Genomic DNA, 1,153,433 nt, shown 5'->3' on the forward strand with positions numbered 1-1,153,433 from the left:
TCTTTGATAAGGCAGTCAAGCCAACTCACCTGGAATAGTAGAATCTCTTCAATAAATGGTGCCTAGAGAACTAGATATACATATGCAAAAGAATGAAAGAGGACCCATATCTCACACCCTATACAAAAATGAACTCAAAATGGATAAAAGACCTAAACATTAGGTCTTAGACCATAAAACCATTAGAAGAAAATGTAGGGAAATTTCTTATAAATCTTATAATTTGAGGCGGTTTTATAGACCTTGCACCCAAAGCAAGAGTAATGAAGAAAGAAAGAAATAGGAACTCCTCAAATTTACACATCAAACAACTTTTACACATCAAACAACTTCATCAAGAAAGTAAAAAGACAGCCAACACAATAGGAGACAGTATTTGGAAACGACATGTCAGATAAAGGTCTAGTATCCAGAATTTATAAAGAGATTGTTCAACTCAACAACAAAAAGACAGCCAATCCAATTACAAAATGGGAATAAGACTTGAACAGACACTTCTCATAAGAAATACAAATGGCCAAAAGGCACATGAAGAGATGCTCAACTTTCCTGTCCATTAGAGAAATGCAAATCAAAACCTCAAAACCACAATGAGATATCATCTCACACCCTCCAGAATGGCCATTATCAACAAAATAGGAAATGACAAGTGCCTGAGAGGATGTGGAGAAAGCGGCACATTTATTCACTGTTGGTGGGAATGTCAAATGGTGCAACCTCTGTGGAAGGCAATTTGGCAGTTCCTCAAAAAGCTGAATATAGAATTGCCATATGACCCAGCAATACCATTGCTGGGTTTCTACTCAAAGGACATAAGGGCAAAGACACAAACGGACATTTGCACACCAATGTTTATAGCAGCATTGTTTACAATTGCAAGGAGATGGAAACAGCCAAAATGTCCATCAACAGATGAGTGGCTAAAGAAACTGTGGTATATATATATATATATATGATGGAATATTATGTGGCTTTAAGGCTGAATAAAGTTATGAAGTATGTAACAACATGGATGGACCTTGAGGACATCATACTGAGTGAGATTAGCCAAAAACAAAAGGACAAATACTGTGTGGTCTCACTGATATGAACTGGCATTAGTGAAATAACTTGGAATATTTCATTGGTAACAGAGACCACCAGGAGATAGAAATAGGGTAAGATATTGGGTAATTGGAGCTGAAGGGATACAGATTGTGCAACAGGACTGAATATAAAAACTCAGAAATGGACAGCACAATACATACAGTTATACATACAGTTATGTATAACATAACTTTAATACAATATGTTAAAGCACTGAAAGAAGCTGCATGTGAGAATGATAGAGGGAGGAGGGCTGGGAACATAAATGAAATCAGAAAGGAAGATAGATGTTAAAGATTGAGATGGTATAATCTAGGAATGCCTAGAGTGTATAATAATAGTGACTAAATGTACAAATTTTAAAAATGTTGTGCATGAGGAAGAACAAAGGAATGTCATTACTGCAGGGTGCTGAAAATAGATGGTAATTAGTATTGTAAAATTTCACCTTGTGTGTGAGACTAAAGCAAAAAATGTTTATTTGGTACAAAATTTATATTTTGACTTGTGTGTTTCCTAATATAACTTATGTAGATAGCTTGATTGAACACCATAAGTACTTGGAATCTCAGGTAGGAATGAGATTTTGTTGGTTTGTCCAGAGTGATGTCCTAATGAATCCCAGAATGATTCGATTAGTCAGTGGAAAAGTATTTGCAAAGTCCCCTTCGGGGAATGGTGAAAACGGGGAGAAATTCAACTTCCCCAAGTTGAATTCTTGATCTTCTCACAAGCAGCGTGGACAAACAAAGCTATAGACTGAGCCCCCAGTCTTGGGGTTTGTTCACATGAAACTTAACCCCACAAAAGATAGGTCAAGTCTACTTAAAATTTAGACCTAAGAGTCACCCCAAAACAGCCTCTTTTGTTGATCAGATGTGGCCTCTCTCTCTCTAGCCAACACAGCAAGCAGACTCACCACCCTCCCCCTGTCTATGTGGGACATGACTCCCAGGGGTGTGGACTTTCCTGGCAATGTGGGACAGAAATCCTGGAATGAGCTGAGACTCAAAGCATCAAGGGATTGAGAAAATCTTCTCGACCAAAAGGGGGAAGAATGAAATGAGACAAAGTGTCAATGGCTGAGAGATTCCAAACAGCGTTGAGAGGTTATCCTGGAGGTCATTCTTATGCATTAAGTGGATATCACCTTGTTATTCAAGACATAATGGAGAGGCTGAATTATGCCTGAAAATGTAGTATTTTTATGCCTGAAAATGTAGAGCTGTGTTCCAGTAGCCACGTTTCTTGATGATGATTGAATAATATAGCTTTCACAATGTGACTGTGTGATTGTGAAAAGCTTGTGTCTGATGCTCCTTTTATCTACCTTGTCAACAGATGAGTAGAACATAAGGACAAAAAAATAAATAATTGAGGGAACAAATGTTAAAATAAATTTAGTTTGAAATGCTAGTGATCAATGAAAGCGAGGGGTAAGGGGTATGGTATGTATAATCTTTTTTTCTGTTTTTGTTTTATTTCTTTTTCTGTTATCTTTTTATTTCTTTTTCTGAATTGATGCAAATGTTCTAAGAAATTATGAATATGCAACTAAATGAAGATATTGTGAATTACTGATTATATATGCAGAATGGAATGATCACATGTTAATGTTTTAGTTCATTTGTTAAATTGTTTTAATTAATAAATAAATAAATTTTTTAAAAAATCCCAGCAAACACCTCACCCACAAAGATGTACCTATGGCAAATAAGCAGATGAAAAGATACTCAACATTATTCACCATTAGAAAAATGTAAATCATAACAATGAAATACTACACAACTATTGGTACAGTTGAAATTTCCCCCAGTCCCCTGCAAAAAGATGATATCAATTGCTGTTGAGGATGTAGAGCAATAAGTACTCTCATGCCTTGCTGGTGGGAGTGCAAAATGATACAGTCGCTTTGGAAGATAGTTTAGCAGTTTCTTCCAAAGCCAAACCACAGATCCATATAACCTGTAAGACTCCTAGGAATTTATCCAACTGATTTGAAAACATATATCCACACAAAAACCAGCACAAAATGTTTATAACAGCTCTAGTTAGAATAACCCTGAACTGGAAGCCATCTATATGTCCTTCAAAAGGTGAATGGCTAAGCAAGTTGTGGTATATCCATGCACTGGAAAGCTATTCAGCAATGTAAGTGAGTGAGGTATCAGGCCACACAATGACATGGATAAATTTTAAATGCATTTTGCTAAGTGGAAAAAACCCAATCTGAAAAACATGCATACTCTATGATTCTGTTTATACCTGATTCAGGGTATTGGGGAGAGAGTTGAATATGGGAAAAGGGGGAATTTTTAGGGTGGTGAACCTATTCTGTATGATACTGTATGTGATGCATATGTGACATTGTGTTTTCAAAACCCTTAGAATTTACAGCATAAAGAGTGCACTTTTATGTTTTTGCAAATAAAAAAATCTTTTAGGAGGTTTAAGGAATCACAGGATGGAAGGCAAAATGAGACAAAACAATCTAACTGTATTAAAAATACATGAAACAACCTTACAGAAGTGCATGGAAGTTGGAGAAAAGGTACTGATCTAAGTAACTTTGGAAATGAGTGGAATCTGTAAAACTAGAGATAAATGGAATTATAGATAAGCACTGTAGCTGTTAAAGTTTTTCTCATGAGCTATGGGTTAAAAAGTCTGAAACCACTATACATGTATAATGGAAGTGCACAATTAAATAAATGAATGGCAGGTGGTGGGAGCCAGTTTTCTCATTGTTGGAGTGAGAAGTTATGGACAAGTAATGGTTGAAGGCTAAAACGATCCATATGATAATAAGTTAGAACTGGAGCCATCAGTATAAATTCATGTTTAGCTTAATATAGATGGAGATGGTTACATATAGAAATATTTATACATAAGTTAATTAGTATATACATACATGTTTCTTTACTCTTTCATCTGAGAGGGCTTAGAAGCAATGACATCCTAAGAGCAATGAGCTTAGCAAGCTTCCAGATCTTGATTAATACCATTCTCCAATAAAAGGACCAGGGCTTCTTGGATAGATGGCTGACTCTAGGGCTGGTGCAAGAAATACAGAAGATGATCCTGTAGGATCTTGTAGAACCAGATAGTAAGGATGTGTTAAAGAAAAAAAACCCCACAATTGTGGAGTTATGTCAAAGGGGCACAGAAGCCAACTGAAAGAACCTCCAAAAGCTAAAGTTGGAACAATTTGAGCGACACAATAAAGTAGAATTGAATCATAATCCAAAGTATAAAATAAATAACCATGAACTATATACTGATATGAATAAATGATTGCACAAGTAAATGAGGGGAAAATATCATGTAAGATTGACAAACCAAGAAGTAAATATTTAAGAATATTTAAAGATAAATTTTAAAAAAACAGGTAAAATTACCGTTCTAGTTTGCTAGCTGCCAGAATGCAATATACCAGAAATGGAATAGCTTTTAAAAAGGGGAATTTAATAAGTTGCTAGTTTACAGTTCTAAGGCCAAGAAAATGTCCCAATTAAAACAAGTCTATAGAAATGTCCATTCAAAGGCATCCAGGGAAAGATACCTTGGTTCAAGAAAGCTGATGAAGTTCAGGGTTTCTCTCTCAAGTGGAAGGGCACATGGTAAACAGTCAGAATTTCTCTCTCATCTGGTAAGGCACATGATGAATACAGTCAGGGTTCCTCTCTCATCTGGAAGGGCACATGGTGAACACAGCATCATCTGGTAGCTTCCTCTCCTGGCTTCCCATTTCATGAAGCTCCCCAGGAGGCATTTTCCTTCTTCATCTCCATAGGTTGCCAGCTTGTGGACTCTCTGCTTTGAGGTGCTGCAGCATGTTCTGCTCTCTCCAAATCTCTTTCATTCTCCAAAATGTTTCTTCTTTTATAGGACTCCAGAAACTTATCAAGACCCACCCAAATGGGTGGAGACATGTCATCACCTAATCCAGCTTAACAGCAACTCATGATTAAATCACATCTCCAGGGAGATGATTTTATTACAGTTTCAAAACATACAGTATTGAATAGGGATTATTTTGCCTTTATGAAATAGGGTTTGGATTAAAACATGGCTTTTCTAGGGGACATACATCCTTTCAAACCAGTACAACTATAAAAGATAACACTATTGGCCAAAACTGAGTGGTGAAAGAAAGAGAGAAAAGGAGGCAAAGGAAGATATAAATATTAACTTGATTATTGTTTATAGGAGCATGCATGGGAACTGTCTAATGAACAAGAAGACTATGAGTCTTCTATAAAGTTTAAGCAAAAAAGCAACCATTAAAATAAAACATAAACTAAAAGTAGAAAAATTGAATTAAAAAATTAGTCCACATAATTAGACTATGTTTATATATGACAGAGCATAATGAGAGAACAAAGGCCAAGTATATTTATCATATAAATAAATGCAAATAAACAATTTATCCCTTTATAGAAAATTATTTGTATATCAGATAAAAAAAAAAATCCCTTTTTCCATGCTGTTCTTTCTCAACACTTGGTGATATCAGTTCTCTTATTTTTTTTTTTATCTCATGTGGTTTTAATTTGTATTTACCTGATGTTGAATAAGGCTAAGCTCCTTTTCATATGTTTAATGACCAGATTAACTTTTTCTTTTAAGTGTCTATATTAGTTTTCTATCACTGCTATAACAAATCACCACAAACGTGTTGACTTAAAACAATGTATATTTATTATCTTATAGTTCTGGAGGTCAGAATTCTGAAATGTGTCTCATTTAGATAAAACCAAGCTGTCAGCAGGGCTGGTTCCTTCTGGAGACTCTGGGTGGGGTGGGGGATCCTTTTCCTTGCTTTTTCCAAGTTCTAGGGGTGACCTGCATTTCTTGGTTCATCATCCTTCCCTCTTTAAAACCAAAATTGAGGCATCTTCAAATCTCTCTTTGACTCTGACCTCTTTTGACTCCCTCCTTCACTTTAAAGGATGCTTGTGATTACTTTGGGCCCACCTAGAGAAACCAGGATAATCTCTTTATTTTAAAGTTAATTGATTAGCAACCTTAATTCCATCTACAATATTCAATTCCCCTTGCCATGTAACATAACATATTCACAAGTTCTGGGTATTAACACATGGACATTTTGGGGGGTTGTGTGTATGTATCACTTTTCTATTTATGACAGTGCCTGCTCAGAATTTTGGCTCAGTTTCTAATTGACTTCTCTTTTTCTTACTGGTATGAAAGAATTCTTATATATTCTGGATATGAGGCTTTGGTTGGAAATGTAAATAATATAAATATCTTCTCCTAGTCTGAGGTATGACTTTTTGACTTATTAATTACATGTTTTTATAAATGGAGGCTCTTAAGTTTACATTTTACTTTTTAGGGGGAGGTGCATGTTCCAGGAATTGAACACGGGTCTCCCGCATGTAAGGTGAGCATTCTACCATCTACCCACCCATGCACCCCCAGGCTCTTAGATTTAATGAAGTCCAATTATCCAATTTAACTTTTTGCCATACCTACTATAATTCTCTTTCTCTATTTACACACACACACACACGTGCATGTGCACGCACACACACGTATTTCACTGAGCCATCTGAAATTAAATTGTAGTCATGACAGGTCCTTCCTAAATACTTCAGCATGTATCTCCCAAAAGCAAGAACATTATGCTAATATTTTCTTACCCTTCAAATATAATATTGATACAATACATAAATATTATATAATCCACAATTTAAATGTTTTCCCAAATGTCATTTATATATTTTTCTAATCTAGTTTAATCAAGGATAAAACACTGCATTTGGTTGACATGTCTCTTTAGTTTTTTTAATCCAGAATAATGTCTCCACTTTTTTGTTTTTCATGACTGACATTTTTGAAAAGTCCAGGCCACTTGTCTTGCAGAATGTCCTATACCTGAATTCCTTTGATTATTTCATCCTGATTAAATTCAGGTTAAACAAGTAGGTAATGCTGTGTAGAGTTTTGCACAATTCTACAAGTACTGATCTCTTTTTTTTTTTCATTATCATTCAGTTCAAAATACTTTCTAACTTCTTTGATTTCTCCCTTAATCCACGGACTATTTAGAGACATATTGTTTAATTTCTAAACATTTAAGTATTTGCTTGCCATCCTTTTTGTTGATTTCTAGCTTTTCCACTGTGGGGAGGAAACAACCATAATGATTTTTAGTTTTTGAAGTTTGATTAGACTTTTTTTATGGACAAGCATCTGGGCAATTGTCATTAACGTGAAAAGAATGTGTTTTTTACAGCTGTTGGGTGCAGTGTTTCACACATGTCAATGAAGTCAAATTTTTTTTAACTTTTTTTGTGGAATATCATGTATACACAAAAAGTAATATATTTCAAAGTATATTGTAACAAGTAGTTATAGGACAGATTTCAGAGCTGGTTTGGGTTACAATTCCACAATTCTAGGTTTCTCCTTCTAGCTGTTCCAAGATACTGGAGACTGAAAGAAATATCAATATAATGATTCAGCAGTCATACTCATTTGTTAAATCCTATCTTCTGTGTTATAATTCCTCCTTCTCCTTTGATCTTTCTCCCAGTCTTTAGGGGTATTTGGGCTATGGCCATTCTAACTTTTTCATGTTAAAAAGAGCTGTTGAAAATGAGTAGAATATATGGAATAAAAATAAATAATAGGGGGAACAAATGCTAAAATAAATTTAGTTTGAAATGCTAGTGGTCAATGAAAGCGAGGGGTAAGGGGTATGGTAGGTACATTCTTTTTTTTCTTTTCTGTGTTTGTTTTATTTCTTTTTCTATTGTCTTTTTATTTCTTTTTCTGGATTAATGCAAATATTCTAAGAAATGATGAATATGCAACTAAGTGATGATATTGTGAATTACTGATTATATATGTTGATGTTTTATTTGGTTTGTTAATTTTTTTAATTAATAAATTAATTTTTTTTTAAAAAAAAAGAGCTGTTGATAGTACAGGATAGGGGAACAGAACTAGTTAATGTTCTTGGAGAGACTGGCCCCTCTGGGTTTCAGGACTTATCTGGTCTAGGAACCCATCTGAAGGTTGTAGGTTTCTGGAAAGTAATCTTAGTGCATGAAATTTTTGTAGAATCTCAGATAAACTCTAGGATTTTTTTAGGGTTGATGGGAATGGTTTTGAGTGAGATTTGGCAAACCCTTGTAATTAGCAATATCTAGCTGAAGCTAGTGTCAGAGTAGCCTCCAGAATGGTCTCTCAACTCTATTTGAACTCTCTTAGCCACTGATATTTTTTGTTATATTTCATTTCTCCTTTTTGGTTAGGAAGGCATTGTTGATCACAGGATGCCAGGGCCAGACTCATTCCTGGGAGTCATGTCCCATGTTGCCAGGGAGACTTTCTCCCCTGGATGTCATGTCCCATGTAGTGGGGAAAGTAATGGTTTTCCTTGCACATATGGGCTGAGAGGGAGAGAGGCCACATCTGAGTAACAAAAGAAGTTTTCTGGAAGTAATTCTTAGGCATAACTAAGAGGACTTAGTTTCTCTGCTACAGAAATAAGCTTCACAAGAGCAAGCCTCAAGATCAAGGGCTTGCCTATTGACTTGAGAATCTCTAATATTTGAGAAAGTAAATGACATAAATTTTGTTCACATATTTTAAATCTCATTATCTCTGCTAAAGGAAAAAGTCTCTCATTCTTATTGTGGAATTACTATTTTCTGGTTCTGTCATTTTTGCTTTATTTTGAAGCTTTATTATTTAGATGCATACAAATAGAGAATTTTTATTTTAGTACATTGGTACCTGGTACCTTGCCTCTTTTAGCATTCTGAAATCCCTTATAATTTTTTTTTACCTTAAAGTCTACTTGGTACAGTCATATAAGATTTCTTTTGGTTAGGACAAACATGGCTGATCTCTCTCTACTATGCATTCTTTTACTTCAGGTATATCTATTATAAAGAACATATAAACAGCTTTTTCCTTTCTCACATGATTAAACAATCTTTGTTTAATTATAGTATATAATCCATTTTATTTAATGATATATTTGTGTATTATTTGTCCCACCTGATTTATATTCCTTCTTTATCTCCTTTTATTACTTCTTAATAGTAATCACTAAAATGTATTACTTTAGTTCTACCTCTGTTGGTAAATATTATTTCATTATTCTTTTAGCAGTTTACCTAGAAATTACAAAATATGTTAGTTCTTTTTTACCACATCAAAGTCAATGGTTAGAAGTTAGAAGACTAATTCTGTTTACTACCCATTTAACTTTTTGTGTTATTTTCATTAGGCATTTTAATTCTCAATATATTATGTTTTAAATACCACAACTAATTATTATCATTGTTTTGCATTTATTTTAAATTGCTTATGCATTTATATTTTTCCTTTACTATTTCTTCCTGCTTTTTATTTATTCCCCTCTGAGATAATTTTCTTTCTAGTAAAGAAATACTAGTACAGGCCTGCTGGTGATAAATTCTCAAATTTTGATGCCCAGAAGTATGTTTATTATACATTAATCTTTGAAATATCTTTTTAGTTGATACAGTGACATAGATTGCAAATTATTTTCATTCAGCACTTCAAATATGTCATTTCATTTTTTTCTGGCTTCTGTCACTTCTTTTGAGATAAGCATTGTCAATCTTACTGGTTTTTGCTACTTTGAATGAAGTCTGTCTTTCTTTCAACAGTTGTATGATCATAATTCTAGGTATAGTTCATTTTTTCTTGTTATTTATCCTAAGAGTTTTCTTTAGTCTATGGTTGATGTTTTTTTTTATCAGTTTGGTTAATTCTTTTTGAATATTCCTCCTCTCTTAATTTCTCAGTCTTTTCTAGAAATTTATGCCCAACCAAAACCTTTTTTAAACCAGTTTTCATATACCTCTTATTCTGTTTTCCATATTTTCCATCCTTTTTGAGTTCCATGTTATTAGTCTGCACACTTCCAGCTCACTTACCCTGTCTTCAATTGTACCCAATCTTCTGTTAAAACAACTATGGGTTTTTAAATTTGGTTATTATATTTTTCAGTTTGAGAGTTTCCATTTTTTAGAGATTCCATTTCTCTGGTGAAAGTCTCCATCTTGTCATCTGTTTTCTCATGTGTAACAACCTCATGATTTTAAAGTTCATGCTCTGCCAACTCTGAATTCCTTATGGATTTATTTCTTATAAGCACACTCTGCAAATCTATTCTTCCTACCCCTTGAATAAGAGTTTAGGCAGAATTGAACAGTGTTAGTAGACATTTTACAAAGTAAAATCACTCCATTCACATCTAGTCACCAGAAGAGTCTCATGTAAATATTATAATGAGCAGCACACTATATAAATAAAAATTTCAAACTCCATTCAAAGGCAAAATCTCTTCCCTTCTCATACTCAAGTCTGATTTAATCTGAAAAGCCTGAAGTGTGTTTGGAAGTGCATGATTAGTGTTTCAGTTGCAGACAGCTTTAAAACTGCCATTTTATTTTGCTCACAACTCTGTGGTGATGGACTTGGAGAACATAGAGTTGGGACAGCTTGTTTCTGTTCCATGATGTCTGGGACCTTGGTTAGAATGACCTAAAGGTTATGGAGGGGGGAAGGTGGGCAAGCAGAGATGACTCAGGACTCAACGGGGATGGGCTGGGCTAGAATTATTGGAGTCTTGTTCAATCACAAATTTGGTGCCTGAGGTGGGAGAACTTAAGACAAGGTCTTCAGGCAGAGCATGTACATATGGCTTCTCCATGAGTTTTGCTTTCTCACAACATGACAGCTGTCAATTAGGGTTCAATGGACAAGTGTTCTAATGATCGAAGCAGAAGTTACATGAGCTTTCATGGTCTAGCTTCAGAAATCACTCAGTGTCATTTCCATCATGTAAAACAGCCTGCCCACTCTACATGGAATATGACTCCCAGGGATGTAAACTTCCCTGATAACATGGGACAGAAAGCCTGGGATGAGCTGGGACTCAGCACCCAGGATTGAGAAAACCTTCTCGACCAAAAAAGGGAAGAGAGAAATAAGACAAAATAAAGTGTCAATGGCTGAGAGATTTCAATCAGAGTCAAGAGGTTATCCTGGAAGTTATTCTTATGTGTTATATAGATATCTCCTTTTTAGTTTATGGTGTATTGGAGTGGCTAGAGGGAAGTACCTGAAACTCTAGAGCTGTGTTCTAGTAACCATGTTTCTTGAAGATGATTGTATAATGATATAGCTTTTGCAATGTGACTTTGTGATTGTGAAAATCTTGTGTCTGATGCTCCTTTTATCTAGCGTATAGACAGATGAGTAAAACACATGGATAAAAATAAATAAGTAATAAGGGAACAAAGATTAAAATAAATTGAGTAGATTGAAACACTAATGATTAATGAGAGGGAGGGGTAAAGGGTATGGTATGTATGAGTTTTTTCTTTTTTAAAAATTTCTTTTGCTGGAGAGATGCAAATGTTCAAAAAAGTGATCATAGAGATGAATACATAACTATGTGATGATATTGTGAGCCATTGATTGTACACCATGTATAGCGTGTTTGTATGTCAAAAATATTTGTATGTTTGTTTGTTGTTTACAAAAAAAAAACAGCCTACCCAAATTCAAATGAAGAGAATTAGATGCCACAATTTCCTTTTTTTTTTTTTTAACTTTTTTTATTGTATAATATAAAATGTATGCAAAGCAAAGAAAGAAAAAAGCAATAGTCTTCAAAGTACTCTTCAACAAATAGTTACAGGACAGATTCCAGAGTTTGTCATGGGCTACTATACCATCCACTCAGATTTTTCCTTGTCGCTGCCCCAGAATATAGGAGGCTAGAAGGAATAAATATTTTTTATCATCACAATTGACTTTTTTCTCTTTTTCGTGAAAAAAGCATGTATACAGAAAAGCAATAAATCTTGAAGGACCGTGCAACAATTAGTTGTAGAACAGAGTTCAGAGTTTGGTATGGGTTATAATTCAACAATTTTAGGTTTTTACTTCTAGCTGCCTTAAGGTACTGGAGACTAAGAGAAATATCAATTTAATAATTCAGCAATCATATTAATTTGTTAAACCCTACTGTTCTCTGCATAGTTCCATCATCACCTTTGATCTTTCTATCCCATCTTAGGGGTATTGGGACTATGGACATTCTAACTTTTTTCATGCTTTCAATAATATGCGGTAGGGAGATGGAACTAGCTGATGTTCTGGAGAGGCTAGGCCCTCTAGATTTCAAGACTTATCTGGTCCAGGGACCCATCTGGAGGTTGTAAATTTCTAGAAAGCTCCCCTCATGAATGGAACCTTTGTAGAATCTTATATATTGCCTTAGGTGTACTTTAGGATTGGTTGGAATATTGTTTTGGTTGGGACTTGGCAAGTTAGGATAGGTAGCAATGTCTAATTGAAGCATGTGTACGAGTGACTTACAGAGTAGCCTCTCAACTCTATTTGAACTCTCCCAGCTATTGATACTTTATTAGTTACACTTCTTTCCCCCCTTTTGGTCAGAATTGAATTGTTGATCCCATGGTGCCAAGGCCGGACTCATCTCTGGGAGTCATCTCCCACACCATCAGGGAGACTTTCACCCCATACCCATGTAATGGGGAGGGCAATGATTTCACTTGCAGAGTTGGGCTTAGAGAGAGTGAGGCCACATATGAGCAACAAAAGAGTGGACTCCACTATTTCTTAATGGAGTGGCATCATCAGACTGCATTTGACTAGAGATATTGTTGGAGTCATCTTTATACAATACAATCTACCACAGTCATCTTCATCCCTTTTGTCCCATCTTGCACTTTCCCTGCTCCTCCCCTAAACTCCCCTTGCTTTACAAAACTGGCTCTTAAACTTACAGGTTTGATGGCAAGGCTAGGGTATTAGAATCATGGGAGCCAACAAGAGTGGAATGGGAGAGAAAAGTAGCACTTACCTGGCACTCATGATCTGGAGCTCATGCTCAGAACTTGTCTCTTTCTCCCACGGTGTACCTTCATGCATTCCTCATGATTTCCTCCACTGACAGTGGCCAACTGAAGCTCCTTCAACATGGGCAATGACCCTCTCCTGCATAAAGACTTACACCCACCCTCAGCTTCTGCATCTGATGGTACACTTTGCGCACTGCTCTGCAGAGCTTTCTTTGTACTTAGCGGTTAGAACTGTTGGATTAGATAATCATGTCCATGGAATTCATGCACCTCTGCTCTCATTGAAGACTTAATGCATGAGCTTGATCCTTATATATTTTGGGAGATTACTCTCCTCTATCCAATGCCAAGCACACAATGCCAGCCACAGGATTTTGCTTCTAGTCTTCTCAGGTGTGGGTCAAAGACTACTTCCTTTGCTTTCTCAATCATCATGATAAATATCAAGCTGAACGTTTTTACCCCACTAATCTTCAGGTGAGGCTCTCCTTCTTCATAGAGAATGGGAAAATGCCACAGTATTCCTACAAATTTCTTCAAAGAAAGCATCTCCCTCAGGCTTCCTCAACCTTAATTTTAGGTAGATTTTGGTCTCATTGGTTCTAATCACTTTCTAAATCCTTCACAGGTGGTTCACCTCACTTGGGAATATGGGAGTACTTTCTATTATTTTGTTCCTTGCTTTATAAAGCCTCAGCTGAAGCTGAAAGAGTGTTCCATTTTAACATTCTCTTACTTAAGTATTTGAAATTGTAAGTAAATTTCAAAGTTCAATTCAAAATTGATTAACATAGAGATGGCCTTCTGATGGCACATTCTTCTTGTTTTCTTGACCACTGAACTGGCCCTGATTCTTGATCCAAGAATCAAAATAATTTTTTAAATTGATTATATTTTAAAATATTTTAAATTATTTAAAAATATTGGTTATATTTAAAATTTTAATTATATTTTTAATCAAAATTCCATTCTTTTTCCCATAACCAACCCGATACCAATCAGTGTCAGACAGGCAGAAAAAAATCTCAGACATTCTCTGTTTTAAAAATCTAGCCAGCAGTGTGCCTGACTTTCCTACCACTCTTTATTTGTTGGATCTTAATGGAACAGTTTTATTATATGCTACACTAAAAAGTTAATTAACTGGCCAGGTGATATTTGTGAAACAGTTTGCAGTTCTGTAGAAATAGAAAACTGGCCTAAACAAGAAGGAATTATCTCATGACCCCCAAATCACCAAGGAAAAAATGGTGAAAATGGTTGTATTGTTTTCCTAGGGCTGCTATAACAAATTAGCACAAACTTGGTGGTATAAAACAACAGAAGTCTATTCTCTTGCAGTTCTGGAAGCTAGAAGTCTGAAATCTGGCAGGTCTGTGCTCTCTCCAAGGAATCTTAGAGAGAATGTTCTTTGACTGTGGACATGTACCTGATTAATCCAAGATGCTTTCTTCATCTCAAGATCCTTAATTTAATTACATCTGTAAAGACCCTTTTTCCAAATAAGGTAAGATTCCCAGGACATGGACATATTTTTTTTGGGGGGGGGTGGTCATCATTCAGCCCACTACAACAATGGTGAAATTTGTGGATGTTACCTGTCTTAGTTTCCCAGCCTAAATTCCAGTTTATGCAAAGTAATTTATTGGCTCAGGGGTTCAAAGGCTTGGCTTGCCTCCTCCAGGGGTCAGTAGTGTTCTGGCTGCTGGCGTTCTTTGGGTTCTTTAGCTTTTTAATCACATGATGATGTCCCCTCCTTTCTCTTCCCAGTACTGTTGACTTCCAGCTTCAGGCTCCTTCCCATGGCTTTCTCTATAAGACCTCCAGTAACAGGTTTAAACCCATCCTGATTCCATTGGCTAGACCCTAATTAAAAATAACATCTGCAAAAGGTCCTGTTTATAATGGGTCCACACCTACAGGAATGGACCAAGATTGAGAATGTGTTTTTTTCTAGGGTACATAATTCAACCTACTTCACCACCAAAACCAGGGCTCATATTTACTATGCAATTAGAATTCCTAAGGCTGCAAGTGCATTTTAAGTTCAAAGTAATCAACCTGCTCTTGTTTGAAGAATGAAGATTTCAGATTCCGTATTTTGCTATTGCAAAACCCATAGGGAAAAAGTGAATCAAATTCCAAGATCTGACTTAATAAATACTCTTCAAGTGCCACAAACAGACAGAGCAATCGGTTGTAGGGAGCTGAAGGCTCTATGTATGATGTGTCTCCAGAGATGGTGACAAAACAATATAAATCATCTTATAAAATGAACCTACCAAGAATTGAAATGTGATAGATAATCAGCAATTTGCAGGAACAACCCATCCTAAGAGGTATTTCTGGTTGGTTGGTTGATTGGAAGAGAGTTTTGGTTTTGTTTTGTATTTTATATTTTTGCTACTAAGATCAAGGTGCCACTACACTTTCTCTAAACCAACTCAGCAGGTGAACTCACTGCTCTTCCTCTTACATGGGACATGACTCCCAGGGATGTGAATCTCTCTGGCAACATGGGATAGAAATCCCAGGATGAACTAGAACCCAGCATCAAGGGATTGAGAAAGCCTTCTTAACCAAAAGGGGTGAAGAGAGAAATGAGACAAAATAAAATTTCAGTGGCTGAGAGATACCAAACCATAGTTGAGAGATTATCCTGGAGATTATCTTTATGCATTATATGGATATCCTGTTTTAGTTTATGGCATATTGGAGTAGCTGGAGGGAAGTACCTGAAACTGTTAAGCTGTGGTCCAGTAGCCTTGATTCTTGAAGACGATTGTATAAAGATGTAATGTTTACAATGTAAGTGTGTGATTGTGAAAACCGTGTATCTGATGCTCCTTTTATCCAGGGTATGGACAGATGAGTAAAAAAATATGGATAAAAAATAAAGAAAAAATAGGAAGGACAAAGGGTAAAATAAATTGCGTAAATGGAAATGCTAGTGGACAATGAGAGGGATGGGTAAGGTGTATGGTATGCATGAGTTTATTCTTTTTTTCTTTTCATTTCTTTTTCTGAAGTGAGGCAAATGTTCTAAGATATTATCATGGTGATGACTACACAACTGTGGGATGATATTGTGAGCCATTGATTGTACACAATGTATGGAATGTATGTGTGTGAAGATTTCTCAAAAAAAATTTTTAAAGAAAAGATAGGGGGTGTGAGGGTAGTTTAGTGGTAGAATTCTTGCCTGCCATGTGGAAGAACTAGATTCAATTTCTAGCCCACGTACTTCCCAAACAAAAACAAAAGCAAACAAACAAATGAAAAACAAAATAAAAACAAAACAAATTCAACAAATGGTGCTGCAATAAGGGGATACTCACATGGAAAAAGAATGAAACGTGACCCCATCATACAGCATACAAAGAAAAAAAGAAGAAGAAGAACAAGGTGCCTCTAAATTCCATCAGTGGGACTGGGAAGTCTCCCAAGTATTGTCTGAGACAAATTATATTCCAAACCAGCCATAATCTTAGTAATTATAATATGTCTTGAAGTAAAATCAGAGAATTGGCAATACAAATAGAATTTTGTCCCATGAATAAAAGAATTTGGGTGGAACCTTTACATAGCAAATTGCTAATTAGATAGTCTAAGGTTTTATTATCTTTGGAGTTCTAACTATAGATGAGAATCTGAATGATTGAAGGTTTACTTTGCCTGAAATGCGATGACTCTGCAAAGTCATCCTCAGGGTATGAAAGTGCTTTCTTCCCAAAAAGAAAGGAAAGACAGTATTGGTATGGAGGGGGCATTCGTCACAGTGAAAGGTTAGGACATATTAAATTATTTGTCAATGAGTTTGCCTTTTTTTTTTTTTTTTTTGGTCAATATTTTGAGTCTCTTTAACAGCTGCAGATTCTCTCCCAAAACTGTTTCCTTAAACCATGCTATTCTGTGAAGTTAAGGGAAAGGATAATGTTGTAATTGTGCTTCCTAAATCTTACGGAGGAGTTTAAAGAATTAATCTGAATAACTGTTGACATCAAGTTAATATATTAGGTATATTTAAAACAGAAAACAAATTATTTTGACTTTTTTTATATAGTTTTTAAGAATTTTAAATAAGATTTTTCTAGTGATTGACAGACTGCCAAAACAAAAGCAAACTGAAAGCAGCATTATTTAGAATGATGTGGCCCATCTACCCTGATAGGGCATGAAAGCAGATAAATATGATGCAAAGATTTGAGGAGGATCAATATGAAACCCTGAAAATACCCATGGACACAACTACAGGATCTGCTCAGAAGATACTAGTAGGTTGGGGAATTGGGCTAGGTTCACTATTACCCCTTTATTTTAATGTGGGCTTAAAAAGAATTCTGCAGTTGTTGGATATGGTGCTCAGTATATGTCCATTAGGTCAAATTTTGTTGATTGTGTTGTTCAAATCTTCAAAATAATATCTTGTCTTCTTAGTTGATCAACTACTGAATTTCTTTTTTTTCCCCAGACAGAATTACAGGTCATTATTTCCCTTTTAGTCCTGGGCTCAGTACACGGATGGCTTCATCCCACCCTTTGGGCTGACAGTTTTATCCAGGTTGCTGCTGCTGCTATGATAAAGTTCAGCATAGAAGGACCTCAAGTCCAGTGCAATGGCCCTGACTCCCCATAGGCCACCTCATCTGGCTCATGCACCAGGGCCGGGTAATCCCTCACATGAGTCTTCTGGGAGGTTTTAGCCACAGCATCCCCAAGTCCTCAGAAATGGCTATCTGGAAGGCTTCTACTTTGGTCTTGACTACATTTACCCTCTCCAGCACTTTCTCCTGGATTACCACCTGTTCTAGTTTAATAGCCACCAGAATGCAATATACCAGAAATGGAATGGCTTTTAAAAAGGGGAATCTAATAAGCTGTTAGTTTACAGTTCTAAGGCTGAGAAAATGTCCCAATTAAAGCAAGAAATGTTCAATCTAAGACATCCAGGGAAAGATACCTTGGTTCAAGAAGGCCAATGAAGTTCAGGGTTTCTCTCTCAACTGAGAAAGGCACATGGCAAACATGGCAACTTCTGCTAATCTTCTCCCCAAGATTCTTCTTTCATGAACCTCTCCTGGGGGCATATTCCTTCTTCATCTCCAAAGGTCTCTGGTTGCATGGCCTCTGGCTCTCATCATTTTCAGAATCTCAAGCCTTTTCCAAAATGCTTCCACTTTTAAAGGATTCTAGGAAAGTAATCAAGACCCATATGGAATGGGTAGAGTCATATCTCCCTCTATTCAAAAGTTAATACCTCAGAATGATTTGATCAGTGAGTGGAAAAGTATTTGCAAAGTCCCCTTTGGGGAATGGTGAGAGCTGGGGAAAATTCAACCTCCCCAAGTTGAATCCTTGATATTCTCACAAGCAGTGTGGACAACCAAAGCTATAAGCTGAGCCCCAGTCTTGGGGTTTGTTCATAGGAAACTTAACCCCACAAAGGATAGGTCAAGTCTACTTAAAATTTAGGCCTAAGTGTAACCCCCAAGAGAGCCTCTTTTGTTGCTCAGATGTGGCCTCTCTCTCCAGCCAACATGATGAGCAGTCTCACCACCCTCCCCCTGTCTATGTGGGACATGATTCCCAGGGGTGTGGACCTTCCTGGCAACGTGGGGCCGAAATCCTAGAATGAGCTGAGACTCAGCATCAAGGGATTAAGAATAACTCTAGAATGAGCTGAGACCCAGCATCAAGGAATTGAGAAAACTTTCTCTACCAAAAGAGGGAAGAGTGAAATGAGACAAAGTGTCAATGGCTGAGAAATTCTAAACAGAGTCAAGAGGTTATCCTGGAGGTTATTCTTATGCATTAAGTAGATATCACCTTGTTATTCAAGATGTAATGGAGAGGCTGGAGGGAACTGCCTGAAAATGTAGAGCTGTGTTCCAGTAGCCATGTTTCTTGATGATGACTGTATAATGATATAGCTTTCACAATGTGACTGTGATTGTGGGGAAAAAAAGTTAATACCCACAATTGGGTGAGTCACATCTTCATGGAAATAATCTAATCAAGTTTCCACCATGCAGTGCTGGATAGGGATTAAAAGAAATGATTGCTCCCACAAGATTGATTAGGATCAAAACATGGCTTTTTTAGAATACATAAATCCTTTCAAACTGGCACACCATCCCAAAATCATTTCCACCTTCAATCTTAGGAATCAGGTGCTGGATCCATGTGATCACTAGAGAATGCAGTTCTCTTTGACAGTCCAGACTCCTGGCTTAACAAGAGCAAGAAGAACCAGGACCTTCTTATTCCCAGGGAGAACGCCACACTTATGGACTTCTTTCTTCTCCTGCTTATCTGTTTCTGTTGCATCATCCTTAGGTGGGTGTTCTAGTTTGCTAGCTGCTGGAATGTGACATAACAGAAACGGAATGGCTTTTAAAGGGGAAGATATATTAAGTTGCAAGTTTACAGTTCTGTGGCCATGAAAATGTCCCAATTAAAGCAAGTCTATAAAAATGTTCAAATTAAAGCACTAACAGGAGGTTACCGTCACTCAAGAAAGGCTGATGAAGTTCAGGGTCTCTCTCTCTCAACTGGAAAGGCACATGGTGAACATGGCAACATCTGCTAGCTTTCTCTCCAGGCTTCTTCTTTCATAAAGCTCTCCCAGGGGTGTATTCTTTTTCTTATTTTTTCTGTCAAATACAATTTAATGACAGGATAGTCTTTTCAAGAAATGCTGAAGGAACAACTGGACAACCACATAGAAAAAGATGAATAAAGACACAAATTTAACTGATTACAAAAATACTATAATCAAAATAGTTTATAGACTTAAATGTACATTGCAAAACCATAAAAGTTATTGAAAAAATATAGGAAAAATCTATGTGATAGGTTTGGTGCTAACCTCTTATATACAAAATAAATAGTATTCATGTAAGAAATTGATAATGTGGGCTTTATTAACATTAAAATGTTATTCTCTATAAAAGATATCATTAATAAAATGAAAATACAAACCACATGCTTGGATAAAAGATATGCAAAATATCTGTCAGAATAAAATCCTTTTATCCAAATATGCAAAATTATAGTCATAAAATTCTGCGAGAAAAAATCAGCTTACTTAAAAGCTAGTGATAGTAGTACAGCAATTTACTAGTTGTTGATATAACTGAATTGTACGCTTAAAATTATTAAAATGCTTTTTATGATTATATTGCCGTAATAAAACTTTACAAATGTCTAAAATTTCAAAAGGAACACCTCAGCAAAGAAAACATACAGGAAGATAATAGATACTCAAAAAGATGCTCAACATCACTTTTCCTTGTGAAAAGCCATCTAAACCAACACTGAGATGCCACTACAAAAGCTTTTCAAATGGCCAAATTCCATGAAAAGAAAGAAGAGTCATTGCTGCTGAGGATGCATAACAACAGGAACTTTCATTCAGTGCTAGTAAGAGTACATTATGGAACTGCCACTTTGGTAAACAATTTGACATTTCTTCCGAAGGTAAATATAGTCTCACCATACAAACCAGTAATGCCATTCCTAGACGGTTATCGAACTGGTTTGAAAACTTGTCCACAGAAAAACAGCCCCCAATTGTTTACAGAAGCTTCACTTATAATAGTTAAAATCTTGAAGGAATCATGATGTCATTCAATAGGTGAAAGAATAACCAAACTCTGATACATCAATGCATTGAGATACCATTTAGTGAAAAAAAAAAAAAAAAAGAATGAGCGTGTAACACATGCAAATGAATGATGAATCTTAAATGCAAAAAGCCAAGTGAAAGAAGCCAGTCTGAAAAGGCTAAATACTGAATGGGTCCAACAATATGACGTTCTGGAAAGGCAAGTTTTAGAGGCTATATAGGCACACTCATTCTATCACAGGTCACTTTATTGAATTTTGCATTTTTTTAAAAAGTGAAGGATTGTAGCAACACTGCATTGAGCAAGTCTACTGGAATATTTTTTCCAACAGCATATGCTCACTTTATGTCTCAGTGTCACATTTTGGTGATTCCTGAAATGCTTCAAACTTTTCATTATTATTATGATACCTATTATGGTGATCTGTGTTGTGAGATATTTGATGTTAACCATTGCAATTATTTGGGGATGCATGAACAGGATCCATATAATAAAATAAACTTAATCACTGTGTGGGTATTCTTACTGCCCCACCAATTGGCCATTTCCTGTCTGTCTCCTTCTTTTCAGTCTGCCTTATCCCCTGACACACAACAATAATGAAATTAGGTTCATTAATAACCCTACAATGACCTCTAAGCATCAAGTGGAAGGGAAGAGTCACCATCCCTCACTTTAAATCAAAATCTATCAGTGAGTAACTTTAATGAGGAAAGCAAAGATAGGCTAAACTCTAGTACTTTTGTGCCAAAGTTAGCCAAGTAGTGTATGCAAAGGAAAAGTCCTTGAAAGAAATGAAAATTGCAACTCCATTGAACACATAAATGATTAAAAAAAACAAAAGATGTTTGTGTTAGTTTGTTGTTATACATATTTTTTTATTTAAAAATTAATTAAAAAGAAAAAAAAGAGGGAGAGAAACAGCCTTCTGGCTGATATGAGAATGTTTTAGTGGTCTGGATAGGAGATAAAACCATTCACAACATTCCCTTAAGCAAAAACTTAATCCAGATTAAAACCCTAACTCCATTCAATTGTATGAAAGTTGAGAGAAGTGATGAGGCTGCAGAAGAAAAGCTTCAATCTAATGGAGGTTGGTTCATGAGGTTTAAGGAAATGAGCTGTCTGCCTACCATAAAAGTGCAAGGTGAATCAGTGAGTGCTGATGTGGAAGCTGCACCATATTATCCAGAAGGTCTAGTTAAGGCAATTTATGAAGGTGGCTACACTAAATGTATAAAAAGCAACGTTCTGTTGGAAGAAGATGCTATTTAGTACTTTCATAACTAGAGAGGAATAGTCAATACCTGGCTTCAAAGACAGGTTGACTCATTTGTTAGGGGCTAATGCATCTTGCGACTTTAAATGGAAGCCAGTGCTCTTTTACCATTCGGAAAACCTTAGGGACCTTATTAATTATGATAAATCTCTTTCGGTGTTCTATAAAAGGAACAGCAAAGCCTAGTTGACAGAACATCTGTTTATAACATGAATTACAGAATACTATAAGCCTACTTTTGAGAACTACTGTTTACTAAAAAGATTCTAGCTCAGTAACAGTGATCCTGGTCACCCAAGAGCTCCGATAGGGTTGTATAATGAGATGAATACTGTTTTTATGTCTGCTAAGAAGACATCCACTCTTCAAGTTGTGGATGGATCAAGATGTAAATTCAACATTCAAGTCTATTTAAGCAATATATTTTGTAAGGCTGTAGCTGCTGTTTTACTTTCCTAGTCTACCTACGCAAATCATGAGAGATTGATTAGGTTAAACAATGGGAATTTATTCACTAATGGTTTTGAGGCTGAGAAAATGTCCAATCACAGCATCATCAAGGCGATGCTTTCTCCCTGAAACTCTGGCATTCTGGGGCTGGTTGCCATTGACGCTTGGTTCTTCCGTCACACGGCAAGGCACATATTGGAATCTCCTGTTCTCTACCTTCTCCTTCAGGTTCCATTTCAGTTTCTTCTTTTCTTTGGTTTGCTCTCTCTTGGTCTTAATTTCATTCTCTTATAAGAGACCCCTGTTATAGGACTGGGGAAACTGATGCTGAGAGAAGCTAAATCACAGGAGGAAATGATGGAGATGAAATTAGAGTATAGGTGAGAGGTCATCTTTCCATTGTGCAAAACTCTCTGTAGCTATCTCTTGGCAAGCAGCTAAAGGCATGAGGTTGGCTTAGCTTCCTTCCCTCCCCTCTGGGCAACTCCTCAGGAAGGCCTGCAGTGGGTATGCCTCCACATTCTATCTGTGCAGGTGGCATAGCCTCGTAGGAGGCCTCCTTCAACCGTGAGCAGCGCCCCATGCCCCTGTGCCCTGGCACCACATAGGTCCTACCTGGACCTGCCCAGACCTCCCGACGCAGGAACACAGCGCTGGAGGCCTCGGTGAAGGCTGGTGCAGACCCCTCAAGCCCGGTGAATCTGAACCATCCCAAGGGCAGGAAGCATGGGAGAGACTGGGAATGGCTAGCTGAGCCAAAACTAACAAGGAGTCTTAATTCAGGGGTGTATTCTTTCATCTCCAAAGGTCTCTGGCTGCATGGGCTCTCCTGGTTCTCGGGGCTCTAAGCAGGGACTCTCTCCAAAATGTTTCCTCTTTTAAAGGATTTCAGTAAACTAAGCAAAGACCCACCTGGAATCCACATGAATGGAGTTACATCTCCATCTAATCAAGTTAATACTCACAATTGGGTGTGTCACATCTTCACGGAGATAATCTACTCAAAAGAGTTCAACCTATATTATTAAATATGGATTAAAAGAAATGGTTGCTTGCACAAGACTGGATCAAGAATAAAACATAGCTTTTCTAGGGTACAAAATCCTTTCAAACCAGCACAGTGGGGGATCTGGGATGGGGATATTCAGTGGTGCTCAGAGGGAGGTCAGGTCAGCCATAGTGAAGGAATGTTCTTTCAGGAGCCAATTCAAGTACATGATTTTCTGTGGCAAGAATTTGCAGAGGAATTAGCCTCCTGGAAGAGATTCTGCCTGATGACATCCACCTGTTTGTGGGCCTCTCCACTTAGTCATACCCTAGCTTGGCCATGCTGCTCCAGTTGCTTAATCTCTGGTCTCCTGGCTTGCCGCCTGCTGAGTTATTTTTAAACTCATCACTGTGACTATGGACTTTCATTACTGTGACTATGGACTTACCTACTTTTCCTTGTATCTCTGAGCCTCCTTTATTAGGCACATTCAAATTTTTAAAATGGTTATATTTTCTTCGTGAATTGAGCCTTTTATCCTTATAAAGTGACTGTTTCATCTCTGGAAATGCTACATTAGTCTTAATATTTCTTTTGCTTGGTACTAATGTAGCTATACCAGACTTCTTTTATTGATGGTTGCATGGTGTAGCTTTTTTTTTCCATCTTTTTACATTGGAATTCTTTCAAAGAGAATGAATTCTGTGTGTGCACATTTGTGTGTATTTAATTCAAGTTGAAAAATATTTTATCTTTTAATGGGAACATTTAACCCATTTACAGATTACTGATATACTTGAATTAAAAGTACTATCTTACTTTGTACTCTTTTTTTGAAGTACTGTTTTAAACCAACTTCTCAAGTGTATTAAACTCATGTAGATAATATGGCAGAATTTTGCATTAAAACACACACACACACACACCCAGAGTGACAGTCCGTTAAATACCAGAGTGATTTGAACAATGAATAAAAAAACATTTACAAAGTCCCCTTGGGGGAATGGTGAGGAAGGGGGAAAATTCAACTAACCCCATGTGGAGATTTCCTGATATTCTCACAAGCAGTGGGGACAACCAAAGCAAAAGGAAGAGCCTTCAATCTTGGGGTATATCCCTATGAAACTTATCCCCACAAAGGATAGGCTAAGGACTTCCAGGTCAAGATGGCGGCTTAACACTGTGCGCGTTTTAGTTTGTCCTCCAGAACAACTACTAAATAACCAGAAACAGTACAGAGCAGCTCCTGGGGCCACGTCAGTGACCAGACACACAGCGTACCCCAGTCTGGACCAGCTGGACCGGCTGCAAACACCCCCCAAAACCATGAGTTCCCAAAGCTGCAGCAGCCAGAGCCCCTCCCCCACAGGCTGCTTTCCCAGAGGGGAAAGGAAAGGACTTTACCAGCAGCAGGGACTGGGTACAATCAAACACTAATTGTGGAACTAATTAACAAATTCTGACTACTAAAAATAGGCCCCCAGCTTAGGTGAACCTGATCAAAGCAGAGATTGCTCATTTTTGCCCCTGTGCCAAGGGGGCAGGACTGGCAGAAAAAGGGGGGGAAAAAAAAGAAGGAAACAGAGGTTTTTGTGGCTATGTATCTACAAAGGCTTGACTGCCTCTGGATACAGCAGCAGGAATTTTCAGGCTGCAACTGCCCCAGGCATAGGCAGAAGTGAGCTCTTCTGGGGGCTTGTCTGGAGCCTGTGCCTTCCCTGGGGAGGGGTGAAGCCCAACTCAGGTGGAATACCTCCATCAAGGAATTCAGACACCAGGGCTTGGTAATTTGAAGCCATTAAAACTAGCCGACAACCTCTCCTCTGTCTCCAGCATGCCCCCAGCAGGGAGAGTCTGCCAAAGTTAAAGGTACTGCATCATCTTATGCTGGTGGGACCTGCAGTCAGACAAGCACCACACACAGGGCAGGATAAGAAAAACAGAGTCCAGACACTTCACAGGAAAGTCTTTCAACCTGCTGGGTCTCACCCTCAGGGAAAACTGATGCAGGTGACTCTTTCCTCCTGATAGGAAGCTAGTTTGGTCTGGGAAAATCTGGCTGGGGTCTATAATATCTAAGTAGACCCTCCTAAGTGTGTGTGAGGGAAAGGCACCACACAAGCAGGGCAAGAAACAAGAAAACAAGAACTGAAAAATTCTCCTCTGTTAAACAAAACTTAAGCTAAAGGTCCAGATAAAGCTGAACAGAATGTCAAAGGACAGATAGACAACAAATTCATCCAGCAAGAAACCCTAGATAAAAGAAGTGAAAGCAATCTCCAGAATAAACTAATTAAGGTAATTAAATGCCTAGACACCAGCAAAAAATAACAAATCACACTAGGAAAATTGAAGATATGGCCCAGTAAAAGGAACAAACCAACAATTCAAATGAGGTACAGAAGCTGAAACAATTAATTCAGAATGTACGAACAGACATGAAAAACCTCGTCAAAAACCAAATCAATGAATTGAGTGAGGATATAAAGAAGGCAAGGAAAGAACAAAAAGAAGAAACTGAAAGTCTGAAAAAACAAATCACAGAACTTATGGGAATGAAAGACACAGTAGAAGAGATGAAAAAAACAATGGAAACCTACAATGGTAGATTTTGAGAGACAGAACATAGGATTTCTGAACTGGAGGATGGAACATCTGAAATCTGACAAGAAACAGAAACTATAGGGAAAAAAATGGAAAATTATGAGCAGGGACTCAGGGAATTGAAAGACAATATCAAGCGCATGAATTTACATGTTGTGGGTTTCCCAGAAGGAGAAGAGAAGGGAAAAGGAGAAGAAAAACTAATGGAGGAAATTATTACTGAAATTTTCCCAACTCTTATGAAAGACTTAAAATTACAGATCCAAGAAGTGCAGCGTACCCCAAAGAGAATAGATCCAAATAGACATACTCCAAGACATTTAATAATCAGAATGTCAGAGGTCAAAGAGAAAGAGAGGATCTTGAAAGCAGCAAGAGAAAAGCAATCCATCACATACAAGGGAAGCCCAATAAGACTATGCACAGATCTCTCAGCAGAAACCATGGAGGTGAGAAGACAGTGGGATAATATATTTAAATTATTAAAAGAGAAAAACTGCCAACCAAGAATTCTATATCCAGCAAAATTGTCGTTCAAAAATGAGGGAGAAATTAAAACATTTTCAGACAAAAAATCACTGAGAGACTTTGTGACCAAGAGACCTGCTCTGCAAGAAATACTAAAGGGAGCACTAGAGACAGATACGAAGACAGAAGAGAGAGATGTGGAGAAGGGTGTAGAAAGGAAGACTATGAGTAAAGGTAAAAGGAAGGAAAATTAGATATGACATATAAAATCCTGAAGGCAAAATAGTAGAAGAAAGTACTACCCATGCAGTAATAACACTGAATGTTAATGGATTAAACTCTCCAATCAAAAGACATAGTCTGGCAGAATGGATTAAGAAACAGGACCTATCTATATGCTGTCTCTACTCAGAGGACACGAGGCCAAGGACACAAATGAACATTTACACACCAATGTTTATAGCAGCATTATTAACAATTACCAAGAGATGGAAACAGCCAAAATGTCCATCAACAGACAGTTGACTAAACAAACTGTGACATTTACATAAGATGGAATATTATGCAGCTGTAAGACAGAATAAAGTTATGAAGTATGTAACAACATGAATGGACCTTAAGGACATTATGCTGAGTGTGATTAGCCAGAAACAAAAGGACAAATACTGTATGGTCTCACTGATATGAACTGACATGAGTGAATAAACTTGGAATATTTCCTTGGTAACAGAGACCATCAGGAGATAGAAATAGGGTAAGATAGTGGGTAATTGGAGCTGAAGGGATACAGACTGTGCAATAGGACTGAATATAAAAACTCAGAAATGGAAAGCACAATACTACCTAACTGTAATGTAATTATGTTAAAACATTGAATGAAGCTGCATGTGAGAATGATAGAGGGAGGAGGACTGGGGACATAAATGAAATCAGAAAGAAAGATAGATGGCAAAGATCGAGATGGTATAATATAGGAATGCCTAGAGTGTATAATAATACTGAAATGTACAATGTGCAAATTTTAAAAATGTTTTTGCATGAGGAAGAACAAAGGAATGTCATTATTGCAGGGTGCTGAAAATAGATGATAATTAATACTTTAAAATGTCACCTTATGTGTGAGACTAAAGCAAAAAATGTTTATTTGTTACAAAATTTATGTTTTGACTAGAGCATTTCCTAATATAACTCATGTAGATAGTTTGATTGAATGTCATAAGTACTTGAAATCTCAGGTAGGACATGAGATTTTGCTGGTTTGTCCAGAGTGATGGCCCAATGAATCCCAGAGTGATTTGATCAGTAACTGGAAAAGTATTTGCAAGCCCCTTCGGGGAATGGTGAGAGTGGGGGAGAAATTCAATTTCCCCAAATTGAATTCTTGATATTCTCACAAGCATTGTGGACAACCAAAGCTATAGGCTGAGCCCCCAGTCTTGGGGTTTGTTCATAGGAAACTTAACCCCACAAAGGATAGGTCAAGTCTACTTAAAATTTAGGCCTAAGTGTAACCCCCAAGAGAGCCTCTTTTGTTGCTCAGGTGTGGCCTCTCTCTCCAGCCAACATGATGAGTAGTCTCACCACTCTCCCCCTCTCTGCGTGGGACATGACTCCCAGGGGTGTGGACCTTCTTGGCAATGTGGGACAGAGATCCTGGAATGAGCTGAGACTCAGCATCAAGGGACTGAGAAAAACCCTAGAATGAGCTGGGACTCAGCATCAAGGGCTTGAGAAAACCTTCTCGACCAAAGGGGGAAGAGTGAAATGAGACTGTCAATGGCTAAGAGATTCCAAACAGAGTTGAGAGGTTATCCTGGAGGTTATTCTTTTTTTTTTTTTTTTTTAAGAGAGAGGGAGGAAAGGAAGGAAAGACAGAGAAGGAAGGAAGGATGGAAGGAAGGAAGGGAGGAAGAAAGGGAAACATTTTCTTGTTTTATTATATTTTGTTTGTTTGTTTGTTTTTTACATGGGCTGGGGCCGGGAATCGAACCGGGGTCCTCCGGCACGGCAGGCAAGCACTCTTGCCCTCTGAGCCACCGCGGCCCGCCCCTGGAGGTTATTCTTATGCATTAAGTAGATATCACCTTGTTGTTCAAAATGTAGTGGAGAGGCTGGAGGGAACTGCCTGAAAATGTAGAGCTGTGTTCCAGTAGCCATGTTTCTTGATGATGATTGAACAATGATACAGCTTTCACAATGAGACTGTGAATGTGAAAACCTTGTGTCTGATGCTCCTTTTAGCTACTATATCAACAGAAGAGTAGAACATATGGAATAAAAATAAATAATAGGGGGATCAAATGTTAAAATAGATTTAGTTTGAAATGCTAGTGATCAATGAAAGGGATCAGTAAGGGGTATGGTATATATAATCTTTTTTTTCTGTTATCGTTTTATTACTTTTTCTGTTGTCTTTTTATTTCTTTTTCTAAATCGATGCAAATGTACTAAGAAATGATGAATATGCAACTATGTGATGATATTAAGAATTACTGATTGCATATGTAGAATGGAATGATATCTTAATGTTTTGTTTGTTAATTTTTTTTAATTAATAAAAAAATTTAAAATAATAATAATAATAATAATAATAATAAAAGGATAGGCTAAGCCTACTTAAAATTAGGCCCAAAAGTCACTCACAAGATAACCTCTTATGTTGCTCAGATATGGCCCTCTCTTTCAGCCATCACAGCAAGCAAACTCACTGCCCTCCCCCTCTCTATATGTGACATGACTCCCAGGGGTGTAAACCTCCCTGGCAACGTGGGACAGAAGTCCTAGAATGAGCTGGGACTCAGCATCAAGGGCTTGAGAAAACCTTCTAGACCAAAAGGGGGAAGAGAGAAATGAGACAAAATAAAGTGTCAGTGGCTGAGAGATTTCAAACAGAGTCGAGAGTTTATCCTGGAGGTTATTCTTACGCATTATGTAGATATCACCTTTTTAGTTAAGGTATATTGGAGAGGCTGGAGGGAAGTGCCTGAAAATGTAGAGCTGCGTTCCAGTAGCCATGTTTCTTGAAGATGATTGTATAATGATATAGCTTTTGCAATGTGACTGTGTGATTGTGAAAACCTGTGTCTGATGCTCCTTTTAACCATGGTATGAACAGATGAGTAAAACATATGAATAAAAAATAAATAAATAATAGGAGGAACAAATGTCAAAATAAATTTAGTAGATTGAAATGCTAGTGATCAATGAAAGGGAGTGGTAAGGGGTATAGAAAAAAATCAGGGAAACAAAGGCCAAAATATATTGGGTGGATGGAAATACTAGCAGTCAGTGAGAGAGATGGGTAAGGGGTATGGTATGTATGAGTTTTTTTCTTTTTTCTTTTTATTTCTTTTTCTGAATTGATGCAAATATTCTAAGAAATGATCATGGTGATGAATCAACATATCACAACTATGTGATGATATTGTGAGTTATTGCTTATATACCAAGAATGGAATGATCATATGGTAAGAATGTTCATGTTTGTATGTTGTTATGTTTAAAAAGATTAAAAATTTTAAAAAAGCAACACAGTCACCACTCAGTACTTACTAAGCCTTGCAGACAGCTCAATATTTAGATACCATATTGGGCAGAGATCACAGGGTTTGCATTATCTCTTGAAAGATTATCCCCAACCAGTACCAGATTTTCTAATTCAGAATTCAGTTTTATTACAGATCCCAGCATAATTTAAAAATGACTGTATTGATGCTTTGTCTTTAATTCCCATTCCTATTTAGGAAAATGACTAGAGGCAATGATAAAAACATTTACTAGGGATTCTTCTCCATAAGTCATTTGTAAAGGCTTAAATCCAGGCTTTTCATCCTTTCTTCACCTTTTTTTAATTTTAAAAAGCAAGGCATTTGGAATATGTAAACTTTATTCAGCTTACTACACAAAGCCTTTGCTTTCTCAGGTCTTATACATAATACCAAGAATCATCTCATAAATCTCTTAAATCCATGTGGGTGCCAGCCTGGAGGGTCCTGGTGACGTTTGTTAAAGAAGCTCATGTTAATCCCAAGGTCAGTCATAAAGGATTATGACTACCTTACACAGTAGACAGCTGATTTCATCAGTTACTACATACATCAGGCTAAGATGGAAAGAGAAAACCAGATGTCCTTCATCTGCTAGTTGTGAATCACAGCAGCAGCTGGGCCTGTGCTCTTCTCACCAGTGCTCACTGGGCAAGATACCTGCCATAGCACCTCAACCCACTGAGCCCACTGCCCACCCAGCCACATGGAGTTACTTACAAGTTATCATTTGAATAGATGATTTTCCATAAGTAACAAACAAAAATGTTTTATTTGCTGTCTAGATCTACTAATGACTCAGTCTCTTCATCTTCTGGTTGGGGAGTCTGTACTTTCTGTATATGACTGTGTGCCTTTATCTCACTAACTTCCTGGAAAAGGGCTGTTTCTGAATACTCAGTTTCCTTTAGAAGGAGAAATTTTATGAAACAGTGGTGCACTGTATGTTGGAAGGATGTCTCATTTTAGTCTTCATTTCTTTGTGTAGGTTTCATACTCCAGGTTTTGAGAGTGGGAAAGGAAGAGAAGGCAGGAGAGCCAAAACCCACAAAGGGCAATATCAAGCACACACTGTGTCAGCAACATAAGAACTCCTCCAATATTGTCAATGTTGACTCTAAGTAACTTCTTATGAAGTTGAATACATCATTAAATTTGTTTGTGCTCTGCCTAAGGCTTTTCCCTAACCACTAATTGCAACTGAAGGTCTAGAGAGCTTTTTTGAAAGGGGTAGAACACAAGTAATATCCTGGTCTGTAGCCAGGGATCAGTGTACTTTATAATGGTGGAAAACAGGATTTCAGGGAGATTTTTAAATTTATTTAGTCCAACCAAAATTTAAAAGATTTGAAGAAAACAGCTTCTTGGGTCAGGGGACAGAAAAGTGGTGGTGGTGAGGGGGTGAGCGGGGAGGTTGGTAAAAACATCCAGTAAAATTCAAGAGATATATCAACCCACCTGCCCTAACCTCTGGGAGGGGAGGGGGGCTGAAGATTGAGTTCAACCACATGGACACTGATTCCATCAATCATGCATGTGTAATAAGACCCCATATAAACTCAGGACATTCGAGACTTCAGTGGCCTTCCATGATTGAGATAATACATCACTGCTGGGCCAGGAGGTTGACATGTCTGATTCCATGAGGAGAGGACACAGAAGCTTGCATTTGAGACCCTCCAAGACATCACCATATGCATCCCTTATTTACAGAAATAGTCCTCTCTACATCCAGATGAACTTCTGCTTTCACTCCTACTTTTGCTGGATCCCTGGAGAGTGAGGCTTTGATACTCATGGGCAGGCCTCTTGAATGGTGACCTGACACTTCATCAGAATCTACTTCATCTTGGAGAACTGTGAGACACCTATTTGTCTCTAAGTCAATGATACTGACTTGTGCCATGGGGCTCTAGCCAATGCTTGGTATCTTCTCATTTCGCCAACCCAGCTATAGGGAACTGTTCTATTTTATCCAGTAGATGGGTCTGGAACTGTAGCTGTGATGTTCTAGATGCAAGCACCTGACCACCTTGTATCTTCTTGTGTAGCCACACACTGTACATTGACCTGATGAAATGTGAATGATTTGATTATTAATTACTTCATTATTATACCAAGGTATATATATAATTTTAAATAATGTGTATATAGAAGTTTAGCTCCGACTTTCTTTTTAGAATAATAAAAGGGTGCTAAGAAATATTTGTGATGAAGGATATACAGACAGCGATGGGAGGAATTTGGAGCCATTTTTACAATCTACTTCAATCCCTAACTTGAATTTCACAATTTAAAGGAAGATATTTATAGTATAGTAACAGTATGTATTTATCACATATATAAGTATAATATATTTATATAAACGTGTACTATTTGTATATAGGAGTTACTAATTGAATTAACTTCTAGTTTTATACTATCCGATTTATGGCCAAATAACTAAAATTGCTTAATGTTCAGTAGATTTGTGCCTGCTATAAAACTCTTCTCAATTATTTGGTGAATAAAGAAAGAGCCTTTATGAACTTCTCAAAAAAAAAAAGAAATATTTGTGATGAAAAACAGGAATTGTTAGGGTTGAGACCCTGGGTATAGTGAAAAGAGCCAAGGCTTTAAAAAGATCTCAATTCTAATTCTGGTTTGAGGTGAGAATGTGATTGCGAGCAAAGTAGTTAACTTCTGTTAGCCTCAATTTCTTTATCTATAAAATGGGGATAGTAATCAGAACTTAATTCAGGGATGTTGTAAATATTAATGTTAGAACATGTAAAGTTCAACCCTGCATGTAGTAAATTTTGAAAACTTTTGTAACTACTAAAATGGGAATGATATCTACTGCATATGGTTAAAAGTATTCAGGAAGATGCTATACATACAAAGCACCTGGTTGATAGTAGATGTCCAGTAAATAGCAAACTTCACTGAATCTAAGATGTATCATTATTCTAGGTACCACCAAGAAAGAAAAAAATGCTGCCAATTATATTACTGTTATAGACAAGAGGGCAGATCTCAATTTCAGACATGCTAAACCATGACAGCTTCCATAGAGAATAAACAAAATGCCTTTTTTCTCCCTTCTCTTTCCTTCTATTTAACAACTGGTGAAGACTCTCTACTCCCCAGAATATGAAATCCCCCCTTCCTATTCTTTTTCCTCCTACAAAGACCCTAGGCTCTCCTACTTATTTGACTATAAGAGGTTAATCTTAAGAGCTATAAGTTCTATTACTTTATATTCTATCATGATTGACTGCTCTTTATTTCCTGAATCTTTCTGTGAATTCAGCTGCTCAAATCCTCAATCTTATTATGCAAAGTAACTAAATATTAAAAATAAAACAAAAATAGTCTTATTTTTCTCTTCATAGCATGAGCCAAAGGAGAAAGGGTAAGGGAGAGGAAGGCGGGGGTGGGGGGAAGGGATGTGAGGGAGGCTGCTGGACCCTCTCTTGCCCCATCCTTGCTACTCATTAAAATCTGAGCCAAACACAAATGAAATCAGAAAGAAAGATAGATGATAAAGATTGAGATGGCATAATCTAGGAATGCCTAGAGTGTATAATGATAGTGACTAAAGGTACAAATTTAAAAGATGTTTTTGCATGAGGAAGAACAAAGGAATGTCATTACTACAGGGTGCTGAAAATTGATAGTAATTAATATTTTAAAATTTCAACTTATGTGTGAGACTAAAGCAGAAAATGTTTATTTGGTACAAAATTTATATTTTGATTCTCACAAGCAGTGTGGACAACCAAACCTATGGGCTGAGCCCCCAGTCTTGGGGTTTGTTCATATGAAACTTAACCCCACAAAGGATAGGTCAAGTCTACTTAAAATTTAGGCCTAAGAGTCATCCCCTCTTGGGTGCTCAGATGTGGCCTCTCTCTCCAGCCAACACAACAAGCAGTCTCACCACCGTACTCCTCTCTACGTGGGACATGACTCCCAGAGGTGTGGACCTTCCTGGCAACGTGGGACAGAGATCTTGGAATGAGCGGAGACTCAGCATCAAGGGATTGAGAATAACCCTAGAATGAGCTGAGACTTAGCATCAAGGGATTGTGAAAACCTTCTTGACCAAAAGGGGGAAGAGTGAAATGAGACAAAGTGTCAATGGCTGAGAGATTCCAAACAGAGTTGAGAGGTTATCCTGGAGGTTATTTTTATGCATCAAGTAGATATCATCTTGTTATTGAAGGTGTAATGGAGAGGCTGGAGGGAATTGCCTGAAAATGTAGAGCTGTGTTCCAGTAGCCATGTTTCTTGAGGATGATTGAATAATGATACAGCTTTCACAATGTGACTGTGTGATTGTGAAAACCTTGTGTCTGATGCTCCTTCTATCTGCCTTGTCAACAAAGGAGTAGAACATATGGTATAAAAATAAATAATAGGGGGAACAAATGCTAAAATAAATTTAGTTTGAAATGCTAGAGATCAATGAAAGTGAGGGATAAGGGGTATGGTAGGTATAATCCTTTTTTTTTTATCTTTCCTGTGTTCATTTTATTTCTTTTTCTATTGTCTTTTTATTTCTCTTTCTGAATTAATGCAAATGTTCTAAGAAATGATGAATATGCAACTAAGTGATGATATTGTGAATTACTGATTATGTATGTTGATGTTTTATTTTTTCTTTATTTTTTAATTAATAAATAAATTTTTAAAAAATTTATATTTTGACTAGTGCATTTCCTAATATAACTTATGTAGATAGCTTGGTTGAACACCATAAGTACATGGAACCTTGGGTAGGACATGAGATTTTGTTGGTTTGTCCAGAGTGATGCCCCAATGAATCCCAGAGTGATTTGATTAGTGAGTGGAAAAGTATTTGCAAAGTCCCCTTTGGGGAATGGTGAGACCCTCCCCAAGTTGAATTCTTGATATTCTCACAAGCAGTGTGGACGACCAAAGCTATAGGCTGAGCCCCCAGTCTTGGGGTTTGTTCATATGAGACTTAACCCCACAAAGGATAGGTCAAGCCTACCTAAAATTAGGCCTAAGAGTCACCCCAAGAGGAGCTCTTTTGTTGTTCAGATGTGGCCTCTCTCTTTCAGCCAACACAGCAAGCAAACTCACTGCCCTCCCCCTCTCTATGTGTGACATGACTCCCAGGGGTGTAACCCTCCCTGGCAATGTGGGACAGAAGTCCTAGAACGAGCTGGGACTCAGCATCAAGGGCTTGAGAAAACCTTCTAGACCAAAAGGGGGAAGAGAGAAATGAGACAAAATAAAGTGTCGGTGGCTGAGAGACTAAGTGTCAATGGCTGAGAGATTCTAAACAGAGTCAAGGGGTTATCCTGGAGGCTATTCTTACGCATTAAGTAGATATCACCTTGTTACTCAAGATGTGATGGAGAGGCTGGAGGGAACTGCCTGAAAATGTAGACCTGTATTCCAGTAGCCATGTTTCTTGAAGACGGCTGTATAAGGATATAGCTTTCACAATGTGACTGTATGATTGTGAAAACCTTGTGTCTGATGCTCCTTTTATCTACCTTGTCAACAGATGAGTAGAACATATGGAATAAAAATAAATAATAGGGGGAACAAATGTTAAAATAAATTTAGTTTGAAATGCTAGTGATCAATGAAAGGGAGGGGTAAAGGGTATGGTATGTATAAATTTTTTTTTTGTTTTCGTTTTATTTCTTTTTCTGTTGTCTTTTCTTTTTCTGAATTGATGCAAATGTCCTAAGAAATGATCATGATGATCAATATGCAACTATGTGATGATATTGTGAATTACTGATTATATATGTAAAACGGAATGATCAGAATAGGAATGTCTGTGTTTATTTATTTTTTTTTGTATTTAAAAAAATAAATTAAAAAAATTGGAAAAAATTGAAAAAAAAGATGTAATGGAGAGGCTGAAAGGAACTGCCTAAAAATGTAGAGCAGTGTTCCAGTAGCCATGTTTCTTAAAGATGATTGTATAAAGATATAGCTTCACAATGTGACTGTGTGATTGTGAAAACATTGTGTCTGATGCTCCTTTTATCTACCTTGCCAATAGATGAGTAGAACATATAGAATAAAATTAAGTAATAGGGGAGACAAATGTTAAAATAAATTTAGTTTAAAATGCTAGTGATCAATGAAAGGGAGGGGTAAGGGGTATGGTATGTATAATTATTTTTGTTTTTGTTTTATTTCTTTTTCTGAATAGATGCAAAAGTTCCAAGAAATGATCATGATGATGAATATGCAACTATGTGATGATATTGTGAATTACTGATTATATATGTAGAATGGAATGTTCAAATCAGGAATGTTTGCATTTGGTGTTTTTTGGTATTTAAAAAAATAAAATAAAAAAATTTAAAAAAAAATCGGAGCCAAAGTCAATTAAAAAAGGTATTTATTAAAGGAGGGCTTTTGTCTGTTGGTGAACCCATAGCCCTTAGCCCGTGAAGGTGGATGCAGGCAGGTTAAACCGTGGTTTCTTTGTTCCAGAGGGCCCAGTTGCACTCTCCCTTGGAAAGCCTACAGAGATGCAGCTATCCAGTTTGTCTGGATATCAAAGTATCATCAAAGGAGCTGTCGGGCTCTGCTCCACCCCTGGCTTAGTAGGAGGGTCCACCCTCTGCTCTCCTCCTAGCTATGTAGCAGCACATCAGCACGATGGCTGGGATCAGTCTTTCCTGTTACTCTGCTGGAGCTAAGCACCAGATAAGCCCCCAGGTTCCTACTGGGCTCCAAGCAGAGCTTGTCTCTGTTCTTTAGTTAAGCAGGAATGGTGTTTATTTGCTGAGTGGTAGCTATTAAGAGTTTATATCACTTAGACAGCTGGAGAGATGAGCACAGGTGATTGTGACAGCTGAATCTAAAGTAGGTCAGATGGAGGCGGAAGGTGGCAGCCTGGTAACCAGCAGGCTGGGGAATGAAGAAGGAGTTTCTTCTGTCTCCAAGTTTTCATGCCTATGTAACTGGGTTGAATGTGGGGCCAGCAAGAGCAATCAAAGTCCAGGGAGGTGAGGATGGAGCTTCTACCTTGTGTAGGTCACCTAATGTAAAAAGTTTATATTGTATTCAATAGTTAACAATGTTTAAAATAAAACAAAAACTTCTTAGGGAACCTTAAATGCAGTACCATTTAGTGATGCATATTATGTAAGTCCTGAGAATTAACGACATGGTGCTCTTTTCCTGTGAATGTAATTTTAAAAGATTGGAGAGAAGTTCATTAACCTAAACTAAGAAATAGCAGGTTTCCCTGGTAAGAAGTTTATAAAGTCATAGATGGTAGAAAGAACAGACATCTATCCCAAAAAATTATTTTCCAGATCTTATCAAAATGTGCAGGCATGTATACCAAAATTCATAGCAGCATAAGGTGGAATCAATCCAAATATACATCAACAAATGAATGGATAAACAAAATGTAGAAAACACATAAATGGATATTATTCAGTCATAAAAAGGAATGAAGTTTTGATATGTCTGACAAGATGGATGAACCTCAAATACATTATGTGAAGTGAAAAAAGCCAGACACAAAAGGACAAATACCATCTGATTTCACTTATATGAAATGCTTAGAATAAGCAAATTCGTAAGAGACATAAGGTAGATTACAGTTTCCCAAGGGCTGAGAGTGGGGGTGGGAAGCAAAGGGAGAATCATTGCTTAATGAGGGAAGTTTGAGGTGATGAGAAGGTTTGGGTAATGGATGTTGGGGACAGTGGCACACTATTGTGAACATAACTGATAACCCATATGAGTGGTTAAAATGGGAAATGTTGCGTTGTATATATGCTACCATAATAAAAATAATTTTTAAAATTCAAGGGATGAAAAACACAAGTTCACAGAATACAAAGGAATAAGATGGGTTATTTTTTGAACTATAAATGGGTTGGGAAATACGGTGGGTGGGTGGGACACAGTGGTTTAGTCATTCTGAAAGTCCACTGTGATTTTTTGGGAATTCTTTGGACAGATCAAAGATTGTGTTTAAAGAAAATGTCATTAGAAGGTAAAAGCTTTTGAAATATTTGTTTGCCTCATGTTTCCAGGTGATTTCCTTTTGGTTAAAACCCCAAAGCAGCAAAAACCCCACATGGCTGGAAGAACAGTCTTTTGCTTTAGGTGAGGGAAAGAGCTAGATGAACTCGCACAGTAAATGAACAATCTCTACCTTTTGATCTTCTCCCTTGATCCGCCAAAGTCTCTGACTGATCAGAGATGGCAGTTTATTTCCTCTGAAAGAAGCCAGTAATGGACACTTGTCTATTGGCTTTGCACAGAGCAAGAGCAACAGTCTGTTTCTTGGGGCCCTTTTGTTCCTGTTTGGGTTCTTTTTTTCACAGCCACGGCAGATGGTCTGTGTACTGAGGACATCTTCATCTTGAACTTTTAGTCTTCCTCATCTACAAAGGTGTTAGATTTTAGGATAGGCTTTCATTTTCTTTTGTTTTCTTCACTTGAGTTCTTGATGGAAGGAGGCTCTAGTGCAGTTTTTGACACTGGTTCAGGAGGTGGAGAAACAGGAAAAGGTGGAGATGGTGACTCAGGAGTCCAGGAGAGTCTGGCATGACTTCATCTGCATGGCTGTTGGACTCAGGAAGTCTGATTGTTCTCCACTCTTTCGTGTTTTTGGTTTTTTTGGTATCATCATCAGATAATTCCATTTGCTTCTGCCCCCTTCCCTCCTTTTTTCCTTCTGCTGCATTTTAACAGGCTCTGCTTTTCTGCTGGATTTCTTCAGGCCTGGAGGGACTGCCAGCTTTGGTTCAGTGAGACACTGGGGGTCGTTTCACTATCTACTATCTTTTCTTCTTTCATTACCTGTTCTGAATCTAAATTGGCTTTAAGTCTATTCATGGCAGCTTTTCAAAAAAACTGCTCATCATGTTCCCTTTCCCTGGTACTTTGCTGCCTGCTGAAGTTGCATTTGTAACTTCTATAGCCTGTTTCAGTCTCATTAGTGTCTTGGGCTTTAGAAGCAGTTTTGGAGGCAGGTGAGCCATGACTATTGGTGATCAACTCATTATTGACTGTGTCGCACTTGATACCTGATGATTTGATTGCTCAAACTTCTTGGATGAGAATTCAGCAGCTCTAGGGACTGCAGCTGCACATTATATGACACTAAACTTGCTGCAGTTCTGTAAGCTGCTTTTAAGGATGATATAGTCAGTATTGAACAGAGGCCCACTGTCCTTTAGCATGACTTTCCGGATGCTGTACACATGGATGCTGGAAATCAGAGCCAGCGTGGACTTCATTGCTTTTGTCTTCTCTCACTACTGTAATCCTGTGGCAGGAATGTCCATTCTGAATGAGACACCAAATAGAGTGTTGTGCTGTTGGGTTCTTGAATTTCTCTTTCACTTCCTTTCAATAAAATCATATAGCCAGGATTGGTCTTAGCAACAGCAGTTTCACACAGTCAAAACCTGTCCAAATTCATACCAGGGCCAAGGGTTTCAGGTCTCAAAGGGGCAAACATTAGTGAAAATCAGACCCCTAGTACAATGCAGCTCAGACATTTGTATGTCACAATCTTGTTCTATTCTTGTCTCTATCTTCCGGATAAGGCTGGGCTGCCAGGATGCTGCAGTGCCGGAACCTACCTCCTCTCAGCCCCTCTGGCCACTACAGCTGCAGTTCCTGCCCACTTTGTACTTTTTATCTGTCCTTGTATATACTTTCTTTCAAAATTATTTTTATCCTATTCAACATCAGTCCCTCTAATTTGAAAGCTATAAATTATTGCTAAGTTTAGCCTCTGACCAGGCAATACAGGGACCTCAGAATATTTCAAAACTATTCATCCTGTGTAATGGAGAGGCTAGAGGGAACTGCCTGAAAATGTAGAGCTGTGTTCCAGTAGCCATGTTTCTTGATTGAATAATGATATAGCTTTCACAATGTGACTGTGTGATTGTGAAAACCTTGTGTCTGATGCTCCTTTTATCTACCTTGTCAACAGATGAGTAGAACATATGGAATAAAAATAAATAATAGGGGGAAAAATGTTAAAATAAATTTAGTTTGAAATGCTAGTGATCAATGACAGCGAGGGGTAAGGGATGTGGTATGTATAATTTTTTTGTTTTCATTTTATTTTTTTCCGTTCTTTTTCTTTTTCTGAATTGATGCAAAATGTTCTAAGAAATGATGAATATGCAACTATGTGATGATATTGTGAATTACTGATTATGTATGTAGAATGGAGTATGTTAATGTTTTTGTTAAATTTTTTTTTAATAAATAAATAAAACTATTCATCCTGTATTGGCTCATATGCTATTTTTGTTGAAGATGTCATTTATTATTTGGCCAACATTCATTTAGGATTAGCCTCTTATTTACCACTTTCTTCATAATTATTTTCTGTATCCCTGTCTTTCCATTTGGGTCTCTCCCTTCCATACAAAACTTCATTTAGTGAAGGTTTATTGCTGACAAACAAATTTGTTTATGTCTGCTTGAAAATATTGTTACTTAATTTCATATTTGAATGATATTTTTATTGAGTATAGAATTACAGGGTGGCTCCTTGGTTAGATGGGGTAGGAGGAAAGAAAAAGAAGTTATAAAGCACATTTTTGACAAAATTGGGAAATTTTACTATGGATTATATTTTAGATAAGAATATTCTATTAGTATTAAATTTCATTTTGTGCTAATTGTAGTTATGTAGCAGAATGCACATGTTCTTAGAACATTAAGTCTGAAAGCAGCTTGAAAATATTTCAGCAAATATAGATGAGACTGTGGCAAACTGTTCATAATTGAGAAATCTATGTCAAGGATATATATGGGTGTTGTTACTAACCTTGCAATTTTTCTGTGTGAAATTTTTCAAAATAAAAAGTTGGAAGAAAAACAAATCTCTGCTCTTATGGAGCTCACTTAACTCCTGGTTGGAGCAGACAGATAATAAGTAAACTTTATGCTTATATTAGAAGGTATAAAGTGATAGGGCGAAAAAATAAAGCAAGGTAGAGAATGGGAGATGGGTTGCAATTTAAATAGAATACTTAGGAAGACAGTATTTGAGGAGGGGGTAATGTTGAGCAAAAACGTGGGAATGAGATGTACATATATTGGGGAAAAATTTTCTAGGGAGAAGGAAGGGCCTAGGCTCCGGGAGCATGCCAGGTAAGCCTAAGCAACAGCAAGGCCAGTGAGGCTGGAGCAGAGCAAGTGAAGAGGGGAGTTGTAAATGAGATCCAAGAGGGAACGGGAAAACATCGCACAGGGTCTTGTGGGCTACTGTAAGCATGTTTTTGCTGTTGTATTTTGAGCAGAGGCATGAAACGATAGGATCACTCTGGCTTGTTGTGCTGCAGATAGATATTGCGGGAAAACAAACAAGTCGGGAGGCAGTGGAATAATCCAGTGAGAGATGATGGCAGCTTAGTTCAAATGGTAAAGGCAGTCAGCAATGATAAGATTGCACTTATCTGACTAACTGGATATGGCATATGAAAGAGGGAAGAGAGTTAAGGGTGACCTCAAAGTTTCTAGGCTGAGCATCTGGAAGAACAGAGTTGCCATGAGCTGAGATGAGCAAGACTATGGGATGGGGGTGGGAGGGTAACAGATCAGGGGAGGGGGCATGTCACAAATTAGCTTTGAACATAAGTATAGTTATATATATATTTTGGGGGCACTATGCATCTTAAGCAGTAAGAAAAAGCTTCAAATCGAAATTAGCTTTAAAATTTAAAACAGACCAACACATCTAAATTCTTATGTATGGGATCAGAAGCAGTTCTATTCCAGGGTAGGGACATTAATTTTTACAAAATGTTAAGGAGTTCTAAGCAGGAATTTATCAGGTCAAAGAACATTCACACTTAAATGTTTTGAAGTGACATTATCATAAAATAGCAACAGTAATATCTAATACTTGCCGAGCACTTACAAAAGTGCCAGGTAACGTTCTCAAGCAGCTCTATCCAGTATGGTAGCTATTAGTCATTTGTGGGGCTTAAGCAACTAAATTATATATGGCTCTCAACCTAAAACTTCCTAGAAAATGACACTAAAGAACAGGAAATCTTATAAATTATCTGAAATTACGTGACATTTAACATGTTTAAGCTACTATTGGCAAGTTAATCTATTACTATATAAAAATTTTAACAAACTAGACAACAGTATAAAATGTGGTAAGTTTTTATTGCTCTTACTTATCCATAAAATAAATACATGTTACATAAAGCAGACCTTCTCTAAAATTATAAATACACTGTACCAGGGTAAAGGATGAACTTTTCTATTGAATGTATGTACCATTTAGCTTTGTAAGAAGTAACTTTTTTCATTATTAGACAGCATTTATAAAAATGTCATAAGATTTCAAATCTAAGAAATCTATGATAATTTAAAAAACCAAATTAGTTAAGGTACACTTTTACATATTAATAGACACATATTTCATAACCTGAATCTATTTAACTTGAACATTTCTCCTTTGTTTGTCTCCTATATTCTCCTGAGTTTGTGGAGCAGAGCTTCTTGACTGGAGGCAACTCTGACCCCCAGGGGACATCTGGTAATGTATGGCATCATACTGGTTGTCACAACTGGGTGAGAAAGGTGATTGTGGTCTCTAATGGGTAGAGGCCAGGGATGTTGCTAAACGTCCTACAATGCACAGGGCAGTCCTAGACAAAGAACTGTCTAGCCCCAAATGTCAACAGTGGCAAGGTTAAGCCCATGTAACAGAATAAGACCCAATTTCCATTTTATGAATAGCCTGTCTGTCCACTGTAATTCTGAAAACATGTACTTTACTAATCACCAAGACTATTAAAAGATTTAATCTAATCAATATAAATACCTGCTTACTGCCAAAAGCATTGATTTATTTTAAATTTCAAATGATATTCCAGAATGATTAAACCACAAAAACCACAAAATCAACATACAATGACAGGGATTAGGATATATACCATCTAATTTCCCCTGCTCCACTCTCTTAATAATTAAAGTTATTAGTTCTGTTTTGAGGTATCCACACAAATAGCTTCTTTACACATTTTCCAGTACTATGATTTTAAAAAAGAAAGCAGTGATACATAAAACTTCTGGCAAATAGCAAAGTGCTACAGAAGTATTCTGAAAATGTTTATCACAACAATACTAGAAAAGAAGCACTTCACATATTCGTTCAAATTTGTCATGAGCATGTTTTTCAACAGGTTAATTTATATTCTATTTTACAGTAATGTCTCATAAATGTCTTTTTTTTTTATAAAGAATGCTGCACATTGATGGGGCATATGAAATCAGTCAGTAGTCTTTTCTACCCAAATTCTAGTGTATAAGTATCAATGTATCCAATGAGTGCTCCAAATAGAGAACCAAACGAAAAATTTATTCTAAATTTAGTGTACAGTCAGTACTTGACTATTCCAATTCCACTTTCACATTCTATATATTTTCTCGTGTTCAAAAAACTGATTTAAATGATTTAAATTATCCCACCATTTAAAAAGGAAAGTCTCTGCAATAATTTTAAACCATGGAGTTATCTTAATTTCACCACCGGCTGCTTTTTTCAGAAGTTCTTCTAGTTCTTCTTTTGACACATAACAATAGCTTTTAATCTCATTAGGATCTGGATCCAAAGTTACATTCTTCCTCACAAACAAAATGTAATCAATTTCATGTTCACCCCAAATACCATCAGATTGAGCTTTGTAGTGAATTCGTGTGACATAATTAATTTCTTCTGGAGGAACCTATGACAAAAAAATGTAATAATAAAAGCATCAACAACAAAAGTAGTGTAAAAGTAACTCACCACAGTTCAGTAACATGCTGAATAGCCGTAGTTTGAGAATTGGGATTTTTAAAATATTAACCACCTGTTGATGATACCAAGACTTATTACATTGTTAAGTTTTAAGTTTTAAATTTTTATTCCATAGGCCCAAACATGTAAGTTGATCATTAAAAAAAAGAAAAAAGAGTCACTTAAAGTATGGAAATTGTAATATTCGCCTTCATACTTAAAGATTACTTTTCTGGAGAAAATCAATTTATGGTTTAATTAGATCAGAGATAATTTATTTATCCAGGTCTTATTTAAAGGGTATAATACCAGGAAAAAAAAGATTACTTCAACTCACCCCATTAGGTTTTATTCCAAAGGATATCCGCAAGAAAATACTTATCTTTGATCTGATGAATCATAAAAATATTTAATTTTACATACTGGTTAACAGATCAATCCATCTCGTTACTGAGCTAAACTCTGACAAGTAATGTTAAGAAATCAAAATTTAAATAATCTTCTTTACTCAGGTGCTTTCTGGGGCTAATTATCATTCAAGAAATTACAATCAAAGTCCTATAAATAAATTTGAAAATTTTATTTAAAAAATTTTAATGTATCCTTAGACTTCAACTTGTACTTTTTTAAATTTTGCAATAAAACTGGTTACCTCTTCCATAGGAATTCCTAATTCAGCTTTTAAACGTCTCTGCGCTGCTCGTCTTACTCCAATTGCATCATTTTCTTCAAGCTCTCCTGGATTACTTAGTGGATGGCTACAACAAGTATTGGTAAAACAACCTAAAAATGTCGAAGAGATGTGGATTAATTTTTCAAGGTATATCTGAAAGATTAAAAGTAGCAGAAAAATAAACAAAATGATTCTTTAGGACTTTAAAGTTAGTTGTAATGTGCTATCACCAATCATTTTCAAAAACAGACATTTGTTTTACTCTTTTTTAATGCCTACTTAGTCAAATTACCAATATAGATTAAAATACTTGCACATACAACACAGATATACCTTAGAAATTCTTATCCTTTGCTGTTTAATTAGGCTACACTTATTATATCAGCTTCTTTGGTGTAGATCATGAACTTATGTCATTTCTAGGATTTCTTTCTGACCCTGACTACCTGGAAGTTCAAAGTGAATCTGGTATGTGTTGGGAATGTTTGTTTCTTGTAATTTTTTTTAATTAATAAAAAATTAAAAAAAAAAACACTCCTGGGATGAGCTGGGACCTAGCATCAAGGGATAGAGAAAATCTTCTTGACAGAAGGGGTAAAAGAAAAATGGCACAAACTAAAGTTTCAATGGCTGAGAGATTTCAGAGTCGAGAGATTATCCCAGAGGTTACTCTTACGCATACATAGATATCCCTTTTCAGTTTATGGTGTATTGGAGTGGCTGGAAGGAAGTACCTGAAACTGTTGAGCTGTGTTCCAGCACCCTTGATTCTTGAAAATGACTATATAACAATATAAGTTTTACAATGTGGAAAAAAAAAAAAAAAAGTGAATCTGCACCATGACACTTGCTTGGTAGGTTCCTAGCACACTTTTATCCCCATTCCTTTAAATGTTTTCTCATCCATTCTAAAACATTTCCTTTTGGCCATGGAAGACAACTGCTACGAAAACTATTCTATAGGAAATTACAAGTAACAGGTTCTTAGATGACTAAGAAAGCTTACCTCTAAGTAACATTCTTCAGAGCCTTTTCCCCATCCCCAGGGATATGTTACCAATTTCACTCCCCTTCTCTACTAACAAAGCCATATATTAAATAGAGTTCCTACCAAAATATCGTTCATTAATTAGACTAACCTGGAAAAGTAATTTTAGCATCTGATCTTTGCTGTAGTAGGAGCTTATTTTCTTTGTTGAATAAGAAGACACTAAAAGCTCGATGCAATAATCCTGAAAGCAAAATACAAACAAACAAAAACTATTAATTTAGTTTTAAAATACCAGTTATTTGCCTGAGTATCCACCTGGGCTTCAGATTAATAGTTAACTTGCTGCCAATTTTTGCTTTTTCCCATAGCCTTGTAGTTGGATGAGCGTCTGCATGGCTGCAATGGAGATGAGCACTGGCTATCAGCAAACAAGTCCGCCACCAAGAGGCAGAAATGTAAAAGCCAGCTCTCCTCTGGCCAAATTCCCTCTGGCCCCAGGCAGTCTTCTACTCCTGAAAAAGCTGTGAAGACACATGTTTCCCTTTAAGACACCTGCCTCTCTCTGTTCATTAGAAAGAAAGGAACTAAAGGCTTAACAGTTGCTATTATGTTAATGTCAGTATTATGCTATTCTTTCTTTAAACAGTCAAGGACAGAACAAGTAGGGAGAAGTATCTGTTAAATAAGGACGGTAACAAGGTAGATTTTACTACTATATCATGTACTGAACTGGAACCACAGACAAAATAATGAAATGATTAAGACTCATATCTCCTCTACCAGAATACTTATTCTCTGCTAACCCGAAATATCTACGCAAATCACTTTATAAGAAAGAATAGCTTAAAATACTACCTTTGTCAATGTTTTCATTCAGGTGACAATTCTTTTTGGTCTCAGCTCCAATTTTATTGTCATTTTCATCAATAATAATACACATCTCTGCCAGAAGTTGAACCTGGTGCTCATCGAGATTGTCGGTTTTTATTTCAGGCATTGTTGCAATACGTCTGACCTGTCCTAAAATACTAACATTAAGAAAGGGAAAAGAGAAAGAAATGTCTTTATGTCATTATTTCTCTGAATAAACATGGTAGGGAACAATTACAGATCTCTGAACACACTAAGCAATTGAACCATTTCAATGGGTAAGAATGATTGCTTTTGCTCCTATCTGCAGTATCACTTTTTATTCCCATCAGGGTACCGAAGAATGTTGCTGGCCCATCATTCAGCCCCATCTTGGCCATCACCTCTCCTACACAACTACAGCTGACCTTTTACTAAAGTTAATATTGTCCTTCATGACCCTCTACTAGAACTTGGTATGGTTAATCACTCTTCTTTTGTACAATAGATCTAACCCCAGTATCCTATTTTTCCAGTTTCTATGTTGTTTTATGTGTTCCCATAGCCGCCTCAAATATGTTTCACGGTTCCCTGCCTCTGCACTGTTGCTCAAGAATGCCACATCAACCTGCTGCATTCCAGTCTTCCAGGTCCAATTCATGTGCCACACATTCAATAATCCTTCCCCAATATCCCAATAAAATCTAATCTAGCTTATCTCAATTGGGGCTCCTAATCATAAAAATGACCTGAGTGACTTTTCTCAGTACTCCCATGAGCAGTAAGTATATAGCTACTACTATTTTACATGCACAGGAGAGAACTTAATTTATTATAGTCATTGGATGCCTCAGATCAGCACTTGACAAACTTTTTCTATAAAGGGCCAGCTAGTACCAACTCAGCCCTTGTACAATGAAAACAGCAATAGGCAAGGAATAAACTTAGAATGGCTGTACTCCAATAAAACTCTTATTTATGGGCATCGAACTGTGAATTTCATATCATTTTCACATTACAAAATACTTTCTTCTTGTGATACTTTCCCACTCAAAAATGAAAAAATTCTTAGTTTGCGAGACCTGAATAAACAAGTGGTGGACCAGATTTGGCCCACTGGCATTGTTTTCCCCCATTAACTTAGTTCATGGAGGCTTCTCTTTCTGAACCCTGATAAATCCCCTCCTATGTGACTAAGTTTATAGCACTAAGAAGCATTTTCTACAGTCTGCCTCACACTTTTTGCTCATCTATATCAAGAAGTTTCTAAGCTCTCTGATCTTTGTTATCTTTCAGAGCATCTTATCTGCAGTAGGCCTTTGAAGATTCTATGTGCTCTACTATGTGCCATTTTAAGTTCTCACCCTTTAGGGTCTGGGGTGGGCTGTGTGGTGGTGGTGGAAAGGTGCTGGGGGTCTGCAATGGTGGAAGAATGAAAATAGCATTTATTTCCAAAACCTGGAAAGAAGCTTAGTGATTAAAACCAGAAACCAAGAGGAAAACTACAGCGGAAAAGAAGGTAAATATTGAAAGTTTACTTCAAAGTTATCTGCATTTAAAAAAAGATGTACTAACAACTTTTATAAGTACATTTTCTTATCAGAGAATGCTGAGACTTTTAAAACATGCCAGTGTTTTAAGTCACACTGCTCTTTCAGCATTTTCAGAATTTAGATTTTAAAGCTGAACTTCATAAGCAATCATAAGATAAAATGATTCCTTTTACAAATTTATTCATATAAGTACATAGAAGATACAGGAACACATCAGCCAATCTGAGAAACAGATTGGTCCATCTATTCCCATTGTTCCCCACTTCTCTCCATTTACTCCCAGATGTAAGCCTCCTGAATTTCGTTTTTATTATTCCCTTATGTATATGTGTATATGTGTGTGCGTGCGCGTGTGTGTAGACATGGGGTAGGGTGGTGGGCGAGTGGGTTAACAACATATACGGGTATCTCCAAAGAATAAACTGTTCATTACTCACAGGATTTAAAATGCCTTAAGCAAAAAAGAACTGATTTCATAATTTATGCAGATTCATTAAAAATAAATTTTCTAAAACATGCCGATACATATATAATAATATATATATATATATATATATATATATATATATATATATATATATATATATATAAACCAGGGAACCCGCAATTCACCTCTTAAGCAGAAAGCAAAAAAGTTGAGAAATTGATACCCAAGGAAGACAAGTAAATCGCCTCCCGCATTACAGCGAAAACCAGACTTTCAAGTCAGTTCTCTTCCTTTCCTAAAAGGGAATACCATCAATCAGCAAGTATTGTTCTGATAAAACTCCTTCATTCATTAGAAAACATGAGCAGACTATAAAGTCCAAATGAAATAAAAACTTCTAATCATTTATTTCAAGCGCTACCAATCGTTACCAGACTGTCTCTGCTCACAGGCTCCAATTCAATACCTAACTGCCTTCCGATGGCTGGATCCCATCCTCACCTGGGAACGCCTTCATCTCTGCAAAATTTGGCTTCTTAATTAGGGCTCAGCTTAACTCTGCTCGTTTCTAACGCTATAACTCCCTTTTCGGCCTTGTATAGATTTAACTGCCCGTGGTGTTCCCACAAAAAATAAAGACTGTTTCTACCTGCGTAACATGGAGATTTTCTAAAATATGTTTCAGGATTCCACCTACACCCCCCCCCCCCCAAAAAAAAACTGGGATGGATTTTTTTCCCCAAGTGCGTTTGAATCAGCACTGATGATTCAAAAAAAAAAAAGGCATGCGCTTCCACTAAGCAGCTTATCTAGAACTTTAGGGCTGAAGGGATCATTTGGGAGCATCCAATAACTGAACGTGCTATTGGGACACTGAGCCGTCGAGACGCAGAAACTCCACAGTCTCCGGCGCAGGGTGCAGACTCCTCGTCGATTCGCTTCTCTTCGGTAGTATCCCCGCGCAGCCCGGCAAGGCGGCGGTGACTAGTTTCCCGCGGAGCGCACATCTCCCGAACAGCCCCGGACCCGGCCAGGTTCGTGTACCGCCCCAGCCCGCCTCGCAGCGCCTCGCAGCGCCCCTGCAGCCCCGCCATCCCAGTTCTCCAGGGAGAACAGCCGGGTACCGGACGCCAGTGACCCCGTCTTACCCCGCGCTCTTGCCGCAGGAAACAGCCCGGTCGCTGAGCCGGGCGGTGAGAACGCCGACAGCCGCTGGATGCCCGGCGCGCCTCCTTGGGACTCCAGCAAAGGCGCGCAGGCCCCGCCCCCAGGAGGAGCCGCCCGCCACGCGCCCAACCGCCAGAGCCAGCGCCACCCGGCACGAGCCGCACCACATCTTCCCTGCAGCCAATCGTCCGCCTGCCCGTGCCTGACGTCGTCAGATCTCCTGATGGCTCCACGCTTGGCGCGGGCGGAGCTTCCCCTCCTCCGCCACTCTTTGTGCTCCGCTTCGCCGACTTGGCTCGGACCACTGCGGAGCCTGAGGCAGCCGAGAATTAGCCTTCTGTGCCGCGAGTAGGCGCTCCTTACAGTCCCGAGAGGGACTGTTCGGTGTCCGACAAGCCCCTCTTACTCCGGCCGAGGCGAAGTCCGTAAAGTAGGAAGAAGACTGGGGAAGGGAAACAAAAGAGAAACTGGATAGGTGGAGCTAGCGGCCAACCTGAAGGCCAGCCAATCGCCCTCCCGGCCTGGTCTGTCTTAGCCAATCCTGTAGAGGCAGGGTCTCAAGGCGGGTCTGCAGCGCTGCGGAGCGTGCGTGCTGACGCCGGAACCTCTCTGGAAAGTCTCGCTTTTGGGTGCTTGGGCCGGATTGAGCATTAGGTACTACAAATATGGCAGGAAACATGAACTTGTGACTTCTTGTCAACACGGAAACTTACAGAGGGTAGAAGGAACTTACTTGTGGTGTGAGATAAAGCCAAGTATTGTCACCCTTGGGTTAGCATTTATACAATTTTTTATCCAGCCTTTGAGCTTTGCTTGCTTTCAGAAATTGAGCGCAGGAAGCCACGCTTCCTAACCCTTGTCTGAGCTGTGCTTGCTTTCAGCAACTAAGCACAGGAAGATAGTAATCAAAGAAGACAGCCCAGACGTCCAACGCTGAATATCACGTGCAGATGAAAAATTCAGAATTGCTGTCTGCAGGTAGAAAATTCAAAGGTGCCAACTGCAGGTGGAAAGGGTTGAAGTACTGAGTGGGACTAGTTGCACATACCCAAGAAGCCCCTTATCCCCCATAAAAGAACTTCCCTCAGCTCCCTTCTGGGAGAAGGTGCCTATAGGACATGAGTCCACCCTTCTCCATTCTTTGGTCAAAGAATAAAGTGCTGCTTTGCTTTACTGAACGTGGTTTTGTTCTGTCGGTGCGAGCGATACTGGACAGGATATCTGTTTTGAGGGTTCTTCCCACAGCATTTTGGAAACTCCGCCAGGAGGGTGTTAGCTCTTTCTGTCTTAAGAAAATACAGGAAGTACTGAGGCTCTCCTGTCTGCTGTTGTGCTGGTTTGAATCTGTTGTGTACCCCAGAAAAGTCAAGTTCTCTAATCCTTATTCAGTATTGTTAGATGGGTGATGTGACTCACCCAGTTGTGGTGATGGTAGCTTTTGATTAGATGATGTCCATTGAAATGTGTCTCCACCCATTCAAGGTGGGGTTGCTTGCTGGAGCCCTTTAGGAAGGAACCATATTGGGAAAGTTTTAGAACCAACAGAGCCCACACAGCCAGAGACCTTTGGAAATGAAGAAGAGAAACAGTCCCAGGGAGAGAAAGCTAGCAGTGTTGCCATGTGCCATTCCAGTGACAGAAGTGTTCTGGAACTAAGCCCCCAGAATAAGAAACTTGCTAAGTCAAGGACTTATTTCGGCCTTGTAGATCAGCTTGTGACTCCTCTATCCTTTCAATTAAGAAACCCAGTGGGGAATATGGGATAGCATAAGATTTAAGAGCAGTCAGTGAGGCCAAGGAAGACATCCATCCTGTAGTCCCAAATCCCCTACACCTTGCTAGCTTCTCTACCCTCTGAGAACACTTCATACACGATACTGGATCTCAAGGATGACTTTTTCCTGCATTCCTCTAGCCTGGGAGTCCCAAGAGATACTTGCCTTTGAATGGCAAGACCCAGACACCCTGCAAAAGCAGCAGTTCTCCTGGACAGTCCTGCTCCAAGGATTTAAAAACTCCCCAGCTATTTTTGAGAAATTTTAGCAAAAGATTTAAGTGATCTTCACCTTGACCGAGGAGTTCTGCTTCAGTTATGTAGATGACCTGCTTATAGCCAGCCCATCCAAACTATCAGAAACACACTTATCACCTTAAACCATTTGGCCAAAAAGGGCTATATAGTATCCAAAAAGAAGGCTCTAATCTTACTCGCTAAGGTCGCCTACTTAGGATTTACTCTAACCAAAGAAGGTAGGAATCTCTCAAGAAAGGAAGTTGTTTGTAGTCTGGCTCCACCCTGAAAAAATAGAAAACTCATGGGCTTCTTGGTCATGGCAGAGTGGCAGCTGTGGATACCAACTTTGGCCTAATAGCCAAACCCCTCTGTGAGCAACTTAAGGGCAAAGAGGAAGTCCCTATAGAGTGGGGACCAGAATGTCCTTAGAAAGCTAAAAACCTTATTGCTATTAGTTCCAGCTCTAGGTCTTCCATCCTTGCCTAAGCCTTTTCATCTCTTCATCCATGAGAAAGCCGGAATAGACCCTTGGGACATTAACCCAAAAGCTAGGATCTCTAACTAAAGTGGTAGTATATTTCTCAAAACCGACTAGACTGCACAGGGCTGGCCACCCTGCCTAAGGGGAGTAGCAGAACCAGTTCCTTTACAAAGGAAGCAGAGAAACTTTTGGCCACCCTGTAACCTTATGGACATAACCCAAGTGCAGGCCCTAGTTAAGGCCAAAAGGACTGAATGGCTCTCACAAGGAAGGGCAATTCAGACCCAAGGCTTGATATTAGACAACCTAACAGTAACTATTAAAACATGCCAAGTCCTAACCCTCCCCTCCACCCCTGCCACTTTGTTGCCAGAAGGACCAAGAGCATTAGAGCATGACTATTGAAATAATAGATGCACTCTACTCCAGTAGGCTAGATTTAGAAAGTGAGCAATTCCCCATGCAAAAGAGGAATGGCTTACAGATGGAAGCAGTTACATAAGAGAAGAGGCTAGCTGCATAGGCAGTGCTTTATTTAGACAAACATTGGAGGCAAGAGCATTGCCTCAGGGAATCTCTGCCCAGAAAGCAGAACACATAGTCCTGACCCAAGCTTTGGAATTAGATAAAGACAAAGTAGTAAACATTTATGCAGACTGTAAGGATGTTTATGACATCCTCCATGCCCAAAGAGCTGTCTGTAAGAAGAGGGAAATGTACATCTCAGAGCATCAACGGGTAAAACATGGTGCCAATATATTGCAACTCCTAGCAGCAGTAAAACTCCCTAAGAAAGTGGCAGTAACCCATTTCAGAGGACGCCAAAAAGGGGCGGCTAAATTAATTAAAGGGAAAACCAAGGCAGATTCCGTTGCAAAAATTTCCTTGTTCATATGTATATACAAGGAAATTTCAAGTAACTCCTAGTGACAATAGATCCCTTGTCGGGGTGGGGGGTGGGAGGATAGAAGCATTTCTGGCTTGAACAGAGACTTCAGCTGAAGTCCCCAAGGCCCTGTTAAAGGAGATAATCCCCAGATTTGGGGCTCCCCACCCCGTTCACTCCAAAGTGAATGGAAACCACATTCTATTTGGACACTTCAGTTCTCAGAGTAGTGGAATGAACTAATCAAATACTCAAAAGAACACTGACTAAATTGTGTCAGGAAACATAGGAAGGATGGATTCAACTTCTCCCCATAGCCCTCCTTCAAAGTGCCTGGCCCCTCACGGTAAACTAACACTAAGTACTTCTGAATTAAAGCATGGGTGGCCAATTTCACCCTTTAGAAGTTGAACTGATAAGACATGTTCTACAAGCAGGTGAAACTGTGAAAGCCCTCAGCATATGGCAATCAAGTCCAACCTAAGCCACGTCCTTTCAGGCCAGGAGACAGGGTATATTTCAAAACTTTGAAGATTGGGAGCCCCCAGGACCAGCTCATATTCAAATGGAAGGGACCATACCTGGTGATTTTAACCACCCATTCAATCTTAAAATTTCAGGGCATTACCCCATGGATCCATCATACCAGAGTAAAAAGAGCAGCTGAGCATGCTTTACCTGAACAAAGCCAGCCCCTATACTCCTGTGAACCTTTATCAGACATGAAGTTATTGTTTAAGTGAGAGCAAAAAGCTAAGTAATCTGCATGCCTAAACTAAACGTAGAATTGCTCTGTATATTTTTCATTATTGCTGTCATAATACTGGCGATCCTGTGTTGCATTTGTGGGTCAGGGAATCTCTTTGAGTGTAAAGAGTGGCCTGCTCAGCTGTAAGCTTGACTAATACAACAAAAAACTTATCTGCTTTTGGCCTTTCTAACCCTTAACATCTCTGATCTGCAAGCTCAAAATGGCAGGATAACTTTATCATAAGAACCTTTCAATAGACAGTCTTTAGAAAAATCCAAGTTTTATGAGAAACCAACGGGTTCCTATGTGCATGAAAAGATGACATATAGCAGTCCTAAGAATCACTTGCCTTTTGAAGGTATAGAAAGAGCCACCTTTGATTCCCAAGTCAGGATTCTTCAATGTGTAAATAACATTCGGATAAGGAGTCAGTGTACCATAAGATATCTGAAACCTGATGTCTGTATTTACCAGCCTACTGGCCATACTGAAAATAAATGTGCCCTGGGTATGGTGGTAGCTGGACCAGGGTCATTGGACTGTTAGTCCCCTGGCAGGATTTTGCCTATCATCAGCCTACTTTATGGAACCTAATAGCCACAGTAGAAGAACTTGCCAACACCATTACTGCAGCTGTCAAAGAAGTCTGGGTTTCCATAGACACATTAGCAAATGTCACAGATAATCAGGTGCCCCTGGACTATCTTCTGACAGAGCAAGGAAGGGTATGTGCAATAGCAAATAGTTCCTACTGTGCATGGATAAACACCTCAACCCAGACTGAGTTAAACATAGAGGCTGAACACCCAAGTCACTTGGTTACAAAATATCAACAATCCTTTTGTACCATAGATATATAGGGCCATCAAAGATCACATGCCTAAATTATCATAGTTCCTACCCATAACATCTCCTAATAATTATTTTCATGCTGTTAATATTTGGTCCCTGCCTTCTTAACTGTTTGGTATCCTTCGTGACTAGAAGGCTAGAGCCTATTAAGCTGCAAATGATCATAACCCAGAGCTTTGAACAACTGGTCATCAGCCTGTTGACAGTCAAACATACCTTAAGGTAGTTAGGGAATGATTTTGCTCCTCTCCTAGGCCCTTTGACTACATCCATGCGCAGCAGGAAACAGCTATAGACATCAGATCTCCTGCCCTTAACTTCCCTGAAGAATGAGGATCTGTATATAGACAAAGGGGGATTGTTACCAGGACAGAGCATCCCCCTTGGAGGAGCATTTATAAAAATTCCTATCCAGCCTTTGTCTGAGCTATGCTTCTCTCAGGAAACTAAGCACAGGGAGTTTAGCTATTTCCTTCAATTCTGTGTGCAAAATTTAAAATATTGAATTTTTTGGCTAAGCATGATATAGTACAGCAGTTTTCAAACTTTGGTTTCAGGACACTTACACTCTTAAAATGTATTGAGGGTCTCAAAGAACTTTTTCTTACTGTTGTTTCTAGCGATCCCTCTTTATCCTATTAGAAATGAAAGCTGATACATTAAAATATTTAGTTCAACCCTAGAAAAGCCATATTTTAATCAAAATCCCATTTCGTAAAGGCAGAATAATCCCTATTCAATACTGCATGTTTGAATCTGTAATTAGATCATCTCCCTGGAGATGTAACCAATCAAGAGTGGTTGTTAAATTGGATTACAGGTGACGACATGTCTCCACCCATTTGGGTGGGTCTTGATAAGTTTCTGGAGTCCTATAAAAGAGGAAACATTTTGGAGAATGAAGGAGATTCAGAGCGAGCGGGGCAGAACGACATAGCCACGAGAAGCAGAGTTCACCAGCCAGCGACCTTTGGAGATGAAGAAGGAAAATGCCTTCTGGGGAGCTTCATGAAGCAGTAAGCCAGGAGAAAAAGCTAGCAGATGACACTGTGTTTGCCATGTGCCCTTCCAGATGAGAAACTGACTGTGTTCGCCTTATGCCCTTCCATTTGAGAGAGAAACCGTGAACTTCATCTGCCTTCTTGAACCAAGGTATCTTTCCCTGGATGCCTTAAATTGGACATTTCTATGGACTTGTTTTAATTGGGACATTTTCTTGGCCTTAGAACTGTAAACTAGCAACTGATTAAATTCCTCTTTTTAAAAGTCAAAAAAAAATATTTAGTTCATTTAAAAATAACAGCGATAAACCCTTTACATATTAACATGAATGACCTTTTTTTATAAGAAATAATTATTTTTCCCCAAACAACAAAAAATTAGGGGTGGCTTTTTTGTTTTTTTAATTACAGTTTTGCAAATCTCTTTACTCTCTGGCTTAACAGAACACAGCTGTTTCCGCATTCAGTCTTTTGCTATATGTTGTTTTGAGAGAAGAATATGAAGAAAATCTGGCTTCATACAGATATGTAGTTGGAAAATGGAGAAATATTTTAGTAGCCTTTTCAGATAATCGTGATTATTTTTTTTTTGGTACTATACCAAAACACTACAAATAGTATGTGGGGAGGATATGGTTAAAGCATTTGTAAGCTTGCTCTGTGTTTGCATGTCCTGTTTGTTTTGTCAACTTGAAGCTGAAAACAGCTTAAGATGTTTGTCTGCTTGGTTGTGTCATTTGCATTTTTGCCTACTTTGCTTCTCTGTGACATTTGCTTATCTGGAACATATATTCCTGCTCAAGAGAAAATTCCTGCTTTGTTCTTAAAGATACCTCCTCAAGGCAAACGGGAACCTCCCCTGGTGTTCAATGGATAGCTTAACTCCAGATGGCCCCTTAACCGGATAAACAGCTAGTAGAAAATAAACTCGAGGCTCTGGCTCTCACAAAGACTTCCTTGCTTTCTGACTTTGTGTCAAAGGGTTTTCTTCTCCTGCAGATTCTTGTAGGACAAAGAATAACTGCCATATATGGTGTCATCCACGGTAGTAGATTTTTTTTAGTGGTCAAAAATCACTTTATTAAAACATTCTTCAGCAGTAGGAAGAGAACAGTAAAATAACCACATAGTCAACATTCATTTTAGAATCTTTGATTAGAAAGTATAATTTTTTTTTAAAATTGGCAAATTTGCTGCTAATCAGTTACATCAACTGTTATGATTCTTTTCAATCATCATTAATTCTCTGACTAACCATTGTTTTATGACTTCATTATTCATTTAAGAAGTATGGCAATCCCTGAAATGAACTAAAGCCAAAAGTTCTCAACAGGTATATTAAGGAAAAAACTGAAAACTTTTGTTGACGCATAGAACCTACTTATCTCTTGGACAGAGACTGCTTGGAAACAGTAGGCTCAAGCAAAAAAAATTTGTTTCCTCTGAGACTTTTCCTTAGCAAGCTATTGAGTATTGTACTATGTTAAAGGGGATACATGTATTTCTGTCCTTACATGTTTATTTTTTTATTGTTAAATCTTTTTTTTCTTTTGCTGTTTTTAAAAATTGCTTTTAATAGAGAAATACATCATCTGTTTGCAAAATAGCTCTGGAAAGATACGAAGAGTACAGATACTACAAAACAAAGCAAACTCCAAAGCAATAGTCTGATCTCCTTGTTATGAAGATTAGAATTAAAAAGTCATTACACAAAAAATGTCCATGCTTCCAGCTTGGCAAAACTTCGGTGCAGTTACACGAAACATTTAATAAACTGATTTTTTCCCCCAATGTGTAAACAAAATGACAAGACTAAGTCTGTGCCTGGCAATTTCAATCTAACTCTGAAGCTACACAAAATACACAGATACCTTGTACAGTTCACCTGTTAGTATGACCATCTTTTTCTCAGGAGCTGTAAGGGAAGGGAAGGTGACAGCAGCAGATTTTTAAAGGTTAGTTACTATTTGAAATCTGAAACCGCATCAGTGAACATTTTACATTCTGTTATATTAAAATAAATTGATTTAAATTGCACCTTGAATGCATATTTTTCTATGCATGATCTTGTAATATGCACTGGACATTTGAAAATGATTAAATTATGCGGACCTTCCAAATACAGGCACATTTCATTATTCAATACTAAAAAAAAATCATGTGTTACTAACACTACAAATCTCATCAGAAAAATCTTTAAGTATTGGGAAGTTGTCAAACCTTTGGTGGCAGATACAAGTATTTAAAAATTCAAATTTTTACAAGAAAATTCAAATTTTATTAGCCACAAATAATGTCTACTATTTTCCTTGAAGTGTCATGTTCACTTCATTTATTTTTTAAGAAAATGTCTGCCAAATACCCAGGTCTCAATAACTTTAGTTTCTCTGTCAGTCTTTCTTTCCAGTAAATATGGTGTTTCATGAAAGAAAAGCACTTAATCGGTTCAGCTGGCAACTCAAATATTCTAACAAGTGCTTTTCCTTAAGACAACTATCCCATGTATTTTGGTATGTAGCAGAAATGCTTTATGTATATTTCCCATTTTGTTACACAGAGTACTAAAAAGATGAGAACTCGCAAATGTTCAGAAAATGGATTGATAAACAGATACATGGATAGACAGATTGTTACATTAATGGCTAGATAGATAAAATGAGACAACAAATGGGGCAAAATGTTAAAATTGGTGGATCTGTATTTGGAGGGGAAAGGGTATGTTGGAGTTCTCTGTTTGGGGTTTGTATTATTTTTGGAACTCTCTTGTAAGTTATGAAGTATTTCCAAATAAAAAATTTAACATTAAAAAAATAGATGAGTATTCAAGGATAGAGATTTTTTAAATTAATGTTTTTTTACTGCATGAAGGAGATTGCTAAGTGAAATTGACATTTTGCTTTTTCTTGCAAGTGTACGGCAATAAACAATACAGTGGCAGTTTGATTATTGCCAAGGTACCAGCAGCCATCCCTGGTCCCACTTGTTTTTGCACCATTAGGGGAAATAACACAGCGAAAAAGGCTAATAACATTGTAGTATTGTTATGAAAATAGTTTCGAAGCCACAGACCTCCTGAAAGTTTCTCAGAAACCCCTGGCTGGGTATCTGTGGATCAAACTTTGAGAACCACAGCCCTAAACCTACTGTTTTAAAAAATTCTAGAATATATAATATAGAAACACATTCCATTAGCCTTCAGAATGATGATGTCATCACACAGCATGTAGCCTCTGGAAAATTCCACTGGACATTTGGGAGAGAATGAGAGTGGAGGAGGCAACTAACATCTTAGTATTAATCAAAATTAATTTCATAGACCCCCAGAGAGGGTCTCAGGAAGCCTCAGGGGTCCCTAGATTACTCTTTGAGAACTGCTGATGTAGTGAACAGTCAACCGAACTCAGAGGACCATCAGTTCCACTGTGGGCTTTGCTACTCATTCACTGAGTGATCTTGGAATGGAACGCCTGCCCTGAGTTCCTCCACTGGTAGTAAGGGAGAGGTTATATGGCCTTTAATTCCCTTCCAGCTTTAAATTTTCCTGTATTAGATACTGTTAGGAACTTTCACATACATTATTTCATTTAATCCTTACAATTCTTTGTGGTGTTATCTCCATTTTACAAATGAAAAAACTGAAATTTCGGAGATTACTTCATTAAAAGATGTTTCCCCAGAGAAGCTTAGACCACCTGTAGGCATGCCTAAGAGTTACTTCTGGAGGACCTCTGTTGTTGCTCAGATGTGGCCTTAGTCTCTTTAAGCCCAACTCTGCAAGTGAAATCATTGCTGTCCTCCCCTATGTGGGACATGACATCTAGGGATGAAAGTCTCCCTGGCAATGTGGGAGATGAGTCTCAGGGATGAATCCAGACCTGGCACCATGGGATCAACAATTCCATCCTGACCAAAAGGGGGAAAAGAAGTGTAATTAATAAAGTATCAGTGGCAGAGAGTTCAAAAAGAGTCGAGAGGCTACTCTGGAGGTTGCTTCTATGCAAGTTTTAGGTAGACCTTGCTACCTGTCATAACCTGCCAACCCCCAACCAGGACCATTCCAGCCAATCCTGAAGAACATCTAGGGCAATATATAAGATTCCACAAGGGTTCCATGCACTAGAGTAACTTTTCAGAAATCTAAAACCTCCAAATGTGTCACTCATCCAGATAAGTCCTGAAACCTAGCCCAGCCTCTCCAGGACATCAGATAGTTCCATCTCCCTACCCCATATTAGTGACAGTCCCTTCCAATATAAAAAATTTAGAATCACCTTAGCCCAAACAACTCTAAAGAGAGGTATGGAAAGATCAAAGGTGATGGTGAAATTATACTAGAAGATAGGATTTAACAAATGAATATGAATGCTGGGTCATTAAATTGATATCTCTTTTAATCTTCAGTATTTTAGAGCAGCTAGAAGTCAAAACCTAAAACTGTGAAATTGTAACCCATGTCAAACTCTGAAATATGTTCTACAACTAATTGTGGTGCTGTGCTTTGAAATTTATAGCTATTTTTTTTGTATATATGTTAACAAAAAAGGAAGGAAAAAAAAGTCAGTTGTGAAGATAAAAGTATTTAAGCCCTCTAGCCTCCTATATAAAAAAGTAAAAAAAAAATTTCTCTTTCTATTTTCTCTAATAACAAGAAAATAAGAGAAACTTTTGTTGTGTGTACATGTGTATTTTAAGTTTTCATTCCTGCAATTTGTGGATAATGATTAAGTCCCATAGCCTGAAATTGTTGTGGAGAATATAATCTGTGGGCTCCTCTGGGACCCTAGCCCCATGGACTCAGAATCTCCAGAAGTGATGTCTGGGGAATCTAACATTTTAGTAAGTTGTTCCAGGTTATTCTCGCTTAGCTAGGCCAGGCCAAGTTTAGGCAAGCTTTCAAGTACCACTGACTGAGAATACACAATCCCTACTTTATACAGACCCAGGCCTCTTTTGTACTTTATCAGGAAACTTGTGCTTCTGAATATATGGCTTGTTTTTATCATCTGAGCATAGAATCTTTTAATCAACCATGCTCTGCTTTTGCTTTCATCACAACAGAGTTGTTATAGTTAGATCCTTAAGCTAACTGATGGAAAAGGAGATGAATATTGTAAAGGTATAAGGAGGGTAAAACTCATGATAGGCCAGGAACAAGAGATTTAACAGGGTACTGACTCGGTAGCCTGAATGGAAGGTGGGATCTGCGTTATCTAATATCTTGGGAATCTCAGCAGGAATTTGTTACTGATAACTGGCTTCCGCACTCTTCATTTCTCTCATCTCTCATAGTTACATTCTCTCTTCCAACATCAGCTTCCTCATAATCCAAGCAGTCCTTTCAACTTTTGTTCTAATTGTTAAATCTTTCTTTGCTTTCTATGTCTTACTAAAACCTTCTGAAAGAGGGGTAATTGAGATCCCTGGACTTTTTTTGAGCTGGCCTTTGTTGTGGACTGCTCACTTTTGATTTGTCTGCTCTTGAGTCAGAATTCCATTTCTGAACCAATCAGCAATGGTCAACAGGAACTGAGTACAGGGTTCAAAATATGGTCACTGTGGTATTTTGAAGTTGTTATGTACCCTAGAAATGGCCATGCTCTTTTAATCTATTCCTGTGGGTGGAGACCTGTTATAGGGGGTACTTTCGGCTAGGTCATTTCAATTGAGATGTGACCCACCTCATGCAGGGTTGGTCTTGATACTCTTGCTGGAGTCCTTTGTACAAGGAAAAAACACATACAGAAGCTAAGAGATGAAATTAAGAAAATCTCATAGAGAAAAGCCCTGGAAAAGCTAAGAAAGGACCCACAGAAGCTCAGAGAGGAAACCACTGAAGCCGGAAGCTGAAAGCAACAAAACCCAGAGCAAAGGACCGGCAGATACTGGCAGCGTGTATTTCCATGTGACAGAGGTATCCCAGATGCCAGCAGCCTGTGTTCAGAGTCCAGGTACTGTCGTGTTGATGCCTTGATTTGAACATTTTCATGGCCTAAGGACTGTAAATTATACATTAATACAGCCTCATTGTAAAAGCCAACCCATTTCTGATATATTGCATTCCGGTACCTTTAGTAAACCAAAACAGTCATCCACTAGCTTCTACAGCAAAGCTGTGATTGGAGCACTCACCCCACACAGGCTGAGATCACAGAGATACTGAAATTGAAATGAGTATAACAGGGATTTAGGGATTAATTTGCGGCTCTCCTCAACCAGTTATCAGGATTGCATTGTGTGCATTTGACCCTTGGCATTATTTTGCAGATTCCTTCAACTATTTCTTACTATTACAGGTAATTTTGCAAGCAGCTTTACATAGTTTGTGTGATGGAGTAAGAAACAAATAAAATAGAAGAATAACCCAATCAAATAGTCTAATTTAAAAAAATCTTAGAAGTAAGTGTAAATCTGTGGAAATTCTTTTCCCTTAATCTTAAAATATTTCATGAGTGGTATTGTGAAGGCACAGAACACCAAGCTGGAAGGAGATTAGCATGACCCTTATGACATATCTTTTTATCTTGTGTTCCAATCACCCCCAAAATTATTTGAGGTTTTGGGATCCTAAAGGAAGAGGGACCTTCCAGACAAAAAAGCATAGATATTGCTAGGTTATAAGGGGAACTACTTTTAAATATTTTTTTAAAACCCAGTTTTTAAACTTAGGAAAGACTAAAAGAAAATATGCATAAATGCTTGTCATACGTGAATCTATACTATTCAAATGTTAGATTTTATTATCACAAACTCTGAGAGGCTCGAGAATATGTCAAGCCATAGAACAGTATTTTGTTCTAGAAATATATGTAATAGATCCATTATTAAATAATAGGCCCTGCAAAGTGGTAATACTCAAATTCTATTATTCCTTCTGATTCTATTATTTTGGAATCTTCTATGTAGTAAAGCATTTCCTCATCTATGTTTGACGATCCTGAGACTCAGTTCACAGAGGAAAAAAAGGATAAATATTTGATTCTTGCCCTTTACTTACCAGGTGTCTGGATAATGGATTAGTGCCATAGCAACTGCAGGTATATTAGTTTTCTACTTCAGTGGGCACAAATGGGCTGTCCGTTAAGGGTCTCAAAAGGCTGAGGTCAAGATGTCAGTCAGCCTGGATGCTTTTCTGAAGGCTCTAGGAGAGAAAAAGCTGCTCCCAAGCTTGTTCAGGTTGTTGGGATTCAGCTCCTTTGGCCATTTCCTCCATGGCTGTCAGCCCAAGGCCTCTTCACTCCTCAAGGCCACCTGCATTACTTCCCACATGGCCACTTCCATCTTCAAACCAGCAACTATGTGTCAAGCCTCGTTCATGCTTTGAATCTTTCTGACTTCTCCTCCTACCATCAGCCAGATAAAGTGCTCTGCTTTTAAGACCTCATGCAATTCTATTGATACCACTTTGATAGTCTCCCTATATTAAGGACAACTGTGTCATGTAACATAGAGGAGTGACAGTTCCTCATATTCATGGATTCAGGGGATTAGGGTGGGACATCTTTGGAAGGCCAGTTTAGAATTATGCCTCCCACAACAGGTGATTAGTCAGATATTTTTTCCTCAATACCATTACTATTCCTAAAGCTTAATCCTATTGCTTTCTTGTGTTCTTATTATGCCCTTCATTTATTAGTTTATTCTTTCAACAAAAGTATTCTCATTTCGTTTTTTGTCAGACACTGGGGACACTGAAATAAATGAAATAATCTGTATTCTCAAGAAACCCCAGCTATCAAAAGATTCCAACAAAATCTGTTAAGACAGATCCCTAATTTAGAGATATGAACAAAAGTGCCATCTTAGATTAACGAAATATGGCATCTGGATGGGGAGGAAAAGTCTAGGGATAAGAGTAAATCTTGGGTTACTCCCAGGTTTCCGGTGTGTGAAAGTGAATGATGTCATGCAGGTATGTGATACATAAAGATGATAAACAGAATTGCAATAGAGAAGTGATGATAATACAGTTCCAGATAAATATTGGTAGTGCCTGGGGCAATTTATGTTATAGCGGACACCTTTTTTTTTTTTTTTAATTTCATTATTGACAAATTTTCACACACATACATTCCATATATGGTGTAACATTAATGGCTCAACATATCATCACATAGTTGTGTATTCATCAACATGATCATTTTTAAAGAACATTTGCATTACTCCAGAAAAAGAAATAAAAAGAAAAAAGAAAAAACTCATACATCCCATACCCCTTACCCCTCTCATTGATCAATAGTATTTCAATCTACCCCATTTATTTTGCCCCTTATCCCCCTATTTTTTTCTTCTTTTTGTTTTTTTTTGCTTATTATTTATTTTTATCCATTTTTTTTTAACTCATCTGTCCATACCCTGGATAAAAGGAGCATCAGATGTAAGGTTTTTACAATCACACAGCCACATTGTAAAATCTTGAAAACTCCCTTTCTAGAACAGAATCAAAGTTATATTTCTAAAAACAGTTTGAAGACCAAATGTATACTTACCGTAAGATTAGAAATGTTGTCCCTTTTTGATTAGCACATGGATGGTACACACAGTAACAAACTCTATTCAAAAATTAGGGAAAAGATGACAAGTATGTACTTGGGTAGAACCTAATACAGAGTGTGATAATGTTTTTCAAGGTGGGACTTTGGGAACCTTTACTTGGTCAGTATCTGTTCCAGTGTTAGGGATGAGGTATAGGTGAAAAACGGGTATTAAGTCAGTGCTGATGAAGGTTCACTGGGTAGACTGAACTCTTTGGTCCACAAAACCATGGATTAACACTTATCCTGTCCTAGTCAGGTTAAGTATGGGTAGGAGCAAGAGATTGGGTAGTTGTTCAGATCATTATACTCACATACTAGCCAATCATTTAAGCTTTTCTCATTTTCTATCTTGTATGGAGCTAGATAAATTTGGCAGATAAATGGGAATTAGAAAACGTGACCTCTGCCATTCAGGAATTTATATATTCATGAAGAGAAGCACAGACATTTCTTTACTCTTTGGAAAATATTTTTTTCCCAATATATATATATATATATATATTTTTTTTTTTTTGGTGCCTACTATATTCTTTGCACCTTCCTAGGCCATGGGAATACAGCAGTGAACAAATCAGAAAAAGGTGCTGCTCTCATATAATTTATATTCTGTGAAGGGGAAAACAGAGTAAACAAAAATAAAAAATAATGTCAATGTCCATAATTTCTATGATATTTCTGATGTTAAATTTTACTATATTTAATGCAGAAATAACTTCAGGTTTTATCCTCCATTTAGTTATGAACTAAATAACACAATTCAGAACTTCAAATGCTGTGGTCTTGAGTATTAGACCAGATTTGGTAGAAAATCTTAGATTTTTATCCTTGCCCCTTTTCAGTGCAGGGATGGCTGGCTGACTGGCTGCTCAACACACTCCTCCTCCCATTTTTTTTTTCTTTCTTTAAGCTGTGTACAGTGAAAATTGTCTTTATTGTATTTTTGCTCTCTGGTAATGTAGTAAGCATTATGGTGCCTACTATTAATACATCATTCCAGTTTTGCTGGTTATTTTGTGCAGTATAGTGTATGAATTGTAGTGCTGCAAAATTTTGAAAAATCACTGAAATGTATACAAATTGTAGTATCTTAAAATCAGTAAAGTTGACCAGCATATTTTTTTTTAAAAAGGAGAAAGAATGTTGACCCACAGTAGAAGAACAATTGGTTTGATTTACCCCTGGTGGGCCCTAAAAGTCCAGTTAGGGTTGTTTCTAAAGCTGTTTATGTAACAATCTCAGTTTATTATATAGTTTTTCAGCCTAGATCAAAGAAAAAAAAAAAAAACTTGAAGTCCCACCTTTTGCAGTGAACAGCTGATTTTCTTCTTTCTTTCTAGCCAATGGTGATCAAATATTTCAGAAAGGAAACTGGATGAGTCATCTTCTGCAGATAAGCTGAAATATTAATAGTTCTATCTCCATCAGACTTCCATGCAGCCAAATAGCATCACTCCCACAGAACTCTGTCATTAAGGAGATTCATGGCAAATAAAACTATCCAAGTGTTTTGGATTTGAAAGGATTTTAAATTGATTAACAGTTATGACCAGAATACTTGAACTTAGATCTTAAGGGATTTTTTTTTCTTTTCCCCAGGTTTTGAGGCGTGAGGGAATTCTTAGTACAGATGGACTTAAAACCTTCGTGATCTTGGAATACACCCATACACCTGCTGCAGTGAGTATATCTTCCAAAGAGGAGTATTTCTATATTTTCAGATTTTAAGTGTGTTCAGAAATCCAAGGGAAGTGTTTATTTTGAACGACTGTGTTTGTGTCTGTGTGCGGGGGAGGGGATGGGGTTTGGGGGTGCTGGATTTTAAGTTTAAGTGGGAAGTGACTTAGGAGCCCAGCTAATTTAGATTTTTAATTTATAGTCTCGTTGAAATGGACTTGGGTAGAAGAGTTTTCTCCTATCCTGTGACATATTTTTTTAAATGAAGAAAATGATGTGCCTCTCTGCAGTGTGATGTCGAAGTATTAACCGTAGTGCTATTTTGACACGATTTCGTGGCCCCGACCCGAGCCAGTAGGTGGCGCGGTACCGGCTGCTGCCTAGGAGGTTATTCTATCTCGTCCTCTCAGTGTCCCACTGGTTCCGATAGACGCTGCCGTTCAGCGTGACGGAAAAGGATGGCCTCAGTGTACTTCGGCGACAGGTGGCCAACGCCTCTTGCACCACGGCCAAGGAGAGGGGCTCACTACCTCTCCACAGTTCCCAATGTCCTTCCTGAGGTGTGAGCGGCTCAGGAAGGCCCGGACTGCCGAGCCCGGCCGGCAGTAGAATGAAGCCGAGGGGCGGGACTTCCGGCACACCGGAAGTGAGGGCGGAGTCCAGGCTGGCCGGGTTGCTCCAGGTCTTGTCAGCTGCGAGAGATACCTGGTGTCCAGCACTTTCTGCGGGTTCTCAGTTGTGCCGCTGGCGCTGGGAGCTGTCCGACTGCAGCGAAGCAACCCGGGGTTGGGAACTGGGCAGTAGCCGGGCACGGCAGCGGATTTGACAGGTAAGTGTGAGTGTCCCAAAGGTACCCCAGCCGCGCTTCCGAGTTAGCTTCACCCCTTCTCTCATTCGGTCTGCGGGCAGCGGCGCCGAGTGCATTGGCTTTCGTCCCTCCGCACACGGGCTCGTCTGTCCCGGGAAAGCCGGGGCCGCCATCTTCTTGCCTGGAGCCGACCCATGTAGATCCACGAAACCCCCATTTTCTTACTCTCTCCGGGCCCCAGGATAATGCAGTTCTCAGGGCCGTACGGTGGCCTAATTCACCCTCGCGAGCTCCTAAAAGCCTGGGCCTTATTCTTTCACATTTCCTACAAGGCATATCCTTGCTGCCCGATCCTCGGGAAATGGAGCCGTGCACCCAGTTTAAGCAAGGAGCGACTACATTACGCAGAACGAGATGGGATGGTGCTTGTACCGGATGCTCCTGGGGTTTTCCACAGCGCCTCTCTAAGTTAGGTTTCTGATTCATTGGATCTTCCCGGGAGATTTCCGCTCCGCCCCTCTCTTTCCTAACCGGTGTTGCCACACCAGCAGTGCCCTCCTCTTTCAGGAGGAGTGTGCACTTTTCAATCTGCCGCGCCATCACCGGGTCGCTGGAAGTCTCTGGTTTCTGTTATAGGATTCTTTGGAGGCTTTTCACAAACAAAATCGCCCACCAAAAAGAGTCATTTGCAACTGAGGGGAAATGAGAAGTGAAATGAATTAAAAATGAGCTGATGTTTAAAAAAAATACAGCAGCGATGTTTTTGTTCCCATTTTGAAGACTTCTGTCCCCCCTCCGCCTACCCCCCCTCACCGTGCCCCGCTCCTGTAAATTGCTCCCACAGGGGTAGCAGTTTTGAGATAACTACTCACCGGAAGAACACAACAGCAACGCATTATATATATGCATTTACTCGATACAGTTGCATAAGTAAATATTTATAGTTTATAAGTAGAGGATCTTACGGTCTTTAGAAATTTAAACTTAAAATCTTATACCTTATGTGTCAGTTGAAACTAAATCCTTTATAGAAGAGTACAAATTGGATTTTTCATTTATTTAAGCTCACGTGGACTTCCCTTAAATTCATTATGTTGGCCTATGCAGTTATGTCTTTCACCTCATGACCCTGAAAGTATTCCAGGAATAAGCTAGTTATTACGTACTTCCAGGATCTTCTCTCCCCTCCTCTTAAGAGTGCCTTCCCATTCCCTTTTGCTGTTTTGGCTACCTTCCTGATCAAATTTTAGTCTTTCAGAACCCCTTTTGAAATGTGGTCCCTAGACTGGAACACAGTATCTAGTCATGAACTCACAAAGTGAAATAAATTAATAGTGAAGCTGTTATCTAACTTGTTTTGGACACTCTATTAATACCACCTACTAGAGTCAGAGTGGTGTAGTGGATACTGGCCACATTTAATGACAGCAGTTTGACCTTGGGTTGGGAACTTATCAAAATTTCCATTCCCTATCCTTTAAAATGATGTTTATACCAATCTTATTTTGTTGTTGAGAGGATCTTGTCACATCAGAAATAGCATTCTTGCAAAGGGCTGGACTCAGGAGATGTTTAGTAAGTATGTTTCCTTCCTCTTTGCTCCAGCTCTGTTAGTACTTATTTTAGGTAGCTATGTTAGTTGAAATGTTTACTTCTGTTGTGATTGTCTTGAGTTAAAACCATTAAATCCTTTTCCCTGAGGTAATACTGAGAATTCTCTTATTTTTTTAAATCCTGTCTTGAATTTTCTAAGGACGAGATTTTATATTTATCCCTATTAAATTTCATCGTTGGTTTGAGCTCATTCTTTTAGCTATTGAGGTCTTTAAAAAAATCTTGGTTCATTTAATCTGTTAATGTCTTCGAGTTCAGTGTCATCAGTAGACTTGATATATATTCTGTGCCTTCACTTAAGTCAATGATAAAACATTTTAAACAGGTTAAGCCAGTTTTAATTTTATTTTTAAGTAGAGAACTTGGGGTTTACAACTCAATCGTGCCTAAAATACAGGATTCCCATATACCATCGGTTTCCATTTGCTAAACTACTGGAATGCTATATACCAGAAATGGGTTGGCTTTTACTGTGGGGATATATTAGTTTACAAATTTACAGTTCTAAGGCCATAAAACCGTCCAAATGAGGGCATCAAGAGGAAGATACCTTCTCTGAGGAAAGGCTACTGACATCAAGGGTTCCTATGTCACATGGGAAGGCACATTACTGGTGTTTGTTTTCTCTTGGGTTCTGTTGCTTTCAGCTTCTGATTCCAGTCACTTGTTCTCTAAGCTCTCCCCAAACTTCTCTGCTTTTTGTCCCCTCATAAAGGACTCTAGTAAACTGTGAATTGGGTGGGTCAAATCTCAATTGAAACAACCTGATTGAAAGGTCCCACCCACATTAGGTCTGCCCCCACAGGAATGGATTAAAAGAAGGTGGCCCTTTCTGGAATACATTAACAGTTTTAAACCAGCGCACCACCCTATTATTAACATCTTGCATTGATGTGGTGCATTTGTTACAATTGATGAAAGCACATTTTTATGATTGTACAAGTAACTATTGCCCACGGTTTAACTTAGGGTTCACTATTTGTTTTGTGGTTTAATGGATTTCTTTTAAAAAAATTTTATTCTAGTAACATATATACAACCCATTTCCCCTTTTACCCACATTCAAATATATATAGTTCAGTGCTGTTAATTACATTCACAGTGTTGTGCTACTGTCACCACCATCCACTAGAAAGTATTTCCATCATCCCAAATAGAAACTCTGTACATTTTAAGCCTTAACTCCCAGTTCCCTACCCCAGGCTGTCCCCTGGTAACTTCAGTCCTAGATTTTGACTCTGAAAATTTACTTTTGTTAATTATTTCATGTCAGTGAGGTAATGCAATATTTGTCCTTTTGTGTCTGGCTTATTTTACTCAATGGATCTTCAGGGTTCATCCATGTTGTCACATGTACAGGAACATCATTCCTTTTTATGGCTGAATGATACTCCATTGTGTGTTTGTTTATACTATATTTTATTTATGCAGTCATTGGTTGATGGACACTTGGGTTGCTTCCATCTTTTGACAGTTGTGAGTAGTGCCACTGTGAATATCTGTGTGCAAATATCTGTTCAAGTTTCTGCTTTCAGTTCTTTTGGGTATATATCTCAAAGTGGAATTGCTGGGTTCTGTGGCAATTCTATATTTTCTGAGGAACTGTCAAACTGTCTCCCATGGCATCTGCATCATTTTATATTCTCACCAACGTGACTGAGTGCTCCTATTTCTCCATATCCTCTCCAACACTTGAAATTTTCCATTTTTTAAATAGAAACAATTCTAGTAGGTGTGAATGCTATCTCATTTGGCTTTTATTTTTATTTCCTTCATGGCTAATGAAGGTAAGTATTCTTTTCATGTTTTTTTTTTTTTTTGCCATTTGTATATGTTCTTTGGAGAAATGTTTGTTCTGATCCTTTGCTCATTTTAAAATTGGGTTGTTTGTCTTTTTTGTTGAGTTGAAGGATTTCTTTATATTCTGGGAATTAAACCTTTGTCAGATATGTGGTTTCTAAATATTTTATCTCATTGAGTAGGTTGTCTTTTCACTTTCATGATAAAGTCCTTTGAGGAACAAAAGTTTTTAATTTTTTGAGGTCCTGTTTGTCTATTTTTCGTTTTGTTGTTTGTGCTTTGTGTGTAAAGTCTATGAAAACATTGCCTAACACAAGGTCCTGAAGTTGTTTCCCTATGTTTTCTTCTAGGAGTTTTATATCTCTGAATCTTATATTTTAGATCTTTGATCCATTTTGAGTTGACTTATCTATATGCTGTGAGTCAGGTAGGGTTCACCTTCATTCTTTTACAAATGGAACCCAGTTTTCTGAGGTTCCCCCCCCTTTTTTTCCCCAAATGCAGTTTTATCAAGATATATTTCACAAACCATACAAACCAATCCACAGTATAGTCACTGGCTCACAGTATTATCACATAGTTGTGCATTCATACCAATGATCAGTTTTAGAATATTTTAACGGCTCAGTGAAAGGCATAATGTGAGGATTTTGAGAGTTAGCTGAGAAGACTATTCATTTCCTCATGAAATTACAGTGACTGAAAAAGCAAGTGATGTGATGCTTAAGAAAAAAAAACAGTCATTCAAACCCCACAACTTTAAGGTGAAAGGAGAGTTGATATTGACAGTTTTGCGTTTTATATAACCAACTTGTAGAATCTTTTGAATGCATTAATCATCAGTTTATATTTCTCAGAGCGTTTCTGCTGAATGAGAATTCTTAAGAAGGAGAAGGAAGGCCCTTTACCTTTTTTATTTGCTTGATTTAAATATCTGAAGACAAAGTTTCCTTTCTTTGAGACTCTATTAGGACAGGTTTTAGAAGGTTTTGATACTTTCTTTCCTTTGCAAAGCATGCTTTATAAACTACAAGGTAACTGTTAAATTGCTGTTATCTGTTTTAACAACTGAGATACTTTTTGCGTTTATGTGTAATCACTGAAAAAAAGACATATCTACCTTCCTATATTTTTATGAAGAATTTAATTTCTGGAGAAGATTTTATTGTCAGTTTAATTTCTTGGCCAATTTTTTAGTTTTTCTAAAAATATTCTTTAGTGGGATCATGTGAATTTTGTAATACAGATTTGCTAAACTTAAATGTCATATTTAATATAATCTTTTTGGCCAATAAAATATTCTACCAATTACATATTCTGCTATTTTGGGTTTTCTTTAATGTGATTATTTCAGCCATTTTCACAGATAGAATTTTTCGGTTCTAAATTTTGTTAGATTTGCTTCTTCTGTCATTTTTCAGTAAAAATAGTTTTCCTGTGTGCCATTTTAGGAATTTTCAGTTTTATTTTGTGTTAGTTATTTCTGCCAGTATTATTTATCATGAAAAAATTTTTCTTCTTTTATAGAAGAGTAATATGGCAAGGCATTGAATCTGGAGCCATGATTGGGTCAAAATGCCCTCCTTTACTTTATAACACATTTTTTTAAACAACTTCCAAACTTTCCCACTTTGTTGGATCTAGCAGCAATGGAGTTTAAGCCATCTTCATCCTTAAGGGAAAGAGTCCTGAAAAAGGCCACAGACTCGAATACCAGAGAATATACCCTCTAAATAGCATCTTTAAGCATAGACTTCTCCCAGATTTTTATCTATAGTCTGGACTTTCCTTGATTTTTAGACCTGTAGACCTTCTGCTCTCTTGTATTTCAGAAATTTAAAGACATTGCAAACATAATTTGTTTGATATTGAATTACTCCCCAAATCTGCTTAATGATCTGACCTTCAACTCATCTTACTATTTACATCAGAAATGAGGGAATTATTCTTGATATTCTTCCTCCCCCATGTGAAAATCCTTTCATCCTCCTTCTAATCTTAATTAGTATGATTTAGTGCCTAAGCTACTTGAGTAGTGTTCTTACTGGTCTCCCATTCCTAGTCATCTTGTTTTTTTGTGTATTTTTCACACATTAGCCAGAGAGGTTTTTTTTTTTTTAATGCAAATCTAAGATCACTTATTTGCTGAAGAACCTTTTTTGTAGCTTCCTTTTACTTTTAGGATAAAATCTAAAAGTAGTAGAATAAAATTTAAGCTTGTCTGCCTCTCCTGCTTTATTTTGAACCATTCTCTATTGTTGACTATGTTGCAGTCACATTACCTGTAGTATAGTCAGGGTTCTCCAAGAAAACAGAATCAACAGGAGAGATTTATCACAGGAATTAGCTCATATGACTGAAGGGATGCTCAAGTCCAAATTTCATAGAGCAGGTTTCAAGCTGGAACTCTGATGAGGTTTTCTTTTGTATTCATCACTTTGGGTAACTTCTATTGATCTGTCTTCAAGATTGTCAACTTTTTCTTCTGTCATCTTTCATCTACTGTTAAGCCCTTCAGTGAAATTTTCACTTGAGGTACTATAGTTTTTAGTTTTAACGTTCCTATTGGGTTCTTTTTAAGAGTTTCTATTTCTACAGTGGGATTCCATAGTTGTTTCTTCATTAAAGCCATATTTTTCTTTAATTATTTGAAATATTTCTCTTTAATTCTTTGAACATATTTATAATTATTGATTCAGAGTTTTTTTGCCATAAAATCCCATACTCGGGTAATATAAGATTCAGTTTGTATTGAGAGCTTTTTTCCTTGACTGTGAATTACATTTTCTTGTTTTTTGTATACTTAGTGATTATTTTATTGAATATTGGACATTATTTATAACATAATGTAGAGACTTTGGATTCTGTTATCTTCGTATAAAAATGTTGCTCTTATTCTAGCAAGAGGTTCAGTTATCTGATCTGATCACCTATAACATATGTATGCTTGGATTTATACTTTGTTTTATAGATAAGTAGAATAATTGATGAATTCCCAGGAGAAACTGGCTGCCTGAAATCAAGATGGAAATTTTTTTTTAACTTGTCCCTTTTGGTCTGGCCTGACTGTGGTTCTGTTTATACAAATTTTGCAAAAACCTTGTTGGCTTTGCATGTAGTTTACAGGGATCCAAACTATCACCAGAAGGACTTTCCCCAGATCTTTTTCTGCATAATTGTATTTCTAGCCTTGACTTCCACTGAAATGGTTGACTGGACCCATGTTCTGTTAAACCTCACATGGAGCCCTGGTCTCCAGGGAGTTGCTTTCCAGATGCTCAGGGCAGTCCCTGATAAAGCTGCTTCTGGCCTTAGTCTCAGAGCATGTTATCTCAATACACTCAGAGGTTTCCACACTGTCATTTACTGGTTTCTTTGTGCTTAATTCATTTCTCAATTTATTCATTTTCTCTCATATTTCACTGTATGCAAGGAGAAACCAGGCTGAACCTTCCACACTTAGCTTGGAAATCTCCTTAGCTAAATATCCAAGTTCATCACTTTTAAGTTTTATCTTCCATCTGACATCAGAACTCAATTTTATCAGCTTATCTACTACTTTAAACCAAAGGTTGTCTTTCTTCCAGTTTCCAGTAACACATTCATTTCCTTCTAAGGCCTTGTTCTAGTTTGCACACTGTTAGAATGTGATATACCAGAAATGGAATGGTTTTTAAAAAGGAAAATTTATTAAGTTGCAGGTTTATAGTTCTAAGGCTGTGAAAATGTCCACATTAAAACAGGGGTATAAAAATGTCCAATCTAAGGCATCCACAGAAAGATACCTTGGTTCAAGAATGCCAGTGATGTTCAGGGTTTCTCTCTCAGCTGGAAAGGTTCATGGCGAGATCTGTTAGCTTTCTCTTCAGTAGCTTCCCTGGGGCTCTGTCAGTTCTGGTCGCTGTGGTGGCTTTAAAGCTTTTTCCAAAGTGGTTCCCTCTTGAAGGGCTCCAGTAGACAATCTCATGGATGGAGACACATCTCTATGGAAACAATAAAAACGTTCCTACCCAGCAATATTGAATGAGAATTAAAGGACATGGCTTTTTTTGGGGTAAATAATAGCTTCTAACCGGCACAGGCCTCATAAGAAGTACCTTTAGCATCCAACAGGCTCTTCAAAGCAGTCTAGGCTTAATCTGTCAAACACCTCACCATTTCCAGTCTCTGCGAATTACCCAGTTCCAAAACTTTTTTCACATTTTTTTGGTATTTGCAATAGCAGCATCCCACACCTGTTTTAGTTTCCTTGTTGCTCAAACAAATACCATGCAGTGGATTGGCTTAAACAATGGGAATTTATTGACTCATGTTTTTGGGGCTAAAAGTCCAAATCAAGGCATCATCAAGGAGATACTTTCTTCCTGAAGACTGGCATTCTAGGGCTAGTTCCCAGCTATCCTTGGTCCTTTGCTTTTCTGTCACATGGCAGTGTACAAGGCAACCTTTACTGGCTTCTCTCTTTTCTTCTGGATTTCATTGGTTTTCAGTTTCTGGCCTTCCTCTCTGCCTTTCTCTCTCTGTGACCTTCCCTGTAAGGTCTTTAGTTATAAGATTAATACCCACCCTGGGCCACCCTTATCTGAAGAAACCACCTCAGAAGGTCCTATTTACAAGGTTTTATACCCGTAGGAATGGGTTAAGTTTAAGAACATGATTTTCTGGGGTACAGAGCTCCAAACCACCACACCTATCTTTTAATATCTCTACTAAACCTGTCTGATTCACAGGCTAGAACATTTGCATATGCTGTTGCTATTCTTACAATAGCTTGCTCCCCAACTTTCTATTTTTCATTTGGCTAACTCTTGCTGTTTCTTCATTCTCAATTTAAAAGCGTACCTTTCCTAACCAGCTAATATCAGGTCATCTCATATTGCCACCAGCCAAGTCTGTTTTGTTCATTGCTATATTCTCAGTACATAGCTCATGTAGGAATTTAAAAAATATTTGATGATTGACGTAAGAGTAAGTGCTGTTATTATCCTTGCTGTACAATTACAAACTAAGCTATAGGAAGTGTGAAATTTAACCAAGATTATGGTTTTGGTTTGCTAAAGCTGCTGGAATGCAGTATACCAGAAATGGATTGGTTTTTGCAAAGAGGATTTATTAAATTGCAAATTTGCATTTCTAAGGCCATGAAAATGTCCAAATTAAGGCATCAACAAGAGGATACCTTCACTCAAGAATGGCTGATTGCATCTGGGCCCTCTCTCCTGGCTTCTGGTTTCAAATGGCTCTCTCACTCCTGTTTCTGGTGGCTTTCTCTTGAAGTGTCTGGGTCCTTACTTAACTTCTCCGGGTAAGTCACTGGGTTTCATCTCTTAGCTTAGCCTCTCCAAACATCTGTGTCTGGTTTCATCTCTCTGCTTTCTGTGTTGGCTCTGAACTCTGTTTTTCTGCCTTTTATTCTCTTTGTGCAGGGCTCCAATAAAAGGATTAAGACCCACCTTGAATTGGGTGTGTCACATCTCCATGGAAACAACCTATCAAGAGGTTCCATCCAGCAATAAGTCTGCCCCCACAAGATTGGATTAAAAGAACATGGCTTTTCTGCAGTACATAACAACTTCAAACCAGCACAGTTACACAGCTCGCAAGTGGTAGAACTAGCCCTTACTATTCATTCACTTACATATTGTCAGATATTTGAGGATGACCTTATGTGTGACAACATGGTAGGCTCTCGGAATATAGCGCTATATCCAAACAGCTATATCCCAGTCTTTGTGGTGTTGGCTTTGAGAGAGAAAATAAAGGATGATTTTATGATGTTAATGGATTTCAAGTACTTTAAACCCTAAGTACAGACAACTAATATTTTATCAATTTGAATGTTTTTAGTGTTGTTAAACAAGACTTACCTTCTTGTCATTTTAAAATAAGGTGTATACATATGTAATTTGAGAGACAAAAGATGATTCCCTTCTTTTCACTTAAATATAGAACAAAAGGCTCTGAAAGGTGGAGAGAAGAAGGTGGACTAACACAGAAACACCAGAGGACAAACATAAAAACCCCCAATAACTTGCTTTCTCTAACCAAAAGACCAGGAAAAGGTCAGCTTATCAGAGAGAACACTTTAAGACAATAACTGCTCTACTATAGCAAATACCACAGTAAAAATTGTGGGCTCCATCCTCATCCCCATGGTGAAAAGCTGGGCAGGGAATCTAGACTTCCACCGTTGGCCCATTACAATTAGCTGCCCCTGTCTGCTGGAGTGGTATCAAAGAATGCAGAATGAGGAGCTGGGACTTTCATTTTCTCTAGGCAGTAGTGAAGCACACCCCTCCTTTTCCCTGTTTGGTTGGTGTCAGAGGAGACTTAGTAGATATTCAAGAATTTCACCACTGCCCAGTAGAGATGAGATTGCCATGCTAGAGTGTTAGGGGAGGACACAAGGGAGCAAGTAATGAGGTACTCCTGACCCAGGATGTCAGTAGAGACCTGGTTGGAGCCTCAACTCCCACCCCCATCCAGGAATAACCAGAGTATTTAATTACCACTGGTCATCAGAGGCTGAACTTCCACCTCCACCTGGTAGAAACAAATTATTGTCCCTCTTCCCCTGCTAGAACAGTACTAGTGGTGGTGTGCTATATGAGATTTAAAATCATATTCAATCTGATAACAATTCCCAAAATTATCAAGGTTGCTTTTGAAAATCATTCATCATACCAAGAACCAAGAACATCTCAACTTGTATGAAAAAGGACTGTCAACTGGCATCAACACAGAGATGACATAGATGTTAGAACTATCTGACAAGAGTTTTAAAGCAGCCATTATACAGATCCTTTAATAAGATCTTAAAGGATCTTAGAACAAATCCTTTTTGTGTAAAGAACACTTAGAACAAATAAGTATTAGAAAGTCTAAGCCAAAAAAAAAAAATTAGAGGATATAAAGAAGAAACAAATGGAAATTTTAGAACTGAAAAATACAACAAGCAAAATAAAGCTGACTGGGTACAACAGCAAAATGGAGAGGACAGAGGACACAACCAGTTAACTTGAAGAGTGATTAATAGAAATTATACAATCTGAACAGCAGGGAAAAAAATAGACTGGGAAAAATAAACAGAGCTTCAGGAATCTGTGGGACTATAACAAAAGAGCTAACATTGGTGTCATCGTAGTCTCAGAAGGAGAGGAGAAGAAAGGTGGGCTAAAAATGTATTTGAAGAAATAATGGCAGAAAATTTCCTAAATTTGGTAAAAGGCTGAAGTGTAGATTTAGGAAGCTGAATGAACCCCAGATGGGATAAATGCAAAGAAATCCATGCTAGTACACGTCCTAGTTAAACTTGTGAAACCTAAAAAGAAAAAAATATTGTAAGCAGCAAGAGAGAAATGAAACCTTACCTACAGGGAAAAAATATTGGAATAATTGAATTTCTTATCAGAAACCATGGAGGACAGAATGAAATGGCAGAACATTTTTCAAGTTCTGAAAGAAAAACACTGTCACCTAGAATCCTGTATCAGGAGAAAATATCCTTTAGTTGACTTGTTGCCAGCAGATCTACCTGAAAAGAATAGCTAAAGGAAATTCTCTAAACAGAAAGGAAACGAAAACAGAAGGAATCTGGGAACATTAGGAAGGAAGAAAGAACAAGAAAAAGAGCAATAATATTGGTAAATACAATAGTCCTTCTTCTTTGAAGGAAACTTGTTTGAAGGAAACAAATTATAATGATATCATTCTCATTGTGTATAGAGGAAATGCATTATAAATGGGAGAGGGTAAAGGGGTATAAAGGAAGGTAAGGCTTCTGTACTTTACTTGAATTGGTAAAATGTTAGTATCAGTAAACTGTGATAAATTATGAATATATAGTGCAATACCTGGGGGGGGCAACCACTAATAAAGTTATTAAAAAAGTATAAAAAACACTATAAGTAAATCAAAATGGAATTCTAAAATATGTTCAAGTAACCTGCAAATAGGAAAAAGAAAACAAAGAAACAAAAAATAGAACAAACAGAAAACAATAAAGTGACTGTCAAGCTCTAACACAATCAGTAATTATATTAATTTTAATAGTCTACATACATTAATTAAAACATAGACATCAACAAAGTGTATAAATACCCATGACCTGACTGTATATGCTACTTCAATTATAACAGTATGGTAGCTTGTAAGTAAAAGAATGTAAAGAGATATTCAAACATTAAAAGAAAGCAGGAGTGGGCATATTAATATCAGATAAAGTAGACTTCAGAGCTACTTTAGCAGGAATAAAAAGATTAATTCATGTAGAAGCCATAATTCTACATATGTGTGCAACAAACAACAGATCCATAAAGTATTGACTATACCAAAGTCCTTGTTCTTGTCACTGACAAATATATTGTCATAATTTTACCCAATTCTCCCTTACAAACTTGAATGTTAGGGGAATGGTGTGAGAGTTTAAATATTAATATAGTAACTGGTAGCTCATTCACTGTGTTTCTGGAAATCATTGCCAGAAATAAAGGGAGATTGTAATGTTTATGTGCTGCTTTAAAAGGATGTATGCCCCCTAGAAAAGCCATGTTTTAATCAAAATCCTATTTCATAAAGGTAGAATAATCCCTATTCAATACTGTATGTTTGGAACTGTATTCAGATCATCTCCCTGGATGATGTGATTTAGTCAAGAGTGGTTGTTAAGTTGTATTAGGATGACATGTCTCCACCCATTTGGGTGGGTCTTGATTGGTTTACTGGAGTCCTATATAAGAGGAAACGTTTTGGAGAATGGAGATTCAAAGAGAGCAGAGAAGAACGACATAGCCACGAGAAGCAGAATTCACCAGCCGGCGACCTTTGGAGATGAAGAAAAATGCCTCCCGGGGAGCTTCATGAAACAGGAAGCTAGAAGAAGCTAGCAGATGATGCCGTGTTTGCCATGTGCCCTTCCAGATGAGAGAGGAACCCTGAACTTCATTGGCCTTCTTGAACCAAGGTATCTTTCCCTGGATGCCTTTGATTGGACATTTCTATAGACTTGTTTTAATTGGGATATTTTCTCAGCCTTAGAACTGTAAACTACCAACCTATTAAATTCCCCTTTTTAAAAGCCATTCTGTTTCTGGTATATTGCATTCTGGCAGCTGGCAAACTAGAACAGTTTACAAAACTCATTTAAATCTAGGAGGAGCTTCTATAAATCTAAATTGTGATGAATATATATGGTGGTAGTTTTTTTTCTGATTTTGAAGACAGTATGCAAATTCATAATAAAAAACTTCAGAAATACAGAAAAACAAAAAAATAAGATTCATCCTTAATTCCACTACTTAACCCATCATCATTGGTATCCATATTTCCGAACTCTTTTATGCATGTGCATACATATCCATTCTATTTGTATTTCTAAAAACATACAGAAACGTAAAAGGTGTGACACTATACATACTCTTTTATAATTTGTTTATTTTCCCCTCTGACAGTATATTCTAAATATCTTTTGTTTTTATTTTAATGACTACAGGCTATTTTTACTTTTATAGGTGTGTGCCACAATATTTAGCTATGGTTTTATTGATTTGTATTTAGATTATTCCCACATTCTTGAAATTATTAATAGTGCAGTGGTAAACATTCTTACTCATACCTTTTGCCCTGTTAATATATAGCAAATATAATTATTTAAAGTAACTTCCCCCCTGCCTTTCTTACTTACACTTTCTCATTTAGTTTAGGTCTCTGTCACTTTTGGCGAGATTGCTATAGTGCCTGATAACTGCGTAGACCTGTTTAACTGGATTTCCATGTTAGTTCAAGAGGAATCTTTTTAAAATTCAAATCTGATTGTCACTTTTTTTTTGATAAAATTCTTTGGTATTATTCCACCCCTTTTAGAATAAAAGCTATAATTTAGGGTATATTATGAAAGCTCTATTATGAACTGCTTCCTGGCTCCTCTTTAACCTCTTGTCCTGCCACTTCATTTGCACTTTTCACTCCAGAAATACTGATCATCATGTACTTTATCAAACAGGCCATGATCTCTTGCCTTAATCTCTCCATGGGATTTTTTAGAAATTTTAATGCAATTTTGTTGATATATATCGTAAATTCACATACCATGTAATCATCCAAAGTGTTCAATTAATGGTTCACAGTATCATGATATAGCTGTGCATTTATCATCACAATCAACTTTTTATTTGAAAAATAACATAAATACATAAAAGCAATAAATTTCAAAGTACTCCACAACAATTAGTTGTAGAACAGATTTCCATTTGATATGGGTTACAATTCCATAATTTTAGATTTTTACTACTAGGTGCTCTAATACACTGGAGAAATAACAATGTAATGATTCAGCAATCATACTCATTTGTTAAATCCTATCTTCTCTGTGTACTCCACCATCTGTTTTGATTTTTCTCCCACTCTTTAGGGGTTTTTGGGCTACACCCATTCTTTTTTTTTTCTTTGCATAGGCAGGCACCAGGAATCAAACCCGGGGCTCCAGCATGGCAGGTGAGAGCTCTGCTGGCTGAGCCACTGTAACCCTCCCCCATTCTAACTTTTTGATGTTGGAAGGCACTGTTGATATCATAGATTAGGGGGATAGAACTAGTTGATGTTCTGGGAGAGGCTGGGCCCTCTGCATTTCTGCATTTATTTGGTCTAGGGACTCATCTGGAGGTTGTAGGTTTCTGGAAAGTAATCCTAATGCATGGAAGTTTTGTAGAATCTCATATAGCACTCTAGGTGTTCTTTAGGGTTGGCAGGAATGGTTTTGGTTAGGGTTTGGCAAACTATGATAGGTAGCAATGTCTAACTGAAACTTGCATAAGAGTAGCCATCTGAGTAGCCTCTCGATTCTATTTGAACTCTCTCAGCCATCAATACCTTACTGTACTTTGTGCTGGTTTGAAAGGATGTATGTCCCCTAGAAAAGCTATGTTTTAATCTAAATCCCATTTCATAAAGGTAGAATAATCCCTATTCAATACTGTATGTTTAAAACTGTAATCAGATCATCTCCCTGGAGATTTGGTTTAATCAAGAGTGGTTGTTAAACTGGATTAGGTGATGACATGTCTCCACCCATTTGGGTGGGTCTTGATATGTTTCTGGAGTCCTATAAAAGAGGAAACATTCTGGAGAATAAAAGTGATTCGGAGGGAGCAGAGAATGCTGCAGCACCACAAAGCACAGAGTCCACAAGCCAGCCACCTTTGGAAATGAAGAAGGAAAATATCTCCCGGGGAGCTTCATGAAACTGGAAGCCAGGAGAGAGAGCTAGCAGATGATGCCATGTTCACCATATGCCTTTCCAGATGAGAGAGAAACCTGACCCTGTTCTCCATGAGCCTTTTCACTTGAGAGAGAAACCCTGAACTTCATTGACCTTCTTGAACCAAAGTATCTTTTCCTGGATGCCTTTGATTGGATAGTTCAATAGACTTGTTTTAATTGGGACATTTTCTTGGCCTTAGAACTGTAAACTAGCAACTTATTAAATTCCCCTTTTAAAAAGCCGTTCCATTTCTGGTATATTGCATTCCAGCAGCTAGCAAACTAGAACATACTTCTTTTCTCTCCTTTGGTCAGGATGGCATTGTTGATCCCATGGTGCTAGGGTCAGGCTCATCCCTGGGAGTCCCTGGGAATCGTATCCCACATTGTCAGGGAGACTTCCACCCCTGGATGTCATAACCTTGTAAGGGGGAGGGTAATGATTTCACTTACAGAGTTGGGCTTAGAGAGGCCACCTCTGAGCAACAGAAGAGGCCCTTTGGAAGTAACTCTTAGGCATACCTTCTCCACTATATAAATAAGCTTCACAAGAGCAAGCTTCAAGATTAAGGGCTTGGCCTATTGATTTAGGTGTCCCTAAATTTGACACAATATCAGAATTTCCTAAGTGGTAAAGCTTAATGGTTCCATATTTTTCCTCCTATCCCTCAATAGGCTTTGCCAGTGTTTTTTGATTATCTGTTTAATATACTCTGGAATTTATCCAGGCATTACTTTAAGATATATGGGAGTACAGGCCCTCATTCTTATTCTGAGTTCCCTTTGTTTGGATTGATTAAATGATCTATCTGGACAGGTTGAGTTATATTATGTGCTACAGAAAGTTTAGGTTCTGGACAAAATAAACCTTTTCTCATGGTTTGAAAATATTATGAAACCCCAGAAAAACCATGTTTAATCCTACTTCAAACTTGTCAGATGTTTATTTTAATCCTAACCCAATACTGTAGGTTGGAAACTTTTTGATTGGATTAGCTCAATGGAGATGTGGCATATCCACATGTGGGTGTGACCTTTTGATTAAATGGAGATGTGACTTCACCCATCCAGGTGGGTCTTGATTAGTTTACTAGAGCTTTAAAAGGGGAAACATTTGGAGATATCTCAGAAATGACATAGCCAGCAGAGAATTTAGAGCAGAGCTGAGACAGATGCTGAAACTTGGCAGAGGTTTAGAGATGATTGGAGCTCAGCAGACGTCACCATGAGATGTTAAACAAGTCAGCATCCAGAGAGAGCCAAGTGAAGCCAAGAATTGGAAGTCAACCTTGGAGAAAGAAAGTGAGGAACCTCCACAGTCACAGAGTCTGAAAGCAACAGAGCCCAGGAGCAAGGGATCAGTAAGGGACCAGTGTGCCTTCCCAACTGACAGACATGTTCCAGACATATTGACCTTTCTTGAATTAAGGTATCTCTCCCTGGACTAGGACATTTACATAGGCTTAGAACTGTAAACTTGCAACTTATTAAATTCCCTTTTTAAAGGTCATTCCATTCTGGTGTATTGCATTACAGCAGCTTACAAACTTACATACCTTTCTTCCTTTAGTCTCATAGAGTAGGTGAAGTTCTAAGATACAATGTTTGCCTTATCTGTATTCTGAATTACCTTAATTCCAACCTGATTGCCTTCATTCTTATCTCTAAATACCAGGTTAGACATACATAGCACAGCCTCTAAAAATCCAGAAATGACATTTACCACTCCAAACTAAATGTGACTGCTATAAGAGCTTATAATCTAGACCCCAGTTTTCTTACAAGTATTTTCTAAATGAGGCCTTACAATATTTGCTCTTTTGTTTCTGGCTTATTTTGCCTCACCAAATGCCCCACAGGTTCATTCACAATTTTACATGTCTCACAACTTTGTTCCTTTTTGTAGCAGCACAATATTCGATCATATGTATACACCATTGTTTGCAGTTCTACTTCTCAGTGTATCCTTCAGCAACCACCATTCCTGGGCATCATATATAATGTCCAAAGTCAACAGTCCGTCAACACTCTATATTTTAGATGGTTTCATTGTTCTCAAGATAAAGATAACTGATAAACACATCCTCACCAAATAGAAAATCTAAACCTTCCCTTAACTCTTGTCCCTCCTCCTGTCATTTACTGCTGGTATTGCTGTGGTACTGTTGATGTTTTCTTGTTAAACATAGTCCGTAACATGCAATAGCAGTTTCCCCATACCATGAAATTATAGACTCTTTTTACAAAATTCATACCTTTGAAGTAGTTCATGCAAGAATTTATTTATATTTGTACCATTCATCAATGGGACACATGGGTCTATACAATCCCTTTCAATCATGTTCACCTTCAATAAGCTAGTATTACTTATAGACCCAATAATGGACTGCCTAAACTTCTATCTGTTCCCTTACATTTAAGTTCAAGCTCATGAGCTAATCATTTTACCCATCTGTAGCTTGCATGTATTTCTAAGTCCCCTATATTCTGTATTGTAAGATTCTGACTTTACCTTTTCCATGATCAAAAGTGGTATCTGTCCTTATCTGTCTGGCTTATTTCATTCAGCGTTATGTCTCAAGGTTCATCCATTTTGTCACATACTTTAGGATGTCTTTTCATCTTAAACTGCTGCATAATATTCCATCGCATGTATGTACCACATTTTGTTAATCCACTTGTCTGTTGATGGGCACCTGGGTTTTTCCATCTTTTGGTGATTGTGAATAATGCTGTTATGAAAATTGGTGTGCAAATGTTTGTTTGTGTCGCTGCTTTCAACTCTTTTGGGTATATACCGAGTAGTGGTATTGCCAGGTCATAGAGCAACTCGGTATTTAGTTTTCTGAGGTACTGGCAGTCTGTTCCATAGCGGCTGTACCATTATACATTCCCACCAGCAGTGCATAAGTATCCGAGTTTATCTACATCCTCTCCAACATTTATAGTTTAATAGCTGTTTGTTTAATAGCAGCCATTCTTATAGGTGTGAGGTGGTATCTCGTAGTTTTGATCTGTATTCCCCTTATAGCTAATGAAAATGAGCTTTTCTTCATGTGCTTTTGAGCCATCTATATTTCCTCTTCAGAGAAATACCCATTCATATCATTGGTCCCCCCCACCCCCCTGCTTTTTTTTTTTTTTTTTGCATGGGCAGGCACTGGGAAATGAAGCCAAGTCTCCAGCATGGCAGGCAAGAATTCTGCCACTGAGCTACCATTGCACTGCCCTAGCCCGTTTTATAATTGGGTTATTTGTTCTTATGTTATTGAATTGTATGATTTGCTGTTTTGAGTGTTCATAATCAGTTGTCCTGCCCTCTAGTTTGCTTATTCTTTCTTCTGCCTCCTGAAATATGCTGTTTTGTGTCTCTAGTTTAATGTTTTCTATTTTGTCTGCAGCATCTTTAATCTCTGTGCTATCTGCTATTTTTCTGTTTATTCTTTCAAATTGTTCTTTATGCTTGCTCTTCTAGTGTCTTCTTATTCTCCTTTATGTCATTGGCCAGCCCATTGTTTAGTAAAGTTATATGAACATCTTTGATTAGTTGTTACAAAGACTGTGTCTCCCCTGGTTTTTTAATTTGGTCATTAGCCTGGCTGTATGTGTCTGCATCTTCATATGCTTCGTGAGTTTCTGTTGCATTCGAGGCATGTACATATCTTGATAGATTTACTTTGGAAATTGATTTTCTTCAGTACCCTACCTAACACTTTGTATATTTGCAGGATGGGTGGTTTAGTGGTAGAATGCTTGCCTCTCATGCAGGAGACCCAGGTTCAATTCCCAAATCATGCACCCACCAACCCCACCCAAAAAAAAAGATCACTTAAAAAAGGAATTAATATTTTCAGTGAGGTTTGAGAAAGCACTGTAACCATAAAATAACAAGATATTATATTATGAAGAAGTAGTTTTTGGAAACTAATTAAGATTCTTTGGAAATTGAAAGTATTTGCCGCTCACTTCAGCACATCCAAAAAAAAAAAAATAATAAGGTATGCAGTTGTCTAGACTGAAAACAAGAGGCAGAAACAAAATGTGACAGAAAAAAAGAAATAAAGAACAAAAAAGATCTAGTGCTAGTTTGAAATTATTTTTTTGTGCTGGTTTGAAATTGTTATTTACTGCAGAATAGCTGTGTTCTTTAATCTTGATTCAATATTGTAGGGTGGGATCTTTTGATTAAGTTGTTTCCATGGGGATGTGACACACCCAGTTGTGGGTGTGACCTTTGATTAGGTGAAGATGTGACTCTGCCCATTCAAAGTGGGTCTTGATTAGGGAAACATTAAGGAGGACCTTGGAAATGCATGAGCAGGAGACACTAGGAGTTGAGAGAGCTAAAAGAATCTAGAAAGGAAAGAAAGCCCAGTGGACATTGCCATGTACCTTTCCATGAAATGCTAACTAACAGATGAAACCCAGAATTTTACCCTGGAACTGTTAAGTACAGGACTTAAAGATATCTAAGGAAAAAGCCCCTGGAATCAGAAGCTAAAGGCAGTGGAACCAGGAACAAGAACCAGAAGACACCAGCCACATGCTTTCCCATATGATAGACATTGGCCTTTCTTCGGAGTTAAGGTATCTTTCTTGGATGCCTTAGTTTGGACTTTTTTTTACATGTAATTTTATTAATCTGTAGTCACACCATACAACCCATCAAATGTATATAATCACTGATTAATAGTATCATGACATATTTGTGTGTTTTTTATCATGATCACATTTAGGACATTTGCGTTACTCCAGAAAAAGAAATAAAAAGAAAAAAGAAAACCCTGAATATCCCATATCCCTTACCTACCCTCCTCCCATTGACAACTAGTATTGTACTCTACCCAATTTTTAAAAAATTTTTTAACTTTTTTATTCTTTAGTATAACATATATACAAAGCAAAGAAATAAAAAAAAATTGTTTTCAAATCACTCTTCAACAGTTACAGGATAGATCCCTGAGTTTGTCATGGGCTACCATATGAAACTCTCATATTTTTCCTTCTAGCTACTCCAGAATATAGGAGGCTAGAGGGCTTAAATATTTTTTTTTATCATCACAATTGACTTTTTTTCTGAAAAATAACATATATTCAAAAAAGCTATAACTTTCAAAGCATAGCACCACAATTAGTTGAACAACATATTTCAGAGTTTGATATGGGTTACAATTTCACAATTTTAGGTTTTTACTTCTAGCTGCTCTAAAATACTGGAGACTAAAAGAGATATCAATTTAGTGATTCAGCATTCATATTCATTTGTTAAATCCTGTCTTCTCTGTGTAACTCCACCACCACCTTTAATCTTTCCATCCTTTTTTTTAGGGGTGTTTGGCTATGGCATTTCTAAATGTTTCATATTGGAAGGGTCTGTCACTAATATGGGGTAGGGAGATGGAACTATCTGATGTTCTGGAGAGGTTGGGCTAAATTTCAGGACTTACTGAACCAGGTACTCATCTGGTGCTTGTAGATTTCTGGAAAGTAACTCTAGTGCATGGAACCCTTGTGGAATCTTATGTTGGTGTTCTTTGGGATTGGCTGGAATGGTCCTGGTTGGAGGTTGGCAGGTTATGATAGGTAGCAAGGTCTAACTGAAGCTTGTACAAGAGAAGACTCGAGTAGCCTCTCAACTCTATTTGAACTCTCTCTGCCACTGATACTTTATTAGTTATTTATACTTCTTTCCCCTCTTTGGTCGGGATGGAATTGTTGATCCCACGGTGCCAGGTCTGGATTCATCCCTGGGACTCATCTCCCACATTGCCAGGGAGACTTTCACCGCCAGATGTCATGTCCCACAAAGGGGGGAGGACAATGATTTCACTTGCAGAGTTGGTTTTAGAGAGACTAAGGCCACATCTGAGCAACATCAGAGGTCCTCCAGAAATAACTCTAGGGCATGCCAATAGATAGTCTAAGCTTCTCTGCTACCTATATAAACTTCACAAGAGTAAGCCTCCTGATTGAGGGCGTGGCCTATTGATTTGGGTGTCTCTAAAGTTTGACACGGTATCAAGGGATTCCCTGATGGTAAGGTTTAGTAGTTTCATATTCTTTCTCCAATTCCTCAGGGGACTTTGCCAATACTTTTTGATTATTTGCCTAATATACTCTAGAATGTATCCAGGTATTATAATAATCTATGCAGGATTAAAGAACCTCTTATTCTGTACTCCCTGTGTTTCAGTTGTTCAAATGAGCTATACAGATAGGTTGAATTAGATTATGCACTATAGAGAAGTTCAGTTCCAGACCAAATAAACCTTTCTTCCTTTGGTCTCAAAGAGTATGTGTGGTTCTAAAATACAGACACTGTCTTCCTTACCCTTCTGTTCTGAATCACATTAACCCCAACCTGTTTGGCTTCATTCTTATTTCTTAATATCAGGTTATATATATAAAACAGCATCTCAAAATGTGTTTTGAAATAATAATCACCACTCTGGACTTAATGTGTCTACTGTAAAAGCTTACAATCTAGGCCCCTGTGTTCTTATAAGCATTTTCTAAAGGTGACCATACTGTTGTTCTTTTGTCTCTGGCTTATTTTGTCTCACCTAATGTCCCACATGTTCATTCACATCGTTGCATGCCTCATGACTTTGTTGCTTTTTGTAGCAGCACGACAGTCATTTGTAAGTATACACCATTGTTCGGCAATCTAGTTCTCCATCAGTACATCCTTCAGCCACCTGCAGTCATTGGGCATATGTGTAGGGCCCAACATCCACAGTCCATCAGTATTCTCAATTTTAGATGATTTCATTGTTCCCAAGAGAAGGAAATCCAATAAACACAACATTGCCAAATAGGAAAGCTAAACCTCCTCTTAACTCTTGTCCCACCCCCTATTATTTACCTCTGCTGTTGTGTGGTAGTGCTGATGGTTTTCTTTTGAACATAGCCATAGCATACAACAGCAGTTTTCCCCCTGTAGCCTGGACTTAAACACTCTTTTTACAAGAACCATATCTTTGAAGTAATTCTTGCAAGAACTAATTCGTATTTCTAGTGTTAATCAATGGGACACATAGGTCTATATATCCCCTTTCAATCTTACTCATCTTCAATATGGTAATATTACTTATAGACGAACTAGAGAACCACCTTCACTCCTTTCTATTCCTTTACATTGGAGTTCAACCTCATTAGCTAACAGTTCACCCATCTTTAGCTTCTATGTATCTCTAAATCCCCTGTAATATAAGCCTCTGATTTAAAGTGGAATCAAACAGTATCTATCCTTTTGTGCTGGCTAATTTCACTCAGCATTATGTCCTCCGGGCTCATCCATCTTGCCATGTGCTTCAGAATGTCTTTTCATCTTACTGCTGCATAATAGTCTATCGTATGTATATACCACACTTTGTTGATCCACTCATCTATTGATGGGCATTTGGTGTGTTTCCATCCTTTGGCGATTGTGAATAATGCTGCTGTGAACATCGGTGAGCAAATGTCTGTGTTGTTGCTTTCAGCTGTTCTGGGTATATACCAAGTAGTGCTGTTGCTGAGTCATAGGGCAACTCAATATTTAGTTTCCAATGGAACTGCCAAACAGTCTTCCATAGTGGCTGCACCATTATACATCCCCACCAGCAGTGCATAAGTGTCCCAATTTCTCCACATCCTCTCCAACATTTATGGTTTCCTGTTTGTTTAATAGCAGCCACTCTTATAGGTGTGAAGTGGTATCTCTTTGTAGTCTTGATCAGCATTGCCCTTATAGCCAATGAAAATAAACATCTCTTCATGTGCTTTTGAGCCATCTATATTTGTTCTTCAGAAAAATGCTTATTCATACCTTTAGCTCATTTTATAATTGGGTTGTTTGTTCTTTTTTTCCTTTTTTAACAAGCTTTCTTGACATACTATGCAAAATTCATATACCATGCAATTCATCCTTTTAAATTGTATACTTCAGTGGTTTTGGTATATTCACAGGTATAGGCAATTGTTGCCATAGGGTTGTTTGTTCTTTTGTTGTTGAGTTGTATGATTTCTTTGTATATACAGGAAATCAAACATTTGTCTGATATGTGAGTTCCAAATATTTCCTCTCATTGAGGTGGCTGCCTCTTCACTTTTTTGATAAAGTCTTTTGAAGTGCAGAAGCATTTGATTTTGAAGAGTTCCCATTTACCTATTTTTTTTCTATTATTGCTTGTGCTTTGGGTGTAAAGTTTTGGAATCTGTCTCCTATTACTAGGTCTTAAAGACCTAAGTCTTTGGAAGTTCATTCTCTTAGAGATGAATTATCTGACATGTGTGAATGTTATTCTAAAGACAGTTAAAAATTCAACATTAGAGGAAAAAATTACTTGTTTTTGTCTTGATTATAAGAGTACATATTTTGTTAAAAATAACATTCAAACTAAATTAAGAAACCCATGTAGCATAAATGTACTTGGAATTGGTTGTGATACAGATGTAATTCATAACTGTGTACAATCAATAGTACCATTTTTTCTATGTATGCACAAAGTAACTGATCTGCAAAATTTCTTAGAGTGGCTGATGTTAAATGATAGCTTTTTTAAAAAAGAATTTTAAATTTTTATTTTAAACATAACAACATACAACATGAACATTCTTACCATGTGATCATTCCATTCTTGATATATAATCAGTAACTCACAATATCATCACATAGTTGTATATTCATCACCGTTATCATTTTGTAGAACATTTCCATCAATTCAGACAAAGAAATAAAAAGAAAAAACTCGTACATACCATATCCCTTACCCCTTCCTCTCATTGACCACTAGTATTTCCATCTATCAATATATTTTAGTCTTTGCTTCCCCTAGTTTTTTTCTATACTTCTTACTACTCCCTTTCATTGATCACTAGTATTTCAGTCTACTAAGTTTATTTTAACTTTTGTTCCCCCTGTTATTTATTTTTAATCCATATGTTTTACTCATCTGTCCATAAGGTAGATAAAACGAGCACCAGGTACAAGGTTTTCACAGTCACTCTTTAACACTGCAAAAGCTATATCATTATGCAATCATCTTCAAGAAACATGGCTATTGGACATAGCTCTATATTTACATCAAGAAGCACTTCCTTCTTGCCTCTTAATACACCTTAAACTAAAAAGGTGGTATCTATATAATGCGTAAGAATAACCTCCAGGATAACCTCTCAACTCTGTTTGAAATCTCTTAGCCATTGACACTTTATTTTGTCTCATTTCTCTCTTTCCCCTTTTGGCTGAAAAGGTTTTCTCAAGCCCATGATGCTGAGTCCCAGCTCATTCTAGGATTTCTGTCCCACGTTGCCAGGGAGGTTTACACCCCTGGGAGTCATGTCCCATGCGGAGAGGGGGAGGGCAGTGAGTTTTCTTGTCATGTTGGCTGAGAGAGAGAGAGGCCACATCTGAGCAACAAAAGAGGTTCTTTGGGGTGACTCTTGGGCATAATTTTAAGTAGGCTTAGCCTGTCCTTTGTGGGGATAAGTTTCATATGGATATACCCCAAAATTGAAAGCTTGACCTATTGCTTTGGTTGTCCCCATTGCTTGTGAGAATATCAGGAATTCTCCAAATGGGGAAGTTGAATTTTCCCCCTTTCTCGCCATTCCCCCAATGGGACTTGGCAAATACTTCTTTATTCACTGTTCAGTTCACTCTGGGATTTATGGGGGCATCATACTGGACAAACCTACAAAATCTCATACTCTATTCAAGGTTCCAAATACTTATGGTGTTCAATTAATCTGTCCATATAACTTATATTAGGAAGTGCACTAGTCAAAATATGAATTTTGTACAAATAAACATTTTTTACTTTAGTCTGACACAGAAGTTAAAGTTTTAAAATATGAATGAGCATGTATTTTCAACACCCTGCAATATTGACATTCCTTTGTTCTTCCTCATGCAAAAACATTTTTAAATTTGTATATTTAGTTCTATCATTATGCACTCTAGGCATTCCTAGATTATACCAAAACAGTCTTTATCAACTGTCTTTCCTCCTGGATTCATATGTGCCCCCAGCACTCCTCCCTCTATCCTTCTCACATTCACCTTCATTCAGTGTTCTTACATTATTGTGCTACAATCAGGCAGTATTTGTGCTATACATTTTTAAATTTTTACAATCAGTCCTGCACAATCTATATTCCTTCAGCTCCAATAACCTACTATCTACCCTATTTCTGTCTCCTAATGACCTTTTGTTTTTAACTGAAATTCTCCAAATTCATTCACTAATGTTCATTCACTTCAGTGAGGCCATACAGTATTTGTCCTTTCGTTTCTGGCTAATCTCACTCAGCATAATGTTCTCAAGGTCCATCCACTTTATTACATGTTTCATGACTTTATTCTGTCTTAAAGCTGTGTAATATTACATCGTATGTATATACCACAGCTTGTTTAGCCACTCTTCTGTTGATGGAAATTTTGGCTATTTCCATCTCTTGGCAATTGTAAATAATGCTGCTATAGACATTGGTGTGCAAATGTCCATTTGTGTTCTTGTCCTCATGTCCTCTGAATAGATACCTAGCAGTTGTATTGGTGAGTCATATGGCCGTTCTATACTTAGCTTCTTGAGGAACTGCCAAACTGCCTTCCACAGCATTTGTACCATTTTACATTCCCACCAACAGTGGGTAAGTGTGCCTCTTTCTCACATCTTCTCCAGCACTTGTCGTTTTCTGTTTTATTGATAATGACCATTCTGGTGGGTGTGAGATGATATCTCATTGCAGTTTTGATTTGCATTTTGCTAATAGGGAAGTTGAGCATCTTTTCATGTGCCTTTTAGCCATTTGTATTTCCTCTTCTGAGGAGTGTCTGTTGATGTCTTTTGCCCATTTTGTAATTGGGTTGTTTATCTTTTTGTTGTTGAGTGAACAATCTCTTAATAAATTCTGGATACTAGACCTTTATCTGAAATATCATTTCCAAATATTGTCTCCCATTGTGTAGGCTGTCTTTTTATTTTCTTGACAAAGTTCTTTGATGCACAAAAGTGCTTAATTTTGAGGAGTTCCCTTTTATCTATTTCATTCTTCAATGCTTGTGCTTTGGGTGTAAGATCTAGAAAACCACTTCCTATTACAAGTTTTATAAACTGTTTCCCTGTATTTTCTTCTAAAAGTTTTATGGTCTAACATCTAATTTTTAGATCTTTTATCTATTTTGAGTTCATTTTTGTATAGAGTGTGAGATATGAATCCTTTTTCATTCTTTTGCGTGTGGATATCCAATCAAGCACCATTTATTGAAGGGACTGTTCTGTCACAGGTGAGTTGACTTGACTGCCTTATCAAAATCAATTGTCCATAGATGAGAGGATCTGTATCTGAACACTCTATTCGATCCTATTGGTAAGTATATCTATCTCCATGCCAGTACCATGATGTTTTGACCACTGTAGCTTAATAATACTCCTTAAAGTTAGGTAGTGTGAGACCTTCGACTTCATTTTTCTTTCTGAGCATATTTTTAGCTATTCGGGGCACCCTGCCCTTCCAGATGAATTTGGTTATTGGTTTTTCTATTTATGCAAAGTAAGTTTTTTGGATTTTAATTGGTATTGCATTGAATTTATAAATCAATTTAGGTAGATTTGGCATCTTAACTATGTTTAGTTTTCCAGTCTGTGAACATGGTATGCCCTTCCTTTAATTTAGATCTTCTGTGATTTTTTTTGGCATTTTCTTGTAGTTTTCTTTGTAGAGGTCTTTTGTATCCTTAGTTAAGTTTATTCCTAAATTTTTTATAGTTTTGGTTGCAATTGTAAATGGAATTTTTTTCTTGATTTCCCCCTCAGATTGCTTGTTATTAGTGTATAGAAACAGTGCAGATTTTTGAGCAACAGTCTTATAACCTGCCACTTTGCTGTACTCATTTATTAGCTCTAGTAGTTTTGCTGTGGATGTTTTGGGAGTTTTTGACATATAGTCTCATATCATCTGCAAACAGTTTTACTTCTTCTTTTCCAATTTTGATGCCTTGTGTGCTGGTTTGAAAGGAAGTGTGCCCCCTAAGAAAAGCCATGTTTTAATAGAAGTCCCATTTCATAAGGTAGAATAATCCCTATTCAATACTGTAGATTTGGAACTTGTAATGAGATCATCTCCCTGGTTGATGTGATTTAGTTAAGAATGGTTGTTAAACTGGATTAGGGATGACATGTCTCCACCCATTTGAGTGGGTCTTGATTAGTTTCTGAAGTCCTATAAAATAGGAAACATTTTGGAGAATGAGAGATTCAGAGAGAGCAGAGAATGCTGCAGCACCACGAAGCAGAGAGTCCACGAGCCAGTGACCTTTGGAGATGAAGAAGGAAAACGCCTCCCGGGGAGCTTCATGAAACCGGGAGCCAGGAGAGAAAGCTAGCAGATGATGCTGTGCTCACCATGTGCCCTTCCAGCTGAGAAAAAAACCCTGAACTTCATCAGCCTTCTTGAACCAAGGTATCTTTCCCTGGATGCCTTTGATTGGACATTTCTATAGACTTGTTTTAATTGGGACATTTTCTCGGCCTTAGAACTGTAAACTAACAACTCATTAAATTCCCCTTGTTAAAAGCCATTCCGTTTCTGATATATTGCATTCCAGCAGCTAGCAAACCAGAACACCTTGTATTTCCTTTTCTTGTCTAATTGCTCTGGCTTGAACTTACAACACAATGTTGAATAACAGTGGTGACGGTGGACATCCTTGTTTTTTCCCTGATCTTAAGGGGAAAGTTTTCAGTTTTTCTCCATTGAGTATGATGTTAACTGGTTTTTTTCATATAGTCCCTTTATCATGTTGGGGAAGTTCCCTTTTATTCCTGTCCTTTGAAGTGTTTTCAGCAAGAAAGAATGCTGAATTTTGTCAGATGCCTTTTCTGCATCAATTGAGATGATCATGTGGTTTTCTGCTTTGATTTGTTATATTGTATTACAGTAATTGATTTTCTTATGTTGAACCATCCTTGCATACCTGGGATGAATCCTGCTTGGTCATTGTTCTAGTTTGCTAGCTGCTGGAATGCAATATACCAGAAACGGAATGGCTTTTAAAAGGGGAAATTTAATAAGTTGCTAGTTTACTGTTCTAAGGCTGAGAAAACATCCCAGTTACAAGTCTATAGAAATGTCCAGTCACAGACATGCAGGGAAAGATACCTTGATTCAAGAAGGCCGATGAAGTTCAGGATTTCTCTTTCAAGTGAGAAGGCACATGGCGAACACAGTCAGGGCTTCTCTCTCGGCTGGAAGGGCACATGGTGAACACAGTGTCATCTGCTACCTTTGTCTCCTGGCTTCCTGTTTCATGAAGCTCCCCGGGAGGCGTCTTCCTTCTTCATCTCCAAAGGTCGCTGGCTGGTGGACTCTCTGCTTCGTAGTGTCGCTCTCTCTGAATCTCTGAATCATTTTTATTTTCCAAAATATTTCCTCTTTTATAGGACTCCAGAAACTCATCAAGACCCATCCAAATGGGTGGAGACATGTCATTGTCTAATCCAGTTTAACAACCACTCTTGATTAAATCACATCTCAAGGGAGAAGACCTGATTACAGTTTCAAACATACAGTATTGAATAGGGATATTCTGCCTTTCTAAAATGGGATTTAGATTAAAACATGGCTTTTCTAGGGGACATACATCCTTTCAAACCAGCACAGTCATGGTTATAATTCTTTTAATGTGCTGTTGGATTTGATTTGCAAGAATTTTGTTGAGGATTTTTGCATCTGTATTCATTATCATTAGGGAGTTTGGTCTGTAATTTTCTTTTCTTATAGCATCTTTGTCTGGCTTTGGTATGTGGGCGATATTGGCTTCATAGAATGAGTTAGCTAGCCTTCCCTCCTCTTCAATTTTTTTGAAGAGTTTGAGCAGGATGGTACTAATTCTTTCTTGAATGTTTGGTAGAATTTACGTGTGAAGCCATCTGGTCTTGGACTTTTCTTTTTGGGGAGTTTCTTAGTGACTGATTCAATTTCTTTACTTGTGATTGGTTTGTTGAGGTCAACTATTTCTTCTTGAGTCAGTGTTGGTTGTTCATGCCTTTGTAGGAAGTTGCCCATTTCATCTGTGTTGTCCACTTTATTAGCATGAAGTTGTTCATCGTATCCTCTCATTACCTCCTTTATTTCTGTGGGGTCAGTGATTATATGTCCTCTTCCATTTCTGATTTTATGTATTTACACCCTCTCTCTTCTTTTTGTCAACCTTGCTAAGGGTCCATCAATCTTATTGATTTTCTCGTAGAACCAACTTCTGGTTTTGTTGATTTTCTCGCTTGTTTTCATGTTCTCAGTTTCATTTATTTCCACTCTGATCTTCATTCTTTCTTTCCTTTTGCTTACTTTGGGGTTAGTTTGCTGTTCTTTCTCTAGTTCTTCCAAATAAACTGTTAATTCCTCCATTTTTCCTCTTCTTGTGGTAGTTAGAGTCAGGTGTCAACTTGGCTAGGTGAAGATGCCTAGTTATATTGCTGTGGACATGAGCCGATGGCATGTAAACCTCGTCTTTTCCTGATTACATATCATCAGTTAGGAGGCGTGCCTGCTGCAATGAGTGATGTTTGAGTTAATTGGCTGGTGCTTAAATGAGAGAGCTCAGCGTAGCACAGCCCAAGCAGGTCATCATACCTCATCTCAGCACTCGCAGTTCAGCCGAGGCCTTTGGAGATGCAGAAAGGAGTCACCCTGGGGAAAGTTGTTGGAACCCAGAGGCCTGGAGAGAAGGCCAGCAGAGATTGCCCTGTGCCTTCCCATGCAAGAAAGAACCTCAGTTGAAAGTTAGCTGCCTTTCCTTTGAAGAACTATATGTCAACTAAATAAATCCCCTTTTATTGAAAGCCAGTCCGTCTCTGTGTGTTGCACTCCAGCAGCTAGCAAACTACAACAGTTCTTTTTTGATGTAGGCATTTAGGGCAATAATAAGTTTTCCTCTTAGCAGTGCCTTTGCTGCATCCCATAAATTCTGATATGTTGTGTTTTCATTTTCATTTGCCTCGAGGTATTTACTGATTTCTCTTGTAATTTCTTCCTTGACCCACTGGTTGTTTAGGAGTGTGTTGCTGAGTCTCCAGTGTTTGTGAATTCTCTGGCCCTCTGCCTATTATTGATTTCCAACTTCACTTCTTTATGATCTGAGGAAGTGTTTTATAGGATTTCAATGTTCTTAAGTTTCTTGAGACTTGCTTTGTGACCCAGCATATGGTCTATCCTTGAGAATGATCCATGAGCACCTGAGAAAGAGGTGTGTATTGCTGTTGTGGGGTGTAATGTTCTGTAAATGTCTGTTAAGTCTAGTTCATTTATCTTGTTATTCAAATTTTCTGTTTCTTTATTGATCCTCTGTCTAGATGTTTTGTCCATTTATAAGAGTAGGGAATTGAAGTCTCCAACTATTATGGTAGATGTGCCTGTTTCTCTTTGCAGTGTTTTTAGTGTTTGCCTCATGTAATTTGGAGCACTCTGGATCAGTACATAAATATTTATGATTGTTATGTCTTCTTGTTGAATTGTTTCTTTTATTAACACAAGTGTCCCTCTTTGTCTCTTTTAACTGTTTTACATTTGAGGTCTAATTTATTGGATATTATCATAGCTCTTCCTGCTCTTTTCTGATTGTTGTTTGCATGTAATATCTTTTCCCAACCTTTCAGTTTCAACCTATGTTTGTCCTTGGGTCTAAAATGTGTCTCCTGTAGACTGCATATAGATGGGTCCTATTTTTTAATCCATTCTGCCAGTCTATATCTTTTGATTGGCAAGTTTAATCCATTAACATTTAGTATTATTACTGTAAGGGAAGTACTTTCTTCTACCATTTTGCCTTTTGGGTTTTATATGTCATACCTAATTATTCTTTTTTTTTTTTTGCCTTTACTAATAGTCTTCATTTCTGCACTCTTGTCCACACCTCTCTCCTGATTTTTTCTATCTGTTTCTTGTGTTCTCTTTAGTATTTCTTGCAGAACTGGTCTCTTGGTTACGAAATCTCTCAGTGATTTTTTTGCTTGAAAATGTTTTAATTTCCTCCTCATTTTTGAAGGACGATTTTGCTGGATGTAGAATTCTTGGTTGGAAGTTTTTCTCCTTTAGTGTTGTAAATATATCATACCACTGTCTTCTCACCTCCATGGTTTCTGCTGAGAATCTATGCATAGTCTTGTTGGGCTTCCCTTATATGTGATGAATTGCTTTTCTCATGTTGTTTTCAGAATTCTCTCTTTCTCTTTGACGTCTGACATTCTGATGAGTAAGTGTCTTGAAATATGTCTTTTTGGATCAGTTCTGTTTCAGGTATGGTACACTTCTTGAATCTGTAATTTTAAATCTTTCATATGAGTTGGGAAATTTTCAATAATCATTTCTTCCATTAGTATTTCTCCTCCTTTTCCCTTCTCTTCTCCTTCTGGAACACCCACAACATCTATATTTGTGTGCTTCATGTTTTCATATAATTCCCTGAGTCCCTGCTCATATTTTTCTGTTCTTTTCCTTATATTTTCTTTTGCTTGTCAAATTTCAGGTATCCTGTCCTCCAGTTCACTAATCCTATCATCTGCCTCTTGAAATCTATAATTGTAGGTTTCCATTGTTTTTTTCATCTCTTCTACTGGGCCTTTCATTCCCATAAGTTCTGTGATTTGTTTTTTCAGACTTTCAATTTCTTTTGTTTGTCCCTTGTCTTCTTTATATCTTCCCTCAATTCGTTGATTTGTTTTTTGATGAGATTTTCCATGACTGTTCAAACATCCTGAATTAAATGTTTCAACTCCTGTTGAAACAATTCTCATTTGAATTGTTGGTTTGTTCCTTTGTCTGGGCCATATCTTCAATTTTCCTAGTAGGATTTGGTATTTTTTGCTGACGTCTAGGCATTTAATTTCTTTAATTAGTTTATTCTGGAGGTTATTTTCACTCTTTTACCTAGGATTTTCTTGCTGAATGGCTTTGTTCTCTGTTCTTTGACATTCATTTCAGCTTATTTTAGACTTCTTGCATAGGTTTTGTTTAATGGATCAGAATTTTTCAGTTCTTGTTTTCTTGTTTCTTGACCTGCCTGTATGGTGCCTTTTTTTTTTTCTTCTCTTAGGATGGCCTACTTAGGTATTATGGACCCCAGTCAGATTTTCCCACACCAGACTGGCCTGCTCTCACGAAAGAGTCACCTGCAACAGTTTTCCCTGAGGGTGAGACCCAGCAGGTTGACAGACTTTCCTATGAAGCCTCTAGATTTTCTGTTTTTCCTGTTCTGCACAGTATGTGGTACTTGTCTGCCTGCGGGTTCCACCAGTATAAAGTCATGCAGTACCTTTAATTCCAGCAGACTCTCCCTGCTTGGGGCATGGTTGAGACTGAGGAGAGGTTATAGGCTGGCCTGGGTTCTGAATTCCTTGAGGGAAGGATTATACCTGAGCTGAGCCCCAACCCTCTCCTGGGGAAGGCATAACCTCCAGGGAATTAAGACCTTTCACCTGACCAGCTTCTTTGTGTCTCAGACAAGCTTAATCCTGCCCTTGCCTGTGGCAGTTGGAGCCTGAGAAGCCTTGCAGTTGTTTAAAAAAAAAAAACAAACCCTTTCAGCGCAGGATCTCCTTTCCTTGGGTTTGTTAATCAAGAGCATAAGGTGGTATGTTTTTCTACATATCTTCGTGTCTTATGTGCCCTCTTTTTTTTTTTTTAGAGTCTAGACCTTTCAAGTATTCTGTACTGTCCGATCCAAAAAACTTCTGTTTTTTTTCTCCGTCAGCCCTGCCCTCTCTGTGCTGGGGCAAAACCTAGTAACTTTAGCTTTTATTTGAGGTTTAGCTGAGCTGGGGGCCTATCTTTTGCAGTCAGAATTTGTTAATTAACTTTATAGTTGGATCTTGGTTGTGCTTAGCTCCTTACTGCTAGTAAAGTCTCCTTTACTAGCACCCCTTCAGGAACCAGCCTGTGGGGGAGAGGTTCTGGTCCTTGGGGCTTGGGGGACTCACAGTTCTGGGTGTGATCACAGCTGGTCTAGCTTGTCCAGGCTGGTGTACGCTGTGTGTCCAGTCACTGATTGGCTCCGGCAGTTGTTCTGTACTCTTCCTGGCTATTTAGTAGCTGCTTTGGTGGACAGACTATATTCCACACTGCACTAAGCTGTCATCTTGGATCTCAGTTGTGTGTTGGTAGATCTAAGACATCTTAAGACATGCATACATTTGGTGTGCTAACTTTCCAGATACTCTTTATTAGAATGTTACTAGAGGATGTCCTGCAGCAAAACTGCTGAGCAAACCAAGAAAGAGAATGGGATGAAGTCTAAGGAGTAATAGATTCTATCCAGTAGAAGTAACAAGGAAAATAATTGTTTAATAGACTTAGACCATTGAGCCTGGAGGGGGAGAGTGGAGAGCTTTAGGAAGAAGGAACATAGACCAAGTAGAGCCTCCATTTTATCTTTTAGAAGTTGGAAGACATCAAAGATATATGCCATATAGTGCAAAGTAATGAATATAAAGTCATCCATTTCAGGAGGAAAAAAATGTACACAAAACTTTTTATTCATTAATGAATTATAATTACCATATTTCCATAATCATGCTAACACTGTATAAACTTTCTTAACCTATACCCCAAATAGATATGTTATATATGGTACCAGAATAGAATATAAATAATAAGCCTTGACAGAGTATAGATAACAAAAGTTGGGAGATGGAAGGCTGTAGGGGAGAAGAAGAGAATTAAAAGACATTGACAGTAGTTGAAGAAGGGAGATATAATATGTAAGTATACTACTTAAAATTATATCAGGTAGTGGTATGATTACATTGGGAGAAGAGATTAATTGCAAAAAATGAGTAGGCAATGTCCAGATTAGATAAATCTGTAGTTGAAGGAAGATAAAATATGCAAATATGTTACTTAAAATTACATTAACTAACAGTGATACAATTATATTGAGAGGAGATGTTGATAATAGCAGGAAATAAATAAGTAATATCCAAAATGGGTGATTAAAAAAGTTTATATTATTTAGAAGCTTGAATAATGACTTCAAGAACTGCTGTCTGATGATAGCCACTAATCGTATGTGGCTACTGAGCATTTGAAATGTGATTAGTTTGAATTTAGGTGTGCTTTGCATGTAAAATATACTGAACTTTGAAGACTTAGTATAAAAGCCAAATGTAAAATATCTCATTAATGTTTTTTATATTGTTTATAAAATGATAATACTTTGAACATATTGGGTTAAATACATCATTAGAATTAATTTCACCCGTTTTTCCTTTTTAAATGTGATTACTGGAAAATCTAAAATGATATGAAGCTCACATTATAGTTTTTGATCTTTTGTCTCTTCGAATTTGGTTACTTTGTCTTCTAGCTTGCTGATCCTTTCTTCTGCCTCTTCAAATCTGCTGTTGTGTGTTGCTACTATATTTTAAATTTCATTTAGTGTGTCTTTCATTTCCATAAGTCTGTTATTTTTCTGTGTATTCTTTCAAATTCTTTATGTTCACATAGTTGTCTTAATATCCTTTATCTCTTTATCCATTTCATCAAATCTGTTTAGGAAATTTGTTCTAACATCTTTGATTAGTTCCAAATTCTGTGTCTCTTCTGACTTTTTATTGGGATCCTTTGACTGGGTCATATCTTCCTGTGTTTTATTGCCTTGTGATTTTTTTTTTGCTGATGCCTTCTCATCTCGTCTTGATGGGTCTGTTCTGAATGTCAGTTTCTCTCTTGTCTAGGATTTACTTGTTGTTTGGGTTTGTATTAGGACACTGCTTTGACAGCTGAATTGTCAATATTTTCCAGCTAAAACAGGGCTGGGTACCTGTGTAGGGGGTGTAGACCAGCACTGAGGCCTTGTGATAGGGTCTGGAGAGGCTCCAAAAAGCCTGCTTTTTTCCCCCTGCAACTTCCGACCTGTCCAGGAGACACGCTCTTTGGTTACTTATTCCTGCCCAGTAGCATCCAACAAGGCAGGGCTGAAACTTTGCTGGCTAGTATCTGGCTCAGTGTCATACTGTGTCTGCCTCTTTACTTGGGGTGGAGGACTCCTGTAGCCATTCTGGTCTGCAACTATCCCCCAGATAAAGATCAGGCCTCTGGTTGCTGCTTCTCTTAAGGGTGGAGCATAGGCGCTATTTGCTGCTGCTGGAGTTACATTCTATGCCCATGTTTCCTGTCTCTTCCTGCTGCACTGACCTGGGCATTGAAATGTCTTCCCATTTATCTCAGTCTACAAACAGTTGATTCAGACAGTTTTTACCTGGTTTCTTGCTGCTTTTGAGAGAAAAGTAGGTTCTGCCATTTCCTCCCTCTACTCCATTTTGGAAGCTCGTCTTTACGGCACATTTGTATTCCACGTTCCTCAGCATCTTGCGTCCTGCTGTGGGTCCCTTAGGTCTTGGGTCTCAGTGTCTAGATATGGGTGGGGATCTGTCCCACTGCTGTGAGAGATTTTATAGTATGTGTCCTCGGTGGGAGGGATCCCTGCTGGTGCCTCTGCGCTTCTCAAGTGGTATGGCACTGAGTGAGCGGGAGGAAGGGAACCAGCAAGTCCAGGACAGACATTCCCTACTTGATGTTTTTCTCTTTCTTTGATTCAGCTTTTGTGGGATCTTCTTCCAATCTTTACCTTCCTCCAGAATTCTGAGCAAGTGATATTTGTCCTTTTTTTCATGACACTGCTCTAGAATCTAGATTCTGTAACACGAGGCTAAAATGGGTTCCCCATGTGGGGATGGAGTAGGCTGAGCCCAGAGAAAGTTAGGTTAAGGGATAGTTGTTTTTCATTTTATGCTCTTCTTTCTTATTTAATTTTTAAAACATCATTAGTGAAATTTGGTTAAGAATGATTTCCTTAACAAAGGCTGTGACTTCTACCTTAAAACATTTTCATTTGTCCTTTCCTAAATTATATAGTTAATGTTAATCATGTAAGGAAGTTTTTATTAAAAATAATAGTTATTTTGTCCAGTATATTCCCTTTGTTTCAAGTTGCTGTATCATAAGGTTTATTTTTCCTGCTTTTGTTTACTTTATTGCAGAAGTGACCAGGACATTATCTTCTTGAAGTAATGCCCACAGAAAGTGGAAGTTGTTCAACTGCTCGCCAAGCAAAACAGAAACGCAAATCACATAGCCTTTCTATACGAAGAACTAACAGCTCAGAACAGGAAAGGACAGGACTTCCAAGAGAAATGTTAGAAGGACAGGTAAGTAGTTATAGATCAGTGTCTTAATTTTAAAAGATGGTGATCGTATTTGTAATGTTATAAAAATAGCCAAATATAAAAAAGTCTCCAACTAGGAAAAGGTTTATAATACCAAAACAGCAATGTCTTGGTTTGCTGAAATTGCTGTCATGAATATACCACAGGCTGCTTTTGGCTTAACAACACAAATTTATTGGCTCATGGTTTTGAGGTTAGAGTAGTCCAAAATCAAGATATTGGCAAGGCTGGCTTTCTCCCTGAAGGCTAGCACTCTGGTGGTGGCTGCCAGCAATCCTCCGGTTCCTTGGCTTGTTCATCTCCTGTCACATGGTGATGTCCTTCCCTTTTTTGCTTCTTCGACTTCCTGATTCTCTTTATAAAGCCTAGAATAATCCAGATTAAGGCTTACCCTCTTTCAAAAGAGCTGGGCTACATCTTAACTAAAAATAGCATTTCCAAGAAATCCTATTTAAAATAAATTCATAACCACAGGAATGAGGATTAAGAATTTGTGTATATTAGAGTATATAATTCAATGTACCACAAACAATAATAACTAAAATCGCAAACCAAGAAAAAAAGACATTAAAATTGCTGTCTAATACAATAACATACACAGAGATGAAATTATATTCTTAGACTAACCTCTGTTTATAATGCTTAGTTACAAAAAAAAAAGATCGGTGTGTCAATTTGGATTAGTTTGCTAATTGACAGAGTAAAATTTTAGTTTTTCTGTTTGTGTTAGTCTTAAGAGAGTCATAAACAATTATTTCTTCCTGTTCTCCGAAGAGTTTTTAGAATCAGTCTTGTAGTAACTTTACTTGGCTCTATCCTTGTCCTTGCTGCAGTGAGTATGTCATCTGCTTTTTTTAAAAATTGTGTTATGTATCTTTCTGATAATTGATGTTTCCTTCATTAAATAAACTAGTATTTTATTGATAAAATAAGTTTTGCTTATGCCTTTCTTAGTGAATATCTTTATAGATGATGACAATGTGTTAGAACGTTTAAATACTGTTGTGAAGCCTAAACAAAACTCTTTTATGCCAAAATAAATTACAGATGTAACTAATATCTGTATATATATTTTACATTTATAGCCATTTTACCCCCTCTTGAAACTAATTCATAAACCATAATATTACAGGAAAATAAGACTTAAATTTGAGAAATTGGATCGTATTTGTGTTAGATCTTGTTATAATCATAAGGATAAATTTATGTTAGGGGCTTTTATCTCTGGGGACTTGTAAGATGGAATGTCTACAAGGGCAGTAGTATATACTTCAGAACCTTATATGGTTCCCTGTCACAAAGTAGATAATGAATTAGAATTCAATTATTATATATTGAAAGAAGAATAAATAAATACTTGGTTCTACTCTATAAAAAGTAATTCATTTTAGTTTAATATTGGAAATAAAAATCATAGACTTTGAGGAGCCTCCAAAATATCTTTGATATTCTTAGGAAAGTGATTGTGTAAACCAGAGATGACCAATAGAACTTCTGTGTTGATGGAAGTGTTCTGTGTATGCATTATCTGATATGGTAGCCACTAGCCATATGTGGCTATTAAGCACTTGAAATGTGGCTAGTGTGACTGAGGAACTGAAAATTTAATTGTTAAAAATTTTCACTCACAACACAAAAGTTCATTTACATTTAAATTTAAATAGTCAAACACAGCTATTGGCTACCATATTGGACAATGCAGGTAACCATCTAACATTAAAGTTTTTAAAAAAATTTAGATTTACTTAACTTTCTAGTAATAAGAATTCACCAGCCTTCTTTGCAAGCATATTCTAGAGTTAACTTCCCTATAAGGTATTTGTTCTTATTTTCTTGGCCTTCCTGAATGCCAGTCCTCTATTGTGATGTAATACGAGTAGATAGTTGTACTTCATAGGGCCCTTTATACAGGTAATTCAAAATTCTATCAAGCTAAACAACCTGATAGCTGTACCTTTCTTACGACACTCCACTTTGTGTCTTCAACATTCCCTTGACAGTGCTTATATGTTGAATGGGTACAATTATTTGCGTTTGGACCAGTCAGTGTACTTCTGTGAGTGACCAGTGAAACAGTGGCTCTCACTAGTTCAGCAGCAGGAGGAAGAAGATAATGATAGTGTTTTGGTGCAAGAAGTTGGCATGGTAGGTATAAGTGGAAGGATTTAGGAGTAAAGAATGGTTGTTTACCAATATTGAATTGAATATTAGGCATAATAATTTTATAGACAAAAGTATATAAGAATATTCTTTCAATTGTTGGGGAGTATTGTAAAAGAAAGCAAAGATTAATATGAATGAGATGTTATGGTAGGTTTAATTTTATATTTTTGATTCATAAATCTTTATTTTATGAAGTATTTTAGAAAACAGTGATTAATGCAGGGATGAGAAGTCTGTTGTTGCAAAGTATTGATTGTAGCATGAAAAAAATGTTACCTGTATTTATGTACTGTAGTTTTTTACACAGTTCTTTTTTTTTCCCGTTGGAAATGGGATCCATTGCCTTTTATTTTGGGTGCATTGTCCGGGAATCGAACCTGGGTCTCCCGTGTGAAAGGCAGGCATTCTAACCACTGAACTACCCGTGGATTCTACTGCAGTTTTTTAGATGTGTGAAAATGCAGAAGTAATTAAATGCATATATATTTAGAAGATTTACTGAATTCATAGTAGCTCTTTTGAAATAAATTTTCTTCAGAGGTACTGAAAGCTTAGCTCCTACCATTTCAGGATTTGTGAAATTTAATGACATCACAAATAGTACTATTAGTAAAGGTTGAAAATGAATTTTATAAGGATTTTTCCTCTTTTGTTCAACTTGCCTTCAAGTGGGAAAGTTCTCATTTCACTTTACTTTTTTGATGATCTTTATAAAATTGAGATTTTTTGCTGACATCTCAGTTTTGTTTCCATGACAGTTACTTTTAATATTGAGGTGCATATAATACTCAAGTAAATAAAGTATTTTAGATGCTGAATAATTGGGATCTTAAATGATTATGGGTATAGGAGAGAAGGAAGTTATATATGTAAGAGGAGATTTGGTCTATTGCATAGGGTGTCAGAAGTACTTCCTTAAGGAAGTGACGTTTGAGCTGAGTACAGAAGTATGAGGAGGAATTAACCAGATGAGGTGGGGGAAAAATGTTCCATAAAGAGGGAATAAGATATGCAGAGACCACAAGGCTGGGCAGAGTGTATGTTAAATATGATTCTTGGTTCAGTTCTCACATTTTGTAGTTATTGAAATTTCCTCCCATAAAGGTTGAATTTAATTTTCATTGTTTAAGTTTTCATTTTCTTTTCCTCGTTGGTATTTTAGAGGGAAGTTGGGAGAGGCTGTATTTTACTGATTACTACCAGGTTCAAATTTTAAACCTGTGGTTTCATATACTTTTTTTTAAGTGCCTGAAATTTAAGAGTTCTGTGATTAATTTAAAACTCACATTGCTAAAACCCTTATATCGTTAGAGATCATTTTTATCTTCCTAAAAAGCTAATCTTAGGATTTATAATAAGCATTGTGTCCTTTTATTTTAATTAGACTCATTAAACATCAAGAAGTTTGTGCTATATATAAATTATAAGTCACTGAGAAAATTACACAACAGCAGTTAAGTATTGAAATATTATTTTAGTAGTATTTGTTGAGAATTTCACTTGAAAATTATTCTAAATACTGGAAAGGGTTTTTTCAGTTTGCTAATGTGGCTGGAATGCAATATACCAGAAATGCATTGGATTTTACAAAGGGGATTTATTAGGTTACAAATTCACAGTTCTAAGGCCATGAGACTGTCTACATAAGGCACCACAAGAGGATACCTTCACTCAAGAAAGGCTGATCACATCTGGGTTTTCTCTGTCACATGGGAAGGCACATGAGGACATCTTCTGTCCTTCTTTCCCTTTCTCGTTTCATATGGCTCTCTCAGCTTCTGGAGTCTCCTGGAGTTTTTCCTTCTACATCTCAAAATATCTGTGTCTTCGTTTCATCTCCCTGCTTTCTGTGTTGGCTCTGAGCACTAGTTTTTCTGACTTTTATCCTTTTCACACAGGGCTCCACTAAAAGGATTAAGACTCATGTTGAATAGGCAAGGTCACATTTCCAGCTAACCAAAAGGTCCCAATAGGTCTGCCCCCACAAGATTGGACTAGAAGAACACGCCTTTTCTGGGGTACATAACGGTTTCAAACTAGCACAAGGGGACACAAAATATATTATATAGCCACATCCTCAAATTAAAGTAGAAAGAAACTCTATATCAAATTGTCTGCTATTTATTAGCATTGTCTAAGAAAAGGAAATGTTTGTGAACATATTTAGTACCTAGGATACTGCTAACTCATTTGCCCATATTTAAACATTCAGCTGAGATGTTGCTTCCTCCCTAAACTCCTTGGCTGTAAACAGAGAGACTCGAGGTGTGAGACAGCAAAGGCATGTAGGGAGGAATTATATGTCACAATTGGGGTGCTTAAATGTTTTCATTTTTATCTAGTAGAGATTTTGATCTTATTAGGTAAGATTTTTCTTTTTCTCCTATTTTACAGCTCAGTGTTTTAGGTATTAAAAATAGTGTACAAGAAATAGCCAGATTATTTTGCTTGAAGCACAGTGAAACATAACGAGACCACTATAAAGGCACAATTTCTACATATTAAAATACATTTATAATAGTGTATAATACAGAATTTTAAGGCTTTTTTTTTTTTTTGGAGGGGGGTACATGGTTTGGGAATTGAACCCAGATCTTCTGCATGGAAGGTGAGCATTCTATTACTGAACCTCCTGTGTACCCTATGGAGGCTTTTCATAATGCAGTTTCATTTATGAGAACTGCCTTTTCTACAAATTTGAACTTTTTTTGAATACAGTGGGTATATTTCCTCCCTTGTAAAAGGAAAAATGTTATTTTGAAGAAGTACTTGTTCTTAAATGCCATATTGTGTAAAGTAACCAATTGTGAAATTCAATTACAGTTTCCTCTGTAGAAATTTGAAACTTTAAATTCCTTAAGTAAGAAATAAATTATGTAAAGATGTAAAATAAGAGTTTAGAATAAAAATTCACTTTCGAAAAAAGTATGGTTGTGCTTAGTATTTGAGTTATCTCTCCCTCTATCTATTTATTTAAAACATAATCTTCCTTTTCTATAGGATTCTAAACTGCCTTCCTCGGTTCGTAGTACACTTCTGGAACTATTTGGTCAAATAGAAAGAGAATTTGAAAACCTTTATATTGAAAACTTAGAATGTGAGTATCACCTATCTTAATATAATCTTATAACTTTTCACTTACCCATAGATCTCTTTGAAAGTCAAATTTATGGGTAGATATTCACCTACTGTATTAGTTTTCTGGTCTGCCATAACAAACCTAATAACACAAATTTATTATCATACAATTCTCTAGGTCAGAAGTCTGGTACAGGTCTTACCAAACTAAAATCATGTATTGGTAGAGCTGTGCTCCTTTCTGGAGACATTAGGGGAGTATCCATTTTGCGAATTGTTAGCAGAATTCGATTTCCTTGTGATTGTAGGTCCCTGTATTTTTGCTGGCAGTAAGATGAGGGCCATTCTGCCTTCTAGATAACTACCTCATTCCTTACTCATAGCCCCCTTCCTGCATCTTCAAAGCCAGCATTGTTGGGTGAAATCCTTTTCCTGTTGGATTTCTGAAGCCCACTCTTCTACATTCCTCTTCCACTTATAAGGACATGTGATTGGATTTGGCCACCTGTTTATCCAGGATAACCTCCCCAGTTCTAGAGCCTGAACTTTAAAAATACTTGCAAAGTTCCTCTTGCCATATAAGGTGGCATATCACAGATTCTGGGGCTTAGAATATGAGCATCTTTGTGAAGTGGAGCATTATTTTTCCTATCACGTCTACCAATCCAAATAATGAGTTTATGAACAATGAATGCATCTTACAATTTTTCCTGTACCAATTATACTACAAATTGAGAAAACTTTGATTTATGCTTTTCTTTATAAGATACCATAATTTGAAAATTTCTTAAAATGTGTGTATTACCTGTTTAACCTGTTAATTAAAGATTAATAGGATTTTGAATTGATGAAGCCTTTTAGTTTTTTATTATTTTAGAAGTAATTTCTTTAAGTAAAGAAGTAAGTTATGTAAAGATGTAAAATAGGAGTTTAGGATAAATGAATAGAAAGAACTGTATAGAAAATTCGAACTGTATAGAAAGAAAAATCAAACTGTATAGAAAGAAAAATCTCACTCCTATCATCCCTACCCAAACTGTATAGAAAGAAAAATCTCTTTCCTATTATCCCTACCCACCAACCCCATACCCCGTATTTCAAAGGAAAATATTTTCTGCGGTTTTTGCCTCTGATTTTTCTGGTGATTATTTCTATAAATTTAAATGATCTATTTTTATATTTGTCAAGTTTAGGCCATATGTATTAATGCTTTGCTATGAAGTATTAGGAAATGACCACATTCTTCTTTATCCTTCTCACTACTTCATTACATTCCAATTTGTTAATTATTTTTTTAGATTTGTGTTCATAATATTTACATTATGCAAATGTAATGATAATTAAGTCTTTTGTGCGATATCTAGAAGTTGATTCTAAAAAAACTAATAAATATTTGCATTATTAATAAAGTGGTGTGGATGGATGGAATAGTGAAATGAATGTAATCCTTTGTTATTTAATCTTTTCTGTTTGACAATTTTGATGTTTTAATGTTGGATTCTCCTTCTCGTAAATCCACCTTGAAAATTTACAGAAAATTTTCCCAGCATTATATAAAATAAAAATTAGGTACAATGTTGTGCATTTAATTTTAAGCTTTTTTTTTTTTTTTTAAGTATCAGAGTTTTAACAACTGAAGGGTGTCACTATGTTTCTGTTGTGATCTTAAGCAGTAAAGCAGTATTTTTATGGATTTGTGCAGATTGTTCAATTAAAAATTACTGGTGCTAGAGGTTTGGGTTTACGCTATTAGTTTCTTAAAAGTTTTGTTAGCTTTCTGTTGCTTGTAAAATATCAGGACTGCTTAGGGTAGATAATAATTAGAGCCTTTTCCTCTTGACCACTTTGTCTAACCTTATGTCATTCTGTTCTTTTATTCAGACCCTACCAGACCAATCTTCTCATTATACTCTGAATAGATCTTATCTCGTACAGTAGTTGGGAGGTTACATGGCAGTTATATAGGCTTTAGAGCTGGATAAGTATGCAGGTCAGGTCCCAGGTTCATCACTTCATTAACTTCGGTGTCTTTGGACTAGTTACCTAACCTTTCTGGGTCTCTCTTTCCTAATCTCTACAATATGGGTTACAACATTGATTTTAGAGGCCCATTACTTAGGGCCTGATGCATAGAAAGCCATCAATGTTGTTAATTTAATTTTCCTTCCCAGTGTCTTTGTTCTTTATACCTCATGTCCTTCCTTTTTATCCTTCTTTTTTTTCCCTGTAAGTCTGTAATTCTTACTGATTTTTCAGAACTTTTCTTGAATTTTTATTCTTTATTATATCTAATCTTTACTTAGTGCTTATGGCATCATGCACTGGTAGTGCATAATAATAACAATCCTATTATTGTGTCTTTTTCTCCAGTTTCAGTATTCTCAGCTAAATTGTAAATAATACTTTATTGAATTTCAGACAGTATCAGAATAATGTTTTTAAACGCATGGAATAAGATACAAAGGAAACTAATTATTGAAATGCAGGATCCCTGCTTGAGAACCTTGATAGCATGCATATCTTGCACAGGGTAGGAAGAGCTTTTGAGATTTTATTTCTGAAATATCTTGGAACAGTATCTTACTCTTTTCTCATTTTCTTGTATTTAAAAAAAATGATAAATGTTGCTTTGTTTATTCTCTTTCTTATATTTCAAGTTAGAATGTAGTCTGAAATTGAATTTGTCTTTTTTTTGTTCTTGTTAGGGATTGATTTTTTAGAACGCTATTAACTTTGATCTTCTTTATTAGAATATAATTCATATCTTTGTTTAGACAACATTAATATTTAACATTTTTACATGTTCAAGCTTTGGAAGTGGGGAATGCATTTAAACTAGAAAGTGCATATTTTACGTTTTTGAAAAATTTTCTTTTATTCCTAGTGCGTAGAGAAATCGATACTCTAAATGAACGATTAGCTGCTGAAGGACAAGCAATTGATGGGGCAGAACTGAGTAAAGGCCAACTCAAAACAAAAGGTAAAGTTGGATGTTCTTAAAAGAAGTGTCTCACTAATTATGTATTGTGAAAATTTATAATTTATTGAAGGATGCTGATTCATTTTTGTAATCAGCAAAATTTGAAATACTTAATTCAGGTATAGGTGTGGAAGATAAAAGAGCAAGGAAGCATGGGTTCATCTTCCAAGTCTGCCATTTTCTACTTATCACCTTGGACATTTGTATTTTTCTGGGTTTATTTTCTTCCTGTGTAAAATATGAGAGATTGGATATGATATATCAAGTTCATTCTGTGGTAATTAGATTGGATGATTGTATTTGATTGTCAATTCTTTGTCTCTACAGCCAGTCATAGTACCAGTCAGCTTTCTCAGAAATTAAAGACCACATATAAAGCTTCTACTAGCAAGGTATGCAAGACACTAACTCTTGGTTCCACATCAGTATTTACTCTTGAACCAATCATGTGGTATTTAAAATGTGTAGATGTGTACTTTAAATTGCATATTTTTCAATTAGATATATGTAACAGAAAAAGATGAATATCTTGTTTTAAGACAAATATAATTTTTAAAAGGAATAACATAGATATGTTAAATGCCCAAAATACGTAGACACTTACACACTAACCTGCCCTAATATTTATTGAGATTAATACATTGTGTTAGTAAAAATAATTGTCTTTAGAGGGAAAATATATTTTCTGTTGTTAATTGGCTTGATGCGTAAAGACTTTTTCATTGTATAAAACAATGACAATTACCTACTGAGCTATAGTTATAGTTACATTTTAGTTCATTGTCTTCTTTTCCTTAATTATCAAGTGGTCTGTCTCTTAGGCAAACAGGGACATCTGTGGTATTTTGCTTTCTCCTAAAGTTTCTTGTTTTTACCTTTTTAAGTGGCAAGGATTTAAGTGTTTGGAAATGAATTTATGAACTGCCATTAAGAAGTAATATTTTGAGGTGATCAAAATACTCTACTTTCAAGTATTTGCTCTGTACAAAAGATAAATGATCTAATTTTAATGAATGTACATTCCTTTCATTAAACCAAAAAATATTCAAGATTTGTGGTGAGTTTGCTGTGATGCATAGTTATTGTTAGCTTTTTCCAGCTTCTTCCCATGAGCTAAGGTTATTTAGCAAGACATCCACAGAAAGAATAACTGCAATTGATTAGTAGAGCAAATTATCTTGTTATTTCTGCTTATTTGAAAGTCTTTGGTAATTCTTTGTTATTACAAATATCTGATTATTACTGGCATTTTCTACTGTTTCCTTTGGTAACCTCTAGAATGTAAGTTGCTAATTAGCTTTTTTATCATGTAATGTCATTTAGCTTATGATTATTAATTTTCACATTTTAAATAAATTAAAACTAAACTTTTTGTTCAAACTGAAGTGTGAGATTATGTTTTTCCTCATTTAACTTCTTCTGATGTATTGTTTATTCTGGTAGCTACAGCTGCATATGTAATGTATGATTTTAGACTTCCAAATTTCAAAGTTTCTGATTATTTTGGAAGTAGAGGAAGAAATTATTATATCAAATTATCCCTTATCATGAGCAATAAAAAATTAAGTTTAGGAAAAGGTTAGGGTATGTACAAGAATACTTTGTTTTTATAAAAAATTATTGGAGATATTTAAAGCCCTAGGCATTTTAGCTATGGAAATTCATTTAATCTTATAAGGAACATATTTCTAATTATCTTTTTAGCATTTTGCACACTGTGTTTACCCATCTTAAAGAATAATAAGGAAAATACAAGGCAGTATTTGAAAATTGAAATAATTCTATTAGAGATTATATTCTGATTTCTACTACAGTATGAAATTTTGGTGTTAAAGCTAAGTAAGGGTACAAGAAAAATAGTACAGTCTAGAATCAGTACTTGCTCTCCTCTGACTCAGAGCCATTGAAGGCAAATAGCATGTTTGGTGAGAAAGTGGAAAAAAAAAAGTGCATTAAGTAACCCTAGAAGTGGTTTCTCTCCTTAAGTCTAATAGTATATTTCTAATGCCTTATGAGAAGGAGAGTGTAACATGCAAACCACTTTAAAGGAATTTGTAAAAATGTTCACAAAGTGATTTTTTTTATTAAGTAAACATCTAATTTCCTTGTGGAAAAAACCCTTTCTGATTTAAAAAATATTTTATATTGTATCATAGTTAAATAAATTAGGATGACAGGCATAAACGTCAATTTATTTCATTCTATTGCTTTTCTGTCACGAACATTTCCTTTAAGTAATTCGGTCTGTTTCATTGAGCCTCTGTAATTTTACAAAGTCCACGTTTTTAAGAACAAAGAGTTTAAGTTAATAGGTGGTCAGAGTGTAATAGACATTTTTGAGACAACATTATGAGTGAATAGTCGTAATATCCACAGACAATGCAATATCTTCTCTGCTTCCAAAATGCAACCAAAAATGTGGTTGGATTGAATGTTCTTATTGTACAAATAGAAGAGGTAAAGAATTTGGCTATACTTAGTTTTTTTTTTTTTTTTTATTAGAATGGTGAGCGGCTTAGAAAATGAAATTAACTTACTATGGGAGAAAGTTTTGCATGCTCTTTAATTTCACTTCCTCATAAAAATATCATTTAACGTCTGAATGACACTTTATGCCAGCAAAAACACTTCTTCACATTTTGGAAGGATAATTTTGCTGGGTTGAATAGGATATATATATTAGTTTCAAAAAAAAAAAAGGATGATGGGTTTGGGGTTGAACAAGTCCTTTTGTAATTCTTCTTTAAATTTAAACCAAGTCAAATGGAACCATTTTATATTATCAGTGAAAGTCATCTCTTCACCAACCATGTCGTTTAGTCTTTTTCTGTATCAGGGGAGTCATTAAAATGCACATGTTTGAGTTGGTGGAACAGACAGTGGATTGAATTTTAATGTGTTTATAGTAAGAATGTATCTAGGTAAATTTTCAGGGCTTTGCTTAGTCAGTTTTTAAAATAAGCTGTATAATATCACCCATTTTTCTTTTACACTTGATTTTACTGTTACATTCTGAACTGTTCTTAATAATCTATATTCTTGTTTACTTAAAAGCTAAAACTCATTCTTTGATCTGAGAACAACATCTGAAGACAAAACTCTAAAGAAATATTAGCATTTAGTTTCTTCCTTCCTTATATTTTTCTTATAAGAGAAAATCAGGGTTGTTTGTTGTGTATATCGTTATATGAGACAATACTTACATGCACCATTTTGTCTGTATTGTTTTCATGTCTGTCTTCTGTTAGACTGTAAGCTGCTTAAAGGCAAGGAACCTGTGTTTTATTCTTTGTGTTTTCTGCAGCTAGTGCATTGCTTGGCACCTGTCAAGTGCTCAATAAATGATTTTTAAACAAACCTGTTCATTTGTTAGAAGTGTCGTCTTTTAAATTCCCAACCCCATTATGTTTTCTCTCCATAATATGTGGTTGTTGTAAATTACCAAATACAGAAAAAATGGAGACCTCCTCCCTCCCCATAATAAAAACGCCTATTGTTAACAGTTTGGGGAATAGCTTCCTGACTCAAGTCTGACTGGCTAGCTAGCTACTATGCTGTTTTTTTTTTTTTTTTTTAGAATTTTGGAAATTTTGTGTGATGATTTCATGGTTTATGAAAGAGTGACTTAAAATGTCTAAATAAACTTTCTAATACATTGTTTATATGAATAATATCAAGCTGTGAAGTAAGGGGAAGTCTTCTCAAAACTTTGTATGAGGACCATTGTAATATCTAGCACAGTGCTGTGTTCTTTAATGTTTAAAATTCTGTTCCTGATTTATGGATTTTTTAAGACATTTTTTCCTTGTTGCACTTTTAAGCTTAAAATACTCACTTCATTCCCTTTGCTATTTTAGATTGTTTCCAGCTTTAAGACTACAACATCAAGGGCAATCTGCCAGCTTGTGAAGGAGTATATTGGTCACAGGGATGGAATCTGGGATGTGAGTGTTGCAAGAACACAGCCAGTGGTGCTGGGAACTGCATCTGCTGGTAAATTTTGACACATTTAAACTAGAGAAAAATCAAACAATTATCTTATTGAAAACAGAATTACTTGTCAACTGATTGAAATCCTTTGAAGCGAAAGTATGATGGATTAGTCACTAAAACTAAAAAAATTCATCCTTTTGTATGAGTACCCAGCAGTGCTTTAGTTCTGCCTTTACAATATTTATTTATGTATTTAATATTTCCCACTGTGAAATCTGACTTAAAAGCAACCAAATTTGAAGTGCATTGTAACAAGTAGTTATAGAACAAAATTTCAAAGTTTGGTAGGGGTTACAATTCCACAATTTGAGGTTTTTCCTTCTAGCTGTTCCAAGATACTGGAGACTAAAAGAAATATCAATATGATAGTTCACAGTCATACACATTTTTAAAATCCTATCTTCTCTGTTATAAATCCTCCTCCTCCTTTGAACCTTCTCCAGTCTTTAGTTGTGTTGGGGCCATGCCCATTCTAACTTTTTCATGGAAAAGGGTGTTGACAGTATGGTATAAGGGGATAGAACTAGTTGGTTTTAGAGAGGCTGGCCCCTCTGGTTTTCAGGACTTATTTGGTCTAGGAACCATCTGGAAGTTGCAGGTTTCTGGAAAGTAATCTTAGCATGTGAAACTTCTGTAGAATCTTGGAGAGAGCCCTAGGTGTTCTTTAGAGTTAACAGGAATGGTTTTTGTTGGGGTTTGGCAAGCCCTTATAATTAGTGATATCTAGTTGAAGTTTGTGTAAGAGTAGTCTCCAGAATAGCCTCTTGACTGTATTTGAACTCTCTTAGATACCTTCTTTTGTTACCTTAATTTCCTCCCCATTTTGGTCAGGAAGGCATTGTTGGTCTCACGGTGCCAGGGCCAGGCTCATCCCTGAGAGCCATGTCTCATGTAGAAGGGAGGGTAATGATTTTACTTGTAGAGTTGGGCTTAGAGAGAGAGATTCTACATCTGAGCAACAAAAGAGTTTTTCTGGAAGGAACTCTTAGGTATAGCTATAGGTAGACTTAGCTTCTCCACCACAGAATTAGGTTTTATAAGAGCAAGCTTCAAGATCAAGGGCTTGGCCTATTGATTTGGGAGTCCCTAATGTTTGAGATGGTATCAGGGGTTTCCCCAGCTAGAAAGTTTAACAGTTTCCAGTACTTTAAAATACTTGCCCAACATGCTCTAGGGTATATTTGGGTATTACATTAAGCTATCCAGATTTATAAACCCTCATTCCTATTCTGGGCTCCATGTGTTTGGGTTCTTTAAATGAGCTATCCAGATAGGTTGAGTTAGATTATGTGCTAGAGAAAATTTATGTTTTGGACAAAATAAACCTCTCTTCCTTTGATCTCATACAGTAGGTAAAGTTATAAAATAAAGACAATATTGTCCTTTAACTTGTACTCTACTTTTCCTTAGTCCTGAACAGATTGACTTTAGTCTTATCTCTAATTGAATTCTGATCTCTTCGTTTTCTTTAGCAGTTGTTACATGTAGCAGGGCTGACTTTCAGAGCTGTAGAACTCCAACTCTTAGGTGTCACATAGATACCCAAAGTTCGTTGGGAATATATATATATATAGCACAGCATCTCAGAATCTAAAAATAACCATTACAGCCCTGGATTAAATGTGACTGTTATAAGAGTTTATAATCTAGGCTCCAGTTTTCTTTTAAGTACTTTCTAAAAGAGACCATAACAATATTTGTTCCTTTGTTTCTGGCTTATTTTGCACCATATAATGTCTCCAAGGTTTATTCACCATGTTGCATGCCTCCCGACTTCATCCCTTTCTTTTTTTTTTTCTTTCTTTGTATGCTGTTTATCAGGGGTCAGATTTCATTCTTTTTCTATGCGAGTGTATCCTTTTATTGCAGCACCATTTGTTGAATTTTTGTTTTTGTTTGGTTGTTTTCATTTGCTTGTTCACTTGTTTTTGGGGAGTGCATGGGCTGGGAATTGAACCCGGGTCTCCTACATGGCAGGCGGGAATTCTACCACTGTACTACCCTCACATTCCCCTTCATTCCTGTCTTTTGCCGTACAATATTGTATGCACCACAGTTCACCATTCTGATTTTAGTCAGTGTTTCCTTCAACCACTTCCATCCATTGGACATCATGGATAACACCCAAAGAAAACAATCTATGTCTAACATTATCCTTGCTTAGTTGTACAGTCATCAATTTTAGACAAGTTTCATTGCACTAAAGAGAAAAATAACAAACAAACCTTCACCAAAAATAACATCCAAACTTCCCTTTACTGTTGTTCCCCCCTCAATTATTTACCCCTGTTATTTCTGTAGTACTGTTTATGTCTTCCTGTTAACTATAGGCTATAGCATGCAATAGTAGTTTTCTCCCCTGTATTCCTCTATTATTGACTCCTTGTACAAGATTTATACTTTTGAAGTAGTTCATACAAGAACTTAAATTTGTAGAGTTCATCAGTGGGATACAGTCATGCTCATCTTCAGTATGGCAGTATTACTAATAAACCCACTAATGAACTGCCTTCACTTCTACCCATTTCCTTACACTTGAGTTCAACTTCATTAGCTTGCCATTCATCCATCTCTAACTTCTGTGTAACTCTAGATCCCCTATATTCTAAATTATAAGCCTCTGATTTTACCTTTACCAAGGTTATAAAAGTGCAACCATACAATGTCTATCCTTTTTCTGGCTTATTTCACTCAGTAGTATGTCCTCAAGGTATCATCCATGTTGTCATATGTTTCAGGAACCTCTTCTGTGTAATATTCCATCATATGTATACACTACATTTTGTTTATTCTCATCTGTTGATGGGCACTTGGATTATTTCCATCTTTTGGCAGTTGGGAATAATGCTATTATGAACATCAGTGAGCAAATGTTTGTTTCACTGCTTTCAACTTTCTAGGTATATGCCGAATAGTGATATTTCTAGGTTATAAGGGAACTTGATATTTAGTTTTCTAAGGAACTGCCAAACTTTATTCCACAGCGGCTGTGCCATTATATATTTCCACTAGCAGTGAATAAGTGTTCCGATTTCTCCATTTCCTCTCCAACATTTGTAGTTTCCTATTTAATAGCAGCCATTCTTGTAGGTGTGAGGTGATATCTCATTGTAGTCTTGATTTGCATTTTCCTTATAGCTAATGAAGGTGAACATCTCTTCATGTGCTTTTTATTTATTTGTTTATTTATAATTTTATTTAAATTTTTATTCCTGTGTATTTTGGCCACCTGTATTTGCTTTTCAGAAGAATGTCTTTTATCTTTAGCCCATTTTATAATTGGGTTGTTGTTCTTTTCTGGTTTAGTTTCATGATTTCTTTATGTATACAGCTTATCAAACCTTAATCTGATATATGGTTTCTGAATATTTTCTCCTATTGAGTTGGCTGCCTCTTCACCTTTTTGACAAAGCCCTTTGAGGCACAGAAACATTTGATTTTGAGAAGTTCCCATTTATCTATTTTTTCTTTCGTTGCTTGTCCTTTGGGTGTAAGGTTTAAGAAGCTACCTCCTATTTCTAGGTCTTGGATGTGTTTCCCTATATTTTCTTCTAGGAGTTTTATGGTTCTGGTTCTTATATTTAGGTCTTTGATCAACTTTGAATGAATTTTTGTGTAGAGTGTAAGATAAGGGTCCTCTTTCCTTCTTTTGGCTATTGATATCCGGTTCTCCATGCCCATTTATTTATTGAAAAGACTATTTTGTCCCAACTTAGTGGATTTGGGTGCCTTGTCAAAAGTCATTTGACTATAGGTTTGGTAGTCTGTTTCTGAACATTCGATTTGATTTCATTGGTCAATACTTCTATCTTTGTGGCAGTATCATGCTGTTTTGAGCCCTGTGGCTTTAAAATAAGCTTTGGAATCCAGAAGCGTGAGTCTTCCCACTTCTTTTTTAGGATATTTTTAGCTCTTCAAGGTTACTTTCCTTTGCATGTGAATTTGATAGCTAACTTTTCTGATTCTTCAAGGTAGGTTGGAATTTTGATTGGTATCATGTTGAATTTGTAGATCAATTTGGGTAGAATTGACATGTTAGCTACATTTAGCCTTTCTATCCAAGAGCAGGGATTATCTTTCCTCCTATTTAGATCTTATTCAATTTCTTTTAGCAATGTTTTGTAGTTTTCTGTGTACAGGTCCTTCACATCGCTGATTAAGGTTATTCCTAGGTACTTAATTCTTTTAGTTACTATTTTGAATGGAATTTTTTCCTTAATTGTCTCCTTAGTTGGATTATTGCTTGTGTATAGAAACATTGCTGATTTTTGCGAATCTTGTTTCCTGCCACTTTGCTGAATTTATTAGTTCAAGTAACTTTGTCATAGATTTCTCAGGATTTTCCAAGTATACAATCATGTCATCTGCAAACAATGAAAAGTTTACTTCTTTCCTTACAATTTGTATGCCTTTTATTTCTTTTTTCTGCCTGATTGCTCTAGCTAGAACTTCTAGTACAATGTTGAATAATAGTGGTGACAGAGGACATCCTTGTCTTGTTCCTGATCTTAGGGGAAAGGCTTTCAGTCTCTCACCACTGAGTACATTCTGGCTGTGGGTTCTTCATATATGCCTTTTATCATATTGAGAAAGTTTTCTTTGTTTACTCTCTTGTGAAGTGTTTTTATCAGAAAAGGGTGCTGAATTTTGTCAAATGCTTTTTCAGCATCAGTTGAGATGATCATGTGATTTTTCCCTTTTGATTTGTTAATGTGCTGTATTACATTGATTTTCTTGTGTTGAACCACCCTTGCCTTCCTGATATAAACCCCACGTGGTAGTGATGTATAATTCTTTTAACATGTCATTGGATTCAAATTGCTTGTACTTTGTTGAGAATTTTTACGTCTATATCCACTAGGGTGGTTGGCTTGTAGGTTTCCTTTCTTGTAGCTTTTTTATCTGGTTTGGGTATTAGAGTAATGTTAGCCTCATAAAAGGAGTTACGTAGTATTCCTTTTTCCTTAGTTTTATTGAAGAGTTTGAGCAGAATTGGTGTTAGTTCTTTTTGGAATGTTTAATAAAATTCCTCTGTGAAGCCATTTGGGCTTTTCTTTTCTTTCTCTCTTTCTTTTTTTTGTTAAAATGTAATTTTATTGAGATATATTCATACACCATGCAGTCTATCCAAAGTCTGCATTCAGTGGTTCACAGTATCATCACATGGTTGTGTATTAATCACCAAGAGCAATCTTAGAACATTTGCATTACTCCAGATAAAGAAATAAAAAGAAAAAAGAAAACCCCAAACAACACATACCACTTATCCCTTTCCCCCCATTGACCCCTAGTATTGTATCTATCCAATTTAAAGACTTACAATAAAGGTAAGATAACCAAAATTATTGTAACAGATAGATATATAGTCAATGGAATGGAATAAAACATCCAGAAGTAGGTCCATACAAACACAGGCTACCAACTTTTTTTTTCAATTTCATTTTTTAATATATATTACTTTTATTTAATATCACAGTCGACTTTTCCCCCCTTTTTATGAGAAATAACATGTATACAAAAAGCAATACATTTCAAGGTACATCGCAGCAATTAGTTGTAGAATAGATTTCAGAGTTTGCTATGACTTCCAGCTCCACAATTTTAGGTTTTAACTTCTGACTGCTCTGAGATACAGGACACTAAAGAAAATATCATCATAATGATTCAGCAGTCATACTTGTTTGTTAAACCCTACCTTTTCTGTATAACTTTACCATCACCTTTGATCTTTCTCCCACTCTTTAGGGGTATTTGAGCTATGCCCATTTTAACTTTTTCATGTTGGAAGGAGCTTTCAATAATATGGGATAGGGCAATGGAACTAGTTGATGTTCTGGAGAGGCTGGTCCTACTAGGTTTCAGGACTTATGTGGTCCAGGGATCTGGGCTTTTCTTTGTAGGAAGATTTCTTTACTTGTGATTGGTTTGTTGAGATGTTCTGTTTCTTCTCAAGTCAGTGTAGGGTGTTTTTTGTGTCTCTAGGAATTTGTCCATTTCATCTAAGTTGTCTAGTTTGTTGACATAATTGTTCATAGTATCCTCTTATGATTTTTTTGTTTTATTTTTTCAGGGCCCATGGAAATGACCCCCTCTCATTTATGATTTTGTTTATTTTTATTTTTTTTATATATTTAAAGTTTTGATTAATTTAAAAAAATTACAAGAAACAAACATTCCCAACACATACACTCAGCAATTCACAATATCATCACATAGTTGCATATTCATCATCATGATCATTTCCCAGAACACTAGCATCAATTCAGAAAAAGAAATAAAAAGACAACAGAAAAATGTAACAACAGAAAAAAAAATTTTACAGACCATACCCCTTACTGATCCCTTTCATTGATCACTAGCATTTCAAACTAAATCTATTTTAACATTTGTTCCCCCTATTATTTATTTTTATTCCATATGTTCCTCTCATCTCTTGATAAGGTAGAGAAAAGGAGCATCAGACACAAGGTTTTCACAATCACACAGTCACATTGTGAAAGCTATATGATTAGACAATCATCATCAAGAAACATGGCTGCTGGAACACACTCTACATTTTCAGGCAGTTCTCTCCAGCCTCTGCATTACATCTTGGATAACAAGGTGATATCTACTTAATGCATAAGAATAACCTCCAGGATAACCTCTCGACTCTGTCTGGAGTTTCTCAGCCATTGACACTTTGTCTCATTTCACTGTTCCCCCTTTTGGGCGAGAAGGTTTTCTCAATCCCTTGATGCTGGGTCTCAGCTCATTCTAAAGTTTTTCTCAATCGCTTGATGCTGAGTCTCAGATCATTCTGGGATTTCTGTCCCACGCTGCCAGGAAGATCCACACCCCTGATAGTCATGTCACACATAGAGAGGGGGAGGGCAGTGAATCTGCTAGCTGTGTTGGCTGGAGAGAGAGGCCACATCTGAGCAACAAAAGAGGTTCTCTTGGGGGTGACTCTTAGGCTTAATTTTAAGTATGCTTGACCTATCCTTTGTGGGGTTAAGTTTCCTATGAACAAACCCCAAGACTAGGGGCTCAGCCTATAGCTTTGGTCGTCCACACTGCTTGTGAGAATATCAAGAATTCAACTTGGGGAGGTTGAATTTTCCCCCGTTCTCACCATTCCCCAAAGGGTACTTTGCAAATACTTTTCCACTCACTGATCAGATCACTCTGGGATTCATCAGGGCATCACCTGGACAAATCAACAAAATCTCATGTCCTATACAAAGTTCCATGTACTTAAGGTGTTCAATCAACTATCTACATAAGTTATATTAGGAGATGCACTAGTCAAAGTATAGATTTGTACCAAATAAATATTTTTTGCTTTAGTCTCACACATCAGTTGACATTTTAAAATATTAAGTACCATCTATTTTCATCACACTGCAGTAATGACATTCTTTTGTTCTTCCTCATGCAAAAACATTTTTTAAATTTTTACATTTAGTCACTATCATTGTACGCTCTAGGCATTCCTATATTACACCATCTCAATCTTTATTGTCTATCTTACTTTGTGATTTCATTTATGCCCCAGCCCTCCTCCCTCTGTCATTCTCACATGCAGCTTCATTCAGTGTTTTAACATAATTACATTACAGTGCTGTCCATTTCTGAGTTTTTATATTCAGTCCTGTTGCACAATCTGTATCCCTTCAGCTCCAATTACCCAATATCTCACCCTATTTCTATCTCCTGATGGTCTCTGTTACCAAGGAAATATTCCAAGTTTATTCACTCATGTCAGTTCATATCAGTGAGACCATACAGTATTTGTCCTTTTGTTTCTGGCTAATCACACTCAGCATAATGTCCTTAAGGTCCATTCATGTTGTTACATACTTCATAACTTTATTCGGTCTTACAGCTGCGTAATATTCCATCTTATGTAAATGTCACAGTTTGTTTAGCTACCCGTCCATTGATGTACATTTTGGCTGTTTCCATCTCTTGGTAATTGTTAATAATGTTGCTATAAACATTGATGTGTAAATGTCCATTTGTGTCCTTGGCCTCGTGTCCTTTGAGTAGAGACAGCATATAGATGGGTCCTGTTTTTTAATCTATTCTGCCAGACTGTGTCTTTTGATTGGAGAGTTTAATCCATTAACATTCAGTGTTATTACTGCACAGGTAGTGCTTTCTTCTACTATTTTGCCTTCTGGATTTTATATGTCATATCTAATTTTCCTTCTTTTTACCTTTACTCGTAGTCTTCCTTCTACACTCTTCTCCACATCTCTCTCTTCTGTCTTCGTATCTGTCTCTAGTGCTCCCTTTAGTATTTCTTGCAGAGCTCGTCTCTTGGTCACAAATTCTCTCAGTGACTTTTTGCCTGAAAATGTTTTAATTTCTCCCTCATTTTTGAAGGACAATTTTGCTGGATATAGAATTCTTGGTTGGCAGTTTTTCTCTTTTAATAATTTAAATAATTATCCCACTGTCTTCTCGCCTCCATGGTTTCTGCTGAGAGATCTGCGTATAGTCTTATTGGGCTTCCCTTGTATGTGATGGATTGCTTTTCTCTTGCTGCTTTCAAGATCCTCTCTTTCTCTTTGACCTCTGACATTCTGATTATTAAATGTCTTGTAGTATGTGTATTTGGATCTATTCTCTTTGGGGTACGCTGCACTTCTTGGGTCTGTAATTTTAAGTCTTTCGTAAGAGTTGGGAAATTTTCAGTGATAATTTCCTCCATTAGTTTTTATCCTCCTTTTCCCTTCTCTTCTTCTTCTGGGACACCCACAGCACGTAAATTCGTGCTCTTCATATTGTCTTTCAATTCCCTGAGTCCCTGCTCATAATTTTCCATTTTTTCCCTATAGTTTCTGTTTCTTGTCAGATTTCAGATGTTCCGTCCTCCAGTTTAGAAATCCTATGTTCTGTCTCTCGAACTCTACCATTGTAGGTTTCCATTGTTTTTTTCATCTCTTCTCCTGTGTCTTTCATTCTCATAAGTTCTGTGATTTGTTTTTTCAGACTTTCAGTTTCTTCTTTTTGTTCTTTCCTTGCCTTCTTTATATCCTCACTCAATTCATTGATTTGGTTTTTGATGAGGTTTTCCATGTCTGTTTATACATTCTGAATTAATTGTTTCAGTTCCTGTATGTCATTTGAATTGTTGGTTTGTTCCTTTGACTGGGCCATATCTTCAATTTTCCTAGTGTGATTTGTTATTTTTTGCTGGCGTCTAGGCATTTAATTACCTTAGTTAGTTTATTCTGGAGCTTGCTTTCACTTCTTTTATCTAGGGTTTTCTTGCTGGATGAATTTGTTTTCTATCTGTTCTTTGACATTCTGTTCAGATTTATCTGGACCTTTAGTTTAAGTTTTGTTTAACAGAGAATTTTTCATTTCTTGTTTTCTTGTTTCTTGCCCTGCTTGTGTGGTGTCTTTCCCTCACACACACTTAGGAGGGTCTACTTAGATATTATAGACCCCAGCCAGATTTTCCCAGACAAAACTGGCCTCCTATCAAGAGGAAAGAGTCACCTGCGTCGGTTTTCCCTGAGGGTGAGACCCAGCAAGTTGAAAGACTTTCCTGTGAAGTCTCTGGACTCTGTTTTTCTTATCCTGCCCAGTATATGGCGCTTGTCTGACTGCAGGTCCCACCAGCATAAGATGATGCAGTACCTTTAACTTTGGCAGACTCTCCCTGCTGGGGGCGTGGTAGAGACAGAGGAGAGATTGTAGGCTGGTTTTAATGACTTCAAACTACCAAGCCCTGGTGTCTGAATTCCTTGATGGAGGGATTCCACCTGGGTGGGGCTTCACCCCTCCCCTGGGGAAGGCACAAGCTCCAGATAAGCCCCCCAAAGAACGCACTTCTGCTTATGCCTGGGGCAGTTGCAGCCTGAAAATTCCTGCTGCTGTATCCAGAGTCAGTCAAGCCTTTGTAGATACACAGCTAGGAAAACCTCTGTTTCCTTCTTTTTTTTTCCTTTTTCTGTCAGCCCTGCCCCCTTGGTGCCGGGGCAAAAATGAGCAACCTCTGCTTTGATCAGGTTCACCTAAGCTGATGGCCTATTTTTAGTAGTCAGAATTTGTTAATTAGTTCCACAATTGGCGTTTGATTGTCCCCAGTTCCTGCTGCTGGTAAAGTCCTTTCCTTTCCCCTCTGGGAAGCGGCCTGTGGGGAAGGGGCACTGCCACCGCAGCTTTGGGAACTCATGGGTTCTGGGGGGTGTTCGCAGCCGGTCCAGCTGGTCCAAACTGGGGTACACTGTGTGTCCGGTCACTATCGTGGCTCCGGGAGCTGTTCTGTACTGTTTCTGGTTATTTAGTAGTTGTTCTGGAGGACGAACTAAAATGTGCACGTTGTTAAGCCGCCATCTTGACCCAGTGATTTTGTTTATTTATATCCTCTCTCTCTTTTTCTTTGTCAACTAGCTAGGGTTCCTTCAATTTTATTGATTTCTCAAAGAACCGACTTTGGTTTTATTGATTCTTTCTATTGGTTTTTGGTTCTCCATTTATTTCTGCTTTAATTTGTTGTTATTTCTCTTTTATTTGCATTGGAATTAACCTTTTTTTAAGATAGGCATTTAGGACCGTAAATTTCCCTCTCAGCACTGCCTTTGCCTCATCCCATAAGTTCTGATATGTTGTATTCTCATATTCGTATGTCTTCAGATAGCTCCCGATTTCTCCAGCAATTTCTTCTTTGACCCACTTTATTGTGTTTAAGAGTGTGTTATTTAGTCTCCGTATGTTTGTGAAAGTTCTGTTTCTTTGGTGGTTATTGATTTCCAGCTTCATTCTGTTGTGGTCAGAGAAAGTGCTTTGAATATTTTAATCTTTTAAAGTCTATGCAGACCTGTTTTGTGTCCCAGCATATGACCTCTCCTGGGAAATGTTCCATGAGCCCTTTAGAAGAATGTATATCCTGGTATTGTGGGGTGTGACTACCTATATATGCCTGTTAGATTTCATTCATTTGTCATGTTGTTTACATACTCTGTTTCGTTGTTGATCCTCTGTCTGGTTGTTCTGTCTGTTTAGGAGAGTGGTGTATTGAAGTCTCCCACTATTACTGTTGAAAGGTCTGTTGCTCCCTTCAGTTTTGCAAATGTTTGTCTCATATGCTTTGGAACGCCTTGATTAGGAGTATAAGCATTTATGATTATTATTTCCTCAAGGTGAATTTTCTCTTTTATTAGAATGTAGTATCCTTCTTTGTCTCTTATGACATCTTTACATATAGTCTATTTTTTCTGATATTCGTATAGCTTCTTCTGCTTTCTTTTGGTTACAGCTTGCATGGAGCATCTTTTTCCATGTTTTTACTCCCAGTATATTTATACATTAGGTCTATGATGAGTCTCTTGTAAGTAGCATATAGATGGATCATATTTTTCAATCTATTCCATCAACCTGTATCTTTAAATTGATGAGTTTAGTCCATTAATATTCAAAGTTGTTACTGTAAAGGCATTTCTGGAATCTGCCCTCATATCTTTTGATTGTTATTTCTCAAGCTATATATTCTTTCTTTTACCTCTATCTCTTTTTATCCTTTGAGTTACCCTTACTGGTACTTTTCAATTCTGTGTCCTCCTCCAGACTTCCCTTTCCATTTTTTTTTTTTTTTTTTTTTAGCTGACAGAACTCCCTTTAGTATTTCTTGGAGGGTAGTATCTTGTTAACAGATTCTCTCTGCCTTTGTTTTTCTGTGGAAATTTTAATCTCTCCCTCACTTTTGAATGTGATTTCCTGGGTACGTGGTACATTGCCTTTCTCTTGCTGCTTTCAGTAGTTTCTCTTGTCTTCAGCATTTAACAGACTGTTTACTATGTGTCTTGGAGTAGACTTATTTGGATTTATTCTATTTGGGGTTTGTTGGCTTCTTAGATTTTCATCTTTATGTCTTTTTTAAGGGTTGCAAAATTTTCTTCCATTATCTATTCAACTAATCTTCTTAGCCCTTTACTCTTTTCTTTCCCTTCTGTGACAGTCAGTGGTTCTTGCATTTGTGTGCTTTGTGTTGTCTATCATTTCTTTAAGATGCAGTTCCAGTTTTACCATCTTTTATTCTTTTGTACTCTGAATTTAATTGGCCTGTCCTCTAGTTTGCTTATTCTTTCTTCTGTTTCTTCAGATCTGCTCTGATATGTCTCTAGTACATTTTTAATTTGGTCTACAGTATTTTTCATCCCTGAGATCTACTGTTTTTCTGTTTATTCTTTCAAATTCCTTTTATGCTCTTCTAATGTCTTCTTGATAACCATATGTCATTAGCCAACCCACTGAATTTATTTAGGAGATTTGTGTGAACATCTTTGATTAATTGTTCCAAATTTTGTATCTCTTCTGGTGTTTTAATTTGGCCATTTGCTTTGGCCATATCTGCTTGCATCTTTATATGCTTTGTTGATTTTCTGTTGTCCTCAAGAAATTTGATTGTCTTGATAGGGTTATTTTGAAAATTGATTTCCCGCACTCATCTAAGGTTTTGTATTTTCTTGGGTTTTCATTGAAGGTCTTCTTTTGCACTTGATTTGTCATAAGTTCCCTGCCTAACCAATTCCCAGACCCTCATGCAGAGGATGCAACTCTATTTGAGGATCTGTTTAAACCTAGACAGATAGGCAATTTATCAGAGTACACTTTCCATTTCTTCCTAGCCTTCTTTTCCCCTCAGGCTCACCTCTCCCTGACTGTGACACCGACTGAGCTGGATGGAGACTCTGTGCAATCATAGCCAGGTCTGCTGGTCCTGGCGCATGCTGAAAGTTGCCGATCCTCGGTTTGAGGCGTGGACAGTATGCACTTCAGTGGAGATTTCACTTGTGTGCCCACTTGGAATAACCTTGGGTTGTGGGACTGGGTATTTCAACTGCCCCTGCCCACAGCCAACCTGAAAATGCCTGGTGGGGTGGTGGGGCTGGGTAGGGTGATGTGTTGGGCAGTGCGCAGGGCATGGGGTGTCGGGCCCTGTGTAGCTTGCTTCTTTGTCCCTGCTTCTCTGTGACTCATGTGCTCTCTGGGTCTCTTTATGGAAAGGGGACCAGTATGCACTGTGTACCAGCTTGATGGTCTCTGTGTACAGGGAAAGCAAATCTGCTGGCTTCCGGGTTCCCGATGAGAGCTCTCGGTTGCAGAGCTGAGAGGGCTGATCTAGCTCCTGGGACAGGTTCTTCCTGTGCACTAGCTTTTGTTCCCAGTGGAGTCATGAGCAAGCATACTTACCTGTTCTCTCCAACCCAATTCCTCTGCTTTTTTACCCACGACCTCCCTGTATAGTGTAGAAGACCCTCTCTGGTCACTTGCACCCTGTAACTGCTGTCCCAGTAGTTTTTCTGTCACTTCTCTAGTTGTTCCATGGATTAGGATTGTCCTATTACACCATCCTCCTGGACTTCTTGAAATATGTTTTATGTACTGTAGCTGTGTGTGATACTGTAGCTGACAGTGAACTTAAGTATCTGGATAAGTAAATATTTGTTCTTTGTGGATTTAATGTTTTTTCAATTTTTAAAAATTTTTGTTAATAAAACCAATCAACGTACAATGTGAACATTCTTTTTTTCATCACATAGTTGTATATTCATCATCATGATCATTTCTTAGAACATTTGCATCAATTCAGAAAAAGAAAGAAAAAGAAAACAGAAAAAAAATTCATACATACCATATCCCTTACTCCTCCGTTTCATTGATCACTAACATTTCAACCTACCAAATTCAACATTTGTTCCCCCTATTATTTATTTATTTTTAATCCATATGTTTTACTCATTTGTCCATAAGGTAGATAAAAGAAGCATCAGACACGAGGTTTTCACAATCACACAGTCACACTGCGAAAGCTATATCATTATACAATCATCTTCAAGAAACATGGCTACTGGAACACAGCTCTACATTTTCAGGCAGTTTCCTCCAGCCTCTCCATTACACCATAACTAAAAAGGTGATATCTATTTAATGTGTACAAATAACCTCCAGGGTGACATCTCTACTCTGTTTGGAATCTCTCAGCCATTGACACTTTATTTTGTCTCATTTCTCTCTTCGCCCTTTCGGTTGAGAAGGTTTTTCAATCCCTTGGTGCTAAGTCCCAGCTCATTCTAGGATTTCTGTCCCACGTTGCCAGGAAGGTCCATACCCTTGGGAGTCATGTCCCATGTAGACAGGGGGAGGGCAGTGAATTTGCTTGTCATATTGGCTGAGAGAGAGAGAGGCCACACCTGAGCAATAAAAGAGGTTCTCTTGGGGGTGACTCTCTTAGGCCTAATTTTAAGTAGGCTTAGCCTATCCTTTGTGGGGTCAAGTTTCATATGAACAACCGCCAAGATTGGGGGCCCAGCCTATTGCTTTGTTTGTCCCCACTGCTTGTGAGAATATCAAGAATTCTCCACTTGGGGAAGTTGAATTTTTCTCCTTTCTCATCAGTTCCTAAACGGGACTTGACAAATCCTTTTTTATTCACTGTTCAGATCCTTCTGGGATTTATCAAGGCATCACTCTGGACAAACCTACAAAAGCTCATGTCCTACTCAAGGTTCCATGTACTTATGGAGTTCAGTTAAGCTGTCCATATAAGTTATATTAGGAAACACATGAGTCAAAATATGTATTTTGTACCAGATAAATATTTTTTTCTTTAGTCTCACAGTTAAAGTTTTAAAGTATTGATTACCATCTATTTTCAGCACCCTGCATTATTGACATTCCTTTGTTCTTCCTCATGCAAAACATTTTTAAATTTGTACATTTAGTCACTATCATTATGCACTCCAGGCATTCCTAGATTGTACCATCTGTGTCTTTATCGTTTTTCTTTCCTTCTGATTTCACTTGTGCCCCCAGGCCTCCACCCTCTATCATTCTCACATTCAGATTCATTCAGTATTCTAAAATAATTGTATTACAGTTAGGTAGTATTGTGCTATCCATTTCTGAATTTTTACAATCAGTCCCGTTGCACAATCTGTATCCTTTCAGTTCCAATTACCCAATATCTACCCTATTTCTATATCCTGATAACCTCTGTTCTTAATGGAAATTATCCAAGTTCATTAATTAATGGTGAGACCATACAGTATTTGTCCTTTCTTTTCAGCTCCAGTTACCCAATATCTACTGTATTTCTATCTCCTGATAGTCTCTGTTACCAACTGAAATTCTCCAAGTTCATTTGCTAATGTCAGTTCATATCAGTGAGACCATGCAGTATTTGTCCTTTTGTTTCTGGCTAATCTCACTCAGCATAATGTCCTTAAGGTCCATCCATTTTGTTACATGCTTCATGACTTTATTCTGTCTTACAGCTGCATAATACTCCAACATATGTGTATACCACAACTTGCTTAGCCACTTGTGTCTTGATGGACATTTTGGCTGTTTCTGTCTCTTGGCAATTGTAAATAATGCTGCTATAAACATTGGTGTGCAAATGTCTGTTTGTGTCCTTGCCCTCATGTCCTCCGAGTAGATACCTAGCAATGGTATTGCTGGATCATATGGCAATTCTATACTTAGCTTCCTGAGGAACCGCCACACTGTCTTCCACAGTGATTGTACCATTTGACATTCCCACCAACAATGGATAAGTGTGCCTCTTTCTTCACATCCTCTCCAGCACTTGTCATTTTCTGATTTATTGATAATGGCTATTCTGGTGGGTATAAGATGATATCTCATTGTGGTTTTGATTTGCATTTCCCTGATAGCCAGGGAAGTTGAATATCTTTTCATGTGCCTTTTGGCCATTTGTATTTCCTTTTCTGAGAAGTGTCTGTTCATGTCTTTTGCCCACTTTGCAATTGAATTGTCATTTTGTTGTTGAGTTGAATAGTCTCTTTATATATTCTGGATACTAGACCATTGTCTCCCATTGTATAGGCTGTCTTTTTACTTTCTTGATGAAGATCTTTAATGCACAAAAGAGTTTTAATTTTGAGAAATTCCCATTTCTTTCTTTCTTTCTTCAGTGCTTGTACTTTGGGTGTAAGGTCTAGGAAACTGCCTCCTATTATAAGATTGATTAGATATTTCCCTGTATTTTCTTCTAACAGTTTTATGGTCTTAGATCTAATGTTTAGGTGTTTGATCCTTTTTAAGTTAATTTTTGTTTAGGGTGTGAGATAGGGATCCTTTTTCATTCTTTTGCATGTGGATATCCAGTTCTCTAGGCACCATTTATTGAAGAGACTGTTCTGTCCCAGGTGAGTTGACTTGACTGCCTTATCAAAAATCAATTGTCCATAGATGAAAGGGTCTATATGTGAACACTCTATTCGATTCCATTGGTCAGTATATCTGTCTTTATGCCAGTACCATGCTGTTTTGACCACTGTAGCTTCATAATACACCTTAAAGTCAGGTAGTGTGAGGCCTCCAACTTCTGTTTTCTTTCTCAGGATATTTTTAGCTATTTATTCAGGACACCCTGCCCCTTCAGATAAATTTGGTATTGATTTTTCTATTTCTGAAAAGTAGGTTTTGGGGATTTTAATTAGTATTGCATTGAATCTGTAAATCAATTTAGGTAGAATTTAGTCTTCCAATCCATGAATACGGTATGCCCTTCCATTTATTTAGGCCTGTGATTTCTTTTAACAATTTCTTATAGTTTTTCCTGTATAGGTGTTTTGTCTCTTTAGTTAAATTTATTTCTAAATATTTTATTATTTTGATTGCAATTGTAAATGGAATTTTTTTCATGATTTGTCCCTCAGATTGTTCATTACTAGTGTATAGAAACACTGCAGATTATTGATTGTTGAGCTTGTAACCTACCACTTTGCTGTATTCATTTATTAGCTCTAGTAGTTTTGCTGTGGATTTTTCGGGATTTCCGACATATAGTATCATATCATCTGCAAACAGTGAGAGTTTTACTTCTTCCTTTCCAATTTTGATGCCTTGTATTTCTTTTTCTTGTCTAATTGCTCTGGCTCAAACTTCCAGTGAAATGTTGAGTAACAGTGGTGACAGTGGACATCCTTGTGTACCTGATCTTAGGGGGCAAGTTTTCAGTTTTTCTCCGTTGAAGATAATGTTAGCTGTTGGTTTTTTATGTATTCCCTCTATCATTTTGAGGAAGTTCCCTTCTATTCCTATTGTTTGTAGTGTTTTCAACAGGAAAGGATGTTGAATTTTGTCAAATGCCTTTTCTGCATCAAGTGAGATTATCATGTGGTTTTTCTGCTTTGATTTGTTGATATGTTGTATTACATTAATTGATTTTCTTATGTTGAACCATCCTGCATAACTGGGATGAATCCTACTTGGTCATGGTGTATAATTCTTTTAATATGCTGCTGGATTCGATTTGCAAGAATTTTGTTGAGGATTTTTGCATCTATAATCATAAGAGAGATTGGTGTGTAGTTTTCTTTTTTTGTAATATCTTTGTCTGGCTTTGGTATGAGGGTGATGTTGCCTTCGTAGAATAAGTTAGGTAGCCTTCCCTACTCTTCAATTTTTTTAAAGATTTTGAGCAGTTTTGGTAGTAATTCTTTCTTGAATGTTTGGTAGAATTCACAGGTGAAGCCATCTGGTCCTGGACTTTTCTTTTTGGGGAGCTTCTTAATGACTGATTCAGTTTCCTTACTTGTGATTGGTTTGTTGAAGTTGTCTGTTTCTTCTTGAGTCAATGTTGGTTGTTCATGCCTTTCTAGGAAGTTGTCCGTTTCATCTACATTGTTGTGTTTATTAGCATAAAGTTCTTCATAGTAATCTCTCATTACTTCCTTTATTTCTGTTGGGTCAGTGGTTATGACTCCTTTTCCATTTCTGATTTTATTTGTTTGCATCCTCTCTCTTCTTCTTTTTGTCGGCCTCACTAAGGGTCCATCAATCTTATGATTTTCTCATAGAACCAACTTCTGTTTTTGTTGATTTTCTCATGTTCTTACTTTCGTTTATTTCCACTCTAATCTTCATTATTTCTTTCCTTTTGCTTGCTTTGGGGTTAATTTGCTGTTCTTTCTCTAGTTCTTCCAAGTGGACAGTTAATTCCTTGATTTTTGGTCTTTCTCCTTTTTTGATATAGGCATTTAGGGCAATAAATTTCCCTCTTGGCACTGCCTTTGGTGCATCCCATGAATTTTGATGTGTCGTGTTTTCATTTTCATTTGCCTCAAGATAGTTACTGATTTCTCTTGTAATTTCTTCCTTGACCCACTGGTTGTTTAAGAGTGTGTTGTTGAGCCTCCATTTCTTTGTGAATTTTCTGGCCCTCTGCCTATTATTCATTTCTAACTTCATTCCTTTATGATCTGAGAAAGTGTTTTGTATGATCTCAGTCTTTTTAAATTTATTGTGACTTACTTTGTGACCCATCATATTGTCTATCCTTGAGAATGATCCATGAGCACCTTAGAAAAAGGTATATCCAACTGTTGTGGGGTGTAATATTCTATAAATGTCTGTTAAGTCTAATTCATTTATTATATTATTCAAATTTTCTGTTTCTTTATTGATCCTCTGTCTAGATGTTCTGTCCATCGATGAGAGTGGGGAATTGAAGTCTCCAACTACTATGGTAGATGTGTCTGTTTTTCTTTTCAGTGTTTTTAGATTTGCATCATGTATTTTGGAGCATTCTGGCTCAGTCCATAAATATTTCTGACTGTTATGTCTTCTTGTTGAATTGTTCCTTTTTTTAATCCATAGTATCCTTCTTTGTCTCTTTTAACTGTTTTACATTTGAAGTCTCATTTGTTGGATATTTGTATCCTGCTCTTTTCTGATTGTTATTTGCATGGAATATCTTTTCCCAACATTTCACTTTCAACCTATGTTTATCCTTGTGTCTAAGATGTGTTTCCTATAGACAGCATATAGATGAGTCCTGTTTTTTAATCCATTCTGCCAGTCTATGTCTTTTGAATACTGAGTTTAATCCACTAACATTTAATGTTATTACTGTATGGGCATACTTTCTTCTATCATTTTTCCTTTTGGATTTTATGTCATATCTAATTTTCCTTCTTTTTACCTTTACTGATAATCTTCGTTTCTACACTCTTCTCCACGCCTCTCTCTTCTCTTTTTTCGTATCTGTATCTAGTGCTCCCTTTAGTATTTCTTGCACAGCAAGTCTCTTGGTCACAAATTCTTGGAGTAATTTTTTGCCTGAAAATGTTTTAATTTCCCCCTCATTTATGACAGACAGTTTTGCTGGGTATAGAATTCTTGGTTGGCAGTTTTTTTCTTTTAGAATCTTAAATATATCATCCCACAGTCTTCTCACCTCCATGGTTTCTGCTGAGAAATCTACGTATAGTCTTAATGGGCTTCCTTTGTATGTGATGGATTGCTTTTCTCTTGCTGCTTTCAAGATTCTCTTTCTCTTTGACATCTGACATCCTGATTATTAAATGTCTTGGAGTATGTCTATTTGGATCTATTCTCTTTGGGGTCCACTGCACTTCTTGGATGTGTAATTTTAAGTCTTTCTTAAGAGTTGGGAAATTTTCAGTGATAATTTCCTCCATTAGTTTTTCTCTTCCTTTTCCCTCCTTTCCTTTTTTGGGACACCCACCTCATGTATATTTGTGTGCTTCATGTTGTCATTCAGTCCCCTGAGTCCCTGCTCATATTTTTCCATTCTTTTCCCTACATTTTCTTTTGCTTGTCGGATTTCACATGTTCCATCCTCCAGTTCACTAATCCTATCTTCTGCCTCTTGAAACCTGATGTTGTAGGTTTCCATGTTTTTTTCAACTCTACTACTGTGCCTCTCATTCCCATAAGTTCTGTGATTTGTTTTTTCAGTCTTTGCATTTCTTGTTTTTGTTCATTCCTTACCTTCTTTATATCCTCCCTCAATTCGCTCATTTGGTTCTTGATGAGGTTTTCCATGTCTGTTTCAACATTCTGAATTAATTCTTTCAACTCCTGTATCTCACTTGATAATTGTTGGTTTGTCCCTTTGACTGGGCCCTATCTTCCGTTTTCCTAGTATGATTTGTTGTTTTTTGCTGGTGTCTAGGCATTTAATTACCTTAATTGTTCATTCTAGAGATTGTTTTCACTTTTTTTTTTACCTAGTATTTTCTTGCTGGATGACTTTGTTGTCCATCTGTTCTTTGACATTCAGTTCAGCTTATTCTGGAACACTAGCTTAGGTTTTGTTTAACAGATCAGAATTTTTCAGTTCCTGTTTTCTTGTTTCTTGCCCTGCCTGTATGGTGCCTTTTTCCCCCCTTAGAAGGGTCTACTTAGGTATTATAGACCCCAGCCAGATCTTTCCAGACCAAACTGGCCTCCTGTGAAGAATAAAGAGTCACCTGGGTCCGTTTTCCCTGGGGATGAGACCCAGTGGATTGAAAGGCTTTCCTGTGAAGCTTCTGGGGTCTCCGTTTTTCCCATCCTGCCCAATATGTGGCAGTTGTCTACCTGCAGGTCCCACCAGCATAAGGTGATGGGGTACCTTTAACTCCAGCAGACATTTCCCTGCTGGGGCCGTGCTGGAGACAGAGGAGAGGTTGTGTCACTTCACTTTTCCATACCCTGGGGTATGAACTCCTTGAGGGAGGGTTTCCACCTGAGCTGGGCCCCACCCCTCTCCTGGGAAAGGCACAGCCTCCAGACAAATACTCAAACAAGCTTAATTAATTTTGCCTACGCCTGGGGCAGTGGAGCCGGAGAAGCTTTGCAGCTATATCGAAAGAGCAGTCAAGCCTTAGAAACACAGCCACCAAAACAAAAGAGAAAAATCCTTTTCAGAGCAGGACCGTTATTCCTCCGGTTTGCCAATCAAGAGCTTAAGTTGGTACGTTACTCTGTGTATCTCCATGTCCTATGTGCCCCCTCCTTTCTGTCAGGGCCCAGACCTTTTCAAATCTAAGAAACCTCTGTTTTTTCTCTTTTCTGTCACCCTGTCCCCTCTGCACCAGGGCAAAACCCAGCGACCTCAGCTTTTACTCAAGGTTCATCTGAGCTTTGGTCCTATTTTTAATAGTCAGAATTTTTAAATTAATTCCACAATTGGAATTTGGTTGCACTCAGCCCCTGCTGCTGGTAAGCTCCTTTCCTTTCCCCTCTCAAAAGCAGCCTGTGGGGAGGGACTCCGGTCACTTTGGCTTGGGAAACTCACGGTTCTGGGTGGGCTCCCAGCTGGTTCAGTCTGGTGTACACAGTGTGTCTGATCACTGACATGACCTCAGCAGTTGTTCTATACTGTTCCTGGTTATTTATTAGCTGCTCTAGAGGATGAACTAAATCCCACAGCTTACTAAGCCATCTTGTTCCCCTTCTGTGGATTTAATTTAATTGCGTTGAAGAATCATTTGAATGGTAAAGGCAACATAAAATAGAGTATTTTTCAAACATACTAGGTTATTCAGTATTTTTTGTTTGGTTTTCTTGTTATTTCTACTGGATTGGGTTTCTTGATTTGAAAATATACTTAACATTTTTTTCTATTATTGAAGTACAACTGAGGGAAAGAGCTGTGAGATTATAATTTAAAAGTGCACATAGGGTCGTGCGACGGTGGCTCAGCAAGCAGAGTTCTCACCTGTCGTGCCAGAGACCCGGGTTCGATTCCCAGTGCCTGCCCATGTTAAAAAAAAAAGAAAAAAAGAAGTGCACATAGTCCTAGGAATGTAAGCCACAGTGGAGACTGGTGAAGTCTCCTAGTGTTTACCTCTGGGAGTCACAGGAGTGGGGTGTTAGAAAGAGACTCCTTTGTTCTAACTAAGGAAAAGATATTTTATGAACGCTGTGTGAGGTGACATAAAGTAACCTTCAGATAAAGATGCTAAAATTAAAAGTGGTGCTCTCTTGTTGAAAATCAGTTTTCTAGCTTGTGAGTTGTCATTCACTAGATTCTGATTTTTAAAGTGGGAATAGAGAAATGATAAACTGCTTACAGTGATGAAGAAAGTTCTTTCTCTTTGTTACACTTTTTCTTGTCAAACTGGTCATACATGAGCACTCTAGATTGTTTTGGAAATTATAATACACAAAAGAATGCAAGAGTCCTTTTCTGACACTTTTGAAAGCTATTTGGGTAATTGGTATTATTTCTCAGATTTTTCCATTGTCTACTTTTAAAAATATTATGCCTGTAAGATGAGGGAATACTGATTTTACATTATTTCTAACTGAATTTGGGTGCTATTGATAGGAATTTTAATATTAGAAGATGTTCTGGAAAGTTTTACTACTTCAACAAAATAGTGAAACCATTACATAAATGACTTCTGTGATTTAAGTTTCAAGAATAATGAAAACTTTGTAATAATAAACTATGAAGTCATGATTTTTGTAGTTCTTGAACATGTCACCAACTTCTTTGATTTTCTTAAGATATTTTAGTTTTTTGATGGAATAATTTGCAGGATAATATAGTTAAAGTTTTAGGAGACATTATTGGTGGTTTAACTTCATATTTTATAGAGTATTTCTCTTATTCTTTTATTAAAAAGACCATAAAATTGATCATGGTTGAGTTACACTTTTTAATTTGAATCTTCCAGATCATACAGCTTTGCTGTGGAGTATAGAAACGGGAAAGTGCCTTGTCAAATACACTGGTCATGTTGGGTCAGGTAAGCATTTATGTAAATGAACGCTTCATTTTCACTTGTTAGGCCCAACTTTGATTTGTTTTTAGAATCTGGCATTATGAAGTCCACTGTATTATCTGATTGAAAGTTTTATTATATTTGGCTCTTAATGGGCAATGTGGCCTATCCACAGACTAAGATAATCTCTGTACCTTCGGCTTATATGAATTTAATAAAGGGGAAGAGCTTAACTCCATAGACAAAGTACAAATAGTAGTAGTCTACATTTTATTTAATGTTGTTTATAAAGTCATATATAGAAAGTTTTAGAACTGAAAATGTGTGCTTTATAAAAAAATAGGTATCATTTTAGAGACTTTTAAATATTTATTTATTTAGCTGTTGCTGTCTGCTTTCTCACTTATGTAATGTTAACATTCTTTTTTTCCCCTTTATTTTAATTAGAGCAGTTGTAGTTTATAGAACAATCATGTAAAAAGCAGAGTTCTCATAGAGATTTACTTTTAATGTAGTGATTATTTAGATGTATTCAGGTTAAAAGGTACCTGCGATTAATGTGCTTCCTTGCGTATAGTTAATGCTATTTACAATAGTTCTTTTCTGCTTCTTTAGTTGTACTCTTATAAATACCATATGTTTTGACCAAATTTCACTTTTCACTTTTCTCTCAAACTCCCTTTCTTGTCCTTCTGTCTGGAATGCCCTCATTTGCAATCTGAGTCAAAAGCTACCTTTCCCTGTTCCCATCCCTCTGCCAACTACCGCTACTCCCTGAAACTTTGTTGACAAACTCAGAGTTAGCATTATTGCTTTCAGCTTCTAAAAAGTTAGGTGTTACCCTGTCTACTAATTTAGGTGAACCCCATTCATCTGAATGTCTTCCTATCCATCTCTAAGTGTGCTATGGATCCCAACCTCTTTTCGTTTGACTTTTTTTTTAGTTATCCTTGTTGTCATATGTATCTTTTATCTCTTGCCCACTAAGGGCTTTTTATCTTAGCATATAGACAGATTCATGTCTCTCCCATATACAACATCCTTTCTCCATACTGTATCTTCATCAGTCTTTATCTCCTCCCTACATTCCCATCTATCTTCCTGTAGGATTGTGTCTGCGTTGCTGTTGTATTACCTGCAATTATCTAATGCAATGCCTGGAATATACGTAAGAGGGGCTTAAAAATACAACGAAAAATTGTTAAATGATTGATTTATTTGAAAAAACATTAAAAAATTGAATATATGTACTCAGCCTAAAAATTAAGAAAGTGTTAGATAGCCTATGTATGATAGCACTCTCTTGCCTCATCCTTCCTTATTGCCTATTTTCATTTCCTAGAAGCTAACCACATGTAACTATTTTAAGTATTCTGCTTTTTTCTTCTATTTTAAAAATAATAACCTATTCTAATATTTGTTAATTTTTGAATTTTATATAAGAAGCACCTCTTTAAGAGAAATAAAAATTTACATCATGCTTTTACATATACATACTTCTTTACTCCTTAACCTCAAATGGCTATATAACAATTATTATTTAAACCACATTCAGATATATATTTCAGTGCTGTTAATTATGTTCACAATGTTGTACTATCACCACCACCATCCATTACCAAAGCATTTCATTTGTTCCAGAAAGACACTCTGTACATTTTTTTTTTTAAACTCTGTACATTTTAAGCCTTAACTCCTTATTCCCTGTCCTCACCCCATGCCCTGGTAAATGTATTGTAGATTCTGACTCTATGAGTTTATTTATTCTAATTTCATATCAGAGAGATCGTTCAATATTTGTCCTTTTGTGTCTGGCTTATTTCACACAATATGATATCTTCAGGGTTCATCCATGTTGTCTTATGTGTCAGAACTTCATTCCTTTTTATGGTTGAATAAAATTCCATTGTGCATATATACCACATTTTGTTTATGCATTCATTAGCGGATGGACACTTGGGTTGCATCCATCTTCTGATAATTGTGAATAATGCTGCTGTGAACATTGGTGTGCAAATATCTGAGTCCCTGCTTTCAGTTCTTTTGTTTATATGCCTAGAAGTGGCATTGCCAGGTCATATGGTAATTCTATACTTTCTAAGGAACTGCCAAACTGACTTCCACAGTGCCTATACCATATTACATTTCCACTAGCAATGAATGAGTGTTTCTATTTCTCTACAACCTGTCCAACGCTTGCAAATTTCCTTTTTTTTGCATGGGCAGGCACTGGGAATAGAACCCAGGTCTCTGGCATGGCACGCGAGAATTCTGCCACTGAGCCCATTATTCTTTTTTAATAGTGGCAGTTCTAGTGGGTGTGAAATGGTATCTCATTGTGGTTTTGATTTGCATTTCCCTGATGGCTAATGATATTGAGTATATTTTCATGTGCTTTTTGGCCATTTGTACATCTTATTGGAGAAATGTTTACTCAGATCTTTTGCCCCCCCCTTTTTTTTTGCATGGGCAGGTACTGGGAATCAAACCTGGGTCTCTGGCATGGCAGGCGAGAATTCTGTTTTGCTCATTTTTTTAATCGGTTGTTTGTCTTTTTCTTGTTGAGTTGAAGGATTTCTTTTATGTTTATTGGTTATTTTTTACTGTAGTTTTTTATTCCCTCTAATCTTAATTTATTCATACTTTAGTTGAATGGGCATATATAATCTTGAACTTCTATAATAGATTTTTAAATTTTAACTCTGTGATACCTGCTATAGCTAATAAATAATGATATATTCTTGTTACTTTAAAACTGTTTTTATAATGTTTTTATTTTGCAGTAAATTCTATAAAATTTCATCCGTCGGAGCAGTTGGCTCTTACTGGTATGTCAAATTTTTTTCTCTATTGAAATCAAGAGAACTTTTAAAAAAAGGAACTCTTAGAAACTTTGAAACAGATTGAGTAATGGGGATAGAGAGATAGGAGAACCAGAATGGGATTTGGATTTGAAGAGAAATCAGGGCAAATTGACAGTATTTTTATTTGACACTGTAAAAAATGACTACCATCATTAGCAAGGCATATAACAACTGCTTTTGGGAAGCTCTACAATAGTGAAGAGAAGGCAGAAGTCAGATAGTGCTTTTGTAAGCAGTGAGAAATAATGGGAGAAAATACAAACTATTATGTTATATTTGAATGCTTTATTCTATGCCTTTTTTTGTATATTTATCCTTTGTCCTTCCATTCCTAAGTCAAAGCATCTTCTTGTAAAGTTGGGCTGGCAAAAGGAGAGAAACAGGGTAGCAACACAATTAAGATTGTAGTATTGATAGGAGCCTGAAAAATTATAAAGTCCCATAAATGTCGAATGAATGGAAACATGTATTATGCATTACTTTTTGGGAATGCATATATAATCACAAGTTATACTACTATTTGGTTTCAGTTTACTTATATTAGAGAGATGGAGAATAAAATTTAGTATTTGTAAAATTTCTCTTGACCTTCTACAAGTTTTTACCCTAAAATGTAAGAGGGAATATTTTTAGAAATAATTATCTTACTACTTTTGCACATTTACTCTATTCTTATGAGTATTGTGCAGTCTCAGACATAGCAATTTAAATGAAGCATATTTGTCTTGCTAAATGATCATCACTGAGTTACAAAAGTCTGATAATATTGCTTGGCAAGAGCATAGTAAAATGCACATTTTGTACATGATGTGTACTTTGGGTAAACTTCCCCAATTTCTTCTTTCAGCTTCTGGAGATCAGACTGCTCATATATGGAGATATATGGTACAACTACCAACCCCTCAGCCAATTGCAGATACTAGTGTAAGCCACACATTTATTTAACCTGAAAAGTCAGCATGGGGTATGTTGGTATGGTTCTTGAAGCTGTGTAGATTATAGAATAAATTTATAGTATCTAAAAAGAAGTACCTTTATTTAAATCCGCATATGTTTGCTTTACCTTCGTTTCCACAAGTACTAAATTATTTGTCATTTAGTCTTGTTAATTGTTATGTATAGATTATATTATCTAATATTGATATTTAATGTTAGATAACAGGTTTATTTTTCAGGTTCTTTTATTACCATATAAGTTAATGACTTGTATAGCATCATTTTTTTTTGTATGTTCATCATCGTGATCATTTCTTAGAATATTTGCACCAATTCAGAAAAAAAAATAAAAAGAAAACAAAAAAATTCATACATACTATACCCCTCACCCCTCCCTTTCATTGATCACTAGCATTTCAATTTACTAAACTTATTTTAACATTTGTTCCCCCTAATATTTATTTATTTTTAGTCCATATGTTTTACTCATCTGTCGATATGGTAGATAAAAGGAGCATCAAACACAGCGTTTTCACAATCACACAGTTACACTGTGAAAGCTGTATCATTGTACAATCATCTTCAAGAAACATGGCTACCAGAGCACAGCTCTAGGTTTTCAGGCATTTCCCTCCAGTATGGCATCATTTTTAAATGTATAAATGTAATACATGATTTATAATTTGAAATAATTTCAGACTAACAGGACAAATGCAAAATTAATGCATACCAGTAAAGAGTACTCCAACATACCTCCCACCCATGTCTTCAGTCCACCAACTTTTAATATTTTGTCACATTTGCCATTATCATTTTATCTATCCAACTATCTTATCTCTCAGTTCCTCCATCTGTATACTTATTTACCAATTTTCTAAAAGTTTGAGAGCAGGTTAAATATACCACTTTCGTTGAGCATCTAATACATCCATATACATTTCCTAAGAACAAGACATTCAACGTTGTTACAAAGCTTTCATTCTATATTCAAATTTTTACATGCATCATAATGTTGTTTTTGGCATTTTCCTCTTTATTATTAGATCCAGTCCAGTATCAAATATTGTGTTTAGTTGTTATTGCCTCTTTAATCCTTCTTTTTTTAATTGTGGAAACTTATATACAACATGAACTTTTCCATTTCAACTGCTCCCAAGCATACAATTTGGTGGTATTAGTCTCCTTAACAGTATTGTGCAGTGTTTTTTATGTGGGCATAGTTTTAATGTAAGTAACAAAAGATGAGGCATATTAAAAAGAAGGAGAGATTAATACATTTAAGCCATACTTTTTTTTTTTTTAACATTTTTATTGTTACTATAACATATATAGAAAAAAGCAATACATTTCCAAGATCTTAAAAAAATTTTTTTTGGCATGGCAGGCTCCAGGAATCGAACCCGGGTCTCTGGCATGGCAGGCGAGAATTCTGCCACTGAGCCACTGTGCCACTGTTGTACTGCCCAAATTTCCAAGAACATTTTAACAAAACAGTTTTAGAACAAATTTTTAAAGTATAGTATGGGTTACAGGTCCACCATTGCAGGTGTTTTCCTTCTAGCTCCTCAAAGATACTGAGAGTAAAAAGAAATATCAGTGTAATGATTCAGTAGTCATACTCCTTTTTTAAATCCTGTCTTCTCTGATACAACTTTTTCTCCTTTGATCCTTCTTGCACTCTTTAGTGATATTTAGGCAATGGCCATTCTTAACTGTTTCATATTGGAAAGGGTGTTGACAGTATGGGATAAGAGGATGGAACTAGTTGATATTCTTGGAGAGGCTGGCCCCGCTGGGTTTCCAGACTTTATCTGGCCTAGGAACCTTCTGGAGGTTGTAGGTTTCAGGAAAGTAATCTTAGTGCATGAAACTTTTGTAGAGATTCAGATAGATCCCCAGGTGTTGTTTTAGTGTTAACAGGAATTGTGTTGATTGGGGTTTGGCAAACCATGGTAATTAGCAATATCTAGCTGAATCTTGCATAGGAAGTAGACTCTAGAATAGCCTCTTGACTCTATTTGGACTCTCTTAGCCACTGATACCTTATTTTGTTACATTTCTACTCCTAGTTTTTCTGCCTTTTGAATATTCCTTTACTACTTTTTAATATTTTTAAACGTTTTATGACATCGTATTTGGAGATAGGTTTAGCAGTTAATAAATTCCAGTGACAAATAACAATTGAGTTTTCTTTAATTAAAAGGTCTTAATTTCTTTGGGAGCCTAGCACAGTTCATTTTTAATTGAGCATATGATGTATTTTATTTTAAAAGGTTTTTTTCCCTCATGGAATTACCGAAATATTATGTTAATATGTGCCTGCATACATACATTCATTCTTTCGTTCAGGAAACAAATAGAATGGACATTGTTAATGGATAAAGTTGGAGTGATGAAGATGAGAATTAGTGCTCAGAAAATTAGTTTTTTATTTTATCAAATAAATAAGGGAAAAAGCACCTTTTTTCCCTCAGGCAAAAATTGTGTACTGAACTTAGTTTACTTAGAATGTTAATATTGATTTTATTTTCCCCTTTATTATTTTGTTTTCTTTGGATGCAGGAACTTTTCATGCTTGTGATTTGTCACCTCAGGATTTGGGGCTAACTGGGGTGAAGTTCAATCTATATTAAAGATAAGCCGGAGTTATATGTGCTAACTTGAATCTCTTTAGAATGGCCAAAGAGTTTTGTTTGTCCTCTCTTTTTTTAGTTATCATTGAATCACAAATGATTTTCCTAAACTTTTGCTGGCCAGTTTTGACTCATATTTGCTTAGCAGCTCTAACCCCAGATTTAAAAATCAACTTTAATGTAAGATCTGTATACATTTTAAATCAGGACAGCTTTTGGACAGAATTTTTCTTGTTTTAATTTTACACCAGTGATTTTTATTTAACATCTACAATGTTGATAAAGAAATATTTGGATGGCATAGGGTAAACAGCTGTAAGTTACCTCCTAAGTAATGGTCACACATTGTAATTATGTGATATTGAGTAATTAATTTAACTTAGGGTTGATTTTTCTCATTTGAAAGAAGCAAACTAAATGGCTTCTAGTGGCCCTTTCTACATGACTCAGTAAGTTATCGATTCTGTAGTCTGCTAGTGGTTAGTTGATAACTTTAGCAGTAATAAATTGGAATTTTTTTTAACATTCTATTAAAAATTTACTGGCAGTACAAATGATTAAAATTGAATTAAAATTAAGATGTTGGCAATACACATAATCCCTACTATTCCAAGCCCTGCTTTTGGCCAAATTAAGTTAAAAGATCTTATAAATATGCTTTAATATGATTCATCACATTTATATTTTTAATATTATTCCTTAGTTAGTTTGAAAAAAATCAATTTTATAAATATACTGACTTTGGTTCACTTTTACAAAACATGAATCTCAATTACTATGACTTCTAAAAATGGGAACTCCAGGCTCAGCCTGCACACAAGCTAACTCTACTAGAATGTCTCACAGTACTTCACACTGAGCACATAATTTTACTCTCTATTCTCCTCTAGTATTTCCTGCCTGAGGAAATAGCATCATTATATGCCTAGTTGTTTATTTCCTTCCTGCCTTCAGAAATATTTAGTGAATACCATATTAAGTGCCAGGTACTATTGTAGGTCTGGGATATAGCAATTAACAAAATTGTCAGAATGTTTCAAATTATCTGTGACATCTTTTATCTGTATCCCTGGGCCAATTTCTAAGCAATCCATTAAATTTTACTGATTCTAATTCCTAATTAATTTTTTTTTGTTTTTTTGTGTTTTCATACATGGTCTGGAAATCGAACCCTGGTCTCCCACATGAAAGGCGAGCATTCTACCATTGAACCACCTATGTACCCTAATTCCTAATTAATTCCTAATTAATTTTTTAATCTGTTTTTCTGTGTCCCTATGATACCACTTCTACAGCATCCACCGAAAGATGTTCAACTAAACATTAAATTTTCAGGACTACTATAGGCCACATTTGGCATCAGGTTCACTTAGAAGGATATAGGACCAGAAACAATTTGCCAGCAGAGCAGCATCCAATATTCTTTTTCTTCAGCTCTTGCAGCAGTTCATGCTGCTGTCCACAGAGCTATCCAGGTACTATTCTTTTCTTCCCCTCTCCACAGGGGACAGCTCAGATCCAGGTGAATAAGACTCATAAGGAAGGGTTTGGGAGCTGCTCTGGCTTAGAAAGTAGTTTCATGCCTTAGGGAGCCAATCTCTCTCCTAACAACTCCGTGGGCATAGCTTCTGGAGACATGTCAGTTATGAGTCACCCAGTCAGAAAGTGCAAAACTTACGGCGTCCCCATGAGGTATTCATAATAAATGTATAGTTCCTCTGAGTTTATATGCAGTTTACTAATCAGAATCATTTTTATTTTAAGCAATGCAGTTTAATAACAGAGTGACATTCCAAGTGATATTAGATTTCCAGGGAAGAAATTAGAGGGGGGGTTTGTTAACAATTTATCATTCTACTGAGTACAAACCATCATCATCTGTGACCTAGACCACTAGAGTAGCCTTTCAACTAGTTTCCTTGTCTCTAGTCTTACTGCCCACCTCCAGTCTATTTTCCATACTACATCAGGAATAATCTTTCTAAAAATACAGATGTTGTTTCAGTGACTCCTCAGTACCTTCAATATAAAGTCCAAAATCTTTTATTTAGTTTATATTGCCTTTTATGTTTGCTCTTTGCCTACCTTTCTAGCCTTATTTTCGTCTTCCCAAACTGAACTACTCTTCCTTCTCTGAAAATGTGTAGTTCTCTTTCACTTCTGAGGCCAATGCTCTTCCCTTTTCCTGTCACTCCTACCCCAAACTCCTTATCCTACAAATATTGCTTAGGCATTACTTTCTCAAAGAGTTAGGTTACTCATCATGTACTCTCATAGCATATTGCACTTTTTCTTTGTAGCACTTATCATAATTTTAAATAGATAATTCTTTACATAATCATTTGTTTGTGTACAACTTTAATTATGAACCTTTCTCTTCTTGGAGAAATTCCAATTCTGGTTAAACCTAGCTTTTTCTCTCTTTCCTTCCTGCACTTAAGCAGTAAACACCCTTGTTAACTGGTCTTATTTTAAGTTTATGACTTCACACTGCAAGTCTGAAGTGGTATTTAAAAAATGGCAAGTCTGAAGTCGTTGCATTTCCTTAGTCAATTCTCCTGTTCTCCCAGAAGACTTGTTTACCCAGTTTCTCTCAAATTTCCGATACCCTCTTTCCTTACTCATTTTCAGCTGAAGATTTTGCTTCTTAGTTCACTAAGAAGATAGAAGGAACCACAGGGAACTTCCATATCCTTTCTCAATCTACCTGCATCTATATTCATATCACCCATTTTTCCTCTTGAAGATCCTTGTTCTCATCTAAGGCTAAACTTCCTATCTTGATTCTGTTCCTTTTCTCAGTTGTGACCTTTGTTCCTGCAGTGATTTCCTCTCATGCATCATCAACATTTTTCCTTCTCATATCATTCCCACAGTTCACTCTAGCTCTACCCCATTCCGTTGGTTTTCTTTGTTTGAATCTTCTCAAAAGTGTTACCTGCATTTCCTTTCCCCCCATTTTCTCTGTCACTCAAGACATTTCCTCTACTTAGGCTTTTTGTCCATGCCACTCTAATGATGCCAGTCTAATCATGATCATTTCAAAATGCCAAATCCTCTGGACAATTTTAAGCCACTTCATAGTCTACTTTTTAATGACATTGAACACAGTTGGCCCTCTCTCCATGAAACACTCTTGTTTTTCTCCTGTTATTTTACTTCCCCTCTGGCTATTCCTTGTTAGTCTTGTTTTCTGGATCATTCTTTTCTTCCTGACTACATGCTTCAGTTCTCAGTCTCAGTCTTCTTATTTTTTTCCTCTGCTTATTCATAACCTAAGTGATCTCATATAGCACTGAGGCTTTTAAATACCATTTGCATGTTGCTCAGTCCCAAATTTTTATCATGACTCTGACTTTTTTTTCTTGGTAACTCCGGACTTCTATATCTAACTGCTTATTTGATCTCAACTTGAAGGTGTTATAACTAAGTCCAAAATTGAACTCTGGATGTTCCCTGCAATATGTCCCTTCCATTTTGTTACCCACCTCAGAAAATGCCAGTATCATTCACTTCGTTGTTTAGACTAAAACATTCTAATCATCCATGAACTGACATTTTCATGTACTCCATATCCAAACCATCAGTAAATCCTGAAGCTTTATTCAAAATATCTTAAAATCCAGTCTTTTTTCTCAGCACCATTACTACTACCTAGTCCATGCTGTCTTCTCTTACCTAGACTTCTATATTCACCTCCTGTTTGTTTCCCTCCTTTTGCTTTTTTCCATCTGAAGTGTGTTCTCCACACAGCCAAGTGGGCCTTTTAGAACACTAGTCAGATTATGTCACTTCTTTGTTTAAAACCGTCTGGAGATTTCTCTCACACTTAGAATAAAATCTGAAGCCTTGTCCATGGTCTACCAGGTTTTAAATGAGCTATTCTCTTCATATTTTACCACCTCCAACTCCTTCTCACTCCTCTCCACTCCATTACTGCGCTGTAATTGCTTTTCATGGAGCATGCCGAGTATTCTTAGGACCTTTGCACTTGTTATCCCTTTTGCCTGGAAGGCTGTTCCTCTATATTTCTGGGCCTTAATCTCTTTCTTTCTTCATGACCCAACTCAAAAGTTGCGTTTGAAGTGCCTTTCCCATTAATCCTATATAAAATAGCAACTCCTTTGATATCTATCTCCTATCCTGCTTTATTTTTCATTACTGCCTGAGTTTATTTTTAGTTACTATACCTGATTCTGTGTGTGTGTGTGTGTGTTTTGCTTTTCTTTCTTGCTAGTATATAAGCTCATAAACCCCAGAGGACAGGGACTTTGCCAGTTTTATTCACTGCAATATTCTTGTCACCTGAAATATGCATAGTCTTACATATGTGTATGTTAGACAGATACAGTCTGTCATCTTCTCTGTTCTCTGACCAGCACCTGGTCTTGTACCTGGCATATCGTTAGAATCTGATGATATTTGTTGAATGAATAGATAAATGTATTTACCTAAATAGCTGAAACCTAGGCTGAGAATATGTTTTTATTTTAGCTTTGGGTTTTAACGAAAGATTTCATTGATACTGTAGGAAAATAAAGCAAATTCTCGTATCTGTTATTATAACAATAGAATTCTGAGTATATTTAAAACAGGCTCCTGGGAATTAAAACATTATTTTGATTTTTTTACTATGATAAATTAACTTTCAGTTGTAATTTCTTAGTTTTATGTTATATTTCTTCTAATGAATGATTAAAAAGTTTAAATGTTAAAAAATCATTTTATTTGCCATTTTTCATTTTACTCATTAGTGGAAATGAATTATATTTCACTTGATGTCATAGTGGTCTTAAATTTTTTTCTTTTATTTGGCCCTTAACCAAGTAGATAACCACAATTTGATAAACATTCATTGAGTAGCAGTTCGGTGGCGGATATTGTGCTGGTATTGGTCATAATGACGAATAAGTCCTAAAAAGTTAAATAAAAACAATGTGATTATGTAGCTGTGCCATTAACAGCTCAAAGTTCACAGGAGATTTCTTTCTTTTTTGATCTTTAGCAGCAGATATCTGGAGAAGATGAAGTAGAGTTTTCTGATAAAGATGAACCTGATGTAGATGGTGATGTTTCCAGTGATTGCCCTACCATTCGAGTTCCCCTGACATCTCTTAAAAGCCACCAAGGAGTGGTCATAGCAGCCGATTGGCTGGTTGGAGGAAAGCAGGCAGTAACAGCCTCTTGGGATAGAACAGCCAATCTATATGATGTTGAGACATCTGAACTCGTTCATTCTCTGACAGGTATTTTAAACATTTAATTACTTATTTGATTACTTCGGCTTATTAAATTTAATGTATTTATAATGTATCTTGCAAATTATTTCTTGACCAGTTATTTTTATTATTATTGTTTTTTTTTGCATGGGCAGGCACTGGGAATCGAACCTGGGTCTCTGGCATGGCAGTCGAGAACTCTGCCACTGAGCCACTGTGGCCTACCCAGTTATTTTTATTTTATTTATTTATTTTTATTGTATAATTCCACTTAAAAAATTTTAATTAATAAAACCAATCAACATACAATGTGAACATTCCTTTTTTTAATCACATAGTTGTATATTCATCATCATCATAATTTCTTAGAACATTTGCATCAATTCAGAAAAAGAAAAAGAAAACAGAAAAAAAATACATACGTACCATATCCCTTACTCCTCCCTTTCATTGATCACTAACATTTCAACCTACTAAATTTAACATTTGTTCCCCCTATTATTTATTTATTTTTAATCCATATGTTTTACTCATTTGTCCATAAGGTAGATAAAAGAAGCATCAGACCCAAGGTTTTCACAATTACACAGTCACACTGCAAAAGCTATATCATTATACAATCATCTTCAAGAAACATGGCTACTGGAACACAGCTCTACATTTTCAGGCAGTTCCCTCCAGCCACTCCATTATGCCTTTAAAAAAAAAGTAATATCTATTAAATGTGTAAGAATAACCACCAGGATAACCTCTCAACTCTGTTTGGAATCTCTTAGCCATTGACGCTTTATTTTGTCTCATTTCTCTCTTCCCCATTTCGGTTGAGAAGGTTTTCTCAATCCCTTGGTGCTGAGTCCCAGCTCATTCTAGGATTTCTGTCCCACATTGCCAGGAATGTCCACACCCCTGGGAGTCATGTCCCACGTAGAGAGGGGAAGGGCAGTGAGTTTGCTTCTCGTGTTGACTGGAAGAGAGAGGCCATATCTGAGCAACAAAAGTGGCTCTCTTGGGGGTGACTCTTAGGCCTAATTTTAAGTAGTTGGCCAGTTATTTTTAGTCCTCTTGGTTCTTAGATTTTAATTTCTGGAGATCCTTTCTAATTAGTAGAACTATTGGTAGCTAAATTTATTTTATCTTTAGGGGATTTAATTGTACCATATAGTATTTAGATACTTGAAATATGGTTGTATTATTTTTTATAGCTCTGTAACAGATTTCCACAGATTTAGGGGCTTAAAACAACATAAATTCATTCTCTCATAAAACCTTGTCGTAGGAATCCAGGTACAGGTTAGCTGATTCTCTGTTCATGGTCTCACTATGTTGAAATGAAAGTGTTGGTCAGGGTTGTCATCTCACATGATGCTTGGGCCTTTTTCCAAGCTCATTGATTGTTAGCAGAATTCATTTCCTTATGGCCCTATGACTGAGGTCCCCTTTTTCTAACTGTTGGCTTGGGACTGCTCTTATCATCTAGAGGCTGCCCTCAGGTTCCTTGTGGCCCCCTCCAAAGGCATCTCAGCTGGCTGTTTGCTTTTTTTCTACAACTTTGAATCTCTAATTTCTGGAGAGACTTGGATCTTTTTAAAAATTAGGTCAGGATAACCTTTCTTCTCAGAGTCAACTGATTAAAGATTCTTAATTACTTCTGCCACAGAATACTTACTTTAGCTATATAAAATAATTCCCAGAGTGATAATCTCATAATATTCACAGCTTCTGCCCAAATTCAAGGGAAGGATATTATACAAAATGTGTACACTGGGGCAGAAATCTTAGGGGCAGTCTTAGAATTCTGCCTTCCACAGTTGTTTTTCAAAATTTGTCCCTAAATGTATTTCCTGAAACTTCAGTTTTTTTTTTTTCTGAGTGCTCCACAGTGATTTACCTGGCTTTCTGTCTTTTAGGATCAGAAAGTGGGTTACACACTCTTATCTGTTCCTCTGCCAGAACTCCCTAGATCTGAGGTTCTGAGGAAATATGGGACCACTGTAACATCACATAATATTAAATTACTCTTTTAGATTTACTTTTATATTGAGTTTTAGTAGTGCTGCCCATAAAGGCTGGTATTTGACTCTTGATGTTTTAAAAAAGCTTCATTCTAATTGTGTATTTGCAGGTGAATGGTCTTGCATTTTGTTACTCTAATAATTCTCATCTTTGATTATAGGACATGACCAAGAATTAACACATTGTTGTACACATCCCAACCAGCGACTTGTGGTAACATCATCTCGAGACACAACTTTTCGTCTTTGGGATTTCAGGGATCCTTCAATTCATTCTGTGAATGTTTTTCAGGGCCACACAGAGTAAGTAGTTATTGTTGTAGATATTTATTCTTAACTTTTAAATTAAAAGCTTTGTGGGCTGACATTAAAACTTAATTCTTACCTTAATTTTCAATTCCACTCTTTCAGAATGTCTCTTCTTTTCCTAAACATTAAGCTTGATTTTTGAAGATTTCAAGGAATTTAGGAGATTAAGCAAAGACTCTGAGGATCTTTTGAAAAATAGGTTAGAGGATAGAATAGGGCAGTGGATATGTTGGGGGGTAGGTGGAGAGGGGAGGATGTTTAAAAGAGAAGAATCACGAGATATTCTAAGGTTTGTGGAATGAGTAATAGATGGATGGTCATATCATTTACCGAGAATGGTAAGACTAGGACTGTTTTACAACCACATTTAAGAGTAATCTTACTGGGGTTTTTTATGTCTAGTTTTTATTGTTCTTAAACGTATTTTCAGGATATATTCTGGAAGCACTGTTGAGTGAGTAATAAAATAAATATCCAATTACCCTTCACCTAGATTCACTAGTTGTTTTTATTTCACCACTTTGTTTTCTTTCCCTGTATACCTTTACCATTTTGTATGTGTGTGTGTGTGTATCTATATATATATCTAGATATACCTATACCTATCTATCTATATATATATAGATACACACACACACACAAACTTTTTTTTTTGCTGAGCCCTTTGAAATATGTTGCAGATGTCTTGACACGTTGCCTCCTAATCTTTTAAGAATAGGTCATTTTTTTAAATAACTATAGAATACCATTAACCACCTAAGAAAATTAAAGATTCTGTAATGTCATCTAGTATCTAGTCCATATTTACATTTACCCATTTGTTTGTTAAATACATGAAATAGTGGTTGCTTTTTGGAGAGGTACATAGGAGGAATGTAATTATGTTTAATGGGGACGTTTAAGTATACAGTTTTTTTAGGGATTTTTTTTAATGGAATCAGGTGCAGAATTAGAGTAAACTTGGAGTTATGTAAGTTCACTTGAGTCTTTTATTCCCATTCAAACCTTCTAAGAAATAAATTATGTTTACATTCATTTTGACTGTAAGAGCAAGTGAATTTTTTAATGAAAATAAAATATATGTACAGGGGCAGCTGTCCACATTCTTTATAGTTCTCTTTTTAAATTTAAGTTAGCATGTGCTAGCATATTTTGTTGATGTGTAGATCCAAAAATAAGTTTCAAAAATTCTTTTTTTTGGTACTAATTTCTTTACTGTTAGTATCAAAGAAGGGAAACTTTAATCTTTTTTAAGCCTTTTAAATTGATGGGACCTTGTTAAGAGTTGCACTTTTGCTATGTTGAGAGGCCAAAGGTTTACATCATTCTGAATTTTTACTCCTCTGCATCCATATTCATTAACACCATTAAGAAGTAGATAGACAAGGAAGCATCTCATCTCTGTTACTAGTCAGATCTGTTTTAGTGAGGCCACTGCCTTTGAAGATTTTTCACTTAACACGTGGAATAGTTTTTAACAATAGTTTTAAGATTTTGTCAGCAGATGGAGCTGCAGACTCCTTTATTTAGTACAATATGTTTCGTAATATTCAATTGGCAGTAAGCCTCTAGAAAACCTCAGATTTAGAAAAGAAATGGAGACATTTCATGGGGTTTCATCTGAGGAATCTTAGTAAATAGCTGTTCTACTTTCTGTCTTCAGCATGCGTTCCATTGATTAGAGCCTATATAACAAATAAAACCTACAGAAGGCATTATCTTTGTGAATGTATATAAATGAATACCCACTCAGAGGCTTACCTTTATTAAAGTCAATTAAGAGAGAAGGAATGACCTTTGTCCGAAGTATTTTCAGTTTAATCAGTTATCTATAATGTTCTGAATATGACTTGAAAAACAAATCCCAGATCATCTGCTGAAGACTTTTCCCCTTCAAATCCATTGTTCTGATGGGTCCTGTACTCTAGAGGCTTTTCCATAGTGGTCCAAGGACTGGCATTCTAATGGGCATCCATGGGCCCCCTGGTATTGTGTTGTTTTGTTTGCATCCCCAAGGCAGCCTGTTGCTTTCAACATATTCTCAAAGGGCTCTGTGACTTTAGAAAGATTAGCTCCTGTACTTCTAGTACTTAGCACAGTGTCTGGTACCTTAAAGATATAAATTGAAATGCTCTGTTATGACTTCATTTTTAAGCTATACTGTTTTTTAGGTATATAGTGTTATCTTCTAAAATAGTAAGTAACTCTGTTGGTTTTTCAGTGTAATTACTTAATTTCTCTTAACCTGTATCTTTTCTTGAACATTAAAAGCAAAACACAGACATGACTTTCTTAAAAAGTTTGCTGTAGAAGTAAGGTTGGTGAAGGCTTCAGAAGTCATATGTGAGGGGTTTTTTTTGCTTAAACAGTGACCATAAAAATCTCTTCTCACATAATTCGTATTGATACTGTGTGAAACACACTTTGCAAAATTTTATCTTAGGTCCTATTTTTGTTTATTAACATCTCAGCATAAATTCTTTAGTAAAAGATATTAGAATCTGACATTTTATAATGTAATCCACTTAACTACCAAGTTAATTTGAATTTCTGTGTATTGATTTTCTTCAGCCAAGAAGTAGCTATATAGATAGGCTTCAATATTTAAAATCTCTTTTCTCTAGGAGCTGGAGAGAAATTTTTTCCTCTTAATTTCCTTTTACTGTTATCTCTGACTTTTATGCCTTTCTTAGAAAGTAAGGTTTGAAATGTAACATTTCATTGTAAGGGAAAAAAATATAGCCAAATAGACTCCTTGAAATTTGTAGTCATTATTTTTGCTGAATAGGGATAAAACTCTCTGATTTAAGCTTTGATACTTTCCTCTTAAATTTTTAGAGTAAGTCTTTTCTTTTTTGATGCATTATATTTATTTTTATATGAAATCTTTTTTATTATAATATGAATTTCAGTGTAGCAGGGTTTACCTGGTATAACTGTGGCTAAATTTATTATATGACTAGTTGCGAGTGTGTATCAATTTATTTAAAAAGTAATTTTAATACTGCAAATAGCAAATCATAGTATATGCTATGCCTGTAAATAATAGAAATATTTAATTTGAAATTTTGGATGGTATAGGAATCTCAATTCTTAGCAGTTTGTCATACATTTATGCCTTAATCTTCAAGAGCTGGAAATGAAATGCCTTTTCTCTGAAATAAGTTAAATCCTTACATATTCATGTGTTTTTCACAAGACAATATAATTAAATAAGCCTAGCTGTTTTAAAATTCTTATCAGTGATTATACTCTACTGTATTGTTTTATATAGCTTTCTAGAGTTGGGCTGCGTAAAAATAGAAATAATTTCAGCATGGACTCTGAATAAATTCTTACTGTATGGATTATAGATATATATAACTTTTTGTAAAAGGTTCTTATTGTTATAAAATTTATGTTTAGGTTAAGTCCACTAACCCACTAACTCTCCTTTTAAAGGAAAATGTAGGATACCCATTTGGATTGTTCTTTAACAAAGGGATTATAACTTTGGTTCTCATGACTTTCTAGCCTCTCAGCACTATCCCTCTTTTCTTGCGGTACTTGATAGGATTTTCTTTTTTGTTTTGTTTTGTTTGGTTTAATTTGCTATGAAAAGCAACTGGCAGTTGAGGCAGTTACTGGTCATTAAACTTCATGAGCGAGTGAGCTGATGACTCCAATTTATACCACTCTGGCAATATTTACAAGTATGTATAAACTTTGGCATTGAAAAAAAATCTGAAATTAGTTCAACAGAGATAAAATATTTGAGAATGCAAAATTTATTCTTTCCTTCCTTTTTTTCTTCTCTTCTTTCCATATTCACAAAATATGAACTTTGGCTCTGCTAAAGAAAACAAAACACCACATATAACAAAATATTTTAAAAATCACGGTTGAAAAATGATATTTGCTTTAAAGTTACAGCATTTTCATTGCCAGATACTTGGGAGTGATATTTAGATTAATATTAAATTCTATATTATACACTTACGAAGATAAAAATAGCTTGTGAATTTTGTGATATGGTACATCAACAGTTTTATAAAAAGAAAAATTCTTTAGAAAATTCAACATTTTTAATTATAATTGAATTTTATATTTGGTACGTGTCAGCATCCTCATTTTCATATTGTATGTATATAGCCATATGGTATCAACTAGGTAGCATTCTGTTGGAAGACTGCCTTGGAGGCAGGTGACTAGATTTTGGTAGACAAAGCATGATTTATGAAGTCTATTTTACTTTTGGTGATTGTTTTTAAGCCCTGATCTGTGAAGAGGAAAGGCAGGAAAACAGGTATTCTTTTGCTTGCTTTCTTCTTAGGGACTGAAGGATACTCCAATATTGTTTCTTAGGATGTAAATTATCTGAGAAATAAAATGATTAATAGAATCACAGTGGCCACAAAACTACTATGCTTATGCCTTTTTTAACTTAAAATTCCATCTCAATTTTATTTCACCTTTTCCATATGTCTGAAAAGAATGGTTGTTCTATCATTTTTAAATTAGCTGAATTAAAAATATTTTATTTTGACAAAGTTTAGACTTACACTATTCTTAGTAATAATTGGTTGACATCTGAGATTGTCATAACCCCCAAACTGTGAATTACTGCCATAAGGGCTAATATGCTAACAGTGTAAATTTTCAATATATTGATCCCTTTTAATTTTTCTCATCTTTATTAGTCTAAATATGATGCTCCGATTCTATATATAGAAGAATATAATGGAACAGGAGCTGGCAGAAGATGTGATCTAGCATCAATGATTTTATTAAGATGTGTTATTTAGGGATTAGTTTGTATTAATTAGTGAAAGATTTGCCCTAAAATCATGGAAGTGATAAGAGAGACATTAGTAAACACAATGTGTTGCTAAGCTGCTAAAAGTATACATCTGCATGCATGTATACTCCTACATAATTCTTTTTCTATAAATGAGATCTTTTTGCAAGTATCATTGCATTTCACTTAGCTCTTAGAGATTTTCTATCAGTACATATAAACTAACACCTCATTTCTTTTCATCTCTGCCTGTTAATCTGTAGTTTGAGTTTGCCATAATTTATTTAACCAGTCCCCTGTTGATGCATTTTAACGTTGTTTCCAAATCAGGATATAATATTCAAAGTAAGGGGAGATTTAATATTTCTCCATTTTACCCTTTTTAACATTTCTCATTTAAGAAGGGCTCTTCAGTAACTAATAAAGACCAGGAAATACGTGCATTTAAATCAGTCCAATTGAACAGCTTTGTTGTTAGCTATCAGTGTGCCTTACTTTTCATTGAGATGACTTAAAAAACAATTGTTTTTAACACAGACTGAAAACTTAACTGTGAGGTGCTTTAAATACATCTCTGACAGACATAAAATGTACTTGATAAGATTCTGTGTGTTGGCAGAAATCATAACTGAGTAACAGTATAGATTACTGGGAGAATGGAAACACTGCTAAAATATATAGTTTATTTTTGGAAAAGATGGTGCAATATCTCTGTATTTGGTTCGTGCACACACCAGTACGAGACTGACAGCCTGGTCCATATTTAACTCAGGTGAAGCCTATCGCTTGGTTAGCATCTGACATTGCTTCTTACTACCTCTGACATTCAGTCACTGCCTGAATTCTTTGCTTTGCATTTTGAGCTGCAGAGTTCTGAAGCTTGGTAATAGGGTAGAGTAACACTTCATTTAACTGGCATCTTTGGAAAGTGAGATGTTCCAAAGATGTGATTTTCCAGTAATCCCTCAACCAAAACTTAAAAAATATATATATTTTTTCATCCAAAGACTTTTTGATGAAAGTCTTTCTCAAAAAAAAAATGATAATAATAATTCAGTAGTTGCTACTGCTTACCAGAGGATACTTCCCCTAAAATAATCTTTTCTTGATGGCTTGAGTTAATTATGGGCATGCCTTTTTTGATATTCTTTGTGTGGTATGTGTGAGTAAAGGGAGATATGGATACTTTCAGGAATCACATGTTTTTATTGTGCCATTATAATAAGTGGTCACAAAATATGCCATTTATGGACCCAAAGGGGTCTCTGCTTTTTGTAGGTTTGTGTGTGTATGTATATTTGTGTATTAGCATCTTAACATTCTCTTTCAACCTCCAATTCCTCCTCTTATTTATTGCTTCTAATATATATTTTTTTCTAATATATTTTAAACTGTTACAATAATAAAAATTAGAGCAGGCCATGGTGGCTCAACAGGCGGAGTTCCTGCCTGCCATGCCGGAGACCTGGGTTCGATTCCTGGTGTCTGCCCATGCAAAAAAAAAGTAAAAATAAAAATTAAGTCTGAATAAGGGTCTGAGGGCTACTCCTAGAAAGAAAGTACATGACTGCACAGACTTTAGGAATTTTCTTCTATATTCTTAGAGGTCTTGTTGCAAGATAAGTCAGCAACATAAATATGTACGTATATAGCCCTGTGAATGTAGGTCGTGTGAGAATTGGTCTATATCTGTAAGTAGTCTAAATATTCCTGGAAAGACAGAGGAAGTGCATGAAAAATAGAACAAATCAAAATAACATAGAATTGAATGCTATGTTACGTAGTTCAGGCACACCACAGTTAACTATTTCTATAATGTTGTTTTCCACCTCTTACATAATAGTCAAGATGATACTCATTAGCCCTGCTAAGGAAATAATTTGGGAGGGTTCTTGTGTCCTTCAGCAGCATGCTGTTAAATGGACCTAACTTAAAATCTTGTTTTTAGGCATTCAAAATAGTAAGTAGAATCAGTATAATAAAAACAGCTTAATTTAGTTGACAACAAAAAGAATTTTTAGAATTTGTCTTCTAATTTGAGAAAGAAAGCACTGTATCTTAAATGTGCCATATTTTGCTCCTAGAATTTCTGATAGGCATTGGTATTCTGTTTTTTTCAGTAACAATTACTGTGGGGAGATCTTGAAAATATTTAGGCACTATATTTTTTACAAAAGTACGTGTTTCACAAGAAGCAGTTGTTTTAAGACACATCTTTATTATGAGTTGCAATTTAAAAAGAAGATGGATCAGGAAATTAATTTCTACCAACTAATGATAAAATTGCACAGTCAGTAAGAGATAAGGAAAACTAGGATTGTGGTGTTGCAAAAGCAAGTTATGAAAGTGAATCAAGAAAGGAATAAGCAACTCCTTTCCTATCAGTAAAGTAAATTGAGCACTGGCCATCAGATTTAGTGTTACTATCTTTGATGATTGTGACACAAGCTTTATTGTGGAGTCATGGCATCAACCTGATTCATGTGGTTTAAGAGAAGAGGTGTAGACAGTGAGAACATGCAACTTTTTCAAGGAGTTGTCTGCAGAGAGCCCACAGAAGTGGGATAGTGTTTGTTGAAAGAAGTGGGTCAAGAAGTTTTTTGTGTTTTGTTTTTTAAGATGAAGGAAAAACAGTGTGTGTATTCTAATAGAATGATTCAGTAGTGTCAATATTTGATGATAGTAGGGAATAGGGAAGAGGATTATTGTTGCAGCCACATTCTTTAGTCAGAAGTGACGGGATTTAGTCCAGAGGTAAAAGGACTGGTTGTCAATAGTATCATAGATAAGTCATGTCATGCAATAGACAGAAAGGCTGTATATATCATGCAGATGTTGGCATTTAGTGAATGTGGGTCTCTGCTTTTTGTGATGCTTTTGTTTTTGTTTTTGCTTTTGCTTTCCTGGAAGTTGGTTGTGTGTGGAAGCTCTGATGTAGAAAACTGAAAGTGAGGAGCAGAAGGGATTTGTATGGGGCTGTAGAATAGAGGAGATGTGCAGTAGTTCTCTAGGAGAAGGAAAGTAACAGGAGTAGATAAGATGATTGTAGGGTGGCATTAAGGGCCCACTTCTGGTACATGGCCGTAAATTTAAGATGGAACCAATCAGCATGGTTGTGTGTTTTTCTTCAGTTTTGTTCAGCTGTCCAAGTACAAGCATGAAGTAAGCAGAGAGTTGGGTTTAATTAGGTTGTGGTTTTGCCAAGTGAATACAAAGAAAACAAGAGATGGACCCAAGGGAATTTTGAGGAATTGCCAGGGTAAAATTACAATGATTATCCATGGAAGTTAAGCTGACCTTCGAATTTAATTTGGTTGTGGGTTGGCCTGTGAAAATATTTTTGCTAAGGAAACAATGATACCAATTACTGCATTTCCTTTCATATTAGTATTTGTGGCCTACATGAAGTCCTTCAGTAATGCAGAAAAGGACAGAGGACTCTGTAACTTGGCACATCTTTGGAAGGCTTATTATCTTCAATGAGTTATTCATTATAATATCTGAACCTTAGCTTAAAGGAGAGTATTTTGGCCAAGGCCTAATAACCTTATCCCATTAAGACATTTTATGGTTATCAAGCCCCCTCCCCATTACTGTAACAGCCTATATCCAATTATGTTGTCAGGTAAACAGAGTTACATGTTTGTGCCAGTGCAACTGTGGTTCCCAGTTCAGGAATATTTTTTCTTGTAGGTTTCATCCGATGATCTGGTCTTCTGTTAGGTTCTTGGCTTTCTGAGGCAGAAATCACCCTTTTGTGAGCACTGAAAGGTTTTCTGGATGATGTGGACTTTTTCATATTTTGTATAATGGATATCAGCTGGGTCCTTTCATGTCAGTCATCAGAAGATAAGAGAGATACTTAAAATACACGCATTCCACATGTTCTTAGAAAAATATTTCACTTGGGTGGTTCTCTAATGAATAAGGATGTACAAGGTGTTAGAGAACTGTGATAACTAATTCTGTACTTTTTAAAAATGAAATTTGGCTTTCATTCTTTCTTTCCCTTCTTAAGTGTGGAACCCACTAATGCTTCCCTGGAGCTAAATGACTATTTGCTTTTAAGCCTCCTTCAATGAGTAGTAGAATCATAGATAACCTAATTAAAAAACAGTTGTTTCAAAACATAGTTACCAAATTAACATCAATTTGTGTATCAGTGAGAGGTTAGTTATGGCTTATTTTATTTATAGATATGTTATATTATATATAGGATATATTATTTTATAGGCATATTCATATAGTTTTGATACAGTCTCACATAATTCTAGAGCTATAATGGGTCTTAAATACAGGTAGCCTAGTGTTAGCTAAATGGAGGCAGCCCATTCTTAAGTTTAAAAACACTTAAAAGTCAACCTCCTTATTTTACAAAAAGATGACTTTCCTAGGTTCTGTGAGTACTTAATATGGAACTAAGAATTTTGCACTCTTACTTCCAGCTCCGGCACTCTTGCAATATATACACTATTTCTTCTATTTTTTTTAAAAAAAATCTGTTGAAATGATAGTGACCTTTCTTCTGCTTTGCAGTTTTTGGTTAATCTGTTAATATGTTGAGAGTAAAAGTCTTGTAGTTCCTAATATATTTGACTTTAATTTCTTCTAATTAGTCTAATGAATGGAATTTGTATGTATCATATTACTTTAAAAGCTGATATAAAATATTTCCTTTTGGAAGATTACCTAGATTCTTTGAATTTTTTGAAATTCCCTTACCAAGTTTTATACACAGTATCATGTAACAGTGATAATGAGGTATTGGCTATTGTTAATTGATAAGCATGTAACAGGGAACATCTTAGACCCAGGAAAAAAGTGAATGAAAAGTTAGGTTATTAAAAGCTGAAGAAGATATTCCTCACCAAATTTAAACTTAATAATTCCACTTATCACTGATGTAATTATAACTCTTTAAAACTCATTTGTGGTTGATTTTCAAATAGTTTGCTTACTAAGAATGAGAACGAATGACTATATTTCACAGAAAACAGATTACAGCCTTGACCTCTGATATTGCAAAATTGCAATTATTATACAGATTTTATTAATTTTAACTCCTTTGTAATTTAAAACCAGGTTTTATGAATATCATCTTTGAATAAATCTGTGATTAAGCATCTTACTAATTTAGTAAAATCTTGAGAAGAATTTAGTCAAGTTAACCAAATACATTGTTTTGAAGCACTATTAAAACCACTTTAGGAGCTTTTATCTGTGTGTATTAATAAAGATGGTTATTTCAAAAGCTTATTGGTGGGCAGGCCACGGTGGCTCAGTGGCAAGGTTCTCACTTGCCATGCCAGAGACCCGGGTTCGATTCCCGGTGCCTAGCCCATGTTAAAAAAAATCTTATTGGTAACTTTGGCCTGATCTCTTTCAATAGCATATTTTTAGGCATTAGAATTATATTGAATACTCTAATGCTTCACTGTATTTCATTAAAAACACTTTTTATTGCCTGTCTTCTCCTCTGGAATGTAAATGTCACCAGGGCAAAGTTTTGTTTTTTAACTTTTTTTTAAAATAGTGAAATATAACATATATACAAAAAAGCAATAAATTTCCAAGTACCTTTTTAACAAATAGTTATAGAACAGATTTTAAAGTTTGGTATGGGTTACAGTTCATGATATTTTGTTTTTCTTCTAGCTGCTCCAAGACACTGGAGACCGACAGAAATATCAATATAATGATTCAGCAGTCATACTCATTTGTTAAATCCTGTCTTCTCTGTTGTACTCCTCCTTCTCTTTAAATAACATAAGTACATAAAAGTGCAATACATTTCAAAGTACATCACAACAATTAGTTATAGAATAGATTTCACAGTTTGGTATGGGTTGCAATTCTACAATTTTAGGTTTTTATTTATAGCCACTCTAAGGTATTGGGGGCTAAAAGAAGTATCAGTGATTCAATACTCATAACTCATTTGTTAGACCTGACCTTCTCTGTATAACTCTACCATCATCTTTGATCTTTCTCCCATTCTCAAGAGATTTTTGAGCTATGCCCATTCTAACTTTTTCATGTTGGAAAAGGTTGGTGATAATATGGAATAGGGGGATGGAACTAGTTCCATCTGGAGGTGGTAGGTTTTGGAGAGTTACCCTAGTGCATGGAACCTTTGTAGAATCTTATATAATGCCCTAGGAGTTCTTTAGGATTGGCAGGAATGGTTTTGGTTGGAGTTTGGCAAGTTATGATAGGTAGCAATGTCTAACTGAAAACGTATGTATAAGAGTGACTGCAGTGTAGCCTCTCGACTCTATTTGAACTCTCTCAGCCACTAATACCTTATTGGTTACATTTCTTTTCCCCCTTTTTTTCAGGATAGCATTGTTGATGCCATGGTTACAGGGCCAGACTCATCCTGGGAGTCAGAAGGACAAAGATTTTGTCCCCTTCTTTATTGTATATTCTCTCACACTAATCACTTGGCACGTAGTGAGTGCTTAGTAAATATTTGTTGAACAAACAACTCCATAGACTAGTAATTTAGATTGGCAATCTCTCAATTAATCCTGAAGAAAGAAGTTTAGACAGTAGTGTAAATGAGTGAGAGTGTTGAGTGAGTGCTGCAAGTTATTTGAAATTAATTTGTGTTTTATAAAGAAGAGTTGAATTTCGATATTGAAAAAGAATCATGTGGTACAAGTTTGGCATTTCCCTTTAATTATTTTTATTTTAAACTAGCTCTTGGGGGTTGGTCATCAGGGAAGATTCAGAAGTGTGTTTCACTTAGGATGAGCTTTCCATCTCATTTAGATGTCTGAGTTCTTAAAATACAGGCTTATATGAGTTCTGTAAAGCACATGTAATAGGGAAGGCTAAAGAAGAGTCTACTTCCCGAGAACCTGGAATGTCAGTTAATTTAGAATACATGGGTTTTAAGAGTGAAAATTTCTTTCATCTGTTAAAAGTTGAATTAAAAAAAAATAGTTTGAAAAAATGATGGTCAGAAAGGTATCTGGTGATATGATTACTTTGTACATGAAAAAAAACATTCCAATTCTGGGCCATTCTTCTATACAAATGTATTAGAAATTCTGGTTTGGTTTGTAGAATATACATTGGTTACTAATTCTGGATCATAATGTATGTTTAGTATCAGAATCTGTTGGACCTTGTACTATATGGGTGTTTTACTTGCACCTTTATATTAATACTATAACATACTTTAATAATTGACTGACCAAAGTACTAAAGTAACAATGATATGTTCATAGATACTCTTTTTAAAGATCAGTTTTTATGTAACTTGAAAAGATTAATTAAGCCTGTGTTCTAAGGAAAGAGATGCTCTTTGCCATCATGTCATTTTCTACCTAAAAAGTGCTTGTTCTTCTGTGAGCAAACTGGTCTGCTCTTCAAATAAAAAATAACACTTTATCTTGTAGGAAGCTACATTTAAAAAATAAGGAAAAGAAACTCCACAGTCAATTTTTGATGTGGTGCCAGAAAAGCTCACTGCATCAGCATTTCATGGTCCAGCATTTTCCACATCATATATTTTTTTTCTTAGCCGTGAAATTTCAGCAGATTGTTATGCAAAACAGTTTTGTGTCTCTGTGTGACTGGGAAGACAGCTGTTAGTCCTAATGAGGAGTGCTAGCATTACAGTATTTCCATTGATTGAGACCCACGGAGGGAGCAGAATGTTCCAGATCAGGCAGTGGTGTGTGGTGAGAAGGTGCCATGCTGTCAGCTGGAAGTGTATGCTTGGCTGCTCTCTTCGACAAGATAAATGAGTTTTGCTGGAGTTTGGCAGAGTCTGAAGCTTTTCCAATGAGCAATAGTAGCACACCAATTCCCTGTGGGGCCCATGGTCTACGAGTGCTTTTAAAACTGCTGCCTCTTTGCCAGTTTTTTTTCTTTTGACGTCCTACAATACCTGTCAAGATTGTGATTTATTAAAAACCTTATGTCTTTTAGCATTTCATTAACATAGGGCTATATGATCTTTTGTTGACACTTTTTAATTAATTTAGCAGAATGTTAGCTGAAATTTGACTTGGCTAAAACCCTCTGAAGATTACAGTCCAAGGAGAAGACAACAGGCATTTTAATCTTTCATTTTTCAAAAATTTTTCTAAGTTTTGCCAGTAGTTGAAATGCTTTATACTTTATAACCTTTGCATTTAAGGAATAGCAACACTTAATTTATAGTTGAACCCTTAACATTCTTTAATTTTTGAAATAAGAATACAGTTAGTCATTGGCTCGATTTTATAGATTTACCCTCTTTTTCCCCATTTCTTGCTTTGCTATATATGGCTTGTTCTCCAATTATTCAGAAGAAAGTAGGGTTGTATCTTCTTTGATGTCCCTCTAGGTCTAGTATAGTGGTTTTCCACCTGAGGGATTTTGCAGTAGACATTTGGCAAAGCCTGGAGATAATTTTGGTTGTCACAGAAGGGGATGGGGGTTGTGGGGAAAGAGATGCTATGACGTCTAGTGGGTAGAAGCCAGGATGCTGCTAAATATCTTATAGAGCTAAATATTTTATAGCTGCTAAATATCTTATGGGACAGTCTCACCACAAGAAAGAATTGTCTAGTCCAAAATGTCAGTAGTGCTGAGGTTGAGAAACCCTGCTGTAGTAAATACTCAGTAAATAGTTAATAATAGGTGATAGTTGAATAGAGCGGTTTTCCATTTAAGGTCTGGATTTGCCTTGGATTTTCTGATCCTGAAAAGTTTATTCCTTGTTTTAATATATGCAAATTTTTATAATTTATTTGTAGTTAATTTTTTATACCGCTTAAAAAATGGCTTTTAATTCTGGGAGACTTATTTTGGGCCAAAAGTTTTCTGAGGAATAGGTCAGTGAAACTATTTCCTTGACCCTTTTATAAACACTGTTTTCTCAGCCATTCCTGGTTTTGTAGACCCAAAGTAGAGTACTGGTTCTGTGATTCTATTTTTGCCTTATTTTTCTCGTTGCTGCAGGCAGAAAGGTTCTCAGTGTAATCATGGTAAGAACAAGAATCTAGTAGCTAACATAAGGCTCACATTGAGAGGGCATGGATTTCCACCATGTTTCACTCATAATTTCTTTTTTGTGTAGTACTTGACAATTTACTATATACTATTATGTAGTTTATTTCTTATCTTAAAAATGATCCTTTGAAAACTTTGATAGAATTCAGGTCATATGAAAATAAACTTAGATATTATTTTTAGGTTTTCTATAGCTTTTGAAACATCAAAAGTTACAATTTGACTATTAAAGTAAGCAAAGATATCTATTTGAACTGGTCATTTTGTTGTTTTAGTAAATAAATTGATTGCAACTTATCCTTGCAGGAGGATATTATTTTTTTTTTTTACTTATTCCCACAGTTCTAAGTTCTGGCAGAACATAAAACAAAGGCTTCTAACCTTGGATGAAGTAGTTTTCATCAATCCCAGTAGCTTCAGTTGCGTGTGTCTACTTACAGGTGACATTGAGATTTAAATCTCTAGCTTAGGCCAGTCCAGTAACTGACTGTCTTCTTTAAGTCATTTTCATTTAGTTTTCTCACAGACCCCTCAGATGCAGCATAGTCAATGCCACATTCATGATCAATTCCCAATGCCATCCTGATCCCCTTCTACTTTTTTTTTTTTTGTAGGCTGTGTGGTGGGGGTTACATTTCATTCTTTTTCCATGTGACTGTCCCGTTATTGCAGCACCATTTGTTGAATTTGGGATGTGGGGTGTGGGGGGAAGGGCACGGGCAGGAAATTGAACACATAGCAGGTGAGGATTCTGCTGCTAAATTACCCTTGGACCCCTCTTAGGGCTCATTCTTGATACCTTGTTTTTCAGCTCCCATGTGCAGTGCATCTTTTATCCACTGTAGCCAAATTGATGTTACCCTTCCTTCTTAAAACATTTAAGGGACTTTCCATTACTCTTAGAAATAAGGACTAAAAGTGTTATGGCTTATAAGGCCTTTCATGGTTTGATACCTCGCTATGCTCCAGCCTCATCTTGTAATTCTCAGTTCTTTAGCCATATTGGCCTTTTTTCAGTTCTTCAGGTTTCCACATTCCCCCATGACACAGGGAATTTTTCATGCCAGTTCCTCTGCCTTGAAAACTCCTTCACCACCCTGCCCTTTTATATATATATTAAATCCTTACTTCATCTTATAATCACACTTATTACTTCCTCAAGAAGCTTTCCCTGATCTCCATCACCCACTCTGAGTGCTTTTATTGTATCATCTGCCTTTCCCTCAGAGTATAAATCAGATTTTCAGGTTTTCCTTTATTTGTGTGATTTGTTGGTTAATGTCTGCCTGCCCCCTCCCCTTGTCTTTAAGCTTTGTTAGGGTGTGACTGTGTACTATTTGCCCTGTTTACCATTGTGTCTCTATATTGCCTTAATAAGAGTAGACACTAAAATATTTTTTTGTAGGAGTGAATTTGGTTTCAAGTCAGATTATTTATATCTTGGCTAGAGCCAGTCAGCCTAAGAAATTAAACTGATGATTTCAGATGATTATATATTCTGTAAGACTGTGTCTCAGCATACCACTGAAAGGTTTAAAGTTGAAATGAAAAAATTAAGAGCTTTACCTTGAGATAGATACATTTAAAATGTCTTAAGATGTGTATTACACATACACATCTCTGTATTAGTACCTGCTTAGGTCACATAATCTTTTTTTCATTTGACATCAGTTTTCTCTTGTTTCATCATATGCTGTTGTTCTCTTCCTGAGACAAGCCCAGCATATTCTGGTGAGGACCTTTGCACCTGCTGTTCCCAATTACCCATTTGTCCCGTGGCTCACTTTACTTTACTTTCTTCAAGTCTCTATTCAGACGTCACATTGTTAGAGAGGCTTTCTCTGTCCACCCTATATAAAACATCATCCCTCTCTGTCCATGGTTTCCAGTCCCTCCCACCATTGCCCCTGACCCTGATCCCTATCCCCTTTTCTTACTTTATTTTTCTGCATTTGTCACTATATGATAGAAATATATATGATAGAAAATATATCTATTTTCACTAGAATATGTTTTTGTAAGTATAGGTTCTTTGTTTTATATCCTGCTGTATATAGATATATAGCTAGAACCCAATACCTAGAACATAATTGGCATCTAGTATTTGTCCCCCTCATACCCTCAAAACAAAATTTTACCAGCGTAATTTATTTAGCAGTAATCTGGCTTAATTTACCTTTGCCATTATCATATTCCCAAAGTTTGTGTCTATTTCTTAAGATGCTTGAAGATTTTAAAATCTTTTTATTTTTTACATTTTAATGTCTTTTATTTTTCTTGAATTTCTCAGTGCCTGTGATATTCTTTTCTACTTGGCCATTTGTTTTCACAGAATCTATGAACCATTTCTTCCAAGACTTCTCTTTTTATCTTTTCAGGTAAGGAAACCAAGGTGCACATAATTGAGAGGACTTGACAAAGTCATGCTGTTGGCTATTGTCAGGGGAAGAATTAGAGTCAGCCTGCTCACTACGGGATATTCTTTGCTGTTCTTGTATTTCATGTATCTTCAGTTTAAAATTCATTTTGAATTTTCACTTGCTATTTCAAGCTCCCTTAGGGAAAGCCCTCTGTTTTTATCCTACTCTTCCTTCATAGTACATTATAGGTGAGTGTTAATTATGTACATGTTCATTAACAGTTGCTAAGTTGGTGGCCTGATTGAATAAACAGGAATTTAGCAGTGTGGAAACAAAGCTATTCTGGCATTTTTAAAGTCCTAAGGAATAGCAAATGACTTTATATTAAATTTATAATTAATTGGCTAAAATTATATAATATGCTTCTCAGTCTTAGGAAAAACCTAGGCCAAGTTATTCTTTGGAATAACTTGGTTTACCCTATTGACTAACAAAGTAAAATCTTAATCCCCTTAGAAAAATTTATGCTATTTGGTTACTAGCCAAAAATAAATTTTTTTTTATGAAACTGATATGAAATCAAAGTATGTGTATTACTTAATTCATTGTATTTTCATTTAGAACAGTTATATACTATTAGAGAAATATAGCTGTGCTTTTTTCCCCCTAGGAAGCAGATATGTTTTTAAGACTGTATTTTTCCTAAAAGTAACTTCATATGGTAGTGGGATACTTTTCCAACTAATCTAAAAATATATTTAGTTTTATAGACTTTAGTGCTACTTTAACTTGTTTTGATTTCACAGATACAGCTACTTTTTGATACATATAAAATAAAGTATATAGGCATTACTGCTGTAATGTGATTAAGTGATTGCTGGAAATCCCTGCAGATTCGTGCATAAAAATTTTCAAGATTTCTGGGAAAAATAGATTTAAGGATAAGTAGCTAGGTAGACCCTAGCCCAGAGCATTAGGTGTGGGGTTGAACTGGGGCCAGATAATGCACAGAGGCTAGACTGGAGCTAGCCTAGTATGGCCATGTCTGGCATGGCACTTGGACTCCTTGGACCCCTTGGGCCAGTCCAGTTGCAGAGGTGCTGAGCCTATACTAATTCTTGAGCCTTGAGAGAGAAGAGCTGGGGGTTAGTGGGCAAAGGCTATCCTGTATTGGAGCCACTGGAGATGAGACCAGGACACATCACTCACTCAGGAACCTTGGCGTTTGAATGGATTCCACTGTGTTCAGATTAAGCCACAAAGGGTCAGGGCCAACCTCAGTGTGCTCCACTTCTAGAATGTCTGAGTACACCCATTTAGAGACCTGGTTATACTAGCAGTAGCACGTATATCTCACAGGCTCAGGACTTATGGGAAGCTGGGTGAGAATCTCCTCAGTCAGAGGAAACGGGCAAGGAGAGAAGTATATTCCTACAATTGAGGATAATAGGAAGAGGAGGAAGTGCCTGAAATCCCAGCCCTATAGGACTCTCTAAGAATTGCATCTCAGAACTGATTGTAGCTCCAGGGTCTGCTCTATTCTCTTTATTCTTTGTTTGGCCTCTACAGTCTCCCTACCAGACTCAGAATGAAGGGTTGCCTTGTCTCAATACTACTCAGCAGTCTGCTTCCCAAATTCCTTCCAGGGCAGCCCTGTCAGAAAGGCATTCTTTGAACTGAGTGGAAAACTGCATCTGTCGTGTATTATTGCCGACCACACATTCACTTGAGCTGGTGAAATTGTAAGGTGAAGATAGGCGAGCTGGATGGTAACAATAACTTTAGCTTTGTGGTATTCACGTTATTGCGTGCATTGTGGGCTAGGTCTGGCTGGAGGAGGACCAGGATGGTGAAGGAGCTGGAAATAAGGTATTTCAGTTCGCTAAAGTTGCTGGAATGCAATATACCAGAAATGAATTGGCTTGTACAATGGGCATTTATTTACTTGTAATTTACAGTTGGTAGGCTGTGAAAATGTCCCAATTAAGGCATCACCAGGACCATAACTGGACTCTGAAGAAAGATTGCCTGCATCTGGGATACCTCTGTCACATGGGAAGGCACATGGCTGGCGCCTGCTAGTCCTTCGCTCCTGGGTTCTCTTGCATTCAGCTGCTGGTTCTGGTAGCTTTATCTCTGAGCTTCTGTGGGTCTTCTCTAAATCCTCCAGGGCTTTTCTCCTAAGCACCCTTGGCTTTTTTTTTTTTTTTTTTTTGCCTTTTGTCCTCTCATAAAGAACTCCAGTAAATCTTTAAGATCCACCTTGAATTGTATGGATCACATCTCAGTTGAAATAACCTGGTCAAGAGTTCCCACGAATAATAGATCCATACCCACAGGAATGGATCAAAAAGAATGTGGCATTTTCTGTGGCACATAACAGCTTCAAACCAACACATAAGGTCTGAACAGTTAATTTCTTTAACGTATTTTGCATTACTTGATAGTGTAAAATATTAAATGTGTAAGGGAAACTGAAATATGAACTGTGATTCCCACATTAACTTTATTCCTTATTTACCAGTTCTGTATGAGTTATTTCATACTACAGATATATGTATTGTAGCAAAGACTACATTTCAAAAGACAGATGTACCATGTTAAAATGTTAACATTATATTATTCTAAATTTTGCTATTGGGGACCTTGGTTTTGCATAATTTATCATGCTTTGTCAGAGGCATTGTTGAAATTCCTTGATTCTAGTGTCCTGTCATGTTTTTCTTTGCTATATTCTGATACTATATTAAAAAAAAAACTTTGTATTAATTCAGTGGGGCTTAGTTTTAATTAGAACTTAATTTGATGTCCATTTAAATTAAGCTACAGTGACTAGATAGTGTTAATCTCAATCTGTAGTCTGAATAAAACAGGAAGTAAAATCTCATGGTACAGTTTAAGTGACATGAACAACTGGCATTTTAAATTAGATTACTAAATTCCAAGCAATTAATGTACATGACCCCAGTTAGATTACATACCATTAAATCAAATATGTGGAAACCCAGTTTTGGCCTATTTAAATGAATGATTAATGAAGATAAGAAAATATTATAAGGTGGAAATTTACATGCTTGTAGTCTTGTAGGATGATTTTAATAGCATGGATGACTTCTGAGAAATATTTTAAGCCTCTGTGTAGAGTTAGTGACCCCAATTTTTTTGGACATGGTTTACAATTTCAAAGGTAAGGCACTTAGTTGTTATACGTCACTCTGAAAAATTACCGATCTCACAGCTTTGGTAAATCTTCGTTGCTAACTCTGGCTTAAAATCATCTAATGTCTTCATGGAAAAGCCAGTTGTGGTGAGATTTCTTATTAAAGCAATTACTAAAAATGACACCTAGTGTGTGACTTTGCCATAATTAAGTTCTGTAAAAGCCTGTTGAATAAATGAATAAAATGAAAATAATTCTGTGTCATTAAACAATATGCTGAAATAAAAAATGCCTAACATTCAGAGTACTCATTCATGGCAGCATTGATATTTTAAAGGATATGTGCATAGATATGTTAATCCTTAGTTAACTGAAAAATTAAGTTTATCACATTCTTTTTTGTAAAAAATTGCCAATGAACAGAGGTTTTTCTTTTAAAGTATTTAGGCTTTTCTTTTTCAGATGTTATTTTATTGTTTCAGTTATAAATATCTTCCACCATGTGATTTTTTTCCCCTCTCTGATCCAGTAGGGTAGTGGCTTTCCTTTGATTGGGAGGTTAGCGTTGTTTATTAATTTATAAGGCCATGTAACAGACCTTAGCAGGTAGAAAGATTGCAGTTTTCCTTTGAATAATTTGTTTGAGTCTCTTCATAAATTCTTAGTGCAGTGTGAGAGATAACAATTCCTTTTGCTTATATTTTTAATCTAGTTTCAGTATTAGAATATTTAATAAACTTACCACTGTATCAAACACTATGTATTTTATAAATTTCATGAGCAAAATTTATAAAATGGTGGAAATAACACAAGTTGAAATCTTTTCTTTAACTCTTCTTTTGTTTTTATAGTACTTTTGATTTGTAATATGATTCTTACATCTCACTGTCTTAATCATTTTATATCCTCTTCTGTTTCACAAACTGCCCCCTCCCTCCTACCACAGTCAAGTTGTGTTTCAGAACATTTGAATTAAAAAGAAAGTTATTATCTTTGATTATATAAACAGGTTCCAATAATGGTTCTAATAATAGGTTTTCTCTGTTTCTTATGTTCTGATTAAATTGATTGAAATTTGCTATTGGAATGATTTAAAAAAAATCTCTGGTATCAAATGCAAATGTATAGATATTTTGGCAAATTCTTTTTAATCCATATTTTTCTCATGACTTTTCTTAGCTCATGGGCTAGATTGGTAGAATAGAGTAGAATGGAGTATATTTTCCTAACTACTGAGAAAAAAATTAAACAGGATGAGTTATTTTGTAAGCTTACAGAGAATTTTTAAACAGGTAGGGGCAGTTTGCAGAATAAAAGACAACTGTAAAGCTCCCACATCTCTAATTCATTTCTGTCTACTTTGCCAGAGTTTCTGAACACAACTTTGTTATGTTGATTATGTTGAATATGTTATGTTATTATGTATATTTCATTGTTTATATGCTGGAACTTTGCTTTTGAGATTTTTGACTCCCATCATCTTTTACTTCTAGCACTGTCACCTCTGCTGTGTTTACTGTGGGAGATAATGTTGTTTCAGGCAGTGATGACCGTACTGTGAAAGTTTGGGATTTAAAAAATATGAGATCCCCAATTGCAACAATTCGTACAGACTCTGCCATTAACAGGTAAAATAAAGCTATTCATTACATAAAACATTTAACTTGCATAATAATACTGCAATTACTTGAAAGGAGTAGTAAGTGTGTTTTAATGTTTTAGTTATATAAATTTAGTGTTTAATTGATATATCCTTGGGAAAAGTAGTTTAAACTCCTGCAAAAATATATTTTCTTGATCCTGTAATGCAAATTCAGTATTCAATAATCACTTAAATCTATTAAGTATAAAATCAGGTTGGTGATGTGAGCTTCATAAGTATAAAATCATTTATGGCCATAATGTTGTAGGGTTTTTATTTAGTATGAGGTAATTGATACTCTGGGTAATGCATGTGTGTCTGTACTATGAGTGTTTGTGTTTGAGTGAATGTGTGTGTATCTTGTAGTTACATATAAGTAATTTGGTCTCTGTATTCTGATACCACATAGAGATAATACCTGCAACGGGATAATGTATTATGCCTCAAAATATGAATATTAAATATCCTACTATGTCATTATCTGTCAACTCAAAAACTTATACTGTCACTATTTAAACATAATCCACTTTTCTCTTCTTTTCAGGATTAATGTATGTGTTGGCCAAAAAATCATTGCCCTTCCACATGACAACCGACAGGTTCGATTGTTTGATATGTCAGGAGTACGATTAGCAAGGCTGCCTCGAAGCAATAGACAGGTAACAGAATTGTGTTTGTAAGTCTCAGAATATATACTCACAAAGAAAGAGAAGAGCTGGAATTTTATATCTTTGATCATCGCTGTGTAATAAAAATATAATGAGAGTCACACATGTAATTTAAAATTTTCTGACAGCCACATTAAAAAAAAGATGAGAAATTAATTTTAACAACATTAATCAAATATATAAAAAATAATGTCTTTTCAACATGTTATAAATAAAGAGAACTATTAGATATAAAATTCTTATTTTGATACCAAGTCTTTTTAAAAATTATTTATTAATTAAAAAAATTTAACAAATGAACTAAAACATTAACATATATAATCAGTAATTAACAATATCATCACTTAGTTGCATACTCATCATTTCTTAGATGATACCAAGTCTTTTGACATTAAATTTTTATTGGGAATACTTGATCTGTATTTAGAGTTCATAAAATTTAAAGTTGGAAAAGCAGCTCTACATACCCAAGTTGTTTCAAAGCCACTTGAAAGTTTGTCAGTAAATAAATAAGTTTTTAAATTCAAATTTAAATTAATTAAAAATAAATAGAATTACACATTCAGTTTCTCAGTGGCACTAGCTACATTTCAAGAGCACAGTGGCACATTCCTTATGACTTTCAAATTAGCAAACACAGTCTTAGATATTTGCGATTGAATTTATAGAGACTGGAAATATTTTAAATGAACAATATTTAGTGTAATGAATCAGGACCAGTATTAGTTGTAGGTTGGCGGATATGTGTGTAGCTTTTTAAGAAAGGATCCTTAACTCCACCTCCAACCAAAAAAATCACCTTTCTGTGGGAGATTATTGCTGACAAGAAGGAATGCTACCTGTAAGTTCAGCAATTGTTTCTTGTTAAAATGTTTCAGAAGATGTAGTATGTGGGAGAGTTAGCCATGTTACACATTAGATCACTGTGACTTTTAGATCACCCCACCGCAGCTACCTGACATGTTTGATAAGAATTCTGACTGACACCATCAGAATTTCAGAACGTAATGCCTTCAGAATCAGCTTTTAAAATAAATAACTTAGGTAATACTGATATATTTTGAAGTTTGAGGGTAGTGAATGAATTTCTTGGCTGTTTTTCGTTGATAGCTGATTTATGTAGACACAATAATAAAAACACATATTTAATTGACTCCCCATATTATGATCACTCTTTCCATTGTTTTCTTTTAATCTTTTCTGAATGTCATCTTAACATCTGCATGATTAATATGCCAATGAATTCTTTTGTTTTTATATGAATTAATTCCCTGATTCTGCTGGTCAGTTGTGTGTATGCATGTTCATGTGTGCACACACATGTCTATGTATGTAAGTACATACCTCTGACAAGCAGTTTTCATCCCTTTTCTTAGAATAACACTTTCTACAATTGTTGCCTCACATTGCTACTGTTGATTTCCACCAATCTTATTTTCACAAAGTCCCAAAGTACATTTCATAAACCATATGCCAGCTCTACAATATATGTGTACTTCAAAAATTATAGACCAGAGATAGCTTTGTAGATAGATTGGAAAGTGGGTATTTGCTACCAACATAGCAACACTTTTTCTTTGAAGCAGGAGCTTCCCAAAAGCTAACTGTCCTTGAAACAAGTATATTTTAGTTTTCTTTTCTCTTTTATAGTATGTAAGGTCACCTTAAATTATCTTTTTACTCTTTGAGTTCATATCACAGAAAAATTACTCCTGAAATTAGCTAAAATGAGTTAAAAAAGTTTCACAACCCCTAGCAAAGCCATAAATTGGCTTGTCCAGGAGAATTTTTTCCTACTTCTTAACTGCTGAGTACATTCATCCATCTCCTAAGCTACATCTTTAATGCCGCAGAATGTTGCCTTTTTAAATGTTCTCTCTGTGTAAAATCAAGACACCTCACCTATACAACATGCAGAGTTTGCATTTTGAAACAAAAGTTTATGAGAATGTATGTGACTTTATTACTTTGAGAATATTTTTCTTCAAGGAAGTAGGGAGTTCTTTGTGGTTCTAGTTCTATGTAGACAACTTCGTGTTTAATTATCATTAAGCATTCAACCTTGTTGGAATGGTAGGATTCTGTTGTTATTATATTTATCTCCTACTAAAATGGCACATGCAATAGATTTATTTTTACAATAAATGGATTATATTTACTACATTTTGAATTTGAAACACTTCAGATAGATAAATAGGCTTTTCAGTGTCACAAAACGACAGCTAGAAATCACTGATATATCATTCTAGCATCTTTCAACTGACAGATTTTAAAAAGAGAGGAAAGAGGAAAAAATCCACTTACTTGAATTTTTAAAAAGCTAGAGTGAAAGGAACTGATAGTTTAAAATTGTTTTTCTTTTGAGAAAGTATGCATGATATTTCCCAAAAACGTGTTTCAAAGAAAGGGAGCTTTATAGAATCGTAAGAGGAATTACATGGTTCTGTGGTCTCTAGTATATTTGGGAAATGTAGATTTCAAGAAAATTAAACAGGATTCCTCAAAGCAAGAGTGTCAGAGTTTTTAATATGCTAATGCATCTATAGAACATTTTCAAAATAGGTTTGTTAATGGAATTTTTTTTTTCTGAGTGGATGAGGTCCTTAGACGTGTGTGAACACACTATAGGAATCTATGTTGTATGAAGGTGCTGAACTATAAAACTAAGAGATTTAGCTTCCAGCTTTGTTACTATTTAGCTCTTTATTTTAATCAACTTTCTATAGGCTCCGTGGGGTCTTTGTCCCTTACTCTATTATTAAGAACCCGATGTCAGTGATTCTACAGTGAATGCCTTGAGTTTTTAGTCTTTGAATTTTTCTTGTAAAAAGGCATGATTTTACTGTCCAGTTAATGAATGTATTATTCGTTTCTTTTCTTTTTATCATCATTAACAAAAGTGATATGATACCTTTCATTAACCTTTGTTATGTGGTTTTCCTTTCTCACAGTAATTTTACATTTGTGGCCTATTGTAGTTCTCTCTCCAAATATACAAATAGTGCCATATATGATTGATTTTGCAGAGGAAAATTTTGTAGCACTCTGAGTATTTCTTTTACTTACTAAATTTCTGTCAGTTTTTCTTAATACTGACTCATGCATTTCTTGTGTGACATAACAGTATAACAGCCACTGTATTATAGGCATTATGTTAAATGCTTGTATCTAGATACGTATAAACCTAATATAACACTATAAACTTTGTCAAATATTTTGCAATACTTTTTCCCAACATTTTGACACTTAACTAGGATTCCTGAAATTGGCAGGAATCTACTTGAAAGTAGATTTTATTTTATCCTGCTTAAATTTAGTACCAAATGTATTTTTCTATCTCCTTTCCTTTCTGAACCAATCATTTGTTAAAATGGTTTGAGTTCCTTGAGTGGATTTTATTTAATTTATCCCCAAATATCATCTAACCTCATTTATTCATTTAAAATTTTCAGATTGATCATTAATTTTTTTCTGACTGTAATCTTGGTCATTTTCTTAAAGAATTATAGATTGGTTTTGATATGTTATTAAATTTATTATGTGTTTTAATTCCACTTCATTCAGTCACTAGCATTTCCATCAATATATTTCTTTTTTTTTTACCTTTTTTATTAATTAAAAAAAGAATTAACAAAACAATTAGAAATCATTCCATTCTACATGTACAATCAGTAATTCTTAATAACATCACATAGTTGCATATTCATCATTTCTTAGTACATTTGCATCGATTTAGAAAAAGAAATAAAAAGACAACAGAATAAGAATTAAAACATTAATAGAAAGAAAAAAAAAAAACGAAAAACCTATACCTCACATGCAGCTTCATTCAGTGTTTTAACATAATTGCATTACAATTGGGTAGTATTGTGCTGTCCATTTCTGAGTTTTTATATCCAGTCCCGTTGTACAGTCTGTATCCCTTCAATTACCCCTTCTCTCTTTTTTTTTTTAATTAATGGAAAAAAAGAAATTAACCCAACATTTAGAAATCATACCATTCTACATATGCAATCAGTAATTCTTAACATCATCACATAGATGCATGATCATCATTTCTTAGTACATTTGCATCGGTTTAGAAAAACTAGCAACATAACCGAAAACGATATAGAATGTTAATATAGAGACAAAAATAAAAGTAATAATAGTAAAGTCAAAACAAAACAAAACAAAACAAAAACCTATAGCTCAGATGCAGCTTCATTCAGTGTTTTAACAAGATTACTTTACAATTAGGTATTATTGTGTTGTCCATTTTTGAGTTTTTGTATCTAGTCCTGTTGCACAGTCTGTATCCCTTCAACTCCAATTGCCCATTATCTTACCCTGTTTCTACCTCCTGCTGGACTCTGTTACCAATGACATATTCCAAATTTATTCTCGAATGTCTGTTCACATCAGTGGGACCATACAGTATTTGTCCTTTAGTTTTTGGCTAGACTCACTCAGCATAATGTTCTCTAGGTCGATCCATGTTATTACATGCTTCATAAGTTTATCCTGTCTTAAAGCTGCATAGTATTCCATCGTATGTATATACCACAGTTTGTTTAGCCACTCTTCTGTTGATGGAGATTTCGGCTGTTTCCATCTCTTTGCAATTGTAAATAACGCTGCTATAAACATTGGTGTGCAAATGTCCGTTTGTGTCTTTGCCCTTAAGTCCTTTGAGAAATACCATTGCTGGGTCGTATGGCAATTCTATATTCAGCTTTTTGAGGAACCGCCAAACTGCCTTCCACAGTGGTTGCACCATTTGACATTCCCACCAACAGTGGATAAGTGTGCCTCTTTCTCCGCATCCTCTCCAGCACTTGTCATTTTCTGTTTTGTTGATAATGGCCATTCTGGTGGGTGTGAGATGATATCTCATTGTGGTTTTGATTTGCATTTCTCTAATGGCCAGGGACATTGAGCATCTCTTCATGTGCCTTTTGGCCATTTGTATTTCCTCTTCTGATAGGTGTCTGTTCAAGTCTTTTTCCCATTTTGTAATTGGGTTGGCTATCTTTTTGTTGTTGAGATGAACAATCTCTTTATAAATTCTGGATACTAGACCTTTATCTGATATATCATTCCCAAATATTGTCTCCCATTGTGTAGGCTGTCTTTCTACTTTCTTGATGAAGTTCTTTGATGCACAAAAGTATTTAATTTTGAGGAGCTCCCATTTATTTATTTCCTTCTTCAGTGTTCTTGCTTTAGGTTTAAGGTCCATAAAACCGCCTCCAGTTGTAAGATCCATAAGATATCTCCCAACATTTTCCTCTAACTGTTTTATGGTCTTAGACCTAATGTTTAGATCTTTGATCCATTTTGAGTTAACTTTTGTATAGGGTGTGAGAGATGGGTCTTCTTTCATTCTTTTGCATATGGATATCCAGTTCTCTAGGCACCATTTATTGAAGAGACTGTTCTGTCCCAGGTGAGTTGGCTTGACTGCCTTATCAAAGATCAAATGTCCATAGATGAGAGGGTCTATATCTGAGCACTCTATTCGATTCCATTGGTCGATATATCTATCTTTATGCCAATACCATGCTGTTTTGACCACTGTGGCTTCATAATATGCCTTAAAGTCCAGCAGCTTGAGACCTCCAGCTTCGTTTTTTTTCCTCAAGATGTTTTTAGCAATTCGGGGCACCCTGCCCTTCCAGATAAATTTGCTTATTGGTTTTTCTATTTCTGAAAAATAAGTTGTAGGGATTTTGATTGGTATTGCATTGAATCTGTAAATCAATTTAGGTAGGATTGACATCTTAACTATATTTAGTCTTCCAATCCATGAACATGGTATGCCCTTCCATCTATTTAGGTCTTCTGTGATTTCTTTTAACAGTTTTTTGTAGTTTTCTTTATATAGGTTTTTTGTCTCTTTAGTTAAATTTATTCCTAGGTATTTTATTCTTTTAGTTGCAATTGTAAATGGGATTCGTTTCTTGATTTCCCCCTCAGCTTGTTCATTACTAGTGTATAGAAATGCTACAGATTTTTGAATGTTGATCTTGTATCCTGCTACTTTGCTGTACTCATTTATTAGCTCTAGTAGTTTTGTTGTGGATTTTTCCGGGTTTTCTACGTATAGTATCATATCGTCTGCAAACAGTGATAGTTTTACTTCTTCCTTTCCAATTTTGATGCCTTATATTTCTTTTTCTTGTCTAATTGCTCTGGCTAGAACCTCCAACACGATGTTGAATAATAGTGGTGATAGTGGACATCCTTGTCTTGTTCCTGATCTTAGGGGGAAAGTTTTCAATTTTTCCCCATTGATGATGATATTAGCTGTGGGTTTTTCATATATTCCCTCTATCATTTTAAGGAAGTTCCCTTGTATTCCTATCTTTTGAAGTGTTTTCAACAGGAAAGGATGTTGAATCTTGTCGAATGCCTTCTCTGCATCAATTGAGATGATCATGTGATTTTTCTGCTTTGATTTGTTGACATGGTGTATTACATTAACCGATTTTCTTATGTTGAACCACCCTTGCATACCCGGGATGAATCCCACTTGGTCATGATGTATAATTCTTTTAATGTGTTGTTGGATACGATTTGCTAGAATTTTATTGAGGATTTTTGCATCTATATTCATTAGAGAGATTGGTCTGTAGTTTTCTTTTTTTGTAATATCTTTGCCTGGTTTTGGTATGAGGGTGATGTTGGCTTCATAGAATGAATTAGGTAGTTTTCCCTCCACTTCGATTTTTTTGAAGAGTTTGAGGAGAATTGGTACTAATTCTTTCTGGAATGTTTGGTAGAATTCACATGTGAAGCCATCTGGTCCTGGACTTTTCTTTTTAGGAAGCTTTTGAATGATAGATTCAATTTCTTTACTTGTGATTGGTTTGTTGAGGTCATCTGTGTCTTCTTGAGTCAAGGTTGGTTGTTCATGTCTTTCCAGGAACCCATCCATTTCATCTAAATTGTTGTATTTATTAGCGTAAAGTTGTTCATAGTATCCTGTTATTACCTCCTTTATTTCTGTGAGGTCAGTGGTTATGTCTCCTCTTCCATTTCTGATCTTATTTATTTGCATCCTCTCTCTTCTTCTTTTTGTCAATCTTGATAAGGGCCCATCAATCTTATTGATTTTCTCATAGAACCAACTTCTGGTCTTATTGATTTTCTCTATTGTTTTCATGTTTTCAATTTCATTTATTTCTGCTCTGATCTTTGTTATTTCTTTCCTTTTGCTTGCTTTGGGATTAGTTTGCTGTTCTTTCTCCAGTTCTTCCAAGTGAACAGTTAATTCCTGCATTTTTGCCTTTTCTTCTTTTCTGATATAGGCATTTAGGGCAATAAATTTCCCTCTTAGCACTGCCTTTGCTGCATCCCATAAGTTTTGATATGTTGTGTTTTCATTTTCATTTGCCTCGAGGTATTTACTAATTTCTCTTGCAATTTCTTCTTTGACCCACTCGTTGTTTAAGAGTGTGTTGTTGAGCCTCCACGTATTTGTGAATTTTTTGGCATTCCGCCTATTATTGATTTCCAACTTCATTCCTTTATGATCCGAGAAAGTGTTGTGTATGATTTCAATCTTTTTAAATTTGTTAAAACTTGCTTTGTGACCCAGCATATGGTCTATCTTTGAGAATGATCCATGAGCACTTGAGAAAAAGGTTTATCCTGCTGTTGTGGGATGTAATGTCCTATAAATGTCTGTTAAGTCTAGCTCCTTTATAGTAATATTCAGATTCTCTATTTCTTTATTGATCCTCTGTCTAGATGTTCTGTCCATTGATGAGAGTGGGTAATTAAAGTCTCCAACTATTATGGTATTTGTGTCTATTTCCTTTTTCAGTGTTTGCAGTGTATTCCTCATGTATTTTGGGGCATTCTGGTTCGGTGCGTAAATATTTATGATTGTTATGTCTTCTTGTTTAATTGTTCCTTTTATTAGTATATAGTGTCCTTCTTTGTCTCTTTTAACTGTTTTACATTTGAAGTCTAACTTGTTGGATATTAGCATAACCACTCCTGCTATTTTCTGGTTGTTATTTGCATGAAATATCTTTTCCCAACCTTTCACTTTCAACCTATGTTTATCTTTGGGTCTAAGATGTGTTTCCTGTAGACAGCATATAGAAGGATCCTGTTTTTTAATCCATTCTGCCATTCTATGTCTTTTGATTGGGGAATTCAGTCCATTAACATTTGGTGTTATTATTGTTTGGATAATATTTTCCTCTGCCATTTTGCCCTTTGTATTATATATATCATATCTGACTTTCCTTCTTTCTACACTCTTCTCCATATCTCTCTCTTCTGTCTTTTCGGTTCTGACTCTAGTGCTCCCTTTAGTATTTCTTGCAGAGCTGGTCTCTTGGTCACAAATTCTCTCAGTGACTTTTTGTCTGAGAATGTTTTAATTTCTCCCTCATTTTTGAAGGACAATTTTGCTGGATATAGGAGTCTTGGTTGGCAGTTTTTCTCTTTTAGTAATTTAAATATATCATCCCACTGTCTTCTAGCCTCCATGGTTTCTGCTGAGAAATCTACACATAGTCTTATTGGGTTTCCCTTGTATGTGATGGATTGTTTTTCTCTTGCTGCTTTCAAGATCCTCTCTTTCTCTTTGACCTCTGACATTCTAACTAGTAAGTGTCTTGGAGAACGCCTATTTGGGTCTAATCTCTTTGGGGTGCACTGCACTTCTTGGATCTGTAATTTTAGGTCTTTCATAAGAGTTGGGAAGTTTTCAGTGAAAATTTCTTCCATTAGTTTTTCTCCTCCTTTTCCCTTCTCTTCTCCTTCTGGGACACCCACAACACGTATATTTGTGCGGTTCATATTGTCCTTGAGTTCCCTGATACCCTGTTCAAATTTTTCCATTCTCTTCCCGATAGTTTCTGTTTGTTTTTGGAATTCAGATGTTCCATCCTCCAAATCACTAATTCTATCTTCTGTCTCTTTGAATCTATCATTGTAGGTATCCATTGTTTTTTCTATCTTTTCTACTTTGTCCTTCACTTCCATAAGTTCTGTGATTTGTTTTTTCAGTTTTTCTATTTCTTCTTTATGTTCAGCCCATGTCTTCTTCATGTCCTCCCTCAATTTATCGATTTCGTTTTTGAAGAGGTTTTCCATTTCTGTTCGTATATTCAGCATTAGTTGTCTCAGCTCCTGTATCTCATTTGAACTATTGGTTTGTTCCTTTGACTGGGCCATATTTTCAATTATTTGAGCGTGATCCGTTATCTTCTGTTAGCGTCTGCGCATTTAGACAGATTTCCCTGGGTATTGGATCCAAAAGTTTGGAAGATTTTTCTGTGAAATCTCTGGGTTCTGTTTTTCTTATCCTGCCCAGTAGGTGGCGCTTGTGGCACACGTTTGTCTGCGGGTCCCACCAGTAAAAGGTGCTGTGGGACCTTTAACTTTGGAAAACTCTCGCTGTCCGGGAGGTTCGCTAGCCGAAGCGGCTTGGAAGGGTTCGAGCTGGCCCGGGGTCCGAATGCGGGGAGGGTTGCTGGCCGCCGCAGCCTGGGAAAGCGCCCGTCTGATTTTCCTAGTCGGCCTGGGGCGACAAGCATGGCGGGAGGGCGCCAGCAGCAGCGGCCCGCCCGGGAGAGTGCACGTTCCCGGGGAGTCACGGGTTTGGAAGGGGCCTCCCCCACCCGTCACCGTTCTCCGCGGCCTGGGGATTTCCGATCCAATTCTCTCAGTTGGTCCGGGGGGCCGCGCGTGGTGTGGGCGCCAGCCTCCGCGGTTTCAGGGGACTGCCTCTCCAATTCTCCCAGCCGGCCCGGGAAGGGGGAAGGGAGTGACTCCGGCCGCTTGCCGCCCCGCCCGGTGAAGCCCGCGCGCCTTGGCGATCTCACCCGAGCGGCTTCTCTCAGCCAGCCAGCCGTTCCAGGATGGGGTACGCTGTCTTTTTTATCTCTGTTGTGGCTTTGGGCGCTTTCTGTATCGTTTCTACTCCCCTAGTAGCTGTCCTGGAGAAGAAACTAAGATCCGCGCGTCTTACTAAGCCGCCATCTTCTCCTCCATCAGTATATTTCTTAAAGCCCCATTGCTATTATGATTTTTGACTCACTTGGGCTAATCCTGCTTATTAATTTTTTTCTTTTGCTTTAATAGCTTTGGGTTGTATAAGTTCTTAATTTGGTTGAGGTTTTCAAATTTTATATTTTAAGAATAATACACTAATTCTGGTTTGTTTGACTGTTAATAGGGTCATCGAAGAATGGTATGCTGCTCAGCTTGGAGTGAAGACCACCCTATATGCAATCTATTTACCTGTGGGTTTGATAGGCAAGCCATTGGTTGGAATATCAACATCCCTGCACTGTTACAAGAAAAATAAGATAGCTGATATTCCTTTGTTTCATTGTTCGCCATGGACCTTTAACTGGTGCAGACTTCTGCATATTAATCTGTCATTTTTGAGAGAATTTGACCCTGAAAAAGAGGATTTTATTTTAGTGTTCTTTTCACATTGTACCCAGATTGCATGAAATGTACAGAAAATATGTGATCTGTTTTTTTGTTGTTGTTTGTTTTTTTTTGTCCTGTGTATGACCTTTTGTATATTGACATTCTCTGGTCAGTAGAAATGAAGTTCACTTCCCATGTAGCACATAAATGCTCATGAGTCATTCAGCATTTGACAGATAAACAATAGGGCATTACATTTCTGTGAATTAAATGTGAAACCTTTGTACTTGTGAGAAATCTAGTAGTCTGTGGCATTTTCTGGAATAATTATACATATCTACCTTGTATTAAAAAGATTGCAGAGTTGGATTTGAGTTGGATAATGAATGGCAGTAATGATCAGAGAATTTATGTTTACTGCTGGATGAAATTTAAGCATGTGCTATAGTGTAATTCACCTTCAATTCTTATTTCTATTACAGTTCTGTAAAAGTAACCTGGATTTTAAAAGTTAAAAAAATGTGTAGAATGTTGTTTGCAACATTCAGAGAGTTTCTTTTGAGAAGAAAAAGTTTTCAGGTCTTTTTATAGAAAATCATTTCAATATCCTGAGGTCTCATCCTAGCAAATTCTAAGGTATACTGATTCTAATCACTGAAATATATTGAAGCAAAATTTAAAGCACTTTAGTTTATAGCTATGGTTATAAACAGTTTTATAGAAGTTTCAAATGACTTATCCATTGAATGTGACTTGACCTTTGTTAGAAGGACCTGCTACCTGAAAACAAAATCTTATTTATTTTTTACACCTTTAGTTTGCATATTTCTAAATGGGTTCACTTCCTTGGGGGTATTTGAGAGCCAACAATGCAAATAAAGAGTACTACCTCAAAAATAAATGTATTTGGAAAACTTTGGAGTCTCACTGTTGCCTAGTTAAAGCACTTTTGATTTATAGCTGGAATACTGAAACTTAGAAGGCAAGAAAGAATCGAACCAAATGTATCCTGAAGATAAAAGTTTCATTGATTAAGCTAACAACGTATGATAATCACAACAAATAATTCATAGCTAACAAGATGTTCTTGTCTTTAGTAGCTGGGATACCTCTCAGTGCCAGTTCTACTGTGTGAGTGAGCCTGTATTCTTGCCTTCTAAGAAATTGTTTTTCATTTTATATTTGTAAATTAATGTTTCTTGCTGATTTATAGTTTTGATAGACATCTCAGTGTACTGTCCCTCATTTTTAAATATGTCCATTTGGAGACTGTTAACTTGGAGGAACACAAGAGGGGGTATATTTAAAACTGTCATGGGAAACAGTTTTAAATATGTCCATTTGGAGACTGTTAACTTGGAGGAACACAAGAGGGGGTATATTTAAAACTGTCATGGGAAACCCTCCCCCCTTACTGCCCCCCCAATTTACTGTGCTTTCTCCCTCCTGTGACAGGAGGTTACAGGAGCTGGTCATTGGTAAGTAGCCATTTGGTAAGGTGTAGTATTAAAAATAGAACTTACAGGCTTTCCCTTCAGTGGAATTTATCAAGAGTGAAAAACTGCCTCATTTATTGACATATTTTATTAGGTCGTGTAGTAGCTGATCATATGAACTTCAGATCTCAATCATTCTGAATAATTCTGAAATAATGTACAATGGCTGGGAGGGAAGAAGGAACCCAAGAATGCCAATAATAACATAATACATAGTTGAGGTCGCTAACAGAGGGACAAACAAATGTTGTAGTGAATTTTGTTTTTAGAGCTCAAAAATTTGTTGTATTTTTAAAGTCTGTCATTTTATATTCATGTAACCACATTGTTTTTGAGACCTGAAGTCAGACTTGCCACTATGGTGGATTAGAATTTCAAGTTTCAGCGACTGCCATCCTAGGTATATTTTGCTTGATGATGGAGTACTTTACTATTCTCAAGATATTTGCTATGGCCTAATTTAATCTTATAATGAAATATTGCCATATCTCCTTTCATTCCCATATATCTGAAGACAAGAGCATTAAATGACTTCTGGATTATAAACTGCAGAAACCATGTTTTTAGGTTGTTTCATTTTAATTTGAAAGGCTAGGTATCTTAGAGTCATTATAGGAATATTGCAGAATGTATACAAATATCACATAAAAATTAAATTTTCCAAATTAAAAATGTTGACACTTGTAAAAATAAGCATACCTGATGGCCATTTCATTCTCTGCAGACTAGTACCCTTCACTGCCAATAGCTTCACCTTTTTGTCGCAACAAGGGTAACCAACTTGACACCAGAAATGAGTCTCTACTCATTTCCACTGAGGCTGAAAAACCCTAATGGTGCTAGAGCAGAGTTCTCAGAATCAGGATAATATTTACTCTGTTAACTACTATGTCAACTTTTAACTTGATTTTATTCATTTGCTCCTTGTGGCCATAAATGTTATTTTCAGCAAGTCATAAAGGAGATTGGAGATAGTGATTTGTGTGTGTGTGTGGCTCAAGTCATGTTACCAGCCACATGTGGTATTTGAAATAATGTTTTCAAATGGGAATGGTTTTGTTGTTTGCTGACAGGTCCAGAATTTCATTTATTAATGGAAGGAAATTGTGTATAATAGAAAAATGTTTATTGGTATAGAATTTCATGAGATACATTGTTGGACAAAGCAACATTCATTTTCTCAACCACTGCACATCAGGTTTCTGTAGAGTCAAAAGTTCTGTACATATTTTGGAATCTGAAGAATCCTATGTAAATCATTCGTTGCTTAAATCTGAAAAACAAGTTTCTTTGGGAGAAAGAGTATGCATTTATAAGTGTTATGTGGAATCAGTCGTTTTTATTGTATTGATGTAATTGTTTTTAAGTGTTCAGTGTTTTCATTGCAATATGAAATTCATTAAAACATCCATATTCCATAATTACTATTATAAAAAACTTTTATGTTATTGGAAGTCTGTTCTCTTATTTTTACTTTTTTTTTCTTTACGTTTTGCTTTGGTGAAAGATTGTAAATGACTGCATATACATCACAATGACATAGAAATTGGACAGATTAATTATTGCCCATTTGAAGAATTTTAATTTGGACTAAAATCAATTGTGCTATGTTTCCTATCCATCTATCACACCAAAATTAAATGACACATAATTATATTTCTTTATCCCCTCTTCCCTCTTCCCCCAAAACAATTCTGTAGAGGTTGACAAGCAAGTAGGTATAAAACATGTTTTTGGTAAAATTTCTCAAATAAAAAACACTTGTACTCTTCCTTTTACAGTTATGCTTGTTTGAAAATAAAAACAAAAGTTAGTGATAGGCACCATTTTCTGTGGGAGAATGCATATCATGATTGACAGTGACTATTTGTGCATCATTATATTCTTACCCAAGTGAAGCATTGTGGTTCTTTAACAACCACATGGACTATGTAATATATACACAACAGAGATTCTCAATGTTTAGGAATTTTTAAAAATACATCATTTAAAATAAATTTTATTAAAATAGCTTTTATTAAGCAGGTTTTTTTTTTGTCGAAAGAAACAGACTAAATATCTTTGTTGCTGTAAGAGCTCTGATAGACAAACATCACAATTTCTTAGTGGCCAATTTATGGTTTGTGTGTTGAGATAGAGAATTATGAGGAACTGCTTTAGATCAAAGAAACTTCTCTAAGGAGGTGGAATTTAAACTGAAACCTAAAGGTTGATTAAGATGTCATGGAAAGGGGGAAACGAGGAGGGAGGAGAACAATTCCAGGCAAGGGAGAATGTCTAGCAAAACCTTGACATGGGAAAGCTCGGCACGTTTTAGCCACTGAAACAACAGCATGATTGCAGAGCAGTGCAAGGGATGAATGGCCCAAGATGAGTTCAGAGTGACAAAAGGGCACCGTGTCATACAGGACCAATTAGGACTTGGGAAACTTTTTAACATTATCTTGCCAATCTGTGTGCATACCCCCATGCTCCAGCAATTACTAGAAGTATAATTTACAAGTTTCTATCGAAGTGTAATCTCTGGAACACCTGTATTGGAATCATGCTGAGTGTCTGTTAATATGAAGATTCCTGGGTCCAAGCCCAGAGCTTGGCTCAGAATCTCTGAGCATTGAGTGCAGGAATCAGCATTAAAAAAAAAAGGTTTTATTGATAAAGCTCATGCAAACATACTAACATCCTTAACATACAAACATTCCATATATGGTGTTCAATCAGTGGCTCACGATATCATCACATAATTGTGTATTCATCTCCATGTTCATTTTTTTGAACATTTGTATCACTCCAGAAAGAAAAGAAATTCATACATACCATACCCCTTACCCCTCCCTCTCATTGACCACTAGTATTTCCATCTACCCCAATTATTTTAACCTTTGTCCCCCCTATTTTTTATCCATAGGGAATCTGCACTTTAAATAAGCTCCTATATGTGATTCTCCTGCTCACTTTGAAAACCACTGTCCTAAAGAAACTTTTCCACATGTGAACTAAGAAATGTGCAGTCATAGCACCAAACTAGAAACAACCCAAATACACATCAACAGGGGAATGGTGAAATAAATTGTGGTATCTCTTCATAATGAAATATTACATAGTTAAAAATCAGTGAACAACACACAGCTATGTACAATTGTTGAATCTTAGGAACATAAGGTAGAATGAAACAATATGCCACTGAAAACTACAGAGTATGAAATTATTTTTATAAAGCACAAAGCTAGCAAAACCAAATCATAGGTGTATATCTGTGGTCAGATTTTGAGTTGGGACATGGGAGTGAAAAACAATTCAGCCTAGTTATTCTTTGGACCAAGAATGGAAGGGTGGGGTTCTGGAGAGGGAGTGGATGGGATCAGGGGAGAGTTCAGAATTGGCAATGGTTCTTAATTTGGATACTGGGTGTACAAGTATTTGTGTTTCCATTTCCATACTTTGTAACATAATTATGTTTCCCTATAATCCATATGTATTAAATAGTATATAAATAAAAGACCAATAAAAAAAGCGCATGCTATTTCAAAGACAAATAAAAAAATGCTGATAAAATGAGGTATTTTATAGTAATATTTTCTGACAACATCAGTATCAAGCTTATCATTGCATAACCATATTTTATTTACTTCAGACATTAGTTCTTTTTTCATTTACTAAGCATTTAGTTTTATTTCTCTAAACTTTCTGATTTTCAACCAATATGTACATTTGGTAGGAGGAAACACAAAGTCAATTCTGTTCCAAGATAATGTTCTTGAGAAAATGGTCACTAAGGAGATTGTAAAAAGGCAATATGTTATACTGTGTCAAAATTGGGCTGTTTTCAAATACATTTTAGAAATTCTTGCTTTAAAGGGGGAAATGTAATAAGGATTTCATTTTCCAGGTGTGATCATAAAACAATGAAAGTGGTTTTCTCTTGTTGCTCATAACCTGGGACTGAAGATAATTTCAAATCCAGAGAAGATGGTCCAAAAATTGTGTTGAGCAATAGCTACATATTGGAATATGAATATTTATCCTCACAGTCTGTGCTTTGAGTAAAACAGCATTTTTTTTCATAAGTAGATAAGTTTTGGTCTATTTGGTAAAATATATTCATATTCTACAATCAAATCTTGCATATTCATTGCAAATGTCTTCAACCTTCTGATATGATTCTCAATGGTTAATATAAAAATGTTCAACTATGTAAAAATTTTTTCTTTTTCAGTGATAGATTTAATCATGTATATTCTCTAATCCCTTCCTAATGTTAAGTGATGCCAACTTAAACTTTTTTTGTCCTTTTAAAAACAGCTTTATTATGTTATAATTGGCACATGCTATACTAAACTTATTTAAAGTGTAAAATGTGGTAAGTTTTAACATGTATATGCATGGAATCATCACCACAATTAAGATAATGTTCATATCAATCACCCTCAATAGTTTACTCATGTCCTTTGTATTTCTTCCCTACCACTCCTCCTCACCCTCCCATCCCCAGGTAACTACAGATCTGCTTTCTGTCAGTAAAGATTAATTTGAATTTTATATAAATGCAATTAGATAATCCATACTCATTTTTGTCTGGCCTCCTTTACTGTGAATAATTATTTTGAGATTCATTCATGTTATTGTATGTATCAATAGTTCATTCCTTTTTATTGCTGAATAATAACTTCATTTTATGAATATACCACATTTGTTTGTCCATTTATTGTTTAATGGACATTTAAATTGCTTCCAGTTTGCTCATTACAAGTCAAGCTGTTATATTAGTCAAGGTTCTCTACTGAAACAAAACCAACAAGAGATAAATATGAGATTTATAAAGGTGTCTCACACAACTGTAGGAATGGAAGAGTCCAAAATCCATAGGGTGGGCTGTGAAGCTGGCAGCTCCAATGAAGGGCCCGGATACAAGAGAGGCTTGCTGGTTGAAAAAGCAGTGAAAAAGTCTCTCTTCTTCCTTAAAAGTCTTCACCTGACTGGATTATCTTGTTGTGGGGGACAAACAGTTGAGCAAAGATACAATCAGCCACAGATGCAGTCAATTGACTGATGATTTAATATACCAGCCTTCCACTTTAGCAACCAGCCACAAAATATCCTTGCAGCAATGTTCAGGCCAGTGCTTTCCTGACCAGACAACTGGGCATCATCACTTGACCAAGAACCTAACCATCACAGTCCACGTCTTTTCAACTTGGCAGCTATACACATACTTTGAGATATACTTAATTTCCAAATAGAACACAATAACAGACATATATTTCACCTAACAATACCCAACGGTCCTGCATACAACTGGAAATGCATTACATCTCTCCACTATAGGGTGCAAGCCCTTAGGTAACATTCATTATTAAACTTCATATCCTATGACTTAAATACTATAACATGAACAATACAACATGTCATATGATAAGAGGAAAACAAGATATTTGCTTATTTACAAATGCAAACATACTCATAACAAAACAGGGAGGCAACATTCATACAATCACAGTCCTCATTTCTGTAACTGGTCATGAGGTTGTAATTCCTATTTATCACTACCTTCTACTGCCAATTCCATGTTCCCTTTATCCTTAGCAAGCACTTCAGCTGGCCATGGTTCTTTGCCAGGTGCAGTGACACAAATCTTCATTCCTGAAGTTTTTGGGCCATTGTAGCCCTGCCTGGATTGAGTTGTTGCAGTTTTCCATTGACTTTAATCACAGGGCATGGTAGTACAAAGAGATCCACTAGGGGATCTCCTGTATACCAGGAAAACTCTTTACCTCCATTGTGTATTTGCAGTCCTATTTCCACAGGATGGTAAGGATCAATCACTCCAGACAAAAGAGTAATACCCTATCATGCCTACTGATTCAGTGGCATGAGAAACCCAAAGTGGCTAGGTGGCAGTCTTAACTTTCAGTTCAATGGAATCATTGTTGTGTCTCCTGGTAGGGGCACTCCTCCTTGTGGAACTAAGCGCACTCCTCCTTGTGGAGCTTAAGGTTTCAGCGACAGGAAGCAAAAATTTTCCCAGTGGATCACTAGGGCTGATAGTGAGTGGTGCCACTCCTATTTCCATCCCTTGATTCCTGGACCTGTGAATTCTGGCTATGGGAGAAACAGCACCATGGAGTGGAGGCTGATTCAGAGCATACACAGCCTCCTGGAGAACATCACCCCAGCCCTGCAAGGTATTGCCACCTAGTTGGCATCATAATTGGGTCTTCAAAAAGCTAATCTACCATTCTATCAACCCAGCTGCCTCTAGATGATGGGGAACATGATAAGACAAGAGAATTCCATGAGCATGTGCCATTCCCGCACTTCATTTGCTGTGAAGTGGCTTCCTTGATCAGTAGCAATGCTGTGTGGAGTACCATGATAAGGCATTCCATAAGTCAATGAATAGTAGTTTTTGCAGAAGCATTGCATGCAGGGAAGGCAAACCCATATCTGGAGTATGTGTCTATTTCAGTTAGAAAAAAATCACTGCCCCTTCTATGATGGAAGTAGTCCAATGTAATCAACCTGCCACCAGTAAGTAGGCTGATCACCTCAGGGAATGATGCCATACCAAGGACTGAGTGTGAATCTCAGCTGCTGGCAGATTGTGTGCTCAGCAGTGGCCATACCCAGGTTGTCCTTGGGGAGTGGAAGTCCATGTTGCTGAACCCATGCATAACCTCCATCTCTATCATCATGCACACTTTGTTCATAAGCCCATTGGGCAATGGCAGGAGTGGCTGAGGAAAGAGGATGACCTGTATCCACAGGGCAGCTCATCTTATCCACTTATTGAAACCTTCCTCTGCTGAAGTCACACTCTGGTGAGTATTCATGTGGGGCATAAATATCTTCACATTCTTTGCCCACTCAGAAAGGTCGATCCACATATCTCTTCCCCAGACTTCTTCATCACCAATTTTTGAATCATGCTCCTTCCAAGACCCTGATCATCCAGCCAAACAATTAGCAACAGCCATGAGTCAGTATACAAATGCACCTCTGGCTAATTCTCCATCCACGCAAATGAACAACCTGGTGCACTGTTTGAAGTTCCACCACTGGGAGGATTTTCCCTCAATACTGTCCTTTAAGGACATCTTAGAAGGGTTTGTAGTGCTTCAGCTGTCCACTTCCAGGTGCTGCCTGCATATCATGCAGAACCATCTGTAAACTAGGCCCAAGTTTCCATTTCCTCAGTCAATTGACTATAAGGAACTCCCCAAGAGGCCATAGCTCTGGTCTGGGAAAGAGAAGGTAATATGGTAATATGGGCATTTGGGCCACTTACTCATGTAACTTACTTGTGCCTTCAGGACCTGCTTGAGTCCTATCTCTTATATACCATTTCCATTTTATGATGGAATGCAGCTGTGCATGCCCAACTTTAAGGCTTGGTGGGTCAGACAACACCCATCTCATGATAGGCAATTCAGGTCTCATGGCAACTTTGTGGCCCATGGTTAAGCATTCAGCCTCTACTAAGGCCTAGTAGCAGACTAAAAGTTGTTTCTCAAAAGGAGAGTAGTTATCTGCAGTGGATGTTAAGGCTTTGCTCCAAAATCCTAAGGGTCTGAATTGTGATTCTCCTATAGGAGCCTGCTAAAGGCTCCAGACAGCATCCCTATTTGGCACTGACACTTCCAGCACCATTGGATCTGCTTGATCATATGGCCCAAGTGGCAGAGCAGCTTCCATAGCAGCCTGGACATGTCACAGAGCCTCCTCTCGTTCTGGTCCCCACTCAGAACTAGTGGTTTTTCAGGTCACTCAGTAAATGGCTGGAGTGGCACAGCCAAATGAGGAATATGTTGTCTCCAAAATTCAGAGACCAACCAGGCATTATGCCTTTTGTTTTGGTCATAGGAGGAACCAGATGCAACAGCTTACCCTTCACCTTAGAAGGGATATAAAGACATGCCCCACAACACTGGACACCTAGAAATTTCACTGAGGTGGATGACCCCTGTATTTTTCTTGGATTTATCTGCCATCTCCTGACATGCAAACGTCTTACCAATAAGTCTAGAGTAGTTGCTACTTCTTACTCACTGGGTCCAGTCAACATGACATCATCCGTATAACAGACCAGTGTGATGCCTTGCGCGAGAGAGAAGCTATCAATGTCCCTGGAGACAAGGTTGTGACATAGGGCTGGAGAGTTGATATAACCCTTGAGTCAGGACAATGAAGATATACTGCTGGCTTCGTCAGTTGAATACAAACTGTTCCTAGTGGTCCTTACTGACAGTTATTGGGAAAAAAGCATTTTCCATACAAATAGCTGCATACCAGTGCCAGGTGATGTATTGATTTTCTCAAGCAATGATGCCACATCTGGAACATTAGCTACTGTAGGAGTCACCACTTGGTTAAGTTTATGATAATCCACTGTCACCCTCCAAAACCCATGCTTTCTGCACAGACCAAATATGAGAATTGAATGGAGATGTTGTGGGAATCACCACCCTTTTATCCTCCAAGCCCTTAAGAGTGGCACTTATTTCTGCAATCCCTCCAGGAATCCAGTAGTGCTTCTGATTTACCATTTTGCTATGTAGAGGCAGGTCTAATAGCTTCCCCTTGGCCTTTCCTACCATAAAGTCCTCAAACCATGAGTCAGAGAACCAAATGTGGGGATTCTGTCAGTTACTGAGTATGTTGATTCCAATTATGCATTCTGAAAGTGGGGAAATGACCACAGAATAGGTCCAGGGACCCACTGGACCCACTGTGAGACAGACCTTAGCTAAAAGTCCATGGAGCACCTGACCTCAATAAGTCCCTACTTTGACATGGACCAAAGTGGCATTTTGGGTCTCCTGGAATTAGTGTCACTTCTGAGTCAGTGTCTAATAATCCCAAAACTATGTGATCATTTCCTTTTCCCCAATGCACAGTCACCCTGTTAAAAGCCCATAGGTCTCCTTGGGGAAGGCTGGGAGGAAGGTTAACAGTGTAAATTTTGGGCAGTGTTAAAGGGTCCTTCCCCAAGAGCTTCTGGCCCTCCCCTCAATCAAGGGTCTCTGGGTCTGTAAACTGTTTCAAGTCTGGGAATTGATTAAGGGACACCAGCTTTCTGTTTTTGTAATTCAAGTTAGACTTCTGTTCACTTGACGTAGAATCCTGCTTATACAGCTCAAAAAAGAGTTTAGTAGACTACCCGTTATTTTACTTCTAGATACTCCACGATCTACTAACCAATGCCAAAACTCTCTGGGAGTCATATTATTTTGACTGCTGCTTTTACACTGCTGTCCATTATGGTGGCCACATCCACCATTTCTGTGGTGATTAACTGTCACCACATGGCTTCTGCCAGCTTGGGATCCAATCATTCCCATTCTGTTTTAGGATTCCAGCTCAGTGACAGCAATTACCACAGTGATATCCGACCAACAGAGAAGGGTTACTACAGAGCTCTTCAAGGATGATAGAGCCAGCCTCATAAATTTATATTGCAAGGTTCTGGTAAAAGATGTGTCCTCTGGACATTTCTAGGGTGTATGAGCAGATCTTCCATGATAAATCCACTTTAACATTAAAATCTCTCTAAACCTCTGGATCCCCTCATCCACATTATACCAGGACAGTTCTGACATTTAATCCTCAGGTAATTTTGGCCACTTTTTGATCCATGTTTCAGCCAACAATCCAAACAAACTGCTAATGCCCTTTCTAACCCTATGGCGCTACAACATTGAATGCAGAATCTCTGCTTAGTGAGCCTATATCAATAAATTCAGCTTGATCCAACTTTATATCTCTCCCACCATTATCCCACACCTTTATATCCATTCCCATGCATATTCTACTGATTTCTGTATATACAGATTGGAAAACTCATGCAGTTATATTGGAGTATAGCATACCTTCTTATAGGTCACACTTTGTACCTCACCTTTGGGGCTTATTAGGACTTTAGTCCAGTTATAGGTTTTGAAGAAAAGAGGGATGGTGGGGGTAGGTCATGAAGAGAAATTGAAGTGTCTTTCAAGCCAATTACCTCATGGCATTCCATTACAGTTTCATCTGATGAAACAGGATTAGTCACTCCAGATGGAGGAGTGAGGGCTGTTTCCCCAGGAAAGGTGGTTACTGGGTTGGCAGATACTGAAGGGTTAATCTTGTTAAGTGGAGGTTGGATGGCAGACTCCTCTGGGAAGACTGGGGGCCAGGAAACTGTTTCCTCAAGGCAGGCTGGACGTCGCGAGGCTCTTTCCTGAAGGCAGTTCATTACAGGTCTATCTAGCAAAGTCTCAATAGATTCCAATGATCCCATCTTCCTATTGCCATCATTTTGAAGTCATATATTACCACCCCACATTTCAGTATCTCATTCTTTTCCAATCCTTCCTTTAGCAGCAGACATCCTTCAAGGTTGAAATTTTAGTTTATACTGTAAATCTGCTACTCACACAATGAGGCTCTGTGTCTGTTTTTCAGAGATGTCAAGTCTTCGACCACAGGAAATAAGATTCTCTTTCAGGGCAAAAATGGAAACCTTTACATCATTCATACAGCACTTAAGTAAGTTGCAAATTTGAAGTTTTTCAGTTCATCCTTTTCCCTTATCACTCTATCCAGCATATCTAACTACAACCAGCCAACATCACTATACCTCTTAATTCCACAAAACTCTGTAAAGGCGTCAAAAAACCCTCTCACCCAGAGCCTTGCCTCATATAAGCATACAATTAGCAGACTCCAACAGTGAAATTTTGAGTATCCGTCTTGCCAACTTGCCCTACGGACTGTCTGTACATCTTAATTACTGGAAACAGAATCATTAGTGCCTGTAAATTTAATCAGAGTAGAAAAACATTTTTAATATTCTGTTTCTCAAGAACCACCCCTGGTACCAAGCTGTAATAGTCAGGGTTCTCTAGAGAAACAGAACTAATGTTTCTTATCACTTGGCCAAGTTGTCACAAGAACCTAACCATCACAGCTGTTATGAACATTCATGAATAAATCTTTCTATCAACATGCTTTAATTTCCTTTGGACAATTACATAGGTATTGGATGGCTGGATCATGTAACTTTTTAAGGAACTACTAAACTGTTTTCCAAAGTGGTTGTACAATGTTTTTGTTTCCACCAGTAGTGTGTGAGTGTTCCATATGCTCCATATCCTCACCAACACTTGGTATCTTCAGGCTTTTTCATTTTAGACATCCTAACAGATGTGTAGAGGCTTCTCATTGTTATTCTAATTTGTATTTCATTAATGGCTAAGGATGCTGCGCATCTTTTCATGTGATCATTTGCTATACATATATCCCCTTTTATAAAGCTTCTGTTCAAATCCTTGGTCTATTTACTGGAATTTGAGAATTTTTGATATATTCTGAAAGTCTTTTATCAGATTATGCTTTGCAAGTGTTTCTCCAGGTTTTAGGGTTGTCTTTTCATCTTCATGATAGTTTTTTTCAAAGAGCAGAAGGTTTTAATTTTGGTGAAGTCCAACATATCAATTTGCTCTTTCATGGCTCGTGTTTTCGTGTCAAATCTAAGAAATCTTTGCTTAACCTGGGGAAGCTGACAAGTGCTTTCACCTAGCCTATGTTTTCTTTCAGAAGTTTTATAGTTTTAAGCTTTATTCATAGATTTAAATCTACGATTCATTTTGAATAAACTATTGTGTTTTGAATGTATATGGAATGAATTTCATTTTTTTTGTATATAAATATCTAAATGTTCCAGCATAATTCCTTGAAAAAGCTATCTTTACTCAATAAATTTTCCTTGTACCTTTGTCAAAAGTTATTAGTCTCTATATATGGGCATTTATGGACTCTGCATTTTGTTCCATTGATATATATCTTTACAAAAATTTCACGTTTTTTTTTTCTTCAATTTTTCTCTCTTGAATACTTTTTTTTTGGCATGGGCAGTCTCTGGGATTTGAACCTGGGTCTTTAGCATGGCAGATGAAAATTCTGCCATTGAGCCACCATTGCACCGCCCTCAAATACTTTTTTAAAATATAAAATTTTAGAACCAGAATCACAAATATATACAAAACAAAGTCCTGTTCATTTCACAAGGGTCTTTCCTTTAATTTCTTTAATTGCTTCACATAAAATTCAAAGCTTTCAGGGTGTTCAGTGACAGAGACAGACTCTCCAGCATTTCATGGTGATGCCTGTCCTGGTTCCAAGAACTCTTATAGCAGAACACCAACAAAATTGGGATTGGTTCAATGATTGCACTGCATTACTGTAGGAGCACTCAGGCATCATCCAACTTGCCTGAATCTACAAGCTGAAGGATAAGATCAGTAACATGTTTGTAAACTGTAAAATGATTGGCCGATCTCTCTGCCATGTTACTTATCTTTTCAAGTGCCAGTGCCAGCTGCTCATCCATTACTTTTCTGAATAAGTATGCAAAGACAAATAACCAGTGACTCACGGTTTGAATCCCTGAAGTAAGCATACTTTCAATGTTTTCTATTGCAACATCTATGCTATTGTTTTTATTTGTGTCAAAACAATGTTATTTTAAAAATATTTTTATTGACAAAACAAAACACCATACAAATATGAACATTCTTGACATAGGAACATTCCATACTTGGTGTATAATCAATGGCTCACAATATCACCTCATAGTTGTATATTCATCACCATGATCATTTCTTAGAACATTTGCATCACCCCAGAAAAAGAGATAAAAATAAAAAAAGAAAAAAGAAAAAGGAAAAAACTCATACATATCATAACCCTTATCCCTTATCCTTCCCTCTCATTGACCAGTAGTATTTGGAAGTTGATTTTCTTCAGTAGTTAAAAGTCTTGTATTTGCAGGATGGTTGTGGAGCAGGATGCAGGGCATGGGGCGGGGTACAACAGTGCGGTGATGTGTTGCAGAGCAGGTACAGGTGCAGGTTGGGGATGCTACGCTGGTGCGAGCATGGGTGCCCAGTGGTGGAGAGGATGTGGCTGTGTGGGTGCACGGGTATGGGGGATAGGATCCTGCTGTGTGCTGGTCTAGGGCTCAGGGTCCTTTGTGCGCATGCGCAGAGCTCAGAGCAGCAGGTCAGCATTGTGCCTACAGGGTTGGGGGATGGATACAGCCTAGATGCACAGCTGGTGGGCATGGTTAGGGGCCTGCGCACATGTGCAGATCTATGTGGGCCATAAACTGATGTACATGTGCAGAGAGCTGGGGGCAGAGGTTGCGCGACTGTATGGGTGGGTGGAGGTGTGCCCTGGGTATGGAGGTAAGCTGTCGGCTGGCTGCATGGGGCAGGGACGGGGAAGTAGGGTTTAGGAGGGGTGGGTCAAGACTGCACTTTTGCAGGAGAGGTGGGCTGGGCTGGGGCTGGCATGTGCACCCTTGGGATTGAGGTGTGGGGTATGCACTGCTCTTGAAGTGCAGGCAGTGGGGGGTGATGAGGTTCAGGTGTGGGGGGTATGGGTTGAGTTGCAGGTTGTGGGACTGTGCTGGTGAGGTAACCATGTTCAAGGAAAGTGGTTTGGCTTATTTTCAGTCCCTCTCTCCCTGTCTGTGCACTCCTGAGAGCTCCAGGCTTCCATGTTAGGCTGTTTGCACCAGCCAAACAGTCTCGGTTCTCTGCTTCTCAGTTCCTTAGCTTTTGCAACCAGGGCATTTCTATGTGGTGCAGAAGACTTCCAAATCACTTACACAATGGAATCGCCATCTCAGTAGCCCTTCCACCCCTTCTCTAGCTGTTCCTTGGAGCAGGGTTGAATTCGATCTATCCTATTCTGCCATCTTCCCAGAGATTCTAAGTTATTAATTTTTAAAATCAGTACTTTTTTTATTAATTAAAGAAAAAAATAAATTAACACAGCATTTAGAAATCATTCCATTCTACATATGCAATCAGTAACTCTTAACATCATCACATAGATGCATGATCATCATTTCTTAGTACATTTGCATCAATTTAGGAAAAGAACTAGCAAAACAACAGAAAAAGATATAGAATGTTAATATAGAGAAAAAAATAAAAATAATAATAGTAAAAAAAAAGACACAAACAAACAAACAGACAAACAAAAAAAACCCTATAGCTCAGATGCATCTTCATTCAGTGTTTTAACATGATTACTTTACAATTAGGTATTATTGTGCTGTCCATTTTTGAGTTTTTGTACCTAGTCCTGTTGCACAGTCTGTATCCCTTCAGCTCCAATTACCCATTATCTTACCCTGTTTCTAAGTCCTGTTGGTCTCTGTTACCAATGACATATTCCAAGTTTATTCTCGAATGTCGGTTCACATCAGTGGGACCATACAGTATTTGTCCTTTAGTTTTTGGCTAGACTCACTCAGCATAATGTTCTCTAGGTCGATCCATGTTATTACATGCTTCATAAGTTTATCCTGTCTTAAAGCTGCATAATATTCCATCGTATGTATATACCACAGTTTGTTTAGCCACTCTTCTGCTGATGGACATTTTGGCTATTTCCATCTCTTTGCAATTGTAAATAACGCTGCTATAAACATTGGTGTGCAAATGTCCGTTTGTGTCTTTGCCCTTAAGTCCTTTGAGTAGATACCCAGCAATGGTATTGCTGGGTCGTATGGCAATTCTATATTCAGCTTTTTGAGGAACCGCCAAACTGCCTTCCACAGTGGTTGCACCATTTGACATTCCACCAACAGTGGATAAGTGTGCCTCTTTCTCCGCATCCTCTCCAGCACTTGTCATTTTCTGTTTTGTTGATAATGGCCATTCTGGTGTAAAATCAGTACTTTAAAAATGGAAATAACAACCAAAAATCTGTCACAGAATTTTGAGACCCATTAAAAAAAAGTTTAATGAGGAAAAGAAAGTAATACCTTTACAATGGCATAAAAAATATAACATACTTAGAGATTATCTGTCAAAAGATGTGAAAGAGTCTGATAATTACAAAATATTGCTGGAAAAAATTAAAGAAGACCTAAATAAATGAAGACAGATATGCTCTTTAGGATCTGAAATCTCAATATTTTTAAAAGGATCTATATGTTCAACACAATTCCAATAACAGAAGGAGGCTTCTCATAGAAATTCGTGAGCTGATTCTAAAATGCATGTGGAAATTCAAATGACCTATAATAACCTTTATAACATTTATATATATATGACCTTTATAAACAGTAAAGTTGGATGACTAACACTAATATGATTCAAAACATTATAAAGCTACAGTAATCAAAGCAACATAGAATAACCAGGTTGAAACTCTAGAAAAATTAGTGGAGCTGACACAGAAGCTGTATGAATGTGATAGAGATCAGATATACTAGAATCTGCTAAAACTATATAAAATAAATGGTAAGTGGCAAAGAGCTAATGCTGTCTGGAACAAAATGCAAGAAGAAAATATTATTCCTCATGATAAGACATTACGGTTATTGGCAGAAATCCTAAAAACCATAATCAGGAACTTCAATGTGATATACCTGAGTTGTGGCATGAGGATGAAAATTCCCTGAATTCTTCATCAACCTCACCTGTAGAAACTAATTTCCAGAAAGAACTATTGAATGCCTGTGCATGGAAGAGAAGTGAAAATGCATATGTTATTTTCCTGAAAGCAGAAAGTCAAAATATTATATTTCACAGTGGAATTTATGGCAATCTTATAAAATTATTATTATCGAAGGATGATTTTGCACAAACAATGCAAGTGAAATCTGTCACTGAGAGCCACTTCCAGGGCTTCATGCTAAATAACACTCTAACACTGTCCTCATCTCAACACAAATTAAACATGATTATTGGAAAGAGGTTCTAACAACAGCCTTGAATCTGGAGCACTTACCTTCTAAGACACCAGTTGACTGGCCTTGTTCAAGCATTAGCTTTTAAGGGTGATGTAAAAAGCCTACACATAATTCAGAAGATGGTAAATGGACTTAAAGAATCAACTGGGGGAGAGGTAGGGTAAGATGGTAGCTTAGTGAGGTATGGAATTTAGTTTCTCCTCCAGAGCAGCTAGCAAATAGCAAGGAATGGTACAGAACAACCTCTGGGGGAACATCAGTGATTGGACACACAGAATACACCAATCTGGACCAGGTGGAACAGCTGAGACCCCACACAGAACTGTAAGTCCCCCAAGCCAGGGAGGCCAGTGCTTCTCCCCCATGGAAATGGCAGGCTGGTTCCCCAAAGGGAAAGGAAACAGACTTTTCTAGTGAGAAGGGATTAACTCAACCGAGCTCTGATTGCAGAATTAATTTAAAACTTGTGACTACTGGAATAAGCACTAAAGGTACTAGTTTTTGCCACAACAGAGAGGGGCCAGGACTGATGGACAAATGACTAACTAACTAACTAACTAACTAAATAAATAAATAAATAAAGAGGCTTTGAGTCAGACAGCACAAAATACTGGAAAAGTGCTGGAATCCAAGAAAAGGGGCATATAGAACCTGGAGATATTTAGAGCTAAGAACCAACTTAAATTCTTGATTGACAAACCCTCTGAAAAGTTTTTTTTTGCTTTTTTCCCTATTCCTTAACAATTGATTTGATAGAACTGGAAACACTCTCAGGTTCCAGCACTGCCCCAGACAAGTGTGGAATTAAGCTTGTCTGAGAGACAAAGTAACTAGTCAGGTAGAAGGAGTTAATTCCCCAGTGTATCTTTCCCAAGAGAAATGTAGGGCCCAGCTCAACTTGAATCCCTCCTTCAAGGAATTCAGACTTCAGGGACTGGAAAATTGAAGTAATCAAAGCCATCCTACAACCTCACCTCTGTTTCAACCACAGCTCCAGAAGAGAGAGATTGCTGAAATTAGAGGCACTACATCACTTTACACTGGTGGGAAGGTATGGGCAGACAAGCTCCACATGCTGAGCAGGATAGGAAAAATCCAGAGTCTAGGGGCTTCATAGGAAAGTCTGTCAACTTGTTGGGTCTCACCCTCAGGGAAAAGTGATGCTGGCTACTCTTTCTTCCTGAAATGTGGGTCTGTCTAGTCAAAGAAAACTTGACTGGGGTCTACAGTATCTGAGGAGACACTCCTGGAAATAAAAGTCTCCATATAGGCAGAGCAAGAAAGAGAAAAACAAGAACTAAAAAATTATGATCAGTTAAATGGAACTTATGCTAGAGGTATAGAATAAGTTGAACGGCATGTCAAAGAACAGATAGAGAACAAAGCCATCCAACAGGAAAATTCTAGGTAAAAGTGTGAAAACAGCCTCCAGAATAAAATAATTAAGGAAATCAAATATCTAGATGTCAGCAAAAATAATGAGTCATACTAGGAAAATGTAAGATATGGCCCAGTCAAGAGAATAAACCAAAACTTCAAATGAGATAGAGGAGTTGAAACAATTAATTCAGGATGTTCGAACAAACGTGGAAAATCTCATCAAAAATCAAATCAGTAGGTTGGAGGAGGATATAAAGAAGACATGGGTGAACAAAAGGAAGAACTCAAAAGTTTGAAAAAACAAATCACAGAATTTATAGGAATGAAAGGCACAAAAGAAGTGTTGAAAAAAAAAACAATAGAAACTGTCCTGGTCTGAAAGGATTATGTGCCCTTAGAAGCCATGCTTTAATCCTGATCCAATCTTGTGGGCACAACTGTTTCTTTTATCCCTATTCAATATTGTATGTTGGAAACTTGATTAGGTTATCTCCACGGAGATGTGACTCAAAGAATTGTGGGTATTAACTTGTCATTAGAGGAAGATGTGACTCCATCCATTCCAGGTGGGTCTTGATTAGTTTACTGTAATCTTTTAAAAGAGGAAGTACTTTGGAGACAATGGCAAGAAGCAGCAGAGCCATGAGCCTGAGAGCCCATGCTGCTAAAACCCTTTGGGGATGAAGAAGGAAAACACCCCTGGGGGATCTTCATGAAACAAGAAGCCTGGATAGAAAAGTAGCTGATGTTGCCACATTTGCCATGTGCCTTTCCAGTTGAAAAATAAACACCGAACTTCATCAGCCTTGCTTGAGTGAAGGTAACTGTTTGTTGGTGCTTTAATTTGGACATTTTTATAGACTTGCTTTAATTTTGACATTCTCATGGCCTTCAAACTGTAAACTTGCAACTTAATAAATACCTCATTTTTAAAAGTTGTTCCATTTCTGGTGTGTTGCATTCTGGCAGCTAGCAAACTAGAACAGACACCTACAACAATAAATTTGAAGAGGCAGAAGAAATGATTAGTGGACAAGATGACTTGACATCTTAAATCCAACACAAAAAAGAAAATATAGGGAAAATAATGGAAAAAATATAAGTAGAGTCTCAGGGAATTGAATGACAACATGAAGTGCATGAATGTATGTTTTGTGGGTGTCCCAGAAGGAGAAGAGAAGAGAAAAGGAGAAGTAAGACTACTGGAGGAAATAGTCACTGAAAATTTCTCATCTCTTATGAAAGATATAAAATTACAGATCCAAGGAGTGCACCATATGCCAAACAGAAGAGATCCAAATAGACCTAGACACTTACTAATCAGATTGTCAAATGTCAAAGAGAAAGAGAGAATTTTGAAATCAGCAAAAGAAAAGCAATTCACCACATACAACAGAAACCCAATAAGACAATGTGTGGATTTCTCAGCAGAAACAATGGAGGTGAGAAGGCAGTGATATGATATATTTAAGGTGCTAAAAGAAGAAAAATGCCAACCAAGGATTCTATATCCAGCAAAATTGTTCTTCAAAAGTGAGGCAAAGATTAAAATATTTTCAGACAAAAAATCACTGAGAGAATTTGTGACCAAGAGATTGGCTCTGTAAGAGACACTAAAGAGAGCACTACAGGCAGATGGGAAAAGGCAAGAGAGAGATGTCTGGAGAAAAATGCAGAAATGAAGACTTTGTAAACATAAAAAGAGGGAAAAAACTTAGATATGACATAAAAAATCCCAATGACATAATGGTAGAAGAAAGTATTGTCTTTACAGTAGTAACTTTAAATGGTAATGGATTAAATTCCCCAATTAAAAGACATAGACTGGCAGATTGGATTAAAAACAGGACCCATCTATATGCTATCTACAGGAGACCCATTTTAGACCCAAGGACAAATGTTGAAAGTGAAAGGTTGGGAAAAGATATTTCATGCAAACAACAATCAGAAAAGAGCAGGAGTAGCTATACTAATATCCAACAAATTAAACTTCAAATGTAAAACAGTCAAAAGAGGCAAAGAAGGACACTATGTATTAATAAAAGGAACAATTCAACAAGAAGACAATAATCATAAATATTTATGCACTGAGCCAAAATTCTCCAAAGTACATGAGGCAAATACTGACAACGCTGAAGGGAGAAATAGATATCTCTACCATATTAGTTGGAGACTTCAACTCCCCACTCTCAACAATGGATGGAACATATAGACAGATGATCAATAAATAAACATAAATTGAATAATGCAATAAATGAACTAGACTTCACACACATTTTACAGAACATTACACCGCACAGCAGCTGGATACACATTTTTTTCAAGTGCTTATGCAGTATTCTCAAGGCTAGACCATATGCTGGGTCACAAAGAAACTTTCAATACATTTTAAAAGATTGATATCATATAAAGCACTTAGATCATAATGGAATAAAGTTGGAAATCAATAACAGGCAGAGGGCCAGAAAATTTGCAAATATATGGAGGATAAGCAGTGCACTCTTAAACAAACAATGGGTCAATAAAGAAATTACAAGCAAAATCAGTAAATATATCAAGGCAAATGAAAATGAAAACACAACATATCAAAATTTATGGGATGCAGCAAAGCAGTGTTAAGAGGGAAATTTATTGCCTTAAATGCCTATATTTAAAAAGAAGAAAGAGAAAAAATTAACTGTTCATTTGGAAGAACTAGAGAAAGAAAAGCAAAGTAACCCCAAAGCAAACAAAAGAAAAGAAATAACAAAGATTAGAGCAGAATAAATGAAATTGAGAACATGAAAACTTTCAAGAAAATCAACAAAACCAGAATTTGGTTCTTCAAAAAACTCGGAAAACTCAATGGATCCTTAGTTGACAAATAAAAGAGAGGAGACAAATAAATAAAATAAGAAAAGGAAGAGGAAACGTAACCACTGACCCTGCAGAAATAAAGGAGGTAATGAGAGGATACTATGAACAACTTTATGCTAATAAACTAGATAATGTAGATGAAATGAAGAACTTCCTAGAAAGTCATGAACAGCCTATATTGACTTGAGAAGAAACAGACAACAAACCAGTCACAAGTAAAGAGATTAAATCAGTCATCAAGAATCTCCCAAGAAAGAGAAGTCCAACACCCGATGGCTTCATCTGTGAATTCTACCAAGCATTCAAGAAAGAATTAGTACCAATCCTTCTTGAACTCCTCAAAAAAATGGAAGAGGAGGGAAACCTACCTAACTTATTCTATGAAGCCATCATCACTCTAATGAATATAGATGCAAAAATCCTCAACAAAATACTTGCAAATTGAATCCAGCAGCACATTAAAAGAATTATACCCCATGACCAAGTGAGATTTACTTCAGGTATGCAAGAATGGTTTAACATAAGAAAATCAATTAATGTAATACTCCATGTCAACAAATCAAAGAAGAAAAACAAGATGATCAACTCAATTGATGCAAAAAAGGCATCTGACTAAAATTCAGCATCCTTTGTTGATGAAAACACTTCAAAGGATAAGAATGGAAGGGAATTTCCTCAACACAATAAAGGGAATATATGAAAAACCCACAGCTAACACCATTCTCAATGGGGAAAGGCTGAAAGCTTCCTGTCTAAGATCAGGAAAAGTACAAGGATGCCCACTGTCACCACTGTTATTCAGCATTGTGCTAGAAGTTCTAGCCAGAGCAATTAGACAAGAAAAAAAAAAGACATCCAAATTGGAAAGGAAGAAGTAAAACTCTCACTGTTTGCAGATGATATGATACTCTATGTCAAAAATCCCAAAAATCTATAACAAAGCTACTAGAGCTAATAAATGAGTATAGCCTAGAGGCAGGGTACAAGATTAACACCCCAAAATCTGTAGTGTTTTTATACATTAGTAATGAGCAATCTGAGGAAGAAATCAAGGAGAAAAGTCCATTTACAACAGCAACCAAAAGAATAAAATATTTAGGAACAAATTTAACTAAGGATACAAAGGACCTATACACATAAAACTACAATGAATTGCTCAAAGAAATCATGGAAGACAAGTATATTGAAGGGAGTATCGTTTTCATGGATTGGAAGATTAAATATAGTTAAATAAGTTTCATTCAAATTGATTTATAGATCCAATGCAATACCAATTAAAATCCCAAAAACATAATTTGCAGAAATAGAAAAACCAGTAACCAAATTTATTTGGAAGTGAAGGGTGCCCTGAATAGCAAACAATGTTTGAGAAAGAAAAATGAAGAGGGAGGCCTCACACTACCTGACTTTAAAGCACATTACAAAGCTACACTGCCCAAAACAGCATGGTACTGGCATAAAGATAGATATACTGACCAATGGAATCAAATAGAGTGTTCTGAAATAGACCCTCTCATCTATGGACAATTGATCTTTGATAAGGTGGTCAAGCCACTCCACCTGGAATAGAGCAACCTCCTCAATAAATGGTGCTTGGAGAACTGAGTATTCATATCTAAACAATGTAAGAGGATCCATATCTCACACCCTATACAAAAATTAACTCAAAATGGATCAAAGACCTAAACATTTGAGCTAAGACTATAAAACTCTTAGAAGAAAATGTAGGAAATATCTTTTAAATCTTGTAATAGGAAGTGGTTTCCTAGAATTTACTCCCAAAACATGAGCACTGAAAAAATAAATAGGTAAATGATAACTCCTCAAAATTAAGTACTTTTCTGCAGCAAAGAACTTTATCAAAGAAGCAAAAAGGCAGCCTATGCAATGGGAAGCAATATTCAAAATCACACATCAGATAAGTGTTTCCTATCTAGAATATATAAAGAGATTCTCCAACTCAACAATAAAAAGATAAACAACGCAATTTAAAAATGAGCAAAAGACAGGGACAGGCATTTCTCAGAAGAGGAAATAAAATTGGCTAAAAGGCACATGAAAATTGTTCAACTTCATTGGCTATTGGGAAATGCAAATCAAAATTGAAGTAGGTGTCATCTGACACCCACTAGAATGGCCATTATTCTAAAACAGAAAATGACAAGTGCTGGAGAGGATATGGAGAAAGGGGCAAACATCCACTGTTGTAGAAATGTAAAATGGTACAACAGCTCTGGAAGGCAGTTTGGTGGTTCCTCAGGAAGCTAAGTATACAATTGCCATATGATCCACTTATCCCATTACTAGGTCTATAGTAAGAAGACCTGAGGACAAGGACACAAGCAGACATTTGTACACCAATGTTTAAAGCAGCATTATTTATAATTGCCAAGACATGGAAGCAGCTCAAGTGTCCATCAACAGATAAGTGGCTAAACAAGCTGTGATATGTACATTTGATGGGATATTACACAGCTGTAAAACAGAATAAAGTCAAGAATCATGTAATAACATACATGAATCTTGGGGACATTATGCTGAGTGAAACTAGTCAGAAACAAAAGAACATATACTGTCTCACTAATATAAACTAGCATTAATGAGTGAATTTTGAGAATTGAAGTTAAGAACACAAGTTATCAGAAGACAGAAATAGAATAGAGATTGGGCAATTGGTGCTGAAGGAATACAGATTGTGCAACGTGAATGATTGTAAAAATTCAGAAATGCATAATAAAATACTACCTGGTTGTAATACAATAATATAAGTACACTGAATGAAGCTGAATGTTAGTATGATTGAGGGAGAAGGACTGAGGGCATGTATAACCCAAGAAGAAAAGATTGAGGATAAAGACTGAGACAGAATAATTCAGGAATGGCTAGAGTGGAAAATGATGGTGATTAAACATACAAATAAAATAAATTTGGGGAGTGGGCAGTGGTGACTCAGTGGTGGTTCTTGCCTGCCATGCTGGAAACCTGGGTTCGATTCCTGAAGCCTGCCCATGCCAAAAAAAAAAAAAAAAGAAAGAAAGTTTTTGCATGAGGGAGAACAGATGAATGTGAACATCGCATTGTGTTGAAAATAGGTGAGAAAAAGTACAGTCAATTCAAGCTAGGGTCTATAGTCCCAATAGTAACATGTAATATGCTTCCACTTAATGTAAAAAAAAAAAAAAAAAAGACTATGCCAAAACTAAATGCCAACAGGTTGGGGGTATGGGGAAAAGGTATTGATTCTACAAGAAAGGAAAGGAAATATCTTTGGATAGATTATGGTGGCAAAGGCATATCTATACACTAAGTTTGGATTGTATGATGTGTGAATAAAACTGTTTAAAAATTAACAAAGAATACCTGTGCTGCAACATATCACCACACTGTTGTGCCCTACCCCATGCCCTGCATCCTGTTCCACATCTATCCCACAAATACAAGGCTTTAGACTACTGAAGGAAATCAACTTTCAAAGTAAACCAATCAAGATATTTACATGCCATGAAGACAGCAGAAGATCACTAATCATGATGCATACAGATAGAGCCCAGCCTAATGACCAAATTAAAACACCAGAGGAGACACAAACATTGGAACAACTAATCAAAGATGTTCATATAACTCTACTAAATAAAATAATGGGATGGCTAATGATGTAAAGGAGATCAAGAAGACACTAGAAGAGCATAAAGAAGCATTTGAAAGAATAAATAGAAAAATAGCAGCTATCACAGAGATTAAAGATGCTATAGACCAAATAAAAAACATACTAGAGATACAGAACAGATTTGAAGAGGCAGAAGAAATAATAAGCAAACTAGAGGACATGACAACAGATTTTGAATACTCAAAACAGCTAATGGCAAAAAAGATGGAAAAATTTGAAGTGCATCTCAGGGAAATGATGGACAAAACAAAGCACAGAAATTTAAGAATCACTGGTGTCTCAGAAGGAGAAGAGAAAAGGGCTAGGAAGATTAATTGAAGATATAATGGGAGAAAACTTCCCAACACTTACAAAGGACATAAATAGGAAGCCAAAGAAGCTCAACAAACTCAAAATAGAATAAAGCCAAATAGACCTTCCCCAAGACACATATTAATCTGTCTGCCAAATGTTGAATGGAAGGAGAAAAACTATTAAGTTAAAACAGCCACACAAAAACAAATGGGGAAAAAAATGGAATTGTAAAATGTTCCAACCCAGCTCTTAGTCTAAAAAAAGAGAGAATGCTTTCCTGACTGGAAAAAAAGCACTATGAACTGGTTTTCCTGATCTCACTTCTGACATTCTATATGTTCTATCATTTGTGGGCAATTTTTGCTGGTTTCAGATTGTCAGATTGTCGGACAAACAGGGAAGAAAGATCCCAGAGTATTTGATCCATTTTAATGATTGGAATAGAAGCTGGGAGAGGGAGGCAGCTGAAGATCATGTACTTCCTGACAAAGATGAAAGCCAAAGATTGGAGTGTAAATTGGCAAGAAAAGCTGTGGTTCTCCTGGAAAAGGAAGAAAGAAGATGTGCTGCAGGTTGCGTGGGGTCGACTATGTCTTAAAAAACCTTTATTGAAGAAAAAGATGAAAATACTGTACGTTCAATAAGCAATTCTGCTGACAGTGAAAAAACATGGGAATAAGTGAATAAAGTGATACTGAGGAAAAGACTGAAGTGAAAGAACTAGAACTGCAGATGAAAAGGGAAATGGAAGAAAGAACAATAACTACAGATATTCCTAAAGTTCTGAAGAAAAAGCTTGAGGACAATTGTTACCACATTAACAGGAGGAAACAGTTAGTGAAATTGCCATGCCAGATGAACATCATAACTATTTTGGAATCCTGCATGAAGCATTTTGCTACCAATGTAGCTTTTTCAACCAATGAAAGGCCTTTTCATCATTACACCGTGTCATATGCCAACATGAATGTGCACCATATACTAGCAGAGAAGAATGTTGACCTTTGTAAGGAGATGGTTGATGGATTAAGAATAACCTTTGATTACAGTCTCCTGTTGGTTCTGCCCTATCCATATAAACAAGCTCAGTACAAAAAGATGACTTCATCCAAGTTTTTCCTTCCATAAGGAAAGTGCCACAAGCACTACCAGGAACCAGGATGAGCTTTCTCCATGCCCAACTTTGTTGACTCCATCCATTCTGCAGTCCACTGGGAGTCAGCCTACCATAGGTGAGCCAGCCACATCCAAAAGCCACACCCAAAAGACCTGAAGCACTGCAGTCTCTGAGGTGGTCCACTTGTCCCACCTCAAGCTGTGACAGGCTGTCTGAGAGTAGTGCATCACCTCAGCCCAAGTGCCAACATGTAGACTCATCTGCCACCATGCCCTGCTCTTGTACCTGGAAAAGAAGACACCTGTGGATAGCAGATCATCATCACCTATTTCTCTGACTCCTAATAAGGAAGGGAGTGCTGTGTTTGCTGGCTTTGAAGGGAGAAGAAATAATGAAATAAATGAAGTCCTTTCCTGGAAACTCATGTTGGCATATGACATGGTGTAATGATGACAAGTCCTGACAATTATCTCCCAAGTGATCAGCTGCCTCCACCCGTCTACACTTATGGGTCACAACATCTGCTGCGCTTGTTTGTCAAACTTCCAGAAACCCTTGTGTCATGGTTAAGGACAGGTGTCAACTTGGCCAAGTTGTGGTACCTGTTCATCTGATTGGGCAAGCGCTGGCCTGTGTGTTGCAATGAGGACATTTCATAGGATTAGGTCATGATCACGTCAGCTACATCCACAGCTGATTCCATTTGTAATCAGCCAAAGGGGAGTGTCTTCTGCAATTAGTGATGCTAAATGCAATCATGGGAAGCCTTTTAAGGAGGACTCAGAGGAGACAGGTTGCATTCCTGCTTTGGCTGGTGAGCCTCTCCTGTGGAGTTCATCCAGGCCATCCATTGGAGTCATCAGCTTCACAGCCTGCCCTGTGGATTTTGGACTCTGCATTCCTACGGTCACGTGAGACACTTTCATAAATTTTATATTTGCAAGTGTTCCCTGTTGATTCTGTTTCTCTAGAGAACCCTAACTAATACATCTTGGTACCAGGAGTGGTTCTTAAGGAACAGAATCTTAAAAATGGGTTTTTATGAATGGTTTTCTACTCTGACTGGGCTCAGAGACACTAAGGACTCTGATTCCCGTAATCAGAATGACACTCCCAATCCATGGACTGAGTTGGCAAAGGAGATAGTCAAAATATCATCATTTGATTCTCCTAATGCTTCGCTTGTATGAAGCCAGACTCTGGGGGATAATGTTTTTGACACCTTTACAGAGTTTTGTAGAAATAAGAGTTATAGAGATGTTGGTTGGTTGTTGTTAGATACACTGTCTACATTAAAGGGTGAAAGGGATGGGCTTAAGGCTTCAAACAAGAAGCTTAAGTGCCGTCTGAAAGATGTAGAGGTTTCTATGAGTATCCTGAAGGAAAATTTTATTTCCTGTAGCCATAGACTTGAGATCTCTGAAAATCAGACTCAGAATCTTATTGTTAGAGTAGCAACTTTACAACGTAAACTGAAATCTCAGTCTTGCATGGTGTCTGCCGTTAAAGTGAGGGCATTGATTGGAAAGGAGTGGGACCCTGAAAAATGGGATGGTGACATATGGATTGATAATTATGTTGGGGGTGAGGTTGAAACCCTAGACCATGCTGAGCCTTCTTTAGATAACCCTGTAATAGTCTGCCCTGAGGACATAGCCGCCCCACCTCCAGCCTGCCTTGAGGAATTGGCCACCCAACCTCCTCCTGAAGGGATTAGCCCTAGAGTTATTAATCCTGTTTCACCAGATGAAACTGCAAATGAAAGCCCTGAAGCAAATGGCTTGGAAGCTATTTCTAATTCTTTTCATGACCCACCCCCACCACCCCTCATTTCTTCTAGACCTATAACTAGACTAAAGTCCCAACAGGCCCCTAAAGGTGAGGTACAAAGTATCACACATGAGGAGGTACATTATACTCCAAAAGAACTGTGTGAGTTTTCCAATTTATATAGACAGAAATCAGGAGAATATGTGTGGCAATGGATTTTAAGAGTGTGGGACAATGGTGGGAGGAATATAAGGCTGGATCAGGCTGAATTTATTGATATGGGCCCACTAAGCAGAGATTCTGCATTCAATGTTATAGCTAGAGCAGTTAGAAAAGGTGTTAACAGCTTGTTTGGGTGGTTGGTTGAAACATGGATCAAAAGGTGGCCAACATTACCTGAGGTTGAAATGCCAGAACTGCCCTGGTATAATGTAGATGAGGGGATCCAGAGGCTTAGAGAGATTGGGATGTTAGAGTGGATTTATCATGTAAAGCCTGCTCTTACACCCCAGGAATGTCCAGAGGATGCACCTTTTACCAGAACAGTGAGAAATAAATTTGTGAGACTAGCACTATCATCCCTCAAGAGCTCTGTGGTTGCACTTCTCTGTAGGTCAGATATTACTGTAGGAACTGCTGTCACTGAGCTGGAATCCTTAAACACAATGGGGATGACAGGATCCCGAGTTGGCAGAAGCCAGGTGGCAGCACTTAATCACCAAAGACAGGGTAGACGTGGGTATTATAATAGACAACAAACTCAAAGGAGGCATCAAAATTATATGACACACAGAGATTTGTGGCACTGGCTAGTAAATCATGGGGTGCCTAGAAATACAATAGAAGGGCAGCCTACTAAATTCTTGTTGGAGCTGTATAAACAAAAGAGTTCTAGGTCAAGGGAACAGAAGTCTAACCTGAATTACAAAAACACAGAGTCACGGCCCCTTAACCAATTTCCAGACTTGAAACAGTTTACAGACCCTGAGCCCCTTGAATGAAGGGGAGGCCAGGTCCCTATGGGGGAGAAACCTGTTACACTGCCACAAATTTATACTGTTAACCTTCCTCTAAGGCTTCCCCAAGGAGACCGACGGCCTTTTACCAGGGTAACTGTGCATTGGGGAAAAGGAAATGATCAGATATTTCGGGGATTATTAGACACTGGTTCAGAAGTGACATTAATTCCAGGGGACCCAAAACGTCACTCTGGACCACCAGTCAGAGTGGGGGCTTATGGAGGCCAGGTGATCAATGGAGTTTTATCTCAGGTCCATCTCACAGTGGGTCCGGTGGGCCCCCGGACCCATCCTGTAGTTATTTCCCCAGTTCCGGAATGTATAATTGGCATAGACATACTGAGCAACTGGCAGAATCCCCACGTTGGTTCTCTAACTCGTGCAGTGAGGGCTATTATGGTGGGAAAGGCCAAGTGGAAGCCACTAGAACTGCCCCTACCAAGCAAAATAGTAAATCAAAAGCAATACCGTATTCCTGGAGGGATTGCAGAGATTACTGCCACTCTTAAGGACTTGAAAGATGCAGGGGTGGTGATTCCCACCACATCCCCGTTCAACTCTCCTATTTGGCCTGTGCAGAAAACAGATGGGTCTTGGAGAATGACAGTGGATTATCGTAAACTCAACCAGGTGGTAACTCCAATTGCAGCTGCTGTTCCAGATGTAGTATCATTGCTTGAGCAAATCAATACATCCCCTGGTACCTGGTATGCAGCTATTGATTTGGCAAATGCTTTTTTCTCAATAGCTATTAGTAAGGACCACCAGAAACAGTTTGCTTTCAGCTGGCAAGGTCAGCAATATACTTTCACTGTCCTACCTCAGGGGTATATCAACTCTCCAGCCCTATGTCATAATCTTGTTCGCAGAGACCTTGATCGTTTCTCCCTCCCACAAGACATTACACTGTTCCATTATATTGATGATATCACGTTGATTGGACCTAGTGAGCAAGAAGTAGCAACTACTCTAGATTTACTGGTAAGGCATTTGCGTGTCAGAGGATGGGAGATAAATCCAACAAAAATACAGGGGCCTTCCACCTCAGTAAAATTTTTAGGTGTCCAGTGGTGTGGGGCATGTCGAGATATCCCTTCTAAGGTGAAGGATAAATTGCTGCATCTGGCCCCTCCCACATCCAAAAAAGAGGCACAACGCCTAGTTGGCCTTTTTGGATTTTGGCGACAACATATTCCTCATTTGGGTGTGCTACTCCGGCCCATTTATCGAGTGACCAGAAAAGCTGCTAATTTTGAGTGGGGACCTGAACAAGAGGAGGCTCTGCGACAGGTCCAGGCTGCTGTGCAAGCTGCTCTGCCACTTGGGCCATATGATCCAGCAGATCCAATGGTGCTGGAAGTGTCAGTGGCAAATAGAGATGCTGTCTGGAGCCTTTGGCAGGCCCCTATAGGAGAATCACAACGCAGACCCTTAGGATTTTGGAGCAAAGCCTTACCATCTGTTGCAGATAACTACTCTCCTTTTGAGAAACAGCTTTTGGCCTGCTACTGGGCCTTAGTAGAGACTGAACGCTTAACCATGGGCCACCAAGTTACCATGAGACCTGAGTTGCCTATCATGAGTTGGGTGTTGTCTGACCCACCAAGCCATAAAGTTGGGCGTGCACAGCAGCACTCTATTGTAAAGTGGAAATGGTATATACGAGATAGAGCCAGAGCAGGTCCTGAAGGCACAAGCAAGTTACATGAAGAAGTGGCACAAATGCCCATGGTTTCCACTCCTGCTGCCACATTACCTTCTCTTTCCCAGACCAGAGCTATGGCCTCTTGGGGTGTTCCTTACAGTGAATTGACTGAGGAAGAGAAAACTCGAGCCTGGTTTACAGATGGTTCAGCACGATATGCAGGTACCACCCGAAAGTGCACAGCTGCAGCATTACAACCCCTTTCTGGGGTGTCCTTGAAGGACAGTGGTGAGGGGAAATCCTCCCAGTGGGCAGAACTTCGAGCAGTGCACCTAGTTGTTCATTTTGCTTGGAAGGAAAACTGGCCAGAGGTGCGTTTGTATACTGACTCATGGGCTGTTGCTAATGGTTTGGCTGGGTGGTCAGAGACTTGGAAAGACCATAATTGGAAAATTGGTGACAAAGAGGTCTGGGGAAGAAGTATGTGGATAGACCTTTCTGAGTGGGCTAAAAACATGGAGATATTTGTGTCCCATGTGAATGCACACCAGAGGGTGACTTCAGCAGAGGAAGATTTTAATAATCAAGTGGATAAGATGACCCATTCTATGGATACCAGTCAGCCTCTTTCCCCAGCAACTCCTGTTATTGCCCAATGGGCTCATGAACAAAGTGGTCATGGTGGTAGGGATGGAGGTTATGCATGGGCTCAGCAACATGGACTTCCACTCACCAAGGCTGACCTGGCTACAGCCACTGCTGAGTGCCCAATCTGCCCGCATCAGAGACCCACACTCAGCCCCCGATATGGCACCATTCCCCGAGGTGACCAGCCAGCTACATGGTGGCAGGTTGATTACATTGGACCACTCCCTTCATGGAAGGGGCAGCGATTTGTTCTAACTGGAATAGACACATACTCTGGATATGGGTTTGCTTTCCCTGCACGCAATGCTTCTGCCAAAACTACTATCCGTGGGCTTACAGAATGCCTTATCCATCGCCATGGTATTCCACATAGCATTGCTTCGGATCAAGGAACACACTTCACAGCAAATGAAGTGCGGGAATGGGCACATGCTCATGGAATTCTCTGGTCTTACCATGTTCCCCATCATCCAGAAGCAGCTGGATTGATAGAACGGTGGAATGGCCTTTTGAAAACTCAATTACGGTGCCAACTAGGTGGCAAAAACTTGAAAGGCTGGGGTAATGTTCTCCAGGAAGCTGTGTATGCTCTGAATCAGCGTCCACTGTATGGTGCTGTTTCTCCCATAGCCAGGATCCATGGGTCCAGGAACCAAGGGGTGGAAATGGGTGTGGTGCCACTCACTATTACACCTAGTGATCCACTAGGAAAATTTTTGCTTCCTGTCCCTGCTACCCTGAGTTCTGCTGGTCTACAGGTTTTAGTTCCAAAATGGGGTGTGCTTTCTCCAGGAGAAACAACAGTCATACCACTGAACTGGAAGTTAAGATTGCCACCTGGCCACTTTGGGCTACTTATGCCTCTGGATCAACACACCAAGAAGGGGATTACATTATTGTCTGGGGTAATTGACCCTGACTATCAGAAGGAAGTAGGACTGCAACTACATAATGGAGGTAAAGAAGAGTTTTCTTGGAATATAGGAGATCCCCTGGGGCGTCTATTAGTACTACCATGCCCTGTGATTAAAATCAATGGAAAACTGCAACAACACAATCCAGGCAGGACCACTAATGGCTCTGAGACTTCAGGAATGAAGGTTTGGGTCACCCCACCAGGCAAAGAACCACGGCCAGCTGAAGTGCTTGCTGAGGGGAAAGGGAACATGGAATGGGTAGTGGAAGAAGGTAGTGATAAATATGAACTTCGACCACGTGATCAGTTACAGAAACGAGGACTGTAATGCTGTTTTGTTTGTGTTATACTATTTAAGTTGTAAGATATCAAGTTTAAGAATGAATGTTGCCCAAGGATTTGCACGCTATTCTGGAGAGATTTAATGTGTTTCCAGTTATATGCAGAACAGTTGAGTATTGTCAGGTAAAAGAAAAAATGTGTGCTTATTTGTTTTCATTTGGAAATTAAGTATGGTCTAAGGTGATATATATATATATATATATATATATATATATATGTGCCAAGTTGACAAGGGGTGGACTGTCATGGTTAAGGACAGGTGTCAACTTGGCCAAGTTGTGGTACCTGTTCATCTGATTGGGCAAGCGCTGGTCTGTCTGTTGCAATGAGGACATTTCATAGAATTAGGTCATGATCACGTGGCTACATCCACAGCTGATTCCATTTGTAATCAGCCAAAGGGGAGTGTCTTCTGCAATTAGTGATGCTAAATGCAATCATGGGAAGCCTTTTAAGGAGGACTCAGAGGAGACAGGTTGCATTCCTGCTTTGGCTGGTGAGCCTCTCCTGTGGAGTTCATCCAGGCCATCCATTGGAGTCATCAGCTTCACAGCCTGCCCTGTGGATTTTGGACTCTGCATTCCTACGGTCACGTGAGACACTTTCATAAATATTATATTTGCAAGTGTTCCCTGTTGATTCTGTTTCTCTAGAGAACCCTAACTAATACACCTTGGAAGGATGTCCTTTTCTGAGAAGTATCGGAAGGCTTTACTGAAGCACTTTCTGAGGTTTTCAGCACAATACCATGGTGACTTCTTCCCAGAGTCTGCTTATGTTGCTGCCTGTGAGGTGCTCTACGGCACCAAGAATCCCAGGGCAATTTATTAAAGCTCATGATTTCTATAAGAACACAATCTAGCTCTGTGCTCTAAATTTCAGGTGAAGATTTAACAAAACAGTGGGGTCATGAAAGTTGAAATAATTCAGCCTGGTTCAAATAAGAGTTAGAAGTTGCAGTTTTTTGTCAGCAATAAACACATTTTTTTTTCTAGTTATATAAATGTTCTAGTTTGCTAGCTGCCGGAATGCAACACACCAGAGATGGATTGGCTTTTAATAAAAGGGGATTTATTTTGTTGGTTCTTCAGAGGAAAGGCAGCTAACTTTCCACTGAGGTTCTTTCTTACGTGGAAGGCACAGGATGGTCTCTGCTGGTCTTCTCTCCAGGCCCCTGGGTTCCAACAACTTTCCCGGGGTGATTTCTTTCTCCATCTCCAAGGGCCCGGGCTGAGCTGCAAGTGCTGAGATGAGGAATGCCAAGCTGCTAGACTGTGCTACATTGTGTTCTCTCATTTAAGCACAAGCCAATTAAGTTAAACGTCACTCATTGCAGAAGACACGCCTCCTAGCCGACTGCGGATGTAATTAGCAACAGATGAGATTCACCTACCATTGGCTCATGTCCACAGCAACAGAACTAGGTGCTTTCACCTGGCCAAGTTGACAACTGAATCTAACTACCACATGTAAACTAAAGAATTAGTTTTTTAGCATTAGACAAACTTTTTCAAACTTTTCATTTTTGTTCTAGGTGGAATAACTCTCAAACAAACTTTAGATTTACTTGGAAATTGCAAATTGGTACAAAGTTTTTAGAGGGAATTGGTATTGATGCCAAAAAGAAAATTATAGCTATATATTTGCTTGTTAAGATTCCCTTTCTGTAAAATCTTCTTTTTGTTCACCTCAATAAAGAGCTGTCCATCTTTTTGAGATTTGCAGCTATAAATTTGCTTGTTTCAGTTCCCCTAATGTAAAACATTATTTTTGGTTATCTAAATAAAGTGTTCCCTGACTTGTTCTAGGAAACACACACACACACACGCACACACACACACACACCACAAATGACCCACAAAACATTCCTTTCCTTTTGAAGGTTTTACAGTGCATTGTTATCATTAACTAGTCTTTAACTATTAAACTGAAATGGCTGATTGAGCCAAACAGTTCTGAGATCATTCTTCCACCACTAATTAAGACTGGAGAGGCAGGTATTATGGGTAATGTTCATTTAGCTCTTTGAGCTTTCTGGGCAGATTTGGTGACCTTGCCAGCTCTAGCAGCTTTCTCATCCACTGCCTTGATGACACCTACAGCAACTGTCTGTCTCATATCACAAACAGCAAAATTACCCAGAGGAAGATAGTCAGAAAAACTCTCAACACACATAGGCTTGCCAGGAACCATATCAATGATGGCAGCATCACCAGATTTCATGAATTTGGGGCCATCTTCCAGCTTCTTGCCAAATGGTGATCAGCCTTCTCCTTCAGTTTGGCAAACTTGCAAGCAATGTGAGCTATGTGACAATCCAGCACACAGGTGCATATCCAGCACTAATTTGGCCTGGGTCATTCAGAATAATCACCTGAGCAGTGAAGCCAGCTGCTTCCATTGGTGGGTCATTTTTGCTGTCACCTGCCACACTGACATGATGAACGTCTTTTACAGACACATTCTTGACATTGAAGCCCACATTGTCCCCAGGAAGAGCTTCACTCGAACCTTCATGGGGCATTTCAACAGACTTTACTTCAGTTGTAATGTTGGCTGGAGCAAAGGTGACTACCATGCCTGCTTTAAGAACACCAGTCTCTACTTGGCCCACAGGCACAGTACAAATACCAAAAATTTTGTAGACAACCTGAAGAGGCAGACACAAGGGCTTGTCAGTTGGATGAGTAGGTGGCAGGATGCAATCCAGAGCTTCAAGCAGCATGGTTCCACTGGCATTGCCATCCTTACAGGTGACTTTCCATCCCTTGAACCAAGGTATATTAACACTTGGCTCATTATGTTGTCACCATTCCAACCAGAAATTGGTACAAATGATACTGTGTCAGGGTGGTAGCCAATTTTCTTAGTGTAGGTTCTGACTTCCTTAATGATTTCCTCCTACCTCTTCTGACTGTAAGGTGGTTCAGTGTAATCCATTTTGTTAAGACCAACTATTAGTTAGTTCACATTCAGTGTGTGAGCCAGAAGGGAATGCTCTCGGGTCTGCCCACTTTTGGATATACCAGCTTCAAATTCACCAACACCAGCAGCAAAAATCAGGACAGCACAGTCAGCCTGAGATGTGCCTGTTAATAAAAGTCTCTGTGTCCTGGGGCATCAATGATAATCACATACTTGCCGGTCTCAAATTTCCACGGGGAGATATCAATAGTGATACCATGCTCGTGTTCAGATTTTAGTTTATCCAAGATCCAGGCAAATGTGAAGGACCCCTTTTCCATCTCAGCAGCCTCCTCAATTTTTTCAATGGTTCTTTTGTTGATTCCACCACATTTGTAGATCAGGTGGCCAGTAGTTATGGACTTGCCTGAATCTACATGTCCAATAATGACAATGTTGATATGAATGTTTTCTTTCACAATTTTGGCTTAAGATGCAGTGATGGTTTTCATGACACCTGTGTTCTGGCAGCAAACCCATTGCGAAAAAGTGGTACTACTTTTAAAATTTCAATTTCCAATTATTTACATCTGATATATAGAAATACAATTGATTTTTGTATATTTATGTTGTATTTTGTAGGTTTTCTAAATTTATTGATTTTTTCCTGATAGCTAATTAATAGATACTGTCAGATTTTCTGCATAGATGATAATGTCATTTGCCTTATTGCATGGGCTAAAACTTATAGTACAATGTTGAATAGAAGAGATGAAAATTGGACTCCCTTGTCTTATTATTGATCTGAGGGGGAAATCATTCAGTCCTTCATCATTAATTATGGTGTCAACTATGCATTTTATGGATGCCCTTTAGCAAGTTGAAGTTCTCTTCTACTCATCAATTGCTGAAGATTTTTTTAAAATCAGAAATAGATGTAGGATATTTTAAAATGTTCCCTTTGTGCTTATTGAGATAATCATATGTTTGCTCTTTTATAGCTTGGTAATATAGTGATTTACATTAACTTATTTTTAAATTGAGATATATTTCATATACCACATAATCATCTTAAGTGTACAATCAGTGGTTCACAGTATCATCATATAGCTGTGCATTCATCATCATAGTTGAGTTTTGAACATTTTCATTACTTCACACATATGCAAAAAGAATAAAAATTAAAATGGAAGTAAAAAAGGACACCCCAAACATCTGTGCTGGTTTGAAACTGTTATGTACCCCAAAAAAGCCATGTCCTCAATCTTAATCCAATTTTGTAGGGGCAGACCTATTGTTTGGGTGGGATCTTTCAATTAGTTTGTATCCTTGGAGGTATGACCCACCCAGTTGTTGGTAGGATATTTTGATTAGATTATTTTCATGGAGATGTGACCCCTACCCATTCAAGTTGGGTATTAATTAGTTTACTGTAGTCCTTAAAAGCACCAACACAGAAAGCAGATGCCTAGTCATGGACACTTAGAGATGCTTGGAGAGTTGATATAGAAAGACACTGGATTCAGAAGCTGAAAGCAACATAACCTGGCAGCAAAGGCCCAGGAGATACCAGCCACTCACTTTCCCAGCTGACAGAGAAACTATGGATGTGATTAGTTTTTCTTGAGTGAAAGTATCCTCTTGTTGATGATGCCTTAATTTTAGCATTTTCATGGCCTTAGAACTGTAAATTTGTAACTTAATAAATCCCCTGTGAAAAAACCAAACCAGTTCTGGTATATTGCATTCCAGCAACTTTAGCAAACAGAATCAACATCGCATACCTCCATTCATTCCTATTGTTTCTTTTTTGTCTTTTTTCTTGCTCATCTATTCATACACTGGATAAAGGGGGTGTCAGTCACGAGGTTTTCACAATTACATGAACATACCTTAAAAGCTCTATAATTATTCAATCATCTTCAAGAATCAAGGGTATTGTATTACTGTTCAACAGTTTCAGATATTTCCCTCTAGCTACTCCAATGCACCAAAAAGTGAAAAGGGATATCTATATACCACATAAGAATAACCTCTGGAATGACCTCTCCACTCTATTTGAAATTTCTCAGCTACTGAAATTTTATTTCATTTTTCTTCCCCCTTTTGGTCCAGAAGCCTTTCTCACTCCCATGTTGCCAGGGCCACATTCATCCCCAGGAATCATATCCCATGTTGCCAAGGAGATTTACACTCCTGGAAGTCATGTCCCACGTAGGGGGGGGAGGGCAGTGAGTCACCTGTGGAGTCGGCTTTGAGAGAGAGACCACATCTGAGTAACAAAACATGTTCTCTGGAGTGGCTCTTAGGCCTAATCATAAGTAGGCTTGGCTTTTCCTCTGCAGGAATGTTTCATAAGGGCAGGCCCCAAGATTGAGGGGCTGGCCCATCAAATTGGCAGCCCCTAATGACTGCAAGAATACCAGGTGCTCCCAATGTAGGGAAATTTAATATTTCCACCTTTTCCCAAGTCTCTCAAGGGGACTTTACAAATGCCTCTTAAAATTACTCTGGGATGTATTGGAGCATCACACTAACCTGTACAAACCAATGACAGCTCATTCTCTATTCAAGGTTCCATGTAATTATGGTGTTCAAGTAAACTGACCATAGAAGTGAAATTAGTGTGGTACTGAAAATATAAATTCTGCACCAAATCAGCATCTCTTTCTTTAATCTCACACAGAAGTTGAAGCTTTAAAATGCAGCCAATATCATTCTTTACCCTTTAGTCTGTTTTACATTAGTCCTACCCACAACAGCTTCATTTATATCTCTAATTGATATATGAAAAAAAATCACTTTTTCAGTGCTGTTAGCAGTTGCTGTTTGGGTTATGCTGACTTTCATAGCTGAAGAACTCTAGCTCTGAGTCTCAGGTGTTACACAAATGCCTGAAGCAAAGAAAATGACCAGATTATACACAAAGAGCTCAGCATCTCAGAATTTATAAATAACAACATTAACTTATTTTTGAATATTAAAACAGCCTTACATTCCTAATGTTTTATTATTTTTATATTGCTGAGTTTTATTTGTTAATATTTTCTTAAGGATTTTTGTATCTTTTTATGAGAGAAATTGGTCTGCAGTTTTCTTTTTCTGTATGCTCTTTGCCAGTTTTTGGCATAGGGTAATGCTGGCCATATAATGAGTTGGGAAACCTTCCCTCTTCTTGAGTTTTTTGGAAGAGTTTTTGTAGAATCTACTGTCTTCCATATCTTTGTTCCCCTATATACTGCATGTCTTTTTTCTTTGGGTACTTTAAAGATTTTTTTCATAGTTCTTGTTTTGAGCAATTTGTTCCCCTATATACTGCATGTCTTTTTTCTTTGGGTACTTTAAAGATTTTTTTCATAGTTCTTGTTTTGAGCAATTTTATTATGCTAGGCCTTGGTATAGTTTTCTTCATTTTTCTTGTGCTTGAGATCTGTGTGATTATAGTATCAACACATCTGGAAACATTTTCCCAATTATTTCTTCAAATACATTTTTGTCCCTTCTTCCATTTTCTCTCCCATGTGGACTCTAATTATTTGATTATTTGGTTGCTTGAAATTTTCCCACAGTTTACCGATGTCTTGTTTACATTTTTTAGTTTTTCCTCTGTTTTATTTTGCATAGTTTCTACTGCTACATAAGTTCACTAATATCTTTTCTGAAATGTATACTCTTCCATTAATCTCATCCAGTTTATTTTTCATCTCGTGCACTGTAGTTTTCACCTATGGAAGTTCAATTTAAGTCTTATTTATATCCTACAAATCTCTCTTACTCTGTTAAATCATTCCTCTAGTATTTTGAGCATATTTAATTAAATGAATTAACTAATTTAATTGAAAAATTTTTTTACTAGAGAAATAGTGGGTTTACAGAAAAATCATGCATAAAATACAGGGTTCCTCTCTGCCACTCTCTTTTAACACCTTGCATTAGTGTGACACATTTGCTATAATTGATGACACATTTTTAGTTGTACTAGTAATTATAGGTGATGGTTTACCTTAGGGTTCACTCCTTCTATTGAATCATCACATTTTTTTTTGTTTTTTTAAACTTTTTTTTATTGTATAGTATAATATATATACAAAGCAAAGAAATAAAAAAGCAATAGTTTTCAAAGCACTCTTCAACAAGTAGTTACAGGACAGATCCCAGAGTTTGTCATGGGCTACAATACAATCCTCTCATATTTTTCCTTCTAGCTGCTCCAAAATACAGGAGGCTAGAGGGCTTAAATAATTTTTCATTATCACAATCAACTTTTTTCCTTCTTTTTTTTGTGAAAAATAGCATATATACAAAAAAGCTATAAATTTGAAAGCACAGCACCACAACTAGTTGTAGAACATATTTCAGAGTGTGACATGGGTTACAGTTTCACAATTTTAGGTTTTGACTTCTAGCTGCTCTAAAATACTAGGGATTAAAAGAGATACCAATTTAATGATTCAGCATTCATATTCATTAGTTAAATCCTATCTCCTCTGTATAACTCCACCATCACCTTTGATCTTTCCATCCCTCTCTTTATGGGTTGTTTGGACTGCGGCAATTCTAAATTTCTCATATTGGAAGGGACTATCACTAATATGGAGTAGGGAGATGGAACTCTCTGATGTTCTGGAGAGGCTGGGCTAGGTTTCAGGACTTATCTGGACCAGGGACCCACCTGGAGATTGTAAGTTTCTGGAAAGTTACTCTAGTGCATGGAACCTTTGTGGAATCTTATATATTGCCCTAGGTGTTCTTTAGGGTTGGCTGGAATGGTCCTGCTTGGGAGTTCGGAGGTTATGATAGGTAGCAAGGTCTATCTGAAGCTTGCATAAGAGCAACCTCCAGAGTAGCCTCTCAACTTTTTTTTGAACTCTCTCTGCCACTGATACTTTATTAATTACACTTCTTTTCCCCCTTTTGATCAGGATGGAATTATTGATCTCACAGTACCAGGTCTGGATTCATCCCTGGAAGTCCTCTCCCATGTCACCAGGGTGACTTTCACCCCTGGATGTCATGTCCCACGTAGTGGGGAGGGCAATGATTTCACTTGCAGAGTTGGGCTTAGAGAGACCAAAGCCACATCTAAGCAACAAAAGAGATCCTCCAAAAAGTAACTCTTAGGCATGCCTATAGATAGTCTAAGCTTCTCTGCAATCTACATAAGCTTCACAAGAGTAAGCCTCCTGATCGAGGGCATGGCCTATTGATTTGGGTGTCCTTAAAATTTGACACAGTATCAGGGCGTTCCCTGATGGTAAGGTTTAATAGTTCCATATTTTCTCTTGTCCCTCAGGAGACTTTGCCAATACTTTTTGATTATCTGCTTAATATACTCTAGGACATATGCAGGCATTACAATAATCTATACAGGATTAAAAGACCTCGTTCTTATTCTGTGCTCCCTGTGTTTCAATTGTTCAAATGAGCTATACAGATAGGTTGAATTACATTATGCACTACAGAAAATTTCCATTCCAGACCGAATAAACATTTCTTCCATAGGTCTCAAAGAGTATGTGTGTTCTAAAATATAGACACTGTCTTCCCTACCCCTAAGTTCTGAGTTACTTTAACCCTAACCTGTTCAGCTTCGTTCTTATCTCTAAATATCAGGTTATATATATAAAATAGCCTCTTAAACCCAGAAATAATAATTACCACTCTGGACTTAATGTGTCTGCTCTAAACGCTTGCAATCTAGGCCCCTGTTTTCTTATAAGCATTTTCTAAAGGTGACCGTACCATTCTTGTTCTTTTGTTTCTGGCTTATTTTGTCTCACCAAATGTCCCACATGTTCATTCAAATCATTGCATGCTTCATGACTTTGTTCCTTTTTGAGGCAGCATGACCTTCATTCATAAGTATACACCATCGTTCACCAATCTGCTCTGTCAGTACATCCTTCAGCCACCTGCATTCATTGGCCATCACATAGAGGGTCCAAAGTACATATTCCATCAACATTCTCCATTTTAGATAATTTCATTGTTCCCAAGAGAAAGAAAACCAATAAACACACCCTTGCCAAACAGAAAATCTAAACCTCTTAACTCTTGTCCCTCCCCCCATTATTTATCGCTGCTGTTGCTGTGGTAGTGCTGATGGCTTCCCTTTGAACATAGCTCATAGTATGCGATAGCAGATCCCCCCTGTATCCTGAACTTAAATACTCTTTATACAAGAATCATATTTTTGAAGTAATTCTTGTGAGAATTCATCTTTCTAGTGTTAATCAGTGGGACACATAGTTCTATACAATCCCTTTCAATCTTGTTCATTTTTAATATGGTAATATTACTTACAGAACCACTAGAGAACCACTTTCACCCCTATCTATTTCCTTACATTGGAGTTCAGCCTCATTAGCTAATGGTTTACCCATCTCTAGCTTCTATGTGTCTCTAAGTCCCCTATATTTGGTATTATAAGCCTCTGATTGTACCTTTATGTTGGTCATAAAAGTGGAATCATACAGTATCTATCCTTTTGTGTCTGGCTAACAACTCAGCATTATGTCCTCAAGTCTCATCATGTTGTCATGTGCTTCAGGATGTCATTTTGTCTTACTGCTGCATAATATTCCATCATATTTATATATCACATTTTGTTGATCCACTCATCTGTTGATGGGCATTTGGTTTGTTCCCATCTTTTGGCAATTGTGAATAATGCTGCTATGAACATCAGTGTACAAATGTCTGTTTGTGAGCTTTCAGCCCCTCTGGGTATATACCAAGTAGTGCTATCACTGGGTCATAGAACGACTTGATATTTAGTTTCCTAAGGAACTGCCAAGCAGTCTTCCATAGTGGCTGCACCATTATACATTCCATCCAGCAGTGCATAAGTGTCCCAGTTTCTTCACATCCTCTCCAACATTTATAGTTTCCTGTTTGTTTAATAGTTTCCTTTCTTATAGATGTGAAGTGGTATCTCATTATAGTCTTGATCTGCATTGCCCTTATATCCAATGAAAATGAGTATCTCTTTATGTGCTTTTGAGCCACCTGTATTTGCTCTTCAGAAAAATGCTTATTCAAATCTTTAGCCCGTTTTAGAATTGCATTGTTCTTTTGTTGTTGAGTTGTATGATTTCTTTGTATATACTGGAAATCAAACCTTTTTCTGATATGTGATTTCCAAATATTTTCTCCCTTTGAGTTGGTTGGTTCTTCACCTTTTTGACAGTCTTTTGAAGTGCAGAAGCATTTGATTTTGAAGAGTTCCCATTTTCCTATTTTTTTCCTTTGTTGCTTGTGCATTGGGTGTAAAGTTTAGGAATCTACCTTCTATTACTAGGTCTTGAAGACGTTTCCCTACATTTTCTTCTAGAAATTTTATGGTGCTAGTTCTTATATTTAGGTGTTTGCTCCACTTTGTGTTAATTTTTGTGTAGGCTATAAGATAGGGGTCCTCTTTCATTCTTTTGGCTATTAATATCCAGGTACTCCATGCCCAATTGTTGAAAAGACTGTTTTGTCCAGTTCAGAGGATTTGGGAGCCTTATCAAAAATCAGTTGACCATAGATTTGGTCGTCTATTTCTGCACTCTCAATTTGATTCCCTTGGTCAGTGCTTCTATCTTTGTTCCAGTACCATACTGTTTCAGTCACTGTGGCTTTTGATGGGTTTTAAAGTCAAGCAGTGTTAATCCCCCCATTTTGTTCTTGTATTTTAAGATGCATTTAGCTATTTGGAGTCTCTTTCCCTCCCAGATGAATTTGGTAGTTAGCTTTTCCAAATCTTCAAAGTAGGTTATTGGAATTTTGATTGGTACTGTGTTGAATCTGTAGATCAATTTGGAGAGAATTGACATCTTAACTATATTTATCCTTCCTATCCATGAGCAGGGAATGTCTTTCCACCTATTTAGAGAACCTTTGATTTCTTTTAGCAATGTTATGTAGTTTTCTGTGTACAAGTTCTTTACATCCCTAGTTTGGTTCATTCTTAAGTACTTGATTCTTTTAGCTGCTATTTTGAATGGAATTTTTTTCCTTAACTGACTCCTTAGCTACCTTATTGATTGTATAAAGAAATGTTACTGATTTTTATTTATTTACTTATTTTTTTTAAAGCATAACACACAAACACGAACATTCTTACCATATGATCATTCCATTCTTGGTATATAATCAATAACTCACAATATCATCACATAGCTGTATATTCATCTCTATGATCATTTGTTAGAATATTTGCATCAATTAGAAAAAGAAATAAAAAGAAAAAGAAAAAAAACTCATACATACCATACCCCTTACCCCTCCCTCTCATTGATTGCTTACTTCCTAGTCCCACACTCCCATCTGTGCAGTCCCATGGGCTCCGCAGCTCTGTGCTTTTGTGCCAGTCTCCAGCTTTCTGCCTCTCAGCTACTCGGCCTCTGCAACCAGCGCTGCTGCATAAGGTGCAGAAGGCTCTCTCAGGTCAGCTGCACTCCTGAATCACCACTTCAGTCACCCTCCTGTCCCTTTTCTAACTTTTCCATGGAGCAGGGCTAATCTTGCACTACTCTAGTTGGCCATCTTCCTGGAAGTCCCCATGGTTTTATATATATATATATATATTTGTTGTTGTTGCTGAGAAATCTTCACACATATACATTCCATATATGGTGTACAATTGATGGCTCACAATATCATCACATAGATAGGTATTTATTACCATAATTGTTTTTTAGAACATTTGCATCACTCCAGAAAAATAAATAAATGAAAAAAGAAAAAAACTCATACATACCATACACCTTACCCCTCCCTTTCATTGATTACTAATGTTTCCATTTACCCAATTGGTTTTACTCTTTTTCACCCTTATTATTAATTAATTATTCATATTTTTTATTTATATGTTCATACCCTGTGTATAAGGAGCATCGGACACTAGGTTTTCACAATCACACAGTCACACTGTAAACGTTATATCTTTATACAATCATCTTCAACAATCTAGACTACTGGAACACAGCTCAACAGTTTCTGGTACTTTCCTATAAACACTCCAATACACCACAAACTAAAGAGAGATATCTATATAATACATAAGAATAACCTCCAGGATAATCTCTCAATTCTGTTTGAAATCTCTCAGCCACTGACACTTTTTGCATTTCTCTCCTCCCCCTTTTGGTCAAGAAAGCTTTTTCAGTCTCTTCATGCCAAATCCTGGCTTATCCTGGGCTTTCTACCCCAAATTGTCAGGGAGAGTCACGTCCCACATAACGGGGAGGGCAGTTAGTTCACCCGCCTAGTTGACTTAGAGAGAGAGGCCACATCTGAGCAACAAAAGAGGCTCTCTGGGGGTGACTCTTAGGACTAAGTTTAAGTAGGGTCAGCCTATCCTTTGCAGGAATAAGTTTCATAGGGACAAATACCTAGATCGAGGACTCAGCCTATTGATTTGGTTGTCCCCACTGCTTGTGAGAATATAAAAAATTCTCCAAATAGGGAAGTTAAATATTTCCTCTTTTTTCCCCATTGTTCCAAGTATTTGCAAATATTTTTTTAGCCACTGCCCAATTCAATCTGGGATTTATTGGGGCAGCACACTAACCTGGACAAACCAACAAAATCTCATGCCTTATTTAAGATTCCATGTACTTATGGTGTTCCCCTAAACTGACCATACAAGTTGAATTAGGAAATGCACCACCCAAAATATAAATTTTGCACCAAATAAATATCTCTGCCTTTGGTCTCACACAGAAGTTGAAGTTTTAAAATGTGGATGATATCATCCTTTACCCAGTCTTCTGATATACCTTAGTCCTATCCAGATCAGCTTCATTCATATTTTCACTCAATGTCTGATCATTTTTTCAACTTTTTAAACAGTTCCTGCATGGGGTACTGCTGACTTTCATAGCTTCAGAGCTCTAACCCTGTGTCTTAGATGTCACATAAATATGCAAAGTTTCTGCAAAAGACCATGTTGTATACGAACAGTCCAGTATCTCAGAATTTGGAATTAATAGTTATAAGAGCTTATAATCTAGGACCCATTACAATGAGCCCCAACCTGATAACCAATGCTCTCAATTTTAGTTCACTGAATTTTTGAATTTTTATATTTTGTTATATTTTATATTATAAAAATTCATATATATATTTATATATATATTTACATATATAACCCATATGATCAAGGCATGATAACATTTGTCTTTTTGTTCCTGTCATTTCATTCAACAAGCAGTTCTTAAGGTTCATTTACCTAGTTGTATGTCTCACAAATTCATTCCTTCTTGTGGCTGCTTAGTAGTCCATTGCACGTATACATCATTGTTCCCCCTTCCATTCCTCAATTGTTGTATCCTTAGGCCACCACCATTCATTGTGGATGACGAACACTGCTGCCAGAAACACCTGTGTGCAAATGTCCATTCGTGTACCATTCCTCCAGGTATGTACTGAGCAAGGGTCTTTCAGGATCATATGGCAACCCCATCCCTAGCCTTCTGTGGCACCACCACATTGCCCTCCAAGGTGCTAGACATCTCATTTCCTACTGATAGTGAATAGGTACATCTCTTTCACCACAATTTTCCTAGCACTTGTTTCTCTCTGTCCATCTTTTTTTTTTTTTTGCACAAGCAGGCACTGGGAATTAAACCTGGGTCTTCAGCATGGCAAGTGAGAATTCTGCCTATTGAGCCACTGTCACACTGCCCTCTCTCTGTTCATTTTTAAACAGTTTTAGTCACACATCATACAATTCAGCCAAATGATATAGACATGCCTTAGCCCATGGGTTTTTAAGAATATTTTTATTCTAGTAAATTACATGCAACCTAAAATTTACCCTTTTAACCACATTCAAAAATATAATTCAGTGCTGTTAATTGCATTCACAGGGTTGTGCTACCATCACCACTATCCATTAGAAAACATTTCCATTATCCCAAATAGAAACTCTTTTCTTTAATTCCCTATATCCTATTCCCACACTGACCCCTGGTAACCTGTATTCTAGATGCCAAGTCTATGTGTTTGTTTATTCTAATTATTTCATATCAGCAAAATAATACAATAATACAATATTTATCCTTTTGTGCCTGGCTTATTTCATTCAACATGATGTCTTTCAGTTTCATCCACATTGTCACATGTTATCAGAACCTCATTCCTTTTTTTTAAGTAGAAAGGAATTTATATATAATTTGCAAAGCTTTGAATCAATAAAATTTTGTTATCTAATGCACATTTCAGAGATGAAGAACAAATATTCTTTAGAGTCAAGTGGTAGGCCAAGCCATGATCTCAGAACTAGGAACTTTTTCTGTGATAGAATCTGTCCCATGATAGAATCTCTCCATATTGGAGGTAAGCTGGTGAGGATTTCAGGTTAGTTTCTTAGATGAAAATAATGAATGACAATTACAGGAAGCACTACTCCATGTAGAATTAATTTTGAGTAATGAGGCTTCATCCTATCCATTCAATCCTCTAGCTCAGAGGTTCTCAACCGGGGGTGATTTTTCCTCTTGAAACATTTTTGGTTGTTTGTTACACTGGGGGTGGGGTACTTCTGGCATTTAGTGGGCAGGGGCAAGGAAAGCTGCTAAATATCTTGCAATGTATATAATGCCCACAACAGAGATTATCTGGTCCAAAAACTCAATAGTGTTAAGGTTGAGAAACATTGTCCTAACTTTAGGAGTTTTGTCTTTACTATTAGAAAACTCTGTCTGCCACTGCTTCAAAACATGTGCTCCAAGATTAGACCTCCAGTAAAAAGTACCAAGATCCTGCTGAGCAGGAGCAGTCTCCTTTTCCTTGCAGTCCTGGCTCACACAGTAATGGCAGCTCCAGGTTGTTTCCATGTGGGCCATCTTTGTCCCTCTGCTGCACTGTCTCCTTGTACGTAACCCATGATGTAAGCAATCATCATGGAAAACTCTGGTGCAGACCCTACATAGGAAGAGGCTCTCAGGGGTCCAGACCTCACAGACATCACACATCTCATCGCTGAACACAGGCTCTTTGGGCTCCAAGCAGTTATCTGGAGGCTTGCATTCATCCAGCTTCTGGGTGGGGAGGATGAAGACAAGGGGTGTGTGAAAGGATCAGTCCCATCAGAACTCCTCAGGCTCCATGCAACGCCCATCTTGGAGCCACTCCCTGGCTGCCAGGTTGATACTGCTGTCCTCTTAGAGGACTGAGGTACCTGCCTCTGTTTTTCTTCTGCTGCATCTGTTGGACAGAGCCCTCTAAATGCCACAGTGGGACTTTGTGTAGAAGGTAGAAGATCTGTCCCACAGCCATCCTTGAATGAGGACACAATTGGGTTCACCTTCTTCACCTGCTCTGCCATCTGTCGCTCAGACATCAACACCCCTTGACTGTTCTATTTCTTTTTGTAACATAGATTTAAAACTAGCAGAGTTTGACATTGTCTTATTGCTTCCTTTGCAGTATCATGCTGACCTCTGGAATGTCCAAATGAGTCTTCACATGGTGCTTGGCTCATGCCCACATAGTATGCTTTCTAAAATTATTGGACTTCCATTTCCAGCAGCAAATTTATATCCTAATGTAATACACTTTTTGCTGCAGCAACCTCATTTTGGAAATTATCCAAACAGCCAGCTTGTCACGTCATTCCTTTTTATGACTGAATAATATTTCACTGTGTGCTTATATTACATTTTGTTTATGTATTCCTCAGTTGATGGACACTTGGGTTGCTTCCACCTTCAGCAATTCTGAAAAATGCCAGTATAAACATTGGTGGGAAAATATGTATTTGAGTCCCTGCTCTCAATTCTTTTGGGCATAAACCTAGAAGTGGGATTGTTGGGCATGATTCATTTGATTGCTCTTTGCTTTATTATCCTTCACAGATATTGCACTTTTCACAAATTGAAGGTTTGTGGTAACTCTTTGTTGCATAAGTCTATCAGTGCCATTTTTCCAATAACAAATGCTCACTTTGTCTCTGTATCACATTTAAATTAAGGTATGTATATGGTCTTTTTTTAGACATAATGTTATTGCATGCTTAATAGACTATCACATAGTGTAAACATAATGCTTATATAAACAGGTAAACCCCAAAATTTATGTGATTCACTTTATGGCAATATTTGCTTTATTGTGGTGGTCTGGCAGCGAACCCTCAATATCACTGGTGTATTCCTGTAGTAATTCTACATGTAACTTTCTGAGGAACTTCTAAACTGTCTTTCACAACAGCTGCACCATTTTACATTGCCACCAACAATGAACGGGTATTCCTATTTCTCCATGTCCTTCTGAAAACTTGTAACTTTCTGTTTTTTTTTTTTTTATATTAGCCACTCTAATGAGAGTGAAATGCTATCTCATTGTGGTTTGATTTGCATTTCAAGAATGACCAATGATGTAGATCATTTTTTCATGTGCTTTTTATCCATTTGTATATCTCTTATGTAGAAATGTCTTTTCAAGTCTTTTGCTCATTTGAAAAATTGGGTTGTTTGTCTTTTTTGCAGTTGAGATGCAGAATTTCTTTATGTATCTAGATATTAAACTCTTATTGGATATGTGGTTTACAAATGTTTTCTCGCATTGTGTAGATTCTTACTTTACTTTCATGATAAAATCCTTTGATACACAAACATTTTTAATTTTGATGAGATCCCATTTATCTATTTTTTCTTTAGTTGCTTGTGCTTTGGGTGTAAAGTCTAAAATACCATAACACAACACAAGGGCCTAAAGATGCTTCCCTACATTTTCTTCTGATAGCTTTGATGAATTTTGAGTTAATTTTTCTATATGGTGGGAGGTAGTGGTCAACCTTCATTCTCTTGCAAATGGACACCAGTTTTCCAAACATTATTTAATGAAGAGACACTTCTTTCCCAATTGAGTGGACTATGTCTCCTTGTCAGAAGTCAATTGACCATAAATGTGAAGGTTAATGTCTGAACTCTCAATTTAATTCCATTGATGTCAGTATCATACTTTAAAAAATTTTTTTTCAATTAATTTATTTAAATTCATTAATGTTGCAAAGATGTGATGTGCAACAAATCAGGACACAAATGATTGTATATCTAATAAGTCAAAGGGAAATAACATATTACATTTTCTTGGAAAATCAAGACTGACCCTAGTATTTCTTATAGGACCACATCATTATCTTGTACACACAGTTATCAGAATTGAGCTTTTCACACGGTAAAATGACAATTCTAGGTTCAGCAACAGCATCTCAATAGCTGAAAAAATGACCACAGTAAATTAATTTTGTTTAAATGACAGCCGGTGGACTCACGGTAACAAAAACATTTTTGAAATAAATACCAAAGTGTGATAGTGTCTAACAAACTCTGAATTGGGCTATATGGAAATGGTACCCCAAATGCTGTGGAGTCAAAGGCCCTAACCACCACCGATATTTACTAGCTAGGTTTAGGTAAATAAACAATTAAGCAAGTGATATAACTTCAAGATATCTGCATATAAAAAATGCACTGGGGTAGCTAATTGTCAACGTTATTTTCCAAGTACTTCCTTAGCCAAAATGAATGTGAAAATGCCTAAAAATCTCAAAATGCAAACGTTGTTTTTTTTTGTTTGTTTTTAAAACTCAATTTATTTTGTATTGTCAAATAAAAACAACATTCCCGGTGCCTGCCCATGCAAAAATAATAATAATAAAATAAAAAATAAAAACAACATACAAACATGAACATTCTTAACATACAAATGTTCCATGCAGGGTGTATAATCAATAACTCACAATATCATCACATAGTTGTGTATTCATCCCTGTGATCATTTTTTAGAACATTTGCATCACTCCGGAAAAAGAAATAAAAAAAGAAAAACGCATACATCCCATACCCTTACACCTCCCTCTCATTGACCACTAGTAAAATGCAAACGTTTTAACCTCTTTTAGAATATCTTAAATCGAGCAGCTATCTGAAACAAACCACTTAATATTATTCTTTATTAATTTGAAAGCACTAAACTCTTGATTTTTTATCTAGTGCTTGAGTTGTTAAGTGCTGTATGTAAACTTTCCATAGCACTTTTTATTTAGTTCTCAAAACCTAAGAAATTAAGTAGAAGATCAATTGCATATATAGTTGCAACAGACTAACAGTTCTGTTCAAACTCTGTATTGAACACACTACTCTATTTTCAATGACCATTTAGAACTTTGAAGGAAAGTTACATTATTGGGCTTCATCACTTACCTGATTCTAATTCATACAGAATCTGGAAGAGGGGAAGGGAGAGGAAGGACTCCCTCAGGTAATTCTTCTGAATTAGCTTAGAACACAGAGTAGATAACTCCATCCTCAACTTCCCTCACCAGTTGGCCTACCTAGTCAAGTTTTTAAGTTTTTGACTCACCCTCCCAGCAACTCGAACTACACAGTTCACATTCCCTATGACAAGATAAATTCTTTAACAGAATAGTTGCTTGGCCTAACATAATGACATTACTTTCTTTATCTACCTCATCCCTTTCAAATATGTTTTGTGATTCATTTCTCACATAACCATGCAGGATGGGAAAAAGCAGGCATGAAAACAAAACAGAATGGTGTAGTTGATCTCTAATTCCTTCAAGTGACAGAATGCTGTGCTGCTCTACCCAATATGTCCTGATGATAATTCATTTTTCAAGTGGAATTATTCTTTGCATTTATTTATTTTTTTAATTCTTGGGAACTATGAAGTCCTTGCAAGCACAACTTGTTTCTGAAGATTATTTTCCAAATATGTACAAAATGGAACCAAAACGGAGAATCTCTTAAGAACCTGAAGAGGTGCAAGGTGCAAGGTTAAAAGCTAAATAGTAATCTAGTAGCAAATGTTCCAGCCTTCAGCTGCCAACTACTTCCTCCTTCCATGCCCGAGCATTAGAGGGATGAAAGCATCTTCCCCATCATTGTTTTCATTTCTCTTTCCTCAGCATCTGGGCGTGCATGGTTTAGCACCTTAAGGAAGTCAGATGTTTTTGCCCGCATCCGTGCGTGAACATATATAGGCCTTAGAGCCCATGATGTGGTAGTGCAGGTAGGCTCAAAACATGTGGATCGGGTTGATGGTGTTGCCTCTGGCACCGGTGTTGGTGTGGCCAGCGAACAACACGAAGGTCATGCAGCCAATGTTGTCTCCCACAGCCACATCTGCATCTTTCAGCTCCAGAGGTGGTTCCCTGTGCCTGAACAGGACCTGTGGGGCTGTGTGACTGACTCTACATCTTTCTTCGAACTCCTGCATAAATATCTTTCCAATGACCACATCATCATCTTCTTTAAACACTGTGCTGAAAACTACTGTGACTCTGTTCTTTTTGGACTCAACAGCCATGGTATAATCATCCCTTTAATGGAGAACTGTCCTGTTCTCACCTTCCTTGCCCTCTTCTTGGAACCAGAGGTATTTCTTAAAGACAGAGGCAAAACAATTTTGTTTCAACCTGCCAGGTTGATGTGCAGTTGAATCTTTGGATGCAGGGAGATTTTCAAGGTCATATAGCAAACAGACATTGTATCCTGATTCTGGATTTACCAAGAAACTCCCATGCACCCTCCTTTAATAACTCGTCGGCACCATGTGCCTGAAGTTCCTTATAGAATTTCAAAGAAATACTGACCAACACTTTGTTTTGTCTCCATTAGGATTTGAAATATGATAGAGGACTCCATCAAAATCTGCAAACGTTACCTCTACTGGCAGCGTTCTCCATCTTGAGCCCAGGCGTCTCTTGGACGATGGGACTGTCACCTGCAGTGGGATAGTGGCCGTGGCTGGTCCCCGAAGCCTGAAGCCTCCTGCCCAGCTGCCGCCACCTCACCGACCCCTAATGCTGAGTTATCTACCAACTGAAGTAATCTAAAAGGTCACTACTGCAGCAAATCAAACACTCTTTCAAAATTCCCTGAGCGCTAAAAGCAATCAAATAGTAAGGCCATACAGTCATTTAAAAGAAGTCTATCAAAAAGCAGATCCCTTACCTTTGTGAATTTCTGGAATTGCAGCTGAAGAAATTATAGCTACAGATAAATGCTTGTGATTTCAGTATTCAATGTGGTGTCCTAACTAGTGATACCCATTTTGGAAGACTACACTAAGGTTAACCAACCATGGAATATGAAAAATAACTCAGTCTTTAATCTAAGCACTCTGACCCTCTGTGTTCAAACTTGTTTCTGTGTGAAGAGACAAAGAAGAAAATATGCATTCTCGTCACAGGTATTGCCAGTCTTTTTTCCTGTTGCTCCACATACCTCCTATTCACATATTCTGTGTGTAGCCTGAAGGATTTCCTGCTGGATACAGAAAACAGTAGTATCAGCTGCCGTACACACTGGGCGAACTCAGTGGTACCATAAACAATGGCTAACTCCTTGCTTTTGCATAGTTTTCTTTCTCTTACTCCTCTGCTTAGTTATTTTCCTTTCAAATTACCCTGCCAGGACCCTTTTAGAATCATATTTCTTCATACCCACTTCTGAGTTAAAGCTTTTAAGTTTAAATGTAGGGACAATATGGTGTCTTTCTTTGGTGCTACTTAGGAATATGATCAAGCAGGACAAAGAACCAAATTACTTCATACTTCATGTGAAAAATTTTTAAGAAAAAAAGGGCATTCAGATCCCAAGTATAATAAAAAATAGCTATTAGATACCTCAGATTAAACCAGTTAAAATCCATGACCCCAATAGAAAGGTAGGTTAATACAATTATATATGTACTTTCACCTCAATCAGTAATGGAAAATTAAAATTACATGATTGGGGAGAATGTTACATAGTAACAAATTTCAAATAGTAAACTTATTAAATCTATTTATTCTAGCCTACTTGTTATGATTTAAAATTTTATAGTTATGAAACATTCATTTTGGGGACTTTCTTATACCATTCCTTTAAGGTATAGGTTGAAGCAGTTTCCTTTTAATCTAGTGATTCACAACATGTCCCTTTTGTTATATCTGAAGATTATTATAACATCACTGTCCTCTTTGAATTTTAATGTTCTAATAGAATGTAAACTAATTCTATATAAAAAATATTTAGAAAAAATTTTCATTTCTGGAATAAGTTGTATCTACAATTAGGAACAATGATTCCAGAGGCAAAAGTCACTAAACAATAAAGAATTGAATAATTCTTTGTTGAAGAACTAAATAAGTACTTAATATGGTGGAAAACTATGTTTTAAAAAACTTGGCCCCCCCCAAAAAAAAAACTTGACCCACACTAACCAAGATAATATGCCCTATACATACATAATCTTATCACAATTAAATTCAATATGATCCTTTTTTCTTACTCTTCATACAGTGAATTAAGAGGTAATGTCTAAGTTGTTACTGTTAGTTTATTTCTTTAACACAAAATGTTTCTGAGATTTGAGCAAGAAATAATGGTTTTGGCTTTATTTACTACGATGACATTAGTTTAAGATCTACATACAGCTGCTGAATCCACATTACAGCAGGAGGCTGCTGAGGAAGTTTTCATCCTGGGCATTCCTCAGAATCTCACAGGAGAGGTTTTAAGTTAGCAGACCCAGTTCATGACTTATGAGGACAAAAAAGTAAAGGAAAACTCCCTTTCATGTTAGGAACTTTGTGTTAAAAAAGACGATAATAAAAACCAGGATAGGATAGAATAAATCTTAAAAGCTTAGCTCACATCCACTTTGACTTTGCTACTTTAGGCTGTTCTTGTAAAACACCTCAGAGGTTGGACAAGAGAATAGGGTATTCCCCAAATCTGGAGGATACTAATTTTACCAAATGTATGTGAGTCACACTATTGTATGACACAATATTAGACTATTCTGTTATTTTAGGATGATTTTATGGGTAAACTCTGGAGGCACAAGTACAATTTAGCTTAATGTAAAGTAAAAGTACTTACCAAATTAAACAAGTTTATCTGCTTATATTAACTGTGTCATCCTAAAGAGCACAATCTAATCATACTCCAAGATCCACAAAATTAATGTAATTTACTGACAAACAGAAATGTGGAAACCTTCACCAGTCTATGTCAAATATCTACCAATTACAAATAACCAATATGGAAGTATTTTGGTAAAGTGCCCACATTGAGTGCAGTTAAAAATGGCCCTTGATTCTATGGGAGAAAGTAGTGACTGAACAGCTCATTATATACTCTACAATATACAGCAGTCATGTCAATTCAGGGGAGAGCTACCCTGGATGCATAGCTTATTTCAAATGAACAAATTTAAGATTTTTATTATGTTCTGACTTTTGACCAGAAGATAAAATGTTCCATTTACACACATATACACACACCATAATTCCTAGTTTCTTACATTTTCTAATTCCAAAAATGGCTTTTTGAACTGCCTTTAAGTTTAAAAGGAGAAAATGTGCTATGTACTTGTATTTGCACTTCTGAATTAAGGAACAATATATGTAATGATAAAAAAACTTAGGATAGTATTACTCTACTTAAATTACATACATGAAAAAGAAGGATCTTTAGTATTCAGGAGTTTAGCTGTCCCTTTCTCTAAGTTACCCAGGAAATGTATTTAGCCATTTACAAAAACATGTGAACTTTACAAAATCAGGGTCTTATTTATCTGCATATTCTTTCAGAAGGCATACATTAAAAATATTGCTCAAAAACATAAAATATATAATTTCTTTCCTTTACTATTAATGAATATAAGCATTTTACTGAAGAGGAGGCATCATTCAACAAGCAAATGCAAAAACTGCTTTATCTAATGTATGGTTCTTGGATATTTAAAATATAAAATGATTACAATGTAATTAGCTATAAAAGAGCTAAATTAAATAGATTTGCAAACCATTGCAGCAGTGAGCAGTCCTTTGTACAAAAGTCAGTTAAGAAGCAAATGAAGTCAACTTTGTAACAGGTTACCTAAAATTAAGGGTGAATAAATGTATTATAAATGCAAAAAATAAAGAGCATTGTTTCATCAGCACATTCTTCAGTCTTGATTAAACTAGATGCCAAACTCACTGTTCAGTTTTTGGTTTGTCTTGTTTTCCATAAGCTCCTGATCACCTCTAATAAATGGTCTTGTAACAGTCAGAAGTGTTCTAATAAACCAAAAGGAATATATGATGATTACAAATTTTAGGTTTTTCTGTGACCTTCTCTCAACTTTGCTATAGCATTTCCTGAGCCATTCCATACCGGGCATTTTTCTTTGAGTCGCTGCATCATTTAAATAAACTATCACGTAAGTTTTCTGCCACTGACATATCCAAAGCACCAGTAATGTATTTAAAGACATTGTCCATCAGGTATCTATCATTAGATTGACAACTGTCAGGCACAAAACAGACAGCAAACACAGCAATGACATTGAACCCATCCCGATAATCCCTTCCATGGCTGATAACTTTTTTATAGGGTCCAATTACCTTCATATCAATTCTGTTCTCCAGTTCTGAACATATGCCAGCATCAACCATCTTCTTTTTCCTTCACTGTTGTGTATTCAATAGTTGACCCTTTCCTGATTACTTCAGTAGTTTTGGCTTTTGGAGAATCCTCTTCCCATTCAAATTCATAATAGTTCTCTGATGGCATCTCTAAGTCATCTAAGCCCATCTCCCCCTTTCAAGTAAATCATCTGACAGCACAGAGTCATCACTAGGATCCAGTGTCAGGCTAACGTCTGGAGCCACTACTTTCTTTCTTACTTTATTTCCACTAACTTCTAGTGAGCCAGGCTGGCTCTCTGGTCCAGGTACAGCTACCTATCATCTTCTGGTAATGGTACTGGGAAATCTTCAGCTTGCTATTCTTTCTTATGTCCCACACCTTCCATCCTCAGTCTGGCCTCAATATGAACTACAAATTCCTGACATTTGTCCCTGGGGGGAGCCTTGGCTCCCTTGTGTTTTTCATCTCTGCAGTCTGGTGACGTGGGGCTGATGGCCAGGTCATACAAGGCTCTGCTTCTGCTTGGTGGGTGGTAGATACTAGGGCCCAGCCAGTATCTCCCAGCAGCAGCCACATTTACTGTGACAGTAAAACTCACAGCTGCAGCAGCAGTTACTATGCTGGTTTTTTTTTTTTTAAAGCCTCTTCCTTCTTCTCTTCACTGGTTGTTGTACAGTGTTCTTCTGGCCTCTGAAATTTTAACGCAGTTGTTTCAGACAGTTCTTTCTCCCTTAATAGTTGTTTTGGTAAAAGGACTGATTCTTGTTGCTCCCTACTCTTCCACCTTCCCAAGAAGTCCTCTCTATTCATTCCATCGTATACTATTTTTTCTATTACATACTTTTTAAAATGCAATTTTATTGAGATATATTCATATATCATAAAATCATCCAAAGTATACAATCAATGGCTCACAGTATCACCATATATTTGTGCATTCATCACCACAATCAATTTTAGAACATTTTCATTGCTCTAAGAAAATAATAAAAATAAAAAAATGAACACCCAAAACATTCCATATTCCTTATTTGGAACACCCAAAACATTCCATACCCCTTAGCTGCCCCCTATTATTTGTTTATTTATTTTGTTTTTATTTTCTTACTCATCTGCCCATACACTGGATAAAGGGAGTGTCAGTTACAAGGTTTTCACAATCTCATGGTCACATGATAAAAGCTATGTAGTTATACAATAATTACCAAGAATCAAAAGCTACTGGATTACAGTTCAACAGCTTAAAGTATCCTCCTAGATATTTTAATATACTAGAAACTAAAAAGGAATATTTATATAATACATAAGAATAGCCTCCACAATGACCTCTCGACTCTGTTTGAGATCTCTTGGCCACTGAAACATTATTTTGTTTCATTTCTCTTCCCCCTTTTGGTCAAAAAGTCTTTCTCAATCCCATGATGCCAGGGCCAGGCTTATTGCTTGGATTTATGTCCCACATAGGGGGGAGGGTAGTGAGTTTATTTGCAGAATTGGTTTAGAGAGAAAGGCCAAATCAGAGCAACGAAAGAGGTTCTTTGGGGGTGACTCTTAGGCATATCTATTAGTAGACTAAGCTTCCCCTTTGTAGGAGTAAGTTTCATAAGGGAAAATCCCAAGGTTGAGGGCTTGGCTTATTAAATTGGGACTTCCTAATGCTTGCGAGAATATCAGGAGTTCCCAAGGTAGGAAAGTTTAATATTTCCACCTTTTCCCCTAACCCCTTAAGAGGACTTTGCAAACTTTTTTTATTTTCTGCTTAAGTTACTCTAGGATGTTTTTGGGTTTTACATTGGCCTGTACAAAACAACAAGACCTCATTCTCTATTCAAGCTTCCATGTAATTATATTATTTGAATAAACTGAACATACAAGTTAAATTAGACAGTGTGCTACAGAAAATAAAAAATGTGTACCAAAATAAACATCTTTTCTTTTGGTCTCAAATAGAAATTGAAGTTTTAAAATACAATCATATCTTCCTTTACTCTGTGTGCTGGTTTGAAACCATTATGTACCCCAGAAAAGCCGTGTTCTTTCAATACTAATCCAATTTTATGGAGGCAGACGTATTGTAGGGTGGGATCTTTTGATTAGATTATTTCCACGGAGAGGTGACCCACCACATTATGAGTGTAACCATTTGATTAGATGGAGATGTGACCCTGCCCATTCAAGATGAATCTTAATTAGTTTACTGGAGTCCTTAAAAGAGCTCACAGAGAGAGAGAGAGAGAGAGAGTGCTCAGAACCAACATGGAAAGCACGGAAATGAAACCAAGACATGGACTTTTGGAGATGCTGAGCTAAGAGATTAAATCCAGAATTTGCCCCAGAGGTGCTAAGGGAGGGCCCACAGAAGCCCTGAGAGGAGGGCACTGGAGCCAGGAGCTGAAAGCAATGAAACTGGGGAGCAAAGATACAGCAGACATGGTCATGCACCTTCCCATGTAACAGAGAAGCCCTAGAAGTGATCACCCTTTCTAAAGTGAAGGCGTACTTTTGTTGATGCCTTAATTTGGACACTTTTATGGCCTTAGAACTGTAAACTTATAACTTAATAAATCCCCTTTGTAAAATTCAATCCATTTCTTGTATCTTGCATCCTGGCAGTATTTTTTCTCATTTATCTTAGTCCTAATCAGATCAGATTCATTTGTGTCTCTATTGAAGTCAGATCGCTTTTTCAGTTTCTTTAACCATTACTACATGGGGTGATGCTGACTCTCAGAGATGCAGAACTCTAACTCTAATTATCAGGTGTCACACAGATACCCAGAGTTCCAGGGAACAACTAGTTTATACACAAAGAGCTCAGCATCTCAGAATTTAGAAGTAACAGTTAAAACTCGGGAATAAATGTGACTTCTGTAAGAGCTTACAATAAGCTTATTGAGCATTCTGTACTCCTCAATCATCAATCGCCTGATCTCTGCCCATGTTCTATTGCCTGGTAACCTGTGTGCTCCAATTCAATTCTCCATTTGTGCATTATAGTTAGTCTATATTAGTGAGGACTTAGAATATTGTCTTTTAGTTTCTGACTTGTTTCAATCAACATAATGTCCTCAAGGTTCGTTCATCTATTGCATACCTCACAGCTTCATTCTTTCTTGCAGCTACTCGATCTTCCATACACCACAGTTTGTCCCTCCATTCATCAATCCATGTACTCTTAGGCCACCTCCTTCTATCACCAATCATGAATACTGCTGCCATAACCACCAGTGTGCAAATGTTCATTTGTGTCCCTGCTTTCAGTTCTTCCAAGTATATACTTAATAATGGGAAGATCATATAGCAACCCTATTGTTTTAGTTTGCTGAGGCTGCTGGAATGTAATACCCTAGAGAAGGACCCACTTTTTTTTTTGCATGCATATGGTGGGGTCACATTTCATTACTTTTCCATGTGAGTATCCTGTTATTGTAGCACCATTTGTTGAATTTTTTGTTTGTTTCGCTTGTGTTTTTTTTGGGGGGGGGGGTGGCTGGGGGAAGTGAAAGGACTGGGAATTGAACCCAGGTCTCCTGCATGGCAGACAAGAATTCTACCACTGAACCTTGCACCCCCTCACCCATGGACCCACTTTTATAAAGGGGATTTATTTGGTTACAAATTTACATTCTTCAGAGGAACAGCAACTGGCTTGCCTCTGTCACATGGGAAGGCACATGGAAACATCTGCTGGTCTTCCCTCATGGCCTCTGGGTTCAAATGGCTTTCCCTAGGATGATTCCTTTCTGCATGTCCAAATGTCTGGGCCTATGTCAGTTCTGAGCTCTGAGCTGAGTTGTACTGGGCTCAGCTGAGCTATTTTGAGCTCACTTTTGATTTCTCTTTTTTAAACCTCTGGTTGATTGAATTAAACATCACTCATTTGGAAGTCACTCCTCTTAGCCAATCACAGAGCAATCAGCCATAGAGGAATTTCACATGCTGATTATTTTAGTTCACAGCAACACAACAGGGAACCATTATTTGGCCAAATTGACACCTGAAGCTAACTATTACACTTGTAGTTAGTGTCCTGTGGAACCATCACACTGTCTGCCAGAGGGACTGCACCATTCTACCTCCTTACCAGCAGTGAACAGGTAGAGCTCTCTACATTTTTGCTCCAGTACTTATATCTTTCTGTTTATTTTTAAACAGTCTAATTCACACATTATACAATCCATCCCAAGTAAGCAATCAATGGCTCCCACCATAATCGCATAGATATGCATTCACCACCACACTCTAAATGAGAACATTTCCATTTCTTCTGCAAAGAAAGAAGTAAAGGAAAAGAAAAAAATGAAGATTAAAAAAATAAAAAAGAGAGACAACAAGAATAATTCCATGCACCTTCCTTATATCCCATTTTATTGACATTTAGCTTTAGTATACTGCCTTTGTTATAATTAATGGAGACATATAGTATTACTGTTAATTATAGACTCTAGTTTGCATTGATTGTATCTTTTCCATATACTATACCATTTTGAACACCTTGCAACATTGACTTCATTTGTTCTCCCTTATGTAAAAACTTTCTTGTAATTGTACATTTAATCACCATCATTGTCCACTTTAGGTTTTGTTAAGTTACGTAGTTCCAGTTTTTATCCTCTATTTTTCCTTCTGGTATCATAGATACCCCTAGTCTTCCTTTTTCATTTTTAACCTATTTTTGTCCTTGAATCTAAAATGAGTCTCTTGTAGACAGCATATAGACAGGCCCTGTTTTATAATCCATTCTGACACTCTGTTTTTTGATTGGGGTATTTAATCCATTAACATTTAATGTTATTACTGTAAAGGCAGTACTTTCTTCTACCATTTTGTCTTTTGGATTTTATATGTCATGTCTTACTTTTTCTCTCTGTTTACCTTTGCTTATAATCCTCTCTAATCTTCTCTCTCTTATTTTTTCCTATCTGCCTGTAGTGCTTCCTTTAGCATTTCTTGTAGAGCAGGTCTTCTGCTCACAAATCTCTCAGTGTCTGTTTGTCTGAAAATATTAAAAAATCTCCCTCATTTTTGAAGGACAGTTTTGCTGATTATAGAATTATTGGTTGACAGGTTTTCTCCTTCAGTATCTTAAATATATCATACCATTATCTTCTTACCTCCATGGTTTCTGCTGAGAAATATACAATAGTCTTCTCAAGCTTCACTTGTGTGTAATGGATCACTTTTCTCTTGCTGCTTTCAGAATTCTCTCTTTGTCTTTGAAATTTGATGATCTGATTGTGGCATGCTGCGCTTCTCAGCTCTGCACATTTATGTCTTTCAATAAGCCTTGGGAAATTTTCAATGATTATTTCCTCCATTATTCTTTCTGCTCCCTTTCCCTTCTCTTCTCTTTCTGGACACACATAAAATGTATATTCATGCACTTCATGTTGTCATTCAATTCTCTGAGATCTTGTTCATATTTTCCCATTCTTTTCCCTATCTGTTCTTTTGTGTGTTGGATTCCTCATCCTCTAGTTCACTAATTCTTTTTTCTCCATCTTCATATCTGCTGTTTTATTCTTCCATTATGTGTTTCATCTCTACTATTGTGCCTTTCATTCCCCTAAATTCTACCATTTGTTTTCTCAAGCTTTCAAGTTCTTCTATATGGTCACCCAGTGTCCTCTTTACACCCTTCATCTCTTTTGCCTTATTTTCCTTCACTTCATTAAATTTTTTTAAAGTTTAAAGCCTTTTTCTTTTTAATGATTTTTTATTAATTTTTAAAAAGATATAGCAAACAAGCACAAACATTCTTAACATCTGATCATTCTGTTTTTCATATATAATCAGTAATTCACAATATCATCACATAGTTGCATATTCATCAACATGATAATTTCTTAGAACATTTGCATCAATTCAGAAAAAGACAATAGAAAAAAATACCCTTTACCCCCCCTTTCATTGATCACTAGCATTTCAATCTAAATTTATTTTAGCATTTGTTCCCACTATTATTTATTTTTATTCTGTATGTTTTACTCATCTGTTTATAAGGTACATAAAAGGAGCATCAGACACAAGGTTTTCACAATCACACAGTCATTTTGTGAAAGCTATATCATTATACAATCATCTTCAGGAAACATAGCTTCAGAACACAGCTCTACATTTTCAGGCAGTTCCCTCCAGCCTCTCCATTACATCTTGATTAACAAGGTGATATCTATTTAATGTGTAAGAATAATCTCCAGGATAACCTCTCAACTCTGTTTGGAATCTCTCAGCCATTGACACTTTATTTTGTCTCATTTCACTTTTCCCCCTTTTGGTTGAGATTATTTTCTCAATCCCTTGATGCTGAGTCCCAGCTCATTCTAGGGTTTCTGTCCCACATTGGCAGGAAGGTCCACAACCCTGGGAGTCGTGTCCCACATAGACAGGGGGAGGGTAGTGAGTTTGCTTGTTGTGTTGGCTGGAAACAGATGTCACATCTGAGCAACAGAAGAGGTTCTCTTGGGGGTGACTCTTAGGCCTAATTTTAAGTAGGCTTGACCTATCCTTTGTGGGGTTAAGTTTCATGTGAACAAACCCCAAGACTGGGGGCTCAGGCTATTGCTCTGGTTGACCCCACTGCTTGTGAGAATATCAAGAATTCTCCACTTGGGGGAGTTGAATTTCTCCCTTTCTCACCATTCCCCCAAAGGGACTTTCAAATACTTTTTTACTCACTGTTCAAATCACTCTGGGATTTATTGGGCGTCACTCTGGAAACACCTACAAAATCTCATGCCCTACTCAAGGTTCCATGTACTTATGGTGTTCAATTAAGCTGACCACATAAGTTACACTAGGAACTGCACTAGTTAAAATAAAAATTTTGTATCAAATAAACATTTTTTGTTTTAGTCTCACACATAAGTTAATGTTTTAAAGTATTGATTACCATCTATTTTCACACCCTGCATTATTGATATTCCTGTGTTCTTCCTCATGCAAAAACATTTTAAAATTTGCACATTTAGCTACTATTATTATATACTCTAGGCATTCCTGGATTATACCATCTCAGTCTTTATCATCTATCTTTCCTTCTGATTTCATTTGTGCCCCCAACCCTCCTCCATATATCATTGTCACATTCAGCTTCATTCAGTTGTATTACAGTTAGGTAGTATTGTGCTATCCATTTCTGATTTTTTGCCATCAGTCCTGTTGCGCAATCTGTATCCCTTCTGCTCCAATCACCCAATATCTTACCCTATTCCTATCTCCTGATTGTCTCTGTTACCAATGAAATCCTCCAAGTTTATTCACTAATATTAGTTCAAATCAGTGAGACCATACAGTATTTGTCCTTTTGTTTCTGGCTAATCTCACTCAGCATAATGTCCTTAAGGTCCACCCATGTTGTTACATACTTCATAACTTCATTCTGTCTTACAGCTGCATAATATTCCATCATATGTATATATCATAGCTTGTTTAGCTACTCATCTGTTGATGGACATTTTGGCTGTTTCCATCTCTTCACAATTGTAAATAATGTTGCTGTAAACACTGGTATGCAAATGTCCGTTTTGTCCTTGCCCTCATGTCTTCTGAGTAGATATCTAGCAATTGTATTGCCAGGTCATATGGCAATTCTATACTTGGCTTCCTGAGGACCTGCCAAACTGCCTTCCACAGTGGTTGCATCATTTGACATTCCCACCAACAGTGGATAAGTATGCCTCTTTCTCCACCTCCTCTCCAGCACTTGGCATTTTCTGTTTTATTGATAATGGCCATTCTGGTGGTTGTGAGATGATATCTCACTGTGGTTTTGGTTTGCATTTCCCTAATAGCCAGGAAAGTTGAGCATCTCTTCATGTGCCTTTTGGCCATTTGTAGTTCCTCTTCTGAGTAGTGTCTGTTCAAGTCTTTTGTCCATTTTGTAATTGGGTTGTCTGTCTTTTTTGTTGTTGAGCTGAACAATCTTTTTTATATATTCTGGATACTAGACATTTATCTGATATATCATTTCCAAATATTGTGTAGGCTGCTTTTTTTTTCTTCCTTGATGAAGTTCTTTGATGCACAAAGTGTTCATTTTTGAGGAGTTCCCATTTCTTTCTTTCTTTCCTCAATGCTTGTGCTATGGGTGCAAGGCCTAGGAAACCACCTCCTATTATAAGATTTATAAGATATCTCCCTACATTTTCTTCTAACAGTTTTATGGTCTTAGATCTAATGTTTAGGTCTTTGATCCATTTTGAGTTAACTTTTGTATAGGGTGTGAGATATGGGTCCTCTTTCATTCTTTTGCATATGGATATCCAGTATTCTAGGCACCATTTATTGAAGGAACTGTTCTGTTCCAGGTGAGTTGGCTTGACTGCCTTATCAAAGATCAATTGTCCATAGATGAGAGGGTCTATCTCTGAACACTGTATGCAATTCAATTGGTCAGTACATCTATCTTAATGCCAGTTCCATGCCATTTTGATGACTGTAGCTTCATAATACACCTTAAAGTCAAGTAGTGTGAGACCTCCAATTTCATTTTTCTTTCTCAGGATACTTTTAGCTATTCAGTACACTCTGCCCCACAAGATAAATTTGGTTATTGGTTTTTCTATTTTTGAAAAGTACATTTTTTGGGGGATTTTCATTGGTATTGCATTGAATCTGTAAATCAATTTAGGTAGAATTGACATCTTAACTATATTTAGTCTCCAAATCCATGAACACAGTATGCCTTTCCATTTATTTAGGTCTTCTGTGATTTCTTTTAACAATTTCTTGTAGTTTTCTTTGGATACGTCTTTTGTCTCTTTAGTTAAGTTTATTCATAAATATTTTATTCCTTTGGTTGCCATTGTAAATGGAATTTTTTCCTTGATTTGCCCCTCAAATTGTTCATTACTAGTGCATAGAAACATTACAGATTTTTGAGTGTTGATCTTGTAACCTGCCGCTTTGCAGTACTCACTTATTAGCTCTAGTAGTTTTCTGTGAATTTTTTGAGTTTTTTGACATATAATATCATATCATCTGCAAACAGTGAGAGTTTTACTTCTTCCTTTCCAATTTTTATGCCTTGTATTTCAATTGCTCTGGCTAAAACTTCCAACACAATGTTGAACAATAGTGGTGATAATGGACATCCTTGCTTTGTTCCTGATCTTAGGGGGAAAGTTTTCAGTTTTTCCCCATTGAGGATGATGTTAGCTGTGGGCTTTTCATATATTCCCTTTATCATTTTGAGGAAGTTCCCTTCTATTCCTATCCTTTGAAGTGTTTTCAACAGGAAAGGATGTTGAATTTTGTCAAATGCCTTTCCTGCATTAATCGACATGATTGTGTGGTTTTTCTACTTTGATTTGTTGATATGGTGTATTACATTAGCTGATTTTCTTATGTTGAACAATCCTTGCATACCTGGGATGAATCCTACTTGGTCATGGTGTATATTTCTTTTAATGCATTTCTGGGTTTGATTTGCTAGAATTTTGTTGAAGATTTTTGCATCTATATTCTTTAGAGAGATTGGTCTGTAGTTTTCTTTTTTTTTGTTATATCTTTGTCTGGCTTTGGTATGAGGGTGATGCTGGCTTCATAGAATGAATTAGGTAGCTTTCCCTCCTCTTCAATTTTTTTGAAGAGTTTAAGCAGGATTGGTACTAGTTTGTTCTTGAATGTTTGGTAGAATTCACATGTGAAGCCATCTGGTTCTGGACTTTTCTTTTTGGGGAGCTCCTTAATGACTGATTCAGTTTCTTTACTTTTGACTGGTTTGTTGAGGTCGTCTATTTCTTCTCGAGTCAATGTTGGTTGTTCATACCTTTCTAGAAAGGTATAACTTTCTAGACAGTTATTCATTTCATTTACATTGTTTAGTTTATTAGCATAAAGTTGTTCATAGTATTATCTCATTATTTCCTTTGTTTCTGTGGTGTCAGTGGTTATGTCTCCTCTTTCATTTCTGATTTTATTTATTTGTATCCTCTGTCTTCTTTTTGTCAACTTTGCTAAGGGCCCATCAATCTTATTGATTTTCTTATAGAACCAACTTCTGGTTTTGTTGATTTTCTCGATTGTTTTCATGTTCTCAATTTCATTTATTTCTGCTCTAACCTTCATTATTTCTTTCCTTTTGCTTGCTTTGGGGTTAGTTTGCTGTTCTTTCTCTAGTTCTTCCAAGTGGATAGTTAATTCCTCAACTTTTGCCCTTTCTTATTTTTTGATATAGGCATTTAGGGCAATAAATTTCCCTCTTAGCACTGCCTTTTGATGCATCCCATAAATTTTGATATGTTGTGTTTTCATTCTTATTTGCCTCGAAGTATTTACTGATTTCTCTTGTAATTTCTTCCTTGACCCACTGGTTGTTTAAGAGTGTGTTGTTGAGCCTCCATATATTTGTGAATTTTCTGGCAGTCTGCCTATTATTGATTTCCAACTTTATTCTGTTATGATTTGAGGAAGTGTTTGGTATGATTTTGATCTTTTAAAATTTATTGAGGCTTACTTTGTGACCCAGCATATGGTCCATCCTTGAGAATGATCCATGAGCACTTGAGAAAAAGGTGTATCCTGCTGTTGTGGGGTTTAATGTTCTATAAATGTCTGTTAAGTTTAGTTCATTTATTGTATTATTCAAATTCTCTGTTTCTTTATTGATCCTCTCTCTAGATGTTCTGTCCATTGTTGAGAGTGGGGAATTGATATCTCCAACTATTATGGTAGGTATAGCTATTTCTCTTTTCAATGTTTTCAGGGCTTGCCTCATGTATTTTGTAGCATTCTGGCTCAGTGCATAAATATTTATGATTGTCATGTCTTCTTGTTGAATTGTTCCTTTTATAAATACATAGTGTCCTTCTTTGTCTCTTTTAACTGTTTTACATTTGAAGTCTAATTTGTTGGATATTAGTATAACTACTCCTGCTCTTTTCTGATTGTTATTTGCATGAAATATCTTTTCCCAACCTTTCATTTTCAACCTATGTTAACCTTGGGTCTAAGATGTGTTTCCTGTAGAGAGCATATAGATGGGTTCTGTTTTTTTTAACCCATTCTGCCAGTATGTCTTTTGATTGGGGAATTTAATCCATTAACATTAATTATTATTACTGTAAGGGTAGTACTTTCTTCTATCATTTTGCCTTTTGGATTTTATACATCATATCTAATTTTTCTTCTTTTTACCTTTACTGATAGTCTTCATTTCTACACTTTTCTCCACACCCCTCTCTCCTGTCTTTTCATATCTGTCTCTACTGCTCCCTTTAATATTTCTTGCAGAGCTGGTCTCTTGGTTACAAATTCTCTGGGTGATTTTTTTGTCTGAAAATGTTCTAATTTTGCCCTCATTTTTGAAGGACAATTTTGCTGGATATAGAATTCTTGGTTGGCAGTTTTTCAACTTTTAGTAATTTAAACATATCATCCCACTGTCTTCTCACCTCCATGTTTTCTGCTGAGAAATCTACGCATAGTCTTATTGGGCTTCCCTTGTAAGTGATGGATTTCTTTTCTCTTGCTGCTTTCAAGATTCTCTCTTTGCCTTTGACATCTGACATTCTGATTGGTAAGTGTCTTGGAGTATGCCTGTTTGGATCTATTCTGTTTGGGGTATGCTGAACTTCTCAGATCTGTAATTTTAAGTCTTTCATAAGAGTTGGGAAATTTTCAGTGATAATTTCCTCCATTAGTTTTTCTCCTCCTTTCCCCTTCTCTTCCTCTTTGGGACACCCACAATACATATATTCATGTGTTTCATGTTGTCATTCAGTTCCCTGAGTCCCTACCCATATTTTTTCCATTCTTTTCTATATATTTTCTTTTGCTTATTGGATTTCAGATGTTCCATCCTCCAGTTCACTAATCCTATCTTCTGCCCCTTGAAGTCTGACATTGTAGGTTTCCATTATTTTTTTCATCTCTTCTACTCCGCCTTTCATTCCCATAGGTTCTGTGCTTTGTTTTTTCAGACTTTTGATTTCTTCCTTTTGTTCATTCCTTTGCCTTCTTTATATCCTCCCTCAATTCATTGATTTGATTTTTGAAGAGGTTTTCCATGTCTGTGAAAACATTCTGAGTTAATTGTTTCAACTCCTGTATCTTATTTGAATTGTTGATTTGTTCCTTTGACTGGGCTGTTTCTTCAATTTTCCTAGTGTGATTCATTATTTTTTGCTGGCATCTGGGCATTTAATTACCTTAATTAGTTTATCCTGAAGATTGCTTTCACTTTCTTTTTTACCTAGGACTTTCTTGCTGGATGACTTTGTTTTCTATGTGTTTTTTGACATTCAGTTCGGCTTATTCTGGAACACTAGCTTAGGTTTTGTTTAACAGAGCAGAATTTTTCAGTTCTTGTTTTCTTGTGTCTTGCCCTGTCTTATGGTGCCTTTCCCCCCCACCCTTATGAGGGTCCACTTTGGTATTATAGACCCCAGCCAGATTTTCCCAGACCAAACTGGCCTCCTGTCAGGAGGGAAGAATCACCTGTGTCAATTTTCTCTGAGGGTGAAACCCAGCAGGTTGAAGGACTTTCCTATGAAGTCTCTGGACCCTGTGATTTTCCTGTCCTGCCCAGTATGTGGCACTTTTCTGCCTGCAGGTCCCACCAGCATAAGGTGATGTGGTACCTTTAACTTCAGCAGACTCTCCCTGATGGGATGTGGTGGAGACAGAGGAGAGGCTGTAGGCTGGCCTTAATTGCTTCAGTTTTACGGACTCTGGGCTCTCAATTCCTTGAGGGGGAGATTCCACCTGAGCTGGGCCCCAGCCCTCTCCTTGGGAAGGCACAGACTCCAGACAAGCTCTCAAACAAGCTTGTTTCTGCCTATACCCTGAGCGGTTGTAGCCTGAGAAGCCCTGCTGCTGTATTCACAAAAGAGAAAGAGAAGAGTCCTTCTCAGAGCAGGACCCCTGTTCCTCAGGTTTGCCAATCAAGAACATAAGTTGGTTAGATGTTTTGTGTATCTTCAGATCCTATGTACCCCCTCCCTTCCTTCAGGGTCCAGACCCTTTCAAGTATTATGTGCTACCCGATCCAAAAAACACCTGTTTCTTTTTTCTTTTTCTGTCAGCCTGCCCCCTCCATGCCAGGGCAAAAATCAGCAACCTCAGCTTTGATGTGGTTCAACTGAGCTGGGGGCCTGTTTTTAGTAGTCAGAATTTGTGAATTAATTCCACAATTGGAGCTTAGTTGCGCTCAGCTACGGCTGCCAGTAAAGTCCCTTTCCTTTCCCCTCTGGGAAGCAGTCTGGGGGGGAGGGGCACTGGCTCCACAGGTTGGGGCACTCACAGTTCAGGAGGAGCTCACAGCTGGTTCAGCTGATCCAGCATGGGGTACGCTGTGTGTCTGGTAACTGATGTGGCCCCAGCAGTTGTTCTGTACTGTTACTGGCTATTTAGTAGCTATTCTGGAGGATGAACTAAATCCCACACCTTGCTAAGCCACCATCTTGGCACTCTCTCAAGCCTTTTGTTTTTTCACTTCATTGATTTGATTGTGAAAATTTGTTTTTATGTTTGTAATAAGTTTTAAGATTGGGAAGTGTGGGTCCTCCAGTTTTGTTCTTCTTTTGCAAGATGGCTTTGGCTATTCAGGAAATCTTGCTCTTCCATATAAATTTAATGACTGACTTTTACATTACTGAAAAAAAAAGGCTCTTGGAATTTGATTGGAATTGTGTTGAATTTGCAAATTGTTTTGGTTAGAATTGACATATTAACTGTATTTAGCCTTCTAATTCATGAACATGCAAAATTGGGCCATGCCAGTATTTCCATGAGGCAGTTCACTGGGGCTGAAGAGCAGCTGCTCTGTGAAGCTAGTTCAGCCATGATTCAGATCAGTCCTGTCCTCTCTCAGCCCACTTTGCTCAGTCGCATTAACTGCTTGGCTCCTGCAGCTATTTGAGTTTGCACCCACTGAAACAAGGCTACTAGCTTTCTAAATTTTATCTCCAGAGCCAAGACATGTGTGAGCTCCAGCCTCTATTACCCAGGTGTCCTGGATGACAGAAAACTCATGTCAAAATTTATTTTTCTACACATTTTATTTTGAAAATTATCAAGCCCAAAGAAAAGATGCAAGATTTTTTATAGTGAAAACCCATCTTTCCACCGCTGAGCTCTATCATAAGCAATTCATTGTTCTTCCTTTATCACATATCTCTTTCTCTCTATCCTTCTATCCTTCTTTCAATCCATTTTATTTTTTGGCACATTTCAAAGTAAATTGTATTACACTTCTCTCTAAATATCTCAAGATGAATATCATTAATCATATTTCAAAAACTTTGTAGTTTTATTTCTTTTAAGGTAAAATTTACATTTAGCAAAATGTACAAATCTGAAGTGTACATTTGCTGAGTTTTGAGAAATGCATCCTTTGTGTTATTCAATCCTTATCAAGATGTATGACACCATAACCACCATAGGAATTTTCTTCATGCTCTTTCCTGGTCAACTCCAAATCCCACCAAACCTCCCCTAGATGTTCATTGGTCGGATATTTTTTCTATCATAGATAGCTTCATCTTCATAAAAATGAAACTGTATAGTCTGTACTCTTTCATATAAAGATTCTTTCACTCAGTCTATTTTTGAGATCAATTTGTTTTATTGAATGAGTCAAAAGTTTGCTTCTTTTGTCACTGAAACTACATTGTATGAATTGCCAAAATCTGTTTATATGCCACAATTTGTTTATCCATTTACCCATTGATGGGCATTTGCATTATTTTCTGTTTGGGGCTATTATGAATAAATTGCTATGATCAATTGAAAGCAGATTTTTATGTAGACATATGTTCTCACTTTTCTTGAGTCACTACTTAGGAGTGGAATGGCTAGATCATATGGTAAGTGTATACTTTTACAATTTTACAAGAAATTGCTAAACTGTATTCCAAAGTAGCTGCCCTATCTTTGTATTCTCACTGACAATGTATCTGACTTGCAGTTTTTCCATATTCTTTCCAATTTACTGATGTCAGTTTATAATATGAACTATTCTAGAGGCAGCATAGCAGTATCACACTGTAGTTTTAATTTGCATTTTCATAATGACTATTAAGTTTAACATTACATTTGCTTAATTGTCATTTGTATAACGTTTTTGGTAGAGTGCCTGTTTTGATCTTTTGCCCATTTAAAAAGTTGAGTTGTCCAATTGTTTTAGAGTTCTCAATGTTTTTTTGAATATTCTGGATACAAGTCTTCTATACCATATATATTTTGTAAATATTTTCTCCCTTTCTGTGGCTTGCTTTTTAAATTTTCATGTGATTTTCCTTCTTTAGTTTGTTTATATGGTAGATTAAATTGTTTTAAAATACTGACTCTGCCTTGCATACCTGGAATAAATCCCACTTTGTCATAGTGTATGATTCTTTTTATATATTGCTGGATTGACTTGATACTATTTTTTGAGGATTTTTGTGTCAAATTCATGTGGGATATTGGCCTATAATTTTCCCCTTCTCTTTCTCTTCCTCCTCCTCCTCCTTCTTCCTGTTCTTCTTTCCCTCCTTTTCTTTCTCTTCCTCCACCTCTTCCTCCTCCTTTTGTACTGTTTGCCAGTTAAGCCAGTAGAGTAATTGTGCCCTCATAAAATGTGTTGGAAAGTGTCCCTCTTTTATTTGCTGGAAGATATTGTGTAAAAATGGGTGCCAACTCCTCTTTAAATGTTTGGTAGAATTTTCCAGGGAAACCGTCTGGGCCTGGAATTTCTTACTTGGGAGAATTTTAATTAAAAATTCCATTTCTTTTATGGTCATAGTAATATTCCTATTATCTATTTAATATTAGTTGAGTTTAGTATTTTGTGATTTTTGAGGAATTTCTTTAAATTGTAAAATTTATTTGAGCATAAAGTTGTTCATTGTATTCCCTTATGATTAGTGGTTTCAGGATCTGTACTGATATCCTCTATTTTGCTGTTAATGGTGGTGATTTGAGTCATCTCTTATTTTATACTTGTCAGTCTAGCTAAAGGTTTATCAACCACATTGATTTTTCTAAAATAAAAGCTGATATAATTAAAGCTGGTTGATTGTATTTCATATAATCAAGGCTGTTTGAAGTACCAGCTTTGTTTTATTGATTTTTTCTACTGTTTTCCTGTCTACATTTTCACTGATTTCTATTCCTATCTTTATTATTTTTTCCATTTTTTAAAAATTTATTTTATTCTTACTAGTTTTCTTGAAAGAGGAGTTTAAATGGTTGATTTGAGATCTCTCTTCTTTCCTAATGTAAATATCATGTGCTTTTTTGTTTCCCTTTCTGCACTGCTTTAACAGTACCCACAAAGTCTTGTCCAGTTGAATGCAGCTTCTTTTGAGAATTCTTCTTGACCCATGGATTCTTTTTTTAAAATTATAAACAATAAACAAACATTCTTGATATACAAACATTCTTGACGTGGTTATAATCAATGGCTCACAATATCATCACATAGTTATGTATTCATCACCATTATTATCATTTTGAACATTTGCATCTCTCCAGCAAAAGAAAAAAAAAAGAAAAAACTCATACATGTGATACCACTCTCTTTGGTTGACCATTAGTATTTCAATTTACCCAATTTATTTTAACCTTTGTTCCCCCTTTTATTTATTTATTTCTTATCCATATTTTTACTCATCTGTCCATACTGTAAAAAAAGGAGCACCAGATAACAAAGTTTTTACAATCACACAGTCCCATTGTGAAAGCTATATCATTATACGATCATTTTCAAGAAACATGGCTACTGGAACACAGATCTACAGTTTCAAGTACTTCCCTCTAGCCACTGTAATACACCATAAACTAAAAAGGAGATATCTACATAATGCATAAGAACAATCTGCAGGACAACTTCTCCAACTCTGTTTGAAATCTCTCAGCTACTGACACTTTATTTTGTCTCATTTCTCTCTTCCCCCTTTTGGTCAAGAAGATTTTCTCAACCCCTTGATGCTGAATTCCAACTCATTCTAGGATTTCTGTCCCATATGTCCAGTGGTTTACACTCCTGGGAGTCATGTCCCATGTAGAGGGGGAAGGGCAGTGAGTTCACATGCAGTATCGGCTGGGAGAGAGAGAGGCCACATCTGAGCAACAAAAGAGGCTCTCTGGAGGTGACTCTTAGGCCTAATTTTAAGTAGGCTTATCCTATCTTTGCTAGGATAACTCTCACAGGGGCAAACCCCAAGACTGAAGGCTTGGCCCATTGATCTGGTTGTCCCCAACCATGGATTCTTTAAAAGTGTGTTGTTTACTTTCCAAATGTTTGGATATTTTCCCACTGTGTTTCTGTCATTGATTTCCAGTTTGATTCCAGTATAGTCAGACAATATACTCTGTATAATTTCAATTATGTAAAATTTATTGAGGTTTCTTTTTATTACCCAGGATATGGTCTATCTCAGTGAATGTTCTATGAGTGCTTCAAAGGAATGTATGTTCTACTGTTGTTGGGTGGAATGTTCTATGAAAGTCAAGTAGATCTTGTTGGAGTGGTTTAGTTCTGTAATCTTCCTAGTTTTCTTTCTAATAGTTCTATAAATTGTTGAGAGTGAGGTGTTGAAACCATCAAGTATAATTGTAGTGTTTTCTGTTTTGCCTTCAGTTTTATCAGTTCTGCTCATGTATTTTGAAGCTCTGTTATTTAGTGCATGCAAATTTAAGATTGCTGTGTCTTTTTTTGGATTCATTCTTTTATCATCAAGCAATGTCCTTCTTTCTGCCCAGCAATTTTCTTTTTTCAAAAGATGTTTTATTTTATTTTTTTTAACTTTTTAAATTGTGTAATATAACATACATATAAAGCAGAGAAAGAAAAAAGCAGTGATTTTCAGATCACTCTTCAACGAGTACTTATAGGACAGATCCCAGAGTCCATCATGGGCTACCATATCATCTTCAAATTTTTCCTTCTAGCTGTTCCACAATATAGGAAACTAGAAGGAATAAATATTTTTTATCATCACAACTGACTTTTTTTTTCTTTCTTTGTGAAAAAATAACATATACACAAAAAAAACAATAAATTTCAAAGCACAGCACTACAATTAGTTGTAGAATATATTTCAGAGTTTTGTATGGGTTACAATTCTGTAATTTTAGTTTTTTACCTCTAGCTGCTCTAAGATTTTGGAGACTAAAAGAAATATCAATTTAATGATTCAGCAATCATATTCAAATGTTAAACCCTACCTTCTCTGTCTAACTCCACCGTCACCTTTGATCCTTCTATCCCACTCTAGGGGTATTTGGGCTATGTGTGCCTAGTAATTTTCTTTAATCTAAAGATTCTTTAATTAATCTTTAATTTAATCTAAAATTTAATTGATATTAATACAGTCACTCTTACTTTTTTTGGATTGATGTATCCATCCTTTTGCTTTCTTTGGTGGGGGGTGAAGGTGGGAATGTGCATGGCTGGGAACCAAATCCATCCTTTTACTTCTAATTTATTATGTTGTTATGTTTGAAGAGAGATTTTTTTGGACAGTGTATATTTGGTTCATGTTTTTTAATCCATGTAGCCAGTTGTTGACTTCTAATTCATGCATTTAGACTATTTACATTTAAAGTGATTATTGACATGTTAGGACTTAAGACTGAATGTTTTCTATTTGTTTTCTCCATTTCTTATTCCCCTGGGTTTTTTTTTTCATTTTAATTTTTTTGCTTTTGCTTTCCTGGGGTTAGTTTTTTAGAATTCCATTTTGATTTATTCATAGTATTTTTTGAGTATAAAATTTCTATTTGGTAATGTATCATTTCTCTCTGACTGCTTTCAAAATATTTTACCTGTCATTTGTTTTCTGAAGTTTAGCTATGTTGTGTTCTGATATAGATTTCTTTGGGTTTATCCTGTTTGGGGTTCACTGAGATTCTTGAATCTCTAGGTTTATGTTTTTTGTCAAATTTGGAAAATTTCTATAATTATTGGTTTGAATATATTTCTCTGGGTCATTATCTTTTTCTTTACTTTCTGTGACTTTGATGACAGGAATTTTAGATCTTTAGTTATTGTCTCATAGGTCCCTAAGGATCTGCTCATTGTTTGTTTCAATCTATTTTGTTTCCGGTGTTCAGATTGTGTAGTTTTATTATTCTATCATCAAATTTACTGATTCTTTCTTTTGTCATATTGAGCCTTCTATTGTATTTTTAATTTTGGTTATTGTATCTTTTGGTTCTATAATTTATATTTGGGCCTTCTTATATCTTCCATTTATTTGGTGAGATTTTCTTTTTTCCATTTGTTTCAAGAGTATTTGTAATTGCTTATTGAAACATTTTTATGATTGCTATTTTAAAATCCTTTTCAGGTAATTCTAATATCTTATTCATTTCAATGCTAGTGTCTATTAATCGTCTTTTCTCATTCATATTGTGATTTTCCTGGTTCTTAGTGTGATGAGTGAGTTTTCATTGTATCTTGGCTATTTTGGATATATCTGGAACACTGGAGCATTTTTAAATCTTCTATCTTAGCAGGCAGTTACTCTGTTTAGAGTTAGGGTACAGTTCTTGACTTTTCTTGTGGTCTCTGTTTCTAAAGACAATTTAGTTTTGAGAGCTTTTGCCATGCTGTTCTGGTCTGTTTCATTCCTTGGTGCTGTTAAATGAGGCGGACAAGTCCAGTGGGCAGAAGGCACTTACTTGGCCTACCAGTAGCCTCTGTGTGGAGGATGGGAGATTCTGGGCTTGGGGGGTGGAGAGTAGTTTTCTGGGTCATCTGGCATTGGTGAAATGCCTGGAAAGTGCTTTAGCAAGGCTCCTCTTGCCCCTGGGAGAGTGTTCCATAGATGTCTGTGCCAGCGCAAAACTGTTGTGTACCTCAGAAAGGCCATGTTCTTTAGTCCTGGTTCAATGTTGTTGAGTGGGAACTTTTAATTAACATGGCCATGGAGATATGACCCACCCAATTGTGGGTTACTCAGAAGCATAGGCCAAGCCAACCAGGTAGGGAGTAGAGGTTACAGTGGAGCTCTCGTGGTTGGTCAAGCAAGACTGGGGATTGGGAAATTAGTATTTTACTTTTGTGGGGACACAACCCCAGGCAGAAACCCAGAGACACAAACCCAGGGACAAGAGAGTGAAGTTGTTTATCTTGTATAAGCAGTTGTAAAAGGTGGTCACTAAAGGACAAAATTACAGCATTTAAGATGCTCAGGCTTTATGACAATGCAGAATCTCCTTGTATTACTAAAAACAGGGTTAGAGATGCTGAGGCAGCATGACAGTGTGAAAGCTCCTGTCCTATTTTAATTCACTACATTAACGTGGAACCCCAGATCATTGTTTTAGACCTTCTTTTCTAACATAAGCATTTAAAACTATGAATTTCCCTTCAAATACAGTTAGCTCTGACCTACAAATTTTGATGTATTATATTTTCATTATCATTCAGCTCAAAACATTTTCTAATTACCTGTTTGATTTCCTCTTTGATTCAGGATTATTTAGAAGTGTGCTATTTTATATTCAGGTATTTGGAATTCTACTGGGTATCCTATTGTTATTGATTTCTGTTTTAATTTCATTGGGGTCAGAGAGCATATTCTGTATGATTTCAACTCTTTTAATTGATTAATAAGTTGCTAGGTGAGTGATGTTAAAATCACCAGTTATGATTGTGGAATTGTCTGATTCTCACTTAAAGTCTGTCAATTTTTGCTTCATGTATTTTGAAGTTCTATTATTAGGTGCTTAAGGATTTAAGACTGCTATATCATTTTAATTAATTGGTCATTTTATTATTATGAAATGTACCTCTTTATCTTCAGTAATACTGTGTGACTTAGAGTCCACTTTATATGATATTAATATAGTAATTGCAGAGTTCTTAAGCTTACTGTTTGCATTGTAAATGGTTTGTTCCCCATTCATTTACATTAAAATTGTGTCTATATTTAAAGTGCATCTCTTGCAGACAGCATATAGTAGGGTTGTTTTCTCTCCATTCTGGTAATCCCTGACTTTTAATTGCAATTTTTAGTAAATTAACAATTAATGTGGTTATTGATATGGTTGAATTTAAGCCTACAAATTTGCTACTTATTTTCTGTTTCTTTCTTCTGTTTTTGTTATTTGAATGTTTCTAATGTTCCTTTTGACATGTGTATTGGCTTTTTAAGCTATACCACATTGCATTATTTTTAATGGTAAGAATTAAGCTGCAGCCGGGCCTCCCTGCACAGTGTCCGGATCCAGCTTGGGTGTGACCTCAGCAGTGGAGTGGCAGCTCTTTCACTCCCCGGATGTGAGGCAGATGCCTCCCAGGCTCACTCGGAAATGAGTGTGGGCCTCATGTCCACATGCCCTGATGGCCAGGAGAAGCAGGTGTCTGCCGATATTTTTTCAAATTTATGTTTATTTGTTTTATTTTATTTTGGTTTTATTGTTATTTTATTTCAATTTGTTATTGAAAATATTTTAACACACGAAATAAAACGTTAACATAATCTGTAATTCACAAAATCATCATTTAGTTGCGTATTCATCATTTCTTAGAACATTTGCATCCATTCAGAAAAAGAAATAAAAAGACAACAGAAAAGGAAATGAAACGAAAACAGGAAAAAAAACCCACGATTATACCTACCATACCCCTTACCCCTGGCTTTCACTGATCACTAGCAATTCAAAAGCATACATGCTTAACATTCTCGGCATGCTTTGAGTAATTGCATCACTTCACATGAAATCTATACACTTTGGAACCGTATAAGTCTATTTATTCTCCATTTCTTAGGGCATAATTGTCATTACATTTACTAATATTATAAACCCCACAAGACAATGTGAAGTTTAAAGGTGCCTATATGACTTAAAGAAAGGAAAAGAACAATCTTTACTTATATGTTTACCCAAATATTTATCATTTTTGGTGATTTTCATTCATTTTCTACGTCATCTGATATCATTTCTCCTCATCTTGATGAAATTCTTTTAGCAGTTTTGTAATTAATTTATTTGAACACAAATTCTTAGTTTTCTTTAATCCAAAAATGTCTTTATTTTATCTTTATTTTTGAAGGCTATTTTTACTGCACAAAGGTACTGGGTTTATGGGTCTTTTCTTTTTACAAGTTCAGCATTTTACTTATATTGCTTGACTGTTTCCTGGCTTCCATTGCTCCTGATGACAAGTCAGCAGTCATTTGAATTTTTTTTCTCCTGTTTATAATATGTCATATTTCACTGACTGCTTTTTAGATTTTCTCTGTTTCTTTTGTGGTAAGCAGCTTGAAAGTGATAGGGTTGGTTGTGGATTACTTTGTGTTTATGCAACTTGGGTTTCACTAAACTTCTTGGGTAAATTTATGTGTTTCACAAAAATTGGCAATTTTCAGCTATTCTTTTTCCAAATACTTTTTTCTGCCCTGTGATTTCCTCTCCTTCTGGAACTTTAAGTACACATACATTAGACCTTTTGGTATTTCTCCACAGATCCCTAAAGCTCTGTTAATTATTTTCAATATTTTTTTCTCTGTCTTCTCCATATTGAATAACTTTTATTAATCTATTCTCACATCTATTTTAATGTTAAATCCTCCCAGGGAATTTATTTTTATCCTCCCAGGGAATTTATTTTTAAAATGTCATATACTATATAGTTCAGTTCTGGAAATTCCATTTGGTTTTCTTTTAGATATTCTAATTCTCTGCTGAGTTTACCTATCTTTTCTTTCATTAACTGCAGTTTTCTTTACTTCACTGAGCATGCTGACATTGGGGTCATCTTATTTGATCTCTATTGATTCTTTTTTTTCTTGAGAAAGGGTCTTGTTTTCCTGCTTCTGCTTATGTTGGGTAATTTTGGATCATATTATGTCGGGTAATTTTGGATCATAAGCTTGATGTTTTCAATGTAATATTTGGAGACTCTGGGTTCTGTTATATTCCTCTGAGGTATTGTTTTTAAAATTTATCTTTTAGTAAACGATTAACTTTCATGGACTAAAATAGCAAATTCTGTTACTTTTGCAACAGTTCAAATCCCATATTAAAAAAAGAAACATTTTTTTTTACCCTTAGCTAGGCTGCTTGGAGTTTACCCCATGCAGACTGCAAGCAGTGGGCAGCCAGAAATTTTGTAACTTATAAATGAAATTTGAGGCTCCCTTTCTCTGGTTGTTTTTTTTTTTTTTGGGAACTTCCTCACTTTCTAGAGTCATTGCTTGCACTGACCTCTTTTATTCTGGTCCTTCAGGCTAGAAATACTGGAGGTTTCATTTTGAAGCCCATCCTCAGCTTGGGATCCATGAAAAGAGGAAATTCTCTCACTGTAGTTTCTTCCTCCCAAGTGTTGATTTCTCCATAATCTGCCTGTTTTTAGTTTCTCTACAGTGCCCTCAGCATCTGTTTTTTTTTAAATATTTTTTTATCTAGATTTTATTTCTGTTGTGTGAAGTAAAGTCAGTTCAATAAGAGCTTAATCAGTTGTGCCAAAATAGAAGACTAATAATGGCAAAATAAACTTACTATATTTTTCACTAAGCCAGATCTTCCTGAGATTCAATTAGTTACCTTGATTATATCTCTAACATTCCCAATGTTGATATACTTCTTTGAATTCTAAAACTTTGGATTTATTCCAAACTCTGACATGTCCTTCTTGGACTACTGAAGTGCCAAAAAATATTTTCCCCTTCCCTAGCCCTCACATGATGCTCAGGGTGATTTTCTAAAATGCAGTTAAGATTGTGTTATTGTTTCCTTAAAGCCCTTCAGTGGTTCCCCTTTGTCTAAGCAAGGGTTGGGCAACTTTTTCTTAAATGGCCAAAGAATAAATATTTTAGGCATTTTGGGTTAAACAGTCTCAGTCGCAACCACTCATTTCTGCCATTGTAGCATGAGAACAGCAGCAGATAATATGTCAAAAATAGGCAGGGCTGTATTTCAATAAAGCTTTACTTAGAAAAACAGCTGTGTATTTGGTCCACATACAATAGTTTTTTGGCCTCTGCTTTATAGAATAGAGTTGAATGTGACATTTAATATCCTCCATAATTGGACCTTTCCAATTCCTACATCTCTGCATGACTGGACTACTTGCTTAGAGAGCCTTGGTTTCATCATGTGGTGTTGCCCTCTGCCCCTTTGTACATGCTCCTCCATGGCCTAAGAACCTCCCTTTTCCCAGGCTTTCCTTCTGGGAAAAATATGACTTACACTTTAAAATTCAGCTCAAAGAGCACGCCATCTATCAAGCTTTCTTGAACGCTAGTCTTCATATTATTGACACCATTATTAAGTTTAAATTAAAATAATAATATCTGTAACATTTTATTGTAATTATTTGTCATAATCATTACTGTCATATAGATTACAAAATCCTTGAGATCAGGAATTATGTTCTGTTCCTAGCATTAAATCTAACGCATGGCATCAGTAAAAAAAAAAACAAAAAACAAAAAACAGCATGTTAGAAGAATATATAAAGAGTTCTTAAGAAAGAAAAGTAGATTTAATAAAGTGTTCTATAGCTGTTGTCTTTCTTGTCTTATGCATTTAATATGATCATTTAAAAGATTCATGAACTAGCTCCTCTTCCTTTCCTCTTACCCCAACTCACCATCTAAGGAGATTCAAACTGCTTATCCATCTTATGACTGTCCACTGCATTGCAATTTCACACTAAGGTTCTTTTTCCCTCTTGATACTTACCTATGAAGTTAATGGAGTATCTTCGGACTGAAGAATGGGCAATTTACTTTGACTCAGTACTGCTTATTATATTAAGGGCTATTTTCTTTCCTCTGTAAATTTCTCTAAATACGGAAATTAAAAAACACACAGAACCAACATTTTTCAGCTTCCAAATTTTTAGTAGCATCTCTTAAATCCATATAATTTTAAATTTAGAAACACTGAATTCCCATTTAATGTCCAGTTATATTTCTGTCTGCTTCAGAAAACCAACATTGTCTCAACATTTTAAGCATCAGTGTAACCTCTTGGCCACAATAAACAGCTCTAAAGACCATAGCTGAAGGAAGCCAAAATGCAGTGAGTGAGTTACTATGGAAGTTATCAGTGTTTTCAAATATCATAGGGTGGAAATTGCTTCACTCAGCCGTGTCTATTTTTAATCTGCACATTAGCTCTTTCTGCAAATCAGTGCCTGGTAGGAAAAACTGATTTATTGTTAAATTGAGTGGCTCTGGCAGTATCTCTTTGTGCAAAAAGGAGAGATAAGGGGAGAAGGAAATATCTTCCACAATCTCTGCCATTTTAAAACCATTGATCATAAATGTGGGAAAGACATTTTAACTGGTCTTAGGCACCCCTGGACAGTAGAAAGTTTGATTTTAAAGCTGGTGGGCAATGCCAGCAGGGGACACTCAAGGCATAACTAAATCATTTGTCCTCTTTGTCCTCAAGCTCCTTTTCTCATTACTTCTCTCTTAGTCTGCCCCCAAATACTTGCCTAGTATCCTCCTGGTTTCCTTCTCCACCATACACACATATACACACACACACACACTGCAGTGGCACTTTATGTTCATTGTCTCTGCTTCAGCTACAGCTGCAACTCTACTCCCATTCCCTTTTTACAATACGCTTGTGGTGAGTCTCCTCTGGCAGAACTGTTCGAAATGATGTCATTTTAGAGATGTACTACTAAGTTTACTTTTCCTAAATTTTAAAAGCTACTATCTTGGTGCCTGAATTCAATTAAACTGCTCTTTCTAGATGCATTTTCTTTTCAAAAAGGGAAATTTTACTGTAAGGACTGGGTTGCAGTATAAATAACCTTTTTAGAAGTTTCTTTTATGTATTTCATATTGCATCATGTTGGAAATTGTGTATGTGTAATTTAGAACTTACATAGCAGTGACTATGGTCTTTCAACATTGTTGGAAAACCATCGCATGAAGATTCTGGCATATTGAAATAGTTGAATTCAGTATCTACTTCTAGAAATTTATGCCTGGGGAAGAGATTGTGCAAAGCACAAATCCACCAGAAGCAAGTAGGTATGTTGCATAAAAGAATGAGTGGTATGCCAAACTCAATATGTGATTCAGGAGATAATAATTGAATAGGATGGTGAAGTAAAATGGGAATAGGGTGCTTCATGATTAAATTTTCAAAATTCCTTTGAATGACTGGAGGGAAAAGTTGTTTGACAAAAGGCAGTTAAATCACCCTGGATATCCTAGAAGGAGGTTCCAAGATGGATGTTTATAAGAAAGAGGAATTGAATAGTGTGAGAAAGGAGGGTGCAGAAGATGAGAAAATGAGATTGGAGAGCACAGCTGATGAAGGCCGAGAGTAAAAAGTGCTGAATCATTGTGTGATTTCAGAAGAAGTCCTCTTTGCAAAGCATCAGGAGAGCATTATGTGCGTGGCAGAACACCATAAAATTTTTTAAGTCTTCAGAAAGGCCAAGAGACAGATAGATGCAATCTATTTCTAGCTGCAAGGGAGCCTGGAAAAGTGGCTTCAAAATTTCACACATAAGGTAAAGAATTACCTTATGTAAATTTAGAAGATTTAGAAAGGGACTCAGATGCAGCACAACTAAAAAGAATGAAAAAATTTATCACATATCACATAGAGATGAGCACGATAGCAATGATTCTTTCTTCAAAGAGCTTTAAAAATCCAATAAGGAAGATAAATGAAACCAAAACCAACTAATTTCAGAACACGTGCATTTATGCTGATGGGAAAACAAACTAAATTTGCTTGTAGAAATTGGTAGAGAAGTTGAACAATTTTCATACATATATATATATATATACATCAAAGTTTATGTATATTATTATACATCATACATATCTAGAAAATTATGTTTTGATAGTATATTTACTGGCATTATAGGTAATAGGATTGGCAAGTCTAATATTGAAAATGTTGTAGAAAAAATAAACAAATGTACTTATTCAGTGAATTGAATATGGTATTTCTAAACATTTGCTTCTGATTAAGAATGGCAGAGGTAAAGGGATAATTGGTCTTATTCAGCCAATGAGTAATTTCTATTATCTTGTAAATCAGAGAATGATGGAGAGAGAAAAGAACCTCAGAGTTTCTCAGCAGTCTTTCTGGCATTAAATGTCTGCTAGATAAAGTGTAGTTCAAATTCAGCCAAAAGTACCCATAAAAGGCACAATAATTTTAATCATTTGTTTTCTTCTTGTTTATTTAGGAGAAGACAAAATTACTTTGTTTTGTGCATACACACACATAGAAAATTGTCAGACACTCTTTTTATACAAAAATGTTTTGGCCTTAATCCATAGTCTAAGACCTCCAGTGAAAAAGGGGGAAAATCAGAATTATACTTTAATCTCAAATTCTTTTTAAAGAATTTGAGAAACAGAGGGTTCAGCTCTGGGGAGCATTTAGGCCATAGCAGCTTGGGGAGAAAATGCTGACCATGTTGTTATCCCCCCACCTTTTCCTTCTCCCCATGTTGTCCATCTCCCTTGTTTCCCTTTTCTCAATGTCCTCTTCTATGCCTGAACTCAAGCCTTGTTGCTAGTGTTCATTGTGTTTGCTATGAAAATTTCAAGTAAGACCTTCTGAAATTCTACCCCTGTTGATCTTCAAATTACTGTTCAAGCAATGGCAAAATGAAATGTTTGCAATTTCTCATTTAAGAGCAAAACTTTCATCCAGATTTATTATCTTTAGCTTAAAAGTCAGTATTTTAACATTTTTATATGTTGATCTGTATTGGAACCAAGAAATCAGGATTTAAAGGATGATTTTAGTGATTAGTGAATCATTATATAAAAATTCCTTTTTGCTTTCTGGAATGTTTGGAGTAGACAGGGAAATACTTGAGATCTTTGAATTGTAGTCCAGCTACCATGATATCTGAAATGAGTGTAAAAAGCCGTTATCCTGTGCCTTTGTGATTGTAAGAGCTGGTAATTCTCTTATAGAGCAAAGGTCCTAATGCTAATGAAGTCGACCAGTAACTACTTCTTCTGTTTGATTTATACCTTCAGTACTGAAGTGATAGCTCTGCCTCCCCTCCTTTCAACTTATGTTCTCCTATTGAATGATAGTGATAACACTTGTCTCCTTTTCTGCTTTGAGCTTAAGATAAGAAATGCCTGTGGAAGGTATGTACAGAGCATTAAAGGGTGGGGATGCCCATCGGGCAATCTAATTATTTATTATTTATATATATAAATGGTCACATAAAGATATCAGGTATCCTCTACAGCGGACATCTACTGTTTGTGTCTGTCCAGCATCTATAACCCCTCTTCAGTAATGCCATCTTTTTTCCTTCGAGGAATTGCCCCTTCCTGGGTAGGTACATGACCCAGTCCTTGCTTAGTTTCATGATGACAGAGACGGGTATGTTACCAGTTAGACCCAAATGAGACTTAAACATGGACCAATAGTTGAATAATTTAAGGGGGAGACACATGTTTTCCACTGGAGTTGCTGGTAAGATTGGATAACAGCCTGGAATACCTGGCAGCCATCTTGCTGTAAGGAGAAAACTACCAAAGGATGGAACCACCAAAAGGAAGACAGAGCCAATGCTGAGACCAACTCCATAGGAGCATGAAGTGAGGAAATTCCCGGGCTAGTCTGAACTTAGAGGGGCGTTGGCACAGAGCCAGAGCAACGTGGTAGGAAGGAGAGATTGACTGGCAACATGTTCTCCACCTGAAAGCGGCTCCTGTGGAGGACCACTGAAGACAGAACACCTGATTATTGGACACCAAATAACTATTTAGCCAAACTAATCGTCATGAAATGTGTGTTATTTAATTCATAGAACAATACACATTTAACATGCACGGTAGCATTTCATCGAAAAATAGAAATTTTATATAGGAAACTGTTGGAGATTGTATCATGTTCAAGTCTTGATCCATGTTCCAGTGGGTGTGAAATCATTTGTAAATAGCACCTTTGAAAATGCTATTATCAACTAAGTTATGGACTCATTTGCAAACTGGGTATTTGAAGATCCTAGTTTGGATGAGGCCAAAATGAATCAGGTGGGCCTCAAACCATATGCCAGGAGTCCTCATAAAGAGAGGAAATGCAGGCACAATGAATCAGAAGAATGCGGAAACCAGAGGTAAGAGAAAGTCACAGGGTCAGACCGAAAAGAGGGACGCATGTTAAGGGCAGACACACAAGTCAGAGACTCCCAAGGATTGCAGCAAGCCAGCATCTGAATGCTGCAGACTTCAGGAGAAAGCATGGCCCATTGAGACCTCGATTTTGAATTGCTAACCTCCCAAACCATGAGACAGATTCTTGTTGCATAAGTTTCAAAGAAAAAAAAAGGAATGACCTCATCTTCCTTTGCTAAAATCCTTAAAAACCTAGAAATCCCTAAACACAGGGAGACAGATTTTGGGCTGTTAGGCTGTCTATTCTCCTGCTATACATGTAGTAATAAACTCATTCTCTCTTTGAAACCCGTGTCTCAGGAATTGGTTTTTGAGTGCATTAGGCAGAAGAATCCACAGCTTTTGTCCACTAGCAATATCTATCCTCATATCTCAACAGTAGTTTAAGAGTATCTGACAAACATGAAAATTTGTAATTTGGTTAAAGCTCGTGTTTTAACTTACTGGTGCTGCTGTAATAAATTACCACAGACTCAGTGCTTAAAACAATACAAATTTATTATCCTACAATCAATGGGGTAGAAGTCTAACTTGGATCTCACTGGACTAGAATCAGGGTGTCTGCTGGTCTGTGTTCCTTTATGGCAGTTCCAGGGAAGAATCGGTTTCCTTGTTTCTAGGGTTGCCCACATTCCTTGACTCCCTCCATTTTCAAAGCCAGTAACACTGCACCTGCATCTCAACGTGCTTTTGTTCTGCAGTCACGTCTCCCTGACTCTCTCTGTGTCTGTCTCACTCTAAGGATTCTGTGATTGCATCAGGCCCACCAGATAATTCAGGATAATCTCCCTATTTTAAGGTCAGCTGATTACCAATCTTAATTCAATCTGCAACATGTAACATAATATATCTCTGGATTAGGACACAGGCATCTTTGGGAAAGGAGGTATTGGTCTATCTACAAAAGTTGGTAACTCTTCTAAATAATTTCCTTTCCATGGAGATTACAATCTATACTAAATTCCTTTCCAATAAATTAAAATCTCAACTAAATTCATTGTATAATTTTTTAAAATCAGGGTAGTTTAAACTCTTTGAGGTGCTAGACTTTGTAATAGCTTCTTGTGATACAATTTAATCTTCAACCACTCTCTAAAAATGCATTTACCACCCTATATTACCCCTTTTTTCTCTTCAAATTAGACAAAAGTTATTTAATGGGAGCAAGTTATTCTCAGGGTCTCAATGTTCACATCTGTAAAATGAGATTTTGGACTTCCTGAAAATTACGATCATCAGAGCCAAAAAATTTGACTGAGGGAATTTGCAATATAAATGGGGATATTAGATATCTCTCCAAATGTTGAAAACTTTTGTGAGATTGCTTATAATCTTATTTGAATTTGAAAACTGAAATCTTAGCTTTCAAGGGGAAATAGTACATAATATGATAATAAATAATTTACCTAAAATAGTACTATAAATAATGGCCCTACACTTCATTTGAATATAATTATAAGAGGGGGATGAAATGGATAGAGAAGGGGGACATAAAAAATAGGGTCGATGTGACGGTGTTTCTTTCATATTGTGTTTAAACATACGTTGCAATTTTCAGTAGTTCAAGGAGGACAAAATAGCTTTTTTGATTATTCGATTGCTTGAAAGTCTCACAGTTTTACGTTTCTTCCTGAGGCATTTTACTGTATTTCTGGTCTCATCCCACATTGTGTGATGTTTGGACACCAGACAAGCAGTCTGTGGGCAAAAAAAAAAGCCCAAGGAAAGAGAAATGACTAACCTTTGTTTGTGGTTTTTAAATACTATAAATAAACAAAATGTCTTCTAGATCCTTGAAACTTCCTTTTATCTGGGTTTGTAGCTAGATGAATGTATTCTCTTATTTCAATTTCTTTTTGTTAAACTCTCCCAAACTGAATGCCTCAGAATCACTTGGAAACATTCCCTGATTCTAACAGGGGAGCTTTCATTCACTGAGAAATCCATTTCCTTCTTCCCACAACTTCATCACTGTCAGTTCCCTTGTATCTTCTCTTTAACCTGCGTAGGTTTTCTGGAAGATATCTTAAATACCTGTCATTTTAAACTGCTCCTGTCTCCCCTCTAATTCTGATTAAGACAGGCTTGTTGTTTGTCCCATTCGTTTTGTGCCACTTCCCATCTCACATCCGAGTTCATCTGTTTTGGGTCTCCAGCTACTCCTCCCCCTTGACGGATGGAGGGTTTTACTGACAGTCTATTTGGGTTCCAGCAATAAGTCATTTCCTTCAAAGCTCACTAGGGGGCAGGGCAAGCCATTGTAACTGAGAACGATTTTTCAGAAACCTTAACATTTGACTTACTGGAGGAGTAGGCTAAAATATGTTAGTGTATAATTTATGTGCCTGTAGGCATTGTAAAGTAATATAATTGGTCTGTCAGGGCAGTGATGTTGTTTGCTTTGAAATATACCTATCAACAACCTATCTTAAAAGTGCTGTGAATGTGCCATAGCTTTTGATACACTGATTTAAATAAAACCCCTCAGGCTTACCTGAGCCTCATTCATTAACCTTTTCCACATAGTATTTAGAAAAACAGAATGAATTCATCAAAACAGTGTCTGGGTTTTTGTTTTTCAGTCCTGGAAAGCACCTTTGCTTCTGATGATTTTCTTCAATAAATAATCATTTTTATGATGGAACATCTAATGAAAAACTGTTCTGAGCAGAATAATGGAGAAGAGCTATACTGCCATGTGATGCCTATTTAAACATCTTTAATCTTATATGTGTTTCATTAGTTGATTTGTGGGTCTGTGTATGTGCTATTCGGCTATGTGAGGAGAAAGCCATTTTCTGGATACAGACCATTTGTCTATCATGACGTCTTCTGGAAAGAAAAAACAATCACTTCTGTTAACTTGTCAGCACATCTATCCAATGAACAGCCACCAAGCTTAAGCAGAGACCACAGGTTATTAACCACTCATTGAGTTTCCTTTTTCCTCTTCTCACTTTTCTCTCAAGGACCTGGAAGAATTTGAATCTCAAAGGAAATTGGCTATCAGCAGTTGTGTCTTCACAGTGCTGGCTGACTAGGGTTGGTCTCCAGTGGAAGAGATTGGGGAGTCACATGTGGAGCCTGCTGACGCTTGCTGGAGCTTGATGGTAGGCAACCCCTTGCATCTCTGTGTGTGGTGACATCATGTTGGTAGCTTAGAATTGGCCATGGTGGCAGTATTTACACCATAGCAATTGGCAAACACTACAAAAAGGCCTTTTGAAGAGTGTATTTTTCTTTTAAGGCTTGTAGGTTTCAATATTTCATGATTGGTAACAAAGCCATCTCAAGGGGACTCCCAGAGAATCTGTTCTGACTTTAGGAGCACTTCCTATGGACAGTGGAGGGCCCTGCCTCATCACACATAGTCTTGCTAGTCCACATCTGCTGGACAGCAGACAGGGAGGCCAGGATGGAGCCCCAAACCCAGAATGAGTACCTCCCCTCTGAGGGAGGGAGCAATGAATTTGATCTTCATGGTGCTGGAGACCAGGGCTGTGATCTCCTTCTGCATCCTCTTGGTACCAGGGTACCTCGTGGTATTCCTGGAGAGAAGCATGTGGGTCTTTACACATGTTTTATTGTTGGCATCTCAGTCCTTATAGATGTCGATGTCACACTTCATGATGGAATTGTGGGTGATCTCATGAATTTTGGCAGACTTCATGTCAATGAAGGGAGGCTGAAAGAGCAGTGAAGGCACTCATTGCCAGAGGTGATTACCTGTACATCTGGCAGCTCTTAGGTCTTCTCCATGGAGAGGGATGAGGCTACTATGGCCATCTCATCTTCAAAAATCCCCTTTGATGTCTTGCACAATTTCTCTGGTCACAAAAGAGCTGTAGAGACCTTCAAGAGGTAGTGTGTGAGGTCACGGCCAGCCAGGTCAAGACATGTGATGGCCTGGGGCAGGACATAGCCCTTATTGATGGGGATATTGTGGGTGGAGGCATTCTGATGCCCATTGTTTGGCCAGAAGCAAAGAGGGAGAGCACACCTTGAATGGTGATGCACCTGTGCTGAAGAGGTGCTAGGTCTTCTCCGTGTCATCCGAGTTGGTATGATGTATGATGCCATGTTCAGTAGCATCATATGCTCAGATGCTTGCTCTGAGCCTCATGCCTCACACAGCTGTCATTCTGATCCATTCCCACCAACTATATCCTGGTGGCCAAGGTAGCCCATGATGGGAGGAAGACACTAGGGGTGTCATCTCCAGTGAAAGTGGCCTTGCACTGGCCAGAGCTAGAGTCACATGTGAATGCAGAAGTCTTCTCTTCACACATGGAAAGTATGGACGAGTAAACTGGAGGCTGGAACACCCCAAGATCATGGATGTTGTACTGCCTAATGGTTTCCCAGGCCTAGCATGGAGAATCTTGCTGCTTCTTGCAGCTTCTCTAGTACCCATTCATCCTGGTTACAGGAAGCTCTAAAAAACTGTATTGTCTTAAAGAGCTGGTGTTCAAGCTTTTACCAGAACTCACTGCTGTGAAGGAATCATTTCATGGCACCATTTTGTCATTGAGTCACCCCGCCTTCTGGCCTCTTAGTCAGAGCTAAAAATGAAATTTGACTTTTGGGTGAAAAGAAAATAGGTATGCTAGAGTTGGCATGAGGGAAGGAGAGTGATCCTGTGCATAAATATGGTAGGAGGGGTGGGAAGGGGTGTGTTAGGGGGAGAAGGCTTTGTAAGTGAATGGGATGCCTTATAACAGGCACAAAGGTGAGAATGAAAACAGTCACCACAAGGAGAGGGCATACATTTATTTACCATTGGTCTTTTTAATTTCTCACAGCTCCTGACACTGTTTTTTTGAGATTTTCTATTTGTATTTTTTTAACATGCAGTTCAATAGTGTTTCAATGGAAATATTAGGTCAGGTAATTATGGAAAAAAAGTAAGTATGATATGGGAGGAGAGTTGGTAAAAATCATAGAGTCATGGGAATTTTATAGAGTAGGTAAGAACTTCCTAGGCTTTTGAAAATGGGTCTAAGGTGTTGTAAATATCCCATCCGTATATCTAGGATGCATTGCCATGGAGCAACTCTATTGGCCAACAAATTGGAGGAGATGCTGTTAAAGTTAACTAGGAATTTGGCATAACTTGGTGATAAATTGACTTGAGGAAGGTAAAAAGGAGATACAAAAGAATCAAAGGAAACTCCAAAATTTTGAGAATGGAGAACCAAAGAAGGAGAAGTATGTTGGGATGAAAGTCAAAAATAGCTTTCAGGGTTGAAGTTAGAAAGAAAATGCTTTGTTCAGTTTTCCAAATATTGGATTTAGAATATTTGTCTGTGAGACATGGATAATGATATGCGCCATCATCATTATCAATGAAAATATAGTCAACTCTGCAGAATATAGTCAATTCTGCTGGGGGTGAATGTGAGGGGCCTTCCCTGTCAGGTTCATGGGAGCATTTTGATTTAATGCCACTTGACTTCAGCAGCCATGGGGGTTCCATTTATTTTACATTTTCTTAAAAGTAAAAATGTCACTTATATGCTTAGAGATTCACTTAAATCCCTTTATTAGGTGTCTTACTGAGGAGAGAGGGTTGGAGTTGCTCTGACCCATCATTAAAAATAAACTTTCAAACATCATCCATCAAAAAATACAGTCACAGGGCAGGCCACAGTTCAGCAGGCAGAATTCTCATCTGCCATGCTGGAGACTTGGGTTCAGTTCCTAGTGCCTGCCCATGCCAAAAAAAAATACAGTCACAGGGAGAATGAAAAACTCCAAGTCAGTGATGTTGAAAAGTAATAAAATTTTTAAAAAAGTCAATTGAACCTATTAGTAAAAATAAATTTAGAAAAAAAAGAAAGGAAAACTCTGTTCTCTATATTGGCAAGCAGATCTCCAGAACTTTTTGGGGGGGGTTCAAAATACAAATTTGGGGAAGTGCAAGCGTAGTTTAGTGGCAGAATTCTTGCCTGCCATGTGGGAGACCGGGTTTGATTTCCAGACCATGTACCTCCCCTCAAGAAACAAAAATAAAAACAAAACAAGATACAAATTGGTATCTTGTGGGAAGTTGGAACAATGAACAGGCATGGTTGTCACCTAAGGCAGTGATATCCTCAACTGACACGAGGAGTTCATTAAGCCTTCCCCTGTAAACTCATGGGCCAAGTGTCTCATGCAATTAACTCTGCCAAGTTCCCACTTTAGAATTCCCTAACGAGGGCAAGTTTCTAAACATTTAGCTGCCAGCAGCAGTGGCAGCTGAACTTGACCAACAGAGGTTCTACTGTTTACTTCATTGCCATGCCCTTAGCAGGCTCCGAGCTATGTTGTTCTTAAAAGCAGCCCAATTATAATCAATGGAGCAGCATGCAGAATCTCACACAGCTACACAAACACACTCTACCTTTTCCCTGGACTTCTGCAGCAACCCCCACAACCCTCAGCATTATGGTTCCAAGGGCAAAGAAGTGATTTTAAGAGGTTTTCTGTTTGGAGAGCATCTATCTTTGGTTTCAGACTTTTCTTCCAACAATCCCTTGCTTCTTTCTTAGCAGCATCAATCCTCCATTCTCTCCTTGTGTATTCAGAGACAGAATATTTTAAATAGGAGTGAAAACACAGAAAGAACTCCGAGGATCTTGGAACCAGTATCTCCTTTTGGCTCTCTTCTGATAGGGGAGTTATAAGAGTTGATAAGTTAATGTCAAAAAGTTATTTTCCATACTGTGCATAGAGGAATACCTTACTTATAGTAAAATGCACAAATCTTATATGTACAACTCAGTGAATTTTTAAATATGTAAATGTCCATGGAATCACCATCAGACCACACACAATTTTTTTGAGATACTAAGTGACATACTTTTATAATAGCTAATAACACCATTGTTTATCTACTGAAAAACATGTACTTATATTACTAAAATAGTTTTTTAGTCACATATATATTTTATTTCTAACCCCACATATGTGTAAATCCCAACTCTGTATCAGACTTTCTTTGAATTCAGTTAAAAGAAGTGCAGCAGAGGATCTATAATCAGTTATTATAGAGCAAGTATGGTTTTTACCTCTGTGTCCTTTCACAATGAAGATATATTATCAGAATCATCAAATCCTACAGGGAAGGGACTTTTTGTTTGGGCTTTTTAAATTTAGAGATGTTGTAGGGTTACAGAAAAATCATGCAGAAAGTACAGAGCTCCCATACCTAGTTCACACACATAGTTTTCCCTATTATTAACATTGCATTAATGTGGTAATTTTGTTATAATTGATGAAACAATATTATTATAATTTACTATTAGTTATAGTCCAGAGTTTACATTAGGGTTCATTTATTGTGTTGTACAGTTTTGTTTTTTTTTTAAAATTCTGGTAACATATATACAACCTAAAATTTCCCATTTTAATCACTTTCAAGTACATAATTCAGTGGTGTTAATTACAGTCACAATGTTGTATTACCATCACCACCATCCATTACCCAAAAGTTTCCATCACCCCAAACAAAAACTCTGTTCCTATTAGGCATTAATTCATGGTTCCCTAACCCCAACTCAGCCTCTGTAACCTGTATTCTAGTCTCTGACTGTATGAATTTGCATTTTCTAAATTTCTTTTTAAGTGCAATCATACAATAATTGTCCTTTTGTATCAAGTTATTGCACTAAACATGATGTCTTCAAGTTTCTTCAAATTTCATTCAAGTAGGAGCATATATCAGAATTTCATTCCTTTTAAGGCTGAATAATATTCTGTAGTGTGTATATACCACATATTGTTTATCCATTCATCTGTTGATGGACACTTGGCTTGCTTTCATCTTTTGGCAATTGTGAATAATGCTGCTATGAACGTTGGTGTGCGCATATATTTTCAAGTCCTTGCCTTTAATTCTCGTGGGTGTATATCTAGAAGCAGGATTTACAGGTCATATGGTATTTCTATACTTAACTCTTTGAAGAACTTCCAAACTGTTCTCCACAGCAGCCGTACCATTTTACAATACCAGCAACAACGAATGATGTGTGTCCTTATTTATCCACATCCTTTCCAAAACTTAGTTCTTAAAAAAATGGTAGCCATTCTAGTGGGTGTGAAACCACATGTACTTTTTTTCTTTCACACACGCTTTTAATATTCTCTTAAAAAGTGATATTTGAACTGAGCAATCAAAACTGAGTAGTAAGGGGTGCATAAGTGGTTCAGTGGTAGAATGCTCACCTTGCAGGAGGGAGACCCAGGTTCGATTCCCCGATCATGCACCCCAAAAAACAAAAAATACAAAAAAAACTGAGAAGTAATTTCCAAAGAAACTTGTGATCGTATTTGTCATTCTGTTCCCTAAATGAAATGAGGTATATTAAGTAAGGTATTGTTTTGGATACTGTAACAGGAGACCCCAAATCATAGTGGTTATAAAGAAGATAGAAATTTCTCACCCAAATTAGAAATATCTGTCTTAAATAGTCAGGCTTAGTTTCAGAGGTGATAGAATACCCAAAATAACAGTCTTTAAGCATTTGCTACACAAGGTTTGGTTTATATTTCAGAAGCATTAATATCATATGGGATCTTTATAGAACTGTGTAATCTCAATCTGAAACCCAGACCTGCAGAGAAATCTCTGAATTCTTCTGAAGAGAATTTGCACTTTGATGAGGTCCCCAAGTGATTCCTATGCTCACTTAAAATTTAAATACACGTTTTTAAAAAGGGGGGCTTATTTTTCTCTCATATTTAAGTCTGGAAGTAATCTATTAAGGATTGGTATAGTGCTCCCTGAAGCCAGTGAGTCAAGATTTAAAAAAAAATTCTTGCTCCGTTGGGAGTATCTTTTATTCACAATATCCTCTCATGGCCCGAGGTGACTTATTCAGTTCCATACATTGTACCCACATTCCATTTAAGGATATTTCCCAGATATTGCTTTGTATTTATACTGACATCCTAATAGTTAAAACTTTGGTACATGGCCATACCTAGGGAGAGGCTGAGAAATATTACCTCTATATAAAGGTAAACCAGAATAAAGACTTTTTGGTTTTTTTATAATCATAGAACTAGGGCTTCCAGCACTACAGAAGGGGGGGTATGCAGATTGGAGAACAACTACAGTGCCTGTGAGAACATCCTAAAACTTTTCAGGTATTGTCTCACTTGGTAAAACTCACCAGTCCTGTGCTGCAATCCATCAGAATGCTTTTAAATCACTGGAATGGCAGACCTATGAAATCAGGGAAAGAACAGTACTAATGTTAGTAGTGTGCTGAACATTTTAATCTGAGGCTTTAGGGCTTTTCCATCCAGTGGAGGTTATACTTTGGGGCAAGGACTCGTTTGGCTTTTCCAAAACTTTCTGGATAGGTGGTTACCTACTCCACCAAGTATTAAAGCACTTCTTTGGCCATAGTCATATATTTCTATGTGCAAAGTGATATGTATTCATATTTTCATGCCTTTTCTGCTGTGATATCTTTTTTTTCCAGGGATGAGTTGTTATGAAAACTTTCTCCCTTCAAGTATAGTTTGGAAGACTTAGACCAATTCTTTAGAAAAATCTATTGCATGTCTTACTTTTAAGCTTCAAGATGGAAATGGAGTTTACTGCTGAGATTGCTTCTTTCTGTGCATATAGAAGGTACCAAGTAAATGTGCTCAATGAACAAGTAACTACTCTTCAAGCTTATCTGATAATTACTTTCTACCCCTTTCTATGCCTTCAGTTGATTGCAATGGTTAGTCTTATGTGTGTCCCCAGTTAGGTTAGAGTACACAGTAATTTAATCAAGCATCTGACCACCTTTAGATGTTTAGATGGCTAAATCTACAGTGAATTTCCTTTAAAGGAGATGACTCTTGAAAATGTGATGGGCCTCTTCCAGTCAGTTGAGGTCAGAACAGCAAACACTTGGGCTTTCCCAGAAAAGAAATTTTGCCTCAAGACTGCAACATCCACTCCTACCTGAACACACACACACACACACGTCCTTTCTGTTGCTGTTTTTCTGGAGAATCCTGACCAAAACAATGATCATTAGGAAATTTAACTCTTATAATCTTGCAGATTTAGGTTTAGTGTGGGAGCACCTGAGGTTCTTTGAATGAAATTTTGGGGTGGGGACAGGAATGATGGCAAGGTTGAAGGATCTTATAAAAAGCACATGATGTGATATGGTTGGGATGAGAGGAAAGGTAGAGAAAATAAGGGTGGGAGTTAAGGGCAAAAGTTACATTAGGTACATAAACCATGATTTAAAATAGGACAGAGCTAATAAAGGCATAATCTCTGACTATGACAAATGCAAAGACACTGATACAATAGAGAATCATACAAATATTAAATAACTGTATGAGTGAAAAAAGGAAAAGAATAAATATCCGTATTACTCAGTGCTGAGTGGTGAATATGCTACTTTGTGTTGGGCAACTGTATTAGTTTCCCCAGGCTGTTGTAACAAATTACCATAAACATGAAAATTTATCCTCTCCCAGTTCTGGAGTCCGCAGTCTGAAATCAAGATGTTAGTCATGCTGTGCTCTCTCCAGAGGTCTGTTCCTTGACTTTTTTTTTGCTTGCTGTTTGACAGGGTCACATTTCATTATTTTTCCATGTGCGTATCCTGTTATTGCAGCACCATTTGTGGAACTTTTGCTTTTAGCGAAATGCGTGAACTGGGAATCGAACCCAGGTCTCCTGCATGGCAGGTGAGAATTTTACCATTGAACTACCCTTGTACCCCGTTCCTTGACTTTTTCAGTTTCTGTTGACTTATTGCCACCTCACTCCAAACTCTGCCTCTGTGGTCATATTTCCATCTCCTCAGTGTCTCTCTTATAAGAATACTTGCCATTGGATATAGGGTTCACCCAGAAATCCAGAAAGCTATTATTTCAAGATCCTTAACTTAACCACATTTGCAAAGGCCTTTTTTCCAAATAAGGCAACTTTCACAAATTTTGGGTGTGAGGCCATGGCTATATCTTTTTTGGAGCTACAATTCAGCCTACCCTAGCCATATAGGACACTGTTGTTGCCTAATAAAATCTCCTTGGATTCCTTTTACTGGCTCTATATTCCCACCCCTGTATGCTTTTTTTTCTTTCTTTTTTTTTTTTTATGTGGGCAGGCACTGGGAATCAAACCCGGGTCTCCAGCATGGCAGGTGAGAACTCTGCCACTGGACCAGTGCCCCCCGCCCCCCCGCCCCCCCCCCCGCCCCCCCCCCCCCCCCCCGCATGCTGTGCTGTAGATTTGCTTCACCTGTGGACTTCAGAGGCCTGCCCTTGGCACTGGAGCTACCTGTCTGGTAGTAGAGTATGCAATTGTTGGGAGATTTCTTTTGCAATATTCCTCAACTCCCCCAAACTGCCCCTTTCCCCTGCATAAGGTGGGACAAACTCTGAGATGCCATTTATATTCCAGGACTTCAAATTAGACTGAGTTTGGGGTTTCACCTGAAATCATAGCCATTTTGGCTTCTTGTCCTTTCTTTGTCCTATCTAATAGTTTTACTTTTACTCTGGGAGCATCTCCTTAATAAATTATTTGTACCCAAATCCTTGTCTAGCAGTCACTTTCTGGGAGAATCCAAGGCAAGACAGACAGTGAAATGGACACCATCACCTCATTTCAATTTGTCAAGGGGCTGCTTTCCAGAGATGAGAACTGAATGGTGAACGTGATGCAGCATGGAGACCAGTTTCTTTGGCTTTGCTATTCAATAGCCGAGGTCACTTCTCTGAAGGCCAAGTCTATATGGGCCACTCTTTCCAGAACAATTAAATGCAGTTAGCTATCTGATGAGTAATAGGGATTTCAAACCCCAAACAATATCTTGAAGATAGAAAATCTGTTTTTCCAGAAAGTGGGAAATTGTATGAGTTCAGCAACCATGCTGTCCGAACAGCCTGAATGAAAATCAATTTTTCATTTTAGTTGGTTGGCTTATTATCAACCCCACCCTTCAAAAAAAAGGGGATAAGAAAAAAATGTTCAGTAGATTTGAGGTAGGAACAGAAAATTCAATGAGCATTTTTCATGTTTGTGGCTGTGAAAACAATGCAAAGATTTTTATAAAAATGTCTCCTCAACTTTGGTAGAACCCTATTATCTGTGACCTCTTAAGTTAGAAAATACTACTGCCCTCACTCTACAGAAATATTTCAGAGACATATTGCACTAATAATTAGGGGATACAATGAAGTTTGGTGGAATGTAGCCTGCAATGAATTCTTGGGAAATGGTGGAGGAAGAGTTGGGAGTCTTGTTTTGTTTTTCCTTCAGGAGTTTGGGTTATACAAGAACATGTGTTTGGAGGTACAATGGATGTCATATTTTTCATGGCAGTTTAGTCACCCAGCAGAGAGCAGAGGTGTAATAGAAAGTACAGATATTATAGACAGTGATTCGGTTTCTCAAGAGCACAGGGACTCTGTTACATTGCTGTTGATGAGTGATGATGGAATAACACATCTGAGAAATACAACGTGAGGAAAACTAATCTCACTCCATTCAGACATCTGGTGTTTTAAGGCACCTAGGATTGTATTGTTTAGCTAAGTGCTTTGAATAAGCCCATATTCATTTTTTCTAACAATTTTTAAAATATTGATATAAAAAGGGAAGGTATATAGATTTAGGAAACTCTGGGTTTGCTTCAGTTGGCACATACAGCCTTTTATTATACTTTGTATATTGCTGACATTTTGTTCCAGAGTGACTTTGCTGCTCCTGATTTTTCTAAGAGGAAAACACGTGTATAATTTTGATGACTGCTATTTCTCTCTTATCACACATGGTCGTCCATCATCTGTGCTATCCAACACCTAGTTCCACCAACACACTGATTTTTACTTTCTAAATCTTAGTTCTGTTCTAGGGAAAAAGCCCAAACAAATATAATACAGTGTTTGGAAAAACCTTCTATCTGTAGTAGAGGTGCTAATGGAGTAATGAAAATGGTAAAAATTTGAATCTGGAAATACCTTGTTTGATAATTCAAATTAGGCTTAGATTTTTTTTTTTTTTTAATCAGTTGGGATTTCTAGAAGCAAGCAACAAAAGCTGGCTCTGGTTAATCATCCAAGGAAATATCATGAGCTCACAGAATCAGCTAAGGAGTAGGGAGATTAATGCCGAAACAATTTCATCAGGATGTTTCCTTGCGTACTTATCTCTAGAGTTAAAGTTTTAATGGTGAGTGTCTGATAGGTCAGGTTTAATTCATATGCCAACCTCCCTTCTAACTGAGGCAGGGGGAAGGAGGAGTTATCTAAACACTTTGGTTTCTATAGTAAAAAGTGAACCCACCAAGCCAATAAATAATCAAGGATAAATGGTGTCCCAAGAAATAGGCTGCTAGTAGATGTGGTGATGGGTACTGAGCACCTTCAAATGGCAAAGGTACGCTCCAGACACCTAGAAACTACCTAAGATATGGTAGGAAAAGACATAATTTCAAGGTGTGTGTGCATGTGTTTGTGCGTGTCTGTGTACTTTAATAATAGTCATTATTATTTGCATTGATACCTGGGCACTTTCACACCAAGTCACTCTCCTGACTAATGGCAGACATTTGTGAGATGATGGATGAATACATGAGTGTGAGTCCGTCCCTTAATGGAAGGTGGTTGGTCCATGTGTTTTCAATTCATGACCTGGTTTGAAAACCGTTACCATGGTTCTGTTGGAAAGTAACTGGAACACTCTTAGAATGATCTGGGATGAAATCACAAATGCATGATCCTTTAAGACACTCCTAGAAGTTATAGATGATTGTGATAATGAATACAGAATTTCCTAAAAAAATCTTTGAGGGATTTGGCTCATTGTTGACTCTGTTTGTTCGAGGTGACCAGTCTTATGAGAACAATATGTTTTTATCTATCTATCTACCTATCTGTCTGTCATCATCATCATCATCGTCATCATCATCATCATCATTTATATACCCCTATCTATGTTCTAGCTCTAGATACATGACAAAGACTTGTGGTCCCAAAATGTAATCTTAGAAATGAGTGCCCTCCCACACCCATATGAATGGTGTGCTCCAAGGAGGCACGTTGCATTTGTATCACATCATGGCACAGAGGTAACATATTTCATGCTGCCATAGTTTCTTGATATTGATGAGAGACCCAAAATATCGTCTGTTTCTTTGATTTCCACATTTTGTATTCTCGGGAACTGTGAAAGTGCAGTTACAATAGCTTTTGGGCTTAAGGATATGATTCAGAGGAACTTGTATGAGAATTATAGATTCTCAGTGAATAAATGGAGGAGGACTGTATTAAAGAAAACTTCACTGGGTCCCTAGTTCTTGGTTCCTGAAAGGTATATGCATAGAAGTTAAGGGCTCAAACTTTGGAGTTCTTTCTTTGACCCGTGGTAGTTTTGATACATTAGGCAAGTTATTTAACCTCTCTGTAAGGTACAGTTACCACATTTATTAAGTGAAGAAAGAAAGACCTACTCCTTAAAGTGGTGAGAGTTTGAAAAAGTGTTTTAAGTACCTAATCCATAGTTAAGTATTTGATAATTTTTAGTTTAAAATAAATATCATTTAGGCATGGAATTCAATTTAATCCAACGTCATGAAAATCACCTATGCACTGAGCACTTTACTAGGTGACTTCAACAGCAGAAAAAGAATAATATATGCATGAAAAACTCTGGAGACATGACAATGAAATCACGAATCCTCCAAGTTTAGAATTATGAGACAGAAGTCATCTAGTGATGGGGTGCTGTTAACAGATGAAAAAACTGAGACTCATATATAGGTTATGTGACTTATCCTATGGCACATAGCTAAGAAGAGCCAGTTCCAGAACTAGAACTAATATTTCCTCTTTATTCTCTTTTGTGAAGATTATGAATTAAGATTACACATGAAGTATCATATCCTGGCACCCTAGCCTGGTGCCTTGCAGCTTCGAAGAATTGACAAGACTCCATGGGCAAGAATCAACTGAAAAACTGTCCAGGAACTCAGCTCATAAGATTACTGAATTCTGAGACCTTTCTGTAAGAATAGAAGCCTATCTCAGCTCTAACCATATGACTTTCAGGCCCCCTTCCAGTTTTCAGTCACCAAAGGCTTGGAGTCAACTTGCTATTGACTGTCAGCTCCTGAGACCAACTGCCTCTCCAGAATAGCCTCATTTGCAAAGACAGGAATCTGTTCACCTCTTCTCTCACTTTAAACCATGCTCCAGCCCTTGGCCATAGGAGGAAGTGCTTTGTATCTGCGTAACATTTGGGGATTAGATTCTTGTCACTGAATGAGGTGATTTGTAGACTTAGGAGTCTCACATATCTTTACAAACCAAGATTTATTCCACCAGATTCAGCCATTCCCTAGACCCATTGCCTCACAGTGTTAATGGGATAAGATTCCCCTGAAATCTTCCTGCTGAACTATATATGGAAGTACAGGCTGGAAGAATAGCAGAGTCAGTCTGCCCTTGGTGCTTGGGCTTCTCTGATGAGAAGCCCTATCCCCTACCTTCTTCTTTCATCCCTTCATATTCTGCTACCAACTGCCTGCTTGTTCCACCACGAGCATGCCTTCTACATGGTCAAGATCCTAGACAAATTTTCTTCTTTTTCTTTGTTGTTAATTTTTTTTTTATTTAAGAAAGCAAACAATGCACTTAGAAGTACCAAAAATGGATATCTTAGCTTAACCATAGGCGTATTTAAATAAATTATTCATATAATCAATGTAAAGCCTGTGTTTACAAGTAACTTTCATAAGCCAATTTAAAGTTGAGGCAACAAGGAAAAAATATACATATTCAAATAGTAAAGTTCTTAAATTCCAAGTGTTAAACATTAACTTAGATACCGTTTGATTAGCTGTCAAAACTGTGAATGTTCTCAAAACATCAAGTAGAAAGTTCTTACAGATATCTGCATTGCTATAGTAATGACCTATGTTACTAAATATTTTCCTTATTGCAGGAAAATTTGAAGATGCAAATATTGTAGCAATTAACATATGGAAATCTTAGTCACCTAAAATGGATATCTAAGTTAGTTTATCCAGAAGCAAATTAAAAAAAAATCTAAGTAATCATTATTGAAGCCTGTTTGTACAACATGTTTCATAAACCAATTTAAAGTTAAAGCAAGGAAGGAAAAAAATCTATAAATATAGATAACAGAGTTACCTGAATTCTAAATATTAAACAGTATCTTAAATACCATTTGATTAACTATCAAAAACTGTGTGCATTCTCAAAATATCAAGTAAAAGGTTATTATAAATATCAACTTTGCTATAATAGTGTGCTATGTTACTAAATATTTTTAAATATTAGATTTCAGGAATTTATTTTATCTAATAGTACTATAACTGTCTATTGTTTTTTTAAACAATTTTTACTTTTTATTTATTTATTTTTTATTCTTGTATTTTTAATTTGTGCTGTTTTTTCCCCAATATAATTTATAAGACAAATGCATAAAATAATCTTAAATCTATGTTATTGGGCATGTATTACATAAGATGCAATTTTTGACAATGCCAACATAAAGAGTATGTATTACAAATTGTTAACTGTTTTTTAGTTGTAAAATATAACATATATATATACAAAGAAAAGTAAGAAAAAACCCAACAATTTTCAAAGCACACTTCAACAAGCAGGTACAGAATAGTTCCCAGAGTTTGTCATGGGCTACCATGTCCTCAACTCAGATTTTCCCTTGTAGCTGCTCCAAAACACTGGTGGCTTTATCAGAATCATAATAATGGAATCATACAGTATCTGTCCTTTTGTGTCTGACTTATTTCACTCAGCATTATATCCTCAAGGTCCACCCATGTTGTCATATGTTTTGGGACATCATTTTTTCTAAATGCTGCATAATGTTCCATCGTGCATTTTGTTGATCCATTCGTCTGTTGAAGGGCACCTGGTTTGTTTCCATCTCTTGGCAATTGTGGATAACGTTGCTATGAACATTGGTGTGTAAAAGCCTGTTCATGTCACTGCCCTCAACTCTCCTGGGCATATACCAAGTATTGGTATTGCCAGGTCTTAGAGCAACTAAAAATTCCATTTTCTGAGGACAAGTTGTCTTCTATAGTGAAGGTTTACAGACAACTTTGAGTTGGAATAAAGGCTTAAGATGTCTTCAAACAAGACCTTACTTGAGGCCTACCTGGATGGAATTTTATCAGACTCTCTAATGAGTGGATTGTGATTCTTCATAGAAAACTACAGGAATTTCTGCCTCTGCAAGAGTTGTTGCTGTCTCTTCATGTGTACCTTATGAGACTAACACTTAATACAACTGATGCCCAGCATTTTGGATCAGACTCCAGGGAACAGGTCTTAATTAAAATCATTAGGAATAGCTTCAGGGCTTTCCAGTATAGAATTGGGCCAATTGGAATTCATACTTATTGTTATAACAATTGTTTGCCTATGTAGTTGACCCCTTAAAAATCATATCTTCCAAGACTCTCTGTTAAAAGGGCCTGTGGTTCACCTGTATCATAATCTAATATGCACCTGAAATATAATCAGCAATGAATGTCTGATTTAAGAACAGTTTTAGATTATCTATACAGAATCCAAAGGAATCCTATGTTCCATATGATCAAATGATATTGTGCGAAACTATCAACAGTTCCAGGGAGCTCTGGAGTTCAGTCAAGTATGTTCAGCAGTCTTTGAGTTTTTGGTTGTTTCTCAGCTTGCTCCCCTTTCGGTTTTTGAAAATTGAGCTAAAATTTTCCTAGCTGTTAGCATTTATATTATTTGTTTTTGTCCTCACCGAACCCTGCCTCAGATGTATGTCGTTTTGAGGATTTTGAAGATCCATTTGGCCCTTCAGCTGTAGAAGTCTGTGGTTTTTCATTCTGCTTCTTCACTAACTAGACTCTGCTACTCTCTTAGGTCTTGTTAATTTTGAGTATTATTTTGCTTCTTCTACTACTACAGCAGAGGGGTAGTGTGTTTGCAAATAAAATGCAACTTCTTTGTATTCCAGATATAATCTTCCTCATGTTTCCTGCTCCAGCTTGGTAGCATGATGGGTGCTAAAACATCCCAATAGATGTTATTTTGTGTTTTTCAATTTAAGTAGCCTTGTTGACTAAGTCAGTCTCTTTTGGATTTTTTACCCTGTTCCCTACTTGGGTCTAAAATAGTTTCTGAGTAATGGGAGGTCTCACATAACTTTGTGGCACTAGGGACAAAGCAGTCTTGTCTCCCCCTGCACAGAATCTTGGGCTATCCTCTCGCTTTTGCTTGTATTTGCTGTGCGGTAGTTGGCATGTTGCTTTCCCAGGCCTTAGCATAATGTCCACTGAGGTGCAGCTGGTGAACTCATCAAGGTCTTCCCATGCTGACTTTTTACATCAGCTCAAGCCTTTGTCCATCACGTAGCTTTTGGGGTGACCCCAATGGCCAGCCAGCTGAATCTCAACTGAACTACCTTCTAAGTCTACATGGAGCATGCAGGAACAATTAGATTCATCTTTTGCCACAGTAAAACCAAAGGAACTTCAGGAGCCAACTTAGCAACAGACTGTTTCTATTTTTTCCTCCAAGGAGAAGGCAGAAAGTATGGTTGGCTTATCCAGTTGCCATCAGGCCCCTCAAAGTTCACAGTCCAGCCCAAGGATTAACTTTTCTGGGTTAGACCTTCAGTAAATCAATGTGGAGACCTCTCTTTGCTTAAGGAACTGCAAATAGAGATTCCATTGCCATTAATAATAAATCTAGAGTGCCATCATCAACACGGTGATGTAAAAAACCTGAAAAAGCCTCCCCAGAAAACCAACGAATAAAGGAACAAACGCCACTTGCTCAGACCTTTTGAAGATGGTAGAGACTGGAGAGAAGCTCCACAAATCCTGTATCAAAGAAAAAGAAAAATATCAGGTAGGAAATATCTGTCCCAGACCCACTGGTCCATTCATCTCCCCCTTATTTAGTCCCATACAGCTTCGGAGACATGTAAAGAAAGTGGTCTATGTCCCTCCACCATGGGCACAGACTACAGAGTGACTCATCGCAGTGAATTAGAATCATGCTTATATCCAGACACAGGGATGCAAGTCTGCAGAGACTCAGGGAAGACCACAAGCATCTAACTCATGCTGTGCGCTCCATACAAAAAAGCCAGGGCAGACCTGGTTGTAAGAGGTGGACTCAATCCAGTTTGTGTTAGGTGGACCACCTAACTATAAAATCACTTTTCTGGAGTGACCCATGTTTCTGTATTGACCCCATCAGCCTCCTGGGTATGGTATATCCTAATGGGGAAGAAACTGGAGGCAGAAAACCTTCACAGAAAAAAGGGTGCCCTTTTTTTTTTTTTTTTTTTTGTCTGTTTGTTTTAACCTTAGGATGGTCTACTTAGGTATTATTGACCCCAGTAAGATTTTCCCAGACCAGACTGGCTCCTCTCAGGAGGAAAGAGTCATCTGCATCAGTTTTCCCTGAGGATGAGACCTAACAGGTTGAAAGATTTTCCTATGAAGCCTCTAGACTTTGTGTTTTTCCTATCCTGCCCAGTATGTGGTGCTTGTCTGTCTGTGGGTCCCACCAGCATAAAGTGATGCAGTACCTTTAACTTCAGCAGACTCTCCCTGTTGGTGCATGGTTGAGACAGAGGAGAGGTTGTAGTCTGGTTTTAATCACTTCAGTTTTACAGACCTGGGGTCTGAATTCCTTGAGCCAGGCCCCACTCCTCCCCTGTGGAAGGCACAGCCCCCAAAGAATTGCTTCCTTTCACCTGATCAACCTCTTTGCCTCTCAGACAAGCTTAATTCCACCCATGCCTGGGGCAGTTGGAGCCTGAGAAACCTTGCAGTTGTATACAAACAGCAGTCAAGCCACAGAAACAGAGCCACAAAAAAGAAAACAAAAAAAATCCTTTTCAGAGCAGAACCCCAGTTCCTTGGGTTTGCCAATCAAGAGCTTAAGTTGGTACATTGCTCTATGTATCTCCAGGTACTATGTGCCCTGTCCTTTCCTTCAGGGCTCAGACCTTTTCAGGTATTTTGTGCTGTCTGATCTGAAAAAACTCTGTTTTTTTTCCCCTCTTTCCATCAGCCCTGCCCCTTCTGCACTGGGGCAAAAAACAGCAAACTCAGCTTTTATTTGCGGTTCAGTTTGCTGGTTTGTAATAGTCAGAATTTGTTAACTAAGTCCAAAATTGGAGCTTGGTTGAGTTCAGCCCCTTGCTGTTAGTAAAGTCTCTTTCCTTTCCCTCTCTGGGAAGCAGCCTGTGGGGCAGGGGCCCCAGCCTCTGGGCTTGATGGTCTCTCAGTTCTGAGTGGGATTGCAGCTGGTCCAGTTTGTCCAGACTGGTGTACACTGTGTGTCCGGTCTCTGATGTGGCCCCAGCAATTGTTCTGTAGTGTTCCTGGCTGTTTACTAGCTGCTCTAGAGGTTGAACCAAATTCCATAACTCGCTGAGCTGCTGTCTTAGACCATTCCACCTCGAGTTAGAATCTTGAATATAGGTTACCAGTTGTGGTAGTTAGATTGAGTTGTCAACTTGGCCAGGTGAAGACACCTAGTTCTATTGCTGTGGACATGAGCCAATGGTATGTGAACCTCATCTGTTGCTGATTACATCTGCAGTCAGGTAGGAGGTGTGCCTGCTGCAGTGAATGATGTTTGACTTAATTGGCTGGTGCTTAAATGAAGAGCACAAGGTAGCACAGCCCAAGCAGCTCAGCATACCTCATCTCAGCACTCGCAGCCCAGCCCAGGCCTTTGGAGATGCAGAAAGAAATCAACCTGGGGAAAGTTGTTGGAACCTAGAGGCTTGGAGAGAAGGCCAGCAGAGACCATTCTGTGCCTTCCCTCATAAGAAAGAATCTCAGTTTAAAGTTAGCTACCTTTCCTCTGAAGAACTAACGACATAAATCCCCTTTTATCAAAAGCCAATCCATCTCTGGTGTGTTGCATTTCGGCAGCTAGCAAACTAGAACACCAATGAACAGACTGGGTGTAGAGAAAGGGGAGTTGATTAATTTTAATTTTATGGAATTTCTATTTAGTTTAATTGTAAAGTTTTGGAAATGGATGGTGCTGATAGTAGCCCATTATTGTCAGTGTAATTAATGGCACTGAATTTTATATGTGAATGTGATTAAAACAGGAAATTTTAAAAATACAAAATTTATTCTAGTATAAGTTACTAGAATATAAATTAAAAGATAAAACATAGAACTGTATAACACAGTGAACCCTATTATGGATGATGGACTATGGTTAATAGAACAAATATGTCTTTCCTGAATTAAAATAAATGTATGCCAATAATACAATGTGTTAATAACAGGATAGTATTTGGGAAAATACATGTAATATAAACTATGGACTAAAGTTAATAGTAGAATTTTGTTGTTCTTTCAACAATTCTAACAAAGCTGTCTTACTAATGCAGAGTGTCAATAATAGAGGGTATATGAGAATGCTGTAGTTTAAAAAAAATTTTATTAATAAAACTAATCAACATACAATATGAGCATTCTTTTTTTTACAATCACATAGTTGTATATTCATCATCATGATCATTTCTTAGAATATATGCACAGTTGTATCAATTCAGAAAAAGAAATAAAAAGAAAACAAAACACACCCCTCACCCCTCCCTTTCATTGATCACTAGCATTTCAATCTACTAAATTTATTTTAACATTTGTTCCCCCATTATTTATTTATTTTTAATCCATATGTTTAAGTAGATAAAAGAAGCATCAGACACAAGGTTTTCACAATCACACAGTCACATTGCAAAAGCCATATGATTATACAATCATCTTCAAGAAACATGGCTACTGGAACATAGCTCTACATTTTCAGGCAGTTCCCTCCAGCCTCTCCATTACATCTTGACTAACAAGGTGATATCTATTTAATGCGTAAGAATAACCTCCAGGATAACCTCTCTACTCTGTTTGGAATCTCTTAGCCATTGACACTTTATTTTGTCTCATTTCTCCTTTCCCCCTTTCAGTCAAGAAGTTTTTCTCAATCCCTTGGTCCTGAGTCCCAGCTCATTCTAGGATTTCTGTCCCACATTGCCAGTAAGGTCCACACCCTGGGAGTCATGTCCCACGTAGAGAGGGGAAGGGCAGTGAGTTTGCTTGTCGTGTTGGCTGAAAGAGAGAGGCCACATCTGAGCAACAGAAGAGGTTCTCTTGGGGGTGATTCTTGGCCCTAATTTTAAGCAGGTTTAGCCTATCCTTTGGTGGGTTAAGTTTCATATGAACAAACCCCAAGATTGGGGGCTCAGCCTACTGCTTTGGTTGTCCCCATCGCTTGTGAGAATATCAAGAATTCTCCACTTGGGGAAGTTGAATTTTACCCCTTTCATACCATTTCCCCAAGGAGACTTTGCAAAAACTTTTAAAATCACTGTTCAAATCCTTCTGGGATTTATCAAGACATCACTCTGGACAAACCTACAAAATCTCATGTCCTACTCAAGGTTCCATGTACTTATGGTGGTCAGTTAAGCTGTCCACATAAGTTATATTAGGAAATGAACTAATCAAAATATAAATTTTGTACCAAATAAATATTTTTTGCTTTAGTCTCACACATTAGTTTTAAAATATTAATTACCGTCTATTTTCAACACTCTGCATTATTGACATTCCTTTGTTCTTCCTCATGCAAAACATTTTTAAATTTGTACATTTAGTCACAATCATTATACACTCTAGGCATTCCTAGATTATACCATCTCAGTCTTTATCGTATATCTTTCCTTCTGATTTCATTTGTGCCCCCAAGCCTCCTCCCTCTAACATTCTCACATTCAGCTTCATTCAGTATTCTAACATTATTGTATTGCAGTTAGGAAGTATTGTGCTATCCATTTCTGAATTTTTACAATCAGACTTATTGCACAATCTGTATCCCTTCTATCTCCTGATGACCTCTGTTCTTAATGGAAATTATCCAAGTTCATTCATTAATGATGAGACCATACAGCATTTGTCCTTTTGTTTCTGGTTAATCTCACTCAGTATAATATCCTTAAGGTCCATCCATGTTGTTACATACTTCATAACTTTATTCTGTCTTACAGCTGCATAATATTCCATCATATGTATATACCACAGCTTGTTTAGCCGCTTGTCTGTTGATGGACATTTGGGCTGCTTCCATCTCTTTGCAATTGTAAATAATGCTTCTATAAACATTGATGTGCAATCTCTTTGCAATTGTAAATAATGCTTCTATAAACATTGATGTGCAAATGTCTGCTTGTGTCTTTGCCCTCATGTCCTCTGAGTAGATACCTAGCAATGGTATTGTCGGGTCATATGGCAATTCTGTATTGAGCTTCCTGAGGAACCGCTAAACTGCCTTCCACAGAGGTTGTACCACTTGACATATCCACAACAGTGAATAAGTGTACCTCTTTCTCCACATCCTCTCCAGGACTTGTTGTTTTCTGTTTCATTGATAATGGCCATTCTGGTGGGTATGAGATGATATCTCATTGTGGTTTTGGTTTACATTTCCCTAATAATGCTGTAGTTTTTATATGATTTTTCTGTAAACCCCCCACCAGAGACTTAAATCTGATCATTTTACTCTGTACCTTGATCAAGTCCAGAGAGTCTTTGACTCTCAGAAATTTCCCCTGGTACCTGGTGAATTTTGCATTCCCAGATTAGCAGAAAAGGTGTCACTTTGACTTTCTTAGAGCTTACTTGGTTTCATCATAATTCTAATGTTGTTTTAGTATTCTTCTCTGAATTGAATTGATTGTTCATTTGTCTGGGTACTAAAGTTTTGTTCTTTTAAAGTAATACATCTAGTAAACAGCAGCAAGGAAGTTTTTGACTCCTTTTTTCATTTCAATGGAAGGGTTGTGTCTGCCATCTCCACCAATAAGAGGGATTCCTGGGGAGGTAGTCCACTCTCCAGTTGCTATTTTTAGTTGAACAGGTTGTACACTGTTCAACTACAGGGGACAAAATTCACATATGGTCTGAGAGACTGTTGTCCCCTGAGTTTTGGTAGTTTCTTTGTGACCTGTAAGTTGTTGAGTAGTTGCTGAGTATAAGACATTGAGCCACATTTACTAGTTGGAGGGGCTATTATACATAAAAGCATGACTGCAGGATCTAGCCTTCTTTTACTTCCCATGATCATGAATAGCAGGCTCTCTTCTACTTCCTATTCTTTGCACTAAACATATGATAACCTGCTTTTTATTGAGCCTGGACATCTACTTGTCCCATGTTTGACTTGCAATTGGGTGAAAGAGGCAGCTATGGCATCCTTGTTTATATAGCTGATTTGGGAAATTGAATCAGAATCTAGTCTCCATTCTCAGTCCGCACTTTTCCTCTTTCTTTCCTTCTCCCTTTCCTCTGTCCTTCCTCTTCTATACTCTTCAAGGCTTCTGTTCATCCTTCTGCATAAGTATGTGGGTCCGAAAATTGTGGTTTAGGGTGTGCCTTTGGCGACCAAATTATGTCACCATCGATTCCAACTATGATAATAGAATAATGGGCTTCCAAAGGCAGTCCATGTACAAATCCCTGGGACCTGTGAATGTGTTATGTTACATAGTGAAAGGGAATTAAGGTGGCAAATCAGCTATCTTTGAGAAGAGGACATTGTCATGGATTATTTGGGGGGGGGGGGTCCAATGTAATCACAAAGGTTCCTAGAAGTGGAAGGAGAAAGCAGAAGAGGAAAAACCAGAGAAATGGCAGCATGAGAAGGAGTTGGCCTGATGGTGCTAGCTTTGAAGATCTAAAGGGTCTGTGAGTCAGGGAAGATGGGTGGCCTCAAGAAGCTAGGAAATGCAGGGAAACAAATTCTTTCCTACAGCCTGCAGAAGGAACACAGACGCCTAGATTTTAACCCACTGAGACTCATTTTGATTTCTGGTTATCAGAAATGTTAGATATTAAATTTGTATTCTCTAAACCACTAAGACTGTGGTAATTTGTGGCAGTAACCATAAGGAAGAAATACATGAACTATGTGGATCCATGCAGATAAAGGGTGCTTTGAGGAAGCTGTCTTCATTTCCATAGGTGGCAATGATATAGCTACTGTTTGTTCACTCCATAAATATTCATTGAATTTTTTGCTATGTTCCAAGTCCTTTGCTAATTATTTGGTATAGTTCATATAATCCCCACTCCACGATGTAGGTATTAGAGGCCTCATTTTCAGATAAAGAAATTGAGGATGAAAAGACTATCTTGTGTGAGGTTGCACAGCAGCTAAGAGGAATGGTCACGATTCAAGCTCAGATCTGATTTCTAAAGCCTCGTTTTCCATTGTCATTATAAACTGCTTTCTGCATCACCTTTTTTTTTTTTTTGGTATGCTGTATGGTGGGCATCACATTTCATTATTTTTCCCTGTGACTATCCTGTTATTGCAGCACCATTTGTTGAACTTTGTTGTTGTTGTTGTTTCCATTGTTTTGTTGTTGTTTCCTTTTGGAAAAGTGCATGGGTTGGGAATCGAACTTGGGTCTTCAACATGACTGGTAAGAATTCTACCACTGAACTACCCTTATGCCTCCTCTGCATCACCTTTTAAAGATACTACCCAGAAACACTCAAAGATCAAGGTATAGGGGAGCCACACAAATCCAGACCCCATGAAGTGTGCCTCAGCCTCCTTCCCCTTCACATAAACTGTGCTGTCCTTCAGCAATGCTTTTACATAGTTGTCTCCCTTACCAGATCTGCAGCCCTGCTGCTGCCTTGGAGGGTGGCTTCCCAGTGAGCTGGGAAACCAGGGGTCTGTACTTGTCCAGTGCACTGACAAATGATCTTTGAGGTGCTAAATTCTCCAAAAGCGCTGGCGATAGCAACTCAGGAAAGCCAAGAGTTCATTTTTCTTTGGAACACTGTAAAATACCTTTGAAGCTTTGGTCACACATAGAACAAGGCTGGTGCTTTAAATTGGAAAAAATGAAGTCTTGACAAGCTATTCAGGTAAACACCATGAAATCAAAAGTGGTTACACAGCAGTATGAGCAATAAAAGACACGGCAAGAGGCAAGAGCTATTTCCAGGGAAATCTTTGGATTTTACCTCCACTTTAATTATCCTTTCAAATGAAAGGGGCTTAAAAATATCCCTGAGTATGAGAAAAACATTTTCAAAGAAGATTGCTCTTATCTTAAAGAAAGCGAAGTGTTGGCATCAGCGTCCCTTATTATTGCATCATATTAGGATGTTAAGCCCAACCACTCCTTGGCTTAATTAAATTGGCATTAATATCTTGAAAATATAATTTTTCTATAATTATAAATGTAAAATATATTAATTATGAAAAAATTATTCACCATCCCATCACTCAGAGAGGACCAAAGCTAACAATTGAGTATCTTTCAAATAAAGTTGGAATTATAGTATATAGGTTGTAAACTGCTTTTTCACTTAATATAGCATGACTACTATTCTCTATCATGATATATCTGGAGAACATGAAATTACACACAATCTTAAGGACATGCATCATAATTCATCTGTTTTATCTGAATGTTTATTTTGGCATTATTGAGCACTTCCTATATGTCCCCAAGAATTATTACATAATGTCTCTCTGTGACGTGCTTTCTCTCCAGTTGATTGGCTTTCTTATTTCCTTTGGATGAGAATTTCTCCAATGGTCATGGAGTTTTGAAAACACGAGTCGTCTCACTTTATGCAATAAAAATAAGAAAACTTCATAAAATAAGGTTTATATGTATCATTGTAGAAAACTAAGTGGTGTCTTAAATATATTCATGTCTTAGGAACAATGGTATGGAGATTTTTTTTAGAGAAACATCTGGTAATAGCAATGTCCACCCCTTTATTAAACTGATGATATGTGGGTGACACCACCTACGGCAGTTATTCTTTGTCCAGCAAAGAATCAGTGCAGGAAGAAAAAAACTATGATAGAAGGTCAGAAAGCAAGGAAGTCTCTGACCCAAGAGAGAGCCAGAGCCCTGAGTTTATTCTAGCTATTTATTGGGTAAAGGGGCCATTTGGAGTTAAACTATGCATTGAACACCAGGGGAATTCCTGTTTGCCTTGAGGAGGTATCTTTAATTTTAAGAACAAAGCGGTAAGTTTCCCCTGAGTAGGGGGGTTTGTTTCAGATAAGCAAAGCAGTCAGATATGCAAATGACACATCAAAGCAGACAAACATCTTATGCTCTTTTCAGTTTAGCATACAGGCAGACAAGTGCAGTGGTTCTCCACTGCTTGAGGACATGCAAACACAGAGCAAGTTTACAAATCCTTTAACCATATTCCCCACAATGATAGAGCTGGATGAGATTACATTTAAGTTTTAATACTTTGTGGTTTAAAATATTCGGTCCGTGTGGAATTCCCCATGTTGGGTTTTCTTGTATGAGACTCTTACATACGTAATACTCTTATTCTTGGGATTCAAATTCCTTGCAGCCTGTTTTGCCTGATTAATACCACATCTACGTCTTTATGCCTGTGGGTCCTTAATGAATAATTGATAACCATGATGAGGTCATTATGTCGATAACCATAATCTCATGTTAAGATAAACTAGAACGGCACAATCAATATTTTCACGTTTCAATATTTTCAGGCTGCTTCTTTTCTTTTCAAGAGAAAGAAAAGATAATTAATAAAAAAGAACCCCCTTTCATTCAGAGGAGCATATTATATAATTTGATCATATAGACAAAGAGTTTGGTTAAAAAATGATGTACTGAACCCTTGTAATAAGTGCCTTCTCTGCTTTCAGAGAAATCATTCCTGACCAGCTGAGACAGTTACTAATAAAATTGTATCAAATTGTGATAAATTTTGGTTTTTCTGAAATAAGAACTTCTTTTTTATTCACATGACTAATAAAGTTATTGAGCACTAATTAGCTAGTAATAATAGCTATCTTTTATTATGACTAATATGTAAAGAGACATTTTACATATTTTATTTCTAACCTCTTAAAAACCTTCCAAGATAGCTGGTATTATTCTCGTTTCATAGGAGAGAAAAATAAATTCGGGGAGTGAGGTAAGCATGTGACTGAACCAGATTTCAAATCCAGGTCCATTTTTATCCACTGACCATGGACATATCCCATCTAGTATACTAAATTTCCCAGGAAGGAATCTCACATATCTATTGAAATGCAAATGAGCATTTTAATGTAAAATTCCTTATATGTTTTATGCATATGGCCAAATTAAATATTCAATCTTTTAATTAAATTAATAAGAATTGTCATCGGATACAGCCTGGAAAGTGTGACATATTCTAATATAATGGTGATTTTAAATGCTTTCATGTACAACACACACATATACTGCGGACTCACTGATAATTTGGTGAGCATGCAGAATTAGGCTTGCAGAGTGGGGATTTGCTTGCACCCTGACTCCACTGAGATTAGTGGCGTATATGTGATCTGTATTGCAAGTTTTCTCAGCATCTACCATGAGCCCATGTGAAACAACTTTCTTTGCTTTTTTAGTATAGTAACTTCTTTCTGGCATAAATTTGCTTTGATCCTCATAACAACCTTGTGGGATAGGTTGATCTGGAGTACGTGTTGTAGGCACATTGTAGGCTGAACTGATACATCTTCCTTAACTTTCAGCTTTGTAGTACTTCATTCATTCATTCATTACACAAAAAACAGATTTTTAGAGCTTACTCTTTGCTCGGCAAATCAAAGAACCATATCCTACCTATGAAAGGCCAGAGCAGCAGAGAAAAGAAAGTTGTATTAATTCAAACCTGAATGGCTCATCATTGAAAGCAGAGAGAGTAGGCTTATCTCCAGAAACAGCAGTTAGATAGAGCTCTCTGGTGCTCACCTAGCCAATTGCCACTGTTGAAAAGGGAGACTGTAGCAGAGCCGGCCAGTTGTCCACTGCGATAAATAAAATCATGTAGGCCCAACATGGAGGTGCCCATGCTAACTAAGGCCCAGGTCAGCAAAATAAAAAATCTAAGCTAGTTTCTATTTCCTGTAAATACCTGGCTTGTCCAGAGAACCAAACTTAAATACAACCATCAGTTATACCAGCTAACTTCCTCATTCCTAAACAACCATTTGCTCACTATTTTGTAAGATACCCCCACCCCCACCCCAAGTGAAAGGGAAATGTAATGTCAACCAATCTGAACATTTCCTCACTTGCTCCCATATTCAGGCTCTCAGTAGAACTCCTCCTACTCTCTGAATGGGATGCTGCCCGATTCATGAATTGCTTAATAAAGCTGTGAGATCCAAAATTGCAAGAAAAGTTTTCCTTTTATCAACTGATGACAATTCTTCCCTACTTTAATTATCCAACCCTGTGTTTCAGCTAGACATATGGACACCCAGCTAGGGGCTATATTTCCCAGCATCCCTTGTGACTAGGTGAGGCCATGTGATTGACATTCCTAGAAAGGAACATTAGAACAGTTTTCTAGCTTTTCCGCTTCTCACAGAGACAACGAAGCCAAGGGATGAGCCCTGCCTCAACACTGTTCCATGAGAGAATAATAAATCATTATCTTATTTAAACCACTGTTATTTTGTTGTCTGTTCAGTAGCTAAAACAATATCCTAACACAGAATCATAATAAACTTGACTAAATTTAATGAGAATTCTTACCCCTCTTAAAAATTTTTGGTCTCTGATTAGACCTGGAGTTGATCCTGGGATTTTTTTTTTTTTTACATGGGCAGGCACTGGGCATCAAACCCAGGTCTCTGGCGTGGCAGGCAAGAACTCTGCCACTGAGCCACCATGGCCCACCCTGCTGGGATTTCGAAGCAGCTCTTCCTTGGCAAGTCTGTCCAAGGTGTGTTGTTGATTGTGTCTAAATGGGGAGACTCTCCTCTACTTGGTTCTCCATGCTGGGTGATTGGTGGCCAACACCAAAAATGCTGGGGTTAACTTAAAGTGTGTCCAATTGTACATTTTTATTCTCAGGTACCACATCTGTAGAAAGTATTGGCCTTGGAAAAGAAACCACCAACTCCACAGTGTTTTATTTAAAAGTCCTTAAGATGACTGTGTGAAATGTGCAGTTTCCAGAAGAGATCAGTTTAGTTCAGATCTTGCTGTTTGAGTCTAAGATGTCAGCCTTTGGCCTCAGAGGGAGACCAAGTAGAAGCCTGAAGACAGGTGTAGTGGTTTGAAGCTGTATATACCCCCAAGTAATGTGTTCTTAAATCTAATCCATTCCTGTGGATGTAAACCCATTGTTAGTAGGACCCTTTGATGAGACTACTTCAGTTTAGGTGTGAACTACCTCATCCAGGATGGAACTTAATTCTATTACTGGTATCCTTTACAAATGGAATGAATACAGACAGAGAGAGACAGAGAGAAAGCCATGGAAGCAAGAAGCTGAATGCAATGAAACATGGAAGGGAAGTGAGAGACCAGCAGATGCCACCAAGTGCCTTGCCATGTGGCAGAGGAGCCAAGGGTCACTGGCAGCTGATCTTTGGGAAGCAAGCATTGTTCTGGTGATGCCTTGATTTGGACATTTTTTGTGACTACAAATCTGTAAGCTAATAAATTCCCATTGTTTAAGCTAACTCATTTCATAGTATTTGCAACCCTTGACACTAGCAATTTCATTTGGCTTTACAGCATTTTCCTTCTTCCTTTCCCTTATCCTTATGCCTTCTTGCTGCTGCTAGCTGCCAAGGGTTACCTATGCTTGAGTCTGTTTCCCCCAAAGTACACCAGGTATTTGGATTCTCTCATTTCCTCTGACTACCAAAATGTAATTGTAGTATCATTAATTAAACACTAACTCTGTGCCCAGCATTATGCACAATATTTTAAATATTGTCCCAGTTATACCTTAGGAAATACTATGAGATCAGTTCTATCAGTATCCCTATTTTATGGATGGGTGCTTTAATTTCCTAGGCTGCTCAAAGCAGAGACCATGAAATGGGTTGGATTAAACCATGGGTATTAATTAGCTTACAGTCGGAGGCCATGAAGATGTTCAAGTTAAGGGGTCATCAAGGTGAAGCTTTCTTCTCGAAGACTGGGTGCCAGTGATCTTTCGCTTCTCTGCTTCATGGCAAGGCACGTGGTGGCATCTGTTGGGCTCTCCCTTCTCTTCATTGCTTTACATTGCTTCCAGCTTCTTGCTTTCATGTTCTTCTCTCTGTTTATTTGACTTTCATTCTCTTAAAAAAGACTCTAGTAAGAGAATTAAGACCTATCATGAATGATGTGGGTCTCATCTTAACTGAAGTAGTCTCATCAAAAGATCCTACTTATAGTGGATTTACACCTACAGGAGTGGATTAAAAAAAAAATGTCTTTCTGGGGTACATACAGCTTCAAACCACCATAGATGAAGAAACTTGGCTTAAAAAGGGGGAGAGCATACTCATGATCACACAGCTTGTAAGTGACAAAATTAATGTCCATGTAAAACTGCTTCCCTGTAATATAGCCAATCGCTCTTTAATCTAGGCTCATGCTCTCTGCGGGCTTCAACTGGATAGTATGAAAATGGACGTAATTCAATATGACATCTATTACTAGCTATTATGTGTATAGCTTACTGCAGTTTACAATGCAATTCCATACACACAGCAGTTTATTTTATCCTTACATTAACCCCATTTTAAAGATGAAAACATTGAGACTCAGAAAGAGGTTGAATAATTTGGCCAAGATAATATTGCTAATAAGTTAGGAAATTAGGATGGTGACACACATTGCTTAACTACAGAGCTCCTGGTCATTGGTATTTTATCCCTGTCCTGAATGAAGACATCTGATGAACAAAACATTTGAATTATTCACCTTAGTTCATTTCAGCAAGTATTTTCAGGTACTAACACTCTTTGATTACACACTAAATGCTAGGAACTCTGCTTTTTAAACCTTATCTCATTGAATCCTTACAATATATCCATGAGGCAGGTATTAATTGGTGTTATTATATCCTGATTATATAAATGAGTGAAAAACTTAAGGGAGTTAAATAATTTTTTTTTCAAAATGCCACAGAAAGTGGCAAAGCTAGGATTTGACTCCAGCTCTATTTATTCCCAAACCCTTTCCTTTTCCCTCTAACACAGAGAGTTGCTATTTGCCCAGGACAGTGCTGGGTATTCTTGAAGACAGGAAATAACTAAGAACAATTTAAGGCTGTATGCAGTCCAGGGCTACCTGATATAGAGAAGACCCAGTACTGGATGGCAGTGGGGACTGGAATGGTGGAGAAAAAGTTCATGGAAGTAAAGGGAGCTGAGAAGCTCCTTGCGGGGTGAAGGGATAAGATCTTGTATATGGAGATGAGGTTATCAGGGATGGTGCTAGAGGAAAGAGCACACTCAAGTGGGGCAATTGAGGAAAATTTAATAAAAGGACCATTGAAAAAATTGTGGAAAGGGTTAAAGGAAAGTGATAAAGCATATGCAGTATCTCTGGGCAAACAACTGTTACCATAGTTAGTGCTGGGTGAACAAGCAGAGAGTAGGGATGGAAACTTGGAGTGTGTATCTGCAGGAGACAATCCAGTAGGAGCTGTGGCCTTGGGGAGAGGAAGTTGGATGCTTCACAGAGAGCCAGCAAGGAGGGAGCTGGGGAATAAATACCCTGATTTTTTTTCTCCTTCTCCTGCCTTTATGATCTCTTTTCAAGGCCTTTCATTTATTAATCCAACACAGACATACTTTCACACAGACATGCAGCACACACACACACAGACACCCCCCACCTCCCCACGCCTGAGTACTGCTTTAAAACACTTAAGAATTAGAATTAGACTTTCTTGTGGAAATAGAGCAGGGGACAGAACAGTTCATCTTACAGAAGAACAATTGTAAAATTCGCTTTCCCCAAAGTTCTGCTTTGGGGCAGACCTAGCATCTCTCCCTTTTCTGCTCCTCTCCTAAAATTCTTCCTGCTCCACTCTCTGGCCATCACCCTCAGCGGCTCCCAGCCCTCTCAGACACACCCTCTCAGGTCTCTATTCTTGTCTTATTTGGAGCCATTTAGCCCTTGTTCTTCAGTTTCAATTTTTATTCCCATTTTATTCCCACTCTGCTCAGAAACACAAAGGATATTCCTCTGGATCTTCTCTTTGCAAAAAACAGGGGAGTGGTAAAAATTCATAATTGTATTGTCTTTGCAAGGGCAAGAAATAATGGGAAAAATTTTTCTTTCCTTTTTCTTCTTCTTTCTCAACTTTTTATTATAGAAATTTCCAAACATATACAAAAGTAGGACAGTATTATGAATCCCATGTAATCACCAGTCAATTTCAGCAATTAGCATCTCATGTCCTATCTTCTTTTTATCTCTATCCCTACTCTCTCCCCTCCCCACTGTCAAAGAAAAGCTCCCGACAGCAGTGAAAGTGGCTGGGCACACTTTATTCAAAGTACCATGGCAGGGGAGAAGAGAAGCAGAAGCAGTTGGTCTCAACTCCAATTAGCACCGAAGCAGCTAGATTTTATTTAAAATTTTTTTTATTAATTTTTAAATTTTTAAAAAAATACGACAAGAAAGAAACACAAACTTTCTTAACATATGATCAGTCTGTTCTACATATATAATCAGTAATTCACAATATCATTACATAGTTGCATATTCATCATCGTGACCATTTCCTAGAACATTTGCGTCAATTCAGAAAAAGAAATAAAAAGACAACAGAAAAAAATTCATACATACCACACCCCTTACCCCACCCCACCACTGATCACCAGCACCTCAATCTAAGTTTATATTAACATTTTTCCCCCTTTTATTTACTTTCACATGTTTCATTCGTCTGTTGATAAGGCAGACAAAAGGAGCATCAGATGCAAAGTTTTCACAATCACACAGTCACATTGGGAAAGCTATATCATTATACAATCATCTTCAATAAACATGGCTACTGGAACACAGCTCTACATTTTCAGGCAGTTCTCTCCAGCTTCTCCATTATATCTTGACTAACAAGGTGATATCTATTTAATGCATAAGAATAACCTCCAGGATAACTTCTCGACTCTGGAATCTCTCAGCCATTGACACTTTATTTTGTCTCATTTCACTCTTCCCCCTTTTGATTGAGATGATTTTCTCAATCCCTTGATGCTGAGTCTCAGTTCATTCTAGGATTTCTGTCCCACGTTGCCAAGAAGGTCCACACCCCTGGAAGTCCTGTCCCACGTAGACAGAGGGAGAGTAGTGAGTTTGTTTGTTGTGTTGGCTGCAGAGAGAGGCCACATCTGAGCAACAAAAGGGGTTCTCTTGGGGGTGACGCTTAGGCCTAATTTTAAGTAGGCTTGACTATCCTTTGTGGGATTAATTTTGATATGAACAAACCCCAAGACTGGGGGCTCAGCCTATAGCTTTGGTTGTCCAGCTGCTTGTGAGAATATCAAGAATTAAACTTGGGGAAGGTGAATTTTCCCCTTTTCTCACCATCCTTGAGGGGACTTTGCAAATACTTTTTTATTCACTGTTCAAATCCTTCTGGGATTTATTGAGGCATCACTCTGGACAAACCAACAAAATCTCATGCCCTATTCAAGGCTCCATGTACTTATGGTGTTCAATTAAGCTGTCTATGTAAGTTATATTAGGAAATGCACTAGTCAAAATATAAATTGTGTACCAAATAAACATTTTTTGCTTTGGTCTCACATAGAAGTTAAAATTTTAAAATACTAATTACTACCATTTTCAACACCCTGCAGTAATGACATTCTTATGGTCTTCCTCATGCAAAAACAATTTTTAAAATTTGTACATTTAGTCACCATCATTATACACTCTATGCATTCCTAGATTATACCATCTCAGTCTTTATTGTCTATCTTTCTGATTTCATTTGTGCCCTAGCCCTCCTCCCTCTATCATTTTCACATTCAGCTTCATTCAGTGTTTTAACATAATTGTATTACAGTTAGATAGTATTGTGCTATCCATTTCTGAGTTTTTACAATCAGTCCTGTTGCACAATCTGTATCCCTTCAGCTCCAATTACTCAATATCTTACCCTATTTCTATCTCCTGATGGTCTCTGTTACCAGTGAAATTCTTCAAGTTTATTCACTAATGTCAGCTCACATCAGTGAGACCATACAGTATTTGTCCTATTGTTTTTGGCTAATCTCACTCAGCATAATGTCCTCAAGGTCCATCCATGTTGTTCCATACTTCATAACTTTATTCTGTCTTAACGGCTGCATAATATTCCATCGTATGTATATACCACAGTTTGTTTAGCCACTTGTCTGTTGGTGGACATTTTGGCTGTTTCCATCTCTTCACAATTGTAAATAATGCTGCTGTAAACATTGGTATGCAAATGTCTGCTTGTGTTCTTGCCCTCATGTCCTCTGAGTAGATACCTAACAATGATGTTGCTGGGTTATATGGCAATTCTATATTCAGCTTCCTGAGGAACTGCCAAAATGCCGTCCACAGCAGTTGCACCATTTGACATTCCCACTAACAATGGATAAGTGTGCCTCTTTCTCCACATCCTCTCCAGCACTTGTCATTTTCTGTTTTATTGATAATGGCCATGCTGGTGGTTGTGAGATGATATCTCATTGTGATTTTGATTTGCATTTCCCTAATAGCCGGGGAAGTTGAGCATCTTTTCATGTACCTTTTGGCCATTTGTATTTCCTCTTCTGAGAAGTGTCTGTCCAAGCTTTTTGCCAATTTTGTAATTGGGTTGTCTGTCTTTCTGTTGTTGAGTTGAACAATCTCTTTATATATTCTGGATACTAGACCTTTATCTGATATATCGTTTCCAAATGTTGTTTCTCATTGTGTAGGCTGTCTTTTTACTTTCTGGATGAAATTCTTTGATGCACATAAGTGTTTAATTCTGAGTAGTTTCCACTTATTTTTTTCTCCCTTCAGTGCTTGTGCTTTGGGTGTAAGGTCTAGTAAACTGCCTCCTACTATAAGATTTTTAAGATATGTCCCTACATTTTCTTCTAACAGTTTTATGGTCTTAGATTTAATGTTTAGGTCTTTGATCCATTTTGAGTTAATTTTTGTATAGGGTGTGAGATAGGGATCCTCTTTCATTCTTTTGCATATGGATATCCAGTTCTCTAGGCACTATTTATTGAAGAGACTGTTTTATCCCAGGTGAGTTGGCTTGACTGCCTTATGAAAGATCAATTGTCCATAGATGAGAGGGTCTATCTCTGAACACTATTAGATTCCAATGGTCAATATATCTATCTTTATGCCAGTACCATGCTGTTTTGATGACTGTAGCTTCATAATATGCCTTAAAGTCTGGTAGCGTGAGGCATCCAACTTCATTTTTCTTTCTCAGGATATTTTTAGCTATTTGGGGCACCCTGCCCCTCCAGATAAATTTGGTTATTGGTTTTTCTATTTCTGAAAAGTAAGTTTTTGGGATTTTAATTGGCATTGCATTGAATCTGTAAATCAATTTAGGTAGAATTTGACATCTTAATTATATTTTTGTCTTCCAATCCATGAACACGGTATGCCCTTCCATTTATTTAGGCCTTCTGTGATTTCTTTTGACAATTTCTTGTAGTTTTCTTTGTATAGGTCTTTTGTCTCTTTAGTTAAGTTTATTCCTAAATATTTTATTCTTTTGGTTGCAATTGTGAATGGAATTTTTCCCTTGATTTCCCCCTCAAATTTTCATTACTAGTGCATAGAAACACTACAGATTTTGGAAGTGTTGATCTTGTAACCTGCTACTTTGCTGTACTCATTTATCAGCTCTAATAGTTTTGCTATGGATTTTCAGGGTTTTTAACATGTAGTATCATATCATCTGCTAACAGTGAGAGTTTTACTTCTTCCTTTCCAGTTTTGATGCTTTGCACTTCTTTTTCTTGTCTAATTGCTCTGGTTAGAACTTCCAACACAATGTTGAATAACAATGGTGATAATGGACATAATTGTCTTGTTCCTGATCTTAGGGGGCAAGTTTTCAGTTTTTCCCCATGGAGGATGATGTTAGCTGTGGGTTTTTCATATATTCCCTTTATCATTTTGAGGAAGTTCCCTTCTATTCCTATCCTTTGAAGTGTTTTCAACAGGAAAGGATGTTGAATTTTGTCAAATGCCTTTCCTGCATTAATCGACATGATTGTGTGGTTTTTCTGCTTTGATTTGTTGATATGGTGTATTACATTAGCTGATTTTCTTATGTTGAACCATCCTTGCATACCTGGGATGAATCCTACCTGGTCGTGGTGTATATTTCTTTTAATGCATTGCTGGGTTTGATTTGCTAGAATTTTGTTGAGGATTTTTGCATCTATATTCTTTAGAAAGATTGGTCTGTAGTTTTCTTTTTTTGTAATATCTTTGTCTGGCTTTGGTGTGAGGGTGATGTTGGCTTCATAGAATGAATTAGGTAGCTTTCCCTCCTCTTCAAGTTTTTTGAAGAGTTTGAGCGGGATTGGCACTAATTCTTTCTTGAATGTTTGGTAGAATTCACATGTGAAGCCATCTGGTTCTGGACTTTTCTTTTTGGGGAGCTCCTTAATGACTGATTCAATTTCTTTACTTGTGATTGGTTTGTTGAGGTCATCTATTTCTTCTGGAGTCAGGTTGGTTGCTCATGCCTTTCTAAGGAGTTGTCCATTTCATCTACATTATCGAATTTATTAGCATAAAGTTTTTCATAGTATCCTCTCATTACTTCCTTTATTTCTGTGAGGTCAGCGGTTATGTCTCCTCTTCCATTACTGTTTATTTTTTTTGCATCCTCTCTCTTCTTTTTGTCAACCTCACTAAGGGCCCTTCAATCTTATTGATTTTGTCATGGAACCAATTTCTGGTTTTGTTAATTTTCTAGATTGTTTTCATGTTCTCAATTTCATTTATTTCTGCTCTAATCTTCATTATTTCTTTCCTTTTGGTTGCTTTGTGGTCAGTTTGCTGTTCTTTCTCTAGTTCTTCCAAGTGGACAGTTAATTCCTTGATTTTTGCTCTTTCTTCTTTTTTGATATAGGCATTTAGGGCAATCAATTTCGCTCTTAGCACTGCCTTTGCTGCATCCCATAAATTTTGTGTTGTGTTTTCATTTTTATTTGCCTCCAGATATTTACTGATTTCTTTTGTAATTTCTTCCTTGACCCACTGTTTTTTTAAGAGTGTGTTGTTGAGTCTCCATATATTTGTGAATTTTCTGGCACTCTGCCTATTATTGATTTCCAGCTTCATTCCTTTATGATCTGAGAAAGTGTTTTGTATGATTTCAATCTTTTTAAATTTATTGAGACTTGCTTTGTGACCCAGCATATGGTCTATCCTCGAGAATGATCCATGAGCACTTGAGAAAAAGGTGTATCCTGCTGTTGTGGGGTGTAATGTTCTACATACGTCTGTTAAGTATAGCTCATTTATTGTATTATTCAAATTGTCTGTTTATTTATTGATCCTCTGTCTAGATGTTCTGTCCATTTAAAAGAGTGGGGAATTGAAGTCTCTGACTATTATGGTAGATGTGTCTATTTCTCTTTTCAGTGTTTTTAGTGTTTGCCTCATGTATTTTAGAGCATTCTGGCTTGGTGCATAAATATTTATGATTGTTATGTCTTCTTGTTGAATTGTTCCTTTTATTAATGCACAGTATCCTTCTTTATCTCTTTTAACTGTTTTACATTTGAAGTCTAATTTGTTGGATATTAGTATAGCTACTCCTGCTCTTTTCTGTTTGTTATTTGCATGAAATATGTTTTCCCAATCTTTCACTTTCAACCTGTGTTTATCCTTGGGTCTAAGATGCATTTCCTGTAGAGAGCATATAGACGGGTCCTGTTTTTTAATCCATTCTGCCAGACTATGTCTTTTTATTGGGGAGTTTAATCCATTAACATTTAGTTTTATTACTGTATGGGCAGTACTTTCTTTTACCATTTCACCTATTGGATTTTATATGTCATATCTCATTTTTTCTTCTTTTTACCTTCACTGATAATATTCATTTCTATACTCTTCTCCACACCTCTCTCTCCTGTCTTGTCTTATCTGTCTCTAGTGGTCCCTTTAGTATTTCTTGCAGAGTTGGTCTCTTGGTCACAAATTCTCTCAATGAATTTTTGACTGAAAATGTTTTAATTTCCCCCTCATTTTTGAAGGACAATTTTACTGGGTATAGAATTCTTGACTGGCAGTTTTTCTCATTTAGTATCTTAAATATATCATCCCACTGTCTTCTTGCCTCCACTGTTTCTGCTGAGAAATCTACACATAGTCTTATTAGGCTTCCCTTGTATATGATGGATTGTTTTTCTCCTGCTGCTTTCAAGATTCTCTTTCTCTTTGACATCCGACATTCTGATTAGTAAGTGTCTTGGAGTACCTCTATTTGGATCTATTCTCTTTGGGGTACACTACGCTTCTTGGATCTGTAACTTTAAGTCTTTCATAAAAGGTTGGAAAGTTTCAGTGAAAATTTCCTCCATTAGTTTTTCTTTTCCTTTTCCCTTCTCTTCTCCTTTTGGGGCACCCACAACACATATATTCATACGTTTCATGTTGTCATTCATTTCCCTGAGTCCCTGCTCATATTTTTTCAGTTCTTTTCCCTATAGTTTCTTTTGCTTGTTGGATTTCAGATGTTCTATCCTCCAGTTCACTAATCCTGTCTTCTGCCTCTTGAAATCTGACATTGTAGGTTTCCATTGTTTTCTTCAGCTTTTCTACTGTGCTTTTCATTCCCATAAGTTCTGCGATTTGTTTTTTTCAGACTTTCAATTTCTTCTTTTTGTTCATTCCTTGCCTTCTTTATATCCTCCCTCAATTCATTGATTTGATTTTTGATGAGGTTTTCCATGTCTGTTTGAACATTCTGAATTAATAGTTTTAGTTCCTGTATGTCATTTGAATTGTTAACGTGTTCCTTTGACTGTGCCATTTCTTCCATTTTCCTAGTGTGATTCGTTATTTTTTGTTGATTTCTGGACACTTAGTTACCTTATTTAGTTTATTCTGGAGATTGTTTTCACTTTCCTTTTTTGTAGGATTTTCTTGCTGGATAACTTTGTTGTCTGTCTGTTCTTTGACGTTCAGTTCAGCTTATTCTAGTCCTCTAACTTAAGTTTTGTTTAATAGATGAGAATTTTTCAGTTCTTGTATTTTTGTTTGTTGTTCTGCCTGTGTGGTGTTTTCCTCCACCCCTCAGGAGGGTCTACTTAGGTATTATAGTCCCCAGCCAGATTTTCTCAGACCAAACTGATCTTTTCTCAGGAGGAAAGAGTCATCCTTGTCAGTTTTCTCTGAGGATGAGACCCAGCAGATTAAAACATTTTACTATGTAGTCTCTGGACTCTGCATTTTCCTACCCTGCCCAGTATGTGGCGTTTTTCTGCCTGCAGGTCCCACCAGCATAAGGTGATGCAGTACCTTTAACTTCAGCATACTCTTCCTGCTGGGAGCATGGTGAAGACAGAGGAGAGGTTGTAGGCTGGCTTTAATTGCTTCCCTTTTCCAGACCCTGGAGTCTGAATTCCTTGAGGGAGGGATTCCACCTGAGCTGGGCCCCATCCCTCTCCTAGGGAAGACATAGGCTCCAGACAAGCTCTCAAGGAAGCCTGTTTCTGCCTATGCCTGGGGCAGTGGAGCCTGAGAAGCCTTATAGCTCTATCTGAAGAGTAAGTAATCCATAGAAACCCAGCCACAAAAGAGAAAAAGAAAAATCCTTTTCAGAACAGGAACCCATTCCTCAGGTTTGCCAATCAAGAGCTTATGTTGGTATGATGTTCTGTGTCTCTCCAGGTCCTATGTGCTCCCTCCTTTCCTGCAGGGCCCAGACCTTTTCAGATCCAAAAAACCTGTTTTTTTTTTTCTTTTTCAGTCAGCCCTGCCCCCTCTGCACTGGGGCAAAAACCAGCGACCTCCGCTTTTACTCAAGGTTCTGTTGAGCTGGGGGCCGATTTTTAGCAATCAGAATGTTAATTAATTCCACAATTGGTGTTTGGTTGTGCTCAGCCCCTCCTGCTGGTATAGTCCCTTTCCTTTCCCCTCTGGGAAGCAGCCTGTGAGGGAGGGGCGCTGGCCCCCACATCTTGGGAAACTAACGGTTCTGGAGGGCTTGCAGCTGGTTCAGACAGGTACGCTGTGTGTCCGGTCACTGTCGAGGCCCCAACAGTTGTTCTGTACTATTTCTGGCTATTTATTAGCTGCTCTGGAGGACAAACTAAATCCCACACCTTGCTAAACCACCATCTTGGCTCCTCCCCTCAGCTAGATTTTTTAAAGGGCACGAGAGGGAAGGGAAATGGGGAACTGGAAAATGACTGAGAGGGGCTGGATTCGCTCTGAGAGAGAAGAGGAATGGGGAACTGGAAGATTATTGGGAGGGGTCTGGAGAAGGCAGAGGGCACTTCAGCAATGGGTTTATGGAAGAACTGAGTTCCTTGGAAAAGCATATGTAGACATAGCTGATGTCATAGTTTGCACTAAAGGAAATTTATGAGATCAAATAATAGCAGCAAGTGTTAATTTTCATTGAGCACCTACTTCGTGGCATGGCACAGAATTAAGCATCTTATCCAACAACCGTATGAGTGGGCACTCTTATTTTATTTGTAATTCATTTAATTAAGGGGGTGGTTGTGCAGAATTCTGAGGACAGCACATTCTGTGCTTTACCAGTAAGGTATCATCTTAGGTAAAAGCTCAGGATGGGGTCAGGGGTCCATGAGAGACCTGGTTAACAAAGTCCACATTAACGTTTGGCCAAGGACATGAGGCCAAGCAGAGTTTTCCAGGCAAATGCTCCATGTCTTACGTATCTGGTTTTAAAATGTGTCTGAAAGAGATTGGGACCCCAGCTGCTAATCTACCTGGGAATGCTTTCAGCCTTTCAGTAACTTAATCACTGTTTTAACAAAGTCATAGTATTTAGAAATGGGAAATTTAAATTGGGTTTCAATATAAAGGGAATATACAACTTTAAGAAGATGCTTGTGTGTAACAGAAGTCTTCAGTTTCTCACAAAATCATGTTAGTCATGCTGTTTTTATTTGGTAAACTCTTGGAATCTTGTAAAGCACCATATTTTTTTCTTTTTATATGTAGAAACTCAGCAAGTTAGTGATTTGTCTGATCTGTTCTCTCAGTTGCGAATCCTGGAAACTTTCTTTTACTTCTTCCTATATAAAGCACCACCACCAACAGGGAACACAGTTTGCAGCATAACTTACTGTCATTTTTCACTGCTAGACAGAAGGAAATGGCTCTTTTTTCTTACTTTCAGAGCCCTTCTCTTGCATGTGTGTCCATTTTCCATACTAGAAACTCTACCAAAGGATAGAGTTGATCTCTTCATTCACATTTGTTCTGACAGCAACTAACACAGTTCTTGTGTGTAGTTGGTGCTTTAAAAATGTCCATGCAATTAAAGTTCTTTCAAACTACAGAGAAGTGCCATTTCTAAGGGGCATTGTTGGCTTCATGAGATCGCACAAGGAATTCTAAAAACACATTTAACCTGTGAAAAATTCCTCTTGTGTTGGCGAGTGAGGAAAATGAGCTTGCGGAGCCATCTGGCAATTAATTTCAACCTTCAGAATGTTCTGGCTTTGGTTGTCCAGAATCTCCTACCCCCTAGCCTTCTCTCCACACCTGTGGGAGCCCCTGGGGTCATTTTTTGCCAAGTCTGTCAGGGAATTTCTGAAACGTAGCCTGACACTTCACTTTATTTTGAAAAATGATACGGTCTGGGTCTCAGCTGCTGTGACCAGCGCCAGGCGATTTTGTGCGCTGCGCCAGAGGAAGAGTGAAGGGCTGAGCTATTTTGCAGGTAATGCTGGGGCCACCAGCCTCGCCTCTTCCTGACAGACTGAGAACCTGGGCCTCACAAGGCACTAACTAACCTGATGGGCTCTGAAGAAGGAACCAGGAAAGCATGGAGACAAGGAGTCATTGTCCCAGTTCAGTGGATAACCCCGTTAAATGCAAACATCCTTGTGAACTGTATATTAATTAACCTATTCAGAGAGCATAAAGAAGGATGCAGATTAATGTGCCAAGTGACTGGTGATACTGCAGAGGCCTCAATGAACAAAACTGAGCTCCTTGGAAAAGCATATGTAGTAGACATAGCTGATGTCATAGTTTGCACTAAAGGAAATTTATGAGATCAAATAATAAGAACAATCATTAATTTTCATTGAGCAACTATTTTGTGGCCAGGCACAGAATTAAGCACCTTATCCAACAACTATATGAGTAGGCACTCTTATTTTATTTGTAGCTCATTTAATTAAGAGGAAATTGAGGCACTTTATAGTTATTAGGTGGAGGAGGTGTATTTCAGCACAGGTAGGACTTGCTATCTTAAACAATCCACATGTCACAGATTATAGATTTAATCCATGACAACTATTATTACTTTTGATATTAATGAAAATGATTTTGAAAGAACAAAAATCTTGAAATTGCATTATTTTTCTAAAAATAAATATATTCAAACATTTTTAAAACTGAAATTTGCCATACCTACAAAATAGTGCTGTAAATATATATACCTTTTAAAGACAAATCATAAAGCAATATGTAGAAATAGAAAAAGTTACTTTTTAGCCAGGTTAAGAAACAGAACATCGTGAATAATTTAAAAAGCTCCTGGGTGACACTTCTTGATCAAATCTGACTTCCTTTCCCCTAAGGGTAAACACTATCTTGACTTCTGCAATAATTATTCCTTTGCATTTTTTTCTGTAATTTTATCATGTGCATTATCCTTAACACAAATATTGCTTAGACTTTCCTGTTTTTAACTTTATGTAGATTTATGCTGTATTTATTCTATTACTTTCTTTGTTCAACATTAAGGCTATAAGATTCACCCATATTGATAAAAGCAGTTGTTGTTTACTTATACAAGCTGCTGTTGAAGGAAATTTGGGTTGCTTTCAGTGGTTCCAGTTCTCCATTGCTGTGTCCCAAACCACACCCAAACCTAAAGGCTTAAACAACAACCTCATTATTATCTTCCATGGTTCTGTTATTGACTGGGCTTAGCCACGTGTTTCTCACTTGGGTTCCCGCATGCTGGTGTAGATAGCAGCTGGGGCTAAAAGCATCTGGACGCTCTACTGAACTGGACAGCAATAACAACTCATTCTCTTGGCAGTCAGGAGGAGCTCAGCTGGGCTGTGGACAGGAGCATCTCCATGTGACCTTTCCTTGTCACTTGGGCTTCTCACAGCAAGACGTCTGGGTTGTAAGACAGCACAGCACCAGACAGAGCCTCCCAAAAGACTCAGAAGGAAATTGTCAGGCTTATTACCTAAATTTGGTGGTCGTGCAGGTTGAGTTCAAACTCAAAGTGGGGAGACTATACAACTTAAAGATGTGGCTTCCTGGAGGTGTGGCTCATTGGCAGAAAGAGAGACTTTGGAGAACAGCTACCACACAGGCTTTGCTATTTATGAACAAAGCAATTCTAAACTTTCTCAGATAAGTCTACTGGAGTATGTGCACAAAAACTTCTTTTGTATATATATCCAGAAATTGAATTTCTGAGTTGTCAGATATTCACATTTATACTAATAATTAGAACTGGCTTCATGTGCAAACATGGTGGTGCAGCCACACAGGTCCCACATTTAAAAGGGCCCCACACTTGGTTTAATGCTGTGTTGTCGCTGGTCTGAAATTCTAAATAATTTTCAATAAGGGATCCTGAAGTTATATTTTTCCCTGTACAAATGAATAAAATGTAGCTGGTCATGTTAATTACACCAAACTATTTCCAAAGTGATTGAATGATACACATTCTGCCAGCAGAACATGAGAAGTTTCTGGTATCCAACATCCTTATAAACACTTATTATTTTCAGATTAAAAAAAAATTTGCCAATCTGGTAATTATGTAATGATATCTCATTTTTATCATTGTGGTTTTAATTTGTATTTCCCAGATTTGCTGATGAGGTTGAACATTTTTTATACATCTATTTTTTTGGCTGTTTATTCAGTTGTGAAATATCTTACTGTGCTTATTTTATTTATTCAATTAATTTTTTCCAACTGGATTGTATTTTTCTTCTTGATTGCTAGTGATCCTTTGTCAATTATACATGTTGTAAACATCTTTTCTCCACTCTACGGCTTTAAAAATTTTAATGTAGTCAAATGTAGCAATCTCTTCCTTCACAGGCTTTATTTTTACATCTTATTTAAGAAATCCTTCCCTAGCCTAAGATCATGAAGATAGGTTCCTATTTAAAGGTTTCAAATTTGGGTCCTCAGTACAATCGGAATTAACATTGCATATGATGGGGGTGTAGAGCCCAGTTTCATTTTTTTTTTCCCTATGAATATGCAAGTGTTCCAGCACAAATGATATACAAATAGTTCAACCTCTGTCATTGATCAAGTTTCCATATATATATATGTGTGTGTCTGTGTCTGGACTCTCTATTCTGTTCCATTATCTATTTGCCAATCCCTGTGTCAATATTTCAGTTAGTCAAATTTTAAAACAAATCTTGATCTCTAGCAGGGAAAGCCCACAATAAAAAAAAAAGAAAAGAAGCCCTTCGATATTTCTGATTAACATTCTACAAAAGCTGGAGATCAATTTGGGGAAAATTGATATTAAAAAATCTTATGTTCCAATATATAAATTTGGAATGTGCTCTTCATTTGTTTATGTCTTTTCATTTTGAATATTTCTCAATAAAGTTTTACAAATTTCTTCAACATTTACTGTTAGAGAGATTCTCACAGGTGGTTTATATTTTTGGTATTTGGTATTTTGCAAATGGTATTTAAAACATTTTTAAAATAAAGTTTCTAACTATTGGTTACTCATAAAAAAGAAATACAATTGATGTTCAATACTGTTATAAGGAATTAATAATAAAGGGGTATATAAGAAAATGTACCTATAGCAAAATATGGACTGTATTTAATAGTAATATTTTAACACTTTATCATCAACAGTAACAAATGTAGCACACCAACACTATGGGTAAATAATATGGGGGAATAAGGAGTTTAGAAGGATTAGGTTTTTCTTTTACATTTTTATTTCTTTTCTGGAGTAATGAAAATGTTCTAAATTTGATCATGGGGCTGTATCACAACCTTGCGATCATACTGTGAACCAGTGATTGTATATTTTGGATGGTTTCTATGCTGTATGAATATATCTCAGTTAAATTGCATTAAAAAAAGGACACATGAGGACTTTTGGGCAGGATGAAAGTGAGAAAAAAGATAAAACAAAATGAGTTACTATGGCTAAGAGATTAAAATGGAATGGGGAGGGCATTCAGGAAGTTACTCTCATGCACATCTCATCCAGATATCACAAACTGCCCAGGTTTGCAAAACCAAAAGCAGCAATGTTTCTAAACACGTCTGGATGCCCTGAAGCAATTACAAGATAAACAGATCAGTAGACTGTCTAAATTAAAGGACATTTGGAAAACCCCAAATATCTATTAATCACAATTCTTTGCAAACAACTTACGCAATCTCCTTCTTTTTCTCTAAAAACTTTTGTTTAGAAGTTTCAAGACTGGGACACAGTTTGGGTTGCTACCTGTGCTCCCCAAATTGCAATTCTAAGACCCCCAATAAATGCTTTTGTTGCCTTGCAAACAAGGAAAAAAAAAGAAATACAATTGATTTTGAATTGACAAATTTGTTAAAATCCATTTTCTTTTATTTTTTTGGCTTGGGCAGGCACTGGGAATCGAACCCTGGTCATAGGCATGGCAGGTGAGAACTCTGTCTGCTGAGCCACCGTGGCCTGCCCTATTTTTTTTAATGTATTGTTTATTTTGAAATAAATTTAGATTTACAGAAAAGTTGAAAATATATATATAAAAAATAAACAGAGAGGGCATTTATGTATATCCTTCACCTAATTTCCCCTAGCGTTAATGTCCTATACAACAATGATTCATCTGTCAAAACTACGAGATTAAACATAGCACATTAATATTAACTAAACTCCAGACTTTATTTGGGTTTCATCCATTTTTTCACCAATGTTTTTCTTCTATTCCAGTATCCAATCAAGATACTATATTGCATTTCGTCTTCCTATTTCCTCAGTCTCCTCTGGTTTGGACAGTTTCTCAGTCTTTGCTTGTTTTTCATCACCTTGCTAGCTTTTAAGAGTATTGGTCATATAGAAGTTCTCTGCTATTTTCTTTATCTTAGATTGGGGCTATGGGTTTTGGAGAAGAACACAACCGAGGTAAAGTGACATTCTCATCACATTACATCAGAGGTACATCACATCAACATGATTGGCCACTCATGGTGATACCAGGTCTCTCCACTGTAAAGTTACTAATTTTCCCTTTTCACAATCTGTTCTTTGGAGGTAGGTCATTAAATTTAGCCCACCTGCAGGTTGGAGGCCTGGGGAGGAATTAAATTCCACTGTCTGGATGGAGAAGTACCTATAGATATTATCGGAAATATTTTGTAAGGAAGATTTGTCTCCATCTTCCCACCCGTTATTTATTTAATATCTATGCCTATGGACTCATGTATATTTATTTTATAGTTTGAGTTATAATCCAATTCTACATTATTTATTATGTTGCTTAAATGGTTCCAGTTTTGGCCAGTGGGAGTTCTTTCAGATTGGCTCGTGTTCCTTTGGCATACCCCAATTCTTTGGTTTTTAAGCATTTTCTTAATTTCTGGCACTGTGAGATGCTTCAGCCTCATCTTGTATTTTCTCTGCCTTAGTCTAGAATCAGTGAAAAGCTCTGGTTCCTTTTATTGTAGAGTTATATTTAGAAACCAAGATCTGGGTTTGTGTGTGCTTGCAGCTATTAGAGTGGTATTGCTTCAGGTCTTCTCAGTGGGCAAAACTAGGAAATACATGTATGTGTACTAATCTACATATACATTTATTTATATTATTTCAGGATATATATATATCTGAATATTTATATTAAACCAAATATGAATTTATATTGATGTCTCTGATTCTAATCCATTATCTCAGTGTTTATTCTAATACCAGCTCCTAACTTATTTGCAACTTCTTTTTCTGACCTTGAGAAATCTGGCTCCAATTATCTACCATTTATTTACTTATTTGTTAAACTCTAGAAGAGATGCAGAGTACAGTTAGGGTTATTAATCCATTCTCTTGTGAAAGCAAATTACTTTCACTATAGTGTTGAAGTACAGTTCTCTTTGTATTTTGTTTCCCTCACCTTATATATTTCCTTGAGCCTGTTTTCTCTTACTGTACACAGATAGTACCCCATTCCAGCAGCTGGCAGATATGGAGGTGCTCTCCACTTCTTGGTACTATATTGCTTATTAAGGGTTTTCAAATTTCACAAAACCGTTAAGTACCCTTTGCAATTAGAACTATAATCACGAATCATATTAGGGGCTTTTTATTGCTATAATTGATCTGGGCTGTAAATGGAGGGCAAGGAGCTTTCTATAGTAGCTCTTTTGGGTTTAGCTCACAAACTGGGTGGTATGTTATCCATCTCCACAACCCAACTGCAGATCTTCCTCAAACCTCCGAACTGAAGCTCATGAAGAGTAAAACTCATTTATTGGTATCTTTCCAAAGTGGAGGCACATCCAGAAACAGTACAGCTTGCTCTGATGACCCCTTTGCTTGAGCAGTAGGCCCTCCCATACAATCAAGAAAGACTGAAGTTATCAGGTTGTGGACCCCTTTAAAGGATTTCTAAGCTTTTATCTCCATATCTCTGGAACACTTTACATACTTGCTGTCTATTGAAATAGTCTCCCCTGATCTGACACCACATAACTATGATTACAAGTATTTATAAATCAAGAATTTCAAATATCTCTCCATGAGGCAAGGCATCTTGCATTCCCCTTTCCCTGTCTATAAAATGATTGTGCTAGGGCGGGCCGCGGTGGCTCAGCGGGCAAAGTGCTTGCCTGCTATGCCGGAGGACCTCGGTTCGATTCCCGGCCCCAGCCCATGTAAAAAACAAACAAACAAACAAAATACAATAAAACAAGAAAATGTTTAAAGATGTTTCCCTTTCTTCCTCCCTTCCTTCCTTCCATCCTTCTCTCTGTCTTTCCTTCCCTTCCTCCCTCTAAAAAAAAAAAAAAAAAAAAAAAAAAAATGATTGTGCTCTTGTCCCCTCTAATATGTCCTACTCCAGCTCAGTTATGTTCCTGCACCTCTAACTTAACACTGCCCTCCTCCCGCTACCAAATGCCATTGTCCTCCTCTCAGTTTATTCAAATCCTAACGGCTATTCACCACCCAAACCCATTCCTCATGCACTAAGCTTTCCCAAATCATTCTACTCTGCTGTTCTTGCTCTTTTTAAAATTTTTTATTAGAGGAGTTTTGGGTTTACAGAGTAATCACACAGAAATACAGGATTCCCATATACTTCCCACCACCAACACTTGCGTTAGTGGGGAAAATTTGTTACAACTGATAATAACACATTTTTTGTCTTGTAATTCTCCTTTTTTTTGGGGGGGGGTACATGATCTGGGAATCAAACCCAGGTCTCCCATATGAAAGGCGAGCATTCTACCACTGTAATTTGTAATTTGTAATTCTACTATTTTTAACAGTAATTGCATTTGTTGCGATTGATGAAAGATTATTAAAATAGTACTACTGATTATTATCTATGGTTTACATAGGGATTTTTCCCCACAGTCCTAGGTTATTCTATTATTTTCCATGCCTGTCTTTATTTTGTTACTCATCTACCCATACACTGGATAAAGAGGGTGTCAGTTACAAGGTTTTTACAATTATACAGTCTTAAGTTGAAGGCTATAAAGTTATACAATCACTATCAAAGATAAATGCTATTGGATTACAGTTGAACAGTTTCAGGTATTTCCTTCTGGTATTCTAATACACTAGAAACTAAAAACAAAAATCAGTTTAATGAATCAGTAGTCATAACCATGCTTTAAATTTTAACTTCTTGGTTACATCCCTTCCCTTTCAGTTGATCATTCTCTTAATCTTCAGGGGTATCTGAGCAATGACCATTTAACTTCTTTGTGCTGGAAAGGGATATTGACATTATGGGGTAGAGGGATGAAACTGGCTGATGTTCTTGGAGAGACTGGTACCTCTGAGTTTCAGGGCTTCCCTGGCATAGGAACAATCTGGAGGACTTAAGTTTCTGAAAAAATAAGTTTAATAGGTAAAACTTTTATGAAGTTTTAGATAGAGCCTAGGGCATTCCCTAGGATTTTCAGGAATATTGTTGGCTGGGGATTGGCATACAATGGCAATTTGTAATATCTGCCTGTAGCTTGCCTAAGAGTAACCTTCAGAATGACCTTTTGACTCTATTTGAAATCTTTTAGCCACTGAAACTTTATTTTGTTTCATTTCTCTTCCCCCTTTTGGTCAAGAAGGCATATTAAATTTCATGATACTGGGGCCAGGCTCATCCCTGGGAGTCATGTCCCATGTTACCAGGAAGATTTACACCCCTGGGAATCATGCCACATGGGGGTAGGGTAGTGAGTTTACTTGAAGAGTTTGGTTAGAAAGAGAGACCACATCTGAGCAACAAAAGAAGTTCTCTGGAGGTGAATTTTAGGCGTAATTATAAGTAGACTTAGCTTCACCATTACAGAACTAAATTTCATAAGGGCAATCCTCAAAATTGAGGGCTTATCTAAGCAGAGTCCCTAAATGCTTAGAGAATATTAGGAATTCTCCAGGTGGGAAAGTTTAATAGTTCCACATTTTTCTCCCTGTTGTTCTCTTTTACTTTAAGAACACTATCATTTAGCAAGTATGTTCTGGCTTTTGACAACCCTTAGTATTCTCTCAACAATTTAATTTCTTTATGATTTTATGCTCTTTTTCACTAAATAATCTGTCAACTTCTTGGCATCAGAGATCATGTCCTATACTTCTTATGATCCCCAAGGACTTAGTACTGTGACTTGGTCACGGCATGTCTCAATAATATGTATTTATTAAAGACTTGGAGAGGGGGGGAGTCACTACAGTGATAACTTTGACTTTTCACTGTAAGTGATATTGAAATTCCAGTAACGGTTGGGAAAAGGGTGATTTCCAGATAAATAAATAGTAAATAGGAGAATATTTTTCCTTGACTATAATAATGATTCTTCTTACTATACCTTTTATTGAGTACTTACTGTGCCTTGTCCTTCATGTATATTATCTCACTGAATCCTTATAATAGTCCAATGTAGGTATTATTATTCTAAGAGTTGGGGTTCAAAAGGTGCAAGGTAACTTGCCTGAAGTTATATAGTAAATGCAGGTCTTTCTGAGGCCATGATCTATGTGAAAATAGCCTTCACTCACTGAAAGTAAATCAACAAAGCTGGATATCTGGATAGCTTAGAATCATTGAAAAAGGGAGTTGTATAGCATGAATCTGAATAGAACTCAATTCGGTATAAGGTAGGCAAACTTTGGATATCAATCTAGGGCATTTTCTTCTCTTTTTGGGTGGTGATAGGTGGCTAGGACTTTATAATAAATGGACCACACTATCCCTGAAATAGCCCTTGTTTTCATAGTGAGCTTTCAGTGTAGCACTTTTTCCTTTGAAATGCAAAATAACCCTTTATTAAGAACAGAAGATTTGAGACTTCAATCTTCGGTATTTGTGTGAAGAAACTTAATGGCTAATAGGGCAAGGGTTGTATTAACTTCACACAACAAGGAGCTAGACTGCTCCCCTTCAAAGAGAGAGAGAATGTGCAGTTTGGATCTTGGGAAAATTAAAAATCAGATGTCATTGCAAAGGTGGATGGATGGCACACCATCCTGGAGTTGAAATCTGGTCTCATTAACAATCATAAGCTTTAGTCTTTGGCTCTTGCCCCTACATACTAATTTGGGAAATGCAATCTCTTCAAAGCCCTTCATGTGTTTTGGGGGAGTCCCCTTGGTGTGTCAGACACATGTTCAAAAAAAATCTCTTGGCATCTTCTGCCTGTAAAAGGGTAAGAAGGCAGCTCATCAGTGGCCATAGTATTCCAAGTGATATGATGCTACTCCCACCGGGGACTGCTGCTCTGGGCAGTGCTGCTGACAGGCTCTGGGGCTGCTGGGATGCTCCATGCTCTCCAGACCCCACAAAAGGCAGAAGTCATGCATTGCTTAATGTAGGAGTGAGAATGCCTTTCTTCCCTTCATGCTATATAGTAATATGAGCATAAAGTTTTACTGCCTTTTAGCCCAATGCATTAAAATGAAAGTGTTTTTAGTGAAAACAACAACTGTGGTTCATTTTACTGTGCATTCCTTTTCTGTCCCTTTCCCTGTTCATGGGAACTGAGGCAAAGGACAGGTATAAGTGACTGACGTCCTGCTGGACAGTGAATTGCCACTGCATTCCCCAGACTGAGGCAGAGTTTGGGGGGCAAAGTTTGACCAAGGAGGTCTTGGTTTCTCCTGAAAATAGATTCCTGGAAGCTGTGCCTGATTGTTCTGACAGACATTCCTAGACGGGTCTGAATTCCAGTAAAAATTGTCATCAATCTACAGTTCTTGATGTCAGAGTGAGAATCAAGTGGAAGAGAGAATTTAAAAGCAGAAAAATATTTCCCTTTTTAAATGTCTACAAAAGATTCCTTAGATATATCCATAGTAAAATAACAAGGGTAGTTGACATTTGTACTAATTTTGGCCACTGAGTTTCTGAATCCATTTCTATAAGGACTACCACCTTAAAGGGATTATTACCACCTGCCTTATACTGGAAGCAGAGCCTGAGACAAAGATTTGTGTGCACCTGATTTTTTGAGAGCATGCTGTCAGGAGAAAGATGGTAAGGAAAATAGGACAGCTAAGTTGTGATCTCAGTTGGGGCCTAGCTCTAGCCTGATCCCATGGGGAACTTGGGAGAAAGAATTGGTCCCAAGGCAAGAAAGGACAGAATTTTGTCCCTCTGTATCATTCAGCAATTGGTCATGGGCTATCCCTCTTTAATCGAGGACGGCAGCAAGAATGAGTTGGCTCCTGTTGGGCTGAGGTCACTACTCTGGTGAAGGGGTCAGCTGTGAGCCATTAGCAGTCAACACTGATAACAGCTGGCAGATTGGCGTACTAGCCTAGAAAAGGGATCTAGGCTGGGTTAAACTAATGTCTACTATGGTCCATCCTTTGCCTACAAAGACCCACTCTTCTCACATTAAATTCACTCCATATGAGCACCGTGTCTCTGGGATTCTCACTGTCAATAATTTGTGGGAAAAAAAGTTTAAAAGGATTGATTGGTGGGATGATTTAAAGCTCCTACCAGTATTGTTTGTTCTGTGTCAGTAACTGATACTTGTCTCCTTCTTCCATCACCCAATCTAGATTCCCTTCTACCTGGGGTAGCACTTCTGCCTGAAGTGTTGGTGCCTGTGAAGTAGGACATCACTGGATGGACTTGCCTGGTGGAGTGACCCAGAGGCTTATCCCTTGGGGTTGAACTCCTAGCTACCATGCCTTTATTAAGCTGTCATTGCTGGGCTTCCCCACTTACAATTTAAACTAGGTATGGCGTCAGCAAGACATGCCCCAGTGGATCACCTGAGTGCCAAAAAATATCCCTCCACAGTGTAGAAGAAGCCATACTTTTTCAAGATGGTCAGGATCAATTTCCCTTGCTAGTGCTTTTCTCTTACTGGTCTATAGGCATTAAAATAAGGATGCTCAAAGTGACCAGGCTGCAGCCATAGCTTTACGAATAGTGTGACACTTACTGTGTCTCCTGGCTGATTCGGCCCCCTAAAGTTGCAGGTTGAGAAATACTAATTCTCCAAGTTTCTGATGGTATTATGGGTTGGGCACATTCCTCCTTCCAACCTTTTGGTCTTCATACCAATATTTTCTACCTGTTGGGGACAGAACCATATGGTTATCATCAGTTTAAAATATATGTGATCTCCTGAAGGATAACATTGCATCCTATGGGGTGTCATCCCCAATCAGTGCTTCAGTTGCCTCTCTAAAAACCCATCATACTGCTTTGAAAGGATGTATGTACCCTAGAAAAGCCATGTTTTAACCCTAATCCCACTTTGTAAAGGCAACTGCCATTTCTTCTAATCCCTATTTAGCATTGTATGTTTGAAACTTTAATTAGATCATCTCCCTGGAGATGTGACTCAATCAAGAGTGGTTGATAAATTGGAATAAGTGGAGATGTGTCTCTATCCATTCTAGGCGGGTCTTGATTACTTTACTGGAATCCAATAAAAGGGAGATTCTGAGTCATAGAAGAGATTCTCAGAGAAGCAGAGTTCACCAGCCAGCTACCTTTGGAGCTGAAGAAGGGAAACACCTCCTAGGGATCTTCATGGAGTAGGAGGCCTGGAGAGGAAGTTAGCAGATGACACCGTGTTCGCCATGTGCTTTTCTAGAGAGAGAGAAACACTGACCATGTTCACCATGTACCTTCCACTTGAGAGAAAAACCCTGAACTTCACTGGCATTCTTAAATCAAGGTATTCTTCCCTGGATGCTTGAGATTGGACATTTTTATTAACTTGCTTTAACTGGGACATTTTCATGGTCTTAGAGCTGTAAACTTGTAACTTAGTAAACTCCCCTTTTAAAAAGCCATTCCATTGGTACAATCTAGGAATGCCTAGAATGTATAATAAAAGTAACTAAATGTGCAAATATAAAAATGTTTTTGCATGAGGAAGAACAAAGGAATGTCAACAATGCAGGGTATTGAAAATAGATGGTAATTAATATTTTAAAATTTTAACTTATGTGTGAGACTAAAGCAAAAAATGTTTTTTTTGGTGCAAAATTTATATTTTGACTAGTGCATTTCCTAATATAACTTATATGGGCAGCTTAATCGAACACCATAGTACTTTGAACCTTGAGTAGAGCATGAGATTTTGTACGTTTGCCCAGAGTTTTGCCCCAATAAACCCCAGAGTGATTTGAACAGTGAATAAAAATGTATTTTCCAAGTCCCCTTGGGGGAATGGTGAGAAGGGGGAAAATTCAACTTCCCCAAGTTGAATTCTTGATATTCTCACAAGCGGTGGGGACAACCAAAGCAATAGACTGAGCCCCTAATCTTAGCATTTGTTCATATGAAACTTAATCCCACAAAGAACAGGCTAAGCCTACTTAAAATTAGGCCTAAGAGTCACCCCCAAGAGAACCTCTTCTGTTGCTCAGATATGGCCTTTTCCTCAGCCCTGGATGTGAGGTTCATCTCCCATTCTCTGAAGTGTATGTGTCTTATCAAAGCCTCCAGAGTACTTCCAACTTCTTGTTTATCAGGTCTCATTAATGTAATATTATCAATATAGTAGACAAATGTGATGTTCTGTGGGATGTCCAGATGGTCCAGATTATATTATGACAGAGAGCAGGACAATTAATCTGCCCTTGGGTTAAGACTAGAGTTGTATACAGTAAATGTATTCAATAAAAGTACATGTGTTGCCTGCCATGCCAGAGACCTGGGTTCAATTCCTGGAGCCTGCCCATGCCAAAAAAAAAAAAAATATGTACATGTGTGTTGATATTCATCCCAGGTAAATACAAGATATTTATCTTCCTTCCTTATTAGTATTGTTAGGAACTCATTCTCTGGAATAGTAACTGTTCTAGTTTGCTAGCTGCTAGAATGCAATATACCAGAAACAGAATGGCTTTTAAAAAGGAGAATTTAATAAGTTGCTGTTTTACAGTTCTAAGGCAGAGAAAATGTCCCAATTTAAACAAGTCTATAGAAATGTCCAATCTAAGGCATCCAGGGAGAGATACCTTGGTTCAAGAAGGCCAATGAAGTTCAGGGTTTCTCTCTTAAGTGGAAGGGCACATGGCGAGCACAGTCAGGGTTTCTCTCTCATCTGGAAAGGCACATGGTGAAAATGACCAGGGTTCCTCTCTCATCTGGAAGGACACATGATGAACACGGCATCATCTGCTAGCTTCTTCTCTCCTGGCTTCTGGTTTCATGAAGCTCCCAGGGAGATATTTTCCTTCTTCATCTCCAAAGGTCACTGGCTCATGGACTCTTTGCTTTGTGGTGCTGCAGCACTCTCTGCTCTCTCTGAATCTCCCATTCTCCAAAATGTTTCCTCTTTTATAGGACGCCAATAAACCAATCAAGACCCACCCAGATGGGTGGAGACATGTCATCACCTAATCTGTTTAACAACCACTCTTGACTAAATCACGTCATCTAGGGAGATGATCTACTTACAGATTCAAACATACAGTATTAAATAGGGATTATTCTACCATTACGAAATGGGATTTTGATTAAAACATGGCTTTTCTAGGGTCCATACATCCTTTCAAACCAGCACAATAACCATACACTACAGAATATTCGCATGCATTAATATGCTCTAGTGAAGATAGCAAACATTGCAGCTGCAATAGCTACTTCTGTTTGCTTAAGCATGTGGTGGTCCACTGTCATTCACCATGATCCATCTGATTTTTGAAGACCAGGCTGATAATTAAGTGGGAATATGATGTGAGGCATCTTTTAAAGCTGTGAAGCTGACACTAATTGTTGCCATTCTTTTAGGATTGTGGTGTTATTTAGATTTACTATCTTTATCTGAGTGGTACAGTTTCAGAGACTTTCATTTGGACTTTCATATTAAAATACCTTTATTTAAGGAACCAATATGAAGTGTCTGCCAACTTCTAGAGTTTCTTAGACTGTTAGTCAATTATACATCTGGGAAGCCCAGAAAGATTGCTGAGAGTATCTGTAGACCCAGTTGACCCACTGTGAGATGAACCTGGGGCAAGAGTTCATTCATTACCTGACATCCACAGGCCCTACTGTAATGGGAGGATCATGATGGTGTTTTCATTTCTTGGGTCTCAAAATGAAATCGAACATTGTATACAATGCACACTGATAAGACCGAGTGGTTTCCTTTTCTCAATTTATGATTCCCCTATGTTAATTGCTGTGAGTCAGTTTGGGGAAGGTCTGGGTGAATCACTACTATAACACCTGCTATAATTTCTCGAATCTTTTCTGCAGATGATGGATTTTCTATATGAGAACTAAGTCAGGTCTGGAAACTGGGTACAAAATCATGATTTTCCTTAGGTCAGTGAACTTCAGTCTAATGCTCAGCCTATCTTTTTCTTTTCTGATTTTATGTAATTGGGCAGTATTCTTGGTGATTGCCTATCTATCTTGCTCAGTGAACACCATGCTTTTTGAGTCATCTCCATAGATTCCTGTGGTCAGGTGTCTCTGGCTGTCTAGTAGGTGATTCTCACAAGTGAATGCTATCAACTGGCCTCTTCTATTCCATAATCCTATCCTCCCCATTGCTTCTAGGGCAGTAGTAGCCTAGAATCACCTATAGAGCTTTAATAATCTAGACTATTGTTGGAATTTGCTAGCTGTCAGATACCATATACCAGAAACAGAATGGCTTTTAAAATGGGGGAATTTATTTAGTTGCAAGTTTACAGTTCTAAGGCCTTTAGAATGTCCCAATTAAAGCAAGGATATAGAAATGCCCAATCTAAGGCACCCAGGGAAAGATACCTTCGTTCAAGAAGGCCGGTGAAGTTCAGGGTTTATCTCTCAACCGGAAAGGCACATGACAAATATGGCAACATCTGCTAGCTTTTTCTCCAGTCTTGTTTCATGAAGCGCCCCTAGGGGTGTTTTCCTTCTTCATCTCTAAAGGTCTCTGGCTGTGTAGGCTCTGGTATTTCTTGTGGCTCTCATGGATCTGCTCTCTCCAAAATGCTTCCTCTTTTAAAAGTAAACTAATCAAGACTCACCTGGAATGGGTGGAGTCACATCTCCCTCTCATCAAAGGTTAATACTCACAATTGGGCGAGTCACATCTCTGTGGAGATAATCTAATCAAAAGATTCCAACCTACATTATTGAATAGGGATTAAAAGAAATTGCTGCTCCCACAAGATTGGATCAGTATTAAAACATGGCTATTCTAGGTCCATAATCCTTTGAAACCAGCACAATCATCAAGCTGTCATTCTCAACCAGAGATGATTTTGACCCACAGGAGACATCTGGCAATATCTGGAGATGTTTTTCATGGTCACAACTGAGGAGGGGTATGCTATTTGTGTCTAATGAGGAGAGGTCCGGGTTGCTGCTAAACATCCTACAATGCACAGGACAGGCCCCACAACAAAGAATAATCTTCTCCAAAATGTCATTAGGATCAAGGTTGTATCCTGTACTAAATAAATCAGAACTTCTGAGAGTGAGAGCCAGGCATCAGTAATTTAAAAATATTTCTAGATGATTCCAATGTGCCACAAAGTCTGGTGATACTGGGATAGTGTCTCCTACTGTCATCCCTGGCTTACAGAGGACAGTTGCTCCAGAGCTTTCAGTGATACTGGTATCACCTCACCAGTGCTTCCCTTATTGCCTTGGCAAATATAATTTCCTCCAGGATACTCTGAGAAACATAATCAGTGCCAGATTTCTCTGTGTTACTGAAAGAGTATTCATTCTGGCATTCCTTTTCTCTGAGCCTTTTGATCCCTACCTCCAGTCTTCTATGTTATTACTCGTGTCTTTATATCATTTAATAGAGACCAAAGCTTTTCCCAAGCTTCCAAGTCAACCCTGCAGTATATTTAAACCATTCCTTGGGGGTACCTATCAGGGTGTTAAATCATATATCATGGATGTTAACTCCATGTGAACAAACTATTTTTAACTACCTTTACATTCCACCTACTGATACAGTATTCTCAGGATCTATTTCCAGGCATTCTTTCCCAATTCCTTCCAGTATATATTATCCAGGTCCTGTAGTTCATCTGGTGTACAAACCCATTCCTCCCTTAGCAGATACAGCACTTTCCCAGGTAGGTCATGCTGAAGTGCATGTTTGACCTTGGTTATTGGTTTGGTGGCTGGAAGGGAGGTGGGAGCTTGTCCTGGGGAAAAGCTTTGTTTTGAAAGACAAATACTCTTTTGAGACTTTTACGTAATTGTCAAGAAAGTAGACTACTTCTGCAGGCCCAAAGAGTTTAGGATAATCTGGAGGCTTGTTTCAGTTTGCTAAAGCTGCTAGAATGCAATATACCAGAATGGATTGGCTTTTATAACTGGATTGGCTTTTGTAAAGGGGATTTATTAAGTTACAAGTTGCAATTCTAAGGCCATGAAAATGTCCAAACTAAGGCACCAATAAGAGGATACCTTCTTGTAGGAAAGGCATCCAGCATCTGGGACAACTCTGTCAGCTGGGAAGGCACCTGGCTGGCCCTGAGGTCCTTGCTCCTGGTTCATTGCTTTCAGCTTCTGATTCCAGTAACTTTCTCTCTAAGCATCTGTGGGTCCTCCCCTAACTTCTCCAGGGAAAACTCTGGATTTCATCTCTTAGCTTCTGTTGGCTCTCTCTGGGTTCTGGCTATTTCTGTGAGACCTTGCTTAACATCTCCTAGGGTATTTCTGTCTTCATCTCCAAAAGTCTGTGTCTGAACTTTTTTCCAAACATTTTTACTTGTAAAAGACTCTAGTAAGTGGATTAGGACCCATCCTGAATGGCAATCCACCCAACTCCATGGAAACCCAATCAAAAGTTCCCTCCCAACAATGGGTCTGCCCCACAAGATTGGATTAGAAGAACATGTCTTTAATTTGATGGGCCAGCCCTTAATCTTGGGGCTTGCTCTTATGAAACTTATTCCTGCAGAGGAGAAGCCAAGCCTCCTTATGATTATGCCTGAGAGTCACCCCCAGAGAACTTTTTTTGCTCACATGTAGCCTCTCGCTCAAAGCCAACTCTGCAGGTGAACTCACTGCCCTCATCCTATATGGGACATGAATCCCAGGGGTGTAAATCTACCTGGCAACATGGGACATGACTTCCAGAGATTTGCTTGGCCCTGGCAACATGGGGGTGAGAATGCTTTCTTTGCTAAAAGGGGGAAGAGAAAAGAAACAAAATAAAGTTTCAGTGGCTGAGAGATTTTCAAATAGAGTCAAGAAGTCATTCTGATGTAGTACATAGATATCCCTTTTCAGTTTTTAGGGTATTAGAGTAGCTAGAGGGAAATACCTGAAACTGTTGAACTGTAATCCAATAGCCTTGCTTCTTGAAGATGATTGAATAACTATAGAGCTTTTAAGGTGTGTTTGTGTGATTGTGAAAACCTTGTGACTGACATTCCCTTTATGCAGTATATGAACAGATGAGTAAGAAAAAAAGACAAAAAAAACCCCCCATAAAAACAAAAGAGCAATACCCCTATATGGGGATATGGGATGCTTTGGGTGTCCTTTTTACTTTTATTTTTATTCTCTTTTTTGGAGTAATGAAAGTGTTCAAAACTGAATGTGACAATGAATGCACAGCTATATGATAATACTGTGAACCACTGATTGTATGCTTTGAATGATTTTATGGTATGTGAATATATAACATATCTCAATTAAAAAAAAGAACATATTTTCTGAGGTATACATCAGTTTCAAATCAGGTTCTTAAGTGCATCTACTGATATCCCCATTCCAAATCTCAGGGTCCTGCTCCTTCCTGATTTTGGTGTAGAAGAGTTGCCTCAACTATAAATTCAGTCTTCTCTGAAATTCTGTCACTCATACTGAAGTTCTGTGCCTGCTTTTCAACTTTGCTTATCCTCTAGCTATAGAAGAATAATGTCTCTTTAAATGAACACCATGGGTGTTTTCTGATGGTCACACTTTGCTTTAAATTGATTATTGATTATTTAAGTCTATCGTTTTTTCTCTTCAAGGCATTAATGTTATTCATCAATAATCTCTAAATTAAACAGTCTTTGTAATATTGTTCAAATGCTATAGATATATTACACCAAGAAGTGCATCCCCTTTCACTTGTATTTTGTCCCATATCACAACAGGTGAAGATCTTAACAGCACTAGGGACCATCAGTGTTCCTAATATTAGTTATGTTCTTTTATTTCCAGTTGGCCAGAGAGTGATCCAACTCCAGAGCTCCTAAGACCATTCTGGTAGCAACTATCTTAGATTAGGTTCCATAGAATCAGATTTCTGAGATGGACATTTGGGGTATATAATCTATAGAAATGAGGCTCTCAGGAGAGAAACAAAGCATCTAAGCAAGTATATGGTCTCAGCTGAAGTCTTGCTTCAGTCTCCATGAAAACCCTGGAAAATGAATTATGGTACCAAATTGGGCTCCATCTTAAGACAATGGGTCTTCTTTTTGATTATGGGTGGTACATAACCTAAAAGTGAAGTGGTTCCTGCTTAGCTGAGGGAAATCCTCCAGGGAAAAAAAATGTCTGTCATACATTAGCCAGCCAACATTTGCAACAGCTTGGCAATCGGTTCACCAGCCATCAAATAGCTCTAGGTTTGCCACCAACAGTTCCCATTGTTTATAATTCGTGGTTGTGAGCAAAGTCCACAACCAGGACCTTATAATTCATGGTTGTGAGCAAAGTCCACAAAATCCACTATATAGGATGAAAATGCTGGGTATTGATTTTTCCAGTCTTTTATGCATCTAAAGCATGAGCACTTGGCCTCTACTAATAGGACACACCTACATTGTACTTGGGAGATAGAGGTACATCTAACTGGTGGAACCTGGATCATGCCCCTATTTACTGCCAGCATCAAGACCACCTACTTCTGATATAACTAGACCATAAATGCATGGAGGATGCTTCTCATCTGGTGATCATGGCCACTGCTTCATTAGCAGACAATCTGAACCATGGTTTTAGATATTTTTTTCATTTTAGAGGTTTAATCTTGATTCTCCAGTCCTTCCGATAATTTTGTGCTCAATTTATATGCCTATTATAATTACATTGTTTTCTTTCACATTTTAGGAGACTGGATTTTTTAAAGCAGTTTTATTGAAATATAGTCACACACCATACAATCCATCCAAAGTGTACAAGCCATGGCTTGCAGTATATTTGCAGAGCTATGTACTCATCACCACGGTAAATTTTACATTTTCATTACTCCACAAAGAAAATTGCCATACCCCTTTTACCTCCTTATTATTGACACTTATCATTGGTGTGGTACCTTTGTTAGAACTGATGAAAAAATATTAAAATATTGCTGTTAACTATAGCCCTTAGTTTGCTTTAGGTGTATCTTTCCCCAAATGCCACCCTATTGTTAACACCTTGTAATAATGATGTACATTTGTTCTTGTTTATGAAAGAACATTCTTATGTTTGTACTATTAACCACAGTAGTTATAACAGTGTTCACTGTGTTATACAGTCCCGTGTTTTATCCTCTAGGGACATACACAACACTAAACTTCCCCTTTCACCTGCAATTACATGCATAATTCAGGGCTGTTAATTACATTCACAAAAATGGGCTACCATCACCTCTATCCTTTTCCAATCATTTACAATCAACTGAATTAAAAATTCCTCACAAATTAAGCATCAGCTCCCTATTCTATACACTCATTCTATCTCCTGGTTACCTATATTCTAGATTTTAACTCTATTAGCTTGCTTATTATATTGAGATCATATTAGTGAGATCACACAATATTTGTCCTTTTATATATGGCTTATTTCACTCAGCATAATGTCCTCAAGGATCATTCATGTTGTCTGATGAATCAGGACTTTATTCCTTCTTACAGCCTAATAATATTCCATCATATGTACATACCTCATTTTGTTTATCCATTCATTGGTTGACGGACACAAGGGTTGCTTCCATTTTTTGGCAATTGTGAATAATGTGGCTATGAATATTGGTGGTGTGCAAATGTCTGCTTGCATTCTTGGTTTCTGTCTTCTAGGTACATGCCTACTAGCGGAATTGCTGGATCATACAGCAATTCTATACTTAGCTTCCTTAGGAACTGCCAAACTCTCTTCCGCAGTGGCTGTGCCATTTGACATTACCAGCAGCAGTGAGAGTGTTCTTATTTCTTCACATCCTTTGCAACACTTGTAATTTTCTGTTTTTTTTTTTTTTTTTTAGTAGCGGCCATTCTAATAGGTGTGAAATGATATCTCATTGTGGTTTTGATTTGCATTTTCCTAATATCTAGTGATGTTGAGCATCTTTTCATGTGCTTTTTAGCTATTTGAATATCTTCTCTGGAAAAATATCTGTTCAAGTCCTTTGCCCATTTTTAATTGGTTTGTTTGTCTTTTCATATTTTATTTTTATTGTTTATTGTGTTGAGTTATCAGGTATGTAGTTGCCAAATATTTTCTTCTATTGGGTAGGTTGTCTTCTCATTTCTTGGCAAAGTTTTTAATTTTGCAGAGTTCCTATTTAAATAATCTTTCTTTCCTTGCTTGTGCTTTGGGTGTAAAGTCTAAGAAACCACCACCTATCAAGAGATCTTGAAAGATGTTTTCCTTCATTTTCTTCTAGGACTTTTATAGCCCTGGGCTCTTAAATTTAGGTCTTTGATCCATTTTGAGTTAATTTTTATATAAGGTGTGAGAAAGGGTCCTTTTTTATTCTTTTGGATATAAATATCAAGTTCCCTCAGCACTATTTGTTGAAGAGACTGTTCTGTTCCAGTTGAGTGGACTTGACATCCTTGTTAAAAATCAATTGACCATAGATGTGAGGGTCTAATCTGAACTCTCAATTTGATTCCATTTGTCATTATATATGTATTTATCCCAGTACCATGTTGTTTTGACCACTGTACCTTTTTAATATGATTTAAAGTCAGAAAATGTGAGTCCTCCAAACTTTTTCTTCTTTTTCAAGATGTTTTTGGGTATTTGGAGCTCTTTAACCTTTCAAATAAATTTGATGATTGGCTTTTTCATTTCTTCAAAGTAGGCTGTTGGAATTTTGATTCAGATTTCATTGAATCTATAAATCATTTTAGATGAAATTGAAATCTTAATGATACTTAATTTTCCAATCCATGAACATGGAGTATCCTTCCATTTATTTAGTTCTTCTTTGGTTTCTTTTACCAATGTTTTACTTGTACATAGAAAAGGTCTTTTGCATCCTTGGTTGAATTTATCCTAGATATTTGATTCTTTTAGTCGCTTTTGTAAATGGACATTTTTTCCCCTGACATCCTCCTCAGATTGTTTATTATTTGAATATAGAAACACTACTGATTTTTGTGTATTGATCTTGAATCCTGTCACTTTGCTGAATTCATTTGATAGCTCTAGTAGCTTTGTTATATATTTTTCAGGACTTTCCCTATATAGGATCATGTCATCTGCAAATAGAGAAAGTTTTACTTCTTCCTTTCCAATTTGGATGCCTTTTATTTCTTTTCTTTTTCTTCTTTGTTTTTTCTTTTTTCTTTTTATGCCTTACTGGCCTCTTTAGAACTTCTAGCACAATATTGAACAATGGTAGGCATCCTTGTCTTGTTCAAGATCTTAGCGGGAGTGCTCTTGGTCTTTCACCATTGAGTACAATGCAAGCTGTGCATTTTTCATATATGCCCTTTATTATGTTGAGGAAATTTCCTTCTATTCCTATTTTTCTAAGTGGTTTTATCAAGACGGTATGCTTGATTTTGTCAAATGCTTTTTCTGTGTCAGATTAAATGATCATGTGTTTTTTACTTCGATTTGTAATATGGTGTATTGCATTAATTGCTTTATTTATGTTGAACCATCTTTGCATACCTGGGATAAAACTTGCTCGATCATAGTGTATACTTCTTTTAATGTACTGTTGGATTTGATTTGCAAGTATTTTGTTGAGGATTTTTAAGTCTGTATTCCCAGCTTGTTCTAATTTTCTTTTCTCATAATATCTTTATGTAGCTTTGGTATTAGGGTGATATTGGCTTCATAGAATAAGTTAGGTAGTGTTCTGTCCTCTTCAGTTTTTTTAACTTCTTTTATTGTATAGTATAACATATATACAAAGCAAAGAAATAAAAAAGCAATAGCTTTCAAAGCACTCTTCAACAAGTGGTTATAGGACAGATCCCAGAGTTTGTCATGGGCTACCATATGATCCTCTCAGATTTTTTCCTTCTAGCTAGTCCAGAATGTAGGAGGCTAGAAGCCTTAAATATTTTTTTAAAAAACCACAATTGACTTTTTTCTTCCTTTTTTTTGTGAAAAATACCATATATACAAAAAAGCAATAATTTTCAAAGCACAGCACCACAACTAGTTGTAGGACATATTTCAGAGATTGACATGGATTGCAATTCCACAATTTTAAGTTTTTACTTCTGGCTACTCTAAGATGCTGGAGTTTACAAGAGATATCAATTTAATGATTCAGCAATAATATTCATTTGTTAAATCCTATCTTCTCTGTATAACTGCACCATGACCTTTGATCTTTCTATCTCTCTTTTTAGGGGTGTTTGGGCTATGACCATCCTCTTCAATTTTTTGAACAAGGTTGGTATTATTCTCTTGGAATGATTGGACAGATTCATCTGTGAGGCCCTCTGGTCCTGGGACTTTCTTTGTTGAAAAGTTTTTGATGACTGATTCAATTTCTTTACTTATAATTGGTTTGTTGAGTCTTCTATTTCTTCTAGGTCAATGTAGGTCGTTTGTGTGTTTCTAGGAATTTGTCTATTTCATCTAAGTTGTCTAATTTGTTGGAGTACAGTTGTTCAAAGCATCCTTTTATGATCCTTTTTATTTCTGTGGCTCAGTCTTAATGTCCTCCCTCTCATTTCTGATTTTGTCTTTTTTCTTCTTTGTCAGTCTAGCTAAATATTATATTATCAATTATATAATGATCAGTTATATATAAAGATCAATTATATTGATCTTCTCAAAGAGCCAACTTTTGGTTTTGTTGATTTTCTATACTGTTTTGAATTCTCGATTTCATTTATTTTTGCTCTAATCCTTACTATTTCTTTCCTTCTGTGTGTGTTGGGATTAGTTCACTGGTTCTTTTTCTAGTTCCTTTTGGTGTGCAGTTAGGTCTTATAGTTCCCGCTCAGTACTGTCTTCACTGTATCCTATAGGCTTTTATATGCTATGTTCTTATTTTCATTCATCCCCAGATGTTTATTGATTTCTATTGTAATTTCTCCTGTAATTCACTGATTGCTTAAGATTGTGTTGTTTAACCTCCATATATTTGTGAATTTTCCAGGTTTCTGCTTGTTATTGATTTCCTGCGTCACTCCATTATGATCAGAGAGAGAGCTTTGTTGTAATTTTAATCATTTAAATTTATTGAGACTTCTTTTGTGACCCCAAATGTGGTCTATCTTGAGAATGATCCATGAACACTTGAGAAGAATGTATATCCTGCTGTTTTGGGGTGTAGGTTTTGCTTATGTCTGTTAGTATGAATTAATTATCATATAATTCAAGTTCTCTTTTTCCTTTTCAATCCTCTATCTATTGATGAGAGTCTATTGAAGTTTCCAACAGTTTTGAGACATTTATTTCTTCCTTCAGTTTTGCCAGTGTTTGCTTCATGTATTTGGGGTACTCTGCTTAGGTGCATAAATATTTTATTATTGCTATTTCTTCTTGGTGGATTGTCCCTTTTATTATTCTATAGTGTCCTTCTTTCCCTCTTATAGCAGTTCTGTATTTAAAGTCAATTTTTTCAATATTAGTGTAGCTACCCAAGCTCTTTTTGGTTAGTTTATTTGGAATATCTTTTTCCAACCTTCAGATTTTAACCTATTTGTGCCCTTGTAAATAGCATATGAATGGCTCATACTTCTTTTTATCCATTCTGCCAATCTGTGTCTTTTGATTGAAGAGTTTAATTCATTAACATTCAGTGATACTGTTTTATAGGCTGTACTTCAACTATTTTATCCTTTGGTTTTTATATGTTATATCTTAATTTTGTTTCCTTTTTTACCCTTACTGATAATTTTGATTTATATACTCTCCAAACCTTTCTCTCCTGTCGTTTCCTTTCAGTCTACAGAACTCCTTTTAGTATTTTTTGTACTAAGCAAAGGCAAGCCTCTTGTTTATGAACTCTCTCAGTTTCTGTTTATCTGTGAATATTTAAATACTCCCTCATTTTTGAAGGACCATTTTGCCAGAAAAAGAATTTTTGCCTGGCAAGATTTTTCTTTCAGTGTCTTTATTCTAATCGCCTTTATTGACCCCCTTTCTTGCTTAACTGAGCAGAGTTAACTTCTGTTCCTTGCAAATAAGAAATTTTGAGGTGTACAGAAAGAATGTAGGAAATGTGTTTACTTAGCATGGTACAAAAAACAGACAAAATTGTAAAACCTATATAACTAATCATGAGATATTTGCACTCCTGATGTGGCATAGAGGGAGAAGATAAAATATTTCTTAGTGTCAGAGTGGAACAACTGCTGAGTAGGGATAATGACTCTAAATGTTTTGCTGAGTTGAGTTGGATCTTTCAACTCTGGAGTAGACTAAGTTAAAGAAAAAGTTTCTTCTCTTGCACACAAACACTGGTCTCTAATGGGGGAGTAATATTATGATTTGCAACTAGAAATTTTGTTCATTTCAAGAAATATTTGTCAGGCACCAAGTGTGTGCCAAGCATTGAACTACATACTGGGGTTCAAGAATGAATGACGTCAATTCCTGTCCCTGAGGAACTCCTAGCATGCACCGTGGCTGGGATAGAGGTTTGCCTGCAAATGGTTTTATGATTCAAACATGCTGAGTCATCATCTGGCTTAAGGAAGGGGAGCAGGTAGGGGACCTGGTTAACATGCCACATGGGTAGTCTATGAAGGGAAGGAAGCATGTTGTATGTGAAGGAATAACATGAGCAAGGACACAGGAATGTTAAACTCTGGTGTATAAAGCAATTTGGCATTATTAGAGTATAAGCTATGAAGGATTTGAAATTCTTGGGGGTCCAGTCTCCTTGGGAGCTGCAGTTTGTATTCTAAAAGATATGTCTCCTTATATGTTTACCATACTTGGAGATTTGGGGAGAATCTTGGGGTTTGAACTATGATTATTATTCAAGTCCTTATGTTAAAGTCATAACCCAGAGCAATCACTAGCCCTGGTCTGAGGTAATTCTTTGTCCCCAAACTTTCCTGGGCTTGGCTCTCTGACTTTCCTTTCCTCACCTCCAGTTGGTACTCAGTAATGGAGAGTATATTACAATTAATTTAATTTAATTTTTGGCATGGACAGGCTTGGGGAATTGAAACAATTTATTTTAAAATTAACTATTTCAGGTGAACAAAATTGAAAGAAGCAAAGCTTCTTTTGCAATAGATTATATGCATAGAAAGGAAGTAATATGTTCAGCCTGAAACTATAGTTGCTCAGAACGTAGCTGATTATCCTGCAATCACTAAAGTTCAGGTCACTCATTTTGACAACATTACAACATGTTGGAAAGTCGCAGATGGTTTATATTGCAGGTCTTTGAGGAGCTTTTGAGACTTCGTCCTCTGCTGGCTTCTGCTGACTCAAAATCCATGCCTAGAGACCTCGGGAAGGTCTGGTGGCTCTGGTTTGTGCCTGAGTGGCAGCTTCTCAGGGCCCGTTATTAATCGCAATGTCACGGAGGCTGTGTGAGTGCTCCCAGTGGCAGGCTTTGATGGGTGCTTCACACAAATCAAAATTGATGGTCATGATCTAATAGGCCTGAAAGACCTAATGGGTGGCCTCTGAGGATGCTCCTGCTTCAGCTGAGGTGTCACTTAACTACCAGGGCATTACACAGCTGCATCAGCTTGTGTCAGGGTATCTGGTCGTAAGGGACAGTTATACATTTAGAGTAATTGAAGGGGAAAACAAAGTGAGAGAAGTGATGTTTCCGAACAGACTGACTTGTTTGTTGAATGGAATCAGCAGAAACAGTTTTTAAGCAGGCACTTTTCTAAGGAGGATGTTTTCTAGAGCAGTAAGTTTATTTTATATGTAATTGTAAAATGGAATTGAGGAGGAGGAGGAGGAAAGAGAAAGAGAGAGAGAGAGAGAGAGAGAGAGAGAGAGAGAGAGAGAGAGAGAGAGAGAGAGAGAGAGAGAATATGCAGATATGGGAAACTACACTTCTGCAAGTAGGAATTTGATTCTTTGCAAGTGGGATTAGCTTACTTTTTTCTTTCCTATATAATCTGGAGTTAAAAGACAAAGTAAAAAAGCTCACATTTTTGCTTGATGTCTGCGTCAAATTTCCTCTTCTTTTGCTCAAGACCTGATTCTTCTCCCTTTCTCTTCTTATTGGTAGAAATGCTTTTTTATTTGTTTATTTACAAATATTTATTGAACACCTATTATATTAAGCACATTTGGAAAAAGAAGGAAAAAGGAAAAAAAGCCCCATATTGCTGCCCTCCTGGGGTTCACCTCATTTTCCTACTTCTGTGAGAACTTATGTCCCTCCATGGATCCCATTCCATCTTTCATTCTCTAGTATTTTCCAACCCTGGAAAGCTATATTGCTCTTATTGTTAAAATCATTGAATTGTTGAGTGGAGGAACCTCAGAAGTATTCACTTGGACCACTGGCCAAATCTGTTGGATGTCTCTGATACTTGTTCATGCGCATTCTCTCTGAAGAACAGTAACTGATAAGTATTGACCATCATTCAGTTTAAGAGTTTGTACTTTATCTGTGCTAATCCTTACCACGACCCTCTGGGATAAGTGTTACCCCATTTTATATTTGAGGTCGCTGAAAGAGTAATATAAATTTCCCAGGATCACAGAACTTATTGATGATGAAGCAAGAACACGAAAGCCAGCCTTCCGATTCCAAAAGGCATCATATCTTCTTTACACCATGCTGTTTTCACTTCTTCACAAGGCCAAATAATCCATCTCTGAATAGCTCATTAAGGTGTTCCTTAAAGGTGAATGTGAGAAATGAGTCAAAATGGTCTTGAGGCAAATCAGAACTCTAAGGGAGTAGGAGTTACTTTTACATATTGAAATTCTTGGTGAGCTCAATTTTAGGTCCAGTCAAGTTGTTTAAGTTCTGAAAGGCTGAGTATTGATTCTGCTGCTTTGGGGTCAGCTGGCATTTGTGACCATCCTTGTTCTGATTCTTCATCTTCACTCTCACTCTTCATGCTTGTTGATAAAAAGACTTTTCAAGGAAGGTAGCCCTTTAAGGGCAGTGGCTTTCAGAAACTCACTAGGAAAAGTGTATTTCTGTCATTAAGTTAAATCTGACAGAAGGAATCTGATTTAATATCTCCTAAGTAGATAATGGTGTAATGATCACAGAGCTTAAAAACCACTGCTATGGCCTGTTCTTCAACCATCATGCATACCTATTAAATTTTAAGTACAGTGCAGACTCCACTTGTTCATGTTTTATGTGTTTTTTTTAAAAAAATACTCAACAAGAAAGAAAAATGTCATAAGAAATTAGGTTGTACTCCCGATAAGAGCAACCCAGGATTGACTGGCTTGAAAAATAATTTGGGTAAATATTTCAAACCATTAAGTTTAGTGAGGTTACAAATAGTTGAGGCATTTCAATCTTCAAATGGTGGCTTTTCTCTGGTAGGAGGGGTCCTTTGAGAGTGCAATGACTTGGTACTAGTCCAAGAGTCACTTCTGGGGAACAATAAAGAGATTAGAATGGAGAGCTTTCTCTCTCATGGTCCAATAGACAATTCCTGACACCAGATATCTAGATTCTCAAAGCTTGGGGATTTATACCGGATGACTTCTGAGATGTGCCACAACCCTGATGCACTTGACATTTGTCTTTGAACATGATTTATGTGTTTAGGTCTCTTTTATTCCTTACTAATTACCCTGCCCCCTAATTATTCTCTCTGTTAGGGGTAGCATACTACAAAACTTGAAAAAAATGAGAAACCCTTTGGAAGAGTGATGCTCAACCAGGAGGAACAGACCAACTCTTCCCCAGGTCCTCCAACCCCAGCCTCAGGATGAAGAGAAGGTGCCAGAATTTTCAGATCTTCCTACCTCCACCTCCACATTTATGCTCAGCCTGAGATCTGATTGCTCTCATCTGAGTAGTGTATCACTGTTGTTAGTTTGAAATAGGTGCAGACTGGAAAACGATGAAGAAACCCCATCCTGGTCTGAAAGGAATGCATGGTAGAATTTCAGACACTGATGAATGAGAGGAATACTTTTGAATAAGAAATCTTGTCCAGGGTCATTCAACATTGGCATACAAGTCTTGCATTCAGTATATTTGTGATTTTGTTCTATTCCTAGGATGGGGAATGAAAAATCAAAGTCCCCTTAGCTAGTAAATAGTCACCCCTTTCTACCTGAAAAGGGTCAGAAAGCATTAGTGGGAAAATGCTTGGTTGGACCCGGGAGTGTTTAATCCCTGAAGAGTTATGTAGAGCTAAGAATGTAAATACCCCTGAGTGATGTTCATGTTATTTATAGCTTAGTATTGTACAGGAAAATTATTATTTGCTATGACAAATTTGGGTGGAAGATTCAGAATATCTTAAGAATTTACAGTGCTTTAACTTTTCAAAGCACTTTAACATCCTCTTCAGACCTTGTAAATTGTAGAATAAGCATTGTTTCTCACACTTGACATTGAGAAAACAGATGCAGAGTCAGCATTAAGAGATTCATTTCACTTAACATGGTGTAGTGAGTCAGAGCTTGAAGATAGGTCTTTTCTTTCCCAGTCCTGTGATATTTTAACTAGTTCATTTACATTAGATCTATAAGAGTAACATCTGGGATAGTAACTGTCATCCAGGCAGAATCCACTAATAGACATAATTATTGAGAAAAAGAAAAAAGGTTAAAGCTGTGTGGGCTCTCTATGTATATGAAGCATTACTTTGGAGTTCATAACAGGGATTCTAACTAAACCTACACATCTTATACTTCAGATACCACTAGAACTCTGCTTCATGAAAAAATCCCAGCAATCCTGGAAAGAACAATTTTACTTAATATTTTTATTCACTTAACAGAAACATTCACTTATCAGATATCACTGAAGTGCAATTTACAGAACTTAGATGGAAATTAACATATGTAAATTCATATTTTAAGGTTTTGGATTTTTTTTACAAATATTACAAATGTACATCCATTGGTACAATATTGCCATTCAGTCATGCTTTTTATGTACATACCTTCACTTAAGAATTATTATTTATTAAGTTCATTTTGCTTAAAAACTGCTGAAAATTCATTGGGAACTGCAGGGAGACAGTTCATTTCATTTTTAAATGATGCATATACTGTAGAATGATAGAAATCTAGTGCCTGTGTGAAGAGAAGCACTTCCAGATTATTTTATCTTTAATTTTAAAGGGTGTTTCTTCTTTCCAACTTTATTTGATTTTGAAATGATGAATCAGGAAATAAGATGTTTCTTTCATCAGGATCTGGGACTGTATAAATTTCCCTGCAGGGGTGATATGGTTTGGTCTAAATTTCTTGAGATGTGGCCATCAGTGCTCCTTCTGGAGGGAGGTCAGAATGAGTGGACATCTTCCGAGAGCCCAAGAAAGATTTCATGATCCCTCTAGACAAGATGTCACAAAAGCACATCATGAGTGCTTACCTAATCCTGAGGACAATTTGATTCCATAGAGCAGCTCAGTGGAGCTCAGAGGTAAGCATATGCTTATGAAAAACTATGACTTAGTTTTTCTCATTAGTATCAGGGGACGCTGAACAAAAGAGAAAGGGGGCAGATAGTTTAAGGACAGAGAAGGGCTGATCATAAAAAGGGGGAGAGAAAAAGATGAGGAAAATGGCAAAGAGGTTGGATTGGGATGGGAGAATAAGCAAAGGATGGCAGTGATGGGCTCATACATCTTTTTGATTTCCCAGAATTAAGGAGTGGGAAAATCATTTGGGAACAAAGCTCCATTTGTTATCTATGGCCATCTCCCTTATATCCTGAATCTTTGCCTCTTTATTTCTGTTTCTCAATCTTCCCCACTGTCCTTCATTTTATCTGATTTAGAATTTGTGGGAAATTTTTGACAAGAATCACCTTACCCCAGGGTTCTGAGAAAAGGCTTGAATGATGAGTCAGGACCATAGACAACGGCAAGTGTGTCACAACACTTCATTGGGTTCCTTCTGTTCCACACCCTCTTCGCCCCACGCTCCATACCCTCCATGCATTATCCTACACACATTATATCAACTCTGCCTATGAGAAACATAAAATGCCAACAATAAAATACTAAAAGACCTCTGAGGGATGGGTTTGTCCCTGTTATGTATTGCCTGATGGTGTTACAGTCCTTGGAGCACAGAGAACTTTTAACTTTTCACTCCAACCTGTAAGCTCTGCAAAAAGTCAAGGCTGGGGTAGCCTTTCAAAATGTGCAGGCCAAATGATTGTCCTGATTCTGGAATGGATTATGGTTCTGCAAACTCTATTAAGGAAGGATGGCAGAGAAACCAGCAAAGGTACATTGGGTTTTACCAAATGTTAACTGAGACTTCTGCTTAAAGAGATGGACATAGCAATCAAATGATTATTTACATGAAAGAAAGACTTTTTTTTTCTAATTTTCCTTTGGTCTCTATTAGAAAGTGATATTTATTGTTTTTGTGCCAATCAGACAGATTATTTCATTAGAATGGTTGTTTTTTAAATTAAGATGGGTATATAAGTTTTCCTAAATTAAAATTTTCTACTTAAATTTCAAACATCTTTTAATTTTTAAAAACAAGATACTATAGATACATCTTGAAATTTATAATCTAAAAATAGGATTTCATCAAAATACAGTAACTATTCTATTTTGGGCATCGATATACTATGCATTTACTTCGTATGGCTCTCCAGACATGGTAAACACTATACAAAAAAGCATTTAACTTATTGATAAGAACAGCTTCCTGTGAAAAGGAAATTATTTGGGGGAAATATGAGCTACATGTTTGTTTGAAAAGTAACTCAGCTTGACATTTCTGAGGAACAAGACTCATCACAACATCCGTAGCGGCATGATAGATATATACAGATTTTAAGAGAATCATCGGAATAAAAAGGAACAATAGTTATAGACCCGCAAATCCTTTCCCTGGCAAAAACAAAAAGAAATCCTAAATTCAATAAGTTGATTTTATATATTGTTGTGAAACCTTGTGCTGGAGATGGACAAGCAGAGCTTAAATGGTCTGGTGACTTTTTCTCTGACTCAGTTCCTGTGACAAAGCTCACAAATGGTCATACTCTGAATTTTTTTTTGCCTAAAAGCAGGCAGGAAATCTTAAATTGTTTATCTTCCCAATAGGAAAGCAATGTGTGTTCTGGAGGCGGATAAAGGTGCTGTTGCTTTTATTTGGATATTATCTGGATGCTACTTGAAAATCCTGTGACCTGGACTCTTCTTTGATGGGTCTAGCTTCTGTCAGTTAGGAACAGTTGTGGCATGATTCTACTACTTGTTTACTTCAGAGAATGGAAGTATTGTGTGCTACTTTCTTCCCCCTTAACTCCTCTTCCAGTTCCTCAAATACCAACTTCCCAGCATGTTTTTTTACCAAACATCAGCTTCCCAGTATGTTTTTTCTCCAAATATCAGCTTCCTGGTATGCTGTTTTCCTTTGGTTGACTCAGCCCTCTTTCTCTTTCACTGCCCTTTTTAGGAACAGAGCCTGGGAGCCTCTTTCTCCTCCCACCTTCCTCTCCATTCCACACTCAGATCAGTCCTTCATGGCAATGTCCCAGGTCCTCAAATTGATTTAAAAACTTTTTACTTGCTATAAACCTTCTACTGCAGAGTCTTAATCCCTCCTTCCAAGGAATCTGCTGTTGGCCTAATAAACTAATCTCTATGCTAGTGCTAATCAATAGAGTGGAATTCATGTGTGGCTTTTCCCAGCAGAAATGTCCATTTTAGTGAAATTTGGGTTATTTCTGGAGATCCAGTGCCTCAGATAAAATGAATCATGACCAAATAGTTGAAAGGCAGGGATTGTAGGAGTATTTATCATTGGGTAGGTGAGTGGTTTCCAAGTCCCCTGAATCAGATCATGTATATGTGGGTGGTATCTACTATGCCCATTTGTAGGTTGACCCATCCTGCATCTCCCTGGTAATGGTCAGGACTACTGCTGCTAATGTTGATCTCTTTATTGTAGAAAGAACATTAATTGGAGCACAATGATATCAAGCATACATATACTTCTTTAAGCAACAGCTCAGAATGTTAGTAATTCAGGACTCAGACCATACATTTTAAATAGGAATTCACTGTGCCTCCATACTTTAGAGAAGGGTTGTAGATACCAACAGTTGGGAGAGCATGTCTAAGCCATAAATCAGCTCTTGTTTTTTTTTCATTCTGTAAGCCTTATCTTTGTGATAAATCAAATGATCAGAAAATAATATAAACTGATCTAAGCTTTTATAATGAATTAAGATTTCATCTTTTTCAGTCAATTTGTATGTGAAAGATTAATGTTACCTATTTGAAAGAAGATTTTCTTATCTCTCAAAACTTTATCTTGACAAACTTTTTTACTACAGTGTCCATTTTATTTTCTGAGTGATAAATTTGATCTTAAATTAAATCCCAGGAAAAGTGTCTATTTCCATACTAAAATCTCTAATTCTTATTATAACAAATATCTACAACCCAACGTTGCTTCATTTTGCCTCATTATTATGATATCTGTAAGTTATACTTGAATATATACAATGTGATAATAAGCTGCATTTCTTGGGTTAAGTGACAAGCCTGTGTTCTAATCAGGAGGTACATTCAAAGAGCGGTTAGCTGGAATTCTAACTAGGAAGCCCATACTCCAGGGGTGTCTTATTACTATGCCTTACCATTTAGGACAATGAATTTCAATTATCCATTTTTTAATGGGAGAAATTAGAGACCTGCTAACTAGCATGATGAATGCTAGAAATGAGTTAGTTCTCAGTGATAAAATTAAAGCAATACAAGATATGTGGGTTGACTAAAGATATTTTAGAGATGTCTCTCACTCTTACATGGTATAAGAATCTGGCATCCTTTCTCCTAAGAATGATGCTATAAGATTAATCCCTAGATGCTTTTATGTCCAGCTGTGAACTGGAAAATTCTGGTTGTCTGATGCCTGCTATATACATGGTAGACACCTGCACCTTCCATTTTGGAAGTTGCTTTAAGTGAACTTTTTTTATTTTGCAAGATGGTGTTTGAAGCACATAAAAGAATAGGGGGGTGTAGTTCATTACACCTAAAGTAAAGGTTGTTATGGATGACTTTTGCATTTGATTTCTAATAAAAAATAGTTTAAAATATCAGAAATTGGTCTAAGACTTTCTTTATTATTGGGTAGGGCAGTTGTAGGTAGGGTAGTAGCTACCTTTATCCAACTGAAACTTTTTCAATGGCTAATGTTTCCTGCTAAAAGAAACTAATAGTTGTGATTGGTTAAATAGGCTTGGCTCAGCTTGCAACACTCAATTGTTAGGAAGTTTAGAGATAGTTTCTTCATAGTGTAGATTTTTAAATTCATTGTTTCCTTGGGTAACTGTTCCTTTTCTTTGCAAGAATGGTATTTATTTCTCTTTTCCTATTTTAGGTTTGATTTAATATTGTGCATCTCAAGTCGTTTTTGAAAGAAGGTGTGGTACTGAATTTAAGTGAAGAATAAAAATGAGTGCATTGTTTGTGGTTTCTTTGGGGAGATGCCCATGGCTTTTCTCTTCATTTGTGGCTTATCTTAAGTGTCACATATGCTTGTGCTAGTGAGAACCAAGTGCTTTGCTAGAAACGCTCATGACAAGGGGTGGGAATGCTGCCTGAGGTTTATTTTTAACCAGAAATGCTTCCATACCACTTTTTCAAGGCTGAAACTAAGACCCTCTAGCATGAATGGAAATTTTCCTTTTAATACCACCAAGAAGAGCTGGAGATAACGCAACTAAAGTTGTACCTTTAGGTATGGTGTACAGGGTTCTTGGTACTAGCAAGCTGGGAAGTACCCATCTGAGAAGCAGCATGTTCCTAGTTCAAGTTTAGTTGTTCACCCAAACATTATACACTTGTGTATTTCTGGTATACCAAAGGAAAATGAATGCAAAGAACTAATCAACACCATCATATTGCTCTACACACATACTTCCCTCCCCTTTTCCAGGTGTTTCACTCTGGTTGAACAGCAAAGGAGTCAAATGATTTATAGAGTTAGTAGAAACTGATCTTGCTCTGGTGGTTTCCTCACCCAGGTGCCCAGACCAGCTTTCTGAAATGCTTTAAACAGCTGCTGTTTGACAGACTGGTGTGTATAAGCGCCCAGCTTGGCCTCACAGTACATTGATGGCATGTTTCCATGGCTTGGTATCCGTGTGCTCAGCTGTGGAATGGAAACAAGAAAGAACAAATAAATGATCCAGCAGAAATAGGAGGCTTTACAAGATGAATAAAACTGCCATATGAATTCTGCAAGCAAAAAAATCAGCTCTTGCTCTCAGGCTTTTGTTTTACTTTCTTTCTTTAAAACAAACAAAAAAGCAACATTATAAAGAATAACTGCAGCAATTGCCAAATTCTATCATGTAAAAACAGCGATTAAGGAAATGTTAACTAGAAGTGTGAATGATTAACAAACAATATAAACATATAACTTGTCCGTTATTAAAAATATAAGCATGCTCTATATTTGTTACCTGCTAGAGGTAGACTAGGTGACATAAATGAGGTAGGGACGGAGGTGGGGAAGGAGCCAAGAATGATTTTGGGGGCTAAAAAAACATCATAGTAGGTAGATAATAGGCAGGATTTTGAGTTCATATTGCTAGTCAGTCAGGAAGGCAATAAAACTAGGATATCTCCTCTGTCAGGTTTCTGAGTTATAACAGGCAATGCTTTGGAAAGAGGATAAGTAGGGATCCAATATAACTTCAATGTAGCACACAGCAGGAGACATTGAGGTGGGGGCAGTGCTGGTGGGTGAGGATCAGGGAGGTCCAGTAGTGGGAGAGCTCCGAATCACACTAAAAGACCTTCTAGAGGCAGCTTTCATGGCCCAGATGCCCACTCACTGGCCAATATCGCCTTGAACATGTGCAAAAGAAGAAAGTCCCTTTTGTTTAGCAAGACAAAATTCTTTGCCTTCCTGTGATCCACCAAAATCTTAACATGGACTCCATCAAGTGTATAGAAGACATGAAGCACAGGAAGATGCCTGAAAGCAGGTATGATGGTTGTAGAGATTTCTTGGTCAAAGTTTTAGGACAACTGGCCCATATTCACTTTCAGTGGCTTTTGACAGAGGCAAGGGCAGAGGCAGAAGTCACTGTCAAGCTAAGAACTAAGATAAGCAATTTTCAAAAAATGTTTAAGTGACAGTATGAATGTCTGTTCTTCTATAAACCAATCCCAACATTGTTATTCCTATTTATAGTCATTGCCTGGATAAAAATGTAGAAGATTAAGAAAGTATATATATATTTTAAATTTGTTTCTCTTTCTTTTTCTTTCCTTCCTTCCTTCCTTCCTTCCTTCCTTCCTTCCTTCCTTCCTTCCTTCCTTCCCTCCCTCCCTCCCTCCCTCCCTCCCTCCCTCCCTCCCTCCTTCCTTCCTTCTTTTCTTTTCTTTCTTCTTCCTTTTCTCTCTCTCTCTCTTTCTCTCTTTCTTTCTTCCTCTCTCTCTCTTTTTCTTTCTTGTTACAGTCTGCTGTGCTTTGGACCAAATGAAAATATGTATTTCAATTTAAAACCTAGAAATATAGTTGTTATCTCTGTTTACAGAAGGGAAAACAAGCCAGAATAGTTAATGTAGTGGGAAAAGCATAAGCTTTGGAAAGGGAAGCACTGAGTTCAAACTCTGCCTCTGACCTTCACTACCTGTGTAATTTTGGGGAAATCACCTAACTTTTTTGAGTGTTGGTTTCCTTATATCTGTTCTGTGACTCATGTATACTTCAAAAAGTTTCTAGGGACCTTGCTTTATGATACCACAGGCAAAGCAGTTAGCACAGAATGGGCATCCATTAGGGGTTCTCCATTAGGGGTTCTCCATTAGCTCCTTTGCTGCTTGGCTTGCTAGAGACTTCCTCCTCAAACTCTAATGTGCATGCAATTAAAAGTGCTGCTGCTCGGTGGATTGAGCTTTGTGTGTTCAAGTCTTGGCACTTGTCCATGGAGCTATGGGCTTGCGCAGGTGGGGGAAAAGGAAATGAAAATTGCCCTAGTTTTGTGTGCTGTATTACCCTCACGGTAGACCAGAGGGCAGCTGTCCACTGGGCTTATCACCTGTTACTGTGAGCTGTGTTCAGGATTCAAGCCTGAGTCCAGCTCATCCCACAGTTCCCTAGAAATGAGCACGTGTGACCTACCTTACCATAAAGTCTTGCCCACCGGGCAGAGAACACATGCTTGCAGAGTCTTGATGAGCTCCCACAGTTTCTCTTCCCTGTGGTGGCATTAATAATCTCCAGGTCCGTGTTACCCACAATCCAGTTCACGCTGAAGTGGGGAGATTTTCCTGGCTGGCGCACCTCAGCATTACTCACTCCTGTCAAAAGAGAAATAGAAAGCAGCCAAGCATTAATATTCCTGGACCAAACAAGGCTCCTGCGAGACTGGCTAATGGGAAATCAGGTTTGCTTGAGTATGAGAAATTCACATACATCTAGTCCAGTTTTTCATATTTAAAACTTGGTCAGTTCATGTGGAAAGCATTGTTTTGCCTACAGGGATGGATGTTGCAAATAAAGCAGAAACGTAATAACAGCCTCATGCTAAAAGTCATTGCTGCATACTTGTTTTTTAAAACTTTCAATTTAGTAGATTTTATGGGTAGTCTTAATAATAATCATGCCCTGCTTGATCTTTTCTCTTTCTATAAGTATTTGCTGAGTGAGTTAATGAACAAATAGAGCCATTTAAAAGCAATATAAAAATATGTGTTTATTGGGTGCCTGATGCATGCCCAACTTTGCACTAGGCAAAATATCAGGGGTAGAAAACAATCTCAGGCAGGTTTACAGTTTAGTTGAGGAGGAAAAAAATCAATAGACAAGAAACAAGAGAGTCCTAAGAGCAGAGGATAATTAATCAAGTGATGTGGTCCAGAAGTAGGACTGGCTACATTATTTATGAGACCCAGCAAAAAATTGGGGACCTTGTTCAAAACTTACTGAGAATTGGGAATGATAATAACAGTAGAGCTTTAAACCAACCAGGGTCCTTGAAAGCACAGGGTCCTTCTAAGCAGAGGGTCCTGTGCAGCTGCACAGGTTGCATGCCTGTGAAGCCGGTTCTGTCCAGAAAGTAGCCCAACTTCTCAAGGTAATCCTTGTTTCAAAGTATTTATCCCCTTGTCTGATTGCATGCTCTGATTTCTATGTTGGTTAACACAATCTTTCTAGGAATAGGTTCAAGCAGCAGATCAGAAAAGGGGGAAAAATAAAAACAGTGATGTGCCCTGGGACAGATTCTGTTTTGGCAACCTGGGAAACTGACTGACCACACTTTGTAACTTCTGACCTGAGCCCCAGCCTCAACCACCTACCCCAGCCATCTAGTAATGGCTTTTTCCAATTAGGAATTTCTGGATGACCATTGCGGCAGGAAATTTGGCAATATGCTATGAGCACCGGCTGTGACCTCAACACCCTAATGCTATGATGTCATCTTGAGAATTGTAAAATGTAAGATTTAAAAAAAAATATTTTTATTATAAACAATGAACAAACATACAAACATGCTTGAGCTTGACACGGACATTCTTCACATGGTTATAATCAATGGCACACAATATCATCACGTAGTTGTGTATGCATCACCATGATCATTTTTTTGAAACTCTGCATCTCTCCAGCAAAAAAAAAGAAACAACTCATACATGCCATACGCCTTACCACTCCCTTTCATTGACCACTAGTATTTCGATCTGCTCAATTTACAAAACATAAGATTTTGATGCTGCTGTTCAACTTGTCTTCCTCTGAAGGTTATGTTTGCAAATCTATAACCTTCAAAGGCGAAAAAAAATTGGAAGAAAAATAAACCGCAGCAGTTTGGAGGCAAGGAGAAGTTTCCCAGGTGACAACAAACCAGATGCTTTCAATATTCTAAACTTCCTTGTGGCAATTTCATACACAAAATATGTAACCCTAATAAATTCTGGGGGGGGGGGGGGCATGCCATATGTCCCAATCTCTGCCCCGAGTCACACTGAAAGATGTCCAGTCCAACGTGCAAAAGTAGAAAATGAATGCAAGCACTTATTTGTTCACTTGAAAGGAATTATAAAATATTCCATTTATAATATGGAAACACTTGTTTGAGTCCACTTTCAATGCCTCTTGAATATTCTCACACTCCAGTGTTCTCCAGGGATTCATACATGACACATTCCCCCAAACCCAGGCTAACTGGATTTTATCTCTTCTCTCTTCTTCAGTTCCATATTGTAAAGATCAATTTAATCTTGGGCGCTGCCCTGCCTCCTTTCTTTCTCCCACTCCAGGGCTTGCTCTTATCCTCTTTCTCCTTTCCTATTCTCCTGTTCTACAATGGTAGACATGGGACAGGTCTGAACTGTGCGCTGTGGGAAGAAAGGAAGCTATTGAATATTGTCTCCATTATATATCATATATCATATAATTTTGAGGGGGAGGGCGCCTGGAAAAACAGAACTTAATGTTTTGGCAAATGGAATCCATTTACAGCACCAGAATGGCTATTCAGGGGTCACAGTAAATCAAGTATTAATTGTTGGTGGAGAAGCCCCACTATTGGTGAAGTAATCCAAATGCAAATAATTCAAGCTGAGTTAAATAAATGTAAGTTCTTTGGGGCCTGGCAGCAGATGCTGCAGATGCCTCCAGTGAGAAAGCAATTCTTGTGTTAACATGAATGACAGGATACTGTGCCTTCCTGGAATCAGTCTTCACTTATATCCAGGAATAGATCCATTCAAATCTTAGCTAGAAAGTGATGAGATCTGAGGATCTTTCTGCTGTTCCTCAGTTTTACCTGCAATTCAGGCTTCTTGGACAGAGCAGACACCTGCTCACTGAACACAGTTTATCTGAGTTTGGAGTCTGTCCCCAACACAGCCTGGCTTCCAAACTGAAAATCACCTGGTGACCTTCTTCTGGTCACTGACGGGCGCTGGCAGATGCCTGGGATAATTTCATTCATGTCACCTCTTCTTTCTTGAAGTGATTCACCGTGGCAGCTACTAATTCCCAAGAGCGAGGCAGAGGGGAGACAATCTGGCACCTTGGCAGCCATGTGCTGTGCTACTGGGCAGAAACTGCCTCAGCAGGATGAGATGGGTGCTGAGGTTAGGGAGGACTAGAGACAAAGAGAAATAACTGCTCCAGATCTCACTGTAGCCAGGTGACAACCTGGACGTTTCTCCCACACTTCCTTCCTTGTGCACTCGCCTACCACTCTTTCCCTTTAATCCTTCTCTCCTTCCTCTGGTCTAATCAAAGAGTAGGTCTAAGCACCAATGCAGAGAGCCCAATTATTATTACCTGGGTCTTCTCAGAAAGCTCTAAACTCTGAACTCAGGAGGTCTTGGATTACCTACTATTAGTATCAGACCTTAGTGTCCCCCTGCAAGCTGTCCCAGCTCCCTCCCTGTTTCTCATCTCCTCTCTTTATGTGCAATAGTGCTGTTGTCACTCTTCTGCTGGCTCTCAGCACAGAAACACCTGGCCTTTGGAGAGGGCTCCAGCTGCAGCTCTGGCAGGGTGCACCCAACACTTTCTAGCTGCTAGCTTCACCAGAGGGGCCAAGACAGGGCCAAGGAAAGCAGCCACCACTCTTTCCAACCCAGCTTGCTTGACTCTATTCAATACACACTGAAATGATGGGGAAGGAAAAAATATTGAAAATAGAGAAAGAAAGAATGACTGGATAGAAATACAGTCATTTCACTTGCCAAACAGGCAGCATCTACCTCATACACCAGCACTCTGATAGTACCTTTTCTTTAGCTTTGGTCCCAATTTGTTGGTGTGTATAAGAGAAAAGATAGTATGTGAGTAGGGAAAATTACTTGTATTGTAAATGATATCTAAGAGCACAATATGATTAGGCAAATCACATTATAAAAATAGTTCATTTCTAACTATCACACTCTTTAAAACTACTGTTTAAAATATGGAATAAAATTCTAAGTCCAGCAACAATCTTCAATAGTACTCCCCATGACTGTATCAGAAAAGGAAGATAGAAGGCAGGAAGACACCCAAGGTGGAAGCTCTTTATATGGACTTGGGAATCAGGAGACTTGAGTTCTAGTCTCATCTCTACTTTTTAATTTGCTTTGTGACCTTGGTCATGCCCTTGACTATTCTTTTCTTTAGCTTTCTCTCAGATTGTGATAATGTCCCTCCTCACAAGGTGCTGTGAAGTTCAAACAAGACAGATAAAGCGCTTTAACAAATATCAAGTACTATAAATGTAAAAGGGGTGATGATGATGCTCTCAGAGTATGAAGGTCATTCCATTGTTTAGTGTTGCCCAAGGCATACACATAATAATGTTTCCTGATTTGATAACAGAAACCTTTTCCAGTTTCATTATAATCAGAAAGATCTATTCACCTAATTATATTCAGGAAATACTAACCAATAAATAAAAGTCAGAGTTCCTTTTTCATTCAATATGTTTTGTTTCACTTATATATTTGTTAAATCTATGTCATTATTATCTCAGTTGGAGACATTATTATACTTCCAGCCTTTGGTTTGTGGATTATCACTCTTCTTGCAAGAGAAAAACCTCCCTAGATGACCTCCTTTTAAAAATTAATTAAACCATATAGAGATAGCACTTTGAAAATTTACTAAATATTAAAAGTAAAGCTATTTATGTCAGTAATACAATTTTGATATCACAGTAATTAATGACTATAAGTTGATTATACCTAAGGAAACTGACTCACTTGCACTAGATTCACTTGAAACTAAAATGCAAGTTTACCAATATACAATGAATTATATGTGTCTTATAGGAGAGTAATACCAGCTTCTCTTTCTGTATGAACAAAACCTGCATGGTTAGACAAAGGGTCGTCAGGAGGCAATTTCTTAATCACAGTGATGGAACAGGAGAGTTAGTTATATTAGTCAACCATTTCCTGGTCTCAGGCTATCTTTTTTCACAAGAGAGACATAATATACTAGGAATGGGTGTGGACGCTCCTGAGAAGGCCATTCTCATAAAAGGTCACTGCCAAAGGTGCCTCTCTGATTTGTGTTTCCATTTTTCTATGTTTCAACATGATTCTTCCAGTTTTCTCTTTACCATGCATCATGTATATAATTTCTCAGATTGATAAAGCCTTTTGAAAAGATATTAAAATGATGGGTTAGGTTACTTACAGATTCTTCTCTTTTTTTCTGGAGAAACATTTGTTTTCTTAGGAAAGTTATAGGAATATATGTATGATCTCTTTCATTATATATTGATTTTATAATTTTAAGTCAATTTTCCAGGTGCCTTTTTACCACCTTTGTTCCTGAATACCTGCAGAGAATATCCTAAGGCTCAAAACCTCATTCATTTATTCATTCAGTGTTTATGTGGTCTTATGATGCTGTGCTGGTTTGAAGCTGTTAGGTACCCCATAAAAGGCCATGTTCTCTTAATGCATCCCTATGGGTGCAAACCTATTGTTGGGTGGGACATTTTGATTGGGTCATTTCCATAGAGATGTGACCCTACCCATTCAAGGAGGGTCTTAATCCTTTATGGGAGTCCTTTAAGAGAGATGAGAGAGAGAGAGAGAGAGAGAGAGAGAGAGAGAGAGAGAGAGAGAGAGAGAATGCTGAGAAACTGTCCTAGGAGAGGCTAAGAGAGAAAGAAAGGCCCAGAGACATTTTAGAGACAACCATAAAACCAGATTCAGGAGAGAAGGGCCAACAAATGTCCCCATGTGCCTTCCCATGTGACAGAGAAGCCCCAGCCTTTCTTCAGAGAAGGTATCTTCCTCTTAATGCCGTAATTTGGACATTTTCATGGCCTTAGAACTGAAAATCTGTAACCTAATAAATCCGCATTGATAAAACTAACTCATTTCTGGCAGTGCATTCTGGCAGCTTTAGCAAACTGAAACAGTTTTCATGGAGGTTTGTATTTTAGAAAGTGTTTATAGAGCTGTGGGGTTGAAACTGCTTAACTCAATATGAGATTTCATTGATAATAATAATAATAATTTTTTAACATATGTTGCTGGATAAGATGGAGGCACATTTATTCAGATCTAATATTGAAAGTCTGGTTTGCACTTTTTTCCCATTTTTCTTCTTTGGTCTGAGAGTTATGAAAATGAGTGTTATAAACTTCTGGGATCGTTCTTCATTAAGTAGACATCAAATGATTTAAGATGAAAATCAAGCCATAAGGATACAATATATTTATAGCCACATATGTGCCCTACTAAGACCAAGTTTCAATATGTTAATCAAGATAATATGTTAGTACATATGTAGTAAATCCAATCCATTCTGAAAATATAACCTCCTCTTTTCTCCATTTCACAGCATTAAATTCCTCCTGGAGATTATTCAGAAATTTCCACCAAGAAAAGGTGTAAACAGATCAAAATTTGCCATTTTACATGAAGTCTCAGTTCTAGCTAAGCTCTTAGCAAAGAGTTTTAGTAGTCTGAAAACTGAAAAAATGAAAGAATGCCTTCTTGAGAAGTAAACACTCTGAAAACTCAGCACTGTGAGCAAACAACATTTGCTTACATTCATGGGGTCTATTTATATGGAATCTATTTAGATATTCATTAGAGGTCCTCGTATTTCCAGTCTGTGGACCACTTTACCAACCTGCCTTTTGACATCCCCAAAATAAATAAAAATAAAATGAATCTGATATGAATACTGTGGAACTTTTTGCTTTAAAGCTATGGCAACAGTGAAAAAAAATTTTTATAGAATGCCAGGTATTTTACCTTTACATTTTTGTAGGGGTTATCTTAATTTAATTTTTTTTAAAAATATTTTTATTGTAAAAACTTAACATACAAATGTACAAACGTTCTTGACATATAAACATTCCATGCATGCTGTACAATCAGTGGTTCATAATATATCACATAGTTGTGTATTCATCACCATGATCATTTTTTTGAACATTTGCATCATTGATTTCCTACCACTTTTTTTTATTAATTAACGGAAAAAAAGAAATTAACCCAACATTCAGAAATCACACCACTCTACACATGCAATCAGCAATTCTCAACATCATCACATAGATGCACGATAATCATTTCTTAGTACATTTGCATCGGTTCAGAAGAACTAGCAACACAACAGAAAAAGATATAGAGTGTTAATATAGAGAAAAGAAACAAAAGTAATACAGATGGCCAAAAGGCACATGAAGAGATTCTCAATGTCCCTGGCCATTAGAGAAATGCAAATCAAAACCACAATGAGATATCATCTCACACCCACCAGAATGGCCTTTATCAACAAAACAGAAAACGATAAGTGCTGGAGAGGATGCAGAGAAAGAGGCACACTTATCCACTGTTGGTGGGAATGTCAAATGGTGCAACCACTGTGGAAGGCAGTTTGGTGGTTCCTCAAAAAGCTGAATATAGAATTGCCATATGACCCAGCAATACCATTGCTGGGTATCTACTCAAAGGACTTAAGGGCAAAGACACAAACGGACATTTGCACACCAATGTTTATAGCAGCGTTATTTACAATTGCAAAGAGATGGAAACAGCCAAAATGTCCATCAACAGAAGAATGGCTAAACAAACTGTGGTATATACATACGATGGAATATTATGCAGCTTTAAGACAGGATAAACTTATGAAGCATGTAATAACATGGATGGACCTGGAGAACATTGTGCTGAGTGAGTCCAGCCAAACACTGAGGGACAGGTACTGTATGGTCCCACTGATGTGAGCGGACATTCGAGAGTGAACTTGGAGTATGTCATTGGTGGCGGAGTCCAGCGGGAGTTGGAAACAGGGTAAGATGATGGGTGATTGGAGCTGGGGGGATGCAGACTGTGCAACAGGACTAGATGCGAGGGCTCAGGGATGGACAGCACAATGATGCTTAATTGTGGAGTGGTCATGTTGAAACACTGAGTGAGGCTGCATCTGAGCTATAGGTGTTTTTTTTTGTTTTGTTTTTGTTTTTACTATTATTATTAATTTTATTTTATTGGGGTAATCTTAATCTAAACTCAGAGATGGAAATAATTCCAAACTGTTCTGCTAACCCTGCAAGGAATATACCATGTGATAAATTAATTAAAAAAATACTAAGTCATGGCTGCTATTTTTTTCTTGATCTTCTTTCCTTTGTTTGACTAGTTTGATAAGGTGGTGGTTGAAATAGTTAAAAGCAGCATTTGGCGGGTTCATGAGACATGCTGCCATCATGGCTTCCCACCTAGTAATATTCTACCATGGGGAAGTTCTATGATAGCAGTAATGTCACAGAGACAGTGAAGCTTGGAAATCTATTGCAATGAGAATTTTTCTTCCACTGATTTTTTAGGGAATTCATTCCAATAGTTCATAAGAATGTGACTCTTTTCTATGACAATATATAGTTAAAATGCACAGGTTTACGGGATGTTTCCAAAGGTGTAAAATTTCCACGGCAGGAGGAAAATGAATTTTTCATTTTCCAACTTGTTCAAGACAAAATTTTTGGCTCCTATAAGGATTATCTTCATTACCAAAGCTATGTACAGAAAGGATTTCACAGACTATGGTTTCTTTTTTGCTACAAATTAGATGTTTTTTCATTACTATGGTATCCACAATTTCAAACCAACTAAAAATGTGGATGATTTTCATTATTCTTTATTCTGCATCAAATACCTGGCATCATTTTTCTCATGCCCAAGGACCATTTTTTTTAATAGTTTCCATCTCTTCCACTAAATCTTCCATCTTGATATTTTAATATTTTTTAAATCACATTGAACATGGTTATTTAAAGTCTGTGTCTGATAAATCCAGTCCCTGGAGATGTGGGTCTATTTTTGTTATCTGTTGTTTCTGCTGGCTTTTGATCAAGTGATCTTTTTCCCTCATGTGCCTGCTTATTTTTTATAGAATGCCAGGTATTATATCTTTACATTTTTGTAGGGGTTATCTTAATTTAATTTTATTGGGATAATCTTAATCTAAACTCAGAGATGGAGATAATTCCAAACTGTTCTGCTAACCCTGCAAGGGCCCACTTCCTTCTGGTTTATCCTTATTCTTAGGGTCCAGCCTTTGGTATTTCCAATGCAAAAGCTATCCATTATAATCTATGTCCCTTTAGCCCCAGTGGTGGCAGAAACACCCCATATACACTCAATATGTATTTGTTGAAAGATAAATTAATGTGTGGATTATGTTGACCAACTTCTTTATTCATTTTTGGATAAATGAAATTATTGCCAATGGAAGTATTTTCTTTTAATTTATTCCTTTGGATAAATTAAATGTATTGCCAGTGGAAGTATTTTCCTTACAGTAAATGGTAGTCTTTTCAAAAGGGAAAAGGGATGTGACTAACTTCATTACTCAAATTTGTGTGGAATAATTCCTTAAAATTATGGTATATATTAAATGAAGATTATTTAATATACAAATGTTTTTTAAAAAGACTCCTCAAAAGACTAAAACTAGGTTTTTCTATAATTTTAACTATATAATAAGCTTTTAAAGTCTTATTTAAATAATTCTTTGTCAAATTTAATGCTTTTGAGTTTCCTAAGACATTAAGATAATTTTTAGATTATTCTAATAGGATTTACAGGGTTTTTTTTCCCTATCAAAAGTTTCCTCAAGGGCACAGGAGAACAAATTCCTCCCTCTAAAGTTTTTTTGACGTATATGTGTTTTCTAAAATTTTTTGAAAAAATTAGGGGTTACTCTATAATCTAATTATGTTTGTTTTAACATTAAAATAATATTATAAATTACTTACCATCTGGATAAAAGAAAATGTTTGCTACAATCGCATTGATGTATTTTGCAAGATACTGTTAATGATCATCAATTGCAGAAATTTCTCCTGAATTCAAGAGGCTTGATACTCAAATATCAGATTTCACTATGTACCCTGAAGAAAGACAACTGATGCTCTTCTCTATTTTATCACCAATACTGTATTGTTCATCATGCAAACATAAACTAAGTGTTGTAACACATAGCTCTAATGATCAATCCTCTGTATCCATTTCTCAAGTTTCATTTTCATTGCCAAGATCTTGCCACGGGGTACAAAAGTAATCATAGTTTTATCTTCAGCTATCAGCTAAGAGTGTTCAACATTGAAAACAAATCTGTTAAATACACCATTAGCATGAACAAAGAATTTATCTATCTATTCAGATTTTTCCCTTTGTTATTACTTTTCTTAATGAATAAAAATTAAAATTTAGCCTTGAGTGAGAAGTACAGATGAGCATATATCGTGAACATGGTAGAACAAGTTCTCAAAGTCACTTTATATTTCACTTCACATTTTTCTAAAAAGATGAATATTTAAGCCACAGTTTTAAATTAATTATTACAATCACTTTATTGAAACCAAGAGGCAAGTATCTTTAGGCTAGCTGTTCTTGGCCGATTGTGTAACATGCACTGAAGGATTCTGAGTATTATACAGCCTTCATGTGGGCTTCCATTCCTGAAGTCCTGCCTATAAGTTTAGATTGGTCTGTGCAGAATTTTTCAAAGTATGTCTTTCTAGAAGATTAATACGCATCACTTGACTGTGTCAATAAGGGTGTCTTTCCCAGCTTGGCTGCAACTTTTTAACACAGAACTGATTTAGCTACATCTAAATTTCAGGGCTTCTTTCTACTGATATATGAGTTTCACCTTTGTAAGGAATTCTAGAAACTGACCTTGAGGAAAAGCTTCAAGCAAATTTCATTTGCTTGTTTGATTGTACTTTTTAAACTATTTTCCATAGCCAAGATGTTTCTCTCTTTTTAGTTGCAAAAATTATGGTGATTTATTTCCAAAATTTGCATGATTAGCTTTTAAATGCCCATCAAGAATGACGTAGTTACCGCTTAGGGCTTGCATGAAGAAGAGAAACCGAGGTTTAGGCTCTTCTGCATCTCCACAATAATAAAACCTACATTGTAATAAGCAGCTAAGTACAGACTGAAAATTTTAGGCAGACTGATACTACTGCCCACCCCTGATTAACTGATTGCAATAGATATCACCTGGCCAAGGAAGTGCACGTGGGGAGTCTCAGGTGATTTGCTTTATTACTTTATACTACTTAGTGATTGCAGGTGGTTCTGAATTTTTTTAAAAAAACTTACTGCTTTTATGTTTATAATTAAAAATTTCTGTTGTAACTGTGATGAACAGATTCCCAATTGAACATATAATTTTAAAAGAGAATTAAAAGGAGACTGACTGCCTGGGTTGTATGTGCTAGTATCCAAAAATAAATGAAAACTACTACCTTTATTGTGGCTTGGTAAGGATGGTTGTATTCGTATTTTTAAAAATTTCCTTGTACTTTAGAAATTTAAGTGATTTTTTTCACTAACTATGTTCACTAGATGAACATAGGAATGTGAGGATAACTCAAGGAACTAGAAGCATGGAAAAGACAACACTGGACACTCATCAAAATAGAGGAAAATTGCTTTAAGTTTTCAAGTTTTGGGAGCATCCAAAATGGGAAAATTTGTCTTTGGCTCCAAACCAGTTATTCTAGATCTTTTAGGGATCCCTTCAAGATTAAATTTGTCATTTAATCACCATAAGAATTTTAATCTTCATCATCTTAAGAAAAAAGCAGGAAAGGAAGAAAAGGAATACACAAAACAAGAAAGAAAGGGGAAAAAGAGGGAAAGAAAAAGACGGAAAGAATGAAAGAAAGGGCAAAAGGAAGAGTTTGAAATTAGGCCCAGAGTGATATTTGATCAGAATTACTGAACTTACTATCTAAAAAATTATGTTATTTTATAGACTTCAAATTTGAGGCAAATCTTTCAATTCATCACTTGACAATAGATAAGTCATTAGTGAGTATCTCTCTGGTTGTATGTGAAGAACAGTCAGCCAAGTGTTTTAGATAGATTTAAATGAGTTGTTCTGCCTTTCCTACATCAATTTTCCATTAGTTTCATATTGCCAATTCTTTAGCTAGTCCTGCTCATTATTATGTGGTTTAAAAACAAAACAAAACAGGTATCTGTTCTAAGAAATTGCACTACACTGCCATAGGATGCACTGTAGTATACTGTAAAAAAGTTGGGCTTTAGAATCAAACAGACCTGAGTTCAAATCCTTGTTTCACGTTGATAAATAGAGTACATTCAGCAAGTTACTGAATTTCTTTATTCCCAAATTTATAAAATGGAGAAAAACCATTGTTTTAATTGATGTGAGGATTCAATGAGATGGTATATGTCATAAACTTGCCATTAATAAGGAAAACTTAGTCACTAAATTTTAGTCCCTTCTCCAACAATATATTTATATTATTATTTATAATAATTGCATGTTAAATACCATACCTCTCTGAGTGCTCAACCCCAAGAAAACCACTAATAGGATGTTCATTGGCCACAGCTATTATGTTTTGGGTTGTGTGACCCTATGTCTTGGGCCTATTGCTATTAGCTTAGACCCAAAGGCAACAGTGGTGATACAGGGAGAGCACAATAGACAGAAGGAAAGAAAATCCCCCAGATGGTAAGATCCTCACTAGAAAGTAGGCATCATCAAATATTCTTGTAATTTAACTCAGACCCTAGGACCACTCACAAATAAATCAGCCCTTCCATAATGCTAGCCTGATGTAACAGAAAATGAAGTTGAAGTCTTAACAAGATAATGGATGGTTGATGTTTTCTGGACTTAGACTGCAACCTCCTTTTTATGTCTTAGCAACTGTGGTGGTTTGAAGCTGTAGGTGCCCCAGAAAGACATGTTCTTAAATTTTGTTCATTCCTGTGGGTCTGGATCCATTGCTAATAATGAGACCTTTTGATGAGGCTATTTCAGTTAAGATGTGACCCACCTCATTCAGGATGGGTCTTAATTCTCTTACTGGAGGCCTTTATAAGATAATGAAATTCAGACACAGAGAGAAGAAAGCCATGGAAACAAGAAGCTGAAAGCAATGTAACCTGGAAGAAAAAAGAGAGTCCAGCAGATACTAGCATATACCTTGCCATGTGACTGAGAAGTCTAGGATTACCAGCAGCCTGTCTTCGGGACTTGATGATGCCTCGATCTGGACATTCTCATGGCCTCACACTGTAAGCTAATAAATTCCCATTCTTTAAAACCAGCCCATTTCATGGTATCTGTTTTGAGTAGCAATTGAAATTGAAACAGCAATCCTTTCACATAGCCTTGCTGAAGTTTGTTAACCTATGACTATAAGTTCTTCTTCACCAGATACACATGTAACCTAACGTGATCCAATAGATTTGAGGATTAAGGTGAAAGAAGTACCAAAAATGAGTTGGTTTTGAATCCCCTGTCTCATGGTCACCAAGCCCTTCCTCTCCTGCTAAACAAAAAAGTGATTCTTGGGATACAGTCTTGGGATCTTAGGAATAGGGTCTGTGCCAATTTGAAAGGATTTATGTGTCCTAGAAAACCCATGTTTTAATTCTGATCAGTCTTGTAGGAGCAATGGTTTCTTCTAATGCCTATTCAGTACTATAGGTTGGAAACATAATTAGGTTATCTCCACGGAGATGTGACCCAATCAATTGTGGGCATTAAACTTGATTAGATGGAGACGTATCTCCACCCATTCTAAGTGGGTCTTGGTTAGTTTACTGGAATCCTATAAAAGAAAAAGTATTTTGGAGAAAACTTCAGAACGCCACAGGACCATGAAACAGAGTCCACCAGCCAGTGACTTTTGGAGATGAAGAAAGAAAACGCCTCCTGGGGAGCTTCATGAATCAAGAGGTCTGAAGCGAAAGCCAGCAGACATCGCCATGTTTGCCATGTGCCCTTCCAGCTGAGAGAGAAATGCTGAACATCGTCGGTCTTCTTGAACCAAGGTATCTTTCCCTGGATGCTTTAGATTGGACATGTCTATAGACTTGTTTTAATTTGGACAATTTCACAGCCTTAGAACTGCAAACTAGCAAACTATTGAATTCGCCCTTTTAAAAAGCCATTCCATTTCTGGTATGTTGCATTTTGGCAGCTAGTAAACTAGAACATGGTCTCATGAATAAAAAGTCTGTAATTTTAATGTTAAGGGACTGGGGTAAAGTGACCACTCAGCTATAAGTGTAAAGCACTTCCTTCCTGACGTCTATTTTAGCTTTTAAGTCTGAGTCATCTAATTTTGCATGGAAAAGGTGTTCATTCATAATTGTTAAATATTATAAAATGAATGAATAAATACATTTACTTTTGTTTAAAAAGGAGGTATCTTTTCTTGAAAACTTGCATAGCATAGTTAGCGCTGTGCATGAATTATTTCTTGTAATTCTCACCCACTACTCCATGAAGCCCTGTTATTACCCCCAATTTTAAATCTAGAATACTGGGAATAAATTTTAAGTCCAACTCTCAGCCCCAATACTAAAAAAATACCTCTTTTATCTTATTGTCTTCTCTTTCAGATGATATGCTTCAAGACTTAAATCAGAAAAGCCAGCTGGTATGATTCTACTCAGATTAACCTGCTCATCAACTTCCCTCTCCTTTGAATGTGCTTTCCCTGAGAGTAGTTTTCTTGTCTCCTCAAGTAACTGCCTAGCTTTTAGCAGGGCAGCCACTAACAAGCCCTTCAGAGAGTTCTCTTAACTCAAGCAAGGGAAATCTGATTCGAAGAAAGTTCTGTTTTTCTCCAGGGCCCCAAAAGGAGGCTTATGGAATATTAGTCAAATTTACATGTTTCTTCCCCTCACTTCCAAATGATTCCCATCACCCTTGAAAGGTTACTTATGTAAAAAAGCAAGAATTACAGTACATAACTGTTACCTTTAAAAATCCGTGCAAGATTTAGCAATTTCCTTCTTGATAGTTCACATAGAACTTTACAGCTTCTAAAATGTTTTAATATCCATGTTACTTTTTTGTTCTTTGCAACCAGGCTGTGTGATGGGTAGCATAGGGGCTGCCATCTCCATTTAACTGACGCTGGGCTCAGCATGATTAGGTGATTTCCTAAGGGCACTTAGACTGAGTGGCAAGATTAGGAGAAGAATTAGGGTCCTGTGACTCCAAGCTCAGTACTCGTTTGATAACTTTGTTGCCTCTGAAATGTGCTTCCAAACTTGGGCTCTGCCAGGACCTGACATACAGAGGAACCCCTGAATCCTGTAGATTCATCTGTGAAGCCAGCCAGCCCTAGGCAGGTGCTCTGCCTTCCCCTCTTTTTTTTTGCATGCTCTATGGCAGGTCACATTCTATTATTTTTTCCATGTGAAAGTATACCCTTATTGCAGCACTATTTGTTGAATTTTTGTTTGCTTGTTTGTTTGTTTTGCTTGCTTGTTTTTTGGGAAGTTCATGGACCGGGAATTGAACCTGGGTCTCTGGCATGGCAGGCGAGAATTCTACCACTGAACTACCCTTGCACTTCCATCTGCCTTCCTTTTATATGCCTATGCATCTGGATCTTCATCAGAAATCTTTACCAGAAAGGATTAGTTAATGACCCATTACAGAGGCACATCATTATCAATGCCTTTATTTTTACTAGCCGCTTTAAACCTTACAGTTGAAATGACACAATGATTACTGGTGTCCTAAGTCCTAATATAAAGTCATTTAAAATATTGCCTATTTCTATATGCAAGATGCACTTCAACTTTTTTTTTTTTTAAGTGTTCAGATCATTGTACTCTTGCTCATTAAGTCTTAAACAGCTATTGGCCCAAAGTGGTAAAATTCTGTCCTGAGTTAGTAACTTTGGGGCCTGTAGGTCGCTAGACCACTGACAGAATGGAGGTCAACTGTCTTCCAGGGTGGTGTTTGCTTACCACTGAGGAGAGGCCGATTATGCCTGTAGGAGGTAGGCAGCTGGCCAATGTCTTCCGTCCGGTGCCCCATCACCCGGGAGAGATGGCCCGTGTGGCGCAGGCTCCCCACGATGATGCTGTGGAGGTACACGGGCTCAATGAAATGACAGAGGAGAGCGCCTTGTAGTCCTAGAACGTTCCACCTGAAATAAAAAAGAAGAGTCAATAGCAATTTACTCAGCTTACATGGGAGGGCTAAAAAAAAACAAAAGAAAAAGAAATGCAGTCCACTCACGGCTGTCCGGAGCGTGCTTTACCTTGGCTTGTTGTGCAAAATATTGGTGATTTTTTTCCTTTGCCTCCCTGATTCTTGAGGTGTCGCATTTCCCATCGTGCTGATGATGGAAAGGTCTCGCTTGGGAGCTCCACTGATACAGTGGAGCGAACACAACAGGCTCTGGCCTTGTGGCTACTAATGACTCTGAGCTCCTCTAACTGCTGTTGGATTGAGCTCTGAGAGTGGCTCTGCATTTTAATAAACTTGGTTTCCTTTTCTGAAAAATGAGTTGTTAGACCAAGGGGAAGCTATTTATTCTCTTGGGGGCTTAAAATTAGATTTTAAGAAAGGACACTCTGTCCCTAAAGTAAATCTGAATTTTTCTTTATACTAGCTGGAGAGTATCAGAAATTGAATTTGCTTATTTCCGTGCAGGGAAAGATACTCTCTTCCACTCCCTTTGTCCTCAGCAGTCAGAATGACGTATCCTGTTGAATTAAATGATGTGAGTAATAGACCTGATTTTGGCCTAGGGATGATTTTGATTCTAGAATCCTAGATCAGAGATGAAAAAGACCATTTCCTTTGAAATAAATACAGCATAGGGTTAATGAGTGTGCTTCTCTTAGCAAAGATGCCACAGCACTTTAAGGTTTTTCCCTGTTAATATGGGTGGCAAAAGGTTATATGTATCTGGTGGTTAAGGCAACATTTTGTGGTTACCATTCTAAATAATGCTTTTAAAATCCAAGCTCCATCATCAGCAAGCATTATGTAGCTAATTTCTTACATCATTGTTCTTTTCATTAATTAACATTTCTCTGCTGTTAGAGCAATTATTGTGGTGCCTCCACGCTGTACATCTCTTTTCATGATTAATAAGGAGTCATTATATTTCCCTTTCCCGAAGCAGTCAATTAACACAGAATTCTTTCCATTAATTACTGAATGTTTAAAATCAGCATGCTCTACCTGGAGAGCAATCTGTTCCGAGAACCTGTGACACCAATTGCTTTAAAAAGTTCTCTTTAAATTTTATTCCAAAAACACAAGCAATTTAGCTGGCAATATTAATTCGCCTCAGAAGCATCACGGTGAATGAGAAACATCTTTTAATCTCATGCAAGAAAAGGCAGCCATCTGGCTGGCAGGGATTGCAGAGAGCAACTCTCCCACTCTCCCTCTGTAAATGCAGGTCATTAAAGTAATGTGTTCATCTACATAAAACTCAAATGGAATATAAAAGGTAATATTTATATACAAACAATTTAGTCCCACAATTTAAACAGTCATTGGTTTTATGAAACATTTACTTTCGTCTATCAGATTTGCATAACTTCATTTTAAAAAAATATTGTGGTCATTTCTATAAGTCAGATCATTTCTCTCAGAGAGGAATGAAATGGCTGTCCTTTGGAGATTACATATATATATATATTTTTTCTACCAAAGAATATCAAAGAGTTTTGAGGAAGAAGGCATTTATGAATGCAATTCAAGTGCTGACTGTTGAGTTTTAGGAACTCCTTCATTTGGCAATAATATTTATCTTTGCCACTATATTACAATTTGACATGCCAACCTTGATTTTAGGAAGGCTTTTTTTCCCTCACTTGTCACTGATGTGTTACAGAATTTCTATAAAATCCAGGAGAGTAGTGTTTTTAGTATCTGAGCTTTTCCCCAGAGAGAGAAACAACTGTAATGTTTTTTAGCTTTGACTTGAAGGAATTAGCTCTTTCCCTTAAATCTGATACCAGAATATTTTGGCTGTACCAAGAACAGATCAAAAAGTGACAAAAATTCAATAGTCACTTGCAGTTAGTATTTTAGATGCCTCCTTTTAATTTTTGAAGAAGCTAAAAAGTGAAAAAAATTTTCACTATAAAAGTTCTTGATATTCATTTATTTTTGAACTTTTTAATTTTGAAATACTTTCAATCTTACAGGACAGTTATAAAAATAATACAAATCCCAAACAGAGAACTTCAACATTCACTTACTGCCCCACATACCCATATATATATCTGTTTTAACATTTTGCCACATTCATTGTATTATTCTATCTACCCATCCATTAGCCTATCAATCCATCTATCTCTCTGTCCATCTGTCTACCTATTTATCCATCAATTTTCTGAACACTTTGAGTGTAGATTGTATGTTACACTCAATGGGGATCTTTCTTTATGTGGCTTCTCTCTGTTGTCTACTGTCCTTTCTTTTCAACATGTAGAATTCTCTTCAGCATATCTTGTAAGGCCTATCTAGTGGTGACAAAGCTTTTGTTTATCTGGGAATGTCTTAATTTCTCCCTTGATTTTGAAAGATGGTTTTGCCAGATATAAAAATTCTTGGTTAGCTTTTGTTTTTTCCAGTATTTTAAATATTTCATCCATCTTGCCTCTATGGTTTTCAATAAGAAATTGGCACTTAATCTTATTAAGGCTCCCTGTACATGATCTGTTGCTTCTCTCCTGTGGCTTCCACATTCTCGCTTTACTTTGATTCGGCATTCTGATTATAGTATGCTGGGGTGGGGATCTATTATTTGGGTTTATATTGTTTGGAGTTCATTTGGAGTTCATTGAGCGTCTTTGATGTGTATATTAATGTCTTTTGCTAAAATTGGGAAGTTTTCAGCCATTATTTCTTTGACTATTCTTTCTGCCACTTTCTATCTTCTTCTTCTTCGGGGACTCCCACAATACATATATCTAGATACTTGATGGTGGCTCACAGGTTTCTCAGGCTCTGTTCATGCTTCTTCATTTTTTTTTTTTTTTATTTTTTTAAAAGATGTTATGGACGTGTTTAAAAGGAAGACCTCATCTAGACTGGGAAGTCAAGGAAAGCTTTTCTAGAGTAGATACTTAACTTTTGAGGTAAGCTTAAGATGAACAGATATGCTAAAAGAAAGAAGCCAGGTACAGAGTTTTAGAACTGAAGGAAACTGCAGATGCTATCTAGTGAGCCTAGACCTCACAGTCTACGAAATAGGAAACTGAGGCCCAGGGAGGTAAAGGGACTTGTCTACTAACTAAGGTTACGCAGACTGTTAGCTGCAGAGCTGGAGCCACAAACCCAGCATGGACTTCTTGGGTGGGTAAGAATTGAGCTGTTTATGAAAAGGGTTAATGGAAACGAGGTAGGTTTTGAATTTAGTACCTACTCTCTGTCAGCTGCAGAACTTCTACCCCAGGAGTGGAGGAGAGGATTAGAGATGACTCAAAACTGCTGTGCCCTAGAGGAACAGTTTGCTGTCACTGTTGCATAGTTGTGTTTTTTTTTTTGACATACTTTACTGTGAAATATAAAATATATATGAAAAAAAGCAATACTTTTCAAAGTATGTTTTAACAAGCAGTTGCAGAACAGATTTCAAAGTCTGGTATGGGTTACCATTCCACATTTTCAGTTTTTTCCTTCTAGCTGCTCCCAAAGCTAAAAGAAATATTATAGTAATTCAGAAGTCATATTCATTTGTTAAATTCTGTCTTCTCTGTTATAACTCCTAGTTCTCTTTTGATCCTTCTCCCAATCTACAGGGCCTTTTGGGAAGTGCCCATTCTAATTTTTTCATGTTGAAAGGGGGTGTCAACAGTATAGGATTGGGGGGTGGAACTAGTTGATGTTCTTGGAGAGACTGGCCCCTCTGAGTTTTAGGATTTATCTGACTTAGTACCCATCCGGAGGTTATAGCCTCCAGGAAAGTGAACTTTGTACATGAAACTTTTATAGAGTCTCAGAGCCTTAGGTGTCCTTTAGGGTTAGCAGGAATGGTATTGATTGACCTGTGGCCAACCATGGTAATTAGCAATATCTAGCTGAAGCTTGCATAAGAGTAGCCTCTCAACTCCATTTGAACTCTCTCTTAGCCACTGATACTTTATTCTTTTTTTCTCTTTTTAAATTATTTTTGATACCTCATTCTGTTACATTTTCCTCCCTTTTAGTCTGGAAGGCATTGTCAATCCCATGGTGCCAGGGCCAGGCCCAACCCTGTGAGTCATGTTTCCCATTGTCAGGGAGATTTTCACCCCTGAAAGTCAAGTGCATATAGTGGGGGAGGGTAGCAATTTTCCTTGCAGAGTTGGGCTTAGAAAGAGAGAGGCCACTTCTGAGCAGCAAAAGAGGTTTCCTGGAAGTAACTTGTAGGCATAATTATAGGTAGTTCTCTGCTACAGAAATAAGTTTTGTAAGGGCAAGACTCAAAAACAAGGGCTTGGCCTATTTTCTTGGGATAATGGTTGAGAGAATAGCAGGAATTTCCCAGATGGGAAAATTTAACATCTACATATTTTTTTTCCAGTCCTTGAAGGGTCTCTACCAATACCCTTTTTTTTTTTTTTCCATGGGCAGACACCAGGAATCAAACCCAGGTCTCCAGCATCGCAGGCGAGAACTCTGCCTGCTGAGCCACCATGGCCTGCCCTACCAATATTTTTTAGTTATCAGCCCACCATAGTCTGGTCTCCAGGTATTACATTAAGCTATACAGAGTTACAAGGCCTCATTCTCATTCTGAGCTCCATATGTTTAGGTTGTTTAAATGAGCTATCCAGACACATGCATGTTACAGAAAATGTAGTTTCTAGACACAGTAAACCTCTCCACCTTTCATCTTAGCCAGTAGGTAAAGCTCTAGAGTACAAACACAATCATTTTTTGCCCTATGTAATGATTTACCTTAGTCCCAACTAGATCAGCTTTGCTTTTTATCCCTAATTGAAACCTGCTCTCTTTTTTGGGGACTTTAGCTTTTATTGTATGCAGCAATGCTGACTTTCAGAGTTGCAGAGCTCCAGCTCTGAATCTTAGGTGTTGCAAAGGTACTCAGAGTTCCAGGGAAATAACAGCTGATACATATATAGCTCAGTGTCTCAGAATTTAGAAATATGCTTACAACTTCAGACTAAGTATGGCTGTTATAAGAGCTTACAATCTAGGCTCCAATTTTCTTATAAGTACTTTCTGAAAGAGATCGTAGCATATTTGTTCTTTTGTTTCTGGCTTATTTTGAACAACACATTGTCCCCAGGGTTCATTCAATTTGTTGTGTGCCTCACAACATCATTCTTTTTGGTAGCCACACAGCATTCCATCATATATATATGTGTGTTTGAGGTATATATATATACCACTGTTTGCCTTTCAGTTTCTCAGTCCTTGTATCCTTTGCTCCCCTCCTCTTATTGGGCATCATAGATAACATTCAAAATAAGAAAACCATGTCTTGCAGTATCCTCACTTGATTGTACAATCAGCAACACTCTCAATTTTTAGACAATTGTCATTGGTTCAAAAAGACAAAGAATCAATAAACAGTCTCATCAAATATCAGATCAAAACCTCACCTAATCTTTTGTCCCTCTCCCTCAATTATTTATCCCTGGTATTGCTGTGGTACTGTTGCTATCTCCTTGTTGACTATAGGCCATAGTATGCAATATTAGTTTTCACCTGCATCCTTCTATTATTGATTTTTTGTACAAGATCAAAACTTTGAAGGAGTTCATGCAAGAATTTATTTATAATGGTAGCGTTAATCCATGTCCAATCAAAGACATCCAGGGAAAGATACCTTGGTTCAAGAAGGCCAATGAAGTTCATGTTTCTCTCTCAGCTGAAAGGACACATGACGAACATGGTGGCATCTGCTGGCTTTCTCGTGGCTCTACAAAAAGGGACTTTCTCCAAAATGTGATGTGACCCACCCAATTCTGGGTGGTAACCTTTGATTAGATGATTTCCATGGAGGTATGTCTCTACCCACTGAAGGTGGAGTTGCTTACTGGAATCTTTTAAAGAGGAAACATTTTGGAGAGAGTGCCTTTCTGTAGAGCCACAAGAAAGCCAGCAGATGCTGCCATGTTCGTCATATGCCCTTTCAGCTGAGAGAGAAACATGAACTTCATCAGCCTTCTTGAACCAAGTATCTTTCTCTGGATGCCTTTGATTGAACATTTCTATAGACTTGTTTTAATTGGGGCATTTTCTTGACCTTAGAAGTGTAAACTAGCAACTTATTAAATTCCCCTTTTAAAGCCATTCCATTTCTGGTATTTTGCATTCTGGCAGCTAGCAAACTAGAACAGTTGTGATGTATGATTTTTTTTTAATGTGATGTTGAATTTGATTTTTCTGCTCTTGAGATGGACTGATTTCAATTGTCCTGTTTTCAAGTTCTCTGACTCTTACTTCTGCCAGCTCCAATCTGCTATTGAACCCCTCTAGGGAATTTTAAATTTCTATTACTGTGGTTTTCACCTCTGTTTGGCTCCTTCTCATAACTTCCAAGTCACTATTGATGTTCACTTTGTTTTCATACATAATTTTCTTGATTTCTTTTAGTTTTTGTACATATTTTCCTTTGATTCTTTGAGCATGTTTAGGACCAACAGATAAAGACAAAAGTCTTTGTCTGTTATGTCCCATGTCTGATCCTCCTCACTGATGGTTGCTAATGCTTTAATCTACTTCTTTTCCTAGGCCATTGCTTCCTGTTTCTTTGCATGTCTTTTAAGCTTTTGTTGAAGCCTCGATATTTTGATATTTTAATGTGTTGTCACTGTAAGTTAGACCCTGAAGTGTCTGTTCCTTAAGCTTGAATCTAGATAATGTTATGACAGAGCTTTTCTTGGTTGCCATAAGCTAACAACAACAAAAAAAAAGAAGAAGAAAAAAAGAAAAGGCCTTTACCAGTCTTTACAGATTGACCTGTGCAAGTGCTCTTCTTCAGAGCTTATCCATACAGTGAGTTTAAAGAATAGCTTCAGGTCAAAGTGTAGGGGCTACCTGATCCTTTCAACTTATGGGTCTTCTTTTAGGCATGCACCTTGGGCCCTAAGAATTCCCCTATTTATATGACTCTGTATGTCTCCTTTTACTTATGAAGGAATTTCCTTATTGTCCAGAATACTGCACTGTTAAGTCCTAATGCCATTAATCCCTTGCCTTAGGCAGGACAACTTGATTGTTCTCCCACAATTTTCTGTTGTAGAGCACTAGCAGCTGCTTTCTACATGTGGGACAGTAAGTTCCTCAGGCCACCACCGGACAGATTGGGCCAGACATACATGATCGCAGTATGTGCGTGAGAGCTACTCTGCTCCCTCTGGAACCAGAACCAGAAATCCATACTGGGAGCACAGACTGACTTCACACTGCATGCCATGAGATCCTACTGCTTTTAAGTAGTCTTTTCCTTGAAAGTAGTCCTTTGTTTTCTGAAGCTTTGAGAAAAACATTTCTGCTAGTTTTTGCTGGTTGTTCAAAGCTTCTCTGAAAAGATGGAACCCTGAAGTGTCTCATTCTGCCATCCTGGATGGGATGGGCTTGGTATTCATTTTTAAGTGTATATTTTATTCCCAACTCAGATTTAAATTCTCTTGTTTTTGCATGTATTAACAATTGCAGTTTTGCTTGCCACAGAGAGACTACCTGTAGTAGATTTACATAATGCAATTATAATTTTCATTTATGGCAAAGGACACTGGGTTAGAGACAATTTGAGTGGTACCTATAATTTTTAGGACCTCTAGTGGAGTTTTAAGATTTCTTATCAACTAAAAGCAGGGAAAGGACATTTCCTTCATCTATAACAAAGCACTTTCTTTAAGCCAGTCCTTGAACAATAAAATAAGTATTCATGGAAAAGATGTCATTGCACTTTAAGCCATTAAAGCATTGGCTTTAAACAAAACTTTTGGAGCTTATTTATGTGGTTCTGATTCTACAGGATAGTCTAATGAAAATAACTTCTATATCTGCTTTCTTCCTAATAACCTTTACATTAAAGAGAAAATAAGCCATCTTTTTGTCTTGTTATTGGACTTTAAACTTATTCAGCTAACAGGATCAATAAAACCAAATGTCTTCCTGAATGTAAACTGGAGAATTTTCAGTATTCAGGATTGAATGGAAAAATGCCTCTTCTTTTGCTCAAACAGCTGATATTACTGCAATGTTGACAGAGAAAAATTCTCACATCTAGTTTTCAATATAGGTAATCCCTAAATAAATATATTTCTGTCTGTTTGTCATCACTGAAATACCACAGATAGGTGGGGAAAAGATCTTTGAAAAAAAATGCCTTTCTTTAACGAAGAGATGCAATGTCCTTGTTCAGTTCAGATTTTGGCCTCCAAGGAACAATGGAAATAATTACAAGATTCCTTTCAGGATAGACTGTACTTTAGTCTGTGATTACAGGCATGAGTCTTGGAGATATGATAGGAAGCAGCAATTATCAATGCATGTTTTGGACAGTTTGTGTTACTGCCTATTGGTTTTACCATCTTGATGTGGCTCCGAGAGGAGATTTAACTCTCTGAAATTATAGTGAAGATTGTGGGACAGTATTTAAGCACCATCAAAAATACATATTTTCTTCCCTCTGTTCTTTATTTGTGGGCAAAACTGAATATACATCATAAAACTGGAAAAATTCCCCAGGCTTTGTGTGAAGGAGAGGAAGGAATGATAATCTCTTGTCCATAGTTCAACAGTGATGATTCTCGGAAACCACCAATATACCTAGGGTTTTCAACTTTTGCTGCACAGTGGACTCATCTCCTGATGCTTAGTTCCCATCCCAAAGATTCTGATGTAATTGTGGTATGGTGCAGCCTGGGTATCATGTTTTACAATGCTCCCCATGTGATTCTAATGTGCAATCTAAGCTGAGGACTTCTGTAGCAAAGTAGTCAGCAAAAACTTTGGAAACAAGAAATCTGGTTGAATTTAAGTTACAATGCTGCTTGGTTAATGTTGATCACTTTCTAGCTACCTTGAACAACAGTCTATAACAATGATTCTCAAAGTGTGGTCCCTGAACCAGCTATATCAGCATCATTGGGAACTTTGTAGAAGTGCAGATTCTCAGGTCCTACTGCAGAGCTATTGAATCAGAAACTCTGAGGACGTGATTGGCAATCTGATTTTGATGCTGCTAAAGTTTGAGAATTACTGGTATCCTCCAGCAGGTAATATAATAATAACAGTAGCATCTACTTCTCACATCATTGCAAAGATTACGTGAGATAATTTATTTACCTGTGGGTCCGGGTGTTGATAGTTTCCTAACTTCACATCCTTCATCCATTCTCAATTTCACACTTTCTTCTTCCCACTTTCAAACAAAGACCAGGTAATAATACCAAAAGAAACCTCTGCTAAATGTTCCATCCCATTTCTATTCTACTAATATCTTCCCATGGTTATTTATAAGCAAGAAGAGGACATATACAATCCATTGACTCAATAATATCACTGCTAAGAATTCATCCCATGGATATACTCTCATAGATACATAAGATATATGTACAAGGAGAGTCATTAATGGATTGTTTGCAAAACAAGCAAGAAAACAAAACAAAAACTGGAATAATCAAATTGTCTATTAGTAGAGAATTGGTTAAATAATTAATGGTATGTCTGTGGAAAGAAATAGATAGATAGCTATTAAAAATGAGGCCCACCTATATGTTTGATAGAGAAGGATGTTCAAGCCAGTCTTAAAACTGGACATCCATTCATATATGTGCTGGCATATTCTTTGATAATTTTTTTCTGTAAGCATAAACACAAACTCTTAATGGTAATTAAATTTGACAAGAGGAACTGTGGATAATATGGGAAAGCAAGACTTAGATGTTTTTATTTTCTATCCTTTTGTATTGTTTCAAGCCTTTAAAACATTTACATATGTTACTTTTATAAAAAAAGCATTATCAGGAATAGCTGGGGTTTTGGTTTTAGATTTGTAAGGAATTGTTAATCACTAATATATCTTATTAGAAATAAAAATATCCTTCTATAATCCTGCTATAACAGCTACCCTTACTGAGAGCTTGCACAAGGAGGTAGTTAGCTCCCCATTACATGGGACATGATCCCCAGGGATGAGCTTGGCCCTGCATTGAGAAAGGCTTCTTGACCAAAAGGGGGAAAAGAAATGGAACAAAACAACGTGTCAGTGGCTAAGAGATTTCAAATAGAGTTAAGAGGTTATTCTGGAGGTTACTTTTATGCAATCTTCAGCTAGATATTGCAAATGGCCATGGTATACCAACTTCTAACCAAGCACATTTCTGAAAACCCTGAAGAATACCCTGGGTTCTGTCTAAGACGCTATAAATGTTTTACCTAGTAAGTTTAATTTTTTAGAAACTTAAGGCCTCCAAATCGTTCCTATGCCAGATAATCCCTAAACCCAGAGGCACCAGTCTCTCCAAGAACATCAATATTTTCATACCTCTACCTCATAAGGTCAACAATCCTTTCCAGTATGAAGAAGTTAAAATGGCCATTGCCCAGATAACCCTGAAGATTGAGAAAATGATTAAATGAGAGGGAGGAGATGTAACTGAGAAATTAGGACTTAACAAATGATTACAACTACTGACTCATTACATGGATATTTCTTTTAAGTTTCTAGTGAATTAGAACAGCTATAAAGAAATACTAGAAATTGCTGAGATGTAATCCAGCATGTAGCCCTGATCTTTGATAATGAATGTATAAGTATAGAGAAAAAAAAAAGGAAAAGAAGAAAGAAGAAGAAAAATGACAGCTCTGCTTGTATAGATCTACTTCTGGATGTTTTATTCTGTTCCACTGATCTATGTATTTATCTCTGACAATACTGCACTGTCTTGGTTAACTTACCTTTATTGTATGTCTTTGAATTGGGTAGAATGCAAAACTAGAGGTCAATAAGGGGGGAATAAGGGGTATGGGATGTTTGGGGTTTTCTTTTCACTTTTTTACACCTTTGCATGGAGCAATGCCGAGTGTGCTAAAATTGATCACGGTGATGAATGCACAACCATGTGATGATACTGTGAACCACTGATTGTGTACTTTGGGCAATTGTTATGGTATATGACTATATCTCAATAAAATTATATTTGAATGTAAAACAAGGAGATGGTTAGTAGAGTGGTTGAGAGCAGAGACTCTGGGAAGAGTCATGTTGGGTTTAAATCCCAGATCAGCTTCTTTTCAGCTGTGTAAAACCAGGATGAAAATAGCATATACCTTGTAGGGTTAACAAAGCACTTCAGAAAACACAGTTCAGAAACAACACTAAATGAACATTAGCTATTGTTAGTATTATTAATAACATTATTACTACTACTATATTATTACAATGTTTTGACATTATACTAAATGATACACATATATAATACATAATATATAACATGAGCACATTTAATCTATAACATCTCTATGAAGTAGAGATCATCATTTTATGGATGAATTTATGATTTAGTGAGCTCAAGACTGATGAAGACCATATAGTAAGTGGCAAAATCTAGATTCCAAAATCTGCTCTTTTCCATTATAGTAATACCACATTGTTCCTCATTGTTCTTTTTTGGTTCTCTACTGGCTCATTCCCAGTACCTATTACTGTGCCTGCTCAAAGTGTGTATCCTTCCAAGCTTAGGAGGGCCCCACCCTTGGCTTCAAGATCTATTGTCTCCATCATGAAGGTCTTAATAATTTTTTTTCTGTGGTTTTTTTTGGCATGGGCAGGCTCCGGAAATCGAATCCTGTTCTCCGGCATGGCAGGTGAGAATTCTGCCACTGAGCCACGGTTGCATCACCCTTAGTATTTTTGAGAAAGTAGCCCCTATCTTCATTTTGCACTGGTGCCTACAAATTACATCTGATTCTGGATGTGGGTGGGGTGGGGTGGGGGAAGCTCCTTCTGACCATGTTTCTATTTGTGATTTTACCTATCTCCCTTGTTAGCTGACTGATTCAGGAATGATGCAAATGCAACCTGGGCCAGAGCCCACTTCCCAGGGAACTGGAACCGGAGGAGGGCGAGTGAGAGGGGGAGGGGGAGGGAGAAGGATTGAAATACATAACCCCCAGTCTAACACGCAGCATGTCGATCCTTCTCTTCCTCTGCTGCTCCTCTTCTCCCCCATCCTCCTCCAGTTCCAGTTCCCCAGGAAAGGGATTCTTGCCTAGCTTTATTTACATTCCTTTTGTGAAGGTGGAAGCGATAAAATGAAACTTTAACCAGTTGTGTATCTTATATAGGTTCATGTCCATGTCTCGGTCTCTTCATGGGTCCACAAGAGTTGCTCTTCTTTCTTAGAAAGCACAGCATCATGTTACCCATCACGTTTATTGTACATTCATGCTGTTCTATGAAATGTTTTGTGGAGTTGTCTTTGATTATTGCTTAACCCATTCTTTTGTTTTCTTTTGACATCCATGTTAACTCTTATTCACCTAATTGGATTACTGATTTCGATTTTGCAGAAGGACTCCTTTGTAGTCTTCATGAGGTATGCAGAGGCCCCAGCTGATGGATCACTGACTGTTCTCTCAAATGAAATTAATTTTGCCACTCCATCTACTTCATAGTGTTGTTGAAAGAGTTCAAAGAGGTAACAGTTACAAAGTGTTATTAATTTGTGGTCATTGCGTTTATAGTTGATAAATATTATTGAATTTATCATTGACTCCTTATCACTAAGTGATTATATAGAATTCCACTTAAAAATTTAATAAGATTACCATATGATCTATCTTAAAGAATGAGTAAAAAACAGCTTTTAAAACAAGCTGTGAAAATTTTGGTTAATGTATTTAAGAAGAGAAGTTGTTTTAAAAAGAATTCTATTTTGAGAAATAAACCACATTCTCATTTCACTTCAATAGAATTGTTTTGTAACAATAAGATAATTGTCAATAAAACAAATAGGAAGGATGTCCAAATTCTTTTCCTAAGTAGGTTTAGATGTGGTCAAGAGGAGAGAGAAACTCACTTAAAATTTTGAGTAACATGTCTCCATAGTCAGGAAGGAAAACTCTCTTCACAGTGTGACATCTAGGTTTAAAAATCAGACTGCCTTATTCTCCAGAGAGCAGCTATACTTTTTTTACAGTTCATTTTTATGGAGAAAGTTTTAATCTGTTCATTCAAAGACACATTGTGATCAATAATCAAGCTCAGGTACTTAAAATTAGAAACCATATCTAAAGGAACATTAGTTCCAGAAGATTTAGATTTTATATGCCACTCAACTTTGAATTCTTAGAGACAAAAGCAGAAAACACCACTTAGATTTTCCCCAGTCCTTAGGTAGATGGTGGCATTTGCGTGTCAGAATATAGACTGGCATCTTACAGCCAAACAGATATCTAAAGAAACATGGAATGTGATAATTATATTTGCCATAGTCATCCTTCTAAGGAGTAGGGGTTTGATCAGTTTCATTGAGCTAAAGAAAGATTGAACTAACTTTCAGTGCAATTTAACCTTAATTTGTGGTTTAAAGGTCAATTTTCACTGATATGGTGAAAGTAAGTGTTTTTTGTAGTTGTAGTCAGTCTTCACCAGGGTGATGCTGATGGTAAACTTTCGGAAGTGATTTTACTGTGGTTTTATCTGGTTCCATAATTTTCCAAAGACCAAATGATTTGGTCTAGGTGAGTAATAGCTCTTCCCTGGCATATTAGTTTCCTGTGGCTGCTATCACCAATTACACAAACTTGGTGACTTAAAACAACCAAAATTCAATTCCAGGGGTCAAAAGCAAGGTGTTGGCAAGGCTATACTCTCTCAAGAGGCTCTGCAAGAGAATCCATTCTAAGGCTGTCTCCTAGCTTCTGGAGGATGTATCCAATCCTTGGTGTTCATTGGCTCGTGACTGCATGACTCCAGTCTCCATCTCCTTCTTCACACTGCCTTCTGTGTGTCTGTCCCAAACCTCCTGCTGCTTCTCTCTTATAAGGAAACACAGGACTGCATTTAAAGCCTACAGAGATCATCCAGGATAAGCACTTTCTCTCATGATCCTAATTTGATCACATCTTTTGCGCATATAAGTTAATAGTCACTCTTTTGCCATTAAAGGTGATATTCACAGGTTTTGGGGGTTAAGGCATGCAAAAATCTTTGGGGGCTGTTGTTTAAATCACTGCTTCTGATATAGTGCTTTTGTTTGAGGAGCTCTCCCCTATCCCTTGTCTATGAGAATATGTTGCTTCTCCTCTAAGGCAACCTGAGCCACCATGGGTGGGCTCCACAATAGCTACACTTTGGGGGATATACCCTAAATACATATTCTGAGATTCAGCAAAAAGCTAATATACAAGGATATTACTAACACTATTTTCAGTAGGCTTTAACTGGAAACATCCCAGATACTTGGCAACAGGGAAATACCCAACTGATGGCGTAACAAGTAGACATAAATACATTAAAATGCTCTCTCAAAATAAGAAAAAATGTTATAGTGTTAAGTAACAAATTGTTATCAAACTGGTATAAGCAGCAAAATCTTAACTATGGGACAAAACATGATTTGAGAAAAAAGAGATGAACAGAAATAAAGCAAAATGTGATTCCTATTTTCTATGACTATTGAGACACTTGCTGATTATTTTTCTTTTTTCTACTTTTCATCATCTTCTAATTTTTCTTTATTGTGTTTTACTTTTCAGTGGGGTGGGGGAACCTTCAAATATGTGATACCACCTACTTTGAGCTGTTTTTCCAGAAGTAAAGATATGATAGGTTGACATTTTCTCAGATTGTTCCTTTTATCTGGAGGCATTCTTTTTAAACATAGCTTCAGGTGCATTTAGGTTTGTCTGTGGCCACAAAAAGTTTTTTGTTATGTTTGTTTTCTGTGCAAAGTCAGCTCACCCACAAGAGGAATTGATTTTCCTCACCTGGAAAATTTCAGCTAGCTTTTTTCCCACAGGATGGCATTTTAATCCAGGGTTTTAACTAAAATTTCTTTTTGACTGAAAACCTAGAAGGGAAAAATTATTTCACTTTCAAAAAGACTTTCAGTGCCCCCCAATTTTCCTGGTAATATCAGTAACTCTTTCAAATAAAAAAAAAAGCTCTGATACTTGTATGTTACAATGTGGATGAAACTGGAAGACAATTTGTGGAGTGAAACAGACCAAACACAAAAGGACACATGTTTTATGATTTCACTTATTTGAAATACTAGACTATGAAAATTCATAGAGACAAAGTAAATTAGAGGTTACTAGGGCCTGGGGAGAAGGGGATATGGAATTGATGTTAAAGTGGCTTACTTTCTGTTTGGGATGACAGAAAAGTTTTGGTAATGGGTGGTAGTGACGGTAGCACAACACTGTGAATGTAATTAATGTCACTGAATCATATGCTTGAAGGTGGTTAGAATGGGAATTGTTATGTTGCGTAAATGTTCTTCCCTCACACCATGAAATGCAGCATGCACATTTTGGTATTTAAAAATGGCATAAAGTCACAACCATCTTACACCAGGTTGCCAAGATCCTACCAGAAGTTTAAGTGGGGAAATTGCCCCATTCCCTTGTAGAAACCATCTTGGACTTTGTCTCACTTCTCAGACACTAGGTTAAAATCTTCTGCTAGGGTGTGTTGATTGCAGGATATCACCACTACTGCATGGTACTACTCCTTGCCACAGTGATTGTCATATTCATCACTCCTTCAAAGATCACTAGAATCCAACTACTTCCACTGAAGATGTTTGTCTTGTTGAGTCTCCCTACCACTATCTCTTTACTATTACTTTTCTGATCTTCACCAGGCCTGCCCCAGAGGTGTGGTTGCTAGCTTCCTGGCACATTCTGAGCATGCAGATGTGGGTGTCTGGAGACTGGCCCACAATTTTATCAAAGCTTTTGTTAAACAGTTGTTTTGGCTCTTCAGCAGAGCCACCTCCATCTCTGACTCTACCCTTTTCTCTTACCAAGTCACAGGATTTGTATTCTGTCTACAGGATTCTCTCACTGGCAGTCAGAGCCAGTCTAGTCCTCCAGCAAATGTGAAGGGGAATATTGTGCCATGGGCAAAAGAAGAGCCCCCTACTCAGAATCCCCAGTGACTATCTGTCTATGCTTGGGAGTCTGGACGAGAAAGGAGCCAGTCATGGACCACATTCCCGGAGCTCATGTCAGACACGAACATTCCCCCAGGTACCTCACTGTTCCCTACTCTGAGAATGAGAAACCCTTCCATATGAATTTGATTATTGTATTTTCCATTTCTGCAGAAAAGCCTGTTGGAATTTTAACCAGGACTGTGCTGGATCTGTAAATCACTTTGGGTAGTGTGGTGATTTGGAGCTATGTTTCCCAGAAAAAAGTGGGTTCGACTGCTATTTAATATTGTTAAATAGCACCCTGTGGGTGTGAACCCATTGTAAGTAGGATTTTTTGATGAGGTTACTTCAGTTAAGGTGTGGGCCAGCTCAGTTAGGATGTAGCTTAATCCTATTACCGGAGTCCTTCATAAGGCACAGAGGAAGCAGCCAGAAGCTGAAAGTCAATGGGAACTCTGAAGGGAAGGGAGGGGCCAGGAAAGACCACCATGTCCATTGCCATGTGACAGAAGAGCCAAGCATTAAGCATCACTGGCAGACAGCCCAGGAATGCCAGTCATCAGTAAGAAAGCATTGCCTTGATAATGCCTTGATTTGGACTTCCCTTAGACTCAAAACTGTAAGGAAATAAATTCTCACTGTTTAAGCCAAACTATTGCATGATATTTGATTTAGGGACAAGGAGACTAATACAGGTAGTACTGACATGCTAATTATATTGAGTTTCATGACCCATGAACACAAGATATCTTTCCATTTATTTAGATCTTCTTTAATTTCTTTCAGCAGTGATTTATAGCTTTCCCTATACAAGTCTTTTACATCCTTGGTTAAATTTATTCCTTTATTTTATTATTTTGGTTGCTGTTGTATGTGGAATTGTTTTCTTGATTTTCTTTTTGGAATGTTCATTCTTGGTATATAGAAACACCATGGATTTTCGTGTATTGGTCTTGTATCCTGTGATGTCGCTGAACTCATTTATTAGCTATAATAAGTTTCTTGGAGAGTCTTCAGTACATCATGCCATCTAAAAACAAGGATAGTTTTACTCCTTTTGTTTCAATTTGAATGTCTTCTTTCTTTCTTTCTTTCTTTCTTTCTTTCTTTCTTTCTTTCTTTCTTTTTTTTTTTGTCTAAATGCTCTGGCCAGAACTTCCAGTACAATGTTAAATAGCAGTGGTGAAAGCTTGTCTTGTTCCTGATCTAAGGAGAAAAGATCTTAGTCTTAAACCATAGAGTATGATGTTAGCTTTCCATGTATGTCCTTCATCATGTTGAGAAAATTTCCTTCTATTTCTAATATTCTGAAGGTTTTTATCAAGAAAGGGTGCTGGATTTTGTCAGATGTCTTTTCTGTGTCAACTGAGATACGTGCTTTTCCCCTCTACATTCTATTAACATGGTATATTACATTGATTAGTTTTCTTATGTTGAACCACCTTTGCATTCCTGATATAAATTCCACTTGATCACAGTATATAATTTTTTAACGTGCCGTTGGATTTGATTTGCTAGTATTCTGTTGAGAACATTTACATCTATATTTATAAGGGATAATGGTTTGTAATTTTCTTTTCTTGTGATATCATTATCTGGCTCTGGTATTAGGGTGATGCTGGCTTGTTGAATGAGTTAAGAAGTATTCCCTTCTCTTTCATTTTTTGAGAGTTTGAGAAATATTTGTTTTAATTCTTCTTCAAATGTTTGGTAAAATTCGCCAGTAAAGCCATCTGGTCCCGGACTTTTACTGTTAGGGAGTTTTTGATTACTTATTTAATCTCTTCACCCTGAGACCTATTTCTTCTTGAGTCAATTTAGATAATTTTTGTGTTTCTAGGAATTTGCACATTTCATCTAGGTTATTAACTTGCTGGTATACAAATATTAATAATATCATTTTATAATTCTTTTTATTTCTATAAATTCAATGGTAATGGCTCCACTTTCACTTCTGATTTTAGTTATTCTGATTTATTTATTCCTTCATTTATTTATTCTGGTTCTCTGTTTCTTCTGTCAGTCTAGTTAAAGGTTTGTTGATTTTATGATCTTTTCAAAGAACTAACTTTTGTTTTTGTGATTCTTTCTATTTTTTTTTATTTTCTATTTCATTTATCTTTGCTTTAATCTTTGTTACTTCCTTGCTTCTGCTCACTTTGGATTTAATTTGCTCTTCTTTCTCTAGATCCTCCAGCTACAGATTCGTTCTGATTTGAGATCTTTCTTCTTTTTTAATGTAAGCATTTAGAGCCATAAATTTCCCTCTCAGAATTGCATCCCATAAGTTTTGTTATATCATGTTTTCATTTTCATTCATCTCAATATACTATCCAATTACCCTTGTGATTTCTTCTTCAACTCACTGGCTTTTTGAGAGCGTATTGTTTAATTTCCATGTAATTGTGAAATTTCCAGCTTTACCCTCTGTTATCGATTTCCAGCTTTATTCCATTACATTTGGAGAAGATACTTTGTATTAAGTCAATATTTACAAAAATATTTAGGCTTGTTTTGTGACTTAACATATGATCTATACTAGAAATCATCCATATGCACTTGAGAGGATCGTGTAACCGACTGTTGTTGAAGTGTTCTACATATATCTGTTAGATCTAGTTGGTTTGTAGTATCATTCATATCCTTTATTTTCTCCTTAATCTTCTGCCTGGATGTACTATTCATTATTGAGACAGATGTCTTGAAGTCTCCTGCTATTAATGTAGAATGGTCTATTTTGCCCTTCAAATCTGTCAATGTTTGCTTCATATATTTTGGTGCTCTTTTTTTTTTTTTAACTGCATTTATGTTTATAATTGTTCTATCTTCCAGATAAGTTGAAATCTTTTTATCCCTGTTTTGTCTTCCATTAGCACAGCTATACCTGCTCTCTTTTTATTACTATTTGCATGGAATATTTTTTTCAATCCTTTCACTTTCAACCTACTTTGTCTTTGGAGTTAAGGTGAGTATCCTGTTGGTTATGCTTTTTATCCACTCTGCCAACATCTGCCTTTTGGATAGAAATTTTAATCCATTTATATTTAAAGTAGCCACTGATAATGTAAGACTAATTTCTACCATTTTGCTGTTTGGTTTTGTAAATCTTATACATTTTTCCCCTCAATACTCTGATTATTACTTCTGTATTTAGTTGATCTTTTGTAGTAAGCCATTTAGAATCCCTTCTCATATTCTTCCATGTATATTTTTTCAGCTATTTTCTTTGTGGTTATCATTGGGCTTAAATTTAACATCCTAAATTTATAACATTCTCCTTTGATTTGAAACTATCTTAACTTAAACAGAATACACAAATGATGTTTCTATACTCTATCTCCCCACCTTTAGGTTGTGCTCATCACAAATTACTTTTTTTTTTTTATAAACTGTGCATCTATAACAATAGATTTATCATTGCTTTTTATGCATTTGCATTTTAGATCCTGTAAGAAGTAAAAGGTAGATTTACAAACCAAAACTAACACTGTACTGACAATTATGTTTCCCCATGTAGTTACCTTTAGCAGAGAACTTTATTTGTCCTGTGGCCTTGATCTAGTGTCTATCATCTTTCCTTTCACCCTGAAGAATGCCTTTTAGCCTTTCTTGTAAAGCTGGTCAAACTCCCTTTTTTAATTTGTGAATGCCCTGATCTCCCCATCACATGATTTTTTTTTTTTGGCTTGGGCAGGCACTAGGAATTGAACCCAGGTCTCTAGCTTGGCAGGTGAGAACCCTGCCACTGTGCCACCATTGCCTCCCCCATCACTTTTTAAATACATTTTTTTCTGCATATAAAATTCTTGGGGGGCAGTTTTTTTTTTTTAGCCCTTTAAATATGTCTTCTCACTCTTTTCTTGCTTCTGTAGTCACTAATGAGAAATCAGCACTCATTTTATCCAAGCTCCTTATACAAGATGCATTACTTCTCACTTGTCGCTTTCAGGATTCTCTCCTTGTCTTTGGAATTTGACAGTTTGGTTATAATGTGTCTGAGTGTAACTCTATCAGTTTTGGCGTTCACTTCACTTTTTGGATGTGTATATTCATGTCTATTGTAAAATTTAGGAAGTTTCCAGCCATTAATTCTTTAGATATCTATTCTGTCCCATTCTCTTTTTCTTCTGCAACTGTACCTTCCAAAATGCATATGTGGCATGCTTAATGCTATCCCGTAACCAAGGGACACAGGCAGCACTTCAGTCCATTCCTTCTAGGTTGGCCTTGGTGCACAGTCAGCATCCACTGACCATTAAAGACTCCTTTGTATTTCAAAATGTTATTTAATTATCAAACTAATGGGCACCGACTAAATACCTCATATGTAAAAACACTGTTTTGAGAACTGTGTGGGAGGGGAATACAAGTCATACAAGATGATTCTTGCCCTCTAGGAGTTTATAATCTATTTGGGGAGATAACCTATAAACTAGGTAAAAAAATAAAGAAGAGGTGATTCTTATCAGATAAACTGATTCTTGTATTTTCTCTCCTGGAGGCCAGAGTACATGATACATATTCTGGTCTGTTTTCACTGGGACAAAAGTAGGTAGTTAGTCTCACAGAAGGGGAAGGGATCCTGCTACTGTGAACAGGCTAAGTGCTTCCCTGAGTAGATGAATCAGATTCTTGAGAAGCAATGCAACCAAGTCAGAATTTCCAATGAAGCCAAGGGGCTCTGTGATATCTGTGGATTTTTCCTGAATGGTGAGGAAAATTACTCATGGATAGGAGGATACAAGAATCTCTCCTTTCCTGCATGTGGGCCAATTCTCTTGTTTATCATGGGGGGAAATTAATTGAGTAAATGATCCTTAGAGAAATATTAGAGTTGTATAAGAATGGCGATCTTCCTCATCAAAGGAAATGACCTTCTATTCAGTGGGATTCTAACTCCAGAATAAAGAACTGGGACAATCAGTGACCAACTTGATCTGTTAGACTTTCTATCATTTTTTCCTAACACCATTCTCTTAACACTCACTTTCCCTGAAGACTAAACAACTGTTACAGTAGAATGTATAGAGGACAAAGCAAAGAATAATGTGAAGCATTAAATTATATGTAAAGAAAAATTATCCTATTGATGGAGCCCTAGGAAGTTTTCTTCACAATGTTTTATGGCTCATTTTAAGCCACTGTAAAAATTTCAAGCTTTCTATAACATATTTTGCTGTAAACCTATCTTCCCACTGACATTGTAAAATGATATCAATTGTTATTCATGGAATTCTAAACTCAGAAGAATGCCTGTTATGATCTAATTTATATTATTGCTTAGGTATTATTGATCTAAAAGGGAGATACCTGTGCATTACTTTTTGATTGGTATGTGGCTGTGTTGTTTGTTTAGATCTTTTGATACAACCACCCTAGTTCATTTCTTATTGATATCAAAGGGGATTTTCAAAGGGAATTATAAATTTGTCTAGTGGATGCACTTTCCCTACCATAATTAAATTTATAATTTTCTCCATTTATGTTCATTTTAATACATAAAAGTCAGATGACATGGGTGATGGAAGAATTCAGCTAAACATTTCTGTTTCATGGTTACTCAAACAAAACTTCATCTCTTAATAGAGAATTTAATAAAGTACTAAATGTGAATGACTATGGGCTCCAAGTAGCATTTGGGATAAGTTCATTTCCTTCTAAAGGAAATCAGATGATTATAATTGGCTATAGGTCCATCCCTAAAATTTATAGGCAGTACAAATAACTTCTTGGCCTTGGCAATTGAGTAGGGCAAAAATTAGGGGACTGGCAGAAAACATATGTACAATATTTTATAACACATGTATACAATGTGCATTACCTCAATCAGGTAATGGTTGTAATGTCAGAAACATCTTTTTCTGTTCTGCTTATATTTTCTCAGAATATTTTCATTATAGATGATTAATAATGCTTATTTACTAATTGATAACTTTTATTCATGGAGGTTAGTGTAGTCAGCAGTAGTGATAAACCTTTATTGAGTGATTAGTATATGCTAGTGCTGTGCTAGTATCTTCACCCAGTAATGATCTTCCTTTATGCTTAACAAAATGTTGCAAACATAACTTGGAAGGAGATTTTAAAAGCCATCATTGCCTCATGTTATAACACAGTCTTTCATCCATTCATCCTTCCATCCATCTAACCATTCATTTTATCCATAAGTATTCATCGTGCCTATACTGAACAGACACTAATAAGGCATTGTCAGTGGAAGGGCAGGCAATGGATTTGAGAGGTACTAGGAAGGCAGAATCTAGAGCATTTGGTTATTAATGACGTATACATGATAGATTAGAGGGAAAAGTCTACAATGACGTCTCAGTTCCTGATTTGTACAACTGGATGGATGGTGTTGCTAGTCATGTAGTAGAGGATATCAAGGAGTATCGTAAAGGAGTGGGGTGGGAGGGGAAGAGGGTGGGCTGAAAGAATAAAGTAAGGTATGCAGAACCTGTAGGGAGGTGGTAGAGCACAGAATCTAAGAACACATGGCTCATATCCTGGTTGACTGCCTGTGTGACCTTGGACAAGCTAATGATATCTTTGTCCTTTTTTTTACTTATCTGTAAAGAAAGGAAAATAATAGACCCTCTTATGGGGTCACATGATGAGAAAATGAGCTGAAGCTTATAAAGCATTTGGAACAGTGACTGGCAATAGATGTTTAATTAACATTAGCTCTTAATTTCCCTTTCCTCCTTTTTTCTCTAAGTGGAAATTTTCAGTAGACAGTTGAAGAAAGAAGCCTTGACTTAACAGTATTCCTCTGGCTGATTTGGGACTCATCAGTATAAAAGTGAATTTACAGATTTGGATAAAGTTAACCGTTCTATGACTCAATTTCCTCAACCGTAGGTATGATGGTTATGGCACCCATGTTTTAGGGTAAATAAACTAGTTAATATTTGTAAGTATTAGTTTATAAATTACTATTATTTAATTGTAGGAATGTATGAGTTAATATTTGAAAAGCACTTAGAACACTGCCTGACATGCTAAACACTACATAAATGTTGGTTAAATAAAGTAAGTTTCCTAGGAAGGGGCTAGAGCTGCTGTGTCCAGTATGGTAGCCACTAACTTCATCTGGCTCTTGAGTCCTTGAACTGTGGCTAGTTTGAATTGAGATGTGCTGTAAGCATAAAATATACACAGATTCTGAAGACTGGTACAACAAAAAATAACGTAAAATATCTCAACTGCATTTTTAAAATATTGATTTCATGTTGAAGTGACTAATATTTTGGATATATGGATTTAAATGAAAAATTGCTACATTAATTTTACCTCTTTCCCTTTTCTTTTTAGACATATCAACTAGAAACTTTAAAATCGCATGTGTGGCTTACATATTTCTACTTGGCAGTGATGGCCTGGTGTGAGCAGAGCAGGGGGCCAAGGACATTGATGTTAAATGGAAGAGCAGAGAGAAAGGGGCCCATGAAAGCAATTGAGAAGGAGGCGGCCCTTGGTAGGAAGAAGGTAAGAAAACAGACAAAATGGGGAGGTCTGGGATGCAGGTGTAGTATTCAGTAAAAAAGAGGCTGGGTAAGATAATGTAAAACAAAGAAGCCATGATGGACTGTTGAATTTAGTGAGAACAGCTTCAATGGAGTATTGGAAACTGAAGCCAGATGTTTTATGGCGTGGTTAGGACATGAGAGTAGAAGATTCTTTTATGAAATCTGGGTTAGACAGGAAAGCTGTAATTACAGTTAGAGACGGATATTATAGAGATTTAATTATTTTTTAATGAGAAAGATGAGATGATGTGATGAGTAAAGAGTCAGTTAGAGGGTAGAAGTTGAAGATGCAGGAACGAAAGGTAGACATATGATGCAGCAAGTAGGAGGGAAGGGACTGGGGCGAATCAGAGCATCAGAGACAAGAGGTAGGGAGAACTAAGGAGAATGCATGGATATACTTGTGACTGTTGTAGGGAGAAGTGGAGGAAGATTTTCACTAACAGCTGTAATTTTTTCATAGAAGGGCATGGACCATTGTCTGCGAGTAAGAAGGAAATTGGTAGGAGAGTGGTATCTTCTGGGATACCATTTTTGAGGAATGAATCAAGTATGAGAAGAACTGAATCCACTGTCAGACATGTCAGACATGTCAGACATGAATCCATGTCAGACAATCAGACATGAATCCACTGTCCTATTTGGACCTTCCCTTCCTTTTATACCTTGCCTTTGCTTTGCTGTCCCAATGCTAGTTTTTTTGTATTATGAATGACCATTAGCTTTTTTATTTTGTATGCTGTATGGTGGGGTCACATTTCATTCTTTTTCCATGCAAGTATCCCATTATAGTAGAACCATTTGTTATAAATGTTTTTGTTTGTTTTTATTGGTTGGTTGGTTGGTTTGTTTTGGAAGTGCATAGGCTGGGAATCAAACGCAGGTCTCCTGCATGGCAGGCGAGAATTCTAGACCATTAGCTTTTAATCCCTGTGTTTCCATTGCTTTCTGAGTACACATAGTGGACAACATAACTAGCCTGAAATGTTTTATTTCTAGACTCTGTGTATGCTTGTTTGGGTCTCTCATGATACCATATTCAGTATTACACATGTAACAATTTGCCCTCAACAACAAAAAAAGAAAAGTACTGATTTGTAGCTTTTGCCAATTTCTTTGATGTAAATACCATCACTGGCCAATTTCAAGCCATCAGTGTGAAGTCACTGAATACCGAATTGGTAAGAGACGTACAGCAGCACACCATTTATAAAATTTTCACCATACAGATACGATAGATGTGAATAACTTCAAGTGCATAAAAAATAGTAAAAGGTAGCAAACTAATTAACACATGGTGAATTTCAAGTATTGAATACCTTTAAATATAACTTATTTAAATGTAAGTGTACATCCTAATTTTTGATAATGACCATGTTTAACAACTAGCTGGCAAAATTTTCTGAAAATTTAATAATCAGCTCTTGTGGACCAAGTTGACCCCAGCACACCATTGAAATGGGGACATTATATGTATTATATGTACTATAGTTTTTTTAAATCTGTCCACTATTTTATAAGCTCCTTGAAGGGAGGGCCTTTGACTTCTACTTCTTTGTATCCTCACACACCCACACACCCACACTCCACACAGAGTTCTGAATGTCATGACTATTTAATTCATGGAGTTAAAATGTCTCATCTGTATTTGTGTACAAGGACCCTTTATTATGAACATTATTTAAGCCCTAGGTTTAATTTTTACTTTTGTCTAGGATAGAAAACAGATGAACACATACATTATCAGATGGTCTCCTCGTGAAACTTTTGTACAAATAATGCATGTCACAGATGCTTATGGTTTGAATCATTAGCAGTAACATATGCTCCAACTCAAAAATGGCAAGTGGGGCTCTATTCTAAAATAGCTCATGCCTTAACTTTAACATCCTTATCTTATGATCAGGGTTCTTTTTACTGGTGGGTGCACAGATACTTCCATGCCAGAGGATATGTTTTGATGCTAGTTACTTTTGCCTGACCCAGGCAGGGCTGCTTCAGAGCAAGTGGCATTATTTCTGTCATCATCATCGCCATTGCCCCTCTCATTATCATTATCGAGAGGTATTATTCATCAAGGGCTCTCATGTGCATCTTGCTGTGACAGACGTCATGCAAATCAAGCAACACAAATAATCCACTGAAGGTCAGGTCTCAGATGCAGAAGCAAACAGCATCAGGGCAATTTCAGTTTAGGGGATGAAGCAGAGGTGGGAGAGATGGAACCTGAGGAGGAGGATGATTACAGACGGGGAAAAAGGAGTACACATTTTTGTTTGCTGGTTTGCTGGTTGGCATGTAGGGCCAAAAGACTGCAGGGGATGAATGAATAAGTTCAGGGCGTGTGAATAGTCAGAGCTCTGAGGAGGTGGCCAGAGAGGATGCTGATTACTGAGAGAAAAAAGATTTTTCAAATATCCTTCATAAGAGGGGAAATAGAATAATTTAGAATATGTTTAGGGGGTAAACATTACTAACTCAATAAAGAAATTAAAGGAGGTGCTCTAGAAGGTAAAAGAGGAAAATAAGGAGAGTGAGAGAGAGAGAAGAGGAAGCAAATGAAAAGAAAGAATAGAAAAGTGGAAGGTAAGTTGGCTTTAAAGGGCGATTAATAGTCCATAGGAGTAAAGGGGGCAAACTTAATGCAAGAGCCCAGAGGCCAACTCTTCCTCCCCCACGTCCCAAATGTGCCCCTTCCTTCTGGTTGTCACTCATGGGGCCATCAGATTTGGTGACTGAGAACTAAGTAAATGGAAAAAGACTAATTATTGAATTCTAAATGACCAGAACACTTGGAAGATTAATTCCTGGAAAAATTCAGGCACAGATGTCACTTCAACCCGTTCAGAGCCACAGACATTACAGTTCTCCCAACTTTTACTCTCTTTTTGAAAAGGATCTTTTTTTCTCATTCCAGGAAACACTTTGAAAACCTTGGAGAAGGCATGCAATGAGGACTTTTATTTTTCAAGTAGATTTTATTAGAAAGAGAAAAACCTGACTTTGGAGTTGTTACACTGTCAGTGACAGAACCGCTGACAACAAATAGAATGCAGGTTTTGTAACCCATGCTTAATTCACTGTCTATTGATATTTATGATCCTGGAGACAACAGAATTTCAATTCCATGGTATTCATTTACTTCATTTTTCTAGAGAGCAGAGAGTTAATTTAGAAATCCCATGCTATCTTAGAGCTTCAAGAGAACTTCAGTTAAAGTGAAAATTGTTGCTTTTTTTCTCCCTTCACGAGCGGATTAAAATATTACAAAGAAGGAATACATTTTCTTCTATAAAGATGAGATGTTTGATAACGATGGCTTGTTTCTTTTTGATACAGAAATCAGTGCTTTGATTTATTGTCGTTAGGCTGAGCTGGGATCAATCAAATACAGGGAAGTAAATGGCACCATTTTTCCCAAAGCCATTTGTACTTTCCCGTGAGAATTTGAAATCGCTGCTCTTAGGAGCTGATGTTTTATCTGCCTTGTAGCCCAAGAAATCTCACAGAGGCAACAAAGACATATTTTGCAGCTGAGCTCTGAGAGCAGAAGTAGAAAGTAGGAATAGTGAAGCTGCACTGAGATCATCACTCCATGATCTGCACCCCATTCTGGAGCAAGCTAAGGGGCTCTATTGTCCTCTCTCCCATGGGAACGTATAAGCCTAGACATCAATGGCTTCTGTGCTGCCCTTTGACTACTCAGGGCTCATCTTGTTTGGTTTAACTGAGGTCTGCCTTTTCTTTGCTGAAAAAAAAAAACTTTTTTTTTTTACACCACCTTTATACTTTAAACAGAACTCACTTTTCTTATTTCCCTCAGAGCTTTCCTCTCTGCTTTCCAAAGTGAAGACAGTGAATTGATGAAAATTTGACTACAGATAAGTCAATGAACAAATATTTCTTGAGCACCTACTATGTGCCATGCACTGCATTAGACACTGAGGTAAAGCAATAAACAAGGCAGACAGTCTCTACCTCATGGAGTTTACATCTATCAGGGGAAAACCACATTAGCTACATCTGAGATTTACAGGAGTTAACCTGACCCGCTTTCACCAGCCACTCACCAAATCATTTTGTGATCATGGGAATTTCAGGCATTTTGAAAGTACAAGATGCTTACTGCCTTAGTATGCAAGACTTTATTGCCTTGCATGACTAACTCTGGTTTTTCCATGGATGCTTCAGATTCATTTCCCTCTCATTTCTTAACTTCTCTATTCCTTCAAGCCCTTGTGAGACTGATTTCTTCATCTCCTTCCTTGTTTCAACTCCCCAAATTTCCATGTGGAGGATCACAGGGGCAGTGATGTGGTTGGAAGTTGGGGAGGTGAGAGAGTGGTGTTGAGACTACATTTGCATAGCAATGCACTATTTTTACTTAGTTTATATATTACTGAGGAATACATTGATTAAAGTTACTAAAATGCTGTTATTCACTCTAAACACAGGTTTTCTATGACTACTTTTATTATTATCAGGTGTGGCTTTGGCAGGTTTATGGCTCTTTCATGAAGTGCTTAAGTTTCCCCAAGCTTATCTATGCTGCTGTTGATCCACCCCCCATCCCCCCACCACACTGTGTCCCCTGAATATTTTGCAAACCAGAGTTGCAAAAATGTCCCCTCAATGGAGACCTTAGAGCGCATCTTGGAGCATCAAAACTGAGGTCCAAGAGAGTAGGTCAGCTACCATGCTCTCCAATGATGTTATTCATTGTGAGCAATAAGGAGCTGCCAGCTGGCTCCAAGGTGTACTGGAGGGCTGCTGAGATGGCCCTTTCTGCAAAGATGGCATTCTTCTGCTGTGGTTCTGAGGCTCCCACTATGGAGAACCTTCAAGTTGAGGTTTTTGAAGACTCCTTGTAAAATGAAAATATATCATTAAGTGGGAGGGGAAGGGAAGCTCCAACCACTCGGCTTCTTTCCTGGAAACAGTTTATCAGATTTTAGCAAAGAACAAGAGACCTGAGAAGAGGACACAAATCGCCCACATTTTATTTTGAGGGGGACCAGGAAGGCTTGGAAGGTGGAGTCATCCCTAGAGCTTGGGGATCAGGAGGCTATGGGACATGTTGGGCAGTGGCATGGAGTGCAAGAAACTTATGTTGGGGGGCAGGGTGATTTCAATGATGGTGTTAAAGAAAGGAGAGTGGAGCATGTAAAGGAATCCTTGCTTCTTAAACAATCTGTGGCAGTGTGACTTGATGATGACCAAATTATTCAGGGGATGGCAGACCCAAACCAGCTGGGGTGTTTTTGTTTATTTGCTTGTTTGGAATTGTCCGGCAACTGGCCGTTCAAGGCACTTTTTTTGCCACCAATATAAGGGATAAAAAAAGTGAACACTGCTATTCAAGAAAGGATCTGTGCATCTAGCAAAGGAGGGCTGTGTCTACCATTCCCTTGACAATATATACCCTATTTATTTAATCTTAATTAGGATTGAGACATACATAGATCTGGACTATGGTTTTGCCTGCTGACTTTCCTGTCCCAGGACCACAGCTCATTCACATCACAGACCAAAGCTGACTTTTGCGAGAGGAAATCAAACCGGGCTATTACCTGGCAATCTTGTCTGTGCAGGACATCGTGGCAAGCTGCTCCCCTAGCAACACGCCGTCCCACGTTTGAACCGCACCGTGGCACCGGACGGGGATGGTCCCTTCTCCGGACTCAATCTTCGTGCGCAGGTGTCCTCGGAACTTCCTGACTATATGTTTGCTACTGTTCACTAGGAAATAAAAGGCAGCAGGTGAAAGTTGACAAAGATGCCTGTTTGTCCAAGGAGACATTCTAGATTCTGCAACTTTGAGTGGTGGGAGAGGAGAAGGGGAAATGTGCAGCCAGAAACCATCTCGAAGGATCTTGGTGCCATGACCTTTATGCTTAGGCATGCGAAAACAGGTTTCAGAAATAATGCCAGGGCAGGGAAGGAATTTCTTTATTTCTTCAACAGGGTAGGTTGAAACCTGGACTGCACAGCAAGACTGTCTAGAATGGGGGTAAGCAAATGTTCTGCAAAAAGCCAGAGAGTAAATAGTTTAGGCTTTGGGGCCATGCATTCTGGTCCCTCTCAGAGCCACTCAGCTCTGCTATTGTGGCACCAAAGCTGCCACACCTTTAGTTGAAGCTTGAATCCAGGCTATATCTCATTAGTCGTGTAACCTGGGACTAGTGACACAGTTTCTTCATCTAAAACTGGGGATGCTAATAGTGCCTGCCTTTTATTTTGGGAGGGTTGAATATAGTACATATAAAAGTACTAGCACAGTGCTGACAACATAACAAGCCCTCATTGCATTCCTGTAATTATAAAGGTGCCTGATGAGCCAGGCCCTCTGCCAGGCCCAGATGCGATGTAGTTATGACTAGATCTCTGTAGATTCCTTAATTCTTTCTGCATTCTCCCTCCTTTCCTTTCTGGAGGCTCTCAGTTCTTTGGAGAACTAGCAATGAATGAAAGGAAACTTAAATTTAGTTTTTCGTTCTTTGAAAAAATTCTGTATATTAAGTCTGGATTATATTGCTGCATAGAAATGGTCAACTGCTTTGCATACAAACTATATTTAAAATAGCCTATTGACTCTAACATTTATATACATATGATAGCACAAATGACTATTAAAGGCTTCCTTTAAAAATCCTCCAAGTTTTAGAATTTGTAGAAATGGAATCTCTCCACCCCCTCTTCATTTACCTTCATTGAAAGCACCAAATAATGAATAACATTTGGGTGTATATAAGAACTTTCTCCTGTGTAACATCAGTCATTTCCAGTTATTTTTCTCATTGTTTTTAAGAACGGAAATTCTTATAATGCACAGTCATACAACCCTAAATGCTGTCTTTTGGGAAGAAAGATAGTCACACTCCCTGGAGAAAGTAAATTATTGAGAGTTTTTGCTTTTCCACCTTCATAACAGTCAGATCTTGATGAGATTCAAGTCTGGACTGGCCTGTTGAGTCATCTCTGAAAGGAAGAAGCAAGGTGAGAGGCTGGATCTTACTGGTCATAGTAAATAAATGTCAAATACCCCACCTGCTAGAGGGACTTGCTTGCTTGCTATTTAAATGGTACTAGAAATAGGATGACAATTCTGCTGCTGCTGATTATTATCATTATTATTAATTGCATATAAAATAATTCATATGACACAAAAAACACTTGCGCAAACATTTATTTTAACTTGACTTTTTACATTATTCAGATTTACCAGCAACAGTTTTCTTTGGCCAGGCAGAATTTGGAGAATGGAGGAACTAGTGTAACTAACAGGAACAAATTTACCACAGTGTTAGGTTCTTATTGTTCCATTTTGGGATATTTCCTCAGTGAATATGATACTTTTTGTCCCTCTCTTTATAGTAATTACAGTATCCTTATCATTCTCCCAACACTTCAATTATTTGCATCATTTTCCAGACCTCAAAAAATTGCCTGTTATATTGAAGGCTTTCCTAAATTCTAAATTGCTCCTGCACAGATAATTTTCCATAGAGTTTATAGTTTGCCAATGGCAAGAAGACATGGAGACCTGATTTGAATTAACAACTGGTTTCTAGGAATTAACCCAAAGTTTTCCAGCTAGTGTGATTTTGCCTGAAGAGCCAGGTGCATGAGATGTTTCCAAGAAGTGTTTTTTTTTGGACTTGGTGAGTCCCAGGCTGCCTTCTCTAGTATGTTCCCTGATCAGCTTGATCAGTACGTGTGTGAATTTGAGTGTCTATAATCTTGTAGAACCTGCTTCCTCTGGCTGTTTTTGGCTAATTGCAAGAGGCAGAAAGAAGTTGAAGATACCAGTTCAAGCAGAACAAAATGTTAATCTAACCAGTGATTGCAGAGGACTGAATTTAAATAATCTGTAGTGGATTTATAGTGTGTCTGAGATTAGCGGAGGTATGTAACATTAAGATCCTGCCTGCTGTGTAGAAGTAAATACTCCCAAATCCATCCACATATTCAAACCTAATTCTAATATTCAAAATCATCAGACTATTCATTATGGTGTTTATTACTCTAAAATCCTTACCTTTTGAGATTGATGTTGAGATAAAGTGTGGGTAGTAATAAGGTTTAGAAAATTGTCCAAGTGAATTTTTTATTTTTAGGGGGAGGGGAATCAAAAGGAGCTGGAAATAAATGACGATTAAAGAAGTCCACCTAGGTAGCTAAAGATCTGTTTGAAAAGTAACACATAGAGCCTATTGGTATTGGGGAGAAAGGGCCAAAAATGGGGAAAAAAATGAAATGTGTAAGAAAGGAAAAATATTTTTCAACATGAAATCAATTTTGAATTTTCACACCATCTGTGAAGAAGTCTAATATTTATTGTAGTAATATCAGGAATTTTTGCCAAATAGTCACATAGGTGACATTTGCCTTTTGATGATAATGATAGTGACAATGTTGGAGAATTATGAGGTCATATAAATTCATTGGTCCTACAATGCATGAATAGTATCATATATTGTATGTTTCTATAACTCTTAGGCAAATCTGAAGACAGGAATTTAAGAAACTGTAGATTCCATGACTTCTTATGGGATTTGGGCTCTATCTCTAAAACTGCTCTTCTATACAATTAATGGGATTGACTAAGAACATATTAGGCACTCAGCATATGCTCGTAAAATAAATATATAACATAGTCATACTGTTTCCCATGACATATATCATGGGAGATAGATTGGAAAATTTAACAAAGCTGTTGAATCCTTGGAAAGAGGCACCAAGATCTAAATTCACCACATTTCCATAAAACCATGCTAAGAAAGAGAATCATGGAGGAATTTGCATTAAGGTCCTTGGTGAGTTGAGAGGAGTATAATAGTTGCTCAACCACAGTTAAGTGCCCAGTGTCTTTATTTGAATCTCTTACACTTAGGTTCGTATCTGATTGCCATGTTCCAACCCAGGTTTTATTGAGTGCACTAAGGGAGATGGGGCCATCTTTGATGAGTCTGGAATCTTTCCCGGCAAGAACCCAACAGGGTTCTGATCTGACTGGATTCAAAGGTTACCCTAGGAAACACACAGTGTATCATGGCTGTGTGAGGGCTACGATTTAAGCATTTGCCTCCATTTTAACTGTCCTCGGCCCTTTGAAGTTCAGAAGTCCCATAATTTGGTACTTTTGTGTTACCTGAGATGAATGGAGTAGCTCTGAGTTGCCTGAGATGAAAGGCCTTAGCTGCGGAAGTCTGCCACTAAAACAACTTTTCTCTCCGCATATGCTGTGCACCACTGAAAGCCTTTTTCTGCCTGCCTACCATGTTACTGACCAGGGAATCCTGCCTAAATCTCTGCCTAGCTCTTCCAGATACTTTGACAGACATCACCCCATGCAGACCTTTCCACTGTGTAATTGAGGAAACAAAGGCCCAATCTGGACAGGAGACGATTAAAGGAAGTTCTAATCCAGTGATTCTGAAACATGACAGATGACCAGAATCACCTGGGGAAAGTTCTAAAACTATAGATCCTTGAACCCTACTCCATACCCAATGCTTCAGAAACATGGGGGAAAGGTGTGTGTGGCAGGAATCGGCATTTAAAAAAAATCCCAGGTGATTCTAATAATAAGACAAGATAGAAAACAACCAAATTTAATGCACACCTAAATTTGCAGCCAACAAATCTAAAATATCTTGGACCAATTGGTGTTGAAAACCATATTTGAAGACTCCAGGGATGGAGAATTTACCATCTCTCCAGATGGATGTTTTTGAGGAAATAAAATAAAACCAAAGGAATATAGACTTTTCAGAGTCAGGCACACCCTGGAGAAATGGGACTGGGCTATAACATCAGGGTCCCCATGTTATCTTTGAGACAGGGGGTTCTTATACCTGGAAGATTTGCAGCAGCCCTGCAGACTCTGATTCATGGGGCTCCAGGGAGCTCATGGAGACTTTTGAGGGGCTAGAACAGCTGTGAAGCAAGAGAGGTTCATGGTGGAAGGCAGATATCTGTTCTTGGAAATCCTAAATCAGAGTCTGTTCTCTTACAAGCCTTCCTATAATTTACATATTTGTCATGTTAATAATTGGTTAAGAAATCTACAGAATTTTCTTGCTATTGCTCTGCTCTGTGCTACTGTACTCTTAAAGGAAGGGAGAACAATATAGAGAACTCTGCTCAAAGTTTGCAAACTTCCCTTAAACTTAGTCATGTCATAGGTATGTTTATAGATCCTGATGCTTTAGGTACACATTTATGCATATATGTATGTGTGTGTGTACATATGTGAGGCAAGGGAAGGAAGCTAAGTAAGTGAGAAAGAGAGAGAGAGAATGAATTCTGGCACAGCTGCATGTTAATAGCGGGGCAAGTAGGCTGCAGGCCCATATGGTGATGACATAATAGCTCCATGCAGCCCAAGTGGGGGAGTGAGAAAAAATGAGATAAGTTCCAAGGCATAAAGCAGGGCAATACCCTGGCGAGAGGAAACGAGCCAATTCCCAGAGAGGGAGAGGAGGTGGGGAGCACCTCAGGAAGACTAAGGACTCCAGTGCTTAAGCTTTCTTCTAGTTGTGGTGAACTCATTAGGTCTCCTATGAAGATATGAGTTTAACAGATTGAGGACATTTGTATTCTGCAGTCTGCATTTGTAAGTGTAATATTGCGATGACACTTTGGGGGACAGTAGGTCCAGGGGAGCAATGATATCTTGGCTACAGTTAATAGAGTGGATTCTTGAGGTGATGGGGGTGGGACTGGATGAACTGAGGTTAGACTGTGCCCTGCCAGGTGATTTCTGGGAACTGGTCCTAATAATTTTTTTTAATTAATTTTTTAAATTAAAAAAAAAGTATAACAACAAACAAACACAAACATTCTTAACATATGATCATTCCATTCTACATATACATTCAGTAATTCACAATATCATCACATAGTTGCATATTCATCATCATGATAATTTCTTAGAACATTTGCATCAATTCAGGAAAAAGAAATAAAAAGACAACAGAGGGCGGGCCACGGTGGCTCAGCAGGCAAGAATGCTTGCCTGCCTTGCCAGAGGACCCAGGTTCGATTTCCAGTGCCTGCCCATGTTAAAATAAAAAAGACAACAGAAAAAAATTCATACATACCATACCCCTCACCCCTCCCTTTCATTGATCACTAGCATTTCAATCTACTCAATTTATTTGAACCCGAATAGTCATTGTTAAAGCTCCCAGCTCCAAGGCTTGTCCTGCCCCTGCCACTGGCCAGTGGGGTTGTTACCACTGACCCTGCCATTGGCCTGGTCCTGGTAGGGCCCCTCCAAGCAAAGGTCCTGGTCACTCATGTTCACTTGTCCAGTGGTCACACCCTCTTTAAAGAGTAGCAAAGAAAAATAGTGCACAAATGGGTAATATGAAAAACTCCCTGCCCCTCTCATTTTGAAGAGATACTTAAAGGATTCTGTGTCTAAAATGAACACTGCAGAAGGCGTTTCTCAGGGTCTGTGCCTTCCTCTGGAGGTGTGGAGAATGCTGGGTTGGTTCCTCAGTCTCCCTAATAGATCCTTCAAAACAGAAGATGGTGGGAATTGGGGTTTCCTTGCCCTACTGAACAAGGGAGGAGTGAGGTAGGCCTTTTGCCTAAGGAGTCCACTCACAAATGCCCTGCCTTCTTATGAGATCCCCAGATAGAAAGGATTGGAGCCAAACACCAGCCTTAGAGGCATAACTCCAGTAGTATCATCTCATTTTTGCCTGGCTATCTCTGCAGCAAACACGGGAGGGAAATGCTTTAGTTTTTCTCCTACCAGCACCTGCCACTTCTTAAAAGCACCATGAAATAAAAGACATCTGTGTCTGGAAGTGATCCCCAGGGTGCATCTGAGAATATTTCTGTTTGTTTTTCTAAACCACTGACATTGCAAGTCGGAATCAAGGGCTGAAGAGAGGCCGCACTTTGTGCCCAATATAGAGAGACACGAAAACTCAATGAGCTGGAACTCTCCCTCTGGAGAGAGACCAGTGTATCTCGAAGCATGACTAAAATCTCCTGCAGTTCTCCCTCAGCCCTTCTGATTCTCAATGGGGGACACATACGCAAAAAAAGAAGCTTGATAAATTAGGGCTAATGCCAAACTTTTTGTGGGTTTTTTTTTTTTTTTGGCAGAAAATCTGAAGGCCTCTAAGGCCGGGTTTTTATAATGCCAAAAGTTTATTTTAAAAAACTGGGAAGATAATTCCAAGTAGCTGTCGAATGGACAAATTTCACAATTTTATTTAGATAGTTGACATCATGTGGATCCGATCTTGATGAATAATACTAAGAAAAAAATATCAACCACATTTTTTTTTTTTAAAGTTTCTGAGAGCTGCTTGGGAGGAAAGCAATACTCTGTATGATTTCACCCAGGGCCTACTGCAGGGTGTGTTTCCCTCTGCAGGAAGATGTGTTCACTTTCTCATGGTGCCTACTCCATTCCCTCCTCATCATGCCCCTCACTTCCTGGTGCACCCAGGGCCTACTGCAGGGTGTGATTCCCTCTGCAGGAAGATGGGTTCACTTTCTCATGGTGCCTACTCCATTCCCCCCCATCATGCCCCTCACTTCCTGGTGCGGTGACTTTAAAAGTGGCCGATATTTAATGTGTCCCCTATTCTTGATTCTCAGTTCAATTTGGTTCTCCTGTTCAGTCTCCATAACGTGCAAAAACATGACTTTGCATGTCATTATGAAGAACTCCATCCAAAGGGGAACAGGATGGGAGTGGAGGAAAGTTGGTAAATGAGATAATGCATTTCTCTGACTCAGCATCCAATTTGTGGGCTAGAGAGACACGTTAAATGCATGGAGGATTAAAACACTGCTTTCCCTTACACCTTCTTTGCCTTTGGTGAAGATATTTATCATAGGCCTGGAACACAGCAGGCATTCAGTAAATGTCTACTTTCCTCTTATTTTGGTAATTGGAACACAAGGGTAGCCTTTTATCGGAGGAAAAATCAGAAAGCCAAACCTAAACCTTTAATAATGATGGTTGTCCATTATGTTGCTGCTGTGCATTTCCTTTGAGCACAAGAATAAGCCTTTTGATTATTAGGACCAGATCTCTCACCACATATATATTTAATTCATTGCCTAGATCACAAGACTTACCTAGTACTGCTTCTGAAAGTGATCAGAAGTGTGTGTTATACACAGATATGTGCATATATATACATGCACATATAATATCAATGATACAATTTGTAATGACATTTAAGGGGAGGGAGAGGGTTAACCCGCAACACTTTATTCTGTCATGCAGATACTAAGATCATGGAAAAAATTGATTCAAGCCAGGAAGAGACTTCACCTCTGCTTTCCCCAGCCCCTGGAGCATAATCGCTTGTTTTTGGTGATAGAGATAACTGAGAGGGGGTAGTAGGGAGGGGGGAAGGAATGGATGTTTTTGGCACCATCTCCTCTGTCTCCTCTGATAGAGATGCTTAAAGGGAGGGCCCGCTGAAGGTGGTTCAGCCATGACAACTTTGTAGATGACTACCCACCCCCCCCACCGGATCAACCGGGAAGAGACCTTTGCCAAGGCGTTATTCTCCCTTGGCTTAGTTATAAAAGCTGCACTTCCTTCTCCACAAAGTTGCAAGCGAAAGCAAATAAAGCCAGTATGAATTTGCTCCCATTCCATGCAAATCTCTTTTACACTCTCATTCACTCTATTTTCCAGTCTGGGATATAGGGACTGTCTGACCTATTAAAACGAAGTAGAGAACTCTGGCAATTAAATAGCTACTTTCAGGCCTCCAACTGCCCTTCTCCCTACGATCCGGGCATTTCAGACAAAGATTTCAGCGGTATGAATTATCCAGGTCATTACAGAAGCCGTCCGCTTTCAGCACATACGCACCCTGGCCACACAACGCAAGCAGTCTCCGTGCAGGGTTGACCTTGAGCACAGACATCAGATAGAGAGCAGCCTGGGTTGGCTGTTTATTTGTTTTAAAAAGGTAAAACTGTGGTCTCTTACGGTCCGTTGTGATTTCGTAGGGAGAGTTGAGGCGCGCGTCTCCACAGGGGGATGTGCTCACGTAGAGATGGAACAGAATGTTTTCTTTCAGCCTGTAGCCTCCCTCTTTTAACCGCACAAATATTGATCGCTCTGAGTCCTCTCGCCGTTTGCTATGATCACAAAGAGGATCCAGGTCATTTATTATGAACCAAACCAGACACACGCGCCACAAAGGTGAATGTTTTTGTCTTGTGTTGTATAGTTCTCCGACCTTTTCGTTCCTCAGAGTCCATATGTGTTTGCCCCTTGCAATGAAACGTCTAAAACATGGAGCTGTGAAACCATGGAAAGCAGACAAAACTGACGCAATTCTGCCATCCTCACCCTTTCTTAGCATTTACATTTCGGGCTTATCTTTAACAAAGTCCGTTTTCTCCATTGAATCTAATCTCTGCATCAACATAATATAAAACCATAACCCTGTGCATTCACAAAATGTTCTTGATGGCAATATCTCACAGCGGATGGCTAATTGTATAGAGCATCAGTGGGCAACATGTTTATGTATTAAAAAAAAGGAAAAGGACTTTAAAAAGGTGATGGGATTTGACAGCCAGAATGGCCAAATGGAAACAGTAAGAAGTGAGGAATCTAAATATACGGAGTCCCATTTTTCTTCTGCATCCGACTGTGACCAAGAGTGTATGCTCAAAAAAACCTGAAACTCCTTCTAATCTTTGGTGGATACAGGCTTTTGCCCTTGAAAAATCTTCCCCACAAATGGCCATTAAACTCAAATATGAGAGTTTCCACCTCAGCCTGAAGCAGGGGAGACTCCACTGTTGGCGCTAAACAAACTTGGCTGTATTTCCTCTCTCTCAGATTTTATTCTCATTATTTTCAGTCAGGTAATATATATATATATATTTTTTTTCTACTCTTGCTGTTTTTACATGGTTCAGCCTTGTTGGTGATGGATTCTGTTTTGCTGGGTCCTGAGATCACACAGGCAGCAGAACAGAACTTTCCTCCCTAGGAAACTATTGAGGCATCGTATCATGCCTCTCTGCCTCTGTGCCTTTGCTCCTTCCCCCAGCAACCTCCTCCTTCCCTTTGGCTACCCAAACACATTCTTCCTTCTGCTGAGCTTCACTCCTCCTGAGCACCCTTCAAGCACAAGTGCTCTCCTCCTCTAGTGTTCTAGCTCAGAGCCTGCCCTACCTCATGGTGCAGGGTACAAGTGTAGGTTCTGCTCCAGCCTCTCCAAACATCCTGACCCTGGTCTCCCCTCGTGCTGGGTTTTTGTAGCCACTTTGTGATTGTCCTCACTGCAGGCCAGGGCTGTGACTCATTTGTCTTTGAAGGGTCACAGCCAGCGGCACAGCACATGGCACACTGTGAGAGCATGATAAATGTTGGCTGATTGCATTCTATGACGCAGACCAGACTTAAGGGTCTTTTGGAATATTTCCATTTGAGTTGGATGTTTCGGAGAAACCCCGTCCCACATTTTGAGAGATTTCCATCTCTGTTTCTCTGTATCTCACTCTGGCCACACCTTTGGCAGACCTCCTGGAATTAATGTGGGGCGATATATTAGGCCACAGCTTGCCACTCAGAGGCGCAGATAAAAAAAAAAATAATTGAGTGAATTAAGGTACTGCTTTTATTTGAATCTGTTTAGCATTTATTTAGGTCTTTATTCCCTTTGTCTAGTTTCTCCATGTGCCACTGGGCAGGAATGGGTCACTCACTAAATCTCTACCAAGATTCCATTATTAGTGGATTTGAGGAACATTGCTTTAAAGGATATGAAATATGAAAGGATGGCTACGAAGATGCATTGAAGAAAAATTTCTGGCAAAGAGAATCACTGCAATCAAATCATGATGACTAAATAATTCAGGCTAGGAAAGCGACTGAGATATCATATGCTCAAATCCACCTGCTTTACTACGCCTCTTTAGTGTTTTAGAGAGAGATGCTAATCAGCTCAGGTGACAGCCTGCTTTTTATTGATGGCCACAGGAAACCCAGAGATTCCAATATTAGAGCCCATTTCTTAGGGTCCCCTAGGCATCTTCATTTGAAAACACCACTATTAAAATGCAAATATTATGCAGGAGACCAGGTTTGACTCCTGGCCCATATACCACCACCACCCCCCACCCCCCAAAATTTCAACATATGGTGCTGCAATAATGGAATACTCACATGGAAAAAGAATGAAATGTGACCCCTACCATACAGCATTTAAAAAAAAAAAGCAAATACCCCCCGGAGGAGGGGGCAAGAAATACAACAGTTTAAAACCAATCATTAACCATTGAATAAGATTCACCTGAGAACAAGGTCTTAGAAAATGGAACAATCTAGGAAATGTGTGGATGAAGGGAGAAATGAGGCTGAGTATGACCCCTGTCCAGGGAAGATGACAAGAGAGCCCTAAAGCCAAACTTTTCAAACTTGTCATTTATGCTCAGAGCTAGTTGCTAGGGGGCACAGAATAGACTAAGGAGACTCCAGTGGAAATCCAGCCTCTGTCATCCTGGGACAAGGCTTGGAGAAAAAAATCAAAGTGGCAGTCAATCTCGAAGCCTCGCATCCTAAGAGGTGGCCTGGTGGGGTTTGCAGAAATCAGGGACAAGTTAAGAAGTTTCTCTGGCTAGGAAATTCTTGAAACAAGAAGCCAAGAGGGTAGGAAGGAGGACGCTGAGCCTTCAATCCTCCTGTGAGCCTACTGCTTGCCTGGTCAGAGGGCAGAGAACCTGGTGGAAATATTGAAATGTGGGTCCTGCTTGAGGCAACCACAGGATTTCTCCAAAATCGAGCCATAGATGTCAATATTAACTTGGCGCCTTTCCATGGCTGAAATGAAAGTTTACTAGGGAGTAGGTACCATTGATCCAAATGGCATAATACTGTAACTGGACACACTTTCAAGCTTCATCAATGCAATTATGTATTTCGGAGAGAGAGTGCAATAACTCTCATCTCCCAAGAGACAGCGATTCTTTTTCCTGTTTGTTTTTCTTTTAACATAAAGCTAGTTCTGGGATTGATAATAGCTGGATGATGAGTGGTGGGAAGGATATTGCTTTTGTTTTAACCCACAGTAAAGGAAGCCTAGTGTAAACCCAGGACTGGGTTGTCTGCTTCCTTTTTAGGAACATCTCTACCCAGTTACTAGAGTACAATATTCTTTTAGTCTCTTTTATATTTAGAATATGAGTAAGTAACTGTAGAAATGCCTTGCCTGAGAGTTGACAGCATATAAAACAGAGGGCTGTGACTGACAACCCTCTTTCTGAATCATTTCCTTTATTTTCTAAGTTTGCCTTCTTCGCCTCACGAAGAACCTGTGCTAAATACTTATATAAATACTTATGCTTTTATTTCTGGGATGTTGTGTTTGTCATAAAATGCTGTCGTTTAGAGGTCTCCCGAACGTTTCCATAGGGAGTACTATTAAATGGAATGAGCATGTGACAAGATGTGTTCGTATGTGTGTGTGACACGTGTGGGCTTGTGTGGGGGGGTATGTGCACCTGCCCTGAAAAACCTCCGTGGCAATAACTCACAGGCAAACAGAGTGTTTGTTTACCAGAGAGAGAAATGATAATGCTAAGGAAGGCGCCTGATATTTCTGCATTTTCCCGACCTGCACGGCCACGCTTTTGGCTCTCAGGGGATTGTCAATAGTCTGAATAAAAATGTATGGCTCATAACTCAGAGCCGTTCACTGTGCGCGAAAACTGCTGGCTGAAGGGAAAAGCCCATTCTGCGCTGATTGTACGGTCACGTTTCCCCCCTGCCCCCCCCCCCCCCCCATGTACTGGAAGGTGCAGAAAATCAACCATAAGGGGCCAAGAATTTGGAAGTCTGGGGGATAGGCTTATTATCCCCCCTCTCCGGGGAGAACCGGGGAGCCCACTAAGTCACCAGCTGTGGTGTGTTTACCTTAGGTGCAGCTCCAGCTGTGCGTAGAGGAAGTACACAAATGCTCTCCTTGCCACGATCTCCGCGTGGCAGTCATTGACCACCAGCCCCCGGTCATTGATGTACTCGCCACTGATGCACTTGGTGCCTGAGGACAGTGCGATGACCTGAGCTTGCCTGACATCCAAGCCTAGGGACAGAGAGACACAGAGAAAGGCGTTTACAGCGGCTTGGAGGCTGCGCTGTCCCTGTGAAGGGACCCTCGTCACCTTTCCCCTGGGTGGGGGCTCACCCTGTGCCCTTGGACTTAATCTTCTTTCTCACCTTCATTAGCCTGCTGAGAAACCCATTCCAGACTGCCTTAATTCTCGAAGGAAAACATGCTCGAAGTTTACCTTTTAAAGAGACAGCTAACATTCTAGGCTGAAGTGAACAATACAATTTGCTGTTTCGTGAGGGTTTGTTGATGAATTATGGGACGTGCTTTTCGGAGGACCTTGTTTCTACCTGGCTTGTGATGCGACTTTCATTAATTCATTTTCAGAGCCAGAATTAGGCTGAAAGCAATCATTTGGAGAACCCCATTTCTCAAAAACAAAAACAAAAACAAGATAAATCACTCGGTCCAAATGATGGCATCAGATGTATGATTCTTTACCTGCTGAGAAGTGGAAGATTTTGCATTTTCTCACTCTTTGTATGGTAGAGACCAGGGAAAATAAGGTGTGTGATAGAGACAGAGTGGTGGTGACCTGCTATCACAGAAGTGACATAGGGCCACCCTACCACAGCCTGGACTTAGAGGGAGGGAATTACCATGTCCAAGGACTCTGACAGAGTCTTCTGCAGAGATTTTGAAGGGGATGGGTGAATGACTCTTAGCCGGTGGGTGTCACAATTACCCAGGGACTTTTTCAAAGCATCCCGCCCCTGAAAATTCTGACACTCTCCCCTTGTGTCCTCCGAGTTAAGAATTATAACTTAATTGAAAAATATCACTGATAGGAATGTGCTGTGTGCATGAATAGGGTAGAGGCATAAAAATGGTTAAGGCTGCTGGCGAGAGGAGCCTCCCCAGGTCTGGGTCCCTCTTTCTAGACCGGTCAGTATTTGCTACTGAAGAGCAAGGTTTAAGAGTCAGTGAAACATTGAGGCAAACACATAGTTCATTTGCTTCATCCTCCTGTATGTAAAACCCCTGAGGCCAAGGAGTACAGTACCCGCTGTCCCTTCTAACCACCCAGGACTCCCAGGGAGTCACAGAGCCCAGGTGACCCGCTGAATCCAAGTGGCCCAGTTCATTCAGAGCTTTTCATTTCTAAACAAGCCTCTATCTCAATTCATACAGGATCTAGGTAATTTACCCCATAGTGCACACTACCATACAGTCCAGAGACACTTGCTTTTCTGATTTACCTGCCTTAACTGGAATTTGCCCTGAAGCTTGAACAAATCTCTAAATCTGTAGAATGCAAGCTTCAGTGGTTTAGAAGAGTTGGAGGCACAACGTGTCATATATCCTTACCGCGATATGGACCTAAGAGCATTTGTAAAAAGCATAACATTGGCTGGGAGGGCTGCTGCAGTCCAGCTCTGAAGTGGTATTAAAGGCCTATCGATCCAACGGTGGGGCCCAGCCCCACTTGAATTACGGCTGAATGCCTCAGCAGACATGTCCCTTTGTAGAATCACATTTCACCAATACATGCCAGGAGATGGAGGAGGGTCTGGGTGGGGCACAGGCCCCCTCCCCCAAATTATTCTAGTTCAGTGACATCTCCTCAGCGGTTGGTGACCATGCAGCAGGCAAACCCAAGCTCCTTGTCGACAGCTACAATCAACCATTACACAGACACCCAGCGCCCAGCATCCCTGACGTGGAAATGCACGGAAAAGTGATGCACGCAGGCAGCTTCAGGTAGGGGCCTCTGTGCTCAGAATGCTGAAACAGGCCCTAGCAGGAGCAGTCGCCTTGTGGCCAGAAAAGCTTTATGCGGTGCTGGCTATGCACATCTCCCCTGGATGGATGCTGGCCTTGCCCTAGCCCCATTTCTGGGGCAATAATTTAGGAATGATGTGTTGATGCTGTGGGTTATGTACTTCCAAAACTTGTATTTACACAGAAGAACAGTGGACCATGTTGCAAATCAACAGCGACAATGAAAATAAGCCTAGTTTTCTGGTTCAAAATCACAAGGCTTTTTATTTCCCCTAAAGAGCCACAGGACAGATGGGAGATAAGTAGCGGGTAATAACACTTTCCATTTTATCAAGCACTTTTCATTTCTAAGAGGACTGAATCCCTTACCAGCCCTGTGGGGTGCACAGAAAGGGCACGACCAAGCCTCTCTGTAAGCCCCTTGCCATTTTCTCCCCTTCCATATCTTTTTAAGGGATCATGCAGCAATTGTTTCTTAGGGCTTAGAAAACCTCTGACGTGCTGTCTTTTCATGGGTTTCTTTGGAAAACTAGGAGACTAGATATCTGCTTGCTGCTAGCTCTCATATTTGACCAACTGAATCGTATCAGCTTTATCAGTATCAGCCTTATAAAAACCTGCAAAGTGCCTCAAATTATTATTATTATTGAATGTATGCATGGTAAGAGTGGAAAGAGTTTCGAAGTCAAATTTAGTAATTTGGCAATTTTCTTAAACTCTTGGAGCCATAAAATGGGGCAATATTAGCTATGGCATGGAAACTCCCTTTTCTCCAATCCCTCTTTGCATACATCTCCCTCTTATTGGCATTTGCCTTTTCACCTTTACCCTCCATAGAATCAACTCACAGGAAAGTAGCTGGTAAATCCATTCATGCTAACATGTAAAGGACATTTGAGGCTTTGTGATTTTTCACAGGACAATTTTCATTGTGACCAAAGTCAAAAGGAACATCCTCGGGCGGGCCGCGGTGGCTCAGCGGGCAAAGTGCTTGCCTGCTATGCCGGAGGACCTCGGTTCGATTCCCGGCCCCAGCCCATGTAACAAAAAACGGAAAAACAAAATACAATAAAACAAGAAAATGTTTAAAGATGTTTCCCTTTCTTCCTTCCTTCCTTCCTTCTATCCTTCCTTCCTTCTCTCTGTCTTTGCTTTAAAAAAAAAAAAAAAAAAAAAAAAAAAGGAACATCCTCAACAAAAATTATACTCTTGGCAATAATTAAAAGCCAAACAAAACAAAATGAAATCTCAAAAGCAAACCCCAAACTTAGTGCTTTAAATTATAATATTGGTCACCTTTGTTTATGGAGACCCCAACAGGGTGCAATTCAAGTTTATTCTTTTCTTCTGTACTAAAGGATCTTATGGATCTCTGTGTGTTTGCATTTTCTCATCATTTAGATTCTGAATTCTTTAAAGGCAGAAACCAGAATTTCCACAAAATATCTCAGGTGCTTAATTTAATGGCGCATCCACAAAATTACTGTGATTACATGGGAAATTCAATGAGTTTTGATAATTTAAAAGCAAAAGAATCCTTTTAGCTTCTGCTGCCCCTTCCATTTCAAACCTACCTTTTCCCCACACTAGTAGCACCAATAGTATCCCTTTCAAACCTACTCTTTCCCCGCACTAGTAGCACCAATAGTATCCCTAGACAGGGTCAAATGGTATCTACGCTCAGTTGGCTCTGGAAGAGATGCTCCAGACACTTCCAAAGAACATTTCTTTAGAAGGATTATATGCAAAATTAAGGGCACACCAGGTGGTGCAATGGTGGCTCAGTGTAAAGAATTCTCAACTGTTGAGCTGGAAACCCAGGTTCAATTCCCAGAGCCTGCCCATGAAAAAAAAAATTAAGGGCACACTAGAGTCAACCTTCTATTTTTAATGATATTTACTTCCCCAAATGCCAAATAATGCTGGGTATATGATAAGTATTTTATACATGGTTATCTAACTTGAATTTTCTACCATAAGAACATGGTTCTAAAACCTAAATGACATCCCTCCTCCTCCAACACACACATAGTTTGAACCTTTCTATGTAAGATAGAAGGGCACAGGGTAGAAAGGAAGAGAATAGAAAAAAATAAGCAGCAGCAAATGAAACTAGAGGGAAGAAAAAGAAATGGGGCAAAAAGGGAAGATTTGGGCAAGTGTCTACTAATTTGATTATCATCAAAGGAAGACTGATCAACCATGTGTATTAGGTGAGACCCCGAGCAGATGGATGAGCCCAAAGAAATGCGACGACCACATGTTTCATTCTTGTCCTGCTACCTGACAGTTCTAGTAGTTTGGTTTATTATTTGTCTAGTTGCCCTTCAGCACTCGCTGCCACCTGTCACACCACCTTCTCACCTTCTTTCACATATCTTCTGGTTTCTTCTGGTAGTTTCCATTTCTATGTCCCTAAAAGCTCCTTGAAAATCTTGGTTATGTTGTTTAAATACCATCTACTTTCCCTGTGAAGATCTGGGCTGATGTTAGAGATCTTGGGAAAAGCTTGAACACTTTTCAGAACCCATTTGCTTTTATACAGTTTGGTCATGACAGAAACAGCTACTCTGCCTTAATAAAATTGGAACACAGCTAAACCTCTTGTGTTTTCTTCACCAAGACTGACTAGGAATTTTCAATGTACCTAAAAACCCAGCTGCTTTTCTTTTCATGAAGTTCTAACATCTCCATGAAATCATTCAGTCATACACTTGGCAATGTTCTGTTTCCCACAAACTGTGACAAATTTTAAGCTCCCAGCTGGGAAGGGTTCAAGAGGTTGAATTGATAATCACTGATAAACAGGGTCTAATTTTATAAGGAATGAGCATGAGCCCACAGCTCACTTAACTCTTGGAAGGTACCAGGGAGCCAAATTCTGACTAAAATATTTATCAAGTGATACATTGATTGTTGAGAAACTGTTAATGAAGTTGTTGTTTTGACGTAGAAATCATTTTGCAGATTCCAGCTTAATTAAAGCTGGTACTTAGGGGGATGGAATATAGCATTTATAATTATCTCTTAAAATTTTTCAATATTCAGATATTTTGTGCTTATGTTTTATAACTTAGGAATAGACAACTATTTGAGAATTGGTGCTCTTTCTCTTGAAGCACTCATCTGATTCTCCCCTTTCGAGTGTGTGGAAATTAGGTTGCAGAAAAAAGAAAGTGCTTTCCTTTCACCCCTCATTAATTCTTAGCTCTGCTTGACTCCAGGCTCTGCCAAGTTCAGTACAATTATGTGGCTCAAGAAATGCATTATTTGCTTATTCATTTGTCATTAAACCCACCTCCTTGTGCCAGCACAATGCTAAACAGTAACAGAGGAGATGCAAAGATATTTAAGAGATATTCCTAACCTTCAAATAATCTATCGTGTATTTAGGGAAACGTCACGGAGACAGTAATATCTATAAAATAAGACATTGTGCAACAAATATCATGTAAGTTCTATACTTAGAATGCAGCTAGAGAGACAGAGAGAAAGAGAGGCAGACAGAGAGAGAGAGAGGACTTCATATATGGAAAGATTGTGGCAGAAGTTGGCATTTGAAATGAGTCTTGAAGAATGAACAGAATTTTCTGTGTGGATATGTGGGGTGGGCTGGGAAAAGGCATCCAGGTAGAGTGAACACAGAGTTCAAGATGTGGATAGACAAGACATATTTTGGGTTACAGTGACATGTCTATTTCAGCTCCAGTGGGAGATGTATGTAAGAGAGTAGTGGGGGGGGGAGGCTAAGCTTAAAAGTCAGGTGGAAATTATTACAGATGATTTTGAATGCCATACTGAGGATGTTAAATCTTACTTCACAGACAATGGGGAGTCATTAAAGATTTTTTTGAGCATGGCAGTGATGTTGTGTATAAATGCTGTGTAGATGGGTTGAAGGGGGAAGAGAGAGAAGGCTGGGGCCAGGTGGGAGGCCACTGGAATAGTTAAGAGTCTAGACATTATATAATGAGGACTTAGCAGACTGCAAGTAGGAATGGATAGACAGGGAGGGGGACTCAGAAGACTGTGAGAAATGAATCAATAGGATTTGAAAACTAATTTGCAGATAAGGACAAGGAAGAAGTCAGGATATATCAAAATATAAACTTGTCTTAAGTATTAAATATTGAAAATTATAATTTTTGAAATGAAGAACAACCACATCGGGGCTGACAGTTTTAATTTGGGAGAAAAGTTTGTCACTCTCTATCTCCTCAAAGTTCATGGAGACTGACATAAAGTTCCACCAACTTTAGGAGTTAGAGAATAGACCTCCGTAGCAATTGAAATTACAAGCAAAAAAAAAAAAAAAAAAAGTATTAAAATCAATGGCTTTGTTAGTTAACATTAAAGTGAGCAATGATTTTTCTTAATTCTCCCATCACATTTCCAATGAAATGATAACAAATTACCATGGTGATGTACTACAAGTACTCTAAGACATTGAAGTACTTATATCATCAGGGAAAGTAAAAATGCTTCTTCTTTTTTTATTAAATTAGTATTCTGTGTAGAATTTAGTAGGACTTGGGATAGTAGAAGTGGGCAAAAGCAGATCATCACTGCACAGAAATGTATTATTGTTAAGAACAAAATAATACTTCCAACATTCTGCTTCTTCTGAATTGTGTTTTCCAGGGGGGAGATCAGGACTCCGGAGAGACAAACTGACCATTGCAGAGGGACCTCAAGGCCATAGGTGCACCAAAAAATGCCTATAGACCAAATAAATAATGCTTTCTATCAACAATATATCTTTGGTCAGGTTACCAAGAAGCAAAGACTGAGACAGGGATGCTTGGGTCAGCGATTTATTGGGAGGACACCTTCAGGAGAAATTAATTTGAAAGTGAGGGCAGGGGAGCATGCTATGTAAAAAAAATAGTTTCAGTCTAATCTTGTAGAAGGCTCTGCAACATGAATAGCAGTAAGTGTGATCCTATCTTGAGGCAAGAGTGCTGAGCTTTTGTGCCAGGTATCAAAATGTGGGCAGGTCCATATTTCCAGGTGTGCTGTCTCCCATGGGCCAAGAGCAATTCTCATGAGAAGACCACAGCTATGAAGTGTTTACAAACAGCACTCAGTCTTAGCAGCTGGGGAATGGGTGCACAGTAAAGGGGAACTGCACGCACCCCAACACTGGCTACTACAATATGTTATTAGTCTTCAAACGATGCTAATATAAGCAAGAAAATGCAAATGTGTGTAAAAGTGTTATTCAACGCATACTAGTTTTTGGTCTTCTCTTTTCTCATTCAATGGATTTTGAGAATAAAATATTATCATATAAGAAAACCTAAGAAATTATCACAGAATATATAAACCTACTGATTTCTAGAGATTAAATAGATAAAATGATCACCAAAGCATCAAGCTCAGTTTTCTAAGAGAATTCTACCAAATCTTTAAACAGCAGATGAGTCCAAGACTATTTAAACTGTTCTAGAGCATAGAAAGATGAGGCTGAACTCCAAGTTATATATTTTTTTGAAATGACTATTATTGATATATCTATCTACCTTATTGAGACTACACAAGAAGGAAAACTATAAATGGTTCTCAGTTGTGAATAACAATTAGATATGCTAAATAAAAACCAACCATCAAGCAGCAGACACAGCAAGGTGCCCACAAGGTGGACTTTTTCCAGAAATGCAAAAAATGGATTAATATTAAAAACTAAAATAAATACAAAATGGAATCATAACCACAGATACTGAGAAAGTATCTGATGAAGTGCAATTATTTTTTACAAAAACACTAAAAAAAATGGGAAAGATGGATTTTTCCAATGTGATTACACACATGCACCGTAATGGTTAGGTTCTGGTGTCAACTTGGCTGGATGATGATGCCCAGTTGTCTGGTCAGGCAAGTACTTGCCTAACCATTACTGCCAGAATATTTCGTGGCTGGCTGATAAACCAAAAGGGTGATTTATTAACTCATCAGTCAGTTAATTGCAGCTGTGGCTGATTACATCTCTGATCAACTAAGGGTGTGTCTCCTGCATATGAGATAATCCAGTCAACTGGATTTGATCCAATCATTTGAAGACTTTTAAAGAAGAGAGAATTTTCACTGCTTCTTCAGCCTGTGAGCCTCTCCTATGGAGTTCGTCATGACCCTTCATTGGAGTTGCCAGCTTCACAACCTGCCCTATGGATTTTGAACTCTTCCATTCCCACGGTTGCATGAGACACTTATATAAATCTAATATTTAAAAATATCTCCCATTGGTTCTGTTTCTCTAGAAATCCTGATTACATACACACATCTACTATATCAGGCTTGCATGCATGATGGGGGAAAACTAGGAGCATTTCTACTAAACTGAGGAATACATATAAATTTCCACTTTAACTCCATTATTTAACATTTACTGACACTATTGGCTGACACAATAAGAGAAAGAAATTAGAGGGTTAGCAATTGGAAAGGAGTTGATAACACAATCACTGATTCAACATGAAATGATTGTCTACATGGAAACCTCAAGAGAATCAGTTGAAGCACCACCATAAACAATCAGGGAGTTCAATAAGGTGACAGGGTACAAAGTTAATATATAGAAATCAATAGCTCTCATAGATACAAACCACCAGTGAGAAACTATAAAGGAAAAACAACTCTATAGTACCAGTAAACAAGATGAGAGGAATGTGTTTAACAAGAAATGGGCAAGAACTATAATGAACAAAACTTTAAAACCCTACTGAAGTACGTCAACAGACGCTGGACAAACAGAAATACATGCCATACTCTTAGAAAGGAAGATTCAATGTCATGATTCTCTCTAAATTGATTTGTAACATTAACATGATTCCAACAATAACAGCCATAGTATTTTTGCTTTGGAACAAGATAACTTGGTTCAAAAATATAGTTTTGCTTTGTTATTTGTGTATTTGTTTTTGAACCAGGCAAGCTGATTCTAAAGGGTAACTTAGAAGATTCTGAAAAAGAAGACCAATGCTGGGAGATGATTGATATCAAATGTATTATAAAGGTTAATTATAAAACAGTGTTGTACTGATGCATGAAGTCACAGACAAATGGAGCAAAGTAGACTCCTTAAATCAATCCCAATGCTTATAAGGATTTAGTATATGATAATGGTGATCACATTTCAAACCCAGGTGAAAAGAGAGCTTTTTCAATTAATAATATCTAATAACTGCAGAACCATTTGAACAATAAAATTGAGTCTTTACCTTATATCATACACCAGGATAAATTCCAAATGGATCAAAGATTTAAATGTAAAAATACAGATGGATATCTACGAAAAAACATGGGATAATGTCTTTATAAACTTAGTAGGTGGAAGGCCTTTCTAACTACAATTCAAAGTCCCAAGCAGTAAAAATTGTAAAAGCCAAAGGCATAAAAAAAAGAAAATATTCCTGTATGGGAAAACACCTTAAAGGCAGTAAAAAAAATAATTTAAAAGGCTAGGAAAAAATTGCAATTTCTACATTAGACAAATTATTCATCCCCTTAATATATAAAGAACTTCTCAAAACAAAAAACAATAATGATCTAGTAGAATAAAGGACAAAGAGTAAGAGAAAGCAAGTCACAGAAAGAAAATACAAATGTTTCTTAAATATGTGGGAAAACATTCAGCATCACTCATATAAAATAAAAGTGAATTAAAAATAAAATGAAATACAACTCTTCATCTGTCAGATTGGTAGAAATACAGAAATTTCTTAATGTACTGTTGGAAAAGATTGGGGAAGCATCCACTCTTATAAATAGCAAGCAGGAATATACATTGTAGAGTGCATTTGAAGGACCATTTAGCAATATCAATCAGATTATAAATGAATATACCCTTTGACACAGAATTCTACTTCTGGAAATTTATCTGTACATGTGTGAAAATGATGTATATATAAGGCTATTTACCACAGCAATGATTATAATAACAAAATACTATGAACAACATAACTGTCTATCAAATAGGGGACTGATTACAATATACCTCTGTTTATTGGAATACTATGGAGTTATAAGAGAGTAGAGATATTATAGAAATAGAGAGATTTCTAAGATATATCATTAGGTGAAAAAAGCAAGTTGTTGAACAATGCATGTAATAGCCTACTGCTTTAGCTTGCTAATGTTGCCAGAATGTGATATATCAGAAATGGATCAGCTTTTATAAAGGGAATTTATTAAGTTACAAGTTTACAATTCTAAGACCATAACAATGTTTAAACTGAGGCATCCAGAGAAAGATAGCTTGACTCAAGAAGAAAGGCCAATGTCTGTCACATGGGAAGGCATGTGGCTGATGTCTGCTGGTCCTTGTCTCTGATTCCATTGCTTCCAGCTTCTGATTCCAGTGGCTTCCTCTTTAAGCATCTGTGGGTCCTGATTTAGTTTCTGGGGGGGCAAAACTCTGGGTTTCATCTCTTAGCTTAGCAACTCCTAGGTCCACAGATTTTTTTTCTCTTCAAGTTCTGGCTATTTCTGTGAGTCCTTGCTTAGCACCTGGGCTACATCTGTCAGCACACCAAGCATCTCCAAATGTCTGTGTCTCTGTCAGCTCTAAAGCAACTATCTTTTCTCCAGAATGTATCCCCTTTTAAGGGACTCCAATAAACTAATAAAGATTCACCTTGAATGGGTGGAATCACATCTCCATCTATTAAAAGGGCCACAGTCAAAATTGAGTGGGTCAATCATGGAAATGATCTAATCAACGTTTCCATCCTAAACAATAGGTCTGGACACACAAGATTGGCTCAGGATGCTTGCCTGCCATGCCAGAGGACCCGGGTTCGATCCCGGTGCCTACCCATGTAAAAAAATAAAAATAAAATAATAAAAAAAAAGATTGGCTCAGGATTGAAAGAAAATGGCTTATTTGGGGGAACGAAACAGTTTACATATGTTAATGTCCCCAAGAAAGTTGTTTGAAACCAGAAGCCAGAGGAGCAGCAAGCACTGGCCAAATGCTTTCCTAACTGACAGAGGTGTCCAGGACACCATCAGCCTTTCTTGAGTTAAGGTGTCTCTCTCTGGATGCCTTAATTTGGACATTTTTAAGGCCTTAGAATTGAATAAATCCCCTTTATAAAATACCACTTCTGGTATTTGCATTCCAATAGCTTTAGCAAACAAAAACACTTACATATGCATAAAAAAAGCACAAAAAACCTCTGGGGGTGGGCAATGATGGCTCAGTGGCAGAGTTCTTGCCTGGCATACTGGAGACCTGGGTTCGATTCCTGGAGCCTACTCATGTCAAAAACAAACAAACAAACAAGCAAATAAAAACCTCTGGAAGGATGTCTGTCAGGTTCTGGGCTTTTACTCGACTTACAAGCTGCTAAGTTAGTCTCAGTTACTGTTTCATGGATGTTTCAGCAGGAGATTTGTGGGTCAGAGTCAAAGGACTTCATTACTCACAGCAGAGCAGTTAACACAAACATCAGACAGAGGGAGACATCAGCTTATCCCTTAAGGTTTGCTGCAAAGAAGACTGCAGCAATGCTCTAGGTAAAAGAGGTCACAGCCTTACTTTCCTGTCATACCCAGTAAGAACATACAAAAATGCCCGGTGTCATGACTAATTGCCTCTTCCAACAACCTCAAAGAAAACAATAACGGAGATTTCATGTTCAGGGTGGGAAGGAGTGATGAGAATGGGTGGTGCACTGGTTTGAAACTGTTATGTATCCCACAAAAGCCACGTGCTTTTTCCTAATCCAATCTGGAGGGAGCAGACTTATTGTTTAGGGTGGAAACTTTGATTGGATTGTTTCCATGGAGATGTGGCACACCTAATTGTGGATGTGAACTTTTGACTAAATGGAGATGTGATTCCACCCATTTAAGGTGGATTTTGATTAGTTTACTGGAATCTTTTAAAGGGGGAAACATTTTGGAGATAGCCCAGAGTCAACATAGATCCAGATATTTGGAGATGCAGAGGATGCAGAGCCCACCTGAGATTACCATGTGCCTTCCCATGAGATACGAAGCAAGGACCCACAATACTGAAAAAACAGAACCTGGGGAGAACCAAGAGAATCTAAGAGAAGAAATCCAGTGTTTGCCCCAGAGAAGCTAAGAAAGGATCAGCGGATGCTGGCCACATGGCTTACTATGTAACAGAGGAAACCCAGACATCATCTGGCCCTTTCTTCAGAGTCAAGGTATCTTTCTCTGGATACCATGCTTTGTTTCTGGACATTTTTAAGGCCTTAGAATTGTAAAATTGTAACTTAATAATTTCTCTTTATAAAAGCTGTTCCTTTTCTGTTATATTGCATTCTGGCCTCATTAGCAAACTAAAACAGCTAGGTAGGAGACGGGTGGGAAGGAGGCTTTCATTGTATGCCTTTCTATATTTTTTGAGATAATATAAAATATCTGGCTAATGTACATTATCCATTATCTGATAATGTACATTACCTCAAAAATAATTATATTTGTGAAATTATAATAAATTACACAAATAATGAGTTTTCACATTTATAGAATTGGAAGTTACTACATTTGCAAATAGCATATATATTCAAAAGAGATAAATACAAACAACTCATGCAGAAAAATAAACAACATTAAAATTAAATCTAGTGCCCCATTGTGTGTACTGGTAATGGGCTGTCCTGGATAATAGAGGATTTGTCAAGGCACAACTTTCAACAGGAAGTCACCTGCCCACCATCACCTTACACTGTAAAGGTTGCTTTGCTTTCACTGACTTGGGATGTTTTACTTTTGAAGCACTTTGTGAGGCATATGTAAAGTCAGATTAAAACCATGTGGAATCTTAAATTTACTAAATGATGAGGCTATTAAAGCACTTAATGAAAATGAATGACTTTTTATGAGCACCCAACACATTTAAACATCTTTGTGATATATAAAAATAACTTAAATTAGGTAGCATTCAGGCAGGTAACTTTTAGAAGTTCTTCAACTGGGTATGCTAAAAAAAGTTTTGAAACTGTTTTTTCCCATTGTGTGTCTTTCTGTACAAGCCTTTTCTGAGAGGAGAAATAATTATAATAAAATCATGGCTAAAATACTTTGAACACTTATGTTCAGGCACAATCCAAGTGCTTTATGAGGTAGTAGGATTAGCCCCATTTTATTGGTGAGGAAAATGAGGTGCAGGGGGTTAAGTAAGTTATGAAAACTCGTATTTGAATGGTGTGGGGAGAGAGGGAGAAGGTAGATCTCTGCCCTAAAAAAATCAAAGACCATGAACTCTTTTACTGGAATGAACCAGCTATTTCATAGGGCCATATTCAGAGTGATCTATGTTTAACTTAATAATGAACTAGCAGCATTCACTTGGTGTAATTTGAAAACAATCTTTTCTCTCACCATCCATTCAAAGTTGTTTGTGGAGATCTTCTTTCCCTTAGTTGATGGTGGCTTTTCTGTTTTCTTAGGTTATAAAAAGTTTCCTTGACACATGCTGAATTTATGAATTAAAAGGATTGTTCGTATGCAGGAATCAAAAACTTTCAAATTCACTTAAAATTAAACTTTCATTGCTCTACCCTCCCCCATTTGTCAGACTACTGTCTACTTTCTTCAGGGCTGAGATGGGAAAGGAAGGAGCTGTAAACAGCAAAATGCTCCTACTTGAATGAATTTCATTTTAATGGTCAGCATCACTTTCTGAGGCTGAGAGGTGCTTAAGGCTGGTTTGTTCTCTTGCAGAACACTTTAGTGTTCTGTTTTGTTTTTTTAAGAAAAAATCTTGTTTCCTTCTTTTCCTCAATTCTGGAGAATTGATACCTAAAGTTCCCTTTAATGAAGATGAATGCATCTCTCTGTGTATTAGTTAGGGTTCTCTAGAGAAACAGAATCAACGGGGAACACTCCCCTTTGGCCGATTACAAATGAAATCAGTTGTGGATGCATGATCATGATTATGATTTAATTCTATGAAATGTTCTCATCGCAACAGATGGGTCAGCACTTGCCCAACCAGACACACAGGTACCACCACCTGGCCAAGTTGACACATGAACCTGACCATGACAGTCCACCCCTGATTCTGTTTCTCTAGAGAACCCTAACTAATACATCTTGGTACCAGGAGTGGGGTGCTGCTGCTGTGGTTTGCAGATACCAAACATGTTGGAATGGCTTTTTAAATGGATAAGGGGAAGATTTTGGAAGAGTTGTGAAAAGCTTGATAGAGAAGGCCTAGAATGCTTTGAAGAGACTGTTGGTAGAAATGTAGACTCTAATGACATTTCTGATAAGGCCTTAGACAGAAATGAGGCACAGGTTATTGCAAACTGGAAGGAAGGCGTTCCTTGTTTAAAAATGGCAGATAATCTGGCAAAATTGACTAGTGACTTTGGCTGGAATGCAGATTTTAAAAGCCATGAACTTGGATATTTAGCAAAAGAGATCTCCAAAATTAATTGTGGAAACTGCAGTCTAGTTTCTCCTCACAGCTTATAGTGAAATGTCACAGGAAGAGATAAGATGAAAACTGAACTCTTGATTAAAAAGAAACCAGAAATTGAGGTCCTAGAAAATTCTGGGCCCTCAGAAATGGAGACCCCAGGGAATAGCGCCCTGTGTGAGGATTTAACCAAATGTGAAACCAGTCAGCTATTTAAGAGAAAGTCGGGATTGGACATGGAGTTATCCAGGAAGGATTTGTGGAAACTCCTTATGTCTAATGGGCATGATCCAAGGCTACTGCATAGAAGGCCAACGAGAGTGCTATGGGACCTGTATAAACAGAGCCACTGCCAGTCTGGACTGGGGGTTCAGAGAAGGGACACATTGGAGGAAAAAGAGCTTCAGAGGCAAAACCATGGAGGCTGAGGTCTGAAGTGAAGTAACCTCAGGCCAGGAGAGCGGACCCACCCATGCCCATGAAGAGGGTGAGTTTGCCCCAAAGGCAGAGAATGGACCTTCCACCTTGTTTCAGTGGAAGAGTCATGCTGCCTCAGGCCTTGGAGAGGGTGAAGCACATTCCTTGGGGTTTGGGGAGAGCCTGGCTACCACCACATGGATGAGTTGAGTGTCTTGCCCTGGAAATGGCAGAGAGCCCGGGTGTGGCCCCAACCCTTGGACAGAGTGGAGCTCCCCAATGTCCTCCAAGGTTGTATTCAGAGAGAGGCAGGCTTATGTGTAGGCCCTTGGAAAGTGTGGGACTGCTGCTTTCTAAAGCCCTGAAGATAAATGAATTTCAGACTTTGAAATCTAATGGTCTTTGCCCTGCAGGCTTTTGAAACTGTCTTGGTCCAGTGACCCCTGTGTTCTTTCCTCTTTATGGAAATGCGTATATGTATCCCATGACTGGTCCTCCTTTGTATGTTGGCAGCAAATAACTTGTTATAAGTTTTCAAAGGTCCAGAGCCAGAGAACTTTGCCTTAAAACAGATCATACCTGTAACTAACTTTGATAGGAGTTTGTACTGTTTCTAACTTTGTATTTTATTTGTATTGTTACTGAAATGGTTTAAGGATTTCTGAAATTGTTATGAAATTAATAGGAGATCATCTCCCTAGACGACGTGATTTAGTCAAGAGTGGTTGTTAAACAGGATTAGGTGACGACATGTTCTCCACCCATCTGGGTGGGTCTTGATTGGTTTATTGGGGTCCTATAAAAGAGGAAACATTTTGGAGAATGGGAGATTCAGAGAGAGCAGAGAATGCTGCAGCACCATTCTTTTGGAGTCACCTCATTCATAATATTGTATCTGAGTTTGGAGGAAAATGATTACCAAATATCTAAGACTACAACCTAAGGTGAAGATACCAACCAGCACCAAAGAAATATATCTCAAAATTATAGAAATTAGAGATGGAAAGGAATGATTTTTATAACATATATAGACCATCCCAAAGGTCTGGGACATAATTAATTCCTACTCTCTATTTTCTAGTGCTGTGTCCATTGCAGTTTAATGACTCAAGTAATAGGGCTTCAACAACTTCCCTTGAGAAAGACCACTCCACAATTTATTAGCTCTTAGTGTTAGGAAACCTTTCTCACTATTCAGCTTAAATGATCTGCTGCACAATGTCATTCCAATATCAGATTACATCTTTAAAGACTCCCAGCCTTTCTTGTTGGTTATATTCTCTGAACACTTGCAGAGAATATCACAGTCTGCTTATAGTCCCACTTTGGAGTCATTATTTGGTCAAAAGATTGATTTTCTTAATATTTTCACTTGAGTCTATTCCTTTGTCTTCTAAAAGTTTCTGTTTTCTTTCTCTAAATTTCCCCTAACTAGAATAAAATCAGGTGGATTTTTAAATGGCCAGTTGAGGGATGTTTGCTTCATGAGGCATATGAATGGAGTGAGATTGCAAAAAAAAAAGTTTTATTTTTGGCAAGAGAAATCATTTTGCTTCCACTATGGTCTTGATTTATGACCTTCTCCACAAATTGGAAGATGCTAGTGTTCCCCAAGGTTTTTATTCTCCAAATATTGCAAATACATTGATTTTATGTGTAATTTTTTTGTGTGTTCCCCTATGAATGACTATACATCTATGAAGGATATTAAACAGTACAGGTGCTGGTAAGCAGAATATAACTTATAATTGCTTCAGAGTACAGGTTCTGGAGGCAGATAAACCTATTTTTTCACTTACTTGAGTCTCATCTATAAAATGGGGGATAATACTAGTACTATCATGTTTTTGAGGAGTAGAGAAAATCACGTAAAGTGTTTAACATAGTGACTGAATACACAGTAAAAATGCTGTAATTTCTAATTAATAATTACTACATGTACTTCAATTCCCTCACAATCATATTTGTTTATCTGCAAACAGAATATTCCTATGCCTTCTACTGCTAGAATTACATTTAAAACCATTTATTCTTTTATTACTTATATCAACTATAAGGCAATGGTTCTTCATCTGTGCATCAGAGGACTTGTTTGGTGCAGCTGGTGTACATACCACATTGGAAGACATCTGAAAAGTAAATCTGACATGACTCTAGGCTATAGGCCAAATCAAAATTCAACTGATGAATACTCATTGGTTGTTTTTGCCTTATAATCCCAATGGTATGTTTTTATCCATTTCCTTTACTTCTTTCCCTCCCTCCTATCCATCTTTCCTTCCTTCCTTCTTTTCTTCCACCCACATGTGTTGAACCCCTAACTTATTCAAGGCACAATACTAGCAAGTGGAAATGCAAAAATTGTGAAGTCATAAAGTCTCTGTCATCAATATTGTTCTAGTTTGCTAGTTGCCAGAATGCAACACACTAGAGACAGATTGACTTTTAATAAAAGGCGATTTATTTCTTTAGTTCTTCAAAGGAAAAGCAGTTAACTTTCAACTGAGGTTTTTTCTTACTTGGGAAGGCACAGGGTAATCTCTGCTGGCCTTCTCTCCAGGCCTCTGGGTTCCAACAACTTTCCCCAGGGTGATTTCTTTCGACATCTCCAAAGGCCTGGGCTGAGCTGTGAGTGCTGAGATGAGGTATGCCGAGCTGCTTGGGCTGTGCTACATAGTGCTTTCTCATTTAAGCACCAGCCAATTAAGTCAAACATCATTCATTGCAGCAGGCACGGCTCCTAACTGATTGCAGATGTAATTAGCAACAGATGAGGTTCACGTACCATTGGCTTATGTCCACAGCAACAAAACTAGGTGCCTTCACCTGGCCAAGTTGATAACTGAATCTAACTACCACATGTCCACCCCTTGTCAACTTGGCAGCTATGCACATCACCTTAAACAATATTAAAGTGCAAAAAATTCTCTTCTGGCTGTGGACCTGTGAATATCAAAACAAGTTGTCTGGTGCCCATATGCAAAGGAGGACAGTCACAGGATCCATAGGGAGAAATTGGAAGAAAAATCTGCAGGGCAAACATCGTTGGATTTCAAAATCTGAAAGTCATTTATCTTTCAGCTTTAGAAAGTGGCAGTCCCACCCTTTCCAAGGGCCTATGCAGTGGCCCGCCTCTTTCTGAATCAACCTGGGGGACATTGAGGAGACCACCTTTTTCTCAGCTCCACTCTCTCCAGGCATCGGGGCCACACCTGGGCTCCCTGCCATTTCTAGGGCACATGCTCAATCCCTCCATGTGGTGGCAGCCAGGCTCTCCCCAGTCCCCCAAGGAGTGTGCTGTACCTTCTCCAAGGCCTGAGGCTGCACAACTCTTCCACTGCAACAAGGTGGGTGACTCATCCTCGCCCTTCAGAGTAAACCCACCCTCTCCATGTATATGGGTGGGTCCATTCTCCTGGCCGAGGTTTCTTGGCTTCAGACCTGAGCTTCCATGGTTCTCACTCTGCAAACTCAAATTTGTCCCTTTTGTGTCCCCCTTTGTCCAGATTGGCAGTGGTTGTGTTTACACCAACAGTCTCTTCAAGTACCTTAGGACTTCTCCATCATTCTCTTCACAGTTCTTCCAAAATCTTCCCCTTAGCCATCCAAAAAGCCATTCTAACATATCTGGTATTTGCAAACCACAGCAGCACCCCATTCCTCTGGTACCAAAATCAAATGAAGTGCAGGAATGGGCACATGCTCCTGGAATTCTCTGGTCCTACTTTGTTCCCCATCATCCAGAAGCAGCTGGATTGATAGAACGGTGGAATGACCTTTTGAAAACTCAATTACAGTGCCAACTAGGTGGCAATACCTTGAAAAGCTGGGGTAATGTTCTCCAGGAAGCTGTGTATGCTCTGAATCAGCATCCACTGTATGGTGCTGTTTCTCCCATAGCCAGGATCCATGGGTCCAGGAACCAAGGGGTGGAAACGGGAGTGGTACCACTCACTGTTTCCCCTAGTGATCCACTAGGAAAATTTTTGCTTGTGTCTCTGTGACCCTGAGACCTGCTGGTTTACAGGTTTGGGTTCCAAAATGGGGAGTGCTTCCACCAGGAGAAACAACAATTATTCCACTGAACTGGAATCTAAGACTGCCACCTGGTCACTTTGGGCTACTTATGCCACTGGATCAATAAGACAAGAAAGGGATTACATTATTGTCTGGGGTGATTGACCCTGACTATCAGGGGGAAGTAGGACTGCAAGTACATAATGGAGGTAAAGAAGAGTTTTCTTGGAATATAGGAGATCCCCTAGGGTGTCTTTTAGTACAATCATGCCCTGTGATTAAAATCAATGGAAAACTGCAACAACCCAATCCAGGAAGGACCACTGAAACTTCAAGAATGGCTCTGAAACTTCAGGAATGAAGGTTTGGCTCACCCCACCAGGCAAAAAACCATGGCTAGCTGAAGTGCTTGCTGAGGGTAAAGGGAACATGGAATGGGTAGTGGAAGAAGGTAGTAATAAATATGAACTTTGGCCACATGATCAGTTACAGAAACGAGAACTGTAATGCTGTTTTGTTCATGTTATACTATTTAAGTTGTAAGATATTAAGCTTAAGAATGAATATTACCCAAGGATTTACACCCTATTCTGGAGAGATTTTAATGCATTTCAAGTTATTTGCAGGACAGTTGAGTATTGTCAGGTGAAAGAAAAAAATGTGTGTTTTATTGATTATTATTTAGAAATTAGGTATGGTTTAAGGTGGTATGTATAGCTGCCAAGTTGACAAAGGGTAGACCGTTATGGTCAGGTTCATGTGTCAACTTGGCCAGGTGGTGGTACCTGTTTGTCTGGTTGGGCAAGTGCTGGCCTGTCTGTTGTGATGAGGACATTTCATAGAATTAAATCATGATCATGTCAGCTGCATCCACAGCTGATTCCATTTGTAATCAGGCAAAGGGGAGTGTCTTCTGCAATGAGTGATGCTTAATCTAATCACTGGAAGTCTTTTAAGGAGGATTCAGAAGAGACAGTCTCTCTTCCTGCTTCAGTTTGCAAGCAACTCCTGTGGAATGCATCCAGACCCTCCATTGGAATTGTCAACTTCACAGCCTGCCCAGCGGATTTTGGACTCTACGTTCCCACAGTCACGTGGACACTTTTATCAATTTTATGTTTGTGAGTGTTCCCTGTTGACTCTGTTTCTCTAGAGAACCCTAACTAATACAAATATATACTCATGGTCCAAGGAAGGAGACAGCTAAGTTAAGAGAGAAATACTTTAATGCAAGTAAGCCTTTAATAGATCTATGGACACACTCTGAGAAAATAGAGTGTGGAGCAAATAACTCTAATGGTACAAGTCAAGGGAAGTCCTAGAGAGGAAGAGAGGACTGTGAAGAGGAGAAGCGGTTTGCAGGTAATGAAGCAGGAAGAACAGCCTGGGCAGAGGGAACAATAGTTGTGAAAGGACTCTGGAAGGGCAGGTCATGTTGAGGATAAAATGGGCCTTTGGGTACATGGGGAGTGATGGGTTCCATAGAAGATAGTTTTGCAGGAGAGATTTTCTTTCCCTCTCAGGGCCCAGAACACATAGGCTGCTTCCTGGCTGCACTTATTCCACCACTCTTATTGGACAGTGTTCTATAGTTTGGACCATTCCTTCAAATCCTCCTCCCCCATTCTTTATTTATGCAACTTGGGTACCATTTCCTGCATGATCTGCTCTAGGAAACTCATTGTAAATGAGTTGTTAATGGGTAGCAGCAGCTTCATATATATTTTTCTTTTGGACAGTGTAAATATTTTAGCTCTGACCATCAGTCCCTCAACTCTAAGCAGTACTTAGGTAATCCGAAGCAAAGCACGTGAAGAGGGTAATGGAGTGAGCTGTACTGAGTGGGTACACGTGTCCTCTGGGACCTGAGCCCTCTCTGCAGCCATTTTTACATGACTACCTGAAGTCACGGTGGAATGAAGCAGAGCAACCTCTGCTCACTCACCTGCTCCATCACTCCAAAATTGCTGCAGGAAATTTTGAAAATTTTTCCAATTTGAGCATGAATTCTAGACCTGGGTTTGTAAGAAATCCAGAGGAGTCCATTTACTTGTGTTGGTGTGTGTGTCTCTATGGAGGCCATTGTCACTGTCTGCATTTCTTCCTACCTACCCCTCTCAGAGCTGATGGAAACCTGGACCTGCTGGGGCTACTTTTATTGGTGCCAAAAGAATCACTCCATGCATGATAGGCATGAAATTAGTTATTGGCTATTTTTTTCATAAACTTTCCTGATCATCAGAATCTCTGGGACATTTTTGAAAACACAGATGCTGATACCAGTTCCTTAGCAACATAAAACCCAAAACTATGAAATCAAAATCTGTTTGGGTGGCTCCTGAAAATCTGTAGTTAAATAATTTTTCCAGGATATTTTTATGACCAGGTAAATTTGGGAAATGCTAATCTATGAAGAAACTAGATGTGGCTTTTTGATTTCCTTCAGCTGGCTAGTTGATGTTATATGGATACAGTTTGCGGACAGGTACTCTCAGCTGAAGTGGATTCTTTGGTTTAGTAATTGGAAATAAGAAACCACTAACTTTAAGAAGCAATTTCTCTGAGATTAAGTTTTTGTACATAGCAATGCTCAGTATGGCACACACCATATTCCAGGTTATCTATAAAGAAACTCTGCTTTGTGGTTACTTATATCTACTATAGTAACTAGTTACTATATCACTGTTAAAGGATAATGAACATTTTTATTAGTGAGTCTCAAATGCTAATGATATCTGATTTTGTGAATAAACTTGTGAAACCCAGGGTTCTTAAGATTCAGCACTTGGTAGTTAGAATGAATACAGTAATCACATACTCATTAGTTTTCATCATAAGGAACTGTTCACAAAGGGCTTGCAGTCTTTACTTTTGATTGCCAAAATTGTCAATCAGTTGTATCACCTGATCTGGCAGCAACTCTGGAAAGAAAGTCGACACAACTGCTCTGAAGGTTCTGATGTGTCCAAAACATAATGGAACAGTTGGATTTGGCTAATGCTAAAAACAAATGATTAGGTTATTTTAACATTATTCATGGTTTTCCTTTCCAAATAATTTGGGCTTGACTCATAGATACATATTCATATTTACCTCCACCAATACACCTTTGATGGAAAATGAGATGGTCACTCCTTTGGAGCCCATATTATAAATTTAATTCTCTTCAACTCTTCAATATTTACTGAGTCTCATGACAGCACTGTGTATGTGCTGGTAAATACATTAATAATACATGTTTCTTACCCTCATTTACCTTAAAGCTTAGAGAAAGGCACTGCATGAGACCCAGAAACTGTGATATGACTGACTTGAAAATGCTGATTATATTCTAAATGCCCCAAGCACAGTGAGGAGACCAGTGCATTGCTGAAGAGTGGGTCCATTAGTGGGTGGGAATAAAACTGAGACGCCAGCATGTCAGCAACTTCCACCAGTCTCCTAAATGGAATGGTAATATATGGAAGAGAGGTGAGGTTAGAGGTGAGTGTGGGGGTGAAACTTAGAAGAGACAACAGCCTTTGAGAAAAGTTAATGGTTCTTCTGTGGTTCCCAGGACAATGCTGTATGACTCACTGCAGCAGTATAACCCTGGTTAGAAAGCTCAGGGTGCACCTGTCTCACCCAGTTCTTGAGTGCCGTGTCTCATGGTAACATAAACATGCCAAGCCCTCCTGGAGAGGCAGGACTAAATGGAATTTGATGACGGTAGGACATATGTCACCAAACACAGAGCAATGTTAAAAAATAGCTTCAATAATTGAAGTTTACTTTGTCTATATGTTAACAAGCAATGAGTTTGACTCATTTTCTCTAACTTGACATTTCAAAATTTAACTTTTGGGGACTGGGGATTGGGGATTGGTGAGATCCAGCAGTAGTCAATATTTCCTGCCTACACTCTCTATATACAAGCACTGGAAATACTAAGAGTTACGTGAGATTCAAATGAGATAATAAGCACGTTCTTTTTTTTTTTTTCCTTCATGTGGTCATCTTTATTGGATAATAAACAGTTGCTTGGTAGAATTAACACTGTATTATAAACTGCCTTTGCAGGAGGGACACAATCCCACTGCAGATATATATATATAGTACTTTAAAAATTTTTTTCTTTTCCAGTAACATATTGTAAAGAAATAGAACAAAACAGAGTTATTATGGCTAAGAGATTCAGAAAGAGTCGGGAGATCAGTCTAGAGGTTACGCTTATGCATGTCTCAGCCAGACTTTTGGCACAAACTGCCAAAGTATACAAAGCCTCAAACAACAGTGTTCTTAAACCCCAAGGATATGGACACCATAAACAAAGCACAAGATAAAGAGCTCAGGAAACTATCTAATCCAAAGGACATATGGAGCACCACAAGTATCCACCAACCACATACAGTTGATGTAATCTTTTTTTCTTTAAAATCCCTTGCGGGAATGTGCCGAGACATGGCACGCTTTGAGTTTCTACCTGAATCTTTGCTCCCCAAATTGCAATTCTTAGACACCAAATAAATGCTTCTGTGGCCTTGCAGCTTAGTTTACTTCTTGGTTGACAATATATACAACCTGAGATTTCCCTTGTTAGTTACATTCAAATATATAATTCAGTGCTGTTGATTATGTTCTCGATGTTGAACTACCATCTTCCACCATCCATTACCAATACTTTCCCATCACCCCAATTTAAGCATTAAGTCCCGCTTCTCTACCCCCACCTTGTCCTCTGGTAACTTTATGTTAGATTAGTAAAATAGGCGTCTGTTTAATCAGGTATTTTATTTCCTGCAGTCAAACAAGTTCCTATGTGATCCAACTTCAAAATGCATAAAATTCAAGGTAGTACAAGATATACTTTAAAAGGTGTGCATTAAAAGATGTAAAGTGGCAAGATTAGCTTGAAAGGAAATTTTAGCTATTTCCTCAAACATCAACACTGTGAAGGGTTTTACTGAATTTAAATGTGGTAATTTTACATTTAGTAAATATATTCAGTGTCCTCATCCTATCCCCAAGAAAAAACTAGAATGGTAAAAAACTATTTGCAATTAATAGATTGAAAAATCTATTTATCTTCCCATTTGGATTGGGCTCAGCAGGTACTTTTGCCCCATTAGTAACTCATTCTTTTATATCAAAAGGACAAATATGAAACACCTGATTTGATTGATAAGCGGTCTTCTTTTTTCCCTTCCACTGAGAACGAGTGACAACAAGGTCTCCTCTTTAGTGCCAAAACCAGAAATAATGAGAATGTGAAGACAGAACTCATAAATAATTCATGGAGCCAAATATTTTAAGTGAAAATGCTTTCCTCCTCTGTAAGCAATCATTTGATGTTCTCATTTTTGTTCTTTTCTATTGTTCTCTGCTTTTAAGAAAGGAGATATGGAATCATATTTGAGACAGTTCAAAAGGGAAACCTCATTCAAGCCCTAATATTCCCCACGCTTTCTGACTTGCACTCTTTGACTTGCCTCCTAATACTTTCTATTGTTTTGTACCTTAGTGTGTGAATTATTTTGGACACAAAAGGATAAGAGGTTGGTGGAAATCTGCTTGGTGAATAAAAACACTTTTCCTTGGTGAATTGTCCAACAATATAGGTATGCACTGATTTAAGACTAAATGACTACCTGCCTGTTCCTCCACCATGACCCTCAGTATTTTCTTTCCTCCCCTACTCTATTCCCTTTGGTCTGCTAACCTTACCTCATTCCTGACTTGCCTTTTTAGTTGTTCATCATCAGGAATGACCCAAAGACTCCTTGCTTCCATCAGGAGCTACCACTCGGGCCAGAGATCCTACATCCATTTTCATCTGAGCTCCAATGACGACTCTGACTCCTCTACTATATTCAACATGCTGAATACAGCTCTCACCTTGCATTCTTCTCCCCAGAGGTTTGATATGGGTGAAAATTCCCTTTTGTAAGCTCCTGCCCATGCTGCCTTCAGAAATCTCATTATGGAGGTTTTCAAAAGCTCAATATAGCAGAAAGAGACAGGACACAAGCATAAGGAGCATATAGTGGAGTACGTTATGGAATAGACACACGAAGCATAGAGGTAAGTTGTTGTGTTGGTTGAAAGGGCATAAGGTGAGAAGCCAAGAAACCTCAGTTTTGTTCTGTTAAACTGTAAACATTGGATTTTCCTGCTATGGATTATCCCCAAATTCCTATATGGAGGTGTCAAGATTATCACCATTTACTCCTCCAGTGCTACCACAGAGTTGCCCTTTCAATATTACCTAATGCAGGTGAATAAATCTTGTATATTTAAATATAGGTTCACAGGTAAAAAAAAGAATATACAGTATCACCCAAAGTGCAGAGTCTTCAAAGTCTACAAGTCCTTCAAAAGATTGCACCTTTACTCAGTTTTCACATTTGCCCCTTAATTAGCCCCAAACCTTCAGAATATTTTATTATACCTCCAAAGACATAGTGGCTCAATTAGTGATAACTAAACTTCTTCTGCTTAATAGGTAATGTACAACAATTTTCCTGAAGCTTTTCTCTTTCTTCTTCTCTCCCTTCCCCTCCTTCCTTCATTCTCCCTCACTTCCTTCCTTCCTTTTTCTGTCTCTTTCCCTCCCTCTCTACTTGATTTCTTCTTTCTTTTCCTTCCTTTTCCTCCCTCCCTCCCTTCCTTTCTACCTAACTACGCTTTTTCCACTTCCTTTCACAAGCATGCTAAATCAGTATGTACAAGCTGATGTTCATGGTTAAGGGAAACATCAGGGTATTTTATCTTGTTGAGTAAGATAATGTGCTTTAAATATCCAAAAACAGTCTCTGATACATAGGTAAGCAATAAATCCTAGTGTCTTTTCTGATTTTTTTTCTTTCACCAACAAACTTTGTGTTATGTTTCAATACTAATAACAGTAATAAATAAGAATTGTAGTTTAAGAGACTAGAATGAAAATGAAGTTAGCTTTATTGCCTTAAATGAAATATAGTGGTAGATTTTTTTTCCAGTGAAGTCTTCTGGGCAATTAGAGTGCAGCTAACAGTGTATGCTGGGATATGTCTTGTGGCAACCCAAGGGTCAGAATGCCCCTCCTTTAGGGAAAAAATTGGAGCCTTAAGGAGGCAGCAGCTCATATGACCAAGGAACAGACTTTGAAGGTCATTAAACTTAATCACCGATGGTAATCAACTCTTTTGAGACCCTGCTGAACTTCTTTGTAACCATATCTCACGAGGTTCTGATGAACTATAGAAGACACTCCTTTACTCTTGTTTTTTGCAGATCATTGACTTCCATTTCTCAATCGGCTACCATAGGGTGGGGTGGGAATTGTCTCTTGCTAGCAAGTCCTAAATAAAATGCATATCTAACTCTCTGCTTGGTGCATTAGTCTTTGGGCTGTGCTGGGTTGGAACATTCTTAATGATCAGAAACATGCATAAATGTTTGAATAGCTTTAATTGGGATTACTGATCTTAAAAAAGTGTATCAAAAATATTTTCTTCTCTCTCTCTTTTTTTTTTTTGTATTTCTTTATATACACCCTCCGTAAATTAAGGCACTTGCAGATTTAGCTCCTTTCCTTAGATAGTTTAGCTTTGGGGCCTTTCATCCACACCTTGTAAGTTATTTTAGATGAAACTTTCACTGATTTTTAAATGAGCCAAAAGTTAGGTTAGGTGGAGTAAAGGGTTCAGTTAGACTGTTTTACTTTTCCTCTCCATTTTAAGCAAGGACGTTCAGTATAAATGCATCAGCATTCATGCTGTACAAGGGTCAGCTGCTGGTGTAGTAAAATCTATCCTGCATTGTGTAGTTTAAGCTTAACAGTTTAAACCAAAGGTTTAAAATCAATTGCCCATCAGTACTCCTTATTGTACTGAGTTGTCGGCTTTCATGAATCTTAATGTGCCTGAACAGATCCATGGAGACATATCATCAACTTCACATTTCTCTGTATCCATTTAGCAATTTACTAAGATCAATTCCTTGAAATCCAGATGATAATTTACCATCTTTTATCACGGCATGAGTTTTCGGTTTAGTTTTTTTTTTTTGTTCAGGTCATCTGTCATTTTTTCCAACGCCTACTGGATATTAATAAAAAGACCTCTCTTTTAATTTTAAGATCAATGTGATTGTTACTCATTTGGGGTTGGGGGTGGGGAACTGGAAAGAAAGAAAATGGTTTTGAAATATTAGGGGAATAAACTCTTATATTTTTCTTCTACTAGACCCCTGTGAAGACAAACTTTCATAAATGCTTCTCATATGATGAAAAAGTAAGTTTCAACTGTATTTAAACTGTCATGATTTATCAAGTGCAAATGGGAAAATAATATTTAAATACCAGCTTTATCTTGTTCAACACAATAACATGATTCGTTCTTTAAGCCAGAAACATGTCATGGACAGTACAAAGACAGATTTCTTTATCTTGTGTGTTAATTTTAGGTTCAGAACAAAATGTATGCAACAAAACATTCTAAACTTGAAACTGGCACTTTCACATATTTTTTTTGACTGAAACAGTCCTGCTCACATTGCCTGGGTTTGACATCTTAAGTGGAATTGTTCTGGACTTCCCACAAAGCTCAACTTTACCGACCTGTTTTCCACTCCTGTCTTCAGAAGCTGTGCATTTCTGCAGGACAGTTATAAATCCCAGAAATGTTTGCAGGGATTAAAACTGCATGTTAATTCAAATGGGGGAAGAGTAATTGTAAAAAACATAGTTTCTGAATATGTTTTGCAGTACAGAAAAGGGAAAGAAAGGTTTCAATGTAAACTTCTGAAAATGTACTCTAGAAAATCTTTCCTAGTTAATTAATTAATTAATTAAGAAAAATAATTTTACATAAAAAGGTCATACATTGTCAGTACCACACCTCGATGTGTGGCTCCCAAGGAAACCCACAGCATCAAAGGATAAGAAATCAACAATGCCACATTTTAACTATGCCCCTTGCCTTCTTCTTATGACTTTAGGAGAGTCATGTAACCTTTTTGGTCTTAGAGTCCATATCTCGTGAAGGCATTAACAAAAATTCCTACCCTTTCTATCGCTCAGGGATGTTTCAATCAATTTGGTTAATGCATGTGAAAATGCTATCAAAATTTAAATTAAATATCAAATGAAAGACATTATTATTAATAGTCCCTTCTGTATTCACTTTTCTCATGGAAACACAAGATTTTCTTAGTAAAGGAGAAAATAGAGCCATAACTTAACATCTTGGCTAAATAATATTGTCCAGATTTCTGATTCAAGAGGTTAGAATAAAACAAGCACATTTGCTTCTCTTCTCTTTCCAGATCCCATTGAAATTCAAGAATTCCAAAAAAAGAGTATCTGGATATATGATGTGATCAGGAAATGGTTTGAATGTGTTTAACAATTTCCTGGAAGATGTAATGTGGATGGAAGTTTGTGGATCAATGAAATTGGAGAGGATGAAAACAAAGCTCCAAATACTAGCACAAATGAGCTGTCATGGAGGGAGCTAGAAATCTTGAAGATCAAACCCAGAAAAGAATTAAGTCCAGAGTCAGCAGGCATGAAGGGCAGGGGTGAATCATGGATCTGAAACAGGATTCACTGAATTTTTTCAAGGGCACAGCTGCTCCAATTGGTCCATCCTCCATACTCCTTGGAAAGAGTATCTGAGAATGGGAAGCTTACTCTTAGACGAAATAATGGGAGGTCTTACTCTAAGGAAATTAAAAGAACTGCACCTTCCCTCCCAATAGGTGATCTAATGAAATGCTTATTCCCTGAGCAAACTTTTCTCACTTTGGCTTTGGAGTGGCCCTTGCCAGTGGCTTACTCCTTCTTAACGATCCTGAAGAGATATCTGCCAATTGAAAGAGACGTGTCAGGCAACTTTTACATTCAAAGCAGAACCGATTGAAAAAGCTAACAACTTCCATAATCACAGAGGAAATCCAAAAGTGCTTATTGATGAGCTAATATTTTATTCATAAATTTGAAAACTCAAACAAATTGAATAAGGATAAAAGAGGAAGAGTCAAGATAAACAAAGAAAACTACTGACCAAAGGAAAATCATACCAACCAGAGAACAGAGGAGAACTTAAGCATTTGCTGATGTGTAGCCTCAGAGAAATTTGAGAAGATGTAGCCAATACAAAATAAGAAGACTATTCCTCAACAAAAGAAGAAGGTAGCCAGAGAGATATTTTGGGTAAAAAAACATAGATTGCCAAAAATAGGAGTAAAGAAGGATTGAAAAACTCAAAACAAACTTAAGAAATTTCCAAAAACACAGAGTAAAATGATAAAGGGATTAAAAAAATAAAAAAGTAAAGGAAAAAGAATTAATTCCAAATATTGAAAATTTGACTTAATTGTATTTAAAGGAAGGGATCTATCAAAGAACTGAGATGGGGAAAAATACTCAAATTAGCAGGTTAAATATATAAGGGAGGGCGAATGGCTCACACCTCAACATACTCTTGGAAAAGTATAAATCCTCCATCTTAAAAAGAAGAACCTGTTCCCTCCTTGGGCAGGAATGGGGTGGGAGGCTGGTCACTGCAAAGAAATATCAGTCAAACATAATGTCTCACTTTAGAAACAATGGATATAAGACAACAGAACAATGCCTTCAGAACACTGAGGAAAAGTAATTTGAAGCTTAGACTTCCTTACTTAGCCAAACTATTAAAGTAGTATGAAAATCAAATCAAGACATCTTGAGATAGGCAAGTATTCACAAAGTTTATGACCTATCTCCCTTTTAAAAGGATGCTACTTGAGGATGCACTCTATCAAATAAGGAGAAGAAACAGGAATAGAGGGACAGAGCCTGGAGACCTTTGATCTGGCCTAGAAGGGCTGTGATGATGTGAGGGTGGCAGTGAGCAGATGCTTAGGGAAGGATGAGCTCACATTGACCCAGGAGGTCAGAGGACTCCCAAAAGGACTTCTCTGGGAGGGAAGTGGGATACAGTCTATAGATACTATGACTGAGAGCCTACATAACTTAGCAAGTATGTTAAAGGCATATTCCTCTCTTTTTTTTCCATAAGAAAAAGGCAATTAAGTATTCCAGAAAACATGCATAATATTTAAAAAGCTATAAAAGAAAGTCTGGCTACAAATATGAATCAAATGTCAACGTGATGTGATTTTGAGCTAGTGATGGAAGCAATGAGAACCCATGACCTGTAACTACAGACATTCTTGTTCAAGAGGAAGACATTGTATTGGTAGAGAATTAAATGTAATTTGAGCTCACTACTTGACCCGGTGATGATATTTACTAATATCATGACCTGATCATGTAGATGTTACAGATTTTGACTCTTAGAATCACTCTGCAGACAAAATGTAGAGGACGATTATGGATATAGAATGGAATATAAATATTATCAGTTGTGATAATATAAGTTTATAATGGACAGAAGTTGGCTAGGAAAGACAAAAAAACGAGGTGCTAACATCCATGATTTCCATACAGGAAATTACGATATGCCATCTAAATTTGATAGAATAAGAAATAAACATTTAAACATATTATTTAAAATTATAAATATTGCCAATTTAATTATGAAAAATAAAATATATTTAAATGGTGTGAATCAATATATATTACTTAAAGTTGAAAATATAGAACTACAGAAAACAGAAAATATAGAAATATGGAACCAATATATTATTTAGATTCATCAGAATGAAAGACAAGACAGATTCAAAGTGGCTGTTTCTGTGGAGTGAAAAGAAGGGAGGAGGCATAGGCTGGGAAACAACTGCTTTAAATCATAAATCCTCTTCTATTAGATTTTTTACAATATGACTATAAAATTTTGATGAAAATAAAAATATTCTGCCCATACATATATACTTTGCTACCATATTTCTCATACAAAATGGTTTCAGCTTCATAAATAGAAGTTTATATGAGCTAATTGATGTGAACGAATTGGCACTCCAACTAAAAAACATGAGTCGTGTTCTATTTGAAAATAAATTTAATTTTATAACTTGGATGAGTTTCTTAGGCATTTGCTTGAAAACTGAACTAGAATTATGATTAAATGGCACATCAACTTTAAGTAAATGAATATTTTAAAATATTTCTATTAGCAACTTTGTTCATTTCTTCTTAATCTTTTTTATCAACATGCTTGTTAAATCTTACCTTTATAACAGGAAAGTAAATTTAATTTATTCTTCAATGTTCATAAATCACTAATTAGTGAAGCTTTGCTTTGTGAAGTTCCACTTTCAAATAATAAATTTAGTTCATAAAAATAAATCGCCTGCACATAAAACAGCGTAATCGCTGGTAATTTTAAGTACCCATTTTCCACAAGCCTTTGTAAAGCCTTACTGTTTTCCAAGGGAAGTCTGTGAGTACTTTCCAAGACTATCCAGAATTGAGATTCCTCCACAAGTGGAAAGAGATTGTACAATCACAGCTCCAGATCTGGAAAATGTTGAAAAACTATTCACTAAATCATACTATCTTATGCTTTTGAGTTTGGAAACATATTGCATGATAAATAAGGAACAGTGAATTCTTCATTTTTGCCCCCTCCTTCCATCCCTTCTTTTCTTACCAGACATGGGCTAGACCAAAAATTTAATTTAGACTAAGTTATCCTGGAACCCATGACAGAAATCCAAAGTTACACACTAAACCTTTATATTTTCCAAAATTTTGCTCTTGTGAATTTATAATTCTAGTAGGCATGACTCCTTTGTAGTTCTTTTGATATTGAATTTTGTTTTGGATTTGTGAGCCATCCCCCTACCAGAATATAAGATTCAGAAACACAGAGCTTGTTCTATTTTGTTCTCTGCTGTTTTTTCAAAACCTGGTATAGGCTCTAGCACATAACAGATGACCACTAAATAAGTTTTGAATAAATGGGCACTATTAACAGTACTAATTAACAACGATATGGTACTTATTTCAGGTTGGACATTTCCTGAGTACCTCACATACATTAACACATTTAATGTTCACAACAACCCTATTAGGTAAGTATGACTGCTACCCCCATTTTAAAGGCAAGAAAACTGAGACCCAGAGGGGCTAAGTGACTGTCCCTGGTGCAGGTGGAGCTGGGATTCAAACCTAGGCAATTTGATAATAGAATCCATACTCTTAAACCGTACTATCTCTCACTGATTCTTCAAGGCAATTGTTGTGCCCAGTAGGGGAGGGCGTATGTCTTCTCTTCACATCCCCTTATTCAGGGAAAAGAGTGCTCAGTGGATAAATGCTCCCAAATTATAGCTGCTGGCTGTCTGGATAAATGAATAGCCATATCCGACATCATGATCTTGATCGAGGTTAACTCTTAATGGTAAATGTAGAATACTTCATATTCTACAAAGAGGTAAGTGTGATCAAATGTATAAAAGCAGTGCAAATATTAGTGCTTTAGGCAGTATACATGTCACCACATATAATGGTATCATTGACAGAACTGAATTACTCTTGACTTAGAACATTATACTCACAAAGTAATTTTTACTTTTCAAGGCACTTAATATAATTTGTTACTCACCAAATTACACTATGAGGTAGGTGTTTTTATTTCCATTTTCTAAGATGCCAAAAATGGAAAGGTTAAATAACATGCCCTTGTGCTAAAACTGACAGTGTACTGAATATTTTTGTTTCTAATCCAATGTTCCTGCATTTGACAATATTGGAGAAACTCCCTGGAGGTCTATAGTCAGAGGGAAAATATGCCAATCATCTGGTTATTTAACTGATTATTTTTTAATGTAAAAATTTTTTGACATCTGGTAGATGGTCTTTTTCCAGTCATTGCCTTTGTCTACACATGGAAAGCAAACTGTGCATATGTGACTGTGAGTATGTGTGTGAAACTTAACCCAAAAGCCAATTATTTTTATAATAATCATACTCTACTATGTTATTACAAATTCATGCATACCTTTGGAAATAGAAACATTTGAATTCAAATAAGCATTTGGTTACTATTAATAAGTTAGTAATTAGACATTTTCCCCAAAATGGATTGCTTAAACTCAATCATCATCTTCTCCCAGCATGGATTAGTAAAATGCCCATTGATAATGACCACTTCCTCCTGACTCTATCATTCTTGCTTCCTTGTAGGGAATTCCATCACTGTGAGCAGTTTGGGGCTCAATTATGTTCAGTTTTAAGAGTTTGAACACAAGTTCCTCTTCTGGAGTAGGGATGGTGAATCTCGACAGTGAAGAGCACATTTAATTTCCCAGTGGTAGAATTTATGGGGCGCTTTCTACCCTCAGTGAAAAGGAACTGGGAATCCTTCAGTTAGATTCCCCAGAATGGACTGACCTGTGAATGAAGGAAGCAAATGTAGGGATGGAGAAAAAGGAAGAGAAGAACAAGAATGACAGGGGAAGAGGAGGCAGAAAGTGAAAGAATGACAAGAAAGATAAGTAATTAAAAAAGGGTCATAAATAGGAAGAACAGGATGAAAGAGGTACTCGAGGGGTCTGCCATGGCCTGGGAAGGGGAAGTGAAATGAGAGCCTCCAAAGGGAGCGTTTCAGCAGTGTTCCTTTCCTGGTCCACTTCTTTCTTCTCCCCCCTTCCTTCCCCTCAAGTCAAGCGCAGCCTTACACAGAGTAGTTCACATTGTATAAGTGATGGATGTAGCGTCTGAGCTGAAACAGGCTCATAAATGTCATTTGGCCCGTGGGAATCAGACACTTGGACAATGAAACTGCCCTCAGAAAGGTCATTTCCACGACACGGTCTTTCACTTGTTGAAGTCAGTTCCATCTCCTGGTTCTTTAGGCACGGCAGCCGGAATGGTGAATGATGCTCTGTCTAGAAGGTGACAGAACCAAAAGCCCAAGGACTCAGGGCATACTGTGGTGACAGAAAAAAAGGGAGGAAATTTTATCTCACCCATCAATCTTAAATGACTTATTTGGTGACCTTGTCTAACCTTGGATTCCAACTTTAAAAAATACCAACAGTGTAAATTCTGCTTGAGAATGAGGTGTGGGGAAAATAGCAGGAAAACAACCAGGGCTTAATTCAATTTATATCATGGAAATAGTGAGAAGCTCATGTAGAGATGGTTATTAATGGGCATAATTGTACTACAGTCATCAATTTTTTTTGTTTTTGCTGGTAATACACTTGCACCAATCTCTCTGTATTCAATTTTTTGTTTCGCTTTTATTATATCTTTGTGTATAAGAGAGAATCCTTTGGTTCCCCAGGTAAACACTAAATTTCCTTTTCTTGCAGGTTAAAACTCCTATAGAAAAATAAGAGGCAGATTACCTTTGGTCATGACAATTCCTGCCAGGGCTTTATGACGGGCATGCATTGAAGTCAAGTTGACTGTCAACTCTTGGAACTTCTGTGTGACCAGCTGATACACCGAATCGGCGAATTCCTGAAAGACACAAACACCAGGCCTGACTTGGGAATTGACTTTTCATTCCTTTCCCCCAACCCCTTCTCAAAAGCAATTTCCCCTTGAGGGGGTGCCTGGAGGCAGGACAGCAGTTCTCAGCAAGAGAGCTGTGTCTCATAGAATTCCCTGCATCACAGCATGCACCGGCCATCGTTTCTCATCTTGTTCTTGGCCCTGAAGCCTCAGGAGAGAATCAAATATTATGTTAGATTGATTGCAGGCCACGATTCTGCAAATTAGCCTCTGGTTCTGCCCCTTGGCACACAGCCTGATCTGTATTTGAGCAGATAACCTTTTCCTGGGAAACTGTTTCCACTTTTTCTCTCTTTATTCCTCCCCCTCTCAGACCCCCAGCTCTCAGGTTTTCCTCAGGGAAAGCTGGTGGGTAGAATTTTGAAAGGTAGAGAGAGGATTTGCACATGTGGGATACTTTGTTACCACTTTATTCTGCGCATTGCAGAACCAATTTGTAAATACCCGACACATGCCAGGGTATTCTCCTGGCTGAACTCTTCCTGCTGCTCACTCTACAACCTTCTCCCCTCACCTTTCTGCATGTGTGTGAGCATGCACACACACACACAGACTCACACACACACTCTATGCTGGTGTGCACATCAAGTTAACAAACCCCACTGTTCAGCTTTTATAGAACAACTGACTGTATCTCTACTAAAGAAATGAATGTAAAAATAAAAAAAATAATAAATCACAGATAATGTGATTTAGCCATCTTTTTCCCAGTGCCACCTCATTCTGTTGCCAAAAATTTGCACTTTTCCTGTATGTGGAACCACATTGTCCCTTTTTATTAGGAGGTGGGCTGGATGGTGAGTGATGAGGGTAAGCTTTGGAGTCACAGAAACCTAATTTGAATCCCAGTTCTGCTACTTACTAGCTTGGGCAATTTATTCAAAACCTCTTAGCCACATTTTCCTAATTTATAAAATAATCCTCTTAACTCCAGTCTTACAGTGTTTTTTTTTTGGTAAGGATTAAATGTATTAATGCATCTTAAATTCCTAGCACAGTACCAGGCACTTAGAAAGTGCTCAAAAACAGTAGCTATTATTAATATTATTATTATTAATTTTCTCCAGTTCTTTCTGTATCTGCAAGCATTAACTAAATCCTTATGCATCTAAAACAATATGTATCTAAAACAAAATATCATCTTATCCATAAGGTAGGGCACACAGTTCAATTTTTTTTGATGGAATAGATTTTTATTTTTAAACCAACCATGCTTTGATATTGTGTAGGCTTTGCTACTGATTAGGAAACTCACACACACACACATACACATAAACAAGCAGGTCCCAGATAAATAAAGAGATTGTTTTTTTAAATTCCATTTGTACACAGTAAAACATGATAATAAACCAATGAGCATTCAGACCTGTGAAAGAGGCCTGCCTCCTGGAAACGGAAAAACCTGCCACAAAAATAACAAAAAGCCAATTTTTACACCTCCCTTCACCATTAAAGAGTGTGGGAACAGTGCAGGCTGAGTGTTGCTTTTTCCCAGAGCCCTGCCTGGGCAGGTTCTCAAAGCTTCCCATGTGCAACTGTAGCTGCTATGGCAAGTGTTCATTATTCTTTAAACTGCGCTGTAAATAACTATGGAAAACCCCATAAATAATAAATGCTTCACAAATGAGGCTTCCTTGGGTAGGTGTAACAAACATGTATTATTCTCACTTAGGTAACTGTTAGGTGATTCTGGCTGGAGTGGGTGCAGGCAACCTCTTCATGGCTCGTGTGTACTTGAGGGATTCCCTGGCCTTCTGCCTTAACCTGCCTACTTGGCATGAAGCTGTCCCCCTGGGTGGCAGCCACAGAGTCACAAAATTTTAAAGATGAATCCTAGCGCCTGCTTGAAGCCATGCTGTTCTTTTATGCCCTGGAAACTGAGATCCAGGATACAGCAGGGCCCACGTCCCTAGCTAACATGTATCATAATGTCCAGGGGCTGCCATCATAAATAACCACAAATTGGTTGGATTCAAACTACAGACATTTATTCTGTTACATTCTGGGGTCTGGAATTCTGGAATCCATGTGCTCATTGGGCTGCACTCCCTACAGAGGCTCTAGAGGAAAATCTGCTCCTTGCCTTTTCTAGCTTCTGGTGGTTGCCAGCTCCTCCAGTCTCAGTCTCTGCCTCCCCATCAGCTTCTCCTCTGTGTCTGGCTTCTCCTCTGTGTGTCTCTCATAAGGAGACTGGGCTTTGGATTTGTGACCCACCTGGATAATCATCTCAAGAACCTTAGCTTAATTCCATCTGCAAAGACCCTTTATTCAAATAAGGTCATATTCACAGGTTTTGGGGATTAGGATGTAGACAGATCTTTTGGGGAGGGGCACTTTTCAGCTGCCTACATCCTGTTATTTACTCTTCCACCCTCCTGCTTTCAAAGACAGGGTGTCCGTTTTCCATAGAGGCATGAGTTTGGTTTATTTCTATACGTCTTGGCAGAGCCTGGTTTCTTCGTTTGTGTGAGAAGATGAACTGATTAATCAGCCCTTACCAGGTGTCCCAAATAATAATATCACTGATAATAACAGCTACCACCTATCGAACATCATCCATTAGGTCTGAGACATTAACCTGGAGACTCTCATTACAGGATTGGTGTACACGACCTATTAAAAAAACAAAGCCTGTGATGAAAAAAGATAAAGCTCCTGACAAATGATGATAAAACCCCTGGGGGGGGGGGGGAATGCCACTTCTTCAAATTGTAATACCACTAAGTGGAGCTCAGACTGACACCGCCTCTTCTCTGCTTCCCCCAGTAGCTCTCTTTATACGAGCTCGGTGCTTGGCGGTGATGGAGTGACAAGGGAGAGAGAAAAGATAGGAAGGGGTTGACTTAAGGAACCCACAGTTGGCTGTGCAGTCTTGGGCCAAGACCAAGAGATTTATAGAACTGGAGAGTTGTAAGAGGCTTGGAGAGATCACAGAGGACTTTTTAAAAAAGTCAGCCTCTGGATACTTTTTTTCTCAAACAGAAAGCAGAAAAATGATGACAAAAACATTTCCATACCAGATGAAAGCAGAGCTGCCTTGCAGTCCACCAGCTCAGTCTCCCCCCTGCCTCTTGGTGCCCTCTGAGGGAAGAATTCCTATGAAGCACAGTTTGGAAATCGGGCTCAAGAAAAATAAAGAATGTGTGGGATAGCCCTGGCCTGATCGGCAAACAGACATGGGACCCTATTCTCTGAAGAGTCCTGTGGTATTGGGTGGGGCTGGGGAGATGAGGGAAGCTCTGGGCTTTTGTTCCTTCTGTGGCTGGGTTGAACCTGAAGATGAGGAGTTAGGGGCCTGAGAACTTACCTCTAGTTAGTTAGGGGCTCACATCTCAATAGTTAGGGGCTTGAGGAACTCACCTCTAGTTAGTTAGGGGCTCACATCTCATTAGTTAGGGGCCTGAAGAACTCACCTCTAGTTAGTTAGGGGCTCACATCTAGTTAGTTAGGAACTCACATCTTATTAGTTAGAGACTCGAAGAACTCACCTCTAGTTAGTTAGGGGCTCACATCTCATTAGTTAGGGGCCTGAGGAACTCACCTCTAGTTAGTTAGGGGCTCACATCTAGTTAGCCAGGAATTTACATCTCATTAGTTAGGGGTCTGAGGAACTCATATCTTGTTAGCTGGACCAAGAGCGGCTTCACAGGAAGCTTTCATTTGAGGCGAATCTTGAAAGAAGAGCAAGATATATTGCATTTCCTTCTTCAAGCGTCTGTTTTTCAGGTAAAAGAATGATTTTGTTTTCCTCACCGGCTAGCTGTGCAGCCCATCGGCAAATGGGTGAAAAATCAATCAACTGTTTGGCTGGCAGCACATCCTGGACTTAAATAACTGAGGGGGGGGGGGGGGAAGCTTGCTCTCCCCCAATCTGTGTGGTTGCTGTGGCATTGTGCAGGCAGTGTGTTTTACACAATTTCTCTTGGATTTTTTACTATCTAGAATCAGTTGCTAATTGTTTCATGTATGTTAATCATGATTTACCAAGATTTTATGTGCTTTAAGGGAAATGTTTGTGTCTTTTACTTCTAAAGCAGATTTTCATGGTGCTAGATATCTGATTTCTATATATTGTTACACAGCAAGGACACATTCTAAACGGTGCCTTCAGTTGTCCTTTTACCTTCATTTTAAAATCCCCACTATAGGAGACAGCTCTAGGTTTTGTCTGACTGAAAGGGTTCTCTAAGGCCCTCAGAAGAAGACTTTCTCAAGTCACTGAATAACAATACAGAATTAAAAAAAAATCTGTTTCATTTTGACTCTCTAAACACAACTGTGTATCTTTTAGAAACAGAAAATGACAGGATAATATTAGACATATACTATGTGCTAATCACCACGCCAAGACCTTTATATACATTACCCCATCTAATTCTTACAAAGGTGGTATGATGGTTAATTTTACGTGTCAATTCGGCTAAGCTATGGTGCCCAGTTGTTTGGTCAAACTCTAGTCTTGATATTTCTGTGGAGTGTTTTACAGATGTGGTTAACATTTACAGTCAGCTACTGCACGTGGAGGATCGAACCCTTGATAAGTGGGTGGGCCTCATCCAGTCGGGGGAAGGCCTTAAGAGCAAAACCAGGCTTCCTGGAGAAGAAATTTTACCGGTCTGCCTCAAGACTGTCCCATTAAAATCCTGCCTAAGTTTCTAATTTGCCCTATGAATTTAAGACTTGCCAGCCCCACCAATCGCACAAGCCAATTTCTTAAAATCTCTCTGTCTTTACCTCTACCTCTACCTTTACCGCTATCTCTATCTTTTTCTCTATCTCTATATCTATTTAGCTCTAGCTTTAGCTCTTGCTCTGACTCTAGCTTGATCTGTGTCATCTATTGCTACAGCTATATCTACATCTCTATAAATATAAATATAGATGTGTGTATATATACGTTATCACCCATAGATATCTCTATTGATATTTTTTTCTCTGGAAAACCTTGGCTAATATAGAAAGTACTAATATTACCTTTTCTAACTACTGAAGAAACTGAAGCTTAAGAAGTTGAAGCAACTTAACCAAAGTTACACAGTTAGAAAGAAGCAGAGACAGGTTTAAGCTCAGCAGTTTCAACTCAGACAGTCCATGCTGAACTAGCAACTAAATGCATCTGAGGAAAAGCAAAATTTTCTGCTCGAGAAATGCCACAGGTTTCTTTACCTCTGTGGGTTCAGATTGGACCAGTTCCATTTATAACTAAAAAAAAAAAATGATGCTGCCAGTAAAAAAAAATAACTGAACGTGTCCTATCATATTGAGAAGGAGCAAATTGTACATAGAGGCTCCCGGGAGAGAGTCTGCCCAGTCTGTGCTACCTCGGTCCCCTTCAGGCCTGTATCCCAGGATGCTCCACACCCATTATGAACTAATTAGCCCTGAGCCACATCCATTCCCTAATGGAGTCATTTGAAGAAATGCTGAAGCAGAACAAATCACATTCTGGTTTGGATTTCAGCATTTCCACAGATGAAGGGCTCTTCGACTCACTTCACTTGGCAAAGAATGCAAGGGCCAATGGGACTTCAGGTGAATTGTGTTGTTTAGTCCTTTCCAGGAGAGACAAGGACCTCTGATGATCAGAAACTGCCTCAGACTAAACAAAGCAGCCAAATTCATCAAGAGGTTTCTCACCCTCACCCTGCCCCTGAGACGAAGCCCGAGTGGCAGCTGCCAGCTGTGAGAGGTGTGACGCTGTGCCATCCACAGTGCCTGCCATGGCATCCTTGGGATTTCTGGGAGAGATGGCACAGATGCTGCCAGACTGTGGCCAAGGTTAATGGTTACGCACTCCATCCCCCAAGGGAGGGGGATGTTTCATGCATCCCACACCTGGCACACACCAGACTCTCAGCTTTGGCTTCTTAGCCTGTTTCTTAGTCTCTAATGCCAAACCCACTTCCAATCTCTGAAAACTCTGTCCTCAGCTACAAAAGTTATTTTTTCTCCAATACTGGGAGGTCTCTTCTAATTCTCCAGTCCACTGTGTTTTGCTCATCCTAGAACTGCCGTAACAACCATTTGGGGATTTCCTTATATTCTGTCTTGTGTGCTTACCTAACAGTTCCATATTTTTAATGACATACCTCTTCAATGAAATGTGACATTTGTGATAGGGGAGCAGGTCCTGTATTACTTTTGCATTTTCATGGTCCTACCGTAGCACTAAGTGTGATAACAGATGTGACCAATGATGACGGAAGGAATGAATGACTGCATAAATAAATAGGCTTCCCCAAGACTACCCATAAGGCTGGGTGAAGGGTAAAGAATTCAGGGACAAAATTGGTTATTTTTTGTTCTCAACCAATTTTGTTCTCAACATTTTTTCTGACTCTTAGACATGAGACAGGATGTTATATGAGCAACATAGTTTCTCACAATGGTGCTATGCATTATTTGTGTCAATTATAGGTTATCGGCCTCTACTTGTTCATTTGCCTCATAAAATATGTCAGAAAACATGGAAATACAGGTGTAACAGAGACTGCCCGTTCTCACTGATATCTGGGCCTTCCTCACCTTCCTTGATACACTGACATTTCCTTGTCCCCCTGGCATCTAGGTAACATGCCCAGTGCTGGTCAATGGAATGTGGGAGGTAATAATGTGTACTGTTTTCTGAGCCAGGTCCTGAGACCCCTTACAGGAGATTCTCCATCTTTGTTTCCCTGGCTCTGTCCCTCCTTTCTCCCTTTTTTCCTTGACCCCCAGCCCTCTTTTTCTCATACCCAGGTTGGAGGGAGAGATTCCCTTGGAGAACTCCAGGGTGTGCCACGAAATGGAGGGAGCCAGGGTCAACCCTTCTCTCTGAAGTGTGTGGTTTTACTTGCATTAAGGCACTGATATTTGGGGGTATAGGTTACAGCAACAGCATTATTTCCTCTGAGTAAAAGAAAAGGTGAGGGATTTATTTAAAAAAAAAAAGAAATAAAACCTGGAAATAGGATTAAAGAAAAGCAAATAGCGCGCAAAGCCTGGTACTTTCTTATCAACAGCGAATGGCTTTGCCACATACCTGACAATGGATCCTGATGTGTGGTAGAATTCAGAAAGCAAGGCTATCAGTGCTAGTTTGTTTGTGGCCTGGGGAAGCTTCAGATGTGGCAGGAGTGTCTGTATGTATGTGTAGGGGCTTGTGTTGGGGACATCGGTTGGCCTCATTGGTCAGTTCTTCTGCATAGTTCTGTTTAAATGAACACTTAAAAAAGTGCCTCAAGGGTAAAAAGGCAATGTTTGGGCTTTATTTTCAGTGTTTTGTGGAAACAAATATGCCATAAGAAATGCAGATAAAGCACCACCTCCTCAACTGCTCTTGGGACAGTTGATTTTGAAGCAGTTTAAAGATGAGGGATTTTTGGGAATCCCTGGTCCATCTAACCTTCAATGAAAGGCAAACTGAGGGATAGTCCCTGGAGAGAACATGACGCTCACCTGGGGCTGAGGATATGCACTGAGAGGTCCACAGAAACCTTCACCACAGAGCTCCTCCGTGTCATTCTCTTACAGATCCACCGTGGGGAGATCGAATCACTCACCCCACAAAAGACACATTCAAATCTCAATCCATGTTCTGTGGGTGTGAACCCATTCATACACAGGGCCGTTGGAAGATGTTATTATTAGCTAAGGTGTGGCCAAATAAGGTGTGGTCTTTCCTCAAGAGAGGAAATTTGGCCACAGTCTGTCAGAGAAAGCCACAGGAAGGAGCTAGAAACCAGAAGTGGAAACCAGAGAGGAAAGAGAGATGTGACTCCTGCAGAAAGCATGACCATGCCCACATCTTGATTTTAAACTTCTCACCTCCAAACTGCAAGTCAACAAATTCTTGTTGTTTAAGCAGACCCATTGCATGGTGCTTGTCATAGCAGCCCGGGCAAACTAAGACAGCTGCCTTCCTGGTCCCAGAGTCTTATGTGTGGGACTCGAGGCTATGCTTTGTGGCTGCTCTTTGCTCTCCCCTACCAATATGGCCAGGCAGCTCCTTCAGAACCGTTTTTTAAAACCTCTCTTCTCCTGTAATCCTTCTTTCCAGTCTTTTTTCTTTTCTTCTTCTTCTTCTTCTTTTTTTTTTTTAATTTTTGCAAGGGGGTCCTTAATATTTATGTTAAAAACATTTCTCACTTAACTCTTTGTAAAGGTAAATGTAAAAAGAATAAAGCAAAAGCAGATCTCTTTAACTTTTCTTTTTTTTTACTTTCGGTGGTAAACTATCTAATTGAGATGTGTAGAGAGTTTTAGCTGGTTTAAAGTTTTATCCTTGCTCTTTAACTAGTGTTCCTATTTCTTCCCGTGACTTAGTCTTACTGTGGCTTGTACCATCCAATATCTCTACTTCATTGTTAATATCCTCTCAGTTAAAAACTGCTTATTTCCATCAAAACCTCCCCATCCCATCTGATTAATTTCTAGCTCTAAAAGATGGCTTGGAGGGGCACTTGGGTAATAGTCGCTGCAAATTTTCCTCCCTCCCTTATTCTTTCATGATCACCTTGGTTTTTAAGTGTTGCTTGAGGTCCTAAATTACTTTTGCGTTTAGAGTTGTATACATATCTTACTGGCAAACTAACATTACTTTAAACATGGGTTTTGTGAAGGAAAATTTTATAAAGTGTTTCTGTGTTAAATTTTGACTCCTGATTTTACTGGTTTGAAAGTTGAAGGAGGAGGAATTGTGAATAATTATCTGATTCAGAAAGAAGAGTCCCTGTTACCGTGGGTCGAGTTTTCTTCTTACAGACCCTTGCCAGGAGTCTTTGTAAAATTAACTGCAAATTCTTTTGGGTTCTCTGGAGAAGTCCAAAGAAACAAAGCTTTCAAGTTCTTCTGCTCCATTTCCTCACCAAATCTCTTCCCCTCATCTACTTTCTCCACAGTACTGCATCCACTTCACCACAGCTATTTTAAATGATTGGTTTTTAATTAAATCACATACATGATTGCAGCTATATGTAGTTTTTCATAGTTAAAATGAATTTGTGTATGTAAATGACACTTCTGTTGATTACACGGAGAGTTAGAAGCTACAGAGGAGCTTAGAATTCATGTCGGGAGACATATACTTACTGTATAATTTAACAGTAGGAATTTTTTATGTTTTAATCACTTGGGATTTCATATACACAGTCAAATTGGGTTACCTCAAACCCCACTAATCAGACCCTGGAAGTAACTTGATTTTCATCCCCACCTGGCACTTGGCTTATACTTGAAGGAGCTAAAAACTGAAAAACAAACTCCTGTCTCTGATTAATTTTATAAATTCAAATTCTAGGGTATGGCCACAGGGCTATAAAGAGTTCATTCAAGCTCTGAGGCTGCATAAATGAATCCAAATATAATATCAAGCTTTTTAAATTAGAGGATTTCCGAGCACATGGACGAAGTTATATTGTGTTTAGTTTTCTAAATTTATGTAGGGCATTGCCCCTTGCCCTTAAAGACACAGCAATCTCATTGTATAGTTACAAACCATCTGCACCATCATTTAATAGCCTTTTACTCGCTGCTACCCTGTCCACAATCCTGTGGTATGTACAATGGTGTTTATAAATGTAACAACATTATTTCTGTCCACTTGAGCTTGCGTCGCAGAAAGTAAAGTTAAATTCCTACATTTCCCTCTGTACATTGTTCAAATGCCAACTCCTTTTTAAAGGCTTCCCAAATGTCTGAGACCTTGGGGATGAGTTTTTTTTTTTTCTTCAGGCTCCAATAGCACTAACAATCTGTATTTTATATTTTTGCACAATTTGTACAGCTGTTCTTCTTTCTCCTCTATATGCCATATATGTGCAATATATACCATAAGCCCTTGTGGAAAAGGGAGCAATAATTTTGTTGACTATGTCTTGGCTACTAGTAATAAAAGCCAATGTTAATGAAAGCTTAAGACACTTTCTAAATGTGTCTTATTTCAGCGAATCGTCAGGAAACACTCCATGGTTAAGATGCTGTCATTATCTTTATTTTTGTTGACAATCATGTGAATTTACACTGTTGTGTACTATGAGACATGTCATCTCTCTGGCTCATCCATGGAGTTTTGCGCGTATTGATAGGAAGGAGAGATGACCTCTCTACTGAAGGTGGTGGTGGTCAGAAAAGGTTGCATGGAGGAGATGGGATTAATTTGGTCTTTGGAGGAGCCCTAAAATCTAAGTCCAACAGCAATTATAATAGAAGTAAAGTGTGAGGGGAAATCGTGACTTGACGTTTTTGGAGTGAGGACAATGAGTAGCTCAGTCTGGTCTGAGTAAAGGATTTGTGAAGCATAGCAATGAGAAATTAAGCTGAAAAGGCTTTTAGGGACAGAGCGTAAGACCTTGATGCTAGACCAAGGAGTTCATTTATTAATTTGACAAATGTTTACTGAATGCTTACTCTGGGACAGTCACTATTTATAAGTCCTCAAGATACATCAGCTACAAAACAAACAGAAGTCCCTGTCCCTGTGGAGCTTATATGTTACTCAGGAGGCAAAATGGACATCCTTTGACGATCTCAGAACACAGAGCACCTAGTCTGCAATCTGTGAGCAATGCTAGCCTGTAACTGTATGAGGCCCATGTGGTTGGTATCACTGCTATTTCTACAGTAGCTAATATAACAGCTTACATTGAGGTCACAGCTGAAGTCTCAGAGTCAGGCTTCTAGAAGTCATGGTAGACTCTGCAGTTTGTTTTGTTTTCAACTGCTTTATATGGAAGTTGAACCGGGAGAACCACATCCACAGGCCGGAAGATGTTAATGCATGCTATGATCAGTACACAACATCTATTACTTTACTAAGTTCTGCTGTTACTGCCATTGCCACCATTAGCACCATCATTCTTTATTGAATACTATGCCAGGTACTATTTCATTTTTTAGAATGAAAGCATTTCATTTAATCCCACTGTCTTACTTTGCAGCAGGTGCTGCCATAGCAAAATATAAAAAACTGGTTGGCTTAAACATCAGGAATTTGTTGGCTCACAGTTTGGAGGGTAGAAGTTAAAAATCATGGTATTAGCAAGGTCATACTTTCTCTGAAGTCTGTAGTGCTCTGGTGTGGTTGGCTGGCAATCCAACTCTACCTCCATCATGTGGCAGCCTCTTTCGGTCTCCTCCTGTCACACCTACTGCCTTGTCCAACTTTCCTTTGCTTGTGAGGACGTCAGTCATTCTGGATTAAGTTCCACCCTCATTCAGTTTGGCTTCTTCTTAATAGGATCTTCAAAGATCCCATTGACAAATGAGCTCACATCCACAGGACATGGGGTTAGGACTCATATATCTTTGTGGGGGATATGATTTAATCTATCACATCCATCAACGACTGTGTAACTCAGGCACTATTATTCCCATTTTATAGTTGATATAAGCTGAAGTTCAGAGAGATTTGGTAACTTTGGCAAAATTTGAAAGCAAGCAAGTTGCTGCTTTCAATTCCAAAATGAAATTGTTTTATGTCCGAATTCTAAGTTTGAGGTATTAAATTTTAACCTATCCTTTCTGCTGCTCTTCTAAGGGTTGATTCTACAGAAAATTTGAACCTGATCCATAAATTGCAAATCCTCCATGATTAAAATCTAAACTCATCCGTGGTTCAATTAGGGAGCAGAACTTTGTAGTCACCCTCAGTTATTTATGATAATGGAGGAGAGCACTGAACAGGTAATTAATTTTGCTGGCTAATCCTCGCTTCCTGTTCATTTTCATAGGCTGCAGGGAGAAAAATTGGCTTGGGAAATGGGGGATCGGATGCTGTGCAGGCTAGGAGAAGAAGAGAGAGTAAGGCTTGTGGAGGGTCAGAATAAAGGTGGACCAGTCCACTCTGCAGCCCTTGCTGGGGATCTCAGGCTCTCTCCAGGGTAGGTGGGTAGTGACCTCTCTGCCTTAAGTGGCAGGGTCTGGAATGAAGTTAGTGGGACCATCCCTGGGTGCATATGTGGGTACCCTCTATATGAATAGGGTAGAAACTGAATGACCTTACAGATGGGCCATGCAGGGGGAGTGATTTGTGAGACTGGGCGAGCCTGTTTCCCCAAACCCACTACTTAATTTTTGGTTGTCAAAAATTACTTCCTATCCTGTAATCCTTTTGTTTTATATAACTACTATTTAAAGTCAAATACCTCTGAATGATCTTTGGTCATTTATATTTACAGTCGTTCATTCACTGTCAGATAGAGACAAGCTAACAGGGAAGTGTGAAAGGGAGAGGAGAAGAGTGAGAAATTGTGCATAGTAGGTGGCCAAGGACATGCCAATTAAAGGAGAAGGGAAGGTGGAGCCTAAGGAAAACTTGACAAATAATTTGCTTAGTTTCGCTCCTTGGGTGGAAGCACAGAGGAAACACCAGCGCTGATCACCACCTCTCCAACAACCTAAGGATAACGTGGGGCTGGCATCGGAGCACATTATACATCCTGGAATGGACAGCCAGAAGGGAGGGACTGGGGGTGGTGGCTGGGGTAGAGAGGCTATGTGGGAGGTGGGTGAGTTAGCAGGCATTTAGTAATTCACAGTACAAGAAGCTCTGCACAGAGAGACTCTAAAACCCGCTTTGAAAAAGCGAGAATACTCAACAGAAGAGTCATTTTCAACATAAATTCTTTGTTAAATATGAAAAAGAGAGACATCCAGCTGCACTCATTATTGTTGGTGATTTAGCAATTTAGAAAATTCCTGCTAAAACGTCCCTTGGTAGCATGAGAGGGTTAATGCATCTTCCACAAGCCATTCATGACCTCCCAGGGAACAGTTTACACTGTGGGAAAATGTGTTTCCACTAATCGCCTCCTCAGCCTTGGGAAGGCCTTACAAAGCATCTCGAGCTGCTATTAAGGGAAGAACAGATTTTGAAGGTTGAGTTTGGGTGGTGGTGGAGGGAGGGGGATGCAGGAAAAGTTGAGAAGAATCCTGAAATAATCTCCCCAAGCCCCAGGACACTGAGCAGAGAAAAGCAGGGTGATCTGAGATACCTAGCTTTGAAACTATTAATTACAAATTGGCATGGGTTGGTTGGACATTTGGAAGAGAAATAATCAGAAGAGAGGATTTTTGGCTTCTAGTTACATGATAGCAATAATCAGGGGCTTCTGGTTCTGAAGGTTAAGTGGGAATGGCCGCCCCATATTTAATGAGCTGTGTGTTACAGTATGTAATGGGAAAACAAAAGAGAAATGATACTTTAGCTCCTGCTCTTTGTCGCTTGCACTTTCTTTGCCTATTGGCCCAGATTACCGTGGCAAATTACCAGTATTATTCAGACAGGAAAAATAAACTTTAAACAGGAACATTGCAAGACTCACACTTGATTCATTTCCTACACTAATATTTTGAATGGTATAAATAAATAAAATGTGTTCAAATTTGCAATAGAAGTCTTCAGGGTAAAATTGACATTCAACAAAAGTGGTAAGGATATTAAAATCAATAGATTATAAAGGAGAAAGGCTTTAGTAAATATTTTTCTGCTGAAATCCTGTCTGTGGGTTTATAATGCTGAAATACGACAAAGGTTAGATTTGCATATGGGGTAGGGCGAGACAGAATCTGAGAACCAATGCCAATACATTCTCCATTTCTGCTTTCTCCTTTAAACTTTGTTTTGCATCTCATCAGCAATATAGGAGATGGGGAGTGGTGAGAGGGCAATTGGGAGGGAAGGCAAGCAAAAGGAATGAGGGAGAAATTGTTCACGTGTGACTGGAGCACGCCCTCTGTAGATTACAGCAGATTTCTGCCTTCTCTTTGAACAATCCACTTCAGAAAGTAAGAAAATAGGAGAAATTGCTGCAAGAAAAGTCACCCAGCCAGAGAGCAAAAACAAGGCCTCAGAGATAATGAGAGTAAATGGAAGCTGATCTTCCCAGACTTCCATCTTCACATCAGCTATTGCACTACTTAATACCAGGGGTTTCCATGGAAAAGGCAATCTTCACATCTTGGTAATGATTCGTGTTTGCTGACAATTACAATAAAGGCTCATTAATTTCAAAGTCAAAGACTGGTGAAAACCAGTGTCCAACTAAATAATTCAAATTATCTGACTATTAAATTATTCTATGTCTCAAATTACCTAGCGGCCAATGACAGCTTTGAAAGGAGGCATGAAAAATTAAACACATTTATTGTAGCCAGGGAGTAGTGGAAAAGCATAAAACTTGACATCAGAAGAACTAGTGAGTTCTGCCTCAGTCTTCTCCCAGTTGTGTAACCACCAATGGAGAATTAATCTCTATGAGCCTTAGGTTTCTCCCTCTGTAAAAGAGAGATCTTAATGATTACCTCTGATGTCTGATTCTGATTCTTGGCAGAGACATAGGCTTACGGTATCATCATAGATACCGTAAAATACATTCTGGAAAATGCATATTTTTAAAAAGGGGTGGATTTGGGAAGACCATGCTGTGGCCCCAGAAGTAATAGGTTTCACACTGGGGTATGAGAGCCATGAAATGGAGAGTGTGAGTGATGGAGGCTGGAAAGGCTTGCTTAGGAGCTAGCAAATCTGAAGGCAATATGGAGTTAAGTTATTGATAATCCTGAAGCCAGAGAAGGATATGATGAGAATTTGTATTTTAGGAAGCATCGATGACACATGATTGACAGATTACAAGATGAGACTGATTGCACATGTCTTCTCAAAGATCCTTTCTGTGATTATTTCCCGAGTTTGGAGTATTTCAGCTATATTTACAGTGGATTCTGATGCTAGATATTACCATATAGTGGCACACTGCATTTTCCAAAGATGGCTGCGACCATACCTCCCATCCCACAGGCCCATTCTACAATGTAACCATGGTACTCTGGTGGTAGGCTCTGTGTCCTCTCCTTTGAAACTGGAGGAGCTTTTCAAATGCTTCAGCCAATACAGTGTGGTGGAAGTGACAGCATGTGACTTCTGAGGTTAGGTTACAACATACCATGCACTTGTGTCTTGTTCTCCTGGGATGCACACTCTTGGAACCCAGGTATGAAGGGACTCAAACAACCCGTAGAGAGGTCACATGGAGAGAAACTGAGGCTCCCAGCCAACAGTCCTGGCCGAGCTCCTAAATGAAGGCTATGCACTTAGGAAGCCTCCTCCAAAAACAAAGTAAGTATCCATTTTAGCTTTGAGCTGCCTGGTAGATGCAGTTCCTTGTGCCATGTGGTAGCTCTGGAAGTGGAGCTTCTGGCATTCCCTTTGTCCAGTAGATGCCCAGGAGTCCTGGAAGGTGGGAGGGGTTGATTCGTTTCAGGTAATTATAAGTGCTTCTATGTGCATTTCAGATGCCTGTAAAAACTCATTTCACATTGGCTTTCTGTAGCCAATAGCTTTTTCCTCTTTTGTTTAAAATTTTGATTGTTTTAAAGCTTGATGTATGCATGTTTCTATTTTAAAATGTTTCCTTGGTTGTGAAAACAAAACAGAACAAAACAAAACAAAACAAAACCTGCCTACTAATGAGTGGTCATCTTGGAACTGGGTTCTCTGGCCCATCTAATGCTGTGTGGTATGGAGATGAATCATCCCTGCTGAGCCCTGCCTAAATTGCAGGCTCTGAGCAAAATTAATGATTGCTATTATTATAAAGCACTATGTTTTGCAGCAGTGGTGACCAATACACATATCATTAAAGTGTTGCTATATTATGAGGGGTTTTACAGCATCCTACTTAAAAACAGGCTCTCAGAAATCATACAGTCCCAGATTCAAATCCAGGCTTTGCTATTTAACAGCTGTGTAACTTTGGGAACATCAGTTAGGCCTCAATTTCCTCAACTCTTAAATGGGAATAGTGCTTACATCATAAGATTGTTGTAAGATTAAATGAGACAATGGATTTAAAATGCATAATGCAGTACCTAGCACTTAGTGCTCAGTACCTAGTGCTAAATTATTAAGTTATTACTGTTATTATCCAAATTTGTACAAACATAAAGTTTCTTAGGAAAAAATATAGAAATACTTCACATTTATTTAACTCATTAGAGAAATGAAAGTTTTCTCAGTCATAAACTGTTTAAAGGATACATTTTGATGCAATTAAGCAGGTGCATGCAATTTTGAGAGGTATAGGGTAAGGTAACCTTTTCTAAAATGTTTCTTTTATGTTAGGTGCTTTACTTGAGTTCTCCTTCTGGCTTGCCTTGGTTAACTCTTTCTTATCACATTTATGCTGTTGCCAGTGTAATCTGTTTCCTACCACTTGCAGTGAAGTTCACTTTAAAAAAAAAAAAAACGAATAACAGGTTGAATAGTATAGAACTCAAAAAAGTTTACTTTTTATATACACCCACTGACACAGATGCTGAGTATATTTTGGATCTGAAGCCAACCTTAAGGAGAAATGACATATTTATCAACTCTTTCATTCCGTCATTTTTAGTGAAAACATCAGTCAATTTTAGGTAAGGAGATTCTCACCCATTAAGCTATTTCCTTGATCTTTTAACACCTTTAAATTTGCTATTTTTAAACTTTGGAAGAAATGTCTTAGGCAGCAATAAATTCAAATAGTAAGTAATTGTTATTTGCAGTAAAAGTGACCCACATTTTTGGCTGACTCTTCTACTCTATGTTCCCACCTCCGCCCCCAACCTGGACTTAAGCATTGCTTTCTATCTGATTTCACAGCACAGTCCACATTATTTTGTGACTGTACAACTTTCTCCATAGGCTGGACTCCTTGAGGGCAAGAACTTGTCCTTACTCATCTTTGCGATTGCGTTATGTAACAAATGCCCAGGGTATGCCCCAATAAAAATGTGTTGACCTGAATTTGCCTTTAGGAGGTTTGCACAAGTAGACTTGCTTCTTAAACCCTTTCCTAATGGTGCATTGGAAAGGAATTTAAAAAGCTGTTTGACAGCCCCTTTACCGTGGGAAAACCTGATTGTGTTCAGAAATAGTCCCAGGAGAAGCATAGTGGAGAGACTATTTCTCAATCAAGCATTTCTGCTTTTATTTTATCTCTAAACCTATCCCCAGGAGGAAAGAATCAAGCAAAATTTATGGGGCACGGACACTATCCGACAACCTTGGTTCCCTTCTTTCTTTCCAGAAGAGCCCAGTACTTTTCATATGTCCACACCCCCTCAGTATCGTGTGTATCATGATTGGTTCAAGCCCATTTGATGATCCCACCCTCTTGCCATTTACTGGGCCAGGTATAGCCATGTGATGTAACTCTGATCCATGATATGCTGGGGCTTTGGGGAAAGGATTCTTCATAGATAAAGGGAGACACACACAAGAAGAAACAGACCTGCTCTTATGCTGGCAGTTGTCTGGAACTGCAGGGGCCATCTAGTAGCCAAGAAAACAGCCAACCTGAGGATGAATTGATACCCCAAGATGGACAAGACAGAGAAATGGTAAGAACCTGAGCCTTTGATGAAGACACTGAGCCACTGGATTAACCAACCCTGGAGCCATCCTAGTTCAGTTCTTCTTTTAATGTACTATAATAAATTCCTTTTTCGTTTAGTGCCCCCACCCCCGAATCTTATTAAGCAGTGCACAAGTGAAACACAGAAGTTTATAACACAAGATCCCATATATAAAACAGCCCATAATTCACAACAGAAGATATAAAACATTATATGATAAACAGTAGGTAGTATTTAATAAGGGCTTACCCTGCATCAGCTGTTACTCTGAGTACCTTTTGAATATTTTGTTCAATTACACCATAGTCCTAAGAGACAAATTGAGGCTTAGAAATGTAAAATCACTAGCCCAAGTGTGCACAGATAATAAGTTGAGGATCCACACACGTTTTGCCAGTCCCCATGGCCATGTGCTAAACCATGATACTATAGTGCCTCAAGAGAGGTACTTCTGGAGAAAAATGATGAGTGCCACAGAGTCAATTTATGTTCTCTAACCGAAAATTAGTATGGCTAGTTCAATGAATAAAATGTAGTTATAGAAATGAGAGGCTAGAATATATGAAATTCTGCCTCTGTAAATTTGAGTTTTTCATTGGGGTAGGAGGTCTTCCTGGAGGAGGCAAGGTGACCACCTGCATTGTAACCACCCGAGGAGCACTTTCAAATATGGATTCATCCGCTCCTTTCCAGATCTGAATTAGAAATTCTGACAGTGCTGCCAGGACCGTGTGTTTTTTTTCCACAGGCAGCACAGAAGATTCGAATGCACACAAAAATTTGACAACTATTGTTTAAAGCCTGGAGAAGATCTGGGCAATGGGGAAGGACATAGGGGAGAGAAGCTTCTCTCTGGAAAAGCACCAAGGCAGAAAAGTCAATGTCATTGTCAAAGATGATGAGTCCAGACAAACGAGGGTATTCAAGTCAAGTGGGCAACACATGCAGACTGAACTTCCTGGGGTCAGAGTTTCATCAACTTCTGATGAAATATGAACTCTGTCTTGTTCAATCCTGGTTTGCTATTTTACACCATCTTTTCCTAATATATTGGTAATCTGTTCCAACTGGTCTACTGCTTTATCTCACGGAGCTGGATGTCTGTGTCATCCCCATGCTTTCTTGGACCAAATGATCTACAGAGGCTTTTGCCCCATGCCAAGTGAGCTCATTCATCCGAATTCAGCCCCTCATTTTCCTTCATACCTTCAAATATTCTGCACTTACACAAACAGATCCCAGAACATGTGAGATTCCCTCCACTATTGCTTGCCTGAAGGCAGCAGGACTCTTTGGCTTAACAAAAGATTTATTTGCCTGGGGGCAGAAAAATTCTTCAGTACGTATGACAGAATGGATTAGGATAGACAAGGATTGGTGGTCAACATTTTTAAATTGCAATTTTATGGCCGTTAAGGTATTTTTAACTTGCCTTATCAGCATTTTGTAATTTTACATAATTAGTTATTTTTAATACACAATCCAGGGAACCTGAAGGAGAAATAGTATTTTCTTTTAAAAATAAGAGTCTGCCTAAAATAAAAGGGAGGGGGACACAATTATATGAATGCCTAAATGCTATGTTGGTTACAAAGATTTCACAATGGTTAGGAGCTGTCCTTTTTTTGTCTTTTTTTTTTTCCTGTCTGACAAATAGATTCTATTTTCTGCTTTTCATTATTTATTTAGTGAATTAACCTGGTCATGGTCCAGCTCATGAGAAAGTGACTGGAGAAACTGAAGGGAGTTCAGATTAATTGAATTATTTATTAGCAGGTAAAGCTTCCTACCTTCTCATAGGTGTACTGATAATGATGATGATGATGATAATAATGATAACGACGACAACAACTATTACTGATTCTGAGTTTCATTTGAAGCAGGAGCTAATGAGAAAGTTATTTGTACCCCTTTTTCATGGATGAGGCAACCATGGCTGAGAGAAGTAGTCTGGTTTTGTAGAAGTTCACTACCATTAATTATGCCAATTAATGGTAGTGCTAGAATTCAAATCCAGACACTTGAATTCTAGTTCAATTTTGGAGCTAGGATAAGGCTGCTAACTTTAATGCCAGAAGTTCATTCCAAGTGCTCTGTCCTATTAAAGATTTCAGATGAGTCTAAAGATGAGAGATTCCTGTGATTATCTCACATAAGTGACAGTTGAGTGTTGTGAGAGCAGCCATCTATGTAACTACCTATTGATTAATTAAATTTGTAGTTATTCACAATTATCTAAATTGTTAGGTATCCACAAGTCTGATTATACATATTAATAATGGTAGCTGCTTCAAAAATCAACATCGAATTAGAATGTTATAAAAAATGAAATGCACAAAATAAACTAAAATCGCTTTGAAAAAATGTACTACTACTTGTGGTTTTTGCTAAACTGGTACTTTCTGAATTGCCCAGGAAGTTATTTTGTGTCTGGGTTTAATTAGAATCTTTAAATTCACATTAGTGTGCTAATATGCAGTTGCTAACAGATGAGGCCCTCTGTTTGGGGGTGATTCATTGCTGTTTTCAGGCATCTGGAGTAAAAAAGATGTAAACAAGAACAGTTTCAATGTGTTGAAAGAAAAAGATTCCACATGGGAAGGAAAAGAATTATTCCACAAGGAAATAATATTTACTTTCCAAGTCTTTGTTAAATTGGAGAAAACTCTTAGCTATTGCCTAGATATTAAGGAATGCTGACACCGGTTGCTCAAAATCACCGTGGATGTCAGTACCGTACTTGCTACAAAATCTCATAAATTTAGGGCCAATTCTCAGACCCCTTTGCCTACTCCTCTTTCTTTACCTTGAAAGTAGGTTCCTGAGAGGAGAATAAAAATAGATTAAAATTGCTTAAACATTCAAAACAGCACATTGAAATCACTGGCTCAAGCCAGGGCTCGTCCATTGTTGAGCATTTCTGAGCACTCACGGAGAACATAAGTTCAGAGAGATACATCACAGCGCTATTTACCCATTGTGTAACAAATGGCCCAGAAAGTGTCCGTTCTTTCGGCGGAACTTCCACAATCAGAACATAATATTGCCAAAGCGATGTGTGAACACCTAAAGGCAGAAGGCTGTTGGGTAGCAGCTGCCAGGAAATTGTGAACAAGAAATTCTGTCGGACTAACATTTAGTTTGTTTCTCCAACATCTCCGTCCCTTACAAAGTCCTCCCCCCGTCCCATTCCCCTTCTAGTTACAAGAAAAGGTCCTGAATATTCTGCAAAGCACAGAAGACTTTCTGGGATCCGGTCTTTGCATGCCTCTCTTGCCAGCAAAACTCACCCCTGCCTATCCAAGTGGAACTATTTGTATTTGTCCTGGTTGTCTTAGGCTTCCTAGCAAATGCTCACCGTGCTCTTTTGCTTGAAGTGCTCTTCCCCTCCTACTTCTCACCCTTGTGATGTATTTGTTCCCTGCCTGAAACCTGTAGTTATTTTAGTTTTGATTATTTATTTATATTTCAGATGTCCCTTTGCTGGAACGAAAGATCCTTGAAAGTTCTAAATTCATTTCCACATCCCTCGACTTGCAAGGAATATGATAGATGGCAGAACTCAAATATCTTGAAAGGAATTGGACATAATGAATAAAGTGATAGATATGCTCTATCTTGGTCAGGTATATTTTATATTTATTTAGAACATATATGAAAACAGGATGGCTCATATTAGGTATAGTTTGATTGAAAGCATAAAATAAACCCTTTAAAGATAACGGTAAATAGGTTTTTAATAGATCTGACTCTAGTAATGAAAGGGATCAGGGGAGATCAACCGAGATGAATAATGGGTTGGGATAGAGATGCTGAGAACATTTTTTGGAGCAGAGAAGACTGAGGGATGGCTTGGTTTATATCTTTCCTTGCCAAGAGAACAGTGATAAAACAGTTTTACACAGCAGCATAACAGATTTTGGCTATTTCTACAGAAAAAAACTTAAAATTATAGAATTTTACCTTTCTGTCCTGTCTTTTCTTTTTCAAAATGCAGAACATGAATCTCATCAGGGTTATTTTCCCAGCATCTGCTCTTGGAAATAAGTGTTTTTCAATAATCGGTGCTCAAATGTTAAATTGAATTGAATTGGTCTGCAATTAGGTATGTTTCCAGCTGGCCTAAAAGTGGGGGTAGATGAGGTGACCTCCTAATGCCTCTTTTAACCTTTAGCTGTGACAATTATTTTAAGCAGTGATCAGCTTGTCTGCTTCAGGATAAGCCTCAGTTGTCAAGTCCCTGCTGCATCAGACAAGTTACATTAGAACAAATGGGTTTTCTTTAACTTGATAAAAGCTCTGAAACCACCAGCAGCCGGCAATAGCTAACTCTGGCCAAGGATACTTAGACTCTGAAACAGAATTTGATTTAAAATTCCCATTAAAAGGCTTTTATCTGTAATAAAAAAGGAGTCGCTTTGTTTTCTTTATCAGACATGCCCTTTCAGTTTTGCATTCCACGTTCTCTGGCATTCTCATGCACATTAATGAGTGTCCTTTGGAATTTGGGAGAAGAATGAAGTACCCTTGTCACAAACAAATGATGCGATTGACTCTTCGAAGTTCACTCTGAGCAGTAGAGATTGACGTGTTAGCTGCTCTGGGGAAAATGTTCAAAGTCATGCACAGTGTCCGTGGAAGCCTCACGGGGTCTGTGGAAGAAGCACTCTTGCGTGTTTAGGGTGCTTATTGTGAAGCTAAACTCTTATGGCGTCCTGCCTCACATATCTGCCTTGTTACGGAAGATGGGACGGCGGTCATGTCCGAATGGAATTACATCTGCTCTTTAACTCCTGGCCTCAGCCTGTCAGCAGAGCCCCCTGCCACCCCCCTCCACAGCTCAAATGCTGAGGTACCCTGTGCCAGCCTCCGAATAGCAGTTTCAGTACTAATACCCTGATGCTTTTTCCTTCTATATCTTTTTGTTATTAGATTTCGTGCAGTCATTTAGCATAATGATAGTACTTATCTCAGTTCATCCTTGCTAATAGCCTTTATCTTATTTCACATGGGGAAAAGACAAGCAGCTTCCCACTGCTGGGCACTTCTGTCAGGTCAGGCGCTGTTCAGAATCTGCCCCCTGCAACACACCCCCCACCCCCAGCTTTTGCAACATGTTTTTTCTCCCTCTTCCAGGACTTTTTTTTTTTTAACCTACCTCATGCTTTTTTCTGATGAATTTACTATTACTTGGAAGTCCTAGACATGTCCCAAACTAGACACTAATTTAGGGATTATTGGTTGAAATGTTTGAATCAGAAGTTAAGGTCATTCTACCACCTTGCAGTATTATATTTAGTCATTGCTAATCAGAGGAAGAGCAGGAGATTCACTGATCCTGCTGTATGACTCCATGGCTTTCTTTGAAAAGCCCTCATCAAAGGACTGGGAAACCAGGACGGTGGTTACCATGGTAACTGGGTAAGCGACAGACCCATCTTCCTAACAGAAAATACAGATTTGCAATAGGAAGTAAATAACACATCATTCTTGGTCATGTACGACATCTCCTTTGCCTCGGACCCTTTCCTTCCATTTATCATCAACCACTACTGAAGCTTCTTTTGAATTATCTTTTCTGTTCCATTCCTATCACACAAGTTTGCACTGGCACCCCATCCACAAAGCCCAAGTTCCTTACCTTGATATTCAAGGTCCTCCTGAACTTGGGTCTGTACTTACTTATTCAAACTTCCTTCTGTACCTCAGCACCTTTCTCTTCAACCAGTTTTTTCCTGGCCCAAGAAGTAGGGGGCCAGTTTTTTTTTATTTTACCACAACTATTTATTCTTTGTGTTTGCTTGGGATTCATTTTCTGCTTATAAAACTCCTATCCAACCCTCCAAGTTCATTGCAAGGCCTAACTTGTCCGTGAACATTTTCCTCTGCAATGCCAATCATCATTATAGCACTCTTTTTCTAAAACCTGTAGCACTTGTTTTCTATACTCAGTATTATGAAATATGACCATATTCAGATTTTACTTCAATACCCATGATCTGTCCTGTGCTTTCTAAATTTTTCGAAAGGGTAAGTTTATACTAACACCATTAAAAGTAGCTTGAGCACAGGGAGCATTTTAGTTTTAACTCCCGTGGAGCTTAGGAACAAATTAAATGCAAAATGAATACTTATTGGATTGATGTAAAATGTTTAGGAAAAAAATGAAAAAAGTTAGACCAATTACTTTTACAGCCTGTTTTCCCCCCTTACCATCTTGACAGAATTTCACAGGTTATTTTGAGCATAATCTTGAAATATGCTATCCAAGTTAGTAGATTTCTTCAAAACACATGCCTCAAAGGGCATTTTGAGGGATTGCCTAAATTTTATTTTCCTTTAGGTGTTCCTGACCATTGCAACCTATTCATTTGATCTGCCTAGAATTGGCCAGATTTCTGAAGAAACTGAAGATTCTTTGTGGCATTTTTGGAGATGTTATAATTTCATTGGTCATAGAATACTGTGTGAAGGGAGCTTATTATTATGAGTTATTAGACATGACTTCATAGTGAGCATAATATTGAGACACAAAATCTTTGACTGTAGGTTAAGATATAGCCATTCTCTATGAAGATGTTTTCTTTACAAATCATAATGTGTGGAAATCAAGAATATATATTTTCCTATATAATTAGGTAGTTATTTTGATCACACCTAATTGCACCTGGAATAAAAAAATGTTTTGTGTCAGTCTCAGGATTTATCATAATGAAATCCTACTGGGTCCCATTGACCATTCCACTAGATAAAGTACAACGAATAATTGTAGCTCATGGACATTCTGCTTTCTAGGATGATCTTATTGAATTCTTCAGTTTGAGGCTTCAAAGCAATTGCTTCCTGTTAGCCCACTTGCCAGAATATCTGTAACCTAAAGGGCATAACAATAAATAACTGAGAGCAAAAGGTGCAAGCAACCCTCTGTAGCCTATTCTCCAAATAAACCTCCTTGTTACAGGAATACTTCTGACACAAGAACTCAGAGAGAGAGGCAGGGACAGTGGAGAGGAGGGAGAGAGAGAGATTGAGAGAGATGTCAAAGCAGTTTTACTTTTCATGAGCTCTGTTTTATTCCCCTCCCCCCTCTGTCTTTTCTTCTCGTTTGTGTTTTAAAAACTGTTGATAGATTTTGGAAGCAAATCTCTGCCTTTGTTGTGACCATCTCAGGTTCTATTCTTTTGCATTTTAAGGGCACTCCTTAGAAAGGCTTAGAAATGCTGGACAAACTATTACACCAATGGAAGTCTGACCAATTTTTGATAAAACCAAAACTAATTTATTTTTGTTTATACTCTACTACCTTTGACAAAGCTTCCTCTGGAGATTTATATCTTCATTCTTATCTCCTTTCCTTTGTCTTTTTTTTGCTTTGTTTTGCAACTGACAAAGGAAAAAGAAAATCTGACACCAACCTTGGGAGACGGTAATGCATTCAAGATTTTTTTTTCTTTTCTCTCTCAGATGTGATAAAAAATCTTGCCTAAAACCATGTCCAACCTTTTCAGCAGAAAGTCCAGATGGCTTTGCAGCCTGTATAACAGACTTTACTCGCTGATGCTTCTCAGAGTGTCAGTGGGGCAATGTCTAATGTCAACATAAATGCAAAACAAAAGACAGCATCTGTGGTTTCGGGGGTGGGGCTTGGGGGCATGGAGGGGCTGGATGGTTGTCTGGGAAAGGGAGTGCAAACAAAGAAATAAACTTAGACCTCTCTCAAAAGAGAATCTCAAAAGAATGATAATTCCATTCGGTGGAATGGTGAAGTGAGGGGAAAGGTGGCTGAAAATCAGCTGCAGATGGTACAAACATAAATTATCTTAGGGGAAGAAGAATTTAACTCTTTTGCAATTGAAGATGAACCACTGTTGATATGATCAATTAAGTGTGTTTGCCATATCTCTCAATCTGAGTGCACTTGCAGGGTCTGCTGTGGGATATTCCATTTCTGGTATCAACCTTGTGTGCTGAAATTGATCATCAGCTGTGTGTGTGTAAGAATATAAAGGCCCTGGAAAAATTAAGATAGCAATAGGAACTGGCAGGGCTGGCATCTTTTGCCATATTTTTATTCACTATCTGACTGCCTTGTCTCTGCTGGCCACAACTAACAAATTCTGGGTGCATGAAATAATTGCTAAACATAGCTGATGAGTCCTTTGACATTTGGGAGAGAGAATTTTTATTATTGCATAGGAATGACATCCTATTTTATAGCAAAGAAAACTGAAACTCAAAGAAGGGTGCAGCCTCTCCAAGCAATTTTCCATTAATGACTGGGTAGAGATTAAAGGATCCCTTTTCTTATGAGTTATTCCTTCAACTTCCTCCTGCTTTTCCATTGCTTTCTCACTATCACCACCCAGGGATGAGAACTATCTAATAAAGATTTCTTGATGTTCTTTTTCTCTTACTCCTAATTTCAAGGTTTTGTTAAATGCATTATTATACCTTTGAAGAAATTCCAATCAACTCACACCATTCACTTCATCAAGATTTACCTCCACCATAAAGCCGTCCCTAATTAGCTCTACCCAATTCTGACCACTTTGGGTACCTACAGTTTAAAGTGGTGGTTTTTAACCCTGTCTGCATATTATATCCTCCTGGAGGGATTTAATAACATTCCGATGCCAAGACCTCCACCTAGAACATTATATAGAATAAATGGGGATAAAGCCAGGACATGTCTATTTTTAAAAGCAGACTTCAATGTGCAGCAAGAGTGGAGAAGAACTGGCATGGACGTACATAGCTCACTCTGGCTTGATGAGTATTTCTGGTGAAAATATTTTGAATGTCTTCGTTACATGTGTTCTTCCTGCCTCAGCTATTTAAACTTCTGTGTCCCTGGAAGGCCAAGACTATGTTTTTCTGTTTGGGATCATAACCTGATGTTTATTACAGAACTCGACAGTGACATTTGTAAATGTTGACAGGTGGATTGATGGGAGCTGGGGAGCATGACGCCTGACATGGGAGTGAGAAAAATCAGAAGAGTGAAAACCAAGAAATGTCCTTTGAGTGAGCTATAAAATCTTGGAAAGGATCTGAAGCAGTTTGGTACAAGAAAATATGTGGCGATTACATGTCATTTGCACACTAATAAGAATGTGTTGAAATGAATCAATGTGTACTTTTAAAGACATTTAGGTATCGCTCTAACAAGAGGAACACATTTCACTGGAAAAAAATTAGGGATGAGTCAGAGATCTCTGATGTACTGTAAGAGGAGGAACAGCACAATGAATATGGAAAACGAGAGGATTCTAAATTTAGTCATGACTGGCAGCTGGAGTCTAAGACATAACTTGAACTGTTGTATGCCTTTGTTTCTCCATCTGCTAAATATAGAGATGGGATTTGTTTTATCTCTAGAATTCTGGTTTATTTATAGATCAGAAGTAGCTGAGAATATGAAGAGATTCCTCAAGTTTTTAATTTTAGAGATACCTAAGCTTAAAATTAGGAATAACAATAATTTATTTTATTTACTCTATCAAAATATTCTTCAGAGAAACCATCTATAATATCATCTAATCTTGGAAAACTATAGTTCCTTGCAAAATAAGGTAATTCATAGACTTTAGTAGAAAAGTGGTTTATCAATTCATCTCCCAAAGACACATTCTTATCATGGTGATGGCAGACATGCTAGAGTCCAAGTTGAATGACTCAAATGTACTTCAAGTCTCTGCTTATCAAGTCCACTAAATCCCATTGTGCCAGCAAGACACATTTATTCGACTAACACATATATATAAGATGGGGAAGTATAGTTCTTCCATGGAGGAGTTGGGAGAAAGAGTAAATGTTTGCTGATCTATAATCCATCACAACAGCCTTAGTGAAGAGTGTAAAGTAATGTGGTGGCTCTAGAAGACTGGATTAAATAGTTTCATTGCTTAATAAAGAGACATTAATTTAACTTCTTTTCATTAGCAGAGGAAATTATTTAAAAGATATTGACTAATTATATTTCCATAAGGCTTGGCATATTTGATGCCTTTCCAAAAAATCATTCAATTGAGACACCTAATTGATAGGAGGAAGGTTTGAGGGATGAGTCTGGTAAAAACTCATCCCATGAGGGGACATATAGAAGTCCCCTCATGGAGTAGAAGGAGCACAACTGTTTCTATTTAGAGCTGAAGCGCAAAGTTGGAGAACATCGTGGCACTAGGATGATGGTCTATTTAAAATTCAAATTAATAGTCCTTTAATATTGATTGTAATCATCTTAGTCATTCCTTGTGTTTGGCTTTTGCAAGTCGCATAAAGTCATTTGGTCTCAGTTTTTCATGTCCAAAATTAAACATACCTTCGGTAAGCTTTTCTAATATTGGTTAAATTCTGATTTAATGCTTATTTAATTCCTCAGTACACTTATTCAAAACCTTTTCATATCCTTGAAATCTTCCCAGCCCAGTGGCTATTTCTTCAGTTCTAGTGAATGATTTCACCTTCTTCACCGAGAAGTACTCTTTCGATGCATGTTTTTTTCCTTTTCCATTATTTTTGTTGTGATGCATAAGTTTTTAAACTACTCATCTTTACATCAAAACTGCTTCTTCATTTATCTGTTCCCCCTTCCAAAATGCAAAAAGATCTTGCTTCTCCTTTCTCAGACTAGTTTCTCTATCTACATTCTTGATTCTTTTCTCACCCATTTTCTTCAGGGTGTTGTGTTCAGTGTCTCTCTTTTCTAGCTTCAGCATCTCCAAGATTTTTCTTTGGTTGTGCATTTTTTAAAAAATTCTTGCCTCTTCTCTTCTTCTTGCACAAACACTTATTGAAGCAGATAAACTGCATTGGATTGAATAGTGTTCCCACAATTTCATGTTTACCCTCAAAGCTCAGACTGTGGCCTTATTTAAAAATAGGGTTTTTGCAGATGCAATTAATTAAGGATTTAAGATGAAATCACCCTGGATTTAGGATGGGCCCTAAATCCAATGGTTGCTGCCTTTTTAATGTATGGAGAGAGGGATTTGCATCTGGACAGACCCAGAAAGAAGGGATTTGTGAAGATTGAGGCAGAGACTGGAGTGACACATCTGGAAGTCAAGGAATAAAAAGGATTGTTGGCAACCTCCAGAAGCTAGGAGGGAGGCATGGAATGATTTTCGCTCTGAGTCTACAGATCAAACTGACCTGGCCAGCCCCTTTGTTTATGGACTTCTGGCCTCCTGAACTGTGAGAAAATGAGTTTCTATTGTTTTAAGCAGTTTCTGATAATTTGTTATGGCAGCCCAAGCAAAGTAATACATACACATAAACAAGAGCCTTTTCTCAACCATGCTAATTCTATACTTATTTCTAGAGTTGTGGAATTGATGGAAGGCATGTTTTGGATACACTTTAGAAATGCACACAGATCACTTGTTAGTGATACGCCAGGACAACCTATCCTGAGTCACTTCCCTCCCTTCACATTTGAGATCACAGAAAATGGAGCACCCATTCATTCATTCATCCATTCCACAGGTACATACTGAGTGTCTGCTTTGTGCCCTGCACTACGCTAGTCAATGAACAAAACAGACATGGATCAGTCTTACTAGTAGATTAAGATGTATTGAGGAAGATGACCATAAAGCAGATAATATCATAGACTTATAAATATAAGTTGAAGTTCCTTGAGTTACTTTTTTTAGCAAACAGCTAAACTGTCACCAAGGAAGGTCTTTTGGAATGGTCTGACTTAAGGTCATGGGAATTCCATGAAACTCACTCTGGATGATCCTGAGGGGCACCTCAAAGAGCTAAATTATCTTCCAGTTGAGATTAATATTTACCGTTCATCAAATTTGTAGTCTGTATTTGAGATGGTGTGATGCCTTAGAATGCAGGTAACATGGGTTGTGTACAATTCACCTTAAGGGAGCCTGGAGAGGATTTCATAGAGACAGGTAATCACACTGCAGAGCAGCTAAACTGAGGTACCACAAGCAGCTCGGTTGGGAAGAAACAAGCCATGCGTGGATGGAGAAAAATAATGCTGGCCTTAAATAGGTTCTCCAGATTAAATGTCACATGGGCATAAGTTTCTAATGGCAAATAGCAATGCAACGGCCTCTGCTATGGGCAATGCTATTATTTATTTAATGATGAATAATGATTATCCCCAGCAATTGCAGTCGAGCCAGCCAGGTAACAAATACTTTAAAATGTGCTAAGTGTTAAGAAGGAAAAAGTGTAAGCTACTAGAACACCAAAATACAAGGGGTGTAATTAATTTGGGGGATCAGGAAAAGATCCCAGGACTTAGGTGACACTTAAGCAAAGACCTGAAAGATGATCAGGAGTTAATCTAGGAAGAAGTGAGGAGAAAGAGAAGCACCAGCAAAAACAGACAATTTGAGAATATTTGGGTTACTACAAGATGCGAAGTCTGGCCACAGCGACATGAACACGCCGATGCTGCCTCCTATTCCCTCTCAAGCAGGGGTGGTCCTTCTCTTGCCCCTGGTGAATAATCTAGCAGATTTCAGGTGTTAGCAAAACCTAGAATTACCTTAAGCAGCTCATTCTGAGATTTAAAGTGTACAGTCCAATATATTATCAATATTCTGAACTACACATAAACTTAAAACTACTTCCCGAACATCTGGGACTTATCACAGCCCTCAGCCCCACTCACTGTACTTTTTCTATCCCGAGGGAGGAAAATACATTTCTGCCTTGACTTTTATTCTCTGTGCCCGATAGATGTTTGAGTAGAGTCTTTCTCTTTTGGATATTTTTGGGATTCTCTTTTTTTTTTTTTTCTTGGAGGAACCACAACAGTAGCCTCTTAACTAGTTTCTCTGCTTCTTATCTATGTGACCTCCAAACCTTCTTAGCTTGGCTGGTAGTTTACATTTTCCAGAGTGAAGCAGAATGTCATCTACAGCTCAAAACCCATTAAAGCCTACCCATGTGACATGGAATGGTTCTCAGACATTTTACTTGGCTCTTCCAGGATCCAACCTCTCCTTACCCCTCAAGGTTTCCTGCTACCATTCCTCCTTACCTATGTATTCTTCAGTCACATTGAGTCCTTAAAATTCACTGACTTTGCCCAACTCCGTGCCCTAGGTTCCAACTCTTCATGGGTACCTGCCTTCCTAAAGCACCCACTTCCCAAAAGATCCAGTTCTGATAGATGCCACCTCATCCACTAATCAATTGTCTCCTCATGTGTGCTCCCTATGATTTTTTTTTGTATGCTGTTTAGGGGTGTGTGTGTGTGCGTCACATTTCACTCTTTTTCCATGTGAGTATCCCACTATTGCAGCATCATTTGTTGGATTTTTGTTTGTTTGCTTTTTCGTTTTGTTTTGGGGAAGTGCATGGGCTGGGAATCGAACCCGGGTCTCCCACATGGCAGGTGAGAATTCTACCCTTAAACTATTCTTGCACCCCCCTTCCCATAAGATTTTAAAAGATAAAGCTTTCATGTACTATCCGTCACATGTTGTCATATGATTTGTTCATTCGCTCAATAAATATTAGAGTGCTTATTCAAAAGATTATTTTAGGGGCCCCTCTGAGGGCAGTAATTATGTTATCTTCATTTTTAAATTCCCAGAGGTTCAGTAAACGTTAACTGTGAAGGGATTTGGATTTGAAACCAAAACACCCTTGATTTGAGTCTTAGTTCTATCATATACTTTCTCTCTGGCTTTAAACAAGCACTTTATCCTTTTTGGGGAGGCTTGTTTTTCTCCTCTGTAAATGTCTACAATAACCCCTGCTTTCCCACCTGATATATCAAAGGAGACAATATATAGGCAAAGGTGTGTAGTAGAAATGAAAGCACTATGCATATATATACCATTATTATCAGGATTATGACAGCTGAATTCCTCCTCAGTGTCCCCTTACCCACTCCATTACCAGATCAGTGTGTCATCTTCCATTGGAAAACCGCTGGTTTTAATAGCTATCCTAAGCCCACATACCTGGAAATATTAGTACTTGGGAGAGAGCCTACTCCTCCTGATAAAATAGTGTGGACTTAAGAAATGTTTCTTTGTCTCTTTGGTTACTGTACTTATCATGACAGAGTGATTTTAACAGGCTGAGCTATTTATTTAATTCCATTAAAAATACAGTACAGAAGCTGCTTCACTTTTGAACAATCATAGAAATGAACAAAATTAAGTGGCCCGGCAAAGTTACTGATTCTGGCTGACAGTGACAGGTGATAATGATCTTTCCTACAGGATTAGTTAGACTTGAGCAGACTCAGGAACCCAACCTGATGATAAGCAGATATTGTTGTTAAAAGCAAAACCGTCAAGAACTTAGAGTACCAATTCTCAACATAAAATTATCAAGAAAATCAACTTTCCATGAACAAATCCTTGTTTCTTTCTTTTTTCCTCATGAATCCATCTCTCTCTCCGGTTTGTGTCTCCTAGTTCATTAGTTTGGCTGATCAAATAGTGGGGTGACTAATTAAAATCCAGAGTGAATATCAGACACCCCCCAGAAGTTATAGAATTCTTTGTGGTTTATTTCAAGTCATTGAATTTTGTGCTGATAACTGTGATAGACTCTTGATTGCCAGGTAACTAATTTCTGAGAGTACCATTTATTTTTGTGGGTTGATTAATAAGTAGGGAACTTTAACCAAAGATCATCTCTTTACATTTTTCTGTTTTGAAAGAGGATGAATGGAGAGTTCCCTAGCATTTTATGTTCCCTGCTGCAGAGGAATTACAAAAGTAGTTTCTAGGACAAGTAGACATGGTTTCTTATAAATTGGTATTGGCAAGGATTAAATTCCATCAGACATATAACTGAGGTTTCCTATGTGGAAAAAAAAAAAAAAAACCCTGCAGTAATTATTCTATAAAAGTAGGTTCTTTCACTAATGCATATTTAGATGAAATTAATTCCAGGCCCCCTACAGTCTATGGATATTTTAGTGTATTGGATCATAGGGATTTGCACTTGAGGGAATGATGTTTTGGGGAGTTTCTGAGGTTGCCTCTAGGGAGTTCGGTATTCTGTCCTTAAAGTCAATGTTGATCATTCAACATTGCTACTCTGGAGGTATTGAGCAATGAATTTGATTAAGAAAAAATAGTGCCATTTGCTGCAAACATTGTGAGGTTGATTTCAACTGGGTGTGTTACGATCCAATCTTATTTTTGCTGAGTGTTTATAGACCACTAACCTCTGTACAGAATATGGTCCTGGTCATCATGAAAAGCACTTTCTGAGCTGTGTATTTGCTAGTAGTGTTCTCCTGGGATGCACAAAGCACATTTAATGGAGCAGCATCTGCTACTACGACAAGAATTGTGAAAGTGCAGGTGCAGTCTGTAAAAATTCTTGGGGGTATTCATGGTGGGGATCTGTGGCACAATTGCCTGCAATTAGTAGTGATGCTTTCTTCTTTGTTTCTGGCTTATTTAAAATTTAAAATACTGTCCCAGTTTTGCAAAATGGACTGAGAACAATGACCATCATTCCAACAACAAAGATTTCAGTGAATCATATTCTATCATTTTTTCTCGAAGAACATGCACCCATAATTCAGGATCTGGCAAGGCATGTTGACTTGCTGTGCTGTAGTTTTTCCATTCCAGTCTCTGGGCTGACTGTGTCTTGGGACTTCAGGCCCTAGGTTCTGATTCTGCAGAAAGAGGATTAAGGACATAGAATCTGCCTAGCTTACTAAGCATTCTAACCCTGCTAACTTGCATTTGCTCTTCTAATAGGCCTCCTGTGTTTTGATTCGTGGCAATCCCCAGTTTTCAGTTTTTAGCTTCTGCAGATAACTGGACTTCTTCCTTTTGGTCTGACATTACACACATCATTCTGCTTTGGATTTCTAGCTTCAACTTCTTCTGATTTTTGGCTCCTACTTTGATTTCAATCCTTTTGTTTCTGTTCTGCTCTTCAATTTAGTGTGTTCCCTTGACTTCCATTCTTTATTCCCCATCTTGATCTGGTTCTCAGTACTTGATTTCATCAAAGTCTCTATAATTTCCTGTTGCTTTATTTGTTCATTCATTCATTGTACAAATGTCTGCTGGGGGCCTATTTTGGACCAAGCACAATGGCAGGTATTGGGTACAAATAAACACTAGATGGGGTTTAGTTGTCATGGCTGGGTGAGAAATTAGAAGACGTCTAAATTTACACAGTGGAATTACTACTGATTTCTATAATCCTTGTGATGAGAAACACTCCCAGATGTTAAAATTTATCAATCCTAGATGTGTAGCCTCAAATGGTACATTGTCTGCATTAGAGATTGAGCACTCTGATAAACTATAGAGATATAAGAATCAACAAGAAAAATTACTACTTATTCTCTCTCTCTGTGTATGTATGAGTGACTCCATCACTTTCCTTGAAAAAAAGAAAGAGGAAAAGTCAAATTCCCTTTCTAAACCAAATAGCCATGGAAGCTAAAGAATCCTTTACTAAATTAATCATTAATTTAATCAACAAATTTTCATTGAGAATCTGCTATATGCCAAGTACCTTTCTAGGTAAGGAAGATACAGTGATGAAAAAAAAATAGATAAATTTGCTCTGCCTAATTCAGGAATTAGTCTTCTTAGAACTCCTGGAGTCTGTACCTCCATGGCCAGGATGGAGAAAGACTGCAAAAGGAGAGGACAGGAAATGAAAAGGAAGAGCTCTAATAGTCCATCCAGCTCTTTGTTGCTCTAGGGATGCTTGTCTGATTTCATTTTCCTCCACTCTGATTTTTTCACTTTTCTAAAAGAATGGAATGGGAGACAGACAAGACAGGATTTTAAGAGACAACGAATAGTTTTTCATTACTTGGATGAAAAACATGAGGCCAAAGTTGAATTTATTTAGCATTAAGTTGAACTATATGCAACTGACAATAGTTTGACCTACAAAAATGGCAATTTATATATTTCAACCTAGCAGCTAAAAATGAGTGCTTTAGAATAGATGTGGATTTCAGTTGTTCAAACGATGCCTAGATTTGACTATAATCAAATGAAAAGTAAGACAACAGTAATAGTTGAAGAATGAGGCAGTAGTGGAGCTATAAAAAGAGTAAAAATTGTGGGGGTTAATCGGAAGATCTGAGTTTAAATCCAAGCTTTGTCTTTAGACAGACGTGTGATCTTGAGCAAAAATTGTAACTTATCTAAATCTCATTTTCTGTAAAGAGAGGAAGTGTTAACTTCTTTGAGTCTGGGGGAAGGTGCAGACTGGAGGGCCCTGCTATTGAGTTGGGCTTCTTCCCAGTTCACCCAATTGCAAATGCCCTGAGTTCCCCAAGACTTTCATCTGTGGCATTGCCAATGGCATTGCTTATGCTTCTCCTGTCAGTTTGGGGCAGATATACTTCATTGTTACTATCTAGACCTGAGGCTCTAGTAGCAGAGGATGAGAGTGGGGCTTCATTAAAGATGTCTCTTATCTTGATAATAGGTGTGCTATGGAAGTAGAATTTTTCAGTGAACTCATCCTTTCAATGCTACATGAAAGCATATCAATAGCCCTTAGGGAATTCTTTTGGAAAATGAAAAAATATATATTCTAGATGCTTTTATTTTGTTATATTGGTTTTCACATATCTGAGTACACCTATACCTATAATGTACAGATATGTTAACTTAATAACAAAGTCAAAATGCTAGCTGATGAAGTTGGCAGCACCACACGAAACAAGTATTTTCCTAAATGTTTGTTACTTGCACTACTCGGTTAAACAAAACAAAACTGATTAAGAATGACAGATATGCCATTGTTTGTCTACACTAACAACAAACTTGTGACTTGATGAACCTTTGAAATTCAGGCCTAAACAAAAATATGGAGTGCCATTTATCTAGCACTGATGAATGCAGAAGTTGGGTGCAATATCATGGCTTCCCTAATCACCTAACAGAAACAGACCAGAAGTGTGAGGTTATAGCTCAGATTCAGTTCCCAGCTAGATTTCTAATGGCAGTTATAGAGTAGGTAAATATCCTATGGGACTTCAGGAAATCACTGTCACTAATGTTCTTTTAGTCTAAGGTAGATGCTCTTCAACTGAGGGATCACTGGGAGCATCTTCCTGAATGTAAAGGGAAGAGGAAAACCTTATGAAGCCCTTTCTTACCCACTTCATTAACTGACTACCCATAATATAGACAAATAACTTGAATGAGAAAAATATCTGTAATGGCTGCCTCCTCCTCCCACAAATGCTTTCCACTTCTTCCTTCAAGCCCTGACCTTCCCTCCATGCTGAGCCTTCCTTGCTCTAAGTAATGACCTCACTTTCTAATCCTTCACCTTCCAGTCATCCTTTCCTTTGGTCCTTAACACTTGTTGAGGAGCTGCTTTTACAGGGCATTCAAGCTACTATCTCAGCCTTACCCTCTCTACACTGAAAGTGTAGTTAAATGAAGCTCTTTCTGGAACCAATGGGCCAGATCTTAAGCCTTCCTGAGAATTTAAGTGTAATTTAAGAGAGTGAAAGAAATTATTAAGTCAGTGTCCTAATCCTCTGAAGAGTGTCTGTACTCACTCGAGTGAGTAGCTTAATCCTTGCCTGTACCTGCTGACCTCTGGATAGAATTCTTAATTACCAGAATCTAATTTTTTTCTCCATAGGCACTACCTAAGTAGCATCTGTCACTCAAATAGACTCATGTGAAAAAAAGTATTAAAATCAATAATTCAACTTTGAAGTGAAATGGAACAGAAAAATAACTTTCCAGTTTGCCTGTTACTCTATTCCCAGGCAGCTGATTTTTGTTGATGCACTAATCTCTGCTTTATGCCTTGATCTCTTTAGCTGTCTAGAAACCTGGGTAGTGTGTAGGCTGTTGTACACCATACAGATATGAAGGAGGTTTTACTGAGGTGTATGGGTAGGCATCTTGGCTCTCACTTTCTGAAATAAAGGCAATCACAATAATTCTTCCAGGAGTGAGGAACCAATTATCTGGGAGAGTCCCGTGGCTGCTCACAGCTCTGGGTCAGTGACGAGTCTCTGGCCAGCCACCAGGGCATGCGGTGGGAAGTGATGGACAAGTCAAGGGAATTCTAGGTTATGCTGCTGCTGTCTGAATGGTGATCTCCCTTATCTTATTTAAGTTTCCATTTCACTACTAATCATGTATCAAAGCTCACTTAAAATCCCACTATCTCTGGGAAGTTTGCCCTGATTACCCATTCCTATAGTCATAATGAAAAGAGTTAAGATTTATTAATTGCTCAATCTCTTATGCCAACCATTATGGTATGTGTTTTACATATTGCTTTAGCTTGCCAGGGCTGCTATGGGAAATACTACACATGGGTTGGGTTAAACAACAGGAATTTAAAGTCCAAAATCAAGGTGTCCTCAAGGCCATGCTTTCTCCAAAGGTTGTAAATCTGGTGATGACAGTCCTTCTCTGCATGGTGATCTCTCTCACTCTTTTATCTACTTCTGTCTTCTGCTGACTGTGTCTGAATTTCCTCTGCTTAAAAGGACTCCAATATATGGCTTAAGGTTCACCTTGATTTAATTTGGCCTCATCTAAAAAGAATCTTTGAAGATCCTATTCACAAATGAGTCTACAACTTAGCTAATAATAACATCTATTTACAAGGTCCTATTTACAAATGGGTTCACACCCACAGGACCACAGGTTAGGACTTGAACGTGCCCTTTGTGGCTAGCATGATTCAATCCCCAACACATACTATCATTTCATTTAGTTGTTACAATAACCCTTCAAGTTAGGCACTACTTTAGGGAGAAATCATGGAAAGGTGAGTAACTTGCCCAAAGACACATGACTAGTAGTACTTTGAACCAAGATTTAAAGCCAGGCAGATTACTTCCTAAGACTCCATTTATTTTCTTCTCCTTCATTCTTTAAAAATTTATTGTGGAATAATTGACATACCATCAACTGCACATTTTAACATAACCAATCTGGTATGTTTTGACATGTATATATACAACAAAGAAACCATCAGCACAATTCAGGCACTGGACATACTCATTTCCTTCCCACAGCAAGTTTTTCCTCCTTTGAATATCTAATTGTACTACTTATTTGTCATGTATTATATTCTATTTCATATTTTTCACCATCCCTTGATATATTATGGAGAAAGAAGGCTGAAGGAAGGAGGATTGCAGGATAGGAGAGAGGGAAGGAAGAAATTAATTTGAAGTTTTCTCATTTTAAACAATTAAGCAAAGATTGGCATTTCATTTGGAAGTCTTTCAAATCATGCTCCAGTGATAAATGTATGGGCCATCCAACCATTTCTTCACTGGTATTTGATGAGCACTTGGTAAGTGCCAAGCATTGGGCAAAAATGTTTGTAAGCTAAGTAGAAATGGAAAGGGAAACTTGAGGGGAAACTTAAGTGTACTTCTTGTAGTACTGGGTAGGAAACATTCCCACTCATTGAGAGAAGGCCCACTGGAAAAGGATCATGTTTAAAGGAAAGGGCCAGGTACAAGGGTGAAGGAAAAGGAAGGATGGACTTTCTTATGCTACTATGCTAACTTAGAGATGGGGTCTGTAATGAATTCACTTTCAATCCCTATCTCCCAAAGACTTGCCTTGAAACATCTAGAAGCCTGCCGCTGGTGGCAATTCTCCCATCTGTGAGGACTCCCAGTTGTGAGTGGTTGGGTGCATGCACTAATTAGAATTTAGATCTGTGCAACCTTGTCATCTTTGCTGGGTCAGCTGTAGTTTTACAATAAGTTAATCTTTAATTCAAACTCCTACCCTTTCATTCATTTATTCGTATGTTCATTCAATAAATATCTCTTGATCACATGATTCCTATTCATAAGTAGCAGAAGTTTATATTCTACAGATTATATTCTATAATATACACTTCTCTGGAGAGAATATAATATTCTATTATAATGGTTTAAATGACTGACTCTCTCACTCTACTTGCAGGGAAAAGAATATTTCTTCCCTCCTTTTTTTTTTTTTTTTTTCTTAATATGGAACGCTTCACAAATTTGTGTGTCATCCTTGGGCAGGGGCCATAGCTAATCTTCTCTGTTTCATTCCAATTTTAGTATATGTGCTACTGAAGCAAGCACTTCTTCCCTCCTTTTTTTTTTTCTTCCCTCCTTTTAAAAAATTATTTATGCCTTGAAAATTGCGTGACAGAAAGCAGCTATTTAATAAAAGTTTATCTAGAGATAAATATAGATTACAATATGACTAATAGCACAAGATAGTATATAGAAAAATGGCAGAAAATTGTGCATATAATAAGAGGATACATGCCACAGAAGTGCCAAAAAGGCTGAAATGCCCAATAAGCACCTCTTACCTTGGGCCACCCCTGTGCTTTGCACCTCCATCTGTGGTAATTCCAATCACTATGATTTGCATCTGTGCATTGGTTGGTTGGTTTGTTTTACATCTGCCTCTCAGAGTTGTCTGTGAACTCTCTTGAAGAGTTCAAGGGGGCAGGGCTGTCTACGTATCATCACGTGGCTAGCATTGCGCCTTATTCCATGGTAGGAGTCTGTGGTGGTTCCTGAAGGTAGGAAGTGGGGAAAAGGAAGGTAGGCAGGTAGCTGGTAGATAGGAAGGAAATAAATGCTCAGAATTGATCTTGAAGGGCAGGTAGGGTTTGCAGGAGGAAGGAATGGAGGACTTAATGCCTCCTTGGCTCAGGACAGGAACCTGAGGGGGATGAGGGAGCTCTCTGCTTTACTTATGTTTAAAGTCGGTGACGGAGTGAGCTTCATTGTCTCAATTCTGTCTTCCTGAAATGGCTGCTTCCGTGTCTCTCCATAGGTTCCCATCAAAGATGACTGTAGCCTCTCAGAGTCTGAGCATGATTTGTCTCTGGTGTTTGGGGGGTGGCGGCAATGGTTCAGGAACAGGGAGTGTGATTTTGAATAAATTGTTGCATGTTAACTGCCTATTTGTCTTTACCCTGGAATGCAGTGTAAATCTATTCAAGTTACTCTACCATAAACAGGGCTATTTTATGTATAAATGCAAGAGAGAAGTGAGATGAAACTCTTGAAACTCAACGGATCCATTGCAAATGTGAAAGTACTTAACACATGACTGGTAAAATTTATGCTAGAAATATTAATGTCAATTCTACTTTTCTCCGAATTTTTCACTGTATAAGAGATGAACCAGAGTTTATTTTTCCCTAAATTCTTTTTCTTGGGGGGGTGGGGTGGGGGCATTTACTAGGGCCCTCTTGGGTTCCCAACACGGTACTAAGCACTAAAGTAGATTTGTAACTGTTCCACACAAACTTATTGTTCACAAGAGATTATCTCTTTTAAGTGTGGGTTGATCATAGTGGCAAGAATCCCTACTAGCAAAACTTAGGAACATCTCCAGCAGTAGAGATTGTCACTGTTTTAGTCACTGCTTTCTCATTATAAAAGGAAAAACAAAAGCAAAACAAAACACAAACAGTTGACTCCCTGTTTATGCAATAAAGTTTCCTATTCCTATATTGATGACCCTTTGGTTGGAGGGAAGGTAGAGCGCATATGGCAGCTATATACAAAGCAAAGAAAGCCCCAGGCACAACTTTATCAGAAGGGCCTTTGGCTGTACGTTCCCAATTTCTGTTATGCAAAGCTTTCACAAAAAAAGTGCTTGTTATTTAACTTCCTGAGTTTGTAGATATTCCAAAATGCTCATGGCTAACAATGCTGCTTCCCAACACATTTTTCCAGCCAACTGGCAATGCTAAAGATCCATAACATCTCGTTTGCTAACTGGTAGTATTTCTGAAATTTACTATATCTGAAAACCAGTCACTTGGAACATTCTGCCTGGCAATCTCAAGCATCAGCTCTTAATGAAGAAAGGACAGATTATCTATGTAAACCAAATAGTGGGATGATTAGAGAACTCGGGGAAGTTTCAGATTTGAAACATTGGATAATTAATGATTCCCATTATTTATATTTAGTTATTTATAAATCTGACATTTCAGATTCGTATTTTGAGCTCACACTTCCATTTGTTTTAGGTGCCATTACAATCATTAAAAGAATGATATGAAGAGGTGTGGTGTGTATATATTCATATAGCCGGTATCCAAACTTGCTTCTCTGCAAAATTAAGAAGCAGCTCAAGATTTTCTTTGATGTCCCCTCTTTCTTAAATACGCCTTCCCTCTTCCATCTTTTACTGCTCCCTGTCACCAGCTGGGGCCCATTTGCCCCATCCATGTGAAGGCTCATTTGCCCTGTCAGAGAAAATGCCCGGAGGTCACTGCTATTCGCAGCTATTAGCCCTTCTTGAAGTCAGGGGGAGAGAATGGAATGAGGAGCAAACCAGACACAGTATGGCACCCCTAAGTTAGTAAGACAGCACCTGCCTGTGTATTCCCCTTTGTTGTTCTCCCCAGCATCTACACCAAGTATCTGGTCCTTCCTGTTACCTATTCCTGAGACTCTTACATCACCAATTGGATTCACTTTTCACTCTCGCTTTCTGTGTGCTCTATCCTCCCTGCCATGGCCATCCTGGTTTAGCCCACCTGCTTTCCCTCAACACTTCCCCACTGCCCTGGTTTCCAGGGTGTCCTCTTTCTCATGCTGGGACCTTCCACCTCTAACTGCCTCTCCTTCTTCCCATGCATCTGGCTACACTCCACTTGTGCTCTGCCTTGAGTGATGCTTTGTCAACTCTGTCCACCTCCCCTGTCTGTTCTTTAGTTGGGCCTGTAAACTCTTCACCAGTGCAACCAGCCTGTGGATTCTAGTCAAATCTGAGTCTAAAGTTTTGAAGATAATCTACTCAACCTAAGCAAAGGGATCCCCTTGCATTAAAACAACAGCAACAGTGATGACAAAAATCCCCAGAAACAGTGGAAATTCCTTCCAGACATTTGAAAGTTTTCGAGGTTCTCAAGTGGGAAAAATTTACTTTAGAAGGTTGTAAGCTTGGGCTGCTTTGTATGTAGTGGTGCTTAGAGTGAACTTTATGGACCCTTGATTCTGGATATTTCACGGTCGGTATAAATGTTTTGGAATATATGCCTATCCTCCTCCTAAAGTTGTCAATCACATGGGAGCAAAGGGGAAAGAAATGCTAATCTATGAAAGACTAGAGAGAGAGAGAGAGAGAGAGGTGCATTAGAAGGACACTGGTTCTTTAGACAGATTTACTTTATCCTATTTCAATATCATCTTCCAGGGAAGACTCAGTATATATCTTAATAAGCTAGGCCTGAGTGCCTTGGCTGAGCTGTGCTTGGCAGCTGACATGCTGTGGTGAGAGGAGAGAAGTCCACAGGAGGGTCTCAGTGCCTTTTGCATCAAGCCCCAGCCGAAGTACACGATTTGCACATTCATCGACTATGGCTCTGGGCACACAGGCATGGCTGAGTGAGCGCAAAGCATCCTGAATGTCATTTTTGGCATGGTTGATGTTTCTAAAGCCTCCTAGCCAGCCATACATCATGAAATATTGATATGGTTCCACTAGGCTGCTGCACCTGACATTTGATTTATTGCTTTAGGTGTTCTTTTTTAATTCTAAACAGTCAATGAAGGATCAAAGGAAATGTCATATTTGCAGTGTTCCAAGCTCAGAGTGGCACCTCCAAAGCCAGAGAGGGAGTAGCTAAAAATTGCACTCTACCAATGGGCTCTTCCCTGGTCTGCCATTGGAGGGTTTTAAAGCAACTTAGCGATTAGTCATCATGTGGTGATTTCCCTTTCCCAACACCCCCAACGTTTCAAATATTTATCACTTTAAATATCAACCTCCAGAATATTGCCTTCGTTTAAGCTTTCCACGTTCCAATGATTTTTTATTATTTCCATCGACCAAAATAAATGAAGAAAATGTTTTCGACTACACTTGAAAGCATGTAAAAATCAGTAACTGGATTTTAAAAGATTTAAAATGTCTTGAATACATTCATTTTCAAACATTTCCCTCTGATCTTTAAATAGCTTTTCTTGGAGCATAACATTTTTTGAAAAGTCAAATATGGAGCATTAAGGGTATAATTACCATTTTAATTATAACTCAATCATCCTATCTGCTTTGCATAGAAATTAAAGCTTTTATGTCAAGATTTTGGGCACTCACAAATGTTCAGGAGCAATTAATGTTAAAAGTTTAATTTTTTTTTTTTTTTACTGGGTATGAACTTTGCAGTTCTTAATTTCATTCTTGCTCGGATTGAAAAGCAGAGATGCTCCTACTTGTCATTTTATTTCTAAAGTAAATCTGTTTCCACTTATAAGCTAGTTCCTCAGATTCTTTGCGAGGCTGCATAGTATAATGGTTAAGGGTATGGTTTCTGGAAGCAGAAATCGGGATGTGGACCCTGGCTCTGCCACGTGACTGTCTACACGCTGCCCCCCTTTTTCATCTCAGTTTCCTTATCTATAAAATGGGCATCATAGCAGTCAGAAGACTTCAATAAATTATTATATTTAAAGGGCTTAGAACAGAGTCTGTCCCATACTGCAGATCCTATGTTAGCTATTGCCTGTATGAGCCCCCTCTTTGTTCTGTGATCTAAAACACTTCCAAGGTTATTGATTTCCTTCCTGCCATAAATAAGATTGTTTGAAAACAGGTAATACATTTAAATCCTTTGTATTCAAGATGAATAGAACCGTTTTTATTAATCAGCAAAACAAGACAAAACCTCAGGAATCTCCAAGAGCAAGAGAACCTCCAAAACTTTTCTTTATCTCTTTTTCCCAGGTACACAGTGGTGGTCAGAAAAAAAGTAATGGAGGAGGCTTTCAAAGTCTCCATTTTGCATTAATGAAAATCCCATTTGGCTCAAACTCAATTAGATTTTCATTGAATGTATCCCTGGAAATGAAATATTAACATGATCGATTTTCCATCATTTTGCAACAAATGAATAATGTGTTCTGCTCCTGGCTCTTAACGTACAAGGCTGTAGTTTTGTGTGTGTGTGTGTGTGTGTCTCTGTGTATGCATGTGCATGCTTGTGTGCAAAATGCAGCATAGCCATTTTTCTCCCACTTAAACCCCCAATCTAAGATTTGGTCCATTTCCTCTTTTGCTGTCACTGCTCAGGCTGGAAGGAAAAATCATTTTTATGGGCATTGCCATGGCAAAATAAAATAATTCCATTTTTAGAAAGGCTGTTGAACAGGTCCCTTCCTCCCAGCACTTTTTTTTTTTTTTTTTGCTGACTGCCTATTCCCATTTTACTTTTTATTTTAGCCTATGTCTATGTTTTATATTTTTCTCACTTGTGCTTACATCTTACTTTTCTGCTTTATTAAAAAAACTGACAATGGAGGTAGGTAGATACATAGTTGAGAAGTAATTATTATACCACATCCTCTATACCTTGAGTCAGATGACATTCTCTGGGACTTAATTACTAAATATCATTTACATGATCAGGGCATAATTCTAAGCATAATTACTGAATATCACACAATCACCAAAAGCCTGACATGCATAGTCAATTGCTTCATAAGTGATCACATGGCCTAGATTTTCCAGGACAGTGTGGATTCCATGCAGCCTTATATTCAGCGAAGGCAAATTATGAAATATCTAAGTAAATATGATTTAGGTTTAATAGCTTCAGAAGACTTTTCACATAAATGAATTCACTCTTTAGGAAGAAAATTCCTTTTTTTGGCTCTGCCTTTTGATTTGGGTTCTGTAGTATAAGTTTTCAGTGCCTGTTGTATAGGTTTTAGTCTTACAGCACTGTGTTGGGTGTTCTTCCTTCACCCCTTCCAAAACCATTTTCCATCCATCTCACAAGGACTCCCATGGGCATTTTCAAGAGCTCCCTTGCTGCTGGCTTCTGCTTGAGTTGTACCAATGAGAGGCACAGGAGGAGATTGGAAGAAGTGAGGAGAGTGACGTCAGAGTTCTCCCCAATCTATTCCTCTGTGGGTTGTCAGCAAAGGTCCCAGCTTCTGGCAGGAAGCCCTGTCCCTATGATATGTCCTTGCTGCAGGCCCTGGACTCTTATATTATCCCTTGTAGGTTTCCCTAAACCCTACCCAGGCTATTGTAAGTAGACCCTTTTTGAAACTCTCCGTCATTACCCATTTTGTGTGGACTAGTTTCCTGTTGGGATCTTGATCTGTGAAGACATTAATATCATAAAAGGGTTTACCCAATCTTTATATGATTGAAGTGCTTCCTACTTATTTATTTGTCGTCTGCCGAGCTGGACAATGTAAAGTGGTTAAGAATATATTATAACGTTGTTAGACAAAGTAAAATGTGTAACATATCCAGTGTTTATTATTATATGAGCTTAGGAGTAACACAAGCAATCTAATGCACAGAAAGAGAATCCAGCCATGTAGAAAGCAGGTAGTTACAGGTGACACTCCTGCTGGTAGAGAAGGTGATAAAACCTTAATGATCAAATTCATTACCATTTGTTTATTTTTGCAACTTCTTGTGACCCATAACCTAGAAATCCTCTTTAAATTCAACTACTTACTGCCCTCTGCAGAATTTGAGAAAACAAATGAAAGAGAGAGCAGCTGGGTTTAGGCCAGGAGATGACAGCTGAATGCCAAAAAAGTGTACCAGAAATAAAAAGTAAAAGTTGTATTTCCAGCTTTGGTACTTTTCAGAAGAGTGAATTGAAGCAAGGCAATCATTCATTTATTAATTTATGAACTCAATGAATAATCATTGAATGCCTGATTGGTGTCTGGCACTTTTGTAGGCCTTGGGGATATTTCAGTGAACAAAAGAGAGAGAGAAAAATCCCTCCCTCATGGAGTTCATGTTTGACGCCTAAAAAGCTTTATAAAATGGGGATGATAATCCTTGCTCATTTGATTCAGGTATATGTCAAAGATTAAATGAGATTATGTTTGAGAAAACCTTTCGTGAATTCTGAAGTTTTATCAAAATACAGTTTTCCTTACCAAAAAGAATAACTGAATGTGGAATTTTCTTATCTGTAGGCAGAGAATAATCTATTTCCCATCTCTAACCAATGGAAGAAAATTCTTTTAAAATTGGATCCTACAAATTCCAGTGGTGTTCGTTTTGTTTGCTTGTTTGTTTTTAACATGGGCGAGCTCCAGGAATTGAACCGGGCTCTCTAGCCATGGCAGGTGAGAATTCTGCCACTGAGCCACATTTGCCCACCCTCCAATGGTGTTTAACACTATTCTCAGCCTCCAGCAAAGTAAATTTCTATTTTCTATTTTAGCAGAAAATAATTCAAGATAGATAGGACAAGTTCCAATAGCTTTTAAATTTAGCTAGTGACTTTAATATCTGTTGTCTACCATTTCACTGAAACCCTATTGAGGAATACTGAAAAAAAATAAAAAATTTCCAGGAATTAAGGAAAAAGAGGGGCATCCAACCCACTCAGATATTAACACACACCATAAAGTGGCAACTGTTAAAACAATGTGAAACTAGTTCAGTAACAGGCTCAGATCTATAATACAAAATTGTTACCCTAGGACCATTTTTATTACATATAAAAATACAATATATGATTCGAGAGAGGGGACATCATAAAATATTGAGGACAGAAATTATTATTCAGTAAAGGCTTTTAGAAAGACTGGAAAGCAAGCATAATCTTACCTTTGATTCATACCTCAAAATATATTATGGGTGGACAGAACAAAATATAAAAACAGTACAAGAAAATAAAAACGTCCTAGTGGTGGGGTGGAAATCTTTCAAAACTTAAAGACAGAATAAGAAAATACAAATTTAATGAGTAGCTACTAGAAAAAATTTCTATGTATAAACATTTCTCGTTCATAACCAAAATAAGAAGAGAAACAAAATACACATGCAGTCAAAGATAATGGGTTGGCAGGCAGGCCACGGTGGCTCAGCAGGCAAGAACGCTTGCTTGCCATGCCAGAGGGCCCAGGTTTGACTCCCGGTTCCTGCCCATGTTAAAAAAAAAAAAAAGATAATGGATTGGTAAGGTCCCAAACAAAATGGTTATAATGAAAGGATCTCCACTGAGAATAATTTGCAGTATTTTATTTCTCTCATATCTTGGAACTTGGGAAAAAGAGTTGAGCATGGGTAACTATGCAATTCAATACATTTTCTTTGCCTTGAATGTCAAAAAGATTTGTGCTCCATTGGAGTACCCATCCTTAGCTTTGTGTACTTACTTCCTGGAACATTCTTGTCCCTCTAGAAATTGAACAATACAGATATTAATTGGTGCAACTGAATTCCTAGCAAGTTAGATAATAAGTGCCCTTGAGTTAGATGGTAATTGTCTTTAACTGTTCCTTACCAATACAAATCATTTCTTTTTGATGGATTCCCAGAAGTGAAATTATTGGATCATTGTGCAAGAATATTTTAAAATTTAATGACATTATTACCAAATTGCTTTATACTACAGGGAGACCAACTGCAGTCCTACAATCACAGTCTGAATGTGATATCACACAGCAACCTCACCAGTATTGGGTATCATGCTTATCAAAGACTTTGCCCTCAGGCTCCTTCTTCCAACTCCTTTCTCTCCTCTCCTTTCAGCATTTTAATATATTTTCTCATTATCCTCAGACTCGCAGTGGTCTCATATTGTCCAATCACCCCATCAATATGGAAGAAGTATATTGAAAGTGAATCATTCATTCAGGACTCTATGAATGTTTCTTGTAGTTCTAGTGTCTGGCAAAGTGCTATTAAGAACACAGTAGGGCCCAATAAATGCCATTTTTAACTAATATGGAGCTCAATAGATTATTTTTGCTGAAAGTGTTTGAACTTTAAAAGAGGATGACAGAAGAAGGCAGCAATTTATCCAAGTAAATAAATCAGCCAGATTTTGCATCTGTTACCTAGTGGCTCTCAAATCACATCGTGCAGATATTTTTTATTTCTGGTGAATGGCCTGATTGATGAGGCCAATGTCAGAGTGCAGGCAAGTGCACAGCTTGTATCTTCAGGTATCTCCTTAATGAAAGCAAAGTGCTCATCATTAAACTGAGGAAAATGACCAACGTAAAAGATAATTCTTGATCCTAATATATACAATTTAACAACTATCTGTGAAGAGGGGGTTTTTCACAGTGTATTATGGAGCCACTGCGGTGTTAATTTTATCACTGTTATTCTGCCAGGTAACATACATGATGTGATTTGCTGTCAGATAGTTGTGTTCTATACGTCCATTCATTTTTTTTCCATAACAGGAGACGATGATATGGTGAAATGCAAAGTAAGAGACTGAAGATAAAATAGCTTAAGAAAAAGAATAGTACATGGAAGAGCTGGCAGACAAATGATAGGGCACCTTTTTCTTGCCTTCAAAGCACTCTAATACATTTTGAAAGACAATATTGCTTAAAAGCTTATAACGCTTTTAGGAGAGGGTAGGTGGTATGTATGTATAGTGTGATAGTACAACAATAAATGGAACGGAACTGGCCCATTAATTAGAATCCTATGATAGCATAGGGTTACTGGGATTATTTCTTCAGCATGAACATATTTTACTGTTAAATGTTATAATCACACTAGAAAATGTGAAATTCCCATCCCCAGACAACAGGTTTCATTTCAATTTCCATCTTTCAGGCCGATATACAATATGACTCTGTGCTTAAAGACCAATATAAATAATTTGGAACCCAAATCCATCCTGTTGACTGCTTCTAGGTCTCTCTGTGTGACTATGTTTGTGTGGATTTCTTCTCCTGCCCCACTTTATAAATGCAGGGCACAAATCATGCTTCACCGAAGGCCTCCTTTCTCCCTTGAAGCTGGAGTCAGTTGTGGTATTTGTTCTCCTAGAGCATTTATTTTCATTTATCCTTTACCAACGCAACTTTGTTCCCCAGTGGTGTTGTCCTTATTTCAACCACTCCAACTCAACTTGCTTTGCTTGCAAAAGATGCAGATACAGGGTAATGCTACCATTTGTACTATTTTAATATCTACTTTCCCTTAAATAAAATCATTATATTATGCTAGGGAGAATTTTCCAGCTAACCAGTACCTTTATCTAGGGTTGAAGCAAGATGGGGCTGACACCCCTTCACAGTTTAACATTAAAGAAAGTAGATCAAGCATGTTTCACAGGTCCTGATTCTTTTCTGTGGGCCTCTGTGTCCAACCGCTAATTGTGAGAAGAGAATAAGCATTTGAAAAAGGAAGGCAAGGAAGAAACTGGAAAATAGGGTGGGAATGAGAGAGAAGTTCTTAGAGTACTTGTTGTACACTTATAGAAATAGAGTTAAAGCCAGCAGTAGAACTAGAGGATTTCTTCCCTCTGCTTTGCTTTCCTTTCTGTCTTCTCCTACCTCCTCAGAGCAACTCAGGCATTGGACTCAGGAGACATAAATGGGTCCCTGGTGGTATTTTTAAATAACTCAGTACCAGAGAAAAGTGCAGGTCTCAACATTCTGTGCTGTCTTTTTAATGAAAGTCTTTGAAGCTTGGTGAGAGGTGATGGGAAAGATGGAAATAATTAAGGACGGACCATAAACTTGATTTCCTGTGTTTGGTTCTAAGTCCCAGTTTCTGCTGCTAGAAAGGACTTCAAACCCACTCAGTAAAAACACTGGTGGATGTTGCCTGGTTTGGAAACTGTTTTATCTTGTTCTTTTTTTAAAAATCAGCATGGTGTAGAAGAAAAACACTGGGTTCAGAGTGAGGTAGATCTTAGTTTGACTCCAAGTTCTACTCTCACCTTCTCTATCTCTGTTTATTTATACTTTTGTCCTAAAACTTATTTGACTTTTTGATTTGGATTTCTTCCTTACTATATGGATTTTGAATTTAGGTCATTTAGTGACTAATCTGGGTCATTTAGGGGGCTTCATTGAAGAAAAATGAGAAAAGAACAAAGTGATATCTAATAGAGCAATATTGCAGAAGATGGAAAAAGTATTGGTAAAAAAAATAAAGAAGGAAATTAAAAACGTATAGCCATTTGGGGTTATTTCACGAGGGAAAAGGAGAAATGAGCCGAACAAATCATAATAGGCATTGAGGATATCATCCTATTGTAATAGAATAGAATTCCTTAAGTTCAAAATGATGAAAGATTGAGAAAAAATATTATATTGTTACACATTAAGAAGAAAAGGAATTTCATTTATAGTGATTTCCATCCAAGTTACTTAAGGAAAAAAGTTTGGCATTTAAAGATATAATTTTCAATTATTTAGAAAATTTACTTTTGTGAAATGTCTCTTTTTTTCATAATGTACACAAATAAGATGACACTCAAGCACATAAATGAGAACACGAGAGATTTGATCCATCTCTATTTGCCATGTTTAGCACACAAAAAAAGGGGTTAAAACTGTCCTATGATGAACTTATTTAAATGGTGCCAGACTTAAGAGAATAATTTGGCTATTTTCTCTAATAGTGGGCAGTTTTTAAGAAGTAGATTAAGACTGCAAGGAGTATTGAAAGTCAATAACAAATGGAAGTTCTTTCAGAGAAGCCTACTTTACCCTGTTAAATGAATACTCAATGAGTGTGAGATATATTTTAGCTAATATAATTGTCATCATTGTCACCATACTTCACAGTCTCCATTCTTTAGGATATGATGAAGTTGTAAAACTGCCATTAGGAGTGCTATGCTAAAAATCACAAAATGCCAATGAAAGAAATCTAGGATGACCTAAATAAATTGAGAGATATACTGTGTTCATGGAATGGAAGAGTCAAACAATAAAAATGTTAATTCTCCCCAAATCAATCTAAGGGTTTAATGCAATTTGTAATAAAATAGCAGCAAAGCTTTTGTAAACATAGACAAACTTATTCTAAAACTTACATGGAAAGTCACAAACCCTAGAATATCTAGCACATTCTTAAAAAAACAAGAGTAAATATCAAGGCATTCAGTATGGTCTTGGCAGAGAGATAGACATATAGATCAATTGAATGGAACTGAGACCCCATAATAGACCCACACAAATATGCCCAATTGATTTTTGATGTGTGCAAAATAAATTCAGCAGAAGAAACACATCACTTCAACAAATGGTGCTGGAGTAATTGGACATCCATAGGCAAGAAAATCAACATTAACCAAAATCTCAGGCTTTCTACAAAAATTAACTAAAAGTAGACCATAGACCTAAACTAAAACTTTCAGAAAAAACAGAAAACCTTTGGAATGTAGGGCAAGGCAAAGAGTTCTTAGATTTGACATCAAAAGTATGAGCCATAAAAAGAAAAACTGATAATTTGGACTTCATAAAAATTAAAAACTTTTGCTTTGTGAAAGAACTTCTTAGGAGAATGAAAAGACAAGCTATAGGCTGAGAAAGGATATTGGCAAATACAGATATGACAAAAGAACTAATATCTAGAATATAAAAACAGCTCTAAAAACTCATCAGGGGAAAAAAACTGGCTAAAGACTTGGACATTTTACTGAAGATACACAGATGGCAAATAAGCACATAAAAAGATGCCCAACATCATTAGCTATTAGAGAAATGCAAATTAAAGTCACAGAAAGATGTTATAACACACTTAGCAGAATGTCTAAAGTAAAAAATAAAAAAATAGTGAGGATATGGAGAAACTAGATTATTCATACATTGCTGGTGAGATTGTATGATGGTACAACCATTATGGAAAACTGTATGGAAATTTCTTGTAAAACTAAGATTGTAATTACCATAGGATTTAGCATTTCCCATTTCCCCATGCTTCCCCAAACTGGAAACAAGCCAGATATCCTTCAACAGGTAATGGATTAACAACTTGTGGTACATCTGTACTACTCAGCATGAAAAGCAATGGACTATTGATATATGCAACAACTTGGATGAATCTCCAGGAATTATGCTAAGTGATAAAAACCAATCCTAAAAGGTTATGTACTTATCATTCCATTTATATAATATTCTTAAAATGACAAACAGATTAGTGGTTTCTAGGGGTTAAGGGTGGGGATGGTGGGAGAGAAGCAAGTTATAAAAGGGAAGTAGGAAGGACATTTCTAGGATGAAACTGTTCTGTATCTTGACTGTGTGGTGGAGACATAAACTTAGACATGTGACAAAGTTGCAAAGAACTAAATACATGAGAAAAACTGGGGAAATATAAACAAGATCAGTGGATTATGGCAAGGTCAATATTCTAATTGCGATATTGTACCACATTTTAGCAAGATGTAGCTATTGAGGGAATCTGGGTAAAGAGTACGTGGCATCTCTGTATTATTTCTTACAATTGCCTGCAAAGCTACAATGATCTCAAAATAAAAAATTAAAACACACACACACCAAGTCTTGGGCCACATCCCAAACCTACAAATTCGAATACTTGGGGAATGAAGCCAAGATGCATGTTTGCTAAATGAGCTTCCTGTAGAAGAAACCCTCCCAGCACTGGTCCACAGATGGTGTGTAGGAACACAGTCTACAGAGAGTCCTTTGTATTGTTCTTTGTATCACTTCCTTGTGAGTATGTCTAGATTGTAAGGACAGTAACAATACAATGCCAATGCTGCCACATGTAGGATCATGATTTTATGCTGTATCCCTTATTATCCCTTGATAAAGACTTCTGGCTCTTTTCTAGTCTAACATTTTGCTTTCTGTAGTTCACCTCAAGGTATATTTTATCTTCTTGCTCTGTTTTAAGAATTTGAAGGAAAAGGCTCATATCCTTATATTCCAACAGCAAAGCCTCATATGATACAGTGCAAACAACTGGGAAGAAAATTTGAATTAAGAATTGGAAGTTGATTTTACTCCATGTGGTGGTTTGAAGCTGTATGTACCCCAGAATAACATGTTCTTAAATTGAATATATTCCTGTGGGTATGAACCCATTGTAAATAGGTCCCTTTGATGAGGTTACTTCAGTTAAGGTGTCACCTCAATCAGATGGGTCTTAATATTATTACTAGAGTCCATTATAAGCACAGTGAGATTCAGACACATATAGAAACAAGAAGCTGAAATTCAACGGAACCCAGAAAAAACCAGAGAGGCCAGGAGAGGCTGCTATGTGCCTGACTATGTGAGAAACTAAAGTCCAAGGATGGCTGGCAGCTGGCCCCAGAATGCCATAGTCTTTGGGGAGAAAGTATCACCTTAATTTGGCCTTTTTCCCCACCTCAAATCATGAGCAAATAAATTCTCATTGTTTAAATGACCCATTTCATGGTATTTGCTTGAGCAGTCTAGGAAATCACAACACTCCATATTTAAATATTTTTTTCATTTAGGAAAACAAATAAGAAAATAGCATTCAAATAAAAGTACAGGACTCCAGGATCCCTTTTGTTTTTTTATTTCTAATTTTATCTTCCATTGTGGTTATTAATCAGGTGATTGTGATTTTTTATAGAGAAAGCCTCTAATGCCCACGACATGTCTCTGTGCTGGAGATGACCATATAGACAATGACTCAAATTTCCTTCTGACTCTTGAGAGAAGAAAGAATATCTAGAATATAGTGAAGCTATGAATACCCACAATCCTTAAAACATATATCTAAGAATGGATCTGTAGAGTTAAGACATTTGCCCTGGGGGACACTTCATTTTTATGAATTTTTCTGTACCTTCTGTGAATTTGTCTTCTCAAAGCACCAGGTCATACTGAAATTGCATAATGTTTTCTAGCTCAGTGGTTTCTGTCAGTTTAATTTACACCATTTACATTTAAGACATGGTTTACTAATAAGTCTCTCCCAGCAAATCATTAGAAAGGAAAAGGCAATAAGAGTTAAAACAGCAGATAAGCAAATACAGAGAAATTCTAATCTTTGAAGATTGATCACAAGTGAATTTCCCCTATTCCATTTTGTGTACTTATCTATTTTGGTGTTCTGAATATACAGACAAAAAAAAATGCAGAGAAATAATAAATTACCTTCTTAAGTCAAACATCTACTGTTTGAAGCTTAGCTTAATTTAGCTGTCTAAAGTTGAATGGATAATTATATTTCTTTAATTATTATGATTGAAGGAGCATTCTTGGTAATTGACTCAGATCCCTCACTCGGAAAATAACAAAACTATCCAATAAGCCCAAGTGAGAACCTAGTGAGTAGTAAAAATATAAGTATTTAACTATTTTAAGTCAATATGTGACTCTGGCAACATAAGGGTGATATAGTAGAAAAATGTATGACAGGATTAAGATGACTCATGTAATAATTCCATCTCAGTCTCTATTCTGCTGTGAATTTTCCCTCACTGCACCCTGTATTCCACATCTTCTATTTCAACAATTCTTACAAAAGCAGAAGAGGAAGAGGAGGAGAAAAAAAAGAAGAAAGAGAAAAAGAACTGTAAAGAATATTAAATCCCAAAACAAAGAATGTTAATTGAACTCTTATTTATGCTAAGAACTGTCACAAGCAGTAGGAATGGAGAGATAAATGTCACAGTCCCTGTGAATCAATGTGTGTTATAAGGATTATACTTATAGATGTTGAGATAAGTCATCATAGTGACAAGATGGGGGTGGTTAAAGAGTAACCTTGGGAATCCAAGGCTTTAATTAATAAGGAGGCATGGCCAGGTAAATAGATAACATCCTAGAATGAGAAAGAGCAGTACTGAAAAATGATATTAGCCTCAAAGAAGTTGTTAAACAGAGTGGAAACTAGTGTCAAGAAATTATATTAGGGATTCCATTGACACCTGATACTTTTTCATCCTTTCGGCTGTTAGAATGTGATAAACAGTCTGTGCTACAGAGACTGCCTTGAAATCAACCACATAAGTTTCAGTTATGCAATTCAACTCCTCTTCCATTTTTTGGTGGTGAATGTTCAAACATTATTACATGCTTCTGTTTTTATTATTATATTTTGAGATATTCCTGGAGCAAGACATAGCAGTTTCACATGCTTCTACTGTATCATTTATAAAATGGAGGGAAATGCCATCTTGTTTTCCTATGGATTATGCCTGCATCAGAATCATTCTACAGAGCTTTGGCATATAGAACTATTATTTCACTTTGTTTATCAAGAATCAGTCCACAAGACTGAACTGTGTTCCAGTAGTCTTGATTCTTGAAGATGATTGTATAACCATATAGCTTTTACAACGTGACTATGTGGGCTGTGAAAATCTCATGTCTGATGCTCCTTATTTATTCAAGGTATGGACAGAGGAGTAAAAAAATAAGGAAAATTGAATAAATGAGTTGGCGGGTGAGGGGTAAAAAAAATTGGGTAGATTGAAATATAGTGGTCAATGAGAGGGAGGGGTATGGGATATAGGACGCCTGAGCTTTTTCTTTTTATTTCTTTTTCTGGAGTGATGCAAATGTTCTCAAAATGATCATGGTGATGAATACACAACTATGAGGCTACATTATGAACCATTGATTGTACACTGGATGGACTGTATGGTGTGTGAAGATATCTCAATAAAAATATGTAAAAATAAAAAAAAGATAATCACAAAAAAAATAGTCCATGAGAAAAGGGGCTCCAGACAGTTGTTACTTTGCTAATTTATGATACATCTAGTTCAGACGACATACTCTGATTCAACACAGAGTTCACACTGTAATGCATGCAGCCTGTGGCAGCTCTGTAGATAAAGGATTTAACAAAACGCTCCAATATTACCTTTCAGTATGACAGAGAGCTTCTTAGCAGCTGTCTTGTATTTTGTGCATGCTGCCAGTTGAGATGTAAAAATTGTCAGACTATTTCTAAATGGAAATCTAGCCACTAACAATAACTAACATCTGAATAAGTTAAGTTTTAAAACCTCTGCTATTAAATTTGCTCCAGTGATTCTTAAGTGTTCAAATAATTAAGTCTGTTAAAATTTATCATTTGCTCAAAATCCTGCAGACTGGAAACATAATGCCCTGCCATTTAAAAATTTTAAAACAATTTTCTCCCTGGTGAGGTAATTATCTAGGTTTGATTGGCAACCTTATCAATAACCTCTGCAATCACACCCAAGGCATCAAGATTCTTATATAAAGGCTTCTAATGGTGACCATTTCCTATTGGAAAAAAATTTCCAGGTTCCATCTCTTCCTCCTTAATTCAAACCTCTAATTTCCATTCTGGTTTGGTTTCTGCCCCATTAGCTTTATCTAAACTTTCCTGCTCTGCCTATTTCCTTTGAAAGCTAAAGATTCTTTTAGAAAGACTGCCTAGATATTTTATTAATTGTTTTCCAAGGCAATAGTCTTTGATTGCAACTTGGGAATAAATAATATCCCACTCTTGTATAAGTCCCCAGATTCTAGATGTTATACACCAGCATGGGTCTGGTGCTCAGACTTTGGTTTATCTCTTGGGCAAGATTTGATAACAATGTTCCTTAGTATAGAAAAGGGAAACTTGATCAAGGGCCAGTTATTCTTATATGCTGCTCTTTGTTAATAAGGCTCCAAATGGATGGCTGAAATTCAGGGTCTTAGAACTAGAAAAGCTATGTATAATAAGAACTTTTTATCTTTTGTTAATCCCAAATGTTTTAAATGTGACTAGAGTGTTTTCCATTACTGATGTCACAGGTTCCCTTGAATGGTTTCCCTTGAATGGCATGGTAGTCTGAATTATGTACTGCAATTTAGACATGTTCTTAATCTTAATCCACATTCCTGTGAGTGTGAACCTACTATAAATTGGAATTTTGGAAAAGATGGTTTTTTTTTTAGTTAAGGTGTGGCCAACCAAAATAGGGTAAATCTTAATTCACATTAATGGGGGACTTTATAAAGGGAAAACCACAGGGAGGAACCAGAAGTAGGAAGTCAGTGGGAAGTGAAAGAAAAAAGAGAGGTCATTACCATGCAAAAGGGAAAAGCCAAGGGACCCTAAAGAATTGAAGCAATCAAGCACTGGAATTCTACTGACCCCAGGAGGTAGGATGCCTTCTAGCCTCTGAAACTAGGAGACAATAGATTCCTGTTTAAGCCAACCCACTGAGTGGTATTTGTCACAGCAGCCTGGCAAACTACGACAAATGGTGTTTTGTTATTTTGGAGATTTCCATTAAAGTAGAGAATACATGAAAAATCACTGAATTTTTCCCACTTTTTAAAGATAGAATATGGACTTCTTCAGCAAGAAGGGATAAGTTAATTTTGGCTCAGCTACATGCCGTTTCTCTTACAAGCATTTGAAAAGAAGTCAGGCAGAGTTTGGCAACGTGAGCCACAATTTGGAGATGGCTTCATATTAGATGGTCTTCCTGGTATGGCCTAGTCACAATCATTGTCTTGATGGCACATCTTTGGACCAAGTAATCTTCAAACTTTTCAATGATATGGTATTACTGAAATGACATAAAATAAATTATATTTGGTGCCTTGTTATTTTTGCCTAGTTATAAGTTACTCTTTTGAGTGAACACCCCAGCTAACTCTATCCTGGGCATATCTGCAACCAGCAAGACATGTACTTCCACATGATTTGGTTGCAAGAGCTGCCATAGCCACTCTTTCTCCAGATGGTCTTTGTTGAATGGCCCCTTGCTGCTTCTGCCCTCTTGTGCTGTATAATTTACTAGCAAGGCATGTATCTCCTAAAGCCTTGGATGATAAGAAGCTTCCCTCAGCTTCTCTAAATGGTCTTTGCCATTTCTGCTTTTCAGGCTGCATAGTTTGAAACTATCAATCTCCAATATCTGCAAGACAGCCCTATCACTCCCTTCTGGGTCACATTAGAGCCTGAGACCCATATATGCTCTTCTCACCCACCCAAACCCTCCACCTCATGGACCTTTGCAGAAGCCTAGGTTAGGGTAAATTCCATATCCTCTGATGCCCTCATTCTCCCCTATCCTCCTCTAGGGACTTTGATCTAACAATGCTGTCCTTTTATGCATTCTCAACTGGCTGGCTATTTGTGTCTGTGTCTCATCACCCAAAGCATTTCCACATAATATCTAAAACAATAATGTCTAAAATAGTTTTGAGTATTCACTCCCATATATGCATAGTTACTCAGTTGTAGATGATCTATAAACCACTATTAATATAATTAATAAAACATTTACAAAATAGAAATTTAAAAAAATGGCACACTCAACAAATAAGAAATAAATAGGAACTTCCGCAGCTAGATACAAAAATCCTACAGCTACCATCATATTCAATGGTGAAAAACTGAAAACTTTCACCCTAAAATTAAGAATAAGGCAAGGATGTTCTGCTCTTGCCACTTACGTTGAACATTGACTATAAGGCCTAACTAGGCCTAAAAGACGTCTAATTTGGAAAGGAAAGTGTGAAACTATCTCTATTTGCAGGTGGAATTATCTTGGATATTGAAAATACTAGGGTATCCACAAAAATTTTTAGGATTAATACAATAATTTAGCAAGATTGCAGGACACAAGATCAGTACACAAAGATCAGTTGTATTTCTCTACATAAGCAATGAACAAAAAGTAAAACTGAAAACACAACTGCATTGACAGTATCATGCTTAGGAATAAATGTAACAAAATAAGCACAAGATTCATACACTGAAAACTACAAAACATTATTGAAATCAATTATTAAAGAAGATTTAAATAAATGATAAGATATTCCATGTTCATGGATTGGAAGACAGTTTTGGTTTTTTTTTTTGCATGGGAATAGAATCTGGGTCTCTGGCATGGCAGGCAAGAATTCTGCCTGCTGAGCCACCATGGCCCAGCCAGAAGATAATACTTTTAAGAAGGCATTATTCCCTAAATTGATCTACAGAGTCAATTCAATCTTTATCAAAATCCCAGCTGTCTTTTTTTTTTTTTTTTGCAGAAATTGCAAACCAACCCTAAAATTCCTATGTAAAGTCAAGGAACCCAGAATAGCCAAAACAATCTTGAGAAAGAAAAAATAAGTTGGAGGACTCATACTTCTTGATTCCAAAACTTACTGCAAAACTTCAGTAGCCAAAAGAGTGTGCACCTGTCATAAGGATAGATATATAGGTCAATTGAATAGAAATAAGACTTCAAAAATAAATCCTCACATATATGATTTTTTTTTTTACAAATGTGCTAAGACAATTTAACAAATAGTTTTGGAATAACTGAATATCCACATGCAAAAGAATAAAGTAAGATCCTTACCTCACCATAAATTGATCCAAAATGGATCATAGACCTAAATGTAAAAGCTGAAACTATAAAACTCTTCGAAGAAAATATAGGAGTAAATTTTCATGACTTGAGGGGTAGGCAATGATAGATATGACACCAAGCACAAGTTACAAAAGAAAAAATAGGTAAATTGTACTCATCGAAATTAAAAACTTTTGTGCTTCAAAGTACATCATTAAGAAAGAGAAAAGACAAGACACAGAATGGGAGAAAGTATTTGCAAGCTATATGCTTGAGAAGGGACTAGTATTCAGAACATATATAGGACCCTTATATTTCAATAAATACAAGACTAAATGACACAAATAAAATGGGCAAAGGATTGGAATAGATATTTCTCCAGAGAATATATACTTATGGCCAATAAGCACAGGAAAAGATGTTCAGAAATGTGACCCAAACCTATAGATACTAACTAGGGGATGGCTACAAAAAAAAATAGTCAATAACAAGTGTAAATAAGGATATGGAGAAATTGAACCCTCATACATTGCTGGTGGAATTGTAAAATGATGCAGCACTATCAAAAACATTTTGGTAGTTTCTCAAAATGTTAAACATAGAGTTATCATTTGACCCAGCAATTCCACTGTTGGATATATGCCCAAGAGAAATGTCAACCTATGTCCACACAAAAAATTGTGTTCGAATGTTCATCGTAGCATTATTAATAATAGCCAAAGAGTGAAACAGTCCAAATGCTGAATAGATAAACAAAATGTGGTATATCTATAAACTGGAATATTATTCAGCAATAAAAAGGATGCAGGCTACAAAATGAATGAAACTTGAAAGCAATATGCTAAGTGAAGAAAGCTGGTCACAGAATACCACATATTGCCTGCTTACATTTACCCAAAATACCCAGAATAGGAAAATCCTTGGAAACATAAAGTAGATTAATGATTACCAGTGGTTGCCAGGGGCTGGGGGAGGGGAAATGCTAATGAGTATGGGATTTCTTCTTGGGATGATGAAAATGTTCTAAAATTTGATAATGGTGATGATTGCACAACTCTGTGAATATACTACAGCCTACTGAATTGAACACTTTAAAAGTGTGAATTTTATGATATATGATTTATATTTCAATGTAGTTATAAAAATAATGAGATAAAATACAGACAAAAGTCCTAGATATTCTTCTTTTACCCCAGCAAACCATCTATACATCCCACACTTTGGAGACTTTAACAAACTGCAATAATCAATTATGTCCCCATCCATTTGGAGTTATTAAGAGAAGTTTTAGGACTTTTTTCCCAGGAATCTCCTTAACTTAAGATGTGGCAGCTGTTATTTGGGGCAGTTTGAACTTACAGGAAAGATACTCTTGCAACTGTCAGCTTAGGCTACAAGACTTACATGGGTATTTGACTTGACTCCATACCGTTTACTATTTTTTGTTTTCTCTATATTCATTTGAATAGATTTGAATAAGAAGCCAGAGAGGGATTCCTGAACCTTATGGTTAAAACCTTAAGTCTGCATGATTGGGAAAACTTGTTAACCAGCATGGTATTTTTTGGCCTAATAGATGCGGAATACTTTTTGTTGACTAATGAAAAATATTCCAACAAAGAATGGACATTTCTGATATTTTAACATAAGAATTAAAAATACTTGAAGGTGGCACACATGTTTACCTACCTACAACAAACAGAGAAGTATCAACGATAATTCACTAAGTTAAGTATCAGAGCCCTCCACTCCTCTTTTTATTTATTTATTTATATATTTATTATTATTATTGTTTTAACATGGGCAGGCACCAGAAATTGAAGTTGGATCTCCAGCATGGCAGGCAAGAACTCTGCCACTGAACTACCGTTGCCGGCCCTCACGCCTCTTTTTAAAGTTTTTGTAATTTTGTTATCTGTTCAATAAAAAACTAACTTGTTAATTTAATTAATTCAGATGGGATGCATCGATTTATTTTGGGGACAAAGCTAAATCTTTAAATGATTTGTTTGACTAGATTGACTAATTTATAAAGTAAAAATAATTTAAATAACTATCTGCGGAAGCCCAATTACTTTTTTCCTTCTTTCTTGATTTTAGGTTATTCACTTTTCCCATCTCCTTCTCAGATGTTAGAAAAAGATGAATAAGTACACTCAGTCAATAAGAGCAGACACCCCTTGTTGACTGTGTGCAGAACTGCTGTAAAGGGAGCCTTCATCTGAAGTTAACAGATTCTTTGCCTCTATCCCCTCTTCATACTCTCAATTTGTAGCTGCGATTCCAAGTGACCAGCTCAGAACACAAGTCCCTCAGCTCATCAAAGAAAAGTGCTTGATCCATTTCTCATTCGATTGCTGAGCTCATTAGAACTGCCCCAGACTTAGCTGAGCCTGCTCAATTTTTACCAGCATTTCCCTTGGGTTTTAATTAAGTTTGAGGTCTTAATTGCTCAGCTTGGTGTCATCCTATGTTACACAGTTTTTAGGCAACTATTGTTGCTTTGCTGGAAAGGGGTTGACATTTCAGTGTGTACTGAGCATAGTTTATTTATCCTCATGCTAACCCTGTGAACGAGGCACTCTTACTATCCCAATTGTACAGAACAGAGGAATTAGGAGGCGCTTAAGTCATGCAGACAATCTTATGGGGCAGGATCAAGATTCAAACCCAGGCAGCCAGGTCCCTGAGTTCACGGTCTTAAACGCTACTCTAAACCTCGTCATTGTGCTCTGTTGATGAGGCCACATTAATTATGTGCGCTTTTGGTCTCAAAAGGTAATTTTCCTTACACCTTTGCATAATTTTTCTCATCAGACAAATACATAATACTCATGACAGGGAAAGTATGTGTGTGTTTAATAGAGAAAATTTCACACCGGAAATAAAAATTGAGAGCAGGAAGCAAGCTGAGAATTGGGCCTGGGAAGGTGATGTTGGGCAAATAGATGAAGATTTACCACCTGGAGACCGAGAAGTAAAATAAAGTAAAAAAGGAAATGTTAGTTGCACTGCAGCATAAACTGCTGTTGCTTCTGTGCCTGCTTTAAAGGAACCTGATAGAAAGGGACTGGCTGTTAGAGGTAAACCCATCTCTTTTTTTATCTTTATTGCTTTTGAGCCATCATACTTACCTGCAACGCTACAGTGACTGCTAATTCACAGGAGCATGAAGGCAGGCCAAAACTGAAAATACAATTCTGTGCTTCCTTTGCTATCCAAATTGATGGAATAAAAATCCCTCAAAGAAAAAATGGACACCAGGCACTCCAAATGTCTTTACACAAATGTACATAAACCTCATAATAGAAATGCTTATAAGTTGTGCCATTGAAATAGTTAAAAAAAAAAATTGGACCATGAAGCACAATGAAAATTGTCCAGGTAAGAATATGCCTCTAAATTTTTAGGTGGGTGAGTGCCATGAAAAAAGGCAGGCTTGTTGGCCAAATGTCTCTGCTTTATGAATCTTTCCTACTTCAGCAGTAGAGTTGAAAAAAATTGGATGAAGCGGGAAGTGCATGGTGTTTAGTGAACACACATCGTATGGATTAATTGTTAATGTCTAATTAATTCATTAATTAATGGAATGGAGTATAAAAGAGATAAGGTCTATGGCTTTTGGTCACATGCATTTGAAAATATTTTATCCAATGACTTGATTGGCGACATTCGTGTTGGGTACAGTGACCGGAGGTCTGAATTGGTTGTATGTGCATCCCACAGGCCCAGTTCACTGTGCTTGTTAAAGAAAAACTTGCTTCAGGAAAGCAAAAATATTTTCTTGCACATGTGTAAATACAATACACCCACATGCACAACTGTGTGTGCATATACATAGATATTATATATATATATATTACAGTATTTATTGTTATAATCCACATCTGGCTATTTAGATAAAATTCCTTTATTAAGGTTTATAGTCTTCACAGATGAATTTGCAAGATCTCAAAGTATAATTTTTGTGGTGTATTTGAAACTTTCCTTTTGCAGGAAACGTTCTTTCACCTAGACAAAAAAATACTTGTATAACGTTAAAAGTTAGCTTCTTATTTTAAAGTTTGATTTTTTGAGAAGTGTATATGGATTTCTTTGTGACGCTCATGCATGTTGGATATGAATTGTGCCATTGCTAATAAAAAACTATTATTTCGTGTGACCTTAGTCTGCTTTCCTGTGCTTTTACAAAACTTGTAACCCATCTTGATAATAGCACAATAAAATATATGGTTATTTGTTTAATTTTAAACTCTTTCCCAAATTTAACTACCAACTCTTAGCATAACTAGGAATCATCTGGCAAACTTGTTAAAGGTTCAGTTCCAGATATTCTCATTCAGTAGGTCTGGGGTAAGCTTCAAGTATCACGATGCTTAAGCCATTCTTATGCAGGTATTTGCTGGACCACAATTTGGGAACCCATTGATCAGTCTGTGAGCTTTTCTCAAGGGCAAGGGCTTTGTCTTATTCATCTCTATGCATATTTCTAGCACTAAGCACACTGCCAGGTACAAAGCACTGCCATTAAATGTTTGTGGGATAGATGGATGGATGGATGGATGGATGGATGGATGGATGGATGGATACATGCAAGTAGCAGTTATAATCATCTGTTGAGCTCTGATCAAACTTAGGTGATTATTAATGTCTATTCTATACCTTGAGGAACCTTTTGAATTACCTTAAATAAGAATAAAGAAATCCTGCTTAAATAGGAAATATCCCATTACCTTTCTCTGATTTCGAAAGTCATGGAGCAAAATTTGCACACCCTGATTATCTCAATGATTTTTGCAATGAATTCACTGCTTGTTTTTTTCCCTGTTTACCACACACAAGTCAGAGATAGGTTTGCATTACAAATAAACTGCCTTCAAAGGGCCTAGACATTGAATTTGGATTTGAATAGTGCTAAATGGGTCTTCACATTTGATTGTGGTGGTTAATAGGACCATTCATAGCATGCTTCTACATATCTTCATGACAAATGTAAACATAATTAGCTCTCATTCAAAAATAATTCTGTGTAAAATCTAGTGATTTCTAAACATGTCCCTCATTTTAAGAAACTCCAATATGCAAACATTCAAATTTGTGGAATGCATAAATTCAGCACCAATTCATTTCAAAATTATTCTTTGCTTTACCATAGAATTCACTGAAGGAGTCTTTCCAACAATGGGATTCTCTAATACATTTAAAATGTGACTCACTTTGCAACAATTAAACACAATCCTTTCAGGCATCTTGTAGCACCTCCATTAAAGCAATTATCTCATTATTGCATGGTTATTTTCATGTCTGTCTTTCATATTAACCATAAGTTTCTTAATGAATTTTATCATGTTTATTTTTGTGTCCCCAGTGTCTTAAAATATCTGGTGCCTAATTAATGCGTTAGTATTGAAAGGATATTATAGGAACTCTTGCACATCTCTGTAGCCCTGAAAATTCTTAGTACATTTGGGACCCCCCCCCCAATATTTTTAAAATGAATATCCTTATTGCAGAAAGGCAGATAATTCTATATTATGATATATGAGTACTGCATGACTGTGGAAGGAAAATGAAGGGTTTAAAGGTTCCTTGGATATTTCTTCTTGTTATAAAATAAGAATGACCTTTGCAACTCCATTTAGGTTTAGCTGCTTATGAATTATGAGGTGTTCCTCATGGAAAAGACATTTCCTATAGCCTACTCAACCCTCGGAAGACCACAAAACTTCTTGGTAGAGAAAAATTGCACTTTGTTAGTCTACTGAGGATTACCCATGTCAGGTGAAGCTTTATTATTGTCCTTAGTGCTAGAAAGAATTACTCACAGCATGTTTCAGCTCATTACCTCCAGTTTTCATCAGCTATTTTCAGTGGCAATAACCTTTATGGTGCATGTGTAATATAACTCCATGCTATTGATTCCACTGCTTAGTCTACTCTTTCCATGTAAACGGAGTATACATAACATGTCGTGACTCAAGAGGCTCAAAATTCAACAGACAAAAGACTATTGAACTGAATTATTTTAGAACTAATACAAAGACTGTATTAAGGTATTTCTCCTCTTTTTTTTTTATTTAAAAATTTTTAGCTGAATTTTATATATACCCAAGGATTGAACTTTTACAAAGTCTGTTAATTGCTAGGGTAGAAGTGTAAAGGTAGTTCAGATAGCACACATTTGTAGGTGTATATGAGTGTGTATGTGGTATATGTATATGCGTATATGTGTGTGTATGCATACTTGTTTCAGACATAAATTCTCGGGCCAAATAACCAAGGATTGAGGGAGACAAAATACCGAGGCTGATTTTCATTCAGAATTTAGGATTTAGTTACATGCTCTAAAGGCATGACTGTATTGATAGAAGTGCAACGTTATTTAAGTCAAAGACTGCACAGACTTATGCTTATGGCCCTCTTCTGCCTTTCAGTTCTTTTCTTTACCTCTTCAGCATTATCTTAGAATGGAATGGCAGGAATTAGAATAAGCATGTATGACACTTAATTCCTTTATTTAGGCACTTCCAATTATCTATACTATTTTACTATATTGATTTCATTGTTTTCAATTCCCATTTAAAATACAAGGTGAAGGGCGGGCCGCGGTGGCTCAGCGGGCAAAGTGCTTGCCTGCTGTGCCGGAGGACCTCGGTTCGATTCCCGGCCCCAGCCCATGTAACAAAAACGGAGAAACAGAATACAATAAAACAAGAAAATGTTTAAAAATGTTTCCCTTCCTTCCTTCCTTCCTTCCTTCTATCCTTCCTTCTTTCTCTCTGTCTTTCCTTTAAAAAAAAAAAAAGAAAAAAAAAAAAAATACAAGGTGAAGTTAAAGCAGAGAGTCATGAACTTTTTCATAATAAACGGCCAGACTATGAAACAGGAATGCCCTTATTTACAAAGATGGGTAATCGTAGGATTTGCTTCCCAGATAATAATCTAATCCAGTCTTTCAAATTATGTCAAACTGCATATACTCTGAATATTGTGCAGCAATATTGCCTGGGACTAAGCATTTGTTTTGCCTTGGCATTATCATTTAATATTACTGTGGTACTTTCCAAAATGAATTAGGATCCTTGGCATAAATGATCATGTCCTGAAACAAGAGCATCTATTTCAAATATGAAACACTCATTGAAGCAATCCATACTTTGCTTTGAGAGAAACTCAAACTTTGAGTTTCTTTGAGAGAAACTCAAACTTTGAGTTTGCTTTGAGAGAAACTCAAACTTTGGAGAAACTTTGAGGAAGAACTACACTTCCCAAACTCTTGAATCATTTCATTAAAAACAGGAAGCACATTAAAAAACATGGCAGTCATTTCGCCTTTAAATCATGCCAGCTGATGAGTACTTAATCGAACACTATTTCAGAAGTTCAGCCCTACATATTTAAATTCATTCAACCGAAAGTTTAGCTATGTTTGGCTACACAGTTTCAATTGACTGTTTCCAGTTCACTGCTTCTGGTCCCTAATAACTACCTTACAGATACACTTCATTTTTTATCATTCATTTCCCATTTCCAATTTTTGTTCTTCAGATCCCTGTCAAATAAAATGTTCAGTTTTAGCCATCCACTAAAACACACACACACACACACACACACACACAAAACACACCACAACTTTTATAGGCAAAATGCTGAAACAAGGAAATCAGGTCCAGCTAGTCATCTGAGGTATTGTCTAGAATGATGTAGGATTTAAAAATTGTAAAGATTGTCCCATTTAGAATGGCCCTGAAAATGGATCAGGTAGTTTTCACTTTGGCAGTTATGTCTGTTTAGTAAATAAATCTTAAAAAAAAAAAATGAATGAAAATGGGAGCTGTAATGAGAGCCAATTAACAACCCAACTCTGCAGGATAGCTGCCTGACATTTCAGCACATCTGGTGGAGAGGTAGGGAATGTGGAAGGGATTTCTAGGCCAAAACAATGATGCATTTGCCTTCTTTGCTTTTCTTACAGCCACTCAAGTTCTAGATTCCAAAAAGGGAGTGATGGAAGAGCAGTGAGCTCTTTTTCCCAAATTTGAGGCTCCAGTCACCCTAAAGCCCAAAAAGCTGGGCTTCACCAGCTTGCTGACCCTGTCCTCATTTCATTTCTAGTAGCTTTGGACCTAAGATGTTGACATGCTCCACATATCTCCACATTTCAATCACCAGCAATTTCTGCAGGGTCACATATTCTGGACTGGAAGCATTGTTTCTCTCCTGAGATCGTTTTCTGTTCTTGGTTGGATAGGACATAACTTTCCTCAAATTCTCTTCTGCTTTTCCTGCGTGTCAGGGCCTTTTGTTCCCTGGAAACCCTAACACGGCTTTTCCTGTGTGCCTTTTGTTCCCTGGAAGCCTGATTATATAATCAAATGTGTGGCTACACTGCCAGTGACTTCTCCCACACCTGTGGATGCGTACTCCCACTTGGGCGGTTTTCTACCACATTCAGCCCAAAACAGCCATTCTTCAAAGGTAAGCCTTCTCCTCTATTGAAAAAATGGATCAAAATTGTATCTTAAAAAGAGTCAAGGCACCGCTGGACATTTCTTTTGGCTAGATTTTGGCCTGAATTTAGACTGGACAAAACCACTGAAGGCGGTAGGAAAGGAATCTCCATACCACATCACTTGCCACTAACCCAGTTGTCCTAGGGGCAGTATTGCCAGGGGCCCCATTTCTAAAAACCTTTTTCTCATGCTTAATCTCAAATATGAGTAGTTAAAGTAAAAAAGAATGATGATAAATATCTAACTTTTCTTAAATTCTTCACATTTGCCAGGATATGCGTCATTTAATCATTAAAAATAAAAAACTCTTTGATACAGGCCCTTCAAGTCACAGTCCGGTTTCAAGGAGACAGGTGAGGTAGCTTGATCAGTCACACAAGTGGTTACTGGCAAAACCAGGGCTTATATTGAAGTCTTTTTTGCTTCAAAGCTTTTGCTCATAAACAATCCCATGTTGCTTTCCATTCTCCCCTCACATTAAATGCAGGCAATCAAAAAATAATTCAGAGGAACAATTATTCCCCATTCCCACTGAAACCTCACAAGGAGGGACTTTTACTGGAGTAACACCTGTAGCTTCTCTACATCCCCTCATTCCTCCCCAGGGAAAGAGGAGTGGTTCATCTGATTGGCCAGTTTTGAAAGACTCCTCTTTCCTTTTCCTCTCAGGGATCCCAGGCCAGTGGATAGCAAGTGCTGTAGACTGCCATTGGACATGAGATAGGTTGGATGGAAAGACTAGATCTCTGTACCACGCCCTGCAGTTTCCAGCCCTTAAGTAAGTTATTCACTTCCATAGGGTTGGTTTCCTTTATTATAAAATAATGGGCCTAAGTAATGTTCCTGAATTCTACAATTAGTTGATTTCCTTGCTGTGATGAGAAGTCTTACGTGTGAATTTGGCTAGGCTAGAGCACTCAGCTACTTAATCAAACACTCATTTAGGTGTTGCTGTGAAGGTATTTTATAGATGTGGTTAACATCTACAATCTGTTGACTTTAACTATAGGAGATCACCCTTGAGAATGTGAGAGGGCCTCATCCAATCAGTCAAAGGCTTGCTTTAAGAGCAACACAGAACATAGGTTTCCCTTGTTCGGCCTCAGGACCACTACATCAACTCCTGTCTGAATTTCTAGTACAAATTTCGGAATCGAGACTGTGCAACATTAACTCTTGGCTGAGTTTCCAGCCTGCCAGCCTGTCCTGTGGAGTCTGGACTTGCCTGCCCCTGTAAATGCTACATATAAGAATACTGATTCTGTTTCCCTGGAGAAACCTGACTGACACACAGGCCAAACCAAAGGGCCAAGTTATAAGATGAAGAAATACGTTTACTCGTTGACCAATGAGAGGGGATGAACTAACACCACTGGAACCGGAAGTTTTTGTTGGGGTGAGATAAGCTTTGCTAGACATGGTCAGAAAGATTTCCAGGGGTATTAGAGGAGGGGAGAGTATTGCTCAGAATTTTTTCTTTGGTATTGGTTGGAAATTGTGACTGCTGTCCTGAGGAATTTTAAAGTTAATTAATAGAAAATTTTAACAAAATATAAGAAAGAAGGAAAGGGAGAGACATTTGAGTCCAAGATGGAAGAGCTGCTGCAATTGAATATGACCAGCCAGTATTTAAAAGAGCAGCTATGGCATAGTATATACTCTGCACATTCCCAGAAGAAGGTGGAAAATGCAGGTTGGATCTTTCGGGACTGTGGTGGTTGGTAGCTGCACGTACCTTGAAAAACATGTTCTTAAACCTAATCCATTCCTGTGGGTATGAACCCATTGTAAGTAAGACCTTTTGATGAGGTCACTTCAGTTAACATGTGGCCTCAATCAGGAAGGGTCTTAATCCTATTACTGGCGTCATCTTTAAACAGAATAAAATTCAGACAGAGAGAAACCACAGCGGGAGCAGCCAAAAGCTGAACATCAACAGAACCCTAAAGACAAGGGAGAGACCAGAAGAAGATGCCATATGCCCTGCCATCTGACAAGCTAAGGACAAAGGATAGCCTGCAGCCAACCCCAGAATGCAACAGTCTTGGGGGAGAAAGCATCGCCTTGACAATGTCTTGATTTGGACTTTCTCATAGCCTCAAAACGTGAGCAAATACATTCCCATAGTTTAAATGAAACCATTGCTTGGCATTGGCTTGAGTAGTCAAGGAAACGGAAACAAAGATTTTCATAGAACTTCCTCCCAAGAGATATATAGTGTGTGGCAACAGCTGCTTTGAATGCTGGTCAGGATGAAAGAAATTGACATTTACTGTGTGCTTTCTGTATATGGGCATTGTGAGATACTTTCATTACTTGATATCACTGAGACTCCAATAGTCCCATGAGATCAGTGTCACCATCCTCATTTTACCAATGAGTCACCAGGGGTTTGGAGACTTGTCCCACATCTCTGTGCTAGGAAATGATAGAACCAGATACAAAACCAAATCTGCTAGTTTTTCCTCTCTAGCACAGTATTATGTTCTCAAGTTCTAAATTCATAACTTCTTCCTCATTATTCTCTTCCAGTGTAAAGAAGTAAAACAGAGAGTAGGATTTAGTGGTACTAAAACCGTATCCATTTATTAACGTGATAGGCTGCTACTAAGGCAGGCACTCTGCAGAAACGAGCCAAGGTCTGGGTGAGCTTGGCTTCTGTCCTGCGTTCCAAAACTTTCATGATTGCCATTTTCATGACATCCACCATCAGCCCAGATATCAGTATGAATCAAATTTACCAATCCAGGGAACACTTTCCTATAAGATATCTCATTTGAGTCTTACCATATCATTTGCCATCAACAGCCTATTTCTATTCTCATATTATGTAGATACTCAGAGCAGCTCCTTCTGCTGGCAAAATTGTCCATTTTACACTTGAGAAACTCAGAGAGACTAAGTGCCCAGGGGCACCCAGCTGGTAAGAGGTGGAGCTGGATTTAAACTCAAGTCTGACCAATTCCCACCATGGCTACCAACAACAGGAAAGCTCCAGGTGGTTCAACAGATATCTCAAACTCAATCGCCTAAAACCAAACTTGCAATTTCTGCCTCAGTAGTCCACCTGCACATATCTCTGTCACTCTTTTGCCTGTAATTTTTCAGGGGTTGTCCACAGCCTATGAAATAGACCTGAAGTTCTCTCGAATGAAGCTCAGGGCTGTCACAGCCCTCTGTCAACCTGCTGCCCCAGTCCTTTCTCTCCTGTCCTTCTCATCCCCATCGGGAATCTAATCCCAATTTATGCCAAACTTCTGTCATTCCTTGGCTATGACATACATCTTCTTTCCATGCCTTTTCTCATACAGTTCCATTCTTCTAGAGGGAGGTTTCCAGGCCTAGAAGTCAAACTTCAAGGTCCTGCTCAAACCTTAACTGCTCTGTGAAGCTTTATCCTCAATTCCATCAAAATTAATCCACCTTGACTTTTTCAAAGCTTTGTTTGCACTCCTATTACAATAGTGATCACAACCCAACTTGCGACTGTAGCTAATTATACCCATGTCCTCATGCTGGGGACACTTATTCCCCCCATTACTTGTGTGGTTCCAGGAACAGGGACCCAAATGAGATTACCTGATTTAACTGAGGCATCCCAGATCACACACACACACAACCTTTCCAGTGACCTTGTTGCCCTATCATTGAGCTGGCTGGGAAGAATGAACTGATGTTGTGATTTGGGTTGAAGTAGGTTCTTGTGTGACTCTGTTAGGACAATTCAGGCTTGTCAGCCCCTTTGCATCCTCCTTACTCAGGAATGGAGGTGGGGGGTGATAATTTCATGGCTTGGTCAAGGCCATAGCACTTGGACCACTCTTCCTCTCCTGGCCTATCTTTAGCATTGTTATTCTTATTTCTCAACACTGAAATCCACAACAATGTTGTATGGGTACTAGAGACCAATAAGTGTGTTTTATGGCAGTATATTCACTTGGATTTCTCCATTTAGATAACCAAATAAAACTCCTATCCCCACAACCATGCAACCTGAGAGCCATTTTACTAAATACTTTTCACTTTATTCAAATTGTCACAAATGAAACATGGCTAAGATAAAATGAAGACTTGTATTGCTTAAGTGGAAGACAGCTTTTAATCACTGAATTTATTATAATCATGATATATAGAGGAAAAATGCCCCATATTTCTAAAAACAGCCTCTCCTCTGCTTGGTGTTTCTATAGTAATTTTAATTCTGTATGCTTTTAATTTTCAGTACTTGAGTGAATTTACAATTCCACTGAGTGTATTAATTTAGAAAAATACATTTGAAAAATGTTTAATTGTAGTGCTATTGTTACAAACCATTTTTCCATCTTATTCTCTTCCATGCATCATTAAGCTCTAAAATTTACCAAGAGGCAGAGAGATGAGAGGGTAACAAGAACGTGAAGGAGAAAGAGCAAGACTGGGATCAGGGAATAACGAGTTCACAACCAACCTTTAGGATTTCTCTCATCAGCCCTTCAGTCCCTCCTTCCCCCAAAGCTTCAGATTCCTAATCCTCCTGTGACATGAAGGAAGAGTGAAGGCTGTGAACATAGGTGCTCACTCCAACCTTGGGAGAACCAGGGTACTGGTATTTTACTTAAAAATGCAGTGATCCATATAAGAAAGGAGCAGATTATAAGAGGCATAAACCGGATCGGAATATGTGCATCCTTGCACTCCAGAATGTTCCAGGAGAATTTGGAGGGGTTTGGAGAGATATGAAATTACTCACAATGCAATATATTTAACCAGATTTTGACAACATTTAGTTAATCTCCAATCCCTATGAAAATCCTCTGTGTGCTAAAGAGGAAAAGGTGAGAGAACAAAAGTGTTGGTGACAGAAAGATACTTGCTGGTTTTCAGGCTCAGTTTTCCTCTCTGGACCTCACGTAAGGGTTAGAGAAGGTTCTGCCTCATGCAGCCAGCAATGACATTAATTTATGGGCTGAAAATAAATAGCTCCTACTGCATTATTCTAACTTTCTTCTGTCTGCCAGGTATCTTCAGTTTTCACTTTGGTTTAGAAGGTTAGATTGTAATGGAAAATACTAGTGGAGTGAGAAAATATAGGCTCTGATTTTGGGGAAAATGCTACAGATTGCATGTCAACTCAGTGATGCATTTGTGTTTGTTGCTCTTTAAATGGTATCAAATACATCACTGTTAGCATATTGTACCCATATTGTATATATTATGTTGACATATGGGGTATCTTATATTGGACTTTATTTTCTTAGAATGTCAGAGCTGGAAGTGAACATCTACGCACTGTCTCATTTTTGAGATAAGGAAACAGGCCCAGAGATGCCTGAGTGGATTAATCACTACTGGCTAAGTCTTGAGGAGACCTCCAGCTCTTTACTTTTCCAGCCACGGTATCACACTATTATCTCTTGACATTTTAGAATCCCTCTCTCTCTCTCAGTCTCTTTCTCTCATTCTACCTCTGAAAAGAGAATGAAGAGTTAATGTAAATATTTCTTGGAGTGCTTTTTCTGTTCTCCTCCCTCCCCCTCCCCCACCACTACATCTTATCCACTTTGTCACACACTTTCACAGTTCTCCGGAATAAGAATAATGAACACTTATATAGAGCTTGCTCTGTACCAGCTACTATTCTAGGTACTTTACACATATTAACTGATTTAATTCTCCAAGCCATGCGAAGTGGCTAATTTTATTATCATCCCATTTTATAGGTTTGGAAACTGAGGCATAGCAAAATTAAGTAAGTTAGGCCACACAACTAGTAAGTGGACTCAGGCAGGCTACCTCCAGGGGCCCTGCTCTTAGCTGCCATGCTGATCCTCTTCTGCCCAGCAGTGGACAGGTTGCCTTGTGATGTATCACCTACCCCAGAAGGGAAGTGAAAAGAACATAGGTCGTGAAGCCTAGAAAATATTATTTCCAAACGCAGCTCTTAACACTGCTCAGCTGTGACACACTGGCTGCCCAGGGCACTGGTAGATCGCAAGCACTGCGTGCTTTTAGATAGGATTGATTCCCCGGGATTACATAAGATATTTTTTGGGGCACCAGCTACAGGGTTAGTATATACCAGGAACTATCAAAATGGAAACAGAATAGGCTCAGGGTGATTGAAGTGTGAAGGGAAAGAGAGAGGGTAAGAAGAAAAGGAGAAAAGAAAGGAAGATGGGGGTGGGGGGAGAGGGGTGGGGAGAGACCCTTGATTAGCATTGATGGGTACAGGCATGGTAATTGTATTTGTGTCTACATAATGATGAGTCAGAGCATTGGGTATCTATTGCACTGGCTGCAAGGGGACACGGGAGGGCAGTGGCTCCAAAATTGTTCCTGACAGGGAAGAAAATTTCCCTACTCCTTCCAAACTTGGAGGAAACCATTGTTGACACTTCTAAGGAAACTTACATTGCCTGTTTCAGATGGTGTCCCAGGATCCTGCGTTTCCCCCAGACATCTAGGGGTGCGGAGGGCAGGTGGGCACACACCTTAGATCCCCCTTCAAGAACCACCTTGCCACTCAGCCACAAGGACAGCTGCCAGCCTCCAGCTGCAGACCCCCCACAACCTGCTGCAGTGCTCCTGCCAAAGCCTCCCTCTTCTGGGCAGCCCCCAGCCAAGGACAGAGCTCGGGAGGGATACCTGGTGGCTGTGGCTGCCACAGGCACAGTTTTCTTCGGAGCTCCCTGCTGGGTGGCCTTAGACTGCTGTGTCCTGCTTCATAGGCTGAGGCCCTTGTTGCCCAATTGCCTCTTTCCTTCCACAGGTGTCAGATTTTCATGGCGGCCTGACAACTTTCCCTGCACAACCCTGTTCCTTCCTCCCTTATCTTTCACAGGTGTAACTCTTCCCCATTGCTCGTACAAACCTCCTGCATTGCAAATTCTGTCTCACACCGGTTTCCTGGGGAACCTGAACTGACACAGGGAAGAAGAAGTTTAATGATTGTGAAGGACCCAAAGTAGGGAATGAAAAGAAGAAGATTCAGATTCAGAATGCTAACTTTTGAACTCCGTTTGAGCTCTCTACCACATATCCTTAAAAATTTAGTTTTCACCTTACTGATCTTTCCATCGAAAGCTCTGATTAAGCACACAGTGTTACGCTGAATTCCCTGTTGTATCCTAAGGGATCAGAAGACACAACCACATGGGTCTACCTCCAACATGCTTATAATCTCCTGGGATACCCTGGCAGTACAGTGGCTATACATGTGCAAATGAAAACAGGAAAACTTGTACCAAAGCCCCAAGAGAAAGGACAGAAGGAGGCTTGGTCACAACTGGGCAGAGGAAAACTGCAGTCTGTAACACAGGAGGGGCACTTCCCCAGTGGGAACATCCTCTGGGGTGGGGACAGGCAAGTGACACTTTTGGAAATTCTCCCATGCATTTTCCTTCCTTGTTCTCTGTCTGGCTTCTTGTGACCCTGTGACTCTTTCTTTCTCTTTTCTTGGATGTTCTCCTTTGCAGTCTCTGGCTCATTTAAATGTTGGCATTCTCCCACTTGCCTTTTCTTTTTTGCTGTCTCTCTCCTTTTCAGTGTAACAATGAATCCCCAAGGAAGGAGGGGGAACCCAACCATCCCGACAAAGCCTGATTCTCTACAAGTGAAGCCACTGATTCTCTGCTGACAAAAGTGATCTTGCCCCGTGTGGGAAGCTGTTGGTGCTCACCCTCCCGCCCCGCCTCCCGCTCTATCTACAGTCAGCGGGAGCCAGGACTCAGCCTCTCCAGCCCCAGCACATCAGAATGAGGGGGAAGGGGCCACAGCGCAGCACTTAGAAGAAATGACAACGCTGACATAAAGGACAGCATGAGCTCCAGATTATGCCTGCAGCTCCTCCAGAATTGCGCCTCCCTCTCCCTCTCTGAGCTTCCCTCTTATAACTGAGCTCTCACACAAAGCTTCCATTCACTCACCCAGCATCCCAGTTTGTCTGCAGCGTGACACCTACACCACTCCCAGGATTCCCTGTCTGCCTGTCTTTCCCCCTCACATATTCAAATTCTACAATCTTTCAAAAACTGTAAGCCCTTTCCTGCTTACCAGCCTCCCCCAATGGCTTCTCTCTACACACATATTTTGTGCATCCCTCTGACGGTCCTAAGTGGTCCTAAGTCACAAACAATTTTTTTTAATTAAGGATGCTCCCTTTCCTTAATAAGCCTATAAAATTAGTGGAGGCAGCATTTACCACACACCCCCTCCCCCCAAAAAATTAGCGGAGGCAAGGAGAGCTCAGTAGGCCAGGATCCCAAGGAATGCTTCATTATTTTAGGAAGGGTGTCTGACCTTTTTTGTAATTATATTTCCAGCTCTATTACTCATTAACTGTGGGCCTGCTGGGCAAAGGGACAGGTCTTTCTGTGTCTGAAACTCCTCACCTGTAACCTGGGGTACAAATAGAGCCTGCCTCAAAGGTTTTGGGCTTTTTCTAAATGAAGGTTGAATGTATTGTTATATGTAAAGGACCTCCAATTAGATCTGATACACAGTAAATGCCCGATAATTATTAGCCATTAATAATACCACCACCATAATCATCATCATCATTTTAAACATAGCGATGAAGTAATAAATTGTAAACTTGGCTTATAGACCTGCTTGATTGACAGCCATATGAACCATATTTGAAGACGCTGAACACAGTATTGGAAACATAAAGACCTAAGTGCATATTTGTTAAACATTTTAACTTAAGTATCACTAGCCATGTTTTAGTGGGAAGAAAGGTAGCATTGGCTGTTGTTTTAGCTCCTGGGTGCTAAGTCAAATACCATGTAAAGGGTTGGCTTAGACAATAAGAATTTATTGGCTCACATCACGGTTTTGAGGCTAGGAGAAGTCCAAAATCAAAGTGTCATGGAAGCATCATCAAGGTGATGCTTTCTGCCAGAAGACTGGGGCATTCGGCTGTCTGCCAGAAATCCTTGGTCCTTGGCTGTTCTTCACATGGCAGCGTACATGGTGGCCTCTCCTTCTCTTCCGGGTTTCACTGGCTTCCAGCTTCTGTCTGCTCCCTGTCATTTTCTCTCTCTCTCTCTGTGGCTTCCCCTATAAAGCCTTCAGTAATAGGATTAATACCCATCTTGATTCACTTGGGCCACACCGTAACTGAAGTAACCTCATGTTCTAGTTTGCTAGCTGCTGGAATGCAATATACCAGAAACAGAATGGCTTTTAAAAAGGGGAATTTAATAAATTGCTGGTTTACAGTTCTAAGGCTGAGAAAATGTTCCAATGAAAACAAGTCTATAGAAATGTCCAATCACAGGTATCCAGGGAAAGATACCTTGGTTCAAGAAGGCCGATGAAGTTCAGGGTTTCTCTCTCAAGTGAGAAGGCACATGGTGAACACAGTCAGGGCTTCTCTCTCAGCTGGAAGGGCACATGGTGAACACAGCGTCATGTGGTAGCTTCCTCTCCTGGCTTCTGGTTTCATGAAGCTCCCTGGGAGGTGTTTTCCTTCTTCATCTCCAAAGGTCACCGGCTCGTGGACTCTCTGCTTTGTGGTGCTGCTCTCTCTGAATCTCTCATTCTCCAAAACGCTTCCTCTTTTACAGGACCCCAATAAACCAATCAAGAGCCACCCAAATGGGTGGAGACATGTTGTCACCTAATCCAGTTTGACAACCACTCTTGACTAAATCACATCATCCAGGGAGATGATCTGATTATAGTTTCAAACATACAGTATTGAATAGGGATTATTCTACCTTTATGAAATGGGATTTTGATTAAGACATCGCTTTTCTAAGGGGCATACTTCCATTCAAACCAGCACACCTCATCAAAAGGTCCTATTTACAAGGCTTCACAGCCACAGGAACGCATTAAGTTTAAGAATATTTTTGTTGGTGTTGTTTTAAGTAGCTATAAGCCACCACAGCTATGTATAAATTTATCATTAAGCATCTACCAAACTTTCAATGCCCTCATTTAGGGAGGATTTTTTTTTCACTTATTATAACAAAGCAATCTAATTACTGTTGATTGTGACCATCAGTGTCTCTTCTAAGGAAACGAAGATCTGAAGAACAATTCAATAACTGTTTGGGGGGAGGCTAACAGGGTTTTTCGCTTCTACTACGCCCGCTCCACCTCTGCGTTCTCGGTGCACTCAAGCAGTGTACCACAAGAGGGCGTCCGTGGTCACAAAACCAAAGAGGCGGTCAGTGACTAGACTGCAGGAGAAGGTGTTGAAAGGAAGGAAGCCGCTTGAATAATTACCGCTTCAAAATTGGGTAAAGTGGTCGCAGATGAGCAGGGAGTATAATTACAAAAAGGCAGATAGAGAAAAGCATTCCCGAGGGTTCCAACTGGCTTGAGATTTAGATTCAGCTTGGTTTTGAGCCTTGCTCCAGAAAACAGACTCATCCCAGGGAGTGCTAAGTAGAAAATAAAAGAACTTCGCATACAAGTTAATGACATCCAGTTACCAGAATCCAAGGAAGTCTTGAGCTTAAATGAAGTCCAGCTTGCCTGGAGTGTTGGAAGCTTTCCGGGCACATACCTGACGCAGGAAAGCAGCAAAGGAAACTCAAGGTTTTGATGATGTTTATTTCTTAGGTGGTGACCCAAGTTTGTAGTAAAAACTGAGGACACGCAATTTTAATCAATATGTTACTATCCTAATATTATCTTATTATTCTGTTTAAAATAGCCATGCACTTTTCCTCTACCTTGCCTTCCTCCACCCTTCTCATACAAAGTGCGAGCAGCACAATGCATCACAGCGCCTAAGAAAGGACAATTAACTTTGGACCAACCAATTCTAAAAATCAGAAGAATTTCCTCTCTTCTCTCCCTAAGTAAGTTATAGATTTATGGTGTTAGAAAGGCTGGATACCCAAGTGATCAGTTTTTATTTAATCCTTTACCCAAGTTAAATACAAAGATCATTGCAACGAGGGAAATTTCACATTAATTTCTAATAATTGATCCCTGGGCTTTGCTGTCAGAAAGTTCTTCTAGGGCTTAACCTCCATCAAGCCTTTTATAATTTTATACTTAAGTGAATTCAAACAGTGAATGTGAGGGCAGACGAATAAAAGAGCCCATAGCAGTAAGTGAACAGAGTCTCTAAATAGAATTCCGGCTGTTGAATTTAATCTCACATGTCCTAACCCATTTCGATACTAGCTACCCCTGTGGTCATTCTCCACCAGATATATTTACAAAGTGAATGAGATTGGACATGACATCTGAGTGAGGGAGCAGGAAAAGCCCCAATTGTCAGTGTCTCCTGGCATGTTTGGTCTCCCAGAGAGACTGTTGAGTAAAGCTGTGGATGGTGTGTCACTGGCATCCTTCTCCCAATGTAGGTCCCACTCCCCATGGCATCAGCATCCTTACACCACCTCTTGCTTTTTAGCTGCAAGTAGGGTTACCAGATTTAGCAAATAAAAACACAGGGCATGCAGTCCAATTTGTATTTCAGATAAACAGTGAATAATTTTTTCAGCATAACCATGTCATTGTTATTTTATCTGACAACCCACTTGCAAGGAGCCTGTGAATCCCAAGCAAACTTTACCATCTTTGTCTGGAAAAGGCTTTTATAACAGAGTAATAGTGACATTATGCCTTACCCTGCCTTTTGCTTGCATTTTAATATAGGGTTTGGTGCAGAAAAAAGCTGTCTCAAAGAACTGAATCTCTGATTGTGTCATAATAATGCAAAGAGTAGCTAACAACATCGTGCACTTAGTGTATGCCAGGCATTGTGGTATAAACACTTAATCCTCCAAACAACCCTTCGCAGATGAGAAAACTGAGGCACAGAGAGGCTAAATAACTTACTGGAGGAAACACCTTTTAGGAAGTCTCTGAAATGTGACCCTGAGAACAACTATGATTTTGAATTTAAGTCATTGTCTCTAGATATAGATCTACATAGATACACATGTACATATATATACAGCAAGCATATGTAGTACATGTGTGTATGGATGTAATGTAGAAATCACCCTGAACTTTGCTCTGGGAGTCAAAGAAGTGGGCCCATCTTGACTCATTGGCTCAACTGATTAAAGCCATTAACAAAAAATGGACACAATAATTTTTCTGCACTGATTCAATTTTGTAATTTTTTTGCACTGATTCAATTTTGTAATTTCTTGGTGTTAGGGCAGAGGACAAATTAAGTGTTCTCCTGAGGTTCTGTCTTTCTACAGTGTCTCTGTCGTAGAGAGTTGAATAGTAAAAGCCATCATGATATCTAATGGGGGAAAAAAATTCTTATTCCACCAGTACACAATTGAAAATGCTCAGTAAGAGTATGATGCCATGCTTATCTGAGGTGGTAAAGACCAAGGCTCTACGTTCCTTCTGATTGGGACTTTACAGGCAAACTTTGCAGTTTTAATATTGGCACTCCAAGATCCACGCCAAATTCAAACACACAGTCCACTGGGGCCTCATCTGTGCAGCTTGGGAAGGAGCTGGGATGCTAAACAATGCTGGCATCTCTTCTGAAGCCTGTGCCCGGTGCCTCATGAGGAGTGAGACCCACCTCTCTGGCTTTATAGCATGGTCTGCATTTGCTGAGTTCCTTATGCAGATGCAAATGTAAGGGATTCCACTCTGACAGTTGAACAATTCCTTCTCCTCAAAAGACCGAACGGCAATGAAACACACTTTCGCAACAAAACAAAGATTTTTTTTTTAAATCTTTCAAAAGGTGTACAGAGAACTATTCCTCCTTCTAAGCTGAATAATTCAGAGAGTGAATTAAGCATGGGGAAATTGGGAGAAAAGGGAAATGTGGCGGTTTGAAGCTATACGTACCCCAGAAAAACATGTTCTTAAACTTAATCCTTAGCTGTGGGTGTGAATCCACGACAAGTAGGACCTTTTGATGAGGTCAGTTCAGTTAAGATTGAGTTAACTCAATCGAGTTGGGTCTTAATCCTATTCCTAGAGTCCTTTATAATCAAAATGAAATTCAGAGAGGGACAGCCACAGAGGGAGAAGCCAGAAACTGACCATCAGTGGAACCCGGAAGAAAAGGGAGAGACCAGTAGACAACACCATGCAGCTATCACGAGACAAGCTAAGGACCAAGCATTGCCAGCAGCAAGCCCCAGAGTGCACGGTCTTCAGGAGAAAGCATCACCTCGATGACACCTTGATTTGAACTTTTGTTAGCCTCAAAACTGTGAGCTAATAAATTCATTATTCATGCCAAACCATTAGATGGTATCTACTTGAGCAGCCCAGGGCTAAAACAGGTGTATAAAAATGAGCTAGTACCCAAAGTATTCTTGAATACAACTCATTCACCTTGAGCCCCAGGGATTCTATGATTATCAGCAAGAAAGTATCGGACCAAGCACTTTCAACTGCTGGTTGGAAGATTGTAGTAAGGATTGTGATGTCCACTGACCTGCGTCACTTGCACAAATTATACTCAAGGAATAGTAACCTTCCAAAAGCTACATTGTGAGTACATCTCTGAGCGACTTTCCCTTTCTCTGCACACACCAAGGTTGTGCTTAACGTTGCCCAAGCTCTTGTTCTGTGGGTCAAAGAAGTGCTTGTGCTTTCTCTAGGCTTTGATACAGTCAACTGACTGAGTACTATGGCTTTGATTCAAGGGACATTGTTTTCTTTCAGTATTGGTTACTTAAGTGTCAATAAACACCTCAAACTTCAGTTGATGTTCATGTGAGCTGGGTCTAAGAAACTCACATTCAGGATTCATTCATTTATTCATTAACTAAGCAAATGTTTATTCAGCAATCCACAGATATAATTCACCTTTCCAACTTCTCGAAACTAGATGGTATGAGAGAAGTGACAAGGGTTAAGCAGGAAATAGGTTGCGTCTGTTTCAAATTCTACCACGTTGGTTAGTCTGGGGAGAGGAAAATTAAAGAAAAGGAATGGCAATGGAACTGGAGACAAATGCATAGCAAGAAATATTGTTGAATGGTGGGCCTAAGCACATGGGGCTGGAGTAGGAGTCAGCAGCAGTTGTTATAATAAGCAGATTCGTTCCAAAGCAAATGAGAATGTTTATGTCCATGGCATGGGCTCCTGTCTTTTATAAATTAATAGCAAACAGACATACTTTTAAAAGAGCCCCAAATTGCTGAATTCCAGCTCTACATAGGCTGAAAGTAAAATATGAATATTACTATATGTTTGTTTCCCACGAAAATAAGTGGATCTCCTTCCCACTTACTTGTGCTTTACCATAGCTCTGGCTTGCTCACGAGTGTCTCTAAGTCAGCAGCACAGACTGACTCCATGTTTACAATCTCCAATTTGTCAAATTAGCACTGGATTTAAGAACATATGTCCCGGACTATTTCTGCTAAGGAGGTACTTTTGATTTCCCTGAAACTTCAGGGCTTTTTTGGGAGAAAGTGGTGATAAGGAACAAGTCTTGATCAGGTAGAGAGAAAGGAGAGGAGCAGGGGAAAGAAGATAGGTGCCAGGTGCTTCCCTATCTTCTGGCAACCCTTGTAAAGCTCAGAGGGAAGTCTCCAGAGACTACCAGTTTACTAATGAGTTTAACCTCTCATCAGGAAATCAAGTTCTATTTTGTTGGAACAACACAGGGCTCTCTTGGGCGAGTTTGATTGACAGAGTTGCTCTTCTAAAGTATGCCAAAGGAACTCATAGTCAAGGGTCTGCTGTGCCAACAGGTGCCTCAGGTATAGGGAGGTCTGGCTCTCATCCCAGCACCTTAAGGAAGCTGGAGGAAGACACATCCGGGAAACTGGTGATAGTGTCAAAACATGTGACCAAGTGAAAATGCAAATGAGTGCCTTTGGTGAGGTGTAAGGACAGCTTCTTTTCAAGAAAATAATAGGAAATCTGGAATCATCCCTTCCTGCTCATATGAACTGCAAAGCACTGAGTGTCAGTCCAGATGTCATTCTGGACTCTCCTTGCGCTGGAACATGGCCAGTTGCTAAATCAGCACTTATTGCTCCCTCATGTGACTAGGATGAGGTGAGGGGGGACCCTCAGAACTGAGGACATCATGTGAGTGGCTGTCCTGTTTCATTGGAGAATAGTATCTGCTGCTACTTCGGGGGCATTGCCAGGGTAACCCAGCACGGACAGGGTTAAGCTATTTCAAAGCCAAGTGAATATGATTTCCACACCTATTCGCTTTTAATTGAAGTCTGTTTAAAATTTGAAGACCCCTCTATTGCTAATTTGTTATGGCAATATTAATTAATGGTTCTGCTTTATAGTCGTTAGGATGCTGCTTTTAGTGAGTAAGATAAATTAGCAGGAGGATGAGATTAGAAAAACAATCTGTAAACTGGTCAGAGACAGCTGGGGGTCACCTTGGTGTTTGGGAAAGGGACAGACATATGTGAGCAAAAAACCTGTTTTTTTTTTTTTTGCAACGAGGCCGTTATTTCATTAATAGGTTCAGTCCTGGTCTGGGGCTAATTCCTGGGATAGACTGCATGAAATGTGCTCACATACAGGAGCTTTGATCCAAATTTACTATAAAATGCTGAAACAAAAAAAAATGTTCATTTCAATTACTTCATACATTCCCATGATTTCTTCACCCTCTGAGAAGTAATTGATTCAAAGAACAGGGAATAGAGTGGGGTATGGATTAAGTGTTTTTGGGCTAGTGAAAAATGGCAAGAACTGAAGCCACAGGCATAATTTTCCTTGAAAGGACCACTGAAGGGCTTGATCAGAGCAACTAACCTTTATTAATAGATTTTAAGAGCCTTTCCTCTCTTACTTTCAGGAGTAAAAATATTTTAATTGCTTTGACCAGTCTTTCTAGACGCTGTTCATGCCGCTGCTTCCATCAAATAAAGCAGACTGATGTGGAAATGCAGAAAACAAAATATAAATAAAGGCTGAAAGAGAAATTCATAAGCATGTGAATCACCTCGTTTGGTTTTAAATGAGGAACGACTTTCCTTTCACTCCCTTTTTCTGAGTTACTATGTACATTGATAACTTTTACTCATTTTTTTTCTCTCTCTCAATACAGTGTACTCTGTTCTCTTCTCTAATCAGTTTTTATGGAAAGGAAAAGTTGAAAGTTGCACCTTTATGGTTTAATTTGATACTTTCAAGAGTTCAGCTTTTTTCGTGGTAGGGGTGGAAAATAAAGACTGAAGAGAGTTGTAGATTTTGTACCTTTATCATTTTTTTTTTACAATGATGCTTTGAAATAATGACAATTTATATTCTGACACGTGGCACAGCCTTGTTTCCAAGTGTCTTTTTAACCTAAAGGAGTTTCAAACCAGGAAGGTTTCAGAATCTTTCTGCAAATAAAGAAAATAAGAATTTGGTGTGACCCTTCCAGTTATTTTCTAGTGTTCATTTGTTGTCATTATCAGTGGATATTTATAGAGTACCCAGCATCCTCATTCCCTCTGTTAGCATTACAGACCCTACACATTTAAGTTTGGGCTATATTTTATAGAATTTGAGAAACTCTTAGTTTCATCATTCTGGCTAAGTGACCTAAAGTCAGAACACATGAAATTAAAGGAACAAACTAGCCTGGATTTGGGAAAAAAGTCCTCAAGTATAGGATATAGTGGAAATCAGATACTAGAAAAATGGACTCCTATGATTTTCATCTTTATTAAGAATACCATGCTTCTGAAATTACTCTTTCATAAATGAGACTATAGGCAAGTCTATACTACCTTACCTTCACCTTGGGAGAACTACTTTAAGTACCAAGTACTTAAATGCTTTCAAGTAAGTTGGTATACTGGGTTATTAGTACGATTATAATGATTACTCATCCAGAAATACTCTCTATGGATCTTCAACCAAAGGATTGTTTGGGCGATTTTACTTACATAAGTAGAGCAAGAATTTAAACTTCTGTTTAAATCCTGACATGGCATTTTCAGACCTGAGGTCTTGAGGGGCCCCATGGCTAGGTCCCAGAAAGCATAGTGTTTCTGAAAACATGGTTCTGTTACATACCTGCATAAGAATCAGTTGGGGAAGTTTGTTAAAAATGCAGATTCCTGATTCTCATCCAAGAATTTATTGAATTTCTTGCAGTCAGGCCCAACAGTTGCATTTTAAACAAGCTTCCCAAATGATTCCTATGAACAGTAACATCTGACTTTTTTTTCAGAAACTGTTATTTAAACGGGAGAGTTACCATTAGGGGTGGTTCTGAAGCTTAATTCATATAAGATCAAGTCTTTAGTGAAAACCATTGAACAGAGACACAGTATCTACACTTGCTCCTTTAGACCTACAACCCACTACGAATATCTTAGGGCCAGACTCTTGATTCATTCCGATGCACATTGAAGACTAACCTGCATGGGGCAGAAGAGCTTGGAGCCTTTGGCAGAGAATATTATGTATTGACATTGACATTCAAATTCCAGAAATTGTGTAGCTCCAACAGCACATGCTACCATATTTCATGAGGCAGACTTGTGCAGGGGCAGCTATTTAAATGCCTCTGGGACATTTGCCCAGTGGCAGTGGCTAACATGCTCTTTTTCTGAGAGAATATGGCAAGAGTGACGAGAGAACCTGGCCAGGGGGCTGGAAGGAAGCCTACCTGGCATTATGGACTGTAAATGCTCACAGAGTGTTCAGACAAGGTAAGGAAGGGGGTTGGGGTGAGCCCCTCTAGGGACTTAAAACCTCCAGAAGCCATCCTGACAAAAGAAACAAAAGGTGTGGATTAGCAGGGAGCATGGTACTAAGCAGAGTTCTGGGGGCAGGGCGTGGGATGGAAATCAGAACCAGGAGAACAAAGCAGCCTTTAAGGTGACTCTTGGAATCTTTTCTTCTCTTTTACGTTTTTCCCCTGAAGCCAGGCCAAATCCAAGAAAGGACTCTGATTCCATAAACCTGGTGACGGCAACTGTCCTGTTTACCGCTGTCTTGGTTGGCCCCACAGCCAGCTGTGGGGAGCCAACTCCATGAAGGGGGGCTAGGGGAGAGGATAATGAGGCTTTGGGAATGGCAGAGGTGCCCGGGGGTGTGATGAACAGCGCCCAGCGCTCTGTATGCTACATGCCCTTCATCATCTAGTCAGGGTGGTTAGTGGACTGTCAGAGAAAAATAATTTAACAGCGGTGGCTGTAACTGATGTGCTGCATTCTGGGGTCAAATGACTATTACAGAGTAGTAGCACCGACTGGTTTCTTCATCGTGAGAGCTCAGGGTTGACAACATAAAAGAAAAAGGCATCGCAGCTGGATTTCACTGACATCCTTCAAATTTCACCCAGGGGTGGGGTGGAGAGGGAGCAGGAGGAGGGAGACAGGCATGGGTGGAGAGAGATGGTCTTTCTTACTAAACAAAAGAGGGCCAGGCTCGATGGCAGGCCTGCCGTGGGGATGCCCGCCTGTCTGCAAAGCATCAAGCTGGACGCATCAGTTTAGGGATGACCATGAGAGCAAGACGAAGATGAGGGGGCAAAACCCACAGGCTGTTGGTGGCAAGAGGACCTCGTGGAGGAAATGGCAAAAGATGCCTACAAAGGTCATGAGCAGCCTCAGAAGCGACTCATCCAGGCACGACACCCAGATTGGGCAGCAGGGGCATAAATTCGTTTCTAGGACGTTGAGTGCAAGTTTAAGTTACAGATAATGGAGAAACAGAGTGGGGAGAACAACAACAACAAATAAATGGAGCGCAAAGGAAGGCGAAAGCCAGGCTCCGGAAGTTCTCTCTAGGAGGTGCTTGGAGATGTAGCTGGAAGGCTGAGAGACCTATGTTGAAGCTTTTACTTGGATCATGTATTTGAGCGTATGTGTGTGTGGGTGGGAGGGTTTGAAAGGCAAAACCAATGGAGTTTATGGTCTAATTCTCTGGAATCCATTCCTTAGAATAATCGTTGGACATTTAAGAAATATTTAAAAATAAGTAAATGAATGGGAAGTACACATACCAGGAGGAGCACATCAAGTGGCTGTAATTCCTTGCCTAATATTGCTTTTCTCCTTCATTAGACCAAACTATATGGGAAGAAAAGCAGGACATTGCCTGCCTTGTCCCTGGTTTCCCCTGTACCTGATGAGTCCAAGAAATATTTATTGAATGGACGACAAAACGAATGCTTGGACTGCAGCTACTCAAAATTAAGGGTCTGCCATTATGCACTTCATTTTTATCACAGTAAAGTGTCCCTTGGTAGTCGCTGAGGTTTTGGTGGTACCTTATATTATTTAACAGATTCATGATCTCCCAAAGCAAAATAATGGATTCTATTCTAGGTGTTGTGAGGTAATAATGATAACGATCATAGTAATAACTTACAATTATTGAGTACTTACTACGAATCCCGCACTGGGCTAAGTGCTTTTTAACTATGTAAAATGTTTCTTCCCTTAATTGATGCCCAAAATGAACAAAGATAATTTTCTGTATCTTATGCATTAGTGATGCCCACAAATAATTTTCAAAATGATAAGAGAAAAGAGTAATTTGCATAAATAAGCAATTACAAGACTTGAAAGTTGAAGTTTGTCTAAAAAAATGGTGACTACAGCTCCTGACTCATAGCTCATGATGAACAATCTCTCTTGAACAACTGAAAGTAAACTGACATACGAAAGCAGAGTTGTAGTTTATAGGAAAAGGCCCAAAAAGGTGTTCATATTGATTGAGAAAAGCAAGGTTCTATGGCCGAGTTCGGTCTTCTGACCTCCTCTGCCTTTCCGTCTAATGCTCCTTCTTCCGACCTCTTGCTAGAACTCTCTCTGAGTCCACCGAGAGCACACTCACCCGACCTGCTACCTAAGGCTACAGCAGAGGGGCCACGACCCCAGCCCAATCAAGAAGATAAAACAATTCATATTCACTTGGTTTTCTCGTCTCCCTGTTCTTAGCTAGAAACTCAATCAAAACCATAATCTCACAAATACCTTTTTACCTCAAAATCCTTTCTTCTGCCTGCCTAGGATTTAGAGACCAAGTTAGCAAAAGGGCCTGGTAAATGAAGCTCAGCCCTTCCTCCAGCATAATAACTCTCTACAGGAGCAGAAGGCTCCCTTCGCCCCAGCCTTCCCTCTCCCTCCATCTGGTGCCGAAGTGTCTTCCTGGTGGCTGGTATCATCATTACGAAAATTACCTGGCTTCATTAATTCTCCCATTACCTCTGGGAAGTTGGAGTGTTGACATGCTCTTTTCTTTCTTTACATTCACATGATTCTCTCTCCAAAAAGCCTGAAAATTGCTCTTAATGATAAGGATATCAAAAGGGGCCTTTTGTGTGCACTAGGCAGAAGCCCAGCTTTTCTGGAAAGAGGTGCTTGGATGCTGCACTGCACTTACAGTAATTGGAGGAGAGGGGTCTGACTGTTCCCCCTTTATAGCAAGAACAATAACAATTCACATTCATCTTAGCATTCTTCCACCTGGGTGGCAGCTACCTGAGATTTCTCACCTGTGGCAAAAGGTTACTTTTACTCCTGCTGGGAATATGGCTGGGCAGCCGAATGTTAAAGAGGGCTTGGAGTGCAGCCTGTGCTGCCTGGCCCTTGGCCAGCTTCTTGCTACGTCCCGAGCCTTCAAAGGTCCTCCCATCCACTCTCACTGCCATCACAAAACTCTTGGTGTGCTGCTTCTCCACTGTCTCAGAGAGGCAGATGTACCTCAGCCCAGAGCGCAGTTCATTGAGCACCACCACTGGGTTCTTTTCCCCCTCAGCCGTGGATAGCATCCTGTGCTTGCTTGGCTTGGCTTGGCCCATTAGGTCCAAAGTGTGGTAGAGCAGCCTCCCTTGTCGATATGCCGTGGAAAGCAACTCAGTGTTAACAGGGCGGCAACCTGAAAGGTCCTCACTGGGTGTGGATGGCTCAAACTCCTTGAACAGAGTGTCTGGGAAGTCAGCCTGGTCTGAGGTGAAGTCTGTAGATGAGCTCACGCTGTTTCCCATGGCAAAATGAGCTTGGCATGCATTAGGGAATTGGACGAATGATTTCAGCGCCAACTCGGCTGCACGCATCTTGGCTTTCTTTTTGGTGGGTCCTGTGCCCTCAAACGTTAGTCCGTTGACTTCCACGGCCACTGCAAAAACAGGAGCATGCACTGGGCCTGTCTGTGAGACCATCTTATACTGCAAACCTGGCTTCAGTTCATGGAGCTGGACCAGGGCATTCTTTGGCGTCATTGACCATGAGAGTTTTTTCCAGATCAGCTGTAGTTTGCAGAAATGGCCACTATTCCCCTCCTCCAGAGGCCTTTTCCTTTTTATACTGGGTGTACTTCCTCTTGACCTGTCACTGGGTGGGAGCGGTTTGGTCTCCAGATTGCCCACGTGACGGTTTTCCTTCACTTCCGCGCTGCTGGTACCTGGTAGTGAAAATAAATTAGTCATGACCCAAGGCAATGGTAGGTTGTTACTAATGACAAATATAATACCACATTGCAAAACTGGAAATTCATAAATACAAAAGCCCTTACATTAGGGATAAGAAAACCTAGGCCTATAAAATGTGCAGTGACAGCCTGTACCAATTCCAAGGAAGCATCTCAGTGGAGAAGCACACGGAAGCAGCATCCTTTATTTCTTGCCTGGTAGAAATTATCCTGCACCCTTGATAAGTGGGGGATTGCCTACCTGCCAGAGGCCAATTAAACGCGAGGCATAAGGCCATCACAAGCCAAGGAATTTACTCTTGAGCAGTTCTGGGAGAGCTGCAATTCTGAGAAGAAAGCCAGATGAGGGGAGGTGGGGAGAGGAGGATTTACCCTGCACGGCAATCTATCTGTCTGTAAGTACTGAACTTTTATGCCACTCTGTGCTGAAGTCAGCTGCCAGCATCCTTCAAACCGTCTACCCTACCCTCCCTCTCTCTCAATGCTGTGCTTGGATTGCTTCCCTTCAAAACACAAACCAAACAAGCATAAGTGACTCCTTTCTATCAGTTTTGAACAATGCTGAAGATGAGAAAAACCTTTCCCGCCTCTGTGAAAAGTCTAAATATATTCCCTGCACAGTGGGGGGAGGGAAGTGAGGCGGCCCTTCTCCTTTGCTGTTTTGGTGAGTCAGTCCTACTCAGATGGCAGGATGGCAGCAGACTCGGCTGCATTCATGATGCCCTTTCAAGCTGTTCATGAGCTGTGAGGGATTCGGACTTCTTTCCTTTGGTGAGGACCGGGTCAAAACCTCTGCCATTGTGTCATCCTCTTTGGCTTTCTAGCCCCAGATGGAGTTTCTCAAGAGCAAACCTCCTTGTGACTACGGGAGGTGACAAAGAATGTTGTCTCTTCCGATAAGTGTGGAGAGAATGGGAAGAGAGGCCAAACAGAATGACTAAGTGTTGAGACCCAGCTGAGAAAGTGCAACGTACCTCAGCGTCTTTTCCTATGTCATGGAATAAATGCAGCCCGTAGACCTAATCCAGCCCCCTGCCTGGTTTTGTGAGTAAAGTGTATTTGGAACACAAGTATGCCTTTGTTTACATACTGCCGATGGCTGCTTTTGTGCTACAATGATAGAGCTGAGTAGACAGAGACCAGCCCTGAAGCCTAAAGTGTTTACTATCTGGCTCTTTGCAGAAAGCTTTTTCTGACCCTTGTCCTTTATGAAACAACACATTGGAATCTTTCAAAGGCCATAGGTGCAAGGACATGGTTTATTTATTTCATCTAAAATGGGGGTTCTTAGTCTTCACTGTGTATCACAATCACCTGAGGAGCTTTTGAAAATCTCATGTGCCAAGGTCCACCCCCTAGACCCTCAGTTCTCACTGGCTTTCTGGTCGACCCCAGAGTAGCCAGGGTGGAGAATCACAGTCTAAAAGGGAATGTTAGAGCTCTCCAGGCACCAGCCCACCGCAGCTGTCTCAGCTGGAGCGTGGTGCCCACACTCCCCTAAGTGACAAAAGAATCCCCTGTTCTCATTCTGAGTTTCTGTCCCTAAGATTTTGTGCCTCATTGATCAAATAGGCAGACATTTAAAAATAAGAATACTAATGCCACTGTGTTTTTAAGGATATGGTATCCACAGAGTGGTGGCGGTAACAGTAAAATAAGCTCCACCACTTCGGGAAGCATTTTAGGAGTATCTAGTAAAAATGAAGAAACACACACCATATTCAGGAATTTTACATCCGGATATATATCCTAGAGAAACCTCACATAGAAAGATATGAATCAAGATTTTCATTGCAGCACCTTTTGGAAAAATTGAAAACTTAGTTCCTAAATTCCTGGTTAGAGGAAAGGTAAATAAATTGTGGTATAAGTGTGAACTAGAATATTATATAGCTAAATTTAATAACATAGACCTGTATGTATCAAGATAGATGAATTTCAGAAATACAATGTTAGATGATGAAAGCAATTTGCAAAATAATATGTATAATGTAACTGATAAAAACTCACACATATATATTATTCATGCAATTGTGCATATGTGCTAAACTTAGAAACATGTTTGGTTAGACTACATTACAACTTCCCTCAGGAAGGGAAGGAGGGAAGTGGAATGTGGGGGGTCAGAGGATGGCTTCACTTGTGTCTATACTGTTTCATTTCTTTTGCCAAAGATGATTTGAAGTAAATTTGCCAAAATCACAATTTGCTAACTCTACATGATTGATACACAGGAATTTATTTTAATATTTGATGCACTATTTTTAACATTTGAAATAATACAGATTTTAAATAATACAAATATTTAAAGTGAATAATGATAATTTAATTTTTCTTGACTAGTCATCTTGGACCATTCTTCCCTGATAAAGCTGCTCTCTTTAGAAAATGTTAGTCATGGATTGCCATGTGATCTACTGAAGGCCTAATACTTTTTATCTACTTCATGCTACTAACAGAACATAGTTTCTGAAGCATAAATTAGATTAATTTCACATTCTATAAAATTCTATGATTCTATGCTCATGAATATTCTTGTAGAATGCTAAACTCTCAGCTTTAATGTAAAACATCCTGACGATTGCAGTAATCAATAGTTCAGTTACCTTTCCTTGAGATATATTCGATTCTGGATCTAGTCTTTTGTTATCTCTCTTATTTCTCAAATCACCCCTAGGGTAGGTCACATTACCCCTCTTTTATAAATGAGGAAACTGAAGTTCAAAGAGATGAAGTTGTTTGTCCGAGGTTATATCATTTGATAATTGGTGGAGCTGAGATTCAATCCTAGGAATGTTAGATTCTCCTCATTTCCTTTTATTGCTGCAAAATTGGCTTTGTGCAAATGCAATGGTTATCAGTTTCTTGGTCATTTTCTACACTTGATCTCAGCTAAAAGGCCGAGAAGCGATCTTGGCTATTTTTGAACAACACACTTTCCTGGTTCTCTAGAAGATAATTATTATGCCAAGGTCATAGTCTTCAATCAATGTCTGGATGGATATGTGAGAAACGTTTGGCCTGGCTTTAAAGAGCTGTTTCATCTGGAGAAGTAAGACCATGTGCAAGGCATTTTCCTTTGAGTGTACCATAGACTTTGCCTTAGGAGTCAAAAAATCTCCAAGGTTCCTTGGGGGTTCCATTGCAGGTTGTGAATGAGTTTTTTTTCTTGTTGAACGAGTGAAAACTTGAGGTGATTTTTACAGCTAAACAACCTCTTAAAAATCGACTTTGAATGCCTCACTAAGTATTGACACATAGACACATTTCCCTCACTCCAGCCCTGAAAGCTAACCAGTGGTAAGACCTGGCTGACTCAACAACCACACTCCTGATACATCATTTTTATGACATTGTTGTTGAAGAATAGAAAAGAAAACAGTTCAATTTCATGGGCACAAAGGAGGCCTTTGAAAGTCAGGTAACTTTGAGAGGTATACTGATAGTTTAGAATGTTCTTTTCAGAGTTGCTGTGCTGACTGTTATTTCAGGTTAGGATGAATTGTTCGGTTACACTGCTACAACTACTGCCATCATCTTTATTAGGAAAATAAACTGAGCCATCAACAGGGTATTCCGAATGGAATGTGGTGGGCCCTGTTTTGAAAGTGTTCTGTATTTGTTCAAATCCTAACTTCTTACTAAGTCTAATTTTCTAAATTGTGAGATGGTTCTACTATTACTTTCTGTAGCGGTTTGTCTCTAAAATATTTGGTTTGGGGAGGTTATTTTGTTCAAAAGAGCATATCTGACTGCTTTATACATTATCGAGGCATATCATTTATTCACAATCTATTTGATAAAACAATAACCTTCCAAATATCAGGCGTGAATCTTAACCAATTTTTGTTAATCATTATGCATTTTCAGGAATGCACACAACAATGAGCTCTACCATTTAGGATATTTCAGATCAAGGGATAGAATATTGAATCATCCATGCAGTTTTCCAAATTGAACGTAAAATTTAAAATGGAAAGAAAAAAAGGAGAAGAACTCGTACAACTGCAACCCCCATGCCATATTGCCTAGAAACCTGCTTGGAGCTTACTAATTTCTTATTGATTTCTTACAATGGGAGGATTGAGTGAGATTGTTAGTGTTATTAAAGCATCCAGCATATCAGATGACCTTCGTTGCTTTAGAACAACAGAATTTAAAAGCCAACACTTTTCTCCTCTACCCACACTATCTTTTTCATGCACTTGTTTCCCACTCTAAATATCCATTACTCTCATTGTTAATGCTTTCCATGGCATAAGACATGATTATTAAATTTTGGTATGAGGACCCCTTCCATTTAATGATTGCTGATTTAAAAATGCAGACTTATGGACCCTATCCCAGACACGTTAGATGGAATATCTGGGGGTGATATTTATCCACTGGTTTTGAGAACCACTAGACCAGAGGTTAGATTCCTCTCAATGGGCCGCATGACTTTGTTTAACCGGCCTGTTGAGTCAAAGCAATGATTGCAAAAGTGCAGATAGACCTCAGTTTTGACTTTATATACCAGGAGCTGTAAGGACACAGTGTGGTACAGTGCAGTGGTACTTCATGGGCTCTGGATTCAAGCCATTTAGAGATCAAATCCCCTTCTGATCATTAACATATATGTGACCAGTGGGCAAAGCATTCAATTGGTCTCAATTTCATTTTTTCAAACATAAAAGGATTTTAATAGCATTTGCTTTGTAAAACTATAATGAGGATTCACTAAGGTAGCACATATACTGTGCTTAGCCGAAAGTGTAACTTATTTCATAGAATTAGCAGGGAAAAAGCTTTAAGCTTTTTCTAACTTGTTTCTTTTTTTGTCCAGGCCCAACTTCTCTGCCTCCTTATTATATTTGCTGGCATTCCAGATCATTTTTTTCTAGAAGTTCCAGAATACCTTAGAAAGAAGGAGTAACATGCCTCCTCATTTCTCACAATAAACCTGGTTCAAATAGTCACAATGGAGTTGACATCTTTGAGGTTTAAAGATTTCTGTGATGTTTCAGAGATCTAGGCTTGACAACTTGAAATTGTCCCATTCTGTCATTAGGTTTTAGTGGTCATATGAACTTCATGGTATTCTCCACATCGCAAAACAAAATCTACCTGCACACCTCTTCCTTTTTGTTGGCAAGGCAAGCGTTGATTCTCACAAAAACTTACTAAGTACATACCGAGTGTCAAGAGGTAACTTTGTTAGGTGCTGAAGCATATAGAGTTTTGCCTTTTGGTAAGCTCATGGTCTAGTGGGAGAAACAGAAATTCATGTGCGATACGGGTGGGGCTGAAAGGATGCAGGAGGCTCTGGGTTGTGTGGGAAGAGAAGGTGCGCAAACCTGGTCTGTGTTAGGTAGGAGCAGGGATGGCTTGCCCCATGGGAGAATCATGAGCAGAGATCTGGCCTTTGCTGAGTGACACCCCACCCCCACCCCCAAGGCTTGGATTTTGCTTAAAGATACTTCTGGTTATGGTAAACTCACCCCAATTTGCCAGGCCCCTGCTGGAATTTTGCTCTGGTGATTCTACACGAACTTTTCACAGGACTCAAACTCTGATTTTGCAAATTAGCATTTTCTTCTTCCACATGATGGGTATTAAGTAAGTTACATTCCCTTCCCCTGAACCAGGAAATTATTCTCATTTTTTTCCCTTCATTTACTTAATAGGTTTCACATACTCAATTGTCACATAGAATAATCTGGAGATAACAAGTCAGAAAACCAAGAAGGCTCCTATCTCAAAATATAGACTGACTCTACCCAGGTTTAGGTGGATCTTAGCGTCAGGGGTTCTAAACACGCGGGGTGGGGAGGGTGGAGGTGGGGACTGTTCATATCTGTCCCTGCTGACATGCTTATATCTCTGTTCCCTTTCACAAACCCGGTCTTGTTCTTTCTGGCCTTTGTGTCTGTATACACACCGGAAGTCACACTGAGAAACTGAGAAGTTTGTGGGGGAAAGCTGGGGAGCTTTTTGAAGTTTAAATGGAGTCAGAAACTGACTTCATGTGTGTGACATTAGCTTCGCGCGTGCCTATTCTTCCTTTTGATGTTCTAGGGCAATTACCCACTGCAGGGCCTGTCCCTTATAAACCTTTTGCCCTTTCCCCAGATATACTCTGGGCACCCCCACAGCCAATTTCCTCTTGAGCTTGCTCATGAAGTGCAACAATAATTTTGACTTAGCCTCGCACAAGCCTGATTAGCGTGACAAATCTGCTCTTTCTTGTGTATGTGTGGACAATGGGTTCAAGCCATTTCCAACTAGCCGACATGTGCAATCATGAGCTTGTTTTTGAGTTTTCACTTACCTAGGCTTGACCTTCTCTCAGAAAGAAGTCTCTAGACATTGTGAACTTATTTGTCTCTAGACAGTACTTAAGAGCATGGGCTCTGGATTCAGCTGCACCTGGGCCCTGCCCGTGTGAACTTGGCACATTACCCAGGTCTCCAAGCCTCAGTTTTCTCCTTTGCAACTTGGTATAAAAATCATACCCCCTACAAAGGGTTTATTGTGAGGATTAATTTAGACAACGCCTGTAGAAGTTTTAATACCATCTATCAAATATTGTAGACACTCAAAAATGTATATTTTGTTATTATTATTATCAATAATTATTTCTGCCACATAGTTACAAGAGCTGCCATTATCCTTTAAGGGCATGAAACAGGATGAGCACTGTCCTACCTCATAGGATTATCTTAAAGGTTCTGAGATGATAGGATTTGAGGGGTTGATATGATAAATGTATTTGATTCTAAAATCTGTATTTGTTGTACACTTGGAATAATTCAAACTTGGGGTTCATCACAAGACATAAGAAATAATTGAGTCCTTTGATTCTATTCTGGGATTCATTCTCCCAAATAATTACTTTTCTTGCCACTGCTAACTCATAGTTTCATAATATGTTTGAGCTGAAAGTGGCTCCAAAAGAAAGAAGCCAGACTGGGGAAATCACATGTTAAAAGTCAGCTGCGCATTAATGTTCATTTAAAGGTTTACCCATCCTCCCACCTTATCCCAATCCTCCTCCTCTATCTCTCTCTCACTCTTATACACACACACAGTGATAAAGATGCACACACAGAACAACACACAAGCACAGACACACACAGGCATGCACTCAGGCACACAGACAGACACACAACATGACCTTTCAGATTTTTTTGGCACATGGCGCATTTTTAGGTGAATAGGATTGTTTCAAGTGTCTCGAGACCCTGCCCCCACAGGCAGGATGGGAAGCCAGTGATCCTTACCCCTTTACCCACTCCCCAGAGGTATCCACCAGGAACACAGTGTCTTGGTACATAAAATAACCACACTGTGTGTGTGTGTGTGTGTGTGTGTGTGTGCGTGTGCAGGGGGGTGAGGTGGGAGGAGACGCAGCCCTTCAGGAGAACACTGGTGACATAGAGAGTAGAGCAGAAGAGTAGAACTGATCTGGGAGGGGACAGGAATTCCTGCCACCCCACCCGCACCCCACCCCCATCAGGGACTCATACCACATACTCCATCTCTTGAAAAATTAATAATTAGGATTCCAAAGAGTTTTCCTTAAAGAAACCCCCTCCCAAAGAAACCACGTGCCTGGTTTCCTAAGTGCCAACAGTGGCAGGTTTCATTTCTGCCTGTATGCATGAGTAAATCTCCTTACACTTTCAGGTATCTTAAAATGAGGCACTGTGTCTTTTATTAGGTCTTTGCAGGTGACATCAGATTATCAGGCGGTTGCACATGTCCTTCCATTGTGGAAATCAGCAAAAAAAAAAAAAAGCAGTCAAATAACTTCAAACTACATTAGATAAACACTATAAGCAGCAGTAATAGAATAATCATGAGCAATTTGAAAACCGCCATGCACTAAAAGAAAATGCCTAAGTCAGAGAGACATATAGAAGGGGAAATGCAAAATGAAATTCTTTGCATTCTGCTTCTCTCACACATTGATTTGTCTCCTGAGCCTCAAGTACATTAGCTTGTTTGACAAAAACTGTCAGCAAATACAGCGCTAAGTTTAAAGGTTTAACACATCAAGGAATTGCCATTTTGGGGAGAAAGAGCAAAATTGTGTTTTTTCATGGTTGTGGTTAAACTTAGATTTTTCCAAGCAAAATATATTCTTCTGGATTTATTACGTTGGATTACGTAGGCTTCCTCATCTTTGCTCATTTCCTGCCATCATTCAAAAAGTGGAGAAAGCAGGTGGATAGTTTGTCTCTTTGGTGTGATTGCATTACTTTTATCAGCCTGATGAGTGTGAAATGCCCTTGTCTGCCTGGGTGCTTGCTAAGGGAGTTATCTATGTGTCTTTTCCTCCTCTGCCAACTCTCTTTCCGGGCCGGCCATCCTCTGTCTGGTCATTATGCACACCAGACTTCCTCTCAAGAATCGGCATCATAGAGAGCTTTGCAGAATGAGAGTATATCACTAAGAATGACATTGCCTGTGTCGGCAGGTCAGAAGGGCTCCAGAGAGCCAGCCATCCGATATGCCATGCTACATTTGAAGAGATAATATTGTTCCTGGTGAAGGCCATTCTGTTGTTAAGCAGTTGTAAAAAAAAAAAAAAAAAAAAAAAAAAGGACAACCGTTTCTCTCTATAAGACAAGGTCTACCGATAAGAAGAGAAAGGCAGGTAACCTTGATTCTCCATTCAAATAGGAAGGAGGTCATGGCACAGGGGACTGCTTACCATGATAGAATGCAGCATAGAATGCTTAGGCAACACATTTGCCTTCTCACTTGTGTCTACTTAGTTTGGTAAGGTCCTGGCATTTGCTGGTCATACATTGGCATCACAACAGAAGATAGCTTTCTTTGGTCAGGCAAGGCAAGCAGAAGACAGCTTCATTGCAAAGATTCATCCCCCATGATTGCATGAAGCTTTTCCCATACTCGTGTATGACTGAGAGGTAAGCAGATAAGGCCTGATAGGTGCCACCTTCTCCCATCAGAACCCTCAGTGCAAAGAGCATGGATTTTACATTCCAACAGCCTTGGGCTGATGTGGGCATCTCAACCTGTTCCTGATGTGATCTTGGGCAAATTAAAATCTCTGGGACAGTAGTAGGTAGAGAAGAAATGGGACCAGAAAGGGTGGTAATTTACTCACTTTTTAATATTTTAAGAAAAGTCTTAAAAACTTAGAATTATATGATAGAATCTTAGTCAAACCCACCTTAGTGATCAAGGGCTTCCAGGTTGGGGGCCTTAGAAAGGACTGCCTTCTCTCAGACTATGTTTCCCATCTGATATAGCTTTTCTCTTTCCCTTCGCTCTGTGTCTTTCAGATTGAGGGAGCCCATAGCTTCAGGGCAAAACAGTGATATAGGTCAAGGGATACAAAGGATCCAAGAAATCAATGATTAAATTCCACCCAATAGTAAAAAACTATAAAACTGTTTTATATTAAAACCAACCAAGATGTATTTTGGAGTAATGCCCAAATATAATAAGACATGAGCCTTCAAAGCAAGTTGATATTTGTGTCTAACTACCTAGACACAAATGTCCTCCCCATACATGAACATGAACACACACACACACACACACACACACACACACACACACGTATGCTATTTTCACCCTTCAAGGGAATCAGCACTTACTCTTTTTCTACCTATCATTGGCATTTGGACAGTTAATAGATAAGACTGAATTGGTAGTGGTAGAAAAAACTATTAAGACAGGTCTAATGAATTTGGAAGTTTATCTTTGAACAGGCTATGAGAATAAGATTCACCAAATAAATTAACAAAATGCATTACAAAATGGGGTGATTAATCCATTGATAGAAAATAATATTTTTCAAGTGTTTCAGAAGTATTTTTATATATCATAAACAAGAAAAAATTGTGTTCTTATCTGAGAATTTTAACCTATGAGTCAGTAATCTGAATTAGGGGAAAATTAATGACTAGGACAGCTAATTTTGATTGAGCATTTTCATGGCTCCAGGTCCTTGCCTAAAATACTTTTCATGTATTACCTTATTTGATTCTCACCTCAAGTTTATGATTTAGATTTTATTGCTATCCCTGCTTTATAAATGAGGTAACTGCCTTGCTCAGAGGTAAAAGTAATTGAGCAAGGTTACATAGCTAAAAAGTAGTAGAGCTTAAGATTTGAATTCAGAAAGTCTTGGCCACAGCACTGGACTGCTTTTCCTTTCCTAACAATCAGTCTGGAATCAGAAACTGTTACCCTGTGATGGTGTTGGAAGTGGAAAAGAAGAGAAGCTCCTGCACGGGATGTTACACTTTCAATAACCTCAAAGGCAAAATGCGATAATTTCCCAAAGAAACCAGACATTTTTTTTTCTCGAGTTCTTGGTCCTCTGGTTGCTACAAAAAGATGGCTACCGCATTTCCTCCACTCCCAAACATTCTCCACCCTTTACTCACTCTTTCATTTCTTTTTCTCCTTAGGAAGACTAGGTAGAGCCAGAATTACAGCAGTTTATGGGAGGGAAGAGGAGAAAACAGTGAGTAAAATGTCCTTCTCAAGATATTTCATCCACATGCCTTATCAAATAGCTTTGTCCCTATATCACATTCTGCCTGGTGTATGTGTGTGCACATGTGTGCGCTTGCATGTATGTGTTTTGTATATGCCTTTCAATTTCTATACATTTTCCAGTTTTGTCAAGTATCAATCATTGGTTACATTGACCAATCTCATGGAAATTTTCCAGATTAAATGATTCTAGAATCAAAACAATCATTTGCCCAGGTTTCACTCCAATTTTACTTTCTTTTTGTCCTCCACACCTTTACTTCTTCATTTATAAAATGAAGGCACAAGACTACATTATTATTAAAGCTCCGTCTGATTCTGACATTCAATGATTCTATGACTTCGCTTTTGTAGAAAAATCCAGGGTAATAACCTGAGTTCCCAACATTGTCAATTCCCTTTTATAATGTTTGGAAAGGTGCTATGTACATGTATATATTGTGTTTCTTAAAAACTGATGGTTGGGGGTGCAAGGTTAGTTCAGTGGTAGAATTCTCACCTGCCACGCAGGAGATCCGGGTTTAATTCCCAGCCCATGCACTTCCCAAATAAACAAGTAAACAAACAAATGAAAAACCAAACAAACAGAAATTCAGCAGATGGTGCAGCAATAAGGGGATACTTGCATGGGAAAAGAATGAAATGTGACCCCTGTCATACAGCATACAAAAAAAGTACCTGATGGCAAAATGGCTAAAATTCCAGTGCAAGCCCCATCCCTTGGTCAAACCAACAATCTTCCTGGCCGCCAATAAGCATTTTGCTTTCTTCCCATTCCGCCACAACAAGCACATTCTTAACTCATTTTGGCTTAGAAACGAACCCATCTGTTAGGTGATATTAAAATGCAAAAGGATGTTCATGTGGTTTGGAATGTCTCATTCCCCTATTTTAAATGCTTGACAATATGTTACAAACAAGAGGGGAGCATGCTGTGTGCCAAGAACCCCCAAGAATCATACACTCACACACACGCACACACTCACACTCACACCAACACTGTCTCCTCTGATTCTTCTTCCTGGTCTGAACAGAACCTGTTCAGATCCTCTTCCCCAAGCCAGCTTTGTGGTACCAGTATGACATTGCTTTTGTCTCTCCAGTTTCATGTGCCAGAAATGCTGTTTTAACAGGCAGGCACCAGTCCAGCTCTTTCATTGTTAAATAATGGTACAAGCAGCTTTCAAATAGACTGCATATATATATATATATACGGTTTGGAGGAGAAAAACACAGGAAAGAGAGGAGGGAGTGATCCAAGAGAACCAATGTGTTGGTTTCTATGGTCCTTGGAGTTCTCACAATCACATGATCAATAATGACACTTTCCAGGGCCGGAGGGTGTCTAGGACTCTAAGTGAGGAAGGGCACAGAATTTCCTGCTTTGAGAAGCCAGGACAGCTGATCTCCACCCCCTATTACCCCAAGGATCTCAAGACTCTGGGGACAGTTGAGAAAACTTCCTCCTCATATCAAGCCTGGGACTCCTTCCATGCTTTGGGAAAAGGTTGCTGCTTACTTAAATTATCTTCATCTTCTGTATTTGTGGCACCAGGGTTTAGGTACTTGAAGGGAGCGATGAAGGTTGACAATATGCTTACTTTGTCTGGAAAGAAAAAAAGAACAGGAAGTACACTTTTGACATAGAGTTTCAGAAAAACTCAATGCTTTCATATGTTCTTATTACTGATGTGTTGGACAGGGAAGGTTGAAAGGTCATTTTTTCAACCACTTAATTCTGGTTCAGTTTTCTATTGAATTTCTGCCAGCATTTTATCAAATTCCTCTTTCCATTCAATTTTAAACTCAATGATTTCTACCTTTCTTCTTTTCTTATTTTTGGTATTTCCCCTCTTGTTCCACGCCTCTTAAAACTGTAAGCTACAGTCTCGAGGGTAGCAATTATGCATCTCATTACAAGATGCTGGGTGGCACATAGTTTTCCATATCAAGGTCCCTTTAACAGAGAGAAATGAAAGCAAGTAAAAAAAAAAAAATTCACCTTTTAAAAAGAACCACGTAAATAAAGCCAAAACTGTTTTTCCCCATTAGCGAAGAATTTGCTTTGAGGACATGGTATGGAAAGAAAAAAATGGAGTTATCACAATCCATAGCCATGCCTCTTTTGGGTGTTTTAGCAGAAGTAGAAGAGGGGAGGAGAAGAAGCAGAGGAGGAGGACAGTGGGGAGAACAGATGACTGGCTGAGAGACTCTAAGAGCAATGGGTACTCCTCTGAATAGTATTCTTGGAAATGGGGAAGTAGAATAAAAGCTGTGCGAGAAAGCCTTGGAAAATGCCCTTCTACCTACAGCCCATAAATTGCTATCCCAATGATACTTTATGATAGCCGGGTAAGAAAAGGCAAGGCTAATCAAACTTACTGGATACCTCTGAATACAGAACATTATAGTAGGTGCATCTGAGAATAAAAATGGCCCAAACCAAGAAATGCCTTGGGTGACTAATAAATTATGGATATTTCCCCCTGGTCTCAGCAATTTCCTTTTTAAGCAGATATCTTGAAGAAGTGTGGATTGGGGGAACTATAGGGAGAAATAAAAAAGGATTCACAAGAAAAATTTCCTTCTTTTAAAGATTCCCATTTACTAAATTAAGCCACAGAAGTTAGGAGTATTTATCTATAAGTAGAACTTTCTCCAATACAGAAAAGATACCTTCCTTGGTTCTCAGATTCCTGCCTCTGAGCTGCACTTGCTGACTTCCCTCAAGTCTGCACAATTAGTTATATTGTGTTGTGAATCTTGACAACACTTATTTTTAAAATATTGACATTGGAGCCTGTGCTGGTTTGAAAGGATGTATGTACCCTAGAAAAGCCATGTTTTAATCAAAATCCCATTTCGTAAAGGCAGAATAATCCCTATTCGATACTATATGTTTGAATTTGTAATTAGATCATCTCCCTGGAGATGTAACTCAATCAAGAGTGGTTGTTAAGATGGTTTAGGTGGAGACATGTCTCCACCCATTTGGGTGGGTCTTGGTTAGTTTACTGGAATCCTATAAAAGAGGAAATATTTTGGAGGATGTGAGAGATTTCTGAGAGAGCAGAGAATGACATAGCCACGAGAAGCAGACAGTCTACCAGCCAGCGACCTTTGGAGAAGAAGGAAAATGCCTCCTGGGGAGGTTCATGAAATAGGAAGCCAGGAGAGAAAGCTAGCAGATGACGCCATGTTCTCCACATGCCTTTCCAGGTGAGCGAGAAACACTGACCATGCTCGCCATATGCCTTCTCACTTGAGAGAGAAACCCTGAACTTCATTGACCTTCTTGAATCAAGGTATCTTCCCCTGGATGCCTTAGATTGGACATTTCTATAGACTTGTTTTAATTGGGACATTTTCTCAGCCTTACTATAAACTAGCAAATTATTAAATTCTTCCTTTAAAAGCCACTCCATTTCTGATATATTGTATTCTGGCAGTTAGCAAACTAGAACAGAGCCATAGGAATATCAGCATTTCCTACCAAATAATGTTCAGGGTTGCAAAAGAAACATTTCCTATATTCCTATTATTTCTTCAAGTTGTCCAGGGCATTAATCATTATGTTTAGTTACTTTGCCATGCAAGATAATTTCCGCCTTTTTCTGAAACCAGCAATATTTGAATATAGACTTTTCTTTTTTTAAGTAGGTTTACTGCATTTTCATTATAGCACTTTTTGTATTTTTCTGTAATAAAAAGAGAACTGTTAATAGCGTTCTCCCATTTTGGTACTGTGTACCGTAATCTTAGTGCAATTTCTCTGGGAAATGTGACCTGGTGGTTTTGGATGCCGTTGGCCTCCAGGCATTCAGATCTACCGCCTGAAACTTGCTTTTTTATGTTGCTGAGCCTTTTTTTCTCTTTTAACCAGGACTTCCAGAGGCCACTGGAGTTCACACCTGAAGTTCATTCAGGACCCTGTTAACAGCTGTTGTTTTCAATAGGAACTAGCAACAATATAATTTTCGCTGAAAGAGAACTTAATGATTAAAATATAAACAAATGTTGCTTCTTCATTCTACCAAACAATAAGAATAAACCCAGAGAAGGATTTCTTCTCTCTGAATCATCACAGCCCAAGCTAATTTACAACAAAAGAATGAAGTATCTTTCTTGAATTATAATTTCATTAAGGGAGTCCAATAATACCACATAAGAGTGTGAAGCTCAAATGATTTAGTAAGAAGGATCTCAAAATGAAATTACAATCTTTCTAATAAAACAGGGCTACGAACCAGCACCCTACAAAAATACACCACTTCTGAGCTCACGTTAGCACATTTTTGAGATATCTAAGGGCTGCCCAGTTAAAATAAACAACAATTTTTTTTTTAGTATAGGTATCAACTGAACAGTATAAAATATACTAAAAACTTATTAATTTTTTCCTGAAATTCAAATTTAACTGGAAATCCTGTATTTTCTCTGGCAAGTCTAGTCCTTTTATACTTTACCAACTTCTCTTTTCTCTAGTTTAATGGATTTTCGATTTCAAGGGTAAATTAAAAAAAACCCAAACCAAACCAAACAAAATAGAAAACCAACAGAGCTGCTAACACTTATCTGGTAACTAAGTGCATCTGAAAATACAACCATTATCTACTACCCTCTACTACCTAAAAAAGAATTTTAACCCTGAAAGCGCTTAAGCTTTGTGTGAGAAACAATTGTTTCTAAAAAAGGACAGACTGCGTCTTTAGACTGTTTTTAGGAAACAGGCTGAGAAATTACATTTTTTCCTGTTATTAGAGAAGTTGTGGGTTTACAGAAAAATCATACCTAGAAATACAGGATTCCTGTGTACCACCATACCACCAGCACCCTGCAGTGGTGTGGAATATTCATTACAACTAATGATAGCATGTTTTTATAATTGTGCTACTAATTAAAGTCCATGGCTTAGCTTTGCTTCAGAGTCACTGTTTGTGTAAAGTTCTATGGACTTTTTAAAAAAATTTTATTCTATTCCATATATACAATATAACAGGTCCATTTTTAATCATATCAGATAAATATCTCAGTGTTGTTAGTTGCATTCACAATGTTGTGCTACCATCACCATCATCCATTTCCAAAACATTTCCATCATTCAAAACAGGAATCCTGTACATTTTAAGCCTTAACTTGGCATTCCCTATTGTCATCACCACCTTCCCTCACCCCTGTTCCCTGGTAACTTCCATTCTAGATTCTGACTCTGTGAGTGTGCTTATTCTAATTGTTTGAAATCAGTGAACTCATACAATATTTGTCCTTTTATGTTCGGTTTCCTTAACTCAATATGATGTCTTCAAGTTTCATCCATGCTGTTGTATGTATCAGGACTTCATTCCTTTTTATGGTTGAATAATATTGTATTTTATGTATATACCACATTTTATTCCTTCATTCATTGGTTGAATCCAATGCTTGGGTTGTTTCCATCTTTCGGAAATTGTGAATAATGCTGCTATGAGCATTGGTGTGGCAAATATCTCTTTGAGCCCCTGCTCTCAATTCTTTTGGGTATATACTTAGTAGTGAGATTGCTGGGTCATATGTTAGTTTTATACTTAACTTTCTGTGGAACTGCCAAAGTGTCTTCCACAGCAGCTGCACCATTTTACATTCCCACCAACAGTGAACGTATTCCAATTTCTCTACATCCTCTCCAACACTTGTTATTTTCCATATTTTAGTAGCAGCTATTCTAATGGGTGTGAAATGGTACTTCATAGTGGTTTTGATTTGCATCTCCCTGATGATTAATGATGTTGGGCATCTTTTCATGTGCTTATGTCATTTGTATATCTTCTTTGGATAGATGTATGTAAAAATATTTTGACCACAATTTAATTGGGTTGTTTCTTGTTTTTAGGTTGAAGGATTTCTTTATATATACTGGATATTGATCCTTTATCAGATATGTGGTTTCCAATTTTTTTCTCCCATTATGTAGGCTGTCGGTTTACTTTCAAGATAAAGTCTTTTGAAGAACAAAATTTTTATTTTAATAAGGTCCTATGTATCTATTTTTCTTATGTTGCTTGTGATTTGGGTGTAAAGTCTAAGAAACTATTACCTAACACAAGCATCCTGAAGCAGTCTGAAGATGCTTCCCTACATTTTCTTCTAGGAGTTTGATAGTTCCAGCTCTTATATTTAGGTCTTTGATCCATTTTTTTTTTTTAACATGGGCAGGCTCTAGGAATCGAACCCAGGTCTCCAGCAGGGCAGGCGAGAGCTCTGCCACTAAGCCACCATTGCACCACCCTCTTTGATCCATTTTGAGTTGGTTTTTGTATATGGCATGAGGTAGGATTCCTCCTTTTTTTTTTTGCAAATGGAGATCCAGTTTTCCCAGCACCATTTGTTGAGGAGACCATTCTTTCTCAATAGACTAACCTTTACCACCTTGTCAAAACTCATTGGCCATAAATGTGAAGGTGGATTTCTGGGCTTTCAATTCTAATCCATTGGTCTACATGTCTGTCCTTGTGCAAGTACCAAGTTGTTTGGATTACTGTGGCTTTGTAATGAGTTTTAAGATTGGGAAGTGTGAGACTTACAAACTTCATTCTTCTTTTTCAAGATGGCTTTAGCTACTCAGGACCCCTTACCCTTCCATAAAAAAATTGATTATTGGCTTTTTCATTTCTGTAAAGAAGCTTGTTGGAATTTTGATTGGGATTGCATTGAATCTATAAATTTCTTTGGGTAGTATTTTCACCTTAATGATATTTAGTCTTTCAATCCATGAACATGGAATATCTTTCCATTTATTTAGGTCTCCTTTAGTTTCTTTTAGCAATGTTTTGTAGTTTTCTGTGTATAGTCCTCTGTGTTCTCGGTTAGATTTATTCCTAGATATTTGATTTGTGCAGTTGCTATTTTGAATGGAATTTTTAATTGATTTGTTGTTTTGCTTGTTCATTACTTATGTAGGAAACATTACTCATTTGGAGGTTGATCTTGTATCCTGTCACTTTGCTGAATTCATTTATTAGTTCTAAGAGTATATCATCTGAAAGTAGGAAAGTTTTACCTCTTCCCTTCCAATTTGTATACCTTTTATTTCTTTTTCTACCTAATTACTCTGGTAAGAACTTCCAGTACAAATTTGAGTAAAGTGATAGTGGGCATCCTTGTTTTCTTCCTGATCTTAGAGGGAAAGCTTTCAGTCTTTCACTATTAAGTAGGATATTAGCTATGAGCTTTCCAAATATGCTCTTTATCATTTTGAAGAAGTTTCCTTCTTTTACTAAAGTTCTAAGTGTTTTTTGCCAAGAAAGGGTGTTTTTGTATTTAACCAAATGCCTTTACTGCATTGGTTGAGATGATCATGTGATTTTTTTTCCCTTCATTCTGTTAAGGTTGTATAGTATATTAAGAGATTTTCTTATGCTGAACCAATCTTGTATACCAGGGATAAATCCTACTTGATCATGGTACGTAATTCTTTTAATATTCTGTTGGATTCGATTTGCTAGTATTATCTTGAGGATTTTTGTATCTATATTTCTAAGAGATATTGGTCTGTGGTTTTCTTTTCTTGCGGTATCTTTAATTTGGTTTGTTATGAGGGTGATGTTAGCCTCATAGAATGAGTTATGGAGTGTCCCTTCTTTTTCAGTTGTTTGAAAGAGTTTGAGCTGAATTGAAGTTAAGTCTTCTTGGAATATTTGGTAGAATTCCCCTGTGAAGTCATCTGATTCAGGGCTTTTCTTTGTTGGGAGGTGTTTGATTACTGATTCAATATTTTTAGTAGTAATTGGATGAGATCTTCTATTTCTTTTTGAATGTATTTTACTTAAAAATTACCCATTTAATCTAGATTATCTAATTTATTGGCATACAGTTGATCACATTATCCACTTATAGTCCTTTTTTATTTCAGCTGGGTCAGTAGTAATGTTCCCCTCTTCATTTCTGATTTTTGTTATTTGTATCCTTTCTATTTTTTTCTTTGTTAGTCTAGCTAAAGTTTTGTCAATTTTGTAGATCTTTTCAAAGAACCAACTTTGGTTTTGTTGATTCTCCTCATTGTTTTCTGTTTCATTTATCTATCTCTGATCTTTTTTTCCTTTCTTCTGCTTGCTTTGGTTTAGTTTGCTCTTCTTTTCAAGTTTTGAGGTTAGGTCTCCATGTTGAAGTCTTTCTTCTTTATCAGTATAAGCATTTAGAGCTATTAATTTCCCTCTCAGCACCGCCTTACTGTAGCCCATAAGTTTTGGTATTATGTATTTTCATTTTCATTTGCTTCAAGATACTTAATTTCAGTTCTGATTTCCTCTCTAACCCATTGGTTGTTTAAGGCTATATTGCTCAATTTCCACACATTTGTGAATTTTCCCTTTCTCCCTCTGTTGTTAATTTCCAGCTTTATTCTTTTGTGGTCAAAAGATACACATTGTATGGTTTCAATATTTTGGAATTTAATGAGAGTTTTTTTTTTTTTTGACTGAAAGTATAATCTATCTTGGAGAATGATCCATGCACACTTGAGAAGAATGTGTATTCTGTTTTCATTGGATACAGTGTTCTATATATGTTTGTTAGGTCTAGTGTATCATTCAAGTCCTGAACTTCCTTATTGATCTTCTGACTAGCTGTTCTATTCATTATTGAAAATGGTGTGTTAAAGTCTCTTACTTTGATATAGGCCCATCAACTTCTCCTTTCAAATCTGTCATATTTGCTTCATATATTTTGGGGCTCTGCTCTTAGGTGCATATATGTTTATAATTATTATAGCTTACTGTTGAATTGTTCCCTTTATCAGTATGTAATGACCATCTTTATTCCTCATAACTGTTTTTAATATAAAATCTATTTTATTCAATATTAGTATAGTCACCCCCAATTTCTTCAGGTTACTACTTGTATGTATACTTTTTTCATCCTTTAACAATCAGCCTACTTGTATTTTTTATTTTAAGGTGAGCATATAGTTGGGTTATGCTTTTTATGTCCATTCTGATAATCTCTGCCTTTTGACTGGAGAATTTAGTCCATTTACATTTAACATCACTACTGATAATACAAGATGTTCTTCTGCCATTTTGCTGTTATGCCCTTGTAAACCTTATACCATTTTTGTCCCCCACTTCAATTAAAGCCTATTTTTATATTTACTTACTTTTCTGTGTTGTATCATATTGAGTGCTTTCTCATTTCTATTCATATGTATTGTTCATCTGTTTTCCTTGTGGTTACCATAGGGCTAAAATTTGACATCTTAAATGTATAGCACTTACATTTGGTTTGATACCAAGTTAGCATCAATAGTATGCATGTATATTTTCCTTTACTTCACTTTCCACCCACCATTTTTTTTTACTTGTCACTACTTGTATATTTGTACGTTGTATGCCCCAAAGCCTATATTTATCATTACTTTGTATGAATTTGCATTTAACACCTTTTGGAAGTAAGTGGAGTTACACACCATAAAATACAATGCAATACAATAAAATACAATACAACGATACAGACATCTATCAATGATACATTACATCTATGTAAATGGCTACTTTAACTGAAGGTGTTTCTTTATGCTGCTTTGAACTATTGTCTAGTGTCTTTTCATTTCAGTTTGAAGATCTCTTTTAGCAATGCTTTATAGGGCAGATAAAGTCATCATTTCTTCATCTTTTGTTTATCTGAGAATTCTTTCTCAAATCAATTAAGAACATATCCAAAAAATGCAACTTAATCTATACTTAATGATGAAAAATGGAATGATTTCCTTCTAGGATTGGGAACAAAGTAGAGACATCTGCTTTCATCAGTTCTATTCCACATTTCATAGGAAGGTGTAACTGGGTCAAGGCAAGGAAAAGAAACAAACATTGTATATATTAAAAGAAAAGAAATCTTTTTATTTGCAGATGAATTGAATGTATATGGCAAAATCCCTTAAATTAAAACTACTTACTAGAAATAGTAAGTTGCAAGGCCACAGGATACATGTTTAATATACAAAAATCAATTTTCTCTTGTGTATTATTAATGGAAAATAGGAAAGTGAAATTGAGGGAACAATACTATTAGCATCAAAAAACATAAAATACTTAGGTATAATTTTAAAAAGAAGTAAGATGTGCCAAATCTCCTTAGTTTGTTAGGGCTACTATAACAGATATCACAGATGGGTTGGTTTAAATAACAGAAATTTTTTGTCTCACTGTTTTGGAGTCTAGACATCCAAAATCAATGTATGGGCAAGTCATGCTTTCTCCAAAGGCTGTAGCATTCTGATGTTGGCTTGCCATCAATTCATAACTCAATTTCTGCCTCCTTCACTGGGATCTGTCTCTTCCTACCTCCTATTTCTATGTCTAAATATCCTTTGCTTATATGGACTCCAGTCATATTGGATGAAGGCAGATAATTCAGCTTGATCTCATATATATAGTTGGGTTATGCTTTTTGGGTTATAGAACCTATAAATAGGTTCTTCAAAGATCTTATTTATAAATGAGTTCACATCCATAGGACTAGGGGTTAGGACTTGAATAAATCTTTGAAGGGGCATGATCACAACATTCTGCTCTCTGGATCCTAAAAAACATAGTCTTCTCACATGCAAAATACATTCACCCCATCCCAATATCCCCAAACTTTAAGCCATTTCACAAACAACTCTACAAATCCACAATCTCACTAAGATCAGTTGTGGGTGTAGCCCATCCTGGGGAAACATTTCTCTTGATCTGTGGAACTGGGAAACCAAAAAACTAGTTATCTGCTTCCAAAATGGAATGATGAAAAGGTAAAGGATAGCTATTCACATTCCAAAAGGGAGAAACTGGAAGGAAAACAAGGGTCACAGTTACCAAGCAGGTCTGGATCCCATCAGGGAAAATTCCTTAGATTTCAAGGTCTGAAAGCAATCTGTGGCTCCATGCCCTGTCTTCTGGTCCTGCTGGAGTGGCTGCACTATCCTTTCTGAGCATCATGGTGGTGCCATGTTTCCAACAAATGCTGCATTGAGCTTACCCTCTCCAAACACTGGGGTGGGCCTGCATTTTCCAAATGCCAAGGCAGTTTGAGAACCCAGGCTTCACCTTTAATACATGCTTGAAAATCTCCTCAGCAAAATATCCAGGTTCATTGCTTATAATTTCCATTTTTAATTCGACACTAGGACATAATTAAGCCAAATTCTATGCTATTTTATAACAAGGATTGCCTTTCCTTCACCTTCCAATAACACATTCAATATTTCTTTTTAAGGACTCAGTGGAAGTAACTTTAATATCCATATTTCTACCAAAAATCCCTTCAAAGCAATCTAAGATTTTTCTACCAAGTGCCTCAAAATTCTTCTAGCCTCTACCCATTATCCAATTCCAAAGCCATTTTTGCATTTTTAGATATTTTTTAAACAGCACCCAATTCCTGGCACTAGAAGTGGTTTTAGCTTTCCAGTGCTGCTATAACAAACACCATGGCCTGATATCTTAAACAACAGAAATTTATTGTTTCAGTTTTGGAGACTAGAGGTTCAAAATCAAGTTATTGGTTGGTCATGCTTTTTCTGAAGTCTGTAGTGTTTTCGTGGTGGTTTACCAACAATCTATATTAATATCTGCCTGAGTCACATGGAGATTTGTCTCCTGTCTCCTCTTTATTCCTATTACTGTGTTCAAATTCCTTTGCTTATAAAGAACCCAGTCATTACTGGATAAGGGGCCATCCTGATTCATTTTGGCCTCAACTTAATAGGACCTTTGATGATCCTGTTTACAAATGAAATCACATCCACAGGGTGAGGGCTTAGGTGAGACTTGAACATGTCTTTGTAAGGAACATGATTCAGTCCATAACTCCTCCACATGAAATTTATAAAACATTGGTGAAAGAAGTTAAAGAAGATCTAAATAAATGGAAATATATGCCGCGGTCCAGCCGCAGCAGAGGGAACGGGCTTGAAGGTGTGGAGGGTCGTCGGGGCGAGAAGAACACCAAGAGACAGCTTAGAGAATTTTCCTCTGAGAAGAGTTGCTTAGATTTATTTTTGCTTAACTGATTTTATACCCTTATTCTTGGCAAGGAAACAGGTATTACAGGATCATGGTTGTGTCATGGCTTACGTTTTAGGTAAAGTTACAGGTTTAGGGAAGCAAAGCGAAAGTACACATTCTGATTTTCTTAGGAAAATTTACACAAGATTTCAATAGCAGCAAGATATTGGCTTAAACCGCAGACATTGTGTTTGCAGTTTTCTGAGTTTAGACTTTTTTTTCCTATTATTTTACAGGTGAGGCAATATGTCAAGACCTATTTTAATCTGGTTAAAGGTTAGCTTGTTTTGATTAAAAGGTTACATTGTTTACTTAGATTTTTTATTGTTTTATAGCAATGGACCGGTGCCGTGGTGGGGAGTAAATTTCTAGGATGGCTCAATGCAGGGTTTTTTAATTGTAAGTGTTTACTTTCTATGGGGTACTTTTCTGTGACTTGTTCTAAAAGCACTTTTGCCTGCTGTATCTGCAGCATGACTTGCTTAATGGGGGCGTCCCAACCTAATTTTTTCCAAACAGTCATTAACAAGGTTTTGCAATTTGTACAATTTGTATCATTTTTTCCAATTCTTTTGCTTTTTGATTCGTTTTGATATAATGCTTGGAGCACAACCAGCAACAAGAAACACACAATTAGTGTCGTTAATCCCAGTATTTTTCCATTACACCATTTTATGCCTCGTCCTCTTTTGGGGCGTTGAAGGCCTTGCCTACCGCCCTTCCTTCCAGGGAACCGTGTCAAACCGGGGAGGAAAAAGAGGACGTGGCAAATATATACAGTGATCATAGATTGGGTTGATCAGTACTGTTATGATATTATCTCCAAATTTTTGTATGGATTCAATGCAGTCCCAATCAATATCTTAGTAAACTTTTTATGAAAATTGAAAGATAATTTTAAAATATTATATGGAAATGCAAAGAACTTGAAAGAGGCAAAACATTATTGATAATGAAGGGTAAATAAAGTATGATAACAGCATAAGGATAGATAAAGAGACCAATGGAGCAAAGTTGAGAGTCCCAATATAGAATTATACTTCTGTGATCAACTGATTTTCAACAACGATGCCAAAGCAATTCAATAGAGGCAAGCAAGAATTTTAAACAAATGGAGCTGAGAAAAATTGGAAATTATATTGGAAAAATGATTTCTGAAACCTATCTCTTACCACAGACAAAGTCTATCTCATAATGGGTCACTGACCTAAATGTAACAACTAAAACTACAAAGCTTCTAGAAGAAATCATAGAGGATTACTTTCATGGTCTTTGTGTAGACAAGACATGGAAAACACTAACTGTAAAAAAAATGATGAATTTTCCTCACATTAAAAACATCAGTTTACTTAAATACATTAAGAAAACAAAAAGATGTCACACTAGTATAAAATCTTCACAATCAAGATGACTGTCTTCTATCCAGAATATATGAAGAACTCCAGCAACTTAATAATTAATGTTGATTTTTTTTTTAATGGGCAAAACATTTGATCAGAAGCTCCACAAAGGGAAAATATACAAATAGCAACTACAATATAAGAAAGTGCGCAACAGTATTAGCTTCTGGAGAAATGCACATTTAACCACAATGAGATACACTCTCATTAAAATGACAAAAAAAAAGGACCAGCAACACTAAAAGTGAATAAGAATAGAAATCAGAACTCTCATACATTGCTACAATAAAGTCTGAAAAATGGCTTGGCAGTTAAATATACACTTATCCTATGACCCATTAATTCCACTTCTGTATTTTTAGCCAAGATAAAGAAACATATATTTTCACAGAAGATTTAATACAAAACTATTTAGAAATAGTTCGATACTGGAAACCTCCCAAAGTCCATCAACAAAAGGCAGAATAAATGAATAGTGGTACATATATACAATGAAATATTCAGCAATAAAAATGATTGAAGTATTAAATTATATTATGAGGTGGCTGATTCTCAAATGCATTATGCTGAACAAAACATTCTAGGCACAAAAGAGAACATGCTATTAGATTCCATTTATATGAAGTTCCAGAAAAGGTGACACTACTCTAAGGTAAATGAACATAGCTGCCTTAGTGGGATCTTTCTGTCATGATGGAAATGTTCAATATTTAGATAGGGGCAGGTTTTATTTATTTATTTTTTGCACAAGCAGGCACCGGGAATCCAACCCGGGTCTCTGGCATGGAAGGGGCAGGTTTTAAATGCATGTATGCATCTGTCATTGAATTATAATACATAAGCTTTGCAGATTTTGCAGTATGTAAATTATAATTCAATTATTGGAAAAAAGATCTAAAGACCAATAAATGACTGGAAAAGAAAATAAATGATGAGTAACAAGCATCAAAATATTACTTATCTATAAGAAAGGTAGAAGACTGAGGACTATAGATATTAAATGGAGATATCTTAGTAGATGTAATAAACTGTCACGCCCCTCCTTACCAGGACTTAGATTTTATTTTGTTTTGTTTTCTCTTTTTCTGTCTTTCATTTTTTTCTCTCGTGTTTTTAAATGTGTGAATGCTCAAGTATCTTTTTAAAAAAAGGCAATTATGGGGCAACAAGAAAAATCACAACCTCAATGACAAAGCCCTGTGGAGCCATCCTCAGATTCATATTTTGAGAATTATATGTAAAACAGAGTGAGAAGTAACTAGAGAAGATAGAGATGAATGCTATAGAAAGTTGAAAGTTGAAACCAGTAATAGCTCTGAGGACTCAGTAGCTCTAAGGACTTATTTTATCTATGGGTGTTCATAGAGGTGATATAACTCACTGAGAAAAGTTTAAAATCTTTGTAGCCAACTTCGTGGAAGCAAGCACTGTTTTTTTAATAAATGTATAAAACAATTTTTATTAAGTATAATGAAAATTGCAAAAAAAAATTAGTACATGAGCACATGCCAGTTAGCTGGAAAACTCACTCATGTGAGATAACACATTTCTAGGTGATTTAAATAAAAACTGAAATTCCTAGAATGTCTATAATTTTGCCTGTATGTGTCTGCCTCAAGGAAGCACTAAATATTTCATTTTGGTTGAACTGTGCTATAGGTTATTTAAAAAAACATAATTGAGCACTTTGGTTTTGTCTTTATTTCAAAAATTTTAAATGACGTTTTGTATTTATACCTTCCTCTTTTGTAGGCCAGATAGATTTCCACATCTATCACAGCTCAGCTATCTGAGACAATTACATAACTGACAAAGAAGGGTGACAGTTGGACACCACAGAACTCTGTCGGTATCCTTGGGCTACAATACCTCAGCCTCTTTCTAAGTTCCCTTCTTATGTTTTCTTTTTTGCCAAAAATGCTCTGACAGATGGCCTTGCTCAAATCTGACCCACTTTCTTCCATTACTGTCTGTTCTAACTGAATGCAGGTATATCTTTAAAATGGATGCTGCTTGTATCTAAATCCAAATTCCAATCACTGTGAACAGGTGGGCTACCCTGGAAAGCAAGAAAATAATTAACTTCCAGGTAGGCGGGAGAAAGGAAACACATTTTGGAGTAAAGGCAGAGAATTTATTGCAAACATTTTCAGGAACATGAATTTTAAAAAGTGGGAAATAACTAGAGAAAGTTGAAATGAATGCCGTCCTATGAACAACACATGCGAGTTCAGGCAACTTCAAAAAAATGCTGTGGGTCCACACTGAGCTTTGTAACACACAAGAAAGATTGATTACTTTCTTGACTGTAGGGTAAGATTCTCTTCTGGTCGTTTCAAAGACAGATGAAACTCATGGGTTTGATCCTGCAATGTTTAAAATAAACAGGAGAACAAGGTACAGTATTGGTTACTCATTCATTCAAGTCTTTATTGGATAGAAATAACTGCACAACTGAATAATAATTACAGACTGATGCTATTGAGGAATAATATAGAGAGACCTAGCCTAGTGAGGGCAGTAGAGAATGTCAGGGAAGTCATCACTTAGGAGGTGATTGCTTAGTTGACACCTAGTACGTAGTAATACATTGATTAAGCACAGAGGCAGCCCTTGAACCCAAGCAATCTGGCTCCAGAGCCACTCAATTATATTTTCTCTGATAAGATGAACAAGAGATTATCCAAATTAAGAGAGGGAGAAGAGTGTCCTAGGCAGAAGGAACTACATGTGCAAAGTCTCTGCGTAGTAGGCCAAGATCTCAGTTAAGTTTCTGAAACTGAATCTGGGTAACTCACCATTATAGGAGGGTAGAGACTTGAGGCAATAATGTAGGAATTGATTTTTACTGGGAGCCCCAGAGGGTCAAGTGGCAGCAACCATAAAATTGCTCGAGAGTTGAGGGGACACTCAGGGAAGATGATGACACAAACCTAGGATCCTCAGAATAAACCTAAAAGATGACTAACCTTGGGACACCTGCCACAAAGGAGAAATGAATGATCTGTTAGAAATAGGCAGGTACACATACTGCAACCTTGGCTTATTATGGAAGAAGAGTCTTTCCTATCCCCGGCTCCCTTCTATGGGCATAGAATTGGCTAGAAGGCTACATTTTAATCTGGACTAGATTGAATTTCATAAATGAAAACTACTAGAAAGTTATGGGATCCATCTGAGATTCACTGAGGGATAGAGAGGAAAGATTAAGGAAAATATGGTTAAAAGGTGAAAAACAGAAAAAAACAAACTTACAATAACTGTTTTGTGTTTATATTCCAAGGAGTTGAAACTTCTCATTGGGCTGGTGACATCTCCTTTTTGAGTGAGGCTCCTTCTAGACTGGTCGTCAGTGACAGACCTGCCACACTGGCCCCTTAGTTTGCTGACCTTAGAGTCCTGGGATATTTCCAGTCTACCACTCCAGCTTTCAAATTGAAATTCAAACAAAGTGCCTTGTAGGGTCTGCAAGTGTGTGGTAGTGAGTAGAAGCCCTCTCTCTCTCTCTCTCTCTCTCTCTCTCTCTCTGTCTCCTTTTCAAAGTTCCCAAGTTTCTGAGGAAGTAATCCCTAAGCAAAAGTTGCAGTAAGTTGCTGGCAGCAATGGGAGCTATTAATACCTATGTATGTAAAAATATGACTTGGAAAATATTATTTCCAATTCATAGGAAAGAGAAAATGGCTATCAGTTTGTTGCATGACAACATTTAGGGCTCTTTGATGGAATTAGTTCTTTCCTCATCGTTTAATGTTTAAGGCACTTTGTCCCCTTCTTAGACAACTTTCCCTAAAAGTCACACACTAAAATGTTCACCTATCAACTCTGGAGCACTAATCACAGGGTGGGTTTTTGACCAGGCCATAATCACAGTGCTGTGAGCAAACCCGTAGACCACACAGATATTTTTGGCGTGTTGTATATTCTGCATTCCAGCTGAACTTGGTTTATTTTTGGATAAAAGCCTAAAAACAAACAAGCCCACACACCAGATTTTCTAGGTGCCCTTCCAGATGTGAATAGTGGGTACAGATACAGATGGTCTGACAAGTGATTGACAGAGAAAGGTGAATCTTTGCAATAAAGTATACTTAAAATAGAGAAAAATATGTAAAGGTGTGGGTTCACACTTCATTTGGAGAGACACACAGTTTTCTACATTATCTGCCAAGGCACTCTGTGGCTTTGCAAAGCTCTAAACAACTTGTTCATTTTATGCTCCATTTGGGAATGGATGCATATAGAAATCATATGATATCATTTTCTAAATTTTAGTTTAGTATCCTCAATCTAACTTTGAGATGTGAGTATTAGGGTAGACCCCATTACTTCAGTGCTATGAAGATGGGTCATGCTTCTGTGCCCGATGGTTTTGGACCTGGCCTGATTGTCATACAGCAGGACTCTATTGTATGCTTCCCTCTCTCTTTGGGGCAGTAGAAAGGTCTGCTACAGTAATGGAGAATTTGGTGAAGAGACAAGATTAGCATTCACTTCAATGTTATTTGAGGCCACTTCAGACATCAAACAGAAAAGCCTGCAGATTCATTTAAAAGACTTTCCTTCCCCTAGAACCTATCAACTCAAGGTTCACCAGAGTTAATCCTTCAGCAATTCCCTATTGAATTTCTATGCTGAGCCAAGCACTGGCCAGACAGCTCATCTGTTTATGGTAGCAAGTGCGTTCTAGAATTATCTAGACAGTTACAGTTTTCATGAAGGCTGAAGTTTATTTCTCAAATTGGGAAAACCAATATGCTCTTGTTTTACTTAACTCATTATACACACACACTTATACAAGTTCACACATTTAGCACACATTTCCATAGATGTTGCCCCTTCTATTTAATTTTAGGGAAAGGGGGGCACTTTCTGTTGTAGAAAATTCCCCAGCAGTTGTCCTAGGGCTTTCTCCTCCTTTGTGCTCCATTTGTCGGCTTTTTACTAGACCTGAGGCAAGGTTAAAAGCAGCTCCAAGTGGTCCAAAGCTCGCATAACACCGGTTTTATCATACCCGTGTCTGCCACTCTAAGCAGTTGTTTCCATTGTGAGATAGTGCGGGAAGTAATGGAATTCTTGGTCAGAGAGCACAGGTTTTAGTGATAGATTTAAATTGCAGGGAATTTCAGGGCCGAAATCAAGCCTTTATTGCTAGCTTGACTCTGAGGATGAATGAATAGTATGAGGAAGTCTCTGAGAGAGGATTAATCTGTGATTCCAGCCAGGAAATCTATTAATCAGCTTGAAGCTGGAAATTTTCGTAAATAAAAATTTAACCTTACATATCTATCTAGGTACCCTGAAGTGTGTAGTTAGCTATAGCTACAATGAAAAATACAATATTCTGCTTAATATATTAATCCTAAACTGGGTTTGATTTTCTTATCCCTTTAGACATGACTTCCCCAAAGTCTTTCTTCAATATTGTTGGTTCCTTATAGGTCCTTGCACCTTTCTTTCTTAGCACCCTCTGGTGTCATGGTCAGGTTCATGCGTCAACTTGGCCAGGTGGTGGAGCCCAGTCATCTGGTAGGGCAAGTGCCTGCCCGTCTGTTGCTATGAGGACATTTCATGGACTTAAATCATGATTACATTGGCTGTATCCACAGCTTACTGCATTTTAATCAACTAAGGGGAGTGTCTTCTGCAATGAGTAACACTTAATCTAATCACTGCAAGGCTTTTAAGGAGGATTCAGAAGAGACAGTCCCTCTTCCTGCTTCAGCCTGTGAGCCTTTCCTGTGGAGTTCATGCAGATGCTTCATTGGAGTCATGAGCTTCACAGCCTATCCTACAGATTTTGGACTTGTCCATTCCCACCATTGTCCAGCCAGCTTTTCCTGAGAGCTCATTGAGGAGCTTCATTGGAGTTACCAGCTTGTGGCCTGTCTTACAGACATTGGACTCTACGTTCCCATGGTTACGTGAGATACTTTTATAAATTTTATATCTATGGACATCTCCTGCTGATTCTGTTTTTCTAGAGAACCCTGACTAATACATCTGGAACATCCTACCCTCTCTCCTCTGGAGACATATTAAACAAAAAAAATCCTTGTATTTATTGTATAATTTGTACATACTATTCCCACTTTATAAAAAGAAACTTGCTCTAATTAGTTTTCTTCAGTCATGGCCATTTCTTCTCAGATGCTTTCTACCTTTCCTACAATATAAGGTTCAACCCTAAATCATTACTCCTGCTAGTGAATGAACAGCTTCATGGGCTTCCAAGCACTGACTCAAAGGCTTTTCAGGTTTTTTGAGCACTGAATCCTGCACTAATATCTCTGAGATATGGTTATTTTATTCATAAGCTATCACAGAATAATAGAACTCAAATTATCAATCACAGATGTTGCTTGCCTCTTCGTTACCCTTTCAGCTCCCCATTCTGCTCACAATTATGGTGAAGAATTTTTTAAGTCCCTGGAACTTGTGGAAAACTTTGTACTTCAGTGCATTGCTATGGATTCTTTTGGATGGTCATCAGGTTGGTGTTATCTTTCACTTTTCTTTAATATATGGAAGTTCTCTTTCTATTGTATGAAGGTCATGTTTCCTAAGTCAGGTGTGAATTTGGGATGTGGTTTCATTGATGAGGATGAGATCTGGGGCAAACAGCATTGCCATAATATTTTGCCATCTTGTCCTGTTTTCCCCAGCTAATTCCCTATGAGTAGGGCACAAATTTGCCCCAATTTGCCGTGGTTCGTCCCAGTTGAGGCTTGCTGTTCTCGTGTAATTATTAATAGGATTCATTCCCTTTTGCTCACAAAAGTGTCCTGGTTTGGACAATAAGGTATGAGGTCATCCTACTTATGAACAAAACTTTGATCTGAAGATGGGCAGCTGGAAGGCAACTGTTTTCCTTAGTATCCAACCTTCTTCTGATTCTAAAGCCAAATTTCTCACTTTCTACTTTTCACCTGGCTGTTTTATAGGTACTTCTAAGTCCATGTGCTCAAAACCGAACAAGCATCTTCCATCAAAAACTAGATTGTCCAGTGTTTCTCTGACCCACTTAATACCATCTACTCAGGGGTAGACGAGTCACTTTGATTTACCTATTTTCTCACTCTTTATGTTAAATAGGTTACTAAATCCTCTAAATTGTACTTTCTAGTCATTTCCTAGTTTTCCACCCCTGCTTTGTCACATTAGCTCTCATCTGGATTTTTGTAATAAGCTCCTAACTACTATACTTGCCAGTCTATCCTTTAAATTGCTGCCCAGATTTCTTGAATGAAAGTTGAAGATGCTCATGCAAAGGTTCAGCAGGTAAGTGAGAGTTTGACAATTTTTGGTTTTGCATGTAAGTTGCTGGACATGGACATGGAAGATAGGGGGAGGGTCAGTATTAGGAAGTGAGCAGCAGAAGTGGGACCGGGTCCTGCAGGGCACCTTTGCAGTATGAAGTTGCAGAGAATCAGTCTTGAAGGCCACAGGGAACCATCAAAGGGCTTTAAGCCAGAACTTGCTGTGATCATATTTACATTTTACAAAGTCAACTGTACTGAACTTCTAAGGGGAAGGAGCACACATGAATGAAGAAACCCCTCTGCAAAGATTCTTTTATTCTTCAGGCTAAAGAGGTCCTTTCTGAACTCACTGCTCAGAGATCTAGTATTTCAGTTGTTGGTACTGTCTTATAAACGAAGTCTGATACAGAAGCCAGAGTTTAAGTGCCACAGTGATTGGACGTGTGAACTTTGCTACCTCTCCCAAATATCCAATTCTGATGCTCTTTTAGAGACCTGCATGTACCTCATTGAGAGTCACCACATTCTAAAGATCCGGGTAGTTCTTTGATAAGAGAGTGGCAGGGTAAATTGCCACCTCCTCTGTGAGGCCTTTCCTGCCCCTTCTTCTCCACCCTAATCCTCCAAATTCTTCCAATACTTCTTATTCATACTTCATATTTGACTTTTATTGTGAGTATAGCCAGTTGTTTAGCTACATGTGCTTATCTCACTATTATGGATTGAATTGTGTTCCCCTAAAAGATATACTCAAGTCCTAACCCTCAGTCTTGAAAACAGGATCTTTGAAGATGTTATTAGTTAAGTGAAGACAAACTAGATTAGGGTAACCCCAGTCCAATATGAATGGTGTCCTAACGAGAGGGAATTTTGACACAGACAGATGGGCAGAGAGAGAAGACAACCCTGTGATGGAGAAAGAGATTGGGTTATGCCACAAGCCAAACAATGCTGTGTATTGTTGGGAACTGACCATAGAACCCTACAGACTTCAGAGGAAGAACGGCCCCATAGATACCTGGCTGTACCTCCAGAACTGTGGGACAATATATTTTTGTTGTTTTAAGCCACCCAGTTGGAGGTCCTCCATTATGGCAGCCCTAGCACACTACAACACCCTCCAGCTAGATTGTCCCTCCCTGAGGGACACTGTATAGCATAGTGGTTAGGGCAGAGTTTGCCTGCAGGCTGCCTGGGTCAAGTGCTTCTTTTGTCATTCCAACCCATACCTTTTCTACCTACAAAAATGTAAGATCCAGCCCCATTTTCTAATGTTCTTAAATCTCAGTTTTCTCATCTACAAAGTGTAGTTAGTCATCATGGGGTTGCTGTGAGATAGGGCACGTGACATACGACATGTGCCTGGCATGTAATAAGCACTCAGTAGGTGTTCCCAGCATTTAGTTTAAATATTTTAAAGGCTAGTTTACTTCAGTATAGTTCGTAGGATATAATAATGTTCTTTAATCTATTCGGCAGTCAGTAAGTATTTTTTGAAATATGCATTCCTGAAGGCAGTAATAGTTTATCACGTTTAATTTTACTATTTAAGGTACTGAATTGAGATCACTTGAAAACTACAAATAAGATATTACAAAACCTTCAAGCAACTCACTCCGTGCTCTGGTGACTTTTTGTAGTTCCCTTGCCAGCATTAAGTCCATGGACCTCATCACTGCTGTTTGATATTTGGTTAATGTCTCATCTCTTATGTGAATTATATACCCTAATAACTGAAAATAGAACAATCATCACGTAGTGTCATTGTTTAAAGGCAGGTCAAAGTATTGGTACCTGAATTGGCCTGCCTGAATTTAATTATTTTTCTTTGGAATTGAGCTCCTGCCTATCGAATGTACGAAAATGCTATTTATTATTTTTAACCTCCCTAATAATCTTTCATTTATGCAGCTCATATCAGGTCAAGTGAGTAACTGCTACATTATCCTTTCAGAAGCTGGTACTGAGCATGACTGTTCAATCAAAGCAACTTTGTGCTATTTCTATGTATTTAGTAACTTATAATGTTAATATCTGATCGCTATACACATTGAAAAACATACAGTCCTGTGAAGTATTGAGATGATTCCCTACTTCCTTGCCCCTTGCTCCACCCCTGCTTCATGTGCTACAACCATTACTCATCAGCAAGTAAATTTAGGCTATTTGAACTAAAGGTGGACAGCTTGTCCTTCATTCTTTCCATCATTTATTTATCCAGCAGACCTTCATTGAGCATTTACTATGTCCAAGGAGTTAGGAATACAGTCTAGACCTATTTCTACTTTATTTCACAGTCTTTCTCACCATCTACAAATGCCACACATAATACTTGCTTGCTTATTGTTCATCTCTCCCAACTAGAATGTAGGCTTCAGGGTGTTTTGTCTATTTTGATTGTTGATGCTCTATTCCCCAGTGTCTAGAATATTTCCTGACACATAGTAGGTGTTCAAAAATATTTTTTTGAATGACAGAATGAATTCCTCAAGACGCTGTGCTTTCACGTTGTATAAGTTTTATAAATAAGGCACTGGTGTCTCTGTCCCTCCCACCTCCTGCTATGAATACTTTCTCCCATTTTGCGCTAATCCTCCTCTACTGAAATGAAACACCATCTCCCTCTCTTCTTCTGCAGAGTTCTAGCTAGGATTGCCCTCCACGAACCCCCAAAACCCCACTCACACCTGTACCCAAGTTCCAGATACATTTTCAATGTTTTTGCTAAACCTTTCAGAGCCCAGTTCTGGAACCTAGGTGAAACACCTGAAAAATATTAATTTTCCATGTCTTTCCTTAAAATATTTAAATTAGAATATGGAGTAATTGGTTAATATAAGGAAAGTTTTAATGGTAGAATTTCAGCTATTGGGATAAATGGAGAAGAGATTTTTGTCTGTTCTTATGATCCTTAAATTATCCATGTTTGGCCTCTGCTCAAGGAAAAGTCTTGCTTTGAGCATCTTGGTTTGCATGAAAGGCCACATTTACATTTAGGAAAGGACAGTTTTTAATCTCCTTGCATCAGTAGCATAGACTACAAGAGCTTTGCTGACAGGGCGAATACCCAGGTGTTCTATCTGCAAGGACTGTCACAGAGGCTATAAATTGCTAGAAAACCAAAGAGTAGCCTTCCAGCTAACTTCCAAGAATGTACAGTCAACATATGTAATTTCTCCCTGGATTACCATGTTCCCTCAGAACCTAGCAGAGAGTTTGGCACTCAGCAGGATCACAATAAATCTTCACAGACTGAATAAATGAATAATATGATGCCTAGGAAAAATGAATTGAGAGCTCTCTTAATTCATTGATTTAAGGCTATTTTTATTTTGCTTCTCTTCTGAAACTATAAAACCATCCTCATTTCATACATGTAATCTGCCAAAGCCTATTTGAATCAGATAATTTCTTCAAAAATCATCATGTTTAAATTGCTCCTTACATTTTCTAAAATTTCAATAGAATGATATTTACAATTCAGGAATAGAAAGGGGGAATTACTTCATGGGATCTCTTTTCTCTCTCAAAAATCTCCCTGGTAATTAGATGATTGAAGAGGAAAGACATTTTGAATCCATGATAAAGTAGCACCACCAAAGAGAGAGAAGAACCTGTGATTTGCAAATTAGATCATTTGATGGAATGGGTGGGTACTCATCAAATAGTATTTAAACAGGATTTTTGTCAGTAACATCCTTTTTTTTTGCTACTGATGTTCATTACAATTCAACATTTCCCTCTTTTCTGATTGAACTTCAATCAATTCACAAGGTCATCCAACCCTGTTTTTTTGTGTCTCTCCCTCTCAGCTCCCCTGTTAAGTTGCTAATGAAGGGCTCAGATATAATAGGAGGCTCTTCTAAAACTTCTTTAGGGACTCTTCATGTAATGTGGATAATCTTATCCTAAAACTAACATGAACTTTCCCATGTTCAGGGTTTTTGCAATGTTATTTTGAAGCTGCACCAGATTGAACAATATATCGTTGAATAAACTATGGGAAGAATGGATCAATTTATCTGGCTCACCAGACAAGGTTTAGCAATGTTGTGTGATCAGGACTGTAAGTGATTAAAAATAATTGAAAGAGAGATAGATGCCTGCCCTTGAGAGGTACACCATTCAGTGAGAGAGAAGCGGTTTGTACATAGGAGGTAATTATCTAAGAAATGTACTGAGTTTACCAGTGCACATTCGCTTGTGATCTGAAACCTGCCTCTGATTAGAGAAGGTGCTAACATTGTAGTGTTTCTTCTTGCTCCTTTTTGTTTCCAGATAATTTTTTGGAGGTTGTCTTTGATGGATGAGGAAGAGTAAAAGGAGTGAGAACTTATCTGGCTTGGATAAGGGGAAAAAAACCTGAACAAAGCCTTGAAAACAGTGAGCATGTTGTATGCGGGGTACGGAATTGTGGTACTAGGTGTTGGAATAGGTTTTCTGTTAGTGAGATAACATGACATAAGGATAGATCAGAGGAGACAGGTGATGGGTGGCTTTGCCTGCCAGCCTCAGGAGTCCGACAATGAACCTACAGGGAAACAACAACTTTTTACCAGTCTTATATTCAGATTTTGTTGCCCACAGCAAACCAACACATGGGTAAGTGGCAGAGCTTCTGTCTCAGGCTTTACATCACTGGGGAGGTTGGGCTGAGGCACTCAGGCCTGGTGTTTTCTCCTTTTAGCCAAAGGAAAAAGGTGAATTCTGGCAGCAGTTTTACAATATAAATGTAAACAGACATTTGAGTAGACAAACCTCAGAGGCTCTACTTCAGCACTCCATAACAGGCTATTCCAAGCACCTCTAAAATGAAAGGCCGTTTACAGAATGAAACACATCGCATTGTGAAATATTAGTTTCTTATTACTTCTAGTAAACAGCAAAGTAAGTAAAAAGCACAATATGGTAGATGGATTTTCTATAAGATAGGCAATGTGTGTGTTGTTTTCTATTAGATTCCATGAAAATCAATCTGCAACCTAGTTCAGCCTGGTAAAATTAGATCTAAAACTATTTAATTTTGTTTCAAGAGTGTTTTTCCCATCTGATGCCTAGCCTGAGGACATAGTGATAAAATACCTTGAGTTATTATCAGCTTATGTGCACCTCTGTCTAGGTGAGAATTCTACAGCATTGTATATTTTCTAAGTGAGCCACTGCATGGGATAAAATACAGTATACAAATAACAGGATTCTGCAAGCCTCTCCCGTTATTAAGAAGCTCATTTTTTAATGCTCTTATATTGCATTCCGCATGGTTCGGTAATAAGACTGGCAAATGGATGTTTTAAATTTGCTGTCATGTTTTTGGAATCAGGCCCTCTGAATGGTCGACTACTAGAGAAAATACTTTGGCAGGGAGGCCATGTTGAGGATGTTGATGATGAAGTAGCAGTGATGGGTGGAAGGAGGGAGGCAGTGGAAGCGACACTTAAAAATAGGAGTTAAGAATAATTTCAAACCATCACTTCTTCAACTGGAATGGGTGGGGCTCTTTCCATGGTGCGGCTCAGAATTGCAAAACTGGGAAGAGAGGGAGAACCAAGGTTGATAATTACAAAAATATCTTCTCAGGGTACTAAGCAATAAAATTAACATTGTTATACACTGTAGTCATATGACTTTTGAGTGCTCCCACATTTAATCATTTCATTGTCAACACAGCCCTGACGATTTTGGCCCAGCCTCATTCTCCCCATTTTACCGATGAGAAAAACCTCCAGAGAAGTAAGATGATTTATACCTGGATAAAAATGGAGTTGGTGAAGACAGACAGGACTGGGATGTAGGGCTTTGTAGCCTATTTTTCAACAAGGCATTGCCTCTGCCTTCTGTGATAAGGGCTTCATAAATTGGAAAGAAGCATGAATTATATCAATAATAAATGCAAGCAGAGTCCTGTGGTTAGCAGGAGGATGTTTTGGTGAGTTTAGCTTTTATGGAATGCAAATATGGTAGGGAAGGGCTGTCATCAAGGAGGTAAGGTCTCACCATGCTACTGATAATGAACTAGGTATTTGGCTTTACTCATAATATTAATAGATTCCGCTTAGTAAGCAAGCAAGCTAGATACCTTACATTATCACTAGCTTTCAAAATCATGCTGCAGGGAAACATGTGATGTTGAAATAATGTTCAAAGAGGCTAAATGACTTCTCAGGCCCACATGGTTAATAAGTGTGGCAGCTACAAGTTGAAGGAATGCAAATGAGTGGCACATGTGCTACCATGTGGCTTCTTACTAATCAGTTGTAGCCCCCACTTCCATAAAAATCAGATGCAGCCTCAGAATCCTTCTCAATGCAAGAATTCACATAGTCAATGCTAATCAGCAAGAGATGGCATATTACTAAGACTATAATGAATTTTAATTCATTCTATTGAATGGGTTGTGCATTATTTGTTTTTATGTCTTCTATTCATAAATGATAGTAGATACTTAATAATTATTTGGTAAACTGGACTGGACTGACAAAAATTCAAGCACTGGTCTGCACAGTTCATCTTTTTTCTACTTAACTAGATATCCTATTAGATAATTTTATTATTAGATAATATCTTAGAGATGAATGGGCCCATAAAACCTAAGTTTAATATTCTTGCTTATCTTTAGAAAACTGCAGTAGAACCTGGGGTAGTAGCTCCAAAATTGTGTTCTGCCAAACCAAAATAGGTATTACTGTTAACATTTTTACCCATGAGCAAATAAATTTGGGGAAACTTAGTCCTATACAATTAAGCAGATTTCTTTACTGAAGGGCTTCTCAGGGCTTATAATGTATGATATGCTAATATAATTTGAAAATACTCAAGATGGGATATGTGTACACATTTCTCATGATCTCAGAAAGTGTTTTTCATGAGGCATCTTGTGGAACTTCTGTTCTGTGAGACATAATTTGAGAAATGCTGACATACGGTGCTATCATAAGGTCTAGCCTAATTCTTTGGAGACTGGCTTTAGAAATTTCCTAAGTAATGCAATGGAAAGATTTCATTTAGCTTTGAATATCTGAGGTCTAGGGTAGGAAGGAGGATATGGGAGCCTGTCTAATTTTGTATTTGGTACAGGAATCAATATATATGTATAGGGGCAATTGCCTAGTCAGGGTTGGGATATATTTTAAAATGTTATTTCTAGTTGTTCATTCGACAGTCATGCATATTTACTGAGAGCCTACTATGCACCAGGCACTGTTCTAAGCACTGGAAATACATCAGAGAACAAAAATGGACAATATTCTTTCTCTTTTAGAACTTATGTTATTATCTGTTTGAACTCATAATATATTTCCATAGAAACAATGTAATGCATATTTTGGTTTCAAGATTAATACAAAAAGTGTACTTAACCTACACATAGCTGGAAATTTGTACTAATATTGTTGTATCATTTATATCAGACCATTAATATAAAATATGTTAATTGTTCAAAAATAGCCAATGAAATGAGCTGATGTAATAGAAAGAGCTCACATTTAGGAGTCAAATATGGGTCTATCACTTTAGTGATGGGTCATTGATTTTGCCATTCAACATACATTCTCCTTCCAGTAAACAGTATCCCACATTTCCTTGGGGAATACCCCTTTTTGATCTTCATACTTTTGTTTAGATGAGGCTGGCCCCACTCTCAACTTCAAGGGTGGGCTCTGATTAGTCTAATTAGCATAACTGTACCCCCCTGGCCAGAATCTACTACAAATGTGTCTAGCCTAGTGGGAAATAAAATGCAGGGCCCCTTGTTCAAAAATATTTAGAATTTCAAGTTGGCGATAGCAGAGCATTAAATCAAGGCCTGGGCCTATCTAAATGGGGGACTCTGTATAACTGTGCAGGTAGCACAGCCTTGAAGCCATGCTTCTAGCCTGGTGTTTAATGTATGGATGGGCACATGATCCAATTCAAGTCAACAAGAGTCAACCCAGGAATCCTGTGGGACTGATGGACAAGCAAAGTTCTCTCTTACTGCTGAATTTGAAAATGAGAGGTTATGATGTTGGAGCTGTTGGAGCTGTCTTGCAACCACAAAGCAAGCCAGGAGTTTTGGGGTGGTGGTGGGGCACTATATATGGCTAATATGGAAAGGACTAGAGCTGGGAGACAGAGAAAAGCTGATCACCATTATTACATTTAGACTCTGATTTCAGTTAAATTGAAGCCCTTGTTTCCACAAGTGAAGATTGAGAATTCTGACGCTTGCAACCAAATGTATCCTAACTTATGGAACAATTTATTACTAAATTATTTAAACTTTTTGGCTAAGCTTGAATTCCTTCATTTATAAAATGAGAATCATATCTCTTTAGGGTATTGTAAGGATAAATTGGCAAATGTGAAAGAGCTGTGTACTGACTCAAGTGCTAAACAAGTGTATCATGATTATTATCTGACCTGAAGGAATCTGTCAGCTTCTCTGTACGTGTATAAGAGAAGGAGAGCACTCCCTACTCTACTGAATTACGGAATAGGACAAATACCTTGTTTTGGATGAGGGTTGGAATGTTATATTCAGATGTAGGAATAGTTGCTAAGCGTGGTGTTTGCAAGGTCTAGGCTACTATCCCTGAAGTTGTGTGTGTGTGTGTGTGTGTTTAGATTTTCAGAACTTTATGCTGTTTCAATTGGCGTGGGACCATTTTCACTCATTCCCACCTTCATCTGCAGATTATTTTTGCCAGAAGGCATACTTTTTTAAGCTGCTCTTTGGGACAAACTGAAATAAGAAGTCATCTTGAAAATCATAGAGCTCTACAAACATGCCAGGGAGTCACAATAGCTCAGTGTTCTAAGGGAAAAAACAGTCAATTTGGAGATTGTTGACATGTCGTACTCAAACATACAGACTATGATTCACTTTGTGTGCCACAAGGAATATTTCTTTTCCAATCCCACATGCTTTTTCAGCTAATGCAGTATTTAGGAGAATGACCCTCGTCTGGGCCCCAGTAGCATCCTACATACCCTTATATTATCGCAGTCATCATATAGTATTGTGTTGCCTCAGAGAGAATAAACTCTGGCCTCAGCTAACATGGCTTCTTAATTCACTGGTAAGTGGTCATAGACTCAGACTTTTGTCCTCTGTGGCGTGTTATCAACATAATATTAGTCAGGGGCCGTGAGGAGCAGTTCTATAACCCCACACTGCTCATGTGTCAGTGGCGCTGGCTCCCCCCAGGCCTCACAGCAAGTCAGAACCACAATCTGCTTTGCCAGGCTTTGACCTCTGCTTTCTTCCAATCTTGGAAACCTAAGCCTATTGGGATGAGAAATACTTCTCAGCTGAGGAGTTTAGGCTTCATTCCTGTTTTCTTAATGACAAAAACTAGAGTGCCCCACATTTTAATTAAAGCATAAACATTGGGGTCCAAAAGGAGGATAAATGGGGGGTAAATCTTTTCTTTAAACTGAGTAAATGGTTGTCAGGAACTGCCTTTTAAGCCGTAGCTGTGAAGCCAGCTGAAGGGAGTAAGCTACAACTGAAAGGTTTGCATTGAGGAAACTCAGCTAAGAGACCTCTCTTTGGGGCCTGACAGACTTCTGGGGACACATTTTCCAAGCTTGTCTCAGAAGCCCTGCCCTGGGCCGTGACTTCTATCAGGAGCACTAATGGGGCTGTGCGTCTTGGCCCCTGGGCAGTGTGCTGACAGCATACCCTTGAATGTCAAGACGGCCAATAACTCTCCAAAGACCAAGTCACTTATTTGCTCTGCTGCCATTGCTTTGCTGGCATTTTTACGGCATTCCCCAAAGTACAGTTATGTCAGAGTAAGTATGTCCAAGGATAGTGCTGCATTTGGGAGATTTGGGGTGGATATATATTTAAGAGCACTGACTCCACTCCTTTGGGTTTAGTGAAAACACATCATTATATAACCAAGCAATCTTTTTTATAACTATTTTATTAGATGGCAACTGGGTTGGGCTCAGCTGGTAGCAAAGTGATCACCTCATGTGCAGCATGAGCTGGACACAAATCCCAAATGCAGACTTGCATCCTCTCTTGCTTTATGGCTGTTATTAATGCCACCAAGACACCAGAGTACCCAGCTTTGGTAGCAGTGAGGGCCTGGTGCTGCTTCAGTGTCCTTGTAATTTTTTTTTTTTTTTTTTTAAACACGGGCAGGCACCGGGAACCAAACCCGGGTCCTCTGGCATGGCAGGCGAGCACTCTGTCTGCTGAGCCACTGTGGCCTGCCCGAGCACCTTGCATTTTTTTGTATGGTTGGCCAGCAATGAAGTTCATGGTCCCAGAGAGAGGTTGAGCAGTTCGCTAAAAGCAAAGTGATAAGCAATTGTTTTGAAACCCCCAAATGGGGGCAGAAACAGAATGGATTAGGACCATCTTTCTCATGCCCCTGGACCACATATTTTCTATTGGCCCTTTTCCTTTAAATCATTTAAGAAAGTGGGGGCTTATTTAGCAACTGACCCTGTCATTTTATTTTGCTCAAGTAAAATTTTAAGTAGAGGCTTGCTAAGTACAGTTTCTGGTGTTGAAGCCAGAGTGGAGGACCCCTGAGGCTCTGTTCCTAGCACCAAATCCATCCCTCAGTTAGTTCTCTCCTCCTGCTCCCCACATGCTCCTCAGAACCCTTAGAGTGACCTGGAACACAGGTGAAAACTAATGATTGGGAAGCAGAGAGGTCCCATCCTCTAGGACACTGTTTTGTCCATATCTCTTTTGTTAGATGTCAATAATAGGTATGCTTCTCTTAACAGTTATTATGTATTGCATATTGACCATGTTTCAGGAGAAAGAGTAAAGGATTAATTTACATGCATTACCTCAGTTAATGCTCATGACAATCTTAGCAGTTGTACACTGTTATTATACCCCTTTTTATCAGTGAGGAAGCTAAAACACAGAGGGAGTAAGTGACTTGTTTGAAGGGAGTCAGTCTGACTTCAGAGCCTCCACAAATAAGAGATCTCCATAAATAAGGATCACATGATTAAATGCATTGTGTGTGTGGGATTCACTATAACACAAACACATTTGGGAAGTTTACAATGTATATTGAGGTACTTGCGAAGTAATGCACCAAAATAAACCTGTTTATTGAATAGCCTTTGGCTGCAAGTTGTTTTTTTGCAAAATAGTTTGCCTGATGGCCACTAAAGTATTGATTTTATTTCAATGAACTTACTAAATATATCATCCAGATCATAATATTTCTCTGTATTTCATATCCCAGTGTCTGTCATTGCAGGATTAATTAGCCAATGTGAATTAGTTGCTTTCTACGTATCAGATACTTTATTAGATGCTCAGATGTGGAGTTGAAAGATACATCTCCAGACATTCAGTCAATAAATTAATCTACAGTGGCTCAAAAGAATATTTTACCATTGTATCTGCTTTCAATTCAGTCCTAAAATTGCTTGTACATGAAAAATGAGATGGGGAAAAGGAAAGAATAATAGATGACTTCTTGGCAGATGTGGCAGGGATAATATAAATTTACAGATGGCCATCTTTCTACAGGATTTTTCATTTCTTTTCTTTTCTTCTTTTTAGTCTCTACAGCTACCCTTCTCTTGGTTCATAGAGATGTACTTGGCCAGACTTTTTCCTCCTTTGGATTGGCAGGTCTTTCAAACTTTGGAGAAACTCTCAACACAATTCTTAGGCCAGGTTGGCGTAGCATAGACAAAGGTGTTTGAGAAGCCTTAGGCTGGCATGGGGGAAAATGTACAAAGCATTATGTTCAACTTCCTTGGATTGTGTGAACTATGGAAGGCTCCAGGCTGGAATGGAAAGCTAACACCCTTTGTTGACTGCTATGGAGGGCAAGCCCAGTAATCAATCTAGGGGTTCACCAAGTGGGCCAGAGTGGTCCCAGTTTATTCTTTCTTCTAGCTCCATTAACTCCATCCGTCCCAGGAACCCAGGGCTTTGGTTTCTGCTGCACCAAGGGACAGAAATATAGTTTATTGGTTTTCTCATTTGAAATAGATGATAAATGGAGGTAGGAGCAAGAAGATAATGGTGAAGCCTTGCAAAATAGCAAGATGAACCCATGTCCTCTAAAAGAATCCCTCCTCAGAACAGCTAGTCCATACTCTGGCAGGCTAAATTTGTTGGTAATCCTATTAGTGAACCCATTCCTGCAGGCAAGGAGTATCCTTTGCTGGCTGTGCTGCTGCAGCAGCATCCATAAAGTCCAATTATTTTTATAATTTTGCATTAAATTAAATGCTATTTTACAAAGGCACTTAGAAAAGTCCACTATCCAACAATACGTCCCTTCATTCCCTTGTTAGCCACTACTGTAGTATACAGGGCTAGCCCCAGAACTGAGCTGATTTTCCACATTGATTTGCAGCTGGCACAACCACTGTTTCTATAACAGAACTTATTAGCTTAGCAGGAAAGCATCATTTGTTTTTAATTGTCTCCCCCTCTCACTCATCTCCTTTCGGATAACCCCATGACAATAGTCTGACAGTGCCTTTCCTGGCACGCTGTCATCTCTCTTTCATTCGCAGGTGCCTGCAGGAGGGAAAGCTGAATTGGATGTCTCACTTGCACCTCCAAAGGGGGGGTTTCATCACTTAGTAGCAGCTATTCAAGGAGGAGGCCACGTCTGGCAGAGAGGGCTTCTCCTGAGCACACGAGGAGTGCTCTTTAAATTAACCCACCAGCTCCCCCAATGGTTCTATCAGTCTTAGACTGACCTTTTTTCCTGCAGTGGTTGTGCTTCACTTAGAAAATGATTTCAATTTAGGAGCAGAATAGCAGGCTTGGCAAGGCTGCTGTGACCTAGTGGTTGTAAGGGGCTGGGGAGCCACTGAAATTAAAATATGCTTCAAAAGTTCCAGAGGTTTTTGCCCTGGAATTCTGCTTGGCTCCAACTTAGCCCAAGAAGCCCCAATTGTAGTCTCTCCTGGCATTGTCAGAGCACACCACTATCGGAAAAGACTTTCATGGGACTTCTGAGAATTAAAGTCCTGGTGTCAGATGAGTGATGATGTTACTGAGAGCTTTCAACATATTTCATATTACCCTGTTGGTTGATGTGTGTACTTTCTTGCCATCTATTTAGCTGATCTTTACAAATAACTATGGGTTCTCCCTGAAGGCATTTTGGTAACCACCTTGTATACAGAGAAACTTCCTTTTCGTTTCAGGCAGGGATCTGTTCTAAATTATGATTTCTCTGGTTCGTAGTTGCAGTCACAGACAAACCAAATTTCTAGCAGAAATGAGAGCTGACAATGCAGGTGGCCATTGGATTAAGAACTTTAGCCTGAAGGACAGTTAGGCTTTCCTTGACTCTAAAATAAATATCTTATTATTATAGAAAATATGAAAAGAACCCAACATCATGTACAAAGAAAATTGGGTTGTCTAAGACACCACCTTCCAAGGATATGAACTTTTGACAATTCTTTGCATTATTTTTCATTCAGTTTTTTTGAAGGGAGGCAAAGATATTAGGTAACTAGAGAGAGATTGATTTAATTTGTACGTATATAGTTACTGTGACTCTTTATATTTTTTTTAAATGAAACTGGGATCATACTTTACATAGTTTGGTATTCCTGATTTTTTTTCATTTCAATATTATATTGTGAGCATTTTTTGTTGTCTGAAATATTCTTTAAAACATGAGTTTGAATATCTAATAAGATTTCTTTGGAAAGATATATCACAATATGTTTAACCATTTCCACATTGCTGGACATATAAGGGGTTTCCAATGTTTTTAGATATAATACATGGATATATCTAGGATATCCAGAAATAGTATTAATAATGCTACAATGACTATTTTTGTATATCAATCTTTTGTCATTTCTCTGATTATTTTTTAGTTACATTCCTAGAAATGGAATATAGACTGAGTGTAAGGGACTGAATAATTCCAAGGCTTTTGCTATCTCAAAAAACATTATTTTTAGAAAGGTTGAATGAGGTCACATGAGCACAAGTAGAATATAACTATGACCTTCTCGCTTAACCCCGGCCGATAGTGTTCTTATTTTAAAAAATATTTTCTTATTTGAATGAAAAAGTACATCTTATTGTTTTTAATTTTGCATTTATTTGATAACTAATGAGGTTGTGCTTTTTTATGCATGCCTTGGACGTTTCTGTTTCTTTGTATGCATGTGTAAAATGTCTGCTCATTGGAGTCTTGATTTAGCAGAGCACAATCTAGGATTGAAAACCACCATTGAAATAAACATCTTTAATGGGGAATTAGATCACTATGAATACTCAAGATGATAAATTCGATCTCTGTCTCAGCTATTTCCCAGGGAAGCTCTGCCTGTGACCCTAAAAGCCTCTCTGTAGGTTCAGAAGACAAGGTCAACTGTGGCGGCTCCTCATTAAACATCCCCTTGCAACTGGGAAAGCTAAGCTTGTTTGACACAGCCACAGTTTGGCTTGGTAGAGCAGCTGTGTTTCATCCTCTGAAGTTGTTTTATCCTTTGTTGTGGCATCAGTTACTTTTCAGAAGAAGCTGCGCACAGCCAAGCCATAGTAAGGAGAGGAGTTAATGAGCTCCTCCTCAATTTGAAAGCTGTGTCTGACGCACCAACTGGATGTACTATATTATAGCCCACTCTCGACCCATTGTACACATTTATTTTACATCAAACACACACCTCATTAGGAACAAGCCATAGGCTGGCCCTATGGGGTTGCAAAATAAAAACTGAGAGAGGCATTTCCATGTCATTCGCCTAGGTTTTTTTTCAACTTTGCCAAGAATACTTACCTGCTATAATATTAGACTAACAATGAGTTTTCTGCTTTTTGTCGATTTATTTTGCAACCTTGATGTTACTTAAAGCTAAAAAGAAGTGTTCCCCCCCCCCCCCCCCCTTTCAGATGTCTCATTTCCTTGGCTACCTGTCATGTTCAGCCCTGGATGTGTGGCATTCGGTCATTATCATGGTGATTAGTTTGTTCTGCCTTTGTACCTGACTTTAGAGCTTGCCATTCACTGGTATAATATGAGGGATTGAAATGTTCAGGCCAGAGGGTTTTCGTGGATGGAGGTAATATGTAATCACGTTTCCTGAAACCAAAATAATAAAACAGGGAACCATTCATTCCCTTTTACATGCAAGCAGACACTACAGACATCAATTAAATCTAAATGAATGCTTTTAACAGAGAATAGCTACTGTTCTGGAAATATTCCTACTTTAAGGAATGGTTACAATTTAAATTTGGTTTCTGGTATAGTCTTAAAGATGCAGGTGGCTGGCTGGCTGGCTGTCCCATCTGAAGACCAGGGATGGATGCTTTGATTAATCACAAAGACTGGCGGAAATTATCTGTGCAATTTTTACCGATACAAACTCAGTTCTGCAAAAGCGCAACTTCTTTAATTTTCATGTGACTGAAGTTAATATCAGTCTTGTGCCCTGTTCCCCCAGATGTCTGAAAATGTCACTTTGCCACTGTCACTGTGGGTAGGTATGGGATTCAGTCAATTGGGATTCCTCCTTCTCCTCCACTTCCTCCCTAGAACGGATTCTTAGCTTTTGGTCTTATTCAAAACTAAGGTTTTGGTGGGGATGAGAAAGGCCTGTCTTTTCTTTTATCTGTGCAGAGCAGGCATCTGATAAAAAAGAGGTACAAGTGACCCTTTAGGTTGTCAGGTGTATCTTCCCTTCATGTTGCATCTGCTGAGGTGCCCATAACCATATCCTGGTACCCAGCTGGAGAGTCCACTGTCCTTTCATTTCAACATCACTTTGAAACCAGAGAACAACTTCCCACCCATCATCTCTTAGCTTACTTCTTTGTATCTTTTGGGGCTCATGAGAAAGGTCAGCTACTTTCCTAGGCCTCTCTGGGCTTAGAGAGCTCAAGGGGGCTTGGTTCAAGCTGTTTGTGACCCTGGTCCATCAGCAGTCGTCACTTCTTTGCTGCATGCTTTCCAGATCACGGAGGCTTTGCTACATCTGTAAGGCTGCTGATTCCCACCATTCCAAGTGGACACAGGCCATTCGCTTCTTCAGCCTTATCTGGGGGCTTCATCGTTAGTTCACCTTATGCCAGTTAAGTGGGGACAAGATCCAAGGCTGTGATACCACCAACTCCTACTTCTTGCTCCTCTCCAGGCAGGTGTTGGGGACGTTTATCCAGAATGGGATGGTGGATCAGGGAAAAGCCAATCCTTTCTGGTAGCATATTTTCCCTAAATCTTACCTGATGTACACCTGAACCCAAGATTTTATGGACTCCAAAGCCTAGAATTTGACACATTTCCTCCTCAGGTAACTCTCTCGCAGTGTCTCTAAAGCCACAATAACTTTCCTAAAGCAACAGCTACTCCTATCTAGGTTCCTGGGCTAGGAGAAAGGGTCACAAGTAATTCATTGACTGCAGATGGGAATCCAAGGGTCCAGTGCAAAGGCTGTACTGCCACACTGCAGCTCGGACCATCATTGAGTCTACACATGAGAGGCAACATCTTACTTAAAAGCATGGACACTAGCTGTAGGTCTTAGTTCTGCTACTCACTAGCTGTGTGACCTTCGACAGTTACTTAAACTCTCTGTGCTTCAGTTCCCTTATCTATAAAGTGTGGATACAATAGTACTTAAGGGCTGTCTTGAATGTTTACTGAGGTACTATTTGCAAATTGCTAGAAAGGTGCCTGGCATATAATAAGTGCCATATAAATGTTAGATTAATGAACACAATTCTGCAGCAACAGTTATACTCTCCTTTCCTCTGTCTTCTGCATTTTCCATTTAAATTTGGAAGCCATCACCTTATTACTGTCAGTATTTATTTCTTTACATACAGATTGCAAAAATTCTGCTTAAGACATTTTTTATCTGGGACTCATTAAAAAAACTATAGAAGTAATACATGGATCTAATAGAATCCATAGATCTGATACATTAACTGCATTTTTTGCCTTGGAAAAGTTATGAATTTTGAGGAGAGCTCTTTTTTTTTTGAGAAATTGTCAAGGAAATCCAGGGCAGGTGTTGCACATTGCAGGATACAATTGAGATGTTTGTACCACTGTCAAGAACCCTTCTCACACTGTGAGCCAAGGCACCAAAGCTGTCCTTAACCAACTGAGGGCAATACTTCAAACTCCGAGAAGTTCTGGTGCTTAACAGAACATAGTTCCATGCTGTAGGCAACTCTCGAGTCTTTAAAAGAAAGTTGCAAAACATTTCAAAGAGCAACACTTCTTTCTTATCTTTATTGTATTACTTAAAGTGTTTGCTGTAAAGAGAAGCCACAAAAGTTTGCTCAAAGGAATATTTGCTGAAAAAAAGGAAATTTTAAAATTGATAAATGCGTATTAAATGTATGTGAACTTCAGTGAATTTGTGATTTTGTTTTTGTTTAAAAATAGCTCTTTCTTTTATATTAGAGCTCTATATCTATGAATTAAAAAAAGTCCAAAACTACAAAAATACTTCTTTTGCACCAAGTACAAAAATAATCTCCATCTCTGAGTGAATATGGATTAGATAACATTTCAGTTAATCAACTCAAGAGCATTAAAAGGATTTGAAGAGTAATGGGCCATATAATTAATTTTTAAAGCTGTTACTGCATGTATCTTATATTCTAGACTCTGGGCTAAGATATGAGGGATAGTATGTGTTGAAATATGGAGCATAGCTCTTGAAGTTAGACTCTACACTTTACCACTTACTTACCGCATGACCCTGCATAAGTCACATCCTCTCTCTAAATCTCAAGGTTCTCTTCTTTATTATAAAAATAGTATCTACCTTATGGAGTTGTTACTAGTATTAAATAAGATAATACAGGTGCAGTGTGCAGTGGTGAATTTCTTTGATAGTAACCTGAATTTGTTTTCCCTCCGTATATTTCCCTCCTCCTCCTCTCTCACCACCCTTCCCCACACCACCAGGCCAGACAATAGTGGGGCTCATTGTCCCAGGGTCATGAGGAAGGTGGTGGAACCTCAGGGGGTTGGGGGGGCAAGACTGGACAGAGGCATCACTGCATGCTGCTGCTTTTCAGCACATGAGGCCATTGACAGGTTGGCAGAGACTCTAGGGCTGAATGGTTTGGAAGCAATGGAGGTAACCCCGTACCCCCACTGAAGGGCCACAGTCAGAAAGGAGAACATTACAGTGGCACGTGGATGCACTGATAATCCGGGGACCATGTGGGCTAATGGATGACTTGAAGGACTACTGAGTTGGCTAAAGATTTAGGGATCAGGGAGAGCACGTCCTGGTGAAAACTTGTGACTAGATGGCATGAGGAGCAGGTGTTCTATGTTGCAATGCACTGGCACCGATCCAGAACACAGGCCCCAATGCTGAGGACAGCAGGTTCCCAGAGGACAGGAACTGCACTCCCAGTCCCTAGAAGGAGGGCTCCAAGTAATTTTAAATGAAGCAGAGTGATAAAAACAAGCTATATTTCTTGTATACTTAAGTTTGCAGACTTTAATTCACATTCACAACAATGCTCAGACTTAGTAATCACTCAGTAAATACCAATTATGACTCGTAATTAAAATAATAAAAATTATAGTTAAAATTTATTGAGTGCTGATTTTATGCTCAGCTCAGTTCTAACACTTATGAGAAAGGTTCTATTATTAGTCACATTTTACAAAGAAGGAAGCTGAGACATAGAGAACCATATACTTTTCCTTAGGTCATAAAACTAATGAATACAGGAGCCAAAATTTTAACCCACGTAGTCCAACTTCAGGGCCCAGCATCTTAAAAACTCTGTTTTGCTGCATCTATGAATGAAATAAAACACGACCTTGATTTTTAGAAGTCTGGGATCTAAGAGCTGAAGATGCTCATGGACGACCATGACAAACTTATCCTTTTACATTTTTATCGAAATCCAAATGGTCTCTAACAGAAGCTGATTTGCATAGAAATGTTTAGAAATACTCAATAACTATCGGAAATGAATTCAGCTAAGCATGATAAAGAAGTCCTTATCCAAGCAAGGACTTGTCCCATTGTGACTTCCGTTCAGTTAAGACTAACGAACAACTCCCAAATACGGTGTGCTAAGCAGTAGTTCTCCCGGGAGGGGAAAGGGGCGATTTTGCCCCCTAGGGCACTTTTGGCAATGTCCGGAGACATTGTTTCTGGTTTTTATAACTGGGTGTTAGTGCACCCCCCCACACACACCCGCCACGCAAAACAAAGGATTATTCGGCCCAAAATGTAAATTGTGCTGAGGTTGAGAAACCCTGTTCTAGAACCTGTGCAGAGCTGGGGAGGGTATAAAGACAACAACCGTCCTGGTACTCAAAACCTGGATTTACATTTGCTCTGCCCCTTACTAAGTTTGTGCCCTTGAGCAAGTTTTCCCAAAGTTATTGAAGCTTCATGGGTCAAATAGACAATTTCTGACTGTCCTTCTTTCTGTCAATGGCGTCTTTCTAGAAGCCAGGGGATTGTTTCTGTATTGACTTGGCCAATCTGAATGGTGAGATGCTTTTCCTGTCCCCTCTACCGCATCTCTGACTGGAGAGGCTTCTTCTGCCTTGGTCAGGGGTCTGATGAACAAATGCACATGCTTGTTTTAAAACAAAATCTGATCTGTCACTTAATTAAAACTCCCCTCGCAGCTCACCATCTTAGTGTTCCGGATAAAGTCCTGACCCTTGACTCAGGGCTGGCCACCCCATGATCTGATCTGATTTGCTCCCCAGCTACATTATATGCCCCTCAGCCCTTGGAAATATTTATAATTTCTTGGTCATATACCTTGAACTTGCATGTGCCATCCTTTAGATTGTGGGGTAACTCTGTTTCCTATCCCTCCTTCTCTGCCTGGCTAAGCCATATTTGCCCTTCATCCACTGCTCAAGTCCCACTTTCTAGAAGCATCCCTGGTTCTCCTTTTCCTGCCCAGCCAAGTTCAGGTTCACCTCTGTACTACCTACCATGCCTCTAGCTCAGTCTCACCTCTTGGTACTATAATTACTTTCTGCCTGGTTTCTCACTTCCCTGCACCCAGCTTTGTTACCTTAACTGATGGATGGATGGATGAATGAATGAATGAATACAAAATTCGTAAAAACAATCAGATAAACCCAGCTAGCCAGAGGGATAGGATATATTAAGATTTTAAGTGATCAAGTTTATATCACTCTTGTGATTCATAGGATATTACATTCTGAAAGAAAAGTGGGATAGGGATACCTCTATAGGAAACCGTTCTGAATTTACATCTGTTGAAAATGATCATTTTTCTTTGAGGAATAGGAATATAGTTTCTCTAAATAAAGCTTCTGATGGGGAGGACCCAAAGAGATTCATTCTGAGATTCTACATTAAATAGAGAAGTCTTAGAGAAACCTTAGTTTTTTAATGTAATGTTTTTCCACTGATAAATAAATGACCATTTTTGTTATATGATTTATGCATTTGAACAAACACTCTCTAGTGTAAATTAGAATAAGCAAATGCAAAACTTTTTTTTTTTTTCCGGATTAGGTTTGTCTTTAATTTCACAGAGTAACAGTTAAATGTTGACCAGGGCAACAGCTGAACTGGCACAAGGAGGGGCACGTGCAGCTAGAGTGTGAAGGTCAGACAATAAGCAGCACTTACAGACAGGCTGGGCTCAGGGCCCCCAAACTCACAGCCTAATCAGCCTCCACAAACTTGCTCATCCACTTTGCACTGATCGTTAGCAAGAACCACTCCCCCAGGGCCTCTTCTGAGTAACAGTGTGGAAAAACCAGTCCATCAGCCCGGAAGGCTAAAATGGCCAAGAAGATAGGACCAGATGGTTGAGACACCCTGTGATTGCACAAGGGACACTGCCTTGCCCTCCAGTCTCAGTCTGTTGCACCCAGTATGAGAACCAGAATCTGCCTTCCCCAGCAACCTCCCAACCCCCACCTCCTGGTGAGCAGGGCAGGCTGGAAGAAGCAACAACTCCTCAATGAAGGATCATGCACTGCAAAAATTAAAATAACACACAGAGACGAGGTTTTGCTTTATAGAAATTGAATCTATACATACAATCTGTTTTGTCTGATGTGAGAGAAAAAATAAATCAATTTTTTGTCTTTGCTTATGTGCCACCAAATGAACCCTTGTCCCCATTTCCTCTCTCTCTCTCTCTCTCTCTCTATATATATATATATATTTTTTTTTTTTTGCATGGGCAGGCACTGGGGATCAAACTCGGGTCTCCAGCATGGCAGGTGAGAACTCTGCCTTCTGAGCCACTGTGGCCTGCCCCTCAATTTCCTTTTGTGCAAATTAGCTATTTAATAGCCTGCTTTTTTTTAATTAAGATAATTTTAATTTTAAAAATAGTTCTGTTTCTAATTAGGATAAGACTAAATTAGGAAAGATTATTTGCTTGATTTTATTGACCCCAGAGTCAAAAGCAAATAATCATTAGTTTATGTAAGAAGCTGTGGCTTCTTCAAGTGGCACCTCTTCCAGGAAGCTTTCCTGATTTCTACTAAAAATGTAGTGTCTCTCCTTTCTACATGTTTACAGAACTCTTAGGGCACTTGTATAGGCAGTTTTCAGTTATAGCCTCAAAAGCCTGGATTTAAGTATTGGTTCTGTCACTTACTGGCCGTATGGTTACAGCCTACTTAACTAATGTCCCCGAAACTCAGTTTTCTGCTCTGTAAAATAATAAATAGCAATAGAATCAAAGGCAAGAGCTACTATGAGGCATTAATGGGTACTACATGTGAAAGTACTTTGCAATCTGTAAAAATCTATATAAATATTAGTCATTTTTATCACATATCTCATTTTCCTTACTGCAGGTACTTAGGTGGACCAGCCTACAGTATGTGTATATGTACACAATATAAAAAATTATTGGATAAATTAATTATTGAGTGACTCCATTAGATGCTACTAAATAAAATCGAATTAAGTCCCAGTTGGGATGTATGCGTGTGTGTGTTGAGGCAGAACACCAATCATTTGATTCTATTTCCATTATTGCTGGTTTATTTATCTAACTTCTTCAAGAGGGGACCCCTGGTCTTTGAAAACCACTGGTGGCCTGGCTGTGGGAGCCTAGGTCAGGCCCAGATGTTGAGCGCCTGGTTTAAAATCATTGGCCAACTCCTAATGCTTGTCATTCTGCTCTCTGGTCCTTACCTCTCTCTTTTTATTTACTACCACCCTGTTGATAAACCAGGGAGAGGGCATGGAGTGAGCTGCTGGTGATGTATCCTAATAAGAAAAGCATATCGTGTGAAGTGCAGAGGAAGGTGGCTTCATGAATTTCTAATCTAGGGCAGTGCTGACACAAGCTATTCCTTAATGCATCAGTCTGAGCACAGACAACTGATACTATCGCTAACCTTTCGTGAGGTCTGGTAGGGCAGCATTCTACCAGGGCTCACCACTCTTGGGTGCTGGGCCTGCTAAACTCATTTACTCTCTATAAGTACAAGGATCTTAGCCCATAAGTCATATGGTGAAAGTTTCATTAGGGAAGTCTCGTCTGAGCCAAACCATTCTCTTTCGGGAGCGTCCAGGTCGTGATGATATGTGAGCCTGCACACACAGCTCTGGGGCTGGCGAGCAGATGGGGCTCTGACTTTCAGCCCTGGCCTTGGGGTCATCCCTAAGAGGAACAAAACAGGTATGAGTTTCAATACATGTCCTCCCTAGAACATTCCCATGCAGAGAAATTATCCTCTAATGGGCTTCGAGAGTTGCCATTTCGGAGTTTATTTGAGAAAGTACCCGGACAGTGGCATGTAACACAGACCTACTTGATCAAGAATTGATTAATCATTATGATAATAGAAAAGATTTGCATTTTATTGAGAGATTTCTAAGGTATTCTGCTGATTGCTTTGCCTAAATGATCTTATTGACTCATAATAATGACAAGAGATTGATAGGGTCATCATTCCTATTCTACAAGTGAGAGAATGGAGTCACAGAGGGGTAAGGAATATTCCTGAAATTGTACCGAAAGAAACCTGAATGAGTTGAACCCTGACAATTCAGGGTTTGAATTGCTTGCCTGACACATGGACAGATGTGCATAACCTCATTCACTTTGCCATTAGGTACATATGTTCATCCAGGGCTTTTTGTTCTGTTTGTGGATTTTGGTTCCCCAGTTCTTGAGTCAGTGCTACAGGTTGAATTGCTTCCTCCCGGCAACCTTACCCCACAAAGAACAGGGCTAGTTTCTGCTCTCCAGGACTCCCATAATACTCTGCCCTTATTTTGTCATTGCACTTATCAGCATGAGTCCTTAGTTGCCTGTTTACCTGCCCAAGCTCCTCTAATTCACCTTTTCCAAAGAAGTAGACAGTGCTCAATAAATATTTGCACAGAGAATAACTAAATGGTCAAATTAATGAAAAGTTCTGTGCACCAGCAAGGTGAAATAAAAGATTATGTAGGGAGAGCATCTACTAGGGGGTGCACAGGATAAATAGTTGGAAAGGGGTTCAGAATGCTTTTCGGGAGATCAGAAGGCTTAAAATCTTTAAAGAATAAGCTACTTAAAATATTAAAGAGAAAATCATAGCAAGGTCATTCAGCTCACTTTGCTGAAGAGGAAGCACTTGCTGTTTGATAAAACATAGATTTTGGAGCAAGAAGGCCTGAATGAGAGAGCATTTACTAGCTGAGCAAACTTGATTTGGCCACTTAATCTCTGAGCCATGTTCTCATCTGGGATTTGGAGAGCCATCATTCTACCATATGCATCTATCATACCAGTTGAGGGAAGGTATATAAAATGCTCTGTAAACTGAAGAGGGTTGTGCACACTTTAGGATCATTGCTAGTGTAATTATTGTGTTTCGTTTAACTGTCTACAAAAACCAGGCAGCCCCCATCCTAGTGCAGGTGAACATCTCATTAGAATTTCAACTCAGCTGTGAGAATCCAAGAAACTCCAGGAATTGCTCTAGATTCAGATTCGGGGTTCAATTTTTGAAATATATCAACAGTCTTCTCACTGGTTTAGTTCTTGTCTTAGTTTCAGGTTAATTTTCCTTTCCTGGTGGTAGCCACTGACATCAGAACCCCTCCAGCAGGATTATAGCCAACTTATTAAAAAGGAGCCATCTGGCTAGAGATTCTCAGAAGTTATAAGATGTAAAAGATAAGTGTTAAAACCTGATTATCACCTAATTAAGATTTTCTTCAAGATATCAACAACACAATTGTAATATTACTAAAAAAAGAAAAAAACATGGTAAAAGTCAGTTCTCCAAAATATCTGTGTCTTGAATAATTGTTTCAGTTATTATGCTTCATATAACATTCTAGAATGCAAGCCTTGTGGCTGGAGGGAAGAGTTGTAGAACTATATGACTAATACAAAGTATTTCCTATCCAGAGCCCTACTTTGTTTTACGTTGAACAATACTAATATAATAGTGACTTTTAGGTACAATGAGAATTTCAAATTTCTCTAAATGTATTAAGGTGTGATGGTTAGGTTTTGGCGTCAACTTGGCCACATGATGATGCCCATGTTATCTGGTCAGGCAAGCACTGGCCCAACCGTTGCTGCAAGGATATTTCCTGGCTAGTTGATAAACTGGAGGGCTGGTGTATTAAACTATCAGTCAGTTGATTGCCTCTATGGCTGACTACATCTGCAAACAACTAAGGCATGTTTCCCCACCAATGAGATAATCTAATCAGTCGAGGACTTTTAAGGAAGAAAAGAGATTTTTTCATTGCTTCTTTAGTGGCAAGTCTCTCCTGTGGAGTTTGTCCAGACCCTTCATCAGAGCTATCAGCTTCACAGCCTGCCCAGCGGATTTTGGACCCTTCCATTTCCACAGTTGCATGAGACACTTTTATCAATCTAATATTTACAGATATCTTCTGATGGTTCTGTTTCTGTAGAGAACCCTGATTAATACACAAGGTTTTCAAAGTATAAAACACCCTAAAAACTGATGCATTATTTCAGTTGTTTTATTTTCTACTATAATTCAGTCATTCTGGAAAATTCCATGCCCCAATTTTTTGGTAAAATTTTCCTTTTCAGTTGCAAAGAACCAGTTACATATGCCTTATGCCTCTTTTGTTTGTGGAACTGCATAGCCTCGGGATTCACCTTGAGCCCTGGATCTAGGTCATATAGTGGGGCTAAGAAAATGAACATTTAATCAACATTGGTTTTAAGAAAAATAAACCAATCTGAGCTTTATATATACACAAAAATGTAAGGTAACATTTTATTTGATTATCATGTTGGTGTCTAGGAATTTACCCTCAACTGAGTATATAAATTTAATCTAGAATTGTATGGACAGTGGAGACTTATTATAATACTCTTTTTTTATAAATCAAATAGAAGCCATATAAGAGAGGTTCATCCTGGCTCTCATTCAAGTAGTCTGAATTATGGGAACATGAAAAGCAACTTTTTGGAGGGCACAGCCTCACCAGACGGAGCCTGAGAACAGTAGTGTGATAATTGCCAGAAGGTTGGCGTTGAAACTACTGCAGTAAATTAAGGGTGATAGATCGATGTTTGTTGGCCTGGTGGCTTTATTAATGTCTCATTATGTCTGTAAGTAGTTCTTGTTATATAACGGAATGAATTATATTGTCCAAGGTTACTGCTCAGATAACCTATTGAAAATGGTAGTTTTCCTCTTTCATCATGTGAATCTAAATGTTAACAAACTGCTTGTTAGCTTTTCACATTACATTGGAGAGATTCATTAGGTCTTACAACTATGTATGGGTTTGCGCTTTAGAAGTCTTTAAAGATGAATCAAAGTGGAAGAAGATGGTGGAGTAGGGAGTTCCAGGACTCAGTCCTTGCACCAAAATGGCTTTTGAACAGGCAGAAACTGTTAGAGACAATTGTTCTGGGGTTTGGGAGGCCAGAAGAACACTATACAGCAACCAGGGAAGAGGAGGAGAAAGAGGCTGATAAACTACTGTGGAGAACGGTGAGTTGCCCTCTCTGCATAGTAGCTGTCAGTGCCCATCCCCCACTCTCACAGTGAGCTGTCTTTCCTTGGCTAGCTCACTGGAGGGAAAAAGGACATAAAAACTTTCTTCCCCAAGAATAGGGGTGAGCACAGCTAATCATTGATCATGGCTTGTGATTAGCAAAATTGTATAGATGGGTCCCTGCTCTTAGCTATTGTTTCAACCCACCTAGGACAAAGTCAATAGCAGCCATTGCTTCAAGCCTAAACAAAACAGGGGCTGAAGTAGTGGATTTAAAGACACTGTGCTTTTCTCAGGGCTGTGGGAAATAATTAGCTGAAGGGCTGCATTTGCTGGGCATTCCAGGAGAGCAGAGCTTTGGGAAGCTATCAGGGGCTTTTGGCATCCTTTTCGATCCCCTCCCAGGACACATTGGAGCTGGACTATGCCAAATTTATGTGTCCCTGGCCTGGTTTTATCTGAGAAATATTGACATGAGAAAGTCCCCTCTGGGATGACCCTTATCTCAGAATTTGCGCTCCAGGCAAAGCAGTTAGAGCAAATGAAAGGAGTGTAAAAAACTATAGAAGCAAAACAAAAAGAAAACAGATCAAGATTCCTGGAGAAGGAACTGAGGAAAGGAAGCTTTCACTTGGAGGTGAAACAATTGCACAAAAAGTGCAATCTTAAAAATTGTACCACGTATACAGGTTGTTCTGGTTTGGAGCTATTATGTACCCCAGAAAATGCCATGTTCTTTGAATCCATTCCTGTGCAGACCTATTGTGCATGGGACCTTTTGATTAGGTTGTTTCAATTGAGATGTGACCCACCCAATTCTAGGTGGGTCCCTTAATCCTTTACTAGAGTCCTTTATGAGGATAAAAGACAGAAAAATCCAAGAGAACTCAGAGAGAAACATCCAGAGAAGTTTGGAGAGAGCTTAAAGAAAAAGCCCCAGGAAAGAGCTTAGAGTGAAAAACCCCAGAGATGCTAAGAAAGAATCCACAAAGGTTCAGAGAGGAGGCCACTAAAACCAGGAGCTGAAAGCAATGAAACCTGGGACAAAGAACCAGCAGATACCAATCATATGCCCTGCTGTCTGACAGAGGAATCTCAGATACTAGCAGCTTTTCTTCAGAAAATGTATCATCATGTTGATGTCTTATTTGGGACATTTTCATGGCCTTAGAACTGTAACTTCGTAAACTAATAAATCTCCACTGTAAGAGTCAACCCATATCTGGTATATTGCATTTTTCAGCTTTAGCAAACTGAAACATAGGGCAAGAAGCAGATGATGAAAACCTGAAAAAAATCAGGTCAGTTAAACATGAGCTATTCTACAGGTCTGTAATAAGTTGAACCAAGCAACAAAGAGGAGCATTAACATAAAGCCAATCAACAATAAAACCCTAGGCAAGAGAAAGAAATTGACTTTTAAAGTAAGCTCCTCAAGATAATCAGATCCTTAATGTGGTAGTTAGATTCAATTGTCAACTCGGCCAGATGAATGTGCCTAGTTCTGTTGCTGTGGACATGAGCCAATGGTATGTGAACCTCATCTGTTGCTGATTACATCTGCAGTTGGCTAGGAGATGTGCCTGCTGTAATGAATGATACTTGATTTAATTGGCTGGTGCTTAAATGAGAGAGCGCAACGTAACACAGCCCAAGCAGCTCAGCATACCACATCTCAGCACTTGCAGCTCAGCCCAGGCCTTTAGAGATGCATAAAGAAATCACACCAGGGAAAGTTACTGGAACCCAGAGGCCTGGAGAGAAGGCCAGCAGAGATCATCCTGTGCCTTCTCATGGAAGAAAGAACCTCAGTTGAAAGTTAACTGCCTTTCCTCTGAAGAACTAAAAAAAGAAATCCCCTTTTATTAAAAGCCAACCTGTCTCTGGTGTGTTGCATTCTGGCAGCTAGCAAACTAGAACACCTAGCATCAGCAAAAAATTACAAGCCATAATGAGAAACAGGAAGATATGGCCCAGTGAAGGGAATAATTAAATTTTCAAAAGAGACAGAGAATTTGGAACAAGTAATCAAAGATGCTCAAACAAATCTCCTAAATCATTTCAAGGAGATGAAGGAAAATATAGCTAAAGAGATGAAGTATATTAAGACAATCTGTGAGCATAAAGAAGAATTTGAAAGTATAAAAAGAAACATAACAGAAATTATGGGGAGGAAACTCACAATAAAAGGGATAACAAAACATACTAGATACATACAGCAGCCAATTTGAACAGGCGGAAGAAAGAATCAGTGAACTAGAAGACAGGGCAATCAAAATCTTACAAACAGAAGAACAGATAGAGAAAGAGTGGAAAAAATTGAGCTGGGTCTCAGGGATTTGAATACAGTATGAGACATATGCATCATGGTTGTCTGAGAAAAAGAAAAGAAGGAAAAAGAAGCAAAAAAGAATATTTGAGGAAATAATGGCTGAAAATTTCCCAGCTCTTATAAAAGACATAAATATACATGTCTGAGAAGCACAACAGACTCCAAACAGAAAAAATCCTAATAGACCTACTCTGATATGCATGCTAATCAAAATGTCAAATGACAAAGATAAAGAGAGAATTCTGAAAGCAGCAAGAAAAAAGAGATTCATAACATTTAAGGAGTCTGTAATAAGACTAAGTTCTGATTTCTCATTAGAAACCATGAAACCAAGAAAAGAGTGGTATAATATACTTAAGGTGCTGAAAGAGAAAACCTGCCAGCCCCAAAGTCTTTATCTGGTAAAACTGTCCTTCAAAAATGAGGGAGAAATTAAAATATTCACAAACAGAAATTAAGAGAGTTAACCAACTAGAGAGCTGTCCTACAAGAAATACTGAAGGGAGTTCTTCAGGCTAAAGGATAAGACAGGAGACAGTGGCATGGAGTAGTGTGAAAAAATGAAGAGTATCAGTAAGGGTAACTAAAAGTGTAAAAAGAGAGACAAAAAAGGATATGACCTATAAAAACCAAAGGATAAAATGGCTGATGTAAGTATTGCCTTTACAGAAATAACATAGAATGTTAACAGATTAAATTCCCCAGTCAAAAGACACAGATTGACAGAATGGATAAGAAAGCATGATCCAATGATATGCTGTTACAAGAGACTCACCTTAGACCCATACACTGAGGGCTTGAACATGAAAGACTGGAAAAAGATATTGCATGCAAGTAGTAGCAAAAATAGAACTGGGATAGCTATACTAGTATCAGACAAAACAGACCCTAAATGAAAAAAGTGTTATAAGAGATAAAGAGGGAAACTATTAATAACATGGTAATTTATGAAGAAGAAATAAAGGTCATAAATATTTATGCACCTAAACATGGTGCTCCAAAATGAGGCAAACATTGTGAAACTGAGGGAAAAAATAGATATATTTACAAAGATAGTTGTAGACTTCAATACACCACTCTCACAATAGATAGACTATGTAGATAGAGGATCAATAAGGAAGCAGAGAACTTGAATAATATGACAAACAAATTAGATCTAACAGACATATACAGAACATTGCACTCTTAAATAGTGGGATATATACTCTTCTCCAGTGTGCAAGGATCATTTTCCATGTGACACCACACTTTGGATTATAAAAAGACTCAATATATTTAAAAAGATTGAAATTATACAATGTACTTTCTCTGGCCATAATGGGATGAAGCTGGAAATCAATAACAGACACAGAACTGGAAAATCCACAAATACATGTAAGTTAAACAACGTACTCAAACAATCAGTGGGTCAAAGAAGAAATTGCAAGAGAAATCAGTAAATATCTTGAAATGAATGAAAATGAGAATACAACACATTAAAACTTATGGGATGGAGCAAAGGCAATGCTGAGAAGGAAATTTATAGCCTTGAATGTTTACATTAAACAAGAAGAAAGAAGTAAGACAAAAGACCTAACTTCACACCTGAATGAACTAGAAAAAGAATAGCAAACTAATCCAAAAGCAAACAGAAAGAAAGAAATTAGAAAAATTAGAGCAGAAAATAAATGAATTTGAGAATTAAAAAATTGTGGAAATTAGAAAAATGAAATTTGGTCCTTTGAGAAGAGCAATAAAGTCAATGAAGTCTTAGCTAAACTGGCAAAAAGAAAAAGAGATAAAATGCAAGTAGTTAAAATCATAAGTCAAAGGGGACATTACAACAGATCTTATATAAGGATCATAAGAGGATACTATGAACAACTGTATTCCAACAAATTAGACAAGTTAGATGAAACGGACAAATTCCTAGAAAGACACAAACAACCTATATTGACTCTCGAAGAAATAGAAAACTTCAACAGACCACTTAAGGTAAAGAGATTCAATTACTCATCAAGAACTGCCCAACATAGAAAAACCCAAGACCAAATGGCATCACAGATGAATTCTACCAATCATTCCCAGAAAAATTAATACCAATTCTGCTCAAATTCTTCAAAAAAGTTGAAGAGGATGGAACACTCCCTAACTCATTCAACACCACTCTAATATTAAAGCTAGATAAAGATACTGCCAGGAAAGAAATTTACAGACCAATTTCTCTTGAGAGTATAGATGCAAAACTTTAACAAAATACTTGCAAATTGAATCCAACAGCACATTCAAAGAATTATACACCATGATCAAGTGGATTTTACCCCAGGTATGCAAGTGGTTCAAAACAAGAAAATCAATTAATGTAATACACCACATTAGCAAACTAACAGGGTAAAATCACATGATCATCTCAACTGATGCAGTAAAAGCATCTGATAAAATCTGGCACCCTTTCTTGATAAAAACCCTCTGAAAAATAGGAATAGAAGGAAACTTCCTCAACATGATAAAGGGCATATATGAAAAATCCACAGTTAACATTGTACTCAACAATGAAAGACTGAAAGTTTTCCCTCAAAGATCTGGAACAAGAAAAGGATGCCCACTGTCACCACTGCTATTCAACATTTTGCACTAGAATTTTTAGCTGGAGCAATTAGACAAGAAAAAGAATTAAAGCCTTTCAAATTGGAAAGAAAGAAGTAAACCCTTTATTACTCCCAGATGACATGATCCTGTGTACACAAAGTCCTGAAAAATCTACAAAAAAACCTACCAGAGCTAATAAACTGTTTCAGCAAAGTGGCAGGATACAAGATCAACATGCGAAAATCCACAGTGTTTTTATACACTAGTAATGAGCAATCTGAGGAGGAAATCAAGAAAAAAATTTTCATTCAAAATAGCAGCTAAAAGAGTCAAATTAGTAATGAATTTAACCAAGGATGTAAATGACTGCATACAGAAAACTATGAAACATTGCTAAAAGAAATCAAAGAAGACCTTAATAAATGGGAGTACATTCTGCGTTCAATAATTGGAAAACTAAATGTTGTTAAGATGTCAATTGTACCCAAATTGCTTTACTAATTCAGCACAATTCCAATCAAAGTTCCAACAGCCTACTTTGCAGAATTGGAAAAGCCAATTATCAAATTTATTTGGAAGGGTGAGGGGCCCCGTATAGCAAAAAACATCTTTGAAAAAGAACAATGAAGGTGGAGGACTCACACTTACTATCTTTAAAGAATATTGTAAAGCTACAGTGGTCAAAACAGCATTGTACTGGCAGAGGGAGATATATATATACATGTACATCATTGGACTAAAATTGAGAGTTCAGAAATAGATCCCCACATCTATGACCAATTGATTTTTGATAAGGCTGCCAAGTCCACTCAACTGGGAAAGAATATTTTCTTCAACAAATGGTGCTGGGAGAACTGGTTATCCATATGCAAAAATGAAAGAACACCTCTATCTTACACCATATGCAAAAGTTAACTCTAAATGGATCAAAGATCTAAACATAAGAACCAGGACTATCAAACTTCCAGAAGAAAATGAAAGGAAGCATGCTCAAGGTCTTCTGGTAGATAATGGTTTCTTAGACTTGATACCCAAAGCACAGCCAACAAAAGAAAAAAAATAGATTTTAAATTTGTGCATCAAAGAACTTTGTCAAGAAAGTGAAAAGACAACTCACACATTGAGAAAAAATATTTAAAAACCACATATCCCATAAGGGATTAATCTCCAGAATGTATAAAGACATCCTAAATTCAACAATAAAAAGACAAATAACCACTTTCAAAATGTGCAAAAGACTTAAGTAGACATAACTCCAAAGAAGAAATACAAAAGGCTGAAAAGCTCATGAAAAGATGCTCAACATCACTAGCTATTAGGGAAATGCAAGTCAAAACCACAATGAGGTATCACTTCACATCCACTAGAATGACCACCATTTGAAAAAAAAAAAAACAAAAAACAGAAAACAGCAAGTGCTAGAAAGGATGTGGAGAAATAGGAATACTCATTCATTGCTGGTGGAAAGGTGAAATTGTGCAGCCACTTTGGTATATAGTTTGGCAGTTTCTCAGGAAGCTAAGTATAGAATTAACATAAGACCTGGCAATCCTGCTACTTCGGTATATACTTACAATAATTGAAAGCAGGGATGTGAATAGTCCTTTGCACAGCAATATTCATAGTAGCACTATTCAAAATTGCCAAAAGATGGAAGCAACCCAAGTATCCATTGATTGATAAATAAAATGTGGTTAATTCATAAATGGAATACTATTGAGCTGTAAAAGGAATGAAGTCCTGATGCATGCAACAACAGGGATAAACCTTGAGGATATCATGTTGAGTGAAATAAACCAGGAACAAAAGACAAATTTTACGTGATCCCACTGTTATGAACCTATTACTATAAGCAAACTCAAAGAGTTAAAATCAAGAATATAGGTTACCTAGAGACTGGGGTTAGGAAATAGGAATTTGATGCTTGACTTGTACAGAATTTCTATTTAGGCTGATGGTAAATGTTTGGAAAGTGATAGGAGCACATTATTGTGAGTATAGTTAACAACACTGAACTATATAAATGAATGTAGATAAACTTTAAGTTGTCTATATTTTTTATATTATTAGAATACAAAGTAGAAGACATAGTATTGTACCACTCAGAGAACCCTATTACAGAGGATGGACTATAGTTAATAGTACAGGTATAAAAAGATTCTTTCAAGGATTATAACAAATGTATGACACTAATACAAGGTGGTAACCATAGGTTAGTATATGGAAAAAATACACAGATTGCAAATAATGGACAATAGAATTATTTTAATAATATTTCATCAATTGTAACAAAGGTAATTATCATTGAAAAAACAATAAAATTATCTTTAAAATGTGCTATCATCAATTGTAACCAATGTTCCATACAAATGCAAGGTGTTGGGGTGGGATGGTGTACAGGAATCCTGTAGGTTTTGTATGATTGTTTTGTAAACTCACAATTTCTCGATTCTCTATGTCAAAAAAGATGACTCAAAGTGATTCTGTTCTGTAAGTTTTGGACTAGAAATTAGTGTCTCTCTGGATATAATCCAAGGGAAAACGTAGCACAAATTGCCTTTAAAATTGATCATTTATAAAATCTACGGGCTAAGCCCAGTCTGGCTTAAAAAGATAAGTAAAATAAATATTGTAAAGTCAATTTTTAATAATCTTTGGCATGACATTTAAGCACAAGAGGAAACATTTAACAATTAGGCAGAAGCCTTTGGTGAATGATTAAGTATGCATAATAATATTTTAAAACCCCATACCTAACTTGCCAGAAAATATCATTTAAGGTTCTAATCTAGTACATAGCACAGGTCACACCATTTCTTTGTTTAATGAGCTCCTGCCTTTCAATTTTCATATTTTAGCAGTTACTTTTATAAGTACTTTTACATCGACAGCTATGTGTAAGGTTGACAAAAAGTAACACAGACAGATATTTGATGAGGGATTGTCAGACCAAGTGCAGTCATGGAAAATAATATAATTAGATCCTTCAATAGGCTGGTAACCAGTGGTCTGGTGCATTTATCTAATTATTGAGACAGCACATTTATATCTGAGGGGATTTTATTATAAGAGGTTTATAAGATTTGGAGTTAAGGCTGATCTTCAGTCTCAATACACCAAATAGGAGCTGGCCTCTGCGCTATGGTTTTGCACAAAGAAGAATAAAATTCCTGATGGATGATGACAGGTCTTCATCTACCACTAAGAGGAATCAAAATAAAAGGCAGAGGAAATTAAATAGTCTGACTGAAATATATATAGAGAGTGCAGTGTTCTCCTAGAGCATGAGCCGCAGCCTGCAGCGGGGAACATGCATTCTATACTCAGGAATAAGGTTCAGAAAAGATAAAGGGTAAAATAATAGAATTCTGGATGACTGTATCAACTAACAGTTGGCTAGGGCCAAAGGCAAATTAGAATACTGTCTTAAAAGAACCTGTATTGGTGTGTTTTCTCCATGTTATGGCAAATAAGTGATATTTTCAAAGGAGTTTACATTATGCATAAACTCTGGATGACAGCATATACAGAAGAGGTACAAAATTCTAGATGAAAATGAAAAGTTTGTGTGAATGCCAAATTACTCATATCTCCTTTCTCTTTACTCTCACAGAACTATATTATACTTCTACTATTCTCCACCTACCACGTTTGTGGCAACTACTGAACTCAGGAAGGAGCTCAGTGCTTCTTCCACCCTCTACCTCTGAACTAAAAGTAGGGATATGAATCAAGGTCATTGATGATGTTGGGCCACTAGGTGAAAAGTGAGCCATTTGGAGTGATGTTTATAAGCTTTCGTGTCCTTGAGGCATGCTCTCTTTTGTATTTGAGGCATGCCCTCTATAGTAGTTAAGTTCAGGTGTCAACTTGGCCAGGTGATGGTACCCAGTTGTTCTGTTACTGTGGACTTAAATCATCAGCATGTGAAATTTATCTATGGCTTATTATATCTGCCTCGGTTAAGGGGAGTGCTTTATGCAATGAGTGACATTTTTAATTGGCTGGAGCCTTAAAAGAAAGAGGTCAGAAGAGAGCCCAGAAGAGCTCAGCACAGCCCAACACATCTCAGCTCAGAGCTCAGAGACAGCTCAAATCCAGATGTTTGAGAAGCAGAAAGGAATTGCCCTAGGAAAAGTCTTTTGAACTCAGAAGCTAGAGAGAAGGCTAGCAGATATCGCCTTGTGCCTCCCCATGTAACAGAGAAATCCAGATACAAGCAACCTGCTTTTTCTCTGAAGAATTGCAAATCTGTAACTAAATAAATCCCTTTTATAAAAGCTGGTCCATTTCTGGTTTATTATATTCTGGCAACATTAGCAAACTAAATTACCCTCTTTTGCACTTGAGACATGCTCTCTTTTGCACTTGGCCTTGTTGTGTTTTCTCTCTTTGTGAGATTCTGCTTTTGGCCCCACTCTTTTCCCTCGGGACTTACATCATAAGAGAGACTCATGATAAAAGAGAATCTTCTATGGAAAGGGGCTGAATTCTACCTTAGAAGGCCCAGGTGACAAAGAAGGGTGGGATACTGGATAAAGAAGGAGATGGGTTTGATCAGGTTGCTTGGACCTACCTTTGCTTAATCTAGACAAAAGGACCCCTTGTGGCGTGACTTTGATTCAATCTGGTCCCCCACATTGGGAATGAGAGCCAAAGCCCCAAAGTCAAAAGCAGGGCACATTTACCTGCCCATATATTCTGTGGTATTTATTTCCTGTTCAGATTTTCAAGAGATTCCAGATTGGGTGGCTGGCTAGGATTTGGAAATTTTAATACTAGCCATAGTCAAAATGACTAAAATAATAGATGTCAAGCAACACAGATTCTAGTTCCAGGATTGTTACCTTGTGATCTAAGGAAAGTTACTAAATATTTTTGGGTAGAAATTGGCCTATTCCTAAAAGCCAAGGGAATTTAGGGGTGATGGAAAGATTTAGTTTAGGGGTCATGGATTTGAACTTATTCTTCTTTAGGTTCCCTTTCTTTCTAGAATTTTATTCATTTATTGAATAAATATATATTGGCACCTACTATGGGCCAGACATTTATTCTAGATCCTGGTGCTATAGCAGTGAATAAATTGACAAAACCTCTACCTTATGGAGCTACATACTAATGTATGAGAGTTAAGACATGTGATACTTATAGGAGAGCATGACGTTAGATAACGTTAGAGATAAAAGGCCTCATGTATGTTATTTATCATTGACTCTCTGTTTTTTTTATACTTTCCACTATAAGACCCATCCCACTGTCCTAAAGTGAAACAGGATAGGTGCATTTCAATGAGGAGGTAGATGAAGGACAGGAACAGGGGATATTGCCTAGCTAAATTTGGCTAGAATACTTCTATCAGAGCAGCGGTAAAGCATACAGACAATTCCTGTGATGAAATGGAAAGGATTAAAAACATTTTATATGATTCCTACCTTTGTCTTGATCTTCTCTTATTGGTCAGCCAAGAAGAGGTTGAGATAGGCATTCATTTAATATGTTATTTTCCTCTTAGATCATTTGAAAAGAATATGGCAGGAAAAGAAATTCAAGGCATCATATTGTAATGGTAGAGTTTTAGGCTTGAAGCACCTAAATCTGAAAGCTAAGGAATCTCCCACTTAAAAAGTCCAGTTATGTGCCAACATGCTCAATCAAAGTGTTAGACTTGTCCATCTAAATGAAGATACTGTCTTGTCCTCCACGAAATTGTAATCCAAGGTAGGCAGGAGTAGGGTCTATTCCTGACTCATCTTTATATTCCTCCTAGTATCTCAGTTAGTTCTAATAATATGGTTGACCCTCAAAGTTTTCATTGATTGATTTTAACTAAGGAAACCTAGATTATTAAATTTTATTTTTCATATGGCTGTGGGAGTGAGAAGAGCCTGGGGCTACTCACCTTACTCTTCTCTAGACTAATGGAAACTCTGTGCCTGTTGGAGAGCAAGAAGGACGGCTGTTCATCCCAAATATATGTTGATGTTAAAACTGTAGTGTCAAATCTAGTAAGAGGCAGTGTGTTTTGCAGCATCTTTCTGGTGTTTAATGACTTGTGTTAAAGCTTCATTTATAGTGGGATATTTGCAAATGACTTTCATATAACAATGGAGATTTCTGTCACCAGTTGGTCTAATTCTCCTGGATTATATTTTAGCAAAGTTTCAGACAGTGGCAATGAAGCCAGCCTCTCAATGTGTTCATTTTGTACACATGCTTTGTATTTCATAATAGCGCATCAGGAGATTGGAAAAAAAGAGAGAGAGATAAATAAAAAAATAAAAGGCACAGATGGGACATAGACAGTTTCTCATTGCTTGTTCCATATGATAGAACTCAACACATCTGGTATGCTACGAAAAGCATCTTTGCACTAATTTGTTTGTCAGTATCCATTGAGAGAACTATCTGTCATCTTGTCATAGTTTGGTTGCCCCGAGATGTTTGAAGACAAGGCTAGTCACAAATTGCAACTGTGGTCACCCAGGAGTAAGTTGTACACACCACCAGCTGTTCTAAGTAACATCAACTGTGATTTTTTTTTAAGCTGAAGTTTCAACCTAAGATCTCCAAAGACATTTAGCAGATGCATGAAAAAACGAATCATGCTAACTGGAAAATAAATCTATTTCTTCTTATTTCACGGTGTATGTGTGTGTTCATGTGTGTGTGTGCCCAACCCTTATTTCTGCGTAGAAAAACAATAGAATGGGAGGTCAGAATTCGAAGATAATAGAACCTCTGTCTCGCTGCTTGATATTTTAAAGTTTTGTGGTCAAAGGAAACAGCATTATTCTATTATTTGCCTTGGATTGCAGAAACAAGAATTGAAACTTTCTTATTTCATTTGATTTCATGATGTATAATCTGGTAATCGCTCCCTACTCCGTCCCCACTTTACCTTATATATCACCTGTTTCTCACAACATGTATAATGAATGGCATTCATTTGTTCAAATTTTTATCTCCCTGAATAACTTTCAGTATTCTCAGAGAGCAGAGACTGTTTCATCCTGAAACACAATAGATGCTCAAGAAGTGTATTTGGTTGAAGTAATGTAAATTTATATCTTTTGGGCAATAATATGTTGTGTGCTGATCTGTTACACTTAATATGCCATCACCCTATGTTCCAAAGATCCTTTGAATATCTCTGTCCATTTATTCATTCAATAGTACTTTATGAAGCACCTACAGTGAGTTAAGCATTTTGCTCATTTTTCTTGGTATCTCTTAGAAAATTAGTGGCATCTCTAAAAATATTGCCTTCCTTTGTTAGAATCTTTCTATGGCCCCATAAGTTACCAACCAATGTAAAGGTAACTCTTGCTCTTGATTTGGTAGCCTTTCCAATCTTGCTTTTCTCTCACTTCTACTTCTCAACAGGTTATTTTGTAACTGAATTATATGACTGAGTTGGATATAGTTTAATCTCCATGAAGATATTATGGTCATATAACACACATGCTGGAATAATTTAGCAAATATTGACTCCTGCCAAAATAATAGGCTTCCAACTGTAGCTCAATTGTCAGAGAGAAATGTGCAAATGTGGAGGAAAGAGGATGATTCAATGTGGAGCTGAACAAGTGTGGGGTTATTCCATGGAGTAGCATTATTAAAAAATGTTGAAACATATTCTTAAAAACTGATATTGTTTCCTTCCACTGTTCAGGCAGATCATTTTAAACAGTGCTGAATTTTTCAGAGGGTTGTGTTTATGTTTTACATTTGATCTAAAATTGCAAAATAAAACTAATTCAGAGAAGGAGAATAAGGATCTGACATGTAAAAGAAACCCATGGTTTAAAAATTGTGGCCTGTTGAACTCCCCAATCAATGGTATAAGGTTAAAACAACACAGCCAGACAGATTAACATCCATAGGACAACAAATCCCTAATATGTCGGTATCATTTAAGTAAGGGCTGCATAATTCTTTGGAAATGTACAATTCAGTCATGTTTAAATGAATCAGCTATTTCATGGTATAAAAAGCAAAGAACAAGGTAAAAAACCTACTATACTTCTGACTATCTTCTTTTATCTTTTGTCTTCCTTTTCCTTCTTCATTTTATTTTACTTTGTTATCATTTTAAAACAAAAAACATGACAGAATTGTACATTTCCAAAGAAAGTGGGAGATGGGCTCCAGTAGCCACCACCACACAGAGAGAGCAACTTCTAGGTCTTTACTGTAATTTAGCAGTCTCTCCCACCCACTCTTCCCTGAGTACTGGACAGTGTTCTTTTGACCTCTGGGGTTTCAAAATAGTTGCTTCCAACAGTTCCAGATAGTTGCTCATCTCCCACTCTCACAGCAGGCCACCATGAGGTCCAGACCCTGGCTAGCTGCAGGTGTCAGAAAAAGGCATAAATGTCCTCTTTCCTGGGAGGGTCAATGGCGGTGCAGTGGCAGAGTTCTCTCCTGTTATGCCAGAGACCCAGGTTCAATTCCTGGTGCCTGCCCATGCAAAGGAAACCAACCAACCAAACAAACAAAAATATCCTCTTCCCCAAGAACAGGGATGAACACAACATTGGTCATGGCTTTTAACTAGAGGATCACTTGGTTCCAGCTCTGAGGGCAGCCATTGTTTCAATCCATCCAGTTTGAACAATGGTGGCTGCCATTGTTTCAGTCCTGTCCTAGACAGGGGCAGAGGTGGTAGAGATTTAAAGATGCAGTGATGCCTCAGGGCTACAGGGGACAGTTAGCTGAAGGGCTGCATTTGCTCAGATTTAGGGAGTCATCGGAGAAGTTTATGGCACTATCCTTGACCACAGGGCACTTTGGAGATGGTCTGTGTCCCCTTCATGTGACGCTGGCCCTACTGGATACTAGGGATATAGTCAAGGACAAAACTGATAAAACCCCCTGCCACAAAGATGCTTATGTTCTCTTCTCCTCTCCTCTCCTTTCTTCTCTTCCTTCTTTTGCCTGTCTGAAAGTCATTTTATTGGTTACAGAATATTTTATTTCACATATGGTAAAAATCCAAGTATCTCAAAAAGAGATAAATGGCAAGGCTTTCCTACAAACGTAGAAAATGACTTATCAATTTTTTTTCACCTTTTTATTCTCTTGGTCCTGGTTTCAAAAGGAAAAAGGCCCAAATAATGAGCACTGGAAGCAAAGATTGAGCTGGAGTAAATAGGATCCTAGGACAAAGGAAAGGATGAGAAAGCAGCCATTGAAATTGAAGTTTCTAGACTTGACAATGTGACCCAGGACTCATCCTACAAGCCTGTCTGCTGCTATTCTGGCAATACACAGCTGTTTGGGCTTATTGAAATTCATTCCTCTGTGGGTCTTTTAAACCTTTCTTCTATTTAAAAATATTTCTATGTTCCAACAAGATGGAGTAACTTCATTCCTCCCAGGTCCTCCCTCCCAACTAAAAACCCTGGACACAACACAACAAACAGAAAGCAAAGGAAAACTGAAAAGTAAGAAGAAGGCTGAATTCTTAGGAAACTCCAAGCTTAAGAAACAATATGGCATGAGTTCCCTGGGCTATAATCAATACTATTATTTCCCACACATCCTAGAGAAGGTCTTGCAGAAGTTTCCAACCCAGAACTGCCAACAGACAGAGACAAAAACACAAGCTCTAAGAAGAGCATTTTATTGCTACTTAAGGGATCTGGAAAGGGGTGGTTTGGCAACAGAAAACTTTTCTGGTGGTACCCATCAGTGTGGTTTTAGGATACTGAGATATTGATCTTCTACCCCACCCCTGCTGGGTAGTGTCTGTGGAGTTGTGTAATAGGTTTCTTTCCTGACCAACGATTGGCCTCTCCCCTTTCCCCCTCCTCAGGCATCCCTTCCTGTAACTCCCTGGAAGCACACTGAGCTTTGGCTGGTATCACCTTAGGACACCGCTCACAATGAGCACAACTTGGTTTGGGAAAACAGCACATACCAAGAAGTTTTCCCGAAACTTGTGAGCAAGCCTCTGGCATTCACCCACCTTTGTCTGTCCAGCATAAATAACCTGTAGAGAGTTGCCATAGGTATGAACATACTTGAGTGAACTTCCCATTATTTGTGGTGTTGCAAGGTAGCTACAGCTCTCCATAAATTCCCCTTATATGTGCTTAAGGAATGATCACTCTGGCATTTAATGCCTCTTTCTTTGGAATCACAACTGGCCCCATTGTAGGGGCAGTTTGGGGCAGTCCTAGCTGAGTCTTCTGTTTCTTCTTTTGGGGCGAGTCCTGGCTGCTGGTTCAGAGGCATCAACAGGAGCCCAGCAGTAAGCTGAGTCTCCACCCTGCCCAGCATAGATTTAATGAAGCAGTGTGAGGTGAGGCTAGTCTCCATTAATTTTCACCCTAAACTCCCGTATCAGTGGTGTCCAGTGGAAAGCCAGGTGGTACAAAGTAAAGTCACTTGGCTCTCCACTCCCACTTATTCCCCAGAGTCAATGTGGCCCAAGGATGAGCAAAGCTTCTGCTCCCACCCTGCAGCAACAAAGGGGTTTGAGTTAGGCTTCTGATTTTACATCCCACTCAGAAGAAATGAGGTGGATTGATACCTTCACCTGGAAGGTATCAGCAGTGTCAAGATTCAAACTCAACTCTATCCTACTCTGAGTTTCAATCTCTTTCTCTCCTAGGATAGGACCTCATGTGGCACCATCTTGTCTCCTAACAACCATGAGCTGGGATTGGTATTGCTGCCCCATTGTACTGACAGGGGAAAGAATATAGAAAATGGGAAGAAAAGACAGAGATGATTGAAAGGACAGATAGTGATAAGTTCTATATAGTGTGTAGAATGTCTGAAAACTTTAAAGGATCCCTTCAGGACTTTAATAGTTCTGGCAATACAGAATTTATGTTAGTGAGTTTGGAAAAATGAATAAAATATTTCTTCCGCTAAAATAAACCTTATTCTACATTGCATTGCATTGCTATTATACCAGCATATTAGTTCATGAGCTATGAACTTGATTGAATGTGCAATCATTTAATCACTTCAAAAGTCTGTGCGTACAGGACAGATGCTAAAGAATAACAAGGTGATTTAATACTTAGATACTGATCTTTTTTGGAAATAGAAAGAAAGCAAAATTTTTAAGAATAGGGTGAGTTGTGGATTAAGCTATTAGATTGAGAGTAAGATGATAGAGATTTAAGATGACATGAGGTGAGTAAACTGTAACTGGTATCAGCAATTCCAAATTAAATATCATTTGAAAATGTTTTACTTATCAGTATATTGATCTTTCTAAATTAATAGATATAGCAAGCACTCAGTGAGGGCTTATTCTATGCCAGGCTTTCGGGTGGTGCTGGTGACATAGGCCAGTTGGGAGGCCTTGCCTATTTTGGCTAATCACTTAATAAGTAAGGGGAGAGAGGCCAAAGACCTGAAAATTAAAGTTCAATGTTGAACGTGCCTGGAATTCTGCTTGGGAAGGCCCGAGAGTACCAAGTAGGAATCCTGAACCCATCCTGGCTCGAGGATCAGAAATGCCTTCACACAGGAGGTATTTCTTGAGCTGAGAGCTTGCAGGATAGTCAGGAGCATGGAGCACAGGTGAAGATGAAAAGCAATTGTAAGGGGGAGGCCAGAAGTTTTCCAGGCAGAGGGAAGAGCAGATGCCAAGGCAAGTAGTCAGAGGGTGGAGAATGCTTTCGACAGATGTGTAAGTAGCTGTCTTTGCGTAAACCTAATTTGACTAAGCTCTTAGAAGCTTTTGAATCCCATCAGGGCTATTTCTGGTAAACAAAAATACTTGTTAAAGATGATATAATCTCTTTTGCTGGGAAAACCAGTACCAATTAATTTGTGGCCATTTTTATCTTTGGTTTCCTTTTACCATGCCCTTTTAGCTGTGGTCAGTAGCAATATTAGCTGCTGTCAGTAGCAATATTTGCTGCCGTATATGGAGCATTCATTCTGTGTCAGCACTGTTTTCCTCATTTAAAACATGCTCCAGCACTGCCAGGTCCCTGGTGAGTCTTCAAAAGTTTCCAGAACGTCAAAGCCCATGGTGTGAGAATTTAAACTCAGGCCTGTTGTGTTTGGCTGCTCTGCAATGCTCCTGCCTCCCTGGCCAACAGCCCATTCACAAATGTGAGATAGGAAACTCCTGTCACCAGGAAGACACGGCTTTAGGGTCCTGCCTACACTAGAGTTCTAGTTTACAAATTAGATGGTAAATTCAGCAAAATTTCTAATAAATTATTTATAGGAAGCAAATCACTTATAGGAAGGGGGAAGGACACTCCTTATAATAAAATCACTCGCTTATGACAATGCCACCTTTTTTTCTTTGATAATGCATGGCTTCTTAACCAGACAAATGTTATCTGAGTTGAATGAAATTTCTATGAACTAGAGAATTCAGTGGCGGAGGTATTTTAGGTTCAAACCTCAACCATCATCTTTTGAAATATAAGTTCACTTTATAATAGAAACAATTCTTGCAAGGCTCTCACTGTAGTGTATGTGCGTGTGTGTGTGTGTATGTGTGTACAGAATGAAGATCTTTATTCAAATATAGCACCTCTTCAGGAGCCACTTACATCTATGAACTATCAATTTTCTAAAATTTTACAATATGGAGAATCATCAGGAGGGAAACCTGTAATTTTCTAACAGTTATTTCTTCATTCCTTTTGTGATTAGTCCAGATCATTTTTTGTTTTAAAGAAATCCTGTACTGAGTTTTAGTGATCACATTTATTTCTGGTGCACAAAAGCTGGTAATGCTGGTAGTTTAAAAAGCAATTATGCCTGGCTTTTCCTTCAAAAGCTACTTTGCTATTACAAAATAAGAATATGTGACAGTGTTAGGATTAGAATTGGGTTATTCTACATAAAATACTTTGTAGTTTTGTAAACACCTTTATAATAATAAAAGAAAGCATTTATATTGTGAACACAATTTTTGTTTTCTAAAATTTTCCACCTTCCAAAGCTTTTAGGGAAAAGAACATTAAAAGATGTTAATGCACACAGATACATCTAAATTTCCCTTGGGGAGAAACTACCTTAACTGTCATTTCACGTTTTACATTTTTGCTTTAAACGAGTGATTTCATTTAAATAAAAGGGTCTTATTTTCTGTGATGAAAATTCAGCTGCTTCATGTAACCCTGAAGCATCTTGATTTATTATTGACTATTTCCTCTTTCAAGGAGAAGATTCCCCTCAAAGACATTATGCGGGAAACCTTATATTTCATACATTTTGGCATTTTCTATTAATCTCACCATATCTATGTTCATGCTATTTGAGTAAAAAATTAGAAAAATGTAGTAGTAACATATTTGAATAAATACAATTGCAGGAATATATTCTGTTCACCCGAATGAATCAGCCTATTGTATGACATTAGCTGTGCTAAAGGACTCTGAAATTTAACAAGCAATTTTCAGTGGAGATAGGAAAGGTATTGGAATAACTCTTTTTCAACCCTCCAGAAAGAAAGAAAAATGATAAAGTTTGTGATAACAGACTTTAGAAATTGTTTTTGTAAAAGATATGAATGAGGAGAAAACATTTTCTATGAATTTATCGTCTGGAAATAATTTTGGTAAGGATTGATGTATATGTCCTATATGTGACTATGACTATAACTAACTATAACCAAAATGACTATATGTAGTTAACTGTAATATATATATATATATAGTTATAGTTATATAGTTGTAGTTTGCAAATATTTATAGCATTTATACTTGATATTAGAAGTTGCTCTCCAGCCCGGATACTTACAGAAAGGCATAGAACTATTGATTTATAAATATTAATCAGCCAAGACGTCTTCTTTGAAAAGCATTTGTGTGCTCAGCACTTTGCTGATCTTAACGACGCTGACCTAAAAGATGTATATGAACTATCTCTTGCCTTTAAGGAACTTGTCCTGGGAGAAAAGAGGGATGCACCTGAGATAATAATAAAATTAAATTATTAATTATTGTTAAAGTATATGAAGAAGGGAGGGGTCAGAGTGTATCTGATTCCTGGGGAAGGGCCTTGTAATTGTAGTGCAAATGCTATTTTAATAGGTTTTGGAGGAAGTAAAGACTGGGAAAATGATTGAGCATCCTGTAGACAAGCAAGCATTTCAGGCTGGAACAGCTACAGGAGCAAAGACAGGGAGGCAAACATTGCCCTGGAATGTGCAGGAAACTGTAAAAAATTAAAATGGACCAAGTATGAGATGCATGTTATTGTTTAATAATCCTGGTTAGCTACTCTAAACACATTTTCTCTTTTTATTTATTTTTTCATGTGAGATTCTTGACCTGAGAACTACTTTCTTATTCACTTACACCTCAATGGCCTGGGAGGCTCCATTTAATATGAAAACTGAGATCTTGACAGTGGCCTTGCTGTTCATGCTCTCCCTTTACCTTTCTAATCATTTCTTTCTTTCTGAATTAGGTAGAGTGATGTTTGCCAGGGTTGAAATAGGGACCTCTACCTGAATATCAACTCTGAGCTTTGACTGGGCACAGGCTAAATTTTAAAATTTAGTGGTGTATGCCATACGCTTTCTAATTCCTATCCCCATCCTCCTTTTGATTCCTATAGTCTCCACTACACATTTGCACGGCCCACAAGCATTTGAGTTTGCAATCTCAGATAAGCTAAAAGAACCCGGGTTTTGGGGAAAGACTGATTTTCAAACCAAACTTGGCCACTTATTATTCGAATGATCTTGAATCACTCATTCTGATCATCATGGGGTTAACAATATCCATTTTATATCTAATATCCCATAACTTATTTTTAACTGACACTTGATCGATTTCTATTACCTTCTTTCCTTTTTTTTGGTGCTATCTTTAAAACATGTAATGCCTGCTTTCAGAATTTGCTTTTTGAAGTTATCAGTCCACAAACTTTTCCAAATTTATGGCAAACTTCAAGTTATGGTGATGAACACCAGCTATGGACTGTACTTTCAATTTTAATTCTTAAGATTTTCATGGCCTAATATATATGTAGCATATTCTAAAGGCTGTTCTGTCCTGGTTTCCTAAGTTGTGGCTAAACGTCTAATAAAAATCAATCCTTGCAACTCTCTAGGCCAACATAAACCATGGACCAATTATTAATTGTAAAATATTCCATGATGTATTTTCCAAGAGTCCAATATAAGAAATAAGTGGGTTTCCAAGGAATGGAACTCTGTTTTAAATAGTTAAATAGGGTGGTTAGGAGAACACGAGCTATGAGAATTCAGGGTAAATCTCACACTGTTTCCTGTAGTTCAGCTGAGGCCATGAAAAATGCCCAATGAAAACTCATGTGCATGCATCTCTTCATCAGACATTCTTGGCCTGCAGAGAATGAATAGTTTGTAAGCTGCAGATATTTTTTTGTGGTTATACTTTGTTCCTAGGTTCAGTGGCGGGCTAGTTTTTATGCTCCCTTGGTAGTGTCACCAGAATCACTTCTCTAAGTTATCAGATAGGTCGATGTAAATATTTGTATCTCTGCCAAAGACACCTAGTTTCATTTGCTATTGGGTAATTAATAATTCTGCTCCCTGAATTTCCTTTTGCCATCTAATTAGAGAAGACTGTCTTAGAAAATACAACAGGAAAAGAAATATTTTTAGCAAAATTCCATTCTCCCAACAAGTTAAGTTGTCTGGAAGAAATTATTTTCTGGGAAAGCAATATTCCTGTCTCCTGTTTTAATTTTTTTCTTCACATCTGTTGCTTTTACCACATATTTGCTAGATTCTAAAATAAAGAAGCATTTGTGCAGTCAATGTTTCCGAATAAAGAGGCAATTTCTCTGATAAAGGTTATTGCAGGTAATCTATTATTTCCATATAGTTCTTATTTTTTTGAGGACAGCTTTAATAATAATACCACTAATAAGAAAAATGGCAACCTTATTTTCCTAAGCCTTTTTCACATATTATCACACTGACCTCTCACATTCAATCTTTCTATTACTCTTTGTTTATGCAAAATCACTTTACTTTATGCAAATATAATCAATGATATCCAAGACATTTTAAGTTATGCTTTTCTTTTTTCTGTGATACTCTATCAATGTTGTAATAGTTGTTAGTGATTTTTGACATTTGTTGGAATGTTGAGTTGATGCTTCTAATGCAAAATAATTTTTACTTTTCAAAATTGGCATTTGTAAGGCATTATTCTCTGTATTTTATACAGAAGAAGGATTTGAAAATTAAGGGAATTAAGTAACATGCTAATTTCTGTCATTTAACATTATTTTCTTATACTATAGAATAACAGTAAATGTTAATTTGATTTTATGTTGCAAGCCAATTCATAAGTATATGATACGGATATTTAATATACTGACCCAATTAACATTGCAAAAACAAAACAAAATGCAAACAAATTGCAGGTTGATTTGCAACTAATGTATACTAAAGAACTCTTCATATAGCATTTTTCTATAACTTGTTCCTAACTGTGAAGTTAAATACCTCATGGGGATATATTAAGCTAATGATATTTTAAATAACCTAATTGTATTAAATCTGGATTATTTAAATTTTCTGGAATAGCTTTTTTCTGTATCACCCTGAATCAACAGGTATTCTTCTTTTCTTCCATGCAGCCCTGTTGGCATAATCAAAATAGAGCTGAGGGCTTCTCTCCTGAGTAGGCAAGGTTTTCTAATGTTCTCTTGTACCCATACCACTAAACATCACTTGATGAGAATCACATGCTGACTTCATATTTTAATCTAAATTTCAAGTTTTCTCTGTATTTGTGTGTGTTAATATTTCCTGTTTTAGATATTCTCACTGTGGGCCTGGTGCATACTTGAGGCTGAACTGAAAACTAAAACAAAAACAAAGAAAACAGAAAACCAAACATTTTCATCTAATAGCTACTCTGTTGGATCAAGTAATGACAGCCTGATTCCAGGCTCATTCCTTTGCTGGCCTATTGACATAAACATTTGTATAAAGCACTTACTATTTAAGAAATTAAATTAAAACATCAATAAGAGTCTGGTCAAAAATCATTTTGCATAAGATAAAGACATAGAACATAGAAAAGTTCAGTTTAATGGGTTGCCTTTTTAATTGTTTTCCTTATAATACTTGGAAGGGCAGCAAAGAGAATTCTGAACTATTAAATAAGATAAATGGACCAAGAAACGCTTATGAGCTATGGCCTCATGAGTGGATGAGTACATTAACAAGAAAAACAAAAAGAAGAAAAATGGGCAAAATTCAATAAACCAGTCTGAAAAGTTGACCATGTTTAAAGTAAGAAAGAAGAAAAAAACTGCAGATGAGGAAAAAAATACAGCAAGGAAAGATATAAACAGCTTCTGCATGAGAGGCTAAGTTGAAATACCTATGATGGAAAGGCATGGAGAGAACTGCATAGAAGAGAAAAATAAACCAAACATTCTAAGACGAGACCAAGTTCAAACTAATTTAAAAATTTCCTCTAAGTAGGAGCCGACAAAGGCAAGACAAAGGCAAGAAAGAAAGAGAGAGAGAGGGAGGGAGGAAGGGAAAGAGGGAGGGAGAGAGAAAACCAAACCAAACCCAAGCCAAAGCTGGTCTCTCTGTTCTTTTCTTGGGACTCCTTTTTCCTTCCTCCATTTCATGTTGGAAATCCAGAACCTACAGCATGTCCATGCTATAGAGCTTTCTTTGCCAATTTGTTCTCCCTCAAAACTTATCTGTTTGTGGTGCCCTTCCCCTATTATAGCAAGATAATAAATTCTTAGATGCTGATTAATATATTACATTTGTTAAATGCTGTACAACTTTTAGTCTGTCATATATAACAACTTTGATTCCTCTAACAAACCAAACCAATGTTTACATTTAACTACAGCCTTCAATTTTCAAGTTCTTCAGTTCTCTAAAGAAGGAATTGTCTACATAGAAGGTATCATAGAAGGATGGAAACTTTCAACACATCTCAATACACAAATGGTATGTTTTAGAACTATTATAAATAGACACCTCTGTATTGTTCCTTCACATATCAGTATAATAAGTTAAACAGATTTCACAGCTAATTTCTAATAGCTTGGACTTACTTGAGAACCAAAGGTGAAAGTAAAAATCCATTAAATAGGAGTTATCTAAAAAATACTGAGGAAGTCAATCACTGGAGATGATAAAAACTGACAGAGAAATTGGACTCAAAATTGGTAGGCCGTTTTTTCCCATGAAGACTATTAGAAAAAATGGAAAGGTGGAAGAAATTTCCTTAATCAACATGGGGGAATAGAAATCTATTAACATTGTAAGTGAATACAAGTGTCACTCATTTATCACCCATCCTTCCATCTATTTGTCATTTATGCAACCCAATGTATGTGCTCACTACTAAATCATAAATATGAAATATCTTTCTGCCATTAAGTAACTTACTGATAGCTGAAATTGAAAGTTACCAATAATGTAAGTGAAAATATTACTTTGAAAAAGTTTTATTTGTATTTATGGGCCACTATGCTGACCAGTCTTATACAAGTAAGTTTGTTAAAAAAATAACTGATTGATTATTCAGAGATGTCAGCTAAGGTAGATCATTGACAATATGTTATAGTGGGTCCTTTAATATTTTAGGGGAAAGATAGAATAGGTGCATACCCCATTAGCCTTTTTTTTTCTTTTGGACATTATAGACCAAAATGGGATTGTATGAAATCTCTCTCATCACATAAAGGCCATGCTCCTTACTGTAATGTCCTCTCTTGACAAATTTTCTCCTCTATACTTCTGAAGAATGATGTAAATGTAACAATATGCTCCTCACTGGAAATTAATACTGCAGGATGGGGAAAGGAGGGGAGAGGAGAAGGAAAAATATGAAATCATTAAATTAATGCTTTGTGGTGTCATGGAATAAGATCTGAAGTCTAAAATAATAAGATCATGTTTCTGCTCTTCTACTTTTTGAACAAAATTCCTTGGACAAGTCATTTGATCTCCTTGAGCCCTTGCTTCTCCTTTAATAATTATTACTAATCCCATAATAATAATAATAATAATAATAATTGCTTCAAGTAATTGTTATGAGAATAGGAAGGGACTTTGTAAACTGCCCATATCACCCAAATGTACTCATAGTGATAAGAATAATAGCCAATTTTTGTTGGGGAACAACAATGTACACGCTCCTGTTTAAGGAGTTGACATGCACTAATTTATTTTATCCTTCTCTATGGGGTAGGTGTTATTATTCTTCCCACTTTACAAAATGAGCAAATTGAAGCCGAGATATTAAATAGCACACTCAAGCCACGCTGTTAGCGAGACAGCTGAAGTTAGAGCTCAGGAGGGCAGCCTGGTACCAGAGCTCATGGCAGTAGCTGTGTTGCTCTGGCCACAATGCCAGGCAAGGAGTCAAAAGACCTGGTTGCTGTTCCTGCCCTGTCAGGTAATAACTATATTTAGGGAAAGTTATTTGAACAGCCTGAGTCCAAATTCGGGTATTTTAAAAACACAAAGCAAAACACGTAAAGACAACAATACATCTCCTAGTGTTCTTGCAAAGGGTATAGTATTAATATATGTGAATTCACCCATTCTAGTGCTTAAATCATGGTAAATTTTGATAAATGTTGCATTCTTGTGTATTTATTCAATCTTTTTTTCCCGCTTCTTAATACTCCTTTCGAAAGGCTTGACTTATACCCAGGATCTGCTTGACTGCCTCAGAAGATTTTACTCAAGCATTTGTCAAATGTTCTATTTCGTTCTTTCCCTTAATTTAATTATAGCACTTGGTTTCTTGAAACTCATGACTTCATTAAGGAAATATTTGAAAACTGATTGTTTAATCACTTAATTGTAAAATATGAATGGAGCTTATTAGCTCATTAAAACAACTGCCTAAAAGTTTTAATGATAATTTTATTTGTCAGATGTACCCAGGGCATCTTGACATTGAGGATTAAATTAGGTAGCTTTTTACAGGTCACTAGGATGCTACTTAAAGTACTGCATGAAATAAATTAGAACAATGTAGAAGGAGATGCTTTATTATAGTAGTCAGGCGAATGGTATACATGTTCTGGCTCTACAAATATTTGAGATTATCCTGGAAAAACCATTTAACCTCTTTGGGTTTCAGCTTTCTTGGCTATAAAATAGGAATTTTATGCCTATTTCTAGAAGGTATGTGAGGATACAATGATTTCCCCTGTTGTCCATGGCAGGTAACAACCACATGGCCACCAAGCTTGAAGAAGAATAGTTGACTACAGAGGTTGTTGCTATAGTTCCAACAGGGAGAACAAAAAACGGTGTGACTGTAGAACTCTAGCTACACAGCCATTGCATTTTTGAGTAAAGGAACAATTTTGATTTAAAGAAAGCATGAATATTACAAACACAAGCTAAAACTGATATTTTTCAGTTGACAAAAGGAATAATAATCATATGTTCTGTGATGTTTCAAACACATAAGATAAATGTTTGAAAAAAATTGCATGATCTGTGTTGGAAAAATATGTATGACAATGAATGTAAATAGGTGAGGGGTAGAAGATCAGTGTGGGCTGACATGCTATCTACATCCATAAAACACATGTGAAAGTGACACAAAAACATGGCACTCTTTTTTTTGCATGGGGATGCACTGAGAATCAAACCCGGGTCTCCAGCATGGTAGGTGAGAACTCTACCTGCTGAGCCACCTGACATTCTTTTTGTCTAACAGATAATATGGCCTAGAAGTGTGTGGCTTTAAGTAGCTGCAGAAAGGAAAGACTCTTAGGTCTCTGGTCCCCCTGCTGAATTACCTGTGACCCCTGAAATTAGAAGGAACAAATGCAGGGCTGCTGTTCTAGATGGCATTTGGGAGAAAGGGAAATATCTGTTCAATAATGGTAGATGAAGCGCCCTGGGGAACTGTAACAGGGCAAATACTAGCCATCTGTTTGATTTTGGATGAATCAATAAATACTATAAGGAAGCAAAGGAAATTCTTTTATTAGACCAACCAGTTTCCTTTCTATGATGACAGCATTCCTGTGAAGTGTCTGAAATGTGTAAAAACAAACATTTCTGGCATAACCAGTATTCATTGTCTCAACCTGTGAGTAGAAAGGAGAGAAACATAAGACACTGTACGATATTAGTTTATTTGCAACCTACATTACCATACAAGTGCTTTACAAAAACTTTCATAAGGAAACAATAAGCATAGGCAGAATGCAAAAAAGATTGTAGTTTATATGTTGGAGCTAAAATTGAGCTTATGATGTTGGCACAAATGTGGTAGTCATGATATTTGGATGGATAAATAGATAAATCAGTTTATGGAAAACAGACTGAAACAAGGATGCTTCTAATATTATCTATAATTTTGTGAATCTCTTGCTCCTTTCTGTATTTGAAAAAGAGAGAAGTACTAAAAACTGCAAAGAATGAATGCAGAAAAATAGGCCAATGAAACAACAGAGAGCACAGTCATAAATGTGCATACATATGAAAGAGAGGGATTGAAAATTAGTGGAGAAAAGATGGACTATTAATTGAATTCTGGAAAAAAACCTGGTTATCAACATTAAAAAATGAAACTGGATTCCTACCTTAAACTAAACTAAAAAAATCAGTTCTAGAAGATGGCGGCTTAGTAAGGCGCGCGGGTCTTAGTTCCTCCTCCAGAACAACTACTAAAGAACTAGAAACAGTACAGAACAGCATCTCGAGCCACGACAGAGACCAGACACACAGCGTACCCCATTTGGGAACGGCTGAACCGGCTAAGAGACTCCGCTGTGGTGAGGTCCCCGAGAGGCGTGTGCTTCCCCGGGCCGCGGTGGCTGGCAGCCAGAGCCCCTCCCTCCCTCCTTCCGGGGCTGGCTGGGAGCTCTGGATCGGCAGTTCCCCAAGCCGCGGCGGCCGGCACCCTTCCCCCACGCATGGCTTCCCAGGCCAGCTGGGAGACTCGGATTGGTGGTTCCCCAAGCCATGGCGGCCCTCCCACACGCGGCTTCCCGGGCCGGCTGGGAGCCTCGGAACAGCAGTTCCCCAAGCCGCAGTGGCCGGCGACTGCAGCCCCTTCCACACACGTGGCATCCCAGGCCAGCTGGGAGTCTCAGAACAGCGGTTCCCCAAGCCGCAGAGGCTGGCGACCCTCCCCCACAGGCGACTTCCTGGAGGGAAAGGAAAGAGTCTCCAACAGTAGTAGAGACTGAGCCCAACCTAACACCAGTAGTGGCATTAATGAATAACTTCTGACTACTAAAAATAGGCCCTCAGCTCAGGCAAAACTGATCAAGGCGGAAGTCGCCGATTGGGCTAACTGAAAAAGAGGAAAGGGGGTGAAATAGAGCCTTCTGCGGCTGATTCTATGGAGGCTTCATTGCTCCTGGGCTCAGCGCTGGGATTACACAGGTGGCAACTGCCCCGAATGCAGAAACAGGCTGCTTTCAGGGCTCTCTACCACCTGAACGTTCCCCACGGGAGGGGTGAAACACAACTCAGGTGGAATCTCTCTCTCAAGGAATTCAGATCCCAGGACTTCACAATTTGAAGCCATTAAAACCAACCTACAACCTTTCCTCTGTATCCACCACACACCCAGCAGTGAGAGTCTTTCACAGTTAAAGGAGCCACAACATCTTTTTCTGGTGGGACCCGCAGACAGATAAGCACCACATACTGTGCAGGATAAGAAAAACAGAGCCCAGAGACTTCACAGGAAAGTCTTTCAACCTGCTGGATCCCACACTCAGGGAAATCTGATTAAATGCCCAGACGCCAGCAAAAAATAAAAAATCACACCAGGAAAATTGAAGATATGGCCCAGTCAAAGGAACAAACCAATAGCTCAAAGGAGATACAGGAACTGAGACAACTGATTCTGAATATACGAACAGAAATGGAAAACCTCTTCAAAAACCAAATCAATAAACTGAGGGAGGACATGAAGAAGGCGTGGGATCAACAAAAAGAAGAAATGGAAAGTCTGAAAAAACAAATCACAAAACTTATGGGATTGAAAGACACAATAGAAGAGATGAAAAAAACAATGGAAACCTACAATGGTAGATTTAAAGAGACAGAAGCTAGAATTAGTGAACTGGAGGATGGAACATCTGAAATCCAAAAAGAAACAGAAACTGTAGGGAAAAGAATGGAAAAATTTGAGCAGGGGCTCAGGGAATTGAATGATAATATGAAACGCAGAAATATACATGTTGTGGGTGTCCCAGAAGGAGAAGAGAAGAGAAAAGGAGGACAAAAACTAGTGTAAGAAATTATCACTGAAAATTTCCCAACTCTTATGAAAGACCTAAAATTACAGATCCAAGAAGTGCAGCGCACCCCAAAGAGAATAGATCCAAATAGGCGTTCTCCAAGACACTTACTAGTTAGAATGTCAGAGGTCAAAGAGAAAGAGAGGATCTTGAAAGCAGCAAGAGAAAAAGAATCCATCACATACAAGGGAAACTCAATAAGACTATGTGTAGATTTCTCAGCAGAAACCATGGAAGCTAGAAGACAGTGGGATGATATATTTAAATTACTAAAAGAGAAAAACTGCCAACCAAGACTTCTATATCCAGCAAAATTGTCCTTCAAAAATGAGGGAGAAATTAAAACATTTTCAGACAAAAAGTCACTGAGAGAATTTGTGACCAAACTGGAGAAAGAACAGCAAACTAACCCCAAAGCAAGCAAAAGGAAAGAAATAACAAAGAACAGCAAACTAACCCCAAAGCAAGCAAAAGGAAAGAAATAACAAAGATTAGAGCAGAAATAAATGAAATTGAAAACATGAAAACAATAGAGAAAATCAATAAGACCAGAAGTTGGTTCTATGAGAAAATCAACAAGTTGATGGGCCCTTAGCAAGACTGACAAAAAGAAGAAGAGAGAGGATGCAAATAAATAAGATCAGAAATGGAAGAGGAGACATAACCACTGACCTCACAGAAATAAAGGAGGTAATAACAGGATACTATGAACAACTTTACGCTAATAAATACAACAATGTAGATGAAAGGGACAAGTTCCTAGAAAGGCATGAACAACCAACTTTGACTCAAGGAGAAATAGATGACCTCAACAAACCAATCACAAGTAAAGAAATTGAATCTATCATTCAAAAGCTTCCAGAAAAGTCCAGGAGCAGACAGCTTCACATGTGAATTCTACCAAACATTACAGAAAGAATTAGTACCAACTCTGCTCAAACTCTTCAAAAAAATCGAAGTGGAGGGAAAGCTACCTAATTCATTCTATGAAGCCAACATCACCCTCATACCAAAACCAGGCAAAGATATTATAAAAAAAGAAAACTACAGACCAATCTCTCTAATGAACATAGATGCAAAAATCCTCAACAAAATTCTAGCAAATCGAATCCAACAACACATTAAAAGAATTATACATCATGACCAAGTAGGATTCATCCCAGGTATGCAAGGATGGTTCAACATAAGAAAATCAATTAATGTAATACACCATATCAACAAATCAAAGCAGAGAAATCACATGATCATCTCAATTGATGCAGAGAAGGCATTTGACAAGATTCAACATCCTTTCCTGTTGAAAACACTTCAAAGGATAGGAATACAAGGGAATCTCCTTAATAATAGAGGGAATATATGAAAAACCCACAGCGAATATCATCCTCAATGGGGAAAAATTGAAAACTTTCCCCCTAAGATCAGGAACAAGACAAGGATGCCCATTATCACCACTATTATTCAACATCGTGTTGGAGGTTCTAGCCAGAGCAATAAGACAAGAAAAAGAAATACAAGGCATCAAAATTGGAAAGGAAGAAGTAAAACTATCACTGTTTGCAGATGATATGATACTATACGTTGAAAACCCAGAAAAATCCACAACAAAACTACTAGAGCTAATAAATGAGGACAGCAAAGCAGCAGGTTACAAGATCAACATTCAAAAATCTGTAGCGTTTCTATACACTAGCAATGAACAAGCTGAGGGGGAAATCAAGAAACGAATCCCATTTACAATTGCAACTAAAAGAATAAAATACCTAGGAATAAATTTAACTAAAGAGACAAAAGACCTATACAGACAAAACTACAAAAACTGCTAAAAGAAATCACAGAAGACCTAAATAGATGGAAGGGCATACTGTGTTCATGGATTGGAAGACTAAATATAGTTAAGATGTCAATCCTACCTAAATTGATTTACAGATTCAATGCAATACCAATCAAAATCCCAACAAATTATTTTTCAGAAATAGAAAAACCAATAAGCAAATTGATCTGGAAGAGCAGGGTGCCCCAAATTGCTAAAAGTACCTTGAGGTAAAAAAAAAAAAGCTGGAGGTCTCACGCTGCTGGACTTTAAGGCATATTATGAAGCCACAGTGGTCAAAACAGCATGGTATTGGCATAAAGATAGATATATCGACCAATGGAATCGAATAGAGTGCTCAGATATAGACCCTCTCATCTATGGACATTTGATCTTTGATAAGGCAGTCAAGCCAATTCACCTGGGACAGAACAGTCTCTTCAATAAATGGTGCCTAGAGAACTGGATATCCATATGCAAAAGAATGAAAGAGGACCCGTATCTCACACCCTATACAAAAGTTAACTCAAAATGGATCAAAGATCTAAACATTAAGTCTAAGACCATAAAACAGTTAGAGGAAAATGTAGGGAGATATCTTATGAAACTTACAATTGGAGGTGGTTTTATGGACCTTAAACCTAAAGCAAGAGCACTGAAGAAAGAAATAAATAAATGGGAGCTCCTCAAAATTAAACACTTCTGTGCATCAAAGAACTTCATCAAGAAAGTAAAAAGACAGCCTACACAATAGGAGACAATATTTGGAAACGACATATCAGATAAAGTTCTAGTATCCAGAATTTATAAAGAGATTGTTCAACTCAACAACAAAAAGACAGCCAATCCAATTACAAAATGGGAAAAAGATTTGCACAGACACCTCTCAGAAGAGGAAATACAAATGGCCAAAAGGCACATGAAGAGATGCTCAATGTCCCTGGTCATTAGAGAAATGCAAATCAAAACCACAATGAGATATCATCTCACACCCACCAGAATGGCCATTATCAACAAAACAGAAAATGACAAGTGCTGGAGAGGATGTGGAGAAAGAGGCACACTTATCCACTGTTGGTGGGAATGTCAAATGGTGCAACCACTGTGGAAGGCAGTTTGGCAGTTCCAAAGTAGCAAGGTTACAAGATCAACATTCAAAAATCTGTAGTGTTTCTATACACTAGCAATGAGCAAGCTGAGGGGGAAATCAAGAAACGAATTCCATTTACAATTGCAACTAAAAGAATAAAATACTTAGGAATAAATTTAACTAAAGAGACAAAAGACCTATACAAAGAAAACTGCAAAAACTGTTAAAAGAAATCACAGAAGACTAAATATAGAATTGCCATACGACCGAGCAATACCATTGTTAGGTATCTACTCAAAGGACTTAAGGGCAAAGACACAAACGGACATTTGCACACCAATGTTTATAGCAGCATTATTTACAATTGCAAAGAGATGGAAACAGCCAAAATGTTCATCAACAGAAGAGTGGCTAAACAAACTGTGGTATATACATACGATGGAATATTATGCAGCTTTAAGAGAGAATAAACTTATGAAGCATGTAATAACATGGATGGACCTAGAGAACATTATGCTGAGTGAGACTAGCCAAAAACTAAAGGACAATTACTGTATGGTCCCACTGATGTGAACCGACATTAGAGAATAAACTTGGAATATGTCATTGGTAACACAGACCATCAGGAGTTAGAAACAGGGTAAGATAATGGGTAATTAGAGCTGAAGGGATACAGACTGTGCAACAGGACTAGATACAAAAACTCAAAAATGGACAGCACAATACTACCTAATTGTAATGTAATTATGTTAAAACACTGAATGAAGCTGCATCTGAGCTATAGTTTTTTGTTTGTTTTTGGTTTTATATATATATATTTTGTATTTTTTCTCTATATTATCATTTTATTTCTTTTTCTGTTGTCTTGCTATTTCTTTTTCTAAATCGATGCAAATGTACTAAGAAAAAATGATGATCGTACATCTATGTGATGATATTAAGAATTACTGATTGCATATGTAGCATGGAATGATTTCTAAATGCTGTGTTAGTTAATTTTTTTTTTAATTAATAAAAAAAACCAGTTCTAAGGGGCTTCAGGACTTACTTTAAAATCAAAACTAAAAATTTTGAAACTTTAAAAAAAGATAGCTATGGTGTTTTAGTAGAGAAGCATTTCTTAAACAGGAAGAAAAATGCTAAAACCATAAAAATAAAATTTGATAAAGTTGACTTCATTAACATTAAAGACCTTTCTTAATTAAAAGAAATTATAAAGTTCAAAAGAAGGTAAAAACTGAAAATAATTTAAAAATACACAACTCATGAAGGATTAATATTCATAATGTACACTTAGAAAAAGATAAACAACTTAATAGAAAAATGGGCAAAAATTATGAACAGACATTTATTTTCCTGGGCAGACATGAGGAATCAAACCTGGGTCTCCGGCATGGCAGGTGAGAACTCTGCTACTGTGCCACCATCGTCTGCCCTGAATAGGCATTTTACAGAAGAGAAAACGTGAAAGACAAAAAGATAAATGACAAGATGCTTGACATCACTGGGATAAAGGAAATGCAAATTAAAATAACGAAATAGGAGAACTTCTCCTTATGGCCATGATGGAGTAACAGGGACCAGGCTTGCCTTCCCAAGTGAAACAACCAAAAAATGGACAAAAGATATGCAATGACGGTTTGCAAGACACAGGCAATCAGACAACAATGAACGATGATCCTTGAGAGATGACGCCTTAATTTTCCAGGGCTGCTGTAACAAAGTACCATGGCTTAACAACAAGTATTTATTGTCTCACAATATGGGAAACCAGAAATTCAAAATCAAGGTTTTGAGAGGACCATGTTTTCTTTGAAGTCTGTGGCTCTCCTGTGGTGACTGGCAATCCATAATTCAATCTCGGCCTCTGTCAAATGACTGTCCATCTGCTATGTGTCTCCTCCTCTGAGGTCCAAATTTTCTCTGCTTATAAGAACTCTAGTCATATTGGATTAAGGCCCACCCTACCCACTTTAGCCTTAATTTAGTGAATATCATCTTCAAAAGACCTGATACATGAATGGGTTCACATTCAGAGGACTGGGGGTTATGATTTGAACATGTCTTTGAGAAGGACATGATTTAATCCAGGACAGATGGGAGATAAATAAATTGTGTCACAATTGCTTCAGCTTACTGCTTTGAGACAGTTTCCAGGGTGTTACTTAGGGTGAGGAAATTGAAGCAGAACCCAGAGAACTCCCAGGCTTCAGGATATTGAGTCGAAAATCCAGAGAGTCCAAAGTTTCTGGAGATCATAGGGCAGAATACTGGAGAATAGAGAAGCTCACAGAAGGAGAATCTCAGAGATAGGTCAGTGGTCTCCATCAGGTATTCATCAGAGTATGCATCAGTACACGCATGGATAAAACTACCCAAGGGTGGAGAAAAAACATACAACAGAATTAGAGAGAGCGATGCTCAGCCCTGACACCGGATGGGGAGTAGTACCTGTTTCCAACAGCTGGGTTAGGAAACGTGATGATTCACAAGGTACTGGGTAGGATACAGAAAAGTGTCTTGCCTCAGTAGTGAGAGTAATGATCTTTAGATTGAGCACTGCTATAATTCCATCTAACAGATCTTAAAACAAGACCCAAAGAACTGTTTCAGAGACACTTAAATGAATCCTAGAACAAAGTCAAGTATATTTACAGGAGTACAAAAAAACCAACAAGGCAAAATTCACAATGTTTGGCATCAAATTAATAACTACCGGGTCTGAAAAGACACAAGAAAATGTAACCCATAATGCGAAATGTCACTTATTAATCAGTCAATCAAAACCAACCCAGACAGATATTAGAATTAGCAGACATTGAGACCGTTTTTATAACTATATCCTGTATTTTCAAAAATGTTAAGTGAAGACATGGAGAATATAAAAAGGCCTGAATTACCATCAAAGGATGAAAACTGCAATGTGTGAAATTAGAAAAATGCACTGGATAGAATTAATAGCAGAGTAAATATTACAGAAGAAAAGATTAGTGAACCTGAACGCTTAGCCATAGAATCTATCAAAAAATGAAAGAAAATGAGAAAATAGGATTACAAAAAGGAACATCAGTGAGCTATGATACAATTCCACTTGGCCTAAAATGTATTAGAGCCACCAAAGAGTGGAGCTCAGGGGGTGGAAAGAGGGAGATTTGAAGAAACAGTGTCCAAACATTTTCCACATTTGATGAAAACTATTAATGCACAGTTTCAAAAAATTTAACAAGCCCAAGTTAAAAGAAAAAGGACAAGGACAAGGAGGAGGAAGTGAGAGATGAGGAGGAGGATTATTACACCAAGGCCTTCCTAATCAAATTCTTCAAAGCCAGTGAAAAGAGAATATCATAAAAGCAGACAGGGAAATGACACATTATGTACAGAATAACAAACATAAGAATGATAGCAGATATTTTGTTAGAAACAATACAAGAGAGAAGATTGTGAAATAGCATCATGAAGGGTATGAAAGAAAACAACTGTAATCATAATTCTGTAAGCAAAAAATATCTTTCAAAAACTTTCCCCCTAAGATCAGAAACAAGACAAGGATGTCCACTATCACCACTATTATTCAACATTGTGTTGGAAGTTCTAGCCAGAGCAATTAGGCAAGAAAAAGAAATACAAGGCATCAAAATTGGAAAGGAAGAAGTAAAACTATCACTGTTTGCAGACGATATGATACTATATGTAGAAAACCCAGAAAAATCCACAACAAAATTACTAGAGCTAATAAATGAGTACAGCAAAGTAGCAGGCTACAAGATCAACATTCAAAAATCTGTAGCTTTTCTATACACTAGTAATGAACAAGCTGAGGCGGAAATCAAGAAACGAATCCCATTTACAATCACAACTAAAAGAATAAAATACCTAGGAATAAATTTAACCAAAGAGACAAAAAACCTATATAAAGAAAACTACAAAAAACTGTTAAAAGAAATCACAGAAGACCTAAATAGATGGAAGGGCATACCGTGTTCATGGATTGGAAGACTAAATATAGTTAAGATGTCAGTCCTACCTAAATTGATTTACAGATTCAATGCAATACCAATCAAAATCCCAACAACTTATTTTTCAGAAATAGAAAAACCAATAAGCAAATTTATCTGGAAGGGCAGGGTGCCCCGAATTGCTAAAAACATCTTGAGGAAAAAAAACGAAGCTGGAGGTCTCGCGCTGCCTGACTTTAAGGCATATTATGAAGCCACAGTGGTCAAAACAGCATGGTATTGGCATAAAGATAGATATATCGACCAATGGAATCGAATAGAGTGCTCAGATATAGACCCTCTCATCTATGGACATTTGATCTTTGATAAGGCAGTCAAGCCAACTCACCTGGGACAGAACAGTCTCTTCAATAAATGGTGCCTAGAGAACTGGATATCCATATGAAAAAGAATGAAAGAAGACCCATCTCTCACACCCTATACAAAAGTTAACTCAAAATGGATCAAAGATCTAAACATTAGGTATAAGACCATAAAACAGTTAGAGGAAAATGTTGGGAGATATCTTATGGATCTTACAACTGGAGGTGGTTTTATGGACCTTAAACCTAAAGCAAGAACACTGAAGAAGGAAATAAATAAATGGGAGCTCCTCAAAATTAAACACTTTTGTGCATCAGAGAACTTCATCAAGAAAGTAGAAAGACAGCCTACACAATGGGAGACAATATTTGGAAACGACATATCAGATAAAGGTCTAGTATCCAGAATTTATAAAGAGATTATTCAACTCAACAACAAAAAGACAGCCAACCCAATTACAAAATGGGAAAAAGACTTAAACAGACACCTACCAGAAAAAGAAATACGGATGGCCAAGAGGCACATGAAGAGATGCTCAATGTCCCTGGACATTAGAGAAATGCAAATCAAAACCACAATGAGATATCATCTCACACCCACCAGAATGGCCATTATCAACAAAACAGAAAATGACAAGTGCTGGAGAGGATGTGGAGAAAGAGGCACACTTATCCACTGTTGGTGGGAATGTCAAAGGGTGCAACCACTGTGGAAGGCAGTTTGGCGGTTCCTCAAAAAGCTGAATATAGAATTGCCATACGACCCAGCAATACCATTGCTAGGTATCTACTCAAAGGACTTAAGGGCAAAGACACAAACGGACATTTGCACACCAATGTTTATAGCAGCGTTATTTACAATTGCAAAGAGATGGAAACAGCCAAAATCTCCATCAACAGAAGAGTGGCTAAACAAACTGTGGTATATACATACGATGGAATATTATGCAGCTTTAAGACAAGATAAACTTATGAACCATGTAATAACATGGATGGACCTAGAGAATATTATGCTGAGTGAATCCAGCCAAAAACTAAAGGACAAATACTGTATGGTCCCACTGATGTGAACGGACATTCGAGAATAAACTTGAAATATGTCATTGGTAACAGAGTTCAGCAGGAGTTAGAAACAGGGTAAGACAATGGGTAATTGAAGCTGAAGGGATACAGACTGTGCAACAGGACTAGATACAAAAACTCAAAAATGGACAGCACAATAATACCTAATTGTAAAGTAATCATGTTAAAATACTGAATGAAGCTGCATCTGAGCTATAGGGTTTTTTTTGTTTTTGTTTGCTTGTTGGTTTGTTTGTTGTTGTTGTTTTTTACTATTACTACTACTTTTATTTCTTTTCTTTATATTAACATTTTATATCTCTTTCTGTTGTGTTGCTAGTTCCTCTAAACCGAAGCAAATGTACTAAGAAACAATGATCATGCATCTATGTGATGATGTTAAGAATTACTGAGTGCATATGTAGAATGGTATGATTTCTAAATGTTGTGTTAATTTCTTTTTTTTTCTTTCTGTTAATAAAAAAAAAAAGAGGAAAAAAAACTATCTTTCAAAATAGCAAAATAAAGACATTTTCATGTATAAAAAGGCTGGCAAGACTAATTGCGAGCAAGCTCTTACTATAAAAAATGTCAAAAGAAGTCCTTTCGGCAGAAGAAATATTAGACCAGCAGAAATACTAATCCCCATGAAGTAATGAAAATCACCTGAAATGGTCACTGCATGGATATATATATATATATATATATATATATATATATATTTGGATTTACATATCATTAAAAACTAATTGACTGTCTAACAAAAATAATGTTGTTTGAGATTTATTACATATAAAAATACAATGTATGATGGCAATGTGACAAAGGTCAGGAAGTTAGAGAGGTATAATATCACTTGAGGGACACTGTGATAAGTTAGAAATATATATGATAAAACATAAACCAACCATTAAATAACAATATATATATATGCAATAAGCCCACAAAGGAAATACAATGACATCATATGCAAATAATCAAAACAAAGGATGGAATAATAGATAAAAATAATAGATGAGGCAAATAAAAAACAAAAGAAAGGATAATAGATTTAAACAACAATATGAGAAGTACATTAAATGTAAATGATTTAAGCACCCCCACTAAAAAGCAGAAATTGTCAGAAGAAATATCCAACTGTGGTTGATTGAACCCTGTCCCTTACTAAGACATGTTCAAGTCCTAACCCCTGGTCCTGGGGCTGTGAACTCATTTGTGAATAGGATCTTTGACTGTGCTATTTGAATGAAGCCAAATTGAATGGGGGTGGGACTTAATCCAATAGGAATGGAGTCTTTATAAGCAAAGGAAATTTGGACACAGGAAAAGAAGCCATGGGAGGGGACCAAGGGGTTAGATTGCCATGTGGTGGAGACAGAGATTGAGTGCCAGCAAGCCACTACCAGACCCCTACAGACTGCAGAGAAAGTGGACTTCTAGCCCACTGTGCTGGTTTGAAAGGGTGTATGTCCCCTAGAAAAGCCATGTTTTAATCAAAATCCCATTTCATAAAGGTAGAATAATCCTTATTCAATACTGTATGTTTGAAACTGTAATCAGATCATCTCCCTGGATGATGTAATTTAGTCAAGAGTGGTTGTTAAGATGGATTAGGTGACAACATGTCTCCACCCATTTGGGTGGGTCTTGATAAATTTCTGGAGTCCTATAAAAGAGGAAACATTTTGGAGAAAGAAAGAGATTCAGAGAGAGCAAAGCAGAATGACATAGTCACGAGAAGCAGAGTCCACCAGCCAGCAACCTTTGGAGATGAAGAAGGAAAAATGCCTCCTGGGGAGCTTCATGAAACAGGAAGCCAGGAGAGAAAGTAGCAGAGGATGCCTTGCTCACTATGTGCCTTTCCAGATGAGAGAGAAACCCTGACTGTGTTCACCATGTGCCTTCTCACTTGAGAGAGAAACCCTGAACTTCATCAGCCTTCTTGAACCAAGGTTACTTTCCCTGGATGCCATTGATGGGACATTTCTATGGACTTGCTTTAACTGGGACATTTTCTTGGCTTCAGAATTGTAAACTAGCAACTTATTAAATTCTCCCTTTTAAAAGCTTTCCCATTTCTGGTATATTGCTTTCTGGCAGCTAGGAAACTAGAACAGATTTTGGTTCCTGAGGAGTGGGGTGCTGCTGTGGTTTGCAGATACCAAACATATTGGGACTGCTTTTTAAATGGATAAGGGGAAGTATCTGGAGGAGTTGTGAGAAGCTTGATAGAGAAGGCCTAAAGTGCTTTGAAGAGACTGTTGATAGAAATGTGGATTCTAAAGACACTTCTATAAAACCTTAGACAAAAATGAGGTATGTGTTATTATAGACTAGAAGGAAGACGAGCCTTGTTTTAAAATAGCAGATAATCTGGCAAAATTAACTTGTGGCTTTAGCTGGAAGGCTGATTTCAAAAGCCATGAACTTGGATATTTAGCAGAAGATATCTCCAAATTAAATGTGGAAAGTGCAGCCTGATTTCTCCTCACAGCTTATAGTGAAATGCGACAGGAAAGAGATAAACTGAGAACTGAACTCTTAGATATAAAGAAACCAGAAATTGAAGTTCTGGAAAATTGTGGGCCTCCAGGAAGGGAAATTCCAGAGAATAGTGCCCCACATGAGGTCTTGGCCAAATGTGAAACCAGTCAGCCATTTCAGAGAAAGCCAGGATCGGACATGGAGTTATCCAGGAAGGATTTGTGGAAACTCCTTATGTCTGATGAGCATGATCCAAGGCTACTGCATAGAAGTCAATTACAGTGCTGTTGGACCTGTATAAACAGAGCCGCTGCCAGTCTGTACTGGGGGCTTCAGAGAAGGGACACATTGGAAGAAAAATAACTTCAGAGGCAAAGCCGTTGAGGCTGGGGTCTGGAGTCAAGAAACCTCGGGCCAGAAGAGCAGAGCCACCCAAACATGTGGAGAGGGTGAGTTTCCCCCAAGGCAGAGGATGGGCCTTCCACCTCATTGCAGTGGAAAAGTCATGCCGCCTCAGGCCTTGAAGAGAATGAAGCACATTCCTTGGGGTTTGGGGAGAGCCTGGCTGCCACCACATGGGGGGGTTGAGTATGTGCCTTGGAGATGGCAGAGAGCCTTGGCTTTTCTTGGAGCCAAGAAAAAGGTGGTCTTCTCACTGTCCCCCAAGGTTGCATTTGGAGAGAGGCAAGCCATTGCACAGACCCTTGGAAAGGGTGGGACTGCTGCTTTCAGAAGCCCTGAAGATAAATGACTCTCAGATTTTGAAATCTAATGTACTTTGTTCTGCGGGTTTTCGAAACTGTATGGGTCCAGTGACCCCTGTGTTCCTTCCTCCCTATGGAAACATGTATATGTATCTTGTGGCTGTTCCTCCTTTGTATGTTGACAGCAAATAACTTGTTATGAGGTTTCAAAGGTCCAAAGCCAGAGGATAATTTTGCCTTAGAACATACCATGCCTATAACTAACTTTGATAAGAGTTTGTACATTTCTAACTTTGTATTTCATGTATATTACTACTGAAATGGTTTAAATTTCTCTGATATTGCTATGGAATGAATGTATTTTGTATGTGGGGAAGACATGTCTTTTTTTAGGGTCCAGAGGGTGGAATGGGCTGGTTTGAAAGGATGTATGTCCCCTAGAAAAGCCATGTTTTAATCAAAATCCCATTTCGTAAAGGTAGAATAATTCCTATTCAATTCTGTATGTTTGAAACTGTAATCAGATCATCTCCCTGGATGATGTAATTTAGTCAAGAGTGGTTGTTAAGATGGATTAAGTGACAACATGTCTCCACCCATTTGGGTGGGTCTTGATAAATTTCTGGAGTCCTATAAAAGAGGAAACATTTTGGAGAAAGAAGGAGATTCAGAGAGAGCAGAGAAGAATGACATAGCCATGAGAAGCAGAGAGCCTACAAGCCAGTGACCTTTGGAGTGAAGAAGGAAAATGCCTCCCGGGGAGCTTCATGAAACAGGAAGCCAGGAGAGAAAGTAGCAGAGGATGCCTTGCTCACCATGTGCCCTTCCAGCCGAGAGAGAAACTGTGACTGTGTTCATCACGTGCCTTTCCAGATGAGAGAGAAACCCTGAATATCATTGGCCTTCTTGAACCGAGGTATCTTTCCCTAGATGCCTTTGATTGGACACTTCTATAGACTTGTTTTAATTGGACATTTTCTTGGCCTTAGAACTGTAAACTAGCAACTTATTAAATCCCCCTTTTTAAAAGCCATTCTGATTCTGGTATATTGCATTCTGACAGCTAGCAAACTAGAATACCCACCAAACTGTAATACAATAAAAATCTGTTAAGTCTGTAGTGTTTTGTTATAGCATCCCTGGCAAACAAACTAAGACACTAACTATATGTTGCCTACAAAGGAATTCATTTCTCATATAATGGCACAAATAGGTTAAAATTAAAAGGATAGAGAAAGATGTACTATAATAACATCAGAAAGCTGGAGTTTCTATATTAATATATGATGAAGTAGATATTAAAGCAAAAGATATTACCAGGATAAAGAAGGGCATTCCATAATGATAAAAATGTCAATTTAGCAAGAAGACATAATAATCTCAAACGTTTATGCAAACAATAACAGAGCATCAAAATATATGATGCAAAAACTAACAGGACTACAAGGAGAAATAGACAAATTCACAAATATAGTTGAGATTTCAGTACCTTCTTTTGATAATTAATTCATAGTACAACTTGAGAGAAAATCGATAAGCATCTAGAAGATTTGTACAACATATCAACAAACTTGACCTAAATAGTATTTATGGAACACTCCATCCAATAACAGCAAAGTACAAATTCTTTCCTAGTTTACCTAGAACATTTATCAAGATGGACCATATTCTAGGCCACTCAACAAGTTGCAATGAATTTAAAAGGATGCAAGCAATAACAAAGGGTGTTCTCTCACTATTATGGAATTAAATTAGAAATAAATAACAAGTATTTGGAGACTGAACAATATACTTCTAAATAGCCTGTGGATCAATAAAGAAACAAAAAAGAATTTAGAAAGTCTTTCAGACTGAATGAAAGCAGGAAAAGATTTGAGAAGCATGAGGAAATTTCTGAGAGTGCTGGATGTATCCATTATTTTGGTTTTATGAGCGTATGCAGCATGCATCAACATTTATCAAATTGTACTCTAAATATGTGCAACTTGTATATCAATAATAGCTCAAACCGTGTGTGTGTATATATATATACTCACACACGGTTTGAGCTATTATGTATATATACACACATGCACACACATTATATGTAATTATATATATAATTTTATATATATATAAAATGAGATATCACACCAGATCCATTGGAATGGCAAAAACAAAAAAAAATGAAAGTGTTGCTAAGGATGAGGGGCAATGGTGATGCTTTTTCAGTGCTAATCAAAATGTATCATTGCATGATAAATTTGAAAGTGCATTCCCTTGATCTCAACTATTTCACTCTAAATATATAGCCTAGAGAAACCCTTTTATATGTGTGGTAGAATATTCAGAATAGTATTGTTCACATGTTTAAGCATAAAACTCTAGAAGAGATAAACAAGCTGCCACATAAATTGGAATAATATATTATCTACCATATGTATAATATAATTTATATGAATGTCAAAAACATATGAACCTAAAGCTATTGTTTAGGTCATGGCTTCTCAAAATGGAGCATGCATCAGCCCTGAGGGGCTCAAATTATTAAGCTCTGCCCCAGAATGTCTGATTCAGGAGGTCTGAGGTGGGTGGCCTAATAATTGCATTTTTAAACAAGTTCCTAGGTGATGTTAATGCTTCTGGTCTGTGGGTCACACTTTTGAGAACTACAGGCTTAGAAATACATAAAATAAAGCAATGGATTGATTAGCCAAAATTCAGCAGAGTGTTTACATTTGAGGGGAAGGGAAGTTATGCAATTAGGAGGCAAGAGTGCTCAAAATGTATGGCTAATAGTCTATTGACCTGCATGCAGAATTTCAGTTTATTAATTTTTAAACAAAAATATATTTTAGTAAATTATTTTGCATCTTTGGCACACTTCTCACTGAAAGAATTAGAAATGAACAGATTAAGTAAAAAAATGTAAGCAATGTGGGAATATAATAGCACAAAAGACAGAAAGAAGGAAGAAGGGACAGGAAGTGTTCATGAGATACCCTTGGAGAGATGGGATATGCAAAAAAGAAATAAGAAAGTAAGAAAAAATACATGTATAAAAGAAAGCAATTATAAAAGATTTAGAAGTTATTAGAAAATAAGATGAAATGATCAAGTAACTTCTGATACAATAACTTTCTTGGGTTTATTTCATTCAGCAGAATGTGCACTTCCAAAGATGGGAACTTTTTTTTGGCATCCTAGAACAATCAGTACAGTATATTCAGAAGGTAGCTCTAATATCTGCCTTTGAAGGAAAAAGGGGGAAGCTAAATATGATGTGTGTGGAACAATTACCAGCTAATGCTTTGGTATTTAATTTCAAGAAGGGAGAAAATAACATTCATGTAATAAGCATCACATTTAACTTACTATGTTAAAAGTCTTGAGGGAAATGTTCACTTTGCTAAGTGAAAGATTTTGAAAACAAAAGAGATAAATTAAAAGGTTTGGAGAAATTGACAAACCTGAGGATTTGGGAGAGGGCAAGGACCTGAAATGAAAAGGAGTAAAATGTTATAACAAAAGTTATCCAAGAAAGTCTATACTTACAGAGAATAAGTAGATGAATGAGAATATTTCAAAAATAATTAAAGGGAAGAAGATAATAAAAAAGGGTAAGCAACCATATAACATGGCAAGGAATCTTAGCCTTAGATGTAGAATTATAAAAAGAAAACAAAAATCACCTTAGATTCCTTTCCCAGTTCTGAGGTTCCATGATTCTAAACTTTCATATATCACAAACTGCAAAGGAGAAGCAGCAAAGTTTCAGATTGGAAGAAAGTACTCTCTGAGTGCCTGCCCAACAAGAACATGCACTGATGGTTTCTTACACAACCTCCATGCACAACAGTCATCATTTCAACAGAAACCCAATTTTGTTCAGATATTCTCTTCTGCAGGTATTTACCTACTGTACTTTGCAGACAATAGTCCCTAGCTTTAGCTCATGGGGCTAATTCTTATGGGTTTAAAATAATGCCAGTGATGGATTTGTGGTAAAATGCTGGTCAATGAAGAATGAGTAGTAGTCTCTGGGGGTTACTTTGAAAGGGTTCCTTGCTCTTAAGGTAATACAGAGGAAGAGCTGCGTTCTGCCTCTGGGTGTTTTAATGTCCGGATGTAATATCCAGAATTGCTGGGTCCCTATGTGGACCAGGGGGCACACTACCCTGAGGACAATGCCCATACATTGATGGGAAGACATGCATTCCTAGGGAAGATATGCATAACTTGAATCCTTGGCACCACTGAGGTTTTCAATTATAACAATTTAAATTACTCAATATTTCCTATTATATAAGATAATACATTTTCTTAGTATTTCAGCCATTGAGTAGGGGTTTTCTGTGACATGGAGCAGAAAAGGGCCTAACTAACACATTGCCCCATTCAAAGACCTTGAGTCAATTAGCAAAGATTATGGGGGAAAAGGAAGTAAATTAATATTTGTTGACTGTCAACAGTGGATCAAGTGCTGTGTTAAGGACATTTGCATCCCTGAGCTTATCCAATCTTAGCAATTTGTCAGAGTTGGCTTTCTTCCGGCTATATTTGGAAATAACCCAGTTTCTGAGCAGAGCCTGACTAGTTTAGAGGTTTAGTCTCACCACACAGGAATCTGGGATCCAGCAGTGTCTGGGTATCACTCTACACCATCCACCAAATACTGGCTAAAAAGTCTTGACCATTATTACCGAGCTAATGATATACTTCCCGGTATGGTACTGATTCCCAACCTTTATTTATTTATTTACTAACTAGTCCTCATAGCTCCATCTCCCTGAGGACTCAGCCTTATCTTGCTTCAAACCAGGCTAAGGTTCTAGTTGCAGCCACTTGGTGAAATTTCACCCCACTCCACAGGCTCCTGCTACCATCTCTCAACTCCCTAGCCACCTCTAGGACTATGCTTCTCAACTCTAGGTGCACACCAAATCACCAAGGGAACTTTTAACACACCAAGAACTACGTCCCACTCCAATTCCAGAGATCCTCATTTAATTAGTCTGAGCTGGGACCCAAGCGTTGTTGTTGTTGTTTTAACCTTCCCAAGTCAATCTAATATACATCCATGGTTGAGAACTACTGTTCTAGAACAGCAACGGAGGCCTGAACGAGTCTAACTCTGTTATGCTAATTTGGTCAAAAAGAATTGAACTGCAGACCACTTTTTTCTCATCCTTGAGGTCATCATTCTTATAGATGAGTGGTTCATTGTTCCCTCTTGAAAACCCTATTCTTATTTCCTTCATTATTATGCCAGCCCAATGATTATGCAACATATGGCCTTACATGGAGTCTCATTGAATTGCCTTGGACCTTACTCCTTCCCTTGAGAAATGAGATTGACATCTCAAGCCTCAATTTCTTCATCTATGTAGCGGAGATAATAATAGATTCACCATAGGGTTGTGTTAAGGATTACATGATATTATGAACATAAGTCACTTACATAGTGCCCGGCATTGGAATTTACATGGAAATATTAGTTGCTATAATATAGTCACAGTAATAGTAGTGGCAGTTGTAATAATAATAATAATGGCTGCTCTGCAGTAGAGGTCATATTCTTTATGCCACCGCCCTGAAAAGAAATGGTAGTAACGCCTTTTTAAATGCACAAAATGAAAGCTCAAAAAAGATTCTGTAGCTTATCCAGGTTCACATAGCTTGAATAAAGGGGAAAGTGAAAAACCAACCATCTAAGGAAAATATATAGGATCTTATTAAAAGCATGGGAAGAGACTTAGAAAGATGAAGAATCATCCTCAAAAGGAAGAGACTTTAGGATAGCGGATAGGTAGAGGCTTATATGTGTGTAAATGAGTTAGAGAGTACGTCAAAAGTAAAATATGTAATAGCAAGGAAAAGGTTAAATTGATAAAAGGAAGGTAATTCTTTCAGAGTACTGAGTATATGAGAAAATGACAAGCGAATTCTATAAAATTTTGTTGACTTTGGATAAAATGTAAAAGTTTGAATGCGTATAACCTGTAATTACCTTTTTATGACAAAACTTATGTGAATCAAGATGGGAATACACATGTAAAGTGAAGATATTATCATAGAATTGAAAGTACAGTACTGGAAAATAAAAGCTCTTCAAATGAAACTTAAGGATATTATTCTACCTGAAGCTGTCTGTCCTTGGTGTCTACCTGCCCTTCTCCCCAGGGGCAAAAAGATCAAGTGGCAGGGCTCATACAGAGTAGATGAAGCCACATGATGAAGCTAGTGCAATTTCTCAGAGTATAAATTCCACTCACATATTTGGAATTAATATTTTCAGTGACTTAACTATCATATAATTTTAAAGCTTAAAATTAACATGCAGGACAATTTTAAAAGTCACATGGATTTTTCAGATACAGCATGGGATTTAAAAGAAACTTTACATTTTCAGCTGACTGGTTTGGCTGTGCCCCAGACAAGGAGAGTTTGATCTTGTTTTCCTTCGCTGTTCTAAGAGTCCTTCTATGGAAGATCTTAATGAGCCCTATCCCATTGGACTGTGAGCTCCGAGAAAGGTACAATGCATGATGTCCAGAGTATTTAGCTTCTCAAAGCATCTATCTAATGGAGTGAAATGCCACCCTGGTGGGATTCAGGCTTGAGGATGAGGGCCAGCTAATGATGTAAGAACGTATATTAAACTGGCCAAACTTTGAAACATTACTGAAAACTAGAAAGTATATAGCTTTACCTCTCTTTTCATGTCTGAAAAATATACTAGTGCATATGCTATTAGGGAATCTAGATATTCAACTTTGAATCCCAGTTGATGACAAAAATTATTTTCTTAATGAAGACAGTTCAACAATAGAAATTAATAACAGTAGAAATGAATAAAACATTCAGTTTACCATATGGCTTTTCACTTCATTTTACTATTTCAAGAGGGACGAGGATTGAATCATGTCTCCCACAAAAAGCATGTTCAGACCACAACTCATGATCCTGTGGGTGTGAACCCATTTGTAAGTAGGACCTTTGAAGATGTTATTATTTAAGCTTTGCTCAAACTGAGTGAGGATGGGCCTTAATCCAATATTACCGAAGTTCTTATAATCAAAGGAAATTGGGCATGGAAGGAGAGAAGTCACAAGGAGATGTAAGTCAAGGAACCCAGAAAAGAAAGGAGATGTTGCCACCATGTGCATCACTATGTGACAAGTAAAGCCAAGGACCAAGGACTGCCAGCAGCCATCCTCCCCCACAAGGCCACAGTCTTCTGGGAGAAAGTATTGCTTTGCTGATGCCTAAGTTTTAGACCTCTCCTAACCTCAAAACCAGAGCCAACAAATTCTCGTTCTTTGAGCCAACACATTGCATAGGTATTTGTTCTAGCAGCCAGAAACTGAAGCAAAGAATCTAGAACCTATGCTTGGAACTCTGAAGACTAAGATTAAACTAATGGAAATTTAACTTGCCAAACAACATAAAATATGATGAGATACAATCAGGGATCTGTTTATGTTGTTAGACTTCCTTTCCAGGTGAGCATTCATGTGTCACTGAACCCAGCATGAGCAATTATTACTCCCAGGGAGATATTCCATGCTTCATTTAAAAAACAAAAGTACAGCGTAAAGTAAAATAATAAAACAAAACCAAGAAAGGAAAGGTAGTATCCAATTTTAAAAATAAATTGCATTTCCAAGAGGTATGTAACTTGCCTTAATTCATAGCTGGGACAACGGGGAAGATGAGTGACCTACTGATAAAAAGGTGTGAAATGGAATGATTACTACCATACTAACCACTTTGGTTTTCTTAATCTTTTACTTTATCCAGGGAACTAGGAAGACAAGGAGGCTAGTTGAGTTGACATATCAATGATCTTTTCCAATAGCAACCAAGACCTCTGCCCCTGGGAGAAAAACAAGTTAAAGCTGGTGACAGAGTGTCTGCAGAAATTCACCAGATGGCCCAGATTTTGAGCAAATGTCCTACTCCTGGGGCTTCTGATTAATCGACCATTTGCCAAAAGACATTCCACCCTGCATACACCCCCTCCTCTCCTCTCCCCTGAGCAACTATATAAGCCATCCCCAAACTCTCTCTATGCAAATCTCTACTCTGAGACAGCTCCACATGCATGTTGTTTTGCTCAATAAAACTTCATTCATGGGGTGCATGGGTAGTTCAGTGGTTAGAATGCCTGCCTTTCATGTGGGAGATTTGGGTTAGATCCCTGGACCATGCATCCCCCCCAAAAAAAAACCCACAAACTTCATTCTTGCCTTTACAGCAAGTCCCCTGGTTATTTCTTTTGTCAACAAAGGAATATGTGCAAGGAATTATTAAGAGGAAGACGTGTATCATAACCCATGGATATAAATTCTAGGGGATTGCAGCTATGCTCTAATAGCTACCCAGCTTCTGAGTACACTCTTTATTTATATACATAACCCAAGGTTTGCCTTCACTAACCCCTCCTGTATTGATATGCCATGCTCTCTTCAAGCCCTCCTTGTACCTATAACTTCCTTCATGCACATAGCCTAATTGGAAAAGTCTGTTCCAAGGAGAAAAAGACTTTGGATGTGTATGATGTGTTCCTTATTCTAGGCTTAAATGATGTATGGTTTCTGCCTTTCAGATAAATGGTTACTTCTTTTTTTAAAATCTGTCTGGATAGCCTTTGTCTCACCTGAAGTGATTCCTCACCCCTCTTTTTAAAATTAACTTCCAGGGAAAGTTAATCCCATGTACTATCATCAATAACTACTACTTTCTCACATTTGCCTAAAACTGCCCTCACTCACTATTTCCATTGTTGCCACTATCTCTTCACTTCTTACATTTGATAACTGGATCCTGTGCAGGTTCCAATACTGATTATCAGTCCTTAATCAATTTATATTATTCAGTTTCCTCTTCTGAAACTGAAATATATTCAGTTTACTCTTAAATTTAAAAAATTGTAAAGTGAAATATCTATTGGTCATATCGTGTTTCTCCCCTTTCTATCCAAACCTTCTCCCATGACCTCCATTTCTACTTACCAAACTCCTTCCTTGATCCTCTAAACTAGCAGATCAAACAGCTTTACAGAAGATTCTAGGAGAAATTAGATTCTTATTCAAAGAGAATTCCCAAAGGAGAAACCTAACAGAGAATACATCAAATTTCATGTAAATCCTGGAGAATTAGGCCCTTATTAGCAGAAATTGAAGGTGTTATGTAAAACGAGGAAACTTGTTAGTGAGCCGAGAGATGGATGATTTTTGCAAAACAGTTCTTGCAAGATTGAAGTATAATCAGTATCTTCAAGTCCAATTTCATTTCTATTAGGCATTCGATAGCTGAATTAAGAACTTTACAGATGCTTAATTTAGATAAACCTTTAACTATTAACCTCTAATAATGTCATCATTTCACTGAATAGAAAAGAAAACATCTGCATGAGTTCAATTAGCTAAGGGTTTGGATTTAAAGTCCTTTGAAGAGTGTCTGCAATTTTAATTGAAATCTCACTGACCTTGATGTGTAACTTCAGTCTGGAAAGAAGGAAACTTTAGTCATGACCATCCTAGAAGTGGTTGCTGGCTCAGATTTTTGTTAAGAGCTTTCAGAGAATTTTCATATTCTCTGAATACATTGTGAGCAAAGCAAAGGAGAAAATTCTTCAATCTCATTGTGAAGGAGGAATTCTTTGTATATACACTTGATCTTCAGTTATAAGATTTTTCTGCCCTTTAAAATTTTTTATTCAAGCACTATCCCCTACAAAAGAGGCTTTCACAATACTTGAAGAATCATTGTTAAGGTTTCTGTCCAATGTGTTTTCTGCTGCCTAAATGATATTTCTTTAATATTATTGTATTATTGGTGTACTTTAGGAGAATAGAACTCTGTACTGGTAACCAAGGGACATTAAGTTTAGTCCTTCCTTTGCCTCTAATTCTCATACCTTTGGGTATATTATTTAGTACCACAGAGCTTACTTCAGTGTCTCAGGTTACGCCTATATATGCCCTCCTGATTTTCCTTTGACACAGAACTTGTTACATTGATACCTATCTCTTCACTACTCCTTTTTTGGAGATATTTTTAATTTTTCCTCACATTGATTTGATCACAAAGATGATTGAACAAAAATGTGCTGTTGTAAGTTTCTTCCCAAAAGAAATTCTGAGACTAGGCCTGAGTGCAGGTAGATTTATTTTGGGATAACACCAGTGTACTGGTTTGAAAGGATGTATGTTCCCTAGAAAAGCCATGTTTTAATCAAAATCCCATTCCCTGTTCAATACTGCATGTTTGAAACTGTAATCAGATCATCTCCCTGGAGATGTGGTTTAATCAAGAGTGGTTGTTAAACTGGATTAGGTGACAACATGTCTCCACCCATTTGTGCAGATCTTGATAAGTTTCTGGAGTCCTACAAAAAAGGAAACATTTTGGAGAATGAAAGAGATTCAGAGAGAGCAGGGAATGCTGCAGCACTACGAAGCAGAGTCCATGAGCCAGTGACCTTTGGAGATGAAGAAGGAAAACACTTCCCGGGGAGCTTCATGAAACCAGAAGCCAGGAAAGAAGAAGCTAGCAGATGATGCTGTGTTCGCCATATGCCCTTCCAGATAAGAGAGGAACCCTCACCGTGTTCACCATGTGCCTTTCCAGATGAGAGAGAAACTCTGACTGTGCTCACCATGTGCCCTTCCACTTGAAAGAGTAACCCTGAACTTCACTGGCCTTCTTGAACCAAGGTATCTTTCCCTGGATGCCTTAGATCAGACATTTCTATAGACTTGTTTTAATTGGGACATTTTCTCAGTCTTAGAACTGTAAACTAGCAACTTGTTAAATTCCCATTTTTAAAACCATTCTGTTTCTGGTATATTGCATTCCAGCAGCTAGCAAACTAGAACAGCCAGGAAGCACTGGTAAGGTAGTGGGGAAAGGGAGAAAGCAAAGGCGTCTAGTAAACCAGTACATTCACGTTGGCCACTGGGGCTCAACCCACTGGAACCCTTGGGAGATGGAACAGAGGACGCCTTGAAGCTGCTCTACCTGGAAGACTGGGAAGCTGAGGTAGTTACTGCTAACTGCCCTCATTATCGCCTGAGTTCTGCTTTTGGGGCTATCAACCCCCTAGCACCTCTAGGTTGCCCCTCTGCCCACAGTCAGATGAAGTTTCACTCAGAGTCAAAGGTATTTGTAAGAAAGAAGCTACAGAATGCAGGGGAATGTCAAGCATTGAGGAAAAGTGGGTGGGATAGGGGTAGTGTCTGTATTGTATTCTCATGAGATTCCTCAGGAAAAAGCAACACCTCTTCTCAAAACGAAAAAAAAAAAGGAAGAGAGGAAAATGAAAAAAAAAAGACTTGTGTTAAAGCTTGGAAAATGACTATATTCTCACCTCTTGGGAGGCCTCAACATCTTATTAAAGACTCCAAGAAGTCTTATGGTAAAGAAAAGAACCTAATCTATTTACTTTATTTAACTGATGTTTTCTAGAAATATTTCATGATGGAATACTTATTTTTCAAGGAGCACCGAATATATTCTGTTAGAACATTGTGAGAAATGATAAAACCAGCGAAACAGGTAAAAATGCCCCCCCTTCCCCCTTCTTTTATGTGAAAGATGGCAGAATATATATTAACTGGGCTGCTTTAGGCACAGTTATACCCTAAGAATGGAAATCAGCAGTCAGTTGTGGACTTCATACTCAATAATGAGGACTGCATTTCGTACTCCTTGTCTTAACACCACAGGGTTCTTAAAGACACGCGTGCTTCAGTGTCTACGCTGCTTCGACAGGACCCAACAGGGAGAAAGAAGGCTGTCGAGAAGATCTTCAGACATGGACACCCACAGCCCAGTGGGACATATAGTCTTACAGGAGGGTACTCTGCAGAATCTGGGCTTTATTTCTTTTTCGTAGCTGGGAGGGATGGGGCATTTTGACATTTTGCTTACAGAGAGACAGAAAAATTACTGGAAATTTTTTTTTTTCCCGAGAGAAATCACATATTGTCTCAGCTGTTTGTTAAAGGACAGACACATGAAAAATGGAAGTAAGTAATCAAGTTGGAGGCACAGACAAGGGAAAAAACTGAGATCTTGTGCCCACAGAGTGCGAAGTGGTCTGTACCTTGGGCCTGGATGATTAGTCACCCACACAGGCCCTCAGGTAGACAAGTCTTCAAACCGTTTCTCTGCCACTGTCAAACCACAAAGTTTGGTTTAATTTGTAGTGATAACTTTTTAGCCATGGAAATCTGGTGACAATATGACTTGGCAAATCCAGGGAGATAATGTATGGGAAAGCACTTGTAAAGTATATTATAAATCTAAACCAGAAGTCCACTGAAATCGACTCTGCATCCAATCTTTGAATAACTGAAGAAAGTAAGCTTTTGGCTTTCACTCCATGCCTTTGTGATTTTCCTTTTCAGCCACAAGAATTTCTTTAGAAGTGAAAGTCTATGATAGTGGGCTTCAAACTTAAGCATGCATCAAAATCACCTGGAAGGCTTATTAAAGCACAGACTGCTTGGCCTTCCCCCGAGTCTCTGGTTCCTAGGTCTAGGTAGTGTCTGAGAATTCACATTTCTAATAAGTCCCAGGTTATGCAGATGCTGTTGGCCTAGGACAATACTTTGAGAACACTGTCCTGTAATAGCTTGGCCCTTACCTATAATTTAATGTCTCTTCCTTCTCCGCCCCCACCCCCAGCCAGGTCCAAAAACAGAAGATCCTTGCTAAGCTATAGGCAATGTTGCTTATTTTCTCAAATTCTGCATAAATTCAGACTGTTTCATGTCACTGTTTTTAATATCGAGAAACGACAGAAGAAATTCTAAATGAGTTTAATCACATCATGGAAAGTTGCTTGCAAAACATTGTGCAGGAATCAGATTCCTTAAGGGCCTTTTTTCTCCATGGAAAGAGTCAATACATTGTCACTGAACAACTTGATTTTCGCAGGTACAATTTATTTACAAGCAAAATCTAAGTCCTGCTTCCATATACAAGTAGTCAACAGATGCTTGTTAGTAAGGATGTGCAGGTGAAAAGAAGGCTATTTGTTAAGGAGCAGATGCTTCCATGTTCTTTTGCCAGATGCAAATCAAGCACCACCTGGAAGAAATTTAATCATTTGATATGTATTTAAAAATAGTCAGTCTCTGAATTTAAAATGTTAATTTATAATGATTATGACAAACAAAATGATTAGAAAATATAGATTTACTATCTTAGGGTGCCAGGTAATTCAGACTATGATAATATTGAATTACTTGTGTATCTGTACATTAAGCAACTAGACCCATGTATATCAAAATGAAAAAAAAAACTTTTAAAAAAGAAAACAGAAACAATGACTGAATAATAAATGCATAGATTAAAAACAATTTGACAGCTTTCAGTGGTGATCGGAGTGAACACTGTATGTGGGTATTACCTTTCACTGTCTAAAATAGCAGAATGTGTTGGATGCAAATATTTGAAAGCAATGGAAAAAGTTTCTTATTAGGATTGTTATTTTGTAAATTAATCTTGTCATTAACGCTATTTTTTGAGGGAATCAAGTCATTTGTGATTGTCAATTTCTGAATTTCTTGATGAGTATAAGCTCATTTATAAACTCATCAATTATAGGCTTTTTTTTTTATAGTGAACAATTTACCAAAAAGAAAGCAATTTTTTGTATAGGGAATTATTTCCCCTTCCTGAACTATTCTCAAACTATCATCACACAAACATGTCTTATATGAATGCAAGCAAAAGAAAACATATTTTAAGCAATTTTTTTCACCTTACTACCTGTCACTTAAGGGTTTGTACTAGTTCAAAAGTTGATCAACTCATTCATAAATGAGTGCTTAAAAAGTTCCTTTCATAATAGGACATTCAGAAAAAAAATAATTTGGTTATAATTACATATATGCCTTTTCCAGATGAATTAAAAGTTGAGCTGAACCAGCTATATAATTTAATGTGTAACTAAATATTTCAAATCAGTGAAATTTACACCCTTGGTCTACTTTTACCAAGGGACCCAACTAGAGAGAAAGGGTAAATAATGAGTCCTGGATTCCTCTGTTAAACAATACTGGGACCAAGTGAAGATAACATAGCTGCTTTCTCCAGGAAATATCTGCTCCTGAAAGCTAAGACTGTGAACCATGAAAGAGCTTACTTATCAAGACCAACATCTTGCTCATTGAGACTCATTTTGAGACCATCACCCAGTTATGCCTTCCAAGTTAAAGTTATTACATCACAAACTCTGCCTCATCCCAACCAGTTCTCTATTGGTAAGACATGCCTGCTCGACATCTCCCATCTTGAGCCCTATAAACGCTCTGCCCTATTTTTCCATTTTGAAACATTATCAAGACTCGATCAGGTAATATTCTCTCTTAACTGTCATAGACTTAGCTTTGCTTCCTCAATAGATTTTTCTGGTGGTCTTTTTTGGGATTTGACATGAGTAATCATCAAGGTGATTTCAAGATATATGGGGAGGAGGTAAAAAAGCTACTAATAGCCCTTTATTGCCTCCTTCCCCCAAACATTTACCTATTTAACCTCTTTTATTTTGTTTGGGTAGACTAAAGTGAGGCTTTAGGAAAATAGGATCTTTTGACCACCTAAGGAGGACTAGTTCCTTTTCTTGAAAGGATAGGACATCTCTTAATCTCTGGGATCAGATTTTCATCCTAAAGAACAGATTTTGTGTGAATAAAATAAGCCAATGAAAACTATAAAAATATTTAAAGAATAATTTTCTACACAACTAAAATAGTTTTAAAAAGACATACAAGGCACAGCTTGCTGTAGAAGAATAATAACTATGAAGATGACTAGAGTTGTGGGAAAAAAAGATCATAATGGACACACTCCTACATTCATAAGCCCAATTCCAGAGAGATTTTGAGTTTGCTCTGAAGAGCGATCACAGCTTTGAGCCGACTTGTCGGGTTCTCTCTTTTGAGGCTGCCACTGAGACTTCTTCCAGCTGTGGGATGGAAGATACACCTCATTAACCCACATACATAAAAGCTTATCACTGCCTCTTGAGAGCCTCTGTTATGCCTCTAATAGATATATATATATCTGAATCTCTGTAAGCCTCCAAGGAAGAACAGCATATGTGTACATTTAAATTTCTTGCAAATACTCCCCATCTGCAAAACAGGCATTTCGTCTTTCTCTTGCAGTAGCCGTAAATCTTCTGGCAGCAATGAACTGCTAAGTAAATAAGTAAAAGTCCCAAAGGAGAGTAAACCTTGGGAGTCTCACTTCTTCCTTGCTTTAATGAATACTTTTCCATGAAATCAAGCTTCTTTTTTTTTTTTTTTTTTTTTTTGGCATTGATTGCAATTTTTTATTGATTACCAAAGCAATGAAGAAAATAAATCAAAGAAGTCAGTCCCCTGAGCTATTGAACTGATAATAGCTCCTTATTATCCAATGTCCCAAAAGAAGCTCTCCTAAGGCCCTCCATCCACTGACCCTCTTCCTTTTCACTTTGACTTTCATTCTTCCTACCTGGGGTTCCCTCCACTCCTGAGATGCCTGCCAGTGTTCTCAGTAGTCCTTCCGCAGTTTTTACTTCACTCATTGTACTGTAGTCTTCTTTTCTCAGAACAGTCATTCCATCTCCCACGCTTTCTATAAAACCTGATTTTATACCAAGAAGATTTTCTTAATGCATCCTCCTAAACTCTGACCACTGTTTTATTTTGTGACCCTCTTCCCCTCCCAACTTGGATCTTAGTGTCTCTTTCTACTTTTTTAGGTGGCTTTTCCCTTCACAAAATAGTCGGTTTGTATATTCATTTCCCACTTGATCATAATCTTATAAGGACAAGGAATGCCTTTTCTATTTATAATGTGTAGCTCCAGACACTCCCACATTTGCAAACAGTCAGCCTTTGAGACAGGGTTTTTTTTTGAATGATTTCTTCTCCTATATTCATCAAACAGGAACTTTATCTTGTGTTCAGTATATTTTGGCCTATTGAAAGGGACAGTAGCAGTATATCTCATCTCACGTCTTCCTGAAAAATCAAATCATTTTCCCACTGACTTACATTATAATCTCAGAGACACTTTATCTCCATTTCTTATTGAGCTTCTATTGGCAAAGACTTCCTTACCTTCAAGTTTTTCTGGCTTTCCTTACTCTGGTAGGTAATCTATATATACTTAAATGGACCACAGTAGTACCCACCTCAAAGAAACTGATGGTGGAAACTTGTGCAAAATGAACTAATAATGCATATAATCGCTCCCTAACATATGTGTTTTCAAATTCGTATTAGATTTGCTTGAAGTGGGATAGACTAAATAGTCAATGAGCTGAATATGAAAAAAAAATAATTCTATGTACAATCTGCTGACAGGTTTTATGGCCAAATTTAAATGCTAATTTGAACAATATCTATTCTGTTGTTTTTTATGGTCTTTATTAATCTGGAGAAGAGTGGTTATTCTGAATCAATTGAATTAACTCCTTTACAAATCAGAATCTGCTGTATGTCATGGATGGGGGATATAAGGAAATCATTTCAGTAACAATTTTATACTTCAAACCTTGACAATGAAAACATTACATCAATGACATCATAAAAAATGCTTCAAAACCAAATTATTTTTGTGTCAGGGTTACTCATTACAGCTCTAGCCATCATATGCTCTAGCCATCATATGCTCTAGCTATTCTGGTCATTTTCAGTTTCAAATATCTTGTCTCATTGTCTTCATAAGTACACGTGTACTTGTCAAGCCATGTGTCCTGACTTTTGGTTCAGAAAATATAGTCAACTGTAATTACAGTTCTTCGCAGGATGAGGAAATGAGAATCCAACTCATAATCCTTTATTTCACAGAAGTGGATGATTTATTTCTCACCAAATGAGAATGGAGAAATTTCAAGGGCAATCTATCTAATTCTTTCCCTGCATATAATTTTTTTTGAAATTTTCTCTCATCAGGAAAAGTAAGTTTTCAAAAGGGATTCCTTAAAGATATTTATCTCTTGTGCATTCCCTGGCCTCTGATAGACCTTAAATCATTACTCTAATTAGGCTCCAAGTCAATTTTTAAAATCTTTTCCCCTTGAAGCATTGCAAATGATTTTAAAGGTATTAATCATTATTTTGCAATCAGGTTTCTATTTTCCAAAGCAAAGCGATTAAGTGTTTTTTTAAATTTGTTTGTTTGTTCTTAGCTTTTCCATCCCACTTTTCACAGCATAATTCCAGCCTTTTTCCTTTCTGCTTTGTGTAGTCCCTTTCCCCACTGTCTCGGGTTCTGGGCTTGGGAGACTCAACAGCGGTACTTGGGTTCAGCGTTAAACTGTGCCTGTTCTATTGTTAAGGTACTTTATATTATGTTGGCATTTTATATTGGCTAAGTGTCCCTCCCCCTCCCCCCCATTACACCTTCTGGTAAATAGGAGCTTTATGCAAAGAAGAAATAGTGGCAATATCCAAATTCTTATACTAATAGAAACCAAGTTGAAGCTGTAAACTGTCTGAGCCTCTGCCTACAAAAAGTCTTGACTAAAAAGATTCAGTTATCTGTGAGCTGAAATGCAAGTTCTGTGGGTTTGGAAATGATCCAATTGAGATGTGTGCATGTACCCATACTCACAGTCATGAATAAAATGGTTTATAAATATGAGTATTATTTAAAATGAGAAATACAATCACAGCAAGTTACTGGAGACTTCTTCTGAACTCTCAACAGACAATTCACAGATCTGCTTATGTAGAAATGCTTCTTCTTTCAGGGTAGAGTGAGGTCAGTTTGAAATTGTGTTAGAAAAATATCTCTGGAAGCAGGGTGGAAAATGATTTTTAGGGCTGGGGTGAGCTAATGCAGGGGTACAAAGGGACAAGATGAAAGATAGGGTGACTGGGTAGGAGGCTATTGGAAAATTTAGGACAGTCTGAGTTAATGTAGGGTCACTGGGGCTGGGGATTCATGGATGGATGGATGAGATGTTGAGAGACTCAATATCTACTAGCTGGTAATAATGGAACTGGGGGTTAATGAGGAGGGGATGTTAGAGATGACATCCAAGTTTCTGATATGACCAAATGGATGGTTGGGGGTGCCACCATATCTGGATTCTGCCTCCCTGCCTGTTCTCTACACAGAGCTCTTCTCATCTGGAAGCTTTCCTAGCATTTTGTTTGTGCCTTTCTTCAGGCACATATCACATGGAATTATCACTAGTCTGTACATCGCCTACTCGGTTGAATCACTGGAGGTTCAAAACTGCACCTTACTCATCTTTTTATCTTTGGCACCTAAGTCAGGGCCTGGCACATGGTTGGTGGAATTGAATTAACAAATGGCAGGGCATGAGAGATGATTGTCCTGTCTAGAGATGCAGATAAGCACGAGGATGAAAGTCGCTTAAGGTTTAATTTCATCAGCTCTTCCACTGAAAGTAGTAAAATCAGGCTTAATAAATGTGGCATAATCATATTATTAATGATTGTCATTTTGTGCCTGGTTAATGAAATGCTTTCATTTTATTTTTTCTCAAGTTGACAACAAATAAGCATTCTATTTTATTTTTTTTATAGTACACCAAAACATGATCCTATGTGACCTTGTGTGACTGCACTAAACTCCAATGCAACTTAAATATATTGGCCTTCTTTGGAATTAAGAACTTCTGCTCTTTTTAAAAGCTCTGTAAAGCAAATGAAAAGACTAACCACTATTTGGGAGCAAACATTTGCAAATCATATATCCAATAAAGGACTGGTATCTAGAATGTATAAAGGACTTTCAAATTCAATAATAAGAGAGCAAATAACTCAATTAAAAAATGGAAAATGGATTTTGAACCTATATTTCCCTAAAGAAGAGACACAGATGGTAAATAAGCACATCAGAAGATGCTCACTATCAATATCATTAGTCATTAGGGGAATGCAAATTAAAACCACTATTTGAGATACCTCTATGTACCTATTATAATGGCTACTTTTTAGAATGAAATTTAAAAACTGATAATATCAAGTGTTGACAAGTATGTAGAACTAGAACTCTCATGAAATACTGGCATGAATACAAATAATACAGCCACTTTGGAAAAAAGTTTGGTCGATTTTTATAACATTAAACATACAGTTAATTTGATCTAGCAATCCTATTCCTCAGTAATTATTCAAAGGAAATGAAAACTTATGGTTTATACAAAAACCTTTACATGACTGTTTATAGCAGCTTTATTCATAATTGCTCCAAATTGGAAACAATCCTAATGTTTTTCAACTGGTGAATGAATCTATATGAGGGAATACAACTCAGCATTATAAAGGAAAGATCTACTGATACTGAAACTCAAATGCATTATGCTAAAAAATGAAAAAAACCACACTGGTATCAAAAAAAGAAAAAAAAGTAAGCCAAGGCAAAGGAAGAAATCATGGCTTCATTTAGTTAGAAAATGTCAAAAATTTCCTTGATGCTTCCTAACTCTCGTTATGCATACTTGAGTTCTTCATAATGAGAAGCAGGTCAAAATAATAATAAAACGTTTCTGTCTTTGAGTTAAACAGTTGATTTAATGTTGACTTGATAATCCACCCTGTCTTTGCTCATACTAGCAAAGCATTATCAAGAAAACAATGTCACTGGTTTAAAATGAGAGCCCAGTGTTCTAGTTTGCTAGCTGCTGAAATGCAATACACCAGAGATGGATTGCCTTTTAATAAAAGGGGATTTATTTCATTAGTTCTTCAGAGGAAAGGCAGCTAACTTTCAACTGAGGCTCCTTCTTAAGTGGGAAGGCACAGGGTGATCTGTGCTGCCCTTCTCTCCAGGCCTCTAGGTTCCAACAACTTTCCCCGGGTTGGTTTCTTTCTGCATCTCCAAAACCTGGGCTGAGCTGCGTGTGCTAAGATGAGGTATGCTGACCTGCTTGGGCTGTGCTACATTGAGCTCTCTCATTTAAGCACCAGCCAATTAAATCAAGCATCATTCATTATAGCAGGGATGCCTCTCAGCCGACTGCAGATGTAATGAGCAACAGATCAGGTTCACATACCATTGGCTCATGTCCACAGCAACAGAACTAGGCACGCTCACCTGGCTAAGTTGACACCTGAACCTAACTACAACACCCAGGAAAAAAGAATCTACAAAAGTAATAGGCCTATAGATACACATACAGAAGACAGGGTGAGACAACACAGCCTTAATTTTTAGTAATAGAAAAGGAATAATCAATCACCTATATCTGATCCAGGTACCAGGGGACTCTGTAATGTGTGTTCTAACATTCTGGGATGACCCTTTCAAAGGTGTCAATGGGTTCCCACATAAAAGTGATAATAAGTGTTCTTTGCATTTGTATAGAGCTTTGAACTTTATCTCATTGGAACTTTACAACAAATTGTGGAATAGGTAGAGCAGCTCTTATCTCTATTTTACAAGTAGAAAACTGAATCTCTGAGGTTCCTGGGAGTCTCAGTGATGAGGTAGAGTGATAGGTTTGAGTCTTGGTCTCTTGGCTTTTAGGTTGTTAGCTACTGTTTACATTATATGTAATTAGCCTTTCCACGGCAGTCAATTATGGATCTTTCTCTCTAACTAGTGGTTTTTCATAAAACATTTTGTACCTGTAATTTCTTCACCTTTTTGAAACCTCCTGTGGAACATAGAAAAAAGGAGACTAAGTTCAAGAATCCTTCTCCAATTTAAAATCATCTTTCTTTAAAAGCGAAATTGTAGACTCTTCTGTCAGTCAGCAAGTCTGTGATTAGCAGCTTCTGGAAGTTAGGACTGAAAGAAAGAACTTTGAAAATGAAGGTGTCTGAGCCAGTAGAAGAAAACCCTGCATCTTAAATTTGTGTTTATCTCCAACAAAGCTGCTAGCTTCCTAAGGCATGTTAAGAACCAGTTGATATAGTGACTTGAACCAAAGTAATGACAAAATAAGTGTGAGTAGCAGCTTTTTCCGATAATTGGTATCGAAAAAATGCCTTTTCATTCAGAAGGTGGCATGCATAGGGGTTAAGAAGACTGGCTAGGACAGTCAACTGCCTCAGTTTAGAGCCTGGAAGTGTGTGAATTTAAGTGCACAAGTTGACTTCACTGAGGTTCAGTTTCCTCATTTGTAAAATGTGAATAATAATATTTCCCTTATTGCTGTGATGGGGATGAAGTAACATATTCATGTAAAACACTTTGCACAATGCCTGGCCCAAAAGAAGCTTTCAGTAGATGTCAATTCTTCTCCTTCTTTTCCTTTTCCTTCTCCTTCTTCCCCTTCTACTTTTTCTCCTCTTCCTCTTCTTCCTTTTTCTTCAGCATGCATTAACTACCTGTGATGCACAGTGCTTTGTTGTAAATATAAATGATTCTAGTGCAAGTATTAACTTCTAACTAGCTATGCAGTCTGTCCCAGCATTGTCCTTTGTGAACAAGAGAGATGTTCTAAATGCACTCTACACATACCTGAACTATTGTTAGTATCACTGAGAAATCCTGCAGGCAAGGGAAGCCTGCTCTTATCAGTTTTTGTTTAATCTTTACTCTACCATGCTGGCCCATAGCTCCCAAGGTAGTGCTGATAGTTCTGATTGAAGCATGACTAATTTTTCCTTTTATACATTTTAGACTGCCTTTTTGTTCTGAGGAAAGATGTTGGATTCACATCTTTCAGGCCAGGAAGTTCAAACTTTCTTCTTATGGATGGGATCAGTCTAAAAACTTAAAAAGCATTATGGATTAAGTTAGAGCTCAAATCCATCACTGACTTTGCATGCCAAGGGGGCAGGAAATGAGAAGACAGTCAACATCAGAGGACAGCACTGACGAGAATCCAAATTCCTTTAAAAACTCACTGACATTTTAAGCATAGAAAAATAATCATGCAGTCCTCGGGTTCTGCCTGTGGAGGCCTCTTAAGGAAGCATTCATTGGACGCCTGACATTTCTGTTGAGATATCTTCTAAATTCCTGTGCCATTATCATTCTGATCATCTCATCTAGATTTCACATAAAGTTGAGATTTAGGTGTCTTTGTGGACAACTTCTTGCTTATGCCCTTGATTATGAAGAAAAACATTTAAAATGGTTCTTCTCCCTTCAAGTTTCATGTAAGTCAGGGAAATTCTGAATGGCCAAAAGAGAGACAGTTGTCCAGATACATTTCACACAGTTTTCATCCAAGGGTGTACCCAGTATTCAAGTAGCTCTCTAAATATGTTAAGAGCCTTTGAAAATGTCAAACACACAGATGAATATATGAACTTCATTTACTTCCCTCAGGATCCCAAGGGGTTTCAAACATTAAGATGATCTAAAACCATATCTTAGTGGTTAATTTATCCAATGTCACACGGAACACAAGGGATGCAGCCCTCTCAGAGAATGTGAGGCGTGTGGAAATGTTAATCTGCACTAGAATATTTTCTGCAAGGCTATGTCATAATGACTACAATCCCTACCCTTTGAGTTCATTAGATGTTTAAGGTATGTATCTCTAGAAGGCCCAAAAATTAAATTTAAAATTTTGTCTGTGGAGAACTAGTTACCTTAAACCGTGATTAACCACTTCATGGAATGATTGATCAAACTAATTGTCAGAGACCGCGGGGTCTTCTGTGCTTATTACATTCTGATGTAAATTGGATCCTTGGGAAGTGCAAATTTAGGCACAGCACTTGAGTGTTGAGTACAGGATGGTGGGGGAATCCTAAATAGGAAGAAAAATGGGCAATCCTAAAGGAAAGTTTCTGATTACAGTTTTTGAAGAATGGTCTTTGACTATATGACTCCACATTTTTGGTTTCAAATCTATTTACTGCATTTCTCTCTCTCTCTCTCTCTTCTTTCCTGCATACTCGTATCCATTCTCATTAATCTCAAGAGATGCCTTTTGGTTTACAGATGCCATATAAGTTACATTTTTTCTGGGTGTAGCAATAAGTTTTCCTATATCAACCTTTAACACTGTGGGTGCTTAACAATTTAGCTCATAGCTACTAAATGGAGAGAACTGATCCACAAGATTCAGGAAAAAATCTTTTGGAAAAAGGCATTATTGTTTTCAAGCTTCTGTCAGTTCTTCAAAGCAAGCCTCTTTATGATGGAATTTAAGAAAAAAAGAAGTCCAGTTGGGTTTTTGAGGACTAATTAAGGAACTATTGGCTTCCTGAGAAATAATTTTCTCTTCCCTGCCTCATTCTCAGTTCCTTGAAAATTAGACTGAGGTTGGAAAGCAAATCAGAAAGCTGTTCCAACTGTGTTTTTGTTTGTGCTGTGTTGACATATTAAAGCCACATTGCTTCAATTGCTGGCATTGGAGCAAAATGGAGGCTTAGAGAGGGGGTGAAGTGACAAATACAAAAGGCATCGTGCCACCTTCATGTGAGAATTAAACCCATCACTGAAACAGTGCCCAGCAAAACTAACAAATACTGGCCATTAACTGGTCAGCTTTGTTCCTGGGGGCATAGAAAGCAAAAATCAAAATGAATAATGTAAGCATTCCCGATACTGTTCTGGCACTCCATGCTTTCGGAAAATAAAAATAAATGTTTATGCTGGCGAATTGTAAAATCTCCTACTACTTCCTTTATTCCATCTTGTGCTTTTAAATAGAACACATTAAGCTCACCAGGGGAAGCTGGCTCTGACACAGCACTGCGTCCCTCTTCATGAAATGAAAGCAATCTGTCTGACTAGGACATTGAGGACCAGTAATTTACTATCTCAGCTGTAATTTTAAATGCTTCCCCACTGCAGGGATTGAAGCCTTCTTTCTATAATTATAGTGGAATCAAAAGACTAGCACACTAATGTATTGAGCTATCATGCCAGCTATTTGTAATAGTCACTTCTAGGCCAATATGTTTTTAATATATCATCTATACAAGGCTGTTGAGATCAATCCTGTCCTTTTTTTTTTTCTGTGTTTTTATCCCTAAAATAATATTATTTCTTGAAAATTTAGAAAAACTGAAATAAAGAAAAGGAAAACCAACACCAGGCAGAGTTTAACATACAGTCAAATCCAGTTACCTATGTAGACTTTAATAGAATTAAACTCTTTGAGATAGAAACTCAAGATGAAGTATCATTGATTACCTAATATTTGAATGACCTGCTAACTTAGGAAAAGTAGTTGAACTTTGGGCCTCTCAGTTATAGGTGCATGTGAATGTTGCCTTCTTTCATAGGGAAGAACCTTTGGTCCCCGTTGTCATAGAGTCAACCAGTGGACACTACCTGGTGCGCATACTTGGTGTCCCTTGTATAATTCATTGTCTTATTCATCTAAACCACTAATCATGGTAGAATCACATCGATATGACTATTTAACTTGACACACAATACTATTCTAAGTCTGAAATACTCTAAAATGGAAAAGGTAGTAAGCAACCAAAGATGGAAAATAACAGAGGTATGTATACATGCCCCAAACAGTTGTTTGGGTAATCAAGGCAGAAGACTCCTTATCCCCATGAAGGTAGAAGCACTGCTCAATCTGCTTTTGTCCAAAGGACAAAAGTGCGTCTTCCTTTTTCAGAATCAGGATTTCAGTTCCTTTTCCTTTTCATATACTAAAGTGGTAACTGTGTGTATGGTAAAACTGACACTGAAAAGCTGCTGAGATGACCGTAGCAGATAATCTTCCGTTCCTTGAATGCAAACACTTTTCTACTTCCTTGAGTTACAGACTGAAATCTCAAGGAAACACACAACAATTTGCTTATTTTACAGATGAGAAAACTATAGCCCACAAAGTTTAAGTGACTTGCCCAAGTTTCTCAGCTTCGTTATTGCACAGCTTGGACCAATGTAATGTTCTTTCCATTGCCATAATGCTTTTTTGTTATTCAATTTGTTGAGATTGCCCTCTAGGCATTGGTAGTGGCCTCCAGCTGCATCCATTTCTTTTCTTCCCTATGTAGCATGCTGATCACAGACACTGAATGAGTCGTTTCTATTTGATATGGGAACCTCAGGCTGGATTTAATTAGGCATGTTTCTACAACAGAACAGACATGGAGAAGTGCCTCTTTACTGCCACTCTCAGTATAAAACACATTGCTAACTGTTTAAGATGGTTGAAGGTTATGACCTTTTTCTTTATTGGCAAAAAGTTCAGATAGTCACATCCTGATTTATGTCATCTTTGTTCCCTTGCCTGATTTGGAAATTTGCTTTTAGTATTTTGATCTTAGAAATACTAAAATGTCTTAAATAGGTGCTTTTCTAAAAGTTTCGAAAATCATTAGATGCTCTAAATTTCACATAAGCTATCGATAATCGCCACGTTTTTAATACCACACTTTTATCTTCTTATATAAGCTATGAAACCTGTATAAGATTTAGGTATTTTTTTAATGTTTTATCTTTGTATACCTTTGGCTTGTTGAGAAACCCTAAAATAATGAAAATCTCTAGGTTAGACTGGTGGAAAGAGGGAGGAATGGTCAAGTGGAAGAATAATTGCTCAAGAATCCTGATATCAACTTAATTGAACTGATTAGTTTGATGGTAGATTTTTTTCATTGATGATTTATTGATTCCTACACACATCAAATATTTTCAAATAGCATACTATCTACCAGGCAATGTTAGTTGCTTCTAGAGAGAGAAAGATAAAATATTGCTGTTATCTTATTTTATTTTATTTTTTTACTGCTGTTATCTTTAAGACATTTGTGGTATAGTAGAAAAGACATTAACACTTACAGCTATCATAATAAACAGAGGTGATATAAGACAAGAACAGATAAAGTACTAAGAAAGATCAAGAAAAGATTCAATCTACTAGAGATAGTTAAAAATGGGTTTGATGATGGGATAGATAATCATGAATGAAGAGGTAAATTTTGACTTGTGGAATAAATCCAACAAAATGGGAGAAAAGGATCAAATATCTCAAAAATTTCCATCTATCTAACAAGCCCATTACTGCTCGTCTATAGTAGAATAACCAAGTTATAACAATAAGTTTTTCTGACACAAGCACATTTGTAAGACACTATATTAATATTTACTTTATGAAAATGTTTATTGATCACTCATATTTGATCTGACATACCTGTATCTTTCTAAATTCGGCTAAGAGAAATTATTGATCAAAATATCATTGCTACAAATATGCTTTGCTACACACTGTAGGTAACAAACAACATATAACAAGATAAATTGAAAAATTTAAAGTTAAATTAACATAAATTTATATTTAACAAAGAAGCAGTAAAATCATGACTAATTCAAAATATTATTAATGTGCATTTCTAATAAGTGTTCCTCTCACAAACTGAAGGAATTCCACTTATCTGTGCATGCATATGTTTATAGGCACTTTATAACAGCCAGAATTTAATGTAAACACATAATTTCAATCTTTATTAACTCTACAACTCCAGGCTTTAGTGAGTTTTATGACTCATGTAGTAGTTTACATGTAAATATATATTTACACATAAACATAACTGAAAATCTATAGAATCAATTGCATATAAGAACCAAAGTAAAGAGAACCCATAAAAAAGACTCTCACATTTCCTAACAGCCCAGCAACTTACTGGGGAGTCATCCCAGAGGAGTGATTTTTTAGCTTCAATAAAGGTGAACTTATTATTTCACAAAGGATTTCATTCCACCATCAGAGAACCTCCAGAAAGGTTTTCTTATATTAATATTATCTCCCTCTTGGTAAAATCTATCCATTGTGCTCTGATCTTCCTTCTGAAACCCCACAAATCACTGGAATTCTATTTCTATATGCCACCAATTATTTGAAGACAATTAATTGCTGTTATTCTCCTCTTTAATTTGTTTTGGGGGGAAGAGGGTTGAAATTAAGAGCAGAACTTTGTATTTTTCTTTACGTTGCTAACATTATGTTGCTAAATTTTTTACATTATTGTAGCCTGAAGAAATGTTTTTACATTCAAATTGTAGCATCTGCTACCTTAAATATATTTCCTAGGTTTGTGTATCATTCATGAATTTGTGATCTATTTCCATATCTTAAAATATTGAATGAAACAGGACCATGGACAGTGCCTACTTTGACTTGCCATTTTACGTCGTTTTTCCTGTGAATGGCAGTCTCTGGTTTGGTCGTTTGGACAGATACAGTAGCTTTTTTTTTTTTTTTAAAGGAAGGAAAGACAGAGAAGGAAGGAAGGATGGAAGGAAGAAAGGGAGGAAGAAAGGGAAACATTTTTAAACATTTTCTTGTTTTATTATATTTTGTTTGTTTGTTTGTTTTTTACATGGGCTGGGGCCGGGAATCGAACCGGGGTCCTCCGGCACGGCAGGCAAGCACTCTTGCCCGCTGAGCCACCGCGGCCCGCCAGCTTTTTATTATGATCATATAAATGATTACAAAATAACTTAGGCTATAATTAAAAACACACTTCATCATCTTGCCCTCAAGAAAAATAGTCCATCTAAGAATTCAACAAACATATTGAGCATCTACCATATGCCATATAATGAGGCTACTGAGATGAATAAAACGTAGTGTCTACACTTGAGGTACTTCTTTTGATACTCCTTTGGAGAAAAGGGATCAGAGACAGATCATTTCAAAATATTATGTTAAGTAAAATGGTAGAAGAACACATAGGGTAAAAAGGGATGTGGTGGATGAGAAAGTGACTATGATCACAATATCTTCCATGGAGAACTTTTCAAAAGGTTTAATAGGAATTAACCCACATAAGGGAGAACTGCAATCCAGATACAGGGGATTGTATGAGTAACGGCCAAGGTCTCAAGCAGCATGGCATGTCAATGAGGTACAAGAAATTCTATATGCTGGAGAATCAAGTGTATTCGGTATAGTGGGGTATGAACAAGGTGGGTTCCAGATCAGGAAAAGCCTTGTTTATCTGAATGAGGATTTTGGATATTATTGGGAAGAAAGATGATTAGAAGATAGAACAATAATGTAGATGGGAAATGATGGAGGGTATGATTACAACAGCCTCTTTCTTTGCACCGGGAATCAAACCCAGGTCTCCAGCATGGCAGGTGAGAATTCTGCCTGCTGAGCCACCATGGCCTGCCCTGCAACAGCCTCTTGATCTGATAATCTAAAAACATCCAAAAAGGAAATTTGTTCAGCATAGCTTCTCATTTGTAAATCTTTACAATCATTTTTGTCTGCTTAAAGTGCTTGCAAATGATCTGTTCATGATCTTTTCTAGAATTTTTTCTGAGATTGATATTATGCCCATTAAACTTTAGTTTTTAGAATATATACTCACCTCTTTTTTTGGAAATAAGTACTCATTTGACTAGCTCTAATATCTAGAAGATCTGTCCATTCTTGGGGTGAAGGCAGAACATTCTATACAAAAGGAAAAGTAAGTTTGAAAATTTTTAGTTATAGTTTGCATTATTTTAAGGAGCTATAAGGCAAATACAGCTGAAGTAGAGGCAGAGATGAGAGGACAACAACTGAAAATACAATAAATCATGGAAGGCATCGCAAATGATTTTAAGACTTCATAACCTTACCTCAAGGGCAATATGACACTACTGAGGGGAATTATGTAAAGGAAATTCAGGATTGATTTTATACAAGAAATTGTATGGACCAGGGATAGGGATTAGTGGTATAAGAGGGGATGAAGGACATCAAGCTGAGACATCATAGCTGTAGTCAAGGAGAGAAATGAGGTGTCAACAGTGGGAGTGAAGAGTTGTGGGCAGATCTGAGAGCTGTCTAGTAGTCCATGTCACCAATATCAGGTGATTGACAGGGGATCAATAAGATTGAAGTAAAGAGAGTGCCATGGTTAAGATCAGGCTCTGAAACCAAAATTTTGGGATTTGAATGCTAATTCTACCACTTACTAGACTTTCAATGACATAACTTGTTCTCTCTCTGAGTCTCAGTTTTCCACAGCAGTAAAATAGGATATTATATTGCCTATTTCATAAAGTAGTGAGGATTAAGTGTATAAAATTATTTAGAATAGTATCTGGCAGAGAGTAAGTATTTAATAAATGCCAGCTATTACCAGATTGAGGAAGGGGTTGAGGAAGAGAAATGTCAGTGGTGGCTCCTGGGTTCTTAGAGCAATGGAGTAGAAGGTGGTGCTGTGTGCTAGTAGAGTCGTCAGTGAAGGAAGAATGGTTCTATAAAATGGCAAAGTTGAGTTTGTGCCATATCTAGTGTGGGAGATTTAGGAAAATTTATGTCAAAATGTCAGGTAGGTGGAGTCTTAAAGGACAAACAAGAATTGTCCAAGTAAGGATGGGTGGAAAGCATTCCAGGTAGAGGGAGGGAGTGTTTCTAAGAGATAGCAGAGATAAAGAGCAAGTGAACCCTAATGTAAACAATGGACTATAGTTAATAATATGATTATAGTAACATTTTCATTAATTGTAAGAAAAGACCAAACTAATGCAAAATGTTCTTTGTAGGGAAAACTGTGTTGCGTGTGTGTGTTTGTCTGGTGGGGGGGAGAAGACAGTATATGGAAACTCTGTAGTTTCTGCATGATTTTTCTGTAAACCTACAACTACTGTAATGAAAATAGAAATAAATTAAAAATGAAACAAAATTTAATAAAAATATATATTTGGGAGGCTATGGAAAATAATATGGCTGAATGATGGAGTATGTTATGGGGGAAACATTTAGGGAGGATGGAGGAGTATAATGAGAGATGAGATTGGTGGGGGAAGCAGAGCAAATCATGGAGAACTTTATGGCCATTGATAGGACTCTGCTTGTTATTCCAAAGTGGATGGAGCCTCACTGAAGAATTTTCAGCTGGGAGTAATTAGACCTGTGTTTTAAATAATCATCTTGTCACCAGAGTTAGTTACCTAAATGAAGAAAGATGAAGACTTGAATTACAGTAGAGCTCATAGGGATGAAAAAGAGTTGAGATATATTAAGGAACTATAAATTACTAGGACCTGTTGACTTAAAACATGGGAACAGGGGAGAGAGGTTTTGGGGTTGGGAAAGTGGGTGGATTTTGCTGATATTCATCAAGAGGAAAAATATAAAAAGAGAAGCCAATTTTTGTAGTGGGGAAATATGGCAAGTTCAGTTTTAACACTTTGAAGTATCTATGTAAAATAGGTAGTTGAACGATGTATAGGAGTTGGAGAAACATAGGTTATACAACATACAGCTTTTGAGTATTGAATCATAGTTATGAGTACTACTGAATATCTGCTACTCTGCTGGCATCTTATTTAAATTTGTGCATTAAAATCTCAAGCTTACTTCTTTCTTACTCAGTCTTTGTGCATATATCTAATAGCATTTTTTTTTCACCTGTGAATTAATGGATACTTTCTCTACATCTTGATCCTACATCTTGAATTCTGAGCATCACTGTGCAAATTCCAAGGAAACACAGGGGTGTAAAACATGGTTCCTGTCCTCTGGGAGGTGACAGTTTAGGATGGGGAGCCATAGACATTAACTAGCAAAAGCTGCAATAAAAGGCTATGATTCTATGCACAGTAGAACTTTGGAACTCAAAGAGTCTTTGTAGAGGCTGAATGATAAAGAGGCCTCTCCTGGGGGCACAGGAAGGGGGGTAAAAGAAGATGATATTCTAAGGGGCTAGAGCAGCATACACAGGCAAAAAGATGAACCTGAATGACACGTTCAAAGAGTATAGGGGGCATGGCAAAATACGTGGCTGGATAAATACTATAAAAGTTGGTGGGCTTTGTGTATCAGGACAAAACATTCTGATCTTATCATAACTCACTTATATATCCCTATCCCTTAAAATAGTGCTTAATACCTGGTAAGCAGTTAATAAATATTTATTGAATGAAATTATCTCTCCCCATAAACATCTGGGTCAGAGATATTTCATTTATTTCCAGGATATAAATGGTAAAGCAATCTGTGGGAAGGCCCTGAACATACGTTGATTACGTATGTTCAGAAAGTTCAAGGAGGAATCGGGAAAGAGTGATGTCTTGAAAGCCAAGGGAGGAGAGGGTTTCAAAAAAGAAAGAATGAACAACAATAGCATGTGTTGTGAAGGGGTAACAAAGTCAGGTGTGATGAAACCATTAGCTTTAGCAATATGGAGGTCACTGTCAATCTTTGAGAGAGAAATTTCTGTATATTTATTGTTTAATTTATTATACCTATTTACTGGCTATCTGTGCATTTCTACTATGATACATGCCCCATGCAAGTGGAGACCGTATTTTGTTTATGGCTATATCTCAATTAGGTATTGGCAGTTATTAGATGCTCAGTAAATATTTGTGGAATAAATGATTGATTAAATATATTTCAAGAAACAGTAAGAAAGGAAATATTCCTTCTGGGAATGACTGGGAGGAATAACTGCCATTAAGAACAAAGTGGAGGTCTCAGCCTTGAGTGGGAGACTTTCCTCTGAGACTAAAGCCAATGAGGCAATTATTTTCCTGCTCTTCTAAAGCCTTGAGAAAATTTACGGATGTTTTAAATAAGTAATGTAGAGAAAAGGAAAACATTATTTGCAGGCTGGCTTTAATAGATTATCTGAGCTATTTTCTTCCTGAGATTTACTGATTTATTTTGTCACATATTTATTTAAGGTAATGCAATGGAAGGTAGAAGATATTTGTTTTAATCTCCTGCTTTTTTTGTCTCCTAGCCAAAAATCACTATCTCTAGTCCTCAATTGCCTTATCTGTGAAAAGGGATAACAGTTTCCCTTCACACAAGGGAATCAGAATCCCTTTCCTACTTTCTACAAGAGTGGGAAGTCTTTGAAATATTCCTTAGGATGCCCCATATTTTAGAAAGAAAAAAAAAAGAAATGAAAAGGTGAGACATGGAATACATTCAAAATAAAAACAAAAGAATTTGATGCCTTATTTTTTTCACCTGTGTATTCCTTTTTTTTTTTTAAAAAAAAAAAGAAAGTTCCAGTCTCCTGAGTAGATGTTATTATAGAAGTTGTGTGAATATTCTATGTTTTTTGGATATTTTGCATAAATTTGGAGCTGAAATTTGAAGAGATAGGGTCTGATCTATGGAAAGGGAAATGTGTAAATCAACCTTCTGTGTTTGTGCTTTATCTCAAGATTTAAAGACTGCTCGGAATAAGTCACAGAAAAGCTTCCAAAAAATGGCCAAAGAAATTTATATGAATCTTATAGGCAAAAACAGTGCTCTCCATTCACTCTAAAAACACTAAAATTTTTGTTGCTCCCAAGATCTAGGTGAAAATCATTTGTTTTAGAGGCAGATAAAAGTCATTGTGAGAAAATTCTCAACTGTTTTGAAAGCAGCGAAGACACTTTGCATTTTCAACAAAAGAAATGCATTTTGAAGGTGAGAAATTGTCACTACACTATTAAAGAGAAACATCTGCAAAAGCAAAACACCCTTTGAAGGGGGCGGGGAGAGAGAAAAAGAGAGAAAGGGAATTTCTTCAGTCAAAACAGGAAAGGTCTGCATTAGGGTACAGATGAGGATGGGGGAGCACATGATGTGCGGTGGTCAGCAGACAAAGGTCAGCAACCTGTGCGAGACCGGCAGGAAGTGGAAGTGCTATGAAGACATGGCAGGAGGCCCAAGACTGGAAGCATGGAAGGGGAGCACAGGCTGAGTCACGGCTAGGGAAGGAGAGGAGGCCGGAGTTTTGTCAAGGTCCTAATTTCACCCTCTAGGCCTTTCCCCTCTGCTCTTGAAGTTTGTATTCATTACAGACAGGGTCCCTTTCTAGCAAGGAAGCTTCAGGCCCTGGACGTGGGTGCCACAATGGAGACAGTGCCACGTCTTGGACTCTTGAAGGTTTTCAGATTCCTGCACTGTGACTGCATTCATAAAACTTCCCTATTCTTAAAGTATGAATTTAATGCTCCTGAAAGGAAGCCTAATGCTGCCTGATTGACAGCCTGGGAAATCGAAGCCCCCTAACCACAGTTGGTGAGTGGTTATTGCTCCTGCTTCCATGGAAACGAACATAAGATTGGGGGAAACAAGGTAAGTGTTTTAAAGACAGACTTCTTTTTATAACTTTCCCTTGCCTTATCCTCTTCTATCTGACCGCTGTTCCCATAGCAACCAGATCAGAAAGGCCATCAGCAGTTTGAACTCTTATTTGCACAGTGGATTTTTTTTTTTACCAAGTATGAAGCAATACCAGGCTCAGCCAGGAGAGGCAAAGCCATTTTAGATCAGATACACCTGAGTTATCCTGAGGGGCAGTTAGAAAGAAAACCTTCATAAGGTTCTTGGATGCTAAGGCCCTCTATTCTGTAAATGAAATGTCAAATGTTATATCCAACTGGGGAATCCAGGAGTGTGTGTGGCCATATTAAGTTCCCAAGCTCTAGTCAATTTAGAGCTCACGGTAATTTCCTTCCTCAAAAATCAGAGCTAAAAGTATTGGGTTATCTATAGTTTGAAGAATAGTAATCTTGGGGGCAAATCATAGTAATTCTCACCAGAATGCTTACCTCGCATACTTGATCAATAACCTCAAGCATCCTTTTATTGTTACATGAGAGTACATTTCAAGAGATTTCTGGCTCTTTCTTTTAACAATTGTGCGAATTTGGGCAAGTCACAGCTTCTGTGTGAACTTTGATCTTTCTCCTGTGATAAGTGGGGCTAATAGTTTTTCCTTGTTGCACAAGGCTATTGCAGTGATCACATGTGGTAATGTATATAAATGCACTGACAAGTAGTATTTAAATATGTGAGGCTATTTTCTTTTAATAAAAATATGTAGACAAAAATAAAATGTCACCTTCACATCTCTTTCAGTTGATAGGCATGATGCTTAATTTTCAAACAACTTTGAACTATTTTTCTTAGACTTAAATATAGATCAATTCCATATGTTAATTTTATACATATTTAAATCTAATCTGGGGCTTAAATGGGCCACAGATGCCTTTGAAAATCTGATGACAGGTATGGACCTCCTCTCCAGAAAAGTTCATACAAGTACATGTGCACAGTGTTTTTCACATAATTGGAGGTGGGTCACTAATGGACCAAAGCTCATCCAAGGAGAAAACTTCTCCGTTGGAGGATTTAAGAATTGTCCATGTGAGATAAATTATGGCAAGTTAAGCTCTCTATGTTATGATGTCTCTGGGCTCAGTTTCCCTATCTAGTCAATGAAAATGCCAGTTCAACAAAACCTTCAAAAAACCTTTATTGAGTACCTATGAGTAAAGTTCTTGGGGAGTGAAACGTTAAATAAGTTACCAGTGCTGCTTTAACATGCCTACATCCATTCACATATGAGCGCTAATGCTCCATTCTAATTCCAAAATGCTGTGCCATGTTACAAAATCTCTAATATGCACTTTTTCTTTTTCTCAGAAAAACTCTGATCTACATGGTAAATACAATCAAACACCAGTAAGCGATATAAATGTGTTGGGGATTTCACTTCCATTTCTTATGCTGACTTTTGACATAGGACATAAAGGTTTCATTGATTGAATATAAGTGGAGTTATGAAGTGCAATCCCTATCTGTTCCTTGCTTTCTTAATATCCATGTTCAACTTAATATCTACAGTCTAATTATTAAATTTACAGGATGAAAATATTGTATCTCTGTGCCTTTGACATTGTTATTAAAAAGATTTTAACTTCAAGATATGAGATAGCATCTTCACTAACTGAATTCTTTATAGTGTTGGCCATTAGACTAGTGAGAGAACTAAAATATGGACCATCAGGAGAAGGGGAGAGAACTGCAAATGGATGGGCCACAGAGCTGAGGAACCTAATTGGGGCAGTAGAACTGTGCCCGAAGGATGCGCCAGCAGTCTAAGACACAGTGCCCAAATGAGTGGTCAAGAAACTTGGGTCTGGGGGGATGTGTTTAGTGAGTGGGTCTATGGTGATCTCTGGGAAGAGGCAATATTGTTGCGTGGCTATGGTAGCATCTCAGTTGGAAGATAATCTGTCTGGATTGAAGCAGGGTACTCAGTAGTATCTGAGGTTTGGAACCCAATTTTTATGGCAGGTGTTAGGCAAGAAGTTGGGGACCCAAATCAAAGAGACTGTGCTTAGGAAAAGGACCTGGAATGTAGACCAGAGTCCAGACAAGCTACTTTTCATGTGCACTGTGTGCCACAGATGGGACTAGGAAAAATCATTTAAGCTTGATTGGTACATTGGGGACCTTGTAGTAGTAAGTAGTGAATGACCCAGGAGATAAGAAATAGGGACAGCAGATTCCTTGCAGACTGGGGAGCTGGAACACCTAATACACAATCAGACTTGGTTTCTTTTGGTTCAGGGCCTGGGTAGCACAAAGACTTCTAGATGCAGAGCTTTGATACCTGCAGCTGAGAAGGGCACGCATGGCAAGTTGTATCTTACAACCTCGTTTTTGACAGAAGCCTTAGTTCTGGAAAGGAAGCAGAGTACAGCATACCAGAAAGAGTACTGAACTTGGAGTCTTGTTCTGTTTCCATCATGTGTTGTTTGAATTTGGTCAAAGGAATTTGCCTCCCTCAACCTTATCTGTTAAATGAGAATAATAGTCCATGAAGGGTGATGTGGGGATTATTTTAAAAAGATTAATATGTAAGTATTTTACATTTTGTGCATATGATTATTTTAGGGAATACAGAGTTAACTCCAGAAAAAATTATTTTAGTAAAAAAGTTTATATTCACTTTCTTTCCACCTGTTTCTTAAACCAGCATCATTACACCCAGCTTTTCTCTGCTATTACACAGCCAAGAATCCTTTACTGTGTTGACCTGCATGGCTTGCCCTATGAGGACACTGATCTATAATCTAAAATTCTGAAATGACCTCTTTCCACCCATGAAAACACCTTGTAACTCAAAAGTACTACTTCACACCAAGGTTCTTGGCTTGCTTCATTGACTTTCTCAAGTAGTAGTGCATGGCTGTATGGCTTGTGCTCGTCAATTCTGTTTCCAGGCCTCAGTTTTTACAGCTGTAAAAGGAGGGTTAAAACAAGTCACTTTGCAATAATAGAATATTAACATTTAGTGAGGCTAAAGCGGATAACACTTCTAGGACTGCACACTCTGTAAAAGAGAAGATCCAGAAAGGGCATTACCCTCATCTAACAGAATACTGTCTAATGAAGTGTCTAATGATGATTGATAACATGAACTCTGGTGCTTACCTGCTGGTTCAAATCCTGGATTTACCCCTACTAGGTTTGCAATTTGCTTAACATTGGTGTGTTTTAATTTTATCTTCCTGTAGGTATAAGTATATAACACTTCACTCAGGGGATTGGTTTGAGGATAAAATGCTTGTAAAGGGCCTTGAACTGAGGCAACACAGAATTTGCAGGCATTTGCATGCAGATTGGAGATGGTACCCCTGGAGAGGGAACCAAAGCACATAAATCATAATTCCTGCCCCCCCCCCCCCCCCCCAGTTAGCTGGGGAGTAAATGTTAACATTCCACATTTTCCTGAGTTCCTGCTATCAGACTGGCTCAGTGCTAGGCATTAATGATATTGAAGTGGAAGGTAGAATCCTGGTCTCCAGAAGTCTCAATCTTTGGCATCAGGAAGATAAATTCCATGCAACTAGAGAGACAAACATGGTGGGTGGTGAGAGTGTAAAGTGGGAGTGAGAGTGAAAGGCAAGGAGCTGCCTCTCAAAGAGATTTTACGGGAGCCGAGACTTGAAGGGCAAGTAGGTGTTGGCCTGATTGTAAAGTTTACAAGCATGATCTGGGTGGGTAGCCTGCCTGGGTAAAGGCAGGGGGGAAAGAGGAGCATGGAGCAAGAATAAAAGAAGCAGAAAACAAAAGCATATATTATATACAGCTTTACGATAGAATAACTCAACATACAATTCAGAGGAGGATTCAGAGGGGAGTGGTTTAAATGAAAGCCTCTAGGGGCAGGTTATCTGGAGAAAGGCTATCTTGAGCTGCATCTAAAACTATAAGTAAATCTGGGCAGATGGAAAGGAGATCACTTCACAAGAGGGAAAGAAGGAAAAAGTAGAGGCTCCACAACTAATTGTTTATAGACAATAATACCAACCAACAGGTCAAGTTGCTTACTTAAGGGATATATTTTGCAACTGATTACTTTTATCAAAGTTGAGAAAAAAGCGATTTATCAGTATGGACATCTGAAGGACATTCAATTCATTCATTTATCTAGAGATGGTTTAGTTTTTCTCTCAATGTCAAGACAAACCATCAGAGAACTGCCTACTAGAACCAAATTTGGGCCCTCCATGGAAGTGAATTCACTCTATTGCTTTCTAGATTATTCCCTCAGTTTGCTTGCAGGGAAAATACAAGAAGTTATTTATAATACTCACTGCTACATCCATTAAAGGGATGCAGTGAGAACTTTATATCCCAACCTTGTCAGTATCCAATGTGCAAAAACTCATATATAGCCCTTCCTCAGTCTTTGTTCAAGGTTTCTTTTAAGATACTGGTACACATTTCTTTTCCATGAAAATAGTAAGTTCACCTAATTGTAATATGTGCAGATTTTCCATTTTGCTTCAATTTGAGGAACCCAGAGCTAAATTTGTGGCTCAATTTAGGACTTGTATTTCTGTGGGTTCTAACTTTCACATGGAATGATCTTTCTATTTTATCTAGCCTGTTACTGGACATGATTTTAGTGTATTTCTTTTTCTGGTTTGTTGCATTATAAGCATTCCAATAATTGACTTCAATATTATAAATTGTGCTGGGCTAATTATTATAACTAAGACCTCTAAACCTATAGTATACCTTTTTCTTAAATTTTGCTTCCTCTCGTTTTGTTAAAAATTCTGTTTTAAAAATTTTTTTAAAGGATTTAAATTATAGATTCAAATGATGGTAAAAATAAAAGCAGAAAACAATCATAATTTCAAGATGGCATATTTCAACATTATTTTCTGGGGCAGGCAGCATAGGTACTTAGTTAAGTTATTTCCCTAGATACCATTAGCTATAGGTCTTTGAGGATCTAGATAACTCTACTAGCGAAACTACCTGGCTCTAATGGTGTAATAAGTTACAGCATTCTGAACAGCCACTTTGCAATTCTGCAGTAATTCCAGGAAAATTTTACAGTCATTTTTCCTGGCTACCTAAATGTTTACCGAGAACAATACTTAGCTTTATAGCGAGTGAATAGTTTTTAACAGCATTTCACTTGAGAAGAAACAAGGGTGCCTCTGGAAAACTCAGAGATCTCTCTGTTGTTTTCATTACAAGGCATTGTTTTTTTTTTGATCTCTTGATGGTGTTCTTTAATGATAGCAGCCTGAAAGTGAGTTTAGCTATTATGCAATGCCATAAAAAAATACATGATCTAACTTCTCCCTCAAAAGTACTGAACCCACAAACAAAGCACATAAAGCACTAACTAAAAGAAATACACCTGGAATTGATGGAGTCTAACTACATTATTTTTGACTTGGTGATTCTTGACTATCCTTTTATCGTCATGATGGTCAAGAGTTGGATATATCTTCTGATTTTTTCTCTGAGAGATTTTAGAATCTACAAGTTTAAAAAGGTAGTCAGTATACGAACAACTGTAGTATGATGCCATTTAATGAATTGGGCATGTTATAACAGTTTAAAGTATCAAAATATTTACAGATCAACAGTGCTGGAATTACTCCCTCAGTTTCAAATGTGACACAGAAGCAACTTAAATTAAAACATCCCTTCTTATTCCACTGTGTGCCAGGGGATTTTTCTTTTACTGAATGAGAGAGTCAGCATCTCATTTATTAACAATGCAGATACACATCAAAGCCACTATTGAATCTGTCTCTCCCCATTTATTTTGCCTTCCAATTTCTACGCCCTATATTTCTTGTTTAACAAATTGTTCTTGATGTGACGTATTCACAATAAGCCCATAAGCACAAACTGAAACACAATTTCCTGCTAGCTCCAGTCAAAATACATTAATCCTCTGGATATTTCCCAGGACAATACTATCTCTCATGTGCAGACTTTATTTCTCTCATTTGGCTGCAAAGGAAAAAAAGCCCTTGAAAATTGGTTTGAAAAGTGACATACAAAAAAGTCAGGGTTAAGATTCCTTGCGTGCACAATGTTCTTAAGCACTCATGTTTTCAGGATGCATCATTATGTTAAACACTCATGTGTGAGAGAAATTAAGAATAAAAAAGACTCATTTGACTGCATGAGAGTCACTATGCCACCACAGTTGTTGACTCACATCACTCAAATGTAGTGTTAGAGCATACAGCCTCACAACCACTCCCTCTCCTTTTTAACCACTGCGTGTTCTTTGTCCCAATTACGCATCCATGAGAACTTAACACTGTTTAAGGAATAGGAAGGAACCTGTAGATTTTTTTTTTTTTCAAATGACTTGGGTATCTAAGTGGAGTTTATTCAACTGACTACTCATTTGATGGAGACCTATGTGAAGATGCTGAAAGAAAAAAAAGGGAAAAACTGCCTTTTTATATGCTTATGCATACATGGAGGTACATATGTATGTATTGGTACATAGGCTCACCAGTCTCTAGCTGCTGCCACCACGGCAGAGAAGACCAAGGAAGTATATTAAATGTTACCGAGCCTTGCTAGCTGCAGTTGATTACTGGCCTCATCTGATCCACAAGGCTAAAACACTAACTTGTTCATTGCAGTCCTGTCACCTTGTAATGACACATGCCCTGATCGAATGTAATAATAATAGTCCATCTCATAGTGAAGGCTCAGGCTTTTAAAGAATTGTTTGATGTAAGAATAAAGGTGGCAATGAATCTCTTTTGTTCATCCTTCTACTTCATCCTCCTTGCATATACTGGAACAATATACGCCTTGGAACCAGGCCCTATTCAAATTCAGACTTTTGATGTAATACTAATGGGCAAAATGTTGGCCTTGGCTTGGAGCGCTCAAGTTTCATCAGATGAGAAATAATATATATGACTTTCCCTGCCCTCCTCTGCCTGCATCATCGGATTTCAGCAATTGAATGTTTGAGAAGGCCTGGCAGGGGATTAAAATCTATTTCAGATGGTGAAAGCTCTGAGGCACTGTATTTCTGGCATGTCTAACGCCTTATTTAAGAAAGTAGAGGCACAATTCCTAGAGGTGCCAAATTTGGCTACTCATTCACCCTCCTAAGTTTATCTCTGGGGTCAAGTATCTAATGCTATAGTTGTCAGAATAACTGCGATGCAAAATTTGTATTTAATGAAGTACCCATAAATATCAAATTGAAGCTTTCTCGATGATAAACATGGCAGAGACTTAAAGTTTACTGATAAATAGAAATCTTTATTATTGCATTTTTCTCTCTAAGTTCCAAATCATCAATATTTTCCACATAGGTAAGTCTAGGTAGATAATTGAGTAAATCAGTTGGTGGATTGAATAACCTAGCCAAAGAGTCTGAAAAATTGAGGTCAAGTGGATTAAAAATGTGGAAGTCTATAGATACAGCTTGGTGACCTCAAGGAGTCTGTGATTAAAACACAGATTTGCTTAGATTACATATTTAACACCCAGAGCTATTCTTCCACAAAGATATTCTATTTCATTTTCTTGGCCATTGTTTTCTTCCCTTATTTGTGACAGAGATCTGAATATACAGAAGTCATTATCTATCCCAAGAACAAATTGCAGTGCGGGTCACAATGGATGGCAATTAGTGTTCTCAGAATTTGGGTAAATGGAGATTAGTGGGGGCAGTGACAGACCTGAAAACATCTCCAGTTATTCATTACCACATGGGAATGTGGGCCCAGGATGACTAGATACCTTAAGAGAAACCAGAAATCTAGGTTTCTGTGTGAGATTTCTAAATTTAAAATTTCAAGAAAATAGCTATCATTGTTGATGTTAAACATATGAATCATATGTACTGGTTTGGGGTGGGGGGCATGGAAAGGGAAGGAATACTTCTATGTAGATGGAATATATAGAAGTTTTCCTTAGTTTCCAACGCCTAGATATGGCTAATTGAAATTTCTTTGGCTCTCAATTCTCATTGCATATCAGAACATCCCGCAAAAGCTTCAAAATATATACAGAACCTTGGACACCGACCCAGGAGATTCAAATCAATTTCTTTGGTTGGATGCATCCTGAAACCCTAGGCAAGCTGAGAGATTGCTGGATTTCAGCACCCATGCCCCTTGGCCTGTGTTTTATATAGCGAACAAGCTCAATAATCCAACATGATAACCCAGGGTGGGACTTGGGCAAAGGAATTTTTATAAGTCTCCTTCACTGATTCTGATGCAAAGCAAGGGTTGTGAACCACCAGGCCATTTAAATTGCTTAAGCACTCTGGCTACACATTTTTTAAAAGAAGTAAATAAATAAACATCTTCCACCCTATCCCACCCCCAACTCTTTTTTGGAAATTTACAACCTGCTGAGCTATACATTCTTAGTAACTGGTTGTGCAAATCCAGAGGAATAGAGAGTCTAGCCTAGGAGCTGAATTGTTTATGGTTTTCCAGGGCAAGGAGGCAAAGTGTCCTTCAGGGGGCGGGCACCAGAAGCAATGAGTTTAACTGTGACCTTCCTCTAGCCTACTTCAATTTCTGCACTCAGAGGATGAAAACCATAACTTCAAAATTCATTTTGGGTCAAGAGTAGGGTAGGGTAAATGTTACAGATTCCCACGTGGGACATCTGACTTATTCCTAGAAGACAGGTATCCTACAAGTAGAAAGGAAGAGAAAAAAAGAGTGTCTATATACAGAAATAAAAATGATTTAAAGAAAACATTTTAGGTATTATAAAATATGCAAAAAGATGTTTGTTTTAAAATTCATGTCATCAAGGCTTGTGTTAAACCAAATACAAATTCGCCTTTCAGTATAATCTAGAATAATCTGAAGAACATAGTGGCAATGGTTCTCCACCTACTGTGAGTTAAACAAAATTGCTCTTAGACAAGAGACCTTGAGACAAGGATTCTAGAGAGGAGTAAGGTGGAACAGATGGAAGGGAATTAATTGAATTTAGAGCAGATTGGAGTCTTTCCATTATACTAATTTAAATATTAATCTATCAGCACCTCGTTTTTCAGTAATTGCGGAAATTATGAGAGAAGGTCATATGTCTGTTTCTCGGTTTCTTTTGTGAAGCCATTCTTTATAAAGGATCCATTTTATTATTTTATTTTTTATGTACTAAAATCTTTCAAGCATAAAGCTATTCTATGATTTATAAGTTATTATAGACTTTTGAGGCAAAAGCTTTCTTCTAAAAGATATGCACGTTATCTCAGAATTGATGAAAAAAATGTACATATAAAAATTCTACATTGGCACTGCCTTTTTAATCATATTCAAAAATGATCCACAGCAAAATGAAAATGGTAATATTTGCTCATACCACATGACTAGGTCTGAGTAGCCAATGATCTGTATCTGGGTTGCTACAGTGTGATGTATTACACTTCCTACAATTTGCTGCAGGCAGAAATCTTAATTAAGGCCTTTCCTAAAGAGTGACCTTCAGGGAGTACATTACTGAATTGGTATAAAAATAGACAAATGCCCAAATGCCACCAGTGAAACTGTGGGATCACATTAAATTTATTTTTCCTTCCAAAGATTATGTTGTCATTGATTCAGTTGGACTGAAAAACACCTTCACCTTCAGTTACCAATTACTCTTACCTGCCCCAGGAAAGAAGATATTAATACTGGGGGGAAGTGCAACAAGGATTTTTTCTTTTCTGGTGAATATTTATACCCGTTTTCATGTTCAAAATATTTTATGTTTCATTGCATGTTTTTAAAAAGCCAAGTTTTTTAACTGTAAAGAAGAATATTCCCCAATTTTGTCATTTCTCTTCCTTACCAGAGATATATTTATATGCTTTTTATTAGGTGGAAAAGAACCATAGCATATCAGGAGTTCTTGAGGATACCATCTGACAGAAGACTGTTTTTTAGAAGGTGATTATTTCTTCTTGGTCAGCAAACTGGAATGAGATGGGAACACATTCTTGTCTGGCCAGGGAGACTTTATAATACAATATTTGCCCTCCCATTTGAGAAAAATTGGAAGATATCCTCTATTAAGTTAAAGATGGATTGCTTTTGTTCAGATTACACCAAGCATTGGCAATGGGCCTGCCAATACAACTGTGTGGCTGAAATCAGTTAGCTTTATTTCTTCCATATTTCTCAGGGCCGAATGGGGAGTTGTGGCCAAATGTTTCTCAATCTGCTCATTCCTTGGCCAAAATTATTCCCTGTTATTTTAACTCTATGACATTTGAACAGCTTCTCATTTACTTATGGAGGATCCACAGATTCATCTGACCTTGTCTGTTTTGGCAGGATAGTATCATGCATTCCTGGAAGCTTCTGTACATTAGGGCACTAGATCTTCCTAATTCATATGATCTGGAAACTGGTGATGGTTTTACTTTAATCTGCCATTCACATTTCTTAGCATCCTCTGATTTAACATCTTCAGTGACTGTAGAAGACCAAATAGTTTCACAATGCTAACTATGCATGTGCTTGCCAAATTGTAACAAATCCATGAATTTGGGTTTTTCTTTTTTTGCATCAGCAGAAGGAAGGCATCAATGTCAATCTCAGAGTTTTTTAAACAATGATGAAAATATAAAGATAGAAAATGTTTTTGAGTAATAATTCATAGATAAAAACCATCTCAATTGTTTCAACCTGCCTATGCTTTGAATGGGGTGTGATTTAAACCTCCCAAACAGGTATGTCTTAAAGTCTACAATATGAATATTTAAAGAAGGATAAAATATAACACATTTCTTGTGTGGGAAAAAATGTTGCATGATTTTACACATTAGGAAAAAAGGTGCAGAAGTAGTAACCAACATTCTTTACCTTGGCCTCTCTCTTTTGGGTGAGACATCTGTTGAGGTGGATTGAAAAGGAGAGAAAATACTATAGGACATTTACACTTAAATATATATATATATATACATTCATATAATAATGGCCTCTTTCTTTATTCAAGTTGCTGCTATGGATGTAAAGATAAATAAGACATCATCATTCCTTGACAAACTAGCAAACTAATAGATTAGAAAGAGAAACAAACCAACTGTAAACTAGGTAAGTCTTGGAGTAGAATAATCATCATAGCCTGTGCTATTCTACATTTATTTCTCTCTTTATAGATACACATCTCTCAGTAAAATCATGAGCTTAATTGTAATAACAGATTTCAATGGAAAAAATAATGAAGAAAAGCAGAGTTAAAAGACCTATCTTTGAGTCCTCCCTCTCTTCGAGTCCCTGGTTGAGTGATTAACCTCTCTGAGTCTCGGTTTTCTTGTCTTAAAAAAAATGGATGCTGTTTCCTAAGTGGCCTACCTGAATCATAAAAATCAAAGGAGATAGGACATAAGAAAGCTATTTTTAACTTGTAAAATGCTATGAAATGAGAGTTATTATTATTACTGTACCTCTGTATATTGCCAGCATCTTATAACATTGACCTTTCATATTTGTTGACAAGTTTATTATGTGATATAAGCATCGTTCACTCATTTTTCAAATATTTATTAAATTTCTGCTTTTTGGTTTACAGAGTTGAACAGAGAACAAGACCTAGAAGCTCCTCCTTCTCATAGAGCTTACAGTTTAATAGTGTGAGATAATAAAAAGATAAGTAAATAGTCAAGATACACCAAATATTGATAAATGCTATACACAGAAGTAAAACAGGGCAATGTGACGACTGATTAGGAGAGATACTTTATATAGGGTGATGTGGTGGTTTGAAGCTGTTACGTACCCCAGAAAAGGCTATGTTTTACAAATCCCTTCTTATTGGTGGAGACGTGTTGTAGGTGGGACCTTTTGGTTAGGTTATATTAATTGAGATGTGGCCCAGATAATTCAAGGTAGGTTTTAATCCTTTTACTGGACTCCTCTATGAGAGAATAAAAGAAGGGAAAAGCCACAGAGAGCTTAGAGAGAAGCCCTAGAGAAGCTAAAAGAGAACCCGTAGGAGCTCAGAGAGGAAGTCACTGGAGCCAGATGCTGAAGGCCACATGAAATCCAGGAGAGAAGGACCAGTAGACACAGGTCATGTGCCTTCCCATGTGACAGAGGTATCCCAGATGCCAACAGCCTTTCTTCAATAAAGGTTTTGTCCAGTTCATACCTTAAGTTGGACATTTTCATGACAGTAGAATGGTAAATTTGTAAGCTAATAAACCCCCATTGTAAAAGCCAACCCATTTCCTTCTGGCAGCTTTAACAAATAAGCAGGTGGTCAAAGAAGGCCCCTCTGACATGGCAACATTTCATCTGAGACTAGATTGAGGCAGGAAGAAGCTATTTGAAATGGAGGAAAATGGTCGCCACCATTGGTGAGAAGGACTCCAGTGGGCTCATGCTTGGTGTGCCCCAAGAACAAAAGGCAGATAGGGCTACAGCATAGTGAGCAAGGGACAGAGAAGTGGAAGATTGGTTCCAAGAGGGAGATTAGGACCCTGTAGGATAAGATAGGTGTTTGGATTTCTTAGCTTCAGTGGGGAGCCATAGAAGAGCCTTAAACATGAATTCTTCTAAACACTGAGCTTAGAACTTGAGGGGAATATTTCACACTATCTAGACTGGCCAAACACCACACTCAGTTCTTCCAAAACAGAGTGTTACTTTAAAATGTATGAATGGACACTACACGGCATATCTTTATAATTATGACCTGACATTATCTGTTTCTATCTAACAGATTTAAAGATGTATCATCAGAACATTTAAACCATGCAACAATGACTTCTTGGTATGCATTTCGGTTAAGTAAACATAAAGCTTGCTCCAGACTAAAGAAATCAGAATTCAGAATTGGGCAACACATTGACTAGCATACCATCTCATTTTGGTTTTTTGATAATGGAAGTATTTATGTTATTTTTGAAGAATTAGGTGATATAGGCTATAGAAAATTTTAAATTCTTTATTTTTTATTAATTCATGGAGCATAGCTTTATTACATCTTTTGTTTACTTCTTTGGATACATTTTTGGATTGTGTCTACATATTCTAGTGTTTAGGCTGTGATAGATTCAGGTTAGAATAATGAATACATAAGGATGCAGAAAACCGTGGACAGAACAATGCTAGCATGTTCTGTTCCTCTGTGAGCTTAAGAAAGAACTTCCTTGTTATTGCTTGCTCAGAGTACTGATTTTAGGTGACCATGAGAAAAGTTAGAAACAACACAATCAAATAGGAATAAAGATTAAATATACATAGCTCTATTTCGTTTTTTGTTCTCATATAAATAGACTTTAAAATCTTGAAATAACGAGCATATCTTTAAAGGCTCTTCACAATTTTTTCTGAAAATAAGTTTTGGGTCTGAGGTTACTCAGCTACCTTTGACTGAAGTAGTATCCTATCTGCATTTCTGATTCTTATTTATTTTTAGATATACAACTATATATACATATGTTAAATTGAAATATTGTAATTATTAGTGTATCTCTGTTTGACTACTAAGCCACAATAATCGTATAACCGACTATGGAAAGCTAAGTGGAAATAACCTTTTGTTCTAATTTTTTTAAGTCTGTGGACTAAAACAGCACTCTTGGGGACGATAATCTATGCAATAGATTAAAAAGCCCATTAAATGTTATTTTCAGCTTGACAGAGCAGCTATTGCTAGGTTACCCTTTAGCTCTATTTCTTTTGAAATATGGCAAACTTATTGCAGCCAGGTAACAACACTGATGTGCCATTTTAGAGTGATTAAATATTAACTGTACAAACAAATGGCATTAGGTTTACTGTAATTCCTAAATATAAAATACAGGCTGAGCCAAGGAGTGACTTGGGGACCTTTAACCATCTAAATACCCACCCTAAATAAATTTATATTCTAGTAAAAAAGCCTGCTTTGTGTGCTAGTGCAGTTTCAAAACAACTATCCCCTATCCCCAGATTACAAACCTTGCCTGTATTGAAATTTTGGAGTTGTCTCTGGTTAAAAACCTGAAAGCTATTAGCTCTGGTGATTGTTCTAGACTTTCTTGTTTTTCTTATATTAAATTCTCAACCAAATCACAGGTATCGTTTTTTTTTTTTTTCAGAGTAAGAAGACTTGGTTCAGCTGCTAATTTTGAATAGTTTGATTCTGTTTAAAATAGTTTCTAACCACAACTCATTTCACACGGCTAATTTGGAAATTGCTTTTCAGCCTAAGTAGTAGAAATTGACATATGGGTCCCTTTAAGTCTGCCACAAAATCAAGCTTACAAGAATACTTCCTCAGTTATAACATGGGGCTTTAAGAGAACAGGACAAAGAAACCAGTTTGAAGTTCCACACTGCAGGAAATACCCAAGTTCTATGTTAAATACGTAAAATTCATATGAATCAATTCATCTTTACATTTACTTAGAAACCCCCTCAGAGAATTTCTACCTGCTGGAGATGAAAGGAGAGCTCATAATTCCTGAAGTCAATGAAAAATGTCTTAGAGGTTATGTTCTCAAGTAAAAACAACTCTAGTCCAATGCTACTATGCAATGGATTTAAACATTTGTATGTAGGGTTGAGGAATAGACTTCTACTCCAATGCTATGTCGAGACACATCATAGTCTTACAGGAGATTTAGAGCAGGCTTCAGTGTTTAAGATGTGCTAACTAGCTTTAGAAATGTTCCACGTCATTGAGTTAGAAATATAGACTAGAACCTCCTCATCCTGTTTGGTGTGAAGAAAACTGCCAACCTTTTAGTCATTATGGTTAGCATCATCATCGTTGACATGGTTAACGTTGTCACCAGCACATACTAAACATGTGCAAGGTAATGCACAGGTGACTATAAGCATTATTGCATTCTTTGGCTTGTTTCAGTGAGGCGTGAAGCATAAATAATGAAATATTTATGTCTATTTATGGCTGTTTATAGCAGCATGACCCAGTGACAAGGACTTGAAATGTAGACTCAGAGGATCATAGTTTAGTCCTATCTCTAGTGCTTAGCAGTCTCCGGGTCTAAGGCAATCCCTTAAGCTCCGTAAGCCTACACTTCTTGTCTATGAAATGGGACACTAATAGTACTTTCTTCAGAAGTTATGAATCGCACAATATCCTTATCAAAGAGATATCATATTTACCCATTCTGCAAAGAGAAAACCAAGGCTCAAAAAGTTTAAGTAGCAGACACGAGGAAGCACGGGTATTAACTAATAGAAATTGAATAAGAATTGGGGTCTCAGGCCCCCCCCACTCAGCTATACTGGCTTCATTATATGCATTAATATGAACTTGGACATGAGGATTTATGGCAATTTTAGTGGACAGTGACTTGAGTGAAAGGTGAATATATACATATTAATATATATATTGAATATATAATATATTACATATAATTGCAAGTTCAGTTGTGGAGAAAAAGCACACATAAAAACTGTATATCAGAAATGCAGTTAGGTGGGTTTTTACGGCACTTCGGTTGGCATCTGAGCAGAAAGGTCTGCATCTTCAACTGAATTTGCCTTGCTGGTAAGTGCACAGACATTGTCCTCAGACTTGAGACAACAGCTTTCTCGGTCACTCTCGCTCAATTGGTAACTACTGAGAGACTGGAGATGCCGGACATGGCCAGTGTGACTGCACACAAGAATCTCAAGTTGGATTACATCTCCCTGATTCTCGTTTCCTCTAAGCAAATTCCTTGATTAAGCACGTGCCTTTAGATATGTCATTATTATTATTCAACCATGGCTTTTCTGGGAAAGAGAACTTAAATACAGACTCCAGCTGCCTCACTACATGGCAGATAATTACATTTTGATCTATATCAGGTCTTCCAGTAGCATGGTAAGGATAGCAAATCTCTCTAAAAATAACCAAAAACCAAACAGCCAAACAGTCTCTAACCAGGTTTATACTATCCTCTAACATTAGCTCTTCATAAAGCCACCAAGACACAGTTAAAAGTCTTGTATTAACCAAAATCGTAAGATTCATAACAAAGAGCCAGAAAAAAATCTTACTTCAACTTAGAAATGTGGTTAGAAAATGTGGTTAGAAAAAGTCATTTTGGGAATGAAAGTAGGAATTTATTAGTCCCTATTTCAAACGAAAAATACAAATGGGGGAAATGAATTTTCTTTTAAAGGGAAAATCAAGTTCTGCTTACCTATTATCAAAACATCCCTTAACTAAAGTACTGTACAAAAATACAAAAATCTCAGCAACAACTAATGTGCACCTCCCCCTGTGATTCTTCTGAAATTTACCTAGTGGCTAAGTATGAGAATTTAGATTTGAGCTCTTCATATAAATCAGATGCATGTATATACAGCCATCCACGTTTATCCCATCCAATCCGAAGTAAACTCTCTTTTCAAACTGTAACTTTAATTCTAGGAAGTCACATAATAGCATTTCTAATTTATTAAGGATGGCAAATACCTGTAGTTATACAGTCCAAGAAAATTAACTATTATAATTTACCATGGGCAGTGAGACCCTCCTCCTGCCTTCCCTCATGTAAGCTGCCTTTCTGGCCACGTGAAGTGGTTTCCATATTCTTTTAACCCTTAATCAGCAAATATTGTGCAATGACAGCCCATACACCACATATGGCCTGTGTTTTAGCAGCATGGTATCATGCTCATCATCATGTGCTTTATTTGGAATTTTTTATATCAAAAGGAAAATGTGTAAATGTGTATTCCTGACTTTTCCTGAAAATATGAGTCTAGCAAGCCTGGGTTCCTATTTCTGAGTAGTAACTAGTATAGGTCAGAAAGTTCCCCACTGTCCCTACCATCTTCCTTATTTAAACACTCAACTGGCTTCATTCATTTGCAAATCACCTGCCTGAAATTGTTATTTTAGGACTCCACCTATGTTTCAGAATTTTTAACCTGAGCTGTGTTAGATAAATCAAAATGCCGATTCCTTTGTCTCCGTGATGTTAAAATCTAGCAAGTTATAGAAGATAGAGACTGGGATTACTGTGAAGTAATTATGTCAATGCAAATTCTATATCAAAAAGGGCTGCATGAAGCAAACAATGGCAATTCCCAATCCAACTGCCATTGGACACTAACTTACTGACTGATTAGAATAAATGAATTGATTGTATCTGTCTTCATTTATAAACACATACCATACAAAAAGGTAAAGTAATATTTGGGTGAATTGCAGCAAAGATAGGACGATGAAATAGGAGTAAAACTAGAATAGAGCGACTATAGCATATTCCTTCGTGGCAGTTGGAGGAGGACTGCATGTTTGGATGGGAGATTCCTGGTAGCCAATGAAAAGAAATCCTCGTGATCATTTATGAATTTCACAATAGTCACAAGATAAAAGCAAGCCATTTGTACAGGAAAAGCACTGTGCTTGCTGATCCTGAAACCTGGAGACATATTTCTTAGTGAGTCTTTTTCAGGAGGTGATGGGTGATGCATTTGGCCAGCTGAAACATCTGTATAATGCAGGTGTCCTTAATTTAGTGTCTGTGGAAATCCTGTGGAGTCTCCTGGAATTGTACACAAAATTTGCTGTATACATGCACATACTGTCTTTCCAAGGTTAAGTATCAGAAATTTCTTCAGATTCTCAAAGACAATCTTCTTCAAAATTCATTCCACATATCACTTGTGTCAGAATCACTCAGGGAGCAGCATAAAAGGCAGAATCCTTGGCCCCACCCCTAGTCAGAATGAATGAATCCTACCCCCACATTAGAATGATTTCATGTATTAGTACATATATTTCTTGCAACTATCTTTAATTCTAGTGAAAAAGAGAGTGAGTAATAATTCAGAAAACAGCAATTCCATGGAGGGACCAAGTCAAGATAGTTCAAATATATCGCTCCATGGCAGTCCGATTTGATCCAAGGGTAAAATTTAAACTATTGGAGGAATTTATGGACTTCATGTCCTTCAGACCATCCTCCATAAATATCATTTCTCCCCACTGGATTTCAGCAGGATTAGAAAACAGAATTCAAGGTTTTATTCACTGACAGGAACTTGGAGGGCAGAAATTCAGTGTCTCAACTAAGGATAAAGCTATTTGATTTGTTAATCAACTGCGCAGAAGACAGGATTAAGATTTTATTCTTGGCTCTCTAAGAACTCTGCCTGACTGCCTGGTCACCACTGTACCTCATGCCAAAGCAGGTCAAGTGATAAATGCAACACTTTGGAAATAGCCTGGTAGAAGATTTGCAATTAAAACTATAATAGTGTGATGACTTCCAAAGCACTGAGGCCAGTCCGTGGCCAGCCAAGTAAAGCAGCAGAAAAGAATGCCATCCAATATTGACTTATGAATCATCAAAAACTCACCCCATGCCTATTGTTTTTGCAAAGGAAGGATACTGCTAATCTACTAACCCTGGCCAGGGATTCAGTCATGTCCTAGAATATTGTTCCTTGCTGCAAAGATCTGTTTCTGGCCCAGTCCTCTGATGCTCTCTTATCTGCAACTGTTAGCCTAATCATGTTGAAGAGCTTTATATTTTCAAACACTTTACACTGCATTTTAATTTTATATTTAGTGTATCCATACCAGGAAAGATGACTTAGTTCTGTAATTTGGAGAAATAAATGCATCCCACACAAACCCACACACCTTAGTCTCTCAGAAGAGAGACAATATTCATTTGTAAGCCATTTGCCTCCTTCAAAATCCTGATGTGTCCTCCAAAGTGTCTTGTCTCTCCCTCCCAAGTTTGAGAATCAGTGATACAGCAACCCCTGAGAGAAGGAGAGCTACTAATTGATTTGTTCCTGAAAAAAATGTTAAGCTCCCATAAACCAACTTAAAATGATAATTCCCTGCTGTCTGCTAACTTTGGACCTCCCCATCTTGTTCCCGATACACAACACCACATCCATAGACATAAGAAATTAAAATTGGCTTCACTGGATCAGCTCTAATATTTAGGGGTACAATTTCAAGTTTTGATTGTTTAAAACATCCATTATCTAAAAATCCTATATTACCTTAATATTTATTTTTTTTCTCACAACCACTATCAAATAGAAAAAGGAATGGGGTCTAGGTTTCTTATGATTGCATAAAAATAATCTTTATGCATTCAAGAAGGAATTATTTTTCAAAGAATTTTGTTAAGGTATCTGCATTTTGGATAGGTCTTGGTAATAGCACAACCAGATGGTGCCATTTCTTTTCCTCTCACCATTTTACTGATTTCCTCATTTTTTTCTGCCACAATCTAGCACAGTATCTTAATTATGTTTTAAATAACTTTCAAAAACATTAAGTAATGGGAATTAGATTATGCTTAGCCACATATACACATAATGTGGACACTGTGTAACAAAACTTACATGGAAACGTTGAAAGAATAGAGTATATATACCCCATCCATCTAGAGCTTCATTAATTAAATTGTCCCTCAAATAATATATACATTTTCCATTTTAAGGAAAAAGAAATTTATTATGCAACATCAGGCTTTTATGAGAGATTTATTTATTTATTTATTTATTTATTTATTTATTTATTTGGGCAGGCACCGGGAATCGAACCCGGATCCTCGGGCATGGCAGGCAAGCACTCTTACCTGCTAAGCCACCATGGCCCACCCGAGAGATTTATTAAAGGATAAAAAGTTTCTACCAAATCAATGAGTAAGTACTTCTTACCCATATTTCCTGCAATTTAATCCTTAGGCCTATGGTTTTATACAGTGATAATATGTATTCAAACTCAAACTTCTCAGGCAGTATAATATCCCTCCAAATCAAAAAAGAGTTAAGATGTTCAATATAATTTATTAGATTTTCAGGAATAAAACATGACTGCATGAGACTTCTGGCACATGTGGGTCACTCAGAGGGTTGACTCTGAATCAGAAGGCATCTGGTACCTCTAATATAAGAACTTAGATCTTTGTTTTGACACCAACTCAGACAACACCTGCTTGAAATAATGACCCTGCCCTGTGATGCTTCCTGAAAGCCAAGGAAGCCAGCCTGAACGGCAGTCCTCATATTTTGGAAGCGCTCCTAAACTTGGCCTGGCCACCATCTTTCTCATGCGCTCTTCCTCTGTGGTCCCAAACCCTGTCTCCTGTCTAGGTTTGGTTTATTATATATTCTTCTTGTCCTCCACCTCCCTCCATCCTGCCTCGTAGGTCAAGGTCCCTTCTCAATGTTCATGACACCTCTATTTCAGGAAAAAACCCATCTCTCTCATCACTTCTACACCTTTCATTTCAGTCCTCTCATTTTGGCTAGTTTTTGGTTGAAATTACTGCTTCAGGATATTCCTCCAATAACCTCCTTGTGCCTCCAAAAGCCACAACCAGTGGCAAGAAAGTGGACTACTCCACTCCTGACATATTTTTGATGGTTATTGAATATTTAATGTTAATTATTATGTTTTGTTTATATGGTTATAGATTGGGATCAGCAAACTTTTTCTGTAAAGGACCAGATCACAAGTATTTTGGACTTTGCAGACCAGACCATCTTTGTCACAATTACTTAACTCTGCTATTGGAGCGTTGAAGACAAAAGCCAGTAAGTACACAACTGAACAGTGTGGCTGTGTGCAGCCATGGGTACTGTGGAAGTGAACAGTGTGGCTCTGTTCCAGGAAGACTTACATTTGACTACTTGAATCAATTCTTTCCCTTCCATACTTAGAGCCCTACATCTACATTAAGCTCTGTGCTTCCAAAGTGGTTCCTTCAAGAATATGCTGGTTAACTATCTTGGTCTTGGTATTCTTTTCAGGGTTCTTCGAGAAGCATCTTGCACTTAGCTCCTGCTTTTCTCTCCTTTCAGAAAGTGAGAGTGATTGGTATTTACATTAAAAACCAAAATAATGCTGGAACCATGGTGTTTCAAAATCGGCTCCTCACACTGTTGGTAAATCTGCATACTCTCCATTCCAGGAAAACAAAATTGGGTGCACCCTGGGTTTCTTTTCCTAGCATCTCACAAGTCAATCTTATGTCTTTTTCCTAACTGTTAATTCAAATCCTTTCATTTCTCCAAAACCCAGTTCTAACCTTATTTTCCCTTGTGCTGTATGGGAAGTGATCCTTCTGGTGCTGATAATTCTGATATCTCAGCGTATATCTCTTTGCAAATGTGTATATAGGTGCATTGTACAGTCAGTAAAAGCCTATTTTGAACATCTCACATTATGCCACTGACTTGGCTGAATGTACACTGATGCATATGTCCTCCAGCTATGTAGATATTCACAGTTTATCTTTTGCTATAATCATGGAATAGTATAAAGTGCTTTTCAACTCCAGCACTGAATAGATCAGCTACTTCAAAATGCTTGTTTGCATGTTGGCGATTTTCAAGACAATTTTTTTGTTCAGTCTATAATGAAAACCAGGGCATTGAAGTGAAATTTTATAAATTTAAATTTATTCATTATTTTTAAAACTCTGAAGAAACATTTTTACTATCTATTTTTGCTACTTAGAGATATTGATAGTTGACAGTCCCATTTGGCGCCCAACATGTTTTTGAAATTGTACTGGACTGTGAAATCCCCAAATCAGGGAGCCATGAATATAGATGTTCCACAAATACACACACATGGCATGCTACAAATTACAAATCCACTTTATGCATTGAATTTCTCCATCCATTTCCATTTTAACCTGTTTTGCTTCTACCATATTCCACATAATCAGAAACTGCAAATGATGAGAAAGATGAAGATGATGAAAAACCATGAAGCAAAGGCCTATGCAAGCAGTATTAAAGTAGGTCTTTTTTTTTTTTTTTTTTTTTTTTTTTTTTTTTTTAGTAACAAATAACTCAGATGCTACTTTTCCTTTCCAGGAAAGTTTTATGGTTGGGTTGGCTGAGTCGCAGGGAGGTTAAATGATTTCCCTAAGGCATCTTCTGACACACATCCACTCACACCTTCCCACTAAAACAACTTGTTCTGCTTGAATTAGAACCCAAGCACCTTCCAGCCTTGAGTCATTTGCTCTAAGTACTAAACTAAGGAGCCCCAATGGATGGGGCAGCTTGCTACACAGCATCCCCACAGCTCTGCTGCTCTTATTTCTTGCCATCTGTCTCTCGACAGACATCTTCTTTTATTAAGCGGACTCCAAGCCAGGACCTCAATTGTCTTTCATCTCTTTGTGTATGTGGCATGTTTAAAAAAGATAATAGGTAGGTTTTAAAATTTTATCGTTTTTTATGACATGTACCATCTTTGATGATCGAAACCAAAACACATTCTGATGATCAGCTCATTGATATCAGCTATTCAGTTTTGAAGGTCTGATAATATATAGCACCTTTTCTTTGAGTAAAATAATATACATCTAAATTATTAGGTATGTTCGTTGTCTGCTGTGAAGATTCTTTAATAATATTTTCTACCTCCAAATGAATAATATAGTGCTTTTGGTTAGGAAGAAATTTAATGATGCCTGAATTTGTTTATAAAAGTTTGAATTTGATCATGCAGGCTATTTCAATTTCACCTCCTACAACCCTTCTGAAATTGAGAAATTCACTTCAATGTTCATTATTTCTGGGTAAAAAAGAAATGCTAGAATGCCTGTGGAAACTCACAGGATGCTCAAGTCTCAGGTCTAGAAGGGAACCAAGAAGCCATTCAGTACACTTCCTAAACACCTGCTCTGTCTCTGTATTATCTGTAAACCTTCTATGAGATCATCCACATAGAAAACCACCCAGGGCATTTTCAATGCCCCTCTATCCTTTCTAACAACAGTCTATTGAGGCATGCTCTACCAGAAAAAAAGTGAAATAGTAAAATTGAATGGAGCACCCCCTATGTGTCAGGTGTGCTGCAAACCCAACTAGGTATACAATCGCATGTAATTCTCTCCACAACCAATGAGATGATCTTGTTATCATGGCCATATTTTAAAAAGGAAAATTAAGCAGAATTTAACTTGATGTTAAGGAATAATTAAGCAACATTTAACTTGATATTAAATCATACACCTGCGATTTAAATGTATCATTCATTCTGTACCACTGTTTCTTTATCTCCCAAATATTTATTGTCTAATATGTTTCAGACACCATACTGGACACTTGAGGTACATCAGAGAACAAAAAATGACAGAAATCCCTGCTCCCGAGAAGCTGACATTTGGGACAGGAGACAATAAAAAATAGACATAGTAAAAAAATACATGCATAGGATGATAGAAGGTGATGAGTGCTGTGGAGAACAAGAAGAGAGAAGAGCAATGATGGTCAGGTTCAGTGGGATGAGGAGGAAAATTTCCACTTTAGGTAAGAACAATGTGTTAAACGGTGGAATTAGAAAAAGGCACACTGGGGAGAGAGCTTTGTAAGCAAATTGGCACAAAGCAGGAATCTAAATAAATGGCATTTTTTTAGGGTTATCATTAAAGAAGAAATTGCTTTTCTATACCATACCTTCACTTAAATCCCTTTCTTTTAATGCTTTCTTTCTCCTGGACACTGAAATTTATTCTTAGCTACTTTCTTCAGAATATTAATCTGACAACTTCCTAAGGCGGAGTTTGTCCCAAGGATGTGAACACATGATCAGGGATGAAAGATTTCAACAGCAGGGATTGAAGTCTACTAATTCCTAATGCAATATGCACTTTAGGCTTCAGCTAGTGCAGTTTCTTAATGAAGATGTGTTCAGATGTCTTTCCTGGCACAACACTTGATCTGCTGCTTTCCACCCACATGAGAAGCTGCCCCTGGAACACAGCGTAAGAAACAAGATCTGCTTTGAAAGGAGTTTCTCTCATTTGTTATGAGTTATGTATACTGGGCACAGGGTATATAATTTAAAAAACTCAGCAATTATTGTCATTATTAAATATGCACCTTTCTGGCACAAAAGTGTGGAAAACCAGTAAGAAGAAAATATGGAAGCACTATCCTAAAAGTACTTGAATTGGACATAGTTCTTTTCTTGTCATCATCTTTATGGCTGGATAGGTAACATGATGTGATTTTTAGTAGATGTTCATTTACAGATTAGTAATTTGGCCATAGCTTTTCTATAATTTTAAGTATGTTCTAATCCATGCTTACTAATTTATTAATTGTGAGGCCTTGCGCAAGCCATTTAATGACTCTAAGCGTCATATTTCTATGAGGCTGTATAATGCAGATTAATACAAATGCCGACTCATATCTTTGTCAAGAACAGTAAATGAGATCATGCACAAATATATAAATTATCCATCACAGCCCACGGACAGTAAACCCTTGAGAAATTTGTATTGGTTTTGATTAAACAGATACATTTGAGGAGAGCCTGAAAGGATGGAGAGCTATAACTGGTTATTAACTTTTTTCCATTCCTAGAATTAGCATCTTGTAGAACTTCAATAAATGTCACAGTTGATGATGGAGCAGGGGAAAGAGCACATGCTGCAGTGTGTGAGGCTGTGTCTGAATCTTGGCTTTGTGTTAGTGTGACTTCACTAAGTCTCTCATGCCTATTAAGTATGTTTCCGCATATGTAAAATAAGAAGAATAAAACATCGCTACCTCACAGGGCTGTTGTGAAGCTCAGATGAAACTCTGCGTTCTAGTTTGCTAGCTACCAGAATGCAATATACCAGAAATGGAATGCTTTCAAAAAGGGGAATTTAATAAGTTGCAAGTTTACAGTTCTAAGGTCATGAAAATGTCCCGATTAAAGAAAGTCTATAAAAATGTCCAAATTAAGGCACCAACAAGAGGTTACCTTCACTTAAGAAAGGCCAATGAAGTTCAGGGTTTCTCTCTCAACTGGAAAGGGATAAGGTGAATATGGCAATATTTGCTAGCTTTCTCTCCAGGCTTCTTGCTTCATGAAGCTTCCCCAGGGACGTTTTCCTTCTTCGTCTCCAAAGTCTCTGGCTGCTTGGGCTCTGTGGTTCTCATGTCTCTCTCGTCATTTGAAACTTTCTCTGAAAAGCTTCCTCTCTTAAAGGATTCCACTTAACTAATCTCGACCCATTGGGAATGGGTGAAGTCACATCTCCCTCTAATCCAAAGATAATAGCCACAATTGTGTGAGTCACATCTCCATAGAGATAATCTAATCAAAAGATTCCAACCTACTTTATTGAATAGTGATTAAGAAGAAATGTTGCTTCCACAAGATTGGATCAGGGTTAAAACATGGCTTTTCTAGGGTACATAATCCTCTCAAACCAGCACACCCTGTATGGTCTATCTGCATACAGTACCTTCCTGTTACTCTTTTCATGGTGGGTTCCAAAGAGACCGAACTCATCCTGGCCATCTCTAACAAATCTAATTTGATCTGGACAAGTATTAGAAATTTTGGAGAGTTTCTTCATATCCAACCTGATTGAGGGTCATTTTTACTCCCTAACTTCAGATGAAGCAGAGAGACCAGTGCCAAGGAGAAAACCACGCTGCTCTGACTATTCAGCTACCTGTGTATAAAGGATGAGAAGAGCTGGCTAAGAAATGCACATGCATTTCTAGAAGAACAGTCTATAAATAGCCTGTATTTCACAAAATCCCCTGAGGAGGCAATAGGTCTTTAAAGACTTTGATAATTGCACCGTGTTTCATGCCTTTATTGTTTGCCATGCATTAGATGATTAGTGTGGGTTTTTTTTGGACTAACAGCAACAGTATGTTGCACTAAAATGCCACTTCCCGGGTAAAATGATCAATCTCTTTGACTTCACCAGTAAACATGTTGCATCAGGGGGTCACTAATATGCTTTTATTACCTCACTGTCAGAGATGATGCCGTTACCAAGCTTGATAAACTATTCTTCAGAGGGTTCCTTTTAATTTTATTTTTTATGCGATCATGGGAGACTATAACCAATAAATTTATGTCTACGCTTTCTCACTATTAACTAATTCTGAAGAAACCCTTTGGGGCAGGCCAGGCACAAACACTTCAAAGAATCTGTGCAGGATATTGGAAATGATATTCACCCTGGGACAGAGGTTTAAGTACTGATCTGCTACTGTTTTCTTTGCCATTAGAGTTACAACAGGGCTAAATGTCACTTAGTCAAAATACCACATTCTGGAGGATTTTCAGACAGGCTTGACTATTTGCCTTTAATAAATTCATTGACTCACAGAAGAGGTATTAGATTATTTGTTTGAGAAAAGGATGTGTAAGTGGTACCAGACTGCTGATACTCAGTTTCTCATTAGATCCGTGCAGGCTCAAAAGTGCTCAAATTCAAATTAAGCTCCAGAGTCTTCTTGGAAAACATTTTAACAGCTGTGAAATGGAAAAGGCAATTTAAATGAGAGTTCTGACTAGGTGCTTTGCAGGGTTATGGATTCAAACCCTCTCTGTTTGGTACTAAACTGTAGGTATGGCTATTTTATTTTTTTCCTCGAGTCAAGGTTGGGAATTTTTAAAATGGTACTTTAATACCTAAATTGTTTTTGAGTTTCCATTATCTAAAAATTCCAATTGCAGAAGATGTTTCTAACTTTTGTTTTCAACTACTGAGGCTTAATGGCAAATGGTTGTTTTGATGCTAAGCTCAAAGTTGAGAGATACCTTAAACTAGCTGCAGAAATAACTTCCCATTTGAATGTCATATTAATAAATTTGTTGGAAAACTTCGGATAATGGGGAATAGAATACATGCGATCTTAAGGTCCCTTATGATTCTGTAAAAATTATTGCTAATCTTGAATCAATAACTCCCTTCTGCTACAGGCATTTCACTAGACTCTGATCTCAGTATATACTGGGACACTAAAGCCTTTTGTCATAAAAGCAGTAATAAACAAATAACATTATGGAAGGAAAGATCAATTCTAAGCCATTTTTTTCTTGTACTTACTTGCTTTGTTCTATTTGTTCTGTGTATTTCATGGGTGTTGGGCTAGATACATTTATAATACTGGTGAATGTTAAGGTGAACACCTAATTTCAGGAGGTAGATTATTTTACGAACAATTTTTATTAAACCACCATTATTGGTTGAGCATTTGTCACAAGCTTGGCCTGTGCTCATCCACAGAATATGGCAGTGAATAAAAGCATGGAGATCTTTTTCCTCTTACAGCTTATATTCTAGTTAAAGGAAGCAAACAAATACACATAAAAGTTGTAATATATTGGGTGGTAATAAGCTCTTCGGAGAACAATAAAGCGAAGTCATTAAGGGAGGGAGTGTTGGGGGTTGGAGGTGGGGTTTGGGATATAACTATTTTATACAGTGCTGTCAAGGTAAGCCTTTCAGCACAGGCCTAAGAGAAGGGAAGAAAAATCTGAAGATTCACTGACTGATCATATATAAGAAAAGTCATTGCCTTCCATATACTAGGTACCAATTAAGCATTTCTCATTAGCTTCCAAATCTTTAAATCAACTGAATGAGGTTGGTATTATCACATCCATTTTATAGATGAAAAATCTGAAGTCTGAAGAGGGTGCAAGACAGTAAGTAGAAGACTTGGGATTAAAATTCAATAATGCACAACTGAAAAGCAAATCATTTCTTCTGTAAGTTTTTGCTCTCCTGATGACATGTTCTCACAGGTCAAACTCCAGCCACAAACAACATATACATGAAACAGAATAGTCACAGCAGACCTAGAAAGACTTGAAGAAAGAGTTCTGTTTTTTCAATGAAATGGAGAAGAATGGGCAATGGTCTGATTGTGTCAGAGAAAAAATTCCTAGTTTGTGTTTTATTCACCTGTGCATTCATCAGAGCATTTTGTTTCCTACCCAGAGCTTTTAACATCATAGGCCTTCAATAAAGATTTATTAAATAGAAGAAGTCTGCCAAACTGCTTAATTTAAAATTTGCACGAAGGTTTAAGGTTCTAAGAAACTTACTTTAATCTGGAGTGGAGAGAAACCTAAAACCCATCCATAAATGCCTAATGTAACTGTAAACTCTTCATAAATATGCTTGATGATAGGGCTTGCTTTTGCATGGATTAAATTTAAGTCAAGACGGTTTTCCTGAAATGCAGCAACAACTTGCGTGATAATCTGGTATAACAATATTCTCTGTGCAGGATGTGGGCTCGGGAGTTAGCTTTGTTCGTTTGTGGTTGCCTCCAGCGTGGTTTCTAAAGAGGAGCATCCCCCTATGAAGGATCCACCTAGGATGGTGGTGAGATTTACTTCTACGGTGAGTTATCAAAACATACAACTGACTGTCTGCAATGATTTAAGTGCAGCCCTGACAAGAGGAGTACAATGATTTTATAACATGTCATCCAAACTGCATGTTAAGAAGTCCAGTGACTATTTGGGGAAACTAAGTAGCAAGAACGATTGATGGATTTTCTTGCTAAGGAAAAGCTATGGGATGGTACCGTTTTATTATATTAACATTGGCAAATCATAGCTAATCATATTTTTCTTTCTGCTGTGGTTGCTGAGAAGCTGTAGATTTACAGTTATCACCTGTTAACTCGTGTGTGTGTTTTTATGTTCCACCAAATATCTTGGGCTTCACCTTACTGTTCTAACCACAATGACCTGTCCTAATGTTATCTTCGCATGTTCTTTTTGGTTAGCCATTCAAATTCTTTGTTTTTAGTGAGGCTATGGATAAACTCACTAACAGAAAAGCATAACTGTATAAATATGTAACCAATATTGCTCACAGAGCAGCACTCCTTAATATTCAAAAGGATGAACTTAATCCTCTGGTAGACTATTAACAATTAATCTAACATACGTTTTGTAAGGATCTCTATTTGAACAACCATTAATTCTCAATTGTTTTTCAGTTATTTGAATAAGAAATGACTTTGGAATTTTAATATCTTTCAATAACCATGTGGTAGTGAATATGTGTGCTTTTTGTTAATACCAGTATCTTGAAAATATATTTTCTCTACGTTCCGTCCTTGAATGGAACACCATTTCAGTTCAGACCACTGCTGTCTAATAGAACTTCTGGCAATAATGGAACAGCTCCATATCTATGTTTTGCAACATGGTAGCCAGTTGAAATGTTTCTAGTGCAACTGAGGAATTCCGTTTTTATTTTCTATGATTTTGGTTAGTTTAAATTTAAGTAGTCACATGTGACTAGTAGCTACCAGCTTGGACAGCACGGATCTTAAGAATGATATATGGGACCTATCACTTGAGAAGTTTAAAGTTCCAATTCACTCGAATTTTTGATGGGTTTTATGTTGTGAGCGTGAAGCGTTTACAGTGTGCCAAGGAAATAGAAAATTATGAAATTCAGCCACGTTGCAGGAAACGGTGGAACGAACGCTCTGTGCTCAGAGCAATGACAGGGTGGAGTATTGGCTTTAAACCTTTCCTGAATTCTAGTGAAATTTCCATATCTCAAGGCTGAAGATAACTGTCATAGCCATGGTTGAACCAAAGAAAACAGGAAAAGGAGTGAAGGAGAGAATAACGTGGAAAGGCCACGATATGAGCAGGGGCTTATAGCTGACAAGAATTGAAAACCATGTTTCACAGCTGAAAAACAAATCTATCGGACAAGTTCAAATTAAATTTTAGCCAGAGGCTTTGTGGAAAACCTGTAGCAGCAGAACAGTACAACATCATAAAAGGAAGAAAGTTGGAGAGAAAAACTATGCTACACCCAAGAAGCACCCTGAGTTGAGGTCTAAACAGAGCCAGAAGGAAGTCTGGGTGTACTGACGTCATTTTACCTGAGAACAGTGGAGGTACACAATGCAAATGAGCAAGGCTGAATCACTACAGTTGCAGAGTAGAGCTATGCAGCTAGTGCTGCTGAGTTGTTTTCCCTGGGCTTCACCCACAGAGCCAACTGGCCACTTGGGCAATGGTTAAAGTGAACACAACCATCTAGTTTCAGAGAAGAAATCCCCTCTGTCTGGTTACCATCCTGACTGATTCAACCCTAGTTTACAACTGTTTCAGGTTTCTGGATGTAATGGGGAAAACTCATGGGAAAGAAAGAATATTCTTAAAATGCTATCATCTAACCAAGGCACAGGATAATCCTGCTATCCAAAGTACTTGAAGAAATGGGATCACTTTTTTTTTTTTTTTTTTTTTAATTTACAGAGAGTTCCTCCAGCCCTGGTGGCAACCTACATTCTAGACACACTTGCATATTACCCTTAGTTTCCGTAGTAGAATAGATATGTCTTAACTTCCATGTCTATACCTAAATGGTCAACCATCCCTTCATGGCCAATATGACTCAGAACCCAAATAAAAAGTAACTTGAGCTCCAAAAACATTTTTTCCAGGTCCTAAAAAATCCAGGGAATTCTGAAGTACTAATTTGCCTGTTGTATATGTGCCAATGTTACAATTCTTACTTAGTTTTGTGAACAAATTTCTCTAATCCTTTGTTTGTTCTTTACAAGAATTTTGAAAAGCCAGCTGTACATTGCAATTTGCTTTTAGTACTTACTTTTGCTCTCTGCCCACTTTCAAAGCTGAATTCACAATCCCATGACTTTTTTGTTTTTTCACATGCCTAGGCTCTGTTTCCAGATTTGTAGGTAGGAAATCTGAGCCGTCCTCAGTTTTGGGTGGATCAAACCCAAATCAGACTCAGATCAGGCTATTGCAGTAGATTTTATTGGTGCTCTGGCCACATATGCTCTCACCTTTACTACTTCAGTGCCTGAACGTCTAACCGCACCTGTATTTCTTTGAGGTTTTTTACTGTTATGCTAGGGTGCATTTTGCAACATTGTGTAGGACAGAGTGCTGGGGAATTCATGCCCTCTGGCAGCAGTCATCAGCTATTAAGTGATGGCAGTTGGTGTATGAAGGCACCAGCTCCTTGGGCTCCCCAACCCAATTGACAAGGCAGGATAATTCCCAAGCATGTATATTCTACAATGGCTCCTATGGTTTCTCCAGAAGGATTCTGCTCCAACTGCTTACAGTGGTAGCTGGTCTCATGCACTCACTATCGGCAGCTCTTCCTCATCTCACCTCCCCACTCCTATACCAGAATGTCTTTCACTCTCACCCCAAATAAGGATGTACACTGAGGATCCCTGCTTGAGCAGCTGCTTCAGGTGGGGAAAGAAACTAATGCAGCTTTTGCAAGTTGTTCATCTGGAAGATCAAGGCACACTTTAGAGTTCTTTGATTGACAACTGTATTTAATAACCGTCAATTCAGTAGTGGCAGCTGTTTTCTACTTTTCCTTCTTCTCACTTTTCACAAGGTAGAGCACTGATTCAAATGCTCGTCGCTCAATCTTGCATTCTTGACACATGCACTTCATCCTAACCATCTGTTTATTTACCTACGATGGCTGTTCTATGCTTAAGAAAATGAAGGTTGCCATGATTTCTTATGATAACGTCATCCTGGTTCAAACCATAATAAGTAGTAGGAAAGGAACACTTCTTTTAATGGAGTTGCACATTTGTCTACAGTGAGCACTTCCTGAACACCCTGTGCACACTTCCAATTGTGATACGACAGAAATGAGGAAAAGATGAGTTGGGGTAAAAAAAAAAGTGATTTATAAAATGTTAACTAAAGTGTTGCAATTGGCCTCACTTGAAGCATCTGGAGTTTTAAAGGTCTCAGGCAATGATGGTAAATGGGAGGCTTGCCAGGTAGTTTATTTTAAATGCACTTGCTTGTGACTCAAGCTTTACACATGCTGGGTTTAAGGAGTCATTATTCATCTGAAGTAGTATAAAAATTCAGGCATTTTTCTCCCCCTCCACGGCGGTCAGTACTTTTTAAGTTTCTCATCTGAGTGTTCACTGTGTGAAGGAAATGTCTCATCCTAGTGATGCAGTCTGCCAGGCTCCTTGCTCACTGGGGGAGGCTTTCGATTAGAAAATTTCAGATTCAAAGTTTGAGTCGTCTGCACCGAATGTATGAGAGATAAAGTCACTCAGACACTGCGCCTGGAAGTAACTCTTGCTTTTTTACCTTCCTATATTGAAAATGGCACTATTTTCCCAAATGGCGAATTGCACTGGAAATGATAAAAATTTATTTTTTTCCCTTCAAATCATTTCATCAAATTAATCTCAAAAGCAAATTGTACTTGTCCTCCATATTTTCCATAAAAGCAAAGTGAAGTAGAGACATCCTGGAATGGCATAATTTTCTCAAGGGAAAAAGCAATTATGAGAGCTGGATGATCAGTGAAAAAGGTCAACTATTACACGTATGATTTCAACTGGTAGTTCTGTAAATCAACTATTGGTATGACCAGAGAATTATTTAGACTAGATGTGGATGCATCTTTCATATAGTGCAATTGAAGTTTTTATATTTGTTATTCCCTTTTCTTATTTTCCTGATCTGCTTCCTACTGATGCTCAACTAGCGAAATTGCTAACATGTGGTTCATAATAAAATTGTGGTTTTTAATTAGCAATTTTCTCAGGATGCATGCAGACCATCTCCAGGAGTTCCTCTTAGTATGGATTCAGTGAGAACAGTCCACTCTAACAAAGAATAATGAAGAGTTTGTGATAAGAATCACACAATTGGTTCTCAGACCCAGCTCTGGCACCAGTTAGCCAGGAAGGTGTTTAATTTCACTGGGTCTCTGTTTCCTCATCTGAATAATCAGAAGATAAGATCCATGCAGACAGGAATCATCCTTTTCCCCACAATTACAGACCCAGTGCCAACAATAGTGCTTGGTACAAAGTAGGTGCTCAACTAAATATTTCTTGAGTGAATGAACAATGGCATAATTCACATCCTTTTCAGTTATAATTCACCTTTGTTGTGGGAAGTTAAAAACCATTCAAAGATTTAAAAAAAAAAAGGATGAGGGTGGGCCATGGTGGCTCAGCAGGCAGAGTTCTCGCCTGCCCTGCCGGAGACCCGGGTTCGATTCCCAGTGACTGCCCATGCAAAAAAAAAAAAAAGAGGATGAGACATTCAATATTTGGTTTGTGTATAAAGGCCCAACCACAAAAAAATAAAAGCACTCTACAATGAAAGCTATGGATACAGGATACAGGATCTTCCAATCCCATCAGAAAGTTTTATGTTAACTAAGTCACTTTGGAGCTCAAAGAAGAGGAAATTACAGGGCTGGTCATTTATTTTGCTACTTAATTTTACTATTTTTACTCCAGAAATGACCTAGATGATGTGTTTGCTCTGAAGAGTAGTGATGACTTTTAAAGTTATTTAATAATTGTTCCAAATATTATTTTAAACTTATATTCAATGATATGTCTTATGCCATAGAACCCCTTTATGATCCTTAAAAATGTTTGTTTAGGGCGGGCCACGGTGGCTCAGCAGGCAGGAATGCTTGCCTGCGATGCCAGAGGACCCGGGTTTGATTCCCGGTGCCTGCCCATGTAAAAAAAAAAAAAAAAAATTTGTTTAAACTTTCAAAATCTATCCTATTAAAACATTGTTCTACACATCCAAATCTCCTAATGAGGTTTTTAAAAATGCATATCCAAGTCCTTCTATGATGTATCAAATACAGATCTTCAGGGAGAAAGCCTGAGCGTTGGTATATATAAAACGCCTCACAGAGGAGCGTAAACACAGGACTGAGAGTTGAGAATCACTAGTTGTCTAGTATTCCACTTTTTTCGAGGATAAAATTGAGTGGTATAGTTCCTGTTTCTTTCATGTGGGTTCAATTAGCTCCTCCATTGTTACTTTTTTTCTTTGTGACAAGTGAAGCTTTCCTACTTTTTAAATTCTTATTTGTTCCTTTCTTTTTTGTCACGTGTGTGTGTGTGTGTGTGTGTGTGTGTCTCCATGTATAATAGGGATTCTTGCATATTTGGACATATCCTTGTCAAAGAAACTGCTGCTGCTGCAAATAGAAAGAAGAGAGCTTTATTAGCAGTATAGCAACCCATTAATTTGGAAATACCAAGTAAAAACAGGTCTTCCAAAGCATTCAGGGGACACAGGGAAATTTACAGTCCCCAAAAAAGGGGTGGGGTGGGGGCAGGAATGGCAATTTCAGGTGAGCACTGTCCTAGGCTTATTGAAACAGTAAGGCAGAAGGAAACTTGTCCAAAATTAATTGGTCTGAGCTTAGACCTCTTTTTCTTGTCCTATTTTCTGAAGGTCTGGTTCTCTAAGCTGCTCTTGATGTTTTATTGCATCAGTGCAGGGTGCCCACCGTATGTGCCACCTCTGCCTGGAGCCATTTTGTAACCCAGGACCTGAAAGTCAATTTGGAGTTCCCTTACGATTGCACCCTAAAATTGCTCTCTCTCCAGCAGTCACATTTCTTTTCTTCTTTCTTGAAACTTTCCCACATTTTCGTATTTATTAAAATAGTGTACTTTAGCCCTAGTTTTCAGTAGCCCCCAATAAAATATTTCTGTTCTGCTTTGCAGTGCATTTACACATTTTATTTGGGAGGAAACACGTTAAGATGTTCCTTTAAGTATTGCTCTAAATCTTATCAGCTACTCTTAAGGATATGCCTCATTTGTGCCACTTTCCCCCTGCCCCCCAAAGTATTAACTACTTCCCACTCTTACTAGAGCAAGGATTACAACGTTATTGGTTATAAAGCCTTTAAGCCTTCTTTTTAGGTATGTTTCAAATTGTTATCTCTTTACACTAACAAGGGCTCTCTGCTTGGAGCAAGTTTAGATGGATGAATGTGAAATAGAATTATCTGCTTGGCAACATTGTATTCTCATCTCTGCTAGCTATATCCAGCATACCTCATTAATGAGAGTAACAATGAACATTTCTAGCAGCAGATCAGTAATACTAAATGTCAAACTCTACAACCAGCTATGGCTATAACCTAGAGGTTTGGTTTAGTTTTTTTTTTTATTTTTATTTTCTTATTTTCTTTATAAGGGGAAAAATATGGGAATCATACATGAATCTCTATTGACAAATCTGATGATAAATTAGTTATCAAGGATAACAGATGGTTCTTTGCTTACATATCTAATTTAGAAGTTAAACATAATATTTTTATCATAAAAATTTTTAATTAGAGCCCAAATTTTCAAGTGCATAAGCAAAATGATGACATGGTTGCAAGCTCCCGTGTTACAGATTCCAGAATGGTTAGGTTACTTTGGAAGGTCACCCAGCTTAATGCTAACTAAATCAAGGAAAACCGTCTTTGAGCTTTCTGAACTTTCACCTCTTCACATTAGTTTTGTTACAAGGATATACTTTTTCAGCTTTTCTCTGTAACATCAAATCAATCATGTTCAATTTCAGGACCTCCATTCCTAATTACAATAGTAACTTGATTCCATTCTCCCATTTCCCAAATTAATAGTGGCCCCTTGCTCCTTGGAAACAATGACTGTCAATTATCACTAGAATAAAGTTTACATTCTTTACACTGGGGTTTATTCCCTTTAAAACATAGTTGGCCCTCCTCACTGTGGTCTCTTCATTATATCAGCATAAATGTTAAATATTTTTTTCTGACCTTTTGTTCTTTTCATCTTCTATTTTATAACTGCCTTATTCTCTGTGCATGATAAGAATTTATTGAGTGCTTACTCTGTTATCCCAATCATCTGATTTATTTGTTCATTTGTTATTTATTCACTCACTCATTCATTTTATTAAGGACTTCATTCATTTATTCAGCACTTACTCTATTCCAGACAATGTCCTGGGGAAACAGATTAGATAACAGATGATGATAGATGCAGGTAGGTAGGTAGATAGAAATTATATATATATATGTATATATATATATATATATAGATAGATAGATAGATAGATAGATAGATAGATAGATAATACACAAATAATTCATATTCTCTGTATTTATGATATGCAAAATTTTGTAGGAAAGACTAAATTTTGACAAATTCATGTAATACAATGGATATATTTGGAACAATAAAGCAAAAATAAGAGCAGGGACTCTTTGATTACTATACACTCAACTGGCAGATATTTTGATGCTTATGGAATCATCAAATATAAGTTCCATTAAAATAACAGCCATTCATTTCTAAAGTTTGGTAGCAAAGGTTGAAAATAAAATCCAGATTATTAGGTTTTCATAAGCACCTCTTTTTTTCTCCATCAACACGCATACATTTTCTTGGTCTTTGGGGCAATTTTTCAATTTCACTGGCATCGTAATTTTGAGTGTTTACCAAGTTCCTCAAACTGGACTAGATTGCAGGGCAGCAAGAAAGCATTATTCTTGAGCCCAGAGCCTAAAAGCTTTGGAGCAACGGATCTAATGAAAAATTTAATATCACCCACTTCCCATTTCTATTGCCTTCTTGTTTGGATTTCGTGGGAATCTATTTCTGTGAATGTTTGCTGTAGGCAGATTCTTTCATTCCTCTTGCTTTTGATTAAGGGAATAGCATGATGGGTGGCTATCTGGAGGAGGAGCAGTGAACAGAAGTAAGTTTGCATGTGTGGGGGGGGCACCTGTGATGTGTACATGTGTTGTGGGACTCAAGGAATTACTGGCTATAAATAAGAGAGGTAACAGGAAGGTCTATAATCCTATGTTTAAAAACATATTTCCAGTCTCAGAACTTGCAATCTAGTTGAACAGAAAGGCACGAAAATAGAGCAGTCAAATCGACATTTGAGATTTTAAAATAACTGATATTCATAAATACATAATGGTATCTCCTTTTACCCTTCTATTTTCACAGTTAACTGCCAATTTCAGTGAGTATCCCTGCTTTAGTTATGGGCCTTAGTAATAAAATAATTATAAAATAGGAGAAATTTTATAAATCCTGACTTTCACATCAGGAAACCACCCTAAGACACACCGTATGTGCTAATCGCTTAAAAAGATAGAAACCTAACTTAATTTATTTCCCTTGGGTGTTTTTGGGGGAGGGGGAATTTTGTGTTCTACTTGTAATACATGGGTGTCAAGTAATTTTTACATAATCTATTATCCTGAAATTTTGAAATTACCATGATTTAAACATGATTAAAACCTCAATATAAAATATTCAAATACCTGCCATGAACCTTTTCTTCAGGCATCTCAAAATATCATGGGAGAGTGGATCTGGAGGACCAGGAAACATATTATCTCATGTACCACAATTCTATTGACTCTACAGCCTTCTGTAATATTTTCTTTGACTGTTCTGAAACACATATTTCTGTTTTGCATAGTTTACCTAAATGCTGCAATTTGATGAGTATCTGAAGAGCCTTTCAATTAACAATGTTTTCTTAACAGCCTGCCTTGGCTGACTCAAATTCTGCCATTAGCACTTTGTCCTGCTTTAGTCTTCAGTTACCTGGTAGGAGTTGTGTTTGTATTTCTGAGGGAGACTAGTCTGAGCAGGCCTACTCATAAACAGACATGTGTCTCTTTCTGCTCCTGAGCTTTAGTGACAGCTGAATGAGACAGCAAGTCTTTGTGGGGTGGTGAGGTGTTGAAAGAGAAAGGAGAGAGATCCAGAGTAGGGTCTAGATAGAGAGGGTCACCACAGAGCAATACGAACTCTTGTACCCTAAGTAGCTTCTCATGAGATTTGACAGGATACCAATAAGAAGTTAAATGTATGGCATTTGTTACGTAGAACAGGCCTTACAGATTGTATAACTGAACTCTAACCCTTTGTCTTATAGATGGGGTGAATGAGTTTTTCAACTAAGACTCCTAAAATGGAGCACAGACAGGATGAAATAATTATTTCCTGACTTTCCACCATTACATTTCCCTAAGGCATATATCTTGCCATGTAAAATACAGGTGCCATAAATAAAAACAGATTATTACTTTGCTGTTTGAATCCTCTTAGCTCACATCCTCAACAGCATGAGTCCTGGCACAGAAGCATCCTGATTATTTTAATTTTCATTAGTTAATAATTATATGAAATATAGAAAAATTGCTCCTTTGCACAGAACCGTGAATTCCAAAGCAAGCCCGATTTCAGGCTTTGGAATCTTCAGAATTTGAAGGATAATATAAACCAAGTGACCATAGGAAGAGAGAGACACTGTCCTACTCTTAAAACTAGTAAACTATGCAATTGTCTAGTGTTTTGGTTTACAAAAGCTGCAGGAATGCAATATACCAGAAACAGAATGGCTTTTAAAAAGGGGAATTTATTAAGTTGCAAGTTTACGGTTTTAAGGCTGTGAAAATGTCCAAACTAAGACATCCAGGGAGAGAATCCTTGATTCAAGAAAGGCTGATGGGTCCATAACACCTCTGTCAGTTGGTAAGGCACATGAAGACTTCTGCTAACTTTTTCTCCAGGCTTCCTGTTTCATGTAGCTCCCCTAGGGGTGTTTTCATTCTTCATCTCCAAGGGGCTCTAGCTGTGTGTGCTCTGTTATCTCTGTTGGCTCTAAGTTTTTTTTTGCAAAATTAAAGGGCTCCAGGAAGGAACCGCACCTTGAATAGGTGGAGACACATCTCAATGGAAACCATCTAGTCAAAAGTTACCAACCACAATTAGGTGGGTGAAATCTTCATGGAAAAAATAAAAAAGATTCCACCCAGCAATACTGAATCAGGATTAAAGGACATAGCTTTTCTGGGGGTACATAATACTTCAAACCAGCACACCTAGGGAAAATAACAAAGGGAAATGATTCCCATAGAAAATATATTCACAGCATACTTCATATTAAAAGGGCAGTGCTTACTACAGAATCTTGTTTCCAGTTGCTTTTGGATATCTACTTCTTATACTTTCAGCAACCTTATTTATTATATGATTCTTTTCTTATTTTACTTACATAGTTACCTTTTCTTATAAAAGCACCCTTTTTTCCTATTATATAGGTTAATGTTTTTAACATACTGTTCTTTCAGGAATGTCATTAGGTTGTGCCTAAAATTTTACTTTAATAATTTTACAGAATTTCCTTTTAATAGTGAATTAACAGTCTGAGAATATTTCAGATCTTCTACATTGTTGATTTTCATTTAAAAACAAACTAAAAGAGTAACAAAAACAAAACATCAGTCAATACCCTTAACACAGCTGCTGAGGAAGACACCATTTCTGAGGTGAAATGTACTTATTACATATTTATTATATAAATATATATAATATGTAAAAAATATATAATATATGCAGGATGACCAGCCAATTAAAAGAATATTGCATGATGCTCTTCGTTTTAATAAAATAGGCAAGACTTACCATATTTGAATACCTTTCCTTCTGTTTGACCGTACAATTTATAAAAGGGGGCAGGAACGTTTTCCAGCTTGAGGTATTTTAAATTGAATTGGTGAGAGCATCAGATAGATGATATACCAGAGAGAGCAACACTGCACCAGCTGGAAGAGGTAGATGAGTGATGGGTCTTTGCTGTCACTAAATTCACAGATCTATCATTCTGGATTCACAAATTAAAATTATTCACTAAGCAAGAATGTCATTGAACTGTACCATATAAAATTCCTGGAATAAGTAGAAAAGTGCCAGGCTGATATATCCATGCAGTAAGAGACATATAATCACGCCACCATCAATAACAGCCACCACACTTTATGGACTGTACTCTTATTGAGGCAGCCATGAATAACCAAAATGCATACACAGCCTCTTGCCAAATACACAGCGATGAATTTTATACTACACTCACCAGTCTGCTCGACGCCTCAAAGAATTAGAAAATCTGTCTAACAGATTAGAGTTTTAGCTTACTCAATCCATTGCAAAATACAGCAATTCCACATATCTAGTAAGTCCAAATGTTCACTCCTCAAACCACTGAACTGCCCAACTTTTTCAGTTGTAATCTAATGATGTATCTCCATTTCTTTTTCCTTTCAACCCACGGTGGGATTTATTTTCTATAATGCCTGACCATATTCTATGTTTTTCTTTCTATAACTAGTATAGGTTGAATTGTGTCCGCCAAAAAGGCTTTTCAAATCCATGTTCATGTTCTCTGGTCTGGCAGATGTGGACTTATTTGTAAATAGGATCTTTCAAGATGTTTTTAGTTAAAATGAGGCTGAACTGGATTCGAATGAGCCCTAATGCAATATGACTGCTATCCTCACAGGAAAAGGAAATCGGAGAGAGAGATGGACATGGGATGAAGGTAGAAACTGCGTTGTGCTGCCGCAAGTCAAGGAATGTCATGGCTCGCTGGCCCCCCACCAGCAGTCAGAGGACAGGCATGGCATGGACTCCCCTTTCAGAGAAAGCAGGACTCTGCTGACACCTCGAATTTGGACTTCTAGCCTTCCAAATCCTGAGACAATAAATTTCTGATGTTTAAGCCAGCAGGTCTGCAGTACTTTGTTACAGAAGTCCAGCAAACTAGGGCAATAACTGACCAAGCACATAGTGTTTGTGAATCTGCGGACAATTATTTATTGAGTCTTTTCTGTATTTCAGCCTCTCAGCTACGGACTTCCATCTATGCTAAATTATTTCATCTATTGCCACAATAATTTTTCCAGGTGCACAATATTATCTCTATTTTAGAGATCGGTAGACTATGGCACTGAATTAATAAGTTATTTGTCTCGGGTCTTTTGTCATACAAAAAAGGCCTGGATATGAACCTGCTCAAGTTTCTTGTGGTTTTTCCATCACTTCACAATTCCCCCTATCAGTGCTGATCTATAATACTCTGGTCATTTAGAGAAATTCTTCCTTGGGATGAAATGATTATATGCTGTTATGTGTGGTCAAAACCTGTGATTAACAAATTTTAGAGTGAGGCAATAATGACCTAAGGGGGAAAATGTTTTCCCTGAATGCCTGAAAAATATACAGAATCAAGATTTTGAAAGTGTGTTTACCTAAAGTCTTGCTGCTTCAAATGGGATCTTCTGTCTCCCTTGTACGTTAACTGTAGATCGGAATATTCCCGCCCATGTGTACCATACATTTCCTCAATTCTCACAGGCCCCCTCTCTTTAATACATGCTTTTCCCAAATTGGGACTTATTTGGACCACTTTCAGGTGCGAGATAGTACACTCAGAGTTTGGTCTGACTTCAGGAAGCTGAGCAGCCACCACCGCTCTCCTTTCCGTACCACAAAGCTAGGCTTTCCTTAGACAAGTTAGTTCCTGCTGCTTTCTCCCCAGCATATTTCCATTAAGTTCTTTAGCACATTGGCAACTCTCTACTTGTCCAATTCTCCCCACCATGCTCCACCCTCAGACACATGTTTAACATTAAAGAATGTGAGGAACTGAGAAACCCTGACTCTTCCCACAAGTCCCCAGAATCTATAACACAAATCTGCTCACCTCTGCAGCTTTCCTCTATTTCTTCTCTTCAGTTAAAAGAAAGGACCTGCCCCACTTACTGCCCAGGGATTAATTTCCTTCTTAGTTCTCTGAATCTCACTCCCTTCAACTTTCTCAGATGGAATATTGCCTATCTTTTCACTTCCTTAAGATTCTTCTGCTCAACTAGACTCTTATGACCAGATCTGCAATATTTTCTAGTCCCTCCCATTAAAAAAAGAGAGAAAATGCAAGTCTTATTTGATCCTTCATCTGCCTCTAATTCAGTGGCTTCAACACGGGAGGATTTTGCTCCCAGGGCACATTTAACAAGGTCTAAAGACATTTTTGGTTGTCAAACTTGGTGGGTGGTGCTGTTGACACCATAGGTAGAGGCTACGGCTGGTATTAAACACCTGACATTGTACAGGATGACCTGCCACCACAGAGAATTGTCCAGCTCAAAATGACAATAGCATTGGGGTCGAGGAGCCTGTTCTGACTACTCACCTATGTCTTTTCACAAACTTCTAGAGCTATCTACTTCACTTGCCTCCTATCCTTGCTCAGCTCGTACTCACTTTTCAATCCATTCCAGCCTGACTTCCTGTCCTATACATTACTGAAGCATCCTTCTCAAAGTCACTCTGACTTAGAATTTAAGTCAAATAAAAGTGGAATCATACAGTATCTATCCTTTTGTGTCTGGCTAATTTCACTCAAGGCTCATCCATCTTGTCATGTGCTTCAATACATCATTCCATCTTATTTGTGCATAATATTCTATCACATGTATATACCACATTTTGTTGAACCATTCATCTGTTGATGGGCATTTGGTTTGTTTCTGTCTTTTGGCGATTGTAAATAATGTTGCTATGAACATCAGCGTGCAAATGTCTGTTTGCGTCTTTGGTTTCAGTTCTTCTGGGTATATACCAAGTACTGCTATGACTGGGTCATAGGGAAACTCCATATTTATTTCCTAAGGAACCAGCAAACAGTCTTCCATAGTGGTTGCACCACTATACACTCCCACCAGCAGTGCATAACTGTCCCAATTTCTCCACATCCTCTCCAACATTTATAGTTTCCTGTTTGTTTAATAGCAGCCATCCTTATAGGTGACAAGCATAAAGGTATAATCAGAAGCTAATAATACAGAATGTAGGGGGCTTAGAGATACATAGAAGCTAGAGATGGGTGAACTGTTAACTAACGAGGTTGAACTCCAATGTAAGGGAATATATAGGGTTGCAGGTTGTTCTCTAATCGGTTTATAAGTAGTACCATATTGAAGATGAACAAGATTGAAAGAGGTTGTATAGACCTATGTGTCCCATGGATTAGCACTAGAAATATGAATTAGTTCTCACAAGAATTATTTCAAAGATATGATTCTTGTACAAGGAGTGTTTAAATCCAGGGTACAAGGGAATAACTGCTATTGCATGCCATGAGCTATGTTCAAAAGAAAACCATCAGCACCACCACAGCAACAGCAGAGGTAAATAATAGGGGGAGGGACAAGAGTTCAGAGGAGGTTTAAATTTCCTATTTGGCGTAGGTGTGTTTATTAGCTTTCTTTCTCTTGGGAACAATGAAATTATCTAAAATTGAGAATGTTGATGGACTGTGGACTTCGGGCCCTCTGTATGATGCCTGATGAATGCAGGTGGCTGAAGGTTGCACTGACAGAGAAGTAGATTGGTGAACAATGGTGTATACTTATGAATGAATGTTGTGCTGCTACAAAAAGGAAAAAAGTCGTGAGGCATGCAACGATGTGAATGAACATGTGACATATTTGGTGAGACAAAATAAGCCAGAAACAAAAGAACAGGAATGGTGTGGTCACATTTAGAAATGCTTATAAGAAAACAGGGGTCTAGATTCTAAGCTTTTAGACCACACTCGTTTAGTCCAGATGGGTGATTATTATTTCTGGACTTTTAGAAGCTCTTATATATATATAAGGATAACCTGGTATTTAGAGTTAAGAACAAAGCCAAACAGATTGGGGTTAAAGTAATTCAGAACATAAGGGTAGGAAAGACAGTGTCTATATTTTAGAACCACACATACTCTTTGAGACCAAAGGAAGAAATTGTTTATTTGGTCTGGAACTGAAATTTTCTGTACTACATAGTCTAATTCAACCTATCTGTATAGCTCATTTGAACAATTGAAACACAGGGAGCCAAAAATAAGAAAGAGGTCCTTTAATCTTTTATAGATTATTGTAATGCCTGGATACAACCTAGAGTATATTAAGTAGATAATCAAACGGTATTGGCAAACTCCCCTGAGGGATGGGAGAAAGAATATGTAACTATTAAACCTTATCATCAGGGAATTCCCTGATACTGTGTCAAACTTCAGGGACACCCAAATCAATAGGCCATGCCCTCGATCATGAGGCTTATTCTTATGAAGCTTATGTAGATAGCGGAGAAGCTTAGACTACCTATAGGTATTACAGAAGTGCTACTTCTGGAGGACTTTTTTTGTTGCTTAGATGTGGTCTCTCTCTCTCTAAGCCCAACTCTGCAAGTGAAATCATTGCCCTCCCCCTACATGGGATATGACATCCAGGGGTGAAAGTCTCCCTGGAGACCTGGGAGATGACTCCCAAGGGTGAATCCAGACCTGGTACCATGGGATCAACAATTACACCCTGACAAAAGGGGGAAATGAAATGTAATTAATAAAGTATCAGTGGCAGAGAGAGTTCAAATAGAGTTGAGAAGCTACTCTGGAGGTTGCTCTCATGCAAGCTTCAGTTAGACCTTGCTACCTATCATAACCTGCCAACCCCCAACCAGGACCATTCCAGCCAATCCTAAAGAGCACCTAGGGCTATATATAAGATTCCGCAAAGGATTCGTGCACTAGAGTAATGTTCCAGAAGCCTACACCCTCCAGATGGGTCCCTGGTCCAGATAAGTCCTGAAACCTAGCCTAGCCTCTCCAGAACATTGGATAGTTCTATCTACCTACCCCATATTAATGACAGACCCTTCCAATATGAATAATTTAGAATTGCCATAGCCCAAACACCCCCAAAGAGAGGAATGGAAAGCTCAAAGGTGATGGTGGAATTATACAGAGGAGATAGGATAACAAATGTATATGAATGCTGAATCATTAAATTGCTATCCCTTTTAGTCTCCACTATTTCAGAACAGCTGAAGTAAAAACCTAGAATTGTGGAATTGTAACCCATGTCAAACTCTGAAATATGTTCTACAACTAATTGTGGTGTTATGCTTTGAAATTAATTGTTTTTTTGTATATATGTTATTTTTCACACACAAAAAAGGAAAAAAGCCGACTGTGATGATAAAAAAAAATTTAAGCCCTCTAGCCTATATTCTGGAGCAGCTAAAAGGAAAAATCTGAGAGGATTGTATGGTAGCCCATGACAAACTCTGGAATCTGTCCTATAACTACTTGCTGAAGAGTGCTTTGAAAGCTATTGCTTTTTTTTTTAATTTCTCTGCTTTGTATATATGCTATACTATACAATGAAAAAGTTAAAAACAAAAAATGAAAACCTTAAAAAAATTTAAATCAAACAGTAATACCTTTCAAATCCAGTATCTTCCTACAAGAATATACCCAGACTGCATTACACTTCCAGTTTTCTACGTATTTTCAACATACTGTTCTCAAAAAAAAAAAAAAAAGAAACATTATGTAGTGTCTTAGGTTGGAAACTTACACCAAATACTTTTCCGTCTTTAATTTGAATTAGAGCAAAACATATCCTTGGGTATGGTCCCCAAAGACTTAATTGTTCATGTTCTCAACACATACTTTCTGGAGGGTATTTTCTTACAACACCAGTGCATTCTACCCTGAAAACAAATCATCCTTTGAATGCTTTGTTGATGTTCTATTTTCTCCCTTCAAGATACTATACTATATAATTCCCCACACTGAACTGTTTTTTTTTTCCTCCAAGAAACCAACATAACCAAAATGGAGAATAGCTTTTTATGCTTTTCTTTCTAAAGCATAAGAATCAGGTTCTTCCACACTATTTTCTATTCTTCTGATTTAGGCTAAACAATAGCTTCCTATAGTCAACCAAAAATAAAAAATAAGTAACGCCTCAGTCACCATACACCAATTTATCCTCTGTCTGGTCTCCTTCTTGTGGGGCCTCAATGCCCCTGTCCCTCCACAGTCTCGCCCTTCTCAATCTCTGTGACGAATGAACTAATGAAACTCCTTCAAGCTTTTGCTCTTAACTTCCTCAAAGTCTGGGGCCATCTTGACTGTTATCCATAAACCTTCAAAGGAACGACTTAAGTGAAAGGAGAATGAGCACTCTCTCTGCTTTCAGATGATAAATGGTTGCAGAGATGAAGTAAATGAATGAATAAGCTGACCCAGAAGGAGAGAGTGACAGCACCAGTGCCCTACCAGTGCTGACTTGATCCAACAGGCAGACGGATGTGCATGTGGAAGGTGCTAGTTTCACAAGGACACTACTTGTTTTTTTGTTTAATACTGGTATTTTTGCAAGTGGCATGTGAAAAAAAATCAGGATTTTGTTTGCCTTCCTAAAACTTATGTCAAGTATTCATCTTGGATATAGGTAAGAGCTAGTCCTTTTCAGTACTGTGAGCTTCTAAAAGTCTTCGCATGACCCCATGTTCTAGCTCCCCCACCCCTCCAACCCCAACTAAGGTTGTTTATAATGCACCATGCTTGTATCTCTTCCTCCTCACCCTGTATAGTCCACAAACCATTTCATTATTGAATTTGATTGGAGCACACGAAGTTGGAACCAACTTTCAGTGACCTAGATCCACACTCTCTGGAGTCAGGGGCTAAAATGCATTTAGATAATGATTTTATATGATATAGGTCAGTAACATTCTCTAAAGTGATTATAGCACCTTTGATATATTTGGCAGCTTCAACAAGTTCATCTATGCAACTACGAATTGTCTGGATCAGAGAGACTATACCTAGAATGCAGTGTGCAGTTTCAAAGCAGCCTCAGGGATTTGCTGATGCCCCCGCATTGACACTGGGAGCTGCTGCTTTCTGCCCATTTACCCTGTGGTATGAACTAGTGAAAGTTCAGTTCCATTGTAGAACCAGGTTATACGCCAAATGTCAAAAATCAAACTGAAAATTTCTTTTTCTCATTCTGCCCTAATGTTTTCTGTCCCCTTCTTCTTTGCGTCAATAGTCACCCTTTTATTCTACTTCTTCTTACCTTCCTTAGTTTATTAAAAGTAAAGATATATAGCAAGTGAGCTACTGAATACTTTTACACTTCATGAACATGATTCAGAGAAAGAATTACTAAGGTAAACATTTGTAGATGCAAGGAATATAACCTGGGGCAGCTTTAAGAAATCTGACTTTTCAAGGAATCCGCAGGTCCATTGTGTTCAAGCAACAGGAAATTAGGATGCTCTCCCTTCACATTCCTTAGGACCTTCATGCTCCTCCTCAACCTTTTGACATCTTCTTCAACTGGAGTGTTTGATTATAGAATCAATGAATTTCCAGGCTACCCGTACAGCCAAAAGTGCACTCACTGGAGGGTTTAAAGGCAAGCCTGCTGCTCCATCAGTCCACTGGGTGAATTCAGGCATTTCTGAATTTCATTGAGCCCTGGTTTCAACAATGTAAAATGATGTGATTGGTCTCAGTTAGGGGTTCACAACAGAAGAACTGGGGAAATGTATTCACATTGCATCCCCTCATCTCTTTGAAGATTCTTACTATCAAGTCTGGGTGGGACTTGACATCAGAAGTTTGGAAAGTCTCTGCATGTGACATTGATATGAACTTCTCTGGGGCCTCTACATTGTTTCTTCTATCGCTAACAGCCTCTGTTCCCTGGTGGAGACCCTTGGGATGCCTGACATGATTCTTACCTAGCTCTGTATGTAATTAGAAGGAGATGTCTTAGTGCATATTATTCAACAATTGCAAATAACTAAAATCTATCATTTTCCACATGTTTGCAGTTTATTTTATGCTGTCTACCAGTTCGAGGCAATTTTAAATGCTGGAACTCTAACTATGACAGTGACTGAAGACTTTATTCATGTATCTAGTGTAGGTTCCACTCCCTCTACCTGGTGGGACCTTGTTACATCCTATGGACTCAGAGGAAAGCAAATCATTTCTTATACTTCTCTCTACATACTCTGTTAATTTGACTGCCTTTAAACAATCAACTTTAAAAATACTAGCTAAAATCTGTATTGGAGACTTTTAAACCGATTATCTCAACTATTTTTGCACCTTCCCTTATCCCCCTTCTTTTTGTCTTTTTGCATTTGAAGCTCTGGGTTCAAACAGATAGTTCTTTTGTCATGTTAGGTGCCTGTCAAAGTGTTTATTCATTTTATCTTCAATTAGTCACCACCTCTCAAGTGGTTCTAGTTTTAACCATCAGATCATGAGCAAAATCTTCTGACAAGAGATGAGGCTGAGATCACTATTGGTGTGGCTGGTCCTCATCACCACTGAATTGCTTCCTGATTAAAATAGAATCACCTTGGTTGTCCCAAGCTCTGAACCAGGAGTAAAGATGGGTTCATTCTTATTTCTCAGGGATTGAAGATGAGCCTAGCCCCTTCTAAAGAGTTCACAGACTTGGCAGGCTGGGGAAATTTTGGCCATTGTATTCCTGAGTAGTACTTCTGGCTTTAGTCCCTCCTTGGTGTACCAGAGGCTTCCTGGTGAGCCAAAAAATATGCAGAAACAGAAGCAGGTAGGGGGCTCAGAGTCTACCACGGAGCATACCCAAAGGTCCTGGTCATGTACCATGTACCACCCTGAGATTTTTCCAAAGCATAAACATGAACCATGGTCACTGCAGGCTCCACGAGAAAGATATTTCATATGCTTAATGGTTTTCAATGAAATCAAACACTCTCATTGTGCCTCTTCTTTGACAGACTCTGTCCTAAATGTTTTACAAATATTAATACATCGTGTCATTTTAACAACCTCACGAAGTAGTTCTATTTTTATTCTCGTTTTTTAGAAAGGGAAGTTGAGGCACAGAGGGTCACAAAGAGAGTACTCAGCAGTTAGGCTTCAAATCCATATCTCCTGATGCCCAAGTCTGTATTCTCAGCCTCTCCCTCCTCTGATCAAAACTGGAAATATGAAATCAGTGGTTTGGGAACATCCTCTAAGAATAAAAGGGACATATTAAATGTTGACTATTGGTTCCAAACAAAATTAGGTCACATGGTCTGTGTCGTAGTTTGCCACAGCTGCTGTAAAAAAGTACCACAAGTAGTTGGTTTAAACAACCGGAATTTATTGTCCCACAGTTCTGGAGGCAGAACATCCAAAATCAAGGTATGTGCAGGATCATGCTTTCTCTGAAGTCTGTAGCGCTCAGGTGGTGGCCAGCAAGCCATAGCCCCATCTCAGCTCTGTCATGTGGCCATCTCACTCTCCATCTGTCTCCTACTACTGTGCCCCAAATTTCCTCTGCTTCAAAGGACTCCAGTCATTTGGGATTAAGACCCACCCTCACTCATACTAATATCCTATTTACAAATGGGTTCACAGCCACAGGACTGAGAGTTAGGACTTGAGCATGACTGTGGGGTACCCGATTCAATCCATAGCAGTCTGTTGGTGAAACAAATAAACCAACAAAAAAATGGAATTGTCTGGAGTTTTCTGAGATATGTGGTTACCATGAAATTTAAGCACCCCGGAAAGCCTGAGACAGATTTAATTGCATAAAACAAACAGGCAGGATCTTTATTTGCTGTTAAAACTAACTCTACAGAGCTGATATCACACAAAAGACTCGGGTTCTGGCAGGAGGGAAAAAGCTCCAAGCAGAAAATATATATATATATATCCACCCCCTCCCCATACCTCCCTCTGCCTTTTACTGACACTATCCCCAAATCATATTTGACCTAGAAGTAGCTTTCACTTGTTTTTGACAAAAAGGAATAGGAGAGGCCATCAAACAGCAGGCACATTCAAACAAGAGCAAATGCAATTCACCAATTTTGGGTTTGGGGGTTGTTTTTAAAAGAATAAACCAAGTCGAGGCGTTAAAGGCTGTTTGTGCTGCAGATTCTAAAATGGGGTGAGATGTGAATGTTGTAGGACGATGTGTGTATAGGAGGAATCTTATAAGAAACACATCTCCAGATGGAATACTTTCAGTCTTCCAGCTTTCTCTTTCCACTCACAGGGAGGTAGCCCCTGGTTCAACCCCTCCTGGGTAATTAATTACTTGGTCTCCTGAGGGGTTTGGAAAACACTGGCAGCTCTCACTGCTGTTGGTGCCCGGAAAGCTGGGGCATTATAAGTGAGGAGATTTGAAAGAATTAAAGACAGGGAACCCTACCTACAGGCCAGGAGAGGGAGAGAAAATCATACCTAGGTTTCTTTGACGCACCACTTTTATCTTCTTCTCTCAAATTATAGGCCTCTCTCTGTAAACAAAACGTGTCTAAATTCTTAATCTACTTACTGAGACATTCTGCTGGTATTAACGTAATCTTCCTTAGGTATCTCTTTCCTCCCTACTCTACACTAGCCCCCATATTCACACCTCACCATGACCATCTTTTCTGGGGTCCATCCCAGCTCCGGCATAAATGGCTCTGTAATTTTTAGTATTTTGTGTTGACTCACTTAGGAATCCTGAGACACAGATTCCAGCATGAGAGTCTGTCAGACTTAAAATTATTTCTAGTGTTTTTCCTATCATTTTTCCCTTGTAAATAGAAGAGGACGAAACAGAGAATAGGGCAAGATGCCCTTTGTGCTTTAACAGTGACTCTTCCCATGTGCCACCACAACCCTTTATTTATTGCGGAGAAAATTTAAGTTTTAGCATGACTTATGTGTAAGCTTATTTGACATGTGACTTAATGAATTGAGCATTCTCATGAGAAAGGGGAAATGCATTAGGTTTATCTAAATGAAAAACATGCCCATAAAAAGGGAAGAGAGGACCATAAACTCCCTGTGCCACAAGACAGTGTGATGGAGTGGGGGGACTCTCGGTTTGCAGTGGAGTGGTGGAAGGGAGGTTGCACAGTATAGGCATGGGACCCTGTGCAGGAAACCTGACCTCTTGGAACTTCAGTTTCCTTCCTCGTAAAATGAGGATAAACATCCCTCCATTGCCAGTTTTGATGGGTGGATTACATATGATGAACATTCTCATTTAAGTCATAGCTTTCATTAATTATTCTGCTTAAACCCTTCTATGTAAAGCAATAAAATACAACAAAGGCTGACTTCTCTCCCTAAGGAACATTTCATAACAGTTGCTAGTTTTGTTCCACCTCTGCTCCTAGGCCAAATAGCATTGATGTTTTCAATTATGAGCAAATGCATGAGACACGGGTTGGCAGTCCAGTGTGCTGAGTTGCAAGTTGGTATCTATAAGATTATAAAGCCCAGTCTGATTGCCCTGCTCTTAGTGAACTTGGGCAAGTCACTCTGTTTTTCATTTTCCGGAAGGCCAGGTGAGCTATGTGGGCCTACTTCACTGACATAGTCATGAGGGATAATGCCTGGAAAAGTGATTTAAATTGTTAAGAAAATTTTGCCTAGTAATAATTCATAAATACCTCCTTGGGCAGTTTCCAGTAGGCACATTCTCCCATCAATGATACATTTGTCGAGAGTGCCAGGGCCACAGAAAGAACATATGATGTTATTTTGAGGCTTCTTTTAAATGCAAACACCAGCAATGATGGAAAACCAAAAGTTTTTTTTTTTTTTTTTAGGAATAAATGACTAGCTGGTTAATGGCTTGAAGCACATTCTCCCAACTGGTCAATAATGCCTTTATTTTAGCAGGTGGGAAAAGCATCAGGCCAGAACCTAAAAGTACACCTGCATGTATGAATGGAGAATGGAAGAATTTCCAATGAACATAAATCCTGATAATAAGGTGCATTTCCAAACTTTAGATTTGTTCCTGGGAGACCTACATAAACCTACAGGCATCCAGACAGTGCATATAATGAGACCTCAGTTAAATGAAAGGGAGAAATAGCATCGTATTTTTTTACTTCAGGGAATTTGTAGGGCAGGGGTCCTCACATCTGACCTTTCTGGTACTTTCCCAGTGGTGATTATTCCTCATTTAAGTAAATTCTCATTACATTTCTTTTCTATTTTTCCCTGAAATAGTAATGAGCCCTGATTTTCACAACCTTAAGAATTTCAACTTTAATCACCTTTTAGAGCATGAGTCCTCCCAGAAAACAACTGTCATTTATACCATAGCCCTCCCAGCAGGCTGTGCCTCCAAGAAAGTTTAGGGTCTCAAAGACATTTTAATTTCTAACTCTGAAATGTCTTTATATAAATAAGCAGTAGATTATTGCTTTTTCCATAAAATTCTCTGCCCCAGGCTAATAGTGGGATGAATGAATAATTTTCTAGCACAGTATTTCTGTAAATATGTTCCCAAGAACACTAGATCAGGGAGATACTTAAAATGTTTGGAAAAGATTTGATACATATACCTCCATTGTGGAAGTAGCATCAGCATAATAAATGTTCAGATAAGTCCTACAGTAAAGAAACTCCTTTATAATCTTCCACTTCTTAATCTTATTGTCTACTATGGCCCTTTATTCATGCTAAGCCAACTAACATTCTAAGTCACATGCATTTTGAAAAACAATTTTTTAACCCATTCATGTATGAATGATTTTCCATATCATTCTGATTATTCAACCATTCAACTACAATTCCAGGATTCTATTTATTCCATGAATACCCAAGATGTTAAGGTTGAATTCTGAGGATGAATGGGAAAGAGAGCAAAGGAGACTGAGTGAGCCGCAGCAAAGACAAAGACAGAGAGAAAGGGGTGGGGATGGGGATATGGATTTAGCTTCTAAAGGGAGAGATGGTATGTGTAAAAAATAGAGAACGATTTTTCTTTATTAAAATTTGAAAGCTAGCAATAACTTGGAAGGCATTTGGTGTTTTTATATTTACTTTCCCAAGTTTCCACTCCTCTCTAAGCAACGTTCAGCCCATGAGAGGGAATCCTCATTAGCTATAAAAGTAAAGCACACACTTCAGAATGGAGGGTGGCTAGCGAGGGGGCTGCCTGCCCATTCAGCCTCTACCTCTCAGCTTGGCTTTGCTGGATCTGACATAGTTGCTTATTATGGGTTGAGTGACATGCGTTACTGGATTCATAAGTTTGGGACTTCTAAAAATTCTCAAGATATATTTATTCCCTATAATTGTCAATGATGTTGGAGATTTCTTTTCATTGCAAATCCTCTGGTCTTTTTATTTTAGTATTTTTTTTCTTGATCAGCCTATATCAATGGACGGATAGTTTCCTAGAAAGCCTCATGAGGGCATACATATGAACTTACTCAGGAACAGGAGGAAGAATAATAAATTATAACCACGTTCACTATGCAAGATTCCCAGGAAGAAAGGATTATTGGAAGAGACTTGGTGGTGGCAATAAGGGAAAGAGGCAGGGATAATAGCTGAACCATGTAGAAGAAAGTGGTAACCAGGAGGGGGTATTTGCATGGCATACTTGGGTGACTTTTCTCCAGCTTATTCCATGCTAGGCACAGGGAGGGACACAGAGAGTAGGAAGTAAACTCTGTGGGAAAGAGCTTCTTTTGATAGAATCACGAATATTTATTTTTACAAAGACTTTTAGGCACCTACCTCAACATGCAAATATCATTTAAAGATCACTTTCCTTTAAGACTGAAGTTCTATTCTCTTATCTGTTGCATTAAATGTCCCCAGCTACCCTATGTCCTTTCCATGTCACTAGTCAGTAGTGAGTGCTATACTTAGTGTCAGCTTTAACTCTTGGCTGCTGAGGGTGGTAAAGGGTATTCATTTGATGGGACCGAAGTGAAGAAGATATGGTCCTAGTCACCAACAGGCTATATTCTAGTGGAATAATTTTGATAGTGTGGTCAGAGATACACAAGAGATCCTAGAGGCACAGAAAGAGGAACCAACCCAGTTAAGGAGGGCATGGCGTGGGGTGGGGCGTGAGGTAGGAGAGATGAGGCAGAGGTGTCACCAAGCCTTCCAGAGTGAAATGATAACACATCTGAGTCTTTTAAAATGTGAAGTAGGTGTTATCTTGATAAACTGGATGACATAAAGATTTTCTAGGCCAATGGAACATAAGCAAAGGTCCAGAGGGGAAAATGCTTGTGTTTGCTAAGAGCTACAGAATAAACTTGCTTTTAATAAATTATAGATTTCAAGTGGTTAATGATGGGTAATGAATTTGAAGAGCTAAGTATAGATGTATGGATTGATTTACGGTGGGTTCATAAAGTGGATTTTATGCAGTAAAATGGCATGGTCAGATCAGCATTCACTTAGATTTCTCTGGCCTAAGGTTAGGATTAGCATAAGGCATTTGAGGGAAAAAACACCAAAGACCATTTTAACAGGATATCTGGATACTTCACAATGTACTAACTTGAAACTAAAGTTCAAGAAGTTAAGTATAATGTTCAAGATTCAACATTTAGTAAGTGATGAGGTCTGGATTTAAATTTAGATTCTTCTATTTAAAAGTCCATGATTTTGTTTACTATTTTATTCTGCCATATTGATCACTGATGTGCATGTTAAGTTTGAAGGGTTTGGGAACAACCGTAAAACTGGGTTGATGAGTCCAAAGTTCAAGGAAATGGAACATCTGGAGATGTTGTCAGATGACACAGGATGGTTTGAGCATCAACATATACTTTTGAGTAAATGTCTAAAATCCAGAAGCCTGAAAAGTGACATGATTATTCTGGATGTCTACTTACCTTATTCTACCATTAAGCAATGGCCATATATCAGAGGAGAGACCACAGAAGAATATCAGGAGAACTTAGTCCACACAGACTTTCTATCAGTTTTATTTCCTTTCTGGAAAGAGGGAGCTTGGATTCAATTACAAATGAGATCATCTCAAGGAGTACAATTAACACAACTTTCTGAATTAAAAGCTGAGAAAACAATGTCTATTGTCTCAGCCACCATTTAGTCAAAATAAAGGAAGCAGAGGAATTTCTGAAATGTAGACAGCTTTCATAGTGCATCAGGGACTTTGGTGCCAGTTCTTTGGCCAGCCAGGGCTATGGAGCAGAGGAATTTTGAGGATATGGTTGTGCTGGCAGGCTATGCAGCAGACCTTGCTCCTACAGCAGAGAATCTGGGTCCTAAAGGCTTTGAAGCAGACTTCCAACAAATGTGGATTTAGCAATCATCGTTTACAGTTGGCGATTAAATATAAAGCATCTGGGAAAACAGCAAGGAGCCACAGAGAGAGAAAAAAACAAGATGCTCACAGGGAAGAAAGGTTTCAGGAAGGAGACCTAGAAGGGAGAGCAAGAGTAATTGAAAAAAGTTTAGGAGAAAATGGATGCACAGAAACTAAAAACCTAGAGTTGTAAGGAGAGAGAGAGTGCATTGGAAGCAACTAAGTGTTTAAATTTGATCATTGCAAATTGGTTTTAACATCAAAAAGTCATTGGTGACAACATCAATAATGGACTTGAGTTTGGGATGAGAGTCAATGTCCAATTACTATAAGAGCTAATGGGACTTGAAGAAGTGCAGGTTAGGTTGTGCCACTACTCTTTTTGAGAAACATGTCTAAGAGCAGAAAAAGAACAGATGATTAGAGAAGCCCACAAGATCAGAGAAAAGGCATGGGCTAAGAGTATGATTTTAGGCCAAAGGAAAAGAACTAGGGGAAAGATGAAGGTATTAGAAAGATATAAGATAATTAGTAAAGTAAAATCCCAATAGAAATGGGAAATACAAAGCAAATTACCCAAAGATAGAAGGAAGGCTTTGAGAAGGCAGCTGATCCTGGAATTTTGGAGAGAAGGGAAGTGGGTGAGAGTATTTCTAAGATGTTTTCAAGTAGGGCAGTGGAAAGCGGATATAGAATATGTCTATATGTCTAAGACATCTTATCCTGTAACTACCTTCTTCTGCTTAACAGTTTTAATGAACTGTAGGCTCCCTTTCTTTGGTCACCTTTATAGAGTCAAATTTGTGGGAAGTAAGCAATGAATTTAGCAGTATCTCACTACTCCCTGCTCTCAAAACTTTGGTGTTCTAACTTTCCTGGGAAGGAAACAGTTCTGGTGGGATTCCTTTTCTTCTTCCTAAAATATTCCCATTCAGTATTTCTACTAATCTAGCATTATATCATCTTGGCTGCTATAGATCCAAAATTAATTTTCCCCCAAAGACTGTTCACTTTGGGAACACTTCAGTACTTATATCTTGCTACTTCCAACTCACTCAACATTTTTTTAATTGCTACTGTGGACCCTAGAGTGTACTAGACACAGGAGTAGAATTCAAAGAAGTAAAATGCACAGCTTTTCTCCTATGGGGGTTTACAGTGTGATTGGAGAGAGAAGATAAATATGTAAATGTTGGAACTTAAAAGGCAGCATCTGGTAAATAGCGATTGAATGGCCTAGACCCTAAGTTGTGCAGTAGTTCAGTTAAGGATCTTTGTGGAGCCCCCTGGATAAGGAAACTTCTTGGAGGAGGTGAGATTACTGTCTGCCTTTAAATGATAAGTAGGATTTGGAGAGTCAGAGATGGTGAGGACACTTTTAATAGGAGGCAAATCAAAAGTATCTTTCTTCTTTTTCCCCTTTGCATTATTCCATGCCTTAGGGAGGGGTCTGAACTTCAGTGAGTGCCAAAATCAGCTGTGATGCTTCTTTCTAAAAATGTAGATGCCTGGGGAGTATTCTGAGTACAAGGGTCACGAGGAAGTATGCCAGGCTATTTTAATGCTATTGGTGCAAAAGTGCTTTAGCATCTCTTCCTGGTTCATATGAAAATCTGATGATATGGTGACCTCAATTTGCAATGTGAATTTCCAAGAGAAACTTTTTTATTTTTGCAAATTTTTGCAAAATTGGAAAATTACTCAGCTTGTTAATCAAATAATACATATCTTCAGTAATGGGGATTGGGCATGTTCTTGGGGGCTTTCCTCATTCAGAAGCTCCCAGAAAATATTTACAGCCTTAAATCAGTGAAAGGGGCACAATCAGGAGGGGTTGCCTCCACTTTCTGTAACCACTTGCCTACCCAGCATCTTTTTTTTTTTTCACATGGGCAGGCACTGGGAATTGAACCCGGGTCTCTGGCATGGCAGGCGAGAACTCTGCCACTGAGCCACCATCCCAGCATCATTTTCACACTGCTGGTCAAGATCAAAATCAATCTGTGCTGAGGGGCAGAGGTGAATTTCCAGAGAATTTAACTGGCATGGCATTGATGTAAGTGTGATATTTCATACCACCTTATAAAGTCCTTATTATTGTGTGTTAGCACTCTGAGTGGTACCTGGACAACTGTGCAGCAGAACTTTAAAGAGAAGGCCATGCTGGGGCGGTGGGTCAGGTTGGAACAGGTTCTTCTGTGTTTGATGTTTTCTATAACAAATCCATGGGGAGTTCAGACTTTGGGCCCAATTTGCAATTTGTTTAGGTTTTCTAAATAACAGAGGTCCTTTTGTTCCTTGAAAACTTTGGAATCTGTTAGGGTTGGTAAATTTAGGTATTCAGCATCAAATAAAAAATTATCAGAACCCTACTATGATGTCCATTTTTGCCTCCCATAAAGCAGCTGCCTTGAAAAGTGGAGGTGTATATTTATATATGTAAGTTGATCAATTGTAATGTAGGAAGAAAATATTAGAACATCTATTTGCACATATCTTTATCTCAATATTTGAAAATGTGTTGTGTGTGTTTTATTATGTTTATATTAAAATTAAAAATTACATATGTAGTATATGTATATAACATATAGATAAATATGTAGACAGTGCTTGCTCAAAGAAAAGCTATTTTTTGATAGAGATGTGATCTGAGTGAGAAAGAGGCAAAATGGATCTATATTGTTAGAAGTCAGGATAGTATTTATCCTTAGGAGGATTAAGAACTAGAAAAGAGGGGGCTTTTGGGGTGCTGGTAAATTTCTATTTCTTGATCTCAGTGCTTGATAAACCAGAATGTTCATTTTGTAGAGATTCATCAAACTATACACTTCTTATATGTCCATGTTCCTTGCATGCCTTTTACGTCAAAAAAAAAGCTTTTGGGGTGCATGAGTGGTTCAGTGGTAGAACGCTCGCTGTCCATATAGGAGACCTGGGTTCGATTTCCGGACCATGCACCTGCCACCCCCCCCCCCCCCAAAAAAAAGCTTTTAAAAACGTGGAAGCCACTACTTTTAGTTGACAACCAGAAAGCACTTACTGATTGTTAATAGATTGATTAATGTTTCATCTCTCCTGACAAACCTTTGATTTTCTCTTGGATTGAGAGTCCCAGAGTACTTGGTGATGCCAAGGGTACCAAAGGGCTTTCAGTTCAATGTTCAGATTTATCCTATAAATGTGCTTGAATCCTAAATGGTAGGTGCAGTGTCCACTGATTGGAGGGGGTGTTCAGAATTGCCTTAGAAGGTGTACTAGTCTGGCAGGTGTACTAGTCTTCCAGAAACACCCCATATTTTCCTGTAGTTCTGTGTGTTTCTAAAGTCATTCTGGAGCTCTGAAAAGGCTTACCAGGGTCCAGTTACCACTTAATCCCCGAGTACTGAGCCATTCTGTTGACTTGCAAGAGGATGCAAGGATGTTATGGCTTCTAATCCAGTGACACAGGCACCCCGTATTCTTCAAATTCCTAGAAATCCAGATACTCTGAACAAGATTTCTAGCTACAACTGTTTTTTTTTTTTCCCCTACTTTTATAGTTTGCAAACTCCCACTGGTTTGGGAGAAGTGTGGTTTGCAATTGTTTTCTCCATTTTTAAGTAATTTAATCTATCTTTAGAGAAATAGCAGTAGTTAATTCTACTATTCAATAATAGAAAAGAATAATAATTCTATTATTTCTGTGGCCATTTCACAGCACAGCCAAGGAAAGACTGGCACAGATAGATTTGCATAGTCAGAATCAGGCCAGGAGTTTGAGTTCTATTAGGAAACAAGATACATCACTTATATGGGGCAGGTCAAAGCACCAGATTGTTAAATTTTCTAGAAGTAGCCAATTGTTATTGCTTCTATTCATTATTGCTTCATTCCTTGATGCTTTTGAAACTATATGTGTTCTAAGGTGTATGAGCTCTGGATTAATTGACAGAATTAAGCATGCCTATCACAGTTCCTTTATTTTAACCAGTAATCTCATTTCCACCTGTTACAAATATCTGTCTCCAAGAATAATTCCCCATGTATTTAGTCTCATAACTGATAGGGAAGTAATATGATAACAGTTGGAGATTGGGGGGATGGGGAGGAGGGTCAAGAATTATGAAGATTGCATAAAACAAGTCAACATTTAACACAATTAAAACTACTTCTCTATCAACCAATGATAAATTAAATATTACTCTGATAAAATAGGATACCCATCTTCTTTCCTCCTCCAATTTGTTATGTCTATGGAAGGTACCATGAAATCAAGCATTCTGCCAGTTTTCTGCTAGACGTATTATCTCTGGGAAATAGAGAAACCAGTCTTTTTCTGTTCCCCAACTGAACAAATGTAAACATTGAGGAGAACCCCTCCTAGCTGTTAATATAACCTTTATGCAAAAGTCAGTCTGATTCAAATGATAAAATGAAATGAACATTCACCAATACTTCAGCATCAATGTAGCTAAATTCTCGGTAAACACAATATACTGAGGTGATATTGTGTTCTGTTTCCTCAGATTAAATATATCTCATCCTTAGATTTATACTGGCACTTTATGGCTTCTGCAAATGACTGCCTCAGCGCTGTAGAGTAATTCCACCCTGTCATATTTGTCTTTGGAAATTGTAACAAATTATGGTGATTTATAACATCAAACTCAACTCTTCCATTTTTTCCCAGACGGGAATGTTGCTGATGGCAAGATTCTAGGACATCCATTTATTCTGTGAGGAAGGTGACAGTGAAACATGTTTCATCTCTTCTGGCATGATACTTGCTTTCCCTTTGAGGGGAGCCTGTCAACATAACTCAAGCTGTCAAAGGTACCTTTGCAAAGGGGTCCTGAAACAAATCTAAGGCTCCACTTACCTGAGGCCTCCTAATGAGGTGTGACTTCTCCCCTGGATGGATGAATTGCTGGCTTCTCTGAATCTCCTTGTCTCTGACCCCCTGCGGTCACTACTTAGTCAATAGAAGTCAAACCCTTATCTGTCATGGTGTAAGGACAGGGTAAGACAAGAGCCTGAAGGACTTAAGGCAAATCTGCTATGTAAGTACAATACTTTCCCTTTCTAATCTTCTTTTTTTTTAATGCAATCAAAGTGTCAAAACTCTCTCATGGTTTTCCAGCTATCTCAGAATCCTAGCCTTTTAGAGTAACAAAGAAAATTCAGAGATCTAGGCAAATCAAGCCCAGGAAACATGAGTGGCTGGTTTAAGATTACACAGACTACTGGTTGCAGACCTGGTTCCAAGATCCTGCATCCCTGCCTGGCATAATCTTGCAAATTTTGGGGCCTCCTTTTTCTTCACCATCTTGATTCAAGAGACATCATCACTCAGTAAAACATTGGTAATGTAAGTCAACTACTGACATTTCCCTTCCCACCTCACAAAATGACAATATGTCAAACGTGGATGTGCCAGTTTGAAACTGTACCCCAGAAAGGCCATGTTCTTTAATCCTCATTTAGTACTGTTAGGTGGGATCTTTTTGATTAAGTTGCTTGCATGGAGATGTGATCCATCCAATCGTGGGTGGGACCTTCTGATTAAGTGGTTTCCATGGAATGTGTCCCCACACATTCATGGTAGATCATTTGCTAGAGTCCTTTAAGAGGGGACTATTTTGGAAAAGGCTTCAGAGCTGACAGACAGTGATGTCTGGAGATGCAGAAAGAAGATGCCCCCAGGAAGCCATTTTGAAACTAGGAGAAAAAGCTAGCAGACATCACCTTGTGCCTTCTCAGCTCAGCTGACAGAGAAATGCTTAATGTCATTGGCAACTTCCTTGAGTCAAGGGTATCTTTCTCTGGACACCTTAGTTTGGACATTTTTCTTTTGCATGAGCAGTTCACCAGCAATCAAACCTGGGTCTCTGGCATGGCAGGCAAGAACTCTGCCTGTTGAGCCACCATGGCCCACCCCTTAGTTTGGACATTTTTATGGCCTTAGAACTGTGAACTTGTAACTTAATAAATTCCCTTTATAAAAAGCCAACCCATTTTTGGATTGCATTTTGGCAGTGTTTAACAAACCAAAACAATGGGAGAATTAACTATATATAATTTATATTATCACTGTAGTATCTGTTCTATGTATTATTTCATAAATAGCTAAAATCACATGTATCGGGACTCTGACTTTAAACAGCCAAGTAACAAAACATTTCTTTTTCCTTAATCCCTTCCTAGCAAAATGAAAAAATTGAAACAGATCTTTTTAAAAAAATTGTAATCAGGGTTTGAACTGCGAACAATAACTACTACAAAAGAAGTAGAAACACATTAAGGACTCTAATTTAATACTTCTTCAATCTGTATGTATAACAAACAGAAGAATTAAATGTATCACTGAACCAAGGGGAAAGCCTCCTTTTAAAGAAAGTTGGGGGCTAAAATGATGAAATAATACACACTGAATGAAACTTCTGCCTATTTTACCTTTCCTTTAATCTCTCAGGACCAACGTTTGGGCCCTTGGCTGTTTCCAACATACATGTGTTGGTAACATTTTGAGATTCCTGTTTTTGTGGCTTTTAGCAACAGGTGTAACAGAATAGCTCAGAAGAACCCTTCCACTGACAAAGAAACTGGTCCAATTTATGCTGCATATGGTCTTTCCCAGTTAAGTCCTGATCTTGAACTAGGCCAGATGATAAAGCACATTTCAGAGCACAGAACAAACAAGCACCATTTATTTACTCATTCAATCACCAACAACTTGTGGAGACCCAGAAATTGAAACAAAACAAAACAAAACAAAATCCCCTGCCCTAAAAAAAGCCAAGAGCTGGTGGAGGAGAAAGACAGGTAAATAGCAATGATAATGCAGAGTTTAAGTATTACCATAGAAGTGCACATGGGGCACCCCAAACCTTAGAATGTGCTCCTGACATCGACTTTTTAAGAACTGGGAGGAGTGCACCTCTCACTGAGACTTGATGGCTGAGTCCTCCTTCAGGTAAAGAAAGGGGAAGCAGCCTGTGCAGTGGCAGAGAAGGCTGAGGCCATGGCCCCTATCAAAAACTGAAAGCCATTGAGTACGACCAGCGCATAACCTGCAACACAGGAAGCACTAATTATCAAAGCCAGAGAACTATAGAAGAAATAATGCAGGAAAAAATCTTTATTACTTGTGTTGCCAATTCTGGTTGTTGAGTCACGTGCAGTAGGATAGTACAGTATTTACCTTTCTTCAAATGGAACAATAATGCTCTATTACTCAGGCACTCGCTCCATTACTCAATGAAACCTCTCTAATATTTTGTGAGATTCAAAGGGGCAGGCTTTATCCTTATATGACAAGTGGGGAAACTCAGACCTCAGAGAGGTTATGTGACTTGTCTAATTCCATACATGGTTAAGAACCAGTTCTGGACTTGGTTCTTTGGATTCTAAGGCCAAGGTTTCCCCTGTGAAAATACAGCAAAGGGATAAACAAGTTTAGAAGGCTTAAATGTGGAAATTCAAATGACTATGATCTGCATTCAAAGTCTGACTTCATGATATAGCTTCTCTGTAATTTTGGTCATATAACTTAAAATTTAATGAACTGTTTTTTTTTTTTTTGCATGCTGTATTGTGGGGGTCACATTTCTTTTTTTTTTTCATGTGAGTATCCCATTATTGCAACAGTATTTGTTGAATTTTTTTTGGGGGGGGGCCAGGGGAAGTGCATGGGCTGGGAATCAAACCCAGGTCTCCCTCATGGCGGGCCAGAATTCTACCACTGAGCTACCCTTGCACCCCTTCTGTTTTGATTTTATTATCACTGTTTTTGTCTAGCAGTGAAATAGGTATATTATCCATTTCACATGTGTGTGTGTATTTTCTTTTTGGAGGAAAAAGTCAATAATAAGAATAAAAGAGAGTGAAGCTTTTACTATGTCTTATACATAGTAAGTGCTCAATAAACAGTAGCTGATACTGTTTCTCCCCGTGCATTGTCTAACCCCATATAAACAGATCAGCCACTGCCATATATCTCTACCTACTTCAGTGGACTAGAGAGAGAGATGGTGCTTTAGACTGGTAACCACGGAAGCCACATTTTAATGTCTTCAGGGCACAATTAACTGCACCAGTTCCATTTCTTTAAACCCGAGGAGAGGAAACATGAATGGAAAGCAAAGAAAAAGGTGGCCATTTTAGAGGCCAATCTTATGGCATCCTCAAGTTATTGTACCTATGAAGGCTGGCTACTTTTTGCTTTTATTTCACAAAGAAATTTAAAGCAACACACTAGTGTTTGACAGTTTTGCTTTTATTTACAGGGGCTGGATCAAACGTATATTTTACATGACAAGTGGGAAGTGTCAAAATGAACCACATATAAAGTGGTGACAAAAGAAATCATTTCAATAAAATTACATAATGTAAAACAAATCATTGAAACAGCCACATTAAATATGATTTGCATGCAACATAGCATTATACAATTTTTGACACTCTGCAGAGAGGTATTAGGTCGAAGTAACTACGGTTAAAAAGCAATTTGCAGAATTTCTGTTCTTTTTTGCTGGTTTGAAAGCAGTGATAATTTTTTTTGGTAGCTGACAAGTGAACAAAAAACAATAATTGAATGGTACCATTTTACCCAGAAGGCAAGCTGATAATTAGAGGTTTAACAGACAGTTTGAATTTTATCTGAACAGTGGAAGCACTGACTTTTTTTCTTTTTAACTAGGAACCAAATCAAGGCCCCCCCTCTCAACAATAAAAGAAGAAAACAGAATTTTATTTTCAATACCTAGTTCTTGGCTAACACATGCTTTCTCATCTCTAAAGGAATTCCATGGGCTCTACGATGAAATAACCTGGGAAACAAAGAGAATTCCTCAGTAGCCAACATGGCAACATGGTCAGAAATACAATGTAAATAAAATCAGTCTATGCCTGCCAGGGTACTTTGGAGAAACAACCGCTAACAACCTCCTGGCCTCCCTGCCTTATGAAATATTTCACAGGGACAGGATTCCCATCTGTCCATCTTAGAAGAAAAGTTCTGCAACTCTGACACACTTTAGACCCAAGCATCTATCAGATTGTTAACCAAGTTATGGTTTTAAACTAGCAATTTGGTCTCTGGACTATTTCAGCTTGTGTTTACTAAGCCAATGTTAAGCATAATGCTGCTTGCTTCTCCTATCTCACGTCAGTATGGTACATATCATCATATATCAAAGAGAAACCGTATATGAAAATATATGAGATGCTCTTCACTCTCTTTATTCTCTGTATTCTAATATGGTAGGACAATGTCACGCATAGAAAATTCTGAATCACAAGTGAAACCCTGAACAACTGAAACTCAGGGTCCTACTTGTTCTTTTATTTATCTCATTTAAGAGGATTGCCTATCAAGCCCTTCAAACTTTGCAAGAATGTGAAGGGTGACCTAGGAGGTGGGTCTGTAGAGCAAATCAAGGGTCTGCTACAATCAATATGCTGGAAACACATTTTAAAATAGCTCCCTCCTCTTTTTAATAGCATACAGGGACAAAAATGCCTGCTATTTTAGTATTTCATCTTTGTTAGCTCATTGTATCTAAAAAGAGATCAATTAAAGCTCTCACAGAATTCTCAAACTTAATTGAAAGACAATTTAGACATCACAGGAACATACAGATGATGCTGTCCATTGTTGCATCTATTTAATCTTGAAACTATTCATGTCTCCCAAGAATCTTTGCAGATGAAGAGATCTCACACTGGCAAAGAAATGCTAACATTAGAAGAAAGATAAATTGTTACCAACTTTAGTTTTCAACGGGTGAAGGAAGCTTTTGAAATAAAAAATACATCTGAAAGATGACGTGCTAGAAATATTTGCACCTATGTTCTTCTGAATAACCAGAAACTTGTATTCATTATACATCCTTTGTAAAAAGGCAATATTAGGTTAACTTAGTATTAAATTTAAACATCTGTGTTGGTGCCGGATAAGTCCTATCAAAAATCTCTTAAGCTCATCCTATTCAAATAAATTTTTTCTTTATTTTAAGAACTTATGTCTCTGAGAAATGGGGCTTTGCAGTGTTTTTGAAGAGGTTTATGAATAGCTTTTATTGAAAGTCATCCATTCAGTTGTGGAAAAGGACAAAATTGATGAGTCCAAGGACTCGGTTTCTAGACCAAGGGAGATTTCAATGCATGTTCTCCTGCATGATGCTAGAATTATCCTGAGTGGAATATAAGCTCAGGGGCAAAGTACACAGTCCCAGCTTGAATATGTTTCATAAAAATTTTCCATCTAGGTAACCTAACTTTAAATGAGCATAAGAAACTGATATGAGGATAAAAAAAAAAAGGACAAAGAAAAGGGAAAAGAGGGGAAAACATAGCCTTGGGGATACATCAGTGTTGACAAGAGAGCTGGCTGCAATTCCCAGGATTGTCAGGTCAGTCCTTCAGCTCCAGGTGGCAGAGTGTCTTTCTTCTTAATAGTTATGACCCAGTTGCCAGTAGTATGAAGCTCTTTAAGCATAAGTTTGGAATATGTGATCTGGCTCACCATATGCCAGGGAAGGGCTATGACAGTGTGCCTCCACTTATTTATTCAGTCCAGATCTACTTCTCACAGGAATGGCAACTTTGGAAAATATACTGAAAGCAACGCAGCGTTTCAACAGTGGTGGCAGCAATAGATCCCATGGAGGATGGACACAGTGTGGAGACCCAATTCCTCAGCATGCAGAAAATTTCTCCCTTCTGGGTTTCAGTGTTTCCCACAATGAAAGCCTACACACGTAGGAAGAGTGGTGGGGTGGGATGGAGAGGCCACTCTGTTAGTGGTGAGGTCCTGCAAGGCACAACAGGAAAGAATGACAGGGCCTGGGAACTTAGGGCCTACCAGGAGGGGAGGAAAAAATGTATTTATATAGTTAAAGAGTATTTTACATGCATAAATACATATGCATGTATGCATAGATATAGTATACATTATACTATACTATGGAAGGAATTTTGAGTGGTTCCTAGGAAATTCGGGAGGCTTAGTGAGCCAAATTCTACCGAGGTTCTTCCAAAAATGCTAGTTGAAAAATCAGTCCTGGCCTGTCAAACTGTCTCACAGCTATCTGTACTCAGGATTTCCTATGTCCAATCTATATCGAAAAGAGTATGAAATGGTATAACTATTACTCCATGCTTCATAAAGAAAATTAATTATACTATAGGTATATTTTCCTGACCAAAAACGGTTGATAGAATTAACAAACGTGTTTATTCTGAAAAGCTAGCTATGTATTACAATTCACTTCCATTTTATATCTTTCACACATTTAAAGATAATTAAAAGTGATTAAAATCTATTTGATTTGGACATTTGGGGGATATTTTCAACTCTTGCGGGATAAACAATAGACATTTTGAGATACAAAATAAAGAAAAGCAAATTAAGATCAAGTAGTACCAAGAAAGAGAGAGGGTTTCCTTGCATGCAAAAACAGTTTAAATGAGTTAAAGCTGGTAGCCATCTTGATATTTTTCATAAATTTTGTTTGCTCAGGCTGATTTTTTTTTTTCTTTTCTCCTTGCTTCCTTCCTTCCCTTTCACTTTTAGGAAGTTGGTTTCTGTCAGCCAGGGAAAAATTCACTTCTAGCTATGGAAATAATGTTGCTATAGCAGCCCAAATGATATTATTACCTTGTCATTGGTGTGTGCGAAGTAGGCGAAGGGAGGGGAGATGGTGGAGGGAGCTAATGTTGACCACACTGCACTTCATCAGAAGCAACAACAAAAATCCTGACATCCACAAAAATGCAGCACATCCCAAGCCTGAGCTACAAAGGCATTAGCTGTTTTCTCAAATAATTGCAGCATCTGGACATCCTCACAGGTGCATTTAGTCAGCTACTTAACACACTTGAGTTTTTGGAATATTAAACAATATACACTCGGTTTAATTAACTATGGCACTAGAGGATGCCGAGAGCATGGATAAATGCATTTATAATCCCCAGCCTCTATTTAGCAGAGTCCTATTTCCCACCCCCAGTCCTGTTAATACTGGAATATCCAACTGGCATTCAAAACCCAAAGACCTGACTTAATCTTGGATCTTCCTTCTTTTTTCCTACTCATTTCAGGCAAAGGATTGGTGAGTGGTGAGGTATTCCCAAATTGGGAAGCGATGTGTGGAGAAACAAGTCCCTTTCCAACTTTAAAATAAAGAACTGCAACTCTCATTTTTAACAGCCTATCTGACACTCTCTCATGTTTTTGGCAGACTGAAGATGAGGGACCAAACTTGACAGCGTCTGAACAGTGGCCACTCTCACACCACAGCTCTCTACCCCAAATCACTGGTAAACACATGGCAACTATTTTTCTACAATGTTCTATGCACCCTACTTTTAAGACAAGGGTGTAATACTGTAAAGGCATCCTTCTCCCATTAAGAGAGATGCTAAAATCTTTACAAAAGGCCAGTTCACAACCAGAGAAGGGTAATGATTTTTAAGCCCCCACAGCCAGGTTAAAGTTGGAAACAATGTTGGAGAGGTCAAAAGGGTCCAGAACCCATTACCGATCTGCTGATAACAATTCAAACTAAAAGGGACTTGACAAATTACTCCCCACAAAGCCGGATAAGCCCTTGATATTAACCATCATATCACTGTGCAAGGAGACTATTGAATAGGGACCTGCTGTAGTTGTTAGAAGGAGAAAAAAATATTCACCATGTGTCCTAAGCCTGACACGAGTACATTTTTTTTTTTTTTTGGAACAAGGGAACCATCAAATAAACATCGGTTGTAGATATTATATAAGGTCTGTCTCAGGGGGTAAACTAAGATAAACAGCGCCAAAGCAGGCAGATAAGGGATAACAAAAGTCATTAGTCAAGCATAGAACCTGGGCCACAGACCAGGGTACCTTAAAGCAAGAAGTAAAGATAAGAGAAGGGGGTCACACCAAGCATGTTGGAATCATGTGTACAGAAATACGTGCAGATTACTATATCCTTTCTCAGGGAGTCATGAAAGTGAGGCTGTTGAACAGCCATGACAAACTTATGGGGGCTGGAAACCATAAATGATGATAGGTGCTTGGCCACAGCATCACGTTGGTGCATTTTATCTCCTTACATACTTGTCTCTTCCATAGTAGTCTTCTTTGATCCCACAAATGTTTACGAGGTACCTACCATGAAAGTGAGGCAGTTGGGTGTCAGTTTTTAGGAAACAGAACAGACAGACAGCCTTCTTGGGTTTGGATGCTGATTGTACTGTTTCCTTCTTGTATATCTTGATAAGTTACTTGGTCTTTGCATGCCTCAGTTTCCTCAAATGTAAAATGAGGATAAAAGCAGAATAACCTTTTAGAATTACTGTGAGGTTTAAATGTGTTAATATATTTAAAGTGAACAGGAGCATGCTCAGCACCCAAGGAGCATGATACAAGTATGTTATTATGTATCAAGCTATATTTTGGGCACAAAAGGTTTGTTTCTGTCCTCATGAAGAATACAGTGTATCCTGGAAGGCATATAATTACACACAAACAAGTATGATCAATGCTACAGCAGAAAAGGTTGAGGGCTATGTAGCACACAGTTGCAGCAGCACTCTACCTGGTCTGAAGGGGTCAGGGAAAGCTATCTTGAGAGAGTTATTTGAAACTAAGACCTGAAGATTAAAATTTTTAAAGGAAGAAGATAAGAGAGTATTCCAAAACATCTGTTAAGAGAGACCATGATAGGCTTGGAGGAATTGAAAGACATTCCATATGACTGCAGTATAGTATGGAGTATTGCTTCTCAACCCTGCTGTGTTTGGGAGTCTCCTGGGGATATTGTTAAAAAGCAGATTCTGATTCAGTAGCATTGGGTTGGGATTCTGTAAGTCAAACAAGTTCCAAGTGATGTGAAAAAAATCCTTGGTTATCACTTTAAGTAGCAAAGGTATAGACTAGCCTAAGGTGGGCATGGGGAGCATGGCATGAGAGGAAGCTGGAGGTTAGTGGACCATGGAGGTGTCTGTAAGTCAAATCAATGAGATCACATTTTTATACTAAAGGCAATGGGAAGATATTGAAAAGTTCAAGTACTTGAACACTTGATCAACACTTGATTAAGTACTTGAACATTTGATCAACATTATGTTTAGAATAATCATTTGACAGCAAATTAGAGAATATAATAGGGAGGGGGCAAGCTGGGGAGTCAGAGGAGATCTGATAAGAAGGGGTTGCAGAAATAGCAAGATTATTCCTTGGACTAGGGTAAGAGTATTTAAAATGGAGAGACAATAGACTGCTCAAATGAGAGAATCACCACTTCTTGGTTATTAGATTTGGGGGGTTAGAGAAAAAGGGGAATGAAGAATGACTCCAGGTTTTTGTTTGGACACTTTAGAGTTGCTTAGCAGCAAAGGGTTAACTTAACAGGTATGGGTTGCTCGAATCTTGTTCATTCCCAAGAAAGACCAGTTTTTGAGACTGGCCCTTAGCTCCTGGGAGATGAGATCTGGGCTCTTGGGATATTCTGCCTCATCAAAATGTTTTTTGTATGCCTGAGGCCTGGGGGGCCTCAGTACCAATTCGATCAGATCATCTATTTTAATATGATCAATGGTCAATGCCTGCTTTTCCTCTAAGAAGTTGGAGACTGAGGAACTGAGGTCAGTCATTCAGGCACTGAAGGCCTAAGTGATTAACCCAAATAATACCCCAGAGACCAGGAGCTTCTTGGTGAACTTCTCTGGTTGGCAACACTTTGCACATATTGTCACACACCATTGCTGGGAGAATTAAGTGCATCCATGCACCTCTACTAGGAAGGAACACCTGGAAGCTTGTGCCTGGTCTCTCTCATACTTTGCTCCACACATCTTTACCCTTTGCTTATTTTAATCTATAACATTTTGTAGTAATAAACCATAACTGTGAATATAACACCTTTTCTGAGTTGTGTGAGTCCTTTTAGTATATCATTGACCCTGTGAGCAATTTTAGGGACCCCAGCAATAATCACAGAAATCTTCATTGAAATAATAAATGTGTTGAGTAGTTCTGGAAAGAGTGGTGATAAATTCAGTTTCATAGGCTTTGAGTTTGGTGATGCCATTGAGATATCCAAGCCAGTTAGTTAGAGGAATAGTCTAGACAAGTAGAAAACATAAGCCTGCATAGTAGATTGAGAAAAAAAAACACAAACAATAAGGGAAGTAAGAGGAAAAGCAGGTGAGTACATTATCACAGAAGCCATGGCATTCAAGAAGGTGATTGATGAGTTGTGCCACATGATGTCAAGAAGTCAAGTAAATTAAGGGCCTGAAAAATTGCCACTGGATTTAGTGACAAAGAGCTCTTTTGTGATGCTAACAGTTTTATTAAAGGGCCCTGTAATCACAATGCAATGGACCGAGGCATGCCTGGAGGTGTCCAAAATTTTTGTGGAGATCCAGCTATGAAGGAGAGGAGCAAGATAGGAAGGTGTTTGGTTTGTTTGTTTGTTTGTCCATTTTTTTTTATTAAGTATGTTCAGATGCTGATTGAGAAGATGCTAAAAGAGGAAGAATTTGAAGATATCAGGGGCAGAGTGAAATAGGATTTCTGTGGTAGGGACAGGAGCAGAGGCTGGGATGTGGTAAGCAAAGCACTAGTGACAGACATCACTTTAGATATGAGGACACACTCCTCTTTCATTGAAAGTGTTGAGGGCCCTAGGAGGCAGGGAAGGCAAAGCAGACATAGGTAAGTATGTAAGTTGATAGTCAGAAAACAAGCAAATGTTCTCCAGAAATTTTACTTTTTCTGTTTAGCAGGGGCATGAAATCATTTTTTTGAAAGCTCTTGGAGTACTTGTGGAATACTAAGTATGTAATGACATTTCATTATTGTAAAAGAATATTTGCAGGAGTGATTGATGGGGAGATGTCCAAAATGGAGGCTTAGTGAAGTGTGGAATTTAGTTCGTCCTCCAGAGCAGCTTGTAAATAGCCAGGGACAATACAGAACAACTGCTGGAGCCACATTAGTAATTGGACACACAGTGTACACCAGTCTAGACAAGCTGGACTAGCTATGATTCCACCCAGAACTGTGAGTCCCCCAAGCTGTGGAAGCCAGCACCCCCTCCCTCACTGGCTGGTTCCCAGAGGGGAAAGGAAAGAGACTTTACTAACAGCAAGGGGCTAAGCTCAACCAAGCTCCAGTTGTGGAATTAACAAAATCTGACTACTAAAAATAGGTTCCCAGCTCAGATAAACCTTGAATAAAAGCTAAAGTTACCACTTTTTTCCCTGGTGCAGAGGGGGCAGGGCTGACCAAAAACAAACAAACAACACCAAAAAAAACCACAGAGGTTTTTTGGATTGGACAGCATAAAATACTTGAAAAGATCTGGACTCTAAAAAAAGAGAGGGGGGACATAGGACCTGGAGATACACAGAGCATCATACCAACTTAAGCTCTTGATTAACAAACCTGAGGAACAGGAGTCCTGCTCTGAGAAGTTTTTTCTGTTTCTTTGCTTGTTTAGTTGTTTGTTTTTGCTTTGTTTCTACTGCTTAACTGCTCATTAGATACAACTGCAAGGCTTCTCAGCCTCTAACTGCCCCAGGCAAAGGCGGAATTAAGATTGTCTGAGAGACAAAGAGGCTGGTCAAGTGAAAGGAGTTAATTCCCTGGAGGCTATGCCTTCCCCAAGAGAGGGGTGGAGCCCAGCTCAGGTGGAATCCCTTCCTTAAGGAATTCAGACCCCAGGGGCTTGAAGACTGAAGCAATTAAAGCCAGCCTACAACCTCTTCTTTGTCTCAATCATGCCCCCAGCAGGAAGAGTCTGCTGAAGTTAAAGGTACCACATTACTTTATGCTGGTGGGACCCACAGCAAACAAGGGCCATATACTGGGCAGGATAGGAAAAACACAGAATCTAGAGGCTTCATTAGAAAATTTGTCAACCTGCTGGGTCTCACCCTCAGGGAAAACTGATGCAGGTGACTCTTTATACCTGAGAGGAGGTCAGTCTGGTATGGGAAAATCTGACTGGGGTCCATAATATCTCAGTAGACCCTCCTAAGGAAAAAAAAAAAGGCCCCATACAGGCAGGGCAAGAAACAAGAAAACAAGAACTGAAAACTTTTGATCCATTAAACAAAACCTATGCTAGAGATCTAGAATAGGCTGAACTGAATGTCAAAGGAGAGATAGAGAACAAAGCTATACAGCCAGAAAATCCTAGGTAAAAGAGTGAAAACAATCTCCAGAAAAAACTAACTAAGGGAATTAAATGCCTAGATGCCAGCAGAAAATAATGAGTCATACTAGGAAAATTGAAGATATGGCCCAGTCAAAGGAACAAACCAATAATTCAAATGAGATACAGGAGTTGAAACAATTAATTCAGGATGTTTGAACAGACATGCAAAATCTCATCAAAAATCAAATCAATGAGTTGAAGCAGGATATAAAGAAGGCAATGGGTGAACAAAAAGAAGAAATTAAAAGTCTGAAAAAACAAATCACAGAACTTATGTGAAGGAAAAGCACAGTAGAAGAGTTAAAAAAAAAAACAATGGAATCCTACAATGTTAGATTTCAACAGGCAGAAGAAAGGATTAGTGAACTGAAGGATTGGGCATCTGAAATCTGATAAGCAAAAGAAAATATAGGGAAAAGAATGGAAAAATATGAGTAGGGACTCAGGAAATTGAATGACAACATGATAGCACACAAATATGCATGTTGTGGGTGTCCCAGAAGGAGAAGAGAAGGGAAAAGGAGGAAAAAGACTGATGGAGGAAATTATCACCAAAATTTCCCAACTCTCATGAAAGACTTAAAAATTACAGACCCGGAGGACTTCCTGGAAGATGGCGGCTTAGTAAGACGCGCGGATCTTAGTTTCTTCTCCAGGACACCTACTAGGGGAGTAGAAACGATACAGAAAGCGCCCAAAGCCACAACAGAGATAAAAAAGACAGCGTACCCCATCCTGGAACGGCTGGCTGGCTGAGAGAAGCAGCTCGGGTGAGATCGCCGAGGCGCGCGGGCCTTACCGGGCGGGGTGGCAAGCGGCCGGAGTTACTCCCTTCCCCCTTCCCAGGCCGGTTGGGAGAATTGGAGAGGTGGTCCCCTGAAACCAAGTCGGCTGGCGCCCACACCACGCGCAGCCCCCGGACCAACTGAGAGAATTGGATCGGAAACCCCCAGGCCGCGGAGAACGGTGACGGGTGCGGGAGGCCCCTTCCAAACCCGTGACTCCCGGGGAACGTGCACTCTCTCGGGCAGGCCGCTGCCGCTGGCGCCCTCCCGCCACGCTTGTTGCCCAGGGCCGACTAGGAAATTCGGACGGGCTCTTTCCCTGGCTGCGGCGACCAGCAACCCTCCCTGCGTTCGGACCCCGGGCTGGCTCAAGCCGCTTCGGCTAGCGAACCCCCAGGATGGCGAGAGTTTTCCAAAGTTTAAGGTCCCACAGCACCTTTTACTGGTGGGACCCGCAGACAAACGTGTGCCACGAGCGCCACCTACTGGGCAGGATAAGAAAAACAGAACCCAGAGATTTCACAGAAAAATCTTCCAAACTTTTGGATCCAATACCCAGGGAAATCTGTCTAAATGCGCAGACGCCAACAGAAGATAACGGATCACGCTCAAATAATTGAAAATATGGCCCAGTCAAAGGAACAAACCAATAGTTCAAATGAGATACAGGAGCTGAGACAACTAATGCTAAATATATGAACAGAAATGGAAAACCTCTTCAAAAACGAAATCGATAAATTGAGGGAGGACATGAAGAAGACATGGGCTGAACATAAAGAAGAAATAGAAAAACTGAAAAAGCAAATCACAGAACTTATGGAAGTGAAGGACAAAGTAGAAAAGATAGAAAAAACAATGGATACCTACAATGATAGATTCAAAGAGACAGAAGATAGAATTAGTGATTTGGAGGATGGAACATCTGAATTCCAAAAAGAAACAGAAACTATCGGGAAAAGAATGGAAAAATTTGAACAGGGTATCAGGGAACTCAAGGACAATATGAACCGCACAAATATACGTGTTGTGGGTGTCCCAGAAGGAGAAGAGAAGGGAAAAGGAGGAGAAAAACTAATGGAAGAAATTTTCACTGAAAATTTCCCAACTCTTATGAAAGACCTAAAATTACAGATCCAAGAAGTGCAGCGCACCCCAAAGAGATTAGACCCAAATAGGCGTTCTCCAAGACACTTACTAGTTAGAATGTCAGAGGTCAAAGAGAAAGAGAGGATCTTGAAAGCAGCAAGAGAAAACAATCCATCACATACAAGGGAAACCCAATAAGACTATGTGTAGATTTCTCAGCAGAAACCATGGAGGCTAGAAGACAGTGGGATGATATATTTAAATTACTAAAAGAGAAAAACTGCCAACCAAGACTCCTATATCCAGCAAAATTGTCCTTCAAAAATGAGGGAGAAATTAAAACATTCTCAGCCAAAAAGTCACTGAGAGAATTTGTGACCAAGAGACCAGCTCTGCAAGAAATACTAAAGGGAGCACTAGAGTCAGAACCAAAAAGACAGAAGAGAGAGGTATGGAGAAGAGTGTAGAAAGAAGGAAAGTCAGATATGATATATATAATACAAAAGGCAAAATGGCAGAGGAAAATATTATCCAAACAGTAATAACACTAAATGTTAATGGACTGAATTCCCCAATCAAAAGACATAGATTGGCAGAATGGATTAAAAAACAGGATCCTTCTATATGCTGTCTACAGGAAACACATCTTAGACCCAAAGATAAACATAGGTTGAAAGTGAAAGGTTGGGAAAAGATATTTCATGCAAATAACAACAAGAAAATAGCAGGAGTGGCTATACTAATATCCAACAAGTTAGACTTCAAATGTAAAACAGTTAAAAGAGACAAAGAAGGACACTATATACTAATAAAAGGAACAATTAAACAAGAAGACATAACAATCATAAATATTTATGCACTGAACCAGAATGCCCCAAAATACGTGAGGAATACACTGCAAACACTGAAAAGGGAAATAAACACAAATACCATAATAGTTGGAGACTTCAATTCCCCACTCTCATCAATGGACAGAACATCTAGACAGAGGATCAATAAAGAAATAGAGAATCTGAATATTACCATAAATGAGCTAGACTTAACAGACATTTATAGGACATTACATCCCACAACAGCAGGATACACCTTTTTCTCAAGTGCTCATGGATCATTCTCAAAGATAGACCATATGCTGGGTCACAAAGCAAGTCTTAACAAATTTAAAAAGATTGAAATCATACACAACACTTTCTCGGATCATAAAGGAATGAAGTTGGAAATCAATAATAGGCAGAATGCCAGAAAATTCACAAATACCTGGAGGCTCAACAACACACTCTTAAACAACGAGTGGGTCAAAGAAGAAATTGCAAGAGAAATTAGTAAATACCTCGAGGCAAATGAAAATGAAAACACAACATATCAAAACTTATGGGATGCAGCAAAGGCAGTGCTAAGAGGGAAATTTATTGCCCTAAATGCCTATATCAGAAAAGAAGAAAAGGCAAAAATGCAGGAATTAACTGTTCAATTGGAAGAACTGGAGAAAGAACAGCAAACTAATCCCAAAGCAAGCAAAAGCAAAGAAATAACAAAGATCAGAGCAGAAATAAATGAAATTAAAAATATGAAAACAGTAGAGAAAATCAATAAGACCAGAAGTTGGTTCTATGAGAAAATCAATAAGATTGATGGGCCCCTATCAAGATTGACAAAAAGAAGAAGAGGATGCAAATAAATAAGATCAGAAATGGAAGAGGAGACATAACTACTGACCTCACAGAAATAAAGGAGGTAATAACAGGATACTATGAACAACTTTACGCTAATAAATACAACAATTTAGAGGAAATGGATGGGTTCCTGGAAAGACATGAACAACCAACTTTGACTCAAGAAGACATAGATGACCTCAACAAACCAATCACAAGTAAAGAAATTGAATTAGTCATTCAAAAGCTTCCTAAAAAGAAAAGTCCAGGACCAGATGGCTTCACATGTAAATTCTACCAAACGTTCCAGAAAGAATTAGTACCAATTCTCTTCAAACTCTTCAAAAAAATCGAAGTGGAGGGAAAACTACCTAATTCATTCTATGAAGCCAACATCACCCTCATACCAAAACCAGGCAAAGATATTACAAAAAAAGAAAACTACAGACCAATCTCTCTAATGAATACAGATGCCAAAATCCTCAACAAAATTCTAGCAAATCGTATCCAACAACACATTAAAAGAATTATACATCATGACCAAGTAGGATTCATCCCAGGTATGCAAGGATGGTTCAACATAAGAAAATCAATTAATGTAATACACCATATCAACAAATCAAAGCAGAAAAATCACATGATCATCTCAATTGATGCAGAGAAGGCATTCGACAAGATTCAACATCCTTTCCTGTTGAAAACACTTCAAAAGATAGGAATACAAGGGAACTTCCTTAAAATGATAGAGGGAATATATGAAAAACCCACAGCTAATATCATCCTCAATGGGGAAAAATTGAAAACTTTCCCCCTAAGTCAGGAACAAGACAAGGATGTCCACTATCACCACTATTATTCAACATTGTGTTGGAGGTTCTAGCCAGAGCAATTAGACAAGAAAAAGAAATACAAGGCATCAAAATTGGAAAGGAAGAAGTAAAACTATCACTGTTTGCAGATGATATGATACTATACGTCGAAAACCCGGAAAAATCCACAACAAAACTACTAGAGCTAATAAATGAGTACAGCAAAGTAGCAGGTTACAAGATCAACATTCAAAAATCTGTAGCATTTCTATACACTAGTAATGAACAAGCTGAGGGGGAAATCAAGAAACGAATCCCATTTACAATTGCAACTAAAAGAATAAAATACCTAGGAATAAATTTAACTAAAGAGACAAAAAACCTATATAAAGAAAACTACAAAAAACTGCTAAAAGAAATCACAGAAGACCTAAATAGATGGAAGGGCATACCATGTTCATGGATTGGAAGACTAAATATAGTTAAGATGTCAATCCTACCTAAATTGATTTACAGATTCAATGCAATACCAATCAAAATCCCAACAACTTATTTTTCAGAAATAGAAAAACCAATAAGCAAATTTATCTGGAAGGGCAGGGTGCCCCGAATTGCTAAAAACATCTTGAGGAAAAAAAACGAAGCTGGAGGTCTCGCGCTGCCTGACTTTAAGGCATATTATGAAGCCACAGTGGTCAAAACAGCATGGTATTGGCATAAAGATAGATATATCGACCAATGGAATCGAATAGAGTGCTCAGATATAGACCCTCTCATCTATGGACATTTGATCTTTGATAAGGCAGTCAAGCCAACTCACCTGGGACAGAGCAGTCTCTTCAATAAATGGTGCCTAGAGAACTGGATATCCATATGCAAAAGAATGAAAGAAGACCCATCTCTCACACCCTATACAAAAGTTAACTCAAAATGGATCAAAGATCTAAACATTAGGTCTAAGACCATAAAACAGTTAGAGGAAAATGTTGGGAGATATCTTATGGATCTTACAACTGGAGGCGGTTTTATGGACCTTAAACCTAAAGCAAGAGCACTGAAGAAGGAAATAAATAAATGGGAACTCCTCAAAATTAAACACTTTTGTGCATCAAAGAACTTCATCAAGAAAGTAGAAAGACAGCCTTCACAATGGGAGACAATATTTGGAAATGATATATCAGATAAAGGTCTAGTATCCAGAATTTATAAAGAGATTGTTCATCTCAACAACAAAAAGACAGCCAACCCAATTACAAAATGGGAAAAAGACTTGAACAGACACCTCTCAGAAGAGGAAATACGGATGGCCAAGAGGCACATGAAGAGATGCTCAATGTCCCTGGCCATTAGAGAAATGCAAATCAAAACCACAATGAGATATCATCTCACACCCACCAGAATGGCCATTATCAACAAAACAGAAAATGACAAGTGCTGGAGAGGATGCGGAGAAAGAGGCACACTTATCCACTGTTGGTGGGAATGTCAAAGGGTGCAACCACTGTGGAAGGCAGTTTGGCGGTTCCTCAAAAAGCTGAATATAGAATTGCCATACGACCCAGCAATACCATTGCTAGGTATCTACTCAAAGGACTTAAGGGCAAAGACACAAACGGACATTTGCACACCAATGTTTATAGCAGCATTATTTACAATTGCAAAGAGATGGAAACAGCCAAAATCTCCATCAACAGAAGAGTGGCTAAACAAACTGTGGTATATACATACGATGGAATATTATGCAGCTTTAAGACAAGATAAACTTATGAACCATGTAATAACATGGATGGACCTAGAGAATATTATGCTGAGTGAATCCAGCCAAAAACTAAAGGACAAATACTGTATGGTCCCACTGATGTGAACCGACATTCGAGAATAAACTTGAAATATGTCATTGGTAACAGAGTTCAGCAGGAGTTAGAAACAGGGTAAGACAATGGGTAATTGAAGCTGAAGGGATACAGACTGTGCAACAGGACTAGATACAAAAACTCAAAAATGGACAGCACAATAATACCTAATTGTAAAGTAATCATGTTAAAACACTGAATGAAGCTGCATCTGAGCTATAGGTTTTTGTTTTGTTTTGTCTTGATTTTACTATTATTACTTTTATTTTTTTCTCTATATTAACATTCTATATCTTTTTCGGTTATGTTGCTAGTTCTTCTAAACCAATGCAAATGTACTAAGAAATGATGATCATGCATCTATGTGATGATGTTAAGAATTAATGATTGCATAGGTAGAATGGTATGATCTCTAAATGTTGGGTTAATTTCTTTTTTTCCGTTAATTAAAAAAAAAAAAAAAAAGAGAAGGGATAATTGGAGCTGAAGGGATACAGACTGTACAACGGGACTGGATATAAAAACTCAGAAATGGACAGCACAATACTACCCAATTGTAATGCAATTATGTTAAAACACTGAATGAAGCTGCATGTGAGGTATAGGTTTTTTGTTTTTGTTTTTTTTGTTTTTTTTTCTTTCTATTATTGTTTTAATTCTTATTCTGTTGTCTTTTTATTTCTTTTTCTAAATCGATGCAAATGTACTAAGAAATGATGAATATGCAACTATGTGATGTTATTAGGAATTACTGATTGTACATGTAGATTGGAATGATTTCTAATTGTTTTGTTAATTCTTTTTTTAATTAATAAAAAAAAAAATTACAGACCCAAGAGGTACAATGTACCCCGAACAGAATAGATTCAAAGTGACATACTCCAAGACACTTACTAATCAGAAAGTCAGGTGTCAAAGAGAAAGAGAGAATTTTGAAAGCAGCAAGAGAAAAGCAATCTATCACATATAAAGGAAGCCCAATAAGACTATGCATAGATTTCTCAGCAGAAACCATGGAGGCGAGAAGACAGTGGGATGATATATTTAAGATTCTAAAAGAGAAAAACTGTCAACCAAGAATTCTATATCCAACAAAATTGTCCTTCAAAAATGAGGGGAAGATTAAAACATTTTCAGACAAAAAAATCACTGAGAGAATTCGTGACCAAGAAACCAGCTCTGCAAGAAATGCTAAAGGGAGCCCTAGAGACAGATAGGAAAAGACAGGAGAGAGAGGTGTGGAGGAGTGTAGAAATGAAGACTATCAGTAAAGGCAAAAAGAGGAAAAGAACAGATATGACATATAAAATCCAAAAGGCAAAATGGTAGAAGAAAGTACTACCCTTATAGTTGTAACCATAGATGGTAATGGATTAAACTCCCCAATCAAAAGACACAGAATGACAGAATGGATTGAAAAACAGGACCTATCTACATGCTGTCTACAGGAGACATATTTTAGACCCAACAACAAACATAGGTTAAAAGTAAAAGGTTGGGAAAAAATATTTCATGCAAACAACAATCAGAAATGAGCAGGAGTAGCTGTACTAATATCCAACAAATGAGACTTCAAATGTAAAACAACTAAGAGAGACAAAGAAGGACACTAAGTATTAATAAAAGGAACAATTCAACAAGAAGACATAACAATCATATATGCACCCAGCCAGAGTGCTTCAAAATACATGAGGGAAATACTGAAAACAGTGAAAAGAGAAATAGACACATACTATAATAGTTGGAGACTTCAATTCCCCACTCTCATCAATGGACAGAACATCTAAACAGAGGATCAATAAAGAAACAGAAAATTTGAATAATACAAGAAATGAACTAGACTTAACAGACATTTATAGAACATTACACCCACAGCAGCAGGATACACCTTTTTCTCAAGTGCTCATGGATCATTCTCAAGGCTAGACCATATGCTAGGTCACAAAACAAGTCTCAGTAAATTTTAAAAGATTGAAATTCTACAAAACATTCTCAGATCATAAGGGAATGAAGTTGGAAATCAATAATGGCAGAGGGCCAGAAAATTCACAAATAGGTGGGGGCTCAACAATAACTCTTAAACAACCAGTGGGTCAAGGAAAAAATTAGAAGAGAAATGAGTAAATATCGTGAGGCGAATGAAAATGAAAACACAACATATCAAAATTTATGGGATGCAGCAAAGGCAGTGCTAAGAGGGAAATTTATTGCCCTAAATGCATGTATCAAAAAAAAAGAAAGAGCAAAAATCAAGGAATTAACTATTCACTTGGAAGAAGTAGAGAAAGAACAGCAAACTAAGCCCCAAACAAGCAAAAGGAAAGAAATAATGAAGATTAGAGCAGAAATAAATGAAACGGAGAACATGAAATCAAATGAGAAAATAAACAAAACAAGAAGTTGGTTCTTTGAGGAAATCAATAAAATTGATGGACCCTTAGCAAGGTTGACAAAAAGAAGAAGAGAGAGGATACAAATAAATAAAATCAGAAGTGGAAGAGGAGACATAATCACTGACCTTGCAGAAATAAAGAAAGTAATGAGAGGATACTATGAACAACTTTATGCTAATAAACTAGACAACACAGATGAAACGGACAACTTCCTAGAAAGGCATGAAAACCCAACATTGACTCGAAAAGAGATAGATGACTTCAACAAACCAATCACAAATAAAGTAACTGAATCAGTCATTAAGAAGCTCCCCAAAAAGAAAAGTCCAGGACTGGATGGCTTCACATGTGAATTCTACCAAGCATTCAAGAAAGAATTAGTACCAATCCTGCTCAAATGCTTCAAAAAAATTGAAGAGGAGGAAAGACTACTTAATTCATTCTATGAAGCCAACATCACCCTCATACCAAAGTCAGACAAAGACACCACAAGAAAAGAAAATTACAGACCAATCTCTCTAATTAATATAGATGCAAAAATCCTCAACAAAATTCTTGCAAATAGAATCCAGCAACACATTAAAAGAATATTTGTGGAAGGATACAAAGGAAAGAAGGGTAGAAGGAAGATAAGAGGTAAGGAGTGGGAAAAGGACAAAGGGTAAGAAGGAAGAGATTAGAATATAGAAGGGGGAGGACAGAGCTTCCCAGGCCTGGAATTCTGGCCAGCATGTTACAAATTTGCTATGCCAGTTATGTCTGGATAGCACCAAGGATAGGCAATGCTTTTACTTCTTCCTCTAAGACTTATTTTGGTCAAACAGTTTAAAAAGGGAAGTCCAATATTTAGATAGCTCCTTACTCTTCCAAATTTCTTTGTTCTCTGTGTGTATCTACTGAACCTTGAATTTTTCTTAAAAATGTGAGCTTACAATAAAGGAAACCCCCTCCAAAATTTGTTTTGTGAGGCTAGAAGGGACTTACAGGTAGAGTTAAACACAAAAACATAAACAAATAAAATCTTTCTGACTGCAAAGAGATTTTTTTTTCTATTGCTGCAGGCAGCTCTGAGAAACCTGGGTCTCTTGACCCCTACATTGTAGCTTTCACTGCTAGGCTCCTCTGACAGCAAGCTCAGCTGACTAAGGAGCCCCTTCTCTCTGTACTCGGCAAACACAACTGCATTTGATTTGTTTTCCTCTTCTTACATGATCAAATTTTCAAGCACCTCCTCATTGCTTTTTTCTAACTGATTTTCCTGGAAGTGCTAACCTCAAAATACCTAGAAAATGCTTTCTTTATTGTACTTTTGGCCTGACAATGGAGAACAGCAGTTATTTTCCAAGAAAGCTCATTCTTTTGAGAGTTTCAATGCAATTGTACTGAATTTGCTGGCTCTGCAAACCCTAAGGCACTATAGAACTCTTGAAAACCAAGAAACATCCTGCTAAACATGTTTGTAGTTAATGAATTTATGAAAGGGTGCATAAGGGGTACAGTGAACTAAAGCCAAATAGTGCATATGGACAAATATATTACTACTTACTAGGGATCTAAAAAGCTTAAATCTCACCCTTCCTTCAGTGGCATGTCATTGCCACACAGGCTCAAATGTGAGCAACTTTAATGGAATGCATTTGAAATAATCATGTAGCTTTGGAATGAAATAACTTGGTTGTGGAATTTGTTTATAGAGTTATAGGAGATATTTTAGGGAGCATCCATCTCATTTCACAGAAGAGGTTCCAAGAAGTTAATAATTTGTTAAGAATAAAGACTAATAAATAGCACACCGAGGACTTCAGCCATAGTCTTCTAACCCAATAACATGCATTCTTTCTATATTTGTGTGGGAGACGTGCAATTTGTTTGGGCATACAATTGGATACAGTAGCACAGAATTTAGGGACTTAAACTGTAGTGTGTATTTAAAATATGGAGAACAGCAGAAAAGGGACCAACAGAAACATTCTCTGATATAGTACAGATAAGAAACATTAAAAATGAAAAAAATAATTGGTTTGAGAGACAATAAAATTCAAGTTAAATCACAGTGGTGGAATACTTCCAACCAGACTGTATTTTCTCAGTGATCTAGGATGTGCAAAAGCATGCACGCACAGGTCTAAAGCAAAACTGCACAGCAATTGATATGCTTTACACTTTTCTTGATGGCACCTTTCCTCTGACCCTACTGAACTGATTTTTCTTTTTTTGCTAACTGATTTTTGAAAAACACAAAAGGGAGTGTTTAGGTACTTAGATTTTTTTTTCTTTTTTTTTTTTTTATTGATCTAGACAGCAGAATGGATGCCTCTCTTCTTTCATATGTAGCCATTCATTTCAGGACCCAGTTAAAGCACTATTAATGAAATCTGCTTGGAATATGTTGCCCTGTTTCCCGAAGGATGTTAGGACACGTTACATATTAAATGTATTAAGTAACTGGTCTCTTTTCAATACTTTGAGAATTACAAGCCTTTAGAATTATTGTATGTGACTTAATCTAACCTGCTTTATTTATTAACAATTAAACTAAATCCTTATGGCTCCCAACTCTTAATTCAGTATTGTTTCAATTGCAGCACGCACCTTTTTGTAAATCAAAGGATGTTTAGAATATTCTGCATGCAAAGAGAAAAGTACCAATATTTACACAGTTTCATACAGCACCAACCTCAGAAACCTAAGGCAGTTATAGAGAGCAAGCTGCCTAGAATTTAAAAATTGATAATATCTGGCCACTAAAAAGAACAAACCTAATTAGAGGATTTCACTTTTCTAGGTATTTCAAAAGAAAGCACAATTTGTTTAAGCCAATACCTTCCTTACTTTTTAATTAGAGTTGTGAGAGTAAACAGTCTTTCCAATTTTTTCAGTGAAATTCAAACAGCCATATGTATACTAAATACATTTTTTTTCTGGTTAGTATTAGACTTAAGACCAAGAATTTTATAAAAACAAAACAAAAATGCCCAGAAATAATTGATCATTAACTGTCACTAAAAAAATGTATGTTAATGGGCAAAGTAAGACTGAGGCCAAAGCACAAAGGAGAACATACTTCTTTTCTCTGTCCTTCTACCTCTTCTCTCAGTGCCCATCTCTCTTCTTTGGAAGCTATTACCTTCCCTGCTGGCACCCAGTATCTCCACGATATTGCCCAATCACTTGGCATGTCATTTTTTTAAAGCAGAAGGTCTTTCTTCAAATTAAATCTTATGCAGCAGTCCACAAATAAAATAGAGAGACAACAAAAAGGAGGTGTTCCTTCAGGAAGCATCTTTGTCGATTCTTTATGGCTCTGGGAATCTACTCTTTTTAAATCTTTCTTTGGAGACTTCCATCTGTTGGGACAGAGCCTTGGAGGGGCTGAAGGAAGCAGAGTCCAGAGAATGGATGGAATCTGACAAGCATTCCCACTGGGAGGATAACAGTAAAAGTTCCAAGATAGCAGAGATAAGTTAACAGTAACTATGGCTGCACTAAAATTGCTGGAACATGGTACCCAAAACAAACAAACAACAATACAACAAAAACCACTGCAAAACAGATAATAAAGTAGGTGACTAGAGAGCCAGAAAAAAATATGATTATCAGCTATTGTACTGGAAGGCCTGAGCAAGGAGGATGCCAGGGAGAGGGTAGTATTAACCAAACTAATGGAAGCTAAGCTTGGGGAGGGTGGGTGGAGGTCTAGCTGGGTGCTCTCCTCTGAGCAGGTGTGGGTCCTTAACTCAGGCAGGACTGCAATGAAACCCACTGTCAGACTGTTCCCAACCTGTGCCTTCTCCCTCATAACTTACTTAGGTAGGTGCTGGCTTGATAATGAAATACTCCAATTCATGCTAAGGAGTTATTGGCTAATAACTATTTAATAATAATAGTTTAATAATAATTAATAATAAAATAGATTCCTAAAGTTGGACTCACAGCCCCTAGCACCACCCCTGATCAGTGAAGCCAGGTATAGGCAAAGAAGGCTTTCTTTTGAAATTCTCCAGGCATACATTCCCCGGCAAGGTAACTGCTGCATATGATTTCTAATGCAGGCTCACTGCTTACTATTGTTTACCCTTCTAAAACTCCTCTCTTGCTTACCATATTGAGAGCCCCACTGGAGGTAATTGAGAAGATATCAGCAGGTCCACTCGTGGTGTCTTTTTTTTTTTGCATAGGTAGGCACCTGGAATCTAATCCAGGTCTCCAGTCGGGCAGGTGAGAATTCTGCCACTGAGCCATCTTCGCACTGTCCTTGTGGTGTCCTTTTGAGATTGGATGGAAAGAAGCAGGAAGCTGAGCCACCATTTGCTCAAGCCCGTGGGTCCTCGTTTACAGTTTACACAGACTTTAGCGTAAATGGTGCCTCCTGGAGACAGGCAGTGTGTAAGCTACAAGGCAGTATGTGAGGCCATGGGGGAAAGTTTGGGTTGCTATCCTACCTGGCATTCTTGTTAGGTGGTTGCAAAGGTGAGAACTAGAGAACACCTTTCATCAATCAATCCATCAAAATCAATCAATAAATATATAAGAATAAATAAACAGATAAATGAATAATTAACATTAAGAAGATAGAGAGGAAAGAAATCACTGTGGGGTCAGATAATTACCTTTAAGTTAGAGCTGATCCCATTTAACATTTATCTCCAGGGGAAATCAAATCTGTTTGATTTTTATAGGCTCATTTATTGACTTAAATTTTTCCTTTATTTTTGTTTGTGCTTACCACTGAATGAAACTATTAATGAATTTATTGATGTACTCATTCAGCAAATATTTATAGGGATTTTTGAAACAGAAAATGTACAGAAACTCCATAGTCTGTGCCCATTTGCCATGGGAACACTCTAACACATGAAAATAGGGATGGGGGGAAATGACAAAATATCCAAGCACAAGAGTTCCTTGTATGAGACACTCACCCATTGATAGGGAAACTCAGTGTCCTCACAGCCCTGGCAAGAGGGAGCCAGCCCTCTCTAAATGCAACCAGATACCAGGTGGCTGGTAACATTGGGAAATTACTGTTTTAATCATTAATTACCAAATAAATGTCACTTTGCTGGTACAATATATGCAGTGATTTCTGTCATGAATTGACATCTGTAAATCATAAATTGCTTAGTTTTAGCTGCTTTTAATTGCTAAATTTTCCCAAGCTACATGGTGCAAAACATTTTGGATTTGGTTCAAACTTCCCTGGCATAGGAGGGCTTCTGAGAACTGGCAATCAATTATGCAAATATTGAATTCTGACGGTTCAACAATACTGGAGTTTCCAGATCTCACAAATGCATTTAGCCTAATCATAAGAACACAGACTCAGTAGGAAGTGAAGAGAATATTCCTTAAACAAAGAGATGATGCTAACGGGTCTTAGCATATGTGCTTTCCACTATCAAGAATGGAAATCAAAGGGAAGTGATGCCTTAATAGAACTGACGGTCCTCTTGTGAGGCAGGCTCTGTCTTTTTATTGTTCAAAAACATCCTGGCTTCTTTTCTGTTTGATTTCAAACAGTTATTCCTTGTGGAACTCACAGTCCTTTCTACCCAGATGCCTAAAAATACATACTTTTGAGTGTACTGCTAGAGTGTGTTAAGAAAAAAGAAAGTATTTGTAGCACAGAAAGGAAACACTTGCACTTTTGTCTTCTAAGCAGAGATGATCATAAAAATACCGAGCTATAAAAGCAATACACATGGGGACCCAGAGGGAAAGCTGTATTTTTTTCCATTTGCCAAAAGCACAAATACCATTCATTTCATTTGTACATGAAACCCATACTCATTCAGAACAAACAGAATTTTAAAATTATACAAATTATAGGTAAAAGAGCCTTATATTATGCCTACCAGCAAAATCATGTATTGAGATTTCACTTTAATGATAGTGCTGGTTCTGAGCCTGTTTATCCTGAGATCCTTCACTCACTCTTCCAGTGCTCTGCTTCTCTCTCTCTCTTCTTTTATGTCTGGAAGACTGATTCCTGCAGGCTGCATTTCATTGGCTCAGGGTCTGCTGCCTGTTGACTGGGTTCAACCAATGAAAGTCCCGAACAGGAGACTGAAGGGCGGGATGAAGGAAAAAGCCGGTGGTCTCTGTCCCCATTATCTCAGCAGGGCCTGAGTCTCTCTTTGCTTGGTCTTGCAGGACATGGCTTCCCCATAGTTCCATCCACCACTGGGTGCTCCTGACCTTTGGGCTCCCAGACTCTGCTTCCTCTTCTGTCCCTCCTGCCCAGGGGTAGCAGGGGCTTACTGCTGCCACTGCTAGTCTCTAGGTCGCATCACTGTTTTCTTTTGGATTCTCAGCCCTTCACTGCCTGTGGAATTAATCCCTGCATTAAATCCCCACAGTTTTAAATACTCAGAGAGATTTTTGGTTTCTTATTGGAGCCTGAAAGAATCATTGTTATCTCTTGACTAGCATATAATAGCAATGAAAATTTCATTTAAAAAAAACGAAAGCCCAGAAACTCTGCTTTAACCAGACTACCCTCTTCACTGTCCTGCCAAGATGCCGTGATCCTTCCCAATTCCAGACATGCTGCACCCCTTCCTTCCATCCCACCTCTTCTGGGTGCAACTATCTAAATCTTACTGACTGCTAATATGGAGCTCAAGTCCCAGCTCAAGCCACCTTGCCTGCTGCAGCTCACATGGCTCTCTGCTCCCATGGTAATTCACTGGCACCCCTCCCCTGCATCCTTCTTTTGACTTGCACCATCAAAAATTGTTAGCCTAACTGTTCTAAGTATGTACTGTAGGTCTTTCCTTCCCCCAAAGAGAAACCACTTCAGAACACAGATCACATCTTATTATTCTTTTGTATTCTATACAATGCCTAATGGTACTTAACTCATTTTGGCATTCAGTAAATTCTTTTGAATTTCAAGCAACTTTTGTAGAAAGGAAGTCTCTGATTAAATTTAACTATTTCATATGCCTGTAAAAGACATATCTTAACTACAATTGTGGTTTAAATAATCGTGGCTCAATCTTCCTTCTTAAGAGAAGTGGGGATACTAATGTTTTAAAGAATGTATCTTTTTTGACTTCTTGATATGAATGAGGAGCTTGATTAAGAATGTCACTAGTACAGTCTTATCAAAGTTCCAAGATGAAAGATGGACCTGGTTAAGAAAGCATACATCCTTAAGTGAGATATAAAGTAGGACTGTAATGCAGAAAGTACAGTTTCATAAAAGCACATATATGTGTTAATGAAGCAATGGATAAAACATTTCAAAAATAAGGATTCAAACTTTTTCTTCTCCATACTTTATGTATTCTAGTCTTAAAGACTAGGGTCCAGAATCCTTCAATTTTTGCACATTTAATATGATATCGTATTTCATACAATAAGAGAAAGAACTGTCCCAAGATTAAACTTCAGCATGGATGCACAGAGTATGATTCACAAGCAAAGGACTGTTTTTTTCTTTATCCATACCAAAATATCTACAAAGAAAGCCTTCCTCTCCAAAGCTTTTTTCTCAAAATGTGTGCCATAGAAAACTATCCTTTCTCTTGGGAGGGCTTTAAAAAGGGGCAAGGGATACATACATTATTTGGAAAATCTTGAATTTGTGTTTTCATCCTCATTAATGAAGAGGTCCTCAAACTCACCTCCGTGCTGATTCCTTTAATTCTCTCACTATGCCCTCTAAAATCCACATTTTATTTTTAGCAAAACACTCTACGTCTTCATCCTTTTCTCTAAATATTCCCTTCGCCTTCATTCTCTGCTGGTGTTTCTGGAACTTGAATGTGCATTTGCATCACCTGGAATCTTATTAGAGTGAAGATTGTGAATCAAGAGATTTGAGGTGTGGTCAAGGAATTTGCATTTCTGTCATGTTTTCAATTGACAAGGATACCTCAGTGATGCTGGTCCACAGACCACATTTTGAGGAACACAGCTATAACCCAAAGGTCTGCAAACTGGGATCCACAGGCCAAATCCAGCTCTCTGCCTGCTCTTATAAATAAAGCTGTATTGGCACACAGACAAACTAGGACTTTAAACCTCTAAAACTGCTAATTTCCTAATCCTACCCTGCTGCTTTGACTCATACCCTCAGGCAAACCCCCTCTGTTGTAGATTTTCTGCTCATGTTGACCTTAGATTTTAGCATTTGCACTCTGCCTCTTTGTACCTCTGTTCCTGTCATCATTTTTGGTGACCTCAACATCCAAGAAGGTAATTTGGCTTTTAATTCCATGAAATTTTAATTTCCAAAAGTCTTGTCCTCCATTACTCAATTACCATGGACATTACCAAAATCTGTGTACTCTTTGAAACCTCAGTTTTAAGCACCTCGCTCTCCAAATACCACCTCTTTAATTACCTCAACACAACTAATTCCTTACATCCGCCCCCAACTCCATACCTCCAATCTCTTGTCCCTGCCACCTTTCTCCTATCCACCACCTGTCTCCCAATCTTTACTTTAGAATCCCCTGAATTTGCTTTCAGCTCTCAACCCCCTTTTTACTCTCTTCCTCCATCATGTTCAACTGGAAAAACTCCAGGCCTGGAGTTACCCCAACTCTGGTTAACTCCAATTCATAGCCTATTTCAGGTCTGCACCTGAGCATTTGAAATTTGGCTGGAGAGAAACAGCTAACCCTGCCAATGGGTTGTCACTTAAAATTCATAGCCACAAACGTCAAGCAGGTCCTCAGTGTTGCCACTAATCCAATCACATTTCCTAGTTAATTTATAAGCAATCCCATTTTCTGAGGCAATTATTTCACAACTTCTCTCACAATGCAAGCCTTCAAAACTTCATTTACTTTTTGTCCATGATTTTTATTTTAAGAGAATGTGCATATTCACACACCCTATGTCTGCCCACCACCTGCTCTGAACCTAGTGCTCTGTCTTCCATTCTGATACAATGGATGCGCCATCTTTGCCAAATCTAAAGGCAACCCTTGCACATGGGCATTGCTTTTCTTTCTGTCTCTCCATTTCATGGGCTTTTCTCTTCCAATTATACTTTCTCTCTCTTACATCATCAGTTTTTTACTTTTTCACTAGGGCAACTCTGTTAATAGAAAATCTGACATCAAAATCAGATGATATGAACATGCTTTGACTCCCAGTTTCCTTCTCCTATACCCCATTCCCTCTTCTCCATTTACAGCAAAATTCCTCAAAGGATCTTCTTATCCTCTATTGAATCCGTTCAAATCACAACTTTCCCCAACACTTCAGTAAGAGTAGATTAAGAATCCTAGCAAGCTCACCAATGACCTCCCAGTAATCTAAGACCACATCTTTCCAGAAATTTCAAGTGACTTTTGGCATTCTATTTCTGAAACATTTGTTCCTCTTGACTTCTAGAACACCAGACTCTCTTGGCTTTCCTCCTTTCTCACTTTCCATTTCTTTTTGGTCTCTTTTGTTAGATATATCTCTTCTTCTTGTCCTACCAAAGATGGACTACCTCAGTCAACTTCCAGGAAGATGGCAGAATAGGGTAGGCTGGATTCACTCCTGCTCTGTAGAACAAGATAGAGGATGGGAGAGAAATGATTGGGACTTCAGGCCTGGGGGATGAGTGATTGAAGAAGATATTCAGTATTTCATAGGAAGACTAGAGGTGGGGAAATTGGGATGGGAAGCAGGATGAGTCTGATTGGCAGTGACTACCACCAAGGGGTGAGCAGCGGCATACCAGGAAGTACAGATCCAAAGGAATTGACCATCCCTCTGCTCCAGCCTGCCCCAACTGCTGGCTGGGGAAACCTTCTAACATGGCTCCACAGCTAGCAGCACCCATGTGGAACCCAGAGGTGTGCCTTGCTGTCCACCATGCAAAATCAAGTCCCTGGGCGCTGGGATCAGTGACCTGGTCAAACACCGCAAATACCCATCCCATTGGGTGTGGGGACAGGTGAGTCTTCCACTTTGCCATGCGCTTGATTGGATCCCCTATCCCATGAGCCAGGACTGGTGATCCTGCTGCCATGCACTGAGAGAGGCTCCCCCTGACTGCACACACCCTCTTCCCAGCAAGATGCCGCAGTCAGGGAGGGTTGGGCCTGAGGGGAGAAGGTGCTTTAGAAGTGCCACCTAGTGGTAAGAGGCGGTAAGTACAGTCTGGCAAATGCCCTATCTGCCTAAGACATTTCTGTAAATATATTTTTCTATGAGTAGTATTAATATTTTTATTTATACATATTTTATTTATTTACATTTTTATTTATTATTATTATTTTTTTAGGTTTTTATTAAATTTCTTCTCTGTTCTGTGGGCACCAGTCTGAGTTCATTCCCAGTATATCTTGGACTGTCTCCTTCTGACTTCAGGGCCAACTATTGCTAAAGTGTTTTTCATTTCATTTTATTTTATATTATCAATTTAGGGGGGAGGTAGTTTGCATGGGTTGGTAATTAAGCCTGGGTCTCACACATGGCAGGCAGGCATTCTGACACTGAACTACTCAAGCACCCCTGTAGAACTTTTAATAGACCATCAAGTAGAAATGTACCTCTTACGTGAGATCTGGGCCTGGGTTTGGCAGGGAATTACTGACAAACCAAGTGCAAAGGGGACCCTTCAATCCAAAATCAAGTAAATATAAAACTTTAGATGAGTGAAGGGAACCAACTTGCAAAATAATAAAATGCCCTGAACGTAACAGAAAATCACAAAGTACATGAAGATCTAGGCAGAAATGGCCCAGCTGAATGACCAAATGAAAACACAGGGGGGGACAAAGAATATGGAATAACTATGGAAGGAAATCTATAAAAGATATCAGGAAGGCATCAGAAGAGCATAAAGAGGAATTTGAAAGATTAAATAGAAAAATGACAGGTCTCACAGAGATGAAAGATATAGTAGACCAAATTAGAAATACACTAGAGGACATAATAGCAGATTTAAAGAAGCAAAAGGAAAAACAAATGAGCTAATGTTGTAGGCCCAGTTTCAATTCCTGGAGCCTGCCCATGCCCCCCACCCCCTGCAAATAAATAAATAAATAAATAAATAAATAAATAAATAAATAAATAAATAAGCTAGAAGACAGAATAATTGTACAAAAGTACACAGAAAAACAAATGGTAAGAAAGATGAAAAAAATAGAACTGGATCTCAAGAAGATGGTGGACAACAAAAGGCACACAAATACAAGAATCATTTGGTATCCCAGAAACAGAAAAGTAAAGGGCTATGAAGGTTAGTTGAAGATACAATCAGGAAAAGGTTTCTAATTCTAATAAAGACATAAATATGCAAATCAAAGAGGCCCAACAAAACAAAAACCAAAAAAGGGCGGGCCATGGTGGTGCAGCAGACAGAGTTCTCCTCTACCATGCCAAAGACCTGGGTTCGATTCCTGGTGCCTGCCCATGCCAAAAAAAAAAAAAAGAAGCCCAATGAACCCCAAATAGAATAATCCAAATAGGCCTACTCCATGACACATACTAAACAGACAAATGTTGACGAGAAGCAGAAAGTCCTGAAAACAGTATGAAAAAAGCCAACGACTACACACAAGGGAAAACAAATAAAACTGAGTTTGGATTACTCAATGGGTGCCTTGGTGGCAAGAAGGCAGTGTTATATTTAAGATCCTGAAAGAGAAAGGCTTCCAGCCAAGAATTCTTTATCCAACCAAGTTTAAAAAATTGAGGGAGCAATTAAAATCTTCAAAGTCAAAGATTGAGAGAACTAGTCAACAAGAGACTTGCCCTTCAAGCAATACTAAAGTGAGTCTTGTCAGCTGAAAAAAAAGACAGGAGAGGAGTGTCTGGAATAGGACACAAAATTGAAGAGTACCAGTAAGGGTAATTTAAAAGATAAAAAGAGAGAGGGGGGAAAAGAATATATAGATCTGAGAGAGAAAACAACTAAAGGATAAGATGGTAGATTCAAGAACTTCTTTTACAATAATAACTTTGTAACATTACAACATAATTTTACAATAATAACTTTGAACATTAAAGGACTAAGCTCACCAATTAAAAGATACAGATTGGCAGGATGGATTAAAAAATATAATCCATCAATATGGTGTTTATAAGTCATGCATCTTTGACCCAAGACACTAATAGATTGAAAGCGAAAGGATGGAAAAAGATGTTCTATGCAAGCTGTATCCAAAAGAAGGCAGGAATAGCTATAGTAATATCAGATAAAACAGACTTTAAATGTAAAGGTGTCACAAAAGACAAGGACATTATATATTAATAAAAGGAACCAGTCACCAAGAGGAAATAACAATCATAAATGATTATGCTCCCAATCAATAAACTCCAAAGTACATAAGGCAAACATTGGCAAAATCGAAGGTAGCAATCGCTATTTCACCAATAATATGGCGGACTTCAATACACCAGTCTCCACTATAGATAGAACAACCAGACAGAGGATCAACAAGGGAATAGAGAACCTAAACAATATGATAAATGTATTAGACCTAACAGACATATATAGATCATTACACTCCAAAACACCAGGATATACATTCTTCTCTAGTGCACCTGGAGCATTCTCCAGGATAGATCACATGCTAGGACACAAAATTAGTCTTTAATAAGATTGAAACTATCCCAAGCACTTTCTCTGACCACAACAGAATGAAGCTGGAAATCAATAATCAGCAAACAGAGCTTTCACAAATACATGGAGATTTAAACAAAGCACTCTTATATAATCAGGGGATCAAACAAGAAATTGCTAGGGAAATCAGTAAATATCTGGAGACAAATGATAATGAGGATACAACATATCAGAACTTATGGGATGTGACAAAGACAGTGCCAAGATGGGAATTTATTGCCCTAACTGCCTATATTAGAAACATGAATAAGGGCGGGCCATGGTGGCTCAGTGGCAGAGTTCTCGCCTGTCATGCCAGAGATCTGGATTCAATTCCCAGTGCCTGCTCATGCAAAACAAAACAAAAACCCAAGAATGAGCAAAAATCAAGGACTTAATTGTTCACTTAGAGAAATTATACAAAAAACAGCAAACTAACCCCAAAGCAAATAAAAGAAGAGAAATAACAAAGGTTAAAGCAGAAATAAATGAACTGCAGAACAAATAAACAATAGAAATAATCAACAAAACCCAAAATTGGTTCTTTGAGAAAAATCAATAAAATCTATGGACACCTAGCTAGACTGACAAAGATAAAAAGAGAGAGGATGCAAATAAACAAAATCAGAAATGAGAAGGGGTCATTAGCATGGATCCTGAAGAAATTTGAAACATCATAAGAAAATACAAGCTAGACAACTTAGATGAAATGGACAAATTCCTAGAAACTCATGAACTACTTATACTGACTTGAGAAGAAATAGAAAATCTCAACAAACAAATTGCAAATAAATAGATTCAATCAGTCATCAAAAATCTTCCCACAAGAAAAATCCCAGGACCAGACAGCTTCACAGGGGATTTTATCAAACATTCCAAAAACAACTAGTGCCAAACCTGCTCAAACTCTTCCAAAAAAATTTAGGGAAAAGGAACACTACCTAATTCATTTTATGAAGCTATCATGACTCTAATGCTAAAACTGGATAAAGACATTACAAGAAAGGAAAACTACAGACCAGTTTCCCTAGTGAACATAGACACAAAAATTCTTAAAATGCCAGCAAATCGAGTCCAATGACACATTAAAAGAATTATACATTATAACCAAGTGAATTTACACCAGGAATACAAGGTTAATTCCACACAAAAAATCGGTCAATGTAATACAGCACATTAACAAATCGAAAGGGAAAATCACAGGATCATATTGATTGATGCTGAAAAAGTATTTAACAAAATTCAGCATCTTTTCCTGAGAAAAACACTTCAAAAGGTAGGAATTGATGGAAACTTCCTCAGTATCATAGAGGGCATATATGATATGCCAGCATCACACTTAATGGTGAGAGCTTGAGAGCAATCCCCCTGAGATCAGGAATGAGAAAAGGCTGCTCACTGTCACCACTATTATTCAGCATTATACTAGAAGGCCTAGCTGCAGTGAATGCACAGGAGAAAGAATTAAAAAGGCATCCAAATTGGAAAAGAAGAAGTAAAATTTTCAATATTTGCAGATGACAGCATCCTATATTTGGAAAACCCTGAGAAATCTATGACAAAGCTACTTGAGCTAATAAATTCAGCAAAGTGACAGGAATCAAGGCTAATGTATAAAAGTCAATAATGTTTCTATACACAAGTAATGACCTATATATGGAGACAAGTAAGGAAAAAATCCCATTCAAAATAGCAACCAAAAGAATCAGGTATCTAAGAACAAGCCTAACCAGGGATGTCAAGGACTTGTACACAGAAAATTACAAACCATTGCTAAAAGAACCCAAAGATCCAACAGGTGGAAAGACATTCCATGCTCGTGGATAGAAAAGTTGAGTGTCGTTAAGATGTCAGTTCTACCCAAATTGATCTACAGATTCAATGCAATACCAATCAAAATCCCAAAAACCTACTTTGAAGACTTGGAAAAGCTAGTTATCAAATTTATTTGGAAGGAAAGAGACCCTAAATAGCTAAAGATATCCTAAAAATGAAGGCAAAGTGGGAGGACTAATACTTACTGATTTTAAACCTTACTATTAAGCCACAGTGGTCAAAATAGCATGGTACTGGCACAAAAATAGAAGTATCAACCAATAGAATCAAATTGAGAATGTGGCGATAAACCACCAAATCTACGGACAACTGGTCTTCAGTGAGGCCCCCCCCCCCCCCAAATCCACTGAACTGAGACAGAATAATCTTTAACTGGATCTCAATAACCAAGAGATTTGCCAGCGTCATGCAAATATTGATTCAGATATTAAAAAATGAATTCAAAATAGACTAAAGACCTAAATATAAGAGCCAGTACCATAAAACTTCTAGAAGAAAATATAGGGAAACATCGTCAAAATCTAGTAACAGGAAGTAGCTTCTTAAAATTTACATCTAAAGCACAAGAAAAAGAATAGATAAATGGGTACTCCTTAAAATGAAAAGCCTTTGTGCCTCAAAGGACTTTGTCTAAAAGGTGGAGAGGTAGCCAACGCAATGGAAGAAATTATTTGGAAACCACATTTCAGATAAAGGCTTGATATCTTGTGTGCATAAAGAAATTATACAGCTCAAAAGCAAAAGAGCAAACAATCCAATTATAAAATGGGCAGAGGATATGAATAGACACTTTCTGAAGAGCAAATACAAATGGATAAAAAAGCACATGAAAAGATGCTCATTTTCATTAGCTATAAAAGAAATGAGAATCAAGATGACAATGAGATATCACCCCCCACCTATAGGTTGCTATTAAACAAATAGAAAACTTCAAATATTGGAGAGGATGTGGAGAAATTGGATCACTTAGTCACTGTTGGTGGGAATGCATGATGCTGCAGCCACTGTGCAAAACAGTTTGGCGATTCCTCAGAAAACGAAATATTGAGCTGTTCTATGACCCGGCAATACCAATAGTATATACCCAGAACAGCTGAAAGCAGTGACATGAACAGACATTTGCACACTGATGTTCACAGCAGCACTTTTCACAATTACCAAAAGATGGAAATAATCCAAGTGCCCATCAACAGATGAGTGCATAAACAAAGTGTGGTTTATACATACGATGGAATATTATGTAGCAGTAGACAGAATGGGGTCCCAAAGCATATGAAAATGTGGATGAACCTTAAAGACATAAGGCTGGGTGAAATAAGTCAGACATAAAAGGACAGATACTGTATGATATTGTTATTATGACTCCGGTAAAGGTAATCTTAGAGGTTACAGGGTAGACTATGGCAGACCTAGAGGAACACAGAAGCTAGAAATGCAGGAAATGCTACCCAATGAAGTTGAACTTAAACACGAGGGAACAGATGGAAGTGATGGTAACTAATTAGTGGAGTTGTCACATTGCCATATCAAAGGTAAATATGATTGAAAGGGGATGTAAAGTACCATGTATTCCACTGATTAAATCTAAAATTATAAATAAGTTTTTACACGAACTATTTCAAAGATTTGATTTTGTATAGTCAATATTAAAGGGGTATGGGGGAAAACTAAAATTGCATGGTATAACCAATAGTGAACCGGAAGACAATAACACTACCACAGATACAGGGGCAACTAATGGGAGAGGGACAAGAGATAATGGGTAGTTTGGGTTTGATATTTTGTGAGGCTGTGGTTGTTGGTTCTTTGTCTCTATGGATCAATGAAAATTGTCTAAAATTGAAAATGCTGCTGATTTTACAACTAAGTGAGGATACTGTAAGGATGGTTTGTTTATTTTGGGCCTTATCCAAAATGCTGATAGATGGAGGTTACTGAAGGATACAGTGACTGAGAAGCAGAATGGCAAATTGTGATAGATTTATACGATGGAATATGGGTGCAGCTATATAAATGGAAGGATGTTGAGAGGCACACAGTGAATGGAAGCTTGGAAACAGTGTATTGTGCAAAATAAGCCAGAAACAAAGTACAAGATGCTAAGGTCTCTTTCAGAAAATACTTAGAAAATTGGAGTCTAGATTGTAAGCCCTTAGATCAGCCACACTTTTGTCTGAAGTTGTAAGTGTATTTCTAGGTTCTGAGATTTTGAGCTATACGCATATCAGCTTGTATTTTGCTGGAATTTTGAGGTCTTCTGTGACACCTAAGACCTAGAAATGGAGTGTTGCAGCCCTAAAAGTTAGCAAAGCAACATACAATAACAGTTAAAGTAACCAAAAAAGAGATCAGGGCTCAGAAGAAAATGAAGCCAGTCTGGCTGGGACTAAGGTAAAACAGAAGACAGGGTAAAAGATCATACTGTATGTTCTCTGGTCCTCCACCAACTATATAGACCAAAGGCAGAGAGGTTTATTGTATCTTGAACTTAAATTTTCTATAACACACAGTCTAAATCAGCTTGTCTGGATAGCTCATTTAAACAACCAAACTCCTAGAGGTCAGAGCAGGAATAAGGCCTTGTAATTCTGCATGACTTGGTATAATACCTGGTGCATCTCAGACTATTGGTGAGCTGATAATTAAAAAGTATTGGTAGAGTCCCTTGAGGGTCCAAAGGGAAAAAAAGATGAAACTATTCAACGTTCCCATCTCGAAACACCAGGTACCTTCTCAATCACTGGGGACTCCCAAGAAAATTAGCTAAGCCCTTGATTTGGAGGCTTGTTATTTATGAAACTTATTTCTGTGGCGGAAAAACTAGGACAACCTATAGTGAGGCTTGGGAGTTGCTTCTGGAAAGCCTCTTTTGTTGCTCAGATGTGGCCTCTCTCTCTCTCTCTAGGCCCAGCTCTATGGGGAAAGTCATTGCCCTCTCCCCTGCATGGGACATGATGTTCAGAGGTGGGAGTCTCCCTGGAGGCATGGGGTGTGGCTCCTGGAGATGGGTCTGGCCCTGGTGCCATGGGATCAATGGTACCTTCCTGGCCAAAGGAGGGAAGAGAAGTATAATAAAATGAGGCATCAGTGACTGGGAGATTGAGAGGAGTCTGGAGGCTATTCTGAAGGCTACTCTTATGCAAGCTTCAGTTAGATAGTGCTAATTGCCATGATTTGCTAAACCCCAACTGACATCACTCCTGTTAACTCTTGAGAAGACCTAGGGCTAGAACTGAGAAAAGTTTCATGCACTGTTTACTTTCCTGGAATCCATAATTTCCAGAGGGTTCCTAGGCTAGGTGAATCCTGAAGCCCAGATAATCAGGATTTATCTAGCTTCAGCTCTCGAAGATTACCAACTAATTACATTTCCCTATCCTTTAGTGCCACGTCCCTTCTCAACATGAAAAAGTCAGAATGGTCATTGCCTAAAGATCCCTGTAGATTGGGAGAAGGATCAAAGGAAAAGGAGGAGTTATAAGAGAGAAAATAGGATTCAACAGGTGATTATGACTACTGAATCACTATTTTGATGTTTCTTTTAGACTCCAGTATTTTGGAGCAACCAGGAAAAAATGCGAAATAATGTAATGGTAACACATAACAAACTCTGAAATCTGTTCTGTAACTACTTGTTGAAATGTACTTTAAAAATTATCGATTTTCTTTCTTTTCTTTGTATATATAATATATTTCACAATAAGAAAAAACATTTAAAAAAAGATGGACTACCTCATATCTCAGACTTGGGTTGTTTTCCCTTTTCTACTGGCATTTATTCTTTTGATGACCTCACCTTGCCCCACAGTCTTAAATTTTATATGCTACTTGTATGTTGGCAACTCCCCAATTTTTTATCTCCTGCTGAAATCCCCATGAATCTAGGATCATAGGACCAACTGCCTATTCGACATCTCCACTTGGATATTGAATAAGCATATTAAATTTCACAGGTTCAAAACCTGTTACTTCATAGCTTCTGCCATCACTAAGAAAGTAACTACATTTTCATAGTATCTTGGTAAATAACTTTTTTATCCTAATTTCTCTTTTTCATCTTGCAAATATACTCACCAAATGATCACTTATCATCTCTACTCATAATACCCAGCTCTAAGTTACCATAATCTCTTGCCTACATTGATGCTGTAGCTATTTGTGGCAGATTATATTTTCCAAAAATACTACAGCCATATTTCCAGTACCACAATCTCCTCCAGATCCTGGCCACATTAACAGGTGCAGTCTTGTTCCCTCTTCTTGAGAATGGATAGGACTTAATGATTTCAACAAATAGAATGCTGCAGAAGTGGCAGGGCATGCCTTCTGAGGCCAAGTCCTAAAGGTGATATGCCTTCTCCCTGGCCCTCTGGCTGTTTCTATGGCTGTCTCTGCTCACCTGTGAAAATCAGCCTTCATATTTTGAGGAAACCCAGGCCATATGGAGAAGCCACATGTTGGTGTTCTAGCTGTTGGCCACAGCTAGGGTCTATTCGTATGAACAAGTGAATCTTCAGATGATTCTACCCCAACCTTCAAGTCATCCCAGCTGACCCTGAATGGAGATGAGATGAGCTCTCTCTGCCAATCTCTGCCCAAATCGCAGATTCATAACTAAAATAAATATTGTCATTTTAAGACACTTGCTTTTTAGGTAAATTGATATATAGTCATAATAACTTGGACACAATCCCATTTAACTGACTTTTTAATTCCATTTTTGTCCACACTATAGCCTATTTTATATGTAACAGCAATGCAGTCCAGATTGTATCACTCCTCTGCTCCAAGCCCTCCAAAAATCTTCCATGTAGCTTAAAATACAACCTATTACTGTGACCTAAAAGGCCACACAAAATCCAGGTCCCTTTGGCTTCATCTTTACTATTGTCATTTTCACTTAAGCTGTACAGGCTCCTTTTGCTTTTCCATAAATATGAGATGCACGATCTTGTTCTAAGGCCTCTGCACTGGCATTACCGTTGCCAGGAAGCACTTGCTCCAGAGGACCCCACGATACCATTCTTCCCTTCCTTTAAGACTGAACTCAGATGTCATCTCCTCAGCATCCTATTTCAATTCATATCCTTAACTGATCAAGTCATTCTGACTTCCCATATCTCACTGTATTTTTCTTCACAACACTTATCACTTCCTAACATATTATATATTTGTTTGTTATCTGTCTTATCCCACTAAAATTTAAGTTCATTGGGGTTAATCCTTTGACTGTTTTGTTCATTCCTGGAACTCAAGGCCTGGCACATAGGTCTTTAATAAGAATTTAGTAATTGACATTTTTTTGCTTTAAAAATATATTCATTTATAATTGTGGTAAAATATACATTAAAATAAAAATCATTTTAACCATTTTTTAAGTGAACAATTCTTTGGCAGTAAGTACATTGAAAACTTTGTAAACTTTCATCACTGTTTATTTTCAGGCTATTTTCATCATCTCAAACCAAAATTTATAACCATTAAGCAATAGTTCCCCATCACCCCCACCTCTGATCCCTGATAAATGCTATTCTGCTTTCTATCTCTATGAATTTTCTTATTCTAAACTTTCCATATAAGAAAAATCATATAATACTTGTCCTTGTGTGTCTGGCTTATTTCACATAATGATGCCTTCAAGATCTATCCATTTTGTAGTGTGACCCAGCTTTTCATTTCTTTTTATGACCGATCAATATTGCACGGTTTGTATGTACCACATTTTGTTTATCCATTTGTTCAAATATATAAGTGCTTTTGAGTACAGTAAATTCTTGACAGAATCTCTACCCTTGAGATATTGCAAGATCACTATTCATGCAATGCTTTAAAATGCTGATACACAAAGAGCTGCCATAATCAATTTTCAAAACCCAGAAGAAAAAAGATGAGACCGCCAAAGAAATAGCAAAAATTCACTTCTCCCCATCAAGGACTCTATTGTTATTTATAGAATGCAAATTATTATGCTAGAGAGGGAAAGAGGCTGAATAAATAACATTGCAATATGGACCCAGATTTGGCTACCAAATTTTGCAAAAGCTTGTTCTTTACGTTGTTCCTGATAATGTGGCAAGTTCCCTACTCCTGTAGTGTCAGAGTGTACCATGAGGTCAAAACATTTCCCAGATTCTGCAAGTGCCTTGAATCTATGATTTTTTGAAGGATTTCAGGGAGGAAAAGTCCACTGTGTGGGGAAGTATACCAGAAATAAAAGTAGGACTTTCATTCCACAAGTCACCTATTTTACACAAATTCTCTTTGTGGATATGACAAGTGCATTTAGTTTAAACTGACTGTTACATGGGAATATAAATGCTGAATAAATAGATTCTACTCCAGATTTTGACAGAAGAAGGACACTGGGAGCCTGGAGGAGTGTGGAGTAGAGGTCAAAGCTAATGGAGGAAAAGGACGAGAAATTAAACCAGGATGACAAAAGACAAATTCAGCTATTTTACAATTTTGCCTTGAGTCAACCATGGATGATTTTAGAAATTTATGAAGTGTCATAGGATTTTCTATATATTTGAAAGAATATTTTCATGTTAGGCAGGAAATAAAAATTACAGGCTTCAAAGGGGAAAAATAATTAAAAAATATTAAGGTGTTCTATTTTCATCACCACAGATCAGGTTAGTTTGGGCTGATGGTTTCTCAGAGGTGCACTTTTCTTCACTGGTATCCGTGAAGCTCTTGTACCCTCTTATCCTAGATACCGAGCAGCTTCCGAAAACTTGCTAACTCTACCTTTCATGATATCCTGTTACCAATATGTGAATTCTGAACCTCATATCATGCGCTAATAGTAGTTTCCTAAATTAATCTTAACATGCTGCTGTCGTATAAGTCCCCTGAAAATGGGGCTCTGTAACATTACTACCTGATCAAAGACCTTCAGTGGCTCTCCTGGTAGTCAGAATCTTCTAGAATCTGGCTCCAAACTCATTTCCCAGCCTGGTCTCCCACTACTCCCCTTGGTTTCTTCTACTCCATGCTAGCTCAGCTTCACCACTTCTGCTATTGACTACTCAACAGAGGATTTCAATGTTTTGCTTTTGCTCCTGCTATCTGAAATCCCTTTATCGACATCTCTAAAAATATGCAAAATCATACCATGTTACTACTCTGCTGAAAATCCTTCCACTGAATTACAGTTGCCCACTGGATAAAATTCCTGCTCCTTAACTTACCAAGCAATGTCATCAATGATGGCCCTTCAGTGTTTCTCTTACCAGCTTCACCTGAAGCTGTTCTCCTTCATCTATATTCCAGTCACACCAGGGTACTCTCAGTAGATTACACCATGCTCCCTCTAACCTCTGATTGCTGTTTCTTCCACTTGGAGTATTCTCTTTTCCAAACCAATTTTCCTCTCACTCTCACCCATGCCCCAGTCTAAGCTACTTTTATTCATCCAGAAATGTCTAGGGTTCCAGACATGAACCTAGACAAGGTTCAGGCCTCCTATTCTATGCTATTTTCATAGTTATAAATAATCCTCTGAGCATAACCTCATCACATGATTCAGTCTTCTCTAGTGCACATAGATCATTCTCTAGGAGGAACTATGTGTTAGGTCACAAAACAAATCTCAATAAATTAAAAAATATTGAAATCATACAATGTGCCTTTTCAGACCACAATGAAATGAAGCTATAAATCAACAACAGGGAGAAAGGGAAAATTCACAAATACATGAACATTTACCAGACTGCTCTTAAAAAACCAATTAAAGATCAAATCACAAAAGGAATTAAGAAAATGCCTTGAGATGAGTGAAAATGAAAGTACAGCATACTAAAGCTTATAAGATGCAGTGATGGCAGTACCTAAAGGGAAATTTATAGCTCCAAATACTTATACATAAAAAAAGAAGAAAGACTTAAAATCAGAAACCTGACCTTAAAACTGGAAGAAGTCTTGATATTCTCACAAGCGGTGTGGACAACCAAAGCTATAGGCTGAGCCTCCAGTCTTGTGGTTTGTTCATATGAAACTTAACCCCACAAGGGATAGGTCAAGCCTACTTAAAATTAAGCCTAAGAGTCACCCCCAAGAGAACCTCTTTTGTTGCTCAGATGTGGCCTCTGTCTCCAGCCAACACAGCAAGCAGACTCACCACCCTCCCCCTGTCTATGTGGAACATGACTACCAGGGGTGTGGATCTTCCTGGCAGCATGGGACAGAAATCCCAGAATGAGCTGAGATTCAGCATCAAGGGATTGAGAAAAACTCTAGAATGAGCTGAGACCCAGCATCAAAGGATTGAGAAAACCTTCTCGACCAAGAGAGGGAAGAGTGAGATGAGACAAAGTGGCAATGGCTGAGAGATTCCAAACAGAGTCAAGAGGTTATCCTGGAGGTTATTCTTATGCATTAAGTCGATATCACCTTGTTATCCAGGATGTAATGGAGAGGCTGGAGGGAACTGCCTGAAAATGTAGAGCTTTGTTCCAGTAGCCATGTTTCTTGATGATGATTATATAATGATATAGCTTTCACAATGTGACTGTGTGATTGTGAAAACTTTTGTGTCTGATGCTCCTTTTATCTACCTTGTCAACAGATGAGAGGAACATATGGAATAAAAATAAATAATAGGGGGAACAAATGTTAAAATAGATTTAGTTTGAAATGCTAATTATCAATGAAAGGGATCAGTAAGGGGTATGGCCTGTAAAATTTTTTTTTTATGTTTGTTATATTTTTCTGTTGTCTTTTTATTTCTTTTTCTGAATTGATGCTAATGTTCTGGGAAATGATCATGATGATGAATATGCAACTATGTGATGATATTGTGAATTGCTGAGTGTATGTGTTGGGAATGTTTGTTTCTTGTAATTTTTTTAATTAATAAAAAATTAAAAAAAAAAACTGGAAGAAGTATAAAAGAAGAGCGAACAAAACCCAAAGTGAGCAGAATAAAGAAAACAACAAAGATTAGAACACAAATAAATGAAATAGGAAATAAAAAGACAATAGAGATAATGAACAAAACCAAAGTTGGGTTTTTGTAAACATAAATAAAATTGACAAAACTTTATCTAACTGAAAAATAAAGAGTGAGGGCACAAATAACTGAAATAAGAAATGAAAAGGGAAACACTTACTACCTACTTGACTGAAATAAAAAGGAGAATGGGGATACGATGAGCAACTACATGCCAACAAGCTAGATAACCTAGATGAAATGGACAAATTCCGAGAAACAAACTGCCTATGCTGAATAAAGAAGAAATAGGAAATCTCAGTAAACAAGTAGTAAAGAGATTGGGTCAGTCATCAAAAATCTCCCAACAAAGAAAAGCCTTGGAGCTGATGGCTTCACTGGGGGAATTTTACAAAACATTCCAAGACTAATTCACACCACCTGCTCAAACTCTTCGAAAAAATTGAAGTGGAGGGAACAGGATTGCTAAGTTATTTTATGAGGTCATAATAACACACTTATACCAAAGGCAGATAAAGATCCCCCCAAAATAAAAACTACACACCAATATCTTTTAAATTCTCAAGAAAATACTAGCAAACCAAATCCAACAGCATATTGAAAGGATTATATACCACAATCAAGTGGGATTTATTCCTGATACGCAAGATTGGTTCAACATAAGAAAATTAATTAATATAATACATCACATTAATAGAATGAAGGAAAGAAACCACACGATTATCTCAATTGCTGCAGAAAAGGCATCTGACAAAATCCAGTACCCCGTCTTGATAAAAGCTCTTAGAAAACTAGGAATAGAAGAAAACTTTCTCAATATAAGAACCCATATGAAAAGCCACAGCTAACATCATAGTTAATGGTAAAAGACTGAAAGCTTTCACTCCAACATTAGGAACAAGACAAGGATGTGGACATCTGTCACTGCTGTTATTCTGCATTGTACTAAAAGTTCTAGCCACAGCAATTAAGCAAGAAAAAGACATAAAAGGCATCCTATAGGAAAGAAAGAAGTAAAACTTTCTCTATTTGCAGATGACATAATCCAATGTATTTACAATCCTGAAAGATCCACAACAAAGCTCTTGGAGCTAATAAATGAATTCAGCAAAGTGTCAAGATTAATACTAAAATAATAGCATTTCTGTACAGTGATAATGAATAATCGGAAGAAGAAATCAAGAAAAAATTCAATTTACAATAGCAAATTAAAGAATCAGATCTCTAGGAAAACACTAACCACGTATGTAAAGGATATGTATACAGAAAACTACAAAACATGGTTAAAAGTAATCAAAGAAGACTCATAAATGGAAGGATATTCTGTGTTAATGGTTTGGAAGACTACATATCATTAAGACATCAATTCTAACTAAGCAATTTACAGATTCAAAGCAATTCCAATTAAAATTCCAGCAACTTTGCAGAAATGGAAAAACCAGTTATCAAATTAAATGGAAGAGTAAAGGCCCCCCAAATACTAAAGTCTTCTTGAAAAAGAAGAACAAAGCTAGAGGACTCACGCTTCCTGATATTAAAACTTATTATAATGCCACAGCAATCAAAACAAAGCAGCATGATCCTGCCACAAATAAACAAATGGGATGGATCTGGGAGTTCAGAAGTCAACATTTACATTTATGGCCAGCTGATTTTTGACAAATAGGCAAAGATCACTCAGTTGAAAAGAATAATCTCTTCAAGAAATGGTGCTAGGAAAACTGGATCTCCATTTGGAAAAGAACGAAGGCAGACCTCTACTTCACATTATAAACAAAAACCAACTCAAAATGGCTCAAAAAAGCCTAGGAGAAAACTTAGAGATGCATTTTCAGAGCCTTCTATTAGGCAATGGTTTCTTAGACTTAACACCCAAAGCATATATAACAAAAGAAAATACATATATGGGACCTCACTAGAATACAAAAACTTCTGTGCATCAAAGGACTTTATCATAAAAATAAAATGACCTACACAGTAGGAAAAAATATTGGGAAATAACATTTCCAATTAGGATTTAATGTCCAGAATATATAAAGAAATCCTTGAAATCAACAACATAAAAGACAAATTTGATTAACAGTCAAAAAACTCATGAAAAGATGCTCATTTCATTAGCCATTAGAGCAATGTAAATCAAAATTACAGTGAGATACCATTTCATACCCACTAGAATGGCTACTATTTAAAAAATGGAAAATTACAAGTGTTGGAGAGGGTATGGAGAAATAGGAACACTCATTCAGTGTTATGGGAATATCACATGGTGAGCTTGCTGTGGAAGACACTGTAGCTGTTCCTGAGAAAGTTAAAAAACTAGGATCGTCATATGACCTGGCAGTCCCACTTCCTAGGTATATATGCACAAAAGAAGTGAAATAAGGGCTTTGCATAGATATATACACATTTACGTCACAAGCAGCATTATTCAAATTTGGTAAAAGATGGAAGCAAACAAAGTGTTCATCGACTGAGGAATGGATAAACAAAATGTGGTACAATAAAATATTATTCAACTGTAAAAAAAAGATGAAGTCCTGATACATGCAACAATATGGCTAAACTTTGGAGACATCATGTTGAGTAAAATAAGCCAAACACAAAAGGACAAATATTGTGTGATCTCACTCATACGAAATAATTAGAATAAGCAAGCTCAAAGAATACACATCTAGAATATAGATTCCCAGGGGGTGGTATGGGGGTAGGAAAAAGGAGTTAAACTGAAAATGTACAGACTTTGTATTGGGGACAATGGGTAATAGTGATGGTAGCACAATATTGTGGATATAATTAACAGCACTGAGCTATATATCTGAATATAGTTAAAAGGGGAAATTTTAGGTTGTATATATGTTACTATCATACTTTCTGTTTATTAAATCCATGAAATTGCACAACACAAACCGTGAACCCTAAATTAAGCTAGCAGTACACTTTTAAAAATGTGCTTTCATCAATTTCAACAAATGTACCACACCAGTGCAAGGTATTAATATTAGGATAGTATATGGGAACACTGCATGATTTTTCTGTAAACACACAACTTTCTAATTAAAAAAAAAAGAATAGAATATAATTATAAATGAGAAATATCCAAAATCACATCTTCTTACTGGTCAGAATAACTAGAGTGAAATTATGTTTTTGCTTTGCTTTGTTTTTAATTTCTGAGTTCTCTTAATTTCTGTACAAGTTAAATGCTAATATATCTAATACTGCACTAAGTACAAATAAAATTTATACAGAAAGAAAGAAAGAAAAAAAAACCTCGGGCTTGAGATTCAAACCAACATAGTTTCTAAACCTGATTCCCCAACTTAATGACTGCTGTGAAATAAGGACAGTTATTTATGCTTTCTGAACCAATTGCTCCAAATCCAGATTGCAATAATACCTTTATTATGGGACAACCAAGTCAGTTACATGAGGTAATGCTTGAAAATTACTTAGCATCATAATAGCTCAATGAATGTGTGCTACTTTCTATAATTATTGACTAATTTATTTCTAAGACCTATGATAATATCAAGCACATATTAGGTGACTTATACATCTTTCTGGAGCCTGGATTTTCACATCTGCTAGATCTGGATTCAAATCGTGGCTCTGCCAGTTATTAGTTTTCAATCCTATGCGAGTTATTTAACTTTTCTTTGCCTGACTTTCCCCATTAGTACCAAGAAAATAAAAACACCTTCCTTGCAAAGTTATAGGAAGTTATCATATGGACTGGAGAAAATGTATGTAATAGCACTGCTCTTTGCACATAATAGACACTCAAAAAATATTTTTATTGTTATTGCTATTATGTTGCTGTTGTTATTATTACTATATTCCTTTTCCACGAAGTGTTTCCTGAATCCTTCAGCCAGACAGAATCACTTCTTTTGCTGAACCCCAAAAGCCTTTTGGACTTCTCTTACATATATACCTCTTCTATATACTGTCCTGGTGTGTGTGCATGTCTCATCTCCCATTAGATTATAAATTTTTGCTCACAATGGACTATCTTAATCCTATTCTTAACTTCCTTGACAGCTTAAATAGTAAGAGACACTTAATAAAAGTTAGTTGAATGAGAAAAAGACCACTAACACAATTGGGCCTCTTTGGGAGCACACACCCATACACACCGACAGAGAAAGCCCTGCATACATCCATACACACTGACAGAGAGAGAGAAAGAGAGAGAGAGAGAGAAAGAAAGAGAGAGAGAGAGGACATGAGTCAGTTCCTTCTGGTTCTATATGACATCAGAAATTTTTAATTATCAGTCTTTTTTTTTCCTATCTTTTTTATGCCAGAGCTTTATACCAAAATCAATATCTATTATTTAACAGCTCTAAAGGTTGGGAGGACCGCAGTTTAAATTCAAGATCTCATGTCCACAATCACTTGATTTCAAGAGAATCTGGGCAACAGTGTTTTTCCAGCTATGCAGGACTGTTCGTGGCCCCTAATCTTTAGGCCACTCTCTGGTGGCCTATTTGTAAATGGCAGTTTTGTAAGCAGTACAGCTCTCTATTCTTTCTCTTGCCAAGGTGGCCCTCTTATCCTTCAAACCATGCTAACCCTGGGTTTTCCACTGAAATTTCCCTGAAGAACATTTTTAGGTTTTGGGCCTCCCATCACCAAGATCTGAAACATCATGGTCTAAAATTTGCCTCATAATTCTTTGCACATTTCTTAATTTATGTCTTTGGATCTATTTATGAGAATTTTTCTGGCTTCATTGTATTGAAATCTCTTGTGTCTTTTCCATATCCTTAAAGCAATAATGATCACAACAACTCAAATTTTAATGCACATTAATTACAAAAATAATACACAGGCATATATATAATGGGGTGCCCTCCCTACCTTTTTATCTATGTGTTCCCTCTCCTCCTACACATTCTATAGTTTTATATCCACTAATATTCTAGGAATTTTTTCACCTAACGAAGTGTTCGGATGGGCAGGAGAGACTAAGGGGAAGCAAGAAGGATATGGAGCAGTCTCTTATGGGAACTTTAATTATGGAGCATTTTTGAAAGGTGTCTAATTTCCACCACCTAGGGCAAGAAAGGAAATGAATCCCAACAATTTGGCAAATGAAATATTATGATCTTACTCTGTAGGTGAGGTCAAACTCCTTGGTTTTGTTTTTGTTATTTCCTGTGTTTTGGTTTGGTAATGCTGCCATCATACAATACACCAGAAATGGGCTGGCTTTTAAAATGGGGATTTATTAGTTTACAAATTTATAGTTCTAAGGTCATGAAAATGTCCAAATTAAGGCATCAAGAGGAAGATAACTTCTCTCAGCAAAAGCTGCTGACACCCAGGGTCCCTCTGTTACTTGGGAAGGCACACGGCTGACTTATGCTGCTCCATGGCTCACAGGTTCCATTGCTTTCAGCTTTTGATTCCTGTGCTTTCTCTCTGAGCTTCAGTGGGCCCTCTCTTAGTGTCTCTGGGGTGGTGTTTCTCTCTAAACTCTCTCTCTCAGTGCTTCTGCCATTTATCCTCTCATAAAGGGCTCCAGTAAAGGATATGACCCACCTTGAAGGGGGTGGGTCACATCTTAATTGAAACAACTTAACCAAAAGTTTCCACCCAGAATAGGTCTGCACCTGCAAGAATGGATTAAAAAAACATGGCCTTTTCTGGGGGTACATAACAGCTTCAAACTACTATAACTTCTTTTCTGTGATTTGGCCAGTCAAACTAAATACTGTATTTGTGGTATATCAAAAGTAATTATTTCCTCAAAGTATGAAGAATTAGTATTTCATCTGAAGAAGATTCCAGGAGATAAAATGGAAATTTAATCTTTTGTTTTGGAAAGCTCTGGATTTTAAAAATGCTTCTACATGGTTAGGTTGCATTAATTCTTGTAATGATTCCTAATACTCTAGAATCCTAACTCTTAAATCTCCATCTCTGCTGAACTTCTTACAACATGATAAACCCATGATTTTAGAACTTTTTGCATAGGTCAGTCCAAGGATGAGAGGGTTAAAGAATTCTGGATACGTTCTATGGTTGTCATGTCTCCTCTAGGTTGAAATTACTCTAGTTTAAAAAACAATCAAACAAAAAACTGTGAGTATGTGTGTGTAGGTGCACACGTATATGTGTTTGTGTATCTCACTGGAAACTATTTAATATTGATTTACAAGATTGGTTTACTTTAGACTTCACTATTATACCCTAAATTTACTTCAAATAAAGACTTCAGTATTATACCATATTATAGTGACCAGTTGCTGGGTTTGCCTGGGACAAACCCAGTTTATGCCTATTGTACTAATGCAATTTTGCCAGCACCCCACTGTTCACTCAATACAGTATTGGTTTGGACAATAAATTATCACTCTATATGTAACTCTTCTTTAAAGGATAGTACTAAAAAAATGAGGATTTTTTTTGTCAAACTTAATTTCTTTCCCCAAGCTGCTACTCTGAGGAACAGGTACCATGTAATCTTAATTGCTTTTCCTTGATAGCTGTACCCATGAGAGAGTAAGGATGTTTGGGAAAAAATGAACAGTTTTAGTAGTTAGTGGAGAGGCATTGTAAGGAGAAAAAAGGCACATTTGTTTTTCGTAAATCAATTGTCATGTGGCTCAGTGGTGTTTATTTTGCAAAGAAAACAGATGGCTTGAAACAACTAGAGGAATTATGACTAATCATTAGTTTAAAAATCAATATTGCTTTGTTAGATACAGCAATTTGCATTTTAAACTGAAAGTACAGTTTATACTTAACCATTTTAAAAGTTAAATCAGATTATATTAATGCTATGTGTTCTTTTCTTAAAAATTTTCTTATGCAAAAAGCTATATTCTTTTAAATTCTAAAACCTATATAACATAATTTTTAAGGATATAAACAAGGTGACTATTACTGGCTTAAAAGGAATAAGGGACCAGAAATGAACATATAAAAATATACATCACTCTTGAGAGAAAGAAAATAAAAAGCTGGGGAAGGGAATACAATTTAAGAGCTTTCCTTAATTTAAACATAACAAGAAGAATAGAAATTTTAGGATTTCATACATTGAAAGAATATAAACTTTCATTAAATTCAATTATGAAATTTGAAGGTGTGGGTGATTAAGAATGTTTGTGATAATCCAATGAAATCTATGGATCCTCTCCTTAGAAAAAAAAAAATCCACTCACAATTTTGCATAAAATTTGTGTTATAGTCTGATATCCCCAAAAACCCATCCACGGATTTCTGAAATCTCTTTTAAAAACCTGATGTAATCCAAAGCATTCCTGACTTCTTTCTCCCAGCATCCATTAAACTTTGGACAGGTTAACTCCCTAATGCAGTACAATTTAGTATCATTAGGATCTGATTAGACAACTTCAGTGGATTTCCAAGACCGAATACCATTCAAATTCTTAACTCAACAGTCATGGTTTTCCAGACCTTAATACACTGGGAAGTTTACCCAAGCTTTATCTCCCACTGCTGTCCCATCTGGTGTCTAACTTAGAGTCAATTTTCCCATTCCTTCAAACCCAACTCAAACTACTTAAACTACCCCCTCCTCTGTCTCTCAACACTCTCCACCCCCACCAAGAGAAAAGGGAAGGACTACCGCGTGCTTCTTTCTGCCTTCTCTTCAGCCAGGCACAGTGTCCTGAACACTTCGTAATGTTTAATTCCTTACGTCTCCTCAAAGCATCTTCACAAACCCTGTTTTACGGATGTTTTACGATGTTACTGATGTCTATTACACTTCTAAACGCTCATCATTTCGAGGTTAGGTGTTTATTTCATCCCTTCTTCCTCACCACTGCATTCTCCATAAGGACTAATATGTCCTATACATATTAGGGGCTCAGAAAGCATTTGTTGAAGGTTCACAGATAAGAAAACTGAATTCCAGAAAGGTTAAGTGCCTCACTTCGTTAATAGTCAAATAGACCTACAATCCAGGTCCATTAACTCCTAGACTAACAATCCTTTACTTGTACTAGCAGAAGCAACTCAAAGATATTAATTCATAACACAACATCATTCTTATTTAGAGCAAATTTCTTTCTTGGGCACCTATGTCACAAAAAAGTGATTGTGACATTCATTCAGCATTGACAGGAAATGTAACAGCTTAAAAGGGAAAAATAAACAACCCACTACTAGAAAAAGCATTGCTTATACTTCAATTGCCAGCAAGAGACAAGCAATTGGAAAATCTACAGAGGAGATCATTAGCACTTGGTAACAGTGTCACTACAAGTTAGTCTTAGCTCTGTCAGTTGACAGAACAGTTTAGACAAAGCACAGAACACATTCAAGGGAAGGCCTTTGAGTGAGCTCTGGTCCCCAGCAGTACTACTGGGACAGGCTTGTTTTGACTACCATTTGGTATTATTCTGGAAGGACTCTCATTGTGACAGATAAGTTCCCTTTGCCAGAGAGCCTCCAGGGAAATGTTTTGTTAGGTATGTGAGACGGATGGTTTCTACACTGGCTTTGCAATCCAGAGAAATGGCCGTTCGTTGTTCTGGATCGCACAGAGCAGGCATATATAGCCATCTCCAAGTAACACAGTCACAAGCAAATTGAATTTCACACTAATCAACGTGGGTGAAATGAAATTTAAACACAGAAATCTGTAATACCAATAAAAGACCATTTGGCAGACTTACTAGTTTAAAAATTGTAAAAAAAAGAGAGAGGGTGGGTTGGGAGACAGAAAGGAAGAAAGGAATAAAGGAAGGAAGGGGTAGAAAAGGAAAGAAAGGAAGAAAGGTAGAAAGGAAGAAAGGAATAAAGAAAGAGACGGAGAGAGAGAGAAAAAAGAGAGGGAGAAGGAGAGAGAGAAAAAGAGAGAAGAAAGAAAGACAGAAAGAAAAAGAGATGAGAAGAAAGGCAGACAGCTCTTAAGTGTGTGTTAAAAAGTTACTTCCTTCTAATGAGTTTGAAAGCAACCCTCAGTAAAATATATTTGATTTACTAATTCTGGGCCTTACATCTGAAATGTCGACTGAATGACTGAATCTAAATGGATTTCAATTTTAAACTTGGTGAAGTAGATAGAACATACACGACAGGATCACCCATTTATTTCCGTCCACATGTAATCATTTATAAGATGAGCTGGAATGGTCTGAGACAGGGAAGGGTGAGGTGGAAGCTGAAGTAAGAGAGAGACACAGCAGATGTTAGAGAGAGCAGGAGAGCCTGAAATCTTGGTCTGGAATTTATTTGCTATATTGTTTTCATTCTAACTGCAAAAATTTCTTAATTGTTCCTCAACTATGGTATGGCATTATAGATGCAATATATGCGATGAATTCCTCGCTTTGCGGAATGTGGAAAGAGTAAGATGTCGTTCTCTGAGGCTCTGCTGCTTGGGGAGCACTAATCTTTTTAATTTCCTGATGGGAGCAGGCCTGGTAAAACCAACATCTGTAATATATAATGAGGTCAACAAAGGTTACCTCTGGGTTCTTATGCAGTCTATTTTTCAGTTTCTAATTTTATTCTTAATTCCATTCTGAAGAACTGCAGAGGAGGATGCCTTAGGAAATAAGTATTTTTACCTTAGCACCTGTCTCCTTTTTAGAAATTAGACTTATCCATTTACCATATCTTCAAATCAGTTGAAGATTTAATTGCCTATAAATCTGATTATCCTTTACCTTAATACTCAAGACACATAGAAATTATTTTCTAAGAATATCAATTTTTCCCTCAAAATGCAATACTCCTGCTGGTCTTATAAGATTATATGCAAGACTTTCTTGTAAATGACTTTTTGAAAGAATGTCAGCATTTGGGACTGTTGTTTTTTACCCCTACATTTCCATACTGCCTTGGGATATTGGCAATTATTACTTAAATCAAAAAAGAAACTAAGAAAAATTTACATCATTCATCATTGTTTTCTTCCTTGAATAAATGACTAAATTATCCTGGAGAACTCCACTTTGGAAGCAACAGTGTGTTCTGTGCATGCAAACTACATACATTGATTTTTAGCAACAGGAACAATCTTTCTTGTCCCACATATATAGAGGCACATATCTTTAAAATTACCACAAAGCTCCAGTATAATTAAAACACTTTGAATACTTTAAATAAACACTTTAAATAAAAAATTAAAATACTTTAACATTCCAACTTGTGAAATTTTACTTTTAAATAGTATTTTTTGAAGTTGAGTATGCCACTATTTAAAGATTAAGATATGGTCGACTTAGACTGGGATTTAGTCCCATTTTAATCTTTGGTGAAATGTAATAAAAAAAAAATGCTTGCTCATTTAGCTATTTCTTCTCCCCTTGAATCGTAACTATTTGGGTCTGATTAGCCATGACCTGTTCACGTTCGAATTCCCTAGCATCCAGAAGATTAATTAGCACATAGCGGATGCTGAATATACTTCTCAGGGATAAACAAAAGGTAGAGTAGGGCAGATACCATGCTTGACTGCACATGTTCTGAAAAGCCTGTGTCCTTAATGTGTCTCTCCAGTCTGATATTTTTAGTATTAACTTGTGCTTTCCTAAAGACCTCTGTTGAAAGATAAACTTACAATGGAGGGTAGGTTGCCATACTAAACCACTTATTTTCACCGAGAAACTCTTCGTATCAATTACTTTAGTACATTAGTTGGTGTTCTAGTTTGCTAGCTGCCAGAATGTAATATACCAGAAACGGAATGGCTTTTAAAAAGAGGAATTTAATAAGTTGCTAGTTTACAGTTCTAAGGCTGAGAAAATGTCCCAATTAAACAAAGCTCTAGAAATTTCCAATCACAGGCATCCAGGGAAAAATACCTTGATTCAAGAAGGCTGATGAAGTTCAGGGTTTCTCTCTCAAGTGGAAAGGCACATGGTGAACATGGTCAGGGTTCCTCTCTCAACTGGAAGGGCACATGGCGAATATGGCGTCATCTGCTAGCTTTCTCTCCTGACTTCCGGTTTCATGAAGCTCCCCTGGAGGCGTTTTCTTTCTTCATCTCCAAAGGTCACTGGCTGGTGGACTCTGCTTTGTGGTACTGCAGCATTCTCTGCTCTCTCTGAATCTCTTATTCTCCAAAATGTTTCCTCTTTTATAGGACTTCAGAAACTAATCAAGACCCACCCAAATGGGTGGAGACACATATCTCCCCTAATCCAGTTTAACAACCACTCTTGATTGGGTTACATCTCCAGGAAGATGATATAATTATAGATTCAAACGTACAGTATTGAATAGGGATTATTCTGCCTTTATGAAATGGGATTTTGATTAAAACATGGCTCTTGTGGGGACATACAACTTTTCAAACCAGCACAGTTGGTTAACCCTAAGAAGAGAATGGCCAAAAGAAAATAATGCAATTATGATAGAGGACAGACCAAAGTGAAGCTGGTTAAGGTGTGGGAAAGGTGATAGGAAGGAAAGAGACAAAAAAATTGAAGGGGAATGGAATAGAAAGATGAAGGAAAGTAGAAGAAGGCACTGAACTGAAGGATGGAGGAAAACTATGATAATATGGTAATACCCTCGATATTGTTCAGTAGGATTTGGGGCACTTATACTGGAAATATTAGCTGTATGATATTAGTGACAGAAATGGAGGAGAGTGATGATGTTTCGATTATCTAATTAAAAAATAAAGATGATTTGAGACTAGAATTCAGAACAATGTCTACTGAGTCGGGATGGGAAGTCTGTTTCCCAGGTGAAATACACTATTAAAACAGATTATTGGGACATATTGAGTGATGTGAAAGATTCTCAGTTTCTAAGAACCATCTCAAATATGCCCACAATTAAGTTACATTTTAAAGAAGGAGAATGTTCTGAAACCTATTTTTCAATGACCATGGATAGCTGATCATGCAGTAAAAGAGAATTTTAATGGTCTTCCATAGCATAATGAACTATTATTTTTTTAAAATGTATACTTTTAGAAGTGTAATTTTTTACCTATTTTTTATTTTTTAAGAAAGGCCTGTATGACAGGTTTCATTTGCAGTCATGAAAATATTTACATAGTGCTTGCTTGTAATTCTATAACTTACTTCAGTACTGTTTGCTTTCTCAGATATTTTCTCTTTATAAATTTAGCAATAAAAACATAGAGAAGCATTGTGGGGTATTACAATGAAATACAACCCCTGGGATTTGAAATGTTTTTCTGCAGAAAATTAGTACAAATTGTGAATATCGTGTCACCAATGCACTTAATTGGGAAACTACACAGCCAGAGATGTAAATATCAGCATTTTCTCTTCAATCTCCCTCCCTGTCTTTGGTTGCTGACTAGGAGACAATAACCAGGTTTTGCTGGGTTGCTGGCTTCAGGCCCAAAGCCTCTGGTGTCCTGTAACTTGGGAAAGATGCCCTAATTGCTCCTTCAAAAACCAAACTCATTTAGAGAACTTGGATGTGGCTTAAGGGAGGCTTAACTATGATAATAACCTCATTCCCTTAGTCCTTAGCGTTTACAATGCTTTTTAATGTATACATTATAATGCAATCATCTTACAAAAACTCCCTATGAGATAGGTAGGGCAGATGTTCTAGTCCATTTTTTTACATAAGAAGAAAATAAAGTTCAGAACAGTGGTGTGACTTATCAAAGTCACATAACTCTGAATGGGCAGAGCTGGACCCATGTCTCCTGCCCCCAGATCTAAGCTGATGTTGTCCTTGGAAACTCTTACAGGGTTTCATATATGCTCAGATCCTGCCCACCATGTTTCCACCCGACTTCCCTCAACAGTGTATTAGGCTGGAGCATCATTGTCTCTCATTACCCGAGCCCCCTCAACACCCCTTCCCCCACAGCATTCCCGCCCCACACAAACAGACTGAGACCCAGATTTTGTGTGCAGTTTCTTTGAGAAAAGCTCTCAAGAACAGAGATGAGATGAAACCAGGATGAGGGAAGAAAAAAGTTTTCCCAATCTGCTAATCAATTCTGAGGACCCTTAATAAATGTGTCTCCAAACTATCTGCCCAGAAGACAGAAAATAGTAGGGACTCTTTACCCACTGGTTCCCATCCCCTTTTGGCCAACCTTGGCTCCATTGGTTACCTCTCCTGCACTTTTTTTTTTTTTTTTTTTTTTAAAGAGAGAGGGAGGAAAGGAAGGAAAGACAGAGAAGGAAGGAAGGATGGAAGAAAGGGAAACATTTTTTAAACATTTTCTTGTTTTATTATATTTTGTTTGTTTGTTTGTTTTTTACATGGGCTGGGGCCGGGAATCGAACCGGGGTCCTCCGGCACGGCAAGCAAGCACTCTTGCCCGCTGAGCCACCGCGGCCCGCCCTCTCCTGCACTTCTAATGTGTTTAAGGTGACTGTCAAGGTTCCTAAAGGTCTCTCCAGGGCTTGACAAGGTGGACTCCAGAGGATGTGAAGGCACAAGAAGTATCCAAGACAGCCATTGCAATGGGTGGGAATTGGAGAAGATGTGCTGGGCTATTCAATGCATTGAATGGGATTCAAAACACTTAAAAGACAGATACAGTGCCTTACTCAACTGGAATGAGGATGAAGGTGTTGGGAGTTTTGTTTTCGTTCTTTACTTTTGTTTGCAGTGGGAGGGGTCAGGTATGGAATGGATATTTGTCTAAGACTCAACATCCTTATTTATAAAATGGGGATAATATGGTGGGCTTATTGTGAATAGTAAATGAAATAACACGTCTGGAGAACTTAGCAAAGTGCCTGGCACATAATGTGTTTTCAGTAAATAGTAGCTTAAAAAAATACTGTGTAAAGGAGAGAAACACATGGGTGGGAGGGAAATGGATGAAACAGTGTTAAGCAGGAAGCACTCAAAAGCCAGACAGATAAAGCAAGAAACTTCTGAGGAAATCAGAGCAACTTTATGGGAGGCCCATGCTACCAAAGCCCACACAGGATCTTTCTGTAACAGAACATTACCCTTGTGTTGTGATGTTTGCTAATGTGAGTTTCTGAGCACCACATGTTCCAGGATTGTCCTCTTGTTGCATATTTACTATTTTCCTTGCCTTAGTTAACAAACACATTCAAGCTCTGGCATAGCTGTCATAATCTTTTCCTGGAGGGCTGTATTGTACCTAGTTTAAGGGTCTCAGGCTTCCCCTATATACTATGGTGTCCTGTCTCTACCACCAGCTGCCATCCCAAAAGATCCTCCTTTAATGTGGCTAGAAAGTATAACTGTCAGACAAGTATAGGGACCCATCTTGACACAGCTGCAGTCTTGCTCAAGAAGGCAACAGCTTTCTGCAGCTCAGTGAGTATTTTTTTTCCAGCATATAACAGACCTGGGAAATAGGGCATTGGATTTTAGTTCAGGAAGCCAAAAAATTAAAAGGATCATTTGTCTGCAAACATGTTTGGAAGCAGGCACATTTTATGCTTGTGATTACAAACCTCATGCCTCATCTGGTATGGGGTCTGTCCCCTGTACCAGGAAGGGAATCGAGCTGGCACAATCAGGAAGGTATAGATGCTCTGGGAGCTTCAGAAACCAGGGCTTTCGAGTGTCACCTTGATCCATAAGAAGTAACCAAGGAAGCATAGACATTGTTATTCAACTTTATTTAAGCTGCAAATGCTGAAGGAAGGGATGCCTCATCCCCTTCCACACTCTCTCTGTCATTTGCTGTTCCCATTGGATAAAAACGGCTCCCGCCACCATTTTTCTGATATGTTATAGAAGAACTGAGAGATCTGTTATAGCATGGAATGGCAATGGACTAAAGAAGATTTCAGTAGAGATCAAGTATCCCTGAGGCCATTTAATATACCTACTGTCAACCCCTCTGGCCTCATACTCTTTCCTTTAACTGTTTTTTAAACAGAATGACAGTAAATTACATAAACATATCTAGATGAAAGAAAGTGAGCCATTAGTGATATAAACTATCTCATTGCCTAAGTCTATATTATATAGATAGGAACCCTCTTGCATTCAGCTTTATCTGCCTTATGCATTTTAAATGAAAATCTCTTCAGCTCTCCTCCATATCTCTTTCCCACAATTTATACCACCCTTCAACCACATCACCACCATCCCTTCCCCAAATGCTTAGCTGCTTTTTTTCATCAAAAGAAAAAAAATACTCACTTAGAATTTCTCTTAACCATCATGCTGGAGACTGAGAGAAGAAACACATCCAGGGCTTTTGGTTACAAACCGTATACAAGCAGATATCTATTTAGTTGGCAGATCTCATCTGGTGGAAAAAACCTGCATGTAGTTGAAAGCTGGATGCTTAAGACCAATCAGAATTAAAATGCCAGACTTATGTTTAATGGAGTCTGTTTCAGTCTGTGTTGTGTCCATTCAAGCTGTTTAGCCATGCAGACATTCAAGCTAGTTCTGTGACTCCCACTATAATCAGGCTGCTTTAGACAATGGTCTGCATCCGGTAGAGAACTCTTACTTAGCAAGATATTTTCCAGGCTAGGTCTCCTAATGGAGACCTAGCAATCCTTAGATGTTGCCAGTGTCAGCAAGGTGGGTGGGTGCTCACAGAAGTCAGTGAGACGCAGGTGACGAAAAGAGGAGGTTCATGGCCATCACCCAACCACAGGACTGCTTGATGACTTCGAGTGAGGTTACCCACTTTATACATACGCTGTTAGCATAAAATGTGTGCGAATTGCAAGACAAAGAGTAGGGTCTGCTTTCAAACTGACTGTGTTGCCATTTACATCCATTGTGATCTTGGGCAAGTTACTTATGCTCCCCCAGCATCCATAATAGCATCAAATCCATAAGGAAGTCATTTTTAGAGGTAACTGAAGTAATATATGAACAATACACTACTCTATGCATGTAACAATCACTGAATAATCCTCAGTTCTCCATCCTCTTCATAGAAATATTTGGGTGCAATAAAAGCAGAAAGATAGAAAGACTTTAACTCATATTTGAAAAGTCATTTAGAAAAAAACACTTTCAGGAGCTTTCAATGCATGTATGTTGCTCATAACAGAGGCATATTGTGATAAAAGTAAGTGAAATACTATGGTATGAGATAATATTTCTGCAGGATGAGAAATCAAGATATTTAGATGCTGATCCTCATTTGTCACTAAATCATCTGACCTTGTTGAGTATTCTTTCCTTAAAACAATGATAATAATACCTCCTTGATAAACCTGTTTTTTTTTTCTTATTTGGAGAATAAAAATATATTATATTTGAAAGAGATTTGAAAAGAAAAAAAATGTACATGCAATTAATGCATAACCATTATCATTTTCTCAGCTTCCAAAGGGTATGACTGAGCTGACTTAGGTTTTAAGAGGAAGTAAAGCCCCTTTCTTTAAGGAAGGAACATCTTAGCAGTCATCAGGACCATATTTTAACAACAAAGCCAGTAGAGAGACGCATGATTGTATTTGCTTGTAGGTACGTATTTTCTTAAAATTTTGGTCTGTGCGGTAGCTTACTCCTAGACAGCAATGGAAAAGTGATATACAGGGTCTTTGCCTTTGAGAATCTTCCATTCTTTCTTGCTATGGTGGCGAGATTTATCCACAACAAAGAAACTAAACACCCAAGCAAGACCTTGCAAAACAAAGCACTGAATGGTGTCATACTGACCAGAAATATGTAAAATGTTTACAGAGAGAGATTAGTATGTGGTGGGGAATTCAAGAAATAGCATATGAACTGTGTCTTGGAGGATGGCTAGTGGAGAACTGGGAAGAAAGGAGTATTTCCGGGTTTGGAGTCAGAGAGGGGAGAGCAGTAAAAGGAAAGGGTGAGAGGCTAGGAAAAAAGTCAAAGGTAGCAGAATTGAGGAGATTCTGCCCTCTATTCCCATTCTAATCAGAGTGGTCAGCCTTTTATCTCTTGTACTCTGTGTTCTACAAAATATTTCACGTGAAAAACAGAAAGTTGGCAAACCCTTGTGGAGACTAACAGGAGATGCCTGGGTTCTAGTTCCCATCTGAGGATGCAGACTGCCTTCTCCCCACTTCTCAGAGTGGAGAGCTCTACTACATGGCCTGGATAGTCTTTTGCTTTTGAGTTGAGTGTGGAGAGGGAAACGTGCATCCCGTGTATGTGGAAAATGAAGAAAGCAGTTTGAGAGAATTTGGGGGAAGGAAATGAGTCTAAGGCCTGGACATATAACAAAGGATCAGGCTGATAAAAAAGGCTTTGAATTTCAGAGTGAAAAACCTGGTATTATGGAGCAGGGGAAGTTTCAGGAGAAAGAAGTAGCAATAATAGCTGGAGGAGAAAGAGATGGGAATTAAGAAGACCAGCTAAGAGGCTATTTCAACAACCTCCCATGTGGCAAGACGGCCTACATGGAGTGGCCATGGGAAATGGAAAGGCAGACAGAGAGGAATTCGAGGACCCTCTTAAGGGTGTCTAGCAACTCTTAACTAGGAGATCCAGGTACCAGCCCATTTAGAGATAGTGCTGCAAGGGAAATTTGATATATAGAAAACCATAACCCAAATCAGAAAACTCTGTAAGGTAGTATTTTGACTAGCAACTCAATTTCCTGACTTCCTTTACAAGTTATTAAACTGAATTGGTTTTAGGGATGAGTTAAGATTATTGATAGAGACAAAGGAATCAATAGCAGTAAAACCTTAATAAGTAGCACTAATTAATTCAATCCTCATGGAATGACTTGCTTGTGATTGGTTTTTATGAACACAGCAATTCTGCTGTTTTTGTGTCTTAAATAAAAAAAAAAATTAAAACTAATATATTCCCCTGGCTGCTTAAGAAGTTGATATAAATTAATGACCAAGCTGCTTAGCTCATTAAAAAGTTAGCAGTTTGATTCTGTATTCTCACGGCTGATTATTTCTCTGGTAGGGAAAAATGTATGACTAGGTCTTGCCAACTCACAGGTGGTAATCATGGAGAATAATGGGTCTTAAAGATGCCAGAGCAACTCATTTCACAGCAGAGAAATACACAGAGTACAAAAAAATAAAACAAACTAGCAGGTTGTGTTTCAGTGTAAGCACCTGCTGGATCAAATAGTATCATAAAACATCCTATTTTTAAATACTCTTTTGCAGCTTCAGGTTTGTATACACCCGTCACAAATAATCACACCATAAATATTTATTTGAGGATTGTTGTTTGGGGGTCGAGGCCAGAAGTTAGCCTGTCTGTCTGTCTATCAATTTATTTCTCTCCCCTATTTCCTTCCTCCTGGCCTCCTCCCTGCCTGCTTATGTACTTACATTGTTCTGCTCATTTTTGTGACTCTTGTTTGACCACGTGTCAGACTAGAATGATGATATCTAGTCACGGATTACCGTGAGACCTGGGAAAGACCTTGGATGATGCCTTATAGACCAGGAGTTTCAAACTCTGTTTTTTTTATTTGTTTGTTTTTCAGAAAACTGAGACCATCCGATTTGATTCACAGTCTCAGTGGTAGAACCAGGAAAAGCTTCTGGGTCTCTTAGCCCCTAATCCAGTCTTTATTCCATTCCTCCAGCCGCATCTTCTTCACAAGGTCTCCATTGCTATCAGATTCTCCCCAAACCTGAAAATGTGCTTCTGGTTTCAGAGCACACTCAGTGGCTGACCAACAACTGGGACCTTCCTATGCATTCCCAGTTGCTGCCTCACAGTGTCACATGCAGTGAGCGAGGGACGGAGGCCGATTACTTCCCACCACACTGTGGTCAACACTAAGTCAGATGTCGGCCCCCTTCACAGAATTGGTGAATAATATGCCTGATGGAAGAAGTGCTCTCGGCTGTATTTTCCTAGAGTCAATCAAATTCTCCCAGGCGGCGGTAAGGGAGACACTGGAGATGTCACCACCCCCTCCACAACTCTGGAAGGTGCTGGATCTCCTGGAATATATTATAGTGGGATTTTATTGATTTTATTGAAACTAAGAATTCCCTAACGTGGGTTCCAGGGCATGTGAATAGGTGCTAAGGTAGAAGATAGGGTTTTTGTATTACTTACTCTTGGGAAACACTGGAATAAACAAGCTCGAGATTTGAAGCCACTGAATCAAAGGGTTAGAGGCCATCATGTTCTGCCATTTAATAACTGTGGGAACCTGGACAAGTCAGTTTAACTCCTGTCTAAGTCTTGGTTTTCTCATCTATAATATGGAGATAATAAGAGTATCTCCATTGTCTTGAGAATTACATGAAGGAATACGTAAAGTACTTAGCACTGTACCTAGCCTACAGGGGAAGGGCTCAGTAGCTGTCAGTAATTGCTATTCATTCAGATTCCCTGTGGGGCTGACTTGATAGGTTAGTTGCATTACTCACCAATTGGTATAAGGAAGACCCTACACTCACCTCCCCAAGAAGTTCTCCACCTGAGAGTTTAAAAACTTATTCCAGAAAACAGCAATCAAAATAAAGGTAAGCTAGTGAAGAGGGACAACATAACATAGGCTTAGATCAGGGTTGCTGAATTTAACAAATGAAAATGCAGAATGCCCAGGTAAATTTGAATTTCAGATAAATGACAGATAATTTTATTATAAGTATGTCCTGTGTAATATTTGTAATGCATATTTACACTAAAAATTATCATTCATTTACATGAAATTCAAACTTAACTGGGCCTCCTATATTTTATCTGGTATCCCTACCCAGAACCAATGATCCTTAATCCCAGTTAGCTTTGGCATAACGAGAACAGGGCCTTGAAGACATGTCTGGTGAGGACCGTGCCAGGGAAATGATGGAAGAGATGTGCTAAGCAAGAGGGTCAGAGTCACTGACAGGTTAAGCACCAAAGAGTGGAGGGTGGTAGGGTGGTGTAGACACCCAAATACAAACAGCCTGCTCCTTCATCAGTCCTAAGGTTTTGTTGCTAAATTCTCAGTATGGAATACACCTCACTAATAACTATTTTTATCAGTGATGTATCATGTGCTTCATGTGCCTTATCTCATTTGTTCTGTATTACAGCTCTACAGTTGTGGAAATATGCTCATATAAATGTGGGGAAAAAAATAAAAGGGATTTACAAAGCTTAATTAGTATTTTCCAAAGTCATGCAGATAGTATGTGGCAGAATGGGGACTCAATCACAGTTCCAATAAGTTTAAAAAATCAGTTTACTGATGTTATATAGAGATTTATCTTAGTTTTTCATAAGAATTTTTAAAATATTTTGCTTATTCAGATATCCCTTGTTTTCTTCAGTCCATTTATATTAATCGGGATATTTGTAAATGTTTAAAATGTAAACAATATGGTTTAAATCCCAATAGCAACTTTGAAACCTGCATGGAGAGTTTTATGTGCACAGTAATCTGGCAAGCTTGAAGCTAAAAAATTATTTGGTTGCAAAATTGTGTATCGAGTCCAAAACATTATCTCAGTGACACACTGAGCTCTGTATATACACTCAGCGTTTCATGTGTGACGTTAGTGGGAACTATTTCTATATTACAATGGGAATGCCGCAAGGTGGTTGATATCCCAGATCCTCTTCTAAGAACACTTTTCTCCTGCATGTCTTCCTGGAATGACAAATCAAGGTGTCCATGTTTTCTACCATGTTGTCTGCTCTGCCCCTCAAAACTCACATATAGTCCCTGATCCCAGCTGATTGTATGAAAGGTGGGCTTCTGACCCAAAATCATGGGATCCATAGGGAGAAAAACCTGTGAGCCTGGCTTAGGTTGATGAGCTGGGCCAACTGAATTCCCAGGCCAAGAATTTGGCATTGGGTGACAAAAAGACTGAGCTGTTCAGCAACAGAGCATAAGATGCAACTATAGTGTTAGAAGCATCATGTCAAGCCAAAGCTATGATAGTAGAGGAAGAAGAAGTTGGTTGGCAGAGAGGGGGGAATGGAATATGTGTGCCAAGAGACACAGAGACATGAGGTTGTCTAAGCTGTCTTAGTTTAAGCCTGCTTTCCTGATCCAGTTGGCTTGCATCCTCATAGTGCTTCCTCTTTTTCCTAAACAAATTAGAGTGAGTCAGATAGACTAATGCGCTCAATATGCATTCATCCATCATTTGGTAAGGGAGAACATGTTTTCAAGAGCAAATATGCTGTTTCCCCACAAACTCAGAGGCCTTGCAAAACCAAACGATAAATAGAAGTTATAATTTCTTTAGACTATTGTCTATTTTAGAGCCAGCCATTTAGTTATTTTTGCAGCTGATTCATGCAATTTCTCCATTTTATTAAAGAAAGAGGAAAATAGAGAAATTATAGTACATTCATAACTTGAAGTTAATCATTACTTTGTTGGTATCAAGAAAATCGTTGGCTATGATTTGAGATATTGTTACTCAGCTGCAAAGTGTGCAAAGAGTAGCATGCAGTCAATGAAACAGATTCTTTTTATTTTTGTTTAATATATTTATAGGCATTGAAGGGGCCTTACAATACTCACCAACTGGCTAGAATAATGACATTGTGTTAAAGATGCCAAGCAGCTCACTTTCATACATGAAACAGAAATACCTTGTAAAAAAATAAAATAAAAAAACTTCAAATAATAGAGATAAAAAGTCTATAGTTTGTCATATGAGGAAGACTAGAACAAAATATGTCCTCTTGGCAGAAGTAGAATTCCTTGGCCCCAACTGACATCCCCAACCTTACCACCCAAATCCCCCATTGTATTTTATCTGATCTCTGCTGTTCTCCAAATACATCTTGCATAATCCAGCCTTTATGTTTTTGCACATGCCATTTTCATCTTGAAATCCTCCTTCTTTTTAAGCTATGGCAACAGACTCAACTCTTTGAAATTCTCTCTGATCATCCCCAAAACATCAATTATTCCCCATTTACAAAACATAATTCCCACTCTCAAAATATTTACAATTTGGTGAACAAGATTGATGAGAAAATCATCTTATTACAGAGTAATGCACTTTAGTTATCTAAATTATATGCCATATTTCTAAATATATATATATACTTTTCATATTGTTACTTATCTCTTCATGGCTTTCCTTTTTAAGATGAGAAAACTTATCTTAAAACTTCTCACATCCTCATTGTTTCATTGACTAGAAACAACAGCAGGAAAAGAATCCTATGCTAGGAGAAGCTTGCTATGGAACTAGAAGTACTAAGGTTAAGTTCGAGGTATAAGGAAGAAGCCTAGAACTAGATGAGGTCCAATTAAATCTAACAGAAGTTCTTCTTGTGTTATAAAGCTTGAAATTAAGGTCCATGATTAGGGACAACCTTCACGTCCAAAGAAATCAGGGGGATATGGAAGGGCCTAGCTGTAAGGCCCCAGAGCCAAATGACCCTCCTTATCAAAAGGACCAGGTGCTGCTTCTACTTGTCCCTGAGTAGTGGGTTTTAATGCCCTGTCAGTCCACAGAATAATTCAGACAAACCAAACACACTATCCCATGGGAATCAGGGGACAGTGCATCCTCTTGATCCTACAAATCTGCCTCCCACAGCCCCTGGCTGTTCACTCTGTCCCCAAGTGTGACCCCCTTAATCACCCACCTCCATTACCAAGAACGGGAAACTGGCCCTCAGCAATGGGGTGAAGAGGAAGCAAGCATGACACATCTCAGGTGAGCCTTTCCTATGAAAACAGAAAGCACACACCCAATTCCAGCTGACCCATATCCACAAATTCTAGATTTAATTTTAGAGGGATTTTAACCACATCCCTTGAGTGTATGGAGACATCATCATGAGAGCAGAAGGGAGCCTGGGTTCACGTCCTGACTCCACCACTTAACTGTGACCCTAGGCACGTTAATTCACCTCAGTGAGCTGTCTGTGGAATAGAAAATTCGTACCTATCACACAGGCTTATTTTTTGAGAATTGACGGTATCTAACTTGTGGTGTTATTAACATTTTTTAGCATTACGTGAAATGAATATATAACTTTAGAACAAAGCCTTGTGCATAACAAAGCACTATATAAACATAAGCTATTATATTGCCCTAAAGCAGACCACTGCATCCTTCCTGTCATCTGCCTTCTCTGTACCTTGGGCCGCTGAGCTTTGTTGGTTCTCAAACTGTACAAGCTGCATTTGCATTTGAGGTCCAAGTGGGCCTTGTTAATCAAAACAACTCTAGAATACATGTTTTAGAGAGCTGATAGGCTCTTAAAGAAGCCTGAGTTTGTTCCACGTTTCATGTATCTGATGGATGAGATGTAACAATGAATTAAGTGGTCGATGAGCACTTTGGGACAAAAAGGGAATCATCTCAGAGCTCGTCTACATCCCAGCTACCATAGTTGCAATGGAAAGTGATGTGACTCCATGTCATTACAACTGCTATTGGCAGATTCAGCCACTAGTTTCATGGTGTTTGCTGACCCAACTGGGTTCAGGTCACAACATTTTTTGCACCAGCACCAGGTCCTCAGCCTGAGGACTCCTATTTCATTGATCCACTGATCAACAGACTCCCCATGTTTGGGTCCCCATTTCATGCCTTAGGAAGCATAACTGGTTCTTCTTCTACCTTTGTTGACTCAAGTATGATTCCACATCCCAGGATATGTCTAGAGCATTAGAAATTAGAAAAACTAGGCCTGACTCTCAGGAATTACAATCACATCCAGGCACTGGAAGACTAGAAAGTGCCTTAAAAAATAAGCATTTTTTTCTTCTTTTTAATGTTTTCTTGAGAATAATGACCATTATAGTTACTAAGTTACTACCACTGCCGTTAAAACTACTGCCCTTTCTTGAGTAGCACTAATATGCCAAGTACCATACTTAGTCAAACAACCAGTAATTGATCATGCTACGCATTGATCTTAAATCTGACTGATTCCATAGCTCTACCCCTAAAGCTTATATACATTGGACCCAGGTTTTAATAACACCCATCACCCACATTAGTGCTTGTTTTGCCATTAATGAATTTCCAAAATATTCGAGATTAACCATGCTTGAGGAAAAACCAACAGTGAGAACCCCTCAATTAGAAGAACTTTAATCAGATAATTTTCATTTTCCTTTTTATAATTGCTCTTCATCACTGATTTCACAATCAGAAAGTCTCTTATCACATCGCAAAGTGATCGCTGTAAAATCCTTGTTAGGATGACTGAATTTCCTAATTTCTTAAAATGGGTCAGCATTTGAAAGCATGGCTCAATTTATGGAATGAGCCTTTTGCTTCTCTGTATTTCCACAGTCACCTATTTTGATATTCCTGGTAATTAATATTATTACTTCTCCTGGTAATTGCTGGGTTCCATCTATCATATAAACTAATTGTTGGTTGGTGTTCAGATAAAAGGATGAATATTTTTCTAAGATTATATCTGTGATTTTATGCCACACATCAATATTTGACTAAGTCTACTTCCACAGAGGTTACATTTCAACATTAAATGCTTCAAAAAGTTTGCCTACCAGGAGGCAAGTGAAAAATGCCACACAATAAGAGGGTGACAAAGGGTCACCATTTTACAAAGAGTCATAGAATTTTATAACCTGACAGGACCTTTAATAATATAAATATCATTTTAAATGCCTACAGAGCTTTACATTTTATAAAAGGATTTCAGATTTAAAATATTTTTTGGTCTCTACAACAGCCCAGTGAGGTAGATAGAGCCACCGTTTTTAGCTGAGGATAAGTAGGTCTAAAGAAAATAAATGACTTACCAAGATCAAACATCTTGTCATAAAAGAACCCAGGTCTCCTAACACCCAGGCTACGATTTTCTACTCTTGTGCCATCTGCAAGAAACAGGAGGAACCCAAGAGTCCTAGCTGAGTGCATACTGAGGGTGGGGCTGGATTGAGCTTGGGAATGTGTCTGGTCATTTCGTTTTATGATAAACAAAATCTTGGACCTGAGAAACTTAAGACAAGTTGACAGGACAGTTAGGAACTGCACAGCTCCCGTTTTCTAATGTCTTTGAGTTTACTTTGCTTCAAGGAAGAAGTGGCATGCGTTGGTCTTTCAAAAATACTTCTGGAATGGAACCTTGTAATGATCTTACCAAAAAACCCACCTGAACTTCTGACCCCAGGAAATGCATTCATGCTCTCAACAGCAGATGACCAGAAACTTTCTCAAGATCTTTGTCTTTCAGAAGAAAACTTGATTTTGTCTGGAAAACCAGGACAAATGACTCCCTTCTAAATGAATAATGGATTCTGGGTCTCACTGAGATTATTTAATGTGCATGAAACAACACACTAATCACTGAAGTTTGAGGAAAAAAAGGTGTTGCACAAATGCAATTCCTATTTAAAAAGTAGTTTGTGTTTGTAAGTAGCATAAAGGAATACATAAAATGGCTCCTTTATTAACTTGTTAAAATGGGAAACAATAAACAGAAATGAAATACAATATAATGAAATCAATATATAGGCTAGGGTTATTTTTAATTATAATTAAATGAAGCAGAGTATCTTCATTGTGGAAGAATTCATTTCCAAAACAAAAATGAAGTCTATAAAAGGATACTCAATTACACTGGGGAATTGCAAATTTTCTGTCTTCTGGCACACAAAAGTGTTTTTTTTAAATCCAGTTCAAATTATTATAATTATTTGCATACTCATTTCCCCTTCCAAAGGTTTTCACCTTTACTTGCTTTCAGCTGTAAAACTGGTTTGCCCCTAAATAACAACTTTGACCTCAAGAAAAAAACAAAATAAACTCTTTCTGGTAGGAAGACTCCAGGGTATTAATTGAGTTCCTTGGAGTCCTGGAGTCTCCTTCGAGCCCCCTCATGTGTCTTTGGCAAGAGAAGCAACTGTTAAAATTTTACTTCTCATCCAGAAAGCAGGAGATCACAATTTTGTTTGTTTTAAATGTATGACTTCCTTGACTCTCTTGAAAAAAATAAGGAAAAGGAACAAAAATTAACAAAACCAATTTAAACAGGGCTAATGATCTTTATATAGGTTTGCTTTCAGCCAGAAAAAGTTAAGGTATTTCTATGTGAACATGGCTACATATTTGGCTTATTTGTTAGTAGGTTTTGAGTTAGGTTTCACTTTTTTCTTGATCACAAGTACTTACAAAACAATAAACATTAGGTGTTAGCACAGGTTCACTGAGAATGCAAATAGATGAGAACTGATACCGATATCTTTCTTGTCCCTGAGCTGAACAATTTGGAATCAAGCATATTTTCTGTGCTAACCAATACTAGGACAAGAAAAAAAATAACATCTCCAGGAAATATTTGCTCCTGAATGATGAGACTTGTTAATCAACTAAAATAGATCATTTATCAAAGCGAAGAGCTGGCTCATCAAGGCTTAACTCAGGACCTTCAATTCAAGACCTTGTTTGCTAAGTTTTTAAGTCATAAACTCTTCCCAATCCCGACAAGTCTACTGTCTTAAAGGACTACCTTACCCCCCAAACCAAAAATTATCATACTCTTCTTTTCCCAGTTTTAGACACTACAGAGACTATGGCAATCTTCTATACTGCAGGAGGGGGTCGAATAAACTTAACTTTGCTTGATCAGCATGTTTTTCTTGTGATCCTTTTGAGGAGTCAGATCAACATAAGCCACTTGACCTGTCAGTTGTGGGCATGCTACGTAGAAACTGTCTTCTGAAACACTCAATTGGTATGATGTTGAAATAGGTAGACTGAATGATGGTGCTGTCAGAAGGATTTGCTGGTCAGCAATCAAACACTGAATGCTGATTATTAGAGGGTTTGCCAATGGGAAGGCAGGTTCAGATGCATGCCCCAAAACCCATCCTTTTGTATTCTTCTCCTCCTCTTCATTTCTGACACCTGCACTTCGTCTTTCTGCTTTTTAGTAGCTAATTTTTAATTTTGATTTGATTTTCATTTTCTATCTATCAAAATGGAAATTTGTGACTACACAAGATGTTCACAAGGAATCTGCTGCTTGCTTCAATCTTAAACTACAAAATTAGAAAGGCATTCAGAGTCCACCTTGACCAAGCAATCACTTACTGATCACCTTTTGTGCCCAGACATTTGCACACACTATATAAGGACCACTGTAAGAGAGAAGCAGTGCTGTATATTTAAAAGAATACAATATGTCAAATCACATTGATGCTGCCAGAACTTCAAGAAGTCAGGTAATTATTCAGAAACTCAGGGTTTTCATCTGTGAAATGGAAATAAAATGACAAATTTAGCACATTTCTCTATGTGTATGTGTGTGGGGAGAAGGGGGTGATGAAAGCAGCTTATGCAGTGTACACATCTAATAAATATTGTGTTTACTTCATCCACCTCTGATGATTTACATCTTTAAATTATCACAATAGAAGAAATTTGCCAGCTTTTAGAGACAGTCACATGGTGATTCAACCCAGGCTTAAAGAATTCTGAAGAAGAGGATTCTAAATTGGTTGTCACAACAATACTTAGAGTTATACTTTTGCACTTTAAGTATAACCTCAATCTTTCTTCCTGCAATAGAAATTCATTCATCATTGCCAAATCCTCAGCAGATGTGGAACTGCACATAGCTTTCTAATAAATGCTTTCAGAAAATAAAGATTGCTAAGTGCTCCTTTAGTTACTTTCTCCAGGTTAAACAATGACACTTTTCTTCTATAACCCTGTTAACAACTGAAAAATTAAAACTCTTTTACGTTCTTCGTAGATCAGTTTCTGGAATGGGTAATTCCAAAACAAAGCAGATTTTTATTTTCTCCAGGCTTTATAAAAAAGAGAAAACCTGTGTCTAAGTCCAATACTTAGGTTGACCAAAAGTTGCTGAATTTGTTTTCAGATTCAGAGAAAGAGAGACAAGATGCAAGATGGACAGCAGCAGTTCACAAATGTCATTTGAACATACCTAAACTGAGATTTTTATGAAGCCAATCTGACTGTTTCTCTATATGGTCTTTCCCTTTCTCTTTTCCCTTTGTAAAATTATATTATTTTCAACACTTAATGGTTGAAAGTAGAAAATGTTTCTGCTGTCTCTCGTCTCTGCAACAATCATTCAAAAGCACCCTAACTTATAAAATTGCCAAGTGCCAAGGAACTGCCATTGGTCTAATTCAGCAAAGCTGGATTGCATTTGATAAAATGTTTTCCTACCCACCCACCCTACAGAAATGAACTGGGACTCTTAGCTTTGTCACTGGATTATGATATCAGAATGCCCTAAATTTGTTTCAGAGTTGCCTTCCACTAAGAGGCAAGGAAGAGGGAGGGGCAGGGAGGTGGCACTAGATTAAACTCTCTTTTTTAAAAGAAGGCAGATCCATTCTCGGGCAAGGAAATTCAAAAGAGTAAATACTATTCAGGACGATAGAGCAAAGCTGTCACAATATCCTGATCAGTTTTTTTTTTTTGTAAACCTGAAAGTGAGGGTTTGAAGCACAGCAACAGCTACACAACAACAGCTTATCACATTGCAATGTGGTCTCTCCTTAGAAATCTGAAAGGTTCTGAGGGTGTCAGAGTCAGGCCCAAGGGTGCCAACGTGGAGCTTTCTGGAGCTGGTGGCAAAAATGGGGCCTAGGTTCTGAACATTTGTCTGATCACAGCTCCAAGAAGTAGATGGGCAAGGGACACTGCACGCTTCAAGCAGAATCCAGGGAAATAGCCACCAAGGATAAAGTACCGAACAGAGTGTCCCAGGCAGAGTGGGTGAAGATAACAGTACAGTAAGCACTGAAGGAATGGGACAGCAGCCAACTCTCCCCAGAAAAGGAGAAGCCCATTTCCCTGCAGCTACAGGAGGATCATGTCTGAGCATTCAGCATGCCAGAAAACCACAAACCGTGACATCGAGATACACTAGCAATTTCTAGAGTACTCTAAGCCAGCAATGCTCCATGCTGTTGCTGAGGCACTTTTGGCTTTGCTTTAAGTACAAATGTCCAGGCCTCATTCAGACTAATTAAATCAGCATCTCTAGTGGTTTTGTTCTTTTTCTTAAGCTCCTCAGGTGATTCTGTGGTGCACTCGGGACCGTGACTTCTGCTCTAAGTTTCCATGAAGCCTGCCTCTGGGTGCTGAGTGGTCAGAGGGCCAGAGCTCTGAGACGGCCTGAAATTAGGTAACCCTTAAAACCTACTTAGTCAGTAAAGCCACACTTTGTTACCAGAGACCAGGGAGTCCTTTAGAGTAAAATTTTTGTAGAAGAAATAAAACCATCTCTAAGAGAAAGTGCTCCTGAATAGTCAGTCCTCACATTCAGGAAATAAATTCTTTTGGCAGGTAGCATTAAATGAAAGCTTTCATCTGTAGCTTCTTCTCTCTTTCTTCCCCACTCACCCCCCTCACACTGCAGGTTTTGGCTGTGGGCCAGGTGCTCTTGTGTTTGCACCTGTCAACTTCCTGCCTGGGAGGGACTGCCTTCTCATGTCTCCTGGATATCTCCTACTCACCCATCAAAGTCCATCTTAGAAAGCCCTTTCTCAGGGAAGTATCTCCTGATCTTCCCCACCCCTTCACCAGGCTAACTTAGGTGCCCTTCTTATGTGCTCCAATATTTGTACGTGCTTACCTCTGTGTAATACTTGCCACTCTATTAAAGTGTAATTTATCCACCTGTTCATTGAATCAATAAATGTTTATTGAGTAACTATAATAGGCCAAATGATGTGCTGAGTGCTGGGATATTATGGTGAATAATAAAAGGTAGGTTAACTAAAGCACAGCCCTTGCTCTTGAGGGATCCAAGGTCTACTGATAAACCCTTTAATCACACAAATAAAGGAAAAATTACTGGTGTTTTTAAAGCTGTACACCCAAATATAAAACTATGCCTATTTAAAATTATGAAGGTGATATAAAAAGCACATTAAAATATGGAAACAGAGGGCATTTCTTAGGGTAAAAAAAAGGAATTCATAACTCATATAATTTATGAACCATGCGGACACAGGTCAAAAAACAATTAGGAATAGAAACGAAATGTTTTGAGAGTTGAAAGTGTATTTCTCTTATGCTGCCATGCCCCCAGTTTTCCAAATATTCACTTATGCATCTCATCTTCCCGATAATAAGATCCAAGACCTTGGTTAAGTCAACAGTCAGTGTTTCAGTTTCTTAGGCTGGTCAGGTAAATACCATGAAACAATGGGAAATTATTTGCTCCTGATTTTGAGGCCAAAAAGACAAGACTTCATCAAAGCAGTGCTTTCTTCCCAAAGACCAGCATTCTGCAGCTGTGTGCTGGTGATCCTTGGCTCTTCTGTCACATGGCAAGGCACATGGCAACATCTTCTAGTCTCTCCCTTCTCTTCTGGGTTCTGTCGGTGTTCTGCCTTTTGCTTTCTGTGGCTTTCTCTCTCTCTCTGTCGGAATTTCACTCCGCTTATAAAGGAGTCCAATAATAGGGTTAAGACCCTGATCGAGTTGAACCACACCTTAACTGAAATGACCTCATCAAAAGGTCACACCCACATAAATGAATTCAACTTAAGAACATGTTTTTCTGGGGTACATATAGCTTCAAACTATCACCATCAGTGTCTCCATTGTTAACAGGTTGAAGTATTCTTTATATTAGGCCAAATAGTGTTCTATTATTACATTGCTCTTTCTCCTCTTATGATCGAATATAGGGGTTAGCAAACTTTGGCATGTGGTCCAAATCCAGTCTGTTGTTTGTCTTTGTAAATAAAAAGGATTGTAGAATTGTTTGGGACTCTTGGTTCCACTTTGGATATTGCACATATGTCTGGCGACCCTTTATTTTCCATTGGTTGTTAAATGAGATGCCCTAAAATGCTTATTGGAAAATCTGTGTGCTTTGGTTATAGATTTACAGCAGCCTTTTCATTCAGAGATGGCATAAGAATCAGTATCTGTAGTCATTTTACATTTATTTGTCATGGCTCTTCAAAAGGATATTCCTACAATCTCTTAACTGGATTGGGAGGCAGCAAGGAAGGGATCCTGACTACTGGATTTCTAAGACCAGGGTGGAAGCAACGCACAGAGGGATCCACATTTCAAGATGTAGTCTTTCCATAAATCTCCCTGATTTTCACTTGACAACCTAACCTTTCCTCCACATGCTTGATATCCCTTTATTTGGATATTCCTTTTGTTTCAGAGAATAAAGCTAAATTCTTCTGAAACTAGAGTTGGGAGGGAGATGGGGTAGAAGAGATTGTCCAAAAGCAGATTTTCAACCAGTTCCATTGTCTTTTGGTCAATGCCTCCATTTCCTATTGCTGAACCTATGAGAGGTTCTGAAATTATAACTGGTTTAAACACACATCGATTTAGAAAACTGGCTACATTCTCTCATATAGTGTTTTCACCATTCTAGGGTTATTTTTATTTCCATTTAAACTTTTTATGTTATTTATTTATCATGAGACCTTTTATCTCCTATTGCTGTCATATAGTGGGGTTTGGGAAGAAGAGTACATAAAAGTACGTATTCACTGTAATGGATTAACTGGTAGTCAACAGATACTTTTGTTCTTAAGGAATTCATAAACAAAAGCCTCATCTGTTTTTTGCTAAGAAAAGGTTTGAACCTTTGAACACAACCTGCATGTGTTTGCCCTTTTGGTTCTCTTTATGTTGGCCAAAAAGGCCAAAAGCTCAAAAAGGGCTACCCTTATAGAAAAGAGAAGAAGCTAAGATGGTATTTCACTTTCATCTTTGCTTTTCATTACTTCTTTCTCTATTCTAAAAATGAAATGTCCCTTCATCTCCCAAATGATATTCCATTTCTTGTAGGCACTGTTAATGTACTAGCTGACAGGAATCTCTGGTTTGCAAATACTTGCATTTACTGGTGAATGCTTGGGCTCAAAAATATCAGGGCGCCCAGAGAGTGTGGTTATAGTCTGGAGCAGGGATCTGTGCTGCAGCCTTCTAAGGTCATTCCATGACCTTGCATGTTGGTGCTACTGTTTTCTTATCTTCAGTGTCTGCACAATCGTTAGGGCATGCTCTTTTGTTTGCCGTTTTCTTCACGCATTACTTTAATTTCCTCTCTCTCTCTCACTCTTACACACACACAACAGGAATTCCTTCCCTTTTTGTTTGATGAGGCAGCCAAGACTGTGTTATGCTTGTCCAACATGATTCCATTTATGCTTTTACATGGAAAACTCCTTAGGGCAGAAACTTGGTTCAGCACAATTTCATCTATTATTCAGCAATCTCTATGTAGCTCTGGTATCTTGCAAGTGATAAATTATTATAATGAAAGAAAATCTGCTCACCGGTTAGTCTCAGAAAAAGTAAGATCAGATTGTTCCAACCAACGTTATTCACCTGATTCACCAGCCCAGGAGATTCAGGCTCTCCAAGGCCCTCCTGGTACAGAATATGCTTCTCTACGTCTAATCTGGTATGTGGATTCTTTACTCCCTCTTTTCTTCCTCAGAGTCTTACAGCACAGTGAATTTGAGAGCCTGGTTAAGAAGATTTGGAAGAAGATGCTGAGAGCACAGAGCACCCCAGGAGAGGGATAAAATCCTTCATATCAGCAATAATGCTCTGAACTGCCTTCAGCACAAATACAAAGTGGAGCGGCCCCTACCAGCAGTCCTCTGCTCATTTCCTGTGCTACCTAATTCATCCTCTAGCCCAGATTATCCATGTCCTCTTGTCTCATCAATAAAGCAACACCCTCTTCCAAGCTATGCTTTGTGACTTTCCTCTTCTGGCTCAACCCAGTGCCAGGCACACCATGTATGCTCAATTGCCATGAATGCACTAAATGTATATTAAATATCTTTTTAGGCAAATTCCTAATTAGAAATCAGAATAGTGATGATAATTTTAAAATTAGAATAGTTTCCAAAGCATATTCCATTGTATACTCTTTCTGTGAAACATTAATAAATGAAAGCTTAGAAAAAAAACAGGGATTATTTAGTATTTTTAAAAGAGTTTTGGAGAGATGTTTCTGTAAATTTATTTATTTACTTGTTTATTTGTTTATTTGTGGGCTCCTCAGATCTGTTAACATGTAAATGAATGTACAAAGAAGTTTATTGTGCAACGTTTTCCAAATTTTCTTTGACGTCCTTCACTACTCCCCTTTTTCTCTAGTATCATGTTTGGTGGAACAGTTTTGAAAATGTTCCTAATAATAATCCCTTGCCTGGGCATAGCATTTCACAATACAACAAAGTGCTTCCACCTGCGTATCCTACATATGATCCCTATTTTATCGAGGCATAGAAAGCCGTGAGGACACAGAATTTTATGTAAGAGCTCTCGGACATTACCATCAGCCTTTTAACCATGCGGTCAGTAGTACTTCTCTATTTCTTTGTTGTGTTACTTGTCCAGGGTGCCTTGACAATGTACCACAAACTAGGCGGCTTAAAATGACAGAAAGTTATTCTCTCACGGTTCTGGAGGCTAGAAATCTAAAATCAAGATATCAGCAGGACCATGCTCCCTTTGAAGGCTCTACAAAACAGTATCTCCTTGCTCTTCCTAGCTTCTGGAGGTTACTGGCAATTCTCAGCATTCCTTGGTTTGTAGACACACTGCTTCAATCTCTACCTCTATCTATGGAGCCGTATTCCCTGTGTGAGTCTGGTACCTCTTCTTACAAGGATACCAGCCATATTGGACTGAGGGCCCCTCGTAGTCCAATATGACTTCATCTTGGCTAATTGCAGTTGCAAAATCCCTATTTCCCAATAAGATAGTATTCTGAAGCTCTGGGTCGACACAAATTTTGGGGGGATTCTATGGAACCCAATAACTTATAAACAGATTTTTAAACTATGTAATATGGGCTAGGTATTATACTTTCTTTCTGCTTAGTCACAGTTTTCTTCTCTTTATTTTCTTCTGCCCTCAAAAATCCTCACTGACGAGGCCATTTATCCAAAAGCTGAAGCTTTCCACCAAGTTTTGTTAAAAAAAAGATTTTTGGCACGAAGGCTTGTTCTGCGCTAATGTTGCTAATTAGTTGTCAAATGGTCCAAACTTCTCTGAGTGGGCTGAATGCTAAATAGTCAGGACCTTGGTGAATTTGTCAGCATCCCCAGTGCGTCAGCAAAAGACCCAAACAAGTACTTAATAAGGACTTTAATGCTACCGGAAACATTTGTTCATCATTTTCTTGGCTGAGCAGAAGACTCCTTTTCAAAATTAACATTTAAGTCAGCTTAGGCTACTAGAGCAGGATAAACTAAAAGTCTTGGAAAACCTTTAAAGAGCTCAGCTATTTTGCAGCCAGTTGCATGAGTTTAGTTCTTAAATCCTGTGAACGGAAATTTGCAGAATGTTAAAACTGGAGATCATTTCACTCAATCCTTTCATTATATCAATGGGTAAACTAAAACCCCAAAATATGTGCCTTGCCTGGGACATATTTTCTTAGTTTCCTAGTGCTACCATAAACCACAAACTAGGAGAGGAATAGGGCAAAACAATAGAAATTTATTCTCTTAAAGCTATGGAGGCCAGAAGTCTGAAATCAAGATGTCATCAGATTCATACTCTCTCTGAAAGTTCTAGAGAATAATCCTTCTTGCCTCTTAGAGTTTATGATTGCTCCCAGAATTCCTTGGCCTTCTTTGGCTTGTAGCTGCATCACTCTACTCTCTGACTCTGTCTTCACATCGCCTTTTGCCTTGTGTGTATGTGTGTGTCTCTGTGTGTCCTCTCTTCTTATAAGGGTACCAGTCATTGGATTTAGTGCTGATTCTAATACAGTCTGACTGCATTTTCACTTAACTACATTTTCAAAGCCCTTATTTCCAAATGAGATCAAAAGTTTGGGGACACTTTTCAACTCACTGCACAAAGCAAGTCAATTCATTTGATAAACATTTATTGAGAATCTATGGTTTGCTCAAAATCTTCTAGGAATCAAAGTTATGAACCAGAATACAAAGACATATAAGGAATGGTCTTTCCCTTAGGGAGTTCATATTTGTGGAGGAATAAATGCACGGCACAAATGCAATGCAATGTGTCAAGGGTGATGCTAGTACATGTCCTAAATGCACATAGAAGCTAAGGTGGTGGAAAATAATTTTATATTTGTAAGGTAGGTGTACTGATTTGAAAGTATGATGCACCCCAGAAAAGCCATGTTTTGATCCTGATTCCATCTTGTGTAGGCAGCCATTTCTTTTAATCCTGATTCAATACTGGAGGTGGAACATCTCCATGGAGATGTGGTACACCCAATTGTGGGTGTGACCTTTTGATTAGATGGTGATGTGACTCCACCCATTCCAGGTGTGTCTTGATTAGTTTACTGGAATACTTTAAAAGAGGAAACACTTTGGGGAAACCTCAGAAATGACAGAGCCTAGGGGAATGACAGAAATGACAAAGCCAACAGAAATTTCCAAGCAGAGCTGACACAGATGCCAACACTTGCAGAACAGAGACACAGATGTTTGGAGATACTTGGAGCCCAGCAGATGTCACATGAGATGCTAAGCAAGCCAGAACCTGGAGAGAACCGAGGGGAGCCAAGAGATGAAGCCAACTCCAGAGAAGCAAAGTGAAAAAACCCCACGAACAGAGGCTGGAAGCAGTGGAGCCCAGGAACAAGGGACCAATGTGCCTTCCCAGCTGACAGAGGTGTTGACACACTGGCCTTTCTTGAATAAGGTATCTTTCCCTGGATGCCTTAGTTTGGATATTTTTATAGACTTAGAACTTTAAACTTGTAACTTATTAAATTGTCTTTATAAAAGCCATTCCATTTCTGGTTTATTGCAATCCAGCAGATTACAAACTAATACGTACAGAAGGCTTCATAGGGCAGATAATATTTGAGTTGGCTTTTGAAAATGGAGTAGCAGTTTGCAAGGTAAAGGTAGAGTGAAGTTTGCACTCTGAGCAAATGAACTCAAGAATAGCCTCTTCACAAATCATCCATTGTGGCCGGAGGAGGGGATCCTGGACTCGAGGAAGAATAATGGGAAAGATCAGAAGGTTGTGGGCACAAGACTCCTTTCACCTTGACCATAACGCTGCCTTGGAGAATGCTTTCTCATTAACCCCCTTCAACTACTTAAGGCCTACGAAGACCGTTTGCACCAAGAAGCAGAAAATTAATAAAAAAGGGTGTCTTCTGTCTTTCAGTAAATCATTCTCTCATTCCCAGTCTCCCTGCCTGCTTTTGTAGTTCGTGTTTTCTCTGTTCCCTGAAACAACTTTAACATCTTTGCCCCTATTACAAGAACTGACAGGCATTCCCAGAGGGGCCCTTGGCTAGTTCTGCTCCATGAACCGGAGTGCATATTTTTCCTACAGCTGCCGGACCTGCTCTTCCCATTCTCTGCAACAGTCTCCCACCAGCCCTGGCAACAGGCGAGGCTAAAGGCTTTTCCCTTATTTCCAGTCACTAGTCACTTGGGTTGCCATCATTAGACATCTCCTGGGCCACTGAACAAGGCTCCAAGGGCTTGTCCTATGTGAGTTACTGTAGTTCAGACTGTAGTCCTGAGAAAATCACCAACTCTTTTTCGTGGGTTCTATCTCCCATGTTTCTGGCAGTCTTTAGCACAGGATTTTCTTGCAAATATTTTTTAAGAAACACATTTTTTCTGGTGTCAGGTTTTATTCTCTTACCTACTGGTGTACTATTAGTGTTTATTAAATCATTTATGGAGCAATGATACTTGCAGGGAAGTAAAGTCACAAAAGGCTAAATTCTTTTCATGCTTCAGCCATTCCTCTTCCAAACAAGAGACTTGCTGCTTTTTTTATTTTCAAGAAAAATCAAGTAAGAAAACCAAATGCATGATATGAGAATCCTTAGCTATTTTATTTTTTTGTCTAATGGTGTCATTGTTGTGGAGTATCATTTCAATTTATGCTATTGTCATTTGTGAATATGAATTCTTAGAAGACAAAAATCCTAAAAATACATGTAACAGAGCAGTTCACAAAACCCTGTAATCTAGACTAATTTACCCCTAGTAAGTTTATTGACAAATTAAATATCCTTTACTATTTCTGTGAACAAAACTTAAAGAGGTATCAAATATGACACATGTGAGTAGATCAATGGACTATGAAGTTATAGGCAGAATAAGCTTATATATGGCAATGTAATCTTTTGGACATTTCAGAAAACATTAACCAGGACAGTTGGGTCATAGAATATAGCAAAGCCTTCATGGGCACTTACTCATTCTTATATAGTAAAGCCCTAGAAATAGTTTTGAAAAACTTCAGTTCACAGGGTTGTACGAATCTACCTGAGCACCTGTGGATTGTATTAAAGAATTACAATTATTTAAGCAAAGACTACACACACACACACACATACACATTTTTTGCATACACACATACTCACACACATATATAAGCAAAGAGCATCAAATAATTATACATTATAATAATGGGTCTTTCTTTTGGAGACTCGCAAGTTTTCATTAAAATCTTGCAATTGACTGTAATGAAATGAAAATAAAGCCTTTCAAATGAACACCTCTGTCTTGCTGTTACCATTGTTTTTTTTTGTGTGTGTGTGTGTGTGTGTGTGTTGCTGGAACATCTATAAGTAACAAAAATAAAGCAGATATTTAGACAATGGAGGTAAGGAGTTTTTATCATCTTTAAAGCAATTTCCTATCACTCATTCTTGATCAAAAGCCCACAAGGATGTAAGGAGAACACTTAGAAGTACATAGTAAATGTGGTAATTTTCTTGGAATCACAATATTGAGCTATACACAATTTCATGAAGTCCTATTTCTCTAAATGTTTAAACCTGTGAGTTCATAGCAAATTCAGTGTCTGAGTAGATCAACAAGCTGTAATAGTAAGACCGAAGCAGTGGTGATCCTACAAACATAAGACTGGAAAGCTGTCTTGGAAAAGGTAAATCAAGTATAAAACCAGTTTAGGGGCCTACAAGGTTAGCTGGCTTTCTGAGGAGCATGTGGAAGGCTGAGAGTCAAGAGTCAGTGGATTCAGAACACAAGTGTACTAGTTTGGAGCTATTAGGTACCCAAGAAAAGGTCCTGTTCTTTTCATCCATTGTATGGGTGCAGATCTCTTGTGGGTGGGATTTTTTGTTTAGGTTATTTCAATTGAACAGTGACCCAGCCCATTTAAGTAATTTATTGGAGTCCTTTAGGAAAGAACAAGAGTCAGAAAAAATCCAGGAGAATTTAGAGAAAAAAGACCCCAGAGGAGCTGGGAGAGGAAGTCACTGAAGCCAGAAGCTGAAAGTAAAACATCTTGGAGAGAAGAACCAGCAGAGCTGGCTATGTGCCTTCTCATGTGACAGAGGTGTCCCAGATGCAGGTGACCTTGCTTCAGAGAAGGTATTGTCTAGCTGATGCCTTAATTTGGACATTTCCCAGGCCGAAGAACCATAAATTGTAAGTTAGTAAATCCCCACGGTAAAAGCCAACCCATTTCTGGTACATTGCATTCCAGCAGCTTTAGCAAACTGAAATACCAGATGGCAAGTGTCACAGATTGCACCCTCAAAAGAGTCAGATCTAGTCAGATAGCTACCAGATGACAGATACTATCAGGACATACTACTCATTGAAACCTAAAGCAGAGGGGCTTCTACCTGGTCATGGGCAGCCTTACAGTGTTGGGTGGGAATACACCAAACATGCATTAGGGAAGTCGGATGTCCAAAACTTGTTCTTATTAGTAAGTTCAGTGGCATTGTGTACATCGGTCACCTTGAATGAAGCGAGGGTATACAGGTATACCTAGGGGCATAAACTTGATGGAATTTACGAAGAGTAGGCTTTGAAAGAGAGAAGACTGAATACTATCTCAGCAGGTAGGGGATATATGGTTTAAGTGTTGACACTATACTTTACTGTGAAATTGAATATACCTTTATGGGAATGATGATTACAGAAGGGCTGAAAAGTTGGCTAAGAGACATTTTAGATGATAAATTTTAAAAAGTGTTTTGGTGAGTTAACATGACATCTTTTTTAACATAAAAATCTGACTGTCCAGTTTCTGACTTGGTCCTGGTAATCCACCATCAACTTTAAAGATCCTAGAGGGCAAAAGTGAGCTCTTTTGATAAAAGGTCTCAATGTGAAACAAACATAAAAACGTCATTGATAATTTCACAATTCTGTTTTCAAGGCCTTACTTACATGCCTTAATTTGCTAATGCGTAAAATGAGGATGATAAAAGGTTCAAATTCATAAGGTTATTATGAAGACTTAGAAAACAGAGCACTTCAGTGCATTATCTGATCTGTAAGCACAAAATGAACATTAGCTGCTGTTGTGTTGTTATTGTTATTGTAATTATTATTACTACTACCTCAAATAAATGTTATATATAATGCATGTACATGTCCTAGACTTTTGATTTATAAGGCATTGGATAATATGGGTGAGGAATGGGTGTGCTTCTGAAGAGAGTTAACATTTTAATACACTATTATGGTACCACAAAAGGCTACCAGTTTCTTAAGTGGAAGGTAGAACCCCCAGTTGGATCCTTGAGCTACAGAAGAAACATGTTGGCTCAAAAGCTGTCTTGTCAATTTTTATGTAGCAGCAATAATAATGAGTTAATGTAATCAAAAGCCAACATGCTATACTTTCTTCCACCATGTGGATAAAGCAATTAGAAGGCAGGATAAGCATCTATGATAAGCCTATCTCTAAAGAGGGTACTGGATTTGTGATAAATTATGCCCCAATATCTGTTTAATATTTTAAGTTTCTTAATAAAACATAGCACATGGAATTAATGTGATAAAATTTATCTAATAATTCACCAATTATATATGTGTGTGTTTGTATACATACACTAGCCTACAAAGTATTACATGTTCTTGTGATAGATTGAGTTCTGTATCCCAAACAACACATGATCATAATCTTATTCCAGGTCCCTGTCAGTGTGAACCCATTGTAAGCAGGACCTTTTGAAAATGTTATTTTTAGTTAGTGTGTGGTGAACTGAGTCAGGGTGGGCCTTAATCAGGTTACTGGAGATCTTACAACGAAAACCTCAAAGTCAGTCACAGCAGCCAGAAAGGACAAGACGTTGCCATGTGATGAGGCAGGCATAAAAAGTAGAGGTTTCCAAGAATTTCCACAACCAGCACCAGAATACCACAGTCTTTTGGGGAGAAAGGACAATTTGTAGATTTCCTCATTTTGGATTTTTAGCCTTAAAACCAGGAGCCAATAAACACCTGTTATTAAGTCAAAACCACTTTGTGGTATTTGTGATCACAGCTCTGCCAAACTAAGACAATTCTATTAAGGTCTGAGTATATAATTTTGTGTAAGATATATACTGTCCAAATTTGCATGGAATTTACAGTCCAGCAAAGTCATGTGAAGGAAAGAACAGGATGCTGTGTTAAAGAATAGCCAGGAAGCCCCACTCAGAATAGTCACAGAAGTCTGTGCCCAGGCAGTGAGCATCAAACTGAGAAGTGAAGAATGGTGAAGCTATCCCAAGAGCTAGAAGTACAGCTTTTCAGGCAGTGTAAGACAGGAGGCCTAAAGTCCCCAGGCAAAGGACAAAGGCCAGTGCTGGTAGACCACTGCAAAGGTAGACAGCGGCCTGGTGATGCAGATACATTTAAGGCATTCAAGAGTACATATAAAATAGGCCAATAAAATGATTTAAGAAAATATATGCAAATGTCTTCTTAATTATGCCTTTCTCTATTTAGGAGCTTTTGTAGAAAAATACTTTTTAAAAAGATAAACTAAAAAGTATTTATATAAAAATTTTTTTCAACTCTTTTAAAAAGTCATAAAAAGGCCGCATGACAAGGTTATGTTCAACTTCTGCTTAAATAGTGCAGAAATAGTAGTTGTTGGAAATGTAACTTCCCATAGATAAAAGATGCAATTTGAGGATGTGTCTCTTTAAGGGATATGGTTAAAATTAGTGGCTGACTCATAGCCTACATCCAGGAAGTGACATAGGCAATATCTCATGACCAATGGACTATTGTTCTTTATCTCTGTGATTCAATATTATAGTGAATTTATAAAGTATGGTAGATATTAGGATTCAAGCAGGAAATGAACACTTAACTGCAAGATGACATATGTGCTGACACGGGAATAAGTGACAGTTTATTTCTGTCCTCATGTTCATCATATTTTGCTCTACTGCTTAACAACTGTGTGTCTCTGGGAAAATTCACAATTTCTCTGAGCTTCAGATTCTTTAACCAGAAAAAAGTGATTATACTAGTAACTCTTTCATAGGTATTTGCACACATTACATGACAATAATAAATGCAAAGCACTCAGCAAGAAATTTTTAAAGCAGTATAGTAGCAGTAACAACAAAAGTGATAGCAACAAAAACACATTAATATTAGTGTAATATTAGTATTAGTTGCAATGGCAGGATCTTACTCAGTTATAAAAATATTGGTACTAAATACAGTTTGTTGGAGGAAATGATCTTTGGGTGTGAAGAGCTTCCAGTAATCAGAAGGAAAATCAGATAAGTTTTTAATGTTTCACAAACTGCATTCAGTGGGAAGCCAATATATCTAGTTCTTATGTGAAATTCATAATTTCGACCCTAACAACTCCTAAAGTAGTTCTCAACTTCAAATAGACAGGCATAATGTAGTTCTTAATTTCAGAAGAAACTCCCTTGTCCTTTGGTTATACATTTTAATGACACTTGATCCTAGTACGTCAATGATCAACTATAGAGTGGTATCATGAACCGGTCAGGTGGAGGACAGTGTGTTGCCATCAAGAAAAGTTTAAGTTTATTAATCTGGGGTAGTCCTCTAAGGTGATTCCAAGATAACTTTTGGTCTCATTCGTCTGCTAGTATTTCCATCTTTTGCGATATAGTCTTATTCAAACTGTTCTATATGTCCTGAATGAATTTCTCCCATCACCATTGCTAAATGCTATCATTTTTTTCTTTAATGATACAATTTTAAGCTTGCTTTCTCCATAAATACATCCCTTCTTCTGCCTACACTCCAATCTGGATTAATTTTTCCTGCTTCTGAAAGTCTCATGACAATTTATCTTTAACTTTTGTCTTGTCAGATTTCTTTTCTTTTAACTTTTTATTATATATTAAGGCCATGGACTTTGGAGTTAAACTCCCTGCATTCATATTCTGGTTACCCACATACTATCTGTGCAACTTTGGATTGATTTAATATTTTAAATCTTTGTTTTCTCATAGCCTAGGGATAATAATATCATCTGTCACGTAGGATCATCAAGAGGACTTGAATGTTTTTTTGTAAATTAATTCGCACATCCTTGATTGATGATATTGCCTTTTCAGTGTTAGCTACCATCTCCCAACCAGACTGTATGTCTCTTGAGGACATGACCAATGTCTGTTCCTCTTTGCATAAGGCTTGACAAATAGTTTAACATTATAAATATATGTACATTAATGGGTAACTCACAAGAATAAAAAAACTGACTGGTACCAAGGAACTTTGGGTAGCAAAGGGAATATGCTTATAAAGCAGTTCCTCCACCCACAAATGTCAAAATCTGTAATTGTTGTCCATCTTTTGGGATGCTTCCAGTTATCTTTCAAAGACATCTTTAGGAAAGTTCATTAAAACAATCCTTATATTGATCAAAGTTAGAAAAGTTCATTTTCAAAAGAAAACTGAGCCAAAGGTAAGAAAAAACAACTAGAAAGGTTTTGTTTCCTTATTAGAGACCTACAGTTTAGAAGAAAAATGGGCTTCCTAAAGTGAATACACTGTCATTATACCAAATACTAACTCTGGGAAGAATGAATGGGAATTGGTTTATGTATGGTCTTATGAACAAACTGAGAAAGAAAACATATTCAGCCAGAACATGCAGCAGAGTGGCCTGAGCTGCCCACCTTCCTACTGATAAAAGAGGTGAGGTGATTATAATCCCATAATGGATCATTCATCTAACCCTGTTCTGAAGGGATATTTCCCCATGGGCGGAGGGTTAACTTTTCCAGAGAGCAAGAAGGTGTAATTACTAATTAGTACCCTATTGAATGTATGTTATGGGCAATTCACTTCATTTGGAAGAGTGATTCATTCCCCAAGGTTAGTTTTGTGCCTTAGGAGTCACTGAAAATCAGATCTACTCTGTTTTTCATTTTATTTCTGCTCCACCTTTTATTTTCCTAGTGCTTTCCTTCCTTAAATTAGCTATTCTTCATAACATCCCTCAAAGGTAGAATCACTCCCAAAGAAAGACCTTTTGAAGAATAGAGGAGGAGAGGTGGTGATTTTTCTTCTCCTCTTCCCCTCATCTCTTGACATGTCGATTCACTCACAAATGATAAATGAGGAGGTGCTCGGCCTCTTTTGTCACTGAGTGTTAAGATCCATCACCCCACGGGCTGGGCTTGCCAAAGAAACTGATTTCATCACAATGCACAGTGGAATACATGGCTACCCCTGCTATTTCTTCAAGAAGGCCCCTTGATGGTCGCTGTCTTCACAATAAAAACAACCCAGGGTGGAGTCAAGGGTGAAGAAGATCGATCCTTAGAGAAATTAGTATGGCAACTGATTTGGGATGACAAGCAGGGCAGTGTCAGGGACAAAATGGCAGTCATTCTTCCAGCTCTGATAGGCCCGAGTGCTTGCTGCCACACATACGCAATCAAAAGCTAAGCAGCAGCCCTGTTCTTTGAAGTGGCTCAACTCTACCTGTGCTGAAATCCTCATGCATTAAGCAGGAGCAGCCCTACTACCTTGACCGTGGTTTAGGTTTCACATTAGATATGGATGACAGGCCTGAAAGTGTCTGTTTGTGAAGAGAAATTTCCCTAACATTCTAGCCACAGAATGTGAAATTACTGTGATTAGAGTAATCTCCTTGGTTTATAAGGGAAATCTGAGATTTGCTGAGAGTTCATTAGGTATGAAGTGCTATGCTGGGGTGTTTAGTTACATTGTAAGTTAAATGTTTGTAGTTTATGTTGTAAGTCACAAATATATTCATTCTAGAGGACATTTCGTGGTCATAAACATTGTATTTGCACAAAATTTTAGAGATGTGACCAGTTACTCGACCATTTTAAAATTACATAGTAAGAAACTGAGTCCCAATAATTTAGTAGTTTTGCTTATTGGCAAACTAAATATGAAATAACTGCAGAATGAGATAAGCAGCCATCAATCAACATTTATTCTGAAGTTTTCAGATAACCATCATTGTGTCAGCTATTCTAGAGTGCAGATAAATTCTATTTGCTGTCTAAAACGTCAACAATATTAGTAGTTTCTATGGTTAGTAAATGCCCTGAGCCTTTTTTGTATTATCTCATTTTAATCCTCAATGTTAACATGACTTTCACTGTTTACAGAAGAAACTGCTGTTAAATATTTAAATTACTTCTCCATGCTCTCCAAGCTAATAAATGGCAGAGAAGAGATTTTGGTCCTAAAGCTCATGAGCTCAGGCTTCCATCAATGAGGGAAATGGTGTTAATGGAGAATTACATTATGAGATAGGTTAAATACCATCGTGTTTGCTCCTCTATCATTTGTGTTTATATTTACATTTACATGTTATAATGTGAAATATGTAAGTGCAGCTTAGGAGGAAAAATACAAACATATTTGTTTTATAGTATGATGAACTCCATATCTGCCATTTTTTAGTGCTATGATTTTGGTAAGTCACAAAATTCCTATGATGACACAGTTCTATTGCTAAAATCGAATTTAAGGTTATATTTTAATATACTCATTCTAGTAAGTGGTTTATAGCTATCACTGCTATACATGTGTATTTTAAGGAGTCACAATTATTTTTGAGGCAGGAATCACATTTAGAAATTATTTCTTGAATTGAAACTTTCAAATCTCATCAGATAATCTTGTAAGAAGAAATATTAAGATATTACCATAATTGTATGGCTATGGTTTTGTTTGGATTTGGGTTTGAGCTGGTAAGGCCTCTGAAACCCCTCCAGTATAGGTCAGGTTCTCAAAGAAGTGGCATATCCTTGTAAGTATGGGGAAAATTTTGATACCAAAAGCCCAAGAGAAAACCATCTGAAGTCTGGACAGTAGTATGACTTTTATCCCTCTGAAATGGTTTTACCACTTAAGAAAAAATGGTTTCCTTGGTCAGCTGATAGCGATTTTGTTTTAGAGAGTGTTCAGTTTGCTCAGAATACCTTAAGGGGCTGCATACATGAAGGAGGAATGATAGTTTCTCTTAGGTGGTTATATGGTACCACTCTTGTCTTAACTGGTACACGTTAAACATAAATTGGGGAGTGCAAGCTGCAGCCTGTCCTCATTGCCCATGTTAGGATTATGCTGCATTCTCTCTTTCCTTTCACGAAAGTTTAACATTGCCAAGGAGGGGAGAAAAAAAAAACTTGTGAAATACAAACATGGGATTTTTGATAATGCTAAATTGTTTCTCAACCACATTATTCTGTGAAGTTATTCAAGAGCAGTTGCCTGGTGGTCCCTGTGCAGGGGGATTTTACATACAGATTTACAGATGGTGTGATTCTGTACTGTGTGTGCGTGAAATGATGTTTCCCAATTACCTATGTACCCTCTGGGTTACTGTTTACAGGAAAACAGCTGCACATGCAATCAGCCAGTTAAGGAGTGGGAGAAAAGGCCCTATATGAAATGTTCTCTTTATCTTTTTAAAACAAGAAAGAAACAAAAAGCTTCATTTAAAAAAAAAAAACTCAGGCAAGATCATTATTGGAATCAAACAGTCATATATAGATGCACAACTTAACACTGTAGGGCAACAGACAGAGATAAATCAAAATTATGGATCATCTAAGGGAGGCATGAGGGAAAAATGAAAATTGAGGCTATTTCATGGGTAAGTCTAAACTTAAAGAGGCATCTGCACTCTTTAGGGCAGTTTACACCAGATCACCTTTCTGGAAAAATTTAAGTGTAGCATCTGAAAAACTGACAATAAACATTAATTTTAAGGCAATTGATTGGGGAGTTGTTTTTTTCCATATATTCTATTACTGTTATCATCAAAAGGAAATCTTGATTCATGTCGATAACTTTCTTTTTTTTTTTTGCATGGGAAGCCACCAGGAATAGAATCCAGGTCTCCTCATTAACAGGCAAGAAGTCTGCCTGTTGAACCACCATGGCCTGCCCTCAATAACCTATTTTGAATCAATTCTTTTGGACTTGTTCCTCCTTATGAATGAGAACATAATACTGAATTAACTCACTGACTATAATATATGGAATTTTTATTCAGTTCTAAATTCAAAAGTACCCAATGACCTCAAAAAAATTGGTGAGAAAATTTGAGTGCATCAAGCTCTAAATCTGTAATTTCCTCCTAATTTTATCATTTGTGCTGTGCTGAGGGAGGATAATATTTTTATCTGCTCATTCTTCCATGTTCCCAATATTATAGCTAAAGCTCAAAAGTACTAAGATAAGTAAAAGGGCAAAATTTTATGTTCAGAAAATGTAGAATCCACACTTTCTTATGCAATTATTTTTGTAATAGCAAACTAAACCCATTTATATTATGGAGTGATATTAACAAATAGTACAATAAACTTTCCTGTTGGGAAATAACTTAGACATGATGGAAATCTCATCTATATAAAACCAGACTGAATAAACTGTTTTCCAACAGACTGCTAGAAAAAAATTAGCTCTTCAATGTCTTTTGCCCCTTTCATTCATTTTTTCTCCCTGGCAAATCCAGCTTTGACTCTATGACCGGATGGATCCCCATGTGCCTCATTTTTATCAGTAGGTGATTTAGAGGGAATCTTCAGAGGTTTGTTAGTCTCTAATTCAATCAGGTTTATTATTTTTTTTTTTATTGCATGCAGCTCCTATTTTAATTATATCATTGTCTCTTATGTTAGAGATATTGCCCAGGGAATAAAGTGGTCCAGAATATCACTTGGTTACCCTTTCTTCTCAGAAATCTTCTCATTTCAGTTTGGATGAAGACAGCCATCAATACCAGGGCAGCTAGATTTCAGTAAAAACTGCAGGGCAGTCATTTCCAGTGGATGGCCTGAGCCCCAAGGAGCAGCAGTTAGGACAAGGCCCTGAAACCCTTTGATGATCAAGAATTCTTTGCAGGTAGAATTAGTAATAAGGCCTCCTATATTAACTTGTAATAACTATTCTTGTAAAAAAATAAATTCTATTGTGGTAAAGAAAATACACCTTATTTATTAAAGTCATGGTAACTGTTGGTCATTATATGTATTTCCTTAAACAACGGATACAACTAATAGTTACTACCATACAGAGATCCAAGAGATTTGTGGCACTTAAGAGGCCCTTGCCTTTGAAATGACTGCAATTGCTACTCCAGAATGGAGCACTAGAAATAACTTTGCTTAAGGGCTTTGGTATATATTGACCCAAAACATGAATTTGTAGACAAATTAGAGATTCTTAAGAGGAACAGCAGCCCATTATTTGCAATGAATTCCCAAAGTCAATGATTAAAATGAAATACAGTATTGATTTTTTTATGACAAAAATGTCCATAGAACAAGCAGTCCAGGTCAACAGCTGGACAGTTTGGGTATTTAAACATTCAAAGAGTCTAATCATCTTGGTGTTTACTAATCGATTTGTTAGCAATTTAGTTACAAAGCATGGTGCTTCCAATGTTTTGTTTTTGTTTTTGTTTTTGTTTTCCACTTGCAAATTATACCCACATAAAGATTATTTTCTGCTGGCTATTCCTTGGCAGATTTTGAAATTTTCTCTTCCCCTCTACTTCCTATATCTGCTACTCAGTTTTGGATGGTCACTCTGTAGGTTAGCATACTTCCGATGTGCAGAAAGACCACACAAGGCAGTGGTTCTCAAAATGCGAGCCCAAGACCAGCAGCATCAGCATCAATTGGGAACTTGTTAGAAATGCAAATTGTTGGGTCTCACCTCAGGTTTACTAAACCCAGAAAATCTGAGGGTAGGTCCCAGCAATCCCTGTTTAGCAAGCCCTGCAGGTAGTTCTGATGCACTAAGGTTTGAGAGCTGAGACTCTACTACACAGGAGCCCTCAGGGGACCTGAAAGAATTCTTCAGACCTCAAGCCACATGAAAGCTATTTTTCATTGGCCCAGTGAAAGAAGGAAAGACAAGGTTTGGGACCTACAAGAGAAAATGAAGATTTGTGCAGGAGGCTGATCCACTGAATTTGTAATTAGATGAATTCTCCAAGCCTCCTAGTCTTTGTTGATACAAAGTCAGAAAGAGATAATGTTGGGAAGGGTGCAATCCTGCAAATTGTCAAGTGGACAAAAGTGACAGAGAAGGGATAATTTCTTTCTGGCTTGAATGATTATTTTTTTCTCTTTGAATCCAGTGGACTTAACAGGAAGCCAACAAGGACTGTACTGGAATGTATGATAGACAATTTGTAGAGCCATCTTTAGTCCTTGTGCCAGAGGGAAAAGGGAAACAAACACAATGGTGGTACCTGCTTCTTGGGAGGTACTGAGGAGGGAGTGAAGTCAGAGCTAGACCAACCCCAGCAAATTTTGCTACTCAATAAATATTTGTAGAATAAATTATATTTGAAGTTTAAAAATTATATCAGTGCATTAGCAGCAAGTTTTCTGTTGGTCTATCCATGACAAAAAAAATATGGGGCAAAAAGACCAGTGATTATTGGCAAAGAATAAAATATTCCATGGTCTACTAATTCTTTGAAGGGGAAAGATGTTGACTTTCAACACACATACACATTCACAATACATTTCTGTACTAGATGTGCAACAACTAGCATGTGCTGTTTTTCATTTATATAAACCAGTTAAATAATCCATTACAAGAGGTAGCTATTTTAAACTTTGTTAAATAAACATGAAACTGCTTTCACTTTCTCCTTTCAAGTACCTATCCACTAATTCTAAAAGACATGAATTATATACCTCCAGGTCAGGAACCTATTTCATCATTCTTTTTCCTCTGATTGTGGTAATAATAACACCCAATAAAGACACTGAAACTCGAGAAAAAGAAATGCAGTAGATAATTGATGTTCATTGACTTAACACTGACTCTGAAGTTTCAAGTCGTCATAATTTATGTTGCTGAGGCACCAGTTTGAATCAGAGACTGCTAAACAGCTGAAGAGAAATGATCCTTTTATGTGGTCAGTGAGCAGGAGTCCCCAGGCACCCAGCATTCTCCTCTCAGGGCCATTTGCCATCCTTTGCCTGTAGGGCCTTCCAAGGTAATTTCTAAGCATCTGAAACTTTCCTTCTGTGGAGCACTTGCCCCTCAAATAAGGAGAACGCAAATGAAAGTTAAAATGTACTTGATTCTTCTATATGGTAATCCCAAGGTTGGGCCCAGAAATGTGATTCAGGAGAATAGGACCCTGGACAGGTATTTCTGAATTTGCAATTTGGGGATCCTTGAAAAGCCAATTATATAATAATACGTAGTGGGAAGAACACGGCCTCTGGCTTCATGATCCTGGGAAACTTGTTATCTTTTCTGAATCTCCACTACCTGACCTGTAGAGGGCTAATGATACCTACCTCAAGAGGTTGATATGAAATTTAAGTGCAAAAGCGGCTTAGCTTAGGCAAGAAATGGATATTTTTAGCACTACAACATGTTTACAGTGTGTAACTTTGATAACTGCAAAGATTGTTATGTACTAACCATGCCTAACACAACAGCATGTAAAACAATGTAATATAATCCAATTAGCTCTTGAGGTATTGATCCTTTCACAACAAGGAATTATGGCCATAACTATTTATTGAAAATTGATCTAGGTGAGGTGGAGCTTTTAAAATAAGTATAAAATATAGTCTCTGCCATCAAATAGTTCAAAATCCTGTTCCTAAGACAAGAAACTGAAATGTTAGGAAAATGAAGTGATTCAACATAGTATAAAAATAAATACTAAGCACTGTAGTGTAGCCTGAAATGTCTATGGGATATTTAAGAAGAACGCAATATTTGGAGAGAATCTTTTCTACTTGCACCACAGGTTATTTCATATATTTATGCTAACCTGGTCCCCTGATCCCAGAGCTAATGAAGAGTCAGCTTGCCTGTGTTCATGCTTAACCATTTGTCCAAGAAAATTTAAATTGTAATCATCAGCAGGAAATGTGAGCACTGCAAAAAAGTACCCTTTTCCTACATCTTCAGGTTTCACTGATGCACATCAGGAGGGAAGGAAAGATGAAAGGAAGTTAGGCAAGGACAGATGGACAGAGAAAAGCTCTGAGCTCACCCTTCCAATTGCTTCATCCTAAGCCCTATTTAGAACTTGTGGACCGTGCTTGATAATTCTATCATATCTTTACATATGATATTCAAATCCCAGTTGAGTAATGGTATCTTCTATTTTGTAAATTGTCCAGGTATATATGGGTTATACACAAGGTGAGAAAGAAGGGCAAATAAAAAACAATGTGGCAAACTGTAAATTAAAATTAAGTGCCTTCGAAACCTCGAGGAAAGATGCAGGTTAGGGGATGGGTATCAAAAATCTCTTACTGCAGTCAAGCCTGACCCTGGTTCCCTGAAAAGCATTTCTCGGATTTGTTCAGGTCACAAGTGGGATGGAAATGAGCCTCTGTGCTGCTTCTTCACACATCCGGATTTAATAGACTTTTCTCCACTGATAAAAGACCACTAATGAGTTCATTTTCAAGCTATTAAATTGGCTATAATAGCTAGTTCTACTGATGATTGCACGGAGACCTGCTGGTCACAGTGGGTTTTGTCTCCTCTGGTTAACTGTTTGCTGCCCTGATGTTGTGACATAAACAATGTGCTGGGAAAGGCTACCTGCACAGGAAAAGGTAGCACTCTGCCCCTCTGTTTCCATTGCTGAGTTTTCTCAGCAATGTCTGAGTACATACCTGCAGGGCACTACACTTTTCTCACTTCTCTTGCACTGAGAAAATTGCTAAATCATTTCATTTCTTATTAGTAATCTTGAGTCTCATGCCAGAGTATTTATCTTATTATTGCTGCACAAAAGGCAGCTTAACATTTACCATTCATTATGATGGGATTGCATGCCCTCTTAAATGTGTGCTTAAAGAAGACACACCTATGAGATTTTGCCAGTAATCCTAAAAAAAAAAAGCGCCTAAAAGAAGAAAATTTGGTATGCTAAGGTGCATAGTTGTGGCTATAATCAATATATCAAGTTTGTGCGGACAGGGCAAGTTTTGTAGCTGTAATAAGGTTTTTACACCATGTGTCTGTAGTCACTACAATGTGTGCAATTAGAGAATAGCCTCTCCAGGTGTCTGGTTTAAATACAGTTCTCTGGTGTTTAAAGGCAAGTAATTAATAGCAGGGCAGCTCAGCAGTCTTGGTTCTGCCCTTTTCATTATGATTTTACCTTTTATTATTATAATTTTGTTTTTAGCTCTTTAGGTAAAGGTGCCCAGAGACCTTCAAGCTTGGGCAGCCACAAGCTGAAATGGATTGCTGAATAATTTTTATCATGACTGCCTGTTTTCCTTTAAAGATTGCTTGATTATGAGATGCCCAACAGGTCAGAGACATTAAATTGCACAGTGATAAAATGCAATATGCGGCAATTAATGACTGCAGCTTATCTTAAATTGTTTTTGTGGCAAAGCCATGCCAAGACCATTGGTCACCTCACGGAAGCCCCATTGGTTTACTATGTCAATGGGAAGTCACTGATTTCATAAATGTCCCTCTGAAGCAGAGCTGGATTGCTGTCTTGGCATCACACTGGTGGAGCTGTGTACCATCAGATGTAGGCTTCACAAAGGATATCCTGAAATAAGAGTTGAACTATGGATCTCACACTTTTAATTCAGCATAATTCCTTTTGCCACCCACGCTAGAATAAACAGTATCAATTAATGAATCCTCCATCATTTCTCACCTTCTTAAATTTTCTTATTTAGCTTCACTTAGAGGAGTTAGAATACTTTTAATATATGCATATATACATATGTACATATATGATATACACATCATTTACATTAATAATACATAAATTCATGAGAAGTTAGCTAATAATGGCAGGTAATCTTTTGAAGTAGGCCCTAGGGTTTTGGTCATAAGAGTGGTTTTCAAAGACAGAGAAATGGATAATATATTCTCTGACAGACAATAGAATGAGACTTAATATTCCTTGGCCTCTCCTCTCTCTGGCTAACCCTCACTGATCCTTCAAGGCCCAGGTTTGGTTCCTCTCTTCCCTGCAGTCTACGTAGACCCCACAAAATGTTGTCACTCTTTTCAGCAAAATACCACACTCGCACAAATTTCTCATGTAGAACCCATGCTGTGTGTCCCGATAGTTCACATGTTCCCCTTTTTACCATACCATGAGCAACTCAAAGACAGGGGACACAAGTGTGTATTATTCACCTCTATTTTCCATGCCTACAGTGGCTGTCACTCATTGAGCATTTGGTATATGTCTTTGAAAAAAAGGGAAGAAGGCTAAATTTGAATAATAAATTTGACTGTTCTGAATAAATCAAGCTGAAAAGTGTCAGGATTTCAAGCCTGTGAAGCTTCAGTAATTTACTCAGGGTCCTTCAAGGGATTAGGACAAAAATTCTTGGTTCTTGTCAATAGAACCTGCAACACCAGTCGACATAAAGGAGATAATGCTTTTCTACCAGAGCTCAGGGTAACTAACCATTTTTTCATTACTTGTTTGACTCCACATTTGGTCTCTGAGCACTTCAGAGGTAAGAACGTTTTTTTTTTTTTTGCATGGGCAGGCACTGGGTATCGAACCTGAGTCTCCAGCATGGTGGGCGAGAACTCTGCCTCTGTGCCACCATCACCTGCCCAAGAACTCATTTTATTTGTTTGTATTCTAGTATTTAACAAAGACATTAGACATATTAACTGTTCATCAATTTGAAAATATTTACTTCAACCTTATAAAGAATTTTCAAAAATTAAAAAAAATTCAACTATAATAAAACCAAGCAAGAATACTTTAAGGGTTTGCATAACTGTGCACAGAGACACACACAAATGCACGTTACTTCATTAAAGGACAAACATGACTTCATCTATAAATAAATTAACTCCACATGGTAAAAGAATTATCACATTGAAGGAAACAAAAAAAAGCAAAGTCCTGGTAAAGAATAGAAATGATGTTTAGAACTGGGTTTAAGTTCCAAGTATATGAATGTGGGTCTATTATCCAAAAATCATGACCTAGCTTACAAGAGAAAAGCTGCTCAAAGATTTTTCTTGGTTTCCTGTAGATATTTTAGATAATGAAATTAAATTAAATTTAAAGTAAAGTAGAGCATGCATCTATTAATTATTTCCCAGTTATGTAAACCAAGGTACTAATTTGAACTCTGAAATTTAAATGTGCCTTGATCTTCAGAGGTTTGCTGGCTGGACACCAGGTGACTTTCTCAGTTGGATTGGCATGTTGAATGTCAGAATGTTCATGTTTGAAATGATGGGAGGATTCAGTCAAGTGATTTTCAGACTTCTTTTTCATATCCAATCCCTTCTTTACTCGACCAAGGGTATAGCTCCTTCAAACAGAGATCTAATCTTTTCCCTGCCTGTACAGACGCTTGCTGTTGCCTTCATAATGAAATGCCTTGTCTCCACTCTGCATTTCAAGATATATCCATTACACTCAATTACAGTCCATTCTCACACATACCCTGGAATTATCCTACACCACACCTTTGTTTCTTCTGTTTTCTCTGCCTGGAATGCCATTCTTTCCTCAGTTTAACTGCTACTGCCTTTGTGAAGCCATTTCTCATCCACTCAGCTTAAAAGGCATCCAACTGTTCCTCTTTGTAAGAACTCCTATTTTCTCATTTATTCTATTGTTCATTAGTGAAATCCTGGTAAGAGTAAAACAAAAAGTTCAATGAACTGGAAATTAGTGATTGGAAATACATATGGTGCATATTGCAAATGTAATGATCACTAGTTTCTGATAGTGCATGTGTGTGTTGTCTGTGTGTAGTTCTAACACCTACTAAAAATGTACATCAAAGGAGGGAGAGTGGAGAAAGACATCTTTCTCTATTGGTTTAAGCACAGACAGTCTAAAAGGCTGAGCTATATCACACATTGGTTATTCTAAGTCCATTTTGGAGTCCCGGAGTAAAATGACTGTATGTTAAAAGTAGCTGATCTTTTCCTTTCTCTTTGGATCTTCAGAGTACTGAAAGCTCATAAATCACCTTGAACTCTCAGGCGCTGCTAAAATCTGTAATACTTGGTTTCTCTTTCAACTTACTCTCAGAACAAATAATTTAAGATGCTAAGACAGAGGCAGTATATTTGATCCATAGGGGAAATTCAATCCTATTCCTTTGGAAATCATCTATCTAGATATTCTCTCCAATAATTGATTTTCTTCCTCTTGCAGCTTTACTATTCAAGTCCTACATCACTTTAGCTTCTCATTACCCCCCACATCAATTAAACAGAGGTTCTTTATCAGGAGAAGAACTTTGCTTCCCTATCTCCCCCTCATCATTCTTCTAATAAATACATCCCAGTCCTTTTTCTCCCTCTTGGGAATAAGGCACTTTCCTTTTGTTGACCTTCTTAAGACAGGAATATGACACATACATTAGGCTGAAAAAAGGAGAAACAAATAATTTTGCATTTAGAAGTGATTTCAGCTTAGAAATATAGGATTCTTTCCAAAAGACCCCAGCTCAAAGTGACTTGATACATTTTCCCAGCAATCAAATACTTTATTCCTCTCTCATCCACTCTTTCCATTCTGAGAGAAACTCTTGCAGTAGTAAAAACAATAGCGACAAGTCATTGAAAACATCTGGATCTTTCACCGCTGCAAGATTGGACTTATCAGCCATGCACACTAGAAAGAACTTTTCCCCTCCCATAGAGTCCTTTTTCCTGTTTTCACTGCGTTTCTTTCACTTCTGTGCTGAGGAATGATTGTCTCCTCTACTTTCCACTCATGGGACTGTATTTGCCTTCTTAGAACTTTCACTGCTCTTTGTCTCACAATTTAAGAAATTAAAAAGGGCCCCATGTCAAAGGATGATAGGGCATACTGAGATACAGTAAACTCAACCTACTGAAATTGTAATGCTTTTTTTTTTTCAGTACTCAGATCATAAGACTCTGTCAGAGACCTTTCTCTTAAGCAATTTCCATCTTTTCACTGGGCTTTAAGTGGTATTATGTAAAACAATTATTGCAGGTGGAGTTCCCAGGAGACAGATTGAGGCTGAGATTTGCATGCAAGTGGCTAAGTGGGAAGCACTCTGAGGATCAGCCTGCCCAGGAGTAAAGGAAACAAGTGAGGAGAGAACAGTTGAACTGTATTGCAGTTGCAACAAAGCCTTCAACCTATCCTCCAGGGAGCTTTGGAGCCAGGATAGCTCTTCAGAGTTGTCCCAAAGTGGGGTGAGGAGTTGGGTATTTATACTTCTGCATAACCACACATGGGTTGCTCCCAGATGAGAGGGAGTGACCTTGAGTGAGGCAGTGGTTGTTAAAGCAGAAGAGCAGAGGACAAGTCCAGGTGAGAGGGCCTGCAAAGAGCTATGGGTTGCCCACACTTCCAGCAGCTACAGAATGAAAGCTTTAACTCAGAAAGAGGGAGTCTGGGTGCATGCCATGACATCCACTAAAATACCTATTGGCCAAAACTCATGAAAAATAGTAAGGGCTCCTTAAAGATTTTTTGAAAGAAAAGTTTTAGATGAGTATCTATCATATGGCAATTGTTCTAGATATTAGCTAATATTAATATTATTCATCTTAACAGCTCTGAGGTAGTTACTATTGTCTTAATTTATATCTGAGGGAATTAAGGCTGAAAGTCATTGAATAACTTGTCTAAATCACGTGATCAGTAAGTGGCAGGGAAATATTGCAACCCTGCTTGGCACAGCCTATTGACCATTAGGTCATACTGGCTGAGGATCTTTTTTTCAAATCAGATTGGCAAACCATGGCCCTTGTTCTAGTTTGCTAGCTGCCAGAATGCAACATGCCAGAGATGGATTGGCTTTTAATAAAAGGGGATTTATTTCATTAGGTCTTCAGAGAAAAGGCAGCTAACTTCCATCTGAGGTTCTTTCTTACGTGGGAAGGTTCAGGGTAATCTCTGATGGCCTTCTCTCCAGGCTTCTGGTTTCCAACAACTTTCCCTGGAGTGATTCCTTTCTGCATCTCCAAACGCCTGGGTTGAGCTACAAGTGCTGAGATGAGGTATGCTGAGCTGCTTGGGTTGTGCTACATTGCACTCTCTCATTTACACACCAGCCAATTAAGTCAAATGTCATTTATTGCAGCAGGCATGCCTCCTAGCCAACTGCAGATATTATCAGCAACAGATGAGGTTCATGTACCACTGGCTTATGTCCACAGCAACAGCACTAGGTGCCTTCACCTGGCCAAGTTGACAACTGAATCTAACTACCACATGTTCACCCCTTGTCAACTTGGCAACTACATGCATCACCTTAAACAATATTAAGGTGAAAAAAATATTCTCTTCTGGCTGTAGACCTGTGAATTTCAAAACAAATTGTCTGGTGCCAATATGCAAAGAGAATATTCACAGGATACAGGTTTTCATTTCCATAGGGAGAAATTGGAAGAACATGGATGTAAAACCTTCAGGGCAAACACCATTGGATTTCAAAGTCTGAAAGTCATTCATCCTTCAGCTTTAGAAAGTGGCAGTCCCACCCTTTCCAAGGGCCTATGCAGTGGCCCACCTTTTTCCAAATCAACCTCGGGAACACTGAGGAGACCACCTTTTTCTCAGCTCCACTCTCTCCAGACATCAGGGCCAGCCCTGGGCTCTCTGCCATTTCCAAGGCACATGCTCAACCCCTCCTTGTGGTGGCAACCATGCTCTCCCCAGTCCCCCAAGGAGCATGCTGTACCTTCTCCAAGGACTGACACTGTACGACTCTTCCACTGCAATGAGGTGGAAAACTCATCCTTGCCCTTCAGGGTAAACTCACCCTCTCCATGTATATGGGTGGGTCCACTCTCCTGGCTGAGGTTTCTTGGCTTCAGATCTGAACTTCCATGGTTCTCACTCTGCAAACTCCAATTTGTCCCTTTTGTGGCCCCCTTTGTTCAGATTGGCAGTGGTTCTGTTTACACCAACAGTCTCTTGAAGCACTCCAGGACTTCTCCATCATTCTCTTCACATTTCCTCCAAAATCTTCCCCTTAGCCATCCAAAAAACCATTCCAACATATCTGATATTTGCAAACCACAGCAGCACCCCACTCCTGATACCAAATCTGTTCTAGTTTGCTAGCTACCAGAATGCAACACACCAGAAATGGATTGGCTTTTAATAAAAGGTGATTTATTTCATTAATTCTTCACAGGAAAAGCAGCTAACTTGCATCTGAGGTTCTTTCTTATGTGGGAAAGCTCAGGGTAATTTCTGCTGGCCTTCTCTCCAGGCCTTGGGGTTCCAACAACTTTCCCTGGGGTGATTCTTTTCTGCATCTCCCAAGGCCTGGGCTGAGCTGCAAGTGCTGAGATGAGGTATGCTGAGCTGCTCTGGCTGTGCTACATTGCACTCTTTCATTTAAGCACTAGCCAATTAAGTCAAACATCATTCATTGCAGCAGGCATGCCTCTAGCCAACTGCAGATGTAATCAGCAACAGATGAAGTTCACGTACCATTGGCTCATGTCCACAGCAACAGAACTAGGTGCCTTCACCTGGCCAAGTTGACAACTGAATCTAACTACCACAGCCCTCCAGCCTTGGAGGGTGCCATGTTTTTATTGCTGTTGCTTTAATTTTTGGAGGTTTTTAAATTAACTACATTTTACCATCTATAAGATAAGAACGCCATTTGAATTTTTTAATGTTACCGTTTTAAATGATTATGTACATATCTACAAATTATCCTAGATTTTGCTTCTTGACCTGCAAATCCTAAACTATTTACTAATTTGATTTTGAGGAAAAGTTTTTGAATGCTGTTTTAATGCAGTAGTCCATTGATAAAAGAAATTTTGTTTGAAATTTGTCTGTGCAGTTTTGATGAAAGCTATTAATAATGAGGTGTGAACAGGTTAACACTTTCATTTACTTTTAGAATTAATCATTCACATCCCATATGATCAAATGACTTTTAGCAAGTCTATAGAATTTCAGACTTGTACAGGCTCTAACATATAGCTTATCAGGATGGGTATAACAGAGATAAAAAGAAATTTTACTGTCATGCTAATATTTCAAGTGTAAGGATGTGTTGAAAGAGATATAGACAAGGAAAGACAGTTTATTCCTATATAACATCATAGTCTAAGAATAACTTTGGGGTATAATAAGCACTGGTGATAACTAATATGTGTGTATTATTTGGTCAGTTCATTTGCCTGCAACCCATTCAATGAAAAGTGTTTTTAAACAAAACTATAAATTTTATGTTTCTTCAATAGGATGTCTTTGAAATTTTTTTTCTACTCTTCCTAACCATTACTATTTTGATGCCAAATATCTGTGAAGCTACTCCTCAAACCTAAGAGTTATCTACACCATCAAAGTGAAAGTTGGAAGTCTGCTACAGCAACACTCTGGATAATTTGTATAGCATTTCAAGGAATTCAGCACAGTCTTCCAAAGCAAAAGTGACTTTTAAAACAGGTGTTCATTTTAATTAATGTTGATTTGAGTAATCCATTAACACTTTACGTGTATACAGGTTTACATGCTGTAATCTTATTTGTCCATGTGCTGAAATTTGACTGGTAGTTATCTTTTGGTACCAGTCTTCAAAGGTAGAGTTGAATAAGACATGTTTCTTATTAGCTGTTTTCTGCTACTATTTGATTAGAACATTATGCCTTCATGTATAAAGCTAATAAGCAAGATAAGGCTGAAGCAGTGTTCTGTAATACCACAGCATTCTACCTTGTGAACAGTCTGCCTATGGTTAAACATGCTCAGGGAACGTGATATAGTCAAGTATTTTATTTCTCCAGGCTTGCAAATTTGATAACTATTGAGTACAAAACTATTAAAAAATATGGCCTTTCTATTTTTTATACCTTGGCAAAATTCCAGATAATAACTTTGCTTGACTTGGTTAGTATGATAGAGTGCTTAGTCAGATGGAAATAAAATGATTTTACTTTACTGGAAATTATACCTTGAAGTCTAAATGTCCATCATTGACACAACACACAGACAGAAACATTAATTCAGGTCTGAAAGTGGCTAGAGTTGTTAAAGTGAGAAATAAAGTGTTTCCATCTTCTCTAAGGGAAAATTGTATATTTTTGTACACAAGTCATCTGACTTAAAATGGCAAGAGACAACACTATTGTTTTAGGCTAAATAAAGAAAAAAAGTTAATTTACTATATTATCAGGATATCAAAATTAAGCTTTATTACAGCCTTTAAAAGTCAAATAAATATTGATTTCTCTCATTAAACCACTGTTTCTTCTTGGACCTTCAAACCAGGTAAAGTAAACACAGCTGGATATATTACTCCAGGTTTTAATTTGGACATTATAAAATTCAAAAAGAGAAGAATGATGTTATTTTCCCAAATTATGGATACACTTTTGAAAGTTAATAAAATGTGGGAGACAATGTCACTATCAAGGTTTACAGTAAGTTAAAGAAAATGTTGGAATTTGCTTTTAGTTTCCATCAGTGCTGTAGGAAAATACGTTGCCTCAATGTGTAGTAGCCATGAAAAAATTTATATTTCAAGAGTTCATAAAAAAACTTTCAAAAAAAATCTTTTATTTGGGTCCAAGCAAATGAACATATCATCCAGGTTTAAGAACTCTTTCTTTCATGGGCAGCCTTGTAATATAAAAGCTGTATCAGCAGCTTTTCTACCTGTGTCTAGTGAGATGGGTTTATGGTAGATTGATCTTGCAAAAGTAATTTCTGAGGCCTGGCTTTTTTTTAATAAGAAAATAATGATAAAAAACTGAAAAGATGAAAATATGGTATAAAGGAAAGAGTTTGAGAAGGAATCAGAAAACCTAATATACTACATATTCTCTATTTGTCCTTTCTAAGTTTATTCCCCGCACTGCTCTGTCATTTTGGAGTTGAATTCTTTGGATTTGCCTTCCGTCCCCACAATGTTCTGCTAACATCACCTTTCATGGATTTATAGAATTCCTTATCAGCATTATATCCTATGTATCACCTCCAACCAAGGAATTCATTTTACTGGAAAGGAAGTACAGCATCAGGCTCCTGTCCACATAATTCACTGCTCATATCATGTGTCCCATCACCTATAAGCAGCTGACTTAAAAGATTGGTGGAATGGATTATTCAAAACTCAGTTATAGAACCAGCTGAGAAAACAAAACCTGTGTAGAAGGGGTTATCCAACAAGATGTAGATGTGTGCTACACCAGAAGGCCCAAGAAACTTACAGGTTCCTGGCTGGCCCAAACTTAGTCCATAGAAACAGCTCCTAAGTGACTACAATATATTATCTAAATGTGTATTTTTCAACTAAAAATTATGGGATACATAAAGACACAATGAAGTGGATTCATTTTGACAGTTTTAAAAAAGGAGTTCAAAAAAACTATTTCCTGGATTTTGTAGACCAAGGCTTCAAAGATGCTGTTATAAATATATTCAATAAATTAAAGGTAACCACAATGAAAGGAAGAAAGGAATGTATTACAGCAATGATTCAACAAATAGAAATTCTTAGTAAGGGTGTGGAAACTATTTTTTTAAGTAGAAAATGGATTTTCTTGAGTTGAAAAGTGAAATAACTAAATGAAAATTCACTAGAAGGACTCAACTGCAGATTTGTAATGGCAGAAAAAAGAACCAATGAACTTGGAAATAAATATAAAATATTGAACCTGAAGAACACAAAGAAAAAAGATTAAAGAAAAATGAAAACAGACTTTGAGATCTGTGGAACAGCATCAAGTGCACCAACATATATTTAACGGCAGTCCCAGAAAGAGAGGAGAGAGAAAATAACAAACTATATTGGAAGAAAAAAATGGACACTTCTGACTTCAATGAAAAACATTAAGTTATACATCAAAGAAACTCAATAAACCCAAAATAGTACAAACACAAAGAAATTCACACCTAGACAAATCATAGTCTAACTGTTGAAAGATAAATTTTTAAAAAAATTCTTGAAAGCAACAAGAGAAAAACATCTCATCATAGTGAAACATTATATGACTAATGGATGACTCCTCATCTGAAACAATGGAGACCAGAGGCAGTGGAATGACAAATTCAGATACTTAAAAAAATGTCAACCAAGATTTTTACAGCCAGGAAAACTATTCCTCAAAATGAAAGCTAAACAAAAACATTCTCAGATGACAAAGGCTGAAGAGATGCATTTCCAGATAACTGCCTTACAAAAAATCCTGAAGGAATTCCTTGAGGTTGAAAGGAAATAGCATCAGATGATAACTCAAATCCATAGGCAGAACTGAATAGCATCAGAAATGGTAAATAGGTGGTAAACATGAAATATTTTATAAACATATTTTCTCCTTTATTTTCTTAACTTCTTTTACAAAGGTTGTACAAAGCAATAGTTATGATGCTGTATTGTTTGGTTTATAACATACCTAAGTATAATGTACATGAAAATAATAGCACGAGGGGGGGCGGAATGAAGATATCTTGCATATTGGAACAAAATTTACATTTTACAATAAATAAGGTAATATTGATCTGAAGTTAGATTGTGATTAGTTAAGATACACATTCTAATCCCTATATTAACCACTAAGAAAATATACTTTTTAAAATGTAAAGTAAAATTATCAACTGAGGAATTATAGTAGCAAGTTAGGAGGAACCTAAAAACAAAAGAGACTGGAAACATACAGAAAACAAATAGTAAATGTAAATCTAACAATACCAATAATTACACTAAATGTGAATGGTCTAGACAATTCAAATTGAAAGGGAGATATCAAATTGTGTATATAAATATAATTCAACTTTATACAGTTGATATTATAGATACCAATCGTTCAGAGACACAAATTATTGAAAATAAGAAAAAAGTAAAAATAAGCCATGCAAATAAGAAAGCTAGACTGGCTATGTTGCTAATTGTAGAGGAATTAGGCAGAAAATTAGGAAGGAACTAGAAGGCTTAAAAAAACAACAACCTGTAAACAAACTTAACATAATTGACAAATATAGAAAACACCATCGTAATGGCAAAATATATATTCTTTTCAAGTGCAAATTGGACATTTAACAGGATAGCCAATATGTGAGGCCATGAACAAATCTCAATAAATTTAATAGGGTTGAAATCATATAAGATATGTTCTCAGATAACAGAATTATATTAGAAATTAACAACAGAGAGAAATCTGGGAAATCCCAAAGAACTTAGAAATGAAACAATATACTTCTAAGTAACTCATGTATCAATGAAGAAATTACTAGAGAATTGTAAAATACTTTGATGCTATTGAAAATGAAATCACAGCATATGAAAATTTGTGAGATGCAGTCAACACAGTGCTTAGAGGAAAATTTATAGCTTTAAGCACTTATATCAGAAAAGAAGAAAAGTCTCAAATCAATAAACCAAGATCATATCTGAAGATAACAGAAAAGAAGAGCAAATTAATTCCAAACATGACATAATAAAGATTACAGCAGAAATTAGTGAAAGAGAAAACAGAAAAATCAAAAAGATTAATAAAATTGACAAATCTTTATGTAGATTAACCAAGGTAAAAATGATAGAAAACACATATTACAAAAATCAAAACTGAAAGAAGGGCATCACTATTAACACTAGAAGAATTAAGAGGGTTATAAAAGAATATTACAAACAACTTTATGCTAAAAATTACACAATTCAGATGAAATGGGGAAATTATTTGAAATAAACACATTTCCAAAACTGATTAAATAAGAACTAAAAAGTCTGAATAGATAATATAACATGTAAAGAAATTAAATTAATAATTATCTTGACACAAGAAAAACCCAAATCAAGAGGGTATCATTGGTAAATTGTACTAGACAATTAAAAAAGAAATAGTAACAATATTTTACAACAGTTTGCAGATAATAGAGGAGAGGAAACAATTCCTAACTCATTCAATGATCCTAATATTCCACTGATGTCAAACATAAAGATATCAAATGAAAATAAAATGGTAAAGCAATATCCTTCATGAATATGGATGTAAGAGGCCTTACCAAAATCTTAGCAAAACAAATCCAAGTATGATTTATACATGGAATGCAAGGTTTGTTTAAAATATAAAAACTAATTAATATAGTACAGCATAATCAAATAAAGCTGGAAAAAAAACCCTGATCATCATAATAGATAAACAAAAATGCATTTGACTAAACTCAACATCCATTAATGACAAAACTCTCAATAAATATGAAGGGAACTTAACCTGAAACACCAACAACTAACATCATGCTGGATCTTGAACAGTTGAATTATCTCCCATAAGACAGGGAACAAGACAAGGATGTCTACTTTTTCCATGTCAATTTAGTATTGTATGGCTATACATACATACATACATGAAGTCATACATCTTTGAAAGAACAAAATGAAACCTTATTTACAAATGACATGATTGTGTAAAAACTGATGGAATTTACAATGAAAGGTATAACTAAGTGATTTTGCAAGACTGTAAGATACAAGACCAATAAAAACATCAATTATCTTTATATATAGTATTAATGAAGAATCTGAAAATGGAAATAGGAAAATAGTACTATTTATAAGAACAGTAAAAAGGAAATGAACACTCAAGAATAAATTTAATAAAAGAAGTATATGATTTTACATGGGAAACTACAAAAGTTTAATGAAAGAAATCAAAGCTCTGGAGGAACAGACATTCCGTGTTTGTGGATTAGAAGACACAATATTATCAAGATAACAATTATTCCCAAATCAATTTATAGATTCAATGCAATCTCTATCAAGTCCCAAAATACCTCTGTGTAGAAAATGAGAGGCTGATTATAAAATTTATATGGAGATGCAAAGAATCTAGAGGACACAAAAAAACTATGGAAAAAAAATGGAAAAGTTCCACTAACTGATTCAAACATTACTATAAAATTAAAATATTCTATGTTAATTGACAGAATTGAGAAACCTGAAATAAATGTCTATATTTCTGGTCAGATGGTTTTCAACAAAGGGACTAGGACAAACCAATGTTCTGAACAACTGGGAAATCACATATGAAAAAATGAACTTAGACCCTTACCTCACACTGTACACAAATTAACTCAAAATGGATCATAGACATAAAAGTAAGAGCTAAAGTTTAAATATCCAGTAGCAAACATGGGAGATCTTTGCTAGCTTGAGTTTGGCAAAGAATTCTTAGATTGAACACCAAAATCACAGTCCATAAGAGGAAAACTGACAAAACTGGACATATAATAATGCAATTTTTTTTCACCTCAACAAACACCATTAATGAAATTAAAAGGCAAGCTTCAAATTGGGAGAAAATATTTTCAAATTGTATATCTGATAAAGGATATTTCTTCATGATAGCTAAAGAAGTCTTACAATGTGGCTATAAGAAAACAAAAATAAATAAATAAATAAATAATGAGCAAAATTTTGAACAGATATGTCACCAAAGATGATATAGAGAAGGCAAGTAAGAACATGAAAAGATACTTAAAATCAGTAATCATTAAGAAAATGCAAATAAATCATGAGATACAGCCACTAAAATAGCTCTAATTAAAACGATAGATAAAACCAAGTGTTGACAAGAATAGGAAGAAACTAGAAGCCTCCTATATTCCACATGAGAATCTTAAATGGTACAGCTGCTTTGGAAAATAGTGTAGTCTATTTTTAAATAGCTAAATATAACACAGCAATTCAACACCAAGAGAAACAAAAGCAATTGCTACTCAAAGACATGTAAGTGAATGTTTATAGAGCTATTATTCATAATATCCAAGAACTGGAGACAATACACATTTTCCTCAACAGTGACCACCACAACAAATGTGTTATATCTAGATAATGAAATACCATTCCATCAATAAAATCGGTGAACTACTGATACATGCTACAACATAGATGAACTTCAAAAATGTTATACTAAGTGAAAGACTCTAGAAGTAAAATACCACACATTATATGATTTCTATTTATATAAAATATGCAGAAGAGACAAATATAAAGAAACAGAAAACAGATTAGTGTTTGTTTAGGTCTGAGGGTAGACGTGGGGATTACGTGACTGTGAGGGAACTTCTTAGAATGATGGGAATGTTCTAAAATTGGGTGATGATGGTTTCTCAACTCTACAGCCATTGATTTGTGCACTTAAAATGGGTGAATTTTATGATATCTAAATTCTATCTGAATAAACCTATAAAAATAAACAGCTTTCTTTCTAATTTAACTTCTCATACTACCTCAATATCACTTAGTGTATTACACATGAGTAAGAGTATAAGCAGTGTTATATGGGAAAACTTTCAATACAAAACCTGATTTCACATCACTCACTTAATGCTATATTTTGTCACTAACCATAAAATTTAATCTTTAGCACCCAAATCTCTTCTCCTTCCCCAGGTTCCTCTGTGTGTAATACTAGTTCATACCGAGCAATCTCTCCCTTGAACGTTCTGTCTGATACATTTAGCTGTCATTACCTCCTCTGTTATTAAATAACAGGCAATTTTACATGAGTCTTTCCTGCTCTGGATATAGATTTCTTGTCTCCTCGAATTCACTGGAAACCCCTGAGTAGCACGGTTTCCATAGAAAAGAAGTATGTTTTCTTTTACTCTGAAGAGTATATATCAAAAGGACTAAAATCTATAGTAACAGCTAATTTTTTAGAGCATACCATATGAGTTGTGGAATTTAACCTTCATTCAGCTCCACAAGGAGTGAATTTTTATGATCCTAATATTGTTTTCTATAATTGAGGTAAAGAAGGTAAAATGATCTATCAAGGTAACTCAGCAAGTTAAAAGCTAATTATGGATTCAGGATCAGAACGCAGACAGCCTCCATTTAAAAATTTTAATTTATTATGCTATTTAATTTATTAATTTTTATTAGAGAAGTTGAAAATTTAAAGAAAAATCATACAAACTGTTTAGTTTCCATGTACCCACCTCCCACATTTTTCCTTATTATTAACATTTTGCATTATAATTGATGAAACAATTGTATTTTTATAATTATACTATATATTTATATTTATATATTATACTATAGTCCATACTTTACATTATGGTGCAGTCCTTTGTTAGTGTTGTTTTTTAATTTTTACTGTAATATCATATATGCAACCTAAAATTTCCTCTTTTTAACTATTTCAAATACATAATTCAGTGGTGTTAATTACATTCACCATGTTGTGCTACCATCACTACTACCCATTAGCAAAACTTTTCCATCACCCCAAAGAGAAACTCTGTATCAATTAAACATTAACTCACTATACCGTACCCTCACCCGGGTTCCTGGTGACCTGGATTCTAGTTTCTGACTCTATGAATTTGCTTATTCTAATTACCTCATCTCAGTGAGGTTATACAATATTTATCCTTTGTCTCTGACTTATTTCATTCAACATGCTGTCTTCAAAGCTCCTCTAGTTATCACATGTATCAGAACTTCATTCCTCTTTATGGCTTAATAATATTCTGTTGTGTGTATATACCACATTTGTTTATTCATTTATCTGTTGTCAGGCACCTGGGTTGTTTCTACCTTTTGGAAACTATGAATAATACCACTATCAACAGCAGTGTGCTCAAGACAATGCTTTCAATTCTTTTAAAGCTAGAAGTCAGAAGTCCAGCTCATATGATAATTCCATACTTACATTTCTGAGCAACTGCCAAACTGTCTTCCACAGTGATTGCACCATTTTACATTGCCACTTTGTTGGAAGATTTTTGATGACTGATTCAATCTCCTTGTTATTCATCTGCCGAGATTTTCTATTTCTTCTTGAGAAAGTATACACGTATAGGAATTTGTCCATGTCATCAAGGTTATCTAATTTGGGGGGCATACCATTATATGCCAAAGTATTCTCCTATAATGCTTTTACTTTTGAGGGCTCAGTAGTAATGTCTCCATTTTTAGCCTTGATTTTAGTATTTTCATTGTCTCTTTTTTTTTCCCCTTTGCCAGTCTAGCTAAGGTTTTGTCAATTTTCTTGAGACTTTTTTGTGATCTATCCTGGAGAATGACCCATGTACACGATAGAAGAACGTATTATGCTCTTATTGGATAAAGTCTTCTATATATGTCTGTTAGGACTGGTTGTTTAATGGCTATCATTAAATTCTTTGAGTTTCTTATTGATCCTCCTATCTAGATGTTCTATGCACTATTAAATATGGTGTACTGAAGTACTGAAGTCTCCTACTAATAATGTACACCCATATATTTCTCCCTTCAAATCTGTCCATATTTGCTTCATACTTTTTGAACTCTGTCTTTAGGTCCATATGTATTTACAATTGTTGAATTGACCCCTTTATCAGAATATAATTACTTTCTTTGCCCCTCCTAACTGCTTTTGGCTTAAAGTCTCTTTCATCTTGGGTTAGAACAGCTACTACAGCTCTCTTTTGGTTACTATTAGCATAGTATATATATATATATTTTTTTTTTTTGGCATGGTATGCTGTTTACCACCCTTTCACTTTCAGTCTACTTGTATCTGAATTTAAGATGAGTCTCTTTAAAAAAACATGTAGTTGGGCCATGCATTTTTTAAACTTTTTTTATTGTATAATATAAATATATACAAAACAAAGAAAGAAAAAAGCAATAATTTAAAAGTACTCTTCAACAAATAGTTTACAGTACAGATCCCAGAGTCTGTCATGAGTTACTATACCATCATCTCATATTTTTCCTTCCTACTGCTCCAGAACACTGGAGGCTAGAAAGAATAAACATATATACTATATTTTTTATCATTGCAATTGACTTCTGACCATGCATTTTTATCTATTCTTCCAATCTTGGCCTTTTGACTGGAGAGTGTAATCCATTTATTTTAAAGTTACTGATAATACAGGACTTTCTTCTGCCATTTAGCTATTTGGTCTTTGAAAGTCTTATATGTCTTTTGTCCTGCAATTGTTTTGGTAATGCTTATTTTCAAATTAAGTTGATTTCCTGTAGTGTATCATTTTCAGTACCTTCCCTTTTCCTTCTGTATATATATTTTTCATGTATTTTCTTTGTGGTTACTATGGGACTTAAATATAACATCCAAAATCTGTAACAATCACATGGTTTGATACTAACTTAACTTCATATACATACACATACACTGCTCCTATACTCCTCCATCCTCCCATCTTATTTTGTACTGTTACAAATTATACCTGTGTACATTGTATTTCTTAAACCATAGATTTATTATTAATTTTATGCATTTTCATTTTAGTACCTGTAGGAAGTATGAAGTGGAGTTATATGCCAAAAAGTACAATAATACCGGCATTTATAAGTATCCATTTTTACCTTTATCAGAGGTTTTTATTTTTTTATACTGCTTTGAGCCACTATCTATTGTCCTTTCCTTTCACTCTGACAAACTCCCTTTAACATCACTTGCAGAGCAGGTCTATGGTGATTAACTCTCTCAGCTTCTGTTTAGCTGTGAATGTTTTAATTTCTTCCTCATTTTTGAAAGACAGGCTTGTCAGATATAAAATTCTTGGTTGGCGATCGTTTTCTCTCCGCACTTTAACTATTTTATCCCACTGCCTCCTTGTCTTCACGGTTTCTAATGAGAAATTGACATTTAATCTTATTGGGCCTCCCTTGCATGTGACACATTGTTTTTCTCTTGTGGCTTTCAGAATCCTCTTTGTCCTTAGCATTTGTCCAACAGTTTGGCTCCTATGTATCTAGGCATGGTTCTTTTTAAGTTTATACTGCTTGGGGTTCTTTTGGATTCTTAATTGTATATATTCATGTATTTCATTAAATTTGGGAAGTTTTCTGCCATTATTTCTTTGAATATTATTTCTTCCCCTTTCTCTCTTTCTTTTCCTTCTGGGACTCCCATAATGCTAGTATGTTTGATGGTGTCCCACAGATCTCTTAGGCTCTGTTTACTTTTTTCATTCCATTTTCTTTCTGTTCTTCAGCCTGAATCATTTCAATTGTCTTATTCAAGTTCACTGATTCCTTCTTCTGCAAGCTCCAATCTGTTGTTGAAACCCTCTAGGGAATTTTTCATTGCAGTTATTGTGGTTTTCAACTCTAGTATTTGTTTTGTTTCTTTTTAAAATTTCTACCTCTTTATTGAAATTCTTATTACATTCATTTATAATTTTCCTAGTTATTATTCCACATTTTCCTTCACCTCTTTGAGCATACTGAGGATCAGTTTTTTGAAGTTTTTGTTTGGTATGTCCAAAGGATGACCTTCTTTGTTGTCTGGATTTTTGTCTTGTTCCTTTCATTAGGCCATCATTTCCTGATTCTTTGTTTGCCTTCTAATCTTTGTTGTACATTGTATGTTTTAATATTTTAGCATTTACACTGAGATTTAGTTCCTGAGCTGTCTGTTCATTATGTTTGTACCAGCTAGTGATATGACAGAGATGTCCTATCATTGCATTGATAAACAAATGAACCAATTCAATAAACACTTCTCACAGTCTTTGCAAATTGGTTCTGTATTGGCTGGTACTCTCCTTTAGTGTTTAGCCCTTCTATCAAGAAGATAAGCCCAAGGCCAATGTGAAGTGAAGAGTTCTGTACAACTTTTCTAGGCCTGCATCTTGTCTTGGGTTTGTGCTTGCTTGCAGCCTTAGAAATTCCCTATTTACAGGAATTTGAATACCTTTCTTGGTTTAGTTTTCTGGGCTGGTCAAGCAAATACTATGAATTGGGTCAGATTAAACAATGGGAATTTATTTGTGCATGGTTTGAGCCTGGGAAAAGTCCAAGCCAAGGTATCATCAAGTTGATGCCTTCTTCTCAAATATTGTGGTATTTGGGGCTGGCTGCTCATGACCCTTGGTCCATAGCTTGTCACATGGCAAAGTACATAATGGCATCTCCTTCTCTTCTGGGTTCCATTGATGTTCAGCTCCTTATTTCCTGTGGCTTTCTCTCACTCCTTCTGAATTTCATTCCACTCATAAATTCTGTAATAGGATTAACACCCATCCTGATTGGGCTGAGCCACACCTTAACTGGAGTAACTTCATCAAAAGTCCTACTTACAATGGGTTCACACCCAAAGGAATGAATTTAGATTTAAGAACATGTTTCTCTGGGGCACATATAGCTTCAAACTACAACACTCCTCTACTCCCTCTGAAATAGACTTTCTCCCTGCCCTTTATTGTATGTCTTAAAGCAGGTAATAGTTTGCCCAGTTTGGGAGTATACACTTCTGCCTACAGGAGCAGTTCTGGGAGGGCCAACCTGAAATGAATTTATTAGTTCAATCTTTCACTTACCACCCAATAGATTGGCACCCACACAATATGTGCATGGTGGTTACTCTGCTTTCTCTGGAACAGCTCCAGGGACCCACAGTGGGAGCATAGGATTTTTCCACACCAAGCATGGGATGGGTAGAGAATGGGCCAGCAAGGGCACCAAGAGCTTCCCCTACCATTTTTTGAAGCTGAGTTTTCTTGATTCAGCATTGCCCTTTTACCACAACCCTTTAACTGTATACTGGCACTTTGAGGGAAATGGCTCTGCCAGTTTTTGCTAGTTGTTCAAAGATTCTGTGAGCGTCTTATGCTGCCATCTTGTGCTGCTATCCCTATCCAGCCTCCATTTTTAATCATTATAGACCAGTTCAAGTTTTCCCCATATTTTCTGATGGGATTTGAGGCAAAATTCACTTTTCTGCAGTCAGGCATTTCAGCAGGTGATTTGAATCACACCAATCACATGAATTATCATACTTTGTCCTGGCTATCTCCAAAAACAAGCCTAGGGCAGCCTAGGACTCATGTATTTGTATTTCCAGATCCTGCTGACATTTCTTGCAGCAGCAAAACACACATATCAGTGAAGTGTATAATCAAAAACAGTGAATCTTCACTAGGTTATGACAATTCTCCACCTCTGAAAATAACATTTGATTGATATGTTTTTAAGAGACTGACATATGTAACTCTTTATTAAAAATTATAAAATAACTCCCTGAAATAAAAAGGCACTCATGTAATTAATAGTTATGTACTACATGACAGCATAATTATTCATTACCAACATGAAAGGAACAAAATGACTTCTAATTTCATCTTCAGAGTACTTCAAGGTAAAAAAGTACTTTAAAAGGAAGTGAATTAGAAAGATATGGCTGTGTAAGAGGTTGAGATTCTTCTCGACTTGGAATACAAAATCTAAACATTAAATTTCAGATAAAGCTTTACTATATTTATTTAAGGAGAAGCAGATGATTAATTAAAAATGCATGCCTAAATTGTTCAGAATTAATGATGTCCTGGTATCCAAATTCCAAGAGACATGCTCCAAGCTTATTTTCTGTGACAGATAAAGAAGTTTGGCACAAGGCAACACAGTTTAGTTTCTTAACACAGGCTTTGAGTCCAGGACCTGGCTTGAATAATTTGTTGTGTAAAGAGAATAACACTGAAGCTCAAGTCATCTTCTTTGCCCTCATTTTAGGGGAAGGAAACTTTTCCACAAATAACTAGGATATAAAGCAGTACAGATCGAACAACACAGTCACAAATGCATCAGATAACTTAGGGTTGGCATGAGCAGGGAAGCTTATAGGGAATTTGGTCTAGACCATAAGCCATTGTTTAGGTTGATGGAGATGCTGACACACAAGATTGAAGACAAGGGACAGTAAGAGACATGCTTCAGTAAGCAAAGCAGGATACTCTGGAATGCTAGATATGTGTTCAGAATCTCAGATCATTGATAGCATGCTGAGGTGTCTTTACTTATTCTGTAAGAACTGGAAAGAATTTTTGAATATAATCCTGGAATTTAGCAAGATTAAGCTGGAGGCAAAATACATGATTTAAAAATGTGTATATTGACAATCAGACAACAGAAACAATCTTGGATGATAGCTTACAATAATTTTAGCTTATATGATCCAGTTCAAATTTCTTAAGATGGCTTATACCTTCCAAAGGTCAACCAATTGTCTATCCATTTTGTTTCTTGTTTGCTACTTGCTGCCTCACACTTTGCTTCCTAGTGAAACTGAACTTGCTGTTCCCTGCCCACCCCATGTTTTCTTCTTTCAGTAACTCTGTCTATGCTGAAGTTTCTGCCTTACATGTCATTTGTTCACCTGTTTCTGTGCTCTTTTGCTTGGACACTGATCTTGACTGGACTTAAATACAAACTCCACATCTGGCCTGCCACTTTTGGTTTGTCTTGACACCTCAGATATGACCTTCACTTAGAACCCATGGTCTTCCTCCTACCATCGTGTTTGATCCTCTGTTCCAGTTGTGAATTTTTCTCTATCTATTACATTGAGGTGACTCTAAAGAAAGGAATTTGCTGGAAATGGATGACAAACACAATTTATCTCCAGGCCTATAGTGACTTCTTAGAATATTGTCTTCAGTAGTATTTTGAAGCTGCTTCTGGGGTCAACAGGGAAGAATGACCTAAATGATTTGCCAAGGCATAAGCTGAGGCAAGGTGAGAGTGGGTGAATACAGATATTCCAGATATCTATCATTCTTATGACCCATAAAAAGTAATTCATGGGTGGTGCAACATGGCTTAGTGGCAGAATTCTTGCCTGCCTTGCCAGAGACCCAGGCTCAGTTCCCGGAGCCTGCTTATGCCAAAAAAAAAAAAAAAAAGAAAAGAAAAGAAATAATTCATGAGGTAACATACATATTTTGAAGCTGCCCAATTTTTATTTTGCATAATTGGATTCAAATTTTCTGCCTTGGTTATCTATCTCCTCTTCTCATTCATCAAAATAGACATTGAGCTTTCCTCCTAATTCAGTCCTTCTGTTGAGTCCTGTTTCTTTATCCTTGCCTAACTCACTCTGAGCCTTCCTTTAGCCCCCAAGGCTCTCTCCATGAACTTCTTTCTGATCACACCAGTCCAGAATGCTTGCTCTCTCTCAAAGTGCCCCTTGTACTTTGTTTCTATGTTCAAATGCAACTCGGCACCTGCACTTGTACTGAAGTCAACTCATCAAGTAATCGTTAGCTCCTTAAGGACTGAGACTATGACTTAGACATGTTAATAACTCTAGGAGTGTACAAGAATGAGCCTGATTGATTTATTGATTTAGAGGTTGCTATGCTGGCCAAAGTTACAGAAGATTAGAATTCTGGAAAATTGTATCATAGACATTTAGACATGAAAGGACCTTGGTGCTCATGAAGTACTCGATTCCATTTGAAATTCGAGCAAATCTGTGTGTTCAAGATCGTCTAATGTAAAGGACAGAAATTCCTCTTCGCTCTTTCTCTTGATTGCCTTTCTATCTTAATTTTTAGTTTTATCTCACCACCTTCTTATTATCTGCTGAAGCCTGAAAGGCACAGTCCAGTGTCTATCAAACAAATTTTGACTTTGAACTGAAATCTCTGTCCCTGCACAGCCTCTATAACTGTATAAATACATGCTATAAAAGTTTTACATATACACAAAGCTTATATGTTATATATGGAGTTTATCCAGTAGCCCATCTGGAGGCATATATCTGGAACTTATATAGTGTGCCTGCCACATACACAATGCCATAGCTATACTATCTAAGATTCCTAGCTCTCTACTGGAATTAACTTTCATTTTTTGTCACAGGAGATGAAGAAGCAAAAGATATTATTACAGAATTAACACCTGGAGTAGGAATAGGAATTTTCTCTAGCCTTTTCACTCTACAGCTGCTCTCTTTACTGTCTTCCAATTTCCATCGGCAACTTCTATCCTTTCATTAATTACCGTTTATCTAATACACTCAATACAATACAATGACTTTTTTGAAATCACTTGTCTTTGTGATCACGGTTCTCTTCAACTTCACGTGCATCGTACTTGGAACACTCTTTGGATACTCTGGCCCAGCCCAAATAGCCAATCTCCTCCACAGGTTTCCCTGACACTGAATCTCTTTATCTTTCTTCATTGCCCCATTAAATTTCTCCCTTATTTATGTTTCTCTCACTCTTTTTACTTACATTTATTTGGCTTTCATCACATTATATTAAAATACATAAATCTGTCTCCTTCCACTAACCTGTATTTGTTTAGAAAGCAGAGGTCCTGCATTATCGATTTCTGTTCCCATCACTATAATATCCACACATTGCCACCTGCATGGAAGGGACTTTATAGTTGTTTGGTGAATGAGTAGATTTTGAAGTTTATCTGGTAATCCATCTGGAAGCATATATCTGGAACTGCCAAGTGATCAAACTTTGTTCTGGACTATATTTAACATGGCACTAAATAACTGCCTTATTGTTTTTGCTGATTAACAATAGTCAGCCTGGTGAAAGACAAAAAAGTGAATTGCTCATATGCAGAGCCATCCATCCTAAGGGGCTAACCATTCCTATTGAAAAATGCTTCTTGGCTACAGTTTGGATTTCTGGCCTTTTGTGAATGTTGAGTACATATACTTTCTGTGAAAATACTACTTTAGAGATGGATCAATATCCCTTTTAGTTGGGGGGCTAAGCTTGGAGACTGTAGGATGACAGATGGCGTGTAATAGATAGGAATTGATATTAAAAGAGTGATTCCAGCTATTTTGAGACCTTCCTAATACTTCACAAACACTGCGAACATGTTGATCACCTTCCCAAATGAGCATAAACCCTTTCTTTCCATCCATTTCCAGCACTGGGAAGAATCAACAGTTAGGTGAAGGCTTTTATTTCTCATTTTGTGACTGCACAGACACTGCTGTTGTCATATCTGTGGGAAAGATTAGAGGTGTGAGCTGTTGCTGATTCCCGGGAACACAGCTATCCTTGAGAGTGCTAGCTACTAAATGCATAACGGAATGAGAGTAAACATATTAAGAAATCCAAAGCTCAAAGCCTGCCTTTTGCTTGCTCTCTCTCTCTCTCTCTCGGGTTTGCTTATGGGTAAAAGATATTCTTAATACATACATTGTAAAGGATCAAGAGGGGACCTCATCAGTGCTTTATGATAACTGAGTATAAATCCTGAGCTCAATGGGTAGTATTCATGATTAATTGCCTTCTGTCGACATTAGACTGTGTTATTATCAGCTGCTTGCTGTTCAGCACTTGCTAGGCTGTTAATTATTGTTGTGTGGCTCTAAGGAATGTTTTCAAAACATTTTAGAATTCTGTTACTGTAATGGCACAGGGAGGAACTTAATAAGCCACTATCCTACATGAAACCGACAAGCAGATATTTTTAAAAAATGAAAATAATTTAATTATGGATTTTTATTTCCAAGCTATTGCTGACAAAAATGTATTTCTAACCATTCACTGAATGTCAGTAGAGAATCTCACCTACACTGGAATTCATATTTTATTCTGCATACAAAGGAAACACTGTCTTGGTGTATATAAGTAAGAATGAAGGGAATGAATTCAAATCCTGTGATGTATTAGTATGTTTTTAAAATTTATAATCAAACACTTATTACCAAACTTCCTGTTGATTGAAAAGGACACAAGAAGACTTTAATAGTGAATCTACTTTTCTTTTTTAAACTATAGGAAAAAAATTAAATTATTCCCACGTCTGTTTTTCAACATGCTTTTCCTGCCTCTTTATCAGTGACCACTTCAAAGTCAATACTGTCCTGATATGAGTAATATTTTGCTTTATGTTGTTTTTAATCTGCATTTCAAAAGGCCTCACTAGTATTGCTGGAGATTGAGATTTTTACTTCAAGATTAATCTGTGCTTGTTTGTTGAGTGTGAGAGCAGGAGAGGGAGCTGGGATTTTGTTGTTTCACTAGAGACTTGAAAAGTATAACTGGTATAAAGTAAAAGGGAGAAATGTGGCAAGCGCAGAATTGTTATGCTGTCGTGGTTTCATGATGAACCAAATAGAAGTTGCCATCAAAGAAAAAGGGAAGTTTCTTCAATGAGGAAATATTATCAGAACGTCCTCAAGCTATTAATGTTTTCTTTCAATCTTCCTTAACTACATAAAGAGTCTAACAGTAATGTGTTCCTTTAGATTCACAGAAGTTTAGTGGTTGTTTTTTTTTGAGATCTTTGTAGTTCCTTGATTCAATTCCTTCCCCTTTATTTTAATAAATTTGAGCTCCAGAGACCACAAGTCCAAAGTCATACCTCTGGATAGTGACAGAATTGGACTAGGATACAGAATTTCCTGCTTATACGTTGGAGTTTTTCCTAAAGGACTTGTTTTTCCTTTTTATAAAAACAAAACAAAATTATTTCTAAAATAATTGTGGGATTATTCCTTATAATGTTATTATCCACTTTAAATTTGAGAGTAATGTCTTCACCCTGGCATTCAAGATTTCAGCAGTTGGATTCTAATTCACATCCCCTAGCTTTATCTCCTCCTATTCAACCCAAACCAGCAATTCTCACTGCTTTCCATGAATAGTTATTTAGCAACTGGATACTTCCATTCATGCCTTTTTTCTGATTGCTGTATACATTTTTAAATCTCTTTCAAGGTCCAATTCAACCTTTACCTCTTTTTTAAAGCTTCTTATCCTATCCCATATTGCCATCTCCTTTCTGAATCCCCTATAACGCTTATACCCTGACACACACGATTTAGCAGAAAATAACCTACTGTTTTGTTCTTTTCAATTACTTCTTGACAGGAGAGATCAGAAAGTACTGCCAGGTTGTGTTTTTTTATCTTCCTAGAAATCCCAGGAAGGGACACAGAGAAGGGATACTCATAGGAATCAATGTGGGCATTTACCAGGAACTCTTTTGTGACTTCCGTAAGAATTGGCACAGCTGTCTTGCTCATGATACTCAGTACCTACTGAATGACAATGAATTTGAGTAAAATAAATTAAATGGAGTAGACAGAGAGAAACCGAGGTGAAGTAGTGGTAGGAAAGTGAAGTGGAGGAAAAGGAAAACTTGCCGATTTAGCGGGCTTTATTCATTCATTTTATCCCCAACACCTATATCATTTATTGAGTATTATAGGTCAAACTCTCTGGCAGGCATTCATTATGCAGATATTTGGCAAATTGCTGCTTAGGGTGACCTAGTCAAGAGTCTAAATTCTTATTAGAGTTTCAGGTTACTTACTAGATATAATCAATAAAAAGCACTATGTAGTTTGACTTTAAGTGTTTCAACCCAGAAATAGGAGCTAATCACTTCTTCATACATTTAACAAACATTTATTAAGATCTACTATAGGCCACGGATTATTGAAGGTGCTAGTGAATAAGAACAGGTCAAGGTTCTGCTTTCATGGAGCTCACATTTTGGTGGTGAGGAATAGACAATATACATGCAAATTAATAAATAATTTCAGATAATTATAAATACTGTAATTACAGTAAAATAGGATATAAAGAGGATCAGGGGAAGGGGGTACACAATTCAGCTAGTGGTCCAGAAAGCTTAATATCATTCACTTTACTATCAGTATATTTTTGGAAAAGAGTAGTAGGAAAGTGCTTTAAACTTTTATGTTGGCTAACATAGTAACTTCTCAATTTGAAGAAATAGATCATTTTATGTTTTAGATCATAAAAAAAACAACCTCCATATCTTCCTCAGCTCAACTATTTGGGTCCTACTTGTTCACAGTAACTCTTTACTGAATGGAGGGGAAATGTTACGTCCTGTGTCCAGAAACTGCAATTCTAGGCACAAAAATGATGAAACTATAAGACACATTAGCTCATATTTCTCATAAGGTTGTTATACCAAAGTTCTAAGTGCATTTTAGATTTATAAACCACAAAAATAGAAAAGAAATACTTATTTCTCAGTTCTGTTCAACTCCCCATTATAAAGCATGGCAAGAAAATTACATTGTCTATAAATCAAGTTACCACCCATGAGTTCCTAGCTTCCAAAGAATAAGAAGAAAAATCATTTTGAAGCATTTAACAGTTCATTGGGTACTTTCACATCACACATCTATCCTGTGAAGTGTTCCTCCTTTCTTCCTCTCTCCCTCGTTTCTTTTCCATTCAAGGTTTACTGTGTACCCAACATTACCAGGTACTAAGACAGACACTGGGGATGCAGCAGTGAAGAAATCATACATGATCCTGTCTCAAATAGAATTAGCAATAGGCTGCTTTTATGGCTACTCTAAGGTAACAACTGAGAAAGCCTGAACTCAGATCCTGGTGTTATTCTGGCTTCACATAATCTTCCCAATGTCCCATCTTAGAATGCAACAGAATATACTTACCGCTAAACTGTAATAAACAAGAATGCTTTCATCATTGTTTGATGTTTGGAAAGAACTTCTAAAGTGATAGGTAATTCTTTGAACAGCAGTTATAAATCCAGTAAAGCAAGATGTATACATGTAGATAGATAGATAGATAGATAGATAGATAGATAGATAGATAGATAGATAGATGATAGATGGAGATAGATAATAGATAAATGATAGATAAGATAGAGATAATAGATCTGGTTAATTGATGTCTTTTTATGGAGATTTTGAGTAAAGTATAGCACTACATTGAGACAGAAGGAAGTAAATGTTTTCCATCGTTTTCTTGCTACCACAGCTAGGAAAATGTAACTCTATTTATATGACTTTATAAAGGGAATATGTACTTTTAAATGGCGATTTGCAAATGTAATTGTGAGAATTAAAACAGACTATTGTAGTAATTTTGGAGATGTATAGTTTCAAAGAAATTCTAAATGACAATTATTCTCCCCATTAAAATTGTCACCTTTCACTGCTGAATCTGCTATTAGAAGGTGTTGATTAGTGCAATCTTAGAGAATAGCTTGTTGCGTGTGTTACCTCAGAAGAATGAGCCTATTCTTTGCAGAGAAAACTGAAATGTAGTGTTATCACTGATGGTAGAACTAAAAGACATTTTAATGAAAAGCTATTGATTTTTAGAGTTATAAATCTTAGAAACATAACTGTTTTTAGTTAATATTTAGGCTGCCCCTAGGGCCATAGAGGAATCTAAATTGGATGATAAACTCATGATTAAACATCCCATAAAGAAAAACAATATAAAGCTATCCAACTGTTTAAACACATATGTGTTCTCGTATGCGCGCGCAAACACACACACACACACACACACACACACACACACACACACACATTATGGTTAAGAAAAGACCATGGACTTGTGTCTAACCTGGGCATAGCAGGAAGTAGGGGCCAAGTCTCAGCCTTCAGATCTGGAGACAAGTGACATTTGTTCTCAAAGTCTGAATAGCTGGGAAATAGCTGACAAAGTTAATAGCTAGACAGTTAATGACTTACAAAAAAATCATATGACTATATAGGAGCCACCACTATAATCACTCAAATGCACCTCAGCCATAGAATTGCATGAAGTGGCATTTTAATGAACAGAAACTCAGCAAATCATTACTTAGTGAGAACTAGTTCTATCTAGATGTTCATTCCAAGTTAGTCAAACTGTGTCATCTAACATGCTGAGTGGTTTCAAGATATTTTCAAATAAAATATTATCTTCTGATCCTCACAAATGTTGTATGGATAGATTGGTCTGTGAAAGCCTCCCCTGATGGGTTAGACAAGTCATGTCTTTCCCAAGGCTGCACAAGGACAGAGCTGGGACTGAATCTCTAACACCTTTTTATGCCCAACCATCCCGTTAGTATAATATTTACTTACCTAAAGCCTGAATGTCATAAACCTCTGTGCCACACCCAATCTGTCATCTCATACCTGTCCCTTAAGAGATTCTCTGCTGTTTTCCTATGACAGCTCTGACACTGACCACTTGCCAGCATGGAGTAACACAAAAATTATTCCTCTCTATGCTTTCTTCACACCTGTCCTGTACCATCCTAAATCACAATCCTGTTCAGAATAAGTCTCAGATACAGACTCATGACTTACATGTAGGTGATGTACGTGATGTTTGTGCACTTGCTGTCTTCACTGTTGCCTCCTCATTCCCTGTCCCCATTATGACTGCCAAGCACATTCTCTTTAAAGGTTTTTCTTCACCTTCCTCGACACCATTTGCTTTGTTATTTATATATAGGGTCAAACCTGTTCCAGACTAAGATTTCAAACAATCAATAACTCTAACATGAAAATGCACTCAATAGGCTATTTTAAAAATTAACCCATCTGTGACAAAAGTCTACTATAGCAAAGTTTTATTTTGAAATTAAGGTACAGACACAGTACATAAGAAAAGTGGTTTGGTAAATAAAACAATAGCAAGAACGCTCTTTTGAAATCCTCTGTGTATCCAATTATAGACAGAGTACAAAAGCGATCTCTTAGTTCCTTTAAGAAAATGAGCCAATCAAGTGCCATCTGAGTTCAGATAATCTATAGTCAACTGAAGCAAAACAAAAAATGTTCATTCTTTCCAGTTTTCCCTACCTACCAAATAATAGGTAAGACAAGATTATATCTCTTCTGAGAAATTAATTACAATTAAAAGGGAATTTGAAAGTGAATCTGCCAAGTAGGGTAATATACTTTGCAACATTTCTGCACTTTTAAATTTATTCTAATATTTTAAATTATTTTAAGAACATTAGCAGTGGCACAGTATCCATATAATTTTTCCATTCAATATGCTTTAAAGCAGTATATGTAAGTATAATAAAGATACTTTAACTGAATTCATTTCATTACCAGAATAACCAATACTGGTTAATCGAAAGCAATATGTGTGCCAATATCCATTAATGATATAGCCTCAACTAGCTCTAATAAGCGTTCATAAAACCAGTAGTTACTTTCCAAAACAAACACTTTCTAATTGTTCTGATTTATTTTCACGCTAGTCAATTCACTGTCACAGCTGGATGCAGTTAAGAAACCAATCTGTATTTATAGAAGCCAATTTTCATTTAAACCCTGGAAAGCTGGTGTAAACTTAAGTATTCTCTAGGATCCAATACATATTAAATAAAATAAGTATATTTGTGTAATGGAACCTATACTAATATAAACTGAAAGAGTTTAAAGCATTTTTATACTTTAAATTTATCTTACCTACACTAAAACATTTTGATTTTGACAATCACAGTAACTGGGATTTTTAAATATACCTACTTTTAATAGGTTATCCTGAGAATTTTCATCACCACTCATGGCTTAAATCAGTTCTTAGGATAATATCATCACATATTAGTTCATTCGACAGTTTGTGGAGTTCAACTATGAGCAAAAGGCTGGGGATGGAGCAGTAAGCTATGCAGAAATAAGGATTATTATGATTGACTTAACACTTAGCAAGCATATATTATATATAACTTATAAAATATTTTAAGGCTCTTCAACACAATAGCCATTTAGATCACATCACTATGCTTACTGAAAAGGCTTTATGTCGAATTTATCCTTGTAGAAGACTGAACTTGAAAGGTAGGTCCAAATCACATATGACTCTACCAGTTTTTTTTTTTCTTTTAAATTCTGAAGAAAAAATCTCCAGACGATGTTTACAATAACCCGTTCTGACACTGAGCAGGCCTTTCTCTCATGAAATCCTTACAATGAACTTAAAGACTTCCTCAGCCTTAAGTTCATTTTGTCTCTGGAGACAGAAAGCAGTGGGCTGCATTTCTCTTCCAGAACTTAAAATCACTACTAAGTTACTCTTCATTTTTCTCCATTTCATGTTGAGTGATTCTGGTTCCTTTCATCTTCTCTACACTTTTTTTGCCCCTCAAAACAGTGCTTTGGCTTTTCATTCAGAAAAAAAAAAAATTTTCCTCATTTTATCCCTGGACTATTTTTGGTGTTGCTATCAAAGTCTCACTCCCATTATACAGAATTCTCTCATCTACCAAACAGAACTATCGAGAACATTATGAAGAAACCTAATGGGATGAGGAAAGAAAAAAAAAAGGATATTGAAGTTGTTTAAAACAAATTACAAAGTCCTGCACAAAATATAATGCACTTTTCTCCAGGGTGACTGTCATACATAGCTGAATTATTGTTTCTATCTTAAGTGTAATTTTACATTGGTTAATGGTTTACCAACATATATATAGTATGGGAAATGGTTAATAAGAAGCATGGGAGCAAATAGAGCCAGGCACAAGACTGACAGCAAGGCTGAGAGGGAAAAACTGAGAGGAAAAAACAATCAAACACAAAAAAACAAAATTAGTAAAGGCAGACTTGGTGGCTTATAAAGAAGCAGTGCCCAGTTAATGTGGAAAAGTTCTGTGCACATCGATAATTACTAGAGACACCACAATCAGTACAAGGGTTAACGTATACCATAATGCCAATAGGAAAAGTTTTAAAGATGAAATATTTGAACATGATATAATTTGCATACACATACTATCATTTTAGGAGAATTTTCAGGTTTTTAGATCATTTTTTGTTTGCATTTTGGCACCGAAATGAATGGACTTTGTTTTCTGGAAAAATGTTTTATGATTTAATACTCATTCATTGTTGAAATACCATTTTTTTAAATCTGCTAAATACATGTCCCCAACACACCAGAAGCAGACAAACTGAATAGAACAGGTTCACTGCTGTAGTAAAACATTTTATTTTAAATATTGAGATTTCTTTTAATCAAGTAGCTCAACTCAGCTATAGATAGCATCAGCTATTTGGCAGTTTATTTTCCTGTCATTCAAGATGTCAATCTTTTTTCTATAGAATCCTTTAGATTTTCTGTCTTACCAATTATGGAGCAATAAAGAATGAGTAGTAATTTCACGAATTGTACTTCTACTTGCATTGCTCCTTACACATTTTATTCTTTAATTATGGCATTCTTCCTTGATTAGAGCTATAATCACATAGTGCTTCCTATATCTTGATTACTGGTAAAAAAAATGCAAGTCTAATGAAACCCAAATATACTCTTGAAAAACAAATATGCTTTACATAAGCAGATAGTGAAGAGCGTTTTTCTTAAAAAAATTGTACTCAACTGAGAGTTTTTTAGCGTTGTTTTAAAGTTTTCAAATAATTTTTCATATACTAACATTTGCTCCTTGATAACTTAATAAACAGTAAAATGGAATCCAACAGAGAAATTGTGTAAATCTTTTTGCTTCACACTAATGACTCTGTTCTTTAAAAATACTTATATAATGGTAGCATGATAATTTATATATATATATTATGTTGGTTTGAAAGAATGTATGCACCCTAGAAAAGCCATGTTTTAATCCTAATCCCATTTTGTAAAGGCAGCTGTTTCTTCTAATTCCTATTCAGCACTGTATGTTTGAAACTGTAATTAGATCATCTCCCTGGAATGTGACTCAATCAAGAGTGGTTGCTAAACTGGATTAGGTGGAGACCTGTCTCCACCCATTTGGGTGGGTCTTGATTAGGTTACTGGAATCCTAAAAAAGAGAAAAATTTTGGACAAAGAGAGAGATTCAGAGAGAGCAGAGAAGAAAGACATAGCCTTGAGAAGCAGAGAGTCCACCAGCCAGCAACCTTTGGAGATGAAGAGGGAAAATGCCTACAGGGAAGTTTCATGAAACAGGAAGCCAGGAGAGAAAGCTAGCAGATGACGCTGGGTCCACCATGTGCCTTTCCAGATGAGAGAGAAACCTTGATCGTTCACCATGTGCCTTCTAACTTGAGAGAGAAAATCTGAACTTCATCGGCCTTCTTGAATCAAGGTATCTTTCCCTGGATGCCTTAGATTGGACATTTCTAAAGACTTGCTTTAATTAGGACATTTTCTCGGCCTTAGAACTGTAAACTTGCAATTATTAAATTCCCCTTTTAAAAAGTCATTCCATTTCTGGTATATTGCATTCCAGCAACTAGAAAACTAGAACAGATTTATATAAATTATGTATGTATATACACACATATATATGTGATATATATATATACATATATATATATAATATATATAAACGCATATCAACTCTTCTTGTTATAGTAAATGGAGAAGCCTAAAGTTGTATAGCATATATACACTTTGGTGAGACATTTGTTCTAATGAAATTTTACCTTGAAAAGTGATAATGGCAAGGGAAAATGAGAAAGGGTGACAATGCAGTATAAGTTCAGAACTAGGACCTGAAAAGGCAATATCTTGCCCTCTGTCTGTGTTACTTCTCTGAATCAGTTTTCTCTTATATCCCTAGAAAATATGTATAATTTAAATTTGGAATCTGTGTTGGTTTGGAGCTATATACCTCAGAATAACATGTTCTTAAACTTAATCCATTCCCGTGGGTGTGAACTCATTGAAAGTAGGACTTTCTGAAGAAGTCACTTCAGTTAAGGGGTGGCCTAGCCCAGTCAAGATGAATCTTAATCCTATTGCTGGGCTTAAAAGCAGAATGAAATCCAGACTGAGAAAAAGGCAGAAGGAGCAGCCAGAAGCTGAAAGTCAATAGAATCTGGAAGAGAAGGGAGAGTCCAGGAGAGCCTCCACGTGCATTGCCATATGACAAAGGAAACAAGAAGCAAACATCACCACATCCAGCCCCAGAACACCAGGTCTTGGGAAAGAAAGCCTTGTCTCTATAATACCTTGATTGGGACTTCTTCTAGCCTCAAAGCCATGAACCAATAAATTTCCATTGCTTAAGCCAAACCATTGTCTAGTATGTGCTTTAACAATGAAAATCCAAAACAGTGCCATTTTTAAATTACATTTTGTAACTGAGAAGTTAGGATTTAGGGGATGGCTATGATTATTGAATCACTACATAGATACTCCTTTTTTACTTTCTAGTATGTTAGAATAAACAGTGGGGAGTTACTGAAATCTCTGAACTCTAATTCAGCTTTTTTGATTTCTGATAATGACTGTAAAGCCTTTATTTTGTGCCATTGTGATTGTAAAAACCTTGTTACTTGTACCCATTTATTTATTTATTTATTTATTTATTTATTTATTTATTTTTAGGGACTTATAATCATAAAGGCAACCACTTAAGGTTAACGGAAGAACTTGAATCAGCTCACAAGTAACTACTGGCTTGTTGTTATACTGGTTAGCTTGGTTCTAGCATAGCTCCATTCCTTTACATTTGTAAATTGTTTCTACTTATACTTGTTATTGAAATGGTAATAACTCCATCTCCTCTTGTTCAAATCCATAAAAACCTTGAACTCCTTAGACTCAGGGAGACAGATTTGGGGGCCCATAGCTGCCTGATCTCCTGCTTCACACCTAGCAATAAACTCTTTGACTTTGAAACCCTGGTGTCATGGATTGGCTGTTATGAACATCAAGCAGAGAACCCACCACTTTTGTCCGGTATCATTTTCACGTGATGATTAATTAATAATTACTCTCAATAATTATCTTGTTACTAAGTTAATATGTCAATATAGCTGTTCTTGTATAAGGAAAGAAAGTTTATTTTTACCCTAGGATGGAATGATGAACAAAGTTCATAATGACAACTTTGCTGTTTCTCTAAAAATGCTTGTGTCATGGATGCCAAACGGAGAAATAAAAATGAAATAGCAAATTTAGTTGCTTGGCTTTGAAGAAAACAGCGCATACTTCTAAATGAGCATGGGCAATTGGAGTGACTTCCACAGCGGTCAAAACCTTAAATTTGTGACAATAATAGGGATTCATTTATTAGGAAAAGAATCTCATGGTCATTTTCTTAAAATGGTGGAAACTTTACCACAATGAAAAGTTCCTTTCCTAACTCTCATTAGTTGCTATTATATTTCTTGAATTACCCTGTCAAATTCAACACTCAAAATAAATGAAGCAACTTTTAATCATACCAGGAGAGACGGACGACAGATGTAGATATTACACTTCAATATATGGAAATAGCCTTGAAATGTCATTAACTTTTGAATTAACAATGAGTCTTGATTGTTTGAAAACGGTGACATATTTCCCCATTTAGAATTTGGGACAAGAAGTTAATTTAAATGCCAAAAGTACATATATTTGAGTAAGTTGATGTCAAATAAATCTTTTAGCATTAATATAAAAATGGCATTTGTGAAAGCAATAATAAATATAGCTAAAAGGCATGCTTTCTTCAACAGTTTTACTCAATTGAGACCTTATCAAGCTTCAGTCTATTGTTCTACTTTTATTAGCTTTTTCCATCTCGAATACTGCAAGAAATATATATTTCAAGTTAACATTTATCAAGTGCTGACTACATGACAAACATTGTGCTTTTTGTCTTACATGCATTGTAGTTTCTTATAACAGTCCTATGATGAAGATCATCATATTAGCATCATTTTACAGGTAAGAAATTGAAACCTTGGAATAAGTATTGTTTTTTCCTAATACATAGTGGCACCCAATCAAGCCTGTCCTTTCCCAAGCCCATGAGTGCTGCTTTTCTGTTGCCTCAGTGTCTAAAGACAATGCAATGGGATCTTGTCTTAAGCTAGGAAAACAAGGAAAGTTGGCATTCATTAAGCATCTTTTATTGCCTTTTTACATTCTGCTAAATGTTAACATATTATTTCTAACTCTTACATAGATTTTGCAGGTAGTGGTAGCTCTTTAAAAAAAAAAAATAGACAAGGCATAGGGAACTTCACTAGCTTGCCCAAAGTCTCAAGTTTTGCCAGTTGGGAAAAAACAGACACAATGAATTTCCGTTTTGGAATATCAGGGTTCATTACCCTCCATTATGGTCAAGATGTGTTTGCAGCTGGGGTAGCCAACAATATAAAATGTGTTAGATAGCATCAGAAAATGTTAAGAGAAGGAGCTATTTTCCTATGAACAAATGTGTTCTCTCTTCCCTCTGCCAAGCAACGCCACTCCCCAGAGATTGGCCATTTGGCAATGAAGCTATCCTGTGGGGAGAACAGAGCTCAGAACTTGTTCTGTTGGTGCAGGCTGGCTGGAGAAGAAGCTTTCTCCAAGCTTTCAGGAATGTCCTAGGTTGATTTATACCATTGTCTTTAGATATAAGCTGATGTTGTTGTTTTGTTTTTGTTTTTTTCATTTTTTTTCTCCCCATCCTCCCAAGACCATTTGAGAACAGTCAATTGAGGAAAAATATCCATCCCACCTGACCAAAAGAAATCTCTTGATACAATACCAGACTTCTGCCAATGCCCCTATCATTACAAAATATTAACGGAAGCTCAGAAACAATCTCAAATCCTCAGGCTTAACCTTGTAATAGAGTGTTGGCTTCCATGCACTCCACTTCAGACTAAAACTTCATACCTTCATGGAACTTCGGGGTTGGAACTATCAAAGTATGCTTTAATTCCACTGCTCATCAGAAGCTCAGTGAGCTATGCTTGAATACCTCTAGGGATGAGGAAAGCACTACCACCCAAGTGAGTTTCATGTTCCTCCCAAGGAAGCTTACTCTACTTTAGGTACTTTTTTAGATGTGCCACCTTTCTGTTCATTCAGCTCAATTGTCTCTCTAATTTACATTTGCTAATCACGCTCTTACTCTTTGAATACAGCAGTTTAAATGGTCTCCTAAAAGCTCAGTTTTTTTGTGCGGATTGCTAAAGAGGGAGTGGTAGAATATTAGTCTTCTCTCTTCAGTACAGTAATTACTAAAAATGTTTAAAAGGAAGGGGGTGAAAAACTGATGAATGAGCAAAAAACAATTCTGCCTCTTAGTGAAGTTTAAAGCAAGTGTGAAAAGTCACAGTTGATTATATGCTAAAGAAATGCAAGTGTCCTGTCTACATTTTGACTTGAAACACAAACACTAAGAGAGAAATCATTTTACAGTGATAGTCTTAAAATAAATACTGAAATTGAAACTTAAGCTATTACAGATAAAGGACAAACTTAAAGTGAATACTGGGATTGACTAGGGGACGTTTATGGCTGTGAGATATATTGTATGTTTATGTAATGTACATATACATGCATATGATTAATAAAGATCTTTTGGCAGTAAAAAAGAAATCCTTTCTGTCTTTGTATGTCAGTCAAAAAATATATTAGTGAGAAAATTACATTTTCAAAGGAGATCAGCGGTAGACAATGAATTATATTAATAAAAAGCAAGGGAAGTAACAAGTTTCCAAAATGAGATGACATGCTCAACATAGCCCCTACTGGCAGGGCAAAAATGCTGCCCTTTATACTTAACTGGTAAAAATAGCAAGATTCCAAAATGTACTCCTAGGGGAAGTTAATGCACACTATGAACCCAAAAGAACTTTAGCTTTAGGTGAAAATATTACATTAATTGTTTCTGTTCTAATGTTTAGTTGCCCTTGCTATGAGATTAGCAACATCCAGGAAAATTTTCAACAAATCATGAATACATATTTGTTATGTTATTGAGTACTTGATACAAAGTAATTCAATCAAACAATCTTAGGGCAATTAAACCCAAATCCAGCATTGACAAGGAATGAAATATCTCCAAAAGAATTATTAAAGTAGATAAATTTCAAAGTATGAGAGATGTTTGCTCACACTTTGATTTTCTATTTGCTAACCCAGAGTTAGCTAACTAAATTCAGTTGCTTTTACTTGTAATATCACAAAAACTAATGATGTGAACAAGCCTATATATTACAACTACATGGGCTATTGTTTAAACCACAGTATCTATTTAAAGGAGAGAAGACATCTGTTTTAATTTCTTGAATTTAGGAGCTATTGAGGTTTTAAAACTGAAAATAATCTACAGTTAAAAGAACAACAAAATACATTTTATTAGCACAGCAGTCTCCTGATGTGCCTTATATCTTTGCAGATTTCAACGTACTGACAGTGAAAACACCTCTGAAGTATTGTGCTAGGTTTTTAGCCAACTAATTTGTTATTATTTTGCCTCTCCCAATCAGCCTAAGATTATTTCACTATAAATCATTTGTTTTAATTTCTGTTACTGATGTATAAGCATCAGTTCACTAGGAAACAACAGTTTGACATTTATTATAGCTTATTTTTTTATTTTTCAGACCCCAAATTCTCATTCTCTGTATTTATTTTACATTTAACGATTTCCTTTTGAATTTGATCAAAAAACTTTGAAATAAAAATCAGAATTTGCAGATCATAACCACTAAGGCATGTTTTTTCTTCTCTATTTTCTCAAAAACTGTAAAGCAAAGCTTTGTACATGGTAGGTGCTCAATAGTCAGTTGCTGAATGAAGAATCAACCCACATTTTTTAACTTCAGATCTTCATGCAACCAGTGAATCTGGCCCTGAGAAAAGGAATGTAGTTTCCTCTTTCAGGTTCCGTATCTGTTTTGAATGAGCTAAATGGTAAAAATGGTCAATGGATAAGGACAGACACATGCACACATGTTTTGGCACATTAATCTGTTAAGTATTTGTTTGATATAATTAAGTACCTCCCAGTTTCTATTTCTCAAATCATTATTACTGCAAATCAAAACATTTGATCGGGGGAAAAAAAACTCATAGGTATAATTTATATAAAATAAACAAAAGTGAAAAAAGGTCATTAGACTTAGCCTATTTAACCTACTAATAATAAATGCAGTGTCCCTCAGGTTTTTCAAAATGTTAAGTTAGCTCACGAACATACCCCACAAACACACGCATGCACACATACCTGTATTCCCCTGGTGGGAACCACCACAGGAGAACCTTGAGAGGCGAATCAGCTGCAAAATGAACTTGTCTAAATCCAGGAGAATGCCCTCCTGTTTGGCCCTTCACTTATTAGTAATAACATCAGCAGTAATAATGGTTTAGATTTACTGAATACTTATCATGCCCAAGCAAAGTGCTAAGAGGCTTATACATATTATTTCATGTGCTCCTCCAAATTGCAGGCAGGACCTCTGGGACATAGGAACCCTTTTCTCCATTTTACCTGTGAGGATACTGAGGTGTAGACAGTGACAGGTAAAGGTCATGAACATACCCAGAGCTTAAAACTCAGCTCTGCCAAGCTCTACACGGCTGTCTTATCTAATGCACTACACTGTAAATAAAAGAGGAGCATAAAATAAAGGTAGAGGAAAGCAAAGTCTTGTTGATTCTGTTTGGAGCGGGGGATGGAAAAATTATGGTAGTGGGTAGGAGTGAAGACGGTACAAAAATGAAGCATAATTAACACCAATGAATTGCACAGCTGAGTGTGTTTAAAAGAGGAAATTTTAGGTTGCAAACACTTTACCAGAATAAAAAATTAAAAAAAAACATAGCCCTGTACAGCAGAGTGAACCTTGATGTAGACTGTGGACCATAGTTAATAGGCTAATTATACTAATATTGTTTCATTGATTTTAACAAAGTTAAAACTAATACCAAGTGTTAAAAACAAGGAAAATGGCAGGGATGGGGGACAGTAGTATATTGACATTCTGTACTTTCTGTATGATTTTTCTGTAGGCCTAGAAACTCTCTAAAAAAGGGTGGAAAAAATTCTTGCATACAGGATATTAATGATTTTTTTAATTGAAGCACTGCAGGAATTTTAATATAAAGACTTTGCACCTACAAAACTTAGCCATGAAGTTTAATTATTTTCTTTTTTCACCACCTTCACTTTTGTTTCAAACACATCAGTTGTCTGTTATACTTGATCTGTTAAATTCATCCGGCCTAGAAAGCATCAGGGTATTCCAAGGACAGGGTCACCTGGGGCAGGCTCATTGTTTGGGGGCTTGGATTACTTCATGATTTTATTTTATTTTTTAAAGTGATTTCAGCTGAACAAAAGGTACCTGAATGAGGGGGAGGGGAGACCATGTAACATGGTAGAAGGCAAGTTACCTGGGAGTCCGGCCTCTGCCAGACTGGGTCATGTGACCATCTGTGACTCCTTTGGCCCCTCTGGACCCTGTCTTTCTTGTTTATCACTGGAAGAAATGATGCTGGATGAGCCCTAACGTCCCTTTTTGCCCTGACATTCCAAATTTACCAATTTGAGCTAAATAGAAGCACTCTAGCTAATTTACTTTCTCTGTGGAAATCCAGCCCCAAATCTCTAAACACAATCCTGAGAATAATTTGGAATTTAGAGAATGAAAGTGGCAGCGTGACTGACAGACTCCACTGCTTGCCTGAAAACTTTCCCCTCCAGTTCTGGATGCTACATTAGATCAGTAATGTGAAACCAAAGGCGGCAATGGTCTTATCTCCTTGGGTTTCATTACTGAATTGCACACAACCCCACATGATTACACACATGCAACCATCTCCCGGCTCCCCTTGGCGCGGGATAAATAAAGACTCCAGGTTATCTCAAAGGCAGGAGTGGAAACAGCTAATGCAGGGAGATGAGACATTCATTATGCCATTTACACAGGCAGAGGATAAATTATCAAATTCCCTGTGTCAACCACAAAGAGCTCAAGTATAATTTTTAAATGCAGGAAGTATTTCTCCGGGGCTTTTAGATTTTTTTTTTCCCTCCAGGCTGCAGCGGCATTTGCAAGTGTGCCAAGCTAGGCCACCACTGATTTACTGTGCTGAGAGCAGCACTCCATCAATGTCCCTTAACTGCCACTGCCACCAAGCTCTCCTTGTCCCCGGGCATCTTGCTTACAGAGGAAAATTATTCACTTGCTTGTATGTTACATGCAAAACAAACTATTTTTAGCCACCTACATCTATCACCTCACTTTTCTATCAAGGCTTAGTTGGGAGAGCAAAGAGAAAGAGAAGGACAAAGAAGTGGGGAACGCAGGAGTTTTTCCTTTAAAATGAAAGAAAACAGGTACAAGCTGGTGGTGACACAGGTTATCACAGGTAGTGACAGAGAAATGTGCAGGCAGTTCCAGGAGCTGTCACAGGGGTTTTGTCTTTTCTGGCCAGGTTCCAGCGTAGTCTGGACAGTCAATGATGATAGTGGATGGATGCAATTTTTCTTGTCTGCACAGAAGTGGCTTCATAGAGTTCCCTGCCACTGATGGGTCTCATAATTTGCAAAAGGGTATGAAGCCTTTTAAATGGCTTTTCTGATAAAGTGATAGATTGCATTGGCACCAAAATCTTTTCTTTGAGACCTGGTGTTTTTCATTTTGTTTTGTTAAAGTTCCAAATGTATGGCATGAGACTTCCCTTTTAAAAAGATGATGTCTAGAGATTCTTCAAGAGTGTTTTTTTATGCTAACTTTCATAAGCACTTTCAAAAATGCATATAGTGTTTATACAGACAATCATAAAAATGATTGAGGCAGAATATAGGATGCCAAGTGTCTTGTCAGGTAGGAAACATCAAGTAGCTAGTGAATGTGAAAGAAACAAATATTTGAGCAAGAGTGCTGACGAATGGAAATCTGGCTTCAGAGAGAGAGTACCAGCAGGAGCTGAGATGCTCTCAGGAGCTGAAGAAAGGAGCACTTGTCACAGGGAACAGTGGGGATGAGGAAGGAACCATGCTTCCGAGAATTTGAGCTATTGAAATCCAAGAGCAATCCATAGTAGGACTGACTCAAGGCTTGAATTGATGTACTGCTTAAGTCTTGTTTTGACACAGCTGATTGGATCATTTCTATAGTTTCAGGTGGGGCTGAACCAACAAGTAATATTTCAATAAGTCCCTATTAAAGTATTGGAGGACTCAGGGTCCAGAGAATGAAGCAGAACAAGAGAAATGGAAATATACACAGTCCAGCAGGACTCTCCCTGGCCCCTATCAATGCCTTTATGGGACACAGTTATGAACACTAGTCACTTTTCTCTGTTTTTGCTTGGGACATCTTTTCCCATTCTTCACTCGCTTCTCCATCAAGATATATATATATATGATGAATATATATATATATTCATCAAGATGAATATATATATATATATTCATCAACTCAACTAGTCAAAACCTACTTACTGAATGCCATGAAGACCAGCCCTGATCCCACTGAGCTTACCATCTCTCAGAAAAGGCAGACATTATAGTTATGAGAAGAAGTAAGAAAGTTACCATGACACAGATATGCAAGGCACATAGCCCTGTGCAGAGAGGCTAAGGAAGACCTTCTGGAGGAAATGACAATTAAGTGGACTCTGTGAGGATGAATAAGGTTTATCTAGGTGTAGCTAAGAGATTTTCATTAGATTTAGCTATGGTTAGTTAAGAGATTTCCATTAGAATAAGTGGAAATATTTGACATGGCCTAAATGCTCTGCAAATTATCAGCCCTGTGTATTGAGCCTCAGCTTGTATCAGTTTTTCCTCACTGTTGCCACCTTAGCCATATTGGGCCTCCTCAAAGAGGAGGCTACAGCCTCGAGCTGTTTTTTAGTCCTCAGGGCTTCATTTAGTCCTGGTGTGTTCTCTGTACTTATCTTGGACATTATTTGAATCCCAAAACAATGAATATTTTTCTTACTGAATGAGAAGATAGAAACTTAAACATTAAAAGAAAAAAAGTCCTAATAACTTCAGAATGTGTGCATGTTAGTTAGCAAAGCTAACCTGGCTGTGAGACTGATAATGTAGTTTCCGGGTTTGACTACATAATGAGGTCTTGTATAACTGCCAATGTGATCATGTGAAATCATTATTTTGGACCCACTGACTGCAAAAAACATTATCTTCCAATCACAATTGCAGTGGCTCTCTGAAATCAAAGGCATTGAGAATGCCCTTTGGCTCATGGAGTTGAATCCATTCCCCCAAATTCTCACTTGCAATAACAGTCCTTTCCACTTCTAAATTCTCTACTCTGTGCCAGCTTAATACTTCCCAGTTGCAAGTCCTCCTTCACTTCCTTTTAATTTATTTTAATGTTTATGAGGGGGAACACAATGCATTATGTTAAGTGCTGTTAAATTTAGTGAAGACTCTCCAGGAAGAACAGCATTTTAGATGTGCTGAGGTGTGGCTGCTGCATATATCCAGGGCAAATTAGCAACAGGGCAGGCACACTGCCCAGTATTTCTGCCTTTGCTGTATACCTTGAATCAGCAAGCAACACTGCTCCCTTGATTCTAGAAATAGAGCAGTTTTGCAGGGTCAAATGATGGACAGCGACGAGGAAATGGAAAGAACATGCAATTTTATGGAGGTTAAAATCCAGAAGGGAAAAGGGCATATCATGTTAGCACTAACACTCATGCAATTCCCAGGGTCATAGCTAATGTTATTTATTGTATCTCCATTTAATTTGAAGCATAATTTGAAAAGATAAATAACTGTAGAGAACCTCACCAAGATAAATGAATAGTTAGAGGCTCTTCTATTTCAATAAATTTTTTCAGGAACTTTGGAGAGAATGAAGGATTTTAGTGTTCTTGCAGAAACTTTATAGAAAAGGATGGTGAGATTGCATGAGCTGTTACTTTCCTTTACCTGTGATTTCTTCTATCATTGGCCCCATTTGGAATGAAAAAAAATATATATATATATTTTTATTTGTTTATTCAGGGTGTATCCAGTATTTGAAGCTTTAATTTATGAGTCAGAAATAATCACTAAACTGATGCAAGAAATGAGAGGAGTAATTTAGGGAAATCAAACAAGATTAGGGTTTAAAGACATAGGTATGTTAGGAGAAAGCTTAGGAAAATGCAAAAAATGAAATTTACTTTTTTATATAAAGTTTCTGCTTTTATAAAAAGTTTTATAAAGCTTCTGCTTCAAGTTTTTACACAGTGTAACATTTCTGGCCTTTTGAGATTCTGAAGATTATTATATGAAGCTTATACCATGTCTGTCCTACACGCTCTCCTTTGTTTCCTAAAATAATTCCTTTTCCTCAGCAACACTCTCTTCAAAGTAGAATTTTTATCTCTAATTCCACACACAACCAGGCACAAAGAATCTCCATCAATGTGAAATTCATAGAGACAGTACAGGAAGTAGAGAAAGTTCAGAATAGCTAAACAGTTTAGTTTTAAAGTATATTTTTCTGGTAAATATTTGCTCCACTTTTTCCCATGCAAATGTCTACCATTTTTGTAAAATAAACTACATTATACATAGAACTATTCCTTTGTTCTCCCAACATTTATTAATGTAGAAAACAAATGTGTTCCTAAGAATTGGTTAATATTTTTCTTCAATCAAAACATTTTGGGGGCGGGCCATGGTGGCTCACCAGGCAGAGTTCTTGCCCGCCATGCCTGAGACCCTGGTTCGATTCCTGGTCCCTGCCCATGCAAAAAAAAAAAAATTGACCCTCACAAGCACATTTGTTCACACATTCATTCTCTGATGATATTTGAATTGACTTTCTATTTTAAACACATATTGAAAAAGAGAAAAGATAAATTTGTAATTCTAATGACTAACAAAACCTAATGATAGAGATACCAATATCCTGGTGGAAACATACTAAGTTGAGCATTTATTATATGCTGGCTATTATAGAAAGTATCTTCCATGTATTCCTTAGAGTGAGCATAATTGTCCTTTGCAAAGTTTTACTATGATGCCCCTTTTACAAAGGAAGCTGAGGTTCAAAGGGCTTGAATAACTTGTGCAATATCAAAGGCAACTTTGACCTATTTGACCACTAGACTGGGCTACCTTGACAGCTAATGTTTATAGAGAAATTTTTAATTATATTACCATATTTGTATTTGTAACAATTTGGACAGAGCAGAGGCTCAGAGGATGCTGAGAAGGTCAAAATAAGATACACAAACTACATGCTACTTAATTATAGACCAAAATCTCAACTGTAAACTCAACCAAATTGACTTGAACCTTTCAATTCATATTTAGTTGCACAACCTAATTTTCTTGTACGGAACAAAATGGTGAGAAAGGGAATTTTTCTCATACCTTTTGAAATGCCCCCAGGGTTGTATTTGGTTTGGGATCATATTATCAAAGTATAGTCATTGTGGATTTCTCAAAGTCTAACAGGACTCTTTGTGCACTATATCCAGCATTGGGTATTCATAGTTTTCTTCAAGGAATGGCCTTTTTCCCCTCCTGTCCCTTAGCAATTGGCTTAAGCCATAATGCATTTAAAATTTTCCTTATCCTTCTAATTTGTAATAATTTCTCCCTTCTATTGTCTCTACTGTTCATTTGGCATTTAACATGTCCACACGTATATTTATTTTGGCAACTAGTAATACTTCTTTGTACAATTTATGAGTATCTCAAATATTTAGGTCCACAGAAGGACTTTCCATCTGTTGATTAATATGCAAGAATTGATAATATTAATTGAGGCAGAAGACCAGAATGAAACAGAAATGCTTGTTCTTGTTTGACCAGGATGTATGATTTGAAACCAGCCCAAGTGTGATGTATTTGGAAAGTTAGTGTACAAGGTGGTTGGACACTTGATTTCTAGTTTCTCTTCCATTCCTCCACTGAGTCACTGAATTTTTCTGAGTTTCAATTATATCATACACAAAATTGTATATAATGAGGCCAGATGAGATAATCTCTTAAATTCTGTATAAATTCCTAAATCTTTGATCTGCACATAATCATTCCTAAAATTATCTGAGACCATTCCTTAAAATACATGGCTGTTGACTTCTCAAAGGAATGAAAATTACACAAATATTATCAATATTGTAGAGGATTTTATTTTAATTCACACCGTATAAAGGGACAATTTGAAAAGTTCTGGTTTACTCCATCTGTACTTGAACTGGAGTATCATTAAATATTGTATCTTTTTGTAAACTCTCTATGAAGGTCTTTCAAATATCTAGTATCAATGAACAATTAAAACTGCTTTCATCTGCTGTTGCTGTTTTTTTAAACAGAGGCTGCACCCAGTAAATGCTGTTAGAGTTACTCTAGGACTTTCATATCTATCTTTTCCCTCATTCTCTGATGAGACATAAAGTTAAATAATAGCTCTACAAGTAGAAAATTTGCAGATTTAGTTAAATTTGTTTGGGAAGGGGTGAGCACCCTCCATATCTCCAGAAGGTGCTCAACTTCAGTATATGCGACTTAAAGAAGAAGAAAAGGGTAGGAGTGCAGTGGAGGCTTCTAGATACTTGCTTTTAGTTAAGTCAGTGTCTGCATTATGAGATTGTAAAAAAATCAGATGTTTGGCAAGCTAAGTACTTCAGGGGTTTTGGTAAAGTAAAAGGACACAGAAGCAAGTAGAAGAATAAGGGATAAAGCCTCATAAATAAAGCTGAGTAAGCAGACTTGAAACACAGATTAAAAGAAAGAAAGAAAATGGAACTTTTCCCCAAGCACTTTTTTTGTGTGTGGACTTCTTAATACCTTCCAACATCAAAGTGTAAGATGCCGATCTCACTGCATCAGAAATCCGTGATATCAGCTTATACAAAATTTAATTTGTTCTATCCCTTGCTATTTTTAATTAAACTGGCCACATGGGCCACCTGCCCATCCATAAAGGTCCTTTATAATGTGGAAGCTTAATTCTCTATTTACCCATTGCATTATTATATATGTGGCATAAGAAAGTCTGACATTTATTTCGGAGGAAAAAAATACTTTTGACACACTCGCAGAAGATTCATATGCTTCAAGGTTTCACAGCCATGAAAAATAACCTTTTAAGTAAGAAAGGCACTAATAAATGTTGATAATCACTTCCATCTGTGTACGCTTGTGCATGGTGGGAGAAAGCTCTTCGCTCTATTAGAATTGACCGACAGAAGCATTATTAGCTTGACTTTCAGAATCTCTCTGTCTTCCCCCGGTTGAGGTTATCTCAAGGATAGTGGCGAACTGTGCATTTCTCCTTCTGTGCCAAGGTGAACCACACAAATATTGCAGACGGTGTTCAGCTATTCTCCTGCGAGACAGACTGCTGGGCTTCGGTGGGGCTTTGGAGATGTTAGCGTGCCAGTCACGGGGCCACAGAATGACAAATTACCTCTCTGTCAGCATCAGAGCTGGGACAGTTCTCGCCACAGCCTCCTCCAGATGGGCCTAATTAAACTATTAGCCAATGAGCAAGGTCTGACGGCTCCATTAGGAACCCTCCTGTGCTTAAATAAATAGCTCAAAATAAATAGTCTTCTCTATTAGATTGCTTCTCAACTGCGATCCTAGGCTAGACACAAGTGTCTGGTCTCCACAGGGACTGCTCTTTGTGAAGCCAGGAAAGACTGTTGAGCTCCAGCAGTTCATTTTCCCTCACTCCTCCGATATACTCTTGTTGTGCTCACGAACCTTGTAACAATGGGTGATGCGAGGAGAGGAAAGCAGCGCTCCTACTACGGTCAAATCCAATTGCAGACAAGCTGCCAGGATCATTTTCATTCCTAGCAGTACCCCATCTGTTGAGGCCTTTCAATAAAGCTACTTTTCTTTGGCTGACCGGAGCTTTGCTTCTAGGATCATCTCACGCATTCAGGATACCATTCCCTCCTTAACTAAATGTTTTCCGACCGACAGAGAAATTTTAGACAAACATCACTTTATCATTTATAATTATTGCCATGTCAGAGACAGATTTTATGTGGACTGGATGAAAACACTAAGAAGCAAAGTAGGTCATTTCTTCCAGAGTTTACAGAGCAGCTCACAATAATCTATAGAAGACGTTGGGGCTGCCATGATCTGGATTTTTATTTCTCTTCTTCCAGATGACACTTTGCACAGGGAGGGTGCTTAGGGACTCCTTCAACTAAACACTGACACAGGCTCCCAGTGGGGACAGCAGAGCAGGGCAGAAAATTCAGCCTAGCCAAAGGAGCCTGTGGAGACTGGTGGGCAGAGGTAAAAATGCTCGTTTCAAAATTTATAATTCACAATTTCATTTTAGATAAAGGTCAGTTGAAAAACTGTCGGTTCTTGAGAGAGAAATAAGAAAAAGAAGCTTACGCCAAGGAACAAATGTAAAGTTAAAATTAAAGCACTTTAAATATTGAAAAAAATCTTTTAGATACAAAGAAACTGGCATCCTCAAGTCTATTAAAATAATTTTGACTCCTCAAATAGGATGGGGGATTGAAATTCTTTGTTCTTGTGATCATTGCATTCTAATAATTTTTATGCGTTTGGACAGATTGTTTGGTATTTTAGATGTTCTAGAAATTCACAAAATAGGAATTCAAGGTGGTTTTGTTCTCTGCCAGCTTCTATGGGGAAGGGATGCTTCTTACCCCTCAATCCCAATGCTTTTCCTCTGAGAAAGTGCAGTCCCAGGCAACATTTTACATGATATCAGTATTAACTTGAGCCAGGCTATTCATTTTTATGGTTACGACTAGGGAATGCATTTAACAAATATTGGTGGAGCTCCTGTTATGTTCCAGGTACTGGATTACATGCTAGGAAATGGCAGAGACTGAAACCGACAGAATTCCTTTCTTTCCTGGGCTATAGTCTCTATTTATTTCATTTACAATAACTCTCAGGCCAGTGCACTTGGGAGACAAGGAGGCTGGGCTCCTCCCTTTGGAAGTATCCATTTTTTAAGTGCTCTCGTTGCTCAGGTCTCTTCTCAATTTTTATTCCTTCTACTTCCCCACAGACACCTGCTCTGGGATAGGTTTAGAAATATATTTATGGTAAACTGTAAATAGTTGATTTGTATACTCATTAGGTTACTCTCTTTTAACAGAGATGGACCGTTTTTGCAAAAGAATGACCAACAATACTAGCAGTCCTTGATAGGATTAAGTCATGCAATATTAGTCTTAGTCTTAGTATAGTATTATTTTCTTTTGCTACTGGACAGGGCATTTTGCTCTTCTCTCTCTGTTTGCTTTTAGACTTTTAGTACTCATAAAATCACCCTGTCATTAGGCTGGTTTTTGTAGCCTTGAACACTGTCACCACGAGGAGGTATTTATCACCTATTTGTTGCTGAACTCAACCACATGTTTTCATTCCAAATATTTCCTCTATAATCTTCTGCTTTAGTTTTTGTCCCGAATTAGAAAAATAAGCAACAAACCAATCTGTCAATAATAATATGATTTCTGGATTTGAATGCCATAAAGAATACCCTCTCTTCCCTTCTTCGTTGCCTAACTTGTTCTGATCCATCTTTCAAGACCCATGTCCCCCATGAAACATTCCCCAATCACTTCAGATGACAGTGATCTCCTCCTCCTATGATCTGAGATGACAATCCTTGTCTCAATCATTTAATCACAAAATGCTTGGTAATGCTAATTTAGCATTTCATGGGTTGCCTGGAAATTTTGACTGAGCCTTTTGGCTGAGCCTAAACTGGGACTAAGTGGCAACTTTCTGGCAATCTATCCGCAGAAGTGGTTTGCATGATGGGAAGGAGCTTTCCAGGGAGAAATACTGTGGGTAGTTCCCAGGACCTAGACATAGATGGGGAAGATGAGTGCAATGATGAGTATGAGGAACGGCCCTGCAGAGCCCTTGGTGTCATTTTTGAGTCCTCTGTAGAGTGGGGTTATAATGAGAAGCTGAAGAAGCTGTTTCTTCATGATGGACTTTAGGAGATGCAGGGGAAGAGATCCTATTCTGTGCTGCTTTGGAAATATGGAAGGAGACTGACTCTCACACCTGCTACCTGAGCAAAGGGTACTGAAAACGGAAAGTGGGGTGTGGAGAAAGAGATAAATATTATGAGGCAGCTGTAGGTTTCTTCGGAAACAAAGGCATGGGGCACTAGGGGGAGGAGAGAGACAGTATACAACTTTTGCATAGGGATCATTAACGTGTTTAATCTTCACTTAAAATTTTCATTGTATTTAGAAGCCAGTAAGATCTGTGGGTAATTTGGGCTCTACATATATATGGTCATGTCTTCTCCAAAATACTGTTACATTTCTCTCAATATAGGACCAAGTACAATGCTATGTGCATAATAAAACCTCAATAAGTGCTTAACTAATTGAATGGATTATAAAGACTTGATTTTCTTTCCTTTAAAACCTTCCTACTTAGGATCTAGATTAATATGGCTATTCAGTCAAATAACAACTAGTAACTGAAGGACCACATTATGTTTAGCATCCTCTCTGTGCTCAAGGGAGGTAAAAAGTTATGAGCTCTACCATCAAAAGGCTAAACATCTGTTAGGAAAAATAATAAAATAACAGTAAACAAAATAGCCCACATTTCAGAGATGAATTGCTTGGCAGTAGTTTTGTGAAGAGCGATAACACCCATATCCCAATCTATGGCTCAAACAAGGACTCATGCAGCTATCAAATACTTGATTAGATGTTTCAATGCCCATATTTCTTCTCCACATATGCTTCCATCCATATTCGACCCTTAGCCTCTTTTGCAATTACTGGTGCCTCGGTTCAGGTATATAAACCACATCAAATCCATTTGAGATTAGTTGAGATGAAAAATTAATAAAACAAATAATCAAATCTATGTTATCTGGATGATGTTAGCTACTTTCCTGCATTACTGTGGTTTAAATTTCAAGCTCAGTCCCAACATTTCACAACTGAACTACTGATTTCTTCACTGGTGACCACAAAAATGTACCTCACAAACCCCCAGCTACAGGAAACTTAACTGATGGAAGGCCACAGCTACTGCTCCCTGGAATCCATGGCTACATTTGTGAGGGGGCCACACTTTCCATCGGCTACTCCCAGCTCAATGACTCAGCACAGCAGGGTAACTATGGCAGATTCCTCCTGAGAGACATGGCACTCATCTCACCTCATGGGCAACTTGAGTTCAAGGCCTCCTCCTCAAGCTTGATGAACTTCCCTTCGACTGCATGTGGTTTGGACCTTCTCATACTCCCCTCACTCCTTTACTCAGGATTAGAATTGCATCACAGTCTGACAACTCTCTTAGCCTCCCACACATTTCTCTCCATATTCTCTTACAGATGTTTTCCGTAATAAAATCCTTGCATGTTTAAGCTCACATTGGTGTCTGCTTCTCAGAGCACCCTACTCCCACAAGTATGGTCTACCTAAAATAGTCTCCCCATCTCAAATGATGGTGACAAGCTCCTTCCAGCTTCTCAAGCCAAAAATCTTTCACTTCTCTCTTTCTTTATACTCAACATTCAATCCACCAGGAAATCCTATTGAATCGAGCTTCAAACTGTGTCCAAAATCTAGTTGCCATTTCAACCCCCACCCTTGCCCAAACCATCATCGTTTCCTGCTGGAGGACTACAATAATCCCCTAATTCACCCCACTTCCATCCATTCCCACTTCAGTCTATTCTTATTATAACAGCTAATTGATCCTTAAAAAATCTAACATTGTGTAATTCCTCTGCCCGAATGTTGCATTGGCTCAGTATAAAAGCCATAGCCCTTATGATGTCCTCCAAGGCTCCATGTGCTCTTTCCAAGCCTCCTCTCCAACCTCAGCCCTAGTGCCTCCCTCCCCTCACTTTCTGCTAGTAGGATGTCTGCTCTATGTTCTCTGGCCTTGCTACTATTCCTTGGATGTAGCAGGCCTTCACTTCCCTTAAGTATTTACTGGCTATTTTCTCTGTCTCTAGTGTTCTCCTCTAGACAGCTGCTTGGCTAAATCTGTCACCTCATTCAAGTCCTTCCTCAATTCTTACCTTTTCTTTAAAGCCTTGATTGATCCCTGCCAGAATATTTAGTAGCATAAGACCTTCTTTCTCATCAACCTTACCTTGCTCAACTTTTCTTTTCTTCCCCCATAGTAGATACAGTACCTCATTTACTTATTTTTATTTTTTGTCTGTCTACCTCCTCTAGCATATTAGCTCCATGAGGGCAAGATCTTTCTCTGTTTCATTTACTGATATGTCCCAACATAAAATATTTGCTGATACATAGTAGGCACTCAATAAATATCTGTTGAATGAAATTTACTTTTATAAGGGCTATTTGGTCCAAATTAAGTAGAGCATGTTCGCTCATAGAATGTAGGAAAATATTCGTCAAGTACTACTTGTTTGTCCACAATCACATCTCATCTTCTTCTCATTCCATGAAAATCCCACATTTCTGAGGCCAGCCTAAATCTAAACACCAGAACTCTGGGGGTAACACTGATGTGTCCATTTAGTCATTCACAATGAAACACCCAGGCTTTTTTCAATGAGTCTGGTGAGGGTCAGCACGGCCCTTGAATCTGTGTGCCTCTGGCATTAGCAATCTCCTGAAATAATCATGGGTTATTTTTTAAACTAAAGCAAAGTACACTGCTATGAAAAATGGTTGTCTATTGGAAACATTAGAGTTTAATGAGAACTGGTCACATTTCATTCACTTACTGAACTGAGTAAAGAAAAGAATGGGGGAAAAATAAGCTTTAAAGTTATTCTCCATTCGTATCCTTTCAAATGTTGAGTTTTCTGTAAGGGTCATTAGGCCCATTAGGAGTGAAAGCTCTTAATCAGTAAGCTCCAAACACCTCTGCAATGTACACTTAATTATACCTAATTTGCTATTGATCAACCATTTATTGTAACAGGGCTTCTGCGAAAATGCTCTGCATGTTTGCCATCAAAATAAAGGAGTACTGGAATTTTTTTATTTTCAAACATTCTAGTCTCTAGGTCAAAGTAAAGCATCTTAATTAATTATAGAGAGGATGTGGAAAACCATATTAGAAAAATTGGAATTAAAAATAAAACTGGAGAATGTCTTTTTATGAGAAAGAGCCTTCATAGGTATGGCTGAATTTCAGCAGAAAATGCTTAGCTGTTACCCATTCTCACTGGCTAGCACCTGCAATGTACAAGTTTTTGAATATTTTAAATATCATCCCTGTTTATATGTAGCAGTGTGAGTGTCAAATTATCTCTTGGAGGAAGGAAAAATATCTACTAACGTTAAAATTATATGTGAGCTCATATACTACTAACATTTCAATAAATTTTATTTTAAAATAAATCCACGAAGCTGTGAGTACCATGTATGAGTGTGAATTACACATACATGTACAGCATGTTTCATTTATCTAACATCACCTAGATGAAATAACAGGCAAATATTGTTGTTTCCTTGTACTTTCTTTAAAAATAATCTAAACTCAGCTATTCTGGGTTTGATTTTTAAAATAAGAGTTGAATTGCTTCATCATCTATTTGATAGTAATATTGCGAATACTTTACTTTAGTATAGAGCAATAAAAAGTTTCATTTATTTCCCACAATAGAAAAAAGGATAAAAAAAAGAATAAAACAATTTTAAAAACACACAAATCTATTTTTTCAGATAATTAACATGAACTTATTAAGGTTAAAGTCTTTATAAAATTTGAAGCATGTCTAATATGTTCCTGAGATATTTTACTCATTCCCCTGCTTTTTTTAAAACAGAATATCCATAATAATGTAACCTTTTAAGGAATGAGATCAACTTTATGGATATCAATTAATAGCTGGAAAAGTGAGTTTAAAACAATTCCGTTTGGGTTAATACAGTGTCCAGAACAATTTACCCTTATCGCAGATGATGTCAGGCCCTGGGATTCAGCAACCATCACTGTTTACTCATCATCCACTGTCACCCCTCCAGTAAGAATTTCTGATTTTACTTTCCTCTTCCATCATACCTCCTAATGCCATAGAGAAATAAGCATTTTTTACTAATCTCTTATCGTGATAATTTTAGATTAGATTTTCATGCTAGATGAGAGAATGGGGTAGGGGGAGAGAGAAGGGATCATGCAATTACATAAAATTTCTGTTGTCTTCTATTACAAAATATATGGCTTTGTGAGTAATATAATCCTTGTTGTATAAAGGGCTTTTTAAAAAAAATTAATATCAGGCTCTAACTACAGTTTCAAATCTGAACATTTGCCTGTCCTATATATGGGGTAAAGTGAGAATAGAATTTGACTCTGTGTACTGGACTTAAATTCTTTAGGCAAATGTGCCTACTGCTATCAAATTAATCACGATAATTATAATAAATCATTTCAAAAGCAATGTACTTGTTATATATTGAGGGAGAAGGGAACTATCTTATACTCATTCTCAAGGCTTAGTTACCCAAAGAATGTTGTCGATTCCTTCCATGAGACAAAGTGGAGGCATTAAGATAGGTCAGAGACAAGCAACGGACACGTGTTAAAAAGCAAGATTTGACATATAAAATTTAGAAACTTTTTTCCTAAATCAATGCTTTCCATTCAATTAAAAAGCAAAAAAAAGAAGGTATTTCACAAAGCTTAGGATTTCCACCTAATTCAGGGATGTCAAATTCCATAATATTATATTTTTCAGCAATGCATGCCATTGACAGGATGCAAACTAGTGAAAAGTTCAAAAAGATCTTCAGCTTCAGCATTTCCCAGGTGGCAACTCTCTTCAGATCTAGGTTTGTATAAAGTCTGAAAGCAGCAGAAAGTTATTAATTAAAGCTCAATGGCATTTCTTAACTTCAATAAGTTGTTTCTGATAGTACTGCAAATTTTAATTAATGACTTGCTCATTGCAAATCGGAAGTGCAATTTAGCCTTGGGAGAAGAAGGCAAGGAATAAGTCTTGGAACTTGAAAAATCCGTATTCTTTTACATTTTACATTTTTTCTTCTTTTTAAAAGCTCTATAGAAGTAACAACGTTCTCTTCATTTTAATGGACTTTTCAAATAATTTCTTCTTTCTTCCTCTTTTGGCTCCTCATAGATTATGTAGATGATATATCACGCTTTTCATCTCAGCTCCAATGCTAAACTTCTTGAACATCTTATTTGAAAGTCTCTTGAGAGTCCAACAAAAGGTGACACCTTGTTTGCTGGAAGCTGTCACCAAGTAACAAACTTTCCAAAGATTTAAATACAATCTTTCCAACAAGTGGAATGAAATATTTAGAAAGACAGAATCCGAAAGCCATAATGGAAATCTCCTTTAATAGGAAAATATTGATGGAATGACAGAAAAGCTGGGAAGTTCTCTGGCAAGCCAGACATACAATCTCTCCCAATCTTCTCCCATGTTTCTCTCCCTCTTTCTGTGTGGGTGCACACACGTGTGTTGGTGCGGGCGGGGGCGGTGCTAGTGGGCAGAACCGAGAAGAAACAATCAGCACTACATCACTTTAAATGTAGCACTGAACGATAATGAGAAATTCCTAACTGTAAAAGACAAGCTATCATAAATGATACTTGCTTGGTATTTGCATTGATGAGGGTCTAAGCAGCTGCTTTGTTCTCAGGCAACAGTGTATCAGAACAGAGGCAGCAAGCTTGCCTTAGGTTTTACAAGATTTTGAAGTATGCCATCTCAAATGCAATTAATGTGAACTGCTTTTGCATTTTGTACTTTGCACTTCATCTCACTGTGGAGGCATCTATTGTTTAAAGTTCAGCTTTTAGCATTGTTATCTTGCTAAATTTCACTGAATTCCCACTTCTCTGCCTAAGTGCCATGATGTTAGCCAAGTGGGAAGGAAAGGTTCTTTTGAGATTGATTTTTTTTTTCCAGACACCATGGTTCTGTTCAATTGAATTCACTCAAGTACTGGTTAACATAAACAGTATGGAGAGTATGACATGTCAAATTAGCAGCTTTGCAAATCTCCTGTTAATTGTCAGCCTAATTAAAAAATTGCTAATTATAATGTTTATAACTTCAAATAACTGCTCAGCTATAAAGCACTGCCTGTCAGGTGTAAACAAGGGGACTGGAGGGAAAAAAATCAATTGACATCTGCTAATTTATCAGCAGTAGTACACTAAATTGAAAAATGGATTGTCTAATGCACTGTAAATCTGCATTACGATAAGAAAAGACCAATTCATTTCAACACCTGCTTAATAAATGATAATGACCATCTTTACTGACTTGCCCCAGGGTTTCTCTGGTTATCAGATTCTCATTCTGTTAACAGTTAAAGGAAGGCAAGTTTCAAGGAAGCAGGAAAGAACTGTATACTACCTGAAGAGGCGAGCATGGGGCAAAAACGGCTCCAACTGCTTTTGAGCTCGTTTATCAGAGAACATTGAAATCCAGGTAAAATAATAAGTAAAATGAAGGAACTAAGATAAATAAATGCATAAATCAACAAAGAAAGTAAATAAATAAATAAATCACAAATTCAGATCATAAAATTGGGGAGGTCTCTCTTTTCTGAAAGAGTTCTGAAATGACTTGAAACCAGCCACTTAGCCACTTAAGTTTAAATTTCCATTTGTCTGGAGTATCTGCTCTGCTAGAACAATGGAACATAGTCGGGATATGGTAACAACATTCTCTAAAATTTGTATACTTCCAGTCCAACGTTCATATCCTTCGTAAAGTTATCCTGTATCAATCTGCTATTGCTCATAGTGTCTGCTTGGCATTACTCTGCCCTGGATTATATTATTATGCTCTGTTTCCTAATTTATCCCAAATGCATTCCTGTTGTCTCTTCAATTGTTTTGTAAACTTCTGAAGGTGGAGCCCTTCTGCTTTAACCACACCTTGTTTTTTCCCATCACTATATTACAACCTGCGGAGATAATGACCCGGAAGAGAAACTCAGCTATTATCTATTGGTGGACCCCTGTTTCTTGTTCTTTTGATAATGCACATTAAAACACCGCTAAGTCTCCTGGGGGAAAAGTCATGGGTAAACTACCAAATATGTATTAATAAGCACTAGGGCATTGCCTATTCCTGATTCAAATAACATCTGTTAAGAATTTTACTCTAAGTCAAGAATTATATTAAGATAAGTGAAACCAAATGAATATAGATGTCCTATTCTCAGGAAGTTTGTAGAGTAATGGGGCTATATATACTGGTTTAATTTCAAAGAAATGCTTTATATGTTGACTACATATAATGACTAATAAAAGCCCTAATAAAAAGCTCTTTTCCAGGGCTCAATAGTTCTTGATCTCACAGTATAAGCTGGAACACCTAATAAAGGCCCCTCACTAAGAGACCCAGAATCTGTTCTAATCTTGTCCCGTAATTATTTTTTCTCAATTGTTTCTTGGATTCTTTAATTGGACCTAATTTATCAGATGAACAGCTGCAGGGAATAAGCAAAAGCCTAAAATGGGGCAACAGAATTATCTGGAGCTACATCCACCTACCCTCCCTAACCTTACTTCCTAGTTTTCTGATTCTCTGAAATTCTGATTTTACACTTGAAATCTCAGTACACATTTTAGCCTCTCCTTTCTTTGAGGACACATTTAATCACATTTCACTGGCTCTAGTCTTCACCACTTTCTCCAGGTCATAATTTTGTGCATTTTCTCACTTTCATACACTCTAGCTAGAGTAGGAAATATTTCCACTATTTATGCAGCCACAAGTAGCTCATGTCTTAGAGGTTGTCTCTTTCTTTCCTTCCCTAGAAATCTCAAATCCTATCTCCTCATTACAGGGGAGAAAGTATAGAAAGCTTGACAGCCTTGGAGCAGGATTTTAACCCTTATTTTTCTTTATTTCATGGAATGCCTTAAAATTGTCCTTACCAGTCTGAAGAGGGAGCTATGGCTTGGAGTGACCCCAGAAAGCACTGTGAGTAGAGGTCAGTTAAGAACTGGAATCCAGCCAGGAGAGGCAGACCATCCAATAAGCAGCAAGTGCTAGCAGAGCCTCACTTAGCTCAAAATGAGCATCTGGGCCAAGGAAAGGATGTTGTGTAGTAAATCAGCACTTCTTGAATGAATATATGCCCTCAATAAAGTAATATTCATCACTTTTCAAAATAACTTTAAGATTACGACAGAGGTATTCCCATTTTACAGATGAGATATTTAAGACATTGACATTGGTAAGCTCGTTCTAAGTACAGATATAAGATATGAACTCGGGCGGGCCACAGTGACTCAGCAGGCAGAGTTCTCGCCTGCCATGCCAGAGGACCCGAGTTCGATTCCCGGTGCCTGCCCATGTTTAAAAAAAAAGATATGAACTCTATCTCGTTGACTTCAAAATCTTTTCTCTATTTCCATTAAACTTCAATGCTATTAGGGAGAAAAAGTGGTAAGGGAAATTAATCAGGCCATAAGGGAGGTAAAGTACTTGTATTGGAGTGTGCTGGTTTGAAAGGATGTATGGACCCTAAAAAAGCACGTTTCAATCAAAATCCCATTTCATAAAGGTAGGATAATCCCTATTTAATACTAGGTGATGACATGTCTCCACCCATTTGGGTGGGTCTTGAGAAGTTTCTGGAGTCCTATAATAGAGGAAACATTTTGGAGAAAGAGAGAGATTCAGAGACAGAAGAGCAGAATGACATAGCCATGAGAAGCAGAGTCCACCAGCCAGCGACCTTGGAGATGAAATAGGAAAACACCTCCGGGGAGCTTCATGAAACAGGAAGCCAGGAGAAGAAGCTAGCAGATGATGTCATGTTTGCCATGTGCCCCTCCAGATGAGAGAGGAACCTGACTGTGTTCACCACGTTCCTTTCCAGATGAGAGAGAAACTCTGACTGTGTTTGCCATGTGCCTTCTCACTTGAGAGAAACCATGAACTTCATCGGCCTTCTTGAACCAAGGTATCTTTCCCTGGATGCCTTAGATTGGATATTTCTACAGACTTGTTTTAATTGGGACATTTTCTTGGCCTTAGAACTGTAAACTAGCAACTTATTAAATTCCCCTTTTTAAAAGTCATTGTGTTCCTGGTATATTGCATTCTAGCAGCTAGCAAACTAGAACATGGGGTAACACTGGCTGCTTTAACAAATCACACTCACATTAATAGTGGTTTATCACAGTGTGGTGAGCAGAATGACCTCCCAAAGATGTTCACACTCTAATCCACAGAAACTGTGAATGTGCTACCTTACATGGCAAAAGGAACTTTAGATGAAATTAAGGTTACAGACCCTAAAATAAGGAGAGTATCTGGAAATAATCAAGTGAGCCCATTCTAATTATACAGGCCCTTGAAGGCAGAGAGCTAATGCTTAAATTGCACACCGTTTCTATTTGGGATCATGGAAAAGTTTTGGGAATGGATGTTGGTGATGGTAGCACAACATCATGAATGCAATTAACAGCACTGACTTATATATTTGAATGTGGTTAAAGCAGATAATTTTAGGTTGTATACATGTTCCAGAATAAAACATTTAAAGAGCTTTCATGGGACTGTACAACACACACACACAGAACTTCCACTAGCTAAAATCAGAGAGATGCAACAGAAATGTAATTTGGAGAATTCTAAGCATGAGATGGTCCTAACCTACTATTTCTGGAGGGGGCACATGCATACTATGCCAAACAATGCTGGCAGCCTTGAGGACAGAAGATTGCACTTAGCTGACAGCCAGAAAGAAACTGGGCCACTGTCCCACAATCACAAAGAAGAGTTCTGCCAACAACCTGAGTGAAGGTGGCAATGGGCTCTTTCCCAGGGCCTCCAGAGACAAGCCCAAGCTGGAACACTTTGATTCTGTGAAGCCTTGAGCAGAAAACTCAGTGGAGACACATAGTGCCTGGACTCCTGAGCCACAGGAAAGTGTTGTTTCAACGTGCTACATCTGTGTTTTGTTTTAGTTTCTGAGTTTTACCTCAAGGGAAAGAAAAAAACTAATACAAGTTTACTCCTTGCCCAAGGAACTGTCAAATGTGGGTGACTCTTCCTAGGGATTTGGACTGTCCTATCAACTACAGCCCCTTAAATTCCATTGGTCTCAGCTGGCGAAAGAGGACAGAAAGCACCATAGGCTTCCCCAAAGCCCTGGCCTAGACAGGATTCATATCATTCTGCTCACATACACCCATGAAAGAGTGTGACCACATATGGATGCAAAGGATTCTGGGAAATGGAATCCCTGGCTGGAGATTCCATAATCAGGAGAGACACCTCCCAGCAGTAATTCCATTCTATGGAAAGGAGAACATAAAGTTTCTGATGGACACACATTGTCTCTGCTCTTCAAAGAATTTCACCTCAGACAACAGAGTTCTTGGTTATCTAGTGACAGGACATTTTGTACAAATAAGGATTGTAAGGTCAGTGAAACATGAGAGTAGGGCGTAGGAGAATTTCTGATCGAATCAGACAGAATACAGCAATGACGTGCTGAGAGGAGCCTTCAACCCCTCTGTATCAGGAAGCCGGTTTCCCATACTGCTTTCGAAGCTGTATCTGATATTAAAGCCATAGTGTATATATGAAATTAGTTGTAATGTTCAATGTCATTATTTGATAAATTCAGTTAAGAAATTATTATAGTGCACAACTGAAGTATTTTTATTGAAACTTTTATTAGATTTCCTGGGACACAGACTTGGGTAGTGTATTGGTTATTTTACAAGTGCTAAATCTGGACATAATTTATTGATATTTCTAATTCATGCTTTCCATTCAATTACCATCTAGGTATTGTGGAAGAAACTGTAGACAAGAAGGCTTGAAAAGCGAGTGTGTCTCTTTACAGAAGAGGCAGTAACAGAAGGGATACCTGGAGCCAGAAGATTGGTGTATGGAGAGAAGCTCTGTCTCCTGATCTCTCGGGCTTTGGTGAAGTAACATGATAGGCCAGAGAGAGGTTGAGGAATTTGAAAATGATACAGTAAAGGAGACTGGGTGGTGAGCTGTATAGCACCCCGAAGCAGAGCAGGAAAAAGAAGAGACTGAGAGTCCTCTCTGCCCGAGATTAAAACCGGTTACACGATTGTACAACGATACAGCTTTTACAATGTGACTGTGTGATTGTGAAAACCTCATGTCTGATGTTCCTTTTATCCAGGTATAGATGGATGAATTAAAAAAAGGGCTAAAAAATAAATAAATAATAGGGAGATAAGGGGTAAAATAAATTGGGTAGATTTAAATACTAGTGGTCAATGAGAGGGAGGGGTGAGGGGTATGGGATGCATGAGTTTTTTTTTTTTTTTGATTTTCTTTTCTGGAATGATGCAAACGTTCTAAAAATGATAATGGTCATGAATATGCAACTATGTGATGATATTGCGAGCCACTGATTGTACACCATGTATGGACTGTACGTATGTGAAGATTTGTCAAAGGAAATATTGAAAAAGAAAAAAAAATGGGTCACAGTTTCCTGTACATTTCCATACATTATGTCAAGAAAATTAATGACAGTAGAAGACTTGAATATTTGCTTTACATGGAACAAGCTCACAAATACCCAGGAATCCTGGGGAGCAGCTGAGAGAAGAAGAGCCTCCTGTCCAGGGCTGGCCTAGATATCCTCCTCTGAGAGCCTGACTGTGATGGCACTAAGGAGGCAAGGAGGCTGCGGGAATCACAGTCAGCGCATCAAAGACCTGAGTTAGCAGGGGTGTATAACTCTGATGTCTATGCTTCCTTATTATGAGGCCGCGTGGTCCAGAGGACTGAATTTCACCAGTGATATTTCAATTAGCCAATAAAAAAATAGCTACCATTTACTCCATGCCTGCCTTGTGCTGGGTATTCTATTTTCAGCATCTCTCTCAATGATCTCAATGACCTGCTAGGCAAGAACTGTTATCTCTCTCTTACTGATAAGATACTTAAGCCCAGGGAGGTTAAGAAACTTCACAAAGATCAGTCAGTTGAAACTCAAATTTGGCTGAGTCTAAAGCCATGTTCTTGCTCCACTGTGTCACTATGTCCCTACGCCACATTGCTTTAATACTTATATTCTGAAATACCTTCTCAAGCACTGTCCAGGGTGGTTCTATGCCCAGCTGAGCTGTGTGGGCTTAATTGCTTAGAATGAGTCAGGAGATGAAATATAGAGAAGGAAAATGAAGAAAACAGATTACATTTGGGAGGCCACAGAGCTAACAGGAAAAAAAAATCATGGAATTTAAGATTTATCCTGTGTCTGCCTTGACGAGGGGCAAGGTAGAAGGAGCCTCTGTATTTTTTTTTCATAAAAAAATCACAAGAGGAACAAGTACTTCTCCTATTAAGCACTCTTTTCCCACAGGAAGCAGCCGAACCATAATTAGGAGAGACGAAAAAAAGCTTAGGTCATTGCTTACTTCCAACTTCAACATCCTTAATTTTAGTTATTTCCCCTGGCTCCTTTGCTTATTGCCCTAGATCGTTCCTTAATATTTAAAACTTTGCATAACAGTTACTATCAAATTCTTCCCAAACATTTCCAGTTAATTCTAAAAGCACTCCACCTAACTAGTGTGGGCCGACAGTGCATTTGGTTACTGCGGGGGAGGAAGCCAATGAGACAGAGGACGAGCCTTAGACCTGGGAAATTCACAAACTAACTTAGGGAAAAAAACACATTTGTGTAGATGCCTAACATTTTAAAGCTGGAATGAAGCATAGAGATTCTCTAGGAAGATACTGTTTTCAAATGTGTTACCTGCAGCTCAGAGAGGTTCAACAGCTTGCCCAAGTGCACCCAACTACATAGTAGATGGGTTAATGCCAGCACCTGGACCTCCCGACTCCCAACCCAGTGCTCTTTGCACTAGACCCCATGTAAAGAAGAATCAGTGGCTCTGAAACAGTATTTCGAAATAAAACTCCTGTAGAGAAACAGAGGGGTAGAAAAATATGGGTGTACTTGTAGCTGGGGTAGAGTTGGGGTGGGGAGGGACAAAGGGAGCTCTCTGTAGAGAAGTTTCCTAAAAGGAAGCTCTCGGACCAATAGAATTGATGGCTCCTGATGATTATTAGATTTGCAGAATCTCAGGACTTACTTTTACCCAGGTAAAAGGAAAATAAGAATAAAATCATATGTAAGAAGCATAGTGTATTGAATCTACAATCACATATTCAAGGACAAACAGCTGAACTTGATGGAAAAGAGAGATGGACCAAAATCCATATAAGATGATTAAGGTTGGGTTAGTAAGGAGTTACCTGATCAGGAACTAGAATAGCAGGCTGAGAATCTTGCATTTAATGTAATTGACCAAAGGAGGCCCTGGTCAGTATAATGCAAACATTGCTAGGCTTAGAGAACTGGTGTACCCAGTGGATGCAGTGGAGTAAGAAACCAGACAAAAACCTGAAGCAAGGACACGTGTGCAGAGGAAAGAACAAATTGATGAAATGTCATGATGCAAGGAATTAGAGCAGGGTAGAACAAAGGGAGAGAGAGAGAAAGTGCTATTGCAGGAGCAAGAGAGAGTGCAAGAAATGTGACAGAACATCCCTATGACACCACAACTCTAAAGACAAGTAGAGACAACCCCAGATGCCTTCCCTTCCATTTCTATCCTTGTGGCAACAGAGCCTGCCTAGGTATATACTATGTATCAGAATAGTCCAGGTGCAGCATTTTAAATATACACATTTCTTGGCTCCAGTTCAATCTCAAATCAGACTCTTCAGGACTAGTGTCTATAGTGTGTATTTTTAACGATCTGCACCCTGAGAATTCTCATGCCCAGAGAGCATTGGGCACCACAGGTTTTTGCTATTAGACTCATATCCAGATTGTATTCCCTGAATCACATTTCACTGGTCAGAAGTTTTCCGTGTTGACTGACATCCCAATCTAGCCTGTTCTGTCTTTCAAGCCTTCCTGCAATCTGGCCTTAACATAGATATCCAGCTTCCTCCTATGGTCGCATATACACTTTCCTTTCTAAAGATGATTTCAAATGGTGTACTAGAAACAGTCTCGTCAATATTCAGTTCTTTACCATTTATTGATCCTGTTCTTCAGACTCAGTTTTGTTTTGTTTTGCAAAGGCATCTGACCACTGGGAATTTATGAAAATAATAATAGTTGTTGTAGATTATATAAAACTAAATCACTTTTGGTAAATATTTTTGAGAATTTGAGTCTTCAAGGGTGCTAAATGTAATTATATCAGCCTTGAAAAATACCGTTTCTTACTTAATCTCATGTATTTAATCACTTGAAATTGCTCGAGGGTTTTGTAGACCCATTTGCTCAAGGCTGGACGGGAACTTTTATCAAAGTTGAATGAGTTTATGGACTTCTGGAATTTGTGTAGGCTCTGAAATGATCCATAACATAATCTAATAAAACATAGAGGGTTTACTGGAGGAGTGGTTATTATGAAATTAATATCTGTATTAGCAGTTGAATTCAGGAAATGCTGTTGTGTTTATTGCATTTGTATGAGAAATTATTTACATAAATTGTCCCAAATATGATTTAATCAGAAACCATAGATTTCATGATCTTGTCTTATTGGAAAGCCCGGGATGATATATCAAATGTTAAATTAAATGTCACATGAGAATTAGTTAGATACTACTAGCTTAGACCTAAGATATCTCTGTTTCTCTCTCTCTGTCTCTTTCTCTCTCTTCATCGCTCTCTCTATCTCTCTCTCTTTTCTTTAGGTAGTCAGGACTGAAGCACATGTTTTATGATGGCTATAAAATATGTGAGCATTTCATTTAGCTATATTTTTAAGGACTATACAGACACTCAATTTTGGTATGTTTAAGCTGAACTCATATATCATATAGTGTAAGTAAAATTGCATACCAAATTACAAATGGGGTTCTTTGTAAACATCTTTGCTAATAAAAACATTTTCATTTTGTATATAATACCAGAGATGGTTCCAGGAAAATAAATCATGACTTTATAAACAGCATCTGCTTCAAAGAAGCAAACTAAGCAATTTTCTGATCTCCAGTGGAACTGAGCAATCCTTTTCTTCACAGCTGAATATTCAAAGGAATGTTTACCATAATTGGAGGATACTTGACAGTTTAAGTAGCCTACACTTTGCAGGCTTCAAAATAGGTCCTAAATTAGTCCTTGCAAGCCCTTTAGATAAACAAGCAAGAGTGCTGCTTGTTATCCTCAAAGCCGCAAATTAGAGGCAATTCTGGGTTATCCCTAATGAGTTTTCTTCCTGAACATAATGATAAAATCTGTTTTTCATTTGTCTTAATCTTCATTTTGAACTTCATAAAAGCTGGCTTTCAAGTTTAGTAACTTTCCCATAGAAAAGATCCTAACTGTAGATATAAAATCCAAAGTATAAGAAATGGACCGGGATCTCACCTGCCTGGCCTTTGGCACCGTATTGCATTACAATGAGTTCAGTTCTACCCTGTTATACCTTATTTGGGATTCGCTATGACACTTAACTTATTCAGAAATGAGGAATTAAATAAGGAATAGTCAAAATAAACTTCTCAAAGTTTAGACACCAACACTTGTGCTTCTAGTTCAATGGAAAGCCCCTCAGATACATACTTAGGGATAATTTGCCAATATTTTATATAGACAGCTGAAAAGCTTGAATTCTTCATTTCTAAACTCCAAAAACATTGAAATTAAAATTGGGAATAGCAGAGGGGCTAGTAATTCTTGATTTCTACAGTCTCGACACATTAAAATTAAAATTAAAATTAGAGGGTACACAAAGGCTATTAGGCACACTGGCATGAAGGAAGAGTGGCAACTGACATTGACAGTTGAAAAGAAATGATAGAAAACAGAAAAAATAAACAGGATCAAGTACCCAAATACCAAATGGCAATTTGGTGATAATATAATGAATGGACAAATATCTTTATAAATTTTAGGAAACTCTACAGGCATTATTATGTTGTATCTTATTGTTCTAGTTTGCTAGCTGCCGGAATGCAATATACCAGAAATGGAACGGTTTTTAAAAGAGGGAATTTAATGAGTTGCTAGTTTACAGTTCTAAGGCCGAGAAAATGTCCCAATTGAAGCAAATCTGTGGAAATGTCCAGTCTAAGACATCCATCCAGGGAAAGATACCCTTGGTTCAAGAAGGCCGATGAAGTTCAGAGTTTCTCTCTCCAGGGAGAAGGCACATGGTGGACACAGTCAGGGCTTCTGTCTCAGCTGGAAGGGCACATGGCGAACATGGCATCATCTGCTAGCTTTCGCTCCTGGTTTCCGGTTTCATGAAGCTCCCCTGGAGGCGCTTCCCTTCTTCATCTCCAAAGGTTGTTGGCTGGTGGACTCTGCTTTGTGGTGCTGCAACATTCTCTGCTCTCTCCAAATCTCTTTCATTCTTCAAAATGTTTCCCCTTTTATAGGATTCCAGAAACTTATCAAGACCCACCCAAATGAGTGGAGACATGTCATCACCTAGTCCAGCTTAACAACCACTCTTGACTAAATCACATCATCCAGGGATAATGATCTGATTACAGTTTCAAACATTCGGTATTGAATAGGGATTATTCTCCCATTTTACGAAATGGGATTTTGATTAAAACATGGCTTTTCTAGGGTACCTGCATCCTTTCCAACCAGCACACTTATGATAGCTGATTTTCATAATGATAAACCTAAGCTCCAAGGAAATTAATTTAATTTTCATATATCTATTTTTATGTAAGCAAGAAGGGCATTTTAATCTTTTAAATTTTTTTAAATAAAAAATCTCCCTGATTTTGTTGCTTAAGTGTTTAAACTCTCAACATAGCTAGAAGTGTCTATGCTCAGGAAGACACACATCTTCTGAGAACTCCTGATAGCAAAGGTTTTATTAAATTTGACAGAACTGCAAGTAGGTGCCACCATCCCCATTTTTACCTTGGCCTAGTTGGTCTTTGATTGTACCAATGTGGGAATCAGTTGAAGAATCAGGGATGGAATAGAGATTTTTCTGCTTCAAAGTTTTATGGTAAGTCAAGATCGGTTGCTTTAAGCCTGAGGATGCCGTATGAAAAAGGACATGAATACTCAATATGATATAAGAATTGTCTTACATGGTAGTGGCTAGAACTTGGCCATGAACATGGCTCCGCCTACAACCTAATGGAATAAAAGTCCATACATATATGGTTTCTCAGCCACGGCAGTTTGTACAACCACGAAACTTTCAACATCCCTCCAGCCAAAAGTGGGCATCCGGAAGCTTTGCCCACTCATTAGCTTTTGTCCTTATTTGGTACATAAACTTCGCACTGCTTGCTTGCCAGTTCAGTGTAAATCTGAAATGAAATAAACCCTAAATCAAGGATAACTGTTGAGTACAAAGAATATCCATGACTGTCCCTGACAATCTATCTGGTATATGAACTTAGATTCCAAGAGGCTGAGTAAATTTGAAGAAATATATAGGACCACAGGTGAGTCTCTCCTATTCTGAATTTAATAAGAACAGGGAAAGCCTGCAAACTGAGAGAAGCTGCAGGAGTTGAGCAGGTAACAAGTTCTTCATGTGTCCATGGAGAAGCAGAGATCTGGAGAATGAAGGTATGCCACTTCCCATGGTGTTATGTAGATTAGTTTCTTCTTTATGAATTTTATAGCAATTCCTTCAATTCTAGAAAGAGCTGTGCAATGGCTCACTGATGTTCTGAAGAGGCATTGCTGCATCTGTCCTCTTGAGTTACCAATTCTAAGAAGGAAAGTGAAATCTCAGGGACATCTGGATATCAAGAATTTGCAAGATCAGACAATCTGGAGGCCTCTACCATAAATACCCCTTGCAGGAGAGAAACATACATAACACACACACACCCAGAAACCATTGGCACGTGAGGGAGGGTGTAGATTGTCTGGCTAATCCCCAAAGTTAAAATGCCTGAAGTTCTGGAGACTCTGATCTCTATTACGTCCCTGAGATTCCAGAAGGGATGATGTAGTGACATGGAACTTCCAACACTAAACATGCAGACTATGTGGAAAATGTCATTGTATTTTAGTCCATATTACATCTTTATTTTCCATTTTTTAAGAATCCATTACACATGGCTATAATTTTTATATTGGTTACATCATAGTATGTAAAAAAAGAAGGTGGTATTCTGAAGGTTTTGCATAGATGCTTGTTAATAAAAGTTTACTTCAGAGAACATGGAATTTTTAAATAAAATAACATTTATTATCTTTCCCAAATGTTGAACATTAGTGTTTAGAGGGCTGAATCCAGCAGTGGATGGACTTTTCTTAGTCCACATAACTTTTAACAATTTAAATTTGTCATCAGTGTTAAAAATCAGGAGTTTTAATATTAAGATGTGAATTGTTGGCTTCCCTTGAAAAATCAGAAGAGCTGAGTATTAAGGATATATATGCATCCCTCTCCATTTTTTCCTTAGTCTTTTCCCATCCTATGTATTATATTCATTTTTAAAATTTCCTGGTGCTTGTACACATCTGAATTTGCAATCACTAATGCAGTTCAATGTCTTTCATCATCGTTTAGGACACTGAGACTCAGATAGACTGTGACTTAATAAATACCCCACAATATTAAGTGACAGCATCAGACTTCAAATTTGCCAAACTGTCCAATATATTCTTTGCTTCTTGGCACTGCCCCTACTGATATTATAAGAGAATGATTACAGGCATGTAATTAGAATGTCTGTGCAGGAAGCCATGAGAAAAGATGATATTCAGACAATGGGAAAACTCAGATGCCTAGAGGGGAAGGGTGACGTAGAAAGTAAGTGCTGCAGATAAATGTGAATTACATTTTTTTAAACATCTATTTAATGAGTAAGCTACACATTTTAAGTTTTTCTAATGATTTTTAAATGGAATTTCGCATTCTTTAGATGGGAAGAAAAAGAAAGGTCAAATACAGATAATTTCATTTTCCTACCCCTCATTCACTTTTCAAATACTATTTTCCAGATTTACTCTCTGTTCCTGTATCTCCCCCTTGTTTTTCTTCTTTTTAATGGCTGAACACATTCCCAGAGCAATGAGGAATTAGATTAGGGTAAAAGTAGGGTTAGCTGTCTTTCACTGAATTTGCTCTTCTCTCTTACATTTAGACTTCTAGAAATCTGCAGCAGTGGTCAGTTCATCTCCCTGCTCAGAATATTCCTCCATTTTATACACACACACACACATACACACATCAGCTATATTTACCCCAAATATACTTCTCCCCTTCTTGCCATGGGAAAAGATACATAGGTGGTTTGGATGTGCTTTCCTTTGTTTATAAAACTGATAATACTGCTAATCCAGATGATGCAGAGGTTGTTTTGTATCAAACTGGAAATACTTAGAATGAGCCACCATTTGAACTTGGTTTGGTCCTCTCAATAAGACACACTTGTGCACTTACTGGTAAGCTCTAGGGACCCTGAAACATTTCAAAGCAAACTTGCTGTATTTGGGTATAACACATGATCTCTTCTGTCGACCATTATGTCACTCTGCAAACTCCACTATATCTCTTGGCATACATTTAGTTTTGTATTCAATGCATTCTACTTTACTATAATATAGGTTTACATCTTCTTAGTGGCAGTATTTCCCCCTGTTGCACTGGGCACAGTCATTAGCAATCAAGCAGTGCTCAAAAAATGTTATCACATTGAGTCAACTATAGCTAATCTGCTGCAAATATTAACATTATATTGCAATAAGATGCCAAATCTTATCTAGAAAATGAAGTGTATTGAGGTTCTTATATATATATATTTTCATTTTAACTTTTCTCTTTTACTCAGAGAGAGGTGGTAGCATCTCCATCTCAGAACTGTTTTTCACTGGACAAGGTATTTCAGCAATGTTATTTGCTATTTACTCTATTCATATGCTACTGTTTATATGCAACTCAGTGGAAGCCTAGCGCCTGGAATAGTACCCGAAAATCAGTACGCTGGATGGGGCAGAGGCAGGTATTCGATCACCTACTCCAAAAGCCACTTGTCTCTTGCTCTGTAATAATATTAATGTGCACACCTAAAACACTACATTTTTCAGTCTCCTTTGTAGGTTACACTGGCCTAGAACTACTAAGTGTCCAAAAGATACAATAGAAATGTTATGTGGGCTTCCTGGGGAGGTTGCTCACGGAGGAATGAGATATCTGGGAGGGGTGTCCTAGTGATCTCCTTCATTTGCTTTTCTCATACTTGGACTCTAGTCTGAGGACTGGAGCACTAGCTTGGAGAATAGAGATGCTGCTGCTAGGAGCATTTGTTCTGATGACAGGATAGAGCCCCATAGCAGCTCTAGGCTGCCCACCTATGGACTTGTTTTGTGGGGAAGAAATGAACTTCTTTTTTATTTAGGCCACTGCTACTTTCTTTTTCCCTTGTATTATTGCAGTAAGCTCAATCCTAAATGATACAGAGGTTCTTAATTAATATTTCTGGGATGAATGCTGTTGCTTGCTTTAACATTACTATCAATTTACATTTAAATGAATGACATATCTTTGAGCGGGTAGACTGGAAGGGAAAATAAAATCCTGTCTGCTAAGAGGATCTGCTTTCTGATAGATGATATGCACATCATTCTACACTTTCTCTCAGTAATTCCATGCTCGTTCTTACTTCTGTGCTTCTACACTGTACATATTTTGGTTAATGATATGCATTCCTTGCTTCTCTGCTAATGCATATTCAGCATCTTCTGAGTCTTACTGGACTAAGTAAGTTACTAAAGACAAATCATTTTACAAATGAGACAACTGAGGGCTAGAAATGGAGAACAGTTACTCAGGTGATTCACAAATCACTGAGTGAAAAACACATTGTTAACCTCAATGGTTCCATTTACTGCTCATCAAATGCTACCGGTCTTATTTTCAAGGGAAACCAGCAAAGTGAAGAGGAAACCAGGCTGACTGTATGACTGACAATTTCTGTTACTGCCTTAGATATATTCTTTCTGGACCAAACAGTTCATCTCAGCTTCCTTTTCGTGTATCTTCTTCCAAGACTAATAATACTGACCTAACAGTTTACCAATAACGTATACAATATCTATGATCTTGGCTCTGGGAAAATTCCCAACTCAAATTCTAAAAAAATAAATTCCATTATAATTTAAAAGTAAATATTGCTCAGTGAATACATATATACCAGATACAACACAAAGGTTTTATAAGATACACATATCATCATTTTAGATGATGAGATACACATATCACTTGGCAAATAGGCAATTTGCTATAAAAATCTAGTCCTGGCGGGCCGCGGTGGCTCAGCGGGCAAAAGTGCTTGCCTGCTATGCCGGAGGACCTCGGTTCGATTCCCGGCCCCAGCCCATGTACCAAAAACGGAGAAACAGAATACAATAAAACAAGAAAATGTTTAAAAGATGTTTCCCTTTCTTCCTTCCTTCCTTCCTTCTATCCTTCCTTCCTTCTCTCTGTCTTTCCTTAAAAAAAAAAAAAAAAAAAAAAAAAAAAAAAAAAATCTAGTCCTAAGAATATCCTAAGGAAGGGTCATAATATTTTTCCTTAAGGGAAAATTTGGGAAATCAACTCATTGGAAGAAAGAAAAAGTGGGGAACAACAAATATTTCAATGTAATTATTTTACCTTTCAAAAGTAGTCATAAAAACATGTCTAGTACTTATAACTTACTAGCATAGACTGTGTGTAAGATGCTTGATAATTATAATAAAGATATACAAAATGAGAAAAAACACAACAGACTAAAATGAAAAGCTATAAGAACGGCTGATACAATAAAAATGAAGCAAGAAAATGTCAAAGCTCTTTATTTTACTTATGTTCTGCATTGATCAGAAGTGAAGGTGGAGAAAGTATGATTTTGTGAGTAACTTTCAAGACTAGACATCAATTCAGTTCCATTGCTTACACTTATTGAGCACCAGCTGTATGCAGGAATGGGGCTAAGCTTTTCACATGTATTTGAAGAAAGAAGCATGGTTTACTGGTGACAAGTCTGGATTTGATGGTTACCTAGGTTTGTGTCCTGGTTCAACCACTTACTAAGTGTCTAATCTTAGGCAAGTTATTTAACTTCTCTGTACCTCATTTGAAAATAAAAATAATAGTATCTAGAGTTATTGTGAGAATTAAATGAGTTCGTTTTTGTAATTTAAATTACAAAAAAAAGGACAGTAGGCATAAATATTTGTTGAATGTACAATTTACAAAATGCAGTATTTTAGAAATATAAATAAAACTTTGTTGGAGATTTTTTAGATGTTGTAGACAACTGAAGTTGAATGTTAGATATAAAGAATGAGAGAAGTCAATTAGCAACAACCATTTTGGCAGTTTGCCCAGAAATCAACTTTTATGTCATAATACTTTTTATAAAGTTTACTCTTCTACTTCTGAACAAATGGATTCTTTAAAAGATCCACTTTTAAAATATCCCAACCTCCATGTTAGAATATTGGTGAATGTGGTGGCAGCAGAAACTTTTGAATGTATAAGCCCTAAGTTTCTAAATTGATACTAAATTGCAATGAATTGGTTTCATGCATTTGCATGGTTGAATTTGGCTTCAAATTTGGGGAAAAAATTTCCCTAAAGAAAGATTTGGGGGCATGTGCTGATTTGAAGCTATTATGTACCCTAGAAAAGCCATGTCCTTTAATCCTCATTCAATATTTCTGGGTGGGATCTTTTTGATTGTTTCCATAGAGCTGTGCTCCACCCAGTTTAGGGTGATAACTTTTGATTAGATGGTTTCTATGGAGAAGTGTCTCAACTCATTCAAGGTGCAATTGCCTCCTGGAGTTCTTAAGAGGGAACCATTTTGGAAAGAGCTTTAGAGCCACCAGAGTTGACAGAGCCCACACAGCCAGAGCCCTTTGGAGATGCAGAAAGAAAATGCCCCCTGGGAAGCCATTGATGAAGCCTAGAGAGAAAGCTAGCAGATGTTGCCATGTACCCTTCCATCTGAGAGAGAACCCCTGAATGTCACTGGCCTTCTTGAGCAAAGGTATCTTTACCTGGAAGCCTTAATTTGAACATTTTTGTAGTCTTGACTTTATTTGGACTTTTCACAGCCTTAGAACTGTAAACTTGTAATAAATTCCCCTTTTTAAAACTCATTCTGTTTCTGGTATATTGCATTTTGGCAGCATTTAAGAAACTAAAACAGGGCACATCACTTTTCAATAGGTGATATTTGTTGTAATACAAATTTGACCAATATTGAACTGGCTTGTGGTAAAAACTCAGAACATGTTTATATAACCCAACGTGAAATTGTGACATTCTTGGTTTGATGAACTGCGCAAAAATTGTTAGCCAAAACCTTAACTTATTTGTTGCAAGGCCTTTGGCTATGCTGCATTTGAAAAGGTTAAAGAGTGCATTCTATTTTTGATTTCTAGCCTTTGGATCATACCATGATTTATCTCCTAGACATTACAAGTCCACAAGGTCATATTCTATTTACTAATCGACTACAAGTATATAAAAGAGGCAAAATACATCTCTAGAAAGCCCAATACTTAAAAAAAAAAAAAAAAAACTAAAAAATAGTCTGTCATTTAAATAAAAAATTCTATTCAAAATTGTTTTTGCTATCAATGTCATGAAAACAGAAGTAGGGAGCCTGGGTTTTAGATTCAGGCAGACATGGATTAATTCTGACTTAGAACCTTAAGACCTAGTATTAGTTGCTAAATCTCTCAGAGCTGTTTTTTGCATATGTAAAAGTTGAGATGATAATAATACCACTTTCAAAAGACCATTGTGAAGTACAAAGAAGGCAATGTGTGAAATATATTTAATAAGGCATCAAGCATTTAGTAGGTGTTCATTAAATGGGAAAGGATAATTGATTCTAGCAAAGTGGGAAAGCTTTGAAGATCATAAAAGAGAAACCAGCAATCACACACGGGCAGTGGATGCTCATCTCACCTCTTCCTGCTAGTGAGGATAGACGTCAAAGGAGAGCAGACAGCCTCACACTTCTTTGAATGGCCGCTCAGGGATTGGAAGTGCTTTAGCTTTTTGCATGTATCTTCAGTTTCTGAATTCTCTTAGACTTGAAACAACTTGTAAATTCTTGAGAATCTAATGATTTGCCAGATTAGATGGAGACATGTATTCTGGGTTGTATCACACATAACCTTTTACTTGAGTAAAATAGATATCTGGAAGGATTTATAACTCTCTTGAATTCAAGCTTGTGTGCTTCTGAGTTACAGGATCACTGGTCTGATGATATGCATGAGTTGACAAGAATGCCATCAGGAGAGTGATGGTTTGAAGCTGTATATACCCCAGGAAGGATCATATTTTTAATGCTAATACATTCCTGTGGCTGTAAGCCCATTGTAAGCAGGATCTTTTGGTGAGTAGAACCTTAATTTAAGTTGAGATGTGACCCAGTTCATTTAGGGTGGGTTGTAATCCTTTTACTGGAGGCCTTTATGAGAGAGATAAATGCCAGAGAAGCTGAGACAGAAGAACACAAGGAAATGGGGGGAAACTACAGAAACAGAGAGGAAGCCACTGAAGCCAGAATTTCAAAGTAACAAAACCCAAGAGAGAAGGGAGAAACTAGCAGACGTTGCCATGTGCCTTGAGGATCACCCATAGCAGGTCTTCATGGAGAAAGCATCACCTGCTGATGCCTTGATTTGGACATTTCCATAGCCTCAGAATTGTAAACTTGTAAATTAATAAATCCTCATTGCCAAATCCCTTCTGGTATATTGCATTTCATCAGCTGTAGCAAACTAAAACAAGAAGGTTTAGAAAAGTTATAATAGCCAATGAATTGAGTAAAAATGTAATCGGGAAATTATGAGGAAGTCATTAAAATCCTGTTTCTTGCCACAGAAGTTAGAAACAGTCCCTTTGGGGCCCAAAGTACCTTTTTTTTTTTTTTCAGATCTGCCAGGATCCTTCTCTGTGAACAGCTCACTGACCCAAAAGGCTTTAATAAGTCCTCAGAACTGTTATTGGATCTGTGGTCAAAGTTTCCTTAGGTAAGTTTCAGCTTGTGAGTCATTGACTTTTATAGACTACAGTGTTGCTTTTAAAGCACATAAAAATTTTATGGCAAGATGTTTGGTGCATATTCAGACACTATTTTTAAAGAAAAATAGTTCATTAAGTTTAATACTCTACTTCAAAGTTACTTGAATATGACCATATTGTCAACTAAATGGACTGTGATTTTTTTTTCTTCATTTTCACCTCAATTGTTTAGGAGTTTAATGGGATAAAAACAGAAGGTCTTAGACATATTTAGGTAACTTAAAAAAAAATTCCAAAGACACCGCTTTCTCTCACTTACATAATTTTTTTTTCTCTAAGTGGTCGTGGAAACAATAGTCACTGTAAAACCAAAAAGAAAATGGGTAGTAGAAGTTCAAGTGAGTCCTGGAGAGGGATCAGAATAACATATGTCATGAATGAACTGTGGGAGCTTGGGTATATCTCCTTATTATTTGTCTAAAACTCCTCATTCTAAGTAAGAATTCCACCCTCTGCTTTCCCACACCTGCCCTACCTGTTCTCAAGAATGATAACCCTTAACAGTCTGGCATTGGGAAACAGACAATTTTCCCCTTCACTCCAGGAGTTACGGGCAAAGTGCTTCAACGTCATGTAAAAGTTCATGGAGGAAGCGATGTCATCACCTCAAGGTTAGTTCTATGAACTGTTATCTGTTTTACTGCTAACCATTTCATTGCCACTTCTCATCTGCTTTTCCTAGGAAAGGGCTGCATTAATGGTGATAAGACTGAAACTGACAATTAGGATTTAGGGGATGATTATGATTAGATATTCCTTTTTCCTTTCTGGTATATTAGAGTAGACAAAGGGAAATACTGGAAATCTTTGAACTATAATACAGCTGTCTTGATCTCTGATAATAATTGTACAGCCTTTATCTTGGGTGCCTTTGTGATTACAAAAACCTTGTGACAGACCCTCATTTATACCCCTTTCATTCAGTTTTTCAACTACTCTAAAGCCCCTAATGTTTGTTAATGAAGGGCCTTAAGTCAGTCCAGAACTAACCCACCCAAAATGGGCCCACCTGACATGTGCAGAATTTTAAACTTTAACCTTGAAGTGACCTACACCTCATTATAATACAAAAAATCAGGTCCATTGTCATATTAAGCTGTGCCATTTTGTTATATATGTTCTGTGACTTAGCATATAATCAATCTGTGTATTCTCATTCATTAGATCACCTCTAATTATATCATCTAGAGCCACTGTGGACATTATTCTAAAATCAGCCTATCTTTTCATACTATAAAGCTATCAGAATTACTGCAGTTCAGGGAGACAGAGGGTTAGGCCGATAGGCTGTCTGACTTCCTGCTTTGTACCTAGCAATGAACTCTTTCTCTCTTTGAAACCCCAGGGTCTTGGAAATTGCTTTTTGAGTGCATCAGGTAGAGAACCCACCACTTTTATCAGTATCAAGATGAACAGACATTCTCATTGCCAAGACTCCAACCCTTATGGATGCCCTCTTCTCAAATAGTCACCCTTGATGTAATAGAACTCACTAAAGTAGACACTGAAGTCTTCTTGTAAATTGCACTTTTAATAAGAAACTTTTTGAGTAAAACATTCTATTATTCATTAGAAAAAGGTAATCCCTGGAACTGACTTCAGCTACTTTCAAAGAATGTCCATCCGACCTCCAAACTTCATTATACAACTCTCCAGAAAAGGTGAAAATTATATTCATGAGTATGTTTATTTTTAATTTATATGTTTTTTAAAAAAGGCTTGGAATTGAAAATCTGCACACACCAAGATTCAGACCAGAATAATTGTTTTCTTTCCGAAGACTCAATATTTGGTTTTTAGCCCCGAGTTTATTGGTTGGTTGTTTTTTTAAAGGAATTTATCCTTACAGTCTTGAACTAATGTAGCAGACGTGACTATTCTGCACTTTTGCCACAGAACTGGTTTTTCAGTATTAAAATACTAAAATGGGCTCAACAGATTTGTTCAAATGAGGTCTGACAATTTTTCTAGATAATAGAACATGCTGAAGTTAAGTGAAGATGAATTAGTATTGCTACAGTGATACAGTATCTGCCCTGAAAAGGGAGAGAGGAGGGCTTATCAGACTCAAATTAGAAGGACTAAGGCAATGGAGAGTCTTCCAGTTGAATGGGGCTTATTTACAGGAGCTCTGTTTTTAAGAAAGTGGGAGTATCACGTGACAACCTCGAAAAACACATTCTCAGTAGGATGGATTTAATCTTCTATTAAATGCATCAATTCAAAGCATTAAGAATGTTGCTGTCAACCTACTGTTTGATTCATTTTTCACCTTTTAGAAGCCTCATCTCAAAATTATCTATTTGCATAATTCAATTATCATTATAAAAGAACTATGCAAGCCTTCTCCAGCATCACAATCCACTGCCCTTAAAACAGCAACACTGCATGCCAACATTTCCAGTCTCCATTGATTAATCACAGCATATTCCTCATTTATAAAATGGTCTATTTCTAGCCATCTAAGAAGCAGCCAGTGTGCCAAAATTCCTCCTTATAATCTCCTGGGAATCCTATCTCAGATGCTCCCTCTTTTTTTTGCTTTGTATCCAGTAAACAACACTATGTGTCTTTTCATGGATTGTAGATAATTACCATATGGTTAAAACATGCCTGCTTCTTCCTCCAGTCATCCCTTGTAAACTTTTTTGATTATGACAGCCAGGACACACCAGAGGAACAAACGCAATAATTTGGCATATGCTGCAGGTCTAGTGGTTTTAAAGGTCAATTCTTATGACTAAAAATTCACAAGCAGGAATAGATGACTTGGAAAGCAGTGATTTTATAGTTCAGCAGGGTAACAGCAGTTACTGCTGCAAATGTATAAGTCAAAATTCTTACCACTTTTAATGCCAGCATCACTATATTTTCTCATTCAGAATTCAATATAATAACAAACACACGCTCATACATGTGATAGGGAAGTAGTTACATGACCCATACAGAGTGATTTTGGTTTTGCATCTCTTTCTTTCCTACTTGGTCTTCCTCTTTTATCATTCATTTTGCTTTCCTCTACAGCATTTTGCAACCCAGAGCTTAAAAAGACCTGGGAGGTAACCAACGACACTTTAAATTCCTTCCATAGGTCCCAGTGTAGTTTTAAGGTTTACATATTTCAATGCAGAGAAGCTCATTTCTTTTTATGAAGGTTTCTTCGATTGTAGATAACTCCAACTATTATAAAGTTCCTTATGCCTGTGGTGGTTTGGAGTTATGCCCCCCAGAAAAGCATGTTCTTAAACTTAATCCCTTGTAAGTAGGACTTCCTGATGAGGTTACTCTGGTTAAGGTGTGGCCCACCTCAGTCAGGATGGATCTTAATCTTAAATTACTTGAGTCCTTTATAAGCAGCAAGAAATTCAGACAGAGAAAGAGCCAGGGGAAGAAAGAGGCTGAAGGGCAACAGAACCCAGAAGAGAGAGGGGCCAGGAGATGCTGCCACGTGTGTTGCCATGTAACAGAGAAACCAAGGACCAAGCATCACTGAAGCCAGCCCCAGAATGCCAGTCTTCAGGAAGAAAGCATTATTTTGACCATGCCTAGATTTGGACTTCTTCTAGTCTGAAAACTGTGAGCCAATATAGTCCAGTTATTTAAGCCAAACCATTTAAGCCAAACCACTGCGTGGTATTTACATTAGCAGCCAAAAAAACTAAAACAGTATGTAACACTGATCCCAGCTGTGCCCTTTGAACCAATGTAGTGAATCCCCATTCTCTTCTACATGACAGCTGCTCCAGTATTTGAAAGCAGTTATCTTGTTTCGCAGTTCAGTCTTCTCTTCTCATAGCTTGTTTCCCCTGAATTTTCTTATACCCTTTTGCATTTCACTGCCTTCACTGTATTTTCTAGATTTGTCCTTGTCTGTCAACATCCCTCTTAGGCTCTGGTGCCTAGAACTAGTCCTGATCATCTGGATGTCATCTTACTGGCACAAATAAAGCAAAAACAAAGGGTTTTCTACGTCTTTGGGGAAGGCTTGTCTTGGCTTCCGAATAGCCATTTCCTATTAATACCTATTGAACTTTGACAAATTTACAACCCTCTCGTCATTTCTGCATAAACTTTTATCAGTCACGATTTGGGGCAAATCTAACAATAAGATATACACGTACTGTGCTACATTTCTGGAGAAGTAAGTTTGAACAACAAATATGGGACACTGGCTGTTTCATCTTTCCAAAGATAACTCAAACGATTGAAAAATGAAAGGCAGAAAAGAATGTTCCTCCACATTTATCCTTTCGAGATAGGTTGACCATATGTTCCAGGTTGCCTGGGACAGTCCCAGTTTATGCCTATTGTCCCAGCATAATTATTAATAGCGCCCTCTTTCACTTTTAAGAGTGTCCTGGTTTGAATGATAAATTATATGGTCATCCTATTTAGAGGAGACTTGTGCTGTGCACTACAATAGCAGAGGAGTCTTTATTTCCCTGGCTCTGTCATATCATCAGACACATATCTTTCCAAGCAGAGCTAATTAGAATTTTGCATAAATGAAATTACTAATGAGAGATTTACCCTTGTGCTATTATTTTGGCTTGAAATCTGTCCTGAACTGGATGGCTGATTACTGACAAGGTGATCAAGCATCACTCAGGGCAATTCCTGAACCCTTAAAGTCTCATTTTGTGGGATTTGGTTAATTGAAGTTTTTTTTTTTTTATGCTAATGCTTTCATTTTAGCCACCAAAAGGAGAGTTTTCATTACAACTATTTAGATCACTCTCCACCACTGCCACCTCTAATTCCAGATTTTAGAACCACAGATTGTTTTGGCACATGTTCAGATTTTAAGCTGTGGTACAATTATTTATTATTTAACGAGAACTTGTTTAATCCACTTATATCCCTTGAACTCAACTTTGTGAAATTAAACTCAAGAGATACCTACTACATGAACAATTGGGCAATTCCATTTCACTTTAGTTATACGGGTTATCACTTTTATTTTCTACTTGACATGTATTTTGCAAGCTTCACTTTTCTCTCTCTTGCAGAGTTCAAAGTTCAAAGCAGAAATCTCTTTCCACTGTCTCCAATCAAAAACAAGTGTACTCAGAAGGCTGCTTAGGACTAAGTAAATGTGCCAACTAAAGTCCAAATGCTTAGCCTAATGTTCCACGCTCTCTCTGTAAGTTTTCTCAAACATCTACATTTTCTTTCCTGCACAAAATCCATGATTCAGACAAATGGGCTGATGTTCTGTTCATTTCCAGAACATTCACATCTTTTGTGTTCTGCTCTTTGGTTCAACTTTTTTTGTCCTGTTTGAAATAACCTTTCTCTCTTTCTTCTTCTTTCCTTTCCCCTATTTCCATCTTTGCCCATCAAAATGTCATTCACATGTAAAGTCCAGCTCAGCTTCCTCTATAAAGATTTTGCTGCTCATACTAACCAGAGCTGATCCCTTTAACTTCCAAAGTCCTACTGATAAGTAAATCACTCATATGTCATTTATTTCACATAATACACCTCCATTTGTATATACTGTACACTTTAGAGAACAAGAATAGAGCCTATTGTGCTTTTCCAGCAGCATTACATATAGGAGATTCCCAGTAAAGATGCATTGAATGAGAGAATGAAAGAATGAGTTGAAGTGATTTACTGCTATTATCTTCCTTCTATTACTTCCTCCCAAATCTCTAGGAAGACTTTACTTTAACAATTCACTATATGTATACCAGATTAAATTACTAATACAAGCTTTTTGCTAGAGGTAACTTGTAACAAGCACTCACTGAGCATCGGAGTTATGCCAGCTACTAGGTTGAGTTATCAGGATACATAAATAAATAATGAAGAAAATATTCGTCCGTTTTTATTCTATGAAATCCATAACAGGGGTTGTACCTATGCAGATCATATAATAATCTTCAATTTTTGCCAAAAATTGGCAACTCCAAGGGAAGAACGCAGTATTTCCATGCAACTAATGTTGCCTGTGGGTCAATATACTAGGGTTTAGAGATCCCTCCAGAATAATGACTTAAAAGTGGCACTGCAAGAAGTTGAAGTGTCAGTTGAGCCTCCAAGTGCCACCTGATCAGGTACAATGTGACTTACTTCTCACGAGTAAACTCAGTTGGCAACTTGTAGGAACCTCTACCCACTCATACCTGCATCATCCTGAAATATTTTTCAGCTGAACTGTTTTGCTCAGGGAGAAAAGATTAACTTGTAGTAGAATGAAATAATTTATTATTATTATTTTTTAGAATGAAATAATTTTTATATCCATGTTATACAGACTAGAATAAAGTTCTCTCTAATCCATTCCCTCAAATTCATATATTCTAAACCAGAACATTTTCAGTATGACTCTTAATGCTCCATTTAGCAACAATTTACATAAGAAAATTCTCAAAGAGATGATATTATTATTATGACTATTGTATTTCTCCCTTCTTATGGGAAAGTTCAGAAAGATGTGAAAAATTCTGTTGATTTTTTTTTTTAAAGAAGGATTGCACCAGGAATTAGGATGCCGATTCTAATCCTGGCTGCAATGAATTATCTGTGACTTTGGGTAAATTGTTTGGCCTCAGGGTCAGAGTTTCCTTACCTGTAAAATAGGGTGACTGAATTGGACCATCCAGAATGTTTCTAAGAGCTTTATTATTCCGCAAATCTCAGTGAGGTAAAGCTCCAATGATCCCAAGGCTCTACATTGGGGCTCTTGTTACCCTGGAATAGTCACCCCTCCCACCTTCATAATGGTGCCCGATAATATTTATTCCATCTACAATGCAAATAATTCCACCCATGCAGGCTGGGGTGTTTGGTATAATTACCTGCAAACAATCCACATCAAATATCAGGTGAAAGTGGATCAAATTAAAACAGTGATTCAAGGAACCTTGGACATACCACAGGAACAGACTGGCATTTGCATTAATGTAAGCAAAGGGAAAACTCCAGGATGAATCACATTAGAGATGGTAGGCCACGCCAGAATGAAATTTCCTAAGGACAAGTGCTCCTATCCAGAAAAAGCCATCAATTAACAGACAGATATTTACATGCAATGTAACAGCCAGGTGTTGGAATGTAGCGATATCTAAAATAGACATCAAAGCATCTTTACACAAACTATCATTTAACCTGACTAATGTAAGAAGAGTTGGGGTTAGGTGAAAAAAAAAGGCACACAAGAAATACATGAAGATGGAAAACCACAGAGGAATAAAAGAGCACAGGGCATCAATGATCTACTGTATGAAGACCCTGGCATGTGGAAGTGGTTGACAACTAAAAGATTAAATAAGGACTGGTATCATTATGCCAAGGGTTCTGGATTTCCTTCCATTTACTTAGAGGAATGGTAAAAAGATAATCTGCTAGATGAGCAAACTAGTAAGGAAACAGCCTGGTGAGCAATTGACAATTTTAAGGAGAAAAGTAGGCATGAAAAATTAAAACTCAAGCAAACAAATAAAAAACAACTTTGTGGTAGTCTGAAGCTGAATGGAACCCAGAAGATCCCATTCTTAAAACTAATCCATTTGTGTGGGTGCAAACCTCTTGTGGGTGGGAACTTTTGATTAGATTATTTCAGTTGAGGTGTGCCCCAGATGGGTCTTAATCCTCTTACTGGAGTCCCATACAGCCGGGTAAATAGAGAAAGACACAGAAGACAAAGAAAAAGATGCAGAAGCTAAGAGAGAAAGTCACAGAAATAGTCCCTGAAGCCAGAAACCAGAAGCAACAGAACCCAGAAGAGAACCCAGCAGATGCCAGCATGTGCCTTGCCATGTGCCAGAGGAGTCCCGGATCACTGGCAGCCTGCCTTCAGGAAGGTAGCATCATCTTGATGATACTAGATTTGGACATTTTCATGGCCTCAGAACTGTAAGTTTGTAACCTAATAAACCCTCAATGTGAAAGCTAACTCATTTTTTTTTCAGCAGCTTTAGCAAACAACAACAAATCCCAAATCAAAAAACCAAAAAGGATTAGTATTAAGCAGTTCACTTGCTTTCTCTTCTAGGATAATTATTCACTTCTATTTAATCCGGGTCAGGTATAACATTAGCATGCCCACATGGTCTCCAACTCCAGTTTATCTGCATAAGAAAATTCTCAAAGAAATATTATTATTATTGTTATTATTGCATTTCTTCCAGTTATAGGAATCCATAAAGAGGTAAAAAATTCAGTTTTTTTTTTTCAGTCAACTGCATTTAGGGTTCAAAATGTGCTACGAAGTTAACGGGCCTCAACCTGCAATGACAAGAGAAGGGTACTAGTATTGCTAAATGCTACTATGTCAAGTTCATGGACCAGAGGGACTGAAAGCAACTGGACACAAATTTAAGAAATGCAAATTGCAGGCATCTGTTAAAATGAGAGAGCATTCAAATCAGTGGGTAATGATGATACTGCTGTAGCTGATTGGTTCTCAATGCATTGAGAATTATCATTACAATGACTGTGGAGAGGAAAGTAAGAGGTTGCTAAAACCATGTGCAGACAAACAACTGCTATAGCTCTTTAAAAGATAGGCCCAAATATTTAAGGTAAAAAAAATTAAATATGGAATTGGACCTAAGAAGGACATTATTATTGAATGTTATACTTTATCATATGCTTAAGTGAAACAGATGATTTAATGCTTATATACATGATCTTGTTTATTTTTTCATAATTTTTATGAGATGTACATCAGTCATAATTCACAGATGAGGACAACTGGAATATTTGTCGAAGGTTACTGTGGTGGTTTGGAGCTGTATGTATCCCAGAAAAAAAATACATTTTGTTTTTAAAACAAATACATTTCTGTGGGCTGAACTGCTGTAAGTACAATCTTTTGATGGGGTGACTTCAGTGAAGACGTGGCCCACCTCAACCAGAATGGGTCCTGATCCGTTACCAAAGTCTTTTGTAAACAGAGTAAAATTCAGAGAGAGAAAGCCATAGAGGGAGTAGCCAGAAACAGAAAACAATGAAATCTGGAAAAGAAAGGAGAGACCAGGAGATGCTGCCCTGTAAGGGCAAGGACCAAGGCTCACTGGCTGCCAGCCCCAGGATGCCAGCCTTTGAGCAGAAAGCATCATTTTAATGAAGGCTTGATTTGTCTCTTTGCCTCAAAATTGTAAGCAAATAAATTCCCATTGTTTAAGCTGAACCATTGCATGATATTTGCCTAAGTACCCCAGAAAACTAAAACTGTTACAAAGCTAGATATAGGTAGCACAGAATTCCTAACAAAATATGCCTGTCCCCCCCAAATACAGTGATCGCTTCCATTATGACTCATGCATCTCTTAAACCTTATTTTTGAGAACGTTAAGATTGTTTTGCATATGGAACCTGAATTGACCAAACCAAACCAATGGCACTTTTGAATTTATGATCTAGAAGGAAGGGGTAGAATATAAGAGAGAGGGCAATCATATGGTGAACCACATTAACGATTTCTAAATTGTTTCAAAAGAAAAAAAGAGTAAGAATTCAACAAGATTAAGATCTTTCCTTACATTGGAATGAGGCTTGACATATTTTATAGTTATATAATATTAGAAATCTCTCAAAGCATAATTTCCTTGATGTTGACCTCAGCAAATCAAGCCCATTTTCAGATTAACTCGTCTGTTTTAGGCAAAGGATAAAGAAAATGGGGCAAAAAAGCACTAGGTGTTTTAATACCAGCTTCACCAATTTATTAATATCAAGCCAAGACAAGGTGTAAAAACAAATGTTTTACTGGGCTAACTTTGTATAGCTACCACACTTTGAAATACTGAAGAGGATAGAAAGGGAAAAAAATTCATCATAATCATTCTTTTAATCATTTCCAATGGAAGAATAGCTTGGTTGAAAGGCGAGAGAAACACAGTTTAGGCAAACAATAACATAAAATGGTAAGGGAATGTCACGTGTGTATGACTAAGGCATTTCTGCAAACCATGTTCTTTAAGATCAGAGGAGACTGTTCTGAATTGAACCACTTGAAAGAATTTTATAAGGAAAGAGTTCCTTAGTTCCATGTCACTTGAGAAACCTCTTCAATGTGTCAAAATCCGAGAACTTGGTGTGGCAATTTATGTGCTGTGATGATAAAAGTTGATAATCAAATCCCTTTTTAAGTTGTAGAAGTGCATTTTAAGACTCTAAAGAGCTTACCTTAAACAACTGAAATATAGCAAGTACATTTTTAAATGATTCTCCAATGCACAAAAAATGAATTCCATTGATGTATCTAAGATCTTGCATCCAAAATAATGTTCTCTGACATGCCTAGTATAAAGAATGGACTTTTTTCTGAGATGAATTTTTGAGAACATAGTGGAAAACTGAAGTCATCTTTCTCATTAAATGTATTTAATTTATTTAATACATTTAAGCTTCCAGAACTGTAGAAACCCTAAAAAATAATTTTCAGAATTCAGATAAGCAGCAAATGCAGTGTTTGTCCAAGGGTTCAAAGCTGAATTTTGCACTGAAAACAGAGAGAGAGAGAAAGAAAATGAGAGAGAGAGAGAGGATAATATAATGGGATTCCTTGAAACTTTTCAAATGGAAAGAGAAAGGGGAAGATAATTTCTACTTAAATAAATTGTTCGAGATTGTTCTGTGTGGGTCTTTAAGTTGCCACTGATAACAAAGTTTATGTAACTGTAAATGTAGTTCATTTTCTAAATCTTTGTGAAAGCCAATTTTTCCTCTTTTCAGATATAACTGATTTATAAATTTCTGAAGTTAAATTTATTTAAAACGCAACCTTTCATTGGGTATCAGAATTTCTGAATTTTATGTTAAATTATGTAAAATTTCAAGTTTAATTTTATTGTATCAGCAAATGCCTCTCTTCAAATGTGAGGATATGAAATGACTTTTTTTTTTTGCCATAAGGTCATGAGTACATAACCTACAACTGAGGTTTTTTATCATTTCCTAGGTATTTACCTAATTTATCAATTTGCAATCATAGGAACTTTTCTGGTATTCATAAAAGTAAGGGGGTAGCTGAAAGGGCATGCCCTCACTAGTGATAAGAAACAACCTCAGGCACACATCTTGACAGTGATTTAAAGAAGGCCACCTTGCAGTTCACTAAAATCTTGGGAATTTTTACTTTTGATTTTTTCTATGAAGACAGGAAAAAATAATATTTGAAAACACATAGAAATATTGAATAGAACATTTGCATCATCTCTAATTCAGAAGTCGGATTGTAGAAAGAGAATTTTAGCTTTCTGTTTTTTCTTGTCCCTTAATGATGGTTTATACATTTGTCAGAATGCGAGTCCTTATTTGCAACTTCACTGCCAAGCATCCTTGATTATTTTATAACCTTTAAACTGTGTGTGTGCATGCAAGTGTGTCTGTGTGGTGGGCTGTGTGTGTGTGTGTGTGTGTTTGTGTGTATGTTTTAAGTATCAAATGGTACTGAAACAGGTCAGGTTTTGGCAAACAGAAAAGCTGCCTTCTCTAAAACATTTTCCCATCTGGGATGTGTACAAGAGAAATTCTCTATGAATGAGCAACAGAGTTGAAACAGAAGCCAAAGAAAGCTATTGGTTCTAAGTCACAATCCTTTTCTGTGTTAACTGGAATGGAGGTTGTGAGGATTGACGGGAGAAAAGGGAGAATGGAAGACTGTGAATTACATCATGCCTCATAGACTCAATTTTCCCTCTGAAAGGACAAAAATTACATAATTTAAGGAACTAAACCAGATTCTTTTCTATGAGCCGGGCATACGTATTATTCAGCCTTGTGTATGCCAAGAGTGTGTATGTGTGCTTGTGTGTTAGAGAGAGAGAGAGAGAGAGAGCTCTGCCTTCTTTTTTTTTTTTTTTTGCAAGATTAGTTCACTCATAACTACTTATAAGTATGTTCTCATCATTTTTGTTCATTTAGTGGCAAAATTAGTTTAGCCCACTATATGCATGACTATTATTGTACAAGAATTCATTGTCATACATTTCACTTTTTTTTCTGCCTCTTTTTACAGTGCCTTTTAACCTATACAGAGAATTCTAACAGTACTAAAGAGACTATAGAATTACTATAATAAGATTTTAGAAAGTGTCAAATCCTTGAGAAAATTTAGAATTTTCTTGGAACAAATTTCAGTAAATTCTGATTTTCTTACAAAGCTTACAATTATTATATACTTGCTTTCTATTAGAAAATATGTACTTACCTTTTAATTAAAATGCAGCCCAAATTCAACAGAGAAATGGGAGGTGGCTCAGGAAGGCTTTACAATTTTTAACCTATGAATCTCAGTGCCTCTTTAAAAATGCATACATCTGTAAAGCACCACACAGACCTAAACTAGATACAACAAGGTTTCTGACAGAAATTATCAAATAAAATGTGACAAGCATTCACAGTACACCATGGAGAGACTGAGGGGTGGATTTAACTCCTCAAGTGAAAATATGTAGTTTGATGGTGCTGAAACAGGCCTGCTGCCATGCAGCCCGGGTCACATCAGTTAAGGAAGAGAGATATGATGCAAACTCTGTCTGGGCTTGACACTCCTGAAGGCTGCTCAAGTCTGCTCAGTCTTCACAAAATTACTTCTCTTAAGGTTGGAAAGCTTTGATTTTTTCCTTTTCTTTCCCCCTCCCTCCCTCCCTTCCTTCTTTTCTCTCTATCTCTCTCTCACTTGACCAAGACCGAAAATATATACTCTTCTAAGTGAAATAAACCTTGGCATTTGAAAGCTACTGCACTTTTCATCTGCCTCTTAAAATGGTCTCTACAAAAATAAAACAAAAATGAGTGGAAATTCATTAGTCAGGAATGGCACCTTAATCATAGCCTTAATTTGATCATTAAATAATTGATTCTGCAGGTGTAGTAGGTGTGGTACAGGTGAGTGGGGGAAATCTCAATGGCCAATGAAGACAGTCAAATTAAATGAATGGCTTGGTTATAAACTGGTTGGAATGAATTAATTGAATTAAGCAAACAGAGGATGCTGTGCTGGGAACCACATAGGTTTAAAGTAATCATAGTTTGAAAGCTACAGCTGCTGCAAGCTTTTGCAATAATGGAATTGATGAGCAGTTAATTTGCGTGAAGCTAGAAGAGGGTCTAATGGCATTAGGTAGTAAGAAACAAAGACTGCAGGGTGCTGATGGAGTCCATCAATCTTCAGAGGAATAGCTGAAACTTTACCACATGGGTAACAAAACATACAAGATCACAAATGAAATGGACTTCAGCTGTACAATTAGCACATGCTATCCTGTATCATACTTTTTCCTCGTACTTATGTGTTATTTTACTGATTAAGTTGTAGACACTTTAAGTTTGGAGGTTATGGCTTAAACCATTTCACATTGTGTTCAGAACAGTGGGCCCAAGAATATAGTAACAAGTATGTTTTGTTAATACTAATGTTGATAATATTAATAAATGTGTATTATTGATCATTCTCAGAAATAATAATCTAAAACAATAAATATATTGAATTTTGGCATTTGACAGTTTCTGATAAGTAATCATAATCAAAGTCTAACATGAAGAATTTACATGTTTTACATCTGTATCTCCTTCTGCCTCCTGTACTTCCATGCCTAAAATCAAATGCTTGATTTCCCTACACCTCTTCTCCAGGCCAGTTGTGTTAATTTCAATACCAGGTTAATTTGTTATTGTGTGGGCTATAGAAGAAAGCTGTCATACCTGTTTAAGAGTTTCCTGGCATTTTGAGATTTATAAAACATGACTACCATTTGCATATTCTTATAGCAGCTATATGTATGAATCAGTATCTTCTCCATAGGTGTGGAATAAAATAATTTAACAAAAATCCATCAGATACTTAAGATAACATAATAATAAAATTGCTATCTAAAATTCACAGATTTAAAATTTGGCCCTAATTCAACTGCCTGATCATTCATTCTCATTGACTGATTTTCTAAGAGAGAAGTGTTATACATTTTATCTAGAAAATAAATGTACAGTAATAAATAATATATTTTAAAGTTTCATATATATTTATATAATTTTCTTTGTAAAAGAAAAAAATTACGACAGGAATTTTTCTGCAAAGAATTTAAAGACAAGGGAGCCCATGGATGTTGGCAAGAAGGTAGGGTGAACTCACAGGAGTGGCCTCCCATCCAATGACAATTAGGAATTCTGATGGAAGAGCCTGGGAGGGACAACAGACATATCTAGCATTTTAACAATTTGTGAATGGGAAAATCACTCCATCCACTCCCACTCCATTTGCCTACTGTATTTTATAGATTCACGAATTTTGAACAATAAAATATTAAAGTTAGTGCTTACAAAATGACAGTTTTAAATAGAACAGTTTAAATGTTTGCATGTCACATATGTCACTTAGATTCACAGCCTACTTTTAAAAAGGCTTTGAGCAGGTGGCACTCTGCTTATAGTTTTTCTTTGAATATATATGGTAGAGGCATGTCTCAAAAAGCAAGTTTTTTAAATGTATTTTAAATGAAACACTGTAACCTATTCCCATCCCACTCAAAAAGATACCTAGATTGTCTGAGCAGGAAAATGTGAAGTGATAAAATTCTGATTATAGGGCGGAAATAGCCATTGGGGAAATCGGAGGCTGAGGTGAGGTAACAGAATTTAACAACAAGAATCTTACTTGGCTCTTCCAGACCACCCTTCCATCAGAGCTCATGCCATTCCCAACTCCCACTCAGTCTTCTGGGACTCAGCTCGGGTGGATCTGGGTCTGGTACTCTCTTGAGTAAAACTGGCGAAGCATTTGGAGAACAGGAGGAAACATTCTCATCTGAGCGCACCAACCATCTGCTCAGCCCCTTTCCCATGGATATTGAGGAGGAATTTGATTCTTTGGGTATGCTGTGAGAACTTGAGGTGGGCAGCAAGGGGCTTGAGGAACGACAAGCTTCTGTAAACCCTAAAGCCTTCCTGTAGATTACACTTAGATGATCAGCTACTCAGGGCAGGCCTGGGTCTTTCATTAGGAGTATGTGCATAGTAAAATGTAATATAGACTGGGTGCTTGAAAAATACTATTGTGGAGTGAAAGGAACTAACCTATCTGAGGACCCTTCACATCCTCCTACTTGCTCTCCCAATACTTACTTTACAACATGTCTGCTCCCTCACTCTCTACCCACCCTGCAAATACATTAATACATTCATACATACACACATACATACCTGAAAGTGGGCTACTCATTAAATTAATAGGTTTTGCAAGAAAATATAACTTTTAATTTACTTGTTCATTTCAAGAGGGAAATTGTGATTTAAATTAATATTTGACTATAACTTCACTTTGTTTTGCTGGCTCCTAAACTATTTCTGACATTACATTTCTGACATTTCTTTTATAAGCGTTTGTATTATTTCTACCTCTGTTACCAAAGTTGTGGTGTGGATACATATTTTTAAATAATTTAAAGTCAAAAACCATAGTAACTATAAATTAAAATACATTCACAAAGAATAAAAGTACATATATTGAAAAGTCATCTTACTTCCTCAGTATCCTTTCCCTTAAAGGAAAAGCAATATCAGATGCCATGTGTATCCTTCTCTGATTTTTTTTATGTAAGTAGGAACACATATATGCATATTATATACCATGAGAGGCATACCTACAACACACTGAACAATGTATCTTGGAGAACATTGCACTTCAGCACCTGTAGACCTATCCTATTTTTTTTTAATAGGCATTTTGTATTTCTTTTTATGGATATATCATGATTCATTTAACTAGTCTCCTCCTGATGGGCATTCAGGCTGTCTGTAAAGTTTAGCTCTTAATAAGACATGCAGCAATAAGCCTCCAGGTTCAAAAGATTATTTGTTGCATACATGAATATGCATGCAAATATATGCATCTATCTTAAAATGAAATTGTTACATCAAAAACTCTGTGGACTTTGGACTTGGATAGACTTAAATTTCTTGCCAAGAAACACATCAACAATTATGTAGGGGTCTCTTTTCTTATTCTCAAAAGTGTTTAAAAATAATCCAATAGAAAAAGGCAGTATCAAAGAAGCAAACTTTATACAAGGCTTGCTTACCTAAGACTTTCCTGCTAGCAAATAGTTAGTGGGTAGAGGATCAACCCTTTGCATACTAATATCCTAGTTATTATTGGACAAAAGTCACTATAAAAAAGACAAATGAAATGAGAGATAATTTCCATTGAGAATTCACAGCTAATGCCACAGGGTGATGTTGCAGTTTATGGTTCCCAGCTTGTAGGAACATGTGCAATGCTGAAGTTTAACTAATGATAGTTTCCTGCTAAAGAAACAATAGCATAAAGCCTTGTTTTGATGCCTAATTAAAATGTGAACAAGCTGTTTGGGATGTTACCAACTTTATAATGTATCTGTTTCAGGATATTAAACACAAATTGTTAGGTGATGGTAGGGTATAGCTAATCCAAAATTTTGGCGGTAAGAAATGAAAGCCCTAGATTTGATTTCAGACAGGTTGTAAGCATAGGGCTCTAAGACAAAAATTGCAGAGCTTCACATGCTTTTTTTTTTGCCTCACATGGGCAGACACCGGGAATCGAACCCAGGTGCCTGGCATGGCAGGCGGGAACTCTGCCACTGCACCACCATTGCCTGCCCTCATATACTTTTATTTATCAAAAATGGTTACATGTTTGCTGGTCCTCCTACAACACAAAGGTTTCTTTAGGGCTAGTTAAAAATAGGGAAAAAGAGAAAAGCAGAAGGGAGGGGGAATAACATAGATAGGTGTTTATTCTTTCTTGTTCCTTTCTCATTTCTCACCTATGTACACATATAGCTTCATCTCATACCCCACATGCAAGGTATTGCCAAGTCTTGTTGACTTTATCTCCTGAAGTCTTGAAATCCATCTAGACCTTTATGTCCCTATTACTATCGCCTTTCCCCCACCCATATGCACATTTCCATCCTCTCTCAGTTGAGTCTCTTCCATGACCTCCTGTCCACCCTTTATAATGCTTTTTCCACACAGCGGCCAAAGAGAATCTGTTTGAAATGCAAATCTGATCTTTTTCATGCAAAACACTTCAGTGAAGCTTGGATTTTAATGAAACTTGGTGGCATCTCTTGCTACCTCTCAATCACCATTTCATGCCACTTTCCTTTTGGGTACATGTACTCCAGCCATCTTGGCCTTCTACTTCTGGGAACTTGCCATGTTCCTTTTGACACAGAATCTTTCCTCTTGCTCTTTTTTTTTGATAGCTGCATCCTCCAATATGGTAGCCACTAGCCATGTTTTAAGATATGTTGTAATGTGTACATATGCAGAAGATTTTAAAGACTTAATGTGAAAAAATAGTGTAAAATATCTCATTAATAACATTTTGCATTGATTAACTGTTGCATGGATAGTATTTGGAACTAGTAGACTAAATAAAATACTGTTAAAATAGATTTCACCTGTTTCTTCTTAATGTTTGAATGTGGCTACTAGAAATATTTAAAATTACATACGTGGCTAACATTATATATTGACTGGAGTGTGCTGGCTTAGAGTTTCTCACAGTTAATGCCCTCCACCATGCACCAGCATGTTGGCACACCCATGGTCTTCCCCCCTTCGTCCAGTGATCCCTCATTCCAAATCAGCTCTGATACCACTTCTTCAGCATAGACCATCTGTTCACTCAAAACAGGCAAACTTCTGTTGCTATACATTCTTGGTTCCATGTACTTTTCTTTCTCAGAACTCAAAGTTAATGTTTATGATTATTTGACCCATGCCTACCATTTTAAATGAATTTAAATTTCAATGGAAAGCATATTTATGTCTCTACGTACTGTTTCCCCCAATGCATAGCAAAGTGTCTATCACATATTGAGAGCTTAATCAATAGAGTATTTTTAATGAACGAATCTGAACCTCATCAAGATTTCTGTCACTGGACTACTGCCCTTCAGCAGTGAACGGTGTCTCTGGAGAGCTACAAGAATTCAAAAGTATCCTTTATAAAGGACTTCATCATCTTTTAAGCATAATGGCGTGGAATCATTCCTTCCTAATTCAGGTTTATTTAAACCATAACATTCTTTTATTTGTGTGAGCATTTCCCCTATTACATTTATTTTAATGGTCAGCTAAGGAATTCAGAAGGGCAGTAAGCTATTTAATATTGATAAAAACAGATTAGAGAGAGTGTAGTGTGGAAACCTATTGCATTTATGATGTCCTATTATATCCTAGAAATTAGGACTTAAGGGTTGATTTTGATTACTGAATTATTGTATAGATGTTCCTTTTTGCTTTCTGGTGTATTAGAGTAAATAGAGGGAAATATCTAAAATCTCTAAACTATAATCCAGCTACCCTGATCTCTGATAATGATTGTATAGCCTTTATCTAGTGCCTCTGTGATTGTAAAAACCTTGTGACTAACCTTCACTTATACCCATTTTTCCAGTTTTATAACTTTAGAGTCTTGTAATCAGGAAAAACAGCCCCTAATGTTAATGAATGAAGGGTCTTGGTTCATTCCAGAACTAACTCACCACAAGTCCTAAGTTATCTTAATAACCAAGACTGGATCTAACCAAAATATGCCTGCCTGATGTACACAGTGGCCTAGACTTTAACCTGTGAGTCATTATAATATAAAATAATTATACCTCATTATAATACTAAAAATCATACCTATCATCATGTTAAGGCCAGCATTTTCCTACATAAATTCTGTGACTGAGCATATGATCAATCTGCTCATACTCAAAATTACATCACCTTTAATAACATCATCTGGTGCCATTGTGCTCATTATCCTGAAACATGCCGATTTTTTAATGCTACAAAGCTATCAGAATTACTACAGTTCAGGAAAACAGATTTTGGGCAGATAGGACATCTGATCTCTTGCTATGTGACTAATAATAAACTCTTTTCTCTTTGAAACTCCAGTGTCTCAGCAATTGATCTTTTGAGGACATCAGGCAGAAAATCCACCACCACAGGGCTGCAGAATAACTGAAACCAGTCTTGCAGGCAGGGAAGGAGAGCACCTCTGATGCAAGCCTAGAATTGGTGCCAAACAGGTAGAACAAGTTTAAATAAGCAATGGCCAGGGTCACTGAAATACAAAGCGTAATCAAAAGCGGGAAATTTGAATTAGTTAGACTATCCCGATAGGCTGTATAACATTTGGAGTATACAATCAGTTGAGAAACAGGGAGGGTGTGTGAGCTAAGCACAGGTATAACCGTTTTGGCGTTCTGTTGTTTGGCACACCAGCCACTGTGGCCTTGAATTACATTCAGAGACAGGCATCAATTGTGATGCAGCAGACATTCCATAAGATTTGTCCATATTCCTAAATTCAGTAGGGAGAGTTTTGGACTCAAGTAGTAGGATCTTGATTAAAAACATTAATGTATTAAGGAGCAGGTGTGTCTTCTTATTCAACATAATGAGAACAATAGAAGGATAAAATAAATTGTCTGTGCCAAACCTATATGTCATCTGATAGATTCTTTATATGTGAATAATTATTTACTTTATATGTGAATAATTAATTAATTTTCTATACTTTATATGTGAATAATTAATTAATTTTCTAAAAAGAGCTAGCTAAAGTAGATGTCTACTGTGCTTGGCTGCTAGAGGTTTACAAATACATTTTCACAGAGGTGAATAAAATGGGTTGTGGGCATAGATGTGGCAAAAATACCTGATAAGGTATAGTAATGGCAGAATTGAAGTACATTTGATCTCTAACTTCTATTCTGTTTTTTTTTTTTTTTGTATGCTGTATGGCGGGGGTCATATTACATTCCTTTTCCCTGTGAATATCCCTTATTGCAGCACGACTTGTTGATTTTTTTTTTTTTTTTTTTTTTTTTTTGGTTTTTCGTTTGGTTGTTGGCTTGTTTGTTTTGGGGGAAGTGCATGGGCCAGGAATCTAACATGAGTCTCCAGCATGGCAGCGAGAATTCTACCACTGAACTACCCTTGCACCCTCTCTAGCCTCTATTTTGACCATTAAATAATTGAAGACTGATTAGTATTTAGCTGGACTGACACATTTATTCATCCACAAAACTCTTGAGTTCAAGAAGCTGGTTGCCAACAGATGTTCTTCCTGTGTCAGCTTTATCCACCCCTCTTTCCTTTCCCCCATCCTCAAGGAAGTAGTTGCAAGCCTTCAATCTTTGGAACACTTTTACCCTATCTAAAAGAAAGGATTTGATACCAGTTACACTTGACTGAAACTCATTAACACCCATGTGTCAACTCTCTCAGGTACTTGCTAAGCCTTTATCTCTAATTCTGGAACAAATGGCTTTGTCTATTGTTGAAGGTATGGGAAGCATCAGGAGACCTTGAAAGCCTTGATATTTTAAACTGTAAGGAGCCATAGAAACAAATTCCTTGCTCTTTATTTTCCAGTTGAGGCTACTGAGGTCTGGGGAGATTTGCCAAGCCCAAGTCTAGCCTTGAAGGCAAACCTGCCTCCTTGTTAAAAAGTGAGCAGATGCAAAGTGGGTGGAAAAAGCTGAAAGACAACACAGGAGCCAAACAGCCACCACAAATTATTTAAAATGTTTTTCTCTCTCATTTTTGTCATCTTTCCCATAGAGAAAAAAAAATTAAAATATGACTCAAAACAGTAACCATAACTGAATAAATGAAGATACATTTTTCTTATTGGATACCATATGGAATTACTTCACTTTCAAAGAACTTGTGATATTGTTGTCAAGTAGACAATTGACTGAATAACAGATGAAAACTGTACTGAAATTCATTCACTTTCTAAAATGTTTCATTATTGCAATAGGGCCATAAATATGTCCCATTCAATATGTAGCCTTCTTTTGGCAACGCTAATCTAAGCCCCTCATTGTGAAGGTAAAATAAATAAAAGCTTAAATTAAAAAAAAATCATTACATTAAATTTCCATGACAGTTATTTATTGAAAAATATAAGAAGAAAAATACATTTCTTGAAATTCTTTACTTTAAATAATTTGTACATTATGTAGTGTCTATTTCCTTTGAAAAATTTTTTTTAAAGAACCAATATTCAGCTGTGGCTCTCCTAAGAGCAGAATGTCATTATAGAAACAGAAGCCCATGTGCCACTTTTCAGGATTTCTCCAGCACATTCTGCAGACCACCAGCTCCTCTGAATGGCAGCAGGCATTAAAGAAAGATTGTCTCACTAAATACCCTTGGGAAGAATTTGAATGTTTCCTTACTGAAGGATTTCTCAGAGCCTTGCAAACGTACATATTACGTTGTATATCTTGTTGGGGTATATGTTTTACAAATTTTCCATAGTTATTTGCTTACTCTTAGAACAGTTAGCAATTGTATTTTTTTCAGATTTAATTCCAATGAGTAAGTATTTCTCTAATGCATTCTGTATACTTTTACTATGTTTATTATCTACAAGGAAATATTGATTAAGCTTCACTTCTTAGATAAAGGTTTTAAAATCAATGCTTACTTATGAATATCAAGCAGTTTCATGTATTAAATTAGAGTAATGTGATATTTAACTAATTCATTCTTTTGAAAATGGGAAGTTAAAAAAACTACACTTAATCTTTTGTGAGGGTCAGTGGAGTTTAAATAACGTACAAGAATATTTTGTCTCCTGGATACAGATTTTTAACTCATATGTGGTCTTTAACTGAACACAAATCAAGCCTTATGAGCCCCAAATATACACTACCCACAAAAATTAATTGCATTTTCTTGTCATTAAGAATTTATTAGAATGAAGAGCATAGTGAAACTAATGCAATGGCGATGCTTTACAGAAATTTCAGAATCTGTATAATTTTGCAAATTGCCAAACTAGGCTCCTCTTTTACTTGGTCAGTGTATAGAATATCAGTCAGTGCTCAAATTGACAAATCCTGTTGAAAGTATTTTGAAATAAATGTCACTGCCAATAAGGTACATTTTGGGCAATAAGAGAAACAGGTCAAGCACATCCTCAGTTTTTAGCCAAATTGCTAAAATTTATGAAAGAAGACATCTGGGAGGGATATCAGCAAGAAATAGCTGATGCTCTTCCTGCAGAGGGAAGGAATGGACTAACAGGCTTGAGGACAGTAGAGGGTCTAGGTGTGGAGTCTTCGTGAATGGAGTCAGGGAGCAGGGCCAAAATGTGTGACCTTTTATGTGAAAAGAAAATATTGGGACTGCTGGCCCATGTGCACACAAAGGCTCCTTTTCAAGTGAAACCTCCAGAATGGAAGTTTAAAAACGGTCTCACACTTCCACCTGGAGTGCTTCCAACTTACTCTGGTTCTCCAGGGCCAATGAGAGCTAACGAAGATTCGCAGGGCCATAGGAGAGGAGAGACTTCTAGTGTCAGCTAATTCATACTCTTGAATTTTGTATAGCAGAAAGAGTAATAGATTGAGAAACAGAGAATCTGGTTAGCAGCTGCAGTTCAACCACAACCGCTGACCCTGGAAAAATCAATGAACTTCTTTTAGCCTCAGTTTCTGTACCTAGGAAACAAAGGTATTAGCGGCCCTGCCTGGAAAGTAAATACACTCCCTTCTGGAAAGAGCAGTGTCTTTAGGTCTAACCAGATCTGACCTCAAAACCAAGCATCACCATTTACTGGCTGTGCAGAGTTGATCAGATTGTTTAAACCCTGTGAACCTCTATTTTCTCATCACTAAAACAGGATCACATAACTTATGAGCAGAGTACATAATAGAAGTAGATAAGAGTGAAGTTCAGTACAGAATAGAAGTTCAATTTCTTTCCTTTCCTTAACATGTTATTTAAGTTTAAGGATGATAAGAATCATTGCTTCATTCATTCAATTTTTCAAAAATTACGTATTGACCAATATCTAAATATATTTTAGATGGTGATATTTGTTATAGAGGTAAGTAAGGCAGAAGTGTATGTGTGTGCATGACTCTGTGTGTGTGTGTGTGTGTGTGTGTGTGTGTGTGTGTATAATACAGCCATGGACGCCGGTGCTGCAGGGTGAGGATGAGAACGGCTTTGCTTTGTCTACTTCCTGCCGTAGAAGTAGGTTAACATTCTAATGTTTTAAAACTAATGAAAAATAGTGTAGTTTTTCTGATCATTTCATTTTGGTAGTGACAGGTTTATGCTTTAAATAATCTTTTCATTTCAACCGAATTTCCTTAGAACCGTGATTAAAACACATCTCCTATTGCTTTGTCCTCAGAAGGTATTTTGGCATAAAGCAATAGAAGTTTAGCAGTGGGAGGTAATTCTGGTTGAACCTCTAATTTAGAAGTGAGTTAACTGTGACCTGGAGAGTTTCAGTGACTTGCTGAGAGAGAAACAGCTCATCAGTTTCAGATCTTGGTCTAGAACTCCAGTCTGCGGTCTTCTGGGGGAAGGGCTTTTTCCACCTTACCACCTGGAGAGTATCAGGCGTCGTCAACCTTTGCTTGGAACATCCCATTACAAGTTTTAAAATGCTCTTCCTTTCTTCATCCCATACGAATGATAGTGACGCTAGCTTTGAATACTATTGGAGTTAACCTTAAGTAAGAGTTTGATTGTAGCCCTCCCATTCACTCCAAATACCTTTGATCCACCCTCCACTCTTCCCTGCCCCAGGCCTTGAAGACCCTTAAAGTTTTTTCATTTCTATTTCTTCTCTTGAATCCACTTCATATTTTTCATTGATGATGCTCAGACCACTCCACAGGATTGCAGCTGTGGGTAAGGGTTACTCCCCTCCCCCATCTCCAGAACATGCATAACTTATATGACTCTATGGCAAAGGGTCAATATACAGTGTACTCAGCTTCTCTATTAGGCAAAGAAACAGACAATATCTAGAGAAACAGATAATTTTCTCTTGAAGGCAATATTCCCAGTTCTTCTTTCTTATTTTTCCCAACTCATTGTCAAGTTTTCAGATGCTTGTTTGTCAACAGCATGTACTGAACACAATAAAATGTGCACAAAGAAAATGTTGCTTAACTCTATTCTCTTGATAGAAGTATTTATAAGAGACAGGAAAGGGTAAGGAAGGAGGGAGGAAGGAAGGGAGGAAGGGCGGATAGGAGGAAGGGAAAATAAAGAAAAAGGTAGGAAAAAAATCCAAGACATACTGAGAAAATAAACACATAGTTAAACAAAATTCTAAGAAAAACTTCCAAGTCTTATAACATTCTCTAATGAGAAATTTATTATTTGATGTGCCTATATTAACCTCCATGGAAGAGTGTATGTGAAGAGAAGTCCTTAAATCCTTCATCAAAGGTGACTTCTCCATCACTGTGCTTTTGTGACACAAAAGCTCCCAAGGCAGGAATTTATGGCAAAGATTCATATATAAGTGACAAGAATGTCTTGGCATGAATGATATGAAGAGGATAAGAGACACCAATGAAATTCCTCAGTTTATCCTTGTCATCCTGAAAATACCTTAACTTTTTGCAAATTTTCTTCAATCACAGTGGTTCTATATTTGTGAACTGAATCAATTGCTATGAGAAGATATATTTCAATGAGGAAAGCAAGATAGAAACTAGGTCATTGGGTTGTGAAAAGAAGCTTTAGTGCTGACAATTTCTTGTTTAGTTATCTTAAATCAAATCAAATAATACTGTTTTGGTTCCATAAACTGCAAATGTTAGTAAGAATGTTTAATTCTTAGCATGTACATCAGTGAACATCTTTTTACCCCCTGTTCTCCAATATGCTCCTTTTGATGTCCCTATTTATTAATTTCATACCATGCTCCCTATCCCCACGTCCTAAGACTTACAGGCATATCAATTTTTCTTCTTTGACCTAATAGCAATTAGTTTGCAGTCAGTCCACCTGATTTCACTTGAAACATCTGCCCACTCATCCCATCATTTTCATTACCTTTATTAATTCGTACCTGGTCATTTGCTTCCCAACTGGCTTTCCTACTTTTGTTAACTTCACTCTGATGTACCCAGTACCTTCTGACCCAGAGGCATTTTCTTAAAGCAATTCTGGCTCAAAAATATTTAGTCCCCTTTCAATTCAATTCTGTTTCTCTTGACATTCCAGATGCTTCCAAAATACATCTCAGTGAACAATTCCATTCTTGGAGCTTTTTTCCCCCTCTATCCCAATTCTCTTCATAATGTCTCCCAAATGGCAGCATAAACCTATCTCCATCTCATAACTTGGCCCAAAGAAGCGTAGGTAAGACTGAAAATTGTTTGAATTCTAGAATTGCATCTTAAAAAAACAATACAGATTTTATAATCTATTCTATAGCACATGTTTGTGTGTTTTAAAATACAAGAATTCCTCTTATTCTCGCCCCCCACATATATATGAATAAATTGGTCTTTTATGATGTTTCATTTATTTTTTAAGTTTATGTACCATTAACCCCCGCCACAGATGTACTGAAGTACAACTTCCAATGTTGGAGGAAAACAGCTCTATGATACAACCAAACAATGGTACTCATCTTTTCCAGGGAAAAGCCCCCCACTCTACACTAGCTTATCCCTTAGTCATTCTCTCATGCCAATCTGCTCGGCATATGAATCTGCTAACCTGCTCCCTAGCCATCCTGTAAGGCTTCATATTCCATCTCATCAAAATGTCCTAAAAAATTATTAATAGGGCTTTATATTTGGCTCTTTTCCTCTAACTCCTTCAAGAGATGTAAACAATCTGCAGGCTGCAGATAACATTTTTTGGGGGGGTGACATATTTGTGAGGGTTAAATAAGTCTTTTTAAAGTTAAATACACTGATTTGAATTAATCTCATGTTCACAAGCTTAGAAATTTTTGTTTGTTTGTTTTCTCTGTTGCTTTATTCTCTTTCTTATGAACAACCTAAATCACTTCTTTTTTCCCAAGCCAGCGATACACACCCCTTAGGCAATCAAGGGAGACGTGGAGCTGTTTGCCAGCTGCATGAGGCAGGGTAGACAGTTTGAGGCTTGCAAGGCCTGCTGTTTCAGTGAGGCCTAACTTTCATCCTCATGAATTACCCTCAACAAATAGGTATCAAAGTCCATTGGAAGTGGTTCTAAGCCCCTCAGATGTAATTGTGAGAATAGAAGTGAAAAAAGAGACACAAGCTTTATGTTCTTGCTTTCCAGGGAAGTGAAGATCCCTATTTCTTGTCAGAATAACTGTGTTTCTCAGTGAAGGCAGTAGGGTTCACATGTATTCCTCCCTAATGTCCTAGAACAGCCCTAGGCTAACATTACCATTGGGAATGGAAAATGTATAAGAGTAAGAACTTGATTAAAAAAGCAATTTCTGATGTTGAAAAAGGCACAGCTATGTGTGTTATCAAAAGGTAGTTAAGAATAGGGCTGAGGACTGAAAAATAGATTTAATTGTAATAAAATAGTGAAGTTAAAATTATTTAAGGGGCAAATGATCATTTCACTTCCATCGTTTAGTCAAGGCTGATTCTGAGCAATTTTAAACAAGAAACTTAATCAATTCAAGGATTTATACACTACCACTGCAACTGTGCTATACTGCCATGCAATTAAAAGACTAGTCACCTTCTAATACATTCTATTGCTTAAAGGAGTATGTATCCGTGGCTTGGGGGAAATATAAAAGAGATTGAGAAGGTAAAAAAATTGAGACGGAAGAGTAAAAGTAATGCTCAGATTTCACTAGTTTGTGAATTTCACCTCATTTAGCTATTAGTTGTAAATGAAAGCTGATATATTCTGTACGTAATCAGGACCAGGGTTCCATTTTTCAAGAGAATAAAACCACTATTGATAGCAGGGCTACCAATCCACCTACAAAAGCTGTAAGGCATATACACCCAAAGACTTAAATGCAGGGATAATTAATTATTGTAGCACCATTTGTAAAAACAAAATAAAATAAATTATCAATAATAGTGGATAAGTAACACCCCCCCCCCCAGATGGAATGATTACGCAGCTATTAAGACAATGTTTTAGAAGAGTTTCCAAATTATTCTCGAATTTGATAAATAGAGGCATCAGGAGAATAAGGGAATACGACTCTAACACCCTGGCTTCTTTGCTTAAAGCTCTGCTTCAACCTGTTTTGGGGTTGCTTAGGGCCCCTGATGCACTGAAAATTTTCCAGGGTATAGTCTTCAACCCCCATAGCTGTTTCTTCCCATCCATCAGCTCAGGGCTTTAGGGTTTAACTGTTCCATTCTACCCCCTCTTGATTAAAATGCAGATTGCCCAAACAATAGCCACTAATGCATAAAAACAATTCCTCTGTTCACAAACTACTCTACTTTAGGGACCCTTCTCCAGCTAAAGCCCTATAAAATAGTCTGCCTCCCTTCCCCAAGTTAAAATGCTCCTTCCAGCCTTCTCCCATTCTGCCTTTGAAAATACAGGTTTATGCTAACAGTATCCTGGTTGATTTGTCTCCTACAGGTTTCTAGTTAGGTCTTGTTTGAAAAACAGTTCAGCTTTGACTACCACTCTTTTAGAAGTATATTTAATGATATGCAGAAATGAAAATGAGTTTAATTTAAAAAAGCAGATTACAAAGCAAGATGCCTTGTATGAGCCATATTTTGTTACAAAGTTACAAGTATTGAAAAAAGACAGGATATACGGAAAATATTAGCTGTTACCTTCAGATGGTAGAACTTTAGTACTTTTTTTGCTACTTTTGATTATTTTCAAAATTTCTGTGATCAACAATCAGTCATTTCATAATCAAACCAAGCCAAACCAACGCAGAGTGATTTTGGTATAGGAGAGTGAATTGCATGAAGCAGTGGATGCATTCATTTCATCATTGAAAGTAATTATTAAGTGCTCCCTGGATGCAAGACTTGTTCTAGGTTCGTGGGATATGGTAAAAAATTAAATTAAAAGAAAAAAAAACCTTTCCTATCCTGATGAAATTAAAATTTGCAGGGAAGCGGGGAAGGTTCAGAGCAGACAGTGAAACTCACGAAGGAGAGGGATGAGGGTTGCAGGTTCAGACAGGGTGGCCAGGGACGGCCTCATGAGAAGGTGACAAGTTAATAAAGACCTAAAGGTAGTGGGGAGAGAGCCACATGGGTATCTGATGGAAGAACATTCCAGACAAAGTGCAAGTGCAAAGGCCTAGAAGTGGGAGCATGCCAGGAATGTTTGAGAATCTGTGAGAGGTGCAGTATGGAAGGGAAATGGAAAAACAAGAGGATTTTTTTTTTTAAGATGAGAGAAATAATAGCTTGTGAATATGAAGACAAGAATACTCTAATAGAGGGAAAATTTGGTGGCAGGAGAAAGAGGGATGTGTTGTTGGAATGTGATGTCTATTTGGTAGCATCACGCCTATAGATAGAATGGAAAGATTTTGGATTAGATTAATAGAATCAAGGAAATTAGCTGTTCAGCATAAATAGAAATTTAAAAAAAAGATTAATAGGTAATTTTTCCTAAATTTCCAAATAAATATTTCACTTTACCATTTTACTTTATTAATTTCATATGAGAGAAAAGACTCATTCATATTTGATGATCATTATTATGTCGAAGCATTTCATTGAAAGCCATATTTGGCAATATTAAGTTTCCCAAGATTATTTGACCACTATTTGTTATATACCACTTTGCAATCTGATTTAAGTATGACCCACCCATGGGTTAGCGGTGCCTACGTAATTCTCATATGGTACTCGATTCTAAGAAGCTAGTGTCCTTAACCTTTTGCACTACTGCCATGAGTAAGACTTAGCAAACCACTCTCTATTTTTGTTTGTTGGTTGCTGGTTACTGTATTTGTCATCTGTTGCTGTGTTATTACCTCAAAACTTAACCCATAAATGTTGTACACGTAATTAACACATGCACACATAGGAGAACAAGTTGGATCAATAACAATGAGATGAACTTTGGTGATTGTAAACCTCTGTGCTTAATCTGTGATTAAAAAGGGTCATGCTGGTTCAGAAGAGTTGCCAGTGGAATGACAAATCCAAGGATTGTGGCCAGGGATGAAGGCCCAACAGAGAGTGGAAACTATATTTTGAACTGTGGCAAGGGGCAGGGCCACTTAACTTCAGCACTGCTTAAAACCCAAGAACAGACATAGTGCAGGGAATCAGTAGCACCAGCCAGTTAAAGGTGGGAGAGGGAACTGGAAGTGCTGATGAAAGCATTATGCCTCCTCTAAAGAAGGCAGGGGCCTTAAGTCCCATGAGGTCAGGTAGGAGGATAACAAAGGGAGTGAGAGAATTTGAAAGGGAAATTTGTAGAGAAAAAGATTATTAAACTGAAAATAGCAGACAAGAAGCTCTGGCTCCAAATGCAGGGTGTGACAAATAAGATGGGTTGTTCAAGTGGTCTTTTTTCCCTCAACATTTTCCATTAGACGATTTTACATCTCACTATGTAAACCTGTCCTTACAAAGAAAGAAACGTGTTATGCATCTCCCAGTATTGTCACTTATGAATATTCTTGTCAATAATCAGCTCTAACTTCTGCATCTATTCAGAATGAAGGGACAATTAGAGACACAGAACATAGTCTCTTTGGAAGTTATTTGAAGTTCTGCTTTGATTTTTTTTCTTAAAATTGTGTTCAATAGATATCATAGGATCATAGTTACAAAACATTTTATGGATGCATTCCAGTGGTTTATTTAATGCCTTATTTCTAAATTTATATTTACCACTTTATCTTCTTTTTTCATTTTTCATTTGAAGTTCTAGTCCATGCTAATGCTTAACCAGCCATTAGCTTTTATTAGTAGAGCTAAAATGAATGACACTAATATGAGCAGCATAAAACATTGACCTACTTCTATTAAAGAAGATAACTTCCAGGATCCATTAAGCTTTCTAATTTGCTTTATCAGCTAAAATACTGGTATTTTCTCTGGAATGTTCTGGAAACATAGATGATACTTTTCTTCTCTTAAAGCTATTAGCCAATATCTATAATATGCTAATTGATATTGCTGATATCATACTACTTGTCTGTCAGAAGCAAATTCCATGTATTATGAAAGGGAGTAAGAGGATGGGTTTGAAATAATCTGGAGAAATAAAGAATGGTAAAGTAGGAACAAAAGAGGTAAATATCTCCACATTAAAAAATTCTTGTGTCTCCTTGTATTTCCCATGGGCTGTCTCTGTTCTGGAAGCCAGGAGAATGCAACCCACAGATATTTATATATTCAGGTAAAAATGTTTACATTGCAGTCATTTCTTCTTTTCAATACAATAAATCCAAATGTTGCTCCAAGTAGTAGTATTTTTCAGTTCCTTTTGATTACTTCAAATATTTTCATTTAAAAGAATATATTCCTATTTTTCAATAGTCAAACTGAGAGTCCAGCTATTTTCTAAAATGTTTGGCCATATCACTTCATACAGTAATTTGAAGAATCTGTAGTATAGTTACTCAGATATTGTTTCATTCTTCCTGCTTCTGAGGTCAAAGATCCTGCTCTATTAAACAAACACACAGAAAAGTACTAATGAGAAAGCCAAAACTTACCGGAGCATTGACAATTTAGTAGGTATTCTTAAAGATACAGAAAAATTAGATCCTCAGAGACAGTCATAATAGAAGCCAGTATATGATAGAGTTCATATTGGCCCCAGAGGATTTTTCCCAGTTCTTCCTGACTTTGCCCATTTTATGCCTTTCTGTCCAAATATCCATATTAAATTTAGTATTTTTTTATTTCATTAAACAGATGTTAGAATTATTTCCATCATAGTGAAAATTGCTTGCAAATCTTTTACAGGATTTCTTCTCCAGAATTTCCTTCCAAAATGTCCCAGATCCTTAGACAATTTCACACAGCAGCTCTTGACCCAATCTGTTTTCAACCTTCCCATACTACACTCCTTTTATTGCTTTATTTTCATATCTACAACATGTGAGGTAGCAGAGGGAAAGCTCTGATGGGGTGAAACATACATGCACTCCTACTTTTCTAATTCTTATTAATCTCATTTTCTAGAATTTCTTTGTCTTTTGGTAAACATTTACATTATGCATTGATATCTTATGTTAATTTTTTTTGCAATCATTTCAGCCCCTGCAGTCCTCTCTTCATATCCATATTGTGTTTTTCTCATCTAATCATTTTGATTGTTTCATTGTATTCTATTTTCTTCAGCCTTCAAAGCCTTTCTGTTTGGGAAATGGATTTTATTATACTTTAGAAATGGTGTTTGAAAACTGTTTCAGGGGTTTGACCTGTTAAATGGAGACTAGTAGATACTTAGCACCACATCTCACCTTAGTATGGATAGAATAAAGGCCATTTAGAGAGTTTGAGTGTGAGAAGCAAGAACTAAAGATTAGTTGATGAACTTGGTTTAGCTTAATTAGAGTTTTCTACAAGAAATATTTCTTCTTCTCCTTTGGTTATAAACTAAATAGACAATTAGCTTAGAAGTCTGTTAAATTACATTCTAGGATTAAATTTATTTTTACTTCAGGAAGGACAGATTTCAGACTTTTCTCTGATTTATTCTTCACTTGGGGAAAGATTCAGTAGGGCTGGTTTACTCCAGTAGAAAAGGCAGCTAGCTTCCATTAGGTGTGGTTCAGGAGTTCTGAAAAGAGTTACAGGCTGAAAGTTTTTCAAGTTCTTAAAAAGAAAAAAAGTATCAATAGTCTGTTTAATACGCTACAGTGAATTAAAGCTTAAGACATAAGTTTCTTTAGTAAAAGTTTCACTCATGCTCATGTTCAGGTAGAAAGAACACCTAAACAGTTTTGAAACCATCACATGGCATGTGGCAATGCTGTCGAGGATTTTCTACATTGTGTGCTACCTCCAGTCCCTTCAGGTTTCAGTTTCTTGGTGGCACAGATTAGGATTTAACTTGATATCATCTGGTGCCTTGTACAAAGTAGAGTATAGAAACTCAGGGAAATATTGTTGGTGTTAGAGGTGTGGTGGAAAAATTAGAGGGCAGAAAAAGGAAACTTGGGGTCCCAACCCCAAATTACTTATATATAAATTAATCAGGGCTTATCCAAAACCAAAGTTTGGTCTGAAAAGCATGATATGTCTCTTAAAGATGCTGAAATAATGTGTTCTTTATATAATAAGTAGTGATGGAAACCCAACTTGTCTAAAAGTGTATTAATTTTACATGGTAAGAAAAGTATGGGGCGGGCCATGGTGTCTCAGCAGGCAGAGTTCTCTTCTGCCATACTGGAGACCCGCATTCGATTCCCAGTGCCTGCCCATGCAAAAAAAAAGAAAGAAAAAAAAAAGTCCCAGCTCATTCTAGGACTTCTGTTCCACTTTGCCAGGAAGGTTTACACCCCTGTTTTTTTTTTAATTTCTCAATTGCATCTCTAATATTTATTATTTCTTTCTATCTGCTTGTTTTGGGATTGTTTGCTATTCTTTCTCTAGTTCCTTCAGCTGTGCAGTTAGGTCTTTGATTTTATCTCTTTCTTTTTCTTCTGTTATTAATTCAATTTTATTGAGCTATATAGTCACATATCATCATCCACCGTGTATAATCAATGGTCACAGTATCATCATATAGCTGTGCACTCATCATCACAGCTGATTTTTGAACATTTTCATTACTCTAAAACAAGTAAAAATAAGAATAAAAATAAAAAACAAAGATAAAAAAGAATACCAAAACATACCACCTACCCCCATCTCTCCTATGATTGATTTATTTTTTGTCTTTCTTATTTGTCTGTTCATATACTGGATAAACTAAGTGTCAGTCACAAGGTTTTCAAAATCACACGGTCACATTGTAGAAGCTGTATAGTTATACAATCATCTTCAGGAATCAAGGCTACTGGAACACAGTTCAAGAATTTCAGGTATTTCCCTCTAGCTACTACAATACACTCAAAATAGAGCAGAGATATCTTTATACTGCATAAGACTAAGCTCCAGAATGACCTCTCCACTCCATTTGCAATTTCTCAGCCAATGAAATATTATTCTGTTTCATTTCACTTCTCCTCTCTGGAAAAAGTCTTTCTTAATCCCAAAATGCCAGGTCCACTCTCATCCCCAGGAGTCATGCCACACATTGCTGGGGAAATTAATACCTCTGGGAGTCATGTCCCACATAGAGGGGAGCACAATGAGTTTACCTGTGAAGTTGGGTTAGAGAGAGGGAGGCCCCAACTGAGCAACAAAAGAGATTCTCTGGAGGTGACTCTTAGGCATAATGATAAGTAGACTTGGCTTCTCCTTTGCAGGAATAAGTCTTTCGTCTTTTTTACTATAATCACCTACAGCTGTAAGTTTCCCTCTCAGCACAGTCTTTGTCCCCTACATTTTGGTATGTTCTGTTGTTTGTTTCATTCATCTCAAGATATTTATTGATTTCTCTTGTACTTTCTTCTTTGATTCACTGATTAAGAGTGTATTGATAACTTCCATATATTTGTGAATTTTCCAGTTTTCCACCTGTCACTGATTTCCAGCTTCATTATATTATGATCAGAGTGATACTTGCTTTGTGACCCAGTATGTGGTCTGTTCTAGCTTGCTAGCTGCAGGAATGCAATATATCAGAATCAGAATGGCTTTTAAAATGGGGAATTTAATAAGTTGCTAGTTTATAGTTCTAAGGCCGAGAAAATGTCCAATTAAAATAAGTCTATAGAAATGTCCAATCTAAGACATCCATCCAGGGAAAGATATCTTGGTTCAAGAAGGCCGATGAAGTTCAGTGTTTCTCTCTCAAATGAGAAGGCACATGGCAGACACAGTCAAGGTTTCTCTCTCAGCTGGAAGGGTACATGGTAAACACAGTGTCATCTGCTAGCTTTCTCTCCTGGCTTCCGATTTCATGAAGCTTCCCAGGAGGCATTTTCCTTCTTCATCTCCAAAGGTCTCTGGCTGGTGAACTCTCTGCTTCGTGGTGCTGCAGCATTCTCTGCTCTCTCTGAATCTCTCATTCTCCAAAACATTTCCTCTTTTATAGGACTCCGATAAACCAATCAAGACTCACCCAAATGGGTGGCGACATGTCATCACCTAATCCGGTTTAACAACCACTCTTGACTAAATCACATCATCCAGGGAGATGATCTGATTACAGTTTCAAACATACAGTATTGAATAAGAATTATTCTACCTTTATGAAATGGAATTTTGATTAAAACATGGCTTTTCTAGGGAGCATACATCCGTTCAAACCAGCACATGGTCTATCCTGGAAAATGATCTATATAGAATTGAGAATAATGTATGTATATCCTGCTGTTTGCAATGTTATGTAATGTCTATTAAGACTAGTTCATTTATCGTATTTTTCAAGTTCTTTGTTCCCTTATTGATCCTCTGTCTAGATGTTCTACCTATTGATAAGAGTGATATATCCAAATGTCCACCTATCAGTGTAGAGACAGAGTCTACTTCCCCCTTCAGTTTTGCCAGTGTTTGCCTCACGTATTTTGGGGCACCCTGGTAAGGTGCATAAATATTTATGATTGTTATGTCTTTGGTGGATTGACCCTTTTGTTAATATATAGTGCCCTTCTGTAACTAATGAGTTAGTATTTAATGAATGATTATGACTACTGAAGCATTATATAAATATTCTTTTTTATTTCTGATATATTAGAGTAGACAGAGGAAGTACTTGAAATCTCTGAACTGTAATCAAGCTGCCCTGATGTTACCCTGAGAATGATTGCCAAAGCCATTATCTTATGTCTTTGCCAATTTTTTTTACTTCAGAAGTTTGTAAGGGAAAACTCCCTAATGCTAATGAGAGAACTTGAGTGAACCATTAACTGGTTCCAGCCCCAGTTTCACTCCTTTTCATTTGTAAATTGTTTCTGCTTACATATACACTATTGAAATGATCTCTTTGTCTCCCTTCCTTTCCGCTTAGACTTGCTATTTGAAATTATAATGACTTCATCTCCCTTTGTTAGAATCCATATAAACCTTGAACACCTTAGACTCAGGGAGACAGATTTTGGGGCTGAGAGGCCATTACTCCCCTTCTTCATGTTTAGCATTAAACTCTTCCTCTCTTTGAATCCCCGTTGTCTCAGGAATTGGCCATTTGAGTGCACTGGGCAGAGAATTCACCACCTTTGTCCAGTATCAATTATTTCTCATTTATGAAATTTTGCATTTAAAGTCTATTTTGTTCAATATTTTGGCTATTTGCATGGAATATCTTCTTCCAACTTTTCATTTTCAAGCTATTCATTTCTTTGGGGCTAAGGCAGATTTCTTGTTGATGGCATGTAGTTGGATCATGCTTTTTAAATCCATTCTGCAAATCTAAATCTTTTGATTAGGGAATTTAATCCACTAACATTCAAAGTTATTACTGTAAAGGCAGTACTTATTTTCAGCCATCTTATCCTTTGTTTTTTATATCATATATTTTAATTATCCTTTCTGACAATCTTCATTTCTTCACACTACTCCAAGCCACTCTCCCCTGTCTTTTCCTTTTAGCCTGCAGAACTCCCTTCGGTATTTCTTGTAGGGTAGATCTCTTGTTGACAAGCTCTCTCAGTTGCTGCTTTATCTGTGAACATTTTAAATTCCATTATATATGAAGGTCTGGTTTGTTGGATAAAGCATTTTTGGCTGGAAAGTTTTGTTTTTCAGTACTTTTTCATACTACTACCTTCTTGCCTTTGTGATTTCTGAGGAGAAATTGGTATTTAGTCTTATTGCAGATTCCTTGTATTTGAGAAATTGGTTTTCTCCTGCTGCTTTTAGAATTATCTCTTTGTCTTAGGTGTTGGATATTACAATCAGCAAGTGTCTTGGAGTAGGTCTACTAGCATTTATTCTGTTTAGAGTATGATTTAATTCTTGGACATGTACAATTTGTCTTTTATGAGTTTGGAACTTTTCAGCTACTATTTCCTCAAATATTCTTTCTGCCTCTTTTCCTTTGTCTTCTCTTTCTGGGACACCCATGACAAATATGCTTTGTACTTTGTGCTGATACTTACACCTGAGACGCTACTCAATTTTTTCCATTCTTTACTCTATCTGTTCTTCCGTCCAGTGTAAGATTTTAATTGTTCTATACTCTAGTTCACCAATTTTTTCTTCTCCCTGTTCAAACCTGATATTGTATGCCTCTCAGGTATTTTAAATAACTTCTATTATAACTTTCATCCACATAATTTTTGTTATGTTTCTTTTTATGCTTTTAAATTCTTCTTTATGCTCACATGGTGTCTTCTTAATATTCTTTCTTACTTTAACCATATTTTCCTTCATCTCCTTGATTTAGATTTATTTGACATCTTTGGTTAGTTGTCTATATTCTGTGTCTCCTCTGAAGTTTTAATTTGTCTCCCAGAATGGGCTATATCTTCTACCTTCTTAAAATGGCTTGTAATTTTTTGATTTCTAGGCATCTGATTATCTTGATGTCTTTATTCTGAAGATCAGTTTCTCTCTTTTGTCTAGGGTTTCATTGTTGATTGGCTTTGTGTTAAGGCCCTTCCTTGATGCTTGTTTCAGCTTATTCTAGACCTTTAAAATAGCCACTGTTTAAATTATCAGATTTTTTAAGCTCTTCTTCATTGAATACTAGCCCTGTATATGTAGTAAAATTTTTAAGATTGCACTTTTTGTGCAATTGTTTCACTTCCAGGAAATAGCTTCCTTTTTCTCTGTTCCTTTTCCAGGAATCTTGTTCTGTGTTACAACCTAGTCTTTGGAGCAACCCAAAGACCAAAGACACTTCAGGTACTGGGTTACCCATGCATTTTATTAGGACTTATGGACAGGAGAAGATCTTTCATGGTGGCAGCTGGCCTTGGAAAATGAAGGTCAGTGCTCCACAAAGGGGGCGGGGGAGTGCAAGGGCTCGTAAAGGTTTAGGAAAATGAAATTTCATAGGGTGTGACAACAGAGTTTCAGCAGGGTTTCATGACACAGGAGGTTGGAGGTTTATTATCAACAATGATCCAGGGAGAGGACTTTCAGTGCCTTCTTTACAATGCCATTTATATATTCTTTCCCCCTTGAAGAGGTCTGATGATCTTTAATGTCTGTTTCAGTCATGTGGGCAGCTATGTGCAATCACCTGCTTTCAATATGGAGGAGAATGCTCTCAATATTGATGGGAATTCTGGGCCTTGGGTCCCCACATTCCATTCTATTTGGTTTTGCTTTGCCTGCATAGTTTTTTATTTTCCTTTCACTGCTTTTGTCTAGAGAGCAGATTCTGGGAGAAGGGTCACAGAAAAGGACTTTCCCAAATGAGTATTTCCAAGCCAAAATAGGGTCAGAGAGGCATGACAGGGGTATAGATCAGCTTCAAAGGGCCCTGGTAAGTGGTTCAGGAAAAATAGGCCAAAAGTCTCTGATATTTCCCCAAAGCTGTGCTTTCCTTGTCTGTCAAGCAAGCTAACTCTTCAGCTAACTGTTCCTGGCAGTTCTGAGGAAGCACTGCATCTTTAAATCTCCTCTACTTCTGCCCCTGCCAGCACTTCTGTCCAGGACACATTGAAACAGTAGCTCAGAGCTTGGACCCAGTAATCCAAATTTGCTAATCAAAAAGTGTGGTCACTGATCAGCCATGTCTACCCTTGATTTTTGGGGAGAGGATTTTTATGCCCCTTCTGCCACCAGCAAGCTAGCGAGGGACTGGACCCCAAGACATCCTACCATGAAAGCTGGGGATGGGTGTCAGCTGCTGCTGTGTGGAGAGAGCAACTCAACAACTCTCTGCCATAGTTTATCAGCTCCTTCCTCCTGCTCTTCCCTGGTTGCTTTACAATGTTCTTCAGGCCTCCAGAGTCCCAGAACACTTGTTTCTGACAGTTCCTGCCTGTTTAATAACTGTTTTGGTGCAAAGAATTAATCCTGGAGCTCCCTACTCCACCCTCTCTCCTAGAAATCCTCTGTCCAGTGGTTTACTGATCAATCTTATAAGGTAGTCATTTAGGCTTTCTATAAATTGCTATAATATATACAGAAAACATAGACAGTACTACAGCAACACGACAGGTAAATAATGGAGGCAGGGACAAGAGTTAAGGGAGGTTTAGATTTCCTATTTGGTGAGGGTATGTTTATTGGCTATCTTTCTCTTCGGAACAATGAAATTATCTAAAATTGAGAATGTTGATAGACTGTGGAGTTTGGGCATTATACATGATGCCTAATGAATGAAGGTGGCTGAAGAATGCACTGACTGAGAAGTAGATTGGCGAATGATGGTGTACACATATGATTGAATATCGTGCTGCTACAAAAAGGAACAAAATTGTGAGGTATGCAACATGGTGAATGAAACTGTGGGACATTTGGTGAGGCAAAATAAGCCAGAAATGAAAGAACAATTATTGTATAGTCTTCTTTAGAAAACGCTTACAAGAAAACAGGGGTCTAGATCATAAGCTCTTATAGCAGCCACATTTAGTTTGGAGTGGTAATTATTATTTGAGAGGCTGTTTTATATAGGTATAACCTGGTATTTAGAGATGAAATGAAGCCGATCAGGTTGGGATTGAGTTAACTCAGAACACAGGGGTACGGATGACATTATCTATATATTAGAACCTCACCTACTCATTGAGATCAAGAAAAGAAAGGCGTTTTTTTGTCTGGAACCTAAATTTTCTGTAGCAAGTAATCTAACTCAACCTGTATGGATAGTTCATTTAAACAATCGAAACACAGGGGGCCTAGAATAAGAATGAGGACCTTTAATCCTGTATAGCCTAATGCAATGCCTGGATACATCCTAGAATATATTAAGCAGATAACTGGCAAAGTCCCTTGAAGAATGGAAGAAAAAATATGGAATTATTAAACTTTATCACCAGGGAAACCCCTTATACTGTATCAAACATTAGGGACACCCAAATCAATAGGCCAAGCCCTTGATCTCGAGGTTTGCTCTTGTGAAACTTATGCATGTAGTGGACAAGCTTAGCCTACCTATAGGTATGCCTAAGAGTTACTTCTGGAGGACCTCCTTTGTTGCTCAGATGTGGCCTCACTCTCTCTAAGCCCAACTCTGCAAGTGAAATCACTGCCCCACCCCCTACATGGGACATGAAATCCAGGGGTAAAAGTATCCCTGGCAGGATGGTAGATGACTCCCAGGTATGAGTCTGGCCCTGACAACATAAGATCAACGATGCCATCCTGACCAAAAGGGGGGGAAAGAAGTGTAACAAATAAGGTATCAGTGGCTGAGTGAATTCAAATAGAGTTGAGAGGCTACTCTGGAGGTCACTCTTATGCAAACTTCAGTTAGACATTGCTACCTATCATAACTTGCCAACCCCCAACCAAAGCCATTCTAGCCAATCTTAAAGAACTCCTAGGGCAATATGTTCTATTCTACAGAAGTTCCATGTACTAGGGTAACTTTCCAGAAACCTACAACTTCTAGATGGGTCCCTAGACCAGAAAATTCCTAAGACCTAGATAGCCCAGCCTCTCCAGAGCATCTGTTAGCTCCATCTCCCTACCTCATATTATTGACAGCCCCTTCCAATATGAAAAAGTTAGAATGAGCATAGCCCAAATACCCCTAAAGAGTGGGAGAAAGATCATATGTAATGGTGGAGTTATACAGAGAAAGTAGGGTTTAACAAATGAGTATGATTGCTGAATTATTATATTGATATATTTTTTTAGTCTCCAATTTCTTAGAGCACCTGGAAGTAAAAACCTAAAATTGTGGAATTGTAGCCCATACCAAATTCTGAAATCTGTTCTACAATCAATTGTTGTGCTATGCTTCGAAATTTATAGCTCTTTTGTATATATGTTATTTTCCACAAAAAAGAAAAAATATTTGATTGTGATGATAAAAACATATTGGTTCCTTCTAGCTTCCAATGTTCTGGAGCAACTAGAAGGAAAAATCTGAGATGATGGTATGGTAGCCCATGACAAATTCTGGAATCTGTTCTGTAAGTACTTGTTGAACAGTGCTTTGTAAACTACTGCTTTTTTCTTTCTTTGCTTTGTATATACGTTACTTTATACAATAAAAAAGTTTAAAAAATTGCTATAATATATAAATCAACACAGCCAATTAATAGCAAAGATTGCTCTTATAACTTACAAAGTATTTCTTGCCCAATATAAAGATGCTGTAGTCTTGCAAAATTATAAATGTACCTTTGTCCTCCTACCAATCATAGCCTCATAAAAAATGGAGGGGATCAGTTTCTTTACTACAGGCACTAACTTTTAGGGTTATTAGTACTTTGGTCTTTGTTAAACTTATTTGGATCCAAATTCTAATAAGCAAATAGCAGGGTTATATGCCAGGTTTGTGGCTGCCACCTATTGTGATGATTCTGGTTTGCTTCTATTTTGTGTTTTCCATTTTATTATCTTTATTTTGCACAATATTTTAATCTAAGGAAAGCCAGATTATGTCTCCTGAAAAAGAATGATCCCCCAATCTTTAGCTTGAGAAGCGATCTTCCAAGGTAGGGAATATTCTGAAAGTATTCTGAAAGACAAAGAGAATGAAGGGAGTTCCCATCATGCTATGCACTCTTTGGTACTTTCCATCAAAATACGTGTTCACATACCTGGTTCTTACAGGGAAGAACTTGAAATATCCATATGTTCATCTCTGTCCCTTTACCTCAACTAGACGATTACCTCAGCAGCTCAGCTGTGTTATTGAGACATTTCAGCGTGAAATTTGTTTTTCCTCACTGAACTTTAAGCAGAATTTCAAGTGCCAAGTCTCCAAAGCCGAGTGGGGCTATTAAGAGATAATTACTAATTATGCTAATTTGAGAAGTTGCTGCTATTTCCTTCCCTGGTCATTTTACGTGCAGCTCTCCTGAGAGAACAGTCCCCTTTTGGTGATAATAACCTTTCCTTCTGAAGAGCTTGGTGGAGGACAATATGTCCGAAACCTCTACATTCTAAATCTGGGAATGTTTTGTCAATCAGAAAGTGTAGCAATGAATTGGAAATCTTTTTGGAAGACCAGTGTCTTCATTATTAACAATTTCTGCTAGTTATTAATTTGTCACATGCCAACAATATTTATTTTCCTTTATACTCAGATCAGAAAAGCAAATTTATTTTCAAATACGTCTGTATTTTTCTTCCTCATCTCTGAATCATAATGGAAAATCCTAAATACTTGAATCCTTCATACATCCTGTGGCACCAAGCTTGTTAATTATCAACTCTGTTGACATTCCCTTTGGGAATGAGCAGCCCAATCCTGTCTAATTCTATAGTCCTGTTAGAAGGTCTGTCTGACTTTCACATCTCACTCCTACCTTTAGTCTTGTTTGTAGTGGTCATGAAGGCCCTATGTGGACTCTAACTTGATTCATATTGCTTCTCAACTTGTACGGACCAGAGTAGAGAAGAGGGTGGCTTTGATTGTACTGGAAATGCCCAAGCCAGAAATGTCCAACAACATTGCAGTTTCAAAAAACCAAACAAAAAGAGCCAATGTTTGGCAAAGCCATTTGTGTTCTGGTTAGACTTCTGTCACTGTTGTGAAAAGGCAGTTTTTACAATCTCTCAGAGAGTCTTCAGCCAGTGGCCATAGGGCATTGCAATGACTGCCTGAGATCTGGCCAGTCCAATGCTATCCTGGCCTCCAGAAAGTCTTTCTATAGCCCTGGGCTAGTTTAAATCAACTCTGTTTAGCACTGAGAAACCAACCTGCTGGTAGTGAGAGCTCCCTTCTTGAAGCTGTGTGGGAAGATCTGATTGTGCTTCTGTATCCTATTCACAAATTCTTCTATGATTCAGAGGAGAATTGATTTATCCATTCAATATGAGAGGCCAAGAATAAACAAAATCATCTCATATTGGAAAGAAGTTCAAGAGAACACTCAGACTTGGACCAAACTTTGTCAGAGGCTCTTCCAGAGGGTATGTGGCCCCACCTCTAAAAGAAGCACTAGAGAAGACGTAATGTCTCTAGCCACAGACCAGCATGGGTCATAGGGGCACCATGATAACAGCTGAGAGCATTTATGAATATTTACAATTAGGGAAGATATTGTTAAGTTGCTTTTGGATATATAATGCACTCTCCTAAGGGATTATTTATTAATGTGTTTTCCAACACTTGACAAGGAGGAAAGAGTGACAATAATAAGGGATTTGGAGACATTTAGAGCTAATTTACCAGCTGTGTAATGTTAGGGAAATTACTTAATTTCCCTGTAACTCAGTTTTGCCTTGTGTTATGGCTTCCGATAATTGGAGTTATAATCATTACCAAGGCCTCTTGAAACTGATGAGTTTTATACATTTCTTAAGAAAGTAATGGAAATGTTTTTGTACTCTCTCTTATGCTATACATTACTTGTACGTTTTTCACCTTTATAAGGATTCAGATAAGAAGAGAGGTGCCTCTGACTTTTCTAAGTTATTCCAATTGTAGTAGAATTCTCATAGCTTCCTGGTATTTAAGACAATTATGGACTATGCTTTCATGTTACAAAAAGCACCCCAATAAGAAATTAAAAAAATTATCTGGGTGTTTATCTGTTTAATGTTAAAATGATGTTTAGTTTGGTTTTCTATGGCTTTTAAACTGCCCATTCATTTTGCATTCAAAATACAATCACAGGGCGGGCCATGATGCCTCATGAGGCAGAGTTCTCGCCTGCCATGCCAGAGACCTGGATTGGATTCCTGGTGCCTGCCCATGTAAAAAAACAAACAAACAAACAAAAAACAATCACAGCACGTGCATACACTCATTCATACACACAAACCCAAATTCTATATGCTTAACATACATTCAGAAAATGCACAAAAACAATGTATTAGTCAGAAACAACTGAATTGGCTCAAGTCTCAATTCTCTGATGAAAGTTTCAATGAATTTCCCAGGAGAAGCTGACTGGCTGGAGTAGTCTTACAAATTCTGTTTTATGACTGCTGAAATCATTAATTCTCCCTTTAAAGCCTTTAACTGATTGGATGAGACTTCTTGCAAGGCTGAAGACAATCTCCTTTGTTGATTGTAGACGTAATTGGCCATAGACGCAATCAGCTGGCTAATGATTTAAATCCATGAAAAAATTAACAGTTAGGCCAGTGCTTGCTTGACCAAACAACTGGACACCATAACCTATCCAAATTGACACTTAAACTTAATCTTCACATTTTACCCTTTGTCAACTTGGCACCCATACCTAGCTCCTTAAACCATATTCAATCTCTAAATACACTGACAGAGTCATACTTTTGTCCTAACATAATTCAACTGTCCTGTATACAAATGGAAATACACTAACCCTGTCCTCAGAAGAGGATGCAACTCCTTGGGTAATGTTCATTCTTAAACCTGATACCCTGTAAATTAAATACTATGACATAAAATTAATAAAAGTTATGTTATATGATAAGGAGATAAGATAGGGGAGAAAACAAAGATATTTGCTTTATGCATATATACAAACACATTCATAATAAAATAAGGATGAAATCCTCATAACCATCATAATATTGTAAGCTGTGTATAAAACAGAAGTTCTCAAACTCAATCTTCTAAGTCCCTCCAGGACAAGGCCTAAGTGAAAATGACTATTTTGTTATTACAACCATACAGCTCCTGGCACACAAGAGGGGCTCAAAAAATGCTGCTTTACACAACATAGCCATTTTCCAAGCAGAGTTGCAAAAGTTGTTCACCTTATAAAAATGAATACTTTTAGAAAGAATTCAGTCAATTCTTATGAAGGAAAATATTAATACATTTGATGGACTCTGTTTTGATAGAAAGGTAAGAAATCAGTTATATTATTCATTCTTTTATTTTCTTTTCCTTTGACTATGGTTCACACAAAGAAATAAGTGTGAAAAAGAACCTGGCAGAAAGCATGGTTCACATTCACATAGAGAGTGTTGGTAGTTGCTACGTGATATAAGTTGAGGGGCACTGAGAAGGATTCCTCTTTAACATTTCCCAGAAAGATTTCTCTCATAGTTCTACTGTTGGTATCTAAAATCACCAGTACTTTAATCACACTGGGAAAAAGGACTAAACAAAAATATAGCTGCAAAAACATTTTTCATCTGTGGTTTACTGATTCCTGTGAAATAGCCTATCCAATCATTCCCATTTGTCAGCTAGCAGATGTCAGATATCAGTAGTGATAAGCTGGAGAAAAAAATCTAGAAGGAAGGAGACAGAACTAAGTAAGGGACTTTGGCCATCAGAACTTGGACTGAAGACACTGGCTATAGGGCAGAACACAATCCAGGGATGGGAAGGATGCAGGGAGAGAATGGGAGGTGCCAAAGGCAAAGTTAGCTATTGCAGAAAAGTCTTACATTGAATGGTGCAGAGTCTCAAACCAAATCTTCAGCATCACTGATCAGCACCTACCTTTTTTTTTTTTTTTTTTTATGTGGGCAGGCACCGGGAATCAAACCCGGGTCCTCTGGCATGGCAGGCAAAGCGTCCTTGCCTGCTGAGCCCCTGTGGCCCGCCCAGCACCTACTTTAGACGTAGAACTGTCCTGATATGGAAATTTGGAAGGAACATGAAGTCAGGCTGCATAGCTTTTAGCATATTACAATGTGATGAGCAGATAGCCGGGTATGGAGATTGATGTAGGTGAGGGAAAAGGAACAGGGTATTTGTACATGGTAAATAGAAACATAGAAATATAATTGTTGCATATATGCAATGGGACTGTTACAAGATTTTTAAGTAGAAGATTTCTAGTGGCTTTTAAAGAGCATTTAATGGAAAAAGCCTTTTGTTTGGCCAAAAACAAATGATAAATAAGCATTTCAGGTGAGGTGATATATGAAAAAATTATAGGTGGACCTTAGCATCTCATGTGCAGAAGTCTGTTAAAGAAGGAAATTAAGCAATATTCAATATATATGCGTTAACTGAATTCCTACTGTAGAAGTTCTACACCCAGATCCTGTGGGGAAGATGAAGAATTAAAGTGATGCTCTTTGTCATTTTCAAGCTAATTTTTAATATATTACAATTACTCAATTCCATAAAGAAATAGAGAAAGCTAAGTAAGCTAAGTTGAAGACATGGGATATGAACTTATTATAAAAGAATAACTAAAATGCAAATTTGGATAAGGTTAAAATGCTTGGCAAATCAACAGTTTGCAAATATGTTTCCTACAATTCTAAGGATTTATAAAGTTTAGGTTTTTGTTTTCCATAAGGATATTCCACATGTGATTTTAATTTAAAAATGCCCCATTGCTTAAAAAAAATTTGACCAGAATCAGTGGGACAATATGTGTGGAGGACATTTAAGAGAAAAAAAGTTATTCTTGGGGTAGAATAGTAGCCAGACAAACAAAAACAATCAAGTTTCAGAAGCGTCTATACAAAGTCTGAAGGTTAGGATTTGAAGGCTTTATAAGTCAGTGTCCCACTTCATCTTTGCACGAGGAGGAAGATAGGTCATATGATTAAATTTAGTTTGAGATTAACATTGTGAAATGTCTCAATAAACAGGTGTGGATTACTTAATTTAAAACATGGCAAAAGGGGTCAACAAGATTTAGGTACACTATGTTTTTAGGCTAACTGCTAATCTTTATTTCATTTATTAAAAATCAAAGCTAAATGAGATGTAATAATTCATCTAATGAGCATATCTCATCTGCATGCAGCCTTTAATCTGATTGTCAAAACTGGCTTATTGGCAATGCATTTAGTCTCTGTCAATACCCCTTTAATATCTTTCAGAATCTGTGAGGGTAAAAGTGTTAACCTTAAAATTCAGCCTTAACTAGTAAAAAAGTAGGTGTGGGTCCAAGCACCCTTCTTACAAATCATATTAAATAACTTGATCCAGTTTACATTCTATGAGATACATTTTCACCTGCCAGAGAAAATAGGTAGATTAGTAACTGCTTTTATGGACTTGGAATACTATACCAGCCTGGAAATCAAAGAAGTGACTCCATGCAGTGTGTGGGCTCTTTCAGCTAACCCAGTTATGCATTTTATATCCCTCTCTTCCTGGACAGTCCATCAGAACCAGCTACTTAAAAACCAGATGCTTCATCAAAGCCCTAATGAGGTTCTTTTATTCCATAATATCCAATTAGTTACATCTGCTCTCATATTTTCCTAAGGCGACAGCCTAATTTTTTTCCTCCCTGTGGTTTGACATCCTGGCTTGATTGCTTTTATTACAAAAAAGGAGTCTCCAATTCATTGTTTCCTTTTTTGCCTTGGTCACCAGGAAGCCCAGCACTTGAATGCTCAGTTGCTGTAGTCATGTATCTCCCGAAATTTTTCCATTCGATATTGAAATGTATTTTCATTTGCAAAGTTTTACTGCATCTATGTCTTTTGCGGTAATCGTATACAATTCACTTTGAAAGTAAGTAGGGTTTAAAAATAAAATGAAAACATTAAATGCATTTTTAATATTTCCTCTAGCACATGGATAATGGATTTTGATTGATTAAGAAACTTTTAAGGTGTTTTCTACTAAATTTAATTACATTTTTTTTTAAAAAGTGGATATCACATTTGTGGTTTCAATTATATGAAAATTAACCCCCCAAATCTAGCAAATATAGTAATTTGTAAGTATCCTGACTCAGAAATTGAATTGTGTCCTAGAGGATGCTGTACAGGCTCAGCATTCTCTTCTTAGCACAATGTGTTTTCCACTCTTTGCTTTTTTCTATTATTTTAAAAGATCCTAAAAAGAAAATAATATGCTAGTTCTTATTTGCAAGCAGTTGAAACTGAACCCATTATTTTCTAGCAAAAAAGAGCATTTATTAGAAGTATATAGGGGGCTCATATAATTAACAGGAGCCTGGAGCAGTTGAGAAAATGAGGAGGTGCTCCAGAAGGCTCCTGAAGCTATAAGTGCCAGGAACAGTCAGGTTGGGTGCCTCCGTCGCTGGCCATCCGTGCCACCATTCTTCTCTCCTCCAGCTGCTAGAAGCAGACTCTGGACATCGTTACTGGATAATGGCATGGCTTCAAATGAATGCTACCTGTGGGTTATTATTTGCATAACTCTTTCCAGATCCATAATTTTGTGGGCCGTATGACGGGCCAAGTTTACATGAACCACTTGCATACCCCTGCCAAGAACAGAGAAACTGACCTGCTCCTTTGGCTCCCCCACCCCAGTTACGAAGATGAGTTAGATTCTGGATAGTCAAAAAAATAACCCTAAATCTGACAAACATTTATCCAAAGTAGCTGGTGATGGCAATGAAGAAAAGTGTTAAAGGGTGTAAAAGTATCATAGCTCTTAAGGAGAAAAATAAAAGTTTTAGATAAATTAAAAATTGCAATTCAGATTTTTAGTAGCAGGTTCTACTGTGAAAGAGCCAGTGACAATTTCACTAATAATCATTTATTTGAGCATTTCCCAAACTGTATTCAATGGAGTACTACTGCTAAGTCATTAATGCATGTTCCCCAAAAAAGTTGTTTAAGGTTGAAGTAAGTTTGGAAAATACAGTATGCTTTTCCTTGCCTTGGGGATTCTCAATATGCATTAGCACTGAGAAGTCTTACAGAACAACAATGTTTTTTTATTTAAATTAATATAAATCAAAATATTGCAAACTTTTTAAAAAACAAAACCTATATTGATATCTTGCACATAGATTAAACTTTATTTGAAAATTTTATTTTTCTTCATTCTACGGCAGAAATGCCATGCCATAAAAATATCGCAGATTTGAGGATTCACAAGTCTCTGGAGATATGTCTCATAAATACCAATGACCTACTGGAAAGAATATTATGATATAATTTTAATCATTTAAAAAGTCTTGAAACTGAGTCCCAAGGTTTTCATATGCTGATACTGTGGATAACCATAAAAATATATTCAATTGTTTTAATTCACACTGGGACATATGGAATTAAGGGAACTCCTAAAATTTCTTTTAAAGTGTGCTTAGTCAAACACTATTATTTTACTTCTTCATAACCTTTCCCTGTTCTTATATGGTAGGAAGCAGGGACTTACTAAACATGATTTAGAAAGCAAAATTTTCTCTCTCTCCCTGGGTTTGGTTGTGTGTTTTTGTTGTTCTTTGCTTGCTTGTTTTATTGTTTTAATTTTTGGTAAGTCTCTGGGATCTTCCCATTTGCAGATAGAGATTAGCCTGAGTTTCAGACCAATTTTGAGGCAGAAATAATATCAGCATTTATATGTTATAGGGATGGATGTCTAGTCACTAATTTCATCTCCATTCTGAAATCCTGTATTAGGAGTGATTCCAGTCTTTCCCAATATAATGTTGACTAATAGAGGCTTGCAAGTTGATTTGGGATAGTATGTGAAAAAAGTTTTGAAAATTAAATCACCATATTATATTTTAATGAGAATTAGAAAAATATAAAGGAGGGACACCAAACCATCAATTGTATGCAAACAGAGCTTAGAAAAAAAAAGCTGATTAAAAAACCAAGTGAATGATTGCACAAATAAATAAAAACATAACAATAAGAAGAAAAATTCCATGTTATTACATGGTTCATAAGTTTATCTTGTCTTAAAGCTGCATAATATTCCATCGTATGTATATACCACAGTTTGTTTAGCCACTCTTCTGTTGATGGAGATTTTGGCTGTTTCCATCTCTTTGCAATTGTAAATAACGCTGCTATAAACATTGGTGTGCAAATGTCCGTTTGTGTCTTTGCCCTTAAGTCCTTTGAGTAGATACCTAGCAATGGTATTGCTGGGTCGTATGGCAATTCTATATTCAGCTTTTTGAGGAACCGCCAAACTGCCTTCCACAGTGGTTGCACCCTTTGACATTCCCACCAACAGTGAATAAGTGTGCCTCTTTCACCGCATCCTCTCCAGCACTTGTCATTTTCTGTTTTGTTGATATGGACCTAGAGAATATTATGCTGAGTGAATCCAGCCAAAAACTAAAGGACAAATACTGTATGGTCCCACTGTTGTGAACGGACATTCGAGAATAAACTTGAAATATGTCATTGGTAACAGAGTTCAGCAGGAGTTAGAAACAGGGTAAGACAATGGGTAATTGAAGCTGAAGGGATACAGACTGTGCAACAGGACTAGATACAAAAACTCAAAAATGGACAGCACAATAATACCTAATTGTAAAGTAATCATGTTAAAATACTGAATGAAGCTGCATCTGAGCTATAGGGTTTTTTTTGTTTTTGTTTGCTTGTTGGTTTGTTTGTTGTTGTTGTTTTTTACTATTACTACTACTTTTATTTCGTTTCTTTATATTAACATTTTATATCTTTTTCTGTTGTGTTGCTAGTTCCTCTAAACCGATGCAAATGTACTAAGAAACAATGATCATGCATCTATGTGATGATGTTAAGAATTACTGAGTGCATATGTAGAATGGTATGATTTCTAAATGTTGTGTTAATCTCTTTTTTTTTCTTTCCGTTAATAAAAAAAAATAAATAAATAAAAAAAAATAAAAAAAAAAAAAAAAGAAGAAAAATTCCAGGCTACAATTAATTTTAAGAAAAATATTTTAGTACATAATAGTAAAGGTGATACACAGTTAAGGCAAAAATTGTGTAAATGGCATATGAATAATCTTTGGAGAAAATTATATTTTGTCCCACTTCCTTGATTCTAAAGCTGAGATTCTCTGATGGGCCATGTACCTGGTTTTGTGACTAGGACTTGATATTTATGAAAGAATTATCCAGAAAGTCTCTTTCCTGTCAAACTTTCCTGAGTCTGCACTATCTCTTGTGAAAACCTTTGGGAAATATGCTTCACCTACCTGGACATCTTGCCCTATTCTGCATGCACACATGTGTGCGTGTGTGTGTGTGTGTGTGCGCATGTGTGTGTGTGAATACCTTAAGCAAATTCTGGTTTGTGGCAACTGAGTTGTCCCTATGACTCACTCACTGCTAGCAAATAAGGGGTGTGTAATCTCTGTAGAAGGAGTAAAGGCAGTAAGAGAAGTGTTCATAAATACTCACATTTGGGAGTAAATTCAGAGTATATGATGCCTAATCTGAGCTGGTAAGATGAAGCTAGTAAAGGTTAAATAGTGGTACTTCACTTTACTGGGCAGCAGAATCATCTGGAGACCTCATTTAAAATGTGAAATCAGACTCTGTGCTATGCAATTTTTGATTCTATAATCCTGGTATGGAAACTCAGCTTTTGCCTTTTTAGTACCCAAGATTTGCACATTGAGAAACAGTGGTTTAAATGAAGAGGAATGCTTATACAGTAAGAAGACTGTTTTGTGTGTGTTTTGTTGTGAGGACAAACACTTCTTTTATTCTCATTTTATTCATAATAAGGAAACTTTGAAAATAAGCTTTGATTATAGTGAGGAAGATTTACCTACTTTTCTTCAACATATAATTTACAAAAAAAGCTTATATTTTTCATTTGTCAGTTGTTTCAAGAATCTTCTGTAACATCCCAGGGTATCAGCATTTAATGTACATCTCTTCTTTTGCTCCCCAATTTGGTAAGCTCATGATTTTAAATCATTTATTTTTTTCTGTTATTTTTTGTAATTTTTCAAATCTGCACTTCAAAAATGGCTTTCAGTTGAAATGTAATATCCACAAAATAATTTATTTACTCCCTTAGCTCTATGGATTTGGGCATTTTACATTGTTTTGACAAGCAACTGTTAAAAGAGAAATCTTCAAATATTTAATGGAATAACAAGTTAATATTGTTTCATAAGTTATAGGGCGGGTGACCATATGATATTTTGTATAAATTGGGGTACGTATAATGTGAAATGGGACCTTATTTCTAATTAGTCCCAACTACAAGTATAAATTGGAACTATTTGGGCAAACCTGAACGTAACCCTGTAACATTCTATGAAACAATTGGTGGCGGTTTGAAAGTTCACTCAAGGCAAATCTTGGGACTACAGCTAATATAATATTGAAAAGAATAGAAAATAATATGAAAGAAAAGAAAATTAACCCTGCATTTATTATTCTTTTAATAACTCATATGTGCTTGACACATATGGCAGCATTTTCTCTGTATGGATGCTTCTATTTAGAAGGGTATCAGAAAATTCTAAGTTTTCTGTTACTTTTCCTTATCTTTCATTATCTATTTGACCCTCCCCAATACTTTGATGCCAAAATATATGTGAAACTTTTTTGAGACACAATTAACATAACTGTAAAGTCAAGTCAGTACTTATTTGAATGAAATATTGGAAGAGATTATTAACAAACTTGAATTTCAAGTCCAAGATTTCTGCTTTCTTCAGATTTGAGAGATTTCAGCAGAACAACCAACCATGAAGTTACTATAGTACCTCATTAGCTATTATTAATAATTGTACAAAGAAGGCAGGCTAAGGCGGCTCAACAGGCAGAGTTGTCGCTGGCCATGCCGGAGACCCGGGTTGATTCCCGATGCCTGCCCATGCAAGAAAAAAAAAATGTATAAAGAATTGAAGTCATTTAAAAAAAACAATAAATCACAAAAGAGAAAGAAATGACCAAAATATTGCAGGAGGTGAAAGATTATCATGTGTTTTGAGGTTAAAAAAGACCAAACAAATGTTAATGTTGATATGAGAGAATTCAGAAAGACCAAGTATCAAACAATGGCTTGAAATTATAAAATAATCAAAGTAATTTCTAATTTAGTCTATGCATGTTTCATCTTGAAAGATTGTATTTATACTAGGAAACCTGACCTTGCTGTTTCCAAACTTGTAATGTGAAATGCAAAGGCACACAAGTATACACATACACACACACACATTTTTAGTCACTCAAATTACAAGTAGCTTCTGCAGGAAAACATCTTTTTAAATCAGTTTGGGACTTGAAAGATAATTTTACATATAAAGAATTTTATACATTGTTATTATACAAGCAGTGACGTTCACAAAAGCCCATTCAAGCCAGATATACTGGCTGCCATATTGAATCCACATATAATATTGTTTAGATAGTGGATTCATTCAACACTCAGTACTAGATCTGTGGTTCATATGCCCTATCATGCTATAATTTGCACTTTCACAATTCAGCTCTTCCTTGGTCCCAATTTCTGAGTCTCGGAGACTCCCTCTATTGCACATAACTGACTGGAGTTGGGAACTAAAGAAATCTTCTCAGGCTACTCTCATCACTAATTCCAGTGGGTAATATAATATGTTATATATAATATAATATGTTTAATAAAATTCACTTTAATAAAATATTACCAGAAATTTGTGATTTGTTCATAAAGAATTTCTAAAAATCCAGAAATGCTACCTGAGGATGGTTATGGAAAATGATCTTAAAAATAAGATTTTAAACAAATGAGAAGAGTAGTTTTATCCATTTGTGTGTGATGGAGTTGCACTTACTCTTCTTAATGATAAATACACCTTTGTTACTGCGGGGACATACTGTGTTATCTTGTGAGAATTCCAGTTATTTAACTCTCTTTGTTATAAAAGAAAGGTTGGCACTTGCAGGATCATTCATCATGTGGTAAGTTCAGATGTCCTATTTGACCATTCTGCATTCAAATTGATTTCAGTAGTCTACTTTTCATCCATTTACTCACTCAGTTTAAAACATAACATACATGTTTACCAGTGGTATCAATTTGATTTTGACTTTGACTCTACAGCATAGACTCTAAACATATTATTTTAGTTCATTCTAAAAAATGGAAACATTGAATTCATTGTTTATGCCTAAAAATGGTTGGAAACTATCCTGTACACAAATACACAACTATATACATACAAGTAGTAGATTCAGTTTCCATTTCAAGTCTAGATGCACAATAACAAAAATAAGGTGTATTTTAATCTGATAAATACATTTTATAATATTCAAATTTAGTTCCAGGGTTTTAATGAATGAATAGTTTTATTTTAATTTACTAATTTGACCATTTCAACAAAAATGTGCTCATCCGAAATTGCCTTTTTTCTATATGGTATAAGGTATTTTGTGTATTTTTTATAGTATATTATTTTCCTTTTATTCTATTTGTTTTTTCAGAAATATAATTTAAAATTTTCTTCTAAACTTAATTCATTGCATTCCTTAAGTATTTTGATTCACTTTTTACAATAAAGATTATTTTGAAATTTAGTATACATATAATATGCATCTACGAAACATGGAGATAATTGCATATCTGAGTTTGATTCAATAATCTTGAACGTTTTCTTAAACATTAAGACCAGAAAATTGTATTAAAGATGCTACTCAAGCAAGTAAAACCTCAGTGGAGGATATATATTAATATGGAGATAATATATAAATAGGTACATAATATTCATATGTATATGATATATAGTTATTAAGACATTATGCATATATTATACAGTCATTAAGACATTAGGCACTAGGTTGCATGTTATTCATCATCTTCCTGAAAATAGAAACTAAAATTCTTCTTTATACGGTCTTTTGTATTAGGGCTCAATGTCAGAGCTTTTATGGTAACTAGTAATAGAGCCTCTGTGCCAACATTTTAAAAGTGATGCAGAAAAGCTTCCAGGTATGTCTTTTAAGTGGCAACTTGCTCTAAACTGACCAAACCATCTGGCTTTGTACTTTGTCCACCCTTACTCTAAAAGCTCCTTTCCTCTAATTGTCCATACTCTCTGTACCTATGTGTTCAATTCACACCAAGGGTGACCAGGTCCACTCTTAAGCAAAGAAGATGAAAGTATCTGGATTCCAATTCAAGCTCTTTCACTATCTATCTTTCTGAAGTACTCATTTACCCTCTTGGAGTCTCACTTCCATCATCTGTGAAATGGAGATGTTGAGTTAATGATCTCTTAGGATCCTTTTTATCTTCAATAAGGAAACTGTGTAATTGATTCTATTGAAGTTGGAGAAAGAGCGTGGGAGATGAAAAATTATCCTGCTACCATTTAAATTGTTGAAGGTAGGTCTTAGAATTGTGATAATCCACATTATTTTAGATTAGAAATAGGGGTTTTCACAGGGGCCAGGAAAGGAGGAAACAAAGGCAGAACACAATAAAATTCGCATCTCTTTATCCTATCACATTAGATTGCAACATTTATGAAAAAACAATCATGAATCATTTCTGGATGTTATGTAATTCTAATTCTGCAAATATTTCTTACTTACTGGAGATAGTATGTTGACAAAAATAGAATTTATGGCTTTTTGGGTCTATATTGTGGTAGAGAAGATGCTTTCTGATAAAAGGCCACTGATATCCTAGTCATATGTTCAAACTTTTAAGAATTATTTCTAAAGGTGAATAGAACTGTGGTTTGCTGTCTATCTAGAATTTTTCATATTGCTAACAGACTACTGAGGCCAATAATTCCTTCCTATTCTAAATTTATCTTAAGAGTCTGTTTGGAGGGCACCTAATATATGACAGGCCTTTTGTTATTTAATATATGTGAAGTTTATAATAGTTAAAATCATCGTACAGATTAAGATACAGTTTTAATAGCACACAATATGGTTAAAATAGCATGGAGAATCAATCACATAGTAAAGGACTCAATGCTTGACTGATTGATGATTTTAACTATAAACCACCATTATCTTTGCTACCTTATCATGTTGAAGAGTACTATAATATTAGCAGATGAACACATCCTTTATAATTTAGAGATTAGAAGCATATATCTTTGCCAGCTTCGTCGTCACTCTCAAGCATGAAGTGCATCAAACTTCAGGGAGCATTTTGAGACATAGGAGACAAATACCCCGCTAAGGGGACAGAAGCATCACTCTCATTGAGTTTTGTAAAGTACGGACCACCAGGAGGCTCTGGGACTAGAATAATGGGTGTGTGTGCTGCTTTTTGGTATTCTGCTCTCTGTCTTAGTGCAGGATAGTCTGGTATAACCCTGGCAAAGGTTCTAGTTGCATAGTACAATAGAAAAAGAAACTAGATGAGAGAAGAAAATTGTCCTTAAGTTCCATTTAAAAGTGATAAATTCTAGCCTCCTAAATCCTTTGCGGAACAGCAAGACTTATCCTAGGAAAATGGCAGCAGAAATTTAGGCAAGGGTTTCATCAGCGAGGCAATGTAGAGCCCGATGTGCCACTTCATAAGCATGTGGCCCTAGGAATTTACTTGAGCTCTCCATGAAGATAATAAATGCAATTACTCAGCAGCGCTATCGTGAGGATTAAACAAGGTAATGCAAGTTAAGTCGTTAGAAGAGTATATGTGTTTGATAAGTATTAGCTATTAGTTTTTAGTTTGTCTTGCTTATGTGCAAAATGGAAATTAGTTCTAATGGCCAAATCATTATGGATTTATACTTGTCCAATCAAGGACCTGTTGAAAACACTAAAGTGCAGTCTGAACTAAAATAATCTTTTAGGATATGCCCTCTCTTGTAATTGGTTAACTGCTTGGGCTAGTTTCATATCCATAGAATGGATCCATTCAATTTGATTATTTTTTATGATATGAGTAAACAACAAAATCCCTGGCTTCTGGAACCAGAGAGGTGTTCAATTATGTTATACAAAGTTAGGGCCATATAATCTTTTTTTTTCTATTTCATTTTTCTCTATTGGGTTTAGGGGAACTGTTTTTGACATCTATCCAAACCAGAAGGTCATTTCATCCTGCAAAAAACACATCAGGATAAAACACATACCTTTTGCTTCTGTAGTCAGGACAGAGCACATTTAAGTGAGAGTTGCATGGACCAGACCTCAAGACTAGGCAAAGACTAATGCCATTCTCAGGGCCAAGAGAGAACTTGGAGGAAAGACACTTGCTTCAAATACACTAGTTAATGTCACTGAATTCAAACAGACACTGAGATGCTTACGATATTAGTAATAAGAGCCCTGATATAAATAACCTTTCCAAAATAGCGAAACGGATCAAAAGCATCTTGGGAAACCCTTCAGATGAACAACTGAACCTGAACACTGAAAGAAAAAAGGAAAATTCAAATGAGTCAAGAGTAAGGATAATATTCTTAGCCACGTTTGTTTAATGATAAAACTCTTTCATAGTGAAAAAGTATGGATACTATTGTCAGAATCCTATTGCGTAGGAATTGCATTAATATATACAAATGGTGTGTAATGTACAATCCACTTTTTAATTTCAATTTTATCAATTCTCATTTTTACCGTTTCCCTGATGTTCAAGCGTTAGAACTTTCCTAAGTATTATTACATGTAAATATATGTATACACACTGCTGTAAACATCGTGTCCAAAGTAAGCAGAGAAAGTAAGTAGTGCTCACTAAAGAACTTTATCTCTAGAGTTGCATTTTGAATGAGGTTCTGTATGTCCACTGCTCAATTTGTATTTTTCAGATGGGATAGGATTGGGAGAGAGAAGGGGGTGTTGGGGAGAAGGAGAGAGAGAGAGAGAGAGACAGAGAGAAAGATCATTCCTAAATTTTCTAACAGGTAAGAAATAAGACAGACCAGGAAACATGTTCTCTGTATAGAAACCAAGGAACATCGTATCATAGGTTCAATATACTGAGCTGGAAGTGAGTGCAGAAATTCCTATGACTATATGAATTAACTTTGCTTCAATTATGTTAAACAAATAAGTATGTATCCTACATGATATAAATTCCAATGAAAGAGATTCCACCCTTGATTGGAAAACATGTCAAACCATATTGCAAATAAAATGTCAGTAATATAACTTACTCAATATCTTTATTATGAGAGTTTCGTGTTATAAGAGGCAGGCAATGTTTGTCCTCAGCAATGAGGAGAGAGTTGAATTTTTGTGCATAAAGAAAAATTGCTGCTAAATACATCAGTGTCTGGACCTTTCGAAAAGCGGAAGACCACGCACTTTGTGAGAGGTGTGGGAGAGTCAAAGCAAAGACAAACAGCCACATGTTGCACAGTCACAATGCACTCGAGCAATATTAGGTGCACACCAGAAGTGCAAGAAAGAGAGGGGTTTGCTTATATATAAATATTATTTGCACACCAGAAGTGCAAGAAAAAGAGGCTGAGGAGAATAAGTCAATGTGGTTCATCAAGGTCAATAGCAAGGGGCACCAGTGCTCAAATGTCTGATCTCTCCAGAAGTATCTCAAGATTTTAAAAAATGTGTTTGGGTCTGAGGGCTTCATCTTTCTTACAATAAGACACCGATGTCAATCATCAGCTTCACTTGTTTGGCAAAAGAGAGAAGCATGCTTCCTGAGCTTTCTAAAAGGAGGACTTTGCATAATATGTACTCAGAATCTCCTCAACATAGACAACCAAGAAGGCAGAGACATTTTAAGGTTTGCTTTCTGACTATTTTAGAACACTTTTCAGAGTCTTTGTTACTTGTTAATCCCTACCACTGAGTGGGTGACTGATACATAAAGGTATTCAATGAATAAATTCAAATTTAAATAGATATTGTTTAAAAATAATTCAGAGAGTCCTTTTTAGAAATTTACAACCTAAATCTAACAGTTAATTCTACAACCAATATTTAGTGATCTTGCACAATGTGACAGTCATAAGGCCAAATTCTCAGAACACAAAGATATATATGATGGCCTGGTCCTTGAGAAGTAAAGATGCATATGAAAGTGACACCAGCTATTCAAACCTGCAGATCATTCTACAAAACCAGAATTGAAGAAACCACATTCTTCCCTAGATTTAATTATACCAAGGTTGGCTTATTGTACTAACCTCACGTTGACTGATCCCTTTTCTAAACTGTTAAAACTCGTCTGATCTGTACACAATCGCTTCAGAAATTTTTTCTTTCTACTATTGTATTTTGATTATTTATTTAAGGAAATTTTATTTCAAAAAACAAAATCAATTTTTCCCAGTAGATTTTAAGAGTAGCTATTATGTTTTCACACTGAGGAAGGAATAATGTTTGGTAATGTTCTGAAACGTAGAGACATTTATAGTTCATTGAATTAGTTTTAGACAGAATTTCCACTTGAAATAATAAAAGAAATAAAACTTTGAAAATAGATCTGATAGCATTCTATACTTAAAAATATTTCCCATAGAACCTAATACCATTTTGGTGTCATGGTAAGATTATTTTTCCACCATGTTTTGATTTAACATTTGTATGTCTATATCCCCATAGATAATATAAGCACAAAAAGAAGTGTGGTACCACATTTTTTTTCCTTGAGTCTTTTGTAGTGCATAGCTCCTTGTTTAGGCCGTAGTAGGCACAGGGGATGTGTTTGCAAATGAATAAATGGTACTTACACATACCAAATACAGTCCTTGTCTGAATACACATATAATGTTTGAGGCAAAATTGCAAACAGAGCAGAATTGGATCGCATGCCCCATACTTTTAAATCAAGTGCCCTTTCTGTCTTGAAAGCTACTAAAATAAGATGCAGGAAAATGCACTCTAATCAGGGCACAGAATGAAGAACGAGACATGGTAAATTATTCTCTCTCTCTCTCTTCTTCTATTAAAATCCTTTCATACCAGTGTGGTTTTTTGTTTCTCTCTTGTTTTATTATATAAAAGGATAGACCATTTTTTATTAGTGCCAAAGACTAAAAGATTTTTTTTCATATCAACTGAAATGCACACAAAGAGGGATTCAAAAAATGATGTCTTAAAAATTTAAAATTAAACAATTAATGTCTTTCTCTGTACTGTAAAACATGATCACAAAGCATGATCATTATTTCACTGTCTCTCAAGGAATTTGTGCTTTTAGACATTTAGTTATTATTTTTTCTATGCGTATTTTTAAAAATGCCCTTCTGAAAATGTTTACATATCAAACTGCTGCTGTTTCAGAGTAAGAGAATATTTCAATAAATACTTATATGTATTTCACATCTCTAAACGTGTAGTCTGTTAGCTCTATATATTGGATGCGCATATTAGGAATATGTACATAACAAGTACAAATTTTGAATACTTGAATTGTATTCATTATCTAAATATAAATGTCCAAATCATGGTTTAACATCCCTGAAAAAAAAAACTCCATTAAAAAAATCCTGATGATTACATTAAATTATATGAACTTTTAAATTTGTTAGACTTAAAAATGAATAACCTTACCCTCCTGAATGCTTAATAAGTTACTGTTTCTCTTAATTTCAATCAATACTCAATATATTCCTGTTTTCAGTTCCCGCAAGTGGAAAATATATAAGGATATCAGAATAACACATTTACCACACATCAAAGCTACTTTTAGAGGTGACAATATTTGTTCTTTGCACAGTATCTGTCAAAGGCTGCCAAACTTAGTTTGCTGCTGTCTTTGAGTTTTTCAAAAGTTACTGATTGATTATTCTAGTATTTTTTCCTAGGGATATGACCACAATCATTATTTCAAAATTATTTATTCCTTCTTTAGCAAAAAAGTTGGCAGTATGGAATTATTTGAATTTTTAAAATATTTCCTTGGAGCATATGTATTTGGATAAAAAGTCACTATTTGTTAGAATTCTGTTAGAATCTAGATAGACCTTTAAAAATTTCCTCCACAGTATTAATATTCAGAGTTAAAGCACAAGTAAGAAATCTGCCTGTGGTTAAATTAGACCACCTAGGTTTTTATATACTTAAGGAATAGTGAAAGGCAGTCTTTTTAAATATCTTTGTGCCCATCACCCAAATCAAAGAACAGACTTTTGGTTTTTATAATTGTACATGTCTGTGCTTATATACAATTTTACTTTTCAGTTTTTAGACCTGAACACAGTCTAATATAGAGAGATTTGGTATTTCTTTTAAGGACACAACTATTTCTACAGCCATAAGCCAAATGCAAGAGTAGCATCTGTTATAGATAAGGATGAGTGCACCCAGCCAGATTTAGGGTTTAGAGGAGGTCAAAATCTATTTTGCTGATGTTTCTGTCGTTTATCAGATTGCGCTTTTCCAAATGCAATTAAAATTTTAAGAAATATTGCATTTAATTTAAAGAGAGGAAATCTGTTTACTTCAGATGGACTGAGGTTAACAAAATCTGGTTTCTTAAAAAAATCAATCTAAAAAAAAATAAATTAGTTCTATCTAAATGCTTTGAACTTGTTTGAACTAGATTATTATGATTCCCAAGTCTCGTTTATCAGACACAGTAGCCACCTCACTTTTCGTCTGTTTGTTTTTAACCATGTAAGAAGGGATTTGACTTTGGTTAGCATTTTATTTATGACAGGCTCCAGATTCAGAGAACTGACTCTTTCCTTTACCACTTTAACGCCATGTTTGAGAAGGCATATTTGAGAAATCATGTAAGACATTACAAAATGATGAGACAGATCTTCTGTCTATCAACCGTGGGAAACAAGAATCAGAGATTCATCTCAAATAAATGGAGCAGCAAAGATTAATTAAATCTATAAAATTCTCCATAGCACATCTTAGTTAAGGCATTTAAAGGATTACTGTCTATTTCATGCAAATTACCTGAAAGAGTCCAGCTATAATTTAAGCATAGGATTCATTCTTTACATTAGAGACTACAGAAAAGAGATTTTACAAACATATTATGGGCAAAAATAGTTTTATTAATCATATTATGCTGTTATATCCCAGTAGCAAAAAACAGTGACAGAAAGAAACCTTTATTTTTTATTATAAAAAGTGTTTTGTGAATGGATTATCTATTGGCACAGTTATAAAAATGCTCAGTTGAATGAATGTAACTAGGTTTGAAGTAACAGGGTTAACAGAAGAGTGAACAAATATTTGCATTAAAAATAATAATTGTCCTATTTCATCTTTGTATCTACACTGCTGGATTTCTTTCTCTAATCCGCAGGAAATTTTGATCACACTAGGTGTGGAAGCATAGCTGGATCTTTTCTGCTTGAGGTTTCAGCTACTCTGAATATTCATGTTAGTACTGAATTAGCAGTTACACAAACATGACTACTCTAATTGCTTTCCCTATATCGGAAGCAACTCAACGAAACCACTTTCAATCCTGTAATTTTAAATGCACACAGCTGAAAAAAAAAATGCATGAAAAAAATTAAAATATTTCATTTCTTAGGGATTCAAAAGAAACTATTTTAAAATCTAAAAGTCATCTGAGCATTAATAGTATATTTTCTTCAATCTTTGGCCTAAATGCTACTTTTCTGTGTTTAAAAGATTGCCTCATTTATTGGACACGGTTCCTTAATCAAGTATAATTCTCTCCATAATATGAATAAAAATGTATATTACTTATCTGCTATTTTTTGAAATTCAAAAATTTTAACATTAATTATTGGTAGTTTGTATGATTTAAAACAGATGATAGTGAATGCCAATATATATGTATCTCATAACACAAAAAGGACATTTACTAGCCATTTTCTAACCAGAAACCAGTTACTAATTGTATTCATTTCCCATCAATAAAATAATAAAATTTAATTATTTTGCTACCCTTCCCACTCAATACTTATAACTAGAATAAAAGATGATTAAATATCCACAGTGTATGAAGAGTAACCAGACAGTCAAATTAACTCTTTATTTTTAATATATATATCCTTCAGAAAAATTGTGTTGACTTTGCAAATGGCCAAATTAATTTTTAGAGAAATCACAGGTCTCCTAAAAAGCTAACATATCAATTGATAGATTGCTAATTCTTTGATAGGCTCCTGGGAAAGTAGATTCACCCAAAACATTGCAGATGGTATATTTAGGGACATAAGGGTCATGTCTGCTATATGTTGCTTAAGCAAAATCAGTCAAGAACTCAGATGCAGCAGCCCCTGTCCTTTCCTTTTAAATAAAATTAATAAGTAAAAGCTCAAAGTTTAATTGGAAAACAGAGATGCCTTGGTACAAAAAATATTCAGACTAAGATGGCCACGTTTACAAGTAGAAGAGTGTAGTTTTGTGTACCAGTTTTTAAATTTTCAAATGTATCTTTCCCTTTCTGGATTCTAAAGTCGCACAAGAGCATATTTGATTGACATGTGGATTCAGATTTTAAAGAACCTTTTTTCTCTTTTCGAAAGTGATGTCATTTCATTTCATAGTGGTATATTCGTTAATCAATTATAGATTAATAGCTAGAAGTAGGCAATTCTCTTTGCATAATCAAGATATTTAGCAAGACATATTTTTCTATCTAAGTGAAGGAAAAACTTAATTGTAAAGATAGGGTTAATTTAGATATGGATTGATTTACAGATATTTAATATGAACCAGAGGCCTTTGCTGCACTTTAGGCAATGCACTACTGCATTGTTTTTTCTTGTAATATCATATAACCACATGGGCAGCGTTAACACGCAACAATCTGAATTTTTTGTGAAGGACTTCTATGTTTTTCATATTTCACTTTGTTTTTGCAGTTCTGAAATGGCTAGAATAAGTGCTTTTAAAATCTTATTTAACACATGGAAATTTTCCTTTTAGAAATCATGTTTCCTGGTAATCAAGAGCCAAATTTACCAATGCAACTTCTGTTGAGAGAGAGTATTTTTAAATGATGAAGAGCAGGTACGTATAATTATTTCTGCCTTATCAGTTATTCAAGATTGTTTATATTTACAGAAATAATGAAATTCATTTTCTAGCATTTTAGAAAAAGAAGCAGGCACATATAAAAATTGCTCAAATGTTTCAACTGTCTTTAGAGAGAGAGAGAGTGTTTGTGTGTTTTCAGAATTGAACACTGAATCCTTTTGGAGCATGAGTTAACTTTCCATGCCTCAAAGAGGAAAAGGAAAAATGCAATATCCTTATTCTGCATTTCTTTACATAATGCTGCTGGGATGGTAATTCTGTAACAACTGAATCACCCCTATTTAGATATGGATACATGAATTCCATATTTTTATTCTAAATTCAAGTTCACTCATCATATCTAATGCCATAGAAGCAATCTCAAATTACTGTTATTACATGGGTCACTAGAAACTGGAAGTACGAATACTAATTTCAAAAACGGGAGAGAAAAAAAAAATAAGCCCTACAAAATTAGATGATGGCTAACGGTTTAATCAATTTAATTTCCTCACTAAATCCAGCCCTTCCTCTTGAGCTGTCAGAACGCGAGATAAGCGGAGTACATAGCAGAGCACAATGACACAGCCTGTCATGCAGGAGTTGTGTTCCTGAACCAACCAAGATGAAACACGCTCATTTATTACTTTGGCATTGCAGGGAGATGAAGAAGCACGCAGGCTTCCTTCCTTCATCCTTAGCACAATCTTTCTATTTCATTAATTTTTCATGGAATTTCATTTCAAAACAATCCAGCGTCTGCCATCCATCTGCTCTACTTATTCTATTACTTTTGCCAACTTTTTATTTGCATTTCACAACATTCAGCAGCCTGCTTCATTCTCCACTACCTGGCCGTGACTCATCAGTTTACTTTTATTTAGCTACCTTGTGTTGGTGTTTTTGAAATTCCATTTCCAATTTTCTGAAATTCTGTATTACCAAGCATTCTGGAACAACATCTATATTTCAAGGGTTACTTATTTTGCTGTCAAATCCCTCAAAGAAAGAAGTGGCATGTGCTGATGTCCATATTCAATTGAACTGACTTATCAAATAAGTGTTTTATAGTATTTCAAATAGTTCTCCACAGTTCCCTTTTCTAGTTTATGATGATTGATATACCTCAAATAAAACCCTATCTTCAAGTTTACCTTATGGAAACAACTGAATTTGTAATTTTCCAATTTGTATCCAAGTATGCTAACCTTGAAAGAAACTTAAAAAAAATCCAGAAATTTCAGTCATTTTATACATTGTATATAATAATGGACCAAATAATCAAAAATATATTTTATTTAGAAAGTGCATTTGATGTCAATGCATGGCTTCTTTGGGGAAAAATACACACTAAAAAAGTAAAACAGACACACAAAAGATAGGTATATCCACTCTTCAATCATTAAAAATATATATACAAAATTCCTTAAATGTGTTATCCTGAAGTTATCCCACTATTCAGAGATTAATTGATGATTTGTTAAGTGATTTATTCTTATATATTACTTGTTTGATAAATTCTACCAATTATTTTACCTGGCTGCTCTGATACTATTAAAAAATTAAAATTTTACTTTTATTATCTTTGGTATCAATGGAAACCTTTTATAATATTCACACATTCTACCCCTTTCTAATATAAGGAAAACTTATCCTAATATAACCATATAATATAGATTAGGTTATGCATAATCACCTAGAAATCTACACAGAAATACAAAATAATGGGCTATCATTTAGTATTGCCTGTAAGAAATGAACTACATGGGTATTTAGTGATGACAGGTAGCAGTAAAGTCTGCACAAACCACAAGTGCTACTATTACTTTTCTAAAATTCTCTGAATGAAATGGAAGCAGAATAAACTGGCATTTGTCTGACGTGATACATGGAATATGAATATTCCTTAACCACAGAAGGAAAAAGATGTTTCCCCGTCCTTTTTCCAATTTTTTTCGATTGTCTGCCTTTCTTCCACATAAAAGTCAAATGTTGACATTTCTTATTTGTTTAGACAATATAAATCATTCATAAAAATTTCTAAGAGAAAGTCACAACTAAAAAATAACAGACAAAATTTTTTTTTAAATTTTCAGCACTGGGTCCCTATAATATAACCAAAGGAGGATTGTTAAGTGGGAAAGGTTTATTCTGAGAATCTTCTTTAAAGTTTATCTAGGAGAAGAATACAGGTTCCTGCTCAAGTCATATTCTGTGAGTAAGTTTTTTTTTTCCCTTTTATTATTTTTAAATCCATGCTTTCTGCGTGGCATGCATGGTGACCATAAAAGTACCTTGTGTAGGGAAATATCTCATACCAGAGACTACGGATTGTATTTAACAATCATGAAAGAATCATATCAAAATCACACTTAAGCTTTGTCTATAGAGAGTGTTTTATTTCAGGTCCCACAGATTATATCAGGCAATAAAAAGTGTATCATATCAAAGCCATTTTTAGAGTACACATATATAGAAAACTGGTAGAATTTCACACACCAGGAAACAAAGTTATGAGGCATCATCAAAAATGATTCTTTAGAAATCATTAGAATAGGTGGCAATATATATACCATAGGCAAAAAATTATTAATATTTACTTTGTCAATTCTATCTATTCACATATAAAAAGAGACCTTACTGTGTACTTAAAAGCAGTATCCTTACTTAGTATCCAATAGACCCTCACTAAAATCCCTTAACAATCATAAGTTCACATGTGAATTTTAACTGTGACAAATGTATAGTTTTACCATGATAAACTTAAGATTTTATATTTTATTATTTTTAAGATTCATGAATACTATAGTATTATTTAAATTTACCATTGTTCCCTGTAGAAGAGAAAAACAGCTGTGAATGATATTTAAACTGATCTAGTCTCAGGATAATGCAAATCATTATTTAATGTGTCCCATGGACGGCTAGATTATTATTTACTTTGATCACTTACATCACTTACATTTAACTTGTTAACTTTTTTTTCCAAAAAAATTTTTGGAATATTTGAATATTTACCAGTTTGGTTTGACTTTCCTACCAAGATACCTGTAAACAGATGCCACAGATAATTTCATCCAAACACAAATCTGCATTTAATAGAAATTAATATACTCATCTTGATTGCCTTTTCTCACTTCACTTTTTGGCTATGAAAATTAAGTGGCTTGTTGTAATCAAAATAACTGAAACAAGGAAATCTTTCATATAAAAAACTGTATTTTGAATTGTTATAGTTAAGTTTATAACAAATGGAGTCTTCTCTTGGCCATCCTCTTTTCTTCCAAAATTGAATACCTTCTAAGTAAACATGACTGATACTTAAAGGGGAAAAACTAAACTCTGAGAAAGGCAACAATTTCCATCAGCTTATACTATATTGCTACAAACTGCTTTATTGTGAAATATCATTTCATATTCTTCAAATTTAAATATTTTGATAGACTAAGCAAGAAAAAATATAGGGAAATATAAAAACTTTGAAGTGTACAATGTACAAGGTGATATTTCTTTTTTTTTTTATCTTTTAAAAGTTATACCCATTTAAAAATTCTGTAGTTTTCTCAGTATCAAAGTCACTTTTTGACACCATTAATCTCTGAAAGACATTAACAGGTCTTATTCAAAATGAAATCTTCAAATTGCAAAGTTAACAGCCAGCATATGTTTTAGCAGTTTGAGAGTTAAATTAGAATTGCCAGTTGCCCCTATTCTGAAATTGCAGGCTCGGAAATCTTTTAAGGAAATTATCAGGTCACATTTATTCCCAGCGGTCCTGACATGCAATCATAATTAATGACTATTTGATATTGACATTTATGTCTTCAAACAGTCTGGCTAATTTCTATTATTGGGAGAAGCAATAAAGGGCTTGGGGACTGTTAGAGAGCAGAGAGGGAGAAGATCTGACAGAAACTTATCTTAGGCTACTAGGAAAATGAAAATTCTTGAGGAAGATTTACAATCTTAACCATATCTAATAATGCATTCTGCATTAGAAAAAATTCAAAAACTAGATCAGTTTTTTTAAGCTCTATATTCACATATTTTTAATTGACAAATTTCACATAATGATAAAAATTGAACTTTCTTCTGCAGACTTGCAATAAGGAGCTGACAATAACATGAGTTCCTCTCTGTGGGAAAGGACAGGCATTAGATAAGTCTTTTAATCTTTCTGTGAAATACTCTTAGGATATGATGGTATTTTAGGACTTGGCTTTTCATGTTGGAGCTATTGCTAATTTTACAGCAACCCTCCCCTGTAGAAGCCCTGGGTCCGTGTGATGGAATTTATTAACTTTAATACGGCTGATCTCCAAGAATATTAATAAAAAGGCACAACACGACAATTTGTCAGCAGCATCCTGTCATCAGGCTGTTTTTTTGCTCCTTTTATGGCTTACAGTTTTCATTACTAATAAGATGTAGCGCTTTTTTCTTTTTTCATATCTTAATTTCTGCCTATCTCTCCAAGGACAAGTGCTGTGTTCTTTGCAGGTGCCAGTGTTTACAAAACAGCGAGGAGCCAGACTAAGTAAAAACTATTAGCCAATTTGGGGAAAGCGACTGCCAGGATTTTGCCCACTCCTTCCTCTAAGATAATTTGGATCTGAGAATCTGGCACTAGGTCCCTCATCCTGGTTTATATTGATGTTGGCTCAAGTGAGTATTTCATTTGGCACAGTGTGGTAATGGTACCTCTAAGAGGGTCACAGGCAGTGGCAGTTAAGGAAATGGGGACTTTGGGACTTGGATAATGAAAACCATCCTTTCAGTCAAAAGAAAGAAATTTTTCCTTATCTGCTGCTCCCTCTCATCCTCCTCTAAAACTGTCTTCTATAAAAACGATCTTTCGCTGAGCCGGCTACTATGTGGTCACAGTCCACTCTCGGTTGCAGAACCCCCCCGACCCTCCCAGCAATTTACAAAGGGATTTGTACCTCAGCGTGTTCTGCTTTGTACGTACATCCCACCAGTATTCTCAAGTGAACCTTCTCAAAACAGACAAAACCCCACAAAGAAAGAAGAGAAAAAGGAAAAAAGAAAGTAGAGAGTTCCAGCAGGCAGGCAAGGTGCAGAAAGAGAGATTCTTACCTTTCCTCTTTGATCTCCTCCTCCTCCTTCTTTTGGACTTGCATTTTAGTTGACTACTTAGTCCTCCGGACCCTCGGCTGTTCCCCAAAACGGATGCCATAGCTGGGATTCAATAAATAGAAAAAGAGAGGAGTTCTTAAATAATTTCACCTTCTTTTTGCTCGTGCTGTTGCTGCCGCTGCTGAGGCGTCTGTTTTTGCAAATCAGGGAGTGTGTTCACTTTTTAGGGCTGAGCACCCGAGCAAGGGCGCGCTCACTCTCTCTCTCGCTCTCTCTCACTCTAATTGTTCTCTCTCACTTGTTTTCAGCTGGGCTGAGTGCCTCGGATCTGAGCCCCAGTGCTTAAGTGCTCCATCGGCAGGAAGAACTGTGAAAAGGTACGGACTCGTACATCTGAAGCGCTCTCTGTAGCTCTCCTTCGGTCTGCCTCTCTTTATCTAGGCTATAAATGCAGGGCTTCTACTTTTGCACCTCTGCTAGTTGTTTGGCACCAGCCACTTTGAAGCCAATTACGCAGGGAGCTTGTCTATTTGCTGCTGCAAAGTCTAATTAGATCCAATCACAACTGTCTTCTGGCTCTGACATCAGCGCCACCAGCCCTTTCCATCCCCTGTCAGCTTGCAAACTCAGCTCCTATTTGGACTGACGGATATGCCTAGGACCTGATAGAAAGGAAAGGACACTGTGCTGTAGGGAATAAAAACACACTGCCAGTTTGTCTGGGAGAAGCCTAAGGGGCCAGTTTACAATCAGGAATTCTACCACTGGGATTTCAAGGTTTTCTGCTTTAGACTATATGGATGGAACATTATACTTCTAGACTCTCAGAAAGGTGCAATGACTATTTTTCCCCAAACAAATAGTTTTTAACTAGTTAATTCACTATAATGCTCATTGTTTCAAGGGGTGGGGGGAAATATCTCTTTAAGAAATAGAGACGACGGTTCCTCAGAAAGATTTACAGTTCCCAGGAGACAGCCTGTTTAGGGGTATTCATTTTTCAGAGGCTGCATGTTTGTTTGCTTGTGTGTTTTGCTTTTTCTTCATATCACTTGGTTGCCCCTTGCAGAATAAAATTACTGTACAAAGACGGAGGTGTTGTAACTATGTCTGATTTTTAAAGCGGGGGATTTCAGAGTGTGTTGCTTTATTTGAGGAACAGTAAGATGAAAAGTAGAAAGGACTTTCATCTGTTGATTTTATTGCCAAAGGTAGTATTTGAAGGGAAGAAAGTAAGGTTTATAGGAGGTAAATTGCAAGTTGAAATATTTGTAAACAATTTTTTCAGGTATATCCTATATTTTAAAACTATACATATGGAATCCTAAAAATCTAACAAATATAAGAAGGAAAATGATCCAACAACTATCATTTTATTTTGCATTTAAATAACATAAGCTATTAATTAGAATAGAAATGGTTTGAAAAAATCCACTCTAAAATTCATTAGCAAACTTAAACATGTTGACAAGAAAATAGCGCACAAGTATTTCTATATTATTTCTCTATCTTTACACACACCTTTTCAGGCTCCTTATGTATCTAGATATTTCCAAGTAATTTTCCTTATTTAAGAAAAAATAATTCCTTTAGGAACATTGGAAGCAATGAGGATGTTCAGATGTGTTGTTCTGGGTGAGCTGATATATCCTAGTTCATTTTTCATTGATGAGAGAAAGTGACATTTGATTTCAAATCCTAATTCCATTGCTCTGACCTTAAGCCATACCTCAATTTTTTCATCTGTGAAATGGGAATGACAATCACTGCTATCTCACAGGTTCATTCATATTTGGCAGGAGAAACAATGACTGGTATATATTTATTAGTATATGATTGTTCATTAAATATACCTAGTAAATAATTCTGAAATAAACAGGTAAACCTCGGAGACATGGGGCTCACAAAATTTCTTAAGATCTTTTGACTATCTACCTCCTTTCAGAGTCATGAGTACAATCAAACCAGGGTCCACATTCAGTGGTGTGTTCAACGTTTCCATTCCACTGTCAGCAGCTTAGTGCTGCTGATAATTTCTAGTGAATGGTAAAAAAGTACCTAGCTTGCCTGGCTTGCTCTCTAGAATACAAAAGATGTTGTGGAGCCCAAACTATATCCAGAAATGCAGTTGTAAGTCTCTGCCTTTGAAACTTTTGAGTTTCATTCAATATACCTACAGTAATCCAAACTTGTTCTACTTATATGTTTGTAGAAAATCTATTATTGAGTCAAGTTACTGAGGAAAGATGCTCTGGCCAAGTACCATAAATGAATGGGGAGTCACATTCAAGCTATTGGTACTTTTTAATGGCCCTCCACATATCTCCAACATCATATAAGATAAAGGTTCTGCCTTTGAGGCATGTGTATATTGACCCTTATTTTATTAGAACAGGTACAGCAGGTACAGAATACAGCTTCCCATTCAGAGTTTAAGTCATACTTTGCTTCTGATTTGAACAATTTTTTTTTCAATGATAGCCTATGTTTCAAGATAATGCACATAAAACTCTAAAAATTGAACAGAAATATAAGAAGAAAAATGATGCATCACTGCATTTTGAATTTAAATCACATAAGCAATTAATTAAAATAGTAATGATTTGGAAAAAAATCCACTCTAAATTCATTAGCAAGTATTAAAACCTGGATTTTAATATGTAGTTTAGGACTTGATTTGATAGTTAGCTAAGAGCAATATTTTGGCCAATTTTAACCTTTCTTGAAATCCCCAATTTATTTATTTTTGGTATAATTTATGCAAAGATTATTTTTGTGTAGTTTATGTGCTATTTTCTGCATTTTATTTACTTGCATAAGTTAGCACATAATGGACTAGACAAGGGTAATGGTACAATGATAAGAAAAACTGAAAGTTTCTTTCTCAAAAGAAGGTAGGCTTTTAAGGAAGTTTATAATTACAAATAATTTAAGTTAAGGATGGATTCTGATATATTTCATTTTATTATTCTAAACAGTGCTTATAGTGAGCAATGCTGGTAATATGTCATTTTTCTGACTGGCCTTTTTGGCTTTTGTGCATTTCTTACATCACATCAGCACAACTTGGCAGCTTAAAATGATGAACAGGTGTTGAAAGTGGCATTAAGGTCAAGAACCAATATGACCTGATTGCCCATCAAGAGATATTGCTGATGTTGTCTTAAGCTAGTTTTTGCTCAGTCCCTGCTCTGCTAGCAGAACAAAGAACTAGGGAATGAGGTTCCTAGGAGGAACAGAGCAGGCCAAAAGGTCAACTGCAGTCCAGCATTAACCTATCAACTGGGGAGCTGGAAGAGGATTAGAAATAAACATTCTGGATAGACTGAAGGGAAGGCATACTGTCTCTGCAATTTGTCTTCATGTCCAAATAATGTATTTGTGCCAAGGAAGATGGTTCTTAAATAAAGACTAGCTTGGATCTTCCCTGTTGGACTTATTCATAGCACCCTATGGTTTTCAACATAACTCGTATAGGGACTGTGAATTTATAGTGATTTTGTGCAATGTTTTTGTTTGTATGTTTAATGTCTATCTCTCCCACAGACTTTAAGAACCATAAGGGTATGAACCCAGACTTTTAAATCCCTCACTGTTAAGTACACAAGGCCTTCACCTAAATAGTTTTGATTGATTAAGAGTAATATTGAACATTTATTCAATGTTTACTATGCTCAAGGTACAGTAATAAGTTTAGAGTTTTATAGTGAATGTCATTTAATTTTTACAAAATTCTGTAAGAACAGAACTGAAATTATATATCCTTTTACAGATGAGGAGCTAAGGCTTAGAGAATTTTAGAAATTTGCCAAAAGTCACATAGCTTATTAGTGGGAGGGTCAGAATTCAAACTCAGATCATTCTAACTTTAGTGCTTTTTACCACTGTGCTTTGTTATTTTTTTGTTCTAAAGTCTGAGACTGGCTAATTTTGTCAACTTCTATGAGCCTTCTTTGAGATAGATGAAACTTTATTAAATGTTGATTTAGAATTTCAGTGAGTTTATGTGTGTATATATTTTATGAATACACACATATAAACATATATATATCAGCATATATAAGTTTGAATTAGGAGCTAGCAATTGATATGGACACTGCCTTCCACTACTACTAAATTCAACAACAAAGTATCTTATATATATTTACAATTCTCAAGCACTCCATTTATAAGTTTTTTTTTCTCTGAGAACAAATCTACAAAGTGGACAGAAAAGACTTTCTATCCTCATTTTCCCATTGAGGAACGTAAGACTCTGAGTTTTTAAATGGTTGGACCAGTGTTATATCATTGATGGTGACAGAGTGAAGACATGGGTAGTATGATCCTACGTCTTCTAAAGATGACAATGTACGAGAAATTTCTAAGTCTCATATAACTAAAAGAAACCCTCAGAGTACCAGAGTCAGACAATGCCAAAGGGGAAACTGAGGTCTCCAGCATAACACACCATCGCGCAGATTGTACTTTTACAACTATAATTGAAGTCCACTTTTTCCCATTCTGAGCATTTTCTCTAGACTCTTTGACTTTAAAAAAAAAACAAACATAAATTATTATTTTTTTGCTTTAGTGTACCATTAGTTAACACTCACTTTCAGTGACTTCAGTTCTTAATTCATTGTAATTTTTAGAGTGCCAGACAGTTAACTTTAACCATATGGTTAAGGTGGTTTCTTATGAGTTTCCAAACACAACTAAGAACACCCACAGAAACTACATGTCTGATTTAGAAATAGAATTTTAGTTAATATCTCCACCCCCATTAGACCGTTTCCACTAGTTGAAAAAAATAGCAGAACAAAGGGTTCTCTGGAGATATTTGTGTTTGCTGACTCACAACACCATCACATATGACACTAAATTGTTACTTTTTACAAACAGAGAAATAGCACAAAGGGCTTTTTTACTCTTTCATCTTCAGTCATTGTTCTTAAATTTAAATAACTCACATCAAAGAACCTGGGCATGAGACCCGAGAGTATTGAAAAATAATATATTGAGATAACATCTCCTATGCCAAACACATTCTTATATTCTTATTCATTTCTCACTGAAGGGTATGAAAGAAGTGTGGTGAGGAGGGGAAGGAAAAGGAAAAATGTCCAAAGGAGCAGAAAAGAGCTCTTTTTTTTTTTTTTTGTATGCTGCATGGTGGGGATCACATTTCATTCTTTTTCCATGTGAGTTATTGCAGCACCATTTGTTGAATTTTTTTTAGGGGGCTGGAAGTGCATGGGCCTGGAATTGAACCTGGGTCTCCCGCATGGCAGGCAAGAATTCTACTACTGAACTACCCTTGTAGCCCCTTGAAAAGAGTTTTTGATGTGACAATGATGTTTTAACAAGGCTTCTCCCTAGAATCATTTTTTCCTTTTGTGTATTGTTTTTCATCTGCATGTCTCTGATTTAGAACACCGAATACGTACTTATCAATTTCCTGGAATGAACATGGTCTTAGAGCAGATCTGCAAAGTCTCTTCTACTGAGTTTTACTCATACAGATTACTACTAAGAAAATACAGGAATTTCCTTGGTCATAATTTGGATACTGGGTTTTCTTTATTACTTGATATTCCACAGATTTTAATTTTCCAAATTGCATTTTATATCTTCAAGAGAAAACATACTTGAATGCTGTATTAATGTAAAAAAGAACACTTTCTGGAGAATACAGGTAAAGTAAAAAAATGCCTTAAATTTGCAATTACATAATCCAACTTACATGTATGTGTCTACTCTTGGGAAAAAAGTATGGTGAGTCTGCTTCTGGGAAAGTCATTTAACCTTCCTGAACCTCATCTGTAAAATGGGGAAAAATATACCTAAGAATTGCTGTGAAGATCAAAGTAGAAAAAGTATGCAAAATTCTTTATGAGCCCTGAAGTGTTAAAGACAGATGTTTATTGTCTTTTCTCCACACACAGTACATTGATTTTAGTCATTGACTTACCTGTGACCAGAGAAAAAGCACACAAAATAAAGATGAAATCCAAAGAACCGTTGGGTGGATGGTCTGCCATTGTCACGAATCCTATGAGCATCATAGACTCAATCTATTATACAATAGAGGTGACCTCAAGTAATCAATCTTCTCTCCAGGCTAATTATAATAGCTGATTCCATTTCTTCCTACTGGATGCAGGTTGTTCTCTAGATAGTTCTGCCAGCTGCAGGAACAATGTTCAGAATCAGTGTTTTATGATTTCTATGACCTTTTGATAGAGTCAAGTATGGTATTTTACTACTAAATATTTGTGCAGGATATGAGAAATAATGACCTGAAATAATCTTTTTCAACATTCTAGATAGATTTTACTACTTATTTTTACATTTAAAATGCCCTTGGTTGCTAGTTTCTGAAATGTGAACCCCAAATATTTTATTGAACCATAAAAGCTATCATATTTAAAGCTACATTAATGCATGCACACCTTATCCTGGATATTCCTCTGTGACTTAAAATAACATGGTTCGAAGAGTTAATTTTTTTTTTATATTCAAAATCTTCTCTTGGAACCAGTGATTTTCAAAATGAACAATGTCATATCCCTAGAGTGCTGTGTGACAGCATGAAGAAAGGAAGAAAACAAAACACAGATGGAATTAATGGTTTGGGATGTTAATCAATGTAATAAATTGAAAGGAAGGGATGGAAGCTTGTCAGGAATACATTTCTGTTATTTAAACTGGGGTAGGCTCATGTAATGAATCTATTTTAATTTCCTACCCTGATGTTTAAAGTCTAAATACTTCATTGCCTCCTCTGGTTTCCTTGACTCGCCTATTATCTAAGACATAGACTGTATATCTATTATAAAACACAATACATTACTTCCTCTATTTTTTCTTACCTCTGCCTATAATGAATATATGTAAAGAAATGAATGGGCAACTTGTTACATTGTTCAAATGGTCTGAGTCAGGATCTTTTGACCATTCTTGGCATTAATTTTTAAACATTTAGATAAGAATTCCATGCATTTGATCATTGCAGAGAGAGGAAAACAATAGGAGAAATAAAGAAGTGGGTTTCTTATTGGGTATAGAACAGGGATGAAAACTGATGGGAATTAGGCAACTCTGTATGGCTATTTTTTCTCTCCCGCATGAACTCTGCCTGGTTGGGTTCTATCTGTGGTCAGTAAAAAGCTCTAATGATAAGTTTCCCCCCAGTCTTTTCCTTTTGGATCCACATATGAGTGAAATAAGCAATCACAGCTGACAGGCCCAGCAGAGATAGGAAGTTTCATTATACGTAAAAGACACTTAATGTAATTCCATAACCAAATTGATATGGTCCTCATAACAGGTAACTAAACACATTAGCAGGAAATGTAAGTTGACTAGAACAGATTTGTGCAGGCAGTGGGAGACAAAGTTGCCTTCCTCAGATAGCTAGTTTTGCTATCAACTTTTAATTCAACATGCATAGCAGGTCATATATCTAAATTCCATGAAATGTGATATTATTCCCTTATTAATCACAACGCTAGATCCATACAGAACTCTTGCTCTTAGGAACAATCCTACCCCCCGCCCCCGTTCATTCCTATAAAAACCATCAATACCCACCACTTCCATAGCAAAAGAGCTATGGAAAGCAAAATGAAGATGGGAATAAGAAATATAACCATGAGAGTAAATGAGCATAAAATCCATGAGACTATTATGCCACACATATAATTAAACAACGGCAACCTCCTGCAGCAAGGGCAGATACAGGTGTGGGGATTTGCCTTTCAGTTGAAAGTAAAACAATGAAGTAAAAAGCATAACATCTTCTTCGAATGAAGCCGTTCTACTCTGCCTAATTCTGTATTTTTCTTTTTGGGGGTAATAATTCTGGTTCTTCTGCTTTATAAGTGTTCCTAAAGTTATTGGGGATTCTTTTAACATGTTCTGAAATGAAGCTACCCTTTTAGGGCTCAGCAAGTCCTTTCAGGAACATATTCCCATTTTCTTCTTCATATTTTAGTACCCAGACAAATTATTTATAAATCAATCTATGATTTCAAAAACCTGCCCCTGGTGGAAGTTTCTGCAGGCTTCATTTTGCCACTTAATGGCTTAGTCATGTGGAAATCTGTCTTTCCGTGTGTCCGCTCTTTTGGTTTCTGCTGATTTATGGCTTCTGATTCCTCTTTGACTTTCTCTATCTCCCTTTTACAAGGCATCCGATTATACGGATTAAACACCACCCTGATTCATTTGGGTCACACCTTAACTCAAAATAAGATCCTCAAAAGGTCCTATTCACCCACGGGAGCACAGATTTAAACGAAGAACATGTCTTTTGTTGGAGTACATAATTCAGTCTACTACGATCAGCTACCAACTGTGTGGCCTTTGGAAATTATTTAAAGTCTGTGCTTCGCTTTCCTCATTGACAGAAGAACATTAGCACCGATCTTAAAGAGATGTTATAAAGACCAAATAGATCAATATTTGTAAATTAAAACAGTGCCTGGCACATGTTAAATGATGTATATGTATTTGTTACATAGTGAGAAAAATATAGTAGACTCATGTCATTGCCTTTGATTGCGTGTTGGAGGTTTACTTTCAAATCAATTTTGTGAGGTTAGGATTTTTTTAATTGACATTTTTATAAGTCTGGGTTTTTTCTTTTTACTACAGATATTCCTAGTTAGAATGAAAATAATAAGCTTAAAGTTTGATCTTACCTGTCACTGTATCATACTTTTTAAATTATTTTCATTAAAGATTAGATGGTTTTACCTATATGCCAAGTGCTTGACCAATAATTCTGTGTTTATTGTATTGTCAACATTTTAAAAGGTAGTGACTAAAATTCACTGAATTCCTTTCCCTCTTCCCTGGGTAAATTCTGAACCAGAATAAAGTGAGGCATAAGACATAGTATTACTTTAGTAAATGATGCCTTTTTAAATATACAATCTGTCTCTTCTCCACAAAGTACTGTTAAAATGTATCTGAGAAAGTAGTAAGAGAGACAATGACAGTCTTTGAGGGCAGAAAGGATACAAAAAAGAGAGAGATAATTCCAGGAACATCCCAAGAGAAATGAAAAATAAGCACAAGGGATAACTAAAGTAAGTAAAAATAACAAGTACCACTGAAATATGTGTATATAAGGCCAATTTCTGGGTGGATGATCATAGAATATTGGGCCAAAAGGGTGGGTTTTTGAGCCAAGAAGACCTGGGTTCAAATCTCAGTTGGGTCACCTAGTAGCTGTATGTTATTAGAAAAATTACATGAATTTCCTGGGCCTTGGTCACTTCATGGGCCACATGTAGTTACTGTTGTAACGATTAAATGAGATATTTTATATAAAGCACCTGCATTCATAGGCATTCATTATATATGACTTCTTTATACTCTTGCTAAACAAAGTGTAGGCGAATGTATCAATGGCCTCCTTATTATGAAACTAACTTCCCCATAAGTAATTTTGGCAAAATAATGCCATGGTAAATAACACTACACATTTCATAACTTTGGTGAAATGTAGTTGCTGTAAATGGCACCTTGACACTTATGAAGCCTAGGAGCAGGTTGACTGTTGAATAAAAGTGGCAACAGGGCTATTTCAAGTCACATTGGTTTCCACTGGATAGTCAGTGATGGCTTCTGTACTCTAGAGAGAGCTGCCAACCCATCAGAGGGATATCAGTTTTTCTGAGACGGTCGCAAGTGATCCATGTAAATTGCAGTTTTTGAGTGCAATCAATAGATGTGACAAACAGCCTACTCTGGCAACTGGAGTCATAATGAAGGTGTGCCTGTGTAAACGGCTAACAGATAACAATGCGATAGGAGATTATAGGGCAGTGCCGTATTGAATAAGTGCAGTGCAAAATGAGCTGCAGTGCTCAGGTCAAGCTTTCCTGCTGCTGAAGTGTCTCTGGCTCTTGTCCTTTGTAATTGTAAGTGGCAGCAGAGCCTTGCTGAATGCATCTGAGGACATGTATTCAACCCGGCATTTGTTCTGCATTACAATGCAATTCTTGCTGCTACCTCCCAAGTGGACCAGACACCATCAAAAATACGAATACTCTTAGTTAGGAGTCAAGAGGCCCATCATTAAAACAATAATGAATGTCTGGGCCTGTCCTGTAAAAGATTGGAATGGGAAATCACTTTGGGCTACGATTAAAATGTTTTCCATTTCTTCGGTTTCCAGGAAACAGTTTGTGATAAATGAAGGGAAATATGCTAATATGGTATTTCTTATAAAAAGGGAAAATTAGAGAGATGCAATTTGAAAATTTTAGTCTTATATCTACCACCTACATGTACACTGTTATTTGAATACTTTTGATACTGAATTTTAATAATTTTGAAATGCAGGTTTTTGTGATTTTCATTATGTGTGATGAGTACATTATTGTTCTCCTAAAATTATGTTTTGTTTCATTTTTTAAATTTAGAGTAGACTGCTGCTAGAAGCCTCTACAATTGTGCTTTTACAAGAGACTCAAAATTTTATGACTGAAATTCTCATTTACTTATCTGAAAATCGCTGTATTATTAAATATATTACTTCACAGATTGTTTATCTTTTTAAATTAATTATTATGGAAAATAAAATTATTTTATAATCATGTCATTATAGTAATATGCATATTAATTTAAAAAAATAAAGCAAAATTAAATTGGTGAGGTCCCAAGCCTCAAGTTCATCCCATTCTTATGATCTATAATTGCAAACTGGAGGACAATTGAAGATCAAATACAAGTTTCCCATTTTCTAGGTAAGAAACCTAGATCAGATAAACTAAATTGCACAGAGAGGCTCACTCATGGATAGGGAGGAGGAAGTAGAAAATTCTCTGACTCTCAATCTAGTATGTGTTCTATTACATCACAATTTAATCCACATATCCTCTTATTTTTCTTTGCTTTTCAAATGACAATTGTTGTTAATAACTAACTGTGCATATATCTTATTTCTCCAAACATTCACTTGCCTGTGTAATTAAGAAAAATATTTCAGTGAACTAACTATTGAGACTGTGGCAAGTTTTTTCAGGACTTACAGGCACAAAGGAATGTGCATTTGAGCCAAACAAATTTTTAATAAATATTATGTTCTTTGCTAAACAATGCATTTTAACTTCTATATTTTCAATATAATATATTTTGTAAAAATTTTTAAACCATCCTCTGTATCTACAAGTATTCTATGAATTATTTGGCATTAAACTGAGTGGCAAAATATAGTAATACTCCTTCATCTTTCTGAGTTTCTCTTTTTTGCCAAATCTGTGGTTATCTAAGTTCTAAAGCCCATGAATTTGGGAAGGTTGAAAATGCTGCCATTTGAGATGTGAGGAACACCTTTTTTTTTCTTTTACATGGGCAGGCACCGGGAATCGAACCCGGGTCCCTGGGCATGGCAAGCAAGCACTCTTACATGCTGAGCCACCGTGGCCCGCCCCTTGCTGAGCCACCGTAGCCTGGCCCGCCCGTGAGGAACACTTTTGTAACTGCTTCCAAATCTTTCTCAGCCTAAGTCAAATGAGATTGTCCCACTTTTGTAGAGGTAGGACTCAAAGATTTCTTTGCTTCATCCAGATGACTAAATCTGGATAAGTCAACCAACCAAAAGAAAGGTGCCCTTGGGGAAAGGGCCGCACAATTTCAAGGGTGAGCTAGATTTAAATTTTGAAGTAGATTTTGCTTTTCTGTCACTACTCCAAATATTTTGATCTTCCCCTATATGGCATCCACAGATTTTTATAGAAATTTAGAACCCAAAGAAGCCTTAAATAATCAACTGAATTTTTGCAACTTTTATAACCACAGAGAACTTCTTTTCAAATAAAAGTGTTCATAGAAGGTCAATAAATAAAGTTATTGGGGAAGTTGCTGCCATTTTTGAAGCAGAGTTGGGGTTCTGCCAACGGACACCCTTCTTAGTCTCCACGGAGACCTCAGAGGCACAGCCATATCCCAAGGCACTGAGGAGCACTCTTTAATATTCACTCATTTGGTTCAAATCTTTACAGATGGAAAACCAAGGAATTTGTTTCATCATCTAATCGTAAATAGGTCATCCAAGAAGCTATACCTGATAGTGTTGTTTCTAAAATTTTTCTATAAAAATTAAATTGGGATTTCTTTAATGACCTTCATTTTATGCACCTCCAAACTTGGTGACTTCTATTTACCAGCAGACATATTATAAAGTTTGTTATTCACATGGGGTTCCAGCCCCCTCTGCCCATGTAAAACAGAATAGTTATAGGTAATAATTATTTTTAAACCTCTTTATTTTCAGAAGTGAGAATGAATTAAGCTTTGTAGTCTTTGTAACAAAAGCAAGCAAAAAAAAAAAAAAACCAAACCCACAATGATATTTTATTGAAAAAGTATAAAAAAAAAAAACCAAAAAAACCAAACAGTCACATATACTCTCATTCTAGAACCATCAAATGCATATCTAAATATAGTGACTGTTACTGTTTTGGAGATATTAGAAAGAAGGTAAAATACGTGAGTAAATCACATAGGAATAACAGAAAGAATACCCTCAAAGAAAGGGTCTTTTAAAAAAATTTTTTATTGAGAAATCTTCACATACTTATGATCCATACATGGTATACAATCAATAGATCACAATATCATCACATAGATGTGTATTCATCACCATGATCATTTTTAGAACATTTGTATCACTGCAGAAAAAGAAATAAACAGAAAAAAAAACCCTCAAACCTCCCACATCCCTTACCCCTTTCTCTCATTGACCACTAATATTTCAGTCTACCCAATTTTTTATCCTTTATCCTCCCCGTTAGTTATTTATTTTTTAATCCTTAGTTTTTTATTCATCCTGGATAAAAGTAGCATCAGACCCAAGGTTTTCACAATCACACAGTTATACTGTAAAAGCTATATAGTTATACAATCGTCTACAGGAATCAAGGCTACTGGAACACAGCTCAACAGTTACAGTTACCTTCCTCAAATGACTCCAATACGTGATAAACTAAAAAGGGATATCTATATAGTGCATAACAATAACCTCCAAGATAACCTCTCAACTCTGTTTGAAATCTCTCAGCCACTGAGACTTTATTTTGTCTCATTTCTCTCTTCCCACTTTTGGTCAAGAAGACTTTCTCAATCCTATGATGCCAGGTCCCAGTTCATCCCAGGAGTTCGGCCCCACATTGCCAAAGAGATTTACACCCTTGGAAGTCATGTCCCACACAGTGGGGAGAGCAGTGAGTTTACCTGCTGAGGTGGCTTAAAAGAGAGGCCACATCTGAGCAACAAAAGAGGTTCTCTGGGGGTGACTCAGGCAAAATTATAAATAGGCCTAGTTTCTCCTTTTCAGGGATAATTTTCATAGGGGGGAACCCCAAGATCAAGGGCTCAGCCTACTGAATTTGTTGTCCCCACTGTTTGTGTGAGAATATCAGGAACTCCGCAGATAGGAAAGTTTAATATTTCCTCCCTTTTCCCTAGCCCCCCAAGGACTTTGCAAATACTCGTTTTATTCTCTGCCCAAATTACTCTGGGATATATCGAGGCACCACGCTAACCTATGCAAACCAACAGGATCTCCTGTTCTATTCAAGATTCCATGTTATTATGATTTCAAATACACTTATCATACAAGTTAAGTTAGATAATGTGTTAAGAAAGGATCATTTTTAAACATATACCCTTGTTATATGACAAGAGATATAACTCTCTGAACTCTTTTTATAAGAAGAGTCATTTGCTTAAGATGAAGCCTATTATTTCAAGATACTGGACATCGAGGCCACTTGAACTGAAAGTCCTGCTAAATTAGGCACATACTTTAAAATATTATATAAAACTGATTATCATGATTGCTGATAGACTATACCAACCACCAGGAATAATATTTTCCATAGATTCCTGAACTGATCCAATTTAATGGAGTTCATTGATTTATCATGGCTCAGTTTTATTTAAAAGGAGCTTAAATCACAATAACCTTCAGTTAGCTAGAATAATTTTACCAATTAACTATTAGAACCTAGAGAAAAATGAAAAGAAAACATCTGATCAGAGATTTTTAAAGTTGTAAACATGTTTTAGAGCATGCCCTGAGGGCATTACGGAGTCTATTCCTTCTTGTATACCGGTAATTCTCAGTGATGCTTACCTGTTAGAATTAACTGGAGAAGGACTTTAAGTAGAAAAAAAAATAAAAAAACAAACAAAACAAAAGAAAAAATAAAAACAAAAAACAAACAAAAGCAAACAAAACTAAAGAAAAAACTAAACAAACAAACAAAAAAAGTTGTGCTCTCTGTAGCACAACTGAAATGGAACTTTTCAGGTGGGTCCAGGCATCAATATGTGTGGAAGCTCCAAAAGTGATTGGATGGTCTAATTAAGGATGAGAACCACTGTTTTATATCCTCTACAATTTAAATCTGATTAAGAATTGAGATAAATAAGAAAGGAAAGTATATTCGCAGTTTGGGAATAATTTTCAGTTGTAAGCAGTGAAGTCAAAATAATGCTACAAATGAACTAGGACAACCTTTACAAGAGTAATCTAGTCCCTTAAGTCTTTTGAGATTCACTTCTCCCCCAAGTTCCATCTCACTCAAAAGAAATGCTCAGGATATAAGAATTCGGAGAAATCATCCATTCAAAAATGAATGGAAACCATGGTTGTATCACAAAAAGGTGTGCAATGTGGTCACCCTCTTCTCAAAGGAGTCACTCATTCATTCATTCAACAGGTATGTATTAAAGAAACCGTAAGTGCTTTACATTCTGTTAAGCCTTGGATATATGATATAAAATTGAGTGAAATACGGTATTTTCTTTGAAGATCCATGAGGAGTAAAGGCAAACAACGATTTCAGTAGAATGTGTCAAGTGAAAGAGGTAGGCTATGAAAGCAAAAAAGAGTTCAAAGAAGATAGCAGAGTGAGGCTGTGTGCTGGGAAAATACTATGCACAGCTCTGTTTACAACTGGGCATTGAAGTTTCGGAGAGCAGAGAGGAATGGGAAACACATGCCAAAATTATTGGCATAAACAGGAAAAAAATCTGTGTATTTATTTAAATGGTCTTTAAGGAAAAATCATGAGGACAGATAGTGTCATCAAACTAGCCCATGGGATATAATCAGTTAAGGAAAAATGTTTTGGCTACTGGACAGGATTTTTGAATCCTTACCTTCTTTGCTCTGCTTTTAAATGCATCCGAGGCTTTTTCTTTATGTAAAGTTCATGATGCGACAGTCACAATATTTCTCAATGTGATGTCCCAGAGGACTTAAAAATGGAGGCATCTTTCTAAAAATGGCTGTGAAGAAAAACAATACATCCATAGCTCTATAAAAAACCACATGCTTCTAACCAATACTATTATTTATTAAAATTTCTAGAGTTTGCAGAAAAAATACCCCTAGAATTTGATTGATGGGTGTGGATATTACACACATGATTCTAAATACTTTTCCTGTATAATTGAAAATGGAAGATTTTATGACTTGAGCATCTAATAGATTACATATTTTTAAAGCTCAATTAACACCCATGTACTCAATTTCCAAAAGATAGGTTTGTCATTGATGTTATTGTCTACTTTAATACCCTGTCATTAACAGCTTTTTGGTAACAGTGGAAAAAAATAAATGAAAGAAACCTTTCAAATGTCTACATATTTGATATTAATCCAAATCTTCAAACTTAAAGAAATGATTCCCATAAATTTTGCTCTTGACTTTGGAAATATTTACTTTAAGTGTGTAAGTTTATTTTAATTGCTTTTCTTATTTTTTTCCTTGTAAAATATCAATCCAAGTGTTCTTCAGTTAAAAAAGATTAAATGAGAAATTAAGCTGTTTGGGCAGTAATGTTTCATTGCATAAGGAATTCCTAAATCAGCCATCTTAGCTGTAATAAGACAGGATCAAATGAAAAAGATGTTTTTATGTATGTTAATACAGGTATTAAAAGTATGCTTATTCAGAGGTACTATCCATTTTTCCCTTCATGTATTAGTCAGGTAAGAATGGTGACTGAAAGTTTTTGGAACCTTGCATCCTTTATGCTTCACGAAATAAATCATAAGGTGAATTGGGAGGATTCATTTCTTTTACATAAGATAACTTTTTTTTGCTATTCTAAATGCATATATTTGTTAGCAGAGGGTGTGGAATCCTAGTTTAGCTATACTTTGGAATCGTAGTTTAGCTATACTTTACTGTTAATAACAAAGTCATGGTGTAAAAATGATATTGTCTTTTCTGTGTCACAAAAGCATTGCTAACATTGATTCTATTTAACATTTTATCAACTGAACTAGAGAAGAGATATTACCTCTTTGAGTACCAGACAAAGGTCATGTAGCTAATGCTGACCCCTGTCAGCTGTAATACATGCTATAGGCCAGGATCGACAATTATCATTCTACTGTATTTTGCAAGACATAAGGGGTCATAACAATAGAACTGTTATGTTGTTGAAAGCAATAATTCAAGTGTTGTTTGCTCGTGCTGAGCTTGAGCAAGCTGCTGAGGTCAAATGTGATTATACTGTCAGAAGATGGCCTGAAATTTGAAGAACAGGTTTAAACTAAAGCACAAAGCAGACTTTGGGGTCAGGGGTTGTGGTGGATAGGAATTCCACAAAAGTTGTAAAAACCCTCAGAGTCCCTGTTCTCTCCTTATTCTTCTTGGAAGAGGGGGATGAATTCATCTTTTATCTCTGAGATGCAGATTTTATTGAGGCGCTGATTAAGCCATGGAGAGGCCAGAATTTTTCTGTTCTCAGTTTCTCTTCCTCTCCTTCTGTCATCTGCTCACGCCACACCCTAAAATGCCAGCTCAGAGTGGAAGGAGTTATTTACTTTCTGTTATCTTCCAGGAGTGCTCTCACACACGGAAAAAGCTAGCATTAGATTTAAGGATATTTGTGCTCAGATCACAGTGTTTTAAGGTAGAGAGACAGATCAAAATAAAACAAACACAGAAACAAAAACAATGAGACAAAACAAAGGAAAAAATCTGAAGTAAAATAACGCAAATGTTTAAAGTACCAGAAATGACTTCCATAGCTTCCAGACTTTTGGAAATTACAATTGCAATATGCATGGAAAATGTAAATTATTTTAGTGGTGCTTAGTAATAAATGAGTTTTCATTCTTTAAAACACATTTCTCTCTCCTTTGTCATTAAAACAATACTTTGGAGTTTATTTTTTCTTCTCTCAAGCACAACGTATTTTCCAATATTTCCCCAACATAAAACACTTCTTACTTCACCACCCAATTGAACAGTCTGGCAAACCTTCCAATACTAAAATTTCATGAGCACCTGATTATATGTTCCAAACCATGCCTCTTATCTACTTTTTGGGTTTAATGAAGGCAAAGTACAAGGTCAAAACTATCAAATCTTTAAAAGCCATTTTTTCAGATTAATTTAATTACACATAAAATACATTTTCTATCTCTCTCTCCTTCCCAAACACACACATACCCAAACACACACCAATACACACACTAGTAATGTAAACATCTACAAAGATAGGAAAAGTGAAGCAAGTCTATACAGTGTAGCCACAGGGGGTCACTGGAGAGCAAGTTTGGTTCTTCCAGTCTGAACGAAAGGAGACTTTTCTACAGCCTTTCTCTTGTCAACAAATGCAGGTTCAGGCACTGATAATCCTTGTAAATCATGAAGAATACTTTTGCTATCTCTAGAATTATCTTATTAGGAATAAGTCTTAAAAAACTGATGCAAGAAAATTTGAGAAGGAATCTTTCCTTATGGATTTAATAAAGGAGAACAAGATTTGCAGAGAAACAATTTTGTTATGACAACTTCTCTATAGACACTGCTGTGCAAGGCAAGGTGCCCAGGTATTGAAACCCAGGAGACAGCGGGAAAGAAGCACCAAAGAATTTGGCCTCAAATTAAAAAAAATAAAGGTAGGTGGTTTTATTATATTTCAAGGGGATCATATTTTTAAAAAAGAAACAATTCCATACAAATAAATGGATCTATGTTATAGATCGATTGAACTCCAAGTTGTGTCCTCTAGAAAGATATGTTCAGATTCTAACCCTAGTCTTGTGAATTTGAAATTGTTCGGAAACAGGATATTTGAAGATGAATCTGGTTAAAAAAAAAACAATTAGATTGGCGCCATAACACAATTGGACTGGTGTTCTTGTAAGAAGGGGGGAGTTGGACACAGATAGAGAAAAGGTGGTCATATGATGGAGGCAGAAATTGAGTCAAATTTCTAGAAACCAAAGAATGCTAGAGGTTGTCCGCAAGCCACCACCAGAACCACGTCGACTTTAGAGGACTCTTGACCCTGTCAAATCTTGGTTTCAGATATCTAACCTTCAAAACTTGAGACAACAAATTGTTGTTACTTTAAGCAATTCAGTTTGTGGTACTTTCATATGGCAGTTCCAAGCAAACTAAGACAAAGTAGTACCATAATGTTTGCCGAATAAAAGTGAAAAGTACAATTATACCTGTTCTGCCAGGTCTAAGTGAAAGGAAATCGAAATGCTTAATCTAAACTCTAAAGTGCCAGAGAAAAGTTTATCAATTCATTTTTTGGTGCAATTTATTGTATCAATATGAATAGGTAGAGTTCAGCAATTTGGTAGGTATATTTAAACATGGTAATCAAATTCCTGAAGTGTTTTTAATGTATATTTGAATGTAGAGTTTTTCAAAAAGAGAAAATTAACTTTGATTTAAAAAGTTAGAATGGATTTCCAAAAATGTCTAGTTACCAAGAATGAATTATCATGTAAATCTGAATTGGTGAGGGACAGAATGGTGATGAATCAAGAAATGCATGAGTGGATGCCATAGATAAGGTGCAACACAAGATGTTTTCAGTCACAGTCTAATATGGACAACAATAAAGATATGAGATGCTAACTAATATTTCAGGACATGAAAAATTTACAGTAAATTCTGCTAATTATGATATAAAAAGAAAAGGTTATGAATTAAGAACAGACATGGACTGGGTCAGTCTGAGGACTTTTCATTTAGTAGGTGAGTTTTCATTAATCCAGTAAACATTTTTTGACTAATTAATAAACTTGAAATACAAAATATCTTTATTTGTTTAGGCAAATTTATAGATTTGGAAATAGGAGAGATATTTCATGCAGAAGGGTAGGGAAGCAGAAATGGTCAAATTTGTTTCAGAGTTTCTAAGGAAGTTTTTCTGGTTTGCATGGAATATAGGACAATAAAAGAAGATAGGTGTAGACAAACTGAGAGGAGTTACTGAAAGATTTTTAAATAGAATGATAAGGGTTTTGAATTTTATTCTGTATGGAAACTATGGAAAATGTTTCAACAGAAGAATGATCAGCTGTTGTGAACACAAAGTTGAGCATTCACCGCAAGATTCTCTCTGTGACACTCCTTTTATTTTAAGTGATCTATTCTTACCCACCTCCCATTTCCCTAGTTCAAGTGTGTGCTCTAAATGGGAACTAATATTTTCTGAATCCATCTTCCTAGACATAGTGTATGGTTGAAAAATATGCACTTGGCTCAAACTAATAACTCACCGTATTAGTTATCTTTTGCTAGGTTGGAGAAACAAATAATTCCAGAATAATTCTTTTACATTAATAAAGGGCTATTTTTTGCTCACATTTCACATCAGATGTGACTGCTCCCTAAGATCCTCTTTATTATCAATTCTAGGGTAAGGAGCAACCCCTGTCTAGTTCATTGCTAGTCTTGAGATAGAGAGAAAAGAACAATGGAAGGATCATAACATGGCTTTCAAACTTCTGCTCAGACATGGCATACTTCCATTCAAATCCCACTGGCCAACTAAGTAACATGATGTTCTAGTTTGCTAGCTTCCGGAATGCAATATACCAGAAACGGAATGGCTTTTAAAAGGGAGAATTTAATGAGTTGCTGGTTTACAGTTCTAAGGCTAAGAAAATGTCCCAATTAAAACATTTCTATAGAAATGTCCAATCTAAGGCATCCAGGGAAAGATATCTTGGTTCAAGAAGGCTGATGAAGTTCAGGGTTCCTCTCTCATCTGGAAAGGCACATGGTGAACACAGTCACAGTTTCTCTCTTGGCTGGAAGGGCACATGGTAAACAGCGTCATCTGCTACCTTCTCTTCTGGCTTCCTGTTTCATGAAGCTCCCCGGGAGGCATTTTCCTTCTTCATCTCCAAAGGAAATGGAGATGGCTTCATGAGCTGGCTTGTGGACTCTTCTTCGTAGTGCTGCAGCATTCTCTGCTCTCTCTGAATCTCTCTGTCTCCAAAATATTTCCTCTTTTATAGTTTCTTCAGAAACTAATCAAGACCCACTCAAATGGGTGGAGACATGTCATCCCCTAATCCAGTTTAACAGCCATTCTTGACTAAATCACATCAACCAGGGAGATGATCCAATCACAGTTTCAAAACATACAGTGTTGAATGGAGATTATTCTACCTTATGAAATGGGACTTATATTAAAACATGGCTTTTCTTAGGGGGCACACTTCCTTTCAAACCAGCACACATGGTCAAGCCGGATGTCAATGAAGAGAGAAATATGATGCTATCATTCAGAAAGGTCAATGAATAAACAGGAATGATAATGAAGTAATGCCTGTTTATCTACCTGGCCAGAACAGTTGATCCATGGATAAACAAAGGTGATTGATCATATATAGACAGGATGAATCAAAATCTTTCTTTAGAGTTTTTCTTTATCATCTTCTTTAATGGTAACTTCAGTAATGGTAGAGGGGATAGGGAGAGAAGATCCTTTTCTCTTTCTATTGCTAAGCTGAAAAGACATGATGGTGCTAAATATGGCAGCTATGGAAAATAGTGAGAAAATAAAGATTTTAGGATCAAGTAACAATGAGGAAATTGGAGCTGAAAATATTAATAGTTTAATTGCTCCTCCCCTTCCTGAAAATTAGTAGACTTCAGTTTTATTTTCTAAAACAATTTTAGTAGGATATTAGTCATTGGACACTGAAGAATTATGACTATAGATAAGTTAAAGTAATATTTATATGACTAGTATCCTGTCAATATTTTGTAGGACAATCTGTATAGTATAGTTTCAAGAGATGATGATCCCTAATAAACATCTTTCACTAAACTCTACTTTAGTGTTTGCCTCTGGAAAACAGAAACTACAACACTAAATTTCCACCTTAAAAAGTAAGAAAAATGAGCTTATACAGTATATTAATTTAGAAAAAGGAAATAATAAACTTAAGATCATAAATGAATGAAAAATAAGGGACAGACCATAGAGAAAACTTGCAAATCCAAAAGTTGATTCTTTGGGGAAAAAAAACAATTAATTAAGTGAACAGAGAAAATATGCATATTTCCAATAGCAATAATGAAAGAGAAATACAACTATAGATCCTGCAGACATTAGAAAGACAATAAGGCAATATTATGAACAATTTCATGCCAATAAAGTAGATGGGTTAAGAATAAAGGTACAAATTCCTGGACATACAATATATCAAAATTAACAGAAAAGGAAGTATAATCACTGAACCTATATTCATCAAAATATTAATTTGCTACAAAAAACATATTTGGAAATAAATTGCACATGCAGATGATTGCACTACTGAATTCTGAAAAATATTGAAGAAAAAATAACTCTTGTCTTATCTGAAATTTAGAAGAAAAGAACAATTTCTCACTCAATTTATGAGGACATATTGCTTACAACAAAGTAAGACAGATGAAATATGAGAAGATTATAGATTAGTATTCATCATGAACATAGACATAAATATCCTTACAAAACAAAATATAAAACAAGTAGCACCTAGAAAGGTGTTACATAATCTAAAAGGATTTGTTCCAGGTGCATAAGGTTAGATTATCATTTAAAAATTTATTATGTAATCTGACATATTAACAGAATAAAGTCAAATTAAAGAGAGATGTAACTATGCCTGTAAATGGAAAATAATTTGATATGTAACACTCATAATGCATGATAAAACTCTCAGTACAACTGGGAATGGAAGTTTGCTTTTTTTCTGTTTGATGAACTGCACCTATGAAGAAGTCTACATATAAAATATAGTTTACAGTACAATATGAAATATTTTCCACTTAAGATCAGAAATATGGCAAGGATGTCCATTCTCACAATTTTGATTGAACTTTGTACTGGGGTGCCTAGCTGGTGCTATAAGGTAAGAAAAAGAAATAAAAGCATAACTATAGGAGAGGCAGAAGTGAAACTGTGTCTTTTCACAAAGTTAACATATATACACAAAATCCTAGTTAACTTATAAAAAGACTACTAGAACTAATAAGTGAATCTAGCAAGGTCACAGGATACATGATATATATATATAAATCTATTTTTTTATATACTAGCAGCACTCTGCAAAATTGATTAAAATAATTTCATCTGCAATAATATTAAGAAACATAAAACATTTTCAGAAACAAATTTATCAAAGAGGCTTAAGAACTATTTACTAAAATTGCAAAATATTGCTGAAGGAAATTAAAGAAGACCCAAATAATTGGAGAGCTATACACTGTTCATAGATTGAAAAAACTCAATATTGCTAAATGTCAATTCCTCCCAAATTACTTTATAAATTCAATTCCATTCTAGTAATAAACCAGCAGACTTTTTGTGAAAATTGATGATCATATCCCCCCAAATTTTATGGAAACGTAAAGGAACTAGAATAGTTAAATCAGTCTTAAGAATTAAATACAAAACTGGAGGACATACAATACCTAAGATCAAGTTTAAAACTACAACAACCAAGATACTGTGAAGATCAGTATGTAGATAGATAAGTATGGATCAAATAGAGTCCACAGGTAGACTTACACCAAAGCAGTCAATTTAATTTTCAATCCCTGTTAGTTACAATGTATTTATTAATGGCCTATAAGAAGGCAGAGTTGTCCAAACCTGCCCACTTCTTCAGGGAGCCTCAAATGAGAACTGCATAGAGGATGGGAGAGTTTCAGTATGCTGGGTACAGAGCAGTGGTGAAGATTCCCAAGTAGTTAATGGCTTTGTTTTCCCTCTCTTGGTATTTCCAGGCTGGTGGTCAAAGGGAATTTTATTCCTTGAAGTTCATATGTACCATATGGTTCACCATCTCTTTGCCATAAAAATTCACAGCAAAAAGGAATAAGTTTGACCTAGTGTTCCTAGAGGTCAATTTCTGTCCCAGCAACAAAGGTGGAGAAGTAGTTATCACTGATAAATTTGCAATAGACAACTTGGTCCTCACTGAAATCCAGAATGCCTTTCAGGGAGTACCTAATATCTAGTTTACCACCTTCTCAACGTCATCATAATTAGCACCTTTTTTTCAGTCAAGTCAGATAGAGACATGGAACCTACGTAGTGGTTTGGGGACACAAAACACCAGGCCAGCGAGCTTCCCATTCAGGACCATGGATGATGAATTTAGTTTTGAAAGTGTTACCAAAGCGATTAAATGCAGAAAGTTTTTTATATACAATTAGCCTTGAGCTTTATCACATACCATATATTAATTCAAGATAGACACTTGATTCCTAAATCATACTATCCACAAAAATTAATTCAAGGTGGATCTTTGCATCCAAACAAATAAAAACCTAAAACTATAAAATGTCTAGTAGAAAACATAGTAGAATATTTTCATGAACTTGAGAGTAGATAAAAATTTCTTATACAAGACCAAGAAACTAGTGATCCTAAATGAAAAAAAAAATTAGATTTCTTAGAAGTTAAGTTAAAACTTCCTCCTCAAAAGGCATCATTAAACATTTGAATGGACAAGTCAGTGATTTGGGAGAATACATTTATGAAGTATTTGTATCCAGAATATAAAAAGAATCCCTGCAATTTAATGATAATAATTTAAAAATGTGCAAAGGACTTGAACAGCAATTTACAAAATAATATATTTCAATGTCCAATAAGGACATGAAAAAAATGCTCAAGCACCAATAGTCTTCAGAGAAATCTAAATTAAAACTTCAGTGAGAAAACATTGCATTTCCACTAAAATGAGTAAAATCAAAACAACTGACTACACTAAGTGTCAGTGAAGATGTTGAACAATCAAACTCTTATACATTGCTGCTAGGCATAACCATTTTTCCACTTTGGAAAAATATTGTAATTATTTTAAAATTTAAGGATAGTTCTTCTCTTTGTTCCAGAAATTCCATTCCTAGTTATTCACCTAAGGGAATGAAAACTAACGGCCACAAAAAAGATATGCAAAAGTGCCCATAGGAGTTTTATTCGTTATAGCCAAAACTGGAAATAACTCTAATGTCCCTCAACAGAAAATCAGGTAAAAACAATTGTAAATATAATATTACTGAGAAATTAAATGGAATAAACTACTGATAATGTTACAGCATGAATAGATCTTATAGACATTTCGCTGAATGAAAGAATCTGGTCACAAAAGTGTATATACTGTATTATTTTATTTCATATGAAGTTCCAGAATAGCAACTGAATCAAGACTAAAAATAATGGATAGTTGTTCAATGGTGGGGTATTGACTGGAAAGGGCAAGAGTGAACTTTCTGGAGTGATAGGAATATTTTATATCAATGCAATTGTGGAAAATACTGGTGTATCCATTTGTCAAAGTTGTACAGTTAAGACTTATGCATTTTAGTGAATGTAACTGTTACCCTAAAATGATATATACAGAATAAATAATAATTAGGAGGGGGTAGAATTATAAAATTATAATAAATAAATAAAATTATAAAAAATGAAAATAAATAAATTTAAAAACAAATAAATAAATATTATTAAAACAATAAAATAAATTAAAAAATAAATCCAATTACGAAACCGTCCCTGTTCCCTTACCCAATTCACAGTACCATGGTGGTATTGCAGAATGTCTCCGTAGTGGTGGGTGGGTAGGGGAGAAAAAGGGGAGAAAGGAAAAATGTTTATTTCCCTTTTTAGGAAACTGGCTAATGACTTTATCCTTTTCCTCTCACTAGAGTATAGGTTGAAGAGAGTCAGTTCAATTATACACGCAGAAATTTTCAATTGCCAACTTTTGGTGTCAGTGTGGGTGGGCAGAGTTGTTAGAGCATAACCCATATTTACAGTGACTTGTTCTATGAGGACATTTAACAGCAGTAACATCCAAATCATCAAACTTGCATGAGAAGGGGATATTGTAAAATCCCAGAGATCTGGACTCCGAGGTGACCTGGGTGGTCAGTGTATCTCTGATAGCCTATGTCTTTTAGATTGGATAGTGTGCCTGAAGTAGTCGCTTTATACCAGGGGATCACTCTTCTAGCCAAATCAATAATAGAATTCTGTATTTATACTTCAGCCAGTTTGTGTGTTCCATCTTGTCCTTGGGTCTGAAGGGGTCATTTTTCCAGAGTCGTCAGCTAGTCTGGAGTGGCCATGCTCTCAGGATGATAACTTTGTCCCAGGTATTGGTGTATTGAGAAGATGGGTCTGTCGGGGGAGCTCAGTCTGTTCTGAATGGTTAGTGTGTTCATCCAGCGAAAGGGTAGAAGTCCGTCTGTATACTCTGTGCTGCATATTTCTGAGTTTGATTGAAATTCTTTACTTTTATATACCATTCTTGGGATAAAGGAAGTTTTGTTCCTCTCTACAATCCTCCATTTGGGAATGAGACTGGAGGTGGATGTTTTAATTTGCCAGAATTTCTATGTTGAATACTCCACACTGGATGGCTTACCAGTAAGAGTTTATTGTCTCTCAGTTCTGGTGGCCAGTCGTTCAAAATCAAGACACTGGTAAGGCCGTGCTTTCTCCCCAAAGTCTGCAGTGTTGGGGGCTGTCATGCCACAATGTTTGGAGATCTTTGGCTTGTATCTCTGCCTCTTGACACTTGGCGCTCTCCCACTCCTATGGCTGGTCTTCCAGGTTCGGCTGACCTCTGGATTCTTCCTTGTGTCTTTCTGTGACTCCTGGTTTCTCTTTATAAGGCCCCCAATTATATGGATCCAGGTTCACCCGATTCAGTTTGGCCATCCCTAAATAGGCACTTAGAAGCTCTGAATTACAAATGAGTTCACACCTTAACTGACCTTCAAAGGATCTATTTACAATGGGTTCACATCCTCAAAAATATGGATTCAGACTTAGAACATGTCCTTTATGGGGACATAATTCAATCTACCATAATGGACATGATGCTATTTAAAGCCCACCAACCAAATATACCTGGGACATAGTGTTTTAAAACCTTCCATTTGATTGCCTTTAAGATGGGACCATGTAATTTTCAGTTTGTCATAAGCCACAACTCCTCCTTATTCCCTAACTTCTGTCTTGTGCCCTCTTCTCCCCTGCTTCCTTCAAGCCTACCAGTAGCCCCTGAAAGAAGGCTTTTGAGTTTGCCACTAAGCCCAAAGGAGACTTGACAATTCAGAAGAAAAAAAATAAAAATCCATAGCCTAATACTATTGTGTCAGAATCAACATGGTTAGAGGCTGCGGCAGGATGGTTTATCGATAAACTTACAGCTACACTTTGAGATGTTGAAGGATTTTGCTATTAAACATTGACCAACAAATTAGTATTATGAAAAATGTACCAGCTGTATAGTGATCCACGTGTATTGGACCATATAAGTCCTTGCCAGATAATCGATAAGCAAGTTTTGTGCTTCATAAAAACTTTAAAATGTAACGACATTTACAATTACAAAAATTAGAAGTATTTCATGAAAAAATTATGTTTTTTTTCCTGACTTAGACGAAAAATGTAGCCCAATTATTGGGGACTCTGTATGGATGATTTCCAAATTCAGGTGCAAAAATATATTTCTCAAGAATTTCTCTCCACAATTTTCCCTATAAAAAGGCAGAAATAAATTTATCAAGCTGCTGGTTTTAAATGGACTACATCAAAACACAGAAAAATGTAAAGTTTGCTCCTTTTTAAAAAACATTCATAATCTTTTATGGATTGTGCAAGTAAATGAATTTCAGAAACAGATGTGTATATTTTCATCATTTGAGGCTAAAGTGAATAAAATGAAAATATAGTAAGTCAGACACTTACTATGTGGCTATGTACACTTCACTTGGCTATGTGATCAAAGTAGGCAAATTAAAGAGCTATATGAATTTCATGGTCAATAATTTACAAATACTCTCTTGAATAGGGATAGAACTCAGATTATTTTCTAGTATGCCTGTTGTACATCAACTTCGCAATTGTCAGTGGTTAACCACATATATATAAAAAGAAGCTCTATGATTAGACCCACTCTTCCATTTTGAGTTGATCATAAGATGTTTTATATTTTAATAGTTTTTAACATACTGATACTAAGAACTCTAGTGGAAAATAAAGGAATCCAAACATATAAACATATTCACAATTCATCTAGATGATAGCTACTTGGAAGAACCATAATTTTATTCCTTAAAAATGAAGACAGGTTTGAACAAGTTGTGGTTGTTTAAAACATGATCTTTTATGTTTTAGGGTGAAGCCAGTCCCTGAAAGAATGGCTGAATGGCTGAATGGTTCATAAAATTAACATTACCTCCAACATTATCTTGTCTATACAGTCTCCTAGATAGGGATCAAAACCAGAAACAAGCAATACTAAAAAAAAAAAAAAAAAAGTATTAAAAAGTATTAAAAATATAGATATATATATCTATATTTTTTAGATATAAAAATATCTAAAAACCAAATGTCTGATTGTTGCAGACAAATCTTCAAACTAGAAAACTTAAAATTGCCCACAATTACCATTTGAAGTTTTAAAAGCATAAAATGCTTTTAAAAATGGAAATTTGAACTGGAAAGACCTCTTTTAAAAAGGTAATGTAAGTTCCTACTAGAGGAACTTTACTTAAAAGCTCTGAGCCAGGAGCTTTTATGGATCCTCATCTCACATCACCAGTACAAATCCACCCAGCTCCTGGTGAAAGGACACTTGCTGTTTTACAAAGAATCTGTTTCAACCTGGAAGAGATTCTTGGTCCATTAGACATGCTATTGTTGTTTTTTTTTTTCCACCTCACTTGCACACTCACTGTTACTATTATTGCCTTCTAACAATAGTATAATAATTTAAGTAATCTCTTACTGATCCATGTGAGGCCCTGTGCTAAAATTTTAACATATATAGTCTTTATCTTCCCATCTCTATCATTTAGCTTCCAGTACCTATTAAGTGCCAATTACTTTGTTCAATGATGGGGCTATAAATGTAAACAGAAATAGAGACAGTCCCTGTTCTCGTTGTTTTTCAGATGAAGACAGATATAGCACATGCAATTTAGTTAATTATCTGATTATTTAATGTATCCATTACAAAGAAGTTACACTGCAAAACATGGAGACCTATTCTCTTTTGGAAAGTTTCCACTAAGAAGTGACATTTTAGGCTGAGAACTATAAGATGGAAGATAATTAAGTGGATAATTAAGTAGATGAGAGAATGGATGAGGCAAAGATGACCCCAACAAGATAATTTACTTAAAAGCTCTGAGCCAGGAGAAAAATACATTTTTCAAGATTCTTTTACTAGAACACTACTATTGCTGGAGAGCAGCCAATAAGTTATCATTCTCTCTAAAAAAGGAATAGAAATTCAGAAAGATAACCAACTTGATGAAAATCATTCATTCATAGTGATTTCTAAGTTGTTTGGACTGGGATTTGAATTTATAGCTTGTTTGACTGAAATGCCATAGTCATAAACACCCCCAATGCCTATGCCAGCTCAACCCCCATTGTTTCAGTTTGCTAAGACTGCCAGGATGCAGTATATAGAAATGGATCAACTTTTACAAAAGAAATTTATTAAGTTACAAATTACAATTCTAAGGCCATGAAAATGTCCAAATTAAGGCACCAAGTACAGGATTCCTTCTCCGAGAAAGGCCGATAGTGTCCAGGGTTCTTCTGTCCCATGGGAAGGCACATGGCCCTTCTCTCCTTGGTTGGTTTCAAAGTGGCTCTTTCAGCTCCTGTGAGTCCTTCTGACTTCTCCCTGGGGCATTTTCTTTCTTAGCTGCTCACAGCAATCTCTCATAAAGGGCTCCAGGAAGGGATTAAGACCCACCTTGAATTGGGAGGGTCACATCTCCATGGAAAAAACCCCAATCAAAAGGTCCCACCCGTAACAGGTCTGCACCCCAAGAATGAATTAGAAGAACATGGCTTTTCTGGGAGGTGCGTAACAATTTCAAACCAGCACTCCCACTGTCTTTCAATTCAACACTATTCTCTATGTTTATAGGAAAGAGTAAATGGCTTTTCCTTTTCCAAGATTATCCTGAAGTCCTTATTCCTGTGTCAAGAAAACTAGGACCTGATCATCATCTTAAACAGATCAACAAAGTCCTTTTGGGCTTAAATGCCCAGGAAAGTTCAAGAATTAATTGCATTCTGTATCATTAACCTAGAGGTCGGATGATGTCACCTCAATTAAAAAGCTCTCTCTCTCTGTGGGGTGGATAAGACAATAGTATGAGCTACAAACATTTGTAAAATTCCAATAAATTCTTGCACGATGCAATGAAATCCTAAAATTGCCAATTCCTTGTATGAAAATTGAGGCTCATTTGTTGACTTCAGATCCTGCTGGGATTTGCCATGAAAGTGGATTTTCCTGTATTGCCTGGGCACTAAATCTTTTGCTTATAGACTAATTTCTTTGAAAGATTGGTCACTTCCAGTTCTATGAATGGTTCATCCTAACTTCAATTACAGCTGGAAAAAACCAACTTACTCCTATATATCATTCTGTAGTAGGGTACAACGTGTATTCAGAGAGTAACATAACTTCATATATTTTATTATTTCATCTATTTTCTACATTTTGTGTTCTTTATGAAAGCCTCAGGAATTATTTCCTGATTCTGTACAAGTGCAGGAAGTTGCAAAATAAACTATGCTTTCAAAGTACATACATCATACCCTCAATTGGTGCAAAAAGTGTGGTCTCTCTTCAACACCTTCTCTACTCAAACTGTATTAATAAATGAGCCACGAGTCACCCTCATTTTTCAGTCCAATAGCAAGCGTAACACTTCCTCTACAATTTCAAAAGTGCCTTATTTTGGGGTATCTACTATTATTTTTTGCCTTATTGATTTAACAGATACTAGGAAGTCTCCTTTCCTAAACTCCTTAAGGACTCTTCTGCTAAAGTGTGAAATTTGCATTATGGTAGATTCATCATCATCAAATAATTTATCACTCAATAAGATATATTCTTAGAATATTTTCTGTGACACACTGTTTGTCTATTCCAGCTCTCTTCTCCTTGATGCATCTCATTATTGAAGCAGGAAAGGTAGATACTCACTTCTTCAGCCTCCCTTGCAGCAAAATGTGGTGATATAACCCAACTTTGCCCAAGGAGATATCAGGAAATTCTGCCGGGACTTTACTGGGAAGCTATTTTGCTTCCTAATTAAAGGGATAGTTTTGCAAAAGAAAATTTTTTCATGATGCCCTTACCCTATCCTGCTTCCTTGGATGCCAGGAAATCTGTCAGCTCTAAAATAATATATAAACAGGAGGACAAAAATATAACAATACTATGAAAGGCAGACTGGAAAAGTAAAGTGGCAGGTTACGTAATGACGTAATGTATCTGCACACTTTGAGCAATGCATACCTCAAGTCTTCTTGTTATGTATAATAATTAATTGTTTTTGTTTCTTAAGTAAAGTAAAATGTTATTCTTGCAGCTGAATACAACTCTGACTCATTGTGGAAATCACTGCTGTGTTTTTGGAAACTATAAAATGAATTAAAAGACTCAGTGTCTTATAATCAAAGAATTATATTCTCAAATTATCATTTGAGAATCAAAATGATACAGTGAAAGAACAGAGGCAAGCAGATATTGCAGACAACTAGATCTTGTCTTTCTGACTTCAATTCTTTCTGTCCCAAGTCCTGACTCCTCACTACTAAAGCTTAGTTGATCATGGATTTTCCCATTTGTAAGATAATAAAACTCTGTTCACTGAAGTGTTATAAAGAATAAATGAAAGTATGATTATCAAATAATGCTAAGCAGAATATACACAGTCAGAATATGTTGCCCCCCATTTCTCCGTGTTTAGTATTCTATTGCTGAATAACAAAGTACTCTCAAATTTAGTATAGTTTAAAACAACAAATACTGATTACTTTCTATAATTCCTGGGGTCAGAAATCTAGCAGAGACTTAGCTGTGTGTTTCTGGTTCAGAATGTTGGCCAGGAATGCTGCCTCATCTAAAGACATGGCTGGTAGAGGATCTACTTCCAAAATCATTTATGCTGTTTGTGACTGAGCTAAACTCCTAGAGAAGTTAGTTTTCAGCTCATGAACCTCTCCATAAGCTGCCTGAGTGTCCTCACAACAAGGCAGTTGGGTTTCCCCAGAGTAACTGATAAGCAAGAGCAAGCTCAAGATAAAAACAGTGGTGCATAATAACTTAATCTCAAAAGTGACATTCTACAACTCTAGTTAATAGTTTAATTTAAATAGTTTAATCAAATATATACAAAATATTATCTTTTTAACATATGAGCAATATAAAAATGATTAATTAAATACTTCGAATTCTTTTTTTTTTTGGTGCCAAGCCTACAAATTTTGGTGTACATATTATACTTATGCCATGTCTCATTTGGACTAGCCAATTTTAAATGCTAGCAGGTCACATATGACTAGTGGTTTTCATATTGGGCAGTGGAGGTCTAGACTCCGATAGGTATAGAAATGCAAATCTAGCTCCTTTTAACCCTTCCTTCTTCCTCCTTTTTCCTTTTTCCTTCCTTCTTCCTTCTCTCCCTTCCTCCCTTCTTTATTTCTGCAATACTTCTGTTTTGCTCTGTTTTAAATATTAGGGGTAAAGGAAAGGAAATAAAAATGTGTAACACAAAATCTTTGTCTTTGAGAGAACTCTTGGTCCATTTAGGGAGAGAGACAAGTGATTAGTCATAAAATAAAGGGATTAGAGTGGCAATAGATGCAACCACTACCTGATTCCAAAACACACATAGGAGAGAAGCATAGGAGAGCCAGGCATTGAGACCTCAACTCAGGTTTTTATTAAAGCTTTAGTATGAATCAGAGCTTTCCAAGTGGACTAAAGAACAGAATTTAAATAGAGAGAAACCCACAAAAATGCATACTTGCATTGTGCCTAGATTTATTAATCATTAATTCTAAGTAGGAATTAATGTAGCAACCCTTTCCATAGTTGGCTCAAAAACAACAGTGTAAATTTGTTTGGAAAAAAATAAATCCGTTATTGGTTTGGTGACTCCAGACATTCTTGACTTTCAATTCTATTTGAGAGACAGTATTTCTAAATAGAAGGGAAAAGAACCAAATGATGCCATCGTGAGAAGCAGCTCTGAGTGGATTTTCTCATGGTTGTGGGGACAGGGCTACTCTGGACAGACATCACCTCCTTTCCCCAATTGCCTTTGGAGAGGACTAGCCTCGTTTACCATCTGGGCTTTTGGGTACTCCCAAAAGTAATGTGAGTAGAGAATTCAATTGTTGCTCCAAATTTATGGAGCAACACATTCCTTAAGTCCTCAGATTCTGGCATCGTATTATTAGGTTTGAATCCCAGTCCTAATTAGCTGCAGGACTTTAGACAATTGATTGTCTTAGTATTCAAAGCCTTGATTTCTTCCTCTATAAAATGAAGGTTGTAATCCTCTCTTCATAGGGCTATTGTGAAAACTGAATAGGTCATGCAGGCAAAATGCTCTAGGAACACTAGTTGTAATGTGTCCCCAAATGTTAGGTATTATGGTTACTAAAATTGCTTTGCTTAAATTCACTGTGAATTTGTCATTACTATGAGAGCAGGAAAAAAAAACTGACCTGTATATTAATAAATCAGATGGTGAGCTGAACTATCTACCTAATAGTCCTTTAGGAAAAGTTAGATAATATGATTGCAATAGTTATGTCATAAACAGGAATTTTATTGACACAAACAATATTTTAAAAATCATTTTGTTTTCTAAAGTCATGTCTTCTCCTGCTATGATTGCATAGTTTATCTAATACTTATGCTTACTGAAATGAGATAGACAGAATTGCTACTCTATTGTTATTACATTTTTTTATTCAAAGGATTGTAATTTTATAAAGTATTGGTCTCTTGGATGCTGATAAAAACTGAGAGCATAAAACTTTAAAAGTATTATTAATTTCACGTATTGTTTAAAATGCAGTTTTATGATAGTTCTTACTGGATTAAACGTGTACGTGAGTATATATGTGTGTGTGTGTGTGTGAGAGAGAGAGAGAGAGAATACTTGAATATTTTAATAGAAGACAATGTTATTTAATCTTCTTTTTTATCAAGTGGGTTTTCAAAATATATTTAAAATTCTCATGCCTCTACTTTTCTTTTATGGCATATTTGGTTTTATGCTAAACTGAATTCAGAAGATCCTATTAATGAAGAAGGTTTAATGCCTATGCATTATTATAATGGACTCCTTTGTTCTACGGTTTTTCCCCCGTGTCATAGACTAAGTCATTAATCAATGGGTGCTGAAAAAATAATTGTCTAGCTCTTAACAATTGTCTATTGTCAAGACATTTGGAATTTTTAGATAAAGATGTACAGGCTGCTCTAAAAAATGGTTTAAGATTACCCTTCATGGAATTGTGGACATATTGTTAGAAACGCAGAACAGCTGACCTGATTTTAATGCAGTTTTGAGCTGTGTTGTTCAACTGCCTATTCAGATTATACTGGAAAAGTTGACTTCATTAATGTCAGAAAATAATAATTTTTCACTTATTTATTGAGCTGGAACAGTTATCAAATGTTGAAATATCATAGAATTCTTTAGCATTTTATAATAGAAGTGAAGCATGTTAATAATCATGATAACTTTTAGTCTATTTAATGTCATTTTTGTACATGTTATTCTCATCTTAGATACTTGCTATAAATAAGAGCCCTGTATCTCTGAGTAATTACTATTCAGCAAGAAATACATGACTACACCATGCTATTCTAGTAGCTCAAAATTAGATATATTTCTCATTGAAAATACTTTAATTTGAAATGCCAATAAATACATTTCATGCCTTCTCATACCATAACAAATTACCCCTTAGATCTGTCATAATTGAAGTCTAACTCACAGCCTGAAATAAATGTGAATTCTGAATTGGGGATAACTGTGTGCCCAATTTTTTAATGTAACTTACCTATCTAAATCTCTCTATCATTGCCTATTTACTTACTTATATGTTTAAGTCCCCCAGACAGAGTGCTTCTTATGAACAGAATCTTTTGCCATTTTTATTTTTGGTACAACTAACTTGTTATATGCCTTATTTAATAGTTATTGAATGACTTTTTAAATGAGTTCCTGGAACAAGTACAACTTCTTAATTGGAGAAGTATTTCTCTGAGTATCCCCACCCTCAGTGGGACCAACTGTAACCTAATCTTTCTTCTCTTGTCTTTTTAAAATTTTTATTTATTTAATTATTTATTGTATGCTGTATGGTGGGGGTCACATTTCATTCTTTTTCCGTGTGTCTTCTCTTGTCTTTCACATTACATTCAACCAAGAGCAGGCTTACCCCTCTATTGCATATTCAATGAATAATCATAGAATGTTAATGCATGAAGGGACAATTAGGATCTGCAGGTCTCCTTCTGTCACTTTAAAATCTGAGGAAATGAGACCCGTGTAAGTTATGTGATTAATTTCAACAATAATAATGCGAACTGTCTACAGATTAACTTCTTTGTGCAAAGCATGCACATTCCCATTTAATAAAATATGCATGCATCGTTCCCATTTAATCACCACCACTGCCTGAATATGTAAATATCTTATCTCAGTTATACACATAAGGGAAAAGGCTCAGAAAGGGTACATGCTTCATCCATGGTCACAGAGTTCGCATTTGAAATCATTCTGTCTGATGCCAGAGCCTACATCTTTCCATCCGGCTGTTTTCCCCTTTTTAGTCACAAGTTAGTTAAAGGCAGAGCTGTGGTGGAAGACACAACTCTTAACTCCAAAACCCAAGTTATTTATAATGTGTCAACTCCCCAAATAGTTTAACAATTTAACAGTCTCAACTATCTGAGAAAGTCAGGGCAAATAATAGGCAGTCACCTATATTATTTGATGATGTAATTAAATCAAAGGAAAAATTCAATATGTATATTTATGCATTATTTATATATATATACACACACACAATATGTATATGTTATGTTTAATGCATGTATATATCCATGTTTATGTATATGTACATATATATGTATATTTTTACTTATTCTGGCCTTTTAAACAAGCAGGATGTGTGATGGGATGATCAGAAAGCACTCAAATGTTTGGGGCTCCCACCATCTCTTTCAAAAGTGTTAAGAGAAGAAACTTCTACTTCAAAAAATTTGGTCAAACTCTTGAATTCTCTGCTCCTCTTTGATAATACAAAATGTACTAAGCAAAAAATAGTCTTGAGTAAATGGTCCATTCTAATTTATTTATCATCAATTTATTTGAAAGTAATGAATAAAGGTAAGAGTCAGCTCTTGCAGGTCATCTGAAAACTGGGGAGAGATGGCCAGTTTGTCTCCTGTTCTGGGGTCACTTTGTGTCCCACCATCTAGATGTCAAGGTTTACCCCATCAATGTCACAGAAAGTGGAGAGGGAGAGTGTAGATGTTAGAAGGGCAGGGAAATTCTAACTTGGCTATTTTCTGCAGCTGTCAGGTTTTCAAAGTTTATTTCTTGCTCTTTAGTTGACTTTTGTGGGTTGTTTGGAGCTCCTGGTCTCAGGAATACTTGAGCCCTCTTCCTGTGAAATAGATAGTATGGTTTTGGCCAGCAGGTTGTCCTCTAAAGCTCTTGGGGTTTTGGTGTTCTATCTATCTCAGACTTCCACTATCAATGTCCCATCATCCTGCCAAGTAATCTACAGTGTGTTTGTTTTTGGGGGGAGTGGTGGTGGTGCAAGGGCCAGGAATAGGGCAGGTTTTAGAACAGCCTCTGGGTAGTTTCTCTCTACTACACTGCATAGATATCTTCCTCGGGAATACCCATGCACCTTTTATACTGATGATTCTGAGATTACAAACGGGTCATATTTCATTGCACTAACTGTTGCACTTCCAACAAGTCAGCCTCTCATCTACTAAAATTCTCAACTAGAGTCAGATGCTGCCCTATGAGGTTCTTGGCATGGCTCCATGAAGCCCTTCTCAGTATGCTTGATGTGAGTGTCACACACATCCCTCCTTTCTAGAGAAGAGGAGGCCGCCTTGGAGAGAGGGCATGATCTGGTGGGGATAGTCCTGGCGAAATGGCTCCAATGATGTCAGGAAGCTCCCTCAAAAAATTTTAGGGCAGACTGAAGTGAGTGACACCCCTGAGTTCCATGTTCTTCTCTCCTCAAAAAACAGCAGCCTCAAGAGCAGTGGTGTCCCACATTTAGATAATTTCTGTGAGGGCTAGCCTCATCAGCTATACTTCTGTGCCTCTGAATCTTTGTGGGTTCCTATAGCAACCAAAGCTCAGAGTAAGCAGTTACAAAGGGTTGGCTTCTTGGTGGGGTTTTTGGGTACCATCACAATCCCTCAGTATGTAGAAAGACACTTTTTTGATAATGAGATGGCAACTGTCAGCCACTGAAACTTTATTTTGTCTTATTTCTCTCTTCTCCCTTTTGGGCAAGAAGCCTTTCTCAATTCCAAGATGCTGGGTCCTGGCTCATCCCCAGGAAGCATGTCCCACATTTCCAGGGAGATTTACACCCCTGGGAGTCATGTCCTATGTAGGGAAGAAGGCAGTGAGTTCACCTGCTGAGTTGGCATAGAGAGAGACCACATCTGAGCAATAAAAGAAGTTCTCTGGGGGTGATTCTTAGGCCTAATTATAAGTAAGATTAGCTCACCTTTGCAGGCATAAGTTTCATAGGGCCAAGCCCCCAAATTGAAGGCTCTGATATTAAATTGGTTGTCCCCAATGCTTGTGAGAATATCAGGAATTCCCCAAGTGGAGAAGTTTAATATTTCCACATTTTTCCCAGTCCCTCAAGGGTACTTTGTAAATACTTTTTTATTCTCTGCCCAAATTACTCTGGGATGTATCAGGGCATCACAGTACCCTATACCTATTGAAGGTTCCACCCACAAAATTTTCAAATAAACTGACCATACAAGTTAAATCAGATAACGTGCAACCCAAAATATACATTTTACACCAAATCGACATCTCTTCCTTTGGTCTCACACAGAAGTTGAAGTTTTAAAATACAGATGTATCATCTTTCACCTGTATTCTGATCCACCCCAGTCCCATCCAGATCAGTTTCATTCATATTTCTAGTTGAAACCTTCTCAGGTTTTCAGCCTTTTTTTTTTTTTTTATCAGTTCCTGTATGTGGTAAGCTTTCATAGCTTCAGAACTCTGAGTCTCAGGTGTCACTCAGATACCCAAAGTTCCAGGGAATGACCAGGTTATACACAAATAGCTCAGCACTAATGATATCTTTATGATTATAATGAATGTTGTTTCCCCCAAATAACACTAAAACAATCTGTCAATATGCCAGAAAGCTAATCAGTTTCTTTGGCAAGGGCGAGTATTAATCTCAGGGTCTTGGTAGCATTCAGAGTGGAAGAACAGAGTTGGGACAATTATGAGATTCTTTGATGTCTGGTTAATGCCAGTCTTTCAATGCAGTGACTTCATCAGGATTAGGTAAGATTTATGATATAACATTATAGGCTAGGTGGACACAACAAGGCAAGAATTTTGAGATGAATTCTTCAAAGATTCTTGAGGTGAAAGCCACTGACGCTATGAAGAGTGAATGGGTCTTTCAGGAAGTTCCTGGAATGAAACATAAAGTTATTTACAACTTTTATCTTCTTAACCCAATGTGTCCTGGATAGTAATGTTACACAAAGGAAGACAGTGGAATACTAATGACCTGTTAATGTGAACAGTAAACTGTATGGTAATAGATGGTTTCAGTTTTCAATTGTACCCACAGTCCTCTATTTCTTCAGACAGTACCTACCGATTCCTTTCTGAGAGGAGTGATAAGCTTACCACATTTCTTTCTCAGATCCATCTTTCCCTTTCATTTTACACCCACTTTAGTCCATTCTATGGAATTACATTGCCTACATTTATCTTTATACTATTGAATCTCCTTAAAGCTCTTTTACTAGAATTCCACTTCAATGTAGAGCTTATCACCCCCATCTTAACCTCAAGGGATGACCAGGTAATCTACAAAATTATGACTTTTCTTAAGCCCATTAGATAGCTAAAGTCATGCAACAACAAAGGGAACTGAATTCCAAAAGGTGACAAACCCCTAACAGGACACACAAACTGACTTCTGGCTGTGCAACGCAGAAAAGAATAGAAACTTGAATGGCCTCTGTATATTAAAGAAATGGAAATCATATATTAAAATTTTTCCACAAAGTAAACCTCAAGCCCAATGGTTTTACTGGTGAATTCTAGCAGATATATAAGAAAGAAACAATATTCTGTGAAATGTTCCAGAAAAATAGAAGATGGAACACTAATCCAAATCATTTGATGAGTCCAGAATCACTGAGATACAGCAATACAAAAATCATTCAAAGATATTGCAAGGAAATAAAGCTACAGAACAATATTCCCTATTAACATAGACATGAACATCCATAAGAAAACAATAGCTAATCAAATTCAATAATACACAAAAAGCATAATACATCACAAATAAGTAGCATATATTTCAGGAATATAATGTTGGCATAATATTTGAAAATAATTTGCCACATAAACTGACTAAAGAAGAAAAAAACTTATCTTTATCTTAACAGAGGCAGAAAAATTATTTGACAATTCAACATCCAATCATCATAAAAATTCTTAGTAAACTTGGAATAGAAGAAAATGAAGTTTCTTCAACCTACAGCTGATATTATTCCTAATGGCCAAGGATTGAATGCTTCTTCTGAGACGGGGAACAAGGCAAGGTTGTGCATTGTGAGAATTTCTATTCAGCATTGGAGGTTCTAGCCAGTGTAACAAGGTTAAGAACAGGAAATAAAAGGCAAATACATTTGAAATAAACAAAGAAAAATGTTTGCTACCCAATATTACATGGTAAACTATGTAGACAATCCCAAAGGCTTTACAAAAATGCTATTAGAACTATTAAATGAGTTTAACAAGACTGAAGATAGAAGGTTGATATTCAAAAATCAATTGTTTTTCTGTATACTAGAAATGAGTACTTAAAAACTGAAATATAAGATAAGGTTTACAAAAACTGAGAAATACTTAATTTTAAATCTAACAATATGGGCATGTTGTGAATGCTGAACATGAAAAATGTGATCAGAAAAATCAGAGAAGACATCAACCAGTAAAGAAATAAATCATGTCAATGTGTTGGAAGAATCAATATTGTTACAGTGCCAGTTTTTCCCCAGTGGATCTATAGGGTCAACACAATTCCAGTCAAAATCCTAGTGGGATTTTTATTGTAGAAAATTTAAAAACTGATTTTAAAATGCATTTTTTTTTTTTTTTTATTAACGGAAAGAAAAAAAAGAAATTAACACAACATTTAGAAATCATACCATTCTACATATGCACTCAGTAATTCTTAACATCATCACATAGATGCATGATCATTGTTTCTTAGTACATTTGCATCAGTTTAGAGGAACTAGCAACACAACAGAAAAAGATATAAAATGTCAATATAAAGAAAAGAAATAAAAGTAGTAGTAATAGTAAAAAACAACAACAACAAACAAACCAACAAGCAAACAAAAACAAAAAAAAACCCTATAGCTCAGATGCAGCTTCATTCAGTATTTTAACATGATTACTTTACAATTAGGTATTATTGTGCTGTCCATTTTTGAGTTTTTGTATCTAGTCCTGTTGCACAATCTGTATCCCTTCAGCTTCAATTACCCATTGTCTTACCCTGTTTCTAACTCCTGCTGAACTCTGTTACCAATGACATATTTCAAGTTTATTCTCGAATGTCCGTTCACAACAGTGGGACCATACAGTATTTGTCCTTTAGTTTTTGGCTGGATTCACTCAGCATAATATTCTCTAGGTCCATCCATGTTATTACATGGTTCACAAGTTTATCTTGTCTTAAAGCTGCATAATATTCCATCGTATGTATATACCACAGTTTGTTTAGCCACTCTTCTGTTGATGGAGATTTTGGCTGTTTCCATCTCTTTGCAATTGTAAATAACGCTGCTATAAACATTGGTGTGCAAATGTCCGTTTGTGTCTTTGCCCTTAAGTCCTTTGAGTAGATACCTAGCAATGGTATTGCTGGGTCGTATGGCAATTCTATATTCAGCTTTTTGAGGAACCGCCAAACTGCCTTCCACAGTGGTTGCACCCTTTGACATTCCCACCAACAGTGAATAAGTGTGCCTCTTTCTCCGCATCCTCTCCAGCACTTGTCATTTTCTGTTTTGTTGATAATGGCCATTCTGGTGGGTGTGAGATGATATCTCATTGTGGTTTTGATTTGCATTTCTCTAATGGCCAGGGACATTGAGCATCTCTTCATGTGCCTCTTGGCCATCCGTATTTCTTCTTCTGGTAGGTGTCTGTTTAAGTCTTTTTCCCATTTTGTAATTGGGTTGGCTGTCTTTTTGTTGTTGAGTTGAATAATCTCTTTATAAATTCTGGATACTAGACCCTTATCTGATATGTCATTTCCAAATATTGTCTCCCATTGTGTAGGCTGTCTTTCTATTTTCTTGATGAAGTTCTCTGATGCACAAAAGTGTTTAATTTTGAGAAGCTCCCATTTATTTATTTCCTTCTTCAGTGTTCTTGCTTTAGGTTTAAGGTCCATAAAACCACCTCCAGTTGTAAGATCCATAAGATATCTCCCAACATTTTCCTCTAACTGTTTTATGGTCTTAGACCTAATGTTTAGATCTTTGATCCATTTTGAGTTAACTTTTGTATAGGGTGTGAGAGATGGGTCTTCTTTCATTCTTTTGCATATGGATATCCAGTTCTCTAGGCACCATTTATTGAAGAGACTGTTCTGTCCCAGGTGAGTTGGCTTGACTGCCTTATCAAAGATCAAATGTCCATAGATGAGAGGGTCTATATCTGAGCACTCTATTCGATTCCATTGGTCGATATATCTATCTTTATGCCAATACCATGCTGTTTTGACCACTGTGGCTTCATAATATGCCTTAAAGTCAGGCATCGCGAGACCTCCAGCTTCGTTTTTTTTCCTCAAGATGTTTTTAGCAATTCGGGGTACCCTGCCCTTCCAGATAAATTTGCTTATTGGTTTTTCTATTTCTGAAAAATATGTTGTTGGGATTTTGATTGGTATTGCATTGAATCTGTAAATCAATTTAGGTAGGATTGACATCTTAACTATATTTAGTCTTCCAATCCATGAACACGGTACGCCCTTCCATCTATTTAGGTCTTCTGTGATTTCTTTTAACAGTTTTTTGTAGTTTTCTTTATATAGGTTTTTTGTCTCTTTGGTTAAATTTATTCCTAGGTATTTTATTCTTTTAGTTGCGATTGTAAATGGGATTCGTTTCTTGATTTCTACCTCAGCTTGTTCATCACTAGTGTATAGAAAAGCTACAGATTTTTGAATGTTGATCTTGTAGCCTGCTACTTTGCTGTACTCATTTATTAGCTCTAGTAATTTTGTTGTGGATTTTTCTGGGTTTTCTACATATAGTATCATATCGTCTGCAAACAGTGATAGTTTTACTTCTTCCTTTCCAATTTTGATGCCTTGTATTTCTTTTTCTTGCCTAATTGCTCTGGCTAGAACTTCCAACACAATGTTGAATAATAGTGGTGATAGTGGACATCCTTGTCTTGTTCCTGATCTTAGGGGGAAAGTTTTCAATTTTTCCCCATTGAGGATGATATTAGCTGTGGGTTTTTCATATATTCCCTCTATCATTTTAAGGAAGTTCCCTTGTATTCCTATCTTTTGAAGTGTTTTCAGCAGGAAAGGATGTTGAATCTTGTCAAATGCCTTCTCTGCATCAATTGAGATGATCATGTGATTTTTCTGCTTTGATTTGTTGATATGGTGTATTACATTAATTGATTTTCTTATGTTGAACCATCCTTGCATACCTGGGATGAATCCTACTTGGTCATGATGTATAATTCTTTTAATGTGTTGCTGGATACGATTTGCTAGAATTTTATTGAGGATTTTTGCATCTGTATTCATTAGAGAGATTGGTCTGTAGTTTTCTTTTTTTGTAATATCTTTGCCTGGTTTTGGTATGAGGGTGATGTTGGCTTCATAGAATGAATTAGGTAGTTTTCCCTCCACTTCGATTATGTTGAAGAGTTTGAGGAGAGTAGGTACTAATTCTTTCTGGAATGTTTGATAGAATTCACATGTGAAGCCGTCTGGTCCTGGACTTTTCTTTTTAGGGAGGTTTGAATAACTAATTCAATCTCTTTACTTGTGATTGGTTTGTTGAGGTCGTCTATTTCTTCTTGAGTCAAAGTTGGTTGTTCATGTCTTTCCAGGAACCTGTCCATTTCTTCTAAATTGTTGTATTTATTAGCGTAAAGTTGTTCATAGTATCCTGTTATTACCTCCTTTATTTCTGTGAGGTCAGTAGTTATGTCTCCTCTTTCATTTCTAATCTTATTTATTTGCATCCTCTCTCTTCTTCTTTTTGTCAATCTTGCTAAGGGCCCATCAATCTTGTTGATTTTCTCATAGAACCAACTTCTGGTCTTATTGATTTTCTCTATTGTTTTCATGTTTTCAATTTCATTTATTTCTGCTCTAATCTTTGTTATTTCTTTCCTTTTGCTTGCTTTGGGATTAGTTTGCTGTTCTTTCTCCAGTTCTTCCAAGTGGACAGTTAATTCCTGCATTTTTGCCTTTTCTTCTTTTCTGATAAAGGCATTTAGGGCAATAAATTTCCCTCTTAGCACTGCCTTTGCTGCATCCCATAAGTTTTGATATGTTGTGTCTTCATTTTCATTTGCCTCGAGGTATTTACTAATTTCTCTTGCAATTTCTTCTTTGACCCACTTGTTGTTTAAGAGTGTGTTGTTGAGCCTCCATGTATTTATGAATTTTCTGGCACTCCGCCTATTATTGATTTCCAACTTCATTCCTTTATGATCCGAGAAAGTGTTGTGTATGATTTCAATCTTTTTAAATTTGTTAAGACTTGCTTTGTGACCCAGCATATGGTCTATCTTTGAGAATGATCCATGAGCACTTGAAAAAAAGGTGTATCCTGCTGTTGTGGGATGTAATGTCCTATAAATGTCTGTTAAGTCAAGTTCATTTATAGTAATATTCAGGTTCTCTATTTCTTTATTGATCCTCTGTATAGATGTTCTGTCCATTGATGAGAGTGGTGAATTGAAGTCTCCAACTATTATGGTATATGTGTCTATTTCCCTTTTCAGTGTTTGTAGTGTATTCCTCACGTATTTTGGGGCATTCTGGTTCGGTGCGTAAATATTTATGATTGTTATGTCTTCTTGTTTAATTGTTCCTTTTATTAGTATATAGTGTCCTTCTTTGTCTCTTTTAACTGTTTTACATTTGAAGTCTAATTTGTTGGATATTAGTATAGCCACTCCTGCTCTTTTCTGGTTGTTGTTTGCATGAAATATCTTTTCCCAACCTTTCACTTTCAACCTATATTTATCTTTGGGTCTAAGATGTGTTTCCTGTAGACAGCATATAGAAGGATCCTGTTTTTTAATCCATTCTGCCAGTCTATGTCTTTTAATTGGGGAATTCAGTCCATTGACATTTAGAGTTATTACTGTTTGGATAATATTTTCCTCTACCATTTTGCCTTTTGTATTATATATATCATATCTGTCTTTCCTTCTTTCTACACTTTTCTCCATGTCTCTCTCTTCTGTCTTTTTGTATCTGACTCTAGTGCTTCCTTTAGTATTTCTTGCAAAGCTGGTCTCTTGGTCACAAATTCTCTTAGTGACTTTTTGTCTGAGAATGTTTTAAATTCTCCCTCATTTTTGAAGGACAATTTTGCTGGATATAGGAGTCTTGGCTGGCAGTTTTTCTCTTTTAGTAACTTAAATATATCATCCCACTGTCTTCTAGCTTCCATGGTTTCTGCTGAGAAATCTACACATAGTCTTATTGGGTTTCCCTTGTATGTGACGGATTGTTTTTCTCTCGCTGCCTTCAAGATCCTCTCTTTCTCTTTGACCTCTGACATTCTAACTAGTAAGTGTCTTGGGGAACGCCTATTTGTGTCTAATCTCTTTGGGGTGCGCTGCACTTCTTGGATCTGTAATTTTAGGTCTTTCATAAGAGTTGGGAAATTTTCAGTGATAATTTCTTCCATTAGTTTTTCTCCTCCTTTTCCCTTCTCTTCTCCTTCTGGGATACCCACTACACGTATATTTGTACGGTTCACATTGTCCTTGAGTTCCCTGATACCTTGTTCAAATTTTTCCATTCTTTTCCGGATAGTTTCTGTTTCTTTTTGGAGTTCAGATGTTTCATCCTCCAAATCACTAATTCTATCTTCTGTTTCTTTAAATCTGTCATTGTAGGTATCCATTGTTTTTTCCATCTTTTCTACTTTATCTTTCACTTCCATAAGTTCTGTGATTTGTTTTTTCAGTTTTTCTATTTCTTCTTTATGTTCAGCCCATGTCTTCTTCATGTCCTCCCTCAATTTATCGATTTCGTTTTTGAAGAGGTTTTCCATTTCTGTTCGTATATTCAGCATTAGTTGTTTCAGCTCCTGTATCTCATTTGAACTATTGGTTTCTTCGTTTGACTGGGCCATATGTTCAATTTTCTGAGCGTGATCCGTTATCTTCTGCTGGCGTCTGGGCATTTAGTCAGATTTCCCCGGGTGTTCAACCCCACAGATTGAAAGATTTTTCTGCGCAGTCTCTGGGTTCTGTTCTTCCTATCCTGCCCAGTAGGTGGCACACGTGGCACACGCCTGTCTGTGGGTTCCACCAGCGAAAGTTGCTGTGGGTCCCTCAACTCTGGAAAACTCTCGCCGTAGGGGAGGCCCGGCAACCGAAGCGTCCCAGAAGAATGCCAGCCGGCCCGGGGTTCCAAACGCGGGGAGGGTCGCCGGCTGTCGCAGCACAGGAGAGCGTCCGGCCAAACTAGCTAGTCGGCCCGGGGCACCAAGCGTGGCGGGAGGGCGCCAGCTGTCGCAGCCCGGGAGAGTGCACTGCTCCCAGCCGACGGGGGAGTCACGTGTTTGGAAGGGATCCCCCGGTCACTGTTCTCCGCAGTCTGGGGATTTCCGACCCAACTATCTCAGTTGTTCCGGGGGGCCTCGTGTGGTGGGGGCACCAGCCGCCGCGGCCTAAGGGGACCGCCTGTCCAATTCTACCAGCTGGCCTGGGAAGGTGGAAGGGAGGGACTCCGGTCGCTTGCTGTCCCACCCAGGAAAGCCCGTGCCCCTTGGTGATCTCACCGGAGCGGGTTCTCCCAGATAGTCAGCCGTTCCAGGATGGGGTACGCTGTCCCTTTGATTTCCCTCGTGGCTCCGGGAGCTGCTCTGTATTATCTCCACTCCCCCAGTAGTTGTTCTGGAGGAGGAAAGGTGAGGGCGGCAAGGCTGTCGAGGCTGGTGGCGGAGGAGCACGGTGAAGGCGGGGGAAGAGGGCACCGTGTTGGTTGGAGAGCAGCCGGAGCAGGAGGGGGAGGAGGGGGGTAGGGAGGTCGGGCGGCTCGGCTGCCGCGGGGCGCGTGCGCCGCGCGGCGGTCCGGCGGGGAGAGAGAGGGGGTAGGGAGGTCGGGCGGCTCGGCTGCCGCGGGGCGCGTGCGCCGCGCGGCGGTCCGGCGGAGAGAGAGAGGGGGTAGGGAGGTCGGGCGGCTCGGCTGCCGCGGGGCGCGTGCGCCGCGCGGCGGTCCGGCGTAGAGAGAGCTTAAAATGCATTTTAAAGCAAATGACCAAGAAGCCAAAATGTTGAAAAGGAAATAAAGGTGGTGGTTTCCACTACCTAATTTCAAGTTTCTAATAATGCTAACTGAGCATCAATACAGCATGGTTGTGAAGTAGAGGGGGGCATGTTTTTCAAGGGAACAAATTAAGAATGCAGATATTGACCACATATGTATGTTCACGTTGATTTCCAACAATGGTGCAATAGATTTGATGAAGAAACAATATTATTTTAAACAAATGGTGCTGGGACAATTGTACATGGATGCATGAAAGTCAATATGGTCCAAACCTTGCACCATGTAAAAAAATCAACTTGGAATGAACTGTAGATCTAAATCTAAAGTCTGAAGCTAAGAACTTTGAAAAGAAAATGTAAGCAAAAATTTTATAAATTTGGGTTAGGTAAGGATTGATTAAGATAGAACCCAAAGAGAGCAAACAATAAAGGAAACAATATGATGAATTAGACTTCCTCAAAATTAAAATTTTCTCTTTAGAAGATAATATTAAGAAAATGAAAACACAAGCTAAAGATGGAGAAAATTTTTGTAAAACACATCAGATAAAGTTGACATTGAGAATATAACAGGATATCTCATAATTCTTGAATAACCAAACAAACAACCTACTTTTAAGTGGGAAAAAATATTTGAATAGGCACGTCACTAAAAAAGAAAGAAGATGTCAAAAATGCACACATGAATGATGCTCAACATCATTGGTTATTAGGGTACTGCAAATTAAAGCCACAATAAAATACCTCTTCACATGCACCACCACATATATACATATATCTGCGTACAGAATAATGAATAGTGCATCCCCAAAGATGTCTACACACTACTCCCTGGAAACCGTGAAAATATGAGGCTACATGGCAAAAAAAACTTTGCTAATAGAGTTTAAATTACAGACTTGAAATAGGGAAAGTGTCTTGGAGTATCCAGGTGGTCCCAGTGTAATCACATGAGCACTTAAAAGCAGCAGAAGAAGGTAGAAGGGTCAGTCAGAAGGATGTGATGCTTTGGATGATTATATGTTATGTGAGTATATCTCAATAAAATTGTATTTAAAAAAGTAGAAGGATGCAATGATGGAAGAAGAGGCAGGAGATATACAAAGCAAGAGAGGGGCTCAACCCACCATTACAATGAAACAAATTCTTCCTTAGAACTTCCAGAAAGGAGTGCAGCTCCAGGAAAGGATGCCTTGATTTTAGCCAGTGAGACCTACATTAGCCTTCTGAGCTAAGAACTGGAAGATAATACAGCTATGTTGCTTTAAACTGCTAAGCATAGAGTAGGTTGTTATGGCAGCAAAATAAAACTAATACACAGACACACACAATCCAAGTGCAATTGGAATTCTCATGCATGGTCGTAGGAATGAAAAGTACTATAACCACTTTAGAAACAATTCCCAGTTTTTAAATAAAGTTTAACGAACTTATACTTATTTAACTCAAGAATCCCACTCCTGGGTTTCACTGAGGAGAAATGAAAACATATGTTTATACAAAGACGTTAATATGAATGTTTATTGCATCTTTATTCATTATAGCCAAAAGTTTAAAAAGGACAAATATCCATCCACGGGTGAATGGACAAAGCAATTGGGTTACATTCATAAAATGAGATAATGAAAGCAATAAAAACTCAGCAACAAAAACAAATAAACTGACACATACAACAGGGATGAATCTTAAAAAAAAAAAAGCATTACTCTGCATGAAAGGAGCCAGATACAAATGGAAAAATACTGTAGGGTTTAACTTATGTAATATTCTAGAAAGGGCAAATCTGTAGGAGAATGGATCAGATCCATGCTTGCTAGCAACCAGGGGTAAGGGAGGGAAGGGGATTGATTACAAAAGGGCCCAAGGGAACTTTGTGGGGTAATGACACTATTCTGCGTGTCCATTGTGGTGGGGTTGAATATAGACACTTGACAATATTCATTGACTTGTACACCTAAAAACAGCAAATTTTCTGGTATGTTAATTCCACCTCAGCAAACCTGAATTAAATAAAATAAGGCATAGGATATCACACACAGGCAATTCTATCATTGGATTTTTCTGTTTTAGATATTTTTGATTCCCAAGCATTACAGATAAAGCAATAAGTCAACTTATTTCTCACTCCTCCCCCTCACTCCTCCCTTATTTACCAATTTTGTTAGCTGAGTCATTATGACATTGTTAAAGCTTATGAAATTTACATTTTGAATTGTCACTCTAATCCTCATGTTTGTCTTAGACTTAGTTCAGCTGTAAAATACATTCACTTCTTACAAGCCAGACTTTTGCTATGGTTTGCTCTAGCATAGCTTAGTTGACTTTTTCTTTGTTTGTTTAAATTGGCAGTTTTATTCATTTATCCAGAAACTAATTTGGATACAGCAAAAAATAATTGAAAAGAGAAAACAACATCTAAACCAATATAAAATAAAACAAATGAAAACAACAAAATAAAAACATGAACGACACCCATCCAAAAACACTCACACCGTACATTGTAGAATTCACAAAACCGATGCAAATAATTGAAAATTTCTAGATTTTTAAAATAACTGACTTACAGTTACAATAATTACATTATAACTGATTACATCTGCCATTGTTCCTAATTAAGATTCCTAGGACAAGCTAGGAGAAGGTATTCAAACCTGAATCTAATAGTCCTTTGGGGTTTATTGGGCTGATTCAGAGACTGAACTTTCCTTTGTCTAAGGAAGTAGCAGAGCTGAGCCTGGAGAGCCACAGTATTAACCCCTGAAACACGTTGCTGCTGAAAGTTGTAGCTTGTGCAATATCTCTAGCAGCATTTCTGTGATATTTCCACCAAGTATGGATGAGTGGGAACAAACATGGTCCCTGCATCAGCTGCAGTGGGTGTGTGTGGCCAGTCTGGAGACAATCATAGTTTCCTGCCCCTAATGTGAACAGCAGGCTGCCTTGTATGCTGGGTCTGTGCAGGATGTGGGTGGCAGGCCTTGAAAGCAAATTAACATGGTGCTACAGCCCTACAGGTGGCAGCAGGAGGTGCTAAGTTCTGTGCAGCTGTGGTTAGTCCTCCAGACTGGCAGTCGTGAGTTGCCCTTGACAGAAAGGACTAGTCCCAACATAGTCTATGCTCAGGTGTTCTGCACTCTCAGACCCAGTAGAGACAGATAGCAAGGTGCTGGGTGCATCTCAGACTAGCGTATGGCATTGGGCATTCTCTGGAAGCTTTGAGGTCTCCCGTCTTGTTGTGGGCATGGAAAATATCTCAGTAGAGCTAGGTGAATGGTATGGAAGACTGAACTGATTCTGTGGAATTGCAGGTACAAATTTTGCAGCTAAACTGGTTTAGGATGGCCTTTCCAAGAAGTTTCCTGGTACCTGATGCATTTACTGATTGCCCAGTTGAGTCTTTGCTTTCCTCTTCCTCTGAGCCAGGGCAGTATAAGCCTACAATGAGTCATTTTAGTGCTGCTTTGGTTGCCTCTTTGGGAGAAGAAATGCAGACAAAGCCTAAACTTTTGCATCTCCCTTTCTCTAGTATAATCTTGGCATTGCTATCGATCAAATAAAGAAAACTATTTCCTTAATCTCTCATCATCCATGTCCTTGTCCAGGGTTCTCAATATACTTACATTTCTGTTTCAGCTGTTCAAGAATCTATTTCTTAAACAGCATTGTTAATGAACAATTTACATGCAATAAAGTTTACCCATTTTAAGTGTTCAGTTCGATGAGTTTTAGTCAATTTACATAGTTGCACAACTATTAGTATAATCCAATTTTAGAACAGTTCCTCTCTCCTAAAACATGTCCTTGTGTCCATTTATGGTCAACTGCCTGTTTCCATCCTGGTCCAGGTAAGCCTTAATCTGTCTTCTGTTTTATAGTTTTTATTTTGGTGTTATTGAGGTATAATTGACATGTAATAGACTGCACATATTTAAAGTATAACATTTGGTGAATTTTGACATCTGAATACTCCTGTGAAAGGACATCTTTATTTCCTCCAAAAATTCCCTTGCGATCCATTGCAATCCCTTCCAAGCACCTTTCCCTGCTCCCACACTATCCCCAGGCAACCACTGATGTGACTACTGCTACTACAGATTATTTTGCATTTTCTAAAACTTTATATAAATGGAATTATATGTATGTAGTATTTTGCATCTGAGTTCTTTTACTCAGAATAAATAAAAGAACATGGATGAGATGTATCCATATTGTAATGTGTATCAATAATTACTTTTAATAGCTTAGTAGTTTTCCATTGTATGGATATACCAAATTTATTTATGTATTGATCTGTTGATAGACATGTAGGTTTTATCTTGTTTTTGGATATTTTAATTAAAATGACTATGAATATTCATGGACAAGGCTTTGTATGGACATATGCTTTCATTTTTCTCAGTAAATAACCAGCAATAAAATGGCTGGATCATATAGCAGGTGCATGTTTAATATGTTCTGAAAATGCCAAACTGCTTTCCAGAGGGGTTGTACCATTTTCACTCCCCAACAATGTATGAGAATTCTAGTTAAATATTTAGCCACTCTAATACATGTGTAGTGGTTTCTTATCTTGCTTGGTTTGATGTGTATTTTTATGACTAGTGATGATGAATCGGTGTTTATGTCATTATTTGTCATCAGTATATCATCTTTGGTGAAGTTTCTTTCAAAACATTTATACATTTTGTAAAATTGGACTGTTTTCTTATTATTGAGTTTTGAGAGTTTTTTATATACTACAGATATGAGTTCATTACCAGACACATGGTTTACTAATACTGTATTCCAGTCTGTGGCTCATGTTTTCATACTTTGAATAGCATTTTTCGAAAAGCAGAGGGTTTAATTGTGATAAAGTCCACTTTAACATTCTTTTATGGATTGTTTTCAGTGTGAGAAAACACAGTATTCTTAAGATCACAATTCTCCGCAGATTGAACTATAGATTCAGTGCAATCCCAATCAAAAACCCCAAAAGGCATTTTAGTAGAAATTGTCAAGCTGATTCTAAAATTCCTATGGAAACGCAAAGGACATAGAACAGACAAAACAACTTTCAGAAATAAAGAAGTTGAGGGCTAACTCCACCTGATTTCAAGACACCATAAAGCAACAGTAATCAAGTAAGTGTGCTATTTGCATCAAGATATACAAAAATATCAGGATAAAAGAACAGTGATTTCAGACATTGATATACACACACCACACACACATATACTATTGATGTTTGACAACAATGCAAACACAATTCGGTAGAGAAAGGAGAGTGTTTTCAACAAATGATGCTGAAAGAATATCTATATGGAAAAAAAAAGAACTTTGATCTAACCTCACACTACACAAAAAGGACACCAAAAAAAATATATTAATCCACATATAAATCCTAGTAATAGAAGGTCCTAGAAGAAAATATAAGAGAAAGTCTTTATGATCTTGAGACAGGCAAAGACTTCTTTGATACTCATTTTTTTATGGTCTATTTTTTAATGTTCTTCACCCCAAATTATTTTAGCTTGGGATCCCCAGAAAACAGAAATGGAGTCAATGTTCTAGAATAATGCTCTGTGGAGGAGTGGGTGCAATCCCAGCACATCAATACTGAGGGAAAATGGGAAGTGAGGGATAGGAGATTAGAATATTGAGTTTGAAACATCCTTACAAGACTAATGCAGCTGGGTTTTCAGTGAGAATGGGCATCTCTGAGTAGTCTCTGTTGAAATGACTGTGCCTTAGGGTAATATTTTAGGAAGAAGAAATACCAGAAATGTATAGGCCATCTCTTTTCTCTCTCCTGTCTCTCAGTTCCCTGTTGTTTTGCCCAGCACCTCCAGATAGCCACTGGGAAAGGCAGATCTTTTGGTGTTTCACCCATGTATGACTTGGTGTTGGAGCTATTGATTGACTAGCTGATGGATGGTGCTCACCCCTGGGAAAGGCTCAGATGGCTACTGTGGTTAGGATAGTAAATATTTGCAGGAGCAACCAGGGCTGTGATTGAACAGTTGGATAAGCCTCAAGGGTGGTGGGGCCAGATGATTCTAGAGAACTTCATAAATTAGGTCCAGAGCAAAAGGGGAGGGAGTAGGTTGAGAAAATTTGTAGGAAGACCATGTAGACAAATATCTAGAAGAGGCATTGTTTTCTGTAGCTGCTTTTTACATCTATTCTATAGATATTTATGGTACCAAGGACTGCTGGTTTATTTACTGATTGGTATGCATTGAATTGTGCCCCCCAGAAAGACATACTCAAGTCCTAACCTCTTGTCTTATGAACATGGCCTTATTTGGAAAAGGGTCTTTGAAGATGTCCTTAGTTAAGGAGGCCTTATAAGAAGAAATCTGTACACAGATAGAGAGAATGTGGTCATGAGACCACTGAGACCAAGATTTTAGTACAAAGATTGTCAGCAACCACAGAATCCAGGACAGAGGCATGGAACAAATTCTACCCAAGAGATGTCAAAGGGAACATTGCTCTGCTGACACCTTGATTTTGCATTTCTAGTCTCCAGAAATGTGACATAATAAATTTCTTTTTTTTTAAGCCATCTTTTGCAAACATAGCAAACTAAGATAATAAATGAGAGGTAATAAGGGCAGAAATTATTATTTTTCTTTTAAGAATAAGAAAATGAAGCAGAAGGATTTTTTTCAAAATCCCATGACTAGCAAATGGCACAGGTATTCATTCTTTTTATGTTCAACAGTTTCTATGATGCAGAATTTTTGAAAGTTGTATTAATTCACACCTTCTAGATTCAATCAGAGAGGATTGGTTTTAATTTGGGGAAACTATGAAAATTCTTATAGGTGGAACTGAAATATTTCATATCTCTTCTGTATTATTCAAAATAGCTTGAGGTTTTATGCTTGCTGATGCATTTACTCCTCATAAATATCCTTTATGTTCTGTTACTTCACCTAAATGGTATATATTAGATCTATTCTATGCTTATGTGCTCAAGCTATCAACTTAGACTGTATTTTATTTGATTAAATCTCCTTCTGACAATGCATTGAGTGATTTTCTCCAGGTTTTACTATCTATAATTTTTCTGCCTAATCACCCATGTTCATTCAACCAGAACACGGACAAAAATCAATATTTCCAATAAAATTATCTAGATAGATTTAGATAAAATAGGATTTTAGTAGTTATTCTATTTATTGTTCCCATAAAATACTGCATCATCTTCCTTTAGCTTTATTAATCCTTCTTTTGGTTTCACCTATATGTTGATATGGTTACTGGAGATTATCATATCCTTAGGCAACAGTGGTGAAGATTTGAGTCCAATCCTCTTGCCTGCTGCATCTAGGGGGAGATAAATGACTGTGTCTAACCTAAGAATGTAAAGTCACTTCAGAGGTTAAGTGCATGTATTTTAGAGCTGGAAGGGACATGTAAGATAACATTCCAACCCTTCATTTTGTAGATAAGAACTCTTAGACATAGAGAGATGGTTAATTCAAGTTGCATTGCTCTTGGGAGTTAGTTAGGGCTGGGACTATGACTCTTGCATCCTAAGGAGAAACCCAATGTCTTTTTAAACTATCCTGTCTTATTTGTGAGCTTCTTGAAGCTTCTATCAGGGCAGTGCACCTACTCATAAACTTTGGCTCAAGAATGGCTTTTTCCTGTCTTGAAAGGCTATCTCATGTAACAAAGCTCTGCTTGGGAGCGATGCTTTGGGAGACAAAATCTTGCAAGGGAGAAAGAAAGAAAAAAATCTACTTGGTTTCCAAAACAGCTAAAGTAACTCTAGTAAAAATGGATGACAAACAAATGGTACAGTTAATACACCCTTACAACAGCAAATCACAAATTTAGACCAGTTCTGATTTAACAAAGTAAAAATCTAACTGTTAATTGCCAAAAGTAAAAACAGAGGTATTCTAGCCCTAACTAACTGCATCAATGTAAAGAATAGGAAGTTATCCCAGATACATTTAGTATCAGACATAAAATTGTGTTGCGAGGTGACACACAGGTCACTGTTAATATTTTGTCTAAATACAGCACTTATCTTCTCAAGATCTTGGTGTTTTCACGTGAAAATGAAGGGTCCATTTTTGAGAAGTTTAAATATAAATACCTGACCCAGGTAAATGGATTAGAAAAGTTCTCTCCTTAATGATTTTTAAAGGAAACTAGGGGGTACTTGATGTAGTTTATATTAAAAATCCTGCTTGTGCTAAAGCATGTTAATGACTAAATCATATTGATCCATGTAATACATTTACTGACTTGAAAGATATTAGAAAATAAGAGTTGCCTTTGTCCAATCACTGTAACCCAAATTCTGTAGAATTTAGAGCCATCTTATATAATTAATAGATAATAAATGTATACATTCTGCCCACTAAATGTAAATGCAATAAATGTATTGCAGCACTGCATTTAGGAGAATCTGTGCTAAGGGTAGTGATATTTGAGTTATAGTCAAAGATGAAACAATGTTGTATACTGACTTAGTAGGAGTTGTGTATGATAGCTTTCAATTCCTGATATTTCACAGATAGTTCTGGTATGATCACAGATTAAGATACTAACGAAGGAATGCTAGAAATTCATCTATTCCTTAACATTCTACTCTTCTGAAACAATTTAGAACCATAAGATAAAATTGTCCTTAAAAAGAGACTCAAATGAATAAATAATGAAGAAAAGCAAACAAGCAATGAGGAAAAGAAAAGCCAAATACAAATAACCCTTTTCAGATTATAGGACCCAGGAGTACGGGGCTGTTTTTTTTTCTCAAAATGCAAAGTGTTTGACCTGGTGTTAATGTATTTTTGTGTATCGATGCTTGATTGTTTATTGAAATTGTGCTTGGAAAGAAGGCTCTATTAATGTCTTAGAATGATAATGTTTTGTCTGCTATTTTATTGGGCAGGAATGTTAATTAAATGGAAAATCCCCTTAAACACGTGAAATTTAAAAACAGAAATATAAAAATTTATATTAAGAATAATGATATAAATACAGTAATTTTTAGTCTATTTAATTCTGTTTAAGAATACTGTGCATTTTTTACTCTTTTCCAAGAAGCATGCCATAAATAAAAGGCTCAATAGTGATTATAGACCAGCTGAGAGTATATGGAAACATAATTCAGTTTTAGTGCCTAATATGGGACAGAGAACACAGTTGAGTTCAGTTTATTTTTATGTTCCCTTCTACTTGACTGGCATATTTAAAGCTACTGAAAAATCCATATTGAAGACATGAAAGAGACAAATGGATTTGCTGAGAGATATTCTGCTTTTAACAATGAATACTTCTAGTGAGTGATACTTTGCCTTTAACAGTAAATATTTCACCTGTATATTTTGCCTATCTTATATCTGGATAAAAGCAAAATAAAAATGTCTTGCTAGGCCTCCCCTTGGCCTAGCAAATGTTTAGCTTTATACTCTTGACCTTATCCCTGAAATTAATCATTCTTTCTCATGTATTTTGCATTTATGCTACTCAGATTTTTTAGAGCCCTTATTTATATTTTGCACGGTAATCTGGTTGTCTCCTCTTGCCTCAATAATCTTGACAAGCTACAATGCTGGACCAAGGCCAGGGGAAGGATTTGTGAAGTTCACATTTAGGAGAAACAACCAAAAAACTCAATTGTTGAAGTACAGATTTGGAGAGAACTGGTTGGCCACAAATACCAATGGCAGAAAGCTGAAAGTTTTAGTTGATGTAGGCTGAATATGAATCACTAGTGTGACACATCTGGATGTTCAGAAAACTACGTAGCCCTGAGGTCAGTAAAAGTGAAACATTAAATATGGGTCTGGGACCACAGTATAAAAATGACAGTGAAAAATTATAATGTATCTAGAGAAGGATGATCTGGATAATATAGAACATCAATCAGTCATAAGTACTATTGTGAGTTCAACTGCAAGGCACTGCGCTAAATCTGCTGAAATTTTAGCCTGAAGAAGACACAAAGGAGAGCCATTAAAAACTGTTTTCAAATATTAGAAGCCATGATTTTAGGGGGAAGGAACAATTTACTCAACCTTTACTCCATGTTGCCCCAAAGTATTGGGCTAAGATTAATGTTTAAACATTCAAAAGATACCAATTTTGGTATATAAAAGTAAAGATACCTTATTTAAGATAACTGGAGTTCAATGAAAATGATTTCTTGAATGGAGGTAATTTTGAAAATATTTAAGTAGCATGTATGACTATCTGTCAGGAACACTGTCAAACAATTTGTCCAGGAATGAGCCAAAACATTAGAAAATTAACATACTCTTATTAAGGATTTACTCGGTGGCCAACAAATCTAAGAGCTTTGTAATGATCATCTGTTTAAATATTCAAAGAAGCCTATGCTACAAGAATTCTTAGTACTCCTGCTTTAAAAATGATGAAACAGAGGCATGGAGATGTGGGGATTTAACCAAAGCATCATAATCTCCTGACCCTCTCTCTAGAGTCCCTTGCAGCTCTAGTTTCAGGGAATCTATACTTTTAAGAATTCTAGTGGAGAGGGTGGGAGAGGCCGTAGAGGAAGACATTTGAGGAGGAATGGCAAGAATTTTCTATACCTATGTGCAAAAAGTTTCAACTTTATCTTTGCCTCTTCTAAGCTCTCATCTGTATGGCAGTGGCTGGAAGCGTAGGAATTATATTTTCCACATTCTCTTGCCAGCAGGGTTTAGCTTGTATTCAACTAATGAGTACTTGTAATTATTTAGGAGGCAGCCAAAAAGTTATGATTCCCCAGTAGCAGCTATGTGCAGGTAGGTGGGCACCTGCAGGCCGTAGATGGGAAGCCTGTCAGCACTCCTTAGAATCACTAACTTTAGTGTTGTCTGGAATTGAGATAATTGTCGACAGTTTCCCATAATTCCTGCATTCTAATTTCTAGAATTTCTCTGAGTTGTATATCTCTAGCCTCTCCAAAGCTGTATGAGTCTCTAATATGCTGCATTAAATCCGTGTTTAGTTGGCATATCAAAGTTTTTGTCTTTCTGGCTGAATAGTGAATCATATACTGTTGATAAAAGAAAACTCTTTCTTCATTTACTTGGGCCTATTTGTGAGTATAAAACCTTGATAGTCAATGTAGGCAATGACCATTAAAGGATGAACTGAGGATGTATGAGACAAGGGGAGTGAAAGTGGTAAAAAAAAAAGTATCCCATAGCTGTGCCACATAATAGATCAAACCAGTCTAAATATTCCTGCATGCCATAATAACCCAAATATCCCAGGTAAAATGCCTGGTATTAAAAAGAAAATATTATTTGCAGTCAAGAGCTTTAGATTTATGTATACCATCAATTTGCCATAAACTCTTAATGATATGATTTAGTCCTCTGGATTATGTTTTTCAATATAAAACATGGAAAGAATATGGTAGAGATTGAATCATCATCAACAAAAGACATATTCATGTCCTAACTCCCTGTCCAGTGGTTGTGAACCCATTTGTAAATAAGACCCTTGAAGATATTATTAGTTAAATGAGGCCAAATTGAATCAGGGTGGGCCTTAATCCATATGACTGGAGAACGAATAAGTAAGGGAAACGTGAGTCAGTCAACAGGAGTCAAAAGTCAGTGAAAGCTAGAAGTCAGTGGAAATCAAATGAGCAGACACACAAAGAGTCTGCCATTTGGCAGGGATAACCAGAACACCACAGGCTCTGGGAGGAAAAAGTCCTGCCATTACCTGGACATTGGATTTCTATCTCCAAGACCATAAGAACATAAATTCATGTTGTTTAAGCAAACCGTTGTGTGGTATTTGTCATGCAGTGCTGGAAAACTAAGACTATATATTAAAAGAACTCTTAGAGTTTCCTTCCAGGCATAAAGCACCTTGGAAACTTGCACCTGGAGGTACCCTGTATGTTTCTCATCTCTTTACTTAACAAATGAAAAATGTAGATGATTGTGGAAAAAACTAGACTATTCTGAATCAGTTCAAGTAAGAAATGAGAAGAAATTTGATCTAATATATATATATTTTTTTACTTTTTGGAGCAGAACTTCTGAACATATTCCAGATCTTTGTTCATATTATTTGTGGTTCCTAGAGGCTGAGAGAAGAGAATTCTAACTGCTCAATAAATAATCCCACTCTGAGTGAATATAATTTTGGGGACCCTAATGCATTTCCTTAGGTTCCCTTTTAAAAGTGATAGTGCCAGATTAAAAAAAAAAGTGTGAGCATAGGTTAAGGAGAAACTTTATTCGAAAAGACTGCTGCGATAGGAGACAGGGGGCTATTGCTTTAAGCAAAAGTTCTGACCATAAGATCTATAAGCATCTCAAAGGTCAGGCAGAAAAAGCTTTACTTCTGTGGGGAGGAGTAAACAAGGTTATAGAGAATTGGGTCTGAGGGAGTGGGATGAGTACGTGGCATGACTGGACAATTGATAAAGATTCAATATATTTTTTTTCTTATGGTCAGCCAATTCCCAGGAGGGGCCATGAAAGGAGTTCTGCATTCAAATGCTTGTCTCAGCTCAATGATTGGCCTAAAATCAGAGACTTAATGAAGGAGAGGAGCCCAACTAAAGTTTGGTCAAGCCAGATTAATGGGCTTCTTGTCCAGATTGGTCAATGGAGACAAAAAGTTCGGTTAATCATTTATAAGATAAAGAATGGAAATTTGGAAGGTCCGTGTCTGGTCTTGCTATAGGTAAACAAAAGAGCCTTATCTGTGCCATAGGGAAGGGCAGTTCTTTGCACTAAGCCATTTCTTATAACACCCAAAGACGGTGAGATGATTTTTTTAATGGTCACTGTTTTCCAGGACACAAAGCACAGATAAAATCCAACAATGTCAGTAAAGGTCAAGAGTGAGGTCACAAGAAGTCCTAATAAATACGTTTTTGAAATCCAAGTTATATCCAGGATCCATGGACACAATTAGTGGTGGTCTTAGGTTGGGTTTCCTAGAAACAGAGCCTGAGGCAAAGATTGCAATGCATATTGATTGAAGGATTCTTCAGGCAAAAAACCCTCCAAAAACCAAAAAAACATACATAGAAGTCAGTGAATTTAGTACAGGCAGGGGAAAAGAGTTGAGCAACCATGTGGTCTCATGCAGAGTCTAGCTTTGATCTGATCCACAGAGAAGGGGGCTCTGGAGCAAAAGTAACTTTGCAGCATTTTCCCTCCTTGAGAGAAGGAGGCTGGCTTTTTATATTTTGAATTAGGCCTTCTTTGACTTTGGGCCCCACTCCACTCCCACCCCAGAGGTGGCTCTTATAACCTAAGGGCAATTCCTCATGAATCTGTGAAGTTGAGAGGTAGGTTTCTTAGTATTTGGGGTACTGCTTCACCTGCCCTAGAAAGAGTCTCTGGAGTTGGGATCCATCAATAAATGGAAAAAGAATCCATCTTCTACCTGGATCTTTTCTGGCAAAAATATAGGCAGGAATATTTGGGTTATCATTCTATTAATTGGAGATCACTTCTTTATTTAGCTAGATAATTCCCAGCTTGATCCAGAGAAATAAATGTTTAAAATTTACTCTAGAAAAAATAAAATTCAAGACTTTTCTAAGTGGAAATGTTCCCCACAAGACATGATCCTATGAATATGAATTCATTTGTAAATAGGATATTTAAAGATATTACTAAGATGAGACCAAATTGAATCAAGGTGGCCTTTAGTCCCATATAACTGAAGTCCTGATTAGCAGAGAAAATTTGAAAATGGAAGGAAAGTCATAGAAGGAGGCACGAGAGACAGATCAGCATGTGAAAGAAGCAAGAATGAATGCCAGGAAGCCACTACCAGAATGCCCTAAATTTCATTGAAGGCATAATGTGCTGATACCTTGGTTTTGGACATCTCTAACCTGTATGCCAATAAAATCTTATTGTTTAAGCTGACTAGTGTGTGGTGTTTTGTTAACATAAATGACCTAAACATAATATATCTACATTTCCTATACCTGTTATCATTCCAGGAAGGGCTTTGGAGTCAGATAGACTCCATGTTATTACATAGCACTGGGCATGCTGGTTAGTACCTCAGTGCCATATTCTCTTCAAATTTAAATGGGGATTAGAAATCACCATGAGAAGTAAATGAGTTGACATGTGTAAGCACAGTCTCTGTCATAGGTAGGTGCCCAGTGAATGGTAGGTATTATTATTGTTGTTATTCGTGTTATATCCTCAACCAGAACACACATTTATTATCCATCTAAATCTTAACTAATCTTCAGATCCAGGTGAAGTTCATCCTCTCCAGAAAGCTTGATTTGACTAATCCAAAATATTCTATCCCTCTCTTGTGAATGCTAAGAGTGCTTGCAATTTGATCACAAGATTTAATCATTGTTTATGTATTGTAGTCTGTTGTTTCAGGTGTGATTGTCTCCTCTCCCCATCTTAATCATAAATATTTAAAAGTCCTAAACTATGCCATGTGTCTTTTTGTAACCCTCAACTGTGCCTAGTACATATTCGCCCCCCATAAAAATGTCTTCATAGTCTTAGAGGAAGCAATTGTTAGTGAAGATATGGTTTCACTAACTATGCCTGGTACTATGCCTATGATATGAAGTATCTGATTTATGAAACTCTTTTTCATGGTGATCAGCTGAGAAAAAGCACAAAGAAGGAATATACTGCAGAGATTTCAAGTGTCAGCTTAATATTTCCCTAGAAATGACAAAAATGATATGAATGATGTAGAAAGTGTTGAATTTAGGATGCTGTGAATTTTACACATCAGGCAGAAAGATTGTCATTTTAATTTGAAGAACAGCAACTATTTAACAAAGAAAGTTTTGATTTTAAGTAATATCTATGGACAATGACCAGCATGAGCTTTTCTCTAGGTGTTTATAATCAACAATAGTATAATGCCTCACTGCTGCCTATGAAAAACCTAGAAAAATAGGGAAGTTTCCTTCTTTATAAATTGGATGTACATTCTACCATCAAAAGCAAGTGAAAAAAATGAACAGAACAAACTGGAGCTGACCCCAGAATGAATTGAATTCAAACTTCTTCCTGCCAAAGAGTCTAAATAAGAAAGGATGCACATTTTGTACTCTAAAAGTGATAAAGGCAAAATAAGTCATATTTATAATGTATTTTTCCCTCTAATTGTGGCTGTCAGAGTAAATGTTTAAAATAGGATCAAATAGCAGATAAGAGTTTGAAAAGCACCATATCTACTCTATTTAGATATAATGATAATTTTTCAATATTTTATTAACAAAAAAGTCATATTATGATAGCAAGGCATATTAGCATATTTATACTTTTACCCTTTGTGCCCAGCCAATAACTTGCAGGCTCTCTAATTCAAACAATCTTTTGTTTAAATTTAACTACCTTCCCATTGCTAACAACATCATTGACCTCAATGTCAGACAACATTATCTACTCAGTAATTTGCACCAATAGTCTCATTGTATTTCATTTAGCAGAATGCTTATCAGGGAAAGACAGGAAGAGAGAAAGCCACATCTCTTTGTAAAATAAATTGAAGTAATAATAATAAAAAGATAGGATGTTAGTTAGGAAACAGATTGGGAAAGCATGTAGACAGGTGACAGAGAGAACTGATATACCATTTGATGGCAATTCTATAACTAGAATATAACTGGGCTGTCCCTGCAATGAATGGCTTTTGGCTAGGGATATGGGAGCTTCAATTCCCTGTTCTGAAGTTCAGTGAAACTGTTCTGACATTTGGGGTTTGAAATAGAGGATGAATACAATTGCTTAAATATTCTATAAAATATGTGGGGGTGGAAATCAAAGAAGTGGAAGCTGGTTATCAAAGTCTCTGGATCATTAAGCACAAGTCCTGAAGTACCTTTGTTCATTTAACAAATCTTTACTAAATAAATAGTTTGTGTTTAATACTGTCCTAGACCATGATTAAGTGCTTGGAAGATGGACAAGGCCTCTGCTCTTATAGAGGCCTTGTCCATAACTGACTATGACCAGTTATGTAGTAGTCATAGTTATATAAACAAACAAACAAAATATAAATAATAAAAATATCAGATGGTGATAAGCTCAATGCAGGGAAATAACATATGTCCTTGTGATAGAGAGGAACTATTTGCTTATTTTTGACTGGGTAGCCAGGAAAGACCTTTCTGAAAATATAACCTTTAAACTGAACTAGATATCATGCAAATATCCAGATTTGCCAAAAAGAGGCAGAGCTAGTGTTAGCCCAGAGAAAGGGATGGACACTGGGTGCTGGTGATGGAGTTGAGCTATTAGCAGCCACAACCCTAGACATTATCTTGGTCTCTCTTATTTTATCTAACCTCTCCTCCCTAGAAGGGGTCTGTACTCTCTCCTCAGAGATTACTGCCATTTCTAGAGAGGATGGAGTAATGTCTGATTTAAAGCAACTTCCATGAAGCACAGATCCCAGATGCCAAACTTTATTTTTAAAGACGAGGTCAAAATTTAAAAATAAGTGGTTCTGGTTGGCTGAGCACGTTTCCTCCAGTTCACCACCATCTGTAGTGAAAAAATATGCTTCAAGCAAGCGTGAGTTTTCTTTTTTATCACAGTCCAATTGTGTCCAGCATTCACTTTTACAAAATTTCCAGAAGTTTCTCCATTTTTATAATCTCTGCAGTACTGCTGGTGATTTAGGTATTAGAATTAGCCATCCTCACCGTTTTAAAAAAAATTATTTGTGCTATGCATGGCTGACATTCTTGGATCTTGCATTGTGAGAAAGAGACCTTTCTGATTTAATTACTGAAAATGTTATCTACATTTTTGGTAGTTGTTATTGTTGATATTATTATTATTTTGGCAGTGAAGAGCTGGAAATTGAGAAGGAGGAGAGTGGCTGAGTTGGAAATACTGTATTTTTCTGGACTCCTTCAAGTTGTGAACCTTTAAACATGCATATCCCTGCCCTGCAATTTTTTGCTGTCATTAATCACAGTTTTATGCATCCACAATGCCACCTTCCTTGGTCTCCCTGAGGATGGAATAAAAGTGAATATGCCTAATGAGCCTATGGCTTAGTGGAATCTTAATAACAAATTCGATTCTTTACAAGTCAGGACAGAATAGAAGCTGACAAGACAAGCTCGGGAACGAGACAGCATTTGAAGTTTGATTCTGCCCTTTACTAGTTGAGGGACCTTAGAACAGTCATTGAATATCTTGCTGTTTCAGTTTGCTCATTTATAAAATGGGGTTAATAATAGCACCTTTGTCACCAGGTTGTTTGAGGACTAAATGATATTAATTTCTCGATAGTGCCTGGAACATGGTAAGTACTTAGTCAAGGCCAAATATTAGACAATCAGATGTCTAAGAACATTTCCAAAATATCTGTGTGCTATGGGGTCATAACTTCTTGTGTATTATTTTGTTCAGAAATGGAGTCTAACCATTAAAAAACAAATAGGTGTGCTTGGTAAAGAAATTTCATAGCTGAGGGGAAAAGTGTTATTTAAAACTAAAAATCATTACAGCTGACCTAAGGCACCATTAGCTTAGATTATCTTTATTTGTTTCTTTTTAGAAATATACTCTTAACTTTTCTTTGGGTGAGAGCTTAATTAGAAAGAAATAACAAGCAACAAAATTAATTTAAGCATTGCTAAACATCACTTCATGGTGAAAAATAGAAAATGATGAGTTGGTAGACATATTAAGTTTGCTAGGGCTGGCATCCCAAAGTAGCACAAACGTGATGGCTTAAAACAACGGAAATTTATTCTTGAGGCTAAAAGGCTGAAATCAAGGTGTGGGCAGGGCCTTGCTACCGCTGAAACCTACAGGAGACTATCTTTCACTGCCTCTTCTAGTTTCTATGCTTGCTGGAAACCTTGGTGTTCTTTGGCTCTAAGTTGCAGCAATTCAATCTCTGCCTCTCCTGTCACATGGTCTTCTCCCCTGTGTCTGTCTCTCTCTTTTCTTTAAGGCCATATTGGATTAGGGTCCACCATAATCCAAGTTGGCCTCATCTTCTCTAATCACATCTTCAAAGACCCTGTCTCCGAATGTCACAATCATGGGCAAGGGTTAGGACTTGAACATATCCTTTTGGCACAAAATTCAACCCATAACTGTAGACTCCAGAGTACTGGAAAGCTGAGACGACCCTTGAAGGAGTGAGAGCTTACACCCATGAACGTGGGGGCCAATGGACAAAAATCAGCCAGTAAGAAATGCTAAGGTTTTCTTTATTTTCTAGGGGTGTTTAAATGGTGTGTTATGAGATGCAGTCACTGCCCTTTGTCTTACAGACTTCATTAAAGTTTGTAGTGCTTTATGTGCTTGGTATTTACAGGAAATCATGTAAAAGGATTGTGTCCCTTCTTACAGACATTGTTACAATAAAAAACAATCACCATGGGAAGTAAGCTGGGGTGAGAATGAAATATTCAGCAGAAATAAAAGTTAGAGTGAGAGAGGCCATGATGGGTGGGATGCCAAAGTTCTGAAACACTTGGCATAAAAGGTTTGACCCAATTCTATTTAAATCTCAAAGAAGAGACACCCTAACTGACATTCAACTAAATTTTAAAATAATGGAAAGTATAACAAAAAAGAAAGCTAGGTGATATTTGGATTATCTCTTAAACTAAAACCAAAAGTTTACAGTCTTATTTCTGCTGGCATGTAGATATGGAATTCAAAGTGACTGTGGCTTTCAATTGTTGGTTGTTATTTCTCTGTTACATTCAAATCACAGAACTGTTGATAGATTTGATTTTTAGGTGTTACCACAAAATTATAAGCAATCTGAAGCATTATAATGACAATTTTCTTAATGCCATTATGTTATGAAGGAGAGATAAGATTAAAACAAAGCAAAACAATTTACATACTTATACACATACATACACAAATAAATGCACACGTGTATGGAATAAGTCATTTTACTGCTGTCATATATATATAATATCTATAAAACAATTTGGTTCAGGACTTCGTTTTAGGGCTATATTGCCCAGTCAAGTACTTGACATTTTTTTAAAGCTTATTTGCAGAAAGATATCTTATTTTGGAATATCTTTTACTCCATGAGCAATGATTAAGAAAACCTTAAGAAATCTAAGGTTTCAATATCATTCTCAATTTTTCAGAAGGAATGTCAAGTGCAATAATTGTGTGGCGTTATAATTGCAAGAAATGCCAGTGGAGCTAAAGCACGACTGATACATCTGAATACATTGTGGAAAACATCTCACTGGGCAGTGAAAGGGCAAAGGTTATAAAAATGTGTGAATTCAAATCATGGTTCAACAACTTACTAATTCAGTGACCTTAGGCTGACTCCTTACTGTTTTGCCTTATGAGAATGGATAATAATCTATCGTTCAAGACTAATTTGGAGTAAATGCTCTAATGTGCCTAGTTCAGTGCCTGGCACATTGTAGATAATTAATAAATGGTAGCAATCATTATTATCATTATTGCTGTTATTACTAATATAATTTCTAATGAGTTTAATGTTGTTGCTGATTTCTCTCTGTCTATTGATTCCACAGCAGCTACCTGATACCCTTCTTTTAATATTTCCCAGTTAGATTAAGTTAACCCAAGTGTTTAGGCTCATAGATGGGATAATTTACTTCCAAGTACTTAGGCATTAATATTGTATGTATATATCATCTGATAGAGAGTATAATTGCAGCAATAAAGAATCACAGGATTTTTGTGCGGGAAGGGACTTTTCAAATAATTTCTTGAACACACCCCACCCCTCCACCAACCTCTCAGTCACCTTTGTGGCTGAGGAAACTTAAGTCAAGAAAGGGAAATACATTTTTCAAAGCCATGCAACTAATAACAATTGTATTCAAGTTAGTACAAGAACCCAGGTCTCTTGGTGACTATTCCAGTGCTTGCACCTTTTAAAACAGAAAATACAGGTTGAGCTTGTTAGTATTGCAGCAGCCTTTGCTGGTTTATCAAGAAAAAAAAAAAAAGGATATTACAAAAGTTAATTACACACAACCAGCCAAGTAAAATTCTCAAACTATAATTCACGATAGAATCTTTGTGGTTTCCATGGTAATGGAAAGTTAAGAGTTTTCAAATAGAGCAATCTTGCACAAGAAATGTATCTGATGATTTTTCAGACATCTCGTAAGTGGCTAATCAGGCCAGATCTATCTTAACATTACTAGGAGCTGAATGTCAGAGATAAATGCAAACTCCATTTCAGCTCAATCCAATGTACAGTACATTTGGCACTTACAATGTGCTTGGCTCTGGTTGAAGCAATGTGCTAATAAAATATGTGAAGAAGACAAAGTCTCAGTCTTAAAGGAGTGTCCAATCTATCAGAAGTAAATTTCTGTGAAATATCCTTTTATCGATGCATTTACTCATGCAATAATTTGAACAATAGATTCATAGGTATAATAAATTATGTCATGCCCCAGAGTCATGTTACAGTCTGAATTACATGCAAAAAAAAAAATCCAAACAATGACTGAACGATAACAATAGCAAATACACCCATGTTTGTTTAATATGAGGCTGGCAATCACTTATTTATTGCATAGAGACAACACTACTTTTGTTAATCATTGAAGGTAGATGATGTATCCATGGGCATCTCAAGCAACGCAGAAGTTTACATTCTCTTGGAGGAACACTGAAATGGGATGCTTTGTTCTAACTACCTTCAAGTCTGTATATGATACATTTTATTAAGAGAGAATATTTGGTTAAGTTAGCTCAGATAATGTCCTATTTGTGACCAAAATGTGGGTGAGAACGTTTTCAGGAATAATATACTAAGTGTGAGTAGTGAAGGTGTCAAAAGTCACAGAACTTATCTATAAGGAAGTCATAATCTAATGGGGAAAAAAGACAGATGTCAGGAAAAGATAATAAATTGAAATAAATGCAATAGGAAAGACCTAAAATATGGAGGTAGGTAAAGTGAATGGAGGAATATAAGAAGTCATTCTAAAAGAGAATTATGGAAAGTTTTAAAGGAAAATTAGATGTTTAGATTGTGCAGAAGGTCATTCCAGAGAAAGATATTTATGTTTTACATATGTATTAAGAATTTAGGCTTGGCTTCTAGCTGATGGCTTATTTGGGATAGTGAGTATTCAAGGGGAATTGTTTTTACCTCTCACAGGGCCAAGGTTGAGAGAGACAGGTTTCCCGCCAGCCTGCATTGCAGGATGATTTTATTTCAGCTTCACCTTTCGATGAAGATCTACACTTTCAGGATCACTTGTCATTTCAATCATTTAAAAATCCTTTCTTTAGAGTCTCATTTGTATTGCCATATTACCTCATGCTCTTGGGGCACTTGATTTCTTGTTTAAGTCTCCCAAAAATCTCATTGATCAGTTTTTTTGCATGGTTTCTATATTGAAATTGCAAATTTGTCATCAGTGGAGATTTCTTATTTTATGGGTATCTTGTGTGCTTTGTGTTTTGAAATTTCAAAATCTGTTAAGATCCATGAATTTCACTGATCCCAGAACAATTTTTACATTTCATTTAGTTGTACATATATGTTGTTTGTTATGTCTTTTAGTATATATTGTAAGTTATCCATAAGATTGTGTTTGGATGGATAAATGTATGTATATTTGGATGGATGCATGTTTCTCTTCTGTTCTAAAGAAATGCCTAGTTTATTGAAAAAAGAGTTAACTCAAAGCCACAATGGTAAGGGACTCAATTTGATTTCTTGGTTCAGGATTCATACATCTTCTAAATCCACATTTGTAGATTGTGTAGCTTTGCTACTTAGATTTCTCATAGGAGAATCATCCAGAGGTGCAGGCAGGAGACAAAGTCCCCTGCTCTCTTTATATGCTAAGGGCAGGATTTTCTTAGTTTCCTTCTAGAAGAGTTGCCAGATTTAGCAAAAGAAAATACAAAAGGTTTTCAGGATTTACTTATACTAAAAAGCTAATTCATTGTTTATCTGAAATTCAAATTTAACTGGGCATCCTGCATTTTATCTGATGACATTACCTTAGAGTTTCTACATATGCATCCATGTTTCCTATTGAAAACTTCCATCATTTAAATTTTTTTTTGTATGCTGTATGGTGGGAGTCACATTTCATTCTTTTTCTATGTGAGTATCCCCTTATTGCAGCACCATTTGTTGAATTTTTGTTTTGTTTTTGGTTCTTGGTTTGCTTGTTTTGTAAGTGCACAGGCCAGGAATCGAACCCAAGTCTCCCGCATGGCAGGTGAGAATTCTACCACTGAACTACCTTTGCACCCTCTCAAACTTGGGTCTGCCATCATTTTAAAATTATAAACTTTTTATTATAAACTGTTGTCTCATTTGAGGAATAGATCCAATTTTATCTTTTTTGCACAAGCTATTGATTTTTATTTCACCCTTACCTTAATGATTTTTCCATAAGGAATTTAGATATATTTCCAGATTTTCCAATTTGTGCAATTATTCTATCAATATATTTATAAACTGATATCACTGTTTTCATTATTTGAAATTCATAATATGTTTTGATCCCTGTAAGGCTAGCTCCCCATTACACACAGATACACACACATACATATACACACAGACACACACACATATATATTTTTTCTTAATCTTACCTGGTTGCTTTTCCCAATTTTCTTTATGGCCATCATGTTTATAGAAAAACAATCAGATTTTAAAAACCAGAATTGCTAAATTCTTATATTAATGAAAAGGAGGACCAACATCGCTATCATATTGAATTTTCTTATCCAATAATATTGCATGCATTTTCACTTGCTCAAGCCTACTCAGTACCTTTTAGCAGCGTTTTATAGTTATTTCCTTCCTTCCTTTCTTCTTCCTTCCCTCCCTCCCTCCTTTCTTTCCCTCCCTCCATCCTTCCTTCTTTCCTTCCTTCCTTGTCATAGTTTATTATCTCCCATTAAATCTTCTAAGTGGTTTCTCTTTGTATATATAAAGCCTATTGAGTTTTATATGTTAATTTCACAACACATTATTTACTAAATTATTTTATTTTTTGGTTGTATCTTTTCATCTATTTCTCTGGCTTTCCCAGATATATAACTATACACCTTTAAAGAAACATGATTTTACCTTTTTTCTTTCCAATTCCTTCTTTTGTGCAATTGCACTGTCTAATGCCTTAAATGCAATGTTAAATAAAAGTGAATGTAGGGCATAACTTGTAATTTTCCTGCATTTGAACTGAATTTTATAAATCAGACCCAATGTATAACTGATTAACAATTGCAAAAATTTAACTGAAATATCATTATTGAAAAAAGTTTGATAGTATTCTTAATATACATACTAGTTAAATGGTACCCATTGATTCCTAATTTATTGAGTGCATTTAATTTGAATAAGTGATGAGTATTGATTTTGTCAACTGCCTTTTCTGAATCCTTAGAGAGGATCCAGTGATGTTCTCTTTACTCTGACATAATGTACTATTTTAATAGATTTCCTAATTTTAGAAGTATTCTTACATTATTCCTCAAAATAAATCCTACTTGATCATGCTGTATTATTTCTTTATGTGATGCTAGAAAGAGTTTGCTAATATATTTAGGACACATGCATTGATATTAATAAGAGAAATTGACTTCTTGTGCTTTTTAGTGCTATTTTTGTCAGATTTGGGGATTCATATTTTACTATAATTATAGATATAATTTTTTTGTGGGGGGTGCATGGTCCAGGAATTGAACCCAGGTCTCCCACATAGAAAGTGAGCATTCTATCACTAAAACCCTGTGCACCGTATAGAAATAATTTTAAGGTCTTCTTTTTCTGTGCTGTGGAATAACTTAAGTAATATGAGGATATTTTAAAATTTTTAGTAGAATTCTTTAGTTAATTTATCTAGTCCTGGTGGTTTTTCACAGGGCTGCCACTTATTTGTCTTTTTACATGCAGTATCATCAATGAATCTAAAAGAAAAAAGCTGAGTGAAATGTGGCTTACAAAGAGATTAAATATTGTAGACAATCTTTTCAGTATTGGAAAAATCTGAAAAATGTTTCCCTTGGTGTTGGGGAGAGAGTTTGATGGACTTGAAAGTTTCTGGGGCAGTGGGTTAAACAGTTACAATTTTATGATGGATTTGGTCACCTAAAGATTTTAGATTTTGGAATTGCTATATATTGAATACTAAAGAACAAAATCTAAAGTAGTTATAGAAATAAAAAATGGAATTGCAAAAATGAACAGGCTATATGAGAAAATTCATCATAACTAGCCACATTTAAGAACAAATGGAACTTATAGAAATGAAAATTATAATGGTTAAATTGAAAAAAATTGATGAAAAACTAAAAATTAGATTTGACTCACATGAAGGGAGAATTAGTGAATTGCATGATGTTTTTCAATAAAAAGGACTTAGAATATAAGAGATAGGAAAATATGAGAGAAATCAAGAGATATGGAGTATTCAATAAGAGTCCTTAGCATAAACCCAAAGAAAGAACCAGAAGAAAACAGTGGATATAAGACAGTATAGGTATTATCTGAATTGAGGAAACACAGCAATCATACATACAAAAAGGAGGAAAAATAAAAGTAAACACATATCACAGTATGTTATAATGACCCTGCCAAATACAGAAAAAAATAAAGATCTTAAGTACAGCAAGAAAGCAGATTATGTGCTAAAGAATATATGACTGACAGCAGATTTCTCAACTACAAAAGTGGAAGCCACAAGATAGAGGAAAAATATCTTCAAAATGTTGAGAGAAAATATAAACTGAACTCGGATTGATATATCCAATAAAAGTGTCTTTCAAGAAGAAGATTAAATAAAGATATTTTCAGATAAACCAATAGAGTGTTTGCTCTGAGAGACTTACACTAAAGGAGCTCCTAAAAATGGACTTCATAAAGATGGTAAATTATACCAGAAAGGAGGTTTAAAACACAGGAAGAAATGTAAAGCAAAGAAATAATAAATTACAGTTTAATGTAAACTATGTATGTAAAATAGTAATATCCATAATGTCTTATTGTTGTGAGGTTTTAAAAGCAGTACTAAACATGCTGTAAGAATTGTTAGTTAGGAAGATGGTGATCAAAGCTAAAATGTCCCCAAATCCTTTTACTTTACTTAAGGGATACACTATTTATAGAATACATACTGAAGTTAATTACACATGCAACATTTCAATGTAAATCTCCAACAGAAGAGAAATACAGTGAAAAAATTGTAAACTAACAGAAAATGCAAAAAAGAAAATAATGATCAAACTAAAACAATAAAAAATTGCAAGAAAGGAAGAAAAAGGAACATAAAACATAAAAGTAGGACAAAATGAAAGTAAAAGATAAGATGCAGGAAACATATCACATGTGTAATATATATGTGTTACATATGTGTAAGCATATCAGTAAATATAAATGAATCAATGTAAATCAATAAAATTATCAGATTGGAGGAAAGTAATCCAGATGTTTATTTTTTATAAGAGGTAAATATGAAACATAAGAACCCATAAAAAAAAAGTGAATAAATCAAAAGAGTGAAGCCAGGCCAAAAAAATAAAAATAATAACAAAATACCACCATAAATCTCACTTTAATGTCAGACAAAATAGACTTTAAGATAAAAAGCAAGGATTGTGGGAAGATGGTAGAGTAGGGAACTCCAAGACTCAGTCCTTCTACCAAAACAACTATTACACAGTCAGGGATTATCTGAAACAACTATTTTAAGACGCCAAAGGCCAGAAGAACACTGCACAGTATCCAGAGAAGTGCGTGTGGGAGGAAGAGGCTGATAAATTACGGTAAAAAAAGAGCAAATTGCTCTCTCTGCACAGGCAGCTGGCGCCCACCCCCCACTCTCATGGCAGGTTGCCATGGAGTCTAGCCCCTGTCTAGATTGCTGCTGACAGAAAGGGACATAAAAATTCTCTTCCCCAGGACCAAGTGTGTCAAAGCTGATGACTGATCACATCTTTTGATTAGTGACTTTGCATCGCAGGAAGCCTGGCTCTGAGGGTGACCGTTGTTTCAAACTGCCCCAGACAGGACCAATGTCAGTAAAGTCTTAAGGATGCTGTGCTTCCTCAAGGCTGGGGGTGGGGGGGACCTTCAGTTAGGGGCTGCATTTGTTGGGCAAGCCAGAAAAGCTCAACTTTGGGGAGCCACTGGAGAAGCTCTTGGTGCCCTACCTGATCCCCTCCTCAGGGCATGTGGAGCCAGTCTGTGCCCACCTTGTGAGTCCCTGGCCCTGTTTGGGCTGGGAAAGACTGACTTGGGAAAGTTAACTCTTGCATGACTGTCTTCCAAGAATTGGCCATCCAGGCAACAGCAGCTTGAGATAAGAAAGCACTATAAAAATCTATAGAGGGGAACAGTCTAGGGCAAAGGCTGACACCTTCAAACAACCAGGAGAGGAAGGTCTGTCTCCTGGGAAACAGGGAGATAACAAAACTCTTGTAATCAGGGGAATTCCAAAACAATTAGCAAGCAAAATCCCAGGACAAGACCGGACACAAAGACAGAGAAAACCCTGCACACTGCATTTGACTTGGCCAGAACTACCTGGGAGGAAGACTGATGTGTAAGAAAACATCTGTCTTATTGCCAGCTGATTGCAAAATCAAGAAACAGACATCTCAGTGAATAAATCCCAGAGTTTAAATTTTAAACTATTAAAATGTACAGTGTGAAATAAAAGAGTACAAGGCAAACAAAGAAACAGAAAATGATGGCCCATCCAAAGGAAGAGGATAAAAATCCAGAAAATACCAACATAGAACAGAATATGGACATATCAAATGAAGACCTTAAAAAAAAGTCTTAAAAATGCTCAAGGAGATGAAGGAAAAGGCAGAGAAAAAAAAAAAAAACCCAAACTATAGGATGTCAAGAAAATAATGAATGAACAATATGAGAATTCTAATAAAGAGACAGAAATTTAAAAAAATGAATCAAACAGAACTACTGGAGTTGAAGACTATAATAAGGAAATGGAAAATGCCCAGGATTTGGCAGAAGAAAGGATTAGGGAACTAGAAGATATGACACTTGAAATGAGTCATGTTGAGGAGCCCAGAGAGAAAAAAGAGTTTTATCAAAAGTGAAAAATATGACACCTCTGAGACACCATCAATTGCACCAATGTACACATTATGGGAGTCCCAGAAGGAACATAAAGAAAGAAAGGGGCAGAGGTACAGTCAAAGAAATAATGACAAAGATTTTCCCAAATTTAGCAAAAAATATGCATATATATATATATCCAAAAGCACAAACAACACCAAGCAGGGTAAACATGGAGAAAAACACACCTTGTCATATATTATGGACATTATCAAATGGAAATAGCAAAGAGACAGTCCTGAAAACTGCAAGAGAAAAGCAATATTTTATATATAAATGAGTCTCAGTTAGATTGCCAGTTTCTCCTCAGAAACCATGGAGGCAAGAAAGCAGCAGGCTGAAATAAAATGCTAATAGAAAACCACTGTCAACCGATAAATGCATATCTGGTGAGACATTCTTTCAAAAATGAGGAAGAGATTAAAACATTCCCAGACAAACAAAAGCTGAGAGAATTTAATGCTAAAGGGAGTTTTTGATTGAAAGGAAAGGACTCTAGACAGTGGTTCAAAGTAGCATAAAGAAATAAAGACTTGCAATAAAGGCATCAGTTTGGGTTATATTATTGTAGTGTAATGTTTGGTATGCAATACCACTTTTTACTTCCTACAAGTAACAAAATGCAAATTCATAAAAGTAATAATAATTCTATGGTTTTGGATATACAATGAAGAAAGATACAAGTGTAAACAATACAAAAAAAAGATAGGGGGACAGAGGGAAAGAGGAAAAGTCTATGTTCTTGCGAATGAAATTAAGTTGATATCAAATCAAATATGATTGTTGTATGTTCATGATGTTAAATTTTAACCCCATGGTAACCACAAGAAAAATATATGAAAAATATATATGAAGATAAAAATGAGGAGTCACTCAATATGGTGCACATAAATGAAATAAAAATAAATGCAAGCATTAATGGAAAAAGTGAAGGACAAAAATGGAGTAAAACTTACAAAGGATAAATAACAAAATGATATAAGAAACTCCTGTAATTTCAATAGTTTCTTTAAATATAAATGGGTTAAACTCTCCAAAGGCAGAGCTTTGCAGAAAGGTTTAAAAAGCATGACCCATCTGTATATCTGTAAGAGACATAGCTTAAATTCAAAGATAAAAGTAGACTGAAAGTGAAAGGATGGAAAAATACATTATATAATCAGTAACCAAAAGAGAACTATAGGAGCTATATTAATATCAGATAAAATGGACTTTAAGTCAAAAACAGTTACGAAGGACTAAAATGGTCATTATATACTGATAAACAGGACAATTAAACAAAAAAATGTAAACTTTTAAATATATAAGCACCTGATAGGAGAGTGCCAAAATATATGAAGCAAATACTGACAGATTTGAAGGGAGAAATTGATGGTTCTACATTAATAGTAGGAGACTTTAATAGATCACTTTCAATAATGAAAGAACATCTAGTCAGGTCAATAAGGAAATGCAAGACTTGAATGATTCTCTCAACCAACTAGACCTAGTAGATATATATATACAAGTCTTCACCAAGCAAAAACATAATACACATTCTTTAGTGCACATGAATAATTCTCCCGGACAGACTGCATGTTAGGTAAAAAACAAGTCTCAATACATTTAAAAATACTGAAATTGTACAAGGTATATTCTCCAACCATAATGAGATGAAGATAGAACTCAATAAAAGAGGGAGAAAAGGAAAATTCAGAAGTATGTGGAAATTAAACAACATACTCTTAAATAATCAAATGGGTTAAAGAGGAAATTACAAGCAAAATTAGGAAATACCTTGAGGAGAATGACAATGAAAATACAGTGTGCCAAAACTTATGAGATACAGCAAAGGCTGTGCTGAAATTAAGCTCTAAATTCTTACACTGAAAAGAAGACTTCAATTCAGAGACCTAACTTCAAAATTGGAAGGAGTAAGAAAAGAAAAGCAAACTAAACTGAAAGTGAGCAGAGGAAGGAAATAAAGACTAAAGCAGAGAAAAATGAACTAGAAAACAATAGTGAGAATCAACAAGAGCCAAAGTTGGTTTTTTGAAAATATCAATAAAATTGACAATAGCTAGACTGACAAAGAAGAAAAGAGATAGCCTACAAATAATGAAAATCAAAAGTGGGAAAGGTGGGGTGGGGGGCTGGCGGTGGCAGTGGGCATTACTACCAGTCCCACTGAAATAAAAAAAAAGGTCTATTCGAGGATACTATAAACAACTGCATACCAATAAATTAAATAACCTAGAAAAAATGCACAAATTCTTAGAAACCCACAAATTACCTACACTGACTCAAGAAGAAACAGAAGATTTGAACAAACCAATTACTGATAAAGAGATTAAACCAATAATAAAAATTCGAAACAAAGAAAACCTTTGGACCAGATGGTTTCATAGGGGAATTCTCCCAAACCTTCCAAGAAGACTTAACTCCAATTCTGCTCAAACTATTCCAAAAAATTGAAGAAAAGTAAACATTCATTAAGGCATTCTACAAGTCCAGCATAACCCTCATATTAAAGTCACATTCTACAAGAAAAGAGAATTGCAGACCAATATCTCTTATGAATACAGATGCAAAAATCCTCAACAAAATACTAGCAAATTGAATCCAACAGCATATTAAAATAATTATATATCATGAGCAAGTATGATTATTCCTGATATGTAAGGTTGGTTCAATATATGAAAATCAATTAATGTAATGCACCACCTTAAAAGTATGAAGGAAAAAAATCACATGATAATCTCAATTGATGCAGAAAAGGTATTTGAGAAAATACAGCACCCTTTCTTGATAAAACACTTAGAACACTAGGAATAGAAAGAAACTTCCTCTACATGATAAAGGGCATACATGAAAAGCCTACGGCTACATCCTACCTAATAGTGAAAGACAGAAAACTTTTCCTAAAAGATCAGGAACAATAACAAGGATGCCCACCATCACCACTATTATTCAACATTGTACTGAACTTCTATCCAGAGCAAGTAGGTAAGAAAAAAAATAAAAGGCACCCAAATTGGAAAGGAAGAAGTCATTTTTTTTATTTGTAAATGCTATAAAATCCTGAAAAGTCCACAGCAAAGTACCTAGAGCTAATAGGTGAGTTCAGTAAAGTAGCAGGGTACAAGAGCAATACCCTAAAATCAGTAGTTATTACACACACAAGCAATGAACAATCAGAAGAAATCAAGAAAAAAATTTCATTCCCAATAGCAACTAAAAAGAATAATCTAGGAATAAATCAAGGATATAAAGGACTTGTACACAGAAAACTATAAAACATTGCTAAAAGAAGTCAAAGACATAAATAAATGGAAGGATAGCCCATGTTTATGGATTAGAAGACTAAATATCATTAAGATATCAATCCTACCCAAAGCAATTTATAGGTTCAATGCAATTCCAGTCAAAACCCGAACAACCTTCTTTGCAGAAATGGAAAACCAATTATCAAATTCATACGGAAAGTGGTAGAATGTTCACGTTCCATGTGGAAGACCCAAGTTTGATTCCTGGACCATGCACCTAAAAAAAAAAATTATATGGAAATGTAAGTGGAGCCAAATAGCTAAAGTCATCTTGAAAAAGAAGAATGATGTTGGATGACTGACATTTCCTTATCTTAAAACTTATTACAAAGCCAGTGTAATAAAAACAGCATGGTACCAGCACAAGGACAGGCACATAGACCAATGGAATCGAACTGAAAGCTCAGAAATCATTCCTCACATTTCATTTATGGACAACTTACTTTTGATAAAGGGTCAAAGACCACTCAATTGGGAAACAATAGCCTCTTCAATAAATGGTGCTGTTTAACTGGATCTCCATAAAATACATATATATATATATATATATATATATATATATATATATATATATATATGTATATATGAAGGAGGACCTCTCCCTTACACCGTATATAAAAGTCAACTCAAAATGGATGAAAGACCTGAATATAAGATCTAGAACTATCAAACTCCCAGAAGAAAGTTTGGGAAGTACATTCAGTACTTTGCATTAGACAATGTTTTTTAGACTTAACACCCAAAGCACAAGCAACCAAAGGAAAAAAAAATAGATAAATGGAACCTATAAAAACTAAAAACTTTTATGCCTCACCAGGCTTGATCATGAAAGTAAAACAACAATCTACTTAATGGGAGAAAATATTTGGAAACCACGTATCTGATAAAGGTTCAATATCCAGAATATATGAAGGAATCCTTCAACTAAACACAAAATGTCCAACGATCCAATTAAACAATGAGCAAAAAACTTGAATAGACATCTCTCCAGAGAATATATACAGATAGCCAGAAAGCACATGAAAAAATGCTCAACATCATTAGCCATAAGAGAAATTCAAACAAAATCACAGCGAGAGATCATTTCACACCCATTGGAATGGCTGCTATTAAAAAAAAGGAATATAAAATTGTTGAACAGAATATGATAGAATAGAAACATTCATTCTTTGCTGGTGACAGTGTAATATGGTGCAGCCATTGTGGAAGACAGACTGGTGGTTCTTCAGAAAGCTAAGTTTACAACCATCATATGATCTGGCAATTCCACTAATAGGTATATACCCAAAGAATTCAAAGCAGGGACACATACAGATATTTGCAAACCAATGTTCATAGCAGCATTGTTCACAATTGTCAAAAGATGGAAACAACTCAACATAAATAAAATGTTGTCTATAACTACAATGGAATATTATTCAGCTGTAAAAAGGAATGAAGTCCTGATACTTGCAACAACATGGATAAACCGTGAAGATATCATATTGAGGGTAAAAGATCAGACACAAAAAGACACATATGTATGATCGCACTGATTTGAAATAATTAGTATGAACAAACTCATAGAATCAAAATCTAGAATATTGGTTACCAAGAATCAGGTTGGGTGCAGGGACTAGACAGTTAAGGATTAAAATGTACAGGTTCCTTTCTGGGATGATGGAAATGTTTTAGTAATGGTGGTGGTAGTATAATGGTGAATGCAATGAACAACACTGAAACATATATCTGAATGTGATCCAAAGGGGAAATGTTAGATTGTATATGTGGTAACAAAAATTTTTTTAAAATCCATGGTACTACACTACACAGTGAACCCTGCATTATACCATGGACTATAGTTAATAGTACAGTTAAAAATAGTACAAAATAAAAAGTGCTATCATCAATTGTAACAAATGTTCCACATCAATACAATCTGTTGACCATAGTGTAGTATACGGGGATCTTGAATTTTATCCATTGTAGTTCTGTAAACCCACAACTCCTTTAATAAAGGGAAAAAATTAAAAATAAAAACAAAAAGCAATAATAAGAATTAGATGATTAGCAGAATATTATGAGTGTCAAATAAATAGGAAGATAGAAAATTTTAAATATATATAAAATTTAATACATAGCCTTAAAACACATAAAAACTGAAGGAATAATAAGGAGGAATGGATAATTGTAGGAATGGACAATTCCATTATCATAATGGGAAGCTTAACACACTTCTCACAATTATTATTAGTTCAGGTAAAAAGTACTGAAGCATAGAATATTTAAACAATGTGTATAAATACATAAAATTCAGTGATGGGTGATATATGATCTTTGTAAAACTGATGGGACATAACAGAGCCAGAGACCACTGATTAAAGGCAAGGTAGGGATCCATTGAGGAAGGTCACTGTAATGTTACTCCAAATATACATGGAAAGTATTTCTGTGGTCCTTCTCCAAGTGGGAATGCAACCATTTGCTAAGGCATTTTCCCTGGATAAAGGTAAATTATCTAGAATTTTCAAGAACTTTTAGAAATGAGATTTTGCTTGACATAATATCAGCAAACTTAAAATATCAGTGGAGGTAAAAATATACCATCTGTCTCTATGAATTTACTTATTCTAGGAATTTCATATAAGTGAGATTGTACTAAAGGAAAAAAAAAAAGAAAGGTAAAAACATTAAACCTTTAGCTGACAAGGACAGAAGACCACCCTAATGCTATAGGCTCAGGATGGGATTAATTGTCTTCCTCTCACAATATAGAAACTAGGTGTCTGGTTATATTGAAATTCTGTAGGATATGATGTTGGTGCACTAAACTGATGTCATAATACTAATTGGACCTACTGAACAGAAAACAGTAATTACCCTATATTTCCAGATATGACACATAATCTCACAAGGGATCGAGAAAAAGCACATGAAGATTCAGGCACCTGCAAATCAGTGACTTTTTAGAGGTTTAACATTATCAGAGTATCAAAGTATGATAGGGTATCCATTCAGTGAAAAAAGGGTTAGTGCACACTGCACTTCCTACTATCTCTGAGAAAATAGTTCAGCATTTTGATGGAACTCTTAGGATTCTGGAAGATTCTGTACTTGATAAACTAATCTGATGCAACTGGAAATCTGTCAGTTTAACTGGAGCACAAATCAAGAGAATTCTGTGCAGCAGGATTAGTCTGGAATACAAACAGCCCTGTATTGGGTCATATGATCTAGTGCTGTGATATCAACGATGGATAAGAATGATATATGGGGTCTCTAGCAAGTCCCAATAGGAGTGGCAGCATATGACTCTAGAGCTACCTATAAAGTTCAAATAAGCCCAGAAGCAATTCATTGAAAATGGAAGTATCACATTCAGCACCAGGCTTGAGCAAATCCATAAGCATAAATAAAACACAAGAATAGGTAACCTTGTTATTTAAATGTGTAAACTTTTCACCTCAATGGTGAATTCCCTGTGATTAATGTGACCATATATTTTCTCATACAACCTTTGTCAATTTAGACAGTAAAAGGGGTGCCAGTAATAATTTGCTAGGACTACAGGTATATATAGGAAAAGAAAGGAGAAAAAAATAGGCACTTTCTTTTTAAGGCTCCTCTGTGGCTTTTGCCTGACGGTGGCTGGAATAATGACCACCCTTGGAGCTGGTCCCTCCAGCATCTGAAGTAGCTGATCAAAAGCAGTGATCAGTGATCAGACCAATACATCTGGATTTTGGAGGAATGGGTCCTTATAGCCCATCCTGCACCAGTAAGCTGTACTTATAGACAAAGCTACAGTCCTTTCTGCAGCTTACTAGCAGTTGGGGTATGAGGGATGGAGGTGGCTATGTGGAGGGTGAAATTCACTAATATTTGCTTCAATTTATCACCCTCTTCCTGCATGTTGCATGGTGTTTTACTAGAGTCCAGAGTTCCAAAATAGTAGATTCATACCATTTCTGTTAGCTCAATAGTTCTTTTGGTGAAGAAACTGATTCCTACTCCACCATCTTCCCACCATCCTCCAATGAGAATGTACTTATTTTAAAGGAAAATTGAGACAGTACTAATAGCAGGGAGAACTTTCTTTCCTAAAGCATGTAATTCATATGCATATTTCTGTATTTTAAAATCAAGAAAAAGCATAGTATAAAGGACATCCTGAGTATCTGGTTAGAACCAAAGAATACTGTGCTTTGTCAGAGTCTTTACAAATACAAGTATGGCTGTATCTTTCTTTTTTTTTATTAATTAAAAAAATTAACTAACACAACATTTAGAAGTCATTCCATTCTACATATACAATCAGTAATTCTTAATATCATCACATAGATGCATATTCATCGTTTCTTAGTACATTTGCATCGATGTAGAAAAAGAAATAGAAAGACAACCAAAAAAGAAATAAAACGATAATAGAGAGAAAAAAAGAAAAAAAAGAAAAAAGAAAAAAAGAAGAAAAAATATATACCTCAGATGCAGCTTCATTCAGTGTTTTAGCCTAATTACATTACAATTAGGTAGTATTGTGCTGTCCATTTCTGAGTTTTTGTATCCGGTCTTGTTGCACAGTCTGTATCATTCAGCTCCAGTTACCCATTATCTTACCCTATTTCTATCTCCTGATGGTCTCTGTTACCAATGACATATTCCAAGTTTATTCTCTAATGTCGGTTCACATCAGTGAGACCATACAGTATTTGTCCTTTAGTTTTTGGCTAGTCTCACTCAACATAATGTTCTCTAGGTCCATCCATGTTATTACATGCTTCATAAGTTTATTCTGTCTTAAAGCTGCATAATATTCCATCGTATGTATATACCACAGTTTGTTTAGCCACTCGTCTGTTGATGGACATTTTGGCTGTTTCCATCTCTTTACAATTAATTGTAAATAATGCTGCGATAAACATTGGTGTGCAAATGTCTGTTTGTGTCTTTGCCCTTAAGTCTTTGCCCTTAATGGTATTGCTGGGTCATATGGCAATTCTATATTCAGCTTTTTGAGGAACCGCCAAACTGCCTTCCACAGTGGTTGCACCATTTGACATTCCCACCAACAGTGGATAAGTGTGCCGCTTTCTCCGCATCCTCTCCAGCACTTGTCATTTTCTGTTTTGTTGATCATGGCCATTCTGGTGGGTGTGAGATGATATCTCATTGTGATTTTGATTTGCATTTCTCTAATGGCCAGGGACATTGAGCATCTCTTCATGTGCCTTTTAGCCATTTATATTTCCTCTTCTGAGAGGTGACTGTTCAAGTCTTTTTCCCATTTTGCAATTGGGTTGGCTGTCTTTTTGTTGTTGAGCTGGACAATCTCTTTATAAATTCTGGATACTAGACCTTTATCTGATATGTCATTTCCAAATATTGTCTCCCATTGTGCAGGCTGTCTTTCTACTTTCTTGATGAAGTTCTTTGATGCACAAAAGTGTTTAATTTTGAGGAGCTCCCATTTCTTTCTTTCTTTCTTCAGTGATCTTGCTTTAGGTTTAAGGTCCATAAAACCGCCTCCAATTGTAAGTTTCATAAGATATCTCCCTACATTTTCCTCTTAACTGTTTTATGGTCTTAGACCTAATGTTTAGATCTTTGATCCATTTTGAGTTAACTTTTGTATAGGGTGTGAGATATGGGTCCTCTTTCATTCTTTTGCATATGGATATCCAGTTCTCTAGGCACCATTTATTGAAGAGACTGTTCTGTCCAGGTGAGTTGGCTTCACTGCCTTGTCAAAGATCAAATGTCCATAGATGAGAGGGTCTATCTCTGAGCACTCTATTCGATTCCATTGGTCAATATATCTATCTTTATGCCAGTACCATGCTGTTTTGACCACTGTGGCTTCATAACATGCCTTAAAGTCAGGCAGCATGAGACCTCCAGCATCATTTTTTTTCCTCAAGATACATTTAACAATTCAGGGCACCCTGCCCTTCCAAATAAATTTGCTCATTGGTTTTTCTATTTCTGAAAAATAAGTTGTTGGGATTTTGATTGGTATTGCACTGAATCTGTAAATCAATTTAGGTAGAATTGACATCTTAACTATATTTAGTCTTCCAATCCGTGAACATGGTATACCCTTCCGTCTATTTAGGTCTTCTGTGATTTCTTTTAACAGTTTCTTGCAGTTTTCTTTGTATAGGTCTTTTGTCTCTTTAGTTAAATTTATTCCTAAGTATTTTATTCTTAGTTGCAATTGTAAATGGAATTCATTTCTTGATTTCCTCCTCAGCTTGTTCGTTGCTAGTGTATAGAAACACTACTGATTTTTGAATGTTGATCTTGTAACCTGCTACTTTGCTGTACTCATTTATTAGCTCTAGTAGTTTTGCTGTGGATTTTTCAGGGTTTTCGACATATAGTATCATATCATCTGCAAGCAGTGATAGTTTTACTTCTTCCCTTCCAGTTTTGATGCCTTGTATTTCTTTTTCTTGTCTAATTGCTCTGGCTAGAACCTCCAACATGATGTTGAATAACAGTGGTGATAATGGATATCCTTGTCTTGCTCCTGATCTTAGGAGGAAAGTTTTCAATTTTTCCCCATTGAGGATGATATTAGCTGTGGGTTTTTATATATTCCCTCTATCATTTTAAGGAGGTTCCCTTGTATTCCTATCCTTTGAAGTGTTTTCAACAGGAAAGGATGTTGAATCTTGTCAAATGCCTTCTCTGCATCAATTGAGATGATCATGTGATTTTTCTGCTTTGATTTGTTGATATGGTGTATTACATTAATTGATTTTCTTATGTTGAACCATCCTTGCATACCTGGGATGAATCCTACTTGGTCATGATGTATAATTCTTTTAATGTGTTGCTGGATTCGATTTGCTAGAATTTTGTTGAGGATTTTTGCATCTATATTCATTAGAAAGATTGGTCTGTAGTTTTCTCTTTTTGTAATATCTTTGCCTGGTTTTGGTATGAGGGTGATGTTGGCTTCATAGAATGAATTAGGTAGCTTTCCCTCCACTTCAATTTTTTTGAAGAGTTTGAGCAGGGTTGGTACTAATTCTGTCTGGAATGTTTGGTAGAATTCACATGTGAAGCCGTCTAGTCCTGGACTTTTCTTTTTGGGAAGTTTTTGAATGACTGATTTAATTTCTTTACTTGTGATTGAGGTCATCTCTTTCTTCTTGAGTCAAAGTTGGTTGTTCATGCCTTTCTAGGAACTTGTCCATTTCATCTACATTGTTGTATTTATTAGCATAGAGTTGTTCATAGTCTCCTGTTATTATCTCCTTTATTTCTGTGAGGTCAGTGGTTATGTCTCCTCTTATTTCTGATCCTATTTATTTGCATCCTCTCTTTTCTTCTTTTTGTCAATCTTGCTAAGTACCCATCAATCTTGTTGATTTTCTCATAGAACCAACTTGGTCTTATTGATTTTCTCTATTGTTTTCATGTTCTCAATTTCATTTATTTCTGCTCTAATCTTTGTTATTTCTTTCCTTTTGCTTGCTTTGGGGTTAGTTTGCTGTTCTTTCTCCAGTTCTTCCAATTGGACAGTTAATTCCTGAATTTTTGCCCTTTCTTCTTTTTTGATGTAGGCATTTAGGGCAATAAATTTCCCTCTTAGCACTGCCTTTGCTGCGTCCCATAGGTTTTGATATGTTGTTTTCATTTTCATTTGCCTTGAGATATTTACTAATTTCTCTTGTAATTTCTTCCTTGACCCACTGGTTGTTTAAGAGTGTGTTGTTGAGCCTCCATGTATTTGTGAATTTTCTGGCATTCTGCCTATTGTTGATTTCCAACTTCATTCCTTTTTGATTGAGAAAGTGTTGTGTATGAATTCAATCTTTTTAAATTTGTTGAGACTTGCTTTGTGGCCCAGCATATGGTCTATCTTTGAGAATGATCCATGAGCACTTGAGAAAAAGGTGTATCCTGCTGTTGTGGGATGTAATGTCCTATAAATGTCTGTTAAGTCTAGCTCATTTATTGTAATATTCAAATTCTCTGTTTCTTTAATGATCTTCTGTCTAGATGTTCTGTCCATTGATGAGAGTGGGGAATTGAAGTCTCCAACTATTATGGTAGATGTGTCTATTTCTCTTTTCAGTATTTGTAGTGTATTCCTCACGTATTTTGGGGCATTCTGATTTGGTGCATAAATATTTATGATTGTTATGTTTTCTTGTTTAATTGTTCCTTTTATTAGTAAATAGCATTCTTCTTGGTCTCTTTTAACTGTTTTATATCTGAAGTCTAATTTATTGGATATTAGTATAGCTACTCCTGCTCTTTTCTGGTTGTTATTTGCATGAAATATCTTTTCCCAACCTTTTAGTTTCAACCTATGGTTATATTTGGGTCTAAGATGTGTTTCCTGTAGACAGCATATAGAAGGATCCTGTTTTTTAATCCATTCTGCCAGTCTATGCCTTTTGATTGGGGAATTCAGTCCATTAACATTTAGTGTTATTACTCTTTGGGAAATACTTTCCTCTACCATTTTGCCTTTTGTATTATATATATCATATCTAATTTTCCTTCTTTCTACACTCTTCTCCACACCTCTCTCTTCGGTCTTTTCATATCTGACTCTAGTGCTCCCTTTAGTATTTCTTGCAGAGCTGGTCTCTTGGTCACAAATTCTCTCAGTGACTTTTTGTCTGAAAATGTTTTAATTTCTCCCTCATTTTTGAAGGGCAATTTTGCTGGATATAGAAGTCTTGGTTGGCAGTTTTTCTCTTTTAGTAATTTAAATATATCATCCCACTGTCTTCTAGCTTCCATGGTTTCTGCTGAGAAATCTACACATAATCTTATTGGGTTTCCCTTGTATGTGATGGATTGTTTTTCTCTTGCTGCTTTCAAGATCCTTTCTTTCTCTTTGACCTCTGACTGTCTAACTAGTAAGTGTCTTGGAGAATGCCTATTTGCATCTATTCTCTTTGGGGTGTGCTGCACTTCTTGGATCTGCAATTTTAGGTCTTTCATAAGAGTTGGGAAATTTTCAGTGATAATTTCTTCCATTATTTTTTCTCCTCCTTTCCCCTTCTCTTCTCCTTCTGGGACACCCACAACACGTATATTTGTGTGCTTCATATTATCATTCAATTCCCTGAGCCCCTGCTCAAATTTTTCCATTCTTTTCCCTATAGTTTCTGTTTCTCTTTGGATTTCAGATGTTCCATCCTCCAGTTCACTAATTCTAACCTCTGTCTCTTCAAATCTACCATTGTAGGTTTCCATTGTTTTTTTCATCTCTTCTACTGTATCTTTCATTCCCATAAGCTCTGTGATTTGTTTTTTCAGACTTTTCATTTCTTCTTTTTGTTCATCCCTTGCCTTCTTCATGTCTTCCCTCAATTTATTGATTTGGTTTTTGAAGAGGTTTTCCATTTCTATTTGTATATTCAGAATTAGTTGTCTCACTCCTGTATCTCATTTGAACTATTGGTTTGTTCCTTTGACTGGGCCATATCTTCAATTTTCCTGGTGTGATTCATTATTTTTTGCTGGTATCTGGACATTTAATCAGATTTCCCTGAGTGTGAGACTGAGCACGTTGAAAGATTTTCCTGTGAAGTCTCTGGACTCTGTTTTTTTTATCCTGCGCAGTAGGTGGCACTTGTCTGTCTGTGGGTCCCACCAGCAAAAGATGTTGTGGCTCCTTTATTAATGCCACTATTGGTGTTTGGTTGGATCCAGTCCCTGCCACTGTCAGAAACTCCCTCTTCTCCCCCTGGGCAGCCGCCTTTGGGGGAGAGGTATCAGTCGCTGGCCACTGCAGCCTGGGGAACTTGCCACTGGACCAGGCAGCTGCCTGTGGGGGAGGGGCACTGGTCGCCGGCCACCGCGGCTTGGGGAGCTCGCTGGTCCGAGATTCATAGCTGGTTCGGGAAGCCGCCCGCGAAAGAGGGGCGCTGGCCGCCGCGGCTTGGGAAACTTGCCTCTCTGAGACTCTCAGCCGGTCTGCGAAGGAGGGAGCGAGGGGCGCCGGCCACCAGCCGCTGCAGACCAGGGAAACACGCGCCGCTCGTGGAGCTCACCGCAGCGAGGTCTCGCAGGCGGTCTAGCCAGTCCAGACTGGGGTACGCCATGTGTCCTTTCCCTTGCTGTGGCCCCGGGAGCTGTTCTGCACTGTTTCTGGTCACCTAGTAGTTGTTCTGGAGGAGGAACTAAGACGCGCATACCTTACTATGCTGCCATCTTGGCCCCCTCTCAGCTGTATCTTTCTTAATAGGAATAGAAATGGTCACTGCATTTATACCATTCATGAAAATGTTGAAAATTACAGAAGAGTTATGAATACTGAGAAGAACTCCAAAATATTATGTTTTCAGCCCTTAATTACATTCTGAACTGAAAGTTTTTGGGAGAAAAACTTATCTTTGATTCAAGGGTTATAGAGGAAATTTCTTTATATTTTGGTAAATTTCCTTCTAGGATATCTGTCTGTTTATCTACCTATCTTTCTAATTACCTAATCCATCAACCTATCTATCATCTATCTATTTAATAACTCCAATGAAAGGTTTTACAATTTTTCAATTAGTAACATAAAAATAAAGAACACATAGTATTCAATAAAAGAGACTTTCAGCAAGAGATTCTAGGGGTACTTTTATTCATTTACTCTGTCAAATGTATATTTTGATAAAGCAGTAAACAGGATAAAACTTTAGAAATATAATTTCCATAGTTTAATTCATCTGCTTTGCACAAGAAATGGAAAATTAATTAATGAGTAGTATGAGCGCATATGAGGGGAATTAGACTAAGGTTGTCCTAAAACATCCAATCTAAAGATGTATCATATTTCATTTAAATATTAAATATTCCTCAGCTGCTGAATATTCAGGCTGTTTGCAATATAAATCCTTATAAATAATGCCATTATAAACATACTTGCACATAAATCTTTGTATCTGTGATTATGAAGGTAATAGGAATATATAAGAAAATGATTTAAACTTTGAAATGTCTTTGATAGATTATTCCAAAAGAATTTTATAGTATTCTAACATACATATTCCCATCAGCAGTATATAATAAGTATCTTTTCACTATTTTTTTGCTAAGATTTAATATTCTTAACTAGGTATATTTTATATCTTTTGATATGTGAATTCACATATCCTTTATATTTCTGCTTTTTATTACTATTTGTAAAATTTTTCACATTTTGATAAATTTATTGAGCATTGTTTTCTTTATATATTTACATTTATATAAATGTAAATTTTATGTGTTTTATTATTTATCAATCATTTGCATCTGAGTCATTAACTCTTTATAACTATTAAAAGCAAATAATTTTTCACATTTTCTTCTCTTTGTTTTTCAAATTATTTTAGTTAATAAAACCAATTATAATTTTATTAGTTAATGATTTATTCTTGTTTATGATCAATTTTTTATTTGTAAAAGGATAAATGCGTGGAATTGAGTCTTGCTCCCTATAAAGGCATGTTCAAGTCTTAATCTATGTCCCTGTGATGTGAGCCCATTTATAAATAGGACCTTTGGAGATAATATTAGATAAGGTGTAGTCTAAACAGGATCTTTGAAGATCCAATTTAGAAGAGGCCAAATTGAATTAGGGTGGACCTTAATCCATTCATAGGAGTTCTTACAAGGAAAAAAAAATTTGTTTGCAATAAAGTCAGAGAAAACCACAAGAAGAGGCCAAGGAGACAGACAGCAATGTGACAGGCAGAAATGCAAGCAGAGGAACCTCGAAGATTGTGGCAAACCAACACCAGAAAGCTAAAGACTCTGGGAGAAAGCAAGATGTATTAGTTAGGGTTCTCTAGAGAAACAGAATCAACAGTGAACACTCGCAAATATAAAATTTATAAGAGTGTCTCATGTGACCACGGGAATGCAGAATCCAAAATTCCCAGGGCAGTCTGTAAAGTCGATGACTCAGATGGATGGTCTGGATGAACTCCACAGGAGAGGCTCGCCAGACTAGGCAAGAATAGAGACTGTCTCTTCTGAATCCTCCTTAAAACAGCTTCCCATGATTAGATTAAGAATCACTTATTGCAGAAGACAGTGCCCTTGGCTGATTACAAATGGAATCAGCTGTGGATGCAGCTGACCTGATCATGATCTAATTCTAGGAAATGTCCTCATTGCAACAGACAGACCAGCACTTGCCCAACCAGACAAACAGGTACCACAACTTGGCCAAGTTGACACATGTCCCTCACCATGACATAAGCCCTACCAAAACTAACCTTGATGTTAGACTTCTAACTTCCTAAAGTGTGAGACAATAAATTTCTGTTCTTTAAGCCAACCCATTTTGTGGTATTTGTCATAGAAGACTTGGCAAATTAAGATAAAAAATACTTCTAAGATGACTTAATTTACAAAGAATAAAGAATAGTACTTTTTTTACCATATAGTGTCTTAAGTTTTACATGTGTAACTAGAACTTTTTTAGGACATTCATTTTGTTCTGTTGGTTTGCTGTACAATTTTGGGCCAGTTCACACACTTTTTATTATGCTATTTTAATACTTTTGACCCTTAGGAAAACTGTAAGTCATCTGCTGAAAAACATTTGTTCTGGAACTATAATTATAGATGTTACATACTTGAAACAAGAATTGTATTAAGCAAAAGTCACTATTGGTGGATTGGTACAGTTGTTAACACTGTATTAGTTAAAGGAAGAGAGAGGGAGAGATAGAGAGATAGACAGATAAATAGAGATTGATTTGCCTTTCTTTGCTCAATTACCTAATAGAATTATTCAAAATAGAATTACCTAATAGAATCATAAAAAACCAATGGTTAATTGGTCCTATTTTAAGTGTACTTATTCAGAATTATGGCCATATTTATCCATTATTTTAGTTTGTTCTGTTGGTTTTGGTTATTTAGTCAAACACCATAAGTGGCTATATTTAAAAGAATGATTTTATAGTGATCATCTATATTGAATAATTTTTTCAAACTCATTGTAAGTATTTTTTTCTCATGCTACAAAAAGGCAAAAATAGGATCAATACTGTTTTAGAGTGTGCAGAATGATTCACTGAAAAACCAGTTAATGAATTGCATCTACTAAGGAGATATTTAGAAAGGAAACATTAGGGCATAAAAATCAATTTATTTTACCAGAACTTTGCAAATTTCTGAGAGCATGTTATCACCTGTTCTTTATGCTCCTCCTCTCTGCACTCTCCTTCATAAGGAGGCTATTTGCTCTTCTCTAAGGAATTTCAGCGACACCGAGTAGAGTGTGTTAAATGAACTTGAGGTAATGACAAGACACTTACAAAGCAAACAATAAAGTAAAATAAAAACTTCAGACGCTAAATTGGAGGGCATCATGAATCACAATTGAGATATCCTCCTGAGGTAATTCTTATGTCAAAAAAGGCACAAAAAGTAAACAAAAGATTCATGAGGAGTTAAGATTTCAGAGCAGATTTACTTTGAAGTTAATCTCAAGTCTGGAAGCAAAGGCTTAGAAGACATTTCAAGGTCAAAGTGGTTCTTTAAGATTGTGAAATTCTAAAATTTAAAACTTTATCAACACACTTGTGCTGAATCAGTTTATAATGATGTAGATGGGCGCTGGATTTGTAGTATGATATTTTCTTATCAGAGCTGCCTTGGTTTTCCATTTATGGTAATAATTTATTTGTTCTTTTGTAAAAGAACCTTTTTTGGCTGAGGGATCATATGCTGCTAGAATGGGCAATACTTCCACTCACATCTCCCTAATATTTATTGCAGTCCTTTACATCTATTAATTTGTATTGGATTTATTGTCTTATGTTGATAAATGAGTGGGGGAGGAGCCTAGGCTGGAGCAGAGCACAGAAGAATGGAATCATTAATATGGCTTCTGTGGTCACTATCCAGGCCTTTCTAGTGAGCCTTAGAGGACTAGAGACTGTTTTTATGAGAATCACATGTCTACAGTTGATGAGGCGCCTTATCTGTTCCCTCAGAATGGAACCCATTATTGCCCTTGAGAAATGCAAACTTTGGGATCATTCAGAAAAGCACTCAGGATGTGAATGTTTACCTATTTATGAGCCATTGTGGCAGAGGTAGGAATTATCCCAGCAATTCATAGGCAAGAGACATTGATCAGTGTGGACAGTGTAATGACCTCAGCTGCCAGACTACTTTATGAACAGATAGAATGTACTAATCCAGTGACCTTCAGAAATAACTGGGGAACACATTCTGAAGGGGCTATTATTTCGGTATAAAAATAAACTTTGACTCTATCTTGTAACTTTTGGGTGTTTTCTCTGCAGCATTTGGGTTATATACTCAATAAATCAATACACAGAGTTGTAAAAAAATTTTAATGTTTCAGCTGGCTCATTTAAAAAAAGGATAATTACAGAAACTACTTCTAAGGGTTATTGTAAAGATTAGTAGGTAATAAAATGTCTAGGACAAACTTACCATTCATTATACATTGGTGGCTGATGTTCAGACATGCTTATTACTGCTTTAGAAGAGCTTATATTTTAGTGAAAGAGACATACAAAGAGATAGTCACAATATATCACATTACTATCATTATTAGAGCTACCCAGAAAAGAGAGCAATTCTGTCTGTATTTGAGGAGTTGGAAACCTAAATAAAAGAGTTGACTTCTGAGGTAAACTTCATGGATGGATGACAAATGGAGATGGGGAAGCACTTCAGAGAAAATGAAAAGCATGTGTACAAAAGCATAGCGAGAACTTGTTTAGAGATGATGTATAAACAAGGTTTAAGCGTGTGTGTGTGTGTGTGTGTGTGTGTGTGTGTGTGTGAATGCTTATAAGTTGGGTTATGAGAACTGTAAGGAAGTAAAATTAGAGAGGTGAATGGATCTATCACATAACTCTTCTAAGTTCAGATAAATATTAGGAAATCTTGCTTAAAAGTTGTCACTGTTCACACCAACAGGTATATATTTAGACCTGGAAAGAAGACATAGAATTATTATTCACATAGCTAAATCTAGAGGGAAAAGCATATGCATAAATACTCTCCAAAAAGAAATGTCAGGATGGAATTGAAGATGTAGCTGCCATTTGGAAATTATAGAGAAATTATTTCATTACAGTTTTCACTTTTGAGCCTTACAAAACATCAGCAGGTAAAATAATATGTTTTGTAACTATTCAGAGTTACTTTATTGAGATTCTATCAGAGATATGGTTTAGCAATCATTTTTTGTTTTAATTTTTAAAATATTTAGTCTGTGCCTAAAAATTAATTTATATAATGAAAAATGACAAAGCTCCACACTGAGTCATAACTGGGCTTAACAAGATAACAGTTCAATAGATGAACTTCTAGCCTTTATTTTCATAGTGGTTTGATTGAAAGTAGGCATATTCTTTTTAATCTAATAATGACTAAAATTAAAATGACCTTTTAGCATTATTCTTACTAGTTCCTGCAGTTTTGTGATTTCCCTATATTCTTAGGATGGATAAGTTAGAAAAATGTTACAATAAAAAATACAGGCAATGCAAGAGTACAATGAAACTATGGAATTCATATGTTTTATGAATTACAAATACAGGCTAAATTTTTCAGTATAGTGTTAAAATTTTTACTCTCTGGTAAATCACGCTTGACAATGTGCTCACATTTAAAAATTCAGAATGTAGGGTCAGCATGATAATATGACTTTATATTTTATGAAATTCTGAAACAATCTTTATATTTATATTAAATCTTCAAATCACAGAAATTTTAGTAGAAAGGGCTCTTGACTGAAAGTCAGGTGTAATATGTCCAATTCTTTTTATATGTATCCTTGCATAAGTGGCTTAACCTTTCAGAGTCTTCCTGATATTATCTGCACAATGAGGTTGGTTAGGCCATACAGACTCTTAGATCTATTTCAACTTTCAAATGATCAGAAATTTCTATGCATCTAGGAATCAAGGAATTTGTGAAGTATTATATAGTTTGGTGCAAATATACATTTAAGCCTATATAATGTTGTTGTTCAGTTTTAATTATAAAGTTAAGAAAAAGGATACTGAGCAATAAAACACTGATTGCCATTAGGAACCAACTTTATTTTGTAGTCATTTTTTCTGAGAAGTCAGTAATTTTGATAAGTAGCCAAGCCACATCCTTTTAAGTATAAAAGCCATTGCAATATAGTAACAAAGAGATTTGCTTGCCTAGTAGGAAAAATCTATATAAAATGATCAGTAGAACACTGGTTCAAAGTGACATGATAATTTCTACTCAGGTAAAACAAATTGAGCAATATTTTTTGACCCCCTATATTGGTTCAGGCTCTGTTTTAGGCACTGTGGAAATCTGTTTTAAGCAGATTTTACAAATATCTGCTGTCTTTACTCTTAGGGACAATTTGTAGTCTGACAGTCACATTAATTTAGTGCAGCAAAGGCAGCACTCCAATGAAACCATGAGCTGCCTCTCAACAGAGGGAGGAAAGTGTCTTTCGTGAGGTTGGGGTTTGCACTGGGGGACCATGACGAGGCCTTAGGAAGGGGGGGGGGGTCAGTTTTAGATTATTAGTTCTTTCTGAGGAGAGATTAGTGCCAGTGAGGATTATTTGGGGATTAGGTACTGCTATGAAGCAACAGCAGTTTTATAATTGAATATCCCTAATGATATGTGGGAATAGCAAAGTAAGTCTAAGGTATTATTGAAAAGAAAGTATTAGTCAATCAAAGAGAAAGCCATTATAGCAAAGTGGAAGTTGTGATATGATCTCGAGAGAAAGAGTGTTTTCTTTAAGTTTGCAACTGGCTTTATTAATGTCTGTCCTTCAGCCTGATTAATTAATGACGGTGCTGGATTTCGTTTCAGTGTTTTTTTTTTCACTCTGAGCTAATTTTAGTCTTTTGGTTCCAGGCATGTTTTTATTCTTTCACATATAATAAGGAAATAATTATTTAGTTTGTTAATAAATGTTATATGCTATAAAGCATAATAGTTTAAGGAAGGAAGATTAATAGCCCTTTGGAAGATGTTGACATTCTAGAGGACTGGATAGTTCAATCCAATGGCACAGACTTGACAGTCACTAACATAATTTAATTTCTAGCTGTGAAACTTAACTTAGCTATAATATTTAATATTTATAAGTACTAATTTATTTTATAAAACACAGTAATTATTCTTTCAGACTGCTTGATATGAGGATAAAATGAGGTAATATATGTGAAAGGCCATCCCCCCTACATATATACATACTAGATAGATAATAAGAAATTATTTTCTTAATTCCTTTCCCTACTCTTGTCTTTTCTAAATTCATTCTACCATTTTTTTCTGCCTTTATGGGCCCAGCTGGATGTAGATATGGTAAAATGCCAAAAAGCAGAAATGGATTTTATTATTTTTACTGGACAAGGAATACAAATCTTTCCATGCTCTTGTTTCCAACTGCAACACAGGTTTTGGCCACTTGCTTAATGCAGAGTCCCAAATGGCATTACTACTGTCCCATCTTGCAACTCTGCCATCTGCCTCAACTTCTAGGGGTGAGGGACAGGCTTCAGCATGGCCTCAATTGTACTTACTGTGACGACAGCCACAGAGGTTCTAGCACCCAGGTCCAACCCAACTGGAACCATGGACCCAGGATGATGATTCTTAATTCAGATAAATTATGCCACAGGAATTGAATTTGACTACCCTGCAGTTGATCATAGCAACAACCTAATACAGTCTAATAAAGCAACCTATTGGTGGAAACTGAAGGAGGTCAAAGGGCAAATGGAATTTTGGTCCAAGTTCATCTCATACTAAATCTTAATGGTCCTTTGATCTATGCTATTGTTGATACCCTCGTTTCAAAAATATGTTATGGAGCAGTTATATTTAGTAGTTGGTAGAATCTTCATATTGGTTCTTTACCTGTAGAACTAGGTATATTATGATCGAAAATACCAATTACCCCTCTTCGCCATAAGCTTCACCAAGAGATAGTATATCTGAAATAATGTCAAATATAGACAGGAATAGAATTAGAAATTAATTCTATTAATTAATAGAAATTAATCTATACAGAGGAGTCGTAGAATCATATCTTCATTTAATAATCTGTCTTACTTCTGCAAAAGCTATGTAGATCTTGGCCTATGAGAATGGATTATGATAAACTTAACCAGGGTGTAGCTCTAATCATAGGTGCTATGCCAGGTAAGCATCTTTTAGTGGAGCAGAGGGAATCAAAAGTAATTTAGTTGTAGATGACAAAATAGCAGTAAAATTTCACTCCCTCTTACAAGGACTTTCTTCAACTTAATAAAGTTCAAATGGATTAATTCTCTTATATTCCACAGGACATTACTCTGGACCTTTATATAGATGACCTCAAGGTAACTTAACCCATTGCACAGATATAGCAAGTATCATAGAGTACTTGCATGCATTCCAGATCATGGAAGACAAACCTACAAAAGATTCAGGGTTCTAGTTCAAGGATCCAGTGGTGTCAGGCATTCTGGGACATGCTCTCTAAAGAATGGGCAAGTTGTTGCACTTTGTATGTTCAATGACTAAGAAAAAGGCCTAGTGCATGATGGACTGAATTGGGTTTTAGAGGTAGCTCATCAAGCACTTGGAATTACTGCTTTGACCCATTTATGAGATGATTTGAAAGGCTGCCAATTCAAATAGATTTTAGAAGAAAAGACTGTACTGTTGCAATTTTATACTGTGTATAAATCTATTCTGACACTGGGTCATCTTCATCTTCAGCACATGAGAGGATATGTATAAGAATGCTAAGTGGACTCTTTGGCAAACTCCATGTCATAGTTAGATTCAGTTGTCAACTTGGCCAGGTAGAAGGCACCTAGTTCTGTTGCTGTGGACATGAGCCAATGGTACGTGAACCTCATCTCTTGCTGATTACATCTGCAGTCGGCTAGGAGGCGTGCCTGCTGCAATGAATGATGTTTGACTTAATTGGCTGATGCTTAAATGAGAGAGCGCAAGGTAGCACAGTCCAAGCAGCTCAGCATACCTCATCTCAGCACTTGCAGCTCAGCCGAGGCCTTTGGAAATGCAGAAAGAAATCATCCCGGTGAAAGTTGTTGAACCCAGATGCCTGGAGAGAAGGTCAGCAGATTCCATCCTGTGCCTTCCCACATAAGAAAGAACCTCAGTTGAAAGTTAGCTGCCTTTCCTCTGAAGAACTAACAAAATAAATCCCCTTATATTAAAAGCCAATCCATCTCTGATGTGTTGCATTCCGGCAGCTAGCAAATTAGAACACTCCATTAATGGAATCTTCTGTGGTGCTGAAGCAAAACCACACCATCTTTGACAGAGAACTACTATCCACATTAAAAAATTACCATCCGCTGCTACTTGGTCCTAGTACATATCTGGCCATGGGATACAACATTATTGGGTGAATTGCTCATGATCTTGGTGAGATAGATTATACCATGCCATTAGGTTCTTTGGAGGCAGCAGTAACTCTTTGTATGTATATTTTGGACTAGACATGATGAGTAGTACCAGAAGTCAAGAGTAGATTACACCAACAGCTATTCCAGACTTCTGTGTCACCTAATTCTTGTATTCAGATGCGTCTTCCTCAACTCATACCCAGCCTCAAGGGAGGTTTCCATTATTAGCTGAGAGGGCATAAGGGGACTTGGATCATACTCACAGAAATGATGTGCTCATATAATGTTTGGCGCTAGGCAGGAATGAATTTCTGCTATAATATAGTACCTCTTCAACATTGTCCTTAAAGACACTGGTGAAGGAAAATCTTACAGGGAGCAGAGTTGAGTATTGCATTTGGTTTTCTATTACAAATGTTGGGAGATAATTGTGGATGTATGCTGACTCCTGGAGAGTGGTGAATGCCTGAGCCAGGTCAGATTATCATTGTTGTGGATGTCAGCATGATTCACCTTCAGCCACCACAACCTTAGCACAATGAACACAGTGGTTACTTTGGCTAGAACAAAATTTATGCATAACTTTAAAAATATGGGCTCCCTCTCAGCAAAGCCAATCTTGCTTTTACCATTCCAAAAATGTCTAACACTCCAGTACCAGAGACCAAGTCATATCTCCTGATAAAGAACCATTTCTTGGGAAGAAAGTTTACATCTTTATCTTTGCTAAAGCTAACAGCAGTTAGCAAGGCAGTTACATCTGACTCTACTGTCTAGGACGGGGCAGCTATTTATCCTTACTAAAACTGATACATACCACAAATATAGGTTTGCCTTTTCTACCTGCTATATCTGAGCTAGGAGAGCCATCTGAATCCCAAATTTCCCAATCAATAGATTTGGTAATTTATATGACTTTGCCTCAAGGCAAAAGACGTTTTAGTCTGAATAAAGTGGATCAATGGTCTCAGGACAAAGAATGTACTATTCTCTTCATGTAACTCATCACTAATACCTGGAAACAGCTGGCATAATTAAGTATTGGAACAATCTGTTGGTTATTCAGCTAAGGTGCTGGCTTCTTTCATTACAACATTTCTCAATGTTTTGTAAATCATACAATTCTAAGAAAAAAACAAATGAAAATTATGAGAGACAGTGTGGGCATGCATTCATGACAAGTAGCAGAGAATGGTCAATACTGAGTCTCACGCAGCAATGCCCGTCTTAAAACAAAAATTCTCTTTGTTGGCACTTAGTAAGATTTTCAAAACATTTATAATGACTATGATATTGTACCAATTCATTTAGAATACATTACTAAACTGCTATATTGAAATTGGGACAGTAAATAAATTTTTTTTTTGCATGAGCAAGCCCTAGGAGATGAACCTGGGTCTCTGGCATGGCAGGCAAGAATTCTGCCTGCTGAGCCACTGTGGCTACATGTAAATAAAATTTTTATACAAATGCCAATGTCAATTGAGATATTTTGTATTGAGGGATAAATTCTATGAAGTGGAGGTAGTAGAAACTGAGTGGTGTTCAACTGAAAAAATATTGAACTAATCATGCATGCATTCTTGGGATAAAGATAGCCTTGATTTAGTAATAAAGTATTTTATACATATGTGCATGTGTGTATATACATATATTTACATACATATAGTGTTTTACATAAGATGAAAGAGTGGAACCTATTAATTTAGATTTAAGAAGTGGCAAGAAGTTGTACCCCAACTATTTACTGTTCACACTACTTAAAATTCACCTGATCTTCAGAATAACTGTGCTTAAATACATCTATCTAAAGAAGGTAACACATTGAGCTAAGAAATATTTTCACTTTAGTAGGAGTTATTATTGGTTACAACTATTATAATTGAGGTTAAAGTACTAGAACAATGATACAGCACAGGTTAAGCTTGGTGGGAGTTGGGAGTAAAGAAAAAACACATATAGATTTTGAGAAACAGCGTCTTAGGAGAGAGAATGAAGTATTACACATAGGAACAGGACAAAGAACGAGTCGAGAGAGTAGGGGTACTGGGTGACCAGGGAACACACAGGAGGATTCATGAAAAAAAAAAGGTAAGGTAATTTTTCTTGGATTGTCTTGGGGTTAATGTTGCTGAGATCCCAGCTGAGTAATTCCAATGACAGAAATGGGAATACGAGGTAATACACAACCACCATACACAGGACTTTTGTCTGCTTTGTTCACTGCTGCCTAAAATGGTGCCCAAGACAGTAAATATTTATGGAGTAAATTAATTTGATTGAGTACCAAACAATAAATGTTGTAACTGTAGTTCTGCTATATTTTCCCTGTGATCTTGGGAAAATCTCTTGACTTTGCTGATTTTTAATATCATCACCTCCAAAATGCTGTAATAATAACTAAGGATACGGTCACGTTCCCTGAGACACAGACTACTAGTCTGAGATTAGCAAGATGGTAGTTTATTAGGGAGTACAAATAGGAACAATACCTGTAGGAAAAGAACAGAAAGAAGAATTGAACAGAAGAAGTTGGGCTGTGATGTAGTCGTGGGTAAGGCCTCAGCCAAAACCGCAGGCGCTCTGAAGCTAAGATGACCCTTAAGAGTGGGCCTGAGTTGGCAGTGTTCAGGTTGGAGGTTGGACACTTGCCCTTCCACATATAACAGTCTGGGGATGCAGGATGCCCCAGGAAAAGGAGCATAAATTCCAGGAAAGGCTGAAGACTGTAGCTGGCAGGAGCTAGAGGAACAGACACTTTAGTCCTCGTGGAGGAATCAAGGTAAGCAGCAGGGTCTCCACTATCCACTACATCTACTTGGCATGTGTTTTTTTTTGGAGAAGCAATGAAGTAACACAAATGGAAGCTTTTTATACTAATTAGCTATAATTATTATTTTAAATAATTAAACAGAAGCAACACAGGCTTTCTAATACATTTACCTATAGAATCACTAAGAAAGCAATTTTTATTATAAGTAGGTTGTTCTCCTTCTTTCAGTCAAAATCTCCCCATATCTTTCCATACCTTACTTGGATATAATTAGGGTAAATATCAAATAGTAAATTGTAGGTTGGCTTGCATTGTTTCTTGATTTGGTAGATGGAAATACTTTTGGTCAATGGCCATCTACCAAAGTGAATCTGGTTCTTTCAAATCTTCTGAATTTCCTTTTGAAACAGTCATTTTTAAAACATTTAAGCCAATGTCATTTCCCTCAAGATGTGTCATACCAGCCTGGAGTCTTTTTATTATTATTTTTTTAAATATTTTTATTGAGAGATCTTCACACACACACATAGTCCATACATGGTGTACAATCAATGGCTCACAATATCATCATATAGTTGTGTATTCATCACCATGATCATTTTTTTAGAACATTTGCATCACTCCAGAAAAAGAAGGAAAAAGAAAAAAGAAAAACTCATATGTACCATACACCCCTAACCCCTCCCTCTCATTGACCACAAGTATTTCCATCTACCAAATTGATTTTACCCTTTCTGCCCCCTAGTGTTTATTTATTTTTATCCATAGTTTTTTTGGATTTTTTGATATATTTTATCCATATATTTTTTTGGACAGATGAGTCATATGGAGTAAGATGGACTCATCTGTCCATACCCTGGATAAAAGGAGCAACAGATACAAGGTTTTTACAACCCCACTGTCAGGCTGTAAAAATTCTATCTTTAAACAATCATCTTCAAGAGTCAAGGCTACTGGAATGCAGCTCAGCAGTTCCAGATACTTCCCTCCAGCCACTCCACTCCACTATAAACTAAAAAGGGATATCTATATAATGCATAAGAACAACCTCTAGGATAACCTATTGACTGTTTGAAATCTCTCAGCCACTGAAACTTTATTTTGTTTCATTTCTTTCTTCCTCATTTTGGTTAATCCCTTGATGCCATGTCTTGGCTCATCCTGGGACTTCTACCCCATGCTGCTAGGGAGATTCATACCCCTGAGAGTCATGCCCCATGTAGGGGGAGGGCAGTGAGTTCACCTGCTGAGTTGGCTTAGAGAGAGAGAGGTCACATCTGAGCAACAAAAGAGGTTTTCTGGGGGTAACTCTTAGGCCTAATTGTAAGTAGGCTTTACCTAAATTCTGCAGGGATACGTTTCATAGTGACGAACCCCAAGATCGAGGGCTCGGCCTATTGATTTGGTTGTCCCAACTGCTTGTGAGAATAACAGAAAATCTCCAAATGGGGAAGTTGAATATTTCTGGCTTTCTCTCCAGCCCCTTTGCAAATACTTCTTTATTCACTGCCCAAATTGCTCTGGGATATACCATGGCATCACACTAACCTGGACAAACCAACAAGATCTCATCCCCATTCAAGATTCCATGTACTTATGGTGTTCAACTAAATTGACCATATAAGTTAAATTAGGAAATGCACTACTCAAAATATAAATTTTGCACCAAATAAACATCTCTCCTTTTGATCTCACACAGAAGTTGAAGTTTTAAAATATAGACAATATCATGCTTTACCCTGTATTCTGATTTACCTTAATCTTATCCAGATCAGCTTCATTCATAGCCCTACTTGGAGTCTGATACATTTTTTTTTTTTACTTTTTAAACAGATCTTGTACAAGGTACTGCTGAATTTCATACCTTCAGAGCTCTAATTCTAATGCTAACTCAGAGTCTTAGGTGTCACATAAATATCCATGGTTTCTGGGAACTACCAGGTTATACACAAACAACTCAGTATCTCAGAATTTAGAAAAAACAGTTACAACTCATGAATATATTTGACTTCTATAAAAGCTTACAATTTAGGATTCTTGACAATAGGCCCCAACCTGATGACCCATGTTCTGGACTTCAGTTAACAGAGTTTTTATATTCTAGTTAGTCTATATGATTGAGGCATGATAATATTTGTCTTTATGTTCTTGATATTTCATTCAACATACAGTCCTTAAGGTTCGGACACCTAGCTGCATGCCTCACCAGGTCATTCCTTCTAGCTGGCCGCTAATAGTCCATTGTATGTGTACACCATGGCATCCTCTCCCATTTCTCAATCTTTGTGGCCTTAGGCCATCACCATCCACTGTGGATCAGGAATACTGATGCCATAAACACCAGTGTGCAAATATCCATTCGTGTTCCCTACTCAGTTCCTACAGATAAATACTGAGCAACAAGGTTTCAGGATCATACAGCAACTGCACCCCTAGCCTCCTGTGGGCACCACACTGCTCTTCAAGGGGCTGCAATTCTCAGTTTCCCTACCGACAGTGAATAGATACATCTCTTTATCTGCATTTTCTCTAGCACTTGTTTCTCTCTGTTCATTTTTAAGCAGTTTTATTCATACATCATACAATCCAACCTCAGTAAACAGACATGCTTTCACCACTATAATCTTATAAAAACATTTCCTTTAATTCCACAAAGAATCTATACCCCTCCACCATGCCCCCACCTGTTGATAGTACCCTGCAATGTTGACATTAATTTGTTCTTTCTCTTGCAAAAAAATTTTTTTATTTGTACATTTAATCACCCTCATTGTCTACTTGAGGCACTCCTGAATTATACTGTCTCAGTCTTCATCCTCTATATTTCTTTCTGGTTTCATATCCCCAGCCCTTCGTCTTCAATTATAATCATATTCAGCTTCATTCAGTGTATTTATATTATTATGCTACAATCAGGTAGTATTGTGCTATACATTTCTGAATATTTACAATCAGTCCTTTGTTGCACAATCCGTATTCCTTCAGCACCAAATGCCCAGTCTCTACCTTATTTCTATCTCATAATAACCTGTGTTCTTAACTTCAATTCTCAAAGTTCACACATTAATGTTCATTCATATTACTGAGACTATACAGTATTTGTCTTTTTGTCTCTGGATAATTTCACTTAGCATAATATCCTCAAGATTCATCCATATTGTTAATGCTTCATGACTTTATTCTGTTTTACTGTTGCATAATATTCCATCATATGTATATAGCACAGCTGTTTAGCTACTCATCTGTTGATGGACATTTGCACTGTTTCCATCTTTTGGCAATCATAAATAATGCTATTAAAAACATTGGTGTGCAAATGTCCATTTATGTCCTTGCCTTCAACTCCTCTGAATGGTATTTACCTGGTAATGGTATTTCTGGATTATATGGCAATTTTATACTTAGCTTCCTGAGGCCCTGCCAAATTGCCTTCCATAGTGGTTGTACCACCAGCAGTGGTAAGTGTACCTCTTTATCCACATCTTCTCCAGCACTTGTCCTTTTCTGTTTTGTTTTTTCTTTTTTTTTTTGGATAATTGCCATTCTAGTGGGTGTCAGATGATATCTCATTGGGGTTTCAATTTGCTTTTCCCTAATAGCCAGTGCAGTTGAGCATTTTTTCATGTGCCTTTTAGCCATTTGCATTTAGAATTGTATTAATTCTGAGAATTGTTTGTTCATATCTTTTGTCCATTTTATAATTGGGTTGTTTGTCTTTTTTGTTGTTGAGTTGAAGAATCTATTTATATATTCTGGATACTTAACCCTTATCTTATATGTGGTTTCCAAATATTGTCTCCTATTGTGTAGGTGCCTTTTTACTTTCTTGATAAAGTTCTTTGATGCACAGAAGTGTAATTTTGAGGGGTTCCCATTTATCTATTTCTTTTTTCAGTGCTCATGCTTTGGGTGTTAAGGTCCAAGAAACCACCTCTTGTTACAAATTTTATAAGATATTTCCCCACATTTTTCTTCTAAACATTTTATGGTCTTAGCTTTAATGTTTAGGTCTCTGATCCATTTTGAGTTAATTTTTGTATCGGTTGTGAGATATGCATTCTCTTTCATTCTTTTGCATATGGATATCCAGTTCTTCAAGTGCCATTTATTGAAGAGGGTGTTCTGTCCCCGGTGAGCTGGCTTGACTGCCTTGTCACAGATCAATTGTCCATAGATGAAATGGTCTATTTCTGAATATTCTATTCAATTCCATTGTTAGTTTATCTATCTTTATGCTAGTCCCGTGCTGTTTTTACCACTGCAGCTTCATAAATATGCTTTAAGTTCTGGTAGTGTGAGACTTCCCATTTCACTTTTCTTTCTCAAGATATTCAGGGCACCCTTCCCTTTCAAATAAATTTGGAGATTGTTTTTTCTATTTCTGCAAAGTAAGTTTTTGGGATTTTAATTGGTACTGCATTGAATCTATAAATCAGTTTGGGTGAATTGACATCTTAACTATACTTAGTCTTCTGATCCATGAACACAGTATGCCCTTCCATTTGTTTAGGTCTTCCATGATTTCTTTTAGCAATTTATTATAGTTTTCTGGTATAGGTCTTTTGTATTCTTAGTTAAATTTATTCCTAAATACTTACATCCTTTGGTTGCTATTGTAAATGGAAGTTTTTTCTTGATTTCCTCCTCAAATTGCTCCTTACTAGTGTATAGAAAAACTGATTTTGGCAGTGTTGATAATTTACCCTGTCACATTGCTGTACTCATTTATTAGCTCTAGTAACTTTGCTGTAGATTTTTTTGCATGTGATTTTCAACATATAGTATTATGTCATCATGTCATTTCAACAATGTTGAAGTACAATGGTGACAATGGGTGTCCTTGTCTATTCCTGGTCTTAGAAGGAAAGCTTTCAGTCTTTCCCCATTGAGGATGATGTAAACTGTGGGTTTTTCATATATTCACTTTATCATGTTGAGGAAGTTCCCTTTTATTCCTATCCTTTGAAGTGTTATCATCAAGAAAGGATGTTGAATTTTGTCAAATGCCTTTTCTTCATCAATCGTGATGATCATGTGTTTTTTTCTGCTTTGATTTCTTGATATGGTGTATTACATTAATTTATTTTCTTATGTTGAACCATACTTGCATACCTGGAATAAAATCCACTTTGTTCGGGCTTCCCCAGGAGGGGATGCTGTGCTTCCATGGTGTAGCTCAGGGTGCAGCTCAGGGTGCAACCCAGGTAAAAGCCAGAGCAATGAACCAGAGAGTTCACTTCCTTGCTCTAGTCCTGTGGCATCTGACACAACTAAAGGTTGTGTCACTGTAGCCATCCATGCCAAACCCAGTTCCAAGCAGAATGCTGTAACATATTTGACACCTGAAGCCATAAATGTAGCTATTGCAGCACCTCCCTCAGAAGGAGAGGCTTATGTAGAGCTCTGTCAATACCTTTCCAAGGTCTTAGGACTCAGGAAGAGTGAATCTTGTGAGAAGGTAGTGAAGCTTTTGGTTTTCACAACTCCAGAAGAGATCTTAGAGAAATTAAAAAACAAGCTGAAGATAAATAGAGGTCAGAAATGAAAAATACTTCCTTGAGAAACATTTTTACTGCTACCAATGAAGAGGGTGTTAAATATTTAAAACATATTTAAAGTACAGGAAAAATTATATATATAAATATATATATTTTTTTCATTAAGAATAAGACTAAAAATTTAAAATGTACTATACATTGATTACAGGGTTTAAAATTCCTGACCCAAAAGAGCCTGGAGCATGTAACTATGATTTCATGGCACTACAGAATTACAGAGCTGGAAAGGAAATTCAAAATGACTTCACTTTACCCCATTCATTTATGATGGAGGTTATAATAATATCTAAAGGTTGAGAAAATTAAGATCACATGATGCAGGACGGTGACTAGAACCCAGATCCTTTAATTCCTAGTTGAATGCAGTTTATCCTGATTGTAAATTAAAATGATATTTCCATTCATGTTTTATTTGTTTCGAACATTTCTGGAATTCTGAAGATTGCCTTCTCCAGTTTACAAGTAACAGGAGAATTCCTGTCACTGCATTGTAGTCTTACCTTATATTTTAAAATGCTTATCTAACTGCAAAAATGTTCTCTACACCTTTTAAAAATTATATTGAGGGTGTACGAGTGGTTCACTGGTAGAATTCTAGCCTGTCATGTGGGGGACTGGGGTTAAATTCCAAGCCTATGCACTCCAAAAATAAAAAAAAAATCCAACAAATGGTTCTGCAATAATGGGATATTCACATGGAAGTGAGTGAAATGTGACCCCCACCACACAACATTAAAAAAAAAAAAAACTAAATTGAGCCTTTTCATGAAAAACTAAATAAAAATAATCCAGACTTGTAAAAAAAAAATCCACTTGGTCATGGTGTATAATTCTTTTAATGTGCTGCTGGATTCAATTCGTAAATATTTTGTTGAGGATTTTTGCATCTATATTTATTAAAGAGATGGGTCTGTAATTTTCTTTTCATGCAGTATCTTTGTCTGACTTTGGTATGAGGGTGATGTTGGCTTCATAGAATGAGTTAAGTAGTTTTCCTACTCTTCAGTTTTTTTGAAGAGTTTCAGCAGAATTGGTACTAATACTTTCTTGAATGCTTGGTTGAATTCACATGTGAAGCCATCCATCCTGGACTTTTCTTTTTTGGAAGCTTCTTGATGACTGATTCAATCTCTTTACTTGTGATTTCTCTGTTGAGGCCATCTTTTTTTTTTTCTTGGGTTCATAGTGGTTGTTCATGCCTTCCTAGGAAGTTGTCTATTTCATATACTGTCTAGCTTATTAGCATATAGTTGTTTATAGTATCCTCTCATTACCTTATTTATTTCTGCAGGGTCAGTGGTTACATTTCCTCTGCCATTTCTGGCTTTATTTATTGCATCTTTTCTTTTTTTGGGGGGGTGGGAGGTGGGTAACCTAGCTAAGAGTCCATTTATTTTATTGATTTTCTCAAAGAATCAATTTCTGGTTTCATTGATTTTCTCAATTGTTCTCATGTCCTCAATTTCATTTATTTCTGCTCTAATCCTCATTTTTTCTTTCCTTTTTTTGCTTTGGGGTTAATTTGCTGTTTTTTCTCCAGTTCTACAAGTGAACAGTTAATTCCTTCAGTCTTATTTTTTCTTCTTTTTAAATAAAGACATTTAAGGCAATGATTTTCCCTCTTAACACTGCCTATGCTGCATCCCATAGAGTCTGATATTTTGTGTTTTCATTTTTATTTGCCTCATGATATTTACTGATTTTTCCTATAATTTCTTCCTTGACTGACTGGTGGTTTAAGAGTGTATCATTTAGCCTCCTTATATTTGTGAATTTTCTGACCCTCTGCCTGTTATAGATTTCCAGCTTCATTTCATTGGGATCTGAAAAGGTGTTTAGTATTATTTCAATCTTTTAAAATTTTTTGAGACTTGCTTTGTGGCCTAGTATATGGTCAATCCTTGACAATGATCCATGAGAACTTGAGAAAAATGTGTACCTGCTATTGTGGGTTATAATGGTCTGTAAATATCTGTTAAGTCTAGTTCATTTATCATATTATTCAAATACTCTGTTTCTTTTTTGATCCTCTGTTTAGATGTTCTATCCATTGATGAGAGGGGGGAACTGAAGTCTCCAACTATTATGGTAAAGGTGTCTATTTCTCCCTTCAGTGTTGTCAGTGTTTGCCTCAGTACTTTGGAGCACTCTGGCTCAGTACATAAATACTTATGATTGTTATGTCTCCTTGTTGAATTGTTCATTTTATTAATACATAATGTCCTTCTTTTTCTCTTTTAATTGTTATACATTTGAAGTCTAATTTGTCTGATGTTAGTATAGCTACTCCTGCTCTTTTCTGATTGTTATTTGCATGAAATATCTTTTCCCAACCCTTCACTTTTAACCTATTTGTGTCTCTGGGTGTAAAATGAGTCTCCTGTAGACAACACATAGATTGGTTCTGTTTTTCAATCCATTCTGCAGTCTATGTTTTTTGATTGGGGTGTTTAATCCATTAAGTTAATATTATTTCTGTAAAGGCTGTATTTTCTTCTGTTATTTTGTCTTTTGGATTTTATATGTCATATCTATTTTTTTTTACCTTTACTGAAAGTCTTCATTTCTACATTTCTACACTCTTTTCCAGACCTCTCTTTCCTGCCTTTTCCTATCTCCCTTGAGTATTTCTTACACAGCTGGTCTTTTAGTCACAAATTTTCTCAGTGATTATTTGCCTGAAAATATTTTAATCTCCCCCTAATTTTTTTTCTCCCCTAATTTTTGAAGGACAATTTTGCCGAATATAGACTTCTAGATTGACAGTTTTTCTCTTTTAGAATCTTAAGTATATAATACCCCTGCCTCCTCACCTCCATGGTTTCTGCTGAGAAATACACATATAGTCTTACTGGACTTCCCTTGTTTGTGATGGATTTCCGTTTTCTTGCTGCTTTCAAAATCCTCTTTTTCTTGTTGACATCTGACAATCTGATTAAGTGCCTTGGAGTATGTCTTTTTGGATCTATTCTGTTTGAGGTATGCCACACTTCTTGGTCTATAATTTTATGTCTTTCACAAGAGATGGGAAATTTTCAGTTATTATTTCCTCCATTAGTCTTTTTCCTCCTTGTTCCTTCTCTTCTCCTTCTGTGACACCCAAAACACATATATTTGTGTGCTTCATGTAGTCATTCAATTTCATGAGAACCTGTTCATATTTTTCCATTCTTTTCCCTATATTTTCTTTTCTGTGTTGGATTTCAGATGTCCAGTCCTCTTGGTCGTCAATCCTTTCTTCTGCCTCTTCAAATCTATTGTAGGTTTCTATTTTTTTTTTTTAATTCTTCGATTGTGACTTTCATTCCCATAAATTCTGTGATTTATTTTTTTTAGATGTTTGATTTATTCTCTTCGTTTGCCCAATGTTTTCTTTAAATCCTCCCCCAACTCACTGATTTGAGTTTTGATGAGATTTCCCATGTCTGTTCAAACATCCTGAATTAGTCATTTCAACTCCTGTATCTCATTTGAGTTGCTGGCTTGCTCCTTTGACTGGGCCATATCATTGATTTTTCTAGTTTGACTCATTATTTTTTGATGGCATCTAGGCATCTGATTTCCTTAATTAGTTTATTTTGGAGGTTGTTTTCACTCTTTTACCTAGGATTTTCTTGCTGGATGGCTTTGTTCTTTGACATTCAGTTCAACTTATTCCAGAACTGCAGCATAGGTTTATTTATCTGATCAGAATTTTCAGTTCTTATTTTTCTGTTTCTTGCCCTACCTATATGGAACCTTTTTAAAATTTTTATTTCTGAGGATCATCTCCTCTGATATTATAGACCCCAGTTAGATTTTCCCTGACCAGAGAGTCCCATGTCTCAGTAGGAAAGTGTAGCAGCATCAGTTTTCCCTGAGGGTGAGACCCAGAAGGTTAACAGACTTTCCTATGAAACCTCTAGTCTCTGTGCTTTTCTGGTCTTGCCCAGCACTTGGCACTTGTCTGCCCATGGCTTCCCACCAGCCTAAAGGGATGTGGTGCCTTTAACTTCAGCAGACTCTCCCTGAGTGGGGGTGTGGGGGTGATGGGAAAGTGGGGGGTTTGAGACAGAAGAGAGGTCCTAGGATGGCTTTAATTGTTTCAGTTTTCCAGTTCTGAGGACCTGAATTCCTTGAAGAAGGGATTTCACTTGAGCTGGGCCCCACCTTTGTCTTGCAGAGGATACATCCTTTAGGGAATTAACTCCTTTCAAGTGCCTCCAGTTTTATCTAATGAGCTGTAGAAAAGCAAAAAAGCAAAAAAAAAAAAAAAGGCCTTTTCAGAGGTGAATCCTGCTCCTCAGGTGTGTCAGTCAAGAATTGGTTCATGGCTCTAAGTATCTCCAGGCTCTATGTGTCCCCTTTCCTTGGGGTCCAGTCCTTTTCCAATATTTTGTGTTATCTGATTCAAAAACCTCTGTTTTTTCTTCTTTTTTATCCCATCAGCCCTACTCCTTCTCTGCTGGGGCAAAAACTCCTATTACCTTTCATGCTTATTCAAGATTTGTGTGTGCTGGGACCCTATTTTCAGTAGTCAGAATTTGTTAATTAATTCTGCAATGGAGCCTGGTTGAGCTAAGCCTTTGCTGCTAGAAAAGTCTATTTCCTTTCACCTTTGGAAACCAGCCTGCTGTGCCCATGGGGGAGGAGCACTGGCCTCTGTGGCTTGGGGGACTTAAGTTCTGTGTGGGGTCTTAGTTGTTCCACCTGGTTCAGACTGGAGCATGTTGCATATCCGGTCACTGATGTTCCCACAGCAGTTGTTTCTGTCATTATTACTTATATTCATTTTCTAAACAAAAACAGTTTTGAGGTCCATGTACAACAGTTAGGTATTAACGGAGTTCAAGGTTAGTGTAAAAAGAGAACTATTTAGAATGTTATAGAAATGGGAAATCATCAGATTCAGAGAAGTGAATGGGAGCAGAGCCAATAAGAGGAAGAGTGGTGTGGGAATAAAGAGCAAGAGAGAAGCAGTGCCTTGAGAGAGCTTCATGTAAAGGCAATTAAGAATGACAAACTTCCCAACTCAGAGAAAAACTTGTTACCTGATTAAAAAAGAACAAGAGCTTAAAATATTATGCCAATCAATTCTTTCACTTAGCACACATTATTAAATTAGTATTATAAATAGAACAAACATTCTTCAAACTATTCCTAATGTTGACTTTATCTAATTATGCAGTGACTTAAAATCTTGCAGTTTCAATCTTGAAAATATGTGGGTTTTAAATCTACTCTGAATATTTTTTAAATGTAGATTTATATAATATTTGAGATGGGATGATTACCATATACAATAAAGCATTTATATCCTACTCTTTTTCATTAAATATAATGGTTTTCCAGTGAAGACAGATCACTTGAATTCTGTTATGTTTATGGTAAAAATAATTATTTTAATGTGCCTTGATATGAAATCTGTTTTTCATTTTGGGAGAGAATAATTGGCAATGAATATCTTTTTTAAAATATAGAAAGGTAAGAGAAATTTAATGCAGTGATGTTTCATGTGTGATTCTCGCTTGCTTGGTGTACATATTTAAACATATTTGCTGATTTTAAGCTTTGATTTCCTCTATCTCTGATTAAACATACTAATATATAACTTCCTTTTTCTACTCTTTCCTTTTGCCCATTACTGATATACTTGAGATACATTATCCCTTCATCACGTATATATATATATATATCTTTGTAACACAATTATTAATATGTTAATACCTGTTTTATCTTTTTTTGCATTAAACTAGTAAAACATAACTATTCCATCATTTTAAACACTTCTGTGTCATTTTTAAATATGCGCATCCTGGAAGGTGTATGTGACTGAAAGGTGCTTTTGGAATTAATTTGAAATTATTTATGTTATTCCATTTACATTTATTGTCAAAATAGAAATATTTTATAATATTCTAACCACAAAAATATTACATTTTCTGTTTATTGTAGATATTTTTGTTTTCTTATGTTCCATTACTTACTGAAATGATTGATCCAATGTTCTTGCTTTCCATATCTATTTCTAGTACTAGTGGTTCCCTTGAAATTTGTATAAATATATTTGAGCCTTATGTCTTTATGAACATCAAGAGTACTGAATAATATCTATAATTTCCACTGATATAAAGCAAACATTATTTTGATTTTCTTCTGTTTTTACTTTCACTGTCCCACAAATTTCTTATTTTAAAAATGCCTTTTAATTTTAGTTTTATTTTAATTTTAGCTATTTTTATATTAAATATCTTAATTTGCATTAAATATTTTTATTTGTAAGAAATTTTTAAAACATTGCATTTTTTTTGCATGGGCAGGCACTGCATTAAATTTTATAAGTCATATTGTCCACAATTACTTAAATTTAATTCTGAATTTTACTGGCTGTATATCATCACTATTACTTGTATTTTATATTTTTTCCTTAGGTTTTTCTTTTTTACATTTTTTGCCCATTTGTTTGTCTGATATCCTAACTTAAGCATGTATAGGTGGTATGTTTTGGGGATCATATTAATTATACACAGATCTCCAATTTACCTGTGTTTAATAACATGGAAGAGGAAGTAAAGTCCACGTAAGAGATTAAGAAAGAGTGGCTGAAGGGATGGGAGATGACCAGGAAGGAAGTGGTATTATAGAAGTTAAGGAAGAGGATGAGCCTGTTCAACTATTCCAAGTGGCATATCTATGGCCAAATAATATGAAAATGGAAATAAATGTATCAGCAGTTCCTCTATAGGCCACTGGTAATCTTTCTCTGAGCAGTTTTAGGCCAGGGTAGAGGTAACAAATTGAGCTAAGTAAAGAATGAGGAGTAAGTGGCAGGGTGAAGCCTCAATGTGTTGACTCCTATTTATGGAATTAGCAACAAATTAAAGAGATACCATGTGGTGTGTGTGTGTGTGTGTGTGTGTGTGTGTGTGTATGTGTTTGTCTGTTTGGAATAACTCAATTGAGAGAGATAAAGTAATTAAACAATAAAGAAAGGAAAAACAAAAATCTTAAATCCCCTATGCCATCATATTATGTGTAGGTGAAATTAAGGTCACTAGAAATCTCAGCCTTCAAAAGGAGGAACTTAAGCAAGGCAAGTGAAGATAAAGATTTCTGTCTTTTAATTTTAAAAGTGGTTTTAATTTTGGGCCCTGGAAGTTGAAGAATATAGAAAAAGAATAGATTCTGATAAATAAGTTACAAAAGTAGAATAAAACAACCCTATTTTAGTTTTATTTCACATACCCCTGCTGATATAGAGGCTCAAGTAGTTCACAGACAGGTAGTATATAGTCCCTGCTAGAAGCATCAGTAAACATGAAAACAAATTGAGAGCTCATTACTCTATGTATAACCCCTCCATTAACAGTAAGAATAAAATTTTCCCTCAGGCATACTGCCCTTTAAAATGGCCACTTCATGAGCATCCTGGTTTGGCTAATGTTTGTGTTATGATTTGTTTTCTCATCAAAGGTGTTTGACCTCACACATGCATACAACACACACACACACACACACACACACACACACATATTCAAGCCTACCTTTATCAACTCAACCCTACACACATACACATCAACACTTTCACTATTTCATCTCTTTCTGAGTTTCCATAATGCTAAGTCTACTCCATTCCACATATAACCTCATATTATAGAGGAATTTTAGGTCAATTTTCAGATTGTAATGAAGTTATGTACTTTTGTGTGAAGGCCACATCTTACATCTTCTTATTTATCCCAGAATATCAAGTGTAGGGTTTAATACAAGAGATTCATAATAATAGTTTATTGATTGATTGACAGTAATTGATATTTTTAGGAACTCTTTGAGAAGCATAATCACAATCATAATGGACAGTGGAGGAAAAGGAAAATACTATGACCTCTCAATGTTTTTCATCTTCTACAGATGAGTTTACATTTTTCCTCACCACTCTTATATAATGAAGTAAGATGCTACCTAAAAATACAAATTTTAGAGATTTTTTTCCACTTGGATTGAAGCTGAGTTGTTTTGCACAGTTTTTGGACAAAAACTGAAATTCTGTTTGTTAGCTTTATGAGTCAGTTGTCTATAGTTATGATATAAATTTTATGGAGCACATATATTTATTAGGGAATGGTACCTGAGGAAATAAGAAAATCAAGATGAATATCTTAGGTTGCCTCTTTGTGATACTTGAGAAACTCACAGATTCTCCTAATTCAGTATAAAATCATGCAAGCATGCAAGTTAATTGTTTGAATTTCGAGTACAGAATATCTAAGAGAGAGAGTTTTCATTTTTCTTTCTTTTTTCTTACTATAAACACAATTAGAATGCTAAGAATTATATTGCACTTTTAAGCTAAATCTATGAAAACTGCAACTATTTGACATACTCTTATCTTATATACTTAATTGTGAGGTGGAGGATACATTTATGGCTTCACAGTAGGCACCAAAATTCATTTTAGGGAGAAAAAATTTCTTTGGAAAAATGTTTTCTACCCTCAGAACAGAAAAATGTAAGGCCCTGAATGTTGGAGGTCCACCAATGTGTCACAGGAAAGGGACATTTCTACTTATGGCAAAGAAAATTGAATGTGCTCATTGCTGTGGAAAAGGAAGGAAACAAACAAAAAATCAAGGGGAGAGGGGAGGTTAGATAATGGAGTCAACAAGAAACTCTGTGATGAGAGCCCACCTAAATGCAGCCAAGGAGAGACATTCCAGTGTTCAATATTGACTTTAGGAAATAGGAATGTCTAATATGAATTTATTACTTGTAGGAATTGTGGTCACACAATTGCAACCTCTAAACCTGTAGGGTACTCTTCTAAGTCAAACTAGTTTGTGCACATTAATTTGTGAACAGCCTGAGACCTTGTTCGGCTTGATGGTGGGCAAAACTGAGAGCATATATGCAGAAGTAGGAAGGATTGACAAAAGGGCTTTGGATTTCCATAGGCTGTGAAATGGGGATTTGGGGGACAATCTGACTTCGTATTATATTTCCATGGCAATTGAAAAGCCCACAAACTAATAAGGATATTACCAGTGTCTAAACATGGGACAGGTTTAATAGTAGGATTCAATCAATCCAATTTGAACATTTTCTTTAATAAAGGCATTGTGGTAAGCTTTAATGGAGGATATCAACCAGTTTAGAATAAAGACAATATGTCCTTGTATGAGATACCAAAAAAGAATGGGATAAAAGTGAAAATCAGAAAAAGTTATTATGGGAATATGAGAAAATAATCACTTTAGAACAGCAATAAAGGAGGGGTTGTGGGAAGATGATGGATCATGAGGCCCCAGGCTTAAATCTCTTTATAAGAACAACAATTAAATAGGCAAGAAATGTCTGAAACAACTATTTTGAAATGCCATAACCCAGTAGAATACTGTACAACACCCAGGGGAGAGTAGGAGGAAGAGGCTGGTAAAATATGGTAAAGACATAAACAGTTTTCTCATGTGGCGGTTTAGTGGCACCCATTTCCCACTCTACTGGCAGGCTGTGGCATACGCCTCTTGCTCACTCACTAGTGACAGAAAGAGATGCAAAAATGCACTCACCCAGGATCAAGGGTAGGCAATTGCTGATCACAGCTTTTGATTAGTGACTTTGGTCCACTGGGGGCCTGGCCCTGAGTGCAATCATTGCACTCAACCTGCCCAAGACCATGGTACTGAGGAGACTCAAAGTTGCTAGGCTTCCTCAGAGCTGCAAGAGATAAGTTCAGTGGCTGCATTTGCTGGACAGGTTAAGAAAGTGCAGCTTTGGGGAGCCACTCGTGGTGCCCTCCTGATCCACTCTCCAGGGGAATTTGGAGCTGGTCCACCCCCCTTCATGGATCCCTGGCCTTGTTCTGGCTGGGAAAGACTGACTTTTGAAACTCTTCTCCAGCATGCCCCCAAACTCCCAGAATTTTCCCACCAGGCAAAAGCATTTTGAGACAATAATCAAAGCAGTGTACTAGATTATTGGCTAAGGTGTTGGCCTGAGGTAAAGGATTACCTGCTTCAAACAGAAGAGAGAGAAATTCTTTCTCTTGGAAATACAGGGGACATTCAAAGGCCTGTAAACAGGGTGAGTTAGTTTGAAGCTATTATGTACTCAGAAAAGGCCATGTTCTTTTAATCCATTCCTGTAGGTGTAGACCTATTGTGGGTGGGACCTTTTATCCATTGTTTCAATTAAAATATGATCCAACCTGTTCAAGGTGGGTCTTAATCTTTTTATTGGAATCATTTATGAGAGGATAAAGGACACACAGAAAAAGCCCAGAGAGCTCAGAGAAACACCCAGAGAAGTTTGGAGAGGAAAAAATTCCCAGGAGGAGCTGAGAGAGGAAGCCACAGGAACCAGAAACTGAAAACAACAAAACCTAGGAGTCACAGACCAGCAGAGACTGGCCATGTGTTTCCATGTGACAGAGGTGTCCCAGATGCCAGCAGCCTGTCTTCAGAGTTCAGGGATCGGTTTGTTGATGTATTTGCATGGCTTTAGAACTGTAAAATTTTAAGCTAATAAATCCCCATTTTAAAAGCCAAATCATTTCTGGTATATTGCATTCTGGTCACTTTAGCAAACCAAAACACAGGGGAACTCCAAAGCAGCTGAAATGTATAAGGCCAGGATGTGGTAGAGGCCCAGAAAAGAGGTTAGATTCCTACACTTTGTATTTCACTTGAGCAGACTTTCCTGATAGGACAGCCATTGTGACTCTGTACAAACCATTTTCTGACCCATCTCATATTTCTCCTCAATTCTTAAAATGCTGCCATTTTGCCCTCCAGAGCCATAGGTCAATCATCAACATAATCTCTGAATTTTTCAACTATAGTTCTTTACTTTCTCTCTTACACCGATTGAGACCTGGCCATCCCCTGAGGGTATTGCTTCAAGCAAAGGCCTCTCAAGGGACACCTGGTTTTATTTATTCATTTCTTTATTTTTCTCTCTCACTCCTTTCCTATCACTGGCCAAAGTGTGAGGGGAGGTCCACTTTTCTCCTGACTGCTGCATCCTGACCACTCCATTTCCATTTTGTCTAGTATATCTCAAAATTCATGATATCAGTCTATACCCATTCATCTCCATGTGTCATCTCTATATTCCTTGTTTCTCCTGCCAGATATTTGAGCTCCTGTATCACTGTTACTGTCAATCTGGAAAATTTCCCCCATTGCCATGACTTACTTCTTTGCTTCTTTGAGATTTTTCCCAAATGCTGTTTTTTCAGTGAGGCTTTCCATGACCATTCTATTTAAAAGTAGCCAACTGGTCATGTTACTCTCTGTCCTCATTTGCTAATTTACTTTTCTCCACAGCACCTTTCTCAACTTTACATACCATGTGTACTGGTTTGAATCTGTTGCATATCTCAGAAAAGCCATGTCCTTAAATCCTCATTCAGTATCGTTGGATGGGAGATTTTTTATTGTTTCTATGGAGATGTGACCCACCTAACTGTGGGTGGTCACTTTTGATTAGATGGTTCCCATGGCGATGTGTCTCAACCCATTCAAGGTGGGGTTGCTTACTGGAGCCCTTTAAGAGGGAACCATTTTGGAAAAAGAACCATCAGAACCAACAGAGCCAACAGAACAGAGAGTCCCAGGGAAGCCATTTAAGAGAAAGCTAGCAGATTTCACCATGTATGTTTCCAGCTGAGAGAGAAACTCTGAATGTCATCAGCCTTCTTGAACCAAGGTATCTTTACCTGGATGCCTTAGAGTGGCACATTTTTATAGTCTTGCTTTAATTTGGTCATTTTCACGGCCTTAAAATTGTAAACTTTCAACTTAATAAATTCCCCTTTTAAAAGCCATTCCATTTCAGGTATATTGCATTCCAGAAGTTTGAAAACTAAAACACCATATATTCTATTTACTCATTTGTTTACTTTTGGTCTTTTCCCAAAAGTGAATTTCCCTGAGAGGGTAAGCTATTTTGTCTATTTTATTTACTGCTTTCACTCCAGTACCTAGAACAGTACTTAGGTCAGAGATAGCTTTCAATAAATACTTGTTACATGTAAGAATGTATGAATGAATGAGTGATGACTCTGGTTAAGTATTTTCTGAGTAAATCTCTTTAGAAACAGAGGGAAAGATAATCGTTCCTTTCCAATACTTTGGATTCAAATTGTACTGCATGAACTGAGATACAGTTTTAATCTTTGATAAATCTTGGCATTCCTGGTTCTCAATTTAACAACTTATAATGAAATATAATAAAAATAGTAAGTCCGATATCATGCCCTAGTCCAAAGGTATCTTAATATAGATAGAATTAATTAATCTTTTTTTGATATATAAGTTAAAGATGCTATACAAACTCAAATGATTCACCCTGATATAGCTTATCTTTCTGTTTGAAATTTGTAAATGAATGAATACATGTATACATTCTTTCATAATTCTAAACAAACACATTGAATAGCTGGAATTGTACAGGAAATAAAAGCCACAAAATAAAAATGGTAAAGATATAATCTGTATTTACAAATGCATTTTCCTTGGACATAATTGGTAAAATATAATTTTCTCATTATACAATGTATTCATTACATTGCATCTTTCCCAGCTATTTTTAGGGTGGTGTTTGCAAGCTCCAAGAGTGAATGTTCAGTCCTATTGCTTTTTGCAGCTGTCTGCATGTACTGATGTATTGGTGAATGGCAATGGAAACGGGGCCTTGAAATGGAAACATTTGGAATAGAAAAGGAACAGTGAATTGAAGTATAAAACAGATGTTTTATAAAGAACTGATTTCTCTGTGAGTAGTCAGTCTGGTTGTGCTGGAATAAGATAAATGTTTTATCCTTAATAAATAATATGTGAAACTCATTTCTGTAGGTGAGGACCACTTGATCTTTTTCAGAAGAACCTGGCATATTTTCCTGTATATGGTGATTTCTTATTACTCATACTCTATAATACTGAGGAAAATTTTGCACCTGTGTCTTAGTATACCTGCCTGAGACTGCTGGGGTTTTCTTGGCATGCCTGGTTGGATAGTTACTTTATTTTATAAAGCAGAAGAGCTCTGATATTATCAATAGTATATATTAAATTTGGGAAAATGAATCCATGTCTAAAACTTTAGATTAAGTATACATTCTGTGACCTACACAGAACACATTTTGGCCATTTTTTATCTTGATCATTTTTATTTTAAATTGACCATCAATGGAACTTAATGCACAATAGGCCCAGCTGCAGCCATTAGGATTGATCATGATATGGATGAAATGAGTCAATCAGATAGTATATTTAAGATTTTTTTTTTTTAAATCTTTGTCTGGTATGTCTAAAGTCTGACCTTCTTCATTGATGGTTTCTGGATTTTTACCTTGTTCCTTTGGATAGGCTAACATTTTCTCTTCATTTATCTTTTGTTGCATATGTATACTTTAATATTTTTGTGTGTGTAAACTTTTGATTTAGTCCCTTAGCTGTATTCATTAAGTTTGTATCTAGCTAGTGACTTGACAGATATTTTCTTGAGTCTAGTAGCTAATAAAAAAATGAATCAATGCAAAAAATGCCTTTGACAGGCTTTGCAAATTGGCTCTGTGTTGGCTGGTGCTCTTCTTCAGAGTTCACCTTTCCTATCAAGTGGTTCAGCCATAGTGGAATGTGAAGTGCAGAGTCCTATCTTTTCTCAGCCATATCTTGTCCTAAGCTTATGCTTGCTCCTAGCCTTAGGTATTCTCCATTTATAGGAAGTTGGGTGCCCCCTCTACTCCCTCTGAAATTGGCTTTCTCTCTCTCTTGAATGCTCTACGATATGACTTAAAGTAGGTAATCCTTTGCCCTGGTCTGCTTTAAGTTGTTTCCTACACTACTTTAGCTGTATGCAAGCTGCTTCAGCATGCAGGTCAAGTTCTGGGAGGTTGAGTAAGAGATGAGTTTCCTGGTTCAGTCTTTCACTCTTTCAGCAGATAGACAGCATCAACACACAGGCACCCCTGTATGTTACTGTGTTCCCTCTGAACAGGAAAAGGAACCTACAGTGTGAGTTCAAGCTGACTAAACACCTCACAGGAGAGGGGCTGTGGGAGGGGCTGGCAAGGGTACCATGATCTTATTGATTCTGTCCTTTCCCAATTACTGCAGCCCTTTAACTGTTTTCCTTAATTTTGAGGAAGATGGCTCTGTCAGTTTTGGCTTATTGTCCAAAGATTCTGGGGGAATTGGTGCTCTGTAGTATCTTATACTGCCATCTTGTTCGACTGAATTGTAAATAACACATTTTTTTATCATGTAAGAAAAGACCATACATGCACACATATGAAAATAATACTTCTTATTATTTGGACCAGTATTTTTCTCATTGTGCTTTATTGACCTTTAGTTTATAGAGAATTTGTCTTTTTATGTCCAGTTAAGAAATGCACACATTTTCTCCTAAAATTTTCACCCCAGTTTCTTAAGTAATTCATTTTCAATTGTATGTTTTTATCAGTTTTCAAAGTGCATTCCCCTTTCCCTGTTCTGGTAGTTGAAGAGTCATATCACTTTATAATCCTGTCCCCTTGAGTGGTCTTGGAATAGAAAATGACATAGGTGAGGTGGCAATGTGTCACTCTTTTTTTTTTTTTTTTTTAAAGGAAAGACAGAGAGAAGGAAGGAAGGAAGGAAGAAAGGGAAACATTTTTAAACATTTTCTTGTTTTATTGTATTCTGTTTCTCCGTTTTTGTTACATGGGCTGGGGCCGGGAATCGAACCGAGGTCCTCCGGCATAGCAGGCAAGCACTTTGCCCGCTGAGCCACCGCGGCCCGCCCGCAATGTGTCACTCTTTTGATTAGGTCATACACATATAAAACTCAGTCTTGATATACCGGATATAGTCTCCTGTTGGCCTTGAACTGCTAAAGTCCCATGTGTGAGAAGGCCTGTGAGGGGGCCACATGGCAAGCAACTGCAGTAAGCCTCTAGGAACTGAGAGTACCACGTGCTGACAGGCAGTAAAAAAACACAAGAGCCTCAATTCCTTGGACTGCAGGAAACTGATTTCTATCAACAACCATGCTAGCTTGGAGGAAAATCTGAGCTTCATGCGGAATGTAGCTCATCTGAATTCTTGATGGGAGTCTTGTGAGATCCAGAGCAGAGGACACAGCTAAGCCATGCCCACTCTTCTGATCACGGAAATTTTGAGGTAATAAATATATTATTTTTTATTGACAATTTTTTAGTAATTTATTACTCATCAATAGAAAATAGTACACTTGTTTTTGAAGTATTTTTGAATCTTTATGTGGTTGCTTTTGCTCATTCATTTTAATGAGAAATCCAGTGGCTAAAGATACTAGCTAAGATAACACTTATTGTATTAACCAATATTTTGCTTTTATTAGAATGAAAAAATGATAAATTCAGAATCAAGATTTTCTATTTTGCAAAAATTTTTATCAAGGCAGCTACATATATTTTGTCTGTCATATATAAGAGCTTTTATAGTCATTTTCCAGAGTTGTAGAGATTATTTTTCATACTTAGAAATATTTATATTAGTCAAGAATACCTAGCTAGTTGGAGCAATTTTGAGTCACCTCTGAAAATAAAATCTTGTCTTCCTGTTGTGTCCCAAAAGACTTCTAAAACTGGATCAATTAGTCTTATGAAATGTCACATAGGAAAAACATGCATAAAATTTACCAACCAAATTATAAGTTTACTTTTTCCTATTTTCTAACTCTTTGTCACAGCTGAAACCCTTGAGCCCTGTGGAATGCCATATTTTTGTTTTAAATTTAAATGAATATTTAAGTGTCAGTTGGATTGTAATAAAACATCCTGAGGGCAGACTGGTTGTCTTTTCTCAGTATTCTAGTCTGCTTTTCTTGTTGTTGCTTTTAGATTAACCTTTTATGACATACATGATAATAAGTCTCTATAGAAGTTGCACAAGAAAGCTGAACTTCCCACTTTATATTCTGTATACACTTTTGCAAAGCTCTTTCTGAAGACCAAGAAGAGAAAGTTTCTGCTTCCTTCTAAAAGGTGGGAATGTGGATTGCTCATCAAGAGGCTGCTTCTCAATCCCTCATTCTTCAAATGGGTTCTGTTTTCCTACAAATGATGCGAGTTCACAGAATCTTCAGACTGCTTTATTTTTGAATCCATATAAACAATGTTCTGCTTTGTAATCTATGCTCAACTGGATCTTGGTTTAAAATAGGCAAATACTCACAGAGACCCATAAGATCTGTTAGTGAGGAATTTGAACAGAAGGTGGCTGTTATCATCTTCCCTCAGTTTCTCTAACATTCCTCTGTTTCCAATCCACATATTTCCAATGCACATGATGTGATCCTCCATCACAGAGAGGAAGGTAGTGTCCTGAGTTTCTTAATATCATTTTTATTTCAGATACCCTGTTTGTATGGAATGGACACAAAGATATTCATCAAAGATACCCATCTATTATCAATGATATCCATGCATTATGCAAGGATGCATAATGAGCAAGATTTTTAAAATCATAACATATCTTAAGCTAATGAAGTAAATAATAAATATTGATAAGAATAATCTAAAAGTTGTCCTGCATCAAAAATTTAACAAAATGGAATTACCAAGTGCAACATTTAATATATTCCCTATTTTAAAAGTTAGAATATATTGCTTTTTGAATATAAAACCAAAAGCCAAGGAGGGTAAAGAAAGTTAATTTATGAGGAAACAAAATACTTACAAGAAGTATCTTTTTTTTTTTGGAAAATTGGATCTAACAGCAACATATGGGCTCCTCTTTAAAAGCATAAGCTTTTTGAGAACCCATTAAGCACACATTTTTCTAAATAGTTACTCTAAAACTCCATAAACAAGCCAAACAACATAAGGGATGATTATGATTTGCATAAAATATGATGTGGGAAAAGTCCTATAAATTATTCCTAGGCTTGTTGCTTTTTTTTTTTGTTGTTGTTGTTGGAAATAACAGACTCAAATAAAAAAAAATGTGTTCAATTAAAGATTAATTTTTTGACTTTTCAATTTTTGTCCACCCTGATTTCCTAAGACCTTTTATTATTCACTTCAATTAAGTCCTGCATGTAATTTTTATTTTATTTTTTGCAGACCAAGGATCTGGTCACAAACATTATTTTTTCTATGATGTTTACTATAAAATAATCAATATCATGTCACCCCCCCCCCCAACTTCCACTTGTACCCTGCTCACTAAACAATACTGCTGGAAACATTCAGTAAGCATTATTAATAGATTCTATGGTGAATCAATTCTGCCAATGAGAAGAGAATTTTATTCTGGGTTTAGTGAAAATAAGTACAAGTATCTCAAACCACTCTAAGAAGAGTAATAAAGACTGTGATTTGTGATTATATATGGAGACAATATATATATAGTATAGCATCTCTCTCTATAGACCATATTTTCTATATATAGAGAATATATATGTAGTTTATATATATATATATAGCATACATATATATATATATGTAGTTTCAAAGTGATGTAGTGAAACCCTCTTCATCTTTAACTTGAGTTCATCCACTTATTACAAAAGAAAGTGGAGAAATGCTGAAGTTTTTAATATCCTTATCCACCTTCTACATATATGGACAGAATGAAGGGAGTGGGTAGAGGAGTAGATAAGATAATAAGACTGGATATACTATATGTTTTGAAGTTTAATATTTTGTGCCCATTCAATTTGTCTCTCATTAACCAAATATTGACTGAAGGCTACCCAGTACCTAGCACAGTGACAGATGTTTTGGTTATACTGGTACATGAAAACTGATACAGACCCCACCATCATGAATACTAGAGATGGTGTTGAGTTCTACCCTAGTTCTGTTGTATCCCTCTAGTATTCAATTTCCTTATGTTTACAAACAGGGATTATAATACTCAATATTCCAATATCGAGAGTTGCTATGAGTGTTTAAAATAAGATGAAGTATAGGAAAGCACTTTGAAAAATACAAAACACTGATTAATATAAGAAGTTCTTATTTTATATTATACATCATAAAATTGATTTGACATTAAACAAAACTCTACAACTAGAAACTGGAAGAAATCTCCAAATGCAATCAAGTCAACCCCTATGCCTATATGCCTGAGACAGAACTGAAATGACTCAGATAGGTTCAACGTTTCAACTTTAGGTTACTCCTGAATAGTTAGAACAATCTTCTGTGCCAGTCTAAATTTTTGTTTTGGAAAGTGGAGATCTACACATAGTGTACCATCTCTGAGGGTTCAATATTGTCTTCATGGTATTTTAAATACCAAACATTTATGTAAGACCCCTTATAAATCTAGTACAGAGATCCAGGTTAGTGATGACACTGAGATATAATGTAGTCACCCCACCCCTTTTTTTCATGATTTGTCTTTTATTCCATTTTATTTTCTTCATTTACACACAACTGGGATTGTTAATGACAACAATATTTATAGTATCTATGTAATCCTCTTTGAGAATTGAAATTACTTCTCAAGCAAGTACCTAAAAAAATGAAAGGGATGAGGACTTTAATTTTACACAGGGTTCTAATGCTTATAATCTAAGCAAAGCAAAATTTAAATTTCACATGATAAGGGAGGCCAGGTAACTGTTGGCACATTGACCTCTGTGATAAACGGCAAAGGAAGAGGAAGAAATTCTCTAATGAAGATACAGAATCAAGTCACACATTTTAACAGCATTTAAGACATGATAGTCATGCCATGATGGTAGAAGCTTCAATAAACACATTTTGTTCAGCTCCATTTTTTTGAACTCCTATCCAGCCACCAATTTGATTTTCTGAGCAGAGCACTGCTGAGGCAGGCAGAGTAGAGTGGGTCTGAAGAATGTGGCCAAGTCCTTGGGTTCTGCTATCTGGTTTCAAACAGAATTGGAGCAGGATCTGGCCCTGACACAAGAAAAGAGCTCCCTCTTTTTGATTAATTATATTGACCCATGGACACCTGTGGGTATCTGGGCAATGACTGGAGACCAGCTTCTCTCATTAGCACCAGAGAAGGTGCAGAGGAGATAATTAGGTATGTACATTTCCTCCTTGCTGCAAGATTCAGAGAGGACTTGCCTTTGTAGTCAAGAAAACCAGATAGCAAAGGGTCCTTTCCAGGGCTGACAACAGTTCAGAGTTTTATATCAATAATCCACAGGTATAGGGTGTATTGCAATCCATCTTAGAAGATTGTTAATGCTCAAGTTATAGTAGAAACTGTGAGTAAAAGCAAGTAGGGAAGAAATGGTGAGTTGAAAATGAAATAAAACCATAACAATAAAGGGTTGCAGAAAACAAAATAGGACAATTTGGACCTCCAGAAATCATTGTTCTTACTGAAAAAGAACTTCTGGAGCACCCACATGAATTAGCTAGGGTTCTCTAGAGAAACAGAATCAGCAGGAGATATCTTTAAATATAAAATTTATGAAACTATCTCACATAAGCATGAAGATGTAGAGTCCAAGGTCTGTAGGGCAGGCCACGAGATGGCAACTCCAATGAAATTCTTCAGCAAACTCTCAGGAGAGACTGGATGGACAACTGTGTTGATGTAGGAGTCCAAGGTCTGTAGGGCAGGCCATGAGCTGGCAGCTCCATTGAAGGTCCTCAGCAAACTCTCAGGAGAGGCTGGATGGACAACTGTGTTGATGTAGGAGTCCAAGGTCTGTAGGGCAGGCCATGAGCTGGCAGCTCCATTGAAGGTCCTCAGCAAACTCTCAGGAGAGGCTGGCTGGCTGGAGGAGGAAGAGCATTGCCTCTTCTGAATCCTCCTTAAAAGCCTTCCAGTGATTAAATTAAGCACCACTTATTGCAGAAGAGACTCGCCTTAGCTGACTGCAAATGCAGGCATCACTACCTGACCAAGTTGACAAATGCAATCAGCTGTGGATGCCACCAATATGGTCATGATTTTAAGCCCATGAAATGTCCTCTTAGCAACAGACAAGCCAGCGCTTGCCCAACCAGATAACCAGGTTCCACCACCTGGCCAAACTGACATATCAACCTGACCATGACACCACATGACAACTTTAACAACAACAACAGAAACAAATATCATTTATAGCCTTAAGAAAAGAATTTCCAGTAGGACAATGACAAAATCACAAAGAAAAAAACCAAGAGAGTCTCAAAGAAATAAAAGCCCACCAATATATGACTTTTACTCTTTAAAGTGAACAAGCTCACTTTTTATCATGGTAATTTGGATAAAATTAACAATCTTAACAATGTTTTGAAACAGGAAGTATGCTTTACTATTTATTTCATCCATCTACATATCTATTTAACTGTAGTGGCCAGTTAAAATGTTTGGAAAGATACATACTGTGGTGTTGGTATCTGTTATTTAAAGACAGAGCAATGGATGAAGAGGGAAACTTGAAAGATAGCAAGAACAGTACATTTGACATAAAAGCATGTTTAATATGAATCCATTTATACCAAAGTGTGTGTTTGTGTAGACATTAGAGCACAAATCAAAGGATGACCTTCAACATATCCGTGGTGAGAGTTTTTATAAGTTATTGTATTTTTCCTTACAAGTTGCTTGTATTGTTTAGCTTTCATCTTTCAAAATGAGCATATGTTCCTTCAGTATTCAAATAATTAGGAAAAAAACAGAAAATAAAGCCACTGGCATGGTGAAACAGGAATGGGTATTTATAGAATGAATAATGTAATTCTCTGGGGGGCAGTGGCCATGTTTTTTCTATTATTATATTCCAAACATAATGTCTAACAGAGTACTTTTACATAGATCTTTATAAATATTTTTGGATAATTCATTCTGAAATCAAAATATATTAATTATTATTCATTATGAGAAATTTCATTCCCATGAAAAATGAATAAAATGAGTGGATGGCAATTAAATTAAACTCCAGAATTATAGAAAATTCGATGTACTAAAAATTAAAAAATAAGCACCAGGATTCAGCATTAAAATTTTGCTTGGGATATGATGAAACAATCATTCTTTCCTTTTTTTAAGAGAAATAAATCTTTTCACATTCAATTTTTTTGTATCATATCCTTGTTTTATATATTTTTTTAAAGAACAATTTCTTCAAATATTTCAAAGCAACTTATGTGAAAGCAAATGAAGGAAACTCTTATTGCTTTAAGTTTTGGTGTGAAAAGGGAATGGTGGGTGAAAAGCTGCTGTTTTTTTCAGAAGGAATGTGATTACATGTGCTTGTCCATATGTTTATTTAAACCAGACTGTGTCAAGAATTGCCTAGCAACATAGTGTAGAAATGTGAGTCAGGACGAGTAGCAGAATTTATGACAACAGTGAAAAGAGAGAACACTGCATAATGAAGTGTCATAACTGCTGTTTCTTTAAGGAAAAATATATAAGTACCAAGCTATGTTTTTTTGCGTAAACACAGAGGCACAAACCAATAAGCACTATTTGTTTCACCTTCTAGGCTTTGGTAATGAATTTCACCATCACATTTAGTTTACTTAGGTCTCTATTGATAGCCATCAACAGTTATTCTTCACAGAGTAGCAAAGAATGAAGGTAGCAGCTTTATTAAACCACTCTCAGGGTTCTGACTTGTGTGTTTGTGACTGTGCATGTCTGTCTGTTACGTTATGTTTTATATATATATACACACACAACATAAGCTGTTTAAACCTTCTTCTAAATGTTTCACTGCTTTGCCTCTTTTAAGGACTCCAGTAAACTAATCAAGACTCACCTTGAATGGGCGGAATCACATCTCCATCTAATCAAAAGGGCACACCCACAACTGGGTGTGTCACATCTCCATGGAAACGATCTAATCAAGAGGTCCCATCTATAATATTGAATCACAATTAGAAGAGTAAGGCTTTTCTGGGTTACATAACAGTGTCAAACCAGCATATTCCAACTCTGAACCACAAAAAGTCATATTCTTTCCATATATAAAATACATTCACACCATCATAATATCACAAAAACCTTGAACCATTTCAGTAACAATACAAATACAGTAAAAAGTAAGAAACAACAAAATCTCATCAAAGTCAGTTTAAGGTATAGTCTGTTCTAAGGCAAAAATTATTCTCAGGCTCTGGACCTGTGAAACTCAAAACAAGTAATCTGCTTCCAATACACAAAAGAGGAAGAGTCCTAGGGTAAATGCTCCCATTGTCATGGAGAAATTGAAAGGAAACAGGGGTCAGACTCCCAAACAATTCCAGAAACCTGAGGGGCATACTCCATTGGATTTCAAAGTCTGAGAGTCATTTATAGAATAATGTTTCATCCTCCTTGGGGTTTCAGAGAATGGCAATCCCATCTTCTTTAAGGGCCTAAGCAGCAGCCCTGTTCTCTCCAAATGCTGGAGTGAGGGCTGCAACCTTTAGGAACAATGCGGAGACCACCTTTTTCTTAGCTCCACCCTCTTCAAGCATTGGGGCAGCACCCAGACTCTCTTCCATCTCTGGGGCACATGCCCCTCCAGAACAATGGGCAGCAACCAGGTTTCCCAAAGTCCCTGGTTTATGAGTTCCATACTCTCTGAGACCTAGGAAATCAAAACTCTTCTCAAACATTGAAGCAGAAGGCCTACCCTCTGCTTCTGGGGCAAACTCACTCTCTCCACATGCATAGATGGATCTGCTCTTCTCGCCTGAGATTTCTTGGCTCCAGACTTAAGCTTCCATGACTTTGCCTTTGAAGTAATTTTTCCTTCAATCTGCCTCTCTTAGCCAGACTGGCAGTGGTCCTGTTTATACAGATCTTGCAAAAGAAAAAAAAAAAACCAACTGTTGGTTTTCCTGTAGCATGCAGGGCTCAAAGCCATCAGTCAATAGGACTGTCCATAAATAGCACCATTTCCAATCCTGGCTTTTTCTGAAATGGCTGACTGCTTCCATGTTTAGTTAAATCCTCATGTGGGGCACTATTATCTGGGGTTTTTCTTTCTGAAAGTTCAGAATTTTCCAGACCATCAATTTCTGTTTGTTTGTACCCAAGAATTAGGTTCTCAGCTAATCCCTTTCCTGTTGCATTTTACTATAAACTGCAAGGAGCAGATAGGTTGCATTTTCAATATTTCATTTGGAAATCTCTTCAACTAATATCCCAGCCCATCACTTTCAAATTTTACCTTCTGGCCAACAACAAGACACAATCTCATGAAATTCTCTGCCACTTTAAAACAAGGGTTACCTTCCTTCCAGTTTGCAATGGCACATTCATTATTTCTGTCTAAAGCCTCTCCATATGCATGCTCTTTAGAGTCAACATATTACCAACAATCTCTTCAAAACAATCTAGGCCTTCTCTAGCAAGCATATCACAATTCTACCAGAACCTTCCCCTTATCCATATAAAAAATTGTTCCAACATGTTTGGTGTTTGCAAACTGAAGCATCCCACTTGCAGTATCAAAATCTGCTTTTAGTTTGCTAAAGCTGCCAGAATGCAATATACCAGAAATAGATCAGCTTTTTACAAAGAGGGTTTACTAAGTTACGATTTTAAATTCTGAGGCCTTAAAAATTTCCAAACCAAGTCATCCAGAGAAAGATATCTTGACTCTGAAAAAAAAGTTGATGACTGTCACATTGGAAGGCATTGGTTGCTTTCTGCAGATTCTTGTTGCTGGTGCATTGCCTTTAGCTTCTGATTCCAGTGATTTTCTCTTTAGGCATCTGTGGCTTCTGACTTAGCTGCTCCAGAGAAAAACTCTGAGTTTCATTTCTTAGCTTAGCATCTCATGGAAAGGCACATGGTGGCATCTGCTAGGCTCTGGTTCCTGTATAGTTTCTGTCAGCTCTCTCTGCTCCTGGCATCTCCTGGAGCTTCTGCATTTCCAAATGTCTGCATCTAAGCTTTCTCCTAAGTGTTTCCTTATACTGGCTCTTTTAAGGACTCCAGTAAACTCATCAAGACTCACCATGAATGGGCAGTCACAATTGCATCTAATCAAATGGTCACACCCACAGTTGGGCATGCCACATTTCCACGGAAGTAATCTAATCAAAAGGTCACATCTACTATTGGGTGTGATCATGGCTAGCTAAATGCTTGCTAAGGGTAAAGGGAACATGGAATGGGCAGTGTAAGAAGGTAATGATAAATATGAACTATGACCACATAGCCAGTTACAGAAATGAAGACTGTGATGGCCTGAACGTTTCCTCCTTGTTCTGTAATGAATATGTTCGCATTTGAGCATAAAACAAATATCTTGTTTTCTTCTTCTAAGTTTACTGTTCATGACATAGTATTTAAATTACAGGATATCAAGTTTAAGAGTGAATGTTACCTAAGGATTTGCACCCTATTCTGGAAAGATTTAGTGCATTTCCAGTTGTATGCAGGACAGTTGAGTATTGTTAGGTGAACCATGTCTGCTATTGTATTCCTTTTAGAGATTAAGTATGGTTTAAAGTGATGTGTATAGCTGCCAAGTTGACAAGGAATGGACTATGATGATTAGGTTCAGGGGTCAACTTCGCCAGGTTTTGGTTTCCAGTTGTCTGGTATGGAAAGCATTGGCCTATCTGCTACTGCAAGGATATTTCATGGCTGGCTAATAAACCAGAATGTTGGTTTATTAAATTATCATACACTTCATCACATCTGTGACTGATTACATCTACAACCAACTAAGGTTATGTCTTCTGCAATGAGAGAACCCAATCAGCTGATCCAATCAGTTGAGGACTTCTAAGGGAGAAGAGATCATTTTCATTTCTTCTTCAGCCAGCCAGCCTCTTTTGTGGAGTTCATCAAGGATCTTCATTGGTGTTGCCAGCCTCATGGCCTGCCTTCAGATTTTGGACCCTTGAATCCCCATGGTTGCTTGAGACCCTTTTATAAATCTCATATTTATAGTTAGCTCCTGTTGGTTCTGTTTCCATGGAGAACCCTGACTAATACAATATCTAGTTTTACATAATTTCAACCTGATTTCACGTTTTGCCCTTACCAGTAGAATAATCATAACATTACTGTGAATTAGAATGATATTATCTTTTTTTTTTTTAAATGTGGGCAGGCACCAGGAAGTGAACCTGGGTCTCTGGCATGGCAGGTGAGAACTCTGCCTGTTGAGCCACCATGGCCTACCTGATATTATTTTGAGTACACTGAATTCAGGAGCAAGCCAAATGAATTGTCTAGCTTGTCATTTCCAAAAGAGTCGATGTAAGAACAATTTTTAAAATGTAAAATGCTCATCTCAGTATTGTATTTTTTAAATAATATATTCATTCAAAAATAGTCATGCACACACAGTTCAATCTTTGATCAAAAGTGTCTTGTCATACTATAAATCTAAGAAACACTATGAATTATTAAATAAATAAATATTTTATACAGACCAAGTGTATCTTAGGCTATCTAGAATTTCTTGAGAATTTCACAAGGCAAATATAATGAATCTAACAAGTTAGAAAGATAAATCTCAGAGTGATTTGAACAGTGAATAAAAAAGTATTTGCAAAGTCCCCTTGGGGGAACAGCAAGAAAGGGGGAAAATTCAACTTCCTCATTTGGAGAATTCCTGATATTCTCGCAAGCAGTGAGGACAACCAAATCAATAAGCCAAGCCCTGAATCTTGGGGTTTGTTCATATGAAATTTATACCCTTAAAGGACAGACTAAGACTACTTAAAATTAGGCCTAAGAGTCAGCCCCAGAGAACCTCTTTTGTGGCCTATCTCTCTCTCAGCCAACATGGCAGGCAAACTCACTACAAGCAACATGAATCCCAGGGATGTAAACTTCCCTGGCAACATGGGACAGAAATCCTAGAATAAGCTGGGACTCAGCATCAAGGGATTGAGAAAACCTTCTCAACCAAAACGGGAAAGAGAGAAATGGAAAAAAATAAAGTGTCAGTGGCTGAGAGATTTCAAACAGAGTCGAGAGGTTATCCTGGAGGTATTCTTACACATTTTATAGATATCTCCTTTTTAGTTTAAGGTGTATTAGAGATGCTAGAGGGAAGTGCCTGAAACTGTAGAGCTGTGTTACAATAGCCATGTTTCCTGAAGATGAATCATATAGCTTTTGCAATATGACTTTGTGATTGTGACTATGTGATTGTGAGATATTGTAGATAAATCTACAATATTTATCTACCATATTGACAGATGAGTAAAAAAATATGGGTTGAGAATAAATAAATAATGGGGGAACAAATGCTAAAGTAAATTGAGAAGATTAAAATACTAGTGAACAATGAAAGGGAGTGGTAAGGGGCAGAGAAAAAAATTAGGGGGAACAAAGATTAAAATATATTGAGTAGATGGAAAGCTAGTGGTCAATGAGAGGGAGGGGTAAGGGATATGGTATGTGTGAGTTTTTTTTTTTTCCTTTTCATTTCTTTTTCTGGAGTGTGTGAATGTTCTAAAAAATAATCATGATGACGAATATACTACTATGTGATGATATTGTGAGCCATTGATTGTATACCATGTATGGAATGTTTGTGTGTTAAGAATGTTCATGTTTTTATGTTGTTTCAGTTTGATAATAAAAAATAATTTAAAAAAAAGAAGAGAAAAAATATTAAGAGAAAAGATAATTCAATTTTCTTAGTTGAACATTTCTTCTGCTTCTCAACATGTTCAGAAAAAGGGAGAAATATTCTTGATATGAGGTCCTAGAAAATTCTATCAAATAATGCTTTCATTCAATTTTTATTTTAGGGGGTTATATCTGTAAGTTTCTCTAGCAATTGTATAGATCATATATTTGTGCAAAATTGACCCTTTGGCTGATTTCAGGACATGTGAGAATAATCCCAGAAAATTTGGCAACCACCACTTATTCAGATTCCACAGAATTAAATGCATTTGGCCCAAGCTGGCCATCTTGGGGGGAAAAAAAAAGAAAGCACTTTTCTTCTCTCCCTCAAATATGAGTGTTAGATTGAATCACGTACCCCATAAAACATGTTCTTAATCTTAATCCTTAATGGAAAATTTTAATGTTTCCATTAGTAAAGGCCTTTTCAAGACATCAGTTTTAGCTAAGATGTGGCAAACTGAACCAAGTGGGACTTAATGTGGATTACAGGAGGACTTATAAGGGGAACACCACAGGGAGAATCAGGAAGTCAGCAGGAACCCAGAAGAGAAAGGAGAGCTTATTGCATGCCAGCACAAGGATGATACAGTCTTTGGGAAGAAAGCTAATCTTGCCAATATCTAGATTTTGGATTTTCCTGGCCTGAAACCACGAGCTAATAAATTCCCATAGTTTAAGTCAAGCCACTGTTTGCAGTATTTGTGATAGCAGCTCTGGCAAGCTAAGATAGTAAGTAAATCCAAAATCAAGAGAAAAATAAAATCTTAATTTGTATTCAAGTCCATTAAATCTATCTAAAGTGGTAAGGGTTATATTCAAGCACAGGGCTGTGTGTCTAATCTTGTAAATAAACGCTTGGAATGATTCTTTAAGTTACAAACCAATTTTTCCTTTACAAATGGATCACGACCAATTATTTTAATTTGTTATTTAGACCACCACACGGAGTATTTTGCTTTAAGAGACGAATGGGAATGATTTGGAATGAATATGTTATGGAAATCAAAGTGTGTGGCTAAAAAAGAGAACCCATATCTTGGGCCTTGATTTCCTTTAAAAAATAAAATAGCAGTTCATTTGGGTGATGTCTCTGAAGCTCTCTTAATCCAGTAAATAAAATGATGCAGGTAAAGTTTCAGTTTCTTAATAAAACTGGGAATTTTTTAGCTTTTAGCTTTGGAATTGTCAACAGAGCGGCATATTAACTTGAATCATATAAATTAATGTGTTTGTTTGTCAAAAACTATGAATTCTCAACAGTTTCATGGCCTCAACCTAAATGGCTATTCAACAGTATCAGTATCAGTGGATTTAAGGGAATATGAGAAAATATGTGGAAATTAGCTCAGACTAGGAGTGCTGAGCAGGGTTTTATAACAGCATTGCTTAAAAGCAGATAACTTTGGAGGTCAGGTAAATAATATTTATCCTTACAGGGTTTAAGCGATAAATTGAGAATTATTCAAATAGATGTAAATGAGTGCATGAGATTGAAACTATGAATAAAAATGTGGTACCACAAAGCCAAACCTGATTAGAAGATATGTAGATTCATCAAATTATTGAATTAGCAATTCTGGACAGTCTTCACATTATTTCCAAAATATCTCCTCACTCTTCACCCATTATTTTTATTGTTTATTTTCATTGAAATTTGTCTGTTTTAGTTCATAAGTCTCAATTTTGTGATCTTTTTTTACCTTAGCCACTCAATCTGTAAACTCTATTAGTCTCTAATAGTATATGCCCACATTCTTCCTTGATTAGATCTCAGGCAAACGCTACCCATCTTTTGTGCCAAAAGCTCAAATCCCACTTCTCTCAAAATCCTCCTTGCTCCAAATATATTTCTCATTTTCTCAGAATCTTCTGGGTAATTACTTTCTGATCCCCATAATTTGTAACATAATTTTTTATTGTACATAATTTTTTCATGTGTCCAATCTCTCTAGTTAGATTAAAAGTTTCTTGAAGTTTGTGTCCATACTTAACCATTATTATCCCTCACAGAAACACAAGAACTCAGATTAATAAATCATAATAATTGTTGATATTGTTGACACCTCTAGAGTACTCCATTCAACAACGGCAGAATACGCACTCGTCTCAAGTCCATATGGAATAATTTCCAGTATAGAACATATGCTAGGCCATAAAACAAGCCTTAATGAATTGAAAAAGAGAGAAATCAAAGCATATTCCCCATCCAAAATGGAATGGAATTAGAAATCCATAACATAAAGAAATTTGGAAATTCACAAATATGTGGAAATTACATAGCACATTTCTACATAACCAATCAATAAAATAGGAAAACACAGGGAAACTGAAGCCTAGGATTGGCAAGGGGGTTTTCAGGAAAATGGAAAGTTACTGCTAATAGATGCAAAGTTTCTTTTGGGAGTGATAAAAATATTCTAAAACTGTAGTGATGGTTGTGAAAGTCTATGAATATTCTAGAAAACATTGAATTGTAAACTTTGAGTGAATTATACAGAATGTGTTAAATATATATATTTATATAATATTGTATACATTTTTGTTTATATACTTTTAAAACCTGATGGGCTGATCATAAGTACATACAGATGAGTTAGAAAAAATTTTAGTGTAAGTAGGTTGCTGTACTCTTGGCACAAACCTTACCTGTCATCAAGCAAGTAGTCACTTAACAATTATCAAACCTTTTTTTTTTTGTTTGGGAAGGGGTCATTTTTAATATATGTTATGTATTTTCAGTTAATATCTACAAAAATAATTACTAATTACTTATATCTACCTATTCTTCCCCAAAGCATCACCCTTCTACTACTCAATTTTGTATTTATTGTTCTCCTGCTTTTTTGATACATTATATAAAACTCACCATTTTAAAGTATGTATTTCTGTGGTTTTTTAGTATGCTTACTAAGTTGTTCAACAAACACTATCTAATTTTAGAATATCTCCATCCTAAAAAGAAACCTGTATCTAATAATAATTAGTCCCAATTACCCTCTCCCACTATTCCTTCGCAAATGTCAAATTAATTTTGCCTAAATGAATTTGTCTATTGTAAATATTTCATATAAGTGGAATCATACAAGATTGACCTGTTGTGTCTTGCCTCTTTCACTTAGCATATTTTCAAGGTTTATCCAAGTTATGAAAGTATCAGTGCTTTATTATTTTATGTCTAAATAACATTTCATCGTCTGGACAAAACCTTCAGTACAGCATTAAATAGAAGTGATGAAAGTGGACTTTTTGATGTTTAGAGGAAAGCTTTCAGTCTTTCATCATTATGTATGATGTTAGCTGTGGGATTTTCATAGATGTCCTTTATCATATTGAAAAATTCCCTTCTATCTCTAGCTTGCTGTTGTTTTTATTCTGAAAGGGTGTTGAATATTGTCAAATGCTTGTTCTGTATCAACAGGGATGATCCTATGGATATTTTCCTCTTAGTGCTACTAATGTGGTATATTCTCTTGATTGTTTTTTGCATGTGTAACCACTCTTTGCATTCTGAAGATAAACTCTGCTTTGTTATGGTGTATGATCCTTTTAATGTGTTGTTGGTATTTGCTAGTATTTTGGTGAGGATATTTGCATTTATATTGCTAAAGGATATTGGTCTCCATTTCTTCCAATTAGACATCAACTGCTAATATTATTGATGATACCTTGTATATGATGTGATCCTTTTCTCTTGTTGCTTCTAAGAATCTCTTTGTTTTCAGCTTTTGACGTTTGATTATTTTATAAAATATTTATTTTATGAAATTTTATAATTTTAAATTTAAATTTAAAAAAAATTATAAAATTTTATAAATATTTATTTTATAAAATAAAATTATTTTATTTTATTTTATTTTATGTCTAATATCTTTGCATTTATCCCACTTGAAGTTCACTGAGCTTCTTGAATGTATAGATAATTTTTTTAATCAAATGTGGAAAGTTTTCTGTCATTATTTCTTCAAATATTCTTCTGCTCTTTTTCTCTTTCCTCTCCTTCTAGGGCTCTCATTATGCATATGTTGGCATATTTAATGATATCCCACAGGTCTCTGAAGCTCTGTAATTTTTATTCATTATTTTTTTTTCTATTCTTTGGACTAGATACTCAACCAACATATTTTCAAGTTCATGGATTCCTTTTCTCTTCCTGTTCAAATTTGCTAAAAGGCTGCATTAGAGAATTTTTCACTTTGGTTGTACATTTCAACTCCAAAATTTCTATTTGGTTTCATTTTATAATTCCTGTCTCTTTTTTGGTAACCTCTATTTGATAAGGCATCATTCTCATACTTTCCTTTAGTTCTTCAAACCTGGTTTCCTTTAGTAAATTGAACATATTTAAAATAGCGGATTTAAAATATTTGTCTAGAAAGGCCAATGTCTGTGCTTCTTCAGGTGTAGTTTCTGTTGATTTATTTTTCCTCTCTATATGGTCTTTACCTTACTTTCTTGTTTTTTTTATATGCCTTGCATTTTTGTCAACAACTAAACATTTTGAATATTATAATGTGTCTCTCTGGAAAATAGATCACATTCCATCAACAAGATTCGCTGTTTCACTCCTTACTGCAGTTTTGTTTATTCACTGTGGTAGATTAATTTATGTATCCCAGGAAAAAAAACAGCATGTTCTTAATCTTGCTCCAATTCCTGGGATGTGTGAACCCATCATTAAAGCCTATAGAAGATGCTAATTTTAGTTAAGGTATGGCCGTCTAATTAGGATGGATCTTAATTTGGTTACTGTAGGCGCTATAAAAAGGAAGTCTCAATTAGAAGCAAGAAACCAGACATCATCCGGAACCTGGATGAGAAAGGACAGGACACTGTGATGTGACTTGAGGCAGGGACAGAATCCAAAGGACCCTGAAGATCATTGGCACAGAGTATCAGAATATTACAGACCTTGGGAGAAAGCACTGTCCTGCTGCTACCTTCATTTTGGACTTCTTCTAGTCTAAAAACCATGAATCAATAAATTTCTATTGTTGAAGCCAACCCTTATGTGCCATTTGTCATAGCAGCTTTGCATACTTGGACATTCTGGCCTCAGAAATCTTGTTCTGGCAGTTTAGTGGTCAACTGATGATTAAAAAGAAATTTCCTTAAAAGCCTGGAATGAAAAAAACTTTTTTGAACTTTGCTTAGGGCCTCTATGTGTATGTTGGGACACGCCTTTAACACTCAGCCAGGGTGTTTCCAACTCTGCGTTAGTCTCTACTTATTGTTCGAAAGAGCATCAAAGTCAGTGGGAGGTGAGCACTTAGGGATTTCTTTAATCTTTCCTGAGTGGGTGCACAGGCCTGAGCATGCACATGGCCTTTTAGATTTCCTGAAATATTCTGGAGGTTTTCTTATTCCCCAGTCTTTCCTCTGAAACTTTTTGGTTATTCTGTTGCTTACTCCAATACATATCTGTATCCATTGCTTTGGATAGCACCTAAAACATTAGCATATAAATATTTTCAACAAATGATCCCCTAGAAACAGTTTTAGAACTGGGCCAGTTCCGAGTTAGGTCAAATAAACAAGCTTGACCTGGTCTTCCATTGAGTTACTAGAAAGTTTTGAACAAATAATTACAATTGTTTGTGAATGAGGTTCCATCTGCTCCCTCTGGTTCTGGGAATGCAGCCTATTATTTCCACAGCTTCTGCTAAGCTTGAGGAATGGGACTGGGGTAAGCTTAAATGCCACAGGTTAACTGTTCTTACTGAAAATCAGATGTTTTTCCTAAATAAGTCCCCAGTTTGCTGCAAGCCTTTATGCAAGCCAACTTTTTTCAGTGCTCAGAAAAAGTTCGTTCAGACAATTTTTGCCTATCTTCTTTTTCAAATTGTTTTTATGGGGTTGTAGAATTTGTAGGTCCTTACTCCATCATTCTCCATTCCCTTAATTTAAAATATATTTTTCACATATATTTTGCAAATATGTATGTGTATATATATATATATATATATATATATATATATGCTGTATAGTTTTGTTTATGACATCCAATGATTAAAAAAATATTTTCCATTCATAACACTTCTAATACTCATTCATGTTTTTTTACATTTCATTGTGTTAAAATATTCCATATGGCAACATATCAACAGTTAATTATACTCTGATATATATTTAGGTAGTTTCTAATGTCTTGCTGTTGCAAACGTTGATTCAATGCTCTCATCCACGTTTAAAGGACCTATGTGCATGATTCTTTTTAGGGTGAGCTGAATCACAAGATTATTTGGTATATACATCTTCAATTATACTAGCTAGTGGCAAATTGTTTTCCAAAATGGTGTGCAAATTTATGCTTGGACCTACAGTAAAAAGAAGTTCATGCTTTTCTGAATACATTTCCACAATTTGTATTGTCAGCAATTTTTGTAAGATCACATTATGATCTTTGAATTGTTACACTTAACAATGAGATTGAATATTTTTATGTCACAGGAAATTCTTATTTCTTCTTCTTTAACATGCCTATTCATGTTTGGTTATCTCCTACGTTCTCTATTTTTTTCTCACTGACTGGTAAGAGTCGTTTCTCTAATTGATAGTGTTGTTCAGACTCTGCATGTGTTTACTGATTTTCTGTTATGAGAAAGGACTATCAAAATATACAAATATGATTTTGGAATTGTGTATATCTACTTTTGGTTCTATATCTTTTTTTTTACTTTAATTCTTTAAATTGCATAGTATAAATTTAAATTGTATTGTATATCACAAAGCAAAGAAATAAAAAACAATTGTTTTCAAAGTGCTCTTCAGCAAGTAGTTACAGGGCAGATCCCAGAGTTTGTCATAGGCTATCATGTGATCCTCTCATATTTTTCCTTCTACCAGCTCCAGAATATAGGAGGCTAGATGTCTTAAATATTTTTTTATCATCACTATCAACTTTTCTTCCTTCTTTTCTTGTGAAAAATAACATATATACCAAAAGGCTATACATTTCAAAGCATAGCACCACAATTAGCTGTAGAACATATTTCAGAGTTTGACATGGGTTACAATTCCACAATTTTAGATTTTTACTTCTAGCTACTCTAAAACACTGGAGACTAAAAGAGATGTCAATTTAAGGATTCATTCATATTCATTTGTTAAATCCTATCTTCCCTGTATAACTTCACCACCATCTTTGATCTTTCCATCCCTTTTTTTAGGTTTTTGGGTCACTACAATTCTAAATTTTTCATACTGGAAGGGTGTGTCACTAATATGGGGTAGGGAGATGGAACTATCTGATATTTTGGAAAGGCTGGGCTAGGTTTCAGGACTTATCTGTTCCAGGGATCCATCTGGAGGCTGTAGGTTTATGGAAAGCTACTCTAGGGCATGGAACCCTTGTGGAATTTTATAATTGCCCTAGGTATTCTTTAGGATTGGCTGGAATGGTCCTGGTGGGGGTTGCAAGTCACGATAGGTAGGAAGGTCTAATTGAAGCTTGCATAAGAGCAACTTCCAGAATAGCCTCTTGACTCTATTTGAACTCTCTCTACCACTGATACTTTATTAGTTACACTTCCTCTCCCCTTTTTGGTCAGGATGGAATTGTTGATCCCATGCTGCCAGGTCTGGATTCATTCCTCGGAGTCATCCCCCACATTGTCAGGGAGACTTTCATCCCTGGATGTCATGTCCCACGTAGTGGGGAGGGCAATGATTTCACTTGCAGCATTGGGCTTGGAGAAACTGAGGACACATCTGAGCAACAAAAGAGGTCCTCCAGAAGTAATTCTTTGGCATGCTTATAGGTATTCTAAGCTTCTCTGCTATCTACATAAGCTTCACGAGGGTAAGCCTCATGATCAAGGGCTTGGCCTATTGATTTGGGTGTCCCTAAAGTTTGACACAGTAGAAGGTGATTCCCTGATGGTAAGGTTTAATAGTTCCATATTCTTTCTCCTATCCCTCAGGGTACTTTGCCAATACTTTTTGATTATCTGCTTAACATACTCTAAGATGTATCCAGGCATTACAATATTCTATACAGGATTAAAGGACCTCTTATTCTGGGCTCCCTGTGTTTCAATTATTAAAATGAGCTATACAGACAGGTTGAATTAGATTATGCACTACAGAAAATTTCAGTTCCCAACCAAATAAACCTTTCTCCTATTCGTTTTAAAGAGTATGTGTGGTTCTAAAATATAGACACTGTCTTCCTTACCCCTATGTTCTGAATTAGTTTAACCCCAACACGTTTGGCTTTGCGCTTATCTCTAAATATCAGGTTATATATATAAAACAGCCTCTCAAAATCCAGAAATGATAATCATCACTCTGGACTTAATGTGTCTGCTCTAAAAGCTTACAATCTAGGTCCCTGATTGAATCTCTTTACTTTTGATTGGTTTGTTTAGATCTTCATTTTTTTTTTTTTCTTCTATTTTTCCCTGGGTCAATGTAGCTTGTTTGTGTATCTCCAGGAATTTGTTCATTTCATCGAAGTTGTCTAGTTTGTTGGTGTATAGTTGTTCAAAGTATTCTCTTATGATTTCTTGTATTTCTTCAGGGCCTGTGGTAACACACCCCTTATCATTTCTGATTTTGCTTATTTGCATCCTCTCTCTCTCTTTTTTTGTCAGTCTTGCAAGTGGCCCATTAATTTTATTGATTTTCTCAAAGAACCAACTTTTTTTTGTTTGTTTGTTTTATTAATTAATGGAAAAAAAGAAATTAACCCAACATTTAGAAATCATACCATTCTACATCTGCAATCAGTAATTCTTATCATCATCACATAGATGCATGATCATCGTTTCTTAGTACATTTGCATAGAGAACCAACTTTTGATTTTATTGATTCTTTTGTTCTCCCATTTATTTATCTCCGCTTTAATCTTTGGTATTTCTCTTCTTCTATTTGGTTTGGAGTTAGTTTGCTGTTCTTTCTCAAGTTCCTCCAGGTGTGCTGTTAAGTCCTCAATTTTTGCTCTTTCTTGTTTTTTAATATAGGCATTTAGGGCAATAAATTTCCTTCTCAGCACAGCCTTTGCCACATCCCATAAGTTCTGATAAGTTGTATTTTCATTTTCATTCATCTTCAGGTAGCTACTGATTTCTCTAGCAATCTCATCTTTGACTCACTGGTTGTTTGAGAGTGTGTTATTTAATCTCTGTATATTTGTGAATATTCTCATTCTTTGGTGGTTATTGAGATCCAGCTTCATCCCATTGTGATCAGAAAAAGTGCTTTGAATAATTTCAACATTTTTAAATTTATAAAGACCTGTTTTGTGCCCCAGCATATGATCTATCCTGGAGAATGTTCCATGAGCACTAGAGAAGAATGTATATGCTTGTGTTTTGGGGTGCAATGACCTATATATGTCTATTAGGTCTAATTCATTATCAAATTATTTAATGTCTCTATTTCCTTGTTGACCTTCTGTCTGGTTTTTCTATCTATAGAAGAGAGTGGTGTATTGAAGTCTCCTCATATTACTGTTGAAACATCTATCAATCCCTTTAGTTTTGCCAATTTCTGTCTCATGTACTTTGGAGGTCCTTGATTGGGAGCACAAACATTTATGATTGTTATATCTTCTTGGTGAATTGACCCTTTAATTAGCATATAGCATTCTTTGTCTCTTATGGTGTCTTTACATATAAGGCCTCTTTTGTCTGATATTAGTATAGCTACTCCTGCTTTCTTTTGGTTACATCTGGCATAGAAAAACTTTTTCCATCCTTTCACTTTCAATCTATTTGTATCCTTGTGTCTAAGATGAGTCTCATATAAGCAACATATAGCTGGATTGTGTTTCATAATCCATTCTACCAATCTGTATCTTTTAATTGATAAGTTTAGTCCATTAACACTCAAAGTTATTACTGAAAAATAAAATTTAATTACTGAAAAATAAAATAACAATTACCGAAAAGGCATTGGTTGAATCCACCATCTTATCTTTTTAATTTTATTTCTCAGATCTATATATTCTTTTCCCTCTTTCTCTTTGTACTCTTCAAATCTGTGCCCTCCTCTAGTCCTCTCTGTTCTGTCTGTTTTTTTTTTTTCAGCTAGCAGAACTCCTTTTAATATTTCTTGTAGGGCCAGTCTCTTGTTGACAAATTCTGTCAGGACGTCTTTGTCTGTGAAAACTTTAATCTCTCCCTCAGTTTTGAAGGACAATTTGACTGGGTACAAAATTCTTGGTTGGAAGTCTTTCTCCTTCAGGATCTTGAATATATCATAACACTGCTTTTTCACTTCCAGGGTGCTAGTTGAGTAGTCTGAACTCAGTCTTATTTAGTTTCCCTTGTATGTAGTAGATTAATTTTCTCTTGCTTTCAGGATTTTCTGCTTCTCTTCAACATTTGACAAACTGATTAGTATATGTCTTCAGGAAGGCTTATTTGCATTTATTCTGTTTGAAGTTTGTTGGGCTTCTTTGCCTTGTATATTTATGTCCTTTATGAGGATTGGGAAGTTTTCCCCTATTATATCCTCAACTACTCTTCCTAGACTTTTACTCCTCTCTTCTCCTTCTGGGACACCAATGATTTTATTTGTGCACTTGTGTTGTCTATCATTTCCCTGATATCCAACTCAAATTTTTCCATCTTTTGTGCCATTTGCTGTTTTGAGTCTTTGAAGTCAGTTATTCTGTCCTCTACGTCACTTATTCTTTCTTCTGTCTCTTCAAGTCTGGTATTGTGTGCTTCTAGTGTGTCTTTTATTTGGTCAGCAGTCTTTAATCTCTGTGATATGTGCTTTTTTTCTATTTATTCTTTCAAATTCCTCTTTATGCTCTTCTACTATCTTCTTGTTATTTATGTCATTTGCTATCCCATTTATTTTATTAAGTTGAGTTGTATGGACATCTTTGATTAGTTGTTCCAATGTCTGTGTCACCTCTGGTGTTCTAATTTGGTCATTAGGCAGGGTTATATCTGCATTTTGATATGCTTAGTGGTCTTCTGCTGTCTTCGTGGCATGTAAATATTTTGATTGATTTACTTTGGGAGTTGATTTTTTCAGTAGTTTAAGGTCTTGTGTTTGCAGGATGGTTATACAACAGGGAGTAGGGTATGGGGTAGAGCACTCAGTGCAGTAATTTGTTTCAGGGCAGATGTAGGCACAGGTACAGGGAGTAGGGTATGGGGTGGGGCACTCAGTGCAGTAATTTGTTTCAGGGAAGATATAGGCACAGGTTGGAGATGTTATGCTGATGCTTGTAAATGTGGGCACCCAGCAGCCAGGAAGGATGTAGCTATGCAGGTGCACCAGTCTGGTGTGTGCTGGTCTAGGGCATGGGGCCCTTTGTGTACATGCCCAGAGCTTTGGCAGTAGGTCAGTGTTATGCCTTTGTGGATTGGGGGCTGATGTGACCCAGTTTTGTAGGGCAGCACTTTCTCAGGGCTGGGAAGTGTGGCTGAGGGTCATGCACATTCTAGAACTGCTGTAAACTGAGGTTCCCAGAGCTGAATGATGTGATTGGGGGACTGTGCACATGTGTGGGTCTAGGAGTGCCATAAGCTGATGTGCAGAGCTCAGAGTGGTAGGTTGAGGCTGTACAACACTATAGGCAGGGGGGCGGGACTAGTCTGGGCATGGAGGTTAGTGCCTGCAACCTTTATGCAGTGGTAACAGCCTGCAGGGAACAGGGAGGGAGAGGTAGTGATTGGGAGGGGTTCAGGAGAGGTGGGTTGGGCTGCACTTGGGGTGGGGATGTGAGGCAGGTACATGAACTTGGGGCTGGTGTGGTGGGGGTGCCTGGAGCATGGGGAGTGGGAGCAGGTGATGGGGTTCAGGTGCATGGTGTGTGGGGTGAGTCGCTGATCATGGGTCTGCAGTGATGAGGGTAGTGCACCCAAGGGACATGTCCTGGCTGACTTCCTAGTCCCTACCTCCCATCTATGCACTCCTGTGGGCTCTGCAGCTCTGCAACAGGATCCAATTTTCTACCTCTCAATTCTTCAGCCTCTGCAACTAGGGCTTCTTTTGTGGTGCAGAAGGCTCTCTCAAGTTGCTGCAGTCCCAAATCACTGCCTCAGTCACCCTCCTGTCCTTTCTCTAACTTTTCCATAGAATAGGACTAATCTCGAGTTACTCTATTCGACCATCTTCCCAGAAGTCCCCTCAGTTCTATATCTTTTTGATGCATGTATTTTGGAGTTCTGCTGTTTGTTTCATACACAGATTATGTTTCTTGGAAAATTGATCCCTTTATCTTTATATAATGACCTCCTCTTTATCCATGAATATTTCTTGTTTTGAAGTCCACTTTTTCTGATATTAAGCTTTTCCAGCTCATTTTGGTTAGTGTTTGTAATATTTTTTTAGTTCTTCACTGTTAACTATGTACTTACATTTAATGTGGGTTTCTTATAGACAGCATACATTTTGGTTTTGATTTTGCATCCAACCTAACAAGCCGTATCTTTTAACTGGTTTGTTTTGACAGTTCATATTTAATGTGATTATTCATATGGTTGGATTAAAAAAATATTATTTTGGGGGTGCAAGAGTAGTTCAGTGGTCGAATTCTTGCCTGCCATGAGGGAGACCCAGGTTTGATTCCCAGCCCATGCATTCTCCCCCCAAAAAACAAACAAGCAAACAAACAAAAAACCAACCAAACAAACAAAAATTGAACAAATGGTGCTTCAATAATGGGATACTCACATAGAAAAAGAATGAAATGTGACCCTGCCATACAGCATACAAGCAAAAAAACAAAAAAATTCTATTATTTTGCCGAGCATTTTCCCCTTGTGCTATGTATTCTTTGCTTTTTCCCCTAGTTTTCTCAGTTTATTTGAACATTTTAAATTATTTAATATTTTCACTGTTATTATTTATATCTCTTTTCAAATAGTTTGGCTACTACACTAGAGTTTAAAATATACATCTTTAATTAATCTGAATGCATTTTCAATAACAGTATATCACTTTATGTGTTTTATGAGCCTTAAAAGTGTATATTCCTTATTCCTTCCTCACATATTTTATATTATTGTCATACATTTTACTTTCACTTATACTATAAATGCAAAATGCATTGTGTTAAAAGTAGAATATTGTCCCCTCCTGAAGCTATGTTCCATTATTACTCTGTTCCTGTGTGTTTGAACCCATTTGTAAATAGGGCCTTGAAAGATGCTATTATTAGTTAAGGTTTGTGGACACATTTGTAAAAAGGAACTTAAAAGATCCTTTTTAGATGAGACCAAATTGAATCAGGGTGAGCATTAATCCATATGAATGGAGTCCTTATAAGCAAAGGAAATTTGGATACAGAAGTCAGAAGAAGCCAGACATCAGAAGTAGGAGAAGTCAGAGAGAGAAAAAGCGAGACAGCGAGAGCAAGAGCGAGGAAGACAGAGAGAAAGAGAGAATGATCACCTTATGACAGGGGCAGTGATGCAAACCAGGAAGTCCAATGATTGCGACAAACCAGAATCTGAATACCACAGACTCTGGGAGAAAGCACGGCATGTTAAGACCTTGACTTTGGACTGCTAGCCTTTAAAATGATGAAACAATAAATTCTTTTTGTTAGTTGTTATTTATCTTAGCATACTCAGAAAACTAAAGACACATTGTTACTCTTTTTTTGTTGTTGTGGTCTTTAGACAGAGCAATTAAAAATAAGAAAAATGAAAAATGAAGTGAATTTTACCTTTTTTTGTAGACTGAAGTGTCTACTATCATATTCCTTCTGCCTGAAGAATTTCCTTCAACATTTACTCTAGTGTAGGTCTGGGGGTAATGGACTCTCTTTTTGTTTTACTGTGGAATTCTTTATTTTTGTTCATTTTAAAATACCCTTTACTGGATTCAGAAACATGGATTGACAGGTTTTTAAATTTTTATTTTAGCATTTTAATTATAGCACTCAATTGTCTTCTGATTTACATAGCTTCTAAGGCAAAATCTGCTGTAATTCTTATCTTAGTTTCTCTGTGTTGTGTGTTTTTTGTCAGCTTTACGGTTTTTCTTTGTTTCTTGATTTCAGCATTTTAAATATAATATTCCAAGTTGTGAGCACACGTGTATGTGTGTGAGTGTGTGTGTTCATCCTGCTTAGTGTTCTTTGATCTGTGGCTCAGTGTCTGTCATTAATTTTGAGAAACTCTCAGTCATTATTTACTCAAATGTTTCTATGTCTTGTTCTCTTGTTCTTTCCATTGTTCTCCTCCTGGAATTTTAATTGCACATTTAATATTATACCACAGTTCTTGGATGTTCCATCCTGTTTTTCACTCTCTCTTTATACATTGTGTTTCAAATTGGATAATTTCTATTAGTCTATCTTCAAGTTCACTGATTCTTTTCTTGGCTGAATCAAGTCTTTTTATAAGGACATCAAATAAAGTCTCCATTATTGTTACCATCTCTTTGTTGCTGTGTTTTTTTATATCTGGCATTTTTAATTCTTTCTTATAGTTTCTTTTTCCATACTGAAATTACCCACCTGATATTACACAGTGTCCACATTTTCCCTAAGGGCTTTTTAACATTAATTATAGTTTTTATGAATTTGCTGTGGGAGAGTTCCAACATATTTGTCATATCCACATCTGGTTCTCTCCATTGTTTTGTCTCTTGTCAGACAAGATTGTTTTAGTCTCTAACTATTTTGTTTTTATGGTATTCTTTTATACCTCATGCTTTTTGTTTATTTGTTTGTTTAAAGCCAAATTCTGTAGGATAGTAGAAAATGTGGTGAATAATGTTGATCCCTCATAATGCACACAATTTTTTATTTCACTAACTCATTTGTGTTGGAGGTTAATTTAATCATATTGGGAGTTATATTTTTGAGATTTTTTCTGTTACTGTGCTAACCTTCAGTGAACCTTTCTTAGAGAAATTTTTTCAATTTTAGCTTTAGTTCTTCTCTTTGAACTGAACTTCATGGGAGTCTGTCTCCATTTTCTTGTTTCTTTCTTGGCAGTATTTGACTCTGTCACTGGACATTTGCTAGACCATAGGTACAAGTGGTGCAGAAGTTTCTCCTGTTCTTATTAATTCTTAGGCCTTAGGTGGCCACTGTGCTCCAGGGCTCATTGGTGGCCTTCTCAGTTCTCTTTCACATTCTCCAGCTCTGAGTCCAGCCTGTATACCTTCCCCTCCCTTAACTGGTAGAAGTTTGTTTTTGTTTCCCACCTTTACTTGCAAAAGGGTTTTACAAATTCCTGAAGGGTGACAATTTATTACTTTTCACCATGCAGAGTGATGCATTTGTTCCACAGAGGAGGTAGAAAATAATAGCCTAGGCAGAGTTTTGTGCCCCTCTTGAAGTATTCTTTCTTTTCTTCAGACCTGCTCTGTAAGAGATTATTTTTTTCAGGGTCCTTGTCATGTGAGATTTTGGAGGAAAGAGTCCTGTAAAATTGTGCACCCCTCCCTTATATATGCAGCTGCCAGGGACTTCGAATTCTCTCACTGGCTCACATTTGGTCTCAATCAAATTGTTAAACATTCTAATTGAATTATTTTTAATGGTGCTTAGCTGCATCTGCCATTGTCTATCAAATTCCTGCATTTCATCTCTATGCCCATGTTGTCAAGTTTCTTGGCCTATGACTTCATCTTTCTGATGGTTTTGAAAGAAATTCATAAACTTTCAATTCATATAGCTTTTGTTTTTTGTTTAAAGAATGGCACTACTCTTTTCAGTTATCTTTAAACTCATCATTGAGCAAGAAGTAGCAATTTATTTGATATATTCATTTTAGTGCGAAAGATTTAAAGACAAATTCTTAAATGGATCAAAGCTATAACATTTCAAAATGAGCTTTTATGTATTTAAATCAGATCAAAGTTTTTAGAAAGATTTTTCTTGAGCGAAGGTGTCAATTTTGAGTATTAAACATCTGAGTAGTGAAGTTCAAATGGCATAATTAATAGATGCCCTAAGTAATATGTTAGGGAGAATTTATGATGACCCAAAATCTAATCTCTAACTAAATAAAGTTTCCCAGAACAGGGAGAATTGAAGCTGGGAACCAGAGACTGAAACCCTAGTGTGGATATCTAAGACTAGGTTATATACTCTGTCTGGTTCAGGTGGAGCTCTGCAGTCAGGAAGGTCAAAGTAGAGGTGGTTCCATGGGCACATAGATAAAGTGTTATTGAGAATGTTTAAAAATTTTATGCTTTTTACAGAATAGTATGAGAAATAAATCATTTATCTTGATGGTCCCACATTTTCACATTCTTCAAATAGTATAGAATTAACTGAGAGATTCAACTGGCAGGGCTTCATGGTCAAGTCTAGGATGACAAGCACAGATGTCAGTGGAAATAGATGATATGGGACCATAGAGAGCCAGAGGACATCTGGGAGGCAGTCATCTTAGATGTGGGATTAAACCTGAGGACCCCAATTAACTCCTGGAGAGCAATCATTGTCAAGAATAGGAAGAAAGAGGAGCAGGTATCACTATAGATGGATATAATGTGATTACTGCAAGAATAAAGGTATCTTGCAGGCATCATTATATATGTCAAATTCATCTCAGAAGTCTTCACACTAACACCTTAATAACACAGAAGAGATAGCGCAAATGAGAGTCAAGGAGAGGAGCCCTTAATGGCCTGAGAAAATGCTAATTTAATTATATTCCATTTATATTGATGAAGATTAAGTTTTCTGCTATTAGATTGAAAATGCACTTGTGATAGAAACTCAGTGCAGTTAAAGAGACCATGAAAATAAGTGTTCTTTTTTCACACAACTTCAAATAATGAAAATTCATATCTGCTATGTGAGTGATACCATCAGGGACTGCTAAAAAAATTCACTGAGTGCATATCAGCTCCATAGGCTGCATACAAACACTAAGATAAAATGACAGCAGAGCTATGTTGAGGCAATGATCATACTTTGTGAGAAAACTGGTAGGCAAGAAAAGGCATAGTTTCAGAGTTCATTGATATTTCAGAAATTCAATGGTCATTTGATGAGCCTGCATTTGACAGAGTATTAGGAAACCCTTTAAATGGAGATAGGGTACATTGCAAAAGGTAGGGAAGGCCTATCAATTGCTTATTTATTCAAATGATTAATTTCAAGTGGAATATTTAGGAAAGTAAGAAAATGCAAGGGGAATTTTTTTATGAACTCTACCTATGACTATGAATTCAAAAATAATTTATTCTGTCTCCAGGGAGTATAGGATGATTCTTAACAGTACTATATTGGAAGCCCATCTTTCCAATGAAAGAAAACCGTTTATTCATCAAACAAGCATTCTTTTTACATTGCCATAAATTACTGGTGTGGAACATATGTGAAGAAACCATGTTCAGAGTGCCAGGTCTAGGAATATGAAGAACCAAGATAATTTGAAAATATCTCCACCTTGAAAGTAAAGAAATGAGGGGCAATATAAGTAAGAGTAAAGTTAAGAAAACTAAATATGCAAGAAAGATACTCAGGTTATAAAATCAAATAGGAACTGAAATACAAACTAATATGCACATTAACTGAGACTGGGGGGTGGGGGTGGAAAGCAATATTGGTCTTGGAAACCTATGGAGTTTTGAATTCAACAACTTAACAAGGTGAAGAGCTGGGATTGAGACTTGACCTAAAACAAGAACCGTAGGATTTTCCACAGTGAAACAGCAATAGAAAAATGTTCAAGCAAAAGTGTAAGAAAATAGCAATGAGAGTTGTTTGTATTTATTTAGGCTTTGGGTGGAATAAAAATAACAATAGATTTCAGAATTTGGGATTTTTCTATGAAGTTGGTTTGGAGTTGGAATTTGTATTGCAGGCGTGGCATGGATTGACCAAGCTGAAAAAGCAACTTCAGTGTAAGAAAGTTTTAGAGAAAAAACAAGTCAAGATAAAAGAAAAAGAGCTTATGGCAAAAATATAAAACATACAAGGAAGTATTATGTTAGAAAATAAAAGTTAAAAAAACCCAATAAACTACAGAATTAAACCCTCCAAGACTGGAAATAAGGAAGTGGTAATATGAAGATAAATATTTTTTGAAGTTTGCCATGATTAAAAACTAAAAAAACATAAGGATGAGGTATTAAATGAGAAGTCACATTTGAAATTTCATAACAGAAATAGAACAGGTATAAATATCAGCATATTTGAATATTTGCTATTTCAAAACATATAATTAACAAGCTAGCTAGGGAAATAAATTATATAAATTTATCAAAGTTGATTAAAGAGAGATGACCAAATGGAAGATATTAAAGAGAAACTATAAGTCAGGAAGGATTGAATATTAGGCTCCAAAAAATATCCTTCCAAAAGAAGTATATTCCAGGAGCTTTCCCATGCCAAAAAAAAAAAGGAGTATAATATGGGGAAATTGATAGGATGGTGATTATATTTCCAGAAATAATGAAATAAAATATCCTCAAATTTAAATTTGACAAAAAACCCATATAGGATAAATACAAATGAATTGCACCAAAGAATGAAATCCTAAGTTTTATAACAAACTGCAATAGACATTACCAGTCTAGAATTCTATTCTCAGCTATGCTATTATTCAGTAATTTGGAAAAAAAGAATGAAGAACTGTTTTAAATTGGAGAAAATTAACCAGTTACACTAAAGGAGCCATTAGAAGATATCCTTCAAGAAAAAGTAATTTAAACCTTAGAAGGAAGAACTAGAATTCCAAATTAATATAAGAAAAGATATTTGTAAGTAAGGAGGAAATTTAAATAGACTGTTTATGGTAGGTTGGAAAATGCCATCACTCTCTTTCCCCTGAAAGATATGCTCATGTACTAATCCCTAGAACCTGAAAATGCTAACTGATTTGGAAAAAGAGTCTTTACAGTTGTGATTAAATGTTAAGGACATTGAGACCCTGAGAAGCAGAAATTATCCTGAATTCTCCTGGCTGGCCTTATATGCCATCAGAGAGAGACAGAGAACGTAACCTGACCAAGGGGACAGAGGTTGGAATCATGCATACACAAACCAAGGAATTTTGGCAGCCACAAGAAGTTGGAAGAGGCAAGGAACTGATTTGCCCTTAAAATCTCTAGAGGGAGTGCAGCCCTGCCAATAGCTTGTTTTCAGACTTATGGCCTCCAAAATAGTGAGAGGATAAACTTCTGTTGCTTTAAGCCACAAAGTTGGTGGTAATTTGTTACAACAGCTTCAGGAAACTAAAACATTGTGGAACCAATTTATTAAATGGGCCAAACTAACTGGAGTACAAACGTAGCTTCATTAATGAAATAGAATAAAAAAGGATATAATGAATGACAATATGGGCAAAAATTAATAAGATAGAGGGGAAAAAACATTAGATCAAATTAATAACTGATAAACCTGATTCTCTATGGAAGATCAACAGAATAGAAAAAACAAAAGCTGATATAATCAAGACGAAAGTGAGAAAGCACACTAAGGCTACTTGTCATTCTCCCATCTTTGTGGGGAAGGACTTTAGTTATGTTTGGAGGGGACAACATGTTATTCATCTTTACATCTTATATAAAGAAAAAATATCTACACTTTTTTAAGTAAATAAAATACATCCTAAATTCACTGTTTATAAATACACTTGGCACTTATAAAATCACAGTAAAAAGGCAAATTAATGTTTATTAACGAGAATCATGTTAGTTCTGAGTTCTGTGGTCCTGAAAGAGGGTATAAGGAGCAAGAGGACTCTCAGGCAGCAGGAGTGAGATATTCTGTAGGATTTCTCTTCTAGGGCCAGCAACATTTAAGGGGATAAGGAAAACTCAGAAATTATCACCCACCTTTTGCTCCAAGCAGTTTAGACAATGAGCTGCAAAGTAGCATTGCACCCTCTGCAATTAGCTTAAGGGGTGCATCAAACCAGTACAGAGTTCTGCGAGCCATCTGGGCGGTAATGGATTTTACCTGGTCTGATCCTGGAAACAACTGACACCTTTGTTTATAACTGGAACCTTTGGGGAGGGGATACAGTAGAAAGACTGATCTCAAGGTGAACTGAGAGCACACCAAAAAGAAGTGCTGGTTGGGCAGTGGAATAAGAGTGAGGGAGGGAGCAGAGTGACTTTTCCTGGTCTTAGATGAATGGACGCACTCGGAAATAGTTGGTACTTAAATACCCAGAAACTTGGAAAGTGTCTGAACTTCAAATTCAATTGGTAATCCTTGTTCTCTTTTTGACTGGTATCTCAGTACACTATGTAGCTTCAAGCAGAACTCTGACCCTTTATGACCCTGGGACAGTGGTTCTCTTACTTAGCTGTTTCATCTTTGATCCCTACCTGAGTGTACAGAGCTCAAAATGAAACCCCAAAGAGACATTTTGATAGATAAATATGCCTTTGAAAGTTTAAACCATATCCTTATCATTATTTATAACTTTACTTCTTAATAGCAGACTATTTTATCCTTGCTTACATACAAAAGCTACCTCTTAAACCATTCCAGGTAAAATTTTTATACATCTCCTCACTGCTTCATTCACTTTCTCTTTAAGTTTCTCTTTTCAAATCTTATTATTTCCCTCAAGCATTGCATATAATTTTACTCTGCTTGTTAGCACACTGCCTTGTTAACTCTGATTCCTTATTTCAGGAAGGATATTTGTTCATGCTTACAATGTAGTTCTCATCTACCATTAATTGGGCACGAAGTCTCCATGGTGCCTCTTTCAGCAATGAATATCTTACTTTATTATCATCAGGATCATCTTCCATATCATTTCATCTTCCCTTTCGTCTAATGCTTTCTGTCAATTCTCTATTCCAGCTTAAATTATTACTTTGTCCCATGATCAGCTAATCATTAATTATCAACTATTTCTCTCTCTCGTATGAACAATCTTTAGCTTCACTTTCAGTTGAGATTCAGGGAAGTAGTTATATTTATAATATTTCTTGACAAGGGCATTTGCATAGCTTTATTGAGTACATGTGTGCAAAGTAATATGCTTGAAGTTGTGAAGTATATGCATATTGAGCCTACATGCTAACATTAAAGTTCATGTATTTCGCTTAGTTTGAATGTGAAACAGAAACTCTTAACTTCAGTAAAGTCTCATAGCTCTGTATAAGTTGTAGTTACACTGTGTATAAACTAGGGAAAAATGAAACATCTCATTTTCTACATTAGATTTTTCACTAAAATGAATATATGTTATTTTCTCTAAAGTAGATTTACCAGTGACCTCCATATTTATCAATCCAATGATCATTCTTCAGTCCTCATCTTACTTAAATTATCAGCAGCATTGGACAAAGTTGATTGCCCCTCCTTCACAATATATTTCCTGCACTATTGTTGGTTATTTTCAGTTTCTGATGCTGGTTCCTTCTCCCTCCATTTTCTACATCTCCCCACTTTCTAGACATTGGACTGCTCCAGAGCTAAGTTAAAAGTGATCTTGGTTTTCTTTCTATACTCTTTTTGGTGCCTCCATCTTCTTATATGTCACCCATACACTGAGGACTCTCAAGTTTATATCTCCACCCAGGACTTCTCTCTTTAATTGTTTCCTACTCAGTATTTCCATAGGCATTTTAAATTGAAGATTTTCACAACTAAATTCATCTTACCCCTACCTCAAAACCAATCTGATTTTTCAGTTTTAAAACTTTTTCCCAAAGACTGGGAACAAGGTAAGAATGTCCCCTACCCCCAACTTTCTATGAAGTAAGTAAAGGAAATAATAGGCATAAGATTGCCAAGGAAAAACTAAATCCATTTTTATTCATAGACTACATGATTGATAAAAAATCCTAAGGAATCCACAAAATAATAATTTATTAAAACTGATAATAAATTTAGTAACATCATAGGTTACAAGATTAATATACAGAAATCAATTTTACTTCATATATTATCTACATAGTAACTATCAGGTAAAAACTGTAAAATAAAATTTTAAAATGTGAGTGCATAAAAGTAATAGTCTTAACAGATACTAACAGTAAATTAAAACTATAAAACATTGCAGAGAGAAATTTAGTAAGACAAAAGTAATTGCAGAAATATCCCATGTTCATAGATTGGAAGATCCAGAATACAGGTGACCAATTTTCCTCAAATTCCTCTACAGATTCAATAACATTCCAAATATAACACTGGGACACTGTGCAGATATTGACAAGATGATTCTAAATTTTTTAGGTGAATGTAAGTAAAAGACTTAAAATAGCCAAAGCAATTTTAAAAAGGAAGAATGAAGATGAAACAGTTAAATTAGCTAATTTCAAGGCACGTTATGCAGATAAAGTAATCAGAAGAGTGCAGTATTTGCATAAGGATAGACAAACTAATCAATGTAACAGGATAGTGAATTCATAAATAGACCCATACATATAGGTCACTTGATTTTCAAAAAGGAATTAATATAATATTTTCAACAAATAATAGTGGAACAGCTGGATATCTATAAGGAAAGAAAAGTGATACTTTACCCCACCTTGCACCATATATCAATTAATCTGAGATGGAACTAAATTAGTTTCTTGCTGTATAAGAAGTTACCACAAATTTAGTGGCTTAAAGTAACACAAATTAATTATCTTTCAGCTTTGGAGGTCAGAAGTCCAAAATGGATCTCACTGAGCTTAAATCAAGGTGTCAGCCGGTTGCATTACTTTTGAATGCCCTAGGGGCAAATCCATTTCCTTACCTCTTTCAGTTTTTAGAAAAGCCTACATTCTCTGCCTTTTGATCCCTTTCCATCTTCAAAGTCAGCAATAGAGTTGCTCTGACCTCTACTTCAGTCCTCATAACTGCCAACTCTGACTCTCTTGCCTCTCTCTTTTAGTTTTAATGACCTTTGTGATTACAGTAGACCCCCTCTGAGATAATCCAGGATATGCTCTCCTTCTCAAGATCCTTAATTTAATCATAATCTTACATGCAGGTTTCCTTTTGCCCTGTAAAGAAATATCTTAGCAGGTTCTGGAAATCAAGGTATGCGCATCTTTTGAGAGGAGGTGGCATTACCATGCCTACCACAGAAACATAGACCTAAATATAAAAGCCAAACATTTTAAGTTTATGTAAGTAAATAGGATACTTTTCAGACATTGGGGTAGGCAGATATTTTTTAGATATTCTTACAAATATCAATAACCATAAAATAAAATAAATATTTAAACTTGATATTTTTTCAAAAGATATTAATAAGAACATGAAAAATCAAACTACAGAATTTTAAAAAATATTTGTAAAACGTATATCTGATAAAGCACTTGCATCCATTATATATAAAGAACTACTATGAATCAATAATAAAAAATCACACAACCCAATAAAAATGGGCAAAAGATTTACCTTTACAAAGGAGAATAGTAAGATGACATATAAGTACATAAAAAATTGACTGTGGTAGACACAGAGATACACATAACAGATCCTGTTTCATGAGCATTAGCTGCCACTTACAAGTGGTGTAGTCAAGCAGTGAACCTCCTGTTATTGGCTGTTTCAGGGTTTCCCTGGCTACAGAAGCCACCCTTGCCTGAGGTCATGCCCTTTCCAGGCATCTTAACTCTAGTGGTTGAGGAAGGAAGTGTTTAAAGGTCCCATATTGAGAGGCTGATTTTCTTACCCCTCTACTTCAACTGGGCAGTCCTTTATGGCTACTTTAACAAGTAGAATGTAGGTAGAAGTGAGGCTAAGTCACAAAAAGCCATATACTTTCCGCTTGGACCTTGCTCTCTCTTGGGACCACTCCCCTTTGAACATGGCCACCATGTTTTGAACAAGTTCAGGCCATATGGAGAGGCTATGTGTAGGTATTACGGCAAACAATTCAGGTTTAATGCCTTAAGCTTCCTCAATTGCCAGAAATGTGAGTGAGTAAGCATTTAGATGATTATTGAACTCAACTTTGGACCCCCTTGAGTTGATGCTGAGTACAGTTAAGAGAAGACATCCCTGCCAAAACTACCCAAATTGCAGATTAATGTGCAAAGAAAATGACCACTAAATACATGAAGAATTCTCAAAATCAATGGCCATAATGCAATTGCAAACTAAAATCACAATGAGATACTACTAAACAAAAGACTGACAATACCAAGTTTAGATGAGGATATGGAGTGACTGGAACTCTGAAAAGTTGCTGGTAAGAATGTAACATGAATTAACCACTTTGGAAAATATTTTGATAGATTTTTAAATAAAGGTAAGCATTCACTTATGAAATGAGGAAAATTCAACTTGTAGATATTTATTCTAGATAAAAATTAAGTTCATAAAAAGACCTGTACATGAATATTTGTAGCAGTTTTAACCAAATAGTCAACAATTGGAACAAACCCACATGTTCATCAACTGATGGTTGGGAAAAAATGTGATACAGTGAGAAAATGGAATTCTAGTTCTTGAGGATTGAAAGTAGAGGGACAGATTCTTCAAAGGAGGACAAAGAAATTTTGGGATAGTAGGAAGTTATGCTTCTTAATTATGGTGGTGATTCCACACATACATATATATATATATATCTGTCAAAATTATCAATTCTACTCTTTAAATATGTTCATTTTATTGTAAGTAAATTATATCTCAATAAATATATATTTTAAATGTTCAAGGAAGGCATGTTCAAGAATGTTTGTAGTTTCGTTATTCATGATAATTAGAAACTGGGAGCTTTTGCTTTTTCTGGTGCTCTTTGATTTTTTTAAATTAAAATTTTTTTAATTAAAGATTAAAAAAAGGAAAAAAACAGTTATTTCTCAGGTACACTAAAGTATAGTATTTCTTTTTCCTTTTGTTTATTTTACAAGACTTGGCAAAAACAGGTTATATAAAGAAAAGTCATTCATAATTCAACCAATGTGCCATATCACTATTAACTTATGTATTTTTTTCCAGTTTTGTAGAAATTGTTTTTACCATGATATGGATTGTATTGCACAAATAGATATACAACACATACCATTTCACACAATATAATTTAGTAGACATTTTTCATGTCAGTACATTAATAACTGATTTAAAGTGAGCATAGCAAAAATCTTTTAGAATAAATGCAGTAAAGCAAAAGAAAATGTATCTTTCCTGTCGGAACAATTCACCTTGACATTGGGGATTTTTGGACCTTTGCTCTTGGCTGATATAATTTAATAGTCTAAACTTTTAGACTGAGTTTCTGAAGGGAATTTGGACATCATTAGTCTAGACTTATATACTGTAAATGATGATGTTGGAAGAAATTATTAAAAATACCTTGTTTCAGGAAAAACGGTACTGAATTTTATCATATGTATTGGTATGTGCCCATCTTAGCTGGCATACTTGATTATTTAGTACCTGGACTATTACAACTTCATGAAAAAAATGAAATATGAATAAGTGGTGCCATCTCAAATTGAATTCTGATGATTCATCTACTGGGAATCTCATAATAGACCAAGTTGGTATTTCTTAGGAAACAAAGTTCTGTTAATTCAATAGAGACAAGAAAGCAATGTCTTTGTTTTGCTAGATAAAACAAGATAACTTTTTCTTATTTGGATAAGTAGAATTATAATTAGTAGAATAAATAGAATCTAGGGATTTTGATGAAGTCATGCTATAATTCTGTTTATACAAAAAAGAAAAATTTATATTGTTTTTTGAGATGGTACAGTGAATTAATATGAAACTAAGTGTGAATAATATGCAACATTAACTTTGTTGCTTTTCAATAAGAATTCGAAGTAAAAAATTTTGAAAATGACTCAAAAGATATATATATATATATATATATATATATATACATATGCATCAATAATTTTCTGAAAATGTTCTTGCCTTTCAAGAAAAGGATATTCTGAACACTTGAGAGGAATAATGGATTTCTTTCATGGTCAGGTTTCTATTCACTATTACAATGCTTTCTGTTAAGATGGTAATTATAACTTGCAAAGGTAGGGCAAAAGATAATCATTACCTGCAAATGTTTACAAAAAAAAAAAAGAAATGCTGATAGAAATGTAGTTAAATTTCTGTAGACGTAACCATTACCATTCTCTCAAAATTATATCATGGTCTTTGAAATATGGGATTTAAAAATTTTTTGATATAATTTAACATGTCTGACCCCAAAATTTGGATCTCAAAAAGGTCACGGGTATCTGACTTCTTTAATGAACCTTCATTACTCACTATTCTGGTTGCTTTTTTCTGTTCTCTGCTTTTTCACTTGCTATATGTGGTATTTTCACCCATTTAATATTCCTTTTCCTGAATTTTTCATCAAAGATCCATATGACATCTGTCTAACTCAATGTTTCCTTCATAAAGCTTCCTGCATCTTATTTGTCTTCCTCTTTCCCTTTCTAGGGTTGATATTTTCATGACTTTATGCATGGACTAATTAAATAGTAGCTAATACATTCATTCAATAAGTATATATTTATATGTCTGTTATGGACAGGTACTTTTCCGGCACCAGACATTTAAAGATGAATAAAATGAGTTCCAGGTTTCAGATAGTTTATAACTTAGCAGACCAGACAAACACATAAACATACTCACACACTCACAAACACACATAAGTGCAGTGGGATCAGTACCTTATTAAAGCATTTAATTACAAGAGAAGCTCCATATGGTATACACAGGTTTTTAGAAGCGGTCATATGTTACTTGAGATTAAAGGAGTATGGGAAAAAAATTGGGGGAAAAGTAATTCATAAGAGAATTACTTATACAGAAGCACTCTATATAAAATTATAAGAGAGACTGTGCTACTGAAGTTCATGTATGGGAATTTCTTTCTTCAATTGTCCTCTTCTACCCCCTCAGCGCACTCATAAGCCCTTATCAAAGACATGACCCTGTGATTATGTCATTCTTTTGCTACAACTTATTTATTTTTATTTTTAAACTTTCTGTTCACTACTAACTGCATCAAGTGCAAATTACTTGTCTGGTATTTAAGATCTTTCATAATCTGGATCTATATTCCTTTTACAGATTTAAATTTCAGCATTTCCACTAATGAAATCTCTGATCCAGAAAGATGCCTGTACCCACTTGACCTTGTATAAACTCCAATCCTTACCTTTAATCTGTGAAATACCTCTCTCACTCGCTCACTGCCTTTCTAATCTGATCTAGCACTCAAGACCCACACATGCCTTCATCTCCTCATGGAAAGTTTCTTGTTCAATTTAGGGCATATATTACCTGACCTTTGAATTTTATAGCTCTTATTGTCTTTTATCTTGGAGAATTTCTCTAAGTGTTATATTGCTGGTTGGTTCCTAAATATGTTCTTTGTTTAAAATGTGAGGTTGGACTTTAGAATTAAAAAGCAGAAAAGCAACCAGAAATAGGTATTCAAAAAAGTGGCCCATAAATGGACAAATGATGAATTATTTTCTCCACTCAGAGGGCTAGAACATTTATGAGTTCTCCTTGATTTTCTAGCAGTGCAGCCAAAAAGAACTTTCTGAGATGACAGAAAATTAGTACCATCTAAAAACATGGTAGCCACTAGTTACTTGTAGCTATTGAGCACTTGAAATGTGACTAGTGTGATTGGGGAACTGAGTTTTAAAATTTTATTTAATTTTAATCAATTTAAATTTAAACATAAATGGCTACATATGTTAATATAGGTCTAGAACTATAGCTTTTCGTATAGCTAGTCTCTGTGCTGGAATCATTTTTCCCTGTATTTTAAATTTTTTATTTTCAACATTTTTTTTCCTAAAATTCAACATGTGGAACAAAGTCTCATTTTTTGCTTAGGAAAAAAAAAACTGCAGCTGATTAATAATTTTACAGGACTGTACATAATCACACAACATGTCAGAAATGTGTATTTGCCTAGTCTTTTTTCTAGGCCTATGGTGTATTGGCTGCAATCTCTTTTCTATGTTCTCTGCTAAACTTACTAATTTGTGATTTTAAATGATATAAACTGGAACTCTTCCTCTGCAATTATATAGGCTTCTGTGTAAAATAATTCTTTTAGGTGGAAAGATTAGTGAAAAGAGATGTTTCAGAAAAAAGAGTCAAGAATTCCATTTACTTATTATTTATTTATTTAACTGGAAATTGCAGATGCAAGTCCCTTTTTTTTGAGTCAGTTGTTTGGCTTACACTGGAAAGTTCTTGATCACCCTAAAAACAATACTGTGCCACCTGCATAGCATTCCATGAATATATGGAGAAAGATCCCCCCCTTAGGAGGCTTGCACTTGATCCGCTCTGCCTGAAATGCTCATTCACGTAGATATTTCCAGGGTTCAATCTCTCACAGTAATAAGGAGGATGTTATCTCCTTGGCATTTAAAATAGCATCACTGTCACTCTTTTCCCTTTCCCTCCATTATATGTCATAGCACTTACCATTACCTGATATTATATAATATATTCAGTATTTTCTTTTCCTCTTTGCTACTAGAATATGAAATCCAAGAAGGAAGGATTTGTCTGTGCGATTTTTCTGAGCCTAGGATATGCCTGGCATATATTAAGAGATGGATACGTATTTACTAAATAAATAAACACTTAAAATATTTATCGGTTTACTGTAAATTTTAAGTTCTAAAAATGTCAATCTCTCACCTGACAACTGCTGATTCACTTTGGAAATTAATACTAGGTTTTTTCAACTAAATCTGTCACTCTCACATAGTATCAACAATTATGCTAAAAGCTGTGATTAGAGAATTCCTCTTAGCACTGAGTATGCCCTTGTAGCCTACTCATAGCCAGTACTCCACAAAGTCATGATAATTTTGTTTTAATTTTTTTTCTACTTCTCATCATGATCTTCGCTTTTCAAAGGTAATGACAGTGTTTAAACCAGATAAATGCCAAAAAAAAAAAAAAAAGCCCAGGACATCTATCTTGTAAGTATACTTGTTAAAATAAGAACAGAACAGAGGATATAAAATCATATATTTCAAAATTTGTCTAGTTAGTATTGAATCATTTATTTGCAATTGTATGACATTCAGATATTTTGAATTAATATATAGTTAAGATAATTTGAATATCCTGTAGATCTGTTTTTGTGTAATTAATATATAGGTAAGGTTTTTTTAAATGAAAACAAAAAACTACACATTATTCCTTTTGAATGGCTAGTGAAATAGTCTTGCCAAAAAGTCCTAGATGAATGTCATTCTCTTTTAGTGGAATGAACAATAGGTTAGACAGTAGGAAAATTTCCCCTAGGGTTATGTGTCATATAAACAAATTCACTAGCTTTTATTCACTTCAATTTTTCCATATGTATTTAAAGAATTAGGATTATTTACAGTGCATACTTCAGCTGGAAAAATACATATTTTCATCTACTTAAAGACTTTTATATTGTTCTACTAAAACATAAGCGATTAAAATAAAAAAAATCACCAAATTCTTTTAACATTGCTATAACACTGATATTGTAATAAGGGTACATATGGTCGCTTTTTTTTTTGTAAGGATAAAATATAGTTTTTCCCCTCTGGGAACTCTCTTGAGAAATAAGACAATAATAAATGAAAGCATCACATAACAAATCATAGGCAATATAAAACTGAATGTCAAAATGAGTGGTGGATATTTAAAAGAGCAAAAGGTTAGGACAAGTGAGCAAATGCCCTGAAAAGATCAGAGAAAGCTTTGTAGAAGCAGGAGCATTGGAACTGAGCCTCTCATAAGTGCACCTCAGGACACCCAGAATGGTCTTCTGTAAATGTTAATTATATAGCACAAAAATAAACAGATGTGGTTTATTTGGATGGATGAAAGGGTGAGAAAGGCCATGAAAACAGAAACAGCTCTTCCTTCTTATAATAGAGAAAACTGCACATGAAACTGGTTAAACAGGTGATAAAATAGGCAGACATTAACAATGCAGAAAGCAACACCACACCTAGACTCTGGGGCAAAGGGAAAGGGCAATGTTATCTGAGCCCATAAGCTGGGCTTCCCCTGCAGAGACTGGAACCATGGGCGGATTCTCCTGGGAAAGCCTGAGCCATGTAAGACACAGTCCTGCAGGTGATGCAGCATGAGTAAAAATGTTTGGCTTTCTTTCCTGTCTTCCAATCTGACACCAGCACTTTCTGTTTTCTGAAAACCAGCTGACACAAGAGATTGCAGGGAAAGGGCAATGGATGTAAGGGCAAATGGGTATAGAACTGGCTAATACAGGTACTAACATCTACTGAATCCCTAAAATGTACTGGGCACAACGATTTATGTAAATTTTGACACTTTATCTTGCTCAAAATACAGTGACTTAAATTTTAAAAATCAGAAAACTGAAGTACCAAAGAATTTAAATAACTTTAATATGATTAGAAAGCTACTAACAAGCAGAATGAAATTGTAAATCTTTGTCCCTGCTTTTTCCACTGTAGGTAAGAGAAATCCTGCAATGAGTAAGTTCCAGTAAACTTCTGTAAATATTGGTAAACTGCTCTTTATTTAATGGAATATCATAGGACATAGTACATGCTAGAATATAGAAGAGGCTGTCTAAAAAAGGACTTTGGGTTTGAGTCTGAAACAAATGAACACTACAGTGCCACCTAAAACCATCATAGAAGCTGCACTTATGCTTCTTTCAGGAACCAGATACCTACAGCTGTATGCAGAAACATCAGGAAGAATTTTAGAGGGCTAGACACATTTCAAAGTTCTAATGGAATATTTCAGAGATTAAAAACAATCAATAAGGAAATCAGCATTTTTGAAATGATTTCACATGTGATTGACATGTAATCTTCTTAAAATTACTTGCAAAATTATTTGGAATGGGGGCAGACCACGGTGGCTCAGCAGGCAGAGTTCTTGCCTGCCACGCCAGAGACAAGGGTTTGATTGGCGGTGGCTGCCCACGCAAAAAAAAAAAAAATAATTAATTGGAATGGTATTACCAAATCTGATTACAGTTAAAAGAGATCAATGTCAATTAATTTTTATAGATCAGTTCCTCTTTTCAAATTACTTGGTAATGTATTTCTTTTTGAAACAATGCCTACTTTATAGTTTAATTCATTTTGAAGGTTGTATAAATATACAAGGAGACATTCAAGGATTGTAGTTGATGTAGAAGACATTAAGGGATTATTGTTAATTTTCTAAAGTTGCAAAACATTATATGTATTTATCATAAAAGCAGGTTTTCAGAGGTAAATATTAGGGAACATTAGACAAGGGCACTTGATCGATAAGGAACAGAAAAGACTAAGAATAAAAGTGACCAAAGTTCAGAAATGAATGGCTTAGTTGTTTCAACTTCTAATTTCCCTTGAGCAATAGTTCTGCACAAGCATGATTTCATAAACATTCTCTAAGACCTTTAGATACCTGGAGTTTTGTAATTAGATCCCAGGGATTAAAAGAATTTTGTACCTTTTTTCCTCAACAGCTTTTAAAAACCAATAATTATAAATATAGGGTTATATTGTAACCAGATGTAAGTCATTCCTGTATATTATGTATTCAATTTATGGACTGCTTTTAGCTTCTAAAAATGTTCTCATTAAAAAATAAGATCATGGCATGAAGCTACATATCTTTCACTACGAGTTTACTTATACCTATACTTCCTCTTTTACATGGAGACAAACTATTCTTCCTGAAGGATAGCTGAAGAATGAGAACAGTTTTATCTATTTTTTAACAAAATATTACCTGGCTTAATAATAGCTTCTGTGTTGAAACTAAGTCCACAGATCTTAAAAACATTATAAATTGGCTAAGTGGAATCCCCAGTTAAACTGATGAAGTTTTTTCCTATTTATTATTTTATACAGGAGATGAAATGATGGAAAAATAATTTCATTTCATAGGGATATTGTTAAATGTCAAGGAATGCCTTGTACTTGATCAGCCAACAACTCTATCCTTTAATAGATGCACCACTTAAAGTGCTTCTATGGCCGTTAAGTTAATATATGGCCCCCAGTTATTCAATAAGTTTTAAATGTTCTCCATGGGAATCAAAACTTTCAGAAATATTTTCATCCGGGAAATATGCATTTGTCTTGGAGCATGAAAATCTCCAGATTTTGCAACAAACTACCAACAAAAACCTAGGCAATTATCCTTAAATATCTGTACCTCAGTATAGATATATTAATAATTAATATTGTTATTAGGAACAATAATCAGGTATCTTTCCGTGATTAGTTACTATCTCTCACAGAAGGATAAAACGGAAGATTTAGTGAGCATTTATTTTTTTACTCAAGAATACGTCTTTCTTTAAAAATCAGGAACCTCTTCCTTTAGGGGAATTTATTCTTCCTTTGCTTTAGATATATCATGAAATAGGAGCTACCATTACTTGGGGACCTTATCATCACGACCAGAGAAGCAACCATGAGGGTGTCACTTGAATAAGGTTTGAGAGAAGAAATTTAAAGTTGATTTTCTATGTTACTCTCCTTTCCTGGAGGAAATTAAATGAATGAATGTCCTTGCTGGGGATTTGCTGATTTGTAGAGAAGTCAGTGATGGAAATAATCTCTTGATGATCAGAGCATGAGTTACATGTTGCAACATGCTGTTCAATAAGCGAGAATGCACACATCTCATCTCCAGGACCTGATGATGAGGTCTCTTGTGACAGTGGAGTGATTAGCATGTAATCAATCTGTAATCCAATCAGAGTACTCATGGCCTTTAGCTTATAAAAAGCTGAGCAGAGTGCTGATGAGGCCAGAACCTGGTGTCTCTAGGAAATATTAGCTGAATATGAGGGAGGAAAGGGATCAGGTTGACAGCAGAGCAAGCATTGAAATTCTGGGAAAACAAAAATAAAAAAACTCTAATCAATAAGACTCCTTTATGGAAAACATGTATGAACATTTCAACAGCAACTTCAGAGAACTCAGAACCATGTTCCTATAATTTACAGAAAGGGTAAACTACGTATTCTTATTTGGGAACTTTGGAATGAAGGGGATAAGAGATAGTAACAATGATGTTTTGGCCATGACACTGAAAGATACCTGATTATTGTTATGGCTCCCAAGACTTTCTACTTGGTAAGTTTCTCAGAGAGAAAGAGTCATTGCCTTCATTCACTTGGGTTCCATAGGTACAGCATCAGTTGACAGAAATTCTCTTGTTGCTGAAAAACCAGTGAGGGGAGCTAACTGCACAAAGGAGTAGAAGGAAAGCAAAAATGCAAACCAAATCAAAATAAAAAAAACTAGTGATAATAATTATATTTTGAGGCCCAAATTCTATTTAAAATATCTAATAAACCAGGTTTAGTCATGCTATAAGTCTTTGGCTTGGGACTGAGGTTCAAGCAGCCTTCTTCTCCAATTCACATTTCTGAAGTTATGCCATCCTTGAACAAAAGCCACACTAGCTAGCTAGTTGTGCAAGATTGGAACTAGAGATGTAGAGAAAAAGAGAGAATTGGCTCCTAGGGGGAGTTCAAACCTCCTGTCTCTCTGCTACTTCCATTCTCCACCTTTCTTTGCTAGGACTTCTTCCTCACCAAGGATAGTTGAGAGCATGAGCAAGAAAAGAGAATTTGAAGACATTGAACTGGGTATAATCTGCACCTTCAGAGAGTCTATCTTTGGGTCAGTCACTTTCTCCTTTCCATGTGGTTGACTCCAAAGGCATTAAGCCAAGCACTCTTGTTCTTGTTTACTCTGATATTGATGCCATTTTATATGCATAAATTCTGCCATCTGATCTCAGTTTAGGAAAAAAGGAGTTCATTGTCCCTTGGAATAAAAAGTTCACATTACTAGATTTTCCTGATTACTAGTGAGTTATTCATTTGATATTTGGGGTCAAGCCCTACCTAATATTAAAATGTGATAGTTTCATTTGTCTTCTTTGTTCTTAAGGACCTTGAAGGGAAGAAGGGTATTTGGGCCAAAGGAGAAACTGTACATTCCAGGAACTGCAAGCCATCCCTGGAAAAGTCCTCCATTCCAAGATTACCAGAGCTTTACACAGAATTTTTTGAGAGTTGGAAATGTAGTTTAAATCTGAAGCTTGAAAGCTGAAGAGGATTCAGTAATCCTACTTCTACTGACCTTTCTGGGTTCCTCTCTGTTTCAGTTTGCTAAAGTTGTCAGTGTCACAATTTACCAGAAATGGGTTGGCTTTTACATTGGGGATGTATTGGCTTGCAAATTTAAAGTTCTAAGACTATGAAAATGTCCCAATTAAGGTATCAACCAGATGACACCTTCTCTGAAGACAGGCTGCTGGCATCCAGGGTTCCTCTGCCAGTTTGGAAGGCACATGACCAGCATCTGCTGGTCCTTCTCTCCTGGTGCCATTGCTTTCAGCTTCCATGTGTCCTTGCTTGCTTCTCAAGGCTTTTCTCTTTTAGATCAACCTGGGTGTTTCTCTCTCTAAGCTCTCTGCTTTTCTGTCTTTTATCCTTTCATAAAGGGCTCAAAAAGTAAAGGATTAAGATTCACCTTGAATTGGGAGGGTCACATCTCAATTGGAATAATCTAATCAAAATGTTCCACCCACAATAAGTCTGCACCTACAAAAATGGATTAAAAAAACATGGCATTTTCTGGGGTACATAACAGCTTCAAACCAGCACATGCTCTCTCCTTCCATCCTTCCCTTCTTCCCATTTTTCCTTCCTCCTTCCTCCTTTTCTTTACCCCTTCCTTCTTTCCTCCCTTCCTTTCTTCCTTATCTCCCTCCCTCCTTCTTCCCTTCCTCACCCTTCTTGGCTTCCTTAACCTTTCCTCCCTTCCTCCCTCCCTCTCTTCCTTCCTTCTTCCAGAAATATTTACTGAACTCTTTTCAATGTGTGAGGGACTGTGTTAAGTTTTGAAGAAAAGTAGAAAAAATAAGGTAAAGCTTCCACTCCAAATGAAATTGCAGTCTAGTTTTGAAAACACTGGAGTTGATACGGATCAATTAGATTTAATGATATCACTTGAGATATCTGGTAGTCAGTGGACCTGGATTCTGGGGACTTTGGATGACTCATTTTCTTCTTTCCAATGATATGGTAAGAAAGGGCAGCTCCATTCCACCCAGGGGATTGGGCCATCTCCTTTGCACCATTAAAATGGATCATGGTGTGATCTATGTTTGGAGATTGAGTAGTGGAGGATAAATTAGAGCTAGAATTGTAGTCTTTTATTTTGAAATTATTAAATTACATATAGCTTAGACAAAAGGGGAGCTCAATTTGTAATTTTCAGTTTACAGAATTTTTCAGGTTGATGTTTAAGGCCAAAATTAGAACAATAAAATTACTTTCACAAACTTTTAGTTTTGCTCCTTGTATTTTGGCTGTTCACAGAGATTGCATGTAATGAACTTTATCTAATTTGAGGTAGGATGTTAACTTTCCTAGGTTTCTTGGCCAGTCTTTTAGGCTTAGCACACTATCTTTAACAACCTTCTTTCTTACACACTACATTCATGTGGATATACAGTCCTGTATATCAGCTTTTGACTCCTGTATCCCTCAAAGGCCTATCATCAGGATGTCAGAATGACTGCCTTTGGCAGGTTACCTAAATACACTTCCTCACGGAGTGTCTGTGTCTTACAGCCTTTTTTTTTTTTTTTTTTTTTTACCTCTAATCCACTTATTACATTGAAGTATTATTGTTGTGGTGGTAAGATGGGGGGAGTTGAAGTGTTCTACAGTCTTCCTATTAAATCTCAGTCTGTGTCTCAGGATTGTGACTAGTACTACACAGCATTTGTTCTCTAGTCTCCTACTCCTTATCTGGGTTGTAGAATTTTCAATCTATTTACTTGAGCCTTGAACCCTTGCTTTAATATTTTGGGCAAGAATGGAGGGATATATTGGGCTGAGTTGGGAATAATAACCTTCCCCTTCCTGAGATTAGGCTCTGGAAAAGTCTTTTCTCCTGCAGTCACCTGTGTTATGAAGGTTCAGGGAGCATTTAAAAAAGGTTACTTTTCTTTTCCCCTGAGCAGAGCCGCTGGAGATATTCTTGGATCTTCACTATAAAAATATGATGAGGATCCTGGAGGTAAAGCCTGGAAAATGTGGGGGTTCCTTCTCTCAATCTATCACCCTTAGGAGTTTCTCATGCTCACGCTAATTCGTACTCAGCAATTCATCAAAATTGCTATTTAAATGTTCCTAGCAGATTTATGGCTCCAGCAGCTTCCGCTTTAGGTTAGCAAATCTCAGCTGTGTCTCTAGATGTGTCAGTCTCTCCAGATTTTAGGGTGGTGCTTTGCTCTGCAACCTCAGTGCTCTGACAGCTCCAAGAAAAGTCATTGATTTTCAGTTTTTGTAGCTTTTTTGTTGTTATGAGAAAGGTGTGATAGCTTTCACGCATTTTAAATGTCACAGCTGTAAACAGAGTACCAGAAGTTTCTGATAGATGATAATGGCCTAATATATTTCCTAATTTAGGAAGTAACCCTTTTTGGAGAAGGCTTTAGTAAATATTTAATTGAATTAAAGACTGAAAGGCAACATAGTCATTAACTGTAGATGACATAACAGTAGATGGAGGAGTATTTTAGTTCTGAGAGTCTTTCTCTGGTGCTGGTAATCCTTTAGGTTTGCTGGAGGGTCTTCTTTGGCTTTGTTTTCTTCTTTTCTTGGAGACTGGTCCACCAAGTAGCCTTCTTCAAAAGACTTTTTAAAAATTAAATACTACAAACATTTACCCCTCAAGCTATGAGGTAGAAGGCTAAAACACAAAGCTGAAAATGGTTGAAAGGCAAACCAGATTTTTTTTTTAATCTCACACTATCAAGGATACAAAGATCAGAGTTCAAGTTCTGCCAGGTGAGCTGGTCACATAAAACACACCGTACTCAAAGCTGTTGAGTCTTTGGAAGGCTATGCCTTAAGAACAGAGGCAAAGAGAGGACATGGAGCCTTGCTGTTACTCTTGTCACTCCCTGATTGGATTCTGGCAAGGAATCCCTACCCTATTAGTCAAGCAGATAAAAATGTGAATACCTTTTAAAGGAAGATGTCATCATCTGTAGCCTCTACTGCTTTTGGCATATGACCTAAATCAAGAGAGAACAGAAAATAGACCCACAAGAGACCAAACTCTAATGATAACAAAAACCATTTAAAAATAAATATGATTCATATATTCAAAATTTTAAGGGAAAAGAGACAAAGTATACATTTAAAAATCATACTTCACTTAAAGATGTAACACCTAAGGAAATAATCAACAGAAAAGAGAGAGAACATGATAGGAGCAATGACACAAAGGGCAGAAGAGTGTAAATATGTTTTAAACTTCTATGGTGCTACCATTACTGACAAATGGTAAGAGCATAAAAATATTAGACTGCAATACATGAAGTATTATAATTATTAGGGTAAGTATAAAAAAAGAGGGAAAAAAACTTGTTTAATTGAAGGGAAATGGAAGTGTAATAATGTTTGACTAACTCAAAAGAAGGCAATAAAAGAGATAAAAGAACTTAAAACAAGGGTGTCAAGTAGAAAATAAAAGAGAATTTGGTTGAAATATAAACCAACTATATTAGCATTTACATGAATTAGAAATTTATTAAATATATAAAGTCAATGACGAAGACTGCCTTAATGGCTGTTTTCGTTTGCTAAAGCTGTCAGAATGCAATGCACCAGAGATGGACTGGCTTTCAATAAGGGGATGTATTTAGTTAAAAATTCATGGTTCTTCAGAGGAAAGGCAGCTAGCTTTGATCTGAGTTTCTCTGAGATCTGGAAAGGCACATGGTGATGCTGCTGGCCTTTTCTCCTGGCTTCTGGGTTCCAATGGTTTTCCCCAGAGTGATTCCTTTCTGCATCTCCAGATGTCTGGGCTGAGCTGCGAGTGCTGAGATGAGATATGCTGAACTGCTTGGGTTGCATGTGTTGAACTCTCTTCTGACCTTTCTCTTTTAAGCCTCCAGCTAATTAAATTAAACCTCACTCACTTTGGAAGGCACTCCCCTTAGCCAATCACAAATGTAGTCAGTCATAGATGAATTTCACATACTGATGAACGGGGCATCATCAACTGGCCAAGTTGACACCTGAACCTAACTATCACACTGGCTAAAACAGTAATAAAAATAATTCCCAGAAAAATGTTCCCCCCAGGATACACATTGCAAACATGAGGGTAGAAAGTTTGAAAATAAAAAAAATAGAAAAAGTCATGCAATGAAACAATTAAGAGAAAACTGGTAAAAGTATATTAATATCAAACAAGGTAAACTTTAAGGCAAGACGCATGTTTAGAGATAAAGAGAGATTTCAGAAAGATAAAGGGGTCAATCCAAGAAAAAATATAGTAATTTAAATCTATTTATACACAACAGCATGGCTGCATAACACACCTTGCTTGATGGCTGAGAGAACAAGGAACGGAAGGTAACATGGGGGTAGGGAATGAAGTGTTCTGCTTAAATTGTAGGGTTTCTATTTTGGTTTATGGAATAATTTTGGTAATGGATGATGGTGATGATAGCTCAACATTGTGACTATAATTAACAGCACTGAATTATATATTTGAGTGTGGGTAAAAGGGGAAATTGAATAACCATGGACTATAGTTAATAGTATAATTATAAAAACATTCTTTCATTAATGATAACAGATGTACCATACTAATGCAAAGTATTAATATTAGAGTGGTATATGAGAACTCTATTTTATGTATGATTTTTCTTTTAACTTACATCTTCTCTAATAAAAAAAATGTAAGGACATAAAGGATTTGATATCACATATTTTATATGATGTATTATATCAATCTATATACCCGATGTTTACAGCACAATGTATTCAACTACGATAATGCACACACCATTTCGATGTTCATGGAACACTGACCAACAATGTCCACATATTGTGTTATAAAGCAAATTCTAACAGTTTTGAAAGACTGAAATCATTCCATGTTCTCTGACTACAGTGGAATTAAATAAAGTAAATAACAAGATTAACGGAACATTTTTAGTTACTTGGAAATTAGGCAACATACCTCTAAATAACCCATGAATCAAAGTGTTTACCAAAAAAAAAAAAAAAGAAAAAAGTGAAACTACGTTTCTACAAAATGATATTGGAGATATGTCAAGCCAACACTGTGGAATACAGCTAAAATAATGCTTAGAAGGAAATTTATAGTCCTAGTGCATATATTGGAAAAAAAGGGACTAAAAATCAATGATTTTAACTTACATATCAAGAAGTCATGAAAAATGGCAGGAATAAAATCTGACAAGGACCTTTAAAACAGAGGTAAAAATGTAGACTGATCTCTCACATGAACAAGGATACTAAAATTTTAGCAAGTCCCTCCCAGAAATATCTAAAAATGAGAATTTAGAAGAACAAATGGAGTTTATTCTAGGAGTGTGATTCACCAGCTTAATGGAAAACCATATATTTATCTCATTAGAGGAAGAACAAGAAATTGATTAAAAAATTAATATCCAGTAATGATGAAAATCTTATTATACTAGCAATAGTATGTTATTTACTTAGTCTCATAGACTATCTACAGAAAAACTATACCAAACAAATTTAGTGATGAAATATTGAAAGGTATTCCTCTGAGCTCAAGGATGAGCCCAGGAGGCTGCTCACACAACTAGTATTAAATATTGATCTGGAGGTCATAATGATTGCAACAAGGCATTAAAACAATAAAAGCCAGGAAAAAAATGAAAACATCATTAATGGAATCCATGACTGTATATACAGAATTCCAAAAAATCTACAGAACCCCTATTTACGAGGAAATTATTAGGGTGGCTGGATATAAAGATATTATAAAAATAACTCAACTCCTACATACCAGCAACAAACTGTAACATGGCTTTTAAAACGATAAATATTTTTAAGAGCATTATTACTAGGAATGAAAGACATGCCAGACTCCTACACTGAAAACATTATTGACAGATATTAAAGAAGGCATAACTTAGTGCTGTGCCATGTTCATATATTGGAAGACTAAAGAGTAAAAAAATGTCACTGTTCCTCAAGTTAATCTATAAATTTCATGCAATTTTAATCACCTTCCCAATAGCTTCATTTTAATGAAAATTGACAAGCTGATTCTAAAATTCATAGAGAAATGCAAGGGGTCAGGAATAGCGAAAGCAAACATATAGAAGAGTAACAAAACTGCAAGCCTTAAACTACCAGTCATAAGATATATTATAAAGTTATAGTTATAAAGATAATGCGGTAATGGAACAAGATAGAAAAATAGACAATTAGAACTGAATAGAAAAGCCTGAAATTGACCTACACATATTAGTCTACCTGATTATGACAGAGTCTATACTGCAGTGGAGAAAAATGGTCTTTCAAATAAGTAACGTTGTGCTAATTGGGTATTCATATGGATAACTGTGACTACTAAATCCTAACTCACACCCATATGCAAAAATCAATTTCAGATGGATTGCAGATCTAACTGAAAAGCTTTTGGAAGAAATTATAGGAGAACTGCTTCATAATTTGGGGAGTAGGCAAAGATACCTAGAAGAGGTAGTTTTGGTACTGAACCTAAAATAAATAAATTAGACTACATTGAATTTTAAAACTTCTGTTCATAAAAAGACATTTCTAGAAATTTAAGATAAGCTATAGAACAGAAGATATCCACCCTACATATATCTAAGAAAGGCTAATATTACTTTATCTAAAGTACTCCCACAAATCAACAAGAATAATATAGATATCCTAGTAGAAAATGTGGGCAGAAGGATTGAACAGATGTTTAAAAAATTACATTATATAAGAAAATGCAACTTAAAACCAGAATGTGATTCCAAAATCCATCAGATGACTGGAATGGAAAAGTTAAGGTGTTGCTGAGAATGTGGAATTTAACAAGCACTGGCACTGCAAATTGTACATCTACTAATGCTAAGCAGACTCAGTGATTTCACATCTGTTCACCTAAGGACTTTAATGAGAATGTCACACCAACACTCATTTTAATTGTCAAATTTAGAAACAATCTAAATGTCTGTTAAGAGAAAAGTTGATCATATATTCCACACAATGAATACTACATAGCAAAACATATGAAAAAAACTACAACTTCATGCAATAATATTGCATGAATGAAGGCAGTTAAAAGGCATACAAACAATATAAATCAATTTATATAAGATTAAAAAACCAAAATCCTAATATGATTTTAGACATTGGGATACAATTGCTATTAGGGGATAATGAGTTGAATTGGCTACACAGGGGGTACTGGGGACATGGGTTATGATCTAGAAGCTGATCTTATAAACTTCTAAAATTTAAAATAATTGTGTACTTTCCTCTATATCTGCTATACTTAAAATTTTTTTTCTAAAATAAAAAGTAGAATATTATGTAACTATTAAAAACAATGAGGAACCCATATGTGATGATGTGAAGCAAATTTGCACAACATGCTCTTATGTGGAAAAGAAACAAGGAAGAGAGCACTGAGAATAGAATTATACACACACGCACACACACACACTGCTTATGCATATGATGCCTCTAAAGTGGTGTATGATATATGTTAAACAATAATATACAATAAACATCCAGATTGGGCAGATTATTGATGGCAATAAGAGGTAATCCTAGTTTGTCATATTTGCACATTTCAAATGTGTACTCTGCAAGTATTGCTCATTACAAAATAGTAAATATTAAAGAAAGAGAAATCTAACATTTATATTTCTGCTTTATATAACATGATCTTATATAACATGATCGTTTTTTATCAAGCGAAGGCTATAATTAGCATTTGCCTTTTATATTTGGAATAACGTGACAAGTAATTCTACTTTTTTTAAAATATATTTTTCTCTAAATTTCAGAATACCCTTCATCATATAAAGGAAGTAATGCAATTGGAAAATGCTGTCAGTCTTTTGAGGTGGTACCCTCAGATAGCTTCCTAAATAGTGGTTATTAAGGTTAACAGAATATGAGTGGACTCTTTGAGAATGCATGTGTGAAATATCCTTAGAATAGAGAAGACTGGGAAACGTCAATTAAAGAGATGTATGTGTCTGTGTGTGTAGGCAATTTATACAAATTCAAAATTTGTCATAACTTAGAGCATTAGGGCATAATTCTTCACACTAATGAAATAATAGTCTACTATTTTGTTCTTCAGAACTACTGGATTCAAATGACTATAGTGATAATGATGTTGATGATGATGATACAAAACCTAATGAGGCTTTGATACAGTTCAGTATAATCTATATCTAAATCAAACTTACTAAATATATATTTATCTAAAATATCTTTTTAAAAAACATGTCTTCTGTATCGGTTCTATTAATACCATGAAATTGCAGGTAGAATTTGAATCACAGAAATGTAGGTAAATTTTCCAGCTTTACTGAGCCCCAGTGGTGGAGCCTTATTTAGACCCATCCAAGCTAACTTGCATCTGCATGTTTTATTTGAATGGAAACCACACCAAAACAAAATTCTTAGTGAATTCTTTACATGGATTCTTTACACAGATTATCAAAACATGTGTGGACATACTTTTTAATGATAATTATTAAATAATCTATTAAAAAAATCTAAACAGATTGAATTACTTAACCAACTGATGAAATACACTTAGTTGTCAGTTTCATTGGGTCACCCCGGACTTTCAATAATTCAGTTCTCAGTCACAGTAGTCAGGAAGTTAAAGATTCAACATCTCAATAAGCCAGGGGCTAATTAGGAAATAACCCTAGGATTCGTCTATTTTCTTTCTTATACCTAGGATCAAGGAAAGTAAGCACAAAAATCAACAGCTTATAGAAAGCTTCTTGGGAAAACTTTAACAGACTCTTCATAGGAAAACAGACTAAATGTGCTCTAGTTTTCTAAAATGTACTTCAAAGAGAGTAGGGAACTCTGTAAACAAGTAAAACTACCATATTTCATGCATTTATTTAAAATTTGAGAAAATCTGAATGGTTTTAATCCATGAATGAATTAATAAACTCTTTGTAGAAAAAAATAGTGTCTTAAACCTAAAGTGGATGACCTTTATATTCATTTTCGGAGTTACTTCTTTTCTGTTGAATATACTGTAGATTATAAGTTTAAAAAATGAGAGAAAAATTTTTTGTGTGCATTTGAAGGCCCCTTTTATTAAGAGAAGACATGAAATACAATGAAAATCATTTTGTTGATAATTATAATGAAATGTGAAATACTCTGAATATATTCTATTGCAGGCAATATAGAAAAAAAAAAAACCACTATCTGCTCAATGCCTGATTTAATGGATTGTTTCCACAAAGCGTGGTCCTGTTTCATTTGCACATATGAGGTTCAGGATGATAACTGGTGAGGTTGCTTCAAAAGAGAGGTTTGGGTTGAAAAAACATAGAGAATCACAGATAATCTATTTTTGTTTTTGTTCTAATTCCTGGAGGCTTAACCATTTAGTAAAAAATACTTTTGGAAAGCTTCAGTTAATAGCTATAGCTTGAACTATGACATAGTTTTAGCAAATATGGGGTTAGCATGACATCATCTTGGTAAACAAGGTAGGGGAGAAAATCGATTATCTCTTGTGATGACTTCTATGTCAGAGGCTAAATATCAGGGCTACAGTCACATGCTTATATTTCCAGAGAAGAAAAAGGTTTTGTAAAAACATGAGTAGTTTTATACAAACAGTCCTCACATTGTTTAGTGCCAAATTTTGGCACATCATTTTTTTCTAAGCTGCCTAACACAATAGTGCTCTTTTTTTGCTTGTTTATTTATAAGAATAACAATATTGCCAAACCAGGTATGAACAGATGAAAACAGTAGAGCAAATAGTAAAGATTTTTGAAAACACATGCTGAGTTGTGGTTCCCAGAAACACATTATATCTAAAATCAGGAGCTGCTCCTAAAAGGGTCAGCAGGTCACAGCTTCATGTTGCTTTTTTAAAATTATTGTTTATTATTATTGTTATTTTTTTTGCATGGGTAGGCACCTGCCAGATCTCCAGCATGGCAGGTAAGAACTCTGACTGCTGAGTCACTGTGGCCCACCCATTCTGGGTTGCTTTTTACTGCTGCTTGGCACCCTGGTAACTTTTATTTGACATGAAAATTCTATACAGAATTATAGTATAAAGTATAATTATAGAATTATAGTATAAAAGCTAAAGTAAATTATTGGAATTAAGATATGTGGTTGTGATTTAGAATACTACTGATTGTTTTGTGAATTCAGAAATGGATAAATTTGTGATAAAACAAATTAAAACTTAGAATGTACATTTTAAAAACCAAAATAATTTTCACAGAATTCAGAGGGCTTTAGATTACATACAAGCTGATATCTTACATATTTTAATGAAACTAATTTAAAATCCAGAAAGATGATTTATGGCATTAATTTTTTTAATTGACAATTATTTTCTTTAGACTCTATTTACAATATTTCAGTTGCAACACACCTTAGCAGTTAAAAAGTCCCAACTTTAATGTTAATATGCAGGAAAATAAAAACACCAGAAGTCATGTCCTAAAAACTTGATTAATGATAATATTTGAACTTAAAATCCAGCTTTTCTAATACTGATCCCTATATGATTTCAGTCATATGATTGAAGTAAATGGGTTTTAGTTATGAATTTGCCTTGTACTGTATGTGGAATCCTGAGAAAGTCATTTCCTTTTCCTGAACCTCAACATTTTCTCATTTTTGGACAAAGATAATACCTACATCAGAGGGTTTGGGAGCAGATTATGTGAATAATAGGCATTGAAAAACATGAATATGAAAATATAACTGAAATTTTATGAAATATTAATGTGTATGTAGATTTGTGTGTGTGATTGGGTATGTGATTCTAGAATTAAATCAATTTATAAAACGGGATTTAGACTGATTACTCTCTGGAGATGTTAAGTTAGTCCATATATGCAGGTTGTCATTGAATTCCATTAAATGTTAAATACTTTTTAGCAGAGAAAACTTGGAACTCATGAAGTACTAAAAGCAAGATGATCGAATTCCATGATCAAAAAAGGCGATGTATAAATCAAGAGAAACAATAAAATAGAACACCCATGATAGCTTGAAGGAGCAAATCATCATTATAAATTCTCCTAAGAGTAGTTTGGGTTCTGTGGCAGTGCCTCCAGCTAGTTGAAATTTATTGCATCTGTTTTATGGCTTAAAGAAACTGGTTGTCACCTCTATTGTTTCTTATATACTACAATGAAGATTAAAGAGGTTGGAAATATCTGGGATTGAAAGAGTTTTTGTTTTATTCATAATCATGCAATTTCAGGCCATTTAGTTTACTGTGAATGCTAGTACATGATTTAAAATATAGAATACTTTGCTTTGATTTAAAAAACTTCAAATGAAACCAAAATAGTCACTTATGTGCATAGTACTTTAAAAACTATATGATAGTCTTGTTTATTATTGTGAAAAAAATGAAGAAAAAATCCCCAAAATATGAATTCACTAATAATCTTTTAATATATTCATTCTGTGGTCAAGATTTTGGAAATATATGTATAAGTGTGCCAGAAAATTCCCTTTGCTTGGAAGTAATTAGATTTTTCAAATAATACCCTTCCTTATCTATATCTCAAAGAAGTCTTATACAATAGATGCCAGAGACATAACTCAAGGAAACCTGGAGGTTACATTCTAAAAACATCTCACTATGAATCCAAGTCAAATTTTGATGGAGTCATTTATCACAGCATTAAAATATCTTATGAAGCCTTTAAATTCCAGCATAAAATCAAGAAATACATTTGAAAAATAAAATGGAATAAATGCAAATATTATTTAACATTATTACTGTGAACACATTCCACTGTGTGCTACTTTAACTCTTCTGGATCATTTCTTCATAATTAGTTTAAAACAGTTGAGGAGTTAGGACTTGATCAAGGTAGGAAGTGATTAAGATTTGTTCACTTCTTGCTTTTTAACTGTAAAATAGGATTTCACGCATTTCAACTCCTATTAGTTGAAGTGGCCTTCCCAATAATCTTTTTCAAATATACGATGCTGGGATCTGTTTATCATTGGCAGAGAAAGCTTTGCCAAACATTACTTTTAAAATCCATTTTCTGATTCAATTTTAGTAGGATCTAATAAAAAAATACCTTAGGGTTTGCAGCTGCATCCATTTGTACATGCAAATTCAGTAATTGCTTATATAAATTGAGTAAACTGTACATGAAAACAAGCTGTTAAATGTTCAATTAATCAGTTTGCAAAAACTTCCCAACGTTCTCTATATCAGCAAAATATTCCACAGATTATTCATATCAGCTGAAAAACTCTTAAAATTTCATCTGCATATGTAACAAAATTTCTTTATTTTCTGTGATTTGAATACAGTTCATTCGTTTCTTCAACACTATTTTTTATATACATACTGTCAGGCACAGAGATTCCTTGGTGAACAAGACAGGTACAATCACGGCTCGCCTCAATTACCTTCATCTTTTGTAATGGTCATATAAATAAAAGAATACTTACTTATCCTCTACTTTTTTTTCCTTCTATCTTCTTGCTTCGATGTAGTCATGAAGCACACACAGACTGATGCTGTGGAAATAATGCAACACTGAGGTCAAATTTTACTCTCAACTATTAGAATTTGTAGAAAATGATTTCTGCACCTTTTGAGAGCTTTCTCATGAATTAGGTGAGGGGGTCAACCACATCTCACTTGTGTTGCTTTCACTTCTAATGTTCTCCATGCCCAGACTACACACTTGTTTTATCATTTTCTTACTCTCTTATTCACAGGGTGGTGGTTTAGAAAAGTGCCTCAAATATTAATATGAATATGAATCACTTAGGGAACTTGTTATAATGAAGAGACTACCTGAGTAGGTCTGGAATGGGGCTTGAGATTCCATATTTCTCACTAGTTCCAAGTGATACTTTAAGTGGCAAGGACATAGAGCTTGCTGCACACTGCATTTGCTCATCCTAGCTTCTACTTATAGATAGGTCTTGGAAAAATTCAGAGTCTAGCTAAAGAGAGTACAAGACATTCTTAATGAAGGTAAAATGCAGGGATGGAGATTAGCCTGGTACAAATAGAGTAATGGAGATATTAACATGTCTTTCTTTGAAGTTCCCCGGTTTTCTTAGCTTACTTTTTTGCATATTCTGTGTATATCACTGTTCTAGTTTGCTAGCTGCTGGAATGCAATATACCCAAAATGACTTTTAAAAAGGGGAATTTAATGAGTAGCTAGTTTACAATTCTAAGGCTGGGGAATTGTCCAAATTAAAACAAGTCTATAGAAATGTCCAATCTAAGATATCCAGGGACAAATACCTTGGTTAAAGGAAGCCAATGACGTCCAGCATTTCTCTCTCAGCTGGAAGGGCATATGGTGAACATGGCGGCATCTGTTAGTCTCCTCTCCAGGCTTCTTGCTTCATGAAGCTTCCCAGATGGCATTTTCCTTCTTCATCTCCAAAGGTCACTGGCCGGTGGACTCTCTGGTTCTGTCGTCCTTCTGTCCTGGTTTGCTGCTCTCTCCTCGTTCTCAGAAGGAACTCTCCCTGAAATGTTTCCTCTTTTATAGGATTCCAGTAAACTAATATAGACCTACATAGAATGGGTAGAGACACGTCTCCATCTAATCAGGTTTAATACCCACAATTGATTGAGTCACATCTCCAAGGAGATAACCTAATCAAGTTTCTAACCTATAGTACTGAAGAGGGATTAGAAGAAACTGTTGCTTCCACAAGATTGATTAGGATTAAAACATGGCTTTTCTAGGGTACATAAATCCTTTCAAATCAGCACAGTCACTAAACGTGGTTCTCATTAGAAGGAGGCTCAGTAGAATTTGACCCTACCCTTCATGATAGGCTATAATAGTACCTACTATTTACTGCTTGGTGGGTGAAAGAAACCCTTCCTAGCACTTTTAGACAAAATCACGAGAATCCTTATCATTTCCCCTATTTGTCATATAAGAAAACAGTGCTACAGTGGTAAAAGAATTTTCCCAATTTTATACAACTAATAAGTGTGGAGCAGCAATTCCAAACCAATTCTGTGCAATTCCAGAGCTAATGCTATGCAAAATTCTTCCCATTATCACTCAGAACTGTTTTCCATATTTTGATGCAATTACTTGTTTGGTGGTAGAAGTCACATTATGCAGGGAAATGAAAGAACTTTGATTTTTATTAGCTGGTATTATTTTTAAACATTAACATTTGGCATTATTCATGTTTTTCAAAGTAATGACTTATTCCAGAATTTAGGTCTTTACACTTTTCAAATTCAGTGAAGATATAGTTCAATGGATTCTATGAAAGTTTCTATTAATACTCATACTTAGCATAAAAAAGGGTCTTCTTGTACTCAAGATGGATATTTTAATACATGATTTTTAACATCCTTTCTGAAGTAAAGAGATAATCTATTCAGAGGATTTGGAACAACAAGTTCTGAGAATTACACTGGCTATCTATTCCTTTGAAAATTTGCGAAAATTTGATTTTTTAAAAGTTAAATATGTAACAATAAAATGATTTTTTTTTCAATTTTAGACTTGTTTTACTTCCGCTGTGTATTTACCTATTGTGAAACAGATGAAAAAACATTGTTTCTGGTATTCCTGTTCTGGAAATATAGGGAAATCTAACTGTATTTATCACCTGATATACTGGAATTATATTGTGTAATTTCCCAAAACCAAATTTTAATTCTGTATTGCAGGGAACATAGATTGGGAGGAGACATACTATTCCTTCCTCTTCTGCCTTTTCCAGACTATTCCTGAAGAAGTCTGTTCAGGTCTCAGGTTCACACATTAACAAGGATATAGACAAAGCAGGTTTTTTTAAAATAGTGACCAGGATAGTGGTGGGGTACCTTATGCGAAACTGTTGAAAGACTAGCAAAGTGTAGCATGGAGAAGAGGCAAATTAGTGGATATGCAGAAGTTCTTTTAAGTAAATGAAGGGATAACCTGTGGAAGAGGTGAATGCCTTATTCTATTTGGACCCTGGGACTGCAACTAAAACTAATATATAAACTTTAAATGAGGCAGATTTTGGTATATAAATATATATACCAATATAAAGAACCTGTTGATCTTCAGAACTGTCTGAGGATGAAAACACTGCTTGGGCTGTTGTGAGTTCTCTGTCAGTGCAGTATGGAAAGAGATTGAGCCTTCATTTATTTAGTATGGTGCTGTAGAAGGGATTTAAACTTCAGAAGAGGCATTGAAACATCATCCTTAAGGTCCTTTCTAATTTTCAGTTTTCAGATGGGGATACTGCTGTTGTTTATTTGTTGGCAGGCACTGATAGGAATCAAGTTGGATTTAGGCAGGAGAAACCTTGGGAAAATCTGTGAAATATTTTTATTTTTGTTCTTCTCAGGTTTCTTTTCTTCCCTACACTGAAATTACTCTATTTTGATGGCATGCTCAGTCCTGCAGTTCAAATTATTCCAATTACTTCTGCCCTATATCATCAAATCTGTATCAAAATATACCTTCATAGGTCTGAATCCTTAAGGCACTGGTGGACTATGCAAGAGTAGACCAAATAGATAAACTGGAAAAATAACCTTATCGGTGTTGGGTACTATATGAATTTTCTCAGATAATACTTCCTTTATACCAAATATTGGAGTTTGAGTCATAATGACAAGTCAAAAAAGGGGAAAATTTTAAGTCCATTTTTAGAAACCTTCAAACCATGCTTTCAATAGTACTGACTCTGTCTACATTGATTGCTCTCCTAAGTATGAACACATGGAGAGGCAAAATAAACAGAATTCAAGATATTAATAAGGACAGATTGCAAGGCTAGAGAGTGTTAACCAGAGACAAGGCTGTATGAGAATAAAAAGGTGACACCTTCTCCACCATTGTCTAAAGTGAATGATATGCATATTTTCCTTCTAAGAAGAAAAGATAATTTCACAAGTTAATCCCAGGAATATGAAGAAGTAAGAATCAAGGAGAACGTCAATATCTTTAAATGGACAATAAACACAAATCTCAAATTCAGTTTCTGGCTGAAATAAAGGCGGTATTATAAGTTTTACAGTTGTCACAAATGTAAGGATATTCCCTAATTAGTATCCCAAAAGACAAAATAACAACTGCATAGGATGCCTGAGTTCAAAATGCATTTTCAGAATTCAGATATATTTCATTCTATAGTAATTATTCTCCAACCCTTTTAGGTCTATCAATGCAAACTTGATTTTAAACTTATAATATGGTCTCATACACATCAATTTCTCAAATAATTATGATGCAGGAATACGTTTTCCATCATTTATTTGCTTATACATGATCTGGTGTGGGGACCAAAATCAGAAAGGATTGTAAGAGGAATCAATTCAAGACATATTTAACCTTAATGTGTACTTTGAAATAGTACTTAAGTTATTAAAACCACTCAGTTTGATGTTCATATCAGAAACTGCCTTAAAGTATTAAAATGATGACATATTACTTTTTACGACCCAGCTATGTGTTTGTATATAAGAAAATGAGTGTTCGTGCTGTATTTACATAAAAAAGAAGAGAGAGAGAAAGAAATTTAAGTGAAATATAAGTAGGAGATCAAATGATTCTAAGTGGTATCAATGGAACAGATAAGGATTTGTATGGAAGAAATATGTTTATGGAACAGAGTAAGAGTATTGGGGGAAAATACAGTTCTATCTTCATTCATTGCTTATTCTTTCATTCAGCAAGTATTTATCAAGTACCTTATATGCTGTTATGTGTCTGACACTATCCTGGATTTGGAAATGTAATAGTAAATCAACAGATATGCTTCTTATGTTCATGGAGAATTGACTATATAAGGAGTTACATCGAGCAAATTATCATTCAGAAGCAAATGAATAACTGCTACTGTTGCAGGTTTCTTGAAGGAAAGGTTAATGGAGAATTTAGAGATTATAATGGGGGACTAATCAAGAGCCTCATGTCAGGAAAGGGTTTAAAAAATAATTAACTGCCTAAGAAAATTGTTAACCATGTATTGTGGGCTTTGTAAGTAGAAATACCATGTATAAGAATAGGCAAATGTCCATGAGGGAAGAAAGAGAACCATATTTTTGTAAGGCTTTTACACTATAGGTGAAGTAGTATATTATTTGCAGGTATATTATGATATAGAAGATTCTATCATCTTAGAAAAAAAAAGAAGAAAATACAACAGATAAGCTAGTAGTGGAGATAAAATGCAATTATGAAAATAATACTTAACACAGGACAATATATAAAAGAGGACAAATAGAATAAGGAATAGATGGGACAAATGGACAACTACGTGTAAGATATTGAATTTAAATACAAACATATCAATAATTACATTAAGTGAAAATAATCTAAACATTTTTATTAGGAATCAGAGATGGTCACATTAAATAACAAAAAGCAAGTGGGTTAACAATAGCTAACCCAGTTTATATATAAAGATGTAATAATAAGATAATTTTGAAAGAATGGAAAAAGTCCAAGAAAACACTAATCAAAAGAAAGGCAAATTAAGTTAGAGTAACAAGGAATCTTACCAGGTATAAAGAAAGACATTGCTTAATGACTAAGAAGAAGCATCATTCCTAAATATATATGTAAATAACAAAGACTCAAAATACATGAAAATAAACCTGATAGAACTGAAAAGAGAAATAGACAAATCAAATATTACATTGGATTGTTTAACAACCCTTCTTATTAATTGACAGAATGAGTAGATGAAAAAAATCCTGAAAAATTATCCTCCTAAATTGATCTAATTGATATTTGCAGAATACTCCACCACAGAACATAAATATAAAATATATATAATAAATACAGTGTTCCACAGAATATATATAATTTTCAAGTGCACATGGAAAAGTCAGCAAGATAAACTATATTCCTTGCCATAAATGAATTTTCAGCACATGTAAAAGCATTGAAATTATACTAAGTGTAATTTCTTTAACTAAAAATCAGGAACATAAAGGTATCCTGATAATACAAAATATTTGAAAATTAAACAATACCCTTCCAAATAGGCTAATGGTAGAAGAATAAGCTGCAAACTAAGTTATAATAAAATTTTTACTGAATGAAAAAGAAACAAAATACCTCAGAATGTGTAAGAGGCAGCTAAAGCAGTGCCTAGAGGGAAATTTTTATCATTAAATGCTTATCATTTAAAATAAAAAGTCTCAAGTCAATGATGTGTTTCCAGCTTAAGAAATCAGGAAAAGAAACTAAATTAAATTCAAACAAGTGAAAGAAGTATTGAAGTGTAAATAAATAAAGAAAATCAATGAAACTAAAAGGTGATATTCTGAAAAGATTAATTAGAAGGTTAAAATTCTACACAGTGTGATAAAGAAAAAAGAAAAAAGACACAGATTTCCAGTATTAGGAATGAAAGAGTCTGACATTACTGTAGCTCTAGTCATGTTGAAAAGATAAGGGAATATCAAAATAATCATATGGCAGTATATTTGATAGAGAGGATGGGTGCAATCTCATCCAAGAAGAAGACAATCAGAATCATGAAAAATCCATTATAGAACCCTAGGCTCAGATGTCTTCCCTAGTGAAACCTACCACAATGTTAATGAAGGAAGAGTACTAATTCAACATAATCTCTTCCAGAACAAAAAGAATGGAGAACATTCCTCAACACATTCTATAAGACTAGAATTACCCTGAAAACAAAACCACACAAAGATATTACAAGAAAAAACACTACATAACAATATCTCATGTATGGTAATTTGAAACTGTACGTGCCCCAGAAAAACATGTTTACAAAGTTAACCTATTCTTATGGGTATGAGCCCGTTGTAAGTAGGGCTTTTTAGCCTCAACTGAGGCTACTTCAGTTGAGGTTGAACCATCTCATTCAGGATGGGTCTTAATTCTGTTTTTGAAGTCCTTTTGAAATGGAATGGAGATGGGGGAGAGAAAGGGAAAAAGAGGGAGGAAGGGAGGAAGGAAGAGAAAGAGAGAAAGAAAGAGAAAGAGACAGCCACAGAAGCAAGAAGCTGAAATTAATGAAATCCCGAAGAGAAAGGAGAGCCCAGGAGATGCCAGTATGTGCCCTGCCATGTGGCAGAGGAGACAAGGATTGCTGACAACTGGTCTTTGGGAAAAAGGCATCACCTTGAAAATGCCTTGATTTGGGCATTTCTCAGTCTCAAAACTATAAGGTAATAAATTTCCATTGTTTAAGCCAACCCATTTCATGGTATTTTCTGGAGCAGCCTAGGAAACTAAAATAGATTTCGGTACCAGAATTGTGGTTATTGTAAATACCAAAAATGTGGAAACAGTTTTAGAACTGAGTAATGGGTAGAGGCTGGAAGAATTATGTAGTGCCTGTTAGAAAAGGCCTAGATTGCTTGGAACAGAATGTTTGTAGAAATATCGATGCTAAAGGTCTTCTGATGAGGCTTTAGAAGAAAATGACCAATGTATTATTGGAAATTGGTGGAAAGGCAATACTTGTTTTAAAGTGGCATGGAATTTGGCAAAATTGAATGCTAATGTCTGATGGAAGGCAGAATTTGAGACTGACAAGTTTGGATATTTATTTGAGGAGATTTTCAAGCTAAGTGTGGAAAGTACAGTCTGGTTTCTCCTTAGAGCTTATAATAAAATGAGAAAAGAAAGGGATAAGCTGAGAACTGAATTCCTGGGCCCCCAAATGCAGAAATTTATGGTTTGGAAACTTGTGAGTTTTGGAAAGTGAGTCTCCAGAGGACAGTGCTCCATATGTGGGTTTACTTGGACATGGATCCAGTCTGCAAGTCAGGATTGGAGAGGCAGTTATCCAGGAAGGATATGTGGAAAGTCCTACTGTCTGATGGTTTGGATCCTTATGAACCACATTCAAAACTGAAAGTTTTTTGCGAGATCTGTAAAAGCAGAACCAGCCTAGTCTAAAGAGACAAAAAACAGACAGATAGAAGGAAATATCACTCCAAATATCACTGGCCCAAAGACATCTTCTTGGGCCATGTGTGAGGAAAAGATGAGTCTGTCCTGGCACTTGGAGAGCATTGTTCTGGAAAAGCGGTAACTCCTCAGTGTTCTCAGAGGTGGAAGCCTATACCCTAGAAATTGCAGAGTCTAATCATTAAGGGAATGCAGAGAGAGGGTTGAGCCTTCAAACCTGTGTTTCAGGAGAGCATGGCCATTGCACAAGCACTTGGACAGGGTAAGGCTGTCACTCCATCAGGCCCAGAGGATAAAACATTGTTCCATAGGTAACGTCAAACCTTGTGATTTAATGGACATTGAACTGCAGGGTTTTGGTATTGTTTGGTAGCTGCATCCCTGCCTTCCTTTCAATTTCTTTGTATGAGAATAGGAATGTTTATCCTATACCTGTCCCTTCATTATATATTAAATGCAAATAAATTATTCTCTAGGTATCACAGGTCCATAGACTGAGCGGAATTGTGCCCCAGGACAACCACACCCTAATGAAGTTTGATAAAATTTTGTACTAAACATTGTCTCTAGAATGATTTAAGGCTTTTGAGATATTATGATGGAATGAATAAATTTTGCATGTAGAAAAAACATGTCTTTTGGGGGGTCATGAATGGATCGTGTGGTAGTTTGAAACTGCATGTATCCTGGAAAAATATGTTCTTAAAGTTAATCTATTCCTGTGCATGTGAAACTCATAAGACTTCTGACAAGGCTACTTTCACTTATAGTGTTATCTACTTCATTCACGTTGGGTCTTAATCCTGTTATTGGAGTCCTTTATAAATGGAATGAATATAGATGGATAGATAGATAAGTAGACAGACAGACAGACAGATGTAGATATAAGCTGAAATCACTGAAACCAGAGGAGAAGGGAGAGACCAGGAGATGGTGCCATGTGCATTTCCATGTCCAGAGGAGACAAGGATCACAGGTAACCAGTCATCAGGAATAAAGCATTGCCTTGATTTGAACATTTTCTCATTTTCTCACAACTGCAAGCTAATAAATTCCCATTGCTTAAGCCATACCATTTCAGAATGGTATTTGTTGAACCACGAGCCTAGGAAACTAAAACACCACAGCAATCAACAACAAAATTTTAAGAAATTGAACTCAGCAATGTGAGAGAAGTATAAGGTGACTCACTGAAATTCATTTCAGGAATTTAAGGTTTGGTTGATTTGAAAAATCCATCATATATAATAAAACATAATTCCCCAATAGATTAAACAAGGATATGTATATAATTATATTATGTGATTTGGGAGAAAATCCTGTTTAAAAGCTTTTTGAAAACTAGGAAGAGAGGGGGATTTCCTCAATGTAATGAACAAAACTTCCTCAATCTATATGAAACATCATGCTTAATGGTGAAAGAGGAATAGTTTCCTCTAAGAGTGGGAACAAGGCAAGCATGATCTCTTTCCCACTCCTAAGCAAAAGAATGACAAAGAAACAAACAAAAATAAAAAGCTAGGAGTTCTAGGAGGTGGAGCAATTTGTACTCTTATACATTGTTTATGTGAATGCAAAATTGTTCAACCAATATTGAAAGAGTTTGGCAGGTTCTTCAATCATTAAACATGAACTTATCATAAAACCCAACAATTCCACTCTAGATAGTTACTCAAGTGAAATGAAACATATGTGACCCAAATCTGTACATGAACGTTTATAGTTTTAGCCATAATCACCAAAATATAGGAAAAATGTCCATCAATTTTCAAATGTACATAAATTGTGGTACATCCATACAGGATAATATGAAAACACTGAAATCAAATAGTTCATACAATACAGTAGATTAATCTCAAAAGCACTTGGCTAAGTTAAATAGACACTGAAGGCCACATACAGTATAATTTTAATTGCAGACAATTCTTAAAAAGGCAAAATTATAGGGACAATAACAAAATCAGTGTTTTTCAAGGGCTGGGGTTTGGGATAGGGGATTGATTACAAAGATGAATAAAGGAACTTTTCAGAGTAATGGAAATGTTCTATCTCTTGATTGTCGTTGTGGCTACAGGTCTATAAATAAATCTGTTGACACTCTTTAAACTTTACCCTAAAAAGATGAATTTTAATAATTTCTGAATTATTCCTCTAAACACATGGCTGAAAAGAAAATGAACATTTTTAATGTAAATAGATGGCAAAATAATTGTGAATACATGTAGTGGAAACTAGTGAGGTGATTATTATTGCAGGTCCAGCGGATAATGGCAGCTTAGGCAGCTTTAATTAGGCAGAGATTGAATGAGGTAGCTAAATTTGAAAGTAATTGGGAGGAGGTTGAATTAGTAAAATATGATGAAAAATTGAATACGGTTGATGTCAGAGACAGAGTTTCTAGAATCACCCATATCTATTTTGATGATTAAATGAATTAATATATGGATTGTAGTTGCTATGGTTTCTGGAACTCAATAAACAACAGCTAATGTCCTCATGCACTTAAGAATACACCATAAAACAGTTTATTGATGCCACATTTTAGTAAAATAAGCCATATAATATCCTTTCAGCATAAGCAATCTTTTCACCTTGTATGCCTACACAACCTCTGAACAAATAATCCTATAAAAAGACGTTGAACATAGATTCAAGACCTGAATGAGGATCCACAGGCTATAATCTCGTGTTAATAATAGCAATACTTGTCCCTGGAGTCTATAAAACCTCTTTCTTCTCTGATCTTATAAAAAAAAAAAAAGTTGTCTTTTTTCATTACTGGTACTGACTCCCGGGGCAAAGGAAGAAATGGACTGACCTCTTTGTGCCCACTGGGATTTTTAGATACTTTTGATAACTCAGTTAAAAGAAGGACTTTTTCCATGTATTTCAGTAAGTGAAATTTGATTTTCACCTTCTTTTCCAGTTTGAGTCACAGTCTTTTACATAAAATATTTTTTTTCTGGAGCCAGTATCTTTTACCAGAGGTTGTATTTTCATTCTTGGAATCCTTAGAGAGAGTGAGTATCTTAGAATATTTAATTTTTAACCTTCATCTTTAACAACAATTTAACATATTTTGTACTGATTAATCCTTCTTCCACTTGTTACCTAAGGTAACACTGTGCTAAATTCTATACACAAGAGGCCATATTGACAATCTGGTTGCGCTTAATACATTTAATGGAAATTTAATATTCTCACAATTGTTTCTGCTCTCTCAGTCGCACTGAATTATTTATGAATAATCTCATATCTCTCTAAGTAAAATACAGTTCTTCTAATGAGCCAAAACAGAAACAGTGATCACAGTTCAACCTGGGAGACAGCTGAGTACACCAAATCCCAAGCTTGAGTTTGCTTTTTCTATGCATACTGATTATGGTTCCTTAAACTTGAGCAATGTCAGAGAATTGCTGCCACCCATCCTCAACTCCCAATATTACTTGTCTTCTATATAAAAAACAAAACCACATATACGGTGGTAGATTGATTTCTGTACCCCAGCAAAAACTTGTTCTTAATTGTAATTTGTATTCCTGTGAGTGTGAAGTCATTTTTAAATAGGACCTTTTGAAGATGTTACTTTTAGTTAAGATGTGACCTACTGAGTCAGGTGAGTCCCAACCCATACTGCTGAAATACATATAAAGACACCAGAAGCCAGAGGTCAGCAGAAACCAGGAGAACATACACAAAGAGAGAGAGATCGCCAGGTGACAGGAGGCAGAGACACCAGACAAGGAAGCCAGGGTTGCAGCAAACCAGCTACAGAATGTCACAGTTTGGGGAGAAAGAATGGCCTCTCCAATGCTTCGATTTTGGATGCCTAACCTCCAAAACTGTGAGCCACTAAATACTTATTGTTTAAGTCAATTCATTGCGTGCAGCCTGGAAAACTAAGAAACATACTCACATACACATTCCATATTAGCAGAGAATTCATCTGTTCTTCTATCTGCAGGAAAATGAAACAAGAGGAAACTGTGAGCACTTGCCAGCACAGGGCTAACTGAGGCTTGCACCTCAGAGGCTGCTGCTTCTTCAAGGCAGATAGATATCTGGGCTTGTGATGAAGTATATTGACTATGTAGCTTCTTCAATCTTTGAGTGTACTTTGCACTTTCCCTTGGAGTGAATCTTGCTTCCTGGAATGTATCAAAGGAACTTATATTTGGTGTGATAATGAGGAAAGAATTTGACTTGAATGCTAGAAGCAGCTCTGATTTTAACTCTATCACTTACCAGATGACCGTTAGCCTGCTGTTCTATAAAATACAGCATACTAATTCCTATAAAGGGCTGTTGTGAAGACTGGAAAAAATATTTTTAAAATTCCTAGCACAGTGTCTTCTACATAGAAAATGTTCATTAATAAATACCTCCTGCTGTTTCTGTCATATTATATATTGATCTTTTAAAATATTCTGTGTTTAAATGACATTTATTACACTTTTACAAATGTAACATAGTGAGAGAAAAGCAATGAAGCTTTTAAATGGAAGAATCACATGAGATAATACACTATTATTCTATGTTTGGGAGGAGGTGGGGTCAGAAAGTCCCAGTGCATATTTTTTCAGGTATTAAAGTTTCTTTATTACCTCAATAATCTGGCAAACATTTCTTTAGTACCATGAATCACAAATTCTCTGTCTACATCATCTCTTCTGACCACATCCAAAGTCTTCTCAACTACTGGAAGAGACTAGAAAAGGACCACGCTTATTTGGAAATACAGCTATGATTAATACTTTACATAGATCAGTTTTTCTTTCTTTTATCTGTTTGTGGTTGGTTTTCTCCCATGAAATAAATCATGCTATAACTTAGTAGCATATTAGAGACCATGGACATCTCTAACATTGAAAGACTAATTTTTCTTTAGACAATATAGGACTGAAAGAATTGAACTTGACCTTGAATCAGAGGCGTTTAAACAATTATATTAGAATGAAAAACTATGAAGAAATGTTTTTATATATTTAAAAAAATATTTTTGGGCTCCTTTTAACATCACAAATCTTAGAATATAACAATAATAATTTTTTAAAAATCTGCCTTATTTTTGTTGTTATTAATAGAAGCCATGAGTGAACACTCCTTCCATATTGCTTCTTATTTGGAGGGACTGGCCCATGGTTAAGAAAGTAAAAAACATAGCACCCAAATCCTGTATGGTTCTTGTTACTTTAAACTTCTAAATTTGGTCAAAATTATGGTGGAAAACTTGATCCTTTAGATTCCCCACACTAAAAGGGGAAATAATTCTGCATGTCAATTTGTTCCCACACCTAATGAGGATGCCAGATACTCTGTCTTCCATTTGATAGATTTCTGTATAGACAAAAGTTTGTACATAGACTAAAAGTTTGTAATAACTATCTGAACATGTCCACAGCCAGCACAATTTTTTTAGAATATAGCTAAGCAAGAAGGAGTTTAGTAATGTAAAAGAAGTTTTTCCTATTTTCTTGCAAAAATGGAAGGAATTCAATACTATTTATAAAATGCAAGGAGAATTTTTATGTCAATACAATTTACATGACTGAGACACAACACCTAAGACTTTTGGAGAAGAAACCACAGACACGTTAAAGAAGTTAAAATCATAAAACAGATTTAAGAAAGTAAGTTTACACCTTCATTTGTTACAAAATGTTCAGTTTACCCTGAAATGTGGGTATTGTGTGAGATTTGGAGTTGAAAGGCAAATGTGTACAAGACACAGCATTTGCGCTAGAAGAGGTAAACAGGGTAGTCAGGAGCATTAGTGAATATCTAGACTATGTGATGTGCCAATAGAGAGGCATATACAAAATATACAGGGGAAAGGAGATCAATGATCTCCCAGAGAGAATTCAGGGAAATATCAGGTCATGAAAGTGTAGTAAGGATTTGACAGTAGAAAAAGGGTGTTCTATGAAGAGGTAGTGATGTGTCAGAACAACTACTGTTTACTTCTGCTGGAGCACAATAGCACCATAAAGCATAGCATGGTGCTGGACATTTTCTTGTTCTAAGAACTTAACAATTAGGGAAAAAAGAGGGACAATGGAGCAGGTAGAAAGTGAGACACTTAAGAGTACCTTTGGTATGAGAAAAGCAGAGCCCATGTATCAACACAGCTCCATGTATCAAATAAGAAAAGACATGTAAATGAGCTCTTAAAACTAAAAAGAATTGCACAACTGAAAAGCACTATTACATTAAACTGTTCTGAGAAATTGGTCTGGCTTTCACAGGAGGATCAGCTGTGCATGGAATTTCCTCTGAGATTCTCCTAATTGTTTGGCAGGTCTAAACATACCACACTCTGATGTCAGGGATTGCAATGGATAGTCAACTGCATCCTGTTAAACAAAATCAGTTATTTGAAAAATTACAGCCCTGGATGCCATCGTTGGCTCTACACAGATGTCTTCCTTACTAAGTGTAAAAAAAAAAAAAAAAAAAAAATGATGGCACACTAAACCAAAGAATGCTGCTTTGTAAATGTAGACTGTGAAAATCCTTTGGAAAGGAAGCAAAACAGAATGCTGAATAAGTGTTTGATAACTTAACCTAGGGCAGTAACAACTTAGAGAGTTGTGGCTCTTTACCTCTGAGCAGATATTTTGCAGTAAAACAGACATATTCTACTTTGAAGTGTTAACTGCATTTAAATACTGTTTAGCAACTTGTTCATGATGACAACTTCCTCTGAATAGATAGTTAGTCATGAAACAGATTATTTATGGGTATGTGGCTCATCTTGCTAGGGACTGGTATAAACACAGGCTTGTGAATAGATCTGAGTTAAAAAATCTAAAACAGGATACCAAGTGTTACTTTGTTTGTTTTTTCTACTTTTTTTCTGGAGCTGGCTGGGACTTGCAAAGTTTCAGAAAGGCATCACCATAACCCAAAAGTTCTACTACTTTGCTTGTTTTAAAAATTTATATTAAGGAAAAGGAATTTGTGTGGCTCAAGCTTTTCTCCTTCAGGCATACTTAAGTATCCAATCAGATCAGTGAATTCTTCCTTTTGAATGTCTATGAAGGAAGAAACCTTGGCTACTGCATCAGAGGCTGAAGAGAATGAATAAAACATTAATCAGAAAAAGGCTTATAATTATTATAATAAAGTGTTATGCTTTAAGCAATAACACTACTATTAACTGTACTCTTTCTTCCTCTTATTCTCTAATACTGCATGGCTTTGAAAAGATCCCTTAATATTAACTCTTTCCTCATGATATTATATACTCATAAAAGCTTGTGGTATATCTGCTGATACATGTTTAGTGAAAAATACAAGCCAAATATATTTGTCTGAGCCTTTGACCCATGATGTAAGTCAAGTCTGACTCCTGCAGCCATATGAACTAAGCCTGTAGCTTCATCTATATGATCATCTTTCACATACTTCAGTTGGAAGTCATGTGTTTCCTATCAAGTTTTAATTTTCAGCAATTTTTTTCAAATTGCCAACTGTTACCCATCTGATTTTACTCTAGGAACTAAACTACTCTGGTCATACTCTGGAAACATTCAGTATTACCACTGCTTCTCATTTCGAGATGTCATGAAAAAACAAAAATATTTCAGGTTAAATTTTTGCGAGGATATTACAACATTCCTACAACACAGTACCTATGAGAACACATCCATAGATTGCAGTTAATTTTCCTGCCAATTCCAAATTCTCTTCCTCATCTTGAAAGACAAGGTGATAAATCCTAATGCTTTGGTCAAAAAGATGATGATTTCAGAGAAGAAAACACATAGATGCTGAAACTTAATTTAATAACATATTCCACTGGGGGGTTGTCCAGTTGTGGCTGTGAAGTTAAAAGTTTCCATTTTTAATAATTGGACATATCTATTTAGTCATGAAATTGATGGCTTATTTCACTCTCATATATTTGCTAATGATCAAGCTGCAGTTGAAGGCTGTATTGTTTTCTACCCACAAGTTGAAATTATAACAGGGTTCTCCTCATAAAAGTCAATCTCAGATCAATATTCCAGAAGTAAGGATGAAGCTAATCTTCTTAAAAATAGTCCTCTGTCCTCCTTTTTATCAGTTATTAGTTGCCATATTTCAAAGTCTCAAGTAGAAAAGGAAATGTGTTTGATTTACCTCAACAGAAATATCAAGACATATGGTCAAATGAATGTATTAATTTCTATAGAATACTCATTTCATGTAAAAGTCATGTTTCTGCCTTCTTTCTTAAATAATTCCAAGGAACTAAGTTCCTTTGATGCATGCAGTGAAATCAGGAAACCTCAGGTTCTTGCATTGTATGCTGAAATTCCAGAATGACTTTACTTATTGAATTTCCTGAAGGTATGGAAATTAATAAATGATTCAATTGCACCATGTCATTTTAAGCTGAGGCTGTGGAATCATTCCAATTATGAATGGAAATGGTCAAATGATGCCTATGACATTGTGGGTGTAATATCTGAATAAAGGGAAATTCAAAATGAAAGTTATAGCTACCATGCCCATATAAGAGAAGGCAACAGATTCAGAAAGGAGAAACAAAACTGCGTTTGTTCACAGATGAGATGATTGCCTGTGTTGAAAACCCCAAAGTGTTGACAAAACAAAACAAAAAAATCTCCTAGAGCTCATATGTGTTTAAAGCGAGGTTATGGAATACACAGGTTATTATACAAAAGTCAATTGCTTTCCTGTAAGCCAGCACTGAGCAAATGGAATTTGAAAATAAAAGCACAATACCATTTAATGTAGCACAAAATGGAATATCTACATATAAATCTAAAAAAATAGTTATTGTCTTTATATAAAAAAACTAAAAAAACTCTGATGAAGGAAATAAAAACATCTAAATAAATGGAGAGATATCCCATGTTCATGGATAGGAAGACTTAATATTGTTAAAGGTCAATTCTCCCCAACTTGGTCTTTTAGATTAAACAAAATCCCCATGAAAACTCAAGTTACTTTGTGACTATCAAAAAACTAAATCTAAATGTATATGGAAAAGTAAAAGAAACAGAATAGCCAAACAACACTGTATTCTTCAGTATAATTCTTCCATATCAAAGAACAAAAGTGGAGAAGGACACTATATAACTTCAAGGCTTCCTATAAAGTCTTCCTATATAATTACCAAGACATTATAGTGTTTTTTGAAAGAAAAGACAAATGGATAAATGGAACAGAATAGAAAGCCCAGAAATAGATCTGCCCAAACATAGTCAACTGATCTTTGACAAAGAAGCAAAAGCATTTCAATGGAGAAAGCATTTCAACAAATGGTGCAGGAAAAATTGGACATCCATGGAAATATGACACAGACCTTTCACCTTTCACAAACACTAACTCAAAATGGATGAAAGACATACATGTAAAATGCAAAACTATAAAACTTCTAGAAGATAACACAGAAGGAAATCTAGTGATTTTCAGTTGGACACCAACAGCACAATCCAAGAATGAAGAAAAAAAGTGAAACACTGGACTTTATTAAAACTAAAAACATATGTTCTGAAAAAGACACTGTTAATAGAATGAAAAGGCAAGATGCAGACTGGGAGAAAATATTTGTAAAATACATATCTGATAAAAGACTTGTATTCAAAATCAGATGCTGGAGAGGATGCAAGATGACTGGACCTCTCATTCATTGCTGGTGGAAATGCAAAATGATATAGTCACCTTGAGGGACAGTTTGGCAGTTTCTTACAAAGGTAAATATACTCCTACAATATGATCCTGAAATTACATTCCTAGGTATTTATCCAACTTACTTCCTAGGTATTTATCCAACTTATTTTAAGACTTATGTCCACATAAAATCCTGCACATGAATGCTCACAGCAGCTTATTCATAATCACCAAACTAAAAGCAAACAAGATGCCCTTCAGTAGGTGAACGCATAAACAAACCATGATACATCCATACAAGGGAATGTTTTACAGTGATAAAAATAAATGAGCTATCAAGCCATGAAAATGCATGGAAGAACCTTAAATGCATATTGTTAAATGATAGAAGCCAGAAAAGACTACATACTATATTATTCCAACTATGTGACATTATAAAAAGCAAAATGTGGAGACAGTAAAATGATTTGTTGTTGGTTACAAGGTGTTTGGCAAAGGTGGGGAGGAATAAATAGACACAGCAGAGAGGATTTTTAGGGAGATGAAAGTATTTTGTAATACCGTTATGGTTGATACATGCCATTATGAATTTAATAAAATTCATAGAACTGTGCAACAGAAAAAGTGAAGCTTAATGTGAAATATGGACTTTATGTAATAATAACATAACAATATTTGTTCATTAATTGTAACAAATATAATACACTAATACATGATGTTACTATTAGGGGACACTGTGTGTGTGTGTATGAGTATCTGGGAACTCTGTATTATCTGTTCAATTTTTCTAAGTATCTAAAATAAATACAAGTATGGCAAATACCCATATCTTATGAGAACAAAGGAATTTTGGTTTATGCTAGGCTATTTGTATGAATGAAACAAGCTGTGGTGTTCAGAGACCTTTGAAGAAAATAATTTCTAAGAAAATTAAACTTAGATTCAAGAATCTTAATGTAAAAGACAAAACTAAATCTCATAGATTTAACCCAATTGACTGAGATCGAAGTTACAGCTGATCCACAAGTAGTTGGCTTAAAGATTTACTAGAAGTCTGTCCCATTGTGCTTCTTGTCTGCAGCAGAATCTCACTCAGTGGCTATTTAACAGCTCAGATTCTGCCTCCGTGATGTGCTTTGCTAGTTTTGTTTTGCATAGTCAGTTAGCTCAGTGAACAAAGCCTGGCACAATTTAAAACACATTCATGATTGCTTCCTATTTGTCTATATGATCTAATGCAAATATACACTCTGTCTTTTACAAAATTTGAAATTGCTGCAACGTGCGATTAGATTCTCAGGAGAAAAATTCTGTCCCAAATCTGTGGCTTATTCCATTTGTTCTTCTTTGGATGTTAGGCATCTGTGAATGGTTTTCTGTCCCCTATTATAACAGATAGGGGGTATGACCTATTCTTGATACTGGAGAAAATAAGCATGTGCCTGACTTATTGATAAAACAAATCACTCAGTAATTTGTTTTCAATATTCTAGCAGATCCATAATGATCCATACTTTTCTGTTCCATCACATCCCTCCAGACTTTCTGAAATCTTCCATGATGTCCACCAGTACCATCATTCCTTAATCAACACTCTCCTATATTCACAAACTTTTCTTGGAGTATATCTACCATCTACTCGTATTAACTCAAATCTAACTCTATCCTGAAGTTATCACTTGAACTGCAGTCTTTTTAAGTAGTGAAGCTTTATTATTTTACATCTGCAGTATGCCTCAGTGTCCAAAAAACACATTTTCATAATTAACCTCTTTGTTAAACCAAATGTTCTTTCCCCAAACTCATATTCAATTCGAGCACTTCATTCTCTCCGAGGCCTATTATCTCCCGCATCATCCTCATTCATCAAAGATTTGGGCCCTTGGGCTCATAGTCTTCTTCTGCAATCCAAGTTTAGGAATTGTCTGGCGTGATTCAAAGTCCATAGAGACAAATCATCAAATATCCTGGTCTCTAAAGATTTGACTAAACATCTTTACTGTGCCTTACATCCATCTATCTTGCCTCACAATCCATGGGGAAACCGTACATCTTGTTAGCACATGATATTTCTCTTTAACTAAAACCACTAACATGAGCTTTCAATTATTTGATCACAACCTCTCTGCCCTTCAGATTACTTGCTCAATGATTCCCATTAGAACTCTTTGTTGATTCCATTGGGTAGTCCGGTTCATCTTTTATTTCAATTTATTAACACTTTCCTTGTTTCATTTTCTTTCTTATGTAACCACTATCCATAATCAACCTTTAAAATGTTTTCTTTCGGGGGGAGAAGATCTCCTTTGAGATTTTTTCTGGAAGTATGGGTAGGTAGAGAGTTCTCTTCATATTTCCTACTCAAAATGTCTTCATTACACCTGAAATAGTTCTGGAGTCAGAAGCCTCTTAAGCTGTACTTTTAATGTCAAGTTAATGATTTTGCTGGATAAATTGGGAAAAGTTGTTTATACATGCAGAGTAAGGAGCATTTGAATAGTGTTGGCTTTTTTTGTCCTGAAAGTGCTTCAACTAGATGATTTTTTATGCCCCTCCACATCATGATTTTCTTTTCCTGTTACACATAATCAAACCATTACTACTCCACTATATATAGAACTAATTTTGCTTCTGTTATTGCCCCCCAAAATTAGCATACATTAGGTTATTAATTACTATGTCTCAGGCATGGTACTAAGGCATTTACATACAATCATGACCATATAAGTAGATACTATTATCCTAATCATTTTATAGATAAGAAAATGGAAACTTTGAGTTGTATGTTGGTTGTTCAAGAACATAATTTTCAAGTGAGAATCTAATAGAATAATCATTGGAAGTGTGACTCCAGAAACGTTAATCACTCTGCTATTCCCCCTTTCCAATGGAAGTATCCCATGACCCCTTAGCAGTAGCCAAAAATCTAAAATCAATGAAACAGACAAAAAAACAAACAAACACATCTTGTATGCCTTCCAAAGTGGTTAGCCTCATCAATGTACAGATGAATGCATCTGTACATAAGCAAAGCTCACTATTGGGTTAGAGTATTTGGCCAGTTTCACACAGAACCTAATTCTCAAATGTGTCATATTTATGAAGTGTCTTTATGGGAACATATATAACTTTGGCTAACAAGTAAGAATTTATTTGATTCATAAAATTGGTACCTGAAGCCTTAGTATCTTGGGCCACTCCTTGTTTGCAATATTTTTATTGAGAGGGTGCACAGGTGGTTCAGTGGTGAAATGCTCGACTTCCATTTGGGAGACCTGGGTTCGATTCCAAGATCATGCACCCTCCCCCTCCCAAATTTTTATTGAGAAATATCCACATAATACAATCCGACCATATTACACAATCAGTGGCTCACAATATCATCACATTGTTGTGTATTCTTCATCATGATAATTTTTAGAACATTTGCATGATTCCAGAAAAAGAAATAAAAAGAAGAAAAAGCAACCACACATCCCATACTTCTTACCCCTCCCTTTCATTGACCCATTATATTTCAATCTACCCAATTTTTACTCTTTATCTCCTCCTATTATTTATTAATTTTCTACCCTTTTTTTTTTTTACTCATCTGTCCATACCCTGGATAAAAGAGCACCAGACACAATGTTTTCACAATCACACAGTTACACTGTAAAAGTTATATCATTTTACAGTCTTATTCAAGAATCAAGGCTACTGATACATGGTTCAACACCTTCAGGTATTTCCGTGAGGTCACTTTAATACACCATAAACTAAACAGAGATATCTATATAATGCGTTAGAATAACCTCCAGGGTAATATCTCAACAGTTTGAAATCTCTCAACCACTGAGACTTTATTTTGTATCATTTCTCTCTTCTCCCTTTTGGTGAAGAGGGCTTTTTAACTCCAATGATACTGGGTCCTGGGACATCCCTGGGAATCAGATTCCACATTGTCACGGGAGACTTAAACCCTTGTGAGTCATGTCCCACGTAGAGGGGAGGGCAGTGAGTTTACCTGCCAAGTTGGCTTAGAGAGAGAGGCCACATCTGAGCAACAAAGGAGGTTCACTGGGGGTGACTCTTAGGCATAATTGTCAGTAGGATTAGCTTCTCCTTTGCAGAAATAAATTTCATAGCTTACTCCTCAAGACTGAGGGTTCAGCCTATTGAACTGATTCTTCCCATTGCTTGCGAGAATATCAAGAATTCCCCAGATGTGAAAGTTGAATATTTCTTCCCAAGGGGGCTTTGCAGATGCCTTTTTGTTCTCTGCTCACATTACTCTGGGATATATTGGGGCATCACACTAACCTGTACAGACCGACATGTCTCAAGCCCTATTCAAGATTCCATGTAATTAAGTTGTTCAAGTAAACTGACCACATAAGTTAAATTAGAAAATGTGCGACCCAAAATATAAATTTTGCACCAAATAAACATCTATCCCTTTGGTCTCACACAGAGGTTGAAGTTTGAAAATATGGTCTATATCATCCTTTACCCAATATTTTGATTTACCTTAGTTTGGGCCACTCTTACATAAATGTTTTCAAACCAATTAAAACTCATGAAGTCTCAAAGCATTACCGTGACTTAAAACCCTATTTCCTGCATGCTTTTCCAAGTGAATCTCTTGGGGACATACACATGTAGAAACCAAACAGGCAATGCAAAGTAAAGGATAGGTCATTGACTGAGGAGTCACACATTTCACTGCAGAGTAGGTGTGCCACCAAGTGGCTTGAACACTGTCAGAATTAGCCCACTTCTTTGGGTTTCTCTTTTCTTAACAGAATGAAAAGAACTTCAGAAGAGTTTTCTCTAAAATTCATACCACCCTTCAGAATTAGATGCTAAGTATGTTGAGGTTTTGCCTCTTCCTCATAGGAACTTTTACCTCAAGAGCATTTAATTGAAATACTAATACAGCCATTGTCCACTAATTCTATGAATTGACTTTACTGAGGTATCACAATAAAAATATGGACTGATTCCCATTATCAAAAATCTCTTGAGAAGATAGCCAAGTCTATTTAACCATACTTGGAAGGATTCTTTTTTAAAATTTGCTTCCACCCAACTCTTAAAATTTCTGGCATTTCTATGAAATCACATGTTTTCTAGGATATATGCTACTATTACTCATTTTTAAAATCCTACCCCTTTTGAATAGTTTCATTTTATAATTTTTTTTCAATTTTTTATCTGGTTATATATGTTGAATCCCTACTTATAAATACTAGTAGGATTAAGGTAATTGTTTCTCTTGGGTCTCATTTTTACCCTCATTCACATATTTTCCTGTGATTTAGTTTCTTCCTAATAAAATGTATGATGTAGAGAGCTTTCTATTGGAAAACTGATACCACAGGTAAGCAAAACTCTTTAGAAACATTTTCCTAGTAATAATATTTCATTTTTGTGGCAGATGGAACTACTTTAACTGCAAGTGAATGTGAATAAGACTAAATAGTTTTAATCATTATATTTGTTTAAAATTTATGAGATATTTTGTCACTACAGAAAAAAAGTGAAAGAGATGAAGTATAAGCAGCTAATATTCACAACCCAGAAATGATAATTGATAATATTTTCTCAGATTTGCCTTATAGCTTTAAACCTTCTGAAGGACCTTGACTCATACTTATTGACTATTTGAAATAACTTGGATCGGGGATAAAACTGATTTGATTGCTGAAATGTTCCACATCAAAGCACTTCAGACATTTTAAAATTTCATTATTTCCCACCAGAGAGTTTGGAATCATATCATATCCAAGAAGCACTGGAATGAAATGACTATCAAGAAACTTGGTTTCTTCCAGCTTTGTGAAGAATGGTAAGGTACGTAAAATCCCAAGTCCCTGTTTAGTCATTGGCAAACATTGAATAACAGGACTTGTCACATCTTCATGTTTCTTTTTAGACAACAGTGCATATAGAAAATGTTCTGGTAAAAAAACAAAGTCCTGTGTCAATGTGAGATACAATCACAGTCATCTCCATCTGGGAGAATTGGATTTCCTAATGCTTATATTCTGAGAAAGACAGTCAACATTCTCAGAACTGATTCTGAGATTGAGTGGAAGAGGGTGCTCTTGGTTATTATGAAAATTTGTTGCAGAGAGTCATTTCTGCATCCATCATAGAGCCTTTCAGAGCATCACTCAGATGAGAGCTATTCAATGAATATTTGTTGACTGAATGAAGAGGTGAATGACAGATACCTAGAATTAACATGGAGGAAATGACAGGTAATGCCAGAATGATTTTATTAGACTACTGAATCAGAAAGGTCTCAAACATTGTACTTATAGATAGAACATGGGAGAATAAAATTTATAAAGAATTTTATTCTGAAAGTGAGAGACCTTGGATTCTTTTGCTGCTCATCTATTTCCTATCTCCAACGTTATGACTTTTGCTCAAATAGCTTTGCAGCTTCCATCGCATTGAAATGTCCCATGCAGAAATTTCTTTCCCTCAGTGAACTGTCTCCTTAATCTCTTCCACTTAAAATAATGCTTAAGGTTTCAATAACCTTTCTAAGAAGTTAAGAAGATCTTGGAGTATCAGTATGATTCCTACTTCTCTCTTCAAAATTCACTCCATATCTGTAATAACAAGTTAAAAACAAAGCAGGCATTATATTGTATAGTATTACACATACCTTTAGAGCATAGCTATGATCATCTTTGCATATGTTTATATGGAATTTTGGCTTCTGTAATTCAGAATGTGGTAAGTTCTTAGATGTAAAATGGGTTTCATTGCTTATATTTTCAAATGCTCATATTGTTCCTTGTTTGCAACTGTTGAACAAAAGATGAAATTTTCTTTTTGCTTCCTTTTCTACTTTAACTTCTTATCATTCCTTCATACCTGCTACCAAAAGTAATTATGCAAAATAAAACAAAATTAAAGCAAAATATTTGACATTATCTTGCCTCTTTTGTCAGTAATTCAATTGGTATCTGAAACCTTTGATTTACAATGGACAGTAAGAAAAAAGTACCAGTTCTGAAGGGACTTCCAGAAAGATGTCAGAATAAGATAGGCTGAGTTCACCCCTGCTCCAAAGCACAACTAGAGAAGTGACAGAAAAGTCACTGGCAGCAGTTTCTTAGGTTGCAAGTGACCTGAGAGGGTTTTCTACACTACACAGGGCAGGTCCTGGATGAAAAAGCTGAGGAATTGAGGCACAGAGAATGGGGGGTGTGGGCTTTGTTGGGTCTCCACCATGGACAAGAGGCTATGATCGGGAAAGTTCCTGCCCTGTAGCTAGCTTG

The 1,153,433-nt window shown here is 37.1% G+C and overlaps 3 protein-coding genes, 1 long non-coding RNA gene, 1 other non-coding gene and 8 pseudogenes across 11 annotated transcripts; 3 read left to right on the forward strand and 10 right to left on the reverse strand.

The window, feature by feature from the left end:
• Positions 1–17,502: 17,502 nt before the first annotated feature.
• Positions 17,503–31,860, reverse strand: LOC143682618 (proteasome activator complex subunit 2-like; annotated as a pseudogene).
• A 6,304-nt stretch (positions 31,861–38,164) lies between these two features.
• LOC143682628 (DNA polymerase delta subunit 3 pseudogene) lies at positions 38,165–40,301 on the reverse strand (annotated as a pseudogene).
• Positions 40,302–42,088: 1,787 nt separating this feature from the next.
• Positions 42,089–49,854, reverse strand: IDI1 (isopentenyl-diphosphate delta isomerase 1). Of its 2 annotated transcripts, XM_077151877.1 has the most exons (6): positions 49,370–49,479; positions 48,407–48,516; positions 46,248–46,420; positions 45,541–45,633; positions 44,381–44,511; positions 42,089–43,675 (listed from the first exon to the last, which is right to left on the reverse strand). In XM_077151877.1, exons 3-6 carry the CDS (start codon positions 46,387–46,389, stop codon positions 43,358–43,360), a joined length of 684 nt encoding a protein of 227 aa, XP_077007992.1. In that variant the 5' UTR covers positions 46,390–46,420; positions 48,407–48,516; positions 49,370–49,479; the 3' UTR covers positions 42,089–43,357. The 2 variants fall into 2 exon arrangements, with proteins under 2 accessions (XP_077007992.1, XP_077007989.1); XM_077151874.1 differs by lacking the exon at positions 48,407–48,516 and having other exon boundaries at positions 49,370–49,854.
• Positions 49,855–61,094: 11,240 nt separating this feature from the next.
• WDR37 (WD repeat domain 37) lies at positions 61,095–188,489 on the forward strand. 5 transcript variants are annotated; one of them, XM_077151880.1, is made up of 15 exons: positions 61,095–61,321; positions 65,504–65,584; positions 102,080–102,247; positions 107,429–107,525; positions 110,391–110,486; positions 110,814–110,878; positions 114,344–114,479; positions 136,919–136,990; positions 139,750–139,794; positions 140,678–140,754; positions 148,405–148,645; positions 150,792–150,933; positions 171,739–171,873; positions 172,432–172,546; positions 182,736–183,235. In XM_077151880.1, the coding sequence occupies exons 3-15, from the start codon at positions 102,110–102,112 to the stop codon at positions 182,865–182,867; spliced, it is 1,491 nt and encodes a 496-aa protein (XP_077007995.1). In that variant the 5' UTR covers positions 61,095–61,321; positions 65,504–65,584; positions 102,080–102,109; the 3' UTR covers positions 182,868–183,235. The 5 variants fall into 5 exon arrangements, with proteins under 5 accessions (XP_077007995.1, XP_077007998.1, XP_077007996.1 ...); XM_077151883.1 differs by lacking the exons at positions 61,095–61,321; positions 65,504–65,584; positions 182,736–183,235 and adding exons at positions 66,020–66,410; positions 188,324–188,489; XM_077151881.1 differs by lacking the exons at positions 61,095–61,321; positions 65,504–65,584 and adding an exon at positions 66,020–66,410 and having other exon boundaries at positions 148,408–148,645.
• LOC143676110 (uncharacterized) lies at positions 150,941–171,732 on the forward strand. Its single transcript, XR_013171830.1, has 3 exons — positions 150,941–154,631; positions 167,104–167,333; positions 168,732–171,732. It is a non-coding gene; the product is annotated as an uncharacterized LOC143676110 (long non-coding RNA).
• A 20,634-nt stretch (positions 188,490–209,123) lies between the features above and the next one.
• LOC143687954 (MSL complex subunit 3-like) lies at positions 209,124–216,667 on the forward strand (annotated as a pseudogene).
• Positions 216,668–217,849: 1,182 nt separating this feature from the next.
• Positions 217,850–220,534, reverse strand: LOC143682640 (elongation factor 1-alpha 1 pseudogene; annotated as a pseudogene).
• A 14,072-nt stretch (positions 220,535–234,606) lies between these two features.
• LOC143682651 (actin-related protein 2/3 complex subunit 2 pseudogene) lies at positions 234,607–236,196 on the reverse strand (annotated as a pseudogene).
• Positions 236,197–238,721: 2,525 nt separating this feature from the next.
• Positions 238,722–239,542, reverse strand: LOC143687962 (BCL2/adenovirus E1B 19 kDa protein-interacting protein 2-like; annotated as a pseudogene).
• A 32,017-nt stretch (positions 239,543–271,559) lies between these two features.
• On the reverse strand, positions 271,560–297,157 carry LOC143682664 (actin, gamma-enteric smooth muscle-like; annotated as a pseudogene).
• Positions 297,158–342,796: 45,639 nt separating this feature from the next.
• Positions 342,797–952,734, reverse strand: ADARB2 (adenosine deaminase RNA specific B2 (inactive)). 2 transcript variants are annotated; one of them, XM_077165443.1, is made up of 10 exons: positions 952,550–952,734; positions 952,252–952,353; positions 525,908–526,815; positions 438,526–438,640; positions 404,516–404,684; positions 400,574–400,725; positions 392,160–392,328; positions 362,924–363,105; positions 347,307–347,485; positions 342,797–345,323 (listed from the first exon to the last, which is right to left on the reverse strand). In XM_077165443.1, exons 2-10 carry the CDS (start codon positions 952,349–952,351, stop codon positions 345,147–345,149), a joined length of 2,151 nt encoding a protein of 716 aa, XP_077021558.1. In that variant the 5' UTR covers positions 952,352–952,353; positions 952,550–952,734; the 3' UTR covers positions 342,797–345,146. The 2 variants fall into 2 exon arrangements, with proteins under 2 accessions (XP_077021558.1, XP_077021567.1); XM_077165452.1 differs by adding an exon at positions 538,883–538,969 and having other exon boundaries at positions 952,252–952,734.
• LOC143679870 (cation-dependent mannose-6-phosphate receptor pseudogene) lies at positions 378,341–379,118 on the reverse strand (annotated as a pseudogene).
• Positions 477,012–477,119, reverse strand: LOC143653094 (U6 spliceosomal RNA). Its single transcript, XR_013161096.1, has one exon. It is a non-coding gene; the product is annotated as a U6 spliceosomal RNA (small nuclear RNA).
• Positions 952,735–1,153,433: the final 200,699 nt, after the last annotated feature.

Source organism: Tamandua tetradactyla, chromosome 1 (assembly GCF_023851605.1).
Source record: "Tamandua tetradactyla isolate mTamTet1 chromosome 1, mTamTet1.pri, whole genome shotgun sequence".
In the NCBI taxonomy this organism is placed as follows: domain Eukaryota; kingdom Metazoa; phylum Chordata; class Mammalia; order Pilosa; family Myrmecophagidae; genus Tamandua; species Tamandua tetradactyla.

Excerpts from the sequence above, each read along its gene's own strand:
- WDR37 (XM_077151880.1), top strand. The coding sequence starts at position 102,110 with ATGCCCACAGAAAGTGGAAGTTGTTCAACTGCTCGCCAAGCAAAACAG. Across the intron at positions 110,487-110,813 it reads AGGCCAACTCAAAACAAAAG|CCAGTCATAGTACCAGTCAG; the intron begins GTAAAGTTGGAT and ends TTGTCTCTACAG. Across the intron at positions 148,646-150,791 it reads ACTCGTTCATTCTCTGACAG|GACATGACCAAGAATTAACA; the intron begins GTATTTTAAACA and ends CTTTGATTATAG.
- IDI1 (XM_077151874.1), bottom strand. The coding sequence starts at position 49,557 with ATGTGGTGCGGCTCGTGCCGGGTGGCGCTGGCTCTGGCGGTTGGGCGC. Across the intron at positions 46,421-49,369 it reads TCCTGCGGCAAGAGCGCGGG|TATTTTAGGACAGGTCAGAC; the intron begins GTAAGACGGGGT and ends TCTTAATGTTAG. Across the intron at positions 43,676-44,380 it reads TAGGAATTCCTATGGAAGAG|GTTCCTCCAGAAGAAATTAA; the intron begins GTAACCAGTTTT and ends TTTTTGTCATAG.
- ADARB2 (XM_077165452.1), bottom strand. The coding sequence starts at position 952,351 with ATGGCATCCGTTTTGGGGAACAGCCGAGGGTCCGGAGGACTAAGTAGT. Across the intron at positions 438,641-525,907 it reads AAAGTAACCTTTTGCCACAG|GAATTCGCCGATTCGGTGTA; the intron begins GTGAGAAATCTC and ends TGTGTCTTTCAG. Across the intron at positions 347,486-362,923 it reads TAATCGGCCTCTCCTCAGTG|GAGTGAGTAATGCTGAGGTG; the intron begins GTAAGCAAACAC and ends CTCTTTTGACAG.